General features: G+C 36.1%; 2 protein-coding genes, 3 long non-coding RNA genes and 3 pseudogenes across 6 annotated transcripts; 5 read left to right on the top strand and 3 right to left on the bottom strand.

Moving 5' to 3' along the window:
* Positions 1-106,004: 106,004 nt before the first annotated feature.
* On the top strand, positions 106,005-111,338 carry LOC118528224 (uncharacterized). The gene is made up of 3 exons (XR_004913520.2): positions 106,005-106,246; positions 110,138-110,304; positions 111,142-111,338. It is a non-coding gene; the product is annotated as an uncharacterized LOC118528224 (long non-coding RNA).
* Positions 111,339-165,215: 53,877 nt separating this feature from the next.
* Positions 165,216-709,076, bottom strand: GALNT13 (polypeptide N-acetylgalactosaminyltransferase 13). Of its 2 annotated transcripts, none has more exons than XM_078070807.1 (13): positions 708,671-709,076; positions 664,147-664,217; positions 620,877-621,122; positions 469,051-469,219; positions 376,313-376,479; positions 375,467-375,674; positions 372,461-372,631; positions 351,749-351,866; positions 323,428-323,608; positions 220,266-220,405; positions 203,976-204,074; positions 177,757-177,891; positions 165,216-166,053 (listed from the first exon to the last, which is right to left on the bottom strand). In XM_078070807.1, the coding sequence occupies exons 3-13, from the start codon at positions 621,016-621,018 to the stop codon at positions 165,913-165,915; spliced, it is 1,671 nt and encodes a 556-aa protein (XP_077926933.1). In that variant the 5' UTR covers positions 621,019-621,122; positions 664,147-664,217; positions 708,671-709,076; the 3' UTR covers positions 165,216-165,912. The 2 variants fall into 2 exon arrangements, with proteins under 2 accessions (XP_077926933.1, XP_077926934.1); XM_078070808.1 differs by lacking the exon at positions 708,671-709,076 and adding an exon at positions 707,892-708,049.
* Positions 647,875-649,784, top strand: LOC118552279 (60 kDa heat shock protein, mitochondrial-like; annotated as a pseudogene).
* A 24,563-nt stretch (positions 709,077-733,639) lies between the features above and the next one.
* LOC144381500 (uncharacterized) lies at positions 733,640-944,647 on the bottom strand. Its single transcript, XR_013446753.1, has 4 exons — positions 944,500-944,647; positions 739,833-739,926; positions 735,679-735,753; positions 733,640-733,904 (listed from the first exon to the last, which is right to left on the bottom strand). It is a non-coding gene; the product is annotated as an uncharacterized LOC144381500 (long non-coding RNA).
* On the top strand, positions 900,012-900,889 carry LOC118552278 (large ribosomal subunit protein eL8 pseudogene; annotated as a pseudogene).
* A 2,298-nt stretch (positions 944,648-946,945) lies between the features above and the next one.
* On the bottom strand, positions 946,946-963,099 carry LOC118552277 (uncharacterized). The gene is made up of 3 exons (XR_013446752.1): positions 962,969-963,099; positions 956,276-956,397; positions 946,946-947,157 (listed from the first exon to the last, which is right to left on the bottom strand). It is a non-coding gene; the product is annotated as an uncharacterized LOC118552277 (long non-coding RNA).
* A 10,867-nt stretch (positions 963,100-973,966) lies between these two features.
* On the top strand, positions 973,967-975,482 carry RPRM (reprimo, TP53 dependent G2 arrest mediator homolog). Its single transcript, XM_036118614.2, has one exon. The coding sequence runs from the start codon at positions 974,256-974,258 to the stop codon at positions 974,583-974,585; it is 330 nt and encodes a 109-aa protein (XP_035974507.1). The 5' UTR covers positions 973,967-974,255; the 3' UTR covers positions 974,586-975,482.
* A 20,253-nt stretch (positions 975,483-995,735) lies between these two features.
* LOC118552274 (guanine nucleotide-binding protein G(I)/G(S)/G(O) subunit gamma-10 pseudogene) lies at positions 995,736-995,941 on the top strand (annotated as a pseudogene).
* The last annotated feature ends 36,388 nt before the right edge of the window (positions 995,942-1,032,329 follow it).

Here is a 1,032,329-nt window from a genome sequence, read left to right as displayed (position 1 = left end):
GTCTTTCCAGAAGTTCTGTTACAAATATCCAGAAATACTAATAAGGTCTAATCAACTGATGAGGAATGTATGCCTAAATCTTCAGTTTTGTCTGAATCACATGAATCTGGTAGAATCATGAGTCTTTTTTGGGGGTGGGAGGGACAATAGCTAATGACCATGTTGATTCGGCTTTGCTTATAGTCTGCTAGAAGGTAGGAATATATATATATATATATATATATATATATATGCTTGTTGACAACACCAATGAACGACAAGGCTGCCTCTATGGCTGAGAAAGGCTGCATATCAATTGTGAGAGGTAACATAGATGAAGGACAATGTAGACATCAGAATTCATTTCAATTGTGCCATTAAATTAGATATGTTACCAGTAGCCAATACAGTAAATGCTACTATACTTCTCCTGAAAGAAAAATATCATACCTTGTAGCATCTTCCAGTACTGAGTCCACATTAAGACTGCACGAAGGAGGAGGAGAGACAGGAGTAATGGAGCAATTGGGCCATAGGACAAGGTAGGAAAATAAAGACTGTGGATGACAAAGGGACGGTGAACAGAACTCAAATATTTCACAGCATGTGACCCCAGGCTAGAAAGGAAGGAAGGACGATGACTAGAATTTTCTGAAATCTGATTGCCCTGTTCATAGTTCCTAGCTATGCATCAGAATTGCCCCAGATAATTATATCAAATTCTGTGGGCATAGAGCCCAGCCATCAGTATTATTCAAAAGCTCCCTTGGCGACTGTAGCAGAACAGCAAGAATTGAGAAACCCTGATCTGTGGGAACTCATGTCTAATAGTAGAGGAGCTTCCCTGAGAAATATCACAGGTGGAAGTACCATTAATCTTCCCTCCCCACTCCTCAGAGCCTTCATCCTTTGGCATCAAAGAGAGACCCTTGAGATTAGTAAGCCCCGGTCCCCACACTCTCACATCACCAGAGTCCAACATGTACGGACCTAACTTCAACGTGCAGGAGGCTCTTCCCCTCATTGGAAAAGCACATGGCCAAGCAGGGCACATTGTGGCTTGACTGCAGTTTAATCCAGTCCTACCACTCACAATCCTAAGTCATGAACATGAATGGAAGAATCTGGGGCCACCGAATTCTAAAGCCCATAAATGTTTTAAATTTTTTTATTAATAATGTTTCTACTGCTTTCTGTGGATGTGAATGTGAATCTTAAGAAGTCTGCCTTTACTATCTCTCTTCTCTACTATTTATCATGCTGTCCTGAATTCAAAAAGGTAAAAAGAAAGGAGGGAGAGAGGAAGAAAGAAGGGAAGAAGAAAGAAAAGAAGAAAGAGCACAAAAATTAAAATTCTCACAAAGATTACTAATCAACCAGTGGAAGAACACTGGTGAAACTGTGGCCCCATTGGCAGATAGCCAAGCTGGGATGGGCACACTTGGTCATTTGCTTTACGTTATATGATTATTTGAAGAGGGAGGGGGGAAGAATTATAGAAATAAAAACAATAACCACAAGAAACCAGAATGTTATTTTTATACACGCTTATTTCTAGATTTCCTCCCAGTTTTATTCAGGGAAAACTCTCAAAAATTTTTCTTTAGCTTGTCTCAGGGAAAGATAACTGATTGGAGTTCACCCAGTAAAATGCCAATGTCAACTCCCCCACGTTAGTGATTACCCAGTAGCCCACAAATCAGTTTTATGTTGCCCACAAGATGATGGAGGAGGCTTTGGGGACTAGTTTCAGGGGTGGAATGGAAATGCATTAAACCACTTCCTTGTTATGTGGTTCCCCCTCCAAATTACAAAGTAGGTGCTTAAAGCCATTCACATTTCTAGTTAAGTAGCAATTGTTCAAAACTGATCTGAAAGTAAAAATTAAGAAAAAAAAAAGGAAAAAATTTTATCCTGTTCATTTGTAGGGAGCTGCTACCTGTTGATTATGACCCTACAGATAATAATACCGTAGCTCTAGAAATATCTTGGTATTTGGAGTAATAATTAAAAGTAATGATTCTCTAAAGCTACTCTTTTTCCTTCTCTCATCTTTACTAATCAGAAAGCCAAACAGAGCTGAGATGATTGACAGATTTTTTTTTTTAATTAGTGAATTTCTCTGTTAGAGGTAGTGGATGGGTGTTAGCACTCTATTATGCATAGAACAGAAAGAGGATGCCTGCCGTTCAACCTTTACATATCAGTATTGTGTTTGTTTCACACCAAGTTTCCGTCTGCATCCAGATTAAAAAAAGAAAGAAAAAATATGCTGTGAAATGACCAAATAATGAATTGAATTTCTCTACCTGTGGAAGGAAAGTTCTTTCAGTGAGTTCTTTTTAGTAAAATCAGAGAATAAAGATGTAGCAATTAGCAAAGGGGAGAGAAAGAAGAAAGATGTAAAGGGGGGTCAGAGCCCAGTCCTAACTCTTAGGAACATGCATATTCTTTTTTGCATTCCGTGAGGCTGGAGTTGCTGTTGATGAAATGTCCTCACATATTCTGTCAATGTCAGAATGCAAACATCACTAAATAAACCCTTGTGTCAAAATGTCACGTAGTGATTATTTATGCTTCTTGACAACACCAATGAATGACAAGGCTGCCTCTATGGCTGAGAAAGTTTGCATACCAATTGTGAGAGGTAACATAGACGAAGGACAATGTAGACATCAGAATTCATTTCAATTGTGCCATTAAATTAGATATGTTACCAGTAGCCAGCACAGTAAATACTGTTCTAATTCTCCTGAAAGAAAAATATTGACTGCACAACTTAATGCAAATCATTTTGGAATTAACATGCATTTGTGAATCTCTGCTATCAAGTAGATAGTATTAGTGAAAGAGAAGTGTCATTTATTGTTCTTCTTTATTTGCTCACTGTTTCAAAATGTTCCTTCTTCTGGAATTGAATTTGGAGTCCACATGTTTAGAGAAGATTGCAATTACTAATGAAGTTTGGGTAACACAGAACAAACCAAATGACACAATGATGAAGTCTTTGCAATATATACACAAAGTGGCTAAGATATTCAACCCCTTGATTGTTCCCGAGTCTCATATTGTCTCCTGTTCCAACTCTGAGTACTCATTGAGGAATAAGAGGCATAGCATCAGTCATTAGTACAAAAACATATAATGTGAAAACATTTTATCAAATTAATCAGTAAAATTGTAATGTTATAAATCTGTTATCATACATTGTAAATATTAGAAAATAGTTAAAATGTACTGTTTTATTAGGGTTAACATTCTACTAACATACCACTCTACTAATCATACTGACACATACCATGCTTAAAACACAATTCAAAGTCACCTAAATCCCTATGACTTTTAGGATCTTGAGCAAGACCTTTGATGCTGCCATACAATTGCTGGAGTGTGAATCCTTGCTTTGAAATTTCTAGCTGTGTGATCTTAGGCAATTTACTAACCTCTCTGGGCTTGGCTTTTCTCATTGTTAAAATGAGATAGAAATAGCTTCTACCTCTTTGATGTAGTCTAATTTGAGAATTAGAAGAGAAAACCTACATAAAGCATACAGCCTAATATCCAGCATAAGATATTTTCAAGTTCAGTAAAAAGCAAATAAATTCAAAAGTTATCTTTAAATGAAGAACAAATCCACATGGAGAGCTTATAGCCCACAAATGATTTTATAACTACAGACATGTACTGAAATGAAAAAAATAACTTAATTCAAAACATTTCTCATGTTTCCACCTTTCTTTACAACATTGTAGGTTTATAGGTTACATACTCTGTTTCTTCAACTCATCTCAACAGAAATAAGAGTATGCTTGCTTTTATTCCCTACACTCTCCCATTGTCTTGCTCCTTTCTTAATGTTGGCTCTATCTGAAGTGACCCAACACTGGCTCTGCTATTCGTTGTCTAATTAATCCCTTCATTTACTCAGGACACCTTTGCCTATCAATGGAGAAGAGATCCACTTACCATCCCATCCCACCACCACCCCACCCCACCCCAAGTGCTTGCCTTTATATAAGAAAAAAATTGGCTTCTTGGCAGTCCAACAAAAAGATGGTCCCCACCCGCTCCCAGCAACAACCAAAGTACTACTAGAAGCAAAGCAAAACAGAACCTTTCTTAATTTTTCTCTGTAATAAAATGGTGAAAGATCCATTCACCAAAACATTTCTTATGAAGTGAAAGTGTTTGGGCAGACTCTGGGACATCAGTGAGTGGATAGAACTATTTCAAGGTAAGAACTCAAGAATTGCTTGTTAGTCCTGGAGGGAAGAAGAAAGAGAAAGAAAGAAAAAGGTCAAAGTGGCATTAGCACTGGGATGGATTGGAGGCCTGCCACTCTGGGAGGTGACCCCTCCCCATGATAGTCATTTATAAAGTTCATCAGTCTGATGATTGGTTTTGATACCAAAGAAATGCCTGGACTCACCTTGATACAGGGAAAGCCAAGGTGGTTCTTGCAGGTGTAAGAGCTGAAAGGTAAAGATAATGCAGGAAGAAATAGCCCCTAAAAACAGACAAATCTCTTAGAGGGCTTTGCATTGGGTAAGGCCATAAGGTTCAAATTGAGCTGGAACAGTACAGTGAGGGTCAATGGGGCTCCAAGGTGACCGTTGCTTTATTCTTGATTTTGTTTTGGGAGTTCATTTAAAAACACTTTCCTGAGTCAAACAGATGATCCAAATCAGCTTTTTCCCCCATTAACCTTTCATTGTGTTCTATGTTGTGTTCAATGACACAACTGAACAAAGGAACAGTTTAAAATTCAGAGATAGGGGTGGGCCAGGCCAGTAAAACAACTGTGCAAATAACTATCCAGAAACACTAGCCCAGTGTTTCAAATAATGACTTGAGAAAGTAAACCCATCTAACACAATAATGCACATTTAAATTGGTGCTATTTAAAGGCAAAATAGCTGTACTCTACAAAGTGTCACTGATACTTCAATTCTACACGCCTTTCAAACAGTATGAAAAGCTGTAACTTCAAGGGATGCTCAAATAAAAGCAAAAAATTGTAGCAGTGATAGAAATATACATAATTTCCTGAGAAACATCTTCATGCACACATTCTAGAGCAAGAAAATTTCATTTTCAAAAGCAAGGACACTTATATGTAATACATTAGCTTCATGTAACTGTTATGATGAGAGTGTGAGGGGAAGAAACATTTTATATTGAAAGTATGTTTCTCAGAATTGCATACTATTCACCATCTATTTGCAAGAAGTTACAATTCGCTGCATCAATACCAGGGTTGCTGTTAATAGTTACCCAGGGCTAAGTAACTCATGACCCTAAGCACCTTCTAGAACTGTGATTGAAAGTAGGGGCAAATAAAATTCTTAGAACACCTTCTTAAGGAAAATTTTGAAGGAGGACAAACAAAACAGATAAAAGCAGAGCTACCCCCATTGGAGCTGGGTTAGGGCACAGAAGCCCACCAGCTTAGATCCTCCCTCTTTTCTTATGGTGGTCCCAGGAAGGCTCAGAAACTGCAGGGCTCTGAGGGGCATAGTCTATCCTCTATGATTCTCTGGAATTCAATAGATAGAATAGAAGGGAGGTGGAGTAAGAGAGAAATGCCAACTTCATCCCAAACCATGTCCTCTTCTGAGATTCTCTGACATTTGGAAGAATGATGAGGCCAAACTGATGAAAATGAATTCCTTGAGGGACTTGAAAGCCTCATGAAAGATGCTTGTTCCTTAGAAGAGAAGACGGAACAAGGCCAGGAAGCCAGTAACAAAGCCTTAGTCACAGAGGGATGAGCAATTCTGCCATAAGTTACCTGTTACACAGAATGTCTCTCATCCAGGCACAGATGTGCAGGTGTGAAAAAGAGTTGATGGTATCCTTAATAAAGAAAGAGTAATCTTTTTCATTAAGAATTGTGTGGGGAAAAATGTTGAGTATAAGCAACATGTTTTGGTACCCTTATGAAAAAATATTAACACTGCAGGAGAGAGTTGTTTTGAAAAAGCTTGGTTTCTGAGCATCGGGATATCCAATGAATGCCTACCCTAACTGCTGTGCGCAGAGTGGATTTGACCCCAGTTTCAGAATATGGGTAGGGGATGTCACTACTGGAGAGTGAAATGCCCAGGAGAGACAGTGCCATATGCAATTCCTCAAGGGGCACCCAAGAAAAGTGACAGAGTTGGCAGCATAAAGAGGTTTGAGGTTGTTTTGTTCTATTTTGTTTTCTCTGTTGGGACACCTTCCACTTCCTAAGAGGAGGCAGAACAGGAAAAAGGGAAAACCATGTTATTTGACCAGACCTAGACTTGCACATCAACAGTAGTAAGTGACGACCAGAAGATTCCTCTAAAAATGTGATGGACAGTAGAAGGTGCATTAATTGCAAAAGAAAATGCTAGGATCAAATAGCAATGAAAAAGAGGTTAACCACAAGAATGGGATTGTATACACTTTATTCTTTCAAGTTTTAAGAAAATCACTTTCAAGTTTTAAGAAAATCAGATTTTAAGAAAATCAAGTTTTAAGAAAATCAAATTCGTTGCCCCACTTAGAATATTCCAATCATTTCACATTGTGTTAAGTAGAGCTCTATGGCCCTCTGGGGCTCATGTGTAGTTGGTGCCTTTCCAGCTTAGTTGCCTTACAAAAAATTGGGTGTGTGTGTCCCCTTCACCTTTCTTCCTAAGTGTGAGAAGCTGATGCTACATTATAAGACAAATTAAGGTAGGAAGTTACTATGGAATCACTGAGGATAACATTGTTTAAGAGAGTAATCCATCTTGGAATCACTGGGAGTTACTCTCCTTAAGCACAGTAGGAGGCCATAGCCTTAATTTGGTGAAGGTTGCAGCCCCATGCAGGTGACAGCTAAGGCAGTAGAAGCCATAACCCAGTGCTCATGAGACTAGATTTGTCTTCCTGGAGAGATAGCCATATATATGATAAGAAAACCCTAGTTACCAGATCTGGACTCAGGATAGAGAAACAGTCTCTGAGGTGTACTCCAGATACAGCTCTCAGGTGCTGGATAAGGCAGTACCTCTCCTTGAGCCCCATCGTTCCCCTCAGCAGCTCCAGTGTGCCCTACTGCAGCCATCCACCACAGCCAAACCTCACTGTCTCAAATTCATGACGTGACAGAGAATTAAAAGGACTTGAAACTCAAGGGCATTAGCCTCTTTGATTGAAGATACTCTCTTTTAAAGAGGTTTTGAGTGTTCTTTTGGAGAGCCCTCAGAATTTCCCTGCTGGTATCCTCCAATTGCAGATGGACCAACTGTGCTGGCTGCCCATAACTCCTTCCCACCTTTGGGAGTGCGTCTCCTACCTTCTTTGCTTTCTTAGCAGGAACACCCTTGGAGCCTTTCCAAAATGGCTCATAGTCAGACCCCTCTCCAAAGATACTTTGTCCCACCAAACACAGCTTGCTCACAGTGAAAGCCTCTTATCTGGCTGCCCTGGCTGTCCATCCTGGCATAGCTCATCATTATACTTTCTAGGTGTGATCCAGGTTCTTGTTCCAGTGTTCCTCAAGCCCCAGGGAATCCATGCAAGATTTCCAAAATAGTCTCTTGAAATTCCTTCCATCTGGCTTTATCTTACTCTTTCCCTCCTGGGCAATTGTGAAGAAGACACATAGTACTCTGTCAACTCTTTTCAAAGCAGGTCTCACTACAGCCTTTTAAACCTCAAATAATTCTTCTTTTTCTCAAAACCAACTGGAAATGGCTAGTGGAATAGTATTGGTTGAACCACTTTCATAATACTTGAGCATGTCTCAAAGAGGTCTGGCACTTCATTTTATTTATTTTTTATTTTTTTAAAGATTTTGTTTATTTATTTAAGCGAGAGTGAGCAAGTGAGAGAGAGCATGAGCACAGAGGGAGAGGAAGAAGCAGACTCCCTGCTGAGCAGAGACCACCCTGCCCAACCCCCCCAACCCCTACTCAATGCGGGCTCAATCCCAGAATCCTGGGATCCTGACCTGAGCCGAAGACAGACATTTAACCAACTGAGCTACCCAAGCACCCCCTGGCACTTCATTTTAGAAATGGAATGACTTGGTAACTATTGTATTGTTTTCTTCTGAGTCCTGTGATAGGTGAACCACAACGACAACATTGATCATATTACACATGGATCACATTACACAGTGATCATATTGTATATGGATAACATTATGCATTAATAGAAAGAAGGAAGAGCATTTTGAAAATAAAGAATAATGTGGGGAGAATTGATAAATCCCATATTAAAATGTGATATGTGACTATAATAAGTAAGCTAAAGAGACCTCAACTGGACAGATTATATAGCCGGTGTCCCACTTAATATCCTATTATATTATGAAAGAATTCCAAACCAGAGAGGCAAGAATTGGTTCTTAGTAAATGTTGTTATTGTTGAGTAATGTCTTAGCTTCGGATCCATGGAAAGTAGATCCTGAGGCAAAGACTAATAGGAACCCCTTTATTAGGGAGCCTAATCCCAGACAGCAAAAGGAAAGGAAAGGGGAATGAGGTAAGAAAGGGAGAAAGCCAGTGGAAGGTGCAAGAATTGTATGGACTGGCTGACTGCTCCAACTCAGAGGTCGTTTTCTTTTCTTTTATTTTTTTTAAAGATTTTTATTTATTTATTTGACAGAGAGAGATACAGAGAGAGAGGGAACACAAGCAGGGGGAGTGGGAGAGGCAGAAGCAGGCTCCCCGCCAACAGCCAGGAGCCCGATGCGGGGCTTGATACCAGGAGCCCGGGATCATGACCTGAGCCAAAGACAGACGCTTAATGACTGAACCACCCAGGCGCTCCCAGAGATCGTTTTCTAAGAGACAGTGTAGACTATTGCTTCTCATGACATATCATCTGAGGCCAAAGGCAGAAAATTGATCTTTAGCTTTCCCCTCTACCATCTGTCATTGGTCAGTCAAGGAAGTGACCCAAGGAGATTTATTCCAGTTTCAACACACACAGGAACACACACACACTGTTTACACCTATTTCCTCATTGAACAGGAACTATCACCTTTCACTCCTCTGCATCAGTAAAGAAGACCTAGGGTGGGAGGCAGGAGGCCTCTGGTGAAGTGGGTTCCCCAGTTAGTCCTGACAATCGTCACAGGCTGGAGCAAGTGATTCAGATGACACTGATGATTTGAGATGGGCCCATTTTGACGTGGTGCATATCTGAGATGGAAAAATTAACTTCTGGGTGGAAGAGGGGCATCAACTTAAACCTATATGCCACATTTGACCCTAAAATGAATGCCGTTATATTGAAGAACTAAATATAGAAAATGAAACTATCAAATAGAAGACAATGTTGGTGCATATTTAACACATCTAGAGAACAGCTTCTAAGCACACCAGCGGTGGAGGAGACTGCAAAGGAGAAGAAATGATAAGGAAAGTCAAAACTCTGTGCAGCATTTCCTAAAACTCCTTCCTTCCCCCCCTCCTTGTTCTATTGAATGTTTTCTAATTACATTCTCTTGGTCTTCTTCAAGGGCTCTCCCTGCTTAGTTCATATTACACACATTACTTTTTTTTTTTAAGATTTATTTATTTATTTGAGAGAGAGAGACAGAGCCGGGGGGTGGGGCAGGGTAGAGGGGGAGAGAATCTTAAGTAGGCTCCCACCCAGCATGAAGCCCGACATGGGGCTCGAGCTCACGACCCTGAGATCATGACTTGAGCCAAAACCAAGAGTTGGACACCTAAGGCACGCCTATACACGTTATCTTAGCCAGATTCCTGTCTTGTTTCTGTTTCCCCCTTATTCTCTGTGCCTCTGAATGTTCCCATCCATAGTCCCAACTTCAGCTATCTATTGGTTGATGACTTGCAAACAGATTTGTCAACGCTGATCTCTTTTGAGATCAGTATTTCTGCCTCCAGTTGGATATGTCCATGTTGTTGCCTTCAGGCAACTTTGTGGGTTCAAGTTTGGAATCAAAACCTTCTCTCCTTCCTCTCTGTCCTGAAATGTTATTGGAATTACCATCCATACCATGTCCTAAGGTATAAATCATAGGGTGATCTTCGACACCCCTTGTATCTCCCTTCCTTCCTCATATTCAATATGTTAGCTTCTCCTATCAGTTCTTCTCAAAATGTCTCTTATATCTGCCCTGTATTCTTCAATTCTATTGCAACTGCCTTAGTTCAGAAACTCAGGATCACTCATCTGAAATATTGTCAGAGCTTCCCATCTGTTCTTTCCCTCACCAGGCTCTCTACACTAAAGCCCCTCCACCATAGTTCTGCGAAGTGATCTCCCTGAAAGCATTTTTAATTGATCATGTCTCTATCCTGCTTTACAACCTCTTTTTGTTCCCACTTCTCACAGCAGGATTATTCAAAACCATATTTTTTTTAACCTCAAGTTTATCTGGAAGACAAAATATAACTCTCGACCCCTTGCAACATTCTGATTGGCCTCTATTAAACATCTAGGTCATAGTTTTGCAATTTATCCATTTATGTGTCTGAAAATTCCAAACCATGCCTTCCCTTATAGCAGGAGCTCTATACTATTCATATTTGTATGTCCCAGAGCATAATATACTGCCTAGAACAGAGAGGGATCTCAAAAATGGTTATTATTAAATGAATAATTAAAGACAGGAATTGCTAAATTAGCATCTTTCAAAATATGCTCCAGAAATATACTAAATAATGTCATTTAAAAATATGGTTTGGTAGATAAACCGATTTTAGGAAAACAAATGGAACTATTTTATTTTTTTAAACTGGAGAACTTATTGAAAGCATTAATAGCCCTTAATGTATATCATGACTTTTAAAAAATCAATGCAATATAAAAAATTCACTGAACTTTTTGACTTGTGAACCAATTTTTGAGATGAGTACTGTCCCAAGGAAATGATTTGGGAAATGCTTTTATATACAAATTTACTAATTCACTATAAGAAGATAATAAAGATAGCTTCTTTTCATATATGTCTTTATCCTTCAGGAGAATATATAACATGACTCAAGGTACAATTTTTTTAAATTTAGAAATTCTGCAAGGCAGGTGAAAGCAAGGGCAAGGTTAATTTTCCAATGCCATCCCAAGCAAATATCACAGATGATGTCCTATTCCATGAAATCACAACAATAATATAAAGGATCATGTAATTTTTTTTCCTGGGTTGTATTCATATCCTTCATGAAACTGGTGGTTCAAGCCCTTGAGAACTCCTTGAGGGCGATGCTGATAATGCAAAGTACACACACTGATCATTATTGTGTCTATAGTAAAGCAAAGAATTCAAGAAAATATTAACTACCATATGATTCGATGATTTCAGAAGAAAAACAATTAAATTATTCTCTAATTTCACGAGGTAGAAAAATGATTTGCTGTGTTTATTAAAAGACAAATTCTGATTCCATCAATCTGTATAGGGCCTAGGAATCTATCCTTTAAGAAGTTTTCCTTGAAATTCTGGTTCAAATGATTCAGAAGTTAACAGATAACACCTTACATACTCTGACTTCAATTATAACAGTCTATTAAAAGGCTACATGAAGGTAAATAAATAAAAGTGTGGTGGATAATTTTATGTGACAATTTGGCTGGGCCATGGTGCCCAGATATTTGGTCCAACATTATTCTGGACGTTTCTATGAGGGTGTTTGAGATGAGATTTGCACTTAATCAGCAAACTTTGAGTAAAGTAGATTGCCCACTACACTGTGGGTAGACCTTATCTAATCAGTTGAAGGCTTGAGTTACAGCAAAAGGCTGAACATCCCTCTACCCCCTGTTCCACTCGAGTAAGAGGAAATTCTCCAGCAGACTGCCTTCAGACATCATCTACAACATCAGTTTTCCCTGGCTTGCCAGACGACTACCTTTGGACTGGAACTACAACTCTCCTGAGTTTCTAACAGGCCAGTTTCCTTCATCAGAATTTTGATTTGCCAAGACTCCTCAATCACAGGAGCCAATTTTTTAAAATGAGTGAATGAATGAATGAATGAATGATCCTCTTAGTTCTATTTCTCAGGAGAACTCTGAATGATATATAGGGGAACACATGACAGTAATCATACAATGACTCTAGTCCCAACCTTGTCAAGCTAGAATGTGGAATTCCTACCAATTGGTTTGCTTGCACTCTATAATCTTCTGGGAATTCCCATTCTATTTATTCTTCTACCTGTCCTCTCCACCATGTATGTCTGGTTAAATCAACCAGACTATATCCCTGGAGCATCAAAAATAAAACTGAGAAAGGGAAATCAACTTCCCTTGAGGTTCTGAAGGAAAGGGTCCCAAGTATTTATAATTTGAAGCCAAGGTTGAGAACCACTGATCCAGGACCTTATGTGTCATATCAAGACCAATGGTTTGTTTGCTTCTTTGTTTTGATTTTAATTCTAGGAGCCATGGGAAGCCACTAACAGCTCTTAGATAAAAGAGTGTCCTTATCAGGGTTGAGGGTTTTTTATATGCTCATTTTGGCAGCTGAGAGAGTGTGAATTGGGTGAGGAGGGATATGTGCAGATACAGAAGATTAAGTGACTTGAGTGAGGGAAGTAGCAGTGAAGAATGAAAAGTTGATGGATTCAAGGTTTATTAAGAGATGAAACTGACAGGAAAGTATCAATTGATTGTCTGGGTGTGGCCTTTAGAAAGAGTGAGGGCGTCAGAGCTGACTTCTAGATTTCTACAAGCAATAGATGATGACAACAACATTCTGACATTTACTAAATAGGAAATGATGCAAGAGGATCAAGTTTTGAATTCTATCTTGGGTATTTGAGTCTGAAATGCAAGAAGTTGACTATGTATGTGTAGAATACAGATATAAATTTGGGAGTGATTATCACACTGACAAACTCGGTACTCTCTCTTCTCTAGTAACACATTGGTTCCAGGGAGTATGAATTATTATAGAGATGAGAAAGGGGCCGAATTAGAAAGAAAGTATGAAATGTTGCAGTAGGGACAGGTTTTGTTTTGTTTTGTTTTTTAACTTATTTAAAGTATGGTTAAGATGTGCTTCTTTTAACTGTGCTTAAGATACTGCATTGCCTGATCTGAGAAACAGGAAAAAAAAAAAAAAGGGTGAGAGATCAATATAGTTTCTAAATAATCCTTCAGAGCATTTCTTCCTTGATTTTTTCAGAACAGAAGGGAGGTCAGAATGAATAAGCAGTGCCCAGTGGCAGTTAAAGTCAATAATAATCTAACTCTATCATTTCAATAAATGTTTCTCTGGTTTTTATTTAAGATATTAAAAGATCTAGGGGCACCTGCGTGGCTCAGTTGGTTAAGTGTCCAACTCTTGATCTCAGCTCTTGATCTTGATCTCAGGGTCATGAGTTCAAGCCCCGCATTAGGCTCCATGCTTGGCATGGAACCTACTTTAAAAAAAGATATTAAAAGATCTATATATGCCAATATGATTTGTTCTTAATGTTAGAAAAATATCTAAATGTTGCCCAACTGGGGCGCCTGTGTGGCTCAGTGGGTTAAGCATCCGACTCTTGATCTCAGCTCAGGTCTTTATCTCAGGATCATGAGTTCAAGCCCTGCGTTCACACTGGGTGTGGAGCCTACTTTAGAAAAATAATAATAATAATAAAATTAAAATTAAAAAAAAACAAATAAATGTTGCCTGACCTGTCAAGGGAACTGGTTTTCCTGACTATAGGCTTTATTTTCGTGGTAAATCTGAAAACGGTGACCATAACATCAGAAAGTTATGGGTAACTAGAGAACAGTAGTCACGAAAAGTCATTCAGAAGCTATCAGAAGTGCTTTTGTGGGGAAAACTGAGTTTCCCAACAAAATGATCATTCTCTTGTGGCTTGGACGATTTCAGGTGTAGACCCTGTAATCACTCATCCCTAAAGGTGACAGAGCTTGGAATGCAAACAATGGTGGATGGCAGTCAATGACATGGTGGCTTTCTCTCAGCAAATATATTCTTCCAAAAGATAAAATAAAAGACATTGACAGATTATTAACATAGAAGCAACTGATGAAAAACAAGATGAAACAAAAAATTGGTTATGAACATAGGAGAAATAATTTATAATTTGGAGGTTTATTTTTCTGTTCTTCTAGGTCAAAAACTTAAGTCTATCTTATAGCCATCTATTTTTTTTTTTAAAGCAACCTAAACTTATTCGTCGTAATAGAAAAGTTCAAACCAATAATGAAAAACCAATGGTGAAAGAAACCCAAGTGACCTCATACTGACAAATATCAAGCCATTTGACATTCATTTTTACCACTGGAGTTGCATTTTTAAAATAATAAATCCTTTTTAGATCTTAAGAGTTCACTATAACTACTCAAGAGTTCCCTATGGAAGGACCTAACCAGACTGTCACTTAATAGGAATCATAGTTTAGGGACGTTAACTGCCAACCCATCTCCTTGGCTGTGGGCACTGTGATTGGCAGAAGCCCTGTCAGAGCAATTGTTAAATATTGTGAGTATCTCTCCTGGGCCTACCTAAAGCTATTATTGGTTAAAACCTGAAGGAATAGTCACACCTTATTCAAGAGATTTGGTTAATCCAAAATGATACATAGCACAAAGAGTATTCATATTTAGCTTTGAAATGTATTTTTGTGCTAACATTTGAATGTGTGTTTGATGTTCTGAGAAATTACTTCAAAGAAATTAATGAAGCCATACTGTGAAGACCTGACTCAGGAGAGCTGGGTAATTGCCAGCTTTCTCTTCATTCTGCTTCCCTGATGAACTCCTCTTTGACACCCACTCTCTGACACCACAATAAAGAGCTAAAATGTCTTTTAGCATAATGTCAGTCCTTATAGAACGAGAGATGAGAGTTTGAGTACCAGACTACCTTTTTTGTAGCAGACCATGCAGATTTAAAATAAAATAACTATATTTGTTGATTATAGCGTTATTTAAGTATGCATTTTGCTTTCATCCTATTGTTTTTCAACTGTTCCTGGTTTTCATCTTAGAGATCCCAGTGCTTCCAGGAAAATTGGCTCCCGTCCCAGCTTCAGATGTGGGAACGTGACCATGACTCAGTACATCCCAAGCCCTTCACCAGTCATGGGGTTCAGAGCTAAACATTCATTCTAAGCTGGCCCAATAACAGTAAACCTCACAATTTTGCAGTGTTACAACTGGGTTCCCTTCCCTTAGATAGATGTGAGTCCTACATCTACTGCAGTCATTTGAATAAGGTCATACAGGAAAAACCAATATTTGAAGATGAACAAAGCTGAGAGACACAGAGCTGGATCCCTCATGATGGATGAAGCCATGCCTGAGCCCTGTCCCTCCTCTTCCACCAATACATGTACTCAACCAAAAATTTCCAGGATTTTTCCAGCCAATTACAGTGGGCTTTCTGTTATTTGCAATGTAAGACCTCCTAATTAATACAATAAGTCAACAAATAGGTAATTAAGCTGATTAGGAACTGTCAATTATGTTAAAACGTAAATGCTGCCAATTAATATAAAACAAAGCTTCACCACAGATTATCACAAGTTGACACACACGTACATCCATTTACTTCCTTCTTCACACAAGCAGATGTATTCACATGCACACACAAACACCGCCAATCTACATTGCCTGCTATATTTTCATTCATTTGAGCTGTGTATTTTCTTTTTTTTTTAAAGATTTTATTTATTTATTTGAGAGAGAGCATGAGAGGGGAGAGGGTCAGAGGGAGAAGCAGACTCCCCGCCGAGCAAGAAGGCCGATGTGGGACTCGATCCCAGGACTCCAGGATCATGACCTGAGCCAAAGGCAGTTGCTTAACCAGTGAGCCACCCAGGCATCCTGAGCTGTATATTTTCAAAGAATACATGACAAGAAGATATAAAAGTAATTTCTATGTTATAAGTTAAGGTTCACTTGTTCCTGGGGGAGCAGCCTATGAAAAAGCCGAAGTATTCCAAATATTGGTATGTTCACCCTCTGAAGTTCCAGTACATTAAGCTTCTGCACTAAAATCAGAAGTAAATTGAATCTTTTTGTACAAAGATGTATACAAATTTTGATTAGTAGGATAACCAGAAATGGCATTAGCAATGAATGAAAATAACAAATCAAATGCTGTGAATCAGACTTGCCTTGATGCAGTGTAATTATACTCACATGCCATCATTGTCAATATCTTGAAATATTCAAAAGTAAGAGTCTTATGTCATTTATAGGTATTTCTTTGTTATATTACATAAGTAGTGATTTTCTTACGTATGTTAGAACCAAAGGCAAAAATAAATCAATAGTCAACAAAGTTAATCAAGTGAAAATAATGCTTTGTCATTTTTTGAAATATGATGGTAAGTATAAATATATAATGAGATTTTCCTTCCAAATTTTGCTACAACTATTTCTTTGATGTATGATCCACGGGTTGCACAAAAACCAATTCACCAGATAAAATGTTGCCACTATGACTGGGTATCTGCTCAGAAGTAATTAAAACATTAATAAGAAGAGTGTCATGATCAAAGGTTGTATTGCTCTTGTTCAAGCCCCATAACTAGGAAATTGCACTCTCCAGGAAAATCCTTGGAGATTCTTCATTAGCCTGGCGCTGTAGTAAGAACAACCGTAATGAGGCTTCTCCTAAAAGTGCTCACTGACACATACTTCCAGGATAATGGCTTTCATAGGCACTCTGCTTTTGGCTACAGAGATGTGTGGAACCAATGTGTGGGACCCAACCAACCTGGGACTAGGTTCATCATCAGCAACAACTGGGAAATAGGACTAAGGACACAGTGGAAAGAAAAATCCGTTCCAGCCACAGCAACCAGACAGAAAGGCAGAAAGAAAAGTTCAATGATAGAGGAGGCGGTTTGGGTGGCTTCAGTTGCAGACTATAAGATTGAGTTAGCAACTAAATTCGGAAATTCAGCAGAATCTGAGAGATTTCAAAAAAGTCATTGCAAATCAACAGTTGGTTTTGGTGTGAAAGTGTCCTTACTCTATAACTAGGCAAAAGAATAAATGGTCCTACCTGTAGAGTCCTGACTTCCTGTAATTAAAAAATTTATTTGTAATATATAATTTAACATGAATATATAAATATAACATTTTATCATGTTATATCATGTTGTATATTGACAATCAAATAAATTGTATAATATTTAGGAACATTTTTTCTTTTTTTAGTACATGGGACCAATGTAAGGTGTTTGTCTCTTAGTCCTAGCCTTGAACTTGTAAATAAAAAGAAAAACAAAACAAGACTGTGATTGCGTTAAACTATAAATACAAATTGTAGAGAATTAAAGCAGAAAAACACAAAGCACCATTATCATTTTAGCCACAACATCATCATCATTATGATCACCATCATCTTTATAAGACAAAATGTCAGACAGCTATGTTCTATAACTATACTCTTAACTTGTAAGAATTAACATACATATTGTGACACTGTATTATCAAGAAGTGGATTTCTCTACTGTGAACAAAGAGGAAAAATAAGCCCAATAAGCAATTATTGAAGTGCCAACAGAGCTCCATAAACAGGATCACAGGTTCTATATAACAGATATGTCCAAGTGTAGGGAAGGTTGCATTCTGTTCATGGCTCAATAACGTTGGCCATAGAAATATTGCAACTAACTCTCCACTTTCTAACTTCATGGTCACTCAGCATATTTTTACAATAATTTGGCTTCTCACATGACATTCCCTATAGCAGTGAATATAATTATTCCTCTCACTGCTTATTAGTCATTTGACATTTATTTTTCTTCATCAGCTCCTTGTTAGTATATTTAATAGGAGACTGTCCCCCACAATTGTATGGGTCTCTAAATTTAATTTAATTTCTAGTCCTGAGTAAAGGAGGAACAGACTGAAATAAGGGCACCAATCTATGCAGCAAGACATGTTGTCCAGGTAGCATCCCATTCTTTGTCTCTGTGCCTTTGGTTTTCAGATGTTCATTACCCTTCCCTCCCATTTACCAAAGGAACAATTCTTATTAATAATGGTTCTAATTGTCATTTTTGTTAATTCACAATAATTATCCTAAAAATATTGGTATATGAGAAAATGGTTGCAAAGGAGACTAGGAAAAGAATATGCATATACTCATTCAAAGGAAAGTATATATTTGATAAGTAAAAATTTCCTTAGTCATAATAGTAAACTGAAATACTAGAAAAATTCACAAAACTATGATAGGAGGGGCTAAAATATGAAAAAAATGGGATCTCACTTTTGTCAAGGTTATAGATTTAAAAATTATATCAGTTTTAAAGGGAAATGAACATACATTTTTTTTTAAGGATTTTATTTATTTATTTGACAGAGAGAGACAGAGCGAGAGAGGGAACACAAGCAGGGGGAATGGGAAAGGGAGAAGCAGACTCCTGGCTGAGCAGAGAACCCAACATGGGGCTTGATCCCAGGACCCTAGGATCATGACCTGAGCCAAAGGCAGACGCTTAACCAACTGAGCCACTCAGGTGCCCCTGAACATACATTTTTAATGGGGTATATGTTAGTATCAATCTTGTGAGTAGATTTCAAGTATCTTAAAAATGTCCACAGACTTTGAACTAGATATTCAGTTACTCAGATAGCATTCTAAAGAGTAATTCCGTATGCAGAATCAAGGTTCATCCACAAAGATATTCATTGAGAAATTTCTTACAACCTAACAAAATTGATCAAACTCCATGACTTAAAATAAAAAAATATTTAAGTAAACAATGATACATCTATTGGCTCAACTATAAAAATAATATAAAGATATTGGAATAAAATAAAATATTTACCTTAGTTTTTTTTTTAATTTTAATTCCAGAAAAAAAAAAAAACTAAGCTGTTAACTTATATAGCACTGTATGTTAATATACAGTGCTATATTAGTTTCAGGTATATGATACAAGGATTCAAAAGTTCCATGTATTATTCAGTGCTCATCAAGATAAGTGTACTCGATCCCCTTCACTTATTTCACCCATTCCCCACCCACTTCCCCTCTGATAACAATCTGTTTGTTCTCTATAATTAAGAGTCTGTTTTTTTGGTTTGTCTCCTTTTTTTTCTTTGTTCATTTGTTTCATTTCTTAAATTCCATGTATGAGTGAAATCATATGTTATTTGTCTTTCTCTGACTTGTTTCACTTAGAATTACACTCTCTAGATGCATCCATGTTATTGTAAATAGCAAGATTTCATTATTTTTTATGGCTGAATAATATTCCTGTGTGTGTGTGTGTGTGTGTGTACATATATATACTACATCTTCTCTATCCATTCATCAATCAATTAACACTTGAGCTGCCTCCCTAGTTTGGGATTGGATATAATGCTGCAATAAGCGTAGAGGTGCATATATCCCTTCAAATTAGTGTTTTCCTATTCTTTGGGTAAATACTCAGTAGTGTGATTACTGGATTATATGATTTTTAATTTTTTGAGGAACCTCCATGCTGTTTCCCACAGCATTTCTTTTTCTCCATATCCTGGCCAACACTTGTTTCTTCTATTTTTGATTTTAGCCATTTGACAGGTATGTGATAATATCTCACTGTGGTTTTGATTTGCATTTTCTTGATGATGAGTGATGTTGAGCATCTTTTCATGTGTCTGTTGGCCATTTGGATGTCTTCTTTGGAGAAATATCTGTTCATTTTTGGGGTTTTAAGTTGTATAAGTTCTTTATATACTTTGGATACTAACCCTCTATCAGATATGTCATTTGGAAATGTCTTCTCCCATTCAGTAGGTTGTCTTTTAGTTTTGTTGGTTGTGTCCTTTGCTGTGCAGAAGCTTTTATTTTGATGTAGTCCCAATAGTTTATTTTTGTTTTTCTTTCCCTTGCCTCAGGAGACATATCTAGAAAGATGTTTTTGGGACCAATGTCAGAGAAACTACTTCTTGTGCTGTCTTCTAGGATTGTTATGGTTTCAGGTCTCACATTAAGTCCTTAATCCATTTTGAGTTTTTGTGTATGGTGTAAAAAAGTGGTCCAGTTTCATTCTCTTGCATGTAGCTGTCCACTTTTCCCAACACCATTTGTTGAAAAGACTTCTTCCCACTGCATATTCCATATTCTTGCTTCCTTTGTCAAAAATTAATTGACCATGTATTTGTGAGTTTATTTCTGAGCTCTCTGTTCTATCGATCTGTGTCTATTTTTGTGTCAGTACCATACTGTTTTGATTACTGCAGCTTTGTAATATAAGTTAAAGACTGAAATTGTGATACCTCCAGTTTTGTTTTTCTTTTTCCAGATTACTTTAGTGACTTGGAGTCTTTTGTGGTTTCATACAAATTTTAGGATTGTTTCTTCTAGTTATGTGAAAAATGTCGATGGTATTTTGATAGGTATAACATTAAATGTGTCAATTGCTTTGGGTAGTAGAGACATTTTAACAATATTTATTCTTCCAATCCATTTTTTTTATGTGGTCTTCAGTTTCTATCATGAGGGTTTTATAGTTTTCAGAGTACAGGTCTTTCACTTCTTTGGTTAACTTTATTCCTAGGTATTTTATTATTTTTGGTGCAATTGTAAATGGGATTATTTTCTTAATTTCTCTTTCTGCTGCTTCATTAGTGTGGAAATGCAATGGATTTCTATATTGATTTTGTACCCGGCGACCTTACTGAATTCATTTATCTGTTCTAGTAGTTTTTTGGTGGAGTCTTTAAGATTTTCTATACATAGTATGATGTCATCTGCTACATTAGTTTTTTTAAATAAGTAAAAGGACAAAAATTTATAGGTGCAATTTAAGTGATATATATCATATAAATTCATATTTAAGAAAAAATAATTATATTAAAATATTAATAATATTTATCTTTAGGGGAAATGATTGTGGGTTTTTTTTACCATGTTTTGCTTTTATATATTTTCAAAAAAAATTTTTAAGATTTTTTATTTATTTACTTGACAGAGAGAGAGCACAAGCAGGGGGAGCAGCAGAGGGAGAGGGAGAAGCAGGCTTCCCGCTGAGCAGGGAGCCCAATGCAGGGCTCGATCCAGGGACCCTAAGATTTTGACCTAAGCCAAAGGCAGACGCTTAACCGACTGAGCCACCCAGGTGCCCTCAAGTATTTCTTTTAAACATTTTCATTTGAATCAAACATTGGTCTTCCAATGTTTAATAGAATTAAGCCTATGACAATAGCTGTCCTAATATACTATATGAAATTACAAATTTTAAGAAAAGTTATTTATTTTAATTTCTTAAAATGAAGGCAAATAACTTACAAAGCAATACCACTTGGCCAGGAGAATATATATAATTACAGAAACTAAACATGATATTTTAATTTTTTTTTAATTTTTCCCAGCTATACTGAGATATAATTGACAAATAACTTTGTGTAAGTTTATGGTCTTCAACATGATTATTTATTACACATATATATTGTGAACTAATTACTACAATAAGATTAGTTAACACATCTACCACTTCATGTAATTACCACGTCTTTGTCTATAGTGAGAACATTTAAGATCTACTGTATTAGCAACTCATGTGATACTTGGAAAACTAAATACAAAATGTCAGATGAAGTCTGTTAAAATGTTTTTTGTTTTACTTTTTGTTAGGTAGAAAAGTTACTTTAAAATAACATCCAGGGGCGCCTGGGTGGGCTCAATTGGTTAATTGTCCAACTCTTGATTTCTGCTCAGATCATGATCCCAGAGTCCTGGGATGGAGCCAGGGCTTGGGGCTTACTTAACATTCTCTCTCTACCTCTGCCCCTACCCCCTGTACATACTTGCTCTCTCTCTCTAAAAAATAAAAAATAAAATAAAATACCATCCAAAATAAATTTATCAGATTTGGGAATAAGGAAAAAAATCTGTTGTAAAGAACCAAATGATGACAACATCTCATGAAGGCAAAAACAAACAAACAAACAAACAACATACCTATTTCTAAAGAAATAGAGCCAAATATTTTTATTTGTTAGCAACTAGTTGGAATAGTAAAAAATATGTTAATGGTAATGTATAAATTCAAACTGATAATAACCCAAATCCTAAAGTACAATATAGAGGAGCTTTTATAATTTTTGAAGGAAAAGGCCTTTGGCATCATCTATTACACTAAAATAAATGATCAGTGAGCATTGTCTACTTGGGAAAAAACATAAGCATTGACCACCTAGTTAGCTCAAAATTTTTTTCTTGATCACATTTGTATCTCTAAAGGAACAGTTACTTCAGTTTTGAGTTTACTGAAATATACAACATTGATTTTTGCTGCTATTCACGGTCCCCCCAAAATATATGAAAAGAAAAGAGATCAGGGCTAGTTTACTAACACAACACCACACCCTTAGTTCTCTTAAAAAAGCATTTTCTTATAGAGATAATGAGAAAAAAAGAAGTGACTTTGGGATCAAGAATGGTATTGGTCATAGGTTTTGAAGGATCTAGTTGTCCAGACCAAATTTCTCTTATTGAATAAGAATAAAAATAGTACCTGATGTAGGAAATGGTTGGGGTTCGGAGACAACATCCAAGAAGGAATTCTTGAGAAGTCTTCAGTGCAAAAATGTGGTTTTATTAAAACACAAGACAGGACCCGTGGGCAGAAAGGGCTGCACCTGGGTGGTGAGAAGTGGATCATATTATACTTTCAAGTTGGGAGGGGGTTAGGGACAGCACAAGCCTCCAATGTATTTTGGAAGCCAGGTTTCTAAGACTTTGAGGAGACTAGCCATTGTTAGGAAAAGGCCATTTATTATTGCATAACAAAAACTCAGTCATGAGATCCTTTAGATGTATATCAGTGGGTCATAAGCTTGGAGGATGGTTGCTAACATGTATCTTGGGGGGTAGAGATAAAGGAAGTTTCCAAAAGAATTTCTATACATTTAAGCAGACTCACAGGATCCTGGGGGTCAGGATAAGATTGCCTTTTGCCCTTAGCCAAGTGTCAACATCGAGGCAGCTGAGATCTTAGAGGAAGGTCACTCTGTTTCAAAGACTTTTCAGTGTGTTGTAGGCAGTAAGGACATTTAATTTTTTCTTTTGTCTTTGTTTCCCACATCAGTACCTACTATTTTTAACTACTAAATAAATTGTTGTAAGGATTAAATAAGATAATGCCTATTAAATGCTTAACTCAGTACTTATAGCTGCATAAAAGGAGGGCTTTGTCTCCTATTCTTCACCTTCTCTTTTTTTTAATCCAAAGGCCAGGTGGAAGGGTAGTGGTCTCAATTTTTGGAAACCAGGAATGTGGAAGTCATAGCAAAATCCAAAATTATTATTATTATTTTAGTTTATGTGTCTTTTCTTTACGTAAGACCAGCCCTAATATTTCCTGTAGGTTAAAAAGTTGTCTCCAATGCAACATTTGTAGGTAAGCACCAGGAACGGCTTCTTTCAAAAAATACCTACTCTTCAGGTCTGTTGTGTTATTTTCTAGGACTTCACATTGAATAATTTATCTGCTGAAGTCAAGCATTGATCTGTCTTCTTTACAACAGAAATATCTTTACAAGAGTAGGTTTCAAGCCTTTCTCTTTGGTAGCAGAATGCCTTATTAAAACAAGCACTAGTGGCATTTGGAGAAACAAAACAAGTAAAAACAGAACTACTCTGATAGAAGGAGACTCAGGAAGCCAGGAGTCCAGAAACGCCCAGCTAAAATAGCAAATTTGGAATACCATTATCTTATAGAATGTCATATTTCCCTGTGAGTGAGTTTAGCAATTCATTTTCAGCAAAGGCCACAAAAATGACAGGTGTAACTGAAACACAAAGACAACAGAAAATAAGGTGTCTTTGAAATTGAGGCTAATACTAGTTGGCCCTTTCTGAATCTTTTTTCTGAAATGCTTTTTTCCTATGGCTCAGCTATGCTTACAAGATGTATATGGACAGAACTTACTTATTTTCCAACAAGGCTGCTTTTCCTAGAATTATTTTATCAATGTTCCCAGTCGCTAACCAAACCAATGTGGTTGTCTATCTCCAAGAAGTACCTTTTCATTCAGAGGCTTCTTTAGAACTATATAATATTATAACTTGTCCAAATAAACGCTTCAAATAGGGCTACCGATTTTCCAACGCCTAGGTGGGACTGGAGTACTCAAACTAAGAAATTAACAGCCGCCACTTCATTGACTGATTTGAAAATTATCTACTCAATTATAAGGCATGTAGCCATATCCAGATGTTCATTAGTTATTGCTTATTCAGAGGATTGGCTATATTGGTCTTCCTATATTTTTAGGTTTATTAGAGTGTGAACATATACTGTAATTACGAGATGCAGATGAGCAACCATCTGCAGATATTCTCTTCCTCTCAAGGACTTTCAGATCAAACTGAGTCATATTCCACTGATGAGTTTCCCCTGGATTAAAGCTTTAGAGCACTGTAAATGACAATAATTATGGTGCTGAAAATATGTTTCTTTGGACTGGAAACTTCCTTTTCTGTCCTTTCATGCTTTTAAAATAACTTTGAAAATAAACAATGTCTTGTGTGATAGGTTAATAAGCCCTTTAGGTCAACATTATTAGTTATGTTTTAAATGGACCGTTATTGATAAATGAGCAATTTATTTTTAGGTCACAATTTAAGGACCATAAACAGCAACGAAAATATTTGATAATAATTCTTAAAGACATATCTTCGTACAGCTAGTCACCTCAACACATCTTTCTTTTTAATAAAAAGACTCATCCTATCTCAGTTGTGGTGTGTGTCTGTTTTATGGTATTTTGAGAAATATTCATTGGAAATGTAGAAAGGTCCTCTGGAAGTTCTCCAGGAATTCCTGCCATAACTTAACATTACATGGAACAGTCTGATTCTATCAGCAATGTTTGCTCATGAAAATATGAATTTGCAGAGGTTATTTGAAACAGAAGAATTTTTTATTTTTTTTTCCTCTGGAGGATTACAAGCTCAGAAATATATCATTTCAATATTATGGAGCAAAATCAGATAGGCATACCTCATTTTATAAAGCATCTCTTTACTGCATTTTATTGCATTTTTTACAAATCGAAGGTTTGTGGCAACCTTGCAGCCAGCAAGTTTATCAGCATGATTTTTCCAACCTCATTTGCTCACTTTGTGTCTGTGCCACATTTGATAATTTTCACAATATTTCAACCTTTTTCGTTATTATATTTATTGTGGTGATCTGCGATCAGTGATTACAACTTACTGAAAGTGCAGTTGATGGTTAGCATTTTTTTAGCAATAAAGTAATTTTTAATTAAGGCATCCACATTGTTTTTTAGACATAATACTATTGCACACCAAATAAACTATAGTGTAGTGTAAATTTTAACTTTTATATGCACTGGGAAACCAAAAAATTCATTTGACTTGCTTTATTGAAATATTAACTTTATTGTGGTGGTCTGGAACCAAACCCACAAAATCTCTGAGGTATGCCCCTATGATTTTGTATGGTCTCTTGGAGAACACCAGCTTTGTTTTTGAATTACAACAAATTAATGGGCTTTGGGAAGATAATTCAGAGAACTATAAAGCTAGTATATCCAGTTTGAAAGATTTCATCCTAATCTCGATGTTACAGTATTCAACACACATCTAATGCATGTCTAAAATGGGCAGAGATCTATTGAATATTTGGCAGACCAAGAAAAACCAAGCATGGTTTTTGATGTTCTGCTTATGAACTAGGAGGGGCAGATGGACATAAAACTGTTCAGCCATAGTAAGAAGAATTAAGCTGATGCCAGAATATAGACTCAAGCAATATCCCGGGGAAAGGAAACTGAATAGAAAGGATTAATTCTGGTTGGGATTTCTCAGACTCTTGTCTGCCAAACAATTTCCCTTCTTGTTTTCTAGCTCAGCTCTTTAAGTATTTATTTTCTTTTTATTTCGTTTTTATAAATTAGGTGTAAAGAGTCAAGACTCCCTTTTAAACTCAGTCTTGAAATCAGAAAGTCAACAAGTAACAAGCTACTTAGCATGCCCATGGAAATGCAAATTAAAGCAAAAATAATATTACCCCCACCGTCCCCACCAAGAAAAGAAAAAAGAAAAAAGTTGATAAATTTTGGTGAAAGTATGGAGAAACTGGTATTCCCAAACACTGCTGATGTGAGTGTAAATAAAGGGTACTCAATTTTGCAATGTCTACCATAATTAAAAATTATCTTATAACCTTATATAGCAAATTTAGCTTCTGTATATTCATCTTAGAAAAACAGACATATATAACCACAAAGAAGAATGTATAAGGTGTTCAGAGCAGCCTTTTTGAAAGAGTAAACGTTAGAATCAAATTTCCTCACTAAATCTCCATCAGGATGTGAATGGCTAAATTATCCAAGAATGAAATAGATCTCTAGATATTAAAATAGATTTCTACGATATCAAAATGACGTTTGTTATACAAAATAAAGAAATCCACACTTAGAAATAATATATATCTCTTGAGGGGTACATACATATGTATATAACTGCAAAGCAATTGTTCTGCTAAAGTAGCTTAACCAGGGAAAGGGAAAGAAGACATCCTTATTAGAGATAGTTCAGCATTCAGTCATATATTGAATAAAGCAAAGGATGATCAGAAGCAGAAGTAAGGCAAAGGGACTATAGCCAAAAACAGTTCTGTGATCCCCAGAGCTTGTTTTTAGTTCCATGTTGTGTGATTTTTACAGAATTAGAGTGGATTGCTAGTACCTTGATCTTAGATTTGCCCTCCACTAGTTCTTTCTCATTAAAGAAATATTTAGAGAATATGGGGCCAAATACAGAGGGTTATCTGATTAACAAGCCCCAAATTCCTACCCCATCCTCTCAATTCATATCTCTATTGCCTGCTTAAAAGGCATTTGCCATTATTGACTCCTGATTAATCTGCTAGACCTTTGAGACTAAAGGCTCCAATGAAACTTCTGGTTTTTTGTTGCATTGTAAAAATTTTTTTGACCCTCTCCTTCGTCTCTTCTTCCATTAGTTGGTGAGCTTGAAACCTTGAAATCTTAGACTGCAAATCAAAGAGTCCAACTTCTCCTTGATTTGATTCATTCTGTTAGTAAATGTAAGATTTATTCAAGCTAGTTACTTCTTTTTTTCCCACTGTCTCCAGTCTTGGCAATTTTTCAGCAATATTCACATTAATATTCATGAGAAGGTGGATTAAACTTGAAATTCAGATCAAATACACATTTTGCACTATAGCAGAGCTAATAAAAGTTTATGTGAAAAGGACATATTTCTACATGACCAAAATAAAGACATTGAATTTTCCAGAATTTATCTTCTCATTAATTATAATCCTTGTCTCATTTTGCCAAGATATTCAAAAGATTACTTATTTGCAAAACTCATGACATTAATATTTGCTAAGTTTTTCTCTTAAATTCAGTGTTCACATTTGCTTTCTTATTTGATGAATGCAATGTATAGGAGCTCATTAAATATTTGTTAGTCTAATGAATGACAAATGAATGCATATTCAAACTGAATCTGCCCCAAACAAGAATATAAATCTACCAACATTCCATAATATTAATTGGTTAATTTACTTAAGATGACTCTGACTACAATGAAAATAATCTCATCTGATTTAATATCTGTGTTTCATCCTCTCTGACAAACATTATAGCTACTTTTTTTAAATTATTTTTTTATCCAAGGCCACAGTCTTAATCCATTTGGGCTGCTATAACAGAGTACCATAACCTGGGTAGCTTATAAAAGACAGAAATTTATTTCTTACAGTTCTGGAGGTTGTAAAGTCCAGCATCAAGCACATGCTGATTCCGTGTCTTGTGACAGCCTGCTTCCTGGAAGTCTTCTCATTGTGTCTCCACATGGTAGAAGGGGTGAAGAAGCTCTCTTGGGCCCCCAATGAAAGCACTAACACCAATCATGGGGACTCCACCCTCATGACCTAATCAGCTCCCAAAGACTCCACCTCCTAATACCCTCACATTGGGGGTTAGGATTTCAACATGTGAATTTTGAGGGGGACACAAACATTCAATCTAAAGCAACCACCTTGTTATGCTCATTTTCAATTTAATATGTAGCATTTATAATGGGGAATACTACACATTCCTAGAAATAAAGAGTTTGTGTCTGGAAAACTAGTGGTGCGATAAAACCTTAATTCTGTAGCAACCATGAAGAAATGCCATAAGACCCTTAAAATCTCTGAATTAAATACAAAAGTACCATACACCGAAGGGTTTCCTAGGAATGACCCAGAAGTAAGAAAGGCTATTGAACAGATTCTCTCATTCATTCTTTTTACTCTTTTATTTATCTTGGGAACTGGAACAAAACCATGTTAGCCACAGTGCTGGGAAGATAAAACAATATTTATCCAAGTTTATATTTTACTGGTTAAGTGCATAGACTCTAGAATATGGCAGAGTGAAATCTGGAGTCCAATGAAATCTGGAGATCTGCTACCTACTAGCATATAAACTTGTCTTAGCTCAGACTGCTGTAACAAAATACCATAGACTAGGTGGCTTAACCAACGGAGACATTATTTCTCACAGGTCTGGAGACTGAAAGTCCAAGATCAAGGTGCCAGCAGATTTGGTGTCAGGTGAGGGTTCTTTACCTGGATTGCAGATGGCGGCCTTCTTTCTGTGTCCTCACATTACCTTTCCCCAGGGTGTGCTCCTGGATAGAGAGCTCTCCTGTCTCTTCCTCTTCTTATAAGGGTACTAATCTCATCAAAAGCACTTCACCCTCATGACCTCATCTAAGCCTAATTATTTCCCAAAGGCACTAGTTCCAAATACTATCACATTGGGAATTAGGGCTTTGACATATGAATTTTGGAGGGACACACACATTCAGTTCATAAAAAAAGAAACAATGTAATTAATCTAAGTTTCAGTTGTTCTATCTGAAAATCAGAACAATTGTAGTACCCATGATAAAGTTTTTATATTAAATAAGATAACACAGGTAAAACATGTATCATCTCCATATATTTTGGCATAATCTATATATTAACTATTAGAATTGTTATTTGTTAATTATTTACTAGATTATCTTTTCTTCTGTGGGACAACTGTTTGGCTAGTATCCTTTTAATATTACCTTCAGCTGTAATAACTGGTTTTATTTCACTTACCTGTAAAATAGGAAAATGTCTCTTTATACCTATGCCTGTTCATTTGTCAAGATAGATAGATGACAGATAGGGAGATAGAGATAATAGATTAGATAGATAGAATTTCTCTATTGAAAAATCCATATTTAAAATCCACATGTATAATGTTATTCCTTTATTTTTCTCCAGTGGACAAAAAAGTACCAAGAAAAATGTATGTTCACTGTTGTGGTTTGAACATTTTCTTTTGCCAGTCTTTTTACCTACATTTCTTGACACTCCAAAAACTAGCTCTTGCCTCACCTTTCAAACTCAAAAGAATGGTCTGATCCTAGAATATTAAGAATGAGGGAACAATGATGAGCTACAAGTGTCTGCTTGAATGTAATTTTAAAAGTCAACAAAGCAATCTGAATCATTTTATGTTATAAATTACACTCTGTTATAATTACACTCTGAGCCCAGTGTATCAGAATATATGAAGTTCCACATATCCCTGAAAGAGAAACTGAGTTCCCTAGCCCAGAGATAAGCTACACTGAAACTTAGATTTAGAAGACAGAGCCACTGTAGAGAAATGAATGAAGTAAAATGCTGGGTTGCTCAGACGTGTCTACAAGGACAAGACTTTGCTGAGAATGCATAATCCAAACAACAACAACAACAACAAAACAGTTCTTAGAGGAAAAAAGATAAATTTCAAAAGTTATGCCTAAGGCACAGTTGTCCTTTTGCATTCCACGGTTTTCTTGTGAAGGTGGAAGAATGAAACCTTTTGAAGTGTTATCCAGTTTTGTTTCAGCACTCTTGGATCTGTTGGTCTAAATGCCCTTGACTGTCAAACATTATTTCAGCATCACATTGTGGCAGAGGGTGGCCAAATTTAGAATTATACTGAAAAAGAGAACAATCAAAAAATATTGTAACCACCCAAGCCACAGTATCTCTCAGCACTTATTTTTTTGTTTATTTTTCAATAAAATTTAGCCAATGGTGAACTACTTCCGCTTCAAGTTTATATTGCTTTAGGAAAAGCATGATGAATTTTTCATGTGTGGTCACACAAATCAATGCTGGAAATATCAACCAAAAAGGACATAAGATTTGTTTATAATCCTTCATAATTTAAATAACTCCTAAGGAAAAAAGTCTACAGAGCCTCTATAGAGCTTACCACAAAACTTAGAGAGGCTGGTACCATGTCTGAATTCAAGTTATGAAGTCAAAACACTCTGTGTTGTGTGTGTGTGTGTATGTGTGTGTGTGTGTGTGAGAGAGAGAGAGAGAGAGAGAAAGGGATATGGAGAGACAGAGAGAGAAAGGAGAGTGAGGAGAAAGTTACCGTATGTATTTGTGACGATAAATGGTGGTTATGTAGAATGTTTTAGTCTTTGAACAGGGAAGATGGACAGGGAGAAGATCTGAAAGTTTCTTAAAACTTACACTTTTCTTTCTATACTCATAACCCTAAGCCTTCTTTGTATCCAGTTCCCTATTTATCAATTATGGGGTCAGTATACAATCACTCCATCTAATTCACAGAATTATTGTGATAATTTTAATTCTATGCGCAAACATATTTTGTGTTAGTGTCACACATTAAATGTTACGTCATACCCTAATAGTTTAGAAGAGTGGCAGACAGGTTCAATATGTTTCGATATATACAATTTCCAAAGATTTTATCCCAGGAATGTTTCATGTGAACTCTGATTTTGTATATAACTAATTTTACTATCTGGTATCTTGTTATTGTAGCAGCAGCATGGGAAACTGGGAAATGTCACAACTATAGAGTTAAGACCTACTTATGTTAAAATTGCAGCCCCAATACATTATATGACTTGTTCTTTAACCTTCGTTTCTTCTGAATAATAGATATAATAACATTCATCCATTGGATTATGGAAATGCCTGGTTTACCACAAATACTCGTTTATGACCACTTTTGGCAATTTAGTAATCTTTGGAACTGTATATTACAATTTTTGCAAAAGAAAACCCTGCCAGCAAGATAACTATGATTAGTAAGCTGTGTTTTCTATTACCCAGAGCTCTCCAAAAATTCTCCTGCTGGGATGACATTTGCAAGGTTACTGTATCAAAAAGCAGTTCTCCTTTCAAAAAAAGAATTTAAATATATTTTTACAGATCCAAAAATGAAAATAATCAAAAACTTCATTTTCTATAAATTGGAAGCTTATATTACATATCCTAACATGAACATCATACATAATAGTAGGAAATGCTTTTAAAAATATTTCAACTGAATATCTAAGTTTAGTTTTGAACTTAAATTCAATTTAAAAACTGAGCAATGTATTTTACCAACAGTATTCACTTAAATAATTCATTTATATAATTAATATTATAAATCACATTAAAATTAGAATCCTAAAATGAACTAAAAGTAGCCATAACATTTTATGTAATTGATCTATTATTTCTCAAGATTGAAATTCAGAGTAAAACAAACATGTACATCCATAGACATGTTGTTTGATTAGGCTTACTTTAAATCCTTCTATTATATGAGTAAAGGCATGTTTTCCTGAAAACATGCTGGAATTACTGATACAGCTTCCGAAGGCAGAACTGGAATCTGTCAGTACCCGTCCTGGGAGACAGATGTAAGCTCAGTGCAAGGGGACAGTTTCTAACAATTGGAGCTCTCTGCCCTGGGATGCGGTGATTTGGAAGCATCCACCAGAAGACTGAACTATCTTCCAAGGATGATCTCTAGAGGATCAGTGCAGTAACAGTGATCCAGAAGTCCCCTTAGAGGAATTTCATTGCATGTTTTCACAGACCAAATTGAAAATGAAGTGGGGCTAGACTAATTGTCAGGAGAGGAAGATTGGTTTTAAAGCAAGGAGAGACCTTATTTTTTTTTTTAATTAAAGCCATAATGTCTCAAAAATATTATTATTATTATTTTTTAAAGGTTTTATTTATTTGACAGAGAGAAAGACAGCCAGAGAGGGAACACAAGCAGGGGGGGTGGGAGAGGGAGAAGCAGGCCCCCCGCGGAGCAGGGAGCCCGATGCGGGGCTCGATCCCAGGACCCTGGGATCATGACCTGAGCCGAAGGCAGACGCTTAACGACTGAGCCACCCAGGCGCCCCTATTATTATTATTATTAGGAAAGAACTCATAGTAACATATCAATCTCCACTATTGCAAATAGCTATGTAATCCTTGCTTACCTGCTAACACATATTATAGAGTAGCATTAAGTGTATTATATTTTTGTTTTTCCCAGTTAATATATTATGAACATTTTTGTAAGATTTTCTCTATTCTTTATAAAAGTTGATGAAAATGCAATGATAATAAAAAAAATTATGATCATGAAAACAGGGATGATGATTATCTCAGTTGAATACTTTTTACATGGTAGGCACTATTGAAAGTATCTGGGGATCATTATCATACTTACTCCTCACAACCCATTTACAGATGGGTTATTTAGTCACAGAGTTTAAGTATTTGCTCAAGCATAGAAATATTATGTGGTATAACCAGTCCTTACAACAGGTAGATTCTCCAGGCTGTTATATCCTAATTTTCTAAATAATGAAAACTTACTGTAAAAACCTAATAGAGGCAATTACCCATCAAAATCTCAGGGGAGGAGAATTTCTGATGCCAAATCTGATTTAATTTGCATTTTTCTCTATCTTCTTAAAAATAAGGGTGTATGCATTTCTGTATAACCCTTCAGTCTATTAAAAGGAATTAAAAGATAATAATCTGCATTCCTTTTGGAGACTCTTCAACTTGACATGTAGGAATTAGCACTACTTTGCTATTCCTAGGAAAAATTCTAGGATTCTAGGAATTCCTCAGGAGCATAGGTATTAGCATGCCTAGATGAACCTAGAACTTCTTCCAGGGTGGAAGAAATGGTACAATGTATCATAAAATCTCAGTTTCGTAAGACTAAGGCAAGATTCTTCTCTAGAAAGGACACAAGTAAATACTCCTGAAGGGGCAGAGTGAGGTGCAACGGGAGAGCTTAGTTCTTATTTGCGTCCAGATGGTAACAATTTTATGGGTTGGTTTTGTTTTATTATGGTGGTAGTGGAAAGAAAAGAAACTGACAAAAGTTTACAGTGTTACAGTGAAAGAATTATTTTACAACTTACAGAAAACTCAGAACCTGCTCCAGTGTAGCAAGCAGCTTCATGGACGTAATAGCTGCAATATTTTCCTTTGTCTTCAACAGAATACACTGGAAATTCCAAGGACTAAAACTGTAGAGGAAGATTCTTCCTAATTATTTGGTTTGTTGAAAGAGTAGAAAAGAAAAAGAACATTTGTTTGCAAACAATTAGAACTTCTTTCATTCTACTTAAGTCTATTCATTATCTTCCTAATGCATTTAAACTATTCATATCCTGGAATAATGCCCTAAGATTTCAATAATTTGCTTCCTTTGAAATACTCAGTCTAGAAGCTTTGTGTCTGAGTCAGGAATTCCTCCAGTGTCAATGTTTCCCTTTTCTTTTGCTATCTCCTTTCTGAGCATTTTTTGGCCTCACATCAGGCCTGGAATTACACTCACAGCTCCAAAATTAATTCCCAGCTTCTGGGTTGTGAACAATTCCCTGACTTGCTCTGACATACTGTCCTGTCGTTTCCTGCCTGTCCTTGAGGGAAAACAGTGAGACTGGAGAAGGTCATGAAGGGAGTGAGCGCAGATAGAAAAGAGGGCATTGAGCTGAGACAGTAAAGTACTCGGAGGTCTGGGAGATGAGGAAGAACCAGCAAAACAGACTGTTAAAGGTCAGGAAGGGGTTTAGAGGCAATAAAGCAGAAAGAGGAGATATTGGTCTGAGGTTGTAACACAATTATTAATAATGACAAGATCTAGGTGAGTTACAACCATGAGAGTGGGAATGGAGAGAGCTTGTTGAACGCATGGGACATTTAGTAGAGATCCAACTGTGGTCATACCTTGATAGTGGTATGCTGAAAACCAACCTTACAAGGCTTAAAAAGAAGCCTTGAAAGCATAACGAGAAATCAAATCAGAAAAGCCATAGACGTGACTGGACTCAGGTCCTTCCAGGTTCTCGGATAGCCCCAGCGTTTTAAAGTTTACTTAGATAATAATAATGATATATTGATTTTTCTCTCAACATGTTTCCTTCATTTAAAATAATTAACTAAGGCATCTGGGTGGCTCAGTCAGTTGAGGGTCTGCCTTTGGCTCATATCATGATCCCGGAGCCCTGGGATCAAGTCCTGCATCAGGCTCCTGGCTCAGCGGGGAGTCTGCTTTTCCCTCTGACACTTCCCCTCCTTCATGCTTTCTCTCTCTCACTCTCTCTCTCAAATAAAGAAATGAAATCTTTAAAATAATTAACTAGCATTAATTACTGCGATCTGCTGAAAATTGGTACTTACTTTGAAGAGCATACCATTGGGATGAGAGTGTCATTTTAGGAGTGATAAGAGCAAGGCTCAAGGAATCACTTAATATAGGTGAGTGATTCTGCCAAGCATGAGGAAAATGAATTGTTTCTCTGTCCCAATGGAATTAAAAAGGCAGTTAATGTTATCATCAAATCATTGCTGTACAATAACCAATTTGTCATGTTCTTTTATCGTTCTTTTCTATCCCTTGTTGCCCACTCCAAACACAAATTCTATCAGATACTCCTATAAAATAAAAGCATAAAGTAAAAGTTTAAGAGGAGACAAATTCAGGGGAAAAAAGGTAATGAGACATCATCATTTAGCAATGAAATATTAATGCCATAGAGAAATTCTCTCCATGTAATTCAATACTCACTGTAAGAGGGAAATTTCAGAAATAGATAGGTATGTGACATGATTCTTCACATAGATTATCCCTGATATTATTAATTGTATATCTTTACTTGTTCCAAAACAAACTCTGAGAGTTCAGAAGCACAATGAATGCATTTACACTTTGATCCAGCAACAATTCCATTTCTAAAAAGTTATAGAAATATATATATTCTCACATATGTGAAATGACATCGGCTCAATGACATTGATGCATTGTTTGTAATAGTAAAATATTAGATACAATTTAAAGTGTTTAAATAAATTACATACAATCACTAATGAAATACTACAGAAGATTGTCCAGCAACAACAAAAAAATATTTTTAGGGAACTAAAGAGTTATATTGTGAAGTTAAAGTTGATTCCAAGACCTCTCTTCTCTTGGCTCTGATACAATAATCTATGTATTTTATCTACTACACTGAAACACCGATTTCTGAAACACAGTGCATTACTTGGTTATATGAGATTTGTAATTTTGAGACATCTCCATTAATCAGGCCTTCTTTAAAAATCATGGTACATTGTATACACTTCTCTTCTGCATTTTAATAACAAATATGATTTTTTCCCATTTATGTTTGCATTGATAACTTTTAATTTTATTTTGCTGTTACATTATGTCTATGAGTAACAAACTAATGATCTATGTGATATAAAATGATGTAATTTCCCATCTTCTATTATTTAAATCCATTTTTAAAATGCATTTTTGGGTCAGGAGTTTTATTGAGAATGGTCATATTCAAGACCTTCCAGGTCTATCAACAGTGGATGAAAAAGTGCTAATTTCTCAGAGCATCTCAAAAAGTATTTATTACTTTTTATAGCTTCCCTATTTTTTTTATTCTTGCCATTTGCAATGTATTTAAAATGAGAATAAAATAATACTGGAAATACCTTGTGTGCTAAATCAGAAATATAAACATTGATTCAATGTCTTCTAACAGTGGTCAAGGAATGTAACAATTTTCACTTTTATTTATTTTAATATGATATAATCACCTCTAATTATGACAAACAATATATCTGAAAGGTAAAAATATATACACATACTTATACACTCCATAAATGTAATAAATACTTGCAGAGTGGATGCCCAGAGAGCAAACCACGAGACTCTGAGGGATAGATTAATAAGCTTGATGTTTTAACACTTCTTTCTCATAACTTTAAGGAAAGGAAGGATATGGTGAAACCCATTTTAATCAAGGAAGGTGATGTGCAAAAAAAAAAAGAAAAAAAGATCTGGAAAGTATTCAACCACAAAATTCATGTGTGCCCTGTGAAATAAAGGATACATATTGAACATGTGTAGTGATATTCTTGTTTGTTCTTTTCAAATTGGTTTTGGCTACATATTCATATATATCCAACTTACTGAGCAGTATATTTTTAAAGTGTTTGATTCTTTTTAACTACCCTGTAGGTGATAAGGAGCTAGGAGAGGAAAATCATTAAAAGGATTCAGTTTCAGACATTTACCTGACTTAAAAGACAGGAACATATCGAGTACAATCAATTGCATGAACAATGTCCCTATTTTGTGTAAATATTATTCCTGTAAAAAGTTTTACAAAAAAGTGGCCTCCTGATAGCATCAGAATCCCAAAAGAGCTGGTTATAGCAACCTCGAGTAAGAAATAATACAAATAAATCTGTAACCAAATTAGTGACATAAATTTAGACTGACAGATTAGAAATATCAAAATGGTTTGGGGAAAGGTATCTTTTTCTTTATGTCCTATAGATGGGGTCTAGAGTTTGTAACTTGCCTTGGTTTTAAGATTACTTAACTGATAGATATCAATAGTCATGGTTCGTCAACAGTACAAGCTAAGCTGAATTTGTGTTGGCTCTGCAAATTGCATAAGTACTCTATTTTCAACCACATAAATTATAGGCTGAGTGCAAGTAAGGTCTGAATTCCTTCCCAAAGTTATCATAGTGTATTTTCTGGCTTTGACTTAAAAGTTGGTTTAATTCTTAGAAATAAATAAGTGTATAAATAAGAACGTTAAATCATTAATACGTACCAAATGTTTTCTTTAAAATCCATGAGATATAAACTTTTTGGACTACAGAAACATGTGAAAATCTGTTTAAAGCTATGGAGGAAGTGAAGCTGACAGTGACAAGCGTTCTCTCTCCGTGTTCATCCGTGAGGCGGGGCATTGTTTTTACTGTTAGATATCTCAGGTATTGGAGAGAGCCCAGGCTTAGCCTCAACTGACCCACTGGGGTGGAATGGATATCTAGAGTATTCAACACAGCAAGTGACCTGTTTGTTCATTCTATTCACTATTCAGACCCAGGGCAAGTTGAAATAGTAGAGTTAGGGTTCAGGTTCCTAGTTCGGCAGGAATCCAGTTCCGAAAGGCAGATGGAGGAACACTACAAGTTTTTGGAACAGAATAGGATCAAAAATAGGAACTGAACCGTGAACTAATGAACATAAGAAAATTCAGGCTTAGGCGCATGAGATACCAGAAGAGGCTCTCTTCTGGCAATGGAGTTGCAACTCAAGAAATGGTGTAGAACTTAGCAGGCAGCATTAGGATATGAAGTTTCAAATGAGAACTAACTATACCAAAATGAAATCTGCCTTACACTTTGGGATCTAGATAATGCTGATGGATGAAATACTAAAATCTTAACAAAAGCAAAGGAGGCTAACAAAGCATAAATAGTGCATGCAAAGTTTGATTTGGGAACTAGCATGGGTTTAAGACTGTTGGTCTTAACTCCCTCTATAAAGAGAGGATGGATGCTAGAGACCTGGCAATTAGCCAGAGTTGGAGATGCTTAGCAACCAGCAAGGGAGTGATATTATCAAAACCCACCTTCTTTATACCTTTTCAAACATAGGCGTTTATGTTCTTACACAAAGAATCCTTTATGTTTTTGAGCCGATCAGAGCTCAAATATGAACATTCTACTCTCTACAAGATGAATTGCCATTAGTCTCAGCAACCATTGGACACAAATACTGGGCTAAGCAGTGGGAACCTCTGTGTGTACCCAGCAATAGCCTCTCTCAGTCAGTTATGGGGATTTTAAACCGCTTGCCAATGAAGGCAAGTCTGTACCACAACGGCCTTTCCCTAGTGATTATTGTTTGACCAGAGATGAGCACATGTTTTACTTGGTCCAGCAGTCTGAAGGGAACAGCTTCTATTTTCACCGTTAAATGAAAGAACTCTCTCCCTCTCTTTTTTTTTTTTTCTCTCTCCCTCTCTGTCTCTTATTCTCTCTCTCTCTTCCTCTCTCTCTCTCTCCCTCCCCCCAAGCATATAACCTCAATTGCTTCTAAGCAACCATTTGGTGTTGATGAGGAAAGCAAGCCTGAGAAAGAGTTTGAAGTTGAAAACTCACTGCAACATTTGAGATAAATACTCTCCTTATGAAACCAGTCTGAATCGGGTTTTTTGTTCACTGCATTCAAAGCATCTCAACTGAGAATGGTTTTCTTTTTCTTTTTCTTTTTTCCTAATCATCTGACCAGATCAGATAATTCTGATCACAGTCTTTTCTCTTTTCTTGATCTATATGCCTCCTTGCTTGAATTCATCTATTCCCATGGCTTTAATGACTTTCTGTGCATTGACATAGTCAGGTCAGAACTCACTACTGAGCACCAAACTCATATTTCCAAATGACATTAGTTACCCCTTCCTGAGTCACCAAGCTTCTCAAAATTTGCATTCTAATACTGGAATTTTCGTCTGTGTTAGTACTACCTCTTCCTCTACCTACATTCTCATTATTTGTTGTGCTGTTATCCATCTCACTTGAAACTTCAAGATTCCATTCTCAGCCTCTTTCCAGCTCTTATCCAATCAGCACTACATATTGGCCTTTTCTATTTCCTAAAGTATCCTAAAGAATTCATTTCTTCTTTGTTCTGTAGTATGTAACTCTGGGGCCAAGTTCTTCATCATCTCTCACAAGAAGTGTTCTAATCTTCTCTTGTTTGAACTCCCAGCCAGGAATTTCTCCTTCTTTCTATCAATCCTTGAGACACACCAGAGTTATCCTTCCAAATAAAAAGTAATAATAATTCACCCTTTTTCCCTGTGGGAAAATCAAACTGCTCAGCATGTTTTCATCCCCAGCTCTTCATGACTAGATGCCAATCCACCTCCCTGAGCTTATTTTCTTCTACTATCATTTTTTCACACATTTCTAGCCTCCAATCTAGAAATGTTTGGTGTGTATGTCTTACTTTTCTCCAAGCATGCTATCTTTCCTCTTGATCCATGCAGTTCTACATGTTTCTTCTGCTGCTTCAAATGTCCTGACACCAAAACTCTGCCTGGAAAACTATTAATTATTCTGCAACATCCAGCTCAGTAACTTCTCTGAAAACCTATCCGTAGGAGCAACCTCAGCTCTCAGGGCAGAGTTAATCCCTCCCTTGCTCTGCATTCAAATCACATGTTCTACATAACTTCTCACGTAGCATTCCCCACATCATTCTATCATTCATAGTTGGTGAGGCTAAGTCTACTCTTAAACCATTAGCACTTTTAAAAAAGACAGAATGCACAATTCACCTGGGAACCTCTCAGACCAATTAATGCAGTGTCTGGCACATAATGATATTTACATAAAAATCTGGAGGAAAACAGCTGCAGGAGCTCTCAGGGCTCCACACAATGGAAAGCACAACTTTCTCAGGAAAGGTTCAGATTTGTATCAATTATAGTTTGGGCTAACTATACTCATACTCTATCATCACTCTGTCACCTGCCGTGCCACTTCACCTTCCAGGTTATCCTCAAGGACAAATAACTTGGAAACTCCTCTCCCAGCTATAAGCTGAAAGCATACAATAGCTATGTCCTAGATCTAAATGGAAGAATAAAGATAATCATGAATTCATTTCTAATAAACAACCCACCACATCCTAAGGCTGTTAGAGGTGAAAAATTTATAATATGCCCATCTACAAAATGTAATGAGGTTTGAATAAAATCACTGGAGAACTACAAATTGATATAATGGACTTTTCCCCCCTCTATTAGTCTTGCCTTTTTTTTCCCCCCAGAGTACAATCCTTTCAGGGTAAAGGTGGATGTTTTACCAGAGCAGGGCAGGGAATGCAGAGGCAAACTTGTCTCACCCCAAACCCAGATCACCTCTTAGTAGCCTTCATAAGAACAGCTCACCATATGTGCTATAACACCTTGTGGGACACAGTGATATTGTTTTCAAGCTTCCTAACAGAGATAATGGTCTGCTGCCAAATACTATGTGCTATATTCCTAAGTAGTTTTGCAATGGTGCTAAATTCTTCTAAAGCGTTGCTTTGCCCTTTCATGCATGAAGGTCTTGGCACATGGATCAGGAGACACTATATGGTTTATGACAATATAATTATTGAGTTTCATGTAAGCCTGACACATTCGTGAAAATGACAAAGTTACCTAGACTGAAATGAAACGCAAATTGTCATCATGAGACAATTCTGAATAACAGGCATGTTCCCAGATGAATCCATGCTGAAATAAAGCTGTAAAACTCTGTAGTTTATGTGTGGCATATTTATATATTGTAACCACATTCTAAGCTTTTTTTTTTAAGATTTTATTTATTTACTTGAGTGAAAGACAGAGAGAGTGCACACAGAGGGAGGGGGAGAAGCAGATCCCTGCTGAGCAGAGAGCCTATCATGACCTGAGCCGAAGGCAGATGCTTAACCTACTGAGCCACCCAGGCACCTCTCTAAGCTTTTTTTAGTAAGAAGACAATTGAGAAAATCTAGAATAAGTAGTTCATTAATGCATTTAAATGTCACAAGAATCTTGTGAAGTAAGACACTGCTATTATACCCATTTTAGAGAAATTGAATTATAGGGTCTTAAAGTAACTTGTTCAAAGGCACAAAGCTAGGAAATGACAGAACTAGTAATAAAATCCGGTCTGGCTTCACAGACTCCATATTTTATCACCATGCAAATTGCCTCTCTATTTAGTAAGGTCCAAGGAGAATAATTGGCTTTCTGAAAAAGGTGAAAAAGTTTATTGCACATTGCTGAGTGTTGGGGTTAATGTAGAGCATGAAATCAGCCATAATACCTGGCTTGCTAAAATGTCACACAGAGGCCGCTGGGGATGAGGGAAGGTTTCAGAGAAGGGCATGGGCCTTTGGCATGCCGAGGCCCGCCTCACCACTCTGCGGTTGGAAGGTGGCAGGGAGTTGCCTTCCTGAAGCTTTCTTAGCCTAAACAGCCACACTATGATCTAAGAGATGTAGGCATTGTCCCTTAGGCTATGTTTAGCAGAACTCGTAGAACATGCAGATTAGCATATCGTATCTTTCCTGTAAATAAATCCTCTCAGTTTCAGTAAGACTACTTGTCACACATCACGTGCTTGAGAAACAGTGATAAGGATTTGTGATATCCTGAAGGACCAATAAAAGCGGGAGCAAAGAAGAGCAAAGGATCTTCGCCTCTGAGCGTTGACCCCCCTGCCTTCTCCTCTCTTTCGCAGCAAAGTTTGGAGTCATCTTTCATCTGTCGGTACAGGGATTGCTGGCCATTCCCAGAAGCTGAGGTCAAGATATAATGCCAATTATAAAATTTACTTTATTTTGGCCTTTAATCATGCCATTTGTACTTGTGCATAACCAGGTCTTGAATATTCAGGAGTCATTTACATGTAAATTATCTTTACCTAACTTATGTTAATTTAACATGATTTAATCATTGAATTGTATATTTGAAAGTAATCTAGAAAATATACGACAGCAAACAAAGGCCTCGATGTTTCAAACAGCTAATTGGAACACTCCCAAAACAGTAAGTAAGTTCTTCAAGGCTATTTTGAAGTCCAACAGAAACCCAACTTAGTAAGTCATGGTCAGGTGGACTATACTGCAGGGTACAAATGAGACTGCAAGGAGCAGTTCCCAAAGAAGAGAGGTGTGGGCTACACAGTCACCCCAAAAGGCAGTCTGCAATCCACTTAAGTGAATTAAATCATTTAATTCAAATTATAATTAATGGATCCCAATGACCAGCTTGCTCTATTATTATGAGCAATGAAAAGGAAACTCTGAAAAGTAGGAAGTTTCAGCTTAGGAGACGTGAATCAAAAACTGCTAGCATATCTCCGTATCAAGTTAAGAGACCCTTGCCAACTCACTACGAGAAGGGATGCTATCTCGTTTTCCACTTCCTACAGGAGCTGAGAAGTAAAATATGTTCAGAAAGCAGAATGAAATCGATCTCGTAGCAACCAAATTAATCTTTCATTAGCAAATAAAAACCACATATCCTCATCCAATCTCAAAAGCTAAATAGTAAAAATCCCAGGAGCTTAAGACAGAAAACATACCGCTAAAGCTCGACTATCCCATTTATGAGTAAAAACAAGTACAGAAATCCAACCTTTAATGCTATCCTTTTCTAACTTACCTAGTCCAGCTTCCACCTTCAGCTAATGTGTTTTGGGTAGGAAAAACATCTTTATCTGAATGATGCTGAGGAAGAGAATGAAAGGTTTGTAGAGTAGAAAGTTCGATTCAGAAAAAGGAGGAGGTACTAGCACTAGCATTTCCACATCAACACCGCAAGGAAGGGGAGAAGGCACTCGGCCACACAAGCTGAACTAATTCCAAGGAAGATTAAGGGAAATAGAGACACATTTCAGACCTGTTTAATGAATTGCAGTCATTCCCCTTTGCTTTGACTGAACCACCAAAGCAGGCAATCTGGTCTTTTTAAGAAGGAAGGGAAAGGGAAAGGAAAATGAATATATATATATACACATACATAGTATATATACATATATAGATAAAATATAAAAAATACACACACACGGGCTCTTAACTGACATTTTGAATGTCATAGAAAGAATGCCAAATTGTTCAGCAATAGTTTTCAAATATTATAGAGCCCACCACCATAAATGCAAAATTCAAGGTTAAATTGGTTTATACAATAAGGGAACATAGTAGAAGGCTCTCTGCTATGAGAGCTTACAGGGGACAGGAGTCAAGGGGGATGTGGTAAATAGAAGTTCTGTGCCCCAGTATTTTACAGGTCGCCATATTTTGTTAATTAATTTTTCAATGGTATTGTTCACCCAGTTTTTCTAGCATACTACCTGTTCTGTGCACTGAAATTAGAATCAGAAAACACAGAATCAGAAAACATGGGCTTCAGCTGGGCCTTGTCATGTGCCATCATTTAGCAAAGGTAATTTCACTACTAAAATAGGGAAAATAAAACCAAAATGACATATTTGTGATGAAGACTAACTGAGGTGTGAAACCAACTTATAACCACACTTGTTACTATACTATAAACTATAAAATGTTAGACTAATAATAATAATATTAGTAATATCAGTAATGATAATAATAGTAAAAATTACTTTTGGTTACCATTTGTTAGTATTAAGTTATAATAGCACATTATTACCTGGCTCTAAGGCATGGATTTTGTAACATTGAATTTACAACCAGAAGAGATGAATTAACTTTCTACATATAGTGAAATTTTGTACAGAAATATAGGATTCCTTAGTCAATATGGAAACAAGATTTTCCAGCTTTAATGCTTGTTCTCTACACTTCCTGATAAAATGTCTATGAATATATCCAAAAAAGCCAAAAGAAATAGTAGCACTGGAACTAAAGATAAAATTAAAATCATATATATTAACAGGCAAAAGAAAGTTCATGAACTTTGTTATTGGTGATAATTTACTGAGAGGCAGAGGCTTGAGTTAGGCATGATGTGCTTTATCTTTGGTAAACAAAACAAACAAACAAACAAAAAACCCAAACAACATAAAAACATACTTCTGAAATTCTCAGAGTATGGTCCTGGGACCATGAGACTGGCAGAATTAGCCTCAATTGGGAATTTGTTAGAAGTGCAATTACAGCAAATTACAGGCTCCAAACTCAAGGCCCATACCAACCTCTCCAGCTGATTTCCATACCCACTGAAGTTTGGGAACCACTGGCACAAACACAAAAAACATAGAGAAAAATATTTTGATTCATGCCCATCCTATGATTTAACTCCGAAAGAAGAATTTGCAGTGGCCCAAAACAGATGAGTATTATTATTCCTACTTTCAGGTGAAAAATTAAGAAACAGGAATTAAGAGATTTGACCAACCCAGCACATCAGGAAGAATCAAGGTTAATGTGCTAATTATTTGACCTTGAAGATTATCTCTTTCTTAACCATTTATATATACCATCTCCCTAGCTTTAAGACCAATAGTTTGAAAGCTACACCTTTAAGTAAACAGAAAAAAAAAAAAAAAAATTTGGAAGCTTCTTGCTTGTTGTCTTCGAAAGCATTGTAAAGGACACGGTCCAGATATTTGTAAGATGTAAACAAAATTAAATGGGAAGAGAGACAAAAAAGATGGGTGAGGAAATAAGAGTGTGAGAAATCCCAAAAGACAGTGGCAGGATCGAATTTACATTAATAAGAGTAGAATAAAGACAAACAGAGGAGAAACACAGAACAGAATATGGAAGTAATAGACGTATTGTTGAAACCATGACAGAGAAGATAAAAGATACAGAATTCTGACAACTGAGATCTAAACAATGACATTGACTTTCAAATAAAATATAAAAACAAGAAGAGGGACACCTCGGTGGCTCAGTTGGTTAAGGGACAGACTCAGTTTCAGCTCAGGTCATGATCCCATGGGATCCTGAGATCAAGCCCTGTGTGGGGCTCCGTGCTCAGCAGGGAGTCTGCTTGAGATTCTCCCTCTGCCCCTCCCCACCCTGGGCTCTCTCGTGCTCAGGCTCGTTCTCTCAAATAAATAAATCTTTAAAAAAAATAAAATAAAATAAAAACAGGAAGAGAAGAGAAATACATGATACAACATGGAAACAGTCTGGCAATGAAAAAGGACTGAGTATACAAAAGGGTAGTAATCACAGAATTCCACATAAACCTGATGATAGGGGCTCCTGGCTGGCTCAGTTGGTAGAGAACACAACTCTTGATCTCAGGGTCGTGAGTTCAAGCCCCACACTGGGTGTGGAGCTTACTTAAGAAAACAAAAAAACCAAAAAACTAATGATAAAAGACCAATGTACAGCACGACACACCATGCTTATTTTATATATTATTCTAATTCCAAAGGTAGAAAAAGAAAATTCACAAAGCATCCAGGCTCAAAATATATGTCACACTGGAAATAAATGAAGACCACCAAAATGAGAAAAAACAGAGGCTATTTATTCAGTTTGCTATAGCAAAGGACTCAGCTACCATCACTTGGATTTGCCAGAGCCCTAAAGGTAGGCAAGGAAGTGGGAAAGCTCTTAATGAAAAGAAAAAAAAGAAGGCTCCAGGCATGTTCTGATTGGAAGTTGATGGCAGGAGGAGGTAGGCTAATTAGAAGTAGGGCCTCTAATGTGCTTGATTAGGGGACCATGTCTGGCTTCCTCTGGTTGGTCTGGTTGGTCCTGAGTTAGAAGTAGCTGCAAATATTGGAGGAGCTGGAAGTCATTGACCAACTCCTGACCATGCTAAACTGAGGTCTCCAGAGGTAGTGTTTGGCTCCCCGAGGCCTCTTGCCACAGAGGTTGTAGGTCAGGGCTCTCTTGTCATGTATAGTCTTATTATTCATACCAAATGAATGAAATGGTTAAATTCTCCTGTTTCTAAGTATAAGCTTGCAGGCAATAAAAATTCCATTTGGTCATAACCACTTCTGTATTTATTAGACTTGTATAGATTAAATGCATTAAAAGATATTTATAGTATTTCAAACATTAAAAAAACTTTTTTGATAGTTTAAAAAATTTGAACGAATAAAATGCAGAAAAATATATGTGGATATTTAACTGACATTTAGATAAAGAACGACTTTCTAAGCTTAATGGCAATAGAGGATATCACCAATATCTCCAAGGAAAAGATGAGTAGATTTTAATGCATAAACATTTATGTAAATTGAAATGAAAATGTAATATTAAAATGTACAATATGAAAATAAAGGGTTTTTTATTATTTTAATTCCAGTATTGTTAACATACAGTATTATATTAGTTTCAGGCGTATAATATAGTGATTCGACACTTCCATACATCACCCGGTGCTCATCACAATTGCCCTCCTTACTCCTCATCACCTATTTCCCCCACGCCCCCAACTCTCAGTTTGTTCTCCATAGTTAAGAGTCTCTTGGTTTGTCTCTCACTTTTTTTTTCCTTTGCTTATTTGTTTTCTTTCTTAAATTCCACATATGTGTAAAATCATATAGTATTTGTCTTTCTTTGACTGACTTGTTTACTTAGCATTATTTTTGAACATCTTTTTAGTTTGTCATCTTATTTTTTCTTACTTTGTTTCATACAACCTGCACTCTAACAACGAATTTCTGAAGTAGTATTGTTGATCCGCAAACTGACCCCATACCTGGAGGGCAGTGAGAGACTGAAGGAAGGGACAGACAAGATTGGTAGGTGGCAGGTTTAGTAAGTGAAGGAACTCACGAGGCTGGTCTTGGGCAACCACAAGACAAATAAATCTAGGCCCTCGTCCCCCAGAATCTTGAAAGTTTATACAGAGGCTTTAACTGGGTTCAGTCATGTATAACTCCAGATAGTCTCTCAACAACACATTGCTCTCTCAAGGCTGAATCCTTGAAAACAGTTCTCACTGTGGGAACAGTGGGCAGAACTTATATTCCAAGGACAGCGGAGAGAGTAAGAGGCCTCTGATTGCCTGGTTCAGCTCCTGGGTCAACAGGTGGTCATTTCCTCTCAATTTTCTATTACCTCCTGCAACAAAGGAATTGTTTTTTACATAAAAATCCACACCACCATCCCCCCACCCCCACCCTCTGCAGAGGAGGATACTCAGGTGGATAGGATGACCTGTCACAGAAGGGGCAGCGTTTTGTCTTTACTAGAATAAATATCCTAGATACAGATTTGCCTTCCCTGCACACAATGCTGCTGCAAAACTATTACCCTGGACTTACAGAATGCCTTCTTCACCATCATGGTGTTCCACACAGCATTACCTCTGATCAAAGAACTTATTTTTCATTAAAAAAAAATATGTGTCAATGGACCCATGCTCATGGAATTCACTGGTCTTTTGACAGAACAGTGGAATGACCTTTTGAAGGCCAGCAGAAGCTAGGTGGTAATACTTTGCAGGGTCGGGGCAAGGTTCACTAGAAGGTCGTATATGCTCTGAATTAACATCCAAAATATGGTGTTATTTCTCCCATTGCTAAGATTCATAGGTTCAGAAATCAAGAGGCAGAAATGGAAGTGGCACCAATCACTATTACCCCTAATGACCCACGAGCACAGTTTTTGCTTATTGTTCCCAAGACTTCATGCTCTGCTAGCCCAGAGGTCTTAGTTCCAGAGGGAAAAATGTTTCCATCAAGAGACACAATGATTCTCCTGAACTAGAAGTTAAGACTGCCACCCGACCACTTTGGGCTCCTCATGTCTCTGAATTAATAGGCAAAGTAAGGAGTTATGGTGCTGACTGGGATAATTGGTCGTGACTACAAAGGGGAACTTGGACTACTTCTCCACAGTGGATATAGGGAAGAGGATGTCTAGAACACAGGAGGCCCCCCCTAGAGCATCTCTTAGCATTTCCAGGCCAGTGGAAAACTACAATAACCCAATACAGGCAAGACTACTCAAGGCCCAGACCCTTCAGAATGAAGGTTTGCGTCACTGCCCCCCATAAAGAACAATTACCAGCGGAGGTGACTGCTAAAGGCAAAGGGGATACAGATTGGAAGGTAGATACAAATACCAGCTACAATCCTATGACCAGTTATAGAACTGAGGACTATAATTGTCTTGAGTATTCCCTCCTTATTTTGTTACGAATATGTTTGTATATATGTGTGCATGCATTTTTGCTTTCTTCCCTCTCTTACTTCCTTATCATGTAACATAAGATGCAGGAACTATATCATAGAATTTAAGTTTGTTAATTTTACATCATAGTATTTAGGTTATAAGACATCAAGAAGAAGGGTAAATATCACTCAACTGCTTCTGAGGAAGTGTATTTTCGGTTGTAAGCAGGATATTTGCATCATGTAAGGCAGAGTTATTATCTTGCTAATCTATTCATATGAAGATTAAGAATGGTTTAAGGAGGTGTGTATCTGTGCCAGGTCAACAAGGGGTGACGGCCAAATTGCCTGGGCCACAAGATGCCCAGATAGCTGGTTAAATATTATTTCTGGGTGTGTTTGTGAGTAAAGCAGATGGCCCTCCCCCGTGTGGGTGGGCATCATCCAGTCATCCTGTCCTTTGAGGGCTTGAATAGAACGAAAAGACAGTTTGAATTCTCTCAGCCTGATTATCTGCTGGGCCATGACTTCCCCTGCCCTCAGCACTTCTGGCTCTCAGGCCTCCAGCCCTGGGCTGGAATCTGCACCATCAGCTCTTTACCTTTCAAGCTTTTTAAACCCCTGGCTCTCCTAAGTCTCCAACTTTCAGAAGGCAGATCATGGGATTTCTCAGCCTCCATAATCATGTGAGGCAATCATTCATAACAGATCTCTTTTTCTATTTGTCTGAATAACCCTAATATACCATATCTTCAAAAATAACAATTGTATGATTCTGATATTGATAAATTTTATAAGGAAATGGTTAAATCTAAAATTTAAAATAGTTAATTAAAATTAAAACATCAAGATAAAAATTTTATTTTTGTCTATATTTGGGATATTTTGTTTTTTTATATTTGGGATATTTTGTAGCTATATTTTATATTAAGCTCAAAGAATCGAGAATATGAATTTTCTAAGGTAACCATATACTAAAGTAAAAACTTTAACAACAAGCTTAATTTTTTGAAGATTATAAATTCTTTTATACCAAATATATCAGACAGGATAATAGCCTTACTCTTTAGAATGTGTGAAATATTTCCTGAAGATCCAGACTGCTTTACCACATTTGAGTAGTGGCAGGCATCTGTATACAAATGCTAATGAATGACAAATTGCTATAAAAACAAGTGATTTAAAATGTTCAATTAATCAGCCCAAAAGTGTGGAACAAGTATTAAAATGAATTGAATTAATTTCCATGTATCTGATGCCATGTATCTGATGTAGGGCATACACTATATTGTGTAGTGTTGGTTCCAGTGATATAATATAATGATTATGATTTTTTAAATTGAATTATAATTTACCATATAATATTATACTAGTTTCAGATATACAAAATAGTAATTTGATACTTTTATACATTATGAAATGATCACCATGATAGGTCTAGCTATCATTGGTCACCATACAATGTTATTATAATGTAATTGACTATATTCTCTATGCTGTATATTATATCCCTGTGACTTATTTTCTAACTGGAAATTTGGTACCTTTTAATCCCCTTCACCTATGATGCCCATATCCCTATGCCTCTCCTCTCTGGCACTACCAGTTTGTTCTCTATGAGTCTCTATGAGTCTGTTTCTGTTTTGTTTGTTCTTGTTTCTTATATTCCACATATAAGTGAAATTATACAATATTTATCTTTTTCTGTCTGACTTATTTCATTTAACATAATAACATCTAGTTCCATCCATGTTGCCCCAAATGGCAAGATATCATTCTTTTTTATGGCTGAGTAATATTCCACTGTGTGTGTGTGTGTGTGTGTGTGTGTGTGTGTGTGTGTGTGTGTCACATCTTCTTATCCATTTGATGGACACTTAGGTTACTTCCATATCTTGGCTATTGTAAATAATGCTGCAACAAACATAGGAGCATATATCTTTTCAAATTTGTGTTTTTGTTTTCTTTGGACAAAGACCCAGAAGTGGAATTACTGGATCATATGGTAGTTCTATTTTTAGTTTTTTGAGGAACCTCCATACTGTTTTCCACAGTGGATGCACCAATTTTCATTCCCGCCAACAGTGTATGAGGATTCCCTTTTCTCCACATCCTCGCCAACACTTGCTATTTCTTATTTTTTGATACTAGCCATTCTGACAGATGTGAAGTGGTATGTCATTGGAGTTTTGATTTGCATTTTCCTGATGATGAGTGATGTTGAACATCTTTTCATGTGTCTGCTGGCCATTTGTATGTCTTCTTTAGAAAAATGTCTATTCAGGTCCTCTGCCCATTTTTTAATCTGATTATTTGGTTCTTTGTTATTAAGTTGTATGAGTCCTTTATATATTTTGCATATCAACCCCTTATCCCATATATCATTTGCAAGTATGTTAAGAAGGATATATTTATATATTGTGGGACATATGTAATGTCTATATCATTCATTATAGTACTTAAAAATCATTTGTCATGTGTCTTTAATGTACCAGAATCTGTGGTAGAGAATAGAAAAATGAGCAAGCTATAACTCCTCCTCTCAAAAATTCTGAGTCTAGTGAGCCCCAAAATAATGAGAATCAAAAGACACAGGTTGAAAAAATGTGGACTATAAAGAATGAAAGAGAATTGTGGAAAAGAAACTGAGGAAGAGGTTCTCTGAATCTTTCTGTTTGAATGGAATATGTAAATGCCTTAGTGTGGTATGCTAGTCCCTGGATGAGGATTGTGTGTATGTGTGTGTGTGTGTGTGTGTGTGTGCATGCACATGCATGGGCACTCATGCCCATGGGCACAGCTGGTGGAACGAGGAAAGACCTGCCCATGAGTAGAAGCTATAGAAGCAAAGGAAAGGAGGACACAACAAAAGGCTAGCCTTTTATGCCAATATTCCTTATTTCTTGATACCCACCTGAGAGTCACATTTAGAAATCATAGCTTTTCCTTAATGCACTGAGTTCATTACACTCTGGCACATGACAGATTGATCTTACAAAGGAGCCAATTCATCTTCTATAGATGGGAGCTTTGTTTCACAAAGAGTCATTCAGAGAAGGAAAAGGAAAATTATGAGTGAATATTTATTGAAAACCAAAGAGAATGAAGAGAGAGACACATATTACAGCACATATTGAGAAATACACTTGAGAACAATTGTACTAGATGCCAATTTGCAGTGTACTCTAGGGTAAAAATGTGAAGAAATGGAAATGATTTTCCAAACCCAAGGTAAAAATGAATACAAAGTGTAATAACACTAATAATATTTGTAAATGAGGCACTGAATTACAGAATATTTTTATACCCTGAATCCTTGTGCTTTTTAATTTTTAGATATAAATTTGGTTAAATTTCTTCTATTTTAAAAATGATTCCCTCTGCTATAATCTTTTTTAATATATAGTAATAGAACAGCTTGAAAGCTTCCTCACAGAAGGTTGCCACAGCAACATCCCTTCGATATGTATGCATGGAATTGGGGAAGGGGGGTAGAAATACAGGTGAAATGCAGTGGACTGTAGAATGTAATTTAGTCGATTTTCAAGAGAGGAATAAAAAAATCCAAGGTACATGGGGAAAGGGGAAAAGAGCAGACTGCAGAACATGCAGACTCTTTTAGTATCGGTCACCTCTATTCTCATATAACTCTGAACATACCTCTAGATAACCTAAAACAGAGAGATGTTGCTTCTGAAAGACAGGCAGGGTGATTCTTAAAGTAGGAGCAGGGAACACATTAGGTCTCCAGGCTGGCCCACAGCCAAACAGAGCTCATGTGAAGTAGCTACCCAAGAGGGAAGCTCAGCCTACTTTACTCCCAGCTGCCTTGAATGCCAAGTGTTCAGATGTCTTTGCCAATATTTTTATGCTTTTTACACTCCAAAGAAAAATTGACTTGAACTTAGCTATTTCACCCTCCTCTTGAACACTTTGGTCCCAGGGAAAGAAGTTGTTCCTGGCTGAACAAAGCCAGTTAAATTTATAAAGAAGGCAGTGTTTGACTTAAATATCACGTCTCTGCTTCTTTTGAGCATCAAAACACCCTCAGTACTCAGGTGTCTAATACCAGCAGACGTGCTGAGCAGCATCCAAATTTCAATACCCATCATTTCATCTCCTCCCTAGGATTTCCTTCTTGTACAATTTTCCCTTTTTCTCGATTTACATGGAAATTCACATGAATTTGCCCCCTTTTCCTCAGGACCATGGTAAATAATTTCAATCAATCTAATAAGAAAGGCTAAATTTTATTGAGATGCTATTGGCCTATTAATGCTAAGCCCTTTATAGGCATTATCTCATTTAATACTTATAACAATACTATGAAACACATGTAATTCTCATTTTTAAGGTCAGAAACATGAATGTTAAAGGTGTTACATCCCTTGAATAATGTCACACAACTAATATGTGAATGAGTCAAGAATCAAGCCTGGCTCAATTAAAATATGATCTCAAGGTTCACGCTCTTAGCCATCACATTCATTACTTCCTACGGACTAACCCATGTGAGACATCTATGATCTATGATGCTCTAGAATGTCTTTTTTTTTTCTTCTGAAAACTATTTCGGAGAAAGCTTTAATGTATGTATCAATAGGAAGAAGTTGGTTATGAAAGAGATTTCAGATTGGAATATGTTTGGCCCAGTCTCTCCAATTCTTCCACATAGTAACTGTTTTTTCCATTTTCACTAGCATTTTTGTTTGAGTCTCTGCTGTCAGGGCAAACCTCACATTGATATTTGTGCATCTGTCTACTTCAGAGTCCAAAGTCAAGGGTGTAGGCCATTGGGACTTTTCTGGGTGACACACTACTCCCTCTGCTGGACTATGGAGGACACAGAGAAAAGCATCTTCAAATCCTAGTTTGACAAGGCATCTTTCTTTACAATTATTGAGAAATTAGGAGAGACAAACAAAGATCACAAAGAAGTCAAGCATATGATGGTTTAACATAGCTGAAAAATAAGGGATTCCAAAGAGACCTGTCTCTAGCACAGATGTGCCTTCCGTGACTAGATTTTATTTTTTTTATTTAGGAGGAATAGCAAAGATACATTATTCACACCAATAGGAGAAGCTGACTATTGTCATCGTGATCTCTTTTGAAGATAGAGCTGGCATCATTGTGAACCATTTCTGGTGTATAGACTGCACATGCTTTATTCTTCTGGGAATCTTTTATAATCTGGAAAAATACCAATGTTAAAGAATATGCGCTAACAAGGTAAAGCAATTCATAGCAAAGATAATCTAAGCTTACTACAATGTAGACATGATTCTGAATTATGTGTAGTGTGAAAATACAGCAAAAGTAGTGGTTGAGTCATTTCAAAGCTTAAAAGACTTTATATAAATTCAAGTAACGTGGCAAGATTCATGGTTTGTTAATCTTACTGATTTATTCATCTATTCATTCAACAGACACTAATACAGTTCTGACTATGTGATAGACTCAGAGTTGGCCACAAGGAACTTTTTTTTTAATGTTCCCCCCAAAGCAAATCCTGAGACAGGGTTTGGTTGTAACTTGTGTTTCTCTGGGAAGTGATCTCAGGAAGTATCTGGGTAGGGGAAGTGGCAAGTGAAATAGGTAAGGGATGGCAGCCAATGAAGGGTGTAGTATTAAGCTAGTTACTACTGTGGGTCATTAACATTTAATCATGCTGGTGAATTCTGGAAGGAAGTGTACAGCATGTGCCTTATGGTTTTCCTACCTGAGGGACAAGAGTGCTGTACTATTTATATATCAGCTCTTTAAAGTCATCAGTTGAGGGCAGAAACCTGGCCAGAGGAAAGAGGTGATTAATCTCCAGCACCTTCACATAAGGCACCGCCCCCAGAGAAAGCAGAGGCAAAGAGACCTAAGAGTTAACACAGTAAGTGGTAAGTCTCCTGGGATACAGGCAGACCCCTCACACATCTGCTAGAGGACACCAAAGTGGGTGGGACACATTAACTGGCCTAGAAAGAACTCACAGTTTAGTGAGAGATAGAGGTCAGGGACAAATGGGGTTGTCCTGAAAAAAGAGAAATAACCTGAATTATTTGCAATTAGAGGCCAGATGATAAAGATAGTTGAGAAATAAGTCTGTCATTAGAAGTATAAGCAATTAATAAGTTAAAGAATACAGGCCTCATCTTCTGAGGAAATAGGACCTTGATAACCCATGAGAGTCAAAAGAGAGAGAGATCCAGTGAGAGATGTTCAGGGAATTGGAAGGGGAGACAATTAAGTACTTTTTTTTTTACACATAATGTTTAAGATAGAAGAGTATAGGAAAGCAATTTATAACAATTTTAGTTGCAAAACATAAATTCTGGAAGTCTCTCAGACCACATGTGTAGAGAGATATTTAATGAAAAGTAAATAGTGTATATACTTTTCTACAGAATATCATATCTGTCTTGTTACATGCTCAGCTGGTCCCTAAAGAAGCTGATTTTTCTGTGGGTGGGCACTGAGAATACCAACATTACTAATCTACATTAAGTCACTGACTACTTAAAATCTTAGGTTATGGAACTAATATTCATGGAACCTTCTTTAAGCAAAATGCCTTCCATCCTTCATCCACTTCTATGAATGTTTTCTTACTTGGATACAATTCTTATTTGCATCACCAGAAAGATGCATGCCCAAATCACATTTTTTTAGTACCTCTTATGACAATTTTCACTGAATTATGAATATTTATTGTATCTCCACATACTATTAAAGATCTGAAATAGTCTTATTAAATGTGCTTCTATTTTGTTATGAATTTTTCATTGATGATATTGCTCATTATATCATCCAATGCCTGTTTTGAAGACACATATGAAAAATTTTCTTACATCAACTCTTACATCAACTCCCCTCTGATAACAAAATGCTATAACTTCTTTTGCCAATATTACCCTCGCAAAAAGGAGCTTGAAAACAAACACGAAGGTTTGTTTTTTGATTGTTTTTTAAATTTACCATATGAGTCATTCACTGTTTTATTCAGTTATGATTTTCTAACTCTATTTTTATTATTATTATCATTGTGAATTTGTATATGGCTGAAAGTGTCATTTTAGAAAAATAAGCATAAATAAATTCTAATGTGAAAATAATTTTTGGGGCAATGTAATCTTTTAAACAATTATAAAATATGAATATCCAAAGGGCATATGGCTATACATAGAATGAAGCCACTTATTTATGCTAACCCCAGGGCATCAAAATCCCTGCTCTGTCTTTGCCACCACATGTCTTTTCATGCTGATGTGATTTACAGTCTACAGGGAGTCTATGATATAAACATATCTGCATTTGAACATAATGAAGCAGCTCATTTTCTACCTCTACACACCTAGGAAGAAGACCCAGATTCCGTGAGACTTAATTTGTCACTTTAGATTTATCAATGTATCACAGCCTCAGAATAATCCCATGAGGTGAACTGCATTTCATACAAGCTAAGTAAACTTGCTAGTAACAGAAGAGGTCAGGATTCAAACAAGTCTGTCTGAATTTAGAATGTTCTCTCTGCAAGACACTGTATTATGACCTTTCCCTTCCAACTATACAGATAATAGTACATAAAGAAGAAAAGAAATGTGGTGTATTAATACACATTCAATGCCTGATGATTATAAAAGTATGAAAAGCTTCGCAATGGCAGTCCTAGCACAGACAATTAATTGTATCACATCATTAACTATTTTTGTCACATAATGTGCCAATTCATTCTTATGTGATTTTAAAAGAATAGTTTATAAGTCTCTACAAGGCTTTTCTTTTAAGCTGTGTCATAGGAAATCATTAAATTTGTACACATGTATTTTCTATGGAAATAGAGATGACGTCAGCTCAGTGGATGATTCCGATGGCCAGACTGAGGCACCTGGCAGGACTGAAAGCAGAAAGATGGATGACGGTGAGAAGCACACATGTGTGTCGAGCAAAGGAGCTACCTAAGAAATGGAGTCAACGCATCTCTGTCCTGCAGCTTGGGTGTAAAGGACGCTATCAGTCTTCTCTAATTTGCACATCGGTGTGAGATAATCAGCACATTGTCATTTATGCTGAATAACAAAGACAGCCACTAATAGATGATCTTAGCATAAGGAAGGACTGGTGGCTAACAGTAAGGGGTTTCTCCTTTCCAGGCTCACCTGATTTCCTCCATCCTTTCGGGGACAGTAATAGCGATTTCACGGGCCACGGGTGTACAAAAAACATCATTTACAGTACTTGCTTGTGATTGTTTGGGCAAAGATGCCTGGGGAGAATGCTACCTGTTATTACAGTGAAAACCCTGTTAACAAGATCGATTTTTGCCGAGAGGGAGGCTGAAGTGAGAGCTACATCTCAAGTGATGGGTCACCCACCCAGTTACAATTACCAATGGGGTCGGAAAATGTCAAGAAAATGTGTGATATGGTCGCCGTTTACACCACAGCACTCTTCTCCGATGTGGTCCTTGAGCTTCTGCACCAGAATCCCGTAAGGGTGGTTTTTAAAATCTGTCAGATCAGAAATCTCTGAAAGCAGCAACCAGATTTTGAGCAAACATCATTTTGAGCAAACAGATCAAGCATATTGATATTGACGTCGGCCACCACTCACCCTAGTTATGCCATCTATCTACTGCAGCTCAATGGGAAAGAAGTACTTTTCCTTACTCTCTACCATCAAGTAAAATTGTCGCACTAATGAGGATTGTTTATAATGAATGAATGCCTCTTTTTCAGATAAATGATCAGAATTTAAAAAATTCTGAAGCCTAGATCTCAGGCTGTTAAGTGAATTCTTTTCTGTTATCATATTTAAATAATTCAAATAGTTCACATCAAATGATAATTGTGTAATAATGTTTTAAATTATTACAAATACTTTAGAAAACATGACTAAACCTCTATATCCTTCAAGCTGGAGCTATCATTTTAACAAATTATCCTTGTCTCCCTTTATACCAAAAAGGATTTTAGTAATTTTTGTGATTGGTTTATCATGGGACTAGCCAGAAAATTCTGCCAGTCTGATTAATATGGTTATGAATAAACCATATCTTTTAATTGTGGTTCCTAGATGGCTAATCCTGTCACTTGCTATTTGTAAAGTTCACATAAAAGGAAAGCACCTCATTCTCTTCTGAGATTCTGAGCAATTATGTGAGGCCCAAACTGATTAAGACAGCTATAGGTAGAATAAGGGATAGAGACTGGTGAAAAACGAAGGGGAAAAAATAAAACAAACAAAAGAGTGAATAAACAAAAAGTTGGTGAAGTCTTAGTTTCTTGCAACCATCTTAAGGGTGAGATCATTTTATTGTGAAATTGTTTTAGCATCTATATCCCCTGAATAGGATTTGATTCAATAGTGCTATGTGAAGATTTCAATATTGTTCTCTCACCTGAGAGGTATAAATTAGGAATTCATTTTTTTGAAAGAACAAGGCAAAATTGAATTAACAGATCCTGGTAGGATTTCTAGTCTTTCAGAACTAATGACCAATTTAAGTTCTACATGTTCTTATCAAACAGCCATTTAACAGAATATTAGTACGAGAATGCGAATGGCATTAGTGTAACATTAGCTTCAGAAATTGTATGATATTTACAATGTATTACTTCTAGCCCAAGCAGTTACAATGGACATATAACATAATAAATCAAATTTTAAAATCCATTGTTTACTTACTTACCTAAGCATTGATTTTTCATCTATATTAATTAAGCATCTAATAAATGTGAAGTTTTATATAGACACTCAGTAAATTGAAGAAAGAAACAATTATTTGATCTATATCATTTATGTGAATTCCTGAGCATTTGGAAGAATAATCTGTAAGTCTATTTAATTTTACATTTACACAGTGCTTACAAATACTAATTCATGTAATCCTCACAACAGCCCTATGAGGTATGCATTATCTCACCACCTATGAGGTATGCATGACCCATGTCTTCTCCACTTTTCATATAAGCAAAATCACAGCCCAGACAAGAAGTTGCCCAGGGTCAAACAGTTAGTAAGCCATGATGAAGAATGATTCAAACCTGAAGTTCATGTACTTAATGGTTATGTGCTATTGACTCTGAAATAGGACCGCTGTTAAGAGGTAAAACTACAGTCATTCATATAAATCAATTTTTTGTTATGCTTTTTGGCCTGTATCTGTATTTTAATCTGGAAAAATTACAGGCCCTTTGGGAAACCTTCCTACCTACTACAATGACATTATGACACTGGCATTAATCATTAAAAGCTCTCCACTCTATTAGATTTCCAGAAAGTAAATTCAAAAAATTTTAGAAGATTTTATTTATTTATTTGAGAGAGAGAGAGCACAAGCAGGGGGAGGGGCAGAGGGAGAAGCAGACTCCCCGCTGAGCAGGGAGCCTGATGTGGGGCTTGATCCTGAAAGTCTGGGATCATGACCCGAGCCGAAGGCAGATGCTTAACCGACTGAGCTACCCAGGTGCCCAATTCAAAATTTTTTTATTCAATAATTTATATTCTATCTCTTCTCTATAAGATATCTTCATTAGTGGCTATAGATAGTAATAACTACTTATAATTTATAGAAATCACAGTAGAATTTATAGAACTCTAGAGCTAAAAATAGATACTGTGATGATTATTCTGAATAACTAATTTTGAAGATAAAGCTCAGAGAAATTAAAGATTTTGTGTTTGTTTGCTATGCAATGGACATTAGTCAACTTCTGTCTACCAAGGATTCTTGCCTTCTCCCTCTTAGGACCTCAATTTTCTATTGAGGAATGACTTGTCCCCCATTTTGGTCATCTTGAAGGGAGTGAACAACTGACATTGTGAATGTTGATGGGGCCGTATCTTCCCTCTTCTTGGACTACTACACTTGTGGCCCACATATGTCAGACCTTCACCCATCAAGGGCATTTAATCTTGAGCATCTGAAGTAAGTATGAGAGAATATTTATAGATGAGTTATCCCAGTGGGACGTGGTGACAGTAGCTGATTACATGTGGTGTCTCATACGTGCAGCTGTCTTAGCTTTGAAAGAGTTTGCTGTTCTTATTTCTAGCCCTTCAGAAGAATCACTGGTTTTAGTTTATTCTCCTCAGTCTCCCAGCCTTACATAAATCCCTACAATTAATTAGGGTTCAGTTAAAAAGCTAGAATTGGTTTCTGTTACTTAAAACTGTGAATCCTAACATAAATATCTTGCCAATTTCTTTGCTTTGGTCATACAAACAGAAAGCAGAGAAAAAGGACTTTAATGAGCCCTGCTCTCCTTACTTGAATTTTCATACCTTTTCACAAAGGAATTCTGCTTCACCCGTGTACACAGTATCCTCACTGTCCTTTACACCCAAACTATTGCTGGGTAAACTCTTGGTATCAGAAGTCCCAGAACCCTTTCTCTCCAAATTATTTAACCAAATGATCATTATTCAAAATAAAGAAACAAACGAATGAAGAGAGAAAGGGATACATTATGGGGAATAAACTCATTCTATAATATTACCCATATTGCATAGCAAATGTACATTAGCAAATAAATTTTCTGAATGAGGAGCAAAATTTCTTTTTTTTTTTAAGATTTTCTTTATTTATTTGACAGAGAGATAGACAGAGCCAGAGAGCACAAGCAGGGGGAATGGCAGAGGGAGAGGGAGAAGCAGGCTCTGCATTGAGCAGGGAGCCTGATGTGGGGCTCGATCCCAGGCCCCTGAGATCAAGACTTGAGCCGAAAGCAGATGCTTAACCATCTGAGCCACCCAGGCGCCCCAGGAGCAAAATTTCTTATTGAGACTCGGACAGCAATTGTAGAATTAAAGACTTCTGAAAAATGGAGTGAGAGGGCAGTACAATATCCTTTCAAATAGCTTTCATTCCTTTAGAATGTATACAGTACTCTGTAATAAGCATTATATGTACCCACCCCCATTCAAAGTTCTCCTGGTAAATTTATGACTCATTATAGGAAACTGCCTAAAAATCTATACCCGGCAATAAGACTTTCCTGAACCATAATTACAAATCGGTGCTTTAGAAGTTGTTTTCATGTAAGAAGAACACTAGAAGTTTCAATTCCTCCAGATTATGATAAAATAACCTAAAATAGAGAAATCTATTATGTTAACAATTGGAGATTGTTTGACTTGCAAGGAATCATAGTGATCAGCTAGCTCAAAATTTACATACTCATAAATGTGGAAACAGAGGGTCAGGCTGATAAACTGACTTGTATAAGATCATAGGCTTATTAGTGTCCTTTTCTGATTCTAGGGCTAGTGTTTGCCCTATTATACTAGACTTATGGTTGACAAATAACTTCTATTTTGTTTTTGGTTATTATAATGTTTATTTCTCAAATTATATTCACTAAATTTCATAAAACTTTATAATTTACAGTCATGTTTTATTAGGCTCACTGTACCACCTATTATAAATCATCATGCTTTCAGACACTTAGGGCTTTGGAACTTCCTATTCCACTGAACAAGTCCAGGTTACAAAGAAATAGTGTGGGTATATGGAACTATGGAGCAAAGAAGCCCAATATGAGAAGCAATGCAGAAGAAAAGTAAAATAGAAAAATACTCCAAGCAAAGAGAAAATACATCAGGCTTAAGTCTAAAAGAGAATAATGTGGGTTTCTATTTGACAGGGAGAGGATATGCTCGATGGGAAACATTAAAAAGGAAATGATTCATGGCACTTCACTTTAGTCTTTATACATAAAAGATGTCACTTGTGTTCAGACAAGTGGAGAAGGCCACACGGTAGGGAGGAGGGCAGGAAGTAATCCTGAAATAGAGAAGAATAAGATGACATGGATGGACTCTTTATATCTGTAGGAGCTACATTTTAATAATTTAAATAATTTTTCAATGCCCTATCAAGTTAACATAAATTACTTTGACATTCAGAGAAGAAAGATAGTCAGATGTAAAATATGGAAAAACTAAAGAAGAAAAAATGATTAAAGAAATAGAAACTCTTTTAATCTACCGTCAAATCTTTCAAATAGTGTTCTTGTTGTTATAATTACTCAAGACATTGAAGATCCACTTTCTGTTAAATTTCAGAACTTATATAGGTTGCAAAACCATGCATTTATTAAGCAGTGTGGAGGCTCATCATAATTTCCTTCTATCTCTCTCTATATATACAGAGCTGCTGATCTCTAATTGATTTAATGCTACGTCTCTTTACAAAGCAATGACATTTAACATAATCATTATAATATTCATTTTCTGACTAGTGTCTCTATACCATAGCTGTTCATCAATTGTAGAAATTAATTAGATCATCCTTGGGTAACTGAGCATCAAACATTAACAGTTCATAAAATAGTTACTCTGTAGCTTTCCAGACACATGAGGAGGGTGATCACTCCATAATTCAGAGATTTTTGACACCCTGACTTACCAGTTTCCATACTTTGGTTCTATTGAAAACTGAAGTTAGTCGGTGCCCGAATCACCAATCACTGTAGTCATAAGCTCCTAAACAGCATCTTCTGCCCCAAGTTCCAAGAAGAATTTCTTAGTGGCAGATTAGGGAGGACCCCACAGTGACAGTGCCCTATCAAGCATATTCTTTCACCTACTCCTTACACAGAAGGAGGTGGATGGGATGTCATTTTGAGATGAGAGTGCATGGTCAGATGTCAAGTAGACAGCAGACAAGAAAATTTTGCTACAGTGATGCCCTCTTTGGGTCCTCCACACTTTTACACCTTTGTCAAAATACACCTTTATTGCTTGAGAGATGCTATTTAAAAAAATCCATTAATCCCAATGAATAAAAATATAGAATTTAGTTTCTTACATTAATCAGAAATGGTTCAGAAGATAGAAAATAAGTACATTTTAATCAACAAATCTAAAAGGCAACCTATGAAATGGGAGAAGATATTCACAAATGACATATCAGATAAAGGGCTAGTCTCCAAATGTATAAAGAACTTATCAAAATCAACACCCAAAACCAAGAAATCCAGTCAAGAAATGGGCAGAGAACATGAACAGACATTTCTTCAAAGAAGACATACAAATTACTAACAGACACATGGAAAAATTCTCAACATCATTTGGCATCAAGGAAATACAAATCAAAACCACAATGAGATACTACCTCACACCAGTCAGAATGGCTAAAATTAACAACTCAGAAAACAACAGATGTTGGGGAGGATGCAAAGAAAGGAGAACTCTCTTACATTGTTGGTGTGAATGCAAGCTGGTGCAGCCACTCTGGAAAACAGTATGGAGTTTCCTCAGAAAGTTAAAAATAGAACTACCTTACAACCCAGCAATTGCACTACTAGGTATTTATCCAAAGGACACAAAAATAGTGATTCAAAGGGGCACATACACTCCAATGTTAATAGCAGCAATGTCCACAATAACGAAGATATGAAAAGAGCCCAGATGTCCATTAACAGATGAATGGATAAAGAAGATGTGGTATGTATATACATTGGAATATTCCTCAGCCATCAAAAAGAATGACATCTTGCCATTTGCAATGACGTGGATGGAACTAGAGGGTATTATGCTAAGAGAAATAAGTCAGTCAGAGAAAGACAAATACCATATGATTTCACTCATATGTGGAATTTAAGAAACAAAACAGATGAACATAGGGGAAGGGAATGAAAAATAAAATAAGGTTAAAACAGAGAGGGAGGCAAACCATAAGAGACTCTTAACTATAGGAAACAAACTGAAGGTTGCTGGAGGGGAGGTAGGGGAGGGTGGGGTAATTAGGTGATAGGCATTAAGGAGGGCACTTAATGTAATGAGTACTGGGTGTTATATGCAACTGGTGAATCACTAAATTCTACCCCTAAAACTAATGATACACTATATGTTAACTAAATTGAATTTAAATTAAAAATTTCAAAAAAAAAAATAAGTACACTTTGACGAAAGAGAGAAGCTTAAAAAATAAAGCTATTAACTGGAGAAAATATGTAGATGAGACTCTCTGACAGTCACAGAACAGCATGAATGCACTAGATTCTAACAGCAAATGGTTGAACAAGGACCAATATTGAAATTTGCTAATGTCTTGTTCAAATTCATGAGACTATGTCCCAATAGGGAGCACCTTTAATATCCTATCTTCTCTACATTCTCCATTGAGTGACCAATAAATACTGGAAGCTCTGAGGTTTGGGCAGATATTAAGGGAGGATTATCACCCAGATATCATGCTATAGAATTAACAAATGTAAAACTTTCCAGAAGAAACATTCTTCAGGTATACTACAGTGGTGAATATAGGTGGTTGCCTACCTATAAGAGCATTCTTTATGCTCTTCCATCCTTGCAGATGCGACCCTGATTTTGTTCAGGTATTAGATGGCCACGTGTTTTGGGGGAAGATGAGCCTAAACCAATCCTAATAGTCTCATTACTCTTGCCATTATACTTGATTGGCTTAGACTAAGCAAGTGTTTAAATTCTGGCCAATGAAACGTAAGGGCAAGTCTAGTTGACACCACCCAATTCTTATAAAGGGACACAATATAAGAACCCATCAGTTCTTCTGTGATATCTGGAACTACAAATCATCTCAGGGCCATGATTATAGCCTGTATAAAAAGGCAACTCAGTATAATGAGAATGGTAATAAAGAAAAATTGAAAGAAACTGTATCCTTGATATTTAGCTTCTCAATTAATCAATCTTGTAGTTGCCCTAGTTTTTTTGATTTACTAGATAAAAATATCTTATTTAAAAAAATAGTTGTGTTGGTTTTTATTATTCATAGTTGAGTAAATCTTAACTTTCTATAGTAGCCAGTTTATATCACCAATATGGATTTGCAACTCCATTTCTTCCTTAGATTGGAGTGATTGAGATAGTTGGAATATAAATTCATGAAGAGAAGATATAAATCAGCAGCAGGTGAAAAATACGGCTGCTTTATGAAGCAGGACTCCAAAACAATATGTAAATCCATTGCCTATTAAAAGCAAATGACTCAATCAAAATTAATTCATCTGTGAAGGAGACAACAAATATTAAATATGCTGACAAAACTAATAGGAAGCAGACATTTCCAACTCAAGCCACAGAGCATATTACACCCAGCTTGAAGGAAGTCCACATTCATTATGCAAATGGAAGAAAACACTGTGGGAGAAAAAAAGAGACAAAGTCGAAGTGATTATAAGGAGATTTGGAGGAAGTTCTAGTCTACTAAGTGACTATATAATCCTTAGAAGACCTCTCCTGGGTGGGTCAGGTAGTAAGTTACTTGATTACTGGAATCCCAATCCGGCAAGCAGTCTAAGCCTGAAGCTTTATAAACTTCTTTAGCCTCCCTTCTCCTGGCAGATAAACCTGAGTCTATCATTAACCCCGCCATTTCTACACCAACATGATTCTTGAATTCATCCCTATTTCCTGTGTGTATTCCCACTCCTATAATCCAGACCTTTAACACACCTGACGTAGATCATTTTAAAGATGTCTAATGGATCTTCCCACCACTAATCTTCACATCCTTTCTTACCATTATCTTTCTAAAACACAAATTTGGTAAGTCAACCTCCTGCTCAAAAATTATTCACTGACTCTTCACTGAGGGCCTAAAACTTAATGCTCAAGCTCCTTATCACAGTTTCAAATATAAAGCTTTCAATTTCATTTCTTACTGTTTCCAGTGACATTAAAAATATTCCCTTTTTTCTTGTAGTCATGTGCTTTTTGTTCTATTTTTAAAATCAGACACGCTTATACTTACATGCTTTACTTCATTCTGCTTCTTGTATTTTAGAGATAATTTCATATTCCAATTTGCTTTGCCTAGAACCTCTTTAAGTCATCTTCAGGCCTTGCTCAAATACCACATTCTCTGTGATATCTTCCCTAACTTCCCCAAGTCAGAAATGTTCTCTCCTGTTTCTGTCCTTGTTATGCTGTGCTTGCACAATGATACAGCTCTTTTCAAAGTCTCCCTGCAACATTTTTGATTATGAATGTGACTGAGAGCTCTTTGAGGTCAGGAACCAGCTGCCTTTAGATTCCTACCTTGTTGGATGGGGTTGGTGGTGAGGAAGAGGTCCATTTACTAGAAACATGGACAAACTGGTCTCTGTGTCATTGAGTGGAAGTTCCCTGATGTTCAGGCCTGAAAGGCCAAAGAGAAATGAAAAAATATCACTAAAATGTAGGTATAAGATACAAACTTAAAGGCTTCTGGCTGAAACATTATTTTACTTCTAATATGAACGATTCTACAAAGAATCATGCAACTGCAGCATATTGCCTTTTATTTTTTTAAAGATTTTATTTATTTATTTGAGAGAGAGAGCATGAGAGGGGGTAGTGTCAGAGGGAGAAGCAGACTCCCCGCCGAGCAGGGAGCCCGACGTGGGACTCGATCCCGGGACTCCAGGATCATGACCTGAGCCGAAGGCAGTCGCTTAACCAACTGAGCCACCCAGGCGCCCCAGCATATTGCCTTTTAAATAGAAGCAATGTTAGGGCAGGTTTACCTGTGTTTGAGCCAGTCACTCTCCATATGGTTTAATTAGAGCCCATTCTTCATATCTTTTAAAAGCATAAATTAGATCCTATCTCGCCCATAATAAAAATCCTACTGTCATATTATTAGAAAACAAAAACCAAAAATAAAAACAAACCTCCTTCCTTACAAGGTCTATAACATCCCTTTCAATCTGGCCACTGGTGCCTACCTCTGACTTTTACCACTTACTTCATTCATTAGGCTTCAAAAATCCAGCCTTTTTACAGCCCCTCATCAAGCCCATTCCATGCCCAGAGGTTTAGGTCTTGTAATTTCCTCTGCCTGAAGTCTTCTTAGACCAGACATTTGCACAGTTGGTTCACTCATGTCTCAACTCAAATGTGTTCTTCCTGACATGGTTTTGCCACACAGAGTGTTTGCGTTTTTTACTGCCTAAAAATATTTAATTACTAATTTGTTTTTATGCTTCATGTGGGTTTCCCTGATTAGAATATAAACTCAATGAAGGTAAGACAGATTTTGCCTTTCTTGTTTACTGCTGTATCCCTAACACTGAACTTGAAGAACATAAACATAGAACACAGTTGGAGATCAATAGATATTTGTGGAATGAATAAAAGGATGAATGAATGAATAATATTATTTTCTTTTTTAATTTCACAATACCTAAATCTTTTTTTTATGTTCAATTTTCTTAAAAAGATTTTTGGAGCATGCTTAGGAGGACTGGACCTCAGCATTCTACTGGAAGTGCAAGAGTATTATGTAAACTGAAATTGTGATGCACTGGCCTTTCCAATCTACTTCCTGATTTAGGAACATACTGAGTGAGGGAAGCTAAAATATGAAGATTAAATATGTTGAATAGATTTTTCTTTACAGTTTCCAATAGAATTGAGTGTACTCTTTTAGATTCTTTAAAAATATCATTTATTTACACAGCTAACATCATACTCAATAGTGAAAAACTGAGAGCTTTTCCCCTAAGGTCAGGAACAAGACAAGGATGTCCACTCTCACCACTTTTATTCAACATAATACTGGAAGTCTTAGCCACAACAGTCAGACAACAAAAAGAAATAAAAGGCATCCAAGTCTGTAAGGAAGAAGTAAAACTTCCACTGCTTGCAGATGACATGATAATCTATAGAGAAAACCCTAAAGACTCCACAAAAAACTACTAGAACTGATAAATGAATCCAGTAAGGTCCCAGGATATAAAATCAATATACAGAAATCTGTTGCATTTCTATATACTTTAATGAAACAGCAGAAAGAGAAATTAAGAAAATAATCCCATTTACAATTGCACTACAAAGAATAAGATACCTAGGAATAAATTTAACCAAAGAGATGAAAGACCTATACTCTGAAAACTATAAAATACTCATGAAAGAAATTGAAGACCACACAATAAATGGAAAGATAGTCCATGCTCATGGATTGGAAGAAAAAATATTGTTAAAATGTGTATACTACCCAAAGCAATCTACACTTTTAAAGCAATCCCTATCAAAATACCAACAGCATTTTTCACAAAATAGAATAGACAATCCTAAAATTTGTATGAAACCACAAAAGACCCTAAATAGCCAAAGCAACATGGAAAAAGAAAAATAAAACTGGAAGTATCACAATTTCAGACTTTAAGTTATATTACAAAGCTGTGGTAATCAAAACAGTATGGTACTGGCACAAAAATAGACACATAGCTCAATAGAACAGAATAGAGGAGAGCTCAGAAATAAACCCACAATTATATGGTCAATCAATGAGTGTGTTTTTGAAAAAAATGAGTTTTTGACAAAGGAGGCAAGAATATGCAATGGAAAAAGTCTCTTCAACAAATGGTGTTGGGAAAAGTGGACAGCTACATGCAAGAGAATAAAACTGGACCACTTTTTTACACCATACACAATAATAAACTCAAAATGGATTAAGGACCTAAATGTGAGACCTGCAACCATAATAATCACAGAAGAGAGCACAGGAAGTAATTTCTCTGATGTTGGTCCAAAAAACCTCTTTCTAGATATGTCCCTGAGGCAAGGGAAGAAAAGCAAAAATAAACTATTGCGACTACATCAAAATAAAAGCTTCTTCACAGCAAAGGCAACACCCAACAAAGCTAAAAGACAACTTATTGAATGGGCGAAGACATTTCCAAATGACATATCTGATAGAGGGTTAGTATCCAAAATATATAAAGAACTTATACAATTCAAAACGCCCCAAAATGAATAATCCAATTTAAAAATGGGCAGAAGACATGAACAGACATTTCTCCAAAGAAGGCATACAGATGGCCAACAGACACATGAAAAGATGCTCAACATCACTCATCAGGGAAATGCAAATCAAAACCATAATGAGATATCATCAAATACCTGTCAAATGGCTAAAATCAAAAATAGAAGAAACAAGTGTTGGCCAGGATATGGAGAAAGAGAAACCCTTGTGCACTGTTGGTGAGAATGACAACTGGTGAAGCCGCTGTGGGAAACAGTATGGAGGTTCCTCAAAAAGTTAAAAACCATATAATCCAGTAATCGCACTATTAAGTATTTACCCAAAGAATATGAAAATCCTTATTTGAAGGGATATATGCTCCCCTATGATTATTAAAGCATTATTTACAATAGCCAAATCATGGAAGCAGCTCAAGCGTCCATCGATAGAGGATTGGATAAAGAATATGTGGTATATGTATACAGTGGAATATTATTCAACCATAAAAAGGAATGAAATCTTGACATTTGCAACAACATGGATTGAACTAGAGGGTATAATGCTAAGGGAAATAAGTCAGAGAAGGACAAATGCCATATAATTTCACCCATATGTGGAATTTAAGAAACAAAACAAATGAACAAAGGAAAAGAAAGACAAACCAAAAAACAGTCTCTTAACTATAGAGAACACACTCATGGTTACCAGAGGGTAGGTGGATGAGGGGATGGCTGAAATAGGTGAGGGGGATTAAGAGTACACTTGTCATGATGAGCATTGAGTAATGTATAAAATTGGTGAATCACTATATTTTACACCTTAAACTAATATAACCCTGTATGTTAACTCTACTGGAATTAAAATAAAATAAATATATATATATATTTTTTAATGTTTAAAAAATATTATTGTCTTAATTCTGACATCTTATTTTAGGCTATCAGAGGGAAAACCATTCAAACTCTCCAAAAAATATCAGTTTTTTTTCTTAGCTGCAATAATTACCTTTAAGGTAAATTGTATCAATGCTTTGTCTTAAAAGGTTTTCTTTAGGCTTTTAACTTGGAAATAATATAAGTAGAACATAAAAACTTAAATAAAAATGTTGAACTTTTTAATGCTTTCACAGAGAATGGAAACCACATTTAACTTGAATTAGTCCTTTGTTCTTAAAAATAAAGGTTATATGTATTTTTTATTATTATTTTTTATTATGTTATGTTAATCACCATACATTACATCATTAGTTTTTGATGTAGTGTTCCATGATTCATTGTTTGCGCATAACACCCAGTGCTCCATGCAGTACGTGCCCTCTTTACTACCCATCACCAGGGAATCCATCCCCCCCTCCCCTCTAGAACCCTCAGTTTGTTTCTCAGAGTCCAGAGTCTCTCATGGTTTGTCTCCCCCTCTAATTTTATAATCACTAATTTTCTTTATTTTCTAAGCTACTGAGTTTTGTTTTTTTTTTTTCATGTTATTTATTCTTTCAGTTGATCTCACAAATCTCCTTCATCTAATGAGTTTTGAGACAAACCTGATTTGGGCAGTAACTGGCTTTTCAAACTATGTTTTTACCAGAAGGCAGAATTTCTGGCAGAAAGTTACACGAGTATAAAGTCAAAGGTTTGGCTCTCTAGCCCTACAATTCTTACAACAGCTTTGTGTGGCTCATTAAGACATGCTGAGTTGTAAGAGGTAAAAGAGATCCTGGACTTTACTGAAAAACATAATAAGCTCACATCAAAGCAAAAAGCTTAAAAAAAAAAAAAAAAGAACATAGTTACCATAAAGATAGATTCAAAATTACTATCCTTTCCCTCTTTAAACATGTTGACTTAGATGACAAGGATATAGTTGGGTAGCTGAATTACTTGAATAGTTACAATTATCACTGCTATGTCTTGTTTAAAGTCGGGTATATCTCAATATTTAAAAGCTGATTTTTTAATCCTGGTAAGAGGCGGACAGCCATTATTTTAGAAAGTCAAATGACAATGGAGTATAGAGCCATGCCTTGCGGCAGTAGTCAAGAGACTGCTTGACGTCACGGTGTGAAGACGTGGGCAAAAATACAAGCTCCAGGGGACAAAAGCTAGACATTAAACAACTAAATATTTAACTGCCTGGCTACTAAAACCAAGTAATTTGTTGATTTATTTTTCAAGAATCATGCTGATCTACGACGTGCTTGTTTGGGCATCGTATCACTTAAGAACACAAAAGTGACTCCATTACTATGGCCATATAAGCATTTCCGGATGAGCAGTGGAAGTGTTAGAACAGCCAGATAGATCAGGAATTAGCTGCCCCAACAATGATACTGGGCTATCACAGTTCATAAGGTAGCATAAGCTACAATGCCTTGGAAAAGTTAGGTAAATAAATTACTTGTGTTAAATTAATTAAACAAAGAGGCCATCAGACAGAAGTGACTTCAGTGCTTTGGTGACCTATGTAAGCAAACCAAAACCTAACGCTGTAAAGGCCTCAAGTTAAAAAAAATCAAAACTGAAGAACAGCCAATTACAAATAGCTAACTATACTTTTCCAAATAAGGAAAACACATAAACCACAGCTATTCAAATAATTTCCTTGCTTTCCTCCCATATGCCATAAAAGTTTCTCCTCAGCTCCTGTATGTAGGTGGAGCGCTCCTAACCAATCCCATTTCGACCTGTCCAATTAGAACTGATTTTTATTTAATTAAACTCTTAAAATTTGGGGGGTGCTTAGGTGGCTCAGTCAATTAGGTGTTGGTTAGGTGTCCGACTCTTGATTTTGGCTCAGGTCATGATCTCAGGGTCCTGGGATCAAGCCTTGCATCAGGCTCTGCACTCGGTTTGTCCCTCTCTCTCTGCTCCTCCCCTAGCTCGTCCTCTCTCTCTCTCTGTCTCTCTCTTTCTCTCTCTCTGGAATAAATAAATAAATAATCTTCTAAAAAATAAATAAGGTCTTAAAATTTCTAATATGCCTTGGTTTATCTTTTAACACTTGCAAATTAAAAACTGTAGAGGATTCTAATATTCTGGAGGTGAATAAAGAAGAAGAACAAAAAAAGATACAGAGTAACCAAGCTTTTGTTTCATTAAGTGTGAAAAACCATATGAAGATAGAATTTAAGTGTATTTCATTTTCAACCAGAATGTGCTGGAAGGAATAAAAAACTTAATTATTGAGGTTTTCCAATGCTGTAAAAATCAAATATCAGGTATACACTTGTCATAGATTTATGGCTTGGGAAATAAAGAAGGAAATATATATATATATATATATATATATATATATATATATATATATATATATATGTTATAAAGTCTCTCCCCTTCCTGAAGTCATACTGGGTAATGCTTTCTAATATCCCTAGAGCTGTCAGTGGAATCATTTTTGGGAACAGAGTTGCTCGCTTTCCTAATGGTTCATATTAACACATGAGGTAGCAGTGAAGATGTTAATGAGAGCTACTGTTTATGTATGCTACGCACATAGGAGAATTTGGGCAGCAAGGATCTCCACCTACTCATCTGAATATTGAGCAAGTTGATCATACTGGGGAAATCTGACAAGACTTCAAGAAAACTGTAAAGAAGAAACACATTGACTTGAAAAATAGCAAAATGCTCTAAAAATATTATTATGGTAAAGATCACATGAGAGATGATGAGATTTCGAAGAGGCACACATATGCAGTCTTCTGAAAATAGCACCATTCAAGAGTCTTAGGATGCTCATAACATCAGGGAAAGAAAAAGAAAAACCCGAGTATTTTACTACTCACAGTGTTTTAATCTGTACTTTTGGGGGGCCTGGACAAGGGTGAGGTCATTTGGTGTTTTGAGTGTTCTGCGCAGATATTAGAAACAATCTCTTTCTACATGAAATATAAAATTTTAAAACTTGACAAAACTAATCAAGTCCTGACATATCTCTATTTAAAATGATATCAGTGTATCTACAAACATGTTCAATGAAAAGCAATTCATAGCTACTGTTTTGTAAATTAAAACAAAGTTATCCTGTCTCATGTGATTATTATGATTCCCACCAATCTAGGTGTTAGCAACCTGATCACTGCCTGAAATCTGCTTTTACCTTTTGTTTCTACTTCCAGAGATTGGTGCTTAATATGTGTCTATTAATGAATAGATAGAGGAAAACATACATGAGTAAGTAAGTAACTGAGTAAATGCCAAATCTCTCATCTTTTTGCCATAGAAATAATGTTATTTTAGCTTAAAGTATTCTCCGAGAATTGTCTAACAAAGCCTAATAATTTGTTTAGCTAACTCCCAATACATTTTTATAAGTCAGAGGGCAATCTTCCGATTGCTGCTACTGTTTAGTTGCAACAAATATTCCAAGTCTGCAGTTAGCAAGCCCAAGGTTTTTTCTTTACTCTTTTCCTTTCTTTTGTGACGATTAAGAAATCAGTCTCCTTCCTTAGTATGGTAATATCTGATGTACCATAGCCTACTGAATTTTAAAACTGCAATCTGCTCAAGCTCACAAAGGATCTTATACAATTGAAATTCATTTCAGTTTAAGCTAGTTTAGTTAAATATCAGATTGCCAGTCAATAAGAAAATGGCAGAGATATCTATGGATAGTGATCATTTGCTGCTTTAGAAAAGATCCCAAACCACCATTTCATACATACTTATAAATATCACATTGACATCTACACAATGAAATAAATATATAGATTTCTGTTAGACTTTTACCATTCGCAAGATTTACTTGATTATATTATATCCTGGTAAAGCATTTGTACTTCACTAAATTCTTGATATATTCTGGCACCATGTCTTTCGGCTAGTAACTACATAACTTGTTTAATCTTTGGGGTCTTAATTTATAATTTCTGCAAGTGGATAGGTGACTGAAGGAGACAAACAGTCACTGAAGAAATGGAAATGGACTTTAAAGGAGACTGACACTAGGTTTGCTAGAAATACCATGTTTAGGGCACCTGGCCCAGTTGGTTAAGCATCTGACTCTTGGTTTCCACTCAGGTCATGATCTCAGGGTCATGAGATTGAGCGCCATGCTGGACTCCGCTCTGGACATGGAGCCTGCTTAAGATTCTCTCTCATCTCCCTCTCCCTCTTCCACTCCCATCCCCATCCCCTGTGCATGTGTGCTCTCTTTCTCTCTCTCAAGAAAGAAAGAAAGAGAGAGATAGAGAGAGAGGGAGAGGGAGGGAAAGAGGGAGGGAGGGAGGAAGGAAGGAATGAAGGAACGAAGGAAGGAAGGAAGGAAGAGGGGCAGGGGTGGCTCAGTCAGTTAAACGTCTGCCTTTGGCTCAGGTCATGATCCCAGGGTCCTGGGATTGAGCCTTGCATCCGGCTCCCTGCTGAGCAGGGAGCCTACTTCTCTCTCTGCCTCTGCCTCTCTGTCTCTCATGAATAAATAAATAAAATCTTTAAAAAAAGGAAGGAAGGAACGAAGGAAGGAAGGGAGGGAGGGAGGGAGGAAGGAAGGAAAGAAGACCATGTTTAATTATGAAAAGGCAGGGTGCAAGTTGAGGACGATGGACTCTGAGAAACAAACTGAAGGTTTAATTACATTATAATTTCAATGTGTCTTCCTTTAAAAAATATTTGATCCCCAGATATATTTTTTAAGCTCATGTAAAAAGCAAAAGAACATCCTTCTAAATTTATGTGTAACTACAGATTAGTGAATTTCTTATAAATCATTCTAATACAATAAAGGAATATTATATACAATAAGCAGTTATGGTCAACAATGAGATAGGTATTTGTTATAAGTACTGGTTTATGTAAAAGAGAGCTCTCGAGGGACTGAAGATATAACATAGGATGGCACCTAAGCACATGCACTGGAATCACTTGTATGTACAGTGTGCCCATCCCTCAGTAGACAAAAGTGTTGCTTAAGGCTCACATCTACAACTTCTCCAGAGCCTTGCCCTTCGGTAATTGGAACCACTTCTCTGGGAGTTTGCTTGGGGTTACGCAGTCAGGTGTATATTCAATGAAAGACCGGTGGGGGTTAAAAAAGTCTAACATCCTTACCTAAAACTGGGACAGAATTATACGCAAACAATGAATCATGGAACACTACATCAAAAACCAATGATGTAATGTATGGTGATTAACATAACATAATAAAATTAAATTTAAAAAAAAAGGAATCTGCATTGCAGAGTAAGCTCTAGTTCCTTGAGGTGTACATGGAGGCTGGAATCACCTGATACCAGGGACTTGTACTGCTGCTTCCTTATCCTGTCTAGCTCTTCTCACTCCCATACAGGTTTTGTCTAGTGTCACTCCCTTAGCAAATCTCTTTCGTCCACACAAATCCTCACTTCAATCTCTGTTTTTAGGGAAACTGACTCACTACGGAAGGTAAGTCATTAAAATTATGTTTTTAAGTCCCCAGCGTCTCTAGACATATTTAGCACAGGTAGTAAAGCTGCAAAGACTGCACTGATATTCTGGAAAATATGTCTGCATCATCTCTTTACAAATCAGGTTTTTCTTGTTTTGCAACTATTCTGAGAACCTTTGGTTTCCTTTATACTCCTCAGGAACACTCATGAAAAAGCTGTGAATAAATATAAATTTAAAGAATAAAGATAGAGAACCAAAATCCAAAGAAGAATGTTGGCCTCAGCAAGCTGATGAACAGAAAAGATGGAAGGCAAGGAAATTGATTATCAGCAGGAACTATTTCAAGTTAACCCTGAATCAGTGAGTGCATTTATAACTGGAGCCAGGTATATTTAATGTTCTAAAACAAATGGGGCATACAATGAATGATTCTGACCTATATAAAGCTAGCCTATTTTAATAGAATTTTTTGTAACTTGATGCAATTATTTAGAAAATCTAAATACACCTTCTAAATCCTAGCAATTATGGAAAACAAAAATATAAAAGTGTTACATTTTGCCAAATTAATAGATAGATGTTTTGCAATCAAAAGAAAAATCTCAGGGGAACATGGGTGGCTCAGTGGGTTAAGTGTCCGACTCTTGATTTCGGCTTAGGTCATGATCTCAGGGTGGAGAGATAGAGCCCCAAGTAAGGCTCTATGCTGAGTGTGGAGCCTGCTTAAGATTCTCTCTCTCTCCTCCTCCTCCCCACCCCAGTCACATACTCTCTCTTGCTCTAAACAAACAAACAAATAAACAAAGTATAAATAAATGAATCAATAAATCATACTGAGGATTTTTAATATTTTTAACTGAATCATTTAAAATGCAAGGGATTCAGCTAAAAGATTACTTTAAAGGAAATTTATCAAGCTAAATATATGTATTAAAAGAATAAAAACTTTTAAATTAATAAGGCATTTATTCTAAGAACTGGTTGGGGTGGGTGGGGAATCAGCAAATAAACTCAAAGAAAATAGAGGGAAGGAAATAATAAAGATCAAAGTAGAAAATAATGTAATGGAGACACACATATAACGAAGGATCCACAAATTGATTAAGAAAGGAAATTAGATACCATGAAACAATTTCAGGAATGGAAAAGGGTACATTACTATAAATCCTTCACATTACAAATATATAAAAATATTACTATGAACATTATACCAAGAAATCAAAAATGTATATAAATAAAAAGATAAATTCCTAAAAAAATCCAACTTATAAAAACTGACTCAGGAAGAAATAAAAACATTGGAATGGAATCCAGAATTTACCAAACCATGGCGGGTCACTATTCTAGTCACTGAACACATGTAGACTATGCAGTACCAGTGAAAGTTTTGTTTCCTTTGGTTAAATGAAATTCTTATGAGTCTGCTTTGGCAACTCAATTCTTTATGTAAACAGTTTTATGTCTTCTCAAATAAAATACTGGATTTAAATTTCACTGAATACTGATAATAGTTTTTGTGGGGACTGCTGTATTTGCTATATTTGGGGGGCCTTTATTTAGTGTTTTATTTTGTAAAATAAAACTTTAAAATAATTTTTTATGAAATGTAACATACTGAATACACTCGTTTTTAGTTCCAACATATTTTATTTGAACATTATTTAATAGAATACTGCATAAAATTATTTAGCAACTTATGTAATGTTTAGCAGCTTGCAATTGTGACAACTTTCTATGTAGCAAGTTGTTATGAATAATTCCAAAAAAACCTGAAATTAAGAGTATATTATAGAAACATTTATTCATAGCTGGTGCTTCTAAAATGTAAAGTGATTTTCAAGGAAAATCAGGGACATATTTAGAAACCCACTATCACATGTATTCACTATGCAGTATCAACTGGTCTTCAGTGTTATAATATTAGTCAAGTACCATCGCCAAAGAATCATCTCTTACACAAATGACTCAATTTTCTAAGGCTGGCAGCTATTCTGGGCTTTAAAAATAATTTTAGTATTCTGAAAAACCTGCTTTTCCTCCCTCTTTTTATTTAAATGTCTTTTCATCATCTACACTCAGGAAATTGGAAAGAAAGTCTTTCTTTATGAAATAATATATGTATATATAAAGATAAAAGTATAAAAATTAGGTCAATCTTAAAACTGCCCTTTTAATGAGTAGTAATAATTTCACTTTTCTGTATCTGAATAATAAATGTGACCACTATCTATGGTTTGTTCAATATAAATTTATTTTTTTATCTCTCTGTTTCTTGAGGGACAAGTTAAATTGCAATAGTATATAATGCTTCAAATACAATCCTGCACATTGTTCACATCAAAACTCCATCATCAACAACAATCATATAACATAACTAAAAGTATACAAAGTATACAACCACATTTAAAAAAAATGTCTTAAGAGTGATTGAAAATGTTGGTACCATGTGGAGGGAAAACTCCCCTCATTCGCTTGCTTATGTTTACATAAATTGGCCTAAGCTTTTGGAGGAAAAATTAGCAAAATGTTGGAAATTTAATATGTGCATTGTCTTTGTCCCCAAAACTTCATTATTTAGAAATCTATACAAATAGTCCCACATATACAATAATGCAAGAGTGTTCATTGTCATATTGCTTGTAGTAGCCAAGCTATAGAGATAACTTAAAAGGTTATTAACAGGAAAATGGCATTCGATCACATTACCATGAAATTCTAGGTGACCATTCAGTATAAAAAGTAAATATCTTTGTACAGGAATGGAAACATGACTTAATTACATTGTTAGGCTTAAAAACTCTCTTTACATTTTACAATCATACATATTGGAGAAATAGAAGTATTTGCACACTGGAAGGATAAAGAGAATACAAAATTATAAGAAGAAAATACAAACAAAAGAGCAGAGAAGGGTATCAAGTTTTCAGTTTAAATGTTGTCTCTACCTTTGAAGAAATTGATTCTAATAAAACAGCTCTTATTTTTAACTCTTTTCTCTCTAATGAGTCATTTAGGAATAGTAGTATGCCCTGGTAAAGTACCTGACTTACCATTATCTGTAAAGTGTGTTATAGATTAATTTCATGGCATTCTGCAAACTCACTGCTGCCACTTGCATTCACGATTGCTCTCATCAGAGTTAAGGTGTCTCACCAATCTTCTGTCAGGGTCTCCTGCAGCTAAACACCACTCTAATTGACCTGTTAGGGGGCACCTGGGTGCTCAGTCAGTTAAGCATCTGTCTTCGGCTCAGGTCATGATCGCAGGGTCCTGGGATGGAGCCCTAGGTTGGGCTCTCTGCTCAGCGAGGAGCCTGCTTCTCCCTCTCCCTCTGCCTACCACTCCCCCTGCTTGTGCTCTCTGTCAAATAAATAAATAAAATCTGAAAGAAAAAAAAATTGACCTGTTAGTATAAACTGAGGAATTGAGATAAAAATCTACATTATACAAGTAAACTTAACAAATTTGTCACCATTTTAAAATGAAAAAATATGACACACAGAGATCACATGCTCCATCTAAAGCATCTGAATAAAAAGATTAATATTAATCTCAGTTTGACAGTCATGACCATTTATGGCCTTAAGGACAGTTTTATTCAAATAATGTCCACAGTCATTTCTCCTCATTAGCTGGGTGTGATACTTAAAAATGTGTACCTCCCCAAGTTTCTTTCTTACCACACAAGAATATCTGTACAAATATTCCATACAATGGAGAGTTGAAGGGACTGGAATGAGAAGTTTAGGCTGATATATTTTATTTTTATATAATACACATATCTTAAGTCCCCGAATTTCAAACATGAACAATACAATTTCGAATTTCTCCTATTTGCAGGTGCCTCTTTTGACAATTTTCAACTCTCTTGAATATCCAAACCCTCAATCATGTAAAATAATTCAATGTTCCTTAAATCGCTCATTATAATCAAGATGAGATGCATGATTAGTCATTGTTATAATGAAAGGGGAAGATGTAAGTAAATATTTATAAATGATAGTCAAGATGTGAGCACTCTGATGAAATTCATTTTTCCACAAAAGGTGATGAAATAATCACCTCAATGTTGACAACCTTTTCTTTTGGATATAACACAATTAAAAATAAATATTAAACTATCAAAATTGTAATTTATTCATCTTATGAGCTTAAATTGTTGCCCAAAGTACAAAAACGTTTCCATATAGAAACCTTCATTTTAAGGTGCTACATGTTTAAAAAACAAACAAACAAACAAACAAAAAACCATCATTGGTCTCTGTATTATGTTATTTAATCCTCATAAAAATCCCTTACAATATATTATGTAATTTTCATATCGGAGATGAGGAACCTAATGTTCAGATAGAACAGGGATCTTACACAAGTTCTAGAGCACAGATTAATAAAGTATGGACTTGGGAACTAGATTGTCTTGATTCAAGTTTTTCTCTACTTTCTATTTATTGGGTGACTTCATTCAAGTGACTGAACTCTCTGTGTCTCAGTTTCCTCATCTATAAAATGGGGTGATGGATATGATAGTACCTTTCTCAAAGACTTATTATGATAACTAAGTGAGTTTAAATGTTCCTGGAACAATTCTTGGCACACAGAAAGTGCAATATAAGTATTCGATATAATTACTATAAAACTGATAACCGATGGAGTCTAGACTTGAACTGAAGTCTTCGGATATCAAGTTTGGAGCTAGACAAACCTGGATTCTGATTCTTACTGAACCGTGCAAAGGCTGTGTGAATTTTTGGGTGAGCATCTTTCTTCATCAATTGGATGGGAATAAACAATACACACATACATAACAAACTACTTATGAGGTTAAATTTGTCAAAATAATAAAGTACACAATGTAGCCCAGAAGCCTGATGTACACCAACAGTACAGTAGATTATTCCACTTTCAAGTCCTGAGCAAGTACTTTTACGTCTCTGTTTACATATGAAATGCTGATTAACAACAATTTCTATGGAAAGCTTAATGTACACACACAGTGCCATGTTTACGGACTCCCTTACTTCTTAAAGTCTATCCATAAGGCATCATCTTCATTTTACAGAAGAGGAAACCCAGGCAGAGAAAGGTTAGGCAATGTATCCAAGATCATAAAACTAAGTGACGGGATGAGAGTGAGAATCTGAACAGTTTGGTACCAGACCCTGCACATTCTGCTGCCTCTGAGCTTTTCCATATTTAGACGTGATACATAACGAAGCAGTTCTTAATGTGGTGACTTTTTTTTAAAGGAACACATAAAACTGCTATCTATTCTGGTAACCTAGGAGTCAAGGAAGCCTAAAAATGCTTCCTCTATCAAATATCTAGAAATACTGGAATAAATACAGCATTCTTCCAAATTAAGCGATATGCCCAGAGGCCAAAAATGACAAGGCACAGAAATAACAGTTTTAATCAGTTATTAGGAGTATGCCAGTCTCCATGGCTGAGAGACTCGTGACTTAAAAGGCAAGCTATAAACAGGAGACGGGGCTTTGGACCCAAGCAAGGTGGAGAGTTGATACGCCCCACAAAAGACTGAATCTATAAAATATGGGCTAAGGATCTATTTACTGGCCAGCAAAAGGAATGGGCTAGAAATACATCTCTCCTGGCCAGGGCTCTGAGTAGGAAAAAAAGTCTCTGAGAATTCATAATCCCTAGTTTGTTGTGCAGATTTATACCCTGTGTGGTCCAGGAAATCCTAAACAAAGGAATGGTTCAAGCAGTCCAGATTTTAGCATGGCAAGGCCCTTAGCTGAGGTAAACACAAATCATTTCTTAAGGAATTCACCCACAACACAGGGGCTCGTATTATTTCCATGGATTAAAATCAGTTGAATATAAGCTCACAAATCACATTTATAAAATAAATGTGCAGTGAACATTGTCAATGAGAGTTGGTAAAAACAACACACATCAGTCCCGCGAGGATTTTGTACATTTAATCGTAAAATGTGGAATAGAAAATAGCATATCAAAGAGAAAGACAGGATTTTTAAAATGCAAATTAATTAATTAAACTGATGAAGTAAATGCTTCAACTATTAAAAAGAGAAAAAAGAACATGGCTGAGGAACATGATACAATTTTAAAAGTCTAGGCAGATTTGAAAGGAAATTAAATAGTACTTTAGGAAATGAATGCAATCATTAAAATAAAATATAACTCCAAGGACAGGTTAAGCAGCATACTTGACACTACTGAAGATGGAATTAATGACATGGAAATATGGATCTGAAAGCATAACCCCAAATGAAAGAGATGGAAAATAAAAAGAGTTTATGCAACGTGAGAGAGCGGACGGTCTTACAGAGGTCTGAGTGACCTCCAGTAGTCTGACTCAGGGTGCACAGGGAGGCAGAATTCTTCTTTTTTTTTTTTAAGAAAAAAGAGAGGAAAAAATATTTTTAAGATGCTGTGAAAAAGTCAGAATTAAACCGAAACTATTAGTGAGAAATACGATTTAAATATAGTCATTGAGATGCCAGGGTAAAATAAAGACACTTTCAGACAAACACAACTGATTTTATCACCGACAGACTCTCACAAATGAACTTTCGGAAGGATGCCCTTCACGAATAAAGGAAATGTGAAGATAGTCCTGCAGGATGTCTAACATACAACACAGTGATATAAAGAAATGGGCAACTGTGTAATAAATGTAATCAAAGACTAACTGAATAAAACAACAATAATAGTAACACCAGCATCTGTTTGGGTAATAAAAGCTAGAAAGAACTGTGACCCTGCACAAAAATAATAGTAAGACAGGATGAAGAGAAAGATATGAGACATTTTTAAAATTTTATATTATTTAGAAAGAAGGTAGAGATTGATTTAGTTTAGACTTCATGAACATGGAAAATTTTTAAAGTAACCATGAGAATATATATACAATGTTTAACATCCAAACAGGTATATTATAGAAAATTTAAGTAATATAAAAGAGGAAAAAAAAAAAGAAGGGGGAAAAAAACAGGTCTTGGCACAATAACAAGTGTTTGAAATAAATCCAAATATCAATAATCACAATAAATGTGAATAGAAAAAGCATGTTTAGAGACCAAAGATTGAATGCAAAAGAAAATCAACTTTCATTTTGTTTTATAAAATTTACTTCAAAAAAACAAAAACAGAAGCACAGTCCTTTTACACACAGTAAAAAAAAAAAAAAAGAAAAAGAATACCTAATAAAATAATACCCAAAAAATGCTGCTGTTGATATACTAATATGAGGCTGAAAGAGTCTTTAAGACACAAAACATTGTCAGGAATCAAAAGGCTCACTACTTAAGGATCAAAGGTTCATTTTATCAGAAGTGTTGTACCTTTCTTGACTTAAAAGTACATATTAACATGGCCTTGTAAAGCAAATATTCTCTAGCAAACAGAGATTTTAACTTGCCCACTAATTGATAGATGAAGCTAACACAAACATGGAAACTATTTTTAACAATACAATTTATCAGCTTGATTTCTCTACCTGCAAAGTTAAAGAATGCATACTTCCCAAGCTTTCATTAAAAAATAAACAAAATGTTATATTTTAAGGCATAAAGACAGTCTTAAAAATATTTTAATAATGGTTTCATATAAATTACAATCCAGTAAGTTAGAAAGTAATTTCAAAAAATTAGAGTAATCAGAAAAAATACACCTAAAAGTAAAACTAACAAACCACTTCAAAATAACTCACTGACAAAAATAAAAGAATAAAAATTTTAAAAATTTAAAAATTTATAGTGTGAATTGAAAAATACAAAGAACTGAATGATAAAGAAAATACTACAAATCAAAATGTAATGAATGCAGCCACAGGAGTTAAAGAAAAATTTGTTTTCTTAAAGTTTTTATGGTAAAAGAGAACCAAAAAAAAATAATAAGCTAAGCTAAGCTTTTAATAGAAGACATTACATACAACAAAATTAAAATATGAGCAGAAATTAATAAAAGGAAAACAAAAAAACAATTCAAAAACTATTAAGTTGTTTTCATTAAGTCAACTAGTCAAATAAAATAGAACCAACCTTCTGATCTGAATACAAAAAGACGACAAATATAGATACAGCATAGGTGAAAGAGAATTTTGTAATTACTTTTATGCCAAAACAGATGAAATGGAAAGTTTATAAGAAAAATAAAATTAGCAAAACTGACACACACACAAAAAGAAAATCTGAATATATCTATAACTATTTAAGAAATTAAATCAGTAGATGGTAATCTATACATTCCCCCTCACCCACCCCTGATAAACAACCCTACAAACTTAAGAATATAAGGGATTTACTAGGTATTTACCACAAAGATACAAATGTAGTGATCTGAAGGGGTACATGCACCCCAATGTTTATAGCAGCAATGTCCACAATAGCCAAACTATGGAAAGAGCCAAGATGTCCATCAGCAGATGAATGGATAAAGAAGATGTGGTATATATATACTATGGAATATTATGCAGCCATCAAAAGAGTGCCATTTGCAATGATGTGGATGGAACTAGAGGGTATTATGCTAAGCAAAATAAGTCAATCAGAGAAAGACATGTATGATATGATCTCACTGATATGAGGAATTCTTAGTCTCAGGAAACAAACTGAGGGTTGCTGGAGTGGTGGGGGTGGGAGGGATGGGGTGGCTGGGTGATAGACATTGGGGAGGGTATGTGCTATGGTGAGTGCTGTGAATTGTGTAAGACTGATGAATCACAGACCTGTACTTCTGAAACAAATAATACATTATATGTTAAAAAAAAAAGAAAGAAAGAAAGAAAGAAAGAAGATAGTAGGAAGGGAAAAATGAAGGGGGGGAATCAGAGGGGGGAGACGAACCATGAGAGATTATGGACTCTGAGAAACAAACTGAGGGTTCTAGAGGGGAGGGGGTTGGGGGGATGGGTTAGCCTGGTGATGGGTATTAAAGAGGGCATGTATTGAATGGAGCACTGGGAGTTATACGCAAACAATGAATCACAGAACACTACATCAAAAACTAATGATGTAATGTATGGTGATTAACATAACATAATAAAATAAAATTTAAAAAAAAGTGATTGGCCTTAAAAAAGAGAGAGAGAATATAAGGGATTTCAGACAAATTCACTAAACATTCAAAGAATGAATGTTATCTGCATACAAGCTCTTTCATAAAATAGAATATTACTGACCCTTTTTTTTAATGAAGCTAATATAACCTCCGTGAAAAATTCAGGAAAAAAAATTATAAGAAAGGTAAATTGATGTTCAGTATTATGGATACAGTACAAAAATCCTAACTAAAATACTAGCAACCTGAGTCCTTCAACATATAAAAATAGAGCAGGTCATGAGTAAGTTGGATTTTTACCACTACTGCTAGGATGACTTAACAATTAAACATAAATTAATATCATTTATCACATCAACATTTTAAAAGACAAAAACATGACCAGTTCAATAACCATGGGGACGTAATTTTACAAAGGGACACACCTATTCATAATAAATATCATTATTACATTAGTAACTTATTTCATATATGATAAAAGGTGTTGGTGACAGAGACAATATCCTCGTCAAATGTTTCATTTTCCCCTATATTTCCCCATCCTTTGTCGTAAGGCAGAGCCATATGACTACTTATGCCCAATGAATTTTGAATGGTCTATGGACAATTTTCCATTTTTCTTTCCCTGACTTGATCATAAATGTGCCATAGTTCAACTTCAATCCCAAAAGAGCTGTCTGGACCTGAAGTAGAATTTGTGTCAAGCCAGAAACAAGATGTTGATGTGTTAATTCACTGACATTTTTGAGTTATTTATTAGTGCATCATAGCCTACTCTATATCATCAGTTATACAGACACAAGACTTATAACCGGAATTTATAATGAAGTGCTTTACAACTCAATAGAAAAACTATAAAGTACCTAATAGAAAAAATAGGCAAAAGACATAAACAGACATCACAGAAGGTGAAATTGAAAAAACTGAATATGAAATAAACACAAAAGAAAATCCTCAACCTCACTATGAAATGGAAGCATGCAAAACAAAACCATAATGGTTTATAATCTCATACCTACATATTGGCAAAACTTTAAATGTCTGATAACATCAGCTGTTGGCCAGAAAGTGGAGGACCAGGAACTCCTATACGGCTGGTGGGGGTGGATTAAGACAACCACGTTAGCAAACAATCTGGCAGTATTCTGTAATGTTGAAAGTGCTCATGATTTCAACATATGCTCAAATGGTAGGACCCTCTATAAGCCCTTCCCTGCTTCCCGAACAGTCTGAGGCAAATCTCTTATATTTGTGCTAACTTATAGAAACTTTCATTAGAATTGAGTAACATGAGTTACCTCGGGCTTCCCAGAATCCAAACAGACTCTCCCTCTTGGGGAAACACAAGAAGTTAACCAGGGATGGTTTTGTTATTTGTAAACAACAGTCTTGCTTTCTCACTAACTTACTTGAGGCTAAGGCAATTATCTTTTCACAGCTGTGTGCTCAACATCTAGCAGACGACCTGGCTCACAGTAAGCATGCAAACCTGACCATTTAATTTAAAACTGTTGAGTAGTTCCTGGGCACAAATTTGATTCTATTCAATGTGGTTCATTAAGACATTACTTGTAATATCAGCATAGAAACTTAATAGTCGTCATTCTAATAGTCTGTATGGTGGTTATTCCTTAGTGAGGAAGTTGTTCAAAAATAAATTTATTCAACGTGCAAGATTTGGTCTATTTTATAGAACCTTCTATTTCTTCTTAATGTATATGTTATTTCCAAGGTACTATTTTTCTCTACTGGGAACAAATTATTTTTGAACTCCAAGAACCCGAAGTAACTGTCAGGATGTTGTACTTCAGATGTGACAAAAATTCATTTAATTTAGAAATAGAACTAGAAAAAAAAATGCCACAACTTACATATATGTGAAATGTTTTCTACTTTACAGACTCATATGGCCTTTCCCTGTCACAAGCTTCCTGTGTTCAAATGTCTGTGAAACATCTGATAACTTTCTGAATTGGAAATCACAGGGATCTTATAGAGCAGGGAAACATCGCTTTATTTTCTTTTAATTTTTGCGTTCTTGTACTGAGTATTCCATGGCGTATTCTGACAGATCAATATAGTTTCAGCTTTCTTTTATAGAGCCGGGCAGGTACAGTGGTGACTGAAAGTTCATCTGGGTTTTTAGTTGACTGTGCTCCTAGAAATGCACCAAAACAGATCAAAATGACTTGCTTTTAATTTCCTTTGGGGGCAACTTGCTGGCATGGGCAATGCTGAATTACCATCTTGCCTCTTTCTCTTCTTTCTGAGTTTGTCCCTTTGAGCAACGCTGCAATAGCTGCTGGCTATGCAATTAGGCATCTCTGTCTGCCTCCCCTTCAATCTTTTTCTCCTTATTAAGCTAGTAGGAAAATGTTAAGCCCCTAGGCATTTGCATCTATTAATAGGAAGAGAAGATTAACTGTCACTGTTGCATAGATTCATGATTAGTAGACTGCTGGCAGAGTTCTCTTTTATTTCCTCCTTTTTAGTAACAAGGAGGCCATAAGCATCATTGCAACGTCACACAGTGGCTCTGCAGTAGGCCCTCTAATCTGGTCTCTGATGGGAGATTATTGGTGCTCCGCCTTGAATTGTCCATCCACAGGATTAAAACAAAGGAAACGATTAGACTTAGTCCAAGATTCTCATTTCTCAGAAAAGTAGTAGAGGTCATGTGACCTGTCAGAGGGCAGGCAGGTAATCAACGACAAAGAGGAAACAAATACAGTGTCTAGGTCACTGGCTACTTTTAACCCATCCTACTGAACCTGTTATATTGCTTATTATTTCAGCACCAGGATTTAACATTTTCCATAAACCAAATATTTAGAAAATTATTCTTTCTGGGATAATAGAAAAATTTATGAACAGAATTGCCTGAACAGAATTACTGCAAAAGAGTTAGCTGTAAAGTCTGATATGAGGAATTCCAAAAGATGTCTTACTTAATTCCAAAATGTTATTTTCAAACCATCTGATGATTCTCGGTTTACATCATTCATTTGGGTCTAGCTTTTTCTTCTTACGAAAGGACAATTTAAAACATAATTATGTAAGTTAAAAATTAGCAAACACAGAGGCGTAGTATGTCTCATAATGAAGTGATTCTCCAAGTGTGATGCCTGTCCCAGTCACCTGGGCACTTGTTAGAAATTGTCAACCTGAAAATAAAGAGCCAAAATGAGAGGCAAGGGAGTGTTTATTTGGGATTAAAGAATTGCAATTCGGGGAGCAAAGATTCAGGTAGAAAGTCAAACTGTCTCCCACTGGTAATATGAAAGCAAAGAGGTTTTATATGGAAAAGGAAGAGAGACAATTACATGAGTTGAAGAAAGGAAAAAAACTTTCTCAGAACGTCCACCAATTAAGCTCATCTAGGTTCTACATTGACCGACTACCGATTTTACCTTCAGAAAATCCACAACTATCAGTCTTGCGTTTAGGATGTCTCTTCTTCTGCTGACTTCTCACACAGTTGCTTAAAACAATTGCCATTTTGCCCAGTCCAAAGGTTTGGTCCCAGTTTAAATAGAGACAAATAAGGCAGGTTCTCTGCTGTAGCGGCTCCAACGTTATTTAAAAATGGCTCCGGTCATGTCAAGTTTTCACAAAACACAAATTCTCAGGACACACTGCAGTCCTACTGCATCAGAAATTCTTGGAAAGGCATTTTAACAAGCAGTCCACATGATTTTGATATACGTTGAAGTTGGAAGAACCTTGGCTGAGTCCTTCAGAGCACGGTCTCTGAAGTCAGTCACTAGGTTTGAATCTTGAATCCCAGCCTGCCACTTAGGTATGCGAACAGAGATAAAGACTTTATCTCTGTGCATCAGTTTCTTCTGTAAACTGAGGAAGCCTACATGAATACTACTTATTCCACAGTGTTGTTATGAAGATATATGTAAAGTAGGTGCCTAGCACATTATAATCATTATGTACATTTTATACTCTTATTATCTACATGTCATCACACTACAACTCATCTGCTAGATTAACTGACTGGAATTTATCATCAAGATTAGCCCTGAAGAACAAGATTATTAGAAATAATAAACAAAAAGAAGATTTTAGAAGGTTCTATGAGGAAGACAAGCCTGAGTTGAAGGCCTCACTGGGCTACTTGAGAATTAAGGCTGCTTATGGACCTATGTGTCTCTACATACAGTTAAGACATATTTGTCCCAAAAATGCAATAGAAAACAAGTTCATTGCTTCATGTCTCATCATGACCTTTTTTTTTTTTTCCATCATGAGCTTTCTAAAGAAATGCCTACCTTCTCTGAATAACAGGGCTTTATTTTCCATAAACAATTCTCAATTTGTTCCACTGTTCTTTGAGAAAACTAATATGTTTTACCTGTGCCTGACCTCTGATCTCTTCATAGGAATTTGTAAAGAAGAAAATATTGAAACATCCTTTGACGACAAAACGAAGGAATGAAGTCTGTCCTTTTTACTCTTTCCTGCTCTTTGGCTCGTGCTCTTCAAACTGGGCTATGCATACATATCACCTGGGGACCTTGTTCATACACAGATTTTGACTCCCTGGGTCTCCAGTGGGGCCTGAGATGCTACTTTTCTTAGCTGGCTTCCAAGGGAGGCTAGTATTGCTGGCCCAGCCTTCACACCTTATGTAGCAAGGACTTCTATCACATCTGATCACTAACAAATCCTGGGCTCAAAAACTTTCAGTAGATCCCCTGCCAAACATTCATTTACTGGCCATCAACAATATGATGGGATCTCTGTTCTAGTCTGAGAATACAAAGATTAAAAAACACAGGTTCTATCTCTGAGAAGCTCAGACACAACAAAACAATTTTAAAATAATAAAAAGGACAATGATATAGATATATGCATGAAGTGTTATTAAAGCATCAAGAAAAGGTTTAGGAATTAATTGTAGAGGTTACACATTCGCTGAGTTTTAATGGATGGATGAATAGCTTTGAAAATAAAGCCAGGTGAAAATAGGGAAGTTCATGGAAGATAAGTGATCAGCAGAACAGGGGCAAAAAGGCAATGGTCAGCTGCTACATGTTTCACAGTGGACTCTGGGAAGAATATGTGCATACTTGGCTCTTTCCAGCAGCTAGGAGCAGACTTCAGCACATCATTTAATAGATGTATGCAGCAGTGTGGAAAGGTGAGCAGGGAACTATAAGTAGTTTGGTGTTACCAGAACATAGAGTATGTATTTGGCCACTATTATTCAAGATTTTCCATAATTTCACCTTTTAGGTCTAAAAATCTATGGAGCCTTGGGTTAGTCACAAAACCAACTTTCTTAGATTTCAATTTACTCTTAAAGAAACCAAGAGGTGGAATCAGGCCAACTCTAAAGGGCACTACATCTCAACTCTTACATTACAGGTGCCATTGAATTTTAGTCATTATTTACTATCATTCACCCTCATATGCTCCATATTCTAGTGGTTAGATTTTCTAGACCACCCCCCAAAAAGCTTTGTGATTTTCCTTTCCCACAATCGTCTTATAATAGTAGGGATAACAGCTCTTCAGCCAAGCTTACCGTGTATAATATATAGTCAAAATTGTGATTTAAGTCCATTTTCATTAAAGCAATCATTGCTACCAAAGCTGGAACTGTAGTCGTTTGGCTGGTTCATTAGACCCAAGATACAGAGACAGTAGGGTCAGTTAGCATGACATGGTAGTTTCACCAGCTCTGGGGACCAGACAGATATTGTTCCACCACTTATAGGTAGGATATTTGGAAAAGATACAAACAGTTGGGGCGCCTGGGTGGCTCAGTTGGTTAAGCATCTGCCTTCGGCTCAGGTCATGGTCCCGGAGTCTTGGGATCAAGCCCCACATCGGGCTGCCTGCTCAGCAGGGAACCTGCTTCTCCCTCTCCTCCCTGCTTATGCTCTCTCTCTCTCATATAAATAAATAAAATCTTTAAAAAAAAGGATACTGAACAGCTTTGTACCTCTGATTCCTCATTTGGAAAAGTAGAGATAATAATTAGACTTGACCTCTCAGAGTTTCTGAGATTAAGTTGAATGTGATAAAAGTCCAGTTTAAGTGGCAGAAATATATTGGGTTCTTGGTAAATATTAGTGAGATGGCTAATTTTATGTATTAATTTGGCTGGGCCTTCAGAGATATTTGATTAAACACTATTGCAGGTATGTCTAAGAGTATGTTTCTGAATGAGATTAACATTTGAGTCAGTAGACTGAGTAAAGCAGCTTGCTCTCCCCAGTATGGATAGGTCTCATTCAATCCTTGGAGGTCTGAATGAAACAAAGGATTGAGTAAGGGAGAATTTGCTCTCCACCTGACTGTCTTCAAGCTGGGACATTGGTTTTCTTCGGTCCTCAGACTCAGACTTGGACTAGGATTTACGTTATTTGGTTCACCTGGTTCACAGGCCTTTGGACTCCAATTGGAAATATACCATCAGCTCTCCTGGGTCTCCAGCTTGCCAGCTGCAGATGTTGGGACTTCTCAGCCTCCATAATCACATGAGCCAATTCCTTATAAAAATGTGTGTGTGTATTCACACACACACACACACACATCCTGTTGGTTCTGTTTCTCTGGAGAACCTTGACTAATACAATTAGTTATTATTGTTATCAGAAAGAATGCCCAGAGGGACAAAGATTCAAAATAATCTAATCACAAAGTTAGTGGTCAGAGTGAAGGTTGTAGAAGGTCAGATCAGAATCCTAGAAGTCTTTTTTTGCTGTGACTAAGGCTTTTCATTTTCCACAGCCTTTTACACCAAATTAGCCCCACATTTGGGATGGGTGACTCTAAAGTTTCAAGGATTCAAGATTTATTATTTTAGACCATAAATGATCTTTAGAACACTTTGGTGTCTGTGTTGGTTATTCAACCTATGTCTCTGTTGTACTGAGAGTGAGGCCTTTGAGGGCTAAAGGGGTAGAAAAAAGAATTTTCCCTGAAACTCCTAAAGGTCATAAGAAGTCTGACTGGACTGGTGGAGAATTCCTGTGTGCAGAATCATCTACCTTTTTCTCAAGCTTCTCATATTTGAAGCTACTTGTCTCATGTTGCATACTGAAGTCTAAACAGAAGATGAGGCCCTGGTAATGATTTGAGTATTCCTTCTCCCTTACTTAAAATAGCTTTCTTCTATGAGAAAACATTTCTCATGTCCTTCAAGGTCCAGCTTCTCCAGAAAGCCTTCCCTATTTATATCAAGTTTTGAAGTGACCTCTGATTCTTCTTAATTCTCAGAGGATTTCATGGCTAGACACTCAATGGGGATTTGTCATATGCTTCATTATTTTCTAATTGTTTTACAAAGTTCTTAGAACTTAAAAGGCAACACTCTCTGGCATTTCTAAGTAATCTGCAAATCATTCCATATGCTAGTTATGTTAGTACTTTCATAAACACTTGATGGTGATAAGTGGGTTTGGCACTGGGATAAAGTCCTGTCTTTGGGACCATATCTGAAAGGAAGATCCCTTTCTGGAAGGACAATCAAGATGTTGGAGCCAGATATGTGTATACTTCACTTGGGGAAAATACATTTCTGGGTGACCTGATAACTGTTTTCAAATATTGAATAACCCTCCTGGGAAACTGGGATGGATTATTATTTGTGACAGAATATTCTGTACTGTATTAGTATTATTACCTCCACTTCAGGCTAAGCCAGAAGGCATTATGGCACTTTGGTTACAAAGGCAAGTTTGGAAAGAGGAAGAAGCCAGTGCATGTGGGAATCAAATCTACAGGACCTGACTTGCTATCTAACCATGCACAAGGGTAGAAAGCTCACACTTCACCTCCTCAAGCTCAAAAGACTAATAAATAAGGGCTGGCTCAGAAAGAAAGCAGGACTTAATCTGGCACTTAACAGCTTCAGTGCCTGTAGCTGTAAAGGGCTGAGGAAGGCAAGGCAAATCCGGAAGCAAGTGACAGAAATAACTATTTCATTTCAATACTTTTGGGAAATGTGCTTTAGCACTGCTAAAAAAAAGTTCTTTGCTTATTACAATGGTATAAGAAATTTTATAATTCAAATATTTCTTATAAAACAAGGCATGCTTTCAATAGGAGACAAGTACAAGGTTTTCCAAATTGTTCTGTCCACTCTACCCAAGTGACAAACAAACAGTATAAAGAAGGTAGAGAGAACCTCAGAGCATGGAACAAAGTTTATATACAATTTAAGAGCGAGCTAAGGCAGAGTCTATAGCAAAGACTTGTAAAAACACACAGCTGTTTGGAAAATGTTAATATTCACATCTGATACTTTTGATATCATTTTTTTAAATTATTTTTAGAATCATTTTTGATTTACAGAAAAATTACAAGGATAATAGAGTTCTCATATACCTATGTTTAGTTTCCTTATCATTAACATTAGCTTAGCATATACATTTGTTATAATTAAAGACCCAATATTGATACATATTATTAACTAACACCCATACTTTGTTCATAATTCCTTAGTTTTTACCTAATTGCCTTTTTCAGTTAACATCCTTTTCAGGGTATTACCTGACATTTAGTCATCATGTCTCTTTAGACACCTTTAGGTTGTGAGAGTTTCTCAGATTTTCTGTGTTTTTGAGGACTTTGACAATTTTGAGGACTACTGACCACGTATTTTGTGGAATATTCCTCAGCTGGGATTTGCCCGATGTTTCACTCATGATCAGTCTGAGGGAGGAAAAACACAGAAGTGCCATTTACATCACATCATTTTGAGAGTACATACTATCAACATTACTACAGGAATTTTTCTAGATGTTCTTTATCAAGTTGAGCAAATTCCCCTCTATTCCTGGTGTGCTAAGAGCTTTTATTATCAATAACTGTTGGGGTTTTACCAATTTTTTTTTCTGCCTCAATTGATATAATCATATGATTTTCCTCCTTACCTTGTTGATATGATAGGTTACATTGGTTGATGGATTTTCAAATGTTTATCCAGCCTTGCATACCTGAGAAAAATCCCACTTGGTAATGGTATATAATTTATACACTGTATACATTACTGGATTTGATTTGCTAATATTTTGGAGATTTTTGCATCTATGTTCATGAGAGATATGTGTCTATAGTTCTCTAGTAATGTCTTTACTGGTTTTGGTGTTAGGAGACTGCTGGTCTCACAAAATGTGTTAGGCCATGTTCCCTCTGCTTCTATTTGATGGAAGAGATTGTAGAGAATTGATATTATTTGTTCCTTAAATATATGGTAGAATTCACCAGTGAAACAATCTGAGCCTGTCACTTTCTTTTTTGGAAATTTTTGACTCAATTTCTTTGATAGGTATAAGGGTCTAATAAGGGAGGTGGTTGGGGGTGAGCTTGGGATTGGTTTGTTTGCATTTGAAAAGCACAGTTGCTAGCAGGTTGCTTACTATCTCCAGATGTTGGTTAACCTTGGGAAGAGAGTTCCTCCAGGGTCAGCAAGGTCCCAGATGTTAAAACATCAAAATACAGATAACAAAAGACATCCTTGATCCATGACACCAGAGACTTCTGCTCCAGGTAAACAAATCTCACTTGTAACTCACTGAACTCTCCTGTCTCTCCAGATTTCAGGGTGGCACTTTTCCCTGCAACCCCAGTTCTCCCATGGATCAAAGAAAAGATATTGATTTTCATTTTTTGTTTTCAGCTTTTCCTTGTTGTAAGAAAGAAACTGAGGACTTTGAACCTCATTACATATCAGAACTGAAACCAGAAGTCTTTAACTTATTGTTAATTGTTTTGCTGACTTCAGTTTCATGCCAAACTGAAAATATTTGCAGTAGTTTCCAGATTCAATGCAATTACCCTGAGAAGTTTCTTTTTATGGAAATTTTTGCTCAACCTAGGAATGAGATGGCAGGCAGTTCATTCATACAATAGTACAATGTGCTTATATTTTGCTAAAATGTAAGATTAAAACATACAAAAATATTATCTCATGGTTATCTTTTTTTAAAGGAAACTGCCAGTTAATTATTTTCCTTAACAAGTTAGTTATTCAAACATTACTTAAAGCAGCTAAGAAATAAATGACACAAAACTACAGTAATCTCTGTTGTCATATGCTGACAAAAGAATTAGACTAGAAATCCTAAGACCCAGGTTTGAGTTTTGATTATTACTTACAAGATGGGTATCTTGCAAATAATTTCCTCCCAAATTTCTCAGCGTGTGAATTTGGATAATATCACTTATTTTCTAATTTACAGTGTAGTTAGGAGCAGGAAAGGGCATGTGAAAGCTTTAAATTTAAATTGCAAAGCAGTACAGAAATGTAGGCGGGGGGCGCCTGGGTGACTCAATCGGTTAAGCAGCTGACTTGATTTCAGCTCGGTCATGATTCTCGGGGTCTTGAGATCAAGCCATGGGTGGGGTTCTGCGCTCAGGGGGGAGTCTGCTTGAGATTCTCTCCCTCTGCCCTAACCCCCATTCATGTACATGTGCACTCTCTCTCAAACAAATAAAATCTTTTTTAAAAAAGAAATGTAGGAAAGTAGTACCCTTATTAATATCTCCTATACACACTCTCCTAAGTGTCAATATTAAAAGTGACAAAGAGCTTTTAATTCTGGCTGAAAGAAACCACAAGCTTCAGACCACACACATGTTAAGAATGAGTACACTGAATGGCCAAAGAGAACACTGATGGAAGGGAGACATAGGTTCTATATTCTTGAATCCCTTTCCTGTGTTAAAAAAAACTAATCAAGCCTTTGGTCCTAACTCAAAATGTTCCTAAGGAATTTTATTATTACATTAAAATCAGTAATCTACAGATGTTTCTATTTCTCTACATCCTCTCTAATAACTAAGGTTCTTTTTTTTTACTGCTTATGACTATCTGAGTATGGACTAATATTCAACAATGTTTTAATTTCTACTTCTATGATTACCCCTTAACTGGAAAATGTTTTCTACACCTTTTCATTTTATGGCTATTCATCTTTCCTCTTCTCTGAATTGTCAGTATGCAGAATCCATTTTTTTTTTTTATTTGAGGCAGGAATTTTACAGAGATTGTGTTTATACTGTTAAGTATACAAAGATAAATTTTCTTAGTCAGTGGTTCTCAACCTTGATTACACAATAGAATCATCGAAGAAGCTTTAAAAATACCAAAGTCTAGAGTGCAGATTTCATACAATTGAAATCTTTTTATGTGCTTACACAGACTGCTACTGCCCCCATTTTCATACCTTCACCTTGGCTTTGGACCTTGTTACTTGTACATTGCTTTTGATCATTATTCCACCCTCGCCCCTCTTTTTTTCAGCTTTCAGTGAAGCATCCACCCAGCTCACTGCTGGGTTTTCTCTCATTTTTGGTATACAGAGCTATTTAACATATTGTTGGGTTATTGGCTTTGTTAGCACAGCTAATCCTTTTAAATATTGCTTATATGCTTTATGTTTCACTGCAATTTTTTCTGATATTTTGACAACTACCTAGATCATTAAAATCAATAAGGATTTCAATTCTTATTTTATTCATTATTCAGTCAATGAAGTCATAAATACATTTCATCTGCTTTCCATTTCCCATGCACTCTACTAGGCTCTGGGTGGAGAATGATGAAACCACCAAATTGCTCTCCACCAAAAGAAAGAGAAATAAAACCAAAGAACAAAATACCTGTCACTTAGCTCACAATCTAATAGGAGAGTCAGCCATCAGATAATTTCACAAAATGTAAAATTACAACTGTGATAAGTATTAAGAACTGGCTATCAATGAAGCTATAATGATATAAAATTTAGATAGTTAAATTGATCACTGAGGTTAGGAAATCTTTTCTGAGTTATTGATGGTTGAGCTGAGACCTAAAAAATGCATAGTGCAACAGAAGAGTGGAGTTTCCTTTTACTTATTACTGTCTTTGAAATACTGTGTGTTACTGTGAAAAAGAAAGCATACCGTACAAATGATGGAAGAATGATCCAAATTAAATATTTGATTGTTATTTCCTTGATTAGATCACCAATGATGAAGACAGTCTGTTATCTTTGATTTAATAACAATAGCAGAATCTAAATACCTCAGGATAGATTCTCTCTTGATCATACATCATTATATGACAGGTATCAATCATAATTTTCAAGAGAATCCCAGATGTACTGCTCCAATAGATGTATCTTTCCACCTATAAGTACTTGTGACCTATGCTTTTGAAGAAATACCAGCTTGTTTATCCCTTACTTTGTTGTGGCTTTTTCATGTGAAAGTATTTCATGCATTCACACATAACAGGAATGTTCGAAGTTTTTTTGATACTCCCTTTTATACACTCTTTGTTAGAAGTACTTTCTAATTAAGACTCAGTGACTGAAGACTCAACAAGAAAAATTATTTGAGCTTAGAATTTTCTAGTGAGACTCCTCAGTGAAAATTTTCTTGTGAATACACTAGAGTTATAGGTCCAAACTATTTACAGAAGTTTTAGAAAATCATATCAAAGTAAGGAAAAGAGAAAAAAAAGAAATAATGATGACTCAACCCCTACACAACAATAGAGAGGATATCACTTTTCTACAGTAAAATTTGGAACCAAAAACAAGTGGTAATGAGTGTCGGGTTACTTCCTTTTAGTTATAATCACTTGGTTCATTCATCAATAGTCTTTTAAAGTTCCACCTGCTGAAGAAATTCCAAGTTGTGTTATTCTGGCTTAATAAGAATGTTCATTCCCAAAAGTTAAGAATGCAAAATATAGAATATCCAATACACGAATACCTCAGTATTCTATATTACAGACCAAGTGTCTATAAGAAAATGTTGGGAGAGTGCAACACTCACTCTTAGCAACCAGATGCTAACAACTTGCCAATATTCTGCAAACATGATTTTAAACTGATTTTGTGGGGAAGCTTCCTTATTTGTGCAAGAAACTGAAAGAACTGGAGATAGTTAATTTGCTGTTGCAGTTGAATGAAAATGGAAGAAAGAAAATATATCCACTGGAAGGAGGTAACAAATATATATTAAAAATGAGGATTATAAAGATAACTCAGTAGTCAAAAATTCTAGACCTTCACTCTTAAAAGTGCAAGGGATTTTATTTCAGCGCAATTAACCTTTGGGTATACACAGAAAATGTTAATCACTCATTGGTTTCTCCAAATACCCAGTCTACTGTGAATATAACTTCGGGTGCATCCACACTCTTAGAAAAGCCAATTTCTTTTTACATATATATACATGCATAATTATGCATAAATACATATATGTCAAATCATACATGATTTTAAATATTGTAATCTTATAGTTTTCTTTCCGTTCTTCCATTGCCCAAAAGAGGAATTTTGACTCATTTGCATTCTGAGATATTCTTAAGCATTAGCACTCTTGATATTGGACGAGCAATATAAAAAAATCTTCTACTCAATGGAAAATATTACTTTTAGCTGTCATTCAGAGCACATGCTCAAAGCAGGAGTGTGTCAGTTTATTATAATGGGTTCATTATTTCTTTTATCTTGCTCTTCTACAAATTAGATATAATAATATTAGTCTTTCTCTAAAATTTTTATTTTTTAATTATGGTGAAAATTGAGAAGTCTTCAAAGCTCATCTCTCTACCATAAGCTTTGTTCTGCATAGATGTTCTAACATATACACACAGAAAGAAGATACCTTTACATCATGTTAATGTGCCGTTCATAAATCATCATTCATAACAAAATAGTATAGAAAAATCAACAACTCAATTAAATAAAGCTCTATGTGCCATTACATTAAACCAGATATTCATCTCTAGCAATGGTTGAATAATTATTTTCACTGAATCATATAACCATATAGCACATTCTTTTCCACTATTAAAATATTCTTAGTTGGAAAACACTTTCAAAATAATGTTTTTAATTTCTAACAAAATAATGAATTCTTCTTCTAGGGAATGCTTTTGTCATTTGGCAAGTGTTCCATTGAACCATAAACTATAATTGCTACCTAAGCAATTAGTCTCCTGTGTCAAGGGACTAGCAGGCAAGAAGAGTCACCATTTTGAAGTGAGTTATTGACCTTGATCATTAAGAAAAAGTTGGGTTGCTATTACACAGGGAGAGCATTTAAGAATATGGTTAGCACCTAAGTGACCAACTTGGGTGCCACTCTTTGCTCCCTTGGTCAATTTGATAATAAATAGTCCAAGAAAGCCATGGTGACCTAAGAGAGAACTCTCAGAGATGACAGTCAAGACATCAGGAAGGCAGGTCCATTGTAATCATTAGAGTTTTCTCAGACCTTCTATGAAGAAATGGATCTAAGCCACACAAAGGTTGGTCTGTAAAAGATGCTGCCTATATCACCTAGACCCCCTGTAGGATTAAAAGCCCTATTATCCCAAGTGCAGAAATATTGCCAACAGATCTCCCTCACCTATCAGTCCCTTTGGGGGATTGCCTTATCTAATGAGACATGCCTCACCCAAGGCCATTCTTTCTTCTCAAGGCAGACCTCAAACAGTGCCTAACTGACATGGGGTAAAGGACTGGCCCTTTTGACCTAACTTGGGGCAGCTCTGAAGTTTCATCCCAGTAAAGTCAGCTGATACTTTTTTAAGACTGTATCTCCCTCTGCCTAATCTTGCTCCCTTTCCTTACCTTCTACAAGTGTTTCCCCCAATAGCACTTCATGACAAATCTCCTACTGGCTAAAAAACAAATCAACTATGGAAAACAGAAGAGGATTTAGAGTGTATATTCCAACTCTTTATTATTAAAAAATAATTTTTACATTATTTTTGTTCTACACATGTGTTGTATATGATTGTTCAGTATCTTCATTTCCATCCTCCTTCATATATTTACATTTCAGAGGCAGGAAAGCTAAACATTATTTTCCCAGACTCTGTTATAGCTAGAGTTCTGTATATTGTTTAGGTTTTATCAATAGTTGGAAAGCCAAGTGAGAGGCCATTCTCCTGGTGAGAAGGAAACCATTCTCCAGAGGCTGTTTCTGCTGTTGAACAAGGGCAGAGATATGTCAAGCAAGAAGGAAGCAGATTTCTATAGACTTACTTGCTCATAACTAAAATAGAGGTACCCTATTAACAGGTGTTTCATTTAAGATAGCACCCCCAATTATAAGCTGTTTAGGGACTATACACTTAGATATCTCATATTTCAACCTTAAGAGTTTTATTTTACAGAATTACTTGCATGTATTTTTTCAGCTTGAAAACTGAGACATACAGCATTAAAAATAGTTTATTTTTCAAATTTGCATCCATAAAAATGGATAACTGATTTTTTTTCTCTCATTATCTGAATAAGAACAGGGAGCCACCACAATTGGTTCTGTCCATATGAAGCAATGCAATGCATCTTTAGAATATAAATTCCCAGTCCCTGTGCCAAGCGCTCATCACCAATTTCTACAGAACTTTCCAGCAGACTTGTTACATGAAATTTTAAGAACTGAAATTAACTTGTTTCTATTTTCTGTATTAGACTTTCTATTTAGAGGAACAGCACACTTTAGGTTATAACTTTAGGTTAAAAAGTATATATTTCTAGAAGAGCATAGTGATACATCTGAGCATTTTTAAAATAGCTCATATAACATTATTTCATCCGCCAGGAATCATTTGCTCAGTAGGATAATTCTAACACTTTAGGTTGAAGTGTATGGGTTCTTTGGGTAATGTGTATGGTATTGTATTTCTATACTTATTTTACAAACACTATCGATCTCAAACAGATCTGTATATACAGAGCACATATTTTAGAAAAATGATACACAATTTCAAATAAGTAAGCTTTCCACTTGCATAAACCTATGAATCTCATTCTCTTTATGGCATCCACTTCACAGGAAACTCCATGTTGTAATTCCTCTATTTAACCTCTCACGTAAACATCTTCCGCCATCTTACCCCACACTCACTCCCAAACTCCTTCCACAGTAATTATGACATCTTTTGGCTTCTGGTGCAGTCTACAAAACTGGGAAAAAATAAAACCCCTCAGAATTAATGGACTACTTGGAAGTGAGTAAGGTGATGTCTGGAGCTCTCCAAGAAGTATGTTTTGATGCATGTTGGTATCAATTACAAAAATACCATCACTGAGATGAATATTTATCTTGAGTCATGTATTCCTGGTAAATAGTTTCTAAGAGTGTTTTCATTTCAAGAGCTAATTTTAGGATGGTGTTTTTAAAATCCTAATTTGCAAGAATTTTGCATGCCAAAGGAAATCCTAGTTTCCTAATAGAGCCAAAAAGGCTATAGACAAAAAAAAAAAAAAAAATGTGGTAGATTTCCAGAGCTGTCATAACCCAATTAGTTAATGAAAGAAACACAAAAGCCCATGTACTGAGAGTTAGACTTTCCAATTATTATCCCTCCTAAAACAAACCCCTGTAGTTAATACACGTTGAGAAATTCTGAAATGGTACTATTGTCCAACAAATAAAGAAAACAAATAATAACTTCTTGTATTTCTTTAGCACTTACATGCCCAAACTCTTAACTACAACACTAGACTTCCTAGTTTATTCAGATTTCATATTTGTCTTCTATAAACCTCTGAAGTTATCAAATTCCTTTGTATCTCATTGTATCCATCCAGGCTGAGAAACAGAAACCACTCTAGTATCTCAACAAAGAGATGTTAATAGAAGAAAGAACTGGTTATCAAAGTGTTGGAAGGGTCAGGGAATGAAAGAGAGAGCAGTATTACCACAGCCCATCTCCAAGGCCACTACTATGTCAGCAGAATGCTGTGGAAATGTCACCCAGTTAGAAGAGCTGGCAGCTAGGAGACTATACTGATAACACCACGGGAGCTTGAAGTCTGTACTCCGTCTGCAGTGCTCACCTGCCCCCAGTATTCCTAGAGCCGAAGGTCACTTCCAGTCCTCTGCTTTTGCAGAAGACAGAGCAACAATAACATGTCTTCCTCTTTAAATTCTACTCCAGGAAAAGTGCCTCACTTTGGCAGAATTTAACCAGCAAACAGCTGGTGAGAGAGTCCAAAAAATATAATTTTAGGCTTCCAGCCCATAACACAGGGCAGAGTGAATGTGGGATTGAACTCAGAGACATATTTAGCACATTGGTTTATGCACTATTCCTAGAGAGATATTGAATAATTTTATTTTAAGGTTTATTTTGGAGGGACTATTGATATAGATTAGTGTGATATATAATATAGGAAATGTATGCCGTACTGGTGTGGTTATCAGAAGCAGTGTTGGGATAACAGTTCTGCAGGGTTGGGTAGCCACTGGTGGATCCTCAGTCGCTTTTACGGCTTCTGTTGTACACTGGAATAATGTTACCTATTAAGACCAGCAAATGATGCCATGAGCAAGTGTCTGCCCCATAATGAGCACAAAAACTGATCCTTAAATATCTCATCACGGTTAGGTCTGCTAACAGTTCTGTGTGCTGCTATGGGCACAAGTAGAACCTGTAATACAAGCTATCAGTAGTTCCATTAAGGTCTTCGGTTAGAACAGTCATAATGGAAAATAGCCTTTTTTTTTTTTTTAAGATTTTATTTACTTATTTGACAGAGAGAGAGATAGCAAGAGTAGGAACACAAGCAGGGGGCGTGTGAGAGGGAGAAGCAGGCTTCCCGCGGAGCAGGGAGCCCGATGCGGGGCTCGATCCCAGGACCCTAATCCAAACTCAATGGTATCCTTGTAAGAAGAGAGGATTATGACATACCAGAAGAGACACCAGGAAACGCCATCACAGAGAGGAAGGGACATGGATGGACAAGTAAGGAGACAGTCATCATTAAGCCAAGGAGAAAGTCTTCAGGAAAAAACAAACCTACCAACACCTTGATTTGGACTTTGAGCCTCCAAAACTGAGAAAATAAATTTCTGTTGTTGAACCCATCCCATCCACTGTATTCTGTCATGGCAACACAAACATACTAATATATCTTGTATTGATCAGATTTACCAAAGGTTTGTTATTTTATTTTTCCTTTCCCTAAGACCAACTTTTAGCTTTATTTAGTTTTATTAAGTTCATGATTTTAAATTTATTTTTTCTTTAAGCTATTTCTGTTTTGGTTTTTATTAAGTCTCCTGTATTTTAAAATGTAAATTATTTCAGCTATTTTTTCTAAACTTCCATAGTTTTATAAATATATACTTAAGGGTCATTCCATCAGTTTATCTCTGTAGTCCCTACTTTCTATCCATTTCTAAAATTTATAATTTCAGTGATATTTTCTTTTTTACCTCAAGAGTTATTTATAAGGGTCTTATATGGAAATGGATTTTGCTTGTTTCTTTTTTTGTAATCTCTTTGTGACTCAATTCTAGAGTATTGCATTGCTTTCACAGAACATATTCTATATAATTTCTAAAGAAATAATATTTTCCTTATAGCTAAAAACATGGTTTATTTTTAAATATTCCATGGGTGCTTTACTCACTTATTCTTTTAGCAAACTTTTATTGAGCAAATTTTTTTTGTGTGCCAGGCTGCAGGAAAAGGAGGGAATAGCACCATGAACAAGAAACAAGGTCACAGGGATAAAGCTTACAGACAGACAAACAGAAGTAAGCAAATAAAATAATTTCAAGTCATAATAGAAGTTCTAATAAAAACAAACAAGGGCTGAGAGAGGGAATAACAAAGGAAAGCCTAATCAAGGTAGGGTGCTCGGGGAAGTCTTCCCTGAAAAGATGACACTGTCTGAGACATCAAATTAGAGAAAAGTTCACCATGGGAAGAGTTGTTTAGATGTCAGGGGAATGATGGAGTCTCACAAGAAGCCCAAAGCCAGGGCCGCACAGGGGAGAGCTAGGCCTGCCAACAAGGAGCCTTTCCTCTGGTGTTGTGACTAACTTACCTTTTATGCTAAGTAGAATGGTTTATTTCTACTTAGGCCTAAGTAACTGTGTCACTGTTCTGCTTCTCTGGCCCCAGTGCCAACTCCATGAGTCTCCTTGTCATAACATCTGCCTTATTTGGAGAATTATATGCACAGATTTAATCTGAGAAGTTTTTCCTCATGGCCTTTTCTTTTGGTCAGCCTACACCACCTCTGATGATGGAATTGTGTTTCTATCAGAGAAATTCAGCTTTGGGGATTTTCTACTTTGAGTTGGCAGAATCCTCAATTACTTTGGGTTTCTTCTTCAAATTGATGGTATTTGCTCTATAACTCCCTGAATTCCTATTTTGGCTTGTGGGTGGCACTTTTCTAGCTGCCTACTACTGTTATGAATTTATTCTCTTAATCATATTTTTTCCCCTGTCATTTCAATGGGATTTGGGAAATGACTGGAAGTAAGTACACAAGGCAACTCTGTTCAGGGTGGGGGAGGGAATAATTTTCCTTCCACCCTCCTGGTTTCTTGGGTAAGATTACCCTGTAATAAAGGACAAATTAACAGGAGAAAAACAAACAGAAGTTAAAAAATTTTTATACCACCTGAATACATAAAAGTTACCCAGGAAAACTCAGTAACTCAAAAATAACTAAAGCCACCACCTTGGAGATGTTTCTTAACATCTCCAGCTAAGGAAAAGAGAAGCTGCCGGTGCGGGGAACCAGTTATGGGAGGACACCAGGAAAAAGACCGTAAACAAGGGTAAAGTTCTTATCAGATTTAAGTCATTGCCTTCTCTACTGATAAAAGTTTCTAGACATTTAGAGTCACCCTTTTTTTCTAGGTACAGAGAGGGAGACACCCTTACAAATGAAAATGTCTCTTACATTATGTAAAAGGGTAACTTCTCAAATTTCAAAATTTCACCTGTGTCTTCTATTTCTTCAAAAATAACCAGCTCAAAATAATCAATATGCCAAAGAGGTCTATTTTAGAGTAGAATCGTCTGCTCCAGTTTATACTGGAGTCTTACAATGTATTTCAAAAGTATCCTTTTATATATTTAAAACATGTTTTATGGAGTTCACAAGCAATTGTGAATATGTTAGTACATTAGTTTATGAAAACCACTATGAATTGTTGTCATCTGCTTTTAGAACTTGATTTTTATTTCTTATTCTTCTATGATATTACTACTCGTTTTTCTGCATTTCTAATTAGGTGTGTGCAATACTGTGATTTATTATATATACATATATATATATAATAAATATATATATATATATTATATATATATATATATAGTCATTCAGATGACCAAAATATACTTCTCATATATATTTGTTCTTGTCCATGTTTTCTGACTCACAGTTGCAAAAGCACTTGGAATTTTCTAAGTGACAAAAGTCTAAAGGTGTCTCTTATGTTAATAAGGTGACTTTTGGAAGACACCTAAGGCTGGGGGCTGGTTGCCAAGAGAATTAACCATGTGATTAGAAGGTTGGAACTTTCAGCCTTACCTCCCCCCGCCATGCCTGACCTCCCAGGAGGGGAGAGGGGCTGGAGATTACTCAATCAACAGTGGCCAGTGATTTAACCAATAGTTCATATATAATGAAGCTTCCATAAAAATCCAAAAAAGACAGAGAACTTCCAATTGATGAATACTTGGAGGTACTAGGAGAGTGACATGCCTGGAGAGGGGATGGGAGCTGAGTGCCTTGTTCCCATCCATTGCCCTATGCATCTCCTTTACCATACATTGCCCTATGTATCTCCTTTACCCGGCTGTTCCTGAATTATATCCTTTTATAATAAGCCAGTGATCCACTAAGTAAAATATTTTCTGAGTTCTTTGAGCCCCTCTAGCAAATTAACTGAGCCTAAGGTGGAGGTGGGGGGAACATCTGATTTATGGCTGGTCAGAAGCACTGTAACAACCTGGGCTTGTGACTGGCATCTGAAGTGTGGGGGGAGGCATCCTTGTAGGACTGAACTCTTAACCTGTGGAAACTGATTCTGTCTCCAGATAGATCAAGTCAAAATTTAGTTGAATTCTTGCGGAAAGGCTGCTGGTATCCCAGAATAGTTCATTGGTGGTGTGGGGAGCTCTCCACCATGCACACAAATTGGAATTGGTACTAGAACCCATCGGGTATAATAATTGGTATTCCAGTGAATGATTTAATAAATGAATGAATAATGCAGAATGATTTGGTACCTCCTACATAATGCATATAAACAGAAGAAGAGGAAACCAACATTTATTGTGCCCTTACCAAAACCAAAGCACTTTGTATATATTTTATATAATTATACATTAAAACAACCCAGTCTAATTATAGCTCTAATATACTTGTTTTTTCTTATCTAAGACCCCAGAATTAACAGCTGGTTTAGCCAAAATTGGAACCCATGTTTACTGTTTCCAAATCCTTGCTCTTCTCAACCCCAACAAAACCCCAAATCCATAGCAAATGAGACAATGTTATTAGACACAATTATCATTGTTAAGAAACCGATCCAAGGGGTGCCTGGGTGGCTTAGTCGGTTAAGTGCCCGCCTTAGGCTCAGGTCATAATCCCAGAATCCTGGGATGAAGCCCCTCATCAGGCTCCCTGCTCAGCGGGGGTGTCTGCTTCTCCCTCTTCCTCTGCCCCTCCCCCACTCATGCTCTCTCTTGCTCACTCACTCTCAAATAAATAAATAAAATCTTAAAAAAAAAGAAACTGATCTGAAATTCTGAACTAAACTGACATGGAAAGACTACATTATATTCAGAAAAGGATGAAAGAGGGAGAGAACGGGTAACTACAGAAGGGTGTTTCTAATAAACAGGGAAGTTACCATGTACTGCCACTAGTATTAGCCCAGAATTCCAATCCTGTCCTGTGACAGTTTACAGGAGAAGACAATGGTTTCAGCATTTGTTGCCATGAGAACACCGATTATATTTGTTTGTTTTCTATTTCAAGCTGCAGATTTCTCACTTCAGTACTTTTAATAGTGACAAAAGAAAAATCAGTCTGCTCATCACTCATCTTTCCCTTAGTATGCTTTAAAAAAAAAAATTGGTAAGGATAATATTTTATAAGCTTGGTAAATACCTTAATTTTTAGCAAAAAATGTCCAAAATATTAGGTAACATGGCAATAATATGTTAAGTCACATAGCAAGTAACACAGTAATATTTACATCTATTTTTAAATTGAGGTAAAATTTACATATAATGAAGAACAGATCTTAAGTAAACATTCTGATGACTTTTGATCGATATAATCATTCATATACCTACTACCCTATCAAGATATGAAGCATTTCCATCACGCCACCAATCGGGACAACAGGTTGGACAGCACCTAACTGTTCACTAATAGGCACTGATTACATCAATTACGGCGAAACAGATTATCCACTCTTTCATTTTAATAAAGCATATCTTTATATATTAACTTGGAAAGTGTTCCATATGTATAAAGTGAATAAAAGTGACTCCCATAGCCTAAGATCAAATGTATTTTTAAATCTCATATATGTGTATGGTGATTGACTTAAGTAGGACATGAGTATCTATATTGATATTCTTATAATTACCCCAAAATTGATTTGTTAATGGCACTATTTCTGGGAAACAATTGAGAATGGAAAGAGAGTAAAGAAGTGTCTGTTTCAAACCAACAAATGATGCTGTTGAGATAAAGAATAAATAAAACAAAGAAGCTAAATAAAACAACGAGGCGAAAAGAGGGAAGCACTCTCTGAGAACCTAGTTGTTCTCTGCAAATTGCCTGCTGTGAACAGCCAGGCCATACAAAACTGACTTTGTAGCTTTCTGCAATTTGCTCATTTTTCTGGGTAACTTGGGGACTTTTTGCTGAAATCTCTGGATATGCATTAGATGAATAACTACATACACAAATTAAAGTACCCGATGGAGATCATTTATCCAGCTTAATTCAGGAAAACGGGTAGCTAGCAGGGCATCTACTTTACCCTTTACTTAAATATAGACTTTAAAAGATAGCAGTAGCCCTGGAATCATCTCCTAATGAAATATGAAATCTAGGAACTTTATCTTCTTCTATTACATCTTAAGCATTGTCAAATGCCCATACTCCTTCCTCTGCTGAAGAGAACTGGTTACTATAACAACCACTGCGGCAGTATTACTAACCACACACCACATAAACAAAACCCACAACCTCAAACTGATGAATGTTTCTGCATTCACAGTTTTATCAGGTAATTTAAAAATGGACAGACCTGTAATAACAAAGGAAGAAAATGCAAGGGATTTGAAATTAGATATTAACACAGAAAACAAGTTTAAACAAAATAGAGGACAGAGGAAACGAACGAAACAGCTAGGGTGGCTTCCTCGTTGCACTTTAAGCCACACCGTTCCAGCTGGGGAGGGCAAGATGGCAGTGTTACAATCATTCTGAGAAGCCAAGTCACAACCTCACTTTCCAACTGATGTTGTGGCTGTGGGTTAAATAGGGAAAGCTAACCATTGATGCCAGACAGAGCAATGAACATCTATTTCCAAAAATGCACCCAGATTTCATAATAAAGACTACTGGTCGAGGTGAGAGCATCTGAAGTAGAATTTGGAAGCTTTCATTTTTGCTTGCTATAAAATGGAGATAACATTTCTCCTCCTTCCCTTATCACTGTGAGTATAAATTTGCATAGCTTTCTTAGAAAGTGATTTAAAAGCAATTAAGTTTTATAAAATAGAAGTAATATTTCTTATTAATAAAATAACCAAATATCTGTAATTCATTGATAAGCTGCTTTTTGTCATAATGTTTTTAATATTGTAACTTCTCCTTTAACAACAAAAACATTTACTCATATTTGAGACTCAATACCCTTCTAATACTTTTCAATAAATTCAATAAATTTCAATAAATTTACTGTGAGTAAAAAATGAAAATAAATTAAAAAGTATATCCAAGAATGAATAGATATAGAGAATTTTCAAATAGAGTCGGAGTCTGAGTCAGATTATAAAATATATTTTTTTTTCTCTAAATCTCAAAAAAATCACCTTTGCTTAAACTCTCTCCATTATATGTATATTCCGTAGTCAATTCATAGCCTTTTACCTTTCAGAATTTAGCTACATTCAAAATATCATATTCTTATCATGCTGCTAAACATATTTCCCTCCACATTAGAGTACAATGACCCAAAACAGTTTTACTCATTTAATGGAGCCATTTTTATAGCTGTGAGAAAGTATAAAAATGACATTCTCTCATTTTAGCCCAGCTTTTCTGAAACTAAGTAGTCAAAATAGCTCACTTTAAAGAGAAACGAAAAGATACATGATCACCTTGTCTCAACTGAATTCATGTATACCAAATTCTAAACTATAACAGTATTTTTATAGTGAACTGATAGATATTGGTAAGCTTTTACTACAGAACTGGATTGTGTTTCTATAAACACCAGACTTAAAAAATCCTAGATGATTGTCCTATATGTTTAAACAGAGAACACAAGTAAACAATGACAGAATATAATAGGGAGGGTGTGAGTGTGTAGCTTTAGAAGTAGTGTTTGGTTTTGTTTGATCAAGTAGTATCTATGATTACTTTCATGCGTCACCCACCATGTTAACAAAGGCAGAGTCTATAGAAAACTAGGAAAGATACCCAGCTCACAACTTCTTCCCACAGCCTGCAGAATGTCAGTTTCTACATCAGTAAAATAGCTTTTTCTGTGGCTATGAAAACAAGAGTATGTTTCTAGATTTTAGATTGATGTACTCTTATCTTTATAATAATAGTAAAGATAATAGTAGGCATAGTAAATTTCTATTATTCTATATAATTTTTTCTTCTACTGAAATTTTTTTGTGTCAGGAATTCTGTTAATTTTTGTTGTTGTTGTTTAATATTTTCTAAGGGATTTCAAATCTGCATTTTGTTCTTTGCTTTCATTGTAAGAGATTCTACTGAACTGAGAAAAATTAAGATTCTTAATCTAATTAATGAGATTTGGTCCAATATTAGCTAAAAACATGGCACAATTTCAGATGGCATTTTTGAGCAAATGTGATCAGAAGATAAAATTTTTCTGCAAAGGTCCTAAGTCCTTTATCAATTTACCATTATCCATGGAAAAGTCTAACCTCTAGCTTGGCATTCAAAGTGCTCTGCTCTTCATCGCTGTCTCTTCAATGTATTTCCTATTATTTCTCTACACAAATCACTCCAGCAGCCAAATCTGCAAGTCAACCCCCATTCATATATGTCTATGTCTTTGTTCATTTGATTCCTCCTTGGACTAATACCCTTTCTGTTTCATTCTACTTGTCCACACTTGACTAATCCCTCAAAGTCTATCTCAAGTTCCTTCTTCATGAGGTTTATCTGTTTACATCAGCCTTAAGCAATCTCTCCCTCAATCCAAATCTTAAAATACCTAATGCATTTTGCTCATGTGGCACACATTTGCTAGTAGACAGTAGTCATTTACATGAAGTCCTTGTCTAAGGCAGTAGAGAGGAAAATAAGAGTCCTATAATTTTGTAATTCCACAGGAGCTAGCAGATTTTCTTGAACACAGTAATAGTGATGATAACCAGATACATTTATGGACCTATCATTTTATTGACTGTGAAGGAAGATACAGATGTGAGTTTAAATCCAAATTCCACCATTTATTAGCTTTGAAGTTTTGATCAAGTTATTTGATATTTCTAAGACAGTGTATTAGGTATATTCTAAGACAGTATATTAGGGCCTTCATAAGTGCTACCTCACTTAAGGTTCAACATAACCTTGCATGACAACTTCAATTATTAGCTCAATTTAAGACTGAAGAAAGTGAAGCCTGGGAGCTTGTTTAGGGACCAAAACTACTCAATAAAAGAGGGTAGGATCTCCTTCATAGAGAGCCAGAGCTGTGGTCTTACCCAGAAAGAGGTGTCAATCTACACAGAAAAACAACATGTTGGGTGTGTACTTGCTAGCAAAATGGATTTCAAGGTTATTGGGGGCTGACAAGAGGAGGTGAGCCTTCCTAATTACAGTAAGAACCAGGCACACAAACTCAAAGGGCTTTCTAACATTAACAAGCCAGAACTGTTGAAGGACTACTTCCTATTTGCAGAGCAAAGCTAAAGCCTGCAATTCTCCCTTACACTGGAAGGCTGGGTACTCAGTTAAATTCGCTCCCAAGTTTCGCCGAAAAGCCTAAGGACGTGACCTGCCAGGGGAGGTCTGACATCAGCTAGCCACAATTACAAAGGTAGTTGTCTTCAACCACACCTGGGCATTTGAAGTTGAAGCTGGTTTCCAGTTAACCATTCAAAATTAAAGCAGATGTAGAAAGGGAGATAAAGGAAATACCTCAAGCACTTCTGCTTTTTAATAGGTTTGACCTTTTTAAAGTTGAATTTTGTGACAGGCTATGCTGCAAGAAAACCTGGAAGAAATAAAACTGCAAAGTTCTAAAAATATGAAGTACAAATTGTAATTTTAAAAAAAGCATAAGCCACAATTCAGCTCAGATGTCCTAAGTACAAATACCTCTTAATTACCACCCAACACTCTCTAAGCCGCGCAAATAGACACAAATAGACGGTCTTTTCTGCTGTCTCCCTCTCTTCGCCAATTCCTTTCCTCATGGCCGTGCTAGCAGATCTATTTTGTCAAAACTTCACTCAGGGATTAAGTTGATAGTCATTGGTTACTTTCTTCCAGCCTAAAGCTAACACTCTCTTCTAAGTGCTTATACATGTAGATGTCTCATTTGCATTAAAGGCCAATGGCCACCCAGTGTGTTCTAGAGGCAAATCAAGAATTAGGAAGACATGTTTTATATGCTATCACTTTTCTGAAAACTATAGCAGTTGTAAGATCGTGCCTAAGCCACAATCATTCTTGATCTCAGTTCTCTCATTTATGAAATTAAAATTTTCTAGATTATAGCCAAGCATGAAACTCTTTCATTCTATGCCTGTAAATCTACCTATGCTGCGCAGCTTCCACAACTATAATCTCTTTCTTCTTCCTTACCTTCTCTTTCTAACATTAGTTTACATTTCTTTGCTGGTTATTAGGCACTGACCTCCCCTGAGCTAATTTTCAAGCATTTTCTACTCTTCTATGCCTACCTCTATTCAATTTCTTTATGCATTCACTCATTCATGGGATTTCAACTGTCAGTTATTTGAGGCTGAATACCAAATTTTCTATCCCCAATTCTATAACCATCATTTTTTCCAGGTCACTTATATTAGCGATTGAGATCATAGATCCTTAGTGTAAGGTATTTTCACCAAGTTCCAGAATTTCTCAATCTTGGAGTCAATTTATGCTCCTTGAACACTGCTGTAGTTAATTCACAGCTAAATCTTATTCCCTCTACAAACTTTCCTTTTGAGATTTGAAATCACCTGCACCTACATAATTCAACTATTGGGACTGAGAACTGAGATCATTTATATCAACATAGTTGTTTGAGGAAATATTTTCCCCATGAACGTAAGACCATAACCCAATGGACAACATAACAATTTGTTTCAAGAAAAGACATTGTTTTGTTCCAGATATGAAATCTTAATATCCAGGAGGATAACCAACACCTATGACTTTCAGGCCCTGGAGGAAGCACTGGGTAAGGAAAGTTTGAAGATGGAGTCAGAGGATCAGAGGAGGCACCTACCAGTCAGTGTGAGAAGCAGCAACTGTAACCACTGACGTCAAACTAGGAAGGGTGAGTTGGTAGAGAAGTCTATGGGAAGCTGCTGTCTCTATGGGTCTTTAGTCTGTGGTCTGGTGATGGGCTTGGGACAGCTGTTGGTCAACAAAATCATCAGTTGGGTGGAAGCTGGACATGGAGTGGAGGAGAATGAGGAGAAGCTAAAATCTCTTACAATCTGTGTGTCTGTCTTGTCACCAAAGCTAGTGATAGAAACCTTTAGAGAGGAAGGTTGCCACATCACTTCCACTTGCCAAATCTCATGCAAATTTTCCTTTTAGCTAGTATTATCCAGAACCATATAAAGAAGGGGACGAGAGGAGCAAAACAAGGCTGGGCCTGTTAAATCAAGAGAAGTTTAAATGAAAGTAGTTAGCCTGAGAACAAAGAGTAGTGGAATAAAGATGGCTGCAGATTCTTAAAAACAAACAAACAAACAAACAAACATGGCTGCAAATTCTTAATTGTTTCTCCATCCATGGGCGGAGGCTTTGTCTCCTCCCCCTGAATCTTGGTTGGGCTTTGAGATGCTCTTTGGTTTGAGAAATGAAGCTATGTCTGTTCCTGGTCTAGCCTTTAAGAGACCCTGCAGGCAGTCCAATTGACTAGAGCATCAGCCGCACTCCTCCTGGCTCCACCCCTAGGTCAGTGCTGAGGCCATACTTTCCTCCAGGTGCTCCTACCTAATGGCTGAGCGTGGCAGGGGCGGTAATGCAGACCCATTGCTGTGATGCTTTAACTTATGACTTCGGCTTGAGTATTCCTTATTGGCCTGGCAGAAACATAATCAGCACTGTGCTACAACCTGCAATTCCTTTTACCTGAACTTCTCTCCTTTCCTCTCCTTCACAGGTTGTAGATCTTCCATGACTTCCTTTCTGTTTATCCTTCATAGACATTTCTCTCGAGAAACATCTTGCACATCTAACCCCATCTTGCTGTCGGCTTCTTGGAAGACCTGAATTAACATGACCAGTTTGTGATGTGGCAACTCCTAACTGAAACAGCTGGTCGTTCTTCCACATTTGTCTAAGACTGACCTCATGTAATTCAATAAAGATATGCTTACAAAATGTCCAATTATTAATAGTTATTCCTTTATAAACTTTGTATAAATCGCAAATTAGGAAAAATATCCTTTGTTCAACCAGGCATTCTTTGATTTTTAATAATATGTATATTTTGAAAAGAAATACCACATTCTCATAAAAATGGAATCTTCAGATTCATGTGCTTACAATAAGCAATCAACAAATCTTTTCTGAGTGCCTGCTTTCTGAGAGGCAAAAAGCCCTGGGGAAAAAAAAAAAATTTGACAAGACAAAGAGTGTATCTTCAAGAAGCGTGTTTTGTACTATGGAGAAAATGAATTGACAAATATAATCAACAATATTATGAGGTTAACTCCTGGTTGGTCTACTCTCTTTATCTGTTTCATTACTGGAATAGGCCAGTCATTAACCACAGCAATGCCTTTGCCTTTGGCTAGGGTTTGCAGAAAGAGTGGTGTGTAAAGCAAGATAAAGAACCAGCAAAGAGGACAAAAATAAAAACAAAAAATAACTTAAAAAAAAACTAATTCTAGATTCAGTGAGAATTAGAATGGTTCATGGAAAGAAAATGGGACTTTCAAGGTAAGCCAGGCCTTTTCGTACTGGCAGCCTAATTTTGGTGTCAAAACTACCAGCAAAGTGGAGAACTCTAACCTAATACAAGGAACTTGATGCTTATAGAGCTTGAGAATCTGGAGCATCAAGGTTCTTTACATGGCAGAGCAAGGATTCAATACCACTCTGTCTAATTTGTTCAAACATGGTAATTTACTGGAATTCAGAGAATAAGAAAGGAAATTTGAAGCCACAAAAGCAAGAAAGGAAGAAAACAGAAAAAAATTACGTTAATAAGAGGTCATGAGAAACCTTCAAGATTACGAATTCAGAAAGTAGAAATCCCATCTCAAGGAGTATGTAAGAAAGAAAACACAACAAAACTCTTTAAAAAAAAAGACTTTGAAATTTGACATAAATCTTTTTTTTTTTTTAATTTTCCATTTTCCTTCTAATTCTTGGCTGGTGGAAAGTAGAAAATTCTTTAAATTCTCCAATCAGAGCTCTGGGCCCCCTTTGAAAGAAAAAAATTATTAAACGAGGCAAGTTAGCCCAATGAGTTGTTACAACTTAATAATAATAATAATGGCCTCCTTTATTGAGTAGTGTTATGTGTCAGACAATGCATTCAATGTGCTATCTCATTTAATCTTTCCCGGAGGATTTGGAGTGGGCACTATTTCAGCCCCACTTTGTAGATGAGGACTCTGGCTCACAAAGTTAAAATTCACAACAGCCTTCAAGTAGTGGAGCCAAGCTTCGAACCCAGGCAAAATCTTATGTCCATATCCTTTTATTTGTAATTCAACTGCTGTTTTAAAATTATATTTGCTTATTTTTTAAAAAGCTTTATAATCACATGGTTGAAACTCCAAAGGTTAGTAATCAGTGTTAGATTTTGATATGTCCTAAAAGAAAAATTATAAGGATAAATAAGCAAAAATGTATATATATATATATACTTATATATATATATGTGTGTGTATATGTATAATTGGTACTTTTAAAACACAAACTGTCATGGAATGTAGGCTTCTCTACAACTTGCTTTTTTTTTAAGTTACTAATTTTCAATATCAGCTTAGAAAAAACTCCTTTTTGTTATGGCCACCTAGTCTTTTTTTATCATAATTTGTTAACCAGTCCACTATCGGTAGACATTTGGATTATTCTCAATCATTTGCAATTATAACCATGAATAACCTCATATTTACTTCATCTTACATTTCTCCCAAGCTCCTCAGTTTTGTTCCTATCCATGCTGCCTCTCTGAGGGACCCAAATCATTCTTGGTATAACTCTGAGATTTTTTTTTTTTTTAAGTTAGAACATTTTGAGATACGCCAGTCTGTCACAGTAGTGTTCTCCATTAGGCATGAACATGAATGTCTAACTCCCAGCATTTGTTAAACCAATAGAACAAATGGGAAACAATGTTAGAATAAAGGTCCACAGGGTCTGAGGACAATTATGAGTGACAATCAAGTCTAGACATCAAGAGGTCTTTTCTAAAAAATGACTCCTATGTTTTAGGAAAAACCACAGGCTATTCTTTAGAAACTAACCTCCTACAAATGTATATCCCAACTAACACACCACATGTGTTTTGCCAACTTATTCTCTCACCAAACATTTGTCTGATGCCTAGATATACTTTAAAGAGCTCTGGAAGCTAGAATAATTAGTCCTAGAGGTTATTTTTTTTTTCTCACCCATATTAATTACTTATTTGGAGAGTCAATTCATAAAACTGAACAACTATCTTCAGCAAATCTATTTTATTTTGAGCTCTTCGGAGGATACTTGTTATATAAACCCACGGTAATGTTATGAATGATACTATTCTTGTTAATAACAAGGACTTTGGAAGTTTTAATGCTTCTATTTTGAAGATATTTACTAATTCTATCTGTTCTTCTCTGAACATTTGTTTCTTCTGGTTCCTTCTTTCTGACTATGACAATCCCATTCCATTGCCATCTTATCTCACCCCATTAAGGAGAATAAGCTTTATTAAAGCTCTTTAAGGGCAGGTCAGGAGAGTGAAACCTTCATATATTAAAGTCAGAAGCTTAGAGGATGTTCAATAAATGCTATTGCTGTGATGATGATAAAATGACATTTGCCCAAGATAAGTCGGGAGACTTCTTTAGCCTTAGATTGCTCGCCTTCTGTTAACTCCTAATGATCAGAAGTTGAGCAGTCTTCAATGCTTTAGGATCACTAAGTAAAGGTTCATTGTTATAAATCTTGCTTTAGAAATCTTCACAGCATACAAATGATATAATGAAAATATTTCTCATACAGACTAATTTACATCTAGCTTTTGTTCTCAATTGAATGATTATGAAGACATTTATTGAGTGAAACAATAATCAAAGGGATGAAAGACCTGAAGCTATTTCTAAAGTGTAGGTTAACACTTCCTCAAGCAAGTAGTATTGTTTTATCGATCAGTAAGTAATTCATAAATGCCAAACTAAAAAGCAGATTTTCTTCTATTCTTATCTCTTCTACATCTTTGCATTGATTGATATTGTTGAATCTTTCTTGAACTCTGAACACTTGCTTTCATGACATTCTTTCCCCTGGTTTCTCCTCAAATTTTTCTGACTATTCCTTTTCTGACTCTTTTAAAGGTTCCTCTCCTTAAGCCTACCCCAGAAAGTGTAAGCAGTTATACAACTCAAGGCTCACATCTACTCCTATCATTCTTTTCACCTGTACTATTGCTCTATTCTATTGTCCTATTGACTATTCTCATAATTTCACCCATTTTTATGATTTAGCTACCTCATAAATGATGAAAAGACATTTTCCAGATGTCTTTTTAAATCCCCAACTGATTCCTCTGGCTTAAAATCTCCACCTTCAGGTGTTTGCTGTACAGTTTCAAAGCTGGGTGTAAAAACTCAAAACAAACCAAAGCAAAAATCCCAAACAGAAATCTTAGTCCCTCCCTCCAAAGTTATTTTTTCCTCTATCTTCTCTATCTCAGCTTATAGCTAAATGTATTTATGTCCTGTGAATCTTCCCTCCTTAATATTTCTAAAATCAGTCCACTATTTCAGATCCAGCCTCTACTTGGCAAAAGCAGGGTTTTCTTTACCTCTTACTTTGGCCTCTGACCTTATCTCCCTCAAATTCATCTTTCATACTACTACCAGAGTGATCCATAGAAAATCCAAATTCAATGTGTCATTTCCCACCTAAGAATCCTTCGGTGTTTCTTATTTTTTATAAATAAATTCCCAAATCCTTAGGCTGACACATAAATTTCTGAAGATATGGCCCCTGATTATCCTTCTAGCACTAGATCTTATCTTCATTTAAATGATTCATGGAGCATTCTGTATGGTATTTAGTAGCACACAAAACATATTCAGAAATGAATTAATAAATGAATGCTAGAAATATGGTAATAGATTATCATGGATGACTGGACAAAAATATCTATAGGCAACAAAAGCAAAGTGACATATCAACACTGCCAATAGCTAAGCAGTAGTGGTGGATAATAAAACAGCTGATACAGCAATCTGAACACATATGTTGCACCAATAAGACAATTAATTTGTGCACTGATTGGTATCTGTTTGCTCTAGGAATAGATACAAATAAAACCTCCTCAGAACAATTGGGCAAAATCTTTTGAAAATGAAATAGTCCATAACACCAGTCCTATTTTAAGTAGTCCTTGCCTGTTTTGAGTTAGAGACCCCTTCTATGGCAATTAAATGAATGCTAAAGGCACTTTTAGAAGAAAAGTGGATATGAACCTGCATTTGCAAAGTTTTGCATAAAATTTTAGTGGCTTTGCTGAGCTTGGCTTAAAAATTCCTGCTATAATCAATCCTTAATGCTAATTAAATGTACCTTTTGCTTGGTTAGGTGAGGCTTAAAAGTCGTATCAAGAAAAATTGCAATAGTATTATATACTCTATTAGAGTATTAGATGATAAGTACTCTATTAGAGTAGATGATAAAACCAAAAGGCAAGTGATTGGTTTCAGAATAATAGGTAAATTAAAAATTAGTTTTACTATTAGTAAAGATTTCTGTTACTAAGTAAGATGTGTATCCATATGCTAATAGTTTCAGAGAGGCATGTTGCTGAAGTAGATGCATACGTGATATTCGAACACAAGTCTATTGGTACAGAAACAACTGTGAAAGTCAAAAAACATGACTATTCAGATTTAACCTAAAAAATCCAGATGGTTGTCTCATGCATATGACTTTCAGTCTTACTTTTCCCTTTGAATTTAGGACACACACAGAGAGGCAAAAATATAACAATGCTTTAGCATTACTCAAAGCATTTAATTAGTTAAAGAATAAACATTGTCATTCACTTCTTCAGCCCCATAGTCAAAGATTACATTATTTAAGGAAAAGAGAATGAAGAGCTGAGCCCTAAGTGGGTGATTCAGAGCTGTATAAAGGCCCCTCCTGGAGTATTCAGTCAGACTCTTACCCTTCATCAAGCTCAGGATTGAGAGTCAGAATTATATGGATGATTTCCCCATCTTGCCATTTTGCCATCTGTCCTAAAGTAATCATTATTTTTCTACAACAATTGCATTGTGGCATCTTCATTAAGGAACAAACCACTACTTGGAACAATTAGGCTGGCATTGAGACTGTTGGCCCAGCAAAGCACATTATTCACAAATTCCACATGCTTCACATATGTTGGTTCCATTGCAGTCAAAACTGAAAGTCTATAGTTTTAGTCTGATTCAGATCTTAGAAGTAAAGACTATTAAATCCAGTACATCAAGCCAAATTTCGATGTTAGGTAAGGAGCCAAAGTCCAGACTTTTGAAGTCTTCTTAATTGTGGGCAGTAACTGGATAATTAGATACTTTCACTTTACAATGTGTTTATTGACCACAGTTCTATTTAAAGCTTCCCATTTGATTTTTATTCCTTTCCTTTGTATTCTGCTGTCAGCAATTTTAGATGTCAGTTGAACTGGCTCACAACCACTGAAATGAGTGAAAGATTTTGTGTGTTTGACAATCTCATAATGTCACGCCCTACTAACTCTCCCTAAGAATTGAAATAATTTTAAATTATATGTGTACTAGATGAAAATACCAGATCAGTGTTCTCTTTATTCCTTTGTTCAATAGCACGCAATCAATACCTGCACTAGCATATGCGATCAGTATGAAGCCCTGGAATAAAAGGTATGTTTAAAGCAATTGGGAGATGGCTGTATTTATATATTGTTATGCAATAACAGAATGAAAATAGTAGATTTCATCTAGCTATTTTTTGTTTTCTGGTGTATCAGTCATTTCTTTTGCTTGTGTTCTGTTTGCTTTTGTTTGGCAGTTAGTGAAAGTAAAACACATATGACATATAAATAACAAAGGTTATTTCCTATGCATAAAATTATCTAGGAATTCTTTTTCTTAAAATATTTAAAGTATTTAATCATGAATCATCATGCTCCTGATGGCTAGCAGAAATATCTAGGATACTTTGGGCAGACTAGAGAACACCAGGTCAGCGTGGGAGAAATGGCAAGTTGATATATGTTACATTTGTACTACTTGATCATTCCTAAATTCCTTTTTGTCTATGCAGAAAGGTAGGGTGTTCTTCTAAATCAAATGTAATATTTTAATAGGTAGTGTAAAGAATTAGGAAGAAAGTTTTCCACAACGTATTTGTAGGAGAAATGGAAATCTACTTCTGTCGAAGAAAAGTAGTTAGGAATTTTACAAGAATAATCCACCAAGTTATTATTTTATCAGTAACAATTGTCCTTTCCAGATATGAAAGCAAAAACTAATACCTTCTCTAATAACCGTGCTTTGCCAAGCTTAAATCTAAAATATTGTCAAATATAGGTGAAATATACTTTATACCCAATAAGATGGCTATTATAAAAACATAGAAAATAAATGTTGGCGAAGATGTAGAGAAATTGGAACCCTGGTAATGTGAAGATAAAATGTTGCATCTACTTTGGAAAACAATATGGCAGTTCCTCAAAAAATTAAAAAATAGAATTACCATATGATCCAGCAATTTCACTTCTGGGCATATATTCAAAATAATTGAAAGCAGGGACTATAGTCATGTTTATAGCAGCATTATTAATAATAGCCAAAAGTTGGAAGCAACCCAAGTGTCCTTCAATAGATGAGTAGATGAGCAAATGTGGTATATACATACAATGGAGTATTATTCAGCCTCAAAAAGGAAGGAAATTCTGACAAATGCTACAATATGGATGAAACCTGAAGACATTACACTGACATAAACCAGTCACAAAAACACAAATAATATATGATTCCACTTATATGAGGTACCCCAAATAGTCATAGAGACTGAAAATAGAATGATGGTGGCCCAGGACAGATCTGTAAGATGAAAAGAGTTCTGGGGTACATGGTGGTAATGGTTGTACAACAGTGTGAACGTATTAAAACTGCTGAACTGTACACTTAAAAATGGTTAAAATAGTATATGTATATTTTACCACAATTTTAAACAATAAAGTAATTTTTTAAAGTTTTATTTATTTAAGCAATCTCTACACCCAACATGGGGCTCAAACTCATCGCCCCAAGATCAAGAGTCTCATGCTCTTCCAACTGAGCTAGCCAAGCACCCCAAAAAAGTAAAATAATTTTTAAATGTAGATGAAATAAGATTTAAAATATTTATTCTTTCTTAAAAAGTCCTTGTATGACCCAAATGTGATTGTTGAATTTTCTGTCTGTATTATTTTGTATATATAATTAAAGTAACATAACTGAAAATGTGCTCACCTTCCTTCCACAAGAACAGTTCTGTTGCACCTTTTTTTATTTATTTATTTGACAGAGAGAGAGAGCACAAGCAGGGGGAGTGACAGGGAGAGGGAGAGGGGGTAGTAGGCTCCCCACAAAGCAGGGAGCCCGATGTAGGTCTCGATCCCAGGACTCTGGGATCATGACCTGAGCCGAAGGCAGATGCTTAACCAACTGAGCCACCCAGGCACCCCTATGTTGCACTTTTTCTGTATCATCTGCCTGACTTTTCTCAGGGTTGAGCTATCTACTGGAAACTGTACGGACATAACCAAAATAAGAAACCCGATTTCCATGATGAGCGGCTTCTGTGTAACAGCCTGTGCCTGATCAGCTAAAGCAGCAGAGAGCCTGAAATTGGAGAAGAATTGGAAATGGAAAAGTAAATTGCTATTAAAAAAATTAAAAATTAGAGAAACCAATCCATTTGAAAACATGGTAATGAATGCATTATATAAAGGAAAATTGTCTGGAAATACAGAACAGAGTGTTAATAGCAGCTATTAATTCTTGCTCTTTTAATTTACTTATATTTTTGGTTTTGTCTATTTTATAATAAACAATTGAAAGAACAAAAAAAAAAAGAAAGGAATGTAGTTGTTTTTTCTATTACAAGATACTAATATCCTGGTAATTATGAATCACATCTCACTTGGGATTTGATGACCTTCGTTCCCAACTCTGAGACTCCCTTTTATGAAAATACTGTACTCCACTGGAGTTAACAATGAGCTTTATGTAGTACCATCTGCAGGACTGTGTAGGATAATGTATGTTTACCTTCTTTTTCAGGTGATTAATGTAAGCGATGTTGAATGTGAGGTCCCACAGGATTTCTTCAGCATTCCTCTTGATAGCTCCCCTTTATTTATTAAGAATGATTTTTATCCTCTATGGGTGCCTGCATGGCTTAGTGGGTTAAGTGTGGGACTCTTGATTTCGGTTCAGATCATGATTTTGGGGTCATGGGATTGAGTCCCACCTTGAGCCCCCCATCGACTCCGTGCTCAGCAGGGAGTCTGCTTGGGATTCTCTCTTTCCCTCTCCCTCCCCTTTGCCCCTTCCCTCCCACACTCTCTCTCTTTCTCTCTAAAATAAATAAATAAATCTTTAAATAAAATTAAGATCATTCTTTATGATCTTAAGAATGATCTTCACCCTCTTTGGGTAAATGCCTAGTAGTGCAATTGCTGGGTCATAGGGTAGCTCTATTTTTAACTTCTTGAGGAACTTCCATACAGTTTTCCAGAGTGGCTGTATCAACTTGCATTCCCACCAACAGTGTAAGAGGGTTCCCCTTCCCCACAACCTCTCCAACATTTGCTATTTCTTGACTTGTCAATTTTTGCCATTCTAACTGGTGTAAGGTGGTATCTCAATGTGGTTTTGATTTGAATTTCCCTGATGGCTAATGACTTAATCTGGTTTTGGTATCAAGGTAATGCTGGCCACATAGAATGAATTTGGAAGTTTTCGAAAACTTCGATTTCTAGTTTTTGGAATAGTTTGAGAATAGTTATTAACTCTTCTTTAAATGCTTGGTTCACCTATGAAACCATCTGGCCCTGGATTTTCGTTTTTTGGGAGATTTTTTACTACTGATTCAATTTCTTTGTTGGTTATTGGTCTGTTCAAGTTTTCTATTTCTTCCTGTTTCAGTTTTGTCCAATTTGTTGGTATACAATTTATTGTAATATTCTCTTATAATTGTTTGTATTTCTTTGGTATTGGTTGTTATTTCTCTTCTCTCATATGTGATTCTATTGTTTAGGTCCTTTCTCTTTTCTTTTTGGTAAGTCTGACTAGGGCTTTATCAATTTTATTAATTTTTTTGAAGAACCAGCTCCTGCTTTCATTGATCTGTTTTATTGTTGTTATTGTTGTTGTTTAGTTTCTATATCATTTATTTCTGCTCTAATCTTTATTATTGCTCTCCTTCTGCTGACTTTAGGCTTCATTTCTTCTTTTCTAGCTCCTTAGGTGTAAGGTAAGGTTGTTTATTTGAAAATCTCAAATACTTCCCTTTTAAGACCACCTTTGCTGCATCCCAAAGCTTTGGACTGTTGTGGTTTCATTTTCATTTGTTTCCATGTAATTTTTTTATTTCTTTTTTCATTTCCTGGTTGATCCATTCATTGTTTATTAGCATGTTGTTTAACCTCCATGTATTTGCAGTCTTTCCAAAGTTTTTCTTATGGTTGACTTCAAGTTTTACAACATTGTGGTCAGAAAATATGCATGGTATGATCTCAGTCTTTTGTGTTTGCTGATATCTGTTTTGTGACCCAGTATATGAACTATCCTGGAGAATGTCCGATGTGCACTTGAAAAGAATGTGTATTCTGCTGCTTTAGGAGGGAATGATGTTCTGAATATATTTGTTAAGTCCATCTGGTCCAGTGTACCATTCAAAGCCATTATTTCCTTGTTGATTTTCTGCTTATTGATCTGTCCATTGATGTAACATGGGGTGTTAAAGTCCCCTACTATTATTGTATTATTATCAGTGAGATAATGATGGGAGTTCTCTGTGCCTCTTGGATCTGGTTGTCTGTTTCCTTCTCCAGATTAGGGGAGTTTTCAGCTATTATTTCCTCAAATTTTCTGCCCCCTTTTCTCTCTATTCTTCTCTTGGGACTTCTATAATATGAATGTTATTACGTTTGATGGTGTCACTGAATTCCCTAAGTCTATCCTCGTGTTCCATAATTCTCTCTTTTGTTCGGTTTCATTATTTTCCATTATTTTATCTTGTATATCACTTATTCATTCCTCCGATTCTTCTACCCTTGTGTTCATTGCATCAAGTCTCTTTTGAGTCTCAGTTATTGCATTTTTCACGTCTGACTGATTCTTTTTTAGTTTCTTTATCTCTGCATTAAGGGTCTTCCTAAAGTCTTCCATTCTTCTCTCAAGCCCTGTGAGTATCCTTATGATTGTTGCTTTAAATTCTCCATCAGGCATATTACTTATATCTGTTTTGCCTAGATCTCTGGCTGTGACCTTATCTCATTCTTTCATTTGGGATGAATTCCACTATCTTGGCATTTTTGTCTAAGTCTCTTTCTTCTTCTCTGTTAGAAAAACCCATTGTGTTTTCTGCTTCTGAGAGTAATGGCTTTATTAAGAAGAGATAATTTAGTGTCCAGGGACTGGTGCTTCAGGGAGTGTCCCTGGTGTGTGCGGCATGAACTCTGCTGTTGAGTTTTGGCTGCTCTATCCTTCAGGCCTGTCATCTACAGAGGCTCTCCTTGCCTGCAATGGGCAGTATTTGGTTGTTGGCCAGAGTGTGGTGAATTTTAACTAGGTGTGCTTTGGCCCGCTTGTTAAATGAGACCTGATACTACTTTCACGAGAACTGAAGCCCTGCAGAACTCTCTGGTTGGACATATGGTATGGGCAAGTGTTTCTGCTGGTCTCTTGGGGGAGGGTCTCACTATGCTGGGACTGAGGCAAACTTGACCAAGAATGGCAGTCATGCTAGGATGCAGGGGTGTGGGGCCTGATGTAAGCAAGTTAGGCAGCCAGTGTCAGGGCTGAGCTGCTTTCCACTGGTGGCTCTGTGTTCACACAGGGGTATGGGGGAGGGAAATGATGCCAGCCTTCTTCTTTGTCCCCAGAGAGATATCTCTGTGAATGCCATCCTTCAGGGATGTGCTCCAAGAAGAAGAATCTCCCCACTGTGTGACCCAGGCATTCCTGAGACCTCTCTTTCCACACCATCTGCACACTCCCCACCCCCCCCAAATTGTGTGCTTGTCTTCTCTCTAGGAGCAGAGCAGCGCCCTTGTGGCTCTATCCCAACCAAGCCCATCAACCTCTAAAACTCCAGCCTTTAAGCTCCTCTGGTTGCAAGAATTCATAAAAATCAGCCCCTCTCATTTTCCCAGCCAGTGGCTTTGGAGAAGTGTTCTTGTGCAATCCCCTGCATGCTCCTCTCTCTCTCATCATTCTCTGTGACCACAGCTCCCTCCCCTCCACAGCATCGTGATCCATATCTCCCCCAAACCATGCATTGCACTCCCTACCTTCTTCGATGTGGCTTCCTCTCTCCCTTTAGTTGTAGAGTTGTAGAGTTTAGTTGTAGACTGACTGTAACTGTCAGTCTTTAGGTTGATTTCTGGGGTATTTAGAATGATTTGATAGTTATTTAGCTGTGTTGCAGGGAAGAAACAAGCCTAGAGTCCTCCTACTCTGCACCATCTTAGCTTCTCCCACAAATTGCTCTTTTTTAAAAAGCATCAGTTGACATTCCCATCAGCAATGTAAGAGCCTTCATATTGGTTACCTCAGACTTTCAAAAATGTTACCAGTATGACAACTGAAAAGTTATATCTTATTGGTATTTTTATTTTTGTTTATTTGACTATTAACAAAATTGAATGTTTTCGTATAATTGTTGACCATTTATATTTCAATTTTTATAATTTCCTAATGTAATTATTTTGCCTATTTTACATTTGAAAGTTCATATTATTATCTGTAGGATTTATTATGTATTATGGGTGTTAAAGCTTTTCCCTAAATTATACACTTTTTCTTAGCTTGTAATTTAACTGTAACAGAATCTCTTATACAAATACATTTTAGGAAGTAAAATCTGTAATTATTTATTAATATATTTTATCTTAAAATCCAATTTACCTAATATGCTACAATCCATTTTTTTTCCTGAAAAATATCATGCATATGTTTATCAATCAAAGCTTAGAACTTAATATACTAAAGCCCGATGCTTCATATCATTTTTGGTCACATCAGCACAGCTAGAAAAGTTTTTATTTATTTCATTTTCCATTCTTTACTGATTTTTAGCTCATAATAATAACTTTCTAAATTATTTTTCTTGGCAGTCATTTTGGACTGAAAGTCTCATCCTAAACTTATTAAGACTTCAGAGAGTATAAGGTAAATAAATAAATGCATTGTGTCCACAGATCTCTAATCTGGAGTTCACACTTTTATTGCACTGCTCTTCAAACTCTAATAGTGATAGATCACTACTAAAGCAGGTTATTCTTTCAAACTCTGAGAGTCAGGAAGATTCTATGCAGCTCTTGTAAGTGGGGATGGGAGAAGCAGAGGGAGAGGGAGAGAGAGAATCTCAAGCAAATTCCCTGGTGAGTGCAGAGTCCAACATGGGGCTTGATATCAGGACCCTGGGATCATGACCTGAGCCAAAATCAAGAGTCAGACACTTAACTGACTAAGCCACCCAGGTGCCCCTAATAATCTAATTATTTTAAAATACAGGTTTAATCACTGTTAACCTTCCAAAAATAAAATAAATCTCAAGCTTGTCATTTTTAATTTTTTTAGAAAGCATTTAAAATATTGAGTCAGTTTTACCTACCTAACTGTTCACTGGCCAAGCGAATCAAAATACTATGTAACCTACTGACACATTTTTAGGATGTAGAGACAAGCAGTTTTTAGGGTATGTGATCCAACTCTGGATCCAGATACAAAATATTTACCACCATATGTGACATCTTCTGTAATTTCCTGCTTGACTTTTTTTATATATATGAAAAGACATTACAACACTCCCTGTATGAAGTCAGAGCTATTAGATGTTAATAACATGTAACTTAATTTGTGAAAAGTACAAAACAAATATGCTGTTTGGGTGTCACTTTTTCTCAGCATATGTTTTATCCTCTTAGAATTACTTGTCTGACAACAGGTGGCCTCCTAAGAATACAGAATGACAGTTTCTTAGTAACTAAATTGTAAACATTTCTTCCTGGAGGACTAGCAATGCAAGTAAACAAGTCACAGTTTTCACATTAGCAGATTTGAAGAATAACAGCCAAAATTTAACTATTATATATAAAGTGATCTTAAGTATTGTTTTTATTATACATAATTAAGGCAGGAGAATGCCTGTATTTTGAAGTATTTACAAAAAACATGTAAACATGGCCATTTTGTTTTGTTAACTAAATTTATTAAAGGTTACGTACATACACTAATGATTTTGAGACCCTGAACATAAATCATTTCTTCCAATCATAGGTATACCCCTCTGGTGTATTAAATTCATAAGAAAACTTTCTGGCACATGGAAAGGATAGGAAAGGTGAATATTCTTATTTACTGTAGTGATTATTGATGTTGACATTGGCCTACATTATTCCATACTCTTTAAAAAGCTATGACTAGAATAAGCAAAATTATAATTATAATTTTTAACTTTCAATATAAGGACTTTACTGCCCAGGATTATTCTTAAATTTAAAGCAAGGGAGTCATTCTCCTTTTTATTAAAAAGAGCATAAGAGCATGCCAGCTCTATTAACAATTACTAACATACATCGCTTCCCATAATCATTAATCTCCTTCCATTTTATATTCTGGAATAGAAAACAATTATGTACTCAATAGTCCTTGTATAATATTCTGATTTACAAATGGTTACAGTATGCAAAGAGATGATTTATTTATTTCCAAAAACTGAGCTAATAAAAAGAAATACACTTTCACTGCTTCATTACCAGGACCTAAAAACCACATCAACATATATTTTCAACATAGGATTTCTTGCATTTCTTCTGCTGCATTCTTTGTTCAAACCTAAGCTTTTTAATAGGAGGTAAAAACAAGACTCTTTCTGTTTGGGATTTCTGACTGAGATAAACAAAGTACAAGATGTGCCAAAGAACGCTCACTTTCTAAAGCATCAAAGGCTAGCCCTCTCTACCTCCAGGCTACAGAAAGAAAGGCTGCAAAACACCAAAAGGAAGAATGCCTGGGGAAACTTCTTTGCAAAGATTATTAAAGGATTGTATTCTTTTCCTTGACCTTCTGCTCAGACAAGTGAGAACTTTCTGTCTTTCTCAATCAAGTTGGGTGGTGCTCAAGAGAACCCCTCTGAAAACTTATAAGTTGGGTGTCCACAGCAACTAGTATCTTCCTCATATGTAAACAACTGCTAATGGTCAAAGCCTGGCTGGAGCTGCCTCTATAAGAAGAGAAACAGAAATCTGCACTGGGAACAAGCCATTCTTTTACCTATGACACAGTAGAGGTGCTTGTTTCCAAGAACCAACTGTGTTACCTGCAGAACTGAGTTGGAATGGAATTACCTTGAAAGGAACCCCTACACACACACACACACAAGGCCTAACTTGATGGCCAAAGTCAACTCAACACATAGTGTCTTTTGCAATAGTAGCCAAGAGCTGAAGAAGTCATAAGCAGCCTAAGGATGAAGGTGTCACCTGTAAAAAGCAAGGCTGCTATGGGAGGTCACAAGTGGGTGGAACTTCTAGGTAGTCACAAAATCGCCCCATGAGAAAGGTAGCATTTGGGAATCTCACAGAGAGAACTCCAAAGACAAATTTAGAGAACACCATTCAAGTTAGAACTGGGCAACCCCCTGCTTGCAACTGGAGGTCCAAGACAGGCAAGTAGCTAGTAGAAAAGATGATACACATTCACAGTGAAGCAACCTTTCATGGCCCTTCCCTGCAGGCTTCCAAGCCCACAGGCTTCCAAGCCCACTTCCAAGCCTAGGCTGGGTGTTGGGGGATGAAAGCTTTCAATCAAATGAGAGAGTGAAGATTTTATTTAGATTGAACTAATATTTTTATATCTTGAAAAATGAGATCAATAATTACTGAGAATGTCTGGAATTCTAAGGCATCTGAGAGATAATATGCAGAAAAGAGAAAAAGGATTTGACAAGAGTTTTTCAATAGAGTAATGAAAAAAATGATAAATTCATTTTCTAACATGGCCTATGCTGCATGATTCTCACTGATTCATTAGTAAATTGGTTACCCATTTTTAAATGTTTGCATCATGTGGTATTGCACAGCTTATAGAATGACTTTATGGAATTATCATATTTGATCATCATCAAAAAAACTTCAGATGCCAGAGTAGATATCATTGTTCTTCTTTTTGAGCTGAAGAAACTAGGTTTAAAAAAATGTGAATTATCTTGCCCAAAGCTGTATAACTAGTACCAGTAAAGGCAAGATGCCACTTAGCACACTTTCCTCTGCTCATTGCTCTCAAATGAAATCTGTCAGGGATGAGTAGATTTGGGATTCACTCATTCATTCATTCATTCATTCATACATGACCGCCAACTACCCTCCTGTTTTTGTTGTTGTTGTTCTTTTTCTTTTTAAGCTAGATGCATCACTGCATACTCAAGTATTTTAACAGAAACCTAGGACAGTAAACTCACTGCTCACATACAGCTGGTGACAAACTCTTACTCTTTTAAACAGCTTTATGATGTTTAATTTACATAGAAAAAAATGTACATGTTTATGTGTGCAATTTGTTGTTTTAGCATATGTACACATCCAAGGAATCATCACCACAGTGAAGATAATACATCAATCAACTCCAAAAGTTTTTTTATGACCCATTCCTCCTTTTTCTCCCTCCTGACCTTCTCCCCAGGCACCACTAATCTATTGTCAGTCAATATAAATTAATTTGTATTTTATTTTTTTTAAAGATTTTATTTATTCATTTGAGATACAGAGAGAGAGAGAGAGAGAGAGAGCAAGCATGAACAGGGGGAGAGGGAGAAGGAGAAGCAGGCTCCCCGCTGAGTCAGGAGCCCCATGTGGGGCTCGATCCCAGGACCCTGGGATCATGATCTGAGCCGAAGGCAGACGTATAACCATCTGAGCCACCCAGGTGCCCCTAATTTGTATTTTATATAAATGGAATTATATAGTATATACTCTTTTTTGTCTGATTCCTTACACATGGCATAATTTGGGAGAGATTCATTTATAGTTTTGTATGTATCAATAATGCATTCCTTTTTATTTCTAGTTTGGGGTTAACACAAAACAAGGCTTTTTTGAACATTTTTGTACAAGTCTTTGTATAAATATTTAAATTCTCTTTGATAAGTAACTAGGAGTAGAATGGCTGGATAATATGGTAGCTGTATTTTTTTCAAGAAGCTGCCAAAAATATTTTCCAAAGTGGTTGTAGTACCCTACATTACCAATAGCAGTACATGAGAGTTCCAGTTCCTGCATATCCTTGCCAACACTTGATATGATCAGTCTTTTTAACTTTAATAATCCTAAGAGTTTTCTAGGGGGTATGACAGAGTAATATTAATGTGACTTTCTCTAATAATAAATGATACTGAGCTTTGGGGTTTGCTATCCATATATCTTATTTGGTAAAGGGTCTGTTCAAACTTTTTTGAGGGTTTTTTTTCTCTTTTTAGTGAGGTTGAAAGTTCTTTTTATATTCTGGATATAATTCCTTTATCAGATTATTTGAAAATGTTCTTTTCCAATCTATTGCTTATCTCTTGATTCTCATAATATTTTTAAAGAGCAGATTTTAATTTGTATGAAATAAAATTCATTATTTTTTTCTTTTATGGATTATACTTTTAGTGTCACTTCAATGTCATCTTATGGACATCTAAGAAATCTTTGACTAACCCAGGTCACAAAGATTTTTCTCCTTATTTTCTAGAAGTTGCATAGATTTATGTTACACAATTACTAAATTTTTGTAAGAGAGGGCTATGAAGTTCTTTCTTCTCTTCCTCCTTCTTCTTCTTTGCATGTAGAGCAACAATTGTTGATTCACCATTAAAGAAAAAAACAAACTACACTGTCTTCATTGAATTACTTTTGCAACTGTCAAATTTCAGTTGTCCAAATATATATGGATTTATTTCTGGATTCCTTATTCTGTTTCATTGATGTATTTGTCAGTCTTGACACAAATTCCACACTCTGAAAATTACCGTAATTTTAGAGTAAGTCTTGAAATCAGATAGTCAGTCTTTCAACTTTGCTGTTCTTCTTCAACAGTGTTTTGGCTATACTAGGTCCTTTGCATTTCCATATGAATATCAGTATCTACTTGTCAATTTCTACTAAAAATCCTGCTTGATTTTTTATTGAGATTGAATTGAATCTATAGATCCAATTGGGTAGATTTGACATCTTAACGATACTGAGCTTTTGACTAGTGGATAAAGATCATTTACTTAGATCTTTTGAAATTTCTCCCAGCAAGATTCTGTAGATTTCAGTGTACATACAGACCTCATATATTTTGTCAGATTTATCTTTATTTGGCTGAGAGACTACATAAAGTAAAAACAAGTTTTCTGAGACATGAGAACTGTAGACTTCGCTTTATAGAAAAAGCAAGGAGCTACACTTAAGCCCTCACACAAACAGTTGTATATAAAATAAGACATAGATTCCCCTGAAAAAATGGCTGGTTCATGTTGATAGAGGTGCTAAGTGTAGAAATGATATGTGGTGAGGCTTATGATCAGAAAGAGCCTTCTTGAGAAGGACTTAAAATGAGATGACAGTCAATGAAAGAATAAAGTCTAGGACTCTGTTGTGCACATAATTATTAATTTTTTAGTGATGAAATTTAAAAAAATATTTTTAGGCTGGTCTAAAATTGCTACTCATGCACCCTTGGCAAGATCAGATAGATATACCACTTACTCAGTATCATAGAGTTGAACTGATCAAAATGAAATAACTGCTTTACTCTAATGCTGATCAACACCAGGTTGGTTCTGTTCAATGTTAGTAAAATCCCCATGTCTGGCTGTCTATAAAAATTAAATAGCTAGTAATCTGTGATGGATGGTGTAGGCACTGACTACCCTAGAGTCAAAAGTTACATGCCTATAGAGCCTCCTACGACAACCCAGAGCTCTATGTGCCATTAAATAATAATGTTAAATGAGAAGCCACATGACTTTAAGAAAGAAGACCATTTGAGTTCAAGTCTTCCATGTATTTCTTTCCCTTGTGCACACTCTTGAATCAACTAGGCTGTGGGGAAAATATTTGGTATTGAAATGCCTTGCAGCTATGTTAGCTCCCTTGAGTGGCAGTTGATAGTTCTAAAAGGCAATGGCCTTGGAGGCTGATGAGTCTCCTACCCATCCTGAATTCCAAACACAGTTATTTTTAACTCCACTATCAGTGCACATGACTGTCCTTGCAGGGCAAGAGAGCCACACTGATAGGATGTTTCTATTGCTGAGGTGAGAGATTGGGGCACAGCCAGTAGTTTCACATGATCCCTTAGGGTAGTGGATGGCAACCACAAAAGAGAATGAAAACAGCCATTTTAGTGAACTATTCAGGAATACCAGCAAATGACAAGTTACGGGGACTTTCTAATTTGATTATTCTAACCACACCTAACAACTCAAGTGTTGATGGGGTAATGGTGACAGTGCAAAGACCAATTGAAGGAGATCTCTTGACATTCATTTCATAGAGTAGTTTTTAAAGATATGCTTAATCTTACCAACATTTTTGTCCTTGGAGAACTTCATTCAGCTCACACATTTTCCTACTCTTCATAAATCACTCAGCTACTGACTTCAAACTTCAATTCATTCAATTCAACACTTACTGAGCAACTAGCATGTGGCAAGCATTGAATTAGGGCTTGAGGGGATTCCAGGATAAATATAATATAGCCTCCACCCTCCAGGGGATCTAGTCCAATAGGGAGGAGAGACACACACATCAATAATTTTAAAACAAGGGGATCTGTGATGAGTGTTTCGACTATTGTGTTGTGGAAAGATAAATTCTGGCTCTGTGAAAGAACTAGACAGAGCACTTTCTTTTCTCCCATTGATGACTTTTGCAACTTCCTCTTATAACACTCAGCTTTTGCTCACCATGCTATGACATATTACCAAGTAGAACACTTACAGTTACAAGTACAATATAATTACCTAGCCTTGGTTTAGTGAGAAAAAGAAATCTCACACACAGAAAAAATAGTCTGATGTAGATGATTTCTAAGTGAGGTACAATAACTGAAGGATATCATTAAGGACCTGGGCTCTCCATTCTGCCAACTTCAGTACTTGATTTTTTATTATTTAGCTTGTTACTTCCTGGTTGCAAGAGGGCTGCCTCAGCTATAAATATCATTTGCTATCCAATCTATCCAAAGTAAGAAGAAAGGAGTAAGATTTATCACTATTTCTTTATATCAGGGACACAAATCCTGCCCATTAGCATCCCAGGACATTTCTCTTACATCTTCTTTGCCAGTACTGGGTCATGTTTACTCCTAAAGGAGTTACTTAGCAAAAGGGAAAACAGTCATCTTACTTGTCTTTGAGCAATCATAGTTCATTTCCTGAATCTGTGGAGGGGCCTGCTTTCCCTGAGCCTGTCATTGCTCGAACAAATCCAAAAATGTGTGAACCAAAACGAGGAGGAAGAGAGTTGATGACCAACAGTGTCTGCCAGGACATATTCATATAACCAAAGTCTCAGAGATACAATACTGTGTTGTACATTTAAAAACTTGTTAAGAAGGTGGATTTCATGCTATATGTTCTTTACCACAACTATATGCGCGCACACACATACACACACACACACACATACAGGTAGATACCCCTATCACTAGAGAAACTGATTTTCAGATTTAGTTTGTATGGGTTAGAGCCTGGAGTTTTCTAGGTTTGGGTTTGGATTTTGGTTGGTTGGTTTTGCATTTCCATGGCAATTCTAAAGTGTAACTGACCAAGAGAGTCTTAATGCTCCCCTTAGGTTGAGACTAAACTTAAAACATATTTCCTCCTCACTGTAGGCCCTTGCTCTTCCTTTTCTTAGAGCATTTACTTTTTCTCTGTGCTCCTTTGAAATGTTTGCAAATCTTTTCCCAGACTCTTGCTAGGAAGTGTTTTTCTCAAGGACCTGCTAACCACTCTCTGAAATTTAAACATTCAAAAGGAGATAGTCCCCCTCTCTCCCAGTCTCCGGAGGGTAGGAGCCTGACTTGGAAAGATGGGCCCCCATTAGTAAACACAGATGCCATACACCAAGAATAACATTTGTAAACTCATGAATAACTCAAAGTGCTCATTACACCCCATTGATGAACAACCCTCCTAACCTCCTCCAATACTTTGCCACTAGCTCACCCCAGCCCATAAAAGCCCTCCTGCCCTTTGTCCCAGCAGAGTTGGCTATTTATACTCGACCTGGGCTCACCCCTATTGCTGACAATGGTATAGGAATGAAATCAAATTCTGTCACCCCCCTTGACCAGTGTGACTTGTTCCTTTAGCATACCACAGTTAGGAATATCTAAGTGGCTTTAGAAGATCTTTCTCTTACTGTCAGTCTACTCAACCTCAATAGACCTTCATTTCCCCAATGTAAATAGCGCCTTCCTCATAAAATGGCTGAAGAGATTAGGTGAGATAGACACACTCCCTGACCTGGGGTGGGGGGCACTCAAGAATTTCTTTCTTCCCCTTGGGAACAATAGGTGCATGGCTAAGGGTTGGACAATCTGACTTCCATAGGCTTCAGTTTATTTACTATAAGTCTACAGTGTTACATTTCTCTATTTGTCAATACAACCACCAAGAAACTAATTTCACTTCATAGGGACTGCTACGATTAACCAATTTCGCTCTTTATTCACATTTTAAGAACACAGAGTAGCTAAAGAGCTGAGATAAAGAGTTAATTGATTTATATTTTAAGGACAATGAGAAGTGATTGTATTCTAGGAGTTAGCTCTCATGCCAACAAAAGAATATTCATGCAGGCTGACCATCTTTTGCATTGTGTCTCTACTCAATTACCTTTATATATGAATACAGAATTAAATTCTTTCTGTGGACATCACCTTCCAGTCCATCTTGCTTGCTTCCCATCATATTGCTAATGCTGGGCTCTCTTTCTCTTACTTTCTTCTGTTTCTTATTTTCATCTTTCTGTTTTTTCTTAGCATTTAACTTTACATGTGTGTTTGTTTACATCCCTCTCTTGGGCCTCACACATTCTCTATCAGTAAGGGAGACCACATAAACCCCATTATAAATTAAGACACTGAAAGGAGAAGTACTTTTCAAAATCCAAGTAGGTGGCCACTGGAAGCAGATGGATGAAATTCCAATGATCTAACTCTAAGCTCAGTATATTTTCTACTTTGCCATGCTAACATATTCTAAAATATGTAATCGATATACCTTTATATTTCTAGCTTTCATGAAAATATCAGGTTAAATATCGATTTCTAGGCCCCTAGCCTTATTTATTCCTTTTCCTTAAGCCACCTGCCTAACTAAATTTTTGAATATTGCTAGGACTGCTTGTTACCTGTGTCCTGAAGAGCGTATTTACGCTTTTTGGATATGCTTGAAGAAAACTGCTGAATGAGATTAAGAATGTGAACTCTTTGCTGATGTTCTTCCAGATGCCAGCCTGCAAGGTCTCCAGCATCTGGCCCAGCGGTGCCATGTTCCCACAGAACAACTAGTCCCAGAGCTTTGTTTACCGCACCCTGTCTCTCTGTGTTAGGATTTCTTACCCCAAGCCTAGGCATGTGGTGGACTGTGATACACACGTAGCAGAGTTGGATAAAGTCAGTTGTCAGATAAATGCTTCCTTGACTCTAAAATCTTTTAAGGGGATGAGTTTGGTAATGGGCTCAACCAGTCCTGTCTAAATGAACTCTTTCACAGCCAAGCCTAATAAGGAGAGAGAAAGTTTGCCTTCTGAGGTAAATCAAGACCTCAGCTGTAGACCTCTGGGATTAAAGGACACAAATGATTTATCCCACCATTGTGTAAGGGAATTTTAATACGTAATAGTACACTTTTATTTCTATTGGCATATATGAGAAAAATGTAACCCCCCAAAAAGAAAGTTAGGCTTAAAGTTAAAAGTTACTACTCACAATTAAGGACAGATAGTTAGCCAGCTGTTTGTTTCTTTAAATTTTTCTTAAAACTGTACCTTTCTTTATACTGAAAAGCTTTTATATTTTTTAAAATTATGTTTATATGCATCAAAATCTAACAGTTTATTGAATCTCCCATCTAATAACTAATGCTTATCTTCTTCCCTTCACTATGACTTGAGTGTTACATAATCAGACAAAATGACAAGAACCTAGCTTGAACTGTGTGGCTCAAGTTTGAGTTCCTGGAAGTAACTGGCAGAATGACTTTTTCCACATATTCTTCTATCTTAAGTTCATTTGGGCTGTCAATTGTTTTAAAAAGAAATATCTCATGTTAATATCCACCCTCCATTACCACTGTCTATTATCCCTTACTGTGAATTATTAACATCAAAATAACATCTACCTTGTCAACGACTGAAGCAAAGGGACCTTCTGCTTTAGAAGGAGAAGAAATAATATAAAGCTGTTTGGATGGCCAGAAAGATGCAGGAGGACAATGTTTAGACATCGAACACTAAGAAGCTCCTAATTCCCATAGGGAGGAAGGAAGGATAAGAGATGGAGAAAAGAGAGTGACAAAGATAAAATTAGTCTATTTTCAGGGTGCCCTTGAAAATTCTTGCTATAGACACTGCTGCCTAAGGTAAGAAGACATTAAGACTTATTTAAAATTAATCAATTGCCAGGGCATCTGGATGACTCTGTGGGTCAAGCGTCTGCCTTCAGCTCAGATCATGATCTCAGGGTCCTGGGATGGAGCCCCATGTCAGGTTCCCTGCTCAGTGGGGAGTCTGCTTCTCCCTCTCCCTCTGCTCCTCCCCCCCATTCATTCTCTCTCTCAAATAAATAAATAAATAAATAAAATCTTATAAAATAAATCAATTAATTGCCTAAGTTACCCTAAGCTAAGTACAAATTTTCTACATTCAAATCCTTCCCTCTTCATAGCAGGAAAGGATAGGGCAAAAGGATAACTGATGACATAAGAACCTTCATGCTCCTCCCTTCTTCAGTGTCAAGGTAGAGCAGTATGTCTGGCATATATTGACTACAGAACTGGTTGCTATGAGGAGTATGGGCCAGATCTGTAAGAACAAATTCCCTGGAGACTCTGAAAATTCAGGTCTCAGCCAAGAAGGTATGTTTAGAAGTTGGAGAGAAACTTCTTTCTCTTCCTGCATAGAAATTAGCACTGTCTAGCACTTTAACTACCGGTATATAGAGAAAGACACCATCCTCTGGCATGGGTATTGGCATTCCCATGTAGGTCATGGTAATGGCAAAATTTCTCCAACAAGATCAGAAAAGACCCAAGAGGGAATCAAAGCAGAATGGGAAGAAACTATATTGGTACTGAAACTGACAGAAAGATTTGAACGTACAGGTGAGGCATCCCTTTGGCAGTGTTAGAAACAACAGATTTCTGGGTGCCTGGGTGACTCAGTTGGTTAAGCGACTGCCTTCGGCTCAGGTCATGATCCTGGAGTCCCGGGATCAAGTCCCGCATCAGGCTCCCTGCTCAGCAGGTAGTCTGCTTCTCCCTCTGACCCTCCCCCCTCTCGTGCTCTCTCTCCCATTCTCTCTCTCAAATGAATAAATAAAATCTTTATTAAAAAAAAGAAGAAAAAAAAGAAACAACAGATTTCTCAGTTAAAACTATAATTAAACTACTAAAATAAACCAGCAAAACCAAACGCACTCAAAAGTTCATTTTTCTTGGCAAGGGCTTAGACAAATTGATCCTATGGTAGCCACTACTCTCAGATAACCATGCCTGGACCAAGTTGTTTGCCATTAAAGCTGTGGGCAGAGTGCCTAAGGAAGGTCCAGGCTCTTCAGGGGTGGTCTTACACATAAAACTCATGAGGCAACTTTAGGTATCACATACGTTTCCAACCTTCACTAAAAGTTAATAGCCAACTGCCAGCCAGATTACATTATCCATTTTCTGAGTACCACTGTAAACACAAACTCATTGACTCTACTTTTTGGGAAAAGCCTAAAAATTTTCATCCATCAGAACTTTCATGAAGACTAAAATACAGAACTATTAATACTATTTCCATGGGGCGCCTGGGTGGCTCAGTTGGTTAAGCGACTGCCTTCGGCTTAGGTCATGATCCTGGAGTCCCAGGATCGAGTCCCACATCGGGCTCCCTGCTCAGCAGGGGGTCTGCTTCTCCCTCTGCCCTCTTCCCTCTTGTGCTGTCTCTCATTCTCTCAAATAAATAAATAAAATCTTTAAAAAAAAAAAAATACTATTTCCAGATGTACCTTTTCTCCAAAAATGAACATGGGTAAATTTTTTATGATGAGCCCAAGAACCATTTCTCCCCTAATTCAAAACAAGTGTTCATTGACCAAATGAATATTTGCACCGTAATGGACTTGGGAAACACTGGTGAGCAAAGGAAACACAGCCACCACTCTGACTAGAATTACAGCTTAGTGGAGGTAGTTGAGCATTAAGGAAATATGCCCAGTAACAAAAGTGCCCTGAAGGAAAAAAGACCCCAGCTTGTACTTAACAACTAGATTCTTGGCCTTGATTATGGCCTAAGAACCCCATAAGGAAGTGACAGGAGAAGAGAGGAGGAAGGATTAAAGAAGTTAACCAGATAAGATTAACTCAACTTTAATTCAAACCAACACGACTAAATAGCACACCAGAACCTCTGCAGTCTAAGAACAAACTGCAAGAGATGCAGTTTGGTCTCCAGCCATAATCCAGGCTCTATAATTACATGCAGTATAAAAGGTCAGAGCTACAAGACTAGGGAGAAGGAAACTGTTGTTCATGTGGCAGACACACCTTAGGAGCTTTTCTCACAATCAATACTTTTATATTAAATATGATTTCCCAGGGTGCCTGGGTGGCTCAGTCGATTAAGTGTTGGACTCTTGATTTCGGCTCAGATCACCATCTCAGGGTCATGAGATCAAGCCCCATATCTGGCTCCACGCTGACCATGGAGCCTGCTTGAGGTTCTCTCTCTCCCTCTGCCCCTCCCCCTTTCTAAAAAGCAAACAAACAAGTAAGTAAGTAAATAAATAAATAAATAAATATGATGTTCCCCTCCAGTGCAGACTATCAGGCTTGCAGACAAGCCTGGCGTGCATGCATAGGGCACTGGTTCCCTCTCGTTTTCTGCAATTCCATGAAGAGCAGCAACTCCCATTATCTGTAATCTGTGTCATCATTGCCGTGTAATGACTGATCTTACCTCAAAAGTATGTAGTAAAATTTGAAATCTTATTGGCCTTAAAGTTCCATTAGTGTTTTAAACATGTCTCTGTGAAATAGTAGAAAGAACAATCATAAAAATGGAAAAGCCTAGAAAAGATGCAGATGTGACTGTGGGGATTTAACATTCATGAAGCTTTTGTCTCCCGTCCATGGCAAAATCACTCGGTGATCCAGAAGGTCACCTACTCTCAGTCTACTAAGTGTTCCCACCTATATTAACAGAAGGGCTTTGTTATTTTGCTCTTCCTCTAGCTTTTAACGGTAGAATAATACAACCTTGAGTGTACCCATCTTCCTTCTCTACTTTGTTCTTCCTGATTTTAGGGGTTTTTGTTTGTTTGTTTGCTTTGTTTTTAAATTAATGAAGTGTTTCCTTCTTTGGTTTCATAAAATCTTGCTCTCCACCCCTTGAGAAAATAAGGCTATTACGTACATATAGCAATTTGAAGAAAAATAAGATCGTAGGTGTGAAAACAATGTGAGCTCTGGAAGAATGTCATCATCATCACCATTTTGAGCACTTGTTTGTCAGACCTTTTGTTATTAAACAGTAAACATGGATTATCTCATTTAATGTTCAAGACAACCATATGAGTTAGGTATTATTACTAGCACATTTTACAGAGGATAAACTGAGGCTTGGAGAGAATAACATCTCAAGGGGATACATTTAGTAAGTGTTAGAACTGGTAAGTTTTTCTTGAATCTGTGTTCTGAATTATCTTCTTACCCTGTAAAAATTATGTAACTCTTCATCTATAGTTGGATTTACCTAAAAAAAAAAAAAAAAAAAAGATTTAGCATGCCAAATTGCAAGGTAAATTCTCAGTAAAGTCTTTTTTTTTTTTTCTATTTATAAACTCAAATGTTGACAGCAAAAAACTTCCTAGGTAGCATTCTTCAGTGCTTTTGCCTTTCCAGGTAATAGGAAGTAATTCAGATAACAAGTCAATATACCCATTCCATAGGTTTTTTTTGTTCAGGCCTGCCATCTTGGAGGGAATCTCCAGGTGGATATTCACACCACTCTTAAGACCATGACATGTTTTATTTTCTCTTAAGAAATTCAATCTAGCAGACTCAGAGTATGAAAAACATATATATATATATATATATATATATATATATATATATACAGGAAGAAATTAATTAGTAGTGCCATCCTTTCTAGCACTTCTTTGTGTGAAAATCATACAGAATCTCCAGGGAGGAATAAAAATAGACCAAACTCTACACCCAGTTCCCTGCCTTTTAAACACATTTCCTTGAGGGCATTTGAAACCACAGTTTCAACTTGCTAGAGGAAATATTAATAAACCCCTGAGAATATTCTAAAGATGTGGATACATTCTCTTCCCATTTTTGTCTTTTAAAGACTGAATTCCATGCTCTCCTGTAACTGGAAATTGCAAAGCTTGGTTTCTGAGTCTGAAGATTCAAATCTAAAATTCTTTAAAGAACAGAGCATAAGGAAACACTTTTCTAATTTGACCTTAAATAATTCAGTCCTCGGTGGCTAGAATTTGCTAATTCTGTAATCAGAAAACAAGACCCTGTACACAAAATCTCTTCAGTTAATATGAAACTAGAGAACAGAAGCCACCAGTCAGCTAATTTAGACAAAGCAAGGGTGTTGGGGATTGGGTGGGTAGTTCCGATAGTATGAGTTTAGTAAAAAAAAAAAGAAGAAGAAAGAAGAAGAAAGAAGAAGAAAGAAGAAGAAAGAAGAAGAAAGAAGAAGAAAGAAGAAGAAAGAAGAAGAAAGAAGAAAAGAAGAAAGAAGAAAGAAGAAAGAAAGAAGAAGAAGAAGAAGAAGAAGAAGAAGAAGAAGAAGAAGAAGAAGAAGAAGATTTTAATGACCAACATGCTAAATGTGTTACTCATTCACAAACTTCTTAGGTGAGCCTATTATGGGTCAGGCATGCTGCTAAGGATTTCTACAAGGGTATTGGTACGTACTGTATATTACCTTCTACTATGGGTTTTCAGAGCAGAATAATAAAAAGGAAATGGGCTTCTGGTTTAATTTTCATCTTAACTTCTTACTGTTTATGTTACAGTAAACAAAGTAGTTAACCTGAGATTCATTTCCCAACTGTAACAGAAGGGCAAATAATATTTATTGTTACAAGCATTAAATAAAGTAACGTGTATCACAGAGAGTGGAAACTGTCTCCTAGATTTCTTTGTATCTTCTTCAATGCCTTAAAAATACAGAGATTTACTCACCATTTTTTCTAATTATCAAATATCATTTCTGATAATTCATCATTAGTGTTATCCCCAGAGCAATAATATTTGACAGAGTTTCCATTTATATAAAAACAATACCAGCATCATCACCCAATAGTTTCAATTTATAAAGTCCACACATAAAATTTTATAATTTTATGGCCTTTTTTCCAAGGTGCTGTGAAAGCAGTTAGTTGGAGAGTTTGCTTTTGAGACTTTCTTCCCCGACTGTCTTGGTCTGTGAATCATTCCAGGCTTCCCACTCCCTTTTCTCTCTCACTCCAAAGGCCCAACCTGCTCCATTCACTAAGGGCTTTGGTTTCAACTAGTTCTAATCTCATTTTGATTGGGTGCTTCTAAACTGTTGGACTGAAAGGGATTCACCCATTCATTCCACAGATATTTGTGAGGTGCCTGCCACGCAGAGGAATTGTTGCTAAATGTGAAAACATTATACATGACACAAGCTATTAAATTTTTTTTTGAATCAAGGCTCTACTCACTATCAATCAAATCATAGCAAGTAAAACCACTTTGATACCCTTAAGATGGCTTATTTTATAAAGATTAAATTAATAATGGATCAATTCAAAAGGCCTGTAAGAAAGAACTTTAAGTTCCTCATTATTTAGGGAATGACATCGAAAGCAGGAGGCAGAGACTGGAGGTGATAACCACTTTTCTTACTGCTCCACACTGGAAGCAAAGACATATTTGAATATGAGTCACTCTCCTCAGCACGTTTTAATTAAAGGGCTAATTACATGTTTTGTTCTAGAATAGAACAAAGAGAATTAACCCAGCAGATTTTCCATCTAAGACTAATATGCTAATATGGATATGTATACACATTTTGTAAGAAAACAGCCCAGAAGTCCTCGATCAAATTGATACAGAGATTACATGGATATGAAAATGTTTGCTTCCAATTTTGATCAAGGGGAAGTATCTTGGGTTAGAAAACTGGGATAAATAAAAGTCAGTGCCAAGTTCATTGCTCTTTCCCATTTTAGGGTTAAAAAGAAGTTTCATTTTTTTCTTGTAATATTCTGATTTATCTTGGAGTGATAAAAGACTTTAAATCATATTCCATGTTGTATGTTCTGGAAGATCTTACTATTAATCCTGTTGCCATTCCTTAAATACAGTAGAAACTTCTTTTAGTAGGTGTATAGCAGAGGTTTAAAAAAATTCCCTTGACCTTTTCATTGTTAGTTCAGGGAAGAATAAGAAATAAAAATGGGTAAGATGTTCTTTTGAGAGCTAAAGAAAGAGATGTTCTTTCTCTCCTCACTTACTGCCCCATTGAAATATCTCTCAAGAAAGTTAATACCCTCAAAAGGCAGTTTGGTCTTCACTTTATTTTAATCAATATTGGAGAATGGAGGTCCTTGACATCCACTGTTTTTTAGCACTTGATATTTCTTAGAAATCATTCTTCACAGTTCAGCTTTTTGAAACTACCTTGCTTTCTTTTTTCTACTCATCAAGTTACCATCTCTTCTACTTGTTTAAGAGAATTCATGAAAATTTTCTAAATCTAACAAAAGTGATATAAATCTTGGATTTTTGTTTTTCATTATGTATTACATGACTCATCTTCTATACACCTGTCTTGTTTCCCATTATATCTCCATGCCTAATGCCTGATATGCAAAATAGGCATTATTTATTAAACGGTCTGATGAATTTTGTTTCCATAGGAATCACCTCCTGTCCCCAACACCAAGGAACTAAAAATCCTATCAACGATGTTTACTTGTCAGTTGTAGTAAAATACATGCTGTAGAAGATTGAAATTATTTACCAAAATGAAACTTTAAAAAAATAAACTGTGACTAAAATCTTTAATGATAGAATTGGCATAATTTTCATATTTGGCATAAAATAATTATCAAGAACACTTCTCTAGAGTCATGGGGTTGGGAATGAAATTCTGGCTCCAACACTCATTACCCATGTGATTTGTGTAAATCATTTACAATCTATGTGCCTTGCTTTCATCATCTGTGTTAACCACCTCATAGAGTTGCAGGCAGCTTAATGAAGATTATCCATATAAAGGGCATTAGGACAGTATCGGGTCCATAGTAAGTTGTCTACGTTATATCTATTCCATCTTATCCTGATATGGAGGGATCTCTGGTTTCCAGAAACCTTCTAATTGCATACAGGTGAATCAGAGTGAGTATTGAGAGAGCAGATCCACCTTAACTTAAATGCTCCTGACCCAACCCCTTTTCACCCTTGCTTTCGCCATGTACTTGGAAATGGCATAAAGAATAAATATAGAGAGAAGGGAGTATAGAAATCAGGAAGGAGAGGAATTGACACCACTCTACCCAAGTTGGAGGTCCAGAATTTATATGCTCTGTGGAAATAAATAAAGACAACCTCATTTTTTTTTTTTTTTTTTTTGAGAGAGAGAGACAGAGCGAGAGAGAGCATGTGCACACAGGGTGGTGGGGGGTAGGGGGAAAGGGAGAGGGAGAGGACATCTTAAGCAGGTTCCATGCCCGAAGTGGGGCTCGATCTCATGACCCTGAGATTATGACGGAGCCAAAATCAACAGTGGGAAGCTTAACCAACTGAGCCACCCAGGCGGGTGCCCCTAGGCAACCTCATTTAAAATGGACTAGAGAAGCATGAAGGGGGCGCTGTCCCATATATACTTCTGGCCGCAGCCTGCATAACCAGCAAAGAAAGGTAAGAACTGTCTTGATAAGGAAGGATATTTTTTGCATAGGAAATTTATCTCCTGTTTTTAAGAAAAAGAAGGAAGATCCCCTCTGTACCCCAGCAAAAACGCACTAATCATTTGCAGCCAAAGAGGAACGACCACATTCTCGAACTTTTGTTCTTTTCCAACGAACTTCTGTTTAAAACAACCCTTCCCACTTTCCTCATAAAACCTAATAAAAGCTGACCTTCCCTTTGTCTCTTCAAATCTGCCTATGATTCAGTACAGCTTGCATGTCCCAAATTGTTTTTCCTCTGCTATTCCAGAATAAGCTCATTTTGCTAGTAAATAACTGGCTGTTTTATTTTGAAGGTTGACAGCTCCAAAAGAAGGTAGCAACCCCTGCCAACCTCACTGTTTTTCTGCCCCCTCAGTTTGGAGATAGACAATTTGGGTTCTAGTTCCAACACTGGCACTAATTGCTTTGGGCAAAAAAAATGCAGCTGTCTGGGCCTCTTTGTTTCCTCCTGTGAAAAAGAGGTTAAATGAAATGATCTCTGTGGTTCATTTCAGCTCAAAAGTTGCATGATTTTAAAGTCTTACCTCTTACACTCTTCTCAGAAGGGATTATTTTGACATGATTTTTAGTACTGCCAAAATTATTAAGTAAAATTTTTATTTTGGCTAATAATTGCAACCTGATAGCTATTTCGTTGTAATTTACATGCAATAAATATCATCAACTTGTTCAGGAGTAAACAACTATACTTCCGAAATGGAAGCATGTTGATTCTATTATGATTGTTTTAATCATCAACATCATCATTATTGATTTCATTAGAATTGAAAAGCATTGCTTGCACAACATTTTATATTACATGGTATTGCTGTTTATTAGGAAAACAAGTGAGATTTATATTGGAATCTTAACATTGGATGAATCGTTAGCTGCACTTTTGTGAGGATTTTGCTCTTCTGCATTTTAGTAACTCTTTTGCAATTATTGGAAATTACCTGAGGCAGAAATGAAATTATATTCTTGGAAATACACAAAATATTTTAGAAGTTTAGCGATATATATCCTAAAAACTTTAGCACAGATGAGACTGAACTCTGCCAAGTTTAGGTATGGGTTGGAGTTTAGAACCTCTGCTTCGTTTGGGAGAGAGCTTCTCTGCAGAAAATGAAGGCTGTCTTGATGACATATAGATCAAGTCTCATTGTGTTTCAGCTACCAATTTGAAAGGAAGTGTTTCAACATTTCCAGGCATCTCATTATTTTCTTAGTTTCAATAAGATTCCAAATGACCTTTAGAAATATTTTGAAAAATATTCTCTGATGCAAACTTTGGAGGAAAAAAATAATGCCCTGAGCAATCAGACACATGCTGTCTGCCAGCCATTAATATACCCTACAGATCTACAGCAGGAGGCAGAAGCCTGGAGGATGTATTTTCCAAACATTAGCAGGGTGAAAGCTGCCCTACTCTAGTGGGTATATTTGTGCAGCTGCCTTGGAAAACATCCCCTTGATAGGGCTCCAGTGAGCAGCTTTTTCAGCAGCTCTTTCTTTCCTTTCTGGTAGTTGCTTAATCTCTTAGAGCTGGGTTAAGCATTCTTTTCTCTAATTTCTCCCAGACTGCTGCATTCATTCATTAATTGCACACCACTAAGCACCAGCGCTCAGGTGGGCTGGAGAACAAAGAGGGCAAGCAAGAGGGCACAAATACTATCTTTACAAGAAAATCGTCAGGACACAGTTTCTTTTGAGAAAGGGGGATTATCCAATGGTGCGCTGACCACTGCTATGTTAGGAAGCTTGACCCTGGTGGCCCATTACCTATCTCAAGAAATTATCAAAAGAAGGAGATAGTAAAATCTGAAATTGAGGGCTAAAGAGAAGTCACAGTAGTAACTTCTAAAAAAGCGCTTTTAATTCATAGCTTTAAGACTATTTTAAAGATTTACAAAGCTAAACCCTTTCATTTCTGTAGCTCTATTACAAAACATTACTTTAAAAACATTTAAAACCAGAAGAGTGGGGGTGCCTGGGTAGCTCAGTGTGTTAAGTGACTCTTGGTTTCTGCTTCAGGTCATGATCTCAGGGTCATGTGATTGAGCCCTACATCAGGCTCCCTGCTTAGGACGGAGTCTGCTTGGGATTCTCTCTCTCTCTCCCTCTGCTCCTCCCACACACCCCCACCCCCCTGCTCATGCTCTCTCTCTCTCTGAAATAAATAAGTAAATAAAATCTTTTCAAAAAACCCAGAAGAGTGTTTTACTTTCTTTTCAGTCATTGAATATTAGACACTGGACAAATATTAGAAATATTGCTGAGCTGGATTCTCACCTCAAGAGCAGCATCCTGCTTATTATAATACTTTGTTTTCACTATAGAATAACATACATATATATTCTATCCCTTAGGATATATAGAAAAGGAAGAAACATACAGAATCACACAATTTTCAGGTTTTCAAAGAGCTCTAAATTAGACTGTTCCTAAAAAAATTGTTTTTTCCACCAATAATTGAGCTTTCATAACTTTTAGAAACCAAAATATACATTGTTTTAGAAATATAACTCTAAATATGGAAAATTGCAAATATACATTGAAAAAGAGAGACTAAAATAAACTCCCATGTTCCTATAACCAAGACTCAACAATTATCAACATTCTGCTTTTATTAGTTCATCATTAATTTTCTTTATTTGCTGTATATAGGTAGTTAGATCTACTTATGGTATATCATATTGAGCATTCCACTGCATTCTATCAAGAGACATATTGTATGGGTTGTCTGAATTTAATATTATAAAGATTCAACAATAGTTTCCTACAATGTCATCCATTTCTTACATCCCTATCAAATTTGCAAGGAAGAATTTTAGCATCTATTAATGGTATTGCTGAGATATATTTTTCCTTTAGATATTGGATTTATATGACTTTCTAGTTTTAGCACTTCTCCTGCATTGATTAACCTTGATTCTTACTTTATCAACAATTTGATGATTCTGAAAGTCTACTGAAGACAAGGTAATGCTTGAACTTTGTCAATTCTCAAAATAATTTGAGTTGGTGCCCTTTCTTAAGGAGACCAATAATTTTTGCTCTGTTTTCTCATTTGTTTTACTTTAGGAATCCATGGATTTTAACATATTTTATGATTTGTCCATTGCAGCCATTATTATTATTGTTATTGTTGTTATTATTATTATCATTATTTTGATATTCAAGCTATGCTGTCAATGCCAGTGGCTCCTGGCTCCTTTTTCTTTGATGGATTTCTTGCTTTTAGCTGCAACAATCTATTTCAGGTTCATCTTGTACATTTCCTGCCCTGGACTCTGAATCAGCCATTTTCCCAAGGTCCCTGGTTCCTTTCACTAGTAAGTTGCATTTAGGGATGACAGTATGGGCATTGGGGATGCTCCTTGCTTCTAGAACTTTTTAGAGCTAGAAAATATACAAATTGTAGAAAACCAATATACAAATTGTAGGAAAATAAAACATCCATGAATTCATACTGATATTTGCAATTGGCAACACAGGGTTTAATGTGTAAAACTTTACATGATTTTTAAAATATGTATATTTATGTCCTTCTAAAAATTTAGGATTCTAAATGATGTTAGTTAGCATAATTATATTTTCTTTACCTCATAATAATATAGACACATAACATAGTTTGTACATTTATATTATATAGTTTTGAAATACAATTACCCACATTGTCATTAAAAGTAAGCCTGCCCACTGAAAGCAGTTTACAATCTGTGTGGTGCTTTTCAGAACTTCTACATTTTTGGGTCAAAGTACTGTGTTTTTAAAAAGTCATTTCAAATAACTTCTGTACCTGGTTATTCAACCAAGTTTACATACTAACAGGTTCATTTTTGGTTTCTTTCCATTTTAAGGGATTACTTTCATTTTTCTGTTTATTTTTGTTTAATTTTGGCTTTTAATTCATGAAAAATATTAACATGATTTCAAAGTCAAAACTATGAACTAAAATGCTTTCAGTTTCCAGCTTAATCCTCTTCCCTCCTTATTCTTTCCCACAGAGAAACTATTTTTCTTACTTTCCAGATTATCTTTCCACTTAAAAAAAAAGTTAGCATACTTTACAAACTCTTCTTAAATCTATTAGGATTTGATTAGTGAAGGAGAACCACTATGAGTGATATAAAGGATTTATTGTAGGGATTAGACATTATGCAATCAAGAAGGCTGGCTAAGCTGTCTATGTAAGCCTGGCGCCCCTGGATCCGGTGCTGGGCTTGAAGTCAGCTGGCCCAGCAGTCAGGAAGGAATGATGCACATAAAGGGAGGAGAATAGAGGCAAACCAGAACCTGTGAAGATGCACTGGAACCTCCATCTGTCTCTCTGCACTGGCAATGGTGTTTCACCACCTCCAAACCTCTGACTTTGATGATGTGGATGAGCTGCGAGAGAGCTAGAATGCTTTGCCACAATGTTAGCCCCCAACATGACCAGTATTTGGAGAAGCTGAAGGAGGAGATCCAGGGGGATATGGAGGAGCTGCTTGCTGAGCTGCTGCCCTCTGCAGATCCACCACAATGACACAGGCTGTATGAGCTTCAGTGGTGCCTGACCTCACACTGATCTAAGTATATGTCTAGCAGCTGATTCCAATCAGTCTTCAAATCCCATGCAAATTTTGCTTGTGGCCAACCCTAACCTAGAACTGTACATGGAAGAGAATAGTAGGAAACTTAGCTCCAACTAAGCTGACAGAATACAAAGTCATCACAGTCCATCCTTTGTCAACTTGTTATCCAACATATATCCCTCTTATAATCATACTTAAGTGGCCCCCCAAATTCAATAACAAAATCATGATTCCATCTAACATAATGCAACTATACTGGCAGAAATATATTGCACAGTTCCTGGAAAATATAATTGGCTATTCTTCTATAAACTGATGTTTTTATCTAGAATAGGTATTTGAGATCACTACAGAGTAATATAGATAGATGGTATTATTTTTATGGCTGCATAATATTCCATTGTGTGATTTATACCATAGCTCATTCAACTGGCTCCCTACTGATGGATAGTTTGTTTTGGTATAGAAAATAGGTTTTGTTATACATAAATAACTGTTATACAAATAATGCTATAATGGATAGTCTTGTTCAAAAGTCACTCTTTTTTATTTTTATTTTTTGTGTGTCTTCAGAGTGAATACTATGCAATTGTAAGTTTTCTATTTTTGCTTTTTGATTCAGATTCATTGAGGAGCAAAATATTCTATTTTTTTCTTGAGATGAGCCCCCTTTTATTCATAGATTCTTAGAGGAATGCATTTGTGGACTATAAATTAACATTATACAATAAAAAACAAAATATCCCACACATAATTTGAAATTATAGTATACATTACATAACAAAGAAGCAATCATTGGATAGATAGTGTATTAGAATATTCATTATGCAGTATTGTGTAGTTTGTACCTTGATGAGAAAGCAAATTAATCCTTCTAGCTGCTCAAACAAGTCCACAAAAAGAGAAAGTCTTTTAAAAAAACCATTGATTTGTTAGGTGCCAGCATGAAATTTTTATGACTACATGGAATGCTGCAGAAAACAGTGATCCATGCTGTTTCAGATCTATTTAAAAGCAGAATTGAATTTTGATCCAACTAAGTCTGTGGGGATTTCCTATAACCTCACTACAGCTTTCTCTGTGAAAATGAGGATTTTTTTCTATGATTCAAGTAAAAAAACCAATTCAGTCTATCAAATCTAAGTCCACATGCACCAATTTCATTAAACTTTTCATTGAAAAATACTGTATTTATGTGAGATAATTCAGCTCTGAGATTTGAAACTGATGATTTTCCTTTTTTTTTTTTTTTTTGAACATTCTTAGTCATGTTAAGGTGTGAAGTGATCTAAGAAGTTCAAAGTACCTGAAGTAGAGTGTTCTTAAGCTGGTATGAAAGGATGCTGAAAAGAAATGCTTGAAGCTGATGTAAATTCAGAAATTATTATGGCAAAAGAAATGGGATATTGAGAAAAGATGAGGGTTCAAGAGATAGGAGACTAGATGAGCCACTCATATAGGATAAGTGGGCATAAAATAAGGACATATTTTTGATAGAAGCAGGATGGATAAGACATGGAGTAGGCACTAAGCCAAATGGTGAATTACCCGAAGTTGACACTCCATCAGCCTGTGGTTATACCAGAAATTTTCATTAGAAGGAAAAAAAATAAGAAATTTTCATTAAAAGGGAATTATATTATGGAAAAGAGATGATATCATGCCATGTGGGTTTTGCAACTCATTACCTCCCTATCCCCCTTTTACTTTCTCAGTCACCTCCTCTTCAGATTTCTCTTCCCATGTCTTTCTTTACATGGTCCCCAGGTTTTGTTGTCAGTTTTCTTGGTTTTTCAGTCTACATTATTGTTTTAGAAACTTTCTTGAATGTTACTCATAGTAATAAACATATTTTATATTATGATCCAGAACATAAATCTATATAACTAAAAAAGTAAAAGCTTTAAGGAAAAATACTTTCTTCCATTACATTCAATATATGCTCATATTTTATATTCTATCCAACCCTAACTATTTCTATGTCACCAAAAAAAGAATGTTGGTTTCCACCCACTAGGTGGATATTGTATCTAATATTGCACAATGCCTTAAAGTACTGCCGTACACTGATTTCTAAATCTAAAACTTTAACCTAGAGCTCATTCCTGAAGCCTAGACATGCATTTACATGTATTTATTTATCAGGTATCTTTCTACAGATGTCCTATATGTCTCCCGAATCCAACTACCTCAGATTAAAACCTTCTCTCTTCTATTTTCCACCTTACTGAATGGAACCAACATCCACCTCATCACTGAAAGTAGAAATTTGGGACTTGTGCTAGATGGAGAAAAGAAATCATTAATGTTTTTTGACTACAAGTACCAGAAATCTTAGCTCAAACTGATTTAAACAATAAGGAGAATTATTGGATCATTGAGGTTGGCTTAAAACTGGCTTACTCTTAAAAGCAAGAAACTTCTTTCCTAGAAGCCCACGGAAAAACTCCCCTGACATCTCATTGACTTTTACTGACATGCTCATTTCTAAACTAACATCTATGTTTGGGGAAGTGTTAAGTGCTGATTGGCTTCATAAACCAATCTGTTTGCAAAGGTAGATTGGATACCCTATCATGAATATCCATTGAAGTTCCCTTATGTGATCAACTTTTCCCAAAGAACATGAATTATATCTCAGAGGAGTGGCTGTCTGAGGGAAAATTGAAGTTCTGGAAAGAAGACAGAATGGGGAAACAGTTTCTAGTTAGGCAACCAATAATGCCATTTTCACATGACAAATGTGTCCCATCTCTCCTCGCATGCCAAGCAACTATGTTTAATCCGTCACTTTTCTAGAACCTGTTCAAATAGCCCTCCAATCACTCTGAACTGAGCACTCCCAGCAGCACTTTAAATTCATCAGAGTTATCACCCTGTGTTGAAAGCTATTTGCTGTTCCTGCTCTGAATTCTTCCTTCTACTTCATCCCCATCCCCCATCACCTATTAAGTCATACAATTTCATCTCCGACACAACCCACAAATAACTCCTATGTCACAGTTCTATTTCAACCTAATCCTTTCAAGCCTAAACTATTGCAAAATCTCAATTTCTCAACTCATCCTTTCTGATTTTAAAGAGGTATTTCTAAAATGCAGATAAAACCATGTCACTAGCATGCCTATAATCCTTCAATGATTCCCCATTGCCTATAAAAAAAGAAGGCTCCACATCTTTATCAGACATGCAGAGCTGTCTGTGACCTGACCCCTTATTTCTTATTTCTGTTTGCTCTATGCTCCTGTCATAGGAAACTTCATACAACTCCTTGAATTATACCATTAAAATTCATATCTTTATGGGGCACCTGGGTGGCTCAGTTGGTTAAGCGACTGCCTTCGGCTCAGGTCATGATCCTGGAGTCCCGGGATCGAGTCCCACATCGGGCTCCCTGCTCGGCAGGGAGCCTGCTTCTCCCTCTGACCCTCCCCCCTCTCATGTGCTCTCTCTCTCTCTCTCTCATTCTCTCTGTCTCAAATAAATAAATAAAATCTTTAAAAAAAAAAAATTCATATCTTTATGTATTACATATATTACTTCCTCTGCTCAGATAGTTCTCCCTCCTTACCTACTAACTTTCTCTCACTGAAGCATCCCAGGGTTCACCATATATATGCCTTGCTGTAACACATTAATAAACCTAATTTTGTTTGACAATGGGTGTGTTTCTCATTGTCTTTGGGCACTGTGCTTCATCAGTATACAGCAATGCTTTATGGCACAGTCTGGCAGCAAAAAAAAAAAAAAAAAAGCATCACCTGTCTTAAAGACTGAGGTATGGCAACTTCTCAGCATACCTGTAACCTAACATCTAGTGTGAAGAGTTCTAACAGAAGATTTAGGGAGAATGATGAGAAGGTAGAAAAGTTTACTTTTGGTAAAAATCCTGTATATAAAACCCCCACCAAGCAAACCAAAGACTTCATCAGAACCCCTTTCCTAACAAAGAGATTACACATTGTTACCAAATGTTTGACCCTTAAAGGAAGGAGTTTCTCATCCCATTGCACTTTCAATCCCCCATCTCTTTAAATAATGTATTTCTTTGATCCACAGACAGAATAAGGAATGAAAGGGACAGCACTCTTCATCTTAGCATATTCCCAGAGAGATGTCTCCACTGCAGTGATATGGTAGTATTTCCTTTTTCAGCCTGACTGGCCTGCTTATTAATAGAATCCTGTCCATGTGGAATTTGGAACCACATAATGGGAAAGTCAGGGGGAGTAGAAAGCCTGAAAATAACATTGCCTACCTCTTAAGGTTCTTAGAGGAAGTTGGGATTGATGATCATCAATATTTGTTAAAAAGGAAGTAGATAATAGAGCATAGTATTACAGAGAAAATGTGTGAATATAAAACAATATTTATGCTTTTTGGAAGAAAGGGGGTGTGGAGGGAGAAGGGCAAGGCATTCATAAGGCATAGAGCATGGATAAGAAGGGCAGTAATTGAAGGCGACTAAAGTTTCTCCATGACTTTCTTATGCTCTTGGGGGTTTTGGGGGAGTTTTATTTGTTTGTTTGTTTTTTAAAGATTTATTTATTTACTTGATAGAGAAAGCAGGCAGAAGGAGAGGGAAAGAGAGAATCTCCAGCAGATTACTCTCCGCTGAGCATGGAGCCCGATGCAGGGGCTCGAGCTCACAACCTTGAGATCATGACCTGTGCCAAAACCAAGAGTCAGACACTTAACCGGCTGAGCCACCCAGGTGCCCCCTTAACACTCTTGTTTTTGTGGGTGAGCTTTAAAGGAAGAGGCAAACCTCAAGTGTTACGGGTTGGATTGTGTCTCCCCCAAAAGATATGTTGGAATTCCTCCAGTACTTCAGAACATGGCCTTATTTGGAATAAGGTCTTTCCAGGTGTGAGACAAGTGAGGTCATTAGTGTAGGCCTTAATCCCATATGACTGGCCTATAAAAAGGGGAGATTTAAATGCAGAGACAGACATGCACAGAGAAGACAATATGGGACATGATGGGCATGTGACTGGAGTGATGCTTCTGTATGAGTCAAGGAACACCAAGGACTGCCAGCAAACACCAGAGGGGAAGGAAAGATTCTCCCCTATAGCCTTCAGAGGGAGCCTGCTGACACCTTGATTCCAGACTTTAGCTTCCAGAATAGTGAGAGAATAAACTTCTGTTGTTTAAGCCACTCAGTTTGGTACTTTGTTACAACAGCTCTAGGAAACGAATACACAGAGAAACCATCCTGGAGACAGCTTGAAAGAGAATGGCAGCCTTGGAAACCAACAGGGTTAGATCAGCTCCCACAGGACAGGAATCTTCACAGAAAGTCCCTCTGTCCTTCCCACCCCTGCTCTGCTTATAGACAATGGCAAAAGTGCCTTGAAGCTTTATTTTCTGAAGTTTAGAAGAAGATGAAATTCAGATCACCCAACTTTAAACTCCAAGCCTCGTCCATGAAACCAAGGGGAACACAGAAGGATAGTGTCAGCCTGGTTCCAAGCCTATATGATATCTGTTTTTTTTAATTTTTTTTCTTAAACAGAACTCTCTACACACATACACAGACCCACATGTACACACTAATTGATGAGTGATTTTGAAAGGTTTTACTTCAATAGAATTTAAGAATATTTTTATAATTTATGATTTTGTGCATTGACTTTAGGCATACATTTTACAGCTACTAGGAATCTTGATTTTAAATCTTTACTAGGAAAACATGTCATTAAAACACTTGCTTTAGCCTCTGAAGGATTACCTTAGAGATTTTATTCTTGCTATCATAAAGCTACTTTTGTTTCAAGCACTGACTCAATACTACACCTTTCCCACAGACAATATACTAAATATTATATTACTATAATATTGCACATACTCCATTCTACTAGACAAAATTAGGAAGTTATATTCTCAGATGACACATGAAGGTAGGCAAAGGTGACAATAATGTTGATGTCTTTTCATAATATCATTATTTAACTATCTTACCGAATTGCTCCTAGAAAGTAGAAATTGGGTCTATTAAAATCATTCACAGGGTGCCTGGGTGGCTCAGTTGGTTAAGCGACTGCCTTCGGCTCAGGTCATGATCCTGGAGTCCCGGGATCAAGTCCCGCATCAGGCTCCCTGCTCAGCAGGTAGTCTGCTTCTCCCTCTGACCCTCCCCCCTCTCGTGCTCTCTCTCCCATTCTCTCTCTCAAATGAATAAATAAAATCTTTAAAAAAAAAAAAATCATTCACAAAGTATTTAGCTTTAAGGCCTCAGAAGATAGGTGCTTAAAAATAATTTCAGTGAAGAGTACTAATTTTCATATTATTACTTATGTTATTCATAGGACTACTCATAATTTAAAATAATTTAAGTGATGAATATTACTTAATATTCATATTACTCATGTTAATCATATTATTGCTGATCTTATTTGATAATTTAAGTGATGAAACTATTCACTCAATTTAATCAAATACAAAGTGGCTTATCTTTTCTTTTCCAATGTAAATTTCACCATTGCTTTGATCCCATCATAACCCTTGTCGGTCATTGCTACAACTTATTTCTAGTTGTGTCTTACCTTTAAAAAGACTTTCTCATTGGATGCTATAGATTTGGGGAATCTGTTTTATGGGAGGCAGAATTATAAAGGCTTCCTTTATAAAAGGTTATACAGAAGTGAAGGTTTTGGCTATAAACAGGTGGAATTATCGTTTATAATTACTGTACCCAGCTGCTATTTCATAAGCACGTTTTTATACGTCAAGCCATTACATTTTAGAAGTAGCAAATGTAGTCCATACAATATTTTTATTTTCATAAAAACTTAAAAAAAATCTCAATTGAGAGAAATTGTGTTATGAAGGCCCACTTTTACTAAAACACTGAACATTAAAGAAAAAAGTCACAGTCATTTAGCTTAAACTCTAGGTATATTAATGGTGTGGAAGAATTTCACTTGGGTATATAATAATGTCTGTTGTACATGCTCTTTTTCTTTGGCGTGTTGGAAATAAGAGTGGATAGAAAAAACTAGTTTCTTCGGTATACCCTCTTAATTCATGTACAACTGGATGCTTTGCATAGATTACAATTTTGTAAGAAATATATGATATGCATTTTATCATTTACATTGTACAAATAAGGAAACAGGCTCAGGCAGTTGATGTGATTGATTAGCTAGCATAATCTTATTTGCATGTGCCTAAAACCCAATCTAAACTACTTTAAGGAAAAAGGGGAGTTATTGATGTATTAGTTAAACAAAAGAAAGGATGAGGGTAGGACTGGATTTAGTGATGCTTGGGTCTATGACCCTAAACTTCTTAAACTCTCCCTTTTTCATTATCCTCTACTCTCTCTTTGTAGTTTTCTTTCAACTCATTTCTGCATGAAGCTGTATCATAGGCTCTTTTAATTGATTCTTAGAGAAAATGAGAATATTTCCCAATAGTTCCAAATAGAACACTTAATAAAAAGTCTAATTGGCTTAGCTGCTATCACAAATCCATTTCTGGAATAATCACTACAGTTGGGGATGGAGTTCCACTGGCTCATTCTGGATCATGTGCTCACTCCTGTGGTCTGAGTTTGTGACCTCTTATCAGAAGAGGGTATGAGGTGGGGATGGGTGGTAGTGGTTGGCCCATGAAAGCAATGTTTTTAAGATACTTTCCCAATGCTGCAATTGTCAATTTATTTGTGCTCTATCAACTTTAATGTTGTCCTTTCTAATATACCATGTTATTGTAACACACATTTGCTATAATTATGGAAGTTTTACGCTAAAACTGAATCAAACTATACTTTGAAAGAACATCACGGACATTCTCTTTTGACTATACAGCTTTGAACTAGAAGGGACACTTCTTATTTTCAAGCAATAAAATAAATAGTTATAATAGGCAGGGAGTCACAAAATAAGTCAATATCACAGTGAATGTGTGAGCATTTCTCTCTATCCACCCATCTCATCACAACCTTAATATTCAAGCTGCAGTCTCATCACAGAGCATCAGTCAGAAACTAGATTTACCTAATTACATGTTAGCTCAAGAGCTTTAATTTGAGAATGAATTTTTTTTTAAAGATTGATTTATTTATTTTTAGAGAGAGAGAGAGCATGCAAGTGGCGGGGGGGCAGAGGGAGAGAAAGAGGGAGAGAGAGAATCTCAAGCGGATTCCCCCTGAGCACAGAGCCTGATGTGGGGCTCAATTGCAGGATCCTGAGATCATGACCTTAGCCGAAATCAAGAGTTGGACAGCCAGCTGACTGAGCACCCAGGCACCCCAAGAATGATTTTTTAACCATATTCTCTAACGATGGAATACTAGCATAAAAGCATAAGGATTCATGTTAATATATCCTTGTTTTCAGTGCACTTAGGTTAGCAGATTACAATTTTCATAAGCTATGCATGTTATTTTAATCAGGGCAATATTTTTTTTTCACAGAGATTTATAAGAATTTCTATTTAAAAAAATCTCTCACTTTTCAACTTCTTTTGTCTTAATCCTACCTTCCATTGCCTCAGATCTTGGCAGATTTCCAGAGTGCCAAAAAGACATCATCCTTCTAATTGTGTATTTGGTTGGCATGTAAGTGGAGGGAGCTGGTTGAGAAAAAGGAGGGAAAATCAGATTGAACATTCTGCCTGAGTGGAGAATAAAGAATGAAGAGATCTCTTCTGCTTTACTGAGTCCCTTACCCTCTTTGAAGCTTATGACTTGATGGGTCAATTTGAATTTAATTGTTAAAAAATTGCAAATAGATGTTTTTCACCTTTGTTTGATTTTAGGAGAGTGACATTCGATAGCTAATTATGTAATAACTGTTTGATATTTAATTATAATGCACACTACAAGTCCACACACACCACACTGCAATCACTTACTTGCACAAAGTGTTCTTAAACTAAGCTTCCTAGCAAAATTCAGAGTATAAAAAAATCAATGCATTTATCCTTTTAGAGAATCTAGCATTTGACCAAAACTGAATAGTTTCAGAATCACAAACTGTACCTGTAGTCAAATGTTTCTGACTTAGTGACTTTCTCTGTAAATAGATTAAAAATTAAAAAAAAAAAAAGAAAATATTCCAACAAGTCATTGTGGGGAAAATAAATGGTTCTAATTTTCAGTTCTTGATAATAATGATATTTTTAAGTTCAATGCTATAGGCAACTTCATCTCATAAAGTCAGAACTAATTTCTATAATGACTCATGTATAAGCACATGTACATTAACTTGAGCTTTGCTGATAATTGCATCTTCTGAAAAACAAAGCAGCAATAACTCCAGTAGCATTGGAAATCTTTTGAAAATATTTATCTGTAGAACCCAGAATCAGGGATCGGGAGAGCTTCTCACAAAGAGTTTTGTGTTTCAGTATGGTAGGCTACTGAGGAACAGCTAAAAATGTTTGCATTCTGGGCTTCTGCAAATCTAAGTTGCTTCTTCTCAGAGAAGCTGATCCGAAGAGCTTCTTACATAAAGTTCCTAAATTCCACAATGTATCTGCCTCAGGGTGCTCTAGTTTAAATTCTATTCCACTGATTGTGGGGCCACAGGGATAAACACAGGGCTTTTAGCTGCTTATTGTGCAAAACAGAAGCCAATTTCCATACACGGTGGAGGGATAAGATAAACACAGAATGCCTGGACATTTCTTATCAAAAGCATCCGTTGTGTCAGCTCTTCTACTAGATGGAGGAATCAATAATGAACATGCCAGACATGACATAAACCTGCCCCGTGTACCTTATATTTTGTTCAAGAAGCACTTACCTGAATCATTGCTAACCCTCCCAAGTGCTCTTTGAGGTATGCCCCAGGTGGGCACGTTGGCCGATAACAACCAGGACGTTTGCCAGCTTTGTGAATATGTGGCCCAAGAGAGACGGTAACATAAGTCACCTGGTTTCAAAACCCGTATTCTTCCCACTATACTCTGATTACAGGGTTAAAAGGTCAGGACATCTCCGTGGTTATTATCTAAGCAAGAGTAGCTCTTCTGGTGCTTGACTGGTATTGAAATAGATCTCTGTCAGGTGCAAGCAACTGTCATTAGAGCCTCAGAGTCGCCCGCTATAGTGTAACTAACGAGAACCTGTGCCTTCCACCTCTTGCCGAAAGTGATACAGTGCTGAGAGCCTCCTGGATCTGCCCATGGCAGGTGGAAGAGGACAGAGGTGTCATAGTATAGAGGTGACACCACTTAAGATCTGAGAAACATAAGAGGGAAAACCCCATCTACTTGCCCATCTTCAGGAACTTGTGCACATAAATTTTGACCCTAATAAAGGGCACAGTAGGGAAAATTTAATTTTCAGTATTTTTTGAAATTTATAAATGTGTACTATGTATTTTCTTTAAATGCATAAACATATATCTTTAGGAATGTCTAAGTGGTAGGTATGTAGTTTTCAGAAATAAATCTTAGAAATTACAATAAATTTGTAAAAATAAAGTTAGTCTGTGACAGCAAACTATTTTTTATGTTTCAGGGTTTGATCACATCTCTAGCTGCCTTGTCATCCTAACATTCCATTATCCTATCACAAAATACCATGCTTCTATTAAAGGAAAAATGCTCATCTGGGTCATATCAAATTTAATTACTCTAATACTCATATAATTATGGAGTTGTCTCAAATTCCAAATGCATCCATTATCTTAAAAATTAATAGTTTTGCAGTGAAGAAAGTGTAATCCTTTTAGCAGGAGAACATTCAAAAAGTAAAGGGGAGGTTAAAATATCAAAACAAAAATAACAAGACAAATCTTAAAGTCCTTCTCTCTCTGCCTCCCCTTTGTCCTCTGCATATAGGAATACAGTGCACCAGTAGAGGGGAGAAAAAAATGAAAATTAATCTGACACTCAACAAATATTTGTTGGATGCCTAGTACATGCTAGGTATTGTCCTAGACACATGCAACATATCACAATGATATTGAGATCCCTGCTCTTTGGTATCCTCAAGTGGTGAATGCTTGGTAGGGGTGGGGTGGGGGGGTGGAGAGAAAGAGGTAATAAGTAAGCATTAAAAATAATAAAAAGTAAATTAGATAATACATTAGCAGGTGACAAGTGCTATGGAACAAAAAATTGAGGCAGGGTTATGGATTGGTTCATCTGGCAAGAGAGGGGAGGTAGGCTACAGCATTAAAATGGGTGGAAGGGGGTCCTATTGAGAATGTAAGTTGTGAATAAGGTGAGGGAGTTAGAATGTGGATATCTCAGAACAACTATTCCCAGCAGAGGCCCTAAACCAAGAGCCTGCCTGGTGCATTCAAAGAAATGGCAAGGACAGTGACTGTGATGAAGCAAACAAGGAGAAGCATTGTAGGAAAGGAGGCCAGAGAGTTAATAAGGGTCAGATCATGAAGTGCCTTTTAGGCTCCTGTGAGGCCACAGCCTTTTGCTCTGTGTAAAACAGGAAGCCAGTGGAGGGTTTTGAGCAGAGGAGAGACAACATTTTAGAGCATCATTCCGGTTGTCTGTTGAGAATAGACTGTGGAGGACACAAGGGTACAAACAATTACAAGAGCACTGCAGTAAATCCAATGATGACCCTGACCAGCGTGGGGTAGTGGAGATGTCAAGAAGTAGTTGGACTTGAAAATATTGTGAAGGCGGAATCAATATGATTTTCTAATTGAGAAGGAGGTATCAAAGACACCAGTATCTCTGGACTGAGCCACTGGCAGAATGTAGTTGCCATAAACTGAGATGAGAAAAATCTCTTTGGATAGAACACATTTGTAGGGTAAAGTAAGGAGTTCAGTCTCATACACATAAAGTTTGGGATGGTAGTAGTCATCCAGTGGAGAAGTCGAGTAGATAGTTGGATTTCAAAGAGTTTGGACCTGGGGAGAGACATTTGGTACTGAGCAGCACATGGTAGGTACTGAAATCCACAGTTCTAGAAGACCTCCCCAAGGGAGTGAGCGCAGCTAAGAGACAATGACCCTGGAGCGCTCCAATAGTAAGAGACGGGAGGGACGAGGGAGGCTGCCAGGGCAGGAGCTGAGAACACAGGTGCCACTCATCTTTGTGAAGGCCATTTTCAATTGCTTAGATAGTCTTGATCTCTTAGTCTCTGCCTGAAATAAGTTATCACGTGGTCTACAAAGGGCGCTTGCTGCACCACGCTCATGTGTCTCATTAGCAGAGAAAATTGTGAACAGATGTTTGCATGTTTATCTAGGTTTCCACTCCACAAAATTGGTGAAGAGATTTGTCAGCAGAAATTCAGTGAACTCTCTATCTGCCAACTCCGATAGTAGAAGCTGAGATTGGTAATTAATATCCTCTGTCATGTGGAAAAAAATAATTGTTATGTCAGAGAAGAGGGAGTTAGCGGAGACCAGCAAACAGCTCCTCCACCGAGGAGGCGGGAATGTGCAGTTGTTGAGCCGAAGAGTCCACGTTTTGTTTCTGCCAGGGGCTGAAGAGAAGCAAAACAGGGTAAGGTACAGGACTGCCAAAACCTGAGGTGGATGGTGCTGCTTTACTGGGTTCACCTGGTTGGCATTTGAAATGCAAGGCTGAACGGTGGGGCAAGAGTTAAGAGAACAGAAGGTAGCAGAAAGAAAGCAGGTGTAATAGGGAGTCCCACCTGGTTACAGAAAGCCAAAAAGGGACTTAGTGTGTGTAAGACACAAAGTCTAGTGGGGCGCCTGGGTGGCTCAGTCGGTTGAGTGTCCAATGTCTGACTCCTGATTTTGGCTCAGGTCATGATCTCATCGGTCGTGGGATGGAGCCCAATGGGATTCTGCGCTCAGTGGGGAGTTGGCTTGGGTTCCTTTCCCTCCGCCCCTCTCCTTGCCTTCCTCTCTCTCTCTCTCTGGGATAAATGAATACATCTTAAAAAAAATAAAGACAACATATAACAAGAAAACATTCTTTACTCTTACTGACAGTCATAGAAAAATTTTCGGAAAACCAGTGAGGTATTCATGATGTTTGCAAATCAATGAGCTTCTGAATCATGCAAGCAATATTTTAGGTAAGTCTTCTTCAGAACAAAATAAAATATGAAAATTGTGTTAGAATACTCCCACCTTCCCCCCTTCCTTCTCTCCTTCTTCCTTTTTTTTTCTTCCTTCTTTCTTCCAACTTAGCAAAGGAAATGATCTATCATTTTCCCCCTTGAGTCTGTGTGTGGTTGATCCTGGGGAATCACTGCCCTTGGAGTGTGTAGCCTCGTCCACCCTCGCCTCTTAGCCCTGACGGACTGTATTCCAGAATTCCAGTATCAGAAGCAAGGAACTGGCCAGGACTCACAGCAGTCTGGGAAATAACATTCATCATATAATATGAAACATTTTAGCTTTTCTGCTCAAGTCATTTTTATAAAACAGAAAAAGAGAAAAAATAACATTTTAGAACAAAAATAAATAAAATGATAAATTCTTAAAACCATGCACATTTTAATGTTTCTACTTTATATATTTTTTTGCTATCAAAATTGTACTAGGATCACAATATTTTCTTACTGCTAAGAGATATCCATAGGCACTTAATCATTTATTTAAATAATCTACAAAATGGAGCATAAGCATAAAATACTGAACTTGTTTATCTGTTTAAAATACTAACAACTTCTTTTTTAAAAAAAAGACAACATATAGCAAGGAAAACTAAATTGGTATTTTTTAATTCTACAAAAACATATAAATATTTAAATTTATAGCAAAAGAACAATTATACCATTTAGTAATGCTTACAATATTTAAAATGTGTAATTCTTTATGCACAAGCTACTTTTATAAAGTTAAAGAACTGTGTGCCAAGCATATATCTAAAAGATTTTTGAAATTATTTTGCTTTAGCTGTGGCTACACTCAATGAAAAAACAAAAGCTCCAAAAGAAAAGAAAAATCATATAATCATCAAGTTCTCTTTTTTCACTTGTGCTATTTTTAGCAGAAAGTACAACTGAAACCAAGCAGCAGCTTACGTTCATCTTTACACCAAATTAAATGCATGATGAAAATTTCATTTTTTAAACCATTATAGATATAGCCTTAGTCATCTAATGTTCCATTCTCATTCGAACTCATTAAAAATCAAATGTTAAGTGATTTGTTCTCCCTAGATAAAAACAAAAACAAAATAATTTTATATAATGATGACATTGGTTAACATAGAAATGGTCTTTATCTTAAAAGATGGTTAACAAAAGAGCTGCCCTGCATCACTAGTATTTCAGAGAGATTTTTTGAACACATACAATGAAAATTGCCTTTAGAATTTATTGAACAATATGAAACAAAAGTTGGACACAAATGTACACAAACTATTTAAAATACATTGCTGGTGTTCATTCAACACCTTAATTCCTACAACAGCTGATACTTAATAGCAGTTTGAGCATGGTGTAGTCACACCAGATGTGTTCATGTGCTATACGGAAGAGTGCTGATTTCGTCTATTCCATGCTTAGACATATTGGGGGAAAAATAAGAAACAAGTGGTGGGTAGTGGCTGAATCTTGAAAAACAAACTGCTTTAAGACTTAATTGAATTTTTGCTGTCCATCTGAATTGGAAATTTATTAAAAGTTTGCAGATATCTGCTCTGCAGAAAGACAGCTTGTGGATGATGACACATCCATTAAGATCTTGAATTTCTTGAACTCTTCATATTTGTCAAATTAGCATACTTTATGACTTATGAATGCGTATAAGTTTTGCCTCATCTGAGACTAGACCGAACATCTATAAATAAGATGCAAATAAAATGTTTGTGATCACATATGATCATCATTTCTCAAGTGGTAAAAAATAATGTAAGTGGGCAGCCAATATTTTAAGGTTTACTGAACCAATTCATACTATTCTCTTAACTTCCCACACAAAAAAAAAAGGTAAACTCATGCCTGTTGTTTTACTCTAGTAGTTCTTTTTCTTTTTCTTTCTTTCTTTCTTTCTTTCTTTCTTTCTTTCTTTCTTTCTTTCTTTCTTTTTTTTCTTTCTTTCTTTCCTTTTCTTCCTTCCTTCCTTCCTTCCTTCCTTCCTTCCTTCCTTCCTTCCTTCCTTCCTTCCTTTCTTTCTTTCTCTCTCTCTCTCTCTTTGCTTTTTTTCCCCATTTTTATTTATTAGGCTCTTTCTAAGAACCATGGCAAAATTGAATTTATGGGTTGTGTTTACTAGAGTCTAGAGAGCTCCACTGGGAAGCCTAGAAGTCTCTGCTGATTACCCTGTAGTCTTTAAACCTGCATAGCCTAGAATCTATCCAGTGTTCACAGTAATAGATGGTCTAATGCTCTGTGCAAGCTGTAGGCCAATCATTTTTAACTTGAACATAATTATATGGAAAATAGAAGTGAGGGGAGGGTATGCTCCATTAGTTACTGCTTAAGAGGCTTTGCTTCCCTGAAACCCATTTTGGCCAGTAATGCCAGGATGTTCTGTAATCATGCTGTTTCCTGTTAATTTCTTTATTTTTGCTACAGGTCTTTATTTCCTGTGGTATTATTTTGTAGAACTAATCTTATTTAAATATGAAAGGCAGTGAGAAGTAATATATCTCAAAAAAGTCAATGTACTTAGCACAAAATGTTTAATGAAGACTTTTTTTTCTCATTATTGTACCCTTTCTACTTTATTTTTGAATGCTTTTTAATTGAAGACAGTATTAGGTTATATTAACAATGATGAGTCCTGGGAACACTGTTTATAGTTATCTGACCCCTAGGCAGGCCACATTACATATCTGGATGTTGGTCTTATTTGTAAATGGAGAAGGAAGGAATAGATCATCTGTAAATTCCTCTCAAAGTTACTATGTTTGTGTTCCATTCATAGACTTGTACTTAGAAAATACATCAGTAATAGCTCCTATGAAACTGAAAATACATACGACTTTTAAGAGGATGACATGTCTCCACTCTAAAAATAAAAAAATCTCACTCCTTCAGGTAGCCATGGAATACAACCAAAAAATAAAAATAAAAATTTTATCTTCATAAAGCAACTTATATAATAGAGCAGCATGTTTATAAAATGTCATATTTCACTTCCATAAGGCAGGCTATTTTACCATAGAGAACAAAATATAGTCCCTACTTTATTGTTAAGAATATTAGGGAGAAAATTATCATTTGGAGACAAAGTTATGCAAATCTTGTCTAAATATATTACTAGATTTAAAAATTTTAAAATACAGTGCAAAAAAAAAAAAGATATGCTACAGTAGCATTTAGCAACTTTAACACCCATTTTTCAGTTCATTAATTCAAGAAATATTTAAAGAATACTTACTTTGTGCCCAGAACTATATTAGATGCTTGGGGATAACACAGTGAATAAAACTGGCAAAGCCTGGCCTTTATGGGGCTTACATTCTAGGGTGTGTGATGAGAATGTTGGGAAGGGGGAAGAGGTGGAAGGGTAGACAGGAAAAAAAAAAAGCAAATTTGTAGTTTGTCATAGAACATACAGGGGAGAGGTAGGGTACGAGGGAGAAGGGTTTGCCTTACCGATGAGACTACCTAAAGAAAGTGAGGTGAGAGAACTCTGTGGGACAGAGGGAGCAAAACAAGAAGACAAAAACCTGCTTGGCAGCCAGAGTGGAGCACGTGAGGGGCAGCATGAGCAGATGCAGTAAGAAAGGAGCGCTTGCCCGGTATGCGGGGGCTCGTGCGCATGTGCGTGAGGAGAGCGGTGTCATTCACCAAGGACCTTGGAGACCGCTGTAAGAAATTTGGTTAGAGAGACATGGAAAGTCATTGGAGGGTGGTGAGCAAAGAAGTGACACAATTGAATTGATGTTTAACTAAATCCCTACGGCTGCTGTAACTGATAAAGGCTGTTGGAGGCAAGGGTTGGGAAATCAGGGGAACCAAATGATAAGCATACCACAGTTTAGAAAGCTAGAGGTGGTGGCACACAGTGGCTGCGGTGGGAAGTCGTTGGCTTCTGGTTATATTTCAAATATAGAATCAAGGGAATTTGCTGATGGATTAGATGAAAGTTGAGAGAAAAACAGAGGAATCAAAAGTGACTTGAGGTTTTTGATCTCGACATCTGGCAAGATGGAATTGGCAATAACTCTGCTGTGGGGAAGACATCAGAAGGGGAAGTTTGAAATCATTTGAAATATTTGTTAGTCTAGCCCCACGGATAAGATGAATGCATTGTGAAGCCGATCATCATTTTTAATGTTCTGTGCTGAATACAGTAGATTTTTTTGCTTAAACTGAATGTTAGTCATTGCTTTCTGGGTTTTGGTGTTTTATATTTTATGGCATTTTTTTGTTTGTTTATTAAATACTCTAACACAATGTGTTTAAACCATCTGAGGGTTCTTTGAAAATCTTCTCTGGCATGAAACTTACACAGTTTTAATTTTTCCTGTGTTGTTGCTATGACCATAATGGACTTTCAAATATTTAAAATGCTGCTGAAATGTGTCAAATTCAGTTCCCATGGAGCAGCTGTATATTAAAAAAATGTGTCATTGACCATTTTGTAGATAACGTAAGCATTTTGATTGACAAATCCACAATAAGTGGAACAGATAGTATAAAAGAGTCCTTGAGGGTTTGAGCTTTTCTAGTTTAAGGAAGAATGCTGTGCAGGGACATTTTACTGTATTTTAGTCAGGACAGAAAGAAAAGAGAGCAAAATGGAAAATGTGATTGTTAAGTCAAACCTTGGGTTGTCTTGTGAGGCCACTATCAATTTAAGGCAGTGGTTCAATAGCTCTTGGGAGTCATAGCTTCCTTTGAAGTTTGCTGGAAGCTACAGATTCTTTCCTCAAAACAATATGCCCTGACACTCAAACTTTTGTTTAAAATTTTAGGAGATTCAGGGATTCCCAGGCACCTTGAGGTGAAGGGTGTGCACACTTTAAGGAGTAAACCTGAAATGCTTCAGGTTGTAGAAATCTTTAGAGTTGTACCAGTATACAGCCAAAAGAGAAAGGGATGCTAGATGGGAAAATCATACAGGATTTTATTGGCCTTCAGAAAGTGTTCTCCTTCTTATTATAAAGCAGTGTGTGTGTGTGTGTGTGTGTGTGTGTGTGTGTGTGTGTGTGTGTGTGTGTGACAGACAGACGGAGAAAGAGACAAAGAGAGTTTGTGTGTAGCCATACTGATTAAAAGTTTCTCTCAGAGATTTTTAAGAAAAGATGAGGGCCAAAGATGTAACATCTTCTGCTCCAGGGGATGCTTCTCCCATTTTCCCCCTAAATTTCTATTAGCAGCTGAGTGCACTTATAATGAATAAGATACATACGTTGGGCAACTTTATGAGCATTTTAAATGGTATCAGATCCTAAAATTTAATAGCACAAATCTCAGATAAATTTTCTTTCCTTTTCACATCTTCTGCTCATGTATTTTGAACATAAAGGGTTTTAAGATGGAAAAAGAACATGTGAAGCTGGTCTAATTATGATTGTCTTCCTTGAACTATAATTTATGGCAAATGATTTTAAGCAGTTTAATTAAAATAAAAGTTTAATGGATGTGTATTGAGTTCATTCCCCAGGTGAAAACTTTAGATTCTATTGGATGGCAGTGAAATTCTGATAGTAGCACATCATTTTTTAAAACATAAAATTAAAATGGTAATAGTGGCCTAACTAGAATCTTCAAATGCCAAAGAATTAAAAATTATGGAAAGTACTCTGCCCTTCACCTACAATTCTGTACAGCATAAGAGATAAGTCATTCTCTAGCGTGAAAAGGGTCTGTATAGTTTCTGTGGGACAGAGGCAGTGGTTAAGAATTGAATTTCCAGCATCAACTCTGGGACCAAGATGATTGTTATGCTCAACCTGTGCTAGGAGTGATCGCAACCCGAACAGAATGTCTTTTAAAATGATTTTTTTTTTTTTTTAAAGATTTTATTTATTTATTCATGAGAGACAGAGAGAGAGAGAGGCAGAGGGAGAAGCAGGCTCCCAAGGAGCAGAGAGCCCGATGCGGGACTCGATCCCAGGACCCTGGGATCATGACCTGAGCCGAAGGCAGACGCTTAACCATCTGAGCCACCCAGGCGCCCTGATTTTTTTTTTTCAATTTCGCTTTATCTTGCTCCCCTCAATGCCTAGCTAGTTTCCTCCGATTTCATGTACTTGAAATTGAACTTTCAAATTCTCCTCTATTTTGTTTAATGGTGATGCTTTTATAAGGACTCTATGAGAAGTCAATATCCAATGTAATCTTTTTCCTACAAAATTGAAACTTATCTTGTACGATGAATTCACTGCTCAGAAATAATTCAATATGTGGCCTTGTTGTTGACATAGAAATCCAACATGTTTCCATGAAGGTCCATTAGAAACAGAGTGAGTTTTTAAAACAATTGATAATATATCATAATGAAGATATTTTATAAGGCATTTACATTGTCTCTCTTTCAATCACTGTGACAAAAAAAAATTAAAATAAGCCCCTGACTGACCTTATGAGATGAGGACAATAGAGATTATTGTTTTAAAGCAAACCCAATTTATTTTTCAAGTTGTTCTGATGTTTAATAACAGTTTGCTGTTATTTATATAGTGTATGTGCTTCTTTTGATCAGATACAAATTTTAGTAGGGAAATAAGCAAACATTCCTAAAAATGAATTATAAACAACTGTATTTTAGAATACTAAAAGGATTTTAAAACTTTCAATTCAGCAAAGTTAATATCTTTCCCTAATTGAAATAATGGAAAAACAAAAGTGTAGACACTTTCATGGCTTTGGGGAAACGATCTTCATGCCCCCAATGTCATGTTCCTTAGCAGCCATTGTTGGGATCTGCTTCCACTACAGTCCTGCATGGTAGGCACCATTTTGTCTTCTTCAGAAGGTTCATCGAGGCATTGGTTACTGTTAACATGTCTCAAGGTGAGTCTCTGTAAAAGATAACCAATAATCAGTGCAACCTATTTTATCTTTAACTTCACTAGTTCATTAGATTAAATCTCTTTTAAAAAATCCTTTATAATTGTTTTTAGTGCACACAGTTATATGTTTGTAAAATGAACTGTGCACATGGCTCTGAATTATTACACAAGTTTCACAGTTACAGTTTCTTCATTGTCTAATGCACCTTTAGCTGCAGATGGTTAAAGAAATTGGCTGACATTTATCATGCATTGCCAAGAATTCAGGCTCCTTTGCAGAAAGCCCATTTGTGAGCTCTGAGTTCACTTGAGGGCTGCAAATATTAACATGCTTTCACAAAAGCTTAGTTTTCTTAGGCATGTGTTGATTCAGTAACCATTTGGTAAACATGCGAAGAGATGTCACAGCTGTGACCCAAATGAACAAAACCGCTAGAGATGTTCCCATTTCAAAATACTAAACACTCCATAGTATCTGTGCCTATGAGACATTCAGTGTAGACAAATGATTATAATAGCAATAGCAACAAAGGCCTGTGTTACTTGATAGTATGCTCACCATATTTTTGTTTTCATTTTTAAGCATCTTAAAAAATAGCAATACCAAATATAAAAAGAGATGTTATGGTCTTATGTTTTGAAATATTATATGTGCATTTTACTTTGTGCATAATAACGATATTCATTAATAAGCATCCTCTCAGTACCTGAATGCTGAAATGTAATTCCAGTAATTGTAGCATGTGAACCAGTCATCACATGTCTTCTGTCTTGAGTTTACATTTATATTTTGAAATCATATTTTTTGAACTTTTCAGATATATATTTTAAAGATTTTTTTTAATTTATTCATTTGAGACAGAAAGAGAGAGAGAGAGAGAGAGAATGAGCAGGGGAGAGAGGTTGAGGGAGAAGGAAAAGCAGATTCCCTGCTGAGCCAGGAGCCCAACTTGGGGCTTGATCCCAGGACCCAGAGATCATGACCTGTGCTGAAGGCAGACACTTAACCATCTGAGCTAACCATGCACCCCCAGATATACATTTTAAGACCACGTGTTTTATACAGATTAATTTATGCACACGTATTATATACATTTCTGCTCAGTTTCATGGGCAATGCCTAGAACCATTTTATATGAAAAACCCTAAACCAGAAGAAAATCGTTTGAATGTATGGGAGGTGATTTGCAGGTATATCTCGAAAAACAGCACACCATATACTTTTGTTGCCAATACTAAAATTAAAGGTAAACAAACATTTCTGCAGGGGGCAGCTCTTGAAATTACACTGAAAGTTGGATTTTAAAAAAATGCAGGGCGGATGCTATAAAAAATGGTGGAGAAACACTGCCTGGACAATTTTAATTTGTTTGGATTAGGACTGCATACCCTGGGCTGTACTGTCCTGAGGAAAGACCGAATGGAAAACAGGCTTGTGGTGGGATGCTTCATTGGCAACGAGCAGGAAATTAAAAGCACAAGGCTATTAGACAGGAAGGAGATTTCAAGATTGAGGCTTTTGTTGCTCTTTCAATACATGAAATCAAGCTATTTGTACAAAAAAGAGAGGGCGCCTGGGTGGCTCAGTCGTTAAGCGTCTGCCTTCGGCTCAGGTCATGATCCCGGGGTCCCGGGATCGAGTCCCACATCGGGCTCCCTGCTCGGCGGGAAGCCTGCTTCTCCCTCTCCCACTCCCCCTGCTTGTGTTCCTGCTCTCGCTATCTCTCTCTCTGTCAAATAAATAAAATCTTTAAAAAAAAAAAAAAAAAAGAGAGACACAGAGAGAGAGAGAAAAGATGAAATGGCCAAAGGCCAAAGATAGGCAAGAAGATGGTTGATTTATGCTTATGGTGCCAGAAATGATGCTGTTGGCTTATGAACCAGCAACCAATTTGAAAAAAAAGATACAAAACAAAACATTTTTTTTCCCTAGAAAGTTTTAGTTAAAATCAACAAAATATTCTTTATTTTTGTTACATACCTGAGGTCCTTTGTGTATATATGTCCTCTTTCAAAAAAAGCCATTTACCTTTGCTTGCTTCTATTAGATCTTTTTTTTTTAAAAAAAAAGTATGTGACTCTAAGGATCAGATCGAATATGTGTTGTCAAGTACACAAATGATGATAGTTTCAAAAAGATTAGTATTTTTTTTGTAAAAAGTATTTTCTTTGAAGGAATTCATTAGTCAAAAGCCACCATCGTAAAGATAACAAACAACTCACTGAAAACCTCTTCTTTTTAATGGAGTGCGGTAGAAAGACCAGTTTAGGGTCAGACAGACCTACGTGTGAATTCCTTGCCATGAAAATTTGGGAAAGCTACCAAATCATTCTGAGGAATCAGATTCTTTGTCAGAAAATGCGTAATTATACAAGTGTTTAAAAATGCCCTTTTCTCTGCTGCTTAAAAAAGTTAACCTTTAGTCAACTATGTAACTGTGATCCCTTAGCAATCTGGTAAGAGTAACAATGTTAACATGTTTCTAGGCAACATTGCTTATGGTAAAAATAACCTCTGAAGGATAAACTGCATCTGTATCTGATAAACTTCATTACAAATACCTGATAGGAAACCAAATCGTGGACTTCTCAAAGCGCCAAGACTTATAATTCTGCATACGCTCTTGGCTTCCTGGGAGCTGGGCCTATGGAGTTGTTACAGAGATTTGTCTCGGTGGGTCATAAACCTATCAAGCTGGGATGGTTGCCACACCAGCCTGATAAGACTCTCATCCCCTCACAGCAGGCTGTCACCTGTGGAAAAGCTGGCTCCCCTCAGGCTAATATGAATTGCCACAAGGTCTGCTGAGAGAAGCAAGTTGTGGTTTCTGTCGCAGAATTCTGTAAGTAAACTCATGAGACTAAATGTCTGGTTAAGCCTAAGAAGACCCCTTGTTGGGCGTTACACTGCCAGGTAAGCTTTGGAAACAAACATATGTAAATTGCCTTGTACACAAGTTCTCTGTGCAGAGTCCAGACTTTCCCAGCCTTCTAACACATCTCAAATGTAGTTCTAATGTAAACAATGCCCCTTCTCTCCACACCTCTCTATACCTCATTCAGCCTTGTCATGAGCATTCCAAGCTCAATTGTGTCTTCTACTAACAACCTTTAACTGGTTCACTGGAACCAGAATAATTCCCTAACTTCCCATGTGTTCTCATAGGAAGGTACTGCACAATGTAATATCCTTTATTTACAGGACAATAATCCCCTAAGATCAAGAACAAGGACATATTCTTATTTGCACTCTTTCTAAAAATTCCATAACAGTTTTTTGACTTCAACTGAATAATGATTCATTTTATTGCTTACTGAGAAGATATTCACAAATCACACAAGTGATAAGAGACAAAATTTTTAAAAAGCTTTTATTATTATATCGCTTTGCCAACCACAAAGAAATACTTAGATATAATTTATAAAGTTATTGAAAATTACATCTTAGTTTTTTAAAAATGCATTTGCTTAAAGTTTCAGGTTAAATTCTAGAAAAGCTCTCCTAAATCTGCACACAGTGGAAGTACTGGAATAAAAATTAATAAAATTAATTAATTTTAATGTTCCAAAAACAATCCTTTTTTTGGCTATGTTAGTTTTTTTTTAACTGATTTTTCTCAGCTCTAATGCAAAATCTACTGTTACATGAACATGGCTATAGTTAGCCTAAAAAGGAGCTAATTTCATAATGTATTCCATTAATTATATTTATGCATGTATAAATATTTGCAATAAAGTGAAAACTGGAAAATACTTATTAATTAATAATAGACCAAACAATACTTAATATAGTTAGCTTCCAAATTAATAAGCAGCTAAGAAGTAAAAGACAGAAAAATAATTCCATGGAGAAACAGCACATATAGATTTTTCTTAAGTACATTTTAAAGAAGTTTCTAGATTTCAATAACAGAACATAACAAAAATAGTAAAATAAATTTAACACAGTCTACAACACAAATTTTCAAAACTTATTAGAGAATATAATCAGTAGGATTCTCAAAAATATTTCTAAAAACTTCCATTCTTGTATAGTTTCTTAGTAGCCATTTTTGCAAAGGGCTATCATTACATGTTTCCACAGTGGACTGCGGGGGGCCATCAGCTACTTTGCTTACTGAGAGACAGGACTGGGTGATTATATGAAGAAGAGTGTGGGTCTGTTTGACAAAGAAAATAATGAATAATGACAAAATCAAGTACAAAGGCAGTAATCAATCAATCATTCTCAGCAACATACAATTTCTACTGGATAAGGATGGCAAGCACACATCACAGTAATTGCATCCATGGAACTAGGAGCCACCTCCTTTTTAGATGGCATTCGTATCAACTGTAGTAAGTAGGGGTAAATGAAGATAAGCCTGGGAAGCTGGAGAAGAGCCTGAGATCAAATGGTGAAACATCTTGAGCAAAGGTTATTTTGGACAGAAAAGGTATATTCTCAGTGTTCCTTCTAGGGATAAAATGTTTTTTAGTGCTAAATGAGTTATTTTGTGAAGAGATATTCAAAACCGTTGACTATCCAGAGAGTTTTCAAGTTATGGTTCTTGGCTTCTTCATTCCTTTGCCCTAAATTTGAGTGGATCCAGGGGAAAATCTAGGGGATGATTTAGCTTTAACTCTTTGCTTCACTTTGTACAGTGTGGTACTTGAATTGTTTCCACTGTTTTCACAGGGCTAACCTGTGTTAACAGAGTTGTACATAGGCACGGCCACATTCATCTAAATGTCAATTAGAAAGTTAATGAACTTGGTTTGATTTATTAAGGAGGCTAGTTTTGTTTTTGTTTTTGTTTTTTTTAACCATACCTGAATTTCCTATCTATACTGTTTAAAATTCCTAAGCTTGTTAATCCTCTACCTTCAGTGATGTTTTTTAAATCAAATTTTTCTTGATAAATGTCATGTTAACATCAAAAACTCCAGTGTTAGTGATTGTGAATTTCATCTGTTATTAAAAAGAAAAATGAATTATAAAGTTGCCCTTCATTTAAAATGAAACAAAACTTGATCTTACTTATACTCAGGAAATATAACTCCAGAATGTAAGTACAGTATAATTTTTTTTCCATGAAAAAACATTTGTAATATTTCCCCCCAAAATATTATCATATGAATGACCATGAAAAAAATTCAAAGAACTTTCACTCCTGATGCTTCTGAAAAGCCATTAAACCAGAAGAAAAATTAGAAATCTCAAAATAATCCCATTGAGATGAAGGGTATTTTTCATTTAAAAAAAACCTACAAAAACATTTAGTGTTTTCATTTGTTTGAAAAAGAAGTGTAGTTTACTTATTTTTCTGAGTATTCTGTCTAGAAGAGATACCAATTACTAATATTTTATGTGTTTTCTAGTTATTTTTAGTGTTTATATTATGCAAATGCATTAATTGTGTTCATCCAATCATATATACTCCCACTTTATCGTGGGTTTTCTTATCATTTCTTATCATCTGTCTTATTAAAATAATCTAAAAATATAAGAAACACACAATTTCTACAAAGTAGATTTGCCAGAAGTCATTTCACTTTTCCATTTGGGGGGACTATTTTTCCAATTTGGAGCTATTATAAATAATGCTATAACAAACATCTCTGAACATCTCTCTCCACATCTATAACCATTTATTCAGAAATGGTTCTTAGATGTGAAATCACAAGGTGAAAAGGTATGAACGTTTTAATACATACCAGCAAAGTTTTTAAAAATCTATAATAATTATTTTGTAATAATAACAGTAGCAGCTAACATTTCTTGTGCTTATTCTATGCCAGGGTACTGTATTGCATGTCAGTTTTACTACACCTACACCAGTATTGTGTGTCCCATTAAAAACATTTCTTGACATAGGATAAAGAAAGAGATAAAAGAACACAGATGAAATGATTTTTTTATGTATGTATTTTTGATAGTTATAAATAGCCAATGAAAATGGAAAAATAAAGTTAAATATTTCTCCTGTGCTGATTATTCAAGACTTTGCTTATTTTTATATTGGGTGTACATTTTTTTTCCTTTTAAATCCTCTTTATTAAGCATATCAGCCCTTACCATACTTGTTGCAAATGCCTCTCACAACACCGGAAGACTGTCACGTTCACTCAGTTTTGAAGGTAATGTGACAGAACCAGCTGATAGGAAGCATACTGCCACATATCTTCTCCTATTGCTTCATTTAAAATATTGACTAGAAAACAGGGTAATATGAACCCTAAGCTAGTATTGGTTTTTGTTTATAACATTACTTAATTATTCTCCCTCTGAGGTATAAAGCACTAGTATTTCCTGACAGAATTTTAGCCATACTGCTTTAAGATATACAAGAAAATGATTATAACTCCTGTTTTTAAACATATCTGTATGTTTTACTATCTAAGACAAGATGTGTCATGGAGTATCCCTCAATCTACCCTTTTGAAGAGGCAATTACTATTGAAATCAGTCTAGGAAAACAAGGTGAATGACAAAGTAAGACTTACAAAATTGTAAAATCAAGTCATACTTTTGTATCTTTGTTAAAAAGCACTAAGTGCAAAACCTGATAATTTAATGAGCAGAAGTGACTGCATGGTTGATTAGAGTCAATCACATAGGCCTCGGTGTAAAACATGCCATACTAAAATGAAGTTTAGTTGAAAGAGTTAAAAAGTTTAAAATGAAACTCGATGGTTATATATGATGATAAACAAAGTAAGAAAAAAGACTGTTACAGATATTTCATAGCCAAGGCAGTAAGATTTCCCCTATTGATATAGTACAAAATCATATTTTTTAAAAAATTAATATAATAAAGTTATTATTCAAAATATTAAGTATGATCTCCTGAGAAGGTGAACCATGTTTCATTAGAACAGAATATGAGTATTCTAAAGACCGAGTGTCAATGTTTAAGAAACAAAAACTAAAATTACACTACTATACTACGGAAGTTCCTATTCACTAATTGAGTCTACGTAAGAAACCACAGCTATGGGGTCAATGGGAATATGGAAAGGTAATACTAGTCAGATATACACAGCCTTCTAAAGGTAAACTGAGCCACTGTTTTTATTAGGAGTTCTACACAGGGAAATGGCCGGGTTGCCATTATAGATTACTTACCTTGAAATTATATTGCCATTTACCTGCTTTCTGATAAAGGTAAATAAAAGAGGAGGTTTTAAGTAAAGTCTAAATATAAGCTTCTGTGATTTCAGTAAATATCAATCTGACATATTTTACCTACTGAAAAAAATTCTTTATCTTGTGACTCTGGGAAACATTTGATACAGATGGATATTCAATTCATTTTCTCAGTCAACTTGCTCAGTCACATGAAAAACAAGACTTATTTTTAGCATCATATTTTGCTCCCTTATTTTTTTCTTTGTTGCATAGTGTTTGTTTAGCATAAGTGTTCTGTTCTAAAATTAGATTCTTACATTGTATATAGCTGCTTGGATGTTCTAAAAGAAATGTGATTATGTGCATTTATTGTCAGAAAATGTAAATTTCAGATGGATTGGAACACAACTGCAATGTTCAAACAGAATATAAGAAAATCCGAATAAAATTGAATGGATGGATGATAGGACTTTATAATAATAATCTGTTTTTTAAGACTTTATTTATTTATTTGAGAGAGTGAGTGAGAGAGAGAGAGAGAGAAGGAGAAGAGGGAGAGGAAGAAGCAGACCCCCCTCTGAGCAGGGAACCTGACACAGGACTCAATCCTGGAACTCTGGGATCATGACCTGAGCCAAAGGCAGATGCATAACCGACTGAGCCACCTAGGAGCCCCTAAAAATAATCCTTAAAATGTTTCAATGAGATGAAATTTAGGGTTCCTTTTTTTCTTTTTTTTTGTTTTAATTCCGTGGCAAAGGCTTTCATAGCAACAAAGTGTTCGGGTAATTTATTTAAGAGATTCTAGACCAGGTGAGGATCTTGTAGTTTTGCTAGGGATGCTCAGTTGCCCTCAAATTGAACACATTTAACCACTATAAAGTGGTACCGAATTAAATTCATGGCTGTTAAAAAATATTTAGCTAAGAAGGTAGGAACCTCTATATTTCAAATCAAAGTTGGCCAAAGACATGTATTTATTACCAACATGTGCTTAGTTTCATTCAAATAAAAGGAGAAGCAATTAGATCATAATTGTATAATGAATATGTGTAAAGTTTGTAAGCAATTAGACCATACTGACAAAGTAGTTTTATGACTGTTCAACTAAATAGATAATGTTTATTGCAGAATATCTTTCCAATTATTAAGGAAAGGAGAAATTCTATGTGAATAAAATTTGGTACCACAAATAATTGATAATATTTAATAATTCCTTTCATTTATTATAGTAATACATTTAGCTTTTCAGATCAGCATCATTAAAAGCACCTAATTGTTCCCAGTTTTTCAATGAGGTATAGTAGAAAGATTACTAAATTCAGTGCCAGAAACCTGAGGTCTAAAACCTAGAGAAGCTATTTAAACACTCTAAACTTACATTTAATATTGTGAAGAATACAAATAATAATATTATCTTCTAGGCCTATTGTTAGAGTTGCTTGAGAAAACAGATGAAATTTTAGACACTCAATAAATTTCATTCCCTTTCTTTCCCCTCATCACTCACCTAAGAAGCAAACTGGATAGACTCCATGTTTTGAGGCTTTATGATACTGTTTCAGTTTTTCTCTACATATTCCAATAATTCTCCTCCTATTTACGACTTGCTTTTCTAAAACTGAAAGTACTATGGGTGATAAAGTGATGGAATATTTGAGCTCTTCACACTGTGAGATTCACATTGTACTGGTAACTAGCTTTCTTTGATTACTTTCTTAGAAGTGAACTCCGTCCCTGCTGCTGCTGGTGTGATCTTTGTGCTTACTTTCCTCCTGATAAAGGCTGAAAGAAGAGAACTTTAAGAAAAGTTTCAGCTCTTGTAATTCTGTGAACTCCACCAAGTTTTATTCTGCTTTGATAGTACAACACCTCGGAGGTTTCTCAAAGAAAAATAATTTTGCTTTTGACAGCAGTAGTTAAAGAACTGAATTTAAGAAGTAGCAAGCAGTACTTTCTACTTCCCACAGGGTGGATGCCAGACCAGGGCTACTTGGCAATGACTCCTCTTTCCCATCTCAGCATCTTTCACCCTTGGGCTCCCTATCCCTCCCCCATCTCTCTTTGAGGCCTGTCATTTTCCAAAACGTATTTATGCTTTTTCCTAACTCTGCAATAATTCCAACAGTGTATAAAAAGACTAAGGAAGATAAGTAGATGTTTGGCCACTGTCTAGACCTGTCCTTCTCAAACTTCAATATGCATGTAAATGACCTGGGGATTTGTTAAAAGGCAGACTCTGATACAGTGTGTCTAGTAGGGTTCTCAGATTCCTAAGTTTTAAAGAGTTCCCAGGTGATGTTACTAGTCCCAGAATCACACTTTGGGTGGCAAGGGTTGGGACTATTCTGTAGACTAAAATGACCCCAAGTATTATATTTCAATTTCTTTAAAATAAAAAAGGCTCTTTCTTTCTTTTTCACAAATAAAATCAATCTTATTCAAAGCTGAAATTTCCAGAAAGGCAATTCATGATTCCTACAATTATTCAATTCTTTTGTGACTTCTCTACATTGTGATTTATACATTCATAAATTTGGCAAAAAAATCTATACTTTGATTTAAAATATTAAATTTAGGCAGGTTGAACATCACAATTTGAATTTTGAAAACATAAACACATAGGAGAGTAGAGTAAGCTATGTTACATAATCATTACAATGATCAGATTGTTTATTTAAAAACCATCTCTCAATATTTATGGCATATTATAAGCTTTTTTGTGTGTGTTCTAGAAACAAAGTTTACATGATACAAAATACCACGATGCTTGAAAAATCCTACCATACATAAATATTAGTTATCCAAAATAGTAAATTTACAAAAATCATTTCTATGTCCTATGTGAAGCAACCTAATTTTTTTTCTCTTTTCTGTCAAAATCCCTCAGTATTCAACAGTCTTTCTACTGGCTGATAAAAACATAAAATATACACCTATGTACCAACAATATAGTTATTTCAGAAATTAAAGAATCTGAGTTATGACTATAGCAGCCATCATCTACTCAAAGACAAAAGAAAAGTTTGAAGATTTTAAGTGGTATTCTGAAATTCAACACCGCTTCATCTTATAAAAAGTACGTACGCTCATTCCCCTTTCCTTAGAAATACATGCTAGATTTCTTTACTTTTAGCACAAGCCCAGTGAAGTTCTGGGCTCCTGGTGAAAACTAAAGAGCAATAGCAACAACAACAACAACAAATTATTTAAAAAAAATACTCCTGGCAGGATTTCTCCTTTATCTGTACATTTATCTGTACTTTTCCTAATAAAAGAGGGAGGGAACCAAGGTTCCAGGTTTACCCCCATGTATTATTGAAGGAAATATCTTCTGCAGTCTTAATATAAAGAGTGGTGATGATGAGACCTCAAGAGAAAAAAATGGGGGGCAGACAGAGGTAAACGAGGTATTGGGGAGACAAGAGACTGAACAGAACACACTGGTGCATTATAGGAAAGATTTGAGATGTTTGCCCTTCCTTATGTCCCAGAAGAAGAGTATTGTGTGTCCAAAGAGCTTGGTTATATTACATAAATTTTAAGGCCAAATTTTAACCCTACACAATCAGTTTCAAATCACATAAAAATTCATTAAGTTTTCCTGCTAAGAAACTACAACATCATGTAAATTGAAATGACATTCAAAAGGTTCTTAAAAAGAAGACCTTGTTGCAATATCAGTAACACCAAGGACTCTGTAGTTTTTAAAATGTTACACTGGAAGTGTATCTTAGGCTTAGATACACTTGTGATGTGATACACTTAGATGCATTTGTGAAATTCATTTGCCTCTATGCATTATTTATCTTGCAAGAGTAGCTTATTTCTTATCTTAAATAAGTCACCAACCATTTAATAATGTGGAAAATGTAACACAGATGACCCAATTCATTTTGCTAAGCCAAGAGAACTGAAAGAAATGAAACTTTCAAGGCAACTTCCTTATGGAGAAAAAAATATTTCTTTTTTAGTAGCTCCATCTGATGGTTGATCTGGTTTTTACACACTGCCTGGCTATAAATTTCCAACCATAATTTTATTGTTTTCTCTCCCTCTCTTCTATCAGAAAGATGTGCTATATTGAGAAAATGCCGCTTAGCTGATTATGTGCCTAATTAGTTTATTGAATTTTGCAAACTATTTACTATTATAAGAGCATTCATGCTAATCTTATCAGCTTTTTTCTTTTTTTCCCCTTAAATTGAGGATAAATTTCACCAATTACAACAGTATACAATTTGAAATTTGAAAAATGGAAATATTGTTGATATTGTCCTATAATGTGCATCTTCATACATACCTCTCAGATAAGCATAGCTGGTCCCTTGCCTAATTTATGTTAAGCATGTACACGTGCTAACACACTGTAAGCACATAAAAATGACTTTATTTTCCTTATTCATTTTTTTACACTAATGAACTCCTTTGACAAAACCCTATTTATATACTATACCATCCTAATGCTATCAGATAGGAGCATGCATGCTTGAAAATACAGTTCTTCCAGTGTAGAAAAATAGCTTAGGATTGAAGTGTATTTGAAATATATAACAGAGTTTAAGCACTAAATAATAAGTAAATTAAGGAAAAGACTATACCTCAGCATCATATTCCCATAACTGATTTCCTCTCATGTGGTGGCATTTTAGCATGATTACAGGTCCACTGAGTCTAGACACATCCAAGCACAAGTCATCGGTTCGGATTTCTTTGTCAGCAGTATAAGAAAATACCTGGAAACATAAAATTCAACTAATAAAATAATCTCCTTAAAAACAAAAAAGTCACAGTATAGCAGATTTCTCTGTGGAAGCATTCATATCAACTTGTGTTTTCAAAGGGTCTCCGCTGTGTGACCTTGAGAAAGCTAGTCCTTTTCCTCAACTGCCTGCAAAACAGGGACAGCGTTATCTGTGTTATAAGGTTTTTGTGAAACCTCAATTTAACACATTAAATTATTAAACACACATATTTACTGGCACCATATTTCCTGCACTGTACTTGCTTTATATATCTCACAACAGATTCAGTAAAATAAAGTTTGTTAACTATATGGGACTATATGAGGGCAGTCCTTGTTCTCACCACCATATGACCAATTCCCCAACTCTATAGAGGGAATAATGTTTTTCATAAAGACATTTAAATCTTTCTCTCCATAAGAACATCATGTACATTTTATTAAATATTGTCAGTGTGTTTCCAAACGTTGTAGAATTAGCTTCTCTAGAGACCTCATTAAAGAAAGGCAGGCTCTATGCTTATCTTTCTCATATGTTTATAGCTGGGCTTGGCTTCAGTTCTTCTCAAAATATCCAAGAAATGTTAAGGTGGAGCGTAGATTCAACGTTAGCTAATTTAAGCTGATACTATAATAATCTCCATGTTTTAAACTGGCATGAATAGTTTATTTATAACATTGATTATCAAAGGGTCACGAGAATTATTAATAATTACAAAATTTTCTCCTGTTCGCTCTGATAAGCATGGTTCAGTATTCTGTGGGTATTTTTTTTCCTTACAATGTCAAGAGGGAGTGTAATGAGGAAGGTTATCTGAGGATCTTTTAGTTTCCCGTAACAGTCTGGTAAAAGTAGAGGAAGTCAGCTCTATATTTCCCTATAAACTCTGGAGCCCTAGTGTGTAAGCCGAACAAGTTATTCTTGAACGGGTTACCTCTACAGCACTGTGACTCAGGGCTTCCCTGAAAATCATAAGTGGTAGGAGAAAAATGCAAAAGCAATTCTTCACAAAGATGTAAAAACTTGAGAAGTAGATGAAGTTCATTTAATTGAACTATATAAAATACAGATTTCATGTATGGCATTCAGAAAAAAAATCTCCTATCTTTAGTACTTTTTAATGTTCATACTTTTAATGGAAATTATGATGAAACTAAGAATAAAAGAAACACCCATCAGATATTAGTACTATATCCTTTCCAAACATGGTATTTATTAATACAATATTTAATTTAATACAAACATATTTAATTAAGTAAATGAATCGAGTAGTAAACCTTAATTTGAAGGAGGGAAATTTCTAGAGAAATCTCTTTTATCTTTTGTTTTAATGTGAAGTATAATTTTCCACATAGAAATTATACTCCTTTAGTTGTATACAGATGCCAATGTAAATGGAGACACCAAAGCATCCACATTTGCCACTAATTTTGTATGAGTATAATTACGGCCTGAACAATGATTTCTCCTCAGGTCTCTTATGATAGTTGGGAAACTTTACCTATTGAGAGAAGTCATCCACTTTCTTTGTCCCTTAATTCCTAACTGTAATTCATTTTACGGTCGATCAGTAGCTATTTTAAGTGATTTACATTCAAGAAAGATTTATTCATAGAATATTTTCTGAGCCTATATATATTATCTGAAATTATCTTTCTTTGGCCTTTGTACTTGAAGAAAAACTTAACTGATGTTAAAATACTTGGCCCACAAATAATTTTTCCTTTAAAAAGATCTGTATATAATGCTTTCATTATTTTCTGGCATTAATTAATTGGTTAACAAATCCTAATGAATAATTAACAGGATTAATTTATTTTTCATACCTGAGAATCTCATTTTTATGCTGAAGTATTTCTAGGATGGTTTTTATTCTGTATAATAATAAAAAGTCAGTGCATGTCAGTATATACATGTCTTTCTTGATTTTATCTGGAAATCATTAGGCTTGATCTCAATTATTCACCCTTTATATCTATCCTCTTTTTACCCATCATTGTCATCTTTGTGCTTTTTTGTATCTCCTACCATAGGAGGCTCATGGAACTCACTTTGGGATAGACTAAAATTTTACACGCAAAGTACTTTGTAGAGATCCAGGTACGCAGATAGCAGTCAGTGACTGATACCTAGTGTTATTATCCCAGTCTTATAGGTGCTCCCAGGATGTGGCCTCGTATATGGATTCCCGCCTTGATAGTATGTCCAGTTCCCAAAGAATTTTAGGACAGGAGCCCAGCAGGCTTGGCTCTTGCCTCTCTGTGCCGACCCCCGGCACACAGTCTTGAGGAGGGCCTCCCATACCTGATGACAGACTGACCTGACACTTGTAGTGTATATAGTCACCCTCTACGACTTTGGGGACAACCTCACATCTTGTTTTAGATTCGCTAGGAAGCAGGGGCTCCCTACGGCCATTGCCTGTGTCAATACCCCACACTGCAGTTGGTTTGTGTGGTTCCTGGCAGAGTATCTGCCTGATCTGTTCTCCTGTTGCAGTTAAAACATTAATGCCGATTATAAGGTAAGATTTTCAATCCTGAACACATATGAAGCACATTAACTTAAACATCACACATGGTGAGGACTTTACAAGATCGAGTCCCTCAACAGTGAAGTCTACTTGTATGTTCTTTCACAAAAATTGCACACTATTCCTCCCTTTCTGGTTACCACTCAAATTACTTTAGCATTGGTTATCAAGACTGATTCTCACTAAAACCAGAAGTGAGTTACACAAATGCTAGATTTAGCATATTTTTTCAGTTGCTCCAATGCCAGATTGATTCTAATAACAATGGGTTAAATCAAAGTCTCATCACTTTAAATGAAGGTGACTAGAAGCAGAGTAAAAGAATCAATCTCAGTGTCCTTCCATCCATTATAAAAGAGGAATATGGAGGAGGAAGTTAACATTAATTGAGCACCTGTGGTAGAAACCATGTGTGATACGGTTCATATATATTATATTAAATAAGTTTGCCCTTTTGTTACATTGTACAATTACATTCATATTCCTATGCATACCAACTTAGCATTATTACAAAGCATAGTAAGTAGAGCTCTTTACATGAACTGTATAGATGCAATAATTTACGGTGCTTTGAAAATTCTGTTTTGCACCTAATCTTCATATTTGTTTTAACGCATAAAATTATGAGCCATCTAGCAATACACATCTTTCTCTGTAGTCTGTTGGTCAAGCTAGCTATAGAAACAACCACTAAAAAGGCCAATTTTACTCAATTGTTTTATGTTAAACTATCTTATAAGAAGTGATAGATCCTTTGTTCCATTTTGTGGGCCCTTCCAAAACTACTTTGAAAACTATAACAATTCAGTTTTTATTGTCTCCTATTAGTTTGCTAGGGCTGCCATAACAAAGTACCATGGACTAGGTGGCTTTTAATCTTCTCAGAGTTACTGGAGGCCACAGTTCCAGATCAGAGTATCAGTGGGATTGGTTTCTTCCGTGGACCTCTCTCTTTTGCTTGTAGATGACCATTTTTTTTTCCCTGTGTCTTCCACGGTCTTCCCTCTGTGACTGTGTCCTAATCACTTCTTATTATAAAAACAACATCCATATTAGGTTAGGGACCACCCTAATGATCTCATTTTATCTCAATCACATCTTTAAAGACCCTGTATCTCCAAATGTAGTCACATTCTGAGATACTGGAATTAGAACTTCAACATAGGACTGGGGAGGGGGGGCACAATTCAGCCCCTAACACCTATTAACCCCTTACATTGAAAGAAATAATGCATCTTTCCCTACCCCTAGATGAAAACTATAGGTTTGTCTGCTTACTTGTCCAGGACCCCTGGGGATTCAGTTCAGAAATTAGAATGGTCTGTTTAATATTATTAATTGAAATTCTGAACGAATGTAATCCCAAATCTCCTCCCTTTCTTGAAACTGCACGTGCTTTAGGTTGGAAGCCTGCAGTGGGATAGGGCATGGGTAACTTCTCTATTTTACCATCTTGAGAGCTTCTTTTCTTTCTTATCTCTCTTGCCCACTCCCAAATTCCCCCAGGCTGCAAATTGGTTTTTGATTCCTCCAGGGTTATAAAAGTATAAGAGGTCTTACCTAAACTGTCTCTCTCTTCTCTCTTTTTTTTATTAAGTGAAAGTACAGAAAAGACTCTCAAGAGTGAGAGGAGTCCCGTCAGGGTTGCCACAGGGTTGGTCTTTTATAGAAAGCTAACCAGAGAACTTAAATTCTTTTAACATTTCTATTGATACCACCATTGAGCAAGGACTAGTCATAACACCTTCAATGGCTTACTTCCTTTTTAGGGTCTGGTTGGTTATTCCTTGTTGGTATCATAAACACCCACCCCACACACCTAGGGCAGGGTGGTCCGATCCACCCTACACGCCTAGGTCAAGATATCCACTGATCTATTTGACAAAAATGGTAATTGGGGATCTTATCTAAGGGATGTGATCATAATTTGGGGCCTAATACTTGTTTTATGTTCATCCTTTTGCATGTGCTAATGCATGTACCATTTGCTGCACATCGTGACCCCCTGGAGCCATACCAGTAGCCCTGGACCTAGCCCTGGATAGATTCTAACTGCCACACAGCCCGCCACCCCATTTCAGCAGGAAGCAGCCAGAGCGATCATCGTCCCATTCCCTAATTCCCAGTTAGGGTTACTATTCCAGGGGGAAGAATGAGTAAGGGACAGGTGGAGCTAGGTAGGGAGAGATAGATAGGGGGCTATGAGATAGATAGGGGGCTACGTGATCAGGCTCACAGAAACCCCCCAAAACGTGGAGGCGTGGGGAAACCAGAGGTAAGGGGACAAACTGGACCACCCTAAACTGTCTCTTGATAACCCCTTCCTGTTCTCTGGCATGGCAGAGATTTAAAGCTCCTTCTCCTGGGAGTGTTTATGGTTCTTCAGAGATTCCCATTGCTAAGCACCTCTCACTGCAGTGCTAATGAAGAGGACAATGCATATTTTATAAGTGGGCCACTTTTTATGACTTGACCAACTTGGGGAGGCAAGCTGACTCAGGCGGTGCAGTCACTTCAATTCAGTTGTCAGAGACCAGCTTTACGATGTGTGAGTCAAGTCACAGCCTGCCACAATCCCCAGGAGCACGAAGCACATAGCAAGCAAGCTTTTCAAATGGTGTTCTCCATAATTTGCAGGGCCTAGTGCAAAATGCAAATGCAGGATTTATTGTTCAAAAATTATTAAGGCTTTCAAATTGTAAGGCCCTGCTTGAGGGCATATTGCACACCCAGGAAGCTGCCCCTGCCCTGAGTCCTCCTCTCAGTAAGGTTTGTCCCTGGAAGCAAGAATCCCACCCCCTCCTCTCTAAAGGCAGGGCCACTGTTCTTTTCCTAGAAAACCTGAATCTTCTCCGCCTTGTGATACCTCCTGTTATGGGTTGAATTGTGTCCCCCATAAGAAATGCTGAAGTCCTTACCTCTAAGCACCTCAGAATGTGAACTTCCAATGTATTTGGAAGTAAGGTCATTGCAGATGGAATTAGGTAAGTGACCGTGAGATCATACTGGATAGGGAAGACCCTTAATCCAAAATGACTGGTGTCCCTAGGAGAAGACAGAGATGGAGGCATACACAGAAAACAGGCCTCCGTAATGACGGAGGCAAAAATCAGAGCGATGCATCATCTACAAGCCATGGGGATTGCAGGCAAACACCAGAAGTTAGAAGCAGCAACAAATGCTTCTCCCTTACAGGTTTCGGAAGGAATATGCCCCTTCTGACACCGTGATCTCCGGCTTGTAGCCTCAAGTATTGAGAGACAATAAACTTCTACATTCACGCCACACAGTTTGTGGGAGTTTGTTATGGTAGCCCGAAGAAACGTGTACACCTCCTTTGATTCCGTATGATGGTTGAAGGGTCTAAAAGTCATGCAAGCAGTTTCCAAATTGTCATTGCAAATTTTGCATAGGGAAGTCTGATTTTAGATTTCACATCTGTTCTATCTTGGTATCTGGGCTGAGATTTGTAACATCCACTTATGCTTTCTGAAAGCAACAATCATTTTTACAATCATTTTTCTATTTAAATATATCTTCATAAAGTGGTTCTTGACTGTGATGAGGTGAATTACCCGCTTTCATTGTAGACTTTATAGAGACCAGATTAATTTCTGTCTCTGAATTGAGGTACTCAAATGAGTTTAGGAACAATTCCTAACACAGAAAAGGTGACAGCCAATTTCAATCTCAGTGCCCTTCAATCTTAAATTTTTTTTTGTAGAGAAGGTAAGCATTTTCATTACTTCACATACGCATGTGGTTTGTCCTGGATATTTCACTTTGGGGAGTATGTTCAAAGGCATTTATGTTATACTTCTTCAAATATCTACAAATAAAACATTTTGACGATTTTCAAGGACTGTTGGGAGAAGGATCTAAAATATTTTGCATATTGCTTTGTTTCACACAACGAAAGAATGTGTACTATACATACCATACTTAAGATCCTAATGTTGTATAGTTACTTCTTTAAAACCACTTTTATCTTTACCCCTTTGAAAAATTTGAAATTTGAAAAACTGCAAGCAAATTTTGCTCAGATTTGGAGCATAAGCCGCTGCTGGCAAAACTCTGCTGAAGCAACACCAGATGCAGAGCAGGTTCACTGTTCTGTGCAAGAGGCTCAGGAACGAAACGCCCTCTGCTGGTTCTGCATTGCTACAGGGGTTCTTCCATCTTAACCCGAAGAAACACTTAAAATACCCACACTAATTTTTATATATTTACATTATGTTCATATACATTCCGTGTGTGTTTAGAAGGTTCATAAGTGTATTTGATTCAGCTTTATTATAGAGGTGGTGATTTTTCTAGATTTAGTTGTGAATTTATAAAATACTTTTTCTGTTGAGCTCTTCCTATTTACTATAGAAGTTCACAGTTTGAAGGGACTCCGTCACTCTATGCCAAATGCTTCGCTTTCTCTTTGAAGAACCTAAGCCAACAGAGTTACAGGATTCACATACTTGGCCAGAGCCACTTTGTGACAGAAGTTTCTCCGGACCAAGCTCCCTGGCATTTTCTTTCACTTCACTACCCTGCCTCTTACATCCCATGACTTACTCATTTTGCAACTTTGGGCCCTCTAGGAGATTGCTTTAGGTATTTGAAGTGCAGTCAATTTGAGAAGTCTGTTAGAGTCCAGAAGGATTAATTATTTTAAAAAGCTCACACACACATTCTAATGGTTTTCTTCCCCCCTCATTCGGTAAAAATAGCCCAGGTAAATTTGGATTGAAATAATAAGAAAATTGTTTAACAACAAAAATTAGACCTTTAACAACGTGATTTTTCAAAATGTTCTCTCTGACTGTATGTCATACCATTGTGAAATTAGCATGAGGAATGCATAAATGGAGTTGAATTCATCAATGGAGCTGCCAAGGAAAGAGACTTTTGCTCCCAGACAGGATGTTTTTCTGTCTTAACTGATTTCAGGCTTCATCTCAGGCCTGTTAGCTCATGGTCTGTGTAGAAGCGGGTAAGGAGAGTAGGTAGCTTCTGGCTGTGTGATTTTGACTTACCTTATGTGCCTAAATGATATCTATGGTCTTTTACAGATTTAATGCTCTCAAATTCTATTGTTAAAAGTAGGATGTGGGGGGCACCTGGGTGGCTCAGTCAGTTGGGCGTCTGCCTTCAGCTCAGGTCATGATCCCAGGGTCCTGGGATTGAGCCCCGCATGGGGCTCCCTGCTCAGTGGGAAGTCTGCTTCTCCCTCTCCCTCTGCTGCTCCCCCTGCTTGTGCTCTCTCTCTCTGACAAATAAATAAAATCTTAAAAAAAAAAAAAAAGGATGTGTGTATCTCATGTTCAGTATTCCTATCCTGTCCTCAACATTGTCCATGACGCATTAACAACTTTACATTTCTGAATTGGTGCCCAGCAAGTCTCCTCATCTTTTCATTCCTGACTGGGTATGTTCTGCTCACACCACTAGAACTATCCTAATTCCACTTTGCCCAGAAAAAGACTACTACCTTACCTGAAGTTTTAGTACTTTTTTCACTTTCTTCTTGTAGCACTTTGTTAACTACTCTCACCTACTTATCTGCATTGTATTGCAGGCATGGCATCATTTGTGTAAATCTTTTTTAAAAATTTAATTTAATTTAATTAATTTATTATTTATTTTTTTTTTTTTAAGATTTTATTTATTTGAGAGAGAGAGAGAAACAGCATGACAGGGGACAGGGTCAGAGGGAGAAGCAGACTTCCCGATGAGCTGGGAGTCCAATGTGGGACTCGATCCCAGGACTCTGGGATCATGACCTGAGCCAAAGGCAGTCGCCTAACCAACTGAGCCACCTAGGCGCCCCGAATTTATTTATTTTTTAAAGATTTTATTTATTTATTTGACAGAGAGAACACAAGCAGACGGAGGGGCAGAAGGAGAGGGAGAAGCAGGCACCCCACTGAGCAAGGAACCTGACATGTGGCTTGATCCCAGGACCCTGAGATCATGACCTGAGCCCAAGGCAGACGCTTAACTGAGCCACCCAGGCTCCCCTGTGTATATCTGGAGAGCAGGACAGCACTCAAACAATGGGCTTTGGGAAATGACACAGACCCGCATTTGGGACTATCCTCTGCTACTCATCAGAACCAGAGTTACTATGAGTTGTCAAAATCTTGGCTCCCTCATCTTGGAAAAGGGATAAAGATGCCCCCTGTTTTCTGGGTACTTCAGAGGTTGAAGGAGGTAATTCATGTCAACTCTAAACAGAGTACTTGATGCAAATAGCATCTCAGTTTTAGTTATTATCTGCTCAAAATCTAGGCATACAATCCTCATTTGATGATATCCTGTCTCATCTTTGTGCTCTATTTTATTTTATTTTTAAAATCCTGCTGTCCCAATAACAAATATTAAAGATATATTTTTGAACGCCTATGGAAACAATTCTAGGAAAAGAATATTTGCCCAATAATTACTTATTGAATTGAAATGAAAACAATTTGTCTTTGGAATCTCTAGTCCACTTTGTGAAAAACTGAGCAAGAGAGCAAGGTAAAAGAATGAAAAGGATACACTAATACAATAACCAATTTTGACATTTCTTCTTTCTACTTCATTGTTCAATCTTCCCATTTTAAACAATACTTTACTCTGTCTTGAAGGATTTTCAAGGAAGTCTACCATTCAAGAAATCTAATATATAAACATTATGTTCCAGCTACTCATATTTTACTCTTATAGTACTGAAGAATATAAATTGTAAATTTAAGCCCAATTGGTTATCCCACTAGATATGCTTGAACATGCAGATGTTGTTCTTTATGTGACTGTGGTAGAATTCTCAGATGGTCCCAAGATTCCTCTCCCAATATACATGCCCTTTATAAACACCCTCCCCTTGAGTGTGGATAAGACTATTATGACAGGAAAGTCACTCACTCCATGATTACTTTATGTTATATAAGACCTAGAATTAGCCAACTTAAGAGAGAGATTTTCCTACTAGGCCTTGAAGACACACACTGCCTTGTTTTGGAGAGGGCCAGCATAGCAGGGGTACTGAGAAGAGCCCCCCACTGCTGAGAAGAACTCCTGGCAGAGAGCCAGAAAAAAAACAAAACAAAACAAAAAAACCACAAAAAGCCATGCACCAAAAAACAAAATGATGGAAGCTCAGTTCTCCAACTGCAAGAAACTAAAATCTGCCTATAAGCAGGAAGTGTGGAAGGGGACTCTGACCCTCCAGTGAGGTCTCAGCTCTGGCCAACACTTTGATTTTAGTTCTGTGAGACGCTAAGCAGAGAACCAGCCATGTCGTGCCTGAATTAGACCCATAGAACTGTGAGATAATAACTTTGTGTTATTGTAAGCCACTGAAGTTGTAGTATCTTGCTATATACAATGATAGAAAACTGATATAGTAGTGACCATTAGGAAAAAGGAAATACATACAAAAATTAGAATTATTCTTACCATGTGGAATATCTTCTCCCATGCTATGTCTCTATCATTTATTTATTCATTTAATCGTTCATCCATCTATTTATTCAACAAATACTTTTGAACATGTTAAATGTTTCAGACCTTATCCGAACCATACACGCTCTTCATGAAACTTTGAATTCAAGACATGAACATCTAATAGGGTGCCAACATTTTTGTAAGAGTTTCCTCCACTCTTTCAACCTGACTTGAACTTTGTTCTCCATGTTCTCTTTGTAATGATTTTCTGTAACAAATTATCTTCCTCTTTATGGTATTCTCTGCTATATTTCCTGATTATATCATTCCTTAAATATTCATTCTCTGAAAAATTTGCCCTCGCACATATAAATTGCCAGGAAACTCAAATGGATTATTGGATGGGATAATTTCCTTCAGTCAAGGCAATTTAATACCTAGTTTCCCTCTATCACTATCTCATTGGTTGGTACCATGGAGCACCAAGATATTTGGTCTTTGAGGTTCTTATTGATTTATGCTTGTAAATGTAAAGTAGACATAGCAGCGATAATATATATCATTCATGTGACATCTCTATAAGCTAGTATATTTGTTTTAGTGTTTATTAGCCACAAATTCATGGTGAAAGACTTTGTGTGATCCTTTCTGAATATATTTTTACTGGTATTTGGGTAATATTTCCTATCTTAAAAGGTATTCACTTTCATTATATCATTAGGTGCTTCTTGAAAGTCTGGTATATAGCATAATAATTAGATAAAAATTATTAAATATATAAAGAGCCTCAGAAGGTAAATTATAATGTCCTAGATGGCACAAAGGTACACTTAATGTGTATCAGTTACAACGGCCTTTAATCTGTAAAGGTAAACTACTCTTTAGATTATATTAGACATAATTTAAAAAAAGTAACCTCCAGATTATTACAACATTTGCACTGGATGCAAATAAAACTAAATTTTTCTAGGTGGTTTCAAGCTTAAAGTAGTCCTTTGGATTTATGGCATTCATCATTGTGGCAAAAAAGATCAGGCTCTACTTAGTTTGCAAGTGAAACAAAGATTCAAGTGCAAGTAGTTCATTAGTTCGATAATCCCAGGAAAGACTAGTAGGTGAGCAGGGAAGGAAAAAGAACTAACAAAGGGTGCGTTACAAATTATACTGTGGGTAACTGGAGCTTAAACATTTGGGGATCTCTGGTATAGAACAAGCAGTTCCCTTGAAGGGTGAAGAAGCTGGGATAACATTTGCCATCTGCCCTCAGTTGGCGTGAGGTGTGCTTCCACGTAGAATTAATTCCCCAGGAGTGACTAAGTGGGCAAAGAGGCCTCTGGCAGTGAAAGCCTACTCTGACAGGTGCTCAGACAAAAGGATAGAGGTTGGGTAGAACCTTTGGATGCTGGGCTGCAAGCAAATGAAAGGAGAGAAAGTATACGCCATTTGGGGAGCACCTGCTGGGTGTTAGGCAAGATGGAAGTCATTTTAAGTATACTGTATATGGAGATATGATAGACCACATATATGTTTCTTCAATAACCTTTCAAGGTAAGCATTGTATTTTCTCCTTTACAAATGAGGAGTAGGGTGCTTGAAAAGATTAAATAGATTCCCCCATGTCACTCAATTTATGAGAACCTGTCTTTGAAATATGGTCTATCAGGCCCCAAATCCCATGCTCTTTTCACACACTTAACATTTGCTTCTTGGATATTTAAAAAATTAAACTCTAGACTATTCAGATTTCACTGTTTTTCCTTAAAGTGTCCATTTGATCCCATGTTCATTTTTTTCCAGGATCTCATCCGATACCACATTACATTTAGTCATCATGTCTCCTTAGCCTACTCTGACAGATGCTCAGACTTTCATCTTTTTGATGACTTTGACAGTTTTGAGGAGCACTGGCTAGGTATTTTACAGAATGTCCCTCAGTGTGTGCTTGTCTAATGTTTATCTTGTTATTAGAATGTTTTTGAGAGGAAGGCCATGAAGGTGAAGTACCATTCTCATCATATCATATCAACGGTGTATGGTACCAACATGGCTCACGATGCAGAGCCTTGGTCACTTACCCAAGGTAGCATCAGCCATGTTTCTCCACCACCACCACCACCACCAGCTTTCATGTTTTACTGTTTGAAAACAAGTCAGTAAGCACAGTCCACATGCAAGGTGGGCAAGAGAGTTAAATTCTACTTTCTGGAAGGGGGATTATCTACATAAATTATTTGGAATTCTTCTTTACAGAAGATCTCAGAGATCAATTTTAATATGTCTCTAAAAAGTTAGTCTAAAACTGGGGGCCATATCTTTATATTAGATTTATCTGTAACACACTAAGACTCCTGTAATAAATCTTGTTTGGGCCACTTGTTTCACTGGCAAGATGAAGAAAAGTTCTCTTTAGTAGATGGAATTATAATGTGACCATTTTTGCCACATAGAAGTGGCACTTGCTCTTAGCTGTGTGTAAGACATGGATTGAACACTGGCCCCTGTGAAGTATAAAGACCATTTTGGGGGCACCTGGGTGGCTCAGATGGTTCAGCATCTGCCTTTGGCTCAGGTCATGATCCCAGGGTCCTGGGATCAAGCCCTGCATTGGGCTCCTTGCTTGGTGGGGAGTCTGCTTCTCCTTCTCCTTCTACTGCTCCCCCTGTTTGTGCTCTCTCACTCTCTCTATCAAATAAATAAAATCTTTAAAAAAAAAAAAAAGACCACTTTGATCATTCCTTGATGTTGCAATGAGCATAAAATGCACCTCTGAATTTGCCAGGTTTTTTAATTTATTTACTTATTTGCCAAAAAAGTGTCTCTTAAAAAAATTCTGCATATCCCCACCAGATGCACATTTTACTTCTTTTAAATAAAAAGAACATCCCCAAATCTATTTAGAAAGTTAGCAACCAGAATGTTGGGAGTAGAAATATACCTATCTGGTAGGTTTTCATTAGAAGACTAAGATCCTTTATTAGAAACTGGAATGGACGCTAGGCTGTTTCTATGGTAACCTACTGAAGCCTTTTTTCCTTTAATGGAAACGTATCATTTTTGTACATACTACAGGTAGCTTCTTGCTCTCTATTGGATCAAGTCCTTTGATAAAAGCATAAAAGAAATGAACTGAGAGAAAGTTCTATAGTCTGTCCCTGCTTGTGATGAAATTATACTTGGGTACTAAATAACAAGAATAAAAAGCCCTTTTCATTTTGGCTGTATTCACCATGTCATTTTTGATAACAGAAGTTCATGTCCAAGTATTTTCATGAGGTTGTATTAGGAATAGGTTACAAGCTCTTCTTTGACAACCTTTGCAGTCTGAAAGCTCTTTGCTCCTTTTGTCCCTTCAAATCAAAATTCCCTTGCTTGACATTTACATTCTATTATAATCTTAGCTCCTCTACCTATAAAACTTACTGTTCCACTCTCCTTAGTCCAGGCCTTCTACTCCATCTGGGCTAGTATCCCCACTGTCCTTGCAGACACTCCATTCTCTGTGCTCACCAACAGCTTTGTGACCCTTTCAGACCCACTCCTGTTCTTATTAGACCCTTCTCTGAATGCCTCCTAAGGCAGAGCAGCACAAATCCTTTTTGTTTCAACAATGATTGCTTTGTATTCTCATTGGGACTGAGTATAGGGATTGTGTGCCTATTTATTTATTTATATTTCATCTTGTAAAAAGTGGAAGTAGATTTAAACAGAATTTTACATAGCTATGTAACATACACACAGCAAGAAATAAGAGAGGAAAAAACCCATCTACATAAACAATGGTAATGTTTAAAAGAATGAAAGAATCCAATATAAGGCCATTATAAATATTTTTCCACAGAATATTATTAATTTTCTCTGGATGAACCATGTGTTTGGCAGTAAAGAAAGAAAAGAAAAACCTGTTTCTCAGGAGACAACCAACTCTTCTTAATACTCAGTGCAGTATGAAATTCTCTTAGGGACACTCATGGAAGGATTCCATATCATGTAACAAATAGCATCTTTTTCAACTTCCCTATACACAGAAAAAGAGTTTGAGTTTTGGGTATATTTTCATATTCCTCTTGGCACCGCCCATACATTGCTGGGTATACATACGGTGTTCAAGGAATTCTTGATTAACAGAGTTTGTTTTTTTTTCTTTCTTTAAATCATTAGGTTTTGGTGACTGACAGATTGCTTAAAATTTTCACATTGTTCTAAGGCATTTTCCAGAACAATTATATATATATATATATATATTTTTTTTTTTTTTCTCTAAATTCTTAGCCTTTTAAATTCATGTCCCCTGTCACTGGAACAAAGATTTCACAAATCATCTGGACTTGATGCTCTTTCTTATCTAACAGTAGGGATAAAGAATACGAGAACTGGTGAACATCTAGTTCAACCATATCAATTACAGTATTAGAAACTGAGGGCAGAAAGGGTAAAGAACTTCCATACAGCCATTGCTATGAACTGGATGTTTGTGTTTCCCCCTCTCTCCAACTGTTATGTTGACCCTAGCTGCCAATACAATGGCGTTTGCAGGTAAGGTCTTTGGGATTTAATTAGGTTTAGATGAGGTCATGAGGGTAGAGCCCCAATGATGGGATTAGTGCCCTTACAGGGAGAGGAAGAGAGAGACCAGAACTAGCTCTCGTTCTGCCACATGAAGACAAAGCCAGAATGTGGCACTGTACCAGCCAGGAAAGTGTCCCCACCAGAACCTGACCATTCTGGCATCCTGATCTGGGACTTCCAGCCTCCAGAACTGTGAGAGAATAAAGGTCTGTTGTTGAAACCACCTACGATGTTGTGTTATGGCAGCCTGAGCAGACTAAGATAGGCAGAGAGCAATTTGACACCGAGGTCTTCTGATGCTTTCGATATTGACTTTTTACCAAAGCTGACTCAGATCAAGTATGATATAGTGTAATAAAGTATATGAAAAATGGAACCCATTTATGATATCTTTCTATTAGGGTTATTCTGAGAATCAAATTTTATGTATATTTAAAGCATCTGGTAAAGGTCTACTATAGGAATAGTGTTCAATATATAACAGTTTTCACCCCATCACTGTCAGAGGCTGTTAGGACCAAAAATTCATGCTCTATTCTTAAAAAGCTTTAAAAATAGAAATAACTAAACCAACTCATGTTGCTGATCTATGCTTTAATTTAGTGTAGAATGCAATTAATCCTATAAAAATATTGTTTTATGCAAAGAAGAAATTATTGGTATACTTCTATTTAAATAAAAATGATAGGCTTTAATGGTGAGAATAGATTATTAACTAGGAGGATTGCCTAATAAAATGAGAAAGAACTGTTCATAGTTTAACAGAAAAGCAATGACATTCCCATGATATCTCAGATAAAATTCTTATTTACTTGACACAAAGAATATATAATTAGGACCATTAAAATATGAAAGATATTTTGTCACTATTGTTATGTCTACATTTCTAACCATGAAAAATATTTTTGGAATATATACTTAATTGTGAACAAATAAAAACCCTAAAACATTTTGTTTTCTGTCATCCAGATTTGTAAGCTTGCCTTTAATTGGTTTATCTTCATAATATCTTATATACGATAACTCCTTTTATTTATTCATTCATTCATTCACTCATTCATTTATTTATTTGAGAGAGAGAGAGAGAGCAAGCAGGAGGGAGGGGCAGAAGAGGAGGGAGAGAATCTTAAGCAGGCTCCACAGTCAGCGTGGAGCCCAGTGCAGGGCTGGATCTCATGACTCTGAGCTCATGACCTGAGCAGAAACCAAGAGTCAGATGCTTAACTGACTGAACCACCCAGGCACTCCTGATAACTCCTTTCAAAAATTGGTGAGTATTAAGTAAAGAATGCTTTAAGAATCTTGGTGCTACAAAAATATTATACCTGACATTTTACTTGGCTATAAAATTTGCAGATTTTATAGAGTTTTCCTTTTTCCAAACTTTATGTTTCTTTTTCTGACATTGGTTAGTCAAGTATTTGAATATGAATTTATTTTCTAGTTTTTTGTTACTGAGGCTTTATTGTGCTAACTTTTCTTTCCTGAAAAATCAAGATTTCATATTTGAAAGAAAAATAAAAACCTAGAAATACCCTTACCTGTTACTTCTCTTCTACAGAATTTAATAACTATGATAGAATTAAGAACTCAGTAAGATGAAGAGTATCTTAGGTATAGCAAAGCAAATAATTATAAGTATGGATTCTGCTTGGCTTCCAGGCAAGCAGAATATAAAAGTAGGCTAGCCAACACTGTTAATTTAGAAATCATAGACATTGTTTACCTTACTTAGAAGTTAATAAAGTGGTTTTTTACTACTCAATTAAGCCAAGATTAAATTATTACATCATCTACTATAAACCGCTTCACATGGTAAATTAAAATAATTATTTACATCCTCAGTGAAATTTAGGCACACATGTGGTCTAAGGGGGAAAAACAGGAGATCATTTCAAAGGACCTTAATGTTCTTTATATATAGTAGATTCATGCATTCACATTGTTAATTTTTTTAATATTAAATATACAAAAATGTCATCAGGAAGATTACTTGAACAAGGAAGCAGCTCAGTAATGATAAGACTAGGGTGTTGAGTCCAGAAGAATTATGCATAAGTCAGGAAAAAAGCACTTGAAGATAAAACGGAGAGAGAAATGAGGTTCAGAAGATTGAAACATCGCCGAGGGGAAAAGCTCTGCTGGGACTAAATGGTTGAATGCAGACAAGCTTATGTCGGTAATGTTAGTGGAAAGCTTGGAGTCTGTCTGTACTTAACACGGACTGCAAAGGAGATAAACGGGTGAGGTGAGGGAACAGACTGATGCTGCTAACATTTTTCTTCTAGTAGATTTTTGTGCTAACAGCTTACCCTTCTCAGTAAGAATAGTTCTATTGATGGTGTGAGATAAGAGAAGCAGTGTGTGTGTGTGTGTGTGTGTGTTGGGATTTTATTAAACTAGAGTAGTATTAAACTTTCTTCTTTATGAGAATGTGTGATATTTAACTTTTTTTTAAAATTTTTTTATTGTTATGTTAATCCCCATACATTACATCATTAGTTTTAGATATAGTGTTCCATGATTCATTGTTTGTGCATAACACCCAGTGCTCCATGCAGAACGTGCCCTCCTCAATACCCATCACCAGGCTAACCCATCCTCCCACCCCCCTCCCCTCTAGAACCCTCAGTTTGTTTTTCAGAGTCCATCGTCTCTCATGGTTCTTTTTTTTTTTTTTTTAAAGATTTTATTTATTTATTTGAGAGAGAGAGAATGAGAGAGAGCGAGTACATGAGAGGGGGGAGGGTCAGAGGGAGAAGCAGACCCCTTGCCGAGCAGGGAGCCCGATGCGGGACTCGATCCAGGGACTCCAGGATCATGACCTGAGCCGAAGGCAGTCGCTTAACCAACTGAGCCACCCAGGCGCCCCTCTCATGGTTCTTCTCCGCCTCCGATTTCCCCCCCTTCATTCTTCCCCTCCTGCTACATTCTTCTTCTTCTTTTTTTCTTTCTTAACATATATTGCATTATTTGTTTCAGAGGTACAGATCTGAGATTCAACAGTCTTGCACAATTCACAGCGCTTACCAGAGCACATACCCTCCCCAGTGTCCATCACCCAGTCACCCCATCCCTCCCACCCCACCCCCCACTCCAGCAACCCTCAGTTTGTTTCCTGAGATTAAGAATTCCTCATATCAGTGAGGTCATATGATACATGTCTTTCTCTGTTTGACTTATTTCGCTCAGCATAATACCCTCCAGTTCCATCCACGTCGTTGCAAATGGCAAGATCTCATTCCTTTTGATGGCTGCATAAGATATTTAACTTTTTAAGGGAGGGTTTTAAAAAAAAAAATTCTGGGAATCCCATTAATAAAATGAATATAAATTTACACGTATTTCCCAAAGAGCTTAAAGTATTTTAACATTTAAGCCCTACAGAAATTTAATTTTAAGGTCTTTAGAGCATAGGCTGATATGATGATACACCATAATTAATTGATTAATCAACAGAATAAATATTTCTTTTGTCCTGCTATGTGCACTGATATACTTTGATATCATTGTTGTTTCCTAAGATGACTTTTATTTTTTTAAGATTTTTATTTATTTATTCGAGAGAGAGAGAGATGAGAGCACGAGCAAGAGGGAGAAGCAGATCCCCGCTGAACAGGGAGCCTGACAAGGGGCTTGATCCCAGGACACTGAGATCAAGACCAGAGCCGAAGGCAGATGGTTAAGGGACTGAACCACCCAGGCGCCCCCTAAGATGACTTCTTAGAGACTGTTGTCCCTCTAAGTTTAGTCTGGTGTCCCTCCTTGTTGCTTTCTTTATCAGGAATCAGAGTAGAAATTTTTATCATTTCAACACCAGGAATAATTGAACCTTTTTGAAGGTGGCTTGTTTTTATATTATTGACACAATGAATCATATAACCAATTTTGTACTTATTAACTAGAAAGCTCAAAGCCAAAGGTGTGGCTTATTTAAATGAATGTGGGATTTCAGGGAATTAATTTTAAGTACTTTACAGTAAAATAGCAAAAGTGCTTTCTAGGTTAACTTGCACTGCCAATTTTTCCATAGCTTTTGAAAAAATGTCATGTGATAGGTATTAACTATCATTATGTAGAGATACATAACATTACACCCAGAGGAAAAGATAAATCTAAGAGATGGCCAATATTCGTGCTCATTTTATAGGAAACCTTAAGAAAAAAATTTCACAATCTCTGAGTAACTACTACCAGGGAAAGAAAGGGGTTGAACACAATAGATTTGCTCTTTGTTTTTATGCCAGGAAACACTCCAACCAGGCAAACTAGGCAGAATCACATCCTACAAACTTTAAGTTCCTGCAAATTTCAATCAATTCCAAGCTTACCAGATATTCTTTCAATATAAATAATGATGCTCTCCTCCAGCTTACATGTATCCAGCTCATTTAAACATTTAATGAATGGTACATGCTCCTTCTTTCCTCTTAGGCCATTTCATTTCACTTGCAAATTTACCCTGGTGATTTTAATTCTATTGCGCAAACTTTACTAAAAGGGGACCAAATTAACATAGAAAGGGCTTCTAAGTAATTATAGTACTGATAAAAATGCAAACTGTAAAGTCAATTCACTTTTGTTGAATGAATGTATTCATTACAATCTGTGAGTACAGTAGAATGCATTACTAAAATAATTAAGCTCTTTCTAGGAGAGGGTTTGTAATAAGGCAGGAAGTATTTGTTGACTCTCAAAATTTGTTTACTGTCATAAGGTTAGATTCTTCTTAAATATAAGTAGTCACATTTTAGAGGAGGAGACATTTGTTTGAAAGTATTGATAAGACCTAATGATCTCTTCTTTACCTTGGCAGAAAACATGGTTTTAATAAATGGCTAGCATAAGCTTCCCTAAAGGCTTATTACTACCTTGAAAAATGGCTGTGAATCATTTACTACAATAAATTACATGGAATGTTTCCATATACTTTCTAGCTCCCTCCAAATGAGTGGCTCCAGGGAGAAAGAGAAACATTCTAAATGCATTTGCTAAAATGTGAGTATTTTTCCATCATTTTATATTTTTTTGTCTTTAGAAAAAATGAGTACAATATGCATGAGGGCTGCTTTTTCCCCTTTTGATTAAAAAGATATTGCAATTCAAAGGGAAACACTCACCTTGGATTTTTGAAAATTTTACATATACTTGTTATTAAAGTAAAATAGTTATTTTATAAATATTAATCTAACTTGTACCCAATTATAGATATATTTTTTATAAATTTTAGATAAAAAATAGTGTCAGATATATGACCAATAAGACTAAGGCCTATTTGCCAATTTTGATATTAGCTCCTTTAAGCTGAGGTAAATGTCATTTAAAAGCACCACATTAAAAAAGAATGGTATTTCTACATCAAAAAGAGAAAGCATAAAAGCAAGCAATAATTAAAATATATAAACTGTTTAAAAGTCTGTACATGAAAACACACCAGAAACAAAATGTCAAATCAGAAAAAAATATCTGGAACATGTATCACAGAAGGTAATAATCTTAATAAAGTACTTTTATAAGTGGAGAAGAGAAACAAGAGCTCCCTCAACCACCAATGAAAATGTAAGCAAAAACAAAGGCAAAAACGTGACTAGAAAATCTACAAAGTATTGACGTCAATTTTTAAATTACTTACATGCATTGATAACATTAGAGATACGATTTAAAAAAGATAAAATGTTTCTCCCATACTAAATTGGCAAACATGAAAACCAGAACAAAGCAAAAATACAATAGCCGTTTAGGGTTGTCCAGTCAGACCACAATCCTGGCGGAGTGGGGTTAGAAATCAATACAAATGCAGTGAACATACACTTGGTGGGGAGTCAGCCAGATTTAGACTCAAACTGGCTTTACCTCCTAATCATATTACCAATCTCTCAGGGGTCCCATTAGACTCATGAGTAAAATCAGGGTAATACTACTATGTACTTCATAGATTGTTGTGGGAATCAAAGGCAGTAATGTATGTAAAATATTTATCATAGTGCCTCTTCGTAGTTTAGCAATTAGACCCATTAAACTAGTAAAACCTTAAAAAGGACAATGTGTCACTATTATTAAAAGCCTTATAATGTTGCATAAGTTTTGACCTGTCAAATGTACTTCTAGACAGTATTTCTAAAGAAGTAAATATAGATGCTCACTAGATTTTAGCTACAAGGTTATTGATGAGCCTCACCTATAACAATAAAAATTCACAGTACTAATGGTACTGTGTATTAAATAATAAGGGATTGATTAAAATAAATTAGAGCGTATCCATTCACATATGCCCTGTTCAGGTTAAGAAATTGTTAGCCAATGGAGAGCCAAAAAGAAGCTCAATTATTTGGGTTTTAAACAGTATGTCTTAAGTTTGTGAGTGGAGTAAGTAGTAGGTGGTCAACAGTGCAAGTAGACAGAATGGTATCAGTGAACTGCAGAGATAGGAAAATGCACAGAGCCCACAGGAAATAAAATCATCAGACATGTCTACAGCACAAAAAAACTATTAGAACATCAAGGGAGACAATACTGGGAAGTCCGATGAGGATGAAATTATGTGGGGTTTTGTATATATACATAACTAAGGAATATATAACTGTATACATAACTAAGGAATTTTTACGTGATTCATTGGGCAGGGGAGAATTGCTGGAGATTTTTATCATATTTTAATTATAATGTGGCCTATATAGAACATAAGCCTGGAATTCCATATGATGTGTGGAAATAATGAGGTTTTCTGACCACATAGGTGAAAGAAGATACAGGCCAGGACAAAGAAAGAGGCCCTAGTTGTAAAGGGTCTTAGAGATCGGAGTCAAGGCATATTATTTTCATGTTAATATCAGGGTTGGGTGACCAATCAAACTTTAGAAGTGTCTATGTTGGGTTTCAATTTTGGATGCTTATGTTAAAGAGAAGAAAATGAGCACAGTCTGGAAACAGTTGCGTTTGAGATGTCTGCAGAGATTCCCAATAATTAATTGGCAACAGATTCCAGAGTTCAGCAGAGACGTTGGAGATAAAGATATAAATCTGAGTCGTGAGCATTGTAGGGGACATAGAACTGCTTCCAGGAATCAATTTCATCTTTTCAGAAGTAAAGAGAAGACGATCCCATAACTTTTAGTAACATACATTCTACCAGGAAATTGCAAGTTTTTCCTTCCCTTATAAAAATTTATGTTCAAGTTTTAATCAAATTTATTTTCATTCTTTTGAAAGTGTTTAATGATCATCACCTTCTTTGTTAATGAAAGCATTTCAAGAACAGATAGGAATGGACTTTCTAATTATGTCATTATTCTTTGAGACAGAAGGTTTTTATTACTAAGGTTCTAAAAGAATACCTCAAAAAAAAGAATACCTCAAGATGATTAAATGTTGAATGTAATAATAATTCTACACTTGGTGTCTTATTTTTACAGTATTCTTGCTACAAAAACTTGCATGCATTCTTTCATTTAGTTGGCTAGTTTTTATTAGGTGTCTACCGTATCCCAAGCCCTGCAGGGGCTAGGGGTGGAGGGAAAGTATGTTGGATATTTGAGTGTTTAAGTGTTTAAGAAAAGTATTTCCAGCAACTACTGAAAGTAAGTTTCTTCCTGATATCTCCAAGAACATTAAAAAAAAAAAAAAAAATCCTGTGCAAGGAGAAATGGTTAAGGGATAGTTGTCAACAAATATAAAGCACCTTCTTTTAGAAATGAAACCGAGCGGAAATGCTAAAAAAAAACAGTGTTAACATTTCTTAGGAATTTTGTGTAAAAGCAGGAGTGAGAAACTTGAATATCTTATATGGGTTGGGGCTACTTTTAAAAATTTTAAACTAAATAACCATAAAAATAGATACTGCTTCCATGGTAACATAAGAGAATAACAATAAAGCACAGGGAAGGTAGCTCTGAGAATAAAATCCTAAAATCTGTTCTTCTCTAAAGTAAGTAAAAAATGTAAACATGTCCCTAATTAGGGACTAACTAGAATTAATCATCCAAGAAATACTGATTTCCATCAAAGTATAAATCATAATAGGGTTTTATGTGATGGTTTAATTATTTCATAATACGTATTAAAACAACAGGAGAGGCAATTCATTTTATTAAGCTTAACAATATCATAGGAAGTGCTGTGCATTTACCTTGCCTCTGGCATTAGCCACTGAAACTTTTATTTTCTTAGAGAGAAAAGAGAAACAATTGAGAATAGAAACTGAAATACGTAAAGAGAATAAGTAATGTCAATAGACCAATATATGTACTGAGTGTCTAGTATATGCCAGGCTAGTGTTAGTTATTATATAGATTTTACTAATCTTTAGAGGAAAAAAATTTGGGTAAAAGTCTTTTACCCATTTTATAAATAAAATAGTAAAGCTAAAAAATATTAAGTAATTTACCATAAATGACCCAATTAATCAGGTCAGAGCAATGCTCTAAAATGATACTCTTTTGGGGCGCCTGGGTGACTCAGTCATTAAGCGTCTGCCTTCAGCTCAGGTCATGATCCCGGGGTCCTGGGATCGAGCCCCCGCATGGGGTTCCCTGCTCAGCGGGAAGCCTGCTTCTCCCTCTCCCTCTCCCTCTGCTGCTCCCCCTGCTCATGTTCTCTCTCCCTCTCTCTCTGTCTCTCTCTTAAATAAATAAATAAATAAATAAATAATAAAATCTTAAAAAAAAATAAAATGATACTCTTTTATTCTCAATAGTTCAATTTTCTCCATTTTTATTTGTTCAATTATGAAAGTAATACATATATATAGAAAAATGTGGGGTAAAAAGTAAAGTTTCCTTTTCTAACTCCTTCTTCTCACCAGAGGTAATTCTATTCCAGATAGATTGCTATGCATTTCTAACAAATTATATTGCATCTATACAAATACAGATAGACTTTATAGAGAAAAATGTTCATATATATTTTTCATAAATGAGGTCATTCAAAGTAAGTTATATTCTGGATTTTTTCCCTCCTTTTCAATTTTCCACGACAATGCATATAGACCTCTTTCACTCACTTTGGTGGCTATGGAGTATTCTGTACTATGGATGCATCACAATTTATTTAAACATTCCTGTCTTGGTAAATACTGAGTTGTGTCCATTGTATTTGTTATAGCAAAAAGGGCTCCTGTAAACTTTCTTCTATGCATATCTGTAGACGTGAATAACTATTCATGTAGATGGAAGAACATTGGTTTTAATTTCTACTTTGTCATTAAGTTAACAATGTAGAAACATTAGAATATATGTAGGTATGGGGTTTTACTTATTGTTTGTTCACTTTATTTATGAATCCCTAAGATTGGTGTCTTTATATACTATTGGTTACTATGACAATAACAGCATTCTATGGCAATGTCTACATAGTACTAAGGTATAAGTCTATTGTTCTGACCATGAATTCTTTCATCTATTTACTCGACTCGTAGTTATGAGTTACCTACCGCATCCCAGGCCTTCAGCCAAGTACTAAGTGAAGAGAAGAATAAGACATAGTCCTGGCCAACAAGAAGGTTATGGTAGAGTGGGATAGCTTATTTCTGGGTATTTGAACACTTGTAAATGAGTGATATAATTTTTAACATTAATGATCCAGGTGTTTTGTTTCATTTAGACAAACACAGGTATATGACTGGTTATCTTTTTTAACATTAACTATGGCAACTTAAAAAATCAATGAGGATAATTCATCTAGGTTATCTTCCTTTTCATTTCCTATCTTCATTTTCATCTGCATTAGAATCAGAATGATGTCATAAATAATGTGTTTTTTTGGAATTCTGTAGGTCACCATGGTGCAGATGATCAGTTGACTTTTTCATCAGCTGGTGAAACCCATTATGGAGACAGTTCTACATGTCCACCCAGTATTCATGGTAAATAAACTGTGAGGACATTTACACATGTAAGTGTAGTAAAATATTCCGTGTTTTTGTGCTAGAGGTATTCAAGTAACATATTTCTGGCCAAAGAGACTTACAAGGTGGGGGGGGGGGGGAGTGTAAAAAGCCTTAGGAAGTCTTGTTTTTCCTAGCAAAAGGACAGTTATGGCTACTGCAGCTCTTCTCTACCCCAACTTCTTCCTGTCTTGAATGTGGATATGATGTCTGGAGTTTCAGCAGCCCTCATGTGACCAGCTGATGATAAAAGTTAATTTTAAGGATTGAAGAATGCAAAGTTAGAAAGTTTTTGATTTCTTGACAAAGTCACTGAAGACCTGAACAAATGTCAAGAGTTGATCACCTTCAGATTTCTTACGTCCATTTGTGAAAAAATTAAACCCTGCACATTTAGTCCTCTAACAGTTAAGCTGTTTGCCATTTCCAGCTGAATTCATTGGGATTCCATTGGTTTTGGTAGTAGAGGCCTCTCACATTCATTGTGAATCAATATAAAAGCTGGACCATTTCTGAATGCTCTGCCATTGTTCTGTCTGTATTGTTTTTCCTGTTATTTTCTTTCATAAAGTTATTTTCCCATGCTGTAATCTAGAAACTTTGATTTAAATATTTTTCTGCTTAAGTTGAAATTTTGGAACACTAATTAGGATTTTAATAATTTTTTTTAAGAAGAAAATTTCATTTTTGAATGTTCTCCATTGAATCTCACAGGTCCTATTTGAAATATGGTGTCAAAACTCAACAGGGCTATTGCTTTTTCCCTATAGATTCTTGACACATTCAGCTGCATTACCAACATAACCATGATGTTGTGCTGCATGTAATAACTTTTACTTCCTAATTTCACTCTAATGCACTAGATAAAGAACTCACTGGTGTGTTTCTCCTCGATTTTTGTGGACAACTTGTTAACAGAGGATTAGCTACCTCAAACTCTGTTATGAGTTCCTACAAATTCCAAATTCTGCCTCTCAAAATGGCCATGACAGCAGGGCTGCTCCACCTGAAGACTCACAGCTAAGCAGCTTCCACATGGCACACCTTGCAGAATCACTGTCCAGTATTTAAAGAGAGTACAAGGATCCTTGTTATAGTCTGACAGATCTCTGAAAATTGGACTGCAACACACAAAAAAGCTGCCCTAGACTTGTAGTTAGCCATCAGTTTTGTTTAAAGACTTCATTTTTACCTGGTTCAAAGGGCATCTTCAGATAGCCAAAGCACAAGTGTAACAGAGGTGCTTCCCATGCATTTTAAAGTTTATTGAACCTCAGAAATTCATAGAAAACATGATGTACATAAACACAAAAGAAATTTAGAATCACCATTGGGGAAAACATCATGGTTGTTGAGGGATTACTTTATACTAGTCAGTTAAAAGAAAAAAATGTAGTGTTCATTTGCTCAAAATGAGATAGGTCTAAAATATTTGGCTATCTTCATTAATTGGGCTCATTGAAAGTGTTGCCCTATTTATTAAATTCTGTAGTGCTTTTTTAAGATACTTGGGGTAACAAAATAGCCAAATTAGTTCTTGATTTGAATGCCCATTAATTCCCTAAGCTAAGACTTAATTGTTATTGGCATGTGAGTCATGGTTTACTGTGATGGTTTCACAGCAATATTTTCCCCCCAAAGATGAAGTTGATTAAAAAAAAAAAGAGAGTTTACCTGATTTCCTCCCATACCATGACAGTTGAATATACCCACTTTTTCATTTTCCTTGCGGCCCATGTTGTCTAAACATTGGTTGGTTTCAACATTTCTTATCTAAAGGAAACACACAAAAACAGAAGTCAGATAGTGATTTAAGTCAGAAAATCTTCCTGCTGTTACCAAATTGTATATTGATAATGAGAGGATACATGTTTGCAAGGAAATTTCTCCAAGAAGAACACATTGTTTTAAATATTGATTTTTATTTTTCTATGTCTATTCTTAATTTTGTGTAAATTTCTATCTCCTACTGTTGTAAACTTGAACAGCAATGGCATTGTCATTAGCATCTAATCAAGAGGCACTCCTCATTTATAGCACAGTATCAGAGAAAGAGGAAACATTACAAATTAGTCATTCTTCCCAAAATCCTTTTAAAATTAGGACAGTTGCCAAATTACACTCAAAAAAACCATAATCTATTCTTGAACTCCTGTGGTACCATATGCAAAGGAATAGAAACAAATTGGTTAAATATTCAAATTTATGTGTTTTTAGATTGCTTTATTATTAGATGTTCCATCCTATGTTGATAAAGTTTAATTATTGTTTATTTCTGTAACTAAAACATATTCATACATCTTTTTCTTCATCTCTAATGCCAAACTTAATGGAAAAGAGTTGACCTTAGCTAAGAAAAGCTATTACAAGACTAAATGGTGATTTCACATTAAAAATGCCTTAAACACAAGATTAAATTGCCAACTGCAAACATAGGATTCTTGGTTTACACTCAAGTACTGCATTAGTTCCATAATTAACATAATGTTAATATGTATTTGAGACACATGTAATTACAAAAGCCATTCACTGAGTTTAAAGATGCTAAAATTACTAAATCAAGCACAAATGAATACTAAAAATGGCATTTCTAATAAATGGAATGTTTTTAATTTCTTCCCTTAGTCGAAACCCCAAGTATGTATTTATATTTGTCCACTCTGCTTCTGAAAAGTTCTTATCTCTGACTCTTATTAGAACATGCATATTTTACTGTTCACTCATACATTACTTGCATATATCTATTTAGTTATCTATGCTTTAAGCACATATTTCTTCATATTGGCAAATGAATAAGATCAAAAACTTCTAAAGAGGATAGATTAGGTTTATATGAATCACTTTTCTGTGTGATGCAGAACCCAAAAGTCAAGTAATGGCTCCTGGCATTGGGAAAAGTGGTGTGATTTGCATTAAGGCCCCAGTCAGCAATTGAGACGAGTAGGGATTGGAATTCATACTTTGCAAGGGTTGGAAAGAGCTAAGCAGTCAAGCCCTGTTCCAATGCCTTGAGATTGAGAGCAGGATTATAGATGCTTTCATAGAGAAATCTAATCCGCAACCCATTAGAAAGGACAGAACACACAACGAATATCAAAGAGAGAGGAGGGGTGCCTGAGTGGCTCAGTAGGTTAAGCTTCAGATTCTTGGTTCCAGCTCAGGTCCTGGATGGAGCCCCGTGTCCTACTCAGCAAGGAGCGTGCTTCCCCTCTCCCCTTCCTCTGACCGCGCCCCGCCCCCACTTGTGCATTCTTCTCTTTCTCAATTTCTAAAATAAATAAATATTAAAAAAAATAAAGAGAAAAGATACAAGCTTCAAGAAGAAAAATCATGTTCAAGTTCCATACTAGTAGGTTTAGGTTATCTGATGTAGGTTGATTATTCAGGCACTGGAGGATACTGAGCCTATATGCAAAAGTTAAAGATTTTTCGGAACCTATAGCTAGGACAGGATTGAGAAAGGTAACAATTTATAGATGATGTAGTATATCAGTCTGTTTATGTTTTACATAATCTAATCAACATGTAACATGCAAGTTTATTTTTAAGTCCTTTATATCAACTTTTCTTGCTAACATTTAATAAAAGGCAAACTTCTTGAAAAATAATAAAATGATGTATTGTTATTTATTATCCTAAAAAAGTATGGAACAGTATAATACTATAATACTTTGGGGAATAAATATCTCACAAAATGATTAACTCACCTTTACATGTAAGCTATGCAATCTGATTCAAAGGACCTCTGCTAGATTCATGGTACTTGAATAGATACTAGTTAATAATTACAGGGGCTACAGTCTGAGTCATTTATAAAATTTTGAATCTTTGGTGGATGACAGAAGATTCAAAGCCATATTCAGGCCAGTACATTACTCTGACAGAAGCATTTTAAAGGGACATATGATAGATTCATATCATCCTACTTTTTGACAAATTAAGCACAGAACTCAAGAATGCTTCCAAAGTATTTTGTCCCCAGTAACAACTTATTATTGATCTATTTTTTTATAATGGATACACTTGGTCTGTAACCTCTCTTATGAATGCACTCATTTACTCAACCAATATTACTGAGAGGCGGTATACTTCATGCTAGACACCATTTAAGGTGCTGAGGATACTGAAGTGAACAGAGTAAACCTAGTCCATTCCACCATGGAGCTTATATTTTAGAAGAGAAGAGTGCAATACACAAATACATTCATAATATGTCAGAAGATCAAGAACTTCTGTGAAGAACTATAAAGCATAGTAAGGGTAGAAAAAGTGATGGAAGGAGTACTATCCTATTTCAGATAGTGGATTAGGAAAGGCCATTCAGAGAAAATGATACTTGAAAAGATACCTTGTAAAGTGAGAGAGCAGCCAGATTTCCATGTGTATGGAAGGGCGTTCCAGAGAGGGGGAATAGCCAATGGATGCTCTCTGCAGCTGAGAAAACTGATTGAAGTAACAAGCTAGCAATGTGGCCAGGGTGCAGTGAACAAGGGGCAGAGGAGAGAGGTATCTAAGACTAAATCATGTAGGAAATCATAATTTCTAAGCATGAAGATGACCTATTAATAGCTTACTCTGGCTGCTGTGCAGAGAACAGATTAGAAGGAGGCAGGAATGGAAGCAGAGAAACACTTAAGGGGACTCTTGCAGTCACGCCAGCTAGAGATGGTGGCTGCTGGGAATAGTAGGATAACAATAGAGGTGGATAGGTCAAATGTGGGATTTTTTTTTCTTTAAGATTTATTTATTTACTTATTTATTTATTTATTTAATATATAGACAGCACAAGTGCTTGTGGGAGGAGAGGCAGAAAGGGAGGGCGGTGCAGAAGCAAAGAATCCCAGGTAGACTTGCATGGAGCCCAGAGCCAGGAGCTGGAGCCTGGGGTGGGTGGGGGTGGGGGGGGGGTTGGAACCTGATCTCAGGACCCTAAGATCATGACCTGAGCCAAAACCAAGAGTTTGATGCTCAGCCAACTGAGCCACCCAGATGTCCCAAATTTGGGATTTTTTAAGGTAGAACCAAGTAAGACTAGCAATTGAATTGGATATGAGCTATGAGAGGAAAGAAAAGACATCAAGAAGCATTCCAAGGTTTTGCTTGAGCAAATGTACAAATGATGTTTCCATTTACTGGGAACAATATTCTGAGTTCTTGCATGTTGATAAATACATCTGTGGCCTTTATATTTGAAAATCAATTTGGTATATCTGAAGTCCTTGGCTCACAATCTATTTCCTTGAGTATCTTTAAAATGTTATGCTTCCAGCATGAATAGTTGCTTTTGAAAAGTCTGATGATAATCTGGTTTTCTTTATCTTATTCTTTTTTACAAATGTCTATTTGCCTGAATGCCAAACTGATTTTTTTCTTTTTTATTTAAAAGTTCAATAGATTTACCACAATGAATCTTAATATTGTTCGTTTTGGATCACTCTTCCAGATGTATAGCGTTCCTTTTCAATATGTAGTTTCAATTTTACTTTCAGGCACATTTTCTTAAATTATAAGTATTAATGTTCATTTTGTTTTATTGCTTTGGTTTTTCCCACCAGGAAATCCTATTATTTTGGATCTTGTTGCTTATCTCTCTATATGTCACCTTCTATTAAAAGTGGGATTATTGGGGGCGCCTGGGTGGCTCAGATGGTTAAGCCTCTGCCTTCGGCTCAGGTCACGATCCCAGGGTCCTGGGATCGAGTCCTGCATCAGGCTCCCTGCTCAGCGGGGAGCCTGCTTCTCCCTCTCCCTCTGCCGCTGCCTCTCTCTATCTCTCTCTCTGACTCTCATGAATAAATAATAAAAAAAAAAAAAACATTTAAAAAAAAAAGTGGGATTATTGGGGGTTTTGGAATTACTGATTCACATGATATTTCAAATTTAGCCTTTGTTTCTAAATGAATTCATTCTTTAATTTTTAAATCTTTACTGCATTTCTGGCCCTTATTTCAGAGGTATTTCTAAATTTGATTTATAGTGTTCTTTTCTACATTTTATCATTATACAATTTCTTTTAGCTTGCTTTGAAATATTAGGTTACACTTTTCCCGTCTATGAGCATAAAGCTTTGGTGTCCTTGCATTGTTTGTAGAGAGATCATTCTCCCCCTTATTCTCTTTATTCTGTGGCCATCCTCTTCTACTATTGCTGCTGTTCTTATTATTGCATAGTCCAAGTCTCCTGATCTTTTAAGAGAGAGGGTTTGATCAGGAGACCATTTCTTTCTTTTCTTTTTTGGGAATCATCTGGCATCTTTAAATTTATCCTGTTGTCCGGTTCCCAAGTCCCCCATTCCCATTTAGTTGGTAGAGGGTGTGACTTGGCCATCAGGGTTTTAAATTCTTCCCCAGGTATTTCTTTCTTTCTTTTTTTTTTTAAGATTTTAATTTTTTGAGAGAGTGAGAGCACAAACAGGGAGACGGGGAGTGGGAGAGGGAGAAGCAGGCTTCCCGCTGAGCAGGGAGCCCGATGCGGAGCTCGATCCCTTGACCTTGGAATCGTGACCTGAGCTGAAGGCAGATGCCTAACCAACTGAGCCACCCAGGCGCCCCTCCCCAGGTAATTCTAATGTGCAGCAAATTTAGCAACTAACATTCTGGAGGGAGGTGGGCAGTGTCTTGATGTTAAATGGTGACATTACAATTACAATTACTTTTCCTTTTTAAAGTAACTTCTTTTTCAGTGGTTCCCACTTGGAAAGCTTTTAGAATATACTCCTGCTTGGCCTCACCCTCATAGATTATGGTACAAACGGTCTGGAGTAGGACCAGGAGACAGCGTAAAGCGCTGCAGATGATTTGAGTGTATATTCAGGGTCGAAACCTCCCGTATCAAGAGAACAGATGGAGTATCTGCCAGCTGGAGGCTTCGCTATTTTGTGAATCAGGCTGAAAATTCTGGATACTGGTGGGAAGAGAAGGAGGTTTTCATAGTAAAGCTGATTCCTTCAGTACCCAGTGGGGACGATGAAGAGCAAAGGTTTCCAGCTGTCCCTAACAGGGAAGGCTTACACAGGAGACCACTTCTAACTTTACAAGTCTAGCTCTCCTATTCCTGCACTTTGCTGAAGAGTTGAAAAGAAATTGCCTTCTATTCTTTAAGATCTCTGGGTTCTGTTCATTGCTCCTATTTTCATCTAGACTTTCCATTTCTTTTGTCCTTATTGTCTCTCCTCAGCTGGGCTTTACTCCTTGAAGTTTCTCCTAAGAAGGAACTTCAGCTAGTGAGTTAAATAATTCACAGGACTCAGGGTGCTCAGGCCCTTCAGACATTAGAAAGGGTACTTTTCACTGACTTACAAATTGGATTGTATGAAAACACTTCTCTCAGCATCAGCTACTATTCTCGAATTGGCCTGAAGCAATTTCTCATGAGTATCTGTTGGCAATTTGGGTATTATCTGGGTCTCATTTCCATCAGACATCGCATCACTTTCCTTTGCTTTCCTTCCATGGAGTATCACATGGTCATGAAATTGACAGCTCATATTTTGGGATTTGTGAGAATACCTGCCACCTAATTGTGTGGTCAATGTTTTCCATCAATTTTTGGTTTTGCTATCCTGGATGCTTTTTTGTTTGTTTGTTTTAACTATGTCACTGCTGCCACTATTTTTTTCGATTTCCAAGATGGACTGATTTGGGGGACTTCATGAAAAGAATCTTATGCTATTTTGGATATGTTCTAACTATTGCACAAAGTGGTTTGATAATTTCTGGACATGTACTATTTTGTCCTTTAGGATATAGCAGGGGCTAAGAAGATACAAACTGGTTTGATAATTTCTGGACATGTAATATTCTGTCCCTTAGGATATAGCAGGGGCTAAGAAGATACAAAATAGAAACTCAAGTCAAATTTGGTGACGTTGGCTAGACTTGGGATCTGGACTAAAAACAAATATGAGTCAGTGGCTTAGTACAGCTGTCAGAATGAGATGGGGTGACTACCACTACCACCACCACCAATAATAATAATTAGCAATCGTAATTGTATGTGCTCTGTGCTGTTCCAAGCACTCGTGTGTAAAAGCTAATTTAATATTTACAACCAACCTATTACCCCCATTTCATAAATGAAAACATTAAGACACAATGAATTTAAATAATTTGCCCAAATAAGGAATTGAAAGTTATTTCTTCTGTCTTGTTGTTGGTGTATAGGAATGCAACTGATTTCTGTGCATTGATTTTATATCCTGCCACTTTACTGAATTCCTGTATGAGTTCTAGCAGTTTTGGGGTGGAGACTTTTGGGTTTTCCACACAAAGTATCATATCATCTGCAAAAAGTGAGAGTTTCACTTCTTCTTTGCCGATTCGGATGCCTTTTATTTCTTTTTGTTGTCTGATGGTTGAGGCTAGGACTTCTAGTACTATGTTGAACAGCAGTGGTGATAGTGGACATCCAACAACAAGACAGAAGAAAGAGAAATTAAGGAGTTGATCCCATTTACAATTGCACCCCAAACCTTAAGAATACCTAGGAATAAATCTAACCAAAGAGGCAAAGGATCTGTACTCAGAAAACTATAGAATACTCATGACAGAAATTGAGGAAGACACAAAGAAGTGGAAAAACGTTCTATGCTCATGGATTGGAAGAACAAATATTGTGAAAATGTCTATGCTACCTAGAGCAATCTACACATTTAATGCAATCCCTATCAAAATATCATCAACTTTTTTCAAAGAAATGGAACAAATAATCCTAAAATTTGTATGTAACCAGAAAAGACCCCAGATAGCCAGAGGAATGTTGAAAAAGAAAAGCAAAGCTGGTGGCATCACAATTCCAGACTTCAAGCTCTATTACAAAGCTGTCATCATCAAGACAGTATGGTACTGGCACAAAAACAGACACATAGATCAGTGGAACAGAATAGAGAGCCCAGAAAGGGACCCTCAACTCTATGGTCAACTAATCTTCGACAGCACAAGAAAGAATGTCCAATGGAGAAAAGTCTCTTCAACAAATGGTGTTGGGAAAATTGGAGAGCCCCATGCAGAAGAATGAAACTGGACCATTTCCTTACACCACACCCAAAAATAGACTCAAAATGGATGAAAGACCTCAATGTGAGACAGGAATCCATCAAAATCCTTGAGGAGAACACAGGCAGCAACCTCTTCAACCTCAGCTGCAACAACTTCTTCCTAGGAACATCACCAAAGGCAAGGGAAGCAAGGGCAAAAATGAACTATTGGGATTTCATCAAGATGAAAAGTTCTTGCACAGCAAAGGAATCAGTCAACAAAACCAAAAGACAACTGACAGAATGGGAGAAGATATTTGCAAATGACATATCAGATAAAGGGCTAGTATCCAAAATCTATAAAGAACTTATCAAACCCAATACCCAAAGAACAAATAATCCAATCAAGAAATGGGCAGAAGACATGAACAGACATTTCTGCAAAGAACACATCCAGATGGCCAACAGACACATGAAAAAGTGTTCAATATCACTCAGCATCAGGGAAATACAAATCAAAACCTCAGTGATACACCATCTCACACCAGTCAGAATGGCTAAAATTAACAAGTCAGGAAATGACAGATGTTGGTGAGGATGTGGAGAAAGGGGAACCCTCCTACACTGTTGGTGGGAATGCAAGCTGGTGCAGCCACTCTGGAAAACAGTATGGAGGTTCTTCAAAAAGTTGAAAACAGAGCTACCCTACGATCCAACAATTCCACTACTGGATATTTACCCCAAAGATACAAATGTAGGGATCTGAAGGGGTACGTGCACCCCAATGTTTATAGCAGCAATGTCCACAATAGCCAAACTATGGAAAGAGCCCAGATGTCCATCAACAGATGAATGGATAAAGAAGATGTGGTATATATATATATAATGGAATATTATGCAGCCAACAAAAAATGAAATCTTGCCATTTGCAATGACGTGGATGGAACTAGAGGGTATTATGCTAAGCAAAATAAGTCAATCAGAGAAAGACAAGTATCATATGATCTCACTGATAGGAGGAATTTGAGAAACAAGACAGAGGATCATAGGGGAAGGGAGGGAAAAATGAAACAAGACGAAACCAGAGAGGAAGACAAACCATAAGAGACTCTTAATCTCAGGAAACAAACTGAGGGTTGCTGGAGTGGAGGGAGGTGGGAGGGATGGGGTGGCTGGGTGATGGACATTGGGGAGCATATGTGCTATGGTGAGTGCTGTGAATCGTGTAAGACTGATGAATCACAGACCTGTACCCCTGAAACAAATAATACATTATATATTAATTAAAAAAATAAAGTGCATCTTGAGAAAGTAAAAAAAAAAAAAAAAAAAAAGAAAGTTATTACAATCTTGACATCCAGATAGGCAGGCAGTATTTGTCAGAAAAGTGGTGTGGAAGGAGCAAGGAATGGCTGGGTTGTAGCTAACCAGAGTAAAAGTTACAATTGGTCATTCAGACAATGGTGAAGAGACATGGAACAAGAAACATGAAAGCAGGCTAGGATCAGACCTAGGGGACCAAGTCAAGAAGACTAGATGCTAAGTGCCACACTGTTGGGCTGAGGTCATGTAAATAATTTCTGGCTATGGCCAGGATGACATTAGGTACAAATAGGATGGGACACAGAATATCAGGAACAGGAGTATCAATAGCCAACTAAAAAAAATAAATAAATAAAAGAGACACTTCATCTGGATAGAGACAATATCAAAAGGTTTATGTCACTAGACCTATAATTCTCAGATTAAAAAAAAATCCATGCACACTTAGAAAGCAGGTTAGTGTACATCAGGTTATTCTCAAGTCAGTGAACCCAACACTATTGGAATCTGCTATATTCTCTTTAAAATATAAAATAGGGCGCCTGGGTGGCTCAGATGGTTAAGCGTCTGCCTTCGGCTCAGGTCGTGATCCCAGCGTCCTGGGATCGAGTCCCGCATCGGGCTCCCTGCTCAGCAGGGACCCTGCTTCTGCTTCTCCCTCTCCCTCTGCCTCTCTCCCTGCTCCTGCGCACCCCCCCCCCCCGTATCTCTGTGTCTCAAATGAATAAATGAAAGCTTTAAAAAAAAATAGTCACTAATGTGTACTGACAATCCACATCAAGCAATTCTTACTGCAAATTATAAGATGTTGGCATACAGAAAGTTTTAATCTATGCACCTTATCTTTTGAGATGGAAAGGATGATCTGATTTAGGATGATCTTGTGTGATTTTTAAATCAGAACCTTTCCAAGAATACCCTGGCACGTCATAGAATGTTTGTTAAAAAAAAATGAATCTTATCTGACAACACCAATTACTTGGTCATGCCATTAATTCTGAGAAAAATCTAGGCAAAAAAACACTGATGACCTTCATTCATTAGAAATCCCTTACAGATTCTATTTTATGACCTATATCCACATAAGTAGAGCACACTGGTAGTTCTCAGATCTGGAAAATTCTTTTGAATCATTCTTTATGTTATGGTATAGCTTTGAATATGTGGCATAGGGCCAGCATAGTTTTTTTTTTTTTTTTTTTTTAAAGATTTTATTTATTTATTTGACAGAGAGAGACATAGTGAGAGAGGGAACACAAGCAGGGGGAGTGGGAGAGGGAGAAGCAGGCTCCCCGCAGAGCAGGGAGCCTGATGTGGGACTCGATCCCAGGACCCTGGGATCATGACCTGAGCCAAAGGTAGTCGCTTAACCAACTGAGCCACCCAGGCGCCCAGGGCCAGCATAGTTTTAACTTTAATTGTTATCTGCTTTGAGATTCCTTTGTTTACACATAATCTTTTATTGCTTGAAAACAATTTTTAATGACATAAAGTAAAGAGTATTTTTCCCACTTGTGTTTTTGTGTTTGAAATCAGCAAGCCTTTTTCTAAATGTTTCTACTCAGCAGCATCGTTGGTAATGTTCTTACCACTTACATAGTTTGTTCATTAGCTTTTGCTCCCTCTGCTGGATTGTAACAGCAAGACACAATAACTCTCAATTTTAAAAAAGAGGTATATGCTCCCACTCACTCTTATACCTTTGCATTTCAAAACCAGTATGTAAAATCCATTCTAAGGATAATAATCTAAACTTAAACTAGCTTTTATTTTGCTTTACTTACTCCAACAAATGCTTATCCTTCAATTGCACATTATGTTACTCATTATCATTATTTTACATATGTCAACCTTGTTTGGTTTCTCTTTACTTGAAAAGAAGAAAATAGGCACATTTGCAGTGAATTCCAGTTTAATGTTAATGTTTCCATATTATAATTGCTCTAGTGAATATGCATTTAAGTATATTTTCTCTTTACCAAATTGTGCATAAATCAGAAGGATGAGTGCAAGATCTATATATTTAACAAATCCAAGCTGACTGCTTATGTAGACCTGGGTTTAAAATGCCCTGTTTGGGCCCCAGGGTGGCTCAGTTGGTTAAGCATCTGACTCTTGATTTCTGCTCGGGTTATGATCTAGGGATGTGAGATTGAGCCCTGCGTAGGGTTCTGTGCTGGGCATGGAGTCTGCTTAGGATTCTCTCCCTCCCTCTGAGCACCTCCTCAGGCACCTCAAACAAACAAACAAACAAACAAATAAATAAATAATAAAAAACCAGAATGCCCTGATTAATGACTACAAGATTTAAAAATTCTGATTACATGATATACTAACCCCTGTCCAACACATAAACAAAGTAAAGAACATAGAAAATTGAACATTTGCATTTATTTTGGTGGATAACAAAAACAAGAATACTGGGAGAACTCAGTAAATGCCCAACAGGCATATAGTTTGTTATCATTGTTTGTGTCAATATCTACCTGAGTAATAAAATTAGAATTAGTTCTAGTCTAATTATCAGCAATGTGAAGTAAAAAATATTTTTTCAGGTGATAAACTCACTCACTTTGTTCACAGGTAGGCTACACAGTCCAACAGTCTTTAAAGTTAAGATCTGATGAAGAGTAACATTTTTTTTTTTTTTTTTCCTGTACATAGGCCTGTTCAGTTGCCCTAGGTTGAAAATTAGCTACTGGGTCACAAAGAATTTGTGAAATAGAATTGTGGGCAAAGAGAATGCTCCCATTAGTGTAAGTCATCTAAAATGAGGCTTCCTCACTGGTTATCCTAGTGAAAGGTCAGGAAGACTGTGAATCTATAAATAGATCTGATTACCAAGCAAGGGTAAATCTCTAAGCGTTTTAGCATTTGCATTTGGCAGTCACAGATTGTACCCTTAATCCCTGCGGCCAAGCAGCTTCAAGTGCCTATTTTTAGTTACATAAATTTGCTTTTTAACAACATTTATGGGATACAGTACTAATATGTACCAGAACCTTAACTAGCTATTATGGTTAAAGGATAGATACAAAAGGAAAAAGGAGTTCTGAGGTTGAGTAGGCAATCCGAAATGCAGAGACTAATGTCTAAACATCTTCGAAGCCAGATGTAAATTGTAAGCAAATGTAAATTGTAAGCCCCAAGAGTTAAGTCACTTGGTTACACAAACCCACTTCTCCCTGCTGCCCTACATAGCTCACAATACATTTTTTTTTTCTCAAAACGCTGGCTTGTCATAGGCCCCCAAATTTGAAGCATTATGACTTTAGAATCCCGTTTTTCAATCCTATCATACTTGAATTTGCCTTTATATTTACAAGATCAAAACCTGACACGTTAAATCTATATAAGCTAAAGGTCTAGTTAAAGAATTTAATGCCGCAAAGAACTTGACTTCCTTATTCCATTATGATATGCTTACTGAGCCTAAAAGGCACATGCTTCATTAAGCTACTTAAAGGTTTTAGTTCAAAGCAACTGCACAGCTTTTAACTTCCCATTGGAAATTGCATGTAATTCATGGGCTGGTTAAAGAATATTTCAATTACCTGAATAAAATTCAAACATAACAAAGTAAGATACTGATATCAATAATTTTCCTAATGATTATATAGTGATGATATAGGATAATGAGAAACTGAATATCATATTTGCATCTTCCAATACAGCTAAGAAAGTTATAAAAGAGAAATTGACAGAGAAAAATTTATATTCACCAATACACAGGAATATTAAATTTGAACATTGAAACTTAAGGAAGTTGTAAATTGTTAAATCCTACCAATTTCATTTTAAATTAAGTGATGAGTACATATGAAAAATATACATATCACGAAGAAATAATTTGTTGTCTTGATAAGTAGGTTGGACACCTAATACCACTTTGAGGCTCTAAGTATCTGAAGAAAAAAAAAAACCCTCATATATAAGGAAAGATAGCTTTTTACTTTCTTCTAAAAATGGTTAATGGCAGGCAGTAAGAAAGAAAAAGCTTTAAGTAAAAGTCTGTTGTCCATTAACAGTTCATCCCAAACTCATTATCAAAATGTCCATCTTAAATTATGTATACATGACTATGCAAAATCAAATCGGGAAGTAGTGCTTGGTAAACTTGTCCTTCTGTTTCCATGGAAACAGATGCTGGATTGCATCTCTTTAGGGCTGGTTTTAAAGTGGAAAACTACAGCACAATAATATCCCATGAAGTTTAAAACTTAACACATCTCACAGATTTTTTTTTTAATTTATTAAGAGTTTTGAAGCAGCAGTTTATAGCATGACTATATACTTCATGTTGGGCATCTTTTATTTCTCTGAATTTTTTTTTTTAAAGATTTATTTATTTATTTGAGAGAGAGCATGGGGGGGTGCGGGGAGGAGTGGAGGAAGAGGGAGAGAGAATCTCAAGCAGTCTCCCCACTGAGTGCGGAGCCCAACCCAGGGCTTGATCCCACGACCCCAAGATTGTAACCTGGGCCAAAATCAAGAGTTGGATGCTTAACTGATTGAGCCACTCAGATGACCCTAATTCTCTGAATTTCTTAACTATTTGTTTCTTTTTTGCCATCTCTCCTGCCCCCATTTCAGTAGAATGGCTTAAGAGGAAAGGGCTTCGCTTATTTGACTTTGCATCCTTAGCATGTAACATATAGGTTCCAGCTTCACCGCTTATGTGACAAAAGCATTTTGAATAAACTATAATAATACAACCTATTTTGTCTTTCTAGCTTAAAGAAAAAGTGAGCATTAGTGTCAGACTTATATCTATTTGAATCCTGACTTTAATAGCGAGCTCAATGACCCATAGGTGAATCACATAAACTTTCTACATGTCAGTTTCCATTTTAAATTGGGATCATAACAAAACCCAAGTCGTGGAGTTGAGATTTTTAAATAATATAATTGTTATAAAGCATCTAGCATAATGTTTGACTTAATAAGAAATCAGTAAATGGTAGCTATAATAATTATAACAACTATTTCTACGGGTGCTGCTACTCCTTCTTGCCAGGCATTGTGCTAAATGCTCTAGATCTTCCATCACTATATCCCTTTATGATTATCTTCACACTGCCAACAGGGACAAGAGAGGAGACCTAGAGCCACTCAAGTCCTAGGCTATGAGGTCAGGATTTAAACCTTCCTCTGCTTGCCTCCAAGGCCTGGTATTTTTTTAACACTAACAAGCTGTCTCTTCTTGGATATGTTTCAAAAACCCAGAAAGGTAGTCTCTTTATTTCAAACTATTTCTATACATTAAAATATGGCCACCTGATCTATCACAGAAGGCAGCTAATTAAAAATCAGTAGGTTGTACAAAGGAATTTGCCCACACTGTATTTTTACTTTTTTTGGGAAGTCAGTTAATTAGGTTTCCTTGATGTAGTGCAGGAAACCACAAAATTGGATTTTTAACACAGAAGTAAACATCTAGGTTCTGTTTCAGAGTTCTTCTCAGGAGTCACTCCGGAGGCCCCAGAAAATTTCTAAGAAGTCCACCTTACTCATATCTGTTTCATTATAGGCCCTGGTTATACCTCCTTTTAGAAAAAGTAATCAATGTTCACTCATCAGCTGGGTCCCCTAACTGCAGCAGGAGCAACATTCTATGACAAGAAAAGAAACATGCCCTTCTTCTTAGGGTACAAGTCGGGTTCACAACTGTTCAAACACTTTTCAGTAAAGAAATGAAAGTATTAGATATTGGGGATCTCAGAAGCACTAGATTGTAATAACTAGCATGTAAAGAGTGTTCTAGTTTAAAAAGGACTCATATAATGTATGTATCGAATATAAATCCCTGTAACATTAGTGCTTAAATAGAAATGTTACATTATTTGAAAACAATGGCAACAACCCTCCCCCTTAATAAAAGCAAACAGACAAACAAACAAACAAAAATAAAACCCTGAGGCACAGGACTATTAAGTAACTAGAGTCAAACTTAGAAAGTTGTACAGGGGCGCCTGGGTGGCTCAGTCAATTAAGCAGCCAACTCCGATTTCGGCTCAGGTCATAATCTCAGGGTCTTGAGATCGAGCCCCATGCTGGGCTTTGGGATCAGCAGGGAGTCTGCTTCTTTCTCTCACTGTCCCTTTCCTTCTGCCCCTCCCCCCATGCTATTTCTCTCCAAAATAAATAAATAAATAAATCTTAAAAAAAAAAAGAAAGTCATACATTCACTGTTACTACACGCAAATCTTTGCACTACATTATTCAGATTAAGGTTGAATAGATGTAAACTGAAAGATTCTATAAAGAGATATTACATGGCTAGTAAGGAAGAGGGGATTTGACAACTAGAGCAGGGACATGGACACAGAAAAACAGCCTTTAAAAAACACTTCTGTGGGGTCCACTCGGTCTCAGTATTTTTTGCTTCAATTATTTTCTAGTTAATCATAAATAAATTATGTTTATGGATTAAAGTGACAGAGTGGATAAGTTATAGAGCGTTATTTTTGGCAAATGAACCAAAAAAGTGCTAGATTGTACTCTACACATTTTCAGATATTCTACTATTATGACCTAAGAAAATGGCAGTTTCAACGTAAGGACAAACTTAATCAGTAAATATTTTCCAAGTGCATTGTATCATTTCTGTCAAAATGCTTTAATTACAACCAATATTAAATTAGTTTTGATTCCCAAAACTGATCCTTATTAAGTGGGAAATTACCAATTCGGGACATACAATTCATAAGGGAATGGCTCTTATTTTGAGCAACTGAATATATATTATGAATATGTTTATATAGTCATAATGAAGCCAACTATGTATTTTTACAGAGAGTAGATATTTTGGGAAACAAATTAAGGAGGGCACATGATATGATGAGCACTGGGTATTGTATAATAAGACTGATGAATCACTGACCTCTACCTCTGAAACCAGTAATACATTTTATGTTAATCAACTGAATTTAAATTAAAAAAATTTTAAAAATAGATATTTTGGAAAACAATGGTAGAGGATCAGTGGTTTTCAATGGGCCTACAAAGTCAACACTATTTTAACACTAAGCTATTCCTTGCAGTTTTCACTTTCACTTCTCATGAAGTACAAGGAGTCTCTCAGAGGCTACATGGTGTGTGCTATTGCAGTAGACTGAATACCAAAACAGACTCTAGTTAACTTCTATTAGGCCAGACAGTAATGCAATTTACAAAAATATAATTGATGCTAATCTTGCTATTTGATTTTGCTTTGGAAAATATATTTATTTTTAAACATGCATTACTTATATTAACATGTAATGGATAACATTGTTTTTAATGAATTAATAAATGGGTTTTACAGTTCTCAGGTTTAGTTTCAATACATTAAATATTAATAGTTTTAACCCACCTAAACCAAAGCTCTTGAGGTTCACAGTAAATTTTAAGAGTGTAAGGTCCATATGACCAAAAAGTTTCTGAACTGTTGGTAAAGAAACAAGAAAATACTATTTAGTCTTAAACTATCCCCTTACTTTTGCAAATCCCAATGATAAAGACCTTTATGGTCCTTGAGACCATAAGTGACTTGAGAAGTTATTTAAAATAGATCTATTTAAAAACCTGAAAGCATTTTATTCATAACATAAAAAATATTGAGCTCCTTAGAAATTGCTCCATTTGCAAAATATATTTATAACTTAACCAAAATAAATAATGCATACCTCACCAAGTGAGTAATAACGTCTTGGGATCTGGGAGTCCGGATAGATGTTTTCAAGGTACCAAGAAAAGGGCTTACACTTCAGATTTTCTCTTAGTGTTTTTCTGACTGACACATCTCCATAATCCACTTTGACAACACCTGGAATTTTTCAGAGAAACACACAAATCAGTTTGTGCTATTTTCGATTTAGTACGGTTTTGCTCTGTTTACTTTGCTGTCAGCTTTTTTTCCCCTCTATTCTAATTCCATCAAATTCAATTGCATATGCAGCTGCTACTACACTGATTTTCTTACTAGCAACAATTAGTACATGAAATAGATATAAAAAACAGCTTTTCCTTTGGCTATGGCTTTTCAAATGCAAATATTTATCACTAAGTACTTACACTTCTTAGATGGAATAATTAATCAAATAAGTGTAAATTGGTATTAATTTAGCATCTCATAATCAAAGCTTAACTGAGCTGTGTGATAATGTGGCTGTTTCTCTTTAATAAAAATTCTAATCCTCAGATTTTCCTAGGGTCTTTTATTCACCATCGTAGATTTCATGATAAATTTATATAAATATGATCCTCACAATGAACACTTATGTGTTCTAACTTTCTCTCTTCTTCTTGAACTTTTATTCTATCTAGGTTTACCACAAACCTGATTTTTTCTTTATTTTTTTCCTGTATTATTTTATGAGTTAATATGAGCCACCTCAAATTCTTGGATAAGCAAGTTAGTAAGTAAGCTAAAATAAGGAAATGGCTTATACTCACATGTGTACATTAAAATTACTTAATTTCAATTCATATAATAGGAGAATATATGAAGTTAAAAGGAATATTTCCATTGGTGATCATAAAATGATGCTGGCTAGTTGAGAATTAAACAACAATGCTACTAATTTTTATATAAAAATACCATGGTGACGTGATTTGCTCACTACTATCAATATTAAAAATGATTTGACTGAAATGACTAAATAACTGTGAGAAGATTGCCTTTCTTAGATTATTTTTGACAAGTCTGTGTTTAGCATGTTTCTTTAAGACGAGTAAGCAACCAGACTTGGGCACAGGAAAAAAAAAAAAAAAGGCCCAGTATTTAGTATATTCTATCCCAGCCAAACAGCAAAACCTAACAATCATTCTATAAAACAATGAATAATTGTTTAGACAATGCAGATGTCGGTAACTGATGCCATTATTTGAGTCAATGTATTGAAAAGTGGCAACACTCTTGAAGCTCTCCTCACCTCTTAGTTTCCCCATTTCCTCACTGTTCCTTAAAAATTCTTCTTAGTTTTTGTTTTTCCAAAATTAAATGCTTTAGTGTTGTTAGAAAGCATCCTGATGATGCTTAAGCAGCCAAACCATTTCCTTCTAAAAGACCATATTGATTTTTCTAGCTGGTGTTTGGACAGAAAACAATAAGGTCTTTGGGCTTTTTAAGCACATAAATATTTGCTTTCAAAATAATCGTATTCAGAACTTGCAATCTGGAGTGCAACCTTCAAAAGAAGAAGCTGGAAAACATTTACAAAATAGATCACTACAAGAATTTCTCTTTGTGTTAAGTGCTATATCAATTGCAGTGATCTAATAAATAGTCTTGAAAATCATATAAAGAGATTACATTGGACCCAGAAAAAAAAAAGGGAGCACTGTAGCTTCAGAGGACTTAATTCGACAACCAGTTTTACTGTTCTGTTTCATTTTTGAGGTGGGCAAATGTAATTGAGATAGCTTATTTATATATCAGGATCTTTCCTTTTTCATCATTAAAATGTAATAGTCCTGGCTCCAGAATTTTTTCCTAGGAGGCTTTTATGAGCAGTTTTCTGATTGGAAAGGAGTTTAAAGATTCATTTGCATATATTTTACATTAGATAAGAGAAAATATTAATTGCCCACATCAGATTTGGCAAAGATTTGGTTGGTATAAAATGACAGACACTATTGAGAAAAGCTAAAACCTTCTTACCCTATCACCCCTAAGCTGCCCCTTGGCATTGCCACTACAACATGAGTTTTGTCTTAGTCCTAGATAATTACTTTAATTACTGTTAGAAAAGCATAAAAATACTGTGGGCTTATCTTAATATTTTGGTGAGGATGTTTTTTCCCTCTATAGCTATATTTTCCAACATAGAAGTGAGATACTATGAGGGTTAGTATCCAAAATACATAAAGAACTTATAAAACTCAACACTCAAAAATTAAGGCAGAAGACATGAACAGATATTTCTCCAAAGAAGACATACAGATGGCCAACAGACACATGAGAAGGTGCTCATTGTCACTTATCATCAGGGAAATGCAAATCAAAACTACAATGAGATATTACGTCACACCTGTCAGAATGGTGGAAATTAAAAACACAAGAAACAAGTGTCGGTGAGGATGTGGAGAAAAAGGAACCCTCTCGAACAGTTGGTCCAATTTAAGAAACAAGAATTTAAGAAACAAATGAGCAAAGAAAAGAGAGAGAAACCAAGAAACAGACTCTTAACTACAGAGAACACACTGATGGTTTTTATTTAAATTCTAGTTAGTTAACATATAGTGTACTATTGGTTTCAGGAGTAGAATTTAGTGATGCATCACTTACATATAACCATCAGTGTGTTCTCTATAGTTAAAGAGTCTGTTTCTTGGTTTGTCTCTGTTTCTTTTTTTTTTTCCTTTGCTCATTTGTTTTGTTTCTTAAATGCCACATAAGAGTGAAATCATACGGTATTTGTCTTTCACTGACTGACTTATTTTGCTTAGCATTATACTCCCTAGCTCCATCCAAGTCATTGCAATTGGCAAGATTTCATTTTTTTTATGACTGAATAATAGTCCATTGTATATGCATACCACTTCTTCTTTATCCATTTATCAGTTGATGGGCATTTGGGCTCTTTCCATAATTTAGCTATTGTTGATAATGCTGCTGTAAACATCAGGATGCATGTGTCCCTTCGAATCAGTATCTTTGCATCCTTTGGGTAAATCCCTAGTAGTCTTGTCTTAAAGACCAGAAGACCTGGTATGAGACCCTCTGGTTCTTTTTTCCGTTACTACAGGGACTGAGGAGGCCTTGTACCACAGCTGGTATGGCTTCAAGATGTTCAAGATGGTGAAGCCTTTGTTAGCCTGTGTCATGGAAAGACCATGAAGTAGAGCCCGAATTATTCATTTCCATGGCTTGAAATACACTCTCACTTGTTTTCCCAACTGTTATCTGCAACCCAAACCTCTCCAAAATAGCTCATCCAATTGTTTACCCAACAATTTTACTGGGATCTTAAATAGGCATCTCAAATTTGACATGTCCAAAACTGTCCTCTTGATTTTCCAACTTCATCCATCTCCAAGGTTCTCCATTTCAGCAACTACCACAAAAATCCACCCATTTTCTCAGGGCAACAATGTAAGAGTAATTATCTTTCTCTCACACTCACATATTCAGCTCATTAGCAATTCCTATTTGTTCGATACATCCTCAGTCCCTCAAACATCCCCTTTGCCATCCTGGTTGCATAATCTCTCATCTCTTGACTAAACTAGCATTGTAATAGACTTCTAACTAGTTCCCCTGACATCTTACATTTCTCCATCTATCCTTTATTGGCTATTGCCTGTTCCCTGGACAATATATTTGAAATACAAAGAAAGTCATGTCACTATCCTGCTCCAAAGCTTCTAATGAATTTTTCATTGTGCTAGGAATAATTGACAATTTCATGAAATGATTCTTGATTATCTCTATGACCTAATCATCTGTAATCACTTCATTGTGGCCACACTGGCTTTTTTGTTTTTTTCTTTGCCTTTTTTTTAATGATTTATTTATTTATTTTAGAGAGAGAGAGAGCATGCATGCATGCGTGGAGGGAAGGGCAGAGGGAGAGAATCTTCAAGCAGACTCCCCGCTGAGCACTGAGTCCAAAGTGGGGCTCAGTCTCACGACCCGTGAGATCATGACCTGAGCCAAAACCAAGAGTCAGACGCTTAACTGACTGAGCCACCCAGGCACCCCTTTTTCTTTAGTTTTCTTCAAACATGCCAAGTTCATTCCCAATTCATGTCTTTGTACTTGTCCTTTTTCCTGTCTAGAATGGTATTAACCAGGAACTTCCGTGAGTTGTCCTTTACTACATTCAAGTAACACCCAAGACAATCAAAGCATTCCATTTTTCCATCCTACACATAACCCATCATAATGATTGGCTCAGGAATGAGCCTATGAACCAGCTAGCTTAATAAAAATGTATATTCTGAGAATTTCCTAGGACTATTAGGAAGGTGAAGCTCTATTTCCTCTCTAATTGCTAGCTGTAAAGATGACTTAAACCTGGAGCTTTGGAGGCTACCATATAGAGAATGCCTAAGACAATGACACCAATACAGGACTGAGGTAAACAGATGGGAAGAGAAAGTGAAGAAAAGAAAAATACAGAGCAGAGGCCAAGACAAGATTAAGCCAGCAGATATTTATTGTGTTCCAACTATATATAAGGCACATTTTCTAGGCACTTGGGATATATCAGTGAACAAAACAAATTAAATATATCTTCCTCAGGGCACCTGGGTGGCTCAGTCATTAACCGTCTGCATTCGGCTCAGGTCATGATCCCAGGGTCCTGGGATCGAGTCCCGCATCAGGCGCCCTGCTCGGCGGGAAGCCTGCTTCTCCCTCTCCCGATCCCCCTGCTTGTGTTCTCTCTCTCGCTGTGTCTCTCTCTGTCAAACAAATAAAATCTTAAAAAAAAAAAAATCTTCCTCTATGGAGTTTACATCCTAGAGGAGGGAGACATGTACAGTAACACATCAGAAGGTGATACATGCTATGACAAAAATAGACTGGGGTGAGGGAGGAATGTTGCAACAGAATGAATCTTAATGTGTTATTTTTTTTCAAAGGCAACTTATAAAAGTTGCAAGTTTTTAAGTAAGTCTTTCAGTAGGACTTGCACAAACCCTGAGAAAACTCTGACAATTAAATAAAGCTTCAGAGTAAGTTAAAAAGAGTATTTTAATTAACTCCCAGTTTGCAGGTGTGATTCATAAGTAAATGATAATACATACAGGTTTGTTATATTTTATTTAATAACATGTCCTCTACTCATCATTTAAAAATCTACTTCAAGGTAGTATTAAATTTATATATGTAGAATAATCATGTATTAAATTTTTAAATAGACGATAGATTGAAGATCATAATAATCTCAGTTAAGTTCTTCCTTAGTAGATAGCTAAGAGGCCTGTGGTTCTGGTTCCCCATAATCAAGGTCCTGATGACAGCACAGCCTGATTATAGACCAACAAGAGCTTCGAGTTTTCTGTATAAAAATACATAATGCAGCATAGCTTAATGCAGAGAAAAGGGGAAATGATTTCCTTTAATCAGGAATGCTTAAGTAGATCAATGGTATATCTAATTGTCAAAATACATATATCGAAACAACTAGGTCTGTATTAGGACATAGAAAACTGTTAATAAAAATATAAATAATTTTTATTATATTGACATTATAATAAAATAAACTATATATGAAGCCAAAAAAAAACTGAGAAAAATAAAAACAGCACATTCCCTTTGCTACTAAAAAAAAAAGAGAGGAAAAAACTTTTAAAAATTCTCCTATTTTAAGGCACCTGGGTGGTTCAGTTGGTTAAGCATCTGACTCCTGATTTTGGCTCAAGTCATGATCTCATGGTTCCTTGAATTGAGCCCCACCTCAGGGCTCCTCACTCATCAGAGAGTCTGCTTGAAGATTCTCTCCCTCTACCCCTCCCCCCAATCGTGTGCATGCATGCTCTCTCTCTCTCTCTAAAATAAATAAATAAATCTTTAAAAAGAATCTATTTTTTCCTTAAGCACAATTAAAACTATGCAGCTAATCAATGTTTTTATATACAATGATATATTAATAATATACTTGTATATTATAGTAGACCATTATACATAGTTTCAGCTCAGAATTTTTTAATATATTTTCAAAATTCCCTATTAAGAGAAAATCACCTTCTTTATTTTGTTATTTACTTTGAAAATTTATCATCAGGAGCTTTATGGATATGGATCTGCATTTTCTTTCTCCTCAAGAGAAGTAATAATAAAAAATCATTTTAAAGCCACCTAGAGATTATTGTAGTCTAGAATATCTAAAAACTATATTGTGTCAGAGGTTTAGCAGATTACTTCAAATATTTTTCTAATTTTATTTTATTTATTTATTTATTTATTTTTAAAGATTTTATTTATTTATTTGAGAGAGAGAGAATGAGAGAGAGCACATGAGAGTGGGGAGGGTCAGAGGGAGAAGCAGACTCCCTGCCGAGCAGGGAGCCTGATGCGGGACTCGATCCAGGGACTCCAGGATCATGACCTGAGCCGAAGGCAGTTGCTTAACCAACTGAGCCACCCAGGCGCCCCTCAAATATTTTTCTAATTTTAAACTATTCTTTTAAATCACCATTTTAATTTTTTTCCATTCTTGAAATGCACACAAATTACCCATGCTCATAACCACTCATTAGGAGTTACTGGATAGAATTACATTAACAGGTTGATGGCACATGCCAGCTAATAACATACAGTGATTATCTGTTGAATTTATCATTTCCTATTATTACTGCAATTTTATTTTAATGGAATAAAAATGAGATAATGAATGGTACAAAGATCATAGCTTCTACTGAGAGGTATATTACATAGAAGCTGCAAGTATTAGACAACTTGTCAATTTATTTAAGTCTGCCTGATCCCATAGTCAAAAGTTTGGGCAGATCTTGAGGCTAAAGTTTCTAGGTAATTGCCTCAAACTTCAGTTCAATTTGGCAATAAAAGTCTCATATTCAACTGCTTGATCCCTGATCAATGAGAATATGGGAAATAAGAAAAGTGAATCTTTGCAATGGCCTTTAAAAATAAAGGTCAATTTAGTATCAGTTAAAGCAAATGGAGGGGCGCCTGGGTGGCTCAGTTGGTTAAGCGACTGCCTTCGGCTCAGGACATGATCCTGGAGTCCCAGGATCGAGTCCTACATCAGGCTCCCTGCTCAGCAGGGAGTCTGCTTCTCCCTCTAACCCTCCTCCCTCTCATGCTCTCTGTCTCTCATTGTCTCTCTCGCAAATAAATAAAATCTTAAAAAAAAAAAAAAAAAAAAAAATTAAAAAAAAAAAATAAAGCAAATGGAGTATAAAATCTGTAACTGCTAGGAAAAAAATTCCAAGTAAGGATGTTAAGGCAGTGTTTACCATCTTTCAGAAGCTAGAATAGCCAGAATATGTAGTCAACTGCTCTATAGCTCATGTATTCTATGGAAAATCCAAAGGAGATTTTGAACCAATAAAAGTACTACTGCTGTACTTGCATGCATTTTTTTTTATCCCCAGGAGTAAGGAAAAATTTGCATACAATTTGTATATTGGTCTTTTAAAAACTTACAATTATTTAAAAATATGTACTCATTGCTGAATTCTAAAACATTAACAACTATGAAAAGTAAAATAAAAATCACTTGTAATATGACTCTATTTACCTTATGGTAATGATTTTTCTAGACTTCTATTTATGGATAACTATAAGATACTTTTCCCCTAAGACAGTATGTCATGAACACTTTTCAAGTTCTCTAAACTCTTCTGTAACTTTGTTTTTAATGCCTCTGTGTTGTTCTATTTTACAAATTGGTAATAACTTATTTAACCAATGTCCTATATTTGGACATTCAAGTTGTTACTAATTTTGGACTTTAAAATCAATGAACATCTTTGTATATTTTTTATTATGCCCTTGATTGTTTCATTAAGATAATTTTTAGAAGCAATATATTTTCATAAATTATATGCTGATTTCAAGACTTTAAAAATATATATATATTACTAACCTGCTTTTCAGAAAATTGTTCAAATTCACACACTGTCTTATGGTGTAAAAAGCTAATTTCCCTTCCAGAACACTGACTATTTTAATTTATCCTTTAGTTTACCACTTTTTATTATGTGGAGATAAATGTTATCACATTACTATTTAAAACTGATTACTAGTGACTTTCAGGGAAGATGGCAAAGTACAAGGATACTAAGCTCATCTTATCACAAGAATACAACTAGGTAACAGCCACATTCCTGTAAATAACCTGGAAAGCAAACTGAAGAACGGCAGAACAGACTCTCCACAGCTAAATGTAGAGAAGAGGCCACATCAAAGAGGGTAGGAAGGTCAGAGAGGCAGTCGGGAGCTAAATGGACCCTCAGGACTGCACAGAGGAGAGAGGGAAGATATGGGGACAGAGAGGGTAAAGAAACAGACCCTCACCCTGGGCACTCCGGGCATGGGCAACTCACAAAGGGAAGTCGAAGCCCCATAACATTTGGCTTTGAAAACCAGAGGGGCCTAATTTCGCAAGTTCTTATAATCAGCAGGGCTTAACGCCTGCAACTTTAGAAAAAATCAGCAGGCTGAGATACAGCATAGAAGCAACAGGTTGAAAAATGCCTGGTGTAAACAGGAGGGAGATTTATTTACTAATCTCAAAGCCTGTGTTGGAGGGGCAGGGATCCTTGGGAGACTACTCCAAGAACAAAAGAGCTGGCAGATGCCATGTCCCTCCTATGAACCCCAGCCTAGATACACAGACACCTGCAGGCCCCTCCGGGGTGCAGTCCCAGCATTCTCCTGCAGGCATGCCCTCTCCAGCCAGGCTTCCTGCTATGATCCCTGTGAACTTCTTAAACGGGGTTTTAATTTAAATGTGGTGTATTGGGATGGGATTTCCGACTGAGCCACCCAGACGCCCCCCAAATTTTTTTAATTAATAAATTTATAAATAATAAATAAATAAATATACTGTTCAATTTTTTTCATTAGCCAGTTTCTATCTTAAGATTTTAATTAAACCAAGAAAATGGTACGAAATACAAACACATATTTGTTGCTGTGTTTATGTTCAGTCCCTAGAACATTACCTGACACCAATGGACATTCTTTAGATATTAGTTTCACGACTGTCTGGTACATACTCTCTTTTTCCTCCGGGGCTTTCCAACTCATTCTCTCTTTGTCTCACATATACGTGTTTATAAGAAATTACTATATAATTTGCTTTCATGACTTAGAATTACTACTTTATACTTATTAAAAGTTATATATATATATTTCCCTCTTCTGTCCTGAACCTACTATATATATACTATATACATATATATATATGGGGGGAGAAAGTAAGTTTATGCAAAATTTGTTTCCAAAATGCTAGTTGGCCTCACTAACGATTATTAGTATTTATTAAAGTGCATCTTCCTAGCCTATATTTAGTCAGCATTCTTGTCTGCAAAGCCAATAAGGAAATCTAATTATGTTTTTGAATTATGAGTTATGAAGGAAAAAAACTAACACAACCCAGAAAAACTAATGTGAATTGGCAATCCCATCTTATTAACTCAAACAATGTCTGAGATTATATTATCGAACATGTTAACTCAAAAGAAATATTAAGTACACATAGTCAATTCTTGATTATCTAGTCTAACAACGTAAACGTAGGGTACATAATTTTTCTCAAAAGGAATGACTTCCATAGCATTTAAATATCTCTATTTATGCAGCAAAGGGAAAGAATTCTGATTATATGCAGGTATGATTAAAGGAGATTAAGAACACACCAGTGCACTTACAGACTGGTTCTCATTGCCTGGGTGTGAATTCTGCTCTGCCACACACTAGATGGGTAATATTGGGCAATATATGTACCTCACGGGGCCTCAGCTCTTTCCTCTATTAAGTGGGCACAATACTAGCACCTTCCTTAGAGTGTCATTGTGCTTATTCACTGAGTTAACATGTAAAACACTTAAATAGTGCATGATACGTAGTAAGTGCTCACTAAATGCTACTTATAATGGTGGTGGTTTTATTATGGATATGGACCTCGAGGGGTACATCATCCCCTAATAACAGAGCAGCCTGGTTATTTTCTGAGCCTGCGCACTTCTGTCGTATATTAGATGAGTAAAGTGGGAAATCAGCAACTTAACTTTGGTCCAGATGCCCTTTCAGTGAGAAGCATACCATACATCACTTTCAAGACTCCTCAGAATTGCACTACTATAGGTATCGTTCAAGGTCTCCACCCAAGCATTTTTCTAAACCCAAATTACTAATAAAATGAAGCTGAAGTGCCACACATCTCTCACTTGCCACTTGCCCCATTCACGTTTGTGCCCTGCAGTGCTTTTCGCACATATGCCACACAGGAAAAACATAAATTCCATAACCAGGGTCTTTCAGTGTAGAAGATACACGAGTAAGTACAGTATGAATTCAGATTAAAAAAAAAATAAAACTGTTCTAAGAGAACACATTGATTTCTGTTTTGAGAGAAAACTTGCAAAAATATACTCAATCTCCATTGCCAATGGATTTCCCTCTTCTGTCCTGAACATACTATAAATGAGCGAGCTGCGAAAGGCTGAAGGAGAGCCATTAGTCAACCCTGGGACACTGTGCCGTTACTGAAACAACCAACGACAAAAATTTCACTAAGCATGAGCTTGACTTATGATGTTGGGAATGGTAGAGTAACATATTGCTCCTGGGGTGCTCATGCAGTATTTATCTTCTTCCAGCACTAGTCATGTCAAAGACTGGATACTGAACACAACACAAAGTTTATTTATTGCATACGTAAGATGCAGTTCACAAACCAGACTTAACACCGATTGGTAGGAGAACTTCCCAGCACTTACTAAAGAAGGGCAATATTCAGTAATGATAAAAACAGGCCAAGTGTGTCAGCTGTGCTATTGTGATGCTAAAATATTCTACAGAATGGTCTCCCACTCCACTACAGAGAATTCTAACATGCCTGTCTTCTTTTTTTAGAGCTTTGTATTTTTCTTAGGATGTCACTGGTCTAAGTCTGTGCTATCATCTAATTCAGCAAGCCTTCTGGATCCATACAGGGGATTGGGCAGCTGAAGGCAAAGGCAGAAGGCCAGCATCTTAAAGGAATAGCATGCTTGCAAGGCAGGTTTTGTGTTTCCTGGTGAGAGTTTGATTTGTCTAGAGGAAAGCAAAGCGTTTTGAATCACATCATAGTGATGGTATTCAAATACAAACTCTGAAGAATATCAGGAGTGTTCTTTAAAATATAAATCCTCTTGCAGATGTTGATTTAGGCTACTCACATTATTTCTCCTGTCCCCTGCCTTTACTTGTTGCAAACAGGTTAAAACCTCAAAATCATTGATCAAAAAATGGAGGACTAGTTACTAAAAACTCTGGGGAAAAAAATTCAATGTGGTGGAAATTTACTGATTCACAACTGTATAGCATCACAAAATTGCATCAAAATTATAGGTTTGAGTTACAATTGACCTTTCATGGATGGAATAATTAAGGCTCAGAAAGTTGATTGGACCTCTGGGAAGGAGCATAGCTGATAAGTGAAAGAGCTTACATTACAACCTAGGTCTCTTGATTCCAGGTCAGCGCCCTTAACATCTGTTCCTTCAGTCATCTTGTCTTCATAGTTTCTCTTTTTGTGTTATATACTGCGCTGGATGATAGGGGTAAAACGTTGAACAAAAACTATATATGGTTTCTTCCCTCACAGCTTAATCAGTAATCAAATAACCAACACAAACGAAAATGACCAAATGTAAAATCACAAATGTGTTTGAGAGATGTTCAGAGTATAAAAGCATAGAAAAAGCAATTGGTCCTCTGGTGGTTAGGGAGGGGTATGTCAGGGAAAGCTTCTCTGAGGAAGTGATCATTAAGCTGAAATAGTAATCTAATGTGGGGAAGATGAGATAGAGAGTGAATTGGGTGCGTATTACAGAAAATGCCACCTGGTTTTGTTTTTTAGGAACATATTGATAAAAAGGGTATTTTTCTTTGGCTCTTACCAATGATTACTCACTTCTTTATTTCTGTATTATTTTCTGTGGCAAATAGTCTCTAAGGTGGTCCTTGATTATCCCTGCTTCCCAGTATTCTGGCCCCGTGTGGGCCTTTTCCCTTGAGTGTAGGCAGGACCTGTGACTTGCTTCTAATGAAGAGAATGTAACAAAGAGGAGGGGATGTTGCTACTGTATTAATGTAAGATTGTAACTTACATCTTGGTAGCAGATTCTCTATTGACTCCCTTGTTGGCTCTGGTGAATAAGCTGCCATGTTGTAAGCTGCCTATGGAGAGACTCACACTGCAAGGAACTGCTGGCCAATAGCCAACAAGGAATTGAACCTCTCAGTTTAAAAACATGGAAGAAACTAAATTCTGACAACAATCACATTAGCTTAGAAACAGATCCTTCCCTAGTCAGGCCTTGAGATGCGACTGCAGCCCTGGCTTACATGTTGATTGTAGCCATGTGAGAGGCCCTGAAGCAAGACCTTGCCTGGACCTGCAGGAATTGTGACATAATACACGTGTGTAGTTTCAAGCCACTAAGTTTGTGCTAATTTACTACATATCAATTTGTAATATATTACCCTTTTTTGTCATTTCAGATTCTATTTAAAATGTCTCCTTTTTGGTACTGATAACATTAAGTCCTGTATTTAAAAAATCTCCTAGAGGGACACCTGGGTGCCTTAGACAGTTGGGAGCATCAGACTCTTGGTTTCGGCTCAGGTCATGATCTCGGGGTTGTGAGATGGAGCCCTGCATGGGGCTCTGCATCTGGGCGGAGTCTGCTTGAGATTCTCTCTCTCTCCCTCCCCCTCTCCCCTTACCCCTGCTCTCTCACTCTCTAAAATAAATAAATGAATAAAATCTTAAAAAACATTTCCTAGAAAATAAAGAAAGAAATTCTTTCTTTGGGATAATATTATAAAATTATTTATATCATTATTTCTTATATACATTCTAAAAGGCTCTTAGAGTTGAACATTTAGGATCTCATTTAAGAATACATAAAGATATTCTACCACCTTTTTTTTCCGAAATGTTTTACTATGGTCTAATAAGCATTAGGCTGAAAACTGCAGAGAAATGGAGACTTGGGTGACTAATTGCAGTGTTTCACATGGGAATGATCCACCTGAGGATGAATTCCAGATTCATCATATACTGGCCATATGACCTTGGATAAATTCTTTTATTCGTGGAAAGTGCAATAGAAATAGTAATTGTAATGACTTCACAGACTCATGAGGAAATGAATGAGATAATACCCACAAAGTACTGTGGCACGGAGGGAGAGCTGAAAAACCATAACGACTATAATGTAAAAAAAAACTATAAATGCCTTTTGTTCAGTTATATAGACTTTGCAGTAAAGTATTTCATAATCTAATGACACATTATCATCTTGTTATTTCATTTTTTGAATTTTTAAATATAAATAAGACAAATTTCACATTTGGCCACATTCCTGCTGCTAGATTGGAACAATTTTAAAGCAATTTTCAGTGATTTTATTTTTTTTTATTTTATTTTTTTAAAGATTTTATTTATTTATTTATTTGAAAGAGAGAATGAGGAAGAGAGCACATGAGAGGGGAGAGGGTCAGAGGGAGAAGCAGACTCCCTGCCGAGCAGGGAGCCCGATGCGGGACTTGATCCGGGGACTCCAGGATCATGACCTGAGCCAAAGGCCGTCGCTTAACCAACTGAGCCACCCAGGCGCCCAATTTTCAGTGATTTTAGTCATAGATTAAGATATTTGCTACTGCAGGTAGTAGTAATTAAGACAGTGCTTTACTAACATTTTCATGGGGCTCAACGATCTTAATCCCTTTAATATTTTTATGTAGTCCTTAATCTTACTTTTGCTTGCTTCCTGCCCAGTGGTCAGTGTTTACTGAGGTAAGAAATACTCTGCAAAGTTATAGATTTTATCACAAATTTTTAAGAACATTAAAATTGTGTGGTTACCATAGAGTATAATTACAGATTTCTGCTCGACAATAAACCAATGTTGTTTCAGTATTTTACAGAACATAAACACTGTTGGACTTAATGCATATTCAGTAATTATTAACATATTAGCATAATTTTACACTTCAAATAGTTTCTAGATAATTAACTTTTATAAGTTTTTTTTAAATTTTAGATATACAACACGAGAATCAAAAAGCCTTCTAAGAAATTGACTATGTGGTTAAATATTAGACAATGTTAATAGACCAAATATGAATTACTTTAAAATTATCTACACTAAAGCAGTATTTTAATTTTTACTCATAGCCTCAGAAACAAGGTCTCTACTCTTAAATATGGTCAACAGTAACATTAACAAAAAGTTAAGAACATTTTAACACACCTTGTTAATAAAAATTCAATTTAAAGCTTTCTTTAAAAAGGAGAGAAAGCTCCATGGCATTTTACATGGTGAGTTTATTTCATTAGCACATAGTTCATAGACAATATGACATATGTGTTATTATACATAAATACCAAATTTCCAACTGTCCTACCAAGATGGGCTAAAGACATAAAATTTGGCTTAAAAAAAATAGTTGCTGATGTGTTTTGTTTTCTGCTTTAAAAAGAGCTAGGTATCATTTATTAAGCAGACATTATATATTTCCAGTCACCTATTATATGTTCTCTGAAATGCTATTTTTATGATTTCATTTTTTATAGTATAATAAGAAATTTTCCTGAGACTGGGTCTTAAACTTTTTTTTAAAGTTACAGTTTATAAATTTTAAGTGTAGACAGTTTTTTTTTTTTTAAGATTTTATTTATTTAATTGAGAGAGAGCGTGCACAAGTGGGGGTGGAGGGAAGATGGGCCAGAGTGAGAGGGAAAAGCAGGCTCCCCGCTGAGCAGGGAGTCCGATGCGGGGCTTGATCCCAGGACCCTGAGATCATGACATGAGCCAAAGGCAGACAGACGCTTAACCAAGTGAGCCACCCGGGCGCCCCCAGACAGTAGTTTCTTAATTATGCAAGCCAAAGCAGAAACATCATGACAAATGGTGCAGATCAATGGTTAATCCAAGGGAAAAAATTTTTTTTTTTTTTTACTTTGTAAGATAGAATTTTTAATACATACTTTTAAAATACAAGAAATTGTTGCAGCCAACCTGACCTCTGCATTGCTTCACTTAGACAAAATAAAATGCAATTTTTATGCATGTGTAAACTATTTTAGATTAGGCATCTACAACAGAGGTGGAATAATGGTTTTGATATAAGTTTCCTAAAGTTCAGGCTTTTCCTATGAGAAGGAAGTTCGGGAAGAAGTCATTCTCCCTAACATAAAATAGTAATTATACACTGCTTCATTGTATCAAGAGAGGAAGCACAGAACTGTGCATCTCAGATCATTCATAAGGTAGTCAACCAGGGGGCTTTAGTAACATTTGTGACAAATGAACAGTTCTTAATGTGAACATGGAGTAAAGTGTAGCTGAGCAACCTCCCGCTATGATCCCTGTGAGCTTCTTAAATGGGGTTTTAATTTAAATGCGGTGTATTGGGTTGGGATTCCGTTATAGAGAATTGGGATTCACTGGGACAGTTCCTTGGACGGGAAACTGGAGGTAAAATCGTCAGTGGGTCTGAAATTTGAGGAGTCTACTTAGGTTCAAGGGTACTCCCAGATGATGGAGGTTATATGAATGTAGTCACAAGGAGGTAGGTCAGGATAATCCAGATAAAAACATATGATGTCCTCAAAGACCCCTGAACTTTTCCACCAATAGGCCACAGTGCCAAGTATGGTTAAATCACTAAATTCTCTCCAGGAGGCCTTTCCTAACTACCTTACCTAAAATGGCACAGCTACTCTGGCCCAGGCCCCTTTCATGACCTACTAATCTCCTTAGTTACTATCATAATCAAACATACTATTTAATTATTTATCGTATTTACTGTCTTCCTACTATTAGGTAAGCTCCATGAAGATAAGGATTTTTGTCTATTTTATATACTTCTAGATCCCCAGGACCTAGAAGAACGACTGGCACATATTAAATAATCAATAAATATCTGCTAAGTAAATGAAGAAATTGTTCCTTTTAAGTCAGATCAACTAATTCTATGTAACTTTTCATTTTTTGTTTCCTTTGTAAAGTCTCCCTTAAATAATTTAAGGTTAATGCATAGACTAAAGCCACAGAGTGATTCTTTATTTCTTGCTAATTGATTTTGTTAGGGGAGAAGGTGCAAAGAAAAAGCTAATTTCTGTTTGTCTGTCTCTCAAATGCCAAGAGATTTCTGATACAAAACTAAAAACTAAAAAGTTCTCGGTGTCAATTAGCATGAGTTATAGATATACGATAAAGGTTGGTCATAAAAAAGATAATGAACAGAACCTAGACAATTCAAAAAGAGGAAACCACAGGACTAAAATAGGTCCTTACTAAAGAGAATTACTATCACATTATTGTTTGTAATTTAATATTTGTTGAATATACTTACCAAGCTAATATATATTTAAATATAAACTAGAGTATCTACTATTCTCAGCAAATCATTTCACAATCTTCAAAAATCCTATTTTAGGAAGTTCTTCAGATACAATCATAAGGTCATATCTCAACTGGGTAGATTCTAACATTCTAGTATATTGCAGGTTCTGATGCTAAGAGTATTCAAAATGAGGTGTATGCAACCCTAATGAATTCTGTTTTAGCAAGACTTATTCTTTTATAGATGTGGAATTATATATTCACTAACTTGTAAAGGAAGGAATTTAAAGTCATAGGGAAGTCACCTGGGAACCGTTAGGTATTTGTTGTAGTTTAGGAGACAAAACAACATTTTTCTGCTTTATTTTTTCAAGTCTTATGGGACTGGAAAACCCATAGATAGTAGTGTCCTAAATATCTATGAGTTCTAAGTAAAATGAATTTTTGTCACGATTTTTAAATTTTATCTTATTTGCCAGATATCCACCATAGTTATACACGGACATTAACCCATAACTTCTAATTCATTTTCATTTGGTGTAAAAGATAGTATGATTTTGACATGAATTGGGATGACAAATTCAAGAGAGTTCAGTAAGACATAGACACCTAAAAATTATGCTGCATGTACATCTGCTTTCTACTGACTGAATTTGTTTTAAATAAAAGCCTTAAATTCTAATGTTCTTTTAAAAAATCCAACCTGCTGGTGGGGGATAGATCTTTACCTCTTTGTACTGACTCAGTTTATCTCAAATTGTATATATAGCCTATAGTGTAGTTCAAAGTATGCCCCCCAGAAGGACCCCTGCGATTATCTGTGTAATGCAACATATCAGCAAGAAGATAGGTCATTAAGTAACATGAGCTGAACTCAAAATAGGGGCACTCTAATTGCAGATGGGATTTGTTCATGAAAAGACAATTTTTAGAAAAGAAAAAAAGTAAGGTCTCTATTCGTATAAATAAAACAGAACATCCCATTACATTCAATCAGCTTGATATTCCAAGTTAAAGTTATTGTCATTACGGATTTTATTAATAGAATTTTTTTGTTGGGTATATTACTGTTTCATATCATTTTTTTATAAGAAAAGGCAAATCACGTATTTCTTTTGTCTCCCTTGTGTAATATAAAAGGGGGGGTTATGTTTTGTAAAATCTGAATGTGTTCATTAACAGCTAGTGTCTCAAAATGAAATGCAATTAAAATGAATTATGAAACCTCTAAGTGGACATGCTGGGTTTTGCACTGCCAACGGCAAAAGAAAATCTAATGTGGACTCACAAAGTCTTTATTACTCAAAGAATCCAGTAGAGGGAAGCCTTTCCCTTTTAAAACTCAAACTGCTTCAAATGCTTGTGGTTGTATTTGCTATTCCTGATGAAAGAGGAGCTGGAAATAGCTGGGGGTGGAGTGGGGGTGGGGTGAGGGGAAACACTTGCTAAGAGCATATCAGAAAGACTATAATTTACCTGCTTTGTAAGTGGTCTGAAAATTGCATTATCAAAGTCAAGTTGTTTTGACCCCCATGAGGTGAAGGAGAAAGGGAAGAATAAATAAATCGATTGATTCCTGAAGCCAGGCTCTTGGTGGCTGCAGTTTGGTTTGTCTTCCTGCATTAGTGCCACTTTCTTGTTGCCCTCCCTCAGTGATAAATTCCTTAGGCTACTGATTACATCTGTTTCATTACATTATGGCTCTTGACTCAGATGAACAGAGGACCTTCTGAATTAGGCTCCACTGGGGTGAGCGAAGGAAAATGGCCCAGGGTTTCTCCTGAGGGAGGGATGATGCTCAAATGCATGGCTTGGCTCTGTTTCTCTCTGTCCCTATGAATGGTCTCTGTCTTCCTCTCTCAGGCTGGTGACCTCTGCCTTCTTACCAGAGTCCTGAGTATTATCTCTGAGGACATCTATAGATTGTTCTTACACTTGACTGTCTAAGGAATAAATGATTGCATTCTAAATAATTGATCAGATTTAATAAGCTGAATTAAATCACTTTTAGTCTATTAGACTGGTTGTTTCGTTCTCTGTCATTTAGATATTCAAAACTAATAGTTAAAATGTCTGAGGTAGTTAAAATGTCTGGGTTTGGAGCATTTCAGTACAGTGTAAGCTGGGTATTTTTGTCAGTTCAAATCTCAATATGGAATTAACACTTTGGCAGGAAACCTACACTTTTCTTTAATTCTAAACCGGGCTGTTAAATGATGTTTTTCCATGTGTTTACAAGTCAAACTAATGAAATAATTATGTACAATGGCAACCTCTGCTCCTATAGCTAGGGTACTTGAAATCAACACTACCCACTTTCCACTGAATTACATCACAATTAGTTAATGGTTCCCGCTCCTTTTGTTACTCAATTTTGAAGTTTATAGTTAAGCCTTAATTTAGAGCCTTATCTCTGGTAATGACTCCTAACTGCTCTAACTGCTCATCAGTTTTCCTTGTACTAAGCAAGAGTCATCAGCTCACATTTCATTGAAAACTCATTTAACCATCTCCCATATGCTTTTAAGGACAAAAAAGCAATATACTTAATTAAGATTTGAAAAACAACAGCTACAACAACTTCTCTAGGTTAATAGTATGTAAGCATTCTTTCTTCAACAGGCAGAGATCTGGATAAAATATTTGAATGATGTTTCCTGAATACTGGAAATTCATCATGTCTCTAAATGGCTTACAGTGATGCAATTAAATAATTTTCCAATTTGCAAAATGGAGGGTTTCATCTCCTAGTCAAGCCCCTATTTCTGTACAGCACAAGAACCAAGAGAGAAGGAAGCAGGAAACGGGAGGAGGCCAGAAGGAAAGGAAATACCCTGTTATAACTTGTGAACTATTTCAGTTGGCAAGTGTGAAGGAGGAACTCACAAAAGGCTTTGAGGGGTTATCACATATTTGAACACAACGTTAGCCTTACAACTCAAAAGACCAAAATTAGCACTCAGATGTATGAAATCTGCCTAAACAAACAAAACAAGGCAAAATACACATAAAACCCAAAGAGCTATGAGTATCTGTGTTATTACTAACACTCCATTTCAAAATCTTTAAAAGTCCTTAAAGCAGTATTCCTGCTACACATGTAAACTACGATCACAAGGTCAAGGTAACATATCATAATAAAATTAAAAAAAAAAAAAAAAAAAAAAAACAAGGTCAAGGTAAGATTTGTGCCCATGATGGAAAAGCATTTGTTGTAATCATTCTGTGATCAAAACAGATTTTGTGTCTTTGACTTAGCTAGTGTGTAAGATGAAGTAATTTTTTTTATAATTAAATTTTTAAAATGTACACATGAGATGTTCATTTATTTTAAAAGCAGACGGTATGGTTTTTATCCAAGATTTTGGAGAAAAAAAAAATCCAGTGATGAGGTTCTTTGGTCTATCCATATTGTCTTTGTGAACTTCAAAAGAGAATATATATCTTTGGCATATTGCTTTTCTTCTTAGTCAGTTAGGTGGGTGCACTAGATGATCTGTAAATTTCCTTAAAGGTTTAGAATTATTAGAGACATGGACAGACAGAATCAAAGAAGAAAGGGATAGAAAATCCTGGTGTCACTCAGATTCAAGTCTCAATTTATATTTATTTTTAAACATTTTTTTAAAGATTTATTTATTTATTTATTTAGTGTGTGTGAGCCAGGGAAGGGGCAGAGAGAGAGAGGGAGAGAGAGAACCTCAAGCAGACTGGGCAATGAGTGCAGAGCCCAACAAGGGGCTCGATCCTACACCCTTAGATCATGACCTGAGCCCAAATCAGGAGTCGGTTGCTTAACCAACTGAGCCACCCAGGCGCCCCTCAAGTCTCAATTTAAATTTTGAGGACATACATGTAATACAGTTTCAATTTCTCATGTCATTCCTGTATTTACTGGGATGACGAAAACAGCTAAGTTCAATGTTTCTTTTTTTTCCTTTTTAATTAGCATGTTTCCTCATATATTATGCCAGATGTCTCAGTCTCAGCATCAGCATCTGGTAATAAATTACAAGTGCTGAAGCTTTATTACAAAATGAGGAATTCTTTTTGCACATTTTTCACTTTTCAAAATGTTTTCATGACTCTAATTGACTTTGGCATTAAAATACTTAGTAAAATATTTTGAATTTTAAAACCGTAATTTAATTTAGCCTATCTTAATTCCTAGAAACAGTATCCCTTAAAAAATAATGTTCTTTAAAAAACATTTATATATATATTACTGATTAAATATAAGACCGAGTCCATCTTTTAACTTATTTTAATGTATTGAGAAAGAAAAAAAAGTAAATGGAGTTTATAACATTCTGATTGAGTTCACCTATAAAAGGTATGACTTTTTTTTAAATATAGAGAAATATATGCTTACTATGAAAAGTTTCAAATAGAAGAGGAAGAGATGGTGGAAGAGTAGGGGACCCTATTCCAACCGGTCCCCTGAATTGAGCTGGATATCTACCAGACCACTCTGAACACCCATGATATCAGCCTGAGATGTAAGAAGATATATCTGGATCTCTACAAACAGAATATCACAGGCGGTTGGTTTCAAGGTATGAAGCAGGGAACCATAATTCCGTGGGCAGATATCGGAAGAAAAACAGAAGGGGGAGGGAGCTGTGGGGATCCTGCACTGCCAGTAAGCAAAACCCTCCCGTGCTGGGGACCAGGCACAGACTCACAGACCAGTAGCGGTGGGGAAAGGACTTTAGGGCAGCCCCTGGACTGAAACCCGGAGTGGTGGGGCAGCGCGTACGAGCTGGGGGTGGCTGGTGGTTTTAGAAGCACAAAGGGCAGAGACGTGCCAACATGCCCCCATGCCCTGACCTGGAGGTGAGAACTGGGAGCCCTGCTGATGGCTGCACAACCCAGGACACTGCAGTTTATAGCAGCACAGACAGAAATGGAGATAGTGTGGCCTGGAGAGCTCACTGAAGAACGGACTGCAATTATTCTGCTCTGAGGCAGAGAGATGGAAATGGTCTCTTCTGCTCTGACTCTCGGAAGAGATGCAGAAAGCTGCCAGGGAAAGCCACCAGAGAACAATAGCCCCCCCAAACCAGTTTTCACTGAGCCCATTCCCCCCCCCCCCGAGGGGGCAGGGCAACTCTGCCCAAACAGGGTTGCCTGAGTAAGAGCATGCCAGGCCCCTCCCCCCAGAAGACAGGCTGAGACGACAAGAGGCCAACAACCCTAAGGTCCCTATAAAACAGGTGCATCTTGCTTGGGTTGTGGTCAATAATTTGGACTCTGTACATTCCCTCAACCACCCCTCAACAGAATGACTAGGAGGAGGAACCCCCAAAATAGGAAAGACACAGAGGCTGTGACTTCTGCCAAGATTTACAAATGGATATAAATATAACCGAGATGTTGGAAATGGACTTCAGGGTAACAGTTATGAAGATGATAGCTAGAATGGAGAAATCAATTAATGGCAAGATAGAGTTTCTAAGGGCAGAAATGAAAGCTGAACTGGCAGAACTTAAAAATGCTATCAATGAGATCCAATCTAATCTAGATAATCTAACAGCTAGGGTAAGCGAGGCAGAAGAAAGAATTAGTGATCTAGAAGACCAATTGATAGAAAAGAAGGAAAAAGAGGAGGCCAGGGAAAAACAACTCAAAATCTATGAAAATAGAATCAGAGAAATAAATGACACCATGAAATGTTCTAATGTCAGAATTATTGGGATCCTTTAGGGAGTGGAGAGAGAGAGAGAGAGAGGACTAGAAGATATATTTGAGCAAATAGTAGCTGAGAACTTCCCTAATCTGGGGGAATGAAACAAACATTCATGTCCTAGAGGCAGAGAGGACCCCTTCCAAGATCAAGGAAAACAGACCAATGCCCCAGCATGTAATAGTAAAACTCGCAAATCTTAGAACCAAGGAAACCATCTTAAGGGCAGTTAGGGGGAAGAGATTCCTTATGTACAGAGGGAGGAACATCAGAATAACATCAGACCTATCCACAGAGACCTGGCAAGCCAGAAAGGCCTGGCAAGACATATTCAGGGTGCTAAATGAGAAGAACATGCAGCCAAGAATACTTTATCTGGCAAGGCTGTCATTTAGAATAGATGGAGAGATGCAGAGCTTCCACAACCGGCAGAAACTGAAAGAATATGTGACCAATAAGCCGACCCTGCAAGAAATACTACAGGGGGTTCTATAAAAGGAGAAAGACACCAAGAGTGATATACAACAGAAATTTACAATCTATAGAAACAAGGACTTCACAAGCAACATGAAGACAATAAATTCATATCTTTCAATAATCACTCTCAATGTGAATGGCCTAATGCTCCCATAAAACAGCACAGGGTTGCAGATTGGATAAAAAGACAGGACCCATCCATATGCTGTCTACAAGAGACTCATTTTTAACTGAAAGATACATCCAGACTGAAAGTGAAGGGATGGAGATACATCTTCCATGCCAATGGACCTCAAAAGAAAACTGGGGTAGCAATTCTTATATCAGACAAATTAGATTTTAAGCTAAAGACTGTAGTCAGAGACACAGAAGGACACTATATCATTCTTAAAGGGTCTATCCAACAAGAAGATCTAACAATTGTAAATGTCTACACCCCCAACATGGGAGCAGCCATCTACATAAGCCAACTGTTAACCAAAATAAAGAGTCATATTGATAATAATATGTTAATTGTAGGAGACCTCAACTCTCAGCAATAGACAGATCATCTAAGCAGAAAATCAACAAAGAAACAAGAGCTTTGAATGACACACTGGGCCAGATAGACCTCATAGATATATACAGAACATTCCATCCTAAAACAATAGAATACTCATTCTTCTCGAGTGCACATGGAACTTTCTCCAGAATAGACCACATACTGGGTCACAAATCAGGTCTCAACAGATACCAGAAGATTGAGATTATTCCCTGCATATTCTCAGACCATAATGCTTTAAAACTGGAACTCAGTCACAAGAAAAAACTTGGAAGAAATTCAAACACTTGGAGGCTAAATACCACTCTGCTCAAGAATGTTTGGGTCAACTAGGAAATCAAAGAAGAACTTAAACAATTCATGGAAACCAATGAGAATGAAAACACATCGGTCCAAAACCTATGGGATACAGTAAAGGTGGTCCTAAGGGGGAAATACATAGCCATCCAAGCCTCACTCAAAAAAAACAGAAAAATCCCAAATTCACCAACTAACTTTACACCTTAAAGAACTAGAGATAAAGCAACAAACGATGCCTAAGCCACACATTAGAAGAGAAATAAAGATTAGAGCAGAGATCAATGAATTAGAAACCAGAAACACAGATCAGATCAATGAAACTAGAAGCTGGTTCTTTGAAAGAATTAATAAGATCAATAAACCACTGGCCAGACTTATCCAAAAGAAAAGAGAAAGGAACCAAATTAATAAAATTATGAATGAGAGGGGAGAGATCATGACTAACACCAAGGAAATAGAAACAATTATTAGAAATTATTATCAAAAACTATATGCCAATAAATTAAGCAAACTGGAAGAAATGGATGCCTTCCTGGAAACCTATAAGCTCCCAAGACTGTAACAGGAAGAAACTGACAACCTGAATAGGCCAATAACCAGTAATGAGATTGAAGCAGTGATCAAAAACCTCCCAAAAAACAAGAGTCCAGGGCCTGATGGATTCCCTGGGGAATTCTACCAAACACTCAAAGAAGAAATAATACTTATTCTCCTGAATCTGTTTCAAAAAATAGAAACAGAAGGAAAGCTTCCAGACTCATTCTGTGAGGCCAGCATTACCTTAATCCGCAAACCAGGCAAAGACCCTATCAAAAAGGAGAATTTCAGACTGATATCCCTGATGAATATGGATTCCAAAATTCTCAACAAAATCCTAGCTAATAGGAACCAACAATACATTAAAAGGATCATACACCACGACCAAGTGGATTTATCCCCGGGATTCAAGGGGGGTTCAACATTCACAAATCAATCAATGTGACAGAACACATTAATAAGAGGAGAGAGAAGAACCATATGGTCCTTTCAACCCACAGTGAATATCATCCTCAATGGGGAAAAGATGAGAGCCTTTCCCTTAAGATCAGGAACATGTCAAGGATGCCCACTCTCACTACTATTGTTCAACATAGTACTACAAGTCCTAGCAACAGCAATCAGACAACAAAAAGAAATAAAAGGTATTCAAATTGGCAAAGAAGAAGTCAAACTCTCTCTCTTTCCAGATGACATGATACTTTATGTGGAAAACCCAAAAGACTCCACCCCCAAATTACTAGAACTCATACAGCAATTCAGTAATGTGGCAGGATACAAAATCAATGCACAGAAATCAGTTGCTTTCTTATATACTAACAATGCAACTGTAGAAAGAGAAATTAGAGAAACAATTCCATTTACAATAGCACCAAAAACCACAAGATACCTTGGAATAAACCTAAAACAAAGAGGTAAAGGATCTATACTCTAGGAACTACAGAACACTCATGAAAGAAATTGAAGAAAACACAAAAAGATGTAAAAAAATTCCATGCTCATGGATCAGAAGAATAAACATTATTAAAATGTCTATGCTACCCAGAGCAATCTATAACTTCAATGCCATCCCGATCAAAACTCCAATGACATTTTTCAAAGTGCTGGAACAAACAATCCTAAAATTTGTATGGAATCAGAAAAGACCCCAAATCACCAAGGAAATGTTGAAAAAGAAAAACAAAGCTGGGGGCATCACGTTGTCTGATTTCAAGCTATACTACAAAACAGTGATCACCAAGACAGCATGGAACTGGCACAAAAACAGACATTTAGACCAATGGAACAGAATAGAGAGCCCAGATATGGACCCTCAACTCTATGATCAACTAATCTTCGACAATGCAGGAAAAATATACAATGGAAAAAAGTCTCTTCAATAAATGGTGCTGGGAAAATTGGACAGCTATATACAGAAGAATGAAACTCGACCATTCTCTAACACCATACACAAAGATAAACTCAAAATGGATGAAAGACCTCAATGTGAGACAGGAATCCATCAAAATCCTAGAGGAGAACATAGGCAGTAACCTCTTCGACATCGGCCAGAGCAACTTCTTTCAAGATACATCTCCAAAGGCAAGTGAAACAAAAGTGAAAATGAACTTTTGGGACTTCATCAAGATAAAAAGCTTCTGCACAGCAAAGGAAACAGTCAACAAAACAAAGAGGCAACCCACAGAATGGGAGAAGATATTTGCAAATGACACTACAGACAAAGCACTGATATCCAAGATCTATAAAGACCTTCTCAAACTCAACACCCAAAAGACAAATAATCAAGGCAAAAAATGGGCAGAAGACATGAACAGACACTTCTCAAAAGAATACATACAAATGGCTAACAGACACATGAAAAAATGTTCATCATCATTAGCCATCAGGGAAATTCAAATCAAAACCACAATGAGATACCACCTTACACCAGTGAGAATGGCAAAAATTGACAAGGCAAGAAACAACAAATGTTGGAGAGGTTGTGGAGAAAGGGGAACCCTCTCACACTGTTGGTGGGAATGCAATTTGTTACAGCCACTTTGGAAAACAGTGTGGAGATTCCTCAAAAAATTAAAAATAGAGTTACCCTATTACCCAGCAATTGCACTACTGGATATTTACCCCAAAGACACAGATGTAGTGAAAAGAAGTGGCCATATGCACCCCAATACTCATAGCAGCAATGTCCGCAATAGCCAAACTGTGGAAGGAGCCAAGATGCCCTTCAACAGATGAATGGAAAAAGAAGATGTTGTCCATATATACAATGGAATATTACTCAGTCATCAGAAAGGATGAATACCCAACTTTTACATCAACATGGACGGGACTGGAGGGGATTATGCTAAGTGAAATAAGTCAAGCAGAGAAAGTCAATTATCATATGGTTTCACTTATTTGTGGAACATAAGGAATAGCATGAAGGACATTAGGAGAAGGAAGGGGAAAATGAAGGGAGGGAAATTGGAGGGGGAGACGAACCATGAGAGACTATGGACTCTGAGAAACAAACTGAGGGTTTTAGAGGGGAGGGGGGTGGGGAGGATGGGTTAGCCCAGTGATGGGTATTAAGGAGGACATGTATTGCATGGAGCACTGGGGGTTATATGAAAACAATGAATTCTGGAACACTACATCAAAAACTAATGATGTACTATATGGTGACTAATATAATAAAGTCTTAAATAATATAATAAAATAAAATAAAATTTATAAGAATTAAAAAATAAAAATAATAAAAATTAAAAAAACAAAAAAACAGAAAACAAAAAAAGTTTGAAATATACAGAAAAGGAAGAAAAATACAATAATCACATACAACCCCCACTATCCAGAAATAAGCAAAAGTTATATTTTACCATATTTCTTTTCAATATTTATATTCTATGTATTTTTCATCTAACTGAAATTATACTGTATTTTACATTTTGGGTTTTTTTTTTTTTAAAGATTTATCTATTTATTTATTTGAGAGAGAGAGAGAGTACATGAGAGGGCGGAAGGTCAGAGGGAGAAGCAGGCTCCCCGCTGAGCAGGGAGCCCGATGCGGGACTCGATCCCGGGACTCCAGGATCATGACCTGAGCCGAAGGCAGTCGCTTAACCAACTGAGCCACCCAGGCGCCCCCATTTTGGGGTTTTTAAAAAATATTTTATTGTACTTCCTAAGCAATTTCCTGATGGAAAACACTTTATAAATATTTTAATGGGTACATGATAATCTGATGTACCATCATTTACTCAGTCCCCTACTGTTGATAGATCTTATCCCTGTAAAATATTACAAGTAACAGTGTGATAAATACACTTGTGCATAAATATTTGCATGAATTTTGTAATAACCTGTAAGCCTCTTTCTTAATAGGGCTCCAGGGACCAAAAATCTGTTTTCTATTGCCTCTAGTTGCTAGGGAAAATTTACAACCACACGAATAAATCAGCAAAGCAGAGGAAATAGTGAATTCTTCCATACCTTAAGATCTTGAGGCTCACTGGACTATTAGTCTGAGCAAGTTCTATTCTTCTCTCTAGATAAACTTCAAATTAGTGTAACAATAAAATCTCACTCAATTTGATGGTTTTTGTAAGTTTTGAATCTTGAATGGATGTGTAAGTTTACACATTCATTTTGTGTAAATCCAAATAACTTTCTTGTAATCTAAAAAAAAAAAAAAAAGCTTATTTGCTTTTTATAAAGCCCTTAAGCTTTAGAATCTTTTCAAAGATGTCTGAACTATACACCAAAAAATAGCCTTCTATATACTCCAATATTGATGAAAGCATCTCTTCCTTTTTGTTATAATAATGTGCTGAATATGATTTTAAGCAATAGCGTTCCATTTTCTTACTGTATTTGTCTATGTCAGGTGTAGGCACTTAAACTTGCTCTCTTAAACTTAGAAAAACTCTGTATTGAATAAATTGTTCATTCTAATTTAACTAAATATGGGATAGGTATTTCTAGACATGTCTTGCCAAAGCTTTTGATCACAATGACCTCAAAGATTAATGTTTCTGTGGGAAATAAATATTTAACTAAAGCACTAACATGGATGAGGACTGTCTTTTCTAATTATTAAGAAAATAAAAGATATAAAAAATTGGGGCAGTTTTATAAAATTGTTTTTGAAAATGAGTTTCCTTCAGGGTGCTTGGGTGGCTCAGTCGGTTGAGTGTCTGACTCTTGATTTTGGCTCGGGTCGTGACATCAAGCCCTGTGGGGGGTCTGTGCTGAGAGTGGAGCCTGCTTGAGATTCTCTCTCTCTCTCTCTCTGCCTCCTCCCCACCAACTTGCACTCACACGCACTCTCTCTCTAAAAAAAAGAAAGAAAATGAATTTGGTTTTTAAACCTAAGGACTCATTTCATATCTTCTCTCCACTCAGGATCAGACCACAGCTGCAAGTCAGGCAAAATTAATTCCTCCAGTGGTAAAAAATAAAAATGTTTACTCCTGCTAACAGAAGATAAGATACCTGCAATTAAACAGTATTTGGTCCCTCTGGCCTCCTCAAGGACTTTCTTCTTGCTGTTGTTTATCTTAGTCTTAATCATTAACTTCTCCCTCTCTAGATACTCCTCATTAGCACATAAATATCCTCTAGTATTTCTGATAAAAAAAATACAGTTAAAACTACAGTGACAATAACAACAACAGATACTTTTCTTGCCACACTGTCACCTTCTTTCACACACACAAAACAACTTCTGGAAGGAAACATCTGACAATAAAGGTTTTTCAATGCTGGCAGCATATTAGAATTACATGAGGAACTCTTAAAAATACTCCAAGCTCTAATAATACTGCTAAGCTCTTTCCTCTACACTCTTCCTCCCTCCAGAGGCTCTGGTTTAACTGATTTGAGATTAGACTGGTTTAGGATTAGACGCTGGTAATTTCCAAAGTTCTATAGGTGATTCTAAGATGAATCCAGGGTTGATTTCTGGTTTCTATTCTGTTTGCAATTCCACACCTCCCATTCTGTTTTCAATCTACTCTAGTTGGCTTCCATTAACACTACTCCATTAAAACTCCACTAAGCGAGGTCACCAATCACTTCCATGTTACCAGATAAAATAGTCACATTTTGTCCTCATCTTACCCTCCCAGCAGCATCTCATGCAGGTGACTATTCCCTTCCTGCTAGTTTACTTTTTCTTAGCTTCCACAACATCACAGTCTTCTGGGCTTTTTCTATCTCAACAGCCACTCTAGATTATCTTTGGTGCCTCCTCTCTTGCTGGGCTTTGAAATGTTATTATACCCTGAGGTTCAATTCTGAGACTCTTTGTTTTAATCTAAACTTTCTTTTTAGGGAATCTCATTTAGTCCAATGGGTTTAAATACTATCTATACACAGCTGACTCTCAGATTGCTAACACTAACCCTGACAACTCAAGACAACTCAAATCCAACTGCTTATTGAGTATCTAGGAGGGCACCTCACCAAATGCAGAAGCAAAAACAAAAAACAAAACAAAAAAGCCCCTCTGGATTCAACTTTACTCAACCTGAAGCTGCTCTTTTCCAATTTTCTCCATTTTATTTTATTTTTTTTAAGATTTTATTTGAGAGAGACCTGGAGTGAAGGGAGGAGCAGAGGGGGAGGGAGAGGGACAAGCAGACTCTGCCAGCAGGGCTCAATCCCAGGACCCTGAGATCATGACCTGAGCCAAAACCAAGAGTCAGATGCTCAACTGACTGAGCCACCCCAGCACCCCCCAATTTTCTCCATTTTAGCAAATGGCACCTCCAACCACTCAGTAGCTCATAGCTAAAATTGAGAAGATTTTTACTTCTATTTCTCTTACCACTCCCCTCCATCCAGTCTATTAGCAAAGCCTGTTGACTCTACTATGATATATTCTAGTTTAGATCACTATGCCATCCTGCTTACCACTATCCCCATTAAAACTACCATGAGTTCCCCTTTTGACTGTGAAAGTAGCCTTCAAACTGGTTTCCTTGCTTATACTTTTTCCTCTTTATATTCAATACCCCAAAGAGCCACCATAGTAATTTTTTTTGAAAATGTAAGTCAAATTTTAGTATGCTTTACAAACCCTCTAATGAGTTCCTAGCACCTAGAATAAAATCAAACTCCTTAGAATAGTCTAGAACCCTGCGTGATTTAGTGCCTCTCTACTTGTCCATCTATATCTTGTAACAATCACTCCCTCTCTAATTATGCCTTAGAAGCTGCTATGGACTGATATGTACCCCCCCCTCCTCCCCCACATTCATATGTTGAAACTCTAACCCCCAATATGATTATATCTGAAGATAGGATCTTTAGGATGTAATCAAGGTTAAATAAGGTCATAAGTGTGGGTCCCTAATCCAGTAGGATTGGTGGCTTTATAAGAAGAGGTAAAAAGATCTCTGCACACGCACAAAGAAGAGATCCTGGGAGCGCACAGTGAGATGTTGACCACCTCCAAGACAAGAGAAGAGGCCTCAGCATAAATCCTATCTCACTGACACCTTTATCTTGGACGACTCAGCCTCCAGAGCTGTGACAAAATAGATTTCTGGTATTTAAGCCTCAGTCTATAGTAATTCTGTCATGGCAGACTGAGGAGACTAGTACAGTTTTTCTTTCTTTTCCTCAGAAACATCAAGCTCATCCTTGTCTTATGGTTTTGCATTATGTCTTCTGCCTTGGCCATTCTCTCCCGGATCCCTACCTTGTTGCACCTAGTCATTGCTTCAGATGCCACTTTCACAGAGAGACATTTCTGAACCACTTAATATAAGTTGCTCTTACCCTATTTTATTTTCTTCATAGCACTTTGTCTTTGAAATTGTCCTATTTATTTTCTTGTAAATTATTCATCTACTCCACTAATTTAAACTCCATGAGAGCTGGAACTGCGTGTGTCCTGTTCACTGTAGTATCTCTAGCATTTAGAACAGTGCCTAGCATGTAGTAGTAGGTTAACAGATGCTGGTTGAATGAATAAATATCTAGAACTCATAAGAAAATTTAATAAAGCCAAAAGGATTTCTGCAAAAGAAGACAAACTGCATGATCTAAGAAATACTTAAGTGGTTTGAAGGAGCTACATGAGGTACTGATACAGTAATGGCAAACAGGTAGAGATTAAACAGAGGTCTTTGATTTTTTTCCTCTCCTGAGACCTGGCACTGACTGGGTAGAAATTCTGCATGGGTATTGTACCATTTCTTAAATAATTTTCACAAAACCCATACGGATTATGATTTCATTTCATTTAAGAAAACTGAAGCTCATATAAGTGAACCTTAACCAAAGTTACAAAGTAAGCAGGATTTAGCCCAGTCTGTTTAAAAATCTCTACTCTCTCAACAGTGTCATGCTTCAAGTCCCTTTAGATACAACTAGGCATAATGTTATCTGAAAGAAATTTTGTCTCTGGCTTTAAAAGCTCCCCAAGGGAAACTTTGTCTTGGATAAATTAAGTACAGTCCACAAGAAAATAAACTTGGTGGCCCCTTAAAGTCTCTACCAGATGCTTATGATTCTAGAACATAATGGAACTTTCACTTGATGAACTGTGGTATAAAACCAGCAAGCTCTGATGTGTGAAGGAAGTTAAAGAGAATGTTGCCTCAGTAGCATCTTATTGCCACCATCTCTTACTAGCCACCACAAAGTTGTAGAGAATTTTCTGGGATGTTCCACTGAGGTAATAATTACAATAGTCAACATTTATTGAGTATTTTCTCTACCAGGCCCTGTTCCCATAACTATTTGATGCAAGTGTTATACACCATTTTAGGAATGAGAAAAGTGAGGCTCAGAAAAAATAACCATGAGGTATCCAACAAGGCAATGGCAAAATAGGATTTAAGGATAGGCCTGACTCCAGAGCTCTGGCTCTCTAGGCCAACTCAACCCAACTCCCTGCCTCCCATTAGTCAATTCCTCCAAAGTTAAAACCCAGTAGGATTTACTCTACAAGTAAAATATAAACAAGGTAATATTAGGGAGACATTTGATTGAATATCCTCCGTAGAAGAATTGCTTCATCCCAAGCAGCACCTATGGTTCTTTCAGAGAAAGACTGATCTGCAGCTGGTCAGCCAAATCTCCTGGAGAGGGCTTTGCTATTATCTCAATGTTGGTGGGGATTTCTATGTTGTGGCCAGCTTTGCCTGAGCAATACTGACCTATGCATTGTCTAATCTGCTATGGGAACAAGCTCATAGTAAAAATATCAGAAAAATATTAATGTGTACTTTTCATTATGAAGTTGTAGTAGCAAATCTGTGAGATAGCCTTTTTTCATCAGAGCCAGAAATATTTTTTTCACATATTTTATCCAATGTATTATCTATTGAATTTTCTTCTAATCAAAGTGAATTCATTGGAGACATACACAAATAGTTTATTCTAAGGGGAAAAAAAAACCCATTTCAAAATTCATTTTTTACTAAAACCCAATCTTTCCTACCTGTATTACTGGCCTACTGATTCTTTAAAATCTAGCACTATTCATTTTTCAACCACAAATCAGAAAATATTGTGACACTCTCTATTATCATAAATTACTATACCTTACTCTTGAAGTTTGTATTTTTCCCCCAGCATTCCCATTTCCCATGACAAATGTTTTCATTCTAACTGCTTTTGTTCCATTATTATTCTACTTTGGACAATTTTTTTATCCCTGCTTGTCATCTGAAAATGCTTTTAGATATCTCTACCTTTCCCCCTCTTGCTTTATCAATAGAGAAATTGACAAGGTCATAAAAATTTAGCCTTATTATTTTGTTCCCTGCCAGTTAGAATGATCTGGCATAGGTCATTTGTGTTTTATCTCTTCATTCATGGTTTATAGCACAGTTGTCTTATAACCAGGAACTTTCCACACTATAAAGCAGATTCTATTTCTACCCCATTACAGCAATTTTAATTAAAAAAGAAAAAGTTTCTCAATTTTATTGCCTTCAAACTCCATAGTTATATGCATATGTTTCTCTTTGATTTACAACACATATTTTCTCCTATTCTTTTAGGATTCAATCTTCCTTTCTTTAATCTTCTTAACTTGTATTTTTAATGGTGGTCTCCGAAACCTTGGCATAACTCAGAGGGTTACACCACTAATAACAACAACCATTTATTGAGATTTTACTATGTTCTAAGCGCTGTGGTAAAATCTTATGTATACAGTAATTTGAGATAAATTTTTTCTCCATCTTCTATAAAAATACACTGAAGCCAACAGAGGCAATATTACCTTCTCAATGTAACATTAACTAATAATTGATAGAATCTGGATCTAAAGGTAGGCATTTCTGATCTTTGCTTTTAACTACTCTATTTTGATTCCTCCAAGGATAGAGTCAACAAATTCTATTGTGTCATAGATAAAATCAATTTTGGGCTCTATTATAATACATAACTTGCTTATGGGTAGCCTAGATTTAAGAAAGATATCACAGTGCCCATGATATCTAAACAAACGAAGCTACAAGATAGTAGCAATGAAATTCCTTCTCACAGTGTCCAACCAGGCATAAGGAAAAAAGTACTCCATGGTATTTCTTGATTTACATCACTCATATTCCAGTCTAATCAGTCCCCATACACTTACTTTCAATGTTTGACCCAGTTTGTTGGGATTCCTGCACCTTTAGTGACATCTTGGAATTGACTCATATAAGACTACCTGACTTCAAACTTGGACTTGCTTTTTCTGTGTAACTATTTTCTCCTTCTTTTCTCTTCCCTGGTGATCTCTTTTCATATGTTAATTATTGCTCAATTCCACGGTAGTCTCTATCCATTTCACAGAGAGGGTTCTTCATATTGTGTGCCAATTCCTGCCCAGTCCCTTGAGAGATCACCTTCATTTTCACCTGATAATTTTCACCTGATTAACACTATTCAGAAGTCTTGACAGTATAAACACATTTGGGAAATTAATGCTGGTTTGGATATATAAACTTGATTAAACAGTTTAACTCATTGCATTTGATATCTTATTAGTTCAAAGGAGATGTCTCTTACATCCACACATATATACACACATAGACATACATACATTTATATTTATATTCATATTTTTATAGAGGTATACACATATTAATATATAGGTATTATTGTGTTTATGTATATATATACATACATAGATTTTTCTAAATTACATACATTAGACAAAGAATTTTGAAAACTTTTTTTCTTTAAAGGAGACAGAAACTTTACTTTTGTTTCAAATGTAATAGCAGATTGGTAACTAGGGCATTAATATCAATGACAATATCATTATTGGTAACTAGGGCATTTTCTAGAAGGAGAAAAATAAATAAAAGAATAGCCCTGGCTGTGATATGCCACTAAATCTTTCCTAATGGCTTTGGCATAAATCAATGTTAAATGATGTATGTGCACACAATCAGGAAAATATTTAATGTATTATTAATTAAGATTAATTACAGGAACACATCAACAGGCTTTAGTTCTCATCAATGATATTTATTTCTTAAGTACTCTAGTGCAAAGCATAAAAGCATTAGATGATTGTCAATAGCATTGACTTTACACTAATGGACATAGGGCTAGGTCTCTTCACCAGGCTGGTATTAGGTCAGTTTTCTCTGGAGGGAAATACTCATTACTCTTTGCACTGAAGACATCCTTCAGAAGATTTGGCTATCAAAGGGGATTTCCTTTTATAGAGATAGTTCCTTCTATGAAGTAAATAAGACTGTTTAGTCAGTCAGTCAATCTAATTACATTTATTGAATATCTAACAGGAAAGAATGCAGGCAATGGAATCCTAAGCCTATGGCTGTTTCTACTCGCTCTGAATAAAACCAGTGGAGAAGCATTTCCTTGTTTTACTCAAAATGGCAAGTCTGGGTCCACTCATAGGATGGTTATGTCATAGCAGCCCACATTACTTTATGGAATAAATACGCTTTTGTAAACTGAATCTTAACTTTATTGGGAAAACTTACTCTTTCAAGCAATTTTGGTATGAATCATTATAATAATGTACACGTGAGACTGTGGAACTTTGTATAATATAAATGTCACATTCTGTAGGATTGATTTTTTTAGTTCTTTTTTTTTAATATTGGGATTTTAAAAACTGAACAAATATATTCTTCTTTCTATTTTTTATTGGTGGTATAGTTGTGTTTTTTTGGTTTGTTTAAATTGAAGGTTATAGTTGGGAACGATGTTCATAAAAATATTTATATCCAACAACTGTTTGGATTAGGAGAAGAACATGCCTATTTTGTATCCCCAGAGCCTGATGTAGTAACAGATTTGATGAAGATGCTTAGTGAATGGAATAAATGAGTAAATAGAGCCATTCAAAAAGAAGAGAGCAGTAGGGAGGAATGTGAAAACCACCCCAACTAAGTGGTATTCTATTTCTCATATGCTGAGTAAGGGTTATTGAACTAGATTATCTAGGAGGTATTAAACTGGCAATTATATTTTTGCAGACAATATAAGTATATATATGTATATATACACATAAATTCTTATACACAATATAAGAATGTACTTGCATAGTATAACAATACTTATTCTTAAAATATGGATTAAAATTTAATTTCTAAAATACACCATTTTAGGTGAGATCTGATTTCATGGGCCCAAAATAGTCTAATGATATTAATTTGCTGTACTTTCTAATTGCTATCACATTTTCACAGTCTTGACGGAATTCCCTAGAAATGATATGTTCACCCTTCAATCTTCAAGGCCACTCCTCTGTAATCACCAAATTTTGCTGATTTCCCATAGGAGAAGTAATATTGAACAATATGTTAATGCTTTATAAAGTTAGGTTAAATGTATTCTTGCCAACAAGAAGGTTGCATTATGAGGCTCCCAGAATACGTTAATTAAAAATTGTTTCTATTTTAACTCCATGAGATAAAATTACAAATTTCCATAATTATAAGAGTTGTAAGTTATTTCTTTGTCTCTCAGTGCAATATCACTTGCCTACAAATAGGTATTCTGGGATAATCTGAATTCTATGGGAGAGACAACAGTATCTCATCTCTGCTCAATATAAGATACTTTTCATTGTATTCCATTCAATGCATAACCTGTGTGATTTTGGCTTATGCAATTTGCAGGTAAAGGATGATGGATTTTAAATGCTCTTAACATCAAAAAATAATTATTGAAAGGTAAATGATTGAGCCTGTTTCACTTTTTAGATACCCCTCCCCTTAGTTAGTTTCATCTGATGACCATAAAGGGATTAAAACTTTTATGCCAACCCACTGGGCAGTACTGAAATGTGATTCCTTTGTAGCTGGGATAAAGCACTTTGGTGATATTTTCAGATGAATAAAGACATTGACTTAAAAACACAACTGTATAAACATGATGTGGAAGGCACAGGTCTGGGGAGTCAATTCAACACTTCTATTTAACTCCAGTCTTTATCTTTTATATTTATTCTAAAAGAGCTCCACATAAAAACTCCCTCCAGACAAAGAATTTGCCCACATTTAAATTTCAGGCTATAGACATAACCATTTCATTTCATCTTGCTGGTCTTTGCTTTTTTTCATATTTTGGAGTGTGCTTTAATTTTCTTTCATTACTATAATGGGTCAGAGTGTGCAGACCAGTGATTGCAGCAAAATTGCGTTTTTAAGAAAAGGTCGTGCAATTAGCTGATGGATTGATAGAGATATAACTATGGCTGGCAGAATCCTCACTAGATCCATCACAGAAATCCATAGAATAAATGATCAGGACATTTACCCAAAAAAAGATAAAACAAATGCCATAGACATAATTCAGAGTGCTGCTCTGAGAAGGCTGGAGGCAAGCCAAAGTTTGAGAACATCTAAGCCATAACGGGAAGACAGGGATGATGAAAGAGTCATGTTTCAAACTGGGGTGAGCTGGTTGGACAGGTACACATCTGGCTTACCAAGCCTGTTGGGTTTTTGACACGACTAAGGTATTAGAGGGCTAGAGAGAGTTGCAAAAATCAAAACTGGATTCAGAAAACTTCAGCAAATCCCAGAGATCAGTAACATTGGGTGAGAAAAAAACAACAAAATACAAGTATTAAATGCATTTAAGCCTAGAAAGAATCACTGGGTTCAAGTAAATCATAAATTTAAAAAAAAATTCTGGGCAATTTAAAAGCTGCATAATGAAATTCAGTACCTCAAAAACAGACTATAAATTTTATTTGTGACTTAAGTCTGTTATGGTGAAAACTCAATTAATGTGTTTAATATTTTAAAGACTTTAAAGGTTGATCTAGACTAATTATTGAGCAAATGGAGTCTCCTCAGTCATGAAAATAAATATGGAGAAAATGAAAGATGGAATCCTTTCCTTAATGCAAAAGCTTGTAGGAGGTATTTTAGAGGTGATACCCGCATTGTTAAGGATGGCAGTTAACTTCAGCTACAGGACAAACCACTCCACACAGCATCTAAAACAATAGCCAGTTATTTAGCTCACAACTCTATAGGTCAGCAGTTTGGGCTTTTTTTCTTTTCTTTTCTGGTTCAAGTTTCATCTTGCTTTTGGTCTTCCAATCCATGAGCATGGAACGTTTTTCCATTTCTTTGTGTCTTCCTCCATTTCTCTCATGAGTGTTCTATAGTTTGCCTCTTTGGTTAGGTTAATTCCTAGGTATCTTATGGTTTTTGATGCAATTGTAAATGGATCGACTCCTTAATTTCTCTTTCATCTCTTTGTTAGTGCATAGAAATGCAACTGATTTCTGTGCATTGATTTTATATCCTGCCACGTTGCTGAATTCCTGTATGAGTTCTAGCAATTTTGGGGTGGTCTTTTGGGTTTTCCACATAGCGTATCATGTCATCTGCAAAGTGTGAGAGTTTAACTTCTTCTTTGCTGATTCAGGTGCTTTTTATTTCTTTTTGTTGTCTGATTGCTGAGGCTAGGACTTCTAGTACTATGTTGAACAGCTGTGGTGGGAGTGGACATCCCTGCCATGTTCCTGACCTTAGGGGAAAGCTCTCAGTTTTTCCCCAATGAGAATTATATTCACTGTGGGCTTTTTGTAGATGGCTTTTATGATATTGAGGTATGTTCCATTTGGGAAGAGCTACTAAATTGATAGGGGCTGGCTTGTTTATGATGATTTCAGGTGGGAAGCCTGGGATGAAGTGAAACCTCTCTCCACGTGATCTCTCACCTTGCGACAGGCTAGAACTGGTTTGTTCACATGGCAAGCCTTCTCTTTTCCAAGACAGAGGAATGCGGTGCACAATCCTCTTCAGTCCCAGGCTCAGAACTTACATTATGTCACTTATGCCACAAAAGCGAATTATAAGACCAGTCCAGATTCAAGAAGTGAAAAACTAGACTCACTTCTTGATGGGACAGAAACATTTGTGGTGATTTTCTGCATGTTAGAGTAGAAACCTCTAAGGAGCATTCTGATTCTTATTGCCTATGTTTATGCAGTGATAATAGAGTGCCATCTTTTTCTGTGGCCACCCAGGTCCTTACATATCCTGCCTGCCTACCTTCCCCCTTGTTTCCTATTTCTACAGTGATAGCCCAGTCAGTGTCAATTCCCTGTGATTGGGCTGAGTAGTGGTGGCACCTCTTACTCAGAACTGTGAATAAACTAAATCAAGTTTGGCAGTCAAGGAAGAGTTACCTTAAGAAATGGGTCTAATTAGTTTTCCAAAAATAAATCAGGCCTTAGGGGAGTACTAGAAGTGAAACCATGAAGTCCTAGGAAAGCCAGAACTAAAATTCAAGGATTGGCAGTCACTGTCCAAGGCCAAGGTGAATGATGTTAATAAAAAGGCTGGTTTTCTACATTCAAAGGCTAAGAAACTGAGTGGACATTGTTATTTTACTAATCAATATGGTATAATAACCATCGGTAGCATCTATTAAGCACCTCACTACATGACAGAAAACGCGCTAAGCAAGCACTTTACATTTAATCTGAAGGCAGTTTTGTGAGGTAGGCACTATTTTTAAATTATTATTAAATTATATTAAATTTTATGAATCATTTTTATTTTATACAAGAGGAATCAGGATTAGAGTATACCCTGTATCATAACAAAATGAAAAATCTTACACAGCTAGTAAGTGTTAGAGCTAAAATTTGAGCCCAAGACAGTCTATCTCCTTATATTTTGCTATGAACCACAGAATTGTATGGTCACCCCAAAGAAGATTATAGCCAAAAGAAATACTAGAGACCACCTAGTTACATTTCAGAAAGGTTGATAACTTAAGCCAAAGTCACATATTTGGGCAGTGTCAGAATTGGAACTATAATATAATTTAGGTCACACACACACTGAACTTGAAAGGACTGTTGATAATACGTACACACACACACAGTATATAGATACATTGTTCTATCTGTTGATCTACATATACACCCATTCATTGATACATCCAGCAGTTCTGACCACATTCTGCTCAATAATCTTCCCTAAACTTAAATAATCAGACAAAAATAAATAAGATGCTCTTTTAGGTGTTTTAGTCTGAAAAACACACAAGAAACATAGTCTGTTCAAGATCTATCTTCTTTCCCCACCAACTGCTCCATGCTCCAATTACTTTACATAACTCACCCTTCTAAATTATGCACCGTATTTTCGTTTCTCTTGCTTTATTGAATTCCCCAGCTTTTTTTTTTTTAAGATTTTATTTATTTATTTGATAGAGAGAGACAGAGAGAGAGAGAACACAAGCAGGAGGAGTGGGAGAGGGAGAAGCAGGCTTCCCGCTGAGCAGGGAGCCAGATGCGGGGCTCGATCCCAGGACCCTGCGATCATGACCTGAGCGGAAGGCAGACGTTTAACGACTGAGCCACCCAGGTGCCCGAACTCCCTAGCTTTTTCACCAATCCGATCTTCACCCTGCTATCCCAATGCTCCAAAGTACAGTTCATCTTTATGGCCCAACTCAAATGCCATAACACCCCTTGGATGGAGTAATCTCACTCTCTCTCCTCTGAGTTCTTGGAGCATTGTTTTCACATAGCTTGCATAGGACTTACATTGCCTGATAGTTATCAGGATCCCACACCAAACAGTTTCTGGAAAGCAGGAAGTCTGCTTCATGTTTCTTTAAGTCCCTGGTGCCCACTATACTACTTGGTACAAATTATATACTCAATAAAAGTTTATTGAGTAGTCTCATTTGTGAGAATAGGTTTTCTTTGGGACATCTATCCACACACAGGTATACTGTTGCAAATCTATCACTCTGTAAATGGAGAAGGAATCAGAAGCACAACCCATTGATGAAGACTTCCAGTGTTTTTTTGAAAACCAAAAGCCCACAATCATTTTATTTTATTTTTATTTTTTTTTTAAGATTTTATTTATTTATTTGACAGAGAGAGAGATAGCGAAAGCAGGAACACAAGCAGGGGGAGTGGGAGAGGGAGAAGCAGGCTTCCTGCCGAGCAGGGAGCCCGATGTGGGACTCGATCCCAGGACCCTGGGATCATGACCTGAGCCGAAGGCAGACGCTTAACAACTGAGCCACCCAGGCGCCCAAGCCCACAATCATTTTAGAATATGTTTTGTTTTCTGCTAAAGCAGTACCCTGTACTGGAATAAAACCCAATCTTTTGTATCGTCTCTGACACCTTCCTCTCCTGCCTGGCCTTTCCAAACCTCCAAGATCAACCTAGGAAAAGGAGCTGGACAAAGAATTGCCTATTCCCTTAATAATCAGGAACATGAATGTTTAGACAGTTTTTGTGTTAAAGAACAAGCTTGACTAGAGAACCAATGAACTGTATATGGATTACCATTTTCTTTACATTGTAAGCAACAGCAGTAAACAAGTATATAAATGTTAATGATTTTCCTTTAACTGAAGCCATCCCATCAGCACTCTTGCATTCAGAGCAATGATTAAACTACTGTAACATATGTATATGTGAATATTTGCAAACACCCAATCTAGGAAGAAAAGCAGTCGATGTAATACTGTATAACTCAAAAGAACATGATTATCTTTCATTTTTACAAGATTTATTGCCAAGCTTTTTTTTTTTTTTTTTGGAGATTTGCTAAAATTCATTAACTACATTTTCCGAGAAGACACAATATGGTCCCTTCATATGATATTTATATCTATGCTCATTAAATCATAGTATCTTTTGCAATGCTTATTTTTGAGATCAAGAGCTGCATTTTCAGTCAGTTCACCTTAACAGATTGCCTTAGACAGCATTCTATCACATTAGGTTTAAGAAAATAGCCATTCTAACTTACAATCCATTTTACTGGGGAGCAGCAATCTAATTCACATTGATTTTGAATAAACCTTTACATACCCATCTGCTCCATTTTAAGCTGGACTTGTACAAATCAATGCATCAACATGCACTAAGTAATCAATGGGTAAGGAAAATCATTATTTACTGCTCAGTAATTGTGTTTACATTCAAATAAAATATAAGAAAATGTACAAGGCCATTTTGGAGGAAGAACAAGTGACCCATGAATCACAAGCAGATTGCCTTCCTTTGAGTAGGAGATCCGAGGAATTTTACCAGAAAAGTAAGGAGAAAGTCATAAGTTTCAGCATGGCCTACTTTTAGCCTTCAAGTACCGAGGTAGTTGTCAATATTTTCATGATCCTTCAATCCTAGGAACCCTCCATTTGGTAAACGGCAGTCCCAGGCACAATGGCTCCAGGCAACAGTACTCTTCACTGGATGATGATGAGCTCCAGTGCAGATCTGGTCTCTTCCCACCTGTTCACTCTTGGCTCTGAACCCTCGCTTTAATTATCCCTCTTGTTGTTTGAACTTGGAGTATATAGTGGGTGTCTCTACTGCCTGAATCTGTTCTCCCTAGTGGGTTATAGCTTGGACTCATCCCACTAATGCTCTGTCCTCATGACCACCTCTAACAGGATACCTGGCCTAGTTCCAACTCCATCTGAACTTCCATCTCTGGTCCCATTAGCTACCTGATTGCTGCTGTAGGCCCACCGTAAAGGGTGGGAAAAGGAGTCAAACAACAGCGATAGAAGCAAATGAAATACCTTGTTGTTTTGATTCTCCACGCTTTAGTAAGGCAGTCCTACGAGCAGCAGGACAGATAAGCCTAAGTTTCTGCCACACGGCATAACCAAACAGATGGGCTGTGATGAAATTGCCCATCAAAATTTATTTTGTCCTATTTTATTACAGTGATTCAGGCAAGGAATGCAGACTGAAATAAGGAATGGCTGAAAATAGGTTCTGTTTTTAGTGAATTTCAGTAAGGTAAAAAAAAAAAAATCATAGTACCATGAATGCAGGCCACACATCTCTTTCAGTGTAGCTTCTTATAGACTAAAAGAGCTGGAGATTGCACTTGGCATGTATCTGAGTAGTAAAGCTAGATGTATAAAAATTGGAATAACACAAAGGAAATGGGCAAGTACCCTGTTCAAAGATCCTGCAAATTTGTGATTCAAATCAGCAAATAAAAACATATTTTGAAAAATGGGGGGGCACCTGGGTGGCTCAGCGGTTAAGCGTCTGCCTTCGGCTCAGGTCACGATCCCAGGGTCCTGGGATCGAGCCCCGCATCGGGCCCCCTGCTCAGCCAGGAGCCTGCTTCTCCCTCTCCTGCTCCCCCTGCTTGTATTCCCTCTCTAGCTGTCTCTCTCTCTGTGTCAAATAAATAAAATCTTAAAAAAAAAAACAAAAAAAAACATATTTTGAAAAATGGTAAGATGTTAGTCCCAAAAAGGGAAAAAGAAGCAAACAAATAAACAAAGCCAAAACAGCACCAGTTATGATCCTTTTGTGTGGTATTGTATAACCATTCCTATTGTTTGGAGTAAGTTATTAAATTGCATGGAAAAGTCAAGTTAAGTGATTTTGAACTTAGATACTGTTTTAAGATATAAGACACTGCAAAATTTAAAGAAAAGTGAATGTAGTTTTATGGTTGCACCTAGAATTGGCTTAGAATGATGTGATCTCTCAGTCTGCCGATCTTTAACCAAAGCATCCAGTAAAATGAGTTCCCATAATGAAGAACAGAGAAAAAAAATTCTTTTGGAAATACCAAAATTCACTTAAAATAATTATCTTATGACATAAATGACAGACTTTTCTAAATGAGTGATTCACTAAAAGAAGTAAAAGGGAAGAAGAATAACATTAAAGAGAACTGGATCCTTCTTCCATGGTAACAGAACTTGCTGTTTGGAAGAGCAGCCTTTTTGGTTTTAGTGTACCTATTTAGTGCACCATGTCATCTCTGTCAGGGCAGAGCAAATAAGAAGATGATTTCAAGAGGTATTCTATTAAGCAATTCTATTAGACAATAGGCAAAAATGTTCACATTCTACAGAAATATTTATAGTTTGTAAAGGCATACATAGCCCATGTAAAGCTCAGATGTGCTCAAAATCTGTGAAGTTAGAACCTCAGTATAGAAGACCAAAGAGCAGTTAGAGGCAAATTTAAATAAAGGAGAAAAGTTAAAATATTACTAGTTTCATTTTATTTAGTAGTCATTTAATCAGTAGTTTACTTTATAAAGCCATAAACATAACAGAGCTGCATCCTGCCTTTTTTTTTTAATCTTCTGTAAGGCATACACCGGAAGATCAATGATATCTATCTATCTATTCCTGCCATTGCACCAGCTAAATGTCAAACATGACTGATATAGATGTGTTAGAGAATGTCCTGATCACCTCCACCGAATGATCAACTATCCCTGGCCAATACTGGTCAGTTCAAATAACTGTAGATCTGTTACAGGTGGAGAACATGGAAGATCAGAGGATTTGAGTAGCTTGCCCAATGTTATAGACAATATCAAAGTCAAGTCTTTCTCCAACTGTTCTCCACCAAGAACAAAGCTTCATGACTGCCTCCTGCTATGACTAAACTAACTAAAGAATTTGTATTCCTTAAATATCAGAAGCACCCTACTTCCTACACTAGACATGTAGTCAAATAGGAACCAGGAGTAGACCTGGGATCCTAAGCCAGAGAGTGAACTCTAATAAGGTTACAAGAACTCACATGGAATAATAAAGAACAGCAGGCTCTCATCAGTAATACAAGAAAAAATTTAAAAAATAGTAGTAGTAATACAATTTCAAATACATGTTGCCCAAAATAAAGCATCATCCAAGAATGCTATATAGCATTTCTGACTTTCCCAGAAAGTTAAAAGCTAGAAGGTCGTCTTAGCAAATCTATACTTTTAAAAATTTAAAGATTTTATTTATTTGAGAGAGAGCAAGAGCACAAGCAGGGGTAGTGGCAGGCAGAGGGAGAAGCAGGCTTCCCGCCGAGCAGGGAGCCCAATGCGGGGCTCAATCCCAGGACCCTGGGATCATGACCTGAGCCGAAAGCAGATGCGCAACCAGCTGAGCCACCCAGATGCCCCAAATCTATACTTTTAATGCGGAGAAGAAGCAACTGATCTGACCTCAGTAGATCATGATTGCAAGGAAGAGATACAAAGTCAATTAGAAGATAATGTGCATCAATCTATAATTTCATAGTTTAAGGCTCAGTTAAATTCTGATGAGATTTGAAATCAATTTAAATAAAAAAATAAATATATGTTAGGATATGACAAAAAATAATAAACGATGAAAATTAATGACAGATTTGGGAAATACTGGTCTAAAGTAGAACCTATTAACATAGAAAATTGAGAAAAGTGGTTATTTACCAAAAGCTGTACCAGTGATAGGGTTTCCTAAATAGAATAATTTAGTGTAAGTGATAAAATACCTCACCTAAATATGAAATCAGCTAGAATGCTCTATGATACTCACTCTATAAAGTTTTTTTTCAAAATAATTTATTTCTCATGCATTGCTTTATTGCTATATTTATTTCAAGAACTGATTAAAAAGCACTTTTCCATGGGTCTAGATTTCTCATAACTAAAATCCAATCTGAGCAAATTGAAAACTGGCAATTCCCAGGCTCTTAAGTGAAAACACAGGATTTTAGAGTCTGAGTTTGGAAAATCAGAATTATACACTGGAGGCACATTTCTTCAAATTTTTATTCCAAAGAGTGCTAAGAAAAATCTACTTAATAGCAGTTAGATTTAAATTTACTTGATGAATAGCAGAAAGCTAACGGGAAGTTCTTTAGATACCTTTGTTGAAAATAAAGGAAACCGGGTTGTAAACCAATTCTGAAAGGCTTTGCTCACAAATAGTAATAAAACGGTGACCAAAGAGAAATCATTAGAAATTGTGTTTAGTAGAGATTTAGTGAACAATATCAGACCCAAATGAAGTCAAACTGAGATGTGTGAAACCGTTTTAATTTCAAGGGGAACCTGATGACAAACAAGAAATTCTGCTCCCAGTAAGAACAAATGGCAATTAAAGATACTGGCAGGAAGAAATAGGGCGGAGACTGACTCCTACCACTAATGAGGAAACTTAAATCCTGTCTTTGTTATACTGGTAGCAAGAGGAAAAATGTGACCTCACAGTCCATTATCAAAAACAATTTGATCTCAGAACATAGGGTCTGAAGTTCTAGAACATTACTGGATAGTTTTACTTGAGGAAAGTACTTCTTTTATGCAGACTCCTAAACAGAAAGTGGTCCTGTGGATGCTATGAGATTTTATGATTACATTTATAAATAAACTCTAGGGTTATCAGCTAAGCATATCAGCAATAATGAAAATCAACTCTTCATAATTCTGTATTAACTTTTCTGGTACGTGTTTTATGTTTGTGTTTCATATAGATGATTTTAAAAAGCAGTGGCAATGTAATATGTAATATACATTCTGAGGTATTACCCACCAACATCTGAAACATGTTTCCTCAAAAATTTTAAACAATGTCAACCAGAGTTGCGATTCATCTCACATGGTTTAAGATAAACTAAATTTGCCTAAAAAGAAACAATAATCACACCATCTAAAATAATAGTGGACATTCAACATGTCAATATATGTAATAGTTAAGAAGTTTTAAAAGATTTGGGGCCCTCATCAATAGTAGCTACGAATATATGCCAAATACCTATTAGGTGCCAGAATTGAACATGCCTCATTAACAACCATGGTTCTCCCACCAGTTTCATGAAGACTACATGGCATCTTCTTTCAGGCTCAGCAGTGAAAATAACCAACACAACCAATTAATTAAATCCATTGACAACTACCAGGTATTTTAGGGGTTACCAGAGTACAGGATAAATAAGAAACAGTCCAGATACACATGAACACTTCAAGAATTGGCACTACATTTGTGAAATCAGAAGTCTCATGTATCCATTTCTATACAGAAATCATGTTACTTTCAACCTCTGAGAAGTTTTACATATTTCATTGCTTTAAATTATGTTTAAATAATTGAAATGCACTTTAACTTTAAATTATGTTTGAATAATTGAAATGTATCTTATTAGGCACTTATTTTTTTCTTATTAGGAACTTTCAAAGAATCCCTACCTTCTCTGGAAATATTTGAAACACTGCATTTTCTTAAGATGACCACTCCATTAATGACAAAACTCTAGTTAAATGTTTAGATATGGAGACATTAAAGAAAAACAAAAACTGAGTTGTTATTTTAGAAAATTTTAAAGTGAATATTCTTTGCCAGCCCCTGTGGTGCCTCCCAACAGGGTAAAATAGGCGATCATTATTTTTAAATGGTCCATTAGAATGATAGAACCTATATTACCCAACACAACACTGAAAAACAACCAATTTGAAATACTTACACTATCTCACTTCAAAGACCTATAAAGCTATAGTAATCAAGGTACTGCGGTATAGGCAAAAGAACCAACATATAGATAAGTGGAACAAAATGAGGAGTCCAGAAATAAACATACACTTAAACAGATACCTGATTTTCAACAAAGGTGCCAAAGCAACACAATGAGGAAATGAAAATATTTTCAAAATTAGTGCTGAAATAACTGTACAGGCAAAACGAAATGCTCAAACCCTACCTCACGACACATAAAAAATAATTTAAGATTGACCACAGACTTAAATATAAAAGCTAAGCCCATAAAGCATTTAGAAGTAAGCATAGGAAAATAACTTTGTGACATAGAGGCAGGCAAAGAAGTCTTAGGATATCAAAAAATCACCATTGATAAATTAGGTTTCAACAAAAGTTTAAAAACTCCGCTCATAAAAGACACTATTAAAAATGAGTAATAAGCAAATCACAGAGAGAAAATACTTGCAAAACATATCTGACAAAGGCCTAATATACAAGATATATGAAGTCCCCCACAAGTCAATAATATAAAAAGACAACTCAATTATTAAAATTTGGAAAGTATTTGTACAGAGATATTTCAAGTAAGGATATTCAAATGGCCAATAAGCGCACGAAAGGTACTCAACATCATTAGTTACCAGGGAAGTGAAAATTAAAAAGGAGATACCACAAGGAGATACCACCATACATATCCATTTTATCATACCCAGAATGGTAAAAATTAAGAAGACTGATAACATCTAATCTCTGTGAAGATGTGGCAACCATAAGTTTCATATATTGTTGGTGGCATTATGAAATGGCCTGATTATTTCTCATAAAACTTAAATATGTACCTATCCTAAGACTCAGAAGTTCTACCTCTAAATATTTATGCAAATTATACGAAAGCAGATGTTCACAAGAATACTTGTTCATAAATGTCCATAGCGCTTTGATTCATAATAGCAAAACAAAACCAAAGTGAACAGGAAACTACCCAGACATTCATTAATAGGATAATTAATTGGTTAAACAAAGTGCAGTATATTCATATAATGGCATTCTACTTAGCGATAGAAAAGACTACTAATGCAGGCAATATCATAGATAAATCTAAAAAAATGTAGAGTCAAAGAGGTCTTACACAATTAAGTCCATCCTATATGATTGCATTGATACGAAGTTCTAGACCACGTATCAGAGTTGCACTGGAATTGCAGCTGCCTTTGGGAGGATGGGACTGACGGGTGAAGGGCAAAGGGTAATTTTCTGGAGTGATGGTAATGTACGATATTTTGAATACAGTCTTGGGTTACACAGTTGTATACATTTGTCAAAATTCAGAAATATGCACTAAAGATATCTGTAGTTCATTGTATGTAAGTTTCACCTCAAAAAAACAAACAAATAAAAAAAAAACGCTCCAAACAAATATTGACTTTAGCTGGTGCTGTTTAAGTATTTAGTGCTGTTTAAGTATTTAAGTATTAAATATTTAATGCTAAATATTAACTATTAAATACTTAAATATTTAGTATTTACACAAAATATTACATTTAAGTATTTGTGGGAAGTGTACTGATGCCTGCAACTTGCTTTAAAATGCATTAAAAATAAAATGGATTAATACATAAAAGGTTAGGTAGGCAGATAGGTATGTGATAAAGGAAGTACACAGTAAGATGTTAATAGGAGAATATAGGAGGTTGAGTACACAGTTGTTTGTAAAGTTCTGTCAATTTTGCTGTATGTTTAAAATTTTTCATAAAATTTTGAGGAAAAAGTATACCATTTTACCAACAGATAGAACAGTAGAAAGGGTAACATTACTGCTAGAACATTAAAAATGTATACACAGGACACTATATCCCCATAAAACAAAATTATTTAGGGTGTTTCACCTCAATATGGAGAATAAATGGACCCTGATATCTTATACATTAAAATTGGCTTGATAATGACAGATTAAAAACTTCTGTTTTCTTCACCAAACACCACACTTACCAACAAGGTTTTAGAAATCATTTGAACTCTGTAATGACATCCTTAAAGGAAGTTTAGAGGCACCCAGTGGTTTCTGCAAACTAAAGTGAGAGCAGTATTTTTGTAGTACTTTTCCATGCATCTTTGATCACAACTTCTATGAAATGGTGTTCATACAAAAACTACCTTTCTCTTTCATGTTAAAAGTAAGCTTTTAGCTTAATTAAAATATAATCATAATTATTCTTTGCCTTTCGAGACTCTCAACAATATTTTTGAGTAGTGCTCATAAATCATTAAAACACTTAACCACTTTTAAGTAAAGTGCCCAAGGCACAATGTTTCATTGACATATATTATCTTATCTATTTTGAGAAAAATGATGTTCTAAGGGTAATGTGAGCTTGCTAATTTCATACAAGAGGATATCTCAGAATGAATGAAGTTCAAAAACCCTTTACTTTCAAGTTCCATTTTTTATGTTCCCATTTTTAACAGTGGACTAGAGATAAGCAACCTAAGTGTCCAACAATAGATGAATGGATAAAGATGGCATGTGTGCATGTGTGTATCATGCTTACATGCAAACACACACACCACCACCACCACCACACACAACGTAATATTATATAGCCACAAAAAGGATGAGATCATGTCATTTGAGACAACATGGATAGAGACCTACAGTGTATTATGTTAAGTGAAATAAGTCAGACTGAGAAAGACAAATACCATATGATTTTATTTATAAGTAGAATCTTAAAAATGAATAAATAAACAAAAAGTAAAATCAAACCAATAAATACAGAAAACAAACTGATGGTTGCCAGAGGGGAAGGAGGTAAGGAATTGGGCAAAATGGGTGAAGGGGAGTGGGACATACGGCCTTCCAGTTATGGAATCAATCAATCAAGGGGAAATAAAAGGTACATCATAAGGAATATAGTCAACGATATTATAATAGTGATGTATGGGGAGAGATGGTAGCTACACTTGTGGTAAGCACAACATACCTATTCTACCTGCAAGTAGAATAATGCGCCCTAGGCTTGCACCCATATAACATATAATTTTGTTGAATCACTATGTTGTACACCTGAAACTAGTATTAACAATGTATGTCGACTATTCTCAAATAGAAAAAGAGTTATGAAACTATTTTGCATAATGAAAATTTAATACACATACATTACTCATTAAGTAGTACCTGATAAATTTTTTTAGGTAATTTATCAATTCAGTTCACAAGATTTATTAAGCAGCTATAATGTGTCAGTCACTGTGCTAAGAAGGATACACTGGATTTATAAGTTTGCACAAAAGGTTACCAGTCTTCTCATTAAAAAAAAAAACAACTCAGGAAGCATTAATGAATGTAACACCAGGTGAGAACATCAAAGCAACCTTCCAAGCATAACCAGGAATTTAGCTTTTTGAGTTCTAGAGAGAAGGAAGAAGCTGAGGAGCTTTCATGTTGTGTCAGTTGATGATGTCAAGGCAGCATCTGTCCCATAGAATCCCATCCTTTGTGCCAAAGGAGACAGCTTAAAGATGGCTTCTCTCATTTCAGTGTGGCAAATACCATAATGTCAGAATGAAGAGTGACATTTACATGTACCTCTGTTGATGCATTTCAAGAACCAAGACTATTTAATCTAAGACAAAGAACTTGTATCCTACATATTTAGGAAAGTATTAGATTGAATCATAAGAAATTGTTTGCATAGGCCAACAATGTTCAAGTATCAGCAATTTCATATGGTTCAACTAAATATTATTTTTAAAAGGCAAGTCTCCATTTCTTCATTTGACCAGTTTCAATTCCTCCATTGACTTATTGCAAGAATCAAATAAGATGGCAAATTTGAAAGTACTTAGTACACTATAAATATATCTTTGGCAATACAATCTGAGTTTGGAAAGAGGGAAAACACGGGGCCGGGTGTGGGTGCAAGCCTAGGGCGCATTATTCTACTTGCAGGTGAGTGGGGACTAAAGCTTAAAAGTCATTTGTAAATTCGAAATCAGTCCACAGAAGATGGAAATTACATGTTTATTATAAAATTCCTACTGAGTCTAATTTCTGCCTGGGAAGGATTGATGGCAAAGATCCAGGCAAGAAGAAAATCAGTATCATAGAAATAATGGGAAGTCCCAGGCATAGAAACACTAGCATGCAAGTAGAAGAATCCAGACATGAAGGAGCTGGACTCCAGAAGAAAGAATTGGCCTGGAGATATAGGGTTAAGAATTTTAACAAGACACGTTTACTGAATGCTAACTATATAGGAGGCATTATGCTAATGCCCTCTATATCCATTATTATTTATATCCATTATTTAGTTTGAATTGTCAAGAAGCCCAATGAGAAATATATTACATACCCATTATACAGATGGTAAAATGAAGCTCAAAAGTCATACAACTTGGGGCTCCTGGGTGGCTCAGTTGTTAAGTGTCTGCCTTCAGCTCAGGTCATGATCCCAGGGTCCTGGGATCGAGCCCCGCATTGGGCTCCCTGCTCAGCAGGAGGCCTGCTTCTCCTTCTCCCAATCCCCCTGCTTGTGTTCCCTCTCTCACTGCATCTGTCTCTGTCAAATAAATAAATAAAATCTTAAAAAAAAAAGTAGAATTAATAAATGGCTGAGTTGATTTTGAAATGGGATCACTGGAGTGCAAAACTCATGATCATTCTATAACTTCTACAAGAAAATTACCCAGTCATCACAGAAAAAGGCCAGTTCTCCATTCCTGAGTAATTGTCATTCAAAGTTAGACTCCTCTTAGTAAGATACTACCATTAAGACCAACTGATGCTGCTCAGAGAAGGTACTCCCAGTTAGACTCTGTACTGGACTTGCCAAGTTCTCAGAATGCTAGAGGAGGCTAACTAACTCCAGGCAGAGCTGGAGGAGACCAAATGGAGACACTGAGTAGGACGTACACTAAAGATTCCTACCCTAGTAGGTACATGGAAGGAACTTCGGTAGTACTGGGAATCATTTCTTATAATGGTGGCCATGGAAAGGGAAGGGAGATGAATTGTTGGCAGACTGACTTGAATTAAGTTCAAGCTTTGCACCACCACTTCCTACAGGGCAGACTTTAGGAAGTTACTTTACCTCAAATTTGCCTCAAATTTCTCATTTGTAAACTGGGAAAAATAAAAGGACCTACCTCATGGGTGCCTAATAATAATGAGCAAGCACTCAATAAAGAGTAGCATTTGTTGATTAGAAGGCTATGAATTTTACTTTTCAGAAAATGTTAAAAAGTAAATACCTGTTTCATCTACCTGAGAATTAAAGCCAAGTTTTAGGGAAACCAAGCTTGACACGAAGTTAGAGAGAAATTGGCCCACAATAGGAGCAGGTTGTGCAGAACTGTGGAAGGGCAATTGCAACGGCATGTGCCTTAGTTTATTGGTTATTAGAGCAAAGGCAAGGCAGGCTACCTTTAAAAATGGGGTTAAGGCAGGTACAGTGATACTGGATGAATCTCTGTTACCCCTTGGGCTTTACTTTATTTATTAAAAGGGGTAATGATATTTAGGCCATAGCCTGTTACAAGGATTGCAACCAATTAAAATTGTGTGACTACACTTCCTAAAGGGGAACGATATGGAAACTAGCTTTGTATTATTATCAAACAACATTGAAAGAGTATTAAAAAATACTCTTCATGGAACTGAAATGTAGAAAAAATTCATATGAAATAATCAGACTTTCTGAGAGATGGTGCATTTAGTAAATGGTTTGTCTCAAAGAAAAACAAGCCCTGTGGGGAAGCTTTTATCATCTATGGTTGATTAATATGTGTATTTTACTTTTTCCTTTTTATATGCTTATATAAAACTACTTGCTTTATTGATCAAAATGGTTAGAACCTATATTTTTCCTTGTGATAGAGATGCATGGATCAATACAATCTTGTAAGAGATTTATTTGTGTACTAGTGACTGAGTGATCTCATAAAATAGAGCTCTGGTCTTTATTGAATTTGTTTTCAATTCAGCTCTAAAAGCTCACAACTGCAAACTTCCACAACATGCAAGAATATTATAATGCTAACTCGGGTTTTCAAACACATTTTTTCAACTTTATTTAATCTGAGATCTTTCAAAATAATGAAATCATGTTTACGACACCAATCCCGAAAGATATTCCATGGCCTTGCTATTAATGCTTAGAGGGAATCGGAACTAAACTGTGCTCGGTCATTCCTGTCCTTCAATGCCTTCCTATGTTCTTCATGATAGAGATTAGAGCTATTTATGTGGCATACATGAACCTACATGAAACTATAAATCTCCTTTCTCGTCAGCTTCAAATCCTGCATCCCTACCTTCCCCACCTCCAGCTCCAACCCCACTCCCATATACAAAGCTGAATCTTCAGTAATAAACTATTTACTGTTCTCCAGTAATCCAGACGTTAATAACACACACACACACACACACACACACTTCCTCTGTCATATTCTTGAAGTAGAACTCCTAGTTTCTACCGGTCATTTAAGGCATGATTCAAGTGTGAGGTTCTCTGGTAAGCCTTTGTCTGGTCCCCACTCCCTTGTGCTCCCCACTCCCTTGTGCTACATAATACTACTGTCTGTTTACCCACATGTCTCCTAACTTGAATACAAGTATATGAAAGCTACTGTACCTTTTATGTCTATATTCCTAGAATTCATTTGCACATAGTAGGGAGCCTATGAATATTTTTTTGAATGAAGTGAATAGATAGAAATCACTCTTTCTGCTGACTCTGAATTAATGCTTTTACAATACAGTTGCTTCTGTTTTACTCTTTTGTCCTTGAATCCCATAAGCTCTAGGTTACTGAATCTCTCTTCTTCTTAGTAGCACCTAAGAGAACGGACGTCTATTTTTGATCTGCACCCACTGTAATAAGCAGAGCCCTCATACTTCCAGCAGACTTGACTGACATAGTCCTCCTTCTGTTTCTCATCCAGCATTGCCATGCTCTGCAATCATGAGCAAGACTCATCGTTACTTAACACCGGATTCATTTTACCTTGCCTGAGGGCTTAGATGGCCACCTCTTATCAGTGCCCATAGAGTTAGGATATTAAGTTTGCTGGATTGGACATCTTCCTAACTTTAGCTTCTGGGTATGCCCATCTCCTTCCCTCCTGGCTTCTTTCTTTGTACCTGTGTCACCCTAGGTTTTGGATTTACATCAGTTCCCTGACCTTTCCCAATTTGAATGATTTCACAGTAAATTAAGCCATGGTGAGCCACATCCTAAAAAGGGACTTGTGATAGCTTTAATTTTGGATCTAACAGCAGTGTTGTTTGTGAATAATTTGATTTTATGCAAAGAAGATTTTGATTTCTTCTACCTTCTAAGGGAAATATTTATAATTAAAAACATTTATCATGTTCATCTATATTTTGGTCAAGGAGGAGAAAAACCTGCATGTCAGTCCCTTTTGTTAAAAATTCTTTAAACTATTTTACATGGTACTTAGATTATCCTTGCAATGTTTCCATAAGCAAGATAAGATGGTTTTATTTAATCCACATTTCATGGATAGGAAATTGTAACAGGGTAAAGCCACTGACTCATTCCCTCATTCATGTGCCTGATTATTAATGATAATTAAATGGAGATCCCTTTGATCCCTACTTTATGGCTCTCTCCTCGGATTATACAAACCTGTTTACTGATGATTGCCCATGTGAACATTCTTGGTACTCTCTAAAATTGCATTTGATTAATAGAACAACTATGAGTTACAGTATTTTCAAATATTATGTTAATTTCAGATACTTTGATATTTAAAGTATTGTAATGAATCAGCAACAGAGGTGATCTTGAAATCACAGTATTCATTTCTAAAAATCTTGTGAAAAACAAAGAAAGGCAGAATTATTAGAAGGAATTCACTAGTCTTTTCATTTCCATGACCCTTTAAAAAGTTCTGGAAAGGCTCTGTTTGATTCTGACTATACTCTTTCATCCTTAATGCTCATCTCTGAATAATGTGCAGACTCCAGAGAGCCAGATATTCAAGTGCATTTCCAGGACCTTGCCGAATAAAAGTGTCAAGGACTGCTTTGTGAAGGCTTTCCTACTGTCTGGTATAAAATGGTATTGGGACTTCCTCAAATAGATTCCCCTGCTGGGACACACAGTTGGGAAGCAACTCATAGCTCATCAAAGACAGGCCAGGCCCAAACATGAAACAGATTCTCTGGCTTTGTTATGAATATGGCAGACTTCAGGGTCAACACTCCTGTCAGGAGGGAATGCACACTGTTTTTCAAAGAAGCTCTAGTACATGCTAGGAAACCTCACTCGTGTGGGTGTTTCTTCTCTCTTAACTCTAAATTCTGACTAATAGAAAGTACACTTAAACAAGGAAACCGAATTTTTAACACCATGAAACTATTAAGCACTACTGACACTATTAAATTGGCAGTGAATATATTAAGTGCCTAATCAAGCAAATGTGCTAAAACAACACAACAACAAACTATTTGGGCAGCAATTCATTCCACTCTGAAATGACTGGGAAGTTGTTTTAAGTATGAGACAGAACAGAGTAAATGTGAAGCAGGACTATAGAGGTGAAGGGCCAAGAGTTAGGAACAAAACCAAGATATAAGTCCCTACTACTTGATAATTCTGTGACCTTGAGCTTCTGTTTTCTCATCTTTAAAAAAGGGATGTAATACAACTCTATAGTATCGTGATCAATACCGAATAAGATAAAGCATGACAAGTCTTGAGCAGGGCACCTGCTTCCTAGGAAGGATCAATAATTATTAGCTATTTCTGAATCACTGTTAACATGAATGTGCCAGATAAAAAGAAAAGTCCTGGTAAGGTGAGTGGTCTTAGAAATACCATTCTGGGGAAGAGAATATGGACTGAAGCAGCTGGATCTGGATTAGGAAGCCAGGTCCATTAATGTCTATGTGTATGATTTTAGCACTTAGCCTCTCAGAGCCTTGGTGTCTTCCTCTGTGAGTAAGAATAATACCTATTTCTGAAAGTTGTAGTTAACATGAAATAAGCTCACACATGCCCCAAGTATACTGTAGTACTTGGCTAGTCCCTTTGGCCTTCATGGGAAATCCATGGTTATAATCTTTGTCCATCATTTTAGTTGGGCAGAACCAAAAAGACCAAACATTTCTTTCATGACTCTTATCTGACAATTTGACCTCTCTTCTGACAATACAACCTTCTAATTGTGTTAGCTTCAATATTATGAGCAAAGACAGAGGTAAGAATAAACAAAATATATAAGCAACTGATTGTTAGAGAATAAATTTGACAATAATTGGCAAAACCACTGGAGGATGAAAGGTTTACAAAGTTCAGAAGAAATAGAAAAAAGTTACGAAGAACAATAAATGCAGGTCTGAGTGTATAAATATTTAAAAAGTCATACCCTCAAACTACATTACCAAAATAGGAAAAAAAAAGCATTTGGAATAAAATGTTATGTTTATAACAAAATGAGAAATCAAGGGTTATTTCTTTTATATAGTATGCACTCACATGAATTGATAATATACTGAGACCCTGATAAATAAATGGGCAAAACCAAAATAGACTTTACAAAAGAAGAGACATGACTATTAAATAAATTTAAACAAAATATCCAGAATTTTTCTTAAACCCAAGCATATAAACTAAAATATTGAGATAGGATTAATCTCTTATTACTTTAAAATTTGATTAATAATTAGTCAATAAAAAGTCATGATGTTTAATAAACTCTAACAGTCTAACACTGATTTTCCCTTACCTTTCAAATTTTTTGAATGATATTGTATTATTCCTGCACTTAATTTTTACATAAAATAATTGGATATTAGATGAACAGGTGTGGAGTAGTTGACAGAAGTTTTCACACCAGAATGAGACACATGGAACCCACAGTTCCTTGCTACTTACAACAAATATATATTAAATCTTTTTTGAGAATATTTCTGGAAACTAAGTTACATGGGTATTTGATCAGAGTCTAAGAAAAATATATACATCAGGCAGTAAACGCATGCAGTGTTATATTTAAAAATTGAAAATATAATGTCTGCTGTGAATATATGATATTAAGGATGAAACTTCAGAAACGGGAAGAAGGGGCAAGTCTGTGAAAGAAAGAATGGACAACTGACAAATTAATTATAATTTTTGACATTTCCCTAACATTTATTTTTCTAAAGCACTGTCATACATGTTTCTCTCATCTAATCCCTTCAAAGAGTCTGTAAGAGATATATTATTGTGCTGTTGCTGATGGGGATACAGAGACTGAAAGAAGTTAAATGACTTCCTTCTTCAAATACAGAAGGCCAATACAGACTTCAGCCAGGGCTTGAGCCTCAGTCTCTTGACTAAAGGTTCTCTACTTTCCACTCTGCCAGCCTCGGGATGAAATAAATATGAATATATGAGCTTCAATGATAAAGAATAAATAGGCTATCATAGAGATTTTGGACAGAGAATGAGGTGCATAGAGAATGAGCACATACAAATGAAGTTTTCTGAAGTTTTTACTGTTTTGAGAACAATGGATAAAAGGTTCTGCTGATTCCTGGATGAATTGCAATAAAGGCCAGAGGTAGAAACTTGAATTTGAAAGGTTTTTCAATGAAGAGGGAAATTTGCATATGAGGTTATGTTAATAGTTACCAGCTCTGAGGATCTCCATCCAGAGTCAATGGAGATCTCAGAAGAGAGAGAACTTCCATTATTATTGGGAGTTTGTGCCACTATCTCATTCCTCACTAGGTCTCAAAAGTGATTCGATTTTAGGGCTTTGCTTTGGGTCAAGCATTACTCTCTCTACTCTAGAGCTGTGCTATCCACATAATTTAAAATAAAATAAAATTAGAAAAGCAGTTCCTTATTCATTCTAGGTACTTTTCAAATGCTCAACAGGCAATACAACTAGTAGTTACTTTTTGAACAGTGTAAAATTGTTGAACATTTTTAATCATTGCAGAATATTCTAACAGGTTTCCTAGAGCCTGGCTACATCTTTTTGGGGGGGAAACTCTCAATTCTGGGAACATGGGAAGTTGAACAATTTGGTGAGCCTGAATTCTTTCCCTGGGGCTGTTCTTGATCTCAGAGGACCATTTGTCTCATGCTCCAGGTGTTTGGAGATTTTTTTAAAAGATTTATTTATTTAATTGAGAAAGAGAGAGAGAGAGAGGGGCAGAAGGAGAGAATCTCAAAGCAGACTCCCTGCTGAGCATGGAGCATGATGTGGGGCTCCATCTCATGACCCATGAGATCATGACCTGAGCCAAAACCAAGAATCAGACACTTAACTGACTGAGCCATCCAGGCACCTCATGGGGATTTTTTATGTACTTTTCACTTACTAAGGTCTCAGGAAAGAATAGCAAAGGCTAGAAAAATCACATCAATCAATAGCACTGTTAGGATTGAAGTGATTGTATACTTATCTAAGGTTTCTTTAATCTCAGTAGATAGACAAAAGTTGCTCATGGGAAATCCTACTCTTCTTGACTTAATTCCCCAAATAGTAAACTTTCAGGCATCTCCAATTTGAAGCAAAGTTGTACAGTACATGGAGTTTGTTTTTAGCAATAATCCCATATTATTCTGAGTCTATCTTTCCGTATTTTTAACCACAGTGTGCTGGGAGCCTTTAAGACATCTTCTCATGGTCCTGGCACCCATCACCTGATCCCAGATAACTTCTCAAGCTCAAAATTTATCCTGCTTCCTTTATCCCTCCATCTGTTGTCAAAATATACCTTTCTATAATTCTCTCCAGCTAATTGTATTAATTAAGTTTCTGTGTAGTTAATGATTAATGGTCATGGCATAAAGAGAGTGCCCTAGAAATAAGAGTACTTGGATTTCATGTGTGGGTGGTAGTTTTGCAAGACTGTACCCTTGAAAGAGAATGAAAAATGGAATAAGACAACCTGGATTTAGTTCTGCCTCCACCATTTCTTAATTGTGTAGCTATAGGCATAGTATTCAACTATCCAACTATCTTGAGCTGGATTCTTCATATAAAGAATGGGGACAGTAATACCTACAACACATGGCTTTTGCAAAGATTAAATGGGATAATGGATTTGGATACAAATCCATTCTAACAATTTTCCCCCATGATGTCAAGTTAATATCTTTGCCAGTTTTATTTTATTCCTTTGTGAAAGCATTGATGTCAGCTCAAGGGCTGTTTTCTGCAGAAAAATTCAGATGTCCTTTAACACTGTCAGAATGTTATTTGTTAGGCTGAAGATAAAAGGATGACAGTAACAGCAACATAATTGCATGTTAAAAGTATTTGTCAGGCCAGACAACAAACAAGAACTTCTATTTGTGCGCTGTGTTGTAGGAGTTAATTTGCTTTAAGTTTTGTAAATTTACACCATGTAATTACGCAATTTGCAAACAAAGTCTTTTGTGCTTTAAAAGCAGAAAATTTCAGATCTGAGGTTAATGTCACTGCCTGATAAAGGATTTGTAAAGATCATAGAGACAGGATGAATAAAACCCTTCTTTAGAAATATTCTATCAAGTCATGGGTCATAAGTCTTACAAAGGGGAAAGAAAACAGCATATATTTGGAGCCATATTCTTATTTCCAAGCCACTGAGGTGCCACTCAAAAACACTGCTGAAGTAGTTTGTCTATAAATAGACAAGTGACAGAATCATATCTCTTCTCAAAATGCAAAATGTTCTTCTCAAGGGTTCAATTAGGCCCAGTAAAACAGTAAGAGCAGCTACCTTCCCAAGTCTGAATAGCTCATATTTTAAAAAATATGTATTTTCATAATTACCTCATTTCATGCAGCCAAAATCCCTGGGACTCCTTTCCTTTTCTAATTATACCAGTAATTATGACTAAAGTTGTTTCATTGCACTCAAGGCAGTAGCCATGATTTGGGATAGCATATTCAAGATGACCTACAACTTCCAGGATCTCATCATAGGTAAGGTTCATTCCAGTCAGAATACCCTTTGACAGATGCAACAAAAGGCATGTTGGGGAAGGGCATGGCTTTGTACTTTGTTGACTGATTTTTTTTGACGTAAATTTTAAAGGTTAGGCATAAAGACCAAAGTATTTTTTAATGAAAGCTCTAGTATTCTAATGTGTCAGGCCTATGAAATCACACCTATTTGTACTTCCTTCATAATAAAGTTGACTATTTATCTGACCACTGGCTTGAAAATTTCTTCGAGTCAAGGAATATGTCATTTATCATTTTATCTCCAAATCCCAGGAAAGTGCCTATTAAAACCACTTTCTTAAAATGAATTTATGAAGAGTAAATACATGCAATTCTAAAGTGGGTAATGTCTTTAATATTATATTTCTAAAAAATCTTTTTATTCACCTTTCTCTAAACCTCTGAATATTCTCCAAATCTCTGGTATCTTCCTTGAGAGGAACTGCTGGAGTTGCATACAGTAGGTCAGGTGCTGATCCCCCATATATGTGGTTCCACATGTTGGGATTGTGGTAGAGTAAAAGAAATCCCAGGCTTAAAAATGAGTTTGTATTCAGATATCCTTGTTGATCTCTCTGATCCTCAACTTTCTTGTCTATAAAATGGGGATACCAAATTCATACTAAATGTGATAATTTACAAAGCACTTGCAACACAGCAGATGCTCAACACATGGTAATAGGTTCAGTGAGCTTAATTCAGGCAAATTAAATGCGTGCTCCATAAAAAAAAGTTTTAAATATCTTTAAAATTAAAAACCCCAAATACCATATATATATACACACTCTTAATTATATAATGTAGTTTACATACATATAAGTGTATAGAATTGCATAAACCAGGAGTTGTCATATTTTTCTGGAAAGAGCCAGACAGTAAACATTTTAGGTTTTGTGAGACATATGGTCTCTGTTGCAATATTCAGCTCTGCTACTACAGTGCTGAAGTAGCCCTAAATAATATATCAACAAATGAGCATGGCTATGTTGTAATAAAACTTTATTTATGGACACTGAAATATGAATTCCATAGAATTTTCATGTCATAAAATATTATTCTTTTGATTTTTTTTTCCCCAGTCATTTAGAAATGTAAAAAACATTCTTAGCTCACAGGCCATAAAAACAAACAAGAAACCAAACAACAACGAAAAAGCCAGCAGGCTGGATTTGTCCCATGGCCATAGTTTGCCAACTTCTGGTATAAATCAAGCCATATATACTGAATTTATGGGTGATTTAGGGAATTTTCAAGATTATGTTTACTATACAGTTTTTCTTCCTTATGTGCTAACTTAATAACCACCTTTTGAGAGGTGGATTAATGATTATTATTGGTGTCCCTGAGCTGCATTAGTACTCAACCCTTATTAGATCTCATTTTCTCTACACCTACTCTCTTGGTGAACTCATCCAGTGTTCTGACCTGAAAATCATCTGCAAATTGACAACTCCCAAATTTATATCTTCAGCCTGAACTTTTTTCCTGAACCCTAGATTCATATTTCAAAAACCCCCTTCAACATTTCCACCTGGATGTCTAAAGTTGATCTCAAACTCAATGCGTCCAAAATTAAACTCATGATCTTTCCTTAGAAAATTGTTTCTCTCATAGTCTTTCTGACCTAATTCATGGCAACTCCTCTTTCTATTTTTCAGGCCAAAAACTGAGTCATCTTGATTCTTTTCTTTCTCTTACAACACACATTCAGTCTACCTGCAAATACTCTTGGCACTATCTTCAAAATATATTTGAAATACAATCACTTCATGTCATTTCATGTCATCTCACGTTACCATTATTATCTATCACTTGAAATATTGCAATAGGCCCCAACTGGTCCCACTATCCAATGCCCCCCCCCCAACCCCCAGCTCTCTACAGTCTATTCCCAATACAAGAGTCAGAGTAATCTGTTCCAATCTAAGTTAGATCATGTCACTCCTGTGTTCAAAACCTTCCAAAATGGCTCAGTTTCACTCAGAGAAAATGCTAGAGTCCTTGCTTTGTCCTACATAATTCACCCACAGTCCTGATTTCCTCCACTCCTCCTCCCCCAACCTGCTGACCTCATCTTCCTCAGCTCTTGTACTCACTTGCTGCAGCCCCACTGGTCTCCTAGCTGTACTTTAAGCATGCCAGTCACACCTTTGTCTGGAATATTGTACCTAATGCTTGTACCGTAGGTTTTCACTCAAATGTTACTTTCCCAATGAGACATTCTCTGATTACTGATTGATTTTATCCAACATCCCACATCTCCAAATCCTACACTTTGTTGCTTTATTTTTCTCTGTTACATTGTAACTACTTGACAAATATTGCACAGTTTAACTAGTTAAACCACCCTATTAGAATGCAGTCTTTATGAGGTCACTGATGTTCATCTGCTTCTTTTTCATTGTGGTTCTCCTACTAAAGTAGAATGGTACCTGGCATAGTGGGACTTCAAAATGTATTTATTGAATAGTTGAACATCTTAGTGCTTGAATTGTGGTAGATCTTTTTTTTCCCCCTCTGTGCATGCCTATATTTCTTATTTAAAAAGTAGAACAAACTTTAGATCAAGAGATAGAAATGTTGGCTTTAGCCTTGGATAGGTCACTTTATATCTGTGTGAACTTGGGTGGGTAAGTTCAAAAGTCTGTCACCTGAATTTTTATCTGTATGACTAAAACAAGATAAAATGATATATTTTACATATGTATGTTTATATGCATATGTGTATATTTATGTGTATATAAAGTATATACACACATATATAATGAATTAAAATGATACTCTGTGACTGCCTCATATGGATTATTGTGAGGATAAAATATAATAAGTGTTTCTGAAAATATTTTTTGAAATATTAAATGCTATTAAACACAAGATCATTATAAAGAGGTTATTATATGTATTTCTACTAATCATTTTAGGATAAGTAATAGACCCAATTATATTCACGTATTTATTTCTGTTTCATGGACTCTATAATCTGAAAGGACTCATTTTGAATCTAAATTCAGTTTGATGGTATATTGATTTTTTCTCCAGCTATGGAAGAAGAAAAGAAAGAGAAGTCTTGAAAAAAATTCAATTTTACCATCAACATCAATACAGTACATCAGGTAACACAAGGAACAATAAAAAAGAAATGAAATGGAAAACCATTTTATTAAATTGAAGTCATTAATGAAACAATGCCAAACAGCATTAAAAGCCAAATAATTTTTATGTGCTTCATTTAAAGAATTTATGTGTCTTACATCCATGAAGAAGGCTGAGAAGGAATGAAGGGGTTCAAAGATGATTAGTGGAGTTGCAACTAGAAGATGGGGGATGAGGGAAACTTGGTCTCCTAACCAAGTTAGAAAGTTGGGGCAATGGAAATGAATCTGCTAAGAGACTGACAATGGGAATAACACAATACTATGCTGGCTGGCATAGGAAGTCTCAACAGATGCTATTACTTAAAGTCACATACAATATTCCAGTGCTTTCTACATCTATCATTTGAAGACAGAAATGGGAGACAGCTCGTTTTAAAATTAGTTTGTATAATAATCACCCAATGTACCTGCAAAATATTCTTGTGATAAACATGAAATATATGTTTACAAGGCATGTATTGCAACTGAAAGTATATTTTATCTAACAATAAACCTCTACTAAATTAAACATAAAAATTCCTTCCGACCATTGGGAAATAAGTCATCAATCTGAGAAAGACCATTGGGAAATAAGTCATCAATCTGAGAAACTCTGGTACACAGAGAAAGAAGGCTCAGGTCCCAAAACTGACTCTCAACAAGTTTTAATATTAATAAGTATTCAAGTCATTCTTTGGAAATCAGAATTTAAGTCAGTAATTGGCAAAAAAAAAAAATCAGTATTGGTAAAATCTCATCATTTAAAATCCATTGTCACTAAAGTGTATATTCATTTCTGTGTATGAACTGAACACAATTCAAAGCTAAAACTCTACCCATGTCCTCACAGCACATTTTAATCCTTATTTTCACTATCTCCAGTCAAATATGTCTGTGTAAGAACAGCTATATTAGAGAAGAAACCCTGTAATTTCATTCCAAATAAAGAGATATTTCAAACATCCCAGTTGGCCAACACACTTCTTGACTTATTAAGGAGGGTGGTAAGTACTGAACTATATCAGAACATTTTAATGCTAACTTAAAATATGTTTATTATTTTATAGTCACTGCAAAAAAAAAAACAACTTGTCAATTATCCAAAGTTCCTCCAAATTATGATCAAATTATACAACACTATTATCTCTGTTAAAGAGTAAGGCAAGCCTGAAAGCCTAAAGAAGCTATCACACATAGAATATACAGAAGATAACAATAGATATACCAACTGCATATTACTCTTCGGTTTTAAAAAATCTTGTATTAATATAAACTATGAGAAAGCTACATTAGTATGATGCATTTGAAAATTAGGTTCAGAGTGTAAGTTAAATGAAAGCAGGGTCTGTGCCTGATTTTGCTCATGACTGAATGCTTACTTAGCATGTGGTAGGTGCTCAGAAAACATCTGCCTAATAAATGAATAATTTTCACAACCATGTTATCTTTGGCCCAGTTCCCTTAGTCCTCACGTGCATTTATGCACTTCCATTCATCCATTAAGAGCATGATATGTAATAACCAATTTGTATTAACTATGCCTTTTATTTTCTGTATTCTGATGCCTTAACATCTGGGACCTTGCTGACCCTAAATGGACTGACTCTCCCAGAGTTAATTTCTGGAGATAGTAAACAATCTACCAGGGAGCATGCCTTTCAAGTGTAAACCAACAGATCCAGAGCCCACAGCCCCATAACCTCTTCTATAGGGCTCTCACACTTTTACAGAGTTCTCCAGGGGCCAAATATCCACTGACTCTCCTCACCCAGGGCCAGGTACCAGATAACAAGGGCCAGTCCCTATATACTAGAGCCTGATGAAAACATTAAAATAGCCAATCCTAGGCCTGCTCACCCTGCCTTGCCTGTTCCAGCCCATGGAAACCACAATAGAGGCTCTTGTACATACTACCCATTCCCTTCGCCTCCTGACTGACCCCTATATGTGGTACCTGTTTCAAGGGATCTGTGAGTACAACAAACTTCTTCCTTTCTGACAGTCGTTGTCATGTCCACATGTTTTATCATACTGGATTAAAACAAATCGCTGTTAGAAAATGTTCCCATTCAAACTGTGGGCAAATGAAACATAACTCCACATCTGGAAAAACAAATGATCTCATATGAAAATGATGAGAGACTCCTCACCTATGAAGTTAGCAAAGATTTTTAAATTGGTCATTCTGAGTGTAATTTGGTGCTAACTTTCTACTCTGGTAAGACATTTTGGTAACACTTAAACCAATATTGCAAAAATTAACTTGTGACAGAAAAAAAAAAAAAAAACTAGCCAAAATGCCTAACAAAACAGAATGATGTTAATAATATATATTAATCCATAACACATACTGTATCTTCTGTGGAAATGTATAATATATTGTTCAAAGAAAAATGTAAAAAATATAATTCTACATTTATAACAAAATATGTATTTGCTTATTCATATAACAAAGGCTAGAAGGCTAAACACTGAAATGTTGGATGAGTATCCTATGTAGTGAGTTCATGGGTGTCTTAAATATTTTTATATGAAAATTTTAAATATTAAAAAATAGAGAAATTAAATTATGTACCTATAAATCTAGGTGTAGCAAGGGCAAATAGTTCACCATATTACCTTCAGATCTCTTTTTAAAAAAATAAAACATTATAAACACAGCTAAAAGCCCCACCTAACCCTCTTTCTTACTTTCCTCCCTATAATTTACCTATAAAGCAATCATCTTCCATATATATATTTTTAAAGTTTCTACAGTAAATACATATTACTTTGGAATTAGGAAAACCATATTAAATTTATCTGGCATTGTATTGTAACATCTCTTCATACTAAACCAATGTTACTCTGCATCACTATTTTATTTTTAAAAATGGTAGCATTTCCACTTAAACCTTGGCTTTAACTTGCAATACTTATTATATGGGTCCTGACACTCTACCAGAGGCTACCAGGCATTATCAGGAATCCTTTGATGGAAATATATATATATATATTTCTTCACAGAGAAATATTTAACCATTTAAAATTTATAGTCATTTACTAGTAACTAAAAATGGTAGATTTACAAATTTACTGATTATAATGGTTTTTGCCTGGATGGGACTTATAGCATCAAACCAGAAAATAACTCCAATATCCTGAACTAATTAGGACTCCTGCCCCAGGGATTTTTACCAGTTAGATAGACCGAAAAGCCCTTGAAGCAAGAAGTCCCATTCTGGGGGAATGACTTTGTTAACTTGAAGTAATTTCACTGTAGTTTACTTTAGTAATAAATATTGGGACATTAACATTTTAAACAACTGAATGCCAAGTTATAATTACTACCCAGAAATTTTAATCAAAAAATAAATTTGACCATTCTCAAACTAATGTTACAATTACATTGAAAATGACTTGTGGTTTTATTAAGTTTCCTTAGACTAAAGAAATTGTCCAGGATCTCCAAATTCTAATTTGAATTCTAAACGCACCCTTTAAATATAACCTCACCTTAAATAAAATGTTCCACCTATAGAATAACTTTGTCTTCCTTTGGTGCTTAATAAAGGAAGTTCTACATGTGAAATAAACCCAATCGATGTTTGGAAATTTAAACTGACCCCTGTGGTCTCACAAATGAGAGCCAAGAATATCCTTCATTAGAGTGCAGCAGTTATCATCCAAGTGCATGGGCTCCTAGTGCTTGGGTGGACAAAGCTTTCTGGTTTTCCTGATGGGTTGGCCAGATGGTGGCCACTTTTAAAAGAAAACCAAAAAGTTTATGGCTCTTGACTTTACAAACTGTACCTCTTATTTAAAATATTTCCACTACCAACCATTCCAGTTGCCCCTCACGATCTGTTCTTTTAATCCTAAACCCAGCAGGAGCTCATTTAACCAATTAGACCTCTAGGTGTGCCTGGTAGTTCCACAGGCAGGTGGCACTCAATCCTGTCTCCTATCCACCATTCATGCTATTCAGCCCTTTGGTATTATAAAGTATCTGTCATTCATCCCAATACATATATGCTCTTTTACAGCCATTATCTATACATTATTCAGCTCAGAATCCCTAAGGCTTTCTAACAAATTAAAGTACCAAGTAGAAAATTAATGAATAGACACAAGACATAAATGTAAACTTAAAGTTGATATAAGGAATAAAGGATCATGAAAATTGTCAGATCATGAAAAAACTCATTTTTTTTTTATTTTACCATTTATCTCAATATTTTAACTTCTAATGATTTAGACTAAGGACGGCCAAAGATTTAGTTCCAAAACATTCATTGCTATGTTGCTTATAGCATATTTAAAATGACCTAAAATCCCAGTTACAAGAGTTTGAATAATTTTGATTAATCTACATAATTTAACCTAACACAGTCATAAATAATGAAGTACAAATGAGTGGGAAAATGTTCAAGGTATATAAGTAAATTGTTTTTCTTTTTTTCTATCTAGAGATTAGAAGAATATATGCAAAAATGTTCACAGCAATTATCACTGGTATTAGCGTGCGGTTATTTCTCATTGCCTTTTTAAAAATATATTTTTATTTCTATTTTTCCCACATAGACATTCATTCTATGATAAAATATGAATTATTAAAAATGATCAAATGAAGTGGTTTAGTGATTAAAGTGATTCTTTTAGGCAGTTGCTCTAGTGTTGCATTAAATGCATAAATGCTTTATCTAGAAAGCTTTATTCTTTGAAAGAAATACAATTATATTTTCAGTTTCAAAATAATGGTGTTGAGCATTGGCCATTTTTTGAACATACTCATTGAAGGAAGAAAGAAATTTGCAAGTTTCTAATTATGCAGACAAATTTTCCATAAAATTGTTCTATTTTCCCCTGTTATTTCATATTATAATATTAATTGTGAAGTCATTTGAAATAGCAATCAATTCTTTATATCTCTGCTTAACTATGAAAAAAGTGCCAAAAAGTGTCTCAAAATATCAGTACTGAGCAGTGGCTACTAATAGTGGTAAATCAATATCTCCTGGTATTGTAAAGGCAATTAGCAGCTTATCCCTTCCCCTAGACAAATTAAAATGATGAATATTCCTCTCTGTTAAAGGAGAAAGTGAGTTGTTCTCCCACCAAATCTGCAAATGGCAGCGGAGGCTTCCTTTGAAACCAGCCTTTTGTTTTAACAAATGAAACTAATCTAGTGTCTTTGCTTGGATACCAATCATGGATGATAATATCAGAGAGGCCTTTATCTACAATTGTGGTAACTTGCAAAGCTTCACAGACAGCTGAGTTCATTATGTTGGAGCTGCCAATCACATAGGCAGTCATTTATACTGCTTTTGAACCTCCATTGTTATGGTTCCTCATGGACATTTCTTTGCTCTTTCACAGAATGTTTAAACATTCCATTCTATATCCTTACAAATGACATTCTAGAAGATCCCCATAAGATGTTCTTTGCCAAAACAGAGAAATAAGATGTTTTTCATTCCACTAATGTCCAAGATATGATTGCTCAAGCTATTCTCAAATTTTTGAAATCATTATCACTATTATCTTGAGAATTTTTTTTTTTCTGCTTGCACTTATGAAAAACCATAGGATACTGTAGCCTTCTACACACTATAAGTTCATTACGGATTCTTATAACATCCACTGAGATAATTTACTGATGTCCAAGAAATCAATAAACACCCTTTAAATTGAATTGGAACTAGAAGCATTCTCAGCCTTTGAAAAATTTAAGCTGTAAATAAATATGACACAGCAAACAATGTGGAAGAATTGATGTGGGTTTTCAGTCCTTATAATCTAACCCCCACAATCCCTACACCAGAACTTTTCCTTAGGGTCCCCATTTCAAACAAAGGTAATAACCACCTACCTACTTGTTTGCAACAGGAAACTTGCAGTCATCTTTGACTTCTTCCCTCTCTGAATTTAAACCTTTTAAATGATCACTACATTTTGTTATTTCTACCTCCAAATTATTCCTGGACATCTCTCTATTCTCACTACTATACCAGTTTAGACCATCAACAACATTTACCCTCGGTGGAAAACACCACACCCTGCAGCCTCCAACCTCCTGCCCACTCCAATTCTTCTGCCATATAATAGCCAGGGTGATCTCTCAAAATAAAATCAATTCACTTTCCACTTATGTTCTTCAATGGCACCCAGTTGCCCTGTGAGATAAATTCTATGCTGCTGTGTAACTCTTCCAACCATATCAAATTTCTCACTTTCAGTTCCTGGAAAGCATCATGCTTTCTCTTAGTTCTCTGCGGTGACAGACTTTAATCTTTCTGTCAGAAAAACTCCATTTTCCCACTAGTCTCCTTTTTCCTCAGCTAACTTCAGCTCATCATTCAGGTCTCTGCTTAAAAAACACTTCACTCAGAAAGACTGATCTGACCTCCTCAAACTATTTTCCGAAGGCCTCTTCTGTGTTCTGCTGTGCATTCTTCCATCCTACATCCTACTTTTCAACTGCATCTTAACTGCTTATTGACTTGCCTCTATTTACCCTTATGGGGTAATATTGAGAACAGGAGTATGACATTTGTTCAACATTTGTTTAAAAGGGGGGGGGTTGATTCAAGTTTTAACAGCCAAAATTATTCATATACATTTCATTACAACTCCAATTTATTGCCAGGTGGTTAGAACTGCCTAATTTTCTTCCAGCTCAGGGCTTTAAACTCCTTACCCCTATCTTGAGTACTTTAAATAATGTCATCATTCCAAAGACATCACACTTCTTTTATATCGTTCCAAGTTTTCCCCCCTCTCCTTTCAGAGGCTGAGATTTTTCTGCCTTTTGTACAAATAAAATCCATTTCTCTCTCACAAGCAAGTTTCCTATTTGTTTTATAGCTGACTCCTTCCAGTGCCAGAACACCAAGGATATTAAACTTAATAACAGACTCCCAGGACCTTTCTCCATAATGGCCTTTGTTGGAATAGCTCTTTCCTATATCCCTTCCATAAATGCATCCATGTGAATAGAGAGCATCAGTTCAAATGAAAAACCCTCACTTGCTCAGCACCAGGCTGAAGCAGCTATATAGCCTTCCATCATTACCAAAGTTTCTGAAAAATAAAGTCGTGTGATTTTTCTTTTCCCACACTTCTCTATTCTCTGCCATGTATTCAAGCCCTCTTCTTTCCTTGACTCTTTCAGAGCATACTTAATACTAATGGGTCTGAAGGAAAAGTTTAAAGCAGCATCATTTTTCAAGAGTCAGTATTTCTTGAGGTCCTACTAAGTCTTATGTGCAGAGCTAGGCAGGTCTAGGTAATACAAAAAGGAAATGATAAGCCTCCTAAAAATCTTCCTTATTGGAGGCTGGCGGGGGGAGGAGCGGTGAGGCAGATTCATAAACAGATAATTCCAAGCCATGTGGCATTTTAAATTCAAGGTTTGAGCAATTCTACGGAAGCATGGAGAATGGAGTGCTTCTGCTCGGGAAAAATTAGGAAAGGGAATTGTGAGAGGTAGGAAGGCTTCCAAAAGGAGCAGCCCATACCTATGTGCTCTGAAAACATGTATGAGTAAATAGATTCCTTTTCATTTTCTTCTGTTGTCAGAAAAAAAAAAAAAAAAAACTAACAAATTTTCTACATTTGCCTTCAGGCTGAAATATAATTTCATAAATTACCCCAGTTTCAACAGACACCTCACCATGAATCTGGCTCTGGGGGAGGGAAGCACAGGATGTAGCTATTGACAAGTCTGAGCACAAGGAAACCAGCCCAAACCATGTTCTAGTGATATCTCTGTTGCTGGGTGAGCACCTAGAAGAGGTAAGTATATTCTTGTAAAGAGGCCCTTCAGCTTGTTTGTTTCTCTGCATCTAGAAAATTGGGTCCAGTAAAGAATATTACTTAAAAAAAAGTATATCTAAAAAAAAGATATCTCCTTTGCAAACCACAAGGCAGGGTTTTATAGAACACATAGAATTTCTTTAATATCTCATTCGGTTAGATACTCAGTTTTTTGTGGGGTAGCTGGGCAGAATTTATTATCCCCATTTTACAGATGAGTTGCTGAGGCTCAATAAGAGTCAAGGATTCATCAAAACTAGAGAAGTCTTGAAAAGCAGGGCTTGAATCATCTAGCTACAAAGACTGTCCATATGTTCCTCATTTCTAGACTTGGCAAGGTAGAAAGCTATATTTTTACCTTTAACACAACATTCATATACATATACACCATTAATGTTTACATTCGCTTAACAACAAACTCAATTCTTTTCTCTTTAATGCCTCTAAACAATAGCTTTTCTCATAGATCATAATGCCTGAAGCAATTTATTTGCTGGCCAATACTGGGTAATTAGACAAATTATAAATTCATAGTGTTCAAATGTGCTTCAATCAATAAACACTATTTTTTTCAACTGTTCATTCATTCATTCATTTATTTATCCCTTGCCTATTCTCCTGTGCACATATAGGAGAGCATTTGTGCCAGGCACTGGGCAAAGATATATGAATAAATCAAAGTCCTCACCCTTGAGGAACTCCTAATTAAGTAAAAGATATAAAGAAAAGCACATAGTTATAAATTCAACTTTAGGGACCTAGATAAAGTGTCATAGGAGAAGATTCAACACAAAGGTAACAGTTGAACAGAATTTTGAAGGCATTTTTCAGATGAATAAAGGATAAGGGCATTCTGGGCTGAAACAAGAGTATGCATAAAGATACAGAGTCTAAATGTGTCTGGACTGTTAGCCAAGTGTGAGAAGCATGGTATTTTGAATGCTAAATCTAAGAATTAATCATTTTAAATATTTTCCATAAGATAAATTATGTAACCCACTACTACTGCATTCAAGCCCAAAATAGATCAGCACATAGCTGCTGTTTAAATCGTTCAAACTAGTCAAATGAATTTCTTCCTTAATGAAGATTGCCTTGGCATTTGCCTCCAGAGCTCTCATCTCTTTCACAAATAACACATTTACCTTACTCTATTTCTGTAGCAAGAAGCAGCTACCAACTTATTCCAAGAGCTAGATGCTTGTGGTTTTAAAGAAAAAATTAAAGGTATTTCAAATTAGTTCTCACTACTAAGAGGATGTTCACATGTTAAGACCTCCAGGTTGTTGATAAAGACAGGCATCATTCAGAGTATAAAAAATAATGTATAAACATTACTTTGTCAAAATTTGATTATATCTTCACTTTTTCTAAACTAACTTTCTAGAAATTTATTTATTATTTTTTTAAAGATTTTATTTATTTATTTGACAGAGAGAGAGCACAAGCAGGGAGAGCGACAAGCAGAGGCAGAGGTAGAGGGAGAAGCAGACTCCCTGCTGAGTAGGGAGCCCTATGTGGGACTTGATCCCAGGACCCTGGGATCATGACCTGAGCTGAAGGCACATGCTTATCTGACTGAGCCACCCAGGCACCCCTAGAAATTTATTTTCACTAAAATTCTAGAGGAGTTGCTATTTGTAATGAAAATATTTTTGAAAAATAGAAATACAGGGACATTTCTAAATTAAAAAAATGTGGTTATTTAATAGATTTTTTTCTACCATAGATTATTTCAGAGATAACCTTATCAAAATCTTGCCACATACTTTCCTCTCCATTTTCAAAACCTTACATTATTTTTGTTCCATGTATAGCCAAAGCCTTGATTAAAGTTTTATTTTGCATTTCATTTTAATAAATAAATAGTGTTATAAAGGGAATATTTATGATGAGCTATAAGTTTTTCTTGAGGTCCTCATAATGATAAAATAACAAAGTGCTCAGGCATGTTCATTCCTTCAATCCTTCTTTTGTCATATTATCTTTTGTCCTTGTCACTCTTCCAGCCAAGACAAGGGAAATCATAGATTGTGGAAGAAAAATATTTGTATTGCAATTCTTTTGCATTTACATTATTACAAAGGGAGGAGGATTTAAAAACAATGGGAACTATGGTAATGGGAGGGATAAGATTACATTGTTTAAATTTAGGTCATACTTGTTATTTTATGTCATACTTTAGGTCATTTCGTTATTTGAACTGTATCATGTCATGTGAACTATACTGCATAACACAGCTGAACTTAATGTCAAACGGGGTTAGAATAAGGTGTGAATTTTTGATCCATGGTGTGGTATGGTTTGAGTGAAAAAATTAATATTCCTATTGAGATATCTTTCAGAGATTTCTAGAACTGAATGCCCAAACTGCTGGTCCCTGGATACACAGAAGAAGAGGAAGCTGGGAATCAGTCTAGCTTCACTCTTAATTGACCATATCACAATGGGTTAATAGAGAGAAAAGAAAACAGATGTATATATTGGGGGAAGAAGGTTATTAATGTCTGTCTCATTTTACCATTTTTGCTTTGGCCAACAGGTGAAGGAACATGAGAATTTTATATTAATTACATCGCCTTTGTGGCTTTTTTTCACCCCCAGCTGTGGAGGCAGGCACTGCAAATTTGATTGGGATCAGTCCCAAACACTCACTGAGCATGTTATGCTAATAGTGGATTTCTTAGTCCCAACAAGCAGGAACAGAGGCTCTAGTTTCTCTAGCATTTCCTGTTTGCTTGTGATTGGTGAACATGTGCTGGTCATTCTTTCTGCTTTAAAGTATGTGTGTGTTTTAATTTCCTCTGACTGGGTTCCTAGGTAAGATTCCATCTTCTCTGGAATCTTGCTGTTAGGATGGGTACATTAGATCTGCCTGGCTCTAATAAGTGATCTTTGTTTCTCATTTGGCTATTTTTTTCTTGTCTGTACATTCCTGCTGGGAAATAATTAGCTAGGATATAAAGGGGGTGATAGGTCTAGATATGAGAACTTCACTATGACTTCTGCTTCCAAAAACGTGGAAGACTAGATGTCCAGAGAAACTAAACTGGCCAAGCACAACAACAAAACAAAAACACCTGCTACCCATTAAGAAAAGACTGACAAATTTGACTATATTAAAAAAACAACCTTCAGTTAACCTCAAAGAAATTAAAATCACTAGCCATAAACTGGGTGAAAATACTTTCAATACCTATAAACAACAAAGAGTAGTAGACAGAATACACAAAGAGTACCTTAAAATCAATAAGGGATCAAAAAATTTAAAAATTAACAAGATTATAATCAAGTTTTAAGAAGAAATATTGATGGCCAACAAATAATTGATGCTTAAACTCATTAACAAGATGACTGCATAGAAAAGTGATACATAAATATCAACTGCATTTTTACACAGTATTGATAATCAGCAAAATATAAAAACGTTTCCATGTTACTCTATTTTAAAGCCTGAAAATACCACTGTTGGTGACAGTGTTGGAGCAATGGGAACTTTGTGGGCAGTAATACACTGGCAAAACAACTTTGGAAAAACACTGAGCTATATCTTGAAAAAAAATAAAAAAAAATTGAACTTGCTCAGTAATTTCACCCCTTGGTATATGCCATAGACTAGTGCTTTTCAAACTTTAATAGCCACAGAAGGATATAAGATGTAGATTCTGATTCAGTGGATCTAGGGTGGGGTATTTTTAATAAGCTCCAGGTGATGCTGTTGTTGCTGGTCCGTGGACCACACACTTTCAGTACCAAGCCCCAGAGAATCTCTTAAACCTGTACAACAGGAGTTTTGTAAAAGAATGTTCACAGCAGCTCTATTTACAATAAGTGATATTTGAAGACAACCTAAATATCCATATTTGGTAGCAGGAATAAATACTTCATAATACAGTTATACCATAAAACACTATGCAGCAGTGAAAATGAACTAGTATGGGTAAATATTAGAAACATAATATTGAGCAAAAATATACATCTTGGAAGAATACATACAAAATAGTTCCAGTTATGTAAAAGATCAAAGGCAAGGAAATAAAAAAGTATGTGCTAAAACCATCAAAGGAAGGAAGAAAATGACTATCACAAAATGTAGGATTGCACTCAACTCTGGCAGCAAGATGGTCAAGACAATGCAATTAAGAAAAGGCACACAAGGACGCCTGGGTGGCTCAGTTGGTTAAACATCCAATTCTTGGTTTTGGCTCAGGTCTTGATCTCAGGGTCATGAGACTGAGCCCCACATTGGGCTCTGCGCTCAATGTGTAGTCTGCTTGTCCCCTCCCTCCCCCTTGGCACAAGCGCAGGCTCTCTCTCTCCCTCTCTCTCTCAATCCCTCTAAAATAAATAAATAAATAAATAAATAAATAAATAAATAAATAAATAAATAAAATCTAAAAAAAGAAAGGCACACAGGTGCTCTTAAGGCAAAATCAGTACCCAGTTTTTAAAAAGCATGTTGGGTAGAAGGATGTTTGTTTTTTCTTTAAACTGTACTTTATCATGCCAATGCTGGTTTTCATAATAAAAACAAGTCTTCTATACTATTTCCCTAATTAAATATAAATTAATATAATGTAAATGTAATACAAAAGAGGAAAAGGAGGTTAACAAAATAACAACAACAACAAAAAGTGAGAATCAAAATGCATGGACTAAGGCGCCTGGGTGGCTCAGTAGGTTGTCCGCTTTCTGCTCAGGTCATGATCCCAGGGTCCCGGCATAGGGCTCTCTGCTCAGCAGGGAGTCTGCTTGTCCCTCTCCCTCTGCTCCTCCTCCCCCACCGCCCAGTTTGTGCCCTCTCTCTCTCCCGGTCTCAAATATATAAAATCTTAAAACAAAACAAAACAAAATGCATGGACTATATAATGACTGATAAAATTTGAAGGCAAAACCTAAAAAGAGAATTCAGAAAAGATCATTTTGCCAAAGTGATATGATCAAATTTATGGCTCTCTGGCATTCTAATTTGATCTAAAAATAGACTTTAAATATAAGAGGAGTGCACTGTTAGCAGCATATCCCTTAAATATCTTCTATAAGACTTACGGTAGAACCCACAAATGATACATCAACAGTACTCCCGTAGTAAGAGTTTAAATTGCAATAATGATTTTGCTGATTAAGGTCATTTATGTAAGTTCTGGAAACCTGGTGAACAGAGACAGACTGTATATTGTTGAAATTAAAGAGTGCTCTCATCCAATACTCTCATCCAAATAAAAGTATACTTCATCTTCTCATGGAGTTGGGCCCAAGGACAACTGATAAGAGATTTCTTCAGGAAACTGTCGTAGTTACTCCCCAGCACTGAACCAGCATTTCACTGTAAGTCCCCAATACAGATTATAGCAGAGACAATTTTAACCTAAAAAAAAAAAAACCCAAAAAACAAAACGCTCAAAGCAGGCATTACCAGCTATCCTCCAAGACTAAAGGAATCTTTAGCAATGATCCAGTAGAGTGTCAAATTTAAAGCAACAGGGACTCCTGAAGGTCAAGCCAGAATGACCTCACTGCAAAATGTGCCCTTGGCACCTGAAACATTTAACCCACTGCAGAGAATTGTTGACACTGAATTTTGTATGTTGGAGACATTAAGGATGATTTTTTTTTTTCTATTTTCATAGTTAATTTGAAATTCGTCCTGCTGACAAATGCTGGATGGCAGGGGTTTTGTATTTTAAGGCCAATTCTGACTTTGTAAGGCTATGCACAATGATATCTTCTGTAGGTAAACAAAGTCATAGAGATACTGGCTTAATAGAGGGTAGAGACCAGGATTTCAGCTTCTGCCTCATTCAAAAGGAACTGAAAAATTGTCATATAAAAATGATATAGGGGTGCCTGGGTGGCTCAGTCGTTAAGCGTCTGCCTTTGGCTCAGGTCATGATCCCAGGGTCCTGGGATCGAGCCCCGCATCGGGCTCCCTGCTCCAGGGGAAGCCTGCTTCTCCCTCTCCCACTCCCCCTGCTTGTGCTCCCTCTCTCACTGTGTCTCTCTCTGTCAAATAAATAAATAAATAATCTTAAAAAAAAAGATATGGCTGTTTTAGCAAATATCCATATGATGCTGTAAGAAATTACCAGTTTCTGGGGGAATTTTTGAGCTATATGTAGTTGCCAAATGTAGCAAATAAAAATATAGGATGTCCAATTTATCAGTATAAATATGTCCCAAGTATCAAATATTACACAGGACACACATTAAATGTTAAATGTTATTTGTTGTTTATCTGACATTCAAATTTGACAGGAAGTCGCATTGTGGAGGAGAGAGGGCTGGAATCCCTTTCTATATGGAGTAATCATAAAGCTTAGTGATTTTAGAATTAAGGGGCTCAATGTTGGAAAAACGTCTGCAACTATTTTAGGGGCCAGAGAGCAACAAGAAGGTTAACCAGAGAAGATAAACATGAGCCTGAGCAATTTTTACTAGATTTTAGTGTTTCTCAAACTTTAACATATACCAGAATCGCCAGAGATCTTGTTAGAAGGTAGATTCTCTTACAGTGGTGTCTTCTTTAGGGCTGTTATAATAAAGCACCATAGACTGAGGAGCAGTGGGGGCTTATAAACAACAGACATTTACTTCTCACAGTTGTAGAGGCTTGAAGTCTGAGATCAGGATGCCAGCAGGGTCCAGTTCCGGTGCGAACCCTCTTCCAGGTCGTGAACTACCAACTTCTTGTTATATCTTCACATGACAGAAAGCGTGAAATCTCACTGGGTTCCTTTTATAAAGGCACTAATCTCAGTCATGAGAGTTCCATTCTCATGATTTAATTATCTCCCCAAGGTCCTGTCTCCCAATATCATCATTTTGGGGGGTCAGGATTCAACATATGAATTTTGAGGGCACACAAACATTCAGTTCCAAAACAGTGGGTCTGGAATGAAGGCTGAAACTGCATTACTAACAAGTACAGGGGATGACATACTGTCAGTACTTGGCAACATGGAGTAGAAAGGGGTTACAACAGTGCTTCTCAGCTTTAGTGCCCATTGGAAGCATCTGGAGGCTTTTTAAACACAGATCCCTGGGCACTGTCCTCGAGAGTTCGTTTCTGAGTTGCCAGGTGATGCTCATTTGGCTGGTTGGGCCCACACTGCAGGAACCACAGGATGACGACTTTACCTGCACAGCTGATCTCTAAATGTCTAAGCTAGTTATGTACCATATTGAAAAAGTAAAACAAATTACACATAATTAAAAGGAAATGGCTCCTTTTAAAAATAAATTACAAAAAGAAGATTAAAGGGAAATTTTAGTTCCTAGACTGTAAAGCTTAAAACCAGTGCCAATAGTAGCATGATCTATTGCCTTTAAGACTTCACCTCAATTACCTGTGAATTTGACTGCCTGAATCTGGAGGAGCCTGATCTAGTTCCTTTAATGAAGAGTTAAGTGAGGAAATCTGGTTACTGATCCTCCATTCAAATTTAACAGTCTTGTATTACTGTTATTATTTTTGGCTTAAATCTCTTTCTTCATGTAGTAATCATATTATAATGCTTAATAATGTTAGAAGTAAGGGGTACAAGGTTGGAAAAACCTGTGCACCCATTACAGGGGTCAGAGGGAAACAAGAAGGCCAACAAGAGATTAAAAAAAATGAGATGGAATAATTCTTTCAAACTTAAACATGCACAAGAATCTCCAGATATCTTGTTAAAATGCAGACTCTTAAATACAGAGTACAAACTGGTGGTTGCCAGAGGGGAGGTGGGTGGGGGGTGGGAAAAATAGATGAAGGCGATTATAATATTGTAATAACACTGTATGGTGACATACGGTGACTACACTTAGAATGGTAAACACTGAGTAATGTATAGAATTTTTGAATTAGTTTTGTACACCTGAAACTGTACATGTAACACTGTATATTTATTACACTTCATTAAAAAATAAAAATAAAAGGCAGATTCTGATACAGTGGTGTCTCATTTAGGGCTATTATAATAAAGTACCATAGACCGGTATTTCAAGCAAGATTTAAGTAATTGTGTGTCACATTAAAAGCAAGAGCGAAACTTTCTGTTCTGGCATGGCCATGAACCCCGAAGTGGTATCTTGCTCTCCTGTAAGGTTGGCCTGGTTCTTTTCTCAGGCTTGGGTTCAGGGATGAGGATGTTCTTATTCTATTAGTATGGGTTTTCCAACAGGAAGCATTTTTTATTTTCTCACCCAACCACTTCCACAAGGAGCTAATATGTGTCAGGGTTTGGCCTCATAGAGATGAGATGGTGGAGATTCTGATTACAATGGAACCACCAACTTCAGGACACAAGGGGGGATGGTGGCTGGGTTTCTTATAAAGAGACAGGGAAAAAAAATGAGGCAAACACTTTTAACAGGTTAAAATGTGTCACAAATAAGGTTGAATCTCTTCACTGGAAATTAACTACTACTTCTGGAGGCCATGTCCAAAGCACTGTGGCAGAACTGAAGTATTCCCACCCACTATTCCCAGCTGATAGTCCCAAGTGACCACATTACTTCCAGGGAGCAATCAGCCTCCAGATTACTCGGTTACAATGGGTGGCCTTATGTCCGATCTGTCACCAGAACCACTGTATCCATTCCCACCTTTTCTGTTTCAGGGTCAGGACTGGCCTACTGGTCTTCCTTACCTTCTCTGCAACCTACTTTCTTTCTTGTGGCCATGCTAGTTTAGCTCAATAAATATAGAACTTGAAAGAGGATTGACTCCTTTAGGAAGGCCATGGACCCCTCATGCAAATCAATCTACTTTATCTCCATAGAGCAGAGCTTGGTAAAAGATGCTGAGATAGCATTAGCCAAGTCACTGCAAAAGTGTTTTGAAATTTGTCATTTAAATATAGCACAATGTAAAAACATAAATCTTCAGGCACTGCACTGCTCAATAACATCTAGAGGACCAGGACCGGATTTAATCTATTAAAAAATAGTAAAGCAAATTTGTACCCTTTGCATATGGTTTTAGAGTTAGTAAGAACAAGACATAGTTATGCCAACAAATTGGACATCCTAGAATAAATGGATAAATTCCTAGAAACATAAAACTTCCAAAACTAAATCAGGAAGAAATAGAAAATTTGAACAGACCAATTACCAGCAATGAAATTGAATCAATAATCAAAAACTCCCAACAAATAAAAGTCCAGGACCAGATGGCTTCACAGGCAAATCCTACCAAACATTTAAAGAAGAGTTAATACTGGGGTGCCTGGCTGGCTCAGTCAGAGGAGCATGCAAGTCTTGACCTCAGGGTTATGACTTCAAGCTCCACATTGGGTATAGAGATTACTTAAATAAATAACTCTTAAAAAAAAAAAAAAAGAGTTAATACCTGTTCTTCTCAAACTATTCCAAAAAGTAGAAGAGAAGAAAACTGGCAAATTCGTTCTATGAGGCCTGCATTACCAATACCAAATCCAGATAAAAACACCACAAAAAAAGAGAACTACAGACCAATATCTTTGATAAACATAGATGCAGGAATCTTCAACAAGTTATTAGCAAATAGAATCCAACACTACATTAAAAATTTTATTGATCAAGTGGCCTTTATTCCTGGGATGCAAGGGTGGTCCAATGTTCACAAATGAATCAATGTGATATATCACATCAAGAGAAAGGATAAAAACCATATGATCATTTCAATAGATACAGAAAAAGCATTTGACAAGAACAACATCCATTCATGATAAAAATCCTCAACAAAGTAGGTTTAGAGAGAACATACCTCAACATAATAAAAGCCATATATGAAAAAAGCACAGATAATATCAAACTGAGAACTTTTCCCTAAGATGAGGAATAAGACAAGGATGTCCCCTCTCACCACTATTATTCAACATAGTACTGGAAGTCCTAGCCAGAGCCATTAGACAAGAAAAAGAAATACAGGCATCAAATTAGGGAAGGGAGAAGTAAAATGATGAAATGATACTATATAGAAAACAAAAAGACTCCATCAAAAACTACAAGAACTGATAAATTCAGTAAGATTGCAGTATACAAAATCAATATAGAGAAATCTGTTGCATTTCTATACACTAATAATGAGGTAGCAGAAAGAAATTAAGAAAACAATCCCATTTGTAATTGCACCAATAATAATGAAATATCTAGGAATAAACTTAATCCAGAAGGTGAAAGACGTGCACTCTGAAAACTATAAAACATTTATGAAAGAAATTGAAGATGACACAAAGGGAAAGGTATTCCATGCTAATGGATTGGAAGAACAAATACTGTTAAAATGTCCATATTACCCAAAGCAATCTATAGATTTAATGCAATGTCTATCAAAATACCAACATTTTTCACAGAACTAGAAAAAATAATCCTAAAATTTGTATGGAACCACAAAAGATCCCAAATAACCAAAGCAATCTTGAAAAGAAGAACAAAACTGGAGGCATCACAATCCCAGATTTCAAGATATACTACAAAGTGGTAGTAATCAAAACAGTGTAGTACTGGTACAAAAATAGACACAGATCTGTGTAACAGAATAGAGAGCCCAGAACAAACTGACATTTATATGGTCAACTAATCTTTGACAAAGGAGGCAAGAATATGCAATGGGAAAATATAGTCTCTTCAACAAATGGTATTGGGAAAACTGGATAGCTAGCTACATGTACAAGAATGAAACTGGACTACTTTCTTACACCATACACAAAAATAAATTCAGATAGATGAAAGACCTAAATGAGAGACCTGAAGCCATAAAAGTCCTAGAAGAGAACATAGGGATTAATTTCTCTGACATTGGTTATAGCAACATTTTTCTAGCTATGTCACCTGAGGCAAGGGAAACAAAAGCAAAAATAAACTATTGGGACTATATCAAAATAAAAAGCTTCTGCACCGCAAAGGAAACAATTAATAAAACTAAAGGCAACTTACTGAGTGGGAGAAGATATTTGCAAATGACATATCCAATAAAGGGTTAATATCCAAAATATATAAAGAACTTATAACCAAAAAATCCAATTAAAATTGAGTGGAAGACATGAGCAGACATCTCTTCAAAGAAGACATACAGATGGCCAACAGACACATGAAAAGATGCTCAGCATCACTCATCATCAGGAAAATGCAAATCAAAACCACAACGAGATGTCACCTCACACCCATCAGAATGCCTAAAGTCAAAAACACAAGAAACAACAAGTGTTGTTGAGGATGTGGAGAAAAAGGAACCCTCATGCACTGTTGGTGGGAATGCAAACTGGTGCAGCCACTGTGGAAAACAGTATGGAGGTTCCTCAAAAAATTAAAAATAGAATTACCATATGATCCAGTAATTGCACTACTGGGTATTTACCTAAAGAATATGAAAAACTAATCCAAAAAGATATATCTACCCCTATGTTTATTGCAGCATTATTTATAACAGTCATATTTTGGAAGAAGCCCAAGTGTCCATCAAAAGAGGAATAGATAAGATGGGGTGTATATATATATATATATATATATGTGTGTGTGTGTGTATATACATATATATGTATATCTACATATATGTGTATATCTACATATATGCAATGGAATATTACTCAGCCATAAAAAAGAATAAAATCTTGTCATTTGCAAAAACATAGATGGAGTTAGTATAATGCTAAGTGAAATAAGTCAGAGAAAGACAAATACTATATGATTTCACTCATATGTGGAATTTAAGAAACAAAACAAAGAAAAAAGAGACAAGCCAAATAACCAACTCTTAACTATAGAGAACAAAGTGATGGTTACCAGTGGGGAGGTGGGTGGGAGGATGAGTGAAAGAGGTGATGGGGAGTACAGTTATTAAAAAAAAATATATATATATATATTTTTTAATGTATATATATAAGAGTACACTTATTGTAATGAGCACTAAGTATAGAATTGCTGAGTCACTATATTATATACCTGAAACTAATATAACAATGTATGTTAACTATACTGGAAATCAAAACAAAACAAAACAAAGAAAAAGACATAATTGAGAATAAAATAAAGAATAAAATATCTAATAACAATAATAAGGTGATAAATAACAAAAATATTAAAGAGAGAATAACTAAAAAAGACCTAGAAAATGTTTCCCAAATGATCTCCAAGAGTGCCAAAAAGCAGAAAAAAAAAAAATCAATGAATCTGATTACATAAAAATAAAGGATTTCTCACTGGAAGGATGCAGGAGAAATTAATACAAAGTAAGGGAGACAAGTTGGGTTGAAGGAAATTAGTTTGGATCAAGATTTCTCCATATTGACAAATGGGGATTAAGAGGTACAGACTTCCAGTCACAAAATACGTAAGTCACAGAGATGAAAAGTACTGCATAGGGAATATAGTCAATAAGATTGTGAAAATGTTGTTTGGTGACAGATGATGACTACACTTATCATGATGAGCACTGAGTAATATATAGAATTGTTGAATCACTATGTTGTACATCTGAAAATAATATAACAGTGTAGGTTAATTATACTTAAATTAAAAATATGTAAAATAAAGAAAAGATTTCTCCATATTGACCTCATTATATTGTTTCTATTTTTGAAGTATGTGCATGTATTACATATTCAAAATAAACATTTAAAAATTAAAAAAAAATCTTAATGAAAAAGCCATGTACAAAGTTAAAAGGCACTTGGGAAAAGATACTTGCTGGATTCTGCAAAACTATCTGACAAAATTCTGTGACCCAGAAACTTTGCTCCTGGACATAAATCCCCCTCCTCATCCTTATATTGTTGCTAGTACCTAGAACAGTGCTTGGCACACAGCGAATATTTGATATTATTTATTGAGGAAACTAATAAGTAAATGGTGGCAGTGAGTTGGAGCTACTTTGGATAACCATCTCAAAAAGGATGAATAGTTGAAATACAGAGGATTCCCACCATTGAGGGCTTTGCAGCACATAGATGTACATATAGAAACCAGGACTTGGTGTTAAAATCATAAGTGTGTGTTATAAAGAGAAGAAAAAGGGGCACCTGGGTGGTGCAGCAGCAGTCAGTTAAGGGTCTGACTCTTAGTTTCTGATCAGGTAGTGATGTCAGGGTAGTGAGATGGAGCCCTGCATTGGGCTCCATGCTCAGTACAGAGTCCGCTTGGGATTCTCTCTCCCTCTCCCTCTGCCTCTCATGCTCTTGCTCTCAATCTCTCTCTAAAATAAATAAATAAATCTTTAAAAAAAAAGAAGAAAAATGGGGACATGTAACTCAACACCATTTATGCTAATGAAAAATAAATTGACCCCAAACAATGTACATTTTCAAGCAAAACATTCAAATAAAATACACAAATTAAAGAAATTAAAATGGTTGCCTATGATGGGGGATTTAGGGAATAAATAGGTGGATAGATGATGGATAGTTAGATAGATGATAGATAGATAGATAGATAGATAGATAGATAGATAGATAGATGATAGATAGATAGGCCGTAGTCACACTTTAGTCACCAAAAAGTGATTAACTGAGTCTTCTTGACCCAAAGTTTAGGGGGGATCTGACTGTGACACATTAAAAATGATTACAAATACTTTGCTATTCCTTCCTTTGAGAGATAGGGTATAAAATCTCTCCTTGGTTTTGAGTTTACATTGATGATTTGCTTAACTAGGAGAATGTGGCTGAAGAGGCATGTTGGAATTCCCAAGTCTAGCTCATAAGAACCCTTGCAGCTTCTGTGCAGGCCTCTGGAAACATTTGCTCTAAAGCTTCCCCTAGAGCTTCCTTGATAGTTTTCTGAGGACCTTGAGACCACTCTGCTGGAGAAGCCACAGATAAGCCCTTCAGTTGACCATCCTAGCACAGCCTGGCCTTTGAGCCATCAGAGCAAGGTGCCAGACATGGAAGAGAAGCTATCTTGGACTCTCCAGACCAGCCATGTGCCAGCTGAATACCACTGAGTGATTTCAGTCAATGCCATATGAAGCAGAGGAAGTATTCTGCTGAGCCCTGCCTAAACTTCTGACCCACAAAATCATGAGATATTAAAAAAAAAAAAAAATGTTCTGTTTTAAGCCACTAAATTTGGGGATAATTTGTTATGCAGTAATAGAAAATGGGAATGAAGACAAACAGATAACAAAACCTGACTATGACCAACTTTAAATACCAGGAATCGAGGATAAAATTATGAAGGACTGAAGGATTAAAAGACAAACAAAATGGTTTACATTCTGAAACAGCTTCCTACTGTGAATCAGAGTCCTTCAAATTAAGGATGCTACTAATATCCAGTTATACCTACTTAATTGTTCTCCTAGTCTTTGAGAGCAAACCTCTTATCCTTTCTGTTTTTGGCTCTTACCCTCTGTGCCTTGCTCTAATTTAAAAATCCCAAGTCAGAGGAAAATATATTTCCTTAGTCTGTGCTGCTGAATCATCCCATTCATATATACATAAGCAGGTGACAGAAAATGGTCTCATATTTTAAAGTAATTAGAGAAGCTAGATATTTCATAAGAATATAGAATGTTGGAGTTGAAATTAGAGATCATCATTTTCACCTGCCAATTTAATGAAAATATTCAATACCTGAGATATTGTTACTTTCCCAGAAGAAAAAATCTACATGTTTATATCTTAAATCCAACATTTCTAATTTACTTTATTACTTTTAAAGCTAAAGTCCTAGACCTGGGGTCTTGGGCTCCTGTGAATTCCATAAATGGGAACTAAATCTCCCATGAATTCCAAATCAACACGAATAAAGTTGTGTATATATGTAACTGGGAATGGTTTCATACACTTCATCACATTTTTGAAGTGGTTTGTGATCTCTGTTCCAAGTTAAGAAACAATGCCTTAAAGAAAGCCAGACATATATTCTTGTATAAAAAAAGTGTAATTTTATTATGCAAATGTTTTTGTCACATATCTGTTATTTGTCAATAACATTTTAAATAATGACCTTTCTAAAAATAACAGATTATGTATATATGTATAAAATATTTGACCCTATGGGGCACCTGCATGACTCAGTCAGTAAAGCGTCTGCCTTTGGCTCAGGTCATGATCCCAGGGTCCTGGGATCAGAGTCCTGCATAGGGCTCTCTGCTTAGTGGGGAGCCTGCTTCTCCCTCTCCCCACTGTTCATGCTCTCTCTCTTGCTATCTCTCTCAAATAAATAAAATCTCTAAAAAAATAAATAAAATATTTGACCCTAGGTCAGTGTTTCCTTATATTATTTTCTTCAGAAATTTATTATTATTTATAGTTCTTTAAATCCTTAGTATGTCTCAGATACAATTCCAATATCTTTGTATTCTTTATCTCATTCACGATAACAAAAATGGGATCTGTGAGATAAATGAAAACCTCAAAATCTCAAAAATGAGGTTCTGTGAGATAAACATTATTAAAATTACTACTTTATAGATGCAGAAACTGAAGTATAAAGAGATTACATAATTTGTCCTAGGTTACATAGCTAGTACTGGATTATGACTCTACTTCTGATTAATACATTCATGTATGTTTGGTCAAAAAAGTAGAAATATTTATTGTGTTTATGTTTTAGTTTACAGAGAAGACAGGGTAAGAAGGGAGAGCAGTTATTGGTATATTCAAGTAATAGGAAATTTTTAAAAGATGGTAGAATAAAAAAAAAATTGGAAGCAGGTATGGGAAAATAGGGGTTATTAGGCAAAGATCCTAGGATAGGAGAAAAGAAGACAACGGATAACATGCTCAAAGCTTTATCTGTGGGAGACACCAACTATTGTTCCAAATCTTTCTTCATCGAAATTTAGTGCCCTTCACCATGATGAAACCAGGCTGACTCCTTACAATCCAGGGTCCTTTTCTCTTTTTCCACCTTTACTCATTCCTATCCACTTTTCCCATAATTGGCATCCCCTCTTACCTTCCACTCAGCTGGACAATTCTTAAGCAAAGCACATTTATGGTACTAGTTGCTACCACATTTTCCCTGAGGTGCTTTTCTACTTACTCTCTTTTATACATATTTGTGAGGAATTTTCCAAGTGAGGCCAATAAATACCAGAAGACAATGGGAAATCAGACCATCTTGTAACTCTTATTAGAAAGGTTCTACAGGTAAAACAAAAACAAAAACAAAAAACCTCCTTTCAATGTTAATGTCCCCAGGAGTGTGATCTGGGATGAAGTTCAGAATTAAATATAGAATCTTGGATGACATAGGTTTGTGAGAGAAAGATCTGGCTTTCAGTACCAGAATGGAATGGCATCTGAAAGTAGAAGAATAAAAGAGCCTTCTTTAGCCTCTCTGGGCCATGCCTGGGGAAGACTAGATTGACCCCAAAATATAATTAAGAAAGCTGTGGACCACATACAATGATACATTAAAAAGAACATTCACCAGAATCAGGTAGGAGTTATTCCTGGAATGCAAAGACAGTTCAATATTGACAAATCAATCAACATCATACACCACATTAACAAAAGAAAGGATAAAAATCATATGATCATCTCAATAGATGCAGAAAAAGCATGTGACAAGATTCAACATCCATTCATGATAAAAACTCTCAAAAGTGGGGTTAGAAGAAACAAACCTCAACATAATAAAGGCCACATATGAAAACCACACAGCTAACATCATACTCAATGCTAAAAAATAGCTTTCCCTCTAATTTCAGAACAAGATAAGGATGTCCACTCTTGCCATTTTTATTCAACATAATACTAGAAGTCCTAGCCACAGCAATCAGACAAGAAAAAGAAGTAAGAGGTATCCATGTTGGTAAAGAAGAAGTTAAACTATTTGCAGATGACATGATACTATACATAGAAAATCCTAAAGAATCCACCAAAAAACTATGAGAATTAATAAACAAATTTGGTAAAGTGGCTGGGCTAATACCAGGTTAATTGATTAATACAAAATTAATATGCAGAAATCCATGGTGTTTCTATACACTAACAAAGAAATTACAGAAAGAGAAAAAAAAACAACACTATTTATAATTGAACCAAAAAGAATAAAATACCTAAGAATAAACTTAACCAAAGAAGTGACAGACCTGTACTCTGAAAATTATAAAACACTGATCAAAGAAATTGAAGATGTCACAAACAAATGGAAAGATATTCCATGTTCATGGATTGGAAGAGTTAATATCATCAAAATGTCTGCTTTACACAAAGCAAGCTACAGATTAAATACAATACCTATCAAAATACCAATAGCCATTTTTTTTTTTTTTTTGCAAAACTAGAACAAATAATACTGAAATTTGTGTGGAACCACAGAAGACCTTAGATAGCTAAAGCAATAGTGAGAAAGAGGAACAAAGTTGGAGGTATCACAATTCCAGACTTCAAGATATACTACAAAGCTGTAGCAATCAAAACAGTATGGTTCTGGCACAAAAATAGACACATAGATCAGTGGAACAGAAGAGAGAGCCCAGCAATAAGCCCACATTTATATGGTCATTTAATCTATGACAAAGGAAACAAGAATAAACAATGGGGAAAATACAGTCTTTTCAATAGCCAGGAAAACTGGACAGCTACAAGGACTATTTTCTAATACCATACACAAAAATAAACTCAAAATGGACTAAAGACCTAAATGTGAGACCTGAAATCATAAAAATCCTAGAAGAGAAGACAGGCAATAATCTCTATGACTTTAGCCATAGCAACATTTTCTTAGATATGTCTCCTAAGGCAATGGAAACAAAAGCAAAAATAAACTATTGGGACTACATCAAAATAAAAATCTCCTGCACAGGAAAGGAAACCATCAACAAAACAAAGAGATAATAAACTGAATAGGAAAAGATATTTCCAAATGATATATCCAGTTGGGGTTAATATCTAAAATATATAAAGAACTCATACAACTCATCACACACATACAAAAAATCCAATTAAAAATGAGCAGAGGACCTGAATAGACATTTTTCCCAAAGAAAACTTATAGATGGCCAATAGACACATGAAAAAAATGCTCAACATCACTTATCATCAGGGAAATGCAAACCAAAACCACAATGAGATAACACCTTACATCTGTTAGAATGCTTAAAATCAAGAAGACAAGAAACAACAAGTGTTTGCAAAGATGTGGATAAAGAATCCTCAAGCACTGTTGGTGGGAATGTGAATTGGTACAGCCACTAGGGAAAACAGTATAGAGGTTCCTCAAAAAATTAAAAATAAAAATACAATATGATCCAGTAATTTCACTATTGGGTATTTATTCAGGGTAAAAGAATACACTAACTTGGAAAGATATATGCAACCCTATGTTTATTGCAGCATTATGTACAACAGCCAAGATATGGAAGCAACCTAAGTGCCCATCAATAGATGAATGGATAAAGAAAATATGTTATATATACATAATGGAATATTACACAGTTATAAAAAAGGATGAGATTGTGCCATTTGAAGTACACATGGATGGACCTAGAAGGTATTACGCTAAGTAAATAAGTTGGTCAGATAAAGAGAAATACCATATGATTTTACTCATAAATGGAATCTTTAGAAAAAACAAATAAAAAGCAGAATCAGAACAATAAATAAAGAGAACAAATGGATGGATACCAGCGGGGAGGGGGGTTGGGTTCAGCAAAATGGTTGAATGGAAGAGGGAGATACAGGTCTTCAGTTACGGAATGAGGAAATCATGGGACTACAAAGCTGGAGAATACAAAGAATACAGTCAACAATATTGTAATAGCAATGTGATGGGACAGATGGTGGCTACACTTGTGGTGAACATAGCATAATGTATAAACTTGTCAAATCACTAAGTTGTACACCTGAAACTAATGTAACATCATGTGTCAACTTATACTCAAATTAAACAAACAAACAAAAAAACCCCCATAATCAGAAAAAAAAAACCCTACATGTTTTATGTAAAAAAGAAACTACAAATTTTATGACACAGCAGTTACACTCCCAGGAACATACCAACATAAATGCATTTGTATGTTCATCCAAGGACAAGTACACAAATTCTCATAGCAGGACTGTTCATAATAGCTCCAAACTTGGAAATCACCCAAATGCCCATCAACAAAAAGATGAACCAATATAAAGTGTTCTAGTCACATAATGGAACTCTACATAACAATAAGAACAGCTCATCTACACAACATTACGCCAAGCAAAAGAAGTCAAACACAGATGAGCACACAGTGTCTAATTCCATTTCTATAAAGTTTAAGAACAGGCAAATCTATGATCTTAGAAGTCAGATTTATGGAAGGGTAGTAGCCAGAAGGGGCAGGAGGGACTTCGAGGGGCAGGAGAGGAGGAGGCTTTGGAACGTTCTGGTGCTTGATGCTGGTTACACAGTGTGTCTGGGGTGTGAAAATCTATTGAGCTATATACTTATAAACTATGCACTTTTCTGAATCATGCTGAACTTCAGTAAAAAGTTAAACATTTTTTAAAAACTAAGAAAAATTTTGTGGAGAGTGAGAGTGGAGAAGGTGGGTCATAGAAGATGCTAGTATATTTACAAATAAAACACAGCTTTCATGCTATGGTTCCTATTAGGCCATGTATTTGTAACTTCTCACCTAACTACCACACTCCTCTACGACTCTACTTACCGCCATGGGGAAAAAGACTGCTGTGAGCACAATGTGGTGTCGGACACAAATGAACATTTCTGGGCAGCGTATCTGTTGAACCTACACCTAAGAAGCCCGCCAAGAGGCCCACACCTCATTGCTTTCCTTCCTTGTTTATTTCTTTGTTAATAAAATATAGTGACTCTAAACACAGGAAAGTCCAATGGAAGAAAATAGAGCATAGCCTATGCAAAATCTCCTTAGATTGTTCTTCAGCCCATCAGCATGGGCTTCCAAGTTTTCTTATTTTATTTGACAATGAAGAAGTTATATTTTCATTGTCAAAGGTGGAGACTCTAGATTGGTTAACTGTTAATTTGAGATGATAAATTATGTTCCCAGTTGTGTACTTTACAGATTTGACAGGAAAAAATCTAACCTCGATATATAACTTTTCCTGAAAATGTCCATTTTTCAAATATGGATTCACAATATTCACAGAAATAAGTTAAACCTGATATTGCATAGACTTCCTCAAAAATAGGACCTATGACTATGAAAAATATTTGATTTTGATAATATTTCATCTGATTTATGTGTTTTATTGTTGAACACCCAACCATCAAGATGTCCACTAGCAGTGCAACTATCAGGCAGATATAAATATCAGTAAGAAGAAAATGTGATTTTACAATTTTGGGGTTGACCAAATATAAATTACAATAGATGGCACAGGATTTTAATGGCAGGAGTCAGAAAGTGCATGGATGTCTGTTATATATATTCTCTTGAGAAGGATTTCATAATGGTCTGAAATTACAAAATAATTTTATAGGAGAACTTCTGAGTTTTGGAAAGAAGGATGCTGGCAAATATTATTATGTCATGTTTACTTAGTTTTCCAAACGTGGGGAAATCTGCTATCAGATTAACCTATAATGATATTTCAATCAAAATGAGAATTTTATATGGCTTTACCTTCCAATATATTAAAAGTAAGGCACTTTTATTATTGCTAGAGAAAATACAATATATTAAACAGCCAAAAATGAAATTGAAATTAGTCAATATCTCCCAAACAATTCTGAATCTGGAAAAAAAAATACACACACACACACACACACACACAAATGTATGTGTGTGTATATATATGTATATATATATATATATATATAAGTGTGTGTATATATATTCTTTCTCATGTGGAAAAAATATATATACATAAGTATGTCTATATATGCATACATACATTTTATTATGTGGAAAAATATATATTCTTATATCACTACATGTATTTCATATATGTATATCAGCACCATTTTTCTTTTGCTGGTATAACCAAGAAATTGAGTAAGTTTATACTCTATTTTGTAAATGAAAGTTTAAACTTGCTACATATAAAAAATGAAAAAGTAACCCTACTATAATCATACAAATTAATAAGAAGATGTTGGCCAATACATTATCAAGATGAATCACAATTCAGTGACATTATTGTATCTTCAAAGAGATAGCTTTTAAAAAACTAATTGTCTCTTTGTAGATAGAATTTCAAAAAAGGGCATTTATTTTGGGTGTCAGAGAAGTCACTGAACTAGAGCATTTACTTGAAACTGACAGTAGAGAAGTCTAAAAGACTTATGGATTTTCTCTAGATTTTGGTAAGACAAGAATTTGCCTCCATAGAAGTCTACATCCTACTCAATGCCATAATGATTGCTATCTGTGTCAGTCCACTTAGCCACTTCCAGAGATAGTCACTTCCACATACAGTTTATTCAATGCCTCATAAGCAGAATGACTAAATAATTATTGTTCAAATCAGGACAATGTTGTGAGTGAAAGGGGATGCTACTAATAATTATGCCCAGATAACAGGCATGCACCATGACTGTCCTAAACAAATAATTATATATAGTCACCCTTCTTCAAGGTTTCCTGTGTCATGGTTGAAAAATTTATTAGAAGTTTTTCATTTTGAGTTGAAATCTGTTTTTTTTTTCAATTTTAAACCAGGTGCTAATAAATGTAGTGTTTTTATTCATTGACACGTAAGTTTCTCTGACAGTAGAATTTGAGTTAGAAAGATAGTTCTGATAAGAAATCAAATCCAACCTCTTACTCAATTCTCATTAAAGCATCTCTAAAAGACAGACATCTAGCCTCTGTTTGAATATTTCCCAGGACAAGAGGCTCATTGCATTGCAAATCAATTCATTATATTCCTGGAAAGCTTCTTGATCAAGAACTTAAAATTGCTTATAATTTCTTATCTTCTGCATCTGTACAAGTGTCTAACTCTTCCACATAATATCCCATTTTAGTAAAAACATTGCACCATCTCTTACCTTATTTCCCAAAGCCCCCCTTCCTTCCACTGTTGTTTATATATCATAGATCGAAGACTCATTACATATCGTTACATCTAATTTGTTGTTCATTTTGATCAATTAAATAACTTACTCAGACACTTGAGAACTAAGTTCTTAATTCTGATGGGAATTTTTTATTGGAAATATAAATAAATTATGCTAAAATAATAGAATATCCTAAACCATTAAGTTGTACAAAATCCCTAATCAAAGTTCTCAAATTTTGTTAACTGAGACGTTGCACCAAAAATGCACAAAATTTATATACAAAACAGTTTTAAAAAAATTAAAATAATGTCATAATGGAGCTCATTTAGTAATGACAATTCTGACAGAATAACTTTCAGTCATAAGAACACCATCACTATAACTTCATTTATCTTACTTTCAACCATATAAATTACAAAGATTTAACTATTTAATATATTTTATTGATATTTCCATATATTTAGAATATGCCGTAAGTCAAATTGCTAATATGTACTATTTAAATTTTTTTTGCTGAATAAATAAATAAATAAATAAATAAATAAATAAAATTTACTTGCTAAGCCAAACTAACCAAAAATAAACGCTGATCTGAGTTCATTTTTTGTCACTTTATTTGTAAAATATAACAATCTCTTAATTTTGGCTCATGTCTCTTGCAATTAAAACATGAATTAGTACTTACTTCATTGACCATGTGTTAATGAATGCATGTGTATGTGTGCACATGGTCTAAAGTAGAGCTTTCGCATCAGGTGGCTTATAGACCGTTATCAATATGGCGGCCACCTGCTCTTCAGGCATCGACAACCCCACATTAACAGTAACTACTTCATATTAATGCTGCTTCTGGTAAAAGCATGCAAAACGCCTATTTGTCAAATAGGCATCTTAACTTTTCAGAAACTGTTTCCACCTTCCTTTGCAAAGCCCTAACCCTGTCTCCCTAACTCACCTTTCCATCCTGGCCTATAACTATTGCCCCACATTCTTTTATACCAAAGACTTGCTGCAAAGCTCTCTTTACCTTACCACCCCATTGGATAAAGATAACTATTAACAATAGCGTTTTTATTTTCTAAATAATTTGTGTTAACATGCTAAAGGAGAGCTACTCCCAAAAGACTATAAATTATTAGGATGCTGAGGTAATCTGTCATTAGTGTTTAATATCTGGTAGGCAAGTATATGGCTAGTCTTTTTATTTGTATTGTTTTATTTTTGCAAAGGATTATTTAGATTTAAAGGAGCCTCAACTGAGAAGTTTAATGTACTTTCTGTCATTATTGGATCTAGAAAAGACTATGTTTCCTAATTTTCTAAAGGTTATCTTTGACTCTGTTCACTTTTCAGAGGTATATGTAAATAAATAACTCCAGAATTGAACTCATATTTTATTTAAAATAGCTACAAGATGATGATAACATAGACATCCAGGCAAAGATAATCTACCAGAACACCTAATGCGGGGGACTGAGCCTGAGGGTATTTGAAATAAGAAATGTGCAATTTGTAACCATCTGACCATCAATAACTTTATGTAAATGACTACTGCTGAGTGTCAGAGTGAGCCATTCAATTGAGTTAAGAATTAGAATTGAAACTTAATGTAATTGATTATATAAGTGTTAAGCTGTTCAATTTTAGTTATGCTAAAATTAAATAATGAAATGGGGGCACTCTGAAGATGACAAGATGAAAGCAGGTATGATAAAGCCTCTGTATGTACCTGGATCATGTTTGATCCATATTTAATGTTCTTACATCAAATAAAAACTCTTAGCCAACTCTTGACAGTAAAAATCCATGCATCTTACACAAGTGTTCTTGATCATTTACACCAATTTGAAAAACGTTGTAATTTTCTACTTTGCCTAGTTGAACAAGCCTTAAGGAAATGAAAATTAATCATGACCATCCAATCCAAGTGGGGTAGGATTTACTTATTGGAAACTTCAGAATATTGCAGAAGTTACACACACACACATACACACACACACACACCATGATTAGACTAGAGCTATACATGTTTCATTTGAAGAAGCAGAAACTAAATGTATGAATAATTTTGGTATCTAAATTCTAGAAGGTAGTGATAATTCCGTGAATAAATCTATATTAGTTAAGTGATATTTATTCACTCTAGAAACTACCTAGATTTGGTAATGATAAAATCATTTGAGGGGCTAATTATCTGAGTTTCTGAGTTGTTAATCGAAGACTGAGGATACAATGATCCACCCTTACTGTTCAAATTCAATATTTTTGTAACATTCAATAAACATAATTTATACCATCTGTTTATTAACTTTATGGACCATGAATACAATTCAAGATACTTGGAAAGAATTACTGTAATGGGAACTGATATAATCATTTAATAGATTTATTTAAAATTATAACTGCCATAGCTGATGTAACTGTTGAAGCTAATACTTTTATTTATGTTCCATGGATAAAGATAAATAATACTTTCCATAAGGAGAGTCATCTGATTGTGGCATTCTGCTTATATTATGACCCAGAGAGATCACTGAAATCTTAAAAAAAAAAAAAAATCCCATGCATTTTACTAAACTCAAACTTAAATTGCTCAACAAACACTTCTGGAGCACCTAAAATTTGCCAAGCTTGGGGTGGGGGTGGGGGCAGTGCTGTTTTAACAAAAAATAATCCCTTAAGCCATAAAGGCTAAACCAGCCAGATTTTACTTCAACAATTAAATTCTTTTTTAATATATCTTTTTGTATATCAATTGTTACAATATGTATAGTAGTCTGGGAGAAAACACTTGCAGTGGATTTAGCATAGAGAAGATTAGTTACCAGAATACATAAATATCTATGGATTTATAAAAGGGCAAAAGCTATCCAATAGTAAAATGAACAAATGATCCGAATAAAAAGAAGAAATCCAAGTAATAAAAAAAAGGTGTTCATTCCTAGTAGCAATATGAAAAAAAACCTAGACATATATGTAAATCTATATGCAAATATAAATAAATATACACATATATGTGCACACACACATAGATATGCAAAAATAAAAAGTATTGAAAATCTAGAGTGGTGATAGCACATTGTAAGTGCTCAAGAGTTCTGGTGGGATAATGGTTACAGTCTTTTTTTGATGGAATTTCTGAAAACATATACCATATGATCTAATAAATCAACTTCTGTGAATATATCTGACTAATTATAACAAATATCTAACACTAATTGAGTGTTTAATATTTGCCAAGCATTGTTCTTTATATATCTTTTTTCATTTAAGTCTCAAAAAACTTTATGGGGAAGGCCCTATTATTACAATTCCCATTTTATGGTAAGGAAGCTAAGTATAGATAGGTTAAGTAAATACAGAAGGGTTATGTGGAGCGAGGGTCTAAATTAATCCAGGCAGTCTGCCAACAACTCTCTCTCTTAAGCTGCTATGTTCTTCAGAAATACCCTGTCAGGTTCACAAAGATATTGTTTCAAGTATGCTTCTTAACTATTTTATAATAATAGATAACTAAAACCTGACAAATGCTTGTCTTTATTGGTATAATTAAATAAGTTTTAATATATCCACGCAATATAATATTACTTAGTTGCAAAGGTGGAATGATATAATCCTATGTGAATTATATGTAAAACATTATAGGACATACTACCTAGTTAATAGAAAGGAAATTAAAATAGTACCTGTTATATGATCATATTTACTTAACATACGTATATATATGTCTGTATATGTATGCCAATGCATAGGAAAAGGTTTTGAAGGATAGACATCAAATGCTTAACAGAGGGTTATTTGGTGGAAGTGGTGACTGAAACATATATTTTGTTTGCCTCTGACAAATATAGTAAGAAAAAATTGAGCTCGATGAACTCTAAAAACAAAACCAACCAAATAAGCAAAACGAAACAAAAACAAATATAGTGCCTTTATTCACAGAGCTTAGTGGAGGGAAGAAATACTCTAAAAATGCATAAATCCTACACCAGGGGAAGCCACTGGAGTTCCCAGGAAACTAAAATAAACCTGGTCCATGAATGATGAATGCACATGGATAATGATGGCACTTTATGCAGAGGTACACTCATACATTAGCTCGTCAAATACTATTAAGTCATCAAATAATATTTTAGACATATGCAAAAACCTAAAAGCTGGAGGGAGCATCCTAAACTGTAGACCTGACTATAGTGCCACATGGTAGGTATGTGGAAAGCTAGGGTTGAAAACATAGGAAGAAGGGCTGGAAGGCTGGGTGAGAACCAGATCACACACATTCCAGATTTTTGACTTTCTGGTAAGTCCTGGTACTGTTACTTCTGGTAACAATTAAACGATTGTTAGGTAAGTGAGAGATCAAATGAAATTTACTTTTAGGAATGTCCTCCAGCAATATGGTAAAAGTGGGTGAAAAGCGGGCAAGCTTTGAGGCTGGAGGTGCATCAGGATAATCAGGAGTTTTTCCGGATGCGGGATGACTGGAAGAATGAGGATAACTGAAGGCATTTGAGGAAACTTAGCAGGTAGACTAGAAAGGAATTAGAGATTCATTTGATTTTGATACTTCTAAGTTGAGAAGGAGAAACCAAGGAAAATGTAGGGAGTTCACATCAGTATCTCTTTTAAATCCTGACAATGTGCTCCCCATGTATTAAGCACTTAATTTCATTTTTCATTTAAACTAATTAAATGTGATGATGTAGATGGTTAACTTTTTAAAGGCGAAGGCAACATCTTTTCTGTGTTTGCATCCCCCCCTCCCTGGCATAGTACAGATCAGGAACTTAATAAATACTTACCCAATGAAGATAGAAGCAAGGAAGTATTACCATAAATATACAAATAAATACCCATAAAATGCCAATAAAAATCCCAATGATAAAAATTGACCTAATGTCTTAAAGAATTCAAAAGTGTTTAACCGTAGGAAGGAAAAACAGTTGTGGGTCCATTGTACCAATACTGAGTATAGCTCTCATCCCTTACTTGCACATTTAGCATTTCATGGTATCGACCAGATAACTGAATTGCATGTTATTACAATATAGCATATTAAAATGATTTAGAATTTCTTCCTCATCATATCATATTCACTAGGTGATACCATGGTTGATGCTGCTGAAAAAGTGTTTATTAAATGATAAAAATATAAAATTCATAGGTGCAAATGTACTTTATGTTCAGAATTGCTGCACTCTTTTCAGATGAATTCATGTAAACCCAAACAAAAACTGATATCCCTGGATTATTAAAAAAAAAAAAAAATCTGCATGCTGCACATTTTGCAGGGAACATCAAACCTGTGCTTATAAAATCAGCCTGGAACCACATTTTTATGACTTATAAAAGAAATTAGGCCCTACACTCAAAGGGCTGGTTATTAAATATTTTATCTTTAAAAAAATCACCAGGCTGAAAAACATTTGTATTTCATAGATAAAAATTTCAAGAGATGGAAATGAATATAGGTCTTGAACTTTAATAATGATCCAAAGATGGTGCTAACAAAGGCTGCCTTTGATGAACTGATTTTTCTAAAGTATTTTTAAAAGGTTAGCAAATAGAGTTAACCTTCAGAGTAAGTTCAAGGGTGTGTTTCTAAATGTGTGGTTTCTGTTTATCTGGAATACAGATCATAATGCTCCAGTACTGCCAAAGGAAAATAAGCTGTTTTCCCAGTTACATACAAATACCTTTAAAGTATGTTTTGGGGATCTTTAAATTCTATTTTCTATTTGATTTTCTGCTCAAAACAGGAGCACAAGCTGTCCATTAAGAAAAGGAAGAACAACCGGAGATTATGTAAGGACAGCTGCTTCTACTCACCATGTCAATTGATAACACAGTTAGAAATCCACCTCTCCCAAAAAGAAAATCAATATTTATAGAACAGCCAGCATTTCGAATATATGGTTAGTGTTATAACCACACTCCATTTTAAAGTTCTTAAGCTTTTTACCTGTGACCAACAGGAAAAATTGTTGCCATTTATAATGGGGTGCTCTGTGAAGTGGTTTCTGCTTACATCACTTCATTTCAAAGGATTTGCTAGGACAATCAGATTGCCTCAAGCTGAAACAGCCCAATTACTAGTAAAAACTGCCTCAGACCTTAAGAGCCTACAGGGCTTTAAAAATAGGTGATGCTATAGTATTTGCATCCTAAAAAAGGCAGCCAAAAAGCAAACTAAACAAATGTTGAAAATGTATTCTTCAACGTTATTTCAAAGTATTTCTACTCTTCATTCATATACCCATTAGAGAGACATAATTAGACTTTGCCAGCTCTGGCGATATGGCCAATGGCTAATGGGCATAGCCAAGACAATTAGGACATACAGTAAATATTTTGAAAAAATAAATCAGATAAAGGTAATTCACATACATAGTTATTTATACATCCCATTGTAACTTCAAATTAATGGGGGTCATGAGAAAAATAAAAATCAACATGTGTAAAAGTAATCTTAAGTTTATGGGCTCTTGTATTATGCTGCTCTATTACAGAATGTTATTGTCTACCTAAATCGTGTCTGTTTGATTTTATATTAGTCCTGGAAGGTAAGATTGTATTACTGTGTGGGCCTATAATTATGGTGTAATTATCATACCCTAAGAACACGGGCTAAGCCAATGGGACCTTCTTTTCGGTTGGCAAACACAGAGGAATGACATCGTGGATATATGAAGAGCACTTTTCACCTCTCTCTTACCAGTGAGCCCTTAATCAGGGCATCAGAGAAGTGGGACAAAGGCTCCCAATTTGCTGCAATTCTTGTGAGATTCCCTGGGATAGACCAGACATCCATGGAGAATTCAGTAGAAAAGAAGAAAAATAAGTGGCTTCCTTTTAAAATGCATTCATTCATTTAGTCATTCACTGAGTCTTCTAATTATTTAACACATATTTTTTCAAGGACTGCACAGTGCCAGGAAAGTTGCACAGCGCTATAACTTCCAGTCTCTGGATGTAGAGACATGTAATAAACATAAAACAGTATGGTACATAGTAATACTTTTTTCAGGACAGAGCAGAAGCAGAAACCAAACAATAAAGTAGGTAGGCAGTATTTTATAGGATATATTGAAAGGAAGCAAAGTTGTCAGAATTCAGTTCATAAAGACTCAGTACTTAAAGATGGCATTTTGAGAAGCTGCATAAGAGGAGAATAAGATTCTGTAATAGAAGCCCTGATGTAAAAAATGGGAGTCTCCTCATAAAAGATGCCCGACATCTTCGGCAAATTAACAGATACATGGAGGTCCTTCTAGAAAGAATTACAACAATTTCCTCAGCTAGATTATTAAGGAAGTTCTAGAGAATTAAACAGAACTCAATATAAGCTCTTTAGAGTTTTTCATAAATACATGTGTGTGTTTGTGTGTTTCTATGTATATTATAGCAAAGGATGTGAGTCTAAGTGTAGATGTCCATTCATGGATGCCTCTACTATCCCCGTACACCAACTACTCTCTTTACAAACTTTTCTGTTACTCAAGGCAATGAAAAACAGAATCCCAACAATTCTAGATGATACCAAAGAAATCCATGATTTTGATTATAAGAGTATCAGAAACCATCAGTAATAACTAAAATAGTTATTCACTCAAAAAACATTCAACACCATACAAGTGACAGATTCCTGACTTCCCAATACAATACATTTTATCTATTTTTGGGTGATCTGAAAGTTGCCCAGGGCTAGAATTGTTTTTGAAGTCCAGCTCTAGTTTCCAGTTTACTTCCTTTCCTTTTCCGCTGGGAAGCAATTTATTGTTTTGTTTTTGGTTTTTCCTGTTTGCCCCTACTACAGCAGGCAGGTCCCATGCTCAGCAATGCTGACAGTTTCTGAGACATACAGAAACATAAATGCCCCTTAGGAAGTTCTAGATATTTTCAGCATATTCCCCAATTGTTCTTTTTCTGCTTTCCAAAATACCTTTCTGGATTTAAATGAGCCCATCTCATAAGAGATAAGAACAATAAGCTTCCAAATGATATTTATTGTAATGTAAAAACTACACTTTCCAGAATATACAAACAGTCCCTGTTGAGCAACATAAAGTCAATAGTTGCAGATAGCAAGTGTTCCTTTTTACCCTTTAAACTCTAAAGCCTGTCATTTCATTACAGTTTGAGAAATGGTTCTACCATTTGTCTGCCTTTTTCACTCAATGGGAAATTATACAAAAGACTAACATATCACTTTTTACAAATAATATTCATCATGAGTGGATATAATACACATGGTGGCAATTATTCTCAATTGCTTATATTCCTGAATATAGGTTGTATATAATCACACATAACACATTTCTTTCTTCCATTACTCCTTTCTTCATATTTGAGCTTATAAATTTCTAAAGGTAATGATTTGAATTCAGAAAATATTATCAAAAGAAAATGAAAAGGTTATATAAATGTCACTGCCTTGCTACGAATTTTACATGTTCTTGCCGAACTGAACTCTGTGAATATCTGGACTGGCTTTCTACTATAAAGAGAAATACATCTATGCGTGAAATAGTGTTTCTGACAATAGCTTCTTGACATAGAAGAAGCTTGAAAACGTGTGAAAAAAATCCTTTGCCTAATCACACATTTACACATGCATTGCCCTCATTTTTCTTTCCTATAGTAATACTGGATCTTAATAAGAAAGTTCATACTGCTTATTGCCTCTTTATCTATAAAAGAAGAGCTTTCACAGCCTCATATATACTTTCAGAAATCAGAGCATGTCAATTAGAACCCAAACTGGTAACAGTCAACAAAACTAAAAGATAGTCAACAGAATGGGAGAAAATTAACAAGTCAGGAAATGACAGACGTTGGCGAGGATGCAGAGAAGGGGGAACCCTCCTACACTGTTGGTGGGAATGCAAGCTGGTGCAGCCACTCTGGAAAACACTATGGAGGTTCCTCAAAAAGTTGAAAATAGAGCTACCGTATGACCCAGCAATTGCACTACTGGGTATTTACCTCAAAGATACAAATGTAGTGATCCGAAGGGGCACATGTACCCCAATGTTTACAGCAGCAATGTCCACAATAGCCAAACTATGGAAAGAGCCCAGATGTCCATCAACAGATGAATGGATAAAGAAGATGTGGTATACACACACACACACACACACACACACACAATGGAATATTGTACAGCCATCAAAAAATGAAATCTTGCCATTTGCAACAACGTTAATGGAACTGGAGGGTATTATGCTAAGTGAAATAAGTCAATCAGAGAAAGACAATTATTATATGATCTCACTGATATGAGGAATTTGAGAAACAAGACAGAGGATCATAGGGGAAGGGAGGGAAAAATGAAACAAGATGAAACTGGAGAGGGAGACAAACCGTAAGAGACTCTTAATCTCAGGAAACAAACAGGGTTGCTGGAGTGGTGGGTGGTGGGAGGGATGGGGTGGCTGGGTGATGGACATTGGGGAGGGTAGGTACTATGGTGAGCGCTGTGAACTGTGTAAGACTGATGAATCACAGACCTCTACCCCGAAACAAATAATACATTATATGTTAATAAAAAAAATTTAAAAAAATTTTTATTCTGAAAAAAAAAAAAAAAAAAGGAACCCAAACTGGTTTTTCCAAACCATGTAATAGATTTTAATGTGAAAAAGAGGAGGTGAGCATGAATTTTTGTTGTTTTTCTTGTGGGTTACATAATAATATCATTGATGACCACATGGCCTAAACATAAATTAGCAAAATAGAACTTTAAAAATTATTGTATCAGTACAGTTGAATTCCCATTGTATTAATTTATGCTTTGGTCTCTTTGTTTAAACTTTGAGATCTTGAAGGCCCCTGTATCTTCTCTTTGTTTGTAGCTTCTCATAATGTCTTATTTCCTTAAAAAACAATGTAATGTCTCAGAGGTTGTTTTTTTAATAAGTAATATGTTGGAAAAATTCTAGGAAATTATAAAAATGAGATCATTTATAATCACAGCACTCGGGTATGGAATTTCCTCACACATTATTTTTTTTCTTTTTTAATTCTTTAAAACATTTTTAAAATTCTTTATTAAAATTTATTTTCCTTTTAAATTCTCTTAAAATAAATTTTTAAAAATAAGTAGTATGTTTTATTTTTAAAAATTTAGAAAAGTATAAAAAGGAAAATAATGAAATTACTCACAGTCCCACCACCCAGTGATAGTCTATATTTACTTCTATTTCCATATCTACTCTCTGTAACTAAAGTAGGGTAATATTTTATTATCCTATATTATGCTTTTCCACATATCAATTAATGAGTAATTTGCTATGTCATTTAATATTCTTTAAAAATATACATTTTAATATCTGCATAATTTACCATCCTATATCTTCAGGAAATCATTTAGGCAGTAGAAAACATCTCTTTTTAAACATTAGCAAAATTTTTTACCAACTCAGCCAGCTTTATTTGTGAAACAAGGAAATCTAGGCTTACTTCTCCTTAAAAATATTGCTTTTCTTAAATTGAGGCAATACATATTAACTATATTTGGATCTCTCTGTGTACTGCTGACTCCACTTTTCTAGCATGATTCTTGTGCCAAGAAAGAAACAAAGAAAAAGAGAGTATTTAGGCATGTGAGATAAGTGTAGTGTTTCTCACTTTAGATGAAAAATGACTTCATAGTACAACTTTCTCAAACACGATTTTCTGTAATATTATGGTGATAAACAACATTTTATTTAAACTAGTAGAATAGTAGCAATAATGAAACACGTATTCCGCATGTTTAAAATTTTCTTTTCCCCTGCAGAGGAAGAAATCATCTTTACCTGGGGATATGATATAGAAGAAATCTTTAAATTCATCCATCCAAACTTCTGCCAGTCTCCTGTTGTTCTTGTTGATGACATGACCAGTACCACCAGGAAAAGTGTAGGGAGTTGCCTTCCGAAAAACATGACCAACATGGGAGCAAGTCACAATCTCCAGAGAGCCTCCACATTGCCAAATCTGGGAAAAGGAGCAATGGATCTATCACAATCATTGTAAATAATGCAGTAATATTTATTGTCCGACAAGTCTAACCAAGGCCAAATCTTAGATTTTATACGGTTCAAACAAACATTGGATAGGCACAAAATTTAGAACAGGTATACTCAGTTTGGCAAAAGATTCTAATTTAGAATAGCTTTATCTATGTAAATATTGTAGCACTGGATTTGTGGAAGTAAGATGCATTTATTTTTTCATGTGCCTTTATCAGACTACCAAAGTTTCAGTTTCTAGTAGTTAACCTAATTGCTATTTAATAGATATTTAGTATCTAAAATCTGCTATGAATTAATGAATTTGTACGTGTTAGATGCCATGGTAAATAAAATTTGATGCGTAGAAAAACCTATTATACTCCATTCATCTGCAATTTTAAATGACCTTTAATTCTCAGCTTTCCTAAATCCACTGCGTCTTACACCTTTGGATATGCCATTCTTATTAAAATGTGCTAGGACTCCTTTACATCTGCTCAACATGTACGCATCCTTCAAAATCTGTCTCCAAGTCATTTCTTCTAGGAAGCTATGTGGAGAGGTTTAGTATTTTGTGACTTTTGTACTTTAAACATCCTTTCTATTTTTTTAAAGATTTATTTATTTATTAGAGAGAGAGAGAGAGAGAGAGCATACATGAGTGAGGGCAGGGGTGGAAGGAGAGAATCCTCAAGCAGACTCCCCACTAAGTGCAGAGCCCAGCTCAGGGCTGATCCAATGACCCATAAGATCATGACCTGAGCTGAAATAAGAGTCTGGTGCTCAACCGAGTCACCCAGGTGCTCCTTTAAACATTCTTTCACGAAGAACTGATTGCACCATCTTGTAAGCAATTGTTTACTTCACTATCTCTCCTTTAAAACTACAAAGTTTAGAAAACAAGATGTCATATACTCTTGGAGTCCTGGATTTACTGTGTAGTTGAGGTTAGTTATTCAGTATCCTGAACACATTTATTTCTATAAAATTACATTGTTTAGCCATAGGTTATACTAACAGCATATGTGTATATGCATGTGTATATATAGATATACACACATATAACATACATATATATGTTTGTTACATACATGTAACACATTGAATATGTGCTACAGGTTGTTTATCCCAATAAACAAGAGCCACAGTTATTGCTATATGTAATTGGAAGGATTGGGTTTTATATTGTAACTAACATTGTTCTTTTTTGTTCTTATTTTAAGGAGAGTTGCTTATTTTGAAAGATAAAGTTTTCTCCAGTCGACCCCTCAGGCAATTTTCATCTTAGAAGAGGGTTGTCCTTGGGCTTGGGTAGCAGTAAGAGACATTCATTTTTATCAGAAGATGGAAGATGGTAAATAACAAGTTATATTCATCAACACTGGCTTGTGCATTACATGTGCAATCTATCTATTCTTTCTCATTTCTAATTGTTTAAACAGCATAATGTGAACAGTAAAGAAGTTTCAACCTAACACTAAAATGGAATGGAATTCACTATCGCCCTCAAAAGACAGGATAGAGCATTCTTAAATAATCAGAGTATTTAATTGATTGGTAACTCTCTCATCTTTGTCACATTAAATCTATAAGCCTTCTTGGAATTATGCAATTCTTCCATTCTTCCATCCCATTAAAATGGAGGAAGCAGATCCTTCTCCTATCAAAGATAAATCAATACTTGTACGTCAGTCTAGACCATATGCCTAAGTAGATCTTAAGAACTTCACTAGTCTGGTACTTCCTTTGATTTTCTCCAGAAACATTAACAATTTTGCTCATTACTAGATAATGTTTTACCTTCACATAACATCTTCTAAAATCTCCTATCTTTTAAATAGATTTTTAAAATAGATAAACAAGTAAAAAGATTACAAACACAACAAAAAGTTCTTCCCTTGGTCCATATTCTCTTGGTTCAAAGTATCTCATTTCTCTGTTTCCCCTCACTGTAAATTAACCTAAAATTTTTAGGACATATGTTGTTTCTCTTCCTCATAATGAAATGCTCTTTATTTTTACAGTTCCCCAAAACTGCCATGGTGAAAAACACAAATGTTTCCCTTAATGAATATCTAGTAGACTCCTTTCTTGGATTGTCTTGCTTTTCCTCCCAGTACTTCACTGTTTATATGTTTTTCACCCTAAATTTATATTTAAATGTTAGCCTCTACCTTTCTACCTTCCTTTATTCATTCTCCAGGTGGTCTTATTCATCCTATTGTTTTGCATGCCATCTGAATACTCACAACCTCAACAGTGACATCTCAGCCCAGACCTCTCTTCTGGGATCCATACTTGTGTATCCAAATCTACTTGGTCTCTCCTTTTGCATGTCTCAGATACACCTATATAAACACGTCCGCAGTGGAACTGTTGATTCATCCTGGCCCCGTCAGCCAGGTCTGACTTTCTTTTAGTCCTTTCAATCATCAATAAACGTTGCCACCACTAACTCTGGTGGTCAATTAAAACAAAAACAAAAACAAAAACAAAAAAACCCAAAAACAAAAAAAAAAAAGAAAGAAAAATGAAAAAGAAAACAGAAGCCCTCCCCCTTGCTAAACCCTAGAAGTCATTATTGACTTCTTTTTTTTTTTTCATCACTTATATTCAATCTGTTAACAAATCCTGGCTTTCCTATCTATAAAATTAATTCTCCGTATATCCATCTCTCTCTGTCTCTCCACCACCATCCTTGCCCTAATCACCAACTGTCTTGCTGAGCTCACTGTTGCTCTCCTATAATTTGTTTTGTACTGAGAAAGCACAGTGGTATTTTAAAAATTTAATCATTTTATTTTACTTCCGTGTTTAAATAATTCCATGGTTTCTTACAGAACTGTGAATATAAACAAAAACCTTTAGCAGGGCCTCACAGACACTACATGATTCTCTCCCTTGGTCAATAAAGCACTGGTGATATTGGCCCTCTGCCATTTCCTAGAATAACAACTCACACACTCTTTCACACACCAAAGCCTCAACAAGTGCTTTCCCTATACCTGGAATACAGTTCTGTCTGCCCTGCATCTGACTGCCTCTTTCCCATCCTTCTCATCTCAGCCAAAACATCGCAGCATCAGAGAGCTCTTTCCTCATTTCCATATTTAAAGTGTCCCACTCCAATTAATTTCTGCACGAGCACCCTGTTTATTTCCCTCTTTGCTTATCACTAATCTGTAATTTATTCATTTGTTTGGCTGTGCACTTTTTTCCCCAAGGGGCAGTGGAGCTATCTGGTCATGCCCCCACCTCCCCGTCCTCCCAGCCAAGCCCAGTGCCTGTTACATAGGAGATGTCACTGCATGTTGGTTGAATGGAAAAATGAATAACTCAAAATTAACTACCAAAATTAATATTAAAAAAAAAGCATCCTTGGCAGAATGATGAGATTTAACCAGACATATTTTGAAGGGGTTTTAAACAGCATTTATGAAGGAAATATTTTTAGTATCAGACTAACCAGAGTAGTCTAGTAAAATGAAACGCCGCTGTTATTTCACACACTTTGGGATCTGAAGAAATTCTTTGGAGGTCACAGCACAAGAGATAAACATTAGAAATGGTTGATGGCTTATGACAAACAAGGGTGCTAAATGATACAATCTTAATTTTTAATGTTACTAAAGTAACCATTTAGTCAAATTCACATTATCTCTCTCTTGAAAACACGATTTAGTAAATACTCAGGTATTTGTACCAGGCCATTCAGCAAAGTGCCCCAGATTCAGAAGAAATAGCACATGATGTGTTTCACCTGAGAGGGAATTTCAGACATTCTTTTCATTGTGCACTGTTAGTAGTGGTAAAGCTCCCCCTCCTCTTCGATGGATTAGGCATGAATGAACACCTTCCTTCTTCCTTCACCCAAATCATATAGGGGAACTACATGAGTGAAGGAGAGACTGGCATTTCCCTCCCTGTTGGATACTTGCAGAGCACTAAAATCAGCAGACTACCGTGGTGTTACCATCACAACACAGCAGAATGTAGTGAGTGAGATTGTGGGAAAGCCTCAAGTGTAAGGAAAAATGTGATTCTAGTAAAATAAGAAACACTTCTGTCCTAGAGAATCCTGAAGGTGGGCTAGGGTATACTGGACAGCTTGTTGCAGCAGAATTGGTAGGTTCAGTCATGTAGTAATCCTGGGAAAGAGTAGTCTTTGGAGACAACGGGACAAGACTTTAGTGGTTCCCAAACTCTATAGATCATGGAACAAAGAAGAGGGAAAATGAGCTGTGAGACTAGCAATATGGCAGATCAGCAAGAAGATGTAACATTGAGAAAGGCAGTTGGAGATCATACAGGGTGAGAGAGAGGCTAAGATTTAAACCCTCTGCAAAAGGCCCCTGGATAACAGAGGCGATAGAAGGTGAAGCTGAGAACACTTCTGAGAAAACAATGAAACTGTGTATAGAAGACTCAAGGATGGAGGCCACTAGTAGCAAGTGGAACCAAACTGAGCCAACCGCAGGCAGCCATCATAAAACACGAAATCAGATGAAATCTGACATTTCTGTAGCCCTCCTATTTGACATACACCAGGGGAGTGGGAGCCGGGAAAACCCTTCCTTCCCCCTTGTAAGTGCTTCTATCAGCATGGGCCTGGGGAGAGGAGAGAATTTGAGGCAGGCACTGCTTATGAAACAAAAGCTTTAAACTGAACATTACTAGTATTTTTAATAACTGAAATTGGCTAGAAAGCTATTGAGTATATCCTAAATGACATCAGGATTGGAAAGGAATATTCCTCAGAGCATTATATAATGATGGGAGGAAAAAAAAATCATTTTAAGTCTGCGCTTCTCTAAATTTAGATTGTAAAATAAACCCTGTTGCATACAAACCAGTGATTGACAACTGTCTTCTGAGTTCACAATTTGCCTTTTTGCAAATATGGATTAGCACTGTGGTTGGGTAAGGGAGGGCACTTTATTTCCACTCTGTCACCTCTTGGCCCTCCCCTGGTTTGTAGGCTTATGGGTTCTTTGTCCCAAATATGTACACAAAAAGAAGGATCCTGACTTTGAAAACATTCAAATATTGAGTTCCAGTGGTCTCTCTTCTTTCCCGCCTAATAGGCAAAGAGGTAAGGGTGCATGCAAGCGCCGATGTTTGATTATCAGGCTAACTTGCAGTACGATTTTGTGAGCCCATGTACAGGCATAATGCAGCAACAGCTGCTGACTTACAAGACAGAAAGTCAACTTGGCCCCGACTTTGACTCTCACAGATGGAGGCAGTTCTGAAGTATATTTAGGAGTGGTAACACAGGTAGAGGTAACTGTTCCATGACTCAGTGACTACTGGCCCATGCATTGCTTGGGAGCCATAGCCCCACTGACTCCTGGAATAAAGTGAGTACTTCTCCCATTGCCATCAGCGCGCACAGAATGTGTGGATTAACATTCATACTGCATCACCCAGGGATAGCCTCTCCTCAAACTTCGCATGAAAATGAAAAATCAAGGTAGGAATGCATAACATTATGCGTTAATTAGGCTCAGATCTGGTCATAATAGTACCCAATTAGTTAATGTAGAAACAAAACATTTAATTGATCAAATGTTGACCAAATAGTTACTCTGTAATTCGGAGACACTTCAGTAATATGAAGTAATTCAGATGTGAAGAGTTCCCAGAAAACTACATGGATAAACATTACGGCGGCAAGAACTCAAACTGAGTGGAGACCCCAATAACTACCAAGACAATTTTCCTTAGTGTATATTCAATAAATATTTTAGAAAAATGGAAGAAAGGAAGCAAAGACGAAAAGAAGGAAGAATATGACAGTCATTAAGAACATGGGCTTACAAATAAGCAAGTAGAGTTTTTCTAGTAGTTCTGTCTCTTACTATCTGTGCATACTTGTGAAACTTATTTAAGTCTTCAAGGCCTTAATTTTCCCTCTGAAAAATAGGGATATAACAACTACTTCCTAAGACCCTAATAAGATGGCATATATCAAGCTTTGTGCCTGATACTCCATATGGGAAGAAGTAAAACGTTATCTGTATATTACTTAACTTTTACTGTTGTTGAGGGAAACCAGCATCTGTAGTGCATCAGCTTATTGTTGCTTCTTAAAAAGTATTTTGTTTAAACTTGGTAAGTTTTGCCTCTTATTGGAATTGCAATATTAACATCCAGGGGTTTAGGTACAGTGCAGAGTTTAAAAGAATAGCCAATTAGTTTCCAATTAGAACACCACATTTTGTTCTCTGAAATTATTTTACAGTGTCTGAACAAACAGCAAAAACTGAATAAAACATGATGTCTCATCCACATGAGCATGTGATGTCCGAATTACTTTGTATCACAGAGCATATCTGATTGTTATTTTCCAGACTTCCGACAGATTAATATTTGTATATTGTATCTCTCTCAAGTATATTTGACCATGTATGAAATACAAACTGTCCTTTTATCCACAGAGGACTGAAGCTAGCCAGTTACTTGTTTTCTTTCCCAGATATTTTTATGAGAGTCTTTTGATGATGGAGAAGGTTATTAATCAAAATGTAAAATGCCCATTGCTCATTTGATTATCTACTTGATTTTCTTCCCCCAGCTAGAAGACAATTAACTAACATACATTATTCTTTCATGTTTTTTGGCACCTACATCAGTGACATTTTAATTAAGGTTCATAAACTTCATAAGCTCCAACTCTGCAATCTCAGTTCTAGTGCTACTATTTCTAATTTTACAGCTGTTGTGCCAAATTCATGCAGCTGCTTGTTTTTATACTAATCTTTATCCCCCCACCGCCAGCCCACACACATACTATCTCTGGCACAAAGTCACTGTTTATTTTTTTTTTAATTTTTATTTATTTATTTTATTTCAGTGCTTTGGGTGACTATATTCTTTTTTTTTTTTTTTTTTAATATTATTATGTTATGTTAGTCACCATACAATACATCACTGGTTTTTGATGTGGTGATCCACGATCCAATGTTTTTGTATAACACCCAGTGCTCCATGCAGTACATGCCCTCCTTAATACCCATCACCGGCTAACCAATCCCCCCTCCCCCCTCCCCTCTAAAACCCTGTTTGTTTCTCAGAGTCCATAGTCTCTCATGGTTCATCTCTCCCTCCAATTCCCCCCCCCATTTTTCCCTTCCTTCTCCTAATGTCCTCCATGTTATTCCTTATGTTCCACAAATAAGTGAAACCATATGATAATTGACTTTCTCTGCTTGACTTATTTCACTTAGCATAATCTCCTCCAGTCCCATCCATGCTGATGTAAAAGTTGGGTATTCATCCTTTCTGATGGCTGAGCAATATTCCATTGTATATATGGACCACATCTTCTTTATCCATTCATCTGCTGAAGGGCATCTCGGCTCTTTCCACAGTTTGGCTATTGCGGACATTGCTGCTATGAACATTGGGGTGCATATGGCCCTTCTTTTCACTACATCTGTGTCTTTGGGGTAAATGCCCAGTAGTGTAATTGCTGGGTCATAGGTAGCTCTATTTTTAAATTTTTGAGGCACCTCCACACTGTTTTCCAAAGTGGCTGTACCAACTTGCATTCCCACCAACAGTGTAAGAGGGTTCCCCTTTCTCCACAACCTCTCCAACACTTGCTGTTTCTTTCCCTGTCCATTTTTGCCATTCTAACTGGTGTAATGTGGTGTCTCAATGTGGTTTTGATTTGGATTTCCCTGATGGCTAATGATGATGAACATTTTTTCATGTGTCTGTTAGCCATTTGTATGTATTCTTCAGAGAAGTGTCTTTTCATATCTTCTGCCCACTTTTTGACTTGATTATTTGTTTTTTGGGTGTTGAGTTTGAGAAGTTCTTTATAGATCTTGGATACCAGCCCTTTATCTGTAGTGTCATTTGCAAATATCTTCTCCTATTCTGTGGGTTGCCTCTTTGTTTTGTTGACTGTTTCCTCAAAGTCACTGTTTAATATGCCCTTAATGACAACAACAATATACCCTAGAGGCCATGTAGCACAATGGTTATGATAGTACAGGCTCTAGCTCCTGAGGTCATATCCTAGCTCTGCCACTTCCTAGCAGGGTGAACTTGGGAGACTTCCATCTTTCTATGCTTCAGGTTTCAGGTAATAACATGAGACTAGCAGAATCGACCTCAGAGGGTTGTTATGAGGATTGAGGCAGATCAGCTGCTGTGGCCTTTAAGTGTGTACCTGAGTTGCAAGAAATCACAGAGTCAAACTGCCCAAGGAATGTATCCAGTACTTGAAAATTTAATGCTTAAAACAAAAATAATTATTTGGATGAAAAAGAAAAAGCACCAGATTTGAAATTGGAAAACTGTATTCTTTTTTTTTTTTTTTAAAGATTTTATTTATTTATTTGACAGAGAGAGAGAGAGCAAGAGCAGGAACACAAGCAGGGGGAGTGGGAGAGGGAGAAGCAGGCTTCCCGCCGAACAGGGAGCCCGATGTGGGACTCGATCCCAGGACCCTGGGATCATGACCTGAGCCGAAGGCAGACGCTTAATGACTGAGCCACCCAGGCGCCCCTGGAAAACTGTATTCTTAACTGAAATCTTAACAAACTGATCATAGAATTTGGAATAAGTCACTTAATCTTGAGAGTCCTCAGAAATTTCATATATAAAAGAAGAATTGAAGTTGATAATGGCTAAATTTTCTTTTAGATTTCTAGGATTTAGATTGATCTCTTTATATGGGGCATATAACCACTTTTACATATCAGATTTTTATTTCTATTTTAAAGATTTTGTTTATTTATTTGAGAGAGAGACAGAGAGAGAACTTGCACATACAGAGGGAGAGGGAGAAGCAGGCTCCCCACTGAGCAGGGAGCCTTATGAGGGGCTCAATCCCAGGACCCTGGGATCATGACCTGAGCCGAAGGCAGACGCTTAACTGACTGAGCCACCCAGGTGCCCCTAGATATCAGATTTTTAGATAGGAATAATACATCTCTCCAAAATTTAATCAACATTTTCCTACTTGGGCAAGCTGACTCGGCGTTAGCTGTATTAGAAGTACATGTTGTGTAGATATTATTCTCTGAACACGAGAAAGTATGAAAAAGATAACACCGTCAAACTTATGAGGCAACCAATGTGTTTTTTTCCCCCTCAGATTTAGGAGTTTCCTATTTTAGAAAGATTGTAAATGTTATAAAAACAAAGGAAATCACAAAAGTACTCTTGTTCTCTCAGAGAATGAGAATGTTTCAGGAAATCACCATATATTAGAGTAATTTGAAGATTTTATTTTCATATTGGCATGAAATATAGACAATTCTGAGTCGAACTTATACTGTTTCATATATCCCATCAATTTGCTACTAAAATATCCAGTTATCAGATACTTTCCCTTCCAAAGTACTTTTCATCCTTGGGCATCTTGAATCTGTGATCTCTTTTCAACTTAGAAATGAATTTTCTGAAACCCCCGAGTTTGAAACAAACCCTTTTATACCTACTCATTTTCTACAGGGCCTAACATATTAATTCTGAAATAAATTTCTTTAAGGAAGGTCTCACAACCCAGCTTTATCTTTTTGCTTTGCCAAAGACTTAGCAAATGACTCCTGGGAATTGGGGGTGGAAGGGAGGGGGACAAGAGTACAAGGAAAGCAGAGAAGAAGAAAATGGAGCAGAAGAATAGAAAGGTGTGCTTATACTGAGTGTGGTTTGAAGCGGGAGAACTGTTTTGAAATGGAACTGAGACAGTCTGCATATGAACCAGTGGGTATCAGCTGGATGGTGAGGTGGGAGTGGTCACAGACAGGATCTTTTTAACCTCTTCTCCCACTGTCCTCAAATATAAACACCCATTCCCAGCATTTAAGTGCATAGTGGAGATACCTCCAATATATATACACCATCATTTCATAATGTACATTCTACTATCACTTTTTGCCTCTCAATGACTTTCTTTGCCTTGGAGCTTTCTGACCTTCAGAATTACCACACATTATAGCTACTGTATTTCTTCGCCTCAGGAGAATTGTTACTTGTCATTATTCCACATCTTATCAGGACTGCTGATATTGAAGAAATTCCCAATTCTCCTTTAGATCCTGATTGTGTTATGGCAAATCTTCTATCTTCTGCCTAAATGACATGTATGAGCAAAGAAGGCAAGAAATGAAGAACACAAAGCAGCCTACCGGATATTGCAAATGCTACGTAATATAAGGTGGTTCTCCTTAAGAAAATTAGTGTCTAGCTTTTCATATTTACAAAAAAATATTGCTTTTTATATTAGCATAGATTGGTGCAAGCAGATAATTCATAAAAAACGAGAAAGAGCAATAATATGTGAGGCAGTCATACCTTTTCATCTTTCAATTATCAATAATTTTGAAGTGTGATAAGTACTAGAGGTTTTGGAAGTATTTTCAGTGCATTTTAGGGGAATAGTAACTAAGACAAAAGTAGAATTATTGGAATTTGTGCTTTCCTCATTGTACAATTAATCCTATGAATACATCTTGAATGTGAAAAAAATTGTATGTAGATGAGATTTTTGAGAACTGGATGGAAAGGGTCTGTGATTTATTAAATCATGTTTGGGTCAGACATTTTGCATTTTACATTGGTGTCCTCCCATGTCTGATGATCCGACTGCCTGTCAGATACCAGTAACATCTGCTGCTTCTAGCCACAGAGCAGCTCATGACAGCTGCGTGATGTTGCCCTAGAATTCATGCCAGAACAGTCCTCTTTGAATATCAGGAGACCACCTGGGTACCCAGCTGCACTGTGCTACATCTCCTGCTCTCTTGCAGATGCCAGAGATACTTAAAAAGAACTTGGATGGGGTAGGAGAAGAAAACTTGGTACCTCAGAGTTACCCTTCGGTTACTTGATCTCTCCATCTACAAACTGTCCACCTCACCTGACTGTGGCTGAAGCATTTTAGTCTAAATGAAATTTCCTGTATAAATTGTAAAGTGGTCAAATGCTTTTCAAATGTAAGTCTCCAGGATAAACTTGAGAGGAGGAAATGACCTCTCCCCTCTCAAGCATTTTTCTTCAGGCCTTGGCCGGTGTCTATTCGGCAAATATACACTAACCATTAAGTTTGTGTCAAGCACCATGCTGGGCTCTGGGGCACAGAGGAAGAATAATAAAGCATGGATCTCTGTCTTCAAGTAGCTCACAGCCCATCTAGTTGTGACTGTTAGTACCGGGCATATTAAAGTTCAATCATCAATTTGCATCTGACAGTTGAAGAGGAGTCTCTCATGCCTACAAGAAAAGAACTGTTTTAAGAGGTACTTATCCTAACAGTAATCCTTTCATGGACAGAATTTTCTTTTCCTAGTTTTTAGTCAGCTAGAGACATTTTATTTCTTGTCAAGGACCTGCGACATTTTTATAGGAAGCTATAAGTTTTGCTTCAGATAAATACTTTCCCTAGGGAGCCCATATAAAGCTCTAATGCTATCAGTGGAAAACTATGATTCCTTTCCAAAAATCATCTTTCAGTCATTTTTTTTTTGCCATAAAATGCTTAGTGAGATAAATGTGAAACATATAAAAATATCCATATTGATGTCACCTCCAGCACTCATTACAAATACCCATAAGACCCACCGTGAAGGAAAATAATACTCTACTTTGACAGTTTTGATCTTTTAAAAATAAATTGGTAGTAGTAAATGTAGTCTATATCATACTTTAAAAGAAGAGTGAAGAAGTAACCACCACAAAAATAGCCACATTTAGTGTGATACTTTGCTCACTTACTCACAAACAAGGAGAGTGCAGGGCAAAGTTTATTTGTCCAGATATGATGTTTAAGCACAGTGAAGATAAGTTTCTGGTCTCTATTTCATTAGAATTGCAAGATGTCATTCTTGTGACATTTAAAGGTTGTTTAATAAGAGAACATCCATGCTCGTTAAAATGCTTGCTAAAGGAGATATGCTTTATCCAAAACTTTCTCCTCTTATCAAACCTCAATATCAGGACCCTCCTCTTTGTGGAGAATTTCGGGCTTTCTACTTTTTTTGAATTTAAGAACAGCTGACCTGACTTTCTATGCATTTCCACATTGAAACATCTCATATTGCCTTAGTTTCTTCTCTAGGAAAACGAGGCAACTCTTCTCTTCAAAATTAAAACTTGCCCTTGGGATCTTGAACTCAGAATAGAGGAGGACTGGACTGGGAGCAGAGGACATGAGGTTGATGTTCAGCCCTGCCAATTTCTAGCCACATGACTTAGTCTCTTTGAAACTCAAAAGCATTATTTAGAGAATAAGACAGTAATGACAACTCACCCAGAGTGTTCTGGTAAGGACACAGGGAAAAATGATGAACATAAAACTGGTACAAACTAGAAAGTGTTGCACAGATGTCCTTTAGTATCTATAATATTCTTTCAGCACCGGCAAGTACTTATCTCATAAATTGTGCCTTCCTCTTTCTTTTTCAATATCACCTACTTTTTCTAATAATCCTTCCTATCAACTTACATTTTATCTTACCCCCGTGACAAAATAAAAGAATAGCAAATATAAGATAATTAGTTTGATCATATTTACCCTTCAAGTTACTATGTACTTTCTTTCCTACTTACTGGGAAACTTCTTAAAGAGTTTTTCTTTTCTCTACTATCTTCACAATCCAATTTTCTTCACATCTTATATTCTAGTATCTTGATTCTATCATCTGCAACTGTTCATAAAGATTTTTTTTTTTAATTAAATTGGATTTTTTTTTTTTAAGATTTTATTTATTTATTTGAGACAGAGAGAATGAGAGAGAGAGAGAGAGCACATGAGATGGGGGAGGGTCAGAGGGAGAAGCAGGCCCCCTGCCGAGCAGGGAGCCCGATGCGGGACTTGATCCAGGGGCTCCAGGATCATGACCTGAGCCGAAGGCAGTCGCTTAACCAACTGAGCCACCCAGGCGCCCTGTTCATAAAGATTTTTATGAGCTTTCATTATTCTTTCTTGCTTCTTTGCAGCATTTGACACTGTTGACAATCACCATAACTTTCTAAGTTTTTGTGATATATATTTGTTCTGTTCTGACTTAGCATTCAGTTTCTTTTTTTTTCTCCCACCCCTAAATGTAGGTGCCACCTAAGGACATGCCTTGCTATTCTGCTCTCCCTATTTTCTTTCTTGGCAAACTCATCGATTCTCACACACTCATTTAATTATAAATTCTGTAAAGCTAACTCTCAAATCTGTCACCTTCCCTAGACTTTGCCTCGACACTGCAACACATTTCCAACTTCTTCAGGTACGTCTTTAACTTTCCATGACCTTAAAGAGCCAAGAGTTTCTATTCTCTTCTCCAACTATAAAAAGAAAGTTTGTAGTTCCTGGGGTTTTCTCTTGCAGGGCCAGAGAAATGATCAAGGAGTGAGTCTTACATCAGTCCTAATCACTATCTAGATACATCATTATAGAATTTGTGTGGGACACTTTGCCCTTGAACAATTTATTTATATCTTCTGTTAATTTAAGAGTTATAGAAGGTATGATAATTGTTCATACCCCAATAGCTTTGTTTGACCAATTAAAAATATAGAATGTAAAATTAGTTGGCCAGTTGAAATACAGGATTTAAATATAAACACAAAGAATTTGGTTGACCAATTAAATAGAGAAAAAAACAAAAAATTAGAATTGGATATTGCTGGATTGTGAAGTAATGCAATGAGTAGAAAAATGTAGTCAAACCTTTGATAATAGAAACAGTTAACGCAGAAACATATTTTAGCATTCAAGAAGTGCTGATAATTCTACACCAAAATTTTGATTTCAATTTTATCCTATTTGCAGTGTAAACCAGTGACTAGTTTGACTATAAAGGATCTTAAGGATTTTTAATTCATCAAGTTTGAATTTTTGCGGATGTAGAAGGCTGTTAATTTGGATTTATTTTTTAAGGGTAATTTAAAAATTACACATTAAAAATCTACAAATACCAAATAAAATAAAATAAAAACTCCATAAAATTTAAAAAAAGATCTACAACTACCTTTTAAATGATACTTAAAACTCAGTTTTACTGGTACTTAATACTCAAATTCTGAACAGTTGGATCAAAGGCCTCCGTCCACATTATTTCACATCTTCAAAAGAACCATTCCTAGTATCTAGAATGTTATTGCTGAAATCAGTCAGCTTATTTAAATAAATGTCATAATTGGTTTCCTTTTTTAACTACATTTCTGGTTGACTAGAACAACAGTAAAACTACTGGTAGTCATGTACTTAAGATAGACATCACTAAGTGTGACAGTATAATCATAGCTTAAGATGTTGCACATTTATTGCAGTAGTTACCATAGAGATTTAAATTTAGCTCTTTAATAAAAAGTACATGAATTCAATTTTGAATGCATTAATTTTGGCTAGTAAGGGGCACAGGTTTCCCAATTGAATGTACATATATAAAAACAAGAATTTTGGAATTCTGTCCTAGAAATCTTTAAGGGATCAAATATAGATATATAAAAATAATCAGTTCAATTTCATCAGTTTTTAATGGATACTTTATTAATTCTGTCACTTGAATCCTAGTTCTGCAAAATATATATTTCATAATTTAGTTATACGTTATTCATGTAATTTTCAAGAGGGAAAACACAAGGTGGGGAGACCAGATATTCTAGCCTAAACTTAAGTATGGCTCAAAGCACAAAGGAGGACCACAGGAGTATAGATCTGAGAGTTGCTGGTTTCTAGCCCCTGTTCCCCTCTTGCCCTGCCATCTACATGACAAGACCCTTGGATTTTTAATTTATAAATTCTTCCCTGACTATCCTAGATCACAGAAATCTTTCCTTCTTTTGAACTAGATGCACTTTATATCTGCACTTTCAGACAATACCTAGACCATACTGGACTTTCTAAGAGAGAGCAAGAGCTACATCTCTTATATATACCATCCACAGTGTCTAATGCAGGTCTAAGTATAAAACTATTTATATTGATTGATGGGTAAAATGAGGGTAGATTGACACCCGGCTGCTACACAGAGGTAATCTCAAGTATAATGTAAACATTACAAAAGGCATTATAGATCAAACTAATTGGGAAAAAAGTTCCTCATATTTTAACCCATGCTGAGATGCATTATAATCATATATATAAAAGAATTCTATGAAGTGCTATTTAAATGTAAAGCCTCATCAACAAACAAACTCCTAGAGAGCACGGCCTGGCTGCCTGTTTCGTTCATTTCTATATCTCTATCTTTAGTAGCTAGTACAGTGCTTAGTACACAGCAGGTACATATTAATTATTGGCTGAATAAATCAATCAACCAAATATTGTTCTGAGACAATGATTATTTCTTTTTTTTTTAAGATTTTATTTATTTATTTGACAGAAGGAGAGAGACAGTGAGAGAGGGAACACAAGCAGGGGGAGTGGGAGAGGGAGAAGCAGGTCTCCTGCTGAGCAGGGAGCCCCATGTGGGGCTCCATCCCAGGACCCTGGGATCATGACCTGAGCGGAAGGCAGATGCTTAACGACTGAGCCACCCAGGCGCCCCCACAATGATTATTTCTTAACCCTTGAAAAAGAAAGCTTTACTTCACCAAAAGCTTTAGGATATTTGTGATCCTAAAGACTTGGAATGTGAGAATTCAGCTCATCATTTTATAGGTGCCTAAGGCCTTGTGTACTTTTTTTAAGAGATCGAGTGCATGTGCTCATGAGTAGGGGTGGGGGGTAGAGGGGTGGGACAGAGGGAGAGGGAGAGAGAGAACCTTTTTTTTAACCTATTTATTTTTATTTAAATTCAGTTAATTAACATAAAGTGTATTATTGGTTTCAGAGGCAGAGTTCAGTGATTCATCAGTCTATAATACCCAGTGCTCATTACATCACATGAGCTCCTTAATGTCCATCACCCAGTTACTCCATCCCCCACCCCTCCCCTCCAGCAACCCTCAGTTTGTTTTCTATGATTAAGAGAGAATCTTGTAATGTATGGGGATTAACATAACAATAAAAAAAATTAAAAAAAAAAAAAAAAAAAAGAGAGAATCTTAAGCAGGCTCTGAGCCCAGCGCTGAGCCAAATCTCAGGACCCTGAGATCATGACCTAAGCTGAAATCAAGAGTCAAATGCTTAACTGACTAAGCCACCCAGGAGCCCCAGGCCTTTTGTATTTACTCTGTCTTGCATTATGCTCTACCTTGAATGTGCCCCCTCTAAATAAATCCTTGCACAGCTGAATTCTCCCTGTCAGTTTGGTTTTAACTAAAATGCTTCCTTAGAGGTCTTCCCTGACCACTCTAAGGTGATGCAGGGCTCTGCCTCTCATTTTATTTTATTCAATGCACTTGTCATTATCTGGAATTAATGGAGTAATTTTCTTTACTCATTTATTTTCTGTCATCTTCCTCTAGCATAAGATCACAAGACTAAATTACCATTAGCACATTTTCTGAACTAAAATTGCAAATTTTATTTGAATTTAATGTTGGGTTTATTTCATTTAATCAAGCCCAGTATATATCAATGATTCTTAAAATTTCAGTACTAGAAATTTTTTTAGAAGTTACTTCAAATTGCCCTTTCCATAAAGAAAAAATAGAACCTAATTTGGAAAATAAATAGTTCAAAGTTAATTCACAGCAGCATATATTTAGATACAAAAAGAAAGTAAAACATTTCAATATCAGAATATTTTAGATGCCCTTCAAATGTAAATGAGTAGGATAATTGCCTTATTTCTCAGCACCATTTGTGTGTGTTGTGATTAAGTACACTTAATGGGAGGCTTTAGTAAAATCTGGCCATAATAGTAGGTGTCAAACTTTTCTGTGCAATAATTCTGAGCACATTAACATTCTTCATATAGCTCTTTTTATTGCCATAAATTCAAACAGTTAAATTGAGGCCCTTTCTACTTAGAATCAGAAGGATCATAAAGATTTTTATAGCAAATGTGGGTGTGTATGAGATATTTGTGTATATTAGCAGGGAAGGATCAACAGTCACAGGATTGGAGTGTGTTAGCCAACATTTCAGATACTTGTTTCTAATGCAGATTGTTAGTTTCTTAATGTACTAAAATTCACTAAAAAAGCCAGGTGTGCATGGCCTATTGAATATATACAGAGAAATTCTGCTTAGAATGTTTGAAATGTGACTGTATTTTTTTTAAGTACAACATTGTCAAAGATGTTTTTATCATACTTCAGAAATCAATAATTTCTCTTTGGTATACTTTTAATTCTATTAAATAGTTTAATCCAAGAAGATAGAACAAAACTTAGAGTGATCTTTGAATAAAATATATTTCCAAGGTGTATTTCTGAATAAATTTTATAAAAATATGATTTATCTCTGCCTTATACATTTATGGAAATGAAAATGTATTATTTTATATCATTTTCATTCAATTTCTTCCTTTTTCTATGCATTTAATTCCTATCCATCTTCCTGGCTTTCATAATTCTCTAATTCTCTTAATTATTTGAGTCCCAACTCCTACAGGATGTCTGGTGAGTACCACTCAGCCCTCATTTGCAATACAGACCATTTATTCTGTAAACTTTTAAAATTCATATATTTATTGTCACATTATATCCTTTATAATAACTGCTACTAAAGACTCACATTCTGGGTCTTCATAAATATTTAGTTATTCACACTCATATAGACTCACATACACATAAATTAGATAGATAGATAGACAGATAGAATAAACAGAGTGTAGACAGAAGGGGACAGACATTAGATGAGTATATTTCCAGGTTGATGAATATAGCATATGTTTACATTTTCCACAGAAACGCTCATGTGATAAGACTGTGAGAGGTTGTGAAAAAAAGTAGTAAATACTATTAGTTCAAGAAGACATTAGATTGTGAGTGCTACTGATAACTCAGAAGAATTATTTTTCCAAAAAAAATCACTTTAAGAGATAATTATGTGACTGTAAAAACGAGCCAGAAATTAATAACAACTTCTGGTATACCTAAGTCTCCTACAGTGCCCTATATTTCTAAAACGATGTCTCCGTTTGGTATGTTTGCAAGGTGAAGAATCACATTGATGACTATCTAACACAAGTTTATTCTCATATCTGGTTTTGTGAACCAGAAAGTTTAAATGAAGAGGTATAGTTATTACACCAAAATAACCAAGCCTGAGACTATTATAACTTTAAAAGCCAAACAAGTTCTGTTAATGTTTGCTAACATATGCTTTCGTTTCCTAACATTCTCCTAAAGTTTGATTAATATCTAATTTCCTGCTGTTCACTTGTTTTTTCTAAGAGACCATATGAAATCAGGTATTTATTATAATTAACATTCAGAATGGAATTCTAACACATTTATTTTGGAATCATAGAGTCCTCTATAGAAACCTTAGTTGAATATCATTATATGGCTCCTACTGACCCAATCCTTAAAAATATATAATAGATGTAACACAGTCTTAGAAACAATGTCCCAGCTACCTTTTACTTAGAGATATTTTATTCTGTGCTTTCAATTAAACAAAGAATAAAGTGATTGAATAAACAGATATGTTTAAATAATGGTTGAGGATACAGTGGTGGTCCAGATACCAGAAGATCTAATTATAAGCACAGAAGCTAAAAATTCAAGCTATTTGCAATGTGTTTTAGGTGTACCCTACACCAAACAGGTAACCAGAGGGAAGTTTGCTGGACTGAATAATCATTAATACTGGTTTATATTCTTTAATGAGGCTATACATGAACATGATCTCACTTTACGACCTCCTAGCCTTTTTTTAAATAAAGATTTTATTTATTTGTGAGAGAGAGAGAGAGTGCATGCACACAAGCAGGGGGAGCAGGCTTCCCACTGATAAGGGACTGGATCCCGGGACCTTGGAATCATGACCTGAGCCGAAGGCAGGTGCTTAACCCACTGAGCCACCCAGGCATCCCACCTCCTAGCCTTTTAAAATTTTTATTATTTTTTAAAGGTCATATTTTTATGTAATCTCTACACCCAACATGGGGCTCTAACTCAGAACCCCCAAATCAAGAGTCCCAGGCTCCACTGACTGAGCCAGGCATGCATCACAACCCCCCAGCCTTTAAAAAAAAAACCGCTATTAGGGTAAAAACTCTCAGTTATAAGATGAATAAGTTCTGAGATCTAATGTACAGTATGGTGACTATAATTAATAATGTTGTATTAAATACTTGAATTTTGATGTAAGTGGATCTTAAATGTTCTTACCACACACACACACACACACACACACACACGGTGACTATGTGAAATGATGGATATGTAAATTAGTGTGATAGTGGTAATCATTTGACAATATATGTTTATCAAATCATCATGTTGTAAATGTCACATATACGCAATTTTTGTTAATTATATCTCAATAAAGCTGTGGGGGGAAGAGGCTAAGAAATCTCTATATTAACATTAAGAGAGTGCTTTATTAAATTTAAAGAAAAGGGTTCCATGAAACCACAGCCACCAAAATCGTGGATAACACATGAACTTGGTGAGATTAAGTTCACTTAACTGAAATATTTCTATTATAGTCCAGTTTCTATGACTGGCCAAATAAACAAACACAGTCAAGTTTAGTACACTGACAATCCACTCTGCTCAAATTTAAAAAACATGGAGTTCTAACAGAAATAAAAAGACTTTTGTCTAAATTTATTTGTCTAACAAATTATTATAACTGACATTTTTGCTTGTCAATATTTGAACTGTGTGGGCATTTCTAGAAAGTTCTTTACTTTCTTTAAATACTTCCAAGAACTAGCATATTACAATCCCCCAAAAGTCTACAAACTTCTTTGCCTCATTTACCGTACTCTTCTGCTTGTAAGAACCTTTGCCTTTCATTTTCCATTATTTATTATGTCAGCTCTCATTCCTTTTCCACTTCATTGCTTGTGCAATTTGGAAATAAATGGATTTCACATCATAAGATATTTCACTTGGTTATATCCTTCAGATAAATATACCGCTGTTTTCATCGTGATTTGGAAGAAAAAGAAAATTGGGACACTTAAAGAAAATTCCATCCTGCTGATTAAAAAATCTGGTTATTGAAAAAATTTCTTATATTTTAAGGGTGATGATAATAAAATTAATATTTCCATAGTACGGTACAGCTTATTAAAAATTTCAATAAGTCTCATTTAATCCACACAACTGTCCTGACAGATAGATTGCTAGACTCCCATCAACAAGGTATTTAAAAGTAACTGGGCTAACATACAGTAAGAATCTAAAGTATAGAGGTCTATAGTTACTAGATACCATCAATTACATTTTCTCTTCATTTCTTTCCCTTTGGTGAGTATCTGCAGAGAGAGAAGGAGTGGGGAGAGAGAGAGAAAGTGTGTGTGTGTGTGTGTGTGTGTGTTTCTGTGAATATTTTGACAGCTTTACTGAAGTGTAATTAACATACATTGAACTGCATAATTTACGTTGCATAATTGACACCATTATCACAATCAAGATAAACAAATATATCCATTACCTCCAAAAGTTTTCATGTGTCCCCTCCTTCTACCTCTCCTTTCCCCTCCCAATACCTTGTTCCTAGACAACTTTGCTTTTTGTCACTTATGGATTAGCTCGCAGTTACTAAAATTTTATATGAATTGACTCATACAGTATGTAATCTATTTTGTCTGACTTGTTTGATTCAACGCAATTATTTCAAAATTCAAAATGTTGTAGGGTGTATCAACAGTTCCTTTATTTTTTTGAGTAGTATTCCATGTATGGACAAACCACAGTTTAACCATTCACGTTTTAGTGGACATTTGGATTGTTTCTGGCTTTTGGCTATTGCAAATAAAACTGCTGTGAACATTAGTATACGTCTCTTTGTATGGACATATGCTTTCCTTTCCTTTGAGTAAATACCTAGGAGTTGCTTAAGAAGTCTTGAGTAAAACCGGGTGCCTGGGTGGCTCAGTCGGTTAAGCATCTGCCTTCAGCTCAGGTCATGATCCCAGGGTCCTGGGACTGAGCCCTGCATTGGGCTTCCTGTTCAGTGGGGAGCCTGCCTCTCCCTCTCCTGCTCCCCCTCCTTCTGCTCTCTCTTTCCCTGTCAAATTAATAAATAAAATCTTAAAAAAAAAAAAGAAAGAGGGGCACCTAGTTGGCTCAGTCATTAAGCGTCTGCCTTCGGCTCAGGGCATGATCCCAGGGTCCTGGGATCGAGCCCCGCATCGGGCTCCCTGCTCGGCGGGAAGCCTGCTTCTCCCTCTCCCACTCCCCCTGCTTTTGTTCCCTCTCCTTCTGTGTCTCTGTCAAATAAATAAAATTAAAAAAAAAAAAAAAAGAACGAGTAAAACTGTTTTCCAGAGTTATTGTTACCATTTACATTCCCACCTCCTTTTCATGTTCTTCCAAATTCTAACCAATATGGTCCTTTTTGATCATAGCTATTCCAATAGATGGGTAGTGTGATTTCATTATGGGTTTAATTTCATTTTTTCTAATAACTAATAATATTAAGGATTTTCTCATGTGCTTACTTGCCATCTTTATGTTTGCCTTCATGAAGTATGTGTTCAAATCTTTGAGTCATTTTTATCGGTTTGATTTTTTTTTCTTATCACCGAGTTATGAGAGAGTTTTTCTGTTTGCTTAGCTTTTGGGGTTGTTTTGTTTTGTTTTTCTGGACACAATTCCATTATCCGGTAAATTATTTGTCGCCAGTTTCTTCCTGTCAGGAGCTTCTCCCTTCGGTCTCTTGACAGGGGCTTTGAAGAGCAAATATTTTTCATTTTGATGAATTCTAATTTGCCAGTTTGTACTTTTATGGGCTGCGTATTCAGAGGTCAGAAACGTTTTTCTCTTATGTTTTCTTTTATAATTTTATAATTTTAGGTTTTATGTTTTGAATTAATTTTTATATAGTGTGAAGTATGGATTTAAGATATTTTTGTCTACAGGGATATCCTGTTGTTCCAGCACTGTGTTGAAAAACTATCCTTTCTCTACTGATTTGTTTTTATTCTTGTAATGTCTGTCAGGTTTTGCTATTTGAGTAATGCTGACCTCATAGTTCGAGTTGGAAGGTAGTATGTCTTCTTCAATTTTCTGGAAGTTTGTGTAGAACTGTCCTTATTTTACCCAAAATGTTTGGTAGAATCCACCAGTGAAGTCATCTGACAACAGAGTTTCCTTTGTAAAAAGTATTTTTTTTTAAACTACAAATTTCATTTCCTTACTAGATATTGGGGTATTTGCTTGATACATTTTTTTTCTTATAAGCATTGATAGTTTGTGTCTTTTCAGGAAGTAGTCTATTTTATCAAAATTGTCAAGTTTATTGCCATAATGTTTTTAATAATATTACTTTATAACCCTTTAAATATCTGTAGAGTCCATAATGAGGTTACCTTGCTCATTCTCAATGTTGGTAATTTGTGTCTTCTCTCTATTTTTCCAATTAAGTTTGGCTAGAAATTTATCAGTTGTATTGATCTTCTCAAGGAAACAGCTTTTGATTCATTGCTTTCATCTAAACTTTTCCTCTTTTATATTTCATAATCTCCACTTCAAATCTTTATTTTTTCCTTTTTCTTATATATTTTGGGGTTACTCTCCTTTTCTCTATTTTCTGAAGGTGGGGGGAAGCTGAAGTCATTAATTTTAGATCTTATTTTCTTCTTTCTAATATAGATGTTTGGTGCTGTAAATTCCCCCTAAGTATTGCTTTCGTGGTACCACAAACTTTAATATGCTGTGTTTTCATTTTCATTCAGCTAAAAAATATGATTAATTTCACTTTTGACTGCTTCTTTGATCCATGGGCTATTTAGAAGTGTATTATATAGTTTCCCAATATTCATCTTTCCCCAACCCCATGAATCACCCTGGCTAGAGAGTACAGGCACTCCTGCTGGTCCTAAGTGAGCACTGGGCAATGAGACCTCTAATCTTGCTGATGGTTTTTCCCTCAATCTTAGTTGTTTTCTCACACATATGTGCTGATCCGCACTCAATATTTCCTGAGTTCTGTCTTTGCAATTCTCTCCTCTCCAGTATTCTGTCCACCAAATTCTAGCTGCCTAGGTCTTCCCAGACATTTGGCTTCATCTTCTCAACTCAGGAGTCGGCTGGGATCTGCCGAGGTCCCCCTTTTGTTGCTGACATCTAGACACTTTCTCAAGGCGGTAAGCTGAGGCAAATTTAGGGCTCTCCTTTTTTTGATTTCCATCTCTCAGACCATTGTTCTCTGTGACCTGCCATCCAATGTTTTGAAACTCTTATTTCATATATTTTGTCCATTTTTTGATTGATTCAGGTGTGTGTGTGTCTGTGTGTGTAAATCTTGTACCTGTTACATCAAGTCTAGATGACACTTTTTTTTTAATTGAGTGTTTTATTTCAATAATATGAATATGGGTAGATATTTAATGTCTAGGTTCTCAGGATGTCTGTAGTTACCTCAAAGGATATTGCAGCAGTCTGAAAAGAAAGTTTTTTTGTTTTGTTTTGTTTTGTTTTTTCTTTTCTAAAATTTAATCTCTTTTCTGGGCAGGGAAGTTTTAGAACCACACCTTGACTAACTCTTAGAGCAGGAGCACTTTATGTATGTATTGTGTATTCTTGTTTTAAAGGGATTTTCATGTATATTCTCCATTTGATTATTTGTAGTCAAGGCGAGATTACTAAGGTCAAGGTTGTTACTAAGTGATGCTCAGGAGTGTAGTGACTTGCTCAAAGTTGCACAGCTTACAAGCACTGCAAGAATAAAAGCTGCCATTTATGACACACTTCATGTGTGGTAAGTAGGGTGCTTAGCACTATCTATACCATCTCATTTAATCTCCCCCAAAAATGTATCAGGAAAGTGTTACAATTTTCCTTGTTCCAGATATAAACAAACTAAAGCTTAGAGGACATGCTACCTTACCCAAATTTATACAGCCGGGAAGTGCTCCAGCCATCTTGAACCCAAGGCCGCCTGGCTCCCATTCTTAGAACCACTAGTCTACCTCTCATAGAAGTGAGATGCTCCTCTGTCTTCTTACTCTCTTTTTCTATGACCCCAATTGGTTCAACAATGGCAGATTATCTCATTTTAAGATGGACAAAACATTGTGCACTCTTGGGAATACCGCTCCTGTGCTATTGCTCATGAAAGGCAAGGACTTTGGTGATAATGTTTATTGGGTGGTACTTATGGTGGCATCAGGAATATCATTTAAAGGTAGATGACTCTTTTGATAGGGGCAAATTCGTACCATACTGGGTTCATTTTGTCGTCAGTTATATGGATATTCATTTCAGAGTTCTTCCTATTAAAATTTCAAGCCCTACCCATCTCCAACATCTACCATTTCATATTCCTCTTCCCTTATTTTTTTTTTCTCTTTAACACTTATCCCTAATATATTATTTTGTTTATTGTTTGTCTCCACTAAAATATAAGTGCCATAAGGACACACAGTTTTGTCTGTTTTGATCACTATTGTATCTCCTACAACTAATGAATAAGAACTCAACAAATATTACACAGTATTCTTAGGATTTATGTTATTTGGGTTGTTATGTAATGGAGTGGAGAGCAATATATGAGACCAAGTTTTCAGAAGCATTAGGATCTACCTGTACACATTCACACCGCTATTGGATGTGTATCATCTACTATAACAGGCTAAAGCCTGTAAGAGTAGGATAAGATCACTAGATGAGACAACTATCTCAGAACTGTGGAGGAAGATTACATTTGCTTGTTAGCTCCTCCCTCCCCTCCTGATAATACTATCAGCTGTTAGGACTGTCATGTTATGAAGATATAAATCGTAATGGGGAAGTAGTGGTATAATAGTAACATAGCCACTGGTCTCAGAATGCTGGAGTTCGAGTCTCAGCTATTCTGCTTATAAGCTTTATGTAAGTATTAGAAGTCACTATTATTTTATGCTAAAGATGTTTATCCTGTGAAGTCAAGGGATTCTTCAACCTTTTGAAACTGTATTCAAACTCACTGTGTCAAAGAGATAGGATGTATCTTTCTTGGGAGGTCTGTATTTTCATCACATTTTCAACATCTCTCAGTACTTATAATACTCTGGGCATCAAAGATCAAGTGATACTATTTATAAATCAATCCACACAAATACATTCCTTTGGATTGGCTTGAACTCCTTAGGGCCAGCCAAACTCTCCTAATATTTTGTAAGTCCTTAATATTTCTATGGTTTTTACTTACCCTACCTACATAGACTAGAGGTATAAAACATTAACTTCACTATTATTATATTCACCTTTTCACAGTGGAGGTTAAGTGATTTGCCTATACTAACATGACAGAGACAAGAAAATCTCATAGATATTTTTATAAAATAATCCCATTTAACTATTAATAATACCTATGTATCTCTCTCAAGGAACTGTGGTTCTTTGAGAGTAAAAGCATCATGCGTTATCTATTTTTGTAGTCTCAGCATCTGAAAAGTGTAAAGTACATACTACATGCTCAATATATGTCTGTTGTATAATGATTGACCTGGATATTAGCCTCAGATTTTCTTATTTTAAATCCTCAACATATTATTATTTCATTAGGTCACATATCTTTTCATGACATTATTCTAAAGGGACAGTCTCATTCTTTTGCTAATATACTGTTCTAGCATTTTCTCTTACTCAATATCTTCCTCAGCTAGAGTACTAACTATTAAGAACAAATTTACATTCAAGTTATAAAAAGAAAAGAGTCAAATAGAAAGCAAAATATATATTTTGTTTCTATTGAAAGCATATGGAAACTAAAGCCAGTGGTATATTTTAAATTATTCAAACCAGTCACTTCTTACAGTAGTCTGCCTTATCCATGGGTGATATTTTCCAAGACCCCCAGTGGATGTCTGAAACCAAGGATGGTACCAAACCCTATATACACTATGCTTTTTTCTCTATATACATACCTATGATAAAGTTTAATTTATAAATTAGGCATAGTGAGGGATTAGCAATAATCACTAATAATAAAATAGAACAGTTATAAGAATATACTGTAATAAAATTTATGTGAACATGGCCTCTCTCTCTCTGGAAATACCTTATTGTACTGTACTCACCCTTCTTGTGATGATATGTGACGATAAAATGTCTGCATGATGAGATGAAGTGAGGTAAATGATGTAGGCACTGTGACAGAGCATTAGGCTACTACTGTTGACCTTCTGACAATACGTCAGAAGGAAGATCATCTGCTTCTGGATTACAGTTGACTGCAGGTAACTGAAACCGCAGAAAGCGAAACCACAGACAAGGGGGTGTTACTGTGCTTTGTTTCTTCATAATGTCAAACAACCAATCACAACTAACCTCTTGTGTCATTTTCTTGGGATCTGATCATTCTTATGGCCACCAGTTGCATTCACTCTGTCCGTCTGGTATCTGTTTCACCTACCATATTCCCCAATCCTCCTTTTTGGTGCATTTAATATATCTGTTGGATTTTCTGATCATGTTCTCCTGGTTTTTCATATTACTCCACTAAGCTGCTCCCTAACATATCTTTCAATTAGTTAAAGAACATCCATCCTATATGGAAGCTCTGTGATGAAAGTAAGGGAAGTCCATCGGCAGAGAATCAAGCTTAACAGGTGAGGAGAAAAGAGGTGAAAAAGGAAAAAAAGCTGGGCAATAGGATCACAGATAATAGCAATATTGCTATATTGATTTTTTTCCTTATACAATCCCAGCACAACATCAAAGGAACATTGGTTAATGAACGGGTAAATACTCTCATTGCTACATCCCAGGGTGAGAGCAAATTTTTTTTTCAGCTTTTGAATATACTGCCTGCCTTCCTCCCGTCTTTCTTTCTTTCCTTCCTTCCTTCCTTCCTTCCACTCTTCTCTTCTTTTTTTAACTGTCACCTCTTATTTTCTGCACTTTGAGAACTACACCAAGTGAAAAGGTTGGGTCCCCCAATGTCCCTAAAAGTTGTGAAGGATATATCATGTGCCTGATGTCAAGAAGACATTCCTGAGTATGGTGCCAAATCTTGTGGGGCAAGTTCTAATCTGACTATAAGTACATAAGCAAATATGGAAAGAATACAATTCCATTAGCTAATGATGTTCTCAGACATTTGGCTATAAGGAAGGTTTATAGGCAAAAAATTGTATAAGAAGGCCATTCTAGTGGTTCTAAAATAATTCAGATTATTGAGATCCACTAAATTCCACATTATATAAATTCAAAGTAATTTTTATTCTCAAATTTTAACTTTTCTTACACATCATATATTTATATTTTGTTAGTGAAAAACAAACTTTACTTTCTAAATGAGAAATTAAAAGTCATAACTCTTGCACTTCATAGATAATTATATCTAAACTCTAATAATTTTATTACACGATTTTGGCAAAATCAATACAGCGTTTTGAATATTTTATGTTAAACTCCAGGAAGAAAGAAAAGAACAGTATTATTAACTTAATTCATTTAAAAATAATAATATATGTGGTTTGAAGAAAAAACAGTATTCCAGCACTTATCATTTGTTAGCATGAAGGCACATTTATGTGTCTGCTTTTTAGATTTCCAAATATAACAAAATATAAAAATTATTCATATGATTTCCAGTATCATATGCATGAAGGATTAATCCTTAATTTTCATTTGCTTGGAAGGCCATTTAATAAGTGAATTTGCATTATTCAAACTGATTCATCAAGCAATAATGTCTATAACTGTGAAATCAATCATGCTACTTGCAGAATTATCCAGAGTTCCTTTGACCATGGGTTATTCTTAAAGGTACTTGAGAATAACTTCAGGCAGCACTTGCAAATTCAGGTAACATAAATACTTCCAAGTTTCAGTTCAAAAACACAATGCGATTTTATAGGGTAATGCTTTATATAAGAAATAAAGCCCTCTTTATTTCAAAAACTGAAAGCCCTAATGTCTTCATACTATGAATAAAAGAATTATTTTTGAAAACTTTAAAAATAGCTATAATTTCCCATTTAACAGTAAATATTGCATGCAAAAACTCTAGCAAAGCTTCTAAATAAGTATTAAAATGACCAACTGATCAGTAATTTGCATCACTTCACAAAAAAAAAGATTTGACAGTAAATTACTGGGTCTATATGTGCATGCTACAGCATAGTGTGTTCAGAGTTAAAAAAATAAAGTAAAATGCAATTACCCTAAAAGACATTTCAAGATTCTCTCCACCCCAGATATCCATTCCTGCATCGTAAGTTCCTATCTCTTCAAAGTAGTTTCTGTCAATAGAAAATAGGCCACCAGCCATAGTAGGGGTCCTAGTTGAAAAAAACAAAAAGAAAAGAATATCTTTTGAAAACAATGTGTGGAGTTTAATGAGACTATAGCAAATAGTTTTGAGACATTTTAAATTAAAAAAAAAAAATAGTACTCAAAAATCTCAAACTGGAAACATAGAGCCAAGGTGTCAGAGGTTTTAAAATTAATAAGTAGCATTTTATTTCACATTTTCTGTAAAACTAAATTTAGATTAGTCTATATTTTTCTTACAGGTGATCAAAAAGATAATATGGAAGGAACACTGGCCACTTAAGAGGGGGGCAATTATATTCCTTCTGAAAGGCATAGTGAAGAGAAGTTAGTGCTCTTACCCCTACCAGTTGTGATCTTTTGTCACCTAATTATAAAACATTTTAATGTGAATTCTAAAAACTTGTGGAAATGGTTTCTCTGTGAAAATATCTATAATCTATTTAAATATGAAAAATATTAAACACTATAAAAATGTTTATAGGCAATAAGTAACGATATTTATGGAAGTATTTTTTTTAAGGTAGAGCTTTACATGTATTTGTTTATTCTTCTCTTTACTCAAGTAAAATGATAGAGTTAATTACATGGCCCTGTGGATAAACATAAATCCCATATGCTTAGAAGAACATTTTGCACAGATTCTAAAACGTTTTCCTAGGAATAAATGCCTTTCGATTCTCACATTTGAAGTTTCTCTATAGGAACTAAGAAGTCAGATGTTAACTTTTCAAAGGATTACTTATTAATTAATTTTAAAAGATTAATTAAAGTCAATGGTTAATATATGAACTATGCAAGTCTTCCTATATAAGCAGTATGAATTGAAACTAAAAAAATTCTAGTTTTTCACAAATGGATCTATCTATACTGACAATTATTATTTTTTAATGTTAACTGTAGCATAGCGGTTTTAAACCTTCCTAGCACATTAGAGGCCCCCAAAGCAACTTTAAAAAACACATTTCCATGCTTGGGTATCACCCTCCACAGATTCAGATTTAATTGGCCTGGGGTGGGGCCACACCTTTGGTAATGTGTAAAGTCCCTTGGTGATTCTAATGTGCTGCTAAAGAGGAGTTAACACTGGTCTAAGGGATTTGGAATGCTCATCCAAGTAGTCTGAGATTGTGAAAAAATTAACAAATGTTGCTTTTCTAGAGATTATATCTTCTTCTGCCACAGGATATGCTCATGTCCTCTAACTGAACAATGTAGTTTATTGAAAAACCACCAAATAATATTGTACTTGGATATCAACCATATTGCAAAGTTCTCTATTTCTCCCAGTGCTCTCACTGTTTTACACTCAAGCAATTAACTGTCCATCAGCTGGAGTAGCAGAGCCTCCTTAGTCTCAGAACTATTTTATTACTTCTGGTCTTGCTCCCTTGCTATCATGAACAGTATCACTGACCTTCTGAGTTATAATGAGAAACAGTAACATAGCTAAACAGATGGTAATTATGGAGTAGCCACCACCCTCACCTGATTGGGGTTTTGGAATTCTGTGGCAATAACTATACAAGGTGTAATAGTGCTGGGTAGTCTATTTAATGAAACTAGGAACAAAAATTGCTGCAATTATCTTATCATAATGCAACCAGGTGCGTAAGAATGTTAAGTGATGCATTTTTAATGATCTGTGCGGAGTGCCTGCCCACTTCTCTATTTACTAATAAGTACTAATGCATTTAGCTTAAATACATGCATTGAATTTCATCTTACAGTTGGTCATAATTCCTAAAAATATGTGAGAAATGTATAATAAATGACTAAAATAATTTATATATTTAACCATAAAAATGACTCAAAAGTTTCACTTATGCTTAAAAAGTAACAAAAATAAGAGCATAAAATGACAATTCCTCAAAAAAATCCTGTATTTTCTGAAGACAGATGCTCCTAGGGAGTTTTTTTTTTTTTTTTGTATTTGCAATGTTAGCTCTCTCAAACAGTCCAGAGACTGTGCCTTATATAATATCTACAGCCATAGCTAGTGTTATGCAACATGTTCTATTCTAAGTTCACTGCTCTGTACCGTCCCTAATGAATTATTTGCATATGCCTGTGTGAACCTTAAGTGTTCAGGGTGCCTAGAAAATTAAAAACCTATATACGGCCTAACCTTATTAATCAATTCAACTCATTGGTGGGGGAGGGGGGTAATCAGCCCAACAGCTGTGAATCTCGCCTACCACACAGTCAGTAGGTAAAGATGAATTGAGTTAGTAGAAGTAAAGCACTCAGCACAGTTCCCAGCACATAACAAATAGTTAATAAGATTAGGTGGTATATCTTTGTCTCCGTCGTCTGTTGTTGATAATCATTCATGGGTCTTGAGCGTCCCTCACTTAATTTTGACTTCCCATACACACCCTCATTTCATTTCAAAATCATCTGAATCTACTTCAGATCCAAGATGTTGAACTCCGACATCTGCTTCTCTGAACACAACTTTCTATTTTTTAACCCCTCCTATTTCAATCCTATGACAGTCACTTTTTTATTCTACCATCGTGTTTAGGGTTCCTTAGCTACTCCTATTTCTCACATAATAACCCCCTTCAGGAATTGTTCCTTTCCCTCCTCTCACTCTCTCTCCAAGGTTCTGCCAGGTCAGTGAGCAAAAATAGCTTAGCATCCTAAATTCTCTGTCCTTCCCTTATCTGACCCAATTTTTTTGGTAAATATCAGTGTCTGGGTAAACCTACCCTTGCATTATCCACTTCTCCTAGGAGCCAGAGAATCATTGAAAAAGCAGTAAGATGAGGCCAACTGGTAATACTTCAAGTCCAAATATTCTCTGCTTAGCCTATAAACAGCTAACGATCCTTTTATCTGTGTTAATTTGTCTCATTTGTGTTAATCTGTCTCATTTTTTAGCTGACTCTTATCTAAAAGTTTTGGCCTCTTCTCAAAAAATGAGATTAAGGCAAAGCATAAAATCAAAATTCCCTCGGTTATGAAATCTAAACTCCCCCTATCTCTACCTCAGTATGTGTATGTGTCTTCTCAGGGCCTCTTCCTTCCTCCTGCCTCAGAGGAAAGAATATCTCCTTCTTCATTGTGAGCTAACATTCACTCTTTTGCCCTCAGCCAGTTCTTTTCTGACTACTCTTTCAGCCACTTGCTCATTGACTATTACATTTATGTTTTATGCCTTTCATTTCTAAATTGTCCTCTTGAGTTTATGACACTGCTCAATCAAGTTCTATCCTAAACCAAAATAGTTCTTCACTCCATCCTACTACTCATTCCAATGAGGGATATATATTTTCTATTCCCTTCACTGGTAACCTTATTGAAAGGATACTTTCTACATATTCCCTCAACTCCTCTTGACCTTCTAACTGGAATCTGGATCATGCTCCCACCTCTACCATAACTTCTTTCTGAAAAGGCCCCGTTGATTCTGAACTTCAATAGGCTTTCCTTAAAATGTCTTCCTTTGGAAGCATTTGAACACAATTCAGCCTCGCTGCTTAAAACACATTTCACCCCTGACTCCAATTGCATTTTTTCCAGAGAGGTTTTTCCTATTCATTTTATGATTCTTATTGATATCCCTTCCTCTTCCTTTTCCTTGCTGGCTGTCTCAAGTTCCTAATTCCATATTTGTGACATGAGTATAAGATACAATTATAATATTGTTTTGTAGATGTGTGCACTTAATAATTATCTTCTTTTCTCCCAATATGTAGTCTTCCCAAGGACCTCTCCGTGGAGCTTTCCCCTTCCTATACTCTTTACCTGTATAAGCTCTTTCACTGTATGCCTTTAACTGTCCTCTCTGTGAGGCAGAGTCCTAATCTGTGTTTTCTTTTTTCATTGCTTCTTCCTGCATTGTTTGTGTTTTTCTAATTACTTTCTAGATGTTTTCTTAAAAAAAATTCCTTTGCGTCTGCTCGAGGTATAAACATAGCACTGAACATGTGCTACCCTTCCATATTGCTTCTCTTCAGTGTCCTCTAGTTCCTTCCAGAATCTCAATACAAAAGGATAAAACCCCTTTTAGTAACTTTCTTTCCTGTGTCCCATTCAATCATTTCCCAAATACTTCCTATTTTCTTTTTTTTTTTTTTAAAGATTTTATTTATTTATTTGACAGAAAGAGACACAGCGAGAGAGGGAACACAAGCAGGGGGAGTGGGAGAGGGAGAAGCAGGCTTCCCACTGAGCGGGGAGCCCAATGTGGGCCTCGATCCCAGGACCCTGGGATCACGACCTGAGCCAAAGACAGATGCTTAACAACTGAGCCACCCAGGCGCCCCTACTTCCTATTTTCTTCCAAAGTATTTTTGACTCTTATCTCTGTTCTCTGTTATCATGGTCACTATCCAATTTTAGTCCTCTTATTTCTAACTCTGTTAGGGGAATCCTCCTGCTTCTAGAGTCTGCTGCTTCCAAAATTTATTCTACAAACCATAGCCAGATTAATCTCTCTAAATCAAAACTCTTCTGAAACTGTTTACCAGATGTTTAAATACCTATTTTAAGAAATAAATTCCAGGGGTGCCTGGATGGCTCTGGTGGTTAAGCATCTGACTACTGATTTCAGCTCAGGTCATGATCTCAGGGTTGTGAGATCAAGCCCTGTGTCCGGTTCCACACTGAGCATGGAGACTGCTTAAGATTCTCTCTCTCTCTCTTTCTCTCCCTCTGCCTGCCCTCCCACTCGTGCACACTCTCTCTCTCTCTCAAAAAAAAAAAAAAAAATTCCAGCTCCTTATTATGGCATCAGTGACGTGGTGCCACCCAAAGAGCATCTCCATTCCTTTTAACTATTTCTCTATATTCAGTGTTTAGCTGTTAATAGTAACTTTCCCACCCCAGTGCACGTGTCTACATCCACTTGTCACTTGGATTTCCCTTTTTAAACTTCGGGTGTATGTTCAAACCTGCTCTATTCTTAGGCCAAAGACTATTATTCCATGCAGCCTGCCCTCAGTACAGCCCCTGTCCCTCCAGTCTGGATATAATCCTCCCCTTCTGCCTCCTTCAGTAGCCTTCAGTCTCTTTTTCTCTCAAGGCACTTTTTTACTTCTTTTTGAGTATTACATTTATTTCTGCATATATTTTACCACCTTTATACATATAGCTAATATTTTGGTTTAATACTATTAGACTATTAATAGATATTTGTTAAATAAGTGAAATAAACAAATAAGCATGTATCCTCATGGCCACAAAGCAATCTATTTGTAAGTTAAAATCACCTGCAATTTTATTTCTAAAATTACAAAAATAATTATTTTTCACGTCTGCTAAACTGATCATCATTCCAGGATTTTATCATCTAGTAGAAGTTTTGGGGATTGAGTTTGGTAGTATTTTAGAATTAAAGATACAAAGCTTTGTAATAATGTGGACTATAGGAAAGGATTCCAAAAAGTAAGCATTTGACATGGAAAAACACTGAAGCATTTCACCAGAAGTTGGGAAAGTTAAAGAAATTATGATAGAACACGTCTGATTATTCATTAATGCTGAACTGTGATGTCTCCATTTTCACCAATAAGATGGTAAGTCAAGTATTTCACACTAGAATCACCACCACGTGTGTGAAAAGCAGAGCGACCACAGAAGACTCAAGAGAGGGATAAGTTTAGTTTTTAGGAGCATGGACTTTGTATCTAGACTGACTGGGGTTAAAACTCAACCCCACAGTGTGACCTTTGGTAAGCCAAGCCACTTAAACTCTGTGTTCCAGCTTAATCATCTATAAAATGAGGGTATATGTATTAATGGATGTAACACTATTAGAGTAGTACAAGCACAAAACAAGAACTACACATTTAAATATTAATTTTAATAAGGAAGAGAAAACATCTGTGTTTGGTGAGATTATAATCAGCTTTTTAAAAATTATTTTCAGAGTCTAATTAATTTTTAATAGAACTGTAGTATTTTAGAACTTTAAAATCCCTATAGATCTGGTCAACCAAATTTAGTTGCAATGTGTTTAAATGACTTGCTCAAGAACCCCCAGGTAGTCAGTCAGTGGCCCAATTAAGGAAACAATCTTTCTTTTCTCTTTTTTCTCTCTTCTCTTCTCTTTCCTTCCTCTCTCCCTCTCCCTACATACCTCTCTCCCTCTCTACCAACTAGTCATCACTCAATGTGTCCATATACACCAAAGAATTTGAGGTAGGTAATTAGAAATACACTTTCCTGATTTCAAGCCCCAAATTTATGCACTGTATTTTCCTATGGATTTTAAAAATGCACTGCTCTTCAAAGCAACTTATTTCAAAGTTATTGAAACATCATTTCTTCTCACTAGTCTTTCCCTTTAACATATTAGGATTCTATGCATCTTACTTGGTAAATAAGTAAGGTCTCTGGGAAAAAAAATCTAAAGATTTGAGAGACTATAGGTCAGCCTCAGGCTGTGATTTGCAATGATCCAATAACACAATATCTAGACTGTAAGTATTTAGCTCTGTGTTAATAACATTTCTCATATAGTATAAGCCATAATAAAGAGAAATGAGAAACATAAATATTTTATTATTTACACAAATATGAGGCATAAATAGCTGAAATACTCACATAATCTCAATTTTTTTAAATCATAAAATATGATTTGGTTAACCATTTTGCAGGTTTAGAAACCAAACAAAAATTAGATGGTGTGTTTCTCTCCTTCCCTCCTTATTCTGTCTACTATCTCCAATATAGAAAGCAGAAGAGACAGAAAGGAAGCAAAAGTATAACGATTACTTCATTAGAGTGATGAATAATCAAATGTTGAATGTATTTCAAGGTTTTTACAGAGAACAGAAATGGGGTTTAGTGAAATATTGCACACCACGATACCCACTTGAACATATTGGGTAAGAAGATGCAGCTTTGGTAGAGAAGAAACTGTCACTTTAAGAGCCCATGCTGGTTTAAGCTCTGAACAAGGAAACCTGCTCAATCCTTTAGTCTATGGAACACAAAAACAGTTACAAAGCTATTTTTAAAGGATAAGAAACAGAAAAAAAAAGAAGAAAAAAGTTCTCCTTATTATGGGCAAGTGGCTTACTTTGCTGCCAAAGACCCCATTTACCAACAAGTATTGGAATCAAATACCTTAACTTGTGCTTAAAGACCTATATGCCAGGAAAGGAAAAGTTATTTTTTTCCTTTCTCCTTAATCCTTTTTCATAATCCGCACAACCTGATAAAACCCTAAGCTTCCAAGAGGATGTACAGTAATTGGTGCAAATTTTTTATCTTTCCTTTTCCTTTCATTTTATGTGTAGGAAGAATCAAAATAAATAATGGGGCCAGATGTTTTTAAATGTTTTCATTAATACCTCGTTTTCATCTCATCTCAACAGATGCTAGGAAAGTCTTATAAATTATCTAAAGAAACCTCTGGGAATGGATATCAGAAGATTTGGCCTTAATATATTTCCAGTGTAATCAGCAGGCTCCCCCCCACACCCCCAAGAAGGTGATCAAATCAAAGGATGATCTAAACAAGAGCTGTATTTTAAATATTTAGACAGTTACTTGTTAGCTGGTTTCTAGTTGAATTGGTTATCTATCTAGTTACCAATGCTGCAGTCGTGCAGCCACCTATACATTATTTAAACGTATTTAACTGTTAAATGCACTACCACCAATAATGAAATAGACCTTTATGAAAACTGTGAAAAAAAAATTATCTTCTAAACCATTAGGAAATAATATAATATACATGTGCTATTTTCCTTTTTTTTTTTTTTTAAAGATTTTATTTGTTTATTTGACAGAGAGAGACACAGCGAGAGAGGGAACACAAGCAGGGGGAGAGGGAGAGAGAGAAACAGGCTTCCTGCTGAGAAGGGAGCCTGACGTGGGACTTGATCCCAGGACCCCGGGATCATGACCCTAGCCAAAGGCAGACACCTAAGGTGGGATTTTTTTCTTTCAAAATCAACATATATTAGATTTTCACATGAGTAGGTAAGAATGCTAAAGAGTTGGAATATTCTAAAGATTTTCCTTCAAACTTTTTCCTTCAAAGTCTTTGTTCTTCACATAATTTTGACCTTTCCCTGTTTTGCTTTAGTATCTTCTATAGTAAAGAAGTGTCTCACAGGATTTGAGAGTATCCTTGCTTCTTTCCTCCAAGGTAAAAATGTATTTTCATTGGCCTAAGAAAAATCTAACAGAGAAAATCTGACAGATAAAAATTAAGCAATATATATATATTTTAAGATTTTATTCATTTATTTGACAGAAAGAGCGAGCACAAGCAGGGAGAGCAGCTGACAGAAGGAAAGGGAGAAGCAGACTCCCCACTGAGCAGGGAGCTGGATGTGAAACTCGATCCTAGGACTCTCAAATCATGACCTAAGCCAAAGGCAGATGCTTAACTGACTGAGCCACCCGGCATCCCACCTCTTAGCCTAGGAGCCCAAGCAATATATTCTTAGTTGCTATTAAATAATAGGAAATATTGTGTCTCATGTGTAAAACACTTTACAGAATAAAATAAGTGTGTGTTTTTTTTTATTATACTTACTAGAGGAACTATAGAGTCTGATAATTTTGCAGTGGAATCAAACTGACAAAAAGTATCAAAAGTATTAAAACAAGTTTCACATTTCTTAATTGCATAATTCTAAAAAGACCACATTATATACAAAAAATCAGAAGACAAAATTGGCAAAATAAAGTGTAAAAAAACTCTCCAATGTCTTTTTTTTTTAATTTTTCTTATTATCATATAATCTATTATTTGTTTCAGGGGTACAGGCCTGTGATTCATCAGTTTTACACAATTCACAGTGCTCACCATAGTACTTACCCTCCCCAATGTCCATCACCCAGCCACCCCATCCCTCCCACCCACCTCCACTCCAAAAACCCGCAGTTTCTTTCATGAGATTAAGAGTCTCTTACGGTTTGTCTCCCTCTCCAGTTTCGTCTTGTTTCATTTTTCCCTCCCTTCCCCTATGATCCTCTGTCTTGTTTCTCAAATTCCCCATATCAGTGAGATCATATGGTACTTGTCTTTCTCCAATTGACTTATTTCGCTTAGCATAATACCCTCCAGTTCTATTAACGTTGTTGGAAATGGCAAGATTTCTTCTTTTTTTTTTTTTGACGGCTGCATGGTATTCCATTGTTTATATATACCACATCTTCTATATCCATTCATCTGTTGATGGACATCTAGGCTCTTTCCATAGTTTGGCTATTGTGGACATTGCTGCTGTAAACATTGGGGTGCATGTACCCCTTCAGATCACCACATTTGTATCTTTGGGGTAAATACCCAGTAGTGCAATTGCTGGATTGTAGGGTAGCTCTGTTTTCAACTTTTTGAGGAACTTCCATACTGTTTTCCAGAGTGGCTGCACCAGCTTGCATTCCCACCAACAGCGTAGGAGGGTTCCCCTTTCTCTGCATCCTCGCCAACATATGTCGTTTCCTCACTTGCTAAATTTAGCCATTCTGACTGATGTGAGGTGGTATCTCATTGAGGTTTTGACTTGGATTTCCCTGATGCCGAGTGATGTTGAGCACTTTTTCAGGTGTCTGTTGCCCATTTGATGTCTTCTTTGGAAAAAGGTCTGTTCATGTCTTCTGCCCATTTCTTGATTGGATCATTTGTTCTTTGGGTGTTGAGTTTGTAAGTTCTAAATAGATTTTGGATACTAGCCCTTTATCTGATAGGTCATTTGCAAATATCTTCTCTCATTCTGTTGGTTGTCTTTTGGTTTTGTTGCACGTTTCTTTTGCTGTGCAAAAGCTTTTTATCTTGATGAAATCCCAATAGTTCATTTTTGCCCTTGCTTCCCTTGCCTTTCGTGATGTTCCTAGGAAGAAGTTGCTGCGGCGGAGGTCAAAGAGGTTGCTGCCTGTGTTCTCCTCAAGGATTTTGATGGATTCCTGTCTCACCTTGAGGTCTTTCATCCATCTTGAGTCTATTTTTGTGTATGGTGTAAGGAAATGGTCCAGTTTCATTCTTCTGCATGTGGCTGTCCAATTTTCCCAACACCATTTGTTGAAGAGACTGTCTTTTTTTCCATTGGACATTCTTTCCTGCTTTGTCGAAGATTAGCTGACCATAGAGTTGAGGGTCCATTTCTGGGCTCTCTATTCTGTTCCATTGATCTATGTGTCTGTTTTTGTGCCAGTACCATACTGTCTTGATGATGACAGCTTTGTAATAGAGCTTGAAGTCCAGAATTGTGATGCCGCCAGCTTTGCTTTGCTTTTTCAACATTCCTCTCACTATTCAGGGTCTTTTCTGGTTCCATACAACTTTTAGGATTATTTGTTCCATTTCTTTGAAAAAAGTTGATGGTATTTGGATAGGGATTGCATTGAATGTGTAGATTGCTCTAGGTAGCATAGACATTTTCACAATATTTGTTCTTCTAATCCATGAGCCTGGAACATTTTTCCATTTCTTTGTGTCTTCCTCAATTTCTTTCATGAGTATTCTATAGTTTTCTGAGTACAGATTCTTTGCCTCTTTGGTTAGATTTATTCCTAGGTATCTTATGGTTTTGGGTGCCATTGTAAATGGGATCGACTCCTTTCTCTTTCTTCTGTCTTCTTGTTGGTGTATAGGAATGCCACTGATTTCTGTGCATTGACTTTATATCCTGCCAGTTTACTGAATTCCTGTATGAGTTGTAGCAGTTTTGGGGTGGAGTCTTTTGGGTTTTCCACATAAAGTATCATATCATCTGCAAAGAGTGAGAGTTTGACTTCTTCTTTGCCAATTCGGATGCCTTTTATTTCTTTTTGTTGTCTGATTGCTGAGGCTAGGACTTCAAGTACTATGTTGAACAGCAATGGTGATAGTGGACATCCCTGCCGTGTTCCTGACCTTAGGGGAAAAGCTCTCAGTTTTCCCCCATTGAGTATGATATTCGCTGCGGGCTTTTTGTAGATGGCTTTTATGATATTGAGGTATGTACCCTCTATCCCGACACTCTGAAGAGTTTAGATCAAGAAAGGATGTTGTACTTTGTCAAATGCTTTTTTCTGCAACTATTGAGAGTATCATATGGTTCTTGTTCTTTCTTTTATTAATGTATTGTAACACATTGGTTGATTTGTTGATGTTGAACCAAACTTGCAGCCCAGGAATAAATCCCACTTGGTTGTGTTGAATAATCCTTTTAATGTACTGTTGGATCCTATTGGCTAGTATTTTGGTGAGAATTTTTGCATCCATGTTCATCAGGGATATTGGTCTGTAGTACTCCTTTTTGATGGGGTCTTTGCCTGGTTTTGGGATCAAGGTAATGCTGGCTTCATAAAATGAGTTTGGATGTTTTCCTTCCATTTCTATTCTTTGAAATAGCTTCAGAAGAATAGGTATTAATTGCTCTTGAAATGTTTGGTAGAATTCCCCTGGGAAGCCATCTGGCCCAGGGCTCTTGTTTGGTGGGAGAGTTTTGATTACTGCTTAAATTTCCTTAGTGGTTATGGGTCTGTTCAGGTTTTCTATTTCTTCCTGGTTCAGTTTTGATAGTTTATTCGTCTCTAGGAATGCATCCATTTCTTCCAGATTATCTAATTTGCTGGCATATAGTTGCTCATATGTTCTTATAATTGTTTGTATTTCTTTGGTGTTGGTTGTGATCCCTCCTCTTTCATTCATGATTTTATTTATTTGGGTCCCTTTTCTTTTCTTTTTGGTAAGTGTGGTCAAGGGTTTATCAATCTTATTCTTTCAAAGAATGAGCTCCTAGTTTCGTTGATCAGTTCTCCTGTTCTTTTGGTTTCTATTTCATTGATTTCTGCTCTGATCTTTATTATTTCTCTTCTCCTACTGGGCTTAGGCTTTATTTGCTGTTCTTTCTCCAGCTCCTTTAGGTGTAGGGTTAGGTTGTGTATTTGAGACCTTTCTGGTTTCTTGAGAAAGGCTTGTATTGCTATATACTTTCCTCTTAGGACCACCTTTGCTGCATCCCAAAGATTTTGAACAGTTGTGTTTTCATTTTCATTTGTTTCCATGATTTTTTTTTTTTAAGATTTTATTTATTTATTTGACAGAGAGATTGACAGCGAGAGAGGGAACGCAAGCAGGGGGGAGTGGGAGAGGGAGAAGCAGGCTTCCTGCTGAACAGGGAGCCCGATGTGGGGCTCGATCCCAGGACCCTGGGATTATGACCTGAGCCGAAGGCAGACATTTAATGACTGAGCCACCTAGGCGCCCCTCCATGAATTTTTAAAATTCTTTAATTTCCTGGTTGACCCATTCATTCATTAGTATGATGCTTTTTAGCCTCCATGTATTTGAGTTCTTTCCAACTTTCCTGTTATGATTGAGTTCTAGTTTCAAAGCATTATGGTCCGAAAATATGCAGGGAATGATCCCAATCTTTTGGTACTGGTTGAGACCTGATTTGTGACCCAGGATGTGATCTATTCTGGAGAATGTTCCATGTGCACTAGAGAAGAATGTGTATTCTGTTGCTTTGGGATGGAATGTTCTGAATATATCTGTGAAGGCCATCTGGTCCAGTGTGTCATTTAAAGCCTTTATTTCCCTTTGATCTTTTGCTTAGATGATCTGTCCATTTCAGTGGGGGGGGGGTGTTAATGTCCCCTACTATTATTGTATTATTGTTGATGTGTTTCTTTGATTTTGTTATTAATTGGCTTATATAATTGGCTGCTCCCATGTTAGGGGCATAGATATTTACAATTGTTAGATCTTCTTGTTGGATAGACCCTTTAAGTATGATACAGTGTGCTTCCTCATCTATTATTATAGTCTTTGGTTTAAAATCTAATTTGTCTGATATAAGGATTGCCACCCCAGCTTTCTTTTATGTCCATTAGCATTGTAAATTGTTTTCCATGCCCTCACATTAAACCTGGAGGTGTCTTTGGTTCTAAAATGAGTCTCTTGCAGACAGCGTATCAATGGGTCTTGTTTTTTTATCCAATCTGATACCCTGTATCTTTTGATTGGGGCATTTAGCCCATTTACATTCAGGGTAATTATTGAAAGATATGAATTCTGTTCCTTTCTGGTCTATGTTACTTTTAGGCTCTCTCTTTGCTTAGAGGACCCCTTTCAAGATTTCTTGTAGGGCTGGTTTGGCGTTTGCAAATTCTTTTAGTTTTTGTTTGTCCTGGAAGCTTTTTCTCTCTCCTTCTATTTTCAATGACAGCCTAGCTGGATATAGTATTCTTGGCTGCATATTTTTCTCATTTAGTGCTCTGAATATATCATGCCAGTCCTTTCTGGCCTGCCAGGTCTCTGTGGATAGGTCTGCTGCCAATCTAATGTTTCTACTGTTGTAGGTTATAGACCTCTTGTCTTGAGCTGCTTTCAGGACTTTCTCTTTGTCTCTGAGACTTGTGAGTTTTACTATTAGATGTCAGGGTGTTGACCTATTTTTATTGATTTTGAGGGGGGGTTCTCTGTGCCTCCTGGATTTTGATGCCTGTTTCCTTCCCCAAATTAGGGAAATTCTCTGCTATAATTTGCTCTAGTATACCTTCTGCCCCTTTCTCTCTTCTTCTTCTGGGATCCCAATTATTTAATGTTGTTTCGCTTTATGGAATCATTTATCTCTCAAATTCTGCCCTCGTGATCCAGTAGTTGTTTATCTCTCTTTTTCTCAGCTTCTTTATTCTCCATCATTTGATCTTCTATCTCACTGATTCTTTCTTCTGCCTCATTTATCCTAGCAGTTAGAACCTCCATTTTTGATTGCAGCTCATTTAATAGCCTTTTTGATTTTGAATTGGTTAGATTTCAGTTCTTTTATTTCTCCAGAAAGGGATTCTCTTGTATATTCTATGCTTTTTTCAAGCCCAGCTAGTATCTTTAAAATCGTCATTCTGAACTCTAGTTCTGACATCTTACTAATGTGCGTATTGATTAGGACCCTGGCAGTCGGTACTGTCTCTTGTTCTTTTTTTTTGAGGTGAGTTTTTCCATCTTGTCATTTTGTCCAGAGGAGAACAGATGAATGAGAGAACAAAATGCTAAAAAATGCTAAGAGGGTAACAACAACCTCAGAAAAATATACACTAAACAAATCAGAAGAGACCAGAAACTGAGGGTAAAAAAAAGGGGAAAACAAAAAAAGAAGGGGAAAAAAATAAAAGAATATGATCAGGCTGTTGAATAGAACAGAGCCACACACTAGATTTTGGGTGTATTTGGTCTGTTAGAAGAAAGTGCCTCCCAAAATTTTAAAGAAAGAAAAACTTACATATATAAAAAATTAAGGGTTAATACAATGAAGGAATGGAATATGACTGTAAAGATGAAAATTAAAAAAGATTTTAAAAAAGGAATTGATAAGAAGTTGGTTGAAAAAAGAATGAAAAAAATTAAAAAAAGAAAACGTGGTCAGGCTGGAGACTAGAACAACATCATACACTAGATTTAGGGTATATTTTGATCTTTTAGGAGAAACTGTATCCCAAAACTTTAAAGAAAGAAAAACTTACATATATATATACAAAAAATAAGGTTAAACATTGAGGAGATAGAATATGACTGTAAAAATGAAACATTAAAAAAGACTTTAAAAAAGGAATTGATAAGATCGTTAGTTGAAAAAGGAAAGAAGAAAACTTCAACTAAATAAAAATAGAAAAAGAAAAAAATAAAATTAAAAAAATTAACTTTGAAAGACTAAAGAATCAGGGGAAAAAAAGCCATGGATTCTATGTGCTGTATTCCTCTATTGCTGGAGTTCTGCTGTTCTCATTGATGGGTAAACTTGGTCTTGGCTGGCTGTTCCGCTGATCTTCCGGGGGAGGGGCCTGTTGCAGTGATTCTGAAATGTCTTTGCCCCAGGTGGAATTGCCCTGTCCTTGTCTGGGGCCAGGCTAAGTAATCTGCTTGGGTTTGCTCTCAGTAGCTTTTGTTCCCTGAAAGCTTTCCATATAGCTTTGGAGGAGGAGAATGAAAATTGTGACCTCCCAATCTCTGCTCCAGAGGAGCCGAGAGCTCAGGGCCCCACTCTTCAGTGCGCCCTCAGAGAAAAGCAATCACTCCCGTCTCCCTGGGCTCCAGCTGCACTCCGTGCTCACCCAGACTGTGACCGAGCATTTCTATCTTTGGTACATGACCCTGTTTGGAGTCTCCAAACCCAGAAGATTCCTGTGGTGCGCTCCCACGCCGCTCCTCCCGGGGGAGGAAGGGGAGTCTCCCCGGATCTGCCGCTTGTTGGGTCCCAGCTGGGACAGCAGTGGCCCGACTGTGCTGCGGATCACGGTTTACGGCAACCCCAAGCTGAGAGTCCACTCCTTGGCTCCGTCTTTGCAGCTGGCTTTCCTGCTCCGATACCTGGGAGCTCTGCCACACTCAGTCTTCCTGTGACCCCGAAGGTCCTAAGACCACACTGTCCCAGTGAGGGTTCCACCCCCTGCTTAGCCACTGGAGCAACATCTCTCAGCAGAGCAGACTTCTGATTTTGTGCTCTGCTGCTCTATCACTTACCGGTATCTGGCTGATGGAGGCTCCCTTCCCCCACAGTCTATCTTCCCTAATATTGCCTCAGACCCACTTCTCCTCATGTCCTACCTTCCAAAAAGTGGTTGCTTTTCTATTTTAGAGAGTTGCTGTTATTCTTTTCTTCAATCTCCTATTGAGTTTGTAGGCGTTCTGAATGGTTTGATAACTATCTAGCTGAATTCCTGGGACCAGACGAAAGTTAGGTCTCCTACTCCTCTGCCAACTCCTCAACTCTCAATTGTCTTTATAAAAAACAAAAGAGCTGGGGTGCCTGGGTGGCTCAGTCTGTTGAGCAACTGACTCTTGATTTTGGCTCAGGTCATGATTTTGGGGTCCTGGGATCAAGCCCCATGTTGCACCTCTATGCTCATGAGGATAGAGGATTCTCTTGAGGATTCTCTCTCTCCCTCTCTGCCCTGCCCCCTGCTCTCTCTCAATCTCTCTCTCTCTTAAGATAAATAAATAAATCTTAAAAAAAAGAGCTAATAATTGAGATGTTAGCAGCCATTAAATTTTTTTTTTTTTTTAATTTAATGGCATGGAGAAAAACTAATATATCAATTTTTAAATTGTGGAGAAATCTGGGGCACTTGGGTGGCTCAGTTGGTTAAGTGTCTGGCTTTGGCTTAGGTCGTAATCTTGGGATCCTGGGATTGAGCCCCACATCGGGCTCCCTACTCAGCGGGGAGTCTGCTTCTCCCTCTGCCCCTCCCCCTGCTCCTGCTCTCTCGGTCTCTTGTTCTCTCTCTATCAAATAAATAGATAAAATCAATTTTGGAGAAATCTATCTGAAAAGAAACTCTCTGGAAGGAAATATAATAAAATACTAAAAGAAATGGCTCATTGGTGTTCTGCTTCTTTATAGCTGTGGTTACTTGTCACATTTATTTAGCAATGCATATATTTGTTACTTACATTTTCAGAAATACATTTGAAGTAATTCCTTTCAAATATATTTCTCATTTAATATGTTAGCACTTCATCAGTTAAGCAAAACAGGGAATAATTTTCCTTTTCATAGTTGAGAAGAATGGGTAATTTCCCAATTGAAGGAGCTTGATTAATAAAACCCAGATCCTCCAAAGCCAGCCTCAATGCTTCTTCAATGATATCATACTAGAAGGTTACAGAAAATAATATGTGAACATCTTATGAGTTTTTCACAATAAAGGAACGATAATTATAATCTGAGATGTTATTAATAATGTTTAATTTATTTGATCTTCTTTATAAATTCCTAATTCCAGTTGAGAGAAAAATAAATGTATAATATCAGACAAATGTTAATAAAAAGGGATATCTAAGTAAGTAAAAGGTGTAAGGAATAAAATTCATCATTACATCTATGTTTGATTTATTATGAGAGCAAATATTAGAAGAAAATCTAAAACTCTTTTGTTTTACTTTAGGAAGATACTGAACATGGTATTCCAAGTAAGAATGAAGAAAGTCATGTCAAGAATATTAATAATGACTGGGCGCCTGGGTGGCTCAGATGATTAAACGTCTGCCTTCGGCTCAGGTCATGATCCCAGGGTCCTGGGATCGAGTCCCACATCGGGCTCCCTGCTTGGCGGGGAGTCTGCTTCTCCCTCTGACCCTCCCTCGCCATGCTCTCTCTCTCAAATAAATAAATAAAATCTTAAAAAAAAAAAAAGAATATTAATAATGACTAAATGTAAAAGAGTCTATATGGCAAGACAGAAAGAGTAAAGAAAGTTATACAGACTTGATAAATAACTGATAGCTTTCTTAATAAAGTAATCTATTTTAATCAATGAGAAATTAAAGTAGAAACTAGTATCTTTATAATTATTTATTGAGGATTACTACAGGGCATAATTAAGAGACTAAAACAATCAAGATTAAAGCCAGATTCTTTACATACCACTGTACAGTTCATGTAGTCTAACTCCTGTGCATCAACACTCTGGCCACTTATGCTCTCCTCATTCCCTTGTCCAGCACACATATGGCCAGTGCCAGTGAGCCACTTCAGAGCAGAGATAGCCAGATTCATTTTTGTATGTGCAGAACCTAGCACAGTGCTCAACAGTGGGTAGGCATGCACATTTGCATATGTCATGCAATTCATTTCAATAGCCAAACCATATCACCTCAAAAATGATATTAAAAAAATGCATAATACACCCCCAACCTAATGAAATGATTTGGGGGATTATCTACATTACCAGATAATTTATGTTACTGGTTGCCTATTCCATTAGGTAATGGAGATGTGTATTCATGTAGGGCTAATATGTTTGATGAGTTTCAAACTCAGTCATTTCCCAGGCAGTAGCCTCTAAGTCAAGGTCACAAATTGAAAAGCTTATAACAAGGCAAATAAAGTCAACATGTGAAGTTGATTAGTTGCAATAAGCATATTTCTCTCACCACCGACTGGGAAACAGTTACCGAGAAACATTTTTTTAAGCAGGAATGATGATAAATGGAACTGATCCTCAGCCTCAGGAACACACAAAAAAAGGGGTTGGGGGACTGAGTTAAACTTTCAGGCCATTTCTAAATGGTAGCTTCTACTCAACCCCACCTGATGGTGCCAAGTAGGAATACAAGACCATTGTAGCAAGATCTGACTTTTCAAGGGCAGCTAAAAATTCATACATTTACTTAGAACATCTCATTTTTAAAATGTTGGTAATTTTTTAAAATGCAAAACACTATGTATTTTGCATTTTATGTACCAAAAAAAACTACATCTGCACAGCATGTCTGACACTTAAGCTCCTGGTTTATGACCTCTGGTTTAACAATTTGATTACTCTATTTTGCACATATAATTGAGATATGACTGAAAAGTCATATGACTGCTAAAATGTCAAGGAGACTTTATTGATTAAAGAAAACTAAATGTTCAAGGTTATGTGTGCTATTATTCCATACTCATAACTTCACAAATACCAAGTATTTTACAAACTTCACTTAGTATCAAAATGAAAATATCAAAGCCCAGAAGTTGACAGTAGAATAATATGTATAACCTAAACTTTACTTTAAATGTGATATAACTAAGGTTAAGTCACAAGTTCAAGTTGGTTCTCTATGTATGCTGATGCATGATTGTATTTCTAAATGATGACTAGCCAATTATAGTCACTAGAAAGTTCTGTCATAACTGACATTTTAAATGAAGCATTCCACTAAGAAAGCTAAAATTTCAACCTCATTTTAATCACTTTAGCTATTCAGAATTCTGTTAATCAAGTAGGAAAAAAAAAATTGGTCTTCAACACCTAGAATGATTTATCTGTTTGTACGAATGTGAGAAAAATGATCATGTCTTCGAGTAATAGATTACAAGTACAAAGAAAGTTCACATTACAGCTATGCTGATGAAAATTACCTGCAGGCTGTTACAACACAGCCCGTGAATTAATTAACCTTTTGCCATAAAAATCTGGAAACTTCAGCAAAGACTGAGGTGTTTCTGTTTCTCTTGTTCCAGCTTCCTCAGCATTTTATAAAGTGAAATATTGTGCCATTACTGAGGAAAATAGATAAAATATACTTAGATTTTATTGGGTATCCATGTTATTATAGTAAAAACATAAGTTGTGGTTAAAACACAGCAAGTTGGATGTTTCCTTTTTTGTTTTAATTAATGAAAGATGAGAAATAATAGCTGATTTCTATGTAGATCTTTACTTTTGTGAATGAGATCAGTAATTTCTTACTATGAATGTTGGCTAACTCTTAGTTATCTACCTTTTCACTCTGTGAGAAAATAAAGTTAAATAAAGCATGTATTTTGCCAATGTGTTAAAAAAAACAATGCGTTTTTAAAAACATGTCTTTTGCCAATGTGTTTAAAAACAATCACACATTCTTTCAAACTTCATTCTCAAATGAATAAACACATTATATTTGAGTGTACTGGTCAAGTATACTGAAAATTTTCACATGGGTTTGGAAGCTGAAAAATCAGCTAACACTAAATGAAACCATGACCTGGGAAAACAGGATTTCTAATAAACAGTGTTGTAATAAAAGTGCCTGTCTTTCCTCAAGTTGTTAAGAGCAAGGATCACTAAGACTTGGCAAATGTGAAGATTACAGCAAAATTTAAAGACCACTAAGTTATACTTAAATACTGACATAATAACTTCATGTCTTTATGAAATTGTTTGGAGCCACATTTTATTTTTCTCTTTGATATAGTAATATCTCCTTAAGAAGGTTAACAATCCCAGTATTAACTGCTCAATAACAGAGTGGTTCTCTTCCATGAGCCAATTTTTAGAGTTAGCTTTAATTCATTCATTAGATAATTAGTCTTGCCAATGGATAAATCATTTCTTCAGTGGGTTAGGAGGCATCCTTGTTTAGATAATGGGTCATACATATTATTTTAGGATGTTAGGGCATTTCTCTATTGTTCAAACTAAATCATGATTTGCCAAATTCATCTTTAAAGAACAAAACTAGTGATCTCCCTCTCCAATATATTGTTAGGAAATCAATTTTTGTTTGCAGGTAAGAGGTACACAATAATATGTTAAAATAAGAAGGTGATCATTTTATGTTAATAAAGGGGGTAATGCTTATCTGGACAACTAAAGATACATATGATATTTCTTATTTTGTATTAAGAGCAAATACATATTTTATGAATCAATACTTCAAATTAAGTAGCTATTTTAACTAATTTAGAACAAACAATAAATCTTTCATAATTGTTAATATATTAAAATTTTCCAAGTGGATCTTTCTTTTCTATCTATAAGAAGATGGCTCTTTGAAGTTGGTAAATTTAGAATATTTGCCAAAACATTTCTGGTTATTTCAATTTTGAGAATATCTCTATTATAAAGCATACACATTTAGGTAAGATATATATTTATCAGAAGCATCAAGGCTGTTAGATAGAAAATTCACAATAAATATATTTTGAATATAAGAATATACAAGGTTTTAAAAGAAATTCAGCGCTTCTGCCAATAGTAAAATTTGCCTGGGTTAATTTAAATTAAATTTAATACTGTTACTGATTCTTAGATTATCATGTAAGCAGTGATAATGCAAATGTGTATATGAATAAAAAGTATATGCTTTTAAAAGACTTAAAAATGAGAGCATAAATTTATAATACCCCTTAATTATTACAGAAATACACATGCTATCCTTTGGAAGATATGAGTCACATACCTGACAGGTAATGTTCTATCGCCTTTCCTCCTATCCATTTCTCTTTGGGGAACAGGATACCAACGGAAATTCAATTTCCAGTTAAAACCCCCGTAAGTCATGTCTGACCCAGCCATATATTCAAAGGTATCATCACTAATCACATCAATGATGGGGCATACAACTGTTTTCCTGCAGAAAAATCAAAACCAGTTTACATATAAATAATAATTTAAATACTACATCAGCTTCTTCAGACTCAGCATAGATGTTAAGTTGAAATTTAATCATTTTGTGAGTTTAATATGACTTTATTTTCATTTTATCCTTTTTCTCTGTGGAATCATTTTCTTTTACTACATCGTGCTTACGGTCTCTACTTCTTTCTACCATTTATAATCTAATCAAATATACTAATTGGTCTTCAAGCTGATTTCCAAATGCATTCTAAGTACTAACTCAGCAGGATGAACATGGTCTATTTTTCATAAAACCTCCACGCACAGCATGATTAGTAGCACTGCTTTGATATTATGCATCATTTTATCTCAAGCCCACTGAAAAGCAATAGCATGCAGAAGTAGAGAGTGGATGATGGCAACTTAGACCTGGTATTTTGAATCTCAAAGAGGATAGGTTAGTTTTAAGAGTTCTGAAAAAATCTTCCTGGGGAAATGCCTACTAGAAAAACAAACAAGTAAAAATCAACAAACAGAGGGGAGCCTGGGTGGCTCAGATGGTTAAGCCTCTGCCTTCAGCTCAGGTCACGATCCCAGGGTCCTGGGATCGAGTCCTGCATCGGGCTCCCTGCTCAGCGGGGAGCCTGCTTCTTCCTCTCCCTCTGCCGCTGCCTCTCTCTATCTCTCTCTCTGACTCTCATGAATAAATAAAAAAAAAAACCAAAAAAAAAAAAAAATCAACAAACAGAAGCAACAATAAAAATCATGATCATCAGTGTAAGTACATGTTGCCTCTGAAAGATATTAGGGACATGAGATATCTAAGTGTGTTGTCCTAGATCTCAGAATTTACCATAACAACCTACATATTTTAAAATAGGGAAAGATAAGCGACTTAAGTTTCTGGGGTTTTTATCTCATGATCTGTTTCTTCGTAAAGAGTGGGTGTTCTTGATGGTGGCTTTTTTAGGGTAAGAAACTTCCACCAGGAGAAGATTGGATATTCTTTTAATCCATGTTGTGCTTTCTCCAGTCTCCCTCTATTCCGGGCTTATATGTTTTATTATGGGACCAATCTGTCATCTCTACAGTAAGTGTTCAGGTCTACTCAAGTTTGCATCGCTTGTAGCTAATTCCAAAGATCAGAGCTTATTTTTCATATTGGTAGGGGGTAAATATACAAATATGCTTTTGAATCACCCATAAATGTGGAAAGCAAATAAATGTCCATTATTTATTCCAGTTTTGTAACACCAGTATCACAAATGCTCGTTTTCAATTAGGTCTTCTATTCCACACAATTGGCCAAAGCCTCGAGTTCTCAGAAATCAATAGGATTCATCTAGCCTTGAAAAAGTTTCTTGGTAATTCTGGTCCCTACAAAATCAATATCTTTCTCTCTTCATTAAATTTAATGACTTAATTTGTAATGGGGAGGCAAAATTAGATCTAATAACCTTGAATAGGACTTTATTATCTAGTTATGGCAACTTTAGAATGTATAAGCAGGACAAGACCTCAGAATTCATTTTGTGCAAATACAATCTAAACATATTGTTAGATTAAAAAATAAATGATCTATGCATGATGATATTGAACAACATTATATTAAAAATTCAGTAAGTTGAATATGAAACACATGTTTGAAAAAGCAGCATAATGTATGAAAAGTTGCCAGAAAATGCATTTAAGATGTTCTAAGTTCATTTTACTTTGCCAGTCTTACCCTGCAGTGCATACTGTACAATACACAGAGTGGAAAAATGTTATTAGCTGTGTACTACACTCAGTTGACTAAAAGGTTCCCACTGCTTTCTTCAACTGCTATGGTTCATTTTACTGACAACCTCCATCTATCTTCCTGGCAAGTACCAAATCCTGCCGTTTACATGATGTAGTTGGACTAGCTCACCCTAAGCAGCTCTTGTCTTAGATGCTTAATTAAAAACTTCCATTCTAAGAAGACCTTTCTAGGGTAGGTGAAATGACTATGCAAACAAGGTGTTATGCAATGCTTTGTTATTATATCAGAGCATTCAACACAGTTGTCTTCATTAGGTACTTAGGAATTATAATCATTTATCATCAATGTTTATGAATATCTGCAAAGAAAAGTTTGTACCTGATAGCATCATTATCAGAAAAAATTTCAGGTAGGTATGAGGGTTCTTAATTTCTATAAAGTACTATTCAATTTTTTCAGATTTCACAATTTGTGTTTACAAATTGGCAACACTGTTTAAATAATTAAAATTCTAATAGTTGTGCTCTGTTTTTGTTTTTTTTTAACCATGATTTCATTCCAGTGGAATGTGTGAGTGTATGTCTTCATTTTTAAGATCCTCTAGGTGGTTTTGAACCAGACTTTGAATAAGGGCAGTGACCTAGTAGAGAGAAGACTGGTCCGGGAATGGGTAGAACTAAATTGCTGTTCCCAACACTTCAAATAACTGGGACAAGCTACTTAACGTCTTTGTTCCTTCCTATTACTAGTACAGACAAGAACATCTATATTACCTTCCTCACAGGGTGGTTGTGGGGACACAATGAGGTGCTTTGAAATGTATTTTATAAAACATGACACTGTTTCAAATTGGACTCATTTCTATCACCTACAAAATGAATATTCAATACATTTTTTACTGTTTGAAGTGTTTGACTATTTGTTAAACAAATATTAATATTCAGCATGAATAAGCCTATATTATATGGGGGAGCGGTGCTTTTTAAAAAGCTAGAAAATAAGCCTTCTAAAAATAGCAATTTATAAAGAAGTTTTGACTGGTACCTGGAACTGTCCTAGCAGGTTCAGTCAAAACCCAGGCAGACATAACACATGAGTTCTTACCTGTCTTCTTTTATTCTCGCCAGCAAAGGCTCCAGCCATCCTAAGGTGCATTCACAGTGTGCATCGAGAAAAGTTATGACCTGCCCTTTTGAAGCAGCTGCTCCTCGAAGGCGGGCACGTATTAACCCAGAGCGCTCTTCCATTCTAATAATTTTTACCGGCACCTCTAAATTTTTCACATAATTCTCTAATGTCAACTTGAGAAAATCTGTAATGCGCAATAAGAATTTATAAAGTTTTGAAACTATTTTAAGACACAGCGGAGAGACTACTGCCCAGATGGAATGCAACACACAGAAATGGTAGCCAACTCCTATCAACATTTCTTTGCATTAGGTGAAATAATTATATAGAGATTTTATCAGTAAATTAACGTATATTTCATGAAAACTCTATCATTTGACTGGCAAAGATAAGGATACAATAGGAAGTTAATATACCAGACTTGAATTTAGAAATTGGGCCACAATAGTAAATGGAGACTTCTTAATTATACGTTATTTTGCTTTTACCTGCACATGCACACACACACGAGACAGATGTCCACAAAGTCATATTCATGCTCAATCGCATGATCATTTAAGTTGAGAAAAAAAAACAAATACTTTTGAAAATCATTTTAGCTGATTTCTTAGGTTAATACGGATCAAATGGGATCATGAGAGATACGGAAAGAATCAGTTTCGTATTCCTGGAATTGGCACTGACTGGGTATATTGATGAAAGTTGATGGGTGATTTCAGGGCTAGTAGAATTATAAGGAAAATACAGATCATTGCCCGGCTATCTTCCCAACCATAACAAAGCTTTTTGATTAAAAAATATATGTGGGGGAAATACTTATACCTCTTTCGCTGGCATCATCTACCAAGATGACCTCAGAGAGCAGGGAGCGTGGGGAACGGTTTATAACACTGTGAACAGTTCTAAGGAGAGTGCTCCACGCTTCATTGTGAAACACAATGACTACGCTTGTGTTTGGAAGTTCATCAGGGTAGACCTTTGTCTTGCATCTGCAAAAGAAAGAAGAGGGACATGCTTATAAATTCATTCTTCATTCTGATCACTCTAATAAAAAATACCCATGATAACACAACTTTAGACTCAGCTGCCCCTTACTAAGGAAACATTTTATGATTATCGAAGATAATTTTCCTTTTTATAAATGTTGTGAGTAATTACTTGGCATTTTGAAAATTAAATATGCATAATTGCTAATATTTTATTTTAATTCCTGTAGTGAACAAAGCAGCATGATTTCCACAAATCTAAGAAAGCTAAAATAACATTCTGAGACTATCAATAGAAGACCAGAATACAACAGGGACATATGAATTCATTTAGTGGATATAATTTTATTCCTTGTTTAGAAAAAGAAAATTATTGTATAACTCAAAAAATCATAAGGACATGAAAAGACATGTTCACAGCATTTTGAAGCATGTAAAACTGAGATTATTTTTGTATTCTAAAATCTAGTCATGTGTGTTTTCCATTCTGTTTGAGAATGCTATAAACCATGTGTACTTTGAAGGAAAGGTTTAGGGGCTGGGATTTACTCTGCAGATTCTCAGTATGATATAATCAAAACTGGAGATCAGGAAAGGGAATAGGCTACCAGCACTTCCCAAACTTTGATGTGCACAGGAATCGCCTAGAGATTTGTTAAAATGCAGATTCTGATTCAGTCAGTCTAGGGTACAGCCTGAGATTCTGCATTTTTAAAAATAGTTTCCAGGTGATATAGATGCTACCAGTTACACAGAGTGCACCATAATTCTTTTTTTTTTTTTTAAGACTTTATTTATTTTAGAGAGAGAGAGAAAGAGAGAGAGCACAGCAGGGGGTAGGGGCAGAGGGAGAGGGAGAAGCAGACTCCCCGCTAAGCAGGGAGTCTGATGTGGGGCTCAATCCCAGGACCCTGGGATCATGACCTGAGCCGAAGGCAGACGCTTAACCGACTGAGCCACCCAGGTGCCCCCAGAGCACACCATAATTCTCATCACTTTTAGAACTTGCTGTTTTGAGAAAAAACTTTTAATTTTGCTTATAAATCCAAAGAAGCCCAGATTTTACTTTTTGAGAAATCAGTCTAAAAAGGTACATTTGGATAAATAATAGGTGTAGTGCTCTAGGGGATCATCCCAAGTTTAACATGTAGATGGTCCTCACCCCCATCAACTTGTCAACATTCAGACGTTTAACTCATGTAATTACAAAATTTTAGAAAAAAAAAAATGTGACTGGGTATCCGGAACAGGAATAGAAGTTTATTCACCTTAGGTTATAGTATCATGGAAAATATTCTAAAGAGCTAGAGAATTAAAATCATCCCATAAAATAAAATGAACTAGATACTTCCTGCCACTCATGAATGATCTCATACATGACACAAAATAAGCATTGTTAAAATTAGTCTTCTTCATAGGTGAGTGAAAAAAATTCAATAAAAATGTGAGACATAAGGGCATATAATTAAACAAATACTGATTGTATGCCTATTGAGATGTTAATCATCTTTTAAAACAGTCTAAATGTCATCTACTCAGCGAAGTCTTCTGTACTGTAGCCAGATAAGAAGGGACTATACCTGAAATAGGACATTTTTTTCTGCATGTATTTATTTGAAAAGCATTCATTAATCATCCACCCTATAGAATATAGTGTATATACAGGAAAATCAAAATGTAGTGGGAAAAAGTACTTTGATTCATAGTCATATTTTCCCGTTCTGGTGGCAAGATTCAAATGTTTTCCATACGCCTCAGCAGCATGGGCGTCCTGGCAGCTTATCAGTAAATGAACTCAGAAAGCCATCTTGGTAAATCAGAAAATGTTCTCACCATGATTTTCCTCAAACCTCCATTCTTCTGCCTCAACAAAATAGCATGCTGAGCAAAAACTATGGTAAAAACCATCATGATCATCATCGATAAAGAAATAAAACTGGAAAATCGGGCTGAAAGCAGTCCAACAGTCAACAGTGACTGGTTTAAGCCAAGGATAGCAGTCTATAAAGGCTCCCCAGTATTACTGGAAAAAAGTGATTTCTTCTAAGTTAAATTTTTGTATGTTATATATGCATGTACCTTGTATGTTTCATATTCTAAATGCCAACAAAGAAAAAATGAATGAGATATTTAGATAAACCTTTTAAAATACCAAACTGAAAGCAGATACTCAAATCCAGCTTCTTAAACTATTTCTATCCTGCTTTGTTTTTGTGGTTAAAAAAAATCTACTCCCAAGTGTTAATTTTATATTCAATGTATGTGACAAAGTTATAATGAACTAATTTACTATTAATGCAACTATTATGTTTAGAGAAAATTTCCATTATGTCATTATTTAATGTAGCATACAAATAAAGTGTGGATAATCTTTTTATTAATTCTTTCTCTTCTTCCTATGTAAACAATTATTTAGCAAAGAAAACTGTGTGTGATAATAAAATAATTTCTAGAATAATTCTTAAGCTATACAAATTAATTATTTTCAATGTCAGTTTGTCCTATTATCTCAAGTTCATAGAGGCTTATGAACAGCAGTTATTTCCATGGTTTCTAATGGGGTTGTGATACACTGTACTTTTACCATTTTCTGTATTTCATCACATCTGTTGTTTCACCTATAGTAAGGTATACCGTCATTTTATGTATTGCTAGGAAAGAAAAAAAATGTTGTCAAATAAACCATAGCATATGCTTTCTTATCACTAGAATCTATTTAATACCTAGATAGAGCTTACAGAACAAGCCTTTAAATTTACTTGGGCGTAGATTTCTATCAATATTGTCATGCTTGCTTATGAATCAGTCACATCAGCTTTTTGTTGCTTTGAAGTTTCTTTCATCTTTTCTAAGGGGCTTTCTCCAGCTTTAGGTTGCATTGCTTAACATATGAGAGAAAGCACGTATCTCAGTAACAAAATATAAAACAGCTTCATCTTCTTGTGGGTATTTTCCTTGGTACTATAAAGTTATGCTTTCCAATTTTAAGGTGCAAAGAAATTACATGGGCATCTTGATAAAATGCAGATTCTGATTCACTAGATTTGGGGTGGGCCCAGGATATTGCATTTTTTTTAAAGGGGGGCAGAAGAAGAGAGAGAATCTTAAGCAGGCTCCACACCTGACGTGGAGCTCGACGTGGGGCTCGACCTCACAACCCTGAGATCATGACCTGAGCTGAAATCAAGAGTCAGATGCTTAAACAACTGAGCCACCCAGGCAAGGTGCCCCAAGGTTCTGCATTTCTAATGAGATCTCTGGTGATATTGTCGCTCGGTTGACATGATAAGAAAAAAGGCTATATAAATCAGTCAGCTGTTGATTTAACAAGAAAATATAGAATTGTGGTCATTGCTCCAACAATAAATATTTGCTTTGTCTTAAGAAATTTAACACTTGTCACTGTTTCCTTGCCTTTCTTTTCACACAGTAACTTTTTGTTCCAATACTGAATCAGACTGAAACTTTTCTGAAGGAATATTGAATGACAATTAAACTCTGCACCTGTAATATAAATGGTGTTAATTAATAACTTAGATGAAGCATGGCTATGTGAACAGTCATGACCACATTCATACAAGCTTAAGAAATCTTGCTTACATAACAACTGACAGCTGGTTGACAATGATTATAACTAACCATTGACCCTCATCCTGATTTCAGACACAGAAAACTAAAAGGGGTGCATCTTACAACAGGTGAATAGAATAATTTTTTGTTTAGCCAAGAAAAAGTATTGATAGGGTTACTTAGTTTTAGTTGCCTTTTTTTAAAGACTTTTAGGTATCTAAGCTGTCAGAGTTTCAACTCACTGCTTTTTCAAGAAATAATTAAAAACAAAACAAAAACAGGGGACCTATATGATGGAGGGGAGGGGGTAAGAACTTAAATGGATTGGACCTCTCTAATAACCTCATCTCCTGACCCATGGCAAACAACTTCTCTGTGATACTGCAAGAATTATTTCACCACTGTCCACCTCACCTTTTACATCTTTTACATAATAAGGTTAAAGTAGGTAATCTGAAATGTGTAGTGGACATTGCTTGGGCTACACTGCAGAATAAAGCTCAGAATCTCCAAATGGTGGACTTGGAAACAGCTTTCAAAGTTAATTCAAATCTTCATTTTACAGAATGCAAGTCTCAAGTCACAGAACTGGTTCAGTATTCTGCATAATAAAGTAATAAGTAATAATGATATATTTTATTCTTTAATAATACTACTAACAGTAATGATTTATGCCCTATATTATATGCTACATCAAATGTTTTAAATGATATTACTGGTGTCTGGAATATTAGAAAAAAACATTTGAACTTAAAAAATATGCCTTAATCTTATACTCAAACATGTATCTTTAAAATAGAGAAATAGCTATTCCCCTAGAATCATTTGATTAAAACGAAGCACAGACAACAGCTTTCATTGAAATTATGTACATATAGACCAAATATTCTTTTAGCAATCTGTCCTGTGAAGATATTAGTTTTCTTTTATGTAATAATCTAAATGGGATTGGCAAAAGTTGACATTCTTGTGGGAACACAATGTATATGTGATTAACTTTGAGAGTAAAGGTGGCAGACTGCAATAGCAATTTTCATCAATTTGAAAGGAATATTTGATGCCCACTACTCAAATTAAGTTCCTGAAATTTGGTATTCTAGTGAAATCATAAGCTTTATTATAGCAGCATTTCATATTTACACTATATTATGACATGCTAAATCTGTAATACTTGAAAGGAAGTGAAAGTTTATTTCTTTTTAATTCTGTAATAATATATCTGTGGCTTTTAAACTCGGCTGCACATTGGAATAATCCCATGAGCTGGAAAAAATACTGATGTGTGGGTTTCAACCACAGAGATTCTGATTCAGGTGTCTAGGGTGTGGTCAGGCTCAATGGGATTTCAAAAAATCTCCTTTGGGGATTTGAATGTGCAGCCAAAGCTGAAAAAGTTTGTCTAAAGTTATTTAACAAAAACACTGATTTTAAATATGCGGGTGTGTGTGTATACACATATCAACGTAGATATGTATATTTGTATATATGTATATAAAACCTTTTTGCTTACATCGACATCTTAAAGTAAGATGCTTAAGGTTAATACATCTCTTTTTTGCAGTTATATCAGATGAAGTTAATAAAGCACTTTTTCCTGTAATTGTAAGCACTGGAGTCAGAAAGTCTTCTCCACTTCATTTACAATCTTTTCTGTCATCTGAATGCACACTAATGTTGGTCCAGTCTTCTGTGTACCAGCTGTTGATTTATAAATATATGAGAAATAAATCAGCTGCTCTTATTTAGAGAGAATATGGGGGTAGAATCACATTTCCAATGTCTGGAACATGGAAATACAGTGAGATAGCATACCTATTTACCATCTTTTCTTTTGGCTATGCACACATTATAGGAACATAGACTGCTACAATTTGATTTTATCCTTTTCAAAACCATATTGATGTTTTCAGATAAGTTACTGAACACAATATGCCACATCAAAGAAAGAAAAACTGACTATAAGATGAGAATGTGAAATCACAAAGGATCTGTAATTACACAGTGGTTTAGTTAGACACAATCATTTAGGACTACAAAGGCTGTCAACATTGTAGTTTGCATGACTTGTTGAATTGCTGCTCAGTGAGTCAGTGGTTACCTTTTACTGCCTCAATCAAGAAGATTAATAATAGTAATTAAAAATAAAGACTTACAATACAAGTCCTCTATATACTTCTTATTTTTAACAGCTATGGGACTTGCCTTGAACCTTGCAGAATTATGTGTGGTTTCTTTGTTTCCCAATCATTAAAATTCATATTCACAGAGGGAAATTTCATCTTTTGCCAATGCATCCATGCAAAGAAAACTTGGGCAACAGCAAAGTGATTCTTTCACAATAACTGAACAGCTTGGGGCCTCAAGTAAAATGAAGCACTTAATTTTGCATGGGTTACTATATGTTGATTTATATTAACATTGTGTTCAACCTTCCAAGAGTAAGTTACTTAAGTCATAATTATTGACTAATGTTTTCAAAATTCCTATGTCCCAAGCACCTTTATTTTAAAATCCAGTTGAACCTTGTACTCATTCTTGGCCTGTATGCTATCAGATCCACTCCTTGCACCTTCTGCGCTCTTTTAAGTGTTGGGATGGGTGGAATGGGAGGGTTACTGGGCAAGAAGCATTTCCAAAAATCCCTTGCTCCTTGGCTTCTGTTTGAAATACATCATAAGGATCTCAGGTGGGAGAGTGCCATGCTGTAGGAAACAGGAACAGAAAGCCAGGGAATTTCTTTCTACATGCCCCACCAATCTCAGAGAAGACCACGCAGCCCCCTTCCTCAGCGTTGAACCTGATGTATGCCTCAATCTTTTTGACATATTATGCTTTTTCACAATATAGTTATCTAATTCAATATACTAGGGGATTCTTCAAAAGAAGAAGGAAGGTTAATATTATTTATCTCTGCCTTTCCAGAATTTAGTATTCTGCATGTCACAAAATACATTTAATAAAGGGTTGATGCATGAACATGCTCACAGTGAGGCAGGCTATTGTATGAATTATCAGATCGACTTCTTGATCATAGCTCTGCATTGTTATAGTCTGAACTAGAGGTACAGAAAACAGTTTTTCTACTTTTTTTCTTTCTTCTTTTGTATCCTCAGTTGGTTTTCTTTTTCCAGCTTCTAGAGCCAGGGCAAATAAATGAGCTAAGGGTGTAGGGAAGGGAAAGAGTATAAGAAAATTGGGCTGCAAGTCACTGTATTATAACACAGTCCCTGTAACATAGGTAACATCATTCCTATTTGGCATATGAGAGCAAGCTCTGTCCCTGGAAACCTATGTTTGCCCCCGCTTCTGCCATATAGGATCTGTGCACAAACTCCTTAAATTTTGGTTTTGTCATCAACTAAATAGAACGAAGACTGCTACCATTTCTATATTGCAGTACTTTTACAGGAAACAAATGAAATTATAAAGGGATTAGGTGAATGCAATTTGTTATTATGCTATTTTTATGTTATGAAGCACTGTATAGAATATTACAGATAAAGACTCTATACTTATTTGGGTCAGCTTTGCTGCTGCTAAGACTCTGACCATTGCCTTGTTCTAATAACTTGCCTTTTGTCCTTAGTTCTTGTGGCCAAGCTGCTACTTTATTCCTTACTTCTGGTGCAGTTTCAATAACAGATCTGGTGTCTAGACTGTTGTGCCTTGAGAACTGCTTTACTCGTTTGTCTAGTGTAGTGGCGTACAATACAGGTCCTGCCTCTTTCTCTTTTAGTCCTTCTAAATCATTTATTGCCCGAATCTTAAATTTTTCTGGCTGCCTGTGGCTGCCTGCTAGTAAATCTTCCTGCTTACTTACCTTAATCTCTGCTTATTATTTTCTGCGGGAAATCTCAGAGCGCCATGTTCTGCCTGCCTGCTGAGATCTCTGCTTCTTGCCTGCTCTTGAATATCCATGAGCTCACTATCTAGCAACTTGTGCTCCCTCCTACTAAACCACTACTTGCTTTACCCTGTGGATTAGTCCGGTTATCAGATATTGCATCCCTCAGCCAGGGTGAGGCCATCTCCTCCAGCAGTCAAGTTCTGATTTAAGTAACATCAGAATAAGATAACCAGTACTAAGTGATGAACATTTCTTAAACTCTTAATTACGCAGCAGACATTGTACTATATCCTGTATTCTCATTTGACCCTGAGAACTGAAACCTCCTACAACCAAATAGGTTAACTATCAGAACCATGACAAGGCTATAAACTCATCAATAGCTTTGCTGCATGCTTCAAGAACTTCCAGAAAATAAATTGATTCAAACAATAAATTGCTCAGACAATCCCCTTCTATGGAGAATAGGTTGCTCAGCTGTCTGCTCAGGATGATATATAACTTAACTAGACAAACTGTTTGCTTATCAATTGACTTCAAGACTCCTCATTATGTCCACCAATCCTAAACTATTACAACATGTACTTGACCAGTCTCAGAAAGATCCTGCATTGAAAAACCAGTCTTAAGCCACTTAAGTCCAGACCCCCAATCTCTATAAATATCCACCTTGGCCTCCTCCATGCAAGACTGCTAGGACTCTGTCAATGTGGTGGTTATTCTGGGGGCCTTTTATGGAGTCAGCAATTGATAATCATAATATTCCTTATGAACTAGTTATATTGTTACTCCCATTTGATGATGATAAGTCAAGAACCTAGTGTTCAGATCAGTTATGTACAATAGTCTACCCTTACCTGTGGAAGATACCTTCCATGACCCTTCCAGTCGATGCCTGAAGCCATGATAATACTACACCTTATATATGCTATGTTTTTCCTACACATGTATACCCATTATAAAGTTTAATTTATAAATTAGGCACAATAAGAAATTAACAAAAATAATAAAATTGAACAGATGTAACAATATACTGTAATAAAAGTTATGTGAATGTGGTCTCTTTCTCTCAAAATATCTTATTGTACTATATTTACCCTTCTTGTGATGATGTGAGATGATAAAATGCTTACATGATGAGATGAAGTGAGGGGAATGACACAGGTACCATGACCTAGTTTAGGCTACTATTGACCTTCTAATGATAGTCAGAGGGAGGATTATTTGCTTTGGTAATTTAAAGTCAACCTCAGGTGCACAATGCTAAACTACAAACTACTGCAACTTGCTTCTAAGTGTTGAAACTGGGTTTCAAACCCTGGAACTTTGAGGATTCTGTCTTTTATGATAGGATAAGGTCTTTTCCCCCTTAGGGAAAAAACTGCTTTTGTTAGGGAGAATTCTGAGGCAAAGCACCTGGGGAAGCAGGTATGAGCCTGAAGGTATGTACTCCCAGGAAACAAAGGAAATCATTAACTACTTCAACCAACTAGATGAGAGAAGCCTTTGCTTCCCTCCAGGAGATTGGAGCTTGAGGTAGAAAACACAAAAGGAAGGAGTAAAAAGGAATTAGGGAAGGGAGATAGCAAGTAAAATGATGAGAAGCTAAAGAGTCCAGTGGATTTTCCTCAGTGATGTGATACCTGGAGGACAGTTTATTTATTTATATATTTTTAAAAGATTTATTTTTTTATTTTAGAGAGAGAGAGAGGGAGAAGGGCAAATGGGGGCGGGGGGAGAGAGAGAGAATCTCAAGTAGACTCCACGCTCAGGGGGCTTGATCCCAGGACCCCTTGCTGAAACCAAGAGCAGGACACTCAACCTCCTGAGCCACCCAGGCACCCCTGGAAGACATTTTAAAGATGAATTATGTCTAAAGTTCATATCTGACTACAATGTTGTAATGCAATCCAGCCTCCTCTCCTATTGTCCATTACATTCACCCGACTAATAAATGCACTGAATTAGAGGTTCTGTGAGTATATCTCTATTTGGAGAAAGAAGCCCTGTTTAGTTTGTGCTGTGAGGAATAGAGAGGAGGCAGTCACAAAAACAATCACAAAATGGTTAAGTCCACCAAGGAACTGAATAAATATTGGGAAGGGCTCTGGACTTCCACAGATTATTTTTCTGGGGGTTAAGCTGACCTGATCTTGACTTTAACAGATTAGGTACACTCAGTTGACATCTGGCTTATATTAAGAACAAAACCAAAAAACTTTATAGATCTAATTTCTACCAAATAAATGGCAGTCATACACTCCTGTTGGAGTTACTTCTATGATGCTAATAGTCTTTTTTTTTTAGTACATAAATATTATATTCTTTCTGTTTTGAAGAATTCTCCTGAATTTTGGTAATAAACTATAATTCAACTCTGTAGCTAAAAGTAAAAAGAATATATTTGAGTAAGTGCTGTGTGTAGCTTTTGTGGTTTGGGAACATGAATTTATGAGGTTGTTCCCTCTCAATATAACTCTTTCATGCTATTGAAAGTATTTTAACAATGAAAACAATTCAATGTTATTGAATATGATAAATAAAATTAAACTGACTTGACAACAAAATTACTTACTATTGCCATTCATAGGTTTAAGTTCTTACATTTGTTAATGAAAATAACACTAATGTTTATATCAGTGGGCTTGGATTTGACTGAACCAAGCTTTGCTTGGGCCATCATTTATGTCAAGTCAACTGCCCACACTGAACTCACATTTTTCACTTCTCTGAGATAACGAAACCACCATCCACCCAGGTTCAAAGCCAGAAACTCTGATATTGACACGACAGTGATGGTGACATCACGAGTCACCAAATCCTGATGATTCCTCCCTCAGTATCTTTATTATGCTTCCCTGCTATTGTGCCCTTTCCATAGACCATCACCTCTCCTTTCGGTTAATGCATGGGGTCAATATGGGGCATTTATGGAACATTCTTGATCCCCAAAGTAGATCTTTCTCAATGCAGACCAAAATGCAGAGCCAAAAAGTTACTCTTTTCTTCAAATGTTTTTGGTAGCTCTTCATTGCCTAATGCTAAAATCTAAAGGCTCTCCGGATCTGGCTCAGCCCACTTATGTTACTTTCTCCTTTCACTATGGTATTTAACTCTTAGCAATATTGAACATCTCAAAGTTCCTTCAGGAAACAAATCTTTCTCGTTTTTATCTCTATCTCTAGAATTCCTTGCATTCAGAACACTTTCTTCACTGAAGAAATCACATATTGTTCAAGGTATGGCTCAAGTCATGCTTCATGTTTTCTCCAGAGATATTCAATTGTTCACTGTCCTAAAATGCCAGTATATTTTATATATTTATTCTCCATTCCTTCTCATATACGTAAGTTATTATATAATTCAACACATTGAGGATATGGAGTCCTTCTGAATGTGTGGAAAATTCCCTCTCACGCTGTAGCTACTGTTTTCAAGTAAAGACCTGTAAGGGTCCCTGAAAGGATCCCTGTCATCTTAGTATTCTTCTAAAGAGACTTTCTAGCTATTTGAATTATTTGAATATAAAAAAGTATTTACTCATCAAATACTTGAGAATTTATATATACTAAACAATATATTGGTTGTAAATCATGCATTCTTGAGGAAAGATGGAATTATAGAGAATGAAAGAAATTTTCCGTTGATCAAGCAAAGCTCTATATCCAGAGTGAATTGTGACAGTTGATGTTTCAGAGTAAAAGTCTGTGTCAAGAACAGCCAGGTGTTGGCAAGGGATGAAAGCATCACCATGGGGTGCCTAGCAACAAGCAAATGAAGATATACCAACAGAGAAATTGGTGATATTCGTAGGACTTAGTATCAGATAACAGGGACCAAATCTAGAGATGAATTCAGATATAGAACACTGCAGTCCCTGAAAGTTCAGAGAAAGTAAAGAATTCACTCATGAAGAAACTGGGGTTCTGCTTTTATTGGATTAAGGATATTGATATACAAGTACAAAAAACACACTCAGTTCATGGAGCAGGGTATAACATGGGAACTAGATTTTAGGATCAAAATGGTAACTGAAAGAGATACATAGGATCAGGAAGGATGTAAAATGGACATGTTGAACCAGAATCAGGGCCACAACCAGCCTATCCTAACCATTGTGTAATTAGGAAAATATGCTCCTTCTGAACAGTGAAGTCCTGCTGCCAAAGACTTAAAAGCAAATTAGGCCTCTGTGCCCAGAAAAAGGCACTCCTTCTTCCAGCCCCTTGCCAAGGTACACAGCATCATAAACAGAGTGTATTATCCACTAACTCTTTTAGCTGGATGTCTTTGTACAGTGCACACACTGGACAATTCTGTAAGGATGCCCTAAGCCTCGAAATCCTTTAATTATCCTGACTATGAAGACAATTAGTTCTGTTTCCAGAGGCACAGTTGCATCTTTGGATTAAGAATTCGGGATAGAATGAATAGTGGGGAAAAATTGGGGAGGTAAGTGTATTTTATTTGAATGGGGTCAATGTGAAGCATCTATATGTATGGAGTCAAGTATGTGGGCTTTGTGATAATGTTTTTGCTTTGGCTCACATAATGGGGAAAAATTAGGGAGGTAAGTATATTTTATTTGAATGGGGTCAATGTGAAGCATCTATATGTATGGAGTCAAGTATGTGGGCTTTGTGATAATTTTTTTGCTTTGGCTCACATAATGTTTTCATTTATTTCTAGGTTTGTTTACTATAAAGGACTATATATCTAAATATTCATCTACACCTGTATCTATAAATATATATGTATACAAATCAACATACTTAATAATATTCAAAGAAATTGACTATCATGGATTTCTAACACTAAAGAAATGCTGCAGGGAACTATACTTTGGTTCCCTAGCATAGAATTTAAATACCCTATGTTATATATTCATAAAACTATTTTAAATCCATGAAAAGAACAAAATTAAGATCAAAGTCCCATGTGTGAAATAAATGAAGAAATTAAAGCATAGAAACCAAATTCCATTATCTACTAAAATGAAATTGTAAAAATACCAAATAATAATTGCAAGGTTTAATTTCTGCAAAATTAGGTATCAATTAGAAGACTGTATGCATCATGAATTTCTCTTCTTGTATATTTCTCCACACCTGGATTTAAATAAGAAATAAATTTTTTTCTTCACATTATTTTTCATGAGTACAGCCATCGTTATTAAAGGCAACATCAGGAACATCATTTTTGGGGAAGGGAGATTTGTCTGATGTTTCCAGATCATTAGATTCAGGTTCAGGTAACCATTCTGGATAATGTTGCATCATTCTTAGTGTATCATTGCATGAGGCACATGATGATATGTGCCATTACTAATGTTAAGAATGATCACTTGAGTCGGGTGGTATCTGCCAGGTTTTTCTAATGTATAGTATTTTTCTCATTAAAATAAATGACTTGTGAGAAGATAACTTGAGACTTTGTATATTTTTCTGGTTTTTATCGATATTTCACCTGTTAGTTACACTATCCATTGATGATTATTGTCTTTAATATATATCTTGTGCATGCATTTCTTCATACATTTGAGAGTGTATTCTCGTGGTAAATTTCTAAAAGTAGAATTGCTGATTCAAAGGTAAATGCATACACAATTTTAATAGATATTAACAAATCTCTCGCTGTAAAGTTATACCAATTTGTTTTCCCTTCATCAATGTTTGATAATTTTTGTTTTCCCATAGATTTGCAAACAGAATTTATTATCAAACTTTTAAATTTTCATCAGTCTGAAAGGTGAGTAAAGATAACTCAAAGTAGTTTTAACTTGCATTTTTCCAACTGGGGATGAAGTCAAATACCTTTCAATATGTTTCATAGTCAACTTTGTATCTGTGTGTGTGTGGTGTGTGTTTGTGTGTGTGTGAGTGTGTGTGTATGTAAAAATCTGTTCTAACTCTTTGTCCATTTTTGAATTGAAGGTTTGTTTTTTTTTGGTTGTTTTGCTTTGTGTCCCTCAATTTTTCAGACCTTCACATATTAATGATATTAACCTTTTATCACTATTTTCTATTATCTGATATTTGTCTTTTCATTTTCCTTATATTTTGCCATGTAAATTTTATTATATGTATTCAAATGTTTCAATATTTTCTTTTATTGTATGTGCATTATAATTACAGTTAGAGAGTATTCCCTTCACCCAGGTTATATAGAAATTGTTTTGTTTTGTTTTGATTTTAATTTAGATCGCTGATTAATATGGTACTTATTCTTTTGTATGGTTTGCAGCATGGATCTAATTATTTCTTTTTCCAAATGACTAACCAGTTGTTTCAGCCTCACTTATTAGCACTAGGACAGTGATTTCAGATGTCACTTTTATCATATATTAAACTTCAATTTATTCTTGTATTTATCTGTGTATTTCTATTTCATTCCACTTGTCTGTGTGCCCATACCCCACTACCACACTACTCTACTTTTTTTTAAAAGACTTATTTATTTATTTGAGAGAGAGAGAGGGAGGGAGGTTGAGTGGGGGGAGGGGCAGAGGGAGAGAATCTTCAAGCAGACTCCCCACTGAGCATGGAGCCCAGGGCAGGGCTTGATCTCAAGACCCATTAGATCATGACCTGAGCTGAAACCAAGAGTCAGATTCTTAACTGACTGAGCCATCCAGGTGCCCCCATACTGTTTTACTTATAGAGCTTTATACTATGTTTTAATATCTGGTAAGACTAGTTCTCTTTTGTAGCTTTTTTCCTTTGCTTATCTAGTTATTCTGGCATGTTTATTCCCCATGTGAGGCCCGTTATCCATCTTATTTTAATGCATTTCAAAGTATCAACTCACTCTCCCTCCCTAAATTTTGCAGCATGCTTATTAACTAGAGTTTGGATTTTAATCAGTTTTTTCTTTTAATGTAAAATTTAAGTACAATGAAATGCACAAATGTTAAGTGTAAATTTTCCAAACTTTGATAAATGCATGCACTTGAATACCCTAACCTCCTATCAAATTATGAAACATTATTATAACTGCAGAAAAATTTCTTCATAAACAAATTTTTACCCTCCAAATCAGCCACTTGTCTACCTTTTTATAACCATATAATTACTTTGCCATGGTATTGTATAGTAAATGCTCTCCATATATTTCATTCTTTCCTTTCTCTCTCCACACACACACACACACACACACACACACAATAAACAACACAAACTCTTCTTTTTACCTAAAAAAGTCTAAAGAACAACCTTATTACCAAGCATTTTCTGAACTATAATGAATAACTGAAGTCAAAGCAATCTTCGTTTATCAACTCCTCCCTTCCCATCATTTACACCTCATAAATGCCCTGAGCCTCAATTGTTATTGCTAAATGTAACATAAAACACCATGCTTCAGTGATTGCAAGCAATATCGAAATGTCAAATATATCTATTCTTAATTTCAATGTAATGTTAGTTAAGAGCAGCCATTACTACTGAAGAATGAAAATCCTGGGTGATAAATACTTTTACCTATAATAAGATAATTCCCAAATGATTTATTAAAAATGAAGTAATGATTTCTAGCAAAGTATACCAGCTATTCATCTACAATTACATAGTGAAGTGAAACAGTGAATATAATCACTGCCAAATAGATTTGGTATCCATCCAGCAGTTGTTGCATGTTGCTGATATCTCTTCTACTGAGCTATCTTAAAAAATGTTGTGTATTTACCTAATTTCATTATTAAAAAATTCCAGATCTGTATTTAATTAAAAAAGTATTTGAAAAAAATTGTATATCAGTATAATAGTTTTCTCTTTTAAATATTTAAGATTTAAGACTACCTGATTAAATACCTAAAGGTGGATAGTTTTATATGCTAGAGAAATTCTAGATATTATCTTCAAATAAATTACCTAAGAGCTACAACTTTTGATTTAAAAAAATAGAAATCAACTACTTAAACCAAGGATTTCTCCTTTGCAAATATAATGTCTGGACTAGACCAAAAAAAAAAGAAAAAACCCTCTTAATATGGACTTATGATTCATTTAATCCACATGCTATTCTCCTTTGTCTTTAAATCCTGTTAGGATAAAGTGTAAACAAAAAAATAAAAAAACAAAAACTGTTTGCCTCTCTTCTGCTCACATAGCTCCATAGCTCCTACCATTTCAATGATGCACCCTTGCTAATCCAACTCATTCCATGTACTCACACTTGCAGAACAAGTCCCTGCTTCAAGAGACAATATATGTGCATCAACCCTTTTTCCTAATTTCTCTTCCTGAGAGATAACTATGTTGGGTAGATTTAGCTTCTATTTCCTCATTGCAACCTCAATTTCATTAGTTTCTAGATGGTTTAGACTCCTGGTACCAGCACTGGAATTTACTCCCTGGGACAGTTAACCCAATTTCCTTTCTGGAGAATTGTACACAGAGAGACATCCAGCACCATGATGTAGGGAGAGAGGAGGAAGCTGGCAAAAGAGGAGGGAGAAGTGACAGATACAATGTCTGGGACACAGTAAGGAACCTAAACCCTTAAGAGACCATGAGTCTCACCATCTTGAGCAATGTTATGTGTATATTTCCTATTTTCCTGGTTTTACATTTTATTTAGTACCCACAGAATCACAGATGAGGAAAGTGCCTTACAGACCATCTAATACCTTTAATTTTATGGATGGGGAAACTGCATCACAGACGAAGAAAAAAACTGGCAAAGGCTCACAAATACGTGGTGGCTGTGATGTCACCAGAATCTAGATTTTTGAACTCCCTGAACAGTGTGACCTTGCCTCTTCAGTGTGTCCAGGGGCTACTGGGGGAACTTTCCCCATAAAACAAAAGACTTTACATAGTTCACCTTTTATGAAGCATATAACAACAGATTAAAAAACAAAAGAAACAGTCCAGGTCAAAGTTCATTCAGTGGTTTACTGAAAATCATTTTAGGGATCAATATAATATAAGGGACTTCCCTTTTTTTATACAGTCTATCCTTATCTGGTTTTCTTATTCTTAAGCCTTCTTTATCTTTCATGAGGTTGGCTGTTTAACATATACACTTTTTTTTTAAAGATTTTATTTATTTATTTGAGAGAGAGAATGAAAGAGAGAGCACGAGAGGGGGGAGGGTCAGAGGGAGAAGCAGACTCCCTGCTGAGCAGGGAGCCCGATGCGGGACTCAATCCTGGGACTCCAGGATCATGACCTGAGCCGAAGGCAGTCGCTTAACCAACTGAGCCACCCAGGCGCCCCGTAACATATACATTTTCATTGAAACAACATAGTACTGATGAGGAAAAGCAGTGAAATGTTTCAAAAGTCTTTCTCATTGATTAATAATTTATGCAAATCATTACAGAATTTATTATAGCATTCTAGGAATTTAAATTTTATCTAGATTAAATATTTGATTTTATTAAGATGTGCTATATAGGATTTATAGACAAAATACCCAATACTTTCTTCTCTAGGGGGAGTGGGATCAACCTGTAAAATGTGCAAAGAGAGCAGGTAGGAATAGAATACAGGCATGTAGAGAACAGACGGTGAAGGGAAAAGACAAAAATGGCAGGTGTCCCTGAAATGCTAGGAAAAGGCAATCATGCATACATTTAAAATTCTTCCCAATACAGCAAACAAAGCTTGAATTGAGACAGTTATGGAGGAACTACTAACTATTATAAAGAAATGCTGTAGTGATTCCATCTCTTGGAGGACTACGTAGTTTGGTCTCTTGGGAAAGAGGCTAGGCCACGCACTTTGTGCTTTACTTCAAATACTAATAAAAAGTAAAACAACTGACTTTCTACAATAAGAGAAAGAAGAGATGTTTTCAGCTAGGGCAAGAACAAACTTCATTTTAATGTCAGTCTTTGTGTTCTAAAAGAAAATATTTTCACATCATAAGAAAAGTTTCAAGAGTAGTGAGTGAATAGAGTTACTGTCTGCAATCTAATTCCTTTTTCCACATGCTGCAGGAAGGAATGAGTTATCACTGGAATTCGTTACTAAAAGCCTCAAATAATGTTTCCTTTCATTCTCCAAGGAGAAATTACTGCAGTTGTGATTGTCAAATTATTATATACTGAAGGTCACTCCTCTCTCAGATGTCAAATGGTGCATATGGATACCAATTTTAAGGAACCAAATCAACCTCAAGCCAAAAGTCAAAGGAAATACCTACCTCCCCAACAAAACAGTTCAATTAGGTGAAGTACAAGTCAAGGAGTTTTTCTCATAAGAATCCTAATTACAAGAGATACTGGCTTTAAACACTTGATGAGGATGATTCACTCTTGATTACTGATGTTACAACTTGCTTTATTAGTGTCATGAACACCAGAATAGTAGAATTCATAATAAGATATTCAAGTGTAGAACTTTGTATGAGATCAAAATTTTAAGAACTTCTATCACAAGGTCATAATGTAAAATATTCAAGTTAAAATAACATTTGACTCTTCAGAGATATACATGAGTATATTTATGCATACATACATGTATGCACATTTACACATATATTTTTAAGATTTGAAGTGAAAAAATGGATTTTTTTTAAAGATTTTATTTTATTTATTTATTTGAGAGAGACAGAGAGAGCACAAGACAGGGTATGGTCAGCGGGAGAAGCAGACTCCCTGCCAAGCAGGGAGCCAGATGCAGGACTCGATCCCGGGAATCTAGGATCATGACCTGAGCCGAAGGCAGTCGCTTAACCAACTGAGCCACCCAGGCGCCCGAAGAAATGGATTTAAAAAGAAATTAATTTAAGATCATGTAATGCAGAAGAAACTGAGTTTAAAATTGCTAAGAGAATGTAAAAACTGGAAATTGGGTGATTTCTTTCTTTGGTACCTCATCGAATAACTAGTTTATCTTCAGTTTTTTGACCTTCAAGACTTTTACTAATTATAAGATTTGTTTTCAGTTTCTTCATTCTACTTTGTAGTCTCTATCACTTCAAGTTTTCCTGTGTATTATACATTCAAACTTTCCACTTATGACTCATGGATAAAATTTACACTTGGAACATATGGGAACATCCACCCATGGGGGGAACTGTTGAATCAACATGATTCCGGTATTTAATGAAATAGATAGAAGCACATGTACCATAAAACCAAAGAAGATCAAGCATCAGAGCCCAGAGCACAGCCCATTCAGCACACTCAAACTAATTTTATGATCACAAATGTTATTACTATTATTATTATTATTATTATTATCATAGAGGGGGAGGGGCAGAGGGAGAGAGAGAATCTTAAGCAGGCTCCATGCCCAGTGCAGAGCCTGATGTGGGGCTCAATCTCACAATCCTGAGATCACAACCTGAGGTGAAATCAAGAGTCAGACGCTTAAGACTAAGCCACCCAGGTGCCCCCACAAATGTGATTATTTTTCTCAAAGAAGACCCCAAATGAGCTTAGGTTCCAAGCCCTACAAACACAGATCTGCCCTAGAAGTTGAGTATGATGTGTATGAGATATTTCCTCATTCCTCACTTATCAGAAATTAGTTTGCTGCTTGCTGAGGACCATCTTGTCTCAGTGCATTAGGCATCTAGAGGCCATATGTGACCCACAGACTGAAGGCTTCATTAAACCACAAACTCTGCTAAAAACTGTCACTTCCCAGGTGGAGAGTGGCGTTCTTCTACCTCCGCAGGAAACAAGGCCTGACCATGGCACATTCAGGGCCAGCGACCACAAAACTATGTTGGCACTTTGATAGCTCTAGTTACCAAAAAACACCTAAGGCCAAGGCCATCTGAAAATAGCTCAGCTGAAAGTAGGATTGGGCTGGCGAGGTGTGGCTTCATCATAAGCATAAGCTGAAGTGGCTTATTTATAAGAGACTTTTGAAATGATCAGATTTGAGTCATGCTAGTGGTGTGTAATATGCCATTAATGTAGACACCCAACTGGTATTCTTAAAAAAATATGGATAGCAAAATTTATATTTAGATTTAGGTTTGGAAAGTGGTAATATTGGAAAGATAGAGACAGGTAATGAAATTAGGAGGCAGGCTTTGGCACCAGAATGCCTAGACTCAAACCCTGACTTCATCATTTACTTTGGATGGGACCTTGGGAAAATGACTTAATCAACTTTCACCTTAATGTCCTCATCTTTAAAATGAAATTAGTTACAACCTCTATCTTATTAGGATGTTGGATCAAATAAGTTGATACATTAAAAAGCACTTGGCACAGTGCCTATATCATAGTGAGCATTCAATAAATGTTGGCTACCATTTATTAGTTACTAGTTATCACATTATTAAAGTAGGCTAGGAAACAGATAAGAATTAAAGATATACTTAAGAGATATTTGCATCTTTCTGGTTGATTATGATGTGTGGGGAAAGATATGGAGAAGTCTGAGATCACTCCAGATTCACAAAAAAGAGACTAATAGTGATAAGCAACGCTCTAAAAGGAACTGGTGTGGGAGATGCAAAGGGAGAGATAATGCATCTTTTTAGGTTATATGTTGACTTTGATAGATGCAAGAATATATGGAAAGCAAAGGATAAAATGTTTGACTTTGAAGCCCTGGGGTTAATCAAAGGTTCAGACAGGTAATGAGAAATCATCAGTGGAGGATTGTTCACAAAATTAATAATAATGAGTGAAAAAATATGTGTCAAGAATGGATACTAATATTCAAGATGTGAGAGGCAAAAGAACTCATGGAGGAACCTTGAAAGAACTCTGAGAGTATTTGAATAAGATTCAAGATAAAGTGATTTCATGGAAGGCATAGCCAATAGTGCACAGTAAGAGAAAGACAAAAATCTCTTGGATTCCCCAACAAGGAGTCCATCCTCTGTAACTCTACTGAAAGGAATTCCAATAGACAGTCTTGGGGGACAAACAGATTACACTAGCTGGAGTAATGAATTGAAGGTAAGTAAGTAGAGACAGTCAATTGGAAAATTACTTTCTCTAGAATTTTGGCTGTTAAGAAAAAGTGAGAAATAGTGCAACAACTGGAGGATCTGGGGTCAAAGGAAGGCATATTTCTTGTATGTATGTTTGTTTATCTGGTTGTTCATATGATAGATGTGATATGAGAGTGTTCATAGGCTGAGGAAAGAGTCAGTAGAGAGGGAAGGTATGAAGACTGAGGAAGACATGTGGTTACTGCCATATTTCTGTCTATGGCTGATAGTAGAATATGTAGAGAATCACCTTTCATAGAGTTTTATTAAAATGAATAAATACAATCCTGGTTGAATGCCATGTCCCACGTTACTACCAAAACTATGCTAATGAAAGTCAGATCATTCTTTGTTTGGGTTCACTGATCTATGTATCTGACCTTTTATTGACTAGCTCTTTTGCCAATTTTTTATTATTTTTATTTCCTGGAATGTAGTATCTGATGCGTATCTGATGTGATATCCTGGCGTCCTGGAAACTGAAATGTCCCCCTGGCACCATACCATGTCCGGGTTGGATGCTTCCTGCTTCAGTAGATATTCCTGGTCTTTCCTTGCAATATATAACACCTAGACTCCTACTGCTCAGCTAGGATCTTATTCTGGATGATTTTGTATATTATTAATGAATTCTAGAGGTGATTAAGTATACACAAATTCTGTTCACAGAGACTCTTTTGAAAATAAGTTTTAAAATGTTTTCCTGAGAAGGGCTTTTTTTTTTTACTCTCTACGTTAAATACTTCTATGCAGTTTTAATTTATTGTTATTGTTTTGTTTTGGTTTTTGTTTTTAGCCATTGGCATTCCATTTCTCTTTGAATCTTGAAAAATGAAAATTATTTTAATCTTAACATTGCATAATTCTCATACTACTGGAATGTTGATCCTTCAGCCAGGGCTTTTGGGTTTTGTTTTGTTTTGTTTTTTTTGATAGATTTTTCTAAAGCTTTGTATACATAAGGGAATCATCAGAGTCAGCATGGTCTATAAAATTCATGAGACTAACAACTGCCAGAACATGTGTATGGTATCACTTGATGTCACTGAAATCAAGAGGTATATAAATTAGAATAGAACATCTGATAAATAAAATTAAAATATAAATGTAAAAATGTTGATAACCTTTCTTCTCACTAATTTACACAATTATATCTTCCCTTCAAACACACTGAGTTGGTTTCCAAATGTACAGCCAGATGTAATTCCCTCCAGAAATGATACTTTGCTCAGTTTTATATTTCCAAATAAGAAGTTACATGTGAGTTATGTACTAAATAGTGAGAATTTCATCACTGGAAATTGAAGTTTAAATTTTATTTATTACGTTCTTCAGAGACAGTGTTTATAAGAGGTAAAGCAAATAAGTTCTTTTTGTTTGTTTGTTTTTACCCTCTAATAATATAAAATATAAAAGCATTTTAGGAAGACAGAAGAAACTTGAATAACTTAATTAAAAAAAAGAAATATAAAGTGTTTAATATAGCTGCTATCTATAAAGAATTTTAAGAAAGGGGAACAAATTATTTTTGTATTTTCTTCTTAATATGTACATGCAAAAACATTGATAAAAATCTATAAAAAGTGGTTATCCTACGGGGCGCCTGGGTGGCTCAGTCGTTAAGCGTCTGCCTTCGGCTCAGGTCATGGTCCCAGGGTCCTGGGGTCCTGGGATCGAGCCCCACATCAGGCTCCCTGCTATGTGGGGAGCCTGCTTCTCCCTCTCCCACTCCCCCTGCTTGTGTTCCCTCTCTCACTGTGTAGCTCTCTGTCAAATAAATAAATAAAATCTTTAAAAAAAAAAAAAAGTGGTTATCCTGGAAGTTCTATCTATACCAAATTGCAATGTATTAAAAACAAGCAAAAAAAGAAGCCCTATTGTAATATTTTGGATCATCCTTGTTTAACCTCATTTTAAAAATTAAAGGGCAATATTTGGAGCATTTTTAAACCAATCACACTTCAAATTCATAATATGTTATCATAATCAATAATAAGAAAAATAATTAACAAAAAACAATGCTTCATATAGGGGAAAAGACTCTACAAAAAATTACATCTTCACTAACTTATTTTTTCTTTTACTTTTAATATATTTTATTTAACCTAGTATGTCCAAAATATCGTTTCAACATATAATCAATATAAAAATTATTGAGGTTTTCTACATTCCTTTTTTTGTATTGTTTTCAAAATCAGTGTCTATTTTACATTTATAGAATGTCACAATTAGGATTAATTATATATTTCAAGGGCTTGATAGTCTCATATGAAAAGTGGCTCCTCTATTTCACGAATTTTACTGAATGAAAATACATGAATTTTACTGAATGAAAATACTCAAAAGCCAGTAAATTTTTATACCTAGAAAATGATGGCTATAGAACTATGTAAGGGAAATGACTCTCTAATGTTCCATTATACAATATAATTAGGTTTGTAGGCTGTAAGAACAAAGACCCTTCAGTCACACCTTCAGCTGACAGTTGATAATGATGACATACTCTAAATCTATTTTGAATATCAAACTGTAAAGGAAAAACACTCCCCCAGTGTGTCTTTAACAAGCAGACCAGAACACATCTAGTTAAAACTTGCCTCATTCTGGCCAAGGACCAAACACTGCCCACTGCAGGCAAGGAGAGCCTCTGCAGACACCTGGCCTGAAGGACAGAGCAGCCAAAACACAGCAGCAGAGTTCCGGCAGCACACATCGGGGACACTCCCTGAAGCACCAGGCCCTGGGCATTACGTGACCTCTCCTTCATAAAGCCATTCCTTTCAGGAGCAGGAAACATAACTGGTTTTTCTAACACAGAGAAGGAGGTAGAGACTTAAACAAAACACCAAGACAGAAGAATTCATCCCAAATGAAAAAATAAGATGAGGTCACGGCCAGAGATCTAAACGAAACAGATATAAGTAACATGCCTGATGGAAAATCTAAAGCAACAATCATAAGGATACTCACTGGGCTTGAGAAAAAACATCAGGGAGACCCTTACCACAGAGATAAAAGAGTTAAAGAAGAATCAATCAGAGATGAAGAATGCAGTAAATGAGATTGGAAACAGGCTTGATGCAGTAAACAGCAGGCTAGAAGAAAGAGAGGAATGAATTAGTGACAGCAGACAAAATAATGGAAAATAATGAAGCTGAACAAAAGAGAGAAAGAATAATCATGGAACACAAGAATAGACTTAGGGATCTTCTACTCTCAATACTCTACTTCACTTTTTAGTTCTGATCAACAAATGTGCGATAGTTTTTCACATATCAAGCAATTCTGGGACACAGCTGGGTGTCCTAAAATTTAACTCAGTTCTGACATTATCTACCTGGAGTTGGGATCAAACCTCACAGATTAAGGGCTCAGTTCCACAAGACTGCCTACCCCCCACCTCAGGTACTAATCACAAGTCTAGGTTGTTACCTGTGCTTCTGACTGATTCACTATAAATCAGAGGTTTCCACAACCCCCCTCCTCAGGTTTGATCAATTTGCCAGAGAAGCTCACAGAACTCAAGAAAACAGTTTATTTACTGGATTGCCCTTTTATAAAAGAATATAATTTAGGAACAGGCAGATGGAAGAGATGCATTGAGGGAGGCATAGGGGGAGGGGTATGGAGCTTCCATTCTCTCTCCAGGTATGCCATCCTTTCCACATCTCCATGTGATCACCAACAGAGAAGCTCTCTGAACCCTGTCCTTTTGGGTTTTTATAGAATCCTCATTACATAGGTATGGTTGATTAAGTCATTAACCATTGGTGATTGAACTCAATCTCCAGTCCCTCTTTTCTCCATGGAGATCAGGGGATGGGGCTGAAAGTTGCAACCCTCTCCTCTGTCTAGGTTCGATTTTCCTCTATGTTAACTTATCTCTCTACACATGGTTGGAGAATTAGCCACCAGAAATTTTTGGCTTGAATATTCTACCCAACCCAGCAATACTTCCAAAAAATTTGACATTTCTGCAAACAACCGAAATTAAAAGTTTAGTGAGTGTCTCATAGATCATCTTTAGTCATGTGCCATTCCTGAATCCAATACTGTGGCTAGGGTAACAGGCTGTGATGGGATGGCACACCCATCACAAGCCCATCCCTCAGGATAGGAAGCTGGCAGCGATTTCGCTCCAATCACATAGACTGATAGTAGGGAAAGGATGGTTCCCCTAATCATGAACTGGAATACTGTTTTTTAAATAAGATGGGACTGAGAATGAAAAATAAAAACAATAGCACCACAAGCAGGGTCCACATGTTGGATCACTAGGTAGAATGTTTCAGTACACCATGTAATAAATGATGAGGGTTTAAATTAAGGAGATGGGAGATTAGGGTTGGGATTCAAGACAAGCTTAGGACAAAAGCAAAGACTGACTTCATTTGATGAAGGATTGGTTATCGGTTATAGGAGAGAGGAAAAAGAAGGGAGATTTCCTAGTACCCCATCTTAGTGAACAGTTTGAATTGTAGAGCTAGTCAGAGAGAAAGGAACCTCTTGTGGATTCATAATTGGGATTGATAAATTTATGTAAGGATATCAGTGGGATATTTTGAGCTGGACCTCAAAAGAGATATCTGGACAAGTGAAAGTTAAAATTGTTTAACTGAATGAGAAAGTAAAGAAAAATTTGTGAAGTGAAAAGAGGGAAAAGACAGGATTGGAACAGAGGGGGAGAGGGAGGCACATGAGAATGACTATTACTCTAACTCTTCTCAAATAATTATGAACAAATTGAACATGTGAATAATTTTAGGTAAACATAAAATAAATGCTAACAAATATTTTTTGGTCTCATCTATCTTGTTATTTAAAGATGAGCCATCTTGTTATAAAAACATGATTTTCTGGGTGCCTGACTCTTGATTTTGGCTCAGGCCATGATCTCAGGGTCGTGGGATCCAGCCCCACATCAGGCCCCACGTTCAGCAGGGAGTCTGCTTGAGATGCTCTCTCATGCCCTCTCCCTTTGCCCCTCCCCCTCCCTCTCTCTCAAATAAATGAATAAATCTTAAGCAAATAAACAAGCAAACAAAAGGACTTCCAGGTTTAGTTCAGTTCCAGGACTTTCAGAAAAGGACTTCCCAGGTTTAGTTCAGTTACCATCTCCTCCTGGTATATCAACATCCAAATCCTCACCATCTGCCTTTTGCCTACTCCTCTTCCTTTCTCCCTATGAAGAACAATTATCTTCCTCTCCTCCTCATTCCCCATACCTGCCTAACTGTTCTTTTCTATTTTCTAGTCTGGTATCTACTATATGTATATTTTATTAATTTGAATCTGACTTCGTGAAGAGAGTTTTTGCATTTATATCCGCAAGCTGCTTTCTGCTAGTCTGTCTGCAACATTTACTTTCAAACTAAAAGTCACTTGGCAACTTCAGCCTCAATATAAAGAAAACTGATTGTTTCTGCATCTAAATCCACACTTCTTCACCTTTATAGCAACTATCACCATTCTTATTCTTTAAACCAATCTGAAAAACAATCTTCAATTACTGGCTCAGTCCTTTGATTTCAATATCCAAAATGAACATTAAACTTTCTGTATATTATAAGATTGCAGAATATTTGGATATTTATGCTGTTTTATTTCTACTATTGTGATTTTTAAAAAGTAGATACCAAAGTGGAAAAATTTTGGAACGGAACATGCACAATTCTTAATAATCACTGTATTTTATTGAAGGAGTTATACTACCTACATCTGCAACCTCCTTGTATGTACTCCACTGGATTATTTCTCTAGGCATTTAAACTTGCTCTAGTAGGGATGCCTGGGTGGCTCAGTCGGTTAAGCATCTGCCTTCGGCTCAGGTCATGATCCCAGAGTCCTGCGATTGAGCCCCACATCGGGCTTCTTGCTCAGTGGGGAGCCTGCTTCTTCCTCTGCCTGCCACTCCCACTTCTTCTGTTCTCTCTCTCTGATAAATAAATAAAATCTTAAAAAAATAGGAAAACTCTTTAAAAAAAAAAACTTGCTCTAGCAGTATCTATTGACTTTAAAAAAGAAGAAATGGGGGAGGAAGGGAATATATGTTTGAAATGTTTGCTTGATTGCCTATCTCCAAAATGGTACCTTCTCCCCAAACACTTTGTACCCTTTCAAAGGCAAAGGTTCTTGAAAAATTGCCCTACTTTCTGTCTCCACTTCTTTGCTTCTCATTTAATTTTAATCTCAATTCAATCTGACTTCTGAACCTAGCATTTTAGCAAAATTGCTGTGGCGAGTATTACCAATGATGCCTTTTTCCAAACTCAGTGGACATTTTGCAGTCCTCACCTTGGTAAATCACTCACAGATTACTACTCTTTTCTCCTGTTTTTTTTTGCCCTACTGTCTCTGGGTTATCCTGTTAACTATCTAATCATTTCTCCTCAATTTACTTTTCTGGATTGTCTTCCTTGACCTATGCTTTCAAAGTCTTCAAGCGCTCCTCTGAGTTCACTTCTCCTTTCTTACTTTCACCTTAGGAAATCTCATCTAGGACCATGGCTTTAAATACCACTTATACATTTCTATATCAAGCCCTAATCTCTTCTTTGGGCTATCAACTTGATATATCTACTTGAATGTTTCAAAGACACATCAAGATTAGCATATCCAAAATTGAACTATCAAAACTACCACTTTTTTAGTTTTCAATATCTCCATTAAGGATGCCCACATCCATTAATTTATTTAAAGCAGAAACTTAGGAGTCATTTCTGACACTGTCCCCACCTTCAGTCTGTCAACTATACTCTCTAAATATATCATGAATCCACCTTCTATCTATCATCACTATATCTTCATAGTTTAAATCACCATAATACTCTTGCCAGTAATAGAAAAATAGCCTCCTAAATGATTTCCCTGCCACCATATTTGCCCAATTCCAATTTTTCACAAACCATTCAAATATTTTATTTTAGTTATTTTATTTTTTAAATTTATTTTATTTATTTATTTGAGAGAAAGGAAGAGTGCATGCATGTGCGCAAACTGGGGAGGTGCAGAGGGAGAGGGAGAGGGAGAATCTTAAGCAGGCTCCATGCCAGTGCAGAGCCAATGCAGGGCTTGATCTCACAACCCTGAGATCATTACCTGAGCCGAAATCAGAGTCGGATTCTTAACTGACTGAGCCACGCAGGTACCCCTCAAATGATATTTTAAAAATGGAATTATGATGGTATAATTCCTCGGTACGAAACCATTAAATGGTCATCATCACATTTAAATGAAATACAAACTCTTTAACATGTCCCTCAACACCCTGAACAATATGGACCATGCCTACCTTTCAAACCTCATTGGCTGACATTCTCCCAGTGACTTATATACGTAGATACATTGGCTTTCATTCAGTTCCGTAAAGTTGCCAACATCTTTCCAGCATTAAGTCAGGTTTTACTCTTTGATGGGAATTTTATTCTCCATTTCATCTGGCCAGATCCTAGTCATTCTACTGTCCTAAGCTTAAATATACATATTCCTCCAAGAGTCATAAATAAATATTACCCCAAATATATATTTCTCAAAGAAGTGGACCTCTTCATAAATTATTCTATCTCACCTGTCTTTTCCTCTTTTCCATTTATCACAAATCATAATTACAGGTCCATTTTGTAGCTTGACAGTTTATTAGCTATTTTCTAAACTGTAGGCCATACTGGGGCAGAATCCCTTTTGGATCAACCACCTTATTTTCCAAATATCTAACAAATTCTGGGGCACATATGTTCAATAAATAAATGAATAAAATGTTATAATTAAGATGCATTTTACATCTTGTCACCAAAGGTCGGTGGCATTTTCCAATAACTAAAAATTCATAAAAAATGGGGAAAATACAAAAACATAGGAAAAAATTATACACACTCCTATTAAGATATATCATCCAAATCTTCAAGGAATTTCAATAAAATGTTTTATGTGAACATGTCAGAAAGTTAAAATACAGAAAGAGTGTGTATCATTCTAGTTTGAAAACTAGGATAGAAGGTTGATACAATATCCTTCAAGAAGCTGACATTTACTGATTTTGTCACTATAGATATACAGAAACACTGTTGGAACTGAAGAAATATGCAGTGATCATTCTGAAACAATGCCCAAATAATGTACTGGCATGTAGGACAATTTCTGAAAGGCTGGATTTTTTTCTAATATTTTTTAACTGGAAAGGAAATTTCTAGCAGCATTGGAGAGCTTTGCATCAGCATTATATAAATGATGGGAGAAAATATCAATGCTGAAGCAGTAAGAAATGTTATAGGTTAGGAGAAAAAATCTTCAGCAGGAGATGGTGGAAACCCAGTGCAATTCAGTAAAGTGAATCCTAATTTATAGATTCAGTCAGAAGTTATTAACCTAAGGTCCATCCTTTGGGTCCTATTCTCTGAGATATATGAAAAGAGTTTGTATTTATTTGCATACTTGCATTTTGCTTGGGAGAAAAGAATCCTAGCTTTCATTAAATGCTCCCCCAAGGTTTGTGACCTAAAAATAGGTCACCAACAACCATAACAACAAACCCCCCTATATCCTGAAATGTAATTAAATTGGCTCTTATGAAGGATTTGGGTATTTTCATTTTTTCCAGTTGAAATCCCATTTATTGATATTCTTTCTTTTATTCTGAACTTTCACAAACCATTTTTCTTTCCTCTTTTTCTTTTAGAAAAACATCATTCTTCCTGTTTTTGTTGTTATACCGACACACTGAAAATTCTGACTCTGATGGGGAACTAGGACAGTCTAGAAGGGACTTGATCAGTGTTTATAAAGTCATACAGAAAATGTAAAGAGGATATATGGGCTTATTTATCAAATCCTTAATTACTATTATTATAAGTACCCTTTGCAGCACAACAGAGACAAAGTTATTTAAAATTAAAAAAATTTCTACTTCTTAGTATTCAACCAGCTAATACATTTATGGGTCTCATTATAAAAAGTATTCACATGCAATTAAAATATGTACAGAATCAAAGAAATTAGGAAGTCAAACTGTGATAAGTGATTATGAAACTATGACACTAGAGGGCATTTGAAGTAATGAAAATATATGACACTCATCTAAAGTATGACTAGCACACCATAGGCATAAATATTCAATAAGCAATACACACATACACACATAAGTGACTAAAACAGGTTAGTGCAGTGCTTCAGATATAAGACTCCAGGGTCAAGCAGATCTAGTTTGAATCTTGTGGTTCTATGACTTCATGACTCCAGGAGACATACTTAATCTTAGCCCTATATTGTTGTGAAGATTGAACATGAAAACATAATAAATGCTAAGTATTACCTAATCTTATTAGATTTTACACATTGTTACACATCATATTTATAACACTATGTGTGAAATAATTTTATATTTAGTTTTATGTAAATGCAATATACAGATTAATTTTCTGACTCTAAGTCCTATTTTTCTCATAATAAACAGTTGAAAGCCCAGGAATTCAGTCTATCCTTTAGGTAAATACATTTATTATGTCTACTGAATAATATCATAAGTGCCAGACACAAAGAAAGAACCAACTATTAACTACTATGGTATTATTCTTACTCTTTTTATAGCTTTTTCTGGAATGATCTTTTGGTTATTAATTCAGTTTTTAGAAACTACATGATATATCTCCTCTTTCATCTAATTGGAAACTTAGTAAAAATTGCTACCATCCTTATTTGTTGCTAAAAAAAAAAAAAATACCCTAAGTATTGTGTAAGTAGAAAAGAGCTAAGTTAGTAGAACAGAACTATAGGAAGTAAATCAGAATATTGCTGTAGAGGCTACACTGAAAAGTCCCATGTCAGCACTACATATGCTCCCTTAGTCCTAACATCACCTAATACTACGGTCTCTGAGGGGACTTAACAATGACTATGTGAAAAATGATTGCTCAGGGGACAAATTGAGTGATCAAGGTTCAGGCTAGGATGGGGCATTGCTAGTTTCAGTTGGAAATTTCTGGCCTCATGCTTTCTTTTTCAGTATTTTGCTTTTAATTCAGTTCGGTTCTCTTCCTACCCTGTATTCCTGGATTCCTCAATGTAGTTTATCAACTGGTTCTTATTCAGTCTACACACATTTACTGAGTGCCTACTATGTGTCACTGTCACATGTGATAATAACAAACTACTGCTACTATTGATAATTATAATAAGACAACAATAATCACAATATAACTAATACTTCATGAGCACTGACTATTGATTGAGTTAATACAACTCAAAGTTGTATTAACCTCCTACAAAGTAATATGTCATTCTCACTTTTCTGATGAGGAAAATAAGCCACATAAAATAAGACAAGGTCTCAGCCTTATAGAACAAACAGTTTTGTGGGGAGATTTATAATGAACAGATTCATAATAAAATTTGGTATAGCAATGATAGCTAAATCTATAGGTTATTAAGGGGAGGGCAACAAAAGTATTCAGCAAAGACAGACAGAAGAACAGAGTATGGAGAGGAGAAAGAGGAAGATGTAACTGGTGTTGCTAGAAAATATGGCAGGAAATAGAAAGTAGTAAGCAAGACACAATGTTGGAGAGGCAGCCAAAAGCTCAATTACACGGGGGCCATGTGTAATCACCTTTCAAGGGGTTTAGACTTCATCTCTGTACTTAATGAGCTCATAGTTAATGATTAACAGAGGTTCTTTCTTAGGAAAGTGGTATTTTTAGATGATACATATTTAATCATCTCTCTGGTAGCCATGTGGAAAATGGATTTGATGGAGACAGTACTGGAGGAAAATAGAGCAGTTAGAAGATTACTGAAGTCATCCAGGTAAGAGATCATAAAGCCCTAGCAAAAGACATGGTATTAGAGGTGAGGAGGATGAACAGATTTGATAAATATATCCCAATGGCTGATTCTGCATAGTGAAGTAGCCTCTTTATTCTTTTTTTTTTTTTTTTAAAGATTTTATTTATTTATTTGAGAGAGAGAATGAGAGAGAGAAAGAGCACAAGAGGGGGGAGCAGGAGAGGGAGAAGCAGACTCCCTGCTGAGCAGGTAGCCCGATGCGGGACTCGATCCCGGGACTCCAGGATCATGACCTGAGCTGAAGGCAGTCGCTTAACCAACTGAGCCACCCAGGCGCCCTAGCCTCTTTATTCTTGACCTTGGACTTATCCCCCAATTCCAAAATCCTCTTCCTCTTATACCCCTAGACAAAGGTGGTCCTAAACTTAGGATGTTTAAAAGGTAAATACCTGTGTCTGAATAAGCAGATTTATTTAGAACCACAACTTTCACTTGACTAAAGAAAACAATAAATAAAAGTTTTCAAAAATCAAATTTGCCTTAGCATAAATAAACAGGAAACATAAACCTCATAAATGTCTCAAACCATGTAAACAGCTTATAAATAAAATACAATGCAAAAGAAGACATTTAAAGATAAACTGAATGAAATTTAAATAAAGGAAATGAAAGCAATGGATTTTTTCTGATACTAACATTGGGCATATTCCAAAACTTTATAATAATAATCCCTAGATTTTTCAGGCAGTGGAGGTAAAACAGAGAAGGGGTCACTTGATAATTATGTCTTGGGAGGGTTACTAATTAGAGACACAAACAAAAAGCTATATGACACTTATCTGATTTAACTATTTTATCCTGCAAAAAATAAATAATGATAATAATAAAAAATGTGATAGAAGGAGGTACTCCTAGGAACAGAGTAGCATCACTGGCATAAACACTGTGAGAATTAGAAATAACTGCTATTAACAAACAAGACATGCTATAAAGAAGACAACCACAGCTGTAATAAAATACAAATAAAATGTAAGTCATATATATAATTCTAAATTTTAGTTGCCACATCAAAAAAGTGAAAAGAGGGGCGCCTGGGTGGCTCAGTCGGTTAAGCGGCTGCCTTCGGCTCAGGTCATGATCCCTGAGTCCTGGGATCAAGCCCCACGTCCGGCTCCCTGCTCAGTGGAGAGCCTGCTTCTCCCTCTCTCTCTGCCTGCCGCTCTGCCTACTTGTGCTTTCTCTCTCTGTGTCAAATAAATAAATAAAATCTTTAAAAAAAAAAAGTGAAAAGAAACAGGTGAATTAATTTTAATTATATAGCTTAATATATCCAAATCATTAACATTTCAATATTTAATCCATTTAAAATTATTATTTAGATAATTTACACTCCTTTTTTCTACTGAGTCCACATATGTACTTTATACTTACAGCACATCTCAGTTTGGACTACCTATATTCCAAGCATTCCGTAGAATCAAGTGACTAGTGGCTACTATATTAGAGGACACAGGTGTAGAACATAGGACACTATACTTTTTTTAAGAGGAGGATAAATCTCTTTTAGAGAAAAGTATGAGAATACTATTCTTTAGCCACTTATTTAATAAGTACCTAGTTATTTTATCTATTCATTTGATAAACAGCACTAAGCCTTTAACATGTTTAAGGCCCTGTGTCAAGGGGACACCCAGATGATTTAGAAAGGATCCTGTCCACATGATGATTAGGGATTAGAAGGAAGATATTTTCCATCCATCCATCTATCCATTCATCCATCCATCCATCCATCCATCCATCCATCCATCCATCCATCCTTCCATTCATCCATCCATCCATCCATCCATCCATCCATCCATCCATCCTTCCAACCATCCATCCATCACTCCTTCAGTTTGCAAATATGGAACATAAGCCGATCACTGTTAGTCTGCAGGGCTAGAATAGCTTATAAAGAAATAATTACCATATGGAGTAATAAATCTTAAGTAGAGACTTGTACAAACCACTAGCCACCCACAAAGAGGGAAGAACTGACAAGAGGAGAACCTCTAAAGGAGTAATGTACTAACCATGAGCAAAGACACAGATCACGAAATAAAATGTTATGCCTGATACTACTCATATGGAGGAAACAGCAGAAAATAAGGGTAAAAATAAAAATGGAGACAAAACTATAAAATGTCTTTAGGTCTTACTCAGGACTTCTGACTTTATGTTATTGATTTGGGAACCTGTAAAAGTCTATCATCTTATTGGCTTAGAAATTTAACTTTGGTAAATTCTGTGGAAGATAAATTGCAGTGAGATCAAAACTGGGGAAAGGAGAATTATTAGAATGTTCTAATTGAGAGCTTAGCAAAAGAAAACATACTAAAGTCCTCTCACAATTCAGGAGGTTTTAGATGGAAAAAAAGAAAGTCAAGAATTCAAGTTATCATGCACTGAAATGCACTTATTTATTCAATGAATATTTATTGCATACCTACAACTTATGGCACTTTTCCAGGGTGAGAAAATATGATAATAATAAAAAAAGAGTCTTACATTTTATGGGGAGTAAATTTTGATTAAATCAATACGCAATTTTTTTTTTTTTAAGATTTTATTTGCGAGAGAGAGAGAAAGAGCACAGAGGAAGAGAGAGAAGCAGACTCCCCAGGAGCAGACAGCCTGATGTAGGGCTCTATCCCAGGACCCCGAGATCATGACCTGAGTCTAAGGCAGACACTTAACTGACTGAGCCACCCAGGAGCCCCTAAAGCAATATATAATTTAAAAAATATTTTAAGGGGCACCTGGGTGGCTCAGATGGTTAAGCGTCTGCCTTCGGCTCAGGTCATGATCTCCAGGTCCTGGGGTTGAGCCCCATATCGGGCTCCCAGCTCAGCGGTGAGTCTGCTTCTCCCTCTCCCTCTGCCTCTCCCCCTGCTTGTGTTCTCTCTGTCTCTCAAATGAATAAATAAAATCTTTAAGAAAAAATAAAATAAAAGAATAAAAAATATTTTAAGTTTCATAAAACAATTAAATGGGATAAAATATTGAAAGAGAGAATGGAGTGGTAGAATTATAGTTAGGCTGATTAGAGAAGGCTCTCTGAGATGGTTGATTCTTGAACTTAGACCTAATGAACGAGGACTCAGTCAGGAGTAAAGTGCCTCAGAAGATAGCAAAGAGCAGTGGCCCAGAGGGTATGAACTTGAATGTCCAAAGAGCAGAATTATGGCCTGTGTGTCTGGATCAAAATGGACTTGTGGGAATGTGATAGTATAAATGTGGTCAAAGAGATGGGCAGAGGCCATATTATTGAAGGCCTAGCAGGTAAAGTAAGGATTTTGCATTTTATTTAATGCAATCAGAATCTACTGGAAAGTCACTACTGAGGCAGTGACAGTTTCATACTTTGTTTTCATGAAGTCTCCTTTCGCTTTTCCGTGGATAATGGCCTGGAGGTAGGCAACAATGGAAACTCAAGCAATGGCAGTGGCATATGGTGGCAGCCGAGCGGAGAGAAGTGAATTGATTCAGGATACATTATGGAGTTAAATAAATAAGTGTTTCAGATAGTTGAAACTGAAAGTGGGTTACAAGTGAAAGAGAAATACCATAAAGACTCCTGGCGTTTTCTCCGAATCACTGGATAGAATGTGTTGTCACACATTCAAGCAGGGAAGTCAAGAGGAGGAACAGATGAAGGGGGTCCCCTGGGAATCAAAAGTTAGGGGGGAGCCTCCAGGTGTCTAGTGTGAATGACTTTGAAAGGAATTACAGGACTAGGAGGAGGTTTTATAGCAAAAGGGAAATTACCATTGAAAGTATATACATTGAAAAAATATATATACATAAACATAAAATACATATATATATAATGTGACATGAGACATATCATAGGACAGTTCAGTTATAACTGGGGATGCCAATCCTGATACCTTGACAGTAAGACTTTCAACCTTGATAAACTGAGAGTCTCCTATTGCAGAATATTAATAAGTTATTAATCATCCAGATGTTTCACATGAAAACAGAATTGGAAGTTAACAAGGAGGAATATAAAACACTCACATTTATTCCCCCATCATATTCTGCCAGGGCTGCTCAAGGCAAAAATGGCTGACTGGTTATGAGTCCGCATAATGAATTTCATTGTTATGTTTCTCCCTCGTACCAACTGGGTTGCAGTAAGTTTTAAGTTCTGAGATACTTTTGCTTGGGGGTCAGTTACAGCCCCTGAGGACAAAAGAACAGACTGGAAAATGTAAGAAAAATGTATATTTTACTAGATGATGTACAAAATCTAGATCAATGGTTTCCAGGCCCCATTTCATAGACAGACTGAATCATAATCACCTAAATTACATATTAAAAGTATTTTATTTTTGTTCCCCAGACCTACTACAGCAAAACATCCAATGTTAAGTTCAGGACTCTTCATTTTTACTAATTTCCTTGGGGGACCTAATGTCCACTTAGGCTGAAACCATTGATGGGGATCAATTGGGATTATTGATATGGATCTTGAAGTGCTAAGGAATAAGGTTTTAGCCTATGTGGAATATAAAAAGATTTTAAACAAAAACAAATCTTGTTAATCTATTTTTTAATAGAATGTCATGGGAGTGAAAGATAGAGTTATAAGAAAATTAGTATTTCAACTTACAAAATCTTTATAGTGACAGAAGTTTGGACCTTGGTATTGGCCATCAAGTAGCCAATAAAACTCCTAAATTTTCTGAGGCTACCAATCTTTACTTTACTCTATGGTTTTATTTATGGATTCCTGAACCATGGCTGAAGAAAGAGGATACTGTTAGTCATTATCCTAATGTGAAGGATCCCACCTGAAGGATCCATATTTGAAAAACAACAACAGCAACAAAACCCTACTACCTCCTTTCACATTTATACCAATACAAAAGCAGAATTGTGTTCTCAAAGACATTCAGAGTAGTTTTCCCCTAAAAAAAAAAAAAATCTTTAATCAGGAAACATACAGTGCTTACTATAGGCAATGAAAATACAGTTTTTTCCCTTCAAATTCTAGCTCACAAACCATGAGAGACTATGGACTCTGAGAAACAAACTGAGGGTTCTGGGGGGGGCGGAGGTTAGCCTGGTGATGGGTATTAAAGAGGGCACGTACTGCATGGAGCACTGGGTGATATACGCAAACAATGAATCATGGAACACCACATCAAAAACTAATGATGTAATGTATGGTGACTAACATAACATTAAAAAAAAAAAAAAGATGAAGTCAAAAAAAAAAAAAAGAAAGAAAGAAATTTCCCAAGGCCGTAAGAAGGGAGAACTGAAATTTGGTTGGAATTCTGGCTGAGACCTGAAATAAAAGTGTAAGGAAAAAAAAAATTCTAGCTCAAATATTACCTTACTGGCATTTTCCCTGACTACTCTGATCCAATCTCTTCCTATGAAAGGCCAAGTTTTTATTTTCTCCACTATAGATACTCCATTAAGACTTTATACATGTCTGCATTATTCTGTCATATAGTTATTTATCTGTTTTCCCTGCAAGACATGGAGCAACTTCTGCAGCCAGACATTCAGTAAGTTTTTCATAAAACTATTTTGGATTGAATTAATCTTAGCATAAGCAGTATAAGCAGTATAAATGCCAGAGGGTTACTTTCACCAATGTAGCTTAGTTCAGAAAATGTGATTGTCAAAAGACAAATTGTAAATAGCAATAATAAAGTTAGGTGAATCTCTCACAGTCTTGGAGAAGTCAAGGACAAATCACAGAGTGCACCAGCATTCATCAATATGAGTCACTCCAACTGAACAAGAATTTAGGTGGATGGAAAGCAATGCTAGACAAATCAATCTTTTTGGACGTATCTGCTCAACTAGATGCCGATTCTGTAAGTGAGAAGCAGAGAACGCTCAAATACACATGCTTATGGCGAAAACCATTTAGAATTGACTCTTTATCATTACCAGAACACAAATGAAGATAAAGGAAGCCTGCAAAGAAGCAGATAACAAAAAAGCCTTTAAAAAAATGTGGTCTAAGGAATAACATTATATGGTCTATGATTTTGATTGTCTCTGTATGTGGCAAAATTATCTAAGCCCGTTTGGAGTCGTTACTGGAGGGGCACAATCCCATGTCACCCTAAATAAAGTTAGAGGGTGATGATATGCATGCGTGCCATCATCACTAACATCTCTCATGATGACTGCTAATAGGTGTGAAACACTTTTCAATGCCATGCTTCACAAAGCAGGTAACAGATGCGTTGGTCTCAGGGCTTCCTTCCTAAATTGAATTTCTGTCAAGAAAGCAACAGCAACAAATCAGACAAAGCTTCTATGACATGCCAGGATTTCAAAGTGCACCTAGAGCGAATTATTCTCCCACACGGTCATCAACATACATTCACGCAAGACTTTCTATTGCTTTATTAACTACCAAAATTATAATTTCATCACTGTGAAGTCATTCAGATTACATTATTAATACTTATGACAACTCTTCATAGGCTGCCCAAGATTCCTTCAGTTAGCCAACTGAACTTGATAATAACAGCTCTCACAGACTAATACAATATAATAATAATATGTATAAATAATATTTCTATTATTATTTATACACATATATTTATGCATATACCCCCCAATATGACTACTCACACACAAACATACATACACACATGTATAAAGTGACCTTAAACGGAAGAACTGATAATATTCCAAGATGTCTTTTTAAAAGTTCATTTAGTTGTGAAATTGGATTGTGTTTTCTTAGAAAACCAAAATTACATAAAATGTTAAATTTTCCAGGCTAGGCCCTAAAGCCTCTTTAGCTCACAATATGGGTAAAAAGATGAAAATCATCATCATATGGGTTAGCCAAGTTTCATAACAGAGTCTCCACAGGAAAATGCATTTAAAAGTAGTGTACTGGCTTTCCTGCCATCCCTCCTGCCGTATGCCCTCCAGATCACACATTCGTGTCTTTGGGATGATCCTCTCCTTATTCACCACCCCCACCCCCACAGTTAAAGCAGCAAGGGCTTTTAATTGGAAGTACAGGAGATAGGAAAAAGTATGCTTCGTGTATAAGTTAATACCTAGATAATTGACTTCAATGCAAGGACAACATCTAATTCTCTGGGTTCACGGTCCAACATAACATTATGATCCCTAAAGTAAAAGCTCAGAGAGATAACAATTTATAGACAACACTAATGCCTTAATAGTTAGGTTTCTTTGAGTTAATCCCCCTACCCACCACCAGAAATCAAAACAAAAAATGTCTTGCTAGTGGAAATAATTTTACAAATGTCATTATGATTTCTGAGGAGTATATGCATAATATGGCAACTGTATGTATCTCCTGAGATTCCTGCTCTGCAATTATAAGATCAAGGACATAATGCATATCTGAATAATGTATTATGCTTTTAATCGAAGCCTTGATTATTGTAAGTCTTAGAAAAATCAAGACAGAGTTCAGATAAAAGATTTCTTACCCTAGGTCAAAAAGTCTTGTCTTTGGTATCCAAAAGAGACACGTTCCAAAATTAGATTTAAAAAAATAACCCTGCAGACGCTCTGCATGCTAATAGTATTATAATCTGCAGTTTTATGTCCCTAATCAAATTTTATGACAAAATTATGAGACTGATTATTTTTGTACTAGTAAAAACTTCTAACATATACATAGGCAAAAATTACTCCACTTAGACATATTTTGTTTAGCTTCCACTGTTAATTATAAAACCTTCTCACTAACTACCTTGTCTTAAAGGTAAATTGCACAAAAGAAAAACAAAATCCAGTTAATGAAACCACTGTGATAATGGATAAAGTGTCAAGGAAGAAAAGTGACTAACTCTCAAGCTTCCTGAAGTTTAATGTACCCACTCTGTGCTTGCATTTGATTATGAAGAAAGCATAATACAGTTTAAAATCTTCCCTAAAATCAAGGTTGAATTTTACTTCAAGTCTACTAGACCTAAAAAATTATTTGCAATGCATTTTAGTTTACTTCTTACTGTTAAAAACACTTCTCTTTTCCTCTTGCATTAAATATTTTAGAGTAATCCTATAATGGGTATTCTATTCTATTAACAGTGAAATATTAAAATTTAGATATAACACAAATTTAAGAGACCTTAATGGAAGAACAGAATCAGTTTGCTGAACCTAACAGAATAATTATTTTTTAGTAAAAGCAATACATGCAAATGGTTAAAAAAATACAGAGGAATTTAGAATTAAACGCCATAATTGTCTGATTAACCTCTCCACTCTGAGTCCAGGTTTTCAGATGCATGCACTTGGAAACTTTTTGTTGTTATTTCTCCATAGCTACAAACGATAAACAATTTTTAAAAAATCCGTGAGACTATATGCTCATTTTATTGGATTATTTAACATCAAACATTGAAATTCTGCTATGCTATGTTCATTTATATCATGCTCCTCTTCCTAATATAGTTGCAATACGATTGTTAATTACTCTATTTGTTGTATTTGTATATTTGTAAATACCATATCTAAATCTCTATCTCTTGCTACATCAACCACAGACAGTATGTCTTGATTTCCCAGTTTTTCAGATAAGCATATTAACTCCTCAACCCTTCAACTCTTCCCACTTCCATCTCTTCATTTGTTGCTGTCATTTTACTTTTTATTTTGTCAAGGTTAATAACATTTATTTTCTATTCTGTAATCTCATCTGAAAAAGCTATATGCTCAGAGGTACCCCTTAGAACGCACAGTCTCACTCCATAAAAGTGGAGGAAGTTACAATCTTTTTCAGTACCTTCTCTACCCCAATTTCCTGTTTTAAGACAGTAGTCACATGCTTAAGAGAAAAACAGTTATATTTATAACATACTGAAAAAATAATCAAATAACTTGAGGATGCTGAGGGAATATATCCTGGAGAAGACGTTGGAGATTGCGGGGGAAAAAGACTAATGAAAAATATGTTTAAATTTCTAAAAGGCTTTCATGTGTAAATAGAATTTCTATATGGCACCAAGGGAATAGGATAGCAACGGAATGATTTGTGTTTTGATGTAGGAAGCAGGAAAGAATAGAACCAATCAAAATTAGAACTCATGGGACTCAAATGCAGGCTGAATGACCACTTAGCAAATATATTGCCAAAAAGCATTCAACAGAAAGTTCATGAAATGATTATTAAGAGAACCTAATTCTTTGAAACTGGAATACAAAGAGCAACAAAAAAACAGTAATCTTTACTCTGAAAATCTACATCTATAATTCAAATGCGACTCTTCAAACATGGCTTTATTTGTAGCTATCACAAAGTTTATATAGTATTATAACTTACCAACAATGACCAGTAGTAGCTTCCTATTACTATCATCATTGTTTTGAGATACACATTAATCCTCATATTGATTGAATCAAAGCCTTTAAATAGAAATTGAGTTTTATTATACCTTGTTTTTTTAAATTTTTGTCATTATATCACCTCTGAGTATCTGATTACCTAAGAAATTCACTTTCCTGTGTCTTTGGTGTGACTAACACAAGTGAATTAAAAAATAAATAAATGAAAATAAAATAACTACTCTAAAGGATTATAAAATTTAAGGATAAACTTTTCTCTTTCTTTCTTGAAGTATCATTAGGACTTTTTATGTTGTATGCAATCAAAATCCCAGACAACACAGCCTTAAGCATGAAAGGGATTTGAAAAGTTCAGAATTCTCTGACTTCACATATGATTCAATCTGAATTCTCACAATGTCATTAGAGATCTTTACTGTTCTTTTCTGAGTATCATACCCTTTTCAAAGACTGGCTTTTCTCTATCAGAAAGAGCTACAACAGTCCCAAGCTTTACAATTTTATATTCCAATGTCCAGAAGAAAGACTGTATCTCCCCACAGCTCTCAGAAGAAAGAGGAAGTTTCTTACTCAGAAGACACCAGCAAATATTTGCAATGTAGCATTGGTTCAAACTGACTCACAAGCCCAGGCCAGATGAAATTAATGTGGGCAGGAGAAAGGACTTCATAGATTCAGCCTCCAGCCTGGCTGGTCAATATTACCCAAACAATAGATCTAGGAATAGGAGCCATACAGCTCTTCAGAGTGAAGCTGGGGTTACCATGAAGGGGAGCAGGAAGGATGCTTGCCAGTGGCAAAATCATTTCACTCTAAGAGCTTCGTTGTGCAGGGTAGGTTTGCATGTAACTCTCCAATGGTCTATAAGTTGAGACAGAGTAATTCATTAAAGCCCCACATCGGCAACTTTTTCAAAATTTGAAGAGGTTCATGTTTAATGACCACTAAGAAGAAGCTATGTGCCCTCTCCCCTCTGTGTGGAAAGCCTTGAGCGCTAAGCAGTGAAAGGATAGAGAAAAAAACAAAAAACAAAAACCTCTTTGTCAGGCCAAAAGGTTGAAAATCTGAGAGTGCTAGAGGCAGCGGAGGATCAGGATGGTAGGATTAAAGCTGAATTTAAGGTCAAGTATTTTATCTCAACAATCTGAGGTGAGCAGCAGCCTTTAAAACTTAGGAGAATTATGATTTCTTAGGAATCCTCTGTTTTGCTGGCTGAGTACATTTGTTGATATGGATTATTTAATCATGTCTAAAGGAAAGAACCCTGAAGGAGAAATGGTTGCATTTCTCCCATGGTAAGTTTTTAGAAAAAAAATGGAGAACACTTCTCCATTGCACTCAAACTTGAAATGCTAAGAACAGCAATTTCAACCAAGAAAGTGTGGTAGTGGTCAGCTCGGGTGGCTTCTGAAGACAAAAGTCAGGAGAGAGAAAGAAATGCCCAGGTAAGAGTATTTCCGGTTCCCAGAAAAAGTAGTCTATATGAAGGGATGAGTTTATTCTCAAAAGGATCTGGCGTGAATCACAGACCTGTACCTCTGAAACAAATAATACATTATATGTTAATAAAAAAAAAAGAAGAAGAAGAAGATAGCAAGAGGGGAAGAACGAAGGGGGGGAAATCGGTGGGGGAGACGAACCATGAGAGACTATGGACTCTGAGAAACAAACTGAGGGTTCTAGAGGGGAGGGGGGTGGGGGGATTGGTTAGCCTGGTGATGGGTATTAAAGAGGGCAAGTACTGCATGGAGCACTGGGTGTTATACACAAACAATGAATCATGGAACACTACATCAAAACCTAATGATGTAATGTATGGTGATTAACATAACATAATAAAATTAAAAAATAAAAAAATAAAAATAAAAAAAGAGAAACAAACAAACAAACAAACGAAGGGTCTGTCCGGAAGACTGCAGTTGCAGGAGTGGCAGCCCAGAGCAGCAGTGAAGAATGTGGCTCTGGAGTTGCATCTTTAAGGTTAAAATACTGAACAGCCTGGCTGTATCCCTTATAAATATTGTGACTTTGGGCAAGTTGCTTAATCTCTTTGACCTCAGCTCCCTTATAGGTAAAATGGTGACACTGATAGGTCCTACTGCATTGCATTTTTTGTGATAAAATCATGCAAAGCCCATGCAATAGTGTTCGACTCCCAAAGGGCCTTTTTAATAAATCTTAGCTAACAATAATACTGAGGGTCACCTGAGAAGTTTGTCCTGAGTAGAATGCAGTTTTGCTCTGGAAGGAGCAGTGGAAATCTTGGGGAAAACTAAGATCTAAAGACATTCAGATGCACGTTCTGGTTCGAATGGACACAACCAGTTCACCACCAATCCCACAAAAAATGAGTGTTCACTCTAAGGAGCTTAACAGAAATTGTGATTTCTCTCTTTGTCTACATTGTATTTTCATAGCTAAACTTTAACGCTTTGTGCTCCTCTTTCCAACGTACATTTTTTTTTTTTCCACTGCATGTGAATGGCACAGACAGAATTAGTCTCAGCCTCTCACTTGAGATCTCCAGGTAAATGTTAACATTGAATGGTGGTCTAGAGTCAACAAAACACACCATGGCCACTGTTAGCATATAATTAGTTTGTAACTATTCAAAACTGGTCATCAAATAGATTGATAATATCTTCTTATAAGCAGTTAGCCTCAGACTTGGCTGCATACCAGAAAATACTTGTAAAACTCTTTTTTTTTTTTTTTTTTTTTTAAGAAGGACCCATGACGGGACGCAAGTTACTAGTTCAGTAAGTCTAGGCTGATGCTCAAGCATCACGATTTTTAATAATTTTGTTAAGTAGTTCTGATGAGCAATCTAGAAGCACTGCTGCAAGAAGACACCATCCTACAATGCTAATAACAGTTAATACCTACCTGTTCTTCCCAAGTGCCAGACAGGATTCAATGTGGCTTACATGAATTAACACATTTGACTCTCAGCTCACCTAATCCTCACAGTTATCCTAAAAGGCAGGCTGCTATTATTATTCCATTTCACAGATGAGGAAATTGAGGCACAGGCAGGTCAGTAACTTGCCCAAAGCAGCAGAGCTAGTAAGAGGTGGAGCGGGGATTAAAATCCAGGAATTCTGGCTCCAGAAGCCACCTACTCCCTGTCAATATTAGAAAGCAAAGCAAACTTGACACTGGCTCTCAAGGAATTAGTGGAGGCAAATGATGTGGGAAATTATCATTAGTTATTATCTCTAGGGCAGGGGGGAATTCTGAGCAGCCCTACAGCCAGCGCTCCTTGGGACAGGGCCTTGTGCTTCCATCAGACCCTGTCAAGATCAGGACTGTGATTAATCACAGACCAGGTGTCTATAGGAAATCAGGCTCCCAGAGGAAAGTTGTAGAAGAAAAACTCCTAAGTTCAAGTGATATGTAGTCATGGTCACGGCTCTTCAGCAGACTGGTCAGCTCTGAGGAAGGCCACCTACTCTCCCCCAAAGATAGCAGTCACAATTCTGGAAACGCAATAGGAAGGCACAAACTTGCACACCTCAAACCTGAGTTTATGGGTTCTATTTTAATAATAATGAAAAATAAAGCAGCAAGAGATATCAGTGCCACACAAGCTTGTAGGAGAGAAGAAGCAGTGAAATCATATGGATATATACACATAATATTTATGCTCATCTGATTCTGTGCACAACAATTATAAATTATTTACAGGTATTTTCAAATAAAATTATTTGCTGTCATTTTTCAGAAATAGCCAGAGATATCTGTATTCTTATCCTGATCTGAAGCAAAACACATGCATGCTTCTATTTTTTTTTTTCAGAAACAAATGCATACCCACACCACACACAATATGGTATTTTATCAAAATGTTTTAATGCACATGTGGCATGGTATTTATTCTTTAACTACTTTAATTAATATATGTCAATACCTCTTTTCCTCAAGAAATGGAACTTACAGCCAATTTAAAGAAATCAAGAAATTTCAACTTTCATTAAGCCTGCTTCTCCCTCTGCCACTCCCCCTGCTTGTGCTCTCTCTCTCCCTGACAAATAAATAAAATCTTAAAAAAAAAAAAAATAAAGAAGCTGTGTCACTGGGTCACTCAGCCCCTGTGATTATAAATGTAATCCAAATAAACATAACCAGCCTTGTGGCCCATCTAGGTATCATATCATGTCACATTTCTAAAAAGGATCAGGGGCACCTGGGTGGCTCAGTCTGTTAAACATCTGCCTTCGGCTCAGGTCATGATCCCAGGGTCCTGGGATCAAGCCCCGCATCGGGCTCCCTACTCAGCAGGAAGCCTGCTTCTCCCTCTCCCACTCCCCCTGCTTGTGTCCCCTCTCTTGCTCTCTCTCTGTCAAATAAATAAATAAAATATTTTTAAAATAGGGCACCTGGGTGGCTCAGATGGTTAAGCGTCTGCCTTCGGCTCAGGTCATGATCCCAGGGTCCTGGGATCGAGTCCCGCATCGGACTCCCTGCTAGGCGGGGAGCCTGCTTCTCCCTCTGCCTCTGCCTCTCTCTCTCTCTCTCTCTCTCTGACTCTCATGAATAAATAAATAAAACATTTAAAAAAAAATAAAAAAAAATAAAATATTTTTAAAATAAAAATAAATAAGTAAATAAATAAAAAGGCTCAATTCACCATCTTGCCAAACTGAGAGGTGATTTAAATCTTTACCCGAGGCACTGGTATGGATAACTCAGGGAGATTACACGCCTATCATACAATGGAATGCTACCTTTCTGCATTTCTCTTCTGGTAGCAGGAGATCTTCAATCTCTCCATCACTCTCCCCTAAATCTCACTCAACAATGACACTTTTCTTACTCCCAACTGCAGCCTTCCCAGCTGTGTTTTTGCTTTACAAACTGTAGTTTTCCATCCCTTAAAATCTAAATAAATCTAAACTTAATTCATACTTTGCTTAACACAAGAAAAGTCAGTAAGCCGAGAAAATAAATGCTGTGTGTGTGTGTGTGTGTGTGTGTGTGTGTGAATATTTGCTATTGTTCCCATTGTATATGCAACGAAAATTATCCTTTATAGTCTTAGCATATCGAAAAAGCCTCGTTAAAGCAAATAATCTTGTCCATTCTTGTCTATCATTTCACATCTCCAGTATTTGCCACTTACTAAAGGGCTCCGCAAACCCCCAAGTGCAGATTTCCTTTTAGGATGTTAACGATGGTAGACCTGCCTTGCCCAATGACAGGAGCGAGTGGCTATTGGGCATCTGAAATATCACTACTCCAAATACAGATGTGCTGTAAGCGTAAAATATATCCTAGATTTTAAAAACTTAACATAAAAAACAATATAAAATATATCATACAGCATATTTTTTATTAAGTGTTGAAATTACCATATATCTGATATATTGGGTAAATTAGAATATATGCTATTGAAATTAGTTTCACCTGTTTTCTTTTCACTTTTTAAAAGTGACTCTTAGAAAAAATAAAATTATATTTGTGGCTTGCATTTGTGGTCGGAATTAGATTACTACCAGACAGCTCTGTAGACTATTACCCTTTTCAGACTTCAGAGGCTGCAGTGCAAAACAGCCACGCTCAGGGTGTTTGCTTAAGTTAATGAGGAAAAAACAAATTGATTGTTTCCTGCGTAGCAGATGGTCAGAGACAAGGCTGAGCTAGACTTTGCCTCCTCTATAATTTTTAGACCTGGTAGAATTTTTATTAATAGTAACTTGTCTATATCTACTGAAAGCATTTTTTTAGTCCATTTTAAAAATACAGTATTTTCCATCTGTGCTATAATCATATCTGGCTCTTTTTAACCCAGCACGTTAATCACATAGTGCTGAGATTCTAAGAAGAGCCACATGCCTATTTTCACCTTCTAACTGTCTGAAGAGACATATTTTTCTTCAGTGGGGTATACAGAAAAGCTTAACTCGGATTCCAGCAACAATTGGTTGGGTCAACAGCTGTAATCACAGCAGACATCAAGTTTTTGAGCCTTGACTTGCCAGGCAAAGGGGATCGCTCTACATGAAGGAGGTAATTTCATGCTTGAATAGCCCTGCACTATTAAATCAGAAAATTGAGTTACAGTCCTCTCACACCATGGAACCTGCTGTAAGCAAGCCTGTCTCTAAGGAGCGCTTCAGGGAATTTCATCGAGAACAAGACACTGAAAAGAAACACACACAAAAAGGAAACCAAATAAGGTGTCTTAGGATCAGACACTCTGGCTTAACAATCTGTTATTTTCATATCTTTTTATGGTTTTGATAACCACTTGCATCTGACATGTTAAAACTCATGATAGAAAAATTCAAGCAGCACTATTACAGGTATAAGAATGTGAATCTTTCCCTATTGTTTTTCTATGAGGTGAGGCAATTTTTACCAACATTGGTAAAACAGCTTTACTTATCACTAAAGCATTCACCCTGCACCCTACCTCAGCAAGAATGGGTGGCAGAGTAAATGTGGTTAGGCGTATGTTTTGAGATGGAAACTGACATCACTCCAGCATTTCAACTCAGTCTGTTTTTTCTAAATTAACTCCTAATTTTTACCTCACCTTTTAGTTGTGTATGTCCTATGTATGATTGAGGACATCTTCATTCTCTCTACATGCTATTGTTGAAAAGATCAGAAAAGTATAATTATACAAATAAGAGAAACACTTTAATTATCCCAGTTCAAAATGTTTCTCTTACACCACCTCATTCATAACTTTTAATCTTATGAGACAGAATTATTAAAGCTGTTTTCAGGTTGGGAAACTGAGGCACATCAGTCTAAACACTGATTCAGGACTATGACAGTAAGTGGAAGAACCAGGGACTTAAAAAATATTTTCAGTCTAGGGCAAGGTGTAGAAAACTAATGGCTGTATTTTAGTATAGGACAACGCTTGGTATTTTAAGAAAGAAATAAAATGTACTTGTTTTCTCTGTGATGACTTTTGTTCCCAGCATAGTATTAAAGTAAACAAAAATAAGAAAAGTCATATCTTACTCCATTTGTTATAAACAAGTACAAATAAAATATTCACCAATCTAATTTAGAAATAGTCTGCTGTTTATCAAATGTTCTTTGCTGTTAGGAGATTAATATGCTTATCTTTCCTGCTCTAACATTAATAAATACTAATTAACTTACATGAAAGGCTTCAGCTGGGCTCATAATCATAGCATCTTTTGTGTTTTGTTTCCCCAGCTGGCAGTCAGCCTAGTAATGGATTTTATTTTTATTCAGCATGGATAAATTTTGTAACTATAAATTATAGTAACTTTTAATAGACCTAGTTTTAAAACCTGTAACAATGAGTCTCTACAATACACACCTTTACTTTGTCTGCCTAGTAGCCACTCCCTTCTTCAGAGACAATCCTGTTCTTGATTTGAGGGTTGTCATCGTCCCATACTTTATAGAGGTCCAGTGAGGATTTCCATGACTCTTTAGTTCCTGGTCATTATTTTGCATGGTCTAAAGTGTTCATCTGACCAAAGCTGGGCCAGTGAGCCCCTTCCTTGTGATTTCTGGATGTCTGTCCAGGGGAGTCAAGTTACTATAAGATGAAAATTTGGGAGTTTTCATCTAAATTTTTCCAGTATTTGGGAGAAGTTGTACAACAGTGTAAGGAAATGTAAACTAATACAGAGAGAAAGGCAGAAATGAGAGATAGAGGGCATGAGGTCTGATTCCTGGCTGCAACACTACTCTTTCCCTGGCTTAATTATTCTGTAAAATAAGGAATTCTTCTCATCAACATTAATAGAAAAGAACAATGCACATTATTTACCTCTTTTTGGTGAACTAGTATGAGTTGTGTTTCTATTACTTACAGTCTAAAGAACCCTAATAAAAATGCCATAGGAACAGAGAGGATTTTATTTTATTTTTAATTGTAATATAAATAAAATTTCATCTATAATATCTTCAAAATATACTGCAAATTACTCACTTTCCTCCACCCTCAGTTTTTAATTTCTAAATGTGACCTCAGGTGGTTGTTCAAGCTTGAACTCATATGTCTCTCTACCCTACTAGAGTACCTAGAACTTTTAGTATGATTAATGAGCCATGCACTGTAGTAATGATAAAGGATGGATTACCTAATCATATATGTTTATAAATGTACAATTGGACTTACTAGCCCAAACCTACATATTTGAAAGAGGAAGAATCAGGTAAAGAAATGTGAATGTATTATTACAGTATTTCCCAAATAGCTTCAAAACAAAACTAGGATGTTATTTGCCTTTATTTCAGAGTTGACATTTGCACTGATGGTGTAAAATCAATGGTGGGTAAAATGCTGACCCCTTCAGCACCAAATTGTACTAGAGATCATTAAATTCTTCACCATACACCTCCCAGTAAAAAGCAATAGAATTACATCTCCCAGCAAAAAAGCCCACATGATAACAAATGAAATGGAAAGATGCTTGCAATGATACATTTTATGTAGCAATTTGACTGGGCTGAGGGATACCCAGATAGCTGTTAAAACATTATTTCTCGGTGTGTCTGTGAAAATGTTTCCAGGAGAGATTATCATTTGAATTGGTGAACTGAGTAAAGCAGATGCCCCCCCCCCCCCCAGTGTGGGTGAGCATTACCCAATCTGTTGAGGGCCTGAAGAGTACAAAAAAGCCAGAGGAAGGGAGAATTTGCTTTCTTCACTGCTGGAGCTGAGACATCCATCTTCTCCTGCCCTTGGACATTAGGACTCCTAGTTCTTGGGCTTTTGGACTCAAGTAGAGACTTACATCATCAGCCTCCCCTCCACTCCACCTTCTCAGGCCTTTAGATTTGGACTGAATTACATCACTGGCATTCCTGGTTCTCTATCTTGCACACATATATATGTGCTGGTTCTATTTCTCTGGAGAAACCTGAGTAATGCAATGTCTAAAGCACTTGGGCTACATAGACAAATATGCTGGTGTCTAAAGAAAAGTACCCAAGAGATTGAGTCACAAGCTAAACCAGCTTCTTGGTCCATGGAATGCCCTTGTCAGACAAACTATCATTTAACAGTTGGAAATTTGCTTGACATTTTCTTGAAAATTAACAAAAATAATTCTGTTTTTTTGAAGGAAGACAATTGACAGTAGTAGATTTTTCATCAATGATATAAATTTAAGACTTAAAGCAAAAATTACAATTTTGGAAACCCTGAATCCTTCACTTTGATCTTGAGAGCTTTGTATAGAGCCTTACAGCTATGTAAAAGTTCTCTGATGATCCTGGTTGTGATATTAACCAATGTGATTTTTTTTATATAAATCTGTCAAATAGTATGATAGGAAATGCATTAAATTTGGAAGACTAGAAAAGTAATGCATGATGTTACCAAGTTACCACATGAGTAAAATATTTTAATAAACCAGAATAGAAAGTACACTAATATGATTTCAGATTTTACATTGCAGGTGATCTTTAAGAAACTACCATTGCAAGGTTTTGGGATAGTATAAAAAAATATCCATAGTTATCTTAAATGACTGTTAAAATACATCCTCCTTTTCTCATTATACATCTCAGTGAGATCTAATATTCTTCATATACCTAAACCAAAGCATCATTTCCAACAGATTAAATGCATAAGCACGTATGAGAATTCAGCAGTTTTCTAAGACTGACAGGAGATTAATACTACTCTTGTTAGTTTCTAAATTTGTAAAATACAGTTACTTTTCATAAAAATACTTTATTTAACATATAATGGGGTTTATTGTTATTTTTAATGAATCAGTAAATATATATTTAAAATTATTCTGTTTTAACTTCAAATATGAGAAATATCATTTGCTATAATCTACACATATAAACAACTTTTGGGTTCTTCAGTAATTTCTAGGATTAAAGTTTGAGCACTGTTGGTTTATTCTCCATATTAACAGTAGTTAAATGACTGGCATAGTTTTGGAAGTCAGACAGCCTGAGTTGAAACTCCATTTCTCAATTTCCTGGCTCTGTTAGCCTGGACCATTTATTTGACCTCTATAATAAGCATCTGCTTCTTTATAAGGGAAGAGAGCTATGATAGTACCAACCTCAATAGGTTTTAAGAAGATTAAATAAACAATGCATATGAAATATTTAGCACAGTATCTGACATTTAGTAAGAATCCTCTAAATATCAGTCAGTATTTCAAATTATATTATCACAGTTACTATTATTCTTCTTAGGTTAGCAGATTGAAAGACTTTCTTAGAGAGGAGAGAGAAATAATTACCAATAATATATGAAGAAGAAAAAAAAAAGTCTGAAATGTTCTTAAAGAATACACTTAGCTTGGACATTAAGGACATGACTAAAATGGGGAAATACTGTTAATATTAAGTATTTATCTGTGATTCATTTTTTTAAGAAAAATTATTGTTTATAATCTCCAAGAGGCATATAAATGTAACTTGCTGTTATCTGGATCAAATAAGAACTAAATTATTTCTATTTTTATTTATGAAATCCAGTAACTATTTAACAGTGAACTGAAAAAGGTATGTTTTATAGTTAAAACTTAAAAGGCTATATATATCTCATGCTGTGGAAGTTGACCAAACTCAATGCTCTAAAATGCAGTACGGTATTGCTTCATCTTGAAGTTTTAATTATCCCTTTAGGGAAAGTACATATACCTTTTAAATCAAGCAATAAAACCTAAAATCATTATTTTACTGAAGTACTTAGTAGAGAGGAAAATGTTAATGTAAATAGGAAAAATGTTATAAATAAGAGCACTAAATAAATGCATTATTGATACTAAAGCCCAAGAATATTTTCTCTTCAAGGATAAAATATTTTTCTTTTAAGGAATACATTCTTAATTTGTTAATGTGCATCTGGATTCTGATCTCAGTTCTAAAACCTGTTCTCCTATTAAATTCTTTACTGTCAATATGGTCTGCAAAAAAATAAAAATGACTCAATATATAACAATGAAAGGTTAATTAAATACAAATATCTATATCCATTGAACACTCGTTTTATCATTAACATCCTTAGGAAGATCTACAGTTACTGACATTGAAAGATAGCCATGAAATTAAATACACAGAGCAGATTTAAAAAAAAAAAAAAGTAGCCACAAAATCTGCCTAAGTAACACATAGATGAATTCTATAGCTATATATATAGATCAAGATATCTATATAAGGATATTAGCTTAGTTTATATTAGTTTAGAAGACGTTTGGGAATATGAATAGCAAATGTTTAACTACGCTTATTTGGGGAGATGATTTTTAGATTCTTTGTTACACAGTTATGATTTTTGTGGAAATTTTTTTCCAAAGGGATTTATTACATTTATAATCAGAAAGAAAATAAATCTATTCACTTCAACAAATACATGTAACTATAGAAATGTGTACCTTTCATTAAGAAAGTATAAATGTAGATATGTAAAAGCAATATTTACACTGATTTTTAAAATAAGTGGTTTGTTTAACTGAGGAAAAGCAACACACACACACGCACACACACACACACACACACATGCGAAAAAAGAGAAAATGAACTACCAAAATACATTTAACATTCTAGTTATGCAAAAGTAATGGAAGATAAAAGAACAATAATTATACATAATCAGCTTTTATTTTTAATGCTCAGGAAAACAATTTCCATGTTGCTATGAGTCTGCATGTATTTTGAAATAGCTTAAAATAGTCACTGAACAAAAAGCACAAAACCCTGAAATGATTGTGAGAAGGCTACAGATGTCACAAATTATTTTTCAGGCACTAATGCCTTCAATGCCATCTGTATTCTGTGTGTTTGGGTTGGTTTAAACAACTTGATGACACCTTCATAAATTGGTATTCATGCTGAGTATGTGAACTGCAGTAGAAAATAAGCAGCATATTTCTGCAAATTTTGCTGTGAAATTTGTTTTCAAATCAAGCACATAATAAAATGCACTCTAAGTCAGCTACAGAGAAATGTGTGTCCAAAACATCTGCCTCCCAAAGTATCTAATTGGATATGCAGTCAAGTAACAAACAGAATTATGTCAAAGTTAGCTGCAAACATTCTTGAAGATTTTCATCATGAAAGAGAGCCCCCAAACCCAAAACACTGACACTTATATATCCTTTCTTGAAATACTGCTTTGCCTGGATTTGAAATTGTAGCTGAAGCCTCTTTAAGTTATAAATGTCAGATGAAGGAACAGCCCTTATAGTTAGCATTTAGTATGTCTTCATGGCCTATTTCAGAATAAAAAGAACAAACTCAAGACATTTTATTTTACAGTGAATATTAGTAAAGTCCTCTGACACTCAATCCTACAACCCTGTAAACATCACTGTTTTAAGGGATTACTTTCCACATTTTACATAATTTCTCCCACCTTCTCACTTTGGAAAACCTTATGCATACTTATCATTTTTAAATGAGTATGAGAAAATCCACAGGAAGAAGTGAAATCATACGTTCAATTTACCACCAAATTTCCCATTTCATAATTTAATGTAATGAAATCAGGCTGAAAAATAACTATATATTTCACATGCAGATTCCTTTGCCCATTTATGCATGTATCCTTTTGTTCACTGAAGAGTTACTGAATATTTACTACATGCTAGGAAAAAAGAGATGAAGAAGACAGTCTCTAATCTGCATTCTACAGGAGGAAAATAGATGTGTAAAAAATAATCATAATGAACTGTGTAATAAGTTCACAAAGGTATACACAGACTGCTCTGCTAAGAGGTACCGCTTACCATTCCTTGGGATTACAGTTAGGGGTGGAAGGGATTAGAAACAGTTTCAGAGGAGGGAGATGATTTTGCTGGGTCATGAAGAGTGACTGGGAGGTTACCAGGTGGATTTGGCGAGGAAGGGAATTCTAGAAAAGGGAACAGCGCGGTAAAGGGGAATGTCAGCAAGAGAAAACTGAGTGCTCTAAAACTCCAAGTTGGTTCTGCGTGTCTGGATCATAAGGCACCTTTGGGGCAGCGGCTGCAGATGAACTTAGAACAGCTGTCTGAAGGAGTTTTAAATGATGCCAAGGCATTTAGAGTTAGGATGTCAGTGAAAGGTGTTAGGAAGGGAGCCATATGACCATATTTGCATTTCCAAGATAATTCTAGCAGACTTGTGAAAGAAATTGGAGCTGACCGCCGAGCTGGTGACAAGGAGATAAATTAGGAAGCTATTGCAAACCCTCAGGCAGCCAAAGATGAGGACAGTGCAACCAGAAGAATGGGGATCGTGTAATTGATAGAATTAAGGACATTGTGACTATCTGGATATGCAGGGTAAGGAAGAGGGAAGACATGAGAAATTCTGAGTTATTTTCTCACTTAGCAGCTCCCATGTTTTAAATATTGTTTCTTCACTCTATATTCTATTTCCCATTTGAAAACTCCCTGTCAAATCTGTCAAACGCAAAAGCAGTTGGAGACATTTTGGTATAAGGTGGTGATTCTGAGCACCGGCTTTGCAGGTTGGTAGGCCAGTAGACAAGCGCTACTTGCTTGTGTGACCTCAGGCAAGCTGCTGCCATCTCTGAGCCCCTATCTCACGGATGTGAACCGAGGAGTAAATGAGCTACAGTATGCAAGGTACTGGGCACTGTAGCCGGCCCATCAGAAGAGTGACCAAACTTAGGCATGGGAGTATCAGAACATGCCACAGTAGTGGCCCTTCACCAAATGTTCTCAAGAGCAAAAGATTTCAAATACTGATGAACTAAATGGAGATTCTGCTCTTAAAATGGATGATTTGAGTGATTAAGGTGTGAGGGCTTGCTGTATGTAAATCTAATTCCTAAAACGGCAAGTTAGGCATTGGGGCAAATGGATGTGTCTTGGCCTTTCAAGAGAGAGTGGCTACCACTCAGCTGTGGAACATTATTATGCTAAAAACCTAGCCCAATATGGCCAGATGCTTTTTCATCTGGCATCTACATATATACTAAACAGCTTTTATTTTTTATAGTAGTTTTAGGTTTACAGAAAAAAATGAGCAGGAAAGATACAGTTCCCTTATGCCCCCTTTCCTACTATATCTCCCCTCACCACACAGTTTCCCCTATTATTAACATCCTGCATGAGTGTGATACATTTGTTTTAATTGCTGAACTGATATAGATACATAATTATTAACTAAAGTCCATACTATACACCGGTTCACTCTTTGTGTTGTACATTCTATGGATTTTAACAAATGTGTAATGACAGGTATCTACCATTACAGTATCATGCAGAATGGCTTCACTGACCTAAAAATACCCTGTGCTCCCTTATTCTTCCCTAACCCTTAACCCCTGACCACCACTGATTTTTTAATGTTTCTATCGTTTTGCTCTTTTATCATGTAGTTGGGATCATATAGTCTGTGGTCTTTTTGGACGGTCCTCTTTCACTTAACAATAGACATTTACTTCCTCCATGTCTTTTTAGTGACTTGAAAACTCATTCTTCTATTGTTTCTTTTTTTTTTTTTTAAAGATTTTATTTATTTATTTATTTATTTGAGAGAGACTGAGAGAGAGAGCAGGAGGAGAGTGGAGGGAGAGGGAAAGAATCTCAAGCAGACTCTGCACTGAGCGCAGAGCCCAACTGAGGGCTGGATCTCAGGACCCTGAGATCATGAGCTGAGCCAAAACCAAGAGTCAGATGCTTACCTGACTGAGCCACACTCTTCTTATTGTTGAATAACACTCTGTTATGGATATACCACAGAATTTGCTTTTCTTTTCTTTTTTCATGAGACTAGAATTCTAGCTTATTTTAACATGAGGTCTTTCAGTGTTTAAACATTGGCTAATCCAGGTTGTTGCTATTGTTGTTTACCACTGTTTATACCTGTTAAAAGCCTGATCTTTTAGCCATACTCCTCCAAATTATGACTCAATAGATCAGAAGGGGGCTCAGGAGTTTGTTATCGAACAGGCAGTTCAGATGCCACTGGTCCCTGGCCTACAATCTGAGTAACACTGGTCTAGATAATCCAAACTATAAATGTGGCCTAAAACATTATTCACATGAAGAACTTTTCCTTTGCTTTAGTTGATAGGTTAAAGGAGACAAAATGAACACTATTTTTTTTTTAAAGATTTTATTTATTTATTTATTAGAGAGTGAGCGAGAGAGAAACAGCATGAGAGAGGAGAGGGTCAGAGGGAGAAGCAGGCTCCCCGCTGAGCTGGGAGCCCGATGTGGGACTCGATCCCAGGACCCTGGGATCATGACCTGAGCCGAAGGCAGTCGCTTAACCAACTGAGCCACCCAGGCGCCCAATGAACACTATTTTTTAACATCTACATTTTTAAGAGGAATATGGATAGAACAATAACCATAATAGAAACACTACAGAATAAAGGAACATCTCCATTAGGATTGTTTCCCATTTTCTGTTTTAATGTGGCAGCATTCATACCATTATTCATAATAGACTTGTATCTCGAACCACAGTAAATGCTTTTTCATTCTTCTGATACCAGGAATTTGTAAAGAGTTATTCTTTAAATCTTACGTTCCTCTACTAGAACTTAAACAAAAAAAAAAATCTGGATCATGCTGACTTCCAAGAGGCACGTATTCCCATAACCAAAGAAATAGAAGATTTAGTACAAAATAGGAAATGTTCCTTTTGTTCCTGCATGTGCATGTACGTATATATATAAACTAAGTAGCACAGTCCAAGTCTATTATTCTCATTTCTACCTCTCAGAGGAATCATTGACACAGGGTTTCTTATCCTGGCTTCTACTTCCCAAAGGGGATTCATAGATAGAAATTGGGAGCGTGTGAGATTAGATGGGAAAAATACATATTTCATTAATTTCTAAATGGGAGACAGCAGTTACTTTAGTTACATCCATAGGCAGCAAACCACAGACATATTGCAGTACCTGTTACTTTGACACTACTAGCAATCATAGATATATTCATAAGCACATCGCAGTTGTAGGTATCTGGGATTATCATCTATGTTTATCACTATTTTGAAATTATGGTAGTTATTGGAAGTACCTCAAGTTAGAGGTAGGACATACTACTCTATTACAAATATATTTAAAAATATTTTGGTGACTAACTGCTATTAAACATAGTACTAGAAGTCCTAGCCTCAGCAATCAGACAACAAAAAGAAATAAAAGGCATCCGAATCGGCAAAGAAGAAGTCAAACTCTCACTCTTTGCAGATGATATGATACTTTATGTGGAAAACTCAGAAGACTCCACCCGAAAACTGCTAGAACTCATACAGGAATTCAGTAAACTGGCAGGATATAAAATCAATGCCCAGAAATCAGTGGCACTCCTATACACCAACAACAAGACAGAAGAAAGAGAAATTAAAGGAGTCAATCCCATTTACAATGGCACCCAAAACCATAAGATACCTAGGAATGAATCTAACCAAAGAGGCAAAGAATCTGTACTCAGAAAACTATATAATACTCATGACAGAAATTGAGGAAGACACAAAGAAATGGAAAAACGTTCCAGGCTCATGGATTGGAAGAACAAATATTGTGAAGACGTCAATGCTACCTAGAGCAATCTGCACATTTAATGCAATCCCTATCCAAATACCATCAACTTTTTTCAAAGAAATGGAACAAATAATCCTAAAATTTGTATGGTACCAGAAAAGACCCCAAATAGCCAGAGGAATGTTGAAAAAGCAAAGCAAAGCTGGTGGCATCACAATTCCGGACTTCAAGCTCTATTACAAAGCTGTCATCATCAAGACAGTATGGTACTGGCACAAAAACAGACACATAGATCAATGGAACAGAATAGAGAGCCCAGAAATGGACCCTCAACTCTATGGTCAACTAATCTTCAACAAAGCAGGAAAGAATGTCCAGTGGAAAAAAGACAGTCTCTTCAACAAATGGTGTTGGGAAAATTGGACAGCCACATGCAGAAGAATGAAACTGGACCATTTCCTTACAACACACACAAAAATAGACTCAAAATGGTTGAAAGACCTCAGTGTGAGACAGGAGTCCATCAAAATCCTTGAGGAGAACACAGGCAGCAACCTCTTTGACCTCAGCTGCAGCAACTTCTTCCTAGAAACATCACGAAAGGCAAGGGAAGCAAGGGCAAAAATGAACTATTGGGACTTCATCAAGATAAAAAGCTTTTGCACAGCAAAGGAAACAGTCAACAAAACCAAAAGACAACCGACAGAATGGGAGAAGATATTTGCAAATGACATATCAGATAAAGGGCTAGTATTCAAAATCTATAAAGAACTTATCAAACTCAACACTCAGAGAACAAATAATCCAATCAAGAAATGGGCAGAAGACATGAACAGACATTTCTACAAAGAACACATCCAAATGGCCAACAGACACCTGAAAAAGTGCTCAACAGCACTCGGCATCAGGGAAATCCAAATCAAAACCTCAATGAGATACCACCTCCCACCAGTCAGAATGGCTAAAATTAACAAGTCAGGAAATGACACATGTTGGCGAGGATGCGGAGAAAAGGGAACCCTCCTCCACTGTTGGTGGGAATGCAAGCTGGTGCAGCCACTCTGGAAAACAGTATGGAGGTTCCTCAAAAAGTTGAAAATAGAACTACCCTAGGACCCAGGAATTGCACTACTAGGTATTTACCTCAAAGATACAAATGTAGGGGCGCCTGGGTGGCTCAGTCGTTAAGCGTCTGCCTTCGGCTCAGGTCATGATCCCAGGGTCCTGGGATCGAGCCCCACATCTGGCTCCCTGCTCCGCGGGAAGCCTGCTTCTCCCTCTCCCACTCCCCCTGCTTGTGTTCCCTCTCTCGCTGTGTCTCTCTCTGTCAAATAAATAAATAAAATCTTTACAAAAAAAAAAAAAAAAGATACAAATGTAGTGATCCGAAGGGGCACATGCACCCCAATGTTTATAGCAGCAATGTCCACAATACCCTAACTATGGAAAGAGCGTAGATGTCCATCAACAGATGGATGGATAAAGGAGATGTGGTATATATATACAATGGAGTATTATGCAGCCATCAAAAAATGAAATCTTGCCATTTGCAATGATGTGGATGGAACTAGAGGGTACTTTGCTAAGTGAAATAAGTGAATCAGAGAAAGACAATTATCATATGATATCACTGATATGAGGAATTTGAGAAATAAGACAGGGGATCATAGGGGAAGGGAGGGAAAAATGAAACAAGACAAAACTGGAGAGGGAGACAAACAATAAGGGACTCTTAATCTCAGGAAACAAACTGAGGGTTGCTGGAGTGGAGGGGGGTGGGTGGGATAGGGTGGCTGGGTGATGGACACTGGGGAGGGTATGTGCTATGGTGAGCACTGTGAACTGTTTAAGACTGATGAATCACAGACCTGTACCCCTGAAATAAATAGTATATGTCAATAATAAAAAAAAATATTTTGGTGACTACATTTCAATATACAGTTTACCCTTGAACCATGCAAGGTTTATGGGTGCTGACCCCCTAGTACAGACAAAAATCCACATATAATGTTTGACTCCTCAAAACTTAACTGCTAATAGCCTACTGTTGACCAGACCACTAACATAAAAAGTGGATTATACATATTTGTATGTTATATGTATTACATACTGTATTCTTGCAATAAAAAAAGTTTGAGCAAAGAAACCATTGATGAGGAAATTGTAAGGAAGAAAAAATACATTTACAGTACTGTACTATATTTATATTAAAAAAAATCCACATGTAAGTAGACCAGTTCAAACCTGTGTTGTTCAAGAATATAAATGGCTTCTTTATTTTCTTCATATTTTGTACATTCTGAAAAGGGGTCCATAGATTTAAGCAGATTTCCCAAGGAGCTCATGACCCTGAAAGTTTAAGAAAGCCTACAGAACTTGGTAAAAAACATCTTTCCTGTTCCAAATTAGCACTAAGGATACCACTGGCTTGAATTATTCCATCCAGAATGGTTCTCAGTTCTGCCATTTGGCTAGTATCTCTCATATGCAGGGTCAATATTAGAGATGTGGCTACTGAAACAAGAGAAAGACTCAGCTCTTTCTGAATGAACTTCAGGATGTTGAAAGTGTCATGTTATGTGATCAGTGTGGATCTCTATAAATTGAATTGACCACAGTATCGCTCAGGAAAACAGGTGACATGAACAGATTAGCTTTGTCACATACTGATATATTTGTTGCATAACTTAGTTGGTCCAGAAGGTAAAAAGAAAAAAAAACCTAAAAGTAAAATTGTTCAAATTATTAGTTAAGTTCCTAATAGTATTTATTTTAAGAATATGCAGATTACTTGCTCTTTTCAAAGACTGAAAGATCTGAATTTACAACTTCTCTAATCAAACTAACAAAATGATAGGGAATATCATATATGATTTGCTCAGGAAAAAGATAATGGTTATTATAACTGCATTGAAATGAAATAATATCAGCTCAAGTTTTCATAAGAACTTATGATAAATCTCTTTTTAATATGCAGAGACTTTTTAATCAAGCATATGGGAAGCAATATAGTTTTGTTGACAAGAAGAATTTCCTTATTTCCCCAAGACTAAAAACATTTCCATATGATAATAGACATGCAGCAAGAAAAATGTGGTGATGATCTATTATAGTCAACAATAACAAATGATGGGAAAAACAAAAACAAAAGTCCCACTTCCACAATTGCTTCAAATTTTCAAAAACCTTCCATTTTATTTCTTAATGACAAATCTAAAAAGTTAATAAACCAAAAGTCAAGTTTCCTATATATCCTTACATAGGGGAAAAGATAGTGTAGGTTATATCTTCAAGGTAACAAAGTCAAACACTTCTACTAGTCTTGCTTAAAAACTTCCTTTGACTAGAAAAGATTATTTTAGACAAGTTAATGTTCGTTTTTCAAACTTTATGTCTGTCCGATCCATTAAATGCTTTCCAACATCCCCATGGGATTGTACACATCCTTAGAAAATCCTAGATTTATCTCACTGAACTTCTTATTTAATAATATCTTCCTACACCGCAAGCCCCCTCCCCCCACCTCCCATTTCTCAGCCTATTTTGACTCTGCAGACCAAATGCCTACTTTCAGTGCGGCCCCATGGATTCTGTGCCCGAGGCTAGCACTGCTCATCCAGGCTCAGACTGTGGCTGCAAGTGTACCACTCCACATCTCCCTCACATAAATACTGGTATTTGATGAAGGGTTTGCAAAACACTCCGAGGCACTATCTAGTTGGAGCTCTCTTACACCATCCAATATATCAGTGAAAAGACTGAGATTGCACAATTGCAATGTATCTTAAATATTCTTCCAAAGATAATAACCTAAGAAAATCCTAAATGAGCTAGGTTAAGAAAACTTAATGAGCTAGGTATGCACTGGAAACTTATTGCAATTAAATTACGCCTATTTCATTTAAGTTCAAAGAACATTTTTATTGGGAATGGTCATTTGAAATTGACCTTCAAACACCCTCTCTGGGTTTTCTCTATTTGGCAAACTTAGTTGGAAACTCAGTTTTTCAGGAATCCAGATTCATATTTGATATTCAAACTCAAGGTCAAGTAAAGTTAAAACTCACTTGCTTAGCTTAACATTGGGTATATATATGTGTACATACATTTCATTCTTGTATTGAACACAAATGTCATGTCTACTAAACAACAAAGTATCAGATGCAACATGAGGGCAAAGGATTAATAAGAAACTCATAACAGAGTTATCATAACCCACAATTTACTACCACTTTCACAAATGGATTGTATCATTAGTGACACACAGCAGGCCAGAAGTACAAAACTCTCAAGTGGAATAATTCTGAAAGAGCTGATAAAACAAGCTGTGAAGCTGAGAAACAGTTTAGCACTTACGTGTTCATACTTCACTGATGCTTGCCTTAATAAGACATCCAGAGCGTTTATTTTAAAGTCAAGGACCTCAGAGCGTCCAAAGTAGACAGACACTTGTGAGACAAGAAAACAAGGCTTGTATTCTGCCTGCCTTTTCCAGTTATTAGCTGTATTGTCTAGAGCAAGTCAACGAATCTCTTGGAATTTCTTATCTCCCATCTGTGAAATGGGATTATTACCTGATTGGCCATCCATGTTCTGTCTTGAAATTCAGTGGAAATACAATAGGGAAATCATTTTATATATTGAAAGCATACACATTTACAGTATAGTTCTTATACATACTATGCTTCATGTTATAGTGGAATGGTAGGAAGCAAGTAGAATCGAGGACAAGTTCCTAGAGTAGCAGGTAGTGTTAACCCCTTTCCATTCCAACCTGTGAATGAGAATTTTACAACTTGATAAGGAGTGGCTGAGAATGGAAGACTCTGTCTGGGAAATTTGTTGAGAAAACACTTTCCATGCCCAATGGGTAGTTGTTCAGTCTCAAAAATATTTCTAACCTCAGTCACTTTTCTCAGCTAGGAAAAAGAAACTGACATTGATGAATGTCTAAAAAGCCAGACAGATACTATATGCTTTAAAGATATTCTTTTTGATCTTTAATAACATAACTGAGAAAGGCCAGGCTGGGAAAGTTTAAGCAAATTACTCAAGGCCCCACAACTGCTTGTTAGATTTTAGAGTTGACTGAAGCCTTTTGAATCCAAAGTTTCTCTAGAAAACTACACAAGTTGTTCCAGAAGATTCACTTGTCAAATCAAACATTTCTTTCTTTTTATCATCACTCTTGGAAATTTTCATGTTGGAATTTTATTGTAGGGTCATTTTATTACTTATTCATTTGAGAGAGATATAAAATGACATCACAAAGAAAATGTAATAATATTCAGGTACTGTTCCAATAATTTAGCATACATATTTTTGCATATTTTAGCTCACTTGAGTGTCACCACAATCTTAAAAGGTAGGCCTTAGTTCATTATTTCCACATTACAGATGAGAGAGGAAGTCTGTGACATCAGCCATGATGCTATGCAGCCTCTCTGGTAGAAGCAATAGAATTAGGATAACTATGTGATTTACCATCCATACTAGGCTCTTATTTATTACTAATTAACCTGGTATAGACCTGAGTAAATGACATACAGTATATGGTTACCATAAACAAAGTGAATAGAAGTCCAGGATCATATCTCCTACCTCTCCCCCATTGGCTATAGTCTTGGCGAGTCTATCAGTTAAAGGTACTCTCTTCCTGTGGTTAAGGATGAGTTCCATGTGTCCAAGTAAGCCAATAAGAAGGCTGTTTTTGTTCTTTTTTGTTTGTTTGTTTGTTTTTGTTTTTCATTTTTTGTTTTTAATTTAAATCTTGGTCTGCCTAAAACTCAGGTGAACTTTTTTTTCAATCCAGAAGCTATGCTCCTCCTTCCTGGGTCTCTGGACATACTTGGTTCTTGTGCATTCAGACATTCACATCTTCCTCCTCCCCTTGGATTTTGTGTGTTACCTCATATACTATAAATATATATTTACTTTTTGGTTAAGTCAGTTAGAGAAGGATTCTCCTTCTTGAAATGAAAGAAACAACTGGTACAAAGATCAACCTAGAGGACTGCGTACATAAAAACTGCTTATCACCTACACTTAGCATCTCAAAGTCCTTGTAAACCTGAAATAGAGTTTGTATGCCAGACATAAAACACCCTGAACTCTAAGGCTCTCCTTGGGGTTGGTATATATATTGGTTTCTTATGGCTGCTATAACAAACTACCACAAACATGGTGGCTTAAAACAGCACAAAGGTATTATTTTACAGTTCTGGAGGCCAGGAATCTAAAAACAGTTTCACTAAGCTAAAGTCCAGGTGTCAGTAGGGGCATTCTTTCTCCAGGCTCTGAGGGGAAAACCCATTTCCTTCCCATTTCTAGCTTGGAGAAGCTACTGCATTTCTTGACTTGTGGCCTCTTCCTCCATCTTCAAAGTCCATCCCTCCAATCTCTGCTCCCATTGTCAGATGCTCTTCTCTCTGACTCCTCCTGCACCCTTTTAAAGCACCCTCATGATTACAATGATTACACCCACAGGATTGCCACTCAAATAATTTAGGATAATCTCACCATCTCAATCTACTCAATCACATCTACAAAGTCCCTATTGCCATAGAAGATGATATTCACAAATTCTGGGGATTAAGATGAGGACATTAAGATGTACCATTAGGGGTAGGGGAAATGGCATCATTCAGCCTACCAAAGCTGGCTTACTTAATTAATACTTACTTCATTAATACTTAATGAAATGCTATGGAAATGATAGACTACCACAGGAAAAAGCCACCTCCAAAGAGGAAAAAAAATGTTTTTTCTTTATATTCCAAATTATCATTCTATTTAAAAAGACTCTTCAGAATAAAAAAAAAAATGATAATTGTCATAGCTGTTTTGTTTTAAATGTCACTTAGCGCACCAAAGTCAAAAGTTTTAAACAAGACTGATTGGAACTCCTGACATGGTATGAACAGATACAGAGTTGGGACTGAGGAGAGTTTTTCAACATTAGAGTCTCTCTATATGCATATTGTCCCCAACGGCTTCTTATGAATTTGGTGAGACCTAAATACTGGGATTTATCATGAACATGATGAGTCCTATAATGTGTTGCCCAGTTCCCTATCCAGGAAAAAAGAACTTATCCAAGCTGCTGGAGGGCTGGGGGCAAATAGCTTCAATTGTCAGCCTGGTTTTGAAGACTGCCTGGACTCAAGTGGGCTGCCTTTCTCAAAGCCACAACCCCTTCCTAAGGGTCTGTATCCAATCATTGATCAACTCAGGGATGTAGCGGTCTGGCCCACTTGTGTCAAACTGGGACAGCTTTGAAGGAGCCCCCCATCCTCAAAACTCTCCATAGGGTTAGCTGAAGCTTCCATTCAGACAGCATCACAACATTACTCAGTGATGTGCTGGAACCAGCTAGTACCATCTCACAGAGCTGATGTGAGCATCAAACTCTTCTCTACTTCATATCCACTGATATTAAGTGGGTAACTTAAAATCAGTCATAGTGAGAGCACTTATATCATGGAAAAGGACAAATACTATAAATCAGGGCTTTAAAAAAAATCACTATTATTCCAGAGAACCAGCTATAAACATTTATCAGCAAACCACTGGAATTCTCCCTCTGCCCAATCCTTGATTCCCTCTCTTTCTTCTCAAAAGTATTGAACCCAAGAGCACTCCCTAGTAAACCTACTGCACGATAATCTCAATCTGCATCACAAAAAAACTAATTTGTAACACTTAAGATGCTACATATTTATTTTAATCAGCTTGTGAAATAATTTTGAGCCAATTTTAAGTCAAGAATTCAAAAATTATATTTTAAGAACCCCACAATTGTACAAACAACTTTTTTTGAATGATGTGAGACTAAGTTGCTATATGATGGGCCATCAACTCCAATACATTAGTATTTTTCACAAATAAGGATATTATTTTATGTAACTATAATATAGCAATTAAAGAAATAAGAATCGATCCATTACTATTATTTAATCTACAGATACCAATCAAATTTCACCAATTGCTCTAATAATGCCTTTATAGCAAAAGGCTCAAATTCAAAACCGTGAGTTGCATATGATTGTCATATCTCATTAGTTTCCTTCAAACTCAGGTTATCCTTGACTTCTATGACCTTGACATTTGGAAGTTTATAGGTCAGTTTTTTTTTTTTTTTGTCATTGCTGTTGAATGTCCTTCAGTTTGGATTTGTTTAATGTTCCTCATGATTACATTCAAATTATGCATCTCTGATGGGAACATTGCAGAAGAGCTGCTACACACGATCAGGTGGAGCAAGATTTTGATTCATCCCATTGGTAATGGTGTTCACTTTCATCATTTGATTAAGGCAGTCCACTGCATTTTCCCCTTATAATTAATAAGTATTTTTGTATGAGAGACCTTTGAAACTATTTAAACCTCTCCATTGCTCATCAAAATGTCTCTTTATATATTCATTTATTCATAACAGTATAAAGTCATGAAATCTTATTTTATTCAATAGGTTATAGTCCATTTAGTATTATTTGTTGTGATGCTAAATTTGTCCCAAGTTTGGGTAGTTGGAGCCCCTTAAACTGGCTTCTATGTCCTCCATCATTCTTTATGCACTCCCCCTTGCTCTCCAATATAACAAGATGTTCCAAGATCTTCTACTTTGCCCCAGGCCAGCAATCAGCCATTTCTCTAAGGAACTTTGGTTTCTTTCTTTTAGTGGAGAGTGGTATTAAGAAATCTAAGATATGAGGGCACCTGGGTGGCCCAGATGGTTAAGCATCTGCTTTTGGCTCAGGTCATGATCCTAGTGTCCTGGGACAGAGCCCCACATCGGGCTCCTGGCTCAGTGGGGAGCCTGTTTCTCCCTCTCCCTCTGCCTCTCCCCCTGCTCATGGTCTCTCTCTCTCTGTATCTCTGTGTCTCAAATGAATGAATAAAATCTTAAAAAAAAAAAAAGAAAGAAATTTAAGATATGGGTGCTAGGTATGCTCACTGTTATTGGGATGTACTTGTTCCCAAGCCTCTCAGCAGTAGGTGTGTGTATGTGTGTGTGTACACACATACCCAAACTCACGTATGCACTTGCACAATTACCTTTTTAAATTTATTTCTATCTCTCTCTTTCTCTATATATTAAAATCCAGAAGTTAACACTGATATCCCCAATTCCATCTTAAAAATACAGGGTTCATTCTACTTTTTACATTTCCATATTTTTATCTCCATTTTCTGACAGTAAGAAGACTGACTTATTTGATGCACCTCCCCATGTGCAGCATACCTCCCAATCATCTTCCTCCCCAAACAAATGAGCTCTGGAACTCAGCAAGGGTGCCACCCGAGCCCTATGTAGTCAGTTTCCTCACCCTACCCATGCTCTGACATGTAGTTCTGGACTATTCTGCCACCCAGCAGACTTCCTTCCACTATCCAGGCTCCAATACCCTTCCCCGTGCCAGTTCCTGTAGGGACAACCTTGTCATACCACTTGGAGTCCAGCTGCTCATGCCAAATTCCTCTCTTCACACAATGATGCCCTGTATACATGACTTGGCTTTGAAACCACAAACTGGCTGGCCCCCATGTGAAAGCACTCTTCATCTCACTCAGGCTCTAAAATCCTGTTCTGGGAAGCCCTCCTATGAAGATGTCTTCCTCATGCTGTTCGTTCTGACATGTCATGCCTGGCCACCTCCCAGTAGGTTGCTAGATTTGTAAAGGTTCTGATACCTGGTGCAAATCTGCCTTTCAGGAAGACTGTCCCCTCAGCCAGCTTGGGCTCTCATGCCCATATGGTGCCGTCATTGCACCCTACAGGCTCTGACCTTGTATCACACATGGATGCACGGATGCCTTCTTTACCCAACATGGGCTCCGGCTTTCTGATCAGCTGACTATGGTCCTCCCACCCTGATCAGCCCCACCTAATGACTTTTGGACTGAAATGTTTAGGAAAAGAAGGGAAACAGGAAGGAGGGGGGCGGGTAAAAGAAAAGAGAAAAGAAAAGAAAAAAGCCTTGCACTTTATTTTGAATGTGAAGAAGTTTGCTGTTGTGATCATTCCCAACAGCTCATTCAAGAAGTTGCCTTTTCTTTTTAACTTTTCAGATATTTAAACTAATTCCTGAAAACTGTTAAATATCAAAGCCTCAATTGGTACTAATATTCCTTTGTTAGCCCTAGGAGAATATAATTTTTTAAAGTGCTATATGTGTTGGAGAAACATATCAACTGATCTTGCTAAGTTTTCTGGCATACAAGGTACTTCTTGGGTACTTTTCACTTTCCCCCTGCTAAAATGCAAATCCCACAAAGCGGAGAACATATTTAACTCATATTTGCAATCACAGGATCTGGCACAGTTCCTGGCACCTGGTAGACCCTAACAATATTGCTTAGTGAACGAGTTAGTTGAGTTCCTTTAGACCAGTCTTTCAGAACAAATAGAAAGCTATTTTGTTAGGGTCATGAGACTTCCAGAGAAACTGACTGTCACACCAGACCTAGGCTATGACATCCAAACATCTCACACAGAGCCTGAGATAATAACCATCTTGTGCTCAAAGATCTCAAGCAAAACATACCTCTGCCCACTACTCTGTTGAGCTTGTAATCAACTGAAAGTCTTCTGCCACCTGTGGAGTATAACCCAATGATAGCCCTTCGAGTGAGTTCTTCTAATAGCTTTTTGTGTGTGTGTAATTTTCTTCTCAGCTTGGAACCCAGATCCTGCTTTAATTTCACTTTCTCTACCAAAAACTACAATCAGTGCCCCTGGGTAATGGTTCTTTCAGATTCTTTCTTCATCTAACAGAAACATCCAGAATATCCCTTAGATTTTCTCAATATAAGGAATTAGAACCCTATGTTATATCTTATGCCAGAAAGTTACATTCCAACAATTCTGAATGCTCACGAAAACTGAATTTTAAAAAATCCCTCACATAATAAAATATAAATAAATATTCATTCATAGCATTTTAGTCATATCTTAAAATGGTTAAATACCCAAGTCAATGTTTATCCTTTCTACAGCTGATTTTATTTGCATTTTGGTTATATAATGCCACTCAGTGTAAGCATATACATATGTCCTATTAATTACCAATTTCTGAAAATTGAGAAGGACCTTTCCTCAAATGGAAATAGGATGATTCCTTCCTAATTTATTGATGGTTTTGTTTTGGTAGACAGAGAAGGGGCAAAAATCTCCAAACAAAATATCAAACTTCTTAGAGTAATATTTTTATTGATCTTCCTCTCACACTAACATTGATTAAAAGAGAAAAAAGTAGCTTCCTACTATTTGCATTTACTTTCCTTCTTTGAGTTCTCTTTTGGAACTCTTTTGAAACAATTGGCACAATTTTCATTTGGTATGGGATTTTCACTTGGATTTTATTTTTTCAGAGTGCATTTATTAATTTATTCACCACATAATTATTACTGAGTACAGACTATGTGTTAAATATTTTGCTAGACTTCAAAACTGCAATAATGAAAAAATAAGTCCAAGCTCCTGTCCCCCTTAAACTTAAGATTTATTATAAATAAACAAACTTTTTGGTTTTAAAAAATAACATGGCTGATTTTTTCCAAACCTTTAGATTTTCTCAGTTCTAAATTTGGATGTATTCTGTGTGTGTATTCAAATTCAAATATCTATTTGATATTCAAATTCTAAATTTAAATTACTGTATTTGAAACTGACACATCATTTGTTTTCTGTTCCTTATGAATAATTTTTCAATATTAAAATTACATGAAACTTTTGAGTAGATAAATTGAGTAAATCTTTTAACCAAACACAACAGTTCTTTATTTGGTCAATACAGTTTCTCTTCCTGAGCAACGAAGCCTGTATTTTATTGTCTGGAATGCCAAGTTTAGGTTTTTTGTATGTTTTAGTGAACTTAAACTATCTTTCATTTGGATGGCCAGAACCTCATGCCTCTATTACTTTTTGCTAAAAAATATTTTTAGTTGTTGAAACCATGAAAGTATTTTAAGTATTTAAGTTATACCTCCAAATCTCAAATGCAATCAATATAACACAGAAATGGAATGTTATACATACTCTATGCATATTTCAGTTATATTTGAGTTATTTACCATCCAAAGATCACCTTTTGGCCTATTTTTAAGATAATATACCACTATTACCAGATTGGCCTTAAAAACATTGTGAATTTCTGGATTCATAACTTCTTTTCTACTATCAACTCTAAACTTTTTTTTATGCCTTCTGTCTTAGGACATTAGAATAATTAATACATTGCCTACACTATGTCTGCATCGTTGCCTACTTGTTGTATAGGTTATATAAATAAATAACCCAGCATCTGTAATTCAGTGTGATGTAAAGGCCTTGCACTATTTCACATGCTAAGTGATCTAGTGATCTTCGTTAGACAGAGGATACAGCTTAACAAAATCTTCATTTTAAGAAAGAATCTTAGAGCTGAAAGAAATCTCTAATGACATCAAGGTAAAACCTTTTATTTTACAAATGAGAAATGTAGACCTATAGGATGCAAATGATGTGACATAACGAGTTAGCTTATGACAGAGGATGATTTTTTAAATGATTTCTGAACTCTTATACAATGGTATTTTTTATACCCCAGTTTAAAATAGGTTTTTCTATGTGCCCCTACTAAACTTCCACCATTTTTACTACTTCTCATTGTTATGATCTTGTTCCTCAGGATATTCATTTGTATTTACAATTCCTTTTCCTATGATACCTTCAGTGTTCCTGTGTAGACACCATTCTAAACTAAAGAGTATATCCACACAAAAACCTGCACATGGATGTTTACAGGAGCTTTATTCATAATTCCCAAACTTGGAGACAACCAAAATATCCTTTAGTGGGTATATGGGCAAATAGACTGTGGCATACCCAAACAACAGAATATTATTCAGTTCTAAAAAGAAATGAGCTATCAAGCCATGAGAAGACATGGAGAAAACGTAATGTATATTACTAAGTGACGGAAGACCATCTTAAAAGGCTATGTACTATAGGATTCCAACTACATGACATTCTGGAAAAGCAAAACTGTGAAGATGACAAAAGGATCAATGGTTGCCAAGAGTCGTGGGTTGCAGAGGGAGGGTTGAACAGGCAGAGCACAGAGGATTTGGGGGAAGGTGAAACTACTCTGTATGATATTGTAATCATGGCTACATGTCAATATATATTTGTCCAACCCTGTAGTATGTACAACACCAAGAATGAACCCTAATTTAAACTATGGACTTTGGGTGATTATCATGTATCAAAATAGGTTCATCAGTTGAAACAAATGTTAATGGGAGATATTGATATTGGGGGAAACTGCATGTTTGGAGGTCAGGGGATATGGGAAACCTCTGTACCTTACTCTTGATTTTGTTGAACAACTACTGGAACTCTAAAAATAAACACTTAAAAAATAGAAAAAGTTACAGCAAAAACAAAAACAAAAAATTGAAGAAACTCACAATCACTCCAGGTATTAAGTATAAAATACACAACCACACCAAAGAACACACAGCCACCCTAGCTACTATGTGTCAAATAGAAAGCTGCCCCGGTGATCACACAGCCACCCAGCCTGGGTGTCAAGCAAACAATGGCAGTGAGATGAATAGTGAAACACTCACATATTCAAAGAATATGGGTTGAGACACAGTTTTGTCCTTTCTCATAAATGATTTTGGAACCTCAACTAACCACTGTAAGTGATGATGATGACACTAACTCATCTGATGTTTTATATATCCATTGCACTAAAATAATTTGAGTGGGAAATATAATTCATAGTAATTGTCATAATAATTGTATATGGGTCCCTATAAACACAATAAAGACAGTGTGAAATCTACTCACATATTTAAACATGGCACCAAACTAACTCTTTCATCATCATAACTTCATGAAGATGAAACTAATAATTCACAACAAATATTTTTTGGTTGCCATTCTTAAGCATAGTGAGGATGGGAAACTTGTGTTACTTTATTTCTATCTTTAATAATGTTCTTTGCAAGACACAGATTTTTTTTTAAAGATTTTATTTATTTATTTGAGAGAGAGAGAGAATGAGAGAGAGAGAGAGAACATGAGAGCAGGGAGGGTCAGAGGGAGAAGCAGACTCCCCGCTGAGCGGGGAGCCTGATGTGGGACTCGATCCAGGGACTCCAGGATCATGACCTGAGCCAAAGACAGTCGCTTAACCAACTGAGTCACCCAGGCGCCCCAAGACACAGATATTTGATGTACATATAAAAATAAATGAATATTCTTTATTAGGAAGAGCCGATTTCTGTCCACTCCCTATGTCATCAAGGATAAATATGAAAATGTGTTAACTGTGTGGCCTCAGCTGAATTCTCCCAGAAAGCATCTGCCGTAGCCAAGCCATGACGGGAACATACTCATCTCACGTATACCTCATGCCTTTCGCCCTCCTATCGTCGGGGCTGCGGTTTTGTGACACAGTCTATTAAGCACACAGTTGAAGCAATTCACTCCTGTTAAAATCACTCACAGCTGAACTGACTCTCAGACAAGCGAAGCTGTTTAAGAAAGTCACTAAATGTCTTTTTAAAAGTTATTCTGTTATTTTGGAGTTGTACAGGACACAAAAATTTTACTAAATCGACACTTCCCCACAAATAAACACTGGGGCCCTTCTACCAGTAAAAATTTCATTGTTACTTAAATTCTGGTATATGACCATTATTCTTCATTGTTTTTTTGTTTGTTTGTTTCTGATACAGAGTATTTATGTTAGGATGGAAAGCTGCACCAAAATTTTTCAAAGGAAAAAATACACTTGATTCTCTTATGTTGCTCAGCCTTATCGTTTCTTATAAACTGATCCTCTTGGCTATTAACAAGAGGCTTTAACAAAAACATTGAAAAAATGTTGCATAATTTTCACTCTCAAAGGTATTAACCATTTAAAGGTCTTATCTCATCATGTAGTCTCTGAATTCTTGGGATGGGATTATCCTTTCTTCCTTACTGCCCAGTGCTACTCGCATCGTTATTTATCCACCACCTCTGGCTTTCTTTATTTGAAATCCACACCATCTGTCTCAGCCACCCACTTAATCATCCCTGTTGTTCTCTTTTGTCCCCACGCCCACCACAATGCGTATCAATTCTGGACTCCCTAAAATGATACCACGGTGGGACTCAGATGTATATTTCTACTCCACAGTCCACTCCCATCATCTGGTTTGGAAATGCATTTGGCATGGACTTCTAGATGCGGTCGGGCCTGGTTAGTACTTGGATGGGAGACATATTCATTCTAGTTGAATGCTCATTAATAGTATAGTACATGATCATTGGACCTCTGGTATACATTCATTGAACAAGTACACTGCAGCATTTCATAGATAGGTATGCTTGCTTTTATGATCTTAATCTTCTTATCATTGCCTCCTCACTACTGTATGCACTTTCAGTGTCCTCTGCCTTCTCACAGAACTCAAATAAGAATATCAGAAACAGTACAATTTTGGAGTCAGAGAGCCTTATACAAATTCTGGCTATGCAACTTAAATTGTAGACTGTCTGAAAACAGATAAACATGGATAGGTATAATGGGATTAAAAAAATAAATTGTTCTTGCAATTTTAGCAAGTCTCAAAACTGAAGCCAACTAATGCTGGAAAGAGAGCAGAGCTGATACTGTGACTGAATCTTTATCACCCACCCCTAGCTTCTACGAGAGGAGATTAGAAATTTGGAGAAAAATTCAGTGAAGTGAGGGAATTCAAAGGTATTGAGTGTGTGGTAGTATTTCCTACATCTAAGGCGAGGGAGAAAAGTACTTCTTACTTAAGCCAACTGACAGAAATCTAAAAATATTCATTCTCAGAGGTTGTGACTATCTTTAAGACATCGGCATCTCCCTTTTTGAACAGATGTTTACCGGCTGTTTAATTTTAAACTGAAATGATGTTTTTGGGGCCATAACAGAATGCAATAAGAAGAACTATGATCTCATTTCCTTGGTATTTGGAGACACGCAAGGCAAGAAGCATCCTAGAGGAGTCTGTAAGGACAGGGTGAGAAAAAGAAGTAAGTGGTCACAGAAGCGCATTTCCATGTTATATGTGGTACGGAGCCATGAGTTTCAAAGGGCAAGTGGACATGGTAGGAGGTAGCTGGACTCACAGCCTCTCAGTGGGTTCTGCTCTATAGAGCTGTCTGCTGAGATAAGGGAGCCCCAGAAGCAAGCACTTGGGTGGCGTATTACCCAAAGCAGGAACTGGGTGAGGAGACTGAAAGAAGTTTGCTGGGAGTCTTTGGCAATTATAGAGTGAAGAAGTCTCCAAAAGGCCCCTCACTAAAAATTAAAACATGGATGCCTGTCACACTGAAGGGTATGAGGGCCATCCACTATTAGCCTATGCTAGGCTGCATCATTTAATATTTGAAAATGAGACTTTGCTACTATCTTAAAATGGCCAGAAAAGTGCAGATAAGTCAACCAAAGCCTGGGAAGGGAGATCTGGCATCATATTTAGAACAAATTATGGGAGAAAGCCATTTCCAATAGTTAACTCAAACAAAAATCTCTCTTCTTACCTCAGTTTCCTAAATTGTAAATGGCATAATGCCATTTACTTTTTTTTTTTAAGATTTTATTTTTATTTATTTGTCAGAGAGACAAAGCACAAGCAGGGGAAGCAGCAGGCTCCCCTCTGAGCAAGGAGCCCAATGTGAGACTCGATCCCAGGACTCCGGGATCATGACCTGAGCTGAAGGCAGACGCTTAACCAACTGAGCCACCCAGGCATCCCTGCCATTTACTATTTAAGCCCAATTTGAACATTGAAGAGGAGGACTAAAAGTTGAGAATTTCTGAGCACCTAGCATAGTGATTTGCAGCTACTAGTTTCTCAATAAATCGAAGCTAAAAAAGGACCCCAGCTTTATATTTAACATTTTTTTCAGTCCTCTCTAAGCTATCATTAAATTCCAACTACTGCAGGAGCAGTCTTGCTGGTATTGCAAGAATTAAAGTTAACTGAAGTGGGTTTAAGACAACATGGAGGTGCAGAGTGGTTCAAGACACTGACTACAGCCAATTCTTTCAAGAAGATTTTGGAAAAGGAAGAAAAACAGACATATCCATGAGAAGTGTTGTCTGAAGAGATACTTTGTTCACATGTTTGTTTTTAAGAAAGAATAAACAGCATGTTTGCCTCCTGTTGAGAATAACTCAAGAGAGAAAAATGAATTGATGATGGAAGATGTGTACAGAATTATCATAATGTGCTTGAGTAAGAGGGGATAGCATCAGATTGTGATAGATGGGCTAGTGGTCATTAGCAGCATGGACAATGCATTCATAGCAATAGGAGAGAAGGTAGAGTGTAGGGCTACAAATGCAAGGAAGAAGTAGATTGATGGTGAGACCAGTGGGGATTTTCTTCTATTTGCTTCTGGTTTGCTCAATAAAATAAGAAGTAAGATCATAAACTGAGAGAGAGGATGTACTGGAGGTGTGAGAGGAGTGCTAAAGTTATGAAATAATAAGTTACACAGTAGAAGGGAGAATAGACAAGGGAAATGTCAGATGACTGTCGGAGGGCCTGCTTGAGGGTAGTGATCATGACTATGAATCAGCATGACTGCCAGCATGACCATATGAACAGTCCTCAAAATAAACTATTACATTAGGTCAGTCTCTTCAACACATATCATCCTATTTTGTGCATCTGCTCATCTCTTTCTCCCCCTTGGGATCTCCATGTTCTCCCCTGTATCTATATAAGTTCTACCCATTATTTAAGGGCTAACCCATGGTTCATATTGTTTATGAAGTTTTTAGTAACCTGACTCTCTGTCTTCTTTTCCTCTATTTATAGTCACTAGTGTTCTCTAGGAACTGAGAGCACATACTGGGAGTTATACTGCCTGGATTCAAATATCACTTATATGACTTTGGAGAAGTTCCTTATCCTGAGAATCTTTCCCAATCTTTTGTTGAGAATTCTAAGACATAATGCAGGTAAACTACTTAAATATAATGCCTGCTAAGTTGCAAAAGTTCAACAAATATTGGCAATTAGTTACATTTACTATTATTATAGAATTTATTAATTCATGTATATTAATTGATTCATGGGGAAAATCTTTCCTTAATCACTATGCTATGTAAACCCATTAAGGATAGGAACTATGTGTTATATTTGCTTTTAAATTTCTCACAAAACAGTGGTCAGAAAGGAGACACTGGATGAGTGTTTGCAAAACTGAATTTTATTTATTAACTTGCATTATAAAATTTAACTTTATCTTACATAGTACGATGATACAATAGTTACTTTATGGAGCACCTAGGTAGCTCAGTCGGTTAAGTATCCGACTCTTGATTTCAGCTCAGGTCATAATCTCAGGGTCGTGAGATCCAGGGAACTGCCCCTGCCCCAACTTACCCTCTCTTTCTCTCTCTCAAAATAATAAATAAAATCTTAAAAAAAAAAAAGTTACTTTATACTGGATCTTTCCATTTGAATTTCTGAGAAAATTAATTAACTCATTAAATATAACCAGGTAGCTCCCTATGATATTTTAGTAAAAATGTCTCTATCTAAAATCTACCACAGCATTACTTAAAAAGAAAAAGACATTTTAAAAAAACGAACAGAAAGAATGTCTTTCTTCAGGGGAAAAATAAATCAAGACATGATAAATGCAGTATAATAATATATGGTGGACAATATATTTTTACACATATACTTTTTATCCTAAATCATATATTCCATATATATAAATCATATATTCCAAGTTGGATATGAAGTGTACAAAATGAAATTTATGTATTTTTAACACTGCTTAAATATGTTTTATTTTTTTGACATTGTTCTAATATGTTTTAATGCAACAAAATTATGTAGGAATATTAAGGCATTAAATATTAAAATTAGAAGACTGAACACAAATTTTCTCATTTATATAGCAATTATCATTACTAAAGTATATTGGTTTCAGCAAGGAGACTTTGCAAGGTCATGAAAATATCATGATATACAATGAGAATTTTTTTTTTTAAAGATTTTATTTATTTATTTGACAGAGAGAGACACAGTGAGAGAGGGAACACAAGCAGGGGGAGTGGGAGAGGGAGAAGCAGGCTTCTGCTGGGTGCGGAGCCCGATGTGGGGCTCGATCCCAGGACCCTGGGACCATGACCTGAGCCGAAGGCAGACGCTTAACAACTGAGCCACCCAGGCGCTCCAATAAATAAAATCTTTAAAAAAAATAAAATTGGTATTTAAGTATGACTTTGTGTGTGCGTGCATGTGTGCATGTGTATAAAATCAGCAATACCACCAATCTCCTAGTCATCCAAATGTGAAACATTACAGTCATCTTTTAACTCCTCTGCTTTCTCTTGTCTTGTATCCAGTCAGTCACTGGATATCATTTCAAAATATACTTGGAATTATCTCCTTTCCCTCCCCCTAATTTACTTCAGGTTTAAAACACACACATACACACACACACACACACACACACACAAGAAATTGAAAATTCAATTATATGCCTAGCCCTCCTGAAGCCCTCCTGAATTTGGTGTTTATCTTTCCCCTTCATTTTAATTTATTACTATATATTGCTTTATGTTTCTAAGACAATTATCCTAGACAATCTCCTTATCTAATCATATCTACATGAATATAATAGCCAAGAGGAATTCTATTAAATTCAAGCTTTTCCTCCCTATAATATATTCCATATAAATAAAATGACAGAAATGTTTCTTCCTAAATATCATTTCCTTCATGTCATGTTTCTCCTCTAATACTTCCTAGTTGCCTACCATGACATGTCTAAACAAAGGGCAGAGGCATTGTTTGTAAGATTCTTCATCATCTTCCCTAGGCCAATGATCTGGAATGGCCATCCTTCCACCCTCATTGGGTTGTTTCCTCACAAGGCCTCATATACTTACTGTCTAAACTCTATCATCTTTTTCCATTCCTTAATTATCCAAAATCTCTGTATTTGAAAAATTGCTTTTTCTTTTTTCTTTTTTTAGAATGCAATCCATCACATTTTTTTAATATGAGCTCTGATTTTCTAAAAAATTATGAAAATAAACACTTCTGCCACAAGTCACATAGAATAAAAATTTAGGGTATACAAAATTAGAAATATAAGGAAACATTAATGGATATAAAAGTGGGCAACTATAAAAACACTTATAGTCCTAAATACCTCAAGTAGGAAAAATATAAGTAAATATAAATACCATGGTAGATTTTAAAACTAAAAACTAAATTATCTGATGATTCAATTAGAATTTGCTAAATAAGGGGTGCCTGGGTGGCTCAGTTGGTTAAGCCTTTGCCTTTGATTTAGGTCATGATCTCAGAGTCCTGGGATCGAGTCCCACATCCAGCTCCCTGCTCAGTGGGAAGTCTGCTTCTCGCTCTCCCTCTGCCCATCGCCCCTGCTCATGCTCACTCTCTCTCTCTCTCAAATAAAATAAAATAGAATAAAATAAAATAAAAAAGAATTTGCAAAATAAAAGAAAAAATATTTGGTCAACTTAAATATATAAACTCTTAAAAAGATAAATAAACAAATAGCCAGGGAACATACCCAAGTTTACCTATAATCCATGTTCTTAATAAGTACTTTCATTGGCTCTATTCTACAAAGAAATGGCTTGCTTCTCAAGTGCTTTTATTCCTACCCAGAAAGCTATCTTCTTTTTGTCTAAGCCTGGTTCCATACACATCCATTCTATAAAGCCAGGCTACAAATACACCCACTGAAAGCTCTCCTTCATCTCATCTCCACACAGTGCTACTTTTAAATTCACACTTCCAGGTCCAGTTGACCCCTGAGAAACACAGGATTGAACTGTGCGGGTCCACTTACACACAGATTTTTTTTAAATATAAATACAATATATTACTATAAATGTATTTTCTTTTCCTTATGATTTTCTTAATAACACTGTCTTTTTTGTAGCTTATGTTATTGTAAGAATACAGTATGTAATACACATGTTCTCTCTCTTTTTCTTGTTCTCTCTCAAATAAATAAATTTTTAAAAAACATAGGAAAAGGCTTTATGACACTGGATTTAGCAATCATTTCTTGGATATAAAAGCACAGGCAAAAAGAGTAAAAACAGATAAACCAGACTATGTCAAAATTTAAAACGTCTGTTTTTGATCAAAGGACAAAAGCAACAGAGTGAAAATGCACCTTACAAAATGGGAAAAGACATCTGCAAATCACATATCTGATAAGGAGTTAATATCTAAAATATATAAAACTCCTACAACTCAACAGCAAAGTAACCCCAAACAATCCAATTAAAACATAGGCAAATGACTTGAACCGACATTTCTGCAAAGAAAATATACAAATGACTAAAAAGCACATGAAAAGATATGCAACATCACTAATCAATGACATTAAAACTATAAAATACCACCTCACATCTAGTAGAATGGCTACTCTCAAAAAAAAAAAAAAAATGAGAAAGTGTTGGCAAAGATATGGAGAAACTGGAACCCCATGTACTGCTACAGCTGCTATGATAAACAGTATACTGCTCCCCCAAAAAACTAAAAACTGAATTAGCATATGACTAAGTAAGTCCACTTTTGGGTATATATATCCAAAAGAACAGAAAACACAACCTCAAAGAGGTATTTGTAAACCCATGTTCATTGAAGGATTATTCACAGGAGCCAAAAGGTAAAAGCAAACCCAGTGTTCATCAATAGATGGGTGGATGAAAGCAGTATATACATATAATGAAATATTATTTAACTTTAAAAAGTTGGGAAATTCTAACCCACACTATAACATTGATGAACCTTGAGGACATTCAGCTAAGTGAAATAAGCCAGTCACAAACAGACAAAAGCTGTATGATTCCAATTATATGAAGTACCAAGAGTAGTCATATTCATAGAGACAGAAATTTGAATGCTGATTGCCAGGGGCCAGGGATAGGAGGGAATATGGAGGAGCTGTTTAATGGATACAGAGTTTCAATTCTGCAAGATGAAAAGACTTATGGAGACTGGTTACACAACAATGTGAATATATTTACAGAGGAGGGAAAAAAACTTTTTTTCTCTGTCCTCTTGTTTTTAGAACATGAGGCCTGCAAATTAAATCAACAAAAGAAAGAGTAACAGGAGAAAAGGCATACAAATTGTATTTGATATTAATATTTTTGGTTTTTATGTTCATGGAGGCCTTCATGGAAAAGTCCTGAATACCCAAAGAAGTGGTTAAACTTGGCAGCTTATATATCATTTTAACAAAAGCTGATAAATTGTGAAGAAGTGACAAGACAAAAATAAAACAAGACAAAACAAAAAAACCCAACAACAGCCATGTTTGGGCCCATGTTTGGGCCCATGTTTGGGGTGGTAAACTGTGGAAAAGCAAACATATGGGAGAAACTAATGGCAGATAAAGGTTAATTAGTAAGTTTAGTTCAGTTTATGCATAATCATCTCAGTGCCATCTCTATTGAAAAAGGTGGTTGTCCCCTTCCTGGTTCAAGAGAGAGGGACACTTTCGAAAGGGAAATGCAGATGGGACACATAAGAGAGTTTTTTCTGTATCTGCAACTTCTCAGTTGCCTTCAACTTAAAATCATCTTTATGTCAAAGTGGTATGATTTGGGGTGCCATATTGTGATCCTCTTTATGCTTAACACTAATGAAATGTACATTTAAAAATAGTTAAGAAAATACATTTTATACTATGTATATTTTACTGTAATTTTTTAAAATTCAAAGTAATAGTATCAAAAAATTAAATAGATTGTTGAGGTGTAGTTCAAGTCTGAATTGGGTTATGCAGCATGCTTTCTGCTTACAGTGGTACGTAAATGTGTTCCTGAGAACATACCTAGAAATGCTTTAATCCACTTTCTTATTTGAAAGGAAAGTTATAGTGTAATATTATTATCCTAAAAATAATAATAATACCTATCATCTCCATTTTTGTCAAACATATATGTATTTATATGCATACATAAACACACACAAACATTCTTACACACCCCTTTTAATTTGGGTAGTGAAATTAATTCCACACATGAGCACATTACGTAAATCAAGTATTAGAGAAATTATTATTATTATTCTCAAAATTTTTGCCAGCATATGAAAGTTGTAGTAATTCTCAGATTAAAAAGAAAAGATGTGGAACAGAGATGAGAAATCCAATTAATATTCTCATTTTCTCTTTCTCCTTTGTGCAATCAATCTTATATTTGTCATATTTTAATTCATGGGAAAGGCAATCCATATAAACGGACAAGTACACTTATGAGCTTGAGCACAGAAAAAAAACGTATACTACGGTTATTTTTGTTTAATGTAGTAAATAAACGTGTTCTCCTCTGAGAGCAACTTATTCAGAATTTGTATGCTACAGCTCTTCCACTAATAATGCAAGATGGCTCAAGTCTTTTTCTCTTTATCAGCTTGCATGTGTGCATACGTAAGAAGCAGTTATTTGGTCTAGGATATAAATAGCTGAAATAAATCTCCTATTTCCTCATTTATTTTCCCTGATGAAATATATTTAAATGCCAGCTGCATTATAACCTTCAAATAACTCAATACCAGAACTTGAAGTGCTATTAAATGTCTGAATACAAGTAAATGCTAAAGAACCTTAGCATTTTGTTTTAATTGCCCATAGCCTTTTTTATAAATATTCACCCAATAATTACTGTTAATTTCTTATTCAAAAATAATTGCAGAGTAAAGGGAAAAGCCGACTGCTTAAAAAGTTTCCTCACTTAGTTGAAAAAGGGAGCCTAGGGCATAAGAGAATCCTACAGAATAATAATAATAATAAACGTAAACATTTCACCAGGAACTCAGGGCAATCCTATTCTTACTCTGTCATTTTTGCAATTATATGTGTGTTCACACAACACTGTTAATTAGTTGTTTATATAAATATATCCCTTTTACCTCCTCACAGTCAGGGGCTGTTACATGCATTTATTTGTTCTCAAAGCTAAATTTGTAGTAGGTATGTGACAGGGGCTGTTTGGTTGGTTGACGACTGATTTGCTGATTTAATCAGTGAAAGGAAACTGGGGTTTAGAAAATGAATGTCTTGCCCAAGACCGAACAGTGAGCCATAGAGATAGATCTTAAACTTATGTGTTTGGCAATATATCTAGAGATTTTTCCCAATTACTTGAAAAATCTCTCTCCACAGTTGGCTTTTTCTTCCCATATTTGTTTTGCATATAATGGTAGAGAGTCCTGTACCTACCTCATTGATTATGGTCATAGTCATGTGTTCTCCACTCCTAGGACAGCCTAGAAGCATGAGATAACATTGACTACTGATACCCAAGCAAACCAAAGTATGATTTTTGCTGGCATTCATGGATATGCAATTCAAATCTATTTTCAAAAATAACACACACACACACACACACACACACACATCTATACATTTGCTTAATGATTATTCCTTTACTTTTGTATCTTTATGGAGTTTTACATATCCATAGATTCATTAGTTTCTAGCATTGACGATTCCAGGAACTCAGTAAATATTTAACATCTCTATGTATTAGTAAAAAGAAATTATAATATTTAGTTTTTTAAAGTTCAATCAACTTGCCCAGATGTGGGTTTCTCAGAGAGGCTTTCCCTCACTATTCTCCACACCTTACCATTCTTAGGTCTTTTATTTATTCTAAATTCCATGAAGCAGGAACTTGGTTTTGTTCACTGTTATATCCCAAGCACACAGAACAATATTTGGCACATATTAGCATATTAAGTGCTCAAAAATAATGCATTTAATGTCTCTTAGTGGATTTTTTTATTTGGTAACTCTCTAAATCTCTCTCTCTAGATATTAACATAAAGATCTTATGTTAAAATCCAAACAAAATGACATCTATTTACTTGCTTCCTGAAAACAGTAATATTTAAGCCCTGTTCTTACATCCAAACTACATAAATTTACAAAATCTTAGAACCATAATTATTGAAAAACATGGTATTAGATCCCTAATGCTGACCATTAACACATTAAGCTAATATTCATTTTCCTCAAAGTTCTGAAATCAGAATTTTATGACATTTCACTTTTGTTTTTTAAGTTAGGGAGTTTATGGGCAAAGGAGAGACAGGGGTGGTAACACCATCAGTAATTTTATTTATATGTTTATGCAGACTATAACAAGAATCCTAGAAATGTAGGGACTTCAAGAAAGTAAGAAATTTAGTAAGATCTTCAGCCTTAACTGCACTTAAAATATCCTATTACCATGACTATTTGTAATACTATCATTTTTTTGATTAAATAATTAAAGAGTATATACAAATGTATTACACATGTTAATAAATTAAGTATAGTAAATAAGTTAATTAATTAATGTAAATATTCAAACATCACTAGGAATGGACATTCCAGAACTTAACTCTAACTTGTCCTGATGTTTCATCACAATTACCTCAAGGAAAAAATATTTTTATCTACTCTCTTCTCTATGAAAACATGGGATATTTACTTAATTTTTTGCTCTGAACATATCTTCAAATATTTGTAGATGGATATTAAGGCCAAACACAACATTAAACTATTAGGATAATTTTCTGAATCCAGTCAAGCCAGTTTAAGGCTATGTTCTAGTAAAATATGCTGAGATATTTGAATGAATTGACTGTCTGGTTCAGACACTTTGTAAGTAAATATCAACTCAACTTTTCCACTAAAATAAATAAAGCTCTTTTTAAAACTATTTCTCAATACCAATTTTGTACACTTTTATATAATTTATCAGTCATCACTGAGACTAACTTAATGTGTTCATATCTTTTTAAGATATAACTATCCAAAAATTGAACTGTAACTAATACCAAAATTGAAAAACAAAGGGTTTTCTACATCAAATGAGTATTGGCAGATTTCTACTTCTTTTAAATAAGTTTGGATATCTGATTCATGATTTATTTTTCAACATTAGATTTTCCCAGACAGTCACACAATTGAGTCATTCAACATGACTTGCAAATATCTCCAGTAAAACTCACATACATTTTATGATTTGTCTAGAAAGTTTGGATTGTTTTTATGTTTTCTTACTGATAGTACACACTATGGTGGTGCATTAAAATAAAATAAAAAATTATTCATTAATATTATTTCACAGAGTATTTTTAAAATCTCAAAATTCAAGCAGTAATAATCACAGTATAAACAGGAGGTGGTTCAAGATAGTGATGTAGAAAAATCCTCAACTTACTTCCTCCCACAGACACACCAAATCTGCAGCTACATATAGAATAATTTCCTCTGAGAAAGACCTGAAAACTAGCTGATCAGCTCCTCCACAACAAAGGATAATGGGGTCACATTAAGATGGGTGGGATAGGCAGAGACTAGGTCTCATCAAAATCCCCACCCCAGCACAGCAACCCACAATCAACAACCCACAATCTGATTATAATCTGGTCTCACAAATACAGAGTTTTTCCCTGAGGAGCAAGAGGTTCATGCTCCACATCAGGCACCCGAACCCTTGAGACCTGCACTGAAGAGACAAAGCCCCAGAATGGCTGGCTTTGAAAACCAACAGAACTTGTGTTCAAGAAACCCAAAGGGATGTAGGAAGCTGAGAATCTCTCTTAAAGGGATCGCATGTAGACTCACGCACCTCAAGACCCAGCACAAAAGCAGCAGTTTGAAAATCACTATACCATGTGTGAAAGAGATTCATTTGCTAATCTTAAAGTGTTTGCTGGAGGAGCAGGGGTCTGCTGGGACTCTCTGGAGAAAGAGATGCTGGTGAACATCACTTTGGGGCTCTCATTCTACATGCTAGAGCCAGTGATGATAGATGACATTTTTTTACACTCTTCCTAGTGCCAGTGAGTGTGCCCCAACCCTGCACTCTCCCATGCCTTTGCTAAAGCTGGCAGATGCATCCCACCTCAGTGCTCCCCTACAGCCTCCCTAAAGCTGGCAGGTATGCCCAGGTCCTGCACTATCCTACAGAACCACTAAACCAAGTGGGAACACCCTAGTCCCATGATCCCCATTGCCCCATTAAAGCTGGTGGGTGTGTACAGCCCATATAGGGGATGCCTCCTGAGTGTTCAACTACAGTGTATTTCTGGGCCCCACAGTACTGAAACAATTGGAAAGACAGTTTTTGGCAGGCTAACAACCCCAGGGCACAGCACAGACAGAAGACTGAAACATCTGGGGGCGCCTGGGAGGCTCAGCCAGTTAAGCAGCTGCCTTTGGCTCAGGTCATGATCCCAGGATCCTGGGATCGAGCCCCTCATCGGGCTCCTTGTTCAGCAGGTAACCTGCTTCTCCCTCTGCCTGCCGCTCTCCCTGCTTGTGTTCTCTCTTTTCCTCTGTCAAATAAATAACATCTTAAAAAAAAGAAGAAGAAGAAGTAGAAGAAGACGACTGAAACACCTGAATCTTTCTGTGAAAAGGCCTATTTGCTTGTCCTGAAATTTTAGCCTAAGGGGCAGGCTACATGTTCAGCACATATCTTCAGAGGATACAGAGTTGCTCTTAGGGAACATAGGCCAGGGGATGCCATCTTTGTGCTCTCCTGCGGCTGTGCTACAGCCAGCCAGTGCCTCCCAGAAAGGAGTTTATAGTCATTTGGAGCTTTGATTTTTGTAATTGTTGCCAAGGAGATACTTCCCAAACACTTGGTCTGGAGGCCAGCAGGGTTTACAACTGTAGTCCCACAGGACTGTATATACTAGCATACTTTAAAAGCTGCTGCCTGAGGGTTTGATTTCCAATCAGCCTGAAACTAGGGGCTAAGATCCCTCCCTCTGAAACTCTGACAGGTCTTGATACGACCTCAAAAATAGGAATGGATCAGGAATAAATCAGGCTGTGTAGACAACTGCAAAAGTTTGAGAGACAACCAAGAGCTAGACAAGGTTGAAAGATAAGGTTCATCTTCTACATAAAGCCACTCCTTCAAGACTGAGAGAGGTAGGTGTTTCTCCTAATACATGAGTACAAACACAAAGAATCAAGGAAAATCAGGAAACAGATAAATATGTTCCAAATGAAAGAACAAGACTCTGGGAAAAAACCTTAATGAAAGGAAGATAAGTAATTTACCTGATAAACAGTTCAATGTAATGGTATAAGGATGCTCACTGACTCAGGAGAATGGATGAACATAGTAGAACTTTGACAAAGAGCTAGAAAATATTAGAAAGTACCAAACAGAAGTCACAGAGCTGAAGAATAAGATAACTGAACCAAAAAGCACACAAGAGTTTTCAACAATAGACTAGATGAAGCAGAAAAAGGATTATTGATCTGGAAGAGGACAGTGGAACTCACCAAAGAAGAGTAGCAAAAAGAAAAAAAAAAATTTAAAAGGTGAAGATAGCTTAAGGGACCAACATCAAATAAAACAACATTTGCATAATAGGGGTCCCAGAAGGAGAATAAAGAGGGGAAGGGGCAGAAAACTTATCTGAAGAAATAATAGCTGAGAACTTCTCTAATCTGGGGAAGAAAACAGACATCCAGATCCAGGAAATCCAATGAGTATAAAAAAATGAACTGGAAGAGATCAACACCAAGACACATTATAATTAAAATGACAACAGTTAAAGATAAAGCATCTTAAATGCCACAAGAGAAAAAGGACTTGATATGTATAAAAGAACACCCATAAAACTATCAGCAGATTTTTCACCAGTAACTTTGCAGGCCAGAAGACAGGCATGATATACCTAAAGAGCTGAAGGGAAAAAACTTCCAACCACAAATACTCTACCCAGCAAAATTATCATCCAGAATTGAAGGAAATATAAAGAGTTTTCCAACAAGCAAAAGCTAAGGGAGTTCACACCACAAATGAGCCTTACAGGAAATTTTAAAGGGACTTCTTTAAGCTGAAAAGAAAGAATACTAATTAGTAACAAGAAAACATATGAAAGTAAAAATCTCAATGGTAAAGGTAAATAAATAGGAAAGGTAGTGGATTAAACTTATAAAGCTAGTATGAAGGTTAAAAGACAAAAGTAGTATAAGTGCCTATAATTTATTAAGGGATACACAAAATAAAAAGATGCAAAATGTGACATGAAAATATAAAATGGGGGGGTGGCAGTGAAAATGTAGAGTTTTAGAATATGTTCATACTTAACTTGCTATCAACTTAAAATAGACTGTTGTATATGTAGGCCACTTATGTAAGCATTATGGTAACCAACCTCAAAGCAAAAACCTGTAGAAGATACACAAAAGATAATGAGAAAAGAATCTAAGCATAACATTAAAGAGAGTCATCAAACAACAAAAGAAGAGAGAAAAAGAAGAAAAACGAAACAATAAGTACAAAACTACATGAGAGTCAGAAAACAATTAACAAAATGGCAAATAGTGCATAGCTATCAATAATTACTTTAAATATTGTGGACATTGCTGCTATAAACATCAGGTGCATGTACAGATGTCCATCGACAGATGAATGGATAAAGAAGATGTGGTGTATATATACAATGGAATATTATGCAGCCATCAAAAGGAATGAAATCTTGCCATTTGCAACGACATGGATGGAACTGGAGGGTATTATCCTGAGCGAAATAAGTCAATCAGAGAAAGACATGTATCATCTGACCTCACTGATATGAGGAATTCTTAATCTCAGGAAACAAACTGAGGGTTGCTCGAGTGGTGGGGGGTGGGAGGGATGGGGTGGCTGGGTGATAGACAATGGGGAAGGTATGTGCTAGGTTGAGTGCTGTGAATTGTGAACGACTGTTGAATCACAGGCCTGTACCTCTGAAACAAATAATACATTATATGTTAAAAAAAAAAAAAGAAGAAGAAGAAGAAGATAGCAGGAGGGGAAGAATGAAGGGGGGAAATTGGAGGTGGAGATGAACCATGAGAGACTATGGACTCTGAGAAACAAACTGAGGGTTGTGGAGTGGAGAGGGTTGGAGGAATAGGTTAGCCTGGTGATAGGTATTAAAGAGGGCATGTTCTGCATGGAGAACTGGGTGTTATACTCAATGAATCATGGAACACTACATCAAAAACTAATGATATAATGTATGGTGATTAACATACATAATAAAAAAATAATTAAACATAAATGGGCTAAATTCTCCAATGGAAAAAACAAAGACTGGCTGAATGGATTAAAATAAACAAAGAAACAAGTAAGACCCATCTGTATGATGCCTACAAGAAACTCACTTCAGATGTAAGAACATACACAGATTGAAAGTGAAGGGATGGAAAAAGATATTTCATGCAAACGCAAACCAAAAGGAAACTGCAGTCACTATTACTTTTATCAAATTAGATTTTAAAACAAAGACTGTAATAAGACAAAGAAGGGCATTACATAATGATAAAGGATCAATCCAGCAAGAAGATATAACATTTATAAATACCTATACACCCAATACATCCAATATAAGAGCACCTAAATTTAAATAGCACATATTAACAGACCTAAAGGGAGAAATTAACAACAGCAGTATAGTAAGAGTAGGGTTTTTAAAACCTCACTTACATCAGTGGATAGATTGTCCAGACAGAAAATCAATAAGGAAACATCAGCCTTAAACAATACATTAGACCAAATGGACTCTATAAATACAGAACATTCCACCCAAAACAGCAAAATACACATTCTTCTCAGGTGCATACGGAACACTCTCCAGGATAGATCATATGTTAAACCACAGAATGAGTCTAAGTATATTTAAGAAGACTGAAATTATATCAAGCATCTTTTCCAACCACAATAGTATGAAAGTGTAAATAAATTACAAGAAGAAGACTAGAAAATTAAAAAAAATATATGTGGAGATTAAACAACATGGTACTGAAAAACTAATGTGTCAATGAAGAAATCAAAAGGGAACTAAAACAAACAAAGAAGCAAACCAACAAAAAACCCTTGAGAATGGAAATGGAAATACAACACACCAAAATCTATGAGATGGAGCAAAAGTAGTTCTAAGAAGGAAGTTCACAGTGATATAGACTTATGTCAATAAGTGAAAAATCTCAATCTAGTTGTACACTTAACAGAACTAAAAAAGGAAGAACAAACAAAGCACATAGTACAAAGAAAGAAACAAAAATCAGAGCAGAAACAAATGAAATAAAAACTAAAAGGCAATAGAAAATATCAATGAAAGAGCTGGTAAAAGGGTAACAAAATTGATAAACCTTTCACTAGACTCATCAAGGGGAAAAAAAAAAGAGAGGACCCAAATAAATAAATCAGAAATGAAAGAGCACAAGTTACAACTGATACTAGAAAAATACAAGGAATCAAAAGACACTACTATGAACAATTATACACCACCAAATTGGACAGCCTAGAAAAGATGGATAAATTCCTAAAACATATAACCTTCCTAAATCATGAGGAAAGAGAAAATCTGAATAGACCAATTACTAGTAAGGAGATTGAATTAATAATCAAAAACTTCCCAACAAACAAAAGTCCAGGACCAGATGGCTTCACTGGGGAATTCTACCAAACATTCAGAAATTTAATACACACCCTTCTCAAACTCTTCCAAAAAAATTGAAGAGGAATGAATACTACAAATTCATTTTACAAGGCTGGCAGTACCCTAATACCAAAGCCAGAAAAGAACACCACAGAAACGAAAATTATAGGCCAACACCCCTGATGTGCATAAATGCAAAATCTTCAACAGTTATTTGCAAATCTAATTCAATATTAAAAAGACCTTGCATAATGATTAAGTGTGATTTATTCCTGGGATGAAAGGATGGTTCAACATCTGCAAATCAATCAATGTGACACACCATATTAACAAAATAAGGGATAAAAAATCGCATGATCATCTCAATAGATGTAGAAAAAAGCATTTGACAAAGTTCAACATCCACTTAAAATAAAAATGTTCAACAAAATGGGTAATAGAGGGAATATACCTCAACATACTAAAGGTTATATATGACAAGCCCAAAGCTAACATCATACTCATAGGTGAAAAGCTGTTGCTTTGCCCATATTACTCAAAGTAATCTACAGATTTAATGCAATCTCTTTTCAAAATTACAATGGCTTTTTTCACAGAAATAGAACAAACAACCCCAAAATTTGTATGGAACCATAGAGGATCCCAAAAAGGTAAAGCAGTATCTGGAAAGAAGAAATAAGCTGGAGGCATCATGCTCCCTGATTTCAAAGTATATTACAAAGTTTCAGTAACCAAACAGTATGGTATTGGCATAAAAACAGACCCATAGATCAATGGAACAGAATTGAGAGCCCCCAAATAAACCCATGCATAAATGATCAATTAATTTGTGAAAAAGGAGGCAAGAACATACAATGGGGAAAAGACAGTATCTTAATAAATGCTGTTAGAAAAACTGGACAGACACAAGCAACAGAATAAAATTAGACCACTATCTTACACCATACCCAAAAAGTAACTCAAAATGGGTTAAAGATGTGAATGCTAAGACTTGAAACCATAAAACTCCCAGAAGAAAACAGACACAGTCAGCTCTTTGACATCTATCTTGGTGATGATTTCTTGGATCTGATTCCAAAGTCAAAAACAAGAAAAGCAAAAATAAACAAATGGGACTGCATCAATCTAAAAACTCCCTGCACTGCAAAGAAAACTGGAAACAAAATGAAAGGGCCACCTACCAAATGGAAGAAGGTATTTGAAAATCACATATATGATAAGGGCTTAATATCCAAAATATGCAAAGAATTCATACAACTCAATAACAATAATACAAACAATCCAATTAAAAAATGGGCAGAGGATCTGTACAGACATTTTTCCAAAGATGATATCCAGACGGCCAACAGGCACATGAAAGTATGCTCATTATCACTAATCATCAAGCAATGGAAATCAAAACCTCAATGAGATATCACCTCACAACTGTCAGAATGGCTAATATCAAAAAGACAAGAAATCAGTGTTGGCAAAAATGTAGAGAAAAGACTCTCATACACTGCTGGTGAGAATGTAAATTGGTGCAGCCATTATGGAAAACAGTATGGAGGTTCCTTAAAATATTAAGGATAGGACTACCATATGATACAAAAATTCCTCTTCTGGGTATTTATCCAAAGAAGACAGAAACACACATTTGAAGTCACATAGCACCCTTATGTTCACTGCAACATTATTTACAATAGCCAAGATATGGAAATACCCTGTTTCCATCAATGGATAAATGAATAAAGAAGTGGTATATATACAATGGAATACTCAGCCATAAATATGAATGAAATCTTGCCATTTGCAATAACATGCACGGACCTTGATGGTATTATGCTAAGTAAAATAAGTCAGACAGAAAAAGACAAATACTGTATGATTTCACCTATAGATGGAATCTAAAAAACAAAACAAATGAATAAACAAAACTGATACAGAGAACAGATTGGTGGCTGCCAGAGGGGAGGAAGTTTGGGGGCTGGGAGAAACGGGTGAATGAGGTCAAGAGGTACAAATTTCCAGTTATAAAATAAATAAGTCATGGGGATACAATGTACAGCGTGATTACTACAGTCAATAATATTGTGTTGCATATTTGATAGGTGCTGAAGGAGTAAATCTTAAAAGTTCTCATCATGAGAAAAAAATTTTGTTATTTTGCATGCTGATAGATGGTAACTAGACTTATTGTGGTGATCATTTCACAGTATATGCAAATATCAAATCATTATGTTGTACCCTGAAATGAATATTATCTTTTTTTTTTTTTTTTTTTTAAGATTTTATTTATTTATTTGAGAGAGAGAGAATGAGAGACAGAGAGCACGAGAGGGAAGAGGGTCAGAGGGAGAAGCAGACCCCCTGCTGAGCAGGGAGCCCGATGCGGGACTCGATCCCAGGACTCCAGGATCATGACCTGAGCCGAAGGCAGTCGCTTAACCAACTGAGCCACCCAGGCGCCCAAGAAATGAATATTATCTTATACATCAATTATACTTCAACTTAAAAGAAAGGCATGTGGTGTTTAGAAATTCTTGTAATAAAGATGTGTCAAACTCATACACACACAAAATAAAAACAAACAGTAAATATTGCATTTTGTGTAATTTTTATAGTAATCCATTTGAATTCTCCATTTTAAAATGCTGAACTATTCTGTATTTTAAAGCTTAATTACGCAAGTACTTAATTTACTAAGTGATTCTTAAAAGAAGAAATGCATTGGCCACAAATATTTTAAACGATGCTCAATAAAGATTTTCCTTCTTTTTTTAAAGTGATGGTTCCGTACTAAAGCAGTTTTACCTTAATTGTCCCAGATCTCACATAAAATTTATGTTCTTAGAGTTGAAAGTGAAGATTTCTTAAAAATTTGAAATAGTGTTTATATGTTTTTCCTGAATAGGTATCACATTTATCCATTTTATCACAACATGGTATATAAAACAAAGGAAGAAATGCATTATTATAATGGTATAAACAGCATCTAAAATGTTCAAAATTACTTAGAAGAATATGCTTATTGTATATCTTAAATGTGTCTATGTATAAACATACAAATATGGACAAAACTACCTATAAAATGATATAGGTCTTTGGAATGCATAAATGTAATATTCAATGTTTTAGTCTTTTGCTAGACACCAGAAACGTCCATAATATGTAGTTATTTGTGGTTTTTCTTTTTTTTTGTTTTTGAGAGAGAAACATTTCAAAAGCATACAACGGTGTACAAAACCAGTTACTTAGCTATCACATAAACCTGACAATCAAGCCCCACCATTTCAACAAGATTTGGTTACTCTATTTTGGTCTTATTTGAAGTAATTTAGAAAGGAAAAAAAAAATCAGATTTAGTTCATATGATGTTAACATCACTATTCTACTAATGTAATATAACCCCTTATAGGTGGCAGACGTTATTTGTATTAACTGTGATTTTATTCTATATGGAAAAAGCCATTACATGTCTAAAAGAATAACTTCTATTTACATAGAGGTGGGGTCTGAAGCATATTTGTAAACTTGGTGATTTTCTAAAGTCTCAGGACATATCTTTTCTAAGCGCCAAGAGTTTGCTTTATATTACTAGGATGACAATACTGCCACTAAATATTCTGATTTTTATTACACCCATTTAAAATATGTTCAGCTATCTAGAGCATGGCTTACAGTTAATCACAAACAAGTTGAATTTTTCAACATCATTTTGCATGCAGTATTACTATTTCCAAGTGAATATTTCTTCCTTGGCTGATAACTGAGCATTCTAATTATAAATAGTAGCATAAATCACTGGAATCCATAATAAATAAGGTTTAAAGGGTCAAAGAATCATACAGGCATTTGGCCATTTTTACACTGGAAGCAAAGCATATAGTTTTTTAATACAAAGTATAAGAGCTTTCTATGCAGGCAAGCATATAACCTAACAGAAAGCATGTTTATTTTGTATTTGGCAAGATAAAGCAAAACACACACACACAAAAACATCTCACGAAGAGAAACCTGTTAGGCTTGTATATTCTGCAATGTCTTTGCAAGTAAACTATTTTGCTCTGCCAGAGAAGAAAATAGTTCATATTTCTCATCATATGCATGCACGGCACATCCCTGCTGTGGCATCGGTATTCAGAACCACAGAGATCCAGAAGTTCTGAGATACTGTGAGATATAGAGATTACCAATATAAAAGATTATAAAATGCATGTAAACTCACCCTTCTAATCTCACATCCGGTAGACTTCTGTTAAGGGCAATCAAATCACTGGCCATAAGGTTAAACTGATTGATTTTAAACAGTTCTTTCATTTTCTCCTGGTCATCTTTAGGAATCAGCACAGCCTTTCCCATTTCTCCTGGCCCTTCTTGGTTTCTTGAAATAACAGCTGTAAGACACACGCAGGTACACACACACATACAAACACACAGATAATGAACTGAATAAATAAACTCACGTGTTAGATTAGATTCTGAAGTCTATTATTTATATACTGGCCTAATAATTTAATCATCAAGTCCTTATTGCTTACTTACAAACCATATACTACACTAATGAAACAACCTATTTTAATTCATTATCTCAATGCTGCATGTTGTCTTTTAAGTCTAGACATATTATATGATTTGACTAATCATTTAGACTTGATAAATAAGCAATACAAAGTACCAAAACTTAAAACTTCTGTCATATTTTTTAATATAAAATTATTAGAAAAGGGATGAACTTAGGCACTAGGTAGACAAAATTGTGCAAAATAAAAGAGAACTTTTGAAAATATACCAAGATAAATTTATTTTCACATCCAATTAAATGTTTTGATATTTCACATATCTACTCCCACTGCATCTTTATAAAAGCAAGCAAGGTTGATAACCCATTTCAATTGCAATTTGATTCCTCTGTCAAAGCATTTTCAAAAAATAAAAGAACTTTCATAGTTGTGACATATAATTTCAAATGTCAAGTTGAATTTGGACACTATGTGCTCCATAACTGGAACTTAACAACAATATTCTGGGCTTGACTATTTATTAAGAGAACTCAGGATCCCATATACAGGCTAAGGTTCTGGTCCTTTCCCTGCAAGTTATTGCAACACTAATGTCCCCTCTTGCTCCAAAATACATGTTTCAATGTGTGTATGTGTATGTGTGTGTGTGTGTGTGTGTGTGTGTTTGTTAATATATAATAAAAAAAAAATTCCAGTCAATCCTAATGGGCCCTTAATTTACTCTCCATAATGATGTTAAATTAAGTTAAAATGAAAGGAATGTGGTCTGGTCTTGACTCTTCCAATGTGTTGCTATTTTATTTCCTAACACATTAATCTTACTGAAATTAGCTTCCCACATTACTTTTAAGGGCAAATACTTGGACCCAAATTACCTTAAAATTATAAAATTTATAAAGGATATAAAGCCTGTGAAAATAATTTGTAAATTATAACATTTCATAAAAACACGAATTCCAAAATAATAGAATAGGCTTGAAACTAGAACATAATAAGCAAACTTTTGTCTGCCTTGATGTTTATAGTTAGAGAACATCTAGCCTGATATTACTAGTACTAATAAACAATTGGATCACTCAGGTGATTATTCTCTTTGAAAGGTTATCCTGACTTTGGAATGGCATGAGTCAGACTATAAAAGAGAATAAGCATCTCTAAGGACCCTCAGATACGGGTACAAAGAAGGTAATGAGCCCGGAAATCCTCTGATACACAGAAAAAGAGTAAGAATTAGGAAAATTTTAAATGAAAAAATTATGTGTATCCAACCCCAAACTATTTAAAAAGCTGTCATCTAAAGAAAGTTTATAAAGAGCCTCATTCACTTTATGAAGCAAAAATAGTAATGATGGCAGGAATTTTATGAAAAAGCACATTTTAGTCAATTTAAGAAATAAAATTCTAACAGCAGTATTTTACTTTGGGAGTTAGTATGCTTATTATCCCTAAACTCAGATGAAGTTGGTGGAGTTGGCTTTCAGTGAATTTGTGCTCTTGGTGAGATGCTGGACTTGGATAGGTATTGAGGTCACAGCCCTTGGGCAGGGTAACTGACAAAAGAACAGGAATACACCATTTAAAGTTGACTTTTTCTCGTAAAATGATGGCAGTTATGGGAAGAGAGAAGAAAGATTTTTTAAAAAGTAACATGATAAAAATAAATGCATATATATATACTTACATACTTGCTATTTTAAAAAAAAGAGCATAGAGCTCAAGGGAAAAACTAAGAAAATAGCATTAAATGAATAGCTGTTCAAAATAATTTTCTTAAATAAAATTTAAAAAATTCTTCAGAAAATAAAAAAGTGATTAAAGAATTTGAGGTTAAGAATTTTTAGAAATTAAGAAAGCAATTCACCATTTACAGGTTTTTTAAAATTCCCTCTATACACTCCAACAAAAGTACATGACATTGCAGAAAAATGCACCAGAGTCAACATCTAGGAAGCAGACAGGGATGACATTTATTCTATGTGGAAAAGACACGACACTCAGCTACATCTTAGGGCATGAAGATCAAGTTGCCCACAAAAGTATTTGGTTTTTGCAGCATATTCAAAGGTGCAGCCATTTGCTTTGCTTAGCATTCTAAGGATGACATGTCAGTGGTAGTAAGTGTGATCATGTTACAGAATTATCATCAATAAAAACAAAATTGTCATAAACAGTATCCTTATACCTAGAACCAGTTAGCAAGCACCTGTAATCATTCTCCTTTATTGTTCTCATTTTCTTAGTGGAGAACAGATAACAACTTAATGTGTATCAGGTTAAGTATCTCTTCCCTAAAGTTAAATATTTTTTCTATAATAGCCTCTAATGAATGCATATTTGACATTTTCTAGAATGTTTTTTTTTTCTTTTGCATAAGCAGACCTATTGGTGTTTTTCACCTTGTTCAAGCAAAAATGAAAAAGAATGCTAATTACAATGTGGAACTAGCCTTTTTCTTTTTCTGGGTCTTACCTGGAAGAATGCACCTTGCTAGAAAATACTTGTTAGATTTTTTCTTCAATTAATAGAAATAGTAAATGGGGAAGATTAAGTGATTGGGTATGTGGCTTATCTCTGATTTGCATTTTGTTTAAAAAGCAACTCCTATTTTTTTTTCTAACCTATTGATTTCTCTCTTCTACATAGCTAAAAAAAAAAAAAAAAAAGACCACCTACATCCAAACAGTATCATGCTCCCCCACAGCCAAACTTTAAAAAAAAGAATCATCATTAAAGGATTGATTCAACTTTTCTGCTCTAACAGGCAAATGTAATACGAAAGGCAACAAAATCTATATTATGATTCCATTATTATTAACTTGAAAACAAATGGAAAGTCCCAATTCCAAAGCTAGTTTGAACTGCAAAAATAATACGCTGTGCTCTAAGTTATTTTCTTCCTAATTATGTGGTGAAATCATTAAAAAATAATAATTAGCTTCACTCAAAATGACATTGTAAAGCTTGTAGAAATATAAAAGCAGAATCATTACATATGTGTGTGTATGTATATATATATATATTTCATTTTTTTAACAGTACATACTGCAAAGATTTTGAGGAGATTCACTTTAATCTTAGAATTCCTATTGATAAAGAGGATACTACTAAAATATAAAAATATGACTATAAACAAACCAATCGATTAATCTATCAAAGGAACACTATATATTAATTTCATTATTGGTTATATAGATTGCATTGTGAACATTTTTTTTTCAATTGCAGAAATGTCCCATTAACAATGAGCATTATTTATTTGAAAAAACAGAGTTAAGACAATCTATATCTAGGAAAAAAACCTGAGTAAGAAAACTTCAAGTTTATTTTCTTTTATTTCATATATATAGATATATATATATTTTTAAGATTTTATTTATTTATTTGACAGAGAGAGACACAGCGAGAGAGGGAACACAAGCAGGGGGAGTGGGAGAAGGAGAAGCAGGCTTCGCGCCGAGCAGGGAGCCCGATACAGGGCTCGATCCCAGGACCCTGGGATCATGACCTAAGCCAAAGGCAGACGTTTAACGACTGAGCCACCCAGGCACCCCATATACATATATATTTTTTAAGATTTTATTTATTTATTTCAGAGAGAGACAGAGAGAGAGCATGAGTGGTGGGAAGAGCAGAAAGAGAGGGAAATTGAGAATCCCAAGCAGACTCCATGCTGAGTGCAGAGCCCATTGTGGGGCTCAATCCCAGGACCCAGAGATCATGATCTGAACCAAAATCAAGAGCTGGACAGTTAAATGACTGAGACACCCAGGTGCCCATTAAGTTGATTTTAAAGAAATAACTTTATTCTGTTAAAGAACACAGTAATATATGATGTATGTTGGTAAAAGCATAATATTGAACCAAAACCTAATGTTATTCCAGGTGCTATGCCCTCCAGGAAATTACTTCAAATTGTATTTCCATTCTCAAATTTACTCAATTGTTAATTTCTGTATATTTGCCTTTAAAAGCTTTCTTTTCGGTAACACTACAGCTATTCTCTCACTTTTATCATTTCTAATTTGTCAACTGTAATAAATTTAAAACCCCGACTTTCAGTCTCTCTCATCTTTGAGTATTCATACTCCATTGCTAATAAATCAGTTTCTGTAAGATAGTGCTTTTTGTCTTGCCAATCATAAATGTGTTTGTGGTGGAGTCAGAGATGAGGAAATCAAAGCATCACTGGGACACACTTCCACGATCCAAACCATTTTGCCTCCCCTCAGGGTTCCCTAGGCCATGCTCTTTTGCCAATCTAAAGACCCTGAATTTGTCAAGGATAATTCTTATTTAGGAACAAGGAACTTTATATTTACTCACTTAGGCCCATTTCTGTTAGAAAAAATAACTGATACTACAACATATAGCTTAATATATATTAAATAATCAAATTCATTGTATTTAATGCATAAATAAACAGCAATTCACTTACTATCTCTTTGAAAAATAACTATATACAACTTTTATAAATCTGACACATCTGGCAATAACATTTTTTTTTCATTTTTTCCTAGCCATATGTGGTGTTCTGATTTTTGTCCATTACATTTCAGTAACTAGATTTTTATGTGGCAAGAAAGTTGTAAATAGCAAGCCCTGACTGGATGAAGTCCAGCAGACATTAACTACTGTTTCCCAGGAGGGCCTCCCATTAGGTATTAATAAGATAGTATTTTTACCAGCTAGCTAAGTGAGAGATCATCTGCAGAACCAGGGGGACACTGACTGCCAAACTTTCATTTATTTTTAAATAAAAAGTATATTATTACTATTTTTTTAAAGATTTTATTTATTTATCTGATAGAGAGACACAGTGAGGGAGGGAACACAAGCCAGGGGAGTGGGAGAGGGAGAAGCAGGCTCCCCGCTGAGCCCGGAGCCCGATGTGAGGCTCAATCCCAGGACCCTGGGATCATGACCTGAGCCAAAGGCAGACGCTTAACGACTGAGCCAACCAGGTATCCCAAAAAGTATATCATTTTTATGACAAATAAAAATAATACATGCGCATTTAAAAGAAAAGAAGAAAGAAAGATAATAGAGATAAAGATGAGAAAGAGACAGAGTTGGGGGTAGGCAGGCACAATGAAAAAGAAAGTGAACAGTCATTGAAACTACTGCTTGGCAGAAACATACTTACGTATGTAAAATAAAATCATTCATACACACTGAATTTTATCATTTCATTTAGCATGATCATTATTATTAATGTTTATTTTTATCATTTAAAAAGCAATTTTGGGACTCTTTCTAAATAAATATGTGAATCCACACCTACTTTCTATTGGCCGCAAAGTATGCCAGAGCTTGGCTATACCATGATTTATTTAACCAATCCTTTGTCACTGAACACTTACGTTGTTTCAGTAATTTCTATTATAAATCATGATTCAATTAATATACTTCATTATACATCCATCCTTAAAAATTTGTCTGAAAATTTATTTTGAAAAAGTGGCAGAAATTTAATGAAGAAATTATATAGTAACCATGCTATATAGGAATTATTTTTTTTTTATCATCTCTGACTTTCCATATATTCCTTTGGCTAGGAAGTATCTTCTACCTCTGATGACTAAAATAGTCCCTGTTCACCAATTTCAACTTTAAGGAAAGGTAATTGTTCTCTCCTCCATGATTTTATAGCTCTTTAACTTTACTCCATTATCCTTTTTATAGGATTATAAATTACCACTAAATTACCACTATCTGTTTACGTGTTATGGCAGAGAGTCTCTTGAGCCCATTTTCTCTCCTACCTGGACACACAGCCATACAACATTTCCCAGCCTCCCCTGTAGTTAAATGTGTCTTGTAACTGAGGATAGAAATGATATGAGCCAAACCCAGGCCTAGTGATATTCCATGCTCTTTCCCTCAATACAGCAACTCTGGAAGCCATGTTGAAAACAGCAAGGGGTGGGAGGGCACCTGGGTGGCTCAGTTGGTTAAATATCCAAGTCTGGATTTCAGCTTAGGTCATGATCTCAGGGTTGTGAGATCAAGCCCTGCATCAGGCTCCATGCTAGGTGTGGAGCCTGCTTAAGATCCTCTCTCTCCCTCTCCAGGGCCAAAACAAAAAAATAGTAACACGGGTGTGTGAATCACTACTTGGAGGAGAGTCACTGACTAATAAGGTATACATATTGCATAATTTACATGAAAGAAAAACAACTCTATTTTGCTAAACTGTTGGGATTTTGGACCTATTATCCCCAATAGCATTATTTTTACTAATGCACCTCATTCTTTCCCCTTTAGTCTGTGAAGACTCACCAATGCATTCTGCCTCAACCCAGTGCCTGGTACTGTTCATTCAATCAGTGAACAAGTTGAAAAAGATAAAAGAAAATTTTCAGGCATTCTAGTTCTATGGAAAGACTGATGAGACAGAGGAATTAAAATAGAGGTTTTCCCCATCTCAGAGATATATAAAGGTATCCATTGTGGTATTTAAAAAAATGAAAAACCTCTAGTTTATTAACTAGAATTTAAATAATAACCTTAAAAAAATACTATTTTGTATACTTGAAATTTGCTAAGAGAGTAGATCACCAATGTTCTTACCATAAGAAAAAAAAAACAATGTGAGGTGATAAGTATGCTAATTAGTTTCATTGTGGTAATCATTACAAAATATCCACATATATCAAAATCCACATTGTACACCATAAATCTATACAATTTTTATTTGTCAATTACACCACAATAAAGCTGGAAACAAAATAAATGAATGAATGAATGAATGAATGAATGAATATTATATGCCAATGCACGTAAGTACTATGTGGATGCTCATCTCACATCTTCCTTCAATGTTCCATACAAGACAATGAAACACAGCTTATAAACTATGACTCAAGAATTCTTTTTAAAAAAATATATTCTAAGGAAGGATAGATATGATATGTCCAAAGTTTTACCTACATAGATGATTAAAGTAGTATTATGTGTTTGTACATGCAGGTGAAAATAAATGTATATTCTCTCTCTCTCTGTATATACATATATGCACACACAGTAAATACTATAAACTGTGTTAAATACAATGAAAACTCTGCAGTAATTACAAATTTCCTATACAAAAGTTTGTAATGATATGGAAGATGTTCATATTATAATCAAATGAGAAACAGGGATCATGAAATAATGTTACAAAATAAGCCCATTTCTATAAGAAATCAAGTTCCATAATGTATATGCACATGTCACCAGCAAAGATTAGCAGTGGTTCATTAGATTAGAGGAGTTTTACATTCCTTCCTTGGCATTATCTGTGTTTTCTAAATCAGTTCATCACCTCATAAGGTGATTTCAGCCACATATTAATCAGAAATCTGGCTTCAGTGAAGACAGACACAACTTGCTATGACAGAGACAGGTACAAAGTAAAGGCAGTAGATGCTGGGGGCATGAGAACAGAGGGATCAGAGTTGTGTGGAGTTCCTGAAGGAAGGAAAGCCTCTCAATGTACATAAGATGAAAAGCAGGTAGATCACCCATAAGGAATTATGATTTTTTCCAGCAGGTAAATTCTTTCCAGGAGCTTCACTACAATTTACAGCTAAGGAAAACAGTTAGCTGAGCAAGGACAAGTAGCAAAGTTCTTGGTTTCTTTTTAGGAAAAAGCAAATTCTTATATTAGTATAAAATGTTTTACTTTTTTTTTCCCCACATCATCCTTACAAAATATTCCACACATTTATTAAGCCAGTGCTATTCTTACATACAGTAAGAGGTTGTTTGGCACATGTTACAGTCATAAATGTTTCCTGGAAATAATTGGCCCAGCATTTAAAGTGTTCACTGAGGTAATAAAATAATGCCGAAATATGAAATTATTTCCTTCTACATTAAGAATGAGCTTCCTCATTAAAAGTATTTAAAAGGCCCTCATCTTGCAATGGCGCTAGTAATAGCCTTAGTTTGAGCTTTAAGTAGGAAATCCCATCCCCCTACCTCTGCCTACACTGCCAAAAAAAAAAAAAAAAAAAGAATTCTTTGTTAACAAAAGCACCAATTGGGGCTGTCAGCTGCTTTGGGAAGCCCTTTGTAAAGGCACATTTCAAGTGGAACAATGGCCATTTCGTTTATTTTATTTTAGGATTTTATTTATTTATTTGAGAGAGAGAGTTCAAAGGAGTGGAGGGAGGGGCAGAGGGGGAGAAGGAGAAGCAAGACTCCCCGTTTAGTGCGGGCCCCGCACACATGACCTGAGCCAGAGTCAGAAGCTTAACCAACTGAGCCACCCAGGCACCCCAACAATGGTCATTTTAAAGAAGCCCCTTACACAGCCCAACATTCAGTATAAACTGTTCCTAAGATACACAATGATACACTCTCAGTATTTGATATATCATCACACGTATGATTCATCAAGTTTGCAAAAATATACCCACTTTGTCCACCTCCTTACCCCCCACCCAGCATAAAGGTAAAGATAGCTTGAGGGAGGGATCTATGCTAATCTTTGAGCAGCAGCTGACAGTTTGGGCCACTGGTAAGGAGGGATTTAAAAGTTGATGACAAGAAGTTCTGATGAAGTATACAAGTGGTCCCCTTAAAAAGAGCATAAAATATGGATATTCGTGTTCCATTTAATCTTCCAGATAAGGCTTCCACTGCAGAGGAACCTCTCAATAATCAGATGTACAAAATTATCTGTCCTACAGCTGTTAGTCTCTCTTTTCAGTTAATCCAGGTGTTGGCTCAATGGGAAAGATACTAGTAGGCCAGGATAACACAAGGGAAGACCATGCCTACGTTTGACAACATGAACTTCTCACCATAGTTGATATGGTTATGGCCAACCAGCTTGCTGATAGCAGAAGACAACACAAAGCCATTCATAGGACACATTCTTGACTAACTGGAATGAGGTTGATTCTACTGGACTCCTTTTATCACTATGGGGAAATATGTTTTCTTGCAGGAAGAGACATATCTGGAATCCATCTTCTCTGGTCACAATTCTGTCAGCACCACAACCTGTAGGCTTACAAAATCCTTATTTTCCTTGGATTTTGACATAATCTTACCTCAGACAAGGGGAAGTAATTTGTATCAAAAGAAATATGTCCATGGGCTCACCCAAAAAAATCCACAGTCTCAATCAACATCTAGAAGCAGCAGATTTGATAGAATGGAATAATCTGCTAAAGGCTATAGCATCTTTTGGGAGACAAAATCTTGTGGATTTGGGATTATGTCCCACTGGATGTTATAGACCTTACACCAATATCCAATGCTTGATGTCATCTCTCCTACAGACAGAATGTACTGGGGTCCAGAAATTAAGGAATCTTAATTCCTTAAGAGAGTGGCCTCTTTCAGCAAAAAGGTAGAAGTGCACTAGTTTCCAAAGAAGAAATGCTTCCACTAGACAACACAATCTTTGTTAAATTGGAAGCCGAGTATGCCCTCTGGCCATCATAAGCTCCTCAGGCTGTTAAACTTAGTGGCAAAGAAAGGGACAACAATAATGGTTGAGGTGATTGATGTTATTTAACAATAGGAAATCAGATTGCTGCCACACAATGGAAGCAAGAAGAACTATTTCTGGAACCTAGAGAGGTTTCTCTAGATTGCCTCACTTCTGTAAAAGGCCGGGTAACAGAATAATGAAGCAATGCAATCAAGGCAGAAGCAATCAAAGGCTCATACCACAGGATCATATAACCAGGTAAAGAATACTACAGCCCAGTCACTCACAGAGCTTAGAATACACACTGAGTGGATGTAGCTAAAAGAATATATAATTGTCATTTAAGGTCTCATGAGAAGTTACATAAATCATGGGACTCTGGCAGCTATATTTTATGTTAATTAAGAATTTCTTTCCCCACCTTTTTTCTAGATTATCTTATATAAAGAGTATTGAGCTTTGCTAATATTTTAGATTTTGTTTGGGAATATGACTAAAATGACATTAATTCATGAGGCTGTGGTAGGCAATGGGATTCATGTATCCCTTGTATTGAGACACATATTCTTCATCAGGAAAAGAAAAGATGCTGAGAATAAAGAGGAACGCAATGCAGGAAATTTTCAATTTGTTCCTGCAGATCCACACTCCATTCTCTTTCTCAAACTATTCCTGAGGAGGCTGACCTGTATGGACCACATTTGTGTACTTCCTTCCCTGGCGTCAGATTGGATCTGGCCAATGGAAGGAACCAGTAAGAGTTTGGAGGGTGGCAAAAAATAAATAAAGTCAAGATATCTGCTCCCTTGGTTCCTCCTTGGGTAGTGCCCATCACCTGTCCCCACAGTCTCTGTCAGGTGGCCCTCTGCAAAAAGGTATTTTTTATAAGTTCATATAATTGCTTCCTCCCTTTCCTTTAAGGTCTAGAAGTAGTGATGACTTAACCCCTGATTACTAGCCCAGAGTACAACCAACCATTCCTTGTTGCTTTATCTAAACTCTGTTGACTCCCGTGTGAATAGTTCTTGTATTATACTTTCCTTGGCTACTTGCCTGAAGTGTGCCATGTGTTTCCTGCTGATAAAAATTTTTAGAAAGGTATGTGAGAGCTGTAGTGGATACCCTACTTACATGATAAAGTTTACAGTTAAACCGCTCTAACAAGCACTTAACCCATCATTTTTTCTGTATTCAATTCTACTTTTCAATTTAACTCCCTAATATGCTTTCTTAAAAGTCTTCAACATTTTTGGGGGTCATATTCTTCAACCAATTAAAAAATATATGACTACATATCTGTAATATATTATGATTATTTGTTGATGATTAACAGAGGTATTATAGCAAACCAAAAATAGAAAATTTAAAGTAGGGTAAAAAATAAAGAGCAATTCTAATATATTCTTTTTCCACCCCAATAAAGTATCTTATGCATCCTTGGGGTGCATATAGTACATTCTGGAAATCACTGTCAATAAATCAATCATAACATGCATTTCTTCTTGTCTCAAGACATTTTGCTGTCAAAAATAGTTGTTTGTTGACATTGTTGGTTGGTTGAATGTTATACAGATACTATTTCATTTTGGTATTCACCTCTCGATGCTGAGCATGGGGTTGACCTTCTTACTGATTATCCTAAATGGCATATTATCAAGAAAAAGAGAAAGTTAATGGATAGGATTTCTTAGGGCAAAAAATATGGATTCGGTTCAAGTAGTAGATGTGCTTTCTTGCCTTTTGTGATAATAACATTGTCACATTTCATGGAATTAGGTATGTTAAGGCACTGTATATGTGTGTATTCTGATGTGGAGTGGTACAGTGGGGCTGGGCAGAATACAAAAACTGGAAAAGGAAGTTTAGAATGGTGGGACACATAGAGTGGAATCATGAAAGTACAATTTGCTTGATTTATTCTAAATATTAATCAGAATGTATTCCTTCAAGTCAGGTTAAAATACTACCAGTTTCTAGGATACTAAAAACATCATGAGGTTAATGAAGGTTTGTAAAGTTTACATTTCTGAATGATCAGATATAATCCCAAAAGAAAGTTTGCATATTTCATCAGTAAACTTATAAAAATGAAATTTTATCACTTCTTCAATTTAGCTGTCCAGTAATGGACTCAGATTTCCTATTACCTAATTGGTTACTTGATCTTTAAATCAAATCCTTTTCAGAAGCTCCAGCAATAATTTCAGGCCATCAAAATAAAATGATGTAAATTTGCTACAAGGGGCACCATCATGTGAAATGTAACATTTTGATAATTATTTTTTCATACAGAAAATTTCACTGGAAGAAAAAAAAAGACCAATGTTCTACCCAAACTAAAAGCTAACCCCAGCCATCACAGATCTAATAACTACCTGCCTCCTACCATCACCCCTTATGTTTATATTTTGGGCATTCCAACATTTTATTGGCCATCTGTATAAACCAGCTGTTGATCTTAGTATTTATTCACAGTTGTTACAAATCTTATCGCTTAGCATTAACTTATACTGAGTTTTTAATTTTCTACTGCCTCTGGGCATTTTCTGATAGTTAATAACAAAAGCAATAAGAATACTAATAATGTGCTATGATGACTTTGTATAACAGTCAAAAAATTGAACTGAATGTGCTAGCTGAATAATGTAAATATGTCATTAAAATTTCAGAAATCTATCATATACATATACCTTTGCCCTTTTAAAGCATCCAAATATCCCAGAAACTCAACCATTCAAAACACCCAAGACCTAAGTCAATACTCATTTAATAAGCATTTACTGTCTGTGCTGAAGATATATGATAAATCTAAAATTTAAATGTCATAAAAATCAAGATGCTCAAACATCAATAAGGTACATGTTTAAATGAAAATAATCTTTCTTAAAACTCATCAGAACTACATGAAATATTGTCAAATATACCCTGGCTTTTATTATCTAAACCTTGTTTTATTTGTTTTGTTTTGTTTTGTTTTTTTTGGTTACATCACAAGGTTAAAGGCATATTGTGGGTATTTACTCACCTAGACAAGCTACAGGTTAAATTAGTGAACCAATATAAAATAACAGTCTTTCAAGACTGAGGATAAGCAATAACCTCTTCCTTCTTCCTTTTTTAGAGTTTCCTCTTAAAATCCTCAACATTCTACCTGACTATATAGTAAGTATGTATATGTATGTACATACACATATATATGCTTATATTTATACAAAAATTACATAAACACACACATACACTTATAAATATAGAGAGATTTTTTGTGGTAATATTTAAAATATCTTTATTGATACTACTTTTTTCTTTCATATTTGATGATCTTCACCTTTTCATAACTACATATGAAACTGTTTAATTTTCATTATGTATGCATTGATAATTTAAATCCTGTACTACTTAAAACCTATCACGACTGGTTAAAATTTATTTATGGTGATTATACACTCAAACTTGATTTTCAAGGTAACTATGAACCTTTTGAGGAATTATTTTTTAATTTATTTTAACCTGAAGAAAAAAGCAGTTTACTCTGGCAATAGATACGGCTTTCTATAGGAATAAGTAGTAGTAGTCACTTTAGGAAACAGCTTTAAAATCTCTTTATGTTAGGGTTTTTGTCACCCAATAGGCAATTCATGGTTAATAGCTCTTTATTCATGCTACTAGGAAGGGACAACTAATTTAATATCTATCATTATATTGTTATATTTTCACAGTTACTTTATATTTACTCTTCTGCATCACTGAACCAATTTGAATTATTTTCTTTCTTATTTTACAGCACAGCGAGGTAAAAATACTCCAGTGATTTCAAAATCAGTTGTTTTTTTTTAAGCACAGCTATAAGATGAGTGTTCTTTTAGAAGTGACCTTTCAGATTGCTTATTGATCATATGTTAGTTCATCTTCCATTGCAGCATAGCAAAAACATTTCACTACGCATTAGAATTTGTTTCCTTCCAGCTCTACTTCTTCACTCTGGCCCCATTTTTCCTATGTACTGTCCTATTTCATGAACTCTCCAATGAGAGACCTATTGGGTGAAAAGATTGACAGGTACATGCATGGCCATATTGACTTGCATTCATCAAAACCCACCCCCCTGTGTATCTTCTCAAATTATAGGCTCACAATATCTCAAGATTGGAAATTTAGGTGTTTTCCCTGAATGCACAAAAGTGTTTTGAATAGAGAAGTGCTTAGAGCCAGAGTATCTCTCTTTGCATTAGCTATTTACAAAATAGAGTTTAGTGTGCAAGTCAGTCGTGCAAATCATCCATGAACTTACCAATAGTTTATGACAATTTAAAGAGTAAAAGTATTTGTCTCAGGAAAAACAGATTGTTGGGAGAATAGAAAAGGTAGAGTAATGCAGTAAAGTTCCTTTTCATATTAAGTATCACACCAAACTAAACAGAATCACATGATAGTAGCAATTTGCTATTCCCTTGCCTATCAACTGACATCATTTGTTCACTCACTGAAAAATAATCAAGGATACTCAGCTTAAGATGTTGAAGAAGGTACATTATCTCTCTTGTAACAAAGCATCTGGGACCATTATGTAAAGTCATTCTGCTCATATAAAAAGATGTTCCTAAGACTTTAAAGCAAGCTATACATGGAGGTCCAAGGCAGAATTAAAAGTTTAGTTTTCACGGTAATCATTTCAGGAAACTCCATTCATATTAGTCATGTTTTAACCATATAGAATAGCAAAAAGGAAGTGAGGAAGATGAAACCAAACTTTGTCAAGTTTAACTGTGTAAGGTTCAGTGTGATGCATTCCTCATAGAATACAACTAAGGAATTCCCTGATCAACAAAAATTTGTTCTCCTTAGAGTTTTTCCATTTCCTCCCATTTTTTTCCTCAGCTAATGTAAATTATTGCCATCTTCTCTTCATTCTGTCAGATGCCAATGCCTCATCAAGGCATTTTGTAGACTTTTTTCCTACCTGCAAATTATCTACTTCATGCAGATTTCATTTTTCAAGGTTGGTAATATTTAAAATCAGTGAAAAATAGAGAAGAAAACTCCTACTCTAGTGCTTCTTAGGTCTTATAATATACATTCCCTAGTTCTGCTCCACCCACCAACAGTTTCCACTTCCTTCTATGTTATTCATTCATATTAGTACCACTAGAAAGTTTTCACTGAACACTTGTGCTAATGTCCAATAAAAAAAGTAAACAAACAAAAAAACAGGTAATACTTAAATTGTGCTCATTTGTTAGGCACTGTTCTAAACGTGTTATATATACTAACTCATTTAATCTGCATAACAAGTATATGGGGTGGACATTATTTATCATCATCCCGATTCTATGGAAGGGGAAACACAAAAATACGGAAAGCTTAAATAACTTCCATGCTTGCCCAGTTAATGAGTGAAGCCCTGATCAAACCCAGGCAGCATAAGCTCAGATTTTGTGCTATTTACACATACACACACATATCTGTATCTGTCCAGAATCTCTCCAGAAAAGTTTATGTAGCATTTCTTTTAATGTGGTTACTTTAATTATCTGTTCCATAGTAATTCAAAACTCACTTCACAATCTCTGATCTAGCTGAAATTATGCTGTATATTTAGAGTCAATGTAAAGACATCAAATTCCACTGAATAAGTCTCAGAGCACAGTAGTCTTTCCTGTTCTTAATCAATTTAACTTAATCTTATGGTTACTGATTTAAAATTTTCCTCTTTAATTCTGAACTGATCATTCTTCATGCTAATTCAGAGAATTAATATCTGTTAAAAATAATTGAATTTTCCCTACAAGTGAGAGATATATTGTATTAACAGAATAATGTGTATTTTTTACTACTCCCTAATACCATGATTTTTCTGGGTTGTGACAAAATACAGGCAGCCTACATTTCCAAATATTTTGTTCTGGACAAAATGATTCTAATAATTGTATAATTATTTCTGCAGGAAATATAAAGTATCTTTAGATAGTGACTTTATTTGCATATTGTTCATTGGACACAGACCTATAACAAAATATAAAAGAACAAACTTTACAGCATCAGATTAAGTAAATCAATTTAATACATAATGACAAATGTACCTGGTTCTTATTCTGGATCCATTGTTCCAAGCTGTGAGCATATTCCTCCTGGCTAGAAACCTGAAAATGGTGGATATGTCTTTTTTTTTCTTTTTATCACACCCATATAATTATTAGATATATAGCTTACTTATCTTGCATATAAATGAGATTGCCCTCCTCTGGATGATTAAGTATCTCTTAAGATAATTAAGCAGATTCTAGTTATGCCCACCTTCAAGTAAGAGAGAGAGAAAGAGAAGGAAATCCAGATATGTTACTAATTTTAAGGTTAATTACTGGCCCTCATAGTTACGATATATTTTTCAAGACTAACTTTAATGATGTATGATTTAAATATAATACACTCATGTGTGCAGTTCAATTTTTGACAAATGTATATACATTTAACCACCATTTCAATCAAAAAGCAGAATATCCATCATTTTCAAAGTCCCCATGTTTGTTTCCAGTCACACAACTGCTCAGACTTGTTCATATGTTTTCCGTCACTATAGTCTAGATTTGTTTTTATAGCATTTGTATGAATAAAATGATAAAGTATGTACCCTTTTGTGTCTCACTTATTTCCCTCAGTATATCAAGATTCATCTATATATCAGTAGCCATTTTTCTTGAGTAAACATCTAGAAATGAAATTGCTGGATGGTATGGTAAGTATATTTTCAATTTTACAAGAAATTACAAACCTTCCTCTAAATCACATTCCTACCAGCAATGCGTGACAGATCGAGATGCTCCACATCCTTGCCACTACTAGATATTATTATCCATTCTGATTTGGTCCTAAAAATGGGTACGTCGTGATTTCTCATTATAGTTTTTTTAAGGGTAAAAGTATTTTATTTAATAGTTTTCTATAGATTTATAACTTGTAAATATTTAGACAAATGATATGGTGTCTTTGTTATCTTGATCTCCATCTGACAAATGTTTGGATAGGAGGCTATACTGAGGCATTATAGGGGCATTAACAGGCAAAGAGTTACTTTTGATCCCCTACACCATTCTAGAGAGGACTTTATAGAAACACACCTTGGGGTCCCTGGGTGGCTCAACCCGTAAATTTCTGACTCTTGCTTTTTGGCTCAGGTCATCATCTCATGGGTTGTGAGATAAACCGGCATTGAGCTCCACACTCAGCATGGAGTATGCTTAAGGATTCTCTCCCTCTGCCCCTCCCCCTGCTTGCTCACTCTCTCTCAAATAAATAAATCTTAAAAAAAAAAAAAAAAGAAATACACCTTATGTTAACATGGCAGAAATTCTTTCTCTAGATTGACATTATAGATGCTGACCCATGTATCTCTGTGTGTCAGTTCATCATGGTCCCATTTCTAATCTTTTTTTATCTCAGAAGTTTCTATGGATGTCCTCTCTATTTCTCATGGTCCTTACTTGTAACAACAGATCTTTCCTTGTAGAACAATATCGAATACTGATACACATTTCTTTTCTGATACACTTTCTTTCTTTATGTAGATCCAAGTTTTTGTCATGTTATCTTGAGCTCCTTTAAAAGAACTTTCAGAATTTCTTATAGTACAGTCTGCAAGCAATAAATTTCCTCAGGTTTTTTTTTTTAAGATTTTATTTATTTATTTGACAGAGAGAGACACAGCGAGAGGGAACACAAGCAGGGGGAGTGGGAGAGGGAGAAGCAGGCTTCTGCTGAGCAGGGAGCCCGATGTGAGGCTCGACCCCAGGACCCTGGGATCATGACCTGAGCCAAAGGCAGATGCTTAACAACTGAGCCACCCAAGCGCCCCTCCACAGTTTTTGTTTGGGAAAATGATTATGTCTCTTTCACTATTGAAGAACAGCTTCATTCGATATAGAATTCCACATTGGTAGTGTTTTTTTTTTCTTTTTAATATTTTAGTGATTTGACTCCATTCTCTTCTCGTTTGCATGGATTCTGATGAGCAGCTGGTTCTAATCATTGTCCTTCCTCTGTAGGTAAGGTTCCTCCCCTCTGGCTGCCCTCAAGGTTTCTATTTGTCTTTAGTTTTCTGCAATTTTAATATGAATTACCTAGGTGTGTGGTTTTGATATTTATCCCATTTGTGTTTTCTGAGCTTCTGGGATCTGTGATTTAAGGAAATAAATCACTATGTCTTCAACTATTTTATCTGTTCATTTTCCCTTTCTTTTCCATCTGTTATCCCAATTACATAAATGTACTTTTTATTTTGTCCCATAGTCTTGGGTGTTGTGTTGTGTTTTGTTTTGTCTTCTTCTCCAATCTTTTTTCTCTTTGCATTTCAGTGTGGGTAATTTCTACTACCTTATGTTCAAGTTTGCTGTTTTTCTCCTTGGTTATGTTAAATCTGCTATGAGCACATTGAATGCATTCTTCCTTTTTATTGCTATGTTTTTAATTTCTAATATTTCCTTTTAATTTTTTCTCATAGTTTCCATATCTCTACTAACATTTCAATCTGGTATTGCATGTTTCCTACCTCTTCTATTAGAGTCTGTAACATATTACAATTATTTTAAATTCAACATCTGATACTTCCACCATCTGAACAATATCTGAGTCTGATTCTGATAATGACTATGTTGCTTCACATTATGTTTTATACTGCTTTTTGGCATGCCTTGTAATTTTTTCTTGAAAGGGAAATTTGTACAGGGCAATAGAAACTAAAGTATATAGGTCTTTACTGTGAAAATTCATGATAATCTAGCTAAGAGTTGGGTTGTTTGATGTTATATTCCATTAAAGTTATATATATTAATATAATTTCGATGCAATAAAATTCATCCTTATTATTTTTGACAAATGTTGACAGCATATAATTGCCACCAAATCAAAATATAGACTACTTCCAGACCAGTAAGTTGCATTGCGGTCATCTGCAGTCAATCTGCTCCTCATAATACCAGCCCCTGATAATCATTGTAACTGTCTTATGTTCCTATAATTTTTTTCTACCCTAGAATTTCATATTAATAGAATCTCACATCATTCAGTTTTCTGTGTTTTTTTTGTGTGTCTGGCTTCTTCCACTTAGCCTGATGTTTTTGAGATTCAGTCATGTTCTTCTGTGCATCAATTTGTTCCCTTTTCACTAAGTAGTATTTCTCAGTAAATATGTACCCAAATTTGTTTAATCCATTTGCCAGTTAATGGGAATTTGATTGCTTCCAATTGTTGCATGTTAAAAATAAAGCATCTCTGAACATTTGTACAGGGATCTTTGTGTGGATGCATTCTCTTGGTTAAATATTAAAGAATTAGATTGGTGAAGCATAAGGTAAGTCTATGACTAAATTTATAAGAAATTGCCAAACTGCTTTCCAAAGTGTCTGTATCTTTTTATCTCTACCAGCAATTAATAAGATTTCTAGTTGTTCTGCATTCTAGCCATAACTTGGTATTTTTAGCCTTTTGGCTTTAGCCGTCCTAGTAGATGTGTGTTCTTATTTTGGATTTAATTTGCATTTCCCTAATGCTATGATGTGGAGCATCTGTTTATATGCATATCTGCATCTCATTATCTTCTTTGGTGAAGTGTCTGGTCAAATTTCTTGTCCATTTGTTCTACTTGCGTAGTCTATTATCTCTGTAAGTTATGAGAGTTCTTTATATATCCTGGATAAAATCCATTATAAACTATATGTTTTGCAAATGTTTTCTACCACTTTGTGGTATCTTTTTTTTCTTTTAAAAAACAGAATTTATAATTTTTATGGAGTCCAACTTCTCAATGTCTTTTTCCTTTATGATCTGCTCATTTTTGTCCTGCCTGAGCAATCTTTACCTACCCTAAGTCACTGAAATTTCTCCTATATTTTCTTCTATAATTTTAATAGTTGTATCTATTACATATAGCTCTACAATCCATTTCAAATTAATTTTAAATAAATAAGTACTTAGATTAAGGTTCATATATATGTATATATGATTTATATAACCATAAATATGGTAATATATATAGTTTTTATAACCATCTATATCCATATCTATATCTGCATATGGGTAACCAATTATTTTAGCATCACTTGTTGGAAAGACTATTCTATCTCTACTGAATTACCTTGTCATAGTTGTTTAAAATCAATTGACCAATAATTGTTTGTCTAAAGCAATAATAGTAATAAGTTACAAGGTGATATAGCATATACACAAGTGAAATGAATGAAAGAAATGTCATAAGGCTTATGATGGAGGAATTGGTAATACTCTATTAAAGTTATCTATATTATATGTGAAGTGGTATAGCATCATTTTAAAGTATACTTAGATTAGTTTAAAATGTATGATTAGAGATTTCAACACCTCTCTTTCAATAACTGGTAGATCTAGCAGGCAGAAAATCAGTAAGGATACAGATGACCTGAACCTGAAATCAGTAGAATATAGAATCCTATGAATCAACTTAATCTAATTGACATTTATGGAATAATCCACCTAATGACAGCAAAATACACATTATTCTCAAGCTCATATGGCAGACTCCACAGGATACACTTTCGAAGACATAGAATGCACCATAAACATTTTAGAATAATAAAAAGCATACAAAGTATGTTTTCAGACCACAATGGAATTAAACTAAAAATCAAGATGTATGAAACCTATAGGTGGAAAATTATAAAACTCTGATGAAACAAATCAGACATAAAGGAATAGGAAATATTCCTTTTTTTATGGATTAGAAAACTCAATACTGGTAAAATATCAATCATTCCCAACTTGATCTATGAATCCAAAACAAATTCAATCAAAATCTCAAATACTATACATTCTACATTTGCAATCTTTCCTATTTATCTACTCCTTTCCAATTGTATAGCTAATTCACTTGATTTGATGATCTCCTCAGCAGGCAATTATTGATTGTTTCCTATTGGATGCGCATATTAGAAAGGAAATGATGGAATTCATTAGATGTAACTCTCCTGATGGAGGTGGCTTCACTTTGCCACCTCCTAGATGCATCATTTGCATACTTCTGATGGCCGGGATCACTTGCTCCTTTAGTATTAAGTGGCAGGCTTGCCACATGAGTTGTATGCATTGAAGGGGAAAGCGAGGACTGAATGGGCTTCAGGCTCCAACAGTATTTACCTTGGTTTGTCATTTTTGGGTTTCCTTACCCTCATCAATTAACCAAGTGTTTTCATACATTCATTCTACAGCTGCATTATACAATATGGTATCCATTAGCCACATGTGGCTATTTTAATTTAAATTAATTGAAATGAAATAAAAATTTAGTCCCTCAGTTGCAACAGCCACATTTCAAGTACTCAAAATTCACATGGGGCTAATGGCTACTGTATTATTGGACAGTGAGAATTTTTAAACATTTCCATCACTGCAATGAGTTCTATGAAACAGCACTTTCTAGATTCTCTATACTAATCCAAACAGACTTCTGTTATCCTGTCAAAGTTCCTTATAAATGTCAAAAAATCCAAGTTTTACTAAGATCCTTAAATCTTTTCTTAGCAAAAGTCTAATTCTGACGAAACTTTCACAGTTTAATAGTTATTGTATTAGGTATATTTAATGAAGATTGGGAGTACTGTCTTATGTGATGAAGGAAGGGTCTTAACGGAATGATTACTAAAGGTTCAAATTTCAGAATATTTCTGGATAGATATTTCAATAATTTGATGATGTTAATGAGCAGTGTACATTATCTTCCATGTTAGGTTTATCAAGATAAATACAGAAACAGGCCTTTTCTTAATTCTGACTTACTTATAACATTGTCTTTTAACTAGGATCTGTTGCTGGATAGAAAATTATCTTTTCTTCCCTCCTACCATCATAGTACATCATTCACCTTTATACTATTTCTCGTAGTTAGTGTCATCCCAAAGGTTTTGTGTTATTGTTTGCTTTTATTTATGTGTCCATCTGGCCCACTAGTTTCTGAACTACACAAAATGCCATAGAAGAATACCAAAACCTATACCAGGTTTCCCCATAAAGTCTAACATATAATGCTTTGAATGGAGTGAGCACTTAATAAAATTTCACTGAAATAATTACCTAACATTAATTTGAAAAAAAATATGTAATATGGCAAATCCCCTGTGAAAATAAAGACTTCTTAGAGTTGTAAGAAACACAGGATGTGATCTGCTGTGTGTTTTAAGGCTTTAAAAAAGGATCTACTTATGAATTTACTTATTTATTTTCTTATGTATTTATTTTAAAGATATGGGATATGTCCTCCCAAATACCCCATGTCACATTGGGTAGATCTGCTTCATTCTCTGATTCAGTTAACAACACCATTTGGTTCTCACACTAAGTAAGCTATGTCTTGCAATTTAATCTTTATCATTAATAAAAGTACTATTTTAGCCTGCAACTGCTAACACCTTTTCATATTTTTCAATTTTTTAGAACTCATGTAGGGAAAAAGGCTGCAATTTCTTGGTATTCTTCACAGTCCTTGCCACCAAGGACTTGATATCTATGCTAGTAAGTTTGGATTTATCCTGGAGGCAATAAGAAGTCATTAATAGTATTTGAACCACATGGTGTAAGTATAGTATTTTATAACTAATCAGTAGTAGCAAAGGGAGTGGTTATTTATGATAAAAACGAGAAGCAAGAATATCAGTTGAGAAAATATGAGATGACAAACATTTCTGTGTACACAAGTCTCTAAGTCTCTGTATATGTAAGAGATGAAAAGGTTTTGAGAATCATTTCAGTGTTGAGACTTTTTCTGTTGTTATTTTTAACTGAGTTTGAGATTACTATAAGCTATTTCAATGTCACTGCCCATAGCCAGTTGGAAAGATGGCATGCTTCTTATGAACTACCTCTGATTCACAGTAAAAGTATTTGTCTCTTTTCTCTACTCTATCAATTATGATAGCTCAGTATGTTTCAGAACCAGAAGCCAGAAGGGGAGTGGCATGTACTTAACACCAGGAAAGGGTCAGGGGAGTTGGGATTAGAGAGATGAAAAACACTATCCAGAACCTGTGATTTTATTTTCTTAGAATATGCTATATAATTTCCATTGGAAGACTTAAAATTCTATTTTGATTTGTTTGTCCACAGAAAATACATATTTTATTAAAAGTGATACCTGAAGAATAAATATAATTCTTCCTTACTATATATACATTAATAATACATAGAATAGATTCCTGTTCTTAGAGCTGCAAGGAGCCTCAAATCATTATATTGTCTAGCACCATGCTAATCAGAAGACATTATCAACCATGTTTTATAGATATGTTACTTAGAATAAAACCAATTATTTTAATCTACATATTCTGTGGTTTGTAGGAACTGATAAATGCACTTTGAAAATGACAATATTCAGGGAACCTGTGTGGCTCAGTCAGTTGAGCATCTGCCTTCAGCTCAGGTCATGATCCCAGGGTCCTGGGATCAAGCCCTGTGTCAAGCACCCTGCTCAGCAGGAGTCTGCTTCTCCCTCTCCTTCTGCCCATCACACCTGCTTGTTCTCTCTCTCTAAATAAATAAATAAAATCTTTAAAAAAAAAGAAAATGACAATATTCAAGTTATAAGGGTTTATGCTTAATTCTTAAATCTTTCATAAGGTACAGTATCAGAACCATTATATTCAATATTACAAATATTAAAGCCAGTGTATTTTAAATTATGTGAATTATTTAATTTCTTATGATTTATTCAGATGAAATTATGCAATTCTAAATTACCGTATAAATAATCCATGTTATTCACTTTTTTTTAAGTTTAATAAATAGAACATTTTTGGGTATAACCCATGAATAAACAGAACTGAATAAACAGAATTGCATTCTAATCAGATATTAAGAAAAACAATTCTTTTTTCTTTTTTCTTCTTGCAGACAGCCCATACGCATTTTGCATAATGAAAGAGATTTGAGGACAAGAATGAATTGGGGGTGGAATGCAAAAATGCAAAAATTAGCATATTTTTGGCAATGATTTGAAAGTAAATATTAAATTAAATCTTCTAAAATAGGGATTCTTGACTCTTCTTTGTTCCATGGATCCCTTTGCTATAGTGAAGCTCCTCTAGCTCTTTTCAGATTAATATTTTAAACAGATAAAATATATAGGCTTACAATAGAAACCAATTCTATTAAAATATAATAAAATGTTTTTAAAAATGTGTGATACAGTAACATGGATTCTTCTCTGCTAACACATCATGTAACACGATCTAGTAGCAAATCTAGTATCTCCAATATTTATGAAGTAGTGATGAGACTAAATGATACTTAAAGATATTAGAATATCTAGACAATACATTGACAGATGAAGGAATCAAAAAAGAACAGCCACCAAAAATGTCACTGCAACATCAAATTGGCTATATATGAACAATGTAGGTGAGATCTATAAAGTCCTAGACATTTGCAATAGCTAAGATGGTGGTCACACTTAATGTAATATGACGGTTGCCCTTACAAGAAGACACAGACACATCCATTGAGGAGAATGGCATGTGATGATGGAAACACAAAGAGGGAAACTGACCACAAGAAAACGGAGGCAGAGATATTGGAGTTATGCTACCACAAGCCAAGGGATGACTGTGGCCACCAGAAGCTGGAAGAGAAAAGGAAGGATCATCCCTTAGAGACTTCAGAGAAAGGCTGGTCCCACTGACACCTTGAACTCAGATTTCTAGCCTCCAGAACTGTGAAAGAATAAATTTCTCCTGTTTAAAAAAAAGGAATTCTCACTTCAAAAACATTTCTCACATCCATCAATTATGCATCAGGTAGAGCTGGTAAAGACATTCATCCTCCATATAAAAGTATATTTTTCTATTAAAACAATATTCCACTTTTTAAACTGTACCTAGAGTCAATGAAATATGCATAGGTGTTGGGATATTAACTGATGGGAAACATTGCATAGTGACAAAAACAGTAATATGCATTATATTATTTTGAACATAAAATTATTTTATCTTTTCTCCTTAATCTAACAAATAAATTAATGTCTTATGGATACAGGTTATGTGAGACTGAGAGTTCTGGAAATGGAAAATATTGAGTAAGGCCAAGCAAGATAGCTAACTGGGAGAAGAATAGTTTACATTTAAACCAAGAGAATGTGTTAAGTGAATAATATTTTCCTTTGAAAGTGAAGTCAGTCTGCCAATTAAATATTGTACAAAACTACCCAGTGCCAAGTTAAATACTGAAATACATTATTGGGAAACAGGGAGAAAGAGAGAGAGGGAGGAAGGGACAGAAAAACAGAGAGTCAGAGACAGAGAAACGGAGAGAGAAAGAGAAAAATTGATTATAAAATTATAATATACACCAATTAAAGTGAAAAATATTAATTTTTATTTGAACAGAAACTTATTTCCTCAGCCAAATAGGTCTTTAGGCAATTTTAAGGGAGAATTACTGCTGGCAAATAATCTTTACATATTTGCTATACTATTGTGTCTTAAAACTAATGCCTTATTAATTGCAAGAGCCTAGGGTAATAAAGGTTGATAAGAATAGATGGTGAAACTATGCAGTTACACCAAGGCTTTGAGAGTACAGCAAATAACCTCAGTGGGAACAAGACATCGCCCAAATATTTCCTTTTGTGATTGAACTTTTTGCTCTTCTTTTTGTGAAGGCACTACACTTTGCTACCTTGGAAACTGCCTAGTGGCCTAGTTTTATAGGAATTCATCCAGCTGACTTTAATGGGATATTGAACAGCACTGAGTTTTATACAAAAGAAACAAGCTTGAAAGACAATAATAATAACATCTATACAAAACAATGTGCTCAGGTTTAAAGGTACTTTTCATTTATGAACTATGAGATAACTCTTCATGCAACACCTAAATGCAACGCAAACACTAAACAGTGGCAGGCTTTACATGTAGTAAATAGCCACAAAGTCACCACATCAAAAGATCTGACTTTTACAACACCAACAGGAAGTTCCATTTATTGCCTATATGGCTATATTTACATACTGCTTTTATTCAATTTAACAAGCATTTTGTTGTGTTGGGGGGGAGACTAGTATTTAGAACAAGATTACCTGGGTTTGAGCTATGCTCTGTGATATATTAATTGTAAACCAAAGTATATGTATATTGGGCAAAGATATTCACCATCTTATCATAAATTTTCTCATTTGCAAAATTAGGACAATAACAATCCTGTGAAATGCCTAGAATCCCCATTAGATTCAAATGAAATAATGTCTACTCTCTCTCTCTCTCATTCTGTCTCAAATAAATAAATAAAATCTTTAAAAAAAAAAAAAAAGGGGGCGCCTGGGTGGCTCAGTTGGTTAAGCGACTGCCTTCGGCTCAGGTCAATGATCCTGGAGTCCCTGGATCGAGTCCCGCGTCGGGCTCCCTGCTCGGCAGGGAGCCTTCTTCTCCCTCTGACCCTCCCCCCTCTCATGTGCTCTCTCTCTCTCTCTCATTCTGTCTCAAATAAATAAATAAAATCTTTAAAAAAAAAAAAAATGAAATAATGTCTGGCAAAATGCTTTAAATATTACAGGGTATTTCATAAAAGATTTTATGTATTTACGTTTATTTAACTATTTTATATTTAATGTGGAATGTCTTCCAAGAAATCTCCTGTAAACTCTTAGTTTGGACTATTATCCTTCTTTGTGGTTATATAGTACCCTGTGCAGATGTTTACAAGAATATTTATACAGCTAATTCAACTTCCTCACCAAACACACATAGAAACTATGTGCTATTCATTTTTGTAGTTGTAGAGCAGAGTATATTACAGATGCTAACCATATACTGCTGAATTGGATTAAGCTAAAATTAAAAACTAAAAAAATGAGGGATTGCAACGACGGTGGCAGAGTAGGAGGACTTATATTTGTTTTGTCCCATGAATACAACTACACAGCTATCAAATCCTAAACACCCCAGAACTGACCTGAAGACTGGCAGAACAAACTCCACAACTAAAGGTAAAGAAGAGGCCACATGAAAGAAGGTAGGAAGTGTGGAGACACAGTTTGAAAGAGAAATGGGTCATGGCCAGTGTGGTGGGGAAGCAGCCAAGGTCATGGAGAAGGGTTAGAGACAGAGTAACACACAGGGAAAAGCGAATCCCCATAGCAATTGGCTTGGAAAGTGAGAAGGGCTGAATTTCATGAGTTCTTGCAATCCGTGGGGCTTAAAGCCTAGAATTCTAAAGGTCAGTGTGCTAAAGGTCAGTGTCCCCCCACTGGAGAGAAGGCAGGGCAAACAGCCCACAGGCATGCAGTATGGAAACAGCAATCTGAAGAGTGACTCAAGCACACAGGGGGGAGTTTATTTACTCATCTCAGAGCTTGTCCCATAGAAGCAGGATTTAGGAAGAGACCCCCTGGGAACAAAGAAACTGGTAGGCACCATTTCCCTCCCCCACCCCCAGCATAAGCACAGGGCCACCTGCAGGAACCAGAGCAGTGCCAACACTAGCTACCTAACTTGCTTCCACCAAGCCCTGCCCCCACACATTCCGAAGGAACCACCCTTCCCAGTAACACTTGCCTCAGTCCAAGTGCAGCAGGACCTTTCCCCCAGAAGACTGTCCCAACGCTCTGACTCAGGAGTTTTGAGCGGCCTTAGTTCTGGTGGCAGTGGTGACAGGTTGCATCTCACAAGTACATCAGAGCACATTTAGTTAAAATGTGCCACCATTTGGTCTAGGGACCAAATACTGCCCACAACAGGCAAAGAGAGTCTCTGCAGATGACTGGCCTGAAGGACAAAGTAGCCACAATGCAACAGCAGAGGACACTCAGCACTCACTGGAGACACTCCTTGAAGTGTCAGGTCCTGGGAACAGGGAACACTACATTGCAAGGCACTACAGGACCTCTTCTTCATAAGGCTATCACCCTCAAGAACAGGAGACACAGGTAACTTTTCTAACAAACAGAGAAAGGCAAAGAGACTTAGAAAAAAATGAGAAGGCAGAGGAACTTGTCTCAAATATAAGAATAGGGCAAAGCCACAGCCAGAGATCTAAGTGAAACAGATATAACTAACATGCCTATGAATGTTAGAGAATTTAAAGAAATGTTCTTAAAGATATTTACTGGACTTGAGAAGAGTGGAAGTTATCAGTGAGACCCTTAACACAGAGATAAAGAATAACAGAGCAGAGATAACAGGGTTCAATAAATAAAATGAGAAACATGTTTGATGGAATGAAGAGCAGGCTGGAAGAAGCAGAAGAATGAATTAATGACCTTGAAGACAGAGTAATGGGAAATAATCAAGCTGAATAAAAGAGAGAAAAAAGAATGCAAAAAGAGAAGAGATTTAGGGAAATCAGTGACTCCATCAAACATAATAACATTTGTATTATAGAGATCCCAGAAGAAGAAGAGAGAGAAAAGGGGGTAGAAAAATTATTTGAAGAAATAATAGCTGAAAATTTCCCTTATCTGGAGAAGGAAGCAGACATCTAGGTCCAGGAGGCACAGAGAACCCCCCAAAAAATCAACAAAAGTAGATCTACACCAACACATATTGTAATTAAAATGGTAAAATGTAGTGATAAAGAAAAGATTTTAAAAGCAGCAATATAAGGCACACCTGGGCAGCTCAGCTGGCTAAGCATCCGACTCCTGGTTTCAGCTCAGGCTGTGATCTCATGGGTCGTGAGATCAAGCCCTGCATCAGACTCCTCACTCAGTGCGGAGTCTGCTTGAAGATTCTCTCCCTCTCCTCACCACCCCCGCCCTGGAATAAATAAATAAATCTTAAAAAATAAATAAATAAAAGCAGTAATACAAAGAAGACAATTATATACAAGGGAAACTCCATAAAACCATCAGCAGATTTTTCAGCAGAAACTTTTCAAGTCAGAAGAGAGTGACATGATATATTCAAAGTGCTGAATGGGACAAATCTGCAGCCAAGAATACTCTAAACAGCAAGGCTATCATTCAGATTAAAAGGAGAGATAATGAGTTTCCCAAACAAACAAAAACTAAAGGAGTTCAAGACCACTAAACCAGCCCTATAAGAAATATTAAAGGGGACTCTGATTGGAAAGACTAAAAGTGACAGTATGAAAGCAGGAAGCACAAAAGCACTAAAAATAGATGCTTCTGTAAAGAAAAAGCAGTCAAGGAATCACAGAATACAAGGACATAAAATATGACACCATCTACCTAAAATGTGGAGAAGAGGAGTAAAGAATGGGTTGAAATTTAAATGACCATCAAGTTAATATACACTGCTATATGCAGAGGATGTTACACACAAACCTAGTGGCAACCACAAATTAAAAACCTCTAAAAGATACACAAGGAATAAAGATAAGAAATCCAAATATATCACGAAAGAAAATGAGCAAACCATGAAAGAAAGAGAAGAAAGGATCAGAGAAAATCTCCAGAAACAACAAAACAAGTAATAAAATGGCAATAAATACATACCTATCAATAATTACTTTGAATGTAAATGGACTAAATGCTGCAATCGTAAGACATAGGGTGAGAAAATGTATTTAAAAAAATAAAACAACAAGACCCATCTTTAAGCTGTCTATAAGAGACTCACTTTAGATTTAAAGACACCTACAGATTGAAAGTGAGGGGATACAGAAACATCTATCATGCAAACAGATGTCAAAAGAAAGCTAGAATACCAATACTTACATCAGACAAATAAATTTTAAAACAAAGACTCTAACAAGAGACAAAGAAGATACTATATAATAATATAGGAGTCAATCCAACAAAGAAGATACAATTATAAATATTTATGCACCCAAATACATAAAACAGTTAATAACAAACATAAAGGAACTAATGGATTGTAAGACAATCAGTGTAGGGGATTTTTAACACCCCATTTACATCAGGGACAGATCATCCAATCAGAAAATCCATAAGGAAACAAAGACTTTGGATGACACATTGGACCAGGTGGATTTAACAGACATATCTAGAACATTCCATTCTAAAACAGCAGAGTATGTATTCCTTTCAGGTGCACATGGAACATTTTCCAAAACAGATCACATATTAGGTCACAAAACAAGTCTCAACAAATTGAGAATGATCGAAGTCATGCCATGTATCTTTTATGACCATAACACTAGAAACTAGAAATCAACCACAAGAAAAAATCTGGAAAGACTACAAATACATAGAGGTTAAATAACATGCTACTGAATAATGAATGGGTCACTGAGAAATCAAAGAAGAAATCCAAAAGTACATGGAAACAAATGAAAATAAAACCCAACAGTCCAAAACTTTCAGACAAATTTCTAAGTTCCAAATGCAGTTCTAAGAGGAAAGTTTATAGTAATACAGGCCTACCTCAAGAAGCAAGAAAAATCTCCAATAAACAACCTAATATACCTAAAGGAGCTACAAAAAGAAGAACAAACAAAACCCCAAACCAGCAGAAGGAAGGAAATAATAAAGATTAGAGCAGAAATAAATGATATAGAAACTAAAAAAGCAGAACAGATAAATGAAACTAGGAGCTGATTCTTTGAAAATATAAATGAGATTTTCATTAACCTCTAGCCAGACTCTCCAAAAAACAAAGAGAAAGGACTCAAGTAAAATTACAAATGAAAGAGAAGTAACAACCAACATTACAAAATACAAACAACTGTAAGAGAATATTATGAAAAACTACAGGCCAACAAAATTAGATAACCTAGAAAACATAGATAAATTGCTAGAAACATACAAACTACCAAAACTGAAGCAGGAAGAAATAGGAAATTTGAATATACCAATTATGAGCAAGGAGATTGGATAAGTAATCAAAAATCTCCCAACAAACAAAAGTCCAGGACCAGACAGCTTCACAGGAGAATTCTACCAAACATTTAAAGAAGAGTTAATACGATTCTTCTCAAACTATTCCAAAAAATAAAAGAGGACGGAAAACTTCCAAATTCATTGTATAAGGCCAGCCTTACCCTAATACCGAAACCTGACAGAGACAACGCAAAAAAAGAAAAGAGAACTACAGGCCAATATCTTTGATGAACATAGATGCAAAAATCCTCAACAAAATGCTAGCAAACAGAATCCAACAATACATTAAAAAAATCATTCACCATGATCAAAAGGGATTTACTACTAGGCTACAAGGTTAGTTCAATATTTGTAAATCAATCAATGTGATATAGCACATCAATATGAGAAAGGATAAAAAACATATTATCATTTCAATAGACACAGAAAAAGCATTTGACAAAGTACAACATTTGTTCATGATAAAAGCTCTGAACAAAGTAGGTTTAGAGGGAACATACCACAACACAATAAAGGCCATATATAAAAAACCCACAGATATTCTATCAAGACATAAGTAGGACTATATTATGCTCATTTAAATGGGACATGAAATCTTCTGAGCCTTTAAGTACCTAATTTATATTTAAAATTTTGTACTTAGTACTTTAAAAGTAGATGTGTTGAGCGCTCTATATTTATTTTTTGAACAAGCATAGGACACAATCCAAATATTCACTGGCGTGTGACACACAAACTAGAGTCATTTTTCTGTACATGGAGTCCTTTACACCAAAGAAGAACCATCAGCTGCCGACACCCCACAAAGTTCCCTGTACTCATATTCCATGCCTCTTACTTACCACGTACACATGGTATATTTTTCTCATTAAAAATTCAATACTCATTCACCTGCCCTCACATAGTTACCATTCTTAGTGTTGATTATTGAGTAAATGATGTTCCTGTGCAACTGTAAATTTCTCTTAGTCTTGATACTGTTAACTAGTCCCTAAGTACCTTCCTAGGTATGGTTAAAGCAGCTTCTGATTCTAGCAAGAATAATTGTACATTCTAAGTATTTGGCTATGCCAGTGTAATTCCAGTAGTGACAGTTTTCAGTTAATTAAGTTAATTGGAGAAGATATTTTCAGCATTCCAGAAGATACAGCCTACATGGAGCATGCTTTTCAAATTGAGTAGTTGCTTTTCAACTCTAAAAGATCCACATTATAACAGACATTTTGCATATCTCATTTAGTCCAGCAAAACACCTTCACAAAGAAAGACAGGGCTTCTAATGCATACAAAATGTCAAACATTTGCCTCAATTTCCTTCTTAATAATTTTAATTAGTTCTTATTTTGGAACCAAATTATTCTTAGAGCAGTAGCAGTGCAGAGTAATTCCTACCAATATAGATGAGATCTATCAAAAACGACTGCAGTTAACTTGGCTGGGGGTTTACAATTTTTCACACGAGGACTCCGGCCTGAGTAGCTGGAATGTAGACTGTCAAAGCACTGACTTGAAACCATCTGAACAACCATACACAACCAAATTACAACATTTTTTGCGGACATGAAGCATGAAATGCCTCCACTGGCAGCAAGATTCTCTGTACTTAGCTTGTGATAATAGGGTTGCCAGACAGGGCTTCTGCCTATCTAACTTTGATAATAAACTCCCAGGGTATCATTAAATATCTGATTATTTCAAAGCAGTTCCGTAATCTATATGATCCATTTAGTTGCTGGCTATAGAGCCTTTCCTGGTCAGTTGGTAAGTCTCATCAAGTTGTGACTTAGTATCTAAATGAAAATTTAAAATTACCTCAATAGAGTGAAAAATAAAAACCTTCAGTTTAACCACCATATGTCAATTTCTGATGGAAATGACTATAATTCTGAGGAAAAGGGTTTATTAACATTTTTAGAGATGAATTAAATAATTTAAAATGATTTAATACAATAATCCCCTATTACAAAAGATGTGCAAAATGACATACACATTTGGATTAATGACCTTAAATTCTTCTATTTAAGACTGTTGAAAACATAGCTTAATTATAAAATATAACCAGAAAGTATGATATAAGCTATAAAAATGATAAAAGGTAACTCATCCCTTTTATTTAGCATACTTTAAAATGCCTAATACAGACTATGTATATTTATATGATCATTTGCTTCAGCTTGTGAAGATTATTTTGAAGGTCTTGAGTTTTTGAACCATTATAATCATATATAATCAGTATTCTCCAAGTCGACCATCTTTTACAGATGCAACTAGCATGCCCTTTTGTCTTCTTTCTAATCAATGATGAGTAGAGGATTAAAAATTTTGAAAATAGATAATTCAAAATTATCTATATTGATAATATATATTGAAATAGATAAAGGGTATTGACAGGCACAGAAAAAATTGAATGTAACTCAAAGTTATTTCTACATTTATAAAAGTATATAAAATTATGTCAGTACTAAAAATAAACCTATCACAGTCAATAAAGTAAAAAAAATAAATTAACTTGTATAAATGTACCATTCAGCATAGATTTATTATCTCCATCCCAAAATGGAGATCTTCTTAATAAAAATATTATGAGAGATTTTATCAAATATCTTGAGCACTGGACTTCAAAAGCAACTTTAGCAGTAAAACTGAGTTAGTTACTGTAGGGGAAGGGCAGAGGGAAAGAGAGAAAGAGAATCTGATGCTCTATCTCCCATGACCCTGAGATCATGACCTGAGCTGAAATCAAAAGTAGCTTAACTGACTGAGCTACCCAGATGCCCCTCTGCAGTCTAAGACATTTAAAGCAATTTTTATGGTGACCACAGTTGGCTCTTGCTGAATTATTTCTTTTCATTCCTACTAATAATATTGATAATTCTGTATTTAATAATTAATCTGGCTCATCAAATTAAGAACCCTAAGCCATTACGCAAAAGCTTCTAATAAAAACATTTGCTGTTTCTTCTCATAACAAAGAAATCTTATCCAATACAGTGGATTAAATTTGTTCTTGGATTTTAGAATTTTAAAATTTAAAACAGTGCTGATGTATAGATATTTCTGTTGTGTAATTGTGACATACATATTTATGTAAAATGGGACAAAAATAGGGTCATGTAAATGAGTAGAATAAATATAATATTAGGATATAAAATATCCTAATTGAAAAAAATTATTTTTATAAAGGTAAAGGAAATTTGAGTTGAGTATCTGGAGCGACTTCCTACTTATGAACAATAAATGAATTATGGAACAGCTTCCTGAGACTCTGGAAGCAGCTCAATCATAGGGGTTATTTTAAAATAGACTGGGAAAAAGTGCTGAAGACACATTTTGTAGGATAGGAAATCTAGGTTTTCAAAAGGATAGAATGAGTAAATTAAGTTTGCTACTTGTTATGGACTTGTATTTTTGGGCTTGCATTGATAAAACACATTTTAAATTGCAGGAAGCCAGCATTTCTCATCCCCCACCTCAAGTCTGTATTGCAGAAGCTCTATTCCAGACAACAATGACTGAGAGACCTGGGCTTTACTCCTTTGTCTAGTCTCCACTCACAGGTATAGCATACCCCAGGGATGACAGGCTGAGAAAACACCTGGTGGGCCAAGAATAGGGGCCCTGATTATATTTGCCCCAAATCACACTTGAAGGGCAAAACTTCTATGCTAGGAGAGGCAAACCAAGAAGACCAGAAGCTACCATGCCCTCCCAATGTCCTGTTTGTGAAGCAGGAGTGTCACTCTTAAGAAAAGTAGACCACTGTCCCACCCTCAGCTGCAGAGTAGTGAGGAACAGAGACTTTGCACAGGAGCAACATAGGTTTAAGAACAGATAAAGGTTCAAAGTTCTCCCCAAAGGAACTGATGTTGTTTGGAACAGAACATGAGGAAGATCAAGCCTAGAGATGTTCTTCTCTATAACAATGGGGATTTTGGAAGTGAGCATTAAGACAAGACTGGTAGTTCGATGAGAGTAATAAGCCAAACTGTAGACCCTTTACAGATAACTATAGAGAACCAGATAAAGAGACAGTCAATAAGAGTCCTCCTGGGTTCAGAACAAATCTCAAAGACCCGTCTCTAACATTATTCTGGCAAAGACGTCTGAATTTAATAGGATCAGACTCTGGAGCAATTTATATCCCCAGGCATGTTTAAAACAATAGAGCAATCGTTGGCAACTGAGGTGAAGAACAAAAATAGGTCTGATACTTTTGTGCAAAATGCTTCCCCAAATTGTTCTAATATTTTATTTTTAAAAAAGCACTCTTCCCACTACTTTTTAACTGTACATAGAAATAATTAACTGTGCATAGAGTGCTTTTCTAGAAAACATGTACAAATATTTTTAAAATATATAGATTATGGAGGGTTAAATAGGATTAATAAGCAAAAGAAAACAGTATCTGAATCTAGTTAAAATTAAAGTACATAATAGTTTCTTCTTCCAGTCTACTAAAGAGAAAACAAGAGAAAGGAATATGAGAATATAAACAGAAGAGATGAAGGCTATGGTTACTTTGATAAAATCAATAAAATCAATAATAAGGCTATTATAAAAAATTATAGTGTATTGGACACAGCCTATGGCCACTTGTGTTTAAACTTTTCACACTGTATTATAGTTATCTGTTTATTTACTTAAAATCTACTTTATTCATAAAGGATATAAGGCAATTTACAGAAACATTTAAAATTTTCTGATACAAAACCATTGCCAGAAAGTGAAACACAAATTGGTAGCATAAAGCCATGGATGAGTCTTACAAAAATGCTGTAAGACTTAACACAATTGGGATACAAATTTGGTTCTCTCTTCTTTTTTTCTTGACAAAGAAATGAGAAAAACATGAATAGTTAGAGTTTCACATTTTTACTCCAAGAAAAGTATACTGTTGCTCTGAAAGTCAGCCTATTATTCTAGGACTGAGGTCTGACAGAAACATCTTCCACATGTACTCCTTCTGGGAATAGTGAGTAATGACAGGAAAATGGACCACATGTATAATGGCATCATAGATCAAATTTATCAATTCTGAACAGTATTGAATGTACACCATTTTTTCAATTGTTTCCGAAGATACGAAATAAATATATTTGAAGACTACTGATCAAGCTAACATAACCACACTTGAGAGCAATAAAGTCTTTCAACTATTTGTAGCCAGGAAGTGATGAAAGTAGACAAATTGACAGCTAGACCTGGACAATTAAACTCATAATGGATTATGATATCAAAACATAGTCTCACTAAAATAAAATTAATTTGAAGAAACTACAAGATAGACTTGTGAATGTTAAAGTTAAAAAGGTCCCTGTAATCTCTGTATCATCAGAATATAATATGTGCTATGAATTCTACAAACATGTGCCTTCAGTTAATATGTGATATATTTTAAGGCTCAATGATTCAGAAAATTTTTTTAACAATCATGTACCACAGTGTTTAAGTTTCCACTAATCTGAACAACAGTCTGAAAAATGAGCCTATGGACCAATGGCATATGGAGCATTGTTAGAAAAACATTTTTTTTTTTTGATAGTCAAGGTTTCTCAGAAGTACAAAATCTGCACGTTTGCAACAATCCCCATTTCCTTTCAAAAGATAACAATTTATCTTTTTCTTTTCCCTATCAGGGACCTGAATTCACACCTGCAAACATTCAATATAATTAACTAAATCCTCTCATAAAAAACAAATACTGATGCCACACTGCATGTGGTGAACTAAATTCCATCTGTTTCATCACAAGCTAGATTTGCTTTTTTTCATCCAGAAAGATGTTTTGGTTTTGTATAATGGTATATCTATAAATTCATTTAATCTTCTTTAACCAATATAAGTTACATTCTTGAGGGCATCAATCTGTAGGCTCCCTCTATATTATACTTATAAAATTTAAAAGTATAAATAGGTACACTCTGCTTTGGTAAATATTCGGTTCCCAAGTTGTACTTTAATTATTGGTTTTCTGAAAGTTAACCCATGCTTTAAAGTATCACCGAAACAAATTCAAAGGTAAATCCTCTGTGGACAGAAAATTATATCCATTGGGTGAAAAAATCAATGTTCTGAATACAGATGCATATAATCAAAAGTTTATAGATGAATACATAGAACACTGATTACATTTATAAATCCATAAGTACTCATATCTATATCTAAGATAAACCCATAATAATATAGATAGATAGATGATAGATAAATAGATAGATAGATAGATAGATAGATAGATATAGAGAGAGAGACAGACTTTTATATAGATAGATAGATAGATATAGAGAGAGAGACAGATGATAGATAGATAGATAGATATAGATAGATAGATAGATAGATAGATAGATATAGAGAGAGACAGACTAAGAAAAAAATGTATACATATCACTAAAGAAAAAGGGGAAAAGCGTACGGTCAGTTTCATATTACAGCCTGGTGTAACATTGTCTAGTGACAATGGGCAGCAACCACAGTATAATAACTTCCCAATGTATACTGCTAGTGGCACTATAAAATTAAACAAGCCAAATTACAAAGTACTTAAGAAAATATAATTTTCATGAATGAATTCTTCATTAAAAGACATTCAGAAGGTGGGAGATGAACTCCATTATTCATGAAGCTTAAAATACATTATCACGTGGGGGCGCCTGGGTGGCTCAGTTGGTTAAGCGACTGCCTTCGGTTCAGGTCATGATCCCAGGGTCCTGGGATCGAGCCCCACATTGGGCTCCCTGCTCCGCGGGAAGCCTGCTTCTCCCTCTCCCACTCCCCCTGCTTGTGTTCCCTCTCACGGTGTCTCTCTCTCTCTCTGTCAATTAAATAAATAAATAAAATCTTTAAAAAAAAATGCATTATCACGTGCAATCTTCACAGATGCTCTGTTGTATGAACAAAAGGAAACTGAGGCTGATTTAGGTAACTCTCCTGAAGTCTACTTCAAATAAATGACAGAAGCAGAAATCAAATCCAAGATTCGAGGACTCCCAACCTTTAGCCCTTCCTTTACAACACACCTCATCAGAGAACACAGACTCAATCACACTCTCCTGTCTCTCATAAAGCCATGGACTTTTGAGTGATGCCTCTATCTGTGTCTCCCCTAATTTATGAATTTGGATGCTATTATCCCTACAACTAGCTTTGTGAGGCTAGGCTGCACCTGAAAACAGTAAAGGTTCACATGAATAAAGAAGAGTCATTCTCACACTACTCCTACAGCTTACATTAGTATTATAATTGAATCTTGTTTTACTCAGCAATTATTTCCAATTCACAATTTTCAGTTGCCACTACTTCAAACATAGGCAAAAAAATAAAGAACATTTTTCTTCATTCAAAGAAATAATCTCAATTGGTACATTTCTTTCATTTAGAGTGTTTCTTACCTTTTGAGAATTAGCCCTACCAAATATTTCTATTTCCTGAGCTGGGTTGGGGGGAGTAGGAGGGTGAAGGGGGACTCAGACAGCTCAATATAAATATTGATCGGTTGTGTGCAATTGGGGTCTCTGGCATTTTCATTACAGAAAATGTTCTGTAGGAACAGGCAGAGGACCAATAACTAAGCATGACCTTGAAATTACTTGAAAGCAATTAGATTGCCTTAGTGAGCAAGAAAAAAGTAAACAGTGACAGAGAATATAGAAATTTCTTAAGCAAGAAATTTGATGTGAATATCCAAAATTGATGCTTGTGGTCAATTACTCAAAATAAAAAAGATTTCTAAACAATTTCAAATACAATGTAACTAATTTATGTTGAGTAAAAACAAAAGAATGACATTTACAATGAAGAAGGAAATGCTTGTTAATACACGAAGTTTTTCTTAGTACTGATACCATGAAATCTTACCTAAACATTAACACTGAGCTTTCCCTATTATTTTAGCTAAAACAAATACCTGTGTTATAGGTGGCATGAAAGATTTGTTTTAAATACATGAGTTTTTCAGCATCTGTGATAGAGGCAAGTGAAAGCATTAGTATTATTGTAAGCAGTTTTAGACTATAATATGATCTCTCAGAGTATATTTAAATAATTTAGAGATTATATTATACTTAAGTTAAAATCAATTCCCTGAAATTTGGCGAGTTTACTTGAGAGTTGTAATATTGTTTTGTGGACTACAACTTAGTTTTAAAGAGTCCTTTTCATGTTCAAGATATATCAATTTAATTTTTACAAAATTCAGATAGGATTTGTATAGTAGAAACTATATAAGCCAAGAATTTTGTTAACCAGTTCAGCAACAAATTCCCCACATTAAAAATCAGCTTATTGTAGAGAGAATGTCCAGGAAAACAAATGTAAGGAACTTAATAAAAAATGATTTTGTAACACTCTTTAACTTATAATAAAGAGTGACATTTACAGTTAAAATACTAATTTTGGACCATTACTGCTTGGGATTCTAAAAACAGCAACCATCAGATAGTGTTTAGGCTAAATCTCCCCAACAGTAAAAATTAAAAAGTGCATTTTTTTTTTTTTTTAGTGTTCCAGAGGCAGCCTATGTGCATACAGAGTAACTCACCCAAACCCTTTCAATCTGCCCTCCACTCCCACCGGATGGACAGTCTCAAAACACCTGCCCCTTTAGTCCTTAGGTTCAGAATACTGCCTTTCTCCCTTCCTGTTGTCCATGGAAACGTCAAGGTTGAGTTATTTATCATGACACTTAGCACTCAGCACTGGCAATCTCCTTCTGTTACTAATGCTTGTCGCCATAACCCTTTCTCCCATAACATCACTTCTATTGCCTTCTTCACTTTAGCAGGGACCAAACTAGAACTGCTGTGATTGCCATATAAAGGGAAATTGCAGGCAGGGATGTGGTTACCAGATGAGAGGACAAACAGGTGCTGCTTCATTATCAGTGGTACAAGACCTTATATAAAGGTGAGTCCTGAACACATGTATCCACACATCAGAGAGCAGAGGATGAAAACAAGAGGTCTTTCTTATTTTTCAAGTCTTCCTTCAAAGCCACTCAAGAAAGCCTGTTCCTTCTCCACCTCAGAGAGATGAACAATTGCACTTATTTCCTGAACCAATCATTAGATATTAATCATTTGTTCCTTTGAGGGAAGGAACTGTTTGTTACACTCATCGTATTTACCATAATCGACCTGTGTATAAGGTATGCTCAAAACACAAGCATCCCTGCTAATTCAGAAAGTGAGAGCATTAAAGAATTGTAGACACCATTATGTTTAACACACTTAATTTAAAAGTGAGGAAACACAGGTACAAAGAAATTAATAGAATCAGCAATTAAATTAATTTTCAAGGTCTATGAAATGAAAATGAAGAGAGTTTTAATGTCATACATAAATTTTAACTGCTCTGGTACATAAAATTCGGGCTTTGAAGCATCTGGCTAAATGTCAGCTCAGTTGTCTTTGTTTCATGACCTTAGGTAAGTTATTTATTTTACTTCAGCTTCATTTTGTACAAGATGAAAATAAAATTTATGTATGTTATATTGCTTATAAAACAAAGGAGATAATTCATTAAATAAGCATACATAATAAAACCATAGGGGCGCCTGGGTGGCTCAGTCGGTTAAGCGTTCAACTCTTGATTTTGGCTCAGGTCATGATCTCAGGGTCAAGTCCCATGTCAGGCTCTGCACTCAGCGGGGAGTCTGCTTGAGATTTTTCTCCCTCTCCCTCTGTCCCACCCCCTCTCTCTTTCTAAAATAAATCTTAACAAAAAAAAAACATAATCAAGTACTTCTTCCCCTCCTCTTCCTCCTCCCTCTCCTTCCTCTCCTCCTCCTCCTCCTTCTTCTTCTTCTTCTTTTTTTTTTTTAACTCTCTGGCCCATGGATATAAGGTACACCTAAAAGTTAAGAACAAGCTTACAACTAGGGAATCTAACAGGATAGTGAAAAGTAAACAGGTTTCTAAATTTTAAACTAGAAGCTGGGTACTAATAGCCTATGTTATTTTAGAAGAAACCTGTCATATTCATAAAATGTTTAAAGAAATTTTTTGGTTGTATGAATAGGAAATTTCTTGAATTAGAGCTTAGAGACTAAGAAAACTCAAGGCTCAAGCATAAGCATACTTCTTTATTGTGGCTTAACCACAGTGTCCATTAAACGTTGACGCTACTTTATACTGTTAAACACCAGACATATTGTCAAAGCATGAATGAGATAAATCAGTGGTCATTGACAATGGTCTACTTTCAAAGCAAACTACATTTGGATCTTGATAACATTCACATCTATGAGAAGTTGCTCAGTAGTGTGCGAAAAGTCATTGCAGTATGGGGTAAAGTGATATCACTTGAGTGTGGATTACAGTAAAAAGACCCTTATACCAAAGTGTGTTTAGGGTCTATGGTCTGAGTTTGGGTGTGAGTGTCTTTGGAATGATAATGCTACATCCATCATAGCTCATTTTACTACTATCACTCACTTATAGCAAGGACTAAAATAGCATTACTGGTACTGCCACATGGAGAAAAGTGATGGGCAGTGATGTGGTTTTCTGGTAAGAGGATACAAGGGCACTGTTTGATCAAAAGTGATGCAAGTCACTAGAAGGTAAGTCATGAAGAGAGGTAGGTATGGAACACAGAGCAGAAGGCAGTAGGCTAAAAGAATGCCTGCTCTGTCTCAGGAAGACAGATTTGTATGCCAATATTGTGGTGGTTTCAAATATGGAAATGATGTAGGAGGAAAATAAAAGTGAAAACACCAAGAGAGGGGTGCTAGGGTGGCGATCAGTGCCCAGAAATGAAGAAGAGATTTAGACAGAAGATGAGTCTGCAGGCTTCATAACTTCTCTGTGGGGTTTTTACTAAAATCAGCTTGGATTACAGAAGTTCCCCAGGTGCATCCAGATAGTGAGGACATAAAACTTGGCCTACCTGTGAGAAGTATAGGTGAATCTTGGATGCACAATAACCTAAAATATAATACCAAATGCTTCAATGTGACCACATAGTGTGATGACTTATCCTAGAGGCCATGGAAAACATGAAATACTAAGGTTTCTTCAAAATCTAGTATTTCCTGCCCTTTTCTCTTCCAGAGACTAAATCTGAGGGATCCTGACTTCTGAGTTTACTCAAGGAACTGCAAAATTTCTCAACACCGACAAGATTAGCAATACACTTTAGTTAATATAAGGTCCTAATTTATGAAGAAAAAGAGCACAAATCATCTTGCTTTGATAACATCATTTGAACAGCCAAAGATTAGGGAGAAATACAAGTGTCTCTAGAGCATGGAAGGGTGCTTTGGATTCTGTATATCTTGGAATTTGGCCAATGTTAGTATGTCAAGAGAACCTAAAGAAAAGTGCCAAGTTAGAAATCAAGTAAACACTCCTCCCCTTGCCATCTCCTTGCAGGGAAATCATGTTTTTAAATGATACCTCAGGAAAAACATTCTAAAACTTCCTTCCATTGATGGCTCGGTCTAGCATTTAATCATATTTACAGATTGATACCCTAGCCTAAGTGCATTTTAACTTTTCCTTATTGCTCCTTAACTCTCTCTTCCCTTTATTTTCTTAAAAAAATCTAAAGGAACCACTTCAACACCTTGGTTATAAAGGTAATATAATACTTAATCCTTCCCCTTCTCTTCTTCTCCCCCTTCCCTGCTGCTAGCTTCATTCATTCATCAGGGGGTAGGACTGGAAAAGAGTAGCTGTATTCTAGTTAATGTCCAGTGAATTTTTGCAGAATGAACAGATGTTGCAAGCAAAGCACCCAAGTTGCCTACTTAAAGGTTTCCACAGAATACCTCCTTCCCAGCACCCCTTGTGGAAGTGATACTTGCACAGAGCATCAACTCTATGAAATAAAGAACGTTAAGAAAACAAAGGGATGAAAGGAGTCCAAAATATTTGGGGACATTATATCCAAATATACTCAAGTCCAAAATACTGACTACCTATAAAAACTATAAAGAAAAAGATAAAATGTAATGTTTATTTTGCTCAACATTCTTTCTCAATATTGTCAATGTTGTTAAAGAGGGCTCAAACTAATTTGATTTTACTTTTATGTAAGTTTCAACTTTTTATGTTTGATGATTATTAATAAGGAAAGCAGGAGTAATCACTTATAAATACTTAAAAAGTTATTTTATGTAATTTAAAAGTATTATTTTTATCAAGTATCCAAACTTTTTTAAAAAAAGAAAATTTCAATTAAGAAGAACTACTTACATAATGCCTTCTGTCAGGATTCAAAACCCGCTTTTATTCTGATCCACAAATACTTATCATCATACTGTTTTGGGAATCACATAAGAACTTCCTATTCTAAGATATCCCATAACATTCATAAACATCCCTTTAATGATATCCCATAACATTCATAATTTTTATCTCTCTAATTATAAATTCATCAATAAACATTCGTTATCATGCATTTCTCTATATCCAGAAATCTCTTGATTAACTCTACATATGTTGATTATCATCTACATCCCTCTATGTAACAATAGAGCTCCCCAAAAATTATTCCCAGGTTTGAATATGTTTATGTATTCCTCAATGCAATAGCCATGGGTTTAATCATTATAGTCACTTAGCAAGGAAATTATCTTGAAATAGTAATAACTACACATATAATGTGCCAGGAACTATTCTCAGCATTTTATAAGCATCAACTCATGTAATTCTCCAAACTCTAAAGATAGGTAGCACTGTTTCCCCCCTGTTATTATACTTGAGAAAACTGAGGCACAGTGAAGTAACTTTCCTTAGGTCACGCAGCAATCCTGCGATTTAAACACTAGCAATTTGACTGTACAGTCTGCTCTCTCAGCCACTGTATTCACTGTCCTTCTGTGTGAAGGCAAACATGTTTAGTAATTTATTGTCTATCCTTTATCTAACATATGCAATGTATTTGGTAGTTTGGACAGATAGAAAAGGGAAGGAAATCAGGATCCCTACCCACAAAAAGTTCATCATATAAATATATAAAACAAACAGGAAAAATATAAGTACATTTAAATGACTATGAGGCAAAATTACTGTTTTCTCAATTAAGACGTCAACAATAGTGATCAGAGAGACCCTTCCATCAAATCTAACATTATTTAGGGATTAAGAAGGATGAAATAGGAAATTTCTTCCAACGTACACTAACTATACTTAGATATCTTGTAGCTTGCTTACTTGCTTGCTTACTTCCTTAATTTGTCTGTCAGTCTATCTACATATCTATCTATCTATCTATCTATCTATCTATCTATCTATCTATCTATCTATCTATGTATCTATCTATCTATCTATCTATCTATCTATCTATCTATCTATCTATGTATCTATTCATCCATCCACCCACCCATCCACAATTACAATTTGAGAAACACACTTTCATCTGAGGAAGGAAATGTATGAAACTGAAATGAGAAAATCATTTTAATTTTCTGGCTTTATATCGCAAATTCAATTCATTAAACATAGATTCTATTTAGTAACACAAATGACAGGATTGTAGGTGGAGTAAATGAACTACACAAATATGTTATGGATTTAAAGATATGTAGCAAACCAGATGGTAGTCAACGAGTTAAAAAATACTCCTCCCTGGGGTGCCTGGTTGGCTCAGTCGGTTAAGCGTCTGCCTTCGGCTCGGGTCATGATCCCAGGGTCCTGGGATTGAGCCCCAAGTTGGGCTCCCTGCTCAGCAGGGAGTCTGCTTCTCCCTCTCTCTCTGCCCCTTCCCCCTGCTCATGCTCTCTCTCTTTCTCTCTCAAATAAATAAACAAAATCTTAAAAAAAAAAATACTCCTCCAAGAAGCAACATTCCACTAATAAATTTCAATTTCTAATGGTTTAAATTCATTTGGTAATTTTTTTTCTGATTATAACACTGATTATAATAGCAGAATATTTGGAAAATACCCACAGTTTGGGAAAGAAAACAAAAGTCACCCATTTTCCCATAATACAGTTCAAACTGAACTGCTGTTAAAAATTTGGTACATATTTATATTTCCTCCTACTTTTACTTTTAAAATTGTGATCATCCTCTGTTTAACAATTTTATAGTCTGCTATTTTCACTCAACACTGAAAAATTAATATTTCTTCTGATGCATTATTTGAAGGCATTTTTAAAAAAAATTACTACATAAGATTCCTTCATATGGACAGACTATAATTTGCTTAAACTTCATTATTATTTCAAGTTTTTCAATATTAGAAATAATGTTGGAACATAAATATTCATTAAAAATTTATGAATATTTCCAAAGGATAAATTCCTTGATATCAATGTTAAAAATATTTATAAAATCTTGCTTATTATTTTAGATTACTTTCCATAAAAGTTGGGTCAGTATATATATATATATAAGTATATAAGAATGGTCATTTGACCACACCCCCATCAAAAATGAATGCTATTTTTTAATCTTTGCCCATTTCATAGATGAAATGGTTTTTCATTTTAATTTAAAGGATGTTTACTCACAAATAATGTCACAAATAATATGACATATATTTTTATTATTATTTCTTTTGAGAGTCACCTACTTATTTTAGATCCTGTTGTCAGTTCTCTATGAGGAATTTATGTTTCACTTTTAAGTTTTCCAATTTCAAATGTTAGATACCAACCAATGGGAACCTTGTAAATATAAGTTGTACCAGACAACTAATGACTCTGGTAAACTTATAAAAACTTATAAACCAAAACTCCCCTAAAGGTTTCTAGTACATGAATAAGCAATGTTGAAATTAATGAGGTTTTGTAGTTTGTATACTCAGCTGCATTTATAAATTCCCTCACTGAGCACACAAAACAATAAGCACAGAATCCAAGGTCAGAAAATCTTGGTCCTTTTCATTTTTATACTAATCAATTCTCAGTGTACATTTTATTATTTATTCTACTCTAGCTATTAAAACTTTAGAACTATTATTTGGCTTCCTTTAAGAATAACTATTATTTTAAATGGTAGCTAAAATGAACTAAAATAGAGCAGATTTTAGAGACCATCTTGGGAAACACTACAAATATTAATAAGTTTCATTTATAGTATGCAGCAAAGCAGCAAACCCAACTTAGAAATTTACAATGCATTAGAGGGTATTACTTCATGTATTTGGCAGTGAAGTCTCTGTATTTACATGATTAGTACTCTTTACCCAAACTTGCCAAAGCCCTTAATTACTGACCAATACAGAACATTATAAAATTTGCCTCGAGGTTAACCACTCATCTTCATTTTTTTGGGATACTCCCAGGTGAAAACTAGTCATTGCATCCCATCAGATTTAGCATTTATCAAAGAAAAAGAGTCCATGTTTAGACAATAAATTAAAGAGCTGTTGTATTTATAAAATACCTCATGGTATTTATAAATACCTATGAGTATTATCATAGTACTCCTATAATCACCTAACGTGATTTTTACTGGACACATTTTATTTCTTATCATTGGGCCAAAGCACAGTCCTGAAACCAGAATGCTTGGGCTTATACCCTGCTCCACCATTCATTAAATTTCTGAGCATGAATAAGTTATGTAAACTCTCTGTATCCCAGTTTTCTCATCTATAAAATGTGGAAAATGACTGTATCTAATGTGATAGATTTTACTTTTTGCTCCTAAATATTTGGCATCCCTTCTTATAAGAAGGTAATACTTTCCATTCACCATTGAAAGCATGATGGATCCTGTGACTAGTGGTGCCCCTTGACATGGAAGGATTGTACATCTTTATCCCATTAAGACAGGGGTAGCCATTTGAAATTCTGTGGTCAAAGCAATGTGAACAAAAGTGGTGAATACCCAATACGCACAGAAGTTTTATGAATCACTGTGTGCTTAAGCCCTCTCTCTTTCCTCTTTGTCAAAACATTGACTAGGGACTAATTCTTCAGCCAGGGTCTTAAAATGAAGAAAAGGTAAAGCAGAGATGCTGTTGGTCAACAATAGTTATGCACTGTGAGCAAGAAATAAAACTTTGTAGTTGTAGTATGCTTGAGAGATTTGAGGGTTGTTTGTTGAACCAGCATATTTTGGCCTAACTAACTGGTATATTATCTCAAAGCGTTTTCAGGAAAAAAAAAAGAATTGTATACACACACACACACACACACACACACACACACACACACATACATATACACAGCATTTAAAACAGTTCCTGACTCATAGTAATTAATATGTAAGTGTTGTTTATAATGATTACTTCTAGTAATATTTCAATAGTTAATGAAGATTTTTTTAAACTGCACATGGCAGGAGGAGCTAAGATGATGAAGTTATAGGAGGATCCTTGGCTTGCCTCATCCCTTGAACACAGCTACATAAATACCAAATCATATGAACACCCAAGAAACCAATCTGAGGACTGACAGAACAAACTGCACAACTAGAGGGAGAAAAGAAGCCACATCATGGAAGGTAGGCAGTGCAGAGATGTGGTTTGGGGGAGAAATGGATCTCGGGTGCTATGGAGGGAAGGGATCCCTGGTCATGGAGAGAAAAGAGAGAGGGAGAGAGAGAAACATATAGGGGATCACACAAAGAAAACACTTCCCCTAAGATTGACTGGGAAAATGAGAAGGGCTGATTTTCGTGAGTTTTTACAACGAGCAGGGCTGAAATACTGGAGTTTTAGAGGTCCACAGTGTGGCTGGGGTGGAGCTCTGAGGGTGCTGCAGTGCTCCTATGGAGAAGGGGGGCAGATAGCCAAGGAGCAGACAAATGATCTGAGGATCCCCTAGGATGCACTGGGAGAGATGGTTCCCCCCCTTCTTGGAGTACACCTGGGAGAGGCGGCATTGCTTCTCAGGGATAAAAGAGGTGGCAGGTGCCATTTCCCCCCCGACCCTCAGCACAAACTGAGTTCGCTAGCCAGCACAGCACCAGCAGTGGGGCCTAAATCACTTACACCAAGCCCTGTTCCCCTATGCTCTGTGGGCACTGCTTTTCTAGGACAAGTGTGCCTGAAAACAAGGGCAGGGGCCCCTTTCCCAGAAGACCAGCACAAAGCCCCCACATATAACACATCTAGTGACCACAGACTTCTGCAAAGTTTCACCTCTAGTGGAAAAAGGATCAGGTCTCTTTTAACAAGTAGACAGAGCACACAGTTAAAACTCACTGCACTCTGGCTAAGGTCCAAACACTCCTCACTGCAGGCAGGAGAAACTCTGCAGAGGACTGACTTAAGGGAAAGAGCAGCCAAAACACAGCAGCAGAGTACACACAGCATATACCAGAGACACTTCCTGAAGCACTGGGCCCTGGACAGTATATAACCTCTTCTTCATAAAGCCATTACTCTCAGGAACAGGAAACATATCAGCCTTTCTTAACACAGAGAAGACAAAGACCTAGACAAAATGCCCAAACAGAGGAATTCATCCCAAAAGAAATAACAAGAAAAGGTCATGGCCAGGGATCTAATCAAAACAGATATAAGTAATATGCCTGATTCAGAATTTAAAGAAACAATCATAAGGATACTAGCTTGCTTTGAGAAAAGCATAGAAGACACCAGTAAGTCCCTTACCACAAAGATAAAAGACCTAAATAAAAAATGCTACAACTGAGATAAGAACTGACTGTATGTAACAACCACAAGGATGGAAGAAGCAGAGGAATGAGTAAATGACACAGAAGATAAAATTATGGACAATAATGAAGCTGAAAAGAAGAGGAAAAGAAAAATAATAGATCACGAATGTAGACTTAGGGAACTAAGTGACTCCATGAATCATTAATAACACTCATAACATAGGAGTCTCAGAAGAGAGGGAAAAGGGGCAGAACATTTATTTCAGGAAATTATAGCTGAAAACTTCCCTAATCTGGGAAAGGAATACACAGCCAAATCCAGGAGGCACAGAGAACTCCCATTAAAATCAGCAAAAGCAGGCCAGCAACGAAGACACATCATAGTTAAATTTGCAAATTATAGAGATAAAGAAAAAATACTAAAGGCAACAAGACAAAACAAGTCCCTAACTTACAAGGAAAGACATATAAGGTTAGCAGAAGACCTCTCCACAGAAACTTGACAGGTAAGAAGTTATTTATGCAACGTGCTGAATGGGAAAAATGTGCAGCTAAGAATACTCTATCCAGCAAGGCTATCATTCAGAATAGAAGGAGAGATAAAGAATTACCCAGACAAACAAAAACTAAAGGAGTTTGTAACCATTAAACCAGGCCTGCAAGAAATATTAAAGGGGACTCACTGAGTGGGAAAAGAAAGACCAAAAGCAACAAAGACAAGAAAGGAACAGAGAAAGTCTCCAGAACCAATGACAAAACAAGTAATAAATGGCACTAAATACATATCAATCAATAATCACTCTGACTGTAAATGGACTACATGCTCCAATCAAAAGACAGAGGGTATCAGAATAAATAAAAAACCAAGACTCATCTATATGCTGCCTACAAGAGACTCATTTTAGACATAAAGACACCTGCAGATTGAAAGTGAGGGGATGGAGAACTATTTGTCATGTAAATAAATGTCAAAAGAAAGCTGGGGTAGCAATACTTATATAAAACAAACTAGATTTTAAAACAAAGACTATAACAAGAGATGAAAAAGGTCACTATGTCACAATAAAGGGGTCTATCCAACAAGAAGATCTAACAATTGTAAAAATCTATGCCCTCAACTTGGGAGCACCCAAATACATAAAACAATAACAAATATAAAGGAACTCATTGATAATAATACAAAAATAGTCGGAGACTTAAACAGCCTACTTACATCAATGAAGAGATCATCTAAGCAGAAGATCAACAAAGAAACAATGGCTTTGAATGACACACTAGACCAGGCAGACTTTAAAGATATATTCAGAACATTTCATCCTAAAGCAGCAGAATATACATTCTATTCAAGTGCACAATGGACATTCTCTAGAATAGATCATTCACTGGGTCACAAGTCAGGCCTCAACAAAAGTACAAAAAGATTCAGATCATATCATGTATATTTTCTGACCACAACACTATGACTTGAAGTCACCTACTAGAAAAAACTTGGAAAGACCAAAAATACATGTAGGTTAAAGAACATTCTACTAAAGATTGAATGGGTCAACCAGGAAATTAAAGAAGAAATTAAAAAAAAAAATACATGGAAACAAATGGAAATGAAAACACAATGGTCCAAAACCTTTGGAAAGCAGCAAAAGCTGTCTTAAGAGGGAAATATATAGTAATACTACCTCAAGAAGCAAGAAAAATCTCAAATACTCAACTTAACCTTCCAACTAAAGGAACTAGAAAAAGAACACCAAATGAAGCCTAAAGCCAATAGAAGAAGGGAAATAATAAAGATGAGAGCAGAAACAAATGACATAGAAACAAACAGACAAATAGTATAACAGATCAATGAAACCAGGAGCTGGTTCTTTGAAAGGATTAACAAAATTGGTAAACCCCTAGCCAAACTCATCAAAAAGAAAAAAAAAGGACCCAGATAAATAAAATCACGAATGAAAGAGGAGAGATCACAACCAACATCACAGAAATACAAACAACTGTAAGAGAATCTATGAAAAATTATATGCAACTAATTGAACAACCTGGAAGAAATGAATAAATCCCTAGAAACATATAAACTACCGAAACCGAAACAGGAAGAAACAGAAAACTTGAAAAGGGGGGCCTGGGTGGTGCAGTTCATTAAGCGTCTGACTCTTGGTTTTGGCTCAGGTCTGATCTCAGGTCGTGAGATCAAGGCCCATATCAGGCTCCACACTGAGTGGGGAGTCTGCTTGAGATTCTCTCTCCCTCTCCCTCTGCCCCTCCCACTCGTGGTCTCTCTCTCCCTAAAATAAATAAAATAAATCTAAAAAACAAAAAGGAAAAGAAAACTTGAACAGAGTGATAATCAGCAAAGAAACTGAATCAGTAACCAAAATCTCCCAAAAGGCAAAAGTCCAGGGCCAGGTGGCTTCCTAAGGGATCTACCAAACATCTAAATAAGAGTTAATACTTATTCTTCTCAAACTGTTCCAAAAAATAGAAATGGAAGGCAAACTTCCAAACTCATTCTACAAGGCCAGAATTACCTTGATTCCAAAGCCAGACAAAGACGCTACTAAAAATGAGAATTATAGACCAATATCCCTGATAAATATAGATGCAAAAATTCTCAAAAAGATTTTGGCTAATCAAATACAATGGTACATTAAAAGAATTATTCACAACAATCAAGAGGGATTTATTCCTGGGTTGCAAGAGTGGTTCAATATTCAAAATTCAATCAACATGATACACCACATTAATAAAAGAACCATATGATCCTCACAATAGATTCAGAAAAAGCATATGACAAAGTATAGCATCCATTCTTGGTAATAACCCTCAAGAAAGTAGGGATGGAGGGAACATCCTCAACATCATAAAGGCCATATATGAAAATCCCACAGCCAATATCATCCTCAATGGGGAAAAACAGAGAGCTTTTCCTCAATGCTCAGGAAAAAGACAGGGCTGTTGAGTTTCACCATTACTATTTAACATAGTACTAGAAGTCCTAGCCTCAGCAATCAGACAACAAAAAGAAATAAGAAGCATCCGAATCTGCAAGGAAGAAGTCACACTTTCACTATTTGCAGATGAAATAATACTCTATGTAAAAAACCCGAAAGACTGCACCAAAAAATTGCTAGAACTGATACAAAAATTCAGTAAAGTTGAAGGATACAAAATCAATGTACAGAAATCTGTGGCATTTATATACAACAAAAATGAAGCAGCAGAAAGAGAAATTAAGGAATCGATCTAATTTATAATTGCACTGAAAACCATTAGATACCTAGGAATAAACCTAACCAAATAGGTGAAAGACCTGGTCTCTGAAAACTATAGAACACTTATGAAAGAAACTGAAGAGGACACAAAGAAATGGAAAAACATTAGATGCTCATGGGTTAGAAGAACAAATATTGCTAAAATGTCTATACTTCCAAGAGCAATCTACACATTTAATGTAATCCCCATCAAAATACCACTGGCATTTTTCACAGAGCTAGAGCAAACAATCCTAAAATTTGTATGGAACCACAAAAGACCCTTAATAGCCAAAGCAACCTTGATAAAGAAAAGCAAAGTTGGAGGCATGACAACTGCAGGCTTCAAGTTATATGACAAAGCTGTAGTGATCAAGACGTATGGTACTGACACAAAATCAGACACACAGATCAATGGAACAGAATAGAAAACTCAGAAATGGACCCACATATTTGGTCAAGTAATCTTCACCAAAGCAGGAAAGAATATCCAATGGAAAAATACAGTCCTTCAACAAGTGGTTTTGGGAAAACTGGACAGCAATATGCAAAAGAAACCTGACCACTTTCTTATACCCTACACACAAATAAATTCAAAATGGATGAAAGACCTAAATGTGAGACAGGAAACCATCAAATCCTAGAGGAGAACACAAGCTATAACCTCTTTTACATTGGCCTTAGCAACTTCTTACTAGACATGACTCTGGAGGCAAGGGAAACAAAAGCTAAAAGGAACTACTGGGACTACAACAAAATAAAAACTTCTGCAAAGCAAAGGAAATGATCAACAAAACTAAAAGGCAACCTTCGGAATGGGAGAAGATATTTGCAAATGATATATCTGATGAAAGATTAGTATCCAAAATCTATAAAGAACTTATCAAAGTCACACCAAAACCAAATAATCCAGTTAATAATTAGGCAAAAGATATGAATAGATATTTTTCCAAAGAAGACATACAGATAGCTAATGGACACTTGAAAAGATGCTCCACATCACTCATCATCAGAAAAATACAAATCAAAACTACAATGAGATATCACTTAACACCTGTCAGAATGGCAAAAATAAAAAACACAAGAAACAATAAATGTTGGAAAAGGAACCCTCTTGCACTATTGGTGGGAATGCAAACTGGTGCAGCGACTGTGGAAATCAGTATGAAGTTTCCTCAAAAATTTGAAAATAGAACTACCCTACAATCTAGTAATTGCACTACTGGGTATTTACCCAAAGATACAAAAGTACTGACTCAAAGGGCCATGCACCCTGATGTTTATAGCAGCATTATCAACAATAACCAAATTATGGAAAGAGCCCAATGTCCATAGACCAATGAATGGATAAAGAAGATGTGGTATATATATATATGCAATGAAATAATACTCAGACATAAAAAAGAATGAAATCTTGCCATTTGTGATGATGTGGATTGAGCTAGAATGCATTATGCTAAGTGAAATTAGTCAGTCAGAGAAAGACAAATACCATATGATTTCACTCATAGGTGGAATTTAAGAAATGAAAGAGATGAATATAGGGGGGAAAAAAGAGAGAGGCAAACCATAACTATAAAGAACAAACTGAGGGTTGATGGAGGGAGGTGGGCAGGGGATGGGCATCAAGGAAGGCACTTGTGATGAGCACTGGGTGTTATATGCAAGTGATGCATCACTAAAGTCTACTCCTGAAACTAATATTACACGACACGTTAACTAGCTGGAATTTAAATAAAAACTTGAAACTGAAAAAAAAAAAAAACACATGAATAAAAATAAAAATTGCAACTGTGAAATAAAAACTGCATATGGCCTATGATAATCAGGAACAACGTAAAACTCATTAGTGACATTAGTGATAAAAACAGATAAAAATTAACATTAAAACAAAAACATTTATTCCAGTAGTAAACTGACAGTAAATATTAGAATATATTTATATTAACAGTTAAAACATCTCTGCAGTACAATTCAGAGGTGCATACCAATAATTATAATTTTAATCTTTTTCTGGAAAAGCAATTATGGATATATTCTAAATTATAATTGAAGAGCATCTATCGTTACATTATTTACAATAGCAAAATGTTTGAAATGTATCTGATCCCCAATAATAGGAATTTATTAAATAAATTATGGTATAGCATACAGTTAAATTCTACTTAGAAAACTAAAAGTGTTAAAGAGGAATATTAATGACACCTAAAAAAAGTGTTAAAGAGGAATATTAATGACACCTAAAAATGAAGGTAATATAGACATTAATGGAGTATATGGTAACTATTTTATTAGTAAAAACAAATACAGATGGGTAATTGTCTTGCCTTTTATGTTGATTTTTAATTTTGGCACGCATTAATTTCATAAATAATTTAAAATTCAAACATACTAGGCTTTATTCATTGTAAGCATGTGGCTGGAAACCTAAAGAGAAAAAAAAAAATCTTTCTCATACCAATGTGGTACAACAGAAATAGAAAGGCTTGCCTTCGGCTCAGGTCATGATCCCAGGGTCCTGGGATCAAGCCCCGCATCGGGCTCCCTGCTCCGCGGGAAGCCTGCTTCTCCCTCTCCCACTCCCCCTGCTTGTGTTCCCTCTCTCGCTGTGTCTCTCTCTGTCAAATAAATAAATAAAATCTTTAAAAAAAAAAAAAAAAAAAGAAATAGAAAGGCCTGTGGTGCTGAGAATATCCAATCTGAGTCCTAACTCTCCCACCCTCTATGTGATTTCAGCTTCATCAATGAGCCATGTTTTCCACAATCTACCAAATGGTGATAGTAGTACCCACTTCATTGGGTTGTAAGGAAAGGAAACAAGATCATGCAAGTGAAAACCTGATTGTTCTCAATAGTTGTTAGCATCTTAACACGCACCATAAATAAGAAGAGGTATTATTCTGTACCAGTTGACTGATACTTTAGACCTCAAGCAAACAAAATATTTCTTCCACTTTGTGGTTTATCTGCATCTTTTCACCATATAGCAACTGAGTGGACATTCTACTGTCCTCTCTTTTCCATGTATTTTTTACCCCAGGGACTGTGCCAAATAGCACTACTTCAACTGGCAGTAAAAATCACTAAGTCCTAAGACCCTTCTTTTAATTGCCCTAACTGCCATTTTTATTTTTAAGAATAACTTTTTGAAAGACAATAATGAAGCTTTATACTATTGAGACATTTGCAACATGTGGTATAGCAGCTCTCAAACTTACGACTTTAAGACTCTACTCTCTGAAAAATGATTAAGGACCCAAAGAGCATTTGTTTGTTTTGGCTGTATCTACCAACAATTACTATACTACAAATTAATACTATAATTTTTTTAAAGTTATTTGTTTTAAATGTAAAAAATAATAATAAACCTAATACATGTTAATATATAAAACATTTTAATGCAAAATAATTATGTTTTCCAAAAACTAGTGAGAAGAGTAATGCTTTTGTACATCAGAAGAACTGTAATATTTGTCTTAATAAAAAGCCAGCTGTATCTTTATATATACTTCTGAGTTAAATCTCTTACAATAGATTGCTTTGGTCACATTGTTTTGCTTCACCCATGTATTCAGTTAGAAAATGGAATAGTATTTTTATGGCATTTTCCTATAATTGTGGATACTCTCTTTTAATACTACATCAAAACTCAACAAGAAATAGTTTCTTAAAGGTTATTTGCAATGTGAAACTTGAAGCCACAAAAACGAATATTTCATACTCAACAAGGTTAAATCTATTGGTCTACCTTGCACTTTGCATGTTTTTTTTTAAATCTATGTATAACTTTGTAACATCATGCAATGTAACATCAAGCATGGAAAATATTGGTTCATGGAGTTAAGCAGATCTTCCAAATGTTGACAAATTTCATATGATACATAAAAAACATTTGCATATATCATCACTAGTATCCTCAGAAAAGTCTTTAAGTATTAAAGTATCAAGTTCACAGTGAAGAATACAAGTTTTCCAAAATTCTAATTTTCACTTGAAAGTACGAGTTTTATTATGGGCAATAAGCACTGTTACTTGTTTTCCTTGAGATGAATGATTCACTTCATATTTCAAGGAAAATGTCTGCCAAATTCCCAACTTTGAATACCCACAATTTCTGTCAGTCATTCTTTTAATTAAAAATGATGGTCTATCAAGGGCGCCTGGGTGGCTCTATCCCTTATGTGTCCAACTCTTGATTCCAGGTCAGGTCATGATCTCAGAGTCTTGAGATGAGCCCCGCATCTGGCTACGCTGGGAGTGCAGCATGCTAAAGATTCTCTCTTTCCCTCTCCCCCCAACCTCTACTCCTCCCCACTGCTCATGCATGTGTGCATGCTCTCTCTCTTGAAAAAAAAAAAAAAGAAAAAGATGGTCTGTGGAAAAGGTAGCTACTTCAGCTTCCCCTCAAACAACTGCACAAGAGCTTTTTCTCAAGACAGCCCCCCCCCGCATAGACAGTGTGAAGTGGAAGTGCTTTGTGCTTACTTCCCATTCATCATAAATGATAGGAACTGACTACCTTCATTTTCATGAAGGCACCAACAGGTACACTCATTATTTGTTGCCTCCATTAGTGCAAATGAAAAGAGCAAAGAAAATCTTAGTATATTATGAATTTTTTTTTATACCATGTATGCTCTGAAAGTCTCAGAGGGATCCTTAGAGATCCACAGACCATGACTGGAGAATCAAGGACATCAAGCAATGCATATCCTTACTCCTCTGAGGTAGGTAGGAAATTGTTATACTTTGATTCTTCAAGAAATGGGGAGAAGACATGAACAGACACTTCTCCAAAGAAGACATACAAATGCCCAATAGACACACAAAAAATGCTCCACATCACTTGTCATGAAGGAAATGCAAATCAAAACCACAATGAGATACCACCTTATACCAGTCAGACTGGCTAAAATTAAGAAGACAGGGAACAACAAATGTTGGTGAGGATGTGGAGAAAAGGGAACCCTCTTACACTGTTAGTGGGAATGCAAGCTCGTGCAGCCACTCTGGAAAACAGTATGAAGGTTCCTCAAGAAGTTAAAAATAGAGCTACCCTATGACCCAGCAATTGCACTACTGGGTATTTACCCCAAAGATAAAAATGTAGTGATCCGAAGGGGCACCTGCACCCCAATGTTCACAGCAGCAATGTCCACGATAGCCAAACGGTGGAAGGAGCCGAGATGCCCTTCAACAGATGAATGGATAAAGAAGATGTGGTTCGTATATACAATGGAATATTACTCAGTCATCAGAAAGGATAAAAACCTACCATTTGCGTCAACATGGATGGAACTGGAGGGTGTTATGGCTAAATGAAATAAGCCAATCAGAGAGGGACAATTATCATATAGTTCCACTCATATGTGGAACATAAGGAATAGTGCAGAGGATCATGGGGAAAGGGAAGGAAAACTGAATGGGAAGAAATCAGAGAGGAAGACAAACCATGAGAGACTCTTGACTCTGGGAAACAAACTGAGGATTGAGGAAAGGGAGGTAGGTGGGGGGGATGGGGTAACTGGGTGATGGGTATTAAGGAGGGCACGTGATGTGATGAGCACTGGGTGTTATATACACAAGTAATGAATCATTTAACACTACATCAAAAACTAATGATGTACTATATGTTGATGAATTGAATTTAAATAAAAAATAGAAATAAAAAAGAAGAAACTTCTCCTATCTTCATTTAATTCTTTTTTTCTCTGATAAGTAGTGAACAATTTTCCAATAAAAAAATTTGGCAGCAGATTGCAGTGTCATCAATCAGCTTTATTTAAATGCTGAACCCCACCTCCACCTGCTGTAAGGCTCCTCAGGGATAAGCAGAGGAGTAGATTCAGTCTTCTATTACTTATGACCAGGCAACAAAATCTGCAAAGCATTTCATTGTCTCTTGGGTGAAACACCATGAACGAGGGAGCATTAAACAAGGAAGTTTACATGTGGGCTCTAGACAACTGCTAACAGTTATGAGAGGCAGGTCTAGATTGTGATCTTCTTTTTAAAGATTTATTTATTTATTTGAGAGAGAGAGAGCAAGCAAGGGGGGGCAGAGGGAGAGGGAGAGAACTTCAAGCAGACCCCCCAGTGAGCAAAGAGCCCAACGCAGGGCTCAAACACAGAACTCTGAGATCATGACCTGAGCCGAAATCAAGACTCATTCACTCAACCAACTGAGCCACCAAAGTACCTCTAGGTTGTGATTTTTGAGCCAAGTCTTGAATACACAGTAACAAAGAGAAAAATTGCAATTAGACCCAGCCTCTTTGATAGTAAACAATAGAGTGTAAGCTACATGTCAGTCACAAACAAACACCAGTCTCATGTTCAAACATGATGACTATGCACATATGTAGATCAAGTATAGTGGAGTCTCATTATTTGCAGTAATTGTGTTTTATAAAGATGGCTGTGAACACTGAATTAACACAAAAATGAATTATTGTTCTTGGGGGAAATACAGAGTTCTATTCCTGCAAGTCTCTGGTCTAACATTTTTGTCACCCAAAATACTATTTGCATTGTATAGGTTCATTTGCCAAAGTCCTTAAAAAAATAAGCCAGTCACATCAGCCTTGAATCTGCTCTTCCATATAACTCTTTTCCTATATAAAATTCAACAGGAATTTTTTTTAAGAGAGGGAGAGGAGGGATGGGGCACAGGGAGAGGGAGAGAGAGAATCTTAAGCAGGCTCTACGCCTAGTGCAGAGTCCCATCTCACAACCCTGAGATCATGACCTAAACTGAAATCAAGAGTTGGATGCTTAACCGACTAAGCTACCCAGGTGCCCCTCAGCAGGCATTTTTTTTAAACATTTTTTTTTTTATTTGTCAGAGGGAGAGAGAGAGAGAGAGAGAGCACCCACAAGCAGGGGGAGTGGCAGGCAGAGGGAGAAACAGTCTCCCTGCTGAGCAAGGAGCCCGATGCGGGACTTGATCCCAGGACCCTGGGATCACGACCTGAGCTGAAGGCAGATGCTAGCCACCCAGGCATCCCTCAGCAGGCATTTTTAAAGTTCTTCTACGGCCTCCTATCTGCAGAATCTGCCTCACCTGCAAGTCTAACATTTTCATGCCATTTCACCCTTTGAAATGTGCAAACCAGCCATCACTAGCTGAGAAGGGTTTAGCATTTTCCTGACTCCGGGTAACATGACTATAAATGTATTTGCTATCGGCCTCACAGCAATGCTGTCCACTATGCATTTTATTGGTTGTCATCTCATGAACCCCAGACTTTAGCTACTTCCCCATCTTTCTGATGGCTTCATCATTCACTACAAATGTTATTAGTTTAGCACTTTGCAGAGTGACCTCATGTACAGATCAGCGAATTTCCTCTTCCTTTTGCTGGATATATCATATTGTTGATTCATTAACATTGAACCCAGGGACAATAGTACTATAACTCAAGCTGGAACAAAGCTTAACTAACACACATATTTTCTCCATAAAGCACATCACAGCCTTCTTACACTTAGGAACACTAGACAGCACTTCAGCACTATGCTTGAGGACCATTTTCAAAAGTGAAAGCACCAACAAAACCCACAAAAATGCAAAAAAAAAAAAAAAATAGTACCCCATAGACTGCTAAAAGGATACTTGTTTACATTAGACAAGCTGAAACAGACAGCATTACCTTGTTCTCAGGTGGCAATGTGTGCATTGAGTAACTTGGATTTTTTACTTCTCTGCATATACGCAAGAATGACTGAAAAAGTCGTAAGTATTAATTTTTGGTTACAAATATAATTTAGTGTGTAGGTATATTCACAAACACACCATCCATGAATAATGAGGATTGGCTGTACTTACATAGTATTTAAAGTTCAAAGGTATTTGGAAATTCAAAAATGGTACAACCAAAAACAAAGTGTATTTTTTTTCTGTCAATAATCAAAGTGTTCATCTATAAATTCCTATTTTTTAGGGACAGATGACACTGTATTAAAGATATTAAAGTAGCTTGTTACACATGGTGTAACATTAAAAACCCAGAAATTCTTGACAATTTTAAATATGAGCTCTTTATCCAAATGGCATCAATTCTCAATATAGGTCCAATGAAAGAAAATAAATTTGTTATTATTTCAGCTTTTTGTATTTTGGGTTTTTTTTCTTAAATATTTATTTATTTATTTGAGGGGGGGTGGAGGGAAAGGGGCAGAGGGAGAGGGAGAGAGAGAATCCCAAGCAGACTCCCTGCTGAGCACACAGCCTGACTTGGTGCCTGATCCCACAACCCTGAGATCATGACCTGAGCAGAAATCAAGAGTCAGACGCTCAACTGACTGAGCCACCCAGGCGTCCCTATTATTTCAGCTTTTATTATTGAATGAAATACTGGTAGAAAAGCCATGATGCTTGAATTAATAAAGAAAAAAGTGCCAACTTGCAACAAAAAAGTTATAAATCAGAAAACATTTCTGAAGCATTAAATTTTATTTTAAAAATTCATTTTTGAAAAATTAGTATTTCCTTGACTGTGATTGATTATAGACGTTTTAGAAAAGGCAAATAAATATAAAAATACAATTCGCAGAAAATCATTATTGTCCATTGATCCATAACTATATTAAGATCTCTTTATTAATAGCTAAATGCTAAAACTTTTCTTATCTTAAACTTGAGTCTTTATCACAATAGTGAAGAGGAAAGGTAATAGATTATTATTTTTCTTTTTTTTTTTTTTGGTGACTTTTAACAGTTTCTTTGTTTCTTTTTCCAAGTCCTTTTATATTCTTCATTAAAGGATGCCAGCCTTTTACCTCATCCATATCACTCTCTCCTATGTCTGGCTTTGATGCTAATTTGGATTAAGTCTTTTTGAGCCAACTATTTTGTATGGGGTTATCAATACATAGAACCATATGATAGTATCATGTTAACTCTTAGAAATTTTAGAAATCATCTTTTATAATGAGGTTTCCCTTTTTTAGTGACACAGAGGGAACATGAAAGACCACCCTTCCATTTCTTCTTTACTTCAACACCAAGTAAAGAACTCTGTTTTGTAATAGGCTCCATAAATGTAGATTTCTAAATCCTTGGATGGCAGCTCAGTTGTGAATCCCCTTAAATTCAAATGTAGAGTCACATGTCAAGCACCTATAGAAACAGCCCTCATTTATATTCCTTCAGCCCTCAATAGCGAAAGTTCCAGGATCCTAAATTCTGGATCAGTCATGTTGCTGATCCTAATTATGAATTTTAATAAAAATTTCATAAAATGAGATTTAAGTGTCACAGGTTCATCATCTTTTTATTAAAATTCCAATATGTGCCATGAATTGTGCAAGTCACCTGAATTAGAAAATGAATAATACTACATACTTCTGTTAATGGTCATTTTCAAGTTAATTTTTATGTATGGAAAGAAAGAATAACCATTTTCATTAAAAGACCATCCTTTCCCCAATGTCTATGTGTTGATTTATTTATATACTCTATAGTCTATCCTATTGGTTGAATTTTCGATCCTTGAACTAATCCCATACTCTGTTAACTTCTCTAACTTTATGATGAGTCCTGAAATCTGATAATAACATGCTTTCTTCTTAAAGACTATTTAGCTATGCTATGTCCTTTGAATTTCTATGTAAATATTAGAATTATCTAATGTACATCAAGATGTAAAACAATGCTTAGATATAAATTTGAATAATAATAAAATATAGATCAAGTATATTCTCCATTTATTTAGCTCTTCACTAAATTCTCTAAAATAATGTTTTAAGGCATTCAGTATAGAATGTCTCACACATATATTAAATCCACTCCTGGGTATTCTATGTTTTTATGCTATTGTAGATGGTATCTTTAAATTTTCATCTTATAATTTTTTGTTACTAGAGTATAAAAGTATAAATGATTTTTTATATTGACCTGTATCTACAGTTGACCATTCTGGAGCTCTTTTATTCTATCTGCGTTCTGTGCTTTCACTTGGAATTATTTTCCTTCAAGCCAAAGAAATTTCTTTAGTATTTCTTATAGTGAGAGTTTTGTTTTTGTAAAAAGTATTTTTGTTTAAAAATATTTATTTAGGGATGCCTGGGTGGCTCAGTCATTAAGCGTGTGCCTTCAGCTCAGGTCATGATCCCAGGGTCCTGGGATCGAGCGCTGCATTGGGCTCCCCGCTCGGCGGGAGGCCTGCTTCTCCCTCTGCCACTCCCCCTGCTTGTGTTCCTTCTCTCGCTGTGTCTCTCTCTTCAAATAAATAAATAAAATCTTTAAAAAAAAAATAAAAAATAAAAAAATAAAAATATTTATTTAAAAATAAATATTTGTATTTATTTTGTACAAATTTCTGAAGAACACACAGTTGAGTACAGAATTCTTTGTTGACTTTTTTCCTTTAGCCCTTTAAAGACATCACTTCATATTTTCTTGCTTCTATAGGAGTCAGTTGTCAGTCTTACTGTTGCTTTTATTTTTTTTATTTTATTTTATTTTTATTCATTTGACAGAGAGAGAGAGCGAACAAGGACAAGCAGGGGGAGTGGCAGGAAGAGGGAGAGGGATCCCAGGACCCTGGGATCATGACCTGAGCCAAAGGCAGACACTTAACTGACTGATCAACCCAGGGGCCCCTTACTGTTGCTTTTATAAAGGTAATGTATATATTTTCCTCTGTGAATCTTGAAAATCTTTTATCTTTAGTTTGAAATATTTGGTTCCACTGTGCCTTGGTGATGTTTTCTTTATATTTATACTGCCTACAGACTGGTAAGTTTCTTAAGTCTGTAGACTGATGTATTTCATCAGATTTGAAAAGAGGCTCAAGCACCATTTTTCTGATAATTGCTTCTGTCCTGTTCTGTCTCTCTCTTCTCTTTCTGGGATCTTAATCATTTGTCTTTTTGTCTCTCTTGGCTGCATGACACATCTTTTACAATATTATTTTCTTTTCCTTCTACCTTTTTTTTTTTTTTAAATCTTATGCTTCGATGTGTATGTTTTCCATTAGCCTGATATGAGCTCACTAATTCTGTCTTCTGCTGTATCTAGATTTCAGTTAATCCTCATCCAATGAAGTTTTAATTTCCCATATTGCATTTTTCAGTTCTAAAATGCCCATTTGATTTTTTACATATATTTAAATTTTAAAGAGCATCACCATGTGTAAGACAAGTTAGGTCAAGTTTGCATTATTCCAGGCTCTATTCCTTTACCAAAGTTTACTGTTTCTTTTGAGTGGCCATCTTGTACAGATACAACTATACTAAGAGCTACAACTCTATCCTTTGGGTACCTGCAAAACTATTCCTTCCCTTTGTTTAGGAAGTATAACACCAACCTTGGCCTTGTGAGCCTATTCTCTAAGCTTCACTATCTCTTTTTCATTTCCTTTAACCCAGCCCACACCTTTGTAAATATCCCCTTTATTAAGTTTTCCCCTTACAGTCACTTTTTCTGTGTGTTATCTTTCTCTTGCAGGAATGTTGTCTGATTCATAATGCTAATGGGGAAAAAAAAAAAAAACTATGAAAAATGTAGTGTATTTAAATACTGAAAATATTTTCAAAACGTATCTTACCAAGAATGTAACTTAGTAGAAGCAGTGAAATAGTATGAAAAATTAATCATTTTGCAATATCTCCATGGGCTGTTTCTCAGATGAAGAATAGATGAAACAAGTTTAATCATGTTAAAAAAGCATCACATGTTTCTCAAAAGATTTCTATACAGTAGTTTAACATAATAGTGCATATAAAGTTTGGTAGGAATTAAATATTTACATGTGGATACCAGAGGCAATGCCTTAAAAACAAAGTAGAGTCCACGCTATTTCTGATCAAGTCCTTATAGTGTAAATTATTATCACTGAACTTTTATCACTCTACTTGCAACCATGGTCAAGACCCCAAAGACTATTCAAGGGAAAAGAAGTTGCAAAATAGCTAACTTAAATACAAAACCCTGACTATTTTCCCTAGTTTTTCTTTATCTTCCCTCCATTTTTTTCTCAAAACATTCTATCCATATTCTATAACCAAATCCACCTGAATTCTACCCCTGAATATTAATATCAGCAAGTTGGGTAAAGTGAACATTTTTTATCATTCAGTTTATGGTAACTCCATCTTCCAGTTGTTCTGTCTTAAAACCTTGTGGTCATCCTTGATTCTTATCTTGGTCTCACACTGCAAATCCTATCCATCAACAAAAACTATTATTTCTGACTTTGAAACATAAAATCTGACTACTTATCACCTCCTCCACTGCTCCACCCTAGTGTGAACCATCTTCTCCTCTCCCCTAAATTACTATAATAGACTAATTGGTATTATTAATTCTATCTGGCCTCTATCAAAGTCTCTTCCTAACACAGTGGCCAGATAATCCTTTTAAAAGTAAAGCAGACTATGTCACACTTACTCTCAAAACTCTACAATGGTTCCTCTGTTCATTCGAAGTAAACCCCACAGTCTATAATTGCTTAAAAGGCCCTTGTTCCCATTACTTCTTTAACCTTATTGCCTACTAATTTCCAACAGTTTCCCTCTCCTCTAGTCAAACTGGCCTCCTTGCTGCTCCTCAAATGCAGCAGGCAGGATGCCACCTCGACAATAGCTGTTCTCACTGCCCCATATGATCAACTACCCACTATCCACAAGATAAACTTTATGTATTTGCTCAAATGTCAACTTTTCAATGAGGCCTGCCCAGACCTGCAATTTAATATTTGTAAGATGTCCCTCCTCCCACCATTTCCTATCCCCTCTCTTTTCTAACTTTTTGTTCCACATAACTTTCTATATCAGTTATGCATTGCATTCATCATTGATGGCCTCCTGTGAGTCAATTGCAATGACTGACACTAAACAAATGTTCAATAAATATTTGCTAAATGAACTGATGAATTAATACATTCAACAAATGTGTATTGAGTGCCTTCAGAACTGTTTTTTTAATAAACATTTATTCCGTAGATTAATCACAAAGTCTAAATGATGTGGAAATCATAATATATGATTTTATCACACACAAAGAATTTTTAATTTCTGAATAAATCCTCTTCAAATATTTCTGTTTATATATTTCAAACATTAAAAAAAAAAAGATTTTCTTGTCATTGGTCCCTCTTATCTTTGTTCTGCACTCCCATATTAGCTTCAAGCTGGATTAGGTGACCTTCCTTCTCTTTGCACCATGTCCCTTAATGTATTTAATTGGGGTTATCTGTTAAGGTGTCTATCCCACAATAGTTTATGAAAATTTCCCAGGCAAAGTCTATTATATTCACCTTAATTTCTCCAGCACTTAAAGTTAGCACTGCATACATATTTAAAGAATAAAAAGGAGACAAGAAGGGAATAAGAAAGTGCACTGTACATCTATTTTACAAACTGTCGATGTACAGTTTTTTCAAAACTTAAAAAGTTTTCCTTCTTGCCTTTTTCTTAATGTTTTCTTTAGTTTTAAGTAGTCAGATAAAAGAAACCTATACACAAGCCCAGTAAGAATAAAAACTCAACCTGACTAAAATAAATTAATTCATATATTCCTCAAATTTTTGTAATGTTTTAGTTTTACATGTGAGTAATTGACTATTTTCAAATTGTCATATGAATATGCTAACACTTGCACTGTTTTGACACTCTTTATCATCCTTAAAATACTATGAAGACTTGTAACAAATTCAGGGAACGTAGGTCATAGTGCTTTAAGCAAAGACATATTTAAGGGTTTAAGTAAAATTTGAGCTGTTCTTATTATCAGTATCAGTTATAGGCTTGATTCCAAATTCCCATTTATTTAATGATAACTCTACCACCAATAACTTTAAGTATAGTAAGAAGAAAGACTGAAAATTAATTCAAGTACAAAGAACTCAAGGATTTTTTAAGTACTATAAAAAGCACTTGATGTATGAATCTGAAGTTATCAGGACAGTTAAATTGATCAACTAATGTATGAACTACACCCTAGGATAGGCTGATCAATATTTTGCCTTAGATTAAAAATGTAAGGATGTGGGGCACCTGGGTGGCTCAGTCGTGAAGCGTCTGCCTTCAGCTCAGGTCATGATCCCAGGGTCCTGGGATCGAGCCCCGCATCAGGCTCCCTGCTCCGTGGGAAACCTGCTTCTCCCTCTCCCTCTCCCCCTATTTGTGTTCCCTCTCTCGCTGTGTCTCTCTCTGTCAAATAAATAAAGTCTTTTAAAAAAAAGGTAAGGATGCTACTAAAATATTTCTATGATGAATAAGATAAACTTAGCTGTCCAGTAATACTTAAATTACTATAAGCAAACAAAATGTATTGTAAGACTTGGGATTTTTTTTTTTTTTAACAAGTTGGAAGGTATATTTGGAGAACGTTAAACTCAAGAGAATAATAGTGACTTTTGGCCAACATGTTTTCAATTATTTTTCATATAGAAAAGTAATTCTTTTTTTTTCTTTCCAATTTGGTAATATAAAAAGATGCACAGCTCTAAGAAATAGGACAAAATCAGCTTAACACACTTTTCTTACCTAAGCTTTTATCTTTATGGGAGATCAGGAATTCTCACATGAAAAAAATCCTTTCACAGAATTATAACACAAAGATAAAAGTTCTTATTGGCTTATTTAACAGTAAAATTTAGATTTCAGTTGATCTCCTTTTCCTGAGGGAATACTCAATTCTTGACCCAGTAGAGAGATATATTATGTATTAAAGTTGAAAATGGCCATTAGATCACACCCTATTGCCTTTGTTCTGGTTAGGTCACAAGCCTCCGAAAGCTCTACTTGAAAATGCAATATAATGAGAATGAATCTGAAACTAGAAATTTAACAAAAATGTATTTGTGAATAAAGACTCTAGCTTGCCTTAGTGCTGTCTTTGTAGTTAGCTCTTTATTTTTAAATTTACTTTTCTCAGACTATTCTAATTGCATGGAACAGCATCCCTCCTCCTGTCCCTAGAGTTTTCTTCCTTAAAATTGGACCTCTGGGATACTTCCTCCAATTAGTCACTCCCACTCTTATAGCTGAAACTCAATGCAATCTTGTAATTATGTGCTTATCCCTGTTTTTTTTTAAGATTTTTTATGTATTTATTTGAGAGAGAGAATGAGAGACAGAGAGCACGAGAGGGAAGAGGGTCAGAGGGAGAAGCAAACCCCCCGCTGAGCAGGGAGCCCAATGGGGGACTCGATCCCGGGACTCCAGGATCATGACCCGAGCTGAAGGCAGTCGCTTAACCAACTGAGCCACCCAGGCGCCCTAACTGTTTTAATGATTATACATTTGGTTTGTCTCCAAAAATGTGTATATGTTGCAGAGGCAGGAATATGCTTAAATTGCTGTGAATGCTGTGGTCAGATAATAAATTCTAGATGAGTAATGGACTCATCACACTCCCATAAAAAAGGCATTGTATTTACTTCAATTCATATACAACTGTAATACCATGAACAATATTGGTTCAATTAAAAAGAAAAAAAGAAAATTAGCTACATATTGGAAAACATGGCTCAAGAGGGAGGACCCCTGCTGTGAATAAACCCATCAAAGATATCCTGCCTTCTCACAGAGAGAACTGCTGCTTCCAAGTGATAGCTATATCTAGATGAGCTAAGTAGCAAAATAAAACATTATATGACAAAAATCCCTATTTATGAGGGAAATCATATGAGTAGAGAAATAATTATGTGGGATTTAGTGAACCGGAGAGTCTAGATCCTTGATCAAACCTCCAATTAATTTTGCCTAAAGAGAGTAATTTGTCATACATATGCAAAGTTACAATAGGAATTTTTTAACTTTTAACAAAGTTATGTCCCACATCATATTTTACCAACATAATTAGACACTGAATATGTCATGCAGTGCACTGAAGTCATACAGAATATTTAAAGACCATTTTAAGGTGTGCTCATAATTTCTAATTTTTTAGATATTTTATTTTGGATATCATTTTCACTTCAAACTTCCTATGAAAATACTTCTACCAATAATTTTGTTGTCAACTTGATTTTTTTCCCTCCTACCTGCAAGTTGCTCTGTTCACTACTAACATACATTGCTCAAAGAACGTTACAAATGAAAGAATAAGGACCCATGCTCCTGTCTGCCAAGAAAGGAATCAGTAAAGAAAGGAAGAAACTACTTTTTGAATATTTGTACACAGAAAGATAATTTCTGACGGATTATGCATATGCCTGCTCACTTAATTTTTTAACATGGAAGTGAACATTTTTTTTCCTATTTAACATAGGTTTCTTAAGAGAAAAGCAAAAGCAAAATATTTCTTGAATAAATTTCTTTTATTTTTTTCTGTCTCTCTCTTTTTTTTTTTTTAATTTTATTATGTTATGTTAGTCACCATACATTACATCATTGGTTTTTGATGTGGTGATCCACGATCCAATGTTTGCGTATAACACCCAGTGCTCCATGCAGTACGTGCCCTCCTTAATACCCATCACCAGGCTAACCAATGCCCCCTCCCCCCTTCCCTCTAGAACCCTGTTTGTTTCTCAGAGTCCATCGTCTCTCATGGTTCATCTCTCCCTCCAATCCCCTCCCCCCATTTTTCCCTTCCTGGAGGAGATTATGCTAAGTGAAATAAGTCAAGCAGAGAAAGTCAATTATCATCTGGTTTCACTTATTTGTGGAACATAAGGAATAGCATGGAGGGCATCTCTTTCTTTTTTTTTAGAGAGAGAGAGAAAGAGTGAGCTTGTGCACGTGCGAACAGGGAGCGGGGAGAGTGAAAAAGAGAATCCCAAGCATGGGGCTGGATCTCATGACCCTGAGATCATGACCTGAGCTGAAATCAAGAGTCCAACTAACTGACTGAGCCACCCAGGCGCCCCTATGAATAAATTTCTTAAACACTAGAATAAGTAATCAGTTGGCAGTAACTTTAATGGTGGAGTTTATAATCATGTTATCACAAGATTTTCCATCCTTGCTCTGCAAGTAGATAGTAACAGAGGCAGAGAATATCACTTCAGAGCATGAAAATAAAAATGGATTATTTGAAATTAACAGTACGCTTGTTCAGAAAAAATTTGGAAAAAATTAAGGAACAAGCCTAAGAAATATTTGGGGCAGGGGGTGGGGTGGAATGGGTGGGTAGGGAAACAAAAAAAAGAAAAAAGAACTGAACCTGTACCATAAAAAGGAAACAATCCTATATGGAAAACTTCCTCAGCATCATATAGATTCAAAAAAATATTAAAAATGAATCTATTTGGAAAAAATGTTCCATGTCTTTTGTAACAACATGGATGAATTTAGAGGGTATTAAGCTAAGTGAAATCAGTCAGTGAGAGAAAGACAAATATCAAATGATTTCACTCATATGGAGGATTTAAGAAACAAATGAACAAACTAAAAACTAGACCAAAAAAACAGACTCTTAAATATAGAGAACAAACTGAGGGTTACTGATGGTTACATGGTTAGAAGGGAGGCAGTGGGGGGATGGGTGAAATAGGTGAAAGGGATTAAGGTTAATTTATCACGATGAGCACTGAGTAATGTATAGCTTTTTTGAGTCACTACATTGTACGCTGAAACTAATATAACACTGTATGTTAATTACACTGGAATTAAATTTTTTTTAAAGTTCCATGCAAAAAAAAATGCACTGTACTCCTATGTAGAGAGTAAAAGTAAAGGAGAATAATATTGAGTATAAAATAAAGGGAAAGTAAATAAATCAGAGTTCCTCAGGCAAAAAGTGATAAAAGGACAAAGTTAAGTGTCCAGAGCCTGGTGTTTATCTGTAAGTAAAATAATAGGAAATCTCTCAATTCTATTAAATGTATTTATCATCATAGAAAACATAGTAGGACAGATGCACTATCAGTTTCTATAAGGAAAGGAAACTCAGAAAAAGAAATAAACAAAAAAAGGGCATTTATATCAAAACAACTCTCAACACTGACCTTTCATCCATTGTTAGCCCAGATTCAAACTATAGATTTCTTTAAATTCTACTTATTTAAAACCTAAGCCACAAAGCCACAAATTACCTAAACCCCTTTACAAGTTTTCCATTACCTACAAATATCCACTCTACTGTTTAACACAGGATCTAAATGCACTAATGCAAAAATGTTAGATATGGTACCTGTCTCAGCCTGTGAGGCAAGATACTCCTATAGAAACAGAAAATGTTTTAAGTAAAAACAAGCTAAATGTATTGAGTAATTATGTGCTAAACACTGTTATGTACATGCATTATTTAATAATGATCCTATGGGATAAGAACTATCAGGGCGCCTGGGTGGCTCAGTTGGTTAAGCGACTGCCTTCGGCTCAGGTCATGATCCTGGAGTCCCTGGATTGAGTCCCGCATCGGGCTCCCTGCTCGGCAGGGAGCCTGCTTCTCCCTCTGACCCTCCCCCCTCTCATGTGCTCTCTCTCTCATTCTCTCTGTCTCAAATAAATAAATAAAATCTTTAAAAAAAAAAAAAAAAAAAAAAAAGAACTATCAGTACAACTATTTTGAGAAACTATGGTACAAAGTAGTTAAGTGATTTGCCCAAGGACATACATGGTGTAGGCTGGGGGAGGTGAGAAGAATGTGCTGAGCATGGAGACATGCGGGACTTGATCCCAGGACCCTGATATCATGACCTAAGCCAAAATCAAGAGTCAGAAGCTTAACCAACTGAGTCACCCAGGCACCCTCAGCATAATTTACATTCAGTAAATTTCACTGTTTTTGATGTACAGTTCTGTGAGTTACAACCATGTAACCACCATCAAAATCAACATATAAAATAATTCTAACATACCAAAGTCACCCTTTTTAATGCATTGTTTTATGAGTTCTGGAAAACACACACAACTATATAACTACCACCATAATCAAGACATAAAATAGTTCCATCATCCCATAAGATTTCCTTGTGCCCTTTTGTGGAAAATCCCACCCTCTATTCCCTTCCCCTGGCAACCACTGATCTGTTTTCTGTCTCTATAATTATGCTTTCTCCAGAATGTCATATAAAAAGAAACATACAGCTTATCGCCCTTTGAGTCTAGTTTTTCTCACTTAGCATAATGAATCTGAGATTCATCCATGTCATTACACTTATCGGTAGTTAGTTCATTTCAGTTGCTGAGAAGTATTGCATTGTATGGATGCACCATACAATGGTTTGTATCCAGTCACCAGTTGAAAGACACTTGTTTGCAGTGATTGCTGTTTGCAGTGAACAGAGCTGCTATAAGTGCTTGCATGCATGTATTTAGGTAAACATAAGTTTTTACTTTCCTTGGGTAAATACCCAGTGTGGAATTGCTGGGTCATGTAATAAGTGTAAGTTTACCTTAAAATAAACAACCAAACAATTTTCCTAAGTGACTATACTATTTTGCATCCCACTAGCAATGTATGGATCAAGTTGCTCTTTCTGGTACCATCATTTTGTTGTTGTTGTTAACCATTTTTTTTAAGTTTTATTTTAAGTAGGTTCCACACCCAGCGTGAAGCCCAGTGTGGGGCTTGAACTCACAACCCTGAGATTAAAACCTGAGCTGAGATCAAGAGGCGGACACTTAACTGACTGAGCCACCAGGTGCCCCAGTTCTTAACCATTTTAGCAGGAATATGGTGGTGTCATATTATGATTTTAATTTGCATTCCCCTAATGGCCAAAGATGTTAATCATGTTTTAATGTGTTTACTTGCTGTATATCTTCTTTGCTGAATATCTATTCAAATAGTTTGTCCTTTTTATAATTGGGTTGTTGGGTTTTTTTATTATTATTGAGTTTTGAGATTCCTTTATATAATCTGAATAAAAGAACCTCATCAGGTATATGATTTGGAATTATTTTCTCTCAATTTCTCTCTACAAGTAGGCTGATTATATTTCCATTCTTTTAACAGTGTCTTTTGAAGAACAGAGGGTTTTTTTTTTATATATTTTGATAAAGGTCGATTTGACACTATTTTTATTTTATGGGCCATGCTTTGGAATGTATTTAGAAAACCTTTACCTAATTCAAGGTCACAAAAACTTCTACTATGTTTTCTTCTAAGAGTCTCAGAGTTTTAAATTTTACATATAGATCTGTGAACCATTTTGGAGTTAATTTTTGTATATAGTGCAAAGTACGCATCAATCCTCATTTATTCTGCATATGGATGCCCAATTGTTCTAAAACCGTTTTTTGAAAAGGCTATCCTTTCTCCATGAATTGCTTTTGCATCTTTTTTGAAAATCAATTAACCATGAATGTGTGTCTATACCTGACCTCTCTACGTACTTCATTCTGAAGAGGATGTGGGAGGTAAATGCTAGCAGCATATCTAGATATTGCCAACCAATAATATTTTTATACATTATTTTTATTTATATTTAAGTTTTTATTTATACACTTCATCCTAGAAGCTTAAGGCACTACTGTTAGTCTTCTGCTTTTCAACATAAAGCAAAAAGATTTTTCTTCCAGTTTTTGCATATGGGAAATCAAACGCCCTAAATGGAAAAGGCTCAATTGATATAATATAAAATTCAGGTCATAAAAGTTTCAAAAGGGCTTGAAAGTTTAAAAGGAATTAAGATTTATTTAAGAAAATTACTATTTTTAAAAGGGAGGACAGGAAGGAAAAGGTAAGAAAAGAGGAAAGTGAAGGGGCATAATACTAGGAAATGGAAAACAGGAGCAATTATTGAGCACCTACTATTGGCATGTACCGTATTAGGTGCTTTTGCATAGATATTAGGTTTTTGGTTTTTTGTTTTTGAATCATCGGTTCTGAGGCAAATGTATTCAATCAGTTTTTAGAGAAGCCAGTCATAGAAGTTAAGATTCTTTCTCCTAATTCAAATTCGATCTTGTTATATACCTGGAACCAAAAGTTACTCTTCAGGTAACTTTAGGAGCCAAGTTCTGTTGGATTCCTAGCCAATCAACATCAGCTGTGGGGAGTTTGGAAGATACCTAAGGGGAAAAGTGACAAGTAAAAGAATCAATCCTGCAGTTAATTAAGCGTGAACAAAGAAGCCATGTGTCCATTTGCTCAACAGTCATTGAATGAACTGCAGCAGCACACCGAAGGTTCTGTGCTGGGCGCTTTAGAAGAGAGAGGAGTTATGACCCTCTCTAGCTCTTACACTCACTCACCGCAAGAAGGGAGAAGAGGTATATTCGGTAACTGCTCCAAAAGAAAAAAGAAAGAAATTTAGTGAAAGAAATGCAAATAAAGTGCTGAGGGAGTTTTTAGAAGATTAAAAAAAAAAAATCTAAATGAGATTAGAAAAAACCTAGGAGCAGAGTACACGTGAACTGGTGGTTCTTAGAATGATAGGAAAAATGGAACCTGCAGATATGAGGGCAAGCTATTTTAAGGAGAAGTAACATAAAATACATGGAGAAAGTGGGGGCATATGTAGGGAACAGGGAAACATAGTTAATTGGGTTAAAATATAGAATATGTGAAGATAAATTATGGGAGATAAGCTCAGTAAAGCAGACTGAGATCAGATAATTCAGTGCTTTGTTGCAACATTTATCCTTTTACAAATATTTCCTGTGTGCCTACTAGAAGACAAGCACAACAGCAAGCACTGATCATATCAGCCACAGACAAGACACATAAGTTGCCTGCCCTTACGGACCTTAAAGTCTCGAGGCTTAGGAATTTGGGTTTTATTTGGGCTTTATTTAAGAGGCAATAATTATTAATGAAGATTTTCAAGCAGTCAGGTATTAGTACAACCATGAGAACAAGTTAAAAAAAAATATTCAAACAATTTGCTTTTATATCCTAACTTTGATTTTGCTAAAAAGCATGAACATTGAAAAATATATAGTGATTTACAAACGAAAATAATTTCTTTTTTTTTTTAAGATTTTATTTATTTATTTGAGAGAGAAAATGAGATAGAGAGAGACAGCATGAGAGGGGGGAGGGTCAGAGGGAGAAGCAGACTCCCTGCCGAACAGGGAGCCCGACGCGGGACTCGATCCTGGGACTCCAGGATCATGACCTGAGCCGAAGGCAGTCGCTTAACCAACTGAGCCACCCAGGCGCCCCCAAAAATAATTTCTAAATAGATCTTTGAAAGTTTGGAGTTAGGATAGGACAGTATACTGAATGAAACTCTTTGTTAAATAGGAGAATCACGTGGTTTACATATAAATAGCATATGGTTCATATGTTGGAGTAGAATTTATGATATGTTGACCTAGAAAGGAAAATTTCTTGTATCTATACACCTAATGACATCCATCCATCCAATGATACCTGTATCAATGAGTATGTATATTCCATTTAAAAAGAAAAAGCTTAATGAAATGAATTAAGTGAAATAAATTCTCTGACTTGATTTGAACCTTCATTATTAATTAATTGTTAAAAGCTTCAGCGTCAAGAAGGAACGAGATAATTTTTCACCATTTGCTTCTTTCAGTAATTGAGATTTAAACAGGGATGAAATTTAACAAGTTTTACTCTACAGAATAGAACATTCTGCACATTTGATGTCTCCTTGGCATTATCTTCTGATTTCCACTCAGACAATGTCTGATTCATGAGATGATAGGAGAGATACTGTTACCCAGAATTAGAACTACTGTTGGCTCTTATCTGAGCATCAGTCCTCAGTCTGACACATGCTCCCCAAGTTTCCGTGAGGATATTCTATTCCAGAGTTTATAAAACCCTATGTCCTTGGATCGGGGGTCAAATATTGTGTCTGTGGTAGGAAGCAGACATAAAATACTCAGCTGTGGTTACTGAAACAAACGACATGTGATTTCCTTTAAGTTTTTCAATAATGTATTGTTACTTTCTAGTACAGTACAATATAAAGACAGTATTTCTGAAGGGAATATTAATTATTTTAAAGATGAGTGTGTAGGAAAAGGCAATAATAAAAATATTAAGTATTAGAATATTTCACTATTTTAACACAACTCACTTTCCTCTCTACTATATATGCAGTATAAAAACTATATATTCTAGGGCGCCTGGGTGGCTCAGTTGGTTAAGCGACTGCCTTCGGCTCAGGTCATGATCCTGGAGTCCCTGGATCGAGTCCCGCATCAGGCTCCCTGCTCAGCAAGGAGCCTGCTTCTCCCTCTGACCCTCCCCCCTCTCATGTGCTCTCTCTCTCATTCTCTCTGTCTCAAATAAATAAAAAATCTTAAAAAAAAAAAAAACTATGTATTCTATATAGCATATATAGTATATATCATATATGTCACATATATGTCATATATATAGTTTATATATACTTATGTGTTTATGTATGTGTGTATGTGTATATATACATATATGTATGTGTGTATGTCTATATATGTATGTGTATGTATGTATGTATATACATATGTGTATGTATATGTCTGCCCTTATGGACCTTATGTGTGTGTGTGTATATATCACCTGATATTGTAAAGCTTTAAAAAGAAAGCAGCAATCTATTCACATACTCCCTCTTTGAGCACCTCACCATATCTGATACTTTGCTGTTAAATGTGGATTCGTATTTTAGTATCATTTCCCTCCTAAATTGGCTGCTGTGTTTCTCAGCATCAGAGGAGAGATCCTCAAGGCTTTATAAAAAAAAAAAAAAAAAACAGAGATCAGAGTTTCATCATTCTCCAAAACCTTTTGATTGTCTTCATCAGTCTTTGAAAGACTCCACCAAGGGAAGTGCACATTGCAATAGGCAACCCAAGTTCATTTCCTCAGCAACAACTGTGAGAAAAGTTGATCCAGCAGACCCTGGGATGGAGCACAGCGCACGGCACTGGAGCCCAGGGAGCTAGGATTAGTACCACTTCTGCCACTTCTGCTCCACCTACCAAGCCCTTGTCCACCCAAAGGCTCACTTTTTCTCACCACATCTGTATCACCCTACTATTATAATTTTTAAAAAATCCTTATAGTAAAATTATACAATTGTTATTATTATTACATTTAAAAACCTTGTTTCTCTTTCTCTCTATTCTTGATTTCAACTTTGATTCTGTAAGACAAAACGAATTGAAGGAAAAAGAAAGTGGGGTTGATAAAAATTTTGCATCCAATTTTTAGGTAGTATATTTAAAATAACATGCTGACAGAAAATTACCCAAGTCAATAATAAACACTTAACTGAGGAAGGAAAATATATATTTACATAGAGCTATATTTTTATTTTGGAAAGATGTGCATATATTGTTCAAAGAGAAATGGTATCCAACAAAATGAAAACAAAAGACGTAGTTTAAAAAATCCTATGACAAAAACTGTGGGATACCATCTTCAAAGTGGCAACAAAAGAAAACTTTTTCTTACAGACTAAGCAGTAAAGAGGTAAGCCATTCTTTTCCCACTTGTTACCTTGCCAATAAAAGATTATGTAACTTCTTCACATGAAAACCTGTTATAGTAACTATTAAACATATGAAAAACTCCATTAGGCTCTTAAAGTTACTATAATTGCAATTTTTTTAATAAGAAAGATAATCATTTCCCATTATATCTGATAAACCTGGAATTCTGGATCCACTTGGTACTTATAGCTCTTGACTTCTACACTGTAGTATGATATATATATATAATATATACATAAATGAAAAAATTTTATATATATATTTTATATATAATATATATATATAATATATAATATATATAAAGGATGATATATATAGATATATATATCTATATATATCATACTATACTTTAGTATAGATACTAAACTAGATAGATAGATAAAGAAATGAGACTTTAATTTAATTAATTATCTTGCTCAGTGTTACCCAGTGTCCAAGAGGCTGAGCCAGGATTTCAAACAACAGTCTGCTAACTCCAACTATACTTTATCCTTTAAGTATATATATATATATATTTACATACATATATATATATATATATATATATACACCTTTAAATATATATATACACGCCTATTTTACAGACCAGTATATCAATAATGACACACCCCAACTTTTAAGCAGCAAAGGACTGATGAATGGTAATTGACAGATACAGATCATTTTGACTGATCCTAAAGAGATGCCAGACACAAGATTTGATATATCATTACACTTTGGGATTCCCACATACATACTGAACTTTTTTTTAACTTTCTATTGGGTTTTTGAGCCACAGTAATTTCCACTTATACTGTAATTTAGAAGGATGGTATTCATTTGACTGCCATGTATTTTATTTCTCTAGCAAAATAGTGCCTCTACAGTACTTTTAAAAACTACCCCCACACTTCATCTTTCTACACATTTAACAATGAAATATGGCAGTACGCTTCGATGAATGCTTACATTTCTCTCTCCTGCCCCCAGTGCTACTTTAGTCAAAGTGCTCTACAGTACATGAAAAGTATCAGGCAGTAATTGCTTCCATTGCTGATAATATTTGAGTTAGCCCTGATAAGACGTAGGTGTAACTTGTTTCATCCAAATACAGATCTTCATTAAAATGTATGTGATCAATTTTTTAAGCCAATTATATTTTTCCATTGTTACATATTATTATTTTAGAAAAAAAAGACATACCAAGATGTTTTTGCCTTATGCCATAATAAATTATGTGTTACATTTCAGCTGACCCGTTTTAATTATATTTTAAAAGAAAAACTGTATTACAAAATCCCAACACTAACAAAATAAATCGAGCATCAGGTTAGCTCCTGTAAGAAGCAGGCGATACATATAATATTTTCCCAAACAACCTTTTGTTTGTCAATCAAGTTGTTTTCAGTGATTGTCAACTGAAGACAATTTTGTCCCCCAGAAGACATTTGGCAATGCTTGGGGGCACTTTTAGATGTCATAACTAGGGGGGTGTGGTGTTAGCTAACAGAATCTAATAGATAAAGCCTATGGATGCTACTAAACATACTGCATGCACAGGAAAGATCTCACAACAAAGAATTATCCAGCCCTCAGGGTGTCTGGGTGGCTCAGTCGCTTAAGCATCTGCCTTTGGCTCAGGTTATGATCCCAGGATCCTGGGATTGAGCTGCATCAGACTCCACACTCAGGGGAGTCTTCTTACCCCTCTCCTTCTCTCTCTGCCCCTCCCCCCCCGCTCATGTCCACAAGTGCTCTCTCTCTCTCAAAATAAATTTTAAAAATCTTTAAAATAAAAAAAAAGTGGGTGCCTGGGTGGCTCAGTCACTTAAGTGGCTGCCTTCTGCTCAGGTCATGATCCTAGAGTCCTGGGATGGAGCCCCACATCCGGCTCTCTGCTTGGCAGGGAGCCTGCTTCTCCCCCCACCCCCCCGCTAGTGCTCTCTCTCTTTCTCTCTGTCAAATAAATAAATAAAATCTTTAAAATAAAATAAGATAAAATAAAATAAAAAAGAATTATCCAGCCCAAAATGCCAATAGAGCCAAGGGTGAGAAACCCTAACTGAAATTAATATCATAATAAGGTTCTAATATGAACAATATTTATACAAAATGGTTTTTCAGATTAGTAAACAATAAGATTCAGAAAATAATAATAATAATAGTAATAATAATAATAATGGCTCAGATGTAAGGAGTATTTACCATGAACCAGGTGCTTGCTTTATTAACTAACTTACTCAGCATTAATCAGAGTCCTATGATTTGGGCACTACTATTGTTATCACTATTCTATGGATAAAGAAATGAGACTTTAATTTAATTAATTATCTTGCTCAGTGTTACCCAGCGTCTAAGAGGCTGAGCCAGGATTTCAACCAACAGTCTGCTAACTCCAGATCAGACTCTTGACTACATCACTATATTGTCTTCACGTTGATCAGAGAACCTACTTTTTGATATAGATTTTTAAAAAATTGTATTTAATAAGATCTATAAAATTCCCTGATGTATTACTCTCTACTTCAAAATTTCATTCTTGAAGATCAATAAAAGCTCAAGCACACAGCAGATGTCACTAAATCATTCTTTATTAATTTATTGAGATTCTCATTTCAGCTTTAGCAAATGTACTCAAAATGTCTAGAAAAATGAAAAATGCAACTAAGTGAAACATATCACACTAACAAGAAAATGAGAACAGAAAGCACTTAGCCTTGGTATAATATTACAAGTGTAAAAGCAAGTTAGAGTAAGAGAAAGGTTCACTGAATCATCAGGACGCCTCATACTTTCAATTACAGCAGAGATAAGTTATATGCTACCAAAAATTCACTCAAGGAAAATACAAACTGACTAGAAAGGATGGTGTATTAGTTTGTTACAACTGCCATAACAAAATACAATAGACTGGGTGGCTTACATAACAGAAATGTATTTCTTACAGTTCTGGAGGCTAATGCTCCAAGATCAAGGTGTGGACAGGTCTGGTTTTTCCTGAGGCCCCTCTCCTTTGTTTGCAAATGGCTGCCTTCTCCCTGTGTCCTCAGATGGCCCTACCTCTATGTACACATCCCTGGTGTGTCTTCCTCTTCTTATAAGGACACCAGTCATAGTGGATTAAGGCTCCACCTTTGTGGCTTCATTTTAAATTAATCAGCCCTTTAAAGACTGTATTTGCAAATACGGTGTATTCTGAGGGATTGGGGATTAAGACTACAACATTAAAATTTGAGAGTATATAATCTGCCAAACATATGGCAAGGATAGTTTCTAAGAAGACATGGGCTTAACCTGCTAAGAGCTTTTCCATGAAGGATTACTTTTAATAGTTTGTCAGATACTTTTTTTAAAAATCTATAAAACAGTTATGAGAATAAATAGAATGGTGTCAGTCTAAGGAAGCACCACAGTTGCTAAACCTAAAAACAAATACCTTGACAGATCCAACTTGAAATTTGCTTGTGTCTACAAGCTAAGGTAAGTGATTGGCAATCACAGTCTCATCCATAGCCCTGCAATATTTGCCCCACATTTACAAGACAGAAAGACAAGCAAACATACAAACAAACAATGACTTTGATGGCAAAAACGCAATGACAGTCAAAGTGTATGAATCATTGTCTTTATCAGTGAGAGAGAGAGATAAATGCAATCTGCAGTTCCTTTGCTTTCACTTAGGTTTCTTTTTTGTTTGTTATTGCTTTTTTTCGTCTTGGTTCTAAAGTCACAGTAACATCAGAAATGCTACATTGAATTGAAGGCAGTTGTTTTCACTAGAATTTAAAGCCTGCTTCTCTCTGCCTGCCAAGAAAGCAAGCTCATAACTGCAGAAGATGTTTTTCTCCCTTCTACTCTTGAAGCAACACAACTTGCCTCCAGAGCTGTCTGCCTACTCAGCAGGTCAGCAAAAACAAAGAGAAAAAGATGAGAGTCAAGCAGAACAGAAAGAAAAGACCAAATGGACTGAAACAAGGGTCACAGAGGAATATTTTCTTGGAAAACACGGCTAAGTGGAAGAAATATAAGAAGCAACATGGTAACAATAAAGGGCATTTGTTAAGTGTAAGCAAATCACTAATATAACTATCAATCATTTGAACATAAATTTCCATGTCATTCATTTTGTCAGTCTCCTGTATCATGGCTATTACGCACCCCCCTCCCATCTCTTCTAACCACAGCAACCAAAACTCACATGGGTTTGACTGTAATAATGTCTCCCTCTTCAACCTCTACCTGATGAGTTGTACTTAAACAGCTTTTTCATCATGTGATGTCATTCCCCTTTTCTAAAAGACCCTTCAATTAAAAAGCACATCAACTCTTAATTATTCTATTGCTTTCCTCCATAATTTGGTTTCACCCTACAGATCCATGATCCATCCTTATTACACATTATTCTGGCACATGCTGAATTTAATAATATCTGTCTTCTCATTATTCTAAGAACATGTCACCAGTCAGGCCAGAATGTCCTCTCTTCTACCCTGTACTGATCACAGACACTTCATTTTCTGAGGCTCAGCTAATATCCAATCTGTTCCAAGTGATGGCTTCCAAATGGATAATATCAGAGCTAGACCTGACTATCCATCTACCCTCTGGATATCTTACTCTGTATCTCCCCTAGTTACCTCACATTAAGCATAACTAGCACTGAATTCACTATCTGCTCCAGCCCCAGGGTTCCCTTGAAATACTCAGCCAAGACAGACCGGAGAATCATCCTTCATTCCCCTTCATCTTCACCCACCTCCACATCCAATCATTTACCAAAACTCTACTAAACTGACCTCATAGAAGCCTCTAACATCTAGTCAAACTTCTTTCTATCCTTTACCCTGTTACTCATCATCTCCCACCCAGCCCACTGCATAGGGTCCTAACTCTCTTTCTTGTCACTCTATATTTTTCAGTGAACCAAACTATAGCTCTATAGCAGGGCAACTAAGGCCCATCTTGATCTAGCACCTGGACTGGTGGTCAAACTCTATCCTTCTGAAATCCCCAAGCCACCAATATTACCATATCACATGACTGATGGTAACTATCTCTGAGCTTCTGCATAAGGCAGCCCTCTGTCTGAAATGTTCTTTCTTCCATTTCCCTTCAGATAAATTCCTATACAGTCTTTAAAGCAGTTCAAATGCACCTATTTGATGAAGTCTCCCTGACTTCACCAAGCCGACTTGGTCATGTCTTCCTCACAATTCTACAGTATTTTGTACAAACTCTGTTTTGACACTGATAATGTTATCATATAACCCTCCCACATTTTTCTTGCAAGTAGCCTATGAGCAATTTGGTTTGGGTCATGCATTTTTTATTTATGCACTCCCAGAAAATATCAGAGTAATTATTCCACATTTTAAGTAGACGCATGATAAGTGAATCATCACACAAGGATTAACTGTCTACTACATGTATAGTGACATATTAGTTAGAGACATTTAAAAAAGATAAGTCACACCATATTTTTATAGATGCAAGTACAATTTTGATGTTTTACTTAAAAACCTAAAGCATTACTTAACTTCTGAGCCTTAATAAGATGGTAAGCCTTAGTATCTTATGATTTATATGAAAAAGAAGTAGAAGGGAAGCAGCTGGGTGACTCAGTTGGTTCAGCGTCCGACTCTTGATTTCAGCTCAGGTCATGATCCTTGAGCCAGGCTCTGCACTCAGAGGTGAGTCTGCTTGAGGATTCCCTCTCTCTCCCTATGACCCACTCACACTCTCTCTCTCTCTAAAATGAGTAAATAAATTTTTCAAAAGATAAGTAGAAGTATGTTAATAACACTATAAAAATAGTATTTTAAGTAAAATCAATGGGTTACTACATGTCAAATATTTCACACAAATCCTAGAACACAAGAAAATATATTACCATTATATGAGATGCGAAATTGATACTCAGCAAAACAATATCCATTATACTAGCGAATAACCAGTTTGTAATCAATTCAACTAAAAGAAAAGTATTTTGCTATTTTCAAAGTCCTTGACATAGTCTTTGCATATGTTTTATCAAAAATTATTACTGGGGCGCCTGGGTGGCTCAGTTGGTTAGACACCTGACTCTTGATTTCAGCTCAGGTTGTGATCTCAGAGTCATGGGATCAAGACCCATGTCAGGCTCTGTGCTCAGCGTGGAGTCTGCTTGTCCCTCTCCCTCTGCTCTTCCCCCTGCTTGCTCTCTCTCTCAATCAAATAAATAAATAAATAAAATCTTTAAAAATTATTACTTATCCTCAATATTATTTGAAAATGAAAATGTAGGATGTTAGGAAACAATTCAATAAAACAAGTAAGACACTTTGAAAATAGAAAAAAAATACTTTTTAAGGCAATATTGTTAAGAGATACATTGCACTTGAAGATTATCCAAATACTTGTATATAAATGATAACAAGCTTCACAAAGTTTTTAAGGCAGTTTCTCTAGAATATTAACTAGATGTTGAATTATTTTTCCCTTTTTAAGTCATAGTCCAATATCTACTTCACTAAAATTATTTTGTCAAGGTAGCTTTCAATTACAGACTTAGTTTTTGTAACAGTCTTTCCATAAAACCAATTTGTCTGTTAACTTCACAAATTTTATTAATTCTTACTTCTGTGACTTGGACTTTTTGCCTTTGTTATTAACATCTTTCCCATTCTCTCCATTTAGTTATTAATATACATCTACTTCTGTTTTCAAAATTTAATTAAAATCTGATCCCCTACAGAGCCTTATATCTTTAACCAAGCCCAGATCTTGCTCATCACTTCTCTTTTAAACTATGTGCCAGCCATATATTTGCTTTGATACTTTTCACATATATAAATTTTAATTCTCAGCTGATTTTTTGAAAGTAGAACTAGACTTTCTATTTCCTTTATGCAAAGTAGGTATTCAATAAATATTTTTACTTAATTATTAATGTGTTTATAATTCTTGAGTCTCTATTATTTATACTTTAGACATGGTTTTCAATTCAGTTTGCTTCAGTTGGACAGATAGCTTTTTATATTCTTAACAACCTGTATTGTCACTGTTGACAAGTGTTTCATAGATACCTTACTTCTGTGTGTGTGTGTGTGTGTGTGTGTAACATTTCACATCTTCACAGTAAAAGTGTGAGAAGAGATTTAGGAAAGGTCGATATTTCAGGGTAGAAGAGTTATATCCCAGGACAAGGGTGTTGTATCACTGACTCTTTTTTATCTTTTTCCTTTGCTCACACCATTCCCTCTAGATGCATTTTGCTTTTTGATATCAACTATTAACATAGAGCACAACTCAAAGCTTTACAAGTTCTGGGTTCAGTATCTCAGTCACATCTCTCCCACCTCCAAGTGCTCCCCAGAGTTCATCCACACTGTCCTCCTTTCATTTTCTTAAAAGAGCCTGGCTACCACCATCATGGTGCCTTTGCACATCTTAGTGTCCCTGATTTTGCATGATTGACTCAAATCATTCAGATATTAACTCAAATGCAGCTTCCTCAAAAGGTTTATTAACTTTCATATTAGGTTAAAATTTTTTTTATATAAACATATGCCACCCTAGACTGTTCCTTCATAGTATTTACAATTGTTTATAATTATGTAATTAGTTGATGTCGGTTTCTCCACCTAATTAAGATTAAGCATTCGCAGGAGCAAGTACTATGCCTCTGGAACACAGTAGACACATAATAAACATCCACGAAATGAATGAAGTCTTCTTATCTGTGCTGCCATGGCACAAGTATTTTTAAATATCCTTTCACTCATTTATTTAATAAATACTCAATGAAAGCCTTATACATATGAGGCATAATTCTAAGAGCTGAGGTAAAGAAGTGAGTAAAGTGAGTGACATCACCAAGATAGTGGCAGAGGTCAATCCTGATTGTGTGCCCCCTCACAAGAAAAACAACTAACATCTATTCAAGAACAAGACACCATTGAGGGAATCCTAGAATGTGGGGCTGAAACTGAAGCATCCCTGTGCACCTGAGAGACCATGACAGACAGACTGCATTAGAAGGATAAGAGAAAGGGCTACACAACGACCACATTGCCCCTCCCCCAGGCCAGCAGAGCATCACAGGTAGAGGTGAGCCTCTGGTTCCTACAATGGAAAAAGATAACCCAGAAGGGACAACCAGCCTCATCCAGAACGTGGGCCAATTTGTGCGAGGTCCCACATTGATCTTGCACCATGAGGATCTTGCAGGGGATCTGTGGGATTTGGCCACTGGGAATCTGACTGTGATGGAGAATGAGGGAAGGACTTTCAACAAACAGCACATGGATCTTGGCAAATCAAGTTCATACCTGCAATGCCCAACCAGCAGATTTGCTCACCTGCATTACCAAGCTGAGATGCATTCTGAGCATCTCAGATCTGGGGATTTGGAGGGATGCAGATCTGGAGGATCCTCAGAGGATGAGTTTTGCCTGACTTAAAGCCCAGTTTGCCCATGCCCAGTCTAGGTGCTAAATCACAGCCCCTTGGAAAGGGGAGAGTATCCTCTCACCTCATGTGAACCAAAAGGCTGGCAACAACTTCTGGAAGGTATGCAACCCAGTGGTTCTCAAGCTGAGAGGTGGACAGGCAGAGCTGATCACCTGCACAGCAAATCCAGTGTCCAGCATGAAGGCTTGTCATGACTGCACAGTCAGGGGGATTAATTCATGCTAAGAGTGAGAGTAGCTCCCAGGCCCTCCCAAACAGACAGCCTGTTTGGGAAATTGAGAGTAGCATGGAGTGGCCCCTCCGCTTCCCACAGAAGCAAGGGGGCTGGGACATAGCCCAATCTGCTGTGGCTCCCAGCCCCATCTGACCAGAAGGGCGGGTGAAAACACCCGAAAGCTGTGTTGCCCACTGGCACCTTAGCAGAGAGAAGGACAGGCAGAGCCAACAGCTTGCAGAGCAAAGCCAGTGGTCCTGTTAGGCCAGTGAACTTAGGGTTCAAGTCAGTTTGAGTTAAGACAACAAAGCTTCATTGGCTGTAGAGTTGCTTCCCCCCACTGCACCCAGGAAGAGAATATAATTTGTAGCTCCACTTATTGTTGAATACAGCCTTCATTCATTCTTTTTCTTTTTTTTAATTAAAGTTCAATTAGCCAACATATAGTACATCATTGGTTTTTGATGTAGTGTTCAATGATTCATTAGTTGCATATAACACACAGTGCTCATCACAATAGGTGCCCTCCTTAATGCCCATCACCCAGTTACCCCATCCCCTCACCCACCTCTCTTCTGCAACCCTCAGTTCTAACCAGGGACCTTAACCAGAGCACAGAGGAAGCTGTGAAGCCCACTCATCAGCCCTATGTACTGAGAAACCTGAACAGAGAGCACATCCTGTGGCTTCCCTCATCTGCAGAGCAAACTGGTGGCCTCACCTGACCAAGGAATTCAGTGTACACTCAGCCTAATTCAGGCTCCAAAACAATAAGCTATACAGGCCCTGGGCTCTGGCCTGCTGACCTGCAAGTGCAGGGATGCTAATCCATAGCTGAATATAGTACCTGAGTAGTCCCAAGCATCTAGTGAGACTGACCACAGAATACAGGCGACTGTAGTGACCATCCTACAGCCTCACTTGTATAGGGAACCAGGCCATCTACAAATTCAGTGCAATCCCTATCAAGAGTCCAATAGCAGTTTTTATAAAAGTAGAAAAAAACCCACTCCTAAAATGTATGTGGAACCACAAAAGGCCTCAAATAGCCAAAAGAATTCTGAGAAAGAAATAACAAAGTAAGAGGTATTATACTTCCTGATTTCAAGCTACACTATAAAGCTATCATCATCAAAATGGTATGGTACTGGCATAAAAACAGACAAATAGGCCAATATAACAGAATCAAGAGCCCAAGCAACTAATATATAACAAGAGTGCCAAGGATACTCAATGGAGAAAAGACAGTCTCTTCAATAAATGGTGCTAGGATAACTGGATATTCACATATAAAAAAATAAAACTGTGTCCATACTGTACACCATTGACAAAAATTAACTTCAAATGGATTAAAGGCTTAACTGTAAAACCTGCAACCATAAAATTCCTAGAAGAAAACATAGGAATAGAGCTCCTTGGCATGGGTCTTGGTAATGATTTTTAGCACCTAAATGAATATAGCACCTAAAGCACAAAAAACAAAGTCATTATCAAACAAAATTTATATTCAGTTAAAAAGAAAACAAGTGTGGCTGCCATTTGCAACAACATGGATAAAACCAGAAGGCCTTATGCTAAGTGAAATAAGTCAAACAGAGAAAGACAAATATTATACGTTCTTACTTACATGTGAAATCTAAAAGACAAAATGAACAAAACAAAACCACATAGGAAAAGAGATCAGACTAGTCAGATGCAGAGGCAGAGGAGGGTAGCCAGACAGGGAAATGGAGGAAGGTGGTCAAAAGGCACAAATTTGCCTTTATAAGATAAATAAATAAATACAAGGGGTAAGATGTACAACTCTGTAACTATAGCTAATGCTACTATACAATATATAGGAAAGTTATTAAGAGAGTAAATCCAAAGAGTTCTCATCACAAGGAGAACTTTTTTCTTTTCTTTTTATTGTATCTACATGAGAATATGGATGTTAGCTGAATCTATTGTGGTATTCATTTAACAATATATGTAAATCAAAACATGATATATGTCAATTATTTTTCAATAAAATTGGAACAAAAGGAAGTAAATAAAATGTCATCTGCTGTCATAGGTCTAACATTACATTTGAGGAGAACAGAAAACAGATAGATGATAAAGTGATCTCTATCGATAGATGACAGATTGATAGACAAACAAATAGATATAGATAGATAATAAAGAAGATTTACGAGTGTTGTGCACTTTAAAAATGATTATGATATTGCCTGGGAGACTGCTTTAGACTGGGTGGTCAAGGATCGTCTTTCTGAGGAGGTGACATTTAGGCTGGGACCAAGAAATAAGACTCAAATGATAATATCGTGAGAATTTGCTAGTTTGTCTACCCCATTGATCATAAGATCTTTCTTTGAAAGCAGGGATTAAAGTCTCAGTACTTAGAATCATGAGCAGCACATAATAGATACTCAGTACATATTTCTAAGGTGGCTGGGAAAAAAACAAAATTGTGATTAATGAGGCAAATGTCATCATTTCCAATTTATGTGCAAGGTAACAGATCCAGAGAAGTGAAATGATAATGGACATTCAAAGAACCCAAGTTCTACTTGAGTTCCTCCAATGCTCTTTCTACCCATCAAAATCTTGATCTTGTTCCTCCTTTAAAGAGCTATGATATACAGCCAATAAGTTTGCTGCATCAAGTCACAGAGTGGATATATTTAGAGTAGGTAAAGACACAGTTATCATATAGAAAGAATATCATGTATTACGATTTTTATAAATCAATTATAAAACATCCCAGTTTTAATTATTAGGGATGAAAATACAAAATAAATTTACCAAACACCTAGTTTATACAACGCCATGGGAAGAAACAAATGTTATTAATCACACTGTTTATTGTCAGGAGGTTTACAAACCAGTCAGAAAGACAAACATGAGAAAAACTCACTATAAAGCACACGATAAGGCATGAAATTTGATGGAAACACAGAGGAGGCAGCATCCAAATATTTTAAGGACTGTTCAAGGTACAGAACAGAAGAAAATACACAGGCCTTTTCCCTAGAGTCTTTTTATTATTATTATTATGTTATGTTAATCACTATACATTACATCATTAGTTTTTGATGTAGTGTTCCATGATTCATTGTTTGCATATAACACCCAGTGCTCCAGGCAGAACGTGCCCTCTTTAATACCCACCACCAGGCTAACCCATCCCCCCACCTCCCTCCCCTCCCTAGAGTCTTATAGAAGCTTGCAGTCTATGGGAAAAATTCATCAATATGCTATTTAACTGAATGAATTAGGTGTTTCTTGTTAAATTGGCAAAATGGTTTTATCTACTCCAAATTTTTCTCTTTTTCTCTTTGTTTCATAGAAATCAGGGGAAAAATTAGCAGTTGCTTTTTGGCTGGACTCAAATTATGGTGATTTTATAATATAAAGTCTTAGACACAGCCTTGGGATGAGGAAAAGATCATACCTTAGCCAACCTTTTGGTTGGTTTTAAAGATTATACAGAAACAAAAAGAAAAAAGCAGTAAAATCTATATTTGAATTAGATATGCATTATAAACCTCATCTCCAGTATCATGATGATTTTGAAAGACATTAGCAGTTTCCTACATCAACAGTAACTAAATATAAATTATGTTTTATATCATAAGAGAAAAATTCTATAGTATCTGTATAAATTCTTATGTCTGTTTAAAAAAATATACTCTCAGTAAGATAAGCCAGGCTGAAGGAATTCTGAACTTCTCATTTGTCAACATGTTTTATGGTCATCTTAATGATTTATATAAATTAATTCATGGTGTACCTCTTCTCTCGTGTGTAAATTTAATACTGTGTTTACACTGGTTTTGATCAATTCTGTCATAGTATTTGCCCAGAAAGAAAACACAGCACATTTTCTAAGATAAAAAATACAATTAGAGGGCAATGAAAACTCTACATTTTCTATCAAACGACTCTCTTTAACATTTATATATAATATACATAATTTATATATTTTTATATATTTAGAAATATGCAAATATAAATATATTATTTGTATATTTACAAATATACATATATATAAACATATTATTCAGGCTTCAGAACAAGAGCTGAACACTAAAAAGTAGTCATGTACTTATTGCAAAAAACAAGCAAAATACCATAGTCTAAAAAATGTCCAGAAGGTTTCCCATTTAAACTATTGTGAGTAATTTCTACAACAAAATACATTCAGTCATGGAAGAAGCCACATTTTGTAAAACCCTTCAAAGGCCCTGAAATCTATAAAATAAAGATTTTTATCAAAGAACAAGATAACCACCGAATTTATAATACCAACCCATCTGAAATGTGTAGTTTAGCTTATAATTGTGTCCTATTCATAATAAACAGTCAAACCAAATGAATACAATCCCATGCCTTAGCTGCAGTCCCAAACTTCTTTTATGTTTGCTATTTTTTCTGCTGATGAAATTTCACAGCAGCACTTGCTATGTACACAGATATTCTCTTTAAGATTGCCATATGGTCTTATACGGAGGATGCAAATGTCTTATGAATAACTACTTTTAGGTTTGAGACTGAAAGCAGAAAAAGAAAATATTGATACGTTGATTTAAAATAAAAGTATTTTACTTTTGTCAACTTTCTCCTATATCTTACTGATGAAATCATTTTCTCCCCCAGTTGAGTAATGACTAGGACCTACCATAAGAGTAAAGGATTTCCAATTAACCAGTTTGATGCATAAAAAGTCAGAAAGAATATATTTCCTGAGTAAGTGATATCATCAAAGTAATTTTATAATAAATTGTGAATAATGACCATTCCCTCTACGTCAGGCATCATTCAAAGAAATTTAAAGGTATTACTGCATTAATTCTCATAACAGCTCCAAGAAGCAAATATTATTATTATTAGCTTACTTCACAGATGATAGTAAAACACAGAAGTTGACAATCTGCCCAAGATCGTGCAGCTAACTTGTGGTGGAGCAAAGATTTGAGCCAAGACAGTATGATTTCAGAGCCTAACCATTTATCCTTTAGTTTATAACCTCCCCATAAAAATATTTCTTAATCACAGTATATCTCATTCCATGCACCACAATGCCAATGCTCAAGAGACATTAGGAAAATACCTTAAAGGTGAAATTTTTTGGCTTAGGCTTTAAAGGACTCCAAAATGACCTCCTTGATCTGTCATGTTCATATTTTAGTTGTGCATATTCTGGATTTTGCCCCACCATCCAAAATACAAATGTGTGTGTGTGTGCGCACATGTATCTTTCTTGTGCATGAAATGGTGATTCAACTGAGACAAGAACCAGGTATCTACAATACCTACCAAGTGTCTGAAAAACACTTAACTGACATTTGAATGAATGATTTTCTAATGAAAAAAACATGAATGGGTTAACAGTAAATGTGTTATTCAGTAAAATGATCTCAAAAAACATACTTTATGGAAATGAAAGGCCAGAAGTAGGCTATGGATAGCAGTGAATAATTACACCTGAAATCTGTACAGTGCTTAAGAATTACCTTCACACATACCATTTAATTTTCAAAATATCATAAGGACTATATTGCTATTTGCACTTTATACATAAGGAACTAAATTTCATAAGAAGCCCAGCTAATGCAATACATTTAGGAAGTGGCAGAATTACCATTGAAAGACATGTTTCCTGACTCTTAAGGTGGGTCATTTTCCATTCTGTACACTCCACAAAAAGAACAAGTTACACCTTAATTCATACCCCTTCTTTTTTTATTTTGTAAGATTTTATTTATTTATTTATTTATTTATTTATTTATTTATTTGACAGAAAGAGAGAGAGAGAGAGCACAAGCAGGGGCTAGTGGCAGAGGGAGAGGGAGAAGCAAGCTTCCCGCAGAGCAGGGAGCCCAGTGCGGGGCTCTATCCCAGGACCCTGAGATCATGACCTAAGCCGAAGGCAGATGCTTTAACCCACTTAGCCACCCAGGTGCCCCTATTCACAGCCCTTCTTGAAGATTGATGTGGTACATCAAATCACCTTAAATTCCTCAAAAAAATAACTTTTATATATTTTTTAAATAATAAAATGGTTGCTTCTGTTTCTAAATACACAAGTATCAGGCTGCCTGGGTGGCTCAGTCGGTTAAGCGTCTGCCTTCGGCTCAGGTCATGATCCCAGGGTCCTGGGATCAAGCCCCGCATCGGGCTCCTTGCTCAGCGGGGAGCCTCTCCCTCTGCCTGCTTCTCCCTCTGTGCACGTGCTCTCTCTCTCTCTCTCTCTGTCAAATAAAATATTAAAAAAAAATACACAAGTATCTTTGTTTATTAGGCACGTATATAAACCATATTTTCTGGAGCAGTGGTTTTCAAACTTCCCTGCACATTAAGATCATCCAGGGAGTCGGGGTTTTGTTTGTTTTTTTGGTTTTGTTTGTTTCTTTAATCCTAATATTCAGTCTACCCACAATACATTTTAAATCAGAAGCCCTGAGGCTAGATCCAAGGCATCAGTACTTTTTAAAAAAAACTCCACAAGTGTTTCCAATGTCCAGCCAAGTTTGCAGACCATCCTCAGACTTTTCCTAGAAGCTTACAGTATTTTCTTCAGCCCTTCCTTGGAATAGAGGGCAGCTTCCCTTTGTCCATGGAGGTCAAAGTAACAACACATGATGGTGTGAAGGAAAGTGAAAAAAGAAGTTTTCGTTAAAAGAAGAAAGTATGTGGAAAAAGTTGTGTGTATGTATACACACAGACACACATTCACACCCATATGCCACCCGTGGGCCACGAAGAACATTTTCTCGCCATTACTTGTGTGCATCAAATGAACTAATGCTAAGTCCAGGCTAATTTACACTTTAGGAACTGAGTCTGAGATGTATAAACTGCTTTGTGGTAAAACAATGATTCTCTCAGAAGCTTTTGTTTGTCATCATTGTATAAATTTTGCATAAGTTAAATCGCATTTACTGTGATGGTATCTACAATTCAGAATCTGTGGCTCCCATTCAAGACAATTAGAATATATCAGGTATATCAAGGGATCAATTTTGCTATTTCAGGTATACATAAATTTAAACAAAAGGGCTATAATATAAAATATTATCACTTTATGACTAAAGAAGGCCTCTAAGGAAGTCATGTTGTGATAGCAGTCTTTCTTCAATTGCACACTAATAGCCGACAAATGGTATTCAAGGTGGCACAAAAATTCCATTTGTCTTAATAAATAATTCTTAGAATAGATAAATTTATATGTATATTGAGGAGAAATAACCAAACAGCTCTTATTATGGATAAGTTAAAAACACTAGAACAAAGAAATCATCAAAAAATTAGTAAATAATAGAAAGTCAGGTTTATAAATCTGTCAACAGTGAAGACTTACTAGGTATCTTCGATATTAGGCATGGAATAAGACTTCACCTCAAGGGGATTATTTGTTCTTCATTTTTCCCTCCCCAGATGTGAATAAGTGTTCAACCCATATCTGTAATATAGTAATGCTAAAATCCCCAAAATGTTTAAGGTATATATACTCTAGATTTTGCTAAAACGTATCTTAGAAAAATGGTTTTGTTTTATTTAGTTACGCTGTGTTCTCATTACAGATTCATTTATTCAACAAATTATCCAACAAATATTATCAGATATGTATTATGTTCCAGTCATTGCTCTAGGCATTAATAAATAACACAGTGATCAAAGCATGTCTGCCTTCATGGATCTAACATACTGTTTAAACTTAAACATCAATTAATAGTTTAAACCACTCCAATTTGAGAGTTTTCTACTTTAAGGAAATTACTGTTTAATAATAGCATGCCAGACATCTGTTAATTTTCTTACTACTCCTAGGGTGCCTGGGTGGCTCAGTCAGTTAAGTGTTGGACTCTTGGTTTCTACTCAGGTCATGATCTCAGGAGTGAGATAGGGCCCCATCTCTGGGCTCCATGCTCAGAGGGGAGTCACCTGAGATTCTCTTTCTCTCTCTCCCTCTGCCCTTCCCCGCTCCTGCTCTCTCTCTCCAAAATAAATAAATAAATATTTTTAAAAAAATGTTCTTACTACTCCTATTTGTAATTCAGTGATGGAGAAACAATTTGCAGTGACATTAACCAGTGTAGACAAAATATAACCTAGTTATAGGGCTAAAGTTCTAGATTATACTAAATCCTAGTGTCCATTTGACTTCCAAATGACCATCATATCAAGTGAAAAGAATTAAGCTACAGGCTGTTCGCATTCATTTCTATGGCAAATAATGTTTTAATGTAAAATACTTACTACTAAAATTACCACACACACACACACACACACACACACACACCACTGAATAGTGGGAATAGAGAAATGATGAACAGTAAGCAAACCAAGGGAAACTTCACCTACTGACACTAATTTTATTCTGAAAATTTATTTTTTGGCCATTTCTAAAATATCACATAAATGGAATCACAGCATGTAGTCTTTTTTGTTTGCCTTCTTTCACTTAGCAAAATATATTTGTAATTCATCTATGTTTTTGTGTATATCAATATTTATTCCCTTTCAGGGCTGAGTGTCCACTGTACGGTTCCATTAGTCTGTTTATCCATCCACTGGTGGAAGGGCATCTTGATCATTTCCATTTTTTGGTGGTTACGAATAAAGCTGCTAAAAACAATTATGTACAAGATTTTGTATAAACATAAATTTTTATTTCCCCATGTATATACCTATTAATGCAACTGCTGGGTTATACAGTAATTGTATGTTGAACTTGATAAGAAACTGACAAACTGTTTTCCAAAGTGACCGGACCATTTTACATTCTGACAAGCACTGTGAGAATTGTTCCATATTGACCAATTGTTCCATATCCTCTTTAGCATCCATTATTGTCAGTTTTTTCCTTTTTTTGAACTATAATAAAAGGTGTGTAGTGATATTTATTGTATTTTTAATTTGCATTTCCTTTATGATTAATGAGGTTGAGCATCTTTTCATGTGATTATTTATCATCCATATATATTCTTTTTTTTTTTTTTTTAAAGATTTATTTATTTATTTATTTGACAGCGAGAGACACAGCGAGAGAAGGAACACAAGCAGGGGGAGTGGGAGAGGGAGAAGCAGGCTTCCCGCGGGGCAGGGAGCCCGATGCGGGGCTCGATCCCAGGACCCTGGGATCATGACCTGAGCCGAAGGCAGACGCTTAACGACTGAGCCACCCAGGCGCCCCTATCATCCATATATATTCTTTAGTGAAGAGCTTGTTCATCTTTTACTCATTTGTTTTAATTGGATAGGTTTTCTTATTATTAATTTGTAGGAATTCTTCATATATCCTGGACACAAATCCTTTGTTAACTAAATGATTTGGAAATATATTCTCCCAATTTGTGGCTTGTCTCCATTGTCTTAACAGAGTCTTCCACAGAGCAAAAATTTATTTTGATAAAGTTAAATATATTAATATTTTCTCTTACGGATCATGACTTTGGTATCATATCTAAGAATTCTTAGTCTTATCCAAGACACAAAGATTTTCTCGTATGATTTCTTGGCATTATACAGTTTTATGTTTTACATTTAGGCCTATAATTATCTTGAGCAAATTTTTGTATAAGGTATCATATATGGATCAACGTTTGTTTTGTTTTTTTTACATGTAGTTGTGCAAAAGTTTCCAGCACCATTTATTGAAAAGATGATCTTTCTCCATTAGTGTAGGTCTAGTTAGGGACTCTATCTTCCCCCACCCCCAAGACCTATTCAGATAACATTGTTTTCTATGTAGAAAACACTGAACAATCTATAAAACAACTCCTAGAATTACAAAGTGAATTTATAAAGGTTGCAGGCTACAAGGTCAATGTAAAAAAAAAAATCAATTGTATATTCACCTACTTTGTTACTAATCTTAGGGGAAAAGCATTTAGTCTTTCATTAATAAATACAATGCTGGTTATTTTAATAGATGTCTTTTTCACACTAAGGAATTATCTATTTATAATATTTTGAAAGATTTATCATGAATGGATGTTAAGCTTCATCAGATGCTTTTTCTGCATCTATTGAGACGACATATAGATTATCTTCTTTACTCTATTAATATGGTGTATTACGTTGCTTGATTTTCAAATGTTAAACAAACTTGGGGTAATCTAGATAAACCCACTTGTTTATGATATAATTTCCTTTTAATATATTGTTGGACTTTTTTTTTCCTAAAATTTTGTTGAAGACTTCAGTATCTATTACTACCTATTGGTTGGTAGTTTTCTTTTGTTTTTGTTTTTGTTTTGTTTTTTCGTTTGTTCGATGATGTTTACATTTGGTTTTGGTATTCGATAAATCCTGGCTTCATAAAATGAATTGAGAGGTTCCTTCCATTTTCTGGAAAACTGGGTAGAATTTGTATTATTTCTTCCTTAAATGTTTAATAGAATTTACAAGTTAATCCATCTGAGCCTGGAATTTTTCCTTGTTAAATGGTTTTTAACTACAGATACTACTATACATGTAATCTATGTTTTCATGAGTTAAATCTGGTATTTTATGTCTTTTAAGGAATTGGTTTATCTTATCTAAATTTTTGAATATATGGTATACAATAGTATATAATAACCTTTAAAATCTTTTTTAACATTGTGAGGTATGTAGTGATACGCCCTTTCATTTCCAATTTTGACAGTTTCTTCCATCTATCTCTCTTTTGATTCCTTCTTGGTTAGTCCAGGTAGAGGTTTGTCAAATTCAATGCTGCTTTTTTTTTTCCCAAACACCAGCTTTTAGCTTAATTAATTTCTCTATATTTATTATTATTCTCTATTATTGTTCTAAATTTCATTATTGGTGCTCTTATCTTTATTATTTTCTTCTGCTTCTCATAGATTTAATATGCTCTTCTGTTTAGAGTACCTTAAGGTAGAAAATTCGATTACTGATTTATGTCTTTTCTTCTTTTCTAATATAAGCCTCTAGTGCTATGACTTTTCCACTAAGAGTTGTATTAGTTCTATTCCACAAATGTTATCATTTCATATTTTCAATATTAAAAATATTTTAAATTCCTTTTGAAACTTCTTCTGTGGATTATTAGTGTTCTTAATTGCCAAATATTTGAGAATTTTTCAGATATATTTTTCTGTTTTAACTATTTATGTTCCGAGAACATGCTTTCTATGATTTTTATTCTTTTGAATTTATTAAGGTTTATTTTATGTCCTAGAATATGGTCTATCATGGTGAATGTTCCATGTGCGCTTCAAAAAAATGTGCATTCTATTCTACTATTGTTGTTTGGACTGTTATATAAATGTCAATTTCATCAAAATTGGTTAAGATGCTCAGGTCCTTATAACCTTATTTATTATCCTTCCAGTTGTTTTATTAATTATTGAAAGAGGAATATTGCAGTCTTCAATTATAATTGTGGGTTTATCTATTTATCCCTTCAATTCTGTTCATTTTTGTCTTATATTTTGAATCAATGTTATTAAGGACATGCATATTTTGGATCATTACCTCTTCTTGGAAAATTGACCTCTTTATCATTATTTAATGTCCCTTTTTAATCCTGTTAATATGCCATATTTGAAGTCTACTAACTTTCTCTAGATGATCAGTTATCCTTCAGTCATTAAAAATAAGAGAAAAGTGAATTTAATTTCTACCTTCACTCATTTCATTTTCAGTGCCCTTTATTTCTTTCTCTATATCCAAGTTTTATCTGGTATCATATTCCATATCATAATAGAACTCCTTTAAACACATTTTATAGGGCAGTCTGATGACAATGAATTCTCTTCATTTTTGTTTGTCAAAGCTTTTCTTTCTCCTTTATTACGGTAAATTTCAGTGGGTATCAAATTTCAGTTGACAATTGTTTTCTTTAGGCATTTTAAAGATGTCATCCTATGTCTTCTGGCTTGCATAGTTTCTGATGAGAAGTCTGCTATATGTGATGTCTTTTCCTCTGGATGCTTTCAAGACTTTCTTTTTGTCTTTGGTTTTTATTAGTTTGAATGTGATTTGCCTTGTATGTGTGTTTGTGTGTATTAATTGGTTCTCTGAACTTCTTCAATCTGTGCTTTGATCTTTTCCTCACTGATTTCTTCTCATTAAATTTTCAATGTTTTTTGATTAATTTTTGAAAATTCTTTACCATTATTTCCTCAAATATTTCTTTAGTCTGTTCTTTTGTCTTCATCTGGAATTATAATTACACATGTGTAAAACTGCTTCTTCTGTGATTACAAATACACTATTTGATATTGTATTGATCTTTTTTTTTTTTAAGATTTTATTTATTTACTTGTCAGAGAGAGAGCGTGAACAAGCAGGGCAAGTGGCAGGCAGAGGGAGAAGCAGGCTCCCAGCAGAGCAGGGAGCCCGATGTGGGACTCAATCCCTGAACCCTGGATCATGAGCTGAGCCGAAGGCAGACACCTAACCGACTGAGCCACTCAGGCGTCCTTGTACCATAACTCTTGATGTGTTCTGATTTTTCCACATTTTTAGACTTTTTTCTCTTTGTTTTTCAGTCTGAGTAATTTTATTTCTGTGGACCTACATTCAAGTATAAAAATTCTTTCCTTAGCTGTAACAAGCATACTGATGAGCCCATCAAAGGCTTTCTTCATTTTCCTTACAGTGTTTTTCATTACTAACATTTCTGTTTGACTCTTATGGTCTCTAGCTCTGCTAAAATTACCTATGTAATATGCATATTTTTCACTTTTTACATTAGACTTTTTAAAATAACAATAGTTATTTTAAATTTTCTGTCTGGTAGTTCTATTATCTGGGTCATATCTTTGGTTCTGTTGTTTTTTTTTTTTAATCCGGCAGTATGTCCACTTTATTGTGCCATTTTCTGTAGCTCATAGATTTTGTTTGAAGCTAAGCATCTTATGTAGGATATTAGAGACTGAATAAATAGTTTTTATGAATTTAAACGAGAGTGACTATCCTTTCGCTAGTGCTGGGTTTGAATCAATCTATCCAGCAGTTGAACTAGGTTTGGGATTTGCTAAAACCAAGGTTGCTCTCTATACCACAGGCTTCAAATTCCTCTGGAATTATCTTGTGTTTAGGATAGGGACTAGTTGGATAGAGTTTTCCCTCAAGCCTCTCCACCCTCAACTTTAGGTCTTCCCTTTGTTCTGTGCCTCAAAGAAAGTCTCTCTGCCCACTCTTTCACTAACCCAGCAGTATTCGACTGTCACTTGTTATTTGAAGGGTGTTAGCCTGATTGGTGCAGGCTAAGTATGGTGAGTGTTCTGTAGCTCTGATTAACCTTCAGTCTTAACTAACTCTGTGTCCCTGTGTCTAGAGATGCGGCCTTCTCAGCACTCCAGCCTCTTCCTCCAGCTGTTGTTCTAGGACTAGGAGGTTTTCTTGCCTTTTCTCTAGAGAAAGACAGTATTTTTCCGCTACCTTCCTCCAGCTTCAGTGGGGGACCCTAAAAGTCATGCTTTATTATCCTTCCTCCAGCAGTTTAAGGTTTTTCTTCTATGAAGAAAAAGGAGAGGATCCAGATGGTGTTTTCTGCCTTTACTGAAGTGGTTGCTGTATCCTAAAATAACCCTGTATTAGAGGAGATGCTTTCTGAGGACCTAACCAATTTGTGTGTGTGTATGTGTGTATATGCATCCATTGAGGTCCAGGAAGAAAAGCCTGCATGTAAATGCAAATTTCCCTTATATCTGCAGTCCCTGGGGATACTATATTCTTTTTCTAGCCCACTTTGCCTTATAAATTAGATAACCAGTTTAGCTAAATTCCCTTTTAAATTTATTTTTATTGAAGAATATCTGACATATAACATTGTATAAATTTAAGGTATAAACATTGATTTGATACATTTATATATTGTAATGATTGCCATTGCAACAATAATTAGCACTTCTATCACATCACTAATTACCATTTCTTTTAGTGGTTGGAATAATTAAGATCTAGTCTGTCAGCAAGTCTGATGATTATTATATAATTGTTTATATTAACTGTACTGTGCATTAGATCCTTAGGATTTATTTACAACTCATTGCAAATCAGTACATTTAAATAACATCTCTCCTATTCCCCCCCCCCCCCCCGCCCCATCCCCTGGTAACTACCATTTTGCTGTTTTTCTGAGTTTGGCTTTTCTAAATTCCACATATAAGGGATATCATACATTACCACTGACTGGTGGCATTTTTCCCAGGCAAACAAGTGCTCATGTCCTGTCTTAAATTTCTGGTTAGTTGTCTGCCCTATGACCTCAGCTCTCTGATGAGTTCAAGAAAAATTGTGGATTTTCAGATTGTCCAGATTTTTCTTGTTATTGTTTTATTTTTGTTGTTGTTGTGATTGTTTTAAAGGTGAGAATGATGCTCTTTCCAGCTTTCTATAGGCCAAGCAGAAAGTAGAAGTCTCCTGTTAGTTATTAACCTATATGTTGTATCATATTCCTTTATGAAGGCATGATTATGTCCCACAAAATGTAGCAGAATTGAAAGCTCAGACTGAAGTATAAGCAAATTCTAATAAAGATATGTCAGGTTAAATAATAAATAAATTTTATGTATTCTAGCAAAGCCTCAATTACCCTAAAGAATTGGCTAAAATAATCACAGAAAAGTTATCTATTATTTATTTTAACACATGGACTATTTTAAGAGGTTAGGAGATTGGAAATGGGCAATTATGTTGCCTTTTTAAAAAATATATATTTATAGAAGGAGGTAAATGAAAAAATAATCCTCAAATGATAGGGATACTTATCTAAAACTTCATGCTTGGGAATATACTGATGCAAATCATAAAACAAAAAATCAATATGTGAGCTCTAATAAAATTACACGCTATTGAGTAAAAAAAAAAAAAAATCATGCCCTTGTGAAGAATAAATTTATCAGACTAATCAAATTTATTTCCCTAGCAAAATAGCACAGGCAAAATAATAAACTATAATATACTGTGACCTTATAAAACTTCTGATTTTGCCCGCAATGAAATAATTTTAAAAATCCATAATTATTATTTAGGACAATGTCAATATTTCCTTAAATTCATGTCACTGTCAGTATCATAAATGCCCTTGCATGCAAGAAGGTTCAGCGTTACCTAAAAGTTTACTATCCTTCTTTGCTCTAGAGATGGAGCTGCTACCATGTGAAGACCAAGGTTCATTTCTGATGACAAAACCCCCACTTTTATATTTTTCTTAGGAAAAGTTTACCAAAGAAGGATATTATGTAATATCTTTTTCATTCACAAATATTTTTTAAAAGATTGTATTTATTTATTTAGAGAAGGGGAGAGAGAGTGGGGGGACAGGCAAAGAGAATCTCAAGCAGACTTTGTGCTGAGCACAGAACCCAACACAGGGCTTGAGCCCATGACCCTGAGATCATGGCCTAAACCCACATCAGGAGTTAGATGCTCAACCAACTGAGCCACTGGGTGCCCCCACAAATATTTTGACATATAATATGTAATAACATGTCAAAAACTACATTTTACAACAAGTATTCTGTTTCATTTCATGTTGTTCTTAATTTAAAATAACGTTAAATTTAAGTTTATGGAAATGCCTTTGCCATGAAACTGTTCTGTGTAAATATCTGGAGATATATTCCCAGTCTCTATTTATTCTCCCATAATATTTCTAGATATTATACAGAACTTATTTTGTTCATCTTTTCCTAATAGTTTTTTCCTTAACAATGGTAATGTTGAGTTTTCTAAACATTAGGTCTCAATATCTTTCCTTCTGAAAAAAAGCAGCTCTTTAAAAAATTTTTATTTCTCCCAGGAAAGGTTATGCTTGAACAGTTCTAAGCTCATGTCTTCTGCATTATAAATGTCACATATCACTCAAATGACTCCAAATAGAGAACCAGCATGGTTTGACATCTAAAGGAGGACTCATTTGTGACAATTTTTCTCCAATTAGATATGTTCTGTCTATTCAACACTCTGTCCCTGATAATCCCAGGCAACCTCTAATCAAGGATCATTTTTTTTTTTAAGATAAAACATTAAAAATTGTTATCAGCTTACAATAGAGGAATAGATACCAAGCACAGCTTCTATATAGTTGACACTCTAACGCTATGCCATTATCATTGCTCGTTACAAGAAATGTGACAGAGAATTGTGGTAAAATAGGACAAATGAAGTAGCCAAAGACAAACTAGGAACAAGGAAGAAGTGGGGAATGGGTGAATGTCACCACTACTATATACTGCCAAGAGCTAAAGATTTGTTTAGATAGGTAAAATAGTTTCTGACTCATTTTCTTTGACTTCTACATATTGTTTGATGCTGTTGAATTTTCAGCTCTATATTAAACTCTTTACTTTTTTAAATTCAGAGACATCCTGCCTTCTTCTTGTCCTCTAACTGACCTTTCCTTTTCAGTCTCCCTTGCTATCTCCTCTTCTGAATGCAACATAAATGTTAGAGTTCTTCACTCTTTTCCTTTCTTACTCTAGATGCCCACCTGGGCTTACTCATCTATTCTCATAATGAGGCATACTCAACTCTATCTCCAGCTCCAAGATGTCACTTAAGTTCCAGATTTACATCTAGTTTCTATGGACTGAATTGTATCCTACCAAAATTTATATGCTGAAGCCCTAGCCCCCAAGGTGATTAGAATCTGGAGATAGGGTCTTTGGGAGCTAATTAAGATTAAATGAGGTCATAAAAGTTGGACCCTAATCCGATGGGACTCTGTCCTTATAAGAAGAGGAGAGAGGGAGAGATCACTTGTTCTCACTCCACCACGTGAGGACACAGAGATAAGGCTGTTATCTGCAAGCCAGGAGAAGAGCTCTCACCAGAACTGGTCATGTTGGCACTCTAGTTTTGGACTTCCAGCCCCTAGTTTTACACTCAAGCAATCCATCTTCTGCTGTAAAACAATCAACTGAAAATGCAAATCTACCAAGCCCCCACCCCACCTTAAAACTTTCAGTTTTATCCATTGCTTATATAATGGCAACAAGCTTCCCTCTACCATGATCTGGGTCCTGCTTACCCTTCTAATTTATCTCTTATTGCTTCATATGTACTCTCCTCTCCAGTCATTTATTCATATGTCAAGACTCAGTTCAAGACCCAGGTTCTCCCTAAGAAGCATTTTTTTGTTTTGTTTTTGTTTTTTGTTTGTTTGTTTTACACCCAGCATGTATCCCAACGTGGGGCTTTAACTCAGGACCCTGAATCAAGACCTAGGCTGAGATCAAGAGCTGGAAGCTCAACTGATTGAGCCACCCAGCTGCCCCAAGAAGCATTTTCAACCCCTTTCCTCAAAGAATTGACTGACCTGAATTTGAAGAATGTATTGGTTTACAAATCTCTTTCACATTAAGGTTCTAATCTCCTCAAAGTAAGCAAATACATCTTATTGCATCAACACGTGTTTGCTACATAGGAGACACTTAATAAAGATTTGTTGAATGAAAGAAGGAATAAAAAGAATCAAAGCTACAATAAGCCTACAATTAATATTGTGTAAGTTAAAAACAGAATGATTATAAATAGGAAAATGGTTAAATGATATTGTAGTAAATAAAAAATATCCCCAAAAATAATTTTGTTAAATAAAAATAATAGAATATAAAACCATATAGACTGCTGATCATGGTTCATTAAGAGAGTGTGTGTGTGTGTGTGTGTGTGTGTGTGTGTGTGTGTGTGTGTGTGTGTGGGTTTGTGGGCATGCACGCTGGCATACCCAGAAGATTACCAGAAAATATATCAAAACATTAACAGAAGCTACTTCCAGATGGTGGGATTAGAGGTAAATTTTATTTTATTTTTGTTAAACATGTGTGCATTTTTTAAAATATGACAAACAAAATTATTATTCCTATAGCAAAACAATATGTTAAATGAAATTAAAATGTTTAAAAATCTAAACAATCCATTTGATTTCAAAGCATGAGAGTGGTAAAGCTTTGATTTAATTTATGTTTTAGTCAAAGTTCTTAAGGTGTAAAAATGAAGCAAAATAAATGAAGAAAACAATATGAGTGGACCTCAAGGAAGCCAAGAAAGAACAGGGAGGTGTAATCATGATTCTGGGAACTAAAATCAGGGAATAAAAAGATGGCTGTGACTTGGATCTCTATTTCCCGGAAGATACCTAATCTCTTGATCCTGCTCTTCACACATCTGTTTCCTACAATCTCCCCTTCTCCTCCTCTCCCCTCTGGTTTGGCTTTCTCTGATTTCTATACACATAGGCCAATGTGTAGAGAACCCTTTCATCCCGAGTTTATATCATCTTAGTTTGAGTGACCACAGAGATGAATTTGTATGAAACCCAATTCCAAACATCTGAGAGAATCTGATTGGCCTAGCTTGCATAAGGTATGGCTAATCAGCTGTGTCCGGGCTGCTGAGGAGAGTCTGACAGAATTACATTTTAGAACACAGTTCCTTCTCACATGGTTGTGAGTGACAGTATATAGGAGAGAATAAATCCCAAACAATAAATAACAATGTAATAACAGCAAAATAAGTAAAAATGTAAAATATTTTTTCACTCATATATTTACTAGGTTTATGAATTAATAGCTGAGAATATACCATCTGATATTTCAAAAAGAAAAATTCTTAGGTTGTTTTTACCTTTGAATATCCAAATATAAAAATAGATAGGAATAACAGATATTGCTAACAAAAATAATTATATGTCTGCATACATTGTTTGCTCTTCTGTTTGACTACATGGGTATCTGATTCTCTAAAAATCATTCAAATTTCATTAAAACAAATTAGAGAGCTATAGCAAAGGTCACCAGACATGACATCAGAGGACCTGAGGCTGATTCCAGCTTTTCCACTTAGTATATACATATATATGACGATCTTAGATCACTTGATTTCTCTGATTATCAGTATCCTCAAATCACTTAATTTCTCTGATTATTAGTTTCCTCAAATTACTTAATTTCTTTGATTATCAGTTTCCTCGGTTGCAAAATGAAGAGAATGAAATCTGACCTGCTTACTCCCTTGTACTGCAATGAAGATTAAAGTGGATTAAAGGTACACTAATAAAAAACGAACTTTTGGGGGCACAAAAGCCAGCAATATACAGTGACAAATGTCAACAAAGAACTTTATTTTCATGTGTACTGAAAATATAAATAAGAGTTTAAAGACAATAGTTATTATAACTAAGGTTCATTTCAGCACTTCAGAAGTTAGCGATATAATGTAATGCCAAATATCCTCCATATCAAGAACCAAAATAAAGTCCACAATGTGCATGTCAAGTTGCAGTGGTAAGATATAAATAGAACACATTTCAAATATAATAAAAATAGTTATTTATTTAGAGAAGAAAAGTTAACTCTGTATTTCAGAGAAGGGCTGAGGTTTTGCTCATGTTTGACAGAGAAATCTGAATATTTTTGTCCATCAACTAGGGCAAATTAATTTTTGTGTGTTCAGGCAATAAAAAAACTGGACGTTACAGACTTCCCAAGTTACTTGGAAACTATGTAGATTTCTGAATGTTACTATTATAAATAATACCTTAGTGATTTATAAATAACAAAATTTTAAATAAGGACTAAAGTAGTGTACCTGTTGAATAATTTCCAAAGACAGAGTTCTTTAGTTTATATTGTAATGTCACAGCAATCGTTTATTTAATAAGAGAATGGCTTTTGATAGTTTTTTAAAAACCAATGAATATAGTATGGCTCCAAAGCTAGTACTTTCATACTCCCCATTCCTACACATATGGATAAGTGAAAAGTATATGTGGATATAATTTCACTTTATAGTTAATATACACTTAATAGCAATTATAACATTTAATAACTTACAATTTAAAATACACTACATCAAAAACTAATGATGTAATGTATGGTGATTAACGTAACATAATAAAATAAAAAAATTCAAAAAAAAACCAAAAATAAAAAATAAAATACACTCACAAATTTCATATTTGTCAGAATAAGCAGAATCAACAACTTCCATTTTGTAGATGAAAAAAGAAGGTCCCTAGATTCCTAGTCCAGTGTTCTTCTTGGGGTATCAAGCTACCTATGGATATACTGTTCTTTGTTCTGCCCAAGATCATGGATTCCTCAATAATCTTTGTATCTATATGATAATCCTGCCGGGAAGAGTAAGCTCCTTTCTGCTCACATATGTTACACCTTCTCCAAGTCTCTGCTTGTACTCTCTTTCCTACCCACACTCTCAGAAAATTCTTATTAATTCCATATACTTCCTTCTTAAGCTCCCACATCTTAAGAAAAACTTCCCCTTGACTAACAGCACTTTCCTTTCAATAATGAGCATCTACATCACACCTTTTAGCATCCAAATGTTGATTGCTTATCATTTAGAAGTAAAAAGTATTATTGTTACTCAGTTTTCTGGTTGTTTCATATAAGCCATTCAAAGTATCTGGCTGGCTTGATTTGTCGATTTAAGGGTCTGACCCAAAGAAAATCTGCCCAATCTCTTTCGAGGAGGCTAATCGTCAAAACTAAAGTTTCGAAAATTGAATCTGTAAAACTTGCCTCCATACTTCTAAATGACTGATCCAATACTCTAATTTTATACTCAACAAACACACTGAACTTCCCTTTTGTTCACTTTGTCCCAACTTCCAATTCTGAAAAGTAAGATCAACCTCTCATAGTAAACAGAGAGGGAGCCATCTAAAATCATTTAGAATGTATTAAACTAACTCACAGTTATAATATTAAGTATTCCCACACCCTTATCAATCAAGGGCACATGTTTCTAAAATGGTCCATGTCATTTGGTCAGGTGTTTGCCCAGAGTGGAACACATATAATTATGCATCATTAATATACATATATTAAGCCAAAGAATAATCTAATTTGCTACCATCATCTGTGCTGGTAAATTGCCTAGAACAAGCAGATACTGATTAGTTTCATTTTGGCTGGCACCTCTGTTGGCCACGGCACCTAAACCTTCAGATTTTCACATCAACATTCAATTGCTTATAGGTAATTGTTTTTTGTTATATAAAATGTTAGGGGACTACAGAGAGTTAAAAATTTAAAGAAATAATATAGGATTTCTTTTTCAGGTAGGAGAGTACAAAATCAGGGCACTAACAGGCTAAATATTGGAGGAAAAAATTGATTACAACTAGAACATTCAAAATATCTGAAAATAAAATCCTCCCATTAGATACTGTCTTTTTTAAATTTAAGCTTTTGTTCATTTCCTCCAAGCCTTAGAGTACCCAGTGTAAGAGAAGGCAGTGTAATCGGTAATACATATTTCCAAGGGAAAAAAGGAAAAATAGTTTTTAAAATCCAGAAAAATAGAAGAAAAGTTGCTCATGGCGAGCTGTGTTTTCTCCCAAAGAAATGCGGGAAAACCGCAAGAGAGATGGCTAAGGAAAAGAAGACGTGGTGATTCACCAGCCACAATGTACCAGACACCTCTTATTGACATAAATGATATGGAATCGTATTTATCGATCAGAAACATCTACTTCTGCAAAAGAATTTTCTTGAAAATTCATCAATGAAGCCCTACCTTTGTCTTATCTAGTATCAGGAAGTAACTAGTTTTATTTTATTTTTTCTCATACTCTCCACTCATGACCTAAAACTAAAACTGCTTAAATCTGCTAAACTAGATTTATTCTAGTGGCAAAAATTTATATTTTAAGTTACTGTAGCAAATATTAAAGAACTGAAGTACTTCAAACTCTGATTTTGGAAAAGCAGTAACTATCAGTTTCCTTTATTTCTTGTGCTGACATGTATAAGGCCTTGTTTCCTCTGTTAAGTGGATATTTATCTATAAAGATTGGATACATATTTATCTGTAGATAGCACATGTTCTGTTTTGTTTTTATTTTCTATTTCATATATATGTCAATAAAAGGAAATTATATGTTTTTCTATTGGTATATTTAGAGTCAGATAGATATAGAGAACTGTCAGAAAGATAAAAAGTTGCAGTAAAAGCAACAAGAAAATTGACCCCAAATAGGAAGAAATCATTATAAGGTCAGATAGGAAAAGAATGTGATATTAAGTTGTGAGATAATGGATACCCCAAATGCCCTTAAAGGAAAGCTGAATGATCTGATTTGATTCCCTGTCGTGAGAGAGAGAAAGATTTTGGATGACCCTACCAACTATAATGAGATTCTAGTAAAGCGTAATGAAGTAAGTTATAAACTGAGGTTGGACATCCAGAGACCAAAATTTGAAGAACATGGGTGTAATTGGGAAGCACCAAGGAAGTATTGGATATCAGGAAGGAGTGGGTACATGAGCAGTCTATTTTTTCACTGAATATAGAAAGGATTCCCCGCTAGCAGTAAGTTTAGATGAGGCTATAGTTGGTAATGGACTTCCTCAAGACTGTACATGGAAATAATTTTTGACCCTGGTGCATTGTACTATTAGATCAAAGTTGATATCAGGGTGCAAGAGAGTGAAGAGTAAGCATTCTTTCCACACACAAAAAAAATCAAAAGTATATAAGTGCATAAAGAAAATATTAAAGTTCCCTTCTCTTACTCCCATCCACCAACTCCTAATCCTACTGTAGCTACTAAACATTAAATATTAAGAATTTGGTGAATATTCTTGCAGCGCTTTTCCTAGTTACATAAAATCCTTTTCAATGAAACAAAGAACAAGTCATACAGAGTCAATTCTAAAACACTCGATTCAGAATATGATACTAACACAATCTGGGAATATAATGTTTAGAAATGAAAGGAACTATTCAAGTTTCCCAACCAAAACCTTTCATTAGTACTACTGAGGATTCTCACAGTTTCCATGGGTCAGGAGCCCAAGCACAGCTTGGCTATGCCATCTGTTCAGGGTCTCATGAGGCTGAAATCAAGGTGTTGGCCAGGCCATGTTCCTTTCTGTAGTAAGCTCACATGATTGTTGACAAACTCCAGTTCCCTGCAGTTATAGGAATGAGGTCTCTGTTTCTTTGCTGGCTGTCAGCCAGGGGCTACTCTCAACTTCTAGAGACCACAGGGCCCTCTCATACAATAGTTGCTTAGTACTGCAAGGCCAGTAAGAGAATCTCTCTTATTAGAAAGAGCCCAGCCACTCTTTTAAGAAATTACCTAATTAGTCAGCTTACCTATGATAACCTCCTTTGTGATTAACTCAAAATAATCTGCAAAATCCCTTCACCTTTGTCACAGAGTTGAATCTAATCACAGCATGATATCCTATCATATTCTGAGGTCCTCCAACACTCAAGAGGAAGGGATGATACATGGATATGGGTGATTGAGGGCCATCTCAGAATTCTGCTGACCCCAGTATTGGGGCATCAGCTTAGAATTCTATCAGATCCCTATATCCAATATGTAGCCCTTTAGTGTTATCAAATGAAAGTTTGGGTATTTACCACAGCTCCTCCTTGGTACACGCCATCACCCTAGAAAACTATCAGAAGCTCTGCTTGGCTTCTTAACCAGTTAACTCTCACTTGCAAATTGGTAGTTACCAGAAAAATAAATCTGTGCTGAATGTTGGATTCCAATCTCCGCTTCCCTTCTTTCCAGGATCCTTGACCCTTTATGTGCTCCCTACCTTGGTAACTATTTGACTTTCAAACACATGTTCGCTGTGGGGTATTTTAAATTTATTTTCATTTTATTTTTAAAAATAGCATCCAGGTTTTCTGGTTGTTCTTATGAGGAATGCTAATCCGCAACAAGCAGGTCTACCATTCCTGGAACCCAAAATTGAATCTCTGGTAGTTTATGAGATTTTATTCACAAACAGAAAATTTATAAGATATAGCACAACAGTAATAAGCTAGCAACTGGTTTAGTTTGAAAGAAAGTTAACTTTTTTTTTAATCATTAAAATCTGTGAAGAATTAATTAGAAAATAAATTTTAAAAGTCGGCTTTTAATGTTAATCATTCTACTTAAATGTAATTTTTATTGACAATACATCACCAATGACTTTAAGCAAAAATTTTAATATATGCATCAGAAATTATATTTTTTAAAATGTCCTCTTTAAAATAACCTGTAATTTGTATGTTATTATTTTTTTAATAAGTGATCATTAATGGAAGCAGTTTCCATTTTGAGGCTTAAACTCTTTCAATGAGCTTTGGGAATTAAGAATCTCACAGAATTATTCTAAAGTAAAAATTTTATGGAACAAAATAGATGTTCAGCATAATTGCCACCAAATTTGCACCCTTACAGTCTGTTAATTAGTAACATTCAATCATGTGGAAGTTTTTCAGGTGCCTAATTAATAAATGTCCTTATTCTCCTCAAAGTTTTAAACGTTCGGCTAATATCTCTAATTAACATTATCCACCTCAGTGCTACTCATAATATGGTCCTTGTATAGGCAGCATTAGCAACACCTGAGAGCTTATCCAAAATGAAAATTCTAAAGCACCCTACTCCTAGACCTACCAAATCAGAATCTCGGGGTGATAGCCAGGAGTCTCTCCAGGTGATTCTTATGCACCCTCAAGTTTGACAAGCATTATCTAGCTCATCTTGATAGCAATAGGAATTTTAACAACAAGACAAATAGATCAAAATACATATATGAAATTTTACCCTTTTATTTACACCCATCCTTGAATTAGTCGATAAACTGTCTCATTGACAAGGAAGGGGACAATAAACCCACCCCATATTTGGATAGGCCTCTGGGATGAAGGGCAAAGGGTCAGAGCCTGAATGTACATTTGAATGTTATTTCTCATTTCCACATGATGGTTTGGGGCCATAAATTCCATCAGAGCACAGACAACTGAACAATAAATCAAAGATAGTAGCACTTCAGTCTTGCAGATTATGCAGTGAGGAATTTAAAAAGGGGATTTTAAAAAATACAACACAAGTTTCCAACATACCAAAAATCACTCAGAATAAAAGCATAACCCTGAAAATAAAATTTACAACCAATAAAAAACATGATATAAGTAACCAAACTTCCAAAACTATAATATTGGAGTATCCTGCTTATAATTCTTCTAAAATGTAAGATAATTACTGCTTGTATATCAATATCAATATGACTGATCCATTTAACCAACCAACAATTTTAAATTACTTTCAATAAAACCATGATATAAACTTAAAGTTTAATTATTTAATATGGTTGAAAAAGACAAAATTCAAAAACTTATAGTATTCACAGAACTTAAAAGCAGAAAAACCTAAGGTCAAAAAGTGAAACATGCACAGAATGTGATCCACTTCCCTCACACTGATAGAATTCTAAAGCTACATATTATGGAAATTCTGTATTAAAAACTACTAAATTTGTCATCCCATTCTTTCTAACTTTAATATACTCTTTAGTGATTAAATATTTTCCTAACATTACAAGCAATAAAATAATAGCAAAATGCTGATATTACAGATCAAACAGCCACCTGGTATTTTGCTTATTAGAATTGTGTAAAGATTTCTTCTCTTTGCAATCAAGGATACATATTTGAAAGATATCTATGCTAAAAGTATTCTCCTCACCAATGAAAAGGTTTTAATACCTGTTCCGCCAACCTTAGTCCCATGGATGATTAGAAATAACTGAGAGACTGCAGGTCACTGACGGCAATGAAACCATCAGAGGTTAAGTACTGATCTACGGACCCAGAGATATTAGCTGCAAATAAAAACACTGAGTGGTTGGTCAATCTACAATAAACAGTAAGAAAGGCTGACCCCAAATTATTTTAAGTTCCATGTTCTATCAAGAACTAAACTCTATCTTTCAATGTATCATATTTACTCCATTTTATGAAGTCAGGTCCACAATAAGTAGTTTAGTATTTCAAGGAAATTGAATCCTTTATTTGGATACTCCATAGTAAACTAGTAACCCTTAGGAATAATCCTATGGAAAAAAAATCGAAAGTACAAAACAAGACTTTGTATTCAACACAACTTAAAAATATCAAAATATCAGTAATGAAATAACTGAAAATATTTCTAAGTTGCCTCTAAGCTCCTTGAGGGCAACAGCAATGCCTTATTATTATTAATTTACATATAACCCTTCATGGGTTCCAAATGAATATGCAGTTGATGTTTATTTGTGTATCTGACTCTGCACTAAGTTTAGAAGAGTAAACACAAAATATGTTTTAATCAAAATGAGTTGAAAATTGTTTAAACTTCTTTTTACCACATAAGCAAATCAAGAGTTGATTTACAGATTTTAAACATTATCAATATGTGAGTTTTAAAATTATTAAATATATAAATGAACTTGAAAAATGGAAAATTTCCACTATAGATATGCAAATGTTTATAACTAATCTATTTAAAAAGTTGATAAATAACTTTTGTATATGCAAATAACTCAAATGTGTCTATACTAAACAAAGGGGTATCCATGACAATACTCTTTATCATATTTAGAAATATATGAGCTCATTCTACTAAACATTTCAACTTTCTTAGATGATCTTAGATAATTTATAGTGCAACAAATGTTTTGTTGAAAATACGAGTTAAGGGCGCCTGGGTGGCTCAGTTGGTTAAGCGACTGCCTTCGGCTCAGGTCATGATCCTGGAGTCCCTGGATCGAGTCCCGCATCGGGCTCCCTGCTCAGCAGGGAGTCTGCTTCTCCCTCTGACCCTCCCCCTCTCATGCTCTCTCTCATTCTCTCTCTCGCAAAATAAATAAAAAAAAAAAAAAAAGAAAATACGAGTTAAATAATAAAAAGTTTTCCTTATTCTAAGTAATTAAAGTATGATCATGGATGCACAGTGGGCTAACATACATTTTTTGAAAAACAAGAAAATAAAAAGCATTGCCACAAAAATGCTTGCATTTTTGTAGCATATCTTATAATATGTTAGTAGAATTTGATCATATTAATACTGGCTTCTATAGTGAATTTGAATTTGGAAGAAATCATTTGTTAATTTTACTATTAAAAGAATACTTTTAATTTTACTATTAGTATATTAAATAATACTAATATTTAATCTGCTTTATTTAGTGAATTTATAGCCATTTTTTAAATTTTATGCCATCTATTCAGTGTAAACTGGATTTTTAATTTACAGCAAACATCTATTGTTGCTAAACATAGCAACTTAAAATATCTAATATTTGTACACTTTGGTGTTTGAATTATCTACATTTTTTGTTGTATGTTTATAAATTGACTTTCATACTTGCTAAGAATTTAAAATATATTAATCATATATATAGCACCTTCTAAATTGCTCAAAATTATTTCCTAAAGAAAAGCTTGGACTAACCTTTCCTAAGCAACTAAATGCTTCCCTAGACTCTATCATATCTGATTTCACAGTATATATTTTCTCAGAGTAGATGTTTGGAAGGTTTTAAGGTTTTAGTGATAGAAGAAAACTGAGCATTAGGGAAAGACATAAGATGTGCAAGAAAAATAATCATAAAAATTAGTTTACTTCTATTGGCATCAAGGAAAATAATTAATTTGCCTAATAGGCCTGAGTAATGAGACAGCACTTATTGCTGCCATGACTTTTCTGCTTTTTTTTATTCCACCTTTTCTTCTAAAATAAGAGGGGGGGGGAGCAAGAGTACTATGTTTTCCCAGAGTAAAAATGATAATCCAAGGCAATATATTACAAATGCACTTTGTCTTTTTAGAAGAGTTATAGGAGGGGATATCCACAATCCAGAACCACCTACCACTATTGCTAGGGATATAGTTCTGTGGTCCTAGAAGCCCAGAAACAAGTTATACAAGCAGATCACTCAGTGTTCAGGGTGAATCCAACATTATCCATACATGCATTTTTCAATGAATTATATATAAAATGAATAATTGAGTCCTAAGTTACCTGGTCCTACTCTACTTTAATTCCAGATATGTGTCCACAGACTTATGTATGTTGCAACATGCATTCTAAGTAGCATTAAACATTCCTGACATTCATTGTTTTTTGTTTTCATCAAAGTGCAATTTGTGCCTAGAATTCTTCCCTTAGAAAATAGTAAAATGAACAAGTGTATATTATCCTAGCACACTAATTTTAAAAATGCATATGAGATACTAAGATACACTGAACTATATCAATTACCACTTCATTTCATGTTCTTTTAGTTTGTGTTATCTAAATATTTAAATAAACAAAGTGGTTGATATTTTAGTTATTTAAAAGAACTCATAGGGCGCCTGGGTGGCTCAGTTGGTTGAGCGACTGCCTTCGGCTCAGGTCATGATCCTGGAGTCCCTGGATCGAGTCCCGCATCGGGCTCCCTGCTCGGCAGGGAGCCTGCTTCTCCCTCTGACCCTCCCCCTTCTCATGTGCTCTCTCTCTCATTCTCTCTGTCTCAAATAAATAAATAAAATCTTAAAAAAAAAAAAAATAAAAGAACTCATAGATTGAAAGCATAACATAAAAATATAGCAATGCTAATTCATTCATTTATCAAATTCCAGGACAAAATAATCAGATAGTATTATATCTCTAAAAAGTTTAGTTTCCCCAAATAGGGTAACAATTATCAAATGAATATTTCATTTATGGGATTCTACTTTCCTATTATTTCAAACACATAGCTGAAGCCATTAGCCTTCCACATTGTTTATTTCTTTGTCATTAAGTTCAATCCTGTCCCCATGTCTGATGATCTTCGACACACTGATCCACAGCAGCCCAATAACATCAGTAATGTCATCACCCCCTTATAAGAAAATGGAAATGGAAGTCTAAAGACTAAATAATCTCTAAAGGTTAACATTGCCAGGAATGGCAGAAAGGAGAATTAAATGTAGGCAAGACCTTCCCCTTAACCACTGCACAATATCTCTGTTTAATGCATTATATAATAACTATTTGCTTATAGGTCTGGTTTATAATCCCCTCAATAGCATGAACTATACCAAATTCCTTCTCTTCTTGTAACATAGCGCAACAAGGTTTCAATGGCACTTCTTTGTTTGAAGAGGGAAGCCCCATCTGAGGGAGAAATGCTCTGTACACTCCCCCACCATGGACTCCCCTCTAACTTGGACCTTGGGACAAGTTTATCCTTTCTCCTCTGAGTCTTGCCCACGTCCTCCAGTACAGCCTCACTTCTCCCAAGCTATCTCATTTGGGTTGATTCTCTGGACTCCAGGTCCCTCACTCTATTTCCCTATTCGGTCTTCTCCTCAGGCCTCTCCACCCCAACCTTTCCACTCAGCCAAGGGTCAGCTCCTTCTCACATACTCTGTCCTACTGCAATTCAGCCCCAGCCAAAGGTTTTTTGGAATGAGTTGTACACTATTCCCAACATTAGGAAAGAATTTTTCTGCCCTTCTCCCAGCAATGGCTTCAGTTTCTATGAAAGTTATTTGATGCTTTGTTCTGACTGAGTATCTTGGAGAAGGTTTTGCTGAGTGAAACTCCGAGGGTGGTTTTGTTAAAACTGCCCTGCTTCTCTTTGCTCCATTTCCCAAAGTCAGTAGAACATATGTCCCCTGAGATTTGAAAGTCCCCACAAGTGAATTTAGTCAGAACTCTGGGCACCCATCCCAAATGGAAGTCAATTTGCTAGCTTTAGTTGTTTTCCTCTTCGTACAAAGCACTTGGGCTTTAGGCTAATAGCCAATTTTGTGTTTCAGTCTGCTTATCAAATGTTGAGACAATAGCTATCACCATTTTTACACCAATTTTTTAAAATATTAGTCTGAACTAGCTCAAAGTTGCAGAAGAAAGTTTTTGTTCTGCTTTGTAAGCTACATGACTAGGGAAGTCCACATTAGATTATTCATTTAGAATTGTTTCTAACACAGCTCTGGGATATTTATCATTCCATATTCTCAAACCTACTCTTTTGTTTTATTCTCCACAGTAACAGAGCACTACTATATGTAATGAATGTCATGTCAGACTCTTAAACATATTTTTAAATATGATTAAGTGAGCCTAATTCCCTTATAACAAGGATCTCTAAAATTTATCATCCTCCAGTGACTCATTTTCATTTCTGCATTAAGTGTGGAAAGCCTTTACCCTAAGAAACTGAAAGTGCATTATTAGTTACTCATTTATTTATTACAAGTAAGCCTTATACAACAGAGATTTAGGATTATAACATTGGCAATCCATATAATTAAGTGTGGAAAGTCTCTAAACACAAATTATGATACAAGAATACACTGTTGGTAAATATATCTTCTCTCTTGCTTTTCTGTGACAACTCCACCTTTTTACATCTTTTCCTCTTCATCTTTTTGTAAATGATAGCTGATTCATGCAGAATGTCACCTTCAGTGTTTACTAATTGCGTGATCTTGAGCAAGTTATTTAACTTCTGTGTGCCTTTATATATGTAATATATATGTGGTATATATATTATATATAATAAAGTAATAGCATTCATTGGAAGCCTTTAGTAAATGGTAGTTATTATGCTATCAATAGTATGCCTCTTTGAGATCTAGAAAGATCAAACTCTGATGTTTTGCTCCATTTCAATGAGCATATTTCGCTATATTGTGGATCTTTTTGTTTTGTTTCATCTCTGCAGGTTAATATCATCCTTCTTAGAGTAAAACTAATACCACTGTCTTCTAACAAGTTTATTTACCTCTAGAATTTTCTTTGTCCAAACTTCGTCCAAAATGTGTTCTGATAGCATATCAATATGCCTTAAAACATCACTTTAATCACTATCTTTCACTCCCTAACACTTCTCACTAAATTCCTAAGACATATGAGGGCAGGAAAAGGAATGCACATCTTTTTACTGCTGCAGTAGTTTGTATGTGAATAGATAAGAAAAAATGCTTAACAGTTCTCTGTGATATTCACTCTCTCTCTCTAAAATTGCCCTGGGCTTTGCCACACTCATATACATTTCCTCTCACAATCTACCTTGCCAAAAATACTTTTTCAGATATTCAAATTCTACCCATCAGTTAGCTTCAAAGAGAAGGGAGTCCTCTTCATTTCATCTCCATGCTACCTTGCAACTACCCCAAAGGGTAAAATTAAATGGGTTGACTTTTATCATCATAATTGGGCCACATATACTTAATAATTGATACCTTAGAGGAAGGCATATAAATAATCATGCAAATACTAAACATTCTCCACGCTACTTCTTTCCTTGGCCCTAAAGGATGTGTCCTTTTCAAGCATAGAGGAATATGATTTGAGATTCAGGTTTCTACTTAGAGCTTGAAATATATGATGCAGATCTATCACTGTACTCTGATTCTGACCATTGAGGCCAAAGAATTCAAATAATAGAGTTTTCAACAGAACCAAATATACCATCATAAAGTATTACTTTACATTGTTTTAAATCATTATGCATTAATTCCTTAGAAAATTCCCAGCAAAGTTTCAATAGAAGAGGATTCGGATATCCCAAATGCACTGGTCAAGATGTTTTAAGAATAATAACTAATTGTCACTCCATAATTGCACCTCTATCTATCATTGCAAGCATGTGGCATGGCCAGGATTAACCAAATTTGACATAAATTACCTAATTTTTTAAATTTCGATTTAAACCCAACATGATGACTCTCTCAGGGGCAGGAAATCATCCGTTTTTACTACCATCTCTGGCATTTACTCTTTTTTTTACTCACTATTATTTCCTGATTTATTAATAAATCATACTTATCTTTTAACTAGTCACCTAAGTTCAGTAAGAAAGTTAACATATAAATAATTCAACAACTTTTTAAAAAAATATGTAGCCTTTACTAATATTAGCACTTTAGGTCCTGGCCATTCTCTCAAATTTTTAAATTTTCTTCTAGTATAGGGTGGATACATATTACTCAGGAGGGCCATTAATATCCTTGCTCCCCACAAACTCATGATGTCAGCTGACTTGGACATCACTCTGCCAGTGCTTTATTCCAGTACCACCCATATTTTAAATTCCTGGTTCATGGTACTCCTTCCCATTATATTCATAAGGAGCTTAATGCTGACTTTATGGATTGCTATAAAGCCCTTAATATTATAACCCTTTTTATTTTACCAATCCTTTCCATTCAATTCTGTTGCAAAACATGCATTAGAGTTGGTCAGAAAAACAAATGAATGATTCCATAACATCCTTCTCTATAAAGAATATATTTTCATTGCTTTTAAGTCAAGTATCCTGAAGCTCAGGTGAGTTCCATTCCATCTAATATCATGCCCAGGAAATTAAGGGGCAAATCCTATTCCTATGATTGTCTATGAGGTCTCCTTTCAACATAGGAGTAAAATTCTTCCAAAGATAGTTTGCAGGATATAATCCCTTTGTCCTGCTCTGGCATAAGCTAACATGACCAAATCCTTATAATAAGCATAAGAATAGGCTCAATCCTGGGACCATTTAAACATGTGTATATGCATTTGATCTCTCCAATTAAAGTGTAAGGTCTTTCAACACAAGGGTTGGATCTAATAATATTTGCCCTCTTTAGTGCTTGGACAGGTACCTTTTTCTTGCTAAGTATTTGTTTTATTTCCAAGGTAGAGGCAGCAAAGTTCCTATTCCCTGAGCCTAGACTAATTTTCAATCACTTACCTAACAACTCTAATAAGATGGATTATGAGCCTCTCAAATCTAATAGCTAACACCAAACCCTGGTTTCACAAGAACCCCCTTTCTTTCTATTCCCAAACAATTCCTCTCCCCATTGCCTTGTCCAATTTTAAGTAAATGACCTCAGCATTTATACACTGCTTTGGCCAGAGTTCTAGACCTCATCATGATTCTTCCCATTCCTTCATCTTTCAGATCCAATATATTAACAAGACATGTTCATTCAATGGATAAATGTATCTCAACTCCATGCATTTCTCCCCATCTCCGTTTCCTCTTCCTAAGTTCAAACCCTCTTCCTCTCTCCCCTTGGACTACTGCAATAGACTAGTTATTGGTCCTCATGCTTCTCCTGCTCTGCTCCATTCTTCTCCTTCTCCTGCTCCATTCTTCCTTCCCTCTAAACTACTTGCCAAATAATATCCACAATGAAATTTTTTTCAATGTAAATCTAATAATGTTATTTCCCTCTCATGCCCCTCCTCTATTTATTGTTCATATTTTTCAATGGCTTCCACTCTACTTCAGAAAAAAATCCAAAGTTTCTCCAGGAGCTAGAAGACCCTGCATTTGTTGCCTCTTGCCTAACTTTCCATAGGGGTCTCTTGTAATTCTACCCTTCATCCATATGGCTAAACCCAATTTGGCCTTAATTCCTTGAATATGTTGAGCTCCTTAGAAGTTTCCACAATTAAAGGGTGTTTTACTTTTCAAAATACTAATACAGAACACTAAGTCTTCCACTCTGACATGGAAATCTAGTCACAAGTGATTGAGATAAACTTGAAATAAAAGGTTTTAGGGATGGGGAGGTTAAAAATAAATGCCAAGCTACCTTACAATTGTGACTGTCCATTAATTCAAATTGGGATGCCAAAAGTATATCTCCCTGTTAGTGATTTTCAAATATGTGATTATCAAATCCTGGTTGATGTTTATTATATGATCAAATATATTGATGTAGTCCTAGTACTTACTTTTTCTCTCCCTTTTTCTCTTTCTTTCTTTCTTTCTTTTTTTTCAGGTAAGCTCTCTGCTCAGCATAGGGCTTGAATTCACAACCCTATGCTCTAGAGTCTCATGCTCTACCAACTGAGCCAGCAAGGAACCCTCTAGTACTCATTGATTATTATAAATTATAACTAATTAAAACTAGAACATCTCATGTGGAAAATTAATGATATTCCCTTTTGTTTTAATAAGTAATATATATTTTTGAGTATTGCATGTCTTTCCTCTGATTTAGAGGTCCAAAGTCAAAAAGAAAATATTGTAATCTCTAAGTGACACTCTTCCAGAATAAACAAACCTCCATATTAATACATATAGCTTTTGATATTTGGAAGCCAACTATTTACTATAAAAAGCAAATATAAGGTAATGATTTAGTAAAGAGGCAAAGTCACAGAGGCATAGTTGTCTTTTTTATTGCTAGAATCAAATAATAGGAGAAAGCCAGCTCCCAGGGGCTCCTGATCAGTGTTTCAGTACCTCATCAGTAGAAATGCTATCTAGTAATTTCACATTACTTGTAGATAATGCTTGATAATCTGGCCAAGGGCCAGTTTTAGAACTACCACAAAAGGACAAAAGTGCTCTGACCTGGACAACTATGCTGAGATCACATAACAACTTGCACCAAGGAAATTAGATACAGCCAAAGATTTCCAATAAAAGTGCAGCATTGCAAACCCTCACCAAATTCACCTTCCTGAGTGGCATTTTAATAAATAATGAAACAAGGAAATGCATTGGGCAAAACAGGCCTGGAAGCCTTCTGGAGAATTTGGTCAGGACATGTTTTCATGTATTATCAAGTAGTTGCTGGGGTAAAATCTTTGTATTCTACAGTTAGCTAAGATAGGTGAGAGGGAAGGACATCAATGTGTGAAGCTGATATAGCCCATAAAACTGCTAACATGAAAATGACACATACAAAAGTTAATTGTTTTTTCTAGAACTTGTTTATCATTTTGTATATTGCCCTTCAATATTAAGTAACTACTATGCAAGATACTGTGTTTGGTTCTGAAAATACAACAAATAAAATGAGCTCCCAGTCCAAAGAAAAATTCATAAATAAATCTAATTCTCATGTAAAAATCGATGTAAAAGAGGAATAGCAAGAACCAGGAAAGGAATTCTTCACACAACTCAACTACCAATGGAGAAGGTATACTGTATGGATGAAGGTGAGAAAAGGAGTCTAGGCAGGATGCTGTCAAGAGGACTTCAAAAAAACTGTCCTTTGAACTTACTTTGTAAGGAAAAGAAGTTAAGAAGGAAGCAAGAGTCTTTTTTCCTAGGAAAATGATGCTCTTGGCTGAGAACTAGAAATAATGAGCATATTTAATTACCTAAGAATTGGCATTTAATAAGTCATGAAGACTAAGTTATAATAAAAATAACAGCTAGTACTCATTGAGAGCTTACCATTTACTGTTAAGGGCTATACATAGATAATTGAATTTAATCCTATGAGGCACACATAATTATTTTTCCATTTTGCAGATGAAAGACTCTAAGTTCAAACATCAAAGTCAGGATTTGATCTTGAATAGCCAATTGAAAAATTATGCATATTTTATTACATAAGTCCTTATAGAAGTGGACAATGGAACTGGGTAAAATTAACAGTAGATTCAATACTGCAGAATATAAGAGCAGTGAACTTAATAGTGATGAACACTATCAAAAATAAAGCAAAGGAGGGCGCCTGGGTGGCTCAGTTGGTTAAGCGACTGCCTTCGGCTCAGGTCATGATCCTGGAGTCCCTGGATCGAGTCCCACATCAGGCTTCCCGCTGAGCTTCTCCCTGGGACCCTATCCCCTCTCATGCTGTTTCTCTCTCTCTCTCTCTCTCAAATAAATAAATAAATAAAATCTTTAAAAATAAAATAAAATAAAGCAAAGGGAAAAAAAAAAAAAAACCTAAAAATGCAAACAGAAGCATCAGTGATACGTTAGACAATGAACTACAGTTACAAAAACCAGATCAGTGTTTCCAGGGGCTGAGGGGAGAAGATCATGTTGGTGATTATACAACTGTATACATTTGTCAAAAATCATCATAATGCACCATTAAAACTGGTGAATGTAACTGTTTACAAATTATATTTCAATAAAGCTGATTAAAGAAAAAAGTGAATGGCGAGAAACTCACCATTTGGCTTAAAAAATGATTGTGATACATTTCATGAAAATAAAGGTTTGCATTTATGCAATTCAAATAACAAAATTAAAATATTATTAAAGGTAATAGTAATATTAATGTATTCATAATATTAACGTTAGTATTAATAATATTACTAATAATATTTGGGTAACATTAAAGGTAACTATTTCTCTAAATTTCACTTTTCAGCTATATGTGAATGTTAATTTCTCTATGTGCTGTTAGTATATCCAAGTCTTCTGGAGCTAGAATAATATCCTTTATTACACTAGTCTCCAAATACACTTCCAAGTATCTAGGTGAAACTGCACACATAGTGGTTGTGTTCCACATCAGAACTATTACTGATGACCCAAGTGGTCAATTACAAAAATAATTTAAGGTTTTCATAAACCTGTCCTCTATTTTTTCTCCTTCCAAATTCCACAAAAATCCTACAACATGGGAACTCAATGAAAGCATTACATTATTAGTAATCATCTCTGACCACAATACAGTTTAAGAATTAAGTATTTCATTAAACTTTTAAAGCTGTAGCTCCTAAAATTAAGTATTTCAATAAACTTTTAAAGCTGTAGCTCCTAAAACAAAAATCAGCATCGAATGGATTTCCTTTAAGAAGCATTTTATTGTAAAAAATAAAACTTTAAAATTAAAGATGACAGATATAATCACATATGAAAGATATTTCCTTAAGCTAACCAATAAAATTTATTGCAGTTCTGTGATACAATTAAATATTACCTGTTTTATCCTCACATTCTCTTTCCTTTCCTTTAGGAAGAAGCACAACGTTTTCTCTAAAGGGAACAAGGTAAGTGACACCACCTTTCTGGAAAATGCCAGTATGTCATACTACAAAGAGCACAGAATGAAATATGTTCATTTAGACCATATACACTGCCGCATGTTACATGAGTGTTAAAAATTAAAATAGAACGCCAAAGACATAAAGTGTTGCAGTGAAATAAATGACACTCAAATGCTTTCTTATTACTTTATTATGCAAATAAAATCTCATTTCAGTTTGTCATATTTAGAAATCAGTTTGAGAGAATGTTTGAAGCCTAAATCTTTCATTACTGTGAACATAAACCATCCACTGAACACTTCAGTGTTCGGTCACAGACCAAGTTTATCAAATAACCTTAACCAACCCAAAAAATAAATGGAGAGAAGAGGAGGAAGAGAATTAAATTATATTATTTTAAATGTGTATTCTAAGTAGTAGTTTCCAATACTTACAGGGTTTATAAATAAATACCTGTATTAGCCTGGTTAACACTTACCTCAACTTTAATTTCTTTTTTTTTTTAAAGAATTTTTTATTTATTCATTTGAGACAGAGAGATACAGACAGAAAGAGACAGTAGGAGCAGTGGGGAGAGGCAGAGGAAGAGGGAGAAGCAGACTCCCTGCTGAGCAGGGAGCCGGATGCGGGGCTCGATCCCAGGACCTGGGATCATGACCTGAGCCGAAGGCAGACACTTAACCATCTGAGCCACCCAGGTGCCCCTCAACTTTAATTTCTTAACAAGAAATTACTTAGATACTTTTTAAAAGAAAAGAAAAAAAGAAAACTATTTTCTCATTTAAAATTATTTAATTGGACAAAACATTCCAATGCCATAAATAATTATATTCTCTAAACTACTATAATAAGCTGCATCAGATTTATTTGGAAGTTCTACTCCAGCTCAGAATTGGTAAAGACTAAAGTAATACTTGTATTTATTAAAAAATATATATAGTAAGAATTGAAGAAGCTGTAACAAATTTCACTACACGCTGCTGATATCAAATTTCACTACACACTGTTGATACCAAATTTCACTATCTACATAACAGAGAAAATTAGTTTATAAATAGAACTGCTTACATCAAGTTTGCTTTCATGTTTCTGAAAAATTAACTTTATAAAATATATCTAATTTTCACCGAAATTTTTTCCAGATAAACATAGTTCTCCTTTCAGTAAATTTAGTCTTGTTTTTTTTTTCCCCTCTTCAAATGCTAACAAAAATTCTCACCATCTAGTACCTGAAATATTCTCAGCACTCTGGTACAGAAAATACTAAACTTTTATTAATACACAGTTTTTTTTTCCTCCAGGCAGATTAAAAACAACTGTCATCTGTTTTATTTTGTGTTTTTTGTATAAAGTTATATTTATATGATCATGTGCAAATTATTTTGAAAAATGAAATGAAACATGATGATTGGTTAAGATCATTCATCATATTTCTGAAAGTAAAGGTAGAAGTTATAGCGTCATCATGCCACTTGTTAAGGGAAATACAGAGTGAATCTTAGAATAGGCCCAAGGTAGTTAAGCTTCTCACCCACAAAAGGAAGTAGCTATCTACACTGAGAGATGCTATGCAGAAACTAATCTATCCCTGTCTTCCACATACAAACTTGGTGACAGATGATGGCTACAACTTACAACAGAATTTGCAGTTATCAGCAACTTATTTACAGACTAGTAAAGTGAAATGGCACAGGATTTGTAACACAGTAGAAAATGCTTTGCATACATTTATAACCTCCACATTTTGAAATCCATTTAATCCTTCCACTGAAAACAGATCAATATTTAAATATATTTAGCAGTATTTACTTACTAAGATGAGCCAAGTGCGTTTTAATCCTTGCAAATGGATCATAAAGTTTAATTCCACAGTATAACTTCTCTCTGAGCCTGTCACTTAGATTCTTAACGTTTCACTGGCCTAAAATGATCAATGTTGGAACTGTGTTTGTTCCTGTGGGTTGTAGTGAAATATGAGAGAAAAAAATGTTAATTTCTCTCAGCACACATTTGTTACAGCTGAGTGTCAGTCTGAAAGAGCATCAGAAAGCTGAAATTATACCTTTTCAGTTCCTGTAGTACAAGGGCATTCTGTGTGTGGTAATTATTTGTCCTTCATAGCAAGAAAAAGGGCAACACCACTCCCTAATCCTGAAAATGACATTACAGCAATAGATATGATAAAATATACAGTAAATTAGTAATAAGACTACAGAAAAAGTGACTATCAAGACAAAATATATCTCAGTCTATTCCATCTCAATCAGAGAAATATTGGAAATGGACCACTAGTCTGTGTTCCCAGCAACTGGTAAAAATCTGCAAGCTGAAAGGAAATACTGGTTCAGCCAGTTGCTGATCTCAGGTGACAAGGCAAAACTCACAATATAAAACTGTGGATTGAAGCAACTTTTGCCCTTTTGTTTCTGAAAATTATCTCTCAAATATATCATAGAGATGAAAATAATTTTGCATAAGAACCAAACAGTCCTTCCAATCCAATATTTAGTCTGGAAGATAAGTATGAGTAGTTGTCCTATGTGAACTCAGATCCCTCGCTATTCTTTATTAATGTATCAGAGAATTAGCATTCATAGATATAGATATTTTTAATTTAAAAAATGAATCCTTTTAAAAGTAAAATATAATTTGAAATCGCAGCTTATGTAGTAGAAAAAAAGAGAGCTCCTTTCCATGAAAAGGAGGTTAAGGGCCACCTCCTCAGTACATAGGATGCTCTGAGGCTCCTTCATGATACCTTAAGACTCTGAGAAACAAAGCTTGCAAACCACTGCATCTAAATCCTTAGCAATTCTACTTCTATTTTTAACATTTTCAAGAAAGGTAAGATGACAAGTTTCCTAGGTTTATATGATTAGTGCAGAAGTAATTCCTTTCATTTGCCTTAAAATGATAGTTTTCAAATTTTAAAATTACCTCGTGGTTCTCTAAGCTTCAGAAACATGTATCTAGTTGCCTACTCAACATTTTTACATGAATCTCCCAAGGGCAACTCAAGGGCAACATACCCAAGATTAAACTCATTTTCTTAGCAAAGATCACTCTCATCTATGCAACAGCTCAAGCAGGAAACCTGGAATCATCTTAGTCACCTCCCTTCTCACTTATCCCCTAACAATCTCCAACTGTCTCCAAGCCAAGCCCACTACTCTTCTTAAATCTTTCTTTCTCAGACCCGTCTACTCTTCCTATTCTCCATCTCTGCTGCCACTAAACTGGTTCAAGCTACCATTATGTCATTTTTCAATCTACTGCAGTAACCTTCTCACAGGTCCTCCCTCCCACCCACTTTTCAGGTTTTCTTAATCTATTTTTTCACATGGCAGTTAGTTATGACCTTTGGGCTTCCCTGTTTAAAATCCTTCTGTGGTGTCCCACTGCTTTTAGAATTAAAAGCAACACTCAACATAGCCTAGAATGATTTGACCACACCATTAGCTTCCTTGGTCTCTGTCCTCCAGCAATTATTAGCATTTTCTCAGTCCCTCAAATCTGGTAGTTCTTCCTTGCCCCAGGGCCTTGGAACAGAAAGATTAGGTCACCATTTACATGCTGTCATATCATTTGGGATTGGAAACTTCATAATTGTAAATCAACACGCAATTCTATTTTTAAAGTTTATGTTCCATATTGGCTGGACTCTCTGGCTCACGTTTATATCTCAGCACATATTATAATGTCTTGTACAGAACAGAGCTCAATGAGTACCTATCAGTTGAGTTACTAAGTGATACTCTGGAATCTGGGTAAAAATGTGACCTACCTTTCATCTGATTTTCATAGACTTTTGAGCAGATTTAAGAAGATCAGTTCTAATTTTAGATTCTGAAATTGCTCTTCTCTATTTTTTCAGCTTAGTTATACCTTTAATGAGGTTGACGAATGTCTAGAATCACCTATACAAAACGTTTATTTGTGTGTAGGTTGTTTTATACGAACATACATGTATACAGAACAACATATGTTCTGTAAAAGATTCCTTTAGAGAATGATTATGATTTGATTTGTATTTTCAAAGCTATTACTGATTGAAGAACTCAACTCTTCAATTTCCTTTTGAGCATCCAGGCATATCAAGACCTAATGAAATTGACAAGCATTACAGAAAGGGAGGATAGCAGAAGAGGAATATGTATTTGGATCACTAAGTTTTGGCAGAGACCATAATCTTAGATCCCTAACTCCATCTAACCACAGTGAATCTATTTTTAAGTTATTCCTGGATATTTAGCTGTAAGTGCCTCTGGTTCACTTACAGATATTGATCTGTTCAAAAGCAAGGAAGCCTTTACTGCTACATTAATTTTTGATCCTATGCCCCTCAGCAACCTGGCAAACCATTTAAATAAGTGTGGCTAGCTGAATTACTGACAAGATTCATGAAAATATCCATATTTAAAGTTCAAAACTATTGATTTGGGGCAGTTTATTAAAGGTAAATATAAATTAAATAATTTAATTTTAAGAAATTTTGTATGTGCTTCCTTTAGGTACACTAAATCAACCTAGATTTAAAATAACAAAATAATAATAATAATAATAATAATACCAATAATAGTTATTTCAGTGTTCATTATATGCTAAGAACTATGCAAAATTTTCTGCAGATATAACTTAATCCTAATGATAAGCCTATGAAGTAGGTATTGTTACTGTATTGTCATTATCCTCATTTAACAGATGAGGAAGCGAAGACTTAGCTAAGATACCTGCTAAAGGTCACACAAAGCAAGGAAGAAAAGAAGGAGTTCACACTCAGGCTACCTCAATGCAAGCAGAGATGATAATGCAGGCCTAACTGGATAGGGTCTCAGCCATTCAGAAAAATGTAGGGAGCTTCTTCAGCTTTCCTTCCCTCCGCCACCATTTTAGAGGGAGAAGACAGAAAGTTTCTGACTCTGAGACCCAGCAATGCCAGCAATTAAATAATAGCTTAGGGAGCTTACAGACAATAATCTGTCTTCTTACCTCAGAGAAATTTAGTTTGCATTAATTCAGTACTCCATTTGTAATGTTCAGGGAAGCATGGATATAACTACTTAACAAAACATGTTTGGAAGATCCATGAAATCCATTTACTTAGGGGATGATTTAGGCATGAATAGTATCCTTAAGGAAGAAGCTTGTACACAAATAATAATAATTAAAGGCAACATTTTTAAAAATGCAATACCCTCCCGGTTTGAGACATCATATTTCTCTGGAGGATTCAGGGAAGACATCAAGAGATAGAGGTATGAGTGTGAAGAAAAATTAGAATCTCAAAAACTGGGGGCGCCTGGGTGGCTCAGTAGTTAAATGTCTGCCTTCGGCTCAGGTCATAATCCCAGGGTCCTGGGATTGAGCCCCGCATGGGGAGCCCTGCTCTGCGGGAAGCCTGCTTCTCCCACTCCCCCTGCTTGTGCTTCTCTCCCTGTGTCTCTTTCTGTCAAATAAATAAATAAAATCTTTAAAAAAAAAAGAATCTGAAAAATTGGACCTACTTCTACATTTTTAGTGTGCATATGAATAACCAGGGAATCTCATTAATACAGAGATTCTGATTCCGTTGATTTGGGTGGGATCTAAAATTCTGCATTTTTCTACAATGCTCCAAGGTGATGCCAATGCTGTTGGTGTTAAGGGCCACACTTTGCGAAGCAATGTGAGTCTAGAGATATAAAATAGCATGAGCAAATCTACAACGCAGGAAAGAATCATCTGTATTTTGAAGAACAGCCAGTAGCACTCTCTCCCTGGGGAAGCAATAGTTGGAAAGGAGTATTTAAGTCAAATTATGAAGGCGTTGAATAACAGCTTACTACTCTGAGATTTCACTTCAAACACATTACTTGTTTCCAAGGCTTTCTCAAAGAAAAACATCCCCTCAAATTGACAAGAGCAATGTTTAAAAGAACTTAAACATAAATGGTTAATTTTGTTTTTATTTTTTAAAGATTTTATTTATTTGACAGAGAGACACAGCGAGAGAGGGAACACAAGCAGAGGGAGTGGGAGAGGGAGAAGCAGGCTTCCGGCCGAGCAGGAAGCCCGATGCGGGGCTCAATCCCAGGACCCTGGGATCATGACCTGAGCCGAAGGCAAACGCTTAACGACTGAACCACCCAGGCACCCCCGTAAATGGTTAATTTAATTAAGGCTATCATGACCTCAATTCTTAGAAGAATATGCCCTTAAAATTACTACTGAGATGGAATTATTTCAAAATTTTATTCTAATTTATTTTATTTTATTTTATTTAAGATTTTATTTATTTGACAGAGAGAGATGCAGCGAGAGAGGGAACACAAGCAGGGGGAGTGGGAGAGGGAGAAGCAGGCTTCCCGCCATACAGGGAGCCCGATGCAGGCCTCGATTCCAGGACCCTGGGATCATGACCTGAGCGGAAAGCAGATGCTTGACGACGGAGCCACCCAGGCACCCCTATTTTTTTTTATTTATTTTTTTGATGTAGTGTTCCATGATTCATTGTTTGCGTATAACACCCAGTGCTCCATTCAGTACGTGCCCTCTTTAATACCCATCACCAGGCTAACCCATCCTCTCACTCCCCTCTAGAACCCTCAGTTTGTTTCTCAGAGTCCACAGTATCTCATGGTTTGTCTCCCCCTCCGATTCCCCCCTTCATTTTCCCCTTCCTACTATCTTCTTTTTTTTTTTTAACATATAATGTATTATTTGTTTCAGAGGTATAGGTCTGTGCGACATGGATGGATCTAATTTATTTTAAATGTACTTTCAAATCAAAAAAATTTTTTAAAATCTAATTTCATGCCACTTTCAATCGAGCATTGAAAATTGTCAATCATATATTTTCATGTTATTCATTTTTTATCAAAAATGCTCTTAAAAATGTAAACATCAAATGCTCTGCAGCAATTAATTACTTAATAGTATGGAAATAAATATATTTATTCTGTAACTTATTGTAAATGGCCCAATGCAGAAGATTGACAGAAAAATCTGTTTCTGCAATAAAAGCTAAAATGAATTCCTCTTGTTTTCCAAAACAAGCTTTTTCTCAAACATTTATTATTAGTTCCAAATGTTTTACTCACTCAGCTCACATGATTCCAACACAGCCTGTTCTTCACAGCAAAATTATTTTACTTATTTAACTAAAGCAATACAAATATTCTTCTGATAAATTAATACCTGATTAGCTTAGAAGAAAATTTAGTTTAGGTATAGGAGACATCCATGTTTTATGAGGCCTGAAACTTATTATTTTGGGGGGATCTTGTTACAAAAAATACAAAATTGAAAATGGTTCCTGATCATATGGGATCCTAAAGCTTATGCTCCAATAGCTTCATGGTAAATGAGATTCAGTTTAGTAACAGCAGAGCCCATATTCTTTACATTGGAGTGTTGATCAATTAATTAATTATTGAGTACCTACTATGTTCCAAAACTATAGAATACTATTCTAAGCACTGAGAATGAAATTTTGAATGAAACACAAAATTTTCATCATCATAGTTCCATAGGTGGGAGAAACAATAGATAAGACAAATCCAGAATACATAGTAAGATAAGGGCCATGAAATTAAAACAGGGTAGGGTAAGGACATAGAGAATAGGTAAGGAGTAGCTATTTCAGCTGAAATAGGGAAAGTGTGCCAGAATCTGATATTTAAATTGAATCCTTTAATGAAAAAGAAGCCAGTAGCCAAGCTAAGAGGGACTTATTTTATTTTATTTTATTTTATTTTATTTTATTTTATTTTATTTCAGTTTTATCCATAGTAGGGTGAGGAGGTGATCGATAAATATTTGTTGAAATGTTAAATGAACACATCTGGGAGAAAGCATTTTGAGTAAAGTAGAAAACGCAAAGACCCTGAGATAAGTGTACAATTAGCAATGTGGAGGAATGGAAACAAGGCCTGTGACCAGAGAAAGGTAAGTTACGGAGAGAAAGGCAGGGCTAGATCACTTAAATCAATAGTTCTCTGGCCAGGTTGCATCTTAAAGCATCTGAGGAATTTTAGAAAGCACCAATGCCTGGGGTCCTTGAGAGACCAATTATATCAGCAGAGAGAGGGGAAGTGGTGTTCAAACACAAGCATTGGTTTTTCAGCCCTCCAGTGAATCTGATATGCATCCAGTGTTAACCAATGATTCACAGACTTCAAGGCATTCAATAAGAATTTGGGTTTTAGTCTACTGCCAAGGAATGCCATGACAAGATTAAAATCAGAAGAAAACCAATAATGTCATGAAGATGTATATTGCCTTGAATTTAAATTCAGAATAAATACATTGCCCAAATTCTCCATTTCCCTTACCTGATTTGTGCATTTATACACAAACAAAAGGAAAACAACAACGACAGTCATATGCAAAGCATAGAATGGTATAAAATATTATCTGTTCTAAAGGTGATACCCATACAATATACTAATCAAGAATTCTGAATGTCTCTCATTCATCTTGTAAGAAAAAAAATTCACTTCTTCATCCAGGTTATTTTACATTATAAAGGCCTAGGAGTATTAAACTGTCAAAACCAACTTCTTTTCCTTACATATAACTACAATTTCCTAGGACCTTCTGACAAAACAAGTAATAGAAAGCTTGAATCAGTTTTATCTCAAAAATCTGAATTTTTCTGAGAGCTCTAGGATTTCTGGAAAGCAAGGGAGGAAGAATACCTCAGTTATTCCAAGACTGATTTCCATCTTTCCTCTTCACCAAGACCTCCTCCCAATTCTTGATACTCACCTACATTTTTTTCATAGTACTTTACCTTCTAGAATACTCTATAGGTTTCTTATTCATTTATTCTATTTATTGTCTACTCTCCTCACTAGCATGCAAGCTCCATGATAATTTTGTCTATTCTGTTAACTGATTTATCCCAGTACCCGGAGAAGTGCCTAGCACATAGTAGGCACCCATCACACATACACTGAAGGAAGGAATCAAAGTAATGCAGTCATCATTCCCATTTTCAAAATGAAGAAGCTGAGGTTCATAATGGCAAATGAATTGTACAAGGTCACATCTTCAGGAAATGACAGATTTAGAACTAAAATGCAGATCTTTTTCACACTAAGATCCATGTTTTAACCACCATACATTAAATATTTCGTAACACATTTAAAGCTAAGACTAGAATTCTGTGCCGTGGTCGGACTATAGACAACCTCTAGTGCCAGAGTAAGGAGTTATGACTTTGAACTGCCATTAGTAGGAAGTTACTGAAGGACACTGAGCAGGCAAGTAACAGCATCAAAGTAGTGTTTCAGGAAGATTTATCTGCCATCAGTGTGTGGAATAGATTAGAAGGAGAAGAACATCAAGGCAGAAAGATAGTTCAAAGAAAAAAGCACAAGCCAAAGATAATTTCAGGAACTAGTCAAAGTAAAGTCTATAAATCATTGGCAACATCGAATTAGTCTTCAGCTTTGAAATGCAGACCTATTATAAATGTTCATTCAACAAATATCTATTGAGGGCAGACAATGTTCATAACAGCCATCAACAGACTCTTCCAGACATTTTATGTCAAGTGATAAGATCATCTATATATAGCCATGCTCATTTCATTCCACTTGGTGGGCATGAGAATAGCACAGACAACTTAAGATCTTCAAAGAACCACTATAAAGTAAAAGTAGAAAAGGGTAGCCAAACTAGATCAAAGTTTATTTATTCACCAAATGTTGGTTCTATACCTGCTCTATGAAAGACATTCTGGCAGATGGTTTCCTGAGTCACAGATGGATCTTAATCCTAAATACAAAGTGCCCTTAGTTAGAACAACAAAAATGCACATAAATAGCCTGAAAATAGAGAGATTATAATGGAAGAAGTTTAGATAAGGTATTATGTAGATTGAGAGGGAAAAAGGGTTACCTTCAGTTTAGGATTGCAGAAATCTTAGGTGAATTTCCAGTAACTGAACTACAAAATATATTCCATCAGAGCACATCAAAAATAGTGTATTCATGGATTTTGGGTAATTTTTGGTAAACATCAGTAACTTTTAATGATATTGGGTATAGCAGATATAATTATAATGATACTGATACAATTCAGGAAGAAATATTATAAAACTCATGAGGGCAAAAGCAAGGTTGCAAACTGTATAGGCCCTTTCACAGTGACTAATTTCTGAGCAGGGCACTAGGTTGGAATCCTCAAGGCTCTCAATAGATTTAGCTTGTCCTCTAGTATTGGTCTACCTTTGATAACTGATTCACTTTCTTGGATCTCCATTTCCTTTAACAACAACCACCACCACAACAAAAAAGGGTATGGACCACTAGCCCTTCCTTTACACATAAGAGTCTTATATTTTATTTTATTGATTGATGAATTATATTTATATAAGATTTTATTTGAAAAACGTATTCTATGTCATTGAAAATTTTGAGAAATTTGAAAATAGGCTAGATGGTTTCTAAGACTATTACAAGCTCTAAAACTCAGTAACTATCTTTACATAATTCTTTTCATTTTGTCTTTGTCATACACATACCAATTCTAAAATGTTATATGAGTTCTATCAATAAGGCCATTTCACAGATCACCCTGAGTGATCCATACTACTAAGTTTTACCCTGTGTACTTACTATAAAGAGTTACATGCACATTTTATGACATAGCTTCCAGTTCATTTGTAGCTCCTTTGGTCATGAGAAGTGAGAACTTCAAATTGTATAACATAAATGATCTTCCAGAAGTCTGCTTATATAAGTTGATAAAAGTCTGTATATTCTCAAAATTTCCTAACTTCTTTTCTAGTATAGATGACTTTCTGAACTATATATTCATATCTTCATAGAACTCTAAAATATTTTATTTTTATCCTGATATTGAAGTTAGAAAGATTGGTGAAGTGTATTTGTGGTAGTGCCTTTAATCTTGATGAAGATTTCTTAATATCATCTTCAGTATCCTGACTGAACTTCTTTGTGATTTAAGACAAGTCATGCCTTCCCTCTTCCTGTAATTTATGACTGTGGAATATTTTTTAAAATGGCTATTAGTCGTTAGTTGTATGTGTTTCCTAGGGCTGCCATAACAAATTACCACACATTCTGTGGCTTAAAAGAACAGAAATTTATTCTCTCACAGTTCTGGAGGCTAGAAGTCCAAAATCAGGTTGTCAGCAGTGCCATGCTCCTTTCAAAGGCTGGAGGGAAGAACCCTTCCTTGCCTCTTCCAGCTCCTGGAAGGTATTGCTTGGCCTGTGGCAGCATAATTCTAGTCTCTGCCTCCATTTTCACATGGTCTTCTTTTCATTTTCATGGTCTTCTTTCTGTGCATCTCTCTCTGGTCACTCTTTCTCTTTTAAGGACACCAGTCATTGCACTGAGGATCCAACCTAATCCAGTATGATCTCTTAACTAACAACATCAGCAAAGATCCAATTTCCAAATAAGGTCTCATTCAGTGATTCTAGGAAGTTATGAATTTTTTCAGACACTACTCAACTCATAACACCAATTTGGTAGAAATATTCTACCAATTTGTATGAAATATGAAAAAAGTACATGTGATAATAATAATGCACACGTTTTTATTAATATTATAAAGTTACGTTAAAAAAGCATTATGCTTTCAGCTGTGGAAAACAAATATTTGAAAGCTTCATGCTTTCTTTATACATTGATCATGTTTATATATTATTTATGTTCTGTAAAGATTTCTAGTTACAGTCTTGAAATGATTCTCTCCAGTGGTAATTTATTTTTGGAACAAAAGTTTAATTTTTGCTCTATAGATCCTTTTATCATGATAGCATAAAGCAAGTAATTACTCAGTATTCTTTGCCTCATTCACACATCTGATGTGCCAGGCACTCATAGGCACCAGAATCATAGCAGTAAACTATATAGACTGATATTATTGCTGTCAGTAGGGAGGGAGAAAATAAAAGAAAATAATGTAAATAAGAAAAATATATAATATTTCAGGTGGTAAAAAATGCAGTAGGGGAAAACAAAACAGAAAAGAAAGATAAGGAGTGCAGGGAAAAGGAACAATTTATATTTTCAAATAGTAAATGCCATGGAGGCCACACTCTATCAGTTACATTTGAGGAAATATCCCAAAAAAAAGTGAGGGAGAAAAATAAGACATAAGGACACCTAGAGAAAGAACACTACAGACAGAAGAGTCAGTAAGTGCAAAGGCCCTGAGGTGACATGTTCCAAGAATAGCAAAAAAACCAGGGTGAATGGAGTAGAATGAACTAGGGGAGATTAACAGGACTTGAGGTTGGTGGTGACTTCAGTGCAGGTGTTATAGAACTTGGTTAGGCCGTTTGAGAACTTTCACTTTTCTGAATGACAGAGAGCCAATGAAGTAGTTTGGGTATAAGAATGGCATGATCTGATTCAGGTTTTAAAAGAAGCTGGTCTGCTGAGGATAGATTATAGGTGAGCAAGGATAGAAGCAGGGAAACCAGTGAATTGGTGAGAAGTGTTTGAATTCTGAATACATTTGAAGGAAGAATAAATAGGATCTGCTAAAATGGAATGTGGGGGAAAGAAAAGTTATGGATGATTAAGATTTTTGGCTTAAGCAACTGGAGTGCTGGGGCTGCTAAAAACTGAGAGAGAAGACTACACGTAGGGAAGTTTTTGGGGGAGGATCGAAAGTTCGGTTTTAGACTAAGTCTGAGATATCTTTTAGAATCCAACAGACTATATCAAGTAAGCCTTGGTCACAAATGTCTAAAATGTAGGTGAAAAGTGTGTGATGGATATATAAATTTGGAAGTTGTAAAATTATAAGACAGCCTATAAAGCAAAGAGATCAGATTAAATGAGATGGCTAAAGGAGTAAGCATAGATAAAAAACAGATAAATCGAATCCCATCTCCTGGGCTACCTCAACATTCCCAGGTAAGGTGAAGAGAAAGAGCTTGTAAAGGAGACTGAGAAGGAGCAGTCAGTGAGGTAAAAAATCAGGAGAGTGTGACAGCCTTTAAGACAAGTACAGAAGTTATTACAAGGAAGTAGAAATGATTAACTGTTTCAAATGTTATTCATAGTCAAGTAAGGTAAAGGTTGCGATTTGGCATTTGGAATTAGCAAGATGGAGACTTCATATAGTGGCCTTCATAAAAGTATTTTTAGTGAAGTCACGGTAGAAAGAATCAGATGCCTGGTGTGGTCTGTATTTAAGAGAGTTAATTCAAAGACACTGAGTACAAAAAAAAAAAAAAAAAAAATTCTGTCAAGATAATTCTCTCTTAACTTCTCCATAGAGATATCTGAAGACTTAATGATATGGCACAGGGTGTGCTTCTAGTGTAAGGCTGGGCATAAAGGAGACAATAAGTGGTAGCTCTAATGATGGTGAAGATGTTAATGCACACAATCCTTCCAGTTCAGCAAGAGTGCCAATTTCCCCATGAACAATTTGTCACCTCCTGGAATCTAGTCTTTTGAGATCTAGTTCACAGCTCATATAATAAATAATAGGTAGAATTAGGCATGCTCAGAATAGGCACATTAATAATGAAATAAATTATAATTCATAGATTAAAGGAGAGAAAACTACAAAAGAACCATACTATCTGTCAGCAAAAAATAAGGACAGTTATAAATGAGGAACTAATAAAGAAAGATTTTTAATTTTTCCCCTTTTAAAAAACAGAGAGAAATGTTTAAATAAATTATGATATATTAGAATAATGTACAGCCAACAAAATTGTTTTAAGGAATATTTGATGATGCAGATAAATGTGCAAAATATAAATTGAGACAATTAAAGCAGAATATATGAAATAAAATTAAGTAGAATCCCTATTAGAAATATAAAGAAATAAACCAAAACTTTAATTAAAATAGTCTATCTGTGGTTGGCTTTTAAGTGTTTTTTATATCCTTTCTTATATTTTTCTACATTGAAAAAACACTTTTTAAATAAATATTATGCATTACTGTAATTTGAAAGAAGAATTAATCTTCCAGAGAAAGAATCATGTATTATATTTAAGTGATTGGTAATAATAACAATATTTGAGAAGTGTTTTTACCTAAAGGAAGAAGGTTGTGTTTTTAGAGCTATTAACTTCAAGCAAATATTGTGCACTAATGTCTTTCTGTAGAGCCTTTTATGATCCTTAAAGAAGTTTTTTTAGTATATCTATTTAATCCTTAAAAGAGAGAAGTGAAATTCTATCTGGGTCACACTTCTGGTTAAGTGCAGAACCATAATGAAATCCAGATCTTACAACCATAGCACCAATGTTCTTGCCATTATAATATTTTATGTCCAATATCCCCACTCATTGTACCAATCTAATGGAATCAGTATGACAGACCTATAAGAAAACACACCTGAATGTATTTCCAAAAAGTATAAGACAAAAAAAATAAAGGATACTGCTTATAGTAATGCCAAATATAGTTTTTAGATGCATATTCTGTACATTTCCACAGCCTGATTTTATTTATCAGACCTTTTTATATTTAAATATGGCAAGATTCAGTGATAACATAATATTTCCCATTTGTTATCGTGAAAAAAATATAATTCTTAAATACAGAAAAAGAATAGGTCTGCACCAAGGCTCTCATTTCACAGATCAAGATAGAGTGATACGGGGAACATACTGAGTAACAAAGCCAAGATTAGAACTGCAGTGTTCTCATTCTTCACACTAAAGCAGTCTGCAAATTTGCCAAGTGTTCCATCAGATAATATAAAGTTAAATAATCAAAATAGTTTAGGTCTGGGATATGATTTAGAAGACAAATCGATGGAATCAAATGAATACGCAGATATAAAGACCTTGGTAAACATAAAGATTTTCCACATGTTCATTTTAACATTACAAATCAGTAATGAGAGGAAAGATACATATGCCACAAGTAATTATTGAAAATAATACAACCTCATTCCTACAGAAAAATAAAATACATACTGATCAAATTATTCAATTTTAAAAAAAAGTTTAAAAGCAGAAAAACTAAAAAACTGGGGATTACAAGGACCTCTCCATTCATTCCTGAACAGGTTTTTCCTCCAACTGCAGCCCAAAGTTTTACATTTTCCTTCCTGTCTCCATGGAATTTATTTGTACCACTAAATGTGTCATAGTATAGAGGCAGAATTTTACCACTAGGTAGATTTTGTCATTGTTGAACATATCTACAGTGACTAATACATCACATTTTTAAGCCAACCATCCATTTATCTTTTTTATTTCAAAAATCTGTACCTAAAGCCAGCATATTTATACTCAGTATTTAATGGTAAAATTTAAATGTAAGTACAATAAAAGGTGAAAACTTTAAAAAAATTGTTATTAGATAGTACCCTAATTAGGGGCACATGGGTGGCTCAGTCGGTTTTGTCCGACTTTTGATTTCAGCTCAGGTCATGATCTCAGGGTCATGGAATGGAGCGCTGCATCCATTGGGCTCCATGTTCTCCAGGGGTCTGCTCAAGATATTCTCTCTTTCCCTCTTCCTCTGCCCAACCCCCCTGCTTTCTCTCTCTCTCTCTCAAATAAATAAACGTATCTTAAAAAAAAGAAAGTACTCTAATTAAAATTATAAATACTGTGGTGAGATAAGTAGTCTCATACACTGATGATGAGGTGTGAAGATTATAAGTCTTTCCAGGAAGTCATTAGAGCCTTTTATTTATTTTTTTAACATTTTTTAATTCAAATTCAATTAATTAACATATAATGTATTATTGGTTTCAGAAGTAGAGGCCTGTGATTCATCAGTCTTATATAATACCAGTACTCATTATAACACATACCCTCCCCAATGTCCATCACCCAGTTACTCCATTCCTCCATCCTCATCCCCTCCAGCAACCCTCAGTTTGTTTCCTAATTAAGAGTCTCTTATGGTTTGTCTCCCTCTCTGGTTTCTTCTTGTTTTATTTTTTCCTCTCTTCCCCTATGATCCTCTGATTTGTTTCTTAGATTCCATGTATCAGTGGGATCATATGATAATTGTCTTTCTCTGATTGACTTATTTCACTTAGCATAATACCCTCTAGTTCTATCCACGTCATTGCAAATGGCAAGATTTCATTTTTTGATGGCTGGCATAATATTCCATTGTATATATATACCACATCTTCTTTATCCATTCATCTGTTGATGGACATCTGGGCTCTTTCCATAGTTTGGCTATTGTGGACATTGCTGCTATAAACATTAGGGTGCAGGTGCCCCTTCGGATCATTAGCACAAAAACAGACACATAGATCAATGGAACAGAATAGAAAACCCAGAAATGGACCCTCAACTCTATGGTCAACTAATCGACAAGGCAGGAAAGAACCTCCAATGGAAAAAAGTCTCTTCAACAAATGGTGTTGGGAAAATTGGATAGCCACATGCCAAAGAATGAAACTGGACCACTTCCTTACACCACACACAAAAATAGACTCAAAATGGATGAAAGCCCTCAATATGAGACAGGAATCCACCAAAATCCTAGAGGAGAACACAGGCAACAACCTCTTCAACCTCGGCTGCAGTAACTTCGTGCTAGACACGTCTCCAAAGGCAAGGGAAGTAAGGGCAAAAATGAACTATTAGGACTTCATCAAAAAAGCTTTTGCAGCAAAAGACACAGTTGAAAAAACCAAAAGACAACCAACAGAATGGGAGAAGATATTTGCAAATGACGTATCAGATAAAGGGCTAGTATCCAAAATCTATAAAGAACTTATCAAACCCAACACCCAAAGAACAAATAATCCTGGGACACCTAGGTGGCTCAGTCGGTTAAACAGCTGCCTTCGGCTCAGGCCATGATCCCAGGTTCCTGGGATCAAGCCCCGCATTGGGCTCCTTGCTCAGTGGGGAGCCTGCTTCTCCCTCACCCTCTGCCTGCTGCTCTGCCTATCTGTGCTCTCTCTCTAAGTCTCTGTCAAATAAATAAATAAAATCTTAAAAAAAAAAAAAAAGAACAAATAATCCAATCAAGAAATGGACAGAAGACATGAACAGACATTTCTGCAAAGAAGACATCCAAATGGCCAACAGACACATGAAAAAATGCTCCACATCACTTGGCATCAGGGAAATACAAATCAAAACCTCAATGAGATACCACCTCACCAGTCAGAATGGCTAAAATTAACAAGTCAGGAAACGGCAGATGTTGGCCAGGATGTGGAGAAAGGGGAACCCTCCTACACTGTTGGTGGGAATGCAAGCTGGTACAGCCACTCTGGAAAACAGTATGGAGGTTCCTCAAAAAGTTGAAAATAGAGCTACCCTATGACCCAGCAATAGGACTACTGGGTATTTACCAAAGATACAAAGATATAAATATGAAGAGCCTTTTAAAAGTATGTACACCTTTAAAAAAGTAAATCCCATAACCAAGAATATAGCCTAAGAATGTACTCAGCAACATTTTCAATAATTTCAAACTTCTTAAAAATGTTTTATAACATTATTCTGTGGTAAAAAAAAAAATTAGAAGTAATCTACAAAAATTAATAAAAAGTAGTTAATTATGAAAATTACAGTATATACATGTGATAAAATATTATGCAGCCATTAAAATCATGTTTTAAATAAATATTTCATGCAGTAAAAAAAGCTCATGCTATCAAAAAAGTTAAAATATTATTTTTTATTTTATGATGCCAATTTCTGGGTGAAATTCCTGGTTATTTTTCTTCTTTATTTTTATTTGTATTTTAAATTTCTTCTACAATAAATACTCATTAATTTTATTATTTGAAAAAATAGTACTAGAGCATTTGGGTGGCTCAGTCGGTTAAGTGTCTGCCTTCAGCTCAGGTCATGATCACAGGGTCCTGGGTTTGAGTCCTGCATCGGGCTCCCTGCTCAGCGGGGAACCTGCTTCTCCCTCTGCCTGATGCTCCCCCTGCTTGTGCTCTCTCTGTCAAATGAATGAATGGAATCTTAGGAAGGAAGGAAGGAAGGAAGGAGGAAAGGAGAGAAGGAAAGGAAGAAAAAGAATAGTACTTTTTTTTAAACATAGTTTTATGTTAGATTTTCACTTGCCTTCAAATCAAAATGTCTAAAGAAGATTTGGTTAGTAACATTTGGGTACTTTTCAAGTTATGTAACAAAATGTACATCACTTACATATAATATGCAATGAATTCTAGAAAGTAAACTCAAATGTTTGTAATCAAATCATTCATATAAGAAATAAGGGCCCCTGGGCGGCTCAGTTGGTTAAGTGTCTGCCTTCGTCTCAGGTCATGATCCCAGGATCTTGAGCTCAAACCCCGCATCAGGCTCCCTGCTCAGCGGGGAGTCTGCTTCTTTTTCCCTCTGCCTCTGTCCCTTCCCCTGCTCGTCCTCTCCCTCTCTCTCTCTCACACACACACACATATGCTTGCTCTCTCTCAAATAATTCAATAAAATCTTCTAAAAAATAGGAAAATGTATAGGTATATACTGAGGAATATTACATGAAAATACCATGCTTATTTCTAAAATCCATGCCTTTTTTATCTTCAAGAAACAAATGTTTCTGGAACAGCTGGGTTTTTATTTTAAGAAAAAAGTAATCTTGACTCTTCTCACACCGTACACAAAAATTAAGTCAAAGCTTAAAGGCTAAAACCATAAATCTTCTGGGGAAAAAAAATACACAGATAAAAAAAAGTCATCATGGCCTTGGGTTAGGCAAAGATTTCTTAGGACACCAAAAGAACAGTAAAAGAAATAAAAATGAAACACTGGACTTCACCAAAATTAAAAATCCTTGTTCTTTGAAAGACACCATTTTAAAAAATTTTTAAAAAGCAAGCCACAAACAATTACAAAATTGGCAAAAGAATTTGACAGACACTTCATAAAAGTGGTAAAAAAAACAAAAGACTGGCAAAAAAAACAAAAACAAAAAACCATGAGAAGTTACTCAATACCACTAGTTACCAGGACAGGCAAATTAAATCAAATGAGATATTATCACAAGTTTACTAAAATAGCTAAAATTTAAAGCACTGCTATGAAGTGTTGGCCAGGATGTAGAATAACCAGATTTCTCTTATGTCACTGATGGGAAGAGCAAATAGTTTAACAATCTGAAAAAATAAACTGGCATTATTTTACCAAATTAAAACACACTTAGCATATGACTCAGCACTACCGCTCCTTGATATTACCCAAGAGGTGTGAAAACATATGTCCACACAAAGATTCTTGTACAAATGCAGCAGCTTTATGCATAACAGCCATAGAACAAACCCAAATATCCATCATCAGGTGAAAGGGTAAACAAATTGTAGTATGTACAATAAGTGATAGGATGCTTCTCAGCAATAACCACTGATACACTCAATAGCATGGATTAATCTCAAAACCCTTATGCTGAGCAAAAGTAGTCAGATACAGAGGAGTTCATACTGTACGTTTCCACTCATCAAATTTTCTAGAATAAGCAAAACTAACCAATAGTCACAAAACCAGATCAGTTGTTGTCTTTTTTCTTTTTAAAGATTTTATTTATTTATTTGACAGAAAGAGAGAGAGCACCAGTAGGCAGAGAAGCGGGCAGAGGGAGAGGAAGAAGCAGGCTCTCCACTGAGCAGGGAGCCTGACATGGGGCTTGATCCCAGAACCCTGGGATCATGACCTGAGCATAAGGTAGAAACCAACCGACTGAGCCACCCAGATGCCCCATGTGGGGCTTGATCCCAGGACCCTGGGATCATGACCTGAACCAAAGGCAGATGCTTAAAGACTGAGCCACCCAGGCGCCCCTCAGTTGTTGTCTTCAACTAGAGTGGAGGAAACTAACTGCACAGGGGTATAAGGAAACATTTTGGGGGGACGTATCTGATTATGAGGTTAAACCCTGGGATTCATTTGTCAAAACTAATCAAACTGTACACTTAAAGTTGAGCATTATACCTCAATAAAATTGATTTTTAAAAAAAATATTCTTTAACCAAATACTCTCCTCAATCATGCCCAAAGCAGTATTTACACATAGCCTTACTTATTGACTAACCACGGGTCCTGTTCTACAATTACATTACCTTATTCTCAGTAATTTTCCTTTTTGATTGGATTTTTCATTTTTAGAGCTTTCCAATATTACTTTTTTTAAAATTTTTTATTGTTATGTTAATCACCATACATTACATCATTAATTTTTGATGTAGTGTTCCATGATTCATTGTTTGTTATATCAGTTTTCCATCATCTCCAATTTCCCTATCTTTTTTTTACAGATGAATTAAATTTACCACATACCTACATCTTTTTTTTCAAAATTCCTTAATCTAACTTCTATAAACATTCCTCTGTGTCCTCTATGTATTGATTCATTCCACATATCCCACATGATACACCTGCTCCATCTAGAGAAATGCCACATGTCAACATGCAGTGATCTTACATGTCTCTGCATCACAGGGATAATATATACAGTGTAACATAAGACAAATCCTGAAGGAAAAAAGATAGTCCCCTGGCTATAAATATGTCAATTTGGGTTGTAAATCATATCATATACACCAATAAAGGATAAAAGAAATAGTTCGGACTATGTATGTAAACAATAAAAACAATAAAAAATACTTTTGCCATGATAATTGAGTTATTTCATATTTCTTAATCATCAACTTAAACTGCACATTCTATAATCATAAGAACCCTTGGAAAGTATCAAACAGATCATGCATTCATTCTTCATTCATTCAATAATTATTCATTGAGCACCCACTATGAGCCAGGCAATGTTTAAGTGCTAAGGAGAGAAGAGGACAAAACCGATAAAAATTCTAGTCAGTTGTCTCTGCTGCAATATAGCCCTTCAGCAACAATGGTTTCCAGTGGTTCAAAATAAAATTTGTCCATTCCCATTTTGTTGGTGGACTATTTGGTAAATAGTTTTGCCCACCACCCTCTACTCAACCAACTCAAGTCTTTAAGGAACTGAAAATTAGATCTTGCCCTCAAAAGACACATAATGTCTTATTGAATTTCTTTTCTTTTTATGTCATATATTCTCTCTCCTCCTGATAGTACAGCATTGATATGCTGACATTTCATTCATACAATTCTGAATTCCTTTCTCCCTTTCTAAACATGAAAATAAGAATGGCTTCCTTATCTTCCTATCCCCAGCTCTGATGCAAATCAAGCATTCCAATGTTTGTCAAAAGAATTGTCTCAGCTTATTTAATACTAAATTAGTAAAGATTTTGAGTAGTAGACTTTCTAAAACAACATCTGAATTTGCAAATGGGAAATGTTCTTGTTCCAACTAATTTGCAAAGTGAACAATTTAAATGACTTAATATTCTATTTACTTACCAGGAAATTCAAGTAGTTTTAATTAATGAATAAAACATTAATGTCTGAGACTTTATATAAAGATAAAAACGTGTTCGTGCTATTGTGTTGCATATGTAACTGAGAGCATCACATTCTCCTTCTAAACGTCAGATGATGATCAACACACCTTTCCTTTTCCAGAAACCTTCAGTGGTTCCCCATTTCCTAGAGAACAAAGTTAGATTTTTTTTTTTTTCTCCAGCACTCAAAGTCCTTTAAAATCTGTCTCTATCCCAACGTTCAACCTAAAATCTAGAAATCCCCTTTACGTCTGATTCTGCTTCAATCAACCAATTCACTGTTCTCTTATATCCTCACTTTGAAAAAGGCAGTAGCTTTCTTCAGGCATTTTATTTCCTCCTGTATTTACTCCCTCCCAATTTTCACACGTCCATATAATTTATGTTCTTCAAGCCCTCTCCTAGTAGTTCATTTGGTATCCCTCTCACAAAAGCTACTACTTCCTATTGTGTAATGCAGTTATTTATGTATACATCGTGTATGTACATGTCGTAGCTCCACTAGGCTGTGGTTCTTGAAGGCAAATGTTCTATTTGTTTAAGTTCTGTATATTTCAGAGTACCTAGCCCAGTACTTTCATTGAATAAATGGATGAAAGAATTGTACCAATGGGTCCTATTAAGCTTTGAAAAAAAAAATAATGTTTCACTGCTGTTCATGACTTTTAACTCCTCTTGCTAAGACTTCAGAGGCTTAGCCCCAAAGAGAACTGCTGAGGAAAATTGCAACATAAATTAATATACTGTAGAGATTCAATAAATGCAAAATTGCTAAAGTCTGAAGTAAGGCAAGGCGAGCCTGCTAGAATACTTTTCTCTTAAGTATATTAAATAAGATATTTTTTACCCAAGGTCAGTGGCCACCTCCTTCTACGTACTCCAGAAATATCTCTATTTGTGTAAATATTTCATAAACTAGCATATAAATGTTGTGATTGTTTTGCCTAAACGGAGTCAAGGCGCATCTAATTCAAGGGCACAGAATATGATTGAAAGTCTGGGTTCAGAAGTCTGACAAACCAGGTTGTGAGTCCTTTCTTCCCTCTTACCAGTTTTGCAACCTCGGGGAATTTAATTAACCATTTTAGGTCTCAGTTTCACATATGAAAATGAGGATAATAATAGCATGTATCCTCAATGCTATGTTGGGAATTAATCAAAAGAATATATATAAAATACCTGACACAGTAAACTTAATAATTGCTCATTATAACAATTCATTTTCATTCCTAACATTAACATGTCTATGTGGACCGGCAGAGGGATCAGAGTGACTTGTGGATAAAGTATGCAAGGCCAGAGCAAATATCAAAGGTCATAATTTTATAAGGCCCATAGAGTTTTGAACACTATTTATAAATTTGATTGAAAATTGTCTGGTATGCGTGCCTGGGTGGCTCAGTCGTTAAGCGTATGCCTTTGGCTCAAGTCATGATCCCAGGGTCCTGGGATCGAGCCCCGCATTGGGCTCCTTGCTACACAGGAAGCCTGCTTCTCCCTCTCCCACTCCCCCTGTTTGTGTCCCCTCTCTCGCTGTCTCTCTCTCTCTGTCAAATAAATAAATAAAATCTTTAAAAAAAATTATCTGGTAAATATATGTTATCCATTCAAACTGTGTCTACATGCCCTACTTTTTGTATGACTATAAATATTATTGCCTGAAAGTTCCAGCAGTCATCATAATTTATTAAGGGCAATTCCAATACTGACAATGCATTTTAATCAATCACACTCATCTACCCTGCCCCCAAAAGATGAAACCATAGTTTGTTTGTTTTTTTAAATAAGGAAAAATTGGTGTTAGTTTTACACTTGACTTCACCAGTTTTCAGTTTTCCCTCACACCTGCACACAGGAATTTTTCTCTGAAGCACCAAAGATTAATTAAACAAAATCAACAAACATTCACTGTTTAATAAATGATTGCATGGCTTGGTGTTAATATTATGAGGAGATCATCTAGAAAGAAATAAAAGAAAGCGCTGATGCAATAGTCCATTGTCAAGATTCCAAGAGAACAAGGCTACCTGTGTCCTTGGATTTATGAAGGAAAAAAAAAAAAAAAAAAAACAGTTATTCTCCCAGGCAGGATGAAGGGAAACATGGAAGTATCAAACTGGGGTTACTGGTCAGCAATTCCATTCATTTTATTGATTTCCCCCAATTCAGAGCCACAGTGAGAAGGTCTTAAGGAACACAAGTGGTTAACAGTAACTGTAAAACCTTAAAATGCCAGATAAGGTGATAGTGCTCTATAAATGATCTGAAATCAGAGGATCCCTAGGAAATATTTTCCTGACTGGAATTTATATATCCTACTAGCCAGGGAGATCTGGCAGGGTCTATAGTGCCTCTGAGTGAAGACAAAACAGTCATTTCAAGTTTTCTGAATATATATTCCACCCTGCTATCCAAATGAAAGCATGGTGCTTGAACTCTAGTACAAACTGACATTTATTGATAACATAGTCCTTTATTTAATAAAAGTGTTAATAACCAACACCTTATTAACCAAATCCTATTCTACTGATTGTGAAAATTCTGGCATTCCCCCTTAAACTCACTATGGAAAAAAATGAATTATATATATCTGCCTCCAGTTCCTGGTAGAGAGCGTCTCTAACCCTTATAATTTCCTAAGTGATAAGACCACTAGGAGCATCTTTTATTCTAATATTTGGTCTTTGACACAGAGCTCCTAAATCCCTTGCAATTTCCTGTGTGATAGAAGTGTCTTTTGTGGGCGCCTGGGTGGCTCAGTTGGTTAAGCGACTGCCTTCGGCTCAGGTCATGATCCTGGAGTCCCTGGATCGAGTCCCACATCGGGCTCCCTGCTCGGCAGGGAGTCTGCTTCTCCCTCTGACCCTCCCCCCTCTCCTGTGCTTGCTCTCTCTCATTCTCTCTCTCTCAAATAAATAAATAAAAAATCTTTAAAAAAAAAAAAAAAGAAGTGTCTTTTGTAAGGGAGGGTTGCTGGAGGGGAGGGGGGTGGGGGATGGGCTAAATTGGTGATGGGTATTAAGGAGGGCACTTGTTGGGATGAGCACTGGGTGTTATATGTAAGTGATGAATCACTAAATTCTACTCCTGAAACCAATACTATGCTATATGTTAACTAACTTGAATTTAAATTAAAAAATAAAATATGAAAAAAAGAAGTATCTTTTGTTCTAATGAGGCAACTCTTGGTGGGCTCCTAAATGACTCCTGGCTGTCACCAGAAAGACCAAGCCATGATTACAAGCTTGGAACTTTCAGCCTCACTCCTATCCTCTGGGAAGGGGCGAGGGGCTAGAGATTAAATTAATGACTGATCATTTCTATGTGATATGGCCTCCATAAAAATCCCAAAAGTATGGGGTTCAGAGAGCTTCTGGGTTGGTAAACACATCTACCTGACAGGAGGTGGCACACCCAACTCCAATGGGGACAGAAGCTCCTTCCTTTGGGACCCTTCTGAACTTACCCTATGTATCTCTTCATCTTGTTCTTCGTTCATGTCTTTTACCATATTTTTATAATAAACTGCTAAATGTAAGTAGCCATTTCTCTGATTTCTGTGAGACATTCTAGAAAATCATCAAACTTAAAGAAAGAGGGGGTCATGGAAACCCCAATTGAGAGCTTGTGGATCAGAAGTACAGGTAACAATCTGGGACTTGCAATTGGTATCTGAAGTGGGAGCAGTCCTATGGGACTGAGCCCTTATCTTGTGAGATTTGATGTTAAGACCCAGTAGATAGTATCAGAATTGCAGGACACTCAGCTGATACAGACAATTGCCTGGTGTGGAGAAAAAGCCCACACATCTGGTATTAGTGGTATAGTATGTGTGAGTAAAGGAAAACACAGGAGTGGTTTTCCCATACACTCACTCTGCCTCAGTTTCTTCATATGTAAAAGAAGAATGCTTACCTCACAGATTTTTTGGTAAAAAATTAATGAGTTAACATTTGGAAATAATTTAGAATAGTTAACGGCCTATAATTAGTTACTGCGATCATTACTGGCTATGTACTTATCTTTGTTTACATACAAGCAACAATTCTTTCTTAGATATCCCCTCTTTTTTAAAGTAAATTTCATTTCATTCCCTAAGTATGTGCAATATGCTCAAGACTCAGGATCAGGTAAAGAAAGGTAGGTTCCTTCCTGTCTTGAATATCATAAATTTATACCCTTTCTGTTCTCTGTGATGACAGGAACCCCTCTGCGGTTTCTTTTTTTCTTTTGAAGATTTATTTATTTTAGATATGGGGGAGGGGCAGAGGGAGAGGGAAAGAGAGAGAATTTTGAGCAGACTCCCCGCTGAATGTGGAGCCTGACATGGGGCTTGATCTCATGACCCTGATATCATGACCTGAGCCGAAATCAAGAGTCCAACACTGAACCAACTGAATCACACAGGTGTCCCGCCTTTGGGGTTTCTAAGTAAAATCCTTCTACCATATCACTTCCATATCACTATTTCTCATCTCAGACCATATATTATTTATGGACTGGCCAAAAGTTAGATAGTAAAAGAGTTTACTTGTCATAGTTTCATTGAAAAAAATAGCTAGAAACATATAATCATTCATTTGAAGACCAGGATTTTTAAAATCACGACTCATACTCATTTCATTTTGCAGATGGCAACCGAGGCCCAGAAAGATTAACTTGCCCTCGGACATGAGCCCTTAGTGGGTCAGCCAAGAGTAGGATCCACTATGGCAGAGTGCTCATACAAACCTACCACACAACCTCAAATTTGTCCCAAAGTATTTCTAGACGGACTATAGCAGCACTGGTCTTTTTAAATACCTCTACTCTCAAATATCTAATTCTTCCAGCTTGGGAGCACCACTAGTTAGTATTCCATACCAGTTAGGAGTTAGAAATATCCTTCAGTGCATTTTAATTCTAGGTGACCCCAGAGTGGCATGAAAAAGTTAACATGCTCCCCTAACAAGTAGTTACGTTCAAAAAGCAATCCTTTAGAAAAGAGGAAAAGAAAAAGGATTTACATGTCTGTATTTAATATTGGAACAGGTCTACGTGTTCCCATAAAGTGCCTGAAATAATCTTTTTTTAAACAGTATCATTCAATAATTGATGTGTGAATATGATAATGCTGACTCAGTAACAAAGACTCAATTATATTCCATATGCTTCATTCTTCAATAAAGAAGAGAAAAAATACAATCCATTTTAGAAAAAAAGTTTCCATAGAAGTGATGGTTTTTAAGTTTGATACTTGGAGTTTAATAATGTAGCCAACTTTCTACTGAACAATTCCATTCAGTTGCCTAACAGGTGTCTAAAATTCAACATGTCTAAAATAAACTCAATGTCCACCCTCAACTCATCTCCTCCTACATTTTTCCCCTCTCAGGAAATTGAACCAAATAATGCCCTCAAGAAACTCAAGACTCTTTCTTGACACTCCCATATTCTACACCTGCCAGAGCCAGTCATGTACCAGCTCCCATATCTCAAATACCTCTTCATTTTTCCCACTTCCATCACACCTCACCACCATTCCTCTGCCATAAGTAGGCATCACTGCCTACACAGAATTCATGGGACACTACCAGAGCTTCCTACCCAACCTCCCTAAAGAGGCCAACTCTTCTCCAATCCATTCTCCACACTGAATCCATAGTGATCTTTCCATAACACAAATGTGATCATGTCTGCTCTTTTAAATCCATTCAGTGGCTCTTACTTGTTTAGTTATCCATGTAATATAATGTAATAGACACATCAAACCCACAAGAAAAACAAATCGAGGACACTACTAATGCCCCATATTCAGTCAAAATGTTCACCCCCATCTCATGTACCTGTCTCACCCAACACATGAAAATAAACATCCTAAATCCCATTATCATAATTAATCTTGCTTGCTTTATAGAGTCTTGTTGCATCTCTACATATTCTTAAAACGTATACTTTTAAATTTTAGTTTTAGCTTTTCAAACTATATCATGTTATTTATCATCTTTGAGGGATATAACTTACTATTGTATTATTAAAATCCATTCATATATTCATTTTAACTAATATATACTATTCTCTTATATTGATATATCACAATTCATTCATCAGCTTTCCCATTGATAGATCTATGGGTTATTTTTAGCTTTTATTTTTATCAACAGTGGTACTATGAAATATTTGTCTATGTGGAAGAAATCCTGAGTGTATGACTATGAGTGATGGGTTATATATGAATGTTCAGATTTCAGAAATAATGAACTCTTATCTAAAGTTATTATAAAAATGTGGAGATGGGGGTGTCTGGGTGGCTTAGTCGATTAAGCATCTGACTCTTGGTTTCAGCTCAGGTTGTGATCTCTGGATCATTGAGCCTCTACTTGGGATTCTCTCTCCCTTTCCCTCTGCCCGTCCCCCACCCTGCTCACACTCTCTCTGTCTCTCAAATAAATAAATAAATCTTTGAAAAAATGTGGAGATGCATCACTTCTAGCAATTGGTATTATCAGCCAATTTAATTTTTGCCAACTGAATGGATAAATATGTCATTATAGCCTTGGTCTGTGTTTCCCTGATCACAATTGATGTTAAGTATTTCTTCATAAGTTTTTGTTGCTATATGCGTTTTCTTTTCTAAGAAGTGTCTATTCATGCCTGTCACCCACTTTTTCCTATTGGGTTATTTGTACTTTTCTTATTAATAATAGTGTGTGTGTGTATGTGCATGTGTGTGATATATATCTCCATATGTATGTGTAGGGTGTGTGTGTGTGTGTGTGTGTGTGTATATACACTTAATAATTTCTCAGTTGCATGCTCTTTTAACATCTACAGTTTCTAACTTCTCTTTTAAGGTATATTTTAATGAAACAACTTTCTCAATTTTAATATAGTCAAATAGTCAAATTTATCTATATTTTCTTTTATGGTCAATGTTTTTCGTGTAGTGTTTTAGAACTGTGCCTTAATTCGAGGTCTTATAAATGCCTAAATTTTTTTCACTAAAAGTTTTAGTTTTATTGTTGACATTAATAAATCCAAAGTTTATCTTAGTTTATGACACGAGTTAGGCATCCAATTTCCTGTTTTCCACATGGATGATCATCTTATTTTCAGATCCATTTATTAAAGAGCCCTTCTCTCCTCCATTGCTCTGTGATGCTCTTGTTGTATTTTGAATGTCCAAACACTTAGTGTAAGTCTACTTCTAGAGTCTCTACGCTATTCCATTAGACAATTTGGCTACTCATTGTGACCCCTTGTACCAATACTATAGTCTTAATTACTCTAATCTTAGAAGAGCTCTGCATTTTTCTCATTCAGAAGTATCCTGTAGGGGTGCCTGGGTGGCTCAGTCATTAAGCATCTGCCTTCAGCTCAGGTCACGGTCCCAGGGTCCTGGGATCGAGCCCCACATCGGGCTCTCTGCTCGGCGGGAAGCCTGCTTCTCCCTCTCCCACTCCCCCTGCTTATGTTCCCTCTCTCGCTGTGTCTCTCTCTGTCAAATAAATAAAATCTTTAAAAAAAAAAAAAAAAGAAGTATCCTGTAATCTCTGTTATTTCATAAAAATTCTAGTACCTTCCTTTCCTTTGTCCATCACTTGGCTATGTTCTTTTCCTTTCCTTTCTTTTATTTTTCGAGATATAGTTGACATAGAACATTATGTAAGTTTAAGGTGTACAAAGTGTTGATCCAGTAGGCCCTTAAATAATTGATGAATTGATAAATAAATGAACAAACGTGTCTCAAAAATTAATTCATAGTGTATGCTAACAGTGGGCACTTAAAATTGTTTAAAACTTAGTACTAAAAGGGATCTGAGAAACCACCAAGTTCAAACCCTTTTTTTTAATAATGGGGACAAATAAGTTCAGAAGGATCAACTTTAAGTCAAAAAGCCTGTTTTTAGCATGTGCAGAACATGAAATATTTAGTCAAGTACAGTTTGCACAGCACTGTCTGCCTATAAATAAAATATCATTTTAAATATGTGGCACAATTCCTAAATAAAGATTCTAAAATAAGAAGTAACAATAGAAAATAAACTTAAAACCCTAAAGTCTATTTCCATATATTCAAGACAAATATTAATGTACAACATTAAATAAGCCTTAAAAATAAGAAGAATATAGTTTAATTTTACAACTTAAGTATGAGGAAAAATTACTACTTTTGCCTTGCATCGTTAAATTTCACATTTTGAGATTTAAGACTGAGCATTAAGGACTTCAATCAACAAAGCTGTACTTTTTTGGTACTCGCAGAATAAGCTGTCATAGTTTTGCTGAATCAGATTATGACATTTTTTTGTGACCAATCTAGATGTCTCTATTCAACAAATGACAAAGTGATCATTCCAAACTGATGAGATCCATCAAAACACACTTTCAGCCAAGCAGTAGCTCAACTGACTTAACAAAGAAGCAGAGAAGGCGGAGTTTTTCTGGGATTTTAACCAAAGATCAGCATATCAATCCCCATGTTCATTTATCAAAAACTGATAGACTCATAAAGTTCTCCTCTTTGAATAATTCTAGTATAAAGGCATAAAATATGCATATAAACTACCTAAATGGGTCTAGGCTCAGTCACTTCCAAAGTACTTTCTCTCAATTTTTTGTTAGCCAAAAATTACAGTGAGAGAAACTCACTTTGAAAAAGGGGAAGATAGTCATAATTTCTCCAATTAAGCAAGAGCATTACTGCAATCTAAAGTGAAAAAAAGTTCAAAATACTCTTGTAACAAAAACTAATTTTTGGAAATGCTCTTCTGTTTTTCCTAAGCCTCATATAACCAAATAGTATCAATAAAATTCTGTTTATTCACATATTTTGATTAGTAAATAACCTCAAAAATATCTGTAACATTAAAAGCTGACTACATCCATTAAGCAAATGCAAAACTCAAGTCAGTAATTTAGATTCACTTTTCTAAAAGGTACAAACATTCCAAATGGGACTCAAAGCTTACCTTTTATCATATTTATAAAGAAAACTTTTGCTAAGCAGAGAATTAGTGTAAATTAGATTTCAAGAAAAACAATGTTTATCTCAATGATAATAAAACGAATTTCAAGCATCCTATATACATTAGAAGCACTCCTATACTAGGAATATTACTGAAATATTTTAATAAATCTAGAAGTCAACAAAAAGCATAGAGAAAATTATTTGGAATAACTGCAGAAAATGAATCCCTATGGCTTGACTTAATAAATCACCATTTATAAAAATCATTATGTTTCTTATGTAGTCATTGAAATCGGTCCCTAAAGAAGGAAATACTGAGTTCAAGTGACTTTATCATGCACTTGAAATTATGGGGCAACGATCTGTTGCCCGCAGATTGAATCTGCCCATCAACACGTGTTTTGTTTAAAAAGTTGTTTGTTTGTTCATTTATTGTTTTTGGAAGTCTGTAGGGGTGTCATGTGTCCTTGCATTTTGCTACAGTCCCCACGACCTGACTTTAGTAGCTTTTCCCTTTTATGTTGTGTGCTTAGCCTCCAAGAGCTGTTGCTTCTGGAAGCCTAAATTTTAAATTCTGTCCTACTTGAATGTTCACTAAATTGTTCTTTCCATACAGTCACAGAACATTGGAATTATTAGAATTGGAAGGTACCTTAGAGGCTATCTCTTCTCCTTTCTTCCAACAAGACCCCTGAGGCCAAGCAAGTAAAGTAGCTTTCCCATGGTTAAATGTACATTAGTAGTTCTGCCAAAATGCTGTTCTAACTCAACAGCTTAAAAAATCCCTATTTCAAAGTTCCACGTTTTGTCAAGAATCACCACAACTCTCATCTCTATAAAAGCAACATTTGCTTCATAAGCACTTACCCCTGAGTGCAGGTAGCAGGGATCTCTCCTTCTTGTCATCACATTTGTTACATTCACTGAAGTACAGGAGTAAGAAGACGTCAACAAGCACCCACATCAGTGAAGTGGCTAGAACCACCTTGCAGTAAACAAACCTCCTCATGTCTTCCCTTGATTTCTAGTTAACACAGAGATCGAAGACAGATGCTACTGTGATAAATCCAAGCCACAGGGGTGAACACCAAGATAAAAGCAGGATGCATCCCACTGTATTAAAAAAAGAAGAAGGAAAAGAAAATTTCATTATTGTATAGTTTGTTTTGCATAAAGGAGCTATAACATGAAATATATGATTTATTTAATCTTTCCATATATATATATATATATATATATATATATATATATATATATATATATAATCAGCACTCAGCCTTCGAATTAAGAATGAAAAGCCTAAATAAATGAAAACTGTAAGCAAGCCAGGGGGCTAAAATTCTAACAGCTAATCCTAGATCTGTCACTAGTCTGCTGGGAACTTGACAACTATTTGATTTCTTCAGGTTGTATTCTTTTCTTAAAAAGCCCTATCATGATATTCTGCAGACCACCAGGTTGTCAAATAGAGCAGCCCTGAATTTACCCTGATTCAGCACTTTTGAGGAGCCAAAACTGCTGAAATAGAAATCATCCTGGGATCAATATATTATAGTAGTTAAGAACTGGCCTTTATACACAGACAGGCCTGTATCTACTCACCTCCTACCTGTGGGATCCTTTAAAAAAACTTTTTTAAAGATTTATTTACTTATTTGAGAGAGAGAGCACATGTAGGAGGGGCAGAGGGAGAGGGAGAAAGAATCTCAAGCAGACTCCATGCTGAGCACAGAGCTGGTTGCGGGGCTCCATCTCACCACCCTGAGATCATGACCTGAGCCAAAACCAAGAGTCGGACACTTAACTTACTGTGCCACCCATGCACCCCTCTGTGGGACCCTTTTAAGCCTTTATTTCCTCATCTATAAAATGACAATAACAATGCCAAACCTAAAGATTTGCAATAAGGACTAACCACAATAATGTCTGTAAAGCATCTTGCAGAAAAGATAATTATTAATATTAACATATAAAACAAACAAACAAAAATTCTCAAATTCTCAAAAAGGACTTACATCAGTTACGTAGCCTTAAAAACCCCATCTGGTCTGCACAGAAAGTATCCACCACAAATGTGTATTTTAGAATGGATAGCATATTTTCAAAAAAATTATCAGAGAGGAAAAAAATATTAGTTTAAAGTGACTTAAAATACCCAAAGCACAAATTCTAAAAGGCATAACAGGTAAGTGCACAATTATTGAGAGACATTCAAAGTAAGTATAGATTTAATACCATAAACATATTTTTATTTATACTATAAAGAGCAATAACTACCTGGTTAATTAATTTACAATAAAATTACAGTTAAGTAAATATAACAAGCCAAAAATATTCTCATATCATTTGCTACATTTAAAATAATATCAACTATGGGGCTCCTGTGGCTCAGTCAGTTGGGTGTCTAACTCTTGATTTCGGCTTGTCATGATCTCAGGGTTATGGGTCATGAGATGGAGCCCCAGGTTGGCCTGCTTGGGATTCTCTCTCTCCCTCTCCCTCTGCCCCTCCCCCACCCCCCCACTCACTCTCTCTCTAAAAAAATAAAATAAAATAATATCAAACATAAAATCTTTGATGTGAATAAGTAATATAGTTTTAAAAGATATTTGGGAAGAACAGCTATTAAATACAAAGATACTTGGAATATTTTATAAATATTTGTCTCAAAATAAAAACATCAAAGTGCAATTTGCAGAGGCAGAAGCTCTTTAAATTAATGGCAGCTGGCTTTACATGATAAAACAACACAAATGCTGCTGCCTGTTACAACCTACCCAGACTCACAATGAATTAAAAATTTACATAGAGTGACTGTTGAAAAAATATAACAGAGTCTATTTTCAATCTCTACATTAAATTTACATTTATTCAGCATATAAGTATTAAAAAAAGAAAGGTGCAAAATGTGCAAATTGAAGGAATACATGATATTTGGGGGTTTATCTGTTTGCTTATTATTTTTCTTGAAAAAAATGGCATGTTAATTATCTACTTTATCTCATTTCAACTTCATTTTTCTGTAAATATTATACCTAAACATTGGAACTCAGCCTCTAAACCTGATAACAAGGGAATAATTCCCCTATGTATATTCCCTTTTACTTTGTGCATGCTTTACTGAATATGAGATATGAAACAATTCAAGCTATCAAATGTTCTGCCTTTCTTTGGTCCTATGATGAAGTAGTTCCCTTCACTTTATTGTGGGAAAAAAAGTCTCACAGAAAAGTACATATAACACTGATGGTTACCAAATAGCTATCCCCAGATTTAAGACAGGAATATCTTAAAATAAAAGATCCTGTAATAAAAGCTCTTATGTGTTATATAAAGATCTATTATAAAGGGCATAAACAACATCATCCCTGGCTCTGTTAAAATGAAAAGATGTCTTTAGGTAGGCATTTTGCCTCTCTGTGCTTCATTGCCTTTACTATAACATATTTCCTGTCGTATTCACCTCACAAAATATTGTAAGGCTTAAGTGAGATAAAGTATGAGAACATTTTAAAAAGAAAATATAAAAAATAGTATTATAAGAAAAAATGTGAAATCACTTAATATTAAATATTAAAATGTCTAAGATAAGACATTTCCTAATAAGAGCCTAACAGTTAAGGTTATTCAGAATTTAATATAAACTTTAGTTATAATAGAAAGTCAAAATCATGGGCGCCTGGGTGGCTCAGTTGGTTAAGCGACTGCCTTCGGCTCAGGTCATGATCCTGGAGTCCTGGGATCGAGTCCCACATCGGGCTCCTGGCTCAGCGGCGAGCCCGCTTCTCCCTCTGACCTTCTCCCCTCTCATGCTGTTTCTCTCTCGCTCGCTCTCTAATACATAAATAAATAAAATCTTTAAAAAAAAAAAAAGAAAGTCAAAATCGTATCTTATTGCCACTTCAAGCATTATTCAAATTATTCTAATTTCATAGCCTGATAGAACTATATATCAAGACATTAGCACTGAGAGAAGCCTCCTCACTATTTTAAGTGATAAAACTACACTGCTGTTTAAACTTTTGTTTGTGAAAGTCTTTCCTCATGTATTTCAAGTTTTTAATTCTATCTCTCCCTTGAAAACACCTCTATCTTGAAAATACACTAAATTTTATCATTCCTAAGTTTTATCTGCTGGCACTTGTATATTAGTAACCTCATACATTGTATCCCAATATTCTTCATGAGAACAAAACTGATTGAGCAGAAGGATGGTACAATATACACAGTAACAGTAACCAACATAAGCACAGTTGGTGGCCCAGGTTTATTTAAGAGAATCAGCATCTGTATTATGTTTTTATTCCAGTAAGTCTCCATTTATTTGCAAACACTTCTTGGTTTCTAAAACCAAATCCAAGTTCTGCAATATCGCTGGCTTGCCAAACCAATGTGGAACATGACTAACTTGTATAAACTACAGGCTCTTCTATCTGAAAACACAGCCCCTTTCTAATTTTTTCAATATCTTTTGAGCACAGTTATTTCTCTCTTTAAAAGTATTTCTCTAGGTAGGAATACTTTTAAAAGAAAACCATCAAGTACCATCTTGCTAGTTAGATTGCCTCTCTTTTTCTTCTTGCCCACCAAATCATGATATTAGCCAGACATTCTATGACATATTACATGATTTTTGTTTGAAGATATGCACCATTTTCTTTTTTTACCAAAAACAGATTTTAAATTTAAAAAATGTAGATAAAGCTTAGGAGTTTGGTAAATATGTTTTTAAATAAGGAGAAAGCTTTTTGTTTTTGAATTACGAGGTTATCACTTGCATAGAGAGTCTAGTTTAGTTGCTATTAGACATATTTTTATCTGTACTCACTTATTTTATTTTATAGGAAATTGCATAATAGGTGCAAATTTATTCTATCTACTTTGTGAAGCTATATGTGAGGCTGCCAAAGGATCCTGGGAGCTAGTGGAAGACTGCTGGTAGTGCTCCCAGAAGTTTCAGGCACCAACATGCTTCAAATGTTTTAAATAGCTGTGCAGGAGCTTCTGGGAGCTGATGACTAAACAAATTTGCAGAATTTGGTTTACGGACTGATAAATCTAATGTGTAAGCACACACACACACAAAAAAAATGCCCTACATTAGCCACAGGTATGCTTGACAGGAAGACTGATCTATGTCTGAATGAAGATCAAAAATTAAGATGAGCTAAGGGGATCCGCCCACAGCCTAAACCAAAGGATCCACTATAAAAATCACAACACACGGGCCCCGCATCGGACTCGCTGCTCAGCGGGAAGCCTGCTTCTCCCTCTCCCACTCCCCCTGCTTGTGTTCCCTCTCTAGCTGTGTCTCTCTCTGTCAAATAAATAAATAAAGTCTTTAAAAAAAAAAATCACACCACACGGGAATATATACTAAGAGAGAAAGAAGCAAAAATAATGTCAAATGAATGCCTATGTGGAAAAAGTGGAAGAGAAGAGAAAAAGGGGCCCTCACTTGCTTTTAAACTAAGGAAAGTGGAATATTCATAACATAAAATTTGACTATTAGGAGGCAACCTAGCATAAGATCTAAATTTATATACTGCAGAGTTAGAATGCCATGGGTTGATTCTGAGTTCCAACACTCACTAGTTGTATGGCTTAATTCAAGTTACTTAAATCTGTGCCTCAGTTTTCCTAATCAGAAAATGTGAACAATAATACCTACCTCACAGGCAATGATGAGTACTGAATGAATTAATACATGCAAAGCTCTTATAACAGTGCCTGGCACTTAGGAGGGGCTCAATATACATTAGTTATTAGTAGTAGTAGTAACAGTAATATTACTATGATCATGAACATCATCAAAAGAATGAGAAAAAAGAGTGAGAATTCTCTTTGCCCATCCTTTCAGAAGTAGTGTATATTCAGTATGTATGTATTCAGGGTGTCAGGGGGCAAGATGAGCATCACAAATATATTTAATATTAATAATTGTGAGTATTACAATTACAGTATTTTATGTTTAATAATCGCAAATATATTTAGTAGAGTTTCTGATCAGGAAGAGTTACACAGGATTTTACAATTGTCAAAACTCTTTGAACTGTAGACTTAAAATCTGTGCATTTCATTCTATATAAATTATACCTCATTTTTTAAGGCAAAAACCAAAATGTTTGTGTACCTATCATTTGATTCCCTGATTCTATCTTTCTGACCTTTTCCTAATTGTTCTCTATGGCAGTGACTTGGGTCTCCAGACTATTCCTTACATACACCTTGCCTCAGGGCATTTGCATATGCTGTTTTCTCTGTCCACTGACATGGTCATGGCTTCCTGCTCTTACTTCCTTCAGTTCTTACTTCCTTCCTATTCAAATGTAAAATCTTGGAGAGCTTTCCTATCAACCTATACAAAATAACACACACAACTTAGTCACTCTGTATTTCTTAACTGATTTTATCTTTCTTCTTTGCACCTATTACCCCCAGACATATTAAAAGATGAATTGGTTTTTTAATTTGTTTATTATGTGTCCCTCTTTCTTAAATAGTAAGTTATACGAGAACAAGATTTCAAATGTCTTACATATTTCCTTTCTCACTCAAATACATTTAAGTTTTTAAAACTCCAGCACTTGGTTGTTATGGATTATTATTATGAATTTTGCCACACCCATCCCCAAAAATTCGTATGTGAAGTCCTAATCCCCGGTATTTTAGAATGTGACTATATTTGAAGATAGAGCCTTTAAAGAGGTAATTAAGGTAAAATGAGGTCATACACATTGGCCCTAATCCAAATAAAAAGAGGTGATTAGGATACTATCAGAGGAAAGACCATGTGAAAACAGAGAAGGCAGCCATCTATATGCCACAGAGAAAGACCTCAGAATGAAACTGAGCCTGCTGACACATTGATTTTGGACCTCTAAAATCTGTGAGAAGAAAAATTTCTGTGGGTAAGCAACCTAGTCTGTGATACTTTGTTATGGCAGGTCTACCAAACTAATACACAGTTTAATCCAACTTTCCCTTATTCTACTCCTACTTGCAAACAGATGAACATGACCTTGAAAGAGCACCCCCCCAACCTCCATATGCTGCTTGTTATCATTTTAACACTATAAACTCACATCACACTACAAGTAGACTTTCAGTGCTTTGCTGCAATCCTGCAACAGTTCCTACTCAAATCAATCTCCATCCATCAGGAAACGTTTGCACCTTGTTTGCCTTTCTCAGATTGCTATATCCACACTTTTTCCTCTTAGCCCATCATTACACTTCTACATTTAGCAGAGAAGACATAAACAGTCAGAAGAGTACTTTGCGTACTGCCATGTTGAATGTATCAACTTGCTTGTTGCTATTACTGCCAAGCCTAAATCTGCAAGTCCAGGTGTTAAAATGGATGACTATCCTTTTAGTAGTGCAACACCCTCTGCTCTCACATAGGATTTGACTGATGGATTGCACTTGTCTCTTCTGCATCATTTTTTCTTCTCTACTAAGTCAATGCTATCAATACAAAGATGCTATATGAATAATTATCTTAAAATAAACTAATTTGGCTCCACATCCCTCTTCAGCTGTTCTTCCAGCACCCTGCTGACCTTTAATACAAACCTTCTGGAAAGAATTATGTATAACTACTGTCCCCATATCCCATATCCCTAACCTCGTATTTTCTCTTACAACCAACAGGCGTTAGCCCCTGCCGCCATATGGAAACCTTATTTGATACAGTCACATTCAATGGTTAAGTTCAATGGTCAATCCTCAAGCACCCTTTTACATAATTCCTAAGCAGCATTTGACATAGCTTGGCCAAAAACCTTGTACTCTTTTTTTTTTCTTTCATCTGTAGAATTTAGTGATTCATCCCTTACATACAGCACCCAGTGCTCATCACAAGTACCCTCCTTAATACTCATCACCTGTTTAACACATCCCCTCCAGTAACCATCAGTTTATTTTCCATAGTTAAGTCTGTTTCTTGATTTGTCTCTCTTATTTTTTTCCTTTGCTCATTTGTTTTGTTTCTTAAAACCACGTAAGAGTGAAACCATATGGTATTTTTCTTTCTCTGACTTATTTCACTTAGCATAATACTCTCTAGCACCATCCACATCACTGCAAATGGCAAGATTTCATTATTTTTATGGCTGAGCCATATTCCATTATAGATGATAGATGATAGATAGATAGATAGACACATAAATAGACAGATAGATACTACATCTTGTTTATCCATTAATCAGTTGATGGACATTTGGGCACTTTCCATAATTTGGCTATCATTGATAATGCTGCCATAAACACTGGGGTGCATGTATTCCTTCAAATTATTATTTATGTATCCTTTGGGTAAATACCTAGTAGGGCAATTGCTGGGCCGTAGGGTATTTCTATTTTTAACTTTTTGAGGAACCCTCATACTGTTTTCCAGAGTGGCTGCACCAGTTTCCACTCCCACCAACAGTGCAAGAGGGTTCCCCTTTCTCCGCATCCTCGCCAACATCTGTTGTTTCCTGTGCAACATTTTTTTTACATCTCTTATTTGATCTTGCAGCAAATTCTGTTGGCTCCTTCAGATTTGACCCACTTCTTACCAATTCCACTGCTGCCACCTCTAGACCAAGCCACCATCACCATCTTGACATACTGCCTTAACTTCTTTTTTTAAATTTGTTTAAGGTTTTTTTTTTTAAGATTTTATTTTTTTTTTTTGACAGAGAGATAGAGAGCACAAGTAGGCAGAGAGACAGGCAGAGGGAGAGGGAGAAGCAGGATTCCCCCTGAGCAGAGAGCCCGACATGGGGCTCGATCCCAGGACCCTGGGATAATGACCCGAGCCGAAGGCAGCCACTTAACTGACTGAGCCACCCAGGAGCCCAAGCCTTAACTTCTTTTTTAAAAAATAACTTTATTGAGCTCTGAGAGCAAGATGGCGGAGGAGTAGGAGACCTGGATTTCGTCTGGTCTCAGGAATTCAGCTGGATAGGGATCAAACCACTCTGAACACCTACAAACTCAACAGTAGATCAAAGAAAAGAATAGCGGCAACTCTCTGAACAGAAAAGCGACCACTTTCTGGAAGGTAGGACGTGCGAAGTGAATCCGAGGCGATATTCGGGAGGATAGACGGCAGGGGAGGGGGCCTCCGTCCGCTGCTTCTGGCAAGTGATAGAGCCGCAGAGCACAAAATCGGAACTTTTAGAAGTCGGCTCCACTGAGGACGACACTCCGGTGGCTAAGTGGGGGGTGGAAACCACGCGGGACAGTGTGGTCTCAGGACCCTCAGGGTCACAGAAAGACCGGGGATGCCTGAGTGAGGCAGAGCTCCCAGGTATCGGAGCAGGGAAGCCGGCTGCAGAGACGGAGCCAAGGAGCGGGCTCTCAGGTCGGGGTTGTCATAAACTGTGATCCGCGGCACAGTCAGGCCACTGCTCCTCCAGCAGGGACCCAATAAGCGGCAGATCCGGGGAGACTCCCCTTCCTCCCCTGGGAGGAGCGGCGCAGGAGCGCACCGCAGGGATCTGCTGGGTTTGGAGACTCCACACGGGGTCGTGAGCCAGAGATAGAAACACTTGGTCATAGGACGGGTGAGCACGGAGTGTGGCCGGAGACCGGGGAGACGGGAGTGACTGACTACTTTTCTCTGGGGGCGCACTGAGGAGCGGGGCCCCGAGTTCTCGGCTCCTCTGGGGTGGAGATTGGGAGGCCGCCATTTTCACTCTCCGCCTCCAAAGCTGTAGGGAAAGCTTGCAGGGAACAAAAGCTCCCGAAAGCAAACCCGAGCTGATTACTTAGGCCGGACCGGGCAAGGGCGGGGCAATTCCGCCTCGGGAAAAGACATTTGGGAACCACGGCAACAGGCCCCTCCCCCAGAAGATCAGCGAGAAGAGCGGCCAAGACCAAGTTTACCCATCAATGAAAACGGCAGAACTCCAGCGCTAGGGGAACAATGCACATAGAATCCATGGCTTTTTTTACCATGATTCTTTAGTCTTTCAAAGTTGATTTTTTTTACCCTCTTTTTTTTTTTTGAATTTTTTTTTTCCCTTTTTCAACCAACATCTTATCAATCCCTTTTTTAAAAAACATTTTTATTTTTCATTTTTAGAGTCATATTCTATCCCTTCAGAGTAGTTACCCGTATTTTTTGGCATATATATATAAGTTGTTCTCTCTTTAAAATTTTGAGATAGTTTCTTCTAACAGATCAAAATATACCCTAAATCGCTAATGTATGGTTTTTTTCTACTCTCCTGCTTGGTCACATTCTCTCCCTTTTTTTTCCTCTTTCTTTTTTTTTTTGAATCCTCTTCTTTCTTTTTTCAAACAACTTCTTATCAATTCCTTTGATAAAATTTTTTATAATTTTCATCTTTACAGTCATATTCCATCCCTTCAGCATATCAACCCTTATTTTTGTACATATATAAGTTTTTCTTTCTTTAAAATTTTGGGAGGCACTTTCTTCTAACAGACCAAAATACACGCAAAATCTAGTCTGTGGCACTGATCTATGTACCAGCCTGATCATATTTGATCATATTCTGGTTTTTTTTTGTTTTGTTCTGTTTTTGTTTGTTTTTATCTTTATCTTTTCCTTTTTTTTTTCTTTTTCTTTTTTCTCTCTTTCCCTTTCTTTTCCCCCTGCTTCAGGTCTTTTCTGATTTGTTTAGAGTATATTTTCTGGGGACGTTGTTACCCTGTTAGCATTTTGTTCTCTCATTAATCTATTCTCCTCTGGACAAAATGACAAGACGGAAGAAATCACCTCAACAAAAAGAACAAGAGGTAGTACCGACTGCCAGGGACCTACTTAATACGGACATTAGTACGATGTCAGATCTAGAGTTCAGAATCATCACTTTAAAGATACTAGCTGGGCTTGAAAAAAGCATGGAAGATATTATAGAAACCCTCTCTGGAGAAATAAAAGAACTAAAATCTAACCAAGTCGAAATCAAAAACGCTATTAATGAGGTGCAGTCAAAAATGGGGGCGCTAACTGCTAGGATAAATGAGGCAGAAGAAAGAATCAGTGAGATAGAAGACCAAATGATGGAAAATGAAGAAGCTGAGAAAAAGAGAGATAAACAACTACTGGATCACAAGGGCAGAATTCGAGAGATAAGTGATACCATAAGACAAAACATTAGAGTAATTGGGATCCCAGAAGAGGAAGAAAGAGAGAGAGGGGCAGAAGGTATTTTGGAGCAAATTATAGCAGAGAACTTCCCTAATTTGGGGAAGGAAACAGGCATCAAAATCCAGGAAGCACAAAGAACCCCTCTCAAAATCAATAAAAATAGGTCAACACCCCGACATCTAATAGTAAAACTTCCAAGTCTCAGAGACAAAGAAAAAATCCTGAAAGCAGCTCGGGAGAAGAGATATGTAACCTACAATGGTAGAAACATTAGATTGGCAAGAGACCTATACACAGAGATCTGGCAGGCCAGAAAGGACTGGCAGGATATATTCAGAGCACTAAATGAGAAAAATATGCAGCCAAGAATACTATATCCAGCTAGGCTGTCATTGAAAATAGAAGGAGAGAGAAAAAGCTTCCAGGACAAACAAAAACTAAAGGAATTTGCAAACACGAAACCAGCCCTACAACAAATATTGAAAGGGGTCCTCTAAGCAAAGAGAGAACCTAAAAGCAACATAGACCAGAAAGGAACACAGACAATATACAGTAACAGTCACCTTACAGGCAATACAATGGCACTAAATTCCTGTCTTTCAATAGTTACCCTGAATGTAAATGGGCTAAATGCCCCAATCAAAAGACACAGGCTATCAGATTGGATTAAAAAACAAGACCCATCGATATGCTGTCTGCAAGAGACTCATTTTAGACCCAAAGACACCCCCAGATTGAAAGTGAGGGGGTGGAAAACCATTTACCATGCTAATGGACACCAAAAGAAAGCTGGGGTGGCAATCCTTATATCAGACAAATTAGATTTTAAACCAAAGACTGTAATAAGAGATGAGGAAGGACACTATATCCTACTTAAAGGGTCTATCCAACAAGAAGATCTAACAATTGTAAATATCTATGCCCCTAACTTGGGAGCAGCCAATTATATAAGACAATTGATAACAAAAGCAAAGAAACACATCGACGACAATACAATAATAGTGGGGGACTTTAACACCCCCCTCACTGAAATGGACAGATCATCTAAACAAAAGATCAACAAGGAAATAAAGACTTTAAATGACACACTGGATTAAATGGACTTCACAGACATATTCAGAACATTCCATCCCCAAGCAACGGAATACACATTCTTCTCTAGTGCTCATGGAACATTCTCCAGAATCGATCACATCCTAGGTCATAAATCAGGTCTCAACCGGTACCAAAAGATCGGGATCGTTCCCTGCCTATTTTCAGACCACAATGCTTTGAAACTAGAACTCAATCACAAGAGGAAAGTCGGAAAGAACTCAAATACATGGAGGTTAATGAGCATCCTACTGAAGAATGAATGGCTCAACCAGGAAATTAAAGAAGAATTAAAAAAATTCATGGAAACCAATGAAAATGAAAACACAACTGTTCAAAATCTTTGGGATGCAGCAAAGGCAGTCCTAAGAGGAAAGTATATAGCAATACAAGCCTTTCTCAAGAAACAAGAAAGGTCTCAAGTACACAACCTAACCCTACACCTAAAGGAGCTGGAGAAAGAACAGCAAATAAAGCCTAAACCCAGCAGGAGAAGAGAAATAATAAAGATCAGAGCAGAAATCAATGAAATAAAAACTAAAAGAACAGTAGAACAGATCAACGAAACCAGGAGCTGGTTCTTTGAAAGAATTAACAAGATTGATAAACCCCTGGCCAGACTTATCAAAAAGAAAAGAGAAATAACCCAAATCAACAAAATCATGAATGAAAGAGGAGAGATCACAACCAACACCAAAGAAATACAAACAATTATAAGAACATATTATGAGCAACTCTATGCCAGCAAATTAGATAACCTGGAAGAAATGGATGCATTCCTAGAGATGTATAAACTACCAAAACTGAACCAGGAAGAAATAGAAAACCTGAACAGACCTATAACCACTAAGGAAATTGAAGCAGTCATCAAAAATCTCCCAACAAACAAAAGCCCAGGGCCAGATGGCTTCCCAGGGGAATTCTACCAAACATTTCAAGAAGAATTAATACCTATTCTTCTGAAACTGTTCCAAAAAATAGAAATGGAAGGAAAACTTCCAAACTCATTTTATGAGGCCAGCATTACCTTGATCCCAAAACCAGACAAAGACCCCATCAAAAAGGAGAATTACAGACCAATATCCCTGATGAACATGGATGCAAAATTCTCACCAAAATACTAGCCAATAGGATCCAACAGTACATTAAAAGGATTATTCACCATGACCAAGTGGGATTTATCCCTGGGCTGCAAGGTTGGTTCAACATCCGCAAATCAATCAACGTGATACAATACATTAACAAAAGAAAGAACAAGAATCATAGGATCCTCTCAATAGATGCAGAAAAAGCATTTGACAAAGTACAGCATCCTTTCTTGATCAAAACTCTTCAGAGTATAGGCATAGAGAGTACACACCTCAATATCATAAAAGCCATCTATGAAAAACCTACAGCAAATATCATTCTAAATGGGGAAAAACTGAGAGCTTTCCCCCTAAGGTCAGGAACGCGGCAGGGATGTCCACTATCACCACTGCTTTTCAACATAGTATTAGAAGTCCTAGCCACAGCAATCAGACAACAAAAAGAAATAAAAGGCATCCAAATTGGCAAAGAAGAAGTCAAACTCTCACTCTTTGCAGATGATATGATACTTTATGTGGAAAACCCAAAAGACTCCACCCCAAAACTGCTAGAACTCATACAGGAATTCAGTAAAGTGGCAGGATATAAAATCAATGCCCAGAAATCAGTGGCATTCCTATACACCAACAACAAGACAGAAGAAAGAGAAATTAAGGAGTCGATCCCATTTACAATGGCACCCAAAACCATAAGATACCTAGGAATAAATCTAACCAAAGAGGCAGAGGATCTGTACTCAGAAAACTATAAAATGCTCATGAAAGAAATTGAGGAAGACACAACGAAATGGAAAAACGTTCCATGCTCATGGATTGGAAGAACAAATATTGTGAAGATGTCAATGCTACCTAGAGCAATCTATACATTCAATGCAATCCCTATCAAAATACCATCCACTTTTTTCAAAGAAATGGAACAAATAATCCTAAAATTTGTATGGAACCAGAAAAGACCCCGAATAGCCAGAGGAATGTTGAAAAAGAAAAGCAAAGCTGGCAGCATCACAATTCCGGACTTCCAGCTCTATTACAAAGCTGTCATCATTAAGACAGTATGGTACTGGCACAAAAACAGACACATAGATCAATGGAACAGAATAGAGAGCCCAGAAATGGACCCTCAACTCTATGGTCAACTAATCTTTCACAAAGCAGGAAAGAATGTCCAATGGAAAAAAGACAGTCTCTTCAACAAATGGTGTTGGGAAAATTGGACAGCCACATGCAGAAGAATGAAACTGGACCATTTCCTTACACCACACACAAAAAGAGACTCCAAATGGTTGAGAGACCTCAATGTGAGACAGGAGTCCAACAAAATCCTAAAGGAGAACACAGGCAGCAACCTCTTCGACCTCAGCCGCAGCAACTTCTTCCTAGAAAGATCGCCAAAGGCAAGGGAAGCAAGGGCAAAAATGAACTATTGGGACTTCATCAAGATAAAAAGTTTTGCAAAGCAAAGGAAACAGTCAAAAAAACCAAAAGACAACAGACAGAATGGGAGAAGATATTTGCAAATGACATATCAGATAAAGGGCTAGTATCCAAAATCTATAAAGAACTTATCAAACTCAACACCCAAAGAACAAAGAATCCAATCAAGAAATGGGCAGAAGACATGAACAGACCTTTTTCCAAAGAAGACATCCAAATGGCCAACAGACACATGAAAAAGTGCTCAACATCGCTCGGCATCAGGGAAATCCAAATCAAAACCTCAATGAGATACCACCTCACACCAGTCAGAATGGCTAAAATTAACAAGTCAGCAAACGACAGATGTTGGCGGGGATGCGGAGAAAGGGGAACCCTCCTACACTGTTGGTGGGAATGCAAGCTGGTGCAGCCACTCTGGAAAACAGTATGGAGGTTCCTCAAAAAGTTGAAAATAGAGCTACCATACGATCCAGCAATTGCACTACTGGGTATTTATCCCAAAGATACAAATGTAGGGATCCAAAGGGGTACGTGCACCCCGATGTTTATAGCAGCAATGTCCACAATAGCCAAACTGTGGAAAGAGCCAAGATGTCCATCGACAGATGAATGGATAAAGAAGATGTGGTATATATATACAATGGAATATTATGCAGCCATCAAAAAATGAAAGCTTTCCATTTGCAATGACGTGGATGGAACTGGAGGGTATTATGCTGAGGAAATAAGTCAGTCTGAGAAAGACATGTATCATATGATCTCACTGATATGAGGAATTCTTAATCTCAGGAAACAAACTGAGTGTTGCTGGAGTGGTGGGAGGGATGGGGTGGCTGGGTGATAGACATTGGGGAGGGTATGTGCTATGGTGAGCCCTGTGAATTGTGTAAAACTGTTGAATCTCAGTCCTGTACCTCTGAAACAAATAATACATTATATGTTTAAAAAAAAAAAAAAGAAGAAGATGATAGCAGGAAGGGAAGAATGAAGGGGGGGAAGAACCATGAGAGACTATGGACTCTGAAAAACAAACTGAGGGTTCTAGAGGGGAGGGGGGTGGGAGGATGGGTTAGCCTGGTGATGGGTATTACAGAGGGCACGTTCTGCATGGAGCACTGGGTGTTATATGCAAACAATGAATCATGGAACACTACATCAAAAACTAATGATGTAATGTATGGTGATTAACATAACATAATAAAATTAAATTAAATTTAAAAAAATGTAAAAAAAAAAAAAGAAAAAGAAAATATGGGATTCTACCCTGTCCATTCTTGGACATTGCACATTTTTCTTTCCTGTAGCAAGAACCCCAAGGCAACCTGACTAGTATACCTCTAGGTAACAGCCCAGCCAAAAAGGGTACTAGCGTATTCAAACTTAATTCTGTTTGTATCAACATGGTCCTAGAAAATGAGGATAATAAGCTCTTGGCTGTGTATACTACTAACTGAATCCCCCTATAATGGCCCATGTGGGCCAACAGGGAAGGTATTTGTAATGTTTGTAAAACTGTCTTTTTCCTACTTACATTTAACTCTTCCATATGAAAGGTCTCAATCAGAGTAAGAGATGATTGACAAAAAGAGATGAGGTTGTATTTATTGAGCTAAGACACACCATATTTCATGGCTTTGTAGGGAGATTATAATCTTGACACCTTGGGAGAAAACAGATTGTATCCCAATAGATGGAGGAAAGGGGTGGTGTCAGTTCATGTTCTCCCTGTCACCTAGATCCAGCATTAGAGCCTGGCAAAATCATCACAGGGCCTGCCTGAATGAAACAACTCCTGTGGCTGCCAGTCTGACTACCATTTCATTTGTCACCTAAATTGATAATTTCTGAAGAGAAGTGATTTATAGTCTTTTGTAGGTTTGAATTTTAATATAAGCATATATTACTTTCAGAAGAAAACTATTACCTTAATTATAAAAAGGAAAGTATTCCTTTAATTTATCCTACAGTTATAATTGGGTGTCTACAAAGATGCCAACAATGTGCTAGGCACTAAACATAAAAGATATAAAAAGACATAAGCCCTGCCTTCTGGTTTGGGGTCCAGTAGGAGAGACAGAGGAATACTAGAGTAGAGGTAAGAAAGGAGATACGTGAAACATTAGGAATGATTCCAAAATGTGAAACTCTTTTTAAAGTAGTTATTATATATAATTATTAATGTTGGGACAATGCAACAACAGACAAAATAATTGAGCATGTAGAGATTGAAAGAAGAGGGAAGTTTTATAGAGTGTTTATAAGGCAGATGCCACTTCTCAAGACTGTTTGTTATACATTGGTCTTTGTAGTCACAATTGTATATACGAATATGCATTCTATGAAGATGCCATGAATGACAAAGCCTAAACTATATGTTAATAGGACTTTATAAGCAATAGATTATCATTAAAATATACTGAAATTAAGTCTTCATGAAGAAGGCTTATAAAAAGCTATTTTTGACTCTCAAAAAGATAATGAAATTAAGTAGTTTTAAAAAATGTATTCATCAACCTAAAAATTGCTCACCATTTATTTGTTTTAGGTATTTATTGACAGCTCAGTATTCACCTTATAAAATGGCAATCCAGTAGTTTAAGCTTGTTCATTAATAGTTACCAAGAGGGGAAAACATAAATCCGAAATGTTCAACTGGATATAAAACCTAGAGATTTAAGACAACAGTAGAGCATTTAGACAGTTCCCAATAGACATATGCCAGTGAGCTGGCCATCTTCTGTCATAAATCACATGATTAAAAAGAAAATAACTTTCCACTGAGACATCAAACCATTAGAAAATCTTAACCTCAGCTTCTGAGCTGGCCTTAAAGCTTTTGAATTCTTCATAACAAAACATGTAAGGAATGAATTACAAGTGTTCCTTATTTGAAATGTGGAGGGTAACGGCTATTTCTTGTCTAGGCTTTCTTTCCAAAGAATTTATTTGTAGAAGACAATGAAAAATAATATTAAATTATCTTTTTAAAATTATATCAGAATCACTCTGCTCCAGCTGGCAATTAGTAGGAGACAAAAAGAAAGTAAAGTCAAAGAAAAGCCCAGAACCCTAGTACACAAAAGGCAGCACAAAGGAGAGGATGCAGAAGGGATTTAGCCACAAAAAACCCTAGAAGTAAAATTGGTTAGCGCTCCTTTCCAAATTTTTATCGTATAGATGCACAAACTTTAATAAAATTTTATTTGCCTGCTTGAATATTTTAATATACTGATTTTTTACCTTAATGATACCTGAAAGAAATGCATACACTTCCCAAAAATAGAGTTCGGAAGTATTAACAGGTAAAATATTCAAAATCCTCCACTCAAAAAATAAAAAATAAAAAATAAAGCCCACCTTCATAAAGCTACTATATATTTATTACCTTGATTTGCAGCTTGAGTTTATGTTTTTTATTTCCTGCAACCTTCTTGGTGAAGTTATTAATCATAAATTAAGTGCCTTAAAAGACAGGCAATTAGAGGGAAGAAGTAAATAAAGAATTAAAAATCAGAATATTGATTAATTAGTCCCCAATTAACAGTAAAGTAAATTATTATATACTCGAAGAATGAAAATTCATATTTTTATTAGCAAAGCAATCTTGTCATAAAATTGTTAATGACTGTAACTTGTTTATCAATATAAAGCAATCTAATATAATGGAGTATATAATCCAGTAATACAAAACACAGAAACATTATAAACTAAGGAAATTTTCCAAAAATACATGAGAAAGGGAAAGATATAATACAAGATTTAAAAGTTGAGCAGGGATTACCATTATATGTACATGCAAATGAACAACCAACCCAAAAACAAGGCAACATTTTCCCTGTTGTCTGGGAAAACTACTAATTAATTCAATTAAGGATTATGCTAATTAAAGAACTATCTGTACATTAAAATTAAATACTGTTTTTGACAAAATATATTTTAGGATGAAATGTGTCCTTTTATACTTTGTGGGTGGAAATATAAAATGATAACTTCTTTGGAAAGAAATGTGGTTTATTAAAAATAAATATGATTTTTTACCTATTTTCTTAAAAATAATCATATACTTTGAAACAATAATTTCTCTACTAGAAAACCCTCTGTAAAATCATATACTTTGAAACAATGATTTCTCTACTGGAAAACTCTCTGTAAAAAACCCATATTAGAGAAGATGACAGAGTAGTAGGGGGACCCTGGGCTTGCCTCATCCCTCAAACACAGCTAGGTCAACATCAAATCATTTTGAACAACAAGGAAATCGATCTGAGGATTAAGAAAACAATCTGCACAACGGGAGGGAGAGAACGAGGCAGAAGCAAGGTTCAGAGATGTGAATTGAGGGAGAGAAAAGCCTCAGTGCCATGGAGGGGAAGCCTTTTTGTAGAGAGAAGTCAGACAGAGAATGGGAGAGAGAGCGGCGCACAGGGTTCTCACAAGGTGCTGTGGGTGTAGGGATCCCCTGAGTCACACTGGGAGAGAATGGTCCCCTTCCTGGAGTACATTTGGAAGAGGGTATATTGCCATGTAGTTTTTAATTTCTTCTTTAATTTCCTCATCGCCCATTCATTTATGCCCAAGTTAGGGGCATAAATATTTACAATTGTTAGATCTTCCATAAATTTCAATAAAATCCATATCATAGGAGTCCCAGAAGAAGAAGAGTAGGAAAAAGGAGCAAAAGGTTTATTTGAGCAAATCACAACTGGGAACTTCCCTAATCTGGGGAAGGAAACAGGCATTCAAGTCCAAGAGGCACAAAGAACTCCCTTCAAAATCAACAAAAACAGGACAGCACCAAGACATATCATAGTGAAACTTGCAAAATACAAAGAAGTAGAGATCATTCTGAAAGCTAGGCACAAAAAGTCCTTAACCTATAAGGGTAGACACATAAGGTTAGCAGCAGACCTGTCCACAGAAAATTGGCAGGCCAGAAGACAGTAGCATGATATATTCAACATGCTAAATGGGAAGAATATGCAGCCAAGAATACTATATATGCAGCAAGGCTGTCATTCAGAGTAGAAGGAGAGATAAAGAGTTTCCAAGACAGGCAAAAACTAAAGGAGTTCATGAATACTAAACACTAAGTTCGGCAAGAAATACTAAAGCAGACCCTTTGAGTGGGAAAGAGAGACCAAAAGCAACACAGACCAGAAAGGAACAGAGACAATCTACAGGAACAGGGTCATTATAGGTAATATAATGGTACTATATTCATATCTATCAATAATTACTCTGAATGTAAATGCAATGGATGCTCCAATCAAAAGACATGGGGTATCAGAATGGTTGAAAAAACAAGACCCATCAATTCTCTGCTTACAAGAGACTCATTTTTGACCCAAAGACATCTCCAGATTGAAAGGTAGGGGTGGAGAACCATCTATCATGTTAATGGACATCAAAGGAAAGTTGGAGTAGCCATACTTATATAAGACAAACTAGATTTTAAACCAAAGACTATAATAAGAGATGAAGAAGGGCACTATATCATAAGAAAGGGGTCTATCCAACAAGAATATCTAACAATTGTAAATATTTATGCCCCCAACTTGGGAGCAGCCAGATATATAAATCAATTGATAACAAACTTAAAGAAACTCATTGATAATAATACCATAATAGTAAGGGACTTTAACATCCCACTCACAGCAATGGACAGATCATCTAAGCAGAAGATCCACAAGGAAACAATGGCTTTGAATGACAAACAGGTCCAGATGGACTTAACAGATATATTCAGAGCATTTCATCCTAAAGCAGCAGAATACACAGTCTTTTTGAGTGCAATTAGAACATTCTCCAGAATGGATCACATTCTGGGCCACAAATCAGGCCTCAACAAGTACAAAAAGATTAAGATCATACCATGCACATTTTTAGACCACAACACTATAAAACTTGAAGTCAACTACAACAAAAAATTTGGGAAGACCACAAATACATAGAGGTTAAAGAACATCCTACTAAAGAATGAATGGGTAATGAGGAAATTAAAGAAGAAATTTAAAAAATACATGGAAGCAAATGAAAATGAAAACACAACTGTCCAAAACCTTTGGGACTCACCAAAGTTGATCCTAAGAGGGAAAGGTATAGCAATATAGGCCTTCCTCAAGAAGCAAGAAAAGACTAACCTAACCTTACACAACCTAACCTTACACCTAAAGGAGCTGGAAAAAGAACAGCAAACAAAGCCAAAATCTAGTAGAAGGGAAATAATGAAGATTAGAGAAGAAATAAATAATATAGAAATCAAAAAAGCAGTAAAACAGATGAATGAAACTAGGAGCTGGTTTTTTGAATGAATTAACAAAACTGATAATCCTCTACCCAGAGTTACCAAAAAGAAAAGAGAAAGGACCCAAATAAATAAAATCACAAATGAAAGAAGAGAGATCACAACCAATACCATAGAAATACAAACAATTATAAAAGAATATTATGAGCAATTATATGCCAACAAATTGGGCAATCTGGAAGAAATGGATAAATACCTAGAAACATATAAACTACCAAAACTGAAACAGTAAGAAATAGAAAATTTGAACAGACCCCATGACCAGTAAAGAAATTGAGTCAGTAATCAAAAATCTCCCAACAAACAAGAGTCCAGGGCCAGATGGCTTCCCAAGGGAATTCTACCAGATATTTAAGGAAGAATTAATTCCTATTCTTCTGAAGCTATTGCAACAAAATAGAAATGAAAGGAAAACTAATTCACTCTATGAGGCCAGCATTACCTTGATCCCAAAAAGACAAAGACCCCACTAAAAAGGAGCATTACAGACCAGCATCCCTGATGAACATGGATACAAAAATTCTCAACAAGATATTAGCAAATTGAATCCAACAGTACATTGAAAGGATTACTCACCATGATCAAATGGGATTTATTCCTGGGCTGCAGGGTGGTTCAATATCCACAAATCAATCAACATGATACACCACATTAATGAAAGAAAGGATAAGAACCATATGATCCTCTCAATAGATGCAGAAAAAGCATTTGACAAAATACAGAACCCTTTCTTGATAAAAAAACCCTCAAGAAAATAGGGATAGAAGAAACATACCTCAACATCATAAAGGCCTATATGAAAGACCCACAGCGAATATCATCCTTAATGGGGAAAATATGAGAGCTTTTCCTCTGTGGTCAGGAACAAGACAGGGATGTCCACTCTCATCACTGTTGTTCAACTCAGTACTGGAAGTCCTAGTCTCAGCAATCAGACAACAAAAAGAAATAAAAGGCACCCAAATCTGGAAGGAAGAAGTCAAACTTTCACACTTCACACATAACATGATGTCCTATGTAGAAAAGAGAAAGGACCCAAATTTTCAGTAGAGAAAAACTGCTAGAACTGATACATGAATTTAGCAAAGTTGCAAGATATAAAATCAATGTACAGAAATCTGTTGCACTTCTATACACCAATAATGAAGCAGCAGAAAGAGAAATCAAGGAATTGATCCCATGTACAATTGCCCCAAAAAACATAAGATACCTAGGAATAAACCTAACCAAAGAGGTAAAAGATCTGTATGCTGAAAGTTATAGAACACCTATGAAAGAAATTGAAGAAGACACAAAGAAATGGAAAAACATTCCATGCTCATGGATTAGAAAAACAGATATATCTAAAATGTCTACACTACCCAAAGCAATCTACACATTCAATACAATCATGATCAAAATAACACCAGCAGTTTTCACAGAACTAGAACAAACAATCCTAAAACTTGTATGGAACCATAAAAGAACCTGAATAGCCAAAGTAGTTGAAAAAGAGAAGAAAAGCAGGAGGCATCATGATCCCAGACTTCAGACTGTATTACAAAGCTGTCATCATCAAGAGAGCATGGTACTGGCACAAAAACAGTCACACAGATCAATGGAACAGAATAGAGAAACCAGAAATGGACCCACAACTATATGGTCAACTAATCTTTGACAAAGCAGGAAAGAATATCCAATGGAAAAAAGGCAGTCTCTTCAACAAATGGTGTTGGGAAAACTGAACAGCCACATGCAAAAGCATGAAACTAGACCACTTTCTTACACCATACACAAAAATAAATTCAAAATGGATGAAAGACCTAAATGTGAAACAGAAAACCATCAAAATCCTAGTGGAGAAAGCAAGCAGCAACCTCTTTGACCTTAGCCATAGCAACTTCTTACTAGACACATCACCGGAGGCAAGGGAAACAAAACCAAAAATGAACTATTGGGACCTCATCAAGATAAAAGGCTTCCGCACAGTGAAGAAAACAATCAACAGAACTAAAACACAACCGACAGAATGGAAGAAGATATTTGCAAATGACATATCAGCTAAAGGGCTAGTATCCAGAATCTATAAGGAACTCATCAAAATCAACACCCCAAAAATAAATAATCCAGTTAAGAAATGGACAGAAGACATGAGCACACATTTCTCCAAAGAAGACATACAAATAGCTAACAGACAATATAAAAAAATGCTCAACATTACTCATGATCATGGAAATACAAATTAAAACCAGGATGAGATACCACCTTACACCTGTCAGAATGGCTAAAATTAACAACTCATGAAAAAACAGATGTTGGTTGAGGATGCAGAGAAAAGGGAACCCTCTTACATTGCTGGCAGGAATGCAAACTGGTGTAGCCACTCTGGAATACAATATGGAGGTTCCTCAAAAAGTTAAAAATAGAACTACCCTAGGACCCAGCAACTACACTACTAGGTATTTATCCAAAGGATACAAAAATGCTGATTCAAAGGGGCATATGCACCCCAATGTTTATAGCAGCACTATCAATGATAGCCAAATTATGGAAGGAGCCCAAATGTCCATCGACTGATGAAGAGATAAAGAAATGGTACACACACACACACACACACACACACACACACACAGTAGAATATTAGCCATCAAAAAGAATGAAATCTTGCCATTTGCAACAACATGGATGGAACTAGAGTGTATTATGCTAAGTGAAATAAGTCAGTCAGAGAAAGATAAATATCATATGATTTCACTCATATGTGGAATTTAAGAAACAAAACAGATGAACATAGGGGAAGGGAAGGAAAAATAAAATAAGACAAAAACAGAGAGGGAGGCAAACCATAAGAGACTCTTAACTATAGAGAACAAACTGAGGGTTGCTGGAGGGGAGGTGGTTGGGGGGATGGGCTAGATATGTGATGGGTATTAAAGAGGGCACTTGTTGGGATGAGCACTGGGTGTTATAGGTAGGTGATAAATCACTAAATTCTACTCCTGAAACCAATACTATACTATATGTTAACTAACTTGAATTTAAATTTTAAAAAATAAATAAGTAAAAAATAAAAACCCCATATTAAAGGCTTTATACATGGAAATGCTATGAGGGCATTATTTATTTAAAAGAGTTCAAAATAGATACATAACTAATTGACAGCATATTATGCTGCTATTAGAAATTTATGCAATTTTGTAGTAACATGAAAAAAGCTTATAAGATACTATAAAATTCAACAAATTAACATACACAGTTGCTTATACACTATAATCACAACTATTGTTTTACTTATTTTTATAAAAGTACTAGAAAGAATAGGTGGGAATGTGTGGATTTTTTTGTTTTTCAATTCTTCCTATTATTTTTTCTAATTTTCAAATTATCCAGAAATAGCATATATTATCTGAATTATGAGAAATATGTTTTATTTGAAAGCAAGTAAGAAAAGCACCATGTAATAGTGATAAAGAATAAAATCCTTAGTTATGTGACACTTGTGCACGTGCATATGTGAGTACATGGGCACACACACAGTTATGATGAAGTGTAACAAATAGTATCAGACTCAAAGGATTGTCAAAAGTTGTTCACAAAACAGAGTAAATGAGAATGAAAGGAGGGCAGAACTTATCGTTAAAATAATGGCTGATTTATGGGGCACCTGGGTATCTCAGCTGGTTAGATGTCTGACTCTTGATTTCATCTCAGGTCATGATCTGAGGATCTTGGGATTGAGCCCCATGTTGGGGGGGGGGCATGCTCAGTGGGGACTCTGTTTGAGATTCTCTCTCTCCTCTCCCTCTGCCCTTCCCCACCCTCTCCTAAAATAAACAAATAAATTTTTTAGTTAATTAAAAATTTAAAAATACAATAAAGTCTGATTTAAGTATTCTGTTTCCAGATTTTTCTCTCGTTTCCAAAAGTCTCCAGTGTTACAGAATCTATGTGACTTTGGAAAGATAAAAGTTTACACCCATGTCAAATTCTATTAAAACTCTACATTCTTTTCAAGAAATTGGCTAACTTCCCAAACCTGGAGTCTCATGCAAGATTCAGGAGCTATCTTTTCTGGTTGCATTTGTGGTTTTTGTTCCAAATAAATACCTTCCCAAAACCATCAGGACCAGTATTTAAAAGCAGTCATTGAAATTAGGGAAGACTACTTCACTTCCTATCACTGTCACTGTTGCAGCCTACATTTCATCAAATCCAACTCAGTTTTTACAGAAGAAACAACACGAATGAATTGTATGTCACTTACGTAAAGAAATTTTAATATATTAAAGACATACCTACTTGAACCCCAAAAGGTTCTTCCTTTCTATATAATTTAGATTAAAATGGCATACTAAATGAAGTACCTGAGAACTACAGTGATTGCTGCTATAGAAGAACATGGTCTCCTATCAATAGTATACTGTAATCTGAAAAAATCATTATTGAGTTAATGACAAAAAGATTCAAAAATCAAATTACTATGAGCAAAAACAACCTCCCTGTTAAAAGAAGGCACCCTATTATTTGTTTTTATTCAGACAAAAGAAAAATTTAAAAAGAAGATGCAGTGTATAAGAAATAGAATCTATCCTATAGTCTGTTTTTAAATGTCTAATCTAAAAATGCTATTTTAAATCACCTTAATTCTCATTTTAATGCAATAATTAAATAATATTATGTCTCTGGGTCACGAAAAATTGTATGTCCATTTATCACTTGTGCCATTCATTGCCAATTAAATCAACTTCTGGAGACAATTTTTCTTTCAGTATCATTTACCAGAAATGAGCTATGGGGAATATGGTGGTAGGCTGGGGAACAGAGTGGGGCAGGACAGAAATGATTATCACCGTACTCAATTTTACCTCAACTGTTAGATTTCTTTTCTAGAAGTGAGATCTTTATAGTTTACATTAGAGCAGTGAGAAACAAGTTATTAATAGACAGTTTTTCTTATTACAGTTTATTTTTGAGTCAAGGTTCAAATTCCGAAAGCAAAAACTCATAAATTTTCTGCAAAGCTTTTATAGTTTTATACGTCAAATAGCAAAAGTATAAAGCTTCAAGATCAATAACATCTGATTTGTCCAAGGAAAGGCTCCACTATATGTGGCTAAATTGTTATAATGTTTTCTTTTGATTTTGATAAGCATAGTTAAATACATTCTAACCACTGACTGATATCCAAACAAATCAGTAAGTACACTCCATTCCAAAATCTCTTATCTATTAATTTCAGTGGAATAAAACAGTGTGCAAACTGAGAAAGAAAATGCTGGTATGATTCCTCTCCTGCAAAAAACCATGATCAGTATAAAAATTCTCAGATTTCCCACATCCATTCAGCTCCACCCCAGCAGAACAGCAATCAACATTTTATTTTTCTTTTTGCTTCACATTTCTGGCAGATACCTACAAAGGCAGCAATCTGAGTCAATGAAACCTATAGTGATGCATTGGATATTTTTCTTTATGCCATTTTTAATTCCTGGTTATTCTCTGTCTTCTCATTTTATGAAATTATATTTCTCTTTGGTCATACTTAAGTCATGTTTCTCTTCATCACATTTTTATATTCCTTCTTCATTCATCTCATTTCCTCTCTATATTCTCCCTTTTTTCACTTATAAAAGTCACTAGCCAGGATTTTTCTTTTCAATTTGCAATTGGCTCTGTAGGATATATTTGTCAGTTGTCTCTCCCATTCTTTCCCCAACTTCCCTGTATTTTCTTTCTCTTCTTTGGAGACAACACCATATCTCCTGGCCATCCCAATATTCCTCCATTATCTCCACCTACCATTTTACAGAAGCTCCTTTTCTCTTAGCCCAAACCTGAATGCACATTCTTTTTTTCTTTTCTTTTCTTTTTTTTTTTTTTTTTTTGAGAGAGAGAACATGCGAATGCGAACAGGGGGAGGGACAGATAGAGGGAGAGAGAAAATCCTCAAACAGACTCCCCACTGAGCACAGAACCTGCCACAGGGATTAATCCCAGGATCCCTGATCCCATCACCTGAGCCGAAATCAAGAATCGGACATCTAATCAACTGAGCCAACCAGATGCTCCCTGAATGCATATTCTAAGTTCTCTCTTCATGCCAAACCAAAATGATAATTGTTGACACCTAAGAAAGACTGTGCTTATAGTCATATGCCAGTTCTGAGATATTGAAGGGAATAAATAATAGCAAAGGTATCACAACAATAAATGTTTGTATCAAAGAGCCAGAAATATAAAAAGTGTTGCATTGTTGTTGTTGTTGTTGTTGTTGTTTTTCTAAAAACCCACCACTATATAGTACAGTTAGGGGTATTACACAGACTTTGATTCAAGTCCCACCTCTACCACCCTTTCATTTGGAGATATTGGAGAGATTAGTTTCCCTGCTAAACTCAGTTGTTCTCATGTTTACAAAGTGGCAATGAGAGCAATACCTACTTGTAAGGTCATGGTAAAGATTATATATATAAAATGAGAATCATAAGAACTGGCACATAGTAACTAACCAATACATATTAGCCATTGCTATCACTGTGATCAATAGTATGATGAGCAAAATAATTTAATACAACTTGAAAAGAGAAAAGCGTTTAAGAGTCATTCATATATAAGCTATTTATTTCACTCATTTGGCAAATTGAAGTGCCTAAATGCTCTTAGCCCTGTGCTAGATGGTTGGGACAACTTACTTCACTGAGCTTATAATACAGCAATCCCAGATAAAATCAAAGACCTGTTGAAGATTAAGATTTCTGGGGCCAACATCACCGTTAAGAGTACTGATTTTATGCCTTCAGTTGCTTCTGATGGCCTACCTCACTGCCCGCACACTCTGCCATCATTCCACAGAAATGCTTCAATTACCAGCAGTCCTTTGCCAAATTAGGCCAGTGTCCAGGGCACTGGCTCCTCATCTCACTTGGGCCTATGACAAAGATGTAAAATTTGGTATAGATGCCCAAGCCTTAATGCTTCAAGGCGTAGACCATTTAGCCAATGCTGTAGCCATTACTATGGGGCCAAAGGGAAGAACAGTGATTACTTAACAGAGTTGGGGAAATTCCAGAGTAACAAAAGATGGTGTGATCATTGCAAAGTCCATTGACTTACAAGATAAATATAAAAATACTGGTGCTAAACTTGTTCAAGATGTTGCCAATAACACAAATGAAGAGGCTGGGGATGGCACCATGACTGCTACTGCCCTGGCACACTCTGTTGCCAAGGAAGGCTTTGAGAAGATTAGCAAAGGGGCTAATCCTGTGGCAATTGGGAGAGGTGTAATGCTAGCTGTTGATGCTGTAATTGCTGAACTTAGGAAGCAGTCTAAATCTGTGACAACCCCTGAAGACATTGCTCAGGTTGCCATGATTTCTGCAAATGGAGACAAAGAAATCTGCAACATTATCTCTGATGCAATGAAAATGCTTGGGAGAAAGGATATCATCACAGTAAAGGATGGAAAAACACTAAATGATGAATTAGAAATTATTGAAGATATGAAGTCTGATCGAGGTTGTATTTCTCCATACCTTATTAATACATCAAAAGCTCAGAAATGTGCGGGTGCCTGGGTGGCTCAGTCAGTTAAGCTTTGGACTCTTGATTTTGGCTCAGGTCATGATCTCAGGGTGGTGGGATCGAGCCCCGTGTTGGGCTTTGCGCTCAGCGGGGAGTCTGTTTTTCTCCATCTCTCTCTCTCACTCTCCCTCTGCCCCTCCCTCTGCTTGTGCACACATGCTCTCTCTCTAAAATAAAACTTAAAAAAAAGAGGTCAGAAATGTGAATTCCAAGATGCCTATGTTCTACCGAGTGAAAAGAAAATTCCTAGTGTCCAGTCCATTGTACCTGCTCTTGAAACTTCCAATGCTCATCATAAACCCTTGGTCATAATTGCTGAAGATACTGATGGAGAAGCTCTGAGTACAGTGGTTTAGATAGGCTGAAAGTTGGTTTTCAGGTTGTAGCAGTCAAAGCTCCAGGTTTTGGTGACAGTAGAAAGAACCAACTTAAAGATGTGGCTATTGCTACTGATGGTACAATGTTTGCAGAAGAAGGATTGACTCTAAATCTTAAAGATGTTCAGCCTCACAACTTAGGAAAAGTTGGAGAGGTCACTGTGACCAAAAATGATGCCATGCTTTTAAAGGAAAAGATGACAAAGCCCAAACTGAAAAATGTATTCAAGAAATCACTGAGCAGTTAGATAGTTCAACCAGTGAATATGAAAAGGAAAGGCTGAATGAACATCTGGCAAACTCTGAGATGGAGTAGCTGTGCTGAAGGTTGGTGAGACAAGTGACAATAAAATGAATGAAAAGAAAGACAGAGTTTCAGGTGCCCTCAGTGTTCTGAGAGGGGCTTGTACCCTGCTTTGGCGCATTCCAGCCTTGGATTCAATAACTCCAGCTAATGAAGATCAAAAACTTGCTATAGAAATTGTTAAGAGGACACTCAAAATTCCTTCAATAACCATTGCTAAGAATTCCGGTGTTGAAAGAGCATTGACAGTTGAGAAAATTATGCAAAGTTAGTTGGTTATGACACTATGCTTGGAGATTTTGTGAATATGGTGGAAAAATGAATCACTGATCCAACTAAGATTGTAAGAACTGCTTTACTGAATGCAGCTGAAGTGGCCGCTCTGTTAACTACAGCTAATTACAGTTGTAATCACTGGAATTCCTAAAGAAAAAAAGGACCTTGGAACGGACGCAATGGGTAGAATAGGAGGTGGTATGGGAGGTGGCACATTCTAGTTCTAGAATAGTGCTTCACCATTATTAATGAGCTGTGAGAGGAAGATCAAGGCAGAGCTCCTCAACAATAACTCCAGAGAAGTTAGCTGAAGAAAATGATTGAAGAAAAGGCTGGCCAGGCGCCTGGGTGGCTTAGTCGGTTAAGTGGCCAACTCTGGATTGCGGCTCAGGTCATGATCTCAGGGTCATGAGATCAAGCCCCGCGATTGGCTCCATGCTCATCGGGGAGCCTGCTTGAGGATTCTCTCTCTCCCTCTGCCCCCTCCCAAGATGAATAAATAAATCTTTAAAAAAAAAAAAAAAAAAGGCTGATATTTAAGAAAATCACTATAAGCATCCATTACTGATTTGACAACATATAATGCTTTACTGCTGTCATTGCCCATACCTACAGATCATTTACTTTGTATTTTTGAATAAAAAGACATTTGTACATTCCGGATTACTGAGGACAAGAGCCATGTACCGATGTACTGCTTTCAACTTAAATCACTGAGGCATTGTAGCTATTATTCTGTCAAAAATCGGGATTTTAGTGCTTGCCATAACCAGATGAAAATTTAAGAAGCAGTCTTTCTGTGGAGAGTAAGAATAATTGCATACAATGTAGAGAAATATCCAATTATGTGACAACCTGTGTGTAATAACAATTTGTTTAAAGTTAAAAAAAAGAGAATTGATTTTATTGTTTTATCTTGTTCTTTATGCATTTCATCATTTTTTATATATTTTTAAAAATTAAGTTCATTACAGAAAAAATCAGAGTATTCAAAAATTTACTGGTCAACTCTGATGATTCTGAGGCTCCTGTGGGACATACAGGTGGAGCTGCCAGAAAGCAGGCGAGATAGAACTGAATTTCAGGAGCAGTAAAGCCGAGGAGGTCAGCAAACCAGTGTTAACTAAAGTCATGGAAATTGGTAAAATTTATTCAGTGAGAGTGTGAGTGTGAGAAAAAAAAAGAGGGTGCCAAAAAGAATCTTATAGAGTACCAATTTAAAGAAAGGTAAGCCCACCAATGAGATTGGCAAGGGCTATCAAGGGAAGGAAAAAATAGGAGTGCAATTTTATAGATTCCAATAGAAAGAATATTGTAAAAGAGAGGACATGCTCGATGGGTACAAAGTTATGCAAAGAGATCAAAGGTATATAGTCTATGTATAGCTCCAGGACTCACTTTTGTGACTTTAGAAAGAACAGTTTCAGACAAACAGAAAAGGTGAGTCAGTGTGTTGAGGTGTGAATAATGGAGGACGCAGATTTGAGACAGAGAATATAGATATTCTTGGAAACATCTAGTTGTGAGCAGAGACAAGAGTTTCTGTGCAGCTGAAAGTGGACTTGGACTATAGGGAAGATTCGTGCACAGGTCAATGTTTGTTTTTAAGGGGAAAGATCCTTTGACATGTCTAATGTCAATGGGAAGAAATCAGGAGAGAGGGAGAAGGCTGAGAATACAGAAGAGAAAGAAAATACTCAAGTCAGGGCTTTAGACCACATACAGGTGTAAGATCCAGAGCATGCATGAAGGCATTGGCTTATAAAGAGAAGAAGCATCAGAAGGGAAGAATGAAAGAAGTCGGGCAGAGTGATAAATTAGCAGGAGCTTCCTATCTCACAGGGGCTATTTTCTCTGTATGCCATCAGTTAAACAGGAAGGAAGGAGAGTAGTGTGGGGTGAGAGCACAGTACAGTAGAAAAGGTTTTATAGAAAACCATGGAGAATGGAAAATACCTTTCCAGGAAAATACATAAAAGTTGCATCTCAGAGTGGAGGGTGCAGCCCAGGTCATCATCCCAGATTCTTTCCCTGTTTGCTTGGTGTGCATCATCTCCTCTAATACCCTCCCAGAGGGGCTTACACCTGCCTCCCTCTCCCTTCCTTTTTAGCTTTACCTTCCACGAAGAGGACTGATTCCAGGTGGTGAGTATTTTATCTTGTACTTTCCATTTTTTTTAAAGAAAGTATATCAATGTAAAAATCAGGTTATTTTAAGCATGACTGAATCACATATAGTACTGTATGATGAAAATCTCAAGGAACTTTTAGTTAACATGGTTTGAATGTGCTGAAAATGACTCGCAGAACATCCTTCCCTCCTAAAAATTAACGATGATGCAGTTTACCAAGCCTCCACACTCGTGCCTGTGGACACAATGAAGGAGGAAAACACAGTGAAGTGACTAGAAACCCAAAGAATTTTGCTCTAAGCTAGCTGCATGTTGCTAGGCAAAAAAAAAAATTGTTTGTGGTCATGACTAACAGGGATAAGTGTTCAAGTGGCACTCTTTATTTTTCTCTCTCCTCCCTCCCTCCCTCTCCTTCAGCTGGACCTTTCTGTTTCTAAGATACCTTCTAGTCCGAGTCTCTGCTGCTCAGCTGGGTGTCTCTGATACTGACTGAGGTTGCCTGGCAACATGACCAACAGACCACTCACCAGCCTGTGTGGCAGCTCCATGTTTTGGTTCGCAGGTGGGAGATTTGGATAGAATTGCGTGAGGTTTCCACATTGCAATTCTGTTTCATTTCAGTGATCATATAATGAAGTTTATTACTTACAATATCATTATTATACTTCATTGCATTATTCAGTATTGTACAGAGGTTTTTCTTTTTTGTCATAATTATTAATACTTCCAGGAAATTTTAAAAGATTGGAATTGCCCTTCAAAATACTTCCTTCCTAAAAATAAATAAATAAATAATTTTAAAAATGAAAAAAATACCTCATTCCTTTTTAGAAGCTCATTACCATAAAGGCAAAATATTTTAAATATTGAAAACCATAAGATTATTGACAGGGAAGAGATATAAGGGGAACATCTTGGAGATTGGAAATGTTCCATATCTTGCTCTGCATAGTAGTAACACAAGTACATAGCTATGTAAAAATCCATCATCTGTAGACTTAATATTAGTGCACTTTGCACACTTTAATATACATATGGCATGTTTCAAGAGTTTCAAAAAGTAGTGACAAGATGAATAAATATACACACACACATATAGAAACAGAGACTATATAAGCTTGATACATGTTAGGGAACAAAAATAATCTCTAGGCTTTTATCATAGAACACAGTATCTTCTTAAAGACTGGACATTGCTGTTGTATTTAATCAGTTTAACAAGAGAGACTATTTTGCCATATGGCAACCATGCTTTAACTAATAACTTGCTATTTATAGAGGAGCTTTAACTGTCAATTCACATGGGTAAATTGAGGAGAGCAGACAGCATTAATAGCCACACACTGCAAAAGATTTGCTATTTGTTTCAGCTCACTGGATCACAAGCAGAATGCCTCAGATACAAAGATCACATCTGGAAATTTATCTCAAGGACACACTTCATGCACAAAATCACTGGCATGCCTTGCTGGTCTGGTTTCTGAAGTGCCTAAGTTTTTCTGGATGGAAAAATAGATTGGCAAAATCTAACACAAACAGAGATCCTTAGTGGTTTTATTTTACTGTATTTTATTTATAACACTTTATTACACAATCTCCACACCACAGAGTGAGGGCATTTTCCATTTTTTACCCATTGGACTTTCTAAAGACCTTAGCATTTGAAAAATTGTGCCGTTTTTATAAGTACTTTTACATTGTTATTTCATTTAGTCCTCATCGTGGCCTTTATATATATTGTCCATTTTATAAATGAGTAATCTAAGGCACAGAGAGTTTAAGTGACACACTTTGTCTAGGCCAGCAATCACCACAACCAGAATTTGAAGCCAGTTTTTAAATACAGCACCGTGTTGTTCAATTAATATCTATCACTTCATTTCAGAACTGGCAAAACCTCACAATAAACCAGTTCCTGTAAAAATTCAACTTTGGTTTGATAAATTAAGTCTTTATCACTTTATTTGCTGGTTTTAGGATGTTTCTTTTGACAAGAGAATATGTCTGGGGCAAGTAAAACTGCATAGAATCATGGTGCTTTAAAGCTGTCAAATAGTGGTGGAGGTCAGCTCGTCTACCTAATTGATTTGTCTGCTGACAAAACTGAAGTCCAGAGGGTTAGAATGACTTTCACAAGTTTCATAACTTCTAATGGTAGAATTCAAACTGGAACTCATCTGTTTCTTGGCTTGGTATTACATAAAGTGCTGCTATCACAAACCTAAATTTTGAGCAGTATTTCACTATAGTTCAAAGTATAAAAATGATATATTTAAAGGGTAGAAATTGAGACTCTCAATCCCATCTAAAAGATAAAGCTTTACCCAAGAGAAACAAATTAAATGGCCTTTCTACCTTATTAATCAGTATCAGCCTTGATAAACTCTGTCCTCCCTTAAATAACTGAATCTAGTATAAGTTATTATATGGTGGTGACATAAAACATACCATTTATTGATCCATTCCTATGTGATAGACCATTTTCATATATTATCATATTAAATCCCCACCAAAATGTTTCAAAATAGTAATTATCATGCCCCTTTTACAGCTGAGAAAGTAAAACAAGTTAGGGTAAGAACCTTGGCTCAAGGTCATGTAACTAGTAATTTGCAGAGCTGAGATCAGAACCCAGCCAGCTCTGTTTAATGATAGAATCTGTATATTTCAACCCACACCATCGTAGCTCAGAAATCACATTACCAAAATGTATTCCCCATCCTCTAATTGTAATTGAGATTTCTAACAGCCCACGCAGTACCTATCTTCCCCTTCCCTACTAGGCACATGTTCAGAGCCATTGTATGTAGAGCAAAAATACTATATGTAACAGCTTCTTTTGCAACAAACAGTAATGATGGTTAGGTAGAAAATATTGGGTGGAGTTTCCAGGGAATCTCTTCGAAGAAGGCTCAGCTGGTAGTATGCCCTTTTGCCATTGCATTTTTTTTTTCATTCTTGCTGCATAGAACACAAATGGCTGCCCAGTGGTCATCTTAAGCCACTGGAAAACCCTTGGGGATGAAGTCATATGGCCAAGATTGTGGAACAGAACTATCAAAGGAGACTAGATTCCCTAATGAGCAAGTTACCACAGTTCCAGCCCCACAATGCCAATGGCCAGACTTCCTTTTGCAGGAGAAAACTTGAACTCCACCTTGTTTAAAACAATGGAATCTTGCTACACATAATCCATTGAGCTTCACTTGCTCAAAAACTGATAGCAACAATTCACTTTTGTATGGAATGCTAAAGATAGCATTAATTTAGGACTTCTGGCTCTGGTATATGCAGACCAGGTATTGTGAAGGGAAAAAAAGCATTTTGCTTTGGAAAACTTGAAAGGCTGAGTTAAAATATATGTGGAAAATATTTGGTTTTCCTTCTACTTAGAAAGTCAAAAGCCACCAGAGAATATTGCTCTTATCCTAATAGTAATAAAAGGCCAGATAATCTACAAAATAATAACTTTTCTTGAGCCTATCAGAGACCTGTAGTTGCAAGACAAAGAGATTAACTAAATTTTAAAGGGTAAGAGCCACCGAGGACAGACAGGACATACAAGCTTTTTCACCTTTGACAGAACATGAGAGGAATAGTTGCTCATTATGAAAGTAGGTAAGAAGAAAACAGCTAAAATTGTAACAAATACTTGAAGGCCAGAATGGGTCACCAGAACAATATAGACACCCTGGGATCACCCAGACACAAAGGAATATGCACTCATTCATAAGCTCTTTTTTCAGACATCTACCAGTTGCTTAGCAGAAAGACTGAGGTCAGGGCAAGAGACCAGAAAGAGCACTTTGGTGTCACAAAAACACAATTATCTTTTCTGATTCCCCAGACCTTTCTCTAATGCAAAGCAAAATTTAGACTTTTAGGATAGAAAACTCTCACATCTCCAGTGCCCTGGAAAAGATCCACAGTTTCTGGGAAGGAGATAGAAGAAAAATTCATCTGGCCCTCTTAGAGGAACAGGTAAACCTCTTCCAAAAGAACCCCACAGAGTCAAGGAGGAGTTTGGGTACCATGAGAGGAATGCACAGCAATGCTGAAAGAGCCATTGTCCCGAGGTCCAGACGCCCAGGACAAGTTTAAGGTTGAGACTGGAGCAAAGGAACCCAGCACCCTCCCACCCCTACCAGAAGCACTGCCCCAAGTAACAAGCAATACCACTCTGCCACCTAGGAAGGTATAAGGTACAAGAAGAACCTTACTCTGCTATGCAAGCATGGGGGACATCCCAAAAGGGGAGGGTAGAGAACAAAAAAAATCCTTTGGCACTCTAGGTCCCACAGTAAGCCCAAGAAAGCAGCAGCTCTGCTGCTGGAATGTGAAGTCTGTGGGGAAAAAAAATCAATCAATATAAATCACCAGATTAACAAAAGAAAAAAGAAAAATCATTCGACAATCTCAATAGATACAAAGGAAGCATTTGATAAAATTCAAAACCCAGTTATAATGAAAAATTCCAGTAAAACCAGAAAAAAATAAACTTCTCAATCTAATATATGATATTTATCAAAGCATTATAGTAAACAGCATTCTTAATAGTAACATGGTGACAGTGTTCCCCTTTGATCTGGGAATAAAAGCAGAATTTCCACTCTTCCCTCTTTCATTCAGCATCGCTCTGGACATTCTAGCCAGTTCAATAAGATATGAAAAAGAAATAAAAGTGTAGGGGCGCCTGAGTGGCTCAGTCATTAAGCATCTGCCTTTGGCTCAGGTCATGATCCCAGGGTCCTGGGATTGAGCCCCGCATCGGGCTCCCTGCTCAGTGGGAAGCTTGCTTCTCCCTCTCACACTCTCCCTGCTTGTGTTCCCTCTCTTGCTGTCTCTCTCTCTGTCAAATAAATAAATAAAATCTTTTAAAAAAAAAAAGAAAAAAGAAATAAAAGTGTAAAGCTTGAAAAGTATTAAATAATATTATCTCTGATCATAGAAAACATAATTCTTTATGGAAAAAATTCAAAAGAATCTATTAAAAAATATTAGAATTAATAAGTGAGTTTACAATCTGCTGTATGCAAGGTCAATATATAAAAAAACTATATTTCTTTACTCAAGGAACAAAAAGAAAATAAAGTTTTTACAAATTTATAATATATAATAATATTAAACTGCATAAAACATCTAGAACAAATTAACCACAATGTATAAAACATCTATGTAGAAAACCATAAAATATGATTAGGAGAAATTAAAAAGACCTAAATATGTGAAGTACATATACTATGTTCATAGATTTAAAAAATCAATATTGTAAGCATGCCAACTCTTTAAAAATACACTTAACAACAGACTGAATGCAATCCCAACTAAAATCCCAACAATTATTTTTTTGTCAAACTCGACAGATTAATTGTAAAATTTGTTTGAAATAAGGCAAAGTCAAGATTCCTTGAATAAAAACATAGTGGAAGAACTTGATTTAATAGATACCATGAATAATTTAAAAATGACCATAGTTAAAATAGTGTTATAATTAGTAAGAAGAAATTAACAGACCAGTTAAAAATGACAGTTGGTGGCACCTGGGTGGTTAAGCATCCGACTCTGGATTTCCACTCAGGTCATTATCTCAGGGTGGTAAGATCGAGTTCTGCTTCAGGCTCCACACTGGACATAGAGCCTACTCAAGATTCTCTCTCTGCCCACCCCTCCTAAAAAAAAGAATAATTGGCCCCCAAAATGCAAACATATATGGATATTTAATTTATGATAAAGATGGCATTGAAGAGCAGTGGGCAAAGAGGTGAATTTTCAGTAAGATTCTGTAACAACTGGATATCCAGTTGGAAGGAAAACAGGACTTGACTTCTACCTCAAACCAGTCACAAAAATAAATTTAAAAGGAATGATCTAAATGTAAAGAGGTAAAAATATGATTATAATTAAAATTAGAAACTTTTCCTCATCAAAAACTCCATTAGGAAACTGAAAAAGCAAGTCACAGAGAGGAAAAAGGGATTTGCAACATGTAATTGAAAGGAGGCTCTTCATTTGAATACAATTAACTTCTGCATATTAACAATAAAAAAATCAACACAATAGAAAAATAGGCAAGACACTTGAACAGGCAATTTACAGACAATAATATCCATATGGCAATTAAACCACATAACAGAACCACATCATTCAAAGGGAAATGTAAACTCTATTCTCATCAGAATGGCTAAAATTAAAAGGACTGATTACACCAAGCACGGATATAGCTGAAACAATGGGAACTCTCATACACTACTGACTAGAGTATAATTAGTATAACTACTTTGGAAAATGTTTAGCAGTATCCACTAAAATTGAAAATTTGTATACAATATAACTGAGCAATTTCATCACTAACAGAAATGCATGTATATGTGCAGCAAAAAACACTTCAAAGAATGTTCACAGCAGCACAATTCATAATTGCCCAAACTCAAAAACAGTCCAAATGTCCACTGACAACACATAGATAAATACTCTGTAGCATTTTCCTGCAATGGAATACTACACAGCAATGAAAATTAACGAACCACACAAAAACATTAATGAAACTTAGATATATAAGTTTAGGAAAGGAAACCACACACAAAGGAATGCATGACTATTATGTATATAAATTAAGAAATTAAGCTAATCTAGCATTTCATATTTAAGGATACAAGATTAAATGTTAAAACTATAATGAAAAGCAAGGAAGTGATTACAAAGGTCATGAAAAAGTTATCCATATGGAATTGGTGGAAAGGAGTAATGTTTAGGAGGTTAAAAAAAAAAAAAGCAGGGTTTCTGAGATGCAGAAAATGTTCTATTTCTTGATCTGTGAAGTTACATGGGTCTTTGCTTGTAAAATTCACTGTGTTGTGACCATAACACATAAAAATTCACAATAAACATGTTTAAAATAGTAATAATTATGCAATTAAATTTTATAAATTAAAAATTAATAGATGAGATAAAGTTCAATGAACATAACTAATATCTATTGAGGATTTACTGTGTGTTAGGGACCACTGTGCTTTATCTCCTTTAACCTTCACAATATTCAGAAAACACACTACTTTTCTGTCACATTTCAAAGGTGAAGAGACTGAGGTCACAGACCTTGCATAATTGACACACAAAAAGTCACACATCTAAGATCACACTTTATAAAAGTCACACAGCTAGAGAGGACTCATTTTGGGATCTGAATCCATGCAACAGTATGGTTCCAGAGCCCAGGCTACTTCTCCAGTATAGAAAAAGAGAGATACTCTCTATATTAGGTGTTAGATTTTTTTCCCCTGTCAAAATTATTGTTTAGTATGATGGTAAACTAACTCTAAAATATTGGTCTTTCATGCACCCAAGATACTTAATCTTTAATTTAGCACTCTATCCTTGTTTCATTTTAAGCTGTGCTAAGGAAGGAAGACAAATCATATTAAGATGACATATTTACTATTCTAATTTATCATTGAGCAATATCATAAATTATGCTGTTCCTGTTGCCCAGCATAGAAATGAATGTATCCAAGAGATTCATCATGAACCATAAGGGATATTTCTCCCTAAAAGTCCAAAGATTTTCCTCCCTACCCAAAGACTTAACTGAAGGGGTAAACTCTGAAAAAAATATGTTTTCCTGATGATTGGTAATGTCATTTTCCAGTTCAGTCAATCTGGAAATCTCAGTTACTTTTTACAGAAATGATGTACAGTGGTTACTGCAAAGACTCTGGGCATTGACTGAATGGGCTCAAGTCTCACCTTTGCTATTTTCTAGCTATTTGACCTGGGACAATTTACTTGGCTAAACTCACCCTCAGTTTTCTCTTGTGCGAAATGCAGATGGTTTTAGTGTCTACCTCTCAGAGTTGTCTGATGTGAAATTAAATAATATAAATCACTTAAAACAGAGTCCAGTACCTAGTAAATGTCACACAAGTGATGATGATTATTACTACTCCCTGACCCCATTTCTTTCAAAGTCTTACCTGCATCTATTCCGTCTCTCCATTCCGACCGCTACTACCCTAGGTCTTACCCTCCTGCCTTATTCTTATACTTCTACATTTTCCTAAAAATTGTTCTCTTGTCTACATGTCTTCCAACTGGAATCCATTGTTTAGACACCACCAGACTAAAGAGGAAACTTTTTATTCACAGAATTGGCCCTCCTAAAATATTCTCTTTGTTTTTTTTTCAACTGTCTACCAATTAAATTGAAAGTCCTTACTGTGATTATCAGTATTTCCTACAACCTAGCTCCAGCCTTAATTTTCCAGTGTTATCTGTTTTTAGCCCAACACAAGAAACTTACTCTGTTGTCAAACTAATTAATTCACCATTCATTGAATGAGAAGTATGTCTCTGTGACTCTAAGCTCAGGTATGCCATTTCCTTGACTTCTCTGTTAACATTTTCCACCTGCACCAAGACCTAGTGCAAATGCAATCACCATGATGAAATCTTGAGCCACTGCAGTCCAGAATTATATTTTTCTTAAATCTCTTCCAATGCTTTGTTTTTTCACATATATGCAATCGTTTCATTATTTCTCAAATTATTTACAACAGCTTTATTGATTTGATTACTTTAGGCTATTCTCATGATACCATATCCTAATAATCTATCCTTTATTTATGCCTGTGCCTATCTTATTTCCTTAAATTGAACATGCAATTTTCTTGAGAGTCATTTTTGTCTTTCCCTCCCACTTGCTCTAGTACTAAACCAGCATGGTGCTCCTCATATTATAGGAGCATGCAATAAATATTTATTGAATTAAGTGAAAAGAGAATCACTAAATGTAATCATTAGCTGTGTATTTCAGAGACCAAATTTGCAAATTGAAAGGAGAAGCATTCTGTAAGTCCTTCCCTCTCAAAACCAACAGTAGTGTGAAAACACAGTGTGACCCACTCCCTTTAAGGGCAATAATATTTTAAATACTAGGAAGTTTGAAAATATCCCTCAGGTAAAATGTTGCCGACAGTTTGTTTCAAGAAGTGATATGTAAAAGGACTGGGATCAGTGGATGACTGAGATGGAAAAAAGATGAAGATCACCAAAGAGACAAAAAGGGGAAGTATCAGTGTGACCAGTGTAGTGTTGTAAAGGATGTCCCTCAATGATGACACACCTGAAGATGACAAATAGGGAGGAGAATAATTAATTAAGTCAAGCTGAACTCTTCATTCTGAACTCTGCACTGCATGTAATGGTGGGAGGACTTCAAGAAAACGGTGTGGTCAGTCACCTCAAATTCAGAGAAGCATAAGCTATAGTCTCTGCCCTTGGGAAGGAGCTTTTTTATTTTTTAAGTTTTCTTGACACAAACAATAGTTTTTAAAGGCAATTTGTTTCAGATTGCTGAGCGGCCCTATTAACACTTAATATGTGACAGGGAGAAACTTAGCCTGTCTGACTTCATATTGCTTCTCTTTCCCTTGCTGCTATAACCTATAGCTTAGAAACTTCTGCTTAGCCCTGCTACATAGACATACTACAGCTATGATTTGCAAAAGCCACTTTTCACCCAAACCCTACTTCACCCGGGAGATAAGGAAATACAGAAATGATTATGCTATGATTAAGATTTACAGGAATGGCGGGGCGCCTGGATAGCTCGGTCGGTTAAGTCCAACTCTTGATTTTGGCTCAGGTCATGATTTCAGGGTCATGGGATCGAGCCCGTTGAAGGGCTCCATGCTCGGTGGGCAGTCTGCTTGAAAATCTCTCCCTCCCCCTCTCCTTATGCATACCCCCTGCTGCTCACACTCTTTCTCTAAAATAAGCAAACATATCTTGGTGCGCCTGGGTGGCTCAGTCGTTAAGCGTCTGCCTTTGGCTCAGGTCATGATCCCGGGGTCCTGGGATCGAGCCCCGCATCGGGCTCCCTGCTCGGCGGGAAGCCTGCTTCTCCCTTTCCCACTCCCCCTGCTTGTGTTCCCTCTCTCACTCTCTCTCTCTCTCTCTGTCAAATAAATAAATAAATAAAATCTTTAAAAAAAAATAAAAAGATTTACAGGAATGGTATGACCAGATGCCTATATGAACTGACCAAGGACAAAGAAGTTACATGACCTTCCTTGGATTTCTACAAACATTAGTCAACTTCTGACAACAACTCCATCCCACTTCCCCCTTTTGCTAATATAAAAGCAGCTCAAATTCCATGTTGAGGGAAGATGGTTCTCTGGGACAATAGTCTGCCATCTCCTCAGTTTGCTGGCTTTCTGAATAAAGTCACTTTCCTGGCCCCAACACCTTCCCTTTCGACTTACTGGCCTGTTGTGTAGGAGCAGAATAAGCTTGCACTGGGTTACAAATGTAAGGCAATTGATTTTAGTTGAAATTCAATAATCAACTACTTACTTACTAAAGAATTCATATGTATAATCAGAGGTTTGGGAGCAGTGTTTTCATGCAAATAAAAGAAAGTTAGATCAACCACAGAATTTCAGTCCTTAACACTCAGGTTAAGTATAAAGAAAAAAAGGCTTTAGAATTAGATCAGTCTCAAGCTTTGGTCCCATGAAGGACAGATTTAAACTTCCTATGGTACATTTTCCTCATACAAAAAAAAATGGGGATAATAACACACCTACCTCATCATCTTATTGCTTAGATTACCCGAGATACTGAATGTAAAATGCATGGGATAGAGTAAATACTTAATAAATACTGTTTTTTTTGTCCACATGGCTTCAATTTCCATGAATGGTTTCATAAAGCATTGGACGAGATTATTCCCTCAAGTTAATTGACCATCATTTCAACTATTTATTTTATATCTATAAGTTTGTCCTGTCTCTTTCAAAATAAGCATTTCAGACTCTGTAAGCACTTCACAACGCCCCCTCTTTTCTCCACAAAACACACAAACACACTTTCAGCCTAGATATGCAGTCAATACAATAGGATATATATGTATGCATATTTTATATAGTGTATGTATACATGCCGATTACCTAAATGGTTTGTTTCTTCACTAAAAGTTCAAAGAAGTAAAGATGTCTACATTTATAAAGAAGGCTGAACTTTAGTTTCTTTTGGAACAGGTCAATCAACATTATTCACTGAGTACTTTTGCTGTGTACTCTATGTGACATGATTATGAAGTTATGATGCTTACTAACAAACATATTTGAATTGAAATACCAATTTACTATGTACCTGGAACTGTGCTATACTTTACGTGTGTTAACTCACTACAAATGAAGTAGTTCCCAATCTTACATCCATTTTAAAGAGACATTCAGTAATTTGTTCAGTCACACAGCTAATAAGTGATAAATCCAGTATTCAAAGGCAGGTGGTCTGAATCCAGAGTCTGAATTTCTAAACATGTACTAGGCCACCTTTTTTAAGTTATATTGGAAGACAACATAAAAACATTAATGCTGTCATTACTGCTTCCACATGTTTTGGAAATTCTACTTTAGAATTGTCCTCCTGATTATCTCATTTCACCAAATAAGGAATTTTAGCATGTGGAAGCTAGGACTCTGATTCTGTGGTCCCTCCAAACTCCTAAAACAATAACATGACTTAATTTTATTTGTTTTTTTCTTTAATGAATGAAAGAAAACTCTTGGAGAAATTCAGAACTCTAACTCTAAACACTTTTAATCAAATATATACTTAGGTGATTTACAAACTCTTTTTTTCAGAATCTATATTTTCATTTCTTCCTTCCTAGTTCAAAGCAGTCAAGTGAGGAACTGGAAAGCACCATTTAAAATGAAATCGATCACATTATAGACAATACAGAAAAAAATACAATATTTTAGAATAATACTTAAGCAAAACAGTAATACAAAGAAAGGATCAGAACATGTTTAAACTCTTTAAATATTCAGGCTTTTAGAGAAGTTATTTAGCTTTGTCTACATGAATAGGTAGGGGCAGTATTTTCTGAAAAGTCTTGTGTTCAAAGCCCAGATTCATCACTTTGAATAGATATTGAACAAGGTGTTAAAACTTCTTGACTCTCAGTTTCTTTTATTTATAAAATGGGGATAAAAATAATGATCTTAAAATATGTGGGGGAGAATTATAGGCAACACATATAAACTGCCTGATTCAAAGTCTCAATACTCGGCAAATCTTAATTCTTAATTCAATACTCTTTTTTAAATCTCCATATCAGCACTGGCTAATAACACTAATGTTCTCTGCACTCTTCTCATTTATGATTCAGAGAAAAAAATCTCACTCAAATATAAGTGAGAAATATTATGTGCAAGTTATATAAGTAGAACAATAATAAAATCTGTCCTTAGAAATCTTGAATTTATACAACTTAATTCAGACTAGCAAATAGCTCATCAAATTTTTATCTTTTATATACATTTTGCCTCAATATTCACAAATATCAAGAACCATAAATAGAAATGTGTTGTTTTATGACTGCCAAATTCATTCAGCATGACTGCAATTGAGTGGAAAAATAAAAATACATATTACTTACTGTATGTGGCGTTTGGCAATTTCAGAATGATTTGCAAACATTCATCCTCAAAATACTCCTACAAAATGCATCTGTGAAAAGAAAAAAAATCCAAAAGAGTAAGCAATTTGCCAAGGTCACAGACAAACTACTCCAGACCACCACACACTTAGACAATACATACTTTAACATACTGAAATAAGGTTTTGCAAAATATAGATTATACACCTAGCAAAGTATAATGGGCTGATGAACAGAAACATTTCCAACTATATGCAAATATTCTACACATCAGTCAAAGAGGATACTCTTAAGAGGTAAGAATCTGCAAACTGGCTTCAGAAATATATGCAAGAAACGGTTTTCCCAGAACATGGCAGAACAACATAAAAGCAATTCAAAAATATGAGATATTTATAAGTAAATTTAGGTTGGAGATTTGAGGTGGTTATCCAAATATTTTAAGCTTTTAAAATGTACTTTTGTCTGATATATGAAGATCACTGAGTTAGAAGAGAATTTCGCTTGATTTATCCAGAGAATTGCACCAATTCACTTTGTAATTGCATTTCAATTCTAATTGAAAACCATGCACTGAGAAAAATGCAGGCACGCCACTTGCACACCTTCAAAAATACACAAACATCCATTTCTTTTTTGTCAGAAAGTCACTTATAAGGAGAAAGTTAATCAGATTTTATTAATTAATTTTTGTTTTAGAGGTGAGGTGTTGGGAAGAGCACATTAATTTCAAAGCTCAAAATATTTCAACTTAAATGGATTTTGTTCTACTGGGTACAGTGTGCCATAAAAGAGCTGTTCAAAAGAAAACAAAACAAAACACACCTAATGAAAACCAAAGTAACCCTTTACGGTACAATGTGTTATTTCAGACAGATCAAACACACTATGGGAAGTACAAATAAAAATCCTCTTAAGCAGCAAGCATCTTTACTGGAACATGAGTTCTCAGCAGAATCTCTGCCCAGAAAGATTTGGTTTACAGTGCTAAACAGAAATATCAGCTTACTAAGGCAGAAGGTGTACTTCTGTGTTCTCCAAAACCAAATGTAATCAAATCAAAAGTTCAACAAGCAGATCAGGTATTCTGAGCTGAAAGTCTCATTTATCTTCCTCTAGTGTATGAAAGACAACAAGATGACACTGGCCTCTACCTGGCACAAGAATGAATGATTTTACTAATCCTCAACACAGAGCCTCTCAAAGAAGATGAAACTAGACAGAGTTAGCAATTTATAGTTATATTTCAAAAGTGAATTAAGAAATTTCTAAGAAACTGTATATTTTTATAAATTTCATTTTTCTAAGTGTAAAACTTAGAGCTTAATAAAAGATACCAATTCATGTCCACATATAATTTCAAAAGAATTATAAAGTTACAACAATTAGCGAACCTGTATATTTCTTCATATTTTAGCATATTCACCCTCACAGGCAAGAGAACTGAAGTTAATACTAATCACATGATTTGCCCAACTGGACACAGCTAATAAGAGGTGATCCTAGGCTCCGAATGAACTTTTTCTGACACAGATTCTTCTCACTACAGCACCTGCTAATCCCTAAAATGCATCCTGAGTGGAGGGTGCAAACTGGGATATAATAACCAAATCTGGCTTACTGACATGTTTTGTTTATCCCATGCCATGGTTTTAAAACCATTTAAGAATTTTTTTAAAGTAGAAGATTTCCCATAAGAATCTCATTTCTACCTTCTTTGAAAGAGCAAAGATTTTGTAAGGCTGGGCTCACTGCCTCCAGAGAACAGAGAAACGCTTGCCCCTTCTGGATGTGGCAGGCTTTGGACACTCACCTGTTCTCTACTCCTGCAAGCTGCCTTCTACTCTGCCATTTGCAGGCACCACAGCATTTTGTTCCTGATCCCTACGTGCCAACTAAAATCAGACCTCTTTGCTGTGAAACTGGAGAGGAAGAACTTTCCTTAATTATGGTCAAAAAGCTTATTTCATTAGATAAAGCAATTGCTTATAACTACATTTCACTGGATTCTTATAATTAGATATTATTGATTAGTTATCTTGTTTTAATGTATATACAAGTTTTAAAATTCCATGCTTGAATTTCCATTTTTTAAATACATATTTGATAATTTTTAAAAAGATTTTGTTAATTTGAGAGAGAGCAAAAGAGAGCATGAGTGGGGGGAGGGGCAGAGGTTGAGGGAGAAGCAGACCCCCTGCCGAGCAGAGAGCCCAATGCAGGGTTTGATTCCAGGACCCTGAGATCATGACCTGAGCTGAAGACAGACACTTAATCGACTGAGCTACCCAGGCAACCCCATTTTTGATAATTTTTAAAGCTAAGGGAGAAATTTACAAACCCAATTGATTGGTACAAATCAAGGGACTTAATGATCTAAAATAATGATTTTACATTTACCATGAACACATCTTCCAGAGACATACTTCCTAGACTGACAGATGTACTATTTGATAAGATAGTTGTAAAAATAGAGAAAGAAACCTTCAATTTAACTAAATTAAGCCAGATTAAGAGAACACAGACCACTGAAGGTGAAGATCTGCAACCCATAAATTCTGGTTGCATCATGGCATATTGCAAATAATTTGAAAGGTTAATATGTTTTGTATAATGCTTAAAATACATAGACCTGGAAATCTGGATAGTTGTGATAGTACCAGTCACCCAAATCTGAAACTCTTCTCACATGCTGCAAAAAATATACAGCCAACAAAAACATAAAAACACACAAATCCCAGGTCTTCAGTATAACTGGAAGTTGGAGAATAATAAAAATGTCAAATTATCTGTAAACAGAAAATTAGACACTGATTTCTAACAGAGCTATCTTACAAGCTCCCACCATATCTATTACAGAGATCTAAGGAGTCCAGAAAAACTGTGAGGAAAAGAGGAAAGCAAAGGTCCTAAGAGTAAAACAATACTCACTTTCAGAAAGTTACTTAAACAATGAAAATGTGAAAAAACTATCCAGGCGTTTTAGAACATGTACACAGGGAGGCGACGGAAGTATATAAAATTCAAAGTGATGACATTTTGGGGCGGGGGGAGTAAGGCATTTAAAAATGATGGGATATGTCAAAAGGTAATAGGCTTCAGCTTCAAGAATTTCTTACCAGTCATATCTAGGTCAACTGGAAAATCAAAATAAATAATTATCATAAAGAATTAAGATTCATTACAGAAAATATAAATAAAAGAAACAAATGAAGTATATAAGGAAGAAGGAAAACCTCTTCCTTTTTGTGGAATGCCACCTAACAAACGTAGATGTATTGATGGAGTTAGGAAATCACTATTAAGCAAACATTATAGTTAACTGATTCAATCAACAAAACACTGTGGATCCACACTTACTTATGGGTGAAAGTGGGATGAAGAGCAAGATACTTCCATAGTCTTAAGCATCTTCTCACAAATCACTTATTAATTACAATGGGGAAAATAAAAACTTTCAATGCTGAAACTTGCAAGAGATCACCTTATCTAAATGGTCAAAGACAATGTGATCAATAATGGAGCAAATACAGTTGGTGTGCCTCCATTCCGTAAAGTGCCTCAGGTGCACTTGAGAAGGACACAACATCACTTCTGTGGTACACATATCTGCCCAAAAGGCATAACCTGAAGCAATCATTTGGAAATATCAGGCAAACCCAAATTGAGGAAAGTTGGAAAATATGGTCAAATTCAGTCTTTAAGGACTGAGAAAATGTTCCAGATTAAAGCAGGGCGTGATGACCAAATGCACATGTGATCCTAGATGCACTGTTACATAACAGTATTTTGTTGATAATACGTTTCTTAATTTTCATAATTCTGTGGTTATATAGGACAATGCCCTTATTCTTAGGAAATAGACTAAAATACTTCAAATAAAGAAACATGCTTGCAACTTATTCTCAAATGATTCAGGGAAAATTACATATATATGTACATATATATGCACATATATATAATCATGATTATATAATTATGTAATTATACACATGTATATAAACACACACATATATGGAGAGCAAGCAGAAATAATAAAGGGGCAAAATGTAAACAACTAATGAATCTGGACAGAGAGTATTCAGGATTCTTAAGTACAATAATTGCAACTTTTTATATGTTTGAAACTGTATCAAAATTTAAAATTAGAGGGCACCTGGGTGGCTCAGTTGGTTGGTTAAGCATCTCCCTGTGCCCAGTGTCCTGGGATCAAGCCTCACATCAGGCTCCCCGATCAGCCAGGAGTCTGCTTCTCCCCTCTGCCCCTCCCCACCAGCTCTCACTCTCTTTTCCTTGCTCTCTCTCTCAAATAAATAAAATAAAATCTCTAAAAAATATTTACAATTAGACGAAAAAGGTAGAAGTAAATAAATGGTTAACATTTATTAAGATATTTTGGGATCACAAAAAAATAGTCAAACAGATAAATCAATGACATGTTTTTAAATCAAGAAAAAAATTAAAAAGTTAAAAAATAAATAATCTTGTCCAGTGATTTTGGACAACTAAAATAACAAAAATCCATTTATCCATCTCTCTATACACATCCTCCTGTATTTTACATATTTTATCTCTCTATATAATTTATATATTAAATATGCCTGTATTTAAATTAAAATATTGTTTATAATTTATATATTTACATATGCATATTAAATACATAAATTATAGGCGAATGCAAATAAATGTGGAATCTAGCTTTGGATTTTTAAATAAATAGTACAGACAATATTATATAAAGCAAATGTACAGTTAAATAATGAAATTTTATTCACAAAAAAAAGACATCAGCAATTAAAAGGAAAAACATAAAGAAAAAGAAGATTATCAAATAGTCTTTAAAGGTTATCAGTATAAATGGTTTTTCCTTATATAGTTGTTTTGCTAAATAAAAAATTACCAAGTTCTTTTTTATGAATTTAGAAAAAATTCAAAAATAAAATCATCCTTAATTTCTCAAGTAATATATTTCATGTATAACTTTTCTGTCTTTATTTCCAGTCTATTCTTTAAAGAATTATATCATATAAACTATTTTATAATTAGTATCTTTTTACTTGTGAATTTCTTTCTGTAGCAATACCATGTTTTTTATCATTACAATACAAAACCATTTCACTCATTGATACCCCATACATGCCATTATTTATATTGTGTTTTTTTCATACATAAGTTATCAAGCATCTGTTACCAAAAAAATTAAAAATAAAAACATTGCAGTATCCTGTTGTATATATTTTCTGCCATAGCATGATTGTTTCCTTAGGATAAAATACCCAGAAGGGGAATTGTTAAATCAAAGAGCATGAGGCTGTCAAGACTTGATATTTTACTATATTAGTATGTTAAATAACAAGTTAAATAATATGACATATTCATTAATATACTAATTTAATTATATTAATAGTATTTGACATATTTTATTAGTACTGATATGTACAATTTTCATATTTGAACCCCACAATCAGGTTATATTTTACAATCACTGCAGCCAGTGGGGGTCACGACATAGTATTTGTTGCCTGTTTGAAACTTGATTTGGCCCTAGTTCATCATTTATTGTCATGTCTTGAATTGATTTCTATACATTCTTGGTATTATACATGTTGAGTTGAACTACCTTTTAAGATGTCTTCAAAAGAAGTTACCCAAAAATCTGACTTGAAATAAAAAGCTGTTAGTATGGAAAATAATGGAAACAGAACAATTTTAGTAAAATAATTGCTTATTTTTGGAGGAATTAACACAATTCCTTATTCTCTTACAAAGCAACAGTCAAGTAATTTATAGGACCTAAGGAAAGAAAATAACTAGATGAACATGTGTTACAGTCCTGTAACGGGGACATACAAAAGGATTGATTATTACATGACAAGTGGTGCAGGTGAAGGCAGGAATCACTACAGTTTCCCCTGAATAAACCAGGCAGCAATCCCAGGTCTCCTTTCTAATTGGCAACAATGTGTTCCAATGCCCGCATGTTACCATTTTACGTACACTAGCTATTACCATTTACATCTTATTACACTAGATATTACCCTTTTTTTAATTGCCATTTTAATTGATGGTTCTCAACGATCTTCTACCTCCTTCAGCAACCTTTCTTTCTTCCTGTATTCACCTTGAATTCTTACAGATTCCCTACAGATGTAGCAACTTTCTAGTCTGTAGATTCCATATTTTACATTCTTTAATTCTGGAGATGAATACAAATTTCATTTAGTAGAAGCACCCACTCAACCCTCTGAAGTCTTCATTGGTTTGTCCTGGCAGGTCACTGATCCAGTGACAATCACAAGTTATGCCTCCCTTCACATGTCATTTAAAACAAAAACAAAACTTCACTGAAGTGAAGATATACAAACTCTTGCTTCCACTCATATTTAAATCTTGTCATTGTGTCAAAGAATAAAATTAGATTAAGTGAGAGTGATTTACTTCTCTCAAAATCATTTTGTTTTTTACTCCCATTCCTTTTGCTCTTCTGAGGTGTATGAAAATCAACTGTCTTTTTTATTGATTCCTCTATTTTCCTAGATATCAAAGCAAGCTGACTAATCTATAACTTCTAAATTCATCACTAGTATGTTCTCGCCCTCTCCCTCTCCCTCCTTCCCCATCTCTTTCTTTCTCTCCCTCACTTGCTCATTTCCTGCCCCCAATATTTTCATGTGGCCTTCAAGAACCTTAAACTAACTCCCTTGCACAATTTCTATTGTAAATACAATTTGATAAAAATCCTATGATAATTTCAATCATGAAAAGTATGACAAATCAGAAGTTTCTAGATATTGTACGTTATTTAAACGTAATTCTCCTGAAGACCACTAGCCAACTTACATGAGTGCATAATTCCATATCCCGTCTATACTCCACGGTTAAATGCATAGGTACTGCCTTGACCAAGTTCCTGGACACCTTTGATCCTTGATTTTTGACAATGTGTTCTACATTATAGACAGTATCTACACTGTGGCATTCTCTAACTGAAAACTGTTTACCTATCCCTCTTCTCTACTTGCCCAGCTTGGGAGAAGTCAAGATCTGTTTCCTAACGCAAGTGGGCTCTCAGTCAATTCTCTGTTCCCTTCTTTTTATTTCATTTTGTTGTTGTTGTTGAATGTTGAAGGAACCGGCAAAGTGCCTTTTCCAAACATTTACCAGCCTCTCCATCACCTGGTCCTGTCTACCTGGAGATGAGAAAATGTTGGCTCCTTTATCCCCTGACACGAAAGCTGTAACAGTTTTTGCTTAACTCACTCCACCCTGCTCGCAGCACACATGCACTGAAGCATGGCATATTTTATACCTTTACTTCAGGATTTGCTAGTCTGCAGAAATTTTACCTTTTCCTTTATACATCCCTCTTTTGACCCATTTCACTTGTAAAGTTATTCTAAACTAATTAAAGATACAAGCAAAGATGGATGCTAGGAGAATTTCATCATGTAAATCCTTAAAAGTAACTGGAGTGTCTAACGATTAGAGATCAAATACATAAGTTGTGACTTGTGCAGATAATAGAATGCTATGCAGTCACAAAACTCATGTCTCAAATAGTACTTATTTATATGCAGAAATCTTAAATATATTTAAAACAATATACTTTCTAAAATAATATGAATAAAGTAGCAATTGCATTACAAATATATACTTATTTTACATATATGTATATAAAATTCAAAAAGATTGAAGGACTATACAGGAAAATGTTAATAGTTATCTCTGAATGATGTAAAAATATAAGTAGTATTAATTCTTTTTTATTCTTTTCTTAATTTTGCAAATCTTCTGCAAAAATATATATCATGTTACAAGCCAAAAAGAAAGAAAGAATACTAGTTTACAAAAACTCAGTGGAAACAAAAGAAACAAAGTACATATATAAGAACCAAATGCACAGCTATAAATCAGATAAAACTAGCATTAAAAGAGCTGGAGACTAGCATAGACAAAATTGGGGCATTATAAGAAGAAATTGTCAAAAAATTAATAAAATGTGATTTTTTTTTAATGTGATGTGGCTGGAATGACAGTTGCCTTCCCAATATCTATTCTCTCCTTCCTCTGCTGCTATATGCACCTTTTTTTTTTCTTTAAGATTTATTTATTTAGAGAGAGAAAGAGAGCAGGGGGAGGGGCAGAGGGGGAGAGAGATCTCAGGCAGACTCCTGCTGAGCTCGGAGCCCGAGGCAGGGTTAGATCTAACGGCCCTGAGATCATGACCTGAGCCAAAATAAAGAGTCAGACACTTAACTGACTGAGCCATCCAGGCTCCCCAGCTTTGTGCGCTTTTATGCTCATTGGCCTTTGCCTATCTGAAATGTAGACATAATGATTAGAACTCTGGCACCTGTTTTGAATACATGAATCTTAGGATGGCTACAAAGATCCAAGCCCCTTGGTAGCCCTCTTGTCACACTTGGGCTACCAATATCAAGATTTCATATTTCGTGAGAGAAAAATTAATCACTAATTTCTTTATGCTATTCTGGGTATACACTGAACACAATTTCTAAGTGATACATATTATTTAAGAATTTGCAGGTAAGAATAAAGAAAATGTTTCTCTGTGATGAATTTAATGATTATTTGACCAGCACCGACATTATCAAATATTAGGGTTCATATGCCAAGTCATACTTAAAATGAAGAATTTAAAGGAGTTCAGAGAAGAAAAATGGAATGAATTAACATTTAGGAAATCAGGATACATTAAGAATAAGTCAAATAGAGAAATTTATATTTCATAAAAGGAAATATTTAGTAGTTTATATTTAATTGTATGAAGGCTTTTACAATTAAAATCCAAATAATGAAATAGCATAAAAGTAGCAGAAAAGGGAAACCTAGGTGGCTCAGTCAGTTAAGCATCTGCCTTCAACTCAGGTCATGATCCCAGGGTTGTGGGATCAAGCCCCGAGACGTGCTCCCTGCTCACTGGGGAGCCTGCTTCTCCCTCTCCCTCTGCCCCTTCCAGCCCCACTCATGCTCTCTCGCTATCTCTCTCAAATAATTTTTTTCAAAAATCTATAAAAGTAGAAGAGATAGTATTATGCATTTAATATGAATTTCCAGAAACTAAAAATTGTTTAGATACTAGTTATTTTTTAAAAGCAAAGACTCTTTTAAACATCTTTATTTTTTTTAAGATTTTATTTATTTATTCATGAGAGACAGAGAGAGAGAGAGAGAGGCAGAGGCATAGGGAGAAGCAGGTTCCCCATGGAGCAGGGAGCCCAATGAGGGACTCGATCCCAGGACCCCGGGATCACAACCTGAGGAGAAGACAGACGCTTAGCCAACTGAGCCACCCAGGCACCCTAAACATCTTTAAACCTAAATTCAGAACTGAGGCCTTTCAAATCATGAAATCCAATTAGAAATATAGTGTGAATATATGATGAACTTCGGTAGAGTTTTTTTTTTTTTAAAGATTTTATTTATTTATTTGAGAGAGAATGAGATAGAGAAAGAGAGCATGAGAGCGGGGAGGGTCAGAGGGAGAAGCAGACTTCCCGCTGAGCAGGGAGCCCGATGCGGGACTTGATCCCAGGACTCCAGGATCATGACCTGAGCCGAAGGCAGTCGCTTAACCAACTGAGCCATCCAGGCGCCCCAAGAGATTGTTTGTTTTATATTGTATGTTTTATGGCCAATATTTGTGCTTTCTTCATGTTTTATGCCATTGTTTAAACAAATAACATGTGTATTAATTTTTTTTGAGAATAAGTTAAAATTTATCAAAAATGCATCCTTTACTCCACTACACCATCCAAATGCATGGTGTGGCAGTTTGTATTTTCCAAAGATGGTCACATCTCCCATCCAGGATGCTCTTCTGCTAAGTGACCCAGACATTCCACCCATCATGAGATGAAACTATTCCTTTACTTTCTGGAATCTGAGCAGACACCAGGATTCCTCTGACCAAAAGGATATGGTAGAAGCAATATTGTACCATTTCCATGAGTAGCCCTTCACTGGCCTAGTATCCTCTGTTTTCTGCCTCTTGGAGCCCTCAGCTGCTACATAAAAAGTGCAGGCTGCTCCGCCATGTTGAGAAGCATTCAGGCATCACACATGTGACTAAAGAAGCCATACTGGACATCCAGTTCATCTGGCCTTTCGAGGACTCCACCCCCAGCTACCACCTGATGGCAACTACAGGAGAGACCCTAAGTGGGGATCTCCCAGCTTAGCCCAGTCAACCCATAGAACTATGAGAGATTATAAATAAATTGCTGTTTTAAGCCAATAAATTTTGAGATAATTTCTTGCATAGCAATAAGATAACCAGAAAAAAAATGTGATCATCCTAGAATCTAAAATCTGGAAGTATAGTGAATTAATCTAACGTCCTTTATTTATGTATCTGAAATTATATATATAAACATATACTGACCAGGATGTAAATTGTTTGTATGGTAATCAATTTTTCTGTCTCTGTCTCTACTTCTATCTATGCAAGTTATCTTATTTCCAATTCAAATTATTTCCAATGGTTTTCTGGCTACACACACACACACACACACACACACACACACACACAGTGTATAGTGTATCTGGGGGCCCTTCAGCTTATAAAATAGAATATATAGCAGAAACCTGAGTGCTATTCCTATGTGAAAAACTGACAGTGTGGAAAGCAGTGTAAATTTGTTTTCTGTTCTCCCCAAAAGCAGAACTGAGACCAATAAGACCAATGGGAAAAGTTATAAGGAATCATGTTTAAGCTCAGCACAAGGAAAAGCTCTCTTACTGTGAGGAATGCCAAAACAGAATGGGCTGCCCGGAGAAACGGCCTAAGGAAGAGTTCAACTAAAAGTTAAATGTCCATACTCCAGACATGTGGAAAGGGACTTCAAGTGCTGGCTAGTTGTTGAAATTAAATGGTTTTTAAGCAGCCTCTTGAATCCATGATTTTGATAAATTTGTGGTGATTACTTTGGAATACATTACACTAATATTTTTATATCCCCATCATATTCCAGAAAAAGATACCAGGAATGTCACAAAGATTCATTCAATAGGGCATCGTTAAATTCATAACCCTTTCTCGACCGAATCAATATTTAACAATTTCTCAAGACATTTATTGAATGACTAGCTATGTTACGGACTTTGGTAGGCCTCAGGGGAACAATGAGAGATATGATGCCTCCATTGTGAGAAAGCATATAATTTAAAATGGGAGACAGATGAGGACACAATTAACTATGATAGACATGGTCCAAGTTAGCAACAGCACTAGGAACAAAGTGCTATGGGAACAGAAAACAAGAATAGAATGATTCTGGCTTGAAGACTTGGGAAAATTCCTTAAAAAAAGAAGTATCATTTGAACTGATCTGTGCTGTGAGGAGATAAGTAGTTCAAGGCTGAAAAGCAGTGTGAGCAAAGAAACAGCCATGGACATCTCTGACATGTCCAGGTAACAGAGAAGTAATCCAGGGACTCCTGAAAATAGGTCTGGAAGGGTTAAAAGATGAAATATGAAGCTACAAAGGTCATGTGGGATAGGTTTCTATGAATGATCTTGAATGACACACTGAAGAATTTGACATTTACCCTGTAGAGCTTTCAAAGGTTTTTACACTCAGGAATGACATGTTCAGAATTACAGAGCAATCCCTCTATTGGCAATGTGGAGTATGCAATGGACTAAATGCTGTGGGAGAGCTTTCTTTAGAGAAGCAAGTCAGTCTTGGGTTTAGACTAGGTACAAACTTGCCTGAGGGCAGGCGGGGTGGTGGCATCACCCTTCAAGATCCCTCTCAGTCTTAAACTCTGTGACTTCTGTCCCTTGCAAAAGAAAGGGGTTCCAGACAAATACTTAAAAATGACAGAGGTGGCAGAACCCTCAGGCCACTCTGGTGAAAATCTAAAAGACACTGCCATTTCAAATACCCATTGAGTTTGACAAGAAGTTGTACAATCTTTGACTAGCTGACAATGGAATCTGAGAGGAAAAAAAAATCACAAGGAAGACATTAACATAGCAGAGTAGAAATACATTTTCAACTATCCTACTGGGAAAGCCAGATAAAAATTTGAGTGACCTAAATCCTTTTTAGCCTGCGTCATTTTCAAAGTAGCATCTACTACTTTGGAAGGCCCAAGGGACCTATCTGTACACGTGCAATCTAATTAAATGCATGTAGTAAGGACTTAATTGTGGAGGACATTTTGCTAGGTGCAGCACAAAAAGAACTGTGTTGTACCGTCTTCTTGGATTTCATAATCTATGAAAGACTGATAGATGTAGATATAAATCTACAATTTAGGAAGATTGAAGAAAGATTTTATTAAACTTAGGAACAGGCAAAAATATACATACTTACACTGAATGCTTCATGAGCATCCATATGCAGGACAACTCCTTGATTAGTTCCATTTCAAAGGAAAGCACAGCTAAGGGTCAGAGAATAAATACCAGTGACCAGATCTCACTCCTGAGACTTGCTGTATGAAAAAAGGAAAGCTCGGTCCTGTTCAGCTTTAACAGAACTAAAAGCCAAGGTCAGGGAAGCAGGAGAAACAGGCCAACCATGACACAGCATCAATTCTGGGGTGCTAGCTCCTTTTCTGTCCTTCCTTCCTTCTTCCTGGTGTTGGTGTTGGGCCATCCCAACAAGGTCATGTGGCCTTACAGAGGGAGATCTACATATGGGTAAGAGCATAACAGTAAGAATTCATAAAATATCTAATAAATAGACTGTGTAAACCTGGATTGAGAAAGTAACATGTGAAAAAGTTAAGAGATTGGGGTGCAGTGTGAATTTTTTCCCCTGAGACTAATATATGGTGTGACATCAGAATTCTTAAGCCCTCTGGATGACTTGCTTGATGGCAATCAGCCAAGCATATCATCAGATCACAGTTCTAGAAATAAAGAACCTCACTGTCCTTCAAGCCCCTGCACAATGAACAAATGAGGTGCATAATTTCCTAGAAAATACAGTCATGAATAACATGGTATGAACACAATTACTGAAAAACACAGAGAAGAAAAAGTAAAATTTCTACAAAATACCAATATGTAGTAATGTTCTCAAATCATAAGTTAATAATGTTAATACAGAAATATGATAATTATATTTGTTTATGGTATGAGGCCCTTTCTTGTTGGAACACATGGCCTTATGAAAATATGAAGCTCTATTTTGCAGATGTTCAACTCTGAATAAGAAAATAATCCTCAGAAGTGGGAAAGAGAAAATCATCTTTTTAATGGTATGAGACTTCAGTAAGGCAGAAACTTGACAGGAAGCAAGAAGAAGAGCAGAGGCACAGAAAAAGGGATTTTGCCTAGGGGACCCCAAGGTGTTTAGAATTGCAAAAGCACTCAGTAATTGCATGCAGTGAACATAAGCCCATTGCTGAAAACTCATTTGTAAGTATGTGCCCTTTGATAAAATTTTGGAAGCACCCGACCTTGCATTTACATGTTGCCTTAAAATAAATGGATCCAAAAACCACTGGCCAGATTTATTAATTGATTATGTATACTGACTGCTTAAGAAGGAAAGGTACATTTCATGCACCAATCAAGGGTACTTCTGTATTAAAATGTGACAACAGTTTATTGGCCCACAATTGTATATATCAAGTTATTGTGAGATATAGCCCTTTGGCTAATTAAAAGTGTATGAGATATAGGGAATAAAATACAGATGCATATAGTGCATTTTTATTCAATCACATAATAATTTTTTTCATGGCGAGTAAGTACTTATATAATATGTACATACAATAAATACAATACATATATGAATAAAAAGATAGATGGATAGAAAATAACATTGGTTAAAAATGACTAAATGTGGGAGTTTTAGAGTGGGTTATTACGGAGAGAAGTGGCAAGGTGCTAGGGTATATGAAAGGTTTTTAAGTGAAAAACTAAAACTACTGAGTTAAACCTGACGAGATAGTTATACTGAAAATAAGGTTTGAGATAATGGAGTTTAAAAAAGTTGGACCAGAATTTAATTTGGTCCAATAAAGGTCAAAATAAACTCTATAGTTAATAAAGCAACTAAAAGTCAAGAATAAATCTGAATTATCAAAAAATAAGATCAGTAACTTTTTTTCTAGCTTGTGTGGTGCCCAAACACAAAATGGTGAAGGTCACACTTAAGAACTCCAGGGAACCCATAAAAACAAAAACTCAACTTTCAGTAGAAGCCCTTTGGGAAACACACACACATACACACACGCGTACCCACTCAGTTGGTGGGCATTAGCCTGGTCCTATGACAGGAAACCATATGTATCTTTGATTTAGAGTTAGTTAAAACTGCACTGCAAAATCAATCTTTACTAAACTTCCTATATCTTGGTTTTATATTTATAATGATGGAGAATATTTTTTGTGAGTCGCTAACTTCCAAAGCACTTGTTAAATAAAATGAAAACTGATCACAAAGCAAGCTTACAAGGTTAATTATCAGTAGACTATCACACTATAAAATATAGGTCATGTAATACTTTGGTGGATAGATGTAACGGTACAAGAGAATCAATAGTCTGTCTGTGACTTAATGTAAACTTGATCGAAAACTGTGAACCTCATGCATGGTTCCCAGACATCACAGGAGTCATCACTTGATTTTAAATATTTCTCATGTAGAAATTCTTTACAAGATTGTTGAAGCTTATAATAAAGTTTTCTTTTTAATAACTTTTAAAACATTATTCAGGTGGCCACAATACTTCATGATGGGAGGAAAAAGGAGTACTAAGCAAATGCCCACTGAGGACTCCACATTATTTCCAGGCAGTTCTAGAAAACTATTTGAATCACAGTGAGAACAAAGTAACAAAAAGTTATTTTAATAATTTCATTATCTGTAATATGAAAAGAATTTTTAAACACAGATAAACACATATATTATTTAGTATCCTATAAAACCACTTCTTATATAGGGATCCGAAAGGGTACGTGCACCCCGATGTTTATAGCAGCAATGTCCACAATAGCCAAACTGTGGAAAGAGCCAAGATGTCCATCAACAGATGAATGGATAAAGAAGATGTGGTATATATATACAATGGAATATTATGCAGCCATCAAAAGGAATGAGATCTTGCCATTTGCAACGACGTGGATGGAACTGGAGGGTATTATGCTGAGCGAAATAAGTCAAACAGAGAAAGACATGTATCATATGACCTCACTGATATGAGGAATTCTTAATCTCAGGAAACAAACTGAGGTTTGCTGGAGTGGGGGGTGGGGTGGGAGGGATGGGGTGACTGGATGATGGACACTGGGGAGGGTATGTGCTCTGGTAAGCGCTGTGAATTGTGCAAGACTGTTGAATCTCAGATCTGTACCTCTGAAACAAATAATGCAATATATGTTAAGAAAGAAAAAAAAAAAAGAAGAAGAATGTAGCAGGAGGGGAAGAATGAAGGGGGGGAAATCGGAGGGGTAGATGAACCATGAGAGACAATGGACTCTGAAAAACAAACTGAGGGTTCTAGAGGGGAGGGGAGTGGGTGGATGGGTTAGCCTGGTGATGGGTATTGAGGAGGGCACGTTCTGCATGGAGTACTGGGTGTTATGCACAAACAATGAATCATGGAACACTATATCTAAAACTAATGATGTAATGTATGGGGATTAACATAACAATAAAAAATTAAAAAAAAAAACCACTTCTTACATGATTAAGTCTCACAAAACATAATGTAAATTAGTCCTTTGTTACTTTTTTAAAATAACTATTCTATTTTACTGAACATGTTTTTGGAGTTGAGGAACTTGTAGGTTACATTAAACAATTAGTTCTGGAACATTTCAACAGTCTACAAATGATTCAGAAATAAATCAAAAACATCATGATGCATCATTAGATTCCCACCAACAGTTTATTAATTTATGTATAATTATCATTTGTTCAAATTATTGTGGAGGAAATGACAAACTATCAGTGTTTAAAACAACACATTTTCCTGATATGATAAGAAAAGAGAATTAGAATTCAAATATTTCTAAATGAGGTATCAATTATAATTTGTTATTTCAAGTTATGTGTTCTTCTAAATAAAAAAATAGAAAACCTCCAGTTAAGCATTTATTTAAAAAAAATCACTAAAAACAACTAGACATCACATACTGAATATGAAATCTCTGTCTCTAAAGCACAAAAAATAATATGTCACATCTTTTTTCATTCAGGGACTAAGGCTAGGATGACAACATGTTTTAAAATTTTTACTATTTTTTGTATTCTCACACAAAAAAGCTCTCATCTTTCCATTTCTCTTAGGATCATCCTCAAGGAAAACTAACACAAAGCTGACCAAAAAACTAAAGGGAAAATGGAGGATGACTGCTCAACTTAACCAAGAACACCTAACAAAAATTAGCAGTGACACTGGAATTTTCCAAATAAAGGTAAAGCGAATAGAGGCTTACCACCCTTTTTCTAAGCTAGATGCACTTTCTGCAAAGAGGCACTTCAGTGTTAAGCATTGTGTACAATTTGTACAATATTATGATATAATATTCATCATCATGTATCTTTGCCTTCACACATTTACCTTCTCTTTTCTCTTAAATAAAAATTTCTAAATATCTCGTTAATACAGTTTAACTGTGCTTCTGTTTTGCTTGGCTTCAATCCTATCTTTGACTTCTATTTACTTATTGTCTCCTGGGATCTGATTTTGCAGTTACTCTTTACAATAACTCTTCCAGGTCTGATCATTTTATTTAGGAAATTGGCTAAGCAGGCCAGATTTACTAGGCACCTGTCATGCTAAATACCAGTTCAGGACCCTGGAAGAAGAGGTATATTAATAATAGCTAGCATTTGTTGAGTGCTTGCTAAATGCCAAGCACAATAATTGATACATTACCTGCATTATCACCTCAACCCTCAGGACAACCTATTAAAATACTTGTAATTATTATTAGGTGGGTGAAAATAAATATCTAGCTCTTACTACTGTGAGAATAAAATGACCTAATCTTACGAAAAGCACTTAAAAGGGAACCTCATGCCCGTTAGAGACCTGGGTTTTATTAGTGTTAGCTATTATTACTATTACCCTCATTTTTAAGATCAGGTAACTAAATTCCACAGAGGCTATGTAACTGTCATTTGCCAGTCTATTAGTAATTGGATGAGTCATAGTTTCTAAACTGCATTTATGCAAGCCCCCCGTTCAAACTTGTATCTTTAACACAACCATGTTTCTTTGTCTCCTCCAAACTTGAAAGTCTACATTTTTTCTACCTTATAATCAAGGGGTAGTTCGTATACTTAAAGGTTCTGATTAACTGCCAAAAATGTCACCTTTAAAAGGAAATTTAACGGACCCCTAATTCAACAGATGAAGTGATATAACAGGACAAATCAACTCTCGCTACACCCAAGTCACCGTCCAAAAACCAGATCACTCAGAAAATGGTAAAAAGAGGTTATCCAAAGAGATGATAAGCACAAGCTGTCAACAGAAACCAGATATTCACAGCTTTAAAGAATGCCTCATAATTAGTTTTTTCTCACTTCAGAATCCCCTAACCTCTCATACCATAAAAATACTATATTTGGGGGGCACCCTCAGGGCTCAGTCAGTTAAGCTGCCAACTCTTGATTTTGGCTCAGGTTGTGATCTCAGGGTCCAAGATGGAGCCCCGCCTCAGTGTGGAGCCTGCTTAAGATTCTCTCCGCCCTTTGCCCCTCCCCAGCACGCGCATACTCTCTCTTTCTCTTTCAAAAAAAAAAAAAAATTATATTTTAACATACCAATTAAAAGTAATTTTTTTTCTCAATTTTCCACAATACCTTTTCATGTTACATACATCCCAAGTTATGGAGGAAAACTGGGAAACTTCATTCCAATCTCTCTAAAACTACTACAAATTTTCTTTTGGTTTACTGAACTGATGTTCATAGTTAAAAGATGCTAAAGCACACACAGATACCTAACACCCATATGCAGGCACGTACCACACACAGAATCATTCCAATAACCAGTAGGTTAGAAATCTCTCAGGAAACACATCTGTGTTCTCACATCTGTTAGGAATATCTAGCATTTTTAGAGCAACTATTTCTGATTAGCTATGAAATTAAAGTGTTAGCCCAAATGATAAGAAGCAGTGAGAAATTCAAGAACAGCTGCCCATCTAAGATGGCAATAACCTCACATCTGTGTAACAGTGAAATACCCATCCTTCATCTATCAGTTGTTCTGTGAATCTGCAGGCACATCAGGTAATCACGGTAACTGGTGTAATTTAGTAACACAGAGGGCTATAAAATTTACCATCTCTATCTGGAAACCACTACAAAAGGTTGTTTAAAATTATTGCTTAGGGCTATTAAAATATTCAGGAAAACAGAGGTGGAATGGAGATAAGATCTTTTAAAGAAGCTTTCAGTAATGTGTTACATTTTTACATCAGCAAAAAAAAAAGTTACTTTTTTTTTTATTTATAAGGAAATAAAGTCTTGCATAACGGAAAAAATTCTATCAAAACAACTCTATTTGGGAAGTGATTATTACAGATTAATAAAACTAAGAAACCTGATTCTGATTTGAGTGGTCAATTCAGTTAGACACAAGCAAGGTAAAGAAATAAAGAGAATGAGGACCACTGTTAAAAAGGCAATTAATACCTTTAATAAAGAGCTAGAGCAAGTAAGAAGCCTGAGTCAGTCTTGACAACTATCATACCTACAAAAATTCATTTCATTCTCAAAGAAAATAATAGGCCTATCTCTGTAAAAATAAATAGTAGAATATAGAGTGATACCAGGTATTTTTTCATATTAGTTGCTTTATTTTTTTAAGTTTTTATTTAAAGTCCAGTGAGTTAGTATATAGTGTAATATTAGTTTCAGTAGTAGAATTTTGTGATTCATCACTTACATACAACACCCAGTGCTCATCACACGTGCCCTCCTCAATACCCATCCCACATTTAACCCATTCCCCCACCCACCAGTTGCTTTATTTTAAAGATGGGGAAATTCAGCTCCAGAAAAGTTAAATGATATGCCACAGACTTTATGAATGCTTTTTTCTGGACTAGAATCTAGTTCTTCTCCTCTTAGTCCCATGATCTTTATTAATTCCGTAAGGGTTGACTGCTACTATGCTAGCGTTCAGTTCAGTATTTATATTTCTTTATATAGTGCAGCCCCCACCCCCAAATCCAACCAGTTCTTCTCCCCAGAGGGAATCATATTTAATTGTTTATTACTTCCACAATAGAAGCCTTAAATTCAAATGTCTTCATGAACCAGGGTGATTTAACAGAGTAACTGGAATTTGTAAAAATCTGGAGAGTACATAACCACCTAAATGCAGGCACATTTTTAAAAAATCAAATTGAAGGATACTTTGACCACACAAATGGACTCAAAGTATTTCAGACATTATCTGAATTATCTCACTCGCCACATTCCCCACTTCTCTGTACTCTTCCTCAATATATTCATTATTCCTCCTCTTGGTTATCTTTCTAATTTTACGGACTATATCATCACTGCTATTTCTTGTCATCAACTGTAAACACTATCTCTTGACACCACTTTGTAATATGCTAATCTTCCAATCCCTACCAATCCCTGCTGCTTTCTCCAAACCTCATACCAAACTCCCAGCCCTCACCATCTTTATGTTTACTATAACATTACCAGTGCTGATAATGTTTGCATTCTTTGCTATAGTCATGATTATCTTTGACATTTTATATAAAGATTGATACTAAAAATTGAAAATCAGTAAATATCATTTATATTTAATTAACATAAAAATGTTCATTTTTTTTAAAGATTTCATTCATTTAAGAGAGAGAGTGAGCATGAGCAGGGTGGGAGGAGCAGAGAGAGAGGGAGAAGCAAACTCCCCACTAAGCAGGAGTCCAACACAGGGCTCCATCCCAGAACTCTGAGACCATGACCTGAGCAGACGCCTAACTGACTGAACCACCCAGGTGCCGCTTAAAATATGTTCATTTAAGAGTCAACTAAAATTCTATGATTAGATTACTTTCCTTTCTTACAGATTCTTTTCTTTTTCCTGGAGTTTCTACTCTTTTTCTCCTGGCACTGTTTTTTTTTTTCTTTTCAAATATACCTTGAACATTACAGACATTGTTCTATAATGTCTCCTTTTGTCAGAGAGACTTTCACTGACTTAAGCACTCCATTTTTTACACTAATTCTGCACGGCACTGGAACAACATAATCTGTTTGCCGTCTAGGACTGCTTCATAACTATCATGCCATGTCTTTTTCTTTCTCAATTAGACTTTGCTGGAATTGGACTTCAAGTAATTTTTAAGAAAGGCTATATTTGTGGAAAATATATTTAGGCTTTGTATGTCTGAAAATGTCTTTATTCTAACCTTGCATTTGATATTTTGAGTAGATATGGGATTTTGAGTTGCAAATTGTCTTTCTTCAGAAATTTGAGAATTATTCTATTAATCCTTGCTTTTTTATTGAGATATAATTGATATACAAATTATGTTGGTTTCAGGTATACAACATAGTGATGCAACACTTGTATACACTGTGAAATGATGACCATAATAAGTCTAGTTACCATCTGTCACCTGCCTAAGTTAACACAATATTATTGACTATATTCCCCATGTTGTACATCATATCCCCATGATTTATTTTATAACAGGAAATTTTTACTTCTTGACCCCCTGAACCTACTTGGCTTGCCCAGTGCCCCTCTCCTCTGGCAACCACCAATCTGTTCTCTATATCTATGAGTCTGGATTTTGTTTTGTTTCTTAGACTCCATATATAAATGAAATTATGTGGTATTCTATCATTCTCTGTCTGACTTAGCTCATGTAACAGAATATCCTCAGGGTCCATCCATGTTGTATCAAATGGCAAGATTTCACTTTTTTTTATGTCTGAGTAGTATTCTATTGTGTGTATACACACAATAGATAATATATATCACATCCTCTTCATCCATTCATCCATCAGTGGACACTTGGGTTGTTTCCATATTGATATTTAGGAAATTATACTGCAATAAAAATAGAGGTGCACATATCTTTTCAAATTAGTGTTTATGTTTTCTTTGGGTACATACCTGGAAGTGGAATTGCTGGACTGAATGGCATTTCTATTTTTAATATTTTGAGAATCCTCTATATTGCTTTCCATAGTACCAGGACCATTTACATTCCCACTGGCAGTATTCCCTCTTATCTACAACCTCACCAATATTTGTTATTTCTTGTCTTCTTGATAATAGCCATTCTGATAGGTGTAAAGTGATCTCTCAGTATGATTTTGATTTGCATCTCCCTGATGAATAGTGACGTCAAGTATTTTTCTATGTGCTTGTAGTCATCTTCTTTGGAAAACTGTCTATTCAGATCCTCTGCCAATTTTTAAATCAGATTTTTTTTTTGTTATTGGGTTATAAGTTCTTTTTTTTTTTTTTAAAGATTTTATTTATTTATTTTTGAGAGAGAGAGACAGCGAGAGAGGGAACACAAGCAGGGGGAGTGGGAGAGGGAGAAGCAGGCTCCCCACTCAGCAGGGAGCCCAATGCAAGGCTCGATCCGAGGACCCTGGGATCATGACCTGAGCCGAAGGCAGACGCTTAACGACTGAGCCACCCAGGTGCCCCGAGTTGTAAGTTCTTAATATAAGTTCTATATTAACCCCTTATCAGATATATGATTTGCAAATATCTTCTCCCATTCAGTAGGCTGCCTTTCTGTTTTGTTGCTTGTTTCCTTAACTGTGCAGAAGCTTTTTAGTTTGATATAGTCCCATTTGCTTAGTTTTACTTTTGTTTCCCTTGTCTTTGGAGTCAGATCCAAAAAAACATTGCTAAAACCACTGTCAATAAGCTTATTTTCTATGTTTTCTTTTACGAGTTTTATGGTTTCAGGTCTTACATTAAAGTCTTTAATCCATTTTGAGTTAATTTTTGTATATGGTATAAGATAGTAAACTAGTTTCATTCTTTTGATTGTAGTTGTCCAGTTTTCCCAACATAATTTATTGAAGAGACTGTGCTGTCCCCACGATATATTCTTGTCCATTTTATCATAAATTAATTCACCATATATGGGTGGGTTTATTTCTGGGCTTTCCATTCTGTTCTATTGATCTATGTGTCTATTTTTATGCCAATACCATGCAGTTTTGATTACATAACCTTGTAGTATATTTGGAAATCAGGGAGCATGATACTTCTGGCTTTTTTCCTCTTTCTCAAGATTGTTTTTGGTTATTCAGAATTTTCTATGCTTCCATGTAGATTTTAGAATTATTTTTTCAAGTTGTAAAAAAATGCCATTTAATTTTGATAGGGACTGCATTAACTCTACAGATTGCTTTGGGAAGTATGGTCATTTTAATACCAATTCTTCCAATATATACAGGCACAGAATATCTTTCTTTTTTTTTAAAGATTTTGTTTATTTATTTGACAGAAAGAGCACAAGCAGAGGGAGAAGCAAGCAGAGGGAGAGGGAGAAGCAGGCTCCCCGCAGAGCAGAGAGCCCGATGTAGGGCTCTATCCCAGGACCCTGAGATCATGACCTGAGCTGAAGGCAGACATTTAACCGACTGAGCCACCCAGGCGCCTCTGGGCACAGAATATTCTTCCATTTATTCGTGTCTTCTTCAATTTCTTTCATCAATGTTTTATATGCTTTTCAGCATATAAATGTTAAATGTTAAATGGTGTTAACACTTTAATTGATTTGTGGATGTTGAAACATCCTTGAATCCCTGGAACAAATCACACTTGATCATGCTGTACGATAAATTCAATGTATTTGGTTTGCTAATATTTTATTGAGGATTTTTGCATCTATGTTCATGAGGAATATTGGCCTGCAATTTTCTCTTTTTATGATATCCTTGCCTGGTTCTGGTATCAGGGTAATGTTGGTCTGGTAAAGTGAGTTTGGGAGCTCTCCCTTCTCTTTAATTTCTTGGAAGAGTTTGAGAAGGATAGGTATTAAACTGTTAAATGTTCAGTAGAATTCACCTCTGAGGCAGTCTGGTCCTGGACTTTCATTTATTGGGAGGTTTTTATTACTATTCAAAATATTCTTATTAGTAATTGGTCTATTCAGATTTTCTATTTCCTAATGATTCATTCTTGAAAGATTTTAAGTTTCCAAAAATGTATCCATTTCTTCTAGGTGTCCAATTTGTTAGCATATAATTGGTCATAGTAGTCCCGAATGATCCTTCATGTTTCTGTGGTATCAGTTGTAACTTCTCTTTCATTTCTGCTTTTATTTCAGTCCTCTCTCTTTTATTCTTGGTGAATCTAGCTAAAGGCTTGCCAATTTTGTTTATCTTTTCAAAGAACCAGCTCTTAGTTTCATTGCTCTTTTCTATTGTCTTTGTAGCCTCTATTCCATTTATTTCTGTTCTGACTTTATTATTTCCTTCCTTCTACTAAACTTTGGCTTTCTTCTTCCTTTTCTACTTCATTAACATATAAAGTTAAAATGTTTGAGATTTCTCTTGTTTCTTGAGGTAGACCTGTTGCTAGAACTGCTTTGCTGTATCCCATAGATTTTGATATGTCAGATTTCTGTTTTCATTTGCCTCTAGATATTTCTTCTCTTTGATTTCTTTTATGACCCAGTAGTTGTTCAGTAACCACTTGTTTAATCTCCAGGTATTTGTAGTTGTTCTAGTTTTCTTCTTGTAATTGATTTCTAGCTTTATACCATTGAGGTCAGAAAAGATGCTTGATGATTTCCATCTTCTTGAATTTATTAGGACTTTTTTTATGGCCTAACGTGACTCATCCTGGAGAATATTCCATGTGCACTTGAGAAAAATGTGTATTCTGCTACTTTTCAATGGGATGTTTTATATACAGTAAGTCGATCTGGTCTAATATGCCCTTTAAGGCTAATGTTTCCTTATTGATTTTCTGTGTGGATGATCTACCCATTGATGTAAGTGAGGTGTTAAAGTCTCCTACTATTATTGTATTGGTTTCAATTTTTCCCATTAGGTCTGTTAATATTTGCTTTATATATTTTGGTCTTCCTATGCTGGGTGCATATATATTTATAAATATTATATCTTTTGCTTGATTGACCCTTTTTATCATAATGCAATACCCCTCTTTGTCTTTTATTACAGTATGTTTTACGGACTATTTTGTCTGATAAGCACAGAGCTACACCAGCTTTCTTTTCATTTCCATTTGCAGTGAATATCTTTTTCCTTCCCTTCACTTTCAGTCTCTGTGTGTACTTATTTCTGAAGTGAGTCAGTTATAAGCAGCACATAGATTTGTATTGTTTTGTATGGTTTTTTTTAATCCATTCTATATCTTTTAGTTTGGCCTGTTTTTCTCTCTTCTTTTGTGGTTTGATGACTATTTAGTGTTATGTTTAGATTTCCTTTTGCATTTTTTTAAATTCAATTAGCCAACATATAGTACATCATTAGTTTCAGATGTAGAATTCAATAATTCATCAGTTGCATATAACACTCAGTGCTTATCTCATCACATGCCCTCCTTAATGCCCATCACCCAATTACCCCATCCCCCCATCCACCTCCCTTCCAGCAACCCTCAGTTTGTTTCCTATAGTTAAGAGTCTCTCATGGTTTGTCTCCATCTCTGATGACTTCCCATTCAGTTTTCCCTCCCTTCCCCTATGATCTTCTGCATTGTTTCTTATATTCCACATATGTGTGAAACTATATGATAATTTTCTTTCTCTAACTGACTTATTTCACTCAGCAAAATACTCACCAGTTCCATCCACATTGATGTAAATGGTAAGTATTCATCCTTTCTGATGGATGAGTAGTATTCCATTGTGTATATATATATATATATATATATATATATATATATATATATATATACCACATCTTCTTTATCCATTCATCTGTCAATGGACATCTGGGATCTTTCCAGTTTGGCTATTGTGGACATTGCTGTTATAAACACTGGGGTGCAGGTGCCCCTTCAGATCCATACAATTGTATCTTTGGGGTAAATACCCAGTAGTGCAATTGCTGGGTAGAAGCATAGCTCTATTTTTAACTTCTTGAGGAACCTCTATACTGTTTTCCAGAGTGGCTGTACCAACTTGCATTCCCAACAAAAGTGTAAGAGGGTTCTCCTTTCTCTGCATCCTTGCCAACATCTGTCATTTCCTGACTTGTTCATTTTAGCCATTCTGACTGGTGTAGGATGGTGTCTCATTGTGGTTTAGATTTGTACTTCCCTGATGCCAAGTGATGTGGAGCATTTTTTAATGTGTCTGTTGGCCATTTCTCTGTCTTCTTTGCAGAAATCTCTGTTCATGTCTTCTGCCCATTTCTTGACTAGATTTTTTGGGTTTTGGGTGTTGAGCTTGATAAGTTCTTTATAGATCTTGGATACTACCCCTTTATCTGATATGTCACTTGCAAATATCTTCTCCCAATCCATAGGTTGCCATTTAGTTTTGTTGACTATTTCCTTTGCTGTGCAGAAGCTTTTTATCTTGATGAAGTCCCAACGGTTCATTTTTGCCTTTGTTTCCCTGGCCTTTGGAGACGTGTCTAGCAAGAAGTTGCTGCAGCCAAGGTCAAAGAGGTTGCTGCCTGTGTCCTCCTCTAGGATTTTGATGGATTCCTGTCTCACATTTAGGTCTTTCATCCATTTTAAGCTTCTCTTTGTGTAGGGTGTAAGAAAATGGTTCAGTTTCATTCTTCTACATGTGGCTGTCCAATTTTCCCAACACCATTTGTTGAAGAGACTGTCCTTTTTCCATTGGATATTATTTCTTGCTTTTGTTGAAGATTAATTGACCATAGAATTGAGGGTTCATTTCTGGGTTCTCTACTCTGTTCCACTGATCTATGTGTCTGTTTTTGTGCCAGTACCATACTCTCTGATGATTACAGCTTTGTAATATAGCTTGAAGTCTGGCATTCTGATGCCACCAGCTTAGGTTTTCTTTTTCAACAGTCCTCTAGCTCTTCAGGATCTTTTCTGGTTCCATACAAATTTTAGGATTATTTGTTCCAGCTCTGTGAAAACGTCAATGATATTTTGAAAGGGGCTGCACTGAATGTGCTCTGAGTAGCACAGACATTTTCACAATATTTATTCTTCCAATCCATGAACATGGAATGTTTTTCCATTTCTTTGTGTCTTCCTCAATTTCTTTCATAAGCGTTCTGTAGCTTTTAGAGTACAGATCCTCTTACCACTTTGGTTAGGTTTATTCCTAGGTATCTTATGGTTTCTGGTGCAATTATAAATGGATCGATTCCTTAATTTCTCTTTCTTCTGTCTCATTGTTACTGTATAGAAATGCAACTCGTTTTCTGTGCATTGATTTTATATTCTACAATGTTGCTGAACTCCTGTATGAGTTCTAGCAATTTTGGGATGGAGTCTTTTGGGTTTTCCATATAAAGTATCATGTAATCTGCAAACAGTCAGAGTCTGACTTCTTCTTGAAAGCCTTTTATTTCTTCCCAGGGTAGAATTCCCCTGCAAAGCCATCCGGCCTTGGACTCTTGTTTGTTGGGAGATTTTTGATTACTGATTAAATTTCCTTGTTGGTTATGTGTCTGTTTGGGTTTTCTATTTCTTCCTGTTTCAGTTTTGGTAGTTTATAAGTTTCTAGGACTGCATCCATTTCTTCCAGATTGCTAATTTGTTGTCATATAGTTGCTCATAATATGTTCTTAAAATTATTTGTATTTCCTTGGTGTTGGTCATGATCTTTACTCTTTCATTCATTATTTAATAATTTGGATCTTTTCTCTTTTCTTTTTGATAACTCTGTCTAGGGGTTTATTGATCTTATTCATTCTTTCAAAGAACCACCTTCTAGTGTCATTGATCTGTTCTACTGTTCTTTTGGTTTTCTATTTCATTGATTTCTGCTCTAATCTTTATTATTTCTCTTCTCCTGTTTGGTTTAGGCTTTATTTGCTGTTATTTCTACAGCTCCTTAGGTGTAAGGCTAACTTGTGTAATTGAAACTTTTCTAATTTCTTCAGAAAGGCTTGTATTGCTACGTACTTCTCTCTTAGGACCGCCTTTGCTACATCCCAGAGATTTTGAACAGTTGTGTTTTCATTTTCATTTGTTTCCATGAATTTTTTTAATTCTTCTTTAATTTCCTGGTTGACCTATTCACTCTTTAGTAGGATGCTCTTTAGCCTCCATTTGAGTTCTTTGAATATTTGAGTTCTTTCCAAATTTCCTCTTGTGATTGAGTTCAAGTTTCAAAGCATTGTGGTCTGAAAATATGCAAGGAATAATCCCAGTCTTTTGCTACCAGTTGAGACCTGATTTGTGACCCAGAATGTGATCTATTCTGGAGAATGTTCCACTGAACTCAAGATGAATGTGTATTCTGTTGCTTTAGAATGGAATGCTCTCAATCTGTGAAGTCTATCTGGTACAGTGTGTCATTCAAAGCCCTTGTTCCCTTGTTGATCTTCTGCTTAGATGATCTGTCCATTGCTCTGAGTGGGGTGTTAAAGTCCCCTAGAATTATTATATTATTATCAATGTGTTTCTTTAACTTTGTTATTAATTGGTTTATATGATTTACTGCTCCCAAGTCAGGAGCATAAATATGTACAATTGTTAGATCTTCTTGTTTGATAGACCCTTTGATTATGATATAGTGCCCCTCTTCACCCCTAACTAGTCTTTGTTTTAAAATCCAATTTGCCTGATATAAGTATTGCTACCCCAGCTTTCTTTTGATGTCCATTAGCATGATAAATGATTCTCCACCCCCTCACTTTCAATCTGGAGGTGTCTTTGGATATGAGTCTCTTGTAGACACATATGGATGGGTCTTGTTTTTTTTTTTAATCCAATCTGATATCCTGTGTCTTTTGATTAGAACATTTAGCCCATTTACATTTAGAGTAACTACTGAAAGATAAGAATTTAGTGTCATTGTGTTACCCGTAAAGTCCCTGTTTCTGTATATTGTCTCTGTTTCTTTCTCGGCTATGTTACTTTTGGGCTGTCTCTTTGCTTACAGGATCCCCTTTAATATTTCTTGCAGGGCTGGCTGAGTGATCACAAAGTCTTTTAATTTCTGTTTGTCCTGAAAGCTCTTTATCTGTCCTTCCATTCTGAATGACAGCTTGCTGGATAAAATATTCTTGACTGTATGTTTTTTTCATTTAGTACCCTGAATATATCATGCCAGCCCTTTCTGGCCTGCCAGCTCTCTATGGATAGGTCTGCTGCCAGTCTAATGTTCCTACCCTTGTAGGTTAAGGACCTCTTGTCGCAAGCTGCTTTCAGGATTTTCTCTTTATCTCTGAAATTTGCAAGCTTCACTATTATATGTCAGGTTGTTGATCTCTTTTTATTGATTTTGAAGGCTGGCGGGGGGGCTCTCTGAGCCTCCTGGACTTGAATGCCTCTTTCCTTCCCCAGATTAGGAAAGTTCTCAGCTATGATTTGCTCAAATATAACTTCCGTCCCCTCTCTTTCATCTTCCTCTGTAACCCCAATAATTCTAATATTGTTTCACTTTATGGTATCGCTGATTTCTCGAAGCCTCCCCTCATGGTCTATTAGTTGTTTTTCTTTTTCTCAGTTTCCTTCCTTTCCATCATTTTGTCTTCTATGTCAGTGACTCTCTCTTCTGCCTCATTTACCCTAGCTATTAGAACATTCATTTTAGAATGCATCACAGTTAAAGCATTTTTAATTTTGGTCTGATTAGATTTTATTTCTGCACTAAGAGATTCTCTAGTATTTTTTATGCTTTTTTCAAGCCCAGCAAGTAATTTTACAATTGTTATTCTGAATTCTAGGTCTGACATTTTACTTATATCCATAATGATTAGATCTGTGGCAGAGTATTACTTCTGGTTCTTTCTTTTGTTGTGAATTTTTCTTTCTAGTCATTTTGTCCAGAGAAGAATAGACAAATGAGAGAACAAAGTCAAAAATATCAACCACGACCCCAGCAAAATGCACACTAGACAAATCCGAAGAGGTCAGAAACCAAAAGAGAAAAGAAGGAAAAAAAAAAAAGGGAAAAAAGAGAGAGTATAATCTCACAGGTGGACAAAATGGGGTGATCCACTTGATCCTGGGTGTATTTTGGTCTGTTGATTAGAAGACACTAAATCCAAAAATTGTAAAGAAAGAAAAACTTACATATCAACAACAACAAAAAGAACCTGAATACAGTGAAAGGAAGCCAAAAATGAAGAATATATAAAATGTAAATGTAAAAATGAAAATTAAAAAGATTTAAAAACAAAGAGTTGTAAAATAAGAAACTAGTTGAAAAGGGGAAAAAAAAAGAAAAAAGGAAAGGAAATTTTTAAACTGAAAGACTAAAGATTCGTGAGAAAAAAGCCTTGAATTCTATACACTATTTTCTCTTAGCTCAGGAGTTTTTCAATTCTGTGTGATCCATAAATTCGGTATTCACCTGCTGTTCCTGCTGGTCTTCTGGGGGAGGGGCCTGTTGTACTGATTCTCAGGTGTCTTTGCCTAGGTGGAGTTGTACCAACCCTTGCCAGGAGGCTGGGCTCAGTGTAAGGTGCTTTGAGTTGCTCTATCTGGCTTTTGTTCCCTGAAGGCTTTTCGCACTGTTTTAGAGGATGAAAAAAAAAAAAACTAATAAATGGCAGCACCCTGATCTCCAGCCCCAGACCTGAACGATCACTTCCCCCACTCTTCATCCATCCTCAGGGAAAAGCAGTCAGTCCCTTTTGTGTGCACCAAACTCCTGAGACTCCTGCAATGCATACCTGCACCAATCCTCCCAGGGGAAGGAGGGGGGTCTCACTGTGCCCTGCCACTCCCTGGGCCCCTGCTCGGGGAATATTGCCCAATCATGTGCACACTTGTGCCACTCCTCTCAGGGGAAGAAGAAGGGTCTAACAGCGGTTGTTGCTTGTTGGGTCCCTGCTTGGAGAGCGGTCAGTCGATCTTGCTGCAGTTCATGGTTTACGGCAACACCACGCTGAGAGGCCACTCTGGGGCTCGCTAATTGTAGCTGGCTTCCCGGCATCAATGTTTGGAAACTCTGCTGCACTCAGGCACTCCCATTCTTTCTGAGACTCTGAGGATCCTGAGACCACACTGTCCCACCTTGGATTCTGCCCCGCTTTGCCACCTGAGCACCTTCTAGGCAGAGAAGTCCCTCACAGGCACAGACTTCTAAAAGTTCTGATTTTGCACTCCACTGCTATATCACTTTTTGGTAGCCAGCTTACAGAGGCTCCCTCCCCCCGAGGTTTATTTTCTGATATATCCCCTCAGATTCATGTCTCTGCACCTCCTACCTTGCAAAAAGTGGTCGCTTTTCTATTTGTATAACTGCAGCAATTCTTTTATTAGATCTCAGGTTGAATTCACAGGTATTCACAATGATTTGATCGATACCTAGCTCAATTCAAGGGACTGGATAAAAAGAGGTCCCCTACTCATCTGCCATCTTGCCTCTCCTCCAGGTCTTCTGATCTTAACTCCAAGATCTTCTCTATTGGAACAGGCTGCTTGATCATTAAATTAGTATTTCAAGTCTTGTAAATAGAGAAGATCCCTTAATTATTGCTGTAAATATCTGAAGTTCCTGCCTACTCTGAAGCATTCTCCTTGCTTCTGTTAAGAGCACAGTAATTTCCTTTGGGAAAGCATCTCTCCCATATTTGATAATATGTATTTTGTATTTTCTTTTGTGTATTTACCATAAGTTCTTGTTTTGTGGTTACCAAGAGGTTCACATATATCATTTTCTCTATATAATAATCTATTTTAAGTTAATGGCAACTTAAATTTGAACACATTCCAAAACCACAATTTTACCCCACCCCCAGCACAATTTATGTCTTAATGTCACATTTTACATCTTTGTATTTTATGTATTCTTTAACTAATTATTGTGGCTTTGGTTAACTCACTACTTTTATCTTTTAACCTTCATACTAGCTTTACAAGTATTTGATCCATTACCTTTCATATATATTTACATTTTCCAGTGACATTTTTACTTTATATTTTCTTCTTGTTAATTAACACCATCATTTTCAGCTTAAAGAAGATCCTTTAACATTTCTTATAAGAATGATTTAGTAGTGATGAATTCCTTTGGCTTTTGCTCAACTGGAAAACTCTTTATCTCTCCTTCAGTTCTGAATGATAATCTTGCCAATTAGAATTCTCTTGGTTGGAAGTTTTTTTCCTTTCAGAACTTTGAATATGTCATGTGACTCCCTCCTGCCTTGCAAAATTTCTGTTGAGAAATCTGCCGACACTCCAATGGAGTTCCCTTATATGTAATAATTTGTTTTTCCCTTGCTGCTTCTAAGATTCTCTTTTTAAATTTGATATTTTAATTACAATGTATCTTAGTGTGGAGCTTTTTGGATTAATTTTCTTTGGAACTCCCCTGGCTCCCTGGACCTGGATGTCTCTTTCCTTGCCTAGATTAGGGAAGTTTTCAGCCATTATTTCTTCCGGTAAGTTTTCACCTGCTTTCTCTCTCTCTTCTATTTCTGGGACCCCTACAAAGCAAATGTTATTCCACTTGATGTCCTATAGGTCCTTGGGTCATCTTATCTTCTAATTCTTTTTTTCTATTTGCTGCTTTGTCTGGAGGAGTTCTATTGTCTTCCAGTTCACTGACTTGTTCTGCTTTATCCAGCCTGCTTTTGAGGCCTTCTGGTATATTTTTTTAGTTTAGTTACTGTATTCTTCAGCTCTGTGACTTATATTGGTACTTTCTTATATTTTCTACCTCTTTGCTGATGTCCTCACTGTGTTCATCCATTCTTCTCCAGAGTATGGTAAGCATCTTTATAACCTTACTTTGAATTCTTTACCAGGTAAATTACTTATCTCCGTATCATTAATGTCTTTTTCTGAGGCTTTCTCTTATTCTTTTGTTTGGAACATATATCTCAGTTACCTTATTTCCTTAACTCCCTGTGTTTGCTTATATGTATTAGCTGAAACAGCTGCCTCTCTGTCTTGAAGGAGTGGTCTTGTGTAGGTAATAAACTTCTCATCCAACCCTGCCCTAGCTTTTGCTTGTCTCTCAAATCCTTGATATGCCCCCATTTTTAAGGGTGTGGAAAGAGCTGTCAGTTTTCCAAGGAGAGTAATCTCATTTAGCACTGAGTTTCAGACTAATTGGAAGTCAGACCCTCACACAGTAGCTTTGGAAGTATGCAAATATATGCAGTCCCAATGGGCCACAGTTGTAATCCCTGATGGCCTCTATGCCAGGAGATCTGCAGGTGTCCCTGGAAAACAGTTATAAAAATCAGGGCTCCAGATGAGTTTATAAGTTCCTTTCTGTGAGGCCTTGTTGAGCTGTAATGAGGCCAAGAGGGAACACAAGGATGGTATTTCCCTGTTTACATTTCCTGGGAGCACTTCCTTAAATCTATAGATGTTCATGAAACCTGAAGCATGTCCCTCTGGTTGAAGCTTCAGACTAAGAAGCCTTTTTCACAGGAAGACTGCATTTGTGTTTCAGTCTGCTCTCTGTGCAATGCCCTGAAGGTGGTGGCCTGCCAAGACCTGCCTTTCCAAACGCTGCATTCCCATGGAGCTCAGGAATGCCAGTCCCCTTGGCCACTAGGGTCAGGCAGTTAAGAAGCCTCCCCTTTTATAGACTGCATGCATCTCCTGGCTTACAGGCAGCTGGAGAGTACAGGGGGTAAGGGACACTTGTTGACTTCAAAAAGGCAGCATGAAAATGTCTGTATGTGTGCTCATGGTCTTTATAAATACAGTGGGAGAGTGTTTTGTCTATGCACCCTCATTGCCTTCAGGCTGGTAGTAGAAGAATGCCATGATCATTCACACTTGCCAGGCTCAGCCAAGAAGCAAGGGAGTGTCACAACCACCCAGCTAACCAACTTTAGCTAGGGAACAGGAGAATGCCACAATTCATAATCACCTGCCCCAGCCAGGTGCAACCACTCATGCTCACTGGCTTCTCAAGGCAGGATAGCGCCATGACTGCTAGCCCTTGACTGACTTAGCAAGGCAATGAGAGGGTGCCATGTATGAGCTCACCCACCTGCTAGCAGGGTAGGTGGAAAGTGCAAAAACAGCATTTGTCAGCACCTCCATCTCTGGGGAGAGTTCCAACTGTCCTCTGTCCCTCCAGCAGATGCTTTCAGATCAGCATTAAATATCCTTCACATGCAGTCTAGGTGCTTTTCAAACTGCTGTTTTTTCACTGGGTCTGAGGTGAGTGAGACTAGACATGAGCCGTTTAAAAAGAAAATATCAATTTCCTACAGTATTTTGGCTCCCTTGGACATCAGCCCCACTCACATTTTGGGGGCTCATCTCTTTGCTGTGGATCATGGGGAGTTGGGGTGCCTGATGTGAGGCATCAACCCCTTGCTCCTCCAGGAGAAGTGCTGCACTGGTAAGATCCCTCCCTCTTGTGTGGGGCCATGCTAGGGTGTGGTTTCTGTGACATCAGGTCTCTGCCTCTCCTACCTTTCTCAATGTGGTCTTTTTATCCTCTGATGTAGAGAAGAAGTTCATCTAGTTCTCAGAACCTTTTCAGAGGGAAATGATTCATATATAGCCAAAGATTTGGTATGTCCATGGAAGGAGGTGAGTTCAGGGTCTTCCCAGGCAGTTTCCTCTGCCTTGCTTCACTCTATCCAATTTGTAACAGTCTGATATCTTTTTGACTCTTGAGGTTTCAAAAGAACATATAATAAATAAAGATATGTATCAATACTTCCTCTTAAAATGGATACTTACCTGTTTAAAAGTAATTCCACTGACCTAGAGAAGCTATGCTAAAAACCCTTAAAATGAAAAGAAACCAAGAGCAAACAAAATTATTACACTACTGAATATCAACATAGTCATGATGGCAACAGTGCTGCCCTTAATGATTCAGACAAGGCTCTCTGTTGAAAGAAATGCAAACTGCACATCTGCATAGGTCTTAAGGTACACAGGGTAAAAGCAATACTACTGATTTCATGTTTATGAAATGCCTTATACTCTGTCCTTCTTGTGGAGAATGAGACAACTGATTAACATTCTCAGAAAAAAATATTTATTGAAGTTCAAAATTATTTAATGAGATAGTTGCAAGTCTCTTATATTTGTGAAGGTTATTTTTCCTTACAAAAGGAATGGAAATGATGCATACACATTATCCCACTTGAATTAGAACTTTATATAGATAATAAGAATTTGTGCATTGTAGAAGCAAAATGGGCCTATTGTTGTCTGCAACAGCAAATGAAGTGTCTCATAACTAGCAATTCAATGTGTTAATTCAGCTGCACCATCCAATTACCTACGATTCATCTCAACTTAGTGCACAACAATAAAACTCTTAAAAAATCTGTGACAAAAATGTCTGCTCTACTTTTATCAAATAGGGGAAACACTACCCAAAATCAGGGAGTGAAAGCCACAGAAAATAAATTATTAAAATTGCTCATTACAATCTATCAGTTAATAACATAATAAATTTTTGACATGAAGTCAATAGCCTAGAGTTAGTAATAAAACACATACTGGATGTTTTATATGGAAAATCTGACCAAGAAATATGGAAATCGTGTGGCAACTGAAATTGGCATCCCTTCAAATAACACAGCATTCCCTCGGAGTCATGGGCCGGCCAACTGCCAACTGACCACAGGGCCCAAGCACACAATTCTAAAAGTAGACAAAGGTAATGAGATGTGAATTTAGTATCCCAGCCTCCTGCTAAATGACCCAGATGCAAAAGCTAGAGCGTCTGTCTCTTACCTACTCAAAACTAACTGATGAAATAAACAGCTTTTTTTTTATTTTTTTTTAACAAATCAAGAGCCACTAATAGTCTAGTCCTGCTACATGTGGATTTATTAAGCCATAGAAGAAAGACCATTTAAAGCAGAGACCACCATGAAGAAGGATGAAAGGAGAGGAGGAGCAAGGAAAAGATATGGGAGAAGAAAAAGAGTACTGAGAAATAAACACATTATTTACTTAAGAAGAAAATACAGAGGCACACTGACAACCTATAGGAAAGGTATAAAATCTGAACCGTATTCAGGGACAGTCTGGCCTCTAACATTTTTCAGGACAAACGACATATAGTCCCATTTGAGACTGAACTATCAAGAGAATCAAAGAAAGATGAGCCTTGTGAATTCAGAAAAAAAGAGGTGGAATTTACTGCCACAAAAAGGAAAAACTGTACAGTCTTGATACTAAGCTAGTTAGTAACCTCATAAACCTTCATTTCATTTATAGACTCTGAAAACAGCACTGTTTTTAAGTGCAAATTTTAGTTTTTAAAAAACCAGGCAGGTGGAGTGACTCATTATTGATGCTATATAATTTAAATAATTTACATAATCTAATCAACTATCAATCTAAAATAGTGCTTAATTTTTTAAAGACTAAAGAAAAATCATTAAAACATTGTCATCATGCATTAAAAACAGTAAGCAATAGAAAGTTGCTGAAAATCAACTAAAGGTCAGAAAGAGAAAATGTATTGTATCAAAGATTAATACATCAGTTCTTACAGAGTACTAATTACAAGTTAGTAAAGATATGCCATCATATAAAAAACTTAAAACACTTGAGAAAAAAAGCCAGAAATTTCAGCAGGATTTCCCCAATCCTCTCATAAGATTTCTTAATATAATTTAAATGTTTTATCAGCAATATCACAGGAAAATAAGCTATTTCTTATTAGATCAGTTACAGGTACATATCTCAGTTATGGATTAAGGTCTATATAAAGAAATCTTATTTACTTAACGATTTAATTATTTTTCTATATGTTAATTTCTTCTTATTTTGGGGGGTAATCTGCATCTAAGTAGAGACAACATACTTAAGAAATCCATTCCAATTTTTCCACATTTATTGTCTCCTTCATAATTAACTGTCTTTCTTAATCCAGTGCTATAACTTCTGAAACGTAAACACTTTTGTTTCCCACTCTAGAAATCTGATTTGTTGGTCAGGTTTTCTTCCTTCATTTTTAAAGGCAAAACTTACTCAAATAGGAAACAAGACCTAGGAATCTGAGTTCCATTTTCAATTCTGCTACTTCGAGCTTTGTGATGGAAAGCAAGTTGTTTTATTAACCATTTCATCAAAATAGCATAGTCCTTGCCCTGTCACTCATCAGCTTAGTCTGGGACAATTTACTTAACCTTTCTGTGTCCCAATTTCCTTGTGTGTAAAATGGAGGTACTAATAAAACCTACTTTGGAAGGTTGTTATGATGAAATGAATTAATATTTGTAAAGCACTTAGAATAGTGTCCAGAACATAGTAACTTCTATCTTTTTTAAGGGAAGAAACATTCTACAGTAATGTGAAGCTATTTTAAATATTACACAATGCTGTTTTTTTTTCCAACTAATCTACCCTAGTTAAAATTGAATGGTTTCTATCAAAAGGAATCTACATGCCTATTTTAGAAAGTATAACTGTTCAAAACCAGAGTAATAGAAGTAATATTGAAAGTAATATTGATAAGTAATATTAAAAGAAACTGCTCTGTTTCTTAAATATGTAGACATGGACTTGATGGTTCAGTCTAATTCTATTTGCTCCCCTTACAGATTATTGGCCCTTCATACTTGTAGCAGTGAACATTTTTATTATTCCCAGGGTTATCTGTTTTAGGTTCCAGGTCATAACTTCTGCCCATTTTTATTATTTCTAAAATAGTTGTTTACTACTTTCTTTTATTGTTAATAGTCACTACTTTAAAAAGCTCAGAATGGAAGAGGATCACTGAGCCCTAGCAGCTTGCCCAGAGACTGCATTCTGACTTCAGATTTGACTCTATTTTTCCTTGAAGATCTAGGGCTATTTTATATTCTTAGTATTTTGAAATTTGGGCATCACGAAAATGAAATCAAATGCACAAACATGGTTACTAGGATTCTAGCATTTCCTATGATAGTTCAAGTCCCTGAATGTTAAAATGTAAGTGTGTGGTTGTGAAGACTCCCTGACGTCCGAAGTCCTATGAACAAACTCTGTAGAAAAGTATGTATTAAATTGTTTTAATAGCAATTTGTCATTGTAATTTATGATATAAATGAATGCACAATTTAAAAAATAAGCGTGGGTGTGGAGAATAAGTCTGGCTGTGCTAAAAACTACTTTTTTTTAATAAACAAAAATTAGTAAGTAAATCTTAAAAATGATGAACTGGAAGTAGATCAGTTGCTTGAAACCTCACTGTATATTAGAATCATCTAGAAAAGTATTTATAAAAATAGAATCTGGGGGCTACTGGGTGGCTCAGTCGGTTAAGGGCTGCCTCCAGCTCAGGTCATGATCCCAGGGTCTGAGATCATGATCTGAGCTGAAGGGCATCTGGCTCCCAGCTCAGCAGGGAGTCTGCTCTCCCTTTGCCTCTGCCCCTCCCCTGCTCCCGCTTATGGTCTCTCTCTCTCTCTCTCAAACAAATAAATAAAATCTTAAAATAAACAAATAAAAATAGATTCTGTAAACCCATCCCAGGCATATGAGAATCTGTATCAGTGGGATCTGACAATCTCTATTAAAATAAACACACACACAAATCTCTTCAGGTAATTTCAATGTACAGACTGGTTTGTTAGCAGGGACACTAAACAACGCCTTAGGTCCATTTAGCTACATTTCACATACCCCCACTGGCATTTTTTCCCTCTTCAATGGCCCCAATAGTCTCTATCCAAAGCAAGTTGGCATTTAACAGCCTTGGTCAGGTTTACAAAAGCAGTTAGAAGTTTACCTTTGCAAGTTTCTTTCTTACCTAAAGCAAAACCTCTTTGTCCTCACCAAGGCAAAGAAGTGAAAAAGGAACAAAAGGATCCCTAAAGGCTGGAAAGCACAGGTTTGGGGGAAGGACAGAGGAATAAGTTCTTGAGACATGCTCCTTTATTTCTGCCTGGCATTCATCTCTTGTCCCAGGACACAGATTGGCACCATCTTAGTGACAGTGATTTGCGGTTAACCCCCATAAAGGAACAAGTCACCTCCAATTCTCTAATCCTTTCAACAAACACTGCCACAGTAAACTGAGGCTAGAGCAATTGCTAGCATCTTTCCTGGGTCCAAATTTTATTGCCCAGGCTGGCGACTGGCAAGAGAAAGGAATGGCTATAAGGGTTGTGTATGTCTCATTAAGTGATGGATATGACTACCATACTAGCCTGTGCTGTCTATGGGCACAGGGTGCACAGGGAAGATAGGCTATTACAGAGGTTCACATTGAGAAGGGTTCCCAAGCACAGACTACAGAAGATGGTGAAATAAATTACCAGACTGTGATAAAATTTTCATCAGTCTTTGTTAAATTAGAAAAATAAGTGCAATGTAGAAAAACGCATAGAAAGCTAAATTTATTCTAAGAACTATATTTGGATATTCAGTTCTGCCATCTTAGCTGGTGTACAAATGTCCACTCTTTTATAACATGATGGTGACAGTAGACTTTTTAAATCATTCTTACCATACAAAAGAAAACGTTCACATGGAGGTTGGCACTCAATTTTTTTAAAAAAATTTATTAATCAGTGAAAATGTCAGACTGAGAACTACTAGAGTACTGGCTTCATATATAGAAAGAACTGATGTGATCCCTGGTGCTAAAACGTATTAGTTGTGTGATTCTGAGTAAGTCCTCATTTATACAATAGGGACAATATTACTACTTACTGCTCACATGGTTATGAGGATAAAATGTGGCAAGACGTATTAGATGTTTACTTATCCACAGTACAAGGACAAAGTAAGCACCCAATAGATTTTAGTTATTTTCTCAATGTGTAACTCAATTCGCCATTTTTAACTCCTTCATAAATAAACTGAAATGGCTGTACCTTCACATAGATTTGTTTCCAAGTATTTGTTCCCATTTTTCTTTCATTAGATTAATGGTAGTATTGCATAGGGGTCTTGATAGTCATATAAATCTCATCCTCTCCATCTGAAACTAATTATATAATAAAAATCTCAAGAGGAAATTAAGTCAGTTATTATGCTTCTGATCTACACGAACATAATCCTCCCCATATGTCAAAATCTATTTTTTAACAAAAAAAAAGAGGTGCTGTGCTTATAATATAAAGGCAATTAATATTAGGCAAGAGATTAAGTTGACATTTACTACTATCTCTGAGGTGTAATTTAGATTATTTTGAATATGCAGGCTTTGCTTTAAATTCTTCTGTTTACAGTGGCTACTCAGCACTTGTATTATGATCACCAAAATGCCAACTAACAGTTTAATCACACTTCCTATAATGTTCTACAAGAGCTTAAATAAGATTTAAGTGACATCAATGTAGTTTAATGTATCAGAGTCCTAATTAATTCCACATCATGTTAAAACCCTGATATGCTAGATCTTGGACAGTTCCCACCTATCTTAACAGTAAGCAGTTCTAAAAAAAAAAAATACAAAGGAAGTCTGAATATTTAATATGAGCAGCATTTTAATTTTCTCATATAACCGTATATATGATCACAAATGTGTTCATATCTGTGATGTTAACAGTCACGATTTTCTCTACATCCCTCTCAAGCTATGTTGGAAGGATTAACCATTAACATGGAACAACTTTCAACAACTGATATTTTGTATCTTGCTCTAGGTCTATTGTGAAGGGTGGGCAATTATAGTAGGGTAAACATTAAGAGAGAACCCAGGAGTTCATAAGGACAATAATTACATGTGTACATTTGAGTAAAGTTGGGCCCATAGAGAAAAGGCACATCTCCCTACTTTCACTTACATTTTAAATGTTAGGCCCCAGAAATCTCTTAATAATCTCTAGTTAAAAATTTTCAAAGTTAAGATTTCAACTTAAATAAAAAGGTCCTGACTCATATAAAGAAAATAAAATTAGAAAACTCATAGCTAAAAATGAATTTTAGCTAATTCATTTACAAGGGAATAGAAACATACATTCATCACACAGCTATCTTTAGCCACCTGTAATTATTTCCTGGTGATCAGGCAAAGACCCGTTAAAAATATTTTTATAATATACTACATTGAAAGCATACACATAGGTTTAAATCTGAATCCAGGAGAAACAAGTATCAAATAAATAAAGTCCATTTTATTTATATTTTGCTCTAAAATATAATTGCTTATAACGCCCCAAATGGATGACCAACTACTGAATTAATGTGTGCATTCACTCTCACAAATTTCTTTGAATTTTCTAAGTATTAAATTTCACAATAGAAAGCTGGAATCTTCAAAAACACATATGTCTGTAATTGACTAGCAGATGTCCTTAATTAAACAATGTGCTTTAAGATAGAAATTGTAAACAGAAGTCTAATCTGGGGGTGTCTGGCTGACTCAGTCAGTAGAGCATGAAACTTGATTTCAGGGTTGTGAGTTCCAGCCTCATGTTAGGTATAGAGATTACTTAAAAATAAAACCTTAAAAAAAAAGTCTAATCTGTTAAAATGACAAATGGTTTATCAGAGCAGACAGTACCAGATCTTTAAATGTGATTTATGTATTTGAACATATACTTAGTAGGTATGTGTGGATGGGGGGGGGGGTGATATTAAGAAAGGCCATCAAATGGATAGTCAGAGTCAATATGAGACTTGATTTGATGTTTCACATGTGTTTATTCTGATGACAAGAGCAGAAGGAAGGATTGAGAATTAAAACCCAGTTAAAATTCTCTGAATAATTAGCATATGGTCACTCAGGCTTCAAAGTAGTGATCCTGCAGGCCTCATTAGATTTAAGATGTGTACATGTTCCTACTACTGATGGCAATGCAAACCCAAGAAGGTGATATATTAAAAGTCACAGTCAAGAATTTCTTGTTTAGGGGCCCCTGGGTGGCTCAGTCCTTAAGCATCTGCCTTCGGCTCAGGTCATGATCCCAGAGTCCTGGGATCGAGCCCCACATCGGGCTCCCCGCTCATCGGGAAGCCTGCTTCTCCCTCTCCCACTCCCTCTGCATGTGTTCCCTCCCTCACTGTATCTCTGTCAAATAAATAAATAAAATCTTTAAAAAAAAAAAAGCTTTAAAAAAAAAAAAGAATTTCTTGTTTATTGCAAGAGGTGCCACTTGAGATTGTGATATCTAACAACACCAATAAAGGACAAAACTAGATACTGTTCATTTTCATAAAGCACAATGAATACTTATCAAAGACATGTAGTACTGTTACTTATTTCACCTAATGGACTTTATTCATACTTTATTCTCAATCATATTCCTTACTTTTACTTGGTGTTATTCAGAAACACCAATATCCTCTTCATTTGTCCAACCAGAAAGAATAAAAATACCCATGTATTGCTTTCTCTCACCCTCTCCCTAAAATGCCAAGTTTAAAGAGCTGCACAATCTCTATTCCATGGAAATGTTCCTGTTAGAACTACCACTTCCAAAAAAGAAAAGAAAGGAAAAAAGAACTACCACTTCTAAAAATCAAGTAAGCAAAATGGAAACATTGTATTTCATTCTGACAAAACTGTTCAACGTGAAATTAATGCACATAAAGTTAAAAAGCTAAATATGCCTCAATATTATCAGTAAGAAATCAGAACATATCTCAACCAGTATCAGAATTTTCACCTTCACTGTATCTTTGCTATTTTTAAATATAAAACATTGGGTACAATGTCAGGTGATCTATAAGTAATATTTTTAAAGCAAAATTGCCTTGAACATGCTCCTGTACAATACTCACGGTAAATCCCCAACTGCTTTAAGAAGAGACTACCCTATCATCAAAAAAGCAATACTGAAAAAAAAAAAAGACCCAAAAACAAAAACAAACAAAAATAAAACAAAACAAAAAAACCAATACTGCAGCTTATGAATTCCTACTAGTACCTTGTGTCAGGAGGACTACATTTCCAGATACTTTGGCAAATTCTCATATGCATGTAGTACCACACTTCTCATATATATTTGAAGCAGTAAGGAAGCCTATAAATTATTTAAGGCAAGTGATTCAGTTTGCAGATCAATTTATAGCCCCCAAATATTTTAAGCTGACAGATCTGCTCTTTATATTAAAAGAGATAACTTTTCGCTTGTGAAAGACCACACGAAAGTATTCACTAATAAATTATGTCATGTTCCAGTTTACTTTCAGGTAGGAAGATTAAGAGATGCCAGCCATCTGAGCCTCTAAAATCATTTCTTCAATTCTGCAGTGACTTGTTAAAGAGCATCAGCCAAGTTAAAGACTTGCAGAGAGGGGGCAAATTCAAGCAGTGAATGAACCAAAAAGGGACAGAAGAGTCGTGTTTCAACATCCCTTCTACTAGTCCTCAATTCCCATTCATAAAAGACTAAATGAAACAGAAAAAAAAAGGGGGGAGAGGCAGAATTCAACTTCTTTTACGTAGGCTCATTAGCATAGCTGGATGACTTCAAAGCCCATAATTAGCTGCATGCTAATCACTCAACCAACAAGTTTTTATTAAGTATTTACTAGTTTTCCCACACTGCGCTAAGGTCTGCATATCTGAAGCAGCATCCGGTTCCACTAAGCACTCTGGAATCCGGAATTAATCTACACCAGCAGCCCTGTACCTCTTTTGCAAAAGCTTTCTTTTCTTCCTCCCCAAACCTGATCTCAGACACAGTGCCTCTACTTAAGCAAGCAGCTTAAGCCCTGGAATGGGATGAGCATCACACAGAGAATTAAAAGCATTTATTTAAATAAGCAGGAGCAGCCAGAGAAAATTCTCAGTGCAGTTGAAGGTGGGCAGGGGCATAAGGAAGAAATGTGAAATCCTGGCTTGTGGCAAACAGTGCAGAGAAATACACATTTCTCATGTTCAAAGCCTGCCTTAGGCTATGAAGATTCTCCAAATCTATCCATCTGTGAAGTCACTCAAACAGGGTTTCAATATTAAGATTCTAATTCTGCAGGAAAGAAGGAGTTTGTAGAGATCGGGGAAAAGGAAAAATTAGTAATGCAATGCAAAAGTCAAGATGAGGAAAAGGAAAGAATGGGTGAAGGCAAGGAAAATAATCTGGGAAAGTAAAAGGTCCAAAATATGTCACCAAATAGGTTGACCTTACTTTTCACTATTCTGACACAAACTGGTTTCTTTAACACTAGAGGGCATGAACACAAGTAATAGCGCGCGCACACACATGCACACGCGCGCGCGCGCGCGCGCACACACACACACACACACACACACACACATACACACCGGGACGGTAAGGAAGCAACCCTGAGCAAAGGCAGCCTTCATATAAAACTAAAGATCCGAGAGTCCGAAGAAAACCCGAAATTTCAGGCGTCTAGGGTATCCAAGTGTCTTTCCCCTGCAAATAAAATCTCTACGCTCTATTCCTGGGAACAGTGACCACGACCTCTCGCAAGGAAACCGCTCAAGGATTGAGTGTTATGGCAGTTTAAAGCAAATAGTCTCCAATGCTCCTCTCCTCCGCTAGCAACACCTTTGCCTCACGAAAGCTCCCACCCTTGCGAGGTTAGTTTTCCCTGGATCCAAAAGCTTCATCCATCTCTCCTCCTGGGGCTACCTGTAAAAGCTGGAGATGCAGACTATCTACCAGGAAATTCAACTGATCATAGTCAAATAACGGAGTGAGGGGAGGGGCGCCCGCAGCTTTTGCTGCCAGCAGCCTCAGTGCGCTCGGGTTCGAGGCCGCGCAAAGCTGGGAGACTGGCCCTTGCGCCCCTCATTCAGCCCCTCGACTCCAGGAGAGCCCACACAAGGGCATCCCCCGCACACTCTCTGGCTCTGAGTAGGGAGATCTCTGTACCTGGAGATGCCCAGAAGGTGGGTAGGGGCGTGCTCCACTGGCCAAGGCGCCTGAGGATCTGGAGGACAGGAGAGGCGAGGAAGGGAGACAGAGATAGGCAGCAAGAGGCAGAGAGAAAGGAGAAGAGACAAGCGTTAAGAGACAGAGTAACAGGAAGAGACATCCCAAGAAAGACAAGGAAGAAAAGAAGGGGAAAGAAACAGACCCGGAAGGCGCAGGGGGAGCCAGAGTCAGAGAGAAAGTCAGAGAAAGAAACTGAGTCAGAGACAGAGACGCACAGAGAGAATGAGAGGCCGAGGGGCACTGAGAGAGAAAGAAAGGAAGGCAATCGTCGAAGAAGACACCCAAGCTCCAGAGCGTCCGCGGTGTCAAGCCGAGGAGAAGCGTCCGCGCACAGCAAGCTCCAGCCGCCCACAGCTGGTGGGAGAAAGTTGCCCCGCCGCGGAGCGCCACCAAGGCGCAGAGGGTGGCCAGCGCCCCGGAGCTCAGCCGAGTAGCGGAAAAAGCAAGGTAGAGGGCGGGCGGCGGCAGAAAGTTCCGCGCCTCGCGATCCTCCCTCCGCACCTGCAGCAGCAGGCGAACGCGCTCAAAGCGCCCAGGGGGCCGTCTCGCGGGGTCCGCGGGCGCCCCGGCCCGCCGTCCGGCCCCGGGCGCACGACTCCGCGCCCTACACTCGCTGCAGGACTTTGCGGCACCCACCCGGGCACCCTGGCCACCCGGAGAGGACTCGCCCCAGACAATTACGAGGAAGAGAAGGGGAGCAAGAGAGAGACGGAGACCTGCTATCGTGGCCAAGGATCCCGCGAAGAGGGAACGGCAGTCCACACACGGGATTCAGCTTCCGACCAGCCCAGCAGGCGCCGGTCGGCCGCGCCGAGAGTGCCGGGTGCGCCGAGTCCGCGCTCACCTGGAACCCGCGCCGGCCCGCGAACGCCGCGCGCAGCCCCGGCTCCCGCCCGCGCCTCTCTCTTCACACTTCCCCCGGAGCGGAGCAAGCTGGCTCCGGCCTGGGCCAGCCCCAGAGAGGCGCCCTCATAGCGCAGCGGCGGGCTAGAGGGCTCCGCGAGCGCCGCGAGAGCGGGCGCCGAGGCCGAGGAGGCGCAGGAGACCGAACGAGGGCTCCTAGTACATTGTCACCTCGGCAGAGCCGCCTATGCCGCCGCCGCTGCCGCCTGGTCACTTCGCCCCCGGCCCCCGCCCCCCTCCCACCCCAACCCTCTCCCTCCCAGCCCCACCTCCTCGCACGGTCCCTCCCCCTCTCGTAGCCCCAGCCTGGAGGCCTCTCACTGGGCTAGTATCATTTACGTAACCAGCACCCCCCAGCCCTCCTCCCTCCCCGCTCCCGCTCCTCCCTGGGCTGGGGCGGTGAGCACCGAGCGCGCTCCAGCTGCTCCTAGAGCTGCCGCTCCAGCGATGTGCACAAGTCCCGCGATACTTGGCAGGCACGGCCCCCAAGAGCAACTGTGGGGTCGGCTCCTCTCCCCTACAGAGCGCATCGTGACCCCTGGCCATCCAGGTTTCCCATGGTGCAAAAGCCGGCTTGCATCCACGGTGTTAGTCCCTTGCACCAGCGAGCCTCTTATAGGGATGCTGGAGGGTCGGGGACTGCCCTCGGGGAAAAGCTGGGGCAACCCCACCCCCGTCGTAGTCTCTCCAGTGGAGAAATGATGCGGGGACTTGAGGTTTCAGAGCCTTGAAGCAGAAAGGACAGACAAGAGTTTGGCCCCTTGTCCATTACAGTGCTTACACCCTGACAGGATCCTAGTGTTCTGGCTGGCGACAGCTGCTGCCAGCTTACACACTGTAAGAGAACTGGGAACGCAAAACTCTTCCTTGTGCTCTTAAATTTTTTAGGGAGAAGTAAAGACAAAAAGTGGAGCTTTGAATTCCTTTCTCAGTCAACAAGGTATGGTCTTTGACACATTCACACACATACACACGCATACACCCTGAAGTGCCTGAATGCTTGCATTTCAAAGTAAAGTTAATGTGAAGTCATTTCTAAGTTAATGTATGGTGTAGCAGAAAGTCTCTGGTACTAAATGAATTAAACTGTATGTAAGGATCTTAGAACAATGCCTGGCACAAGGCACAGACTTAAGACTCAGATATTATTACCATCTGAAGACTTGGGACATATTCCCCACTGCCATGTGGGAAGTACTCTTCTAGGAAACTGGGATTACTGAGTTCAAATCCCTGCTTTGCCATTTATTCACTGCTGCCTTTCTTTGGTCTCAGTTTTCTTACTTGTGAGAGTAAAATTGGGGTCATTTTCTCCTCTCCCAGTGTCACTTCACCTGTCTTAGCTCCCTCTTCTAAATTTATTTGGCAAAACTGGGGGAAGATATAGTAGCTACTTCAAAAATATTAAGAGCCATGTTGTACAAACATATTTTTATCTAGAATGTCAATGACATTCTTGACTATACTCAAAAGGAAATTTCTAGAACTGTTATCTTTATATCTTTCATGAATCAATTATTATCTAAATTGGTATGATAACTATACTTAATATCTTCTCTTACATTGTCCATCCTGCCACCCCTTCCAACTCTCAGTAATGGAGCATCTACCAGAGGTATTCTATGTATGTGTGAGAACACAGGATGCCACTCATAATACCAGGGACACTCTGGAATTTCTCTCTATTGTTCCCTCATATGAGTTCCAGTTCTACCATCAGGCTACCCACCTCTGCATGGCAAATGCTATGGGCCAGCAAATAAAAGATTGGGGTTCTAATGCTGACATAGCCACTTACCAGGCATATGGCCTTTGAAGCCATATAATCCCCCATCCTTACATTCGTGATCTCTTAAAAAAGTAGCAATGCTATTTTGCAAGTTTTGTGCTAATATTTAACTAAAGCAAGAGTCATAATTCTAGTGGGTAAAGATTGTATGTTGAACAAGATATTTCTGTAGTCCCAAAGTATCTCCCTGGGTATTCTTTTTTTTTTTTTTTTTTTTAAGATTTTATTTGTTTGTTTGATGGGGGGCAGGGAGAGAGAGAGAGCATGCGCCAGTGAAGGGACAGAGGGAATCTCCAGCAGACTCTGCACTGAGCACAGAGCCCGATGCAGGGCTTGATCTCAGGATCCTGAGATCATGACCTCAGCAGAAACCAAGAGTCCAATGCTTAACCACCTGAACTACCTAGGCGCCCCTCTCCCTGGAAATTCTTAGCTTTTGCTTTTAACAAACCATTCCCAAACTTTATGGCATAAAATAATAAAACATCTATAATTTCTCAAGGTTCTATGGGTTGTCTGGGTAATTATCTCCTCTGGATGGCTTAGTTTGGGCTGAATAGTCTAGGATGGCCTCACTTGTCTGCTGGTTGTCAAGTTGATTGGGGGCAGGGCTCAGCTGGAATGTTCATCTTTGTTCAACCTGCTGTCACCCTTCAGTAGGTTAGCCATGTTTTCTTGAGTAATGATACTTCCAGGGTTCCAAAAAGCAACAATGGAATACAGGCTCCAAGGTAGAACACTTCTCAAGATTATGCTGACACAAATTTGTCAATGTCCCATTAGCCCAAGAAGATTACATGGACAAGCCCAGATTCAAATGATGGAGTAATATATTCCATGTCTTGATGGGAAAAACTGCAAAATCATATGGAAAAGAAGAATGCATACACAAATGGGAAGCACTTGAAGCCATTTTTGTAATCTGCCATAGATTCTTAACTACCAGGGAATAAAAAAATAAATCCAGACATTATCTTAACCAAGTGATCAAGGTTAAAATCAATAATGGTTCCAGGTGACGTCATGAGCCTCATGATGTGCTGCATGAAAAAGTACACAATGTAATTTGTTTAGTATAAGACCAAAAAAAGCATAATTGATTGTAACCATGAAAAAAAGCAAAAGACAAATCCAAATTGAGGAAAATACCATAAAATATCTTGTGTCTGTACTTTTCAAAAATATCATTCTGATGAAAGTTAAAGAAAGGCTAGAGAACTATTCCAGACTACAGGAGATTAAAGAGACATGACTCCTAAATGCAATGTGTAATCCAGAATTAGTTATTGGACTGGAAAAAAAATATATTATTGGGACAATTGGCAAAATATGAAGTTCATGATATCTAATCTATAGACCTTTTATGTTAAATTACAATTAATTTTACATCAATATTAAATGTCCTAATTTTTATAATTTTACTATAGTTACTGTAATAAAATATTTTGGGGTAAAAAGGGCATTGTGGCTGCATTTTATTCACAATCATTCAGAAATACCTACAGAGAAAATGATGAAGGATATGTGATCAAATTTTAACAGTTGGTAAATATGCATGAGGAGTACCAGGCAATTTTTTTGTAGTAATTTTGCAACATTTTTAAAGTTTGACTTTATTTATTTATTTTTTTTTTAAGATTTTATTTATTTATTTGAGAGAGAGAATGAGATAGAGAGAGCATGAGTAGGGGGAGGGTCAGAGGGAGAAGCAGACCCCCTGCCGAGCAGGGAGCCCGATGCGGGACTCAATCCCGGGACTCCAGGATCATGACCTGAGCCGAAGGCAGTCGCTTAACCGACTGAGCCACCCAGGCGCCCAAAGTTTGACTTTATTTAAAAAATGAGAGGAGACACAATCTTTGCTTATCTTACAAGAAGAATAAATGCAATAATTTATGTGACTGAGTGTTGAAAGTAAAAAAAATTTATATTGTACTTTTTTCAAATAGAAAGCTAGGAATTTATCTTTAATCAGTGAAGACTTATTGAAAGTATTTGTTTAGATAAATGGGATGACCAACATTTTACAAGTAATCGTCTATCAAGCATAAAGTGATTTAGATGGAGAATATACCAAAGACAGAAATTCAGCAGGTACACTTGACCAACTGTGATTAACCAAGGCCCAAAAGGAAAACAAAGGGTGATGTTATCTAGAGAGGAAAGAAAAGAAAAGAAAGAAAGAAAGAAAGAGAGAGAGAGAGAGAGAGAGAGAGAAAGAAAGAAAGAAAGAAAGAGAAAGAAAGAAAGAAAGAAAGAAAGAAAGAAAGAAAGAAAGAAAGAAAGAAAGAAAGAAAGAAAGAAAGAAAGAAAAAGGAAGGAGGGAGGGAGGGAGAAAGAGACTAGGAGGAGGGCGAGATTGCTGAAGTTAAATTGTCAGGTCTTGAAAAATTATTAGCAATGAAGGAGAAGGATAAAAGTGTTACATTACTGGGCGCCTGGGTGGCTCAGTCGTTAAGCGTCTGCCTTCGGCTCAGGTCATGATCCCAGGGTCCTGGGATCGAGTCCCACATCGGGCTCCCTGCTTGGCAGGAAGCCTGCTTCTCCCTCTCCCACTCACCCTGCTTGTGTTCCTGCTCTTGCTATCTCTCTCTCTGTCAAATAAAAAAAAAAAAAAAAAAAAAATCTTAAAAAAAAAAGTGTTACATTACTGTGAGATTTTAAAATTGGGTGAGTAGAAGAATGGAGATGCCATTATTAAGAGATACAGAGAGCAAGAACTCTGTTTTCTAAAATAAAAATCTAAAAATATTTCTTACAAATTATAGTATTTTGGTGGATTCTCATTGTTTTTAGGAAATCGTCTAAAAGCCTTAACAAGTCTTACAAGAATCTTTATACCCTGGACCCTGCTTATCACCTTAGTGCAATACAATGACTTAAGCACTGGGGTAGGTACTAAAAGATACAGAGGAAAACAAAAGATAGCCCTCATGAAACTTGTCCAGTGAATATGTATTGAATGTTTACACCATGCTCCGGGAATACAACAGTGAGACTCCACTTTCATGAATGCTACATTTTAGTGTAATATGTCCTAAACAAAAAACAAATATGTACTTATGTCAGATGGTAATAAATTCTCAGAAGAAAAATGAAACAGGCTAATTGCTGAGCTTTCCAACTAGTGTATCAAAAATTGTTAACAGATATCACATGTTGTATTGACCACCTCAACCATCAGAAGTGGCCAAGTAGGGTGGCCTCAAGTTGCCAGAGTTCATAGACAAGAAGCTTGTTTAGGGCTCTTTGTAGGATGGCCTGAACAAGTGGAGTCTGAGTGTGTGTCCCATTCTTCCTGAAGGTGACATAAAGAAGTTTCTACATCTGAACATCTACTTCAGTATTCAGCTACAGACTCAGTAGTCTGCAAGGGCTAATGGAATAGTTTGAAGATTTTTAGTTTAGGGGCCAAGAAACATTGCATGTAGTTCAAAATGCAGCCCATTGCAGATGGGGGGAGCAAGGAACTCTAGGCAGGAAATTGTAGTGAGCATACCTTCAGTTAATGACCCAAAGCTCTAGCAACATAAATATACAATAATTCTAGGCCATGTGGTGATTTGTTATTTTTGTGGTAGCCATGTCAGCTGCAGATTGAATGCTCTAATAATTCTTGAGTATTTTTCAAATTTAAGCTTTATAGTTATTCTCAATTTTCTGATACAATTTTTTAGTGGATTTGAAATCCATTTATATCCACAAAAATGCAAAATCACAACTGATATGAAAGAAAAATAGAGTTGATATATTTTAAATAACATTTTAATTGACAAATATTTTGTCATAAAAATAAAGGTATAAAATGTTTTACACCTACTTTGTGCAAACATTTTCTCACCCTTGATGATAATTATATCATCATTTAAAATGTCAGATCAGGAAATATAGCTATTTCAAATATAAAATCTGTTATTAAAAAGTTAAGTTCATGGAGGCAAGATCTCATTAAAATATTTTTTAAGATTTTATTTGGAAGTCTTACATGATTTACTAGACCTTATCTTCTTTAATATATTATTTTTATAATAGTTTAAAAATATGAGGGAAAGGTAATTAATTTTTAACCAAGCTCCATACTTACATACTCATATTTGCTCTAGTTTATCTCATGATCCACTGCAGCATCTTAGCATCTAACACAGTTTCAAATTTACATTTTTCCATTTTTGTGTGATTGATGTCTGTTTTCTCCAATATACAATGGGATACACCAGAATAAAGTGTAGTTGTATGGGAACAGTGCAGGTGCAAAGTTGTAGCTTCACTCTAAGCACAATACCTGTTGTAAACTTCAGTTAAATAAATTAATTAATCCAACCATCTATTAACAAATGGCTGAAACTTGCATGTGAACTTTCATCTTTTTCATCTTTCCTTTCCCCGCTAACTTTTCCTTTCTTTGTGTTGAATTCTTTTCTTTTTTTTTTTAGATTTTTTTTTTTATTCATTTGAGAGAGAGAGAGAGACAGAACACAAGCAGGGGGAGAGGCAGAGGGAGAGGGAGAAGCAGGCTCCTGGCTGAGCTGGGAGCCTGATGTGGGGCTCAATCCTAGGACATGAGATCATGACCTGAGCCAAAGGCAGATGCTTAACCATCTGAGCCACCCAGGCGCCCCTGTGTTGAATTCTTGATTGGGCAATAATAATTAGTGCCAAAGAGTTAGAGGAAATGGGGCACCTGGGTGGCTCAGTTGGTTAAGCACCTTCCTCTTGGTTCTGGCTCAGGTCATGATCTCAAGGTCGTGACATCCAGCCCCGCATAGGGCTCCACATTTGGCGCAAAGTCTGCTTGCTCCTCCCCCTTTGCACTCTCTCTCTCTCTCTCAAAAAAAAAAATAAAACCTTTTCTTAAAAAAATTAGAGGAGGGGCACCTGGGTGGCTCAGTCGGTTAAGCGTCTGCCTTCAACTCAGGTCATGATCCCAGGGTCCTGGGATTGAGCCCAGTTGGACTCCTTGCTCAGTGGGGAGCCTGCTTCTCCCTCTCCTCCCTACTTGTGCTCTCTCTTGCTATCTCTGTCTCTCTCTCTTTCAAATAAATAAATAAAATCTTTAAAAAAAAATTAGAGGAAACAACTAATTTCAGCTCACAATATTTTTCAGCACCACGGAGAGCGACACATGAGCGTCTCCCAACCAATTTTGTGGCCATGCCAGCCTATGCTAGTATTTAGCATACATTGACAGGAATAAGTAAATAGGTAGACAGTAGAACAATATGTGAAAAACTAACTATGCTACTATCCAGCATTCATAAACAAAGATAAGTAAATAAATGGAAAACAGAATATGGAAAAGCATTAGCATTCACATAAGGGAATGTGGTTTTGCTGTCACTTAACATCTCTATATCTCCATTAAATCAAAAGGGAAATATGAAGCAAATGTTAAACACCATCAGAGTTCAAAGCATAAAACAATTACATATCCACTACCTCAAGAGTTTTTTACTTACGTATACCATATGGATATATTATTTCTAGAAGGTAAATCCCTGGAAAGCAGGGGCTCTATCACTGATTCCCAAGACTGAATATAATGTTTGGCAGACAATAGTCATTTATTTATTAAATATACACATTAAATTATATCATCCTGTAAATAATATTTCACTTGCTTATTAAAACTCATGAATTATCCATTATTTTGGCAAAACTACTTATACATTTAAGAATCTAATAATTTTTATTTAAAACTTGAGTATGAATGCTTGTCAAAAATAGTTACAGAGCAGGTAAACTTTATTGGTTATCATATTTTAAAACTATATTCAAAATATCAACTTCTTGTAATGAAGGATTTCCAGTGTATTTTAATTAGTTGTTTGAAGCTTTACTCATAAATCCAACATACTAAAAAATGTAACAACCACAAAATCCTTAGTCAACAAATAGCTACTAGAGCCCTCTACCCCATCAAGGCACAAATGTAGAGGTCATTGTCTAATAGAATTAAAGGAAGTAAGATATAAGGAATAAAGAAATGTATCAAAGCCACTTTTTAATTCTAAGACTTAAAAAGAGTCCCAGATTCATATGAAATTTTCCTACTCAGTCTTACTTTTCTTCAGCTATCCCATTCAAAGAAAATTATTTATGTTGCTACACAATGTACAAAATTTGTGTGTACTGGACAAGACAATTTTAACAAGGTAAACTCATAAATTATCCAATGTTTAACAAAAACAGGAAGTAGAAAGTATTAAGTAGAGTGTCACAAATCTTGGTTTTAGACTCTAAGTATCTAATTAGAATCAGGATGAAAAGGAAAGAACCTATTTCACTTTAAATCCGTCTGCACTGCCAAATTGATATGAAAAGGCAATTACCTTAACATCAAAGGACAGAAGTTTGACTATCATTTGGAAAAGATGACTACAAGTAACTGAAGAATTTTCAAAACTTATGTAAATAAACGGAGATATTTTTATTTTGAAAGAATAGAAGCTGATATTATACTATAGATTAAACATAAAAAGAGAACATGCTATTAGAATTTTTTTCATTCATCAGCCTGAAATGTATAACAATTAATGAAGTCAGAAATAGATAATAATTAAATTATGATATATACAAAGGAAACATATATATTCCTATTATTATATATACATAGTTCCTTTGAAAAGTAGAAAGCATTTTATAAATGTAAAGTATAATAATAAGTATAGAAGTAAAATTCAGATTATTAAGAACAAGAAAAATGATGAAACAAGAGGCCTCATGATTCTAAACTCAATAGAGAGTATTAAGGAAGACACGTTAGAGTAGAGTATGTAGCAATGTTTTGAAGTACTATTGCCTTAAAAGAGTCATTAGTATCAGATAAAAGCAATCAAGTTTATTATCCATAAAGACATTAATGATATACTCTCTGAGAAGAATTCCATAAACATGGAAATTTGGCTTTTCATAATTTATATTCTAAGATTTTAGCAATTACTCAAATTTGTAAAGAAAACAGAATTAAAAGTATTTAAGCATATCTTTGCCCCAGGAATATACAAAACAGTTCTTAAAATTCTTTCCAGACTTTCAGTTATATCAATTTGACTGACATCTTTGTATTGCTTCTCTGAGCAGAGGTCATAATATATTATATATATAAAGTATATATAATATGTATATGTGTATGTATGTATATGTGTGTATATGTGAGCATATGCATGTGTGTGTATGTGTGAATCTATGAACTGTAGTACAACTCATTTTCATGAAGTGAATTCCCAGAGTTATCTATGTGGGTAATTGCTTTAAGTTTCTTGAATGTGAAAAATTAGTTTTTATATGTACCTCTCATTAAACATACAATGGGACTCAGTATGCATATGACATATAGGCATTATACTGAATTTTAAGGATTCTTCAGTAATCAATGTTGAATGATTTTCAGAGTGGTTAAAAATTTAAAAATTGAAAATAATATTTCCTCCACAAACACAAATCTGTAAAATATGTGAACTTCCAGTAATTAGATTTAAAAATTGATATAAAGCCTAGCATCATGCATGGCCTCTAGGCACCCATTAAAGAAAGGAAAGCACAGCAAAAGTTAACTGTATTAGAATCAGCTTTTCAAAAGTTGTGCTTCTGCTTCCATTTTCATCACAAACAAACCATACTATTAGTAAATGGAAAGTCACACTCATATTTACTCATTGACCTATACAAAGTTGTGTGTATTTTTTTTATCTACATATTATCTTCCTTCTTAAGTTCAGGGAGCCCAAACAGTTCGTAGACTTTGAAGCAAATTAGACATGGATTAAATGGCCAATTCTGTCACTTAGTACAGAATGTACCTCTCTGAGAAGTAGTCACATTTTTGGTAACATGAGTATTATACACTAGTACTATAATAGAATTTTTGAGAAATAAATGATGCAGTATATATACCTGACTTATCCTAGACACTCAATAAGTGATAGTATTTTTGTGTTCCATGTACTGTAAACGCTATTGTCAATTGTCAAAGATAATTGGGGTTTAAGGTGAACCCAGGAAGATTTTATTTCCCCTGCTATAGGGACAATTTAGAAAAAGGAATCAAGGTGATCAACACCATTTGGCTACATATCAAAAATTCTCTCACTGCCTTCCCCCTCCTGAAATCTCTAAACTCAATAATGGCCCTAACTTAGAATCAGAATAAGCATTTGTACTATGAATAGTCTCCTAGCCTAATTACTTCCCATCATAGGCATAACCATGTATGCTCACATGAGCACACAGATTCCCACATTAAAATGTAAGTCCCATGGGCTTTGTCTGCTTTAGTCATAGAAGTATCCCAGTAGAGAGAACTAAGTGCCTGCCACTTAATAAGGGCCAAATAAATAGCATGGATCATTATATTCTTCTCTCAATAACCCCTACATATGGGGAAAAAATTGGCTTTTTATCAGTCTCTTCATGATCAGCATTTTATAATAGCCTTCCAATCAGGCAATGAATGCTCTTCTCTGTGAAGATCACCTTGCCAACAACCACCTGCTGAATCTCCCACAAACTTTGCATAAAGAAGAAGAGGATAGAATTCAATCAGTTCAACAAAGTAACTCTATCTCATATTCCTAGTTTGGCCTGAACTTTGCTTAGCCAACTCTAGCAACTACAAAGATGTCCTAAACTGCCTAAGATGTGACAAATGTAGGCAGCTCTTAAGAAAGAACAGGGGGCGCGTGGGTGGCTCAGTTGGTTAAGCAACTGCCTTCGGCTCAGGTCATGATCCTGGAGTCCCTGGATTGAGTCCCGCATCGGGCTCCCTGTTTGGCAGGGAGTCTGCTTCTCCCTCTGACCCTCCCCCCCTCTCATGTGCTCTCTCTCTCTCTCATTCTCTCTCTCTCAAATAAATAAATAAAATCAAGAAAGAAAGAAAGGAAGGAAGGAAGGAAGGAAGGAAGGAAGGAAGGAAGGAAGGAAGGAAGGAAGGAAGGAAGGAAGGAATAGAAGCATGATCTGTTTCTCAGCACTCAAAAACACTTTGATAATAACTCCAACATTTTCAAATTCTGAACTTTTCCTTATAAAGCATTATGGGAGATAGTTCCTATTTTACCACAATATTTTACCTTTTGTCAGTCCAATTTCCAGATTTTCAGAAGAAAGTATTAAAATCCTGAATAAGTTAATGTATTGGCATGTAATTTACTTACTCATTATTGAGAAGTAGATTATCTAGGACTTCTTTTTCCCACTTTTTTATCTATCCTCAAACTACTGAGTTTTTGTTACCAGTGCCAGTGGAAAGAGGAACCAGTTTTATACATACAAATTATGAACTTCATCCAAGATATACCATACTACAGAACTATCTGAATAGAATTCTAAGCCAATTATTCTATTAATAATGAATAGTATTACAGCATTTACTACAAGACTTTTGCAAAGTCTTCCATTAGAAAGTATAGAAGTGGTGATTTCTAGATTTTAAAATAAATGTGCACTCTTTAAATACAAATTTATATGGATATTTCAATAACATTTAGAAAGTGTTCCCAAATTTGCACTTTATAGCCACTATCTGTGGTTCAGAGTCATTTTATGTTGCTTCTCTTTTTCTATCTTAGTGCTAAGCAAAAGCTAGACAGTGTTTTATTCATCTATTTCTTTTGTCCATTACTAACCTCTCATATTTTGAGGTAAGTTTCAAAGAAAAATAATGTCAAAAATAGCTCATTGGTGGCTAAAAGAGCAGTTTCCTGTTTGTTTCTTCTGTTTCTCAATTTGTCATATTTTAAGACTTGGTACAGGAAAATGAAAGCTGGTACCAAAAGATGTGGAATAAATAAGGAGAGACACTAAGCCAGAATCTGGTTGGAGACTTGTCTGTTTATGAAAAATAGACCTAGCTACAAAGAGCAGTCATGAGGGTTAGAAGCAGTATTCCAGTGACACTATGATTCTAGTAAAAAAATCTGTGGATATGAATTTTGTATATGTGTGTCTTCACATGTTAAAAAACAAAACCAAAGAAATTGATCCAATATTAGGAAATCAGTATATTTCTCATTTAAAAACCTTGATATCTGGCTTGTCTTAAAAATCAGAAGATACAGAAAAATTGAACCCATTTTATTAAATGCAAAGTGGAGCTAATTCACTGGATGAAGCAGCTATTATTTCTCACATGGATTATTAGAATAGCCTCCTTTTTCCATCCTTGTTTTCCTCAAAGCTATTCTCAATGAAGCAGTTAAACTAATCCCATTAAACCTAAGTTCGATCCCATCACTATTCTGCTCAAAACTCTGCACACTTTCACATCTCATTCAGAGTAAAAGGCAGAGTCCTTATGGTGGTCTATCTTTGTGATGCTTTACCCCTCTGCTTTAGTCATAGTGGTCTCCTTCCTGTTTCTCAAATAGTTCAGGGATGATTATACCTCAGGGCCTTTGCATTTCCTGTCCCCTTTGCCTATGATGACTTTCCCCCAGACAGTTGAATCTTGCTCTCTTGCTTCTTTCAAATTTTGACTTAAATGTCATGTTCTCAGTGAAAACTAACCACCTGTACCACTGACACCCCTTTCTCCCTTTCCCAGTTGACTTTTCTCCATGGTTAACACTGCTTATAGATTTTACTTATATATCTTATTTATTCTGTGTCCTTCTTATAATATCAGCAACTTTAGATCATGTATCTTTGTATATTTTACTTCTTGCTATATTCCCTGCTCTAAAAATCATACCTTGCACATAGCCCTTACTCCATAAATTGCTTTGAATGACTAAGTGATAAGAGTATGATTTTCCCTACTTTGCTAATGAGGAATCTAGAAGTTAGACTTATATAATTTGCCCAAGATCACACACCTAAAAAATAAAAAGCCAATATTCAAACCTTGGCAGTCTGATACCAGGAATCAATATCCTAAATCCTCAGGTTGCAATATTAAGAAGAGGTATGTGATTTTCAAAGAAGCAGAAAAAACAGTTTTGTGTGGCAGTATAGAATGTTGCTATGTGAATAAATATGCTAACTATCTTCATTTTTTGCATCATCTGTCTGACCTCTGTAAAAATAAAAGATCATGACCCTTGATTTAAGTGGTGAAAATGGAGAAGAAACCAATGGGTTTTGTTTATTTTTTTGTTTTGTTTTGTTTTTTGTACTTTGGCCCTATTTTTCTCACAGCTGCCTACCTAGCTCTCCTGCTCTACTTTCCCTGGATTTGAGTTAGTCAATACTACAGGGATATTTGTTTGAAATTACAAGGACTTCCATTTTTCCTCCTTTGAAATATGAATTACCTTTTGAAGTATAACTTAAAGAAAAGTTCACAAATCACATGTACATAGCTCTGTGAATGTAACAAAGTGAATAATACATCCTGTACCAGTATTATGCTGGTAAGTATATTAACAACCAGATGCCCTGCCTCAAAACCAAACAAAAACACCTTGAAAAAACACAATTTCCATGGCATAAATACCCGCAGCATGGCCAATTTCAAGCTACTAACTTGATGTCAACCAGCTTGCAAATTTCAAACATTTAACAATCAATTCTTGCAACTTGATGCAAGCCAGCTGCAACTAAAACCCAAGAAGCTCTATCATGTTTTCCACCTAAAGGCTACTTCCCTCTTCACCCAAGGTAACCAGCATCCTCACTCCCAACATCTATTTTTGAATTTAATATAAAGGAGCAATACACATTCTTTTGCATATGGTTTCTTTTTCGCAGTTTTGTGTTTATGAAATATATCCATGTGCTGCAAGTAGAGATAAATCATTCATTTTCAGGGCTGTACAGTATTCTATATCATGGTATAATTTGTATCTTCTTTAGAGTTGGTAAACATTTGGTTTGTTTCTAATCATTGTTTATTGTATGATTATTGTAATCATTGGTTATAGTATTGCCGTGAAAATTCTTATGCATGCCTTTGGTGAACATATGTACTCATTTTTGTCCTGTAGGACTCACCATACCTTCTTCCTAGGAGAAGAATTATTGGATCAGAGGATAGATACAGCAGGCTTATCAGAAACTGCCAAAAATGGTTCCAAAGTGATGGCATGAATTTACACCACTGTTTAGAGTGTGTAGAAATTCTAGTTTCTCCACATCTTCTTCTAGGCAAGGGATTTTCGGTGTTTTTAAATTTAGGCATTCTGGTATGATATATCTCAGTTTGATTTAAATCTATTTCCCAGAGGATTTGTTAGATTGAGCACATTTTTATATGTTTAGTGAACCATTTGGGCATTCTCTTTTGTGAAGTGGTCAACTTAAGTCTTAAGGTTATATGGTTGATTTATAGTTCTTTATATATTCCATATGCCATTGTTGATTATAGGTACTAAAAATATCTTTTCCCACTCTGGGACTTGCATCTTAATGCTCTCAATGGAATTCTTTAATAAACAGAAGTCTTTTATTTTAAAATAATCTAATATCTATATATCTGTCATCTAACTTTCTAACTACCTACTTATCACAGCTTTGAGATATAATTCACACACCTTTCAATTCACCCATTTTAAGTGTATAACTCAACGGTTTTTAGCATATTGACAGAGTTGTGGAACTATCATCATGACAAATTCTAGAACATTTTCATCACCATCAAAATAAACCCCATATGTATTTTCAATGACTCCCCATTTTCCACCAGGCCTCACCAGCCTTAGGTAACCACACATCTTCTTTCTGTTCCTCCATATTCTTCATTTTTCATATAAATTGAATCATACAATATGTGGTCTTTTGTGGCAGGTTTTTTTCATTTACCATAATGTTTTCAAGGTTCATCCATGTGGTATTTTGAATCAGTGCTTTATTCTTTTTTAAAGCTAAATAATATTTGGTTGTACAGATATATTACTTTTTTACTCATTCATTCAACATTTGAGTTTGTTTCCACTTTTTGACTATCATGAATAATGCTGCTAGGAACATTCATATACAAGTTTTCGTGTGGACATATGGTTTCCTTTTTCTTGTGTATAGCCCTAGGAGTGGAAATGCTGAGCCATACGGTGACTTCATGTTTAACATTTTGAGGAATTGCCAGACTGTTTTCCAAAGCAGCTGCACCATTTTACAGTCCCACCAGCAATGTATGAGGGTTACAATTTCTCCATATTCTTGACAATACTAGTTATTATGTTGTTTTGATTATAGCCATCATAGTGGGTGTGAAGTGGTATCTTTCTGTGTATTTGATTTGCATTTCTCTGGTGACTAATCATATTGAACAATTTTTCATGTATTTATTTTCATTTGTAACCTTCTTTGGAGAAATGTCTATTCAGAACCCTTGTCCATTTTTTGTTTATTTTTCCTTTGTCCATTTTAATCAGATTATTTTTCTTTTTATTATTGAGTTCTAAGAGTTCACAAAAAATTTTTAATGTTTAATGCATTCTGTTTAAGAATCCTCTCCCCACTCCTAGGTCATGAAGATATTCTCCGAGTTTAATTTCTTTTTTTTTTTTTTTTAGATTTTATTTATTTATTTGTCAGAGAGAGATAGCACAAGCAGAGGGAGAAGTAGGCTCCCCGCTGAGCGAGGAGCCCGATTCGGGACTTGATTCCAGGACCCCGGGATCATGACCTGAGCCGAAGGCAGATGCTTAACCGACTGAGCCACCCAGGTGCCCCTCTGAGTTTAATTTCTAATATGTTGCCATTAATTTTTATGTAATGGTGTGGGTCAAGATGAACTCTTTCCACATGAGTGTATAATCAATTCAACACCATTTATTGGAAAATCAATCTATTTTGCACTGTTCTTAAAATTCCAAATTTGTTACAAATTTAGTGTTTACATAGATGTAGGAATGGTCCCAGTGTCTGTACTAATGGAAAATCTATTTCACAGCAACATCACATTGTCAAAATTAATGTACTATGACAATGTTTTGATTTCTGTAATGGAAGTTGTCCATTTTTCTTCCCATTCTTCTTCAAGATTGATCCAATTATTCTCATCCTTTGCATTTCTACATAAATTTTAGAATCATTGTGTCAATTTCCCCCCCAAATTTGTTTGGTTTTGTTTGAGCTATATTAAAACCACATGTTAATTTGTAGATAATTGATTCTTTAAAATACTGACTCTCCCTATTTGTTAATGTTTTATGCTCCCATTTATCATGTTTCCTTTGCTTTCTTTCAATTATATTTGAAGTTGTCTTTGTAAATATTTTATACATTTTTCATTACATTCTGAGAAATTTGATTTTATTTGATGTTATATTCTTATATTTATTTTGTAATTATTTCTGATATATAGAAACACATTTTTATATATTGATTTTATATCCAGCACTATTGTTTTTTTTTTTTTTTTTTTTTTTTTTAGATTTTATTTATTTGTTTTGATAGAGAGACAGCGAGAGAGGGAACACAAGCAGGGGGAGTGAGAGAGGGAGAAGCAGGCCTCCCGCCGAGCAGGGAGCCCGATGCGGGGCTCGATCCCAGGACCCCGGGATCATGACCCGAGCCGAAGGCAGACGCCCAACGACTGAGCCACCCAGGCGCCCCTATATCCAGCACTATTGTATCTACCAACATATTATTTCCAACAGTTTATCTGCCATTACTTTTGGATTTTCTAGATTCTTAATTATGTTATCTGCAGTAATGATAATTGTATTTCCTTCTTCCCAGTATTTATATAGAGAGATAGATTTATTGGGGTATAATTAACATACAATGAATTCACAGATTTAAATGTACAATTTGATTAATTCTGACATATATATATACTCTTAAAATTATCATCACAATAAGGAACATATCCACCAGTCCACAAAATTTCTTCATGTGTTTTTGTAATCACTCCTTCATGAATCTCACACCAACACCCTTCCCATTCCTAGGCAACAGTTATTCTGCTTTATGTCACTACAGATTAGTTGTGTCTTCTAGAATTTCATATAAATGGCTCACACTGTATATATTATTTTTCTGACTTATTTCACTCAGCACAATTATTTTGAGATTCATCCATGTTATTACATGTATCAATAGCTCATTCTCTTTCATTGCTGAGATGTATTCCATATATTTATCACTATTTGTTTATCCATTTGTCTGTTGTAGATAGCTGGGTTGTTTTCAGATTTTGGCTTTTACAAATAAAGGTGCTATGAACATTTGTGTACAGGTGTTTGTGTGGATATATTCTTTTTTATCTTTCCTTAACTAAATACTTAAGTTAAATGGCTAGATGATATGGTTGTTAATATGTTTAGTGTTTTAAAAAACCACCATAACATTTTCCTCAGTAATTATACCATTTTACATTGTGTATTCTGCTGTTTGTTCCATGTAGTGCTCCATAAATTTTAATTAAGCCAAGTCAGTTGATAGTGTTCTTCAAGTCTTTTACATTATTTACTGATTTTCCAGGTACTTCTATCAATTTTTGAGAGAGGTCTGCTGAAATCTCCAACTATTTGTAATTTTTTCCATTTCTCCTTTCAGTTCTATGCATTTTTGCTTTATACGTTTTGAAGTAGTATTCACTTTGTAGTATTGTATTATTCACATAGTATGTATTTAAAGTGTCTTTTTTGAAGGCAGTAAATACTTGGGTCTTTTTTTGTTTTGTTTTGTTTTGTTATTTGTTTTAATTTACTCAATTTGTCAATCTCTGCCTTTTAACTGTGCTTAGATCATTGACATTTTATGTGACTACTGATATGGCTGGATTTAAATCTACGATCTTCCTCTTTGTTTTCTACTTATTCCATGTGTTGTTTCCTTTTTCTTCTATTTCTGCCTCTATTTAGATTGAGTAAATTTATGACTCCATTATATCTTCTTTTTTTTTGGATTATGAGCTGTAACTCTTTGTTGTGTTATTTTGGCAAATGGCCTAAGGTTAATAGTGTACCTCTTTAAGTTATCACAATCCACCTTCAAGTAATATTATATCACTTCACAAAGTATAGGCCTTTACAACAGTATGCTTCACTTCCCCTCTTCCAGCCTTTGTACTATCTATTCTTGTCATACATTTTATTTCTTCATATGCTAAAATATCCCAAGACATTGTTATTACTTTTGCTTTAAATAGCTCATTATCTTAAAAATAGATTTTTAAACTAAGAAAAATACTCTTTTATGTTTATCTAAATATTCACGAATTTGATGTTCCTCATTCATTTGTGTAGATGCAGATTTTTACCTGGCATCATTTTCCTTCTGCCTAAACGATTTTATTACCATTTGCTGTAGTGGAGATCTGCTGGCAACCAATTCTTTCAGCTTTTCTGTCCTTAAAATTTCTTATTTCAGCTATTTTTGAAAGATATTGTCCCTTATATAAGGATATAGAATTCGATATTGTGTTTTCCTTTCAGTATTTTAAAGGTGCTGCTGCACTCTCTTATAGTCTGAATTGTTTCCAACAAGAATTATATTGTCATTTTCCTCTTTGTCCCTCTCAATATAATGTCTTGTTTCTCTTGCTAATTTTCAGATTTTCTTTATTACTTATTTTAAGCAATTTGATTATGATAATCCTAGTGTGGTTTTCTTATTTCTTATGCTTGGGATTGTTGAGATTCTTAGAACTATGAGTTTACAATTTCCATAAAATTTGGTAAGTCTGTCATTAATATTTTCTCTATTTCCTCCCTCCTCACTTATTTAGGATCTCAAGTTATACCAAGGCTTCTTGAAGATGTCCCACAGATCCTGATGTTCTTTTTCTTTCTTTCTTTCTTTCTTTTTTAATATCTTCTGTATCATTTAATTTAGTTTTGGTTACTATTCTTCAAGTTTACTAACCTTTCTTCTACAATGTCTTATCTGTATTTAATTTCATCCTATGCATTTCTCATCTCAGGAATTTTATTCTTCACCTCTATAAGTTTGGTTTGTTCTTTTTTATATATATTTATATATCCTAATTACACGCAATCTTTCATCTTCCATGGAATACACAGAATATTACTATAAAAAAATTTTCGGTGCCCACGTCTCTTAATTATCATACGTGTCTTTTCCACATCTGTTTCTATTGGTTGGTTTTTCACCACGTTCTGAACCATATTTTCCTGCTTCTTTCCTGGTAATTTTTGATTGGTTGACAAACATTGTGAATAGTGCTAGAAATGTTTGTATTTCTATAAATGTCCCTGGGCTTTGTTCTGAAAAAAGCTGATTTGTTTGGTAAATAGTTTGATTTTTTTTTAAGGTTAGCTTTTAAGCTTTGTTAGGCAGTACCAGACAATTTTTATTTAGGGCTCTTTTTCCCCCACCACTAAGGTGAAACATTCTGATTATTCTATCTGTATCCTACTAGTAGGAATAGAAACTATTCCCAGACCTTTGTCAACTCCAAGGATATGCTCTCTCTGCACTGGCTGGCCTCAGGTAGTTTCTTATACACATACGCTCCTTAGTTCTCCGCTGAATATTCAAAGGCCCATTATTGATTTCTGGAGTTCTCTGTGCAGCTCTCTACTCTGTGCAGCTCTCTATTCTTGTAAACTTAACTTTGGCCTCCCTGGCCTCCCAGTTTTGTCCCCAGTCTACCCCTCAGGTAGACTGCTGTGATCCCCCAGGGTCTTCCCTCCCAGCATTCTCAAGGTCATAAACTGTGGCAATTGTGGGACTCACCTTGTTTGTTTCTCCTTTCTCAGAGATCACTATCTACCATTGCCCAATAATCATTGTCTGAAAACTACTGTTTGATATATTTTGCTAGAAGCAGAATTCTAATCCTTTTATTTTTATTCCCTTTTCCCGTGTCATTTCACTGCTAAGCGAGAATACAATATTAGATTCCGTTCATTATTTTTTTTTTTTTTTTTATTACTGGTTCCAACTTTATGTGAGCTCCTTATTGCAGGCTTTTATAGATGCTAAAGCACTTTGGTTTTCTTTTTTTTTTTTTTTTAGGCACTCTGTGTTCTCTGACATTTTCTTTTTTTTTTTTATTTTTTTATTGTTATGTTAATCCCCATACATTACATCATTAGTTTTAGATACAGTGTTCCATGATTCATTGTTTGTGCATAACACCCAGTGCTCCATGCAGAACGTGCCCTCCTCAATACCCATCACCAGGCTAACCCATCCTCCCACCCCCCTCCCCTCTAGAACCCTCAGTTTGTTTTTCAGAGTCCATCGTCTCTCATGGTTCTTCTCCCCCTCCGATTTCCCCCCCTTCATTCTTCCCCTCCTGCTACATTCTTCTTCTTCTTTTTTTCTTTCTTAACATATATTGCATTATTTGTTTCAGAGGTACAGATCTGAGATTCAACAGTCTTGCACAATTCACAGCGCTTACCAGAACACATACCCTCCCCAGTGTCCATCACCCAGTCACCCCATCCCTCCCACCCCACCCCCCACTCCAGCAACCCTCAGTTTGTTTCCTGAGATTAAGAATTCCTCATATCAGTGAGGTCATATGATACATGTCTTTCTCTGTTTGACTTATTTCGCTCAGCATAATACCCTCCAGTTCCATCCACGTCGTTGCAAATGGCAAGATCTCATTCCTTTTGATGGCTGCATAATATTCCATTGTATATATATACCACATCTTCTTTATCCAGTCATCTGTTGATGGACATCTTGGCTCTTTCCACAGTTTGGCTATTGTGGACATTGCTGCTATAAACATCGGGGTGCACATACCCTTTCGGGTCCCTACTTTTGTATCTTTGGGGTAAATATCCAGGAGTGCAATTGCTGGATCATATGGTAGCTCTATTTTCAACTTTTTGAGGAACCTCCATACTGTTTTCCAGAGTGGCTGCACCAGCTTGCATTCCCACCAACAGTGTAGGAGGGTTCCCCTTTCTCCGCATCCCCGCCAACATCTGTCATTTCCTAGATTCCATTCATTATTGAGATTTAAGAGCAGACATTGTAGTCTTGTTCCTATTCTCTAAGGGAAAGCTTTAGATATTTCACTATTAGGATTTTTTTGTATAATTCTGTAATGCTCTTTTTCAGCTTAAGGTAGTTTCTTCTATTCCTAGTTTTATCATGAATGGATTTTAACTTTTCTCGAATACTTTTTCTGTGTCTATTGAGATGATAATATAGTTTTTACTCCCTTATTCCGTTAGTGTGGTGAATTAGATTGACTGATTGTTGAATGTTAAAATGATTGTACATTCCTGGAATATATCCAACTTGGTCTTGATATAGTATTCTTCCATATTTAATTGGTTTTGATTACTAATATTGCATTTAAATATTTTTTTGCAGCTAAACTAATAAGAGAGAATGACCTGTAATTTTCTTTTCTTATAATGTTCTGGTCAGGTTTTATGGTTGAGATTTTGCTAGCCTTGGGAAATAAATTTTCCTGGTCTCTGAAAGAGTTTTCATATTAGTGCAATATCTTCCTTACATATATTGTAGAATTTGCCAATGAAACCATCTGGGCTATAATTTCTTTGGAAAGGTTTTCAAATACAGATTCAATTATTTCAGTAGCTATGAAAACTTCATATTTTCTATTTCATATTGTTTCCACTTGGGGTTAGTTTATTTGTGACCTAAGAATTTATTTCTCTAAGTTTTCATATTTATGGCATAGTTATTTTTTTCATTATTTTCTCACGTAATATGAGAAATATAATGTTTTTATTACCCAGAAGATCTGTGGTGATAGTCACCTTTTCTAAAACTCCTGATATTGGTAATCTGTATTTCTTTCAATTTTTTGATAGATAATTTTACCAGATTAATTTCATTAGTATTTTCTAAGAAGAAACATTTGGCTTTGTTGGTTTTCTTTGTTTTCTATTTGCCTTCTAGTCATTAATTTCTACTCTCATTATTTTTGTATTTCTACATTGTTTGTATTTAATATACTTTTACTTTTCTGACTTCTTGAGATGGAATCTTAGAGATTAATTTTCAGCCTAAAACAATCTAATGGACATCATGAAGCCTTGCTCAAACCCTCTTGTATCCCCCAGTGCTGTGCATTCTTCTCCCTATTTCTACGTTTTGTTGTTGTTGTTGTTGCTATTAGTGTGTAGCTACAACCTTCTCCAGAGAATTACCATCAGGTACTGAAACTACCTCACCCATACGGAGATTTCCATGTGCTTGGGAGCTTACATTTCCCGTGTATGGCATGTAGATTTCCTCAGCTACCTATACCATGCCTGCGAATCACCCAGTTTCTGACTTGCAATTGAGACCTTTCTCAGAGAATTGCCTTTGGATTTCTTGAGCAGCCTTGATTATTTGGAGAGTTTGAAGTGCCTAGGAATTTACATCTTCCTGGAACAGACAACAGTCAGTTACAAACTGATGCAGAGGTTGAAAAGCTAGCTCTCTTGCTTCTAGAAAAGACTCACACTTTTAGCTCTGGAGCTCTCCACAGGATCAGACAGGATGTGTCTTTAGGTGAAATCACACTGTTCTTGGGTTTTTACATTTTAGCAACCTGATTTCTCCACTCCCTCATCAGTTTCTCTGGAGCATTTCCCGATAAATCCTTGATTTAGGGAGTGCTTCTGGGAGAAACAAATTTAAGACATACTATACATTCTATTATAAGTACTACTTTAACCGGATAAAACTAATTTGACATATATCTTATTTTCATTACCACTTAGCTGAAAATATTTTCTAATTTCATTATAATTACATCTTTACCCTTGGATTATTTAGAAGTATCTTGCTTATATTTCCAAATACCTAAGAATTCTCATGTTATTTCTTTGCTATGGATCTTTAGCTTACTTCCACTATGATCAAAGAAAATATTCTGTATGATTTTATTCTTCTGGAATTTGTTGAGATTTTGGTATATATTCCATATGCACTCTTTTTCAGTTTTGAGTACAATATTATGCATGTTGTGTATGTGTGTTTAAGGGCACATATACTTGTTAACCATGATATTTAAATCTTCTATATTATTGATTTTTTTGTCTGCTTGTATGAGTTACTGAAAAACTTGTGTTCAGAATCTTTTATGATGCTTGAGTATTTGTGCTCAAATCTGTCCATTTTTTCTATATAATTTGAGGGGAGGGCAGTATTGGATGCATTAAAATTTATAGTTGCAATAAATAATCTATCCTGATAGATCCCCCTATTCATTGTGAAATATGTTACTCCAATATTTGGATTACCTGGTGGACTGTTTTTTTCATATATATATTTTTTTTGTCATTTGCCCTTCTTTTGGAATTCTTGATATTTTTATTTTTCATTATTTGCCCTTTTTTTGGAACTCTTGATATTTTTATTTTTCATTATATTTTTCATTATTTTTATTTTTCATCATTTAAAAAATAAAGGAAAGATTAACTGAGACTCTGGCTGATTTAATATCTCTTCAGAAAAACAAAACAAACAAAATACACATCTTTGCTTCATGGCAAGCAGTCTAAGTAAGAAAAGATGGCCACTCAGTTTAGGACTGAGCTGGTTTGAGGTTGTTTTTCAGTCCTTTGTGAGAGCTGGTATATTTTCAGTTTACCCTTCCTCTCAGATTGTGATAGTTCCAGGTTCCAAAATGTACATCTTGAGTATTTTCCAGGACATCTGCTCTTTGATACTACTTGACTTCCAATATTTGTCTCACCAGCCTCTGAGACTGTCAAAAATCTGCTCAGTTTTTTATCCATTAAGTGCCTCTTTTTTTAAATTTCTTGGCCCCTCAGCTGTGCATGACATCAACTGGCATATAATTTTAAAAGGAAAAGGGATAAAGGATATCAGGCTTATTTCAACTTACTTCCTTTCCTTCTCACCCTGGCCACCTTGCTAGTTCTCTGATGTTGTGGGTCAGATTTGGGGCTCTCCCTCCCCCAACTTTACTGGTTGTTCTCAATGACAAAGCTGTGCCACAGCAAACTATTTTACCATTATTGGAAATAGAATCTCTCTAAACATCCACTCTCTTTTTCCAAACCCACTGTATTTTCTTTTGTATAGGAAAGCACATCCCCTAAGATTTCAATTCTTGCCTCATTTGTCTTTCCTTGAATCAACAAGCTTAAATTTTAAACCTGAAATATGTCAACAATGAAAATCATAAATGTAAACATCATCTTTTGTGTACTTTGTTTTGAGTGTTAACTTCAACTTTCCAGATCTCAAAAATGCATTGTTATAGACACAGACCACTTACTAAACAAGAACCTCATTATAATTCTGTACTTACAGATGTTCTGTTTCAAACTTGAAATCTAACCATAACACAGATGCTCATGTGATTTTCTCAAAACACAGGCAAATACTGTGTAGTAAAAATTATTATAGGAAGTGAGGGAGAATATAAATACTATGTTGTATATTTCAGGAAATGTCTCATCTCTGGGATGAGATAGATATGTGCTCAAATCCCAACTTGACCATTTATTACCTACATGACCTACGACTTAATATCTCTACTCCTAAGTTTCCTCTTCTGTAAAATCAGTCCCTAATATTTATATGAGGAGTAAGTTTAAATGAAATATGTATAAATATCTAATTCAAAATCTTCTTGACTCAATCAATATTACTCACTCATTCATAGTTTTTGAAAACAATTTCCCATGCTAAATAAAAGTATCAAGAAATAAATAAGAATTATGCTGGAATTTTAGGTTTTAATATTATAAAAGAACACATTATTTTAAATTAAATACTTATATATTTTTAAAGGTGAAATTTTCATGTATAAAACAAAATGAATTATAGCAGAGAGGTTCAAAAGAATTATTTCATAGGAAGGAAAATATTAAATAGCTAAAGTTCTTACTGTAGAGCCTTTGTATTTAAAAGTTAGGTTAATTGCCAAGAGTAAGTAATAAGGTCATAAAACCATATAAAAATTAGAAGTAATTGAAAGTAAACCTTTAAATTGTTATGAGACTTTAAAATATGTTCCATATGTTCCATTAACTAGTGTAGAACGCTGCAAATTTAGGGACAATTTAAGTTGTTTTCCAATTCTGAAGTTGTTTTCAGAGAATCATGGCCAGTTTAGAATTGTAAGGGATCTTATTTAAAAGATACGAATTATCAGATGTAGAAAGGTTAAGCAACTTTCCAAGGTTACATACAAAAAAAGTCTTGAGAAAACCAAAGATTAGAATCTACACTGAATACCTTTTATTTACCTTTTCAGTTGCATTCTCCATCCTTCTGCATCCTGTGCTGTGGTTAAGGGACACCTGGGTGGCTCAGTCGGTTGAGCAGCAGACTTGATTTTGGCTCAGGTCATGATCTCAGGGTGGTGAGATGAGCTCTGCACTGGGCCTGGAGCCTGCTTGGGATTCTCTGTCATCCTCTCCCTTTGCCACTCTCCTCACACTCTCTCTCTAAAATATATATATGTATATATATGTTTATTATTACTATTATTATTTTTAAAAAGGCTTCTGGTTGACTTCATCCAATGGGCAATACTATCAAGAGATTAGAGGGAAGCAGGAGAGTGAGGTCAGGGCATATAGCCCCCCCGCCCTGCCTCCCCCAGGGTAATTCTGGGCTGACTCTATTTCTTGTATAAGGTTATATTTTCTGCCAGTCAGTCTTCATCACATAGCTGTTACAGCTCTTGTTACAAAGCTCTGCCCTTTATTAAGCAAGCATTCCTCAAATTACCCCATGCATGCACCATCCTTTTTCTATTTTTATTTTTTTCCTGTTTGGACCTTGATGCACACAGAAACCATATCTTTAACTGGGAACTTAGAACTTTGTGTTTCATTAGTTAACATTTTCTCCTTCGCAATATGGTGATCAGATTATTGCTGCCTGGAAAGCTGTTGATTTATCACACAGATTATATAGAATGACCCAATTCGCAAATATATTCTTAAGGCCAATCATCTTGCATAATGTTTGTTCCTATTTTTGTTTCTTAAAATGTAGTTTTAAGCATAAAAGTAAATTTACATTTAAAAAAACTTTAGGATAATAACACAGTACCAAACACTTCCAAAATTCAGAGAAATAATATATCCAGAAGAGTTCAGTGAAATACTGTTGCCAGTGGGTTTATGTTAAATTATTTGTTAGTTTTATTTGTGTGTTTATTTTTCTATTTGTAATCAAAGTTCCTCAATGCATTGGGGCAAATGTACATAGGAAAATGCAAGTTAATAAGCAAGTAATAGAGGGGCACCTGGGTGGCTCAGGTGGTTAAGCTTCCAACTCTTGGTCTTGGCTCAGGTCCTGATCTCAGGCTCCTGAGATCAAGCCCTGCATAGGGTTCTGTGCTGAGTGGGGAGTCTGCTTGATATTCTCTCTCCCTCTCCCTCTGGCCCCTCCTGCTCACACACACACATACACTCTCAAATAAATAAATAAATCTTTAAAAAATAAATAAACAAGTGATAGCTACTATGTGCCAATAACATTAATTGGCAGTAGAGAAAATAAGTATAATCACCTACCAGGAGCACCTTTCCCTGTTCTTAATTCCCACCACTTTTTTTTTTTTTTTTTTTAAGGTTTTATTTATTTGAGAGAGAGAGAGAGCGAGCGAGCATGAGAGGGGGGAGGGTCAGGAGGGTCGGGAGAGTCAGAGGGAGAAGCAGACTCCCTGCCGAGCAGGGAGCCCGATGCGGGACTCGATCCAGGGACTCCAGGATCATGACCTGAGCCGAAGGCAGCCGCTTAACCAACTGAGCCACCCAGGCGCCCAATTCCCACCACTTTTTAAAAGAAATGTTTTAAGTCAGGTTCTCCCCATTACTTTGTCATCATCTGGTGGCAATTTAGCTGGTTATAGTGTTAGTTTGTCATGACTGTGGCAGTATATTTACCAGTACATTTAAACTGTATTTTGTTTATTCCCTGTTTTGAAGTTGTCTTTTAGTTCATGAACAATGACTCCTTAGTGGTTTAGAAAAGAGAGCCAGTCTAGCATAGGCTCAGATTTTCTAGGGTCTGATTTTATCAATGATAAAAAAATAATAAATATGTATACTCCAAAACAGGTCAGGAAAATTCAGTACCTAATGAAGCTGCAAATTATGAGTAATAGATGGATTTCAAGTTCAGAAATATTGCAAAATGGTTTAGACAATTAATTATAATATTTTTCCTTCTCTTGTCACATCAAAAATTCTCCATGTGTTATTTCACCTTTATGGCTTCCAGGTGTTGAAGCCATCGTTAACGTAGCATGCTGTTTTCAGATGTCTTTAGATAATTTGCCAACTGGAAAAGAAAGTCTAGGATTAAAATCTTTAAAATTATTTTATCTTAACCCTGGATCAGTGGAAAAAATCAATCCATATTGTTTTATTTTATTCAGCACAGTAAGGCAAATTCAATGCTCTTGCTAAGTTCACTACTCTAAAAAGAGGCATGGCTAAAATGGACATGTGTTACTTAGCACAGATTAATCTAATAATCAATCTTAGAGTGGCCAAACTACCTCAAGCTGTGCAGAACAAGTGGCCTTGGGCACCTGTGTGGCTCAGTGGGCTAAGCTTCTGCCTTCAGCTCAGGTCATGATCCCAGGGTTCTGGGATTGAGCCCAGTGTCCGGCTCCCTGCTCAGTGGGGAATCTGCTTCTGCTTCTCCCTCTGCTCCTCTCCACTGTTCATGCTCTCTCTCTCTCAAATAAATGAATAAAGTATCTTTAAAAAAAAAAGAACAAGTGGGGCGCCTGGGTGGCTCAGTCGTTAAGCGTCTGCCTTCGGCTCAGGTCATGGTCCCAGGGTCCTGGGATCGAGCCCCGCATCAGGCTCCCTGCTCAGCGGGAAGCCTGCTTCTCCCTCTTCCACTCCCCCTGCTTGTGCTCCCTCTCTCACTGGGTCTCTCTCTGTCAAAATAAAATAAAAAATAAAAATCTTTAAAAAAAAGAACAAGTGGCCTCATTACCCATCAGAAACTAAGAGTTAATAGGTTGGTTTTCATAAATCTAATATCGTTTTCATGAGATTTATATTTAAAATATTTTAATATGACATCAATGAGAGCAATAAAATCATGATGTAAATATATGTGATAGGTGGATAAACTTAACTTTTTTATATTACAAAGCATAGACTCATTGGGCTTTAACAAAGCATTTATGAATTTTGAAAAGCAAGATTCCAATTTATGAAATTTCAATGTAAAAAATTATAATATCACAATCGCTTCTCGGCCTTTTGGCTAAGATCAAGTGTAAAAAATTATAATATCATTTTAAATGGGAAAAAACTCGGGGCGCCTGGGTGGCTCAGTTGTGGGGCGCCTGGGTGGCTCAGTTGGTTAAGCAACTGCCTTTGGCTCAGGTCATGATCCTGGAGTCCTGGGATCGAGTCCCACATCGGGCTCCCTGCTCAGCAGGGAGTCTGCTTCTCCCTCTGATCCTCCCCCTCTCATGCTCTCTGTCTCCCATTCTCTCTCTCAGATAAATAAATAAAAATCTTTTAAAAAATAAATTAATTAATTAAATAAAATAAAATAAATGGGAAAAAACTCAAGATCCCAGTTTACCAGAAACTATGATATTTGAAGTATTTTGTATAGCATACAATCCAAACCCCTTTCACTAAAGTGTAACTTTTTTAGAACTTCATTCTTTCTTTGAATTATTTTCCAATTGCTCAAAGTATCACTTGCACCAAAGATTGTATCAGAGCCTTTGAATGATAGGTAATGACCTAATTCATAGTCCCAAACTAACTGACAACAATGTGCATCATTGAATGATGAACAATTCTTTTTTTTTTTTTTTTTTTAAGATTTTAGTTATTTGAGAGAGTGAGGGAGCGAGAGCACAAGCAAGGGGAGGAGCAGAGGGAGAGGGAGAAGCAGACTCCCCACTAAGCAGGGAGCCTAACTCGACTAGGGGCTCGATCCTTGGACTCCAAGATTATGTCCTGAGCTGAAGGCAGACGCTCAACCGACTGAGCCACCCAGCTGCCCTGAATGATGAACAATTCTTATATTTTGGAATTACATATATTTTGCATATGAGTTTCCTTGGGACCCCACAGGTTAGACTGATCATCATGTCCCTGTATTCACTGATTCTGCAAAAATCAGATTATTCAACAAAGTTATATGCTTGGTTCGGATTCTTTTAATTACCAAGAAAAGAAATCTACTCAGGTTAGCTAAGGATAAGGAGACTTTATTGTAGGCTTACAGGTGACAAAGGTCTAGAACTGGAATGAAAAGAGGCAACTCCTGGGACCAGATTCTTTCCCCTTCTCTCTCATGGTCTAAAGGATCTTCTTTTGAGTTTCTACTTTTCTTTGTATGTCTTTTCTGCTCTTCTCTCAACTGATTTACTGTCAATTCACTTACTCTGCTTACTTATACTTTATGGTAGTTCAAATATTTAACTTGAAGATTTGTTTATTCAATTTATTCAATCTGAAAAGCAAATGTTTACTAGGCACAGACTATGTTCTAGGTGTAGATGACTTCATTTTGCCATAGCTCCAACTCTGTCTTATCTTCTGTCAGTTTCTTTCCACCTATTATGTCTCTTTTTTTTTTTTAACTTTTTTTTTTAAAGATTTTATATATTTATTTATTCATGAGAGACAGAGAGAGAGAGAAGCAGAGGGAGAAGCAGGCTCCCAAGGAGCAGGGAACCCGATGCGGGACTCGATCCCAGGACCCTGGGATCATGACCTGAGCCAAAGGCAGACGCTTAACCATCTGAGCCACCCAGGCGCCCCCCTATTATGTCTCTTCTATAAGCCTATTACATGCCTCTATATCTTCCAAATTTAAGCTCTTCAAAAAGAAAACTGCTCTCTACTACAGAAGTTGTAAATTATGACTCAAAGTTCATTTTAAGCATTCAGATCGGTTTGGTTTCAAGCACATACATTGTTTTCCCCCTCACAGATCTTTAAATAATTGAATTAACTCTGAACATTTAAAAATTGGGAAACTTTTACTGAAAGAAAAAATATATATTAATGTCTGTCATCTCTTGCAAAAGAAAACCAAAACAAAACAAAGAAAATAGAGGCTCTCACAATTCCAGGCATTTTTTTTTCCACAGTAACAATTACTTGAACAGATTAGCTCTAGTCCTCCAGACAGTGCTAATGCTGTCCAGGTTGCGACCACTCCCAACTGTGTCCCACACTAAGCTGAGATAATTTTGACTTTTATCTAAGTCTTTATGCACTGGCTTATTTTAGAGGAGTGTCTCTAAGCAGCAGAAAATGAATGACAGTATTTGTCACTGGACCCTTTCAGTCTTTTACATTATCTGCCTGACCTCTGGGAGCTTTCCAGTTTGCCTTTCCTGGTCTATCTCATTTTAGCACACCAAGTACATTCTAGCACAGTGGCCAGCCTGCTATTGGGCTTCCCTAGAATAAAGCATAATCCGCTGATCCTAAAAGTCACGGCAGCTTTAAAACAGAAAATATAGCCACCTAATTAACAGAAGCTACAGGTGATGCAAGTACCCTCGCAAGAGGATAAGGATAGGCAGGCCAGTTTGTTAATCTATTTAATTTATTACAATGAAAACACTTGAACATGTTTAAAAAAATAAAAAAATCCATCAGAAGAAGATTTAACAACTTATATCAGTAACATGGCTTAGAAATCATAACACTTTTCAGAGTGATAACTCTGAAGCCTAAAGGGTGTAGCTATCCAACAGGATCCTCAGAAGGGAATCACGTGGGATAGAAAGGTTGGTGGCACGGAGACCCTGAGCACTCATATTTTGAGAGCTGCTAAACAAAACTCCCCCAAAATGTTTCTTCCTGGAAAATTGATTTTACAGTCTCTGCTTCTAATCTTCTAAAGCAGGGTTGGTAAACTATAACCCATGGCCCAAATCTGGCCTGCCGTCCGCTTTTGTAAACAAAGTTTTGTTGGAACATAGCTACATCCATTTGTTTACTACTGTCCAAGGCTGCTTTCGTACTACATGGTCAGAGTTGAGTAACTGTGACAGAGACTTCTGGCCCACAGAGTCTAAGATTTTTATTATCTGACACTTCACAGAAAAATTTTGCCTATTCCTGTTCTAAAGAAAGACATAGACAGGTAGGTTCCCAAAATACATTACAAAGTTGCCCTTATAATGCAAGTTCTCCTCTGCCTAATATAAATTCTGCTTGAGTTCAATTTAACTCCCTTATTTTGACCTTGGTGGAAATGAAGAACTACGACACAATATCATCAATAACACTGATTCACACTGAAATCTGTTAGCAAACAATCAACTCTGCCTTTCTTTAACTGAAACCCCCAACTTTTATTTTCTGCTAATCATAGTCCCCGCATAAAGCATTTGAATCAAAATAACAGCTACATACCTCATTCTCTGAACAACTTAAATCCCATTAACAACAGCATTTGTTTTTAAACTTGTTTTGATCGTGGCAAAATTGATGTATCAAGACTCTCACACTGAAAAAAATGAAATTTTCTTTTATACCTTCACAGATCACATCACCAATAACATTTTTAATTCACTATAAATAGTATTTCTTTTAGAAATTATTGCCTTTTTTAGTAATGTCTGCTATGATATTTCTTGTCTCAATGGTCTCCACTATGCCTTTCTCAATTATTCCCAGTGAATACATATTATGATACAGACATTAGCCTAGATAGTTAGGTTGTTCTAGCATTGATAGAATAGGTAGGTTCAATTTATGCTAGCATAGGCTTTTAATATATATTCTGTTAGAAACACCTCCAATGATTATCCCCCCAAATATATAATTCTCTTCTTTCCTTAACCTCAGGAAAAAATAATTACTTAAAATGAAAATGGAAATAAAAACTTTCCCTTTATTTCAGCAATAATCAGGTAGATAGCGTATTGGAAAGTTAGCCCCTGCATACAAACAGCAAAGTATAAAATATTGCATAATTAACTAGAAATGTATAATACAACATAGAAATAGAACTATAAAATTCTTCTTTAAAAAAACTTAAAAGAAGTGAATAAATGGGAGATATGATGGTTATTTTTGTGTAGTCAACTTGACGGAGCCATGGGGTGCCCAGATAGTTGGCCAAACACTGTTCTGTGTGTTTTCGTGAGATTGGTTTTGGATGAGATTAACTTTAAAATAGACTGAGTGAAGCAGATCGCCTCCTTAATGTAGATGGGACTCATCCAATCAGTTGAAGGGCTGAATAGAACAAAAAGGCTGATAATAATCTCCCAAGAGAGAATTCTTCCTGACTGTTAGACTTGAATTAAAACAATGGCTCTTTCTGGTCTCCAGCCTCTCAGCCTACAGACAGGAGCTACACCATTGGCTCTCCTGGTTTTCAGGCCTCTGGACTTTGGAACTAAACCATCAGGTCTCCAGGGTTTTCATCTTGCTGACTTACCCTGCAGATCTTGGGACTTGCCTACCTCATACTCATATATAATAATATATAAATACACATCCTATTGATTCTGCTTCTCTGGAGAACTCTGACTCATACAGGGGAGAAATACCATGTTCCAGTTTACAGTCAGAGTCCAGTCATTAAAAAAAAAAAATCCAATTAGAATAGGGAGGTAGAAAGTTCTTAACGAGGTGACTGAAAAGGTAAAAAGAGAACTCTACAGATCACAGAGATAGCAACTGCATAAGCAGTTACCACCCCCACGGCTGAAGAAACAAAGGGAAGATGCTGGATTTATTAATACTGTGAGGTTTGAGGAGAGGGTTTCACAAAGATGAAACTCGAACTTCTGACGAAGGGGCATTGGCGGTTGGTGCTAGGCTCTCTGAGGGGATAGACAGAAGCTGATTCTGTGAGGGTAGGGGGTTCTGCCAAGTGGACACCGTCACAGCTACAAGAAGGAATTACTAGTGCTCCAGGGGACAGGTGTTGCTAGGGAGATGCTGACAGGAACAGAAGTCTACCTGGAGCCTGCATGAAGCAGACAAGAAGGAGCAAGGTTCTTGACCTTCTTCTTAAGAGTCTTGCAGCCTCCCTCCAGCCCTCCCTACCGGCAGATCCTGACACAGAGCTGCTGGCTAAGAGGCAATGTGGCTTGCAGAACCTTGGCTCCAGCATCCCAAGGCCGAGTATAGAAGAGTGGGACTGGACTGAGAGATAACAAACTGCATAGTAAATGGTGCAACTGATGTCCATTTTCCCCAAGTATATTTATAGATATAAATGAACTGAGGTGGTAGAATGATGGTGATTTAAAATATTTTAATTGGCTACTCAGCATCTAACCTTAGAAGTCCAGGAGAGTTCACCAAGTGAACATGTGCAAAAAAGACATTTTTATTCCTCCTGCCCTGTCCTATCTGTTCAGCACCCCTGCATCAGCAGCTTCCCTATCCTCATTTTTTTCAAGAATACATCTAATTATTCATGCCAAAATTTTGCACTTTTTTCTATCTCCAGCTCTATCTTTAATCCATCCATTTCTAACCTAATCCAATGCTACCGGGTGCAAACCCCCAGCATATCTCTTGGACACTGAAATACCTATCCTGTCTAGTTTCCCTGCTTATACTATTGCTCACCCTCCCAGCTGCCCATTTGTCACAAAAATAGCTATAATGGCGATTTAAGTGCCTGGGTGGCTCAGTCGGTTGAGCGTCTGACTCTTGATTTTGGCTCAGGTCATGATCTCAGGGTCATGAGATCAAGCCCCACATCATGATCCATGCTCAGCAGGAAGTCTGTTTGAGATTCTCTCTCTCCCTCTCCCTGTGCCCGTCCTTCCACTCACATGTACTCTGTCTCACTTTCTCTCCTGTCTCTCTCTCTCTCAAATAAATAAATCTTTAAAAAAAATGGGTTCTTAATTTGGATTTCCCCAGAAGCAGACCTTCCTTCACCAGAAGCAGATAAGGATTGAAATACAAAGAGTTTATGTGACAGGTAATCTCCAAAAACACCAGTAGGAGATTGGGGATATAAGACAGAAAAAGGGAGGAAGTCATAAACAGTGCATTACCAAGCAAACTACCACTATAAGCAAGTGGGGATAAATCCCACAGGCAATTCCAAAAGCCAAAGTAGAACATGTCCTTCAAGTTATCCCACTGGATGGCCAAAGAATCCAGTTCTTCTTACTCATTTTTTGAGGCTGTTCCTTTAAGGGGTAGTAGATGGGGACTGTAGGCATTAATTCTCCAGCATTTCTGGTTTGCTCTTCTTTCAGGTGTAGCAGGCTACAATGGACAGAGAGTGAGTGAACGAGCACTCAGGCAAAGAGCCATAGACACTGGTGATTGGAAGTCAGCCCTGAGTGCCTAGATATGTTATAGCCAAGAGATTAAATATGGGACACTGAGAGCTAAGGGAGAGTACAACTTTTGTATCACTCTGATCCATTCATCTCTTACTCAGTCTCAAGAAAATGGCTTGTTATATTCTTTACATACATATGAACATGTAACAGTAGCAGTCCATTCCTATAATTGATCCGAAGGCTAAAACTGATATATTATCATTTTCTTCCTCTATCACTGCTTCTATATTCCCTTTAACCTTGGTCAGCATTTTTGTTGGTCTAAGTCAGATACCTTCTGCCTCAAGCACTATTAATATTTTGGGACAGATAGTTCTTTGCTATGGGGGATGTCTTGTGCATTATAGGATATTAAGCCCAGGCCTCAACTGACTAATGCCAGTAGCATATCTTTTCCAAAGTTGTGATCACAAAAATGTCTCCAGATAGTGCCAAATATCCCTGGAGCAGGAGTTGGGGGGACTACCCCCCACACTCATTAAGAAACACTGGGTGAATAGCTTACTGGGTCATCATTACTATCTCTTCTTAGGGGCCTGAACCTCTGGTTACTGTTAGGCTAGAGCTGTTGCAACTGCCCAATCATGGCCATTACTGGGCATAGAAGAAATAAGACCCAGTGAATCCCCTGAGTTTCAGGCATAACCATATCTGCCTCCATTATATAACAGCAGCCCTATCTCTTCATGAAAATCAGACTCAATTCTTCTTGCTGGTAAAGTAATTCCTTTACCAGCAAGTCTACTGGTATGAGGCATCTATAAATTACCAGGTGGCCACCAGAATTTAGGTTTAGTGGAACCTGATCTGTGTCTTCTGGTGGAAGTCCCCATCATCCCACACCTGGAACCAAGAACTCTGGCCCAAAACAACCTAAAGTTGTGGAATTGAAAAAAGTACAAAGTGACAAAGGAGATAGTTCACTCCTACTTCTACCTCTTTTCCCAGACCCAATTATTCTACTTGTTGGGATACAACACCATGTAATAGCCTTTGTTTCAAAATATATACTGCAACTTGAAAGAGAATGCCCAAACTCCATAAGGTTGGCATTCTAGATATACCTTTCATAAGCCCTCTATATTAGTTTTCTATAACTGTGTAACAAGTTACCACAAACTTAGTGGCTGCAAACAATTCCCATTTATTAGCTCATGGTTCTGTAGGTTACAAGATCAGCAGAGCTTGGCTGGGTTCAGGGTATCGCAGGACGGAAATCAAAGTGTTGGCTGGGCTGAGTTCTTATCTGGAGGCTCTGGGGGAAAAATCCACTGCCAAGCACATTCAGGTTATTGGCAGAATTTAGTTCCTTGTGGTTTTAGGACTACAATCCCTGTTTCCTTGCTGAATATTATCTGGGTGCCACATCCAGCTTGTCAACAAAGTTCACATTCCTTGCCAACTGGCAGGAGCAGTACATCAAATCATTGTGGTACTTTGCATCCCTGACTTCCCCTTCTGTCACCAGCTAGAGAAAACTGCCTATAAGGCTCATGTGATTAGCTCCACTCAGATAATCACCCTATCTTAAGATCAACTGATTTGGGATATTAATTACATATACAAAATCCCTTTACAGCAAAATCTAGATTAGTGTTTGATTGCATAACTGGGAGAAGGCATATATATACCAAGGCTTGGAATCTTGGAGCTCCATCTTAGAATTTTATTCCAATGCACTATTAATCTACCAGCTTCTACATGATATGGTATAAGGCGGGGGCAGTGGGTACTATGGCCATATGCCTATTGTCACACCTCCTTCAAAAAAAAAAAAAAAAAAAAAAGGTGGATTCCTTAGTCCAAGAATGTATTATGCTGGATTCTCATCTTGATAAATCAAACACTTTGTGAACTCTTGAGTAATAGCGCTAGTGGAGTCACTGTGGGCATGAAAGGTAAACCCATACTTATAATATGTATCCAGCCAAATAATGATGAATTGGCCCACCATGGGTAGATGTGGTCTGATATAAACAGTTTGTGCCAATTTCTTGTTAATCTGGAAGAATGAGGTCTCAGAGGTTTTCTCTGAGGCTGGTTATATGTTCAGCAGCAACAGCAGCCAGATCAGGCTTGGACACATGCATATGCTCCATCTTTGTTCCCAGGGCCTCTCCATTTTAGACCCATTATGCAAGCAATGGAGTGATTCAGGATAGAAGCTGGCTGACCTCAGGGGATGAATACCCTACCACCAGCTACTCAGTATGTTGGATTTTCCTGGTAGTCATTAATGTGAGACAAAGAGATCTACAAATTTTGTGCTCACTCCTATAGACCCATCCATATACTTCTTTCCCAGACCTCATATGACTGGATCTTTAAGGCTTTCCCCTTCTGGGTAGCTGACCATTCAACCAAACTATTTTCAACCGGTTAGGAATCTGTGTATATACTTAATTTTAACCACTTCTCTTTTCCTTCTAAATTGAAAACTAGGTATCCTGCTCAATGTTCTGCCAACTGAGAGGGTGTCCCCCTTACCACTGTCTTTCAGGACCATCACTACCTGGAGCTACAGTATAGAGGTAATCTATTTTAAGCTTTCAGCATCATTATAACCCAATCTATCTTTTTTTCAAAACAGCTTTTTTTTTTTTAGATATAAAGCATACACCATACAATTCACCCATTTAAAGTGTACAATGCAATGGCTTTTAGTATATTCTCAAAGCTGTGCATTTATCATCACAATCCATTTTCGAACATTTTCATTACCCCAAAAAGAAAGCCCTTATCCATCATCCCCAAAACTTCCAGGTCCTCCAGCCCTAGGCAATCATTAATCTGCTTTCTGTCTCTATAGATTTGCCAACCCTGAACATTTCATATAAATGGAATCATAAAATATGTGGTTTTTGTGACTGGCTTCTTTCACTTAGCATAAAGTTTTTAAGGTTTATCTATGTTGTAGCTTGTATCAGTACTTGGTTTCTTTTTAAGATTTAATAATATTCCATTTATGGATATACCACATTTTTTTTCTATTGATCAGTTGCTGATCTTTGGATCGTTTCCGCTTTTTGGCTATAACGAATAATGGTTCTATGAACATTCAGGTACAATTTTTGTGTGGGTCAATACACCTTGGAACCTCGCCAGGTTTTTCCTCCTCCATCAGATAGTCTTAATAAACATCCCATGAAACCCAAATGTAATTACATTGAGGGAGAGTCATTGGTACAACATATGCCACAGAGCTCTGAGCCATCTGCTTAGAACTGATCCCAAATGTAGCATGTCTCTTGTATAGTGGATTGTTGCTGTTCCTGCCAGATCTTATAACTTGTTGGATGACAACTAGTTTACCATGGAAACTCCAGTTGCATAGACATTTGATGTTCTGTTATCAAGGCACTCTCTCTACCAGGGCCTAATACCACAGCAGGAAATGTTCTTTGAACAGTGAAGATTTATCTTCTGTAAAATGTATGACCTTGCTCCAGAACCCAAAGAGTCTTCTTGGAGAATCTTCTACTGGGGCTTGCCTGAGACTCAACAAATTGCCGTTATTTACCACAGATACTTCTAGAACTCTGGTATTTTCCAGATCTCATGGACCAAGCAACGAGACTGCTTGCACCACAATCTGAACTCGCCACAAAATTGTCTCTAGCTGTAGATCCTACTCAAAACTTGCATGCTTCTAGCCTGATAAATGGATCAGAGAAATACTTCTATGTGTGACTCCAGCAGGGTCTGCTACAGTTCTCATTGTATTTAAAACTAAAAACCAAACAGTGTGGCATGGCATGCCAATCACTTCATGAGCTGCCCTTCCTCATGAATTCTACCTCAGCTTCTATCACCCCCCTTTTGCTTACCATGACTTTATTACTGCTTCTAGAACTTGCAAAATTTGACCCATCTTCAGGCCTACATCTCAGATTGGCTCCTTCCCAGGAGTCATGTCTCCGTCTAAACACCTCCGCATCAGATTCAGAGAGCCCTTCCCCAACTGCCTATGAAGTAGACTTTCCTCCCTTCACTCCTTGCTTTGGATTCTTTTTCATTCTAATTCTATTCATTTCTTTATAGAAAATATATTTGAAATTATAGCACATACTTATTCATTCACTTATTTATTTTCCTCCATAAGAATGTAAATTATACAGAAGCATGGAACTTGCCTGCCTGGCTCACTGGTATATGCCTTCCATCTAGCACACTTGCTGAATGAGTGAGTGAAGAAAATAGATGAGTTGTCATGGATAGTCATTTTATAGAAAGAAGAAATTGACATTTTAACTGAATAAATAAATGTATTCTAGTGTGCAGGATTAAAAACTTGGGTGGGTATTAGAATAAAGAATCTCAGGTGTGAATTATTTTCTAAATACAAAAGAATAAACCTTCAGCACATTTTAATGGAATACAATAATAGGAATTGAGACCTATAACAAAATCTTGCCTCAGGATTTTATGACAAGTAACTAGTTGAAGACATTTTTCTAAATGCTCCATTATGTTTAGAAAAAAATACTAAGAATGAAAACATTCTTAATTTAAAACATGCAGAGTTTTGTGCGCCTGGGTGGCTCAGTTGGTTAAGCGACTGCCTTCGGCTCAGGTCATGATCCTGGAGTCCCGGGATCGAGTCCCACATCGGGCTCCCTGCTCGGCAGGGAGTCTGCTTCTCCCTCTGACCCTCCCCCCTCTCATGTGCTCTCTCTCTCTCAAATAAATAAATAAAATCTTTAAAAAAAAAAAAAAAAAAACATGCAGAGTTTTTTTTTTTTTAAAGATTTTATTTATTTTTTTGACAGAGAGAGAGAGACAGAGAGAGAGGGAACACAAGCAGGGGGAGTGGGAGAGGGAGAAGCAGGCTTCCCACTGAGCAGAGCCTGATGCGGGGCGGGGCTCAATTCCAGGACCCTGGGATCATGACCTAAGCCACCCAGGCAGACGTTTAATGACTGAGCCACCCAGGCACCCCAAGACATGCAGAGTTTTTGACCTTACTTGACCAGATCTGCATACCCTGCTTATAGCTATTATCTAAAGTATTCAGAATTTTTGGAGAATAATGAGTGAAGGAGTAAATCTTAGAGGTATTAAAAATTATGATTTTCTCATTTGGAAGCTTTATTTGAAGATGTATATATCCCTTAATTTGGTTGTTGGGCTCTACCTGAATAGAATGAGATGAATGTACATTGTCAATGGTTTCCCCAAATGTCCCCAGACACTTTCCCTAAGTTTATACACACCAGGTTTATACACAGCCAGAAGGGTGTACTAACTCTAGGATGAGGGAAAGATGACTGAACAGAAAGTGTATACAAAACCTAATTTTGTTTGTTCACAAGCCGAGTATAAGACAACTGTATCAGTAGATTTATAGTGCCCAGAACTAGGACATAAATGACACTATCTAGTTTGTACTGCTCAGACTCTCCAAATGAGCTATATTCCCATTAAGAGATCTATCAGCCAAATGTAGCCTATATGTAAGAGAACTGTCAGGCTAGTGAAAGATTTGGAAACCATGACAGAAGAGGGGGTGTGTATCGCAAACATTAGGTATGTGGGAGCATGGTAGCTGTCTTTAGTACTTAAAGAGAGCGCATTTATAGAAATAAGAACAATTAATATTTACAGGGAGTTGGATTTTAGTTCTCTCTGTGGAGATTTTTTCTGCTAAGTAGAAGTGTCTTAACATGATATGAGGCACCCTCCTCCCTACCCCCTTTATGACATGGAATTTCCTACCTCAGACAATGAAAAGAATGAAAAAATGTATTTAAGAAATTCATTTGGGCCATTTGATACAATAATGGAAGATATACATTGTATTTATTTGTCCTAACAGAGAATGTAGCACATCAGGAGTGAGCCCTCATGTTAACTATGGACTTTGGGTCCAAATAATGATGTTTCAAGGCAGATTCATCAATTATAACAAAGGTAGCACTCTAGTGGAGGATGTTGGTAATAGGGAAAGGTATGCATGGATGAGAGCAGGAAGTATATGGGAAATCACTGTACCTTCCACTCAATTTTGTTAAGAACCTAACACTGCTTGGGGCACCTGGGTGGCTCAGTCATTAAGCGTCTACCTTCGGCTCAGGTCATGATCCCAGGGTCCTGGGATCGAGCCCCACGCGTAGGGCTCCCTGCTCAGCAGGGAGCCTGCTTCTCCCTCTCCCACTCCCCCTGCTTGTGTTCTCTCACGCACTCTCTCTGTCAAATAAATAAATAAAATCTTAAAAAAAAAAAAAAAAGAACGTAAAACTGCTTAAAAAAAAAAGTCTACTGATTTTTTTTTTTTTAATTCAGTTGGGCCAGAATTAGGGATCAAGATTAGAGTTCATAAAGCCTGAGCCAGAAGGTCTTTGAAACTGGGTGGAGAGAACATGGGAATGAAAACAACCAGGAATATTGATTGGCAGAGAGTAAAGGAGAAGAAGTGGTCCTAGCTGATTTTATTACATTTTGGACATGTAAAGAGATTTCGAACATGGCTGCAGTATCTCCAGTCCTACAACTTTGGCAATGAGACTTTGTGGCTTCTCTAGTTGAGATATGGAATCTATTTATTTCCTCCTACCCCATCCCTTGAATCTAGACTTGTGATTTCTTTTAATAGATAAAATGTAGAAGCAGCACTGATGTGTCCATTCTGAGCCTAGACTCTAAGATGCCTGGCAGCTTCTGTCTTCCCTCTTGAAAGGCAGCTGTCGTGCTATATGGAATTACAGATTAGCCTGCTGGAGAGAAGGCCACGTAGAGCCTGAAGGATGAGACACCACAAGAAAGAGAGAGTTGATGGGGGGTAAGCACCAAAGTGCCAGGTAGCAAACCTTCTTGAATCTTTAGGCCCAGCTCAGCGGCCAGATGAATGCAATTGACTGATCCCATTGACAATATGTAGATTAGAGGAACAGCCCTTCTGATTCTTGCCCAAATCCCTAACCTACAGAATTATGAGAAATGACAAATTATTGTTGTTAAAAGCTCTCAAATTGAGGGATTATTTGTACTCCATCTATGGATACCTGAAACACTAGGTGTTTAAGATCAGCAAATGTTTTGTATCAGATGAGATTTCCAGTCACTGGTGATATTCAAGATATCCTACACACAGGATAGGTAAGGTTGAACTAGATGACCTTTGAGGTTCTTTCTGATATATAAATATTATAGGAACTTCCTTCCAGGTCCTCTGCTTTTAGGGGGAAAATGAGGTAAAGTGTGTTTTCCCCTATAAACTGTAATGAGGATATTACAGACTGACAGTTTGTGTCCCCCAAAATTCATATGTTGAAGCCCTAACCCTTAATGTGATGGTATTTGGAGATGTCTTTTGAGAGGTAATTAAGGTTAGGTTAGGCTATGAGGGTGGGGCCTTAACGATGAGATTAGTGGCCTTATAAGAGGACAAAATATTCCTCTCTTCCTCCCCACCTTTTCTCTTTCTCCCTCTGCCCCCTCCTTTTTTCCCTTTGGTGCGGTGTGGTGTGGTGTGTGTGTGGCCTGAAGAAAGCTGTGTGCTACACTTGTCCACCACCTTCCTACCTCTACTTCAGTAATATTATTCCACTCATTTGTAATACAGAAGGATATACTTAGATTCTGAATCCCTGAAAAAAAATAGATAAGAGTTCAAAACTCATATACAGGCTCTCATCTAAGTAAGAAATGATAATGCAATGATGAACCCAATAAGAAATCAGATCTCTGTAAAAAGCTGATAAGAAATGAAGCATACAGATAAAAAGAAAGAAGATGAGATAAAGAGAGAAAATCATTCTGAAATTTTTAATATATTTCCATCTATCAACAATATTGGTGAATAAGATAACACAAAAATTGTATGTCTGTATGTAAAATGGTTCAGAAATTGTATAAGGATGAAGAAAACCTGGAGGATCTTTTAAAGTCAACATTCTTATAAGATATTACCATTTATATAAGATAAGAAAGGGAATACTTTGTGTACACAGGGAAGGCAGTATATAAATAGAGAGAGAAATTGCCAGTGTGTTCCAGATAATATCAGAGTAGAAAAAGCACTGGGTTTCCTTTGCCTCTACCTCAGATAAGCAAAGAAATAAGACCACAGTATTAAAGGGAAAGGAATATAAATTAGGACTGGGGAGGAAAATAATCTGTAGGGGATAGCCACAGAGAAACAAGTCTTTCCTGTTGTGGGTGCAAAGTAAATAGGGTAAGAATGGTGTGTAAAGAAAACTAAAATTTTTGCTTTGTGATTATAAAGAAATGGTATAGAGGAACATTTTTAATAGCAAGTGAGAAACTCCTATCCTATCCTTTTAACTGGTATTTTGGGACTTTTAGTTTCATTTTTCCTTCTTTGCAAGACTTCCATCTTTATCATATTTTTACAAAAAATTGAGGAGATTTGCAAGAAAAACTCAGCAGTGAAGGAAACTAAAATATCTTATGTTTCTATAATTTTGCCTCTTTTGCATCACATAAATACCTAGATGGATTTACACTCAATATAGAATGTTCAAAGTGGCTTTACTCATGGTAGTTCCACACTAGATACAACTCAAATGCCCATCAAAAGGAGAGTGGATATATGCACTGAGGTATATTCATACAATGGGGATATGACATAGCAATAAAAAAGAATAATCTATTGTATTAGCAAAATACATTCCTTTACAAGTATAGCAAACAAACACCACCAACCAAAGACAGGCACAAGAGAAAATATGGATAAATCTCAAAGATATATCGAGTAAAAAAAAACAAAAAACAAAACAAAACCAGTCAGACACACAAAAGAGTTCATACTGTATAATTTCACTTAGAGAAAGTTCAAGAACAGGCGAAACTAGCTGAAGATGCTAGAAGCCAGAAGAGTGGTTACCTCTTGGAGGTGTTAGTATAGATAAGATGGGGCACAATGGAATCTTATAGAATACTAGAAATGCTCTATACCTTGATCTGGGTGGTGGTTAAAATAACGTAAAAATGTGCAAATAATTGTTAAACTGCATAATTAAGAGTAATGTACTTTACATACTTCACTGTATGTATATTATATCTCAACTTAAAAAGAGATAGAGATGGAAAATATGTAAAGGCTCTGTGGCAAATGTGTTAATTCTGAAGAACCCTGGTGTGAGCACTTCATAAGAAAGACTGTTGTTCCCCAGAGCAGCTGAGACTGAGAAACAAAAAGAGGTTTGTGTAACTGACAATTGGAAGAACCGTCCTGCATATATTAAGACATCACAGGCAGAGAAAACAAATAGTGGTTTCAATTATGAGCCCTAAATAAAGAGCCACAAGGGTGGAAGCTCCAAACTGTGGGCTTTGGCTTGCAATTTACCTACTTCTCACATGGGCAACTCTATGTTGCAACTTCCAATAATGGTAGTTGCAGAGATTTATTTGTTGAACAATGGTGAGTAATTCTTCTAAGAAATTCAGAAGAACAGCTAATAAGAAAATATATGTAAAAAGTAATTACCAGGAAAAAGCAGAATACAAATAAGACAAGGATAAAAGCAATGAAGATAAAGGCAATAAAGGCAGATAATTGCTATGATTACACTTTAAATGTGATGCAGCTTCTCAGCAGCCAGTGAACAGAGGTAAAGCTAATCAGTTTTTTTAATTCTCATTGTCAGGAAAGAAGACAAATATCAGTCTCCCAAAGGAAATAAAAGTTTGTCTGAAATCAAATTTATGTCTAAATCATCCACTGAATCCAACAAGATGGTAAAGTAGAAAGATCATTGAACCGAAATGAAAGGACTAGGATTTTGGTCAAGAACTCATCACTCTCCGGTTAGGTAATTCTAACATTTATGAACCTCAGCTTCCCTATCTTTAAAATAATAATGTTAATAATATTAACAGGTCACACAAATATGCTTGCTGGGTGCTGGGTACTGAGTTAATTCAATCCTCACTAAAGCCTTATTAACAATGCCTTTATACCCATTTTACTGATAATGAAGTTAGGGTTCAGAGAGGTTAAATGGCTCCAAATCAACATGCAGTAGAAGGGAGAAGATAATCAATTCTTCTTTAACCTAATTCACTAAGTGGTTATATAAATCACATGTGATGCTTGGTTAGTCTTTCTGAAAATTCTCTGCAGAGTGAAAAATTAAAATTCACAAATAACTATTTTGTACCTATTTATAAGCAAAACATTTTACTAGACAAATTGAGGTTCACAAAGATGTAAATTGTATTCTGCCTTGATGTAATAAAGGATCACCACTCTCTAAAGGCATTGGCCATGACAGGCCCTCATATAAGAATGTCTTCCCTTGACTCCATCTATTTCCATGCTTTTCCAATCATTCTGCTGATCTTTCCCACAACCTCATTAGCTCCTTCTTATTCTTCAATTCTCACCCCCCAGCCCTCCTTGTTCTACCTGGCATTAATTGAAATGGATGCAACTGTAAAATGACAGCGATATAAGCAAAAAAAAAAAAAGAGGGAACATAAGGAAACACATTCAGAGCACTTGTGGTGAGGGTAAACTACAATAATTATAACTTCAATTAGGTAAAATGTCTTAAAATGCAACATAGATTACCAATAATTGGGGGCGCCTGGGTGGCTCAGTCGTTAAGCGTCTGCCTTCGGCTCGGGTCATGATCCCGGGGTCCTGGGATCGAGCCCCCCATCGGGCTCCCTGCTCAGCGGAAAGCCTGCTTCTCCCTCTCCCACTTCCCCTGCTTGTGTCCCCTCTCTTGCTCTCTCTCTGTCTGCCAAATAAATAAATAAAATAAAATAAAAAGATTACCAATAATTGAGTCGAACTAGAGAGAATAAAGAAAAACTGAAGACAGTTATACACAACACTTTAAATGATTCTTATTTCACTGATGTAATTGGAGAGGGGTCTTCAGGTCAGAAAGAGGAATTTTTCAGCTAAGAAATATTATAGCACATTTGTGTGTTAATGGGAATAATTGATTAGAAAGAGAGAAGATGTTGATGCAAAGGAAATAGAAGTTATTTGACACACAACATCCCTGAGCAAGCAAGAGGAAATGGGATCCCGTGCATAAATGGAGGGGTTGATCTTTAATAGGTATAGAGACAGGCCATCCACTGTAACAGTTGTGAAAGAAAAATACAAAGGAGCAATACATAATGCCGGTTGTCTCCAAAACTGCTATTTCCTCCTTCATCCCTTCTAACGTAATTCAAATTATGCTAAGGTGGGCCTAGGATCAATGGAACCACTTCAATGGACTAACCAATCATATTTCCTTTTCGATAACAATTGGTTTAGGGGTAGGTATATGATCCAATATACTCAAAGAGATACCAGAGAGAGTTTACTGAAAACTGTGGGTAACTTTTTTCCTCCTTGATTAAGAAGAAGAAACATAGAAAGGGAAACTCCTGCTATCTATATTTGGGTGTATGACAGCTATCTTACAATCAAGAGGATCATAGAGAAGCAACCCAGAGCTCTAATATTTTTGAACTGTGGAATTAATTATCCTTGAAACCACATATCTCTGGTTTTCATTAATGTGGTATTTAAAACCCTATTTTCAAACCGGTTTTAGTAGTGTATTTTGCTGTTTGCCGACAAGAGCATCATAACTGGTTCCATGAGCAATGGGTGCCTGTAAATGGACATTGAAAGATCTGATTGTAAAAACACAAGAGTAGAGGCAACTGGGTGGCTCAGTAGGTTAAGTGTCTGCCTTTGGCTCAGGTCATGATCTCAGGGTCCTGGGATACAGCCCTGCATTGGGCACCCTGCTCAGCGGGGAGCCTGCTTCTCGCTCTCCCTCTGCCGCTCCCCCTGCTTGTGCTCTCTTTGCTCTCCCTCTCTCAAATAAATAAAATCTTTAAAATAAAATAAAAAGACAAGAATATTCTCTCCTAGTGACTTCCAGGTTATCAGTGAAGCAAGAATAGCTTTTACTGACTGCCAGTGAAGAAAGCAAGAGGGTTTAAGATACTTGAAAGAAGGGAAATATGAAAGTCTTTCTGATGAGTAGGCAAGTAACTTTACTATGGAAATATAAGACTGCTTAGCACTCCTGAGCGCCCACTGAAGATTAGGGACCATAAATTTAACGTGCGAAACAGTCAGCATGGTTCTGTTGTTTCTTCAGGCATGTGCAGATACTCAGGTGTATTCACAGAGTAAGCAGAATGACAAGCTTAATCAGGTTTGACACTTTGCCAGGCAAGTTTTGAAAGCACTCAAGGAAGGCAAAGAAGTCAAGGGCCTCTACAAGGGAGTGATTAAAGTGATTAATCATGGAGGCCCACATGAGTACAGAGAAAATTGAGAATAAGATAAGGCAGATGACAGTGAAGAATAGGTTGGGTCAAAGGATTGGATGTTTCAATAGAAGCAAAAGAATTGTTGGAGAGAAGAAGCTAAAGCGAATTTGAAAGAGAGCATGTAAGTGGTCAGAGTAGGTTACTTACATATAAGATTTTGAGAGGCTAAGTATCAGACACATCGATAAAATGGAAGGTATAGTTACATGGAATAACAATAGACATAAAGTTAGAAAGGGAATGAAGTAGGTATTTAACAACCAAAAGAAGGACCTTGAAAACTTTAGATGACAGGATAACTAGCAGATCTAGCCTGAAATCAGGCACTCCAAAAGGACTGTCTTTAAAAAAAGAAACAGAGAGGAGAAATGGGCTGCGAGTGGTAATGAGAAATATGAGAACAATTAACTCCCTCGGGCCCTATGGTCATGGGATGTGGGGGCAGCAAAACAGGCACAAATTGAGAATAATGCAGAAAAAAAGCAAATTTTATGAACCTCAGTTTCCTTAACTATAGAATGTTGCTAATATTGACTTTCTGGAGTAGTTTGAGGATAAAATGAGATAACATATAAAACACAAGAAAGCTGCCAGCATTATAAATAGAACAAAAAACAGTCATACCCCTGTACCTCACATTTTAAAGTGCCTACCACAGTAATAAATATAGCTCTTTGGGCTATTTGTATTGACTTTTTACTTTGTTCCATGCACTCTTAAGGAGACATTGAAGAGCCAGTGATGAGAAATTTCACCTTTGTGGGATAGCCTTAAAAACCTCAAATTGAGAATTCATTTGAAAATGGTTCCAGATTAGTAGTGCAACCAGGCATCTATCAAAAGCATATGCAAATTTTCACTAGGAAAAAAGACCCACCTCTAATCCAAGCTTCAAACTGGATTTCCATAAATAAAGATCCAAAAATTATGAACTCATGAAAAACAAATCACAAACTGTACAAGAGGATAAGATGCCATGACAAATGGAAATTAGACTAGACACCATAACCTCAAAATCTCAAAACTGGATATCGGAATTATCAGACGCAGACTTTCAAATAATTATGTATAATATATTTAAAGAAATATAATAAAATCTTGAAGATATGAGCACAGAACAAGAAACTTTGACAACACCCAAGTTCATCTGTAAAATAACCCATGAAAAGGAATGAGATAATATTTAACATATAGATAATTTTAAAGTTATTGACTGTTTTTTAAACTTGGTGATGGGAACACAAGTCTTCATTGTACCACTATTCTTCGTATCTTTCATATTTTTATAAATGTTTGTAAATACACAATAATAAACCCATTAAATAATTTTAGGCCACTCTAAAAAACATCACATAGCCACTCAAGAGGATGCAGTTAAAGGAGTTAATGGAAAACATATCACAGACATATTTTTCAGTGAGAAAAACTAGTCGGTGGGTTATATGTATACCCTGATTGCATTTCTATAAAGCAAATACATAAAAATTTCAATAAGTTCATATTTATAGTTACTACTACATGTATATCTGTATGCCTAGATATGTCTGTCTATCCATCTATCTCTCTAGTATACATGTAAAAGGTTAGAAAAATATCTGGGAAGATATACACTAGTGTGTTACGAGTAGTAGCTAATTGTGAGGGAAGACAGAAGAGGCTGCTAAAAGAAGAAATTCACTTTACTTTGTGATGGTACAACATGGGTTGTGCATATTTAAATAATGATGATGAATACTCTTGTAACAACCACCCAGGTCAAGAATTTTACCAACCACCAAGAAGCCCCTATACGTTCCCAGTCCCAATTACATCCCTGTTTCTCCCTACAAAGTATCTACTCTCTTAGCTTTTATGGTAATCATTTTTGTTTCTTTATAGTTTTATCACCAAAGTGTAGATCCCTAAACATCGTGGCTTTGCCCAACTTAAAAAAAAAAAAAATTGGTATGATTTTCAGTCCCTTTAGTCTACAAGTTTCCCCTCCTTCCCTTTGCCTTTACAATTTATAGTTGAATCTGAGCCATTTGACCTACAGCACTTCACACAGTCTAGAATTTACTGATTTCATACTCATTTGAAAAATATATATGTTCCTCTATTTTCTCCAAATGGACAGGTAAATCCAGAGGTTTAACATGACTCATGTTCAACCCCTTTGAGATTATATAGGCATATAGTCTTAGATAGGCATATATTGCATGGTTTCCGTGTGTGTGTGTGTGTGTGTGTGTGTGTGTGTGTGTGAGAGAGAGAGAGAGAGAGAGAGAAGAGAGGGAGAGAGAGAGAGAAAGATGTTGGCAGTTGTTGATACTCAATGCCTAGATCCATTAATTCTTTGGATTCACAAATTAGTGATATTCCAATTCTAACATTTATTGCTTATTTTTTAGTTGAAATATTATAAAGAGACACTTCTCATCTATTATTTATTTACCTGTGGTTCAAGATAAATGCTTGTTTCTCTCCCCCAAATTATCTGTTTTTAAGAGCATATTGATGGATTTAAATCAATTTTAATTATTATCCTAATTAAAGTACAAATTTTCCTGTCTCTCTTGTCATGGGAACTTTTTCAAATAGGCTCCATTTGACAAGACCCAAGTAATCTTTGATAACTTCATCACCAATTTCTATAACAAGGTGTTCTAGATTTGAACATTTCTCCCCCAGATCTTTCATCAGATACTTCTCCAAGAAGCCCTAGTATCTTTTGATGATAAGTGGTATTTCAAGACTACAACCTGGGTGCTAGGTGCTAGAGATTCTAATTGTTCCTGAGTTGATCATTGTTTCTGAACTTTGGTGGTAAAACTAGGAATGAATATGTGTATACACGCACAAACATACACAATACAATATACATATATACACATACTATATATATATATAATAAAAATACATATTTCAGATACATATATATATATATATATATATATATATATATCAGGATAAATACTTTTTTAAAAGATTTTATTTATTTGAGAGAGAGAGAATGAGTACAGAGGGAGAGGGAGAAGCAGACTCCCCGCTGAGCAGAGAGCCTGACGTGGGGCTCCATTCCAGGACCCTGAGATTACGTCCTGAGCCAAAGGCAGACACTCAACTGACTGAGCCACCCAGGTGTCCCTAAATACCCTTGATTTCATACTTAAATTTCCATTTCAAGATAGTACTAAGGGACTTAAAAATTAACTATTTGTATTACATATAGTAATATGTAATATTACTTCCTCACAATGAATCAGAATCCTGGTTTTAAAAACCACCAGCAATTACAGAATTAGCAAATTCCATGATTACTCATTTCCCACACATTACACATAGTAAAGTTTTAGAATAACAACAATAATGCTAGCACATCCACTGAAAACTCTCAAAAACTATTTTTGTGTATTTATATCTTTCCCATACTTCCTCCCCATTTTTGGTGCTGTTGTGCTACATCCACATGGTTTGAGTATACTATGCTCTCTCCTTTTTTTATGTTATACTCTTTTTAATTCCCATTTAGAGTTAGTTCTACAAGCAACTATGTTTAACATTCATTACTAGTTCTTATGTCAATGTCTCCCTAGTTATCTTGATGGTCTGAACCGTTGCCCTCTAATAGATTCCTCAGAAAAAGGAACAATATTTCCTGAGTTTATACATTTCAACAACAGTTTGTGAACTTTATGTGAAAAACTCAGTTTTGCCAGATGTAAAATTTGTGAGTCACATTTTCACTTCTTGAGTTCTTATTACTCAATTTTATTTTGGTATAAATCACTAGTGTGGAAAAATTTGATAACAATGTAGTTTTCTTTATCAGTCATTTGCTTAATTTACTATTTACAATATTAAATATAAGGTATAATTTACAATATTAAATACAAGGATATTTAGTGTATTTAAATATCCTTTTCTTCCTTTCATTTTTTCCAGATATTCCCATTATCCCTATGTTGGCTTTTCTTTGCCTATTAATAGTTCTCATTTCCTAATTTAATCTTTTTTATCTTTTCCCAGTTCCTTTTGATTTTTGATTTTTCTTTTTTTAAAAGATTTGATTTATTTAGTTTGAGAGAGAGACAAAGAGAGAGAGGGAGAGAGCACGAGCAGGGGGAAGGGCAGAGAGAGAGAGAGAAGCAGGCTCCCAGCTGAGTAGAAAGCCCGATACGGGACTTGATCCCAGGACCTGGAGATCATGACCTGAGCTGAATGCAGATGCTTAACTGACTGAGCCACCCAGGCACCCCGATTTTTTATTTTTCTTTTAATTTTCTATCTCAATTTGTATGTTCGTATACATTATATACCATGTTTCCTTATGTTCTGAAAAATATTTTACATTACATATATATCTTATAATATGTTCATTTGCTCTTATGTTTTTGTCTAATTTTAAGTTCTAAATATTTAATATTTTCTCCTTTCTTTCACTTATGTTTTAAGCTTTTCTAATTCTTATTAAAGTTATTCCCCTTATTTTGTACACTTTTCATGTATTCCAGCTTATTGAGAAATAAAATATAAAATTTTTCTCTTTTTATATGAACATATCTTTCTGGTATGCTTTCACTCTCTGTTGATATCATTTGGCTCCTTAACTTTCTTTTTTATTATAATATCATGTATGGGACTTGACCTTATACTTTCTGGTCACTTTTTTTACTCTTTTACATGGAATCAGTTACATTTTTTCTTCTAGTCATTTCCAAATCATTTCCTCAAAACGCCTTCAGAGAAAAAAAAAAATTAAAGCATTTGTTTTAAAGACTTAAGTTAAAAACAGATACATTCTCTCTCCATTTAACTAGTCACTATGTTTTTGAAAACATAGTGGGAAGAAAAACAGGAGACCCATCAGATACTGGATTTTCACTTATAACTCTTGTCACCTCCCACCATTCCCTTTGTTGGCAGAATCTTCTTTGTATCTGCCCCTTTGATTTTCTTCAGATTAGCCTAATTTCTATTCTATTGCCATGTTCCAAGCCCGACATTCCATTCCTACTACTAATACCATTCCATTGGTTTAAGAATGTCTAAAGAGGCTCTTGACAAAGAGAGCTGTGTTCACTCCATCAGGTTGTGGGTTAGGGGGATGGAAAGTAGGGTAGTGGTTAATTGTATTGTATTAGCTCAGGCTGCCATAACAAGTACTACAGACCGGGTGACTTGAAAAACAGAAACTGATTTCTCATTGTTCAGGAGGCTGGGCAGCCCAAGATCAAGGTGCAAGTAAGTTAGGCTTCATTCTGAGGCCTCTTCTCTTGCTTTGCAGGTTGCCTCCATTTTACTGTGCTCACAAGACCTTTGTAAGCATGGGGAGAGAGAAATCTCTTTCTCTTCCTCTTTTATGAGACCACCAATGCCATCGGATTACGACTCCACCCTTACGACCTCATTTCACCTTGATTATCTCCTTTCAGCTCTGTCCCCATAGACTGCCACTTTGGGGGGTTAGGATTCAGCCTATGAATTGTACAGGGACACAATTCCACCTACAGCATCAATATAATGAAATAAATTAATGATCTGAAATAAAACAATGAAAATATCCATCTGGATTTGGAAGATGGGGAAAGGTAAGATTGGAAAAAGATGAAAAGTACAAGACACTGCTTAGCCTAATAGCCTAACAATGGTCCTGGGAAAGATGCTAAGCTTCCTGGGGCAGCCTGAAATTACAGACACTGAATTAGGGGAAAACGAGATGTCAGCAAAATAGGGATCTCCAATTGGTTATAATGAACCCTGAATTTAATTTGCGTTATGGCTGAGAGCACTGAAGCTCAGGAGAGTGAAGTCACATACCCAGAAAGTAGGAGAATCAGGATTCCCTCTAGAAATATTGTTGGTCAACACCACTGTTATTTCTAATGCATTCTCTCTCCCTCTGTTGCCATTATAAACTTCACAGTTTTTCTGAGAGTGGATGCTAAGCCATGAGCCTAAGGTTCTATTTTGACTGGATTCCATTCACTAGTTTTACAAGTATTTTGAGCTTTTGGTTTCTGTAATGCTGTGACTAAATGAAATAGGCCTGCATAAGAGTACGAATTTGTGAAAACTGATTGAACAGAAATGAAAGAACATTGAAGCTATTTCTCCTCTGCAGGATGAATCCTCTAAGTTATAAAAGTAACTCAGGATGTATTATTCCCAGGGATATTTCATGAAATTGGCATCCATATACACTGATGTTTTAAGAATTGTCAACCTGAAAGCTGGTTGTAAGGATTAGATGGACTCATAAACACAGCAGAGTGACCAGTACCTGGAAATGATATAGAACTCTTTTTCTCTATTATAAAGTTTGTAATACAGTGATTGAATCAAATGACATCATTCATCTCCTGCAACTAATACTAGGGTGACTAATAGTAGAGGAAACCAAATATCCTAAAATAAGAGATTAATGTGATTTTCATTACAATATGTATTTTCTGGCTAATATAGAGAAAGCATAGTAGGAACATTCAGTTTTATTTTCAATTTTAATATAGTATCTGATTACATCTGACTTCTTGAATAAATTCCATGGTAATAGCACAATTACTCCATTAATAGATGCTAATGTTTAGAGAAAGCCTTGAAGACAGAGATTATAATAACTATTCATTATTTCTAAGAAAACTTAGGGGCATGTGACATTTTTCAATCATGGAAATTGATAACAAAAATATTATCCACATAGAAAATGACACACCATAGCAGAGTCCTCCTATGTATCAATAAAAAGGCTGACTAGTGGTCAATTAACTGCCTGTACATGAACATTCTGCTCAACAAGAATAACAAGATGACTTATGCTCTTATGCTCTTGAGAATTTTTTTTTAAAGATTTATTTATTTTAGAGAGAGAGAGAAAGCACGAGTGGGGGGAAGAGCAGAGGGAGAGAATCTCAAGCAGACTCCCTGCTGAGCAAGGAGCCTGATGATGCAGGACCCATCCCACCACCCATGAGATCATGACCTGGGCTGAAATCACCAGTGGGTTGCTTAATCAGCTGAGCCATCCAGATATCCCTGCTCTTGAGAATTTTAATGAGAATCTTAGAGGGTTGGTAGTAGGTGAGTGTTAAAAGCAGAAAAGAAGACATAGGAGACAAAAAAAAAAAAAAATACTTGAAGTCACTATAGAAGAAGACATGAGGCAACTGTTTTTACACAAACACAATGGGTAAGGAAAAACCACATATATGGGTGAGGAGAGGGAGCACTAAGTGGAAGAGAAATTAGTTGACAGTGATAGAGTAGCACATCACCTTAATGGTCAGCCTAGGCAAGATGATGCGACAGTAACAAACAACCTAAATTTTTAATGCCTAACAAAAACATGCTTATTTTTCCCTCACATTATGTACAACATAGGTCACAAAACAGTCCCTATATGGTACATGCCACTCCCCTGGTGAGAAAAAAGAGAGATAGCTTCTGTTTACAAATAGCATTTGTTACTTTTTGTTCACATTTTATTACTAAACTAAATTAGACAATTATATACTGCTTGTCTTTATTGTAATTTTATCTTTACTTCATTTCAAAGATGCTTGTCTGAAGGTGTAACTGAATCCTACAGTAGTACTAGCCTCTGTTCAAAAGGTTTTCAATTCTTTTATAAGGCACTTGCAGTGACCAAAAAGAATGCAACTGATGGGCTCTTCAGGGAAATACTTTGAGCCTGTGATCTCTACCCATGCTGACTGGAGGTGAAATGGGAAGCAGAGTCATAGGAAATGTCCTAGAGGCATCCCGTGAGATTAAACGTGTTGAGCCAATGTGATTAATTTTTAGGATGGTTGATCTTCTGTAACCTGCATAAAGTGGATGTTATTTTGTCAGTCCAGAGAGTTGTTCAAAAAGGACCCTTGGTCAGATGACAACCTAACACTTTTCAAAAGACCAGGAACATCACCAAGTTGTTTTTTCTAACTGCTTATGGAAACATAGCTTACCTCTTCCCAATAGTGATTTATAGCCTAATGGCAATGCTTCTAGGTATTTCTCTCTCTCAGATTGAAGCTGGGTGCTAGATGCTTTTACTGTTTAAAAAAAAATAAAAAGTCTTCGGTCCATGGCACATCTAACAGACTTGCCATTAGGCCGTTACTCACCTCTCTTCTGTGTCTGCTGACGAGGTAAGCATTAATTGTGTTTCAAGTGCTAGCTTTCATGTTAATGCTCATCAGATGCATTTATTAACTCTTCCTTTGATAATACAGATCATACAAAATTAAAGCTTGAAATATTACTTTCCATTCATCAAAAATTGTGACTAAAAAGAAATGTTAGAAATAAACCCTTCCATTCATTTCATCAAATATGTAAAGGAAGAGAACTTTTCTCCCTTTAAAGATTTACATTTATTTGCTGAAATTGTAATATATAGTTTTTGTTCAGAATGGAAGGGCTGACTAACTCTAGGCAGGAGAGGAAGGCCTGCCATTACTTGTTTGTTTTTTTAATTATGGCACCAAAGAAAATATTGACAAGGCCACTTTCACCTTCATGAGATACTACACAAACGTCTATGATTGTAGACATCTATGATTGTATGAATGCACCTCATTACATTAGAAACAGAAAATTCTGACCAAAAAAATGTATTTTGTATCAATATCTTTGATGCTTATTTGGAAACATGCATTGAATTTTAAACATTTTATACTATGGAGAACATTTTCTTTAAATTTCAACGTAAATTCATGACATAAGTTTTGTTAATTGATTATTTTTATAAGCAATGATTTGCCATGGCAGTTAATAAGCTAGAGCTTCATATTAGTTACTCCAACATGAGCAATTTCAGTGTCACCTGATTGTTTGTGGAATATAAACATCAGAGTTTGTTGAGTTATGACAGATATAATATGATTTCTTAAATAATCCATCATGCAGGATCACAGCACAGGTAATCTTTTGCTTTGTGTGTGTGTGCGCGTGTAACACATTGTATTAGGGAGTAAATGTTCTCCACTCTACCTCTCTCCTCTCCTCTGTTACACAATAATTTTCCCCCCATCCTCCCAATCTGTAGCATCCCAGAAGCCTGTCCATGGGCAATGAGTCAAGTGGACAATATTGATGCTATGCATTATAATGAGCCCCTTTCTGCATTAAATATTTCATGTATATGAAGTCCCCATCTGCACAGAAATGCCTTTATTGCTAAAGTTGCAAATGTGCAGGAAAGGAATTGAACTGATTACTTGTACTCTTTGATCTGGAATAAGAACACTCTACGGGAAATAAGGATGGACTCTCTTCTTCCTCATGTTCTGGTTGAATTGATCTGCCAATGCATGCCAGCCAAGGACATAAACAGAGGAAAGAACATGTGCTTGTAAGAGAGCACTCCAACCTACATAGCTATTATGAGCATAAAATGTCCATGTGTGGTTTGTTTTAAGTAAATAATTGTAAATTGACTGCCTGTGGGCATAGTTCTCTTGTCCTTGATATAGCAGGTAAATTTAAGAAGCTTAGGACATTGATAGTAACCTTTTATCAACTGGAAAAAACAAACAGACCTGAGGATAATATATGAAATAATCTTTTCCAATGGTGAATATCCATGACAAGCTCTCTTTGAGGAATCAATTACAACCTGAAATTGGATGGAATCCAAGAGGAAATTATGCATATTTTATGTAGAAGTCATAAAGCAAACTTTCACAGGTTATTTTTACGAGATGATTTTTGCCCACCAGAAACTAGAAGAAATAAGACAAAAAGGTGCCTAGGTAAATTTGTTTTCCTGAATATGTCACTTGTTTTGAGTCCAGTAGGTCATCAGGTGGTTATTGTGATCATTGGCAGTGTGTATCAGGTCCAAGGTCAGGTAATTCAGCTGTTTCCTCCACTGAGAATAATCCTTTCAGCTTTGATGTCAGTAAACAGAGAGCTCATTTTCTACTACCTTAGTCAAGGAACATATCTACAAAATTGGCTAATGTGCTATAATTTTCCCAAATTGATTCCATTTTCAGCCAATTTTCCAACCAAACTGAACAGTTTAAATAATGCAGGAACATTATTTTGTCTATAAATTATAGTATTATAAATGGATTGTCCATCAATAGCAAGATACTGCTAGTGCAACTCTCTTAAAGAGAAATGAATACAAATACAGCGAGGAAAGGTCCAAATAAACAAATTTAGGCTACTCACCAGCACCCTCAGATAAAAGTCAAACTTGCTAGGTCTGTGTAGCCTTCTCTTTTTATTTTTAATATAAGTGTTGCCTATGTTTTGAAACTGTGGTAAGGAACCCACAGAACAAACTGTGCTGGATCATTATTTTATCTATAGTGAAGTATTTTCTTACCAGAAATAGGAAGAACAAATCTTTTCACTATGTTTATCATTGCTTAAATTTGTCTTATTTCTACTTCAAAAAATCTCTGAACTATAGCTTTAATAAAAAGTTATCCTACTATACTCAACAGAGTATATTTTCAGAAACTCAGCTACCACTCATTGATTTTCAAAACTTTAAACACAGTTGTATTTGGCTCCAGGTTACTATATTAAATTACTGTTTATGGTGCTAGAGATCTTTTTGAATAACTGATGATAAACCAATTGTAAAAGAGAAAAGATTTAGAAGGGAGGGACATTTATGGAAACCAACAGTGAAATGCCCTAAATTAACACCACCAACAAAAAAGGTAAGAAGCTAATTATTACCTAATTTTTTTTTAAGATTTTATTTATTTATTTGATGGAGAGAGACATAGCGAGAGAGGGAACACAAGCAGGGGGAGTGGGAGAAGGAGAAGCAGGCTTCCTGCTGAGCAAAGAGCCCAATGTGGGGCTCGATCCCAGGACCCTGGGATCATGACCTGAGCCAAAGGCAGATGCTTAATGACTGAGCCACCCAGGTGCCCCCACCTAATGTTTTAATGTTAAGATATTTTTAAATAAAAATTGTTGCCTCTTTTGAATTTTAGGTGAGATTTAATCTAAAAGTTGATTAGCCTAGAACTTAAGAAAGAGAAATAAGGCCTTTTGACAATTTTTAATTTCAGGATTAGAGCTGTCTATCTTCGTGTCTTGGCTTCCAGACTGAAATGGAACCCAATCTTTTTATACTGACTACAAAACAGACACTTGATAGTAAAAAGGACAATCGTTCTACCTTCTGAAAAATTCAAAGTAATCTACTAAGAGGTATCACAATATATATAGCATTAATAGAATTGACTTCCTTATAAGAAAATATGCACATATACTGTCAGAAATTAAATCCCTGTGACTGCCAAATTTCTAGAGTCTTCACTCACCTATTTAACACATGTTTCTATTTTGTTTGCATTTTAGGTATTACACAGATGCATGAAAAATTGTTGGGATAAAATATAAAGAAATGCTCTCATTCATTCATTTTCCCTGCCATGTTAGATTATTAGTCCTTAAATCCAAAGATTTGAATTTTCCTTTGGTACATAACATGTAAGATGGGAAAGCTGTTTTCTTGTGTGGAAAAGAACCAAGAAAATTAACACCACAATTACCCAACTTTGGAAGAATATTTTCTACAAAAAATAATTTAAAAAAAAATAATAGGTTTCAGTTTTAAAATTTTGATTACAGACATGAGAAAACAGGCAGAACAGTAGGAAGTAGCAAATTTGGCCAAGTCATTTGAAGAAGTATCATTGAGAAACACTCTACTGTACAAGTAAAGGGTTAAAAAGCTAAGTTTTAGATTGCCGAATGTAATGCTCAGTTCCTGAAAGACGTTGTGGGTCTGGACTGCAGAGAGAAAGTACTAGAACAATTTTATCTCAAAGAACAATGTTAAAAATGTATAGATTTTTTTGAAAAATGTATAGAAACTATCTTTTAAAAATCTATAAAATATTACCTCAGATCACCAAAGCCAAATTAAATAAATGGAGAGATCAATTGTGTTTCTATTAGGAATAGCATACATATTGTAAAAATGCCAGTTCTTCTTAAATTGATTATACAGCTTTGCTGAAGAACTATTTGACAATATAAATCAAATGCCTTAAGAATGTGCTTATCTTCTTGAAGAAATTTCTCTCAAAGACAGAGCATAATACAAATAAGCATTTCTAAGTGACAAGAAAATCTTTCATGACCAAGAGTAACAGACTGATTACATAAACTAGAGTATAAAAAGCTTTAGTTATGTAGCCTTCAAAAATCCTGCACAGAAAAATATTTAAAGCTGTTGTAAAGCTTTTCTGCATGAATTTAAAGTGATAAAAATAGGTTACAGTATACTATCAAATGTCATCTCAACATAATTAAAATACTCAAGTAAGTACATATAGACATTCATAGAAAAAGCCAGGAAAGATACGGACCAAAATTTACAGTGATTACCAACAGGCGGCAGAATTACAAACAATTTCTATTTTATAAAAAATAATTTTCCATGGCTCCCAGATATTCTTTCATCAATTTAGTTTATGAATAATGAAATATTTCAAACACAGAAATGTAGAGAAAATAATACAAATGGCACACACTCAAATTTAGCCTATATCAAGTTTTTGAGGTATGGTAGTTAAACTGCATAGAGAAGGGGTAATAAGGAGACATGATGAACCAGAGCAGAAGGATTGCCCTGAGAAGATGTTATTCACTCGGTAGATATAAGGCTGGGCCTTGCCAACTAACTGATAGGAGAAGTGGAAACCAGACTGCAATTAAAATGGACCCTCCATGCAATAAGGAGCCTATGAAGATGACTGATAAGGGAAGTGAGGAAAACGAAGTGTGTAAAAGATCTTTGTAGCATATATTCTCATCTAGGAAACCGAAATCTACTCTCAGGAGGTTCTTTATTTTATTAACTTCAAGATTAGGCCATCTCCTCTCAGCTTTAAGAAACATTTGTAGTTGGCCAACTTCTAGATATTTCCTTCCTTGGCTTTCCTACCGGATTCTCCTTCCCACTCCAATCTTATTTTCCAAAGTTTTATTCTTGTCATGTTGATTTTTTTCGCCACGTATTTTCTACTTCAGAAACATAATATAGTCTCATGATACAGTTTTATATCAGTGTGAAGTAGACTCACTCTTAAACTTCAGGCTCAAATATCCAGGATCCCTTTGGATGAATGACTTCCACCTTCACACTAAACCCAACATATTCAACATTTCTCACCACACACCAAATTCCCCTTCCTGACTTGCCTATTTCGAGTGCTTCTGTAAGCATTTCTCAAAGTTCAATTTGGGGGAGGATCTTCTTCCAAACTCATTGACCTGGCTGTTGACAGACCTCAAAAGATTTCCTAAACTAACTCACATGGTTGTTGGCAGGTGTGTTAGTTTGCTAGGGGTGCCGTAACAGAGCACCACAGACTGGGTGGCTTAAACAACAGACTTTATTTTCTCACAATTCTGGAGGCTAGAAGTCTGAGATGAAGGCGTTGGCAGGGTTGTTTCCTTCTGGGAGCTGTGCAGCAGCACCTGTTCCAGGCCTCTATTCTTGGCTTATAGATGGCTGCCTTCTACCTGTGTCTTCACCTTGTCTCCCCTCTGCACCTGAGGTCTGTGTCCATATTTTTCCTTATAAGGATTCTATTCACACTGGATTCATATTTGGGTTCTATTGACCTCATTTTAACTTAACTCTGAAAAGTCCCTATCTCTAAATACAATCACATTCTGAGGTACTGGGTTTAGCACTTCAACATATGAATCTGGGGACGGGAACACAATTCAGCCCATACTAGCAGGCCACAGGTTCTTACTAGCTGCTGACCATAGATGTCCATTCCCTGTGCGGTCGGTCTGTCCACAGGGTACCTCACAACTCGGCAGCTAGCTTCCCTCAGAATGAGCAAGATGAGGGTCTAGAGAAAGTAAGCAAAACAGAAGTCAGAGTCTTTTTGTAACCTAATCTTGGAAGTGAAACCCTGTTACTTTTGCCGTATTCATTAAAAGTTATTTCTATTCCCAGTTGTTTGTAATTCACCTCTTTGTCTCATCCTTGATTACTACTAAGTAATTCTAGGACAACAGAAAATGTCACATCTGGTATCATCTTACATTCAGATCATTATGTTGTTTTTTATTTCATTCAAAGGCAGTTCTTCTAGAAAAACAAATTTGCTCCATCTTTGGTATTCTTTCTGAGATATGTGAAAACAGAATATTCAGCTTCCTGTGTTGGCTAAACTAAAACCTCCCTTTCAAATGGCAAACTTTTTCTAGCCACAGAGAGGGAATCCTTGCTCTCGGGAGTAAATGCCTACCTATTCTCGCCTGGCATGCACACCAAAGCTTCATCCTCCAGTGCATGCAATACATCTCAACTAGAAAGAAAACTAATTCTCTACAGATGTGTTCATTCTAATTTTATGACACCACAAAGTCTGTAAGTGCATTTTCTTGTAACCATACGAGATGGCAGGGTGAGGAGGAGAAAAATGAGGCAATAGAAAGTCATGCCACACTCCAGAACCTGACAAAGCTAATGTGACAACTTTATTGTTTCTGACACCATGATTGTTTTCCATCCAGTATGCTGCACTCTCAAATGGCAAAATGTAAAATTAAGGCTATGTGATGATTCTAATGTTTTATGCAACAAGACTTCAATTTGCTGAAGCAAATGAACAAAATTCCTCAGTCCCTTTGCACACGATGTTTGCCCTGCCAAGAATGTCCACACCACTGTCATTTCACTGAGCTAACACCCATTGTCTCTCAGATCCCAGTTTAAATGATTGTCCTTTAAAAATATCCATCTGACCATTCCATACGTTCACTAACAAATTATCATAGGTTTTATCCTACTGTAGTATAATCTCATGTGTAGTTATCCATCTTTCCTATTAAACTGTAAGCTCTGAGGAGGCAGGAGTAAAGTGTCTCAGCCAGCGCTGTATCCCTGGCACCTAATCCAGTGCTTGGCACATGACAGAGATTCAAACTACTACCATGAGTGAGTAGGCAAGATTTTGCTGCTCTCAAATTTGAGTGGAAAGTAGGCTGTCATTTTGAACATATAATTTTAAAAGTCTCCCAAAAGAGCATTCATTGTGTGTCCCCTACTCCTGCCCTGAAGTCTTTTTCTTATTGCTACCTGTAAGGTATTATCTAATTGTTGGTGTTAGGGCTTGACTCTGTAAGCATCAAAAAATTGTATGAAGGGAGAGCAAAAGATTCTTTTATATAAGAGTCTGTTAGTAAAAGCAAAGATTTACACTTAATCCTAAGGACCAGAAATATGATTGAAATTGGGAACATAGAACCAAGAGTTGGAAGGTGGGTAAGATTTGTAGCAATAAGAGGTTAAGCACAGGCAAGGACTGCCCAGTGTGATTATAGTGAACAGCACTGAGAGATCAGTAGCTCACCTTGATGGTTTAGTTGACTTTGATGGTTCAAGAAGTAGGTTACAGTGAGGTGTAAGAGGAATTAGATTAAGGTCAAAAGTGCATAAAGATAGCTTCAAATGTATAAATCTTAAAAGCTGTCCAAAAGAAGATCATATTATGAAGGATGGCATGATTTAAGATATGTGTTATATGGAACCATTATAGAATGGATCATTGGCATGGAAGAGAAAAAAGGCAGCCTACTTTGTAAGACTGTTTTCTGATAGTCAGACGGATAGGAGGGCAGTTCACCAAAGCTATCATTGACTCTGATGGTGTCTTGCTGAATCATGCAGGGTGTCAGAAGAATAGAGAATTGTATTGAAAAATGAACACATTACATTCACCACACATGTTAAACTAGATGGAAATGAAGCTGACAGTGAACAAAACGTAAACAGTTCTTGATTTATTCAGAGACTACAGGGGCTATAAAAAGAAAAAAGTTGAAAATCTTCTTGCTGTGCTAGGTATGAATATTACTTTTACATCTAAGGAAAACTAGAACCAACTTAGCTATTGTAATCCAGATGTTTTATGAAAACTACAGTCTCTAGTAAAACTATCACTCATGAGAAATTACACCTTTTCTTTTTATTGTGAGTCTGGAAATGTACAGACCAGCTTTGCCTTCCAGATTATTTTTATAATATAAAAATGGAACACAGCAATGCATTTGGGACTAACACTGACATCCCTGCTCATAACAACATACTGAAATATTAAATTTACTATTTTAAAAATCTTTTTATATATCACAGTAATTGAAGTTAAAATATACTTTATTTGAATTGCATTGTACATCAATTTTACCAAAATCTTTAAATCTAAGTATTAATAACGTGGTATGTGCACTTATGAAATAAACCACAACAGTGCATTTTAAAAACAGACACCAAAGAATCAGATGCAGTGTCTCTTAACCAAAATACTGAATTTTTAAATAACTTAAAAATTGCATCAGTGCCACTGGCTCGGTTTTCAATGAAAGACAACACACTTCTTACACTTTAACTACTAAACAGCATTTTTTCACAGGCTCAGAAGTAAAGCTTTCAATAAACAGCATAAATGAACTTGAATTCTTCATCTCTATGCATAAAATTCTTTACAAAGAAAACAGGAGAAAAATATTTCATCACCCTATATATATGCCCATTCCGGAAGGCAATTCATTTATTGTGTACTTACTATCTACTAGGCGCCAGATTAAGAACTCACAAACATTGTTTGGCCTTTGTAAAATCCTAACAGTAGGTCACCCCAAATTTCATCTGAGGAAGCCAAGTTTAGAGAGGTTAAGTAATGGGTCCAAGAGCACATATCTAGTCAACTTTAGAGCTGGGATTTGAGGCTAGATCTGCCTCAAATACTTGCTTTCCTATTTCTACTATTTCCTATGTTCTCACTTTGCTATATGGATTAACTTCTGGCTTTCAAAGAAGAGTTAAGAAAAAGATTTAAAAATTAATTAAAAGTTTAGAAATAGAGTTTATATTAGAGGTTGAGAAGAGCTGGAATTATTTAGAAAAGAAAACAGGACTAAAAAGTCTTTCAATGGATTATTTTTGTACTAGGTTTCATCTTTTATCAGTCATCAAATACTTGGAAATGGAGTTCAGTAGGTTAGAGAAAAGACCATTTTAATAGACATTTCCACTATTTCCAACATCCTGTTCTCTTCTCCGCCCACCTTTTTTTAAGTATACTCTACCCCCAATGTGGGGCTTGCAGTCATGACCCTATGATTAAGAGTCACATGCTCTTTTGACAGAGCCAGCCAGGCACCTGTCTATTCTTGGTTCTAGAGGGAGAATTGTGCTCCCATACCTCTTAAACTCAGGCCTGCCACATGGCTGTGTTGGCCAGTGAAATATGAGTGGGAGAAAAATGTGTCAGTTCTGTGCATGAACACAATGAATTGTCTTTGCTCAATCTCCAGCCCACTCGTCCCTGCCATAACGATCAAGGAAACTGATTTGGTATGTTTTGTTGTATTAAGTCACTGACATGTTCGTATTTTGTTACCATAGCAGATCCTACCCTATCCCTAACCAGATGAGGACGTTCTTATATGACCCCATTTCAGAGAAAAATGAACTTTCTCTAAAACACATATATCCTTTCAATATATAAATCATACTTGAAATTCTACCATAACAGAGGATATGCACTGTTAATAATTTTTGTCTTTAAAATGCAAGTACTTTTGGAAGAAGGATACATAAAAATTTATCAATTACCAATGTTTCAATGTACATTAGATAGTTCCAGCTAACAGTAATTCCATGTAAATATTAGGCATGTATTTGATATAAGTGTTTGGGCAACTCCAAGTCAGAATGGAACAGAGAATCTATAAAATAGCTGATAATAAAAGAATCTAGAAGAATGATGAAAAGGAGAGCACTGAAAACCATAAAAAGTTAGTTTCATTACCATGCTAAGTAAAGGCAGGGCCCCAAAGGAGACTGTACTACAGATCTTACTGTTTAAAAACTTACACTTTATTTTTTTAAAAAAGATTTTATTTATTTGAGAGAGAGAAAGAGACAGCACAGAGGGAGAGGGAGAAGCAGGCTCCCCACTGAGCAGGGAGCCTGATGCGGGGCTCAGTCCCAGGACCCTGAGATCACGACCTGACACTTAACCAACTGAGCCACCCAGGTGCCCCAAAAACGTATACTTTAAAGTACAAGAGAAATTAGGTAGATATTGGTTATTTTTTCATTTTTATATAATATTTTATGTGGTCTCTCTTTCTTTTTTTTTTTTTTTTCCCATGGGGCTTGAACTCATGACCCTGAGATCAAGACCTAAGCCGAGATCAAGAGGCAGATGTTTAACCGACTAAGCCACCCAGGTGCCCAGGTGCTTCTTATGTGGTCTCTTTTGATATAGAAAAGTATAAAAGAAAAATGAGTGTCTATTAATGTCCCAGCCCAGACAACTGCTTTTAATAGGAAGAAAAAAAAAAAACATGTAAACTTGTCAAGAAAGCTTAACTAGTTTATAAAATCACAAAATTAAAACCAGACCTTCTTTGTCCTAGCCCTCTGTATTTTTCACCGAAGTTAACACCTGTTATCAATTTTTATATATCTTTCCAAAAAATTATTGTCCTATAACAGCATCTAATGTCATCCACATTTCATTCTGTATGTCTATCTTCATATTATTTAGATTTCTATTTATTCAATTATAGGTATATAGATGTATTCTTTGTATTACACAAAAAGTGTCATATCATGCAAATATCTTAATAATAAAGATGGAAAGCTTTAAATATCAACACATATCTGATCTTTATAATAGCCACCAAGTATTTTATTCAACCCAGTCCCCTAGTGGAGAACAATAGAGTTGTCTCTAGTTTTGCCGTAAAAATAATATAATATTTTTTCACATACCTTGTCACTAATTTACAAATACATCTTAGAGGTAAATTCTTAGACCTGGAGTTACTAAATCTAGAAATTTGTGCATTTTTAATAATTTGGCTAGATATTGCCAAAACCATTGCATCAATCTGCACTTCTACCAACAGTGTATCTTTTTCTCCACCCCTTACTTAACTTGAACTGGGTCTCATCAACTGTTTTCAACTCTGTTGAAGTATAATTGAGAAATAAAATTTTAAGTTATTTTAAGTGTACAACTTCAACAACTTTAAAACTTTTCAAGTCTTGTATACAAAAAATAACATATTTCTTTGGTTTGCTTTTTAAATTATGAGTAAGATCAAGTGTCTCATATTTTTTGACATTTTAATTTTTTGGAAACAATTTGTTCATAATATTTTAATCATTATTTAAAGTAATTAATGTGAGTGGAAAGCTTTATTTAGTTTTTCAAAAACATCAGTGAATTTGTATCTAAATCAGTTTTGTTCTGTGCTATATTTTTATGTATAACCTATTGATTTCTGAGGAGGGAGAAAAGAGAAACAGAGAAACTGAGTGAGCACGAAGTAAGATAAGGATGATGCATAAGAATACAAGAGAAATAAAAACTACTAAGGAGGAAAAGAAAGCAGTGATAAAGAAACAGAAAACCATGACAACAACCCTTTATTGCTGCATTTTCCCACAGCCATATAGAGGTAGAAGCAAAAGTAGGAGATTGAATACAAAGAAGAACATGATTTCTGAGTTCTTCATATACTGTGAATTTAAAATATTTGCCAAATTTAAAAAATAGCTACCATCTTCTCTTTGCTTAGACTAGGGCTAACAGTGAATCTAAGATATGGGTATGATACTTCTGAAAATTATTGTAAAGCTTTTTTTTTTTTTTCTGATATTAAGATTGCAGTCTCTCTGTTCTGGTTTTAGATATAATTTGAAATAAAGGTTCTATAGTAGACATACACAAAGAAATTTGGCTTGCCACTGTATAAACAAGTGATGTAAATTATTATAGTCTTAGTTCACTAACTCCAAGAGGAAAATATAACTTTATTCTTCTGTTGTATTGCTTAATTTTGAGTATGAACTCTCACTCCAACTGGATTCAGGATTCTTAATTAAGCCATCTTAGAATGATTACCCTTGACCATTTACTCATATCTAAATTCCTGGGATTTCAGGTGAAGAGGTAGAGTAGGTGGTAGAAAATGTGGGGGTATAACTGGCATACCTCAGTATCTGTTCTCACTGGTATCCAGTGAAACTCAATCCAAAGTACATGCTGAGTTGTCCCTAGTTTGGATCTTAAGCCATCTTGGGATCCATTCCTTTTTCTGTTTTATGCTTCCATTCCTCTCATGTGTAAGGAAATAGGGCAGGACTGTCCAAGGCCCTGTACTACTCCCATGCTACCCCTGAAGTACAGAAGAGCAGACCTACTGATTCTGAGCACTGCCATGGTATGGAGAAATTCTGAGAGTCTATCTCAAGCCCCTTAACCTAGAAGTATTATGTAATAATTTCTGGGCTCATGCCTTAGCATGTAAGCTTGGTAAGCTTAACATTTAAGCCCTTTTCTCCACCTTTACTACACTCATTCTGTTTCCCCCAGATAGTCAAGAAAAGTATCTAATATAAGGTGAGAATAGAAGAAGAGGTTCTAGCAGGGAAATTTTGCAAGATTTGTCACGATACCTCAAAACTATTGCTCATAGCTTAAATGTTCATTTATCTGTGACCTCGGTCGTGAAACTCAAAACCCAAGAATGGACTTCTTGTCTTGTTTCCTCTTCCTTTTATGGTACTATTTCTTCCCTGAAGAAGGTGCAGAATGCTTAGCTCATTGCATGTGAAGATGGTCACAAATAAAAAGAAACTATGGGAGGAAACACATGGGAGTATTAATCACAATACTGTCCTGTCCAAAATCACTGGCAACATTCTAGATTTATTTCCCAACCAAGAAGTATGGATAAAATATTCAAGTGGTTTTCAAAGTTTTAAAATTTCTAAACCAAACACTGCTGTGCTTAGAGGTTCTATAATCACACCCTTTATAGTTGCTTTACTAGGTATCTGGATCATCTCTTACCCTCACACTTATTAGAAGATTGCATTAAATCTCCCTAGAAAATGTACCAGTTTATAATTCCAGCCATGACTTCTCTAAAAGGCACAGCGTCTAAGACCTCTCCACTACCCACTCCTGCCACCACCTCTCATTCAAACAGGTAACACAGAAACACTGGGGAAGTGCTGGGTGCACTGAATAAAGAAAACAGGAGTGACTTCTTAGTCTTCCCTTTAATTCTGGATTATTTCCTCACCATGCATCTATAATTCCTTGCAGAGTCTTATTTAATTTGAAACAGTCCTGTCAACATCCTATTTAAAAAGCCCTTAACATGCAGACGTACTTATTATAAACATCTCTTTTCAGTGGGTTTGCAGTTATTACAAAATATCAATCAGTTTTATTTTAAAAATAATAAAATAAAGCAAAAAAAAAAAAAAAAAGCAAAGAAAAGAAACACTCCCACAAGTAAATTTAGTTCACTCAGAATGAGTTTAAAGAAGACAGGAAATGATAAAACCACTTTTCACTGTGGGTACTCCATTTTCACTGAGGAAAAACTTGATTCAGACATGTTGACAGGCTAAAAGCAGCCTTGGCCGGTCAGAGCAGAAACTTAGTGCCTTAGTAATCAAAGCGGAGAACTTCTAAAATAGAGAGTCTAGGAAATGTTTCATCTAGGGAAGGCACAAAGCCCAGCTGCACTAAGGTTGAAGCAATTACTGAAATGTCAGGGCTGTACAGCAAAGAGAAGCTACAAAGATTCTTATGAAGGGTGACAGGCTTTTTTTTTTTTTTTTTAACATTCACTTTACAAATGTTTTCAGTAAACGTGTGCTTCAGAGGTTGTTAGTTCAGAAATCTTTGCAATAGATAGCATCAGGAATGAAAGCCACGAGCAACTGAGAAATTGAAAGAAGCTTCTCTTGGATGTTAATGCTTTGCTGGAATTGACATTTTAGAGCTACGAAAAGTCATTTAATAGTTGCAGTGAGCACCGAGGATGTTTTGTCCTTAGAGAAAGCTAACAGGGTGCTATGGGGAGGATAAATGGGGGGAAACCTAGTGTTGGTGTTCTTTGCACACATTTTAAGGGAAATTTTCAGAGCTTCTCAACACTGAGTTAGAGGAGCAACTCCAATCTTATACAGATATTTTCAGAAAATATACACAACCAGTTCTGACAAATAAACTCTACCCATTTGGTACCTTAATTTTTAAAAATTTCTGGATACAAACTTCAGAAGTATCTACACCACTTTCTTCAAGGGCACATCAATGGAAATAGATTTAGTTAGTTGTCTTTTGCTTGATTCCACATTAATATTCTCAGCTATGTCAAAATTCTGTGTTAAAAGTGGTTGGACAGGCACAAAAGATTCTTCCTTATTTTAATACTAGTATCTATACTAAAATTATTCTTCTCTTGTTTCCTATTCATTTACCTGTATTTTCAATTATGGGGTCACCACCTCATTTGAAGGGTGTTGTCATAACTTATTATGAACACATTTTCTAATCAATAATCCTAGGGTTTTACTAAAGGTACAAGCAGACAGTGGATTAAAAAAGGAAAGGAAAAAAACTTCAAACAAATCTTTGAGGAGGATATTTAGTGTGAACAATTTCTAGTAACTGTATAGAACTTATTCATTCGATATTAATCAGTGCATTGCTTTATGTTTGAGAAAGGCCTTAGAAAGGTGATATGATTCCTAGTCTTAGAGAGATAAGTATACAGCTTTTGAATATTTTTAAGGCAGCATAAAATTAAATATAAGTAGTACTACATGAGCAGACTACATGATGACAAAAAAATGATGTTAGAATTAGTGTCCTTAATCTTACTTGGAAATTATATATTTTGGTCCAGAGTAGGCTCATATTGGGGAAAAGAATGAAGAAAGTTTACAGGAAAAAGGGAAGTTATTATTAGTTAAGTGAAGAGTTTGTGTGATAAAATGAGTGCTTTCTATTTAATAACTTGGAATTTCACCCTTAGTTGAAATCTGAAAAGAGAGTAGAATATATCAACATATGAATCAGGAGTGTGGGATTACAATGCAACGTCCTTATTGATTCTGACAATATATTGGAAAACTAAACTGCAAAACTGCCTTAATAAATAAATACTTACGTGATAATATGTTCAGTGTCAATAACTGACTTGACTACATTTCTATCAATATACTGTATCCAAATTTATGTCCTAAATCAGTTTTATTTTTATTTTATTTTTTTAAAGATTTTATTTATTTATTTGAAGAGAGAGTGAGTGAGAGAGAGAGCATGAGCAGGGGAGGGGGTGAAGCAGACTCCCCTGCTGAACAAGGAGCCCAACATGGGGTTTGATTCCAAGACCCTGGGATCATGACCTGAGCAGAAGGCAGACGCTTAACCAACTGAGCCACTTAGCTGCCCCCTAAACCAGTTTTAAAAAGTAAAAACATTGTGATCTATTTTTATGTCTATTTTATGTGATGTAACGTTGGTAATACATGAGGTGTTTTAAAGAGTGCAGGAACTTCCTCCACTGCCTCTATCTCTCCCCATTCTCCTCTATTTACTTATTAAAAGGAAAATAATTTTGCATTACTTCTTATTTGACTCATTAAGCCAATATTCCTCTTTGTAAAAATGCTCTGGATTAATTATTTTTGTAATAAAGGAACATGATGCAGATGTTTTCCGCTTTCAGATAATATACTAGAACATTTGCAAAATTTAATCAGTGGTACAGAACAAGAAATTATTTTGTGTTTTTTGGCAAATTTTTACATGGATAAGTGTTAAAAACAGAAGAAAGGAATTTTCCTGTCAAAGGGATCATGGAAACATATAAGCATAGATTTTATAGCTTGATAAATGGTTTGCTCAATGAAGTAAACTCTGCATTCACCTGAAAAGCACTTAAAACTCCTCATGTAAGACATAATCAAATTTATATCTTATCTTTTATTTTTCTTGATAATTGCTAACATCTTCTCTAACTAAAGAATATTTTTCCTGATTATGAAATTAATTTTTATATATCAGAGAAAATTTGGAAAAGGAGAAAGGAGAAAAAAAAGAAACCACCTATAGGCCCACCACCCAGTGATATCTATTAAAAAAGTTTTATACTATATTTCAGAATTTTTTCCTTATTTTTTCAAGATAACATTTATTATAAGGTACTTATACATATTAATTATTTATTAGATTTATTATGATTACTCTCCCCATTATTAAAAATTATTTATACATATAAAGGCTTTAATATATGTTAGTCTATATAACATACTAGACATTAGTAGGTATTTCAACAACTTTTCCAGAAAGATTTGTTAAAAATTAAATTCTACCCTACCAATAATGTATAATTAATTGTAAATTAATCAATCATCAATTGATTATATCAACTAATATCAATTATAAATAAAAGAATGAATGAATGAATGAATGAATACTTGGTGTTCCTGGCTCTAGGTATCCCAGATTACTTTTAGATTTAGGTATACATTAATATTAATACCCATGGTTAAAGTTAAAATTGGGCTTATAAGAGAGTTAAGATTAGGGTCAAGTTTATAATTAGTGTTATACATGGTTTGTTATTAGAATCTGCTTTTAGATTTTTATTAGATTTAGGTTTTCTGACCCAATATGGTTTCTAAAAAGTGTATAAGTGAGAATTCACATTAAGCTTTGGGATAGGGTAAGGCTTAAGATTAGTGGAAAGAGGCAGACCATAAACAAAGTTGTTAAACTATCAGTAAGGTGTGACTTGAGGTCTTCAGAAATCTTCACTCTACTTTTTCTTCAGCAGCCTGTTATGGTGTCTCTCACTCTACAAACTTGATTAGACACTCTCACTGAAGTGTGAAAGTAGAAATCCTTTCTCCAGAGAGGTTAAATTAAAATAATCTCTTGTATTACATTTATCTGGTTTGGCTTTTCAGATATCTGAAATTTTTAAATATTGAGGTGGCCACCTACATTGCATGACCTCAGGGATGCTGAGAGTGTCCTTCTCTTGAATAAAAAAGGAAAGGAAAGAGCAAGAAAAAGAGAAATATTTTCTCCCTGACACTTCAATAAGGGAACTAATATTCTATACCACATAAAGTTTAAATACAAATACACTTAATATTAAAAAAAAAGTCATTTAGCTATATTACTTAAAGTAGTAAATGACTAATTTGATTTCCAATGATGTACTAACAGATCTGATTGTGACATGAGTGTTTAATGGGTGAGAGGTACAGGGGCTAGATGAGAAAAAAAAAAAAAAGTACCTGAGAAAAATAAAAGTACAACAGAAATAAAGTCTAAGGCACTTGAGCACGTATTTTATATTTTTGCTGAGAAAGGCCCAGCTATGGGCCCCAGAGAGATTAGATGAAGAACTGATAAATTTCACTGAGCATTTCGAAGACACTGATCTAGAATGGAAGTCTGTCAAGTCTAGTGAGTTCTAAAATGGCATGTCTGGAAAGCAGGAAAAGATACTGAAATACATAGAAAATGTTCTTCCTAGTTAGGAAATAAAGACTGAAATGCCCAATATGTATAGAAATAAGGTATTGGAAGCAAGTTTTGTTTGTTTGTATAGTTTTCTTTTAAGGGCAATCTTCATGTGTGACTTAAAAGCAAGTAAGTTGAACTGATAAAATGTGAGTTATTGATCTTACTAAGTTCTACTACAAGGAAACAAAAGTAAACTGAAATCTGTATTTGACCTTATGAGACAAGTATTGCAACCAAATGCATCACCTTTAAGTGATTCATTTAACAAAGCAAAGCATAGCATACAAGCATTAAATTACCATATTTATTTGCATGGCTTAAATACATTTTGTCCCCAACCTTTTTTCTCTTTTTGGTCTAAATAAGGCAAAATATTTATTTCAATAATTGGCTTTTCCAAAAGAGATATTAAATTGATCCTAGTAAATTATTCATGTATGTGACCTTATTTGTATGATTAGCCTCTGAAGACAATGTTTTGCACTTCAATCTTAAACGCGGTTTAGTTCTCAATCAACTCTAAGTACTTAAAAAAGATAAAATGTATACTTATCAGACTCCTCCAACTTTACTATAATCTTATAACTTATTCTTTTGGTTCTTAGATTGAAGATTTTTGTAGGAAATTACTTTGCCAACAACCTACATAAGGGGCCTTCTCTGTTGGAAATGTGGCAGTAAATGAAAGGAAGTAACTTCTTGCAAAATCAATATGGTATAAACATTAATCAGGAATAGTCACTTAAGGCTACAGAAAGTGTCCATTACTTTATGCTCTGGTGAAAGGGTAAGTGGGAGATGGGGATCTGGACATTTATTGTAATTATATTTGAAGGATACTGATAAATAACTTGCCAGCATACATTTTTTTTTAAATAACCACCCACAATAAATGTAGTTTAGTTAAATAAAGAAATAAAATTTGAATATTCATCAAACCTAAATTGTTAACTATCCAAATGAGGATGCTCTATGAAAAGTTCACAAGCCCATTTCTGGGGAAAATTATGATGTATGTGCAGATTCATAATTCCCCTTTATAAAATAGCTTGAAATGAAGCTAAAGAAAGAAAAAGAAAAATACAACATCAATACTGAAACCAGGCAATGGTTCTAGCCTCATATTATAAAATGTAAGAAATATTAGCTAGCTATATTTCAATTTGGATTCTTTATTCAACGACAAAAATGTATTAAGCACCCAGCATGTTATCTGGGGATTAGAAGGTAGGAAAGAATGAAGAATGAAAGAAATAAACATAGATCTTACACAAAATTGTTGTGTAAAAGATGGATTTGAAAACCCTAGGAGAATCAGAGTAAAATCATATGTAACAGTTGTTGAAGGACAATCGCCCAAAGAACAGAGCAAGAGACAAAGATATGATAGGTATTAGATAGGAACTTGATAGATATAATGGAAAGGCAAAGTGGATTAACATATGGATAACTGATATGACTGGAGAAGAAAACTGAAATACTAAAATAGGAAAACATTCAGACACAATACAAGGCAACTTTCCTGACTGAATAAAGATTAAATTGACTCATCGTAATCCAGAAAAATAATAAAATATGATACTGAGACATAAACTTCAAATCCAAACAAATAATCTTAAGAAACCTAGACAGAAGCAGCTCAACACACAGGAAAAATACAGGATATTTGCAGGCTTCTGTTAATCAATATTAAATGACAAAATATAATGTAGTTGGACTTGTGCTTCTAGTATGACTAAGATTCCTACTTTTAACACTTTTAGCTTAAGTGCAGGCACTGCATGGGAAGGTTAAAACTCTGGCAAAAAACCCAGTCTTTCAACATATCAGATAAAGGGCTAGTATCCAAAATCTATAAAGAACTCATCAAACTCAACACCAAAAGAACAAAGAATCCAATCAAGAAATGGGCAGAAGACATGAACAGACATTTTTCCAAAGACATCCAAACGGCCAACAGACACATGAAAAAGTGTTCAATATCACTCAGCATCAGGGAAATCCAAATCAAAACCTCAATGAGATACCACCTCACACCAGTCAGAATGGCTAAAATTAACAAGTCAGGAAATGACAGATGTTGGCGGGGATGCAGAGAAAGGGGAACCCTCCTACACTGTTGGTGGGAATGCAAGCTGGTGCAGCCACTCTGGAAAACAGTATGGAGGTTCCTCAAAAAGTTGAAAATAGAGCTACCATATGATCCAGCAATTGCACTCCTGGGTATTTACCCCAAAGATACAAAAGTAGGGACCCGAAAGGGTACGTGCACCCCGATGTTTATAGCAGCAATGTCCACAATAGCCAAACTGTGGAAAGAGCCAAGATGTCCATCAACAGATGAATGGATAAAGAAGCTGTGGTATATATATATACAATGGAATATTATGCAGCCATCAAAAGGAATGAGATCTTGCCATTTGCAACGACGTGGATGGAACTGGAGGGTATTATGCTGAGCGAAATAAGTCAAACAGAGAAAGACATGTATCATATGACCTCACCGATATGAGGAATTCTTAATCTCAGGAAACAAACTGAGGGTTGCTGGAGTGGGGGGTGGGGTGGGAGGGATGGGGTGACTGGGTGATGGACACTGGGGAGGGTATGTGTTCTGGTAAGCGCTGTGAATTGTGCAAGACTGTTGAATCTCAGATCTGTACCTCTGAAACAAATAATGCAATATATGTTAAGAAAGAAAAAAAGAAGAAGAAGAATGTAGCAGGAGGGGAAGAATGAAGGGGGGGAAATCGGAGGGGGAGAAGAACCATGAGAGACGATGGACTCTGAAAAACAAACTGAGGGTTCTAGAGGGGAGGGGGGTGGGAGGATGGGTTAGCCTGGTGATGGGTATTGAGGAGGGCACGTTCTGCATGGAGCACTGGGTGTTATGCACAAACAATGAATCATGGAACACTATATCTAAAACTAATGATGTAATGTATGGGGATTAACATAACAATAAAAAATTTAAAAAAAAAACAAACCCAGTCTTTCAGGTCTTAAGAACAGAACCACTGGAATGTCAAAGTGAAATCTTGGCAAAGAAAGAGCTAGAAAGGGACTATCCCCAATTCTATGCATAACCTCTTCTCAAGTCTCTGAACGTGAACCACGCATGTGTAGAGCATTCACAAAGCAGCCCAACTGAGATCTGAGCTGTCACCCAAGAGGCAGACAGTGGTTGAAGTGTGAGTTCAATGAAGTTAATAACCTTCTGAAATAACACAAAATCTCTCTGCAGAGTTGAACCCTAAAGCTCTCTCTAAAGGAATATCACCAAAATGAAATTTCTCCACAGTGCAGTTTCCAGGATATAATCCCAAATTATTCAGCATAAATAATCCAGGAAATTTTTAATAAATCTAGAAAGAAAAGACCAATGCCAAAATGATTCAGAGGTTGAAATTAGTAGAGAAAGAGTTAAAAGCAGCCATTAAGTAAAGAAAAATATGCTAACAACAAAAACAAAAAAGAAATTTCAGTGTAGAAATAGATATATACATAATAAAAATTCTAGAGATACAAATATAATATCTGTGATTAAAAATACATGAGGTGGGTTTAACAGAAGACTGGTGATAGAAAAGAATCAGTGCATTTCATAGCATAGATGGAATCAGAACTCCAGTGAAAGAAAAGATAAATAATAAGGCAGAAGATATATTTGAAAATGGTTTCACAAGTGTAGTGAAAAGGCAAATTTAAAGAGTCAAGAACTTTAGAGAATCCCAAGCCAACAATTTTAAAACTTAGATAAAATAGATAATTCTTTGTAAAATACAATTTATCAGAACTGACAAAAGATGAAACAAAAAGTCTGAATACTCCTATATCTATTAAAGAAATTAAATTTTGAACTTGTTATAAAAAATCTTTCCAACAAATAAAACTCTAGGTACAGATGATTTCACTGGTGAATTCTATTAAACATTTAATAAGTGAAAAACACCAACATTATGCAAATGATATCAGGAAATAGAGACTAGCATAAACCTACTATCACAACCTGACCAAGACATCACTCCTCAAAAACAACAACAAAATCGACACCAGTATCCCTCATGACTATGGATGCAAAAATATTTATCAAAATATTAATAAATCAAGGCCAGCAACATAAAAATGATAATTTATTATGATCATGTAGAGTTTATCTCAAGTAAGTTTAAGTGATAACATTGATAAATCAATAATAGTAATCCACACCAAATATAGAATAGGCAAGATGAGTCATTCCCTTAAATGTAAACTCTAAAACTGTAGTTTCTAGAGAATATCTTCATGACTTAGAGATAGACCAAGATTTCTTAGAAAACTCACAGAAATCAATAACCAAAACCAAAGCAATAACCGAATGAAATAATTGACAGATTAGTATTATGTTTTTCAAAAACATCTTTAAGAAAAAGAATAAGCATACACTAACTGGGTATAAAATGTTGCCAATATAGATATATAGATATAGATCGACAGAAAGAGAAGTACTATCCAAGATAAAAAAGAACTCTTACAACTTAATAATAAAAAGAAATGCAATTAAAAAAGATTAAAAGATAAAGGTATATGAGACTTACAACAACTAACTGAATCTGAAAAGCTGCCAAGTGAAGGAAATCTTACACAAAAAAATATAAAATACATAATTCCATTTTTTGTAGAGTTTTTAAGAACTTAGAATGAATCTATATTGACTCAAAAAAAAAAAAAGTGGTTGTTAATTATGTCTCAAGAAGTAGGGTTGGGATTGACTTGGGAAAGGTATTAGGGAACTTTCTGGAGTAGGGGTTATACATTTTGTACCTAAAGAGAGGTTTAGGTTATACAGAGGTATCCATGTGTCAAAATGTTGTAAACATACAATTAAGATTCACACACTTTACTGAATGTAATTTATTTATCTTAAAAAAGTTATAAATAAATATTTAAATCTGATTAGTGATATACATGAGAAGTACTTGGTGGGAGGAATATACTAATATCTTCAATTTATTTCAAAATCATCAAAAAATAAAATAGATTAATGAATATATAAGAGGATAGATAGATGGATGAATGTATGATAAAGAACGGTAAAAAAAAAAACTAATGTAGAATCTAAGTGATCATTAGTTTGCTGTTCACTGTAAAATATTTTCAACTTTGCTCTATGTTTGAAATTTTAATAAAATACTAGGGGAAAAAAGACAATAGAACAATATCTACAATGTTTTCAGGGTAAAATGGGTGATTTAAGGATTGTATACTAAATTGATTATAACACATATAGGTAATTGATATTCATGTTTCAAATATTAAAAAGCCTAAGGACTATATTACTTATTTGTCCTGAAAAATCAACTTGCATACATAATCCAAACAAGGGAGGAAAAGAAAGATAAAGTTATATAACTATCATGTTTGTCTACATTTGTAATTATAAAGTAAGTTGTAAATATTACAATTTAAAAGAACATAAACCAATATAAATGTGAGAACAATTAGAGTAAGACAAAAAGCTCATTGTATATCATTAAGAAGTCACAGGTGGCACAGATAAAGAAAGTAGAAAGAAATACAAATTAATTTTTTTAAATAATTCATAGGGGACATAAGATTTCAGAAACTAATAAATAAAAAATATAAGTTTAAACAATTATATAACATTTTTAAAGTAATAATGAGATTATCAAACATGAACTACACAACTTTCAAATTGCTATGTTGGAGAAATGGAGAGGGCAGTGTTACTTTCAAGAAAGCATGGATAATATGGTGAAAGGCTGAAATAGAAAAGAGAGAACTTGTGAGAATGAAAATAGAAAATGCAAATTATGATGAAAATAGGAAGTTTAAATAGTTGTGGTCAAAATAAGAACAACATACTCTAATCATATATTGAAATCAAAGACTCTTAGATGATTAATAAACCTCAATAAATGCTCCATATAAGAGGAAAAAGATTCGGATGCACCTAGCTGGCTCAGTCAGCAGACATGTGACTCTTGATCTCAGGGTCATGAGTTCAAGCCCCACATTAGGTGTGGAGCCTACTTAAAAATAAAAATTTTTTTTAAAGAGAAAAAAGATTCGTGCAAATAAAATTAATTAAGACGTTAACAAAGAAACACTGGAAAAATAAACACCTAAACCAAAGCAAAGCAAAACAAAAGAGATAAAAAGATTAACATCAGATAAAGTTAACCTCAAGATGAAAATTATTAACTAGGACAATAATGATTAAGATAGTTTGGTTAGAGGGATGGAGTGGCTGGGTGATGGACATTGGGGAAAGTATGTACTGTGGTGAGCGCTGTGAATTGTGTAAGACAGATACTTTCTGGATGAATCACAGACCTGTGGCCCTGAAACAAATAATACATTATATGTTAATTTAAAAAAAGATAGTTTGGTTATATTTTTGAAATATAACCCCCATAAACAAATTACTTACATTTATTTCTATGACAATGTTTATGTAGCATATATTAGAAACTAGACACTACTCTAAAATCTTTACAGCAATTGAATGCAAACAAAGCCATGAGGTAATTATAATTATCTCTATTTTACAAATGAGGAAACTGTAGGGTTTAAGTAATACAGTAGGTAAATTTTCATCAATCTTTAAGTGTTAAATAATATTGTTTTATAATATATAAACAAAACTGTTTCAATATAAAGGAGAAATTAGAATTGAAATAGAACTACTTATATAAAATTTTGATACATTTTTCTAAGTCTTAAAAACAGAGTAGATTAACATAAGGAAGAAAATGTGAATATCAAAGAATATTTGAAATCCCATAGATACTTATCAATTTTTTATGACGCAAACAGAAAACGTGAATATTTGAAATCCCATAGATACTTATCAATTTTTTATGATGCAAATAGAAAACGTGCTTTATTTTCAAAATCACATGGAGAATGTCCAAAAAACTGATAAGATAAAAAAAAGACCCAATTATACTCCAACAAATGTGTAGAAGCTAAATTGAAAAACAAAATATTTAAACAAAGATATTGAGTAGAAAAAATAAAAATGGAAAAGAATGATTAAAAAATGTAAAAAACACTTTTCTAAGCCACCTCTTATGTCCTGACTTTCCTGACCCTTTAAAATTATTCTCTTCCTGCCTACCTGCCTGCCTTCCTCCCTGAGTAGATCTGTAAGCTATTCAGAGTGCATGCCTGGGATGGAGCCCTGGCCTGGTGTGAGGTGATGGAGCCAGAATAGGATGAAGAGAACATCTGTGGTAGAAGTAATCCTAGCATGGAATGTCGGATCCCAAATGGGTTCAAGGAGAGCTTTCCCATTCGGAGGGTGATGGCAATTGTGGGGCAGCCCAAGATAGGTTGTTAGAGGTTGTGGGAGTAAAGAGGGATCCACATAGTGAGGGATGCAGCAATGACAACAGCCCTGGCGCTAGGCTCCCTGTGGTGAGGAGGACATCCGCTTGGTAGTATGTGGCATCAATGGCAGCAATGACAGGCACTAAATGGCATTCAAAGAGATTTAAGATAATGGAAATGGATTTCTCACTGTCAAAAAAGGGAGGGACAAATATCAGTACCTGCAAAGGTGAAATGTAAAATGAATCCTACAATGTTGGATTGAAATTGGATGTATTAATGTGAAACTAATTTTAAAGATAAATGATAGATTGATTGATTGATTGAAATACACACAAAAATGTGGGTCTTTGGGGGCACCTGGCTGGCTCAGTAGCTGGAGCATGCAACTCTTAATCCCAGGGTTACGATTTCGAGGCCTGCATTGGGTGTGGAGATTACTTACAAATAAAATCCTTAAAAAAAGAAAAAAGAAAATGGGGATATTTGGGTGTGAATATATATTGTGAACACATACATATAATCCTAAACTCTGTCTACTAATAGGGCATAGCAGGAGCAATATCCCAATAGTAATAAACACATCTAGTTCCTAGATCTTGGTTTCTAAATACAGTTCAACATTGAAAGGAACCAAGGTTCCTGGGAAAGAGAACTATCTGATTCCAGGGTCAGAGAAGGGAAAAAACAATGTGAACCTGCAACATCTTAAAGATTGATAGGGTACTGCAAAAGGATACAAGAGCTATCTTAAAGGGGCTCCCCCCCCACTGACCAACTCTGAGATAATTTGGACATAAAAATAAATGATGATAGCATTAGTTTAAAACCCAGTGAGTAGAGTGTGAATCTGATTTAAATGAATGGATGAATAAATGAATGGGGAGAAAAAAACACTTATCTGTGACAGATCGTCAACTAACAAATGTAGAAGAAATGACAGGGGAAATGAAAAGTCATTTGAAAAGCCCAAACACCACTGGATGCTTGAACTAGTGGGTAAAAGGTTGACAAGGAATGGAATGTTTACATACTCTCAAAGGACTTCCCCACAAAATACTTATTAATTCCAAAGGTAAAAAGAATAATTTACGATGGAGAAAATTGTCAACCACCAACTTAAATCAAGTGATCACAGGTAACATCGTGGGTAACGGGACACACCAAAATCATGTACTGCAATAAAATGATCACAGTATCGCTTCTGTGATATTTCTCCCAAAAATTCATGGCCTGAATCTCATCTTAGGAAAACATCAGACAATCCAGACTGAGGCACATTATACAAAATTACTGCCCTGTGATCTTAAAAAAAAAAAAAAAGTTCACAGTGAGGAAGTGGAAATTCTAGATGGAAACCTGAGGAGACATGACAACAGAATGTGGCACGTAATCCTGAACTGGATCCTTTATCTCTGAAGAACACTGTTAGAACAATCGGTGAGGCTTGATCGTGTCTGTGGAAGGTGTAGTAATCATAGCTATCCCACCGTAGCAAAAGCAAAGTCAATGCCTGTCCTCATCAAGGACATTACCAAGGCTACTGGCATACACACCTACACACACAATAACACACACCTATATTTAGAATTTTTTTCCAGTAACATAATTTTACCTATTTTTAAATTGCAACTTCTTAAAAAGGCATCTTACTTTATGTGTCACTCAGTAACATTCTATGTGTATGACAGCTCAATACTTTTGATGCATGAGAGCTTGGGGGGAAAAAAAGTCTATTCTTTCTGCAGAGCAACCTATAATAATTTAGAAAAAAAAACCCCACAATAAAACAGTGAGCTCTAGAGAGCAAAATCAAAGTTCTTTTATTTTTAAAAATTCCATTAAGACTTGCTGTCATAAATAAAAGCAGGTAGGGCATGCCTATGGATATTAATTAAACTCCCTGAAAATGCACATTCAGAAATACAGTTCCAAACATGACCACAGAACAAACTGTAAAGAATCCCTGCAGCTGTGACTCTCATGTGTTGTCTTTTAGGTAATATCAAGCAGTGATTTTTGTCACTGTGCAAAGCAGCCAGGGAGCTGCAGGTACTGATGGAGATCCAGGGTTCAAGTTCACATCACCAGATACTCAGGGAGGTGCAAAAGAAAAGACTGATCTGGTCTTGATTGTGGCCCTCTAGTAACTTACCTTCCAAAATTCAAAAGCTAAAAAACAACATGCCAATATGTATGGAAAAATTAAAACACACACACACACACAAAACTAATGTCCCAAAACATTTAACTCTGATTTAGTGAAAACCATCAGCTTGATCACAGTATAATTTCCAGCCGCAAAAGTAGCACAGAGTACAATTGTATCTAGAGTCACAGCCTAGAGAGGAATGAATGCTGCATATGTCAGCCCCATGGTTGCACCTCAAAAGAAAAGCAGCCCAACTTACTGGGCAGGATCCATCCCTTTTGCAGCCAATCAAAACTCACCAGTCTTTAGGATTTTAGTGCATGTGCATGACATCAACTATTCACAGTTTAACTGTGCAAACTTATGCCTGAGCCCTTGCTTATGCCCCTTCCAATTCCTCTCCAACCTTGTTTGCCTACTGTAAATTCAGGAGCCCAGACTTGACAGAACTGTGTTTTGATAAGTCAAAGCAGTTACAATTCAGGTGATTGTTTTTGTTTACCTACCAGCAGCTTTGATTTTCCTAGTGGAGATTAACAAGGGGTTCACACACAAGAGAAAAGGGCAAACAACTGTTTGTGTAAAGGCATGCTAATTATAACACATTATGAAACTAAAAAGCAAAATCCCTTCCTGGTAAATGTTTTACAGGATAGAGAAGACCCCTAAATACAAAACAAAAAACAAGCACATTTTTGGGGTGTACATGGAAGTCATGGCTAGCAAACTTAATTAAGTTACTTGGAATACAGTCTCTGATACACACGGCTTAAGGCAGTCACAAGACTTAGTCACTTAAACAACATCTACCTACACAATAAAATATATACCGACCTTGGTCCTTAGCTATGCCAGAGTGTCTAAGATAATCAAGCAGCCTGACTGCTTGAGAAGGCACAAAGCATAAACACTGAAGAATGGAAAAGGATGGCTCTAAAATGAATTGTACATTCTCAAAGAGACTGCTGTTGAATACAGAGTGGAGGGGATTTAGATGTTTTAAATGGACAGTGTGCTGGAAAGTTCACACTCCTGGGTTACTCAGAATGATTTAACTTTCAGTAAGTCTCATTCCACTAGTTCGCCTGCTATGAAATGAATACTTTCCCACTACATGCCTGCAGTGGCTTCCACTTTAGACCACCACATTATTGCCAATAACCATTTGCTCAATAGCAGCTGTAAATGCCTTACACAGAGAGAAACTACTTTTGAGACTTAATAACACTCATTCTGAAAGTCTTCACTGAAAAGGGCTGAATTGCACTGTTGCTGGAATTAGCCCTTTTAGAGATAACAGAAAACAGTTTCCTTAAAATGATATTAAGGCCATTAAGAAACACGGTAGCATGAATGTGCAAATATGTATGCATGTGGGTATTAGGTGCGAAAGAGATAGGAAAAAGAAGAGTAGTATCCAACTAATCTTATCGCTGTCACCTAAAGAAAATCATTTTACAAATATTAAAATGTTTTTACCTTTAAGGAACAGTATATGAATAAAGAAACACAGACCCTCTCCTCTTGAAGTTTACAGAATGTATTAAGTGGCAGGCTAACCTCACTAGCTCAATTTATTGCAGAGTCTAATCTGTATCGATGAAAACATGATGGGTGAAGAGGATAGTTTATTTACAACCCAATAACATTTATATTTTGTTTGCTAGGAATGATTTCATCCATAATAATATAAGGCTTAATCAAACAAGGGTTTATTTTTCCTTGTGTTGTATTAGAGGTAAGCAGTAGTTAATGTTGGTCCATCTCCTCATTGACTCAGGATCCCAACATCTTTTCACTCTTCCACTTTGCCATGTCTATATTTTGAATTCCTATCCTCAGGCTTACTGCTCATGGTTGCAGTATGGCTACTACAACTCCATAGTACAACATCATAAAAGTTAGAAGGAAAGGGTAGGAGAGTGACCACAGCTGAGAAGGAACTTATCCTCTGTCTCTATGCTTTTATTAGGGAACAAAAGATTTCAGAAGTCCCAACTGACAAATATGCCCTTATATTTAATTGACTAGTATTGGATCACAGTATGGACTCTAAAACCACCTTTCCTGAAACTCAGAGTCCTCCATCCTATTACCTAAAAAATAATTGCTTTGTTTACCGAAGGTGGAGGAAATACTTAAATAAGCAACCATAGTTTCTGCACATGTTTCATACCCATTTGCAGACTCTTCAATGGTGTGGGTTTTTCTTACAAGAATATGTTCCTATTCATTTCCTGGTAGGAAAATATGATTCAACCATTGCACTAATTTTCAAGTCTAGGAGGTGCTAGGGTAGAGTTTTAATTATATTACAACGTAAAAACTGCTCTATCCAAAAATTAAACCCATGACTTCTGCCTCATTAACCCATTATGATAATCAACTGTGATAACTTTTGCCAAACAAGATTGTAATGTATAAAGTTCTATTCCTTTTCATTCAATATAATGTACACATTCACATGCTCACATGAGTTAGGCAAATGACTCAAAACTAGTAAACATGAAATCAAAAAATGTAACAAGAGGGTATTATAATGTCTGTCTCAAAAACTTAGGGAGAATCCTTGAACTGCACTTAATGATCTGCTATGGATTTAGCATAAATGAATCTATCTAAATTCACATACAATCCAGTGATATTTTCAATCCAGTAAAACTTTCAGGATATTGAATTTTCTACTCATTGTATTTCCCCTATAGAGTATCAGATAAATCAAGGATTCTAATAATATTTTTTTTCTAAAATGAGAAAAAAGAGCATTCTATTCATTTCAAAAAGAAGCACTGGACTATATCACTATTTATTAGCACTGGGAATGTCAATGGCTGCTGATACATACAGCAGTAAAGCATATTACTTAAAACAAAACAACATAAAATGGTTATGTGCATTTAGTATCATCACTGGCTAAGGAATCTGTTCTCCAGTTTTATTACAGGCTATCTTTCTCACATGGTTTACAGTACCTACATATTGGAGACAATATTATGTCAAAATATGAAACTGACAAATATAAACTATTTCCTAATCTCAATTCTTAGCTTGAAATCTTAGTTTCATAGTAAAAATTAATAATCATTTAAAAAATAGATTTAACCAACAAAAATAGATTTAGCCCCCTACATGGTAAACTTTGGGTCCTATATTTATATCACTCTGCCAATATAATATGCTTGAGTAATGCCAAACTCCACTGTTAGTCAGGTGTAGACCTGGTAAATGAGTAAGCTAATAGGACCACTGAAACTACATATTATTTTGGTATTAAACTCAGGCCTCAATCTGCTTCTGCCATGTTTAGACATGAATAAGGCAACCTGGATACCTGGAATGATGTGTATAAATATATTCCTCCTGTACCTAACAAAAGATATTTGCAGCATTTCTATACTTCATAAAACAACACCTATGTACCTTCCCAGCTTCATAAAAACTTTCTAAATATGTAAATTTAAAATAGAGCTAGACAAGATTTGAGATTTGAACCTCAATTTTATAATTGAGGACACTAAGGGCAACTATGACTTACTCGCAGTTTGAGAGCAAAGCTAAAACTAAAATTCAATTCTTATAGATCATAGCTTGTTTTTGTTTTTTATTTTTCTTTACAACACAAAATTCAGTTCATAAGGGGATAATTATTATTATTTGAGGGATCTTACATGCATCAAAAACATGCTTAAAATTATAAAACAAGAGAAATTAAAGAAAACAAATAATGGAAGTATAACATGTTCATGAATTGGCTGTCTCAATATTAAATTAGCTAACTGATCTTTACATTCAATGCATACTAATATCCTTGTGAGATTTTTTTTGTAGAAATTAAAAATCTGATTTTAAAATCTATATGGAAAAGCAGAAGTCAAGAACAGCCAAGGCAAATTTGAAGAAGAACAAAGCTGGATGATTTATCTACCAGACAGCAAAAACTTTTATAAAATGTAGTTAAGAAAGTATGTTATTGGCATCTTTTCACGATGCTCAACATCATCGATTTACACACCATGAAAAGGTGCTCAACATCACCCATCATCAGAGAATTATAAATCAAAACTATAATGAGATATCACCCCCCACAGGAGAAAATGTCTAAAATTAGCAACACAGGAAACAACAGATGTTGGCAAGGATTTGGAGAAATGGGAATCCCCTTACACTGTTGGTGGGAATGCAAACTGGTGCAGCCACTCTGGAAAACAGTATGGAGATTCCTCAAAAAGTTAAAAATAGAACTACCCTACAACCCAGCAATTGTACTACTAGGTATTTACCCAAAGGATACAAAAATACTTATTCAAAGGGGCACATGCAGCCTGATGTTTATAGCAGCATTATCCACAATAGCCAAACTATGGAAAGAGCCCAAATGTCCACTGACCGATGAATGGATAAAGAAGGAGTGGTATATATACAATGGAATATTACCAGCCATAAAAAAGAATGAAATCTTGCCATTTGCAAAGACATAGATGGAGCTAGAGTGTATTATGTTAAGTGAAATAAGTCAGAGAAAGACAAATACCATATGATTTCACTCATATATGGAATTTAAGAAAGAAAACAGATGAACACATGGGAAGGGGAAAAAAAGAGAGACAGAGGGAGGAAAACCATAAGAGACATTAACTATAGAGAACAAACTGAGCGTTGCTGGAAGGGAGGTGAGTGGGGGATGGGCTAAATGGGTGATGGATATTAAAGAGGACACTTGTTGTGATGAGCACTGGGTGTTATATGTAAGTGATGAATCACTAAATTCCACTCCTGAAACCAATATTGCAGTATATGTTAACCAACTAGAACTTAAATAAAAATTTGAAACAAAAAAAAGAAACAAAGTATTTTATTGGCATAGACAGAAAATTGACCAATAGAAGAAAACAGAGTCCACAATATTTTTAAAATTTTGTTATTTGAATATAGGTGATTCATATATATGTGTAAGTATATATGTGTGTGTTTGTGTTTGTGTGTGTGTGTGTGTGTATATGTATATGTACATGTATATGTATATATATCATGGTATTAATATATTCACCTGAGTTATGACAAAGATACAACACAGTACACGGAAGAAGGGTAGTCTTCCCAATAAATGGTGCTGGGTCAAGTGCAATCCATTGGAGAAATGTAAATCTTGACTCTCCACTATATGAAAATTAACTCCAGAGGGACAGAGATGAAAGGTGACATTATAAAGCTTTTAGTGACAAACCCAGCACAATAACTCTGTACTGCATTAGGCAAATACTTCTGAAACAGGATACAATAAGCAATAACCATGAAATTAAAAATAATAAATTAGACTATTAAAATTAAGAACTTATGTTTATTAATAGCATTAAAAGAATGAAGTCAATCCACCAAAAGGAAAAAGATATTCATAATATATATCTGACAAAATATTAATATACAAAATATCTTAAATAACTCATGAAATCAATAAGAAAAGGTCAGAAAATCCAATAGAAAAAAAAAGGGCGAGGGTTTTTACAGACACTCCATACAAGAAAATGTCCAAATAACCTTATTATATGCTTATTGTAAAAGAAAAGTGCTCAACTACATTAGCCAATAGGAAATGTAAGGTAAAATCACAATGTGGTCCTATTACACACCTACCAGATTGGCTAAAATAAAAAATACAGAAAATACCCAGTGTTAGGTTTGGAGAAACTAAATTTCTCATAGATTGTGTACAAGTGGAAAATGGTAAAGCCACTTTACAAGACTCTGAAACTATCTAATAAAGCTCAACATGTGCCTACACTATTAACCAGCAACTCAATTCCACTGCAATCCTAACAGAAATGAATGTTGAATGTTTATAGCAGCACAATTCGTAGCCAAAAAAAAAAAAAAAAAGGAACTACTGAATACCCATCAACAGTAGAATGGATAAATTGTGGCCTATGCATGCAGTGGAATAATAATACAACAATGAGAATGAATGATGTACAATATACACAAAACTATGGATAAATACCACAAACCTATTGAGCAAAAGAAGCCTGAAACAATACCTTATAATTCTCTTTATGCAAAGTTTCTAAACAGACAAAACCAATCCATTCTGTTAGAGATCAGAGTAGTATTTACCCACAGCCAAGTTAATAATGGCAAAGTAGCAGGATTTAAAATAATTCAAGAGAAATAGATGACTTCAGAATAGCCCTAAGTGGTCTTTTTGCCTATGGGTTTCTGAGAAAAGCTTTACAATCTATATCAAATAACTGGAATTCATGTGATGATTAGCTAATGTCATATAGGTCCCAATATTGCTATTTAGAAGCTCTAATTGTGTGATTTCAGGTCAGCAGCTGGGACCCGATGAGTTGCTAATAATCATTATGAATAGGAAGCAAGTTATTTCATATTCGTTTCCTTAACATGAAAATAAAGATTAAAAAAAAAGTATGTGAGCTAAATGTTGTGCTTTATTTATATATATCTTTAAGATAAAGAAATTTCTTATATGAAAAATAGAAGAAGTTTAGGTCTTCATTGAATGAGTTTTATTTGGCCTGTCAACCCCTAGGTTGGAGTAACCTTTATCAAAGTTACTCTGCAGGAATTTCATTGAAGTGTGGCTTGCTCAGCCATATTTCTTTACACTCAATTTATGTCTGTCAGGGAATGACTAAAGAAAAAGTAACCTAAAGCATTTATTCCCTATTTAAAAAAAAGTAAATTTGCAATCTTTAAAAACTACAGAAGTCATGTTTATGAGAGTTACTAGAAAGTTACAATGCATTGACTTGCACTGATTCCAATCAATCACTTTCATTGAACCTTCTCAAATGGCTCGTTATAATTTAGAATAACTAATATACGAAGTCCATGTACATGGAGATCTGTACCACATTTGAGTAATTTTCCCACATGTGTGTGTGAGTGCATATGTTTGTGTGTCTGCTTCCAGTAAAGGACCACAAAAACTCTTCCAAATATACATGAAACATGTTATCATTTTCCTCAGAAGTTCTCATTTTAAGATTTATTATGTTGGAATTAAAATCTTCCTCAGGGGCGCCTGGGTGGCTCAGTCGGTTAAGCGTCTGCCTTTGGCTCAGGTCATGATCCCAGTGTCCTGGGATCGAGCCCTGCATCGGGCTCCCTGCTCGATGTAGGGAGGCCTACTTCTCCCTTTCCCTCTGTCCCTGCTTCTGTTCTCTTGCTGTCTCTCTCTCTGTCAAATAGATGAATAAAATCTTTAAAATAAATAAATAAATAAAAATAAAAATAGAATCTTCCTCAACAGAATAATAACTCCATATCAAAGAAAAAATCATTGTTAAAGAAAAAATAGAGGCTCTATGCATTTCCTAGTAGTGCTTTACACTAAAAAATTCTTACTAATTAAGATTACCATACATACACACAAAAGATAGTACAAAGAATGCTTTATAATTTACTCCTAACAAAGGGGAAAAAAGACCTTTTAAACATTCAGCATAATGTGAATACTCTGTAGCGTGGAAATCCAAGGAACACCCCTTTTTTCATATGATTAAACTGTGCAGCACATTAGGAATGCCAATAAAAGTTTTAAATTACGTTTTTGGAACTAACTGCCAGTGGCATCCATCTTCCTCCAAAGTAACATCTGTGAAGCTGGCAGCACGGGACTAGATTTTGGGACACTGTGGGGTAGAATATTATAAGCTTTATGTTTTTTCCCCCCAAAGAGTCTCCTTGAACTTTTCTCAACCTACCCCTATTCATTTATTTTTTTAAAAAAACATCCCATGGTTTTTTGGAATTGGAATTTAAAGGCAGAACAACTGCATCATGGTTTTATTAGCTTTTTTAGAGGGTCTTTGGACAAATACAGAAACGGATACCTCTTCATCATCCATTACATAGTAAAGAAGTATCTTTCAGTCAATGCCAAATTAAGCCCCCAGAAAAAGGCTTTTTTGCAAGCTTGCCACGTGAACATAACATCTAGTGAGTTGGAGGGAACTGTACATAAATCCAGTCTCTTTTCATGTGACAGGAATTCAAATATTGATAACACCTGCAGTGGTTAATTTTATGCATTAACTTGACTAAGAAATGTCCAAAAGCAAAAACAAAATGTCCAGACAGCTGGTAAAACATAATTTCTGGGTGTGTCTGTGAGGATGTTTCCTGAAAAGATTAGAGATTAGCATTTGGATCAGTAGACTGAATAAAGAAGGTCCTTTTTCAACCAAGGTGGGCAGGCACCATCCAATCTGAGGGCCCAAATAGAACAAAAAGGCAGAGGAAGGGCTAATTCTCTCTCTTTGAGCTGGGACATTTGTCTTCTCCTACGCTTGGGTATCAGAGGTCCTGGTTCTTGGGACTTTGGACTGTGGAACTTACACCAGCACCACCACCACCCCCATGTCCCTACCCCACTTCACCCCACACCCCCTAGTTCTCAGGCCTTACTCAACTGAATTATACCACCAGCTTTCCTCATTCTCTAGCTTTCAAACAGCAGACTTCTCAGCCTCCAAGACTTTATGAGTCAATACCTATAATAAATCTCCTCTTACATATATCTTTAAATATCCTACTGGTTTTGTTCCTCTGGAGAACCCTGAATAATACAATATCCAAGCCATAATTACTATCTCAATTTCTCATTCTGGTCTTCCCTTTTTCAAGCTAAACATTCTCAGCTTCTTTAAGCCACTACTGATCAGATGATTGTTGCAAGCTTTCTGATAATATCAGCACTGACTGTAAAAACAGAAAACTAAGGCTTAGGCCCCTGACATCATCATAACAGATTCACTGGAATAAGAACAGAGAAGGGTTTCCAGTGGGAGTTAACCTCATCTAGTTCATTACAACCAAAAGACAATCCTTCCCTGGAACTCAAGGGTAATCTCATGGCATTCCTTCCTACATAAAACATGGAATCCTAGAGTTTAATGAGACATCTAGTGTAAAAATATATGGTTTAGATAGAGACTTCAAATGTCCTGTTCAGTAGCAGCACATTATGTTTGTATAGTGCTTTCTGCTTTCAAAGTGCATTCTAATCCTGACCCTCACAAGACTGTGAAGTCAGTGGAATAGGAGTTATTATATATACAGATGAGAAAGCTAGGGTTCACAGAGGTAAAAGAACTACAATTTCTCACAACTGGTGAGGAATGGAAGCAAATCTTCCACCCAGGATTTCTTCTCATGTCCAATCCTGACCACACTTTGCTGCCTCTTCATGCCATGGAGGTATAAGAATGTGCAGATGGCTGGGGGGCAAGATTTGAAGGACACCTAGGAGGCCCATAGATGCAAACATCACCTCCATGACTTTTATGAGCCTCAGACTCCAGAATAGGGATTTATTCTTATGGGGTTTAAACGTTTTCTAACTTTTTAAAAATAACTTGTACAATTAAAGAAACAAAAAACTAAAAACGTTTAACTACACCAGAATACCTTTCAGCAGGAAGAGCATTAATAGGAGACACTGAAGAACACTCAAGACAAATTTCACTATCTCATTTTTTTACAAAGATTTTATTTATTTCTTTGTCAGAGAGAGAGAGAGAGAGCACAACCAGGGGGAGTGGCAGGCAGAGGAAGAAGTAGGCTTCCCGCCGAGCAAGGAGCCCGATTTGGGACTGGATTTCAGGACTCTGGGATCATGACCCGAGCCGAAGGCAGACACTTAACCAACTGAGCCACCCAGGCATCCCTCACCATCTTATTTTTTACGTCCTGGTACTAGCTTTTGATGATTCTTAGTTCTGTTTTTGTTTGTTTTTGTTCTGTTCCATTTTGTATTTGACTCTGAACAACTAGTTTGATCTCTTCATTCTCTCATGTGATCTCCTACCTTATTTTTTAAGCATCTATTTTAGGCTTGCATTGTGATAATAATAATTAAACTGCGTTTGTTTTCAAAATCATTTCCCCAAATTTATGGACTTCATCAGTAAAAAAGAAAAAAAAAGTGAATCTTACTGACATGGTTAAAGGAAATGGAGAGATGAGCAGTATTCTCAGAATTTCAAATGATTCCAGAGCAATGCCAAAGAAGAAAGTTTATAGACATCCTGTGGCTTTGAGTAAAAAATTTACTAATTTTTAGGTATTTTTATTTCTTGTCTCTACTAGGTTTGATAAATTTGTATGTAAATCTAGCTGTAAATAATTGATGACCCATCACTAAATATTAAGAAAGTTTTGACTCAATGCTTAAATAAGTCTTCTGGCCGGTTGCTATACAATCTGTCCAATTTTTACTCAAAGTAAGCCAGTTACCAGACTGCTATTATATTAACAGTCATTACAAAATCCTTGGTCTTTAAAAATTCAGCATGTTATTAAAATATTAAACATTTGTGCTTCTTCCTTTTTCTCTTGCTAGGAAATGTTCTATTAGAGCAGAAAGTTTTAAAATCTGTATGTAGAAATTTTAAAATTAGCTGGAAATACTAAATACAGGCACTCAAATTGTGTTGTTTTATGTAAGTGATAATACTGAAATAATTCTTCAAGTTGTGTTCTTTCTCTGCATCACACCATGTTTAAGTTTTTTTTTTTTTTCCAGAAAAGAAAATTCCAAATAATTTAGGAGCAATAACTGAGAAAGTATCCTACCTAAAAATGCATAAATTGGTGTCCTGCAATAGTTTAGAAGTTATTTCTTAAGAATCTTAAATCTCTGCTAAAAATGCCCCAGTCGTAGCAGAAAGTCTGCTTCACTTCTTGTCTAAAAGAATACTGAAGTGGAGTGCAATCCCTGCAGATGGGACTAGAACTTGTTAATATGCACTTTTATTTCCCAAAAGTGGCAACATTGTTAGCAACTAGGAACAACAAACAACCAACAGAAGAGAAAAACGCAAAGCAGAACGGTTATTATTTTCAGAGGTCCATCAGGGAAAGCTTTTGTGTCGGGGGAAGAATGAACACTGCCACCCAGGCAGGGAAACTTCATTGCTTCCAAAGCGCCCCAGCGATGCTGAATAAAGTTATTAAAACAGTTTTTATCCCTTCGTCTTCACTCCGCTACATGAAGTGACAAGGGTGCAGTTCAGAGTATGCCAGGTGAGATGTAGGTAAACCAATGTTATTTGGAATCAGTGTTTTTATTGGGATTCAGGATTCATCTCGAAAGGAACAGAATCTCTTTATGAAGAATATGAAAATATTACCCTTCTATTAATGTCTTGAGGAGGAGGCTTTCCCATTTGGCTGGTTTAGGAAACTTGAAGCTATTTATTTTTTTATTTTTTAGCTCACTTTCTATGGAGTTAGAAGTTATTGTGTACTCATAGGTCTGTTGATTAGACATAGCAGCTCTCTTCCCGTGTTAAATGGGATAGTATTCAAAACTGAGTAAAGAATTAGTGAGCCATGAGAAGGTCTCTGGTGGTCATTCTAATGACCCCTAAATTCAGTCATTATACCACCCAGGTCTTTGGTGGACAGCAGTGCCTAATAATGCAACACCTCACTTAAATTTTTAATCTGAGCTGTGTGCAATTCAGAATATTTCCTGCTCACAAAAGTTTAACAGAAGTTTTCGAACTTCAGAATTAAATATTATGACTGGCTGCCCTGGCTGCCTGGGAACTATCATTCCCCACTGAGCGTGCTTTAGAGGTCCTGAAATAGTCAATGAGAACAGAGCTCCTCCATGCAATTAAGTTCTATCTCATTTTTTCCCTGGCTCCCACTTACTTCTCTAAGTAATGGTGGCAGGTTCCGTCACAAGGGAGAAAATAAGCAGCTCAACTGATACTCTACAAAGCATGCATGTTTTCTGTACATCTCCCCCATCTCTTCTCAATTCTCAATCCTTAGTTACAAATGAAACACTTATCACTGCCTTTTAAGCAATATGAGAACAAAAAGAATACTCAGTATCCCAAAGTCCTTTAGTCAGAAAACCATCCCTTGGCCCCTTTCCCTATATGTGTATAAAATGAAAAAAACGCCAGCTCTAAATTGTGGCCACTTTCAGCTCTGATAAGCCAATCCATGAATCAGACAAAACAATGAGAAATAGAAAATGAAGCTAAAAGGTAAACCAAAAAAGACAGTGAATTTAGGGTTGAGAGCGTTAATGTAGGGCAAGAAAAGAACAATAGGTAGATTAAAGTTGGAGGTCCAGGACACAGATGGGAAGCAGAAGGAGCAAATATTCTGACCCAAGCCTGCTGGAATGCCTTATGTCAGCCACTTGCTTCTTAAAAAGTTGACAAGTAACACATGCCAAAGACTGGAGATGGAATTACAGCCTTAATTTGTGTATGTTTTCAAAGTACATTATGTTTAAAGAAATACAAAGCACCGAAACCTGCTGGGAGAACTGCAAGGCTGCAAAGCCATTAGCATCTACCATTTAAAGCTGTTAAAAGGCCGTGCACCAGTCACAGTTGAGAGCTGCTGACACACTGCAGAAGAGCCAAAACCAGCCAAAACCCCAGGGAGCTCAGGAGACTGGAGGGCTGCACAGCAATCAAGCCACTGTCTCTATGACTGTATTTCCCATGACAGTTTGCTCTAGACTTCATCCCCAGATCTAATTACCTCCAAAGCCACTGGTAGCAATTAACACATAGTAGGCACACAAAAAACACCCTTGATTACAATTAGCCCTTATAGATTAGTTAAAACAAAAATTGCATACATCTCAATGAAATTAACAACTGAGTTGCATGAGCCCAGCAATTGGATTTTGAGGTGAAACCAGTGTGACATTCGGAGACCTCCTGTTCCTTGCAAGCTGATAGTTCACTAAGAGCAATGCCCCCAGAGCCGTGGTGGAATAGAATGACAGAAGTTAGACGCTAACAGGGAAAATCACCTCGTCAGACATACCTTTTATATTCGTGGATAAACTAAAGAAATAAGCAATATGAAGTCTCCAATTGGCATTTGAAATTTTAATTATCCCTCAATTAACAACTTATGGTAATATTTCCTACTACAGGCATTTGAGGAAAGGTATAAAGGAGACTTGAAGTGAGTGAAAAGGATGAGGTACGGGTAAGTATAAAGTACTATTACCGTGTTGGTTTCTTAATGATCTAGATTCAGACTAAATGGAAGGATGAATAAATAAGCCTTACAACTCAAATTGTGAGGACACAAGATTTTGTCATATTCACTTTGCATTGCTTCATTTGGGCTGGTGGGGCTCTTTTGAAGATTGAATAGATACATGGAGTGCTTTTTATTTAGCACTTGATCATTGCCTAGTTTCCCCTTCCTTAATTACATCTGCAAATTGTTTAAGCTTAACAGTTCCAATGTATCACCATCAAAAAAGAAAAAAAAATTAGGTCTATGGCCATAGACCTCTCTATGGAAGAGCATAGAGCCATAGAGACAGATGATGACTAGCAGAAAAGAACTGACTTCAGGCAAATGGCAGTGTGAGAGACACTGAGATATCAACAAGGAGGGGGGAAGCCCAGGAATCAGGATGTTAGCAGCTTCTACAATGTTCCTGAGTGGATGGTGGAGAATCAATAGCACAGTGATGGTTGCTCAAGCTTTGTTGGTTCTCAAGCCAATCTGTCCAAGGGAAATAAATAAGAGTAACATCTCTGTCAAATAAAGTAGAATGTTAAAATATATTTTACCATTTATCTAAAAGATAAAAGTGTTTCACTGTGGTACTTTTTCCAGTTTCAGGAATAATATTATTTTACCCACTAATCTTTGACCTATATATCTCTATGATTTAAATTCCATATCCACCATAAATCTTGGTTCATGCCATTAATAGACTGCCTGCAGTGACTCATGTATATGCTGGCCTTCGTAGTAGTTTCTATATAGTTGAACAACAAGTTCCCACAGCACAGCCTACTTATTTTGTTGGCCTCCACTCATTCTTTTACAAGAAGGCTGAAGTGGATCTATTTATTTATCATTCCCCTATGGGGCAGAATGTGACAGCTTTTCAAAATGGTAAACCAACATATGTTTTGGTCTCTGGGAGACAGTGGCCTTTGCCTGGTCTAACTCTTAAGTGTCATCTCCAATGAGTAGATACTGACTACTTGTCACTGATGATGGTTTTCAGAAGTGATAATAGAAGAGATGGCCATGCATGAGAGTAATCTTTGTGTGACTTAAAAAGACTATTTCCATATAGTGCACTTCATTGTTGCATGTGAGTGCATTCAGAAATAATCATGTGATGGGTTGGCAGGCCTCTTTCCCTTCTCACCATTCTGGGTAGAAAAGAACAGGTTTTAACACAACTTACCAGGTAAAAAGCCCAAGACTTTTTTATGCTACCACAATGTCCTATCTATTCTCTTAAACGCAATAACCATTCTCTAGTTACAATAAGTAAACAAACATAGCCACAACTTCAAGGATATAATGCGATTCCCATTTTCATTTAATTATTTATTTTTGTAGATGAAAGACTTACCTGTTACAGTGACTTTCAAGCTTTGATAAGAATCGAGGGGTAGATAGGAGACAGACTAGAATGATGTTGGTTAAGGGTTGAAGAAGGAGATATGAAAAAAGATAAATTTAGTAAATTTCAATGAGCTTATTCTTTGAAGGACAAATAAATTGGTAGCTTCTTTCAAAAAGCAAGCCATAATTTCTAAGAATATCATATACAATAGCATAACTGTCATACTGAAATAATATAAACATTGTCATTTCATTGAAGTGCATTTTTAAACTAGTTAATAAGAATTGAAGGCATAAAAATTGTAGATTATTCTCAATGTTTTATGATATTTTCTAGATATTTTCATCTGAAGTTTCTAAAGAAGGAAAAAAATTGCAAGTATATTTATCTATCACCTCAAAAATAATCACAAACCACCAATTTAATTTCTAGTGATATCAAAAGAACTGATGTTTAGAGAGAGAGTTTTTACTCAAAATTTCAAAAATGCTTTCTTTCTTCCCAGTATACAGGATTGAACATCCCCTTCCCCTTGAAGTTAGGTGTGTACATTTGCCTTGGCAAATAAAATATGAATAAAATTGAAGCCTTTAAGAGCTAGTGTACTATTCTGGGTCCCTTTCCCTGTCACAGAAACCAGTGATAATCCAAAGGAAGGATCCCATTTAACTTGCATTTCTGAGTAAAGAAAACATGGAGCAGAGCCTACAGCTGTCCTAATGATGGACACGTAGCACAAGTCAGCATGGTTGCATTATACCATTATGAATTTGGGTTTATTTGCTACTACTTACTGAACTTCTTTTGATTGGTATAATTACTTAACTTCTTTGTTAAAGAAATACTCATTATTTATTAGAAAATATAGCATTAGTATCAAACAAACTATAATTCAAACAGTGGTTCTGCCATTTTTTAGCAAGGTGACATTGCTAAGATTCTCAACTTCTCTCTGAACTTCCATTTACTCATCTATGAAATGGGTATTATGATAACTACTTCACAAGATGGCTGCATGAATTACAATGAAGAGATATAAAGGATTGGGCATAGTTCCTAGCATGTCATATTGAGCTACAATATACATCAGCTTTTACAATAATTATCTCCTAGAGAAGACTATAGATTCAGCTATTTCAGGTTACTTACAATGACATCAAGTTCTAACTTGAGGCCAGATTTTTTTTTTAATGTTTCCACTAGTGTAACCCCATGCACACTATGAATGTTATAAAGCTACAGATTTAGGCCAAATTATAATAGCAATTTTTATGAATCCATTTCAGCATCCTGAGCTTAGTAATTTTGATAAATGACTCCTTCAAAAACTTGGCTTTAGTAATGACTGAAAATGGTTCAGAGAGCTGAGTTTAGAGCTGAGTAATTGTACAACAAAGTTCCTGTGGCAAAGCTCGGAAAAAAAGTTCTTAATACAGTGTTTTAAAGACAGGTCTTTTCACTTGTGGTATAAGTATTTCTTGTTTATTTTTTCAATAACATCAAATCTTATACTCAAGATTTCTATTCTTAAAGGAAACAGATTAAGAATAAAAAGAGACGAAAATAGTGATCTTTTGCAGCATGTGATATCATTGCTCTTAGAAATTTGTACTCCTGAAGCCCACTTGATTCTTAAAAATAATCAAATTCACAATGGCAAATAAGAAATGAAATGTATAAACTTGTCAATGTGACTTATATATTTATTTACCATAACAAGTTTACTTAAATAGTTCCCAATGTCAATGATAATCATTTTGTTGACAAACTGATAATAGTATTAAAGAACTACACATGGAATAAATGAACCAAGATTGGTGGATGGTTGGATACCTACTACTATCCAATAGAAAAAAAGCATAAAACAAAGATAGGCCCTCTAGGAGCTATAATTCAGAAATAAAAATATACATTCCTTCTCCTTCAAAGGTTAATGTGTGCAGTTCAGATGATAATTATACTAGGGTTCAGAAAAGATAAAATGATTTAGACCAATTGTTCTTAAAGTGTGTTACAGGAGCTCCCAGTGGTCACTGAGACCTTTCAAGGGATCCACAAGGTCAAAAGTATTTTCATAATAATAACCAGATATTCTTTTGTTTTACTCTCATCCTGAGTGTATGTGGAATTTCTAGAGGCTACATAAGGTGTAATGATACCATCTCTGTGACAGCCAATGGAATGTGTACATTTGTATTTTTGTATTCCAAAAAGTTCTCAGTTTTAATTTCTAATTGGTAAATATGAATAGCTAAACCTTCTTTGGGTCCTCAAAAACAAACAAACAAACAAAAAAAAAAAAACTTAAGGGTATAAAGTGATCCAGAGAACCACTGATTTACATTAAAGCCATAGTCCTATATTTTAAGGTTCTTTATGAAATTGAAAGAGTGAATGAATGACAGGTTTTGAGTTGGCTATATGTAAAATAAAGCTAATATGATACATATCTAACAAAATACATAATTGTTCTGTGCTGTGTAACAGGAATGGATGGTAGTTTTATTTTACACTCAGTCACACAAGCATATACACACACACCCTCCTAAGGGAGGATTGTCTGGGACAAGAAACCTGCTGTGAGGTCATTGGGAAGGCAATGAAACTCATACTCTGATATTATCCAGAATTTTTCATTATTCTACAGGAAACAAACATATACCATTTGTTGCTGGAAGCCCTCTGTCCTCTACTCTTCACCTCTCTTCTAGTGGAAATCACTTTTTTTTTAACTTAAAAATAAAGATTGTCCAAGAAAGGCCTCATCCAGAATATAGAAATTGGAAATATGGAAATAAAAGTGAACTAGAGCTCCCCCTATGAGAAGAGAATGGGGATTAAGGGAACTGTTTCAACATGCTGAATCTACTCTAATGTTGCTATCTTTCTATATCTGTGGATTCCTTTCCCTTCTTTAGACCAAAAAACTTCTGGAATCTTGATGTCATTTAATGTAGGCAATGGTAATTCAGTTTTTAGTCTACTCAACCAAGAAGTTACATAACAAGCCCACTTGCTTGAGCTCAAATTCAATCCAGAACTCCTCTGGTACTACCTTCAAATCAATAACCTTGGCCTGATATAAACTTATGTTCCTCCTGTTCTAACATCCATGGTTTACATACTAACACATATAACCCAGTTTCTTACTCATGTATATATTCTCCTCTTAAGTCTGAATTTGTGATTAGTCGCAAAGAACATGATAGGATATGACTCTAGTAATAAAAGGCATGGCAATAATGAGAGGTAGTAGAGGAGCAGCATGAAGAGAACTGGCTTCCCACTGAAAGTAACGATCTCAAATGAATGTGTCCTCAACTAAGGCAACACAGCAGTGGGAGACAAGGGAGGCTCAGAGGCAATAGCCTATACATTGGGGTCCTGTACTATTTCATGTGATAGGGAGAACATAGGTCACATGCCTGCATCCAAGTTCAAAGGAAGCTGGGAAATAAAATCCTGGTTTCTATTTCAGGAGGTATGAATTTAAAAGGTGAATATTTCTCCAAATTTGGATGGTGGGTGAGAACTACAAGTATGATGAAGATCTTCATAAATTGGTTTGATTTCTTCAGGATTTATGCTTTATAAACATAAAGCATATGGCTTTTTAACTTTGATCAATGGCAATGTTATAGAAATCAAGACATTTGTCCTTAAACTCTACCATTCAGATCTTATTTTTCCAACATTACTCTAAGGATAAAAAAAAAAAAAAAGATTCAGAAGGTCTGGGCAATGATTTTTTGGACCTGATACCAAAAGCACAAGCAACAAAAGCAAAAATTAACAGGTGGGACTACATCACACTAAAAAGCTTCTGCACAGCAAAAGAAAAATCAACAAAATAAAATGGCAATCTACTGAATAGAAGAAAATATTTGCAAACTCTTCATAAGTGTTTAATATCCAAAAATTAAAAGGAATTCATATAAGTCAATAATGAAAAAGCCCACAAACAATCCAATTAAAAAATGGGCAGAGGAACTGAGTAGAAATTTTTCCAAAGAAGACATCCAAATGGCCAACAGGTACGTGAAAAGATGCTCAACATCACTGTCATCAGAAAAATGCAAATCAAAACCACAATGAGATATCATCTCACACCTGTTAGAGTGGCTATCATCAAGAAGACAAAAGATAACAAATATTGGCAAAGATGCAGAGAAAAGGGAACCCTTGCGCACTGTTGATAGGAATGAAAATTTGTGCATCCACTATGGAAAACCATATGGAGGTTCCTCAAAAAATTAAAAATAGACCTACAGTATGATCCAGCAATTCCATTTCTGGGTATTCACACACAGTGGAACATTATCCAGCCGTGAGAAAGAAGAAAAATCCTGCTATTTGCCACAACATGGATGGACCTCAAGGCATTACACTGAGATAAAGTCAGACAAAGAAAGACAAATATCATATGGTATCACTTATATATGGAGTCTAAAAAAAGCAAACTTGTAGAAACAGAGAACAGAATGGTGATTACTAGGGGCAGGGGGTAGAGGGACTGAGGAGATGTGGGTCAAAGGGTAAAAACTTGCAGTTAGAAGATGACTAAGTTCCTGATATCTAAGGCATAGCATAGTAATTATAGTCAACAATTCCATATTATATATTTCAAAGTTGCTAAGAGACTAGATCTTAAAAGTTCTCACTACAAAAAAGAAATGATAATTATGTGGCATGATAGAGGTGTAAGCTGCTGCTACAGTGAGAGTCATACTGCCATATATAAATGTATCAAATCAACAGGTCCTATGCCTTAAAGCTACACAATGTTATATCAGTCCTATTTCAATTTAAAAAAATAGTTAAGGCGTGTTCATACAGAAAGTCTAGGTAGTTCATTCAGTGTCGAGTAAATAGTAAATGCCAGAGGACTTATTCTACAATCCATCCTCTTTTCCTCTATGCTATATTGGGAAGGAACAAAAATTGCAGCAGAAATTATATTCTAGAAGGGACGTAAAAAATAAGGACAGTAAAAATGATGGGGAAAGGAGCAAAGAAAAGGGTTCATTCAGCTAGAGAGATATGAACATATGTTTAGGAATGTGAAGGTCTATTTCATAGCACAATCAATTGAATCTGTTTCCACATGTATGTATTTATGTGCACACACATATGATTTAATGGAAATCATTCAGGAGTGGGACCCTGCTCTGCCCATCTCACTAGGTCATTAAATGTTAAGGTGATTCTGTAACATTTAAATCATCTCAATACATTGATCTCTAGTTGAAAGATTATTCTCACAGTTTCAATTTCAAGACAATTTTGTAACGGGTTTTAGGGTTCTAATTTTTAAAGATTATTCTTCATAGTTGTCCTAGCGTTGGGATGGTAGTCTTTTGAAACACATTTAAATAATCACAGTAAAAGACATACTCTATAATAAGAAACATACATATTTTGCAAAAGCTAATTGAAGAGGAAAATACTATGACAGATGCTATTTTAAGTGGATTTTTAAGTGGAAGAGAAACAGTGCTAAGGAAAAAAATCTTACTGCTGCTGCAGTCTACATATTGTTCTCAATGATTTCATCCCCTCTGTATTCCTTTGCCATACTGCTCTGCAGTTCCTCTCATAAGAAGCAGAGGACATTTTCCTGGCCCTGTTGATGTTGGGCTGGGCCATGTGACTTGTTTTGACCATGTAATGTTAGCAGTTAGGCTAGGCCCAAAAGCTTGAAATGTGTTTGTGCAGTTGGGTTTGCCTTCTGGTGTACCTGCCTTTCCCCTTAACAAGAGTAGGTTTCAGATAGTTGTTGGTCCAAGAAGAATAAGAGACATGTGGAACAGACCTGGACCTAACCTATAGTTTGGAGTCAAGTCCAACAAACCAAGCCTAGATCGGCTGAACTCCAGCCAACTGTAGTTGCATGAGTGAAGAACGAATGGATATTTTTTCATACCACTGAGTTTTGTGGTAGTTTGTTATCAGTGACAATACCTTTATTACCTTGCTTAATAGTGGGACCTCCATCAAAGAACAGAAATTTCTTCATAAAATCTGAAAATGCTGCCATGGCTCTCATCAACAAACCTACTGACCCATTAAGGCAGATAGGATTATAACCTTTATTTACAGGGAGAAAACAGAGACTGAAGAAAGTCAAGGGACTGTCCCAAGACTAGTTAGTGGAGGAGTCAGAATTCAAAACCAACTTTTACTCCCAATTCAGTACGCTCTTCCAAATCCTATTATTTGTCAATATTTGTGTTAGGTATATGGTACAAGATCAAATTTCTGCACCAAATAAACATCAGCTGCTAAATCTACACATACAGCAAAATATTTAGTACAGTCTTATACACTTGGTTGCCTTAAAGAATGCTGAGGTATGCAATGTTCCGTGGTTGACATAACCATTCCAAAATTAACTTGATCAGTATAAATGACATTATTGAATTTCCCCCACAATTCTAGTTTTCCTGTTAGTGTTTATCATAGGACTTGTGAGTGCATCCAAGAACTTATTTGGTGGCAGTCCTCTGGGATATGTTTATTACATTTAAATATATATGTTAGAAAGATAATGCTCCATTCTCATACTGCATTAAATCCCTCCTGTTGTTAAACTGTGAAAATATTTGGGTTTCTATTAACCTAGCTGCAAGACATCAGCCTACATTTGCTATCTGATTAGAAGTAAGTCATTGGTTCAGATGGCATTTACATCCCAGAAAGGAGGTAGCTCGTGTTAAGAGGCAGAAAAATGAAAATATTATTCATTCCAAAACAGTTCTCCAAAGTCACATGCAAACTCAGACAAAAGCCACTTTGCCTATTTTATTATAATTGCAATAAGCTCCAAAGCTTTAAGAAGAGAGATTTTTTGCTCCTACATTGAAAACTGAGGTGCATTTGTACATTAAAAGGGAAGTGCACTGTATTTTCAATGAGAAAATTATACTCATGCCACTCACTGTGCACTGAAAATTAGAATAAAATTAGAGGTAGTTTTTGAAGGCATTTAAGGAAAAGTTAATATGATGCTCAAATAATATAGTTGTGCTTAGTGTCAATTGAGTGAATGGCTTATTAACTATAATTTTTAAAAAGTAAAAAAAATAATAATGTCACTTAATATGTCTACAAATAGTTTAGCATTTAATCATAAGTTTTTGTAATTGGACCAACATATTATCCTCTGTGAGTCAAGCCACTGAATGATATTTGTGTTTAAATGTTTTGGTGATGAGGAAAAAAAAAAGAAAGTTTTGGATAATATAATACATTCCGTGTAAAAGTCATTTCCTGTGATTCTTATTATATTAATATCTCTATAAGTTGAGTTTTTAATCAGAAAGAAATGTGTTTTTAAGACCAAATATATTGAAAAATGTAATAAAACATTTGCGGAATTGGAAAAATTGAATATTCCATTCTATGTTAATATTCTAAGGAATATGCTTAAGTAACTTGAAACATAGAAATTCCCATCTGGAATGTCTTTAGAAATAATCGAATCTACTGACCGAGCCAGCCTGTAGAAAAGGGGAAAGCCAACAAAAGGGGTCAGATTTGGACAAGAGTCCGTTACATCTAAAAGTAAAACCAAAGTGTAGGACCACATCAGGGTCAAAGGCAAATGGATGCCTGGTGGTCCTGGTTGTCTTCCTATTCCTTTTCAGATTGGGTGGGAAGAAAGGAGTAAAGGCCTGCCCATCCTGGAAGTTTTGTCTATTAGCTTAGCTAACATCAGGATATCTTCCTCATTTCCGTGTAGCTCAGTAACTCACAACTCTGGCTGCACATTAGAATCACCTGGAGAGATTTTTAAAAATATGTTACCCAGATGCCAACCCCCAGAAGCTGGGATTCAACTGTTCTTAGGTAGGGACTAAGCAACTTTTAAATCTCCCTGGGTGAGTGTAATATACAGCCAGAGTTGAGAATCACTGGTAGCTAGTCTAAGCCTAGGCACAAAACAAAGTAAAGTATACTTATAACTCATTCATTAATTCATTTGCTTATACAATAATAACTATTGTAACACTCAATAACTAAAACTAATAATAGTTCATACCTACTAAGTCTTGGTATATGCCACACTCTGTGCTAAGAGGCTTACCTGTCACGCAAGGCTTTCAACAATCCTGAAGTAGTTACCATTCTGTGAATGAGAGAAGAGGCTCGGGTCACACTGGGAGTATGTGGCAGTGCTGGGACCCCGATCGGCCAGAATCCAGAACCAGGCTCTTAACTACTCCCACTTAGCCTCTAAAATATCAATGGCTTGTAAAAACTCTTTGTTGAAAAGCCAAATTCAAAATGGTTTTCATGCCAAGACTACACCATGATGAAGGTAACTTAAATTCTTGGTTCTAATGCTATATACATTTTGTCTTTTTGCATAGCTTCAATTTGACAAATGGGGTTGGCTGGGGCTTATGAGTGGAGGAAGGACAGGGGCTCACTTGTATTTCTTCCATGCCTCTTCTAATAGACAATGCTGTTGGCTTTAACTCCCAGTGGGTTAAGTTTTAAATAAAAAAACACTTAGGCCCTTGATACTTAAAAAAAGAAAAGAACTCCTTATTTTACTCTTAAGTAGCGGTACCAAAGTGATTCTGATGACTTGACTGCTGCTAATGATGGTGGTATAATCCATGTTCTCTCCATTATTTGATACTGTCTCTAACTAAGCAGAGTATATACTGCTGTGTACGAGCTATGTGTCTGATAGTTGGTACAAGAGAAAATGCAAGATGCCATTAATTCAATTCTACTTTCAGTGTGGATTGATAAAGATAAACATAAATAATGACCAGACAAGATGGACAAAGAGGAAAAAGATTTCAAGCACAATTTAATCACCCTATACCTAGGCAAATAAAAATTCTAACTAGAGATGTTCATGAACAAGCTAGATAAAATGAAAAGCAACTCTTCAAAAGTACTAAGAAGACAGGCAGAATGACAGCAAGGAAGTAAAGGAAGAAAGAAGGAAGCAAAAGAAAAAAGGAAAGATGAAAATCTGTTCTAGAAAAAATATGTACCTTTAGGAAACAGAAGGAAAATGTATGCAAATTAAGTTTATATTAATAAATACAAAACAAGAATAGAAGAATAAAGCAAATTAATGAAAAAACTTATTAAGAAATAATAAGTAAATGAGACACAGTAAGAAATAGCCAGTAAACTGGAAAAAATAATTAAGTTTTTTTTAATGAGGAGGAGAAAGAGAGAGATGGTAAAGCATTTTGAAAGCATAAAATAGGTATGGAAAAGAACGATCATGTTTTAATTTAAACTATCTCAGAGAAACTGCTATTATCAAAATGTTTCACATTGTTGAAGCTTAAAGTCAGTTCCCTAGCCTCTTGTCCCTTGACTATTACCATCACTTAATTTATCTATTCATTTTCTCCATTGAATCATCTCTCGTACTTGGTTTCCAGGATACCCTAAGCCTTACCATTCCCTTATTTCACGGCCTCTAATCCTCAGTGTCTTCGCTGGTTCCTCCTCAACTCCCCAACTTCTTAATGTTGAGGAGTCTTAGACCTTAGTCCTTGCTCTTTTACTTTTCCCTATCTGTGCTCACTCTCCAGGTGATCCCTGATTTCATGTCTTCAATTATTATCTAATATTTGATGACTCCAAAATGTACCTCTTTAAAATAGATCTTAGTCCAGCACATTGTTTCATATATTATTCTTCCTACTTATAATTATCATTTCGAACTCAACATGTCTAAATCGAAGTTCCCAGTATCCTCCCAAATTGCTTCCTCCAAAGACTATGCCATCCAAGTTCATAGAATTTTTTTCTTGCTGTTATTGAGGCCAAAAACTTGAAGTGATCCTTCATTCATTCCTTTTCTCATATACTATATCCAGTCCATCAATTAACCCTGTTGACTACATACTCAAAATATATACAGAAGCTCATCACTGGGGCGCCTGGGTGGCTCAGTCGTTAAGCGGCTGCCTTCGGCTCAGGTCATGATCCCAGGGTCCCGGGTTCGAGCCCCACATCGGGCTCCCCGCTTGGCGGGAAGCCTGCTTCTCCCTCTCCCACTCCCCCTGCTTGTGTTCCCTCTCTCGCTGTGTCTCTCTCTGTCAAACAAATAAATAAAATCTTTAAAAAAAAAAAAAAAAGAAGCTCATCACTTTTCACTACTCCCACTGCTACCACCCTGGTCTAAGCCACTATTATCTTTCATCTGGATTATGGCAATAAATTCCAACTGCTTATCTCCTTGCTGGAGTGACAAATGCAAGTCAATTTTAAAATACAAGTCAGATTATGTCATTTCCTACATTTGAAACTCTCTAGTACATCTGCATGTTATTCAGGTTAAGAGCCAAAATCCTTAATGGGACTTCTAAATCACTCTGTGAGCTGACCCACCATTACCTCTGACTTTATCCCCTGCTACTCTCCCTCTGTCATCCAGCTCCAGCCACACTGGAATCCTCACTAGTTCTTGAATGTGTCAGATATTTTCCTGCCTCCAGATCCTAGTAATTTATTTTGTCCTTGTCTAGAATATTCCCCCCAACATATTCATGTGTCATACTCACAAACCACTAGTTCTCTGTTCCTTCGTGAGCATATGGAAAGTTATACCTCTAAGGGCCCCTGCAGTTTGTTGGGATCAGGTTACAATTAGCTTTGAGTGAAAGTGATATCGTTTCTGGGATTAGCCCTGCAGGATGTCCTTGTCTTTCTTTTCTCCTGCCATGGTGAATACGGAAACATTCTGCTGATTTGAGGGAGCCACAAGATTGCAGAATTTATAACTGAAGAGAGCACAAGACAGAAAGCCAAGTGAAACAGAAATGACCCTAGGTTTTATAACCAAAAAGAATTTAATGTAGGAGATCAAGTGAAGCCAATGTAAGTGCTAGAGGAGCACTAGGCAGAAGAAGACCACTGCTAGCTTTGAGGTTTACCACCAACATTGTGGTGCTGAAAAGAAAGCAACCGCTGTACTATACTAGAATTTTGAGGAACTCCTTTGGAAATCACAGATGCCCTATAGCAATGGAGGACTTTTCCTTCAGGGGAACACATAATGGCTTCTGCAAATGCTCACATTTGCAGGAGCCCACCAATCTCTGTTCTTACTTTTAGAAAATGGCTTCTGACTTCTGTCTCCCTGTCAGTTCTCATGAGAATACACCTCTTTGGCAAAATGTGGCAGAATTCAGATCCTTAGAGACAAGAGTCTAAGATATGTACATTCCACATTTTCAGCCCATCAAAAAAGGAGGTAGATCTACAAAGGGATAAAGTTGCCAAGAAAAAAAAGTAGCACAGCTCCCTCCTTTGGTTAGTCAGCATCCATATTCTCATCATGTTATCTTTGCACAAAAAATATCGAGAACATGCTTCTGCCTAACATAATGCAGTTAACTCTTGTAAAATAAAAATGTGCTTACTTCCTCTTCAAAATGGAGACCCCAAGTCCCATTTTCTGTATGATGATTATTTCTTCCAATTTAGTTACAACCCACATTTGTAAAAATACAATTTAATCTATATATTAAATCAACAATAACACTATTAAAATGGCAGGAAGAGAACAACTACTACTACTACTTTCCTTCTTTCTGAAATTGAGAGTGGTCATGAGGCCATAATTGATATTTTATCTTCTGTCTTCTACCATATGTTTGGGGTGTCTTTACTTTTCATTCATCAATTCAGCTGGTCATGATTCTTACTTAGTAGACTAAATAAAATCCTCATTCCTGAAGTATTGGAGATTATAGTGGACCTGCCCATACTTGGTTGCTGTTCAGAGAATCGGTAATTCTTCAGGCCTGGAACTACTATCCTTAGTAAGGCCTGCTTGCAATGTTGGTCATCTGGTGTCTGGAAACTTGGAATTGGGGGAAGGTTCCAACCATTCCCTGATAAGAATGGCTGGCGGCACCTAAACTGTTTGTACAAACAATGTGGTTTATTCTGAATACATGCATTCTTGTGCAATTTTGTTACATGTCTAGAAGGTGCATAAGCAATAAGCCCCCAATAAAAACTCTGGGCACTGAGTCTCTACTGAGCTTCTCTGATAGACAATATTTCATGTGTTGTCACAACTCATTGTTGAAGAAATTGAGTGCATCCTGTCTGACTCCACCGGGACAAGATTCTTATAAGCTTATGCCTGATTTCCTCTGGACTTCATTTCATGTGTCTTTTCTCTTTGTTGATTTTTCTTTATAGCCTTTTGCTATAATAAATCACATCTGTGAGTACAACTATATGCTGTGTCATGTGTGTCCTCCTAGTGAATCAATGAACATGGGGTTTGTCTTGGGGTCCCCTACAATGTTGCTATTATCTTTCATAATTTAAAAGATACATATTTAAAGCTTATTGTCCAATCATTGTATCTTACATATTCCCCTTAAATAGAAATTAGGAGATTTGCAAAAATTCTCTCTTATCTCTCATTATTATGTTTAATTTTTTTACTTGAGCAAATCAAATTTTAAGTGTTTAATTCAATGACTTTTGTAATACAGATCTTTCTGATTTACAATGTAGTTATGTCTCAATAAATCCATCATAAATCAAACATGCATTTAATAAACCTAACTTACTGAACATCACAGCTTAGCCTAGCCTACCTGAAATGTGCTTAGAACACTTACTTTAGCCTATAGTTGGGTGAAATCATCTAACACAAAGCCTATTTTATAATAGTGCCTAATATGTCATGTAATGTATTGAATACTGTACTGAAAGGAAAAAACAGAATGGATGATTATAAGTGTATCAGTTGTTTACCCTTGTGATTCTGTGGATGACTGGGAGCTAAGATTGGCTGTCACTGCCCTGCATCATGAGAGCATATCCTACTGCATACCACTACCTCAAGAAATGATCAAAATTCAAAATATGGATTCCACTGAATGCATATCACTCCTGCACCATCATAATGTTAAAAAATCTAAGTATTACCATTGTAAGTCAGGGACCATTTGTATATGTGTAACTCACCCATATCAAGATAATAAATATTTCTAATCACTCAGAGGGTTCCCCTGTGTACCATCCTATCAATACTCTCCAAAGATAAACACTATTCAAACTTCTAACACGACAGATCAGTTGTGTTCTTAAAGTCATGTAAATGAATTCATATGGAATGTACCTTTTGTTTCTGGCTTCTCATTGTATCTCTGAGATTCATTGATAGAATCATATGTAGCACTAGTTTTTAAATTTCTGTCAACAGACCTTAGGAAATTCTTCTTAGGTCATATACCTAGTTTGAGAATAGGCAGCGCAACAGACATAGATGCATGGGATCTTAGAATCACCTACACAAGCAACCTTTTTGTATCTTTAGGAGATGCTGGGCCTAATTTAAGATGTATTTGATCTTGGGCTGCTACATATGCCCTATTTTACGACATGATAAGCAAGATAATACCCACTGATGATTCACTTCCCAGACCTTCTGGAGCTCAGGAGTAAACCTAAATCTGTTTGACAAAAATAGAATTATTATTTGAAGAAGAAGGCATGGATTTTTACTAAATTCAAAGGGTCTGTGTTGTGATTCTACTATTGGAGTTTACAAGAGATGATAAACAGCATTTCCAAATATTACAAAAATATCAATTATCATTGGATCTACTGGGTCAGAAAATTCCAATGCAGAGCAGCTTACATGTATCTAGGACCAGCTTCAGAGTTGTTTTTTTTTTTTTTTTCCCTGCTCTGGAATCCTCTCAAAGCTGGATTAAATATCGAATGGACTGTAGAGGACACTCAAATATGCCACATATAGCTTTTCATATAAAGAAAAATCCCGGGCGCCTGGGTGGCTCAGTTGGTTAAGCGACTGCCTTCGGCTCAGGTCATGATCCTGGAGTCCCGGGATCGAGTCCCGCATCGGGCTCCCTGCTCGGCAGGGAGTCTGCTTCTCCCTCTGACCCTCCTCCCTCTCATGCTCTCTGTCTCTCATTCTCTCTCTCTCAAATAAATAAATAAAATCTTTAAAAAAAAAAGAAAGAAAGAAAGAAAAATCCCAGCAGGGTACCTGGGTGGCTCAGTTGGCTGAGCGTTGGACTCTTGATTTCGGCTCAGGTCATGTATGACCTCAGCATTGTAGGATGGAGGCCCCACATCGGGCTCCATGCTGGGCATGGAGCCTCCTTGGGGTTCTCTCTCTCCCTCTCCTTCGGCTCCTCCCCACCTCCATTTGCACCCTCTCTCTAAAAAGAAAATTAAAAATTAAAAAAAAATAGAAAAAGCAAAAAAAAAAAAGTCCCACCAAGATTATAGTGTTGGAAATACAATGTGAAAATCGTCCTTCACTTGAAGGTAATATTACAACATAAGCCTTGCCAGTGGATCTCTAGATATTTCTGAGGTAGTGACACGAGAGTTTTCATGAGACTTAATCTTCTACACCCTCTAGCACACGTGTGTCTTATATAAGCACCCAAGAAACCTGTTCATCATTTTCAAACTGCAAAATAATGCCAATATAGTAGACCACACATGTGTCCGCAATATATGTGGAATCGCAGGTGGACTAACGTTGCTGGGTACTAGATTAAGACAAACAAACAGAGGTAAGATGATGAAGCTGTATTGCTGTCCTGCTAAACGAAAGCAAGTTGCTTCTGGCAGTCTTTGCTAACCAATAGAGAGAAAACAGTTTTTGCCATATCAATAGCTGTATACCAGGAACTAGAGCCTGAGATGATTTAATCCAACTATAGAAACAATATCTGAAACAGCAACAGCTTAAATCAAGACCCAATTATGTTTATGATAATACATTCTCATTCTCCAAGAACCCATTTTACTTCTGTACTGACCAAAAAGAATCATCATATACATAGCTTTCAAGTCTTCGAAGATGGGGAATCAATCTATGGTATTTCCAGAGATGCACTATTTTTTTCTTTTTAAAAATTATCATATATGTAACTACAATGCTCATAAGTATACCTCTTGACAAATTTTTAAGAACTCATCATATAATCAGCTGCCAGATGAACAGAAGAGTACTAGTATCTCCAAAATCTACTTTGTACTCCCTTCTAGTCACCACCAATCCCATAGGTAACCACTATCCTCACCTCTAAAAAGGAGGATTAGTTTCCCTGTTTATATAATTTATATAAGAATAATAATATACTATGTATGCTTGTGTATCTTGTTTCTTTTGCTCAGTATTGTATTTGTGAGATTGATCCACACTGCTGTAATTTCCCTTGTTGTATAGTATTCCATCATGTAACTATATTACACATTATTTAATCAACCTACTATTAATGGATTTTTGACTAGTTCCTGTTTTTGGCTAATTCAAACAGCATCATTATGCACATTCTGATACATGTCTTGGGAGGATAACAGTACACATTTTTGTTGAGTATATATCTAGAAATGGAATTTCTGGCTCATAGGGCATGTATATGGTCAAATTTATTAGACATTGCCAAACATTTTTTTCCCAAAGTGGCTGTGCTCATTTTTACTATTACCAGCATTGTATGGCATTTCTAGCTGTTCCATATCCTCACCAACACTTATTTTCAATCAATTTCATTTATAGCCCTTCTGGTGTATGTACCATATTCCAATAAAAAGTTCACTAAAAATTTTCATTTTAAAAAATTGAGAGTTAAAATATTTAGTGCTATTGGGAATCTACCAATTTGTTAAGATCAGAGAGCATGATGGTCCCTCAAGATAATCATGTTCTAGGAGAATTTTCTCCCATCAGAAGCAAACGTTTTCTATAAAGGACCAGATAGTAAATATTCTGGGTTTTGTAGTCCCTACAGTCTCTCGCAACTACTCAACTCTGCCACTGTAGCATGACAGCAGCCATGGAGAGCATGTAATTGAACAGATATGACTATGTTCTAATAAAACTTTATTTACAAAAACAGGTGGTAGCCATGATTTGCTGACCTTTACCCTAATACCTTGAAAAGAATTTGAGAATTTCACTGAGATTAAAAACAACAAAAACAACTGTGCAGTTACTTTGGCATGTTTTCAACATTTGGAGGTAATATTTACCTTTCTTTTTGTAAACATGAAATCTTGAAAAGTAACTTAATTTTCATAAGATAGAATGTAAAATGATATGTCTAAGGAACATATTGAAAATTTACTTTTCTTCCTACTTCCTATTTTTTGTAACTTTTAAAGGCAATTTTTACTTTCAGACAATATCTGAAGGTACTTACATTTGGAAGCTGACAGAGATTCTTCTATATATCTAAGTCATAATTTACTTTTGATGGATTTGGTGTTTTCCACATGAATCCAAGTGATTGCACTAGAGAACTACTGAAGCTCCATCAGGATCCAAGATTTAGTGAATTCCTATTAATTGTTATGCAGATAAAAACAGTACTGATATGGGTGAATGCCAGGCTACGTAAAAAGTTTTAAGGTGGAAAAGAAACAAAATTAGTTCTGAAGAAGAGGTTACTATTTCTTCTTCTGACACCACCAACAAAGAAATCAATCAAGAATAAACAAATAATCTGAGAGAATCAGTGGAGCCAAAATAAATGTGTGTTCTAATTATGTTTCACACCACTTGTCACCATTCTGTATGGTTGAATGCTTAATAGAGCTCCCTGATACCCAAGTTAAATATTTTAATACGTAATGTGATGTGATTCTCAAGCAGGAAAAATACAGGTTAATTACCTCTTTTGTAGCACTTAGTTGGAATAAAATACTCTGCTTTGCCCTATGAAGCAATGAAGAGTTCATGCATAACGATAGTTAGAAATGGCATAATACAGACACGGTGGCCCACAGTTGTTAGGGAAATAGGCTAGGAACAATGAACAATGTGAAAACCATATGCAGAAAACATATACATAAATTCACACTAATAATTACCATAACAAATTTCATCCTATTGCTCCCACTAATATCACTTGTTCTTATGTATTATCTGTCAAATTTTAACTTCTACCAGGATATCTGGAAAATGATGTGTAACTTTTCAAATAAGTGTTTTAACTATTTTACTGGCCTGAGATATGCATGTATTCTCATCCTTAAGAGGAAATATTGAGATAAGACTTCAGAGAGAGCTGCCGATTTCACCAAAATTTCCTACCAGATGATTTTTTTTTAAATACTGACTTCTGGTTTCTGAAGGACGGTGGTAGCTGGATGTGAAGGGTAATTGTTTCTCGTTACACACTTTTACTCATTAATTTGCTTCCTTCTACCATCACTAGTTTGAAATGAAAATACAGAAGTTCCCAAGAGATATCAAAGCATTTACCATTGAAATATACAGATCCTAGAAAACATAGTTACTCTGAAAAGATTAGAAATGATGGAAAGTGGCAAGAGATATTTTTACCATTTAGTTCAAAGCCTACATAAGCAGATTGTACCTGGAGGCAAAGACAGCCTCCTTGGAGCGGTGGTACAATTTGAGAGGCATCTAAAGGCCAAGGACATTTCTCTCACCGGCCTTACTGTTATACTTATTCCTTCCAATAAAATGCTTTCTTAAATAAGTAACACTGGAGAATCATGATAGATTAGAATTATAATAGACATTAGACAATTAATTAATGCCCTCCAAACACTTGAAGTTGTTGAAATGAAGAACATTTTGAACTTTATCAAGAGAAATTTCTTAAAGTTAAATTTGTCCAATTATGGACATGCAAACTGTACTTTTGATGAAAAACTTTTAAGCTAATATTTGTTTTTCCAATTTCCCACTGATCATTGTAACTTTTAAGTACTGACGACTTACTATGTATTAGACACTGTGCCTCGCACTTCACCTGTATTTTATATAATTCTTCCAATCACTTAATGAAGTTGTGGAAACTGAAGATTGAAGAGTTATAGGACTTTCTCAAATTTCACACAGTGATGGAATCTCATAGCCAAGATTTGAATCCAAGTTTGCTTGTTATCTGAACTTGGGCATCACTTAATATGCTATACACGTTGATCTACATAAAAACCTTTGAAGTATCTGAAATCAATTAATGGAGCTTTTGTGATTTTTCCTCAAGTTAAGTATTCTCAGTTTTGTTTTTCCTTTGTTCCTAACCATTTACCTGGCTTTCACAACACCCTTCTTTCTATTTACGGAAGATCCCTAAGTGTAGAAACTGTAACTGAACACAATAATCCAGATGTGTTCTAATTTATTCAGCATAGAGAAAATAATGTCCTCCATTCTGGCCACTTCATTTCAAATTAAATTAGACAGGAGTCTTGCTAACTATAGAACAATTTAAGCCATGCTCTTTAGCCATGGAAACATTTTTTTGTAGGGATGTGTGTGTATGTGTAAGAACCAAGAAATGGACTTAACTTTTTCCCAATTACATTTCATATTATTATGCACATCAAATTTTGATCTACTAAATATTTCAAGATAACAACTCAGCTGTATGTAACATATGTCACACTATCTAGTAATTGAAAATTTCATGAGAAAGTCACTTGGGGTCTCATCCAATCATTGATGAAAATGTTGAATATAAATTTCTAAGGAACTACATTATCAGTTTGTATCAATATTTATTTGAGAGCATGTGTTCTGTCTTTTGAGGATAGAAAACAGGCATAGTTTGCACTGGTGGTTGGGGATAAGTCAAGTACAGTTGGAAATCTGAGCTGGAGTTCAGGAGGGAAGACCTCTGTAAGATACCTTTTTAGGAATGTGTATAAAGGTAAAAGCTGAGTTACAGAATAGTAAAGGAAGTGAGTATAAAATGAGAGGTAAGTGTTACTAGGATATTATAGAAATCTAGGTAATTAGAAGTAACAAGAGAGGTTTAAAGAAAAGAAATTGGAGACTCAAAAAACAGTGACATTAATACTTTCCACTGTTAAATAAATGCCATAAATAAGGCAGAAAAACAAAATAAATGGGGATAAAGAAGAGTTTATGGGGCATCCATAGGTAAGTCACCAAACATATGCTTTGACAGTCTCCACATAATTCTCCAAAAAGAAACAGCACATAGTGCCTATGTTGTATGTGTCATAAAAGTGAACATTCAGGATGATGCTTAGTTACTAGGGCAAGAACGTATAGTAACCTTACTTAATAGAAAGTGGTCCACACCAACCAAGCCTCATGCATAGGAGAAACAACTTGAAGATTGTGTCAAAGATTATCTCCTGAAACTAAAGATTGAGGGGTAGTAACTTACTTGTGCATATTTGTGTAGGAACTTCACATTCTGTGGCATTTTAAGCCCAGACCATTTTTCTCGTGAAGAAAAATTTGACACCATACCTTTGGTGTATATCTTCTAAATGTTTCAAACTTTTGGAATGAGGCTCAGATCCCAGCACACAGCCACTAGATTTCACAGTGGGGAAGATCATGCCCACTAATAAAAAGCATTTTTAGTAGGATGTTGACAACAGAAAACAAAGTGCAAAGTGTCACAGAGTAGGTCATGGAGGAGCAGAATGAAGAAACAGGTGGTAAATGGAGAATACTCAGAGAAGGGACACAGAAGGGAAACTGAAAATAGTGTGATAGCTTGAAGAGGAAAATTTGGTTGTTTTTGTTTGTTTGATTTTTATTTTGTTTTTGTCTCTTTTAGTGATGGGGACTAAGGAGATGAGCATATTTGCTGACTGAAGGCATGTAGTCAGTACCAAAGAGGAGAATATTAAAGAGCGGAAATAACAGGCTGAAGAATATTCCAGAGATTAGAGGAATGGTAACAAGAAAACTGCAGAGAAGTAGTAGTTTAATCTCCCAGATATCTCTGGCTAATGTTATGATGACATATCCCAAGGTCACAATGAGGTCTTTTCAGCACAGAATCCAATATCTACTTGGTTTGTCTCTGAAAGATATCATTTATCAAGGAAATTTTACCAATTTATGCCAGTGTAATTCCTGCAGGACTGAGGCTTTATCCTTATTTCCCCCTTTACAAAGTTTCTCTATCCATGTCAGGTTGGAACATGTCTTCTAGCTTAATCAAGGGTCTCCTGCAGTGTGTATGTCCTTAAGGAATATGGTGGAGTTGTGCCATTTTGTGGGAGGACTTGTCTCAATAATCTTGTCTTTTCCCAGAATTAGAGGCAGGGAATTGGCCTGAGTCCTTTAAGATAGAAAAGAAGAAATTATTTAGAGCTTCACTAGAGGCTATTCCTGGAAAACTAACACTAATTGTATCTGGGTTTCATGTACAGTGTACCTCTCTAATCATTGCTTTAATGGTATGGACTCATGATGAAAACAGCAAAATGGTAAATTATTCATACACAGCCACCTCTCATAGAATAGACACATACTATAGTCCTGAGAGAGAGAGAAAGGGGCTGGCCTAGGAACACACTGAATGGGTCATGTGGGCAGAGAAGTAGGAAAAAAACACCCCATAATTATAGACAACTAAAATTTTCATGGTCATTCTTACTGACTCTATATGCAGCAGTCCAGAAATTCATTTATTCATGTTTAAATCAGAGGTGATCAAGTTTACGATAGCCTATGGGCATTCTGTAATTCTTTGAAAGTAGATATGTGTCTGTGCAGTTTATGTAGGGAGGAGAATCCATAATTTTGTATTCTCACCATTTGTACATTGAGCACATTTTCACTCTTTAATACAAATTCTACTCTGATCATATTTGTATTATATATGTTATATATATAATACAACTTCTCTTCCTTTATCTTTTCCTACATTTATTTATTCATTCATCCATTCATTCAACAAATATCTATGTAGTGTTTTCTTTATGGAAGATGAAACATGGTCTCCATCCATAGTCTTGTGGGATGGAGGTAGAAAAACAGGTGATAAATATACAAAACAATAAAATCTAGGGCCCATGATAAATTCTACATAAGAGAAAAACTATGTTATGGAGTTGAAAATAACAAAGAATTATACTGGAGTGGATTTGTTTTACAAGCCTGAGAGTACATCAAGAAAAGTTGAAGCAAGATTCATGAGAGAAAGTGAATTTGGACTGAGTTTGAGGAATGCTGTGTGGGGGCAGGAGGATAATGGGGAAAGAATGCACATGACAGACTTTGCCACATTATATCCCAAATTCAAAGGATGCACATAATAATTTGCCGAATTAAACTGGTCTGTTGAGGTCTGTAGCAGTTTTTTAAAAGACAAAAGAGAAGACTTATAGGAAGGAAGACCTTAAATTTATTTTTGGATATGCTGTGTTCAAGTTGTGGGAAAGAGGGTGCCTGGGTGGCTCAATGGATTAAGCTTCCAACTCTTGGTTTCAGCTCAAGTCATGATCTCAGGGTCTTGAGACTGAGCACCATGTTTGGGCTCTGCACTCAGTGGGGAGCCTGTTTGACATTCTCTCCCTTTCCCTCTGCCCCTCCCCCTGCTTGCACACACTCTCTCTCTTTCTAAAACAAACAAATAAATCTTTAAAAAAAAAAGTTGTGGGGAGGATAACCAGGTAAAGACAATCTCAGAAAAGAACCAGTACTGGACAGATCTGTCAAAACTGAAGATACAAAAATGAATGTCATGCACTATGTATAAAAAGTGTACATTTCTGGGATGAATTGTGTTTATCCTTATTTTCCAAATGAAGAAATTGAGGCAAAGAGATATGCTATGATATATTTAGTGGGTCAGTGGTACAGGAGAAAAACACAAGTTCAGAATCCTCTTCATCAAACTACTATTATAAGTTTCTGAAGTTGTAGCAGTCAGGATTTGATCAGAGAAGCAAAATCACTACAAGTATTATAGAATAAGAGATTATAGGAATTAGACTTCATGCAGTCCTGAGAGCTGTTTAGGCAATCAAGTATCATACTGTTGCCTCTACATATTGTGTTTTCCTAAAGTCAATGGAGATGGAATTTGGGAAGGATATGTAAATTTATGTAGGGGAAAGGAAGGAAAAGGTGGAATCTGTGAGGACAACAGGGACCTCCAAAGATAAATTGGTACCCATGCCTATCTCTCACAACCTCCAATCATAGTGATGCGGGTGGTATGCATGATAAGCTGCTACTCTTCCCTCCACAACTGGTCATGCACCGGCCCAGGATTTAGAGAAGTAAAGGAAGAGATCCAACAGGAACTGGGAAGCTGCTAAAGCAACCATTGCCCCATATAAACAAGGAGAACCAACAGATCATCAACCAAGTACATGAGCTTCAACGGTGCCTGGCTCTGTCCTGACCTACAGAGCATAAAGAGATGGCTGCTCCTTCACTTCCACTTTCCAAACCCTGAGTTAATTTATTTTGTGGCTTACTGGGAAGCACAGAGAAGGGGATTGGGAAATGTAGTTCCAATTTAGCTAAGGTGACATAATACAAAGCCATCACATTCTATCCCTTGGCAACTTAGCACCACACTTGAGTCATCCTAAACTATGTTCTAATCACACCTAAAACTTCCAAATAAATAGCAAAATTGTACTTTTACTTAATATGATGCAAATTTGCCAACTACAACTAAAAATATGCTGGCCCTCTCCCCAAAAAAGTGTATCAACTCCTGGGGCGCCTAGGTGGCTCAGTTGGTTAAGCTTTCAACTCTTTTTTTTTTTAAATTTTTTATTGTTATGTTAATCCCCATACATTACATCATTAGTTTTAGATATAGTGTTCCATGATTCATTGTTCGTGCATAACACCCAGTGCTCCATGCTAAGCTTTCAACTCTTGATTTCAGCTCAGGTCATGATCTCAGGGTCGTGAAATGGAGCCCAATGTCAGGCTCCATGCTGGACATGGAGTCTGCTTAAGATTCTCTCTTTCCCTCTCCCTCTGCCCTTTACTTTCCCTACCTTCCCTCTCTCTCAAAAAAAAAAAAAAAAGTGTATCAACTCCCTTTATCCATCTTTGGATAATGCAAATTTTTCTTCTAGCTGAGTCACTCTTCCCTTTTGGTATTTTATAATTAAAATAATGATATATAATATTAGCCACTATTAATACATTCTATGTTAATAGTGGGATGTGACAGAGGAAGACAACTGATTCACATTATACCTATATATTCATATAAAATAAGGAATACTTACAGCTACTGCAGATTCTGGTTTTTGCAAGTGATCATGTGGTTGAGCCAGTATTTATAATTTTCTTCACCCACTCTACGTTTTCTTTGCCTTCAGTAAGCACTTACACTGGGCATAGTTCTTTGCCAGGTGGGATGACCCAAATCTTTATTTCTTAAAGGTTTGGGACATTAGAAGTGCTCCCTATATTGGGTTATTATTGGTTTTCTGACTTTTACAACAGGACATACAAGGAAGCGATTCAGGGGAGCTCTTTCATTCCAGACATCCTCCTCCTAACTTCCATTGTGTAAAAAGCATCCCAGTTTTTCCTTGGAAGTCAGAATCAATCAACCTAGCCAGCAGAGTAAGCCTTCCTTGACTATTGATTTGTTGGGATGAGAAATCCAAACCAACCAGGTATTCAACATTTGTGTGAATCTGAATCCTATTTCTGGTACCAAATTTCTATTGTAATTACTACTGCTGCCTATAAAACTGCAGCACAAATTAGTGATGTAAAATAACAACTATTTTGTTTGGCATACCATATGTGGTCAGGAAGTTGGGAAGGGCCCACTAGGAAAATTATCATCTGGTGCAGCCAGATGTTGGCAAGGGTAACAGTGGGCTGTCTGGGTTGGTTGTAAAAAATGGTCTACTTACAGAGATGGTAGGTGATGCTGCAGTTCAGGGGGGCGGCTATCAACCCCAATGACTATCCATGGCCTTCCTAACACAGCAGTCTCAGTGGGGGGTGGGAGGTGGTATTTTTTTACATGATGGCTGGCATCCACCAGAGTGAACATCCTAATAGAACCAGAAAGAAGCTGCATGGTCTTTTATGACCTGGCTTGGGAAGTTGCGTAAATCATTGATTCCACTGTACTCTGTTGGTCAGAGTGATCACCAGACTGACCTGTTTCAAAGAGAGGGTATATCAACCCTAACTTTTGATGGAAGAATATTGAAGAACCTGGAAATAGTTAACTATGATAATGGTTTTTGATTCCCTTCATATTCTCTTCACTTATGTTCACTTAGACCACACACAGTTACCTTGCATTTTTTAAAGTATGAGCAGTGGTGCTCATATTGCTTTCTCCTCCAAGAACATCTTAAGCTTGTATCTCTCCTTATCAAGATTCTACTATTTTTAGATTGAGTTTTAACTCTAATTCATTTATTTCTTCATTCACTCATTCGACAAATCTTTATTAAGGTGATTTAGATTCCAAAAAACATACCCAAATACCTTTCACTCGAGGTGAACTTTTCCCCTTCTTGAGCCATCAAGTTATGTATTAACCTCAAATTGTCTTCTTTACCTATTGTCTTCAATTATAAGAGTTTTTATGTTGTTTTCCTTCCACCCCACACTTCCTTCACTTTTAAACACAGTGAATATATCTTGTATTTTTTTCCTAAATTTATGGTAGTTTATAGAACAGATTTTGTTGGATGGCTGAACGGCTGGCTGGTTGGACAGACAGACAATAGATGGGTAGACTGTTAGGTGGTTGAACTAATAAGGAACATAAATGACTTCATTTTCAGTTATCTCAGTATAGGAATTAAGATCTCCCTTTAACACGTTGCATGTGTAGAAACAAAGTTCAAAAACAGCTTTGCTTTTGCTACTATAGTATAGTCACACTTAGATGAAATATATTTACCAACAATATAGAGGCTACATGCTGCAATGACCCCCTTCCTATAACTCACACATCCTTCAGGTACATACTCAGATGGGACAGAAAGATGAGGCTAGAAGATGAACTGAGAATTCTGAGGAAATTGAAAGTCTATTATGGAAAATAAATTGAGAAAAATTCTGTAAGTTAAGCTAAGCTAGTTGACTGTAATACCTAAAGTATTTTTTTCTCTCACTTTTTTATTGGCTAAATCAATATACACTAATCAAATGCATATTTTTTGCCTGGTACCAAAATGCCCTCAAAGTTAACGCATACCTATATCTGGACAGGTATACATATGTTTTGTGAATGTTATTTATCTCCGAATCTGCCAACGACTTCTATAAAAATTCAGATAAGATAATAATAAATAATACATCTCTTGGAACTAATTTTAAATATTAGCTAGCATGAATCAGCTCAGGTTAAAATGCAAAACAAAACTTTATTCTGCAAAATCAAACTTTAAACCCAAAAGTAAACAAGCCATGTTAGTTCAAGCCAATTTTACTAACAGCAAATGTCTATAAGTTCTAACTCAATGACCATGTTCCTGAAGACTCTAATTGTGTCACCTTTAGTGTATTATCATTTCAGACCCTAGAACATCTCTATATGATCATTGAAGGCATTCAATGAACACTTAGAATCAAGGTTGAATGAATAATTTCATACATAAATGAATGCAGAAACAAATATATGCATGTTTGGAAAATATATTTCTTTCTGTAGGCAAGCCTGCTTTGTGAAATCTTTGTGTTGTACTTTCCTTAGAAATTCTTTCTTCAAAGAGAAGATAAAGTCTGTGGCATGAATAATTAGTGATTCCAAATGAGTCAAATTCAAATTGATAATGACTTTATATTCATCACTACACTTGTGTGTGTGATGAACCATATTGTCTGATTCAGAATTCTACTAAACAGCCATGCCAGGCCCCCATTATTCTGGCTTGTTCCTAGGAGAGTTCCATATACATGATGGTATTTAATTCCTCTTGACGATGATTATGATATGCAGTCAGAAAATGAAGTTAGGTGACCTTGGACACATATACTATTTAATTCCCGAGAGGGACACTTCTAACACATGACTTAAAACCCCAACCTGGGGCTCAAGGAAGAAGTGAGAATTCAAGTGATTTAGTTGAGCTTTAAGAAGACTGTGTGCTGTTTCAAACTATCACACCTAATTTAATGCAATTAAACATGACTGACACTTTCTTTTCAGGAAGGAATTAGAAGCAAACTGGCAATGAGAAAGAATAACTTCCCTTACCCAGAACAGACAGCTCTCCCCAGGGTGAAGTTGAGCTCATTAGCAGGGCAGGATGTCAACAATGAAGGAGGAGCACTCTTATTGTCAGCTGCTGCCATTTACTTTATTATCCTAAGCACAATACTGTCCCTCAATATAGAGCTGCAGAAGTTTGTTCTTTGGGGGAATTCTTTAATTGGATGAGATTTGTTGCAGCCATATTTCAAACTGACGCTCAAAATGTCAATCAGTTACTTTCAGGTAATGAAATCGATCTATTGTATTTCTGTGCAGCCCATGGAATAGCTTAAAGCTCGGTAAACATTATCTTTTCACTTTTTTTCTGACATGGCCAAAATTAAATAGTGATTTATTGTCAGCACATTACAAGGAAGCTTACCAACTTAAAGTATATTCTTTCCATATTGGCCCCTACTTACCCACCTAAAGGAAACCTTGAAAAGTCTAGTTTTATAACATTGTGGTTACCATACCATACTCCTTTGCTGATTTTAAGGAGCACATTTTATCTGTTTCTGAATACACTTATTTTGTATTATCTTTACACTTTTGAAGGTAAAATTTAATGCCTAGAAACTTCTCAAATCAGGTATGTCTACTGAAAACCAAATATTCTGACAAAATTATCACTAGATATTCAATTTCTTACAGAAAAAGCAATCCTGGAGTTTATTTTTATTGTTGCTTTTAAAGAGTTCCTTCTCCCCACCCTTGCTCTTGTCCTTGCATCTTCTTTCCCCAAGTCTCCCTGTGTGGATCTGATACACTGACGGGCGAGCTGGAGAGTACCTCAAAAGGGTTGCTATGGGAATGGATTGCTTGAAAGTTCCTACTTAATAGTCTCACTCTCAAAAATAGTATTGAGGTTTCAGACAAAATGGTAGAAATGTAGCTCAGCACAGAAAATGAGGGTAATCCTAAAAACTTTGTCTTTTTCTTTTGTATACCTAATAAACATAATTCTGGCTTTATAAATACTTTGTAAACATTTGCTTCATTTATTGGAAGTAGTAAACTCAGCTCTCTGAAGAAAACTCATCTGAAATAAATGATTTATATAAATATAGCAAGGCACTTTGATTATGGAAGATGATTATTATTTGGACAAAATGAACAAATCATTCACTGCAGTGTATGTTCATTAACGAACACTCATTAAAATCAGATAAACAAATTGTTGCTGAGGAAATTTGAGTGATAGGATGCTTCATCCTACGGAAGCTATACTTTGGTAAGTCTACAGAGCAATGTTGTTAGGCTTGACTTCCTGCTTATCAGAGAGATCTAAATAGTCATTACAGAAATCAGTCTGTCACTGTCACAGGCTAGGTTCCCTGGGGAGCAGAGATAGAGATTAATGGGATTAATGTGTATCGGTCTAGTGGAGAATACTCTCACTATAAGCACCTGTGGGGGAATGAAGAAAGCTGAATTGGGCAGAGGAATAGTTGAACTCTGGTGCAGTTGCAACATAATGAGAAATTATGGTCATAATGAGAAATCTGGAGCTGGGATGGCCCTTTAGACTTGTCCCAGTTTGGAGCACAGAGACTAGACTTCCCTATCCCTGCATCAGCCTGTCATTACACTTTAGAAGGCCTCCTGAAATGCCCATGCGCCATGCCCTATGACTTTTCATAACCCAATGACCTTTGGGTCATAATTCAAGAAACTTTGAGTTATTTAACTCTTCATTCAGAGAGAAACTCAGCTAAGAGAAGTTTGCCATCAACACTCCCAGCAGTTGGGAAATGAGTACCATAGTTCTGGAGGGGAGATCTGTGCAACAAATCAAAACATCCACTACTTCATCAAAACTGAGTACACATATCCTTGGCACAGCAATCCTAATCGGGAATATATCATAAAAAATAGAGGAAGTAATATATAAATAATTATAAGTAAAAAAAATATCAAAAAAATTATAAAGATTTTATCTATTTATTTTATTATTTTAGAGAGAGAGTGAGAGAGAGCAAGAGGAGGGGCAGAGAGAGAGGGAGAGAGAATCTCAAGCAGACTCCAGGCTGCACGGAGCCTGACATGGGACTCGATCTTACCACCCTGAGATCATGACCTAAGGTGAAACCAAGAGTTAACCCACTGAGCCACCCAGGTGCCCCTATATCAACATTTTTATAATGGAAATTTTATAAAGAACTATTAATATGCTTAAATAGGTGAATGATTAAATGCATTACAGTATACTCACATTGTGAACAATTATAAAGCCATCAAAGGTAAATTAGATCTATATATACTATTCTGGAAGGATCTTCACAATATATTAAAGAAAAAAAGTTGCAGAAATATGTTTGGTCCAAATGTATTTGCATTATCTTTTTTGTAAGAAGCAAGCTTTAAATTATGCATTATTGAAGTGGCCATATATGGTTGTATGTCCATGGAAAATAGCATGGAGGAATTCATACCAGGGAGTTAATATCAACTATTTGCAAGGTTGTTTGGAGACCACTAATTGTTCCTTTGTATTGTTTTTCTTGTTACAATTAGTATACTTTCACTGAAAAAAGATGGGAATGGAAAAAAGAGATTAATTAAATTTAGGGATGCTATGTGCCTCAGAAGGTAGGTTTGAAGAATTTTAAAGCTGACTGTGAATCAAAGAAATTATTTTTTTCCTAGTGTTTGTAACCCTCTTCACATCTCACTGGTTTTGGGCAGCTGAACATCCTCTCTCCTTTCTCCAGAAAATGTACATAGTCAAATGTCATATAAAGATAAATATCTATGTAATTACAATATTAGGGGACATGGACCTCTCAAAAGTAAAGTTAATCTTCCTCAATTCTAGTATAACTTTTTTGTTTTACTGTTGAAGAAAATGTAGCTCAGATAGGTTAACTGAATTGCTAAGGGTCACAGTTTGTTACCGGCAAAGCCAGGTTAGATCCTAGGTAACTCTTCCTCCTGTCACGTGAATCCAGTGCTGAAGATCTGTATTCTAAAGGTATATTCCCATGAACACTTTTATATTTATCCACTTAAACCTATCCCCTTAATTTCTTGTGATGGATTACAATACTGCTCCCAGGTATTCACTCCCTCCTCTGTAAAATGATTTGAGTATGCTTCCGTGTTACTGTTTGACCTGCAGAGCCTCCCTATGGAATAAGAATGCTGCTCCATCCCACCTCCACGCTTGGCCACATGACTTGCTTTAGCCAGTGGGAGTAAGTGTGACTATACCACATCTGGGCAGAAACTTTAAGAACAATTTCAAAATTAGGCACTAACTTATCTTGCTCTTTTTTCTCTGCTTTGACAATAATATGTCCCAAATGGGGTCTAGTCCCTTAACCTGGCCATGTGTTAAAAAGGCACACAAGACAGTTGAACCACAGCAACTGGCAGATAACATAAATGAGAAATGGTTTTGTAAACCATAGCCATTTAAGGGTCTGTTACCACAGAAGAGCTAATATATTCTATACCTGCTGCTCCCACAACCTTTTCTGTCTCAACAAACGAATGCATCAACACAGTCCACTTAAGCCAAAGTGATCTTTTAAGTATGAAAATTATATAGTATTAGTTCCTTGCTTAAAACTCTTCCACGGCTGCACATTACACTTCAAATGACTTCCAAAGTCCTTATGCTGGTCAACAAAACCCCATGTGATTTGCCTTCACTTCCTACACCCTCCTCCTTGCTAATGCTAGTCCTTGTCCCACTTGTCTTCTTTCTCTTCATAGAATATGCCAAGTTTGTGCCTTCTGCCTGACTCCCAGCTAGTCATATTTCTGGTTAATTCCTTATTAGTAGGTCTTTGCTCAAATTATTTCCTCAGAGGAAGTTTGTATGACCAACCTAAATATGTTGCTTTCAGTTCTTATTGGTCATTTACTGTTATGCTATTTTATTTTCATATATTTCAATGTTTATGCACTCAGATAACTTTTTGTTATGTCCTTTAAAGAACTTACTATAGTGTCTTTGTACTACACTTATTTGAGTATTTGTCTTGTCCCTCAACTAGACTCAGAGAGGCTGGATAAGATTTGGGGTTTAAAACTGATAAATTATTGAACACTACATGTGAGACTAATGATGTACTATATGTTGGCTAATTGAATTTAAATAAAAAAATTAAAAAAAAGATTTGGGCTTTGAGGGAATAAGCAGTATTTAGATAGGCAAAGAAGATATGAACAGAGGTGTAGAGAGGGTAGAGCATTTTACTTATTTTTATGTGCTCTCTACAGTATTTACTATGAGGTACATGTTGGTTGAATTGAACTGAAACCTAAACCCAGATTAAAAAAAAAAAAAGGCAGAGAGCAATAATCATAATTCCTTGGGTTTTCACAGAAATGTTTGATTTTTGCATATATAGACCTGGCAACTGGTGGTAGGGCCTGGCAAATGTATATACCACTACATCTATAAATGCTGTAATAATTCCTGCTAGAATTGATGGTTGCACTTCCCATCACAACTGCATTTCCGTGCAATAGGAAATTGTTTATCAAATCTTATTGAAATATATGTATGAAATGGAATTTTGCAATAGGGCTAGGTCTTTTTCCATTTTATGTTACATTGTGGTCTATAGGAAAAAATAGTGTATGTTAATACATTAAATTATGATGATCATGCTTGTGAGTACAGTGTTCTAAATATATTGAAATGACAGGTAAACATACATTAGAAGGCACAAACATGAACCAACATATGGGTTTATTTTGCCTTTCATGGTGTTTAAAACTCATTTCAGCTAATATTCAACACTGAAGAAATTTCCCGAGCATGGATGTCTGCATTGCCTTGAAAAATAAACATGGTCTGCTAACACTGTAAGTGCATTCCTACATTGCCATAATTTGCCACTAAAGTGTTCGTTCCCATTTTAGAAAAGGCATGTAATCTCCAAATGACTTGCTAAACTTTTATCTATCTTGTCCCTGAGTTTGAGACTCCAATGATACATATATAACACACACTATTATAGCTAATAATAACAAAATAAGAATTATTTGATAACTTTTAAAGATGCTAATCAAATAAAAATACTTACTGAAGGTTTATGGGGAAAAATACTGTGGTGTATGGTTTTTGGAAATATAAATAAATGTTATGGCCAAGACCCTGCTCTAGTTAGGGAGAGGAATGCCTATAATCTACTGCACTAAGACTCATATGGTCACGTAAAAATATGATTAACCACATGAGAAAGTCAGAGATGAATTTACTAATAAGTACTACTTCTAATCAGTGCTATGGAAGTACAAGGAGGCAACACCAGGGCCTAGGGAATTGGCCACCAGCAGAGGTGGGATATGATCTTGATTTTGAAGGATGAGTGGGATTCAGATAAGAAATGACCATATAAAAAGGCATGCATTTGAAAGAACAGAGGGTAGTTAGGCCAAATGACAGAATGAAAGGTTTATATAAAATAATAGAAAATGTGTGGGTAGAGAAGTTTTATAAGACAATATTTTAGAGGGGTCTTGAATGAGACAGTGTCTAAGTCAACACAGATATGATTACATGTGAAAGGTCTAGAAATACAGCTGCCTGCAAGCATGTTCTTTAAAAATTCCCTTCAAGCCTATGCTGCAGAAGGTAGACTTGGGTATATTAATAGATCAGTCTGGATTTTCTACATCAATTGAAGGATGTTGGCAGCAAAATGGAATCAATACCCAAAGCCAGCCAGAGGCTGTATGTAAGGCTCTGAACGGTACACATGGAAGGGATGATAAGAGCCCAGGCTTGTTATACTATAGTGAAATCTGCCAAGTTGGTCTCAACCATATGCCTAATTGGTTTATGCTATAAGAGACTAATTGGAGATTAAAAAAGAAGTTAACTTAAACTTGAGAAACTTGGTTCACAGAATTATTTTATTCTAAAATGTGTAATGACTATAATTCTGGATGTAGAACGCTATCTATGGAAGTAATGTGGCTTGGTAATTGAGAGTTCGGTCTTTATATTCAAACAGACGCTGCTTCCTGACTGTATCCTCCCATCTTCTAGCATAACATGTCATGCAGTCTCTCTGTACTTCAGTCTTCAACTGTGAAATGGATGATAAAATTAGTCTCTACTTCATAAGATTATTGTGGAATTAAATAGGAGCAATGCATATAAAATGCTTATTGCCATGCCTGTCACCTAGCAAAGGTTATTATTCCTACTTCTATTCAATAGTTCCCTACCATGCCTATCTTAATTCTCTTTCTGCTCATTCTGGGTACTGCCATAATGAACACTTCTGATCTAACTGTCCCATTCAAAATGTAATAATTCCCTCAGTACCTAAAAATAATATCCTCCCTTCTTTACCCTGGACTTTCTATCTGAAACTTGTCTTTGCTGTGTGTTTTTCTCGAACGTCCTCATATTACCAAATTGAGTATATTTTACATTTCCTCAATATGCTCTGTGTTTGCTACGGTAGAGCTGATAATTTCATGGAGATCCATTTGAAGGGTCATTATTACCTGCAACCCTACTGCAAGTTTCATTCATCCCTTTTTCATTTTTTCCTCTACTTTCTCCATCATTATCTGTCCATTATCTAGCTGAGGATCTGGACTCTTGCCATCACCTTCTTATTTTTTCTTTTCCATTGCTAAACTCCTAAGCCCCTACCTTCATAAAGCTGGAATTGTACTTCCTATTTGTCGGCACCCTCAGGCTTTAACCTCCCTTCTTAAACTTCATCCCAAAATCTGACTGTTGCCCATTTCAAGAAAATTTGACCCAATATTTGACATACCTCTTCTCCTTCTCTACTCTAACTGACATGATCATGATCACCTAGCAAGTTGCAAATAATATATTCAAAAAGCATTCTCCATCATGATGGATTTTTTTCCTTGACATTTTTTCCCCTGGCTAGTAGCCTTAGAATTACCTAGATGACATTCGCAACAAATACAAAAAATAATCCAACCTTACTGCTTATGGAATCATTTGTCCTGAGGCTTAATGGTTAGAAGAATTCTATTACTATTCTAATAATATTTTTTTTTCTCTTGCCTAAGATTGAACAAACATTGAGTGTCTACCACATTCTAACTATAGTGTGGGTTGCAGGAAAAATAGATCAAATAGTCTCTGTTCTCACATAGCCCACAGCTTTCTGTTCTCAGGCAACTCATACTTAAGTACAGTATTTTTCAAATATTTTTTATTATACCCATTTAGCATATTTTCTTTACATGATGACCACACATACACACACATATTTAACAGAAGCACAGGTGGTCAAACATGCAAAAAAAGCAATTTCAATGCACTGTGACAGTTGCTACAATTGAAATGTGTGCACATTGTCTAGTTATGGTATTCATCTTATTCTTTAGGATCTGGCAGTGCATCTTCTATAGAGTAGGTGCTAAATAAATACATGCAGAATTAATAAACCTGTTGGCAGGATTTTAAAATTAGCTCTTTATTACTAAGACATTTTAAATTTAATTCCTAATCAAATTAAAATGTTTAAATGGTGAGACTTAATCATTTACATTTTATTCAACATAGTGGGCAGTGCCTTCTAATGATAAAGATTAAATGAAATACTGATAGGAAATGTTTATATGTGAAAACACTATACCTATTAAAGGACTTACTTTTAGATATCTCTTGAATTATATACTCTTGGCTATAAATTTGCTCACTTTTTGGCATTGACCTTACTCTCACCTCCTGGTTTTCAGTCCCCTCTCTCAATCACACAAATAGTACTACAAGTAAATGAGCATTCATCAAATATTCTATTAATAATAATGAGATTTTTTTTCTTATATGAAATAACTGTTTAGAAGCTACCAGCTTCTACATGTCTCAGCTTTTATAAAATGTCAAATTTCAGTTTCCTCCTGGACATAAATACAAAAATACCCTATTCCCTGATCTTCAAGGCACCAATAATTCTAAATGGCTTTGTGTGGCCTGCTCTTTCTTCACTTGGGCCATTTTTCTTGACATTTAGGGTAGCAGTTTTCAAAACTATAGCTATGCTCAATTCTTATGTTCATGATTTGGATCTATTTCTTGGTAGTCATAAAAATCTCTCTCTCATTTTAGCGCATTTCAACATCATTTTGGCAGCAAACACACACACACACACACACACACACACACACACACACGAAAATCTCTTGAATAAAAGTATCAAAAATGACTGTTAGGGAAAACCAAAATTTAAAAATACAATTTATACAGGGAAAACGCTCTGTGGAATCATATTTTAGTTAAAAGTCAACTGAGTACTTTCAATAATGAGAAAATTATCTGCTTTCTGCCTCTTAAATTCTGTCAAGCAACAAACACAAAAATGTTTACTACTTCAACTATTGGGGGATGGGTGAATTACATGTAATAAATAAGTCAACTCTACAATCTAAATCTGTGCTACTCCTCAAGAAAAATCAGAGTTGTGCTGACCAGTATAGAATGCAGAGAATTTGGTGTGGAAGGCAGTTATTTCAAAAATGGGAAATCCTGAAAAAATAGTGCCCTCCCAAAGAATACCTAATCTAACTACCTTCATGAAACAGATTTACCCTCAAACTCTACTATAGCTTGGGAAAGTAGCTCAGCATAGCTGCATTATTTGGGCATTTGGGAAGGGAGCATGCTCTGAGTAGGCTCTGGATAGCTGAAATACTGAGAACAGCAATGAACTACAGAGGCAGTAAGAATTGCAGAACTACCACTGTAAAGCAAACTCTTCCCCTTAATTCAGCATCCAAGAGATTGTCAAGTATACTACAGCAACTACTTCTGATGAGCAATAGTGACATGAGACATCAAGATAAGGCACAAATTATGCTCAATATACTCTATTTAAGGTGATAGGAAAGCAACAGAATTTTCAACCTTATTAATTATATAACTGTAATTGCAGAACTAAGCAACCTCAATTAGCCTATTATTATGAAACGAGAGAACAAAATCACTTCTGTGCTTCCACTGTTTTAAAAAAAATCTTCAGGGGTGCCTGGGTAGCTCAGTTGATTAAGCATCTGACTCTTGGTTTCAGCTCAGGTCATGATCTCAGGGTTATGAGATCAAGCCCTGTGTCGGCTCCGTGCTGACCGTGGTGCCTGCTTGGGATTCTCTCTCTCCCCCTCCCTCTGCCCCTCTCCACTCAAGCACACACTCTCTCTCTCTAAAAATAAAATAAAATAAAATCTTTAAAAAAAAATCTTCATAGACATGGTGTTATCCATTTCATATAAACACTGTGGGATCTTCCTCACAAACTTCAGTTAAGTAAGCTTACCTTCATTCTGACAATTTGCAATGGCATCTGTGTTAAATTTTATCTTGCGGGATTCAGCCTATAATGATGAGTGTCAAGATGTCTTTTAAACCAGATTTGCCATTCAACATATTTTCTGTCATTTATGACATTCTTTGGTATGCTGGCTTGATAAAAATGTTTTCTGTGTTTCCATACAGATAATTTAATATCTTAAGTTAGTTATAGAAATTCTCAACCATATATAAAAGAGATTGGTATAATAAACTTCCACGTACTTATCACCTATAACTCAGTTTTAACAATTTTCAACTTTTGTTAATTTCATTTTATTTCTTCCCCTACTTACCCCCACTATCTACCATTCCACTCATAAATAACTCATATAATGTTTGTATAATTTGTATAATATTTCAATAAAGCAGGAAAAATAACTCAGTGTACATTTCTATCAAGAACTTATTAAAATACCCATGATGACATTGTTATACATATGAAGTTAACAATAATATTTTGTTAATCTAACACCTAATCCATGATAACATTCCCATACATAGTTGATTTTTTCAAATCAGGATCCAAACAATATCCTTACAATTGCATCGTTAATATGTCTTATAATTTTTTTAAAATTTATAATAGTCCTTCCCTTTCTTTTTCATATCAGTTATTTGCTGGAAAAAACTGCGACTTATATTTCCCACATTCATGCTTCAGGATTTGAACTTGACTATTATTTATATTGTTCCTCCATCTCTCATATTTCCTGTAAACTCACAACTAAAGACTTAATCAGATGTAGGTTTTAACTACTGGTGGCAATACTGCGTAGGAGATGCCATATACAGCTTAGTGCATCTTATCAGGAGGTACAGAATATACAAATGTCCAACTGGACAGGATTGAACAGTTGGTTCATTTGTTTCAACCTAATTCATTTAGCTTCTCTGTCAATCCTTTGCCTAATGTTTGAGGACTCTTTGACGACCTTTGCCTAAATCCATTATTTTATTAAGTGTTGCTAAATGATAATTTTTCCATTCTATCATTCCTTCTTTCAGGTGTTTATTATCTGAAATTCTCTTATAAAGAACTTCTACTCAAATACTCGGTTACTCTGAAATATATCTGCACAGAAAAAAAGTCAGAAAAAGTGCTAGGTTTTTTTCCCTTATTTATTTTCAAAATAATGAAGAGGTATCCAATCAACCTCCTAATATGACACTATTTAAAAATATTATTATGAACACATGTATATATATTTTAGGTGTTTTGATGTCTTCTGGTCTTTTTTAGGGGGAGGCATGCTCAAATTATCCCCTCTTTAATCATTGGAAACTACTTGAAATTGGATATTCTCGTTTTTTCCACTTTATCTTAATTTCACACAACATAGAATTGCATTCATAAGTATTTCAATAAGCAAAATTTTTTTAAAAAATACTCTTTTTCAAATATAAGCACACTACTTAAAACCAAATAATTTTACAATAATTTTTTACCCAAGGTCATGCCTTTCCCAGGAAAGCCAACATCTGATGACCAAATAAGAAAGGTTTACAAAAGCCCAGCCATTTTATCCCAGTGTGAGACTCTCTAGAGGGAAATTCTGTCTTCAAAACTCCCCAGTGGGTTAATGGAGACTTTGTTGAACCTGAATCAGTTTTTCCTCTATCCAGTCCTGCTTCTCCCTCCCACCCTTCACACCTGTTGATTACTAATAAATATATTTCAGTTCAATTGTTATTTCAGCAGCTGCTTCCAAGGAATCCAACCTATGGCACAAATATTCCATGAATTTGGACCTCAAATCACTTGACTACTTGACCCAATTGCAAGTTTAATCTCTTAAAATTATATTCTACCTATTGTATTTCTGGTATATATATATATATATATATATATATATGTAAAATTTAGACTATCTTATCTTTATTAACAGTAACTACACCAAGTTTTTTTAAACTTAAAAGGAAAAGGAAAGGAAAAAATAAATGAACGTATAAATTTTCTATTGCCTCATCATGAGTTCTTTGATAACATAATATTAATATAGCAGTTTCAATTTTTGGAATAACATCAGAATTTCTGCTTCAAATGTTAAAAGAACTAGAAGGGATTTCTAAATGTATATGGGACTAACTACATTTGGAAAAATTGGTGACACTTTTGCATTTTTTTAAACTAATGGCAAGAATGCAAAGGAACACATATCAGTTGTAAGTATTGGCCTTTCTGCGTATAAATTGATGTCTATTTGTCTTATAAAATTATCATCAAGTCCAAGTTAATTGTAAAATGCTTTTAGACCTTTGATAATGGGTTCAGGTGCTTGAAATGTAGCATATTACAACATATTTGTTTAAACCCACAGAGATATCACCAAAATGAAATATTTAGGAAACCTAAACTTTATACATGATCTATGAGACACATATGACAAAATTTTATTGGGGCACCTGGGTGGCTCAGTCAGTTAAGCATCTGCCTTTGGCTCAGGTCATGATCCCAAGATCCTGGGATCAAGCCCCACATCATCGGGCCTCCTGCTCAGCAGGGAGTCTGCTCCTCCTTCTCACCCTCCCCTCTCTCTGCCAAATAAATAAGTAAAATCTTTTAAAAAAATTGTTTATTTATATAGAATAGAATAGACAAAAAAAGGAAGAAAAGGATTTTGAAATGACTCTACCTTTGATTTTAACAGTCTTTTTTTACCATTTGGAACCCCATCAGCTAGATAATATATGGGAAGCTTACAGGTCATTCATGCAGAAAGATACCCACTAGTGCAAAAAAAAATATGCAAATGTTATGTTGAGGTTGGTGACCCGAAGCAAATATACAAATAACAGATATACAGGTACCATATCCTCTCCCTTGATAAAAACTGTGTGATCACCACCTAATACATTTTAGGTAATGGATGCCATCAACCTAATGGCATTTATCTCTTCTGCTCACCTCATCAGGAGCCTACCTTCCTCACTCACTCCACTTCTCAACACTTGCCTAAATCTGTTATCATAAAGAAAAAGAATATCTACGTAATTTGAAACAGTATGTTTCACCAGCACCATGGTCAGCCCCAGTGCTTCCTACTATGGTCGTGACTGTCTTTCCCATGTATAGAATGCTTTCCATTTCAAGAGTATTGTCAACTTAACAATGAAAAAGAGTATTTAAGGGCCATGTGCAGGTGAACTCAGGATATTCTCCACCAGGGAAAGAGAATGGCATATTGGGGGAATGCCAGACAAGAGACTGTCTATTCTGCCCTGACCATTAATGGATTTTTTTTTTTTTGAGAGAGAGAGAAAGTGTGTACACATGTACAGAGAAGGGGCAGAGGGAGAGGAAAAGAGTCTTAAGCAGGCTCCATGCCCAGCACAAGAGCCTGACCTGGGGTTTAAGTCAGGGCTGGATCTCACAGCCCTGAGATCAGGACCTGAGCTGAAACCAAAAGTCGGATGCTTAACCAACTGAGCCACCCAACGCCCTTAAAGGATCTTTTCATTCACTCACCATGGCCCTGTTACAAGTGCCAACAGTTGTTCCATGTAATTTGGTATGATTCCTGGCTTCCTTCACCCAGTTTGTCCTTACTCATGTTCATTAAATCTATTTTCTTACCCTGGAAACAGACTCCATCCCTAAATTTGATTTTCACCTCTGATCCCCTCAGGAACCCTCTTTTATATTCCTATACCAAAGCATTTCTGCCCTTTTTTTGTTTTGTTTTTTTTGGTTCCCTTGAATCCTTTGTTACCTCACATCGGTCAGATAAATGCTCTCACTCTGGACATTAGCCATTAGCTCAAGGCAGTCTCAACAGTACAAGTTTGACTACAGGAGATATGAATGTGCACCAAACCCAAGTTCCCACTTTATAATTCTTCAACCTGGGTGGGAAATGCACTTTGTTTAAAATAGTTTAAACACAGCACATCAGTTAAAAAAGTTTGTTACCCTAATACTTGTTCAGAGTTCTAAATTATTTCATTTTGTAGATTTTTTTTTCCTCTTAGTTGCTGAGCATTATTGGAATAAATAGTAATTTCACTAGAAATACAGATGCCTACAAAATCTTAGAATTATAACCATCTAGTGAATATTTTTCAGAGGCTATTAAAACTTTCTTAAAATTACATATATATGCTTTTAAGCTTGAGAAAATATTATTTTATTTTTATTCAGTCAGTCAACACCTATTTGGTAGTTCACTGTGTGTAGTAGAGGAAGAACAGAGATGGCATCAGAATTCCTGAGTCAAATTTTATCTTCACCACTTATTATGATAGCCAAAAGAGCCTCAATCTATTCCATATTTGGTATTATTACCCACAAAACAGAAAATGATAATATTTTTCCTGCAAACCTCATAAGGCTGGAGTCAAATGTCATCATGTAAATGTGAACTCATTTTGTAAAGTGTAAAACTCTCTCCACAAATTTAAGATTTTAGTAGCATTTTGTGTAACACACTGGAATGGGTGCTGGTTGCCTAGATACCTAGTATAACAACAGGTCTCCGTGCCACTGTCTAATGTCTTTTCACTACTTCATTTTTGGGTGGGAAATAAAAAAGTACACACGAGAAAGAAATGTAAAATTAAGATCCTGTGTAAGTCTTGCCAGAAATATTTGGAAACAAGTGTACTGTGAAACAAGCATTTATCCCACCTATAAAAATGCTTTCCCTATTCTAGTTGTCCCTAAAAACACCTGGAGACTTTTTTTTTTCAAAATATGCTTTCTCCAAACTAAGATTATCTTAATTTAGAAAACCCATAAATCCCGATGAATTAAAAGCAGCTGTGTATGTGCGTATGATGATAGACTTAAGAAGTCAATGAAAAGTATTATATTTGCCTAATTTTAATTTTTCTCTCAGTTAAAAGAAGCATACTATTCTGTTTTAAATAACTTTATCTCAGAATTTCATCAGAACTTAAAAGAAATTTTAGTGCTATTAAAGAAAAAGCTTCTGAAAATCAATGAAAAACAGTTAATTGTATACTGGAAAAAAAAAAAAAACCTGTCAACTATGCTCCAGAATATTATTATTACAATACTATGAAATTGCACTACTAAAAAAGAAAAAAAAAGTCTACTTGGTAAAGGCATATTACATTTAAAAGGCCATTAAATTTTAATGTGTAAAATTAAGTATATAACTCAAGCTTTGACCAAAGACACATCCAGCCTCTTGCTCAGCAGAGAGCATTATACCATGAAGCACACATTTTTCTTCATATTCTTATAGGATGTAATCTGAAGTAACCTTGCCTCTAACTCTTTACAGTTAATTTTTATAAATGTTTTTAATTACGGAAGATGTTCCACTATAGTGAGGATCTGGGAACTTGCCATATGCAGATAGAGTTTTCTCTTACATGAATTTTAAAAGAAGCAGCACACTGACAAATGTTTCACAGTACTGTTAAAATAGTAAAAATGGGAATATAAGTACAGCAAAGGGATATGTAGGATATCATGTTGATGGATTTTGCCCCATGGACACATTTGTTCAGGAAGCAAAGTGGACAGAAAGAACAATATAAAAAGCTCAAGAAATGAATCTTAATAGTACAAATTAGTACTATCATTGGCTTGGCCCCAATCTGAATGTAGAATTTTTATACTCTTTGCCTAATCTTGAAAACACACTTATATACCATGTTGGATTTTAATGTAGGAAGAATCTACAGGACTAATAGGACTGAGGGTATAGCTAGTGAGTCAAGACGTAGGCTCACGTTTGGTGGTGGTGGTGGTGGTGGTGGTAATGGTGGTGATGGTTGTAGTGATGGTGGTGGTGGTGATGGTGGTGGTGGTGGCAGTGGTGGTGATGGGGCTGTGAGAAAGGGGTATCAGTTTTACTCCTTACACCTGGAGTGGAGGCCAGGACAATAATACATTACATACAATTTTCCTGAAGCCTGGATATCAACAGTCACAAAAAAATAAAAAACAAAAATCTAGAGATCCTCCTACTAGTGCTGCTCACAGCTCCATTTTCCTTCCCATTTACCTCAATCTGAATGAAAACTGAACTACTCTTATAATTATCCCACCCTTAAACTTCAGAGATAAGGAGGGGATTTTAATGAAATCTAAATAAAATCTAGTTGAACAGTGAAAGGATCAAAGAAGAATGCATTCTCATTGTTCAGGTGACAAAAAAGAAACTCTCATTCAGAATGTTTATTTCCTGTATTTTGCATATATTAGATAGGATGCTATCAGCGTTAACAAAATATTTGTATTACTTATGTATAAAAACGAAATTTATTTTATATATTTTTGTTATATCCAAAGTTACTGAAGTTTCCCATTTATCTTAATAATTTATTTGTTGATGCTTTGCTCTTCTATTTAAATAATCATATCATCTACAAATAATGACAGTGTCTCTCCTTCATTTCCAATCCTCACAGTTTCTATTAGTCTTACAATACTAGCTAAGATCTCCTGAACAATGTTGAAAAGAAACTGTGACAATAGACATTTTGCCTTATGATTAAAGAGAATGTTAAAATGATTTAAGAATAATTGTCCTAGGTTTTTTGTTAGACATTCTTTATATAGGTAAAAAAAAAAAAAAATGTCTCCTTTGTAGTTTGCCAAAATCTTTTATAGTGAGTGACTATATTTGTTCATCTACTGAGATGATATGCTAATATAAATGATATTAAATGATTTTGTAATATCAAACTGCCATTCCATTGTTGGAATAAACCAAAACCAACTTAGATGTATTTATCCTTTGATATACTCTAGATACAGTTTGCTAATATTTTTAAATTTTTTTTTCATTCCTGGTGAGATTAGACTAAAATTTCCACCCTCTTTTATTTTTTCTAACCACTGTTTTCTAACCACTGTTAGGTGATAATAGTATCTAAGAATAATTTTTAGAATTTTACTCTTCTATAATTCAGAAATTTTACATAAGACTAAAATTGCTTGTTCTTCAAAAATTTGATAAAATATGGATCTGGTGGCTTCTTTGGGCTAAGGATTTGAATATAAATTCAATTTATCTAATGTTTACAGAACTATTTAGACATTCTTTTTCACCTTTAGTCAGCTTTGTTAAACTATATTTTCTTCAGAATTTTTCCAGTTATTCAAAGTTTTAATATTTATTCTATATAGCTATTTATGATATTCCTCTCACTCTTTATTGCTGTTGTATCTGTAGTTTGACTCCTTTAAAGGCCCTAATGTATTGCTTATTTTTGCCTTTTTCCTCTCTTTCCAGATCAGTCTTATTAGAGATTTGTCTATTTTACCAGGTTCTATAGAGAAATAATTTTTTTTCTTCCTGGGTCTGCTTTTCATATTTTATTTTCTATTTTATTAATTCCTACTCTTAAGTTTTGCATAACCTTACTTCTAATTGTTTTGTGCTCATTTCCTTACACTTTTCTAACTTCTTTATTCAAACTTTCTTTTTAAACATACAACTTAACATTTGAGAATTTAGGCCTCTTTCACCCCACAAATTACAACAGGTAGTATTTAAATTACTAGTAAATTCTAATATTTTTTATGTTCTCTTGTTAAAATTTCTTGGCCTATCAATTATTTAGGTGTGTGTTATTTAACAAATGTATTACTTTTACTTATGTTATTAAGTTTTAATATAAATGCATTTGATTGGAGAACTGGTGTGATCAGATCTGCATTTGAATTTTGTTGAAAATCACTTTATTATGGAGTTACTAGACAATTTGTTAAAGGTTTCAGTTACACAGTATAATAATATGTGTTTTAATTGTGGGTTTGATTAAGGTGAACTTATTGTTGTGTTGCTCAATAACTGAGTGTTTGTCTTCTCAATAATTGACAAATGTGGAAATCTCCTCCTGTATGGTGAATTTCTTTTCCTTCCTATAGTCTTATAAAATTCTGCATATCTGCTTTTGAAGATATGTTATTAGGTACATACAATTTTAGAATTGCTACAGCTCTCTGGAGAATTAAACCTTTCATCATTTTGTAGTGTAAATTACTTTTGTTTTTTAGAAATGACTTTTTGGCATTTATTTTGTCTGATTAAAATAGCTACTTTGTGTTTAGATAGTATTTGCATGCTACATATATTTTCAGTCTTTTCTTTAAATCTTTTCATATTCTTGTATATTAAATGTCTCTTGTAAACAACTTATAAAATTAGAATAAAATCTGTTTTATCACAATTAACATATACACACATACAAACACAAAAATAAAACCACCTGAATTTAATAAAAAACTTGAAAAACTTTGAATATTAAAAATTATTAAAAGGCAACAAGCCTAGGAATATATCTCCTAGAATAGCCAAGAAAATATTGGAAAATACAGTAGTCCCCCTTTATCTGAGGAAGATCAATTCCAAGACCCCCCGTGGATGTCTAAAACTGCAGATAGTACCAAAGCCTATATATATACTATGTTTTTCCTATACATACATACCCATGATAAAGTTTAATTGATAAATTAGGTACAGTGAGACATTAACAATAAATAATAATATAACAATTATAACACTGTACCATAATAAAAGTTACGTGAATGTGGCCTTGCTCAAAATATCTTATTGTACTGTATTCACCCTTCTTGTGATGATATGAGATGATAAAATGCCTACATGATGAACTGACATGAGGTGAATGACCTAGGCACTGTGACATAGCATTAGGCTACTATCGACCTTCTGACAATATGTCAAGATGAGAGTCATCTGCTTCCTTGGTTGACTGCCCATAACCGAAACCACAGAAAGCAAGACTGCATATGAGGGGGGACTGCTGTAATAACAGCAAGGATTTGAAAATCCAGGCTTTAAAGCATAGCATGAAGATAAAATAATTTAAATAGTTTAGTATCCCCACCAGAATAAACAACATAATTAACTCAAGAAAAGAGAAAAATCCAAAAAAGTATACCCAAAAAAATCTAAACAAGTATAAAAATTTGATATGTGACTAAAGTAAAATGTTAAGCCTTTTTGAAAATGTTACTAAATAGAATTTTATGCTATAAATTGTATAATTAGGATATTATAAATAAGAGTTGAAATAAACTAATAGAAATAATTGGTTAAATAATTGGGTAAGAAACACACAACTTGATTTGTACTTTTTCTCATGCTATATTCTCAAAGAGATTTTAGATTTATAAGAGTGCCAAAAGTAATAATTAAGAAAATAATATATGTAGAAGAAAATGTAAGTATTTTCTAAGTGTAACAACTGAAGCAGACAATCAGAAAGGAAACTCATTTAAATTATCAGGGTTGTCTGAGAGCTATACCCATAATATATTTTTTTAACATACTGTGGCCCCTATCACGAGTAAACATAGAGCAAGCATTAACACTGAATTTAACTAACAAAAACTGTAACTCCAAATAGGTGGAGAGAATAGGTGCGAATTAGGAAACAATACACATATGAATGATATTGTCAAAGTTAACATAATAATAATAGTTTTTATAAATCAATGAAAATATCAATGATTATCAATGGAAAAGTGTATGTTCCTTTATTTCCTATCTGTGTGTGAATTTGGATAAGTTACTAAACTTTATTTATTTAAATATTAACAAATATTTATAAAGAACCTACCAATTGTAAGATGCTGTCAGATACAAGATGTAATATAATAAATAAGAGAGTTCCAGCTCTTATGATACTTACATTAGATTGGATCCTTCTGTTCCCAACCTGCATAATAACTCATAGTGTTAAAGTAGATAATATTTGGAGCGCTTATTATTATTAAGTTTGTAAGGAATAGTTCCTTGAATATAAGCTTAAATAGAAGAAAAGATTATTTGGGCAATGAATGCCTGAAGCATTGACATCCCACACATTTCCCTTTTCTTCTTATACTAGGAATGAACAAAGGGATACCACTCAGACTACACCATAGAGATTTCCTACAGTCTTTGGTCTTCTGCCATAATGATGAAGAGCTAGAGAGAAATAATGCTATTTTATTCTCTCTACATATAATAATGCTTCAAAATTAATGTGAAATTAACCACTTTTTAAGATCCCATTATTTTCCACTACTTCTCAACATGTGTCCTTCACTGCAGCAAAAACCACCTTATATCTGACAAGCTTATCATACTCCCACAATGCTTTTGATTCTGGTTTCCTCATTGAACTATACAGACTTCTTTTTATTGAAGTATAGTTGACACACAATGTTACATTAGTTTTAGGTGTACAACATAGTAAAGCCACAACTATGTGTTCTGCTGTGCTCATCACAAGTGTAGCTACCAACTGTCACCGTAAAATGATATAATAATACCATTTACTATATTCTCTATCTTGTACCTTTCATCTCTGTTACTTATTCATTCCATAACTAGAAGCCTGTATCTCCCACTCCCCTTCCCCAGTTTTGTCCATCCCCCACTCTCCTCCCCTCTGGCAACCACCAATTTGTTCTCTATATTTATGGGTCTGTATCTGCTTTGTTTTTGTTGTTGTTGTTGTTGTTTTGTTTTTTAAATTTCACATATAAGTGCAATCATATGGTACTTCTCTTGCTCTATCTGACTTACTTCACTTAGTATAATACCCATTCATGTTATCACAAATGTCAAGATCTCATTCTCTTTATGGCTGAGGAATATTCCACTGTGTGTATGTGTGTGTGCGTATATATATACCACATCTTCATCCATTCATTTATCAATGAACACTTAGGTCCACATCTTGGCTACTGTAAATAATGCTGCAATAAACATAGGAGCGTATATATCTTTTCAAAGTGTTTGTTTTCTATGGGTAAATACCTGGGAATGTAAGTTGGTGGAAATATGGAGGTTCCTCACAAAATTAAAAATAGAAATACCATATAAGTTATACTGACTTCTTATACTCAAATATAGTCAACATTTAAGCTCAGTAGAAAGTAACTCTATAATTAACTCTTCCTAAAAACAGGGCAGAAACACGTTCTCTGGGGTGTTTCTCATACCACCTTTTATCCCTAAACTTGGGAGTAGTTCATTGGCTAAGGATGTGGTAATCCCCTTTGGCCAGCTGGTCTCCATTGGAAGGAGCCAGGAGGGACTACCACTGCTCTTTGAGCTTTGGTAAGGACTGCCTTTCTCCAGCTTCCTCATCTTCAAGAGCTAAAGACAAGAGAAAGCCACAGAGATCTTAATGCTCCATTTAAGACCAATTTACTTCTCCCAACCTCTTTATCACCATTATTAGGTCAGGCCTCCAGAACTCAGTGTAATTTGGCAACTGCCTCATCTTACCCTCTTAATCAGCTCTCAAACTTCTTCAGTTTCTGCCTTGAAACCATCAGGACAAATCTCATTGTGAAATTCATCCCTAAATATATTAGTACTACAAGAAGCTGAGAATTCCCAGGTCATCCATTTTCCTTAACACTGTAATCCTCAGATTGCCTTGCACATCAACTCTTCTGACTCCTTCTTCCAAACCTATACTCTCTGAACTAGTGGTAAGTCATCAGCAGACTCTCCCGCATCCTCAAACTCCTCTCTGAATTTTCCATTTCTTGTTTTAACCAAAATCAGGTTAAGCCCATAACCCTCACAAGTAGGAAATGTTTATCCTCACATATCTCCCTCATCACAAGTCCTTGACATAGAGTGCATTGTTCTTCACTATCACTTTCAGAACATTCTTACTCTTCCCTCTTATTGTCTTAGCTTTTCAATTCCTAGCCAGAGTTGTCATGGCCACTTCCCCTCACTCCTTGATAATTGTAGTCCCTTGCACACTGCTGTCACTCTTTCCAACTCCTCTGTTTTACTCTTGGTGATTCCAATGTTCATGTACATGGTCATTCAAATTCTTAACCATCCCATTCTTTGAATTCTTTTCTTCTGAAAATTGAGTTGTTCACCCTGCATTAAACACTCACAATCATATTCTTAGAAACCTTGGCATTATCAATTACCATGTTCCCTCCAGAACTGTAATTTCTTGCAACTTGGATTCTTCTGCTTACCAACTCCTTGCCTTCTATCTCACTCAATTGTGTTGTTCAACTCCAATAAGTGTTTAATTAAGCCAAGATATAGATCTATTGATCCTAACTCCTTTTCTTTTTTTAAAAAAGATTTATTTATTTATTTAAGTAAACTCTACACCCAACAACCCCAAGATCAAGAGTTACATGCACTTCTGACTAAGCCAGCCAGGAATCCCTATCCAAACTCCTTTTCATTGGCTCTAACACCCATCATATACTTCTTTTTCACCTATTAAAAACCATGTACCATCATTACAATCACCCTCTTATGTTTATTCTTGCTTTCACCATTCCTCTCTTCACAACAGTGCCTGACAAAAACACAATTCTGATTAATTCTCCAACTACTCTTTATCAGACCCATGTAATTAAGCATGACTGGGAAAAAACACACAAATTGTTCTATAGTTTACATTAACTTCATGACCAATAACCTCAAGCGGACTTTTAATATTGCTCAGCAATCCTGCCCCAATGTACCAGTTGTCTTACTCTCACACTCTCTTTAAGGGAATATTCACACTTTTTTCATTTTCTTCAAATCACCAGAATCCCTTGCCCATATTTACTCTTAGCCAATGATATTTATTCTTTTCCCACTGAGAAAACAGAGACATCAGAAGACAACCTCCATAACTTTCCATCACTATTTTTCTATCTTTCTATTACTGTGGCCATATAAATTAGGTTTAAGTTAGGATTCGGGTTATTCCATGGACTCTGCCTTTGGTTTTAGTATAGAAGAACTGCTCATTTCCCTGTCCACAACCAACCAACCCTCCACTTGTGTACTAAATTTCTTCCTCTCCAAAGATCTATTATTCCAGCAATGTGTCTTCCTTTCCCTACTTCATCAGTTGCTCATTCTCTATGTGATTATTCTCATCAACAAACAAAAAATATCATAATCTCAATCCTCCTCCAGCTACCATCTCATTTCTCTGTTCCCCTTTTATCAAAGTTCTTCAAACATTACTCATATTTAATAGCGAAAATTTCTCTCCTTATTCTTTCTTAAACTCAAATTCTCTCTCAAATTGCTTTTACAGGGGCGCCTGGGTGGCTCAGTTGGTCAAGTGTCTGCCTTTGGCTCAGGTCATGATCCCAGGGTCCTGGAATCTAGCCCCACGTCAGGCTCTCTGCTCAGCAGGAGCCTGCTTCTCCCTCTCCCTGATGCTCCCCCTGCTTGTACTCTCTCTCTTTCTCTTTAATAAATGAATAAAATCTTTAAAAAAAATAAATTGCTTTTACCAATTCATTGAAATACCTATTTTTAGAATAACCAATGAGGGGTTGCCTGGGTGGCTCAGCCAGTTAAGCATCTGCCTTCAGCTCAGGTCCTGATCCCAAGTTTCTGGGATGAGCCCTGTATCAGGCTCCCTGCTTGGCAGGGATTCTACATCTCCCTCTCCCTCTGCCCTTCCCCCTGCTTATGCTCTCTTTCTCTCTCTCATGAATAAATAAAACCTTTAAAAAATTAAAATAAAATAAAATAACCAATGAGGGGTGGCTGGGTGGCTCAGTGGCCTCCAACTCTTGGTTTAGGCTCAGGTCACGATCTCATGGGTCCTGAGATCCAAGCCCCGAGTAGGGCTCCACATTCAGTGGAGAGTCCGCCTGAAAGTTCTCTCCTCCTACCCCTCCCCCACTCAAGCATGCATGTATACTTTCTCTCTGTCTCTCCCTCTCCCTCTAAAATAAATAAATCTTTTAAAAATAATAATAAAATAACCAATGAACTTAATAGTGCTAAATCCAATGATCAGTCTTTATCTTATTTACTTATCAGCAACATTTGAAATAATCAATTACTCTATTATTCCCAAAAATACTTTCTCCACTTGGGTGACACACCCTTTTGGTTTTCATCCTACCTTATTGGGTTCTTCTTCTCAGTCTCCATTGCTAACAGGTTCCCTGGTATATCAGTCTATGGGCCTCTTCCCTTTCTACACTCAAGCCCTTGACAGTGTCATATAGTCTCATGTTTTACAAGCTATTTTTAAGCTAATGGCTTTCAAGGTTACGTTTCCAGCCTGAATCTCTCTGCACTCAAAACTTGGTTGTACATATGCTTATTCAATATTCCTCCGTGAGCAGCCAGTAGGCATCTTAAAATGTTATGCTCAAAAATCAAATTTCTGATTTTTTCACCCACTGCAAATCTGATCCTTGTACCATTATCCCAATCACAGCAAATTAAAACTTCATTTTTCTATTTAACCATGTGAAAAGTTTTGAAGTTTATTCTTTATTTCTTTGCTTCTCTCCCAATTCACAACCAACCAACAGCATTGTTACATAATCTAACTTTAAAATATATCCACAATCCACCACTTTGCAAGATTGCTACCCCGGATGCCCCAGCAACCATTTTATCTAGCCTGGTTATTGTGGTAATTATTTATGTGTCTCCCTGCTTTCCCTACTCTTTTGCCCTCCTACTGCTCATTCTCAATGCTGCACTCAGAATGATTGTTTTACAAATAACTCAGATCATTTCACTCCTCTCTTCAAATCCGTCCAATGATTTCCCATCTCCAAGAGCAAGCCAATGTCTTTACACTGACCTACAAGGCCCCAGCTGATCTGCCTATCATTCTACCCCTCAAATCATCTCTTTTTTGACTCTGACCCAAATTTAGTCTATTTCAGTCCCCCAAATATCTCTAGCCTTTGCCTTTGACCTCCTTCTTCTTGGAATGACCCTGCCAAGTTACCTAAAAGGGTTATTCCTTTAGCTTCTTCAAGGAATCACAGTGGCCTGCCTGGCTAGCTACATAAAATGTCACCCTTCCTCCATGTCTCACACTCCCTAGCTCCCTTAATTTGCTTTAGTGTCCTTCATGACACTCACCAATGCTTATTTCATGTTTATTTATTATATGTCTTCTCACTCCAACCTTCATTAAAACTATAGCTCCATGACAGTGAGAATTCATGGCTCTGTCCTCTGTGTATGACACTTAGTAGGCACTCTATGAAAAATTATTGAATTCATGAATAAATAAACATAGTATATGCCCAATTATTATCAAATGATGCAATTAATCCTATTCTCTTCTAAGCTTTTATAACACTTAAAAGTTTGTATCACGTCAGCAGCTAATTATAGTTTTTTATCAATAGTTATCAGTTTAAACTCATGTGAAGAAACCATATTTTTTTTAAATGTCAGAATATTTATTTATTTATTTTAAAGATTTTATTTATTTTTTTTGACAGAGAGAGACACAGCGAGAGAGGGAACACAAGCAGGGGGAGTGGGAGAGGGAGAGTAGGAGCAGGGAGCCCGATACGGGGCTTGATCCCAAGACCCTGGGATCATGACCTGAGCCAAAGGCAGATGCTTAACGACTGAGCCACCCAGGTGCCCCCAGAAACCATATTTTAAATTACTCTTACATTTGCCACAGTACTTTAATTACTTCTCAATTATTGGCAGGTGCTCATAAAATCTAGCATATAGATTAAAATACTTGATAACATGGATCTAAAAGCTCCCCAAAATGTAAGAAACTTGCTGGTATTTCCCTCTCCTCCTTCTGCTATTTGTTTTTTAACAAAGTTAGCTAAGAAGTAATTACATTAGGAAATCTTGAATTCTCAGTTCTACTGTGTTCTATGCAAAAGAAGAGTAAGCGAGAGGAGAAAAAAAGGCAGAAGATGGGAAGCCAGAATTGGTATTCCTACTGCTGGGCAGATCTTTTAGGTTTACCCTGAGGTACTGTTGTTTAATTAAACATCATGTAATAGAGAGCAATATCTTGAGCTTCCTTCCAGTTAGAATATTTAATTCAATTGGGATGAGGCAATGTGGACTTCAAAGGGAATTAACATATCATATAGATTATACATAAGATTTGAGCATTTTAGAAATTCAGCAATTTGGTATATGACCAGAGAAATATTACAAGCCTGAATAACCACAAACGGTGTTATAATATAAACAGGCAAAAAGGATCCTGAGTTTATTTTATTTACTTCAATGTAAAAAGAAGTTTCACCCATTTTGTTGCCTTTTCTTGAATTTAATGTACCCCTTGCCCACAAATGTTACTTTAGACCTGACCCAGTAGTTCATCACTGTAACTTACACCATCTCCTTGACAGAGATATAGAATACCTCTTCACAGGAACATTTTACTCAAACACACATATCAAGTCACCTTTCAACCTTCTCTTCTCCAGGCTAAGCTATGTCAACTGCTCTATCTTCCCTTCACAGATTTTGCTTTCTTACTGTAACAATTTCTGTAAGTCCTCTCTATTATTTATTTCTTTCTTAAATGCCTAGAAATTTAGGAACCAATAATTGGACGCATCATTTCAGAGGGCTTAAATGGTGCACAATATTATAGAGAAGCAGTAAGAGCCCTGAACTAAGAAGTGAAAAGCCTGGATTCTAGTGCTATCTTAATCATTAGAGTTGCCTTGGAGAAAAGACTTATCACCCTGAGCCCTAACTTCTTCAAATTTTAAAAACCAGAGAAATAATCCCACTTTATCTAATGGGGTCTTTGATTGGAGTAGGAGAATGCATCATGAAATATAAAGCATTTTGTAACTATGTATTTCCTGTCAACCAGTCTAAAACGAAATTTTCACCATTAAAAAAAAACTACAGGATTTTTTTTTTTACACACTAATGTCATGCAGAATACCAAATTTCTGTTTTTTAGGAAAGTTGAAAACTATTAAATATGATTTTTTTGAACCTATTTACCAGGGCACATTTAATTTTTTTAAATGTATATTGTGCTATTCATGTCTTTATTAGATAAAGTAATAGGGAGCAGAGGAAGATATAAGAAAATAACTAGGTAACTGCTTGTCTTGGTTCAAACTCTTCCCGTTCAAAATGTTACTGTGTTTTGATTGTGTGGAATTAAACATAAATGGGTATGATTCAGCAGGGTGCAAGGGGTATTGGACAGAAAAAACTCTTCTCACATAATGGGTGTTTTGTGCCTGATTTCCTTTCCAGCATGCTAAATATGTAATCACCAAATGTGATACAGAAATGCATGGATTTCCTCTTCACAGTCTCCCCCAACACACATCAACACACCTCAACACACGTATACAACCCTCTCGTGTTTACACATTGTTTCTGTTCAATGTTTTTCAAATGAAGCATTTTCTCTTATGTTTTTTTTTTCTCCCTGATTTAAAGCATCTGAAATTTAAAAACCCATTTTCTAAAACATGCAAAAAATATGATAATAGAAACAAAGCCCCAAATTGATTTGTGAGGCCTTTGAAGTTTACTGACTTATACAATACAGAAACTACAAAAGCGGTCTTCACAGATCTCTAGTCAGTATATAAAATTAGTAGAATCTGGGGTAAGACTGGCATGGAAACAGAACGACCACACCTTTCCATGGTGAAGATATGAATGACTCCTAAGGGAGAGGCACCCCTTCAACCCTGTGAAATTCATCCTTTGGCTAAATACCTCAGTATACCTTTTTAAATGTGTACATTTCCAACTTCCGGCCCTAGCTTACTTTTTGTGTCATGGAATTTCTTATAGTCAATCAAATAACAGTTTCCTTTAATCTCAATGACTGAAAAAGTAAATTGAAAACAAAACAAAACAAAATTCTACTATGCTGTGGTAGACAGTTATAGAAAAAATTCTTCTGGATGCAGTACTTTGGTTGCAAACACCAGGAACTCCCTTCAAACTACCTGAAGCAACAGAGGTGTATTATGATAGGCATTGTGCTATCTCTTATGAACACCACTCGAGGAGTGGTAAAAGTTCTCAGAAAAAAATAAGTCTTGCCTGGGCAGATACCCAGAATTGAGTCCACTAAAGGAACTAGGCAAGGAAAAATAATAAAGCACATACTTTATTCAAAAAGTCTCACCTCCATTCCTTTTCTTGGAAAGTTCTTTTTCCTCTCTTTCAACATCCACTTTCTTCTAAATTAACTGTCTCATGCTTCCTAGGAAAGCTGATTTTTAAAATCATTCTTTTTTAGCACCTACTACTTCCCGACTTCCATTTTCATATTTCCAAACTGAAGCTAAAGATGCCTGCCTTCCAGAGGCAAGACAGAAAACCAAGATGAAACAATACATGGAAAAAAAAAAAAAAAGTATCATAGTGCTTAGTGTGTAATTTGTGCTCAAAAAAGATCTTTATTTTTGTTTTTCAGTCATTAAATCACACTGATAAGTTAATGACATAATATGTTGTTTCTCCCAAAGATGTACAGATGAAGAAGAGGGTCTCTAGGAGTAGTGGTTTCATGTATCCACCTCTTGGAGTGAATATCATAAAGAACAATTATAAAAATATTCCAACAATGTATTATCAGAGGACAGTATGAGCTGAATAGATAGCTACTACGTTCTATTACTTTCAACACATTCATGCTACTTTCAACAAAAATGTTCTTCTGAATATATAATTGCAGGTAGCATACAAGGTAACAATTCTAGTTTGATTATTTATTTATGCTTATTTACTTATTTATGCTCAACATGTGTTTCTTCTGGGTAAAATCATAAAACTTAAAATTATGTATGACTCTTTTATTGAAGAATTTTCCCAGTGGTTCTGGGCTACTGAGTCCCTGTATAACTTCTGTTTATTTTCCTGACAATTTGTCAATATACCACACAAAGTTATGGAAATTCTTCTACATTGCATCTGACATCTTTCAATGAGATGATGGAAAATCATGATCTTTAAGTCAACAGCACTCAAAAGGTAGCTAATTAGATTTTTAAATCTCTAGGGTATATAAGATTTAAAAGTCAGACATCAGGAATTATTAAAAGGAAAGAGATTGACAGTTCTGTCCACAAACTTTATTGATTACAATATGATATTTATAAAACCACAACATTAGAGAAAAAAAAGTACCATAAATATTTTGCTATGAAAACCCCGGGGGAGGGGGTTATATAGAATGCCAAAGAAATATTAAAGGCTTTCATAGAACTACAGCATCAGAATTCCAAAGATAAGAGTGTTCTGAAAATAAGCTATGCACACCATACTTACAAGTAGATTACCCACTGGACCCATTAGTTAACCACTCCTTTAAAACATGGCAAAAAGGACCAACTTCTTAAGAAAATGCAGCAGGTAATTCACCACCAGATGATGAATGTTTCCTGGCAAGGTGGGTGTAGGGGGATACTGTAGTAGGCAAACAAAGAGAAGACATTTCTTGGAAGAGACTATGGTTTCAGAGCATCTAAAAATAACAAAAAGCCTCCAAATATATTTCTAGTCTCTCTATAATTGGAACATTCTTAAAATCTGGAAGGGATAAAGACCTAATATTTACTCAAGTTTATTATTATCTGCACTAATGAAAAGAAGTAAACTGAATTTTTTAAAGACCACTTGTTGAGACAATGTCTCATTTTCTTCTAGCTTAAGCACATTTCTCAAGAAGAAAATTTTATATTTTCAGCTGTGCAATTTACAAACATGAATTGAAGTACACATATTTTCAACCTTATGGGGAAGACATAGCTTATATTTCCTTTTTTATCTATGTTAGAAATAAAAAGTATATTTAGCAATTTCCTTGAAATTTGGCTGGATGGCTTGATGAGAAGCAAAGGGCATAACCACTCTCAAATCTACACAGCTACTCTATACCTTGATGATTTTCTTGCAATTCTGTAATAAATAGGTGTGGAGAGTACTATTAATGATAGAATCAAAAGCCTCATAAGAAGTTTCATTAAGGATGAAACTCACACCTGGAGAGAACTTTAGCAGATCCCCATTAGAAATGTGGAAATAATGAAATGACATATTTTTAGATTTGTTTATTAAGATTTGTTACAACCTAATGTTCAAAAACATCCTTCCTCCTTCACTGCCAATTCTAATCCTCTTTCATAATTTCTCAATTTCTGTTGCATCTGAGACACCTGTCTTGTTCAGAAAGTAAGTCTCCTCTCTGTTGTTAAAGACCAACAACAAAAGACCACCACGTGCAAAGCACATATCTGATAGAAGACTTGCATTTAATATATGCAAAGAACTCTTAAAACCCAACAAGGAGAAAACAAACAACCCAATTAAAAACTGAGCCAAAGATCTGAACAAACACCTCACAAAAAAGATGTACGGATGACAAATAAGCATATGAAAAGGCGCTCAATATCATATACCAGTAGGAAACTGTGAATTAAAACAACAATAATATACTACTCCACATCTACTAAAATGGCGAAATTCCACAACACTGACAATACTATATGCTGACGAGGATGTGGAGCAAGAGTAACTTGCACGCATTGCTGGTGGGACAGCAAAATAAATGGTAGGGCCATTTCGGAACACAGTTTGACAGTTTCTTTTGTTTGTTTTTTACCAAGCTAAACATACTCAAACCATACTATTAAGCAATCACAGTCTATGGTATTTGACTTATTCAAGAATCTTTGGGGGAGAGGAGTTAAGATGGTGGAGAAGGAGGGGGACCCTGGGCTTACCTCGCCCCTCGAACACAGCTGTACCGAGGTCAGATCACTTGGAACGTCCGGGAAATCCGTCTGAGGACCGGAAGTAGGGTCTCCACGGTTAGAGGGAAGACAACGTGGCAGGTATGCTCACTCCTGGAGAGAAGGAGGGCTCTGGTTCCCAGAAGGTGCACAAAGTGGCTCAGGGATCTCCTGGGTCGCACTCGGAGGGATCAATTCCCTTCCTGGAGTACAATTTGAAGAGGGTATATTTCCTCTCCAAGGATAAAAGCGCCAGCAAATGCCTTTCTTCAGCAGGGGACGAAGGAGCAGGCAGAGGGAGGATAGCCTGGTTGCTGATTTTTGTGGAGGACCGCCTAGAATCCGGGCATCAAGCAGATGTGGAACTGCTGTTTTTGTGGGACAAAGGGCACTAGTCAGAGTGCAGTCAGACCCTAATCCAGAGGACGGAGCAGATCCAAGCGGTGCCGGCTCCTTTAACATTGAGTTTTGAATCCCAGCCATGCGCCAAAGATAAAATGCAGGAGAGCTGGACTCCCGGTGCACTGACGGCCCGGCTTTTCTGTGAGGGCTTCCGGAAGAGCCGGGGTGTGAGAGCCCCTGTCCAAGGAGGAGAGAGGAGGCGCCATTTTACCCTCGCTAGCAATCCGGTCGGAGTTCAGAGAGCAACACAGCGGCTCCCAGTGGAGGTGGGAGTCGCTTTCACCAAACCCCCTCCCCCTGTGCGTGGCAAATGCTTTTTTTTTACTGGGGGAGGATCCACTCTGGGCCAGCACAGCGGGCCTCCCCAATAGAAGAGCGACAGAGGCAGCCTCCCGCATGCACCAAGTCTAGTGATCATACGGTGCCTCACAGCGTCTCCTTCAGTTCTGGTGGAAATAGGACCAGGTAGGACCAGGCTATATTTTTTTCTTATTTTTCTTTTTTTTTTTTCCCTGTGGAATCAGGTTTATAGTTTTTTGTTTTTTCATTTCCTTTTCTCTCTCTCTCTCTTTTTGGAATCAGGCTTCTTTTTTTCTTTTTCTTTTTCTTTTTTTTTTCCTTTCTTTTTCTTTGGAATCAGGCTTATAGTTTGTTTTTTGTTTTTGTTTTTTTAATTGTTATTTTTTCATTCTTTTTTCTTTTCTCTTTTTTAATCAGGCCTTTTTTTCTCTTTTTTTTTCTTTTTCTTCCTTTCTTTTTTTTTTTTTTCCTCAGGCTTTTTTTTCAACAAACTAATCAAAGCACACCTAGATAAAGGTCCAAACACTCCCCACTGTACAAGGAGGAACTCTGCAGAGAACAGACCAGTGGGAAAGAGCACTCAAAACCCAACAGCAGAGTGCACAGAGCATATACCAGAAACCCTTCATGAAGTGCCAGGCCCTAGACAATGTATGACCTCTTTTTAATATAGCATTACTCTGAGATGCAGAAAACATAACAAGCTTTCAAAACACATAAAAGATAGAAACTTAGCCAAAATGACAAGATGGAGAAATTCTCCCCAAAAGAAAGGTCAGGAAGATATAACAACTAGGGACTTGCTCAAAGCAGATATAAGCAATATATATGAACAAGAATTTAGATCAACAGTCATAAGACTACTAGCTGGACTTGAAAACAGCATAGAAGACAACAGAGAAAACCTGCTGCAAAGATAAAAGATCTAAAAACTAGTCAGACTGAAATAAAAAATGCTATAAACTGAGATGCAAAACAGACTGGATATAATCACAATGAGGATTGAAGAAACAGAGGGAGAATAGCTGATAGAGAAATAAAATTATGGGGGCGCCTGGGTGGCACAGTTAAGTGTAGAACTCTTGGTTTTGGATCAGGTGGTGATCTCAAAGTTGTGAATTCAAGTCTCATGTCAGGCTCACCCTGAGTGCAGAGTCTGCTTTGGATTCACTCTCCCTTTCCCTCCCCCTCTGCTCCTCCCTGTGCTTTGCTCACACTCTCTATCTCTAAAATAAATAAATAAAATCTTTAAAAAATTAGAAAAAAATAAGATAAATTATGGAAAATAATGAAACCGAAAAGAAAGAGGGAAAGAAAACTATAGATCACAAATATAGACTTAGTGATTCCATAAAGCAAAATGATATCGGTATCATAGGAGTCCCAAAAGAAGAAGAGTGGGGGGAAAGGGGGCAGAAGCTTTGTTTGAATAAATTATAGATGAGAACTTCCCTAATCTGGGGAAGGAAACAGGCATTCAAATACAAGAGACACAAAGAACTCCCCTCAAAATCAATAAAAACAGGTGAACAACATGACATACTATAGTGAAACTTGCAAAATACAAAGGTAAAGAGAATTCTGAAAGCATTTAGAGAAAAAAAGTCCTTAACCTACAAGAGTAGACACATAAGGCTAGCAGCAGACCTGTCCACAGAGACCTGGCAGGCCAGAAAAGACTGGCATGATATATTCAGGGTGCTAAATGGGAAAAATATGGAGCCAAGAATACTTTATCCAGCAAGGCTGTCATTCAGAATAGAAGGAGAGAGAGTTTCCAAGACAAACAAAAACTAAAGGAGTTCGTGAACACTAAACCAGCTCTGCAAGAAATATTAAAGAGGACTCTGCGCAGGAAAGAGGAACCAAAAGCAACAAGACTAGAAAGGAACACAGACAATCTACAGGAACAGCGACTTTACAGGAAATACAATGGCACTAAATTCATATCTTTCAATAATTACTCTGAATGTAAATGGACTAAAAGCTCCAATCAAAAGACATAGGGTATCAGAATGCATGATAAAACAAGACCCATCCATATGCTGCTTACAAGAAGCTCATTTTAGACCCAAAGACACCTCCAGATTGAATGTGAAGAGGTGGAGAACCATTTATCATGCTAACAGACACGTTCTATCATATTTATCCAAATAAGTTGAAAGCCTATGTCCACACAAAAACCTTCACAAGAATATTTATAGCCACTTTATTAATAATTTGCAAAACTAAGAGCAACAAAGATATCTTTTAGTAGGTGAATGGATATATAAACTGTGGTACATTCCAGACAATGGAATATTATTCACTGATAAAGAGAAATAAGTTATTAAGGCATGAAAAGACATGATGATCCTACATGCATATTTTTAAGTGAAAGAAATCAGTTGGAAAGGCTATATGCTGTATGACCAACTGCATGAACTTTTAGAAAAAGCAAAACTAGAGACTAAAAAGGTCAGTGCTTTCTAGGGCATGGGGTAGAGAGGAAAAATAGGTGGAGCATAGGTGATTTTTAGGGCAGTGAAACTATTCTGTATAATGAATGGTGGATATAAGACATTATGCATTTGGCAAAATCCATAGACGTGTGCAATGAAAATTGTGAATCCTAGTGTAATTATGGACTTTAGTTAATAATAATGTCCATCTATATTGGTTCATCAATTACAATAAATATCCCACACCAATGCAAGGTGCTAGTAATGGTAAAACTGAGCAGAGGGAACATATGGGAACTCTATATTTACTGCTCAGTTTTTCTGTAAACCTAAAACTGCGCTAAAAAACAAAGTCTATTAATTAAAAAGTTAAAAGACTACCAGGAAAATACTCATAGTAAAAAGTATTAGACTTACTATGCTTTTTACAGCAAGAAAAACATAAACCAGAGGAACTCTGGGAGATTATCAATTATAAGGACTTAAGAGGGGCTTCTAATAGGTTTTGATTGAAGCTTGATAATTTTAAAGAGGGTCTAGGGAGGACTTGGGTCGGTACTGCTTGAATGTTATCAGGCAGAAACAATGGGTACTTTTTTTTTTAACATTTTATTTATTTATTTCAGATAGAGCGAGAGTGAGAGCGAGCGAGTGAGAGAGCACAACAGGGGAGCGGCAGAGGAAGAGGGAGAAGCAGGCTCTCCACTGAGCAGGGAGCCCAAGACAGGGCTTGATTCCAGGACCTGGGGATCATGACCTCAGCCGAAGGCAGACCTTAACCGACTGAGCCACCCAGGTGCCCCGGTACCTTTTTTTTTTTTTTTAAGGAACAATGGATATCTTAATAATTTTTATTCCAAAAGGTGGGGGATTACAGTTTACCTACAGGTATCATTGGTAAAGAAACAGTAGTCACTTATGTTAGTCAGAAAAGGGGATTAAGTCATTTTTGTGGTTATGAAAAGACCTTGTGTTTGTCTTCCCAACCAGATTCTGATTATAGTATCATTCAAAATACTTTCAGATACAAGGAATATAAAATTTGCATTAACAGACTTAAACAGTAGGGAGATATTATCACTCAGAGCAAGATACATAATTATGAAACTTCTAGGTTTGGTGATGTTGAGGTCTAACAACATGATACAGGACCCAGGTTCTCTTCATCTTTTCATTCTATAATCCTCAGTGTGTTGGGTTTTTTTTTTTTTCCTATTTTCTAATTTTAAGTTTTTATTTAAATTCCAGTTAACATACAGTGTAATATTAGTTTCAGGTGTATAATATAGTGATTCAACACTTCCATACATTAGCCGGTGCTCATCGCAAGTGCACTCCTTAATCCCCATCACCTATTTCACCCATCCCCCCACCAACCTCCCCATGTGGACCATCAATTCATTCTCAATAATCAAGAGTCTGTTTCTTGGTTTATCCTTCTCTTTTTTTCCCCTTTACTCATTTGTTTTATTTCTTAAATTCCACATGAGTGAAATCATATGGTATTTGTCTTCCTCTGACTTATTTCACTTAGCATAATACACTCTAATTCCATCCATGTCATTGCAAATGACAAAATTTCATTCTTTTTTATGGCTGAATAATATTCCTGTGTGTGTGTGTGTGTGTGTGTGTGTGTGTGTGTGTGTGTGTGTGTACCACATCTTCTTTATCCATTAATCAATCAATGGACACTTGGCTGCTTCCATAATTTGGCTATTGTTGATAATGCTGTTATAAAAATTGGGGTGTATGTATCCCTTCCAATTGGTATTTTTTTCTTTGGGTAAATGCCTCGTAGTGCAGTTGCTGGATTGTAGGGTAGTTCTCTTTTTAACTTCTTAAAGAATCTCCATACTGTTTTCAGAGTGGCTGCACCAGTTTGCATTCCCACCAGCAGTACTAGAGAGTTCCCCTTTCTCCACAGTCTCACCAACACCTGTTGTTTCTTGTGTTGTTGATTTTAGCCATTCTGACAGGTATAAAGTGATATGTCATTACAGTTTTGATTTGTATTTCCCTGATGATAAGTGATGTTGGGCAACTTTTCATGTGTCTGTTGGCCATTTGTATGTCTTCTTTGGAGAAATGTCTATTCATGTCTTCTGCCCATTTTTTAATTGGATTATTCATTTTAGGGGTGTTGAGTTTTGTAAGTTCTTTATATATTTTGGATACTAACCCTTTATTGGATATGTTATTTACAAATATCTTCTCCTATTCCCTAGATTGCCTTTTAGTTTTGTTGATTGTTTCCTTTACTGTGCAGAAGCTTTTTATTTTGATGTCCCAATAGTTTATTTTTGCTTTTGCTTCCCTTGCCTCAGGAGACATATCTAGAAAGAAGTTGCTACAGCCAATGTCAAAGAAGTTACTGTCTGTGTTCTCTAGGATTTTCATGGTTTTAAGTCTCACATTTAGGTCTTTAATCCATTTTGAATTTGTTTTTGTGTATGGTGTAAGAAAGTGATCCAGTTTCATTCTGCTGCATGTTGCTGTCCAGTTTTCCCAACACCATTTGTTGAAGATACGATCTTTTTCCATTGGATATTATTTCTTGCTTTGTCAAAGATTAATTGACCATACAGCTGTGGGTTCACTTCTGGCTTTTCTATTCTATTCTACTGATCTATGTGTCTGTTTTTGTGCCAGTACCATACTATCTTGATGATTACAGCTTTGTAATATTACTTTAAGTCTGCAGTTGTGATGCCTCCAGCTTTGCTTTTCTTTTTTAAGGCTGCTTTGGCTATTTGGAGTCTTTTGTGGTTCCATACAAACTTTAGGATTGTTTGTTCCAGCTCTGTGAAAAATGCTGTTGGTATTTTGATAGGGATTGCATTAACTGTGAAGATAGCTTTGGGTAGCATAGATATTTTAACAATATTTGTTCTTCCAGTCCATGAGCATGGAATGTCTTTCCATTTCTTTGTGTCAGTTTAATTTATCTTTAATTTCTTTAATTAGTGTTAGTAGTTTTCAGAGTACAGGTCTTTCACCTCTTTGGTTAGGTTTATTCCTATGTATCTTATTGTTTTTGGTGCAATTATAAGTGGGATTGATTCCTTAATTTCTCTTTCTGTTGCTTCATTACTGGTGTATAGAAATGCAACAGATTTCTGTACATTGATTTTGTATCCTGTGACTTTACTGAATTTGTTTATCAGTTCTATAAGTTTTTTTGGTGGATTCTTTCAGGTTTTCTAGGTTTTTGTGCCAGCTGCAGATAGTGAAAGTATCATGTCATCTGCGAATAGTGAAAGTTTGATTTTTTCCTTGCCAATTTGGATGCCTTTTCTTTCTTTTTGTTGTCTGATTGCTGAGGCTAGGACTTCCAAAACTATGTTAAATAACAGTGGTGAGAGGAGACCTCCCTGTCTTGTTCCTGACTGCAGAGGGAAAACTTTGAGTTTTTCCCCATTAAGGATGATATTGCCTGTGGATTTTTCATATATGGCCTTTATTATGTCGAGGTATATTCCCTCTAAACCTATTTTGTTGAGGATTTTTATCAACAATGCTGTACTTTGTGAAATGCTTTTTCTGTATTTATTGAAATGATCATATGGTTCTTATTCTTTTATTAATGTTGCATATTGCATATTGATTTGTGAATATTGAACCACCTTGCAACCCTAGAACAAATCCCATTTGATTGTGGTGAATGATTTTTTTTAATGTCTTGTTGGATTTGGTTTGCTAGTATTTTGTTGAGGATTTTTGCATCTATGTTCATCAGAGATATTGGCTTCTAGTTCTCTCTTTTTTTAGTGTCTTTATCTGGTTTTGATATCAGGGTAATGCTGGCCTCATAGAATGAATTTGGAAGTTTTCCTTCCCGTTGTATTTTATGGAATAGTTCGAGAACAGGTATTAACTCTTCTTTAAATGTTTGGTAGAATTAGGTCTGTGAAGGTCTCTGGTCCTGGACTTCTGTTTGTTGGGACTTTTTTGATTACTGATTCAATTTCATTGCTGGTTATTGACCTGTTCAAGTTTTCTATTTCTTCCTCTTTCAGTTTTAGTAATTTATATGTTTCTAGGAATTTATCCATTTCATCTAGGTTGTCCAATTTTTTGATATATAGTTTTTCATAATATTTTCTTAAAATCTTTTATATTTCTGTAGTGTTAGTTGTTATTTCTCCTCTCTCATTTGTAGTTTTATTTATTTGGGTCCTTTCTCTTTTTGATAAGTCTGGCTAGAGGTTTATCAATTGTGTTGGTTTTTATCATTTGTCTTATCCCTTTGTGATCACAAGATGACTGTGAGCACCTTCAATATTATATCCCCACATAAAACTCAGAGACTTTAAAGGAAAAAAAGACTGCACTTCTTCCTTTGTTACTTTTTTAAGACTGAGAATAACTTTCCAGCAACTTCTTTTTCCCATATGCATTTTCCTCTGTTTGTAATGTTGTTCCTTAATCTGAATTATCATTATATGTATCACTGCCTAAGTTCCCTATGTCTGGCACTAAGTCCAAGAAATATTCTTTGAATTCAGACCAGGAGTCAGCAAACGTTTTCTGTACAGGGCCAAATGGTAAATATTTTAGTCTTTGCAGGCCACGTGAAATCTGTATTGCATATTCGTGTGTTTTGGTTTTGTTCATGACTCTTTAAAATTGTAAAAAACAGTCTTAGCTTGAGGGCTGTGCAAAACCTGGCTTTCAGTAATAATGATGCTAAGCTTTACAATATCTCATGCTTTTATCATGAATACAGTTCAATTCAATAAATATTTATTGGGCACTTCTTTTCTGCCAGGCATGGAAAATGCAACCATGCAAAGTGAGACAGGTTCTTATTCAGACTATAGGTATTGAACTGAGAAAAAAATTACAAAATCAGAGGAAATCACTGAATATAGTGAATCCTTAGATTCCAGAGGATCCCTTATGAAAAGAACATAGCATCCAGGAGTCTTATTTTTAAAGCCCATATTCAGAAAAATATATTTTACATTTCTCTATTCCTTTCAATTACTATGTGCTCCTTGGTTATTTTCATGTACAAGACTATACAAGGAATTATGTGCTCCTATTACAAAGCATTTATCTTTATGCTAGCTTCTTCCTCTTTTCACTTTTCACCTTCTATGTGTCTCATGAATAAGTTTATATTTCTCCTTTGAGTGAGTTGGCAGAATTCCCATATCTGCGCTGGGGACCAATTCCCTATGTAGGAATTTGGAAACTGGTGATTGTACTGGGGCAGCTGGGATAGTGTCTCTCTGGTATATACCTCTTGTGAGGGTATATGTCTCATACTCTTGAAAGATGTTTTCCCTTTAGAACATGCTTTTCAATTTGCAAAATGGAAAGAGTACATATAAACTAGTAAGAAGTTTGTGAGTAAAAAGGAAGGATGAATGATGTACTCATTGGTTTTGGACAACAAACAACTCCAAAATTTCAGTGGGTGGCTTCCATTAACTTTCATTTAGTTTCCCTCATGTAGCATGTACTCTGCAGGGAAGCTGTGGTGCACTGGAACTGATTAGCTCTCCAACACTGTCTCATTCTGGAACTGATTCTGGAGACACTTTGTTTTCATGACAGAGGCATGAGAAAAGACTGAGATGAATCAAGCAATCGTACTTAAAGATTTTCCATTGGTCTTTTCAGCCAAGAAGGAGAATAGAAAAGAACTTCCCAGACCATAGAGCCAAAATCCATGGAGAACAGTGAATAGGGTTGCAGAGCAGAGGCCAAATGAAAGATCATTGCGCACTCCGGTGGAAGGGCCTTTCACAGTTTTTTCCCAAATTTCAGAACTACTGTGACTGTGTGACTTCTCTGGGCTTCAGATTCTCCAGGGTGAAGAAGTTTCTCAGCCTGCTTCCTGAGGTGGAAATAAAAGTTGGAGGATCAAGGGTTTCTTAATACCTTGAACAATTATATCGTCTTTGTTCTATGCTCTTCTTACTTTTGCCAATATGTATTTCTCAAAAATGGCATTATTTAAAATTCAGTTTTATTACCATCAGTGCCATAAGCAATCACTAGCCCTGCAATTCCTTTTGAAAGTAGCTCCTTCTCGTGACTTAATTTTAGGTGCTTTGAAACTATCAGATTTTTGTAGGATTATGCCCTTCTCTTTACCACATTTTGTCCAATGGAAAGAGCATCTGAATCCACTCAGAAACCTTAATGTAGAATGTGGTATGGTCATGTTTAGTATTTATCCTGAGACTGTAGACAAAACATTTACTAATTTTATGTTCTGATGATTGGAATTGAGAAACCATTCCTTTTTCCAATTCTGCAAGTTCCAGAATTGCTGGGATCTCTATGTCCTTTCATCTCTACTTTCAGATACACCAATTCTTTTTCTGATCTCAGCTTTCTTATAGTGCCTTCTCAAATGCACCTAATATCAACCAACTCATGCTAGTAATGTACTGTTTCGAAACCTTTTGGCCAAGGCCATGACCCTTTATTATAAATCAACCGCCTTCCAAACGGTCTTAAACAAAAATGTTACAAAACATTTTGCCACCATATAACACTTTTCCAGTTTCCAATAACCGTTTCTCTTCCTCCTGGTGTCCAACAAAATCTTTGTCACATATATTTGGCATTTTTGTTACAGCAGCCCACAAGATTTAACAGCTACTTCTCAATTGGACATTTTTGCTGCTGTAACAAATAACCCCATCGCTCAGTAGATTACCTGCGAAAGCATTTTGTTTCTCTCACATTACATGCACGCTGTGATTTGGCTGTGACTGCTGTGTCCGTGTTCAACAGCCCTTGGCTCTGCTGTGAATCTTCTCAATCTTGGACTCCGTGTGGAGGTGCAGTCCCTGTCTGGGACATGTTGTTTTTATGGCAGAGGGCAAAAACAAGAGGCTGAGATGAATTATGAAATCTCTTTTAAAGCGTGTATCACATTTGCTCATATCCATCAATAAAAGTAAAAGGGCAGAGAAGTATCTTCCACTAGAGGGAGGCACCAGGTTACAGGGAATGGGTGGAGAGGAAAGGGAGGGAGGGAGTGTACCAGTAAGATTGTTTAAGATGAATGCTCACAGCAGGAGGCTCCTTCTGAGATTACATTTCATGAATAAGTTATTCCTTGGATCACAATAAAAGCCCTTAAATAAGATAGAAGGTATCATAGTAAGTCCTTACATTTTTCATCTAACTTTGGAATCCTTAGGGATAATGTGTTCAAATAATCAACATAGAGTCTGAAATAAGTTCGGTTTCTCAATTCCTTCTTCCACTCTCCTAACCAACTTCCTCACCCAACCTTTCCATCCTATCTTCTTTAGAGGAGGTGGAAGCATTTTCATGATTAAAACAGAAATTTTGGGACCTGTGATAGGAAAGAGCTTTTCTAAATGACTTCACGTAACTTTGGCAGATGTTATGTTTAAGCCAATCTATTTATTGGCTCTTTGGAGGGTACCGTCCCTAAAAACCTCCTATAATTCCTCACTTATAAAACAAATATCTGGCTTACTGGTTCCTAAATAAGAATTATGTGGTAAAGATATTTTAAAAAGCAAGCAAGAAATTAATTTTTAATGATATATAAAATTTTATCTCAGATCTTTAAATCATCCCTTGTATTTACCTTGTCCTAGAAATTCAAGTGTTTCTCATTTATAGGATTTCTCCAAGTTAAACAACATTTTAAATAAACTGAAGCATATTATTCTTTACATCAGTCATATATTTCCATAATAATTACATTATATTTAGTGCTATTCTTTTTGTATAATTATGCCATTTTTATTTTATTTTAAAGACCTAGAAAATATTTGCAATTATTTGGAAGGAACCTGCTTAGGTTTAGCTATTGTTAGAATAAAGGCAGCATCCTCTTTTGTAGCAGAATGAACTACGTTTCACTCGTCCTTGGAAAGCACATTTATACAGAGAAGCATTTATAAAGATTTGAAAAGATTTGATGCCAAGTACCATAGTAAAGCAAACTCCACCGAAATTACAAATTTATACTTCAAGAAGCTATTAGGTCTTTATAAAACACATTTCCTGTTGAGATAAGTAGAGCTAAGTATTCTTATTCTACAGATGAGGGGAAAGCAAGGTTGAGGAAGAGTATAAAGTAATTTGCCCAATGTCAAAGGAGTCAGAAGCAGATCTTGAAATAGGGCCCTACTAGGTTACAGTGAAAAAGAGAATTATAGAAATTATAAGCCACTCACTCATATTGCAGCATTTCTACTGCAGGAATAAATAGCCTCTGTCATAGGAACCTATTTCAACAGGGAAGACAGATTTAAGTAGCTGAGCATCAAAATTAATAATGAATAATCACATTACCCACATCATTTCAATGCATATATTAAACATAAAAACTAGAAAATTTATATTATCACAGAACTTACTGGACTTCCCTAAGCTCTTCTATTCTCAGCAGGGGTGGCCACATCATTCATTCATTCACCAAGAAGTCATTCTTAGTCCAGACTACAAATGTATTAGTTATATACATATATATATTTAAACATTCTATTGTTATTTGTCTGTCTTTTAACATAATTTTCATATTGAGGATAAAGATAAAAGCAGAATGTAGTTTGCCACAACGTAATTGTGGAAAATTGTGAAAGATGAGACCTCCAGGCATTACCTATTAAAGACAGAATTTCATTCATAAGAACTTTATTTTGTGAAAAATTCTGGGCACACATAATAAATAATGATTATGATTATCAGCAGGGTGATACAGGACACTGTGCTTGCATTTTCCTGAGATATTTGAACTCCTTTTCTAGGAAAATTTATGGAATGTCCATTTCCATGTCTATTATGTGTACCTTTGGCACCAATAATCATAGGGCCTTGACCCTCTGGCTAGACCATAAATTAAATACATACAAATCATGTTTGCTTCACCTCAACCTTGAGATGGCATGCACACTCACTTTCTGAAGAAATGACAGAAAATGTGCTTTTATGGCTATCTTAATGCTTCAGGATTCAAGCAACTACTTTAGCAGATGTCAATAATGTCTTAAAATATGACCTTATTCTTACCTCTTGGGTATAAATTTATATGACTCACTTCCCTGTCAAAATCACTTAAAATCTTTGTAAATAATTCCTTTTGATTTCTGTGAAATTTAAATCATGTATTTTATACTTAATATCAATATAATTTCTACAGTGTGTTCACGGGGGGGTGGAGAAGAGAACTATAAAATAGTATTTATTTATAATTAACATACTAGGACTTCCATATTCATGAAATGCTGTTCTTTAAAGTTGTCCTCTTGAGCACTTCAAGTGAATTCCAGTGATGTTACCTATTTCAAAATACCACAAATACCAGTGTAAATATTCACCAGTGTTGGGCTTCCTTTATAGTTATACCTTACTTTTAATAAAAAATGTTGTAATCCAATGTATCACTCACATTTTGCCAGACTAACTTCTAATTGATGTTAAGCTGTTTCCAAAAATTAAGCTTACCTTGCACATTTCACTCTATTACCATCCAAAATCAAAGTGTTCAAGGATTGACAGTGATTCCAAAATAGAAATTCAAAAAATGTTTTGAGAAAATAGCAATACAATTAGTATAACAGTAAGTAGAAATAATGTTCCAAATCATCCTTGGCACATTAGTCACCATTCAAGTCCTGGTGCCTGTGCTTCAGCTCTAGGTGGGAAGCTGAGCCCTGACTCAAGTCATCAAACTACATTCTGCTCGAGGACTCTAAACTACTTTCCCCAGTGCTCTGGAGAAACCCACATTCTCCTATTCTTTTCATGAAATGATAATTACAATAGTGGTAATCATATTAATAATAATTACAATGTACATTTTTAATGAGCCAACTACTTTCTAAATGGAATATTTCCTTTACGTAACTTCACAAAAATCTAATTTAATTCTCAGAACAATCCTATAAAGTAGGTATTGTATGAGTTCCATATTAAACATAATGTCTTCAAAGATGAGATAGGACCTCACTCAAATGCTGTTATTGATTTGTCATTGGTCATCTGTTGAGTGGCCCTAGACAATGAGTATTTACATTTATAATTCACTGTCAAAGAATAATCATCCCTTCATCCATCCTTCACCCCCACCTAGAAGCCACTCAGATAATTCCTGAAATTCCTTCAATGGCTTAACCATTTTTCAGTTTGGGAAATGCTTGGTTAAACACTTTTCTTATATTAAGTTTTCACATTTTTTTAATAAAATATGGGTGTTTTAAAGTTTTAAGAAGTTAATAGGATGTATATTTTCCTCAATTAATTTGATCATGAAATCTGTCTCCCTCAAAATATTTTAGGCTTATTATTCAAAGGGAAAGACTTTCCCATTCTAATCTAAAGCCCTAATAAAGCTGGTGCCACTCTATACATGGTGTTACATCCAACAGAAAGACAAATCTAAACTTAATATTCGGAAAGTAATGTACATTTTTACGGAACTCTCTAAAATAGATAGCACAGGGATAATTACATTGAATTTACATACAGCACAGCTTCTGTAAACCCTCCACACCCTATTGGTATACTCTGCCAAATCCTCATACTATCTGCTAAAAAATCTATGGCTTTATTGCCTTCAAAATGCTGTAGAAAAATTTCAAATCTGCACTGATTACATTTCCTTCTTCTTCTGTTTCTCCTTCCTGTCAGCTTCCAAGTTAATTCTTTCCATAAGTATCTCCCTCTCTGTACCAGAATACTTTTAACTGCAGGTAAATAAATACAGAGTCAAACAAAAGTCACATGGATAATAAGAAATGTATCCTCCTACATAAGAAAAATAGAGGCAAGGTGAGTTCAGGGCAGTTACTTAGTAGTTCAACAACGTGAAGCTTTTAGTTTTGTTGTTCTGCAATTTTTGTTCTCTTTTGATGGCAAGAAGAGGGTTGCAACAACTTGAAATATCAATTCTAACCATAAAACATCCAAAGCAGGAAAAAAAAGACCCTTACTCATGTTCCTTTTAAAAATGAAGAACATTTTCTCAGAATCACCCACCAATATTCTAATGTCTCATTGGTTAGCATTTTGTCATGTGCTTGTGCATAGATCAATCACAGGCAAGAAGAACTATGATTAGCTAATGTAATCAAGACTCAAATCATGAGGTTGAAGAAGAGCCCATGAAGTATCTGACAAAATGTTGATTTGTTTAAAATGAAGAGGCATAATTTTGAGTAAGAAACCAACAGTAGCTATTACCTGCCCTTTCTATTTATCTTCTCTTTCTTGCAATATTTATTACCATTATTCCCATTTGCCAAGACCCAGTAAGCAAACAAAATCATCTATAAAAAGACAAGGAGAGATAAAGTTACAAATAGCTATACATTAAATTTTCTATGCCACATATACATATACATCATAGAAAATATTCATGTAAAAATATTAGGTTGTTTCTGCCATTTTTCTTTTATCAAAAATTGTTCATCTTATCATGGAAATGAATAGATGCTTCCAAGATCATTTTTATTGACTGAATGACTGAATGACAATTTTGTGACTACCAAAATTATTAATCATTTGCATATTTTTGTGTATGTTCTTTGCCTATTTTTCATTTATTTTTTCCACAATGTTTTTATTTATATTACATTTCATTTTTAATATTTTTAAAATTTTTCAATTGAACTACAATTGACATATGGTAAACTAGTGTCAGGTGGGCAATAGTGATTCAACAACTATATATGTTATGAAATGCTTACCATGATAAATGTGCTACATTATTGACTATCTTCCCTATGCTGTATGTTTCCTTATTGATGCAAGACCTCTAATGTACTATGAGTATTAATTTTTATCATATATATTGCAACCATTTTCTCAGTTGACTTTTGATTTTTATTATGTTTGTATCTTTTCACACAGAAAGGATTGTAATTTTCAGGTAGTCAAATCCAAAGCTCTAAAGAGCTTGCCTAACCTTTGATGTCACACACACAGTAAGTACTGGACACCTCCCATATGTTAATTCTGAGATTCTAATGGCAAAGAAGTCACGGTGCCTTTTTGGAACATAGGGTCCTAGTGGATGAAAATTTGACAAGCAACTCCAATAATTGCTAGTACAGAGATAGTACTGAGTGCTACAGGGGCCTCCTGACAGGTACCTCACACACACTGGTAAGAGAAAATGGATACATACTGAAATTTGAAGCATAAGTAGGTATTACTCAGGCAAAGAGAGGTGGAGAATAGAAGTTGTTGATGGAGGGCATGGAGATAGAACACATCAGGCAGAAGAAACAGTGTGTGAAAAAAACCTGGAGAAAGACATCACACAAAATTTTTAGAGAACAGTAAGAAGCTCAGTAAGTCTGAAGAACAGAATGTGAGGAAGACAGAGGTGAGAGGAGAGACAGCGGAGGTAAGCAGGGGCACATTCCAACTTTAGGAAGAAATAGAAGACTTGACTCTGGGCCATCTGGCCAGTCATGCCATTTTGTGGGTCACTAATCCAGGTTTCACAATGGGAAAATCACTAGGTACATTCAGTTTGTCCTGAAAGTTCAAATTGAGGTCTTCTTGGTCTCCAAAATATTGAGTTAGATTAGAGTGTATTGGCTAATGCTACAGAGTTCCCTTAAAGCCTGTGCTTCTAATAGTCAGAAAAAATACCCTCGACAGACTCCCAAGGCTTCAACTGTATGCAGAGCAGTATATATATTTGAAGATATATACTGATTACCCTGTCCTGCTTTGGATCTAATGGGTGCTCACTGTTCTTACATGAAGTTCCCTGCCTTCTACAGATGGATATTAGAGTGTAAATATGGGGACAGGGAGGGGGCTGAATATTGTCTTGTTTAGAACTTGGCCTTCTGGCTTCCTCCTCACTACTGCTCTAATTATGAGAGCCCTCACTTCATCCCAAGAGCGTCTTGTGCCAGAATTCATGAAGTCCTTGAATATAAAGGCACTGCATGAAATCTCAGCATTAGTGCAAATTTGGCTCCCTCTTCTCCTCTGAGCTTAACCTTTAAAAGTGGTTTGACTCAGAACAATTCTTCAAACGTAGCAATGATATTTGCTTACCTTATCCTCAAAACTCTGACCAACCTCTGTTGGAGACAGTTTTGCTTAAATGTGTGGAAAAAAGCCAGTTTATTTTTATACAACAGTAGAAGCAAGGCCAAGAACTGATAACCAATTTTTTTTAACTCCGGGTAAAAGTAAAGTCTGACACACGTTCACCCACATTGCTAAAATGAAGACAAGAAATGACAGGTGGCTCCAGAGGAATTGATTTTAGACTGTTTAAATCTGGATCAGTCAAGGGAAAAAGTTCTACTAAAAAACTTTCGTCAAATATGCCATGGTCTCTCAAAGAGCATCCTTATATTTAAGAAGTTAAAAAAAAATCATTTTTCCCCTGAGTGCTAATAGCTCCCTGCAGTATGCTGAAGCAGTTTGTAGTAATAAAGAAAACAAGACACTTTTAGGATCAGGTATGATGGTCTTAGCTAATTGAAAAGCCTCTATCCATAAAGCCAGATGAGCTTGCTTAGCAAGAGTTTAATTTGGGTCTGGAGTCCATCAAGAAGTGATTACCAGCTCTGTGTAAAAACAGCCTATCTATTACTGCTACCTGAGAGTGAAAGGAATGCGACTTAGACTGAGCAGAATAGGCTGCCAGAAAGCTATTTGGAGTTTCAAGAATGGAGTAAAATGGACTGAGCACATCAAGTTTTTCTTTTCCTGTGCCTTAAAGCACCCAGGCTGGACAGAGGGAGTCAGAATGTTGTAGTAGAAATCACACTGGACAGACAATCAGGAGACCTGACTTCTGGTCTTGGCTTGGATTCTAATTGTATGATCCTAAGAAAGTCACTTAACTTACCTGGGCCCTATATTCATCACCCATAAAAATGAATAATTGAACTAGATAGTCTCTGAGCTCTAGTCTATAAACTTCAAGAAAATAAAATCTTTATGTTTCTACTTTGCCTCAGTAATGAGCCTGGCATGCCGTAGACATCTAATAAATGCTCCTTGTGTTAATAGAAAAAACTATTAAATTTCTCTTAATAGAAAAACATATTTATACATGTATATGCTTAGATTTAAAATAATCTGTAAAAGATATGGATTATTTCCACATGCCTATAATAACCATGCCATTTATGTTCCACAAACTTACAGGTTACACTGATACCCTTTTCAAAGAGATGGGGTATGGTGCTAAGTCATTTATGACACTTAATAAAACCAAAGGGTTACGGACATAGGGTGATGACCCTAGAGGCAGTCAGAACATAACTTGACAGGGAGAGACAATGACAGAAGGAAAGGGAAAACCTTTGGAAATGCTACAGCTTCTCCAACTGCTTTCTCTTGTTAATAATATCTTGACTTCTGACCATCCTTACATTGTAAATAACTCATTTATGCTTATGATGATACAAGCATTTCACCAATAAAAGAGATTATTAAAGACAAATGTAAAAGGTATCTGTGGGGAAGGAGAAGCTCTCCTAAACAAAGACACAAAAGATAATTATGCATACACAGAGGATTTCCTTTAAATTTTCCTATACCCAGAGTTTTAAATGTGGGTCTACAGGTTGAAGCAAAATTCTAAACAACACGAGGACTTTCTTGAGACCTAAGCCTGAGACTATTTTACATGGAGTTTTACCATTTCTACATCAGGTATAATCTCACCTCAAGCTTTTGTTTTTAAAATATTAAAACAGCCTAAGGGGGTATTTGGTTTGTAAAGATTCAATAAAATATAACAGGGGACATACTTTTCTCTTCGTTCATAAGAAAAGTTGAGGAATAATTATTTTTACAGTAAAACCTACAGTAGCTTTTACCAAAAGAAGCTGAAAATGAAAGAACTATTGAACATTTTTAGTCTGTAGATAATACCATGCCCCATGAATGCCAGTATAAAAAGAATAGGGTTATTATCACCTTGAGTCAAATCACTGTTTATTTTCTAAACACATTATATACACAAACATATGATGACATCTGGGTATCCATTCCAGAATGGATCTAATTCAATTAGAATTTATCCTGATGTAGGCTGTCTATATATGGCTGCTCTGATTCATAAATTCCTCAAGATCCCAGCTTTTCTCCTCTTGCTTCTAGGTCATGAGAGGGTGCCACTCTTAAGTTTACCCGATATTCCAAAATGGCTTCTTTTGCTCTTAGTCATTACATTTGTATGGAATGGAAAGAGAAGGATATGCCCCCTCCTAGAATATACTTCCCATTACTTAGAAATACTTCTTATGTTCTGTTGGCCAGAACTTAACCGTAAGATTACATCTGATAGCAAATAGCTAGAAAATGCAGTCTTATTGTAAACAGCCATATATCCTTGCAAATATGTAGAATAAGGGAGAAAGCTAGAATAATAAAACACTTTTGGTGGTCAATATATCTTGTTATTAAAGCTACCCAAAACATAATAACCTCATATGGCAACCAAGTTGTGTTGAATACAGACCCATCTTTTAATCATCAGCATTTAAACCCCTTCTTAAGTCCCTTGAATGGAGGGAGGTATTAATGACGCTAATACCCAGGCATCATGCCTCTTTAAGTGTCAGTGTCTTTGGTTCTATTTCTAAAAGAAAACATTCCCCAAGATCCATCTTATAAATGCATTCCATTAATCATAAAGGAAACCAGGTCAGAATTTCAAAAGTAGCACAACCACAAAGCCAACCATTTCAAAATTAATATTCTTCTAACAAAGAACCAGTAAGTCCATTATATTCAAAAGGACAATATGTGTCAAGTTCTATCATAACATGGTATAGCCGTATTTAGTACAGTTGATTATTCTTTCCCTCTAGAAACACTCCTCCCTTGTTTTCTGTGACTCTGTACACTCCTGGCCATTCTTTTTGCTCATTGGTCTCTCATTCCTTCTTTCCTTTGCTGGTTTTACTCTGTCTCCCTGACCACAAGACATTGGAGTGGCCCAGAATGCAGTTCTTGGGTCTTTGCTTGCCTTTATAAATAATACACTCATTCCCTTGGTGATACCATCTAATCTCATGGCTTTAAAAACAACTTGTTAGTGACTCCAAAATATTTATCTGCAGCCTAACTCCTAACTTTCCCCTAAATTCCAGACTTAAATATCCAATTGCCTTCTCAATAGCTCTATTGACTAGCAAATGAGCATGTAATACTTACATGTCCAAATGCAGACTCCTGGTTCTCCTCATCCCAGACTATTTCTCTATAGTCTTTTTGGTTTGTATGAATGGCAAGTCCATCTTTCCCAGGCCAAAAAACCTTAGAGCCATCCTTGACTTCTCTTTTTTCTACTCCTATATCCAATCCAATAGCAAATTATTTGGGTTCCCCACCCTAAACATCCAGAGGCTGACCACTTCTCACTGACTCCCCTGATACCACCCTCTTCCAAGTTACTCTCATCTTGAGCCTGGTTTATTGCAAAATTAAGGGATTCTTGCTGAACTTTAAATTCCACAGCTTGCTCTTTTTACTTTCCCTATTTCTCTGCCATTGCTCCGATAGCCTATCTCTACATGGCAGTCAGAGCAGTCTTACTAAAACAAATCAGATCATGTCAGTCCTATGTTGGAGATGCCTCTTTTTTTTTTTTTTTACTTAGAATGAGTCTCTACTATGATCGCCAATGCCTTATATAATCAGGTTGCCCATTATCACTTCTTCTCATTTCTTAGTACTCTGCCTGTTCACTCATGCCAGCCATAACTGCTTACTTGCTATTCCTTATTCATATCAAGAATGTTCTTACATCAAGGATTTTGTACTTGTTATCTGTTTTTTGAAACTTCTTGCCTCATATGGCCACATGGCTAACCCCCTCTAGTTCTTTCATGGCTTTCTCCCATGTCACCTTCCAAGTAGGGTATTATACGACCCCTTATTTAAAATTAACCCCTTACCCACCCAAAAGTCTAAATCTCCCTTTCCTGATTTTTCTCCTAAGCTCTTTTCACCAACTTCTACTGACATATTTGGTTTATTTTCGGCCTCCCCAAACCAGAATTAAGTACCTTGAGAGGAGGGATTTGGGACTTCTGCTCACTACATCTTTAGTACCTAGAATAGTATTTGTAATATAGAAGATACATAATAAGTATTTCACAAAGAAATTAATAACATGTTACATCTTTGCTTAAAAAGCATAAAACATGACTTGTGTGAACTCCTCATATCTACTGTTCTGTTTGCTAAGCCAGATCGATAGTTAATGGAAATTTGCTGATCTATAAATCCTCATTGTTTGTTCTTTACCTTTCCTTATTTTTGTTTTATTTATGTAACAACAAAAGATCAGTTGGATAAGGATCCGCACCAGACTAAACATTTGCTCTTTTGAGAATTTGCCAATGTATGTATTTTAATCGACTTATTACATGTGGCTGAATGAATCAAGTGATTTGCCATGACTAAGTTCCTTTTGATTGTATAGGAATAATGCAACTTTCTAGCACTCTTCCTTGCCTAGATATTTAAGATTATTTAGTGTATAGTCTCATTCCATTTACATTCCGTCTTCTATTTGGTGGAGTCCTTTTTTGCATTTTTCCTTAGAGTGAGGTGTATCTTGTGTGTGCCCATGTGAGATTAAAACATCATAGAAAGCCTAAATACACATAACATTTGCTTCTGTGCTTTGAAATCATTTTCTAGCATTACAACACACATAGGTCTATTGTGCAGTATGCTTTCATTTCATCTATAACCAAACTGAACAGGAGTGACAATGTGGAAATGAAAAGAGTTTACTCCTGTTCAGCTTGAGAAATTGCATTTGACACAAAGTGAAAGGAAATACATGGGAATGTTGAAACCAAAAAAGAAAAGAAAAACAGTGAAATTTGTCACAGGGAAAAAATGCCATTCTTTGCTCCTCTCCTCAATTTAAAAATATAGATGTTTTTTTTTTTTTAACAATTAAAAGTGTCAGCATCATTTGCAAGTTATTTCTTATTATAGTTTACTTAATAGAGTTTATTATGTTGTATAGTCTCAAATCACCATTGACACTCTTTTGCCATCATTACTACTATAAACTGCTTCAGGAACATGTAATATTAAAATCATGGCAGGAAAACTCATCAGTGGGCAAGGCACTTAAAATAGCTCTTGATTTAGAAATAAACTTCTAACCAATACTGCACTATAAATTGGCAGAACAAAAAAGCTTACAAAAGAAGTACATTTCAAGATAGTAAGTGTGTCTAAATATGGTGCGGTAAAGACTTATTGTTCTATTTAGCCTCTAACATCCCTTCTCTGGTTAACAATGCCTTATATTTCTTCCCCAGTACCATCGTTTCTCCATCCACAATCTGTATATGATGGCTAGATTTGACTCCTTCCCTGATTCATATAGACTGAATGTTTGTGCTCCCAAAATTCACATGTTGAAGACCTAAATCCTATTATAATGGTATTTGGAAGTAGATCCTTTGGGACATAATTAGGTTTAGATGAGGTCATGAGGGAAGGATCTTCCATATTGGATTTTGTCCTCACAAGAGGAAGGAGAAAAAGATCTCTCTCTCTCTACCATGTAATAACACAGAGAAAAGGTGGCTGTCTATAGGTCAGAAAGAGAGCTCTCACCAGAATGCAACCATGCTGGTACCCAGAACTCAGACTTAAAGCCTCCAAAACTATGAGGAAATCAATTTCTCTACTTTAAGCCACCCAGTCTACACGGACCTTCACGTGCATTTATGAGTTAGGGCTGGCCAATCTCTATATAAATCATCCTTCTAGCCATACTAACTGAATCATGGGTGATTATGTGGCATAACTCAAACCATTAAGAGTTGGATCTAGATATTTTTAGGATTCCTTCAGCCTTTCTCAGCTGGGGTTCCTCACCTGAATCACAACACAAAAAATGGTTTCAATGACTACATTCTCAATTATTCCAAAAATAGTATCCCACTATTACCATCCAAGATGCCGAGGAAAAAAGTTAGGTTTTTTTGTGTGTGATGCATCCATTGTCTTGAAACAGTGAATGTATTAAGGCTTCAGGCTTTAAATCTCTCATATTTAAATTCCAGTCAAGAATGTCTCCCTCACTGGGGAGTGTAGGATTGGAAGAATGTAAAGCGGTAGCTACCAGGTGCCCATAGAGCTTGAAAAGGAAGACACATGCAATAGGAGCAGAGCCAGGAGTTAGAAAAAGAAGAGTTGCTCGAACATATAGATCAAGTCATATCTGCATCTAGCACCACACCTATAACCTTCAGTTATACAAACCAAACACTGCCTTTTAGTTTATACCCATTTGAGATAGATTTTTCTGATACTTGCAACAGAGGTTCTGATTGATACATTTATGTATTTCAGTTGGACTTTGGAAGAAAATGAAATTGTATTTTATATTTCAATTATAAAGTGTTACTTTTAGATAGTGTGAAATAGAAAAATGTTCTACTCCACAGTCTATCAGAAATAGACAAGAAATTGGGAAAGAGAAACACAGAGGCTGTATGTTTATGGCATATGCTAAGGAAATGCATAAAACGTCTCTACATTGCCTCCTCTTTTTGATTCACCAGAGAAGGAGAAACTTATTTTTTAATGGCTGGGACAAAATTTATCTAGTCCTCTCTGCCTAAAGGGATTGGGATGGTAGTGATGTGGAGGTGGGGGTGGGTAAGTCCAGTTGTGCCACCTCATTAAGGCTTGTATGGATGAGCCCTGTAGCCACTTATATAATGCAAAGTTGTTGACACAGCTTTGGTGCTTTAGCAACAGCTCGGAGAAGAGGGAAAAAATGATCTATTCAAGAACTTGTTTACAAGTGATTTTGTGAAACAAGAATAAAATCAGGAGATATGTATAAATTACCCTTTCTTGGCTGTACCAGTTTAGGAACTAGAAAGAAAAGAGTCACAATATTGTAAATCCAATCCATCACAGTAGGTTGTCCAGCTATCCTCAAATCCTCCCCTAATAATATCTCCTGAGGGGTTTCACATCTTGATCCATCCTCTCAAGATGTGATAATGAATATGGTGAAACAGTCATGGAGCCTCAGAGAGCAGTAGTTAAGAGGTCTGGCTTTAGGTTCAAATCCCAACTCCACCATTAACTAAACGTGTACCCTTGGGTCAATTAGGACAATGGAGAAAGTAGCACTTTCCCTATACAAAGTGACTCAATAAGATTTTAAATGTTAGAGGCTTCACACAGTGCCTGGCACATTTATAATGTCAATTGCTATTTGTTAAAATTACCATTACAGTTGTATTGACTCCCATCTCAATGTTAAGTACTAAGAGCACAAAAGACTAAACTTCCTAAGGGCTACTGAAAGTGCTACTAAAGAAGCCATTATTTAGAAGCAAATGAGAACTACCCAGCTGAGCCCAGTCGGACATCAAATCATGAAAGATAAAAAATATGTTGTTTTAGGCCACTAAGTTTCAAGGTGCTTTATTAGGCAGCAATGGATAACTGGAACACTAAGTATTCATCTTTTCATTGCTAGTGTAAACAGAATTATTTTCCATTTTTTTTCCCATGTTATTTCCTCACTTGTCTGTATGAGAAGGCTATTTCTGTATATTATTTATATATTAATATTTATTTTATACATTAAAATTTTAAGCATCCATTGTGTTGAATTTTCATATTTTTAATTGATTTAAAGTTACTTTTTAGGTTTCTCATATATAAATTCATATCATCTGCAATGTATTTTTATACTACTTATTTTATTTGCATGTCTAATTGTATTGGTCAGTACATCTAGAACAAGGTGAAGATACAGTGGCAATATTGGGCTCATGTTTTACTGCTGATTTTAATGAAAATGCTTCTAGGTGTCTTATCTGGATTTAAACAAAATCACTATAGGAAAATTTCCCTCTGTTTTTACTTAGAGTTTTTAAATGGCTTTTTAAAATATTAGGAATAGCTCTTCAGGTTTATCAAATTTTTCAAAGCATCTTGCTTAGTCATTCTGGAATAATATTTCTTGATGAATTATTTTCTATAACATATAATTGGGTTTGTTTTATTACACAGTCTGAGAGCCTTTTTCTAAATAGATTATTTCTCATTTACATTTAATGTCATAAAAATGGTTGAATTTAATAATTTTGTGTTTTACATTTTTAATCTTGTTTTTCCTAATATTTGGTACATGGTCTATACTCTCTCTCTCTTTTTTAAAGATTTTATTTATTTATTTATTTGACAGAGAGCGAGAGAGCACAAGCAGGGGTAGTGGCAGAGGGAGAGGAAGAAGCAGGCTCCCCACTGAGCTGGGAGCCTGATGATGTGGGGCTCTATCCCAGGACTCTGGGATCATGATCTGAGCTGAAGGCAGACAGTTAACCGACTAAGCCACCCAGGTACCCCTATATTATCTCTTTTGAGTGTGATTTTTTTTCCTATCAAATTACATAGAAGATTTACAGTCTGCTCTTAATTTTCTAATAAATACTATTAACACTTCATATTATATAAATATTTCTTAATTTATCAACTCTAAAAAAATCTTTAAGCATAAAATTATAAAAATAGAAAATATACATTTATATTTTCTTGACTCTTTCATCCTCTCTTCATCCCCCAGTATGTTCTATCAGCATTTGATATTTTGTCTAGGCTTATGTCATTTATATCTCTTACAGATCTAAAATTTATTTATATTATTATTCAGTCTTAGATAGGATTTTAGTATGCTTTCTTATAGCTTTATCATCCCAGAGATCTTGATTTCAATTTGCCTCTTGATTGGCTGAGTTGGTAATCAAGTGATTTTATTTCTCAAGTACTCATGGGTGCTATAAACCTGAGGTTTTGCATGCTTGAGAATATATTTGTTCTTAGCTGGATGAGAGCAAGGGAGCAATTAGCAAAAGGGGTAATCAAAGATTTCCTATTGCTTCTAGCTTATGAAACTATTGTGTTTGCATGAAAAGATGCATAGTATCATTAATCATCAGGAAAATGCCAATCAAAACCACAATGAGATATCACCTTACACCTGTCAGAATGGCTACAATCAATAAGACATGAAATAAGTGTTGGTGAGGATGTAGAGAAAAGGGAACACTTGTTCACTGTTGGTAGGAAAGAAAATGGGTGCAGCCACTGTGGAAAACAGTATGGAGGTTCTTTAAAAAATTGAAAGTAGAAACCATATGATCCAGTAATTCCACTACTGGGTATTTACCCAAAGAAAATAAAAACATTAGAAAAATAGGAGGAAAGTTTGAGGAAAAAAAAAGTTTTGATCAAATATTTTTACCTCGAGCAAACAGTTGATATTTTCAATAGGAAATATAGATCTATAGTTCAGTAGAAAGATCAGACTTGGTAGGTAAAGGTATTAGAGTTGTTACCATATAGGGAGTAGTTGAATTTATTGGAAAAGATAAGATCACCAAAGATAAACATATAAATAATTGATAGATTTCTGTGTAATATGATCACTTAAAAAGGAAGTAGAAAAGAAAGAATAAGCGAGACGATTAGAAAACAGTCAAAGGTAGGAAGAAATCCAGGAGAAATCAGTGTCATGGAAGTCAAGCAGAAGAAAATGTTTCCAAAAGCAAGGTATGATCACCCAGGGCAAATATTATACTTCTAAGATAAGTCTGATAGTAAGTTCTAGAATTTTTAATAAAAAGTTAAACCTTCATTGTTTACTTTCAGTTAATGGTAACCTTCATTACAACAGATTAAGTAGAGTGTTGTGGGCAAAAATCTGATTGTAATGGCTACTGTAATTGGAATTAATATCTAGTAAACTGTGTATGAGAGACCAAGGGAGAGTGCAAGAGAACTGAACTATATAAACATCAGGGAAAATTTTTTTCCACATTCACTTGACTTTTAAATTCCAAATAATTAGCAAAGAAAAGGTAAACTAAAAGTTCGGTTTGGCTGTACTGAATATTAGTTACCCTCATTAATGTGAATTGCCCATCATTGACAGGTAATTGCCAAGTACAGGGTATCTATGATGCATATTGTCAATATGGGTCAGATTATTTTGTGGAAAGTTATTTAGCTAAAACTAAACCCATTTCATGAAACTTCAGTGTTCATGAACATATGGGACATTCCTCTGTACATGATTGTAAAGAAATGGAACAGCCTCTAGCTCCTGGGAGAGTTCTTACTGTACAAGAGAATGGGTCACTGATTTATCAAATCCAGTGATAGAATTTTATGTTACATTCTAGTGTAACATTTAGTGCGGAACATTGCACATTAAATCATGGATGCATAATTTTTCTAGAAATCTGTGGTGTGAGGAAGAAAAGGTATAAACCCTCCTCGTGTCTTCCCCACCACCCTGTCACCATCTCCCCTACCCTCACATTCACTCCCCATTTCACCCCACCAGGTAGAAATTGTTTACAAGGATGGCAAATAACATTTTGTTGAGACAGGAAGCATTTGGCAAAGAACCTAAACAAAAACAACAGGGCCAAAGAAGTCTTTGAGAAGAGAAATGACACTGTTGAAAGAATAGGCCGAAAGGATTAGCTAATCATGTGATTATACAGTCCATCCCCCAACCTCCTGAGTGACCTTTGAAAATCTAATTGCAACATTTATCTTTCTACTTTCACTTTCCAAGTTCTATGAATTTTGTAGTTGCAACTTTGCAAGGCTCTTAAAGGCACTTCTGCTTATATCTGAACTATGCTCACCTTGAGTAGCTGAGGCAATTTTTGGTTGGTTGGTTTTGTAATTTAAAAAGAAAAGCTAGGGGTGCCTCGGTGGCTCAGTCCGTTGGGCATCTGACTCTTGGTTTCAGGCTCAGGTCATGATTTCAGGGTGGTGGGATCGAGCCCCAGGTCAGGCTCCTCACTCAATGGGGAGTCTGCTTGAGATTCTCTCCCTCTCCCACTGTCCCTCTCCCCCCAGTAAATAAAATCTTTAAAAATAGAAATGTCATTTGGTTCAGCAATTCTACTTCCAGGTATTTACTCAAAGAAAACATAAACACTAATTTGAAAAGATATATGCACCTCTATTTTTATTGCAGTATAATTTACAATAGCCTATATATGCATATGGATATGTGATGTTTTATATTGTTAATTGTTCCATATTTGTTACATTAGCATTAGGTTAAATATGAAATGGCAATTTCAAATGTGAAATTGCCATTTCATATGTCAAAAATGGTCAAATCTCAGTAATTTCATGTGCTTCATGAATAAACAATTATAATTTCATTCCCATGATTCTCATCCCACACTTGACAGCATCCATCCCTCAGTGTGCAGCTCTCCTTCTACCGTCTTCATCATCAAATAAAGCCTATTACTTATTGGGATCTCAGTGTAAATGATGCTTCCTTTTAGAAGCCTTCCTTGACCTCTTAATCCATTCAGGCTGCTATAACAAAAATACCATAAACTGGGTGGCTTATAAACAATGAACAATTATTTCTCACGGTTCTGGAAGCCAGGAATGGCACCGGCACATTCACCACCTATGAGAGCCTGCCTCCTCATTAATACCCACTTTCTCGCCCTGTCCTCACAAAGCAAAAGGGCAGGGGAATTCTTTGGGGCCTCTTTTCTAAGGGCACTAATCCCATTTATGAGGGCTCCAACCTCATGACCTAACCACGTCCTAAAGGCCCCACCTCAAAATTATCATCATACTGGGGATTCGTTTTCAACATACGAATTTTGAGGGAACACAAATGTTCAGACCATGGCAACCTCCATACTCAGTTAAATCTCTCTATGGTGGACAATCATGCACACTTCCTTTATAACAGGTGTCACAGCTATAATTTTACAATTACATTTGTGATTATTTGATCAATATCTGTTTTGCTCATCAGACTTTAAGTAACATGAACACAGAAACCATGTCTGTTTTTACCATGTTATCTCCAGTACCTAGTACTCTGCCTGGCCTATAGTATATGCCAAATAATTGTGAGGTGGAAGACATAAATAATCTCAAAAATATAATATTTATTTTCATATTCAATAAAGGTATTCTGCACTTACAAATTTATAACCAGTAAAGTTATAACATAGCATCTAAAAAGCTAAAAGCACTGGGGTATACCCTCAAATATCTTAGTACTTGGGAAATGAATGTTTACTTTCCAGTCCATTATTCTTTATTTCAAGAATATGTAGAACTAATCTGACTCATTTAAAGAACAGTGAGTGAGGGGTACCTGGGTGGCTCAGTTGTTAAGCATCTGCCTTCGACTCAGGTCATGATCCCAGGGTCCTGGGATCGAGCCCTGTATCGGGCTCCCTCCTCCGCAGGAAGCCTGCTTCTCCCTCTCCCACTCCCCCTGCTTGTGTTCCCTCTCTCGCTGTGTCTCTCCCTGTCAAATAAATAAATAAAATCTTTAAAGAACAGTGAGTGAATTATAAACCCTGGTACCAAAGATAGCAATTCTACTGATTGTAATTTTTAAAGATACAATAATATGCTTCTAAGTTTTAAAGTAATTAAAATGGTAAAAAGTGACTGCTAAGAATATTTTAACAGAATTTTAGTTCTTAAAGTAAGATTTTGATTTCTTTAAATGGGATAAATATATTTCTTTTTGGCCAAAAACTTTAAACGGTTTTTAGTACCCGAAGTTACTGAGTGTCTGTATAAACAGAGTTTTACTAAGTTATAATCAATTCTAATAGACTAATTTAAAAACATTCTGCACAGGTACTTAGATAATTCAAAATCCAATAACATATATAACAGCATAATTTTTTACATGGATAAATAAAGTCCCTTAGAAATCACTATGTGCCAGACTAAGCAAGTCAGTATTTACTCCTGAGATGGTCATCAATATAGAATATTAATCAAGTCATGTGAAAATTGAATGCAATTAATGGCTTAGGAACTACAAATATTCTCTTAATTAAACTGAAATTGGTTGATTTTGTATTGAATGATAAGCATGCAATGAAATTGGAAATATTTTGGCAAATATCCAGGAAACTTTGACTACTTTCCCAACTGTTCCAGGGGTTCACTCTAAATAGACTACAGATACTAAAAGGTACATAAGATATAAACTTCCTTCTTCTTACAGGAATTGGAGGCTTTGCCTTTTAAGTGACAGCTGAAAAGAAGACTAAAACTTCCTTCCAGAACTCATTTTTAGAAACAATAAAATCTAAATATCTTCTATTTAGGAAGAGATCGGTGAAGGTCAAAGGAATGAGAAGAGAAATAAAAGTAACCAGAATTATTGTATATTCCACTATTGCAAAAAACCGGAGAGGCAGAGAATCAAAGTGATCCCTGAAGGCACAACCCAAGGCTTTTGCATGCTTACAGTCTCTTACAAATAGCAAGGCATCAACACATCTTTGTTAAATGAATGAATTAATAAATGAATTAATGACTATGTATCTTTTTTTCCCTACACACCAACCTTCTCTCTTATCCAAAGAAGAACCAGAATCTGACATCTAATTATTGCAGATACAGTCCTTATGAATGAATATTACAGGATAAAATAGCCAAACACACACACACACACACACACACACACACAAGATAACAGTAAGAAAATTTTAGGTACTTATACTTATTTTTGAAAAGAAGAATTGTCTTCTATTTTCCTTTTGGAGATACCTATTTTATGCAAACTTGTAGAGAGAATATGAAAAAAGACAAAATAAAAATGAGCAGCTCAGTGTTTGCCAATAAAAGAACCATGGCAGAAAAAAATAAAGAGAGGAGAAAAAATCAGAGATATTGATGATGAGGGGTGTCTGGGTAGCTCAGTTAGTTAAGCAGCTGCCTTCAGCTCAGGTAATGATCTCAGGGTCTTGGGATCGAACCTCGGGTCAGGCTCCCCACTTAGCAGGGAGTCTGCTTCTCCTTCTGCCCCCTTCCCCACTCATGCGTGCACATGTTCTCTCTCTCTCTCTCTGTAATAAAAATCTTTAAAAAAAAAGATACTGATGGTGAACACATTAGAGTAGCAGAGTGCCTTAAAACTCTAGGTACTTTATATTTATTCACTGATTAAATGGCTAACTCAAAAAAAAAAAAAGAAGAAGAAAAATCAAGTGCTACTCAAGGTGTCTGGGTGGCTCAGTCAGTTAAGCATTCAACTCCTGATTTCAGCTCATGTCATGCTTTCATAGGTCATAAGATTGGGTCCCCCCATCAGACCCTGAGCTCAGTGGGGAGTTGGCTTAAAGATTATCTCACTCTGCCCCTCCCCCAATCTCTCTCTCTCTTTCTCAAATAAATAAATAAATAAATCTTTAAAAATTTAAGTGCCGCTCTAGAGAAGAGACCTTTCCCAAAATATTTAGTAATACAAAAAACACTTATTGGGCAAATCAATGTCCTATACAATGTCCAAATACTGAATGAAGATACAAAGCATGAGGACATCTCATAACATGTCATAAACATAAGATATGAAGACAAAGACATATGATCAATTATCTTTAACACAAAAAGTTGAGTACTATAATACAGAATACATAAGGAGCTTTAAGAGAGGGGGATCTGGATTAGATATATGAAGGCAAGAGAGGAAACCTAGAGGTTTCCTTTGGAATTAGCTTTGGAAGATGAATAGGAATTTTACACATGAACATCAATATCTAGTACTTCAAGAAAAAAATGATAACTAAAATAATTCCTTTATACATAACTATGTACCTAAGCAGGGATGACTGGAGTATATCCTACTGCTGTAACTGCTATTACTACTACAATGTGTTATTACATTTTACTGTTAGTCCTTCTGTGAATAGTAATTCTGTGCTCATAGTTGTTCCTTTTTAAACATTTGTCACAAAAAGTGTATACACTGGATTTAATTTTAAAAGGATTTTTACTGAAAGGTTATATTTCCATTTTTATTTCTCTTATAGATCCAATAAAACTACTTTCTTTGATTTTCATAAATTTTCAGAGTTCTAGTCCCAGATGGTGCCATAGGAGGCTCCTGAACTTACCTCCCACCATGGACACACCAAATCTACACATGGAACAATTCCCTCTGAAAGAAATCCAGAAACTAGCTAAGAGATTTATACGTATTGGATGAACAATATCCACAGGGAAAAGGGCGAGGCTGAAACACCCTCATCATCAAACCCATCCATACTGCACAGCAACATGCAATCAGGAGGAAACTCCCAACTCTTCAGCTTCTCCCTCACGAATTAAGGGTTTGGACCCAACATCTGGTGCCCCAACTTTTAAAACTTCTACTTGAAGGATGGGCCCACCAGAACACCTGGGTCTGAAAGGCAACAGGGCTTGCATCAATGAGACCCACAAGAGCATAGCAAACAAAGTAATGGTTCTTGATGAGTTTGCAAGACTTAGCTCAGTCTATCGCCCAGGATATAGCACCAAGAGAACAGATAGAAACATCCATCTCCCAGTCTTTCCCTGAAAGAGACCCATATGCAAACTTCAAAAGCTGCTGCCTGAAGGTCAGGTTTCGAATTTAACACATCTGGAGGCTGTGATCTCCCCCTCAGGAACTGGGGAGCCCAGGGGGTCCCATCTCCATGTTCTCTCTCTGACCCACAACAGGACACCAGTGTCTCCCTAGAGGGAGCTTGTGCACACATCTGGCACCCCAGTTTTTGCAGCTGCCACCAGGGGACATACCCTTGATTGCCTGGCTCTGATAACCAGCAGGGCTTGCATTCACAGGTCCCACATAACTGTAGCAAATGAAAGAGTTCTTAACCAGCTATCTCCCCAGGGCTCTGTACGTAGAGGGCAGACAGAAAGGCCCATCTTCCAGTCTTTCCCTGAAACAGTCCTATTTGCATAGTTTAAAAGCTGCTGCCTGAGGGTCCAACTTCCAGTCATCCTACACCTAAGTCTCACTGAGATATTGCCCATTGGGACACTGATAGGTCTTGGCACACCCCCAACTACTAGAGCCACTAAGAACAAAGGCAGCTTGGACAATCAAAAAGGTTTGAGAGACTACCAAGAGCTTGAACTGGGCTAAAAGTTTCATCTCCTACACAAAACCACTCTGTCAAGACTGGGAGAGGTGAATATTTTATCTAATGGGCAGAAACCATCACAGAGAATCAAATAAGATGAAGAAACAGATGAATATGTTCCAAACAGACGAACAAGATAAAACTCTAGAAAAAGACCTTAATTATATGGAGGTAAGTAATTTACTTGATAGAGTTGCAAATAATGATCATAAAAGATGCTCACTGAAGTCAGGAAAACAATGCATGAAAAAATGAGTATTTCAACAGATAGAAAATATAAGAATGTAGCAAACAAAACAATAGAACTGAAGAAAACAATAACTGAATTGGAAAATTCAATAGAGGAGCTCAATAATTGATGATCAAGTAGAAAAAAGGATTAGTGGAAGCAAACAAGGCAGTGGAATTTATCCAGAGGAGCAAAAAAAAAAAGGTAAGAAGATAGCTTACAAAATATATGGTACAACTTCAAGTGGACCAATATTTGTGTCATAGGGGTCACAGTAGAAAACAGAAAGAAAGGGGCAGATAGCTTATTCAAAGAAATAACAGCTGGAAACTTCCCTAACCTGGGCGAGAAACAGACTTCCATATTGAGGAATCCCAGAATTCCAAACAAAAAGAATCCAAAAAGAACCGCACCAAAATATACTATGATTGTCAAAAGTTAAAGACAAGGAGAGAATCTTAAAAGCAGCAAGAGAAAAGCAACTTGTTATATACAAAAACAAACAACCAAAAAAGGTAATCAGCAAATTTTTAAGCAGAAATTTTGCAGGCCAGAAGAGAATGGCACAATATATTCAAAGAGCAGGAAAAAAAATCTGGCAACCAAGAAGACTCTACCCAGCAAAATTGTCCTACATAATTGAAAGAGAAGAGGAATAAAAAGTTGTCAGGACAAGCAAAAGCTAAAGGAGTTCATCACCACTGATCAGCCTTACAAGAAATACTAAAGGGACTTCTTTAAGCTGAAACAAAATGAGGGTAAGTAGTAACAGGAAAACATATGAAAATATAAATCTCTGGTATATGTAAATTTGTAGTTGACTTAAAAAAAAAACTAATGTAATGATGGTGGGTAAATCAATTATAAATCTAGTAAAAGGTTAAAAGACAAAAGTATGACAAATAACTGTAGCTACAGTAATTTGTTAATGGAGTCACAAGGTAAAAAGATATAAATTGTGACATTAAAACATGAAATGTGTTTAAGAATTAAGCCAAAGTTGAGAAGAAACATGCTCGTTTTCATGGGAGTAAACAACATGCTATAGAACAACCAATACGTCAAAAAGGAAATCGAAAGAGAAAAAAAAAATCTTTAGATAATTGAAAATGGAAACACAACATACCAAAATTCATAGGATTCACCAGTAAGTTCTAAGAGGAAAGTTTATAGCAATAAATGCCTGTATTGATAGCAAACCAGACAAGGACACCACAAGAAAAGAAAATTACAGGCAAATACCCCTGATGAACATAAATGCAAAATCCTCAACAAAATACTAGCAAACTAAATTCAACAACACATCAAAAGGATCATACACCACAACCAAGTGGGATTTATTCCAGAATGCAAGAATGGTTTAACATCTTCAAATCAGTCAGTGTGAGATATCACAATAGGAAAATAAAAGATAACTATCATATGATCATCTTTATAGATGAGGAATAAGTATTTAACAAAATTCAACATCCATTCATGAAAAAACTCTCAACAAAATAGGTATAGAGGGAATATACCTCAACATAAAACAGGCAATATATGACAAGTCCACAGCTAACATCATTCTCAATGATGAAAGATTGAAGGCTTTTCCTCTAAGAACAGGAACAAAACAAGGATGGTACTGTCACCACTTTATTCAACATAGTACTGGAATTCCTAGGCAGAGCAATTAGCCAAGAAAAAGAAATAAAAGGCATCCAGATTGGAAAGGAAGAAATAAACTGTCTCTATTTGCAGATAACATGATGCCATTGATAGAAAACCTTAAGGACTCTACCAAAAACCTGTTGCAACAAATAAACTTAGAAATTTGCAGGATACAAAATCAATATACAAAAACCAGTTATGTTTCTATACACTAACAAAAAACTATCAGAGAAGAAAATAATTCCATTTATAATTGCATCAAAAAGAATAAAATATCTAGAAGTAAATTTAACCAAGGAAGCAAAAGATCTGTTCACTGAAAACTATAAGACATTAGTAAAAGCAATTGAAGATAACATAAATAAGTGGAAAGGTAGCTCTTGTTCATGGACTGGAAAAAATAACATTGTCAAAATGTACATACTAACAAAAGCAATCTACAGATTCAGTGAAATCTCTATCAAAATTGCAGTGGCATTTTTCACAGAACTAGAAGAAACAATGTTAAAACTTTCATGGAACCACAAACCACCTCAAATAGCAAGGCAATCTAGAGAAAAAAACAAAGCTGGAGGCATCACACTTCCTGATTTCAAACTATATTACAAAGCTATAGTAATCAAAATAGTATGATCTGGGCATAAAAACAGACATAGATCAGTAGAACACAATACAGATAAATCCACACATATATGATCAACTAATTTTTGACAAAGGAGCCAAGAATATATAAAGAAGAAAAGATAGTCTCTTCAATAAATGGTGTTGGGAAAACTGGACAGCCACATGCAAAAAAATGAAACTGGACCCCTATCTTATACCATACACAAAAATCAACTTAAAATAAATTAAAAACTTAAATATAAGAGCAGAAACCATAAAACTCTTAAAGAAAATATAGGGGGTAAGTTTGTTGATACTGGTTTTGGCAATGACTTATTTTTTTGGATTCAATACCATAAGCAAAGACAATAAAAGCAAAAATAAACACGTGGGACACCAAACTAAAAAGCTTCTACACAGTGAAGGAAACCACCAACACAACAAAAAGGTAATCTTTGGAATGGGAAAAATATTTGCAAATCATATTTCTAGTAAGGGGTTAATATCCAAAATATACAAGGAACTCCTACAACTCAATAGAAAAACAAAAACAAAACAATCTAACTTAAAAAATGAACAGAGGAATTTAATGGACAGTTTTCCAAAGATGACACAAAAATGAAAAATAGGTACATGAAAAGGTGTTCAGCATCACTAATCATCAAAGAAATGCAATTCAAAACCATAATGACATATTAGCTCACACCTGTAAGAATGGCTGCCATCACAAAGACAAGAGATAAGTGTTAAGGTGTGGAGAAATGGAAACCTTTTTGTGCACCACAGATGGGAACATAAATCGATGCAGCCAGTATGAAAAACACTATGGAGGTTCCTTGAAACTGAAAATAGAACTACCATATGACCCAGCAATTCCACTTCTGAGTATATATCCAAAGGAAACAAAACCACTATCTCAAAGAGACTTCTGCTCCCTCAGTTCATTGCAGCATTATTTGAAATAGTCAAGACATGCAGACAACTTACTAGTCAACCTAAGTACACAGATGAATGGATAAACAAAATGTGGCATATTAATACAATAGAATATTATTCAGCCATTAAAAAAAGAAATCCTGTCATTTGCAATAACATGGATTGACCTTGGGAGCATTATGGTAAGTGAAATAAGTCAGCCAGAAAAAAAGACACTGTATGATCTCACTTATATGTGCAGTCTCAAAAACTATACTCATAGAAACAGAACAGATTGGTGGTTGCCAGAGGCAAGGAGTTGGGGAGGGGGAAATGGGTGAAGGTTGTCAAAAGGCACAAAATCCAGTTATCAGATATATAAGTTCTGGGGATATAATGTATGCCATGGTGACTATCATTAACAACACTGTATTGTGTATTTGAAAGTTTCTAAGATTGGATCTTAAAAGTTCTCAGTACAAGAAAAAAATTATAGCTATGTGAGGTGATGACAGTTAACAAAAGTTATTGTGGTAATCATTGAGCAATATATACATATGCCAAATCATTATGTTGTACAACTTTACTACAATATTATATGTCAACTAAATCTCAATAAAAATGGAAAAAATAAATTTCATTCCTTTCTTTTTAAAACTGTCTTTTTAAAACCACAATCTTGGGGCACCTGGGTGGCTCAGTTGGTTAAGTGTCTGCTTTTGGCTCAGGTCATGATCTCAGGGTCCTAGGATTGAGCCCCGTGTAGGACTCCCTGTCATCAGGTTGTCTGCTTCTCCCTCTGCCTCTGCCGCCCCCCACCACCCCACTCATGCTCATTCTGTCTCTCTCTCTCTCTCTCAAATAAATAATTTTTAAAAAAATAAAACCACAGTCTCCTATGTGCCCTCACATCAATTGTCCACTTAAGTGTAGATTTTTCTAGCAGAAAAATTACTTCCCATAATGCATTTCTTGTTTCTCTCACCTGCTGTATGAGCAGATGTTCTAGAGTCCCTCAGCTAAAACTGAGTTCCACGTGGGCCTATCAATTATTCACTTAGTTCTCCAAAGACAACTGGAAACATGATGGTGTGGTTTATCTCTAGAAGCACTTTTTTTGGTCAAATGGATTTTTGTGTTGTTAGAAAGCATTTGCTCAAGTTGGCTATTCTAGAAATTGTTCTATGACCATGAAATTTTCCATAGAATGAAATAATTTACAGAGGATTCAAGTGTGTGAAAGATGCCTTACTTTGCAGAAAACCATTAGGGACCACATAAATGGTTCATTTTACCTCCCATTCTGTGTTTTATGTAACTATGACTCTGTTTCCCTGAGGAGATAAGAAAATACCAAAAAATTAAATTTGAGTGTCAGCTAAACTAAAACTCATGGAAGCTTTTCCTGGGTGCTCTTGATGGCATGCTTGCTCTGTCTCATGAAATCACAAAGAAGGAAGCAGATTATAATTCTCCATATTCAAGCCAATGAATTCTGTAAAAGTCCATAAGGAATAAACAGGGAAACATTCATACCATTCTACTCTGGTCTCAAATTATACTCAATCATCTTTGCATTATGCCTTACATATCATTTTTAACATATGGGTTACTTTATAAATTAAAAATTAAAAAATGATTCAAAATACTATTACAAAAAGAAAGAACAGTAGCATATTCCTTCCCCAAAATGTTTCTCTGAGACACGTGACTTTTTCTATCTCATTGACCTCACTTCTACTGATGGCCTAACAACATGTTTTATATTCATCTTAAATATGAATAGAAAGGCATAAGATTTGCAAGCAAATGAAATTTGGGATACTCTGCTAAAAATCTTCCTTTTTTTTTTTCTTTAAGCCACATGGCTCCTGGGCAAAACCCCTTTGATGTCCTGGTAAGATCTTCCAATAAATCTGGGATTGGGAACACCTAGGATAGATCTTAATTCTATCTAAATCTATCACCTAACAAGAGAGATTTTAGGTTTTCCCAGGCTATGAGGTAATATTCTGGGAAAGCTGTAAGTTTCCCTGCCCCCGCCTCAATAATAACCAATATGCCTAGGAGACCCTAGGAGACCTAGACCCTTTGTAAGTTTAAGGCTGCTACTTCAGATTGACCAGAATTGATTAGCCAGATAACTAGCCCAAGCCAGAAAGACTTTTGCTCATTGTCTGATTTGTCATGTTAGCAATGAAAGCTGTATTATGTAAGTGCATAATAGCATTTATGTCTTTTTTATACTCCCTTGTATAAATTCATTGTAAATTGCAGGTGACTGCTAACAAGCCCAGGAGTAACCCCAGTGTGTTTCACACACTTGATCAATCCTAGTATTTGTGAGATTAATTCCATAAAATATTGCTTACAGACCATTCCTATAGACCACACAATATTCATCCTGCGCAGCTGACCTGCAGTCCCTGGATCTCTACTATCCCACAGGCAAAATGGTTCTCTTTCTCTGAGACAAAATCATAGTCAACTTTCTCATTTTGTGTTGTCTTTCTAGACTTAAACAACTAAAGCCATTGGATTTGTGCCTTCAGAATCTTAAGGTCTTTATTTCCACTCTCTAACAGTCAAGGTTGCTGCCAGTCTTCTTCATACGCTTCACTTTCCTTTCGTGAATTTTCAGCACACAGAAGAGGTTTGACTTAACAAATGATGCATCATCTTTTACTAAGGGTAATTTGACTTCCCCATGACCTAATGATATCAAATGTACTAGGAGGCTATTACAATGACTGTACCAAATATGTTGTCTTAGAGTTGATATTACTATTTATGAATTTAAATTTTAGATCATATACTGAAATATGATTTAAGATTAAAGTTGGCTTTATGTATGGTATTTTTCTGAGATTAAATTATTACAATCCAGCATGAAAGAAAAAAATGTTTTATTAACTCAGTTATATATCTAATCTTGAGGCTTAAACTCAAGAATTGCCATAAAAAATCATCACATATATTGGTGTGGTGATATATGTGCAAAGAGAACTATTTTAAAGTCAGATTTCTTTAGGAATTTAGAACTTAAGACATTTAAAAAGATTCTAAAGATACAACAGTACTTACAAAATAATATGCATGTGTATGAAATTATATATAAATGTATGTGCAGACATACATTTTGATTACAAGCTCCTTGAATAAAAAATGTCTTTTATATGTGCTTATGTGTGAATATATATGTGCATGATTGTAAATATATATGTATATAGTGAGATGGAGTATCATGATGTCTAAAGTATAGAGTAAATTCAGTCCCTATACATTTGTTGAATATAATTAAGTAAAATTTTCAGACACCGGAACAAAAGATTTTATATTTATCTTTAAAATATTTTGAATTTTTTTTCAAAATATTTTCTCCATTACAAGAATGCAGTCTTTTACAAAAGAAATGTGTCTGAAGGGTAATGTCCTAAAGCCACCAGTCCAATTTCATCCAAGACTGTTATAAAACTAAGCACATCTTTTGCATATATATGTGTGTGTGTGTGTGTGTGTGTGTGTGTGTGTGTGTATACTATGCACACATACACTCTTAGGTTGTAGTACCCAGTAAAGATAACTGAGGGAAAAGGTACTAAAAAAAAAAACAAAACAAAAAAAAAAAACAAGCAAACCTTTCTCTTTTTGATGGGAAAAACAGAAATGATATTTTTCCTATTTTCAAGAGCCTAATATTGATATTTATATATATATATATATATATATTTTTTTTTTTTTTTTTTTTTTTTCTGTTCCAGGTAAAGGAAGCAGCTATTCTGTGAGTTAGGAAAGGAAGGCAAGGGTCTTCCTTTAATTGACTGGAAGAGTAGTGTTAAGGAAATAGACTACCTCTGTCTGCCAAAGAAAGGATGTTGGCTTCTAAATGATAAGCAATCCAGCAATGCTTTGACACTGTAACTCTGAAATTTTAAGACATTGCTAGCCAAGAGTTGCAATCTAAAATTTAGGATAAATCAAAGAAAAGCTTAAGTATCAATGAGAAAGGTAATGGCATTGCCATGAATATTCTTTTTTTTGTGAAAATTCCTCTAATAATGCCAAGTCAAAATACATCATGGCAATGCAAGTGAGGCAAATATGGTATCTTTTTTTTTTTTAAGATTTTATTTACTTATTAATGAGACACAGAGAGAGAGAGGGAGGTAGAAGCAGAGGCAGAGGCAAAGGCAGAAGCAGTGGCAGAGGGAGACGCAGGCTCCCGTGGAGCAGGGAGCCCTATGTGGAACTTGATCACAGGACCCTGGATCACGTTCTGAGCCGAAGGCAGATGCTTAAGCGACTGAGCCACCCAGGCGCCCAAAATATGGTGTCTTTAATAAGTAGTTGTGGGACAATTAATATCTATATGGGGGGGTGTGGAAGTATCTTGACCTTCTACCTCATACCATAAACAAAAAGTCAATTCTACATGGTTTTTAGATGTAATGTGGAAAGTAAAGCAATAAAACATATAGAAAAAAAAACAGGGAACATCTTTGTAACCTTGCAGTAAACAAAGATTTCTTAAACAGCACATTAAAAACACCAACAAGAAAAATTGGTAATTTTAATTATGTTAAAATTAATTACTCTGGCTCTCTCCTCCAGCAACCCAAGATGCCGAAAGGGAAGAAGGCGAAGGGGAAGAAGGTGGCCCTGGCCCCTGCTGTCATGAAGAAGCAGGAGGACAAGAAGGTGGTCAATCCCCTGTTCGAGAAGAGGCCCAAGAATTTTGGCATCGGACAGGACATCTAGCCCAAAAGGGACCTCACCCGCTTTGTCAAATGGCCCCGCTACATCCTGCTGCAATGGCAAAGGGCTATTCTGTATAAACATCTAAAAGTGCCTCCCACGATTAACCAGTTCACCCAGGCCTTGGACCCCCAGACAGCTACTCAACTGCTTAGGCTGGCCCACAAGTACAGACTGGAGACAAAGCAGGAGAAGAAGCAGAGATTGTTGGCCCGGGCTGAGAAGAAAGCTGCAGGCAAAGGGGATGTCCCCACTAAGAGGCCACCCGTCCTTCGAGCTGGGGTTAACACTGTCACCACCTTGGTGGAAAACAAGAAGGCTCAGCTGGTAGTGATTACACATGATGTGGATCCCACTAAGCTGGCGGTTTTCCTGCCTGCCCTGTATCGTAAGATGGGGGTTCCCTACTGCATTATCAAGGGGAAGGCCAGGCTGGGGCATCTGGTCCACAGGAAGACCTGCACCACTGTCACCTTCACACGGGTCAACTCGGAAGACAAAGGAGCTCTGGCAAAGCTTGTGGAAGCCATCAGGACCAATCACAATGACAGATAGGATGAGATCTGCTGCCACTGGGGAGGCAACGTCCTGGGTGTGAAGTCTGTGGCTCGCATCGCCAAGCTGGAAAAGGCAAAGGCTAAAGAACTGGCCACCAAACTGGGCTGAGTGGACGCTGTTGAATTTTCTGTACATACAAGTAATAAAACATTGTCTTTCAGCCAGTGTCAAAAAAAAATTAATTACTCTGCTTATTAAAAGAGATGATTAAGGATAAAAAGGCAAGCCCAGAGAGTGGAAGAAGACATTTATGCCACACATATTCAATGAAGGACTTGTATAAAATCACATAAAAAACTGGGACGCCTGGGTGCCTCAGTCAGTTAAGTGTCTGCCTTCAGCTCAGGTCATGATCCCAAGGTCCTGGGATCAAGCCCCTCTCAGGCTCTGGGCTCAGTGGGGAGTCTGCTTCTTTCTCTCCCTCTGCCCTCCCAACTTGTGCTTCTCTCTCTCTCTCTCTCCAATAAATAAATAAAATTTTTAAAAATTACATAAAAAACTCAAATTTTAAAAAGGCAACCAAATGAAAAGACGCACAAAAGGCTTGAGCAGACAGTTGTAAAAAGAGCATATCCAACTATTCAATAAATGTATAAAAAGCTGTGAAGTTCTTCAGTTATCAGAGAAATGAAGGTTAAAACCCAAAGAAACATCAGTACACAGACTCCAGAATGGCTAAAAAGAGAAAAACCGAAAGTAAGTGTTGACGAAGATATAGAAAAACTCAAACCCTCAAGCACTACTAATTTGGCAGCTTCAACTAAAATTGAAGATAAGCATAACCTATGGACTAGAATTCCCCTTCACCCAACAAGAATAACATACATATATTTTCCAAAAGACATGCACTAAAATGTTTATAGCGGTACTATTCAAAATAGCCTTAAGTCAGAAATTACCCAAATGTTCATCAGGATAAATGAATTGTGGCATATTCACCAAATGAAATACAACAATGAGAATTAAATGAACTATAAACTTCTTTCAATATTACAGATGAATTCCAAAGCATGTTGAAAGAAAAATTTAGACTCCAGGAATACATTTGTTAATAAGGAATATTTATTCTATTAATATACAATATAATAAATATATAAAGAATATATTCTTTATGTTTACTAACAACATATTCATTCGTAACATTCATTCTTATTATATATTATTATATCAGATTATGAAATCGTGAGATTTATCTCACAAAAGCAACAACAACAAAAAAACTCATCCATGATGGTACAAGGTAGCTTAGTGGTCACTTTGGAGGCACGGTGTACTGCCTAGAGGCTAGTATTGTTTTGTATTGTTCCCCTGCTCCCCATTTGAGCTCTGGTTACATGGGTATGCTCAGCTTTTTGGAAATTTGTTGAGCTGTACATTTGTGATATGTGCACTTTCAGGCACATATACCACAATGCAATTAGAATAATGTCCTCTCAAAAGTGAGTATTATTTTAAAAATTGTACTTTTATTCAACAAAGCATAAAAATTCACTGTTGTGGAAGAGATATATGAATTTTTTCTTTTTTTTTTTTTAAGATTTTATTTATTTGACAGAGAGAGACACAAGGAGAAGGAGAAGCAGGTTTCCCGCCGAGCAGGGAGCCTGCTGTGGGGCTTAATCCCAGGACCCTGGGATCATGACCTGAGCCTAAGGCAGACGCTCAACGACTGAGCCACCCAGGCACCCCAAGATATATGAATTTTTTTAAAAAACATCCTTTCTTTTATAATCTAGGAATCCAGTACACTCAATTGGCATATATCCCTGTAACAGTTTCAGATTCTGTTGTTAATAGAAACTTTGATAAAATATTTAAATTTTAATGTTCAGAACATCAGACTTAAAGAAATATGATACTTTGGCCTTGTGATATAAATTAACCTATGCTTAACATTTGAAGTTTAAAGTTAAACAAACTTTCCCTCTATGAGGCTAAATCCAAAATTAGAGTTTCACCCTTGTTCTATCACTTGAGAATTTCCTTCAGTGGAGTTAGAAATGCAAATAGCATAAATAACAGATACCACCTGGTTAAAATAAGAGGAAACAATTTAATCGAAGCATTAAGAAAGCTAAAGCATTCCTCTATCCCGCATTCCTCAGATGCCCAAACCAAATGCTAATTAAGCTCCATGACCTTTCATGCTCAGCCCTGTCACAGATCCTGGAATCAAAAGCTAGCTAGGATTTTTAAAGAATCCCATCCAGGAATTCAGTAATTTGATAATGTTAAGTCCTATCATTCTTGATATTTCCCTAGGCTAGCATTGTTTCTATAACCAGCTTTTTTATATATAACCTATTTTTATAACCAGCTCTGGTCTCTTTGTTAAGCAATTTTGCCTGGTAACCCAGTTCCCGTTACTTGGTTTCTGTTTTGAGTGATCGGTCCAGGAATATCCTGATGGTGTCTTGCCTCACATCTAAGCACTTCCTGAACAGAAGTCTCACTGTGCTGCTTCTCATCTTTCTCATGGCCTGCAGTCTGAGCTTCTCACTGGATTTGCTTGGTGCTGATAACCAGCGTGTCTGTCCCTGGGTAGTGACTTCCTGTTCCCAAGCTTTTCCGAAATCATCTTCTGCCTGCAAGCCAAGACATTCACCTGTCACTCACTCCTCACCAGACTTCCACATCCCTGCCTGGACTACCTCCAATGCTGGTTTTCAGACTTCGTTTTCACCCACCTCACCTCACCCAGGAGGACACCCTAAGGAGCCGCAGTCTGACATGCATTATGCATCTGCCTCTCTGGAATCTCACAATTCTGATTTCTGTGCTGCATTCCAAGCCCAGTGGTTTCTTCTCACTTCTGAGCCCTAAGCAATTCAACCTTGTTCCTCTGACACCTCCCATGAGAAGGCAGCAGAAATGAAGAGCAAAATACATTTATTTTTGACTCAGTCAGGCTCAGCATGCAACAAGACAAGAAATGGCCTAGAATTCCTCATCCCTGACAATGTTTACCAAATCCTGTCCCACTTGGGCATGCATTAGGACATTGAGATGGAACTAAAAGATAAGAAAGACTGAGAAAAGCAAAAAAAGAGGCAAGAAACAGACGAGTATGAGATAAAAGGAAGAATACATTAAGCAATTGTACACTAACGTTTCTCATTCATCTGTTACTGTTAAGTCTCCATTGTAGACCACATTACCACTATAACCACTTTCTCCACTATTTGCTTATTCTGGCCTCGCCCTATTTAATCAGTTAATGTGTGTCCATTCATCTTTGCTTTATTTTTTTTTTTTTTTAACTATAAAGAGCAAACTCTGGCCGTCCTAGATCTTGACTTACACTTACCCTAACCACATGAGTTCAAAAATATCACTAATCCTTTTGGTTTTCTCATTGAAAATGGCTTGTTTGGATTAAATCAAGAGTTATCTATATTTGGGGGGAGTAAAATTCCTTTTATTTGCTCAAATCATAAGGTTTATGAGAATAAAGAGGGTGTGTCCTTGACTTAGTTGGAATGAAGTGAAGGACAGAGGGCTGACTGCTAGGACTATGGTGAATACTCAAGATTCCAGAGCCAAACAAACTAGTTTGAATCCTCATTTCCCCATTTATGTATGATGTGACATTAGACAACTACCTAAATTCAAGTAGATTCAGTTTTCTCATCATAAGATGTGGATAATAATAGGGTTAGCTCCATAGTATTTTAATAACTCAATATGTAGATCAGAAAAGGCACTCAATAAATATTTATCAATGTAGGAACACTGCAAAATAATGGAAAGAACAGAGATATAAATGCATGCTCTTATCTACACACACACACACACACACACACACACACACAAATTTTGAGGCCCTAAGATTTGCTGAAAATTAATCTGGAAGCAAATGACATTACACACAAGATCTGCCAACAACTAAGAAAAAAAATCCACCCAGTAATTAATGTTAATTTAGAAAGTTTATTATCATTTTCTAATGTATTTGGAGAAAAGCCACTGGATTTGAGAGGTTCCAGCACTTACTGAGATCACATAGTCAAAGCATTTACCTCTGATGTGTCCCTACCTCCTCTTTCTTTTCCCTTCTAAACCCTTCACTTTTACTTTTTGTAATGTCCTATGTATTTGTTGTCTACAGATGCACAACAAATTACCCAAAACTTAGTACCTTAAAACAGCACAGTTTCTGCAGGTCAGGAATCAAGGCATAACAGCTTAGATGTATCCTCTGCTCAGGCTTTTTCACAGGTTCTCATCTGAAGGCTCAACTGTAAAAATCTGCATCCACACATCAGGTTGTCAACCGAATGCAATTCCCTGTGGTGGTGGAAGACACCCACATGCTAAAGGCTGCCCACAGCTCCCTGCTATGTGGCCTTTCTCCATAGGCAGGGTGTTTGCTTCTTCAAGGTTAACAGAAGAATCTCTGACTCCATTCTGCTACTATAGGGTCATACACAACATTAACATAATCATAGGAGCAACATTCCATCACCTTTGCAATATAACCTACTCAAGGGATGTGATGAGGATGCGACACAGTGGGAGTCAATTCAGGATGTGTGTATATCAAACTGTGACAATAATAATTTGGTAAGAATTCTTTTTTAAAGATCACTTGTCAAATTTATCCATACTGCTGATCTTCAGCCTTAGGGTAGACTCCATTAAGATTATTTTTTTAATCAGAAACAATGTTTTTAACTCCAAAAAAGAAATTAATGCTAATATGTTGACCCCATTTAAACTTTATATCCACAGAATCATTTAAATATTTACATCCACTGTTTTCACGTTTGATTGACAATTTATAAAATATTGATGTCAAAAAACAGCATGGTTCTCATGAGAATATTACTTTTTCTGTTTAAAATTTATCCTGAAAAATTTGTTTTTCTTTATAATGACAATGAAAATATATGTCTACTTCTTCACCTCTTTTAAAAGCCAAAGTGCATACTATTTTGTACTGTGTTAGTATTCACAGCAAATTATGAAAGTGGAGAGGATAGAGAATTGAGAGTGTAGGTAGTATGGAATAAAGAGGCTTATAAGTGTACTCTTCAAATCTCCCCAATCTTTTCATAAAGCCAAAAACATAAAGAAAAAAAACATGGACATCTGGAAAAAATCTAGTGACACCACCACTGGTAGCATGACCTGTACAGGACAAGAGAAAGGGTAGCTGCAGTGGTACTAAGAGCTCAGAAACCATGAGTAACTCCCACCAAAAACTCACATGCAAGAGGGGAATATTTTCTTTTTGGAATCCTCAGCATACAGATCTAAGAATAGTCCATGAAAGTTGAGTAAGAATAAACTCGCTCCCCTTCGAGGGTGAGTTCCAACATAAGGAACTAGTTAAGAGCACTAGTCAGGTCCACCCATGAAGGATTTTGGAATTATTGATGAAATTATGGAGACCCAAAAGGATAAAAAAAATAATAATAATAAATTAAAAAGTTCTGTGAATAGAAGGCAAATTGAGTAAGGCAAAAACCCTAGGAATGAAGATGAAAGAAGTTTCAGATTCCAGGTAGTAGAGGGAGGGAAGTCCTAAGGAAGCACTGCTTAGAATTGTGGACATGGTTCCACAAGGAAGTCATATTTTTAATACTTTATAGTTACAATGGAAGAGAGCAATCAAGAAGTGAAGCTACACCAACCCATTCCTCATCACAAAAACATTCCCTTAAAAAGACAAGAAAACTCCATTAAAATAAAAAAAGAAAATGAACTTAACATAAATACAAAAACATGAAAATCCACTAAAAAGCCTGACCACAAATCAGAAATACACAGGAGCACAGCATGTGAACAGAGGAAAAAAAACAAATGTAAATTAAAAAAACTCTAAAGTGCTTCATGAAAAATATAAATCAGAAATAGAAAATTCTCAAAAATAAGATTACAAAACAAGAAGGTTTTGCAACTAGAGCTTTTAAAACTAGCTACCAAATTAGAAATAAGAAAAAAAGTACTGTTTTTCAGTATGGAAAGCTCATGTAGAATAAACTTGAATGAAGAAATATCCATGAAAGGTAAAGTCAGGAAAACAAGGATAAAAAGGAATAAATATGACCACCAAAAATTATGTGCATGTATGTATATACAGATGCATGGTTAGATAGAGGTAGAAAACAAGAAAGAAGTTATAATATAGATATAGTAGGTGAACCTAAGGAGAAAAACATGGTCGTTACAAATAATAGTGTAATTCATATAATCCTGGAAAATAAAAGGCTTAAGTCTACATATTTGCAAGGGTACTCATGCAGTTGGGAAAATTACTGAAGAATGGTCAGACTCCAACAACTTCCAGTAAAACTATCAGGTTTAAAGAAAGAATTCTTAAGCATCTAAATAAAAAGACCAGATCAGGTATAAGGGAAAGATAACTGAATTGCAAACAAACATCAACAGTAACACTTCATAACATAAGATAATAGAGATATAAGTACTTAACGAAGAAGTGTGAGCTCAGGGTTTTAAATTAGGCCAAACTGATTTCTCAATCATACCATTATAAATTTGCAAGAGCACAGAGAACACTGATTCCACGATCTATTTCTGAGAATTTAACAGAGGAGTCTACCATGAATTCAGAGGAATTTTCAGCATTTTAACTACAAAACAATGACTAAAATAAATGTAATTGTAAAGCTAACACCAATCAGTGGTGATAACATGACCAAATAGAGTATAAATATGTTCTCTGACAGAATAAATACATTACAGCTACTAAATAGTAAGAAGGGCTGAGTGTATGGAATATATAAGTTCACTAACTCATAGGTTGTCAATTGGTGTAAGAGGCTAACCTATCTAATTAAATTCTGGGAGAAAGGGAGAGAACAATAGAGGAAGTTACTAATGGCATCATTGTTATAAAAGTGGTAAACAGTATCAGTAAAACAATGAACTGAATGTATATGTTAAGATAACTATTAGAAAAAAAACACACACACACAGTAAATAGGCATATCTCCAACTTAATCACAAATGGTTCAGAAAAATTATATACTTGTGCCCTGGACACATGCATACATGTGTATGTGCACACATGTGCGTGCACACACATGCATGCACGCATACACACACAGATGGAGAGGGAAAGTGATAAAGGGACAAAGGGTAAAAAAAATGATGAATACTGGTAAAGGGAAAACAGGAGTTTCTTATATAACTGCTGAAAATATTGTTTTGTATGTTTGATTCAAAATTTGGAAATCTTGGGTGCCTGGGTGGCTCAGTCAGTTAAGCATCTGGGTCATGATCCCGGGGTCCTGGGAGTCTGCTCAGCGGGGAGTCTGCTTCTCCCTCTGCCCCTTCCCCCATTCCCCTCTCCCCTGCTCGAGCTCTTTCTCCCTAATCAATCAATAAATAAAATCTTTTAAAAAATTGGAAATCTTTTAATGTGATACACATTAATAGATCTAAGAAGAAACATAATTCATTAATAATTAACAGACATTTCCTTAATATAATAAAATTTGTATTACTTCAATGCAAAAGTCAACAATTGATGGAAATACTCTAGAAGCATTACTGCTGAAGTCTGGAACAAGTTAACTGTAACTTCAGTTGTATTTCCCACTAAACAGGAGGCATTATGTAAACCCAATTGGTTTTAGATAGATAGATAGATAGATAGATAGACAGACAGACGGACATAAAAATTTGGAAGATTATCATCATAGGCAGAACTATAATATTACAACTACAAACCCCAAAAGAATCAATGAGAACCTACTATAAACAATAAGAGTTTAGTAAAGTGGCAGGATATAAAATTAACATCCCCAAATCAATAGCCTTAGCATTTTATAAGCAATAGCAACAGCCACTTTAAGGATGCAGTGTAAAGGAATGCTTTCTTTACAATGAAATAATAAGTAGTAGTAGTAATAATAATAATAATAACATATTTAGGCATAAACTTTTAAAAGTGCAATAAAAGACGTAAGGAAAAATATAGATACTCATGAAAGATGTGATTGATACATGACCAAACAGAAATGTATACCTTATTCTTGAATATGAAAATTCCACTTCATAAAGGTGTTAATTCTAAGTTAATTTTGAAATGTAATCAATCCCCATAAAAATACCATGATGTTTTTCCTCGGAATAAGACAAGTTGATTAGAAAGTTCATTAAGAAATAAACAAGCAAAATCAGCAGAGTAAAGGCTGAAAAAGTATGTGTTGGGGATAATTATAGCTGATATTAGAACACTTTAAGGACTCCATAAATGAAACAGCATGGTATTATTTCACTAATAAACTGAAAAACTATGGGAATAGAATATCCAAAACACCAAGTATGTATAGAATTTAGTAATGATAAAAGTGTCATCTAAAGTCAAGGGGAGACAGATTTTTAGTAAATGGTATTGGGACAACTGGATAAACCTATGGAAATTTATAAAATTTTATCCATTCCTCCTATTGTGTATGAGGATAAATTCCAAATGAATCAGAGATCTCCTAATAAAAAAATGAAATTCTAAAAGTACTGGAAAACATTGGTGAATTTGTTTTTTAACCTAGGAGAGAAAAACACTTTCATCTCTTTCTTTTCTATATATCCATCTATCCATCCACCCATCCGTAGTAAAGGAATTAGATACAAGAAAAAAAAATCAAATTATATACCTTGTAATTGTACACCTGAACAGTAACTTCTATATACACTGGAAACTTTCCCCTTAGAATTATGTATCTGTTTTCCAGCTTTGTCTATTGGAAAGTCCAAAAAGCAACGCCAGCCCACTCCTGGAGAATATTTACAGGACCCAGATTGTAGTCTCTATTATTTCCCACTAAAAGGAACTAGTACTCTTTGGAGAAATGGCTGATACCAGATCTGGGGCAAAAAGTGTACAAGATAACCCTAGGGCACCATGTCTAAAGATTATAGGCGCCAACTTGATGGGACTCCCACTGTCCTAAATTACGTGAGAGTGAGCATCAAAAAGTATAAACATTGCAATGGATGAAAACACTTGATGTAGTAAAGTCTGTAAGAAATATTTTTAAAACTGATTAGATACTATAAAATTTGTTAGAAAACAACTTATGACTGTGAAAATTGATCTTTTAAAGAAAAAAATTAAAAAGGCATCCTTTTTTCTTATTGAAAAAGTTAGCCAAATAGAGTCTGTTCTTTAGAGATAGTTACAGCCAATTGACACAGATAAAGTGGTAAAATTAGAAAATCACCATTTTGCAAATGCTAATTAAATAATGAATACAGATAATAATCAATGGATTCTAAAATTACTGAGTAAAAAATTGATGGGAATCTTTTAATGGAAGGATTGGGCTGTTAATACTCAAATGCAAGCATTAGTACAAAGTGAAACAGATATTTTTGTTCCTCCTAATGTGATGCACTAGGAAGTACAGAGCACAACCTATGAGGATGTCTTGTCAAATAAATGAATCCGAATCTAATTACCTCTCTATATATTATTACAATTTTACTAGAAATAAGGGGATGGAGAGACATGATAAATGATACCACAAGGAAACCATCAGACAAAGACAGGGTGTTGGACTCAATTTCTCCAACTCAGCTGTGGCATGAGAACAAAAGGATGAGAGATTGTTAGAGCATAAAGAACATTTAAGAGATGGGTGCCTGGATGGCTTAGTCAGTAGAGCATGCAACTCTTGATCTTGGTTTGAGCCCCACCTTGGGTGAAGAGATTACTTAAAAATAAAATCTTTAAGAATAAAAAAAAGAAGAAGAGACATAAAAATCAAAAGCAATGTGGCATCCTGCTTGGGGTGATACTCTACGAAAAAGACAACTCTAAGACAATTAGGAAAATTTCAAAATAAATTGGGTATTAAATAGAATTAGGGTATGATTGTTAATTTTGTTAGCTGTGATAATGGTGCTTATATTACAAAAATAAATGTCTTTATTCATTAGAGATGCATACTCATGTATTTTTGGGTGAAAAATAAAATAATGCTTGGGATTTGCCTTAATATATTCCTAGAAACAAAGTAATACGTGTAAGGTTTTCAGAGTTGCCAATATTCATTTTTTTAAATTTTATTATGTTATGTTAATCACCATACATCATTAGTTTTGATGTAGTGTTCCATGATTCATTGTTTGCGTATAACACCCAGTGCTCCATGCAGAACGTGCCCTCTTTAATACCCATCACCAGGCTAACCCATCCCCCCACCCCCTCCCCTCTAGAACCCTCAGTTTGTTTCTCAGAGTCCGTAGTTTTTCATGGTTTGTCTCCCCCTCCAATTTCCCCCCTTCATTTTTCCCTTCCTACTATCTTCTTCTTTTTTTTTTTAACATATAATGTATTATTTGTTTCAGAGGTACAGGTCTGTGATTCAACAGTCTTATACAATTCACAGTGCTCACCATAGCACATACCCTCCCCAATGTCTATCACCCAGCCACCCCATCCCTCCCACCCCCCACCACTCCAGCAATCCTAAGTTTGTTTCCTGAGATTAAGAATTCCTCATATCGGTGAGGTCATATGATACATGTCTTTCTCTGAGTGACTTATTTCATTCAGCATAATACCCTCCAGTTCCATCCACGTCGTTGCAAATGGCAAGATTTCATTCCTTTTGATGGCTGCATAATATTCCATTGTATATATATACCACATCTTCTTTATCCATACATCTGTCAATGGACATCTTGGCTCTTTCCATAGTTTGGCTATTGTAGACATTGCTGCTATAAACATCAGGGTGCACGTACCCCTTTGGATCAGCCAATATTCATTTTTATCACCACAAAAATATATTGGAATCTCTATATGCCAAAATATCTGACTTCCCAGACACACTACCGTATCTTATTGGTGTCACTGGCCAGTCTTCCTAAGTTTTCAGATACTGATGTTTATAAAATGGCCACTGTTTCAGAACACTGCATTTGTCTGTTGGGAAAGAAGCAAAGGCAAAACTGATGATCACCTGACCCTCAAGAGTTTAGGATTTTTCAATGGAGCTGTAACACATAACTTGAAGAATATACAAGCAGTATATTTTAACAGAAGGTATCTATGTACAGGAATACTGTAGAGTCATTTTTTCATTTTGGGAGGGTCATTACCTGAGGGCAGTTGATGGCTCCTGCACCTGTCTCAGGATTATTGTTAAAAACAATAGAACTAGATGTGCACTTAAAATGTCAACCTACAAAAGACCTTGGGAAGGAAAAGACAGCAGAGCTCAATTTGCTACTTAAAGTACAAACCACTGTTAGAAACCACAGTAAGGAGGTCAGCAGCAGATGTTTATCATGCCACCCTAAAATATGTGGGCTGCAGCTGGAGGAGCTATTACAAATGACAGAACAACTCTTCATGAGTTGCTGCTGGCTCTGTTCTCAGCGAACCCCTGTTAGGCCATCTGCAAATTCTGCCCACCAAGGATATATGGAGTTGCCTCAGGCTCAAGCAGAGCAGTGGAAAATCACAGCATCCCCAAACAGTAAATGTATGAGGGACTCAGATGCTTGTTAGGTTTCCTATTGAAAGTCTAAGTACTGGTTGCACTGAGCATTAGGTTATACTTTTATTTATTTAAACACCTGTTCACTTAAACAGATTTATGATACATGTAATCTCTAAGCAAAAGCAGAAAAATTCTGCTCTGGTAGAGCTTCTAGTCAAATGAGGGAACATGCTTTTACCAAATAATCACATTGATGAGCATGACAAACACAAAATGAAAAACTGTGATTAGGAAAAAAAAAAATAAGCTTCTTTATGAGTATATATCAAGCAGATCCTTTTCTAGGCTAGGGATTCAAGAAAGGCTTTCCTAGGGAATCACACTTATCTGAGGCTTGAAGGAAGAAAACGTGTGCTCTGGGCAAAGTTGGTATGGCAAAAAGTTTTCCAGGCAGAGGGACTGAGGGTCAACACGCAGCTCCAGGAGACCAGATGGGCCGCAACACGAGAATAGAGAGGAGAACGAGGCTAGATGAGAAAGAGGTAAGCCTAACTTTTAAAAACTCTGTAGCTACCTTAAGGAGTTTGGATTTTGTTTTAAGAGCAATTGGGAGCCACTGAAAAATATTAAGCAAAGGAGTAACAAGATCAGATCTCTATCTTAAGAAGATCACACTAGTTTTAGTGTGGAGAACGCACCGTAGAGAAAGCTGAATAGAAAGAAAGATCGTAAACAGGTGTTGCAAATGTCCAAGTAAGAGATTACAGTAAATAAAACGGAGCTGGTGGCAGTGGGGATGAAGAGAGAGCCCAAGAGACATGTTAAAAAGGTGTAACTGACAGGTCTTAGAAAGGGATTAAAAAGGAGAAGGGGGCATGGCGAAGAAGGCAAGTGATGTATGGCAGAGGGATTTGTCAAGGAAACCTCTATATATCTAACTGGTGCAGCTGGATGGGCGGAGGCCACATTTGTGGAGGTGGGAAACATTCAAAGAAAACTGGGTTTGGAGATGTTTGGTCTGAGATATGCTGAATGCAGGATACTTTATTGGAGGTGCCAAATGGACAAATGAATGCAAAAATATATAGCTCAAAGAAAGGTCTAGAAATATGAGAGTCATTAGCCAGATGGTAAATGAGGCCAGAGGCAAAAATGAGATCTCCTAAAGGGAGAGAATATAGAGCAGTGCCCTCAATGAGCTGAATCAAGCCAACAGGGAAGGTTGTTTGATTTTTACCAGCCAAATGCTTTAAATTTTTCTGAACTTAAGAATATTTAGGGGGAAAAAAGAATATTTAGATATTACATGCATTTTCCATTTTAACAATTTTCTGTCTTTTCTACCAGGCCTCTTAATACATTCACAATACCTGCTGGCTTTAAAGGCATTTTAGTTGTAGCAATATGGCTGCAGAAAGAAGCGGATATAGGATAGTCTTGAGCAATTTCATTAGAAAGAAGCAGATGTAGGATAGTCTTGAGCAATTTCATTACATATTGAACATTTGGGTAGAGACCCATGAAGCCTGCAAAAGAGACTGGGAAAATAGCTGAAGTGCTAAAGGTTAGGACAGAAATCTTTTTAAAAAAGTATTGTGTCTTTATGGAAAAATTTATAAAATTATAAAAAGGACATTATTTGCTAAAGATGTATTTTACACTATCTGAACCATGATCATTATGCCCTATAGTATATCCATTTTAAATTTCATAAGATTTTTTTCTAATGTGTAAAGGATATAAAGTTTATCATCTAATGGGAAAGCAGACATTTAAATGATGTATAAATTTCTTTTAACTTACACTGCATCTTACTGTCATTTTTTTCTAATTACAATAGCCTAAATATAATAGAACTTGTTTCATTAGGCTATCATATGTAATTCTTCATTCCTACATGGTCCAATTTTGAAAACCTGGGAAGTCATTATATAATTTCAAGCATCACCATCTATGAAAAGAGAATAAGGAATGAAAAAATATTGAAAATGTGTGGAAGCACTTAATTGAAAAAAAGTTATTTCACTATAACTGCAGAAAGAAATATTAGGATGACAAAGAATCATCATTCATTTGCAACCTTTATAATAAAAATTTATAGTGGCATTTGTCCTTTCACAATAAATTTATTGTCTACAGCTTTAGGCAAAGGCATTATGCTGTCTTTAATGCACTGACTTGATGAATATTCAAATTAGTTATATGCTAATAATAATGTTCCTACAATCTTATGTAATTGTCATCTTTCTCCTTTATTTTTAATACTGTAATTGGTTGAACTATAAATTAAAAGAAAATTATATCTGTTCTTAAGACCAATCATTGAGAAGCACCCGTAACAAAGCAGTTAAGAGTGTGCACGGTTAAGGTCCAGACTGCCTGGGTTCAGATGTCACACACTGCTGTTTTCCAACTCTTTGACTCTTAATATTTTATGCCTCAGTTTCTCCAAATGTAAAAAGGGACAATAACACTAACTACTTCATGGGGCTGTCATGAGAATCAAATTAATCACTCCAAGTGCTTGGAATAATGCCTAGCAATTAATAAACAGTGCTTGTTATTACTTTTGTTATTATTTAAAACTGAAGCCTCTGCTTCCCATTAATAAAATTATAATCAAAAGGATACCAAAATATATTTGGGATATGCCACAGATGGAATGTTTATGTCCCCTCAAACTTGATATGTTGAAAACCTAAACTCCAAAGAGATGGTACTTTGACCTGGGGCCTTGGGAGATGAGTAGGTCACCAGAGTGGAGCCCTCATGAACGGCATTGGTGTTTTAGTAAAGAGGATGAAGGGAACGCCCTCCCCCTTCCACCGAGGGAGAACACAGCAAAAATGTATCAGAGGGGCACTTGGGTGGCTCAGTCGTTAAGTGTCTGCCTTTGGCTCAGGTCATGATCTCAGGGTCCTGGGATTGAGCCCCTCATTGGGCTCCTTGCTCAGCGGGAAGCCTGCTTCTCCCTCTCCCACTCTCCCTGCTTGTGGTCCCCTCTCTCGCTGTGTCTCTCTCTGTCAAATAAATAAAATCTTCAAAAAAAAAAATGTATCAGAAAGCAGGTCTTCACCAGACAATGAATCTCCCTGAGCCTTGATCTTGGACTTCCTGGCCTTCAGATCTGTGAGAAATAAATATGTGTTGTTTATAAGCTACTTGTCTGTGATATTTTGTTATAACAGCCTGAAAAGATCAAGACAGGAGAAGAATGCAATCCATTCCACCCATATATGCTAAAGAAACACACAATCAAATGAATTTTTTGAAAGGGACCACAGAATTTAATCATATTTTTCACTTACTTGACCAGATATTATTGAGTATCTACTATGTGTTAGGTGATATATTATGCCCGGGCATACATGTCAATCTCTACCTGCCCTAACACAGTTTATATTCTAATGAAGAGACAGGCTTTAAATAAACACTGTCTCTGTCTTTTGCACACACATACACAGGAGAGTCTTTTTCTCTCACATTCACACACAAACAATAATTTTACATTTTGAAAAAGGATCATAAAAGGAAAGTATATGATATCATATGGTAGGAGGACTTGATTAAAGCCAAGAATTAACATACAGTGAAAATGTCACTTCAATCCTCCAATAAGGTACACAAAATACAGTCTGTATGCATAGCTGAGAGGTTGTGTGTGTGTCTACCCACACATGCATATGTGTGCATGCACACAGCATCTTAGGCTTCTGGTTTTGGTAAAAGCCCTTTCTTAGATATTAATAATATTTGATTCAACACAGAGACTGATATACAATGTTAGGAACTGGTTTAAACTCCAGATGCATTTCTGTCAAATATGCTTTGGAAAAATCCATCCAGAAAGCACTGAGTTAAGGAGAGAAGAAACTGTGTGACAGAGCATACAGAAATAGCTTCGGTCACTATTGGGCATTCTCACCTGTGTGGTACCAATTGCCACATCTGAGACAACTGACCGAGATTTGTTTCCTTTTGAGTGTATCACAAAACTTTGATTTTTGAGTTTGTTCTTAGAAGACAGCAGCTAGCTCTCATTATTTCCTGTATCCCTCTTCATACCAAACCCTGTAAGAAGCCCGAGATGCCTAGGGCATCCCTCATCCACTCCCCAGTTTGGGAAACCCACAAAGACTCGGTCCATCTTGGGCAAAGCTTCCTCTATCTCCAGCACCTCTGCAAGCCCCCTTCACCTGCTTGCTCTGCTGGATGGAGCCTGACTCTCCTCTTTGGACACTGCTTCACCTGAGCCCTCCCAAATGAAGCTTCTTTCTTCCCCCACCCACCATCCTCTTGATCCCGGAAGTAGGTAGCTGCTATCCTGGTTCCTCATTGCCATTTCCAGACCTTTTCACTTTCTCTTCCCTAAAATCTAGCTTTTAATTTTATCCATTCAAATTCTACCATTAGGGTGACTTGTCCCAATTCCTTGACAAGGTCCACATTCACTTTCATACCTTCCAGGAATATCCTTATCATGTATTTTGATTTTAACATCCTGCAAACAGTCCAACCACTCGCTGATACATTCTCTTCCAATGAGTTTACACCCAATTTCATACACATGATTGCAATCTAAACTTTGTTATTACCAATAAACATAACCTCTTTATCTTAGTTACCAGCATCATTTCCTTCTTTTTCTAACTTTCTCTTTAATACACCCCCATCCAACAATTATTTAACTAGGGTTTCCCTGCTTCCTAGAAAACAATTTTATACCATTGCTTTCTCTTCTACCTCCAACATCTTCCCATCACCCTCATTCTCACTAATGATACTGATTCTAATTTCATGGAGGAAAATTAAATGGAATCAGAAGACCCTCACTAGCTTCCTCCACCACCACTGCTCACCTATCTGCATCTATGTCCCTAAACCATGACTACTCCCTCGAGATTAAGGAGGAACTCGGCATGCTTCATTCTCTCTCTCTCTGCCGGCTTTATTACCTCTGTGCATTCGATCCTGCCTCTTCTCTCCTGCTCAAGAACACCACTCTCACAACTGTCCTTTCTCTCTCCTGCAATTTGTTCCTCTCTACTGGATCATTCCCAGTAGATCAACATACTACTGGATGATCTACTGGATCAACATATAAATGTGTTGAAATGTCTCTCATTTAAAAATTATTTTTGACCCACATTTCCCTTATTGCCCTGTTTCTCTTCTATCCTTTGTAGTTAACTTCCCCAGAGTTCTGCTACTCTCTTAAAGCCTTCTGCTCTCATTCTTTCTTGAATTAATTTAAACAGCCATTTGCCCTACAACTCCACTGAAACTTCTCTTCAGTGTCCACAAATAACATCCATGTTGTTAAATCCAGTGTTAAATTTATCTTTTTATTTGATCAGAAACATTTTTTCTAGCTTCATCAAGATATAACCGACATACCATATTGTATAAGTTTATATTGTACATCTCAGTATACAATTATGTCCTGACCTACAGATTTGTAATGTCCATCTACCAACCAAAGATCTATACTCTGATATTGAATGGACATCACAAATTTAATGTGTCCCAAACTTAATTCCTGGTATCCTTCTCACAAACTTCCTTAGCTCAGTAATGAAAACTTTGTTTTTCAGTTGCTCACCACGTCAAAAAAAAAAATTATCTTTGATTGCTTTCTCATATCAGATATTCATCAGTGAACACTGTCAGCACAAACTTTAAAATCTATTCAGAATTTTACTCCTCCTCACCACCATGGCTACTATTTTGGTCTAAGCCCTAATCACATCTCATCTGTATTATAATAGTCTTCTACCCTGTCTCCTTTACCCAGACTTTGTCTTCCCTTAAGGCTTCCTTTGTCTCTTTACAGTCTATTCACAGTATTATAGCCAGTGTCTTTTTTTTTTTTTTTTTTTTTTTTTTTGCTACCACTCATATCTCATTACTTCTCTGCTCAAAAGCTCTGTTGGCTTCTGGGGCAAACATGAAGATGCACCACCAGATGCCCTTTCAATGAGGAACTTGCTACCCAAATGTAAAGTGTGGTCAGCTGATGCCCTCTGTTATCCCCTCAGGATCTGCTCAGGTGCTAAAATCCCCTCACCTGTACCCAATGACTAAGCAAAGCAGGTGTGCAAAGGCCCAGTCATTTTGACCTGGTGTGGGACAACTCTGATGAGCTGTATCTGCTTCAGAGATTCCCACTGAGTTGGTCAAGTTTTCTTGGGCCCGCATCACAATTTGCCTTCTCCAGTTAAAATTACAATATCCTAGCCAATAGCCATCTCTAGACCCTCTCAGCTTAATTTTTCTCCATACTATTTATTGCTATCTGGCATACTTGAAAATCTACAGCTTTAATTTTTATCCCCACCCCAAATGGAATATATTCTCCATGAAGGCAGGATCTTTTTGTTCATTGCTGTATCCCCAGTGTCTAGAAAATTGCCAAGACCTGGTAGTCACTCAATAAATATTTGTTAAATGGTCTAATTAGATAATTTACTCATTTATATACCATCACTGTTCAATATATGCAATGACAATGGTGTCATTAAAGATAAAGAATTATATAAATTGTGTAAAGATGAGCATTACCAATGATAGAAGTATTTGGAGACTGGCTTGGATGTAGATAAGGTTCATTACATGCATTAGGCACTCAGTAAGTGCCTGCTGTTAGTGATGGTAATAGTGGTGGGCATTATAGTGATACCTGCTGAATGCCCAAAGGACCAACGAACAGTGCTCTGCACACCGTAACAGCTTAATCAAAAGTTAGATTAGTTACCAAGACATTTTATACATTGTCCATATGCAAATATGCATGGAAATAACCCAGAAAGTAAACTGAGAAATCACTTTGCTTCTAGTTAGCTGGCATCTTCTAGAGCCAGGCTCTTAAATGGTATTCTCAGAAACAGGGAGCAGGAAAGGAATAACCTTTCAGTCAAGATTCTTCTGGCACAAGACCAGGTGCCCATTTGGACCTATCCCATGAAGTCTCTTAAATATTGCCATGATCTCTCAGAGGTCAGGCCTTTATTAATTCAGGAGAAGACAAAGCTAGAAAAGTTTTGAAAAAAAAAAAACAAGGTTGGGGAGGGAAAATGGGGTACAAAAGGAACTCTGGCTAGATGCTGCCATCTGTGTCAGTTTTTCTTATTTTGAGGTGGTCATCAGCAAAGGCCTGTTAAGAAATGGTAGCTATTTCACCAAATAGAACTTGCTATGTAACTATCAACTCCAGAACTGAGTGTTTAAAACAACATTCATATCTTTGTTCCAGATTGCATGGATAGACAATTTGGACTGGGCTCAGCAGGGAAAGTTTATCTATGCTGAGCCCATTCAAGAATTTGGGCCTCTAGCTGAGACAGCTGGGATGGCTAAGGAAAGCTGAGAATGCTCTCCCCATGGTTTCACTCATTCTTTGCCACATGCCTGTAGTGTTCCAAGAAAGCAAGAGTGGAAGCTGCAATTGCTCTTGAGGCCCAGGCCTGGAGCTCTTACACATAATTTGTCATATTCTACTGGACAAAGCAAGCCAAGAGACCTTCCCAGTTTTAAGGAGTGGCGAAATTGGACTCCACCTCATGAGTTGAGGAATCGCAAAGAATTTATTCCTATTTTCAATCTACCACTGACATATAATGAAGCTGAGCCCTCAAAACCACAATTAAAGAATATGGGTAAAGTCTTCAAGTATTCTGTTTATAGGTCTCCAGCTGCTGAAGCATTTGGTATTTGATATGCTTTTATTTTTTACATTTTTATTGATATATATAATTCATACACCATAAAATTCACCATTTTAAGTTGTGCAATTCAGTTATTATTAGTATATTGGCAAAGTTGTGCAATCATTCACCACTATCTATTTTTTATCACCCCATAGAGAAACCCCATACCCATTAACAGTCACTCCACATTCTCCCCTTCCCACAGCCCCTGGCAACCACTAATCTATTTTCCGTCTCTATGGACTTGCATTTTCTGGATTTTTTACATAAATTAAATCACGTAACATGTGGCCTTTTGTGTCCGGCTTACCACAATGTTTTCAAAGTTCACCCATATTGTAGGATGTATCAGTGTTTTATTCCTCTCTATGGCTGAGTATAATATTCTACTTTATGAATATACCACATTTTATTTATACATTCATCAACTGATGGACATTTGGATTGTTGCTACTATGAGGCTTTTATGAATATGCTGTTATGGATATCTATGTACGACTTTTTACAAATTAAAAAATATGTAATTCTCTTGAGTATATATCAGAAGTGGGATTGTTGGATCTTGATGTAATGTTATATCAAGTATTTTTCATTATATGGTTGCTTGATCGTGTGTTTTATGCATTCTTAAAGATACAGAGGTAGAAATGAAAGTCAACTTTGATAGAGGTTTCTGGTAGGGTAGGCCAAATGGATAGGCTTGGGGCCCTTTCCCCAGCAAGTTCAAATTCATTACTATTGTCTAAGATAGTTAGGACAAACCCTGCATCAGGCTCCCTGCTCAGAGGGAGCCTGCTTCTCCCTCCCCCTCTGCTGCTCCCCCTGCTTGTGCTCTTTCTCTCTCTCTCAAAAAAATAAATAAAATCTTTAAAAGAAAAAAAAAAAGATAGGACAGGAACAATTCTCCAGAGGTAGCAGCCAGAGAACAATGACCCCTCACCCACCACTCATATTTGTATATTTTACAATAAACAAGGTATTTTCCTTACTGTCCTTTGGTGTTATTAATATGCCTCATCAGTTGAGGTCACTGATATCCCCTATTGTCTGGAGGCACACGCTTGGCCTCACACTGACCTCGAGTGCCAGGTCATATGATTTCGCCACAGCACAGATACCACCTAGGCGCAGAATTCGAGGCCCCATTCTAGATCTACGTAAATAAGAACCTGCATTTGAACAAGAGCCCCCACGGATGTGCATGCACATTTAAGTTTGAGAGGCAAGGCCATATAGCCGTCTTAATTCATAGAACTTACAGCTGGAGGCTCGGTCTACTAATCAAAGTCTTCCTGTGAGAATACCGACATTAAATAATATTACCAACAATAAGGAGAACAATGATGGGGTGTCAGCTACGCTTCAGGCAGGACACCAAGTGCTTTCCAAGCATTTTCTCATTCTATTCTTATGGTAATCGACCACTTTTGTCCTGTTTTACAGATATCAAGATCAGGGCTCAGAGAGCTCAAGCTCCTTGCCAATAGTCACAGCTTTTATTTTTTTTTTTATTTTTATTTTTTTTAGTCACAGCTTTTAAACAAACCAGGAGTCAGACTCCAGTTTCTCCGATTCTAGAGCTCAAGCTCCTCACCACTCCTCTCTCTTGCTCAGTAATTTCTGCAAATAATAGTCCCACAATCTCATTCATTAAAAAAAAATCTATATAAACTTCCTTAACTAGTTACATGTGTTCTTCTCTGTCCATGAGAACAAAAGCTCCAGTACATGAAGGTAGGAATTTTTGTCCTTGTCTCTGCAATAGTACCTACCAGATAGATGTTAGGCCTCACTAAATTTGTTAAATGACCAAACTAATTTATACGCCCAAACCTTACCCATGGCTTATGAAAACGAGTGAAATTTCATCCTTACTCATTTCTCTTCCAGTTTCTCAGCCTTGGACTTCACCTGTACTATGAACACTAATGGTTGGTTTGTTGTGGCACTGATGCATTTATCCTCAATGAAAACAGAAGTAATACGGTGTTCTCCATCAGCGTAACTCCTCACAATGCCATCCTATCACAGAGCATTTTGACCCAGGACAACCTTGAAGGAGCTGTATTTGTGGCTAAAAATGTATCTTGTCAGTCGTTGTTTTATTAGGAAACATCAAGGTGGAGAGGTCAGTCTGGGCCGGCCACACCGGTGCATTTTGCAAAAACTGAAAATGTGCAGCGTCATGCTGGTGCGATCTGCACTGGGAGAAGTTAAGATGTATTACCCGAGGGATTAATAGTGCAGGAAATTCTTGAAACCAAACATTCTACTTCATCCATCTTGCACATGATTATTTTACAGTGGGACCACTTGATATTCACCTCCATTCCATTAGGCAACCAAATTACATGCCAAGCTAGCTTTATAAATAGAACCCTGAGTAGGTGGGCCATAGCTGAAGGAAAATAAGAGAATAAATTCATTTATATAATCTCATCTTTTAGAGTAGAAACTGTCTTTTCCATTTATATGTTCAGAAACAGAATTAGTCAGAGAGAGGTAGGAAAAGGTACAATTATTCAAAAATACTTAGGAAAACACGGAAGACCTCCAGCATTTCTTTTATGTAATAAGAGGATATAAATCTATATCAGACATGCTGAAAATTACACTGTGGTTATTGAGGCAACATCCACGCTGATTTATTGACAAAGCTATTCTGCGTCTCATGCTAATACCCATCTTGATCTGTACACAAGTCTTATTGGCATTAATGAGAATATCTTATTTGACTGTGGATGGCAAATGGCTAAACTAGGTAATGAGATGAGGGTGCAGGTAATCTTATTTGACACCTGACAAGAAGGGCACACACCTGCACAGCCAAAGGGTAGCTGTTCTAATTAATCCTTTCATGAAATCTTACAAACTTGCCTCCAAAACTTCAAAAGCAAGATATTCTTATTGAAATAGAGACACTCACCTACAGAACCAGCTACATAATTTGTAGGACCTAGTGCAAAATGAAAATGCGAGGTTTCCTGTTCCAAATCATGGGAGGAGGAGGGGGAGAGGGGAAGAAAAGCCATTAAAGGCATTAAAATATAAAGCTTTTTTCCTTTCTTCTGCAGTCTCTCTTCCAATTTGTCATGATGATGCTATATTTACTACTTCATTTCATTCTAAGAATGTTAAGATTTTAAATTATTAGCATGAATTTTACCATTTATCTTTATATGATGAAATGCCAGTTTTAAATGCAATTAACAGAGCATTTAACTCCTATTATGAACCACTGAGATTAAGACTAATTTTGTGGTTTATCCCTTGAGAGTGCACAGAGTGGACCAGGAGAGACGACCTCAAGCCAGATTCAGAAAGAAAGTGGCCCCTAAGGTCAACTTGCATATTAATGGGGCAAGTGCAGACCCACACAGCTGCCAGGGGCTTGGCTCCCATCCCAGAGCTAATAGGTGCTGATACCTGGCCACAGCAGGGTTCCGCCTCCAGCCAGCCAGGAAAGCTGAGCCAGGCACATCCTCTCCCCAAGGGCTACCGCTCCAACCCACCACGTCCAAGGCCCTTGCAACCTCAGTATAGTGCCTGCATCCTGGGGCAGCGGTGGGCGAGAGGCTCCTAGGGAGCTGCCAGGCCAGGGTGGGGATGGCTGCCACCAGGTTGCCTCCCCCCAGATGCAAGAGCATGACCCCAAGTCTTGCCATACCCACACCCAGACCCTCTCTGGAGGGTCAGGGTGGCACTAGTGGCTGGTGGGGATGAAGGGAAGGCCAGATGGGCCCCAGGATTTCAGGAGGTACAGAAATGGGCAACCTAGAACCCATCCCTGGGGCCTTCAGCATTGAACTGGTCCCATGCTCATGAAATAGTTTTGCTTACTAACACATCATTCATTTACCATAGAGGCAGCCTGGGCTGGGACTTCTGGTTGCCCTCCAATATCCATTCTCCCCTTCTTCTGTAGTAATGGAACCCTCAACTTTTAGCTGGGCACAAGCACACCTGGGTTAAAGCAGGCGTTTTCCAGCCTGCCCTGCAGCTAACTACGCGGTGTGACTCAGTCATGGCTAATGATGTATAAATGGAATCAACATCTGTGCCCATCCTCTGCCTCTCAGTCTTTTCTTCTGCTATGTAGAACACGGATAGCATATCTGGAGCTCCAGAAGTCATCTTGAAACCTCAAGAACAAAGGCCATACTTCAGGCATGAGTGAGCAGGGAGCTCAAAGGGATTGCGTTCCTCTGGATTTCATGGCACAGAGCCGCCTCATCCAGCTGTGGACTGCCTACCACCAATCTTAAGAGACAGACACATCTAACTTGTTCAAAGCCTTTCTTTTCTGAGTCTCCTTCTCACAGCCAAATTGTAATCCTAAACACAGCGTAAAAAGTGTGATTGGAGTTGTATGGTGTGGCATTTACCACTGTTCCTTGTTGGGACAATAACTTACTCAATCCTCAGACTTCTTTTTCTGTCTCTGCCTTACCATTGTTTGCCCTTTAAATTATCGGAGAAGGATATTCCTCAATGTTTACATTTTGCCATAGCTTTATTTTACTTTATATAACTCAAAATGGTTGTAAATGATCTTACTAATTTAAGATTCCTGGTAAGAGGTAACAATTGCTTACCACTTAGGAGTAACTACATACTTCAGTTTGGCCCAATCTCTGCCCATAACAAAGAGATTGAACTCTCAGCGAAGGAACACTTCATTCTTATATCCTAGTAAAAATCGTTCAGAAAAGTTTTCCAAATAAATCCTAAATAATGAGAAGGCTTACTTGAATCCTGAATTGCTATCTAAATTGGACAATCATTTTTACTAATTTTTCTCATTCAGGTTATTTTTTAAGTGAGCTTTTAAAAAATGAATTAAAGAGAGTTTCCACTCTGTGAATATTAGAAGGAAACAGTACTACCAAACTGACATGTATTCAAGCACCCAAGTAATTAAAGTTTACTTCCTGACTTAAGTGAAACCAACAAAGATTTCTTACAATGTTTACATTATGTCCAACCTGTTAAGAATGGTTGTAAATGTTCTAAGTGCCCACAGACATACAAATTGTTAGCAAGGGGAAGAGATCAAAAGCAATGGAAGAGAGACATGGCCACTGGCTAGAATTATTTTTTTCCCTGAGTATTGAGGATTTAGGAAAATCTTTAATAATAATCCACAGAATTTTTATTAACTCATGCACCAACCTTATAGTCAGTGTCTATTTCTTAGATCTTACTATACCAAAACTAACTTTAGATTTATGACCCAGAAATCATATATTTCTGTATTTATTTTTTCCATCTTTCTCTGTCTATTGTGCTTATGATCAATCACCAGGCAGAGGAAGATAAAGCTGAATATTTATGTGGAGTACACTGAAGGACCCTGCTGTGAGCTATTAGCTTAGCGGATGACGTGTGTTCCCAGTTGGAAGCTGAAGGGATGGGAAAGAGCTGTTGCAACCCTTTAAAAAAAAAAAAAAAAAGCATAAAAAGCACCTGTTTGCCTGCTTCATTAAACTTCCCCTAATGAATGCCTCCGGGGGAGCAGAACTGGGGAACTTCTTTCTTTTCCTGCTATAAATAGAGAAAGGTATTTAAAAGTTCTCATTTAAATGTGAGTACTGTTATCTGTAACAATTTGCGAAAATGTAACACCCTTCAGGAATATAAATGAGCCAGTACTTGCATGTATTCATGATGATGACAGATACCAGGAAGATGGTTCGTGTACCTTATTGAAAATGTTGTTCTCTTAGAGAATAAAAGTAACGGACATTTTAAGCTTTCTCTACCTAACTCGTGGCTCAACAATGACACAGAGAAAACTCAGCTCAGCTGCTACCTCTTCTGAGAACATGAAACATCCCACCTCCCTAACACATAAACATGAGCTAGATGGAACTAGAGGGTATTATGCTAAGCGAAATAAGTCAATCAGAGAAAGACAATTATCATATGATCTCACTGATATGAGGAATTTGAGAAACAAGACAGAGGATCATAGGGGAAGGGAGGGAAAAATAAAACAAGACAAAACCAGAGAGGGAGACAAACCGTCAGAGACTGTTAATCTCAGGAAACAAACTGAGGGTTGCTGGAGTGGAGGGGGGTGGGAGGGATGGGGTGGCTGAGTGATGGACATTGGGGAGGGTAAGTACTATGGTGAGCGCTGTGAATTGTGTAAGACTGATGAATCACAGACCTGTACCCCTGAAACAAATAATGCATAATATGTTAATAAAAAATTTTTTTAAGTATATAAAAAATAAAAAAATAAAACGAAAAAAACACATGCGCTTGACAGAATGCATACATTTTTTATTAAAACACTTATCACCCTGTGATATTATCATTTACTTGTTGCCTCTCTCAGGCAGGACAATGTCTTATTTTACATTGAGTCTCCAGACCCCGCATGGGCCCGCCACAGTGCACGCACTCAATAAATAAGGTGTGGATCAGCATGGTAAACTCGAGAACCCTGATCTTCTACAGCTTCCATGAGACTGTTCTTAACCTCCCTGGCCATGCCACATCACTCTCCTTTTCCTGTTTTCTTCTTCTTTTTATTAATAAAAGATTTATTTATTTATTTATTTGAGAGAGAGAGAGAGAGAGAGAGAACGAGAGCACATGAGCAAGGGAAGGGGCAGTGGGAGAGGGAGAGAAGCAGACCCCCTTGCTGAGCACGGAGCCCGATGCAGAGCCCAACTCGGAGCTTCACGTGGGGCTCCATCTCACAACCCTGAGATCAGGACCTGAGCTGAAATCAAAAGTGAGAGGCTTAACCGACCTAGCCACCCAGACGCCCTTCTTCTGTTTAATTCTTCAGTGTATTCTTAAATGTGGGTACCGCCAAGCATCTACCTTCACCCCTCCAATCATTTTATGCAACAATTGTTCCTCCTATAGATGAGGGTGACCTCATCTACAGACTTGTTTTAAAGCAGGGACTTCCGAATTACAGTTTACAAAACAGTCAATGTTACGTAGAAAAAAAATACCAGAACTTCTATCTGTGGATGTTTTTCCATCTCAGCCTTTTAAGATTCCTAACATCATTGCACACAAAATTGCATAGGTATGTAACTCATTATAAACATATATAAAGTTGGTTACAAGTTCAAAATTTTATTAGAAATGTATTTTTACCGATAAGGTGTAAAATATAAAATAAAAAAATACCTGTTGCCTGCCAGGCAGTGGGGTAAAAGTCATAATCTCCCTTGCCAAATCTGTGCCTCCTGATGCATTCCCCAACTTAGTAAATAGCAACACTATTCACCAGCCACTCAAGATGGAAGATACGCTCTGCCTCCACAATGACCCACTTACCAAAGAGTCTGCTCTACGAACAGACCTTGATGCCTTTATCTTATAAACAGACCCCTCCTGCCCATTCAGACAGCCACAGCCTTAGTTCAGGCTCCTGCCTGGTAGTTGGGAAAGCATTCAACAGGTGTATCTCTGCCAGAGTGCTCCTTGGAAAACCTGATCAGCCACCATTTAAAAATCCTTCAATGATTTCTCAAAATTTACACCCAAGTTCATGTTCATTTCATGTCCTGTCCATCCCTGCAGCCTCGTGTCTCCCCCTCACGTGCCGAGAGAGAGCTCCCTATGGTTCCCTGAACACAGTAGGCATCACATACCTTTAGACATTCAGAATGACTGGTTTCTTACTGAATTGTCCTTCCCCTATTTTGCCTACTAAATCCTACTTGTTCTTTGAAAAGCAGCACAATATTCACTGCCAATGTTGTATGTCCATTATAGATCAATAAAACTGGCAGAAAAAGGTTGTGTAGTCGTTATCCAGTCAGAGCTAGCTTTCAACCAAATATACATAACTGAATGCAAAATACTGTCGAATCCTTGATCACAGTGTTTCATAAGTATATATTTATTCATGTTATTATATATAATGTCTTTTATAATGAATTTTATTTTGCACACTTTTATAATTGTGTCTTATATCCATAATTTTATAATTATATATATCTTTGGCCTAAAAACCTTTATGATGCTGTTTAAAAATTTGACTTACATGTAAGTAAGTACCTGAGAATAGAACCATCACTTATCTGGTACTGTGAAGTTCTATACCATTAGATGCTCAATGTAGATTAATGGAATAAATAAGTGAATGAGTGGCAAACTAAAGTGGAAAGTATTATCATAGTCAAAAACAGGACAGATATTTGTTTTGTTCAGTTTAAAAATTGATATAATTTGTACCCTTGAACTATATAAACCAGGCAAGGAGCTTAAATTTTTTACTATAACTTCTCCATTAGGAAAATAATCTAAAGTATTTATCACCCACTTTGCATAGTGTCCCTATACAAATTAATTAGACTGCTTTAAAAAATGCTTGGAGCTCCTTCATAAGAAACACTATGCACTGAGTCACCTGCAACATAAAACAAATATAACTTAGAAGTATCCTTCATGTGGTGGTTTTAGGTATATTTCCTAAATGTCATGTCATTGTACTCCTTTGAAAAAAAATAAGCATATTTAAAACTATAAAACAGGATTATAATTGAATCTGTTGTGCACCAAAAGAACATTTTTGAAGCTGTAATGGAAGTAATAAAGATCCACTAATAAAATGTGCAGTTTAAAAGCAATTTCTATTCAATTATCTCAATGAGTTCATATTTATGAACAAAATAACTTATTTGTGATTTACATAATATCTCATGGTCTCTTCTGTCCAAATACTTTTGTCTGTGACCAGGGGATTATTCAGATGTGATGGTTCTATTCCAATAATTCCCCATCAGGATAATAACGTGTCACTAAAAGGGTTCTTAAACTATTTTGGAAATTATCAAAATAGGAGAGAAATGGTCTTGAACAGGAGTCTTTAATAAGAGAAATGAAAAGCAGTAAGGTAGCAATACCAGGAAAATGGGAGATGCCACTGTGCAATGTTTCAGCATTACCATTTATTTCTCAAGCACTGGGATGAAACCCATGCCTGGAACCACTAATGAGTTCTCCTCCTCTCATCGGGAAAAAAAAGAAAAAAAGAAATGACACATTCTTGAGGACAGACCGAGCTCAGATTCCTTCAGACGACATTTTTGAATAAATCTTTAGATTCTCAGCAAAACTGACAATCCATAGTTTTGAGGGCCTGAACTAAACTTGAGAAAATATCTCTGTTCTTTAATCACCAGAAAACTCTGGAGAATTATAAACGTCAAATGACTCTCCTGAGGTCACTAAATGTATCCGCTAATCCTCCTAACAAATCAGCATTTCAACCAGCCTGAATTGCTTAGTGCCCAACTTATTTTTATGACCTCTGTGTAAAAAAAAAAAAAAAAAAGCAACAATTACCATTCCTTTAGGTGCCTTGCTGCCTGAAATAAAAGTCATTATACCTATCAAGATAATTAAAACACATAATAGCTCAAATATGTTGTTTTGTGTCATTTTTAAATGAGTGAATTTTTTTTTCTAGCAAGACAGGTGGGTGTTCAGCTCATGTTAACAGGATCATGTTTAACCGTTTAATTTAGCATCTGCTGCTTTTGTGGCCGACCCTGTGGGGAAAGATATTAAAGATGGGTCACATCTGCAGATAGTAACAGCCAATAAAGGCAGTCATGCTCTAAAAAGCAAAGATCTTCAGGCCACATTATGTGATGCTGGAATGTTAGCCATCATTTGTGATAGATCCAGAACACTTTAATTACTCTAGATCCATCTAAGAAATAATACTAATCTTGAAGAGCTAAAGCAAACCTACAGCAATCAAAGGTAATAGATTCTAACAGTGCCCTGTTGTTCCATTTTTCTGAATTCCGTAACTTTAGCTTTGGACAGTGTCATTCTATTTGTAATGCAAGATAGAAGGAAAAACAGGATTTAGAATTTTTGTCACGTGAAATGTTTCCCACTCAAGCCTATTGCTGTATATTTTATAGCAAGAATGACAAATCAAACCATTCTATTGCCAGCTCAATCAATTGAGGAAGAAATTTTATGTGAATAAACCCTGCATACACAGATAAGGTACACGCAAAAAAGCCCAGGAGGGGGCAACAAACTCACGAAACAGTAATAAAACAATGCTTCTGGCCAGCAGGTGGCGCTGCAATCCATCATTGTTAGCCAATTGGAGATTTTAGAACTACTTGAACAATCCTGTTTAGTTACCTCTAATTTCCTATCTGAATTTTTCCTGTCTTTGTTGGCGCATTATGTCATGCTGTGCCCAATTGTTTTCAGTCAGTAAAGAACTCGAAGGAAATTGTTACACCCACAAGACTTATTGATTAACTCTGCTAACAGTATCAACAGTCAATATTTCATAATAAACATGTTATCAACCCTGCGGGTTATTTTAAAAAGCCATTTAACTTTGGAAAATATCTATTTTCGAGTTCATAAAAAGAATCCTATTTAAATGTGAAAATGTGTGAAATAGCAACACTTTCTTGTAAAGTTAGGCTAAATGGGTCTCTAATGGTCTTAGGAGCCCTGGACCCGACAAGCTCACCTTTTACCTCCTAAGTATATGTCTTAGGAACACTTATAGACATAAGCAATTTCTCATATATAGAATGACATAATTAAAAGAAATTGAAGAAACATAAGTTATTTATTGCAAGGATGAAAATCACCTAGCCAACATATGAGTCTTATACACCCTTATATACCCAAGGCAGAAATCACTAGCCAATTACAGAACTGTATTGCACTGAGTCAATATAAGTCTCTTTTTTTAATGAGCTCTCACTTCAGATGATACCAACTGGCCATCTCTAGGAATAAGAAAAATAAGGCTCAGCGTATTATCACCAAAATGGCCACATAGGAGACCCCAGCCTCCATTCTCCTACAAAGATCAACAATTAGACAGCTATCAAAAAAACAAAAACAGAGGGATGCCAGGGTGGCTCAGTCAGTTAAGCATCCAACTCTTGATTTCAGCTCAGGTCATGACCTCAGGGTCCTGAGATCAAGCCCCGTGTCAGTCTCTGAGCTCAGCAGGGGGTCTGCTTGAGATTCTCTCTACCTCTGCCCCTTCCCACCGCACCCCACCCAGCTCACTTGCTCCCAAAAAAAAAAAAAAAGAAAAAGAAAAAAGAAAAAAACATTTTTGCAAGAGCTCTAGAGTCCACTTAAGAAACTTGAGCACCACAGTAGAACAAAAAAACCAAGAATAGCCACACAAGAATAGAAGTAAGACAGCTTCATTCTCCTCCATCATCCCATCTCCCAAACTGGCATTGCTCAGCAACTTCAGTGAACTTCCCAGCTAGAAAGAGTTCCCCTCGATGGGAAAGGAAGAGCAAGATGAGTAGCCAGCTTGCCTAGCCTTTTGGGGCACCACACAAAGGTACTGCTTCCATTTCCCCTAACCCAGACTGGCAAAGCTGAGGCATACAGAGACAACCAGGAACAAGAAAGAGAAGAAGGGGACACCATGCAGCAAAAGTGATCATGGTTCACCACGACCTGCTCTGCAGGCAAATCCAACAGCTTTCGCTGCTGAGGAAACCAATGGCCAATTGCCTTCATGGATCCCTTGCAAATTTCACCAGGTTTTCACCCCACAAGCATTCACGTTCACTAACGCCAGCCTCCTGAGTGCCCACTACCTCCCCAGCCCACTCTCCCTGGAGCCTAGGAACTGAACCTACAGCCAGCCCAGGCCAGTGCAGCTATGGCAGAGTAAGACACCAGCCTAAGCACCCTGGCTGACCCGCACCATCGTGCACATGCTTAGGGCCAGCCCTTCTAGCTATGCACTTGCATGCCACTGGCCGGACATCCATCACGGGCCTATACTGCAGTGGGCACGTCCGGGGGAGGCTGTACGGCCACAGGAGATCACGCCAACAGCCAGGGCCTGTGCCGCTGCTTATGGGCTCAGGTCAGGCCGTCTGTGTCCGTGGCCTGTGCCACTGTACTCACCTGCAGCTAGTCCCTCCAACTGTGCACATGCACACCCCCAGCCCAAACCCTAGCACCAGCCTCCGCTGCCATGCATCCTTGGTGAGATGCAGCAGCCACAGGAGTGCACGCCAATAGGCAGGGCCCCTGCAGCTGCCTGTGAGTCCACAGTTGACTTCGCTACCTGCCCCCACCATTGTATGAGTGTCCACAACGGGCCCCACGACACAGGCACCGGCAGCTAGGTATGCGCTCTAGCCACCAGTCTCAGGAGAAGAGAGTAGAAAGAATGTCTCATGACATAATGGCTAAGAATTTCCCAAACCCAGGGAAAGATTTGGACATCCAAGTACAAGAATCCAATAGGTCGCCCAAGATTTCAATACAAAATGATGTTCTCTAAGACCCACTATAATAAGACTGTCTAAAATCAAAGACAAGGAGAGAACTTTAAATGCAGCAACAGAAAAACAATTTCTCTCATATGAGGGAATTCCCATAAGGTTACAAGCAGATTTCTCAGCACAGAACTTGGCAGGCCAGGAAACAAAGGGATGATGTATTCAAATTGCTGAAAGAAAGAAACCCGCAGCCGAGAATACTTAACCCGGCAAAGCTGTCCTTCACAAATGAAGATGACATAATGACTTTCCCAAACAAACAAAAGCTGAGGGATTTCATCACCACTAGCCCTGCCTTACGTGAAATGCTGAAAGGGGTTCTTCAAGCTGAAATGAAGGGACACTAATCAGTAACATGTAAACGTATGAAAATACACAACTCACTGGTAAGGTAAGCATAGAGTCAGATTCAGAATACTCTAATACTGTCATATGATGGTGTACTGGCCACTTAAATCTACTCAAAAGGTTAAAGGATGGAAATAGTAAAAATAGCTAAAACTCCAATAAATTGTTCATGAATACATTACAGAAAAGATGTAAATTGTGATTTCAAAAACATAAAAGCAGAGAGAAGGGTAGAGATTTGTATGCCATTAAAGTTAAATTGTTAGTGTAAAATAGACTGTCATATCTATAATATATACCAATAAAATAGACTGGATTGATGTATTAAGAAAAACAAACAAAAACCAAACTGTAGGCCCCAACTCTATGCAGCCTACAAGAGAATCACTTCAGCTTTAAGGACTCCTATAGGCTCAAAATGAAGGAATGGAGAAAGACATTTCATGCAAGTAGAAACCAAAAGAGAGCAGGAGTAGCTATATTTATATCAGACAAAGGAGACTTAAAAATAATGAGAAACAAAGTCATCATATAATGATAAAGGGGACAGTTCATCAAGAAGATATATCAAAAATATATATACATGCAATATCAGAGCACCTAACCATATTAAGCAAATACTAACAGATATGAAAAGAGAAATAGATGATGCAATAATAGTAGAGGCCTTCAATACCCCACTTTTGTGAATGAATAGATCCCATAGCCAGAACATTAAGAAGGAAACATTAGAACTGAACCACACTTCAGGTCAAACGGACCTAACAGGCATATACAGAACATTCCACCCAACAGAATCAGAATACACTTTCTTCTCAAGTGGACACAGAACATTCTCCAGGATCGATCATATGTTAGGACATGAACTAGGCCTTAGGACATTTAAGATTGAAATCACAGCATATCTTTATCGGCTACAATGAGATGAGACCAGAAGTCGTAATGTAGGAAAGTTGGAAAATTCACACATATTAAACAACACGCTCTTCAACAACCAATGGGTCAAAGAAGAAATCAAAAGAGAAATTTTAAAACTATCTTGAATCAAAAGAAAATGGAAGCACAATATGCCAAAATTTATGGGATGCAGCAAAAACAGTTCAAAGAGGAGGAGTTCCTCAGGATAAATACCTACATTAAGAAACAGAATTGGGTTCAAAATGGAAGTGGGTAAGAAGATCCTAAACTTACTCCCTCCCATAGATACAACAAATATATAATTAGATATGGAATAATTTCCTCAGAAAAAAAGACCAGAAAACTGGGGAAACAAGGCCTCCACAAAAAAAGGACAGCATTGAGACAGGAGAGGCAGAGACACCATCTCTCCAGAAGCACCCCACCTGAGGTGCAGCAATCCGCAATCAGGAAGGATCTCAAAAATTTAGAATTTTTCCCTGAGGAGTGAAGGGTTTGTGCTCTGCATCAGGCACCCCGACCCTTAGATCCTGCATGGAGAGTGGAGCCCTGTAAATACCAGGCTTTGAAAAACAATAAGAATTACATTCAGGAAAACTATATAACTGTAGGAAAAGGAGAACCTGCTCTAAAGGGCTCATGAACAGATTCACTTACCCTGGGACCCAGCACAAAAACACCAATTTGAAAAGCACCTAGACCATATGTAAAGGAGACCCACCTTAAGTACCTGCCAGAGGGGCAGGAAACCATTAGGACTTTCCCCAGGGATGGAGTTATGGGCAGGTGCCATATTTGTGACTTTCTACCTGGCCAAGCTCCATGCCTGCAGCACCACTTTGGAGCTATCTCATCTGTCTGCTAGAGCTGGTGGGTGCACCCAGCTGAGAACTCCATAAATCTCACATTGCAACTGCTTTCTGACGGCCCATCCTCTTGCCACAATCGCAGCCACAGATCAGACAGAGGACCAGCCCCGCCCACCCCCACTCCCCAGCCACGGCACCAGCGTGTGTGAGCAGGCTTGCCTGTGTGTAATGGACTTTTATTCAACCATGAGAAAGAAGGAAATTCTAACATTTGCAACAACATGGATGGACTTTGAGGGCATTATGTTAAGTGAAACAAATCAGACAGAGAAAGACAAATAAGCTATGATCTCACTTATATATGAAATCTAAAAAAGCTGAATTCCTGGGGTGGGGGGCAGGGGGAAGACAAGAATGGTGGTTACCAGGAGCTGGGGGATGGGAAAAATGGAGAGATGTTGGTCAAAGGATACAAATTTCCAGTTACAGGATGAATAAGTTCTGGAGATCTAATGTGCAACACAGTGTTTATAGTTAATATTGCTATATTATATACAGTTTATGTGACTATAAGTTAAAATATTGTATTTTGCAGGTTGTTAAGAAAGTAGATCCTAATCACTCTCACCACAAAAAAGAAATGCAATGTTGTGGAGGTGTTAGCTGACACTAAGGCGGTAATAATTTTGCAATGTATATCAAAGCCACACATTATACACCTTCAAGTTATACAACATTATATGTCCATTTTACCTCAGTAAAGGGGGGGAGGGGAAAGAGGTCCATACATGTTAGTGTTGTTCTAGAAACCATTAAATACTTACAGAGCCAAAACTAGAATAACAATTTTACAATTTAAAATAATAACCTTTCCCCAACACTAGGAACTCATACAAACCTTTAATTTTATAGTTTTGGTTAACTAGAATACAAAGAAGCAAAAACCTGCCAGGGATTATAAAGTAAGTAGGTAGCAGATATGATTCAAACCCATGTATTGTGACACTCAATTTTCTCAATACATTTTTTATTTCAATTTCAGAAACAGGACTTTTTCTGTTTGGTCACTCAGTGTCATTCTCAACAACTGTTATATCTTCTATATACGTTTCAGGAACACGGCCAGGCATTAAGTATAGCTTGATGAGAGAAACAAATATAGTCCTTCCCATCAAGGAGCATACACTTAGTGCAGACACTAAGATTCTAATTATGATAAGGGCTACAAGGAAAAAAACTATGATAAAGAATACTAAGAGTGTACACTGAGATAGGTGAGAGAACATGTCCAAATTAAGGAGGAACAAAGGAACAAAGCTGGAAAAGATGAAAAGAACCACTCAGGGCAAGAGTACAAGGTCTGTGTGTTGGGCAGAGATCTGGAAATGGATGCAGTACGTTCCAGAGAGAGCACGCATGTGTGACTGACCTAAGGCACCATCATGCTTTCTCATGACTGTAATGAGTGCATTCATTTCTGTCAAGAATAACTTTTTTAATGATGTGTTCTCAGTGCATCAAAGCAAGGGTTTCATGACATCCATATATCTTATTACCAGTGATGGTTACTGTGATCACTTTAAGTTGCTGTGTACTGGGTTACTCTAACGTAAATTTAATATTTTCCTTCTGTAGTTGGTAAGTATCTTGGGGATTACACACATCCTGTTTCTCTTCAACCTTTGCCCACTAATTTGCCTCCATTGGTGGATCTTGCCTGCAATGGTTGTTACTGGTAGTATCTCTATTTCCTTTTTCCTTTTACATTTATTGATTGAAATTCTACCGTGAGATAGAGCTATCTCTTATCTTCCATGTATTTATTTATTCATTTATTTATATGGATAAGGATTCATGAATTTGTTTTATGGGTTAAAATTCATAAAATTGTCATGAGTTATTTTGTTGCTCAAATTGTTCCAGCTTTGGTCGTTACTTCCTTCAGTTTTGTCCCCTGTGTTGTTTCAACAAAATTCTTCTTTGTTGTTGTTGTTGATCATTTCTTTGTTTTCTGGCATGACAATGGGTTCCAGGCTCATATTATTTTTCTTATCCCAGCCCTGAAACCAACCACTTCTACTAGAAGCTCTGATTTTCTTTTATTGGATAAGTAATTCTTAACTCAGAGTGCATATTAGATTCACCTGTGGGCTTTTGCAACCACTCAAGACCTATTGAATCTGAATTTCTAAAGATGTAGTCTAGATACTTGAATTTTTAAAAAGCCATACAAATAAGCATATACATTTTCATGGTTGAGAGTCAGTGCTCTAAAAGGCAAGGAGAGCATCTGCTATTTTTATGACGTGATAAAGAATGAAGTTGGAAATGTTCAAAGATTTACCCATCCACTACAAGTAGCCCGCTGGCAAAGAATCCCACAATAATAAACCCAATATAACTCCTTTTCTACATTCTCCCAGCCTCTTATCCAGATCAACTACTAGTCTCTTCTGACCTAGAATCAAAGCCTCGGCGGAGAAAGATGCTAAGAACCGAAGATAAAAGAATAATTACTAACTTAAAAAATAAAGAACTGAGAAGGGGGCACAAGGTAAGGTAAAACTAAACCCCATAGGAGAGAAAGCTGTTGATTGTGAGAAGACAAAAGAGCCCCAACTGAGTACTGGGTATGAAAGAAAATTGGGAAAGAGTAAGGAGAATCTAGAAGTATTTTGGTGGGCCCTGAATTTGATCCTTTGTTATGTTCTTCCATAGAACTGAGTAAAGAATAAAATTCATGTTGGGGGGCCTGGGTGGCATAGTCAGTTGGGCCTTGGACTCTTGGTTTCAGCTCAGGTCCTGATCTCGGGGTCATGAGATCAAGCCGTGTGTGGGGACTCCAAGCTCAGTGCAGAGTCTGCTTGAGAATATCTCTCTCTCTCCCCCTACCCTTTCCAGTCATGCTCTATCTAGAAATAAATAAATAAATCCTTAAAAAAAAGAATAAAATTCATGTTTATTTAAGTTATTTAACAATTTCTCAAACATAAAAGGGACTCAATGCATGCACCCTTACTACAGTTTTCTAGTATGTTCACTTTCTGTCTTTTCTCATATGGCTATTTCACATCTCCTTTCACTTCAAATATCTTATATCCACCCATCCCCCAACCGATGCCCTCTCTTCATATTTCATTGAGAAAATAGAAGCAATAAAATGAGAAATTCCCTTCTCTGCCCCGCACCTTACTTGCAATCTACCCAAAGTTATATTCACACTTCTCTTTCCATCCTGTTACCATGAATAAAGCGTCTCTATTCCCATTAAAGGCCAACACTCATCCTTCTCCATCCCCCAACGTGCTACAAATTTCCCAACTCCTAAATGACTAGGTCTCTGCCTTCAGACCCTTTGCCTCCTTAATCCATTTAGCCAAATTAATCATCCAGTGAAATAAATCACTTTTTCATTCTACCAGTATTTACTGAGGATTTATCATATACATCAGACACTGAGAATACATTGTCCAAAAAAATAAGCCAGCTACATTTAGCAGTTCCAGTCTAAATTGCACAGACAGATAAAGAAATGGTTGGAATACCATGCTATAATATAATACTGGTACATATCTAGTCAGAAGTAGCATAGAGGAATGAGAATTTTTGCCCTCAACCACTCTATTTCAAGTCATTATCACTTCCTTGGACTAAAATAAAACAGTGTCATAATTAGTCTTTCTCTTACGGTCACCCCAAGCCCACAGTTCTTTCTGCACACAGTAGCCAAAGTGATTCCTCAAAAAAAAAAAATGAATTTAATCACGCAATCGCTGTCAAGGCCTGTTGGCAGAATACAAGCAAGGCCCCTTAACAAGCCTACCGGGGTCACAGTGACTTGGCGCCTATCAATCCGTCCAGCCTCTTGCTTCCCACCAAAATGAGCCCTTTTAATTTCTCAGACACTCCTTTTTCTCTCTCATCTTAGGATTTCTGAATGTAAAATATGATCCTCTTTACAGAAAATATCTTCTTTATCCATTTGTCCCGCTAACTCCTTATCAGTATGTAAATTAATTCAAGCTGCCAAGTTTTCCCTAAGTCCCCTAGATGAAGTACATGGGGCACCCGCATCAGGTGGTCCCACAGGATCATGTACCTTGCATAGCCCCTATCATACTTTAGAACTTCCATTCATTACCAACCTGACTTTTTCACCAAACGAGGTTCTAAGAAGGCATAGACTATCGTGCTTACCATTGTTACCTTAGTGTCTATCCTGGTGTTTGATACATGACTGTTGCTCAGCAAATATTTGTTCACTAAATGAACAATCAGAACTGTTCATCGCTTGCTTGTGGTGAAAAGATGGGTAAATATTTCTAGGAATTTTGCAGCTAGAAGAAGACTTACATCGCGAAGGGACGAGCAAGTGCAGAGCACAGAGGCCCCAGGTAGCAGTGCATGTTTGGGGACTGCCAGGGACTCCCTGCTGTGGGAACAGAGTGCGCTAGGTCAGAAAAGTGGGGACATCTGGCTGGAAAGAAAATGGACCAGAATAAAATGGTCTCTATGATCTATTAAGCAATTGACACTTCAGAATATACCTTATAGGAAGTCCTGGAAGGGTTTAAACCTCTTTAATTTTGGTAATAAAGAAAAGATAGTAAACCAGCTTGGGCTACGGTATTCCTTCCCCAATACTCAACCTGGAAATGGACCCCCAAAAATGGGAAGGATGATGGATCCTAGAGTGATATTTACCATATAACCATAACACTTAGAAACTCTCAGGTCTTCAGGGGGTTAGGAGTGGGGTAATAAAAGATTTGGAACTCTGGGAGAAGGCCAGGAGCCACAGGCCAGGAAGGCAAAAGCATCCCATCTGTGTGCTTTTCTTTTCCCACGTTGCCCTGGCCTGATTACTGACCAGGATTTGGGGGGCAGGAAGGCAGCCTTCTGCTAGAGGCTGCAGGATCCTTGCAGGCATCCAATAGCATGGCGTAAGTAACCAATAACATAAAGAAACAGGCATCTGAGTGCTCCTCATCCTGAGTCCTTTACAAATCCTCGGGCAACGGCAACATGAGTGGTGGCCCTAGTAAGTTCTCTGGGAATGAGGGGTGGTGAAGGATGAGAAGGAAAGGGAGAAAAAGGATGGTTTGAACTAGACTCTAACTCTAGAAGTGCTCATCCATGAACTTCATCCCCAACCTCCCAACTCTCCTGGAGGAGCAGAAGCCAGGGCCCAGGCTTTCACCCCACCCTCAAAGTTAGCGTGTTATTAGCAAGAAGTGGCTGATAGGTATGGCCAGCCACTGCAAGTGTCACATTAAGAACTGGAACAGAAGTAGCAGAACTGTGCAACAAAGAAAGTAAGATCACAAAATCACCATTCGCTTTCAGAGACAGGGAAGACGCAAGTAAGATAAAGAAGGAACATGAAGTCTGACAAACAGCCAATTGGTGATGGTGGGCTTGAAAAATATCTTTGCTGCAATAAGGAACTCAGTGCATATGTTTTAAAAAAAAAAAAAGATTTACTAGACCTAAAAAATGATTTCATAAGCTGGAAGATTAGGGCGAGGAAGTCTTCAAGAAAGAATGAACAAAAGATAAAAGGGAGGAAATAATGGAGATAAGATATATGAGAATTTAATAAAAATGTCAACCTAAGAATTCCACAATGAGAACAAAAAACAAACAGGATTATTTGAAGAAATAATGAAAAAGAATTCAACAGAATTAGAGAAAAATAAAATCTCAAATTAGAAGTAATGCAAGGTTATAAATATCCCTTAGAAAACAGAACCTGACGAAAATCTTACAGGCTAAAGATGTTTTGGAAACTGCAAGAGTAATTGAAAAAGGGAAGTGAAACAAAGAAAGAGGGAAGCAAATATAAGGTGGTGTGTTTCCAGGTTCACCACCACTTTACAAAGTAAATCACAGCTGGGTGCTCAGTTGTATGCATACGAGAGAGAGCATGGGTCTGGGGGAATAGGATTTATCTGCCAACACTTCCCATCTTCTGTCCTTCATTGGTCAAAGTTGTCCTCATAAGGTGTTAACTTCCCCGAACCTCTGATTTGTGTTATGTATCCCTCCCACCCTCCAACTGGCTGCCTCTCCAACAGCTAGAAGCCGACCCCCACACTTCTGGGCTTCCCCTGAACAAGCCAGTAATGGGAAAGCTCAGAGCCTCCCTGAGTCTGGTCAGACCTACCCTGAGCAGTGAAGCCACAGCAGTTGGCATAATCAAGGCTGCGCTGAAGCCATGGCCTTCATCAGGGGAATGTGAGACAGCCATCAGCCTTGCTGGAGCCCAGACCCTCCATTAAGCAAGTGGCCAAAGACTGGGGACAGGAGAGACCAAGCAAACCTGGGGAGGTCCGCTAATTCGATCTACTGCAAATGCAAAACTGAATAAAAGACATCCTCTCCATGACCCTACCCCTCGTCCCTGTCAAATAAAATGTACCCTTTTCAAAATAACAAAAGGAAATAAAGCTTCTGTCCACACAAAAACCTGCATATGGAAGTATATAGCAGCTTTATTCATAATAATTGCCTGAACTTGGGAGCAACCAAAATGTCTTTTAGTAGGTAAATGGATAAACTGGTACATCCAGACAATATAATATTATTTAGCACTAAAAAGAGATGAGCTATCAAGCCATGAAAAAATATGGAGGAAACTTAAATGCATATTGCTAACTGAAAGAAGCCACTCTGAAAAGGCAAAACTATGGAGACAGTAAAAGGATCAGTGGTTGCCAGAGACAAGTGGAGGAGGAGTGATGAACAGGTAAAGCACAAAGGATTCTTAGGTGAGTACATGTCATTGTACATTTGCCCAAACCCTCAGAATGTACACCACCAAAAGTGAGCCATAACGTAAACTCTGGACTTTGGATGATAATGATGTGTCAATGAAGGTTCATGAGTTAAAACAAATATATCACTCTGCTGAAGGATGGTAATAGTGGGGGAGGTTGTACATGTGTGGGGGCAGAGGGTGTATGGGAAATCTGTCCCTTCCGGTACATGTTGCTGTGACCCTAAAATTTCTCTAAAATCTATTGAAACACACATAAGCACGCGCACACACACACACAAACACACCTGAAAGCTTCCAAAGAAAAAGATCAGTTATAAAGGAAAGTGTCACCAGATTTATCGACAACAGCACTGGATACAAGAGGCTAATGGAGTATTCTCTTCATAGCTTTGAAGGAAAAGAACTTTGAACTTAGATCTTTATGTAGAGTTAAAATTTCCCTCAAAAGTTAAATGAAGATATTCTCTGGAGTATAAGGTTTTGGGTAATTTACAAAGTAAATGGTCTTTGAAAACAATTTTTACTCTAGCAATCAGAAAAGATCATCCAGGAGTAAGAAATAGATATAGAAAGTAAAAGAGTAACAATAAAGTGTGTTGTTGTCTAGATAAATCATGACCAATGGAAAAATAAATAAATCCAAAACTCAGGCAGTGAACTGACAAAGAGGGTAGGAAATAAAGGGGGTGAGAGGAAACATGGGGAAATATTAGATACATTCATCTCCTTGGTTGTGGTCATGGTGTCATGGGTATATACTCATCACCAAAATCACTGAATTGTATACATTAAACATGTACAGCCTTTTACACGTCAATCATAATCAAGTGGTTTTCAGAAAAAGAAGAGGGTAGGAGCAAGTTACCTGAGGGAAGTGAAAATTGGCTCAGATTATCTTCTTTTTTTTTTTTTTAAAGATTTTATTTATATATTTGACAGAGAGAGACACAGCGAGAGAGGGAACACAAGCAGGGGGAGCGGGAGAGGGAGAAGCAGGCTTCCCGCAGAGCAGGGAGCCCGATGCGGGGCTCGATCCCAGGACCCTTGGATCATGACCTGAGCTGAAGGCAGACGCTTAACGACTGAGCCACCCAGGCGCCCCTCAGATTATCTTCTTATTCACTAGATACAGATATTGATAAGCTTAGATACTAACAAAGAAAAACAAGCAAAGTTTTGGTCTGAGTAATTTAGGGATAACCACAGATGATACATTTGAAAGTATAGCTTCCAAAGAAGCAGAAGAATTTGATTTGTTCAAGGGAATGAGGAAGGAAAAAAAAAAAAGAATTATGGAAAATAAAATTCCCTGAATAGGATGACAAAATTAACTTCTAGGAAGGAAGCAATTTCAATAAATATCAATCTGTAAAAATAAATAAGATTCAGAAACTCTCAAATTGGAAGAAGAAAAGGACCAGGAAGATGTTGTCTGTGAGAAATATATTTAACCCCAAAGGATACAGAGAAACTAAAAACAGAGCAAACGGAAATGTATTTATCCAATTATTTAGCTCTATCACTATGAACTCAATGGATATTTATTTTATCCTATGGATTAAAATTCAGTCCTATGTCTGGGGCTCTGGCATCCCACATTTTATTTCTTTGAGATTTTCTCAAGATCGTAGAAAATTTTTTAAATTAGCAAATAACATATGTTGAAAATTATTAGTTAATATTACAGAGGCCTGCTGCTGCAGAAACCTAATATAGATCATATGGAGACCAAATGTTCAAACAACATTGGAGTAAACTCTGCTGGGCAGAAAACAGTTTTACTCCTTTGCCAGGCATCTGTTTTTCTCTCCCCAAAGGCAAATTAAAAATGAGTAATAGTTGTCATAATAATAATCATTTTTTGCTCCTCACAGGCAAGTTAAAAATGAGTAATCATCATCATCATCATCATCACGGCTAACATTTGACTGCATGTTCTTAATACATGCCAGGTGTGATCCTAAGTCTTACCAGGTATTAACTCATTTCCTCTGCACGGTAACCCTAGGGGACAGATGCTGATATTCTCCCAATTTTATAGATGAGGAAGTCAAAACACCAAGGCGTTCATACCACAAAGTTAGTAAGTAAAGGAGCTGTGACTGGAATATAAACAATCAGGCTCCAGAGCTTATGCTCTTTACCATCATTACATATTGCTGCCATCCATAAATTTACAAATACTGCTTTTATTCTCATCTGGTGGAAAAACTCAGTAGCCCTCTCAAGTAGTGCTTTTTTTTTTTTTCCCCACAGATTTTGTTCATCCTGCCTAAAAGTTAGGTAGGTGTTCTTTACGTCCCTACATCGTTCCTTCCAAACTATAGAACCCTTTTCTTCCCTAAAAACCCAGTTTTGAAGCTCAAACCATCAGTCCTCACCACATGCTGCTTTGCTTTAAGGCAGTCAGCTACAGATCGTAGGGTCCTCCTCCTTTCCATAATGACTGAGACCTGGATCACTGGCATTCTCTCCAAAACTCCTGCTGTGGGTTTAAGTGGTTTCAGGATCCTTATAGATAATCCTGACGATTCCCTGGACTCTCAGTTTGGTTCCTCCACTCCTCCAACAACCCTATCCCCACCATATCTCAGCCCCCTCATCCTCTCCTACAGTAGGTCATACAGAGATTACCAATAACTGCATCTCCTTTTATTCCCAGGAATGCATACTACTTTATTTACACGTTTTAAATTTAAAATTTGAAAAAAAAAACCCTATTATAGCAAGCAATTGATTTCACATCTCCTTCATAAATTCACATTCAAGTAATTTCTTTCCAGCATACTAATTTTAGTACCCAGACTCCAATTAGCCCTCAACCCCAGTGGGACCCAATTTATTTTATCTGACCACCTAGTCGCGCCGCTCCATCTCCCCTGTCTTAGCTTCTCTGTTACCAATGTGGCACTACATAGTTCAAAATTATAAACACTTTCTTGTATTCACTCAGAAAACTCATGCTCTTAACTCTGTTTTGTTGTATGCATTTGGTAAGAACCCAACTCTGGTAAAAATCAACTCTCTTATTCACTTCATTTACTCTGAACGTCTACTCACACAGCTGACCGGTGGCTAGTGAAAATATACAACCGTGATAACTGGCTTATATTTAATTTCATGACCACTGATCTCATGTGGTCCTGGTCCATTCATTTTCCCTCTCTCCTAGAATTATGATACTCTCTTGCCTCAGATATCTAACACATTCTCCTTTTTGGCTTTCTATTTCATTGAGACAAAAGAAATACCAAAGTTCCTCCTCTACACTCAAGGACATTCTTTCAGAAATTTCTCCTTTTGTCCTGCCTCACCAATTTCTTCCTTTCTGCCAAATCATTCCCATCAGCATGTAAACATACTTTAATAGCTCCTATCAAAAGAGGAAGGAGGGAAGGAAGGAAGGGAGAAAGGAAGGAAGGAAGGAAGGAAGGAAGGAAGGAAGGAAGGAAGGAAGGAGGGGGAGGCAGGTGTGGGGAAGAGGGAGAGCTTTTATCTTTACCTCTCCAGTGAGTCTGCTCGGGCCCTCGTTGCTACAAACCACAGTGGTCAATTCTCCCCTCTCCCCAGTATTTGACTGGTCATCCTCGCCTGCTTGAAACATGTTCCAGTTGAAATCTGTAGCACAGATCTCTTGTCTGCCTCTTGCCTCACTGACCACACTGTTTCCGTTTCCTCTGCTGATACACTCCACTCCCTCCGGCTTCTAGACCAGTGGTTTTCAATTTGGGATGCATGTAAGAATCACCTGTTGCCATTATGACCACGTGGGAGAACTTAGAGGTTATCATGCTAAGTGAATTAAGTCAGAGAAAGACCTATGAAAGACCTTATCAAATACCATATGATTTCACTTAGATGTGGAATCTAAAAAATAAAATAAATAAATAAAACAAGCAAAGCAGAAACAGACCCATAAATACAGAGAACAATTTGTTGGTTGTCAGAAGAGAGGGGGTTGAGGGGCTGGGCAAAATCAGTGAAGGGGAATTGGGGCACAGGCTTCCAGGTACAGAACGAATGCACGGTGGGGAGAAAGGGAACAGCCTGGGGAATATAGTCAATGGTACTGTAGTACCAGTGTATGGGGACTGCTGGTCGCTACTCTTGTGGTGAGCACAGCATAATGTATATTTATGTATATGTATATATAGTTGTTGAATCACTATGTTGTACACCTGAAACTAATGTAACTCTGTGTCAGTGATACTTCAATAAAAAAAAAAGAAGAATCATCTAGTGAACTTTTAAAATGCATTAATGCCCAGGTCTCAACTAATTAAATCAGAATCTCTGGGGGCAAGGTGAGAGGTTTAGGCAATTTTGTTAAACATCCCGGGGTGATTCTAATGCGCAGCCAGGATGAGAAGTACGGCTGTGAACACAGGAGGGCCGCATGGCTTGTCTCAGATCTTGAACCTTTTCCAGCTGCACTTCCCTAGGTGATCCCATCCAATCTCTCAGCTTCAGATACCTCAACACCTGGTACCTTCTAAATGTATGTCTTCAGCCTACACCTTTCTCCTGAACTCTGGAATTCCATTGGTAACTCTCTGTTGTCACCTCCTTTGGGATGTATAATTTCGTTTCCAAAGTTAACATGTCCTTCTGCTTTCATCCCCATCTCAGTAACTAGCAATTCTATCTCTCCAGCTACATGGACCCACACAGAGTAAATGTTGTTATCTCGGAGTCATCATTATGACTCTCTTTCTTTTATGTCTCGTCTCCAAACCATCAGCCAATTCTGTTTCAAAATAAATCCAGAATTTGATTGCTTATCTCACCATTTTCAATGTTAAGCTCTGATTTGAACCCTTATCTTTTTTCTCTGCATTATTACTACAGTTCATATTTGGTCTTCTTGCTGCTAGTCTTTACCAGGACAGCACAGTGATCCTTTTACAGCGTTATTTAGATGATGTTACACCATTGCTTAGAACTGTCCGATGGCATCAATGCCCTGAACTCCCTTTATGATGTGACTCCCTGCGCCTTCCATTCTCTCTCTTACTGTTTCTACTTGAGCACATCAGGTATTGTCCTGTTCCTGAAGCATGCCACATACACTCTCGCTTTTGTGCTTGGCATTCTGTCTGCCTGGAACATTCTTCCCTCAAGTATCTCCCCTGACTCATTCAAATGCCATCTCATCACCACGGTCCTTCCTTGGCCACCCTGTATAAAATAACACCTCTCTACCTATACTCAGTATTACCCTTCTTTGCTTTATATGTGTTTGTTTTTAGTCTCATTTGAACCAAACACAAACTCCTCGAGGACAGGATCTTTAAGCATGGCTTGGTTCTTGGCATGTTATAGGTACTCAGTAATCACTTGCTGAATATTTGAGTCAAGCTGGGGAGCTAAGGCTTCTGGCCACAACTCCTGTGGTGCTATTGTAAATAACAGACCATCAAAGGACCAGATAAGGCTTTTGGAAACAACATATATCTCAGAAACCTTTCCCCTTGCCCCTTTCGTTAGGATTATCCCTTTGATTTGGGTGGGGAAATGAAATTGGGACGAGACTAAAAATGATATTGCAATACTGCGGCTTAAAATAAATCATTGTGAGATCTGCATTCTCTGAGTCACCCTGAGGCTGGAACATTTTCTGCTTGCATTGAAATACTCTCTCGTCTCTTCTAAATTCCCTGAGACGCCAAAGGGCCACAGCTCCTGAGAGATAAATCCTAGTATGGGCACCAAACATTCATCAGATAAGTAAAATCAAACAACATAGTGCAAGGGAAAAATGACATCAAAATATATTTTGATTGTAAAAAATAAGTCTCACTAAAGGCCAAATTTAGTTCTGTACCTTAACCAAAAATTTTAAATTACAAACAGAACTCCACTCCTCCTCCCCCACCCCCCAATTAAGGAAATGAAGCTGGACTTCTTGAAAAACTTTATAATCCACAGAGCAAAAAAAGAAAGGCCTTTTGCCTGTCAATTCTGAAAATCTCTTCAGGGCTAAAGCTGTGAATGTTGTAACCTGAGAGAGGAAGATAATAGTCGTAGTTGGGACGCCTGGGTGGCTCAGTTGGTTAAGTGTCTGCCTTTGGCTCAGGTCAGGATCCCGGAGTCCAGTCCTTCCTTGGGCTCCCTGCTCAGCGCAGAGTCTGCTTCTCCCTCTCCCTCTGCTGCTCCCTCTCTGTCAAATAAATAAATAAAATCTTAAAAAAAAATAGTAGTAATTAGTTACTCAGAGTTAGCCAGTCCCTTGGCCAAACTAAGATCTCTCTCTCACACACACATAAACATCACGAGTTAAATGTTGCATGCTGAAATTTGATACCCCTTATTTACATGTTAGCAACTTACTGATCTTCCATAACAATACTTTTAACAAGTTCCATCTACTCCATTTATTTGCAAAATCTCTGTAAATAGTTTATCCAGGCCTTTTCTAGACTGCCTGGATAATTAATCTAATTATTTACACCAGTTTCAAGCTCTTAACTATAAGCAAAGGTTAGGGGCGCCTGGGTGGCTCAGTCGTTAAGCGTCTGCCTTCGGCTCAGGTCATGATCCCGGGGTCCTGGGATCAAGCCCCACATTGGGCTCCCTGCTCCGCGGGAAGCCTGCTTCTCCTTCTCCCACTCCCCCTGCTTGTGTTCCTGCTTTCGCTTTCTCTCTCTCTGTCAAATAAATAAAACCTTAAAAAAAAAAACAAAACTATAAGCAAAGGTTATCACTACCTTTATTTTACAACTCTAGGGCAAAATCTTTAAAGATTAAAAAAAAGAAGAAAAATTCTTTTGAGAGTCACGTCGATTCGTGAACACAGCATACTGTCTCCTACACACACTAGATGTCACTGCATGACCTGAAATATTGGCTGTAATTTCATCTATTTCTTTACAATCTTTATAGGCAAGATAATAAAGGGAAAAAATAATCTCGAGGTATGTTTCCCAAAAATCAGACACCTTTGCTTGTATTTGGTCAATTGCATTCATAAAAATAAATTCTATAGAGGGGGGCGGAGCAAGATGGCGGAGGAGTAGGAGACCTGGATTTCGTCTCCTCTCAGGAATTCAGCTGGATAGGGATCAAACCATTCTGAACACCTACAAACTCAACAGGAGATCAAAGAAAAGAAGAGCAACAACTCTCTGAACAGAAAAGCGACCACTTTCTGGAAGGTAGAACGTGTGGAGAAGTGAATCCGAGGCGATATTCGGGAGGATAGACGGCGGGGGAGGGGCCTCCGTCGGCCGCTTCTGGCAAGTGATAGAGCCACGGAGCACAAAATCGGAACTTTTAGAAGTCTGCTCCGCTGAGGGACGTCACTCTGGTGGCGAAGTGGGGGGTGGAACCCTCGCGGGACAGTGTGGTCTCAGGACCCTCGGGGTCACAGAAAGACCGGGGGTGCCTGAGTGCGGCAGAGCTCCCAGGTATCGGAGCAGGGAAGCCGGCTGCAGAGACGGAGCCCAGGCGCGGGCTCTCAGCTCGGGGTTGTCATAGACCGTGATCCGCGGCACAGTCAGGCCACTGCTCCTCCAGCAGGGACCCAACAAGCGGCAGATCCAGGGAGACCCACCTTCTTCCCCCGGGAGGAGAGGTGCGGGAGCGCACCGCGGGGATCTGCTGGGTTTGGAGACTCCACCCGGGGTCGGGTGCCAGATAGAAAGGCGCGGTCACAGGCCGGGTGAGCACGGAGTGTGGCCGGAGACCGGGGAGACGGGAGTGACTGACTGCTTTTCTCTGGGGGCTCGCTGAGGAGCGGGACCCCGAGTTCTCGGCTCCGCCGGGGCGGAGACTGGGAGGCCGCCATTTTCACTCTCCGCCTCCAAAGCTGTACGGAAAGCTTGCAGGGAACAAAAGCTCCGGAGAGCAAACCTGAGCAGATTACTTAGCCCGGACCGGCAAGGGCGGGGCAATTTTGCCTCTGGCAAAGACATTTGGGAACCACGGCAACAGGCCCCTCCCCCAGAAGATCAGCGAGAACGGCCAGCCAAGACCAAGTTTACCGATCAATGAGAACGGCAGAACTCCAGCGCTAGGGGAATACTGCACATAGAATTCATGGCTTTTTTACCATGATTCTTTAGTCTTTCAAAGTTAATTATTTTTTTTAACTTTTTTTCTTTTTTCCTTTTTTTTTTGAATTTTTCTTTTTCCCTTTTTCAACCAACATCTTATCAATCCCTTTTTTAAAAAAAAAAAAATTTTTATTTTTCATTTTTAAAGTCATATTCTATCCCTTCATAGTAGTTACCCGTATTTTTGCCATATATTTATAAGTTGTTCTCTCTTTAAAATCTTGAGATAGTTTCTTCTAACAGATTAAAATATACTCTAAATCTCTAGTGTATGGTTTTTTTCTACTCCCCTGCCTGATCACATTCTCTCCCTTTTTTCTTTCTTTTTTTTTTTTAATCCTCTTCTTTCTTTTTTCAAACAACTTATCAAATCCTTTTTTAAAATTTTTTATAATTTCCATCTTTACAGTCATATTCTATCCCTTCATCATATCAACCCTTATTTTTGTACATATATACGTTTTTCTTTCTTTAAAATTTTGGGAGGGACTTTCTTTTAACAGACCAAAATACACCCAAAATCTAGTGTGTGGCACTGATCTATAATCCAGCCTGATCATATTTGATCACATTCTGTTTTTGTTTTGTTTTGTTTTGTTCTGCTTTTGTTTGTTTTTATCTTTATCTTTTTCTTTTTTCTTTTTTTCTTTCCTTTTCTTTTTTCTCTCTTTCCCTTTCTTTTCCCACTGCTTCAGGTCTTTTCTGATTTGTTTAGAGTATATTTTCTGGGGACGTTGTTACCCTGCTAGCATTTTGTTCTCTCATTAATCTATTCTCCTCTGCAAAAAATGACAAGATGGAAAAAATCACCTCAACAAAAAGAACAAGAGGTAGTACCGACTGCCAGGGACCTACTCAATACGGACATTAGTACGATGTCAGATCTAGAGTTCAGAATCATCACTTTAAAGATACTAGCTGGGCTTGAAAAAAACATGGAAGTTATTAGAGAAACCCTTTCTGGAGAAGTAAAAGAACTAAAATCTAACCAAGTAGAAATCAAAAAGGCTATCAATGAGGTGCAATCAAATATGGGGGCGCTAACTGCTAGGATAAATGAGGCAGAAGAAAGAATCAGTGAGATAGAAGACCAAATGATGGAAAATAAAGAAGCTGAGAAAAAGAGAGATAAACAACTACTGGATCACGAGGGCAGAATTCGAGAGATAAACGATACCATAAGACGAAACAACATTAGAATAATTGGGATCCCAGAAGAAGAAGAAAGAGAGAGAGGGGCAGAAGGTATAATGGAGCAAATTATAGCAGAGAACTTCCCTAATTTGGGGAAGGAAACAGGCATCAAAATCCAGGAAGCACAGAGAACCCCTCTCAAAATCAATAAAAATAGGTCAACACCCCTACATCTAATAGTAAAACTTACGAGTCTCAAAGACAAAGAGAAAATCCTGAAAGCAGCTCGGGAGAAGAGATATGTAACCTACAATGGTAGAAACATTAGATTGGCAACAGACTTATCCACAGAGACCTGGCAGGCCAGAAAGGACTGGCAGGACATATTCAGAGCACTAAATGAGAAAAATATGCAGCCAAGAATACTATATCCAGCTAGGCTGTCATTGAAAATTGAAGGAGAGATAAAAAGCTTCCAGGACAAACAAAAACTAAAGGAATTTGCAAACACGAAACCAGCCCTACAACAAATATTGAAAGGGGTCCTCTAAGCAAAGAGAGAGCCTAAAAGCAACATAGACCAGAAAGGAACACAAACAATATACAGTAACAGTCACTTTACAGGCAATACAATGGCACTGAATTCCTATCTTTCAATAGTTACCCTGAATGTAAATGGGTTAAATGCCCCAATCAAAAGACACAGGCTATCAGATTGGATTAAAAAACAAGACCCATCGATATGCTGTCTGCAAGAGACTCATTTTAGACCCAAAGACACCCCCAGATTGAAAGTGAGGGGGTGGAAAACCATTTACCATGCTAATGGAAACCAAAAGAAAGCTGGGGTGGCAATCCTTATATCAGACAAATTAGATTTTAAACCAAAGACTGTAATAAGAGATGAGGAAGGACACTATATCATACTTAAAGGGTCTATCCAACAAGAAGATCTAACAATTGTAAATATCTATGCCCCTAACATGGGAGCAGCCAATTATATAAGGCAATTAATAACAAAAGCAAAGAAACACATCGACGACAATACAATAATAGTGGGGGACTTTAACACCGCCCTCACTGAAATGGACAGATCGTCTAAGCAAAAGATCAACAAGGAAATAAAGACTTTAAATGACACACTGGGCCAAATGGACTTCACAGACATATTCAGAACATTCCATCCCAAAGCAACGGAATACACATTCTTCTCTAGTGCCCATGGAACATTCTCCAGAATAGATCACATCCTAGGTCATAAATCAGGTCTCAACCGGTACCAGAAGATTGGGATCATCCCCTGCCTATTTTCAGACCACAATGCTTTGAAACTAGAACTCAATCACAAGAGGAAAGTCGGAAAGAACTCAAATACATGGAGGCTAAAGAGCATCCTACTGAAGAATGAATGGGTCAACCAGGAAATTAAAGAAGAATTAAAAAAATTCATGGAAACCAATGAAAATGAAAACACAACTATTCAAAATCTTTGGGATACAGCAAAGGCAGTCCTAAGAGGAAAGTATATAGCAATACAAGCCTTTCTCAAGAAACAAGAAAGGTCTCAAGTACACAACCTAACCCTACACCTAAAGGAGCTGGAGAAAGAACAGCAAATAAAGCCTAAACCCAGCAGGAGAAGAGAAATAATAAAGATCAGAGCAGAAATCAATGAAATAGAAACCAAAAGAACAGTAGAACAGATCAACGAAACTAGGAGCTAGTTCTTTGAAAGAATTAACAAGATTGATAAGCCCCTGGCCAGACTTATCAAAAAGAAAAGAGAAATGACCCAAATCAACAAAATCATGAATGAAAGAGGAGAAATCACAACCAACACCAAAGAAATACAAACAATTATAAGAACATATTATGAGCAACTCTATGCCAGCAAATTAGATAACCTGGAAGTAATGGATGCATTCCTAGAGATGTATCAACTACCAAAACTGAACCAGGAAGAAATAGAAAACCTGAACAGACCTATAACCACTAAGGAAATTGAAGCAGTCATCAAAAATCTCCCAAAACACAAAAGCCCAGGGCCAGATGGCTTCCCAGGGGAATTCTACCAAACATTTCAAGAAGAATTAATACCTATCCTTCTGAAACTGTTCCAAAAAATAGAAATGGAAGGAAAACTTCCAAACTCATTTTATGAGGCCAGCATTACCTTGATCCCAAAACCAGACAAAGACCCCATCAAAAAGGAGAATTACAGACCAATATCCCTGATGAACATGGATGCAAAAATTCTCACCAAAATACTAGCCAATAGGATCCAACAGTACATTAAAAGGATTATTCACCACAACCAAGTCGGATTTATCCCTGGGCTGCAAGGTTGGTTCAACATCCGCAAATCAATCAACGTGATACAATACATTAACAAAAGAAAGAACAAGAATCATATGATCCTCTCAATAGATGCAGAAAAAGCATTTGACAAAGTACAGCATCCTTTCTTGATCAAAACTCTTCAGAGTATAGGGATCGAGGGTACATACCTCAATATCATAAAAGCCATCTATGAAAAACCTACAGCGAATATCATTCTCAATGGGGAAAAACTGAGAGCTTTCCCCCTAAGGTCAGGAACGCGGCAGGGATGTCCACTATCACCACTGCTATTCAACATAGTATTGGAAGTCCTAGCCACAGCAATCAGACAACAAAAAGAAATCAAAGGCATCCAAATTGGCAAGGAAGAAGTCAAACTCTCACTCTTTGCAGATGATATGATACTTTATGTGGAAAATCCCAAAGACTCCACCCCAAAACTGCTAGAACTCATACAGGAATTCAGTCAAGTGGCAGGATATAAAATCAATGCACAGAAGTCAATGGCATTCCTATACACCAACAACAAGTCAGAAGAAAGAGAAATTAAGGAGTTGATCCCATTTACAATTGCACCCAAAACCATAAGATACCTAGGAATAAATCTAACCAAAGAGGCAAAGGATCTGTACTCAGAAAACTATAAAATACTTATGAAAGAAATTGAGGAAGACACAAAGAAATGGAAAAACGTTCCATGCTCATGGATTGGAAGAACAAATATTGTGAAGATGTCAATCCTACCTAGAGCAATCTACACATTCAATGCAATCCCCATCAAAATACCATCCACTTTCTTCAAAGAAATGGAACAAATAATCCTAAAATTTGTATGGAACCAGAAAAGACCCCGCATAGCCAGAGGAATGTTGAAAAAGAAAAGCAAAGCTGGCGGCATCACAATTCCAGACTTCCAGCTCTACTACAAAGCTGTCATCATCAAGACAGTATGGTACTGGCACAAAAACAGACACATAGATCAATGGAACAGAATAGAGAGCCCAGAAATGGACCCTCAACTCTATGGTCAACTAATCTTTGACAAAGCAGGAAAGAATGTCCAATGGAAAAAAGACAGTCTCTTCAACAAATGGTGTTGGGAAAATTGGACAGCCACATGCAGAAGAATGAAACTGGACCATTTCCTTACACCACACACAAAAATAGACTCCAAATGGTTGAAAGACCTCAATGTGAGACAGGAGTCCATCAAAATCCTAAAGGAGAACCAGGCAGCAACCTCTTCGACCTCAGCCGCAGCAACTTCTTCCTAGAAACATCGCCAAAGGCAAGGGAAGCAAGGGCAAAAAAGGGCTATTGGGACTTCATCAAGATAAAAAGCTTTTGCAAAGCAAAGGAAACAGTCAACAAAACCAAAAGACAACTGACAGAATGGGAAAAGATATTTGCAAATGACATATCAGATAAAGGGCTAGTATCCAAAATCTATAAAGAACTCATCAAACTCAACACCAAAAGAACAAAGAATCCAATCAAGAAATGGGCAGAAGACATGAACAGACATTTTTCCAAAGAAGACATCCAAACGGCCAACAGACACATGAAAAAGTGTTCAATATCGCTCGGCATCAGGGAAATCCAAATCAAAACCTCAATGAGATACCACCTCACACCAGTCAGAATGGCTAAAATTAACAAGTCAGGAAATGACAGATGTTGGCGGGGATGCGGAGAAAGGGGAACCCTCCTACACTGTTGGTGGGAGTGCAAGCTGGTGCAGCCACTCTGGAAAACAGTATGGAGGTTCCTCAAAAAGTTGAAAATAGAGCTACCATATGATCCAGCAATTGCACTCCTGGGTATTTACCCCAAAGATACAAAAGTAAGGACCCGAAAGGGTACGTGCACCCCGATGTTTATAGCAGCAATGTCCACAATAGCCAAACTGTGGAAAGAGCCAAGAAGTCCATCAACAGATGAATGGATAAAGAAGATGTGGTATATATATACAATGGAATATTATGCAGCCATCAAAAGGAATGAGATCTTGCCATTTGCAACGACGTGGATGGAACTGGAGGGTATTATGCTGAGCGAAATAAGTCAAACAGAGAAAGACATGTATCATATGACCTCACTGATATGAGGAATTCTTAATCTCAGGGAACAAACTGAGGGTTGCTGGAGTGGGGGGTGGGGTGGGAGCGATGGGGTGACTGGGTGATGGACACTGGGGAGGGTATGTGTTCTGGTAAGCGCTGTGAATTGTGCAAGACTGTTGAATCTCAGATCTGTACCTCTGAAACAAATAATGCAATAGATGTTAAGAAAGAAAAAAAGAAGAAGAATGTAGCAGGAGGGGAAGAATGAAGGGGGGGAAATCGGAGGGGGAGAAGAACCATGAGAGACAATGGACTCTGAAAAACAAACTGAGGGTTCTAGAGGGGAGGGGGTTGGGAGGATGGGTTAGCCTGGTGATGGGTATTGAGGAGGGCACGTTCTGCATGGAGCACTGGGTGTTATGCACAAACAATGAATCATGGAACACTATATCTAAAACTAATGATGTAATGTATGGGGATTAACATAACAATAAAAAAATTTAAAAAAAAAATAAATTCTATACATTAAACTAGGAAACATTGTAGGTTTTCTTTTTATCATCAGCTCCCCCCTCCCCAAATTCTAATATTAAATAGAAATGTTTGCATTTGATGAATAAATAATGGTCTCTATGTTAAAAGATACTGGGAGAGATTGGAAGAAAATAAAACTTAGGGAATGGGCTTAACGAGTTTCAAATTCAGCATAGTTATAAAGTGTCCTGTATTGTGTCAAACACCAGCAGGCACCAGGAGGCCTACACATGAAGGAGGTATAAACAAAAATTATGGGAACATAGAGAAAGAGACCCATAAAGGATTTAGGCAATGGACATCAGCCCCAAAAGAAATAGAGCTAATCTTCATTTGAAAAACTCATATATGAATATACATATTTGAGGCGGTTTATTACTTGTTCTTCCTTAGCCTAGAGTGACATTTACCAATTATATTTAGTGAGATGTGAATAGGTGTTCAGCAGAAGAGAATTCCATGGTCAAATAAATTTGAGAAATATTTGGCTATTTAAAAAAATCAACAGCGTTGTTTTTAATGCAGAATTCCTCAGCTTCTAATATCTGAAGGTGGATTTTAAGTCTCTAAAAGGGAAATGCAATACCTATCATGTCTTATTTAACCATCTTAAGGAGATAGAAATGTGAAGATTTAAGATTTATGGCTTTTAATATCATATAGATTCAAGAAAAAAAAACCCATGATCTTATTTTTACTTAATTACTGGAAATTGATAGATCTGAAAAGACTATCTAAAAAAGCTAAGATCTTTTTGTTTGATTTCTCCTTCTTGTAACTAATTTCAATATAAGAACAAACAAATGTTTTATGCAGTACAATTCAAAACTCATATCAATTATTTAGCTGAAACAAACCAAAAGAAACTTGGAAGAAATTTCATATGCACAGTAAATTTTAAGCTATGCTCCTAGATTTCCTGATGGTTAAATAGTGATTCCCCTCTACGACTAAGAGTTCCGTCAAAAAGGTTCAAGAAGCATTCTCTTAGGAGAAACCATGGTTTATGTGAGCTTGTTGAGCTAAAGAAAATGGGACGATGCTATGTCTTGCAATTAGAGGCTGTAATGAAGCTTGGGGTGAGTCAAACTCTAAAATCTTGTCTGAACATTGGCGGATGATCAGTGCTGGGTATCTTCCATTTGCCCCATACCGTTCTACTCCAAGCCCTCCTCCGCCTTGCTTTCTTCTGCTGCAGACTGATTTATATGGACAACATCAACAGGGCTGCCATAACCTCTGGTTTCCTGTCAGCTGAGTCAATGGTAGCTTTACCTGGCAAAAGACCAAGAAAGGAAAAAATGTGAGGTCAGGATATTTGTTTTCCTGGCTCCTTCCCTGCAATGTTACTTGACACTAACTTTTCCCTCAATGGAAGCTCATTGTACCTCTCAAGTCAGCCTTCGGTGAGTTTTGACAAACATATATACACAGAAAAACACCATCACCGACAAGACAAAAACAAAAAATTCCTGATGTCCCCTTTGCATTCCATCAGTCCCTCCTGGCCCCAGGAAATCATTGTTCTGTTTTTTGGTGTTATGAATTAGCTTGCATTCTCTAGAATTGTGTATAAATAAAACCAAGTATCAGGTACTCTTTGTGCATTGGGTTTTTTTTTTTCACTTAGCATTTTGAGATTTATCCAATTCATTGTTTGCAGCAATAAGTTTCATTGTGTTTTTTGTTTTGTTTTCTGAAAAGTGTTCTGTTGTATGCATAGAAAAAAAATTATTTATGCATTCATATCTTGACGGAAATTAGGATTGTTTTTAGGTTTGGGCTACAATGACTTAAGCAGCTTAGTATTCTTAGATTAGTCTTTTTGTGGACAAATGTTTCACTGGCCTGGGTAAATGCCAAGGATCAGAAGAGATTAGTCCTATAGTAGGTGAGTGTCCAACATTTTAACAAACTGCCAAACAGATTTCTAAAGTAGTTGCAACATGGTACAGTCCTACCAGTGGTGTATGATAGGAGTTCTAGCTGTCCTCATCTTCACCAACACTATTTTCCGTCTTTTAAATTTTAGCCATTACAACGAAGGAAAAGAAAGAAAACGGAAGCCAAATAATCAGGAAAGGAAGTAAAATTGTATCTGTTTTGTGACATGACTGATTAGGCTGTCTAGTGATATCTCATTGCGATTTTAATTTGAATCTTCCCAACTGAGATGTTAAGAATCTTCTTCCATTGAACTTATTGGTCATTTGTACATTTTTCTTGAGGGGTGTCTATTCAAATCTTTTGTCCATGTTTTTTAGGTTTCTTCTGACCTTCTTATAAGGTTAGAGTTGTTAGATATATAAAACTTGTTAGAGTTTTATATATTTTATGTATTTTAGATATGCATATATATTTTAGATATGCATATTTTCTCCCATTATGTGGCTTACCTTTTTGTTTTGCTCCAGGTGTCTTTCAGAGAGTAAAAGTTTTAAATTTGGATAAAGTCCAATATAACTTTTTTTTCATTTGTGCCTTGTGTTTTTAGTGTGTTTCCAAAGAATTCTTTGCCTACATCAAGCTCACAAAGATTTTTCTCCTATATTTCCTTTGGTAAATGTTATGATTTTGTTTTTTACATTTACATCAATAATCTATTTCTTGTTACTATTTTGGTATACTATAAAGTAAGGTTCGATATTTGTTTTTCCTCATACATTTATCCAGTTGCCCAGCAACAACTTTATGAAAGCTTTTCTTTTTCCACTGTGTTGCTCTGGAGCATTTGTTGAAAATCAATTCACTATACATACATATATATATATATGTATGTATATATGGATCCATCTCTAGACTCTCTATTCTGTTCTGTTGTTCTTTATGTCTATACTTTTGCCAATACCATACATAAGATCGTGTATGTCCACTAAATTTGTTCTCTTTTTTAAATTGTTTTGAGTATTCTCGGTTGTTTAGAATCATCTGATCAATTTATATTTTAAAAGTGTCTTTGGGAAATTCCTGTTGGAATTGTATTGAAAAAATATATATATATAAATTTAGAGAAAGTGCCATTTTAATAATACTGAGAATTCAAATGCATGAATGAGGTATATCTGTTCGTTTATTAGGCCTTTTTAATTTCTCTCAGTGATGTTCAGTGCTTTTAAGTAAAGAGATCTTGTTCATCTTTGTTAAAATTATCACTAAGTATTGTTTGCTATTAGTACACAAAAGTTTGGTTTTTGCATATTAACCCTTGATCCTCTGACCTTATAAAATTCACTCATTGTGTCTAGTACTTGTTTTTTAAATTCTCTGGTCCTATAAAACTAAACAATTCATCTGCTAAGAGAAATAGTTTTATTCTTTCTTTGTGAACTTTATAACTTTTATTATGTTTCTTGCTTTACTACAATAGCCAAAACGGCCAGTACAATATCGAATAGAAGTCATGAGAGTACATGCTGGTCTTGTTTCCAATCATAGGGAACAGTGTTCACAAGGGTGTTGACTGTAAGTTTTTTTGTAGATGCCATGTATCAATTTGAGAAAGTACCCTTTTATTTCTAGTTTCTGAGAGTTTTTATTAGAAATTGGCAATTCAACACATATTATATCAAGTACTTTTAATGCATCTCTCCAAATAATATGTTGGTCTCTCTTATTCTATTATCCTGATGAACTACAATGACATTTTTAAATTTTAAAACCAAGCTTTCATTCCTGGGATAAACTCTACTGGATCCAAAATATTTTCTTTTTTGTATCTTCTTGGCTTTGATTTACTAGTATTTTATAAAAGATTTTTTTCATCTATGTTTATAAGGAATATTAGTCTGTAATGGTTTAATTTTTGTAATGTCTCATCAGGTTTCAGCATTTGGATTATGTTGGCCTTATAAAATGAGTTGGGAAATGTTCCCTCTTTACTATCCTTCTATTTGCTGAAAGATTTTGTGTAAGATTGGTTTTAGTTCCTCCTTAAATTGTGATAGAATCCACAGTGAAATGATCTGAAATTTTCTGGGTGAGAAGATCTTTTGATTTAAAAAATTCACTTTTAGGGGCACCTGGGTGGCTCAGGTCATGATCTCAGGGTCATGAGATTGAGCCTCGAGTTGGGCTCCACGCTGGGCATGGAGCTGCCTAAGATTCTCTCTGTCCCTCTCCCTCTGCCCCTCCCCACCCTGTGCTCTCTCTCTCTGTCTGTCTCTCAAAATAAATAAAATAAAATAAAATAAAATAAAATAAAATAAAATAAAATAAAAATAATAAATTCACTTTGAGTAGATATAGACCTAGGAAGATTTTCTGTTTCACATTGTATCAATTTTTGACAAGTTATATTTGTCATAATTTTGTCTATTTCATTTAAGTTGTAAAAATTTTGGAATAAGGGGCCCCTGGGTGGCTCAGTGGGTTAAGCAGCTGACTTCAGCTCAGGTAATGACCTCCGGGTCCTGGGATCGAGCCCCACATCAGGCTCCCTGCTCAATGGGGAGTCTGCTTCTTCCTCTCCCTCCGCTGCTCCCCCTGCTTGTGCTCTCTTGCTTGCATGCACTATCTCTCAAATAAATAAATAAAATCTTAAAAAATTTTTTTGGAATAAAACTTGTTGACAATATTTTATTATTTTTCTTTTAATATTTGTAGGATTTTTTCATTTCTAATATTGCTGAATATTCCCCCCCTCACTAAAACAGTGGTAAGTTTTGCTTGATATTTGTCAACTTTGTTGATATCTTCAAAGAACCAGATTTCTGTGTTAAATTTTCCTTCTGTTTTCTATTTCATTGATTTCTGCTCTTGGCTTTATTATCTCCTGACTTCTACTTATTTGGGGCTTATTTTGCTCTTATTTTTCTAATTTCTTCAATAGAACTGTAGGTCATTCTTTTTGGGCCCATCTTTTCTTATAGCATTTTAAAGATTAAAGTGTCCCCCTCAACAGTGATTTTGCTACATCCCACATATTTTGATATATTGTTTTCTCATTATCATTCAGTATGAAAATTTCATTTTCTTTGTGTTTTTCCAATTACACATGATTATTTAAAAGCCGGCTGTCCAATTTCCAAATATTTGGGATTTCCCTAGAGATTTCATTGTAACTGAATACTAAATTATCTTATGATCAGAAAATATGTTCTATAATATTTGAATACTTTTAAATTTAATGAAACTAGTTTTAGAGCCCAGCATATGGTCTATCTTAATGAATGTATCACATGCACTAAAAAAGTGTATTCTATACTTATTATGGTAGTATTCTATAAATATCAATTGGGTCAAGATGGTTGCAGCTTAATTTCTGAGTATTCAGAGCTCTGCTACTTTCTCCACTTTTACACAAACATTGTTTCCTTTGTGTCTTTGTTGTTATGCTCAATTTGTTTTCTATTCCCAGTTGGGAAGAGAGATTTGGTTGATTCATCTAAGAGCCCATGGTCTCAGGCTCTCCTTTAGTTTTTTTCTGTGGACCACTTGTACCCACCCATTATTGGATCGTGCAAACCAATTCATAAAGTCTTAGCTTATCTTCTCCAGTTGCTAGACTGAGCTTGTGGGAGAGTACCTGTTAGTTGATTTGGTATTCTCATGTCCTTCAGATGCCCTGTTGCTTTCCTCTTCTACTTCCTGCACAGATGCTAATGCTACATTGGCCTTGTAGCTGTCAGTGGTTTGTCCTAGAATTTAGGGTTAATGGGGATATTTTATCACCTTGTTTTGTTGTAGATACTGCCTTTGGGTTAGATGTTCATATTTTAATTGTTCTCTGCTTTAATGGGAGAATTTGATAAGATACACAAACTATTTCACCACCAGCATCACCCTCCCAGAATCTTTTAAACTCTTAAAATTTTACTTACATTTCCTCCGTTATGTGTAGTTTACCATTTTAGTCACTTTTTACAATTAATTTTTAAACTGGAATTGGAATTTTATTTTTCCCCAAACAACCAGTTTTCCTAGCTCCATATATTATAAAATTCATCTTTGGATTTGAAATTTTCGATTAATATAGAAATAAGCATAGTATGGTTTGGATCTGTTTCTGAGTTTTCTAAAATGCTTGTCTGGCCTTTTCTTTCATTAGTACTGTATAGTATTAAGATACTAGTGGATTGAGTTAACAGATATTTTCTTTGTAACTTTACATTTATTCATAAGTGAGATTAGTCTGTGGTTTATTGTTGGTATTGTCCTTCTAAGGTTGGGATGTTAGGGTGAAAACATATTTTCGAAATACAAAATGTTTAAGGAGGCTCTCCACCTTTATCTTGCACAATGTAGGGAACATGAGATCATTTGTTACTTCAAAGTCTGATTTAGCTCATGAGTAAAATGATTTGGGACCAGTATCTTTCTTAAGTAAAATTTTAAATTATTTTTCTAATATAGTACCTGATTTCTGCTAAGTTTTTTTATTCTTAAGTGAATTTTGATAATTTACATTTATCTAACAAATCAACTACCCTGTAAAATGTATTTGCATGGAATTGTACACAATATTCTCTTAGAATTTTGAAAACTACCTCTAGATCATAGTTTTCTATGGTTGCTATAATAAATTGTAACAAACTTAGTGACTTAACACAACATAGATTTATTACCTTATAGTTTTGAAGTCCAAAATGGGCCTCAGTGGGCTAAAATCAGGGTATTGGCAAGATTGTTTTCTTTTCTGGAAGCTCTAAGGAAGAATCCATTTCCTTCTTTTCAGCTTATGGAGGCCATCCACATTCTTTGGCACATGGCCCTCTTACCCTGTCTTCAAAGCCAGCAACAATGATTAGGGTTCTTCTCAGATTGTATCACTCTGACCTCTTCTGTCTCCCTCTTCCCCACTTACGGACCCTCGTGATTACATTTCCCACCCAGGTAATCCAGGATAATCTTCCTCTCCTAAATTCAACTGGTTAGCAAAGTTAGTTTTATCTGTAACCTGCCCCTTTGCCATGAAAAGTAATATAGCCACAGGTTCCAGGGATCAGGACACAAACCTATTTTTGAGGGAAATTATTCTGCTTTCCCCACTGATTATAAAATTATTCTTTTAAATTAACTTTTATAATAATTACATTACGTCACAGTAAAAAAAAAAAATGTACTGAGGATTTTTTTAGTGTTAATGTATTCAAATGCTATTTATTCAGTTTCTGTTACTTTTATTATGAGAAGTCAATTTATATTTTAGTCTAGATATTGTCTTATTTATGGGATGGAATTTATTTTGATATATGACATGGAATAGGAATCTTAATGGATTTCATTTAATCCAAACAATTTTCCCAGCACCATTTATTCTATAATTCATCCTTTTTCCTATTGATTTATAATAGTTCTTCTATCTTCTCAAGTTCTTAAGCATGCCAGAGTATTATCTAGGTCATGTGTTCTATTTTGAATGAAAATTGGCCTCTATCTTACACCATACACAAAAATCACCTCAAAATAGATTAAGGACTTAAATGGAAGGCCTGAAATGGTTAAACTTTTAGAAGAAAACAGAGGCAGTAAGCTCCCTGACATTGGTTGGAACAATGATTTTTTGCATTTGACACCAAAAGCAGAGGCAACAAAACCAAAAACAAGTGGGACCACATCAAATTAAAAAGCTTCTGCACAACCAAGGAAATAATAAATGAAAAGACAACTTATGGAATGGGAGAAAATATTTGTAAATAATTTATCTGATTAAGGTTTAATATCCAAAATATACAAGGAACTCATATAACTCAATAACAAATAAACCATTAAGAAATGGGCAAAGGACCCGAATAAACAATATTCAAAGAAGACATACAAATGGCTGACAGGCATGTGAAAATGTACTCAACATCACTAATCACCAGGGAAATGCAAATCACAACCACAATGAGATATCACCTCATACCTGTTAGAATGGTTATTATCCAAGTCAGGGGCACCTAGGTCACACAGTCTGCTGAGCATCCAGCTCTTGGTTTCAGCTCAGGTCATGATCTCAGGGTCGTTAGACCGAGCCCTGCTTGAGATTCTCTCTCTCTCTCTCTTCCTCTGCCCCTCCCCCTGTGCATGTACACTCTCTCTCTCCCTCTAAAAATAAAGAAATAATCTTCTAAAAAAAAAGTCAAAAGATAGCAAGTGTTGAAAGGATATGGAGAAAAGGGAACCCTTGTACACTGTTAGTAGGAATATAAATTGGTATAGCCATTATGGAAAACAGTGTGGAGGTTCCTCAAAAAATTAAAAATAGAACTACCATATGATCCAGCAATCTCACTTCAGGATATATATAAATCCAAAGGAAATAAAGTCACTATCTGGAAAAGATATCTGCATTCTTTTTTTTTTTTTAAAGATTTATTTATTTATTTTAGAGAGAGAGCATGAGCAGGGGGAGGGGCGGGGGGGTGGGAGACTGACACGGGGATCAATTGCATGACCCTGATCATGACCTGAGCTGAATCAAGAGTCGGATGCTTAACCAACTGAGCCACCCAGGTGCCCCAAAGATATCTGCATTCTTATGTTGACTGCAGCATTAGGCACATCATTAGACATCATTAGTGAGTAGGACATGGAGCTTGTTGGTGACTATCGAAGTGAAAGTAGGTCACCCAGCAGCCTTAAAAAAAAAAAATTTATTTACAAAGCATCACAAAAACTCCACTTGAAGCAGAGTATTATAGCTCTGGGTTGATGCGGGACAAGCAGTGCCTAAAAGAACATCCTAGCAAGAAGGACTCAGAGTCACTGCTCAGTATGATGGAATGTGACATGCTGAATGCAGAGACACACTGCAAGAGGAGTGGTCATCCCAGAGGAAGCACTGAAATTCGCTGGGTGGAAATGCCTTCACTTGTCATTTCTGTCAGGTTCACTGTGGGGACAATGTCCTCTTTCACAAAAGTGTCCAGCACGACTGAAGAAACAGGAACCAGAATGTGGATGTTTATGTTCTGGATACTGTCTCCAGTGAATTACAAAATGGAGTTCTGGAAACAAGGAGCAACCTCCGTCACTGGGCCACCAGGCATCTTTGATGTGCTTGATTTCATAGCTAAGGCACAGGACTTTATACTCTCTAAGGAGGTTTCATTTAACTTAATAATCTTTATGCAGAGATTCTTTCCAAAATACAAATCTGGCTTTTTTAGTCTGTTGCTTAAAACTCTTCCATTTCCTGCATGGAGCACTGGGTGTTATACGAAAACAATGGATCGTGGATCACCACATCAAAAACCAATGATGTATTGTATGGTGACTAACATAACATAATAAAATTTAAAAAAAAACAACTCTTCCATTTCTCCCCAAAGCTTTCAAGTGGAAATATGAAATCTGTAAGATAATATGAACAGCTCTTCATGGTCCGGTCTCTACAAACTCTTTAATCATTCTCTATCTTGTGGTAGTCAGTACTCCAAAAATACAGAACTACTTGCCGATGAAGAAAGTAAAATACACCTTCTCTCACACCTTGTTCCATTCAGCATTCACCTGGCTAATTCCCCTTCTGTGAACCCTTCAGACTCAGTTCAGTATCATGTCCTCACCACCACCCTCCCAGTGCCCCAGTCTGGATTAGATGTTCTTCATATATCTCCCATAGAATTCATCATAGTCTATAATGACTGTCTCCTTGTCAGTCTGCCTTCCCAATTACTGGAGAGCAGAGACTGCATCTCTTGGTTCTTGTCTTACTCCTTTCAGGTTGCAATAACAAAAAGACCATAGACTGGGTGGCTTAAACAACATTTATTTCTCATGGTTATGGAGGCTGGGAAGTCCAAGATCAAGTTGCCAATACATTCAGTGCCTGGTAAGGGTCTGTTCCTGGTTCGTAGATGGCCATATTCTTGATATAATCTCACAGAATGGAAGGGGCAAAAGAGCTCTCTGGGATCTCTTTTATCAGGGTACTAATTTCATTCATGAGAATGGACTTCTCATGACTTCATCACCAAGGCCCCACCTCCTAATACCATCACTTGAGGGGTTAGGATTTCAACATATGGATTTGGGGGGGACACATTCAGTCTACAGCAGCTCTATACTCCTAAATGGTGTTATGTACACAAAATGGTCCATAAATGTTTCCTGAATAAATTTGCTAATTACTGTCCTAAAAATCTTGGAGGGGAAGGAGAAATGGTTGATGGATAACAAAATTGAGCAGTAATGTTAGTAGGTGACTTGCCCAATTACATCATCACATTGACTTTTGAAAACCTCTTTAAAGATAGATTTGTCAACTGCAGAATCACAGCTATGCATGCAGTAAATGTAGGACTATTTGTTGCCACTATTATAAATACAAAAACGCTACCACTCCTGCTTGTTATCTGAACATAGGTGACCTTCATTGTTTCCCTACATAGTGTCTACGAATTTGCCAAAGACACGTATCTTCATGAGTTCAAATATACAAATCTAAATTCAGCATGCTATGGGCAAGACTTCTTTTCCTCCTTTGCTTCCAGGATGATTTCTCCTTCGTATTTTTATATAAATATTCGAGGGCATCAGCCCACACTTGTCCTATGGAAATAGAAGATATAATCCTGCTTCAGATTCACTGAGCTGAAGGTGAGAAATTGGAGAAATTGCATCTTTCATGCGTCCTTGCAGCCACCTGCTTCTCCCCATCTTGAGACTGGGGCAAGTTCTGTTTCTTTAATGTGGGAAGGGATGAACCGGTGGCACGAAGGCTTTACGCAGCTCGATGCCTTTTTCACTCTAAAATCTAAATCATGCGGACTTTAAAGAGTGGGCAGAAAATCAGGATGAAATAATGACCAAAATTTCATGGAGGCAGAAACTGTTTATGCTGCACATCTAAAAATAGGATGCTCTAGGTCTATGATGTATCATACTGAAAACTTCTCGGCATGTTTGGTGATCAGGGCTTCTTAATCAAACTTGGGGGTGAGTTATTACATGCTTTTCCTGGGCCTTTATTTCAACAACAGTAAAAGGGTATTAACAGATGAGAACATAGTGGCTCTACTCCTTGCCTTCTTCTGTGTGCCCACACGTTCAAAGAAAACTCTGACTCAAAGAGGTCAGCTGGTAAACACAAGGTCAATCTTCACTCTCCTCCCACAGAAAGAAGTCAACAGTCACCAGATGGCATCAGGTCAGGAATCCAGGGAGTATATTTAAATAAAAGAGGAAGATGCAGGCACTTGGTTTAATTTCTATTGTTTATTGCTGGCTGCCTTTCTTCTGAACTACCTTTAACAAAATCGATGCAAAAATCAAAAGATCAATTCGATAGGCTCAGTCTTTATGCTTTAGAAGCTTAAAGTCTGAATATTTCATTAAAAATGACATATTTTCCATTGTAAAGAAATCAATACCTAAAATCCCTTATTTAAGTTCTTAAACTTTAAAAATTTGTGATTATTATTATTTACCTATTAATGGACTCTTTAAGGTGGGGCAAACTTATACCAAAATACCTTCCAGATAGACCATTGTGTTAAATGTAAAACAATGCAAATATTTCTTAAATGCTTTAAAAATAAAAAGAAAAGAATAACATATAAACAAAATCCTGAATAAGGGTAAACTTTCTAAGTTTAGAAGCAATGAAAAAAATTTCCCCTTGGTCCATAGCTTCCTGAACATACTAGCTTTGCTGATGGGAGTGATAGCCCCGATAATTTTTTTGTGATAGGGTCAGAGGCCAATATGCAAAACATTTCAGGTTCCTTTTCCTTCTGCAGTGAATTCTGGAAAACACTCTTCTATCTTTCAGACAACTAATTCATTCTTTAAAACAAAAAAAAAAACTTCACTGAGGTATAATTGCTATCACAAAGAACTGGGCATATTTAGTGTATACAGTTTGATGAGTTTGGGCATATAAAAACATCCACGATACCATCACCACAATTACGGTAGAAGACACCTCCCAGATTTTTCTTGTGTCCCTTTGTTTTGTTTTGTTCTTTTGGTTTTTGGTTTTTGGTTTATGGTAAGAACACAACATGAGAACTACCCTCTTAGCAAATTCTGAAGTGCACATTACCATATTGCTAACTATAGGCACTGTGTTTTACCGTGGATATCTCAAACTTACTCAACTAGCATGACTGAAACTTTATACCCATTGAACAATTCGGGTTTCCCCACGCCCTGGCCCCTGGCAACTACTATTGTTTTTACTGCTTCTGTAAGTTTGACTATTTTAGATACCTCATATACATATAGTATTTGTCTTCCTGTGACTGGCTTATTTCACTTAGTCGAGGTGGGTTTTATGTGTTAATAGGGTTGGCTTAACTTTGTATTTCATAGGAATTTATTTTATCTCATTTTACTTCCTTCTTTATGCTAAGGTTTTATGGCTGACCAAGAGAATGAGAGCTTAGATGTGTTTACCAGTGTGAATGGACCATCAGCCTCCACCATCCGCAGCTCACCCATTCTTTCGCAAGATCAACCAGGCAATTTACAAAATGGATGTGAAAGATCTCCTGGGGTGAGTTGTTTCTAAATGTCTTCTGGTAGATGGGTGTCCAATCTATATAATCTGAGACTTAGAAGAGCTTTCCTGTAGCAGGCACATAGTGAGGAGGAGAAAGCAATCCTGGCTGATGTTGGACATAAAATATAGATGTTGTATTTTATTAGAGGAATTGTTAATTTTATGATAGCAACTCTAGACGGCTTATAAGATGAAAAACTTATACAAGAGTTTGTAATGATTTCATACCACCGTGTGATGCCTTGGCAGATGTTATAGGAGCATTCTACAAGATTAAAGCAGAGCCAGGTTGGTGTGTACATCCCCAGGGAACCACCTGCCAAAAGCAGCTGTTCTAGAGACCTGTCTGAACCTGTGTCCCTAAGATGCATGTTATGGGAAAGAACTTTCTCCAGTATAGTAAGTATGTGCTTTCCCCTTTTAAAAAATTAAATAAAGCAATGAAAGAAATCACAGATAAAAACGTTGATAGCTGAAAATTCCATAGACCCAAGAAGAATACAGCCCAATTTAAAAAGCAAATCAACTGGAAAGATATTTACAAATATTTCATATATAGGGTTAATGTATTTGATAAAGAAGACTTATTATAAGTCAATAAATCAATACAAATGATAAAATGTCGAATGAGAAATACACAAAGTACTTGAGTCTGAACCTAAAGACTACAAAGTAAGTTCTATAACACATATGTGAAAATATTATCCCCCACAATGAGACCATGCAACTTCAAGCAAAGTACCATTTTTTTCCCTTACTAAACTTGCAATGATAATTTTTTAAACCATAATACTTGGTGCTCAAGAACAGCATTTCCTGGGGTACTTGTTAAAAATATAAATTCATAGAAACCATCCCAGACCCACCAGAGCAGAGTCCCAGTGGATGGACCCAGGAAGCAAGTTACAGAAATTCTGATTCTGTTGGCTTGCAGTAGGACCTGGGAGTCAGAAATTTTCCATCCCTACCCTAGGTGATCTTAAGGCAAACTTGAAAATATTATTCTAAACAGTGGTTTTCAACCATGGCTGGACTACTGAATCATCTGGGGAAATTTAAGAAATACAGATACTTGGGTCCTACCCTCAGAAATTATGATTTAATCCTTGTGGGTTCTATTTGGATATTTAAAAAAATTTAAAACTCTATAAGTAATTCGAAAATGTGGCCAAAGTGGAGGATGCCTACTCTAGAGGACATGATAAATTGGTATTCATATGCTTTTCAAATGGGAGTGAAGATTGGTACAACCCTTTTTACAAACAATTTGGCTGTGTTTGCTTTTTAAGAAATAATATCATTTTCAGTAAAATTGCAGTTTTGTAAATTTCTGATCCTTGTTATCTAAATAGAGAAGACATTTGTGAACAAAAATTTTTCTTTGTCTGTAATTGATTCAATAACTACTTGAGAGTAACGTAACTGTCCAGCTATAGGGTAGTTGTTTAATAAACAGTGGTATGTTCACATAATAAAGTGCTATACAGTCATTAAAAATGTGCAAATAATAAGCTTTTAACGTCATGGGAAAATATAGGGCTAAAGGGGAAAAGTAAGGTATAAATTGTATTTACTGCACGGTCAAGACTAAGTTAAAATAAACATAGTAAAAAGACAGGAATAAAATGTTCTAAATTACTAAAGGTGGCTATCTTTGAGCTATGGGGAGATGAATGACTTTTGGGGGTTATCTTCGAACTTTTCTGAATTTTAGAAATTTATATTTCTATTAGATATAATTTAAAATGTTTAGAATTTTTATTGTGGTAAAATATACATAACATAAAATTTACCATTTTAATAATTTTCAAGTGTACATCTCAGTCTTATTAAATATATTCACATTGTTGTACAAACATCACCACTGTCCATCTCCAAACTTCTTCCCCAACTGAAATTTTGTACTCCTTAAACAGTAACTCCTCATTGCTTCCTCCCCCAATTGTTGGTAACCACTATTTGACCTCTGTCTCTATAAAGTTACTATTCTAGGTCTCTAATATAAATGGAATCATACAATATTTGTCCTTTTGTGTCTGGCTTATTTCATCTGGCATAATTTCTTCAAGGTTCATCCATGTTGTAGCACGTACCAGAATTTCATTGTTTTTTTGTATGTATATACCACTTTTTTTTTTAATCCCTTCATCCATTGATTGACATTTGGTTGTTTCTATCTTTGACTATTGAGAATAATGCTGCTATGAACAGTGGTATACAAATACCTGTTCAAGTCCCTGCCTTCAATTTTGGGGGCAGAGACCTAGAAATGGAATTGCTGGAACATATGGCAATTCTGTGTTTAAGTGTTTGAGAAACTGCCATACTGTTTCTCACGGAGGTTGCACCATTTCACATTCCCACCAGCAATTCACAAGAGTTCTAATTCCTCCACATCCTTACAATTTTTTTACTTAACAAGGTCAATCACTTCATATGGAAATCTTTCTAAAATGTATCACTCATTTCCAACCTTCAGAAGGGAAATATTAAACAAAATTTAACCTTTTTCTTGTAGTGACTTATACACATTGATGCCTCCTCAGAAGCTATTGCAATATATCTTTGAGATCTTGCTCTGTGCTAGATGCTATTCTCAGTTATTTCCACAGATGAGAAACAATTCTTTCAGAATCCTGAAAAGTATCACCTGCATTTCACAGATAAATAAATGAGGTACACAGAGGTAAAGGAATTTCTCCAAGATCACACAGCTAGTTAGTGAAGATGGAAGGGTTCAAGGTCTTTGCCTTTAGACAATTAGCGAGACTTCTAGCCATCTGACAATGTTTGTCTCTATATTAAATGTTTCCAAACTAATACTGTACACTCTTAGAAAATTTGTTTGTGTTGTGTAATGTTTTATTTTGTTTTTCTTTCTGGTATTACTCCTTGTGTTTGTAAGAGTACCTACCTCTAGTGGTTTTCTCCTGTCTACCCACATGCTGATACTGACATCCTGTCATTAAGAAAAACTGATAAAGAAAGAGTTAAGGGGCACTGGGTGGCTCAGTCAGTTAAGCGTCTGCCTTTGGCTCAGGTCATGATCCCAGGGTCCTGGGATCGAGCCCTGTGTCGGGCCCCCTCCTCAGCTGGAAGCCTGCTTCTCCCTCCCCGCTACCCCTGCTTGTGCTCTCTCTCTCTGTCAAATAAACAAATAAAATCCTTTAAGAGAAAGAAGAAAGAAAGAAAGAAAGAAAGAAAGAAAGAAAGAAAGAAAGAAAGAGGAAAAAAGGGTTAAAACTGTGTGAAAAGCAAAGTGCACAGGTTTGAGAGAGAATTTGGGGGGACATTCTAAGGGTAAAAGTATATGAGTTTAGGTATTTGGCTCTCATATCTATTCCGGTGGTTTGATGACATATTTTGCTTATTTCTGGCTTGCTTCTTGTGTTCCAGGTACTGAGTCTGCTGTTATGAATGAACATGAGTGCCTACTCTTACTCCTCATATAATGTATTTTTTAAAAAACCTTGCCCCCAAATAACAAGTATCCTTTCTATGTCTGATATGCTCTTCTGAAAAATGTCTACTTAGTACTTTTCATAATACACACAAATAGAAAACAAAGGAAAAGGCTTTTGACATTGAAAGTGTCTGGTACCACATCAAGACAATTCAATCTTTAGATCCAATGACTAGTGATTACAGATGCCCATCAATATCAGCCTAGAATATTTTTGTAGAACTTACGATATGCCATAGATATGTTTTTTGGAAAGAATAAACAAGTGTTTCTTTCCTTGTATTACATGTATATTGTGAAATGCTGAACATTTAACTTTCCGAAAATCAAACCTTTTTCCAATGAAGTAGAAGAGGTCACTAGTTAAATAAATATAACAGTGGGTTTTTCTATGTATCAAAACTTTTTATTTAAAGTGAATATTCCATATCACCATCTATTTTTCTAGAAATTAAGTTTTTCTATGCCCACATTTTTTAAAAGATTTTTTTTCCACATCTGTAAGCTTTTCCTAGGAAACAGGTGAGTAACGGGAGTAAAGCTGAGAGAAAAATATTCACTCAAAATACAAAATGGAAAGATAAATAAGTTTCTGCAGAAAAACTGTATCTAGCAGCCTAGCTAGATTCCCTTAAATTAGATGATAAATATATATGTATTTTTTACCAGTAGGTTTATAGTTAATTTTCACCTAAATACTGCAAACAATTTCATTCAACAGAATCAGAGTGGTGCAGGCTGGTGGGGAGATGAAGGAAACAGAACCACATTCCCAGAGATCTGAACTAACTGGTGGGAACAATTATTTTCCTCTTACTCACAATTTTGCTGCTGGTTAGTAGATAATGCCAAAAGAAAAGAAAGTTTTGATGGTATCAAACCTCCACTGAACTCCAAGATTTGATCATCTTTACACTGGCTTCTAACTAAAATGGTAATACTGTTAATATCAATAAGCACACTCAAATCCTGATAATGATTCAATTAACATTTTAAGGCATTTTTTTGTAACTCAAGTCCTACCATGTTGGACCTTACAAATGTACTGTACTATATGATTCTATCTGGTTTTGTCACATGAAGAAGGAACTATCATCTCTACCCATTTACACTCAACTTCTACTAAACAAACAACCCTGTGCAAGTTAACATCCCTGGAAGTTGGCCTCTGTTCTCCACCTTTTGCTCTTCTACTAATTTCTACTACTTGCCTTTATTATTCATTTTAGTGCTGCTTTATAATGTCTTAAATTCTGTAATTTTTTCACATACACATTATGTTTTATTGTTAAGTATCACCCATCTTAACTAAGATAGACTGATTGTATAGTGAGATTTAAATATGTTTTTTTTCCAATCAATTAATAACACATTTGTCCAAAGAAGAAATTGTTGGGAGTGGAGCATTCTTCAAGGCTAATGAAATCATGAGAAACTAGAGCCATAAACCAGGTGAATTAGAGATAAGGACCAAAAGCCCGGATTTTCAGCTATGAAACTACGCCTAAAATAAAAATAGCTATTTAGAAGGACCTAGGCTTATTGAAGCTGATATATAATCAACACTCAAAAACTGAAAACTCTTAACTAAAAGATAGTTCATTCTATGTTATGGTGATCATGAAGTAGTAAGAAAAAAATAAGGCAATCTCTCAACGTGGAGAAAATGATGTTCAGGGAGAGAAACATAAAAGGGTTTAACAAGCAAAAAGAATGGAATTGAGAACAGAGGTGAAAATGGCAAGACAGCTATTATGTTTTAATAGAATGTGGTAAATGTATTCTATCAAAAGTTTGGACTGAGCTTCAAGTTACTGGTTTCCACCTGTTACAGTTGAAAGAAAAAAGGAAGTAAGGAAGGGAGAGGGGGAGGGGGAGGGGGGAAAGAAAGTAGAAAGGAGAAAACAAACAAACAAAAAACCCGAAGAATTCTTCTGGAGCTTAAGAAACAATCTGACAGGTTTATAACATTTTCCTGAAGCCAGCAGCAAAATCATAATGGGCTGAAGCCTCAGTCAGGCCCCTGAAACATCTGTAGCTTTGTTCAAAATGACTAAGACGCAGTACATCAGTTTATGGAAAACGGGGAGAGCTTGCAGCAGTTGGCCAGTGTTCTAGGTGATGGATATTGATGAGCAATAAAACGACTGATTTACTGCCAACCGAGAAAAACATTGGAAGCACTTCCAAAAACTCATCTGCAACCCAGATTATAAGAGTGCCCACTCTGTCCATCTTCCCACCCTTACCAGAGAGGTGACCCCGCTTCCGGCAACCATTTCCACACAAAGGCCACAGAAGAGCATATCCTTCCCCTAACTCCCTTTCCTTCGCCTCAAAAATCACTATAAAACCTGCCTTATTCTGTCTTCCAATGGCTTCCTTCCTCTTTTTCTTCTTTCCTTCCTCCCTCCCTTTACTACTTCCTTCTTTCCCTCCTTCCCTGCTTTCTTTCTTCCTAAAATCAATACTTAAAACAAACAAACAAAAACAAAGACAAAAAACCTCCCAGATCATCCCTAGTCCACCAGAAATCCGTCGCAGGCAAGACGGAATCAGGCACAGGCGGCGGCCCATGCGTTCGCAAGCACCATCTGGCACCTGCGATTCATCGCCACTTTCCATCCGCCCAGAGGTGAGAGGGGCGGGAGGCAAAAGACACGCAGAGCTGGTGTGACCCAGTTCTTTGGAAACTTTCAGCTGATCGCAACCTCTCCTCTATCCGAAACTCTTTAATCATCCATCAGGCCAGAAAAGTACAGTGACTTCTGCCTAGTCTTTGGAGTTGAAAAAGAGGCGAAGCAAGAAAGGCGAGAGGAGGAGGTTCGCCCCTTTGCTTCCCCCACGGCCAAACGGCCGCGGGCGCAGAGCGGTGGTGCGGCCGGAAGGGGCCGCTGTTCGCTCAGAGCAGCCGCCCCGCCGCCGCCGCCGCCGCCGCCGCACCTCCCACGGCCCCACTGGCCCAGCCCCGCCAAGTTCCAACAGCCCCCAATCGAGCGAGCGCCGGGAACCAGCACCGCCCTGGCAGGAGCAGACGGCGCAGACCGGGCGGGCTGCGGCGCGCGTCGGAAAGGCTCCTGGGAAAGTCCCACGACCCGGGGACTTAGGAAAGGAGAGAGCGAGCAGCCCCCACGCGCCCAAGTCTCCAAGTGAGCGCTCGGCTCCATATCTGTTCCTCCCGCGCCGCCGCCTTCCCACCCCTCGGACCCGGGCCTCCCCGGGCGCCCGCCGGCTCCCGCGATGAATCCGGCGCCGGACAACCAGACCGATGTGGCGGGCCTGCTCCTGGCCAACAGCAGCGAGGCGCTGGAGCGCGCGGTGCGCTGCTGCACCCAGGCGTCGGTGGTGACCGACGACGGCTTCGCCGAGGGCGGCCCGGACGAGCGCAGCCTGTACATCATGCGCGTGGTGCAGATCGCTGTCATGTGCGTGCTCTCACTGACCGTGGTCTTCGGCATCTTCTTCCTCGGCTGCAACCTCCTCATCAAGTCCGAGGGCATGATCAACTTCCTGGTGAAAGACCGGAGACCGTCTAAGGAGGTGGAAGCGGTGGTCGTGGGGCCCTACTGACCGGCCCTCCCGCCCCCGCGGCAGCCGCCCCAAAGCCTCCCCACTTAGCCGGCCCGGCCGCGCCCCCTCACCATCCGAGACCGGGCGAAGCAAACCTGTCGGAGTCAATTATTTCTCTCGACTTTTGCCTTTCGGGATGAAGCGACCCGTTTCTCGCTCGCCCTCTGAAAGTCCCCATTCCTGGCAGTAGGAGGAGAGGGCCCCGACTGGACTCAGCAGCAAGTGGCAAGAAGAGGGCAATTAGGGCGCAGAACTTTGGAAGCTGCCGCTAGCGTGGGATGCGGGGAGACCCACCCGGCGACGGCCCTTCTCCACCCGCAGGTGGGCCAAGCTCTCGGGCAGGTGGAGCGGGCGGGCAGGGGAAACACCCAGCGGCATCGATTGCCTGGTGGCCCGAAAAGTGACCGGTATATACGCCACGCAACAGAACTAATGGGGACACACAGATCAGTGTCCGGATTCGCGCCCATTATCTCCCGCTCCTCCCAGCCCTGGCGCGAGAGACTATAAATACCTTTGATTGATTGCAACGTGCTGTTTTAAGGGATTTTGTGTTTGTTTGCTTGAATACACATATTTGATAGGTCCTTTGCTGCCCTAGTGGCCTGTTTGCCTGCCTGGGGTTAGAGTTTTGTTATCCTGGGAGAAGGGGTGGGGGGAGGGGGAAGCCTGCGATTGTTGAACCGGGTGATTTGTTTCCTTTATTGCATTCCCAACTGGGGGTGGGGGGAGGAGGCTGACGCCCTAGCTAGCCCCGGGGCAAAGACTTGGACTAGAACTTGTAGCTCATGACTGCACGGTTTACGCCACAAAAGTGCTCTTGACATTCATGACACCGTTTTGACTTTTTTTTTCTTATTTAACATTTCCTTAATAAATGCAACATTTAAGTGTTTTGTTCCTGGCTTCCTGGTGGTCATTCTGAGCTTCCGGCAGAAGGGAACGCGTGGCTGTGAGGAGTCGGGTTACGGGCCGAGGGAATTCGCTTTGGAGAGCTGCAATTCAACTCGTGGATCCCATGGAGGGGTGAGGGTGCGGGTGAGACGGAGAGGCCTAGGGACTAGTGAGACGTGGCCAAGCCTCAGGCACAGGAGCCATGCTGGGGGCGGCATCCTTTGTTTTCTCTAACAGTTAATATTTTATATTTCAGTTAGGCTCAGCTCTCTGAGCCAGGCGAGACAACAGGAGGTCCCCGCGGGAAGATGACACTTCCGTGCTGGGCTCCAGCGGGAACACAGGGTTGCACCGCTAATGAGAGGAAGAAGGCTTGGCCAGCCTTGAGGGAGGGTGCCGTCCCCTGACCAACGTCAGGGGAACAAGAAGGCGGCGGGATGCTGCTCAAAATAAACAAATAATTAATGAATAAATGCGGGGACAAGTAGCTGCTAAAGTATGTAATGACGCTAATTCTCCCGAGGGTAAAACACTGTTGCTAAAACATGACGTGCATTATCTTTGCCATATTACGTTTTCCAGAGAAAAGGCGAGATTAAAAGCGAGACTCGGCCTGCTTTTTAAATCTGGAGTTATCAACCCCAGGCCAGGCAAAAAAGGTGCAGAGGAGTTAGCCAAGGTCCTGAATGCCGGGGGTGAGTATTACGACCACCCACACTGGAAAGGTCGGGCTGGAATGGAGCTGGTGGTAGGCACATTTAGGACTTTAGAAGTTGAACAGTGATGGAAAGAAGAGCCTAGAAAACTGTGACTGTGAAAATAACCCAAAGGATACAATCACTGCAAGCTTCAACTTGATAAGAGGTGCAGAGCAGTTTATAGTTACACCAGGGGTAGGATCCTAAATATTTTCAAAAATATAAAAGGATCCTCCACCATGCTATAGCAATGAAAGACTTCACAATAGCAGAGAGAAGACTGAGTACAATTAAATAACAATAAGGTGTCCCATTTACTCGGGAAGAAGCACAACTGGTGTAAACATGTCCTTTGACTCAAAGATTGGGATCAAAAGGTTTGAGTGTCCTTTGACATCCTATCTACTATTAAGTGTCTATTTCACTCTCAATGCAAATCTTGCCAGGAATTATGACTTCGAATTGTTTTTTGAATGCTGAGAGGTTTCAGGTTTGGAAAAAAAAAAGGATTTTGAAGTTTTGCCTGTTGTTCCTGTCTTCTCAGCTGGTAAGGGTTTGCTTATTTGTTTTTGTTTTCTGTATCTGGGGAGGGGAGCAGAGTCAATATGCAGTCAAGGGTGAGTCATGGAAGGCAGTTTACTTTGGCTAACAGGACAGGAAATGGAGACTTTTTATTTTGTAGACAGTTTCTGTGGCACCAAGTGAAGCTGCTGCCTCGATGTTTCAAAGAGGGAAACAAGACAGAACAACCAGTTTGCGCTGGGACAAACCAGTTAAAATTAAACTCAGGTTTTTTTGGTGGCTGCAAAATCTGCTGAGGGTTCCTTCTTCCTGCAGATTTATTAGCCCATCAGTGAGTTCAGCATTCTGGTGGAAATCGATTTGGGATCCAAAACCAACCAGCTAGAGTTTGTAGGAATCTTCCTCCGTGCTCTGCTGTGCAAGGTGCATGTTTACAGTGAGTTTCAGACACAGAAAGCTTTCACACCTACAGGTCCATTTTCACTTGTTTGTATACAACAGACGTTTCCATTGAAAGCCAAAGTCCTGAAAATTGAAAGAGGGGCCTGCCCAAGCAACTCTATGACTACTGTCTCCTCTGTCACTACGATCTCCTCCATGCTTGTTTGTCTTAATACTTCTTTACATTTCTTTCCTCCTCCCTGCAACTCAACTATCCGAATTTATTCTCTTACTCCCAGAAATTGTGACTGGCAGACAAACAAGAACCTGCAAAATTTAGTCTTTAGGTAAAAAAAAAAAAAAAAAAGAGATGTGAGTAGAGCTCTGTAATACATGATCTATGCATTACAGGGAAACGTACAGGGTCTGAAAATATCATAGCCCTGGGGACCATTTCCTGCCAACAACTCTTTTCTACAGCCCTTAGATCCATTTGTTACTTAGAGAGATGCCAAGTGGTTCTGGTTTTTATAGATGAGGCGATGTGTGCAAGAAGCTTTTTACACTCCCTATTCCCTGATGGCCACACAGCAACCACTTTCTCGTGCCCCGTGCCACTCCCTGTCTCATCCTGCCTTTGGCGCTCTCTTTCTCCAATTCCAACAAATACATTAAATGAAACTTTTTAATCCTGCCCAGAGTGAATGGAGCATCTATCCTTTCCCACAGTCATGCTGTAAAGGAAAGTGAGTTTTAAAAGTCACTCTCTGTGTCTGACCTAAGAAAACAATTTCAGCCTTAAGAGACTGGGAATTGAGGGACGCCTGGGTGGCTCAGTTGGTTGAGCAGTTGCCTTCGGCTCAGGTCATGATCCTGGGGTCCTGGGATCGAGTCCCGCATCAGGCTCCTTGCTCGGTGGGGAGACTTCTTTTTCCTCTGCCTGCCACTCCTCCTGCTTGTGCCCTCTCTCTCTGACAAATAAATAAATAAAATCTTAAAAAAATAAAAGAGAGACTGGGAATTGAAAGGGATAGATGCAAACAGGCAGATTATCTCATCCCACACTTAAATCCACCATTTGGTCAGTAATGAGTGGGAAGCCCTGAGAGAGAGAGATGGCTTTCTGTAAAAGCTTGCTGGATCTGACCTAGTCCATGGGGAGGTATTTGATACTTCCTGAAACCCTTCTGGAAATACGGCAGAAGCAGGAAGAGGTTTTTATGAGACTCAGCAAGTGCATTAGCCGGGTTGTAACCCCTCTCAGGCTGTGCACCCAGCCACTGACGCCTCTGAGCCTAACCGAGTGGCCTCCACATAAGGGGTTTAGCCAATGGTGGATAAATGTCATTTTTCTTAAGATTCTGATATAGACCTTCTCACTGTTTTAAAATATATTAAGAACTTGAATTCTGGACATCTTGAGGGTGCTTGAGGGAAGACAAAATATAAAGGTCATGCCACTGTGTTAGGTCTAAGATCAGACTTGCTCCTGGGGGACAGTCCCTGTGCCTGATTATTGATTTCCAAGTCACCCTGACCTCTCCTCGGGTCCAGAGTCAGTCCTGTGACTGTCTGCCTATGCTAATTGTGAGGGGGGAAGGGTCAGGCACACTGGACTATGATGGAGGAAAGCTTTGTTCCAGTCTCTGGGTAGCTGAGTGGCCTCCTCCCTAAAATGAAAAAGATGGATTCTAAGAGGACATTCTACGATTCTATTGAATTAACTTGTTTAACATTTCCTTGTCTCTTAAGATGTTTCATACATCTCTTTATGAGGTAACCTTAGAAATATATTTTACCTTTCCAATCTTGGTCCTTTGGGTAGAAATGTTTATCCCCAGGAGTCAAGTGCTCCTTGACTCGGGATATGTTATTTACAATAATCAAAGCAAAATTTCAGACACCCAGGCCTGGGTAGACAACGGTTTCTAAACTGACTAATCACACGTCATCTAACCGGTGCCTTACACATTCCAGATCTCTATATTCTCACTGGATGGCACAATGAGAGCAAAGCCCTTCATTGAATGAAGGAGCAAATAATTGGCAAGTGATTCATCTAGATCATGCACAGTCAAGCTAATACATGCTGTTGTTTACAGAAACTTCTCAGGTGTTTGAAGGCAAATCAACAGCCAACTTTTCTCCCCCAAAGCATTTTCCCCTTTGAGCTTCTGCAACACCACACAGCCGCTATTCCTCAGGCAGTTTAGAGCCTTCGTTAGCCTTGGCTTAATATAATTGTCATTTTGGGGGTTGCAGTTCCAGGGAAGGACTCCAGGGTTCAGTTTGTTCTGTAAGACTCAAACCTGGTTTGAAAGCCTGTTGAAGCAGCAAGTCTAAAGCAATCTCCCAAACAGGAATCAACAAATCTTTTATTCACCTGCCAAATCCCACTTAGATATGTGCACAATAGCTCAAATGGGATATGTTTTAAAGTCAGCTCCAACGATAGTAATTGTTTCCTAATCTCTGAATTTAAATGCTCGATGGTTAATTGCTTCCATGACCAATCTCACTGTCTTCCTTTCCAAATCTTTTTGTATTGTTTTAAATGCTTGAAATGTTTGAAAGTCTAGGATTAATTTTTTTAGCATGAGCTTAGATTTAAAAATTCTTAGAAAGTATAGTTTAGGAAAAGTTAAGTACGTAATCTGATCAGCAAGTCATATATCATTTATGGTGATCATAATAGGACAGTCTAAATTTACTATTTATATTTGAGAAATTCAAGATATTTCAGAGGGAGATTCTACAAGGACTGTTGTAAAAATAACTAGATGCATTTTTAAATACTCCCCAGTAAGCTTGCAAACAGTGGCTTGCTTCTAACCTAAATAATACATACTCAATGAGAATAAGCAAAGCATATATTCATTTGTCTATTTATTATTTTTTGAAGGGATGATGGGTAGTTTCTTTCCCTAAATATATGTAAAAGCTTGATGCTGAAACATTTTTGAGTGGGTAAATGCAGGCACAAAGTGATCAATACATAAAAGGTCAAGCCATCTGTGATAATGCTGGAACAAAACTCTGCCCTGTTCCCATTTTAAAGCTGGTTTCCATTAGATAGTAATATTTTCTGAACTCGAAAGTCAAACAGATAGTGTTTGTCAAGCACTCATGTATACATGGTACATTACGAGTTATTACCAAGAAAATGAGATGATTCCTATTCATTTGAGCCATAAAACACAGGCACAGATAAACACACAATAGGGAAGGCATATGATCTACCCCAAAAGAGTCAAATAATAAAGAAATTACTCCTATTTACTATTTCTGGAATTCATGATGATATAAATATACATACAAAATTATGCTATAGTCTACATTTGGCACAGTTTATTACAAAGAGAAAATGTTAGTTTTTCTCGTCAAATTTTTTTCATATTCGCCTTCCACCCTCACCAATTCCTCTTTCATTGTGTACTCCTTCTCTCGTCCACATCTAAAGATATACTGCCCTGAAAGAGTCATTGATTTTTATCAGACCAAGACTCCAGATGTCAGATTACTTTGGGAAAAGAATCCCTCTGGGATCTAGAGTGTCTCTTTTGCTTTATTTATTTTCCTATAAATTGAGCAGGATCATGTAGTTCATATTCTAAATAGTATTGATTAAGGCAGGTGCACATGCGCACACTCACATAGTCTGTTTCCCATATTCTGTACTGTTGAAACATATCCATCCTACTGCAGGCTATAAGTAAGCATCACATATTCCCCAGTTGTTTTATACTACTTGTTTGCAATAAAATAACACATAGAAAAAGTTGCAATAGTCCCAAAATGTTCAGTGAATAAGATTTATGCGAGGTGCCTGGAGTTTTAGAATACATCTAGATCTTGACATGTATGTTTCAATCTTCACCCAAGAACTGGAAAGAAAAAAAAAGAAAGCCAAAACCCCAAGGGACAGAAAAGTCAAAGATTATATATTGCACAAGCTTAAAAATCTTTAAACACTAAGTTAAGAGAAATGAGAAGGGACCCTAAATTTGAAGATCAATGAAAACAAAAATAACCCATTAAGTCTCTAGAAATTTACAGGCAGATTATGAATTCTCAAAATGGTGACTAGGAAATCATACATTTAGAGGACTTAAGAAAAGGATCAAAGACTACTGGGTCTAAGTGCCAAGCAATGCGAGAAGAATTTGCAAAATTATTAATTCCTCCTCTAATTCTCTCTCCTCTGCAGAGTCTTGCACTAATTGCAAGCATCCTGTTAGCTAGCTCAATTTTCTTATATTCAAAGGTCAAAGAGGCCTTGCCAGATCTTCTTATCTTTATCATCAATAAATATTTATTATTTAGTATCCAGTATAGGCCGGACTCTGCATTAGCTACCAACTTAGATGTTGGAAGTTGAGTGCAAAGGATCATGGAATTTAAAGAGAACTTCTGTGATCCTCTCCTGTCTTCTGCTTGATTTGTGTCCACGTGTCCTTGGAGATCTAGTTACATATAAGCTACACATACTTGTGACTTTTCCCCTTACAGATGAAGTACTCTCTATTCTCTACAATTAATGTGGAGGCCTGAACTACTCAAACAACTTAATTTGACTTTTCCCCATGCCTTCAGGGAGCATACACAAGGCTCACTGTACATTATATATTCAAGCTCCAGATAAGCATGAATATGGAAGGCCTAAAGAAAGTGCACCAACTGAATTTCTTGAGGCTACCTATATTTTTATACAAATTCAGCTTGGGAATACATTTATTTATTCATTTCCCCCACCATGAATTTTCAAGGACTGAATAATTAACAAAAAGGATCAAGTGTGAAATTCCCTCCCTCACATTCCATAGATGAGCTTTCTAAGAAAATAATGTATCCTTGTTTTGATTAACAAAAATACCTTCTAAATTCACAAAACATCCAACCTATAATGGGCTATATTAATTGAGACTCTTTGAGTTGCTACAACATAAACCCAGTTCAAGCTAACTTTAAACAGGATGCTGAATTCACGGATTTGTGTGATTTGCAAGACCAAGGATACAGCTACTTCAGCTGCACAAGAAACTGATGTATGATGCCATCCAGATTCTTCTACCATCTCCATCTTTCAGTAAAACTCTTTCCACATGGTGAGAAAAGGGGGAACAAAAAAGGATCCCCACCCCCCCGCCCCCCAGGCCCGCACTCACATCTTACCAGCTTAACGACTGTAGCAGAAAGAAACCGTCTTCCTGGGTGAACTCTGGCCCAGTTTGGGCCATGTGTTTATCCCTGAATGAATCTCAGTGACTGGGGTTGGATGCAGGAAGAAGGGTGTCCTCGGTCACTGCCATCCTTGTAGTGAGGGGGAGAGAACAAAGGGAAGTAGAGTCAGTTCTGTTCAACCACAAGCCCATGAGTCCTCACATACGAGGTTCTATCTGTTATCGGAAGAAGCAACAGGCTGCTGGATGTCCTAAACGGATTCTCACCCAGTTCAAAGGAACCAACACCAGCCAGCCAGTGGTGGAGCCAAGTAATTAGGCCCATATCTCCTGACTCTTAACTTAGTATTCTTTTGAAAAGATTTATTCTATCAACTGTCTTTCAGCAAGGCTCAGAAGCCTTTTCACATTTCTTTCATGACTCTGTGTCTGTGCTGATGTAGTTCCACATGCCCCAGATAATAGCCTGGATTTCTGGGGCACCTAGTGATACGAATTTCGACCAGTCATCTGACATCTCCATTTGTTTATGGAAAATAAAATCATTTGCCCTCCCTAGACCTGGCTAGGCATAAAAATGTCCTTGAGATGGTAAATTTTACAGTAAGAAAATCTTTAATATGATCAATTATTAAACAAAATGAAGCAGATTTATTTGCTGCAGGACTTCTCTTCTAAGCTTTCTGACTCTCCATGGGATAGATAAAATATTTAGCATTTCCAAGTTGATCTGAAAAACTCACTTTGATGGACTCTCTCATGACCCATCTTCCTTGGAAAGGCTGCTCCTCTGTAAGTACATGGGATATATATATATATATATATATATATATATATATATATATATATATATTTACCTTTCTTGGAATCCTCCTTTATTCTGCTTCTAAATTGTCCCTTATCTGAATTCATCCTAACCCAGAGGGTTGGCTTAGCTTCCTTATCTGCATAGAAACTGAACCATCATTGTTCATTTCTTCGGGTTTCCAGCTGCTTTGCCTGTTCCACATTTCCGACTTGGGGAAATTACCCAGCTGACTAGCTGCTCTGCAAGTGTCCTCTCCCCACTATGAGACCTGTATTAGTGGGCCTCCTCATTCTTATTCACAAGTGAGGAGGGGAGCTGATGGTGTGTTTGAGAGAGGAAATCTGTCAACCATAAAGACTGGTGTTGAAAAGATTATTTCTCACACAGCTCATCACAATAGGTAAGCTCATCTCATCTTCAGGCTTCCAACTATGAAAGCCTGAATTTGAGGATAGGAAGCACAAAGTTCTCAGTAGAGTCTCTGCATTAGCAACCTACTTAATGGCTAAGGCACATTTGTACAAATATAAGACCACTCCCCTGTTTTCTTTCTTTCTTTCTTCCTTTCTTTCTTTCTTCTTTCTTTCTTTCTTTTTCTTTCTTTCTTTTATTCTTTCTTCCTTTTTTTTTTTTTTGTTACATATCCTCTTTTTCTTGGCATAGTGGCCCTCCTATACTTTGATTATGTCTTTTTCAGGAAATTATAACTTTAAAAACAAAAAACTAATAATTTTCAATAGTTAGGAATCTAAACCACTGTGCTCTAGACATTTGATTTACTTTATGTATCCTCGACTAATTACTTTATACTCAACAGCCTGATTACCCAGTTTTTGCTCAGTGGTAGTTTTTCTAAGCCACTTTTGGTTGATTTATAATTTCCTGAGTTGGTATTTGGTGTGTAATTAATCTTGTTACACCCTAACATTTCACCATTGTGGCACACTTCATTACATGGTGGTCTGCAAAATCTAGTTCTCACTATGACATACTAAATCATGTACTACCCTGGTTTATTTGAAGAGAGATCTTCAGGCCTATTTGGGTTTTATTAAAAAAATAAATATCTAAGGTTTTTTTTATATATTTTCTCAATGAATAATACATTTTAAAATGTTCTTTTATTAAAATTCTCTAACATTTAGAATATTTATAAGTAGAAACTTTTAGGGATGCCAAAGCAATTAACCTGGTAAATATAAGATATATCACTTTATTTATTTTTTTAAAGATTTTATTTATTTATTTAACAGAGAGAAAGAGCATAAGCAGGGGGAGTAGCAGGCAGAGAGAGATGAAGAAGCAGGCTCCCCGCTGAGCAGGGAGTCCGATGTGGGGCTCAATCCCAGGACCCTGGAATCATGACCTGAGCTGAAGGCAGACACCCAACTGACTGAGCCACCTAGGTGCCCCAAGATATATCACTTTAAAATAATAATATATAAAGAACCAAATAGTAATGTTGAAAATTTGAAAATTTACAATTGAAATGTATTCTCCATTTTAAAGGAGAATTTACCAAAGGATTCCTTCAACTTTGGGATAAACATCTACTTCAAAATTAAGGTAAAGCCCTATCTACCTTTTGTATGAGATTGCACACCTCAAATATTATAATACAGAGATTAAATTATACTGAATTCTTTGCATTTGTTAAATGTATTTTTATTCCCCAACAATATACTTCCATTCTACAAAGCAAAGACTTTATTGGCTATTAAAATAAAGAAAAGCTATTCAAAGGATGAACCTTCACTCTTTGATATGGAGTTTCATTTCATGCTTAATGTGCTGTATAGAGAAAAAAGAAAATATTAGCAGTGTTCCATGATTCAATGATTTTTGAGATAAAAATATTTTCCATTTATAATTCTGTGCATTCATAAAGAGTGCTTAGACACTGGAGAAGTCTATAAGAAAGGTTTTATGACCACCAAGGGCATTGTCTTCTTAGAGTATGGGTTACCTGTCATGTATCAGTCACTTAAGAAAGGCTGAATTTTTAATATTCCAAGTTTCAATGAAATGATATGCCAGAATATTAGGCCATCCTCTAAGCCCATCTGACTTTCTTCTATCCTATGTTTTCAATTAAGAAATGAAAAGTTATTATTTTAAGAGAGATTTTGCTTCCACACTGATTCCCAAGCACTTAATTGGAATGTAATATAGTCCTATTTTCGATATTCTCCTCTTACTATTATCTTCCAGTTGGATTGTATTATTGACATGGCTGATTTTCAAATTCTGTTCATAGAAACTTGGTAGGCATCAACAAATTCTTGTTGACTACTGTCATCATCATCCATTCATATGAATGATTGATAACTGCTAGTATTAATCATAATTGGTACTTTACACACGTTACTTCGAAATCCTTACAACTCGAGAAGTTACAATTATCCTACTCTCACAAACGAGAAAATGGAGGGACTGAGGGTTAGTAACTTATCCAAGGTCACATAGCTAAAATGTTCTTGTGCTAAGTTGTGAACCCAGATCTGAGACATCAGAAACCAAGAACGTTTCCACTATGTCATCCTGCTAATTCTTCTGGTATCAGATTGACAGTAGGGAAAGTTTCAACTTTTTCACACATGGTGCTATGTCATTAAAAACTTGGATCCACCCCTATAGCTTTGAGTAATGATTTCACATAGAGGAGATGCAAAGCAATTTATCATTTTGGTAGATTTAGAGTTTGCTAGGAGAAGATGGTTCTAGGAGGGTTTTAGGAGGCAATTCAAAATAAGCCTCAACTTGTCCAATAATAGCCCTCTTTACTTGAAAATGAATAGAAATTTTAAAAAATTATTTTCTCCTTGAATTCTCTAATTGTAAAGTCCTTTAGTGTTCACTTATGTTGCTTAAACAATTTTTTGTTGTTGTTGAAACTCTGCTTACAATAGAGTTTTGACTAAAATATTTTACTCTAAAACATTGGGGCTTATTTGCATGATGTCAACAAATGTCCTTTAAAGTTAAAAGACATTTTTGTAGACTGGATTTACTTATAAAATGATAATAATTGGGGTGCCTGGGTGGCTCAGTTGTTAAGCGTCTGCCTTTGGCTCAGGTCATGATCTCAGGGTCCTAGGATCGAGCCCTGCATCGGGCTTCCTGCTCAGCGGGAAACCTGCTTCTCCCTCTCCCACTCTCCCTGTTACCTCTCTCACCGTGTCTCTCTGTGTCATATAAATAAATAAAATCTTTTAAAAATGATAATAATTTACTTTATGGAGGTCTTACTATGTATTTGTCCCCCTTCTAGGCACTTCCCATGTATTGGATGGTGCAGTCTTTACTACTACTACTGTAGTTTTATTCTCATTTAGGAGGAAATTGAGGAGCAGAGGGAGAATATATTGATTGACTAAATCTGGATACCTAAAGATTCTGAGACACTTGAGTAATGATCTGATTTTGACAAGATAAAATTTAACCTGGGAAAATACAAGGTCCTATACTTGGGTCTAAAACAGCTGGGCAAGTGTCGAATGGGGAAAATGTGGTATATCAACAGACCACAAATACCAAAGATGTAAACTTTCGTTCAAGAAGAAGCTCTAGATTAGTCAATGGAATATGGAGATAGCCAAAAAAGTGTGAACCTAGCCTGCACTGATGGAAGCAAAGACTCTTGCAGGGGCAAGCCAGAGGCCAGCTCTCTTCTGTTTCTTGATTATTCCAATCTTAGAGTGGTTCTGGTGCTAATATCATATTTTTTTTAAAGTTGTAAACAAATCAGTGTATTCAAAGAAAGCAACTATACTGGCAAGGGTTCTAAAACCATGTTAAATGAAAAATGGTCAAAAAGTAGCAGTGTTTACCATTGAAGGAAAGGGAAAAAAGTGGCAACAGTGAGTACAGCAAACTACACACAGAGAAGATTCAACTCTTAACCAGCAAGATTTTTCTAATAGCCATATAAATATGAAGTGAACTGCCTTTGGAGAGGATAAGTTTCCCGTTTCTGGATGCCCATTCAGCAGGGATCCTACACAGGAAGTTCAGGAATTAGACAGACTAAATCTTAGAGGTGCCTTCTCTGCCTGTGCTTCCATTATTCCTTACTCTTCCCTTTTGTATAGGAGACTGCAGGCTCCTGGCAGGTGGCTCTGCTGTCTGGCCAGAACAAGCAGCAGCCTTCCCAGGGTCTTTGGAGTTGCAGGGTTTTGGCAGAAGCAGCAAGACTGGGGTACAAATCAGAAGGCTGAGTCCTCCTTTCTCACTCACATGCCTGCTTTTTCTTACAAGTTCTCCATTGTGCTAAAATCATCTTCTATTACATCTTGGCCATAAATATGGTAAGTTTCTGATCCCACTTCTAAAGGGACCACTTCTAATAGGTTTGTCCAGAAGTTACACTCAAAATGACTTTGAAATTATTTTACTGAGGCAGGTGCAGACATAGCCTCTCAGCTTTCTCCAAGTTCAAAGGCTAGTTCTTCCATTAAGCTCCCTGCCTCTAAAGGAAAATTAAGCTAGCTTGGGGGCATCTATTTATCCAAAACAAAATGATCCCTGAGGTACAGACTCATGGATTTAACAGGATTTTGTTTCCTTGCTATATGGCTAAAAGGTGTTAATGGATAAATCATTCTTTCTAATGCAGCACAAGATGTGGTCTCTGCCACTAAATAATCAGATATAAGAAACACTGCATTGTTTCTGGGAAAGAAAACTTAATACCTTCATGTCTCAAGGCTTGAGAACACACACAGAATCCAAGCCTGTAATCATAGCATTGTTTCAGAATCTGCATAGCACTGCAAAGAACACAGTCCCTGCTCTGAAGGATAGGAAGTTTTTGCCAGGGTGGTGTCAGAATTTCAAAGTATCTTTCCACGATACTATAGTTTAGCTCCTCAGGAAGAAAAAAAAAATTTAATTAGTTTTCCAACAAGAGTAATGTTCTAGGCTAGACTTCTCTCCAGATGGCAGAGGCATTCTTAGTACACACAGACACATTGGGGACATGAAGGCCACCTTTCTTCTGAAAGCAGATTGATTCTGTTCATCTCACTGGAAAGAGATGAGGTAGTAAGTTTCACTGAGCAGGAGACCACTCATTCGTCCTGAATCAAAATCAGTCCTGTTGGAACTGTATCACTGTGCTGCTTGTCTCTGATCCCTGGCATAAGAGCCTTAGATATGGGTTTTACAGTCGGTAAATATCTACTTTTGGAAAAGTTTACAATACTCCCCACATACCATCTGCTTTTTAAAAATCATTTATTTCAATAAAGTAAATGTTATATCCTAACATTGGTAAAATGTCTTTTAATGGTAAGACATGAGTTGTCTATGTTTCTAGGTGACACCGCTCTTAAACTAAACCCATTTTATTATCAAAAATGTCCTGACCTAATTCCATAGGATCATGTGACCTCACAGTCCTGCATTCCAAAGTCACTCTAATTGGCACTGTCATCTTAGGATCTTGCTTAAATGTTCCTTGCTATAATTTCATGTCCTGTCCTCAGAGTGGCTTTTATTTTGAAATTCTGCCAAGAACACCATCATCTGGGTGTTAAGAGTTTGATTAAACATAGCTCCAAAGAATGTCTTTCAAAGGATACATTTCACCTGGTTTCCATTTATAAAACACAAAGTAGCGTATGCTTTGAAATGACAATAAATCACATTTAAATTTAGACTTAAAAATAACAAATTATTTGGTCTTAAAATCTGAGCAGGGAAAGGAATACTTCCTAGAAGGAATCTTATGGTTTATCTTCATCATATATATCTGGGGCACCTGGTACATGGTAGTTCGTAGGAGAGGATCCCAAAAGTCTAACTAACCTAGCTCACGATTTTCTCAGCTCTGCTGGATCTTTGGACCTTAACCAAAGGCTCATTTCTGCCCAGGTTCTGAGCTAATTAGAGAGTATAATAGTAGCTTTCAGGAGACCAGCTGGTGGGATTTGATTGATCTTACGATATCTGGCATGCTCAACACCTTGACAATCTTTTGTCCAGAGAACCACAGCCTTTCCTCTGAAGCCCACTTGTCTAGTCTACATGGCTGGCTTCTGTCTGAATGTCTTGGCATCTGACCCTGTTATCCTGCCAAAGCTTTCCTCTCTCAGGGAACTGGAACTTTGTCTGGATATACTCATAGTTGTCGCTAGGACCATCGAGAATTGTGATGCCACCCACCTCATCACATAGAGCATAACACTGCTCTGAAATTACTATTATGTCTCATCAATAACAGCACATGCTGTGGGGTACTCACGACAGTCAGGCTCAAGCTCAAGTTAACCATACTCCTAGCCTATTTGGATGAATGCTGGATCCTCTCATTTTGGAGTCCACAGTGCAGTGGAGTTAGCTTCTCAACTCTGGTCACTTGTTTTCTCTTCCTTCCCCATTCTCCTGATCTGCTAAGAAGACCCCAGTATGCTTTCAGCCCAGGCTTTATATGTTATGGTATGCTGATTTATATAAGTTTTTTTTCAAGTATAGATAAAAGGCTGAGAGCTGCATCTATTCGAGTCAGCTGTACATTTCTGCTACTTCATCTACCTGCATACCCAGTGAGATTGAAGGCAACTGCCAAAGTGTTCAGAGAGAGGCTATGTGTTCAAACACAGAGGCCAGGAAGATGATTTAAGATGCTATTTTGGTCCTGAATTTGAGAAGCACTGAATATGGCCACTCCTTTGATACACACTTGAATTTTGGGTGGGTCAGCTAATAAAAGTTCTTAAAAACATTACCAAGATAACATTACATTGTTCTTCACTATGTAATGCTCCCACAATACTTGAGGGCAAGGTTAAATTACTTTTTAAATTATTTACCATTCTGTACCCACTGGTTCACTCATCTTCCTTTTTATGTAGATTAAATCAAGAGTTGATCTTACGTGGAAGAAATTCCTAGAAGTAAAGATGATGAGGCTATAAATTGTATTTTTAGAGAAACTTCTTTCCTCAAGATATTTAAGAGCAAAAAACAATCTTCTGTGTAGAAATATTTTATTAAATTTTATGTGAGTCATGAGAGTGAATTATAAGATTTCTGCAAAACCTTTCTAGAATCCTATGAAAAGATACAGCTACTATTTACATGCCAGTGATTAGGAATTATGGTTTCATGTGACAACATTCTGGCTTAGCCTATTTATGAGCCAGGACCATAGGGAATGCTCCATCACTTTCATATTTACAGATAAATATGCCAACCTCCATTTTTTTTTTTTTTTTTTTTATTGCAAGACAAGTCTTTTGAACAGTGACAAATATTAAGTCCCTTTGGGAGTAGAGGCTCAGTAGTGTGGCTCAGTAAGTCTAATTTGGCTTCTATTTTCTTTGATTCTAGGGAATTGGAAAGGTGAGTGTGAAATTACTTTGATTCCTGACACCAGTTGCATAGATTTATTTCAGTGATTGATTAAAAGATCACGTGGTTTTGCTAAGCACTGCAACCCTGCATCAGTCTTCAGGAGAGCTGAAACTGCCATTGATTCTGCCCTGCTGTCTTAGGAAGGAAATTCTGAAGGACTGCATCCAGCCCTTAATAGGCATCAGCCGAGTTAATAGTTGCTTCAATTGCTGAGCAATGGTGGGGCATGAAAAGAAGCAGGTCCAACACATTTCACAGTGTTCTTTAAACAAAAAGCCTTCATCTACTTTATTTGGTCAATCAATTTAAATTTAGATGCAGAAAATATGAATGATTACTGTAGCCAAAAATTAAAGGGATGCTTACTTTGGAAACATTTAACCTTGAACAAGTAATTCGACACTTCTTTTGCCCTACTATTTGATGTATGGGAGTGTGTGTCAATTATTATTTTCTTTGTTATTTTTAATTACAGAAGAAGTGTGTACCATTGTGAAACATTCAATATAACATAGAGGTTTATAAGGAAAAAAAGTGAAAATCTCCACCTGCTCCCTAAAAATTCTCAGGGGGGTGCAGTAACAGTAAGGGTTTGGGATTTAAAGAATGTGAGAGAAGACAAAGACAAATACCATATGGTTTCACTTATATGTGGAATTTAAGAAACAAAACAAACAAGCAAGGGGAAAAGAGAGAGAGACAAGCCAAGAAAGACTCTTAACCATAGAGCACAAACTGATGGTCACTGGAGGGGAGGGAGTTAGGAGGATGGGTGAAATAGGTGATGGGGATTAAGGAGGGCACTTATCGTGATGAACACTGGGTGTTGTATGAAATTGTTGAATCATTTTTGGTACACCTAATATAACACTGTATTTTAACTGTACTGGAATAAAATAAACAAACAAACAAACAAACAAACAAGAGAGAAGACAGAGATTCAGGTAATGGCAGGTATAAATTTCCCTCTACAAACTCAAGCATACAGAAAATGGTAATTTTCTTTTTCTACCACTTGGCGTGTAGTAGGAGCTCCCATGCTATTGAATCAGTTCTTCCCCTTGATGACACCCCGCCTCCTTCCTCAGAGTTGGGCACACAGTTGTGAGCTTACAAAATGCCAAAGCATCTTGTTCTTGTCCTTATCCTTCCATTGTGGCATCTAATGAGATGACTCTTATCTAATAGGATCCTGGGTGGTAGATTCATGGAGGTCCCTCCCTGCAGAGGCTCTGAAAGTCAGATGACTTCTGGTATCAAGTTCATGCTGTCCTTGGACTAATAAGAACTCTTGTGAATGTCCCTGGGTGTCCAGGATTCCCACCACGGTTCCTGCACCACCCTGGAAATCCTGACTTTGTGAAGCTGACTCAGACCCATCTCCCCAGACACACCACGCAGCCACCTCTCTGCAGAGGGGCCCGGTCCTCCTTTCAGTTCTTCAAATCCTCCAGCAAGCTGTCACCACCCTACCCTGGTCTTAATCTGGCTTTGCTCCAGGATGGCTGAAGGATGGGATTTGGAGTCTCCTCCTCACAAACCCTTTTCTATCAACATCTCATTGCTTACCCCCCAACTGTCCTCCTCCTTTCTCTTTGATGAGGGAAGTGATGGAAGGTGGCATCCTCTGACTTCACCGTGTCTTCCTCCAAATCTCTTCTCCAGGCCTGCACCATTTCCATTTCTTCCTGCATAGTAATCATAGCCAATTCAAAATTGGCTACTTCTTTTTCCCTCTTCTCTTTGCTATATCATCCTTTTTGAGAGGCAGGAAGGAAAAGAGAGCAGCTGATTAGAGGAAGGGTTAAGGCATATAGGAAAATACGGGGAAGGGTTAACAACTGATAAATAAAAAATATTAATATAAGTGATGAATTAAATATTAAATATTTCAAAATATTTTAGAAAGTATATACAGAACACTCTGCACATAAACAGTGGATTTTTTGTTTCTTTTAATTTTTTGTAAAACAGAAAATCATGTTAAATGCATGGAGACAATTCTGCAACTTACTCTGTCACCCTTAAGTAGTATGTTATGGGTATCCTTCAAGGGCAATTCATACAAATCAGTCTGAAATTTAAAAGCAGCTGCCTAAAATGGTGTACCCATGGCTGAAATCAAGCCAGTATATAGCAGTGCCCTTTGTGCTCATTATTTATGGTCCATGTCCATTCTGATTAATTCATTTTATGTGGTCAGCACCCATGTTGTATTATAGTTTATCTTTGTGTTCAATCGCCCTACTATCACCTTTGGATGTACCTTAACTTATGAACTATATAGACACTTAGGTTGTTTCTAATCTTTTGTGATTTAAGCAACATTGCAGCGAACATCTTTGTACATATTTCTGCATGCATCTTCACAGTATTTCTACTGCATAGATACCTAAAAGTGGAATAATTGGGCTGAAATGTATGAAAATTTAAAATCTTCCAAAGTTTTTACCAGTTATACACCTACCCAAAAGTATGGGTATGTCCTTTTATCCACACCCTTGCTAGCACTGAATATATTTTTTAAATTTTCATGTAAAGAATATTAACTCAATATTATTTTAATTTTTATTACCTGTATTTCTAATATGACAGAGCTTGTGTTTTTAGGACACTTTTACACTTTTTTCTAAAATTTACCTCTCTATCCTATTTGTTTGATCTTTTGTTATTGATTTATAGATGCTCTGTGTTAGTGATATTAATTTTTTGGTATTTTATATATGTGGGGAATATTTTCTCCTGGCCTATCACTTACTTACATGTCTTGCCCCATATACAAATTTTATATTTCTAAAAGGTCATACCCATTTATCTTTTCCTTTTTAACTATTGAGTTTCCTGTGTTAGAAAGCCTTCCATTTTATTTTTTTAAAGGATTGATTTATTTATTTTAGAGAGAGAGAGAGAGCAGAGGGAGGGGCAGAGGGAGAAGGAGAGAGAGAGAATCTCAAGCAGACTTCACTGAGCACAGAGCCTGACTTGGGACATGATCTCACGACCCTGAGATTATGACCTGAGCTGAAATCAAGAGTCAGGCACTTAACCGAATGAGCCACCCAGGTGCCCCAAAAGCCTTCTGTTTAAAAATTAGTTTAATATTTGGTTCTTATATTTAGATGTCTAATTTTTATAGAATTTCTTTGGACATGATGTGAAGTAGAATGCTAACATGTTTCCCTCAAATTATCCCAACAGCTTTTCAAATTGTATGCTATTTTCACAATGGATTTGAAATAATAATTAGCATTTATTTTTCCAATTGAATCTATTTGTCTATTTAAGAAAAATACCAAAATGTTTAAATTACTATAACTACTTCTTACACTCTGATATGTGTTAGAGCAAGTCAGAATTCATTTCTTTTTTCCAAATATTCTTGGTAATTCCAGAGTATTTTCTCCTAGATTTGAACTTTAGAGTCTGTTTTTTATAATTTTACTGAAGTCATAGAACAAATTTTAGAAGTGTCCACATTTTTTTCAATGCTTGAGAGCGGCATAAATAATAATTACCTGCTCCTTGAAGACTGGGACAAAAGTCACCATAAAACCATTGGTGTTAAGTGCCTTTGGAGATGGAGAATAGCTATGTTTTATTTACTCCTACATCCTTTTTATCTTATATGTTTAAATGTATTTATTTTAATTTTAAAATTGTTATATTATACAACAAATTTTCTTCTGAATATCATGTTTTTGCAACTAGTATAATATGCTTACATATTCCATACATTCAGTTCTGTGATTTCATCTATAACTTAAGATTTAAGAAATTGATTTATGCATTTTCTAAGTGATAACTTCTCACTTTGCTGTCTAGTTATTTTATTCTATTTCCACGCAATGCAGCTTTAATATCTAGTTTTAGGAAGATATTGGAATTTTTGTTTAATCTAGCATTTGAAAAACTTCTATAAAAATCACAAAGTCATTAGCAAATGATGTGAGGTCTCTACTTATTGGGTTCAGTGTTGTATGTGAGTGTGTCTGTGCGTGCATAATCAGCTCTAGGATTTTTAGGTTAAAGGCTCCTAGAATTATTGTTATCTCAATTTCTACTTGTATTTCTGTCAGTTTGTACTATATTTACATTGATCTTATGTTATTCAGTATATGCAAGTTTATAGCTGCAAGAAGTATGATGGATTGGCTCTTAATCAATATAAATTATTCCTTTTTATTTACAAATAATTTTTTCCCTAAGTTCCATTCCATACAACTTTCATATTTCCACCCTTAATTTGTCTGTTGGTATTTGTCTGTTATATTTTTTCCATTTTTCTCTTTTCAACATATCTTTGTGTTTCACCATACTCTTTTTCTAAACTTCCAAAGTCAGGTCCGTATAAAATTCCAAAAAGAGAGGGATGTTAATCTATCAAAGTTGCTTCTCTCACACTTTCTCCACAAATTTCCTAATGGGTTTTATAAAGCCTCACATCAGTTACTATTTATTTCATACTGAATCTAAACTAGCAGTATTTTATTTGTGGCACAAGATGCAGCATGAGATGGAGGGAGGCAGTGGAGTAGGTAAATCAACTCAAGTGGACAGTATGACCCCAGATTTGAAGGGCATATCTCCTATAGAAACAGAAAGAACAAGTAAATGCCAATAGTATGGAACTTATCATTTGTGTGATATTCAAAGAAGGAAGATAATGCTTACTAGAATAGTTGGAGCAAACTTCATGGATCTTTTTAGTTCATGAAAGGAGGACCATTTAAATTTTTTATTGGAGAATACCGTAAATACAAAACATTCATTCAATTATCCATTCAATTCAACAAACACTGACTGAGCAACTATTTTTTCCAAGAATTGAAAAGGGTGTTGGGAATATAATAGTGTACAAAAATGGCTCCATAAAATGAAGCTACGAGTCTATCAGGACATTATTATCACTTGAGTAGGTATAAAATTACTTTCTATAACCAAGAAATGAAGTGTTGGGTCATTGACAGCAGGAAAATTGGGTTAGGGGAAGCTAGGAAAGGCTTTCCCAAAGTAAGACTATTAAACTGAGGTCAAAAGAAAGAGTAGGTTATAACCATGCAAGAGGGTGGGAGAGAGTTTATTAGAAGAAGGAACAGTGTGTGCAAAGGCCCTGTGGCAGGAGAAATTTGGCTTGTTTTGCCTCTCTTTGACGCTAGAATGAAAAGAGAAAGGGATCATATGACATGAGAAGCTACAGTAGGAGGTACACTAGAGCTGGTTGAAGTAGGCCTTTTAGGTCAGGTTAGAGATTTTGTTCCTTGTCTTTAAAGTGATAGGAAACCGCCTGCCTTGGGAGCCCAGTGCTACCGCCATGTCTTACGGGGCCAGCATGAACACCCTATATGCCTGGTGGAGCAGCTCAAGCTGGAGGCTAACGTAGAGATGGTCAAGGTCTTATAGGCCTCTGCAGAGCTTTGATATTACTGCATGCAGAGTGCCTGCAAGGATGCCCTGCTTGTAGGTGTTTCCGCTGGAAGCAACCCCTTCCAGGAGCCCAGATCCTGTGCTTTATTCTAAAGGCTGCAGGGAAGAAGTTCACAAAAATGCTACCAAATACACCTCTTTCATAAATGAACTTCAAGTGTTTTTATACCTGGAATATTACGTTTCTTTTATTTACTGGATGTTTACATTTGGAAAAGGAAAACATTTTTGTTTGTTAAAAAATTGAATATTTGTAATTTGTTGTACCTAAGATTTTTATACCATAACAAAACTTGTTCTTTTCTCATGAATTTACATCATCTAAATGAAGACAAGCAAGTATAAAAATCGGGGAAGAATAGCCTTTATTAATCAAATGATGTCTTGATTTTTCTAAATGAGATGATTGTTTTATTTCTAACACTAAACATGGAGCTGTTTCTTAGCAAACTTGTTTGGAAAGATCCATGTTGTGTTGTGTATTAGATTGCCCCATCCTGTGTATGAAGCTGACTTGGCTTTTGTCCTTTTAAGATCCTCTATAGTTGTGGTTGTACTAAAACAAACAAACAAACAAAAAAACCACCACCACCACCACCACAACAAAACACCAACCCCCCCCAAAAAAAACCTCTACATTATTTCATGTCTTTAAAAAAAATGTTTAAATGTGATCTTCAGAACATCACAAATGATTAAAAACAAAATAATGTGAAAAAATAATAAAATTAAGTGATGGGAAACCACTACTGAAATATTTAAATACAGTAAGGATTTGGGCACCTGGGTGGCTCAGTAGGTTAAGCGTCTGCCTTCGGCTCGGGTCATGATCCCAGGGTCCTGGGCTCAAGTCCCACCTTGGGCTCCCTGCTCAGTGGGGAGTCTGCTTCTCCCTGTGCCCCTCCCCTCACTCGTTCTCTCAATCCCTCTCTCCCTCTCTCTCGTGCGCGCGTGCGTGCACACGCTCTCTCAAATAAATAAATAAAATCTTAAAAAAAAAAAAAAAGAGGGGTGCCTGGATGGTTCAGTCAGTTAAGCGGCTGCCTTCGGCTCAGGTCATGATCCCGAGGTCCTGGGATTGAGCCCCATGTCGGGCTCCTTGCTCTCCCAGGAGCCTGCTTCTCCCTCTCCCTGCAGTTCCCTCTGCTTGCACTCTCTCTCTCTGTCAAATAAACAAATAAAATCTTAAAAAAAAAAAATAGAGTAAGGATTTGAGTTGGCCATGTGGAGGATTGACTTGATCAGTATTTGCATTTTAGGAGGCTCTCTCTAGCTGAAGGGAATCTCCCTGACTCTCCGTCTGTGAAGAATGGATTGGAGGCACTGAGGGAAGCCATGGGGAGGGAGGCCACTGCAGGAGTACAAGTGAGAGTTGATAGGTTTGTTTAGAATAGTAGCCACTGAAATGGAAAGAACTGTTTGTAGTTGAACAATATTTAGGAGGCAGAAACAATAAGGCTTTAAGATGGATTACATATGGGATGAGGAAAGAATGGATGTGTCAAGGAATGACTCCAGGGTTTCTGCCTCTTCAGCAGGGTGTGGAAGTACGGGAAATCATAAGGTTTCTCCTGGACGTGATCACAGTCATTGAGAATGCGGTGTACGTGCAGGTGATGACAGTGATACCCAGGTGGCAAGCAGCTGAAAATGAGTAATGGAATGGGTGCAATACAAAATGAAACTTACATAAGTTAGGAGGAGGCAGAAAATGGATAACTAACATTCAGACAGTTATATCTGGAGTCATGCACAACTAGTTTTTGTATGACCACTTGGTGACTTTAAAAAATACATTTTTGGATTTCTCATTTTAACAGTGTAAAATTGTATCCACTCACAGGATTCTTCTGAGAGTTAAATGGGATAATGTGGTGAAGTGTCTAGTTCCATTAGCACTTAATAACTTTATATTTTTTAAGAGAAAAGGGAGAGAGAAGGTCGCATTTTGAGTTTGAGCTGCAACCTTATACATTGCTCATCGCAGTCTCTATTTCAGATGTTTGGGAAGAAAAAGAAGGAAATGAGATGATTTGTCTCCAAAGACTTTTATTAGTTACGTCTGTTCTCTAAGTACAAGTCCAAAGGGCAAGCAGGCATTTTCCTCAGATACTCTATAGTAACATAAATTTTGAGACTGAGATTAAAAAATTATTGACCTGCTTTATGAAAGTTGTCCAAATTTTCTCCACACAAAAAACAGGTGAATTTCCATTCAGTCTGACAACACTGGATCTGCTCTAAGCTCTCTGGTTCACACAGTTCCTACTACTTCCTATTTGATACCTTAGACCTGGTCCTTTGTGTTCACTTACGTTAGCTTCTGGGACTCTGCATTCATCCAAGTGCATAGCCTAGACATTTCTTTCACTAACACCAGTCGTTAAGCTGTCTGGAGTGAGCCCACCTGGGTTCAAATCCTGACTCTGATGCTTATTACCTGACCGTGGAGAGTTAACCTAACCTCCCTCAACTTCCATTTTTTTTCATCTGTAATATAGGAATATTAATATTTAATCTAAAAGTTGTCATGCAGATTAAAGACATAACATATATAAAGCCCATAGGATGGTACATAACAATAGATTACTGTTCCTGGCAAGATACTGAAGAAGTGGGTAGATACTTCTCTTAGGTGTTCTTCTGAAGGGTTTAGTACATGCAAATAAATGTCTTCAGGGGTCCAACTATTCTCAGAAACCTACTCCAAGTAACCACCACTCATTCCCTTATGATTCTCTTATCAGGGTTTATCAATACTCAGCTACATATTATCACCACCAAACTTGAGCATTTCTAACTCATGTTTTCTGTCTTTCCTCCAGAGGATGGCTCAGATCTAGGCTCTGAAAAAGCCTAGATAAGGCCCCCTTTAGGACTCCAGAAAAGAGATGAGCACTTTAATGCAATTTCAGTATTTCCAAGAAGATATTAGCACTTACCAGGCACCCTCCTACCTCATTCATTTCATTTAAAGTGTTTTACTCCCAGAGTTATGTTCCTTGAGCTAAAACTTTGTCCCTTGGTTGTCAATCCTTGTAAGTTATCATAATATGAATAAATTCATTGGAATTTTGTGAGATGAAAATTCAAACATCACATAAAACAAAAGAAACAAATTTTTTTCTTCACCCAACCTCTCATTCCTTTCCTCAATATAACCATATTGTTAGCTTCAGATTATATGCTTATAAAAAGAAAAAAAATAGGTTTACTCAAATATATGTCTGTGTTTTTTAACAATTTTTTTTTAGAGAGAGAGTAAGCGAGCACAAGTATGCAAGTGGTGAGGAGAGGAGGAGAGGGAGAAGGAGAATCTCAAGGAGGCTCCTCACCCAGTGCAGAGCCCAAATCAGGGCCCAATCTAACGCCCCTGAGATCATAACCTGAGCTGAAACCAAGAGTTGGAGGCTCAACCAACTGAGCCACTCAGGTGCCCCTACATGTGTCTGTATTTTTAATTACAAATGGAATCATACTAAACATGCTTTTCTATAAAACTTTACATGTAAATATATACATATCAATATAGTTGAGTGGTTGCGGCATATTCTATTGCATGAGCTATGCATACATGAATTATGTAACAAATCCTCTATTGCTGGACATTACAAATAAAGTTACAGTGTGTACACGCACACACAGATTCCTGTATCTTGGCATACTTTTCTTTTAAGACATGTTGAAGACCTGAGCTAAGTCAATAACAGCTGAGGCAGCAAAATGGAGGTATAGGAAATTGAACATATGGGGAAATAGTCTGGGGCAGTTCCCAGATTTCTTTTTTGGACAAATGGTTATGTGGGATGACATTCACTGAACTAAGGAACACCATAGAGTAGAAAGTGGGGAAATGATGGCTTCAGTTTTTCACAGGTTAAGTTTCAGTTGTCCATGGAGCATCTAAATCAAGTCTGCTAGTAAGTAATTAGATATAATTTCCTGAAAGTGAAGAAACAAGTCTTGGCTGCCAAGTTGGTTCTGCAGCAGACTGTGAAAAAGGACAGTGTCAGAAATTAGCTGATCAAGGAATTAAAGTAGGATTCTGGATGAGTTAGAAAGAAAGAATACAGTTCTATTATGGCTTGAATGATAATACTTATAAGATAAAAGGAGACTATTTCCACCTTGAAATGACTTACTGCTGTGTGATAGTCATGTATTTCACTTATTAAGGCTAAATTCATATCTGTGGATACTTCTTTTATTTTTAAATTATGGAAAGTGCATACTTTTAATTCTTCAGTCTGGTCAGAAAACCACATATTAATTAGGGGAAAAGAGCGTATTCTTATGCCATATATTTTTGTTCGTTTATTTGGTCCACAGCACCACGTGGAGGAGAACTCTCTAAGCAGATGAAAAGCGCAGCAAGGGCTGAAATTGCTAACCCCAAACTGCAAAATTCTCATGAAAACGTGTCGACCAGAGATGGAAGCAGTGTCTGTTATAGAAGCTCCACAAGAGATGCTGGCCTTTCAGGAAGTTGTCTCTCAGGTGCTTTCCAACTCTAAGTCTGATTCTGACTGATATGAAGAAGAATTCAAGTTTTTGTTTAGTCAGGAGTCAAGGGCCTATTCCAAACCCAGCCCTGAAGGCCAAGGAATACCCCAGCTAGTCCCAGAGATCCCTCACCCAGCTGGCTGCGTGGGCTTATCAATCAAAAACAAGTCACCTGCGTCTGTAGCTACCCAGTCGCCTGGGGCCAGAACTCTAATTGGAATGAGAAGGGAAAGCAGCAGGCATTCTAACACTGCCTGGGGACATTCTTTCCCATTTCTTGCACAGCAGACTTACAGTTCAGAAAATGAAATTTTCTCCCCAGCTCAGTTTTAGCTCAGAAAGAAAACATACAGTACACTTGAGTTGCTGTAAAATGCTGGTTGTGATAGAGCACATCAGAACCCATGATTTGGATCTGACCCTTTAACTCTCACCTCTTTCTATACTACTTAACAGTTGGGCAAATTTCTCTTACTAAAAAGGGACAGAGGCAGTTGAATACAACTTCTGGAGACTTCCAGAAGTCTCCAACCCAGCATCATGCACTTGAGGATAGCAGCAAGTATTATTCAATAATGATTAGAGTGATGAATGCACAATAAAGCTTGAGAAGAAAAGGGTTCTGTAAATTTATAAATTCTAACAGATACTTGAACTACCCATGGGTCTCTGTGACAATAGATAGTGTCACATATGGGTTGGGAGAGGTTACTGAGGCCAAGATATTGCTAATTCCAGTAGAAGGTGAGAAAAGAATCTTACTTGTTTAGATGAAAACGTGGAAGGGGAATGAAGGAACACTGAATTTGCTAATGAATGCTGATAATTTTAGGTCAAAATATATTTTCTCAGGTTTTAAATTAGATTATCTTTCAGTTTCAATTAAATAATTGGTATAGTAGTATTTATTTAATTGCACAACACTTGTTTTAGTTGAATGAGGCTGAAAGCATTTAGCAGCTGAGAAGAAAGAACATATCTCTTAGAGGTGTTTGACAAATATTGAAGTAGGATATTGAATGGTGTGCAATAAACACTTCATACCTATGGTCCAAATCTATAGAAAATCTTCTCTGCGGGATACTTCTCGGGTCTTAATTAAAATCTTATATCACATTTCCTGCAGCCCTTACTTGAAATATGCTATAGAAAACTCAAGGTTCTGAGGAAGGAAATCAAAGTGAAGAACATACTCAGACAAGTTTCCAGTGGATATCCATCAAAACTTCTCCTAGTCAATTGTGACTGGCTAGTATTACACAAGAGAGACATTTCAATGGCCTATGTGCTACTATATTACAAGGTCATCTTCACTTTAATAGAAAATGCTTTGGAAGACTGAACTGATAGGAATTCATCAAAATATAATAGACATCTGCAATCAAATTCCATCCAGGGAATATTCTATGCACAACTTAAAGTGTGGACAAAAAAAATTTAGACCTAGGGATACAGGACTCAATTATCTGGGAATCAGAACTCATCACCTAATACATCATCTGAAGGACCATCAAAGATCTTAGAGAAGCAATCACAGTGACAAAATCAGTGTCTGAGTTCATGATTTCTCAGAGTCTTTTAGTAGTCAGTGTTAGCATGGATCAATTTTGTTTCCATCATTTTTTTAAATTCGAACTGACAGATATTTATAACAAAAAAATAAGTAAGAAGGAGGGAAAACATGAAAGAAAGTAAAAAGTGAATGCTGTAATGTATAATAAGCTAGAAGAAGCTTTTAACCTACTGTTTTTTTTAATGTATATAAGTCATGAGGAAAAAAATGAGAGACTTTAGTAGAAAGTGAGAAACAGATTTCACATTGCCAACTTGTCAAGTCAGAGATGATTGCAAGGACTTTCGAACACTTACTACCTAAAAGACTCACTCTAACCTCTGAAAGAATAAGCCTTACTAAGCAAAATGCCCTTGTAGTAGCAAAAATTTATCCGAGAAAGCTGAAGCCAATCCAGGTCTCTAATCTAGAAAGATTTAGTGTTAAGAACTATTTCACAGATGATGTAATTGTTGAGGAACAAACAGGAGAGTAAGGCAACAGAAGGAAGCCATTACTACCTCAAGGGCAGGAGGGACAATGGAGGTGATTTTTTCAATCTGGTGGGAGCCAGAGCCATGGCAGAAACGTCTTGGTCAGAACCAGCACCTCAGAGTGAGAGAACCAGAGTTATAGAGAAGCAGTCACTGCTAGAGACACCTCAGGAGGCAGAAGGAAAGGGGCAGAAAGAGCAGACTTCTCTCCTCCTTCTTCTGCCCTCTAATTATGGCCAGTGCCTGCCTATATAAGTCCACGTGCGCTGCCATAACAAATTACCATAGACTGGGTGGCTTACAAAACAGAAATTTGTTTTCTCACAGTTCTGGAGGCCAGAAGTCCACAATCAATGTTTCTGGTGAGATGGCTCTTCCTGGTTTGTAGATGACTGCCTTCTTGCTCTGTCCTCACATGGCCTTTCCTCCAGGCATGAAGAGTAAGAGAGAGAGAAAGGGAAAGAAGGAAAAAGGGAGAAAAAAAGAGAAAGAGCTCTCTAGTGCCTCCTGCTTATAAGGACACTAATCCTATCTATCAGATCAGGACCCCACCCTCATGACCTCATTTAACCTTGATCACTTCCTTAGAGGTTCTGTCTCCAAATACAGTGGGGGTCAGGGCTTCAATTATGAATTTTGAGGAGACACAAACATGCAGTCTGTAACACTGCCTTTGACTGGATCTACTGAGATGCGTATGGGTATGGGATCCTGGGGAATGTCCTGAGATAAAGAAAAGGTGGGGAAGATGGAACAGATCTGAGGGTGTTAGTTAACCTATATAATATCCCTGAGTATTATTTTAATCGATTTTTGATTGAACCTAGAGAAAAACAAATAATAGAATTGAGCAGACTTAAATATAACTTGGTGAAATATGTATTCTTTAATTACTATAATGGCAGATCACTATATGTCAGTGGATTGAATACTTGTGATCCAATTCTTGACTACTGAAAATGGCTAATTTATTACCAAAAAAACCTCCCCTTAAACCAGAAGTTTTATGGTTACTGGAGCATTACAGAAATTTTATTTCTAGACAACAAAAATTTGTCTGCCTGATGGAAAAAAAAACTGTTATAGGAATAAAATGAAAATAGGATTATATTCTAATAAACTGGAAAACACATAAAAATAGGTTGACTTCAAGATTTCCTTAAAAATCCCTCATCCCACCCACTCACATGGTTGCACATGCTGTTGACAAATACAGAAAACCAAAATTTCTCACTTAAATAGAACCAAAAGACAAAGAAAGCCTACCATCATTGTTTGCGAAAGGGGTAAGTCTTTCATCTCAATCAGTATCCTAAATCTGAGAAGTCACACACAGTCCAAACATGAATGCACAAACCTCATTTCCAGTTAATGTCCTGGCTTTACAAACCTTCATAGGAGCAACTACAATTGCTCTGTAGATCAATCAAGACACTTTCAGGTTAAATTCAACAGATACTGTTTCAGGTAACAAAGGAGGAATGCAAATGGCTAATCAAAATCAACAGTAATCAATCCATATAAAGAATACAATGGCCCTTTAAGTGGGGTTTCCTAGAATATAGTGCCTTCGCATTTAACTTCAATCTCAATGAACAATCCAAGACCTGGCAATATATATCCAAAGCCTTTAAAAGTTTGTGTATTTTGATCCATTGATTTCATTTCTGGGCATTGAAGGAAATAAAAAGTCTGGAAAAGATTTAACACATAAAGGTAATATTAAGTCATTAGTTATAATATTACAAATTAGAAGCAATCTAACATTTTTAACAGTATGAGAATGCTTAAAGAAGCCATGATAGAGATATAATGGACTGCTATATAACCAATAAAAACTATGATTGTAAGGAGAATTTATAACATGAAACAAATAATATAGGGTAATATCAGAGCAATGTTATATGAAAAACCAGGGTGAAAATGCAGCAAATGTTAATAGGTGTTGTCTTTGAGTTTTAGGATTATGGATGTCATTTTTCCCCCTTCCACTTTTCTCTGTAGTGCATATTTTCCACACTGACCATCTAATACTTCAGCGGGAAAAAGCTATATGAAAATAATCATTGCTAGGACCTGACACCTTTCCTCTTATCTGGTATCTCTCCAGTTCCCTTGAATTGGCATAGCCAATCTGGAGGCTAAAGCTACGAGAGCGCAGCTACGCATTTGGCCAGATGCTCACTGCTTCTCAGTGCTGTCCTAGTCTCCTCGACTAAATTCACAATTGTTTTTTGAGAATCTGTTGTCTGCTGAGCATTATGTTAATGCAACAGGAAATCCAAAAAAGTATGCCCTGTCTCTGATTTAAGCTCACAATTTGACTGGGGACACAAGTCATATACTTGGAATAAAAATTAAGGTACAAAATAGTATTTAACCTATACTTTGAGCCAGAGACTCAAGCTACTACTGACAGAAGAAAAGTTATCCTATGAAAAACAAAGTTATAATTTGTTTCTTTCACTAACTCAGAAGAAGTTTTTGAGTTGTTTAAAAAAGCATAAATATCCACTATCTGATAAGCACATTATTTGTGCTTTTTTTAAAATGTATTTTTGGATTTGCCATATTAAAACTCTTCTTCCAGGAGAGCGAGAAGTTGTTAAAGCATGTGAAAAATTGTTTTAATTCTTTTAAATTTAGAAAATTAAAAAACAACTCTTTTAGTAAACTCTGACATGCTTCTCTAGGTATTCACTAACTTGTTTTTACCAAGAGTACGCTTCACTCTATAATAAGAAACATATGTATTATTAAAATCTGAAGATTTTACTTAGAAATTATGTAGAATAGTAACACTTCAAAAGTAATTAAGAATCTATATAAAAAAAGGAAAAGAGTAGATTATTCTATAAGAAAAATTATACAAGGATAAGAGAAAGGTTGCTAAAACCTAATTTGGTATGGAAAAGTAATGATTAGAAGGATTATATATAATCGTCCACTAAATTATGCCCCTGACATGAAATCAAGGGGAAACAGAAACACTTTAAACCATCCCGTTGCCACTTCATGTAAACTATGCAAGAATGTAGTAGATGAGAACCTCGTAAGACCACAATTTATTACTTTATAAATGAGAGTGGCAAGTTTGAATCATGTTTCAAATTCTCTTAAGTCAATGATGTGATTTTTTTTTTTCCATTTCCTCTCCTCTTGGAATGAACAGTGAATCTTTTCACTCACCCTTAAACAAAATTTCTCTAGTCATTTCAATATTTTCTTACAGTTAATACCTGACCCCCCAGCTTGCATTACCCAAAGGAAAGTCTTCTAGTGGTACAGAAGAAAGTCTCCAAATGCTCACTGTGTGTGTGATATTTAGCCTAAAAAAACAAAGACATTGTTGGAAAATAGATCATTATATCAAGTGGGATTTTATGAAACTGATAAATACATTCTATTTGATGGTCATTTAACATTTTTCAGAAGGAAAAATTAATCTGGGTAAGGCCATTCTTTGTCTTATTTTTAAATCTTAACATGTTATGATTCATCCTTGGATAAAAATAAGACAATTAAAATAAACATAGCATTGATTGCAATGCCTTACTCACCTCCTCCCAAAATAAAACAAAACAATAAAAAGGGTTTCTGTAAGAAAATGTGGGTCCAAAGAAAAAAGAGACAGCAAGATCAGGTAGATGACAAGCAGCAGTGGAGGGTGAGAAAGCTCTGCCAAGCAATAGTTGAAACTGGAAACCCAGTGTGCATTAATCTAAACCACCCATCAACTTGTAGGGTCATTGACCTTGAAGAAATGAATTTATTTCCTGGTCAAATACTTCTGAATAGGTGTTCACAGTTTAATCAATTTTCAGGCCCTTGCTCAGGTCCAGATTAATTTGTGCAGCTCAAAAGTTAATTAAACCCTTTCTTTCAACAAAACAGATTCGTTCCGAACCATTTGATGTTAGCTTATGACCATTTCTCAAAAATGCTCCTGAAAAAAAATCCACTAGTGGTAATAAAAACTGAGAATCCTGGAGATCCCTCACATCATTGTTCACATAGGCATCAGATGCTGTCCTGTGGCTTCCAGATGAGAGTGCTAACAAATTTTCATGACACACAAGTGTACTACTGACCTGGGTTAGAATCCACTTTAGCAGTCTCAGAAGTAAAGTTGTTGATTTTATGGAAATTGACAAATCACAAATAAAAATTCCTCTGTGATTTTTTGCCTTCCATTTCCAGTTAACTTAATGTTTCCCAAACCAGAAGACCAAAAAAGAAACAAAAGAAATAATTATTTAAACATGTTATACAAGAAGAAAAAGTAGTTTGAAATCTGAGTATTCCTAGAGGTTTAAAATGTTCTTGCATATTTTTATAGCTTCCTAGCAGCTATTCCAGCTGCAGTGCTTGAGGGGGAAGTAAATGAAGTATGCAAGTGTCGTTCAATATAATGTGACTGTCTTCTGGTTGTAAATCCAACTGTCTTCAGTGATTGTTGAGAAAGCAGTAGTGTTATGCATGTAACTGGTTAGTTCTTCACAGCCATTCCATGTGGACTATATTAGATATTTAAAAGAAATGGGTGGAGGTCCCTGGGTGGCTCAATCAGTTAAGCGCCTGCCTTTGGCTCAGGTCATGTTCTCAGAGTCCTGGGATCCAGCCCTGCATGGGACTCCCTGCTCAGCGGGGAGTCTGCTTCTCCCTCTTCTCTGCGTGCCGTTCCCCCCTGCTTGTGCTCTCTCACTCCCTGTCAAATAAATAAATATTAAAAAAAAAGTAAAGAAATGGGTGACCCCTTTAGAATATCTCCTTTAAGAAACAACGGATAAAGCAAATCTTCCCCATGACATTGGCAGAAGTGGAATGCTGAAGAAAAACTTTCAGTCCCATGCTACTCGTCTATTCAGTAGCACTCTTACCTACAGCAAAGAATGAGGGGTTAGAATCCCTAACAGGGAATGGAGGATGACTGACATATACTGTGTCTTCTTTCATGGGATAAACATGGTCTCAAGAACCAAGGGACAAAACAACTGCCATCATCTTTACCTTTGTGTGCAATCATAATTTGAATCAGACAGAAAGTATACATACACCATCTCTGTCCCTGCCCTCATATAAACAGCTATCACTTCCAAGTTTAGTGTGAGGACCATCATTTCTTAGTTGAAACACGTCAACACATGGCATATCTCATGGTTACCTCTGACACATTAAGCCTCAAAGCCAAAATAATAGTGAGCTCAGCAGAGAAAATCTGGAACAATGCTTGAGGCCCAAGAAATTAAAGGAAGGATAAAAGTAGGTTATTAATTTAAACTAGGCAACCCTAGGATTGATAATAACATCAATAAAGACTGTCCTAGTAAAATAGAATATTCCTAATTATATCAAGACTTCTAAATTATTGTTCCTCTTTAAAATCCTAAGTGGTTTAACTTCTATATAAAAATGTAATAGTAACTGATGAGAATTTAGATTTAATTAAGTATATTTCACTCATAAAAATTTAAATGATTGAGTAAATCAGGGGGGTCTTGTATCAAGATAATATAACTATCTTCAGGTGACTTCTCTATACCCAAGGTCTAAGCAGTTTATTGGTATATTCAAGTGCTTGAAGCAAGGATCATGTGAGGTCAATGGCTACTTAGAGACTCCAATGATCTGTGACTCCCCTGAAATTATAAGCTAGATTTAGTGTCTGTCTGTCTGTCTGTCTACCTACCTACCTACCTACCTACCTACCTACCTACCTGTTTATCTATCATCTGCATTTTAGGGGGCAAATGCCCTTATGAATCACATATATAAAAGGTCAATCATTACAGTATTAAATGCTGTTTATTTCCATGTCTAATTATAATGTTACAACAGCAGATATTGTAAAGACTATCATATCAGCAGATATTATAAAGACTAAGATGCTATTTCCTTAAAGTAACAGCTATAACTTGTCTATATATAATATCACATCATCTGCAAGTGACAGTTTTACTTTTTCTTTTCCAGGAAGTTTGGATGAAGTTTTACTTTTTAATTTTTTTGCCTAATTGCTCAGGCTACGACTTCCAATACTATATTGAATAAAAGTGGCAAGAGTTGTGATCCTTGTTTTGTTCCTGATCTTAGAGGAAAGGCCTTCAGCTTTTCACCTAGTGAGATATCAGCTGTGGGTTTGTCCTGTATGTCCTTTACTGTTTTGGTACCTTCCCCCTTTGTCGAGAGTTTTTGTCATAAATGAATATTGATTTTGTTAAGTGTTTTTCCTGCATCTATTGAAATGATATGATTTTTTTATTCTTCAGTTTGTTAATGTGGTATATCACCTTGACTATTTTCAGATGTTAAACCATCCTTCCATCTGTGGAATAAATTGATCATAGTGTATGGTGCTTTTAATGTATTGTTCAATTTGGCTGGCTAATATTTTACGGAGGACTTTACATCTATATTCATGAAGCATATAGGCCCTCTTTAGAGCATATTAACAGTGAGACAGGGGATAGCAGCTCCAAAGAGTGACCTCAGTAAGTGCACAATAAATATTAGTTATTACAATTAGGAGTAATAGCAATCTGTCCTTAATTAGTAGGACATCCAGCAAGTCATTTTGCCTCTTGTCAACAATAAATGGAGGCTTTTAGACTTAAATAAGTGATATTCTAACTTTATAGCATGCATACAACCCCCCCCCCAAAAAAAACACTACAAGATAAGAAGGGTAAACAGAAGAAAGAGAAGTAAAAGTTAGTAGAACCCAGGAAACAAATCCAGGAATTGGCCTAATTTTAGTTATTTTATTTGGAAAGCAGATAAACATAAGATTAGTTAAGACTGGAAATCACATGATAATAAGTAAATTTGAATAATAAAAGGAAGGGAAGTGACTTGGAAGTCCATTTGACATTCATTTGAAGGTGAATTTTTAGCTGTCATAAAAATCAGTAAACCTGTATCTGTCATTATAATGATACATTGACTCCTTTTTAGATGCAGGGGGTGTGTAAGGAAGAACATCAAACCCACTGATAACTCCCCTTTTCAAGACACGGTATTCACTGACAACCCACTACTTACTTAAAAAACAAAACAAAATTTAGAATAAAAGAGCTATAACTTTTAACAAGCTTTCACTATAATATTTAAAAATCATTTTACCCTGCAGAAAAACACAGATTAAAATTGGCTATTCATTTTGAAAATTATGCCTCCAGTTGTTTCTTAGAAGGCATGTATGCTAGGATTAAAAGTATGTGAAAATTTTCTCAAACCTCAATAATCCATATTAGTGTCTCTGTATATAATTACACATTTAATGGGTCCAATCCAAAACTTGTTACCCAAGATTGAAACAAGGCATCTTATACTATGAAAAACTAATGATTAACATAATTTCAAGGATTGCAGTTCCCACTATCAGTATAAATGCACACAAAGCAATTTCCTGTAAGTTTTCTTGTATATAGACATATTCTTATATCTATTAGTGTCTCACTCTCCTGGTGAAGATACAATTTACATTTGTTGTGATGACTTAAAATGTAATATTAAGTGCTTGTTACATTTTTTTTATATTTGAAATCTGGGTAAAACATTTTGACAAAAATAGTTGTAGGGCAAAATGAAGTAATATATGTCAAAAAATTTAAAAGAAGGCAAATATATTTTATAAATGCAAGATGTCATTATTTTAACAATAATATGGGATAGAGAAGTTTTAAACTTCAAAGTTACTTAAAAGTTTATTAAATATTTTATGACATTGAAAGATTGCTGAGTTTCAAAAAAAAATAGGCAGCACATAAAATGAAGTCATTCTATGAAAAAGAAGGCAAAAAATATTCTAATTTTCTTTAGATAAGTACCAACAGTAGGTAAATAAATAAAACTGATATTTTTTCTTCTGTTTTCATGTTTGAAGTCTGAGATTAATCTTGGTCTGGGATTTCAACTAATGCTGCTCTTTACTTCTTTGTAAGGTAGTTGATATTGTAGAATAGCATTGCCAAGGTGATAAAAGTATGATCTACTAAGATAAAATTCACCATGCCCTCTTTTAAAGTTAGTTTTCTGAGTATTTAACATGATATTTTACATGTGCCAATTATTTTTGTCAAATTAACTCCAAACCTGTAAGACATAAAAATTCCATAGTTAATTATACGTCTTTGTAATAGACAAAAATCATGTTAAAAGCTCTCCAATTTACTAAGGGTCCATGATAAGTCACAGGACTTGTATTTGTTATAGGTGAATGATATACCAACTAGTAAGGTGGAAAAATCAGGACATTTAAGAGAAAGTAGATACGCTCTGATTTCCTAAAATAAACTTTATGCCAACAAATCTTGCATATTTTATGTTTCTACAAAGAAAATATGTAGTAATGATTTAAACCTTTTGACAGACTAAAATCCTTGCAATGTAAAAAGAAAAACAGGGAGATCAAAGATGGTGGCAGAACAGGAGGACCCTGGGCTCATCTCGTCCCGTGAACACAACTAGATAACTATCAAATCCTAAATACCCCAGAAATTGGCCTGACAGAACAAACTCCACAACTAGAGGGAAAGAAGAGACCATATCAAATAAGGTAGAAAGTGCAAAGATGTGGTTTAAGGGAGAAATGGATCATGGGTGCTGTGGAGGGGAGGGAACCGTGGTCGCAGAGAAGGGTAAGAGAAAGGAGCATACAGGGAATGCACAAGAACATTTCCCCAAAACCATTTGCTTGGAAAAAAAGAGCAGCTGAATTTTGTGAGTTCTTGCAACCAGCAGGGCATAAAGCCTGGAATTTTAAAGGTCAGCAGGCTTGGCTGGGACAGAGCCCAAAGGCCACTGCCCTGCTCTTGGAGAGAGGCAGACAAACAACTCGGGGGCAGATGGTGTGGAGATTATTCACTCCTCTCTGGAAAGCAGAGAGCATCCCTGGGAAGCAATGTTCACAGAGAGGACTTTCCTGGAACAGGGGAGCTGGCTGGCACCATTTCCCTCCCCTGCCCCCCAGCACAAACACAAAGCCACCAGTGAGAGGCAGTGCAGCATTGACACTGGCTGCTAGACTTGCTTACACCAACCCCTACCCCCCTGTGATCTGTGATCTGGGATCTGGCAGGACTGTCCTTCTCAGTCAATTTGCCTCAGTCCCAGCACAGCTGGACACTACCCCAAAAGACCAGCACAAACCTCTGCCCACACCAAATCTCTAAAGCCTAAAATTTTAAAGATCAGCAGGTTTGGCTGGGATAGAGCCAGGAGAGCATTCTGCTGCTCCTGAAGAGTAGGCAAGCAACAACCCATAGAAACAGCAGTCTGAAAAATGCTTGGGGCACATAGGAGGGAGATTATTTGGTATTCCAGGAGCACTTCCCTGAGAGGCAGTCTTCAGGGAGACAACTCTCTGAGAACAAAGGAGCTGGCTGGCACCATTTCCCTCCCCCATCCCTCAGCATAAACATAGAGCCACCTGAGGGAAGCAGCTCAGCATGGACACTGGCTGCCTAACTTGCTTACACCAAGCCCCACCCCCTTGTGCTCTGGCAGGACTGCCCTTCTCAATCAAGCCTGCCTCAGTCCCAGTATAGTGGGATCCTCCCCCAGAAGACCAGCACAAACCCCTGCCTACACCGTGTCTCTCAACCAGAGTTCTGCAGGGCGTCAGTTCTGGTGGAGTTGGTGTCAGATCTCATTTCATAAGCAGATCAGAACACACCTAGTTAAAACTCACCACATGACTGGTGGAGAATTTACAGCAACAGTCATAAGGATACTCACTGGCTTGAGAAAAGAAGACATCAGGGAGACCCTTACCACAGAGATAAAAGAGTTAAAAAAGAATCAATCAGAGACGAAGAATGCAATAAATGAGATTGCAAACAGGCTTGATGCAATGAACAGCAGGCTGGAAGAAACAGAGGAATGAATTAGTGACCTAGAAGACAAAATAAGAGAAAATAATGAAGCTGAACAAAATACAGGAAGAAGAATTATGCAACACGAGAATAGACTTAGAGAACACAGTGCCTCCATCAAACATAATAACATTCATATTATAAGGAGTCCCAGAAGATGAAGAATAGAGAAAAGGGGGCAGAATATTTATTTCAAGAAATAATAGCAGAAAACTTCCCTAATCTGGGGAAGGAAACAGACATCCAAATCCAAGAGGCAGAGAACTCCTATCAAAATCAATAAAAGCAGGCCAACACCAAGACATAATTGTAATTATATTTGCAAAATACAGTGATAAAAAAGGAAAAGAAAGAAAGAAAACATCTTAAAAACAGCAACACAAAAGAAATCCTTAACTTACAATGGAAAACCCATAAGGCTAGCTGGAGATTTCTTGACAGAAACTTGACAAGCTAGAAGAAAGTGGCATGATATATTCAAAGAGCTGAATGTGAAAAATCTGCAGCCAAGAATACTCTATTCAGAAAGGTTACTTTTCAGAATAGAAAAAGAGATAAAGGGTTCCCAGACAAAAAAACTAAAAGAGTTCATGACCATTAAATCACCCCTGCAAGAAATATTAAGTGCAAAGGAGAGGCCAAAAGTGACAAAAACAAGAAAGGATCAGAGAAACCTCCAGAAACAAAGACAAAACAAGTAATAAAATGGCAATAAATACATATCTATCAATAATTACTTTGAATGTAAATGGACTAAATACTCCAATTAAAGACATAGGATGTCAGAATGGATAAAAAAACAAGACCCATCTCTATGCTGCTTACAAGAGACTCATTTTAGACCCAAAGACACCTCCAGATTGAGAGTGAGGGGGCGGAGAAACAATTATCATGCAAATGGATGTCAAAAGTCAAGGTAGCAATACTTATATCCAACAAACTAGACTTTTTTGTTCTTGTATTGTTTTTATCCTGCTTTGGTTTTGGGGTAGTACTGGCCTCATGGAATGATTTTGAATATGTTCCCTCTATTTCATTATTTGTAAGATTTTGATAAAGATTTCTATTTATTATTATTTTTAATGTTTGGTAGAATTCACCAATGAAACCCTATGGTCTTGGGCTTTTCTGTGTTAGGAGATTTTTGATTCCTAATTTAATTTTCACTCTTTGTTATTGGTTTAAGAAGATTTCCTATTTCTTGGATTCAAGATTCATGATTCAATCATGGTAAATTGTGCATTTTTAGGAATTATTTGGACTTCAAGTTATCTGATTTGCTAGTATATAATTGTTTATAGTAATCTGTTATCACACTATGTATTTCTGTGGTTATCTGTTATATTGTTTTCTCTTCCATTTCTCATTTTGGTTTTGTCTTTTTTTTTTTTCTTAGTTAATGTAGTTAAAGCAATGCCGATTTTGTTTATTTTTTGGAAAAACTTCTCATTACTTTCAATGTTATGTTATTATTTATTCTGATCTCCACTTTATTTCTGATTTTTCTTTGTTATTTCCTTCCTCTACTAAATATCAGCTAAGTTTCTTCTTTTTCTAGTGAAGAACATCCTTGTGATGTAATGTTGTTTATTTGAACTTTTTTTCTTAATATAAGCATTTATACCACAAAATTTCACTCTAACATCTGCTTTTGCTGCATCCCATAGGTTTTAGAATATTATGTTTTCTTTTTCTTTTGTTTTGAGACATAGTTTGATTTGTTGTTTGATATCCTATTTGGCTCATTGCTCGTGGAGTAGTATGTTGTTTAATATTTACAATTAAATGTTTACTATCTACCAAAAAAATAAAGCAAAAAATATAATAAAATGAATTAATTTAAAAAATAAAAACAGCTTTTCCATTTATTCTTTAAATTAGTGATGAGTGGACCTCCAGGAGGTATCTGATGATTTTTAAAAAACATCATTATTCTGTTGATCATATGTGATAATGTATGTAGACACTCTTTGTACAGTGGGGCAGGGATTACTAGAATTTAAAAAGAAATATATGTAAATCACAGTAGCTAAGCTCACTAGGAAGAAGGAAATGTTTGATGACTGAAAAAGAATATTGCCTACGTCCAGGGAACTTAGCTTCTTAAAATACAGGCAATGTTTATCTCATAGTAAAGAAGATTCATGTTATCTTTTTTGTTACAGAGTTGACCCACAAATTCCATTTAATTACCATTCTTGCCTCATCAAACTTAGTTCTTCCCTTTTCCAAACATAATTTTCCACTTCCCTGGACCCCCTGAAGCTTTCTTTTCCTTCTTAGGATCAACTGTGCACTGATTTCCCGGCTATCACATTAGTTAGCCTCCAGGCTATACCAGAAAACTTGCCTGGGGTCTGTCAACTTCCTACACTAATCAATTCCTTTTCATATTAATTATCTCCAATTCAATATTTTGTCCATTATTGGAATTTTACAAAAGACTATCTTATAATAGAGTATTTCTTGAGATCATCCTAGAAATACAGACATCTTGCTCACTATACATTCATGCTTCTTGGTTTCAGCTGGAGCCTCTTTGGAGGATGTAATCCTTTTGACCATCCTTGATTCTGTAATGAATGCACATTGTTTTGATAATTCCAAATCCTTCTTCAATTAGAAAGCAAGGAAAAAAGGAAATTAAAAGGAAAAACAATAAAAAAAGAAATTTACTGGTTCCTTTATTCAACAAATATTTATTGAGTCCTCTAAGTGCTAGGCATTGTTTTAGGTGCAAGTTTTTCAATAACAAATTAGACAAATCTCTGTGTTCCTAAAATAATTTTCTATCTGGGAGAGGCAATAAACAAGTATATAATATGTAAAGTGGTGATAAAAACTATGTAGAATGAGGCATAGCATGAAGGATAGGGAGCAGGAAGTGCTGATGGGGTAGGTTGAACCATATGGTTTTGATGTTTTATAGTCAAAAAATAGTCTAATATCTGCAATTTCATATGATTCAATGTACAGTATACAATCTTTTGTTTGTTTAAGTTCCAAATATCCCACACTTTTGCCCGTCTTCTCTTCCTTCTCATCTTTCTGAGGGAATAGATACCCATCTTTTTTTCCAAGGCTAACCTCTAACTTTACCTGTTAACTTCCTTTCTCCTTTACTTTCCTTGACCTTGTCTTCTTAGCTAACTCTTTATTAATTGTTCCTTTTTTCCTCGTCTCCTTTCTCCTAACCTATTCAATGTACTTTCTCCAGAAGTTTCATCTTAAAAACTTTTTTTTCACCCTAAACTTCTACAGCTCAAAATTGTATAGATTTCCTCATCATTCCAACCTATTGTGACCTCTTCTGTCTTGAATATTCCTAATGGAGGTATTCTTTATTACTCTCATGGTTATTTAGTCTACACTGGCCAATTATTCTTTAACTCTTTCTGTGCATATTCCTTGTCATCTCAATTATATTGTAATTTCCATGATAGCAACACAAGAGTCATTTACTGTTTAATCTCATCTTGGGACCTAATTAACCATTCATAGAGTAGATACTAAAAAAACTTCAAAAATAAATACATTTCAAATTAATTAGAATTTTAAACTTTTCCTTGATATTCTAGAAAAGTAAATTTTGATTTTCATCAATCCTAGCAGTTTACTTCTTGAGACACCTTGAAACTCCATGAAAGTGAGCATACTCCTATTATTGATGATCAAAAGGAAAGGCAAAAACACATATGAGTGCATGAATTTCCAACAAAATTTATTTTAACTTATTTCTTCAGAGTGTTTGTTATTTTAAACACAAAATTACCTTCATAATGCAGGATACTGTATTTAAACATTTTGAAAAAAAATTTTTTTTGAATCCACTGAGTCAGAGAACTGGAGGACTAATTGCTGTGAATTGTTCAAGTCTACACAGAGTTTTGTTTCAATCTCATGACACAGGCTTAGCTCAAGTTGTGCATGCTCACAAAGCAGGTAAAACATCCAAAATGGAGACAAACGGACACCAGATATGGGTTTACAGAAAGAATTCCAGTAACAAACATAACTTTGAAGATTATCGTACAGATTAAGCTGCATGAACATGGTATAAATAAATGATTACCACGTCAGTTTCTTTTACTAAAAGTTCTTTTATCACAGTAAAGAATCAGGACTTAACAATGTTAGCTTTAATTTGCAGCACTGGGTTTCCTACACACAAAACTTCAGGATGCAGGAGAGCCATTGGTGAAGCATCCCACCTAAAGTTAGCACAAACTCTGAATCTATGTTGTTAGTAAAATAAAAATATATGAAAATCAGTGCTCTTTGCTTGATGGAAATTCTGTGCCCTGTGGTCTTTTACTTTTAATATCTCGGTTTTGTGTGTTTTCAAGACATGAAGGCTATGAAATTGAGCAAGTATCAACCTAAAAAAACAATGGTCTAAAAACTCAAAATCCCCAGTGCTGATTAATGGAAGCAAAGACAGACTGGATGGAAGTAACATGAACTGCTGTGTTTATAGAGCTTTCCACTTTAATGGAATAATGCAATGGTCAAGTCATCATTCATATTTTATATTCACTCTCACTATTAAAGCTACAACATAAACTCATCTAATTTAGAATTGGACCTTATGCTACCTAATAAACAAAATTGGTGTAATCTAAGGAAATCTAGGGCACCATGATGAGCTAAGAGGTTTTTTCCCTGCAACACCATGACCAATTAGAATAATGACTGCTGAAGGAAGATGAGATAGTAAAGCAGAATGACTCAGAAGAGAAAAAAGCCAAACTTAAATGATTTAACTCCAGTAGAATGTAATGGGAGAAGTATTGATTATAACTGCCCATCATACTTTGCAATATTTTAAATAATACAAATTTTTATACCATGGATTAGGACACTATTTGTCATTCTTATTAAATTGTTGTTACTGTCAGGTATACCCATGCCACATATATAGAATTACTGAAACTTACATGTAAATAACACATGTGTACTCTGAATAATTTTCTCATAGTCTTAGTATAGCATCTCAGATGTTTCTTTTTTGGTGTGACAGAGAATGGAGAAGACATCATAAGTCAGGATTTAAATACATATTTCTATGAGAATTATACCATTATCAATTTCCTTTCCTGCATTTGATATATATATATATATATATATATATATATATCATATACACCATATATATATATATATATACACACACAGACACACACACACCCCAAATATACCATTATCAATTTTCTGCATATATATATATGGTGTGTGTATATATACACACACACATACACCAAATATACCATTATCAATTTCCTGCATATATATATATATATATATATTTGGTGTATGTGTATACATATACACATACACCAAATGACTTGGCACCAAGTCCAAATGCATTTTCCACACTCACTGAAACCTAATAGTTTTGATTTTCATGTGTAGTTCTCAGTGATCCTATGGAACCAAAATGTTTAAGTGGTCACAGTGTTTCATATATTCTTGTTTTAAATTATGGTGATTGCTATATTTTCAAACTATATTTTTAAATTGTTTGCTGTTTTTATACCATAATTTCTTTGATTGTTTTAGAATATTGATCATTCTCAATAGCTTATCTTTAACTTTCATATACATAATCATAATATCTACAAATGATGACAGTTTTGTTTCTTTGTAATCCCTATACATTTATTTTTCATGCCTTATTGATTTAAAAGAGATGCCAGCATAATGTTGAGCAGAATACTTGAAGTCTTGGTCCTGACTTTAAAGACAATGTTTTAGCATTTTATTATGAGGTATCTTGTTTCATGTAAGTAATATTTGGTGGTAAACTTTTTAACATAGTAAATAGGATCTCTTCTATTCCTGTTTGCTGAGGGTTTGCCATGAATGGGCTCTGAGTTTATTGAACAATTTTCCTGCAAGTATTGTGATAATTATGTTTGGAAACTTTTAAACCTATTGTCATAAATTATACCAATAGATATTTTAACTTTGTTAAACCTGCATTCTTTAAAAAAAATCCTTCTTTGTCATAATTTATACATAGTTTTGTTATATTTGTTATTGTTTTAATTAGGATTTTTGCATCTGTGCTTATCAAAGACAATTGTCTGACATTCTCTTTTATTAACTGTCCTTGTTAGGTTATATCAAGGTTATAGCAAATGTTATATTTGCTTTACCAAAACATAAAATTGTGGAAGAGCTTTCTTATTTCTTCATTTTTAGAACAGTGGGACTAGGGATGCCCAGGTGGCTCAGTCAGTTGTGTCTGCCTTCGGCTCAGGTCATGATACCAGGGTGCTGGGATCGAGCCCCACATCAGGCTCCCTGCTCAGTGGGGAGCCTGCTTCTCCCTCTGCCTACTGCTTCCCCTGCTTGTGTGCTCTCTCTCTCTGACAAATAAATAAATAAAACCTTAAAAAAAAAAAAAGAAAAAGAAGAGTGTGAATAAAATAGAGATGATTTAACCCTTGATTGGTGAAATTATCCTGTAAATATAGTTAGGATTCATGTCACTTTTGCTTATTTGGGTGATTTTTTTTGTTTTGTTTGTTGTTATCATTTTTGTTGTTGTTTCTCCCAATGGTTAAATTACTGACTGTTGATTCAATATCTTTTCTTTTAACAGAATTATTCAGATTTTCTATTTCTTCTTGAATCTATTCTGTGAATTGTATTTTTCTAAGAAATTTATATTTTCAAAATCATTGGCAAAAATGCTAATGTGTAATTGTGGTCTAATTTTCATTACAGCTTCTCTCTTGCTTAACCTGCCAGAGATTTGTCTATTTTATTAGTTTTTCTTAAAAACTTAACTTTGGGTATTTTAAAGAACCCTACTGGTTCTTTATTTTCTATTTAAAATTTTTCTGTTCTTATCCTTACATTTTTATTTCCTCTACTTTCTTTAGATAACTTCATTATTGCTTTTTTAATCTGTGTAAATTGAAAGCTATGATTTCAAGTATTTCTTCTTCTCTTTTTTTTTTTTTTGAGATAACCACTATGACCACTTTAATGTTCTTCTTTTCTAATATATGCATTTAAGGCTTCACTTTCTAAGAGTGGTTTCAATTAAATCCCACACAATTTAATTCATGGTGTTTGCATTATCATTCAGGTCTAAATATTTTCTAATTTCCATCACCAGTTCCACTTGAAATGTTGCATGAGTGTGAGTAGGGTTGGAGGGGGAGGGAGCAGAGGGAGTTGGGGGAGAGGGGCAGAGGGAGAAGGATAGAGAGAACCCCAAGCAGGCTCCACACCCAACAGGGAGCCTGACTCAGGGTTTGATCTCACCACTCTGGGATCTTGACCTGAGCTGAAATCAAGAGCTGGGTGCTTAACCAACAGAGCCACCTAGGCGCCCCCCATGAGTTCTTGAAATCCAGGAGTTATTTATAAATTTTATTCCCAAATATGTGGTGATTTTTTTCCTATGTTTTCCTAATTTTTAATTTTCCTAATTTTATGCATGATCTGTATGGTTTATTTTATGCCTAAATATGTTGTCATTTGTTAGTAGTTCCTTATATGTTTGAAAAAAAAAACTTTAATTCTTGGGTACAGGCTCATATATATGTCCACTTTGTAACTTCTTTTTATAGATCTTATATGTACTTAATGTATACATATAATGAATATTATACATAGTCAATTATATATATATAGTGAATATTACACATAATCATTTATATGTATAATATGTACATATACACATACACATAATTTGTATATGGTAGATCTAAAAATTGCATAGAGAAGTATGTTAAATTAGGGGCGCCTGGGTGGCTCAGTCATTAAGCATCTGCCTTCGGCTCAGGTCATGATCCCGGGGTCCTGGGATCGAGCCCCGCATCGGGCTCCCTGCTCAGCGGGAAGCCTGCTTCTCCCTCTCCCACTCCCCCTGCTTGTGTTCCCTCTCTTGCTGTGCCTCTCTCTGTCAAATAAATAAATAAAATAAAATAATTTTTAAAAAAGTATGTTAAATTATACCATGATAATTATAGATTTTATTTTTATTTTTTTGTAAATCAGTCCAATTTTGCTCCATATACTTTGGAGCAACACTATTGAGTACATATTGGTGAACTGCTCCTTTAATTAATTTGCTATAACCTTCTCTTTCCTTAAGAATACTTTTGGCTTTAAAGTTCATTTTGTTTGATATTATTACAGTGACATCAACTTTCTTTGTTTAGTATTTATCTCAAATATAATCTTCCATTCTTTTACACTCACATTTTTGTGTCTTTTATGTTTTAAGTAGGTCTCTTATAAATAAAACACAGGCAGATGGATTATTTCTTAATCTACTCTAAGAATTCTTGCCATTTAACTTGCAAATTTAGTCAATTTACTTTGGATTTATTTCTACCATTCTTTTAACTTCTTAAGGTTTCTTAAAACTTTTAAAACTTTTTTAACTTGGATTTTGAGATCATCATAAGTTGATGTGAAGTTATAAGATATACCTTTCACTTGATTTCACCCAATGGTAATATCAGCATAACTATTATACAAAACTTCAACAGGGAAATTGACAGTGATACAAACCATTGACCTTATTCAGTTTTCACCAGTTTTACATGTGCTCGTGTGTGTGTGTGTGTGTGTGTGTGTGTGTGTATTCAGGTGTATGACGTTTTATCCTATGTATGGATGGTGTAACTACCACCACATTCAAATAGAGAACAGTTATATCCCCCAAATTCGTCTTGCTACCCACACCCATCTTTCTCTTCCCTTTCCCTCCCAATTCCTAGAAACCATTAATCTGTTCTCCATTTCTATCGTTTTGTCATTTCAAGAACATCATGTAAGTGGAGTCATACAGTGTATATGATTTTGAGTTTGCCTTTTTTCACTCAGCATAATTCTTATCCCTAAGACCCAAACAAATTGTTGTGTATATTAATATTATTTCTTTTTTTCCAGTGGCATGGACACAGTAGACATTCTCATTCAAAAGGAACGAAAACAATTCTTCCCCTCTATTCTTTATTGAAGCCAATTCTAATTCGGCTTTCCCCACAGTGTCTCTACCAATCTACTTTCAAGGTCATCAATGACCTCCATATTGCTAAATACAGTGGTGATTTCTCATGCTTTATCTTACCTGGCCTATCAATGGCATGAAAAATAGTTGATCACTCCTTCCTTCTTGAAACACTTTCCTCATTTGGTCTCTTATTTCCCTATTTGTTTCACGAACTGGTCCTTAGTTCCCTGCTTATTTCACTAACTGGCCCTTTCTCATCTCTGTACTTGTTTTCAGTTGTTGTTATAACAAGTTATTACAAACTTAGTAGTCTAAAGCAATACAAATTTATTATCCTACAGTTCTGGAGGTCAAAAGTCCAACATGGGCTCCCTTGCTAGTATCACGAAGTAAAGCCTTCTGGGGGCTCTAGGGCAGAACTGACTTCCTTGCCTTTTCCAGCTTCTACAGGTGTTTGCATTCTTTGGCTTGTGGTCTCTTTCAGCAATCACATCCCCCTGACCTCTGCTTCTGTCATCACATCTCCTTCTCTGATTGTGACTTTCCTGCCTCCCTCTCAAAAGGACTCTTGTGATCACTTTGGACAAGATAATCCGTGAAAGATCTCCCCATCTCAAGAGCCTTAATTTAAATCTGCAAAATCTCTTTTGTCATGTAAGGTACTATATTCACAGATTTTGGGAAATTAGGATGTGGACATCTATGGGGGGCCATTAATCTACCTACTACATTCTCCCTCACTGATTCTTCCACATCTCTGTAAGACAAACATTGGCCAGCTCCAAGGGCTCAATTCTCAGATCTTGTTTTCTTCTGTATCTATACACTCCTTAGGTTAATTGATACAGTGACCCATATAGCTCACATATATCATGGTTTATAAACTCCAAGTATATGCTGGTGACATTCAAATCTACATATCCAGTCTGGACTTCTCTATTGAACCCCAACTGCATATTTGACAATCTACACCAGTACTTCAGATGGGTGTGTCAAATTCAGTATACCCCAAAAGGAATTTTTCATTTATCTTAGATCCAAAAGCTCATTCTGAGAGAGTTTCTCATCTCATTAATTTAAAATTCCAAGTTTGCTTACTCAGGACAAAACCCACAACTCTCCTTTGAAGTCTGTCTTTTTCACAACCTGTGTTCTAATTCACCAGAAAATCTTGTCAGTTCTACCTTCAAGACATATGACATTTCTGAAACAAATGACATTTCTTCATCCCCACTACCAGGCTAGTTGAAGCCATCATGATCTTTTGACTGGACACTGTAGTATCCTCATCTACCTCCCTGCTTGCCTCCTTTCTTTTTATGGTTTATTCTTAACTTAGCAACCTGAATGAAAGCATAAGTCAATCGTTTTACCTCTAGTGACTTTCCCTCCCTCAGAGACAAAAGATAAGAAAATTTAGAGAGGCCTGCAAGGCCCTACATCACCTGCTCTCCCTTTCCTTCAACTTCTCTTTTGTTACTTTTGTGACTCTTTTTCTATTACTTTCTCTTTGGCTCCCTCTGCTCCTGCCACACTAAACCCCTTTTCCAACCTTGAGCACAACAGGCATGCTCTCCCTGTATAGATTTGTACTTTCTCTCTTCCTTCCCTGGCATGCTCTGCCCCAGATGTTCCCCTTGGCATGTTCTCATCCTTCCTCTGGGACTTTGTTTAAATTGGATCTCAGCAAGGCCTTCTCTGACTACCAAATAAAAAGTTATGAGGTCCCAGCTGAGACTGTCCCGGGGTCCTCTTGAAAGACTGGGGGAAGGACCCTTCTAGAAGAAGAGGATGAGTTCCCAGAACAGCGGGTGTAAGCAGATCCCTAGGAAAACTGCCTGTGACCATTATCTTGACCCTGGTTTTCCCCGTGATCACATGGCCAGGAAAACACGGATTAGACCAAAGTTGCCCGTTAGTCATTATTTCTAGGAAATAATCCCTCGGTGGGATAAATTGCAGCATGTTGCTCATCAGACAGAGAGGTTTCCTATGTCACAGTAAGAAGTGTCAGTGAATAAAAGGCATGTACTCATTCAAAAAAAAAAAAAAAAAAAGTTATGAGGTCCGTCTCTGTCCTAGCACTTCCTAGCCTTCTCCACCAGTTTTATTTTCCTCCCCAGCACTCATTCTCATGTAATATACTCAGAAACCCTTCATTTGCACAGGTCCCTTCCAAGATCCTGCACCTTATTTTCTAATCCTTCTCTTAAAGACAGCTCCCAAATTATTTAAGCTTCAGGTGCTGTAAAACTTGGATCTTCTTTACTTGTTTATCATCTGTCTTCCTCCATTTGAGTGTAAGCTCAATGAGGACAGGAGTTCTTGTCATTTTGGATTATCACTGCATCTATAGCACATAGGAGTATCTGGCATGCTATGGGGTAAATATTTGTTGAATCAACTAATAAAATCAGTAGAAAACACAAGGAAAAAGGCCAATGGATATGACCCTATAAAAGAAAAAACCTTTATGTATTTTTAGAAGTACAATAAACAGAATTAAATGTTAATCAGCAATATAGGAAAATATTTGCCACAACTGTGATAGACAAAAGTTGAATGCCTTTAACAGGCCAAACAAACAAACAAATGCCCATGTAAATGGACAAGGCAAATTCTAATTATTCTATAGGAAACTATGTGAGCAGTATTTGCCAGTTTTAATAAAATGATGCCTTTGTGCCCTTGCAATAAAGATTCATGTAGTTTATTTTATTTAATTAATTAATTTATTTATTTAACAGAAAGAGACACAGCGAGAGAGGGAACACAAGCAGGGGGAGTGGGAGAGGGAGAAGCAGGCTTCCTGCTGAGCAGGGAGCCCGATGCGGGGCTCCATCCCAGGACCCTGGGATCGTGACCTGAGCCGAAGACAGACGCTTAACGACTGAGCCACCCAGGCGCCCCAAGATTCATGTAGTTTAAATGGAAGAAGCCAACAACTGATAACTAAATTATTTTGTTCAGTACTTACTCTTTATTAATATTCTTATGTTGGCTCTATTCCAGGGTGTCTGGAACAGACCAACAAGACACTATGGACCACTCTGATAAAATAGAAACAGTCACATGGCTTGGAACTTTGCATTTTTCAAGGAGTACACAAATACATTTTTTCTATTCTTAATACAATAGTAATTGTAAGAGTATTTATTAATGTTGAATAAGAAAATGATTGGTTATGAATCACAAGCTACAAAACCAGGGGGCTGCTTTTGTACTGCCATTTTTAATTATAAGCAACATTCATATACTTTTTCTAATATAGCCCTAATTCCAGTAGAATTGGTGGTAGGCTTGTTTATTTATAGTATATGTTCTTTAAACAATTACCTAGAATAAACATTCTTAAATGGGTTATGTTACTGCTATTTCAGAATTTTCTGCTTTTCTTCTTTTTTAAATAACATTTATTTCATTCTCTTCTGATTATAAAAATAATTTGTTAATTCATTGTAAAACAAATGACAATATAGAGGAATATAAAAAAGAAACTTTTCCCTATTCTTACCATATAAAGTCTCTATTTTTTCATAGTTAGTTTACAGTAAATTTTAAACTTTATTTCAGCAAAGCTAGGATCTTACCCTAAATATTATTTTGCTTCTTGATTTTGTAATTCAATTTTATATTGTGAGCATTTTCTCATATGTTTTTCAAAAATATAAAAACTCCATAGTTTTAATTTTATAAATGCATTATATTTTATTTATATTATAAAACTGACATGTATCCCTATTTTCATACAGACCCAAATGGAACTAAGGTCTAACACAATAGTCTATAAGTAATCAGAATCTAAGGTTTCATTTAGATGAAATCAGAGCTAAGGACCACTTTCATTAAATTGCTTTACCTGCAGTGCAGGGAGTCAGTCAGGCTGCATAACATGCATCGGCCTGTTACTCTCTTCAGTAATCCTGGCTCAGACATGGAACCTGTTTATCAGACATTGTAAACTAATGAGCCTCCCAAGTACAGTGAGATATTGTGGCTCAACCAATTGGCATCCTTTTGATGATGGAATCATACACGTCCAGCCCTAGCCTTGGATGGTCTCTCTGAATGAACAAGACCATTTGTGACTTTTTTTAACATCTGGAAGATATTAACAAGCCAGTAGCTTTTCCAATGTCCTCTGAAACTTAAGAAAAATTTTTAATAAGTAGCTAATATTATAGAAAGGCCAAATTGACATATTAAGAAACCAAGACCATAAATAATATACTGCCAGTGCTTTCCAGAAAAGTCTGGAATTTCTACTACCTAGGACAGCAAAGCAATTATAATAGACTGTCTCTAAAACTCCCTCATTGTTCCCAAGGACACTGCCCTGTGCTTACCAGGGTTCTGCTCCCCGGTTGACCTAAAACATTTAAAAAAATACTTATTTGTAAACATCAACAACTAGTCTAAGGAAAATGCCACATTATAACCTTTCAGTAGCTACAAATATCAATGCAAAGAATGAGGATGGGGGCACCTGTGTGGCTCAGTCAGTTAAGTGTCCAATTCTTGATCTCAGCTCAGGTCTTGATCTCAGCTCAGGTCATGATTTCAGGGTCATGAGATTGAGCCCTGCATCAGGCTCTGCCATGCTGGTGTGGAGCCTGCTTAAGCTTCTCTCTCTCCCTCTCCCTCTGTCCCTCCCCTCTCCAGTGCATGCATACTCTCTCTCTCTCTAAAAAAAAAATAAAATCTTTCTACACTACTAGTGTTCCTAACTCAGATGCCCACCATTTTGTCTAATCTAATTAAAAAGGACACTGTACCACTTTTAAAATGAAGGGCTGTTTTAGATTTCTCATATAGCTTATTCCAACAGAGGAATCACTTTAAAGCTTTTTGGCTTTTTTCTCCCATGTTCCCTTATAAATTCATTATTTTTAGAATAGTCACAGACTGTATAGATTTGTCCTAAGTATATGATAAAGTTATATTTTTAAACAATCTAAGTCAATTGAAAGTAATGTTTAGATACTAAATTATGAGGGATTAGAATTCTCAAAAATGTCTATATTGAAATTCTGGATAAAACACTCAGCATTCACTCACATACAAGCTATGTTAGCCAAGATACAATGAAATTGCTCAGAAAATTACTTTTTTATAAATATTTGCCTTAATGCACTTGTCTTTAAAGACCAACATTACTCACAGAATCTTCCAACTGAAGTCTAACCTCTGATATTTTGAGTATTAGGGATCTGAAAGTATGAGTTTCTATGTGAAGTTGACTCAATAAAGGCCAACCTTGGCAGTTTTATAACTCAAACTTATACTACTCATGTTTAAAAAATGCAGTTTATTGTCTATCAGTCAATGAATGAAATTAGTCAATGTCCAAACAGTCAGTATATATGTGTATGTGCAGAATATACCTATATGCATAGATGTATAAATATATACATACACATATATTCTGAATATAATGTGGATTTTGCTTGACAAGACAGACATTAAAGTTTAATAAATGTATTCTATATGGCAGTGTAGTGGACATTAACTATTGTATCTGCCTGACAACTCCCTGAGGCAGACAACTTCTTCCCTCTGCTATCCCCCAAGAGGCTAACCTGTGTGAATGGCATCAACAGAATCCTGTGCTCTTGGGCTCCCATGTTGTTTTAGCCAATGGGGAGTTCTGACAGGATATGGGAGGGAAGGTATGGAAGGCATATATTTCCTGGTTCCTTCCCCATGAGGTTGCTATGGGGGGGGCCATGTCTCTGAACAGAAGGTTACCATTACTCTGAAGGCAGCCTGAGCTATCCAACGATCTCATTCTGAGCTCTGGTAAACCCTCCCTTCTCTCATTCTTAACAGTCTACAGATGTAGCTAGTCCAGATCTGGGCATGATCTCCTACAGTTCTACAACTTACCCACATTTTTGTGGCTAGCCACTTTTTGTAGAAACCTTTCTTGAGTTATCATCATTTGTATGGGTCATGTGATTTCTGTTAAGGTCCTGTTATGTCTCCTTTTCAAGAACTACTCCTCTCCTGGGAAATATCCCAATGTCCATATTAGTACATGAACTCACCCACTGCCACAGTTGACTGGGTATGGAAAAAAACACCAGAACTAAGATGAGCAAAGAAGAGTCCCTTCTAGAAATTTGGAAATGAAACTAAGAAATTACAACTCAGTTTGACTATTACTCTGAGCAGAAGAAACATCAATCCCAAGCTTTTGGCAGGTACAAGCACTTAGCCTTTAGGGAATGAGAAGAAAGCCAATGAGATGAGAGGTGCAGGATCTTTAGTTTTCAAATCCCTGATTCTAGGTGTTCTCGAGGCCAAGCTTCATTCTCCCCCATGGCTTCTGAGATGTGCCAATGTGTTCTCACAATTGCCTCCCTTTGACTTCACACCTAGTTTAAGATGGGCTTCTGCTACTTGGAACAAAAGATCCCACATACAGCCAGCACTGTGCTTAATGTTTTCACATTAAATTCTCATTTGTAGTTCTTGACTCCACAAAAGCCCTTCAGGGAACCTATCAGTATTTTTCTTTACAAGACAAAAACTAAGGCTCAAAGAGGTTAAGTAACATATTCAATATCACACAGCTAGTAATTGACAGAGCTGAGATCTGCACCCAAAATTACAAACTCAATTACCTTAAAATGCATTCTTCACAGCAAAATTTTACTGGTTTTGGAGAGGTAAAAGCACGTATTTCCACCATGTTTAACCAGAAGTTAACTTTCTAATATGCAAATCTATCATGCCACTTTTTTCTTTGCTAAAGAATATTTCAATGGCTATTACTACTGCTCCAACGTAGCTTAGAAAGACTGGCATGATCCAGCTTGCCTCTCTAACTTCATCTCATGCATCTTCATCCCACTGACTCTGTACTCTAACCAGCCTGAAAGGTTTCAATTCTTTAAAAGCACCATGAGCTCTCTCACTGTCATTCTCTCATACATCCATTTTTTTCTTTCCATGGATAATTTTTCTGATCTCATCTTAGCCATCATTTCCTAAAGGAATGAGTTGTTCCTCCCACAACTTACCAGGTCTACGTCAAGTACCACGCCTGTATGCTCCTGAAGTGTCCCGAGCTTCCTGTGTCAGATCCTTAATTTACCGAAATGTATCCTATGCTCCTATGGGCATGGTCACATCTTCCTATTGTATCCACTGTACTGAGCCCAGTGCCAGTATGGAACAAGTATTCAATGATTATTTATTAAGTGAGTGAATAAATTTATGGTGTTACTCTGGAATGTATTACCCTCTTTTTAAAAAGATGTATAATTATTTTTCAATCAAATTCTAAAATGTGTATCTCTAGTGCTAAGACTATATAATCAATACATGATTTTTACTGTTGTTTACTCTCTATTCCCTACCTGTTTTATTCAAACCACCTGGAATTTTAATTGATATTAATATTTTTACATGTCTGCATGCTTTTGGAAATCCTTTAATAAGAGAATGACTACCACACCAAATACTGTTTAATCTAGTTATTGAACTTCATAAGTTTTACAAGGTTTATAATCCCTGCTTTTTCTCTTCTACCTTCCTCTTTCTCTTTGTCTCTGATTGATTGATTGATCCATTGATCTTGGCCTATAAAACAAATTTTTCCGAAACTCACTGCATGTTTGAAAACCTCTCTGTTGTACTCTGTTAAAAATAAGACAACAGGCCGAATATAAATTGCCTTATGCTAAGTTCCATGTCACCAAACCAAAACAATTTAATTATAGTTTTGGCTCTCCCAGAAATGGAATCTGAAGCCAGTCAACCAGGAAGTGTGTGATCAGTACTAGTTAGTTAGGTAATCTGCCTGACAGACCCCAGCCATCTCCTAAAAGAAAGTGACCCTGCAACAACAAACCCACTTTTTGGCCTCATAGAACTTCCTTGTTCCTGCTCCTTTCTGCCTATAAAAGGTTTTCATTTTGTACAGCTTTTTAGAGCTCCTTTCTGCTAGATTGGATGCTGCCTGATTCAAATCAATTTTTTGCTCAAATAAACTCTTAAAATTCTTAAGTTGCCTCACTTTATCTTTTAACAGCTCTTACTTTTTAATACGATCTGAGTACAGAATTCTAGATTCAAAAGCATTTCCATTCAGAACTTTGAAGAGTCTGACCCAGATTTTCTCCTAGTATCCCAAGTTACATATGACACTAAAAACTGTCTGATTCTCATTTTTATAAATACTCTAATATTTCTCCCTAGAAATTTTAGGAATTTTTTTTCCTTTCTCCTTGAAGTTCACAACTCTTGCCAAGATATATTCAGGTTTGGATCAGTTTCCATTACACATGCTTGGCATATTGCATGAGCCTCACATCCAACAGCATGCATGTGTGTTCAGTTCAAGAAATATTTTTTTATCAATTTGTTTTTTCAATTTTTCTTCTTAATCATTCTCCCATACTTTTTTTTATTCTATACCCTGGGAAATTTCCTCCAGATCACTGATAGTCTCAGCTCTGTCCATCCGCTCAACTCAGCCTTGGTTGTGTTTTATTTCAGCAATTACGTTTAATGTGTTTGTACTCTTTCCTGCTCTCTGATTACCTGCTTTTCATGCCAATCGGTTCTTGTGTTTATGAAAGCAATATTTTCTTGAATTTCTCTGAATTTATTAAATTTTGAAAATTATCTTTAACTGTTTGTCTCATCTTTGCTTTTATTGTGGTTGTTTGACTTCTTTTTTATACTCTCTATCAGGCTGTTAGCTTTCCCCCAAACATTTATGATCTGTGGTTATTGTTTCATATTTATAAATGAAATAAGCAGCTGATTGGCTTAACTAGTTAGTATGAGTTTCCCCAGAATTTGCCTGTATCATTTTTACAAAAGGCTAGTCCCTAGCATGAGAGGGCCGACTGTGGGCTCAGGGCTTTGTGGGCAAATGGGGATAGCACAATCAGATAGATTTCCATTAGAGTACGCAGTGAGGAAAAGCCAGTGAGCCAGGACCCTTTTGACTGTCAAAATAAGGAAATATTTACTATGGAAGGAGTAGACCTAACTACTCTTACTATGTTCTTTCCACTTCCTTCTTTCCTTCCTCCTTTCCATACTTGCTTACAGATTTTGTTTATTTTCTGCTTCTTGGTGGTGTTCTAGCTTGCTCGTATGTTGGCCATTTACTCCAGATGTAGCTCATTTTGTCAGCAGTTCTGCACAGGTGTCTTCAGTGCATGCCCCTCCCCCTCCAACCCCAACCTACCCTGCTAGCTCTCCATAAAGGTAACCAGAAATCAGCTCTCTGGCCTGGAATTCCTTCTGAGATGAGCCACATTGTCTTCCTAACTCCACAGTGCATGATACGAGCCCTCGGTCTCCGTAACATAGTCACCTATCCTAGTGACCCTTTTCCTGGAAAGCCTGCGGGTTCTCTCAGTCCACTGGGCACTCGCTAGGAGCCAATGGAAATTTGGGTCCTCTGTCCACTCCTGCTCAGACAAAAGGCTGCGTTGTCACACAACTCCAGGGGTGCCATTCCCATTATGTTTTTACTATAAATAATGCCTTTGGATGCCATGACACCTGCCCTACTGTCCCTTCTGTTCTTGTGGTTTGGGATATCTTTGCAAGGGCCCCTTCAGAAAATTTCAGATAAAAGCAACTCACAAGCCTTACTCTTGAATCTTCCCATTACTAGCATCATTTGGACACTGAGTCCAGAGAGACGCAAAAACTTTAGAGACGGACAGACTCAAAAAGTAGATGTCACTTAAGAATCAAAGTATATTGTCAGATAAATATATCATTTAAATACCGAAATAAGAATTGTAGCCGACAGATGAAAAAAAAATACATGACAAAAGTGCAGACCAAGATCAAGCAAAAAAGGATTTGAGTATGATCAAGTGGTGAAGTTGTTCAGATGGGAATTACAAACTTACATCAGATTTGGTAAATAACTAATGTCTGATTTGAGTCCAGCAGATGCGGGCTATGCAGTAACTATGTTTGAGGACCATGAACTAGTCCCTAAGTGTAATACATTTTCATTAGGAAAATCACCTGAGATACCTAATACCCCACATTTCCTGCCTAGAAAAGAAAGAAAGAGAGAGAGAAAGAAAGAAAAGAAAAGAAAAGAAAAAGAGAAAGAGAAGGAAAGAAAGAAAGAAAGAAAGAAAGAAGGAAAGAAAGAAAGAAAGAAAGAAAGAAAGAAAGAAAGAAAGAAGGAAAGAAAGAAAGAAAGAAAAAGAAAGAAAGAGATCATTAATATACAACCTCAGCCAGCTGAGAATTTCATCCTAAATTTACTCAAAAAGAGAACCCCAACTACTTGGGATAGTTTAATTATTTTTATGGTGAACGCCTTATCCTTGAGGAGCTTTAGAATTAAATACAGCTGTAGTTATCAGACTTCGGCATGCATCAGAATGACCTGCAGGTCTTATTAAAACACAAATTGCTGAGTCTCATGATAATTTCAGATTCAGGAGGTCTGGGTAGGGCCTGACAATTCACATTTCCAGCAAGTAACTAGGTGATGCTGATGCGTATGGTTCTGGGACCACATTTTAAGGTCTAAAAAACAGAAATGGAAGTTAAGCAAAACTAGTAATATTAATATTTTTTGTTATATTTTGGAATAGTCTTTAATTGCTTATAATCTTTAAGAGAATTTAGAATATTAGAGCATCTAAAAATCAGCGTTGTGCTTCCAATTTAAATATGCAATTGAGTTGTTGATTTAGACTTAGAGTTTTAGGTTGAGAGGTGCAAGAGTTTGACCAGGTGTGAAAACAATATTAGAATATTTAAGAGATTTAAAATTGTTATAATCCAATTACTAAGATACATATACATTTAATTCATGAGATTTACAAGATGTGTTTTGGAACTTGGGAAGATTTGCTTGTTAGACAAAGTACTTAAAGACAAAACCAAATATACTAAATATGTACATGCAATTTCAAAGTACTTAAGAGAATTTAATTAACCAAATTGTAAAATCTCCCTTAAAGGTGATGTTAAAATTTGCTATACTAATAAACATATAAGTAAGTAAAATTATAAGATTTATAATTTGGATTTCAAAGTATAAAGAAGAGCTAGATTTACTTTGAAATATCAGTGA

The sequence above is a fragment of the Halichoerus grypus genome, chromosome 4, assembly GCF_964656455.1.
Source record: "Halichoerus grypus chromosome 4, mHalGry1.hap1.1, whole genome shotgun sequence".
NCBI classification, from domain to species: domain Eukaryota; kingdom Metazoa; phylum Chordata; class Mammalia; order Carnivora; family Phocidae; genus Halichoerus; species Halichoerus grypus.
Note: the sequence above shows the minus strand (reverse complement) of the source record. Positions and strands in the feature narration are given on the sequence as shown.

Excerpts from the sequence above, each read along its gene's own strand:
- GALNT13 (XM_078070807.1), bottom strand. The coding sequence starts at position 621,018 with ATGAGGAGGTTTGTTTACTGCAAGGTGGTTCTAGCCACTTCACTGATG. Across the intron at positions 204,075-220,265 it reads GTTATTACTCACTTGGTGAG|ATAAGAAATGTTGAAACCAA; the intron begins GTATGCATTATT and ends TGTTTCCTTTAG. Across the intron at positions 177,892-203,975 it reads ATGGTATGGGAGGAAATCAG|GTATTTTCTTATACTGCTGA; the intron begins GTAAACTCTCTT and ends TTATGTTTCCAG.
- RPRM (XM_036118614.2), top strand. The coding sequence starts at position 974,256 with ATGAATCCGGCGCCGGACAACCAGACCGATGTGGCGGGCCTGCTCCTG.